This window comes from Rousettus aegyptiacus, unplaced genomic scaffold (assembly GCF_014176215.1).
Source record: "Rousettus aegyptiacus isolate mRouAeg1 unplaced genomic scaffold, mRouAeg1.p scaffold_m13_p_4, whole genome shotgun sequence".
NCBI lineage: Eukaryota > Metazoa > Chordata > Mammalia > Chiroptera > Pteropodidae > Rousettus > Rousettus aegyptiacus.
This window is the reverse complement of record NW_023416307.1, coordinates 112,705,516-113,858,948: the sequence shown is the minus strand read 5'-3', so window position 1 is coordinate 113,858,948 and position 1,153,433 is coordinate 112,705,516. Positions and strand designations below refer to the sequence as shown.

General features: G+C 38.5%; 5 protein-coding genes, 1 non-coding gene and 8 pseudogenes across 31 annotated transcripts; 5 read left to right on the top strand and 9 right to left on the bottom strand.

The window, feature by feature from the left end:
• Positions 1–180,846: 180,846 nt before the first annotated feature.
• LOC107503371 (thymosin beta-4-like) lies at positions 180,847–180,981 on the bottom strand. Its single transcript, XM_036219691.1, has one exon. The coding sequence runs from the start codon at positions 180,979–180,981 to the stop codon at positions 180,847–180,849; it is 135 nt and encodes a 44-aa protein (XP_036075584.1).
• Positions 180,982–211,138: 30,157 nt separating this feature from the next.
• On the bottom strand, positions 211,139–233,395 carry WNT5A (Wnt family member 5A). 2 transcript variants are annotated; one of them, XM_016131681.2, is made up of 5 exons: positions 232,083–233,395; positions 225,840–225,973; positions 224,386–224,636; positions 219,450–219,742; positions 211,139–215,702 (listed from the first exon to the last, which is right to left on the bottom strand). In XM_016131681.2, the coding sequence occupies exons 2-5, from the start codon at positions 225,917–225,919 to the stop codon at positions 215,244–215,246; spliced, it is 1,083 nt and encodes a 360-aa protein (XP_015987167.1). In that variant the 5' UTR covers positions 225,920–225,973; positions 232,083–233,395; the 3' UTR covers positions 211,139–215,243. The 2 variants fall into 2 exon arrangements, with proteins under 2 accessions (XP_015987167.1, XP_015987168.1); XM_016131682.2 differs by lacking the exon at positions 232,083–233,395 and adding an exon at positions 226,381–226,478.
• Positions 233,396–250,659: 17,264 nt separating this feature from the next.
• ERC2 (ELKS/RAB6-interacting/CAST family member 2) lies at positions 250,660–1,146,421 on the bottom strand. Of its 25 annotated transcripts, none has more exons than XM_036219344.1 (21): positions 1,146,225–1,146,345; positions 1,117,856–1,118,650; positions 982,676–982,699; positions 981,614–982,030; positions 875,839–875,913; positions 849,367–849,522; positions 838,227–838,394; positions 786,777–786,944; positions 732,713–732,850; positions 726,103–726,243; positions 722,843–722,983; positions 718,765–718,800; positions 709,034–709,227; positions 703,674–703,685; positions 672,627–672,762; positions 603,669–603,829; positions 469,684–469,852; positions 468,103–468,231; positions 433,311–433,445; positions 419,374–419,439; positions 250,660–253,963 (listed from the first exon to the last, which is right to left on the bottom strand). In XM_036219344.1, the coding sequence occupies exons 2-20, from the start codon at positions 1,118,510–1,118,512 to the stop codon at positions 419,413–419,415; spliced, it is 3,084 nt and encodes a 1,027-aa protein (XP_036075237.1). In that variant the 5' UTR covers positions 1,118,513–1,118,650; positions 1,146,225–1,146,345; the 3' UTR covers positions 250,660–253,963; positions 419,374–419,412. The 25 variants fall into 25 exon arrangements, 7 of the variants coding, with proteins under 7 accessions (XP_036075237.1, XP_036075238.1, XP_036075236.1 ...); XR_004950467.1 differs by lacking the exon at positions 419,374–419,439 and adding an exon at positions 347,292–347,479 and having other exon boundaries at positions 251,033–253,963; XR_004950465.1 differs by lacking the exon at positions 419,374–419,439 and adding an exon at positions 347,263–347,479 and having other exon boundaries at positions 251,972–253,963.
• Positions 560,349–561,523, top strand: LOC118601656 (annotated as a pseudogene).
• Positions 871,926–872,044, top strand: LOC118602582 (annotated as a pseudogene).
• Positions 948,976–949,094, bottom strand: LOC118601956 (annotated as a pseudogene).
• LOC118601596 lies at positions 969,184–974,317 on the top strand (annotated as a pseudogene).
• Positions 987,515–987,632, bottom strand: LOC118602204 (annotated as a pseudogene).
• LOC107503376 (40S ribosomal protein S27-like) lies at positions 1,010,644–1,010,946 on the bottom strand. The gene has a single exon (XM_036219348.1). It carries the CDS (start codon positions 1,010,905–1,010,907, stop codon positions 1,010,659–1,010,661), a length of 249 nt encoding a protein of 82 aa, XP_036075241.1. The 5' UTR covers positions 1,010,908–1,010,946; the 3' UTR covers positions 1,010,644–1,010,658.
• Positions 1,062,601–1,062,704, bottom strand: LOC118602302. Its single transcript, XR_004950652.1, has one exon. It is a non-coding gene; the product is annotated as a U6 spliceosomal RNA (small nuclear RNA).
• LOC118602598 lies at positions 1,095,162–1,095,280 on the top strand (annotated as a pseudogene).
• On the top strand, positions 1,114,258–1,114,376 carry LOC118602085 (annotated as a pseudogene).
• LOC118602706 lies at positions 1,122,748–1,122,865 on the bottom strand (annotated as a pseudogene).
• Positions 1,146,272–1,146,889, bottom strand: LOC118601738 (translation initiation factor IF-2-like). The gene has a single exon (XM_036219671.1). It carries the CDS (start codon positions 1,146,887–1,146,889, stop codon positions 1,146,272–1,146,274), a length of 618 nt encoding a protein of 205 aa, XP_036075564.1.
• Between the last annotated feature and the right edge of the window lie 6,544 nt (positions 1,146,890–1,153,433).

Below are 1,153,433 nucleotides of genomic sequence, written 5' to 3'. Positions count from 1 at the left end.
TATTGTCACTGCCAAGTTTGCTCCTTATTATTAATTAGGTCGCCACCATCCAGGCCAGAGAGGCTATCCCTCAGGTTCCTTTGGTCATCACTCCCTGGGGTGACTCAGTGGTCCTGGGTTGTGGAGGCAGTGTGGAGAAAGGGCTCTCTCCAGCTACCCTGGCCTTAGATTCATTCCTTATTTCCTAAAACAATTCAGCAAACTCCACAGAATAAGCAGCATTCAGGAATCATTTTATCTCCATTACTCCACACCCTTCAGAAAACACAATCTGTCTAATGTGAATTAACAACTCCAATGATAAAGACAGAAAACTTCTTGGAACTAATGGCTGCTTCTCTCCACACCCACCAACACCCCTACTGCATCTCAACAATTTCAGAGACCTGAGGGCTCAGTCCCAGTCAGGTCACACATGGAGTCTGAGTCAACTCTTCATTAATCAACATGAGCCTCAAGTGCAGACCCTGCACAGAGCCAGTGACCACATGCTTGGTGGACAGGAGACGAATAACATATGGGTTTGTAGAGGTCAAGGGGCCTCCAAGAAAAGATGTGAGTATGATTTGTTGAGAGCATATAAATCAGCCTCTTCCCTCCCCCTCTTTCTTCCATATGCCATGTGACATATAGGGTTTTTTAACAATAAAGACAAATTATACCGATAACAAGGTCAAGGTACAGTGCTTATTATAAGTTATATCTCATTTTGGCTTTATAAGAACACACAGATGTTGAGTTGATAAATAATAATATAAATTCAATTATGTGTATATTAGTATGTAATATATGCAAGTTTCTTTTTATAATTAAATATCAAACTTTAGACAATTTAAAATAATTAAGTATAAATGAACTGGGTCAAAGGTATGTGCTTTGGAGAACCTATTAGTTCTTAGAAACAAAATGTTGATTATAAATAGTAACATGAATATATTAAACCTCTTATATTGATCTTCCTAGACACTCAAAGTTAACTTTACTTGCAGGTACCCAAAATGTCATGCTGTGGTTGAGAAAATCTGCATACCAGATCGCACAGCCAATTGTTTTCAGCCAGAGGAGCTATGCGATCATATATGTAAAGGCAGGAAACTCAGGGTTGCCAGTGACCTATAAATGGCCAGTTGCCTAGGAGCAAAATTGCAATAAAAATCCTGCATAAAATGAGTCTCATACTTCTAACAAAACGAGTTTGAAATAATCAAGAAGTGGTATGAAGTCCATGGCTCTATGACAAGGCTAACTTCAGGAGGCAGGCAGGCTAGGGACCCGAGGAAGTTACAGTATGTTTCATGCAGCCCAATTTTGTAGTCACAAGTAGCTGTTCTGTATAAATGTTCCCAAAGGTTGTCCGCTCTGTGGTGATTCTCAGACAGCAATATTTCACCAAGCCAGCTTTTAATGAATCATTACTGTTTTTATATTTTCTCTTAATTTTACTGGTCTTTCACTCCCTTGGTTGATTAAATGAATATTTCTTCTCTATTTCTTGTATTTCATTTCTATGGAAGATAGCATGACTGCTTCATCATTTAAAATTGATGAACTGGATTATGTATGCTGCCTTAATTCCCTTAATTTAAATGGGTAAAACCAAGTCATTATGGAGAGGTGGTCTCATTTAGAATGCTCCACCCTCTCCCCCCTGAGGGAAGAAGACTCTTGAGAACTTGAGAACTGAGTCAGGAAGGCTGAGCAACCCTGCTGGGCAGTGCAGGGTGAAGGTGCCTGGGTAACTTTCCTGAAAGTAATGAGGGAGAAATACAGCAAACCTGGGTGAAACTAGGTATCTAAACTAACCAAATTATTCAGTAAAACAAAACCAAATAAAATTTAATTAAATTCTATTTGATGAAAAACAGCTGTTGTTACATGTGTTGTTGTTTTTAACTTTTATTTCAAAACAATTGTAGATTCACATATAGTTGCAAGAAATAATACAAAGAGATTCTTTGTACCCTTTGCCCAGTTTGCCCCAATGGTAATATCTTGCAAAATTTTAGCTCAATATTATAACCAGGGTATTGAAAACGATACTGGCAAGATGCAGAACATTCGCATTACTATAAGGATCACTTATGTTGCCCTTTTCTAACCGCGCCTACTTTTTTGCTGTCCCCTACCCTGTCCTTAACCTCTCACAACCACTAATCTATTCTCCATTTGTATAATTTTGACATTTGAATAATGTTATACAAATGGAAACACACAGTATATATAGCCTTTTCAGATTTGCTTTTTTCACACAGGATAATTCTCTAGAGATTCATTCAATTTGTAGTGTGTCAATAGTGCATTCTTTTCATTGTGATGTAGATATATTGCAATCTGTTCAATCCATTGGGACAGGAGTTCTGGGTCATTTCTGGTTTGGGGCTATTAGGAATAAAGCCCGGATGAACATTTATGCAGAGGTTTTCATGTCAACATAAGTTTCGATTTTTCTGGGATAAAAGCCCAGGAGTAAATTGCTGGGTTGATGGCAGTTGCATTTTTAGTTTGTTAGCTAAACTATTTTCCATGGTGGTTGCACCACTTCACATTTCCACTAGCAATGTGTGGGCAATCCAATTTCTCTACATCCTTAGCAACATTTGATAGTGTTATTATTATTTTTTTATCTTATTAATTCTGATAGATGTGTCATAATAGTTCATTGATGTCTAATAATATTTCATTGATGGTCAATGTGTTTAAACACCATACGTACCTCCTATTTAATAAAATATCTTTGCCCATTGTCTAATTGGATTGCTTTTTTTTTTTAGTGTTTTTAAAATATATTCTAAACACTAGTCCTATGTTGGATATGCAAATTACAAATATTTTCTTCAAGTCTGTGGTTTGTCATTTCATTGTCTTAACAGGATCATTTGCAGAAAGTTTTTAATTTTGATAAAGCCAAATTTATCAATCAAAACTTTTTGTTTTTTTGGCCTATGAATGTCCAACTGCTCCATGACCATTTGTTGAAAAAGCTTTCCCTCCACCATTAAAATCGTTTGCACCTTTCTCAAAAATCAGCTAGTTGTACTTATGTAAGTCTATTTCTGGGTTCTCTATTCTGTTCAATTAACTTATGTCTATCCCTCTGCCAATACCACATTGTCTTGATTATTGTGTTTATATAATGTTTTGAAATTTAGTAGAGTAATAACTCCCATTTTATTCTTGTTCAAAATGCTTTTGGCTAGTTTAACTCCTTGGACCTTTCCATATAAATATTGGAGTAATCTTGTTGAGATTTTGATTGCAATTGCATAAAATCTGTACATAAACTTGAGGAAAATTGACATTTTTACCATTTAGAGTTTTCTAATATATGAACATTTATTTAAAACTTTGATTTCTTTCATCAGTGCTTTTTAGTTCACAGATTTCTATCTTATCTATATTATTTTTTTCTTCTGGCTTGCTTTTGGTTTATTTTGCTCTTATTTTTCCAGATTATTGAGATGGAAGGATAACTGTTAATTTGAGACTTTTTTTCCTAGAGTAAACATTTAGTACTAAAAATCTGTCTCTAAGGACTGCTTTAGCTGTACAACCCAAACTTTTAGTTTTGTTTTATTTTCCCTGAGACTTCCTTTTGACAGATGGATTATTTAAAAGTATATTTTTTACTCTCCACTTGTTTGGAGATTTTCCTGTTATCTTTCTGTTACTGATTTTAGTTTTGTTCCATTGTGGCCAGAGACCATAGTCTGCATAATTTCAACTCTTTTAAATTTGTTTAGGCTTGTTTTATATATCAGAATATGGTGTATCTTGGTATATGTTTCATAGGGTCTTGAGAAGAATGTGTGTTCTGCTTTTCATGGATGAACTCCGTTATTAATATTGATTACATCTTGTTAGTTGCTAATTTTTGGTCTAGTGTCCTGCTGATTGCTAAGAGATGGATGTTAAGCCTTCAAATGTAATCATGCATTTCTCTATTTCTATTTCTCTTTTCAGTTTTATCATCTTTTCCTCACATATTGTGGCAAAAGATGATAAAACTGAATGAATACACATTTAGGATTCCTGTTATCTTCTTGGTGGATTCATCCCTTTTATCATCATGTAATGTTCATTTATCTAATATTAATGTTAATAATATATATGTTAATATTCAATATTAATATGCTTCTTTTCATGTTTTCATGATATGAATTTTCCATTCTCTTAATTTCAACCTTCCTGTATCATTAGGTTGGAAGCGAATTTCCTTTAGCCTGTGCACAGTCGGGTCATGATTTTTAATCCACTCTGACAATCTCTGTCTTTTAATTGCTGTTTATGGGCCACTTACATTTAATGTAATTATTGATATTTTAATGTTTAAATCTGCCATTTTATTTTTTTTCTTTACTCTCCCTGCTTTTCATTTCTCTGTTTTCTTTTTTAGACCTTCCTGTTGGTTACTTGAACTTTTCTTTAGAATCTCATTTTGGTATATCTACAGCATTTTTTTAGTATATTTTTGTATAGCATTTTAGTAATTTCTTGATACACACACACACACACACACACACACATACATAACTTATCACTATCTATTGGTGTTAACATTTTACCTGTTTTAGTGAAATGTAGAAATCTTACTCCTCTTAACCTCCCCTGTTTATAATATAATTGTCTTAATATCATATAGTTGTTTGAAATATTTCTTGCACGTGCATTGAGAATCACATTAGATGGTGTTAGAATTTTTGCGTGTACTGCCAAACATAATTCATAAATCCAAGAGGAGGGGAAAAGTGGATTGTTTTCATCCATATTTTTACTTATTCTGTAGTTGTTTTTTCTTCTTTCTGTTCTAAGATTCCTTCTTTTATCATTTTCATTTGGTTTAGGGAATTTCCTTTAATCGTTCTTTAGAGCAGATCATCTGGTGACAAATTCTCTTATCTGTCCTTCATGTGAAAATGTCATGATTTCCCTTTGGCTCCTAGAAGAGTATTTTTGCTGGATACATAACTCAAGGTTGACAATTTTTTTATTTTAGTACTTGAAAAATGTTGTGCCACTTCCTTATATCCCCCATTGTTTCGGATGAGAAATTTGCTGTCACTTATATCATTTCCCTCCTATAGATAAAAGTGTTGTTTCTCTTTTGCTATTTTCACAATATTTTTTTTTATTTTAGTTTTCAGAAGTACAATGTGTCTTTCTGTGAATTTCTTTGGGTTTATTCTGTTTGAGATGCTCACAGTTTCTTGAATCTATGGGCTTATGTCTTCTGTCAGATTTAGGAAGTTATCAGTCATTATTTGAGTCTTTCCTCTTTTCCTCTGATGTCATAAATGTTAGATCTTTTGTTATATTCCTACAAGTTCCTGAGGGTCTGTTTATTTGTTTTAAGTCTATTTTCTCTGTTGTCCAGATTGGATATTTTCTATTGTTCTATCCTCAAGTTTGCTGATTCTTTCCATTGTGCCTTCTATCCAAATATTGAAGCCATCCATTTAATTTTTTATTTTTATTTTTAAAAATTGCATTTTCAGTTCTTCTTTAAATCTTTTATTTTCTGAGATTTTCTATTTCTTTGCTGAGACTTTTCATTTTATTTTTTAAAATTTCTTTCAAGAATGCTTGTAATTGCTCTATGATGAATTTTAACATGGCTGCCCTAAAAATCTTTGTCAGATAATGTTAGTGCCTCTGTTATCTTCATGTTGGCAACTATCAATGCCAAATAAAAGGGGTAGTTTTTAGTGCTGAGATGTAAATTGCATCTTGGGATCTAGGTAGCCCAGCAACAACCTGATTCTGGTGCTAGTCTTTCATTTAAATATTCTTTTCTTCAACCAGTATGCATTGTCTACTTTATGCCAACTCAATGGTAAGATCTTTAGATTCAACTTTGAAATGGCCAGATAATAACTGATCTTCTCCTAGACTAAACATCTAGCAACGTGTACTTCACTCTTTTAACAACTCACTGTGACATCTTAGACGATAGTTTCCCTTTGTATTTTTTATTCTCAGTTTGGAATTTTAAAAATCAGAATGTGTAGGTTAAACTAGATCTTTCTTTGGGGTTTGAAACCTATAGAGAATATTATGGAATGCTCCTCAGAAAATATGCATGTATACCCAAAAGTATAACACATACTCATACGTATAGTTTTACATATAATTTTGTAGGATCAGAGAAGATCATCAGGTTACAAATATCTCTACTATTTGTTGCCTAAGGGACTTTTGAGCTTGGTCATTATATATTTTTAAATATTATATAAATTGCCAGATACTAATAAGCAGTTGTGAAACACTTAATGGAATTTAAGAGCTATTCTAAACAATTTATATAAATTTTCTCATTTAATTCTCATAGCAATTTTTTTTCACCAGATGTAGTATGTAAAGAATGATTAAAGAGAAAGATATTTTCTCCTGTAGACTTAGATGAACTTAAAAGGAAACATTATGCCCTAAAATTTCAAAATTAATAAAATTTTTCAGTTGTAGTTTTTTATAGGGGTGATATAAAAATAAGAATTGAGAGAAACCAAAGTAGGTGACAGGGATTAGCCTTTTGTAAAAGGAGAATATATAAATATTTATAAGCTTCAAGTTTGTTTAAAATAATGAAGCATGAGTCCTAAAAAGTTTGGAATTAGCCAGTAGAAAAATAAAAATGTAATTAGTAACTGAAAAAAAAACTTTTTAATGAAAAGTAGGAAGAGATTTTAGAGAAAGAAATCAAAAACTATTAAAGATTTTAAATCACTCCTCTCAGAAACTCATATAGCAAATTCAATAAAACAAAAATAAACTAGAATATAAAGAATATTAAATAATAAAGAAGTTATACATAATAATTACATATGATAATTTTCACCTAGATGTTGAATATACACTTTTTTCTAGAATAAATAGATCAGTCATAAAAAGAAATCATATACTAGAGACAAAAATAAGAACAAATATATTTCTAAGGCTCGATATTAGAAACTGTTCTCTAAATTCAATGTGCTAAAAATTTTAATTAATTAAAACTGAGTTAGTTAAAAATAAAAATCCATGTGTCTATAAACTAAGGAAAAAATAAAACAAAAATATCTACTATCAGGTAGACCTTGGGTAAAATAAAAAACAAGAGGAAAATTTTATAGTTTAATGACAATTATATGTCAGAATTTGCTGGATGTAGCTAACACAGTTCCTAGAGTACAATTTATAGCTATGAATAAGTTCTGAAAATAAAGAAATTTGAAAAATAAAATTAGTTAAGTGATCATCTAAAGACAGTGAAAAAAGGACAGAGTAAATCTAAAGAAACAAGAAAGATGGCAATATGAAAATAAATGACCAATACAGAACATTCTACAGATGTGGTAAGGAATACATAGTTCCTACCTTATATGTGTAGTTATAGAAGGTTGAAAATTAGGTCGGTCTGAGCAGATCATGAGGTTATTTCATGAGGTTATTATCATTTTAATAGCTAAACCAGATTAAAAGAGTTTGAGACCAAAAAAATAATATATATCAACTTCAGAATTTGCATTTAAAAATTTTAAATAAAATATTACTTATTTATTCCCAAATGCATATTAAAATGACTCAAGGATAAATCAAAATAAGAAAAACTAGTAATATAATTCACCTTTAAAAAATAGACTGAAAAACTGCAGGGTCACAACAGAAATAAAGAAAGCAAATGATCAAGTTCCACGTTCATTTCTGAAAAAAAAAATCTCTTAGAAAACTAAAAATATAAGCTTTTTTTCATTTGTGAAAAAACTATTAGAAAACTAGGAATAATCTGATAAAGTTTATGTACCAAAATCTATTAAAAACAACATTTTCAGGAAAAAATTTTGTGATCATTTTAGGAACAAGACAAAACCTACCAATATAGCAATTACTATTCCAGATATTTGCAAAAGCTGATAAAAGAAGATGATAAAAATAAGTAACAAAATATTGGATTGAAAAGGACAAGACAAAATTTCCATTACATAGAAATACATGAGAATCAGGAGAAAACCATTAGAATTTTTAAGGGAGTTCAGCAAGTTTGCCAGAAATATATGATTACATTATAAAAAACCAATAGTGTGCCCTACTAAAGTAAATTTCTATTAGAAAGTATTATTAGAAAGTAAGAAAATATGCAATGATGACTAAAACTGTGAATTATCTGTTAGCTAATTTATTAAGACTATACAGGATCTTCAAGGAAAATTTTTAAATTTTATTCTAGGACATGAAAGAAGACCTATGTAAATATTCAACTCAAGGTTGGGGTAATTTAACATTGAAATGATATCAATCAATACACCCTGAATTAAGCTGAAAATTAAAGCATTCCCAATAAAAAATTCAAGCATAATTTTTTGGAAATATATTCTGAACATACATGGATGAATAAAGTTTCATGGATGGCAAAGAATATTTTGAAAGAGAGGGCAGGGAGATTTTTATTACCAGGTATTAAGATGTAATAAAAAGTAATTAATAATTAAGACAGTGTGATAATAGAATAGGAGCAGACCAGTAGACTAAAGGAGCAGATTAGAATAGCCTCATCAATTCCTGGTGCCTCTAGAAACTTGGCATATTAGAGATAGCATTAAATATTGGTGGAGAAATTTTATTCTCTTTTTTATGGCTGAGTAATATTCCATAGTATAGATATACCACTTCTTTATCCATTTATCTATCAGTGAGTACCTAGGTTGCTTCTATATCTTGGCTATTGTAAATAATGCTTCAGTGAACATACAACTGTGTATATCTTTTTGAATTAGATACATGGATGGACCTAGAAAGTATTATGCTAAGTGAAACAAGTCAGACAGATAAAGACAAATACCATATGATTTCACTTGCATATGGATCTAAAATATTAAAAAAGAACAAATAAAAAAAAAACAGAAACAGATACATAGATACAGACAACAAACTGATGGTTGCCAGAGGGGTGTAGGGGTGGGAGGATGGATGAAAAAGGTGAAGGGGAATAAGAGGCACAAACCTCTAGTTACTTAAAAAAAAAGTCACGGGATATGATGTACAGCATAGGGAAAATAGTCAATATTATCGTAATAACTTTGTATGATGACAGATGGTTACCAGACTTATTGTGGTGATCACATCATAAGGAATATAAATGTCGAATCACTATGTTGTACACCTGAAACCAATATATTGTATGTCAACTATACTTTTTAAAAAATCAGTGGGAGAAAGGACTGATTATTTGGTAAATAGCCTATGTCTATGGAAAATTGAAATTAAATTGCTACCTTAAACCAAATACAAATAAATCTTACAGAGAATATGTACTAAATGTGAAAATTAAAGGTTTAATTAATGAAGAAAATGATAGCAATACCTTTATGACCTTGGGATAGGAGAAGATTTCTTAATCAAGATTCAAAAACATAAACCCTAAAGAGATAAATTGATGGCTCAGGTATCAAAATGGAAGGTTTTCCTTCAAAAATATACCACAGAAAAAATTATCCGGCAGAAGTCGGGCTTGACTCTGTAGTTTTATTAATTAAACAAGAGTGTCAATTAAGCAATTACTATATATCAAGCCCTGTTTCAAGTACTTTATATACATTCAATCATTCACTCTTCTTCAAGTATTTTAACTTCCACTTTGCATACGAAAGCACTGAGATTAAGTAGTCACACAGCTGGTAAATGGTAGCACTGGGATTTGAACCCTGATAACCTGGCCAAATCCAGAGTCTGTTCCCTTAATTATGTTTACACAGCCTTTCAGGAATATCCTTGCTGATGCCAAGGGAAGCCAGTCAGGGAAGAAAGGGTCAAGGACATTCAATACTGCAAAGATGATGAAGAGAGGCCATTGAATTTAACAATCCAGTGACTTCCAAAAGCACTGTGTTCAGAGAAGAGGTGAAGGTGGAGGCCACATTGGGCTTGTAAAGAAGTGACCAGCCAGCAAGACAATTCAGCCTTTTAAACCACAGCTAGCTCTAGGGTTGAGAAGGACTCATCCTTTTTTTTTTTTTTTTTTAATACCAGCCACTTTAGTGTTTTGTGGTTGCATTTTAAGAATATATTTTTTAAAATTCTTTGGATAATGATGCTGATTATGAAAAACATGATAGCTATAAACCTTACAATCCTTACTCCCTAGAACAGACTCTCCACAAATTTAGGGTGTCTGGCAAGTTATAGCCAAAGCTTTCTAAACAAACTGGTTTTTAAACCAACATCTCCAACTAATATTTTCCACAACATGCAACCCCATTCTTGTTTGCAGTAAAGCATTGCAATGAAACCATACTCTGTTTGTTCTCCAGCTCACATTATAACCTGCTATAAAATGAATTAATATTAATAAATCTTTTTTACTGCACTAATCTCAATGTTTTAAATGGTGATTACCACCTGACGTGGGGCAGGCGAAAGACTAAAGGAATCTTCGGACAACATAAGATCCTATTCTTGTATAAGTGTTCAAAGAGGAAAGCAAAGGAAAGGGTTTGCATGGTGAATTGGGCATAAACATGAACATTTTGAGAAGGTTTTCCATAAGGACTCCAGATACTTTGGAGCAGAAACGTCCTGAACTATCTTTTTTGTTTTTTCTTTTCTCTTTTTGGTAGAGAGCGTCTGGGAACATAAGCAGGGGTGTTGGGCATGGGTTATGTAATGTGGAATACACCACATGGCCAAACTTTTTGAAATTTTCCAGATGGGACCTACAGTCTGAAAAGCTTAGAAATGTCTTCCGTGATGTCCATGTTTTCTGTAATTAAAGTTTCTTCAGGCTCTGACAGCTGAGCAGTGGATTGGCTTCGGTTATCCTTTTCCAAAGCTACTGAGAAAGCCTGCAGGCTCCATCAGGCTACCTGAGGAGAGGTAGACCAGCCCAACAGGAAACCAGGAACACGCTGGAAACTAAGGATGCTACAGCACATACAACCAAACAGAGACAAAGGGAGGACAGAAGCCTTAGTTGCTTCTCATATGATTTTAATTAGAACAATAAGAAAGTAGAATGGTTTATATTGTTGAGAATCCTTATTTTCAGTCTGAGACCCAGGCATCAAGAGTAGGGAAGGAACCAAGATAGGACTCATTCATTCATAAGTATTTATTGAATTTCTATTCTGTCAGAAAGCACCATGCAAGGCCCTGGGGATATGATGGTGAGCAAAAGCAGAGCTCAAATGTAGTGGATTAGATGGCCAAATAATGAAATGAAGGAAAGAATAATTATGAGCTGAGATCAATGATTTTAAGAAAAGTAATAGAACTCTAGGAGAGTATTAAAAGAAGTTAACCAGGTCTTGAGGGAGATCCTAAGGAAATTTGAAAGCATTCACTCCTATGTGAAGGTGTTGGAGAGAAGCAGTACCTGGGCTTTCTGCCAGAGAGACCCAACAAGGGCCATTCTCCCCTGCAGTGTCAGAGGGGAGTTGGGGCAGGAGAAGATGGGGAGTGGGGACACCAGTAGCTCCCCTGCCCTGTGCACATTCTTTCAGAGGGATGCCTTGTCAACAATATATTTTAAACACTTCTTTGCCAGGATGGTGGGAGGACGTTGAAAGGAGCAGTGTGAGAGCCAGTCCATGCTCTCCACAACACGGAGGCAAGTCCATGGTGTCTTGTAGATATGCTCATCCTCCAAGTTCCTCAGTGGGCCAGGCTGCAGCCCTGGCTTGCTCCTCCTTGATGGTAGGTCCTAGCTCAGCCTCTTTCTGGTAGAATTCCAGTCCATGTCTTCACCAAGTTGCCTTCTCTGAGCTGCAGACCCATGAAGCCAATAACATGTATTTGCCTGTCCCATGTCAAATAAAAAGGGCCCCAAACTGGTCTTATCTTTCACCACTCAATCTGCTTCTCTGGTTCCCGTCCCAGTGAATACACCACCATAGATTCATTTGTTCAAGTGGAAAATATGGCCAGGCAGCCTTTTCAGTGCCTTCTACCTGTTTCACCTCTTAATATCCACCCAATCAATGAATAATTTTCAAATCCACCCACTAGACTCTTTTCCTTTCATCCCTGCCTGTGTTGAGACCACCATCACATCTCTCCTGGAAGATGCCAACTGCTTCCAGCTCCAACCTTGTCTCCCCACTGTACCTCTTGCCAACCCCTCAACCCCAGTCCAGTCTTCACCAGAAAATTTTGAGTGTATGAAGTGAGAGAGCGAGAGCGAGAGAGAGAGAGAGTGAGCGAGTGCGTGCATTACTGCTTCCATCCTTGTGACGTCTCAAGGAGGCCCTCCTGATGACCCTGGGGGATTGAGAACTCCTCAAGACATTGTTGACAAACAGCAGAAGGCCCGTGGAAGGGGGCTGGTACTTCAGAGGGGAGGCTATCGCTGTGTGAACTTTAGTGAAGATGAGGTCCAGGAAGGAAAGGCCCTCCAAAGTTGGGAAAAACTGATGCTTTGTGTGCTCTAAAGCCTATCTTTTCTATTATTCCAGAAGGCTTTTTAAAAATGCAATAAACATAGCAATGCCACCATTAGTGTACTGAGGCTGACATGGTCAGTGCCAGCTATTTTTCCTTAGATCCCATTATTTCCTCCCTTTATCCCTTTCTTGCACATAGTTCCTCATGTGTGCTCACTCCCAACAGCCTGCACCTGAGTCTCTTTGTCTGTGGCTGCCCACAGCCTGTTGGAGTCTGCATTTGCCTGGCCGCGCTAAGATGCTGCTTCCCTCTGATGAGTGTCCACATTGTCCCTAGAACTCCCAGGGAAATTCAGCCCAAATTACCCTTGGAATAACTTGGCTTGATATACTTTCTTAGCTTCCTTCCCCTCCTGCTCCCGCTTTCCTCTGGCTTTTCCTAGAATTGCCTTCCAATAAATCACTTTTGCATGAATCCTTGTCTCAGGTTCTGTTTCTAGAGAATGCAGCTCTCTGCACAAGACACAGGCTAAGCACTTTCTATGCATTGTTTCCTCCAATCTTTCAAACACCTAACTGCACAAAGCCAGTATCATACATTTCTCCATTTTACTAATGGTGAGACACAAGATCAGAGACAGCTAGTTTCCTTGACCCAGCCATTGCTGGGGAGAGCCAGGGTTTCCATTCAAGTCTGACCCACCTCATGGCTGCCATGGCTTTGTACCCCACTCCCCTCTACCTTCCACACCATCAAAGCAGAGTCTAAGACAAGGTGGTTTATTCCTAAAAGTGGTCCCTGGAGACAGGTAGGAGGAGTTAGGAGAGTGCAGCATGAGTGAGGGAAGCAAATACAAGTGTGTGTTTAAGCTGGCTGCACAGTGGGGCGTGAATCCATAGAGCCAGATATTTGGAGGAGCCATGTAGAACCATCTCAGCATTGTCCGCCTGAAGGACAGAAAGTTGCAAGTATTTTTCCACCATGTCGGTCCCGCACTGGTCAAGAATCCCCAGAGATGTCAGCTCTCCTCCACTCCCAGGGCCACAAAGGGTGCTGCAGGAACTTTCCTACCACCACCACCTTGTCAGAGGAGTCCAGGGTGAACGTGAGAGCTACGCCAGGGCTCAGCGGCTGCCACAGCAGTGACTGCAGGACAAGGTGATCACAAAGATGTGAGGCATGACACAAAGGGCTTCAAGAACATACCTCCTTTTACTGCCAAATGTAGTTGATGCCTCCTAATAAGTACCCACATTTATTGAGCATACTATGTGCCCCACACTCGGCTAAACACTTTCCATGCACCAACTTATCAATACTTTGTCACACGCTGGCTGGGTGAGGGCTGGTATTATTCCCACTTTACATTTGTGGAAATCGAGGTCCAGCATGGTAAGATACACCTCACTCATGATGTACGACAATGCTGAGACAGGGACTTGATCCATCGGTTTTCAGCTCCTATTCTTCTCCACCACCCACTGCTGCTCCTCAGGGTAGCCAGTCTTCCAAGTCATGGCAGCCTTCCACAGGCTGGGCAGGCCCCAGCTCCAGGCCTGGTTCTCATGCGGGGAACTGGGCCAGAAATCTGGCCAGGGACCGGATGGCGTCTTACAGTTTCTCTCTATCTCCCAAGCTGCCTAGCACTAAATAAATACTTGCTGACTGATTGACTATTTCCAGCCTTGCTTCCAAGTTTCCCTGGGCCCCTTCTTTAGGCAGCCCGACTCCCTCCCTGGTCTTTCAAACTCCCCCATTTCTACCAGCTCCCGAAGCCTGAACTTGGAAATAGAGGGAGTGTTGCATTTTTAGAGATATGAGCTGGTGACAGAAGTGGCTTGGCAGTGAGGGTGGGTGGGCATTGGAGCCATAAGAGAAAAATAATGGGATGAGATGGGAGAGATCTTGACATTCCGTGTCCCAGAGGCCCCAAAGTAACCTGAAATCAAGAAAAAATGTGTATTGACCACTCTGAGGAGACATTCCTGGGCGACCACATGAGTGAGTAGTTAAGGACACAGGCTCCAGAGCAGGCCTCCTGGGTTCAAATCCTGGCTCCAGCTATCACCTTCCCTCTCTGTGCCTCAAGGCCTTCATCTATAAAATGTGATAATAAAAATAACCACTGTGCAGGATTGCCGCTTGGGCTAAAATGAATTCATACAGTGCCTGGTTATTGGTAAGTGCTCCCTAAGACATGCGGCCAGGGTGTATAACCCTGTGAGCTCAGTTTGCCACTCTCATAATATTGATGAGTAAATAAGGCTCAGAGATGCTAAGTGCTAGAGTTTTAATTCAAACACAGGTCAAATCAATCCTGAAGTTTGCATACTTCTGCCATATCAACGTTTACGCATTTCAATTATTTATCTGTTCATTATTGGTCCAGTATTTATGAGGAGTATTTATCATTATTGCCCAGTAGATTTTTAAAATATCCGACAGGAGAAAGTTTCTTGAGGGGAAAAAGAATTAAGCAGTGGGCAAGCGAGAAGAAGCTCAGTTCTCATAATTGCATGTCTCTGATTGAATGAAAGGATAATTAAGTCTGGTGGCCCAAAGTGACCTCAGCTGAAATCAGCTCAAATAACAGGTGGTTTACATCCCATTCAGAAGTGCCAGTGTATTCATTTAATAAACCTGCAAGACTTGATACTGGTTTTAAAAAATTCATTTATAACAGTTAAATTGTTTAGATTTGAAGTTATAGCAATATGTGAGTACTTGTTTAAAACTTAGCTAAGACGTGCCATGTCTAGGTCAAATGTATCCTGGTTAAACCAGCAGCCCCATTCTCTGGAAGGCAACTGACCAAAGAAATGACATCTTGGCAACAGTAGGAGGGTATTACATAGGTGCTTTGAGATTTATAGTCATGAGAAATCTGCTAGCACTTCTACCTGTAATACTGTTTCTACAAGTTACCTGCTCCTACTCTTCCTTGCTGGCATTCACAGAGCACCTATTTTTTTACATGTTACTCACTTTATTTTCAAAACAATAGTTCGAAGTAGGAAAATATCCCTGTTTTACACCAAGGCACAGAGAATAGTAACTTTCTTATGACTACCCAGTCAGTGAGTGGTGTAGTCACCCCACGAAATCTGACTCTACATTCTCTGCTCTCAACTACTACTATCTACTCTATTACTCACACAGAGCATGAAAATCAGCCTCCCTGTGGTCCCCACCATCAAATGGGGATCATGCACAGGAACAATATCCTAAGATGGGGTTTATAAAACTTGGGCAAGGAAGGAAAAGATACTTAAGGGAATGATATCAGGTTCAACTCTGTTCCTATTGCATACTTGTGCTTTCATTCATGTATACCTATATGACTTCTATAAAAATCCAGCCAAGTGCTAATTGTCCATGTTGATGGAAGTGGAAACAGAACCTTAGCAAGAGCAAATGGCTTGGCCAAACCCATCAGTCATGCATATGATGAAGCTAGAACTAGGTTCCTTGACCTCCAACCTCAGGACTACTTCGATTCCTTCAGAACTGCTTCGAGGCTCTGAAGGAAGGTATATTTATATATTCCACCTGTTTGAAGATTTTATTAATATTCAGGTAAGATGAGACCAATAGATCAGGAGACAACTGCCAATGGAATGTAGTGTGTTACTCATAGTTTCCAAGGAGGGGACATGCCACATTATGCTGGCCCACCTAGTTCTCCCTAGAACTCTGCAACTGGTGCTTTTCCTTGTTGGGCATTTCTATAGGGAAGCACTTGGGTCAGTCAGGAAGCAGAGGGAGTGAGGGGAAAATGTGAGCAAGAACCTTTATGGGCGCTCTCATGGGAAAGAATAGGCAAAGCGGAGGAAGCAGGATAAGCAGGCTTTGGATTGGTTAGTTTGAATAATTTTGGTAGGCCCTGGGGCATTAAAGACATACTCCTTGGTGAGTTGCTTGTTATTTTAGGAATTAGCTAACCCTGGAGGGCAGTCCCTTCCAGGGACTACAAAGCTCCAAGATGTCAAAGCATCAAAATAAAAAGATATACTTAATACGCCACCCTAGAAGAGAATAGACTTAGGGATGTCCTTACAAGAAGGAACCTAGCAGACAGGACACAATTCAGATGGATGGATGGATGGATGCATAGATGGATGGTCAGAGGGACCAACCAAGGTATAAAGCTATTTTTCCTGATGCCTATAGTAGTAGTCTAATATTTTGGTTATTTCAGTGGAAACTTTTCTATTTCAATATCAGAAAAAAAGCACAATCACAAAGTAGCATTCATGGGACCACTGGATAGACATTTCTTCTTTTGTTTCAAAATGAAGACATGGCTAACTGACTTAGAGGGAGAGTTGTAGGTGTACAACCAGCCATCTGAGATTTCGCATTAGTTGTTTTTCCCTATAACTCTGTTGCTGACACATCAGAGCATGGCTGGTTACAAACATGAAGTCAGTGCTCTTCCAGAATCAATAGGAAGCTTTTGACTGGGCTATCTGCATCAACTGAGAGAGAAGAATAAGGATGCAAAGCTAGAAAACCAAAGCTATAGAATAAAAATCTCTGAATGGTTGCTTTCATTGGTTTGTTGGCAAGAAGCATATTTAAAGAAACCAGGTTGGTTCTCAATTCCCTTTTTAATAAATTAAAAATAGCTTCTTCTGATACTTAGACACGTGGGTCCAAAATAGCCTGGATAATTCATTAGCTCAGATGGAGAAAGCATATTTCTCCATCGGTGGGCTGGACTCATCTCACTATGATCTCCAAATTCATAACTGCACTGGAAAGAGAACTGTGTATAAGTTCAGTCCTGCTAACTTCAAAATTTGATTCTCCCTAGAACTCTGCAACTGGTGCTTTTCCTTGCCGGGCATTTCTATAGAAACTCATCCCCAAGACTAGCTATTAATTGGAGAAGGTTTATTTATCCTATAGGTTTGATAATCAATCATCAGATTTCAGCACTTGTTTTGTGGGATTCCATTTCATCACTTGCTACAGTATATATTATTATTCATTATATAAGTTTGTTAACGGTGTATTTATTTGAGTGACTCTCCCTCTAAATAAAGGGGCCTTATAAAGTTTTTTTATTTTTTTAATAAAAGGTTTATTTTTACATCAGCTATTTGCTTTCCTTTGCTAAACCTCCGTAGAAGGCTCCGAGCAGCATGCAAACCGAATTCCTGCATTTCAGTTCGGGATGGGGCTGTTGGAAAGGCGATAAAAGCAGCTGCACGGGCCCTTCAGCGGATTTGTTTTTTTCGGCCCTGTCAGTCACTTTCCCTTTGAGAAGGGAACAGGACGGCTGGTAGAGATTAGGGATGGTAATGTAAAAGTTTCTACCTACTGCATAAAATTCTTTCAAATTAATGCAAGCATTAAATTGTCAATGATTTTTCACATAAAGCAGATATTAAACTGTGCATGCCCGCTGGTGTTGGTATAGAGTTTTGTCAACATTTTTGGCATACAGAGCCTGAGCCTGGGGGTCAAAAAATGTTTTTAACCAAATTTTGTTGTTTCAGTTGCTTTTTTTAAACTCATGTGTTATAACTCAAACATAGATTCTTTTCCCAAAAATGAAATTGGCAGGCCATTAGTCCGTAATGTGGTTTAATGCCTGTGGGTATTTTTTAAACATGTAAATGGCCAAGATATTTAGGTTTTTGAGGTTGAAAAACTGTGCACGCACTCTTAACAACTTCTTTTCAGCTGTATTTAGTATGCATATTTATTGCACATGTGTATTATGTGGCACGCTGATTAGGCTGGAGATTAGTTGGGAAAATATACAAAAGCCTCTTCACAGGAGGATGTCTTGCAGAGCGTGAGTTGATATGTCTCCTTGTTTTTACTGGGGGCAAACTGCTCACTCCTGGAGCACCCAGTCTCTAGACCATTTCCACTCCTTCACTAGGAGACACTGAACGTGCTAGCCAGCCCCGAGTCTGCCGAAGAGCTTCGTAGCAGAGTAATATTCAAAGAGAGAGGGAGAACATCCAGTCCTCATGTTTCTAGGTCTTTTCTCCTGCCTCATTGCCCTAACCTGCCCCAGGGCCATGTGGACACTCACCCTAGGCTCTTCCCAACACTGAGGGATCCACAGAAGAATTCAAAGCAAATATTCTGAGCATAAAGAAAACACATTATAGCTTAATCCACTGTCCAGGTAATTAAAAACTAAGTTATTACCTCATTTGAAAGTAATTTTTAACGATTAGCTTAGGAAAGTATTTTATAATTTTTTGCTAGTCTTACACTAACTAAGATTTTTTTCATGCAATCAATTAAATTTGGCAGTATGGCATCAGGCACTCATTAGGCCGAGCTGCTTGAAATTCATGTACAATTTCTTCCTTATGCTGATCTGTAGGAGCTTTTAAACTTGTGCTGGGATGCTGGCAACATCCCCCAAATATCTCAGACACGTTGTCTCTCTGAACCTGAACTTTTTTAATGGTGGTTAAACATGTTGTCTGCTTTAGTTTCCTGTCTATCTTCATCATGACCCAGCACCTGTTTCTAATAAATTATATGCAGAACTGTATCAGCAACACCTTGGCAACAGCTGCCACCCTTAAAAGCGAAGTGCCCTTGAGGACAATACACCTGTGAACACATAGAGTGTTTATTTAGCTGAAAGCCAAAACTCTAAGTTACATAAAGCAATTATCTAAAGGCTAATGTATGCCCATTATTAGCACAAAATAACCCTGTTCTTAAAAACCAATAAAAACCTATTTAAAGGATTTTTCCAAATCCCACTGAAATTTGTACTCAACTAGAGACCTACTCTTAGCCTGGGACTTAAATTTCTAATGGTGGGCAAGGGAGAGGTTTATATATGAGTTATAATATAATATTCTTAGCTCATGCCGGAATTTGGGGCATGAGAATGCATGGGTGGTACAGTAAAAGCTTCAGACTATTGAGCAAGGACAAGCTTATTTAAAATAATTTTTGTTACAAGGTATTTTTTTAACAAAACAAAACAAAACAAAACAAAACAAAACAAAACAAAACCTTTTCACTGTGGTCTAGAGGTTAAAAAAAAGAATGAATTATTTCAGTTCATATTTAAATGTAAGAATAGTTCATCCCAGAATATCTTTCTGTATTTATACATTCTACTTTTATCTTAGAGCTCATTACCTAATAGCATTACCCTGAGGTAATGAGGTTAGCAATATACTAATGAGAATGAAACCAGCATCACGTAAAGAGCTTCACACTTCCATCCTGCTACATAAACTGTATCAATAATGAAAATTCCAGCTAAATGCCAAATCTACTGCACACAGTTCAGTGTCTAGAGTGTTTGACCTACGGCCCTTTCAAGAAACGGGATCACATACTACATTTTGCTGAGCAATAAGTAAGAATAGGACATAGCTATTGTCTCTCCAATCTTGACATTTCATGAAATCTGAGAGATTTTTTGCTTAGAGTTTTGTAATACGTTAATCCCTGTCTGATACTTCCTGTTGACATTCAACTGATGGACCTATATAGTCACTTAGGTGCAAATGTGTTTTAGCACTTCTGTTTGACTGAATGCAAATACTGTGGAAATAACTGTTAATGAGTATTACAGCTTCCAGCTTGGTCCAGTCACTGTGGGTTTATGTACAGTATGCATGAGTGAGCAGATACCTGAAGCCTGAGAATTGGACTTGGCAGAAAAACTTTAAAAACAGCAGGGCTTGTCTTACAACAAAGTTGACAACACACCAGCCTGGTGGTCATGCTTTCCTTAAACCGGCCGTGTGAGTGACAATGGATTAGACTGCCGTAGTGGAGGAGAGATCGAAGAATGTGGCACGCCATGGCCATAACTGCTTTATTCTCCTCTTTGCAACTTGCTAGTGCTTTCATTTATTTAGCAACTGTTTTCAGAGCACCTATCTCAGGATGAAAGCTAGGGATATTAAGATGAATTAGACAGATGGTGGTTCCTTTTTTCTGGATTGCAAAGACCTCCTCTGTGTGTTTGAAACATCTGTGATGAGAGACCACAGTTCTAACTGTGATTCTGTCACCACTGGTAAAGTTGGCATGAAGCAAGCTGCTCGCCCTCTGTCAGCCAGTTTCCACCCTTGTAAAACATGAAGAACAATTCTGTCTCATCTATATCAGAGAATTGACATGAAACTCAAATAAACAACTAATGAAAATGCAGCCTGCAAATTTCAAGCTCCAAGCCCTCTTGGGGGTCCTTTGGTCATTGAGTTTTACTAACACAGTAGTTATGTCTTTAGGTGACTTAGCTTGCTATAAGTTTGAAGACAACATGAAACTCACAAAATGCAGCCACAGCAATGGTTTCATTATCAAAACTCCATCAAGCATTCCAGCCAGACTAAGTCCGCATTGGATTCACTTAATGTGTAAGATCTTTCAGCCAGACTTCACTGGGTATAATGAAAAAAGAAGAAAATTAGGGATAACGTGTTTTCCTTTTTTAACCAATATAGCTTTCTGCCTATTCAAGGCTCTTTCCACATAGATATAAGACTTCCTTCTTTGATTTATTTTCCTGAATAGGGGCCCTCACATCCAGTTGCACATAAGCGTGAGAGGCACCCATTTGCATCCCAGGACAGAAGAAAGCCAGGAATGGATTCGCAAAGAAGAGCTCATTCCTATCTCCCTGAAAATTTATTAAAGGTCAGCAAATTTACCACGTATATGGGAAATAAGTCATGAGTATTAGTTTATGCAAAAGATAAGATTTACTATATTTTAGATAAACTGGTTTTTGAATATTGAAATAGTAATTCAAAAAACATTTTAAAATCCTATTGGTTTCTCTGTCTGCTTGTCAGATTTCCCATTGGTGATGAAACCCTGCCAAGTGTAGATTTCATGCTGGTCATGAAACCAGATCTGGGCTTGTGGTTACTTGATAATAACTGTGATAATAAATTCATCCATTAATTTCTTTCCTGTTTTCCTACATGGGTAACATTAAACCAAGATGTTATGCTATTGGATGGAGAGAATCATTTTCATTCATACACACACACACTCGCTCTCTTTGGAAGCTTTTCTATTAGACTGCTAATTCCAACAGACTACAGCTGTCTTTCCTATGCCATGGGAGCATAACGTAAAAATTGAAAATGAGGTGCTCTATGACCTGGGACTATCAAAGGCTGTTAGACAAAATGACAGACTCTGTGGAGATGGACAAGTGCATTAAAACCGGATTCATAATGAAGATAATAAATACAGTAGTCTGTAGATAAAATCCAGGCAAAACTTGCCCTCGTCTTTAAACTATTCCATAGATAAGTTGATCCAAGACCATCAGTGAACTATTGCTAGGTTTTGTTTTTCATTTGGGTGGATTTTTTTTTTTAAGGCTAGACCCTTGTACAAGGGGAAAAAAAAATAGTTCTTTATAATATGCTTTCTATTATTTTTGGCCGGAGAGAATTTATGCACCTTTTGGGGGCATATTTTGACAATGTCTTTCCTCATGAACAGGTAGGCTCCCAAGTGCCATTTCATTAGATTTAAGATTAAGCTTCAGATTTAATTCCGTCCCACACCCAGCAATGACACGAGCCTGGCCTTTCCACAACATACCTTGAAACAGATCGATGAATCAGTAATGATTTGCTTCCCTTCTTTTTCTTCCCATCTTTTCTCCCCATCTCCCCATTACCTTGAAAGCGAGGCTAAGGATAGAGAGGAATCAGAGTGGTTTATAAGTATAATTCTACTGTGTGAGGGTGATTTATGGAAAAAACCCAGGTTTGAGGTTCTAAATGCCTTTTTGCTCTACACAAAGTAGAGAAGACAAACAACAGAATGATCTTGATGTGTAAAACTATGCTTGCTTGTGTGGGATTTGGTCCAAGCCCATTTTGAACTGCAAGTTCATTGTTTAAAACTGCACACCTTCACAGAACCAGTTGTGGTGAAGAAGTTTATTAGTAAAAGAATGTTCATCAGTTCCTGGAAATCCTGTATAAAGAGCCATCATGGTTATTAAGAATAAGATTCCCCATGAGTTACCAAAACCCAGTCAAACATCCTGCTTTAGCAAAGAGAAGGTAAGGAGGAAAAATAACTCAAGGATCCAGGAAAAGACCTAGGAAAACAAACATTGTCAGCCCCACACTGTACTCTGAACTTAGTATCAATATGGTATAGGGACATGAAAAACTTCAAATTGTTTTCCACAAGTGTGACAACTCATCTCTTAGGTACGAAAAGATAACAGATGGGAAATGGTTTTTACAACTGAGAAACACTTTATGAATGTAAAACTGGGCATCCTGAATGAAACCTAGTCTTGATATTTTTAAAACTTTATGGATAGAAATGGGGAGAAAAATAGCCCTTTTAAAGCTTCCTGCTGGATCCCTGTGAGTCTAGAAATAGCAGACTTAAATTCATGTTAGTGTGCTGGCAGCTGCCCCGGGGGAGGGGTGCTGTGGGCAAGGACAATTGTTGAAAGGGCACTTGGGTTCTGCATAAAGAAACTGAGACGCTTTTGTGATGTGGGATGTTTGCAGACCACAGGGCTCTGCATAATAGTGTAAAACCTTCTTTGGTGATGGAGACATAGATGCAGATTATGCTTCCTTTTCGGGGAAGACTTTGTGGTTGGTTTGTTTGCTATCGGTTTTAGCTGAATTGGGGCCCAGGGCAGAGGTGCCTGCTAGGGGTCTCCCAACAGCTGGGATGAACTGGCCCTTTCAACATGGTGTTTGGTTGGATGTCAGCGAGGGAGGTGCTGTGGGAAGTCTGTGAAGGGGTTCTGCTGTGTGCATTTTAATTCCCTTCTGTTTTTCAAAGGCTTTAGTAATCTCTTGTTAAATCAATGGTCTGGTCTTAGCTGTGTTTCAGGGAAATGAGAGATGGAACTGGGTTCACATGCGAAGGCAGCTTGTAGGTGAGGCAGGAGAGGCAACCTGGGCAGAGCTGTTCACTACATGAGAGAGGTAAATAGGGATTCTGAGAGAAATGTGTTCTCAGAAGAACCTGGAAAATAGACGAGAATCTCTAAGATTAAGTAGGATTCTTACCATTTCAGTGTTGAAGAGAAATAGGATCTCTGATGCTGAGTATTTGAGGTAAGAGAGTCAGGGGGTCATAACAGACGTAAACCGAAGACAGATTTCCTGGATCAATGATAGCCTGCTATCATTACTTTCCATCCGTTTGTCTCTGGGCAAGTTAGTTTGCCTCTCTACACACCAATTTCCGCATTTGTTTAAGTGGAGATAATGAAAGCACCAATCTCGAGTTTAAATGAGGATTAATGAAATAAATCATGTTCAGTAGGCAAAGTAATCGACGCAGCATCTAGAATATTATAAATGCTCAATAAATGATAACTTCATGTTTTAAACTGAAATTTAAATCTTTATCATTGTGGTGGAAATAAGCACGAATGTGGGATTGAGAAAGAGAGTCAGGGAGAGGTATATACCATGGACCAAGGGTTCCCAACCCCACATGCAATGCCTGACATGTAGCACTCAGTAAGTTTTTCCCAGTGATGAATCATGTAAATCAGATCTTTCAGTTCATTAAACTGGAATTCAGCTTCATTTACCAAGTTGTATTTCAGTTGTTTTCTGAAATACTCAGTAGAAATTATAAGGTTATGCCACCGGGCTTGTTAGGCTAAGAAACACAGATAAACAGACAGACGTTTTAGAATACAGAGTTCGATCAAGTCAGTTCTAGAAGGTCACAATGCACTCATCCTTACCATGTATCCTGACCTGTGACTTTGCCTAGAACTCCTGCAGGAATTGCAGGTTTGGCCTGTTTATGTCAGAAAGGACCCTACTGGCATGAGGACAAGTATTGGTCACTAGTAGAAGTTGTAACCTGGGGCTGGAGATCTGTTGTTGTTGTTGTTGTTTTGTTTTTTGTTTTTTTTTTTTTTTTGTCAGACCCCAAAAAAGCATTCTGGAGTGGCAAAGGTCAAGGGAAAGATGTAGAGAAGTAAGCAGTAAATAGGCAAGATGCCACCAAACTCTCCCCACTTTGTTCCCAGCCAGTGGTGCAAGACAGAGAGCTAAAGCCAGAGTAAGGGCCGCATGCCATTTAATATTATAAAGAGGTGAAGAAAGAAAGAAAGAAAGAAAGAAAGAAAGAAAGAAAGAGAGAGAGAGAGAGAGAGAGAGAGAGAGAGAGAGAGAGAGAGAGAAAGAAAGAAAGAAAGAAAGAAAGAAAGAAAGAAAGAAAGAAAGAAAGAAAGAAAGAAAGAAAGAAAGAAAGAAAGAAAGGAAGGAAGGAAGGAATAGGAAAGAGAAGTAAGGGGAACTTACCTTTACAAAGCCAGGCTCAAAATATCATGTGCTCAAGAAATAATTGTTATCCGAATTGCGACATAATCAAACAAATAATAATCATTCCGGTCATTGTCACTCTATACCAAGAAGCTTCATAAAAATGGATTGGACACCCAGAAAAATGAATTATGGGATAAAAACTATTCTCCCTTACCATGGGTCCCTGTTATGGATCTAAAATATACAGAGCTTCATCAGGGTAGAAGGGGAACAATCCTAAACCCCTCCAGAAGGTAGGAGGGTGCTAGGACATATAAAGTAGGATGTTCACTCTAAAGGAGCTATTCCAGGTTATATTTCTTGGGATGGGGCGTGGAGTAGTTCCTAGATGATCTTCAAGGCATATCTGGATTTTGACATGTAGATTTAGGTCTGATCAGAATCATTAGATTCCAGTTACAGATATGACGTGGATTTTTAAGTTGCATCTCTGACCACATGTGCTAATTCCATTAACTTCAAATGCATAAAATTGATAATAAAAGAGGAGTTCATATTTTTTAGTATCTTTTGTGTGCTAGATACTGTGCTAAATGAATCTCATTGAATCCTTTAACAGCACTGAGAAGTAGATATTATTCCCATTTTACACATGAGGAAACTGAAGTTCAGAGAGAGTCTTGCTGAGTCTTGTAGCTAGGGATGGGAAGAGCAAAGATTATGATCTGGCTCTGCCTGCTCTTCCCTCCATAAAGAGACTCAGAAACTGGCTTGGGGTGGGAGTCAAAAATGAATTGTGAGCATTATAAAAAGCAAATGTGATACTGGGATATGGAAATATTGTGATTAAGCACTGAACAAAATGATCTAATTATGTTGAGACTACTTTCAAAATTAGAAGTATATATTTTTTTTGCATGAACTTTCAAAACATGAATATCCTATGGTGTAGAAATTTGACTTTGCATCTAAGTATTTACTGTATAGTATTTACTGTACAGAAAAATTTATAGGTAAGTACAAGGAAGTATGCACAATTGGTGTTCCTCATAGCTTTTCTGTAAGAGTAAAAACAAAGCTAAATCAAAGCAACCAACTAAACAAATCCTAAAGACCTATTGATGAGATGACTGAAAGGATGAATTTTTTAAAGCAATAACAAGAAAAATTTCTTAAATCTGTATGATCAGTTTTCAGATTGAAAAGGATCTCATGTCCAGCAAAATGAATACAAAATAATTCAAAACTAGGTACATCATCGTGAAGTTTCAGACCACCACAATAAAGAAAACATGAGTCTTGTATAAAGGATCAGGTGTCAGAATGGCATTGGTCTTCTCATTTTAACATCCCTGATGTGCATGGCCATGTTAAGAGAAGGTAAATAGTTCTATTGGAGAGTTTGCAGGTGAATGATTGCTAGGTAGATAGAAAATAAAAGAAAAAAAGTGAGGCAATTACCAAATTCAACAAAAACAAGGAGATCTAAAGAAATAATCAAATAATCATAAAACGTTATATATGTTATCGATGAACAGCACTTGCAACAATAATGATAAAATGTATTTAATTATGCATTATTATATTAGTGTATAGGAAAGTTGGAGAGAAGAGACATATATGCATAGTATGGGGTGAATTGGAAAGGAGAACTAAGTCTTCATCTATTCTAGGAATTTAATAATAACATCTAAAAACAAAAAAATAAAAATAAAGAGCATATGCTTATGTTATTGAGAAACTAGAAGAAATGATTTTTCTGAGCCCAAGATTCAGGGATGAGATAAAGAGCTGGAGGACTGCTATTTTTATCTTAAGGTCTTGTGGTGCTATTTGACTTTTTAAAATATATGTATCTATTATTTTGATAAAAATGTTAAACTAAAATGCAAACCTTTTTCATGCCTCTTGAAAAAATTTAGAAAATTTCAAAATGTAAAAATGAAAACATAGTTTGTTCATAGTGCACCATCCAGCTCTGCCCACTATTAATACTCAAACATATGATCTTCTAGTCATATTTTCTTTCTGCTGAACCACACTTTGAGGGGATCATACAGCACTGAAGTTTTATGGGCTCCTTTCAAAATTTGACATTATATTATGGATACAGTCCCACACATTGAAACAAATTTTGTAGATAGCAGTTTTGTTAACTTTATAAAAGTCTACTGGTGTTATAATGTGATTATTTTTAACTTTATTGAGAAAAAAATGACAAATGTAATTGTATACATTTAAAGTGTACAATTTGATAATTTGATATACATATCCATTGTAAAAAAAATTGTGAAGACTTTAAGAGAATTAACACATCCATCAGCTCACATAGCTAACATAGACAACTCTTTTTTGTGTGTGAGAATGCTCAAGATCTATTCTTAGTAACATTCAAGTATACAATACCATGTATTAACTATTGTCACCATGTTGTACATTAGATTATCAGAATGTATTCTTCTTATAACTGAAAATGTTTGCCTTTTGACCTACATCATACTAAAAACCCCTCCCCTCACTTTTCCTCCCTTACTTCCACATATAAGTAATACCATACAGTATTTGTCTTTCTCTTTTTGGCTTATTTCATTTAGCATAATGCCCTCCAGATTCATTTGTGTTGCCACAAATGAGAGAATTTCCTTCTTTAGCATTCTATTGTATGTATACCATATTTTCTTTGTCCATTCATCTGTTGAAGGACATTTAGTTTGTATCCATATCTTGGCTAATGTGCTGCAATGAACAAGAGTGTTAAAATATTTTATGTGATTATTTAATGATTAATTTTTTTGTTAAACATTTGCATTGCTTCAATCTTTCATCATTATAAATAATGCTCTGACAGATATTTTCAGGAAGAAATTGTTGCTGCTTTCATGATTATTTCCTTAGATAGTCCCCTAGATTTTCACCAGGATTCTTAAATTAGTATTCTTTTTACTTTATAAATATCCTTTTCTTTGTTTATTGAGTTTTAATTGACATATAACATTATATTAGTTTTAGATTTACAACATAATAATTTGATATTTGCATATATTATGAAATGATCACCACAATAAGTCTAGTTAATATAGTTACAAAAAAATGTTTTTCTTGTGATGAAGACTTCTAATATCTACTCTCTAACTTTCAAATATATAATAGGGTATTATTAACTATACTCACCATGTTGTATATTATGCCCCCATGACTTATTTAATTTGTAACTGGAAATTTGTACCTTTCGATCTCCTTTACCAATTTCCTTAGGATAAACCCCCAGAAATTCACAAGAATTCTTAAATTAATATTTTATTAGTGGATAAAATGTGTTATATTAGCATAAAGACACCTAAGATTAATTTAAAATTTAATTAATTAAATTTGTTAACTCAGACTTCAATAATAGAAAGTGTGGAAAAGGATATTCAGAGATTGATCTGGTTTACTTTTCTAAACCAGCTTTAGAAATATTTCTTAAGTACTTTTATAGTAATCTATAAACAAATGTACAAAATGTTAAAAAGTTTTTAAAAACCCACAAAACTCACTGACTGCAATGTTCACTTCTGCAGAAGGGCTGGGATTAGAGATGGTCATAAAGAGAACAGTGATCTTCTCTAGAATATTTGACCTATTTATAAAAGGAATGAGTTGAATTGGCATATTTTTATTAAATTTAAAATATTCCTTCCTTTATATAGAAGTCTTAAAAAATAAGTTAAATTTTCCCTTGGGTCTCTAAATATGGAAATAACTTATATCCTTAAAATGTATTACACAGTTTACAAAGGACTTTCAGCCACCTTATCGATTTTATTATCACAAAAGCCCTGTAAGGCAGGCATAATTGTCTTTTCATCTGTAAAGCAGGTATACACACTAAACAATATAGGTTAAATCCTCAAAATTTGTGCTGGCTCAGAGCCTGATATTGAAGAAAATGACCCTGCCATTTTTCCCTAAGATACCTCTGCTCTGTTACCATACAGCTCATTCTCTCCGCGCCAGCGCCCCCTCCCACACTCTCTCTCTCTCTGTCTCTCTCTCTCTCTCTCTCTCTCAGGAGTTAAGAGGCCATGTTGAGGAACCTCATGTGGTAAGGAACTCTGGGCAGCTAATGATATTCTTGGCTGACAGCCAGCAAGAAGCTCTCAGTTCTATAATAGCAAGGATTTGAATTCTGCCAACAACCTAAGTGAGCCTAAGTTGAGTCCTTACCCAGTCAAGTCCCAGATGAGACCACAGCCCCAGCCAAAACTTTGAAGTCTTATAAGACTCTCAAGCAAAGGATCCAGCTAAGCCATGCCTGAATTCCTGACACACAGAAACTGTGAGAGAATAAATGTGCATTGTTTTAAGCTATTAAATTTGTAGTAATATCATTTCATGACAGTAGAAAATGAACACTTCTTCCATTAGGGGAATTCAAAATTTGAGACACATCTTTGGGAGCAGACTGTGTATAAGAAAGTACAAAATTGGAATACCCACAATCATATCACTCATGCTGGGGATAAGGGTCAAGGTAAGCCATGTACCAACCCCGGTAGAATAGTCCTACCCTTTCTGAATCAGGATCCTTTTGTTTTCACTCTATGAAAGTGCTGACATGTCAGCTGTTTTTGCATGTGTGAAAGGAGCTTTCACAGAGGGCTCAGGTCTTAGAACATGCATGTGGTGTTTGTACAGCAAAAATAATGTTGGTTTGCAGGACCTACACATATACGATTTTACTAGAGCAGCGAGGCCTTGGAAAAACCTCCCAACCCAGCAAGCTTGTGTTTTCTTTTCAAAGAAATACCAACCAAGCTTAATTTAAATCAATAGAGAAGGTAAAGGTGAAAAAAAAAGGAAAAAATGACATAAGCACAAGATAACAAAAAAGAAAGTGGCAGACAACATATATGAACCTGACGGAGTAAAAATTCAACTAAAATGTAAGTGGAACTAATTGTTTCTCACCCAGAAATGTGGCTGATTTACTTCCTGATTAGAAAGAGGCCCTAGCTGAGTGCCTTTTAATTGAAAGGAAAGCATGTACCTTGTACATGTCACAGTCGCTTGCTTACTAAAAGGTGCTGTTCTCTTTCCAGCACCTGTGGCAAGAATTGGGACATGTTAAACTGGAAGAGAATAAAAGCAAAAATACTAGTAAAATAGTTTGAAGGAAAAGCTATAAGAGAAGATGGAAATAACTTACAATGATCCAAAAGGGAGACATTAAGGCAAAGAGGAAATGTTAATGTAGGTTAAAAACACTTCTGTCTTAGAAAAAAAAATGGAAAATCCCCCTAATGGGTGATTCAAAAGCAATAACAAGCATAGTAAAAGTTGAATACACATCTATTGAGTTAAACAAGAATATTGACAATGATTAGTTAGCATAGTGAGTCTTCACTGCGCTAAACTTTCATTCGTTCAACAAGTATTTGCATGCACTAACTCTTATATTTCACCACAACCCTATGAGGTAAACAATGCTGTAATCTTCATTTTCCAGAAAAGGAGGCTGAAAAGGGTTATGTAACTTGTCCAAGACACGTGGCTAGCAAGTAAAAGAGCTGGGTTTTGAAATCAAGTCTCTGTGATCCTATTCTCTCATGTTTAATATATTAAAAAAAAAAAATCTCTATGGTGGTAACAGAAAGGAAATGCAGGGCAAAAAGTCTATGTTAAGAAATGTCCACATGCAGAAGGGAGGAAAGATCATGAGTTATTCCTGGAGGTTGAGGGGCTTGGTAATTCCAAAAAATGCTCCTGAGAGATGAGTAGAACAAAGGCACCAAAGATGGGAGTGTGAGAAATGCTCTCAGAATAAAAGAGTAAGAACTGTAGAAAACGTAAATACCCGGTTCTTCGATTTTAAAATACTTTCCTAACCACTATACCAATATTGGATTGAATTATAGAGCGGCAGCATTGGAATCATCTGGGAATCCTGTTAAAGTCCAGATCCCTGGGCCCCGAGGCAGACCATCATTCAATGAGCCACCATTGACTGGGATGCACAAAGCATCTGCACTATGTAAGTAGGGGATGCTACTCACTCAGAGTAATGGTCACTGATTATGTTTGAGTAATACTGGCAGGAAGCTTAGCTCTCTGGGGAACCCAAATCACCTATTGACCTGGCCCAAATCCATGGCATGGACAAAGTTTTTAAAATAATCGTGAATAAGGTGATATCGCTCATCCTTTGACCCTTATCCTAAACAAACCAGCAAAAGAATGAACGAATGAATAAGACATGGCATAAGCTGACGCTGTGTGCCCTGGGCTGGTCTCCCTGGATGAAGCTGTAAGAGTGGAGTTGAGCACAGCACTAGTGTCATGAGTTTCCACAGCTGGACCACAGACGTAGACAGAGGTGCGTGGTCACCAGAAACCAAGCCAAAGAGAGTCTGGAGGGACTGTCAATTTGAGGAACACCTGAACGATGTCTGACATTTGAAAGTTTCTATAATGAAAAATGTTCAATGCTTTTTTATATCTAAATATTTAGTGTTTTTTATTATTATTCATATTATTTGGACTGCTTATAAGATTGTAACCTGCCCTCTCTGCCTCTCCTAGCTAGATAAAGGCCACACATGGAACATTGGAATTCACTTTCTTTAAAAATTTTTTTCCAACTTTTTTGAGATATAATTAACATATAACATTGAGTAAGTTTAAGATGTACAATGTGTTGATTCAATTCACTTACAGGCATATTGCAAAATAATTACTACCTTAGTGTTAGCTAACACCTCCATCATGTCACATAATTACCATTTCTTTTTCATGGTGAGAACATTTCAGATTGGCTTTCTTAGCAATCTTCAAGTGCATGAAATACATTATTTTTAACTATAATCACAGTGCTGTGCATTAAATTCCCCAGATCTTATTCCTCCTCTAACTTGAAGTTTGTATCCTCACCTATAATTTTATCCTTCCTGGTAAAAGTGTGAAAATCAGACTGCAGTTGAACCCAAGTAATGACTTATTAAGAAATCTAACAGACTTTTTCTTCTGCCATTTCTCTAGAAAGGTTTTATTCCAGCTTCCGTATTTTACCCCAGCATCTCACAAATCTCTCTTGATACAGACCATTGCCTGAATCCATGTAACCCTTGTACTTCTAAAGGCATCCCCATGGTGTGTTTCCTATACTCTCACCAACAAACATGAAAAATAAAATGGCTCCCCATTTCACTGGCCCCTGAAACAAAGCCAGGAACACCATTCACAGCAACTCTCTCGCTGCCAGATTTGTTTTCAAAGTGCCTGACAAGCCGCATTCGATTCATTCTCAAGACCTACATGTCAAGGGAGTAAACACCAAGTATCAGAACTTCCAGAGAAATCTAGTGATGAAAAGACCTCTAACAATGAACAAATTTAATTCCGTTTGAACACCAGTAACAGAAAGAAAGCAAAATGAAGAGATGTGCAGAAGAGTGAGCACAGATATGATTTTTGGTAAGGTGGGAGATGAGTTGGACTGGTAAAGAGAAACAGACCTGCAAGGGCTTTTCCAGATAGCAGATGCCTCGGAAAAGGAGGCTGATCTGGTAATGTCTTACAGCAAGAAGAGGTATCTCGGTGCTGACAATCAGTTCATTTTTAATGAAAAATATCCCATTCGTGGATCTTTCCACCTGCTTTTGATGCTCAAGTCCTTGCATGTTTTCTGGACCTTCCATCCCAGGGCTGATATGCGCACATCGTGATTTCTTGTCTTGTTTCCACCTCTGTGTTCCTCTCCAGCGCTGTCAGATTAAATGAACATTCTCTAGGTGACCACTATACTTCAGGCTTAAGGCTTCTCAAAGCCAACATGTCAGATGAGCTCTAGCAGTCTAATGTGTGATGGTTTTCATTAAGTACTGAATCTTGCCCTGTAGGGATGGAACTAAAAAATGCATAAATTATTTAACGTAGGGCTTTGCTGATCACTGATAAAATCAAATTAGCTGCTTTGGGCTAAGAATGAATTTGAAACAGAATTTTCTCCTTTGAAGAGACAGTGACAAATCTATTTGATAGGTCTGCATGTCAAGTATTTTGAACAGAAAATTTAACAGAATCCTTTGTTAGGCAAAGTGAATGAGACTGGTTTAGGTTACAAACTACTTTTTTTTTCACCAAAAATGTTTATTTTCGTCACATTATTAAAGCCATATCCACCTATACAAATTTTATTTTAAAAAGCAGGAAAAAAAAATCTTACCCATAATTCTAACAGTCCAATAAAACCTGACATTCAGAGTATTTCCTTCCAGCCTTTTGTCTATGTGAGTGTATGAGTATACAGCTGATCATTGAACAACACAGGGATTAGGGGTTCCCTCCCTCTTGCAGTCCAAAATCCACGTGTAACTTTTGACTCTCCAAAATCTTAGTTGTCCCTCAGTCTCCATGGGGGATCGGTTCCAGGATCCACTGCAGATATCGAAATCCATAGACACTTAAATCCTCTATGTAAAGTGGCATAGATCAATGAATACAGTTGGCTATTCTCATCCATGCATTCACAATCAAAAGATCAAAATTAGTACAGATATTTCTTGAAAACAAATACACTGGAACCACGCAGTGTTCAAGGGTCAACTATACATATATTTTTTAAAATTTTAAGTCACTTTATATACATAGACATTTACTTTCTTTTCATATTCATTAAAAGCTGATTTCAATGGATATATCATATTCCTTTTTCTGACTCCATTTTGATTATTGCTTTAGGATAATTATTTCACCAAAGAGTATGAATAGTTTTAAGGCTTTTGATATGCATTCCATATAATTTTCCAGGAACTCTGTTTCAACTTATAATTGCACCATAAATGTACGGGTTTTTAACTTTTTTGGGAGGTTGGGGGCTATTAAACATAATTCACTTCATATGTGTCACTATTTTCCAAAATATTTGCTAATTTGCTAGGTGAAAATACTATCTTATTGCTCTTTGAATTGACTAATAAAATTTATTACTTTTTTGGCTTTCAAGTTATTTTTTTTCTTAAATAATGCATGAAGAGTTTTGCTCTGTTCTACTCCTTCCTAGTTACAGAAGTTTCTAACTCACAGAGCGAGTAATTGTGACTGGTGTAACCAAGAGAATTTGTTTCAAAGTAAAACTACATCACTTTTTGTAACCTGAATAGCTCCCTGGTAACACGTGATTCAATTCTAATGTGATTACTTGTTCAAGCAAACATGCTACAGAAGCCAAAATTAATAATATTTTTAAAATATATATCTAACTTTCCTTGTCTCTCCTAAAGAATATATTTTTAAGGTCCAATTTATAATCCATGCCATTGGTTTAAAAATCACCCTGCTTCTGCTGTTCTTTTTTACCCTGTGGCTACTTGAAAGCTGCTTTCTCTCCAATCACTTTCTCCATTAAAAATTGCATCCAACATATCATAACACTTAGTCCTTGCCTCTTACATCACACTCCGCATTCTCCTGACCCTCCTGTCTTAATTTTTTCTATCCATAATCCAAATTTGGTATCACAAAAGTCCAGGGTTATTTTGCCAAAGAATGAAGTTTGGTTGATAGAATGAGCAGATACACACATTGACATATCTTTTCTTCACACTGGCCTTCTGAACCCTATTAGCTGTCAATATGTAAACAAGGCTTTACAGCACATCATGGATGTTTGCATAACAGAGCCCCATCACAAGGTGAGTTAGCTATTGTTAATATCCAAAAAAAATTTTTTAAAAATTAAAGTCAATATTATGTGCCCACTATATCCAAGGTACTGTGCTGTATGTTCAAGAGACATAAAAATTTGTAGAGATGAAGAATATGTATTTCCAGCTCTCTAAGTGCCTTTAGATGGAAAGACAAAAACTATAAACATGGGGAGAAAAATTCTACCTATCAAAATAAAGTGTAATAATGATGTACTTCAAGAAAAATGGTTTAGAAAAGTTAGAGCCATTAGACTAGTGCAGTAAGACTGTAATACATATTCCCAACATCCTTTCTTCAAACAAAACACAATCATCCCAGATGGAATGATATGGCAGCAGGGTCTTGGGCTTTCAACTCTTTAATGTAGTCTGGTCTAGAGAAAGTGGCCTCATATTTTTGGATTCTCCAAATGTGGCTTTGGTGTAGTTAATAGAAGTGCTTCAAAAGCCTACAATGGAAGATGTTCCCATTGCACCCTCTGTTTTTTTTGAATTTCTACTACGTACCAGATACTGTGCCATTCACTGAGGGTATCTTTGTGCACACATCAGAGATGACTCTTGCTTCCCTACAGTTTCCAGGGGGTATCTTTTGTGAACTGGCCTCAATTTTGGCTCTAGTTGAGCTTGTTTTCAATTCCTTGATATTTTGTACTCACGTTTTTTTCCACTCGGTATTGTATGTTTCTTTGCAAGATGCCATAAATTCTTAACTCAGAGTTGGATATAAACAACCAAAGAATGTTTCTAGTTAGTCATGTGTCAGCATTTCTTGCCTTGTGCTCGATTAGCTACTTGAGGACAAGGGTTCTGTCTCCCTCATTAGAACATGATATTTATCTTTGTATTTGTCTTAATACTCCACACTGTAGGCAATATATTTCTCAATAAATGTTTGTAGATATAATTTATCCCACTAAAATAGTTCTTATGAGCATTGCCGCCGATGGAAACAACAGTTCTATAATCACGCAGGCAAGGGGCACTGAAATGATCAAAATAAAATGTTTCCACATGAAATATCAGATTTAAACAACTCTGCTGGATCATGAATAGATAAGAGTCACCCAAACCAGCTAGCTTGACTTTCGAGGAACAAATAGATGGTCAGCAGTACATTATAATCCCTGAGGATCTAGAAGAAAATGGTTTCACTCAAAGAAGAAATTTTACAGACTCTAGCTGGAGTTCAGGATCAAGATGAAAAATAGGGTTATTGAAGAAATAAATTGAATGATTATATCTTGCCCAGTTTCCATCTGACACCGAAAGGGAAGGAAATTAAAAATGAAAAGGTTGGGCTTTTCTCTGGAAATGATCCTTCTCCGGTTCGACTTTGCAGGGAGTGCTAATGAAGCAATGCCAAGGGGAAAATGATTCAGTGAGCAGTTCCCCTCTCTGTGCAAATCACTGCCACAGGCAAGATGGGAATTTGAAGGCGATAGAAGAACGTGAAGGAGGCAAAAATGAACAAACACACAAAAGGAATGAATTCGGGCCCCAGGAATTGGGGAGGATCTCTCAGAGAAGGCTTTGGAGGAGGGATGAGTCAGATACGCATGCAAAAAAGGAAGGGTAGACATAATTCCAGGAGGAAGAAACCTTGAATACAAAGATTTAGTGATGAAAAATGTGCTCTATATTTGGTAAGGCAGGTTGTATGGCTGGACCATTGAGGTGATGTCAAATTGCCAAAGTATCAAAATATTTGGAGACATATGGGTGACTGAATTGCACGTTAAGGTTCTACATAGATGTTTGGAGTCCTATAAAGCCAGCTCCAGGCCAGAGAATTTTATCTTATGTATTTTGTGTGGATACTAAGGAGACTATATTGAAGTTCATCCTTCTCCACTTTCTCTTCCCACTCCCAGCTAAGCCAGGATTGTTTGTACAGGCCTCCTGGGAAGGGAAGAGCTAATACTGTTCTCTCATTCATGTGGATGAGTGGGTCTTAAGATACATTCAGTGAAATCCTAAGGTTCCTTTGGAAATATCTTAGGGTTCCCTAAGAGGCATCAAAATGGGAAGAGAGCAGGAACAAGCATTGATTCATTTTCAAAGAGAGCAAATCTGCATTGGTCTGTTGTATATATTAGCCTGAAAACGATTTTATTTGGGGGGGGGGGGAAGGATTCCACACCACAAAAACAAACAACAGTAGAATACTTTTCTATCTGAATATTCAGAAAACCACAGTAAACTTGTAGAAGTAGGAGGCATGATAAGTGAGTAGCCAAAGGAGAGATATAGATATTGATATTACTTATTGATACTGGCATAATATTAATTATTGGAATAATCACTTTTATAAAATATTAGCAATTGTTTTAACTTTGCTTGAGGGGGGGCAGTTTAAAATCTATAGCTCAATATAACTTGGAATTTTATGACTTTACCTTTCTGAAAGAAATGAAAAATTCACTGCATGAAGAGAGAAGATATATATTTCTCTTGTCTTAGCAACCCATAAATAGGAAAACTTCAGTAATAATACCTTTATATATTGAGAGCTTACTCTATGCCAGGCATAGTGCTAAGTACTTTTATGTCCATTTATATCTAGTCTTCACAATGAACCTACAAAGTAATTATTAATATATATTTCTTTTAAATAATAAAACAAGACTTAGAAAATTAACATCCAAATCAAAGTTAATAACAATTAAAAATAGAAACTAATAACAATAGGAACAGCTAGTAGAGACTATGTAAGAAGTTTCCAGCTTCTTCAAGTTTAATGCTGAGAGCAAACACTGGCTATGGGACCCAAGATCACTTGGTTATGTTGGAAAATTCCACAGGAAGAAATTTATCCATCCACCATATCTACTGCAATCTTTGAATCTATTGTTTTACGACTTTTTCTTATCTTCTGTCTCCTTTCCCCTCATAGACTATAATGTAGTTTTTAAAGCAATGAGATGAACACGATACACCAAGCTTTTACATGCAAAGTATGTGATTTATGTGTTTATAAGTATATCTTAATTATTATAATGAAGACAATCATCCTCAGAGCTTCAAACAAATATAGTAAAATTTTTATAAAAAAAAAATAGATTTCTACTGTGAACCAAATATTCCATTCCACATATTTCAGGGCCAAAATCTCTTTAGTTCTTTCTTACCCTAATCTCTTAACCTCAGCAACTCATTGTTAAAATGGAAATATTCAGGATCACCTGTGACAATTAAAGATAATGTCTATAAAATGTCTCCTTTAGGGCCTGGTCCATGATAGGCAATTTATATTATAATGTTGATAATAATATTAATGTACATGTCTTTCTCCTCCATTCAATTATAATGACCCCAATGGAGCAACTGTTTTGTTTAGTTGATCATTATTTCATTAAAGTGAATTTTTATTTTACAGGTACTGTAAGTTTGACAGTCTAAGATTTCAGTCACGGCATTTTCATTACTGACAATTAGAAAAGAGGAGACATGTGGCTTGCTCAGGGCAAACTTCTCTTAAAATTCTGAGAAATAGTAGCCAACAAGAAGAAAGGAGATGATTAGGTGAAGAAATAGGGAGGGAGGGAAGGAGAGAGGGAGAGAAGGAGGGAGGGAGAGAGGTAGAGAGGGAGAGAGGGAAAGAGGAAAAGGACAGATACACAAGAAGCCAAACTGAAGAACAGAGCAAATGAAGATTTTTCACTCTTCACTGTCAATGGCAAAATACCTTTTGATCTAATGGTTCCTGGGTTTTATTACCGTTGGAGGCTTTTTCTTCTTTCATCCCTTGAGTCTCCTCGGGCTCTTTGTTAGTAACTCTTCCCCCACCTCCTCCTGCTTCCCCAGGCTGAGTTGAGTTCCCTTCCTGTGCATTCTGCATTTTTCTATGCTTTGTTCTGCCCACTAAACTGGATTTGTGAATTCCTGCTACATGGCAGGAGCCTCATTAGTGTTTACTGAACTGGATTGCTGAAATGTTCCAAACCTTTCTCCCTGATACAGGATGTAAACTGAACAGTATATCTTTCTTAGGGATGACTTTGTATCATCCGAGTGTTATGCTACTGACACGTAAGCAAACATGTTGAAATACATCTTGGTGACGCCTTTGCCATTGCTTAAAACAGCTACAAATGGTTGTTTTGAGGCTTCTTTTGCTAGCTGTGTTGTGAAGCAGTTTAGTCAGAGTGGAATTAAAGCACACACCAGAGATGGATGTACAGCACCCAGTTACTTTATGAAAGTCACTTTCTAGCTCCAAGGATTCTTGTCCAACTAGCCTGCTAGGCCCAGAACTTTCTGCAAGTTGGTGAGAGTGAAACCTCAGTTGTGCAATAGAATCCCTGTGTGGTAATCACATGTCAAAAGGCAGCAAGGTGAATGGGGAGAGAGCTAACCACTGTTTGTTGGTGAAGTTGACATGCTTTTCATACAACATACGTACAGCCCTCTGTCTGCCTTACCTCTACATCCCCCAGAGGAGAGACCAGTCAGATAATAGCCCTCATTATAGCACTAATTTCAAGTGCTTTCTATTGTAACAATGTTCAAGGCTTGTTAGCAGCAATAGAGCAGGGTACATAAAGAACTTGACCTGAGCTTGTTTTGTATATGGAGAAGGGGCTTATGATCTGGGGTCGGCAAATCTGCAAGCACAGCAACAAAGATGTATTGCGAAGGGCTGGGGTCATCTAACCAAATAGGGAATTGAGTCCAAAGAGTTTTTGAGGTGACAATTGTCAAGTTTTCTTTCAAAGGAAAGCCTTTAGGAATTACTACCTTAGAGCTGACTTCTAAGTTAAGAAATCTATCTACAGCAGATTTTCTCAAACTGCTAGGTAATGCTTTGTCATGGGGGGCTGTCCTGTGCATTGTAGGATATTTGGTAGCATCTCTCTCTGGCTTTTACCAAGTAGATGCCAGTAGCATCACCCTCCTCCTTCCAGTGGTAACAATCAAAATGTCTCAAGGCATCACCAAATGTTCCCTGGGGAGTAAAAATTCCCCCAGTTGAGGACCCTGAGTCTAAGGAGTGGTAATTTTCATGTTTAGCTGTGAAATGAAACCTAGTGCTAAAACTGCACCCAGCTTTCAAAAGATTCAAATAGGTTACACTTTTCTCCAAGCCTAGTGCCCACTCACCACTCATCATTCTTAAACTATTCAAGTGCATTGAGTCTAGCAGATTCAATGTCCCCCTGAGGGCAATGTTAACATACATGAGAACAGCTTGTTCAAGTTCATCCATTAATCAACAAATATTTATCAAACAATATTCCAGGTTATAGAGTTTTAAAAAGATCCACCTGAAGCTTCTCATGAGTTAAAGTTTCTTTCTTGTCTCAAAGGAAAGAAAAATCGTACCATATTTTTAAACTGTCAACAATTTTGTTCTTCTGTTGTTTTTCTGGACAATTTGGTCACTTTTTATCCTTAGGCTCAATCATCCCTTTGCCTGATTAAGGCTTCACTTTTTCATCTCTGTACTACCAGGAGCTCAACATGATGCTTTGCAGTTATCATAATGGACAGCCTTCTTTTTTTTCCCAGACAGTAGAGTCCAGAAAGCCAGAAACAAGAGTAAACTATTGATTGAATGTCTATTATTTGCTATATACTCTTTCATGCATCTCACATACACTAGGAACAACTCTGATCAAAAGTTAGCATTTGATAACTTTATAGATGAGGAAACTGTAAATATAATCATGAGAAATACGAGAAAATTGCATGCAAAATGAGATGGCCTCCTGGGATGGCAAAGGAAGGATGTTAAATAGTCAAGGGAGGTGAACAAATAAAATACGTAGTACACATACCTACACTTTAGGGTGATAGTATATTCTGATAATCTGAGAAGTGACCCTTTGCCCTTAAAAATTACTCTTCTTCATGCTCCTAGCACATTAGGTACAGATCTGCTGCAGCCTTTAAGCACGCTGCCTTACCTTACCAGGAGATTTCTTTGGGTTTTTCTTCCCCATCAGTAAAAAGCAGGCCCTTGCTTTTTCATCTTACATGCCCCCAGGGGCAGTTCAGTTCTCGCACAACACTGATGCTAAGTGCTAGAGCTGGGCTCTGTTTGATGAGTAGGTGGAGCCCCTTCTTTTCATCCTATTCATTGTAATTTCCTGAGTGATGATGTTTGACTCTCAGTTCTGTGAACATCTTAGCTAAGGCTACTTCCTCAGCTTGGTAAACCAGTGCCCTGAAGAGGAATACACCAAAATACTTAGGCTTGATCATCATTTCTTAGTTCAGGGACACTATAAGTGCCAATAAGCACTTCATCATTACACGCTTCTTAAGTAGAATCCATTTGTGTGACTGGGAATTGGAGGGTCCTCACAAAGTCCTCAAGAGAAGGATGATAAATAAAGTGACGGACAGAAGACAGAATACTCACACCTGGCCCAGGCCCTGGTCCGGCTAATATCCTGCCTCGTCTCTCACACTATGTTTTGTACTCCCTATAGAGGCATGAAATAGCATATGAGGGAAAATACCTTGGGTCAAATAAAACAGCATGGATAAAAAGGCCTCCTGTGTGTAGACCCATTCTTCTTTAGGCCTTGGCTATAAATCCAAATAATAGCACCTGCATCTTTCAATGCAAAAGGAAGTTGTGAAGGTCATGAATAAACTAAGAGTTTTGACCTCAGGAGTATTATTAATTATTATTGCTACTTAGAGTATTATTGTCCTACTCATATACTCAACAGTTATTTTTCTTAGATGTTATTTTTGGATCATAGTGCTAGGTGAGCCTTAAAAAGGACACACAGGTTAATAAGACCTTGCCCTTGCCCTTGAAGTGCTTATAATGAAGCTACTCAAAGGAGGCACCATGGACTATGCTTGGCCCATGGGTTGTTTGTGACTCACCACACTAAATAAGAAGAGGAACTGAGAGTAAGCATTTAGAAACTTTATCACAAGTAATATTATGTCTATTCAATCTAATAACAAAAAATCAAATTTGTATTTTATGTCATATTTTAAATTAATTTTCTACAAATTCAATGTCTATTATATTTTATTAAGGTAAGGGTCGATAGTGGATTGGACACTGAAAAAAAAAACAATTTGTTCTTAATCATCAACAGTTTGAGCCTCACTGGTCACATACACACATGACTCAAATACAAGGCAGGTAAAGATAAATGTCTTAAAAAGTTGAAATAGTTCAATGTTATAAAAGGAGAGGAAGATTCTAGAAAAGACGTGTGCTGAAGTATAGGAAACCTAGAAAGTTATAAAACTTCCCTTTTCCAAGCTGAACAGAATTAATCAAGAGAAGTAAAAATAACGAAAAAAATTATCATTGATAATAATAGTAGACATGGTTCCAAAATGATAGTTTAAATATCCAGAAATGTCATTTGGATATGAAACTACCCTCGATGTGCTTTCTAGAGCCACCTTTCTTTACTCCATAAATAATATTCTGAGGCCATATGGATGGAGTTGGAGGAGTAGATAAACTTAATAGTTTTCTCTAGTCTAGCAGACGTCAGAAGCCAAGTAAGTATTAATATCATAGCAGCAAGTGTTGCAACCAACGCCTGGCAGCAAAAGAGGTAGATTAACAAGAGGAAGATGCCTGTAACAACACCGAATAAAATGCTTGCAAACAACAGGGTTTCCTCTGAAACTCTGACTCTTTAAAGGAGTCTGCTCACACCACAGATGGGAAACCTTAAAATCTTAAGGATATCTACCCTCTGAGATGGAATCCATTTACTCTTCAATGAAGCCGTTTCTGGTGTAGGAGTTTTAACCAGAAATTAATCGAACAGAGAAAACAGTACCCACAGCAGTGGGAAGGGTTTCATTTTAGAAGAATTTCAATTGAAAACAAAAAGAAATGAGAACAATATTGATTTCTCATATAAATTTTAAAGCACATGGGTGAAATAAATGGTCAAAATATGATAAGGAAATATAATGGTATGATGAATAAGGATTTAGAGTTTAAGAAAGAAACTGAGGAGAAAAAAATGCTTTTATAGGACATGAAATTGCATTTATCAAACAAGGAAAAGAGGCACAGCCACAGGATTTGGAAAACACATGAAGTGTAGCATATAATGACAAATAAATTAAAAGTGTTAAAAAGAAAAATGGTTGATATAGAAGGAAAGACAATATAAATATGTAGATATATTCTGTATGTTAAATATGTTATAATAATTTAATGTATTATATACATTTTTATATCTGACAAATAAATAATTGGTAAACATAAATAAAACAAAATTTTTATTAGAACAAAACAAATAAGAAGATGAGGAAGACCTAGGCCTATACACTGAAAGGGCTCACAGATCCTAGAAAAACTGGCAAACGTCAACAAATGCTGAGAAATAAATCAGGAAATAAATCAGTAAAATTATAGTAAATGATCAAGATAGAATTCTATAAGCATCTATGAAAAATAGTTAAGTCACTTAATAAAAGAAAAGACCAGGTAGATTTCTCATAGAATTAGATACCAGAAAATGATAGTGTCAGGTTAAGGCCATGAGCTTTTGTTTTTTCATTTGCTGAGTGACCTTGCACTAGTACCAATTGTTAGAACTTCTGGTTCTCAGTTTCCTCATTTGTATAGAAGCATGACACTTTCATAAATTTAGCCGCTGCATACTTTTCCAATTCCAGAGAGGTCATACAGAGAAACAAGGCAGACCATCTATCAAAACATAGAAGACAAAGAAATCACTGCCAACGCATCAAAATATACAAAATAAAAACTGCTGGAGATACAAGGTGAAATTTAAAGAAACTTTATAGGGAGAGTGACTTTAAACGCCTCCCTAGACCTTGTCAGGAAGCAGAAGATGAATCAATAAAATAAAAATGGCTTTAAATCATATAATCAGTTAGATAAATACCTATATTATGTCTCACAATCAAGAATACATATTAGTTAACTCAAGAAACATTTTCAATAATACTTCAAGGTATTTTTAGAAATTTCCAAAAAGTAAAAATAGTGCAGTCTATACTTTTTAATCACAAAACATTTAAAAGAACAAACACTACTAACAACCCCCCTGACAAACGAATGGAAAAAAAAATTTTAATCTCTGTAGCATCTCTAATGTTATAGAGAATAAAAGATGCAAAACACGTGGAAAACAAAATAAGAACATTTCACCCCAAATTCTTTGGTATATAGCAAAAACTAATAAGGTAAAGATTCATTTGTTATTAAAATGAAAGTATAGAAATAGTAAGGTATTTCCTTAAAAACAAAGAGAAAATACTAAAAAATAAATAAGGAAGTAGAATGGAGGAATTCATAGTGGTAAAATAGAGATTGGTAAACAGAATGGTAAATTAATGTCGAAAACAGAAAAAAAAAATGAGGCATGTGCTAAATCCAAGAACTAATTCTTGGAAAACCCAGTACAATAAATAAACCAGTAGCCAGTCTCATCAAGGATCAAAGACTGCTCACTACTAAAAATTAAGAGTGAAAATAGAACTGAACATGAATTTAGACTATTAAGAACCAATAAGTATATACAAAGAACCATGAGACTGGCAAAGATATGTCACTATCCAGGTTAGAGGAGGATGGGGGAAAATGAGCCATCTTTTTTGGACCTGGTGAAAGTGAAAATCGATACATACTTTCTGGGGAGCACTTCGGTAATATTTGCTAGATTTTTGAATGTGCATAGCTTTTGACCAAATACTTTTGCTCACAACGATATGATCTAATAAGATAATCGTACACACACATACACATGTGCATCACAAACTGCGAAACTTAATATTTAATAGCCAATAAAATGTGTGCCATTTACATTTGTCTTGAAAAGCTGTCTGCAATGTGTTAAGCAAAAAGAGAATCATGTAAATATAAAATTATAAGTTCAAAAACAAATATTTTGAATACCTACTATGTGCCAGACATCCATCTAGCCATTGTGAGAAGATGCAGTAAATAAGACAGAAAAAGTTACCACCTTCATAGAGATTAGAACAAAAGCATAAGCCAACACTAGCAAGCGACATGTCTGAAGAAAATGAGTGCCATTCGTGAACAATGGTTGTCTATATTTAATAGGATTTGGGGTAATTTCTACTTTCTTTTTCATTTCTCTTTGTACAGTTTGAGAGTTTTAAAATGCACATATATGATTATTTTAATTGGGAAAACATTATTTCTGAGCGGTGTAGAAATCATTTGTGATTGAAGGCATGGTGAATTTGGCAATTTTGCTGTGCAAGAAAATAAGGAGAGAATTTGTATCTATTCAGATTGCAGTAGGTATATCCCATCATGATTGATGTATTATCACTGTTTATCAAATTTAAAACAGAAATAATATTCTTGTCCATATAAACACATGACTCTCACACAAAATTTCATGTCTAAATTTAGCACATCCAGAAGAAGTCTTCTGAGTATCCAAAAAAACCTTTAACTACAGCTCCTGTGAGGCATTGAATGGTTGGTTTCAATAATTGAGATGGAAGGGCCAACAGAAAACTCCTGTAAAGCTCCAGGTGGTGGTAACTTCACCACTATACTGGCAATTTCTTAGGTTTTCCCAACCTTTTCTGATTCGGAAAAGCAATAAAATATTTTCAAAAAATGCATGCTTTGGTTCAACTTATTTTTCATGTATGACTTTAATTTTTGGAGTACACATTCAGTATTTTGATATTAACATCTGTTTCATGTTTTGATTATTCTTAAATGTGCACTTTAGTTGATGTGAACTCCTGAACTTTTGGGCGACGTCTGTCATTTGAACCACAAAATTGTCTGTGGCTTCCCCAGGAGCCCATCACCGGAATAACGGGGTTCATTGCCTTCCTCAGTACCATAGTCATTTGTCTTCTGTATAAGGTCAACATTAGTGTTGGAATGCCCTGCCTGCTCTCTTTTGGAAGCTATCTGAATCTTCTTGGCCTGGATCAGAGGTTTAACTTAGGGCAGAAGATTCTTAACAGTGCCCTTTTTCCTGCACCCCATCAGAGTACCTCTATTCTACTATTTGAAAGCAAAGGGCTCACATCCAATCCACCTGTCTGTTAGGATAGAGCTTCCTCCATTCAATCTTAGAAATGAAAAAGAGTCGTGTGTATAGGGGGTACACTGAGTGCATCTCATAAGTGTTTTGAGTAAAGTTTGAGAATGGCAAGAGGATGCAAGCTTTGAAAATAAGGAATTGTGTTCTGATATAATTGTTAAGCTTGAATAAAAGGAACTTAAACAAGGTAGAAGTTTCATTTTCAAACAGAGAACAAATTGCAAGCTAAAGAGTTTAGGTGATTTGATAAAGTCTCCAGACTGTTCCACCTCAGGAGTGGCGGAACAGTCTAGTGGTACAAGATGGCTGCTGCTGTTCTAGCCATCTCGTTAACATTCCAGACAGCAGATTAAAGAAGGACTAGAAAGAGATTTGCTCTCCTTTTTTTGGAGACTTCCCACAAATTCCACACAATACTTCTGTCTAAATCCCAGTTGAGTTACTTGGCTACCTGTATTACAAAGTAAGCTAGAGGAAGCTTTTTTAAACCAGGCAGTAATGAACTAGCTAAAAATTAGCATTCTTTTCAATGAGGTAGAATGAGAGAATGGATAGGTTATTAGGAAGCCAAATGTAGGAACATACCAGCACACATACGCATAATTTTAATAACTACCAAAATCCTTCTTAGGGAAGGGGCTGTCACTACTAAGTCATGGTAAGGTACCACTTGGATATGAGAAGATAAGGCCTAAGTCAGGATCTGGAGAAAGAGGGCAGATCTGAAGTAGGGCTGAATTTCAAATGCAAAGATTCTGACTTCTGTGGTGTGTTCAAAAAAGAAGTAGAAAGAATAAGTGGAGAGACGATAAGGCACTAAGAATACGTAAAGGGTCCAGAGAACTCTGACAGGTAGTGCAGTGAGATTTTAAAAAGAAAAAGAAGAAGGAAAGGGAAAAGAGGGGAGGAGAGGGGAGGAGAAAAAAAATACCTAAGTGGTAAAGTAACTAAATGAATTTGTATGACAGGGATGGCCGGTATGCAAATCCATCTCTCTGCCCAGACTTACATTTACAAAGCCCCTGTAAACGGTGTGTATTGTGAGAGGAGACTGTAAATTTAGCAAAAAGCCTAGGAAGGACCTTAGCCAGGTCAGTGTATCCATCCCACAGGGGACAACATACATGAGATAACATTAAGAGGAAGCAGCAGTTCTAAGTTAGTGTGACAATGAGAACAATAATGTTACAAAGAGAATAAGGGACTTCCTTGGAAGTCACAAAAATCTTGAGAGCTCATGACATTCATACATGTCATAAATGGGATTTTGAGCTAATTCTTTCTATAGCTGAAAAAGCCTTTCCATGTGAGTCAAGCTGCTATAAAAGTTCAACTTTTCCCTCATGTCAATCTCCCAACGTATGTGTGAAGAGGATGGAGAAATGTTTATTTGAGCTTTAATAAAATACAAGCTTTATAACATAGGAAAACAAAGCTAAATGCCATACAGCTGATCAGTGGTTTAACCAGAGCCAGAGTTTGTGCTTGTCATGGCCTCCTTCAGTTAGGAAGGAAATATGTGTCTTTATCTAATCAACTGAGAGAGACAGTCTGGAGTGATGTCCTCAAATGCACGACTGAGGCTAGACCTGGCAGAAAAGAGTATCCTGATTGATTAGTAATGTCTGCTCTGCGCTTTGGACTTGAGCAATAGCTGCAGTGCAGTAGATCTGTTGTCCTCCTTGGACCATGATGATACTCTAATTGCTGAGATTGATAGCAACGCTATTAGGTATAATAGATGTAACAGGCTGTGACTGTTCAAGCTTGCTAGGAAAAGGAATTTTAATGTTGCATAATTTTTTAAAATGATTTTTGAGGTTTCGATTACAGTTAGCGTACAATATTATATTAGTTTCAGGTGTACGATATGGTGATTAGACATTTATATGACTTATGAAGCGATCACCCTAATAAATCTAGTACCCATTTGACACCAGACATAGTTATTACAATATTATCGACTATATTCTTTACGCTATACTTTATATCCCCATGATTATTGTGTAACTATTCATTTGCACTTCTTAACCCTTTCCCTTTTCTCTCTCGCACCCCCCACCCTCTCTCATCTGGCAACCATCAAAATATTCTCTGCATCTATGAATTTGTTTTGTTTGTTCTTTTATTTTGTTCTTTAGAGAATACATATAAGTTGAAATCATATGGCATTTGTCTTCCTCTGTGTGACTTATTTCACTTAGGATAATATCCTCAAGGTTCATCCATGTCGTTGCAGATGGCAAAACTTTATTCTTTTTATGGTTGAGTAATATTTCATTGTATGTATGTACTACCTTTTCTTTACTCATTCACTCACTGATGAACAACCATATTGCTTCAATTTCTTGGCTATTGTAAGTAATGTTGCAATAAACATAAGGGTTCATATGTTCCTTCAAAGTAGTGTTTTCTGTTTCTTCAGATAAATACCCAGAAGACAGAGTACTGGGTCCTCTTAGCCTCTTGTTATATCCTTTGTTTTAATGTCTATTTTGTCTGGTGTAAGTATTACTACCTCAGAATTTTTGTTTGTTTCCATTTTCATAAAATATTTTTTTCCATTCCTTTACTTTTAGCCCATGTGTGTCTTTTGATCTGAAGTGGGTCTCTTGCAGGTAACATATGCTTATGTAAGGGTCTTATTTTCTTATCTATTTAGCCACTCTATTTTTTTATTGCAGCGTTTAATCCATTTGCATTTAAAGTAATTGTTAAAGGATATGTAGTTATTGCCATTCTATTACATATATACACATATATATATGTGTGTGTGTGTGTGTGTGTGTGTGTGTGTGTGTGTGTGTGTATGTCCCTTTAACATTTCTTGTAATTCTGGTTTGATGTTGATGAACTCTTTTAACATTTTCTTGTCTGGGAAGCTCTTTATTTATCCTGTGATTCTAAATGATAGCTTTACTAGGTAGAATAATCGAAGTTGTAGGTCCTTGCTTTTCATCACTTTAAATATTTCGTGCCATTCCCTTCTGGCCTGCAAAGTTTCTGTTGAAAAATCAGCTGATGATCTTATGGGAGCACCTAGCAGGTAACTAACCACCTTTCTCTTGCTGGTTTTAAGATTCTTACTTTGTATTTAAACTTTGGCATTTTAATTATGATGTGTCTTGGTGTGGGCCCCTTGGATTCATCTTGTCTTAGACTCTCTGCACTTCCTAGACTTGTATGCCTATTTCCTTAACCAGGTTAGGGAATCTTTCAGTCATTATTTCTTCAAATACGTTTTCAATTTCTTGCTGTCTCTCTTCTGCTGGTACACCCATGTTGTGAATATTGGTACACTTGATATTGTCCCAGAAGCCTCTTAAATATTTCTCCTTTTTTTTAAATTCTTTTTTCTTGTTGCTGTTCTGATTGGGGATTTTCTCTATCTTATATTCCAAATCACTGAACCAACCCTCTGTTTCATTTAATCTACTATTGATTCCCTCTAATGTATTCTTCATTTCATTTATTGTACTCTTTACTTCTGGTTGGTTCTTTTTTTTTACATTTTCTATCTCCACTTTTATGTTTTCTATCTTGTTAAAATTCTCACTGAGTTCATCTACTCTTCTAAGTTAATCAAGCACCTTTATAACTAGTGAATCTGATAGATTACTTGTCTGCATTTTGTTTAGTCCTTTTTCTGAGTTTTGTTCCGTTCTTTCATTTTTTTTCTTTCTTCATATTAGGTAGGGCTGCTACCTCTCCCGGGCTTAGCAGCATGGCCTTATGTAGCAGGTATCCCGTGGAGCCAGTGGCACAGTCTCCTTGGTCACCTGAGCTGGGTGATCCAGGTGTGCCCCCTGGTATGGGTTGTCAGTGCTTTCTTGTTGTAGTTAAGCTTTGTTTCCTATTTGCACATCAATGGGAGGAATTTCCCTTTGTAATGATTGGTTGTGAGGACTGGCTGGTAATTACAATGAAGGAGCTATTGTGCAGGGACTATCTGAGCAGTATTAGATTTAGCAGAGCACTGTTGTCTGCCTAGTTTGCCATTTTCATGTGTCGTCCTCAGATGTAAATTAGCTACTGGGCATGCCAGCCCTGGGTCATCCTGGGAGGGGCCCTGCCGTGGGTCAAGTTCAGCCACTGCCTTTTACTTTTATTGGGCCACCTGGCATGAGCCACCAAGCAATCTGCAGATGACCACTGTCCATGCTAGGCTTTGAGGTGCCTCAAGAGACCAAGCTGTGAACCGAGGCTTGCTGCTGCTAGTGCAGGCTTGGAGCTGCTCAGCAAGAGGCATAGGGCATGCTGAGGCCAAATGAAGCTTATTTGGGTTTTGCGAACATTTGAGAAATTTTATGGAAGTCTGCAGCATGAGCCAAGACAGGCTGTTTGTATGGGAAAACTACTGGAAGTGGCTTGAGTGGGCCCACAAGTTGGGAGGGGTGGAATCTCGAAATCACCAGGACAGGAGGAACAGTGTTAGCCAGGTTGATGGAGACTCAGATATGGTGACTGCCTGCATGTGCAAGCTGAAAGGGGGAAGGGCTCAACAAAGAAACAATGGATTCTGTCAGCATATCTGTCTAGGAGAAAGCTGCCCCTCCAGCCCTCTCCCTGAAGCCAGATAACTCAGTTCCTCCCTATATGTCCCTGGCGACTTTCAAGCTGCTGCCTCAGCATTGGCGCTCAGAGTGAATGAGTCCATCAGCCAATAAGTCCATGCATGGGCCCTTTAAGAAAATCGCCCATGACTCCAGCAGCTCTAGTCTCACTCAGCCACAATCTCTGCTGGTTTTCACAGCCAGAAGTTGTGGGGATTTCTCTTCCTGAGACTGGAACCCTGAGCTGGGGAGCCTGGGGTGGTTTGGGACCCCTTGCTCCTCAGTTGTAACCTTTGCAGCTAAGATATTGAAAAGGAATTTTCCACTCAAAAGGCTAAGCTTATAATCAGCTCTTTGCTGTACTTCTGTAGATATGCTTGTCGCATAGGCCAAAGGGTAGGGTGACCTCAAAATTAACTAAAGATTCAATCTCCCTTTTGCTTGTTCTATCTAGATAACAGATGTATGCCTGAGTCCCTGTCTGAAAAGTTCACGCTCTGTGACTGCCTGTAACCCATAGCAACTCTCTCACTCTGTAACCACCTGAGGACAAATTAACCAATTGGCCCATGGCAACTGCATGGATAAACCCTATAAAAGCAAGGTTGCCCCTGAGCTCAGGGCCAAGAACTTCAGAGCACTAGTTCTTCTGGGACCGTGGGCATAATATACCTGAGTTCTCCAACTCTCCAAGTGGCGCTTGGTTTCTCACTGGTCTGATTTTTCTGCAACAATATCTTTCTTGATTTTTAACCACCACATGTGGGTATGGGACCAATTCATTCTGCATTTCCACCTCTCCTACCAAGCTTGAGGTTGCTTATTCTGTATATCCTTAGCTGTAGCACTTCTGTTCAGCTAGACTTTAGGCAATTCTCTATGATGATTGTTCTGTAGTTTAGTTGTAATTTTGATGTGTCATGAGAGAAGGCAAGCACAGCATTTGCCTACTCTGTCATCTTGATTGGAAAACCCCAATTTTGCATAATTTTTAGTAAAATCTTTTTTATATGGAGCAGAAAACCAAAGAAACAGATTCTATGAATTGAAGATACTCTAGTTTATCTAGTTCAGCCGACGATGTTATACTTTAACTTCTATGACATTCTATAAAATGCCTGCGATCCTTGGGATTCCTTGTAGAGCTGATATAATAATAAATATGGCAATATTAAATAACATGGGCAAAGCTTCTGCTATATGCTACGTGTTTTATTGAACCCTTCCGAGAGCACTATCACTTCTAATTCTCTCAGCAAACTGCAAGCTTCATGCTATTATTATCATTTTCTATATGAGAAAATCAACATCATATGTTAAGAATCTTGCCCAAGATCCTACAGTTGGTTTGTGTTGGTTGAAGTTGTTATTCCCACCAGGAAGCCTCCTGCCATGGACTGTGCTGGTGACACACATCTCACCACCTCTAGGAATGAGAGCAGATTGGCCAAACAGGGCTTCACCAATTCATGGGAACAGGAAAGATCTTCATTACATGTCTGAGTCCTTCCCAGGAACCTGATAGGGTGCCAGGGTGTTTTAATATCCTTAGAAGTGACTGGGAGAGTAGTGAAAAATATTTATTCTCAGGTATTTTATTGATTTGCTTCCTATTAAGAAGGGAATCTCATAAGTGAAATCTTGAAGAACAAATGTTTTCCTGAAAATATTTCCTTCCTTACAGCACTCCAAGAAAGAGACCCAATTTCTTTAGACTAGAGTTCACTGTAGTAACTAAGACCTCTAAACAGACAATTTTCCCTGAGGGACAAATCAGGAATTTATTAATGTTTCCCTACATCAGTGTTTCAGTCAGAGAAGCATCATTTTGTTACTAATGGTCTGGTGGAATATTTCAGGGTAATTAATGGAGACTAATCCACAGACCCCAAACAATGGGAGATGACTATTCTTAAGCAAGGGAGGCACAAAGGTGCATTTCTCCTCTAGACACAGCAATATGGGGAGATAGGGTGCCCATATCTATTCCCTACCACTATGCACTCATTTATTCATTCATTCCTTCTCTCTCTCTCTTAATATTACAGAGTGCATATGATGTGCCAAGCCCTATTTTAGACACCGAGGAAACAGTACTGGATAAGTCCTAAAAGGCTCCTGCCCTCTCAGAGTTCACAGATTCAATGAAGGGGACAGACTGACAATACACATGGTAAAATGTCCATGAAGGGGTAAAGAATGACTAAGAGGAGCTCAGAGTACTTCTATGACAATCTATACCCCTAACCGGAACATTTCTCAGAATAAATCCTACTAAGGCAATGCGAAGCCCATGAATTGTGAAGAGACATGACCAAGTTTCTTTTAAAAGGGATTCGCATTTGGTAGGATTCATGATCCACGGCTTCATACAGTCTCTTTTCTACTCCTGACCCAAAAAGAAGAAAGCTTCCATCTGGCCTGGCATTTTTTTAAAATGGTGCAGTCATGAAGATTGAAAAGACAAAAAATAATAAACTCCAGATCTTGCCTTGAGAATACATTTTACCAACAGGATGTGTCATAAATATGAAATGGCAAAGAAAGATGTTCCAAGATTTGTCCTTTGTCCTTTGTTAGCCAGACAGATAATGACTTACCATCAGGATTTTTTATTTTCTCATTTTAACATGAGCTACATATAACTTCCATACTTCTGTGAGAAGGGGACCCATAAATCACAAGTTATTGTTTCCTAGAAACTGGAATTATACAAGGGAGCGCCAAACAAAATCCTTTGTTTCATGAGCTTGCAACTTTTTAATTAAATACCACTTTAAACTCACGCATGCATAAGCCAACTGTTACCAATCCATTCTGCTTTTGAGCCTGGGGTCCAAGCTCCTGCTTCCATCACTGCTGCTGTGATGGAGATACGATTCTTGCATTTATTAGTTTCTAGTTTTTTCTTCTATCATTAGGAAAAATTAGAAACACAGATCACAGGACAGGAACTAGTTCTTAACATTTTGTCTTCATCATGTCCAAGGACCAGGCTAAACATATCAGACTATGAACAACTAAGGAAGGGAGGAAGGGAAGAAGAAAAGAAGAATGGAAAAGAGGGAGAGAGGTGGAAAGGAAAAGAAAGAAGTAAGGTGGGAGAGAGGGAGAGAAGGAAAGAAAGAAGGAAGGAAGGAAAAGAAGGAAAGAAAGAGGCTCCTTAGTTGAAGGGCATGTAAACCTAAAACACTTTATCTGATCCCCACAGATCGCTGATTTCTTTACCAATATCCTTGTTTCCTTTACTTTTAGCATGCTTTTAAACTGCATTTTCCAATTTGCACAAGAACATAAGACAAATATTCCCATAGAATATGAACAGAAGGGACATGTGTCACTTCCAGAAATGGCCTCTAAAATCTTCTGGCTACATGAAAAGACTCCAGTGGAGGTCTCCAAGGCTCTGGATGGTAGAGCCACATGATAAAGGTGCCTGGGGTCCCGTATGACTGCCTGGAGCAAAATGCTACTCCCACATTGAACTGCAGCATGAGAAAGAAAAGCAAAACACCAAGATATGAGGGTTGTTTCTATATAGTTATCCAGCCCTGAACAGTATTGCCCTGTCTTAACCCATGTGGGTTTCCATAACAAAATAACATAGACTAGCTGGCTTAAATAACAAACATTTATTTCTCACATATCTGGAGGTTAGAAGTCCAAGATCGAGGTACTGGTAGATTCGGTGTCTGATAAGAGCCCATTTACTCACTGGTCCATCAATGGTTGTCTTAATTCTGAGTCATGACATGGCAAAGGAGGTGAGAGAGCTCCCTGGGATCTTACGTATAAGGGCACGGATCCCACTCATGTGGTTTCCACTCTTATGCCCTAATCATCTCCCAAAGATCCTACCTCCAAATGTCATCACATTAGGGATTAGGGTTCAATGTGTATATTTGAGGGGAAACACAAACTTTCAGTCTACAACAACTCCTTCACCCCATTGTTCCATCCATGGCGGATGATACTAATAGATACTTTGTGGATAAATTGTCTCTTACACTACTTTCAAATATTTATGCCGCGTCCCAGACATTGCTAACTGCATATTCAGAGGACACCACAGAGATCTTACTCACGTAATTTAAATACTAAATTTATGTTTTTAGCCAGTTTGTAATCTACCCTTTACAGCAATTTCTATTTAAAAAGGCCTTCAAAAATGAGTTCATGGTTTAAGTCAAGATGAGAAAAATTTTCTAAATCAAAGATTAGCAATTTTTTTTCTGTAAAGGACCAGATAGTAATCATTTTAGGCTATGTGGGTCTCTGTTCTAACTACTCAATCCTGTCATTGCAGCACAAAAGTAGCCATGGACCACACACACACACAAATGGGCGTGGGTGTGTTCCAACAAGCTGTGATTTACAAAAGCAGCCAGACTTGGCCCATGGGCTGTAGTTTGCTGACCCTGCTCTAAATCATTCTCACATTTTCACTAAATATGATAGAGACCACATGTAAATGTCAGTATCAATTTGATTCCTGTGACGTTGGCTTATATTTATTTATTTGTTTGTTTGTTTTAAACATTATGCCTTGGGTAGTATCAGCTCTGACAAATGAAGTTGTAACGGTATTGAATTCTTCTCTCTGCCCCAGTAACTGCGCTGTGCCTGGTACAAGGTAAAATGCAATAAATTTTAGTTCCTCTCTACTTTTCTTAAAATTTTCCCTTGAAAGTTAGATTTAAAGTCAGACCTGAATTTGAGTCCTGTTTCTTAGTCTGTGGCTTTAGTCAGGTCACTTTCTCTTTGTGAGCCTTTGTCTCCAAATATGTAAAATGAGGATCACAATATATAACTCACAGGATTTTTTGGATGGAGAATCAAATAGAATAATGTATATAATTTGTGAAATGTAAAGCCCAGTACAGAGGTAAGAGAATATTGTTATAAGCTGCCTCTCCCTTCCTGAATTCTAGATTTACTCTCTTCCCACTTGAAATGTGATTTTTTTTCCCCTGACAAATCCCAAGGACGTCCACTAAATCCCCATTTAGCCTAGGCCAGGAGGCTTTTGGGGTCCACAGGCTGGCTCCACCTGTATTCTGATTGACTGCCAGAAACCTGAGCCTTCTTTACAGCCACTAACTGGATCCAGAAAAGGCAGCTCCAGCTGCCAAAAAGGGTTGCTGCTTTAAAGAGATAAAATTCAATAAAGATCTTTTTGTAATGGGCATTCTCAGTACGATTTGACCGGCCAATGACACAAGGCACTTGGCCTTGGACCCAGTGTTATTTGAAATGAGCTCTGGAGTTAAGGTCCTGTTCCCATCAAAAGATTATTACCCTTAGCAGTCCACAACTAAGACCTTCAAAGCACAAAAATAAAGACTCTTTTTAGTCAGGTATTAAGGGGGTGGAAAAGATTTGTGGATAGACTATTTATCTGGTTGTTGCAATTTTCTTGGTTGTCCCATTCGACTGAAAGTTGCCACGTGTGTAAAACTCCTGGCTTTAAGCCTGAGTTTTCCCACCATGAATATTTGTGTACTATATAAGAATAGTACACATTTAGCACTATAAAGGAAACAAAATGCTTTCAGGCTCCAATGATGATGCCTGCATTAAAACTTGAAGGAAATATTGTAATTGGTTCTTGTCACCATCATTCAGCATGCCTCCTGACAGTGTCTAGAACAGTGCCTGGCAAGAGAAGGGCTTCAACACAGATATGCTACCAGACCCTGTGGCTATGAGCTGGACATTGTCCTATATCAGATAAAGCAAAAATGGCAAATATCAAACAAATTTGTCATAACTCCTTCCCCTTTGCTCATGTCAGGCATCAACAATCACTTAGCATGGCTTTTTCTTGATGAACCAAAACAGAGCAACAATAACACCTTGGTCAGGGCAGTTTTTCTGAATTTCTGCACCCTCAGGATGATTGTCCCTCTGTTAGCACTTTGCCTCTTCCCCCAACGAGGTCCTCCTGCAATCTTAGTAAACTGATCCATGTATCTTCTCAAGATTGCAAAGCAAAAACCTGGTAGCATCCTTGAAAAATCTACTAACAAAGCCTATGAACTCTAATGCCCAAAATAAGTTTTAGCTTGCTTCTCTTCAGCTCCACCATTATGGACCCTCACCATCTTTGGTCTCAACTATTTCGACAGCTTTTGAAGTGCTTCGTGCGAACCCCCTAAGCTCTGTTACTCAAACGGCTGCTAGAAGGCTGCTACTCAAACTTAAAACAGATCATATCAATGGATCGCTGATGGACTACGTAACCTGTGTGACCTAGCTCTTCCCTTGCTTTTCAACATCAGCTCAGCTCACTCTCTCCCCATTCCTTCAATGCAGTTGCAGTTGCAGTTTGATTGACCTTCTTTCAGTTCTTGGGAAACATGCAGCCTCACTTAAGGCCTTCACGCATGTTTTGTTGTCTACCTGTAAGACTGCTGCTCATGATCATCATGCCCGAGACCTTATTCTTCAGGTCATAACCAAATTCCTACCTCCTCAGACAGGTCTTTCTAAATCACTCACTCAACCACTTTCTTTTCTATCAACCAGATGTCCCTATTCTCTAAACCTTACACTTTCTCTAAAGGCTTGGACTTACTGTGAGTTTTACATATACGGAAGTTGAAACTTACATAAAAAAGGAAATATCCATGAAAACGTACCATAGTCATGTCCTAGTAATTACTACATTTCACAATGTTATAATTGTTTTTATTTTTATGCCATTTCTCTTACCTATTGTGGTATAAGCTTCATTGGGAGTGGGGATAATATTTGTCTTAGCACTAGAGAAAAAAAAAGCACCTACAAAAACCCCTCGAATATCTGTTTTCTGTATGGTGAGAAATTCTAAACCATATTTATAGACACATTTTGTGGCATTTACCTTGTCCCAGTAACTTCCTTTACCAAGAAATCCATATACATTTAGAATAACTCCACCCCCAATCCCCGCAACACATACACAAGGGTAGACCAGATATCTATCTTTAGACCATGGGATACTGTCCATCCTCACTGTTTGAGTTTGGTATTTTCAGCCAATTGTCTTATCCAAGATACCTTGAGGGCAGAGATCCCATTGGACTTGCCCATTTACAAATCCAGCAACTGAAACTTGCAACTGCTTTATAATTATGATTTTCAATCGATGAAAAGACAGAGCCAGGTAAACTGACCCAGGAATCCAAGTTTTGTTTATTGGGTGGCCTGTATTTTCTTTAGGCTTTAGGAATCTAATAAAGGGACACCCAGAAAGATGAAACTAGATTCCTAAATGCCTATTCATTCAATAATCCTAAAATAATTTCTAATAAAATTAGAAACAAAAGGCAATTGTGAAGGGTCTTTGTCTGTCTGTCCCCCTCTTCAGTGAGCCTCCAGGGGTAGTTTTCAGAGGTTTGGATGAGGTTTGGCCCATGTAGGTCTTATTGTTTGTGGTTCCATTGGAAGAGTGAGTCTCTCTGGCCCCCATGAAACTCTTTGAAAATGGCACTCAATGAAGGGCGTTCCTTGAAGAGGAACTTTGCCCTTAGGGAAAAGTTTCAGATGATAGGTCATAAATTTAGAAAGCCCTGATCTCAGAAGGCACTCTGAATGATTCAATAAAGTACAGAAGGAGAGGGTTGTTTTAAAAACATTTTGCCAGAAGATTCAGAAAAGAGAGGTCTGTGCAAGAATACAGGCCAATTTACTTCCTAGAACATCCACGTATTTTCTGGTCACCCAAGTCACACACCTTTTTGCACCAATAGAGAGGATATCTACTTACTCACTTGACAGGTAGGTAAACTGAGTCTGGAGGTTACTGAGTCCAGTGCTGAAGAGTACCTTGTAGGGGAGACGCTCAGTATGGCAGGTTCTATGTACCCCAATATCCCTCTTTCTTTCCCTTGATGCTCAGAATCTGATCTGACTGACATCAAAAATGCTCAGCTTGACAAATGGAGACCTCTTGTCTTAGATAAAGTAGATGCATTCGGGGTGAGAGAATATTAAGTTAAGGCCACTATTATGGAGGGAAATGGCCAGCTCAGGCACTTTGGGTAATTTGAATGAATCCTTCTGTAGCTGACATTTGTATTAATCAGTTCAGAATTTAAGGCACAGAAGTGAGTTGTCTTCCTCTTGTGTCTGGTGGAGAGACCCAGGAATGGCTCCAATCATCTTACTTGGTAAACTTTCTTCCTCTTTGTGTTGAGGGACTTAGTTTGGTAACCCTACTCTATTCTCAGCATGTGGGATATTGCCTTACACATACAAATAAATGCTCATTAAATATTTGTTAAATTGCTATTAATATGATCAATTTACCATTTACCACTTCACTTTGACCTTAGACATAGGTCTCTGACTTTCTGGGATTCAGATCACTGTTCTAAAATAGGGTTTTTTTTCTTAAGCAATAAGTCACTGACAGTCATTTCTACCACTGAAGGAAAATGTTACATAAGCCCACCCTTCGTCATAATCTCAAAATGTTCCTTGTTCTCTCTTAGATGGACTGTGTGCAGAGATTGAACATCACAAGCTTCTCCCACACTAGGTCTAAAGGATGAAGGTATAAACAGCTGAGTATACAACCCATGGACCAGAGCCCAGTGAAGTCACTACTTTGGGGGCCCAGGACTGTCATCACTGTCCTTGCAAGTCCTTGCTTCTGGACACTTGTGTGGACTCTGCGCACCTGCAGCATCTTGCTTATGGCTGAGACCTTTGACTTCAACAGACATGATTTAAATCCAGCCTGATCTTGGGACTGTGGGCATTGTATTGAACTTCTCTGAAGCTCAATTACAACTTAAATCAGAATGCAGCAGATTGCAAACTTTGATATACACACAAATTGCCTGGGGTCTTGTTAGGATGTGAATTGGGCTCTGACACAGCAAGCCTGAAATGAGGCCTGAGATTCTGCATTTCTAACAAGCTACAGGTGATACCAATGCTGCTGTCTGGGGACCACGCCCAGAGTAGCAAGGTCCTAGGACATCATATGAGATAACAATAGAAATATAAGAATATTATTATTAATATTACTCAGCATTATAAAGAAAATGATTAATCATTATTATCAGTAGGAGCATTTTGGTTAAAATACATGAAATTACCACCAGCCAGGTTTGAATTAGACTATTTCTGGCCCTGACTCCTTTTAGGCAAGTTTTGTGATTACATCTGAAACCTCCTTCAGACCCTCCTCCTACGCCCTAATGTAACTACAGAAGTCAAGGGCACAGTGAGAAGATATTTTATTACCCATGTATTTATGTATGGGTTTTTGGGGTTTTAAAACTGGCAATTAAAACCTTGTAAATTTGTATTATCAACAAAATAAATGTAGACGGGTTAGTTACTCATTGCTAATAAATTTGATCATTCATTTATAAAACGAATGTTCGCCCAAGAATCACAGAGCACTCTATAAATATCGCTTCACTAAGCCACAAACCACCTCGACAAGGAAGGCACACAGCACCCCTGAGGGGTTAAACAAACCCTCCCGGGCCTGGGGGAGGGTAGAGCAGCTTGAATTGCAGCCCTCTTGTCCCCTTCCCACACTCAGGTTCAGCTTCTGGCCCACGGGGGCTGACGCTTTGAAGCATGATATCCGTTTGGAAGCATTTCAAATCAGCCTGCCTGGAGGCCCCATCCCCAGATAGCCTTAGGAACCTGTCTATGTGAGTAGGAGAAAACCATATTTTTCTCATTTGAGATGTTGAGGAGCACTTGCCTCCCCCTTTCCTCTTTTCCTATCCTGCATTCCAGGCAGTTCAGCTACTGTTGGAGAAGGCACTCTCAAACTGACTGGCCCAGCTCTGGAGCTCAAGCCCAGAATTAATCAAACAAAATTGCCTTATCAGCCATCACCCCATTCAGTATCCCCTTCTTCAATCCTTCGCTCACTGAAGGTCCGTCCCATCAAAGAACTAAGGGCTTTGGTGTCTGGGATCTCTGGGGGTAAATTCCAATCCGAAGGCTCTGGGGACAAGGAATCTCATGTTCCTTAGCTGGGAATTGGGATTTTACACCCAATGTCATCTGGTGGTTGTGAGGACATTCAGAAATGATGTATAAAAAGCTCCTGACTCAGGTAGACTCCCATAAGTGGAATTTATCTGTTAGTGGTGGTGATGAGAGTTGCAATATTGGTCACGGATATAGCATCAGTGACAGAATCTCAGGCCAGATTGTGACTTTTAGGAATCCTTGGCAATAAAAAGGATATGATGCTCTGTTGTCCCTACACACATGGACACATAGGCACACCTACCACACGTACATACACATACACCTACACATAAATCCTACATACACCTGGGTACCTGCACCATTCCACCCACATATGGTCACACACACATGCCCACACACCCATACACACTGGCCCACATGCTAGCTCACCCACACTTTCCTCCTATTCATGGTCACAGACACTCATGTGCACACATATACATCATACAAAACAAATTTATAGTCCCCAAACCTACATTATGCTAAGCATTTAAATACCATTTTCAGATGTCAAAATTCTGGATAAGTATCTAAAAACTGACCTTCTCTCTGTCTGTCTGTCTTTCTCTTTCTTGGGTGGAGGGGGACAGGAGAGTGGCCCCCCTTTTGCTGGTGCCCTAAGCAGAGCTTAGGCTGCCTGGTGGGTCATCTGGCCCTACTACATTTCACATCTTTTTCCCTCTTCCCAAATCTTCACCAGACTATCTTCCAGAAACATCTACCTGCTGCCAGCCTTCAGACTGGCTGAGATCACTATTCTTTCTGCTACTAAGAGAAACCCAAACCTCTGTTCCCACAAAGACTGACTGTGAGGCCATAGTTTTTGTTCTTAGCCTCAGCCTACTTATCCCATTGTCCTTCCTCCACCTTTGCCTATGCACCTAGAGCATCCATGTGCCCTTCTGCTTGTACAAGACCTCACGGATTACAAGTTAGAGATTTATCTTCATCCATTATCTCTTCAGTCTTCTACTGATTTCTTTTCATTGTTGCTTGTATTTATGTTCTCCCTCTGAATTCAGTCTCTGAAAGAGCAGGATTTATCCTTCTTCATAAGCTTTATTCTAGCCTTATATAGAAGTAGGATTTCATGAAAACTTGAGTTATTCTACTCCTCATTGTCGCCTTTAATAGATCGACATGTAGAATCACAGAAGTTTTGAGTAGAGAACCAAAATCAGAAAACACATGGATATTAAGTTTGCTGAGACATGTCCATAGAGGGTAGAGGATCTAGAAAGCTGTTTAACTTACTTTTCTATAAAAGGACTTCTGGTTTGCCCAGGGCTTGGAATGAATCATCTCCACTGAAGGCTCTGAGACAGTCATCACTCTGGCCATCTGCCCCATGAAGGTTCTTCTCTGAGAGGACAAAGGTCTGCTATTTGTAATGTCACATGCCATTTTATCAGTCTGAGTTTGGCTTGCAAGTGACCTGAATCAGCCAGATGATTATCAAAAATGGATGTGCTAGGATTAAATTGTTTTTCAGAGTTAATGTTTTAAAAAGTGTTTCTAGCAACTCGAGATATATATTTAATTTCTCAGTGGAAGCCATAATTGATACATTCGCTTGAAAGAATAAAGGTTGCCTACTAATATTTATTATAAAGTAAACTTCAGGTAACTTTTTTTGTATTTTTTTCCTTTTACTTCCAATGTAAGTTATCCAAAAGCTGTTCATAACTGTGAGTATTTGTTTAAAAATGAAGTATGTCTTCTTTGTTTAACTCAAATAACATTGCTCAATGTTTTTCGTTTCTGCCTTTGCACTTCTGGAACAGCTCACACCATTCCTTTCATCTAGAATACCTTTCCTACATATGCTCAAACCTATTTCATTCTTTAAGGCACATTTAAAGGCTCTCAAGCTTTAATTTCAAATGTCTTATTTTCTAGTCTTTCCTGGTTTCTCTACTAGAAGTCGTCTCCTCAAGTTCTGCATATTTTCAAACAAGAAATAGCAAGTTCCAGGTGTTGGTTCAATTTTCAAAAGCAGGGCATCTTGTCAAGTCAGGCTGCCTTTTTTTAACAGCTTAATTGAGATATAATTCATATACCTTAAAATTTGCCCTTTTAAAGTGAACAATTTGGTGGTTTTTAGTGAAGTCACAATTGTCCAATCCTCATCATAATCTAATTTTAAAAGATTTCCATTACCCCGCAAAGAAACCACATACATAGTACATGTAAGCAGTCATGCCCATTCCACCCATACCCAACTCCTAGGCAACCACAAATCTACTTTCTATCTCTGTGGGTTTGCCTATTCTGGACATTTTGTATAAATATAATTGTACAATATGTGGCCTTTTGTTCCTGGCTTCTTTCACTTAACATAGTATTTTCAAGTCTATTCATTTTGCAGAGTGTATCAGTACTTCATTCATTTTTATCCATTTTAAGGATAGACCTCCTTTTGTTTATCCATCTACCAGTTGATGGACACTTGAATTGTTTCCACTTTTTGACTATTATGAATAATGCTGCTATGAATACTGATCACATATTGTTGTGTAAATGTACGTTTTCATCTCTCTTAGGTGGATACCTAGGAGTGAAATTTCTGGGTCACATGTTAACTCCATGTTTAACATTTTTAGAAACTGCCAACTTTTTTACAGGACTTGAACCATTTTTCATTTTCACCAGCAATGAGGTGCATATCCTCACCAACACATGTCTTTGTCTGCCTTGTTCATTGTCAGGCTTGTAGGCTTAGTCTAAAGCTTTATTTAAGAAAATAAATTTGAGAAAAAGAAGAGTATGCAGAAAGTTAACTAGAGAAATGTTTTTCTATAAAACATTAATTGAACCTCTGACTCCTGAACAGAAAAGCTGCTGTGCCTAAGAACAAGTTAAGTCCTTGCAGTAACCTCCTCAGTGCCATGATTTGCAAATGGTGCACTTCTGGTAGGTGATTGCTCAGTCCTTAGTGGTCTCATAGGTACAATAAAGATGGTATTTCCATTATTCCTTAAAATAAAATGAGACATGTGTGAATATACCTGAAAGCTCATATGGAATGCAATAAGCAATCTAGAAAGTTCCTTTTGAATGGTTCTTCCTGAGGTCTTATAGCTTTGTGGCAGTGCCTTTGGGTCCACTACCATGTTAAAGGGAAATCCTGGTCAGTTTTTGTATATATTCTGTGTGTGTGAAAAGAATGGGTGTTCCCTGTTGAGTACAAAGACCTTATATACATGCACATCAAGCACGTTAAATGTTCTCTGTTGAGTACAAAGACCTTATATACATGCACATCAAGCATGTTAAATGTATAAGTCAAATCCAGTTTACTTTATTTACTTTTTGATCTTGATTTGTTGGTTTCTGAGGAAGTTGTGGACAGTTTCCCACACTAGCTATTCATTTATCCATTTCTCCTTATTTTTCTATCATATCTTTACACCAGAGATTCCTCTCTAGTCTTCTCATAAGTACTCTGGTCTATTCCCAAATCTTCTAATGCTTGATGGAGATTGCCCCACAGTAAAGTAATGTGGTGTTAAGGCCTAGGAAGAAATGAAGTGTTACTGTTAAGAGCAAAAGCTTGAGAGATACACAAACCTAAGTTCAAATCTCAGTAGCATGGCTTCCCATTTTATAAACTTGGAGAGCTAACTTAAACTCTCTGAGCCTCAGAGTTCCTGTTTATAAAATGGGGAGATTAAGGATAGGTTCCATTCTGGAAAGGTGGGAAGATTCCGTGAGATAATGCATGTAAAACACTTACCACGAAGCTGCAATCAGGAAACCGGTAAGTGTTTAGTAAATCCCAACTTTTGTTGATAACAGTAAATAACATCAACAACAGCAGCATATGCTAGCCTTCCTGGAATGCCTAATACGTTCTGGGCACTAAGCCAAGTGCCGAGGATGTATCAGCTCATTTAATCCTCACAGCAAACCTATGATAGAAAAGGATCACCATCATCACTTGACAGATGAGGCCACTGGGTACAACGGGATGAGGTAGCTGACCCAAGGTTACTAGCAAGCAATGACTTTTGAACTGCAACTCCGCCATGGGAGCCTGGGCTCATCTTTTGACAATAAAGTAGATAATGGAATTGACAAAAAGACACACCACAAAAGGGACTATTTGTCCCACATTCCTTCCTGTGGCCTCCCAGAAGTGCCCCGCAGCACCAGACTTCACTCTGGGTGGCTACTGTGGTTCTTGCTTTGTGTCTGAGAAAGAAGAGTGTTCAGTAGAATCCAGCTGCCAACTCGCTGCAGCCTTGCTTGGGTATTTCCAGAGCAGCTCCTGAGGCAGGACAACAGAGCCCTTATAAGCCTCCTTGTTCTGAGCATAGTTGCAAACAATTGAGAAAAACCTGGATTGGAGAACCAAGCAGAGATTTAGAATAAGCACAATGAAAAAGTGCTGTTGGGACATATTTATGCATAGCATACTACATTTTCAGAAGTTAACGTACTGGACATACATGTTTTTAAGAAAAAAATAGATAAGACATAAATATATTCCTACTGTAAACACACACACACACACACACACACACACACACAAACGATGAATATGATGAATAAAGTGAGAAAGTTGCTCATTATTCCCACCTCTGCACTGAACCCACATCTCCTGGGTATGTGGTAATCACCAGTAGTGGATGGGATGTGTCTCCTCCCAAGCTCTTCCTTTGCATCTGAATGCAAATATATGTGCACATAAACATTTTTGTTTGGAAAAATATTTCATTTCTACACAAATGGGATCATACTTGTTTTCAAAATAGTTTTGTTTGCTTTATTTATTTAACAATAGGTTTGGGAAATCTCTCCAAGTCTGTCTGTGCACGCACATATTGACATCATTTTTTATGAACTATTAAAGTGTTTCCCATGGTGTGGTGGTACTATATATTATTGTTAAACCTTGTTCTTCTTGATGGACATTTGGGTCATTGTGGTGGGCAGACTCTCAGATGGTCTCTAATGATCACTACCTCCTAGTATTCTTGTCCCTCTGTAATTGCCTCCCTTTGAGTGAAGGTTCACTAGTGACAGTAGAATAAAGTGAAGGTGATAAGATATCACTTTTGTGAATAGGTGACAAGAGATTGTTATGTGCCTCTTGCTAGCAGACTCTCTTGCTCACTTATCGAAGGACCCATGTAGCAAGGGTAGCCTCTGGCCAACAGCCTACAAGTAACAGAATCCTGCCAACAACCATGTGAGTTTGGAAGCAGATCCTTTCCCAGTGGGGTCCCAGATGAGTCTCCAGTTCTGGCCAACACCTTAATTGCAGCCTGTAAGAGACTGAAGCAGAAGGCCCAGCTAAGCTATGCCTGGATTCCAGATCCACAGAAATTGAGATACTAAATGTGCATTGTTTTAAGCTGCTAAATTTGTGGTAATTCGATATGTAGCAATAGATAACTGGTATAGTTGCTAATTGCTTTCTACCACAAACAGCACTAGGACAAATGTTCTTCTGCATATAATTAGTGGTAAAGTCTAGGATCAAGTCCTAGACCTGAGATAGCTCAGTTTAAGGGTAAGAATATTCAACATAGATAAACACCACTAAAATTAACCTCTAAAAATATTTAGCAAGTTACACTCACGCAAACAGTGTAAACATTCCTACTTCTCTCCATGCCCTTGCTAAATCATTGGTCATTTAAATAATATCAGTCCGAAAACAATCGATACAGTATTGCTTTCACTTCATTTTTCTCATTATTAGCCATGGAGAGCTTTTTTTTTTTTTTTTTTTAAATAAATCTATTGCCTAGTTTTTCTTCTTCTTTGTCTAAAACTTCTCTCTTGATATCTTTTGCTTTAATCCTATTTTAATCCAACAACTGGAGCTACGAATACGAATATTACATCTGGAGACCCACGATGGCCATCTGCTCCACTGATAATGCTGATGTTAGTCATCCAAAGTGTTATTCGATTTCACCACTGTGTAGTTCCTACTCAGTATTCTGCAACTAATAAGCAATTTATGGGACTATTCTTTGAGATCATTCAAATATCCTGTTCTTCATTAAAACATCTCTGTGGATTTAATGTCCTTTGATGATTCTTGTATGAATAAAACTTTATTATAGTGAATTCAAAATGATGATTTTCCAGCTCCAGCACATTGTCCGCATTTACCAGTCCACATGCAGCCTCCTTTCGTAGATGAGATCGCCCTGCCTACCCATTTATGCATTTATTATTAGTATGAATTTATAGTTTCCTGTTTTTCTCATGGCTTATAATTCATTACTGTTCTTAATTATTTTGGTGCCCAAATTCTCTCAGAGTTTTCTAAAAACTCCTTAAGTTGGCTATATGCCTCTCTCTCTTTTTAAATCACCTCTTTTCTTCCTGACACAACAAAATGTTCTAGGTTCATCTTGCAAAAACCTCCTCCAGCCCCAGAAGCAGCCATTTCTTTAAGGAATCTTGGTTCTTTTTAGTGAGCAAAGATATTAGAGACCAAGATCTCAACACTAGGCATACTTATTCAGATGGACCCATCTTGAGTGAGTTTGGTGAGTTTTGACAAATCTATGAGCTCTTATAGCTACCACCATAATCGAAGCATAGAGTTTCCTTCACTCCTCAAAGTTTCCTTATCTTATTTACTTTTATACGATTTCCTCTGTCCAAAATTCTCCCATTTCCTGTCTCCCACCCATTCTGCGACACCTTGTTCAAATACTCTTTTCTTCTTAGAATTTCGTTCAGCTTCCTCAGCCAAGGTTCCTGGCTCCCTCTTTTTGTTCTCATAGAACAAAGGGTAAAAGTGCTTGCTCAGCAGTCAAAGGACTCTGGTGAAGAGGAATTCTCTCTCTACCAGCTATGTGTCCTTGGGAGAGGTAATCAACTTCTCTCTGTTCACTGTTTTCCCATCTGTAAAATGGATGACCCTTAAACTATTCCCATATTTACCACATGCAACCCTGCCAGTTTAGCTCCCAAAGGGTCTCTCAAATCTTTGTGTCTCTTTCCATCTCCGCAGCCACCACTTTAGTATCTCTCTCTCAGAGATCTAATCTCTCAGCTTTCACCTTTGGGCCCATTATAACCCATTCTCTACAACACAGCCAAAGTTGTCTTAAGCAATGTCAACCAACTCCAAGTACTACACACTCCAGTGGCTTCTCAGTGCCGTAATGAGGACGGCATCCCTTCCCATATGGTTTCAAGGCCATTCTGGGTCCAACTTCTCCTTACTCGTAACACACTGCATTCTTCTGACTTACTTTCAGTGAGTTCAACCAATTCTCCACACAACCCTGCTCCCTTTGGCTGAAATTCTTTCCCCATCTCTTCATCCTTCATATATGATTACATCCTCACAGAAGCCTCTTCTGATTTCTCCAATGAGCTCAAATTCTCCTACTAAGCACTCTTCAACCTTTTTCTTTTTCTTTTTTTCTTCCTTTTTTTTTTTTTTTTTTTTTTTGGTAGCACTCATTTATGTTCGGTGATATTTTTGATGAATGTGAATCTCCCTGACTAGAATCTAATCAATCTCATTACAGTGGGCACTGTGTACCGAATGGCATTCAGCGGCTATTAGTGGAAAGAATGAACACTTTATAGGATCGATGTCACAGTGAAACGAGACAACACGTGGTATGGCCAGGGTGCAGTAAAACACATGGCACAAGTACTTGATGACAGTAGTTCATTAAGGTGCTGCGGTGTGAAAGAGATTTTTATGCACAGTTTTTATCCCTTTACTTACTGTTTTCTATCGTGAGTTCTTATTTAGATGTCTGTCTTCTCTACCATTCCAAAAATGCCTTGAAGGTGGGGACTAAGTCAAAGTCCCGTTGGGCCTTCAGCACCTGGTACAGTGTCTGTACTTAGTAAAGTCTCCATAAGTGCATAGTGAGTGAATGAGACGTTAAGTGAATGAATGAAGTTATTTAACCATCAGATACTTCTATTTCCCTATGTGAAAAGAAGAAAATATGAGCACCTAACTCATGGGCTAGTCATGAGGGTTTAACAGGATTGATATTTGCAGGTACTTACAGTGGTCTCTGGCAAATCATAAGGTCTCTGTTAAATGCATATATACAAATATAATGTGCAAGACAAATGTAAGACATTTGAATTGACAGGTTCATCACAGAAAAGTTGTGTGTAGGGTAAGGGATAGTTTCTCTCTCCAAACAAACAACATATCATCTCTCTGTTTTAGAAAACTCTAAAGTGCTCATTCATAACCTTTGAAGTTCACATTACATTTTTCCAACCACCCCTAAGACATTTTGAAAGCCAATTATTAACTGTAGGATAGAATGAATTTTCTTAAATTTCTCCCCATGTTTTTTAAAGTCATTGCCGTTCAGTTTTGTATATTCAATGAAATCTGGATTGTGCAATATTTAAAGCACACCAGATCTGTCAATGTTCTATTTGAACCTTTTTTTTCAATTATTTATGATTATTAGTTCTGACCATATATATGGATTTTTCTTACTTTCTCCCCAAAGAACTCTATGGCCCTAAGACAGCACTTTCTCAAAACCTCCATTTACATGAAATAAAACTCTTATCAATTCTCTGACTTCTACTAAAAATCTGATAAATGTTACAACTTCCCAACAAACCCAGTGATTGGCAGTTGAACAGTTTAGTAATGCTTGTCATTTTGCACCATGATAAGAGTGCCTGAGTCACTTGCATCCAAAAGAGTCTCGCCTCTGAAGGTACAGAGGTACAGTGTTTTTGAATGAGTCAGGTATGAGGCAATGAAACACTATCAGTGACTGTTTGAAGTGATCCTTCTAGTTGTGAATGAGAAACTCAAAGATGGCAGCTGTCGCTTTAGTATTCAGTTCATAGTTATGAAGTCATTGACATGTTCCACTTAAATTTTATTGGTGTGAACCTCCTCTAGGAAATTGAATTATGCTTTCAGTTTCTTACATCCAAGAACATAATCCTTTTTCTTCAGAACTAAATGGGACAGTGTCTTAGGGTTTTTTTCTGAATGTCTTGTCAAAGTGAAAAACCTTTTCTTTAGGGCCAGCATTCATCAGCTATGCCTTTCTTTTACTCTAACTGAAAAAGAAAATGGTCCAGTCTTCCAACTGGCTATTCTCTGGTTGCCTTAATTCATGGGAAGCCAAGAAGGGAAAAATTGGTAGGTTCAACAGTGTTGGATAAGGATAAACAGAACCATATCATATTAACTGTAATTTATAGCATTTCAACACATCCCTGCTTCTGCCAAAGCCAGCAAGATCAGCCCCCATTGGAAAAACAGGGAGAATGAGGTGGGGCTGGGAGGTGAAATAGAGAATCTGAATTTCTATTTTCTAAGCCAGAGTTTGAGAATTAGAGACCCATCAGCACTTTCTTGAATGTTTTGCTTATTCACGCTATGAAAACAAATATCACGAAATATTTTCTGGACTCAGCCTAGTCTGTTGCTAAAACCAAAGCCAGCATGCTTCCAAACAGACTCACTGAGGCTCGTTTCACAAGGACACACATTGTCAGGCTGGCAGGCGGCCACAGGAGGAGTTATTGAAATTCAATTCAAAATGATGTACTCTGGATGAAAATGCCCATTTATGAGCATTCAAAAGGATGAAGAATTTTACAGGAAGATGACAGCAGTGACAACTTCTAGAACCGACCAGGGTTGCCTGGAGATGATTACCCCTAAGCACACATGCACTCCCAGAGCTTTGCTGGAGAGTTTTTTAAAGGCTGGGACTGTGTTCAGATGGAATCTCTGTGTATGAAGCTATTTATTACAGGCTAAGTAAACAAACATATGCAATGGAAGGTGGTGGAATTTGGACCTAAAATACCCATGGTGGGGTCAACATCATGGATCCCATCTACCAGGCTCAAACCACAGCCCAAGGCTGAGGGGATCCCTTTTCTAATGAGCGCTCCCCAACACACTCAGGGAAAGAACATCTGGAAGTTATGTTCTCTCTGGTGAACTCTAAGAAACACCGATACCGGTTTTTCCAGTACATGACCCGGGAACAACATTTCTAGCTAAAACTATGGCTATGTTTTTGATACATAATTAAACAACTTAGCCCTCATTTTGTACTTCTTTTAATCATCTTTTTCTCTAACAAGATTGAGAGCAGGGACTTAATCTATGAGGGCAGGGACTTAATCTCATTTACCTTGTTGCTACCTTCCCAGGAGCAACAAGCATTTCCAGAAGCAACATGTGGTCAAAATGCATTTGCTGGGTCTTCAGAGTTCTTCTAGAGAATTTCTACTACAATTGAATTCATTAGTGGGATGGATAGCACTACAGATTTTAAAAGGAAATTATGAGAGAAGGGAACGCTCAGTGTAGCCTTGAGTTTTGGGGATGGAGACAACATTTATTCATTTAATAAATAGTTGCGCAGGGCCTTTTTATGTACCAGGTACTGTCCTAAGCCCTGGAAAGACAGTGGGATAAGATCAAGTCCCTTACTTCATAGAGATTATTTGATTCTTATGGAAGAGAAAGACAGTTTAACAAAGTATTATAGAAGGTCAGTTAGTGATGGGAGCTGTGATGGGAGAAAAGTAAATGGAGGGGAAGGTACTGATGATAATGTATTCAAGAAGGCTTCTCTGGGGTGAGAACATTTGAACAAACAGTTGAATTAAGTAAAAACACACGCTATATGATAATAGAAGCCACTGACATCCAACAAGACCCCAAAAGACTTTTTTGTTTAAAGCAACATCACACAATGACATAAAAACAATCAGACAGGAACAATTCATTCCACAACCATATTTGAGTGCTGAAAATCATTAGAAATGTAGTTTCTTTTACTAGTCTGGTAGAAATTAGTCAGGTACACAGAAAAGGAGAAAGCATAAAGACATATAAGTAAGAAAGATTCTAAAATATCAATGTCTGCCTGGCTATAAAAAAAAAAAACTATCGATGAATTACTACATGAGATTCAAGTACATATACACTTGCGAGAAGTCTAGGCTTAATTCCTAAATATTATTTTTGAATTATTTTCCATGCTCAACACAAAAAGAAACAATATGTGTTTCAGCTGAAATAGCACCAATTTTGGGGACAGAATGATAACAGACAAAGTCTTGATTCTGTAACTTCTCAGCTACGTCATCTCACATATGTTGTCTCTGTGAGTCAATTTCCACATTTGGGAAATGCAAACAGCCCTTCTTGGTCCATAAGGCTGTGGTGAGAGGTATTAATGCTAATGTTTATAAAGACCTAGTCTATTTTGCTAGGGGTGATAGATAGTAATGTTTACCACATTCTACAGAAAATCAGAAAGGAAAAATACTTCCATAAAAAACAAAAAATAGTACCTAAAGAAAATTTCCTTCACCTTCCCACTATCTTTAAATCCAATCCATCAGCACTAATGCCCAGAGTCCAGTCCAATCATGGATTAGGTACATAGGACACAGCAGCTTTTAGGCACACACACTCACGTACACACACACACACACACACACACACACACACACACACATGCATAGATTATACTTCTGTTTCAGAATTGAGTGTCTGTGCACATAGTCTTTGGAAACTGTGGAGCTTCTACATTCTCAAAGAAAACTAACTCAAACTAAGTGGTGTCAACTCCAGCCTGAATTAGTGACATTAGAATCCAAAGATTATTTTAAGAAGTTTAACCTTTTTTTAGTGCGTAAACCAACCTTCGCAATCCAGTGCTTCTTAGAGGAAGAAAAACTTAATTGTTACATATAAATTGATGTAAAATAATTATTATTTTCAGTTAAACATTCATGCTCCATGCATCCATATGTTCACCCAACCAAGATCTATCTACTGAGTGTTTGCTACATGTCAGGCACTGGTTTATCTGATTAGGTTTCAGTGATAAACTAGACCAACTTGATACTGACCTCGGAATATATATTCTAGTGCAGAAGACAGATAAACACAATTAATAAATGGTTTTATGAGTGATTTGAGGTATTGATAAGTGCTATGAAGAAATTTTATTCAGGAGAAGTGGAGACCAAGTGATTGCATAGTGGAAGTAGGATGGGGCATTAAACAGGATGGTGACATGTAAGTCAAGACACAGATGAAATGGAAGAGTGTATATGTAAAGATGTATAGGAAGAGCCTTCTAAGCAGAGAGACTACTAAGTGTCAGGACTCTGAGGAAAAAACAAGCTAGACATTTTCCAAGTATAGCGAGAAGGCCATTGTGGCTGAAGCAGTGGACAAGGAGGAGAGGCATGGTGGGAAATAAGATTCAAGAGGCAGGTAGGGCCAGATCACCTCATCGATCACAGTAAGGATTTATAATTTATTCTACATGTGAGGGAAAGATTTGAATTTCATATATTTGTTTGTTTTCTAGTAAGAAAATGATTCGATCTAATTTTTTAAAATGACTCTAATTGTTTTGGGAAAAACAAAATATGAGTAACCTGTTACAGGACATGGTAGGTTCTGGAGATGGAGAAAAAAAGAAGAGAAAAAGAATAGAGAGACCTATTAGGAAGTTACTACATTAATAACCATCAAAAAACTGTCAGAGCCTTAGACCGGGGACGTAGTAAGGGGCTGTGAGATACAACCCAATTTTACAGTAGAGGAAACAGAATCTCCTGGTGCAAGGAAAAGAAAGGAATTGGGGACAACATCTAATGTTTTTAGCCTGAGCACTGAGTGCACTAATCGAGATGAGGAGACAGGAAAAGGAGCAGATTTAAAGAGGAAAGCAGGAGTCCCTTTGGGGCATATTAATTCGAAATACTCCTTATACATCCAGATAGAGATACTGAGCAGTCAGATGGAAGTGAGACAAAGATCCATGATTTGCTGCTGAGAGGTTCGATGTTAAAATTCCAGTAGTAAGTGTTCAGTCGATGTGGTTCTTTTACCCCTTAAACTTTGGAAAATACTTCATATTTTTTTCCTTTTGAGAAGTAGTTTCTTACCAACTTGACAAATCAAATTTATCTAGAATGCTATACTCCATAATTTCTGAGTACAGATTCTATTTATGGAACATTTACTGAAATAGACCATTTGGTGGAGCAAAAAGCAAATCTCAACAAATTTTAAAGGAGTGTTTTTCACCTTGGTGAAATTAACCTAGAAATCAATAACAAAAATATAACTATGAAATCTCCAAATGCTTGGAAATTGAGCAACCCACCTCCATGCAACCTATAAGTTGAAATAGTAATGAAAGTAGAAATTAGAAGTCATTTTGAACTAAAGAATAATATGGCATATCAGAATGTTTGGGGTATAGCTCAAGCAGTGTTTAGAGACAAATTTTTAGCTTTAAATGCCTATATTAGAAAAGAAGAGTAAAAGTAAATTATATAAGCTGCTGTTCAATAAAGATATTAGCAAATTAAACTCAAAAAAGGAAATAATACAGATTAGAGCAAAAAGAAAAGAATAGACAATTGATGTATAATAGGGAAACCTAACAAAGCCAAAAGTTGATTGATTAATAAACCATTTGTAAAATTGATGAGGAAAAAAAAAAAGGGAGAGAGAGAGAGATTGAGAAAGAGAGCACGAGAAAAAGAAATTGAGGGAAACACAAATTACTAATATCAAGATTTTAAAAGGCCACATCATTAGCGATTACATAGACATTAAAAAGATCGTAATGTGTTATTTTGAGTGACTTTATGCCAACAAATTAAACGAGTTTGATGAAATGGATAAATCCCTTGTAAAAACACAAGTTAAAACTAATGCAAGAAGAAAAAAAATCTAAGAAATTGAATTTTTACCTAAAAACTTTCCCACAAAGAAAACTACAGGTTCAATTGGTTTCATGGGTAGTTTTCCAAACATGTGTAAAGAAATAATAGCAATTTAATATAAACTCTTTCCGAGTTTAAAGAAAGGAGATATTTTAAAACTCATTTTATTAGGTTGGCATAACCCTGACACCCAAACGTGACAAAGCCATTACAAGAAAAGAAAATGACAAGCCAGTCTCTCGCATCAACAAATAATAAGAGGGTAAAGGGGGTCAAAACATATGGAGAGGGAGAGAGACGGGATGACTGGTAGTGAGCACACAATGCAGCATACAGATGTCGTACTATAGAGTTGTACGCTAGAAACTTACATAATATTATTAACCAATGTCACCCCAAAAAATTAATTTAAAAAAACAAATAACTAAAAATGACTTCCTGAAAAAAACACAAAATTTTCTTAAGACATTCCTTTGCTTCATGTCTATTTTGTTTACTTTGACTAACTTGTAAGTATATTTGAGACACCTTTGCTGGCTCAAAAAAAAATTTCAGAAGAGGAAATTTTTCAAACTGGAATCTTTCATTAGAAAGTAGGTGCATATAGTTTGTACCTGATATCTCCCAAAGAATATATTTGTGTCCCAAGGACAAAATTATTAATCATAATTCCTCTTTCTGGATCAAATTATTTTTCAGTTTGTTTAAAGAAAACAATTAAAATTAAGAGAGTAAAATGACATCAGCTCAACTCACCCAAATTCATTTGCATGACAAATATCTGCTAACATAAACAACAGTAACAGTGAGATCATTCCCCACTATTCTTGTGATGAATTGCAGGTGAAAGCAGGCGCACGATCCTGTAATGGGAAATACTCAAATACTATAAGGACTTGTAACCACTTGGCTCCAATCATAGTGCTGAAGAGCTGTGATTTTGTTCAACAAAGAGCAATACACTGCTTTAAGTTATTTTTATATAATGCACTGTTAATAAAAAGATAGTTTAATATTCTCTTGCCTATAAAATTTTAAAATATATTTGTATACCTTTTTTATTAATCTCAGTACCCCTGAAATATGCTCACCTTGATTTGGCAATTTTTGGACACAGAAGACCAATTAGGCTTAACTATCAGCAATGTATCTAAGTAATGAAACTGGCAGATTCATTTTACTGAATTGACCGGATGCTTCTCATGTGCTTACAAACCAGTCAGCTTCAGTTGCCATCAGGCAATGGCTCTCAAAGTATGATCCCCAGACCAGCAGCATGAGCATTGCATGGGAACTTACTAGACGTGCAAGTTCTCTAAGTCAGCTCAGACCATTTGAATCAGAAAACAAATCAGAAACACAGCAGTCTTCTTTTTAACAAGTCTCTCCGAGTGGTTCTGATGCCCCCTCAAGTCTGAGGACCACTGAGAGAACCACTGAGGATACAAGGGTTATCAAATTTATTCATTTTGTCATTCTCTTGCAACATATATGCCACTTGGTGCTCACAGATACCTTCTCCTAAGATATAGTTTTCAAGGGAAACAAAAGGAAAAAGGGGGTGGAAAAATAAAAGGCTGTAATAATTTGAAATCTCTAACCACTAATAAGAGAGCAGTACTTGTCACTCTGTCTAGCTGTGGCATAGGTAAAATTGTTTATAGATTTAGGTGTGATCTGTGGACACATTGTCTTTAACTCCACACTTTACTCACTGAAGAATACCTAAAATTGCAGGTTGGTGGTAGTGATGGTGCTATCTACCATCACGACTTGCATACAGGTAGAAGAATGGGTGTCTAGAGACTGGGCTCTGGTGCCTGGGGTTGAAGTTCACGTCCTCTGATTAGCACTGAAATCTAGGGCAAGTCTTTTACCTTTTCGTGCCACGATTTCCTTATCTGTAAAACAGGAACAATAATTGCTTCTATCTCATGGGATTGTAAGAATTAAATGAAATATATATGTATAACATTCTTAGGATAGGACTTGTCACATAGTAAGTCCTTAATAAATGTTAGCTATTATTATTTGTATTTCTGCTATTAGCTTGAACAAAAGTAATATTTCCATAAATCTCATTTTAAGACTAAGACCGTTTTGATTGCAAGTAATATAACGAGCGAGAATAGACAATAGAATATGCTCTGTGTAAATGGTGGAAATGATGGCATGAATTGGTCCCAAGGGCCAATGTAACCAGGGCCTCAGATATACCCAGGACCCTATCTCTTTCTCTCTTTTCTCTACTTCTCTCTGCATCACTTTCATTCTCAAAACGAGACTGGCTTTTTTTACAGGGCAGGGACCATGATCACCAAGTCTCTCCAGTTTTACAGTCTCACCATTTTGTGATCAGAGAAGATGGTTCAATTTAAAAACTCTGGAGATGGCCATGTACCAGCCCGGGTCACTATAAATTTCCCTGGCCAGGGAAGGATTCCTTCCCATTCCACCCACCAGACTTGGCAGCAGCACCAATCTACCATGAGTTTTGCTGAAGATTTATATCCCTTTGAGGTAAGTCTTGAGCAGCCTTCCTGAACCATCTGGCTTGAGAGAAGTAACCAACCATTTTATTCCTTTTTCCTGTTGTTGCTGTTATTCTGGCCATGTCACAATTTGGTTCTTGATGAGTGTTCCATCTTTCATGGCTTTTGTTGAGTTTGACCCCAGGCTGAAAATGGGACATGTGTTTATTTTACCTGACAAAGTACCCATGGCTGAAAGTCTTGGAGCAGTGGAGTACTGTACTTCCCCCCCCTCCCTCCAGATGGGGCTATAATTATAATTTAACTGTCTGGGTCCAACTTAAGGTGAGGAAAAGATATATTAAGTTTGCACACATGTTAGTCCCCTATCCCCTACCCCCACCACATCCCTCTCTACATTTCATATGCAACCACCTTTGGGGGGAGGTGCACGTGTATATATGTGTGTGTGTGTACACACAGTCGTGTTACAATTCTCATTTTGCAAAGTTTATGCAAAAACCAAACACCTGGGTTCAGAGTTTCCTAAAGGAGTCATCTGAAGTAGGTGCTTTTTGCCAAAATGTCACAAAGATTTATGTGCTTTCATTTGTGCATTAAATTGAGGACAGGTGGGAGAATGCTCAAGCCTGAGAAAAACTGATAGCTCTTTTCTCCCTGAGAAGAGAGAGGGCTGTTATGACTACTGCTGGTTTAGATAAAATAGACACAGACCTTGTAAAAAAAAAAAAAAAGAGAGAGAGAGAGAGAGAGCTTATGTTTGAAAAGCAATATTTCAGCAGTCAAATAATTACCTCTGCGATCATGTTTCTCACAAATGAGAACCCTGGTCTGGGATCCCAAGGTGAGCTCCGCCCTCAATTCAAACAGAAAGGGCAATACCATACCCAAACAGCCAAGAAAATGGCCCAGCTTCCATTCAAGTTTGCAGAGAAAGAGTCTCTGGAATTGAAGCAAATGGCGGCCTCAACACATTCCATTTTAATGGCTTGCAACAGAGTCAGTTACACATATGTAACCACTCATTTTTTAATTTGATTCTTGTTTCAAACACCTTTTCAGGACCCAATACATCTAAAAAATGTCATCACTTGATAGGTCGCTACTCTATGTCTGGCCTTGAAACAAGCGATTTGATGTGCTGAGTCTTCACCTGGATTTGAAATAAATATGAATTTGCATTTCAGAAAGGGAATACTATTTGGAAAACATAGTCAAGCCAAATTTTTCACAAAGAGAAATGAGAGCCACACTTGGAAAGCCTGGTGATCAACTTCCCCCGGGAGGGACAGAACTTGTCCCTGGGATGACCTAGAAGCAGGTTGGACAAGTCAAAATTATTCTGTACACTCGATCCCTTGAGGGTCAAACCAAGCTTCTGAATCAAACATTTATTAAACCATTGTCTGATTACTGATGCAAGAATTCTCTATTCAGAAACCAGTTTACACTAAGGGGTGAAGGACAGTTCCCGTTTTTGTAGACTTCATTCAATTACCTGGATACAAATGAAATTTGAAACCTCCAAATGATTTCTGGTCTTTTCTTGCATAAGCAATTACTACAATTCTAGTGATCTGTCTGTCATTTAAGATGACCACTAAATACAATAACTAGATAGTAAGAAATGCTCAACAAGTAATTGGGAAAGCTTTCAGATAAAATACCCTATAACTCCCAGACATTTTTGTCTAAGTTTATTTAGCAGTTCAGCTTGTGATATGTATGTGTTTGTGGGAGTGATAACTATGACTGTTGAAGGGAGGTAGATAAAGAAAGACATTTTATAAATTGGAGATAAATGGTGTTAATAGTTCAATAAGATAAATGCTTGTCTCTTAAAATGAATTCCAGAAGGAATTGCAACACAGGAACTGACACAACATTTTTTTTCTATGCTAGAAAGGCATACTATCTTGCACCCAGATTGGAGAGTGGTATATGATAGCCTGAACAAAACTGGGGTGATGCTCTATTTATTTTCTAGAATGTGTACAGTTTTTTTTTTTTTTTTTACTTTTTAGCTAAAGTTTTGATTAAAATACCAATGCTTGGTGAGAATTGTCCACAGTTATTTTATAATTTAAAAACAAACAAAAATTTATTCTCTATGTTGTTTAAAAAGTATGCTTTGAAAGAGAGCCCTACCTTAAATTTGCAGAGTTCTTTGTGACAATGGATCTTAACCATTTTTGAGATACACAACCCAAATGAATAATTGCTTGTGATGTCTGTGAATCTATGGATTATCTAATGTCCATTCCCAGATACTGTAAAGGGTAATCGGGTTAGATTACCACCCTCAGCTCTGCCCTTTACGATAACTGCTTACACAACAGTGCATCCATGGATCATTCAGCAATCCCCATTGCTAGACCCCATGCATGTTTATGAAGGTAGTTTACCAACCCTAGCTCTGCACTTTGCGCTTTCACCTGCAGCTTCTCACTTGATCCAATAAGTCCTTAGGGTCATTCTTCAGGCCCAGGTCATGCTCACCTCAAGCTAGAGTCTCTGTCCATGTCCGAGAACCCAGATATGACCACTGCCAACTAGTCTGGAAGATCTTACTTTCTCTACTCTCCCTACCCTGACCCTGGGTCCCTAGCATTACTTTCCCAGGTAGAATTGTAATTTAGGTTACACTGTGTCTTGCTTGGCAGGCAGAGCGGGCAGAGTGTGAAATATATCTCTGCAGGAGGAGTGGCCAGTGTCGTTTAGGTCCCCAGTCCATATCTCCACAATGGGCAGTGGTTGGCAAGCGCTAGCACTTTACCACCATGCATGGCAAGGTCTCCATGAGAAATCTTTGGGGTGCCTTGGGGGTGAAACTCTCCTTGCCATGGTAAAACCAGAAGTATGCGGTCCCAAAATTATGGGGCAAATAAGTCCCTTATTTCTCTATCACTGGTAATAAACCCAATCATGACCTAAAATAATAAAAACAAGAGCTAATGATTAGCATTGGCTTTGTACCAGGCACTTCACATGGATTGACTTATTTAATCTTCACAAAAAAGCTCTTACATAGGCGGTGTTATTTCACACTTTCCACCATTGAGAAACCTGAGAGGTTTCATTCTTTTGTGGGTTTTTTGTTTGTTTGCTTTTTAGTTTGCTCATGTTCGAAGCCAGTAAGGGTTTGACCAGGACTCAAATCCCAGCTCTGAGTCCAAGCTCTGACCACATGACACCACTTAACAATGAGAAAAAAATTCACTTATAAATATGTATGTGTATGTGTATATGTGTGTGTATTAGGCATCCTAACAAACGTTTTTATTTCTTTTACTGATGTAAATTTGCAATTAAGAGGGTTGGTAATACCGCATTTAATTGATGGGATATAGAATTTGAGAAGGAAGCTGTAATATGTGGAGGTGAGGAGAGCCAGAGGTTGTTATGGAGTCAACCATGAAGGAAAGTAGAAGGTCAGCTTCTCCTCTTGATTTGCCACCAACATAGCAAGGTGTTGTGGTGTCACATAAGGAGAAAGGTATGGGTGGAGGAGAAGGAATGGTTCCAGAGGGTAAGGAGTGAAGATAAAAAAAGGAAATGCCACATGATCCTAATTTAAGAGTCATGTTGTTCAAACAATATAGACATTTAAACAGCAGGATTGCCTTCAACATAGTCAGATGCTTACACTAGGGGGTATACTAGGGAACCACAATAAAAATAAATAAAAACATCAGATTGCTATTTCCAACTTTAACCCATCCAAGACAATCCAATTGAAGCGAATGATATCCAAAACTGATCTGAGTGGTCATGGTTCCGTTTGACTAAGTTAAGCATGTACAAAAGGGATTTCACTGACATCCTCAGAGCTAGTGCTTAATTACACATAGGTGTGCAGGACTGATCAGTGAAAGTTCTAATTGGTCGGTTCCCAAAGTGCTTTGCTCTACCAGTTTAAAGTTTTGACTATCATAGGCGTGGATCTACACATGCATACCCACCTACATAGGTTTATATCTTCCTCATTGTAGCATAGCCATTATGTCTGGGACTTCATAGCTCTAATGGTGCATTTTGTTAATCCTCCAAAGCCTGGCTCAAATGCTACCTTCTCTGGACAGCCTTCCTTGCTTCTCTCTAACTGGGCATGATCTCACCTTCCTTTTACTTTTGTCCTTTGTTATATCTTCCATTCTGCTTTTTATTATACGTGGGTGGAGACCTGACATCCTGTCTAGGAGGTGAGCTCATAGATCCTTAGTGACCCCCTTTTCAAAAATATTTAAGGGTTGCCTTGTACAAAGTCAGTGTTCAATAAATTTTTCATAGAAAATAAAATAGCAAGTGAAGGAATGAGAGATTTCCTTTATATACATGGACCAGAGAGAGCCATGACAAAAATAATGAATCAAATGTGAAAACACTAGCTATATTAGCATGAAATGTATTACCTCCTGAGGGTTTAATGTGACCAAACCATTCTCGTCTGAGCCCCTCAGTCTCTCCTTCCAATTCCCTAACCCCAACTGCCATTATCAGAAGGATAGAATAGAAAACCACTGAAAGACAAAGAAATTATAAAACTTGGAACTTGTAATCTACCCTGGTAGAGATGGGAGATGGTGAGTCAAGACAGCATCTACTAATAGGCTTTTCTCTTAAAAAGACTATAGAAAAGATTCTCTCTCTCTCTCTCTCTCTCTCTCTTTCTCTCTCTGTCTCTGTCTGTCTGTCTGTCTGTCTCTCTTGCTCTCTCTCCCAACTGCCCTTTTCTCTCTCTGCCTGCTTGCTCACCATCAATTTTCTCCCCCTGACTTACTAATTCCGTGCTGCCTTAAAGGGACTGTAGTCCTGGTACCACCCTTCTCCATGGAAGTCAAAGGGCCAGAGCCAGACCCACCTTTCACAGAACCAGCATAGACAGGGCAGGCTCTCTACTGAGACTGTGAGCCTTTGTCTCTGAACTCAAAAGTAAAAGGTCAGGTCCCAGAGTAGTAACCATGTTTGATCAGGCTGTCCTGGCAATGGCTTTGCTTGATTTCCTGCTCCTATCTTCATGACCCACCCCCGCCCCCGACTACCTTGGCACCTAACTACCTTTCCACTTTCTCATCTCTCTCTCTGTGAGCTCCCTAATAGCCTCCTAATTAATTCTGCAAGGCTTCAATTAGCCCAAATTAGTTCATGACACTAGTAACCAATACTTCTAACCAAGAGTTACTTCAGAAAGAAGTGTGTTCTTTATATGCTCTGATTCTACATACACTGAGATGGTTTCAACCACTGCAAGCAAGTGCATCAAGCTGTCAATAGCAAAAAAAATGACTTCTGTAGGTGAGGGGTTGTACCTGGGGAAACATGCTCTTCTGCCTATCTGAATCTAGTTGTCCCTCAGTATCACCTGCCTATTTTGTGGGATGTCTCCTTGCAAGCAGTTTAAAAGCTGACTTAATGATGATGTCCTACACACACACACACACACACACACACACACACACACACACACACCCCAGCAGCAGCAGCAGCAGCAGCAGCAGCAGCAGCAGCAGCAGTAGCTACTTCTGTTGTTTTATCAAAGATGAGGGGGTTTTGCACCATGTTGTCATGGACCAATCCATTTGCTTAAGACAATTTGTTTTCTTAATGAAACTCTCTCACTCAGTTGGCTTGGGAAAGCCCCAATATTCTTACTTAACTATCTTTAAGGGGATATTGAAAATGACTCCATTCAATTGGCTCTAACTGGTTAAAGTAGCCAAATCAAAGCTTCAGAGTTCCAATCTAAATATTTCTTTTTTCGGTTCTTATACACATAATTACATATGATTTACAATGACGCACAAAATTTCCGGAAATAAAAACAGGAATCTTTGTTCAAAATTTCATCCAATCCAGAAAAAATACAACCAGCAACAGAAGACAGATGTCACAAACATGGGACATGTGAGGTTGAAAAATGTTTGCCAAGTACATCTTCACTATCCCCTAAAATCCCATAAAGGGCAGGAAAGCAAGATCTTGGTGGTACCCAAGGAAGAAATAAAGTTCTCAGAGGCTCTGAAACCTTTTGTGTTACTCTGGTAACTTCCTTCACAGTGATCCAGTGGTTAGAAATAATTTCCAAATGTATGAAGCTAACTGCAGAGGAGCAAGCTCAGAGGGAGGTGGCAGAGGGAGGACCGAAACGTGGGGTCTTAGAGAAACACTCAAGGTGAGGAGTGTACTGATAAGCATACTGCATTTATGCAGTGGAACTAGAATAGCCACATAAAAACCTAGAGGCTGTGGGATTTGCAGGTCATGACTTGGCCTCAAGGAAAGATGGGAAGGGAGAAGTATAATGTTGGCTCATGAGGGCAGGTTAAGCAACCAAATATTAAACTGCTTATCTGAGCTGAACTTCTGAACTGCTGAGGTTTCCCCATCCTGGATAATTCCTGGATAATAATAGCCGTGCACAATTATCAGCTCCAAATAACAACCATCATTGAAAAGAAACTGGGCCAAAATACTAATTAGGGTTTGCAAGGATTTATGGGTGAAATCAGCTCTTTGCAGTTGACCCTGGCATCCTGGGCATATTCCTCCTGATCATCAACTTCTGAGAGAGAGAGAGAGAGAGAGAGAGAGAGAGAGAGAGAGAGAGAGAGAGAGAGAGAGAGAGAGAGAGAGAGAGAGATGTTCCCTGCAACCACGAATGGACAGCTTGGCTTCTTTGGGTTGAGTGGGATTCCTTTTCTAGAAGAGGCTCATATCCCATCTGTGCTGGAGGGACTTCATTGGAGATTTTGCTTTAGTTTTCTTTATGCCCTTTATCTATATTGGTTGTTTAGAATCTGTCCCTCTAACTGGAATGTGAGCTCCAAGAGACCAGCTGCCATTTTCTTTTGTCTTGTTCGCTATGGTGTCAACAGCACCTTGACCAGTGCCTAGCAATTATTAAGAGTTTAATAAATGTGTTGAGTAGCTGAACAAATTGGTGAATGGATTTTCTTATCCTTAGAAGGCAGTGTTTCTCTCTCTGCCCCAGAGCTGGATGAGCAGTGCTGTGCACACTGAACATAACTGCAATCATAAAGAACCAGGAGGCATATTGTTTCTCAAAAGCATAATGTCATGTTCCAGTTATTCATGTCAATGGAGAGGTGCCCTGGCTCTGGAAATCCTGAATACAAATGGTTCAGGCACCCAGTCTGTTTAAACAAAAAAGACCTCCCCTGTGAAACTGTGACCGATGAGCTTCCCCAGGGGGTTTTCACTGTTACTAAATCAATGGGGAGAGGAGGTGGGCGTGGTTGGGGGAAAGAATCCAAATATTATGACTCTCAGTCCCAGGCTTGAATCTACCATTTGTTGGTTATATGACCTGGGAATAAATTCAGTAATTCTCCCGAGCCTCAGTATTCATCAGTGGCACAAATATCCGCCTTCCTGGATTGTTTTGAGATAATGTGTGTCAGAATGTATAGAGTTTGATACACTATGTAAGTCCATAAGGAGCTGTTCATATCATCAACAGCATCATTAATAATAATAACATCAGAACAGATTTGGTGTTCAAAGAACCCGTATAATGTAGAACTAGTATAAAATATAGTTAAAAGTGTAAACTCTGGAATTAAACGACCTAAGCACAAATCCCAGTTCTGCCATTTACTGGCTATCTGATTTTAGGTAAGTTGTTATTGTTGTTACTATTATTATTGCTATTGTTATTGTTGTTAATTTTATTCCTTAAAAATTCCTCAAGCCCCTGAGAGATTTCTCTGCAAATTTCAGACACAATCTCATGCCACTGGAAATAAAATATGGGTTAGACCCTTAGTCAATATTTCAGGACCTTCTCCCTAAACCGTTTCAACCTGAAGCTGGCTCTCTAACACCTTCTGCAAAATGGCACCTTTCAATGATTGTTAGGATTATGGCCAAAATATAAGAAAAGAAGTTAAGTGAAAAATAAACTTGAAGCCTCAACAATTGGACTATGAGACGTGTACAGAAGGTAGTCAAGGGGTAGAATTTTTTATTAAAGTTCAAATGCCCTTGCCAATCAATAGCACAGACCTCACTCCATCCCCTAAGATTATACTGGAAATTAGAACCTGGCTGAGCCTTACGTGGGGGCAGAACATGCGGGGGCATGCTAACACGGCTTATCTTTGAATGGCCTCTTTCTTTCCATCTGGAAAGTCAAAGCCAATGACTAGATTCTCTTAAGGAACATAATTTAGACTTGAGACTCTCTTATCCAAGTTTTGACTGAGCCAGGGATATACCTTCCATGTTGAATATTCACCTATCTTCAATAAACCTCATCACTATAACCTTGGGCATAGTGCATTAACCTTATGAATTTTTCTCCATTCTTTTGCGATCCACTTAAATCCCTTCAGCTTGAGTGACACTTTGGGCAAGTTTTCATGAATGGGTCAGAGGAAAAATGTGCCTGTATTACATGCCTAATTAGTATATATTTTTTTCATTTATGCTGCCATAAGCCTTTTTATTAATATATTTACTTAGTATGGGGATTATTATTAGACATTCATGTTTCTAAAACTTTATCCTAAGGATAAGGCAGCAGGAATTTGCTTCCAAAGCAACTTACTATTGCTACCTTAATTGAAGGTTTTAGTACAGTGATTTATTCTTAAGCCTCTTGATAATCCAAGAAAACTTTAGGTGTCAGAAAATGAGAGGCAACTCTCCTACATTTTGCCATGTATCCAAGACATAGTGTTAATGGAGTCTAGCTAAACTAATGACCATTTCAAAAGCAGAGAATCAGAGAATGAGATGTGGGCAAACTAAGGATCCCACATAAATCCTCTGTGGAACCAGGAAATGAGCATCTAGTTGAAAAATGTGCCTGTTTTTCTCTCTCCACACCCCTCCTACCATTTCATTGTAACATTAAGATTTAGCTCTAAATAACTGAAACATGGGTTAGAGCCACAAAATACAGGCAGTGAAAAATCTTTACTGGAGTGCACCAGTAAAGCTAATCCCTTTAATGCTGACAATGGCACCATTTTTGTCACTAACCTCTCACAGCCTGACAGAGACGGGGAAGAAATGGGAATTCTAAGGACAAGTAAAGACCCCTCTTGGGTGTAAAAAGTCAGCAGCAGAAGGCACTTCTGAAGACCCGACCTCAGGCAGGCTGGGAGAGACAGTGTACATGTTTTAGATGGGGTACTGCTCTCACAGGCAGTCAGAACACAGCCGTCTGTTGCCAGAAACCATTCATCAGACTCTGCAGAAAAGGCTGTCAGCTTGGCCTACAGGCCTCAAGCCAGCCTGTCAAGATCCAGGCTAACAGCCAGAGTGTCAGGGGCTGCGGCTGGTAGCCACCAGAACTTTGATGTCTAAGGGTTGGCCAGATGGTATGTGAGGGTGGCCAATGGGCTCTGAAACCATACACTCTGCTCAGAGGTCACCAGTTCTAAAAACAAGCTGGCCATTAGAGTATCTCTAATAAAGATGGAGGTAGACATTTTATATTGTTAAAAAAAAATTGTTAAAATTATTTCAGCATTTGTTTTGTTTAAATTTCCATTACACGTGCTTTTCATTATACAACTCAATTAGTGTATAAAAGATTTTTCTGTTTAAAATGTTTAAATGAACATAATTGTTCAATTTGGAAAGATTACAATGCTTTTATTTAATTAACACTGCAATAAATACATCGCTCTATAATGAACCCCATACTTTTAGGCCATTTAACCATTCAATAAATGTGCAATATGGAAGGTTCTTTATGGAGAAGAAGATAAATAAAGCTATTTAAATGAATGTACGACAGCTATGATGCTAAGCAGCAAATTATAGCTTTTTGCTTCTCATCCGCTAGAGTTGTACCTTGATTACAAACATATGCGAGTGTAATAAACAGCATACATTTCAATTATTATTTTGAACATGAGGTACACTGGACATTAAAGAAATATTCTGCGCCATTGGTGCCAGCTGTACTCCATGGCATCTTCCCAAAGAGGAGCTCTTTCAGAATTTGTCCAAAGGCTCACCTGTAGTTTGCCTTATCAAACCACACTGGGCCTGCCAGAGTGAAAATAATCTAAGGCAAACAGAACCAGCTGTTTATAAGGGCAATTATAAAGCTAAAGCCACTCTCCTCACATGATGCCCCCTGACACACAGGACCCTTACCTGCGCCCTTCCAATCGCGACACATCTTGAGAGGTCTCAGAGCAGCCGAGGGCATGTCTGCCATGGCCAATAGCTTCCAGGCCCTGCCCATCCTCACTTTCTCCCTGCTCTCCCAGTTAAAATGACAAACTTTTCAATGTGTATCACCCTCATCTAAACACCTTGGGCTCCTTCCAACGCTGAGTCCTGCATAACACAGCAGGTGCAGATTAGTCCAGATTTCAGACAAAGTCACGAAGGCTTGGAGAGGTTAAGCATTGTCATAGAATCCTACAGATAAGATGAGAATTTATTGTGTCTCTTAGCTAATGTACCTCATTAGTATGGGTAGCTATAGCATTAATAGTACCAATACCTAAAATAATGGATTAACATTGAAAATAAGGCCCACTATTGTGTGGTTATTATGGACCAGGGATTATTATACTGAATTGTATTGATGAGGAAATTGAAGCTTAGATGTGTGGAGAATCTGGCTCAGGGTCACAGGAAGAAAATAACAAAGTCAAGACCAAGTTATTCAGCTCTTCCCAGGGTTCTTTCTTCAAGTGGTACTTGGGAAGGCATCCAGTTTTTTCTTTGGCTTACTTAGTTTCCTTGCTTTTTATCTTCTTCATACTACATTCTTATGGTTTTGACCTTTCTCGAGAAAATCTTAGAATGACCACCAATAAGAACTCCTCTTTAATCCTCTTCTCCATACACATCAGGAAAGATTGTGGACCACATATCATGCAATGGGAACTTCCCTTGGTATTCAACTGGCCATATTTGGCTTGTAAATCCAAGAGCTTTTAGGAACAGATGCCAAAGTCCACATGGATATGGAGTATAAAGGCCTGGTTTTAAGACCTGCCTCTGCTACTCACCAGCTTTGTGACTGTGACCACATTACTTATCCTCCCTGTGCCTCATTTTCTTCAACCATGAAATGTCATTTATAATAATTCATACCTTTATACAGTTATTATGGGATACAAATCAAATAACCAAATTTATCTAAATTGGTTTAGTATGTAGCATATAGTAAATGCATAGTAGCTAGCATATAATAAATGATGATTAAAAGACTTTTGGTTTCACCTTACAGGTTTAGAGAAAATCTAAACAATTTAGTCTATCATTCAACAAATATTTTTTGAGCATCTATTTTTTCTAGATACTACTTCAGGCATTTGAGATAGACAGATGAAGTTTCTCTACACATGCTTAACTTTGTAATGTTTGTGGGGAAGGGATTGGAGGGGGGTTCAGGAGAAAGGCATACAATAAACAAGTAGACAAATATATTTATAATATTTCAAGCTGTGACAAAAGTAGAGGAGAAAGAATTGAGTTTTGAGGGGAAGTGAGGGCTATTCAAGAAGGTGACATTTAATCTAAGTTCTGAATGAAGATTCTGGTGATGGGGTACATATTGTGATGACTGAGACACTATAGGAAGTCAAAAAACATGCAGTAGATATGTAAAAAGTTGTCCAGTTTGTGGCAATATTTGTTTTTTTTTTGTTTTTTTTTGTTTGTTTGTTTTTTACCATACAACCATTTAAGCAGATGTGCTGTGTAATAGGCACTAGAGAAGAGAAAGAAATTGCTTTTAGGTTCAAACCAGCTGTGGTCCTTCTGCATTATGATACTGCTGATAAAGTGTTGGCATGGTGGCCTTTTCTAGGTTCCAAAATGTGCCAATACCCAGATCTCCCTTCTGAGAAGATGAGCATGGAGTATGAGAGGGAAAAAGAAGTCAGGCTTGGAACCAGGTGACAGAGGTGGCAAGAGGACCACTGGTCAGGGTCGGAATCCATGTTTGCTCATTTAGTGAGAGGCAGTATTTCATATGGAGAGTATACGAGTTAGGAGTTGAAGAAACCTAGGTTTAAATTCCCCTTATGCAATTTATAGAAGCGAGAACTTTTTGCTGAGTCTCTATTTCCCCATATGAAATGAGAATAATAATATCTACCTCACAACAAATTATCATAATGATTTAAAATGACGTGTGTAACTAGAACACAGTTAAACATGGCCACTTTTACCAGTTATTTATTCTATTCAGTGAGTATATAATGATCACTATATTATGTTTTCAACATTTCGGCACATTTGAAAATTTCCCTTAATAAAATATTAGAAACAATATTAAGAAAAATAATATGTGCAACCTATCTAGGATGGAGGAGGCATTTGACAGATTGTAGTCATTTAACATTTTTAATTTAGAATTAAGTCCTCAATTCCCACATGGCACCAAGCTCTGCCAAGGAATTAAAATAAAAAGATACTTCCTTGCCTTTGAGGCATTTCACAGTCTCCTGTACAACTAATCATCACCACTATATTTCTCTTCATGTTACTCCTGGTCTCTATTCTCTATTTTTGCTTCTGTGTTATTATTACCTTGTATGTGTTTATGTCTTGAGCCACAAATAAATTAAAGAACCAACTAGGGTATAGCTAGGTGGATGGATGGATAGATGGAGGAATGGATTGGTCATAAAAGGGAAGTCTAAGGGTGTACTCAGAATCATAAGTCATTGGTCAATTAAAAATAAAATGGGATAGCTCAGCATTTCAATAGTCGGACTGGTATTCTCTCTCTTGGAAGCTCCATCAATGGCTATACTTTAAGTCTGCCAAGTGCCTCTTCCTTTGGGAACAGAATCTAATTCTTTATCCACAGAGGGGAGGTCATGACCTAGGCTAAGCTAATCATGCTACACCGCCACTCCAACCACATTGGTTGGCTTCTCAATGAGCACATGACCTCCATATCTTTCCACCCCTTCTTCTTCCAAATTGCCTGAAAGAGGAAAATCAACATGTGGAGTAAAGAAAAAAAAATCAAACAGTTCTAGATCATCTGAATCCTTGGCTTCAGTAGTCTCAGAGGCCAGCTAGCTTCATTCTTGTCCCTAGTACAGTATGGTCACCTGAGCCAATTCCCTTTATGTTTAAAAAGTTGTATGTAAGTCCCATCACATACAACTAACAGAGACTGGGCTAATATACTCTCATTCCACTCTACCTATTGGCATTCCTCTCTGTCATCTTCTTTCCATGTAATTCTTTCTAATAATTAACAATGGGGGCCTCAAAAGGGTTTGGGCCTATTTAAAATCCGTAGAGTTCAGGAAAAGTCTCTTCCATTCTAGTTGCAAAGATAATGAAAAGCAGCAAGACAGGAAGTTATTAAACACTTAAATTGTTGGAATAAGCAAAGATTTCTTAAACTGGTCACAAAAATCACTAACTATGAAATAAAAACATCGATAAACCAGATTTCACTGAAATTAAGAATATTTATTTACCAAAAGACACTATAAAGACAATGAAAAAATAGGAAAATATATGTAAAATATAAAAATCTAACAAAGGACTTATATCCAGAATATATAAATAACTCCTCCATAAGAAAATGTCAGAAAACACAATAGAAAAAAAATGGACAAGAGTTGAACAGGGAGTTCACAGAAAAGAACATCCAAATGGCTAATAAGCATATGAAAAGAAATTCAACATTATTATTCTCCAGGAAAATGCAAAATAAAACCAATATGAGATATTATTGCAAATCTACCAGAATGGCTAAAAATGAAAGCCTGACAATAATAGGTGTTAATAATAATATGGAATGAATAAAAGTTATACAATGCTAATAAAAGTATAAATTGATACAGCAATTTTAGAAAAGAATTTAATAATTCTTACTAAATCTAAATCTAACCTAGGGCTCAACAATTCCACTTCTAGGTATTTATCCCAGAGAAATAAAAATATATGTCCACCAAAGGACATGTAAAAGAATGTTTGCAACTGCTTTATTCAAATTTTCCCCAAACTGGAAACTGCCTAAATGTGCATAAACAAGAAAATAGATAGATAAATCATATATATTTATACAATAGAATATTACACAGCAATGAAAAATTCAATTACTCATATACACACCAACATGGGCTAAACTTCAAAGACATTATTATAAGCAAAAGCTAGACATAAAAGAACACATACTATATGACTCCATTTGTATGAAGTTCAAGATCAAGCAGAGCTAATCAATGGTGATAGAAGCAGGAAGAGTGGTTATTAGGAAGAGTATTGACTGCATATACATAAGTAAAAATTCATGGAGCTATACCTCCAGGCACATGACTGGAGCTCTACTTACTATTAAGTTGGAGAGAAATTAAGAATGATGTTTAAGCCTATTTTCAATGTCTCCCAAGAATCAATCCATTTATAAGCAGGAGTTGACTCCCATGGTTTGGTGGTACAGTGTTGTCTGTGGGGTCTCATTTGAAAGCTTTCTCACTCCTACTAACAATCAGTTACACTTGTAGAATGTTTTACAGGGCATTGATGTCTCTTAGATCATTTGAAATGGCAGCCATATTTGACAGACAGAACAGGTATTTTAGTGCCCACTTCAGAGTTTTGCAAACTGACAGAAAGACTTGGCAAGAGGCTGGGGGAAATCCTGGATTAGAGAAACGAGATCAGAACTAAAATATCACGATAAGCAGTTCAGAGCCTATTCTCTTTCTCTCTCTCCCCCGACCCATGTCTCTTCTTTATCTCCCCTGCTTTCTCTTTAACATTTTTCTCTTTACCTTCATTCTCTCCTCTCACTTCTTATTTGTCTTTATTTACCTTTTCCTTCATTCCACTCCTTTCTTCACTCTAGTTTACCATGAATCTACAGCTCTACTGCAGACTCTCAATTTTGTATTTCCTCATTTGCATTTTGTCATGGAACACACACAAAACCTCCTCCCAAAGTCTGCCTCTAGCAGAAATCTATCATTTCCATTCCTGACATCTATCACCCCTTTTCTGGGAAGAACATGCCAGTTCTTCTTGAGGAAATAATCTTTCCTCTGGTCTCCATCTATCTCTTCCCTTCTCAGTCTCCATGGATCTGAACATACCTGGCCAGTAAGAGAATTCAAGTCCCAGAGTGCAGTGATTAGTTCATAAATGGCACATGACCCAAGCCAGGTCAGTGAGATGAATGCCAATACCTTCTATGCTGGGTTGTGAAGCTGGTAAAATAAGTCTAGACCTGTTTGGGATCACCTTTGCCATCACTTAGTGTAGACTGCCTGAAAAAGAAATCAACACAGTGCTAAGAAGAGCAGAGGAATTATGATAGGTTATTAATCACTTTGAGCATCTCGTCATGACTGAAGTTAGACTACTCGTAGTCTTCCGAATTTTATAAACCACTAAGTGACCTTTAAAATTAAGCCAGTTTAAAGTGGAATAGCAGATTAATTTATCTTTATCTCTAATTTAATTCTCTGTCTTATATGCATGATTTTGCCTTGTAAATCTGCAGTTTCTCTAAGAGGCAGAGTCCATTTCCCTACCCCTTGAATCTGGGCAGGCACTATAACTTGCCTTAGCCATTGAGGAGTTAGGAAGCACAATGAAGGTTTCAAATGTGCTCACATGGTAAAACTTGCTCACTCTTAACACTTCTGTTATTGCCATGAGAACATCCCTGAGCTAGAGGATGAAATACACAAGACCCAGTTGTCAATGTGGTCCTAACCAATAGCCACCTCACCACAACACAAATAAGTGAGTCAGCTAAGACCAGAAGAATCACTTAGTTAAGTCCAACATAAATTTCTGACCCACAGACTTGTGAGCTAAACGCTTATTGGTTTAATTCATTGAAAAACTGAAGTGGTTTATTATACAACATTATTGTGTGAATAAATAACTGATAGTCAGTTTTCCATCATTTACAACCAAGGAGTTTAAAAATAATAGTGCCCCCATGGGCTTTCACAGCTGCCTGTATTTTCTCATTATAGCATTTAATATACTTTGTCATAATTGGTTTTCACCAATCTTTATACCCCTCCAGACTGACACTGTACAATAGAACTTTTACAATGACAAAAATATTCTATCCCTGCATTGTCCACATGGTAGCCACTAGAACACATGGCTATTGAGTTCTTGAAATGGGGCTAATGAGACTGAGGAACAGAATGTTATATTTTATATAATTTGGATTAGTTTAAATTTAAGGAGCCATGTATGGTAGTGGCTACCATATCAGATAGCATAGCTCTAATATTTCAACTCTTTAAAAGTAGAAATTGTATCTATTTTGTTTGCTATTGTATATCTAGTGCAACAAAAGGTGATTAATAATATTTTTTATGAAAAAGGAATAAATTCTTTTGACTTCCTTAGGAATTTCTCACTGTCTGGTAAGCAGACTCTTCAGATAATGGGTGAATGACCTTAGATAGCACCAAATTTCATAAACACCATAAACCATAACCCAGAAGCATTCTACCTGGAGAACAAAATTCTCCTGGTCACCATACCCTGAACTCCCCTAGATTCAGCACTTCTACTGGCCAGTAGCAAAAAGGGGCTTTTTGGAAACATCCTAGGCAGATATGGAAGTCCAGTTACTCCTACCACATGTGTTTTCCTTCACTGATAAACAGGCCATAAATGCTTCCTGGTTCTGGGTAGATAAAAGAGGTCCAGGCAGGAGAAGGAACCATCGGGTTAAGTTCTTAAGGACAGCTCAAATACCTCCAGAAACTAAGACTCTCAGAGATAACCTGCCTGATCCTTTCCAGTGATGGGAATGCTAAAGCAGATGCCTCTGAGAAGTGTGGAAGCAATAAACTTCAAGGGTATAGTGGAAGAAAGGCTGGAGTAAAAGGAGATAATGACCTTAGGAGAGAAGAGTTAGTTTCTAAGATGGGGTTCTCAGTTTCACAGGTGGCCAAGGGACCACATAACCAACCTAATCCCTAGTTTGTGCCAAGCAAAAGAAAGGAAAACCTATTTTTTTCCTAGCAAAAGATATTATTGTTTTCTAAGAAAAAAAAAAAAAAAAACCTTCCCATTTCTGTTGATCCTAAGGTAAGAGTCCAAAGTTTTGGTTAAAAATATTCCCAACTTGAAATAGATGCCCAATAAATATTTAAGTAACTGCTTTAAGAAGAATTACTGTTGTTTGTAAGACTCTATAGTAAGTAATGGTCATCTCTCAAAAAGGCAGGTTGAATTTATAGGTATAAAGTGATTTGTCTTCTTCTACATATGCACAAGCTAGAGGTACTACATCAAAAGTCTTTTAAGCCATGTAATAGAAGTCTCAAGCACAAGATGTTTTTCTAACCAAATCTAGTACCACTTAAAAATGCTTTCAGAATCTTTTGGACTTGTGTTTTATACCATGGTGTATCTCATTGTTCTAAGTCAACTGGGGCCCAGAAGGAAGGGGAGTTAGGGTAACCCAAATGAAGGGGGTCGAGCTGATCAGAGAAGGACAGAAAATAAAACGTAGCAAAACAGAAGAATAATCATCATACCTTTTGAGTCTTGATAAGAGTATGGGTGCCCCTCAAATAATAACGATATTGGTATCATTGATTGTATTATCATTATTAACAATAATGATAATCGTTTGCTCAATGTATGCCTGAAACTTAAATAAGTGCTTTTCAAGCACTCTCCCTCTCGTTCCTCAAAACCATGCCAGCACTAGGTATCCTCATTATATTCAATTTACAAGTGAAAAAACTGAGACTCAGAGATAAAAAGAATTAGCTGGAGATCATACTTCTAGAAAATATGAGAGTCAAGATTCAAAGTTGGGTCCTCTGGCTGCAGGGTCCACTGCTCTCAAACTCTGAGTCACAGGAATAGCAGTTGGTGACTGCCTTAAAGTCCTGGAAAGCCAAATACCTCAACAACGCGAATCCCCGGGAAGCTGCGTCAATGTTTTCTTAACAACCCCTAACTGCACCTGAAAACAAGCAAACATTAAAAAATGAGTTGTTGGGGGTTTTTTTTGTTTTTTTTTTTGTTTTGTTTTTTTTGTTTTTTTTTTTTTGGTTTTTTTATTTTCTTTACACACATCAGGAAGTCTAGACACCTGCTTTTGTATATTTTCTGGTGGGGAAAAAATAGACTCATTGTATGAAATTTATTTCCACCATTTGGAGAGGTTTTAGTAAAGATGTGTTATGTTTGAGATTCGTCAGTGAGACATAAATGTTTAATTCAGGGTCTTCCTTCTTACCCACCCTTCCCCTACGGATGCTTTGAATAATGCAAAGTCTGTTTTAAGTCCTGCTGATTTACTCAAGAAAAGGATCAGCAAATTCTAAAATACTGGTCATATGGTCTGGTGGACGGGAGCCTTAAAACACAGGGTAAAACTCAACAAGCTACTTCCTGTCAGCTGCTTCTCAAGACTTCATGGGCTCATAACACTTAATAAAAAAACATGAGCTGTAAATAATACCTGATTTCAACTACATTTTTTATTAAACGAAATAGACATTTGGAATACAGTTTCTTTCTTGTTGAGTACATAAACCCTCTGTACATAAGATGTTCATTTTCTGCCTCTTCATTGAGGACCTACTATGTGCTAGGCACTATTGGCTTAATTCATGTGAAATGATTTCTACTCAAACAGCCTTGACCTATAATAATGACAATTTCATATGGTTCAACCAAATGGATACTTTACACTTACTACCTGTGAGGCAGGTTGATTTATTATTCCTAGTTCATTTAGGATGTCAGCTCCACAAGGACAGAAACTCATCAGCTTAATCACCTCCAAGTCCTCCATGCTCAAAACAGGGCCTGGCAGGGCCAGTAGGTTAGATTATTGACTTGTTGGATAGATGGGAAGCCAAGGCTTTGCCATCCAGCAAGGAAATGACTGAGCCGGCTTTGAACCCAGGTCTGGAGCAAAACCTCGCATTCACCAAACTTAAGGTGGGCTAAAGGGAGAATGCACCAACTTCATTATTCATTCCTAGCCCTATGAGTAACTACCAGTGGCCTTTCTCTTAAAGTGATACCCTTTGACTGTAGGCAAAGGAAACACCTAGGACACTCTGTGGCAATACAGCCAACTGCCTTCTCAGGCCTCGTCAGGCCCTACGCATTTGGGACACAAGGACACAGCAGAGGGGCAACCTTTCTGAAAAGCACTTTGAATGCCATTGATGCTGAAGAACAGGAGATAAGGAAATAGCCAGAGGTTGTACAAAGGGCCACACAGAAAGAGGGGACTGAGGTGAGGAGGTGATCTGAAGTTTCACATGAGGACATGTGGAGCTGAGTCCACATTATCCACGCCAGGCTGCGATGCTTCGTTAAGTGAGAGCCCCAAGGGTTAACCAAGAAGGAGGAGGGGCCAGAACAGGCTGGGGAAAATAAACCTTGAGGAGGAGGAAGACGGGGAAGCAACTAGGGCTGGAATCATTTTGTTTTATGAATAGTTTATGAGGCGTATCAGGAGTCACACTAACGGGCAAGGACTGGAATGTTTTCTAACTTTAAAGTGAAAGCCGCCCACCAGGCTGCGAGTGTGGGAGAGGAGAAATATGGGAAATACAGAGGCCCCTCTCGGCACCGACCAGCTATCTTGTAAAACATGGATCTAGGGGCTGCATACACTAGCAAACATCTCACCCATTGAATGCTAAAACCGTCTCTGAGTTCTTCACAACCACTGTGCTTAGCTAAATGCTTTCAAGCGACTTATCTTAGCACCTTAAAAAGGATACCAGGGTGGACTCTGAGGCTGAGAAGAAATCTGGGAAAAAGGACCCCAGAGCCTGTGGGGTTTCCACCTCTACATTAAGTTCTCTGTGTACTCAGAACTATGCACTGGTCATTGTGGGACAAGGAGGAAGTTCACCAGGGGAGATGATCTTGCTGGGGAGGAAGAATACACAAGGAACCTCAGAAAGAAATCTTTATTTGTCCAAATTAGCTCAGTGCCTTTAACAGCTTCTTTTGCACCCACAAGTGAAGCCACAGGCACCCCGTCAATTGATCCCTACATCCAAGGCCTTAGGGAACACCTCATCCCTACCTGCCTTCCTCACTCCCTGAGTCCCATCTCTCAGGATGGAGCCCACACCTTCATGGCTGACCCTTCTGTGTCCATGTTGTTCCTATGCCCTCACCCATCCCTGAAACTTATACCAGCATCATTCCTTGGTTTTTCCAGGTCAATATTCAAGATTCCTCTTTATCTCAGTTCCCGTAGTCAGATCCTGTACCCAGACTTGCTTCTGGACCCAAGCCAGGATCTGATTCTGGGCTTCTTGTTCATCTGCAATGTGAATGCAAACTTTAGTTATCAAGCTAATACAAGGGACATTGCTATCATACAGGCTACATAACAAGTGCTGGGAAACATCTCTCTCTATGGGCACCTTTTCCGCCTCCACTTCGTAACAAAATGCCCTCTCTTCTTCCATTCATGAGCTCTGAAAACCTGGCTCTCTAAGATACTCCACTATTAACTCCGCTCTCCATCTCTTGTCCCTCAGTGGAAATTTAAGTCGGTGTTTTTCCCTTGTTAAGGTTTTCTTTCACTCTGAATTGAAAGGGTTTCCCCTTTTCAGAAAGGTTGGGAAGTTTTTCTAAGAGTCATGTATATTCTTTGGTATTTCTTTAATCACACTTGCTCTGCCACTGAGCACATTTTTCTTTTTTAAGGTAAAGCTGGTCTATCTACCCACAAAGACTGGTATCCTCACAGCTCACTCTGGGATGTTGTTTATATGAAATCCCTGTTGGAAATGGATATTGGGATATTAGTGAGGCTATTAAAAATGGCATTTAGTCAGGGAAATCATAGACGTCTAATCCTGCTTGCTTGCTCGCTTGCTTCATTCATTTACTCATTCAAAATTAATGAGTGTCTGCCATGCATCATGCCCAGTCCTGTATAATAAAATCACAGCAAAAAAAGAGAAAAAGACAGATGGTGTAAAAGTTCTCATGGAGCTTCCAGCATAATGAGGGGAGAAGTAAAATAAAGTACAATAAATAATAATACACCAGTAAATGAACATGCTCACTTATGAAAATAACTAGTCTATGAAGACAATAATGGAATAGAGAGTGAAAGACAGAGGAAGGAGGGAAAGTGGGGCAGGTTCACTTATAACCAGAGAGCGAAGCAAGGAGAATCAAAACTACTCTTTGAATCTCTGGTCTCCAAACCCAGTACAGAATTCTAGAGAGTAAAACTGAACTCCGAGACAAACCTCGTCTCTAAACAGGACTGGTCGGAATGGGGAAACTGCTTTCTACTGGAAAGGCTAAACCCAGATACTGATGTTGGCATTTCAGTGTGAGGAAAGAGAGAGCACAGGTGCCAGTAACAAAGGACAGAGGAAGTAAATGAGGGAGGGTGTGTGAGCATGAGTGTTCCCATCAACTGGGCTTCCATATATGGAAGCTGCTGGAGGGTAAGAGACTTCCTTTCCCAACTAACTATAGACTTGGACAGTGGGAGCACCCACAGCAACTGGTGGGTACATTCTGAAAATAGAGAAACAAATAACGCCCCCTAGAAGCTAGCAATGGTTGTATAGATCCTGGCAGAAATGTGCTGGCACATAGTAAGCTTTGAAATTTGGGGCTGTTATCAAGTCTCTTAAGTTATTCTAGTTTACAGCCTAATTTAGATACCTATAAATGTAGTCATATACTGCAGGGTTTGGGGGTTGGAACAAAGCAATAGATGCCTGGGAAATGTGAAAATGAATTTCTAGCTTGAGTCAACAGTGTAGGCCTGGCCTCAGGTAAAGGAGGCTGAGAGGTTGTTAGGCTCAAATTTCTATGCATATTATACAAGTCCTTGCTCCTAATGAAAAGTTCATCGCAAAATCCAAACTACCTTCTAGGAAAGGCTCATGAAGATATAGCTGTGATCAAACTTTTAGAGATGTAGCAGAGAGAAACCCACTGAAAAATTACAGATAGCTAGGTTATTTTAGGAAAGGGAGACACTAAGTTACCTACAGAAGCAGAAGAAAATAAAGGAGTGCTAGAAAGAGGAAGGAGTGGATTTTCGAGTTAGGATGATCTAGGGCTGAGAGGCAGGACCTACTCATCCATAATATTAACAATATTAATAATAAATCCAGTAATATTAATAATGGCAACCTGTGACATCTGTTTAGCATTTAACCAGGTATCAGACTAAGGGGTTAGTACACATTAAATCATTTAATGCTCATGTCAATCTTTGAAGAGCAATATTATGATTGCTCTAGAAGAGAAACTGACTTTCGGATAGTTTGAGTAATGATCCCAGGATCACATAGCTACTAGGCAGCACAGAACCATCCCAATCCAGACCACCTGGCCTTGGAGTTGCAACAACAGTGACCCCATAGTGGTATCTGGTGACCACTGATACAGGAATCACTGAAGGGCCTAATGGATTGCAGATTCCCAGGGTCTGTCAAATATCTGGAATCCAAATCTGTATGAGGAGCCTGGAGATCTGCATTTCAAAAGCTACTTGGATGATTTTTAAACACTCTGATTTAAGAATCATCAGTGAGTAGACTGAGTTGGTTGCAACAGACATAGGTCAGTGGCTTATAAGCATCCAGGAGACTGAGATCAGCAGGATCATTAGGGGGAAAAAAAATCAGCCTTTCAAGAAGAGGTGACAGAGGAAACCTACCCTTGGAGAGTACTGAAAGGACAACATTTATAAAACAATGCTTATGGCTGTTTATCTGGAGGTGACTAGGGTAAACAAAGTCTGTCTCCTCCTGCCTCCTCTAGAGATCTGGCTTCCATAATGGAAGTCAGGAGGGAGATGGGAAAGGAAGTGTGTACAGATGGAAGCAGAAGTCACAGACTTCTCAGAACTAAGGTCTCGAACTCAATAGTTTAGCTTCAGTGAGCAAAAGATAGAGAAATTGAGACCAGGCCAGGGACCCAGCAGGGAGCACTCCAAAGGTTAACCCTGCTTCTCTTATATCCCCCTACAACTGCTGAGGGCTAAATCCATCATAATATGGATGAAATAACACAGCTTTCTTTCTCAGGAAGAGAGACAAGCTACTGAAAGGGCCTTCCCTGCTTCTAGTACTTTCTTATTCCCAGGCTCTCATGTTAGAGGGGTCTTGGCCCTAAATTTGCCACTGTGAGCCCTGTACAATGTCCTTTGTGCCACTGGCTTCATCAAAGAACTGACCCTCCACCATATGACCGTAGTGGGAAGGCTGGTGGCCCAGTCAGGGTGACGAGGAGTGGGCTTTCATCTTCCTACGAAGGGGCTGCCTTTCTCTGCTCCCACTTGCCTTCTGGGAGCTTGGGCTGAAATAGTGGGCCATTGTTGGGCAGGGTCCACTGCCACTCAGCCCCCAGAAGCCAAAATTGCTCCAGCACAAGGAAACTTAAGAGCAAGTGAAGGGGCCCCCAGGTGGAAGTCTTTTAATGCCCCCTCCAGGAGGGGAATGAAGGTAGCAGGGCAAGGTCCCTCTCTGGAGGAGGAGGAAACAGGACCTGCAGACCCTCACTCCTGCCCTTGGACCACTGAGGCTCTTTTCCAAGTCTTACCAAGTTGAGAAAGGAACATTCCAATTTAAAGAAGAAGAAATATTTTATAGGCTCAGCCAAGGGCAAATGTTTATGCCTGGCTAGGGTAAGACTCACCACACTGCAAAGCCGTTCAAGCCAGAGCACTTCACTTACACAGTGACATGTGGACATGCATACACCTAGGCACACTCACACACCATGCTCTCAAGGGAATTATTGTGTGACCCAGACCGGCTACACTTGAGACAAGCAGACAGGACAAACACAGTCGCACAAACGAGACTGAATGCTCATCGGTGGGATGAAGTATGTGTACGGTCACTCAGCAGGGACTAAACCTTGATGTGGGCATTTGGCAGGACAATCTAAGGAGTGAGCAGATTTGCCCAGAGACAGCTTCAGCTCCCAGATGACACCATCCAGCTGTCATGCACCAACTGAGGAGAATCCCATGAGCTCTCCAAATTACTCTGCCAAAACGCCTGAGTCCATAATTGAGCTCAAATATTTGTCCACTTAGACTCAATTCTCTGGTGCAGCATGGAATGCCCAGCAGCCTTTTTTTAGATACAGCCTCCCCATTGTGTAGGGTGCTTTGTGTCTCCCATAAGGGGCTGAAACTGTGTGTGTGTGTGCGTGTGTGTGTTAGAGAGAGGGAGAGAGAGAGAACGAGAGAGAGACCAAAGAGACAGAAAGATGGTCACTCACCACACTGACCTATCCAGGAGTGGCCCATGCTCTGACAAACCCAGCACAACAAATCAAACCAAATCCAGGCGTTTCCAAGGAGAGCAGCACATGTGGTCACCATGGAAACAAGGCTGTACACTGCAGAGTTAATCCCCTTGCAGCACACCTGCAACTTTTCCACAGCCTGCGTTGTTTGGTTTTGTACCCCCACCCCAATGAGCATTTGAATTAATATAAACATTTCTTAGCTGGTCCTCATGACAACAGCAGCAATACGGTGGGAGGGACTTACTCAGACAAAGATTGGCATAATGCCTTCTTTGTGTCATCCTCCCCAAGGGAACAGCTATGGCAAGACCATCCAAGCAGGTTCTGGGGTGGTCCACCAGTTCATCAGTGGCCTGGGCTTGTAAAAGACTGGGACAGTGAACAGGGGTATGTTTGATGACACTGTGTCTGTAACATATGCAAGGCAAGCTTCAGAGTGATGGAAATGTGAGGATGGCCAGAAGGAGAATTGCTTTTGCCAAGAGTGATGCATTTAAATAAAAGCAGGAAAGGCAGCCAGAAGCGGGGCCGTGGGGGGCATGGGCGCTGGGCAGAGCTGATGTGGGAGTGGAAAGACAGGAGAAAAGCAAAAGTTTTCACTATCAGGAATGGGGAGGAAAACTCAGCATTGAAAAATACAAGACTAGTGATAACCAGCTTATGAGTTTCTGTCATGGTTGGTAGGGGTAGAAAGTCCTTGCAGAGGAGGGAAGCACCAGAGATAGGATCACAGAATTGAGATGTCCATCTATAATGATGAAGACGGTTGAGTTACCTGTGAAGCTTAACTTCCCCCTCTTTCACGTACAGTCTATCACCTACTGGTCACTGAAAGTGCTAGGGAATACACTGTGAATAAGGTAGACTTGGGATCTGTGATCTCCCTTATCTCATCCCCTATATTTTTTGTAAATGAGAAAGCTTTATAGAAGCACACATACACTTCAGGAGTAGAAAACAGAAAAAGCAAGTTACAGCCCAGAATCCCAAGTTACATCACCTGTTGCACTATCAATCTGCACCAAGTAAACCTTTATTTAAAAATATTCCTCTACCCAGTTCACACCTACAGTAGAAATCACCAGTTTGCCATCAATCTGGGGGCCTAATAGGAAAGTCCAGGTAGTCAACTAGTCAGTGGTGCCATAGGAAAGAATTCCTCTCCAGAAGAGCCTCCTTTTACAAACAAATATGTATAGATACACTTGCAAAAAAAAGAAAGAAAGAAAACATGTCTATCGGAAAAGGGTCAAATAGTCAAAAAGTATGACAAGTTCTATAATTTTAGTAAGAAGTACAGAGGTATTGAAAAGATGGGATGAGGGTGTATTTTCTCCAGGCAAGGATGTTTGAGAGGGTGGTAGCCACCCAAGGCTTCCAATGGCAAGTGCAAAACTTATTAGTCTTAAAGGATACGGGTTTTTTTTGCTCAGTAAAGGGGTAGAGGATGAAACTTTGCCACGAGAACTAGTAGTTCAGCAGACAGGAGAATGGTTATGAGGTGTTGGCTACAGTGAGAGCTGAACACAGGGCAAGTTATAAAGGCCTGACAGCCATCCTAAGGGGTTTGGACCCGGTCCATAGAGAAGGAAACTACCTTTCTAACTTCACTGGTAGGATAGAGACGGGGGTGTTCCAATGAGGCCACGTGAGTGGCCCTGTAGAAAAGTTTGCAAAGTTAGAAGGAGGGTGGAATTATTTAAAATTATGTTCTACTTTATTCTTTTCATACTGGCTCTTGAGAGAGAGAAACTTCAGACCAAAGAGAAACAGACCAATTACCTGCAGGGCTGTTAGGCTACTGGTACTGTTTCCCCATTCAATTTTTGATAGCATATGGAAAAAGGAAAGGACTTATGCCAGAGGGAAAGAATGGGTCCCTGGGCATTCTATTTGAAAGCCATCTTGCATAATAACATGGAATAGTGGACATGGGCCAAAGATGTGTTTGATTGATTGATTGATTGATTGATTGATTGGAGTGGTGGCTCATGAGCAGTCAGGCAGGTTCTGTTCCATCTCATTTTGGGAGATACCAAGAGGGAGCAATGCTGATGTTTGTGTGTGCTTTATGGTAGATTTCTTGATTCCTTTTCCCCATTCTCTCTACTAATTCGTATCTAGGCCTTATTGACTTAATGAGAGATCATGGCGGGGAGGGCTGCCTCAAAGCATGTGCCTTGGATCGACAGTGAGACATTCTAACTCAAAATCTGGAGCCAAGATATCTGGATTGCTATGTCAGTATTACCCCTTCCAAACTAAGTGACCCTGGCTCATTTACTTCATATCTTAATATTCAGCATCTTCATCCATAAAGTGAAGATGATCATCATATCTTCAAAAAGATGTATGTTGTGAGTGCTGGATTTGATAATGCACATGAGGTATTTAGCATGGGGTCCAGCACAGTCAGCACTCAATAAATGATAAATAACTACAATGATTACTATTTTAGTAATAGCAGTTTTAGTATTAAGTTAGTTTTAATTTAAGTCTTCCTAAGGCTAGAAAGACCTACATTTACTAATAAATACATGCTTGGCTGCATAAGCAAACACTGATGTCAAGCACCACACATTTTGCCTACCTGATGCCGAGAGAGCTGGAAAAGCCACTGCAAATCCACGCATCAGTCATGTAAGCAATCAATACCTTTATGAAGTGATGAGGGTTCCAAAGATTGAGTTAAGCTTTCATATTTTTAAGTGGCAGTGGTGGTATTAGGGTACAATGTGAGACAGAGTTCTGTGAAGTGATAAAAAATGAAATATGTCTTTTCACAAATCCTATGCAACCACACATGGTGATGAATGGCAGGATGAAAAAAGCCACACGGGGAACTGGGGGGGAGGAGCTGTCCTCCCAAATGCATCAACATAAAGCACTTCCCACACCTCTCAGCACCTGGTGAGATCTTTATGATGCTGGGAACTCCTCACACGATGTATAACATAAGGCAAGAGTAAAGATCGGACTTTTATAGGCTGTGGCTTCTTGAGCATTTATGGTGTCATATAAATAAGAGCTGCTGAGAAACTAAAATCAAGAAGCAGTCCACCTAAGAATCGGGGGCCTGGGAACAGATGGAGACAACACCTGCTAGAGATGCCACAGAGCGAAGTTGAGTTATACAGTCTAGTATATTGTCAATGGCCGTCTACAGTTTACATGTCTAGCTTTGGTAAACTGGGGTCATGTCATGCACGCTATTGGGTATCATGCTTTTTCTATTTGAAAATGTATTTTGGAGGCCCTTACATATCAATAAATGTGAAGCTATCTCCTTATTTTAGAGCTGCATAGGGTTCTATCGTAGGGTGCAAATACCTTTTGCTTAAACGTAAATCATTGTCTATTTTTATTCAGTCAGAGTGGGTCTAAAATATGCTGCATTAACAAATGACTTAAAACCCCTAGTGATTTTTAATGGTCAATAGTAAGCAAACATCAAAAATTGAGACATTTACCAACCTTCCCTCCAGAGAGATCATACAAATTTATAATCTCAATGGTATTACAGGAAAACTGGACACCCTCCCCTCCACACCCTCCCACCCACTACTCCTACACTCTAGGAAAAAACAGCACAGATGTAGATCAATAAAAGCATGTCCTTGGCAGAGTCATTTTGGGTGATGACCCTTTCTCCATACCCTCAGCCTCCTGTCTTATTTTCTTCCCACCAAAGAATCCCCGACATTCTTTACAGAAAGCCTCTATGCAGACATGGGTCTGCTTGTTAATTATATTGTGTCATGTTAATTCCAAACTCTTGGATTCAAGCAGGATTATTCCGAGGACAGTTGTCTTCCTGGAAGAATGCAGACTCTCCAACTTCACACAAATATGTGCCTCTGCTGGCCAGCAAGACCTTTATTTTCATAGTTTTGTCATTAGCTCTATGCAAAATTATGAGCGGGGAAGATGAAGAAGAGGGAGGAAACAATGACACAGAGTATATTCTTCAGAAATCATGTTTTTTTTATTCTGCAGTTTTAATCACCACTGACAACTTTTATCTCTAAGGAAACTACTTCAGTTCTGAAAAGAGATGCTCCCAGCTTCAGTTGACCTGAACATAGCCATGAGATTAAGATAAAATGCCAGATCTGGTATATTAAGGAGTCATAAGAAAATCATTTCACCAGCAAATAGCATGTGTCCATACAAGTGCTGTGGATGCCTCAGACACAGTGACATTTTACAGAAATCAGACAGATATGGACTCCTGTTTTCCAGTGGTTGCAGCAACTGTGTTGGTCCTGCACTGTGTTTCTTCCAGCCATTGCTAAAGCTCCCCTAGCTGGGACTGGCAGGAAGTCTACTACCCATGACTTGCCTCCACCCTCCTCCAGGGTAGATTTTACCATCACCTTTAGTACAACACATAGGTCTGAACTCCAACTTATCATGGGCCAAAAAGCATAGAATCAGAGAAACTGGAGTCCAGCCTCAACCATTCTGCTTCCTAATGGGGAACTCAATAAGTTATTCTTTCTGAATCATTCTATAAAACATGGTTGGTTGACAGCATTTTTCCTGTTGAGTTGTTATACATATTAAATGAAGTTATGATGCAAAATTCACCCAGTTTGTTTTCTTATTTTGTATGTGCACTATCTTTACTCTAAGCCTGGATCAGTTATCGCACGTACAACCTTGGGAAAGTTGTTGGAACACTAGCCTCGGTTTATTCCTATAAGTAATAATAAGATCTACCTCATCAGAAAGTGGTTCTAAAATTTGAGTTTGTATAAAAACCATCTAAGAAGCTTGCTGAAATGAAGTTTCCTGGGCAAGATCTGGGGTAGAGCCTAGATAACTTTATTTGTAATCAATCCTCCACCATAATTTGATAAACCTGCTACGAATATGAAATTAGATACTTCTTGTCAAGGACTCAGTCCAATACCTGGTACATAGTAAGCTTTCTTACTATTAGTTATAGCATTCGACAGACCTTTGGACCAATCAAAACATGTTTTGAGACCCTCTATATGCTAAGCATTGTGGTAGTTATTAGAATACATCAGTAACCCAGAGAGATGCAGTTCTGCCATTAAGTCTAGAAGGTCAGATAGACATTGAACAAATATTCTAAGTATTATTTTTAAAAAAAGAATCATGAGGCAGTCTAAATCATTGGGAAAATGGTTTAGACATTACTCTCTCCCCCCCCCCCCCCCCACCGCTGCCTCTCTTAATCTTTAAAGATCCATTTCCTGGACCTCGTAGACAGTGGTATGTTGGAGCCAGCTCATGCCAGTGAGGGAGAGCCAATTGTTAAATTTTGAAGAATTTTGTGAGTCAAATGACTTCCTGTTGATAACTTGGAATTGCCCTTGCTGGAAGTATTTACACCATGGAAATCCAGAAATGCGACAAATTAGGGCTCTCACCCCAACCCCTAGCGCTGGTTGTTAAACATTAACTAGCACACCATGGTACACAGGTCATCTTACCACCCCTTTTCTGTACTTTGCCTTCTTCCCACAGTACTTATACTGGTTTGACCCCTACCCCACCTCCAGATCCAATAGACTGTCCCAGAACCACTCGGATGAAATCTCATGCTATGTTTAGATTTTTTTCCTTGGGAGAGAGATTGAATGCCAGGTCACCAATCCTGTGGGCAAGGAAGGTTTCCTCATAATGAATTCCACCTGACAAGCACACCCTATGCTTATAGTGAATAAAGAATGGACGTTTCTCCTCAAGTAACAATGACATGTGATGGAACTTTTCTCATCATCCCTTAAAGGTCAACCCCCTACCTGCCTTCATCACTGCATTGCTCTCTCAGATCATGATGGCAGAACAGGCTGTTTCTAAGAGTCCCTGCCATGGGGTGGGACATTCAGGTGATGTCACCAGTCAGGTATCTCCCTGAGCCTTGGGAGGGAGGAAGGGCCAACCCTCGAAGGAAGGCCCCTGCGGGAGTTCTCCTAATCAGATCACTGGTTGGCTGCACTATAGGAAATTATTTTCTCTTGTACAGAACATTCTCTCCTCCTCAGATACCCTCTGATAAAAACTCAAAAGGAAAAATGCCAGGCCATAGAATTTAAACAGAAGGGTCTTAGACAATTTATCTCACACTTCAGCAACTTTGCAGTTTATATTTGTAAACCTCACTTATTTACTTGTCCTGTTTTTGTTAAAGTAAACTCATTTGGAGGCACCACATAAAAGGGTTTTGTTTACATGGCCTCTGCTTTCAGTTTAGATTCCTGGTTTAGTCTATTAAAATGAGCCTTGTTTTATTCTCCCAAAGAATAAGAAAACTCTAAAGTTCTGAGGCTCCCAGACATGGATAATAGGCCCAAAATTTTGTACAAAAGCTTCAAAGCATGGCAAGAGAAGGGTGGGGAGGCATAAAAGGAATTTGTGGGAGGTTCAGGCCTGGAGTGTTCACAAATCAGGCTTGCCTGGGTACCGGAGTTTGGGGTTTGGTGCTTGCCAAAGTTTTCTGGCCTGGAAACCATGACCAGTTCCCTCAGGACAGAGCTGAGAGCTTGTAATTCATGTTGGCTCAGTGGGGCTCACAGGAGGGTTCCCAGAGTCTCACTTCCACCCTGTTACCTGACACCCCTGGCCCCTCAGAATCAGCACCCCATTATGTGCTTGTGGGATGTCTTTCTACCCACTCATCACACAGGAGGTGGTCTTTTTACCTACAAAGAAGGCAAAAGAAGGCTGAACGACATTCTGTCACCTGCTCCTATGTCCCTTGATGTGTCTGTGTGTTTAGAAGGTCTTTTGGGAGCACTGAAGTTCTGCAGAAATCACTGTCATGAGATTTACTTACTGACAGCAGTGGGCAGTTGGAAAGGCACTCATTCATTATTCTCCTCCTTCCCCCCAGCCTCTGACTTCATTCATGTTTCTGGGTGGTGGGAAGGCAAGTTACTGCCTAGCAAAGGAGTTAAGCAGAAGAGATTTGAGAACCATGAGAACTTGTTCATGTACCTTTCTTAAAAATATGAGAACCTCCCCTCCACTGTGGACTTTTTGGGTCGCCCTCTCTCCAATACCATTTCTTCTGCTTTTCGATCTGTGGCTAATTAAAACTCATAGATAACGGCCCCTATGTGAAGCAGCTTGAGAAATGTATCACCCTGTAAGCAGCCTTTTGAGAGGGGGGAAAAGAACCTACAGCCAACCATCAATAGGGAAATTATAAAAGTATGATGAAACTATTCTATAGAATACCATTTGACTGTTAGGGTGAATATCTCTTTATTCACTGAATATCCTGAAAGGGGAAGGTCTTGGACACATAGTCCAGTTAAAAAGCATACATGCAACATAATGTTGTTTTTGTTTAAAAACAAAACAAAATCCTCAATTAAAAAAAAACAACAACTCAATTTCAAAGGCCCTATTCTGAGTAGAAAAAAACACAATCTCAAAAGATCGAATACTGTATGATTTCATTTATGTAACAGCCTCAAAATGACAGAACTATAAAGACGAGAAAAGGTTAGTGGTTGGCAGGAGTTAGGAGATAGTGGAGGTCGTGGAGAGGTGACTACAAAGGAGTAGGTTACAGAATAATTAGAATAATTTATTGACGGAATAATTTTTGTATGTTAATCGTGATTGTGGTTATACAAATCTATATATGATAAAATGGCATAGACCTATATACAGGCTTTTTACCAATGTAATTTCTTGGTTTCGATATTTTAGTATAGTTATATACAATGTAACTGCTGGAGGAAACTGGGTGAAAGGTACAAATCTCAAAACATTTCCATAGATACATTTTTTAAATCAAAACAAACAACAGCTAAAAGGATGTATACCATAGTGATTGCTGTGGTCATTTTGCCAGAAGGGGAGTATTTGGGATTAAGGTTTGATCAGAGGGCACTTAGTGTTATCTGAAATGTTAGAATATTTTTCTTGCTGATATGTATTTGTGTGTGTTTTTTATGCAGTTTAAAAAAAGCATTGCTAACTTTGTATAGTCGGCCAAAATCAACAAGTATTAATGGAATATTTACTATGTGCTAGATACTATGGTTACAACAGTGAAAAGCCAGATCCAGTCCCGGTCCTCATGGAGGTATGGTCCAGTCATACGAACAGCCATTAAACAGATGGTCACACTTATGATATTGCCAGAACAAAGAGGCATCATGAGTGTAGAAAAGGTAGGGCAGGGGACCTAGGGTTTATCGTTGTAGCCTCCACAATCACTCTACACCCAGTAGCTATTCACTCACACACTCACACAACTCACTTAATCACTTATCAAACATTCCCTATGTCTTTCTGGACTACCCTGAGGAGATGGAGATGAGCAACCAGGCTTCCTGTCTCAGTTACAGGAAACACATCCAAGAGACTGACCAATCACAAGTCTAGGCAATGTATTTGCCCTGGGGTGAGGCTTCTCAAGAAGAGAAGAAAATAGGCTAAACTCCTGGGACCTAGGAGAATAAATAAAACAATGTAGTCTTGTGCTAGAGATGGGCAAAAAGGACACACCAGAGCTAATGGTTAACTTTTCTGGAATTCTGTGAACAAATTGTTAACTGCTGTTGTTATTAAATATTAAATTACATACATTTATGCTTGACTTAAATTAAACAAAGATAATAAATACTCAAGATCCATCACTTTTTAATTATTTTGTGACCTTTTGCTGTATCTATACTCTTGAGGTTCTTTACATCTTGGAATCTATACAGTGAAAATACGCATGATTGTATGCTACTGCACCAACTCTGTTCAATGATATCATGTTGGTAGCTTGAAATCAGTCATGGTGGGAGTATTTACACCAAAGAAATTAGCAAATGCTACAAATCAGGACTTGCCCTCATCCCTACCTCCAGAGAGTTGATTGTTAAGCATTTACTGGCACACCACTGGACTAAGGGCAAGTTCTGCAGGGGGTGGCTTAGTCATAGTTGTTGAAACATTTATGTAGATTTCAGATCTTCCCTCTTATTGCTGACCACAGTGTCAGAAACACAGCAGATACTCAAAGGCTAATTTAGGGGCAGGAAAGATGCAAGACAGGACACCAGATAGTTCCCTGATTCTTTCTGGTAGCTTCATACCATACCTGATGTTTATCTTGCAAATGATAACATTCGTCCTTCTTTATTTTTCCTGGGATAATGAGGGGACACATAACTCCTCTAAGATCCTTAAACAGCACTTTCCTAATTTCATGCAGATGTCATCAACCCTGGGTTGTTGGCATAGTCATCCAGGAAGTCCATGCCTAGGCGTGGGCTCCCACCTGAGCCAGTTGATGACACTCAGGATTAGCACCCTAGGACAGTCCACTCCCAGACCATCCCTTTATCTGAGCTTCCACCATCAATCTTCTCCCTTTCCCAGCTCCTCCACCTTTCCTTTCACAAACCCTCTGCCTGCTACTTGGAATGTAAGATGGGTACTTCCTTCTATTACTCACAGATCTCAAATATCAATTTTCCAGGATCCCTGCCTCCTATCCTAAAATCCCTTTAGGATAACACAATGTTTTTCAAGCTTTTTTTTTTTTTAACTAAAATATCCCATAGTGACCCATATAAAACTGATAAGTACTGACTTACTGTAGTTGAAATGGGGCTTGGGCAAGTGCATTGTTCATAGACACTACAAACCAAAAACTAAAAGGATATGAATAGTGGCATCCAGGAGTTGTGAGAGTTAATGATTCTTAACTTGGAGGTCTGGGTCCCACTGGTCCTCTCCATCTTGCTTCAACCCTCAACCCCTATTTCTGCCACTCAGAGCCCTCCAAAGGATTCCCCCAGAGCTCTGTATGGGAACATCATTTTTTTTTTTTTTTTGGACTGCTCAACATCTTTTTTTCCCATCTCCTAGATTCAGCATTTTGATTGTTCTTAGGGATGCCCAGTTTGCTTTCTCTTTCAACTTTTCAAGATTTAAAGTAGACAGACTTCCAACCAAGGCTCAAAGAATCAGAGCCAATGAGAAATTCAACTCCAAAAATTTTGTGAGAATTTTCAAAAAGAGGCATTTCTGCAGGAGTTGCAGGAAGAGCTGATATAAGCCTAAAGTGCAGACAGGCATCCTGTCTGAGAACCAACACAAAGCAAAATAGAGCTAAGAGAAAGTCTGAGTCCTAAAGACAACTTTTGAGGGCATGGCTCCTGCTGTGCTGGAAGTCCTGAAGTAGAAAGTCCAGTACTTTTCAGTTACATGAGGCACTAAATTCTCCTTTGGGCCTAAACCAGTTTGAGATAGGTTTCTACATAGTTTGAAAACTGCAAGGAAGTGTAAGGCCCTCTGAATCCCAGAATGTTGCTACTAGAAGACATCGTATGCATAACCTCATCAAGAGGCTGCGTATTTTTTACCACCAATAGATTCTTTTTATTAACCTTTCTCTATTTGCTCAAAAACTGTCAAAGAGAAAGAGAAAAAAAATAGCTCATTTACAAAGAAAGGCAAACAGAATGGCAAATACTATACTAACAGAATAGAATACCAATGGACTTATTTTTACAAAAACTAGGAAGTAAAACCAAGGAAGAGAAGTTTCAGAAACTCTCTGAGCCCAGTTTCATTATCAATAAAATAGTGATAAAATGCTAGAATGTAGATTAAAGGTTATTATGTTTATGAAGTAGCAAGCAATCCAGGAAGTATTCAGAAATGCAACGAATGGGGATCTTCTCCAATTACTGATCAAAACCCACCTTGGTGTAGACATAACTTCCAAAGCAGTCTGTTCTCCTTTGGGAGGGTCTCAGGACTCAAGGGATAAACCACACCACCTCAGAAATCTCTGCTGTGATGGAATTAGAAGCTAGATCGCCAAAGTTTTCAGTACCAACCTCCCACAGAAAGGTACCAAATCTCAATTGGGCCCAAGTGAAAAATCCAATTGTGCAATCTTGCCTCATTCTTCAGATGCCTCAGTTGCCCACGTCCTTCAGGGGAGGTTATGGGGAAAGGCTGGTAGAGCTCCAGATGCCCTCAGAAACCATTCCTCACAAATCATGGGTTGAGATGAAAAACGAGAGGCTCTCAACTGAGGCATGGCCACCAGCAACTTGTACCCCCAAACAACACCAAAAACTCCTGTCCCACAATAACCTTCATATCAGCTGTGCAACTACTTCGGCCTCCCATCCTGTCAATACATTTTTGCCTTTAAAAAAGTCTGGGCACACCAAATTGCCAGCCCACTGCCAGCCTCTCCCTCTCCCAATTCACCCTTCACGCTTTACACTGGTTTCCATTCCCAAAACATGGATAAGATCTTATCACTCTCATGGTTAAAGACCTACTAAGTCTCCCCATTTCGAAGGCTATGAAATCCCATCTCCCCAGCCTGCCATGTTTGCCCCACTGCATGTTTCCTAACAGCTTGCTCCCCAACCACAGTGATCTCATCTCCCATCACCAAACACCTCCTCCCATCCCCACCTCCCAGCTTTTACTTGACCTATCGTCTCTGCCTGGAGGGCCTTTTCCCCCTATCCTGTGGTCCAAGTCCTACCCACCATCCTGTGCTTTGTGTGTGCACCCGCATGTTTCCTTAGAGTCCAGACTTTATGTGAGTTAATTATGAAAGTCTCTCTCCAAGAAGATTAACAGAGAACAGTGACCACAGTGTATTTCTGAATTTCTCGGAACACTCAATGCAGAGGTGAGCATTTAATACCAGTCCCAAGGATGTGTGATAAATCAGTAATGTCCGACTTGTGATGATAAAATCCTGAGCACTTGGATGCCCTTCCCTTTGCCTTCAGGGCTTGGTGTGTTCTTCATTAGTCAGAGTCACTGGGGGGAAAATACTCTATTAGTCAAATATGCATTAATCTTCTCTTAGTCACATTGTCCCACATGTAGTTAAACTTTGTCCTATTTATTTCTTTCTCATAGAAAAATGAAAGACATCATGCCCCAGTCAATACATCAGGAGCATGAACCAGCAAGAAAAAGGGAGATTTAGGGAATCAGAAGGTCCTTGAATGCAGTCAGGGAGGCCCTTACTTATTTTAGATTAGCAGGAGCTCTGTTAATGGACTTCATTTTGAGCTATGGTACTACCCCACTATCACTGCCATCTCTACCATCTCTTGCTCCTGTACAAGTAGATTGTACTGAGCAGTGTTAAGAGTGGTGACCACTCCCTTCTCACTTACATGTGAAAAATGTGGGGTGCATACTGTTTGGATCCTTTTCTTTTAAATTGATGTACCTCTCTCTTCCTTCTGCTCTTGCCTTCCAGAATCTCCAACGAGAAGTGGAGACTATGTGAGCTGTGATTTAATAAATCAGTACCGACTTTATGGATTTCCTTTTAAAGAGAACTACCATTATTAATTCCTCTAAAATGTCAATAATAATAAAGAAAAACAAAGACAAAAAATATCAATAATAACATAAAAAAATCATAATTGAATCTCAATACGAAGAGACATCTGGAAGACCCATTAGAGATCCACGCAAGACAAAAGTTTAGGAAACAACATGGGAAGAAATAAGCCCCATCCCTGATTGTATTATTGGTGGGTAACGTGTGTGTGTTTTTATCTGCTGTCTCCCTCAGCGATTTAGCTCTCCCGAAGGGAAATCTATTAAATGTCAGTGTCCAAATAGTCTCCTTCTTTTCTCGCTCTGCTTTTTACATCGTGATGAGGGTCAGGAGAAGGTCTTCTGAGTGTATGTTTTCTTTTTCTGAATGTGAAGTGTTTTGGATGAGGCAGAAGATGACTCCAGTGAGAAGGCACTGTTCCTCATGACTTGTTTTTGATCCTGGAGTGGAGCAGAGATCTGATGTTTACCACAGGCTGGCCGGGAAGCTGCCTCTAATCACAAGCCTTGGGTTGAATTGCAGACGCCTGGGAAAGGCTGACATTCTGTCCTGTCAGCATCGCCTGATGTATTCATACCTCCATGCTCTCACAGTTTACCTGGGAGACTATAGGTTTCATGGCCACCTAGGAGGCCCTGATTTCAGCTCCTTCAAGAGTGCCGTTAGTTTTAGCAGACATTTTCAGGCTCCTCTGCCTTCCCAGGGACATGGCCCTGCAAAGGAATCAAAAGGTCTGTGCTCAGGATGACTGAAGCGGTCATCCGCTGTTGGAGAGGACTGTGTTCATGCAGAAACTATGTGTGCATGGCCTGGAGTGGTCTTGGACGGCAGAGAAGGGAAATGTCTCTTGGCGTGCTTGACACACATGGAGAATTGTGGCCAACTGGAGAGTTATCTACATTAACGTTCTCCTAATGAGAAGACCCTGCCAATACCACCACCAAACTGAGCTGAGAGAGAACAAAAAGAGAAAGATGTTCCCCCAGATGTTGGCAAGATGAGCAGTATATGAGGGTCCCAAACACTTCAGCCTAATCCACACTATGATCAGGTTTATTTTAAGACCTGTGCATGGACGTGAAAGTTTGCTTTAGTGTCTGCCTGTGTCCCTCAAGGGCCTCCACCTCAATGAGCACCTTTCCATGGTCACTGAGCATCCTTTCAATGACTACTTCTTGCTCCCATGGGACCAGAGAAACTGTCTACTAGTGACTTATATAGACGTCAATGTGGCGATGACACCAAAGATGTGAATAAACCACATTTCACTTTGATGGACTCACCCTCTGACAGATGTTGCTAACATCTGTGTGCATTTGGCCTTGTGCTGGGGACAGGGAGAGGTGTCAGGGCAGAGCAGTGAAAAGCAGCTTGTCCCTCATCAAATCATAAACTCTATTGACAAAAAGAGAGACCATCACTCTAAAGAACAGTGAGTCTTAAATTTTGGCAGAATCAGAATCACTTGGGGTGGGGGGAAGAATTGTTCCAACTCATTGTCCCTACCCCTGGAGTTCTTGATCTGTAGAGCTGGAGGTTGTGGGTGCTAAGAATGTGCATTTCTAACAAAATCACCAGTGATGTTGAAGCTGCTGGAACAGGAATCACACTGAGAACTACTATACAGAGAAAACACTGAGGCCCATCAACAGCAAGTGGTGGGTTCAATATATCATTAATTAAAGAGGTGGAGCAGCGGTCAATGTAAAGAATGTCACAGGTTCAAAGGCAGGATCCATCAAAGCCCTGGGGCGCTTACTCCATCTGAAGGAAGTTCACACTTCCTTCAGAACTCTATCTGTTGCCTCATTTTTGTTAGGCTGCTAATTTGCATTTCAGGTTTCAAACCTAGCATGAAATATCCCCAGTATGTTCTGATTTAAAAGCTATAAATTAGATAATGCATACTCTGTGCCGGTACTTTAATGCATTATTTTATTTAATTACAACAATTCTGTGTAGTAGTAACAATAATATCTAATATTTAAATAGCACCGATTCTGTGCCAGGAACTCTCCTAAATGCTTTAGATCAAGGATCAGCAAACTATGACCCATGAACCAAATCTGGCCCACCACCTTTTTGATAAAGATTAATTGGAACACAGCTATACACATTTGTATTGCTAATGAGTACTTTTCTGCCAAAATAGTAGGACTGAATAGTTGTAATGGAGACCATATAATCCATGAAGTCTACAATATTTACTCTCTAGCCCTTTACAGGAAAAATTTGCTTTAGACTGTCTTTAAATTAATTAACTTACTTAATCCTAACAACACTTCATGTGTGTGTATTTTTTATTGTGGTAAATATACATAACATAAAATTTACTGTTTTAACCATTTTTAAGTCTACAGTTCAGTGGCGTTAAATATATTCACACTAATGTGCAGCCATTACCACCATCCATCTCTAAAACTATTTTTGTCTTCCCAAATTGGAATTTCATAATCATTAAACAGTAACTCCCTATATACCATCACACTCCAAATCCATGGCAACCACCGTTCTACTTTCTGTCTCTGTAAATCTGGCTACTCTAGGTACCTCATATAAATGTAACCATACAGTATTTTCCTTTTGTGTCTAGATTTTTTAACTTAGAATAACATCTTCAAGGTTTATCTGTGTTGTAGCATATGTCAAAATATCATTCCTTTTTAAGGCTGAATAATATTCTATCATATATATGTATATACCATTTGATACACACACACACACACACACACACACACACATATACACCACATTTAATTTATCATTTATCTATTGATGGACACTTGGGTTATTTCCACCTTTGATTATTGTGAATAATACTTCCATGAACATAGGCATACAAATACCTCTTTGAGATCCCGCTTCCCATTTTTTGGATATATACCCAGAAGTGGAATTGTTGAATCATTTGGAAATTCTATTTTTAATTTTTTGAGGAACCACCATACTGTTTTCCACAGCAGCAGTGGAAAACTATTTTACATTCCCATCAGTAATGCACAAGAGTTTCAACTTGTTCACATCACTGATAATACTTATTGTTTTGTTTTGTTTTGTTTTGTTCTTTTGTTTTTTAAATAGTAGCTATCCTAATGGATATGAAGTGATATCTCATTATGGTTTTAATTTACATTTTCCTAATAAATAGTGATGAGCATCTTTTCAGGATATATTGGCTATGTGTATATATTCTTTGGAGAAAAGTTTATTCAAGTCTTTGTCCATTTTTTAACTGAGTCAATTGTTTTTTATTATTGTTGAGTTGTAGAAGCTCTTTATATATTCTAAATATCAAGTCCTTATCAGATATATAATTTGGCAATAATTTTTCCCATTCCACAGGCTGCCTTTCATTCCACTAATGTCCTTTGACGTACAGAAGCTTTTAACTTTGATAAAACAATTGTCTATTTTTTTTTCTTTTGTTGCCTGTGGTTTTTGGTGTCATATCCAAGAAATTATTGCCAAATCAAATATGACGAGGATTTTTTTTTCTGTTTTCTCCTGAGAGTTTTATAATTTTAGCTTCCACCTTTGGGTATAAGGTGTGGGTCTAACTGTATTCTTTTGCATGAGGATATCCAGTTTTCACAACATCTTTTGCTTAAGAGACTGTCTTTTCCCCACTGAATAATCTTGGGACCCGTGTTGAAAATCATTTGACCATATGTGCAAGGGCTTGTTTGGGGCTCTGTATTCTATCTCATTTGTTTTTATGTCTGTCTTTACACTGGTACCATACTGTTTTGCATACTAGAGCTTTGCAGTAAGTTTACAGTAAAATAAGAAGCGTGAGGCCTTGAACTTGTTCTACTTTTTCAAGACTGTTTTGGTGACTTGGAGGTCCCTTGAGATTCCATATGAATTTTAGGATGAATTTTTCTATTTCTGCAAAAATAAATTATGAGAATTTTTATAAGGATTGCATTGAATCTATAGATCACTTTGGGTAGTGTTGATGTCTTAACAATATTAAGTCCTCTAATCTATGACAGAGTATTTCTTTCAAATTATTTGTGTTTATTTAATTTTTTAGCAACATTTTATTGTTTTCAGTATATAAATCTTTGGCTTCCTCGATTAAGTTTATTTCTAAGTATGCTATTATAAATGGATTATTTTCTCAATTTTCCTTTCAGATTGTTCATTATTGATATATAAAAATGCAGCTGATTTTTGTTTGTTTGTTTTTGTATCCTGCAACTTTGATGAAGCACTATTTTAGCCTCATTCTACAGATAGGAGACCTGTAGCAGAGAGAATGTAAGTAATTTGCTTAAGTCACTCAGTTAGTAAGTAGGGAAGGTGGAGTTACGACCTTGTATTTTGTTTCCAGAGTCTCTTCTTTTCACCATTACTCTCAACTGCCTATTCTGAAAAAATAAAAATAAAAAAATAATAATATCTGGCCAAGGTCTCACTTATATAAAGCAGTAAATCTAGAATTCAGATTCAGATTTGACTCCAAAGCTTTACTCGCAAAGACAATAGCATTCTGACAGCCCTAGGATACCCCAACCACAAATTCAACAATTGAATAGCTGGGTTATTCAGTGAAGGGGAAATTCATATCCTGGGGTTTTCTTTTTAAATAAATTGGGTGTATGGAAGCAGCAAATTAATTTAACCCAAGGGTAAACTGGTTGGTACACTAGAGCAGGGTGACCCTGTCCTAATTGTCCCCTCAACAGTCCCAGATGATACATTTGGTTTAGATGACATATTTTACGTGACTCTAACTATGTATGGATTCTACAGTTCCTCAAATGATTAGGTTGTGAGTTGAATTTTAAAAGGCAAGAAAGGAAGGTAACAACCTGAACAAATTTCCCCTGAATACTCCCAGTGTGCATTTTATAGCCTCTCTCCTCTAAAGAGCCATGTGGAATTGGCTGTTTAATGAGGAATTTCCCACTCTGAGCTATAAGGTAAGGAATCCAAGTTTTGCAAAAAGCTCAGGGTGGCTTCCAACCTTAAGTGCCAAATGAAATGACACCCAGTGGACTCATTTGAAGTGTGGGACTCCCAAGCTGCCCAAGTGGTGGCCATTGTACCTTTCAAAGGAACTTCATGGACCCATCCCAAACCCTCAGGTACCAATGCCAAAAGTCAGTGAACTTGCACTAAACAAGCCTCCTCATTGGCTGCTGCTGTCAGTGTTGTAAAAGACTCTGCCCAATGGCTTTGGGCCTGAGTAAATGTTGGCTTGGCTGACCTGGTCCACTAAGATGAATTGGGCGTGACTAAGGTGCATGGATGCCAACCCTTCCATTAACAGGGAAGGCATGCGGGGGCAGCAGAGAGGGTCAGCAGCATACCAAGGACAAAAACAAAGATTCCTCTCTAAACGGTGAGTACAGAGAAGAGAGGAGGAAAGAGGAGAAGACAAGCCTCAATGTCCTTGGGGATAGTCTGCTTTTAAAAATCCGTCCTCATGATCATAAATGCGGCCTGAGTCAAGAGCACTTGATGCTGCTAAGCAGATGTGAGCACATGGACAAGTCTATAACATCAAGAGCCTCAGCCTCTCCCTCCATAACACTTTGCTCCTAGTAACTGCAAGGAATGGCCATAAGGATCAAATGACAAGAGACAGGAGAAAAGGAAAAATAAAACTGAAATGCCTTATAGGAATCTAAGGCACAGGTGAGGGGGTAGCTGGAGAAGGGGGCAGGAATTAAAGGGGGCTTTGGCTTAAGTACAATGCCTTAATTTCATTTGAGGGTGGCATATTCATATATAATTTCTGTATTTTTTGAAGGCATGTATACATGTAATATGTGTACGTATCAGTATATTTATAGAGAGTTGCAGCCCATTTAGATACCAACACACAACTCTGCGCATTTCCCCATTCATTGATTCAAACCCACTTTATGGGACCAATTCTTTGCCACCTCTTGGAAAAAGTCTAGAGATTGGCCCATAAATTTTCTGGTCTACCTGAGACTGACAAATGTTTTTGTTAATAGTTTCAGAATTTGTGTCATTTTGACAAATAGTGTACAGTTTCACAGAATAGTCAAAATTCCATTAAAAGTCTCACCCCTCCCCAGCTCAGGCCGCTTCTGTTTGGGACCTCTAACAGGAGAAGAAGCATGCAGATCCTTCTTTATTTCTGTGTCCCACTCATATCTTCCTGCCCCAGTTGCTGGATTTCTGACTTCTGTGGGTCCGAGTAGTGGTAAAGAGAGATAAAAGGCTGGAAAATTCCTGCTGGATCAACATTAGTGTCACCTGACATTGGTTGTCTCTGGCCATGGCAGATGTTTGAAGCCAGCCCTTTTGGGGGGAGTCAGTTTGTTTGGTGTTTCTTCCATCACAGGAAAACTCTCCTCTCCGGTTCCTTTATGTAGTCCACGGTCTCCCAGCTGGCTGCTCCACACTTTTCCTTGGGTGCCTGGTATGGTTCACCCCACGCAGCGTCTCTCTGCTGGAGTCCTGATATCCCTGGTAAACTGGAACCCTTCTCATATGTCCTGCATGTGGTCCAAAGGGAACAAACTCTGGGAATGTGGGCTGTACTCAGAGCAGTCTCTTTCCTTGTGCCTACCAGAGCAGCAGCCCTCCACAGCCACGTTTTGTCCAGACCTCCATGTCTCAAACATCTTCAGGCAATCTATGCAAACTCTTGTGTGCGTAAGGTTGAAATCTCACTCATGTGCCATGGGATTGAAAGAAAGTACCCCCAACCTACCATGGTGAGGATTGAGGATAAAGTGAGAATCATAGCATGCGCACTCTCTCTAAAACGTTTTTTCCCTATTTCCACCTCTTAGCTTCTTCAACGTTTCAACTGAGCTTTTCAGTTCTCTAACCTTTTTTTTTCTCCAACCAGAGATTAAAGGTTACAAAACCCATTCTCATCTACCCAGTCTTACATAGATGTTTTAGTAAATTTTTTAAAGTACTAATGATATTAAAATGCAGTGGTCCCAAGACAAAAGGCATTAAATAATATTGGGTCCTTTGCTAAATAAGACAGAAAACGTTTTCTTATAACATCTCGTGGTAGTGTGGATGAAAAGGGGGCAACTTACTAAACCTGACAAGATTGGGGGAGGCGAGCATGGCAGGTCTTACAAACTCAGAGACCAGCAGCAACCTCTAGGGTGGTCTGAACATAAAAATCTCTAACTAAAAGTGAGTCAAGGTGGGTAGCTGCAATCTAGGACTGTAGCTTCCTTGACAAAAGTTGATCTTTATCTTAAGTGAGCCTGGCTATTGTCTTTTTGCATCCAAGATAACATACCCTTGGAATGTCAGAGTATTCTCCTTTTCCGGACCCCTCCAGGCACAACCTCCCACCAGAGCACTAGACCACAGATACCTTCATTGTTATCTTGTTCCCCAAATACCATCTCTATGTGCTGTAAATGTTCATTATTAACTATATTGTATCCTCCAGTGTAACTAAAAGAAGTATGTGTCTTTCCATTCTACTTTTTATTCAATCCCAGAGACTTTGCTTTCTCCTGCCCCACTAATCGACAACTGATGAATTTCATGTAACCCCCTTACCTCTCCTCCTTTGATTCTAATGTATAAAATAAGCTGTAAAACTGCCATTCTCCAGAGCATTTTCTCAATCCGTTGAGATTTTGCTTCCCGGCAATTGTGGTCAGTTTGGCTCAAAAAAAAAAAAAAAAAAAAAAAATCTTATAAGACTTTTTCTTAGGCTGGACAGTCTTTCATCGACAGTAGAAAAAAAGATTAGAAGCACATATGCTATGTGTTAATAGTAGTTCCTTTCAAGGGCTGGAACTATGGGTAATTTTTTTTCACTGTACTTTTTAAAAAGGAAAGTAAGATATTATTTTTAGTAAAAGACAAAAAAATTCTAGAAGAGGGGAGAATATATAAAAAAACAAAAAAGAAAGAGGGGAGGAGAGAGGCAAGACAAGAAGGCAAGAAAAGAGGGTAAAAGGAGAAAAAGAACAAAGCCAGGGCATAAAATAGATGACAAAAACAGAGACCATTATATTCTTTAAAAGTGTGCTTTCAAAGATGTCCTCTTTTGCATGGTAAATGCACACATTAATTTAGAACTAGTATTGCTAACATCCAGCTTTTTGCAAAGGGTAAGAGGTGTGCTAGAACCAGCTATTAATCGTGTTTCAGTAACAGTCTGATACACCTTTGCACAAATCCTGGTGCTAAGCCAAGCTCTGTTGATGGAAAGGACCTGAGAATCAGGATCATTCTGATGTGGTATTTGTATTTACCACAGGCCATAATGACATTTATATGGAGAAGCTGATAGTAGTTACATTGACAGGACTGCAGAGACCCCCTGCAAGCTCTGTAAATAATATTAATTTAACAGCATTCATTTGAATAATATGCTAATCTTAGAAAGTCTTCTCATAAAAGGTCTTAGCATCAACCTCTTACTATAGCTAGGAAAATTCAGAAAACTCCAATTTTTTCTTTAATTCTAACACTTTGATTTGTTACTATTTGAGATAAGATAGTAGGTGTCAGGCCTATGCATAATGGGGTGCCATTGGAAGTGTTATAAGCAGAGGAGCTGTGTGTGGAGTGTTCTTTGTCTGCCTCCAGATGTACACTCCATCCTTCACCATCCTATTCTGTCCCTCTACAGGAGGGTGACCTCTACAAAGTTCATCCCCTAGACCTTCCTGCTGTCTACATTTGAGCTGGGTTCAGTCAGTAGAAGGTACATTATTCATTCACTGATTTTGCTGAAGGCCACAGCTCCTGACAGGTAGCTCTTTCCTCTAGCTACAGGTCTTGCCAGGGTCAGACAACTGTTCCTTCTACTTACTCCTTCACATCAAACTGGCTGCAGAAGAAAAGGGGTTTAAGAAGACCAAGAGTAGATTTCGAGAGATTAAGTGAGGACTATTCTATGTCCAAGAGGGAGATGGTGATGATTTGGTCTAGGACATGTAGCATAGAGAAGTAGACAGGTTTTGAAAACATCAAAGAGTTAAACTCTGTCCAACCTGTTATTACGGATTGGACGTGAGGGTGATGGACAAGACTCCTAAGTTGTATCTCTGAAATCTAATGAATGATGGACCATTTGCAGTGATAAGATACACTTGGATTCAATAATCTCTCTCATAGAATAACTTCGTGAGTTACTCTACTGGGGGTGCAAATTTTCTTTGTGCCATTCACTATGAAGCTCCAAAGGAAGCATCACCCAGAACTTCAGGGAAGGAGAGCATTTTGTAGCTCCTTGTAGTTGAAAGGGCCATTTCCATATCATGCATTTAAGAAGAGAGTTTTTTCCTAAAATTCTAATTTGCATCTGTTTTTCTTACAATACCTAATGAAGACAGATTAGGCAAAGCAACTTAAAAACGTTACTTCTTCTAGCTCTGTAAGTACCGGAAAAATTGAATGTTAGATTTATAATTACTGTGTTTTGTTAGAGAAAGAAAGAAAAACCTCATACGCAAAGAACATTTTCATAAATCATGTCTATGATTAAAAAAATATGGTTCGAATAGACACAACTGTGCTTTACCCTGCATCTGTTTCACATACACAAATGTGTCAGGTTTACATAAACCACACTGATACAGATGAAAAATAAGGGAAGAACAAGATAAAAATAGCTCTTATAGTATCAGTAACATCTTTTATTATTATAATATATGATACCATTGCCATCCATCATAATCTTATATTTCATTGGCTAGTGACCTCAAGCCCCATGAAGGAAGAGCTAGCCAACATCCAGGAATTGATTCCTTGGACTCCTTTTTTTTTAATCTCCAGTATCATATGTTTGGATTTCTGGTGACAATTTCAAAGATTGTGAAATGAAACAATCTCATCCCCCAAGTGTTATTCACGTCCTGATTTTAGATGTGTTCCTTTAACACCCTACTCTCTCAGGGCAAAAGTGCTGAAGGAAAACTGACAATCTGCCCTTTTCTGATGCTACTATAGATAGATCATCATAAATGTAACCATTCAACCAGCCACTAGTAGCTTCCCAAGCCTGAAGGATAACACTGCTGATTTGTACTTTTAGCAACCCCCTCTCCTACTGTCCCTGAATAGTAGAGCAGAAATGCAGCTGGAAAACTCAACTCATTTTTTTCCCCTAAACTAAAACATTTAGCTTTTGTACTACAATTATAAAAATCACTGAGGTCTCAAGGGAGGATTTTTTTAAAATTCATGTAAGCTTAACCTTAAAGTAGAGCAGAGTTTCTCATTCATTGACTAACGCTCACTTTTTCTCACACACTTGTGTTATTTAAATTTCTCTTAATGCTTTAGCTTTACTTTTTGTACCCTCATCAACCCTAACCTTGAGGTCTACTTAACAATAGGCAGATATTTTATTGTTCTGCCATGGGCAATTCTATTTAAGGATAAGGAATTGCTCTATGATGCAAACATTTATTCCATATATAGTATTTTATTTTTAATCTTAAGATTGCTTAAAATTCTACTTTCCCTGTGATATCCCATTTTAAAGCATTTGGTATTTTGTACATATGAATCAGAAGATTATTATTTTCATTCCTTAAGAGTGACTTAAACATGTATAGATAGTCCTTTGTGGTCTCTCTCTGTTTTAGGTACTACATTTTTTTTTTTTTTGAGTTTTGTGTTTGTCAGTCACCCATTGCTGGTTGGTACCATTACCTCTGACCTTATCATGTCTACGAAGGTCCAGGCTAGTAAGAAACAGGGACAATTCCATGGAGAAATCCATGAGAAAATAAAAAAGAAGTGCCTTTCTGGAGAACGCTTGTCCCTACTCCTGTCATCCCACATCCTCATGGGATGCTCGCATCCCCTCTAAAAACTGACTTAAAAGATAGGTGCTGCAAAGAAAAATTCCCCTTGACCTAGCTGCTCCTAGCTTTCTATCAGAGCTTAAGTGCTCCTTCCTCATATAGCATTTGTAAATCACAAATTCTCTTCAGGTGGCCAGACAACACGTTCTCAAGACTAGGGGGCTCTGTGCTTATCTTCTTTAAGGTATGACTGCATAAACATTTGGTGGTTAACTGTAACAGTTTTTATCTTGATTTTCTCCTTTTTGATATCTGTTTATTCATAGAAATGTGAATAATAAATACAAATAAAAAATGAAAAATTAACACTTTGAATTCTATCACCCACTGCATTAACATATTGGTATATTTTGTTCCTGTTTTTTTCCAATGCATAAACTGCTTTTGTTGTGTTATTTTAACATAGCTCTGATGATACTTCATGTACTATCTTATATCCTCAATTCTCTTATCAGGAATGTTTTCACACAATAAAATATAACGAAATAATTTTTTTTTCCTCTCTACCATGATATATCTGTAAATATTTAATTACAAATTGACTAATTTTAGTTCAGAGCTACAGTATCTGGTTCTGTAATACCAAGGAGGGAGGTCTCAGTTCACAATGCAGTAAGACAGGCCAGTGGATTAGGGAGTTAAACCAATTTCTTCCATCTTTCCCCTCCTTGTATCACCTACCACCAACCCAAATGCTCCCCTGGAAAAACAGAGAAGTCTTCAGTCTCAGAATACACTGAGTTTTTTCAGTTCCCCAGTCATACAATACCTCTAATTCCCTAGTTTCTAGGCTTTTGCACATTCTGTTCCCTCTGTTAGAAATAGTCTTCTCCCTCCCGACTCTCTCATCTATACCCCAGCCCCAAAAGAACTTGACAATTTCCCGCTTAACTTCAGGCCTCGAATAAATTAGTACTCTCTTTAAGATGGAAATGGGTTCTTGTCCATGTACTTTCTGGCACCAAGTATTGCCCACATCAGCATCTTACACACTAATTAAAACAGACAATATTCCAGTCTTCCCTGTAAGGTTGGAACATCCAAGAAGACCAGGACCATGGTTTTTTTGTCCACCTTTAGATTTTTAGCATAGTGCTTCTATGCTAAATAAAGTTGCTAAATGAATCAATAAATGAAAATGCACAAATAAAACACTAGAGTGAAGTCGAAAGATTTTTCAAAGTCTTCTTGTCGCTCCAAGATAGTATAGTCAGTGTAATCTAAGATATTTTCCCATTGATTTGACTTGACTTCTACCCTTTCCCTCTTTTTCTGGACACAGCACCCCAAATTCCTATTTATGAAATTATTATTTCCCCACTTTCAGGCCCTGTAGATTAAATAAAGCTGATTTCATCCCTCACTTGCATGAGTGGAAAAAAGACCCATAAGAGTGAGCCCTGAGAATTTTGCTGGGATTTTTGCGCAAAGGGGTTTGTTTTTCTGTTGATGTTTCTGAGTTGGTAGAATAAGGCCCAGAGTGGTTGATATCCATCTTGCTTCCATGTGGGAGGAGCCTACCCGAGAATGCAGACAACACTAAGGAAGGCAGGGCCAAAAGGTAGAGAGACACAGATTCATAATGGCTCTGTATGAACATGTTAATTCAGGTTTAGCAATACCACCCTTGAACGTGAACTTTTCAGTTACTCTCATAACGTTCAATTATAAAACCCCAATTTGTTTAGCTCTGTTATCTTGGATTTTTATTGCTTGGAATCGTCTGTCACATCCTTTATTCCCTTTATACAACATGTGTGTGAGGGTCAGGAACAGGACCTTGATCAAGGGGTCCTTCCTAGACTCCTCTCCAGCCATTACTCCTTCCCTGTAAAGCCAGGTGGAAATTAACCACTTGGCATCTAGACCCATGAGATCCACTCCCCCAAGAAGTTTCACCAAGAAGTTTCTCCCTTCATGACATGGAGGCTTCAGAGGTATGGACTCACCCAGAAGAAAAGGGCTATCTTCTCTCAGATCTCATGACTATGTATCAGGATAATGATCTTCAACTTGCTAGGAGGAAACATTTACAGGCAGCCCCTTTGAAATCACAAAATCTACTTTGCCAGACATTCCTGGTCAGGGAGGGAACCTGAGAATCTCTTTCCTACAGGCCTTTCACATTCCTTCAGTTCTGAAATATAATGCTTACAAAATTTTAATTTCATCCCCAAATTCCTAAATGCCTGTGATACAAACCCACTAGGCTAATTCTTCATGGCCACTTCTGGCCCATCCATAAGAGCTTAGACACCTCCAGATAAGGTTGCTGCCTCCATTAAAACCATGGTTGTTGTGCTTGGATGGGAAGCTCTGGGAAAAGATTATAAAACTCAGTAAGGAAATAACCACACCCCTAATTCCATAGACCCATAATGATCCATTTGGCAGATGGACACCTACATGAGGAATCAGAAAAGGAAAATTTTCCAATAGTCTGAAAACCTAGCTCAATCCAAAAGGTAAATATAGTGATATACTTTTGTGTACACACAGGAGAGAGAGAGAGAGAGAGAGAGAATCCTTCAAGCTTCAAGCAAAGAGCAGAAAATGCCAAAATATGCTTTTTCAGTCTGGTTATTTTTACAGAAGTTCTTACAGAGATGAATGATTAAATCTCAATTAGTAAAGCTCATTGGGAGTTAACTTTACTAAAAAGAAGAAAAGGCTTCATGATACATGGTTGGTTGTTACACCTAGGCATTGCATCTAACAGAGAAGTAAGAAAGGCATCAAAATGAAGCCAGGGCTTAGAGCCTACAAACTTTAGATTCTTAACTCCTCATAATTCATTAATGTCCAATTAATGATTTATGCCACAGAATGTCTTGAGCTTCTATAAGGTTATTGGCAAAGTTAATACTCACCACTGGAGACACCCAGTATTCATAATGATCTCTTAAAAACCTATAAAATAACTTTAATCCCAGGTAAAGGAGTGTCATGTAATGAATATGTGTGTTCCCAAAAATTCAGATGTTGACTCCCAGTGGCCATATTTGGAGATGGGAGCTCTAAGAAAATAATTAAAGTTAAACAAGGTCATAAGGGTAGGTCCCTTATCTGATAGGATCAGTGTCCTTAGAAGAGGAGCCACCGGAGCAGGAGTGCGTTCTCTCGCTCTCACTCTCTCTGTCTGTCTGTCTCTGTCTCTGTCTGTCTGTCTGTCTCTCTCTCTCTCTCTCTTAGTCTCTCTCCTCCTCCTCCTCCTCCTCCTCCTCCTCCTCTTCCTCCTCTTCCTCCTCTTCCTCCTCCTCCTTCCTCCCTCCCTCCCTCTGTATGCATGCATAGTGGCACCTTGATCATGGACTTCTAATATCTAGAACTGTGAGAAAATAAATGTAGTTGTTTAAGCCACCCAATCCAGTGTGTTCCTATGGCAGCCTAAGCAGACTAACACAAGGAGGGAACACATAAGTAAAATCACTAATGAATTCGCACTTTAGGCCCTCCTCCAGGGAAGCTCGCTGTGGTCATATGTAAAACCAAAGCACACCACCTCTATTCCCAGGAGCTCATGGCATGGCAGTACTGCCAAGTGTTAGGAGACCAGTCCTTGGAATGAGCAAACATAGATTTGAATCCCAGCTGCACTGTTTCCTACCTGTGTGGTGTTTAGACATCACTTAACTCCCCCAAGCCTTGGCTTTCTCACTGGCAGGACAGTGGTGTTGGTAATTACAGTCCCTGTCCATTAGGATTATTGATAGTGTTAAATGAGAGAATGCCTATGAAATGCCAGCATGATCGTTCAACTTCAAAATGATGGCTTTGCTGAGAAGCACCTTCTTGGAACTGATGCCACAGTGAACACTGGGGAGAATCAGTTTGTCTCCGCCACCTGGTGTCCTCTCCCACATTTAGAAGTGGTGACATTTCCAGGCAGAAGATCTGGTGGTATTTTCATTGGGTTGGAATGGAATATACCTCAACGTGGTTTCTTTGGAGATGACAAGCCAGAAATAAAATGAGACGTTGTAAGGAAGACAAGGAGGCTGCTCTCAATGGACCATAAACTCAGTGAGGAAAGGGATCAGATCTGTTTCTAGAACAGGTGCCTAACATAGTGCCCATCACTAACAGGGGATGGATCAAGATTTGTTGAGCAAGAGAGGAAAAGAACAAGCAAGTGATTACCAACCAAATGCCAGTTGGCAAGTCCTGGTCAGGGCCACATTGTGGGCAGTTATGGCAACGACATCAATGAAAAAGGCAAGGTTAAATGTCACCTTGCGTCAGCATCACAGGTTGACACTGATGGCAATGAGTTACCTTGTCTGTTAGAACCCTACTCTTTATGCTGAATGGGTGTGCAAATAAAGCAACAAGGACTTTAATAAATAAACTCACTACAGGTCTCAAAACTGACCACAAACTAAAATTAATTATCATTCACTGCATGTTTTTATTTGTAATTATTTCCACTGGTGAATACGTAAATAAAGAACAAATATCTGGCACCCAACATTTTTCTGAGCACATAGCAGATAATTCTAATCAACCTCAAAACTATTTTTTTTTCTTCAGCTCAGTTTCAGATTATTTCTCAGCATGGCATTCTGGAGAGCCACTGACAATCAACTACAGTTGGCCCTCAGGATGGATCCATTCTGTCTCTCTGCTCTACATGTGTTTCCTTTTACATCATGCTAATAGTCGTTGGTTATTTTTTCCTCCCCAGCATTCACTCTTCTTTCTTATGATAACATTCTAATTTTCATTTGAAGATCCATTTCTCTTCTACTCTTAATTTATTGGCAGCTAGGGACACTGACTCAAACCCTGGATCCAAAGTAGAGTGCATGACCAGTTGACTCACTCCATTCCCCGGCCACAGAGATTGGTTGAGGGGTTTACTAAGTCAAGCCCCACAGCATTCTTGGACTTTTGTTGAGCTGGTGGGAAAGCTGACTCTTATTCTCAACTTGTTTTAGTCATATGAGGTTACAGTAGCCAGGCAAACAATGAGGAGACTAAGAATAAAACCAATATGGTAGGCAGATCAAAGAGATGGAAAGTTAATTCCTAGTGATATAATTTAAGCCTCTGGATCCAAAAATACCTTAAGTCAGATACTCCTGAATTTAATGTTGATAAGTGAAAATTCCTTTTTTTTTTTTTTTGGCTTAAACTTGTCTGAGTTGGGTATTTTGCTACTAGCAACCAAGAGAATAAAGTTTAAACCAACACCTATTTCTCAAACTCCTCAATGTAATGGATCTCAGGAAAAGACCCTCCAGGCCTACCACTGCCAACCTTGCCTTGACCTGGTTGAGGAAACATACGGGGCTGCCATTTGTCCTTTGGAACTGAGGACAGCACCAGCTAATACGACAAAAGTCTTAGCATCACAGAGGTGGATAGGGCTGTAAATGGTCTGGAGAGCAGCTGGGCATCTGAGGCCTGGACTTTCTCTTCATCCTCCTTGCCATGTGAATGTCCTCAGTCCTGGGATGCTTGCCATTATCCAGAAATATCATTTCAACATCTGCCAGCTCTGATTATTCAAAATTCTTCAGCGACTAAATTTTTCAGGGAAAGGGGGGAAAGCTAAGTATGAACTCTATATTCTGAACCACACCCTTCAGCAAGCTTTGTTTGCCCCCTTATTTGTTCACTCATTCATTTCTTCATACATTCAGTAAATATTTTTAAATGATTTTCATGTGTCAGGCACTGGTCCGGGTATTTGGGAGACATGATAGAACAAAATAGATAAAGCCCCCGATTCATGGAGTCTATATTCTAGAGACAGAAGAAAGGTAATCAACGATGGACATAACAATAATAAATTGTGTGGAACATTAGAAGGTGACAAGTACCAGACAAGTTCTGTGGGAAAAAATAAAGCAGATTAAGAGTCATCAAGGGCTCAGTTTTTCTACTATAAACAGGGTGTTCGAGGTAGGGTTACCTGGCAATGGGACATTGGACCCTAACTTGAAGGAGGCAAGGAGTGACCCATGCAGAGAGTTAAGGGTCTTGTGACCAATTTATCAAAATTATTTCCCAAGTTCTTGAATGTCTGAACAACTCACTCTGTTTTTAAATGCCAGTAGTTGTTGATAGTTTGAGCTGTATCCATACACAGACCAGTTCAACTGAATTTCTTTCATTTTTTTGTTTGTTTTAAGTTCTTAGGGTGGCAAAGAGTGGAGAGCTGTCAGATTTTGGCAGCAAGGGGTTGAGGCGTAGTGCCGGTAGGAAGCAAGCCGACCTCACAGTTTGCCTGAGCACCACCCCGCTGGGGTGTCGATGCCATAAATGTCTAGGAAACTGAGTCAGTGCTAAAGGACTCTGACAAATGAGTGAGTTGCAACAACACCAGATGAGAACATTTTTTAAACTGCAGCTGGAGATGCTGCTTCTGTCAGGGCCAAAGACCAATCGATAGGCTGACCATGGAGTCCCAGGCCTGGGGAACGGCCATGGGGGGGCAGCCTCCTTGGCCTTGGGTTGCTCCAGAGTGGAGGTTATGTGAATCGGCTGCCCTTTCCGTGTGTTTCTGGGCTTTCTCTTTTCTGATCTGTCCTCCCACTAGCCTTCCTGCTTTGAGATTTATGTGCTGGTGTCACACTCACCCTAGATCCTTTGAGGAAAGCATAAAATAAATCCCAAGGATTTGTAAGGGAGGGACCAATCATTGGTTATGTGAGGAAAGTCAGAGGCAGCTCCACAACCTCCACTGGTTCAAGGTGCAGCATGAGGCTGAAGCCCAAATCCCTTCCCTGCCAAAGCCACCGGGCCACCTGCTTGAGCCTAGTCCCAGAAGCAGCTATTCAGTGCTTCCCAGTGAGAGGCTAACTAAAGCTCTTCATGCCTCCCTTCCAAGTGAAGCACTCGATGTGCTCTGTGAGAGCACAGACAGAGCTATGAGGCAAGGAGGGGTGGGAGTGGAACTGTCAGTGGTTGGGGCTAATCTCTGGCCTCCAAGAGCTGAAGTTAAAATCAGCCCCCCTTCCTACCTGTGTGAACTTGGACAAGTTCCTGACTTCTGCATTTCCTCCTTTGTGAATGGGGTAATGCTAGTACCAACTTATCTAGATACAGAGAAAACTAAACAATCTGAAGTTTACAGAGTCCTTCATGCCATTCTTGGCATATAAATGGCACTAAAAGTGTCAGCTGCCAACATTATAGTTGATAGTGATATAACAACACACACACACACACACACACACACACACACACAACACAGCACAGCGCACATACTACTGCCTAGAACTTGTAGACTCTGCCCAACTTTGAAAGATTTTTCTCAAAAGCAGTCCCCCAGGAAATATGATGAATAAAATCCTCCATTTTATTACTTTATCCTTACTCTATGACTTCACTGGGGTGAACTGACTTGTACAACCAGTGCTGTGATCAGGCAGCTAACTTGACTCTTTATGGAGAATATAAACCATGCACACTGGCACCAGCCCAAAGCCAGAGAGAAGTCAGGCTGTGAAAACAAAAACTTTTAAAGGCTCTTGTTCTTCGAATTATGACCTGTTCTTCTCTTCAGCGCTAAGGATAGATAGATTCTTTAACCAAGGCCAGTGGGAGGCATCTGAACCATCGAGAGATAAATCATATAAGACCAAGCTTGGCACTGTTGGGATGAAAGGCAACAAACACACAGAAGCATTCACACAGACACAGACATATATACCCACACATACACACATACACTAACAACTAACAAATGTAAATACTTAACAATTCTCACCTTAATCTAAACCACCATTTTGACTAAGAAATTATTATTCCCATTTTACACATGAGGAAACTGTAACTCAAGGAAATTAAACATCTATACCATGTGCCACAGCTGGAAATATCTAGGATTTGAACTTAGCTCTGCTTGTTTCTCAGACTCATGTTCTTTTTGGTGAATGACATGGTCTCTCTATAAACATTTAGCACAGGTTATGCCTGACTACCTGTCAAGATCCGCCAGTAGCTGCTAGTAGTTGCTAGGCCTGGTTTGCAGTCTAGTTTCAGATGGAAGGTAAAGGAAGAACTTTGGGTTGGAGTACTAGTTCTCAGTGGGGGGTGATTTTACCTTTGGTGATCTCTGCAGATATTTTTGTTTGTCACAACTAAGGCAGGGATACTACTGGCATCTAGTGAGTATAAACCAGAGATAGTGTTGAACATCCTGCAATGCTAAGGGCAGAGAATTATTCCATCTCGAATGTCATTACTCTTGAGGTTGAGAACCAGAGAAATGGAGAGAGACTCCATCCTACCTACAGGTTATGTCCAGAGCGCTCCTATTCAAACTAGCTGGGCTCAATCTAGTTTTTCTCCTGTCAAAAATTAAATGTTCACTTTGTTCCCAGAGCTTTAGTATTCTTCATCAATTTTAAGACCCATAAAATTTCTATATTATTTGTTAAGAACAATCTTCCAAGTAATTAATAACTTTCTTTTTCTCTTATTTAAGGTAAAATTAGAGTCTTTTGGGGAATGAACAGATCCTAAGGGTTATCATGGTTTATGTTCACCCCAAAGCCTCTTGACTTACTGCCAGGAAGAGCATTTTAAAACCAACCAAGTATAATAGCACTAAGGGAACATAAACTAGCTCTTGCTACTCAAAATATACCCTTCATTTTTTAATTTGTTTGAATCATTTTTTTCCAATTAATTTACAATCATGGGATACAGTCAAAAGAGGCTGTGGTCATCTCACAACCAGAACAATGTTTAAGCAGCCCCACCAAGTCTGTAGATCCAAGGCTAATACTATTATAGATAGAAGTTAAGCAACTATATTATCAGAGTTCTCTAGAGAAACAGAACAAAAAGGAGATGGAGCTAGATGATGGATGAGAGAGAGAGAGAGAGAGAGAGAGAGAGAGAGAGAGAGATTAGATGGATAGAGATAGATAGATGATAGATAGATAGGTAGATAGATAGATAGATAGATAGATAGATAGATAGATAGATAGACAGAGATAGATAGATAGATAGATAGATAGATAGATAGATAGATAGATAGATAGATAGAGATACATGATAGATAGATAGATAGATAGATAGATAGATAGATAGATAGATAGATAGATAGATAGAGAATAGGTAGATAAGAGGAGATTTGTTATAGGAATTATATGATTATGGAGGCTGAGAAATCCCAGGATCTGCTCTCTGCCCACTGGAAAACCTGGAAACCCGGTGGTATAATTCAATCCAAAACCCAAAGCCCAAGAATCAGAGGGCTGATGATATAAATTTCAGTCTGAGTCTGAAGGCCAGAAATCCAAAAGTACAGATCTCCAATGGCAGGAGAAAATGTGTATTCCAGCTCAAACTAAGAGGGCAAATATGTATTTTCTCTACCTTTTCATTCTATGAGGACCTCAATTAATTGGATGATACTCACCTGCACTGGTGAGGGGATTTTTATTCAGTCTACCCATTTAAACACTAATCTCTTTCAGTAACACCCTCACGGTCACAGCCAGAAATAATGTTTTACCAGCCATCTGGATATCCCTTGCCCAGTTGACACATAAAATTGACTATTATAGCAATTAACCTTGCAAAATTCCTAATAATTGGGGTCATGTTGTGTCTTGACTAAAATCTAGGGATGGCTTGATCAAAACATATCAGGACTCTCTGAGTCCTGGTTCGATTGAGCTATGAAACTGAGAAGACTGGAGGAGAAATGGCTACAGGCATGGTAGGATCCAAGTGCTCAGAAAGTATCACCAGGATCTGCCCTGCTCCTCCTGTGTTGGCTCCATTATCACAAAGATTTTACCCTCATGGTATTAAGATAGCTAATATAGCTTTTGTCTACATCCTTGTAGGTTCTAGACCAGTAGGAAAGAGGATATGCCTCTTTTCTGACATTCCCAACAAAAGGTTTAGTGCTTTTCTGACTAAAGCATAGGGCCATTCTAATCACTGAAGCCACAGGAACATGATAATATATTTGGTGAGGGCTGCATCACTGCTGTTGGAGGGGGTGTTTGGGAAAGGAAGGTAGATCATGCCAGCCAAAATCATAGTGACCATGTAAGAGCAAAGTCAAGCACATAACAGGAGTCCTCACTGGGAGTGAAAAGATAAGCCTAGCCTTGACTTGTTGAGTGACTCTGGGCAGGGCACCTGTCTTCTCAAAAGGCCTCCAAAGTTCTATGTAACTCACAATGTTTTCATCTATGGATGCCTTCAACAGTTGCTTCAGAATGCCTACTCCAAGCCAACTTGCAGTTAGACACCAAATACTCCAGCAAACACAGCAAAAGAAGAAAAATGGGACTGGGTCAGCAGAACTTTATTGCTGCTTTATGTCTTTTCTGGCAGTTACAAAACAAACCAGCAAATCACTTAGGATAATCTACTTGGTTTACAAATTTCATGGTAGTATAAACCGCTCATTTGAGTAGGTTCAGATTAATACCCTTTAACGCCAAAAGGGTCCTGTGCCAAGGAGTGCAGCCTGAAGAAGTCTTCTAAAATTTGACAAAGATGGATAGGAAGAAAGAACAGAGACTAGCATGCCTACTGGCCCAGACAGGCTTGTCTTTTCCCCAGGGAAGAAAATCATTTTCTAGTGGTCAAATTGGGTTGAGTGTAGAACCGTTATCAGTATTATGATAAAATTATATTCTTTGCTGAAAGCATGAAGCCTGTAATTGTTGATTTCATCCTCCAATGTGGCCAATTATGGGTACATATATTGGTAGTAACTCAGTTGGACTCTTGGCATTACCTACCAAGGAGTTGGCTAGAAATACTCGAGTGTCTATGATCCATTGAGCTTGTAATCGTATTACCAAGCAAAGTCTCTACTTCTCTCAGTAAACCTGTTGTCTCTAGATCTAAAACTGGAAAGACCTGATCTTCATCTAGAGAATGACATTGCTTTTTATGGTAAGACCTATGATTTCTACCAATGGAGGCAAATTACTCAACAATTAAAGATGGCATTATGTGACCACCTTTGAAACAGCCTTGGAGATGAAGAGAGAATTAATAAAATGAAAGACAGGAGAGTATTCAGAATATAGTCCAAAGATAAACAGATGAATACTAACCACAACAAATTAACAGACATAGAAGATGGAACAACAAGGTGTAACACAAACCTAATTCCAGTTCTGGAAGGCGATAAAAGACAAAATATGGGAAAAGTACTATCAAAGAGATAATGTCACCAATTTTCAGGTTTAGTATTTACTATAGATGCATCATAGTGAAATGCCCAAAAGCAAAGAAAACAAAACAGTCTTAAAAGCAGGCAATGATAAAACACAGATTGCCTATAAAGTCTGTAGAATGAGTGTTGACTTCTCACCCACAAGACTGCTTAGAGGAGATGGTACCTTCAGTTACCATCAATCTAGAGATCAATATCTTATGAAACTCTTTTTCAATAATGATGGTAAAATAAAGACAAAAACAAATAAACAAAGAAAAAAATTAAAATATGTGTTAATAGAAATGTTATCCCAGATGAAAATCTGATGTAAGTAGGAAGAGTAAGTAAAGACATTGATAATTATGTGAGCTAATCCAATAATCATATAAGTGATAATAAAAAATAATGCCAAATGGAATAGAGCAATACAAAAATAATAACAAAAAATTACTAGCCCATAATACCGATAGACCTCCTGCTGAAAAAAAATAATAAATAATAATAGTCAGAGGAGGGTAACCTGGGAGTGAAATTACGCTGAATTTGTGAATTTTTCAGAAAGATAGAAAATATGTAATAAATTTGGACTTAGTTAAGCTAAGTATGCTTATTAAAATTGCTAGTGTGACTACAAAAAAAATAAGCATAGAACATACATCCACCAGAGAAGTAACAGAAAAAAAATGGAATAAGAAGACAAAATCCAAAAGAAGGCAAAAGAAGGGAAGAATCAGAAGTAAGACAAAACCAAAGCAAGAGATAGAAGAAATCAATGTAAATGTATCAGGATTCACAATAAATATAAATGAATTAATGTCTGTAGATAAAAGGTAAAAACTGTCAGGCAGAGCTAGAATTTAAAAAGTTCAATTATATGCTGTATATTAAAACAAACAGTAGCAGACCTGCAAGAACTGGATAAATCCACAAATATAACAAATTGTTTTAACACACCTCTCTCAATAATTGACAGATCAAGCAGACCAAGAAATCATTACACATTGAAAAATACAATTAACAATTTTGATGTAATGGGTTATATTGGATATTGAGATGGGCAATTGGAGAATATACTCTTTTCAAGCATAAAAAGTGCCCACATACTATGCTATAAAGCAGCCTTAGGAAGTTCAGAAACTTAATGTCATCTGTGCTACATTCTCTGATCAGTAGTCACTTACAGGAGAAAATGTGTATGGGGAGGGAATATAAACAGAAAAGCTATATATATTTGGAAATTTAAAAAATAAATAACTCATATGTCAGAGAAAAATAATAATGGAAATCAGAAAATACAATTAAACATGCAGGAAGCATCTAAAACAGTATTACAGGGGATTATATTTTTCAATCCTCCGTTAGAAAATAAAAAAGTCTCCAAACTAAGTATTCAACAGACAGATATAGGAAGGACTAAATCAGTATAAAAAACTTAGACACTAGAAGAAAAGCAAAAATAAAGATAAAAGCAAACTTAATACAATAAAAAATAAATACACAAATGTGAAGATCAGTAAACCCAGAAGTTGCTTATTTAAAAAGACTACTAAATAGAAAATCATTTTCAATATTAATTAATAACAGAGATATGAAAATAAATAATATCAGGAACAAAAGAAAAGACATTACTGCAGATGCTGTAGAGATCAATAGTTAATATCAGGTTATTATGAACAGCTTTATGCCAATAAACTTAAATATTTTCATAGAAAGGACATATTCCTAGAAAAACATAACTTATTAAAATTGACTTAGGAAAGAAGAAAAAGTAGAAATAATCCTATAACTATTTTTAAAATTATACCAAAAGCTTAAAATGTTACACAAAGAAAACACTGAACCAAGATGGCTTTATAGCTGTGTTCTACCAAACAGACAGGAACAGATAATTCCAAATTTGCACAGTTGGTTCCAGAGAATTATTTTTATTAGGCCAACTTGACCTTGATTCCAAATAAGACAAGGTTAGTATAACAGACCAAGTTCACTCATGAGCATAAATGAAAAAAAAATGTAAATAAAATATTAGGAAACCAAACTCAGTAATAAATGAAAACAATAAAATAGCATTACCAATTCTGGTTTGGTCAAGAAATGTAACTTTGATTTAATATAGCAAATAGGTTAATGCAATTCATCATATTAACAAATTAGAAAATAATTCCCACATGATTATCCTCATAAATGCAAAAAAGGTGTTCCATAAAACTCAATCCAATTAAGTAAACATATGACAAAACTATCACAAATAAGATCCTTATTGACAAAAGCTGAAAGTATTCATCTATAAATATTTTTAGAAATCAATATAAGTGAATAAATTTATTACCTCAGTAAGAAAAGCATTTTTAAAATAAGACATAATAATACACTACATAAGAAAGGATTAAAATTTTTGACAATTTTTAAATTAAGAACTTTTTCATAAAAAAACAACAAAATGGGAAAACATTTTTGTAATCCATAACCAATAGAGGATTAGTATCAAGGATAAAAAATTTCTATAAATTAGTGATAAAAAGTCGTAACTCAGTAGGAATAAGAGCCACACCTTAATCGTTTAGAATCACTAACATCTAGAAAAAATCATAAACAGGCATTTAATAGAGAGGAAATAAACAGACCACACATATTTTAAAAGTTGCTCAATCTCAATTAGTAATTAGATAAATGTAAATTAAAACTACATTGAGATATAATTTTGGATTGGGAATAATTAAAAAGTTTGACAGTACTCGATATAGGCAAATGGTGTGGAACTATGGAGATTCTTATTACATTGTTAATGGAATGCGGTTTGGAACAGCCACTCTGAAAAATATTTTGGCATAGAACTCAGTAAAGATGATAATGCTCAAGCACCAAGACCTCGCAGTTCTAATCACTGGTTGGAAAACTCTTGCAAGAGGTGCCTCCTCAGAAAACTCTTACAAATGTGTGCCAGGGAACACATATAAAAGTGATATGGCAAGATTCCTCATAAAAGTGAAAAACAAAAGACAATCCAAATGCCCATCCATAGTAGAATGGATAGATACATTGTGGTACATTTCTACAATGGATAGCATGTAACAGTTACTGGGGCTACACTACAGCCTGATGTATTAATAGATGAATCTCAAAAACAATAAGTGAAAGAGAAAGTTACAAAAGACTGTAAGCAACATAATCCATTTACATCAAGTTTGAGTTTAGGAAAATTAATGGATTCATTGTTTAGAGATTTGTAAATAGTGGCCCAACCATAAAGGAAAACAAAGAAATAAGAAATGAGAAATTCTGAATATTGGTTACAATAGGTAAAGGGAGATGCAATCAGGAAAATATTAAAAGACAATTTGGATGATAGTGGAAATTGTGTGTGTGTGTGTGTGTGTGTGTGTGTGTGCGCATGCGTGCACCCGTGCATACATGTTTATTTTATTTAATTGGGTAGTTGGTACTTGGGGTTCATATCATTATTCTTCTTTACACTATGCTAATGCATTTTACAAAATTTTGTATATATGATATATTTTACAATTAAAAGAGCATTTAATAAAATTAGTCTTTTTTTTTTCAACGTGAGAAAGACTCTAAAAAGAAGCAGTATATTTTTAAATGTGTGTTTTAAATGTCTTACATCAACCAGCAGTACTGTGTCCTTAAAGGAAGGCTGTAATTCCCAATGAAGAAAAGGATATTGATTGGCTCTATAGTAAAGAATGGTAATTAATAGTAGTGATATCGCTATTCTTACATTATATAAATAAAAGTATTAGAAAGAAATAGCATAGCAATTACTTTTTTGCAGGTTATATGTTGTTTTTCTTTAAAAAAAAAAACTGGAAAATCCAAGAGAATCAGTTAAAAAAAAACTAATAAAGGCAGAAAGAGAATTGAATGAGAGAAGTGAATAAATATATAAGAATAAATAAGCTTTTATGCAATATCTTATTTTTAAAAACCTTAATAGATCTGGGCTTCCTGTCAAGATGGTGGAGTAGGTAAACAGAGTAGGTAAACATCACCTGCTCCCACAACCACCTCAAAATTACAATTAAAGTAGAGAATAACCATCATTGAAAATCACCTGAAGTCTAGCTGAACAGAAGTTCTACAACTAATATATACTTAACAAGTCACTTCAAGACTGGTAGGAGGGGCAGTGAGGCCAAACAAGCTGGTTTCACACTCACATTGGGCAGTTAAAAATTGGGAGAGAGAGACCAGCCAAGATGGCATAGAAGTTAGACACTGTGTTTGCCTTATCTCACAACCATAGCAAAATTATAACTAAACCACAGAGCAACCATAACTGGGAGTTGTCTGAGGTCTGGCTGAACAGAAATTGTACAACTGGGGACATATACAAAAATAGGCTGATAGGAGAAGTAGAGATGCAAAATGGCCAGTCCCAACAGCATGTGACGGTGGAGAATTAGGAGGGTTGTCTTGATTGCAGAGCCTCCTTTCCCACCCTGAGGAGTGAAGGGTCCTGGCCACAGACTGTGCTCTCCAGCCCAGTTCCAATGCTGGGAAGAGAAGTCCCCACAGTCTCTGGCTGTGAAAAACCAGCAGAGATTGTGGCTAAGTGAGATGGAAAGTTGCAGGAGTCACAGACATTCCTCTTAAAGGGCCCGTGACCAGCCTCACTCACTGATAGACTCATTTGCTCTGAGTTCCAGCACTATGGCAGCTGCTCAAGGAGTCCCAGGAATATACGAGGAGGAAATGAGTTCTCAGGCTTCAGGCCTAGGGCTGAGGTCTTTTTCCTGGACAGAAGTGCTGGCAGTATCCACTGTTCCTTTGTTGAACCTTCCATCCTCCCAGCATGCAGAAGCAGGCAGCTGCTGCACCTGAGTCTCCATCAATTCAGATAATACAGGTCACTCTGTCCAGGTGACTCCTTGAGATGCTGCCTCTTCCAACTTATGGGCCCATCCAAGCTGCCTCCAGTGGTTTATTCCATGCAAATGGCCTGGCTCCATTCATGCTGCGGACTTTCCTGAAAGCTCTCAAAGGCTCACAAAACCCAAAGCAGCAGGATCTGTCCTCGGTATGCCCCATACTTCTTGCTGAGCTGCACTAAGCCTGGCACTAGCTGCATGCAACCAGCCTCAGTTTCTGGCTTGGCCTCTTGAGGCACCTACAGGCTCAGTACAGGTGGCAGCCATCTGCAGATTGCTTGGTGACTCTTACCAAGTCGCTCCAGAAGTGCACAGGCAATGGCTGAACTTTACCTACAGCTAGAGCCCTCCCAGGAGGCCACTAGGGTGTCACACCCAATGGTCTGCTGTGACTAGTGAAGGAGCCAGAGCACCACCCTGGGCTGTATCTGAGGAGGACACACCCAAAGGGCAGACTTGGCCAGCACCAGAGCCCTGCTAAAGTGGATCCTGCTCCACAGGGTCAGCCTCTCACTGGCCAGTTCTCACAAGCAATCAGCCCAAGGGTTAATTCCTTCCATCAAAGTGCAGACAGTAACCAAGGTTCAACTACATCAGGAGGGCACACACAACTCACACAAGGAACACACCTTGGGAACCTTGCTCAGGGGACCAGGGAAGACTGTGTCACTGGTTCCTACAGTATATCTACTACATAAAGCCACTCTACTAAGACCAAGAGACTTAGGAGCCTGACCTAATACATAGAAGCAGACATGGGGAGGCAGCCAAAATGGTATAGACAAAGAAATATGTCCCACAAGAAAGAATAGGACAAATCTCCAAAAAAAGAACTAAACGAAGTAGAGACAAGCAATCTACCAGATGCTGAGTCAAAGCATTGGTTATAAGAATGCTCAATGATCTCAGTGAGAACTTCAACAAAGAAATAGGAAACATAAAAATGGAGATAGAAAACATAATTTAAAAAGTCATAAATTAAGAATATAATAACTGAAATAAAGAATACATTAGAGGGAATCGATAGTAGATTACATGAAGCAGAGGATCGAATCAGAGATATGGAAGAAAAAGTAGCATGACATACCCAATCAGAACAGTAAAAAAAAAAAAAATTCAAAAACATGAAGCTAGTTCCCAGGGCCTTTGTGACAACATCGAGCATACCAACATTCACATCATAGGAGCATCAGAAGGAAAGCAAGAAACTGAAAACCTATTTAAAGAAATCATGATGGAAAACTTCTCTAATCTGGTGAAGAAATAGACATATAAGCCCAAGAAGTGCTGAGAGTCCCAAACAAGATGAACTCAAAAAGGCCTACACCAAGGCACATAATACTAAAAATGCTAAAGGTTGAAGACAATGAGAAAGACTCTTAAAAGCAGCAGAAGAAAAACAGTTACAAGGAAGTTCTTGTAAAACTGTCAGCAGATTTCTCAATAGACATTTTGCAGGCCAGAAGGGATTGATATGAAATATTCAAAGTGATTAAAAGTAAAAACCTACAACCAAGATTACTCTACCTTGCAAAGCTATCACTTAAAGTTGAAGGACAAAGATCTTTCCAGACAACAAAATGATAAAGGAGTTCATCATCATGAAACTAATATTACAAGAATGTTGAAGTAGAAAAAAATTAAAAATATTAATAATAAAAAGGCAATAACTATAGATCTATCAATAATTACCCTAAATGTTAATAGATTAAATGATCCATTCAAAAGACATAAGGGCTGAATAGATAAGAAAACAGAGAAAGACAAATGCCATATTATTTTATTATATGTGGAATCTAAAGAACAAAATAAATGAACAAACAAAACAGAAACAAACTCAGATACAGAGAACGTTTTGATGGTTGCCAGATGGGAGGAGGGTTGCGGGGGGATGAATATAAACGGGGAAGGGATTAAGAAGTACAAATTGGCAGTTACATAATAGTCATGAGGATGTAAAGTATAAGGAATACAGTCAATAATATTGTAGTAACTATGCATGGTGTCACATGGGTACTAGATTTGTCAAGGTGATCACTTTGTAAGTTATAGAAATGTCTAATCACTATGTTTTAAACCTGAAAATAATATAATATTGTATGTCAACTATAATTGAACAATAAAACTATTTTTTAAATTATCAGATTCAAAATTACATTAAAAACATAAGATACCTACAAATAAAACAACAAGACCTATTCAGGATCTACTTTTTTAAAAAACCTATAAAATTATACTGAGTTACAAAATAAAGATAAATAAAGAGATATGCCATAGATACCCTTAGATAGGAAGACTTAATATTATAGCATTTTTCTTCAAAACTAGCATATAAAATAAATGCCATCTCATTACCTTGAAATTTGGTAAAATTGTTTTAAAATTAGTCTGAAGAATACTCAGTGAGAATTGCAAGAAAAATATATTTTTTTAAGAAAGAGTAAAGCTATAGTAGAGAATTTTCAAACTCCTGGATATTAAGATATGTACATTATTCATATACAAGTATATTAAACCAGGATGTTCACTGGAGTACTTTTGATATGATAGGAACAATCTAAGTGTCTATTGACATAAGCCTATTTAATAAATTATGCAACAGTAGTACATTGAAATATCACATAAGCATTAAAAACTTAAATAGAAGTTAATACATTAAAGCACTCACTATAAAAAAAAAGTTAATCCACATCTAGATACTTCACATTAAATCTACAGGACACCAAAGACAATGAGAGCACCTTAAAAGCAGGTAGGCAGAAGGCTATATTATGAACTAAGAGATTTTACTTTAACTGGCAAAAAACTCAGAAACAACAGTGCAGGTCAAAAGAAACTTGAGTGATATACCAAAAATAGTGAGTAAAAATAAATAGTAAGCCTAGAATTTTTCCCTCAGCTAAATTACCATTCAAGAGTGAGAGCAAAGGATAAAATAAATATAGTTTCACAAAGTCTGCAAGAATTCACCACTTAAAGTCCTTTGCTGAAAGAACTATCAAAGAGTGGATCACAGAGAGAAGGGATCTGAACCTCTTACGAGAGAATGGATGAGAGAAACAATAGTGAGCAAATTGGGAAAAATCTAAAGCAAGAATTAGATGTGTAAATAATAATTACTAATTTTTTAGGATCAAAAGGGTGAGACAAAAACATAAGATTACAATAATATATAATTAGTGGGGGGTAATGAGAGTTAAAACATGACATATACTTTGCTTTTAAGTTAAGCAACCATGTTAAAAATATTTTATTGACTCTTTAAAAATATATCAGAGAAATACACAACATGCAAACCAGTAAAGGTATAAAAAAAAATTATAAAGTAAAAGAAATCAAGCAATTCAATAAAGGGAGGAAAGGAGAAAAAACATGAAGAATAAACAGGGTAAAGAAAATAGCCAAACATACATAACTTTTGCTCTGTTTATGGCATAGGAAGATATGCTGGAGCATTTCTCTCGTGTTAACAATAAGAAAACATCGGACAAATTTTAAAATTGTACTATTCTGAGGAGCTAATTCCTTGAAAAACATGAAAAAGAGAAAAGAGGACTTCATGAGTGAGTAGAGCTTCAGATAGGCAGGAGTGGGCTTTGAAATAAACAGATAATTTGTACAGATAAAAGAAATCAGTCAAACCTTCGATAAAAGCATGGACTGGCAGGACTGAATCTAAATGCAAAAACAAATGACTCATCTCAACAATTCTCACCCCTCTTCTATACCCTCAAATTTCTCCAAGAAAGCATCAATACAGGAGGGACAAGGAAAGAGGGTTTTGAGGGTCCTGCTGGAGTTGAATTCAAAGATAAAACAAAAATATTTGAAACTATAGCTCAACCTCCTCTTAGCTCAAAAACTAGGGAGTGGTTGATGTAATAAGACTGACACTTTATGGCTGTGCTCTTTTTCTCCCAAAGTCAAATTTAATTATGAGAAAAACATTAAGCGAATTCCAAATGAGGGGTATTCTACAATATGCCTGGTAAGTACTGCTCAGAATTGTCAGGGTCATAGCAACAAGGAAACTCTAAGACAACACCATAGAACAAAGGAGACTAGGAGACATAATGACTAAATGCAATGTGGTATCTTGGGTGAAATCCTGAAACTAAAAAGAAATATGAGTGGAAAAACTGCTAACATCTGAACAAAGCTAAAGCTTTGTTAATAGTAATGTACCAATGCTGGTTTCCTAGCTGTGACAAAGGTATAATGGTAATGTGAGATGTTATTAAATGAGAAAACTGGGTGAGGGACGAACAGGAGATCTGTGTGCTATTCTTCCAATGTTCTGTAAATCTAAACCTATTATAAAGTAAAAATTAAAAAAAAAATTACAAATTGTAGAACATTTACAAATAAAAGTGACATACTGAAAACAAAAAAAAAAATGCAGCTCACAAAATATTTTAAAAGTACCTAACTATATGGAGAGATTTGCCCTGTTCGTGGACTAAAAGTTTTGATATTGTAAAGATGTCATTTCTCCCCCAAATACATTAATCAAGTCAAGATAATTACAATCTAAATCCAAGTACTCTTTTTGTAGAAATTGATAGGCTGATTCTAAAACTTAAAAGGATAGCCCAAACATCTTTAATAAAAAGGAATAGGGTTGAAGAGCTTATATTGTCTGATTTCAAGACTTATTAGTAAGAAAAAGTAATCAAGACAGTGTGATAATGGCATAGGACTTAGAAATAGAACAGAAATAGACACGTATATGCAGACAACTGATTTACAACAAAGGAGCCAAAGAATAACTTGCTAAAGATGGTCTTTCCAACAAATGGTGCTGAAATCACTTGATATATTTATTTAAAAAGAAAAAAAAAGAGTATCAACCCCTACATTATAGCATGAACAAAATTTAATTCAAAAAGGCTCATAGACCTAAATGGAACAGCTAAAACTATAAAACTTAATTAGGAAACAATTTTTGCAAGTGTGGGTTAGGTAAAGATTTCTGGTTGGATCAAAAAAGTATGAATCATGGGAAAAACTGATAAAATGAAGTTCATAAAAATTAAAAACATATGCTCTTTAAAAGTTATCGGTAAGAAAAGTAAAAGATACACTACATACTGAGGGAAAATATTCACAACATATATATCTATCAACATATTTATATCCAAAAACATACAGAGAACACATAAAATTCAATAATAAGATTAACAATCCAATAAAAAAAATGGATAAAAACTTTAAATGCATAACTCACAAAAGTAGATATACAAATGGCCAATTAGGACATAAATCAATATCTTTAGTTATTAAAGACATTCAAATTAAAACCACAATAAGATACCACTATCTACTCCAGAATGGCTAAAATTTTAGAAATTGACAATACCCACTCTTGGCAACAATGTAGAGCAAGAGGAACTGCTGATGGCAATGTAAAATGATGAAATAACTTTTGGAAACAATGTGGAAGTTGCTCATAAAAGTAAGCATCCATTGATTATATAACCCGGAAATTCTACTCCTAAACAGTGACCTGAGAGAAATGAAAACACATCCACAAAAATTTTTGTGTACAAATTCACAATGAGGCTTCATTCAAAGAAGTCAAAATCTAGAAGCAACTATTGTGCATCGACAACAGAAAGAACAAACTAGACCATAGCAGATAGAACCTTTTCTGAAGTTTCCTTTCAAATCTCCAGTCCTTAGAATGCACACTTTTGACTAATCTTCAGCTTGCATTCACTTATTTTACAAATCTTTATTAAGGGCTGGACACTGTTCTAGGTCTCTGGATACGACACTGAACAAATCAGTTAAAAATCCCTGCTCTCGTGGAATGCACATCCTAATGAAGGAGCAAATGGACTCAACAACTTCAGTTCGAGAAATGCAGAGATGGAAACATGGTGAAGGATTTTAGTGTTACTCGGCAAGAGAGATACCCCCTTAGCTAGAGAGGTAAGGGGGTCAGAAGATCCTCTTGGTTCAAGCATATTACGGTGCTTTATACTTTCTTCTCTTCTTTAATCACCTATTCCTAACTTTGCAGCCTAGTATACAGCTCTCAAGGTCTTTATATTCCTGTAACTTAGTTCTTTTAGCAGTGTTTAGGAACATAAACTTCTAGTCACTCAATAAATTATAGAGTTTCTATTAGGTACCAGATATGAGGGGTTATTAACCCTCCTGTTGCTTCACCTGAAGGAAAGACTAAACTGAAATGCTGAAAGAAATCAATGCACTAGCACTAGTGAACATTAAAAGTAGGCAAACTTTCCCTCAAGACTCTTTACTTCCACTTGTCTAAAAGTTATAATCACATAATCACTACTTGTTTTATAACATAGCACTTTATTGATATTGGCCAAAAAACAAACATAATAAATATTCAAATATACAGTATTTGTGATATAAATGGTGGCTTTAGAGGTGGAACCCTTGTACAGCGCACCACCTGTGCAATCATACATGGTAGCTCTATGAAAAAAAAAAAAGCATTTCTAATGAAAAAGCACTGACATGGATGGTGGTTCCACATTTGACCTAACTTTCTGTGTGACTTTGGAGTTCTGAATTGACCTAAGCTAATCATGCTGAAGTCATTGCGGGGGCTAGATAACTGCCATTGATTAAATGTGAGAGTTTGCCCTACCCTACTACCTTTCAGCTAAACACAAGTTTCAGCCTAAGTCTGTCCCACTGGAAGACCTTTTATAAACAAGCTATAATTGACAAGGATATACAAAACAGTTCACTGACCTGTATTATAAAGCTGATGAGATTCCAGCTCTGTGTCTTCTCGGGCATGCTGACCACAGCTTCCATGGAAGGTTGATTCACAGTAGATGTTCCAATAGTATAGTCACATTTGTGTTTCCCATATAGTCAGCCTTGTATATAAAGAGATTTGTGCACCACTGGCTGAGCTCAGTCTCACTTAAATTCATGGGTTAGGGTTCAGCCACAGTGAACAGGTTCCAGGTAGATTTTCATGACCTGTTTAATGTGAGGATAAGTTGTCCTTAGTATATTTCAACCAATACACATATATTGACTACAGTAGTTGTATCAGTGAGAGCCCATTTCTAAAGCCCATTACGAATGGACACGCTGCTCATTTCACCAAGGGAAACCTATCTCTGGCATTTCTTATGCAAATCCCCAGAGCCCATAGTATGGACAGAGTAGCTAAAGAGAGAGAGCTAAATGGGCTTTTTGATTAGAATGTTGACTCACTAACAGTGGGGTATGACTTCCTGATTAGGGAATTGGCTGCCTGATATCACAGCAAACAGCACATTCTTAACACCTCACTGCCTAACACATATTCCCACCATAAGAACATCACAAAACCTACCCTGCCTGTTTTCTCATTCAGTCCATCTCATTAAACATTTGTTCATCCCTCCTGTGATAGAGACTAGAGATTCATTCTGTCCTAAGAAGGTTGAAAGTCTAGTTGTTAGAAGGCAAATAATATTATGTCCTATAGGAAACACACAGATAGGAGCTAAGTGGACCACTGTCTCAAGAAGAATTCAAGTTCAGCAAGCAAAGAAATTTAGGATTGATCGACAGTATCTGCCATGGCATGAAATGGAAAATGGTCATACATATTTATGTGCTATTCCCACACTAGACATTCCATAATGAAAAGACGGTCTTACTAACTTCCCAGGTATTTAAAATAATAATGTAGATCAATTAATTATACAAGTACATTGAAAAGAATCTTAAAACACTATGCCAATTTGAGACATCATTACTACCAGAAGTATCACATGCCCATCTTCAGGGATTTAAGCACATGAGAGATAAAAAGAGAAATAAAAGTGCTGGCAAGCTTTACTTATGACAATTTCCTGTGAAGAAAGTTCAGTACATACCAAACTATGCCAACCATGGCTTCCATTTAGCTTCTCTGAGGAACCAAGGAAAGTTCTAGTGGGCAAGAGCCCTGGCCATCCTAAGCACAGCACACCCATTCTGCAGTTAAACCATTAGCATTTGGATTGGTTGCCAGTGATCTGAATCAAACCTTAGTGGCACAAGCCACCCTATATAACTGCAAACTTCCACTGAGAACAAGAACAGTGTTTTATAGATGAATGGCCAGTACCATCAGCCCTGCTCTAACACAGTACATGCATTCCTAAAAATCACCATGCTATGCAAAATTATGCAATAAAAACCACAGGACATGTGGGGGGAAAAGGTGTTGGAGCACAACACTCAAAATCTTCATCAGTGACACATTTTTTTTAAAAGATAGTAACCTCATAAAAATGGTAACACATTTTTACACATGTTAAATGGTTGAGAAATGTGTAGTACTACAATAAATATGGCAGTTTATCTTGAAAAAAACTGACATTTCCTTGTGGAAGTGGGTGTTGGAAGGGTTGCAGCTTGTGAGCTTTATAGTGCAGTGGTGGAAAAAGGTTATCTGAAATTGGACAAAAAGTTGTAATACCACATGTGGATGGTGTGGTTTATAACATCCCTGGAGACCTGAGGTGGAAGGTGGGTGTTTGAGGTGTGTGCATTTTGTGTGCTCCTCCATGTCTTCATTCAGCTGGGTGTAGTTTCCAGAGTTCACAAAGTGTCCTGGACAAAATTCAGCACACTCAGATGTAAAATTTGTGTTATGCTCAAAGTTTTCCCTAATATATCAATCTCATTGGAACAAGTGTAAATTTATAAAACATGCATCATAGCACAACTGACTCTAAAAAGTCTAGCTTACAGTGCAAAGAGACTAATTAATAATAGTTATCATTTATTGAGAACTTAATATACAAATTTTCTTAGTCAAGCACCACAACCAGCTCATAAAAAATGGTTACTATTTACAGATGAAAAAACCTGGGGCTCAGAAATTAAAATATTTGCCCCCAAATTATTCATGCTATAAATGGGAAAGACAAAATTGGAACCAAGTTGGCAGGAATGCCGCCCACACTCTTCTTCATGGTATCTATTGCCTCTTCAAGAGATTATTACGTATAAGGAATAATTTCTCCACTCATTAATTCATTTAGTGATTCTTTGTGTCTACTTTTTATACCTTAGCATACTAGCTACCATAAAACTGAGCTCTCCATCTCAAATGGCAGAAAGAAAGATCAAATACTGCCCTATACTAGAAACTAAGAATTGGGACTAGATTATTATCTAACACCCCCAGAGGATGCTGATTTGGCTCAGCATGTGACTGATGCAACATTTCCCGAGGACATCACTGCAATTGGACATAGATCAGCAGAGCACCAGAAATCCATGGGGAAACTTAGTCAAACCATGCAGGATTCATCTCCAACAGCGGCACCATGTGGTAGAAAAAGGTAACTGCAGACGAGACTGTGCAGGGCAGAAACTAGCTCTTAGAGGAAACTAAAAATTTAGCCTGGCTCTGGGCTAACGGGTTAGATGCTCCCAACAACACAATCTTATGTGTCAAGATACTTAGCTTAAAATCACATGATTAATAACATTAATGTGGCTTTAGAAAGTGAAATTGCTGCTAATCAAAAGGGTTGCCATCAAGTAGCGTTTTATAGAATCTGCAGGATAGGCTCAGGTTGATAGGTATATTTGGAAGGCAGGTCTGCCTTTGTATCTTGGCTACATGTCTTCATAACTGTGTCACCTTGGACAAATTATTTAGCTTCTCCAAGCCTCATTGCCTCATCTACAAAACTAAGATAACCAGGTGAACTTAATGGGGTTGTGTGATGATTAAATGAAACAATAAATGTAAAACTCTTGTCATATCAAGTGCTTAATAGAAGATAGCTTTTGCTCCAGCCATATTCATTATTGTCATCATTATCACATCTTGAGCCAATAGGGCTACAGTGAAAGAGGAATCCCAACCCATCTTGCATAGGGTGGATGTCAGAATTTCCCATGCAATAAGGAACTGGATAAAGCCTTTCCAAGGAGGAGGAAGAAGAAACTGAATAAGCCTTCTAAGGAAGAGGAAATAGGAGAATTGTTATTGATATAAAAATACTTGTATAAAAATGCAATCCAATTATTTTCATTAGTGCTTGCCTTCTGAAAACTCCCACTTTACTTCCTCAACTTTGAGGAAACTGAGTGCACCAAAACACAGAGAGCCAATTCCAAAATGACTCAAGGAACCAAGGGAATCAGAGTAAATAAGTTAGCTGCAGTCTTGAAAAAAACTTTAAAGCAGCAATTATGGCCTGTTCAGTCATATCCTGTCCCTTGTATTATAAAAAGCAAAGTACTCTTAGGGGACTAGGGGGTTATGGTTTGCTGTGAAGTAAATCCAGTATTACTCATTTGACCAAGGCAACTGTTCCCAATTGTGCTTTTTTTTTTTAATGTAAAAGGGTACAGAGAATTGAACTCAGTATCTCCAAAGTATATAACAGATTTCCCAATTTTCTGGTTGTTGTAAATCAGGTATCAAATTCAAGAGATAAACCTAAACATAAAAAGAGCTCCTCTGGTGAAGAACATTGTCCTCCATAGGAATCCTGCATTACTCGGCTACTGTCAGTGGTGGTTTCCATTTTGCATTTGGAGACCTATCCTACCCCTAATAGGTTAAACAACTGTTGTCTTACACGTGGCCAATTATACTTCATTCCCCTGCCCAGAGTGATGGCTCAAGGATAGGAACAAGATTCAATTAAAGTCAGTGAGACCCAATCAGACCTTAGTCAGCACTGTGAAAAGAGGATCCAGAGTCTTCTCCCCACTCCACTGAAGCCAGAAAGGATGGAGACAATGCTTCTGCAGCTATTTTGCTACTAGAAGAGGTGATCCTTTCTGAGAATTGACCCCTGTCAAAGAACGAGGGATGACATAGAGGAGAAAAGGTTTTTTTTCATGGCATTTTTAGAATATGTAGATCTATCCATGCCTGTGGCCATACATTCTCATGTACCACATTTACATATGCCATTAAATTTACTTCTTGCTTTCACCCAAACCTTGATGCCCACCTGCCCCTGCAATCTGGTAGAGTTTACCATCTGGAATGCCTTTATTCTTCCTCCCTACCTTTCTAAAATCTAAATGTTCTTCAAGACCAAGATTCCTCCCTTGACAGTCTTCCATTACCACTCTAGTCCTGGCCACTGCTCCTTCCTCCAGGCTGCCAAGCACTGGCTATTGGACACATTGGCCAACAACATGACATACTAGAGGGCATGCTGTATACTCACCCTTTATCCTCAATTTTTCTGTAAGCCTGTCAAGGCCCATGAAGCTCTCACAGAGCTCAGCTCAGTTTTTCATATAAAGATGGTCCAGGAAGTATTTAGCTGGTGGATAAAGTTAATAAAAATTAGTTTCTGGAACCCAGAGAATAATATTTAATAAAAGACGTATTTTCTTATTATACAAATTGAAAATATCAGAGCACTCCACTTCTATTATAATAGTCCGCATCCTTTATAGTTTGTAACAAGACTGCAACCACGGAAATGCCAACTGTAATAGATAGATAATATTTTTGAGTGATTATTGTACGTAAGGCCTTTGCATAATATTTTATTTCATCTTCACCACAAACTCATGAGCTTATCCCATTATTAATCCTACTCTATAACTGAGAAAACCAAGGCTCAGAGACATGAAATGACTTGTGTGAGGTCACAGCTGAACAACCAGGCTCTGAACCCTGGCAGTTTGGCTCCAAGGCACTTACAATCATGACGCTGAACTAGATTGAAAAATCCCAGCCTCTCTACTAACATGTGCTATGATTGCATCCTGAGAAGTCATGGTCGACGTGTCTCACTAAATGCTTTTTATATAAATAGCTTGAAATTGCTAAGAATGATGCTACAATAAATTTTATTGGTTAGATAAGATTATATTTCAAATTCTTCAAAATTACAGAGATTTAGGCTAATTTTAAAACAATTTCTATTAAATGGCTGCATTAATAAGTGCAATAATGACTCTAACGTAAATGGCTACTTTACTAATGTAATATCCATCACTTTTACAAGCACTGCACATGAAGCATATTAAATTCATGGTCCAAGAGACAAGAGAAACCTCCTTTATAACACAATCGTCTTTTTAAACACAACCTAACAGATATCGATAAAACTGAGTTTCATGCTCTCCATAAGGATGTGTCCTGAGGTCGTGCACAGGAACTGAAGAACCCCCTTAACAGACTGATGGGATGGAATCTATACTTGTTAAATAATGGCCGTCACTGAGGCAGTTTTGTAAGCTGATGCACCCCTGCCAGTTGTGGACCACTCAGCACGCTCGCCTTGTCATGGTTAGAGCCCCTGAAGCTAACAGCTCTGAGTCCGTGGTTTAGATTTGAAATTCCTCATGTCCAAGCTTAGCCCAGGGGAATTGCATATATAAACACTTGGCTTCAGAGACTCCAACTATGATTGCCCAGGAGAACATGTTTTTTTGTTTTGTTTTTACCATTTCCTTTACTGCCCCCCACCCCAAAAAATCTACTTCATGGTTTCTGCTGGTGTGCCAGTATCTATATGCCCTGGAATGAGTGCAAGATGAAAGGTGTGAGATTGCTATAGGCATGTCTGGTCTCAGCTTTACACCTAAGAGTGTATAAAGAAGAGGGCAGAGATCATCAAAGTGAGGATGATTCCAACATTTGGATGTATATTTCATAAACAGTGCTATCTAGAGGCAAACCTTCATTTAGTGTTCATTCAGTATCTACAAAGAAATCATCATCTGTCCAAAATTGATGGTAATGATGGTTATTTTTTAGTTATGCCTTACATGCTTCTTTTAGGACCTTACTCCTGTGTCCTATATAACCTGGTGATATAGAGAGCATGTCCAGTATTTAGCAAAGATGAGGTGGCTCCAGTGACAGCCCACTATCTTCTGGCTTTCAGTGTGTTCAGCACCCCACCCCTTGCCCATCCACCCTCTATGCTATTAGAATCATCTCTTTAGTGGAAAGACTTCTTCAATGAAGAGAATGGAATATCCTCAATTTCTAAGAACTGGAGATGGCCAACCAGATTACTCCTTGGTCCATGGATTGGAAAAAACGTGGAACTCTTGGGCAGATAGGACTGGGGAGTGAGCTAGGTGACTATCAGAGCTATACCCAATGGTCTAAGATTTAGTTCCTATATAAATATCAACTATAAGAATTCTGTCACTGATTTACCCAAAAGTTCCACAGATAATTCCCAAAAGTGACCCTAAATACTTTCCCACACATTGTTCTCTCTTATGTCACCTTCAAAGGTATATGAATATTCTTAAATATCATTTCATAGAAATATACAAAACACACAAACTTCACATTTGTAGAAAAAACAAGCATATATATAAAAATGTTAAGAGGGGCTATTTCTAGGTTAAAAATTATAGATGATCTTCTTTCCTTTTATGGTGATTCCAAATTTTTTCCCATTAAATTATGTTTTGCATTTGTAATTTTAAAGATAAGTTATTTACTTAAGGCATGTACTAATAACAATGATGAAGAAATTTAATTTATAAGTGAGGATATATATAGCAATATACAATTAATCAGACCTTGACTAACAATGGCACTGCTTAACTTTAAAAGACACACACACTCACAAACACACACATACACATCAGTTCATGGAATGTATGGAAAAGCTGACCAAGAAGGTTTTAGACAGGTCAGAGATTAGAGGCTTTTGTGAATCCAAAGAGCAGAAACCTGAATTACACGCTTATTTTTGTAACACATTTGACTCTAAACCACACACTGTTAGCCACTGTCCTTACAGCCCACCACAACTGCCCCATTGTTGCCCTGTTATCGATGTTACATATACATCATTTAGGTTTGAATGTCAAAGATAATGGGAGTGATCAAGTAGAACACCATCACCCTATCACATCTCATTAAATGGTTACCCACTGAAGGCAGAGATACTACCATTCGATATGGTAAAGGTTAAACACAGTCACATTCAGAGAAGCATACTGGAAAGGCACAATGCAATAGTCTCAAGAATAAGACCAGATTTCATCTCCATTCTGTTATCAGAAAGAGAAGTGAGGTCAATATCCATGGAAACTGTAAACACATTTCTCCACATGTTTCTGCCTCAGGGTCTGGCTCGTTTTAAGGAGAGACAATCTGTTTCTAACCCACTTACATTTAATTTATTTCAATGTTTCGGAACAGACTTATTTGAGTCTGCAAAAAAGGCATTATGGGTCTATTTTGAATTTATAAAAATATCTATTTCCTTTGAACAAAGAAGTTCAATTTGCCTCAAGAAATTTGACCAAAACCTCAAAAAAAGTAAAATTGCTTCTAACTTTAGAACCAAAGATGCTTAAGGCCATTCTAAACGCCATAAACTCTCTTCTCTCAGGTATCTTAAACATACTCAGGGTGTCCAACCACAATGAGGGGCATCTGGACGCCTCAAATATTGACCATCAAACAAACAGAGGAAATAGAATGATCTAAAATGGGGAGTTAAAGCTAGAAGACAGGAGAATTGGCCATTAACCAGCTGTGTGGCTCCCACTGATCCATTTCCCCTCTCTGGGCCTTAGAATTCCCTTCTTTTAAATAGAAATGGTGTTTATGTTCTCAGTTATGTTCTTGGTCCACAGGGAGTCCAAGAATCAAGAAAGAAAATATATGTAAAGGCTTAACCTTTACATATATTATATATACTTAAAATTTAAACTCTTATCATTACTACCAGCTCTACATAAAGAAAGTAGAAGTAATTTAATCGCTATACTCAGTGACCTAACCAAAACTGAGAAGATGGATTTTCCAAGATTGGCCATGCCAAAAATATTTGCTCAAAGATCTCATTTTACAGATGTCAGCAAACCCCAACTCTAAGGGTGTAGTTGATGTGCCCATCACTATGGCAATCGGTTGACAGGAGAACATGCGCTTGTGTGTTCAAGGGTCTAAAATAGTCACAGCATAAATTGTGAACAAATTATCCAAATAAATCTGACTCCTGCCTCTCAAGCCCAGTAATAAATATCTATGTTAGGCACGGCTTACACAAAACCTTTCCTTGAATTCATTCATAATGTAATTTTTATTGCAGGCTCAAATAGAGAAGGTTAATGACAGAGCAAATGTGAAGGGAAAGAAACTAATTTGGGTGAAACATTAACTTATTCAACTTTCAGACCACAGAAGAAATTACGACAGTTAATTTCACGTCTTTGTACAGAGTAATACACAGAAATGTAATGGTTTCAAAATGAACTAGCACATGAAGAATTAAGTCTTCTAAATACTCAGAAACAATTTGTTCATTTTATTAAAAATATATAGCAGCATATATTATTCATTGACTCAAGCAACATATTTTGGATGAACCATATTGTGAGAATCACATTTGTTTCCCAATGTATTCCATGGGACAAGGCCAAAATGCAAGCTTACAGGCAGGAGATTTCATATCCACAGTAGATTTTCCCCCTTGTCCCTGCTAGTTGAAATCAGCTCCCGAAAGAAGGAAGGAATTTCTGCTCCTAGGGATCACTAAGGACAACAGTAATGCCAAAGGGGATTTTTATTAGTAAAATTGTCCCTCGCCATATTTCTGAAGTTTTCAACTTTTCAACTGATTTGGAACTGGGACCAACTGGTGAGGGCAAAGCAGTCTGTGATATTTTATTCTAAGGAGCTGGAATGTGGATAAGCAAAGATAAACCAGTAGTTTATTCCTCCAGTAGCCTCAGAGAGGTGAAGGAAAATGTCTCCGCTTCCAGCCAGTACTCTAAACCAGGTTCAGCAAGCTTTTCTTTGAAGGTTGTATAATGAGTATTTTAGAACTTATGGACCAAGATGCAAATAGAGGATGCTATATAGTTACCTCACAAAAAATTTTAAATGTAACCATTTGAGATATAAAATGAAATATTCTTAATTTGCAGGCCATACAAAAACAGGCAACAGACCAGATTTGGCCCAATGGGCCATAGTTTGCCAACCTCAAAATGAAAGCCAATAGACAAGTTTTGAAATCTAAACCTCTGAGGCAATTTGATGTGATAGGATAATGTTTTGAAATAGTGTGTTCTTTTTCTTTCCTCTCCACTGATCCTTTGGCCTTTTCTTCAAATAAGACCTCCCCGTGTTCATTGCCTCAGGACAAGATAAGTCAACAAAGAAAGAATCTTTTCCAAGTTTTTAAAAAACTTAAAAAAAAAAAACTTCTAGAAAACTTTTAAAAGACTTGTTCCCTGTGTGGGAAGCTGGGATAAGAAAGGAGTCCTGAATAACAATGCATATGGGAGGGGAGGTGATGAATCTGCATTGTCAAAGTTTCCCTCCTAAGACTCAGGTAAAGACCCAGCAGGTGGATGCTGGGGATGGGAGCAAGCCTGAGCCTGGATTCATGCGTATGTGGATATAAGTGCATTGTTAGAAAGGGGACCCAGCGTCAGTTCTCTCAGCCTATCCCAGGCTGAGTGCCAGCAGAGAGAGAAGAGAACTCAAATCTCCCTGGCTGATATATAGGATCTGAGAATTAATAAATCCTGGGCCCCAAATGCTGAGTGGAGGCCCAGAAAAAAATAACAGAACCACAGAGAAGAGGTGGGCTGGACAAATCAAGCCTAGAACAACCTCACCCAATATTCCCCATCTGAGAAGAGCACAAAAACAGGAGAAAGACCCAACATCCCTAGAGAATAGCCAGGACAGGGCCAGTGGCTGAAGGAGAGTGAGTTGGATGTGAAAGGGACCTTGAGAAAGTTAATAGGGAATAACTAAGCAGCAAGTCTAAAGATCCAAACTAATGATCAGATGAGATGAGGGACATGGAATTGGGCACCAGCAGCCCAGCAGAAGGGTGATGATTGAAAACCAGAGGATGGTAATACCAGTAGATGTCAGCACAGAGAGTCATGACCAAGGAGAGACTTATAGGACTACCTATGCCTTGGCTCTCTGCTGTCTCCCAGAATTTGAGACAGCTCCAAAGGAAGAAGCTGATGCTATGTTGCTGCCACCAGGAATAAATGGCTTAATTCAGAAACTGAGTGTTTTTAATGGTTGTTCATTGCTTTACATCTTACATACCTGAGACTGAGGAGTGAGATTTCTAACCACTGGTAAAAAAAAAGAAGAAGAAGAAGAAGAAGAAGAAGAAGAAGAAGAAGAAGAAGAAGAAGAGGAGGAGGAGGAGGAGGAGGAGGAGGAGGAGGAGGAGGAGGAGGAGGAGGAGGACGAAGAAGAAGAAGAAGAAGAAGAAGAAGAAGAAGAAGAAGAAGAAGAAGAAGAAGAAGAAGAAGTAGTAGTAATGATCTAGTATGAGATCCAGTTCTGCTGCTAACCAATTGTGTCTTTGATAAACTATAACCCCACTGAGCCCAGGTTTTCTGATGAGTTAAAGAGAGAATTGTCTAGATAATGGATGGTAAATAGGTTTCTTCTTTGTGAGCCACATTCAGTGAATCAATATCTATTAACTAGTATGTTGAGTTGAAGATGGTTCCGAGGTCGCATTTGGATTCCTCCAGAAAGGACTCCACCATCAATTACTGATGCTTCCCATGATATAGAGGGAAAAGGAAAAGATGTTTCCAGACATACATGTTTTTCCTTCTCCTGGGCAGATATATGATTTCTGAGGTCTCTTTTCATTCAGAAAGTCAGCAGTTTTTCAAAGTACCTGACACCCAGGAGTTATTCCAGAAACTTTTATTGAGAAAAATTTTCACCAAGAATTCAGCTCTCTTCAGCAAAGATTGGTGTTGAATAGATGAAGGTACTGGTTCTGGCATGGGGAAGACCAAGCAGACCTGTAGACATGCTTCTCCGCGTCAAAGCTCATTCCAGAGTGGGTGAGCTCTGAACGTGGGGTCTATTCCTTCCAAGTAATGGGTCCCTGGCCTCTCTGGAACTCCCTGGGCATCACCGTGCTTATTTGCCATTAGCCCTGCAAAGTGTCAGGAGGATCAAATAAGACAGTGAACGAAGAATGCGCCCATAAAACAGCAGGCACTCAACAGTTGCTCATTCCCTACTTTAGGGACTGGGAACTGCATTTGCCAACAAGATGGTAGTCTACAGGGAAATTCTTTCTCTCTGGATTGTAAAAATTGCTTGTCTTTGGAATAATTATTTTCCAGGCTTTCAAAGTACAAGAAGTTCAAAATAATACACACACACACACATATGTACATATATATGTGTGTGTGTATATATATACATATACACATATATACGTATATACACACGTATATATATTTTTTAAGTTGGTTTTTGACACTCATATCAGAATTACATAGGGAGCTTTCTAGGAAAGCAGGTACCCTGTCCCTGTTGTAGACTTAATGAATCAGAATCTGTGGGCGTAGGGCCTAGAAGATTGTATTTCCACAATTCTGACACCCACTAGCATTCAAGATCACCAGTTTAGCAGGCACTTATTACCTACCTCTCCATATACCCCCAACCACAAGGCTTATCCCCTTCACCTCCTCAGGGAGGCCTTCCCTGAACACCTTATTTAACACAGCAGCCCTACCCCCACCTACCCTTCCCTATCTCCCTCCCCCATGACACTTTCCATTTATTATGCTGTTCATATGTTTTATTTGTCTTGTCCTACCCCACCCAATCCTGAATGTCAACTCCACAGGGTTGGGCCTCATTGTTTTATTCACTGCCACAACCCAGAACCTAGGCCAGAGCCTGGTGCAAAGTGGACACTCAGTAAATACTAGTAGAATGGTCTTCGCTGCAACGTATGCTCTTATTTGACCTCGGAGGGCCCCAAAAGGGAAGATCAAAGAGACAAGAGGTAGTTTGTGAAGGGTTGCATAATGACATGGTTGAAAAAAAAATGCTAGTCTAGAAATTTTAAGTACTGAGTCCCAGTGATCTTTTAAGATAAGTGGGAAGCAGATAATCCTCTCAAAGTTTCCTCCAACTTTGACAATTTTCAAAACTAAATAGCTAACCTATGGCTTTGGTTTTCAGCTGCTTTGTTGGGCAGGGCATGAGATGTGGCTTAAACCTAAGAATAGAGGGAAGGCCAGTGATTCTGCCTCTCCAGTCATTCATAATGTCTTCAGTATCTGCTCATTCCCCAAATCCAAGCTCAGTTCCCATTGCATTGGTCTGCCCACTCCCTGGCCCATACCCTTGACAGCCAAGACCAAGCTGGGCAGCATCCTCATTTGTCTCTAAAAAAATGAGGGTGTGGTTCCAAGCATCTGGAAATGAGGGGGAGACTGTTATTTAGCAAAAGAGACACATCATTATTTTCTTATACTAGGATCACATTTCATTTAGCTGACTTGGCTTCACATTTAAATAGCATCCCCCAGGCAAATAATACAATTAAGCAAATGGAGAGGAGATTTAGTAACAATAAATTCCACAGAATTGGTCATTCTTTTGCATTCAGTTTTAAAAGAAGCTGAGCATTTAGGAGGATCAATCACCCTGAATCTCTTGAGCTCAAACATTATATAGAAACTACTAGTAAAAACTGATGGGGACTTAGAGCACACACACACACACACACACACACACACACACACACACACACACCACTCACACAGATACAGACTTGTAAGTTAGGCCTAGACATACTTTCTTTCTTTTTTTACAACTTAATAACTAAACGACAATTATAGAAATAATTTTAGAATACATAAAAAAGAATTCGGGACAAAATGGAAAATAAACTACAGAAATTAAATCTATCCGAGGGCCAGTAAGGGAGGGAGAATAGGTCGCACTAACAGAGCTCTGTTTTAGAGCAGATAAAAGACTGAAGTGGGAACCAAAGAGACCAGAATCATGATATCAGTCCTACCATGCATCGCTTGTGCAATTTTAGGCAAGACAATGACTTTTGTGGGTTACCATTTCTCTCTATATAAAACAAGTTATTCGAACATCACCACCACCATTTTTACCATTTCCAAGCACTATCTGTACTACTATTTACTTACTAACTTTGTTTATGTCAACTTTTCTTTATTTGAATATGGTTACATACTGAGGAGGGAAACAAGTATTTATTATACTTGTATCTTGCTACAACTTTTACATTTCTCATTATATAGATAGTCCCAAACTTATGATAGTCCAACTAATGGTTTTTCACTCTACAATGATGCGAAAGCAATACTCATTCAGTAGAAACCAGCTACGCTAAACTAAGTTTGGTGTGTTAGGTATATTAAAAGCATTTTCGACATGATATTTTCAACTTATTATGGGTTTATCAGGACATAACTTCATTGTAAGTAAAGGAGCATTTGTAAATACATTTACTTAGAAAGGAAATTATTTTATTAATATAAAAGGAAAGCTAGAATCACTGGTCTTAACATAGAAATTATTGACAAAAATAAATACAATGGACTCCTGCTTTTAGCCATGACAGACCAACCCCCTTGCCAAGAATAACTTTAAAATCTGGATAAAGTATATAAAATGTGAAAACAAAGAACTTCTGTTTGAAGACATTGGGGAGATACTAAGGCAGCTAGGACCAGAAGAGCCAAGAGCCAAAAGAGAAAAAAAGCACATTGAAATGAATTCAGTATTTAAAGCGCTCTTTTCCTATAGGTATTTGTCGATCTGTAAACTTCATTGAACCCAATGGCTCAGAAGTCAATAATCAGTCTCATAATAACAAAAACTGAAGTCAGAATCCATGAAAGAGAGGGGACCTGGCAAAAAAAACACTTCATACTTTCATGTAGGACCATGCAAGAGTTACACATTCGAAGTAAGAGTGAAGCAAAAATTGCTTAATCTTACAAAAACTAAAACCGAATTTCAGGCCAGCTCAACCACAGATGAAACAAGATGATAAACAAGATGATAAACACCTGACAGAAGAAAAAAAACGTAATTCCTCTGGAAGAGATAGTATACTCCAGAACTTCAAATGGGCTCTACAATTTATCATACATTACATCCAGCATTTACCCAAAACTACTAGGCATGCCAGAAGACATAACCAAATAACTAAAAACCTAGAAAAAAATTAGACCCACATATGAACTAGGTATTGGGATTATCAGACACACTTCAAAATGTCTATGATTAATAAATTCAAGAAGGTGGATGATGACATGGAGAATTTCGCAAGGACTATAATCTTTACCAAATGAAAAATTAAACTTTAAAATTAGAATAAATATGCAATAACCAAAAATAATATACAATAAATGATGTCTATGGCAGATTAGATAATCGAGAAAAGAGGATCTTAAACTGGAAAATAGGTCAATAGAAAATATCCAGACTGTACATTAAAAAAAAAAAAAATGTAGTTGTTGCACAAAAGAGCATAAGAAAGATGTGGGACTTGAAGAAAAGTTCTAACAGGTATAAATATTAGCTAAAATTGAATAAATATCAGCTAAAATTTTCAAACTTACTAAAGTCATCAAGCTAAAGATTTAAAAATTTTTACAATTTCAAACAGAATAAAGAAAACCACAACAAGTCATATAGTAAAACTATTTAAGGACAAAGACAAAAAATCCTGAAATCAGCCAAAGAAAATAAATATTACCTTTAAAAGAGAAACAGTAATTGTGGAAGCTGATGTTTAAATTAAAATGATGGACACCAAAGAACAATGAAATGACATCATCGGTGTGTTGAAAGCAAATAATTATCAACTCAAAACTCTATGCTTAGTGAAAACATCTTCAAAGTGTACATGAAATTAAAACATTTCCAAACAAACAAAACCTGAGTGAATTCATATTCAACAGAAATACACTAAAAGAAATACTGAAGAGAGTTCTTCAGGTAAGAAGAAAATGAGGTCAAATGAAGGCAGAGAAATGTAGAAAAGAATGAAGACATTGGAAAGTACAAATATATGGGTACAACCAAATAAAAACTGACTGCACGAAATACTAATAATAATGTATTATGCCATGTAAAATATATGTATAACTAAAATAGATGCCACAATAACACAAGAAAGTGGAAGAGAACAGATAGGATACAAAAACAACCTAAATGTCCATGTATAATGGAATAGTATTCAGGTATAAAAAGGAAACTTGCCATTTGCAACAACATGGATAGACCTTAAGTGCATTATGCTAAGTGTAATATCAGACAGAGAAAGACAAATACAAAGGCAGCTTAGTTCAGTATTTAATGCTCTGTTTTCCTGCAGGCACTTGTTGATCTGCAAACCCCATAGGACTCAGAGGCTCAGTCAACAGTCAGTTTCCTGTGGAATCTTAAAAACAAAAAACAAAAAAACAAAAAACACCAGATCAGTGAACAAATATGTATTTGCCAGAGGTTAGGAGTAGAGGGGTTTGGCAAAATGGGTGAAGTGGGTCAAAAGATGCAAACTTATAAAATAAATAAGTCATGGGGATATGATGTACAGCATGGTCACTATAGTTAATACTCTGTTGCACAATTGAAAGATGCTTAAAAGAGTAAATCTTAAACGTTCTCATCACAAGAAAAAAAAATAACCATTATAGCGATAGATGTTAACTAGACTTATGATGGCAATCACTGCAATACATACAAATACCAAATCATTAAGTTGTACATCTTAAACTAATATAATGTTATATGTCAATCATACTTTAATTTTTAAAAAAGAGTGTTAAGAGAGTTAAATAGAGTTAATGTGTTCTGAAAGCTTTATGGTGTCCAGGAAATAGGAAGAGGATGGTTATGTGATACTGTAATAAATTAAGAAAGTATGTTTAACCACAATGAGAGGAAAATTTAATAGAAAAGTTATGAAAATGGAAGAAAATTGTAAAATATTAGATTTAATTAATTACTAAATAATTCAAAGAAAAACGTTCAAAACTGTATGCTCTTACAACTCAGCCATAAGGTACAGAAAAGTTGGCAATGAGAAGATGAAAACATATATACCATGCAAACATTGAACAAAAGAAAGCAAGTATAGCTAAACTAATAACACCTCAAGTAGACTTTAAGGCAGGGAGTGTTATCAGAGTTAGAGAGGAATGTTTAATAACAATGAGACAATTAATTCTTTGGGAAGATGCAACAATTCTTAATGTATATACTTAATAACAAAGCCTCAAAAAATGTAAAACAACATTTACAGAAATAAAAGGTATAGTAGTCAAATTTACAATCAGTTTGACACATTTCCTTAATAACTGATATAATACGCAGATAAAACTTAGTAAGTATATAGAAGATATGAACAATATAACTAACAAATATGATTCATTCACACACACACACACACATACAACTCAATAACTATAGAAAACAAATTTTTTCAATTCACTTAGAACATTTATAAACTTCACCCTTTGTTGGGCCATAAAGCATATCCAAACAAATATCAAAGAATTGAAATCTTAAAGAGTGTATTAGTTCTCTCTTGCTGCTGTAACAAATTACCATAAACTTGGTGGCTTAAAACAACACAAAGTTATGATCTTATAGTTTTGTAGGTTAAATTCTGATAAAAAGAAAATAAATTTAAAAGTTCCATTTATAATAACATCAAAAAGAATTAAACGCCTAGGAAAAAATTTAACCAAGGAGTAGAAAACTTGTACACTGAACACTACAAAGCATTTTTGAAAGAAAGAAGACCTAAATAACTGGAAAGACATCTATGTTCATGGATTAAAAGATTTAATATTGTTAAAATTGCATGCTCTTCAAATTGATCTACAAATTCAATACAAGCCTTATGAAAATTCCAACTTCCTCTTTTGCAGAAATGAATGATCCGATTCTAAAATTCATATGAAAAGACAAGAGACACCAAATAGCCAAAACAACCTTGAAGAACAAGAACTAAGTTGAAGGACTCACGTTTCCTAATTTCAAAACTTAAAACAAAACTACACTAATTCAAATAGTGTAGTACTGGCATAAGGATAAACACATGGACCAACAGAATGAAATTGAGGGTACAGAAATACACCCACACATATACGATCAATAAACTTTCAACAGCAGCATCAAGACCATTCAGTGGAGGAAAGAATAGTCTTCCAACTAATGATGTTGGGACAACAGAATATCTACATGCAAAAGAATAAATTTGGGCTTTTCATCAAAGATGGCAGAGTAGGTAAATTCAGTGCTCACCTCCTCTCACAACCACATCGAAATTATAACTAAACTAAAGAATAATTAATCATCATTGAGAACTACCTAAAGTGCAGTTGAACAGAAGTCTTAGAACTAAAGACATACAGGAGAAGCCATCTTGAAACCGGTACAAGGGGTAGAGATGTGGAACAGGCTGGTTCCACAACCATACATAACAGTTAAAAATCAGGATGGGTACCTTGCCTACAGAAGTCTCCCCAAGGAGCGAGGGGTCCTGGCCCACATCAGGATCTCCAACCCAGGGTTCTAGTGCCATAAAGAGAAGCCCCCACAATTTCTGGCTGTAAAAACCTAATGGGATGGGGTGACTAAGATGGAGGGTGGCTGGAGTGCTTCTTAAAGGCCTGGCACATGGACTTACTAACTGATGGACTCACTTACTCTGCGCTCCAGAGCTGGGCAGCAGCTTGAAAGGCACTAGGGATGTACAAGGAAGAATTGAATTGTCTGGCTTCAGGGCAAGGGCTGGAGGGGCAGCTTCTTTCCAGACAGAAGTGCTGGCAGAATCTGTTATTTCTTTGTTGAGTTCTTTCCCACCAGGCATGTAGACACAGGTGGCAGCCATATCTGAGTCTCCATCAATCTGGTTAACACTCATTGCCCTGCCCTGGTGAGTTCCTGAGATCCTGCCCCACCCAAATAGCTGGCCCACCCAAGCCCCTTCCAGTGACTTTTTCATATAAATGGCCTGTCTTGGCTCATGCTGTAGACTTTTGTAAAATCTCTCAAAGGTTCAGAAGCTCCAAACAAGCAGCATCTGGCCTTGGCGTGCCCCATACATCTTGTCGAGCAGCCTAAGCCCAGCACTAGCGGCAACCAGTCTTGGTTGCGGCTTGGCCTCTCAAGGCACCTCCTAGCCCAGCACAGGTGGTGGCCATTGCTTAGTGATTCATGCCAAGTAGCCCAGGGCAGAGTACAAGCTATGGCTGAACTTGGCCTGTGGCAGGGCCCCTCCCAGGAGGCCCCAGAGCCAGCATACTGAGCTGGCGCACCATCCATGGCTGCATCTGAGCAAAACACACCCAAAGGGCAGACTGGACAGTCGCCAGAGCCCTGCTAAAGCAAATCCACCTTCGTAGGGTCAGCTCTTTCACCAAGCAGTCCTCACAACCAATCAGCCTGAGGGTCAATCTCTCCCATTAATGTGCAGATAGCAACCAAGGCTCAACTATGACAGGAGGGCACACATAACCCACATGAACGCTCTTGGATCATCCAGCTCAGATGAACAAGGAGACTCTGCTATTGGGCAACAGAATACCTACTACGAAAGCCACTCTACTAAGTCTACTACTGGCAGACATAGCAGACCTACCTAATACATAGAAACAAACACAGGGAGGTAGCCAAAATAAGGAGACAAAGAAACACATCAAAAATGGAAACAAAAACAAAAACAAACAAACAAACAAATAAAAAAGAAAAAACAGAACAAAGCTCCAGAAAAAAGAACTAAACAAAATGAAGACAAGCAATCTATCAGATTCAGAGTTAAAAACACTGGTTATAAAGATGCTCAGTGAACTTAGGGGAAGAGTAGATGAACTCAGTGAGATCTTTAACAAAAAGATAGAAAACATTAAATGGAGATAGGAAACATAAAAAAGAACCAGTCAGAAATGAAGATTCAATCACTGAAATAACGAATACATTACAGGGAATTAACAGTAGATTAGATGAAGCAGAGGGTCGATTCAATAATTTGGAAAATAAGGTGTCAGAAAACACCCAATCAGAAGAGCAACAACAACAAAAAGAATTCAAAAATATGAGGATAGTTTAAGGAGCCTCTAGGACAACATCAAGAGTACCAACATTCACATCCTAGGGGTACCAGAAGGAGAATAGAGAACAAGAAGTCGAAAACTTATTTGAAGAAATAATGATGGAAAACTTCCCTAACCTAGCAAAGGAAATAGACATACAATCCCAGGAAGTGCAGAGAGTCCTAATCAAGATGAATCCAAAGAGGTCCACACCAAGACATGTCATAATTAAAATGCCAAAGGTCAAAGACAAAGAGAGAATATTAAAAGCAGCAATAGAAGAGTAGTTAGTTTCCTACAAGAGATCTCCCATAAGATTGTCAGCTGATTTCTCAACAGAACTTTGCCAGAAGGGACTGGCAAGAAATATTCAAAGTGATGAAAAGTAAGGACCTACAGCTAAGATTACACAGCAAAGCTATCATTTTGAATCAAAAGACAGATAAAGAGCTTTCTAGACAAGAAAAAGCTAAAGGACTTCATCACCACCAAACCAGTATTATAAGAAATGATGAAAGGGCTTTTTAAGAAGAAGAAAATATATATACATATACATATATTAATAATAAAAATGCAATAACTATATATCTATCAACAATTACCTTAAATGTTAATGGATTAAACATTCCAATCAAAAGACATAGGTTAGCTGAATGGATAAGAAAAGAAGACCCTTGTATATGCTGCGTACAAGAGACTCACTTCAAATTGAACAACACACACAGATTGAAAGTAAAGAGATAGAAAACGTGAAAATGGAAATGAAAAAATAAGCCAGGGTAACAATAGTTATACCAGACAAAATAGACTTTAAAACAAAGGCTTTAATAAGAGACCAAGAAGGAACTAATAATCCCACTTGGATATTTATCCAAAGAAAACTAAAACACTACTTCGAAGAGACATGTGCATTCATATGTTTATTGTAGCATTATTTATAATAGTCAATATATGGTAGCAACCTGGGTGTCCATCAATGGATGAATGGATAAAGAAGAAATGGTGATACATATACACAATGGAATATTACACAGCCATAAAAAGGGAAAGGGAGAAGGGATTAAGAAGTATATATTGGAAGCCACAAAATAGTAATGGGGATCCAAAGTATAGCCTAAGAAATATAATCAATAATGTGATGACAATGTATACTGTCAAATGGATATTAGATTTATCAGAGTGACCACTTCATAAGTTACATAAATGTCTAATTACTATGTTGTACATATGAAACTAATATAATATTGTATGCCAACTGTAATCGAAAAATTAAAAAATATAAGAGAAAAGAGAGAATGAATTTGGACTCATATCTTGCACAATATATAAAAATTAACTCAAAATGGGTCAAAGATCTAAATGTAAGAGCTAAAACTACAAAATCCTTAAAAGGAAACATGAGCGTAAATCTTCAAGACCATGTATTAGGCAAATTTCTTAAATATGACACCAAAAAAAGCAACAAAAGAAAAATAGATATGTTAAACTTCATCAAAAATGAAAATTCTTGTGCAATGAAGAACATTATCAAGAAAGTGAAATGGATAGCCCACACAATAGAAGGAGACACTTGAAATCATGTATCTGACAAGAATCTTGTATCCAGAATATATAAATTAAACAAAAAATAACTAAATGATGAAAAATAACCTAATTAAAAACTGAGCAAAGGCTTTGAATAGACATTTCTACGAAGAAGATATACAAATGGTCAATAGTATACATAAGAAGATGTTCAACATTATTACTCATTATGATAATGCAGTATTGGCTCAAAGTTAGAAAGAAAATCAATGGAACAAAATGGTAAGACCAGAAACAAACCTACAAACATTCAGGCACTTGATTCACAACAAAGATGACATTGCAAAGCAGTACGGGAAATTTTTTTTTCAATTATTGAGGCTAAGTCAATTATATATCAAATGGGAAACAAACAAATTCTAACTTCCTACTTTATGTCATATGCTAAAATCAATGCCAGATAGATTATAGACATGAACTTCAAAGGTAAAATGATAAAGCTTCTTCTAGAAGAAAACATAAGAGGATATCTTTATAACCTTAGGGTAGGCAAGATTTCTTATATAGGACAAAAAAAATAAAGAAAAATATTGATAAACTGGACCATAACATCAAAAAACAAGCCCTAGAGTGAAAGAAGTTATTTACAATACACTTACCTAAAAAACAAACAAATAAACAAATGAAAAACTTGTATACAGAATATATAAAGAACTCTTCAAGTTAATTAAAAAAAGACTGACACCCTCATAGAAAAATGGACAAAAGCCTTAATTTACCTGGTACTTCAGAAAGAGAATACCCAAATGATCAAAAAAGAAAAAACAAACAAACAAACAAACAAAGAAATGGTACTTCATTCCATTAATCACCAGAGAAATGCAAATCTGCACATTTAAACCACAAGATACAACTAACCACCTACAAAAATTACTGGAAACCATGTACCTGACAGAAATGCAGAGATATGTAAAAGAATGTTCATAGCCATCTATAGCTACTAACCAAAAACTAGAAACAGAATCCATCCACCATGGAATGGGTAAATAAATTGTGATGTATTAATAAAATACTGCAGTAATATGGAATAACAATAGACTAATACACATCAAAGAAGAAGAATGAATGTGTGTGACATAAACAACACTGGTAAAACTCTGAAATATAACATGGTCTGAAAGAAGCCACACACAAAATAATTTATACTGAATTATTTCCATTATGTAGATTTCAAAACTGGCAAAGCTTATCTAAGGTATTAGAAGTCAAGGCAGTAATCTCCTTTGTTGAGGGTTGGGGAGGAGACAGCGATAGATTGGGGGACTTCTGAGATACACTTTTAATACTTTATTTCTTAATCTGAGTGGTGGTTACACACATGTGCTCACTTTGTGAAAATCATCAAACTGTATACTTCTGTGTGCTTTTCAGTATGAACGTATACATCAATAAATAAATTCATTTAACACACAAGAGAATATCTGCAATCATCCTAACTCTTTTAGGAATTATTTGAATCAAATGTTAGAGTCATTTCATGTACTACACTAATATGAGTCCAAAAACTAGATAAATGTGAGTCCACAAATAATGTGCCTTTGGAAATAATAAATACACTTAGTGAACTCAAAACCACGTTATTAAATTCTAGTGGAATCCAATTGCCTTCTACATCTCTGAGCCCAAAGTCTGATCTCTCTTGGTTAATAGGGTAAATAAGGAAGTGTTCGAGGTGCATTTAAGATTTACCGCCAAGTTGAGATTGCTTCTTGACATATAATGAACAAAGGATTGAAGAGAAAATTGCTTTCTCAAAACGTGGCGTGGTAACATCCATTATTAAGTAACATTTGAAATCTCGGCTACACACCAGGGACCTCCCCAACACAGTGGGACACACTGTCTCATTTGATCTCAAATTTCCTTTCTAGCTGACCATCTGTGGTGTGCTGATAGAAGGCAGCACATTCAATGAAAGCTACAAATAGTACTAAATTTGGAAATGATTTCAAAAGGGAACTTGAATCCTGTCCATTGGTTACAGGATTTATTAAAGTGGGTAAGCATCTACCTATACTCCTGATGATATCATGACCACCCTACCCCCTCCACATAAAACAGTTTTAACATAGAGAGGGGGAGCTGCATTCTAAGGGGTTCTCTTTCTTGCCCCACATTTGAGCTATTAGCAAAACCATCAGCTCTACTTTCGAAGAATATCTGGAATGCAACTGCTTCTCACCTTCCTCCAAGTCGCCATCATCCCTTACCTGGTAGCCTTCTGTCTCTTCATTCTCACCTTTGTCCTTCAATTTCCGTCAAACCCCAAGTCAGAACTTAGCACTCCTCTTCTCAAAACCCTTCCATCTTATGAGAAACGAAAGCTGATATCTTCGTATGGCCCACCAGGCCCTCAATGACCTGAAAGCCCATCACCATCTATTGCTCTTGACCAGCTCACACTGATCCAGCTACAAGGGTCTCATCGATAATCTTCAGCCGCACTAAACACGCTCCCACTTCAGGGCTGTGGTTCTTGCTGTTCCCTCTGCCTGGAACACTATATTAGATAGCCCCTGGCTCACTCCCTCACCTACTATAGATCAGAGTTTGGCTTATTAATAACTTCTTCTCTGAACTCCTTATGTAAAATTTCACTCACCCTCAATACTCCCAATCTCTGCTTTATTATTTTTTTGTCTCATATTTATCACCATCTAACATTCTATGTATTTACTTATTTGCCTTATTTAGTGCTTGCTGTCCCACCTCTATATACCAGGGGACTTAGCAATATGGAAAGCAGACTCTGGGGCTTGAAATTCAAGAGATAATTTGGACATGAACTTGAAAAGACAATTCCCTTCTAGCTTTATACTGGGAACTGAGCCATTGGTAATGGTTCGCTTGAGTAACAAAGCCCCTTTCTTTCATTCTTATTGAAATGATAAAGCCAGAAGGGTAGTCAAGCTGCTGACAGGAATCTGCCATTTACCCTTCAAACAATGACATTCTGTCCAATTCCTCCCAATTCCAGAGGGCTCCCTGACTTACTGAGGGGAGAAAGCTTTCTCTCTGCCACTCCTTTGGGGTGGCGGAATACAGTTGTTCATTCAGCAAATATTTGTTGACTATTATGTATGCACCAGGCCATATGTTACATGCCAAGAACAGAAGAATCTAGTATAGCCTTTGCTCAAGGAAAGCTCACAGTCCTTAGAGCAGAGTGAGAGAGAGGTGGTTCTCTCAGCACTCTGATGAAACATACAGAGACGTGATATACAACCTCCTACTGGATCCTGACAGATGTTAAGTTGCTGTCAGTAATTTTCAGGTAATAAATTATTCAAATTTGCAATCGTTTAATCTTTATTTATAATTGAGAGTGGTTTGAAGTTTGTGGCTATGACTTCACTTTCATCCCCTGATATGTTCCTTAACTGACAGAAAATGAGGTAGAAGAAATTAAACATGAACCTGGTAATGCCCATGGAGTAGATACGCTATGCACAAGGTCATCAGGGTGAAGACTGGAAACAGATTGAGAACTTCTGTTAAAAAATTCTTTCCCTCAGTTTATACTTTGTTTAAATTTACAGATGGGAATGTTAAGGGCACTTGTTACTGCTGGACACTGGTACTTGTATGTGCTTGGATTAAGTTAGCCCATTTAATCTCACTACAATGAGAGATGTAGGTATTATTTTTTTTTCTTTCAGCTTTATTGAGATGCAATTAACATACAACACTGTATAAGTTTAAGGTGTACAGCATAATGACTTAACATGTGTTACAAATTATTACCACACTTAGTTAACATCCATCATCTTATATAGATACCAAAAAAAAAAAGATTTTTTCTCTTGATGAGAATTTTCAGGATACACTTTCTTAGCATCTTTTAAATATACCACGATAGTGTTAAACATAGTCATCAAGTTGTATATTATACCCCCAGTTGTAACATCACATCCCAAGTTGTAACATCACAGCCCCAATTGTAACATTACATCCCCAGTTGTAACATTACGTCCTCAGTTGTATGTATTCCAGTTATAAACAGAAGTTTGCACCTATTGACCACCTTTATCCAATTCCGCCACCCTCAACTCTACCTCCGGTAACCATAAATCTGAACTCTTTTTCAATAAGCTTGGGTTTGGGTTTTTTTTTTTTTTAGATTCCATATTTAAGTGAGATCATGCAGTATTTGTCTTTCCCTATATGACTTATTTCACTTAGCATAATGACCTCAAGATTCACCCAAGTTGTTGCAAATGGCACGATTTCTTCATTCGTTGCTGGATGTCCTCAGGAAAGAAGGAAGGAAGGAAAGGAGAGGCAAGTGAAGGACGGGAAGGGAAGGAAGGAAGGAAGGAAGAAGGATAATCTCTCTCTCTCTTCTCTCTCTCTATCCCTCCCTCCCCTCCCTCCCTGTCTCTCTCTCTCTTCTTTCTTTTTTCTTCTTCTTTCTTCTTTTTTCTTTCTTTCTTTCTTTCTTTCTTTCTTTCTTTCTTTCGTGGCTGAATAGAGTAGTATTATGAGGAATAAGTATTATTTAACCCTTTTTCAGATGCAGAAATCTGCACTGGGGCTTGCATTAAATATGTTACCCAAAGTTATACAGATGCATGCAGCTTAGTAAATCAAGTTAGAAGTATTTGGAATTAAACTTTCCTTTGAAGAGAAATTTGATATATTTATGAGTCAAGAACTAATTAAGTGAAATGAGATATGTAAAATAGGTAGCCCAAGACCTAACTTACAGTAACAGCTAGATGGTAGGTAACCCATCATTATTATTTTCTATCACATTTGCTTGCCCTTCCTTCCTTCCTTCCTTCCTTCCTTCCTTCCTTCCTTCCTTCCTTCCTTCCTTCCTTCCTTCCTTTCTTCCTTAAGCCAGCTACCACCTGTTCTTGCTCATGAGTCTTCTGGTTGCCTGGACAGTTCTGCTGAACTAGGCTAAATTCAGCCAAGGTCGCTCATGTGTGAGCTGGCTTAGGGTTGGCTGGTCTGAACTAGAATGGCCTCAGTCACACACCTAGAGATTGGTTGGGTTTCAATTTGGGACGACAACCATCAAGCTAGCCCAGGCTTATTCACATTGTGTCAGTAGTGTTACAAGAGAGTGAATATAAGCAAGCAAAGCCTTCTGAAGCCTAGTTTCAAGATTGGCACTCCGTCACTTCTATTCCAATACAAGTCATAAAGCCAGTCCAGATTCATAGAGTGTGAAAATAGACTCCTACCTCTTGATGGGTGGGGCTAAAAAGAAACCTCACATTTTCAAGAATACTTCACATTTACTCTCACTCTCAGTTCTTCTAGTAGACCAACAGACTCTCACAGGCAAAAAGACTTCCTGCATCCAAACAGGTTCCCATACTCAAGTTCAATCTTCCTACTTATAGTTAATAACAGTAATTCTTAATTTTCTCTAATTTAGGTTGGTAATAGTTTTTTCCCTCCTTAAAGTGGAGGCCCACCTCCAATATCTTTTCCTAGTGAAGTTTCCATTGTTACCCTTTTATTTGTTAAGCAGTCATATTAAATTATTTTGGGTCTAATAGCTGTGGATATTAGACATCCAGAAGTCTACTAAATGAGTAGTATTACAAACTCTCTCCAACACATAACTGTGTTGCATAAATCTCTGCAGAGTCGTACATTACTTATTCAACCCTCCTGGCCTTGGACCCACCAGGAACCTGGCCAAAGTCTACCTTTCATAACCTTATCTGCTGCTACCAGTCCATGTGCACTGTCCTGAACCCAAGCTTCCAATGCCTTCCTTCTTCACCCCAGCATGCAATGTTACATGCTCCTAATTTTTCTACATGCTCTTCCTATTGCCTGCTACAAATATCCTACTCCCTCTTATCCTACTCACCTGGTGAATCCCCATTGACCATTTACAACCCAGATTATATCTCATTTTTGTGCATGCAATCATTGAACAAATGCACACTGGCCCACCAGGACTGGAATGTATGGGGATTGAAATAGTCTCAAGCCCTTCTCAAGCAGCTTACTGTCACTCTTGTGTGAAACCACCAACTTCTAAGTCCCTGCCTCTGCTCTTTGCTCACAGGCATGTGTATGTGTGTGTTTGTATGTGTGTATGTCTATAGATATGTATATGCATGATTGTGTATGTATGTATATGTATGCACACACACATACGCACACCTTTTTCAGCACTACATTGGACTCTCATGATTTATTGGTGAATTTTTCTCTTGCATAAGGCTGTGAGCTCTTTATACTCAGGGAACACATCCATCATTCCATTATTATGATTAGATCACTCAGACTTTCCTTATAGCAGACATTCAAATAAACATTTGTTGAATAGATAAAAGAATGGATGCCAGAAGAAAAGGTGTTCTTGGACAGTGTTTACCTTCATTCCTTCATTTTGTGAATGAGAAAACAAAAACCCAGGCAGATTAAACCTCTTATTGTGACCATACTGCCTTACACAGGGAGCAATGTAGTCCCCAACTTCAGGGTCAAAAGGGGGACTGTTCGACATTTTATGCAGTTTCTGGTTTTAGGAAACTTTATTTTGTATTAATTTGTAAAATTTTAAGTGGGCAAAATACACTATATCAAAAGTGATTACAAAATTGAGCTTTTGAGCCACAGATTTGGAGTAAAATCCAGGCATGGTTTGACCTCGGACAACTTATTTTCACCTCTAAGATTTACCTACATAGTGAAACCACCCATCAGTACTCACCCCAGACATGTCGGGAAGATTTTAAAAGCATGGGGCTTAATCCTTCGAAAATGTGTAATACATGTAAGCTATTATTTTTATCATTACTATTTCGCTACTAATTTAAATGATACCTGGCAAATAGCATTAACTAAATGTTTAGAAACTCAAGGCTAACCATAATTATATTCAAAGGGTCCCCACAAAAGTTGTTACATTAAATAATTATAGCAAACCTCTCTAAAGTTATAGAAGTCTTAAACATCTTTTTGTCAGAAATTTCAGATAGAGCATTACTTTTTGCCATGGGATTTGCTTACAGAAATTAAAGCATTAGTGAGGTCCTGAGCACAAGGAAACAAATGCATTGCAATATATGATGGCAAGTTCACTATCTCAAAGAGAGTGATTCAGATGCCATTACTGAACTAGTAGAACCTGCTTTTAATGGCTAGAAGACGTTCATTTCCTGAGGCTTGGTTAGTATACTGAACAGTCTTTTTTTTTTTTTTTTTCCATGCATAAAAATGGAAATGTAAAGGTTAGAACACTATGGTTAAGGATGATTTTAAACAATATTTTATAGCATGTGAAAGCAACCCTTTTATCTTTTACATCTTCACTTTTTATTGTCTAGGCTTTTATGAGCTGTGTGCTTGAACTAGACCCAAATCCTGGGTGCCACACTCAAAATCATATGGTACATCTGTTTCTCTGACTGAGGATGTGGTGTGATTCTGAATATCAAAATCTTCCTCCCACCCTGAGATCAACATATTCGCATTCAGTGGAAGAAAAGAGAAATATGGCATGCATGCCCTCTCTGGAAAAGGGCAGTCTTGTTCACATTCCAAGGGGGCATAGGACAGGGCACAGCCAGAGTCACCAGGATGACCCTTGACATCATATTTATTTGTCTCCAGCTTCCTGTATGGACATTCACTTCCCCCAGGGAATCTTTAATGCTGGTGAGCACCAGAACCTTGGCATTACCGTAGATGTCCCCTTAGCACCTTGTGTAGAACTTGAACTTAGCTGGCACTCTCAGGAAGGCGGGGGCGGGGGGGTGGTGGCGTGCGGAGCTCTATTACAATTTCAAAAATTAAGCAAATGACTTTTAGCCTTTTACCAAACATGGAATGGATTTTTAATAAAAACATTCTTAATTATTTTAAATTAGTGAAAAATCAAGGGAGTGTCCTGTGTTGAAGCAAGAGATACAGTGGTAGGAACCCAGCTGTTCTTTGGGTAATGAAGTGAACTTCATCTGCAGATGCAGCATTCTCTTCCAAAAGAGATAAAAACTTTATGCCGAAAGTTAACTGAGAGCCATCAACTGTGTCTTGATCCTGCATGTTTCTTGATGTTGTCCAGAATGGATGTAAACCGTACCATAATGGCTGGATGTAATGCGAGGAACAAGAAGTTGAGGAATGCAACTGGAACCGTTGAGAACTACAGTTGGCACACAGGGCAAATTGAAAGATGTGGTTGGAAATTATACTGGAAAGGTATGTCAGGGTAAAACTATGAAAGGTTTTGAATGTAAAGCTAAAAAAACTGAAAGTCTAGAATTAACATTCTAAACAGTAGGGGACCATTGAAGTTTTCCAGCGGATCAGTTTTTAGAGTTCACAGGGGCTAGCCTGTTCCTGCTCCTTCTAACCTTACTCAGGGCCCTCAAGTTCACCTGCGACGAGTGAAAGAAAACCTTACCCCTAATTTCAAACACTGTTCCTGAATTGGCCAATCATGTTGCCCAGTGAACTTCTGTTGGACGTTTTCGGGTTCTCCTGTTCTCAAGCCCATCGGATGCCCTGTTGTTCCCCTCTGCTTCCTGCTCCATGGATTCCGATACCATGTAGACCTTGCAGCTCATGATGGTTTATCTTTACTCCTTCCATTTGGGAATTTGTAGGAATGCCTCACTTTGGGAAGGGGGTTCATCTTTCTGGTAACTATTAACCATTTGTTTATGGCTTTGCTATCCAGCTTTTTGTATGTAATCCTTTTTGTATGTAGAAATTTGGAGAGATTTAAAAAGATGCATCTACTGCCATTTTCCTAGAAACTAGAATTGGGTTTTCTTTTGCTCTTTGGTGGAAATCAGGGAAACAGGTGAACTCCACATCTGGTTTGACTTAGAACAGAATGGGGTGATAAGAAAATACAGGATGGTGAGACAATACATTTAAAAAAATAAATTCAAAAGAAGAAGTAGCTCAGGACTAGAGGTGACCATGAGAAGGTAGCCCTGAGAAAGAATGCCAGTGTCTGTGAGGGCTTTAGACTTTCTCAAAAGGCACACTGGGAGCTGTCATCTGTTCTAGTCCAGTCAGGAGCCCTTGGGTCATCACCCTTGGTGATGAGTGGCAGGGTTGTCTCTTCTTGTAGTAATGTCTTCTCAGGATGTTCCCGAATCTCCAGGTAAGAGTTCAGATGCAGCTTTGGTGACCACTTCATAGGGAGGAGGCCAATACATGAACACCAATGGTATGTGAATAGACAGGAAAAAAAGTGGGAGTTGAAAAAGATCAGCCTTACTGCTTGGAAAGGAAATCCACAAGATGAAATGGCTATATTGGTAGGGCTGACTTGGGATGATGTCCTAGTATGGGAATGTAGGGAGCTGGATACCTCCCTGTCGTGGGAAGAAGGGTGTTGTCTATCCTAATTTATGAAATATGTGATATGGGCTCTCATCCCTTCTCTGGAGCACAAGACCCTAAAATGAAGCACGGGTGCCGCAAACCCTCCCTGGCTGTCTGTGACGAAAGCCTCTCTAGGACATGAAACAAGTCCCTCTCTTTCCCTGTTCATGAAGCAAAGTCCTGGGAAATTTTCAAAAACTTACCAAGTGAGAGAAATCCTAAGTACTATCGGAGTGATATGAGACACTCCTGTTAATACCTTTGACCAGTGAGACAGAAAGACAACTTCATGGAGGGAAAATAATGTGAACCAAGCCATAATTCTAGCTTCTGGCAGGCCCCACACTACTCAAGGATGAGACACACCATACCCAAAGATATGATCTGAAACCTGATGATGAGACACGTATGAGGCAATGCAGCAATAGATCAGTGGACTTTTTCAGCCACGAGCCTTACCCCACACATCTTACAGGCTATAACCAGAGTTGCTCCTGGCAAAATCATTATGTTAACAAAGTACCTTTGGTTTGTTCCTTGTTCTACCCCATTCGAGGCTTCTTCATTCTCCCCTCGGTGACATTCTTTCCTGTTGACTTCAGGGGCCCACTAACCATATGCCTTAAAGGGATATCAGGATATAGACTTTGAAATCAGAGACTATATAAATGTTTCTTAATTTTTTGAGTCTAAGTGCCCACATCTATGAAATGGGGAATGTACTTATCTTAATAATGCTACAAACATAAATGAGATATGTCTATAGATAGGGAGGCCATGAAGCCCTGCTGATGCAATACACTCTCAGTTTTCACCTGTTGCCCTGGCATCCCATCCTATTAGCACCTCTTTTCACTCTCAAGGCATCCTAGTTTGGAGGATAAATTTTATGGTCACCCTATCTATAAAGCTCCACACAAAACCTGACAAAGAATAAACAGGCCTTTCTGACCCAATGTGCTTTCAGAACCTTTGATCACACTGAATTGTAAATCTTTGATAATATTTAAATATTAGCCCACCAGAAATCGTAAAATGAAAAGATGTGGCAGAATCTCAGTTACCAGTTTGTTTTCTTGGGAAGGTACTAGGGGAGAAGGGATGCTGGGGGTCAAAGCATTTCCCATGCATAAGGCTGACCCCCAGTGGGCATTCTGAGCTTAGTGATTATTCTGAAGCCTTAACTGTCACCCCCAACTCCACCACAAAATCTCCAGCACAGGTGGTTAAACATTGTCAGGAGGCAGGGGTCTGAGCTTAAGGTGGTGTTTCTTAAGCATGGACTTTCTCCTCCAGGTAATTCAAAGGCTTCTCTCCAAGCGGGAATTATTGATGCTCCTGACACCCTCCAAGCATCGAGAGCACATGATGCACAACAATCTGAAATCCACTAGGAAATGGATATCTGACCCTGGAGACAGGAATGGTTAGAAATGAGTGACACTGTAAGAAAACCAACGTTTCTTACAAAGAAAACATAACGGATTTTAAAATATTAAATTAACAGTTTATTACACAGCTATTTAGTTCAGTCATTAAACAAACATACGAAAGCCTACTATGTGCCTGGTACTGGGGACACAGTGGTAACCAACTAGTCAGCAAGATGGCTAGGATCATAAGGACGAGGCAAATAGAAGAAACAAGTGGAATACGTGGACCAGAATGAAACTCCCCGACTAGTGGCAGATGCTGCAGCCAATTTAAAAATTTGCCCTCTCAGACACTGTCTTTCTCATTAAAAAAAAAAAAAAGTTCTATAGTATAAATAATATATTTTCACTATTTAAAAATTGGGAAACATATATAAATTAAAAGAAGTGAAATGTTAACCTCAATCTCACCAGGTAAATACAAGCACTATTATCTTTTTAGTGTTTTCCTATCAACATTATTTACTCTTTCATTTTGTACTTGAGACCTAAGGAAGACACAATTCCAAATATTTATTTCTTCCGATTATAAAAGTACGTATATTTATTATAGAAAAGATGAGAATCATTCCAAATTCAAAGGACAGAATAAAAATCATTCACAACTTGCCAAGCACAGCTAACTACTAGTGATATTTTGAAATGGATTCTACCAGACTATTTAAAACTATAAACATACCATTTTGCCGATGAGGGTTGTTGTATTATAGGAATGAAGAGAATTACATCCTTAATCTTTTGGTAACTGACTTATTAACAAATTATTTTAAAAGCTTCTATATTAATGAAATTTCTTCTATAAACCTGACTAGCAATGTCTGTTTAGTATATCATTAATGGATCTAAAATTTCATCCTCTGGCTGGACGTTGAGGTTTTGTGTGAATCTTTGGGTTTTTTTGTTTGTAATTTGTGTGCAGTTTATTTTTTTTAAGAACTTTTTTTTGAATGCCCACTATGTATTAGAAACTGTTCTAAGTTTTGATGATGGGAGAAACAAACTAGGCAAAGGTCTCTGTTCACTTGAAACAGTTTTTCTATATACATCTTAGATTATTTCCTTAGAATACTTTTCTAGAAATAGAAAGTCTGAAGTTATAACCAAAGTTCTAGAAGGCATGCACTACTGAAAATCTACCAGGAATGTAGAAAAAAATTCCTATTTAATCATAAAGCAATAAGGCAAAAGTTGTGGCTAAGTTCCCAACTCCAGAGCCAGACTGACTTAGTTTTACAAACACTAGGGAGTGGCTCTGGGAAAGCTATTCACCCTTTTGTGCCTCAATTTCCTTATTGTAAAGTGGGAATAATATTGATACCCACCTAAAAGGGCTGTTGTGAGGATTAAAAGAGTAAAATACACAAAGAAACTTAGAACAGTGCCTGGCATGCACTAAGAACTCATTATGTGATTTTAAAAAATAAAGTGTAATCTGTATAATCTTTTATAGCACAACTCTTAAGCAAAGCAAAGTAAATTTAGTTCCCCAATCTCCAAAGACAGTTTTAGTTTGTTGATCCAGGAAAATTATAAAGGAATAACAGAAATTAGATTTGCACTCTAATTGAGCTTGGATTTCTTTCCACATTATTCATGTAGGTCCTGAGGCAGCACCAAGTCCTTCTTGGTCCCATGACCGGAGAACATCATCTTCTCAGTCTGAACACTACCATCTTTCCACTGACACCAAGAACCACAGAGCTCCAGAAGAAAAATACCTTACATGGAGCACTTATTTTGAAAAAAAAAAAAAAAAAAAAAAAAAGCTCTAAATTCAATTGTCTAAAGCTCTCAATGCCATTTGCTTTCAGGAAAGTACCAAAACCTGCAGAGACTTGGCATTTTGAGTCCTATGACAAACTACCTGCAGAAGGCAGATTTCGTCGGAGCTATAGCTGACTGAATTCTAATGTCTGTTCACTGGTGATTAATGACATCAGGGAAAACGAGCCAGCAGGCACCAATGTTAAGAGAGAAAGCTATTTTAAACATTCCTCATTCTAATTAAATATTTCTTCTTATAACTCTTGCAACCTAAAAATAGGTTTGATCTGTCCATTGGGGGCCACTTCAAGTTGACAGGAGAAGTTTAATTAGATTGCCTCAAGCAGGAATGTTATTCTCCAAGGTTTTTGACACTGGCAATAACTCCAGGACTAGAGTCCCACTTACACATGTACGCAGTGCCTGCTGAAGTAGAAGACAGGATTTCCTACAAAATCCTGACACCAGAGGAGGCTGGAAGAAAGGCATATTTACACTTGGTTTATTAGGTCCTGAAAAATCCAGCAATTGGTGAGCATAAATATTATTTAACCCTTTAATATAGAAAGTGTTTCATATACTTAAACTCCCACTCAACACAGAAGCAATAATAATGTACCTGGCATGGCCACCTGATAGAATAGAAACACTGCATATGTCACTCTTTCAAAGCATTATTTTGAGTGAATAAATGTCAACTCACTCAAATGAATGGTAGCGAATTCATTAAACTACTGTTTGTTTGCTGATCTAGACTATTGATATATTTAAGCAACACAGCACTGAGAAACGTGGAGAATGTCTTCAATATTTTGCTACTCTACACACTCTAACATCCTTGGTATATTGCTTTATATTCATTCAGTCATCCATTCATTCCACCAGTTCTTACTAAGCACCTAGAAGGAGCACATAAACGGTGTCTAAGTCAGACAGGGTCCCCATTCTAATAGTGATATAAATCAAGGAAACTCTCCAAAGACTGTGTGAATCTCAATTTCTAGAAGTAGAACTGCTGAATTTGGATTTGGAGGCATATGGCCATGTTGCCTCACTGATAGTTAACTATGCATTCACTGTTTATTCATTTTTTTTCCAGGTTTTAAAACATTTTATTTGCATATTAAAAAACTATGCATTCCAATAATTAAAATCATTTGAACAAAAAAAAAATGGCACTCTGATTAAACTGCATTTTACAGCCCACAGGACATCTTGGACCAGCTTGGTTCTTGCTCTAGATTTCACTGTCATCCCACCCAGCTTCTGCCTTCATCAACATGCCAGCTCGTTTCCTTCCCTGCCAGCCAGGCAGGTGAGAGAGACAAGTGCAGCCTCCGTTGTCAGTAGTTCTTGGATGTGAAAAAGGGGCAGCACAGTCATTTAAACTTGATCCAACCTCTTTGCATCTTACAAAGTTAAACAGCTAAAGGAAGTAGAATAAGAAAGCAATGCTCGTGGAATGTACAGTGCACATCGGCAGTGCATGCCTCATTACAGTTCGCCTGCTTGCTTCTCCTGTTCAATTGTTTCTTTTGAAGGCAGCGGATTTTTCTCTTGCATGTCTGTCATCTTCAATTTTGATTTATCAAATTTCTCTATCTCAGCCATATCCGGTTTGTCAAACATGGTTGCAGAGGAAGCGGCATGAGGCGGGAGAACAAGTGAGTCTACTCTGCCCAGTGGTAGTTGCGGAGTGCCTCACCATCATTCTTCTTTATTTTTGTCAATTCGACACACAGAACACAGTATCTCAGGGTTATTTTATGTATTTTTTTAATTACTAATACAATTGAACATTTTGACAAATGTTTGTTGGCTAGTTGAACTTATTTCGTGAGTTATCTGCTTATATCTTTTATGCATTTTTCTATTAACATCCTTACATATACAACTCTACATATTCTCTACACATTTTTCGTTTGCTTTTTTCCTTAATGATTAGATCATTTTACACATTATAGAAATTTACCTTGCTTGACATCACTAATTATCAGGGAAATGTATATCAAAACCAAAATGTGATATCAACTCACAACTATTAGAATGGCAATTATCAAAAAGATAGGCGATAACAAATGCTAGCAAGAATATAGAGAAAAGGGAACACTGTATACTGTTGGTGGGACTGTAAACTGGTAGGGCCACTTTGGAAAGCAGTATAGTGTCATTAAGATGGAAGTAGAAATAAAAATAGAACTACCATATGACCCACTAATCCCACTTCTGGGTATATATCCAAAGGAAATAAAACCTTTATTTTGAAGAGATGCCTGCACTCCCATGTTCATTGCAGCGTTATTCATAATGGCTGAGGTATAGAAATAACCTAAGTGTTCATCAATGGATGAATGGACCAAGAAAATGTAGTATGTATGTGTATGTGTGTGTAAATAAATAGACATAGATATAGATAGACATAGATATAGATGATATAGATATAGATTAGATATTGATATAGATATTATTCATCCTTAAAAAAAAAGGAGATTCTGCCATTTGCAACAACATGGATAAATCTGGAGGATATTATGCTAAGTGAAATAAACCAAAAACAAAAACTGTATGGTATTATTTACATATGGAATCTAAAAAATTCAAACACATAGAAACAGAGAGTAGAAAAGTGGTTACCAAGGGCTGAGGTGTGGCAAAAATAAGGAGAAGTTGATAAAAGTGTAAAAACTTTCAGTTATAAGATGAATAAGTTCTGAGAATCTAATGTATAATATGGTTACTATATATAGCCAATAATACTGTATTGTATAATAGAAATATGCTGAGAGTAGAATTTAAATGTTTTCATACAAAAAAAGATAAATAAAAAAATTTTTTAAATAAATTAACCTTTGAGTTCCAGTCAAGATTAGGAGTAGGTAAACACTGTGCTTGCCTCCTCTCACAACCATATCAAAATTACAACTAAAATCTGTAATATAGAAATCCTTTGATTTTTTTTTTTAATGAATGATGGTACTCACAATCAGTTTTATGCTTAGTACGTCATTTTAGTCTTAATTTCTAATTTTGAGTTTAAATAGCAGATGAAATTAAAATGGTCGGTTTTAAGATTATGTTGCTGTAACACAAAATGTAAGAAGATTTAGGAAAGTCTCTTGGTTTTGTTTGGCCTCACATAGACTTGGTAAAGAGAAAGGAAACAATATGCACGGAGCAAGGAAACCAAAGCAAGTGTGTGAAGCTGGCTGTGGGAAGATGTACAGCAAAGGAATGGGTCCCTGGGGACTACCAGTGTGGAAAGGCTTCAAACAAAGGGCTGTTTCTATAGGTAACATTAAATGCAAACTTGACACTTCAGAGTCTTTAAAGGGTTTCTAAGTGTATCAGTATACTAGTGTTTTACCACCAACTGGCTTTCTTCTTGTTAGTGTAAGAAATATTTGATAGAGGCTTATTAATTTTGTTTATTCAAACCATTATTTGTTTTTGTTCTGTCCACTTAATCAAAGAAAATTTGAGTAACATGCAAAGATTAAAAAATATAATCACAACTAAAGTACAGCAATTATCAAGAATCGCCTGAAGTCTAGTTGAACAGAAGTCCTCTAACTAAGGACATAGAGAAGATACTTCGACACTGGTGGGGGAGGGGCAGGCGAGGAGGGGACAGCGGTTGGAGACATTGAAAGGGCTCATACCATACCCAGATGGAGTGGTTAAAAATTGGGAGGAATATCTCAACTGAGAAGTGAGGGGTCCCAGGCCCATACCAGGCTCCCCAGCCAAGGGCTCCAGTGCCAAGAAGAGAAGTCCTGACAACTTCTAGCTGTGAAAACCAGCGGAGATTGTGACCTGAGACTCCAGCCGCCCCTCCTAAAGGGCCTGCACCTGAATTTACTCGCTAATGGACTCACTTGCTCTGAGCTCCTATGCTGGAGCAACAGCTCAAAAGGTGCCAGAGACATATGAGGAAGAACTGAATTGTCTGACTTCAGGGTGAGGGCTGGAGGGGCAGTTTTCTCCCAGACAGAAGCACTGATAGAATCCATTAGTTCTTAGTTGAGCCCTCCCTTTTCCAGCCTGCACACACAGCCAGCTCTCATATCGGGGTCTCTATCAATCTGGCTAACACCTTTTGCCCTGTCCTGGTGATTCCTGAAGACCCTGTAGCACCCCAATTACTAGACCAACTAAGCCACTTCCAGTGGCTTTTCCATACAAATGGCCTGTCTTGGTTCATGCTATGGGCTTTCCTAAAATCTCTCAAAGGTAAATAGCACCTAGCCTGGCATTAGTGGCAGTTGGCCTCGGTTTGCAGCTTAGCCTCTCCCAGGCACCTCCGAGCCCAGTACAAGTGGCAACCATCTGCTGATCACTTCGCAGCTCATACCAAGTAGCCCCTGGTAGGGCACAGGCAGTGGCTGACCTTGGCCTGCAACAGAGCCCCTCCCAAGAGGACCTAGAACCAACAACACACCTTGTAGCCAGCTTCAGACCACATCAGAGTACCACCTAACTACCTCCATAAAAGACACCCATCAGAGCCCTGCTAAAGTAAAACCTGCACTGTAGGGTCAACACATGCACAGCAGCTCCTCCACTATAGTCATGACCAGTCATCACAACCAAGCAACTTGAAGGTTAAACTCACTGATGTGCAAACATCAACCAAGGCTCAACTATATTAGGAAGGCACACACAACCCACACAAAGGACACACTTTTAGCACCTGGCTCAGGTGACCAGGGAGACTGTGCCACTGGACCTTACGGGACATCCACTACATAAGGCCACTTTACTAAGACTGGGAGACATAGTAGCCCTACCTGATACATAGAAACAAACACAAGGAGGTAGCTAAAATGAGGAGACAAAGAAACATGTCTCAAATGAAAGAACATAACAAAGCTCCCTAAAAAGAACTAAACAAAATAGAGACAAGCAGTCTACCAGATGCAGAGTTCAAAACACTGGTTATAAGGATGCTCAGTGATCTCTCTGAGAACTTCAACAAAGAGATAGAGTCCATAAAAATTGAGGTAGAAAATATAAAAAAAAATCGGTCAGAAATGAAGGATGCAACAACTGAAATAAAGAATACATTAGAGGAATCGACAGTAGAATAGATTAAGAAGAGAGTCAGTTCAGCAATTTGGAAGATAAAGTAGTAGAAAACACTCGACCAGGACAATAAAAAGAAAAAAGAATTTTAAAAAATGAGGAATGTATAAGGGGCCACTGAGACAACAAGAATACCAACATTCACATCATGGAGAAACAAGAAAAAGAAGAGAGAGAGCAAGGGATTGAGAACATACTTGAAGAAATAATGATGGCAAACTTCTCTGGCAAAGGAAATAGACATACAAGCCCAGTAAATGCAGACAGTTCCAAACAAGATGAACCCAAAGAGGCCCACACCAAGACACATTATTAAAATGCCAAAATTTAAAGACAAAAAGAGAATCTTAAAAGCAGTAAGAGAAAAACAGTTCATTACCTACAAGGGAGTTCAGCTGTCAGCTGATTTCTCAGCAGAAACTTTGCAGACCAGAAGTGATTGATTGGCATGAAATATTCAAAGTAATGAAAAGCAAGGACCTACAACCAAGATTACTCTACCTAATAGCTATGACTTAGAATCAACAGAGAGATCAAAATCTTCCCAGACAACAAAATGTGAAAGAAGTTCATCACTACCAAATCAATATTAATGGCACTTCTTTAAGGAGAATTTTTTAAAAGATAAAAAATATAAATAATAAAATGGCAATAACTACATATCTAGCAATAAATAATTTAAATAGATTAAATGCTGCAATCAAAAGACATGGGGTGGCTGAATTGGTAAGAAAATGAGACCATTTCATATGCTGTCTATGAGAGATCAAAAGACACACATGCACTAAAAGTAAAGGGATGGAAAAAATTATTGCATGAAAATGGAAACAACAAAAAAAGCTGGGGTAGCAATACTTATACCAGACAAAATAGACTTTAAAACAAAGGCTACAACAAGAGACAAAGAAGGACCCAGTACTTTCACCTCTGGGTATTTATCTGAGGAAACCCAAAACAGTACTTTGAAGGAACATGTGCATCCATATGTTCATTGCAGCATTATTCACAGTAGCCAACATATGGAGCCAACCTAGGTAACTATCAGTGGATGGATGGATAAAGAAGAGGTGATACATTATACAATGGAATATTATGCATTCATTAAAAAAAAAAGAATAAAATCTTGTCATTTGTAATGACATAGATGAATCTAGAAGGTATTGTGCTGAGTGGAGCAAGTCAGACGGAGAAAATCAAATACTCTATGTGGAATCTAGAGAACAGTATAAACGAACAAACAAAACAGAAACAAGCTCATAGATACAGAGAGCATTTTAATCATTTCCAGTCTGAAGGGTCTTGGAGGGGTGCGTGAAAGAGAAAGGAATTAAGAGGTACAAATTGGTAGTTATAAAATAGTCAAAGGGATGTAGAGTATAGCATGGGTTATGTAGTACGTAGTATTATAACTATGTATGGTGTCAAATGGGTACTGGATTTATCAGAGTGATCACTTTGTAAATTATATAAGTGTCGAATCGCTGTATTGTACACCTGAAACTAATAAAATATTGTGTGTCAACTGTAATTGAAAAATTTAAAAATATAAATTAAAAAAAAGACATAATAATTAATTGATTAATTAACCCTATTGTCAGCAAGTAATTCTATGAGGTTGCAGTTTCTCATAATTTTCTTTAAGAGATCTTTTTCTTTTGCCTACACTAAAGGTTTTTTCTAACTGCTATATAATGGTCTTTATGTTTCTGTCTTCGGTAACAGGTTTAGAGACATTCACATCCCCCAAATAATGTGTTTTAAATATTCATCCATCTTTTCTCATTTAAATCTTTAACTCATCCAGAATTCTGATATGAGATGAGAGATAGAATCTAGTTATATTTTTCCCAAAATTCAACCAGTTGCCTGAGTTTTCTTTAAACCTTCCAAATGGTTCCCCTGGTGTCCGGAGACACAGCCCAAATGGGGCCTCGTTCAGCAGTCCGAAGCATCAAATGCCCGCCAACGGAATGACCACAAGGCAATGAACAGGTTCCATCAGAAATTATTGAGGAGAGAGCCAAATATTTTCCCTCTGAGAGTATTTATTACGAAGAGAAGTATTTTGTCTCAAAGCTATAGCAGGAGGGACAAACGCTATTAGGAAAACTCAGAGAAAGATTTATTCTGAGCCAGTGCTCAAGAAAAGTGGAGACCAAAAGGGATGCAAATGATACAAATGCCCGGCAAAACAGAACAGTTGATTCTAATTTGTAAAAATCAAGAATAACTTTCTTTGTAAAAATACGTAAATGTTAAAATCTTCAGATGTTAACGCTCTGTGCCAGGACAAAAGGTCCATGACCTTTCTCTGGGTTAGAGTTCTGACTGCCTGGCAAAGCTGCCAGCTTGGAGGATTGTTCACTGGAAACAACGGCTTCTTCCTTAAATTAAAAGGATCCCTAGACCTAGAAAATATAAATTATGGGTAGTCAATTGTTGTCCTGGCTGGAGGCAGAAGGACAGACTTAACATCCAGAGCTTCCTGTTGTCAGGTCTTCAGATGCCCATCTCTAAGACTGTCCTTCCTTTGTTCCTTTATTCTTTGTTTTCAGAAATGTGATGGTCCAATGTTTGAGATATGTACAGTTAATTACAGGTATAGTCTCCTCTGCCTTCTTTTATTCCTCAAGTATTTAATGAGCATTATCTACGTGCCAAGAACTGTTAGACAGTTGTGATACTATGATGGACAAAACAGACAAGCCCCTGGTCTCAGAGGGCTTACATTTTAGAGAAGGTGTTGTCAACCTACAGGCCAAATCTGTCCCACCCCATAATTCTGTAAATTTCAAGAGCTAAGAATGGTTTTTACATCTTTAAATATTTTTTTAAATCAAAAAGGTACTATTTCATAGCATGAAAATTATATGAATTCCTTATTTCAGTGTCTACAAATAAAGTATTGGAACACAGCCATATCCATTCATTTACGTATTTCTAGCTGTGCTCTTTCACACTAAAACATCAGAGTTGAATCACTATGACAGAGACTGTATGGCCACAAAGCTTAAAATATTTTCTCTCTGACCCTTTAGTGAAAAAGTGTTCTGTTTAGAAGGCAGACTAAACACAAAACTAAGATGATTATAGACTGAGGAAGGCACTCTGGAGGACATGTTTGGAGACTGGCAGGGAGCCGCTGATACCAAGGGGTCAGTGAAGACATCAACAGAGAAATGTGACTTGAACTGAGACCCCAAGGAGGACAAAAAGTAGCTTGTGAATGGCCCTAGGGAAAAAATTCCAGGCAATAGAAGTAGCAAGTACAAAGACGCTGAGGCAGAAAGAGTTGGAAAACCAGCTTGTGCTGGGGCAAATGGGAATGGGGAAAGGAGGAGCTATGGAAAGGAGATGAGATGAGATGAGATGAGATGAGATGAGATGAGATGAGATGAGATGAGATGAGATGAGATGAGATGAGATGAGATGAGATGAGATGAGATGAGATGAGATGAGATGAGATGAGATGAGATGGGATGAGATGAGAGTCAGGTGGGACCTGATCACTCCAATTGTAGGAATAAGACTAGAAGCGAAGGGAGTTACAGTTTGCATAAGAGTAGAGAAAGAAATTGAGAACTTGCCTTTAAGATGCCCAAGGAAAGACATCGACAGGAGTTGGATCTAAGGATCTGCAACTCAAGGAAAATGTTGAGGATAGAGATAGAAAATCTGACAAGTCTACCCTTTGAGTCTGTATGTTTAGACTCATCCTGAAGATTCTATTCATAAATCGGCCACTTCCCTGCCAACAGGCCATAGGGCTTCAATGGTCACCAGCATTAGATGCGCTAAGTATGCCCTGCCCCTCCCAATCAGAGGAATGTTCAATGCACATCTATTGGCCATCTGACAAACATTTATAAGCATCTTTTTAGTCTCTTTATCTCCTCAAGTCACACGTCAGTCACTGCCTTCTATCCCTAGGCATAAGGCAGGATTCCTGGAGGGAGAACAAGTTTTCATTATAAGAGGTCACCACACCTCATTATACAGGGCTCATGAAAAACGTTGCCTGCTCAACTTGAAGCAACTCTGGGCCTATGAAAACCAATCTTATGCTTTCAGCAGGAGAGCTCAGCTTGGAAATGCCAGGGCAGTCAGGTAGACATGATGGCTCTATGGACTTCTGAGAGCATTTCAACTCATTGGGTCACTGAAAAACTATTAGCAAGGTCGCTTCTCAGGCAACACTGACACCAGCTCCCCATCTCCTTGGCAAGCTTGATTTTGTAAGAATGCAAAGCATAAAATTACTCAATTTGTATCACAGAGATCCCGTCTACATTCTTTCAGGCTGTGAGGACCTCCCCCCCAAAATATGAAAGAGGTGTTTACCACCTCCCAGCAGTAAAAGTCAGTGCAGACCCAAAGGCTTTCAATTCCCACCTCCACTCCATGGCCCTAAGTGAAATAAGTACCAGCAAAACCTTCAAGTGAAGGTCTTGACAAAATTCAAGGTTTTATGCACTGCCATGAAAAAGTCACTGGCTTAAATCTAGACGCTAGCATTCCTCTACTGCTTCTTCCACCAGATGGCTGTTTGGGCACAGAGCAAGCCCTCTCTGGGTCTCAGGATCCTCATCTATAACAGGAAGAAGCTTATTCCCTATATGAGAGGCATTTGATGAGCAGAAGCAGATGCTATGCTAGGCCCTAGGGATACAGATATTGGTAGACAAGTACCTGCCCTCAGGGAGACTCAAGTCTTAATTGGATCCTTGCTTGAGGTGGCATGGGCACAAAGATAGTGGCCATGGTCGGCAATTTATGTGCTATGCTAGGTATGCTCAGTGTTAAACACATTACACAAATGACCTCATTACCCTCTGCAATCCTATGAAAGAGGCATTTTACTATCCCTTTTTAACAGATGGGGAAACTGAGGTTTAGAGAGAGTAAACAACTTGTTGAATGAGGTCACATACATAGCTAGTAATAGAAAATGCCGGAATTCAATCCCAGGCGAGATGATTTCTAGTGCAACACTCATAGGGCCTCTCAGTCAGTTTGACTTCCCAGAGAGAGTCCATCCTGCAATTCCAGTGCTAACTTTCAGCCAGCCCATGCCTAGAGGTCCTGGCTGCTTTATAAGGTCTAATAGTTATATGTTCTGCCACTTTCTCAGCATCTCTGGACCTCAGCTTCCCCAGAGGCACCTCAGAACGTCCAACATAGGAGGGACCTCAGAAGCCATCAAGGCAAATCCTTTCATTGTAATAGATGGTGGAAACTGAGGCAGGGAGCAGTGGAATGAGAATGAGCAGGAGAGCCATACCAGGGTCTCAGTGGAAGTCAAACCTCATGATCACATCCTTCCCCCACTGTGTCTCTCAGGCATTCTATTGTCTTTTAACAGAAATGAAAACTGAGGATCAAATGAAGGAATTGGCTTAACCAAAGTCCCCCAACCAGAAAGTAGTAGTGCAAGAACTGGAAACCACTTATTGCTGAAAGCAACATGGAGCCCAGTAGAGAGTTGAGCTTAGGAATCAGTTGGAGTTGGGTTTGGACCTTCCTAGCTACTTGACTTAGGTAATTAACCTGACACCTGCAAATGGTAACAGTTTCAGTGGTACCCTCATCATGCTACTATGACTATAAGTGAGATTGCACACACAAAGGGCTGAGCACACTGCCTGGCAAACAGCAACCTTTGTAACTATTTATTGAGCACCTACTTTATGCCAGGTACAATTTCAAGTCTTTTGATCCTTCTTAAAAACCAACCGGATAGGTGTTATCTCACTTTTCAGGCAAATTGTAGTATGTCACTTACCCCAGTTGCTCAGGTGTTAACTGGTGAAGCCAGAATTCCAACCAGATGCCCAAAGTCCTCCTTGCCAAGCTCTGCTCCTGTCTGCACCTGGTTTCAGTGCTTCAGTAGAACAGGCACCAGAGACCACCGCTGGCATTCCTTCTACCACATAGAAAGTCATCCTTGGAAACAAAGCTGTGGGGGTGAGCCAGGAAAGAAGCTATGAAAGGGAGAGTCATTCTGTGTGGAGAGGCAGGAAGCAGTCATTCCCAGGGCTGACGGAGCACTGAATGTATCCCTGCCTGGGCAAGGTCTCAATAGTCCATAAGGCCAATGAAAAAAGGCCTGGAGCACCATTCTCACGATCCACCTTCAAGTAAACCCATTGGTGAAAAAGTGAGTTGAGTGGACTTTGTGGTGTGGCCAACAGCTGGGGAGAGCCCTGCTTTTGCAGATGCTGCTGAAGCAAGTTTTACTGAATTGTCTTCCTCAGCCCAGCAGTGGGCACGATTAGGAGGAGTCCATGCTCTTCAGAGTAAATGACTGCTGTGTGCTCTGAAGCTATAGGGCCAGCACTCTTGAGAGCAACTGAGCTTGCCTACCACATCTTGTGTTGTCTTTTTTCTAGCGGCTTTCCCTTCTTCAGAGCTGGGTTATGTCATTGTTGTTTTTCTAGTTCATCCTACCATGTTTATCTGTGTGCGTTAGAGCAAGGGTTCCCCTATCCCCAGGATTCAGACTAGGATCTGTCTTGTGGCCTGTTGGGAGCCAGGCCACACAGCACGAGGTGAGTGGTGGGCAAGAGAGTGAAGCTTCCTCTGTATTTGCAGCTGCTCACCAATGCTAACATCACTGCCTCAGCTCCACCTCAGATAGTCAGGTATTGGATCCTCAGAGGAACACCAGTCTCTGGTGCCAAAAAGTTTGAGGTCTGCTGCTTTAGAGAATTAATAGAGGGGAGACTGGAAGGAGGGACTTCTCTTTTTTGTTGAAACACACATGCACATTTTCCTAAAGTGGAAGAAAGGGATAAAGATGTTAGATTTGCTTTGCACTTTTATGACTTGATTTTTCCCTTCTGACTTCCTTACCAAGAGTGAAGGATAATCCCTTTGGGTAACTGTTCTCTCAATCCAATTTCACCATCACAGGACATACATGAGCACAGCCCAAATAACTCCTTGTCCAGGACTCATAGATGGATGGGGACAGTAAACATCACCTGAATCACATGAGACTTTAAGCCAGATAAACCTCCAGGGATGCTGCCAGTGCTGAGATGCTATGCTTCCTACAGCATCATCTGAAGTGGGTAGGATGGGATAAGTATTCTTCTTATGGGAAGGGAATTCGTCAACAGTAATAGGTAAGCCCTATAACTGTACATACAACTCATTGAATCTCTACAACAATTTTATGTGGTAGGCCCTAGGGTTATTCCTTTAATAGCAATAAGGGAACCAAGTTACAGAGACAGTGAGTAATGATCCGAGGTAACACAGGCAGTTCCTAGCAGAGGTCTGAGCCCAGGCAAGCAGCATCTAGAATCTGTGTTTTTAAACTCTAAGCTGTGCTGGCTCTCTAAAGTGGTTCCAAAAGATGAAGTGACCTGCCCACAAGATACAGAGTCATGGCTTAGAATCCAGTCTGGATCTTAACAACAAATTACAATGGGGTTAGAGTTCAGACTGCACTGGATGGCCAACACCCGTCACAGTCTCCCCAACTACGCAAGTACACTCTTCCCATTCCCACCAAAGCCCATGTTGTCTCTTGTTTCTAGCCCTTTGAGCCTCCTGTCCTTCAGCCTGGTACACACACACCTTCCCCTCTGCCAGAATCACCCCTTCTCATCCTTCAAAACTGAACTTTAACCTCCCTGCCACCTTATTTCCCAAATCTGAGTTTTGTGCCCCTCCTGCACACACACATATCAAACCCAACCCTCCCATCTCTGCATGTATCACAGTAATGCTGTCCATCTTCCAGACTGTCAGCTCCAAGAGGGAAGAGTTGATTTGTATACTTGTCATGTGACAGCCTCTCAATAACTTTTTAATGACAGGAATTTAAGGAGAATGTGGGGCTTGTGGCTGCTCCAATATACCTCAAGCAGAGAATTCATGAGGTCTTCTTTCAATTCTTCTAGGGTATCATGCTCTTTCTCACCACTGGGCTTTTACACAGGCTCTACCCATGTCTAAACACTCCCTAATGTCCTCCTATTTGATCTAGTCTCCTGTCCCCAAGCCTGGGTTGGGTCGTCTTATTTTAAGTTCTCATAGCCATATCTACTTTTCCTTTAAAGCAGTAGTTCTCAAAGTGTGATTCCTGGACCCCTGGGAGGTTTCCAAGACCCTTTCGGGGAGTTCACAAGATCAAAAATACTTTCAGAAATCACTCATTATTAGGAAAATACAATATATCTAAAACTAAAACAATATTATATGTCAATAATATTTCACTAAAAAAGAAAATATAAAGCAAATCATTGTAGGCGCTCAGAAAATGAGTGAACCAAAGCCCTACTGAGGGTCGATATATGTGCCTGAGACAAACCCCATCTCGCCAAAGGCAGCTCTAAATACCACACTTGGAAAGGGGCTGTGGAAGGCTCCTGCTTGAGGGGAAAAGGGGAAGGGAAGGAGTAGAGGCAACCCCTCCCCCAAAACGAGGAATCCACTGGCAAAATCTTCAGGTCCAACATGGCGCTATAAATGTGTGACTTCCCATTTGGCTCTGTATTTTTCCAATTTCTTGCAAATGCGTCTGGAACACATTATAAAGGGATCAGACTGGTTTGGAAAATGTTTGGGTAACTCTGGACATGGGAGGTGGAGCTGGAAATCTTTGAGGAAGAGCATGACCTATCTGACAGAGTTCACGGGTATGGCCACGGAGCTTCTGCTTGCTGTCCAAGACGGCTCCCTGGGCCTCTCCCATTCTTTCCCTACCCATCTGGAGGCTTCTCGCTCCAACTTAAACCTTAAGAGACTCCTCCTTTCAGACTTACTTTGTAAAGAAACAGACCTCTTCCCCTCCTCCCATTACCCTTCTCCAGTTGCCTCTCTTGACCCAAACTACAAACTCAACCAAGACCATGCTCCATGAATAATAATGCTAATGACAGTAATCATAACCCACAAATTATTTCGCATCTACTGAGTCTTGATGTACCAGGTAAAGAGCTTCATTTTATCCTTTGACTAAACCCTCAAATCATGTGTATTTATGTTCCCACTTTACAGATAAAGAAACTGAGAGGCAAAAAGACAGCCTAACTCTTCCATGGTCATAAAGCTAAAACTCGAACTCAGAATTATCTAGAACCAAAGTTTGTTTCATAACCTCCACAGCGCCCTAATGTCCTAGGAACTTAAAAGAATCAGTCTATACATACATGTCTAACCAATGTACTGTATACTTGAAACTAATTTAAATAATTAAATTTTTAAAAATTCTTTTAATTAAAAAAAAAAAGAATCAGTCTAGAAGAGATTCCTTTTCTCCTGAATCAAGCAGATGCAGAAGCAGCTAAGAGAAGGAGCTTGAAAGCAGAGGGAAATTTCCTACACGAGGCACCTATAATGATGAACTCCTGTTTTAAATTCAGCCCCTTCTACCCTCAGCTGTAGCTCCCAACTCAATCCTAGTTTTCAAATTAAATTTTCAACACTATCCCTATGAGTTATCAAGCCATGAACAGCTACGTGGACTCAAAGCCCGCTTCCTCAGCCCACCCCGCTCCCCAGAAGACAGGAATACTACAAAATAGAGGAAGTTAATTTTCAAATAAACAAATTCTTTCTCTTGGGCTATCTCTGAGAAATCCAGGGTTAATGTTTAATTCTGGGCATGCAGTAGAGACCAGCCCAGCCCAGAGGCTCAGCAGAGCAGAGAGAAGGGAGGCCGGCCAGGGTTGCTTCCCTGCTCATGGCTCTCAGCCTGAGGATAGCACAGCCCCGCTAGCCTGCCAGTGGCAGTCAAAAAAGGGGCCAAATGGAAACCCCGGGAAAAGATACAACTACAATCAACTTCATACAAATGTTTTCTAGGTCTAGACCTGCACTGTCCCATGTAGCAGCCACGAGTCAACTGTAACTACTAAAATATGGCTAGTTTGAATCTAGAAGTCCTGTGTGACATATACTCCGGATTTCAAAGATTTAGCACAAGAAAAATGTAAATTATCTCAATAATGATGTTCACATTGATCTCGTGTTGAAACCATAAAGATTTTTGATATATTGGGTTAAATAAAGTATCAGAATCAATTTTTAATTAATTAATTCTCTTTCTTTTTGCTGTCTTTAATGGGCCATTAGACAAATTTAAATTATAAGTGGTTAGCATTCTATCTCTATTTCACAGCACTGCCCTAGATAGAGGGCGTGGCCACTCCCAGAGTTCAGGCCCTGGACACAGCTACCCCTGGTGCTTGTTCCTTTCCCTTAGTCACCAGCTGCACCTTCCTCCCCTTTGAAGCCTATCCTTCCCTTGCTTCAGAGCTCACCAGGGCTCCCCATTACAGGTTATATCAACCCTAAGCCACTCTCTCCAGCCTTCCAGGTTGCCCTGTTAATTCACTGGTCCTGTCCTGACCTTCGTTGGTAACCCTGGAAGCCATCTCCATTCTCTCCTTTCATCCTTCTGCCTTTCCGGCACAGCCGTGGGGCTCCAGGTGAAGAATGCCCTCCCTCCTACCCCCACTCCTCCTCATGGTCATTACCTTTAGAATTTTACACATAATTGCTCCCTCCCTCCTTTTTAATGAGCTCCCAGCTCTCAGAGTGGAGGGAACATGGGCCCAGACTTGCCCTCTGACTGGAGCTGGTTGCTGCCCAGCCACACTCACCTCACCCTAGTGCTCATACCCAGCAGGTATGGGCTCATTGAGCCCAGGCTCTCAACCTGAGCTGCTCACCTGTCAGTCAGTGACACTGAGTGACAGGACTGGATGCTCCCTGTTCCCATGACTTCTCCCCAGGAACGCCTTTGCTAGCAATGATCTCCCTGCCTGCTCTTCCTTCAAGAATTCAGACTGCCTCCAGTGAAAGCCCTCTCCCACCACCCCAGTCTTCCCTTTCATCAGCTCAATTAAGTCCACACTTCTGCTCTTAGGAGGAGCTGCAAAAGCACTTACCACGGGGAACAGACGGAAGTCCCTGTTGTTTGTGGTCCTCTGATACTCAATAGGCACTTCCACTTGCAGCATTCATCCTTGCAGTGATTCCATATGGTAACAACCACACCCATTTTACAAATAAGGAACCGAGGCTCAGAGTGACCGAGGAACTTGCTCAGGATCATCTGAAGCCCAGCAGTCTGCTTCTAAACTTTCATACTATTAAGTGTTATAAGTGCACAAATGGCACAAGGTTTTAATCTCATTTTTATCATTTTCAGGGTCTATGACTGTGCAAACTTCTTAATTCCTCTGTACCTCAGTTTCCTTATTTGTAAAATGTCAGTAATTATCTCAGAGTGGTTATAAGCATTAAGTGAGTTGGTACAGGGTTTGCACTGAAAACAGTGCCCACAGGTGCCATGTAGTAAGTGCTCAACAATCAATAGCTGTTGATATGAATGAGTACTTACCCTTCTCTGCACTAGGCTGTGAGCTCATAGAGTATGGGAGATGTGTCATGGGCCACTCTTAGTCTCCCTGCTTTAGTCTCCAGTGGTGCTCTTGTGAGTGCTGTGATAATGACAGCAAGATGGAGGGATCCAGGTGAATGCAGGTGTTGGGGACTAAATATTGTGCTCTCACCCCCCTCCTCAAATTCCTATGTTAAAGCCCAAACTGCCAATTGGTGGTATTTGGAGATAGATCCTTTGGGGAGTAATCACGGTTCCATGAAATTATGAGGATGGGGCTCTTGATGGGATTAGTGCCCTGATAAGAACAGATACTAGAGAGCCTTCCTTCCTCTCCTCTTTTCTTCTTCTACCTCTCCTAGTTCTACTCCCCCCCATCCCCGCTGTCCCTATCTTGAGTGGAAATAGTGAGAAGGTGGCCTACTACAAGCCCAAAAGAGGGCTCTTACCAGAACCTGACCATGCTGGCACGCTGATCTTGAACTCCCAGCCTCTGGAACTATGAGCCAGTTATGTTATAGCATCCTGAGCCAACCGAGACAGCGGGTCACTCTGCTTTTGATCCTTGTTGTGAAAAGCTCAGAGAATGAGAAATGGTGTTTCCTAGCATCACAAGAATCTCCAAACCTCAGAGCCTCTTTGTATGGAGGACCTCATAGCTGTGGTAGGAAGACAGTTCTTTACTTTTCCTCTCTTAAACCCCTTAACAAAGAAAAAACTGGGTTGGACCAGTCTGTGTATGAGAAATGCGTCTGGTGACCCACCATCTGGACACTGACCAGGTGAGTTCTCCCTGAAAAATTGACACACCATGGAGTCCAGACCATGCTTTAAGAAACAATCACCACACACAACACATTTTTTTCCTGGTTCCAAAATGAATAGTGTACATTGTAGAAAATATTTTAAATATAAAGAAGAAAATACATGTTAATCTTATCAACCAAAGACAACACACCATTAATTTTTTGCGCATTTCCCCCCATCTTTTCAAGGCCTATATGAAGAGAGAGACATTTTTAAAGATTCTTCCATAGTTGAATTCAGGCTACAGATAACTTTCCATGGCTCGCCTTTCCCCTTCAATATTGCAATAAAACTATTTTCCCTTGTCACTGAAACTTCTTTGTAAACATTTTAAGGGTGGAATATTATTTCATCATCTGCTTGTACCATAATTTATTGAATCATTTCCCTATTGTTAGATATTTAGGTAGTTTCTAGCAGCACAGTACCATAAATAATGCTGCAATAAACATGCTGCTATATATTTTTTTATTCACCTTCCTCTCCCTGATTATTTCCTTGTGACAGATTCATAGAGCCAGGATTACTAAGATTGACTATGTGAGCCATTTTATGACTCATGACCCACATTGAGTGGCATATATATGAGTACCTGTCTTATCACATACTCACCAGCATTGAATATTATCTTTTTAATCTTTTGATAATGTATTATGATACTTCTTTGTGCATTACTTTAAATATAAGGAAAAATCAGCACAGTTTTAGATAATCTGGCTCTGGCAAAAAAGCAAGTAGGAGAAATGTTCTACTGAATTTGACACCAACTGGAATTAGACATTTATTTTCAAGAAATGCAGTATTATTACATTTAACCTGTAGTTTATAATTCTAACTTGTGGCTAGCAAAGTAAATAATGCAGACTCTTGAACAGCCTAGCTTTACAAGACAGGTAAACAAAAGAGAAGGCAAACATCAATATTTATTGAGTGGTTCTAAATAATCTGTTCTTAGTATGCAATACCATCCTAAATCTTAAATTCCACAAAGTACGGTTATTCCTAGTTCTATATATGGGGAGACTGAGGCTCAGAGAAGGTCTGTAAGTGACCCAGATCACTCAAGCAGTAGCTGTGTAGCTAGGATTCAAACCCAAGTTCATTTGCTCCAGGGTCTATGTTCTTTTCACTTCCCCAGGCTGTGGTGCAAATAATGCGTGGAAAGAAAAGTGGTTTAGTCTGAAGATCAGCTCTCTTATATAGGATAAAATAGCCCCATAAAATCTGCTTATTTTACTAGATTCTTCAGCAAACTTCTTCCCATAGAAAGGAAAACCTCATCTAGCAGTCTCTTAAATTATCTTCTACTGAAAACAACAGTGAGTCACAAATAACCTAACACATTTGCATGCATTTTATTCCTCAAAATGTATACAAAAGTTAAATGTAAAAAAATAAATAAAGTCCAATGAAGGATGAATATGTGTTAATTAGGAATTCCATTCACAGAGAGTTATAAATAAACAAAAAAAAAATCCATATTTTAGACTTATAAGTGGTTTGTGAAACCTCTGGTTGCAATATGGACAAGATTATTTACAATATACCAAAACATAGAAAACATTGGCTCGTAAAAAATAAAAATCAATTTCTCAGAAATAATTTAATACCACAATTCTGAGTTCAGACGTGTATTTTGAAGTTCAAAACACTGTATTCGTGTATTCAGAAGATCAAAAACACTGATTCTAGTGTTGGGAAGAGAGACACATTGGTAGTTTTTTAGGATGAGTGTGAGAAGGGACCCAAGTGAAGAATGGAACTGGAGATTACTGATACCAACTTTAACACTTTTTACCAACTATTTCGAAAAATTAGTCAAGAAAAAAGTTGATTATACATTTTCTCTTTTTTTTTCATAAAATGAATTTTAGCAAGCTATACCCCTTTCAAGAATCCTCCAGACAAGAAACTTAGTTAGATACATTCCTGGCTACTGTTAGCAAGACTTTGCCTTTGGCAATCAAGCGTGTCTGTCTGTCTTCCTTTTCTCTTTCCTCCTCTCTTTCCTTCAACTTCTCTACTATGAATCACAAGTAGGAATATATCATTTTGGTATAAAGCCCAAAACCTTCAACACAATTTTCAAACTCTTAAAGAGGTGGATGAATAATTGTTCATTTTGTGTCCAAGAAAACTTCCACTCAAGATTGATGGTCAAATCAAGATATTTTCAATAAAACAAAAACTGAGACAATTCCCACCAATTCACTAAAGGAACTTCTAAAGGCTGCACTTCGAGGCCCTAAGGAAAATGAATTGAAATCACAGAAGTTCTAAGAGACAAGATGTTGGCAAATATATTAGAAAATCTAAACTAATATTGACAATATAAAATAATAATTACAATGTCTATTTTAGGGTTTTAAATAACTGATATATTGGTTACATAAGAGCATATGCACTAGGAGTAGAGCAACTGGAATTTAAATGAGGTAAGAATCTCGCATTGTTTGAGAAGAGAATCAAATTACTGATTAACATTAGATTTTATTAAGCATAAATGTTTAGGTAATCTAGGGTATCCACATTAAAAAAAAAAAAAACTGGACAAAATACGTACCTTCCAAAAAAAAAAGGAAAGCAAATGAAAAATGGAAAAGAAAAAATCATCTGAAACACTGAGAAAGGTAGATAAACAAAAGAAATAAAAAGTAGGACAAATATAAAACTCGAAACATATCAACAATCATAATCAATATAATGAACTAAACTTTTCAGTTAAAAGACAAAGATTATCAGACTAAAAAAAAAATTCAACCCTGTTTATTTAAAGAAAATACTGAAAATATAAGGTCACAAAGCAGTTGAATAAAAGGATTGAAAGAGGTAAATGCCAACCAAAAGGACAGGCCTAATGCCAAACCTAGCAGACTCCGAGATGCAGGACATGTCTAGGAACACTATGCCATAGTAAAAGTTTCCACTTGCCAGAAAAGTATCAACTGAGGAAATGAGTAAGATGCCACCAATTTATTTGCATCTTCAACTCATTGGGAAAACACTTCCATAGAAATGGGGCAGCTCTGTTAAAACTAGGAAGAAACTCACCTGTTGGCTCAGCATGTATCACCATGCTAGGAGCATGTGATCCCCTTTTACCACCTGCCTCGAGCAGAGAGATTGACCCAAGCTCACCATGGCTTCATTTCCCTTGAGCACTAGCCAAGTAGATTGATTTCTGCTACTGTTTGACACAGTTCTTCAAGAGCCCCTACTTAATGACACAATAGCTTACCCACGGTGTCAGTGTTCCCTTGCTTTTCCAACCCCAGGTCAGAAACCTAAAAGAACCTAAATGTTCTGTTTCAATAAATACCTTCTAATTTCCCCCCTCCCCTTTTCCCAAGCTTCATCATGTGAGCCTCACTTAAATTATTTCCTCATTCATTCAACACTTTTGCATACTTACCAGATAGTGAGCATTGTCCCAGGTACACAGGAAAACCTCCTTCAGAAGTCCCGATCTGACTCTCAAGAGCTAGCCTAAAAGATCCTGCTTCCATCACCTCCTTGGGAGGGAGGTGTGTGAAACCAATTGCCAAACTGCTGAATAATCCTCTACCTTCAAAACCAAAGCATCTCTCAGCTTCAAGCATGAAGCTAGCCCTCAAAGATCCTTTCTCATAATTTACATGAGAGGTAATCACACACATGTCAATCATTATTTCATGGATCCATTTTTATATTCAAAAATGACCTTAAATCATTGCAAAAAAATTCACATTCATAGAAAGATTAGAACATAAAGATGAAAAACTAACTCTGCCACTGAGAATTACTATGAATGCTTTGGTGTAATGCTGTTCAGACTTTTTTCATAACTGAAAGTCTATGTCGATAGCCATATTAATACCAAATCCAATAGACTTTGAGGTGCAAAACATTTATAGGAATATTATGTAATAATAATATTACACATGCATACACGAGTAGTTTTACCTATTCACTTCCATTATGAAATAGAACATTTAGTCTGAGGGCAAAAATGGGATCAAGACCCTCAGATATCACCAAGTACCCTCTTAAAATCACACGTTCCCAGGATTAACCACAAGCTTTTCACTAAAAAGTTGCAAATTCAACAGCAGACTAAATAATAAGAGAAATACTTTCAAATGGTTTTCTACAAAAGAAAAGAAAATGTAGCTCTTTGTATTAGTTATCTATTACTGTGTCACAAAATAAAGCACTGAAAATGGCATTGCCTCCACAGGAGTGTGTCTGCACTCTCTGAACACCGCATTGAAATTTTCTCCTTTTTTTAAAATCATGGTAACAACACTTACTATGAGATCTACCCTCGTAACAAATTTTAAGTGTACAATACAGTATTATTAACTGTAGGCGCCGTGTTGTACAGAGATGTCTAGAATTCCTTTGTCTCACGTGACTGACACTTTATTTCCATTGAACAGCAGCTCCCTGTTTCCCCCTCCCTCCAATGCCCTGGCAACCACCACTCTATTCTGTTTCTATGAGTTGAACTACTTTGGATTCCTTACATAAAGGGAATCGTGTGCTATTTGTCCTTCTGTGACTGGTTTATTTCACTTAGCATAATGTTCTCCAGTTTCATCCATGTTGTTGCACATGGCAGGGTCTTCTTTTTATTTTAGGGCTAAATAATATTCTCTTATATGTATATACCACATTTTCTTTATTCATTCATCTGTTGATGAACACTATGTTGTTTCCATATCTTGACTATTATAAATAATGCTGCAATGAACATGGGAGAACAGACATCTTTTCCTGATTCTGATTTCAATTATTTTGGCTATATAAGCCCAGAAGTTTATATATGCTGGATTATTTGGCAATTCTAGGAATTTAGACTTCAGGAGTTAGGCTTGAGCCAAGAGATTCCACTCCCTTTCCAACCCCCCCCCCCCCAATTCTGCTGACTGTACAATGAACAGAGAGGTGGGCTAATCAGATCCTCTCCCTCTGGATCATGGCATTTACTCTGACAGTGAGAGTACTAGGAACACAGGTCAAGAAAGCTGAGAGCACAGGTCTGGAGCACAGGTTTCCAGATGGCTGCTTCCATTTCACCTGAGGAGTCTGGGTAAAGCACGACTTCCCTAGAAGGACTCACTCCAAGCAAACTGAATCTGAACAGCCAAGCGAAGTCCTTCGAATCTGTGTTTTACAAATCTCCTAGTCGATTCTACAGCTCTGTCACTTTTGGAAAGCACAGCAGAAGGCAATTTCATGAACTTCTGACCTGAGGTCCCCAGACCCAACCTGATTGCTGGAGTCGTCCTTGGATTCCAGGAGACATCTTAACATCATCCAACAAATTTGTGTCTTGTTTACTCCAGCTGGAGTTAGATTCTGTGACTGCAGTGAAAAAGAACCTTAACTAATACGGTCCAGAACCATTGGCACACTGAACACCTGCCATATTACAGCCCTCCGATTTGCGTTTTGCAATCTTTGCTGTTATTCTGTTGCATCTGTCTCTCTGTGGAGTATTTTCCCAGTTTGGACATCATACAGAGAAGAAAAGGGGTCCACAGAACAAAACAGCTGATCCTCGAGTTTCAAATTCTAAATTCTGGAGGAACTAGTCTCTGTAAGATGTATCTCTGACTTAATTCAACCCTCTGTTGACCATACATGCTTGTCCTAAGTAAAGGTAACAGGGGCTGTAATTTCTCTATTAGATTCATATTGAGCAGCTAGTAGGTGCAGGTGTGGTTCTAAGCCAGTGCTTCCAATAGAACTTCCCCCAATGACGGAAAGTCCTATAGTTATGCTGTTATTTCAGATATGTGGCTATTGAAACGTGGCTAGTATGACGGAGGAACTGAATGTTTTATTTTATTTCAATTAACTTAAATTTAAACAGTCATATGTGGCTAATGGCTCCTGTATTGGACATTGCAGTTCCAGACACTTCACCTAATTAATTATGCAAGGCAGGAAACACCAGCTTAGTTTTACAGATGGGAAGAATGACATGCCTGAGGTCACTGAGTGAGACAGGGCCAGGATTCAAACCCGTCTTCAATCCGCGATATGATAACATACACAGTGTGTGTAAAATATGAATATGGGATAAAATAAAACTGCACATCCCATCTCTGAGACATCAGCTCTGTTTTAGTTACAAAGCCAAAACAAAAAGGAAAGCCACGAAGCAGGACACACACTATCAATTCTGCCTAACCATGTAGACGTCCAGCCAACGGCCTTGGCTTTTTCCTCCAGCCGTCCTGGCTCAACACGGACCTTGTGGTCGAGTGTGTTTTATTGCAGGCCTAAAACTCCAGATATCTCAGCCTCCAAGAACAAAAGTGATTGTGGGGTGAAGAGGGAACGAGGCCAAGAGGCTGTCCCTCCTGTCTCCTAGGGTCTGACAAACCGAATCCAGGCCTTTAAAATAGCGCACCGACGCGGGGAGGGTCCCACCGCCCTGGGAAGCGTCCCCAGCTGCCTCCTCCGCTCACCGCGCCCCGGGAAAACTCCATTCTAACAGTTACGGTCAGCCATTTAAATCACATTACACTGTAAGTGGATATACAAATTGTCAGCCCTAATGAAATTTAGGAGGAAGCAGTGGGAGAGGTGAAAACACTTAGAGCTGGTTTCTTGGTTTTCAAGACCCGAATTCAAGTGGTTTCAACTGCTCGTTGAAAACGTGCTTGGAGTGCGGTTTCTCTGCCAGCATATGGAGGCTCCCCGGGAATTCATAATTGAGTCTTCTTCCCTGGTTCACCCTGTGGCTGCACCACGGAGCGGACCTCAATGTAGACATGGAGTTCCTCAGGACAGGAGAGGATCTTACTCATTACTGCACCTCGAAAAAGGCCTGGCACTCAGATGCGTTTGGGAAGTGTGGGAAGGAGGGATGAAAGCAGACAGCCCCCGTGCAGCCTGAATCGCGAGCGTCAGAGGGGCCCGAGGAAAGGAAATCCACCTCAGTGGTGCCAGAAATCCCTCCATAAAGACTGCCGAAGGGCAGTAAGAATTGCCCGTTTTCATTCCGTTCCTCCAGAAAACACATACTCATGAGACAATGTGCTAAACGGCATAGTAGGTTAACTAATGAATTATCTGCCACTATATAATTGATCAGTCCTCTCTCTAGGGCAGAATGGGTTCTGGCAGACACAAGGGTTTGCAGATTAGGATAATAATATAATAGCTTCCATTTATTGAGTGGTTACCATGTGCCTGTCACTGCACACTTTCCTGTGTAATCCTCGCAAAACCCCTAAGCAGTGGATAAGGTTTGCCCTTTTACAGATGAGGAAATAAAAGCTCAGAAAGGTCAAGAAACTTACCCAAGACTGTGCAGATGTTTCTGATTCCAAAGTTCAGAGTTTTTGGTTCCCCCTTCTCTGGATGAAGAACCTGGACAAGAAGTGGTGGGTGAGTGGGTATGTAGAGGAGATGTACACACCAGAGACAAGCTTCCCCTACATCACAATATTGCTGGACCAAAGCTGTGTGGGCCAGATTTTATTTGCATTCCCTTTATTCCCAAATACCACGGCTTGAGGTCCTATTCTCCACCTCAGTACAGCATCAATTTCCTGGGACACAATATTTCTGGACAGGACTATTCATGTGATCCCATCCAAACCATTGTGCATGTGTCAGGGAATGAGGCCCAGAGAAGGGAAGGGATTTTCCCAAAGTCACACAGCAAAGTGGTAGTTAAAGTAAGGCAAGAATCCAGACAAAGAAAAATCCCATCAGGCTGGTTAAAAACCTGGGTCCAGGATTCTTCCAGCCCTGGTTCATGTGCAGAGGAAAGCCTTGCCTGACACCCACCTGGGTCCTGCTGATGGCAAAAGTTGGAGAACTTAATAGAGGAACTCTGAGGTGGCCTCAACTCAAAAACTTAGACAACTGATTCTGGATCACAGATGAAATGTTAGGTTTCTACCATTGTCTCTTCCCAGCAACCCTGAGGCACTATCAACTAGTCGATGAAAACTAGGGCTCTATAATCAAACACCTGGCCTTACTTCTTACCAGCTCAGTAGTTTGGGAAAAGATACTTAATCTTCAAGGCTGTCTCTTTCTTCTGTAAAATGGAAAGAGTAACCCTTCTTTTTGCCAAATGTCATGAGAACAAACAAAATACTATAATTAAAAACACCTAAAAAAGAAAAACAGTACATGCAAGTGTTTGATAAACGGAAACAGTTGCCAATAAATCTGAGTTGTGAGTTGCACAGGACTTATTATTTCCACTTTATAGATGAGAAAACTGAGTCCCAAAGGAAGATTAGTGGTTTGCTTAAGGAGGCACAGCTTGCTATCTACAGGAAGCAAAGTGGGGTAAAGGGTGTGCCTACAATTCAGGAGTCCAGGGCTGCTCTTCTCAGCCTCAGAAACTTATTTCGTAAAGAGGAGGTGAGTCCCCACCCTGCTAGTGTCATGGGTCTCTCCTAAAACCTGGGAAAGAGTTCTGCAGAGTTTCCCAGGGATGGGGGAGGACTTGGACTTGTCTGAACTGAAGCTAAGGCCGTTCTCTGACTCCCCATCTTCTGCTCCTTTAGCTTCAACCTGATCAAGAACCTACAGGAGCCCCTTCCCAGTGCCTCCAAGGGAGTGCCCTGAAGTTTGCTGGATCAAGGAGGCTCATGAATCATTGAAAGCCAGTTATGGAAATGTGGCTGGTTTCTCCACAGGCCAGCAATCATGATTACCACCATTATTATCTCTATTGTGCTTGAATAAATACTCTGTGCCAGGCCCTTGATTTACATGATTAGCAGTCTTCACCATCACCCTCTACCATTATCAGATCATCATGTTACACAGGTGAATACTGAATGAAGCTCAGAGAGGTAAGTGACTGGCCAAGAGACACACAGCTAATAAAAGCAAAGCTTGGAGGCAGAATTTCTTGACTTCATTTTCTTTGTCCTACCCTCTGAACTATGCTTATAATGGGTTTCTGGGGGTGGAAGAAGGGTATCTTATTACAGGTGCTGTCATGGGAGAAAAGAGGTAGAACATCACTCAAACATTGTGGAATCCTGACCTATGGGAGAGACTCTTTGCAAAGATGCTATAGCAACTTCTCCCATCCTGTACAGATCCCCTTTGCAGTGTGACTTTGCCATTCCTCTCATGGAGAGGCGGAGCCTATTTTTCCACTTCTTTGAATCTAGGCTGTCCTTGGGCTTGGTTTGACTATTAGAATGCAGTGGAAGTGATATAGTGAAAATTTTGATTTCGGGCCTCAAGAGGCCTTGAGGCTTTCAGGCTCACCTTCATGGAATGTGGTATCACAATGTAAAGTAACCCAGGTTAGCCTCCTTAAACGTGAGAGAGCACACAAAGAGAAATCAGCCATTGACTTGTGAGTGAGGCCATGTGGGATCATCCAGCTCCAAGTAACAATAGCAGAAGAACCATCCCCCACCGCCCCCCCCCCCAGCTAACTCAGTTCAAACAGTTGGCCCACAGTACTGTAAGCTACTTAGTTTTGGTATAAGTATGGTGTATTATTCAGCAATAGACAGATAAAATTAGTGAACTAATTTCTCCTAGCTTTAGTTTCCTTATCTGTAAAGTGGGAATGATGTTCGCGTTGATATTTTATATGGATAAGGGACTGAGATGAAGCCTGTCAATTATGAAGCACTGGGTCTGGCACAGAGGCTGTAGCATCAGCATCAAGGTTTACCATTAGCACAAGTAGCTCAGTTTCTGAGGCAAGTGACATAGGGTAAGCCCTTCGGCAGACAGGGCAGGGTGTATATAGAGGGAAGCCCTGGGACAAGAATGTGAGGTATAACTTAGAGCAAGTCACACTGGTAGAGCAGAGATGGGCAAGTATCTGGCTAGAATTGTCTCTGTTACAGGAAAACTTAGGCTGTCCTGAGTTAGGCTGGAAGCCCAGGGTTTCAAGGGTTTGAACCAAGGCAATGAAACACCAAAATGTCCCTAAGATCAGGGGTTCCCAAGTCCCAGGTCTCAGATGGGTAGCAGTCAGTGGCCTGCTAGGAACCAGGCCTCACAGCAGGAGGTGAGCCAACAAAGCTTCATCTCTATTTGCAGCCGCTCCCCAGCGCTAGCATCACTGCCTCAGCTTCGCCTCAGATCCCTCAGATCTTCAGACTTTAGATTCTCATAGGAGCACTGGTCCCTGGTGCCAAAAAGGTTGGAGACTGTTGTCTAAGATCACGGGAGACTTCAGGTTTTAGAAACTCAGAAACTGAGGAGGTAAGTGTCTCCACAGAGGGTCATTAAAGGTCAGTCCTGAACATGCCCCACCCCTGCTGAGACCTTCTCATGGCTCCCCATTCCCCTAGGGGGATGTCTAGGGCCTGATTAACTGTAGCCTGGGCTGTAATGCACCCCAGCCTTGTCTCCCACCACTCCCCTTCACCTTCACATCCAGCAAATTCATGATTCCTGGGATGAACCACATCTCCTACCTCTGGGACTTGGCATAAGCTATGCCCTCTTTCTTAAATGCTCCTACCCACCCCTCCATAGCTCACCCTGGATAATCCCTAACTGTCTTTTAAAGCTTGGCTAAAACGTCACTTTCTCTGGGGGAATAGCCTTGATTCCCCAAGTGTGGGTTTGTCTCGTTCTTCTCCCAGGCCCCCATAGCATCCTATTCTTCTCTGATTCCCTATCATTGTGACTCTGGAACGGCCTCGGCTAAGGTAACTCCAATACCTAAATCTGTGCCTAGGACAGAGCTGGTTTCATTAAATCCTCTTCCTGTGTAAATAATAAACCAATAAATGAATTAGAGAAAAAGAAAGAAAGAGAGAGAGAGAGAGAGAGAGAGAGAGAGAGAGAGAGAGAAAGAAAGAAAGAAAGAAAGAAAGAAAGAAAGAAAGAAAGAAAGAAAGAAAGAAAGAAAGAAAAATAAAATTAGAGGCTCAGAAAAAAAAAGAGACTTGCAAGGGACCGTCTCAATCTATTAATCTTCTGTCCAAGGAACTCCCTCTGTGCGTAGGAACCCAGTGACAGCCCTGGGTCTGACTACAGGAGCATGCCAAAAGGACTGAAGTACCAGGAAAGACAGTGTGTTGGGTAGAATAACTAGGCGCTATATCAAATCCCAACACAACAGAAGTTTATAATTTTGTCATACAACAGTCAAAAGAGGAAGTTTTTGCTCAGCTCGTGGCTTTCCTCCATATGGTGGAGCAAGGATTTAGGTGTCTTCCACGTTGTGGCTCCATCAACCCCTAGCACGTCAGAGTCCCCTCCTCTGCAGTGGAGAATTCATACCAACTTTGTAAATGCCTGAGCTCCAAAACTGACATGAATCATTTCTGCTATAAGTTAGCCCTATTAGTTAGAAACTACTTATAGGGCTGTACCTGGATACAAGGGAGCCCAGGAAATATAGTCTTCAGTTAGACAACCAACTTCCAGTATCAATTCCACATTTATAAAGAAAGAGTAAGAATTTTTGGTGGACAAGCGAGCTCTCCGGTCACTTATGTTCTCTAAATTTCCAATTCTTCCTCTACGAAACTACAAGCAACATTATTACTTCAGTAGATACTTAGAAATCTTACTTAAATGAGTGAAAGAAAAATGTTTAGGAAGTACCAGATATAGAACAGATACTTGTCAAATATGACCTTCTTCCCCAGCTTTTTTTTTTTTTAACTAGTAGAAATGAGATTAGTCTGAAGGTGTTGGTCATAGAACACTTGTATCTTCTCTTGCCTTAATTAACCTCCTCTGCTCTTCACATCTTCCTCTCTCCCTCTTTCTACCCTTTCCTATTTCCCCTCCCTTTTTTTCTCTTCCCCAACTTTGTGGTATCTTTATATCTCTTGGGACTCCCCACATTTCCCTCATAAGCATCTTCTTTCCATTCAATGACCCAGACTATGAAATGGATTAACTGCCACTCAGAGCCAGCCCCTCCATTAGCAAGAGGAGCAGATGCCAGCTCTCTAGGCATGTCACCAGGTAGCACTCCATCTTTCCCTTTTCAGCTACAAAAGGCAAGCCAGACAGCTCCTGACCTCAATAGAATGAATCCCCACAAAACTTGCCAGAGGAGAGTACCATGCCAGCCCTTCCCAACTTGCCCAGAGGATAGTAACAGGTGATAAATGAATAGAAGTCAAAAACATTCCAACAACTCTGAATTAAGCAGCAGCTTTCTTTCCTGCCTCTCTGATTTTAGCACTGCCAATATGCTAATGAACAGCATACATCTCTCAGCGGGGCAACGATCCATCATTCCTCATTTCCCAAACTTGTTTGGTGGTAAAACTTTCTGTCGAGCATCTCCTGGGTCTGTACGTAATAGAATGCTCTTTAGAAATTGTAGCTTCATAACAAAAATCAAAGAACAGAACATGTTCTATTTGGCTATGTAGGGGCAGTCTAGCTAGGAACTTTAGCCACTAATTTGTCTTTTTCTTAATATGAATTCTCCCTCTTAAGATGGTACTATTATGAGGCTTTGGAGGTGGCCTTTCAGGTTACATTGTGTAACTTAAATATCAGAAAGATTCAAGAATGATGGTGGGGCCGAAACCTGGAAATGGATGTTTTTCATTCACTCATTAAATGTTTACCAAGTTCCTGTGCCAGACATTTCTTTGCACAGAGACTAATCTTTTCTGTTTGTTTCTTTTATTTCTTTGTTTTAACCTCATTTGCTAGCTTATGAATACAGATCATTTAGTTTAGACCAGTGTTTTTCAACTAGGGTGATTCTGCCCCCCAGGGGACATTTAGCAATGTCTGGAGACCTATTTTGTTGTCACAGATGAGGAGGGTGCAATTAGCATCTAGAGATAGCAGGCTGGGATATTGCTAAACATGCTATAATGCACATGACAGCCCCTCACAACAACGAATTATCTAGCCCAAATTGTCAATAGTAGTGAGATTCAGAAACTCTGACTTAGAAAAAAAATCAGTTTTGAAAACTACCACAAGTACATGAGCCTACAAGAGTTAGTTAGGTGACATAAATGGCTAACTGGACATACTCGGCTCTGTCTCAAAGAGGAAACAGCTGCTTAACTCAGCTGATCGTTGCTACTGGGGAACCACGATGCCATGTACCCAGGTGCCCAGCTCTTCCCATTTTTCAAGCCAGAAATTCAAATTTGAATGTGAAAATACTCATCTTTTAAATGCTGGCAACTAATCTGAGTATTTTCGTTTGCTTTGCCAAACAAAATGCATCTGGAAACATGGTGTAGACTGGCCACAAGTTTGCAACCTCCACGAACACTAAGGGTGCCTTCCTAGCACTGAGCTTGCCACTGTTGGGTACGTTAGGCAACACTAGCCCATATCTCCTGGGTTTAGTCTTCAGACTTATTCTATCCTTCCTAGTAAACATTAAGTGACCTCTTAATATGTTCCAGAACCTGCTGAGTGCTTGAGACACATTAATTCCTTGTATCTATACAATGACCCAACGAGATAGGTGTAATATTCTCTTCTATTTAAAAGACAAATATTCAGAGAGGCTATACAACTTTCCCAAGGTGACACAGCAAGCGGCAGCACCAGGATGTGAACTCCAGAGCCTATGTTATTAATTGCTAAGGCAGCTTGCCCTGTGGAAGATGCTGCACCTCCATATCCTGCACAGGAAAACTTTCAAAGGACTTACCTGGCTTATTAGTCACCCCAGGCAAGTAACAGTCTACCACTGTGGTTAGCCTGTATGCCCCAAGTGCTCAGACCTCAATCTCTCCATATGAAGCTTTGGTTCTCAACTGGGGGTTGATTCTGCTCCTGGGGCATATTTTGCAATGTCTGGAGACATTTTTGGTTGTCCTGAATGGGGGGTACTACTGGCATCTAGTGGGTAGAGACTAGAGATGCTGCTAAAAATTGCACAAGACAAATCCCCACAATGAAGAATTATCTAGCCCAAAATGCCAATAATGCTGAGGTTGAGAAACCCCGAATTAAAACTTCTGGCGGGCAACCGTTGAAACTGCAAAACGCCACAAGCAGAATATTCCAGGTGATTCAGTTTATCTAGAATATCATTTTATGTCTCTCCTCAAATCATTCTATTTTTCTTCTCTTGCCCTGAAATTTCATTGTAATCCTATGTCACTGTGCTAAATGCTTACACTGAATAATAATCTCCTAATGCAACTTTTATATGTTAGCAGCAGCAGAACAAATAAAAAATGGAAAAATGAACAGGCAAAAGAAAAATGAACATTAAAATACAAAATAAATCCTTGAAACTTAATCATAATATCCACTACATCAACTGCATGCCTGTAATGTGTGTTCTCTTCTGGATGCCCTAAACCATAATTGTGCCCTGTGCCCGCATCAAACCTTGATTACCATGAACACCATCTCTGCTAAACACACACGTGACTGCGCCAATTTCATAAAATGATTTTAATAGAAAAGTACAAGATATGAACAAAAATAAATAATTATCTCGTTTTTAACTCAGCAAATTGTACACTGCATATAAAGCGGGTCTAAGATGCAGTTTTCCTCATCCTTTTTTTTAGTTTTGAAATACTGAGACAGCATTTTAATGAAAGCTTCTCGATTCAAATGGATACATTTTTGTTTTTTTTAAAAAATCATAAAAAATCATACCAACCTTTAGTCATTCTACACCCATTTTTTTAAAGTTGGCTTACAAAATGATGTTTCACTAAAATATTATCCAATCATCAGATTTAAGTGTAAAGTTTGTTCGAACAGGTAAATTAAATTTCTTTACTGTTTTAATTCTTACATTGCTGAATGTTTCCTGCATTAGAAACTCATTTGATCTTCTTACTTTCAAAACATAGCATCGGTTTTTCACCATTCCATAGAGAGGGGAGACTAAAAAATACTTTTTTTAAAAAAATAAATATTTTAAAAGTACCCTTTACAGTGAGAATGCAGTATTTTAGACTATGCTTTGGCGCATATTTGCATTACATTTGTAAAATACGCTTCAAGTTACAGGTACTGTACTGTTAGAGTTCCTATCTGTCTCTATTTATATTACGGAACACTCAGTCTTTGGGGACTGTTTTTGCTAATGATCTCTTGGAATCAGCCAGTTCCAGTCTATGCTAGAGTGTCATATTTGATAATTCCACTGGCTTAAATAATGTTTTGCAAAACAAATTGAAAATTGGTATTGGCAAAATCACATGAGAAAAGGGTTTGGGTAGGTGACGAAAAAATACAGTCAGGAGGTCAGCAGAAGAGATGAACTGGACTCAAACTTAAAACAGTTTTCTTTTTACTTGGGCCCATGATTACTATTTTGAACATGGCTCTGCTTGCCACTGCCTATATATAAAATTTTTTGTTAATTTTCCTGTATTGGGAAGATCTTGAATGCATTCCAGGATGAAAAGGAAAAAAAATATGCTGACACTCCTAAATCGAGTATATGTTTTTGCAATAAAGAACACTGGTCAATATACAACTGAGGAAAAACTGAAACAGATGTTGAGTCCTAGAACCACAAGCGTTTGAATTTGCCCAGAAATGCTATTTTAAACACTCTATATGTTGGTCTACTGTTTTTTTGTGGAATAATGCATTCTTGGCATCCTTAAAAGGTTTCAATATGTTACAAGGTTATCCGGCAAGAAAAAAAGCAAAGGGCTAGCGCATCGATCTGCACAGCGCTGGCCAGACTTCAGTGTACACTTTCAGAAAGCACGAGAACTCATATTAATTGCACTTAACACAACGAACTTTTAGTTTCCAATGAGTTTTCATTCTCTGCAGATCGAGGCTTGCTTTTCACGAAATTATTTTCAAAGGAGTTTAGAGACAGTCCACGGTAACTTCAAAAAGAGAGGTACAATAGTTGCAGTGGTAAACACAAATACACTTTTTTTTGGACTAAAATTCTGGTCAAGGATAAAAGCATATGCCTTTTCAGTCTTTCTCTGAGATGTTACAACAGCAACACGCTCTAAAACAATTAAGTTACATGCATAATGCTAAAAGAATGTGAGCAATCCTATAACCAGCTTTAAGCCATCTGCTTGATTTCTTTTTTTGAGGAACATATATAGGAAAAGAGAATTCCCCTTTTGTTCCCTTACATATAGAAATCTTTTGAAGCTTCCAAATAGTTTGGTTTTGTTAAAATTCCCCGCTCTTCTGTTATTCTGACATGTAGTCACCCTAAACTCTCCCTCACGGTTTCTCAAAAAATCTCCACATGAATTATCTGAACGACAACTGAAACCACTTACGAATATACAAGTAACATTTTATTTTATATTCTATCTTCCATTTGGCATAAGCCTTTCGATGTTTGTTTTTTAAACCAGTGAAATATACAAATCACGCAAGACAGAAATATGTACATTAAAAGTACAGGATAAAGGCCATAGAAGATATACATAATATCTGAATGACGAGTAGAATATTTTACATTAAATAGTTTCTTTTAAAAACTAGGATTGTTAAACTCAACTCTCTTCATAAACATGAATCACTAAAAAGAAACAAAATCTGGTTTAGCAAATAAAAAATTACTTCATGGTTTTTGTATAATAAAAACCAAAAAAGTGACATTTTAAACTAATTAGTGCTTTTTAATTTCAAGATCTTTTGCTTGCAATTCACTGCAACTGAGGGGAAGTGAATATCGTTGTGCAATAAATTAAGAGCCACAGATGGCTGAGGTGATACGAAGGCCACCAAGTCTAGGAGGGTTGCACGAGATGTGTATCTTTCCAAACTTTTAAAACAACATAAGTCCGAGATAAGAATACGTTTGATGGAACTTTTTGGAAAGAGGTGTCCTTGTTTTAAAAAATTTAAAAACTAGCTATGTATGTCATGAGCCGGATTTTCCTTAGGGACTCAAATAGGTACTACTAGATCGAACAGGAACAGTGTTCACTCTGCAAAACGAAGTAAGTGCAACGCTGACCGTGTTTCTGAGTTTCAAATCTCTCTCTTCATTTCCACATCTATGCCGAACAAGTAATGCCCTCTCGAGAAAAGTGAACAGAAATAGAGGTTGGAGAAAGAGGGGGAGCGGCAGGGAAGACAAAAGAAATCTTCAAGCCAACATGCGTTATCAGTGAGGAAGACCTTCCTCAAAAACAAGGCTGCTTCATGATGCTCAAGGTGGAATCGTAACAGGGCCACGGCCCAAGCTCTACTTGAAACCTTCTGGAAAAATCCCAGTTGGATTGCAATGAAGGACAACAATACTCTTGACCAAGAAATAACCCCAGAGTAAAGCGTAAATCTAAATCACTGGCTGCACTGAGATATAATTATATTTATATTTATATATATGTATATATATATATATGTTATGTACAAAAGACTTTGAGATATCAGGCACCATTAAACCACATTTCCCCCCCTTATAAATGTAACTGTTCAAGTACACTAGGAACAGTTTCAGGGTACACCTGCAGTATAATAGGAAAAGCTTGAGTGGAGAGTCTAAACACAGGATCATAACAGTGAAATGCTGTAACACCTCTGTGAACTCCATTAGCCAAGTAACATCATTAAAAGAATAAAAGTTTTAGGGGGGAAAAAAATCCCTAAGTAGTGAACTGTTTTCCAAGTGGCGCTCCTAATGGTTCATTTCCTGTCCTGCAATCAAAGGGGACCCAGTGGAGCAGCCTTACCTCCTCCTCCCCACTCAGCAAGGAGGAATCAGACAGGGCTTGGGGTCAAGTGGGAGGGTGGATTTCACTTTTTCCCCTCAAACAGGTTTTCCGCTCTGGTGCAGTACTGAACTGCATGCAATTACCTTGTTGTTTGGGCTGAGGATCTGTGAATGGAATTCATGTATTATTTTTATTATTATCATTTATTAACAAGTATTCCTAAGAAAATTACAGTATATTTTCCTTTATATTCAAGCCAACCTCCCCTGCCCCTCTCCAAACAAAAAGTCTATTACCCAGAATCATTTGGGGATCCTTTTCCAATTTAATAACCTAATTTCTATAACAGCTTCAAATCACTGTCTATTAATATAGAAGTTTTTAAGTTTTATAATTTCTGGGGCTTTCCTCCCTGCTCCCCAAGTTTCAGTAGCTTTTAGAATAGGACCATCTGCACATGGAATGTTGGAGAAGTATGAGATACATGATATACCTTCTTTTTTCTTTGAGGGATATGAAAGTCCCACTTTTACATTTTAAATTACCATTCTGAAAATGTTTCAGGCTGGCAGCCTCTGGGAAGGGGTGGGGGGTGGGGGGTTCTCATTTTCTTGTTTCTCACGATCTTTCGCCAGAGCATTTACAATTCATTCTGGTCACAGAGGCTGAATCGTGCATAGATTTGGAGCACTGGGTGCTACCTGTCTCATATGACCCCATAGCTGAGAAAAAGAAAACATATTTCCCTTACCTTCTGGATGTGCACACAAGTTAGAGTATGTGTTATTTCCCCCTCATCTTATACCATCAAAAGAAGTCTTGTCTTACCTTTTCAAAGACCCACAAATAAATATTTTTCTTGGTTCCCGCCCCCCCCATTTTTGCCAAATAATAATTATAATATTAATAATAAACCACAGAGTTCTTAGATGGGATCAGAAAAAAATGGTTCCGGTTGCAATTCTTGAGGGAAAATAAAACAATATTTAAACAAACAAACAAACAAACAGAATCATTGTACTTTCTATAAATAAGTGGGTCCTGGGAATGGGGCTGAGTGGCAGGTGGGCAGCAGGCGCCCACTACTTGCACACAAACTGGTCCACAATCTCCGTGCACTTCTTGCACTTGACGTAGCAACACCAGTGGAACTTGCAATGGCAGCGCTCTGTCTGCACGGTCTTGAACTGGTCATAGCCGCGGCCACAGCACATGAGCTCGCAGCCGTCCATGCCCTCGGACGTCTTGTTGCATAGGCGGCCTTGTGTGCCCAGTGAGCCCGTGCTCTCATTGCGCACGCAGTAGTCAGGGCTGGGGTCGATGTAGACCAGGTCCTGTGTGGTGGGCGAGTTGAAGCGGCTGTTGACCTGCACCAGCTTGCCCCTGCCATTGAGGCGCATGGCCGCAGCGCTGTCATACTTCTCCTTCAGGGCGTCGCCCACCTTGCGGAAGTCTGCCAGCTGTAGCCAGCACGTCTTGAGGCTACATGAGCCGGACACCCCGTGGCACTTGCAGGCCACATCAGCCAGGTTGTAAACCGTCTGTGGGGAGATGGGGGCAGTCAGTGTACAAACACAAGGAGGAGCCCAGACCCAGGTGGGGTTGTGTTGACAGAGCCCCCCTCCACCTTCTAGATGGAGCCATGTTCACCAGCTAAACTAGGGGTGGGCTATTTCCTCTTCATTCTCCACTAACAGAAGTCTGTGTTGCTTTCTTTTAAAAGTCTACAAAATAAATATGTTCTCAGCCCCTCATTATTACACATCATCATCATAAACAACCACAAGTTTTTAATAGGAACGGGAAAAAAAAACATTCCAATTACCTCTGTTTTGCAGGGAAACAATATTAGCACCAACTAATACATCTCGAACACGCATCCCAGAGATTATGCACATCACCTGGATGAGTCCCTATAACCAACCTATGAGGGAAGTGCTAGTCTCATCCCCATTTCACAGAGAAGGAAAGTGAGGCCCAGAGAGGTAAGTTACTTACCAAATACTGGGAAGGAGGGATGCCAGAATTTGAACCCAGGCAGTTTGTCCAAGCTCAGTGATTTACCCAAAGCCACCCAGCTGGTAAGTGGTAAGGTGGGGAGGGGGTTCAGCCTAGGTAGGATCAGAGCTCAAATCTTTACTCACTATTACTATTACTATGATTGCTATGTGTCAGGCTCTATCATAAAAGCCTTTACACACTTTATCTCATTTCATCCTCTCACCAAAGTAATAACACGAGCTGGATTAGATGATGGCACAGGGACACAGAAAGGATAAGTGGCCTGCACAGGTCACACAGCTAGAATGTGGGAGAACTGGGCCTGGATCTCAGGTGTACTCTCCGTCCTGTTTCCCAAATAATCCTTGCTCCCTATCCTCATTGTCTAGGCTAAGAGTGCCCACCCTGGTTATGTCCTGACTCTGCCCCCGAATACAGACAGCTGGCTTCACCTCTCTGGGCCTCTGATTTCCATCTGTGAAGGGCACTGTGATGGCACCATTCTCACAGCACTGCTATGGGAAAAAATTAGGGGATGCATGGGAAGTATGTAGCATTCGGGATGCAATCAGTAAACCTGGTCTTTTTCCAGGGTGATAAATGCATGGCGTCTGGGTGCTGGTCCTGGGCCCTTGCATAGTTGCCTTGGCCTCCAGGAGCAGCGCCCATGGGTCTGGCCTCACAGCACTGTGCCCAGCAGTCTGGAAGGTAGTGACTGCCTATTTATAGTTCTGATGGCCCACAGTTCCTGAACCAGTTACCCTCCAGAGTAGGTCTCAGAAGGCCTGTCAGGAACCCGGAGGCTGACTGAGTTAGAAGGCTGCTTCCACACAGATCAGTTACCTTCTTCCTCCGAGGATTCAGAAGGGACTTTCTTACAAAGAGGGCCAAAGTATATTCCCTTGGCATAAAGAGTTTCAGGCAAGCAGCTAGTCTGAGGAAGGGTTTTGCAAACATATTTAACCTTTACCCCCTTTGAGGAAAATAAAAAGCTAATGTCCTGAGGAGATTCTACTATGATTTCTTGGCACAGTGTCCAACTTCCCTTCCCCACCCCCACTATCCTGGAGAAAAACTGTCTTCTATGTAACCTCATCCGCCAGGATCCAAGCTCAGCTCACTGTTCGAATTATAAAACTTATGGGGGGGGGGAATTTCAATATTTAAAAAAAATGCAGATGTTAAATGAAATTATAATATTAAAGGTGCTCTTCCAAGTCTCCAAAATCCCCTTTCCTCACTTGGAAATCCCTTGACCCTCTCTCCTTGGTTGCTAATCCCCTGATGATTTCTTTACTTGAGAGAAGTCTAAGAAATCCTTAAAGACAGAGGAAAGCACCAAATATGGGCACAACGGGGCCTATAGGAGTCAGCCACATCTCTGACCTGGAGGCATGTCTGGTTTGAGGCACTGGGCACACTGTATGCAGAGAGTAAAGGGATGTGTCCCTGATGAGGAAGCAAGGCCTTCTGGGATCCCAGAGAGAGCGAAGCTAACATGCCCATTGCATGGCCCTGGGTCAGCCACAGTGAGGAGAGTCCACCCGCACTGCAGGTGCCATAGCAGGAGGAGGCCTGAGAACTGAGAGCCTGCACTCCCTCTGGAGCAATTATCTGACTCCTCAGGGCAGCACAGGCAAAATACTGCAGATCTCAGTCCTTCCGCAACACCACCAAATGTTTAACATCAAATTTGAGAAGATAAGTTAGCTGGAATTATCTAGATAATCTTTGACTTCTCTATGTCTTTTACTTCATAATGTTTAGTAATTATCATTTATCAAGCACTGTCCTACTGGCAGAAACTAAACCAGGACCTTCGATTGAACCACATGAAATTGTTATTTTGTAGGTCAGAAATAGTATTGGTGATTTTGTATGGCTTAACCTATTGTGTGATCCTTGTTAGTCCTCTCGATAACCTCAAGAGGTAGTTAATGCCATGGCCATTTAACAGATACGGAAATGTGAAAACTGAGGCTCAGAAACAGAAAGGGACATAACTGGATTTTAACCTAGATTTCTCTAATTTCAAAACCTATAGCCCTTCATCCCTAAACTGTGATATATTGCATGAGATTAATTTTTAAAAGTGTCTAGCTGGTACCTCACTTCATTAAATTTCTTCCACGACCATGAAGTGGTTCTCTAGGCCTCAGTTTCCCTATCTTTAAAATGAGGGTGTGCAGCCAGAAAGTTCTAAGGCTCTTTCCAGTCCTGGATATTTTACTTGGTGATTATCTTCCCTTTTCCTCACCCCAAAATACAGAAGAGTGAGATCTCTGACCAGAAAGTTCCTGGCACTTACCTTGGGTTCTGTGAAAAAATAATGGCCCTGGTTTTCATTGCTGCCAAAGTTAAGAAAAGTTTTCACCCCTTCATTTTAGAGCAGCCATAAAGTGCCATGTGCTTAACCACAGGAGGGGAAAGAGGGTCTTTTGAACTAGTATTGAGCAGCATTTCATAGCCCCACCAGGGGACAGGAAGAGCAGAATGGGGACACTCAGGAGGGCTTAAACAAGGTCCTCTCTGGGAATGTGTGAGGGGCTCTCTCATCTCTCCAGAGCCACCCACAATTGGCATGATGGTCAGACTTCCAAAAATGCTGTAGTTTTCCTAGAAAAAGCTCTTAAAAAAAAAAAAAAAAAAAAAGCCCTTGGTCTATCAGGCCTGCTATCTAGTGCCATAAGACATAAGAAAGAGAAAGGACGGAGGGGGGAAAGATAAGTCCTGGAAGCTAGGGAGAGGGGCTTTCTCATCTGGGCACCATTGGAATAAATAACTCCCTCTCCCAAATTTAAGTCTAACAACAAAATAGTCCAGGAACGAGAGCAAACATTAATATTTTTACTTCTAGACTGGGCTAGCTAATTGCGCTGGGGACTAATTAAAAAGGCATAGAAAGATCTTTCTTGGGCAACTGCAGGACCTCCTTGGCTGGAGGGGGCCAAGGCAGGATGATTCGCCCCTAGGAAGTCTTTCAGGGGTGTGTGACCCTCTCCCTAAAGGCTGTGTCCTATGTTGTGGAGGTGGGGGGAGGAAATAAAAGAGAGAGAGACAGACAGACAGACAGACAGGAAGAGTAGGAAAGAGACCTGAAAAGATAGAAAGGGGGGTGAAGACAGAAAGAGAGGGAGACCGAGATGGCGCAGAGAGATACAGAGAGAAAAGGAGAAAGGAAACTATAGAGGGTAGGGGTGGCAGAGGGAGGGGTAAAGAGACAGGAAGAGGCCCAGCGTGGTTAAGAGAACGAGAGCCGGGGATGGGGACACGACTGGGGCACTCACCCTGCGGCCAGCCTCGTTGTTGTGCAGGTTCATGAGGATGCGCGCGCTCTCGTATGAGCCCTTGGCGTGGATGCGCTCTCGCTCGCGCGCGTCCACGAACTCCTTCGCGAAGCGGTAGCCGTAGTCGATGTTGTCGCCGCAGCCGCCCCACAGCCAGTCCCGCGGCAGGTCCTTGGGGCGCGCGGCGCGGCTGCAGCCGCAGGTGGACAGCTCGCCCTCGCGGCACGCGCGGCTCATGGCGTTGACCACCCCCGCGGCGCTCACCGCGTACGTGAAGGCCGTCTCGCGGCTGCCTGCGGGCGAGGACGCAGGTCACCGGGGCCCGCTGCGGAGGGGACAGGAAGAGCCCCCGACACACAGCAGGCCCAGCAGCCCCTGGCCCTGTGAGGGGTGCGGGTGGAGGTGAGGACAGAGGAAAGCCTGCTTGCACACGTGCTGTCCCGGGCGGGCCTGGGAAACATCCCTAACTTAAATCCAGGCCCTGTGCCCACCTGAAAGGGAAGCCAAGAGACATCCCGAAACCTACAGAAGCAACAAATGACAAAGGAGTAGCACATCCCTGATATCTCAGAGAGAGCCTAAGGCAGAATCCTAGGCAGTGCTGGAGTGATTTTCTCTATAACCCTTTTGCAGATATTGGAAACATTTCCAAAAATGCACAAGAAAGAAGTCACTGAGGAAAAACTCAGAATTTGGGTCAACTTCCTTACAATTATTTTAACGTTTGAATTATTTTCATTTTGAGTTACATATAAGGCAGAGGGAACATAGAATTTGCTAGGCTTAGAGCCTCAGAAAGTCTGAGTTCCCAATGGAACCTAGACACTACAGCAGCCACACTTGCGCGGAACTAGTTCTAGCCTAGCTTTGCCCTCCTCTGCAATGTAACCACCACCACCACCAGCCCCCAGCTCCATCATGCGTAATGAAGTCTGTCTCAGGACAAGACTCTTGACTTTCCCAGTGGACATTTCTAAACCTTCCTAGAGAGCTGTAAATGAAATTTGCCTCTTCTTAAATCCCAAGCTGACTGGACCGATAGTTCTTATTCAAGAGGATGAGTGTCTACCTTTAAAACAGCCTTCTGGTTCTGGGATAAATAACTCCCTCTCCCAAAATAAAAGCCTTTCTAATATCACTTCTGCAACTCCCTGACAGCCTGTTCCTCGAAGTATTAGAATAATAGCAAGTAGGGGAAAAGCACAATCTAAAGGGAAAAGAAAAAAACCAAAAACAAAGCTTCTTCCTTCCCCAAACTTGTAAAGAATATACAAACCTATGGGAACAAAGTTTTCTCCTCCCCTAAACTTGTAAAGACTATATCTCCTTGTAAAACAGTTATATCGGGGAGCTGTATTTGTAAGGAGAAAATGGAGGTGATCACAGACCACCTTAATCTCCACTTGTATTTGAAGACTTTTCTACATGTAACAAGAAGCCACTTAATATAAATGTTGTACGAGGAAAGAGAAAGGGTTAACACCAGGCCAGCTGAAGCTGGGCCTAGGGGTGGGATGAGGAGGGCCTCACTTTCCTCAACTATAAAATAAGGGTACTGAACTAGATGCCTAGGAAAAACAGGCCCCTTCTGGCACTAAAATCCCTGTACCAGAATCAGTTTCTCCTACACTTAAAGAACTTGCTAGCAATTTTTTTGTGGGGTGGGGGAGAGGGGAAGACATAAGAATGGCTGACAACCAGACTCAGCCCTAGCCAGGCCCACTCTCTGCAGGAGGATGGCTATGCCAATTCAAGGATCCAGCAGGCCGTCCTTTTTTTGGACTTCCGCTCCACACTTCAGTCCACAGCCATCTGTAATCCCCATTCTAGGAATGGCGATGTTTCCAATTTACCATAGACCTTCCCTCCCACATTTTAAAAATTGAATAACTTAAGGTGTGAGCTGGTGGTTGGCAGGAGAATCCAGAAAGCTCCTGTGGGGTGTGACATCTATCTAGTTCAAATTAGAGATGAACAGAATATGGGGGGGAATAGAGAGAAATGAGGAGGGCAGACAGATTCTAGGGAGTTATTTGGGGATTAACACTGATAATACAGAAAACACTGTGGCCTTGGATGGAAGACTTGTAGAATAAAGAGGTAGCTAGAGGAAGAGGAGATAAACAATCCTCTGGAGATAGAGGAAAATAAGACACTGTCCTATGAGTATACAGAGCATAAAAGAGCTTTTATACAAAACACAACAATACTGCTTGTTTCATAAGTCTATCCTAAGCATTTCCTTTTTGCCCCAGAATACAAACCTGGTAGAAGTCTCTAAACTAATTGGTCACTACAGGGAAAACATCAGTATGAAAAGCACTCTTTGGCTAATAGCCTGTGTGACAGTCATCCTGGATGGAATACTGCTGGTTCAGTTAGGTTTTCCTCCCTGTGAATCTACATCCTCTCTGATCCTCACACTCCTTAAAAATGGCGCCTTTCTGACATATCTTTTCACAGCATGGAAACAAAGAAGAGACAGAGACAAAAGCTGGAATAAAGGGTAGCATGATGAAAAATGAGAAAGTTTCCAAAATGAAGAGTGGGCCCTTCATGAGGCGATTGTGTACAGTGCCTCCAAGGCAATTGGTACCCTAGAAAAATGAGTTGAGGAGGGGTTGGAAGTGGCAGCCCTGAGTTTCTCAGACACTGGCCCCATCACAGGGTCAGATTCTCACGGACAAGAATTGCTCTCCATGTCCCTGGTGTTCTGAGCGCTTTGGAGTACACACACACACACACACACACACACACACACACACACTACCTTTCAGCCTCAAAGGTATTCTAAATGTTCCCTTAGCTCTTCAAACATACCCTTAAATAGAAAAGTGAAAGCTAAGTAACTTTCCCACTATTGGGGTTGGGTTCATGTTCTTCTTCCACAAAAAGCTGTTCTGGTTTTTCTTCACTTAAACTCTTTTTTAAATAAATAAAAAAGACAAGGCCCTGTCAGTGTTCCTCCACAAGCCACCCAGCAGCAGCTCTCTACCCTGAGACCCCAAGCACCTGGGGAACTTTTGGCAAGAGATGCAGCAAGTGCTCTCACCTTCCCAGGACAGCAGCTGACTTGATAGAATCTAGAAGGGCTGGCTCCCTCAAAGGCTGTCAGGAGGTTCTACTCTCACCCACTTCCCATCAACCCAGACCGCATAGTACCACACAGCTGAGGACAAGAGAGGATACTGGCAAGGGACAATTAAACATAGGCCTTTGTACCAAGGGTTCTGCTTGTTCCCTAAGGAAGTAGGCTCTTTGAATCTTGGACCACATTTTAAATAAATCTCCAGCATAACTCAAATCCACTTAGCAAATGATAGCTTATTCTGAACGTTTTGGGCCAAAACAGGCTACATATAAAGACAAGAAGAGGATCTTAAATCAAAGCTGTGTTCCAGTGACTACACAGAAAAAGAGTTTCAATTGCTGTTTTCCTTTCTGGTTACCATCAGAGGTGTAGGATTTTTGCTCACTCCTATACTTGTGAAAAAGTAGCCCCATAATGTGAAAGGAAGGCAGTTTAGGGGAGACACATAAAGCAAACGTGAGGGGGTAAAGCTGACAACCTACTATTCTGATATAACTAAAAAAAAAGGTTTTCTCTCACTCACAGTATCAAAATGCAGGGGAATTAAATCCTCACCACACCCCCAGTTAACTACATAAGGCAGCCTATATTCAGGGAAAACTCCTGAAGCTTAACTCCTAGATTCCGATCCCAGTATATATACATTAGCACATTTTAATCATTAACAGGAAGGACAAAGCCCTATGAAACTTTGCAGGCTGAGGCTGCAGACCATTTTCCCATTCAATTAGAAGAACGGCTTCCAGTCCTGTATTATTTTAGTTTATGAAGCCGCTTGGCTCAAACATCCACTGACAACTCTTTTTTGTTCTCAATGAATACACTTTTCAGGGTTTTTTAAAAAGCATTTTATCCATCCGTGACGGATATTAAGCTAACTTTTTTTCTTCAGTCAGTATAAACAGTTAATTGCTTTGATAAATTGCTTCTTATTTTAGGAGTCACTGCAGTCATATTAATTATAAGGGCTTGTTTGCATAAAAGTAAAGAGACCTAAAATTTCACACTAGAAAACACACAGGACCACATCTTTCAGATAGTATCCTATGCTATTAAACCAAACCAGAGACAAACTGAGTTTTCAAATTCTTTGCCTTTAGCCCAGTTTTAATGCCATCTTCTCCCTGAATGGAACAACAAGTTCGACAACACATTTAAAATAAAAAATTGGTCTATAGTGATACATACAAAGGTTTTTTTTTTTTTTTTTTTAAGTTTCTAGGTTTAGGTCTGAAGCATGTGCTTTTATATCAATTGCCAAAATCGCAAATGTAAATTGGATCACTTCTAATTAAAATTCTTTCCGGGACTAAAAATAAAGCTCTTAACGTATATATCTTTATAACCCCAGGGATTATCTATATTAGGAAAATTAGAACCTTATCCACTTCCAACCTATCTAGCATTCTGAAAGAGGACAATTTTTAGTTTGCTTCTTGGGACATTTGAATTATGGGTTAAGTTGGGAACCTTCTTACAGTTAAAAGAGTTCTGAAGTTTAAAAGAACATAAATGACTCAGCTTTCCTCATCTACTTTTGAAAAACCAAAATAAGTGTGCTGCTTCTATTTTAAACCAAATGTCTCTTAGAAAAATTAAGTGCTCAGAAAAATGAAGGTGACTTTGATGCTCCCCTCCTGGTTTGGTTAAAGAAGTCCAAAACAACGTATAATCAGTGTGGGAACAGGAATTAACACCGGTAGCAATAGTGACGAAAATTCCCAAGCAATTACCCTGCTAGAAGATTCCCTCCTTGTCAAGCTGGTTAGTAAATACTAAGGACTTTTTCTAGGAAAAAAAGTTTATATATATATATATTTAAAAATATCTTAAACAGTTTCCTACCTATCTGCATAACCCTGCCAAAAACGGAGGTGTTATCTACGGTGCTGCAGTTCCATCTCCGATGTCGGAATTGATACTGGCATTCTTTGATGCCTGTCTTCGCGCCTTCTCCAATGTACTGCATGTGGTCCTGGTACAAGTGGCATAATTTCTTCTGTCCTTGAGAAAGTCCCGCCAGTTGGCTGCAGAGAGGCTGTGCTCCTATGATATATACTTCTGACATCTGAACAGGGTTATTCATACCTAGCGACCTGAAAAGGGGGGGAGATGTGCATTCAAGATTTACGTGAACCCTCGAGGTAGGCCCCCTGAAAGCATGTCAGCAAGACATAGTTTCAAGCACACAGATGCTTTTTCTCTGCTGCTTGTCCTCATGACAAAGTATGAGAAGGGCTTCATAAAACTCCTCTGTTTAACTCTACTCAGAAAACGGAGGTATTGTGTAGTCCCCATTCCACCATCTGGCTCCTCAGAGTTTTTATTCCCTTCCTTGCCCCCACTGCCATATACCTAAACCAATATTTCCGAAATCCACTCAGAAAAGAGGGAAACAGCGGTTTTGGGGACAAGCCTCTGACCTTAAGAGAAAGTGACTCATTTTGTCCCACAAATTGGGCTGATCTGCCTTAAAAATGTTTGAATGCCGAAAGTAGACACAATTCGACATGGTAGGAGATAGGAGTTCCCTTTGACTGATGGAAGAACAGTGGGACAAGTATATAGACTAAAGAAAATTCTCCATACTCTGAACATTTTAAAAGGGCTCCTTATGTGATTGTGAAAGACGTAAGACAGGGTATCCAGTGACCAGAAGTCATGTTTGACAATCAGAAAAACACTTTTCATTTACAGGGAAAAAATATCCAGAATGCCGTCAAAATAATCCTCTGGATATACTGCAGCCCATCTACAAGGCCCCTACCAGAAAGAAATCCTCGTTTAGGGACATTTGACTACTTCAAGTTCACTTTTTTTTTTTAATCTATTTTCGAGCCCAAATATTTCTCCACTTGGAGTTGAGCTGTGTTCCTAGAATTCTGTCTATATCAGACCCTGAAGGTTAATAACCTCAAGTGACAGAAAGATAAAAAGCTGAAACTCACTTTTACTACCTAGAGGTGGCAGAAAGTAAATTTTATAGATAGGCTTACAATTATTAGAGAAGTGAATTTTGGTTCCCTTGTATTATATGATGTACTACAAGCATACATCTGAACAAGGGCCTCATAGAAAAAGGTCTAGATTTATAGGTTCTGATTCTCTATGGAGCTAAAGATAAGCTTTACAATGTTAGCAAATTCAAAGGAAATTCTGATTTAAAGATATATATAAATAAAATGTTATGTGTGTTAGATAAATGCACCAAAACTCAAAATTCAGTTTTAAATATTCCAGCATCATACAAATGAATCTTTCTAAAAATAAAGTCAAATATGTACATAGAATGAACTTACCACCAAGAATTGGCTTCTATTACAACCTGGGCGAAGGAGAAAAATATGGCCAAAGCCATTAGGAAGAACTTGGAAGACATTGCACTTCCAGCCGTCCCCAAAGCAACTCCTGGGCTTAATATTCCAATCGACTTCTGGAGAGGGAAGAAAGGAGCAGATGTTTATTGCCTCTCAGATAATTTTCAAGCATACAAGTTTAAACAACGGAAGCATCCGGGTCTCTGAAGTTTACTGTTGATTGACTGCGCTTCTCCTCCGTGAGTTTTTTGATGGCAAGATATAGGCAGTTTCTTTTTCCAAATTAATCCACCCACGCAACCTCACCAGGAAATCTGATTTCGCTGGGATCCTGTGCGCGGGGCACGCCAGCGATTACAAACATGTCTCAATGCTGTTGAGTAAAAGCCCCGGTGCCAGGCGCTGCCTCCTTCCTGCTTGCTCGCGTCCCGCACCCCCTCGCTCCCCTCTAGTTCGCGCTGTGCTGGGTCCCTCCACTGGAATTCACTTAGGAACCCGCCGCCACCCTCGTCCTTTCCCCGACCTGGGCCGAGCAACAAGTGGAGCCGGAATTAATTCCATGGGCAAGAGGAGCGCGAAGGCGAGCGGAGCGCGCGCCGCGGGCGGCTGTGGAGGAGGCGGGGTGGCCGGCGCGGGGGTGGTGGGTGGGGGCAGGACGCGGGAGGGAAGGGCAAGGGGTGGGGGGGGGGGGCGAGGCCCGGGGGAGCAGCGCGCGCGAAAGTGCCCAGCTGGGAAATGCAGCTCTGAATTAACATCGTATGTTTCATAATCAGTTTGCGGGCTGCTTTGGGAGAAGCCACTTCCAGAGGGGGAAGGGCAGCTGGGATTCCTTAGAACGCTCTTCAGCCAGATGGGAGTGGGGAGAAGGAGACGGAGGAACAGGAGTCAATGAGGAGAGAGATCTGCTCTTCCAACCAAGGAATCCAGAAAACAGCGCGCTCCCCTGCCTGCGGCCTCCTCCTCGGACTTAGTGTACCCAAAGAAGGGATGGCACCCCAGAGGAAAGAAAGGGGCTGGGTCCCGCTGTGCTCGGAGAGGCTCCCTTCCCAGGTCTCCCACAATCCTTCTCCCAATTCTGCTTTTTCATTATCCCTCCCGCCCCTCCCGTCCCCACTCCTGGCAGCTGCCACGGAGAGAGGGGAAAGGAAGCCAAGGGGGACTCCGGTTTCCTTTGGCCCTGGTCTGGAGTGGTCGGCCACTTCTCCATCGTAGCACTGTGAGCCTGGCCTTGTAACACTGCCACCCCACCCTCCAGCCCAATTCAGACTCGGTTCGGTCAGTCCCGAACGGTGAGGGTGCAGGGCGAGGCCAGAGCTGGTAAGAGTCAGCCCTGATGGGGCCAGAGATGCGCTGGCTCCCGCGCCGCGGCTGAGATCCCTGGATTCCAGGGCGTGGAGGGCCGGGCGGCAAAGATTTCCGTCGTCAAGAATTTCGGGGCAGGGGCGGCCTTGGAAACTTCAACAGCCGATCCTCCCCACTGGTGACTTCTCCACCTGTAGGCGGCGGCGGAGCAAGGCGGTGGAGGGTGCGGGTGGGAGGAGCGGGTTTCCAAAATCCCCTTTTACATTTCTGATAAGTGTAACCCGGCCGCGCTGCGCCTCCCGCAGCTCCCGAGGGAACTCGTTCCTTGGGAAAGGAAAGGTGAGCCTCTTCCAGACGGCTGAAGGGCCTGGCCTGGAGCCTGCGCCGTAAAAGGGACTGATGGGACCTAGGCAGCCGTGGAAACGCGCAGGGGCTCAAGAGCTTGCCATGACTTTTCCCTGCCAGGCGCCCCTTTGGCCCGGACACCTCGGGACTCCTAGAGGAAACGCTTATGTGGTCCCCAGTGCCCGCTAACTAGGGCTCCACGCCCGTAGCTCGCTCGTCTCCAAAATGCCACAAAGCTGGGGGTGCATCCCAGAGAAAAGAAACCTGAGGTTTCCCCAGCCTAGGAGGGAGAAGTCGTGGTCTCCCTCCCCACCCCCGCCCGAAGTGTCAAGTTTCCTCCGGGGGAGGGGTGGGCTGCGAGGTCTGCCTTCGCGCGCGGCCCTTGCGGCAAAGTCGACTCTCCCTATAGGCGGCCAAGGCCGCGCGCGCACATACTCATGCACACTCACACGAGTGCACACTCACACGAGTGCACAGTTACACACACTCCGATGTGCTTCCGAGACCACGGGCGCGTATTGCTGCTGGCCGCGTGCTCTTTTCCGAGCTTCCTGACGGGCGGGGCACGCGGGGCGGGGCGCGGGCAGCGAAGAAATTGATAACAGATTCGGTGGATTACAGCAGATCTCTTTGTTAGAGGCAAAGCCACACAAACCGAACCCACACAAACCGAACCCACTCTCGGCCCGACGACCCCGGGAAAAGTACACCCGATCTCAGAGCTGGGGCCAACTGGGAATGGGCCACTAGGTCTCCGCGACTCGGGTCTCTCCAGCCTGGCGGTTGGCGGGAGGTGTCCCCAAAGGGATCCGCAAGAGAGCCCCGCGAGTCACGTTTCCACTTAACCCCGTGCTCTTGCCCGGAAACACCTTGGCCCTCTTCCCGCTCTAAAACCTGCGCAACCAAGAAAAGGCCCCACAAGTTTCAAATATTGAAGGAACCCACAGAGAATTCATTAATAAATACACCAACTCTGTGGGGTAAACATCTCTGCCTTGTTTACCAAGAGATCTGACCCGAAAGACTTTACGAAATGAGACTTCTCCGGAGACTGTCATACCAAGGGTAAAACAAGAGTTCTAGGCAGAAGCTAGGTTTACCAAAGAACGGACTAAACGTTTTCGAACACTTTCGGGGCCTGAGGAAGACGACTTTATAAGGATCCTCGGAATGTGTTCCCTGTGTGAGATGATGAAGAGGATGTATTTGAGAGGTTCAAGCGCAGGGGAGGGTTAAGGTAGGGAGGGGTAGGGCGTCCGTGCGCCCCGGTTTCCAGCCCAGAGCAGCTCAAAGCAGTGACTGCTTATTGTGTCTCTCCTCCAAAGCCTTCGCATTGGATTAAAGGTGTTCCTAACTCCCCCTTTTTATCAACTGGGGTGTGGATTGTGAGTAATGAGGGGTGAGAGAAAGGAAACCGTCACGCTGGTTAGAGCGTGTTTGCAGGCGGCAGAAAGCATCGGAACTCGCGAGCAATCGCGCGCACACCCAAGTCCTTCGCCCGCCGCCCTTAAAGAGAAATTCTACAAAGGCAAGGATAAGATCCTTGACCCTCCGCCACCGGCGCTACCTCATTCGGTTTGGGCACCTCCTTCCACCAGGCTCTTTGTGTGCAGCCGCTCTAGCCGCCCCCCCCCCCCAAGTCTGGGAATGGAAATGATGAGGGATGCCAACTAGAAGGAATAAGTGAGTTAGACCTGGGTTCGCGGTGGCGAAAAGGGTAGGAAACTCCAAGATTCGCAGCTCTCGGTATGAAATAAACGTTGTTTTTCCCACTGTGATTCCTTAACAAAGCAAGGAGAGATATGAAGAAAATTGTGGGAGAAAAACCCGGTTGCAGCCACAAAGTTGGGCCGTCCTGCCTCGCTGAACACCGAGAGAAGTGGTAGGGGATGATAAAGGATGAACCGCCGAGGCCGATAGGAAGTCCACTGTAGTGGAGAAGACTAGGAGCCAGCGCTCCACTAAGTGTCTAGCCTGGGTGCAGCCGGGGCCGCGGCCGCCCCACGCCGCCGGGAGTTGTCCACTGCGCTGGGTGGGGGTGGGGAGAGAGAAGGTGGAGGGAGCTCCTGGAACCCATATCAGTGCAAGGAACCTGAGCAACCTCTGATTGCTCCGACTCAGAATCTACAGTAGGTCCGGTTACAGGGAGTCTCTAAGGGAGGAACAGTGGCCAAGCCTAGTCTAATTCTGTTCCCTGCCTCCTCTCATCCATCCCTGGGACAAGGCTCTCCAGACCGCAAGACACCTCCCTCCCTCCCCCACTTCTCTCCCCCTCTCTCTCCCTCTCTCTCCCTCTCTCTCCCTCTCTCTCCCTTTCTCTCCCTCTCTCCCTCTCTCCCTCTCCCTCTCTCTCTCTCTCTCTCTCACAGACACCCCCTACTTCTACCTTCTCACACAGGATGTCTAACTCTCTCAACACAGGCTCTCAACTTTGTCCAGAGGAACAGCAGTGTCCAGTGGAAGAAAGAAAGTTAAAGATAAATTGAACCCCCGCTCTTCAGAGACAGTTTCAACTCCCCCTTTAAATAGATGAAGAAACTGAGGGCAAGAAAGAAAAAGCAACGTTTGTTCTCGATTACAGAGAAAATTGATGAGAGCACCAAGGCCAGATCCAAGGCCTCCGATAGGGCGAAGTTCTTGTTTCTATGCTCTGGAGAAGACGTACCAACCCTTCCTCCCCTCGTTCGAGCCCCATTTGCTGGGTCGGACCTATGGTCCCTTCCGTACTGCAGCTATGGTGCAATGAAGCTCGCCTCTGGAGGTCTCGGAGCGGCCATCCTGGGAGAGTGGGACCTGGTGGTCTGGAGGGACGTGCGCAGCCAGAGGTTGGAGCTAGGAGCGAACAACTAAGCTAGCTTCCCGCTAAACCCAAGAAACCGACTCCGAGGCGTCCTACCTCAAGGCAGCCAATAGGGGGCAGCCGGCACCGCGCGGCGGGGAAGAAAAGGCCTTGGGAATAGCTGAGCTCTGTGCGCACGCTGCTAACTAACCCCTTGTGCACCAGAAATCTCGGATGAAGGGAGGGAAAAGGCAAGAGGCTCTCGGGTTGAGCCTCCGGAGTGGGAGTCCTCCGGAGTGGGGCTGTGCGGGACTAAGGCTAGGATGCCTAAGACCCGAGAACAACTGACCCGTTACCGCCCGACCGCCCCGTCCCCCGCACACACACAGGGTACAAATCCACACACACAATTTCCACTGCCTCTCCATCGCTTGCGCGCTCTCAGCATTGCCCTCTTCAAACTCCCCTGGCAGAGGCTCTCTAGAAACAAAATATCCACATCTGGCTGGAGCAACAGTGAACATTGGTGGTAGGACAGGGGCTGAGAAGGTGCGAGCCCCACTGTTGGCTACAAGTGACTTCCAAAGAGCGAGTTGTCTATTTAAAGAAAGACGAGGAGATGGGGCCCCCGTTGCCAGACGGTGTGGAAACGAAAACAAGGCCGCGGGGTCTCCAGGTTTGTTTGTTTGTTTTTTTCTTTTTAACTCTTTTTGGGGGAGGGGGCGGGGAGGGTTGCCTTTAGGAAACATTCTAATTCCAATTCCAACCGTATTTTCTAGAAAACTAAAAATGGGCGAGATCAAGAAAAATGGAAGTAAGGATAGAAACTTGGAGGATAGAGGAAAGGTTTGGAAAATAGCAAGTTATATTGCAGGAAGAAATGTTAACTTTTCGTAAAAGTGAACTCTCTGTGACCCTCAGAGTGTGTGACTCGGCTTTAACATACAACTGACAATTAAAACAAACAAGAGTTCACAAACTGCCCCCCTCCCGCTCTCCCAACGCGGAGGCCCAAATGTCTCCAAAGGACAAGGCAGATTCTGCGCAGGGGGCCGGGGCGCGCTTTCTCAGCGGACAGGATTAAAGCCACCACCGCCAGCACTCCCCGCCCCCATCACCGCTGCTAAGTGCCGGAGCTCACCCAGTGGCGGCTAATAATGCTAATAACGCGACCCTGCTCCCCGCGCCGGGGTGCGCGCTGGCCCCCAGCCAGGCATTCTTAAAGGCGCAGGGCCTGCAGCGCTAGAGTTCCCTGGCCAAGGCTAGCTTGCAACCTGGCCTCTGGCTGCCGAGGGCAGGAGGTGCGCTGCTCTGGGGCCCCTAGTCAAGCTCTTCGGTCTCCCAACTAAGGAGTCGCCTTCCCCTTTCCAAGGCTTGGCCACACACCTTCTTGGTGCCCTGCGCCGTGGGCACTTGGTAAATATTTGTTGAACTGAATCATTATCCTGTTACTGAAATATACATAGTAAATTATCCTCGAATTTCTCAGGGCAAAAGGAAAGTCGTCCCTGAACTGCACTCAGTTTTTCTGCCCTGGCTCTTTCTAACTTTTTCTCCAAAGTCGAAAGGCTTTGCAGAACTTTTGGTGGGACAAGAGGTCTCCCGGGAAACAGGCAGTGCTAAAGGGGTAGAGGGCAAAGGGGTAGAGGGCAAAGGGGTAGGAGTCCCTGCTAGCTCCGCGGGAGTTCAGCCTCTCGAGGTGGCTGAAGAAAAGGAGGGATGAGGGAAGGATTCGGTTAACTTCTAAAAGAAAAAGAAGAAAAGAAGTGATGAGCGTCAGCAGAGCTCAGAACACCTACCTTCCTGGAGAGGGGGAGGGGGCCCAGGGAGGAAGTCGCCACCAGAGCAAGGGCAGCGGAGGAATCCAAGCAGAGCGACCGGGTTAAGCCTAGAGGGACAATCCGGCGCAGAGCTGCGGGCTCCTCCAGGGCGCGTCTGGCAGGCGCAGGGAATCGGAGCCGAAGCGGTTGCTGGAGCCCAAGTCTGAGGGTCGGAGCCCGAGCAGCGCTGGGATGCGCCGGGGAACCGAGGGGGCGCGGAAGCCCGCCGGCCCGCAGCAGGGACAGGGCCTGGCTGACGCGCAACAAGGGAGCCGCGGGTCCGGCGAGGGCGCGCAGGCGACTGTTCCGCGGCGAGGCGCTCCTTCTCCAACGTCCATCAGCGACGGCGGTAATTAGGGCTTTCCAACCCCAAATGTGGGCGTGATTGTGCAAAAGACTTTACAACAAATAAAAAAAAATTCTTCACAAGAGAGTGAAAAAAAAAAAAGCCCCACTACTCAACTCTGGCCTGGGGCGGAGGGGGGGGGGTGATCTGTGCACCCAGGTGCCCCCAGTTCATTCACACCACGGATTTTGCAAACTCCCGGCGGCTCACGCCTCCTGATCTCCAGCTCCTCCTCTCCAAGTCTGTGGCCGAAACGTCTGCTTCCAGGCGCTGATCCCGCGGCCGCGAGTGAGTGTGTGGACGTCTGTGTACACACACACACCCAAACACACACACATACACACACACCGCAGCTTGGGGGCTACGGAACAATCAGGCGCGCAAGGCTTTTTCTCCTGGAGATGCCGCTGAAAACGCACAAGTCGCCATCCGAGCTGTAAGAGTCAGCGCCAACTTTTGTCCTTTCATTTTAGGGTTTGGCAAAAAGGGGGCGCAAAATGGGTAGAAGTTGTCCCGACGTTCTGTTGCGTGGCGGTTTCGGGGAGCGATTGCCCCAGAGAAGACACGGGCTTCCCCTCCCCACCCCCTTTTTTTCTTTCTTCGGGTTAATCCCCCTCTTTCCCCCGCCTTTCCAGGGCGAAAGGCGACGAGAAGCGAGGGGACCGAGGGCGTGGGGCTGGGGAGGGGCAAGGGCGATGGGCTCCGCGGCGGCAGTTCAGCTTCGGAGGTCCATGGCCGGCGCGACTGCCCACCTCCTGGTTTGGCGCCCGGGCCTGAGGGGCGGGAGAGCGAGCAGGCGGGCGGCGGGCGGTCGAGGGTACCGCGGCTGCGGCGGGAGGAGCTCGCTCGGCAGCGGCCGCACGGAACCGGACTCTGGACGGCGGAGGCGGCGCCTTGGAGTTTTGCAGCAGCCTTCCACGCGATCCTGTGTCCCTCAGACAGACTGACCGACCGCCGTGACCGCGTCCCCCCCACCCACCCCCAGCCTTCCTGGCCAACTGCCTCACTCTATCCCTCCCTCTCTCCTGACTCCTCTTTCCCCTGGTGTTCTTAGAGATTTTTTTTTTTTTTTTTTTTTAAGTTGCAGAACCAAAGGCTGCTGAAGGGGGGGGGGGGCGAGGAAAAAAAAAAATCTCAACTTTGCCTATGCGCATGCGTAGTGAGGCCGGCCTATGACAAACTCCGCAGGATTTTAAAGCCGTACCACAGGCTGGGGTGCAGAGGGGCGGGATACGCTCCCCGCTGGAGCCCCCTTCTCTCAACTCCCCATCCCCCAGGCATCTGCTGAAAGAGAGAGGTCCACTCCGCAGCCGCTGCCTGCCCTCCTCCCGGCTCTCTGCGCTCCTTGCAAAGTCTCCAACCCGCAGGAGGCTGAACCCCAACTTCCTGGGCCGGACTCCTTGGCTCGCCTGTCCCAAGGCCACTTCCACTGGGGCTACACGGGGGCTGCTGCCCTGGCACGGAACCTCTTGGAGGACCTCCTCCCCAATCTTGCCCCGGGGGAGGGTCCCTAATTCCCAGAGCTGGAGAATAATGCATGCTCACACATCCTACGGAGCCCCCAGTGTAGTAGATTTAGGTACTGGGATGCACGGTTGAGCATCTGACGGCGACGCAGCGCATCCAGATGCGACGCAATGTCTTGCCGGGTGGATCTTGTCGGGTGCCCTAAGGTGAGAAGTCTGCGAAGTTCTTCAAAACCGGGTTATTGGCACTGGAAATTCTAGACACTTCCAGACACCTGTAGTTGTTGGGACCCAAGTGGGACGCGGTTGGTGGATGTGTGTGCCTCCCACCTTCAGCCACCCAACCAGTGCCTCAAATTGGAGCTCAATTCTTGTTCTCAATCCTCCCCATTCTCCAGACATTCCAGGTAGATGACACATGCGCGCGCACACACTCTACTACCACCATCCATCTGGCATGCACTTGACCTTAGGGACAAAATCCGTAGCCTGGGTACTTCAGAGCGGTTGGCTGTTTTGTTTTGTTACTTCGGTACTCCAATCCCACCCCTGGCTGACCACTCCAGCGTGCACAGGGAAAGGGTCTGGCAACGATGTCCCCACACTTCACACTTCTTTCCGGGTCCTTCCTTGTCTCAACTGACTGGACCATTCCCCAGGTCTGGCCTCCTTTGCTGGGTGCACCAAAATGGCAAGTGTGGGCTTCCCACAAACTGCAAGAGATGCCCTTGCTCCCGCGGGGCTCGCTTTCTTTCTCCAAGGGCACACACAGCCATGAGGAGGAAGAGCCCGAGGTTATGAGAGATCCCCTTGGGACCTTCTCTTTCACCTCCTGAGTCTACTCTCCCCTCACCCTCTTTAGGCCTTGGCCACTTAACAACTCGTGGGCATTTTCTAGTTTTCCAGTCTAGCATGAGAGCTGCCCATGGGAGGCAAAAGTCTAAACAAGAGAGGGAATCGCCCTTACCGCCGTTTCCTCTCTCCACTCCGTTTTGCCCAGTGGCTTCGGTCTGGAATTCTAACTAGGGAAGCTCACGAACCTCCAGGCAGGCACCCTCAGTGATGCCTTTCGTTTCCATTCCTCCTCGGACAGTTCGAGAGAGGAGGGAGGCACTGAGAGGTGGCAGGAAGCGAGTTGGCTTAGAATGCAGGTTCCTAAGTGTGCTGAAGCCTCTGGGCACCTGGGTGCCCAGAGGCAGTAAGCTTAGATGATTCCATTCCCAGGAAGGAAAAGGCTGTTACCTTAAGAATTTGCCCCACCCATAACCAGTGGAGAAACACTGATTACCCAAACCACAACCCCCCTTCCCTTTTTAATTGCTGTGTTCCAAATTATGTGGATTATTTCCTGTTTCTCTCCAATTGCCTCTGCTCGTTTGTGTAGACACAGCCCCAACATTTTTATTTCCTGCTTTGCTGTCTTTCCTCTATTGGAAGATGGTGTTGAAGAGTTCGAATCCCCTCTCTGCCACTTTGTAGCGTGAAACCTTGGACAAGTCATTTAGCCTCTCTGTGGGAGAATGAACAGTAATGATTATGGAGCACTTAGGATGAGCCAGGCACTTATTGGACACTCGATACCTGCTCTTCTACAAAAAGCAGTTCTGAAAATAGGTTTTTAAATTCCTTTGGTGACAAAACTAGACTTCACATGATGAGATCATTTATATAGTCTTAATTTATCTCAGTTGGAGTGAATGTTCATACTTTTCACAGAAGAAATATGAATGATGTTGCGTTAGTGGGTACTTCCCCAGACCTCACTGAGGCTGTTTGCAAACTAAATAATGTGCCCTATTTTATATTTCAAAAAAATTCCAAAACTTCCGACAAACCTATCTGGCTCCAAAGACTTCAGATGAAGGATTGTGAATTTTATCTGATGATATTCATAATGGGTGTGCTGAGATTATTCCCCACGAGGATGCAATACGCCCTGTGACAGTGTTTCTGTAGCTGTAACCCCAGTGCTCAGTACAGTGCCTGGCACTTAGTAGGTGCTCAATAGTATTCATTGAATGACCAAATGAATGCACGCATGAATGAAAAGATTATTTCCAGAGAAAAATGTCCAGGGGAACCCACTGGAAATCCACTTTGAGCCTTCAATCAGGGAATGCTGCTCTGGGCTTTGGAAAGCCAGGCTCAGTTGCAAGAGCCAGTCCCATTATGGTCGGTTTGGCTGGTCGATGAGCAGGCAGTGCAAAGGAGGTAAATCAATGCCTCTCCATCTCCATCTTCAAAGGTCTTTGTTCCACAGACCTCCAGTCTGTGGAACTAACTACTCCTTTCCTCTTACAAACTGTGTGTGCATTTGGGTATGTGTACTCCGATTGAGTCATCTGCACACACACTGGCAAGGCATCACCATGCTCCACTCATTAAAAATGCTTTTGAGTTTGTGGAAAAAATAAATCAATATTTTTGGCTGCTCTCCCAACAGAGTTATTTCACAAAACAGAGTGCAAGATAAGGAATTTATGAACATCTCATCCTTGTGCCGCCTTTCCCAGTGGGAGAAAACAGGACCTGGGTTGACATTCTGGGAAAATCTACCCCCTTTTTATGCCAGGCAAATAATATTTTATGGCCCTGGGTTTATGGTGGTGTTTTAATGATCCACTGTAGAAAGCGGTTTTCTCCCCAGTCACTAGAATTTGTCAAGAAGGGCTGGAGGCCATAAAAGAGGGACGGGCCCCAGGGACAAACAGGCTCCATCTTCTGAAATAAACTAATAAAGGGCCCCCAAATGTTTACTCCTACACCTCAGAGTCAAGACCAGCCAGGCTGCCTGTGCTGGGGGTGGGGGTGGCGGCCAGATGGAGCACTAAACAGGACAAAGAGGCCGGAAGGGGATCGGGGCTTCCTTACCACCACATGGTCACAGTCAAAGTAATACCATCATATTGTGTGGCCACTAGCCACTGGCCTGGCTGGGACAAAGGTTCTCTTGAGTTTAGAGGACTTTTTGGACATGGAGCTTACTCAAGTAGGCTCCTTGAAAATCTCAAGCTTTCCTCGTACTGGGCCTAATTACAGTGACATCCTAACTTAGAGCCTTCTTTATTTTTATAGTCTATCGCTGGTAGAGGGGCGGGTAGGGCTGAATGGACACTTTGACTTTTAAGGGATCTCAGGGGCAAACAGACCTGAGTCTGAATCCCAGATTAGCCTCTTACGACTGAGTAACCCTGCAGGGGTCACTTCTCCTTCTGAGACTTAATTTCTTCACCTATGAAGTGGAGTATATTAGGAATTTCTAACAATCGAGGTAATGTATGCGAGGCCTTGGTCCAGCCTCTGTCTGTGGCAGTAGCTGCTGTGATTATTTCACCAACAGGAATGTCTGTCCGTGGATCCTGGGTAAAATCCTGAGACAAATGAGTTGCCTAAGGAAAGTGGGGATAGGGGTTCCAGAAAAGGAGATAAATGTAAGAGGCAATTATAAGATTATCTGGTTTGGCTGCATGACCGTATTCGATAAGGATAAAACAAATAAATGCTGAGATAATGAGTATTACATAATGATAATTGCTGGTAACGTTTATTGAGCTCTTACTATGTGCCAGATGCCAGCCACTATGTGAACTCTTTATATTCATTGCTTTATTTCATCCTTACCATTTCATGTGTTAAATCCTTTTTATTACCCACACAATGTGGAGAAAAGGAAAAGCTAAAAGAGATCACAATTTCTACAAATGCAAGGTGTTTTCTTGTTCACACCCAAGAGTTTGAACCCAGGTTATCTGACGCTAAGTAACTGAGGCTTAAACACCACACTTTACCTATAAATAAAGACAAAACTATTTCTGAAAAGGTTTCCCTGGTTCCCCCAGTGTGCCCACACTTTTCCCCTTGGCCTCTCCTACATAAGGCTCACCTTAAGTGCATAGAGTCCAGAAAGCTTCAGATCCACTCTACTAAGCACCAAAAGTGAATATCACCGGAATCGGTCACACCAGGTAAGCCTGATTCAAGTCCAATGAATTGGAGCACTCAAAAATTTGACCTTCTTTTATTAATTGGCTTACTATGAAGCCATGATTTCCCTGCCCTCATCAGGAACCGCAGCATCTAAACTCAGCCATCCGCCTTGTAGCTTCCTTTGAATTTCCTGCTCTCTGAAAAGGGCTTGATCTCGTGTTCTTCCTGTGTCATCCCTGATGAAGACATGAGGGTTCTCTCTCCCTAGTGCAGTACAGATCATATCCTTCTCCTGCTTAAAGTCCTTCAGGGACTTCCCAGTTTGCCAAATAAAGCCTACACAGGTCAACCTGCCTGCAGGCTTATCAGAATGCATCCTTTGCGTTTGCTTTTCCCTCCCCCTGAAAAGCTATTCCTCTGATCTGGGCACCCTCCCTCTATTCAGGTCAGCACCTCAATGTAGGTATTAACTTAATGCAGCCCCGTCTCTCCCTGCCAATGATTCTTTCTGTATGATTTTCTTCTTTCATCCTCATTTAAATTTATCTTATCTTATTTGCATGCATGTTTATTTGTTTGTTTTCTGTTTCTCCTTACTAGAACATAAGCTTCCAGGGGGCAGGGATCTCATTTGTCTTGTTCAATGACTAGCACAGTATGAATGAATGAATGAATGAATGAATGATCATGGCCAAAGCTACATAATGGTTAAACAAAGGTTTGAACTTTAGTAGTCTGACTCTAAATAACACAGGCTTAACCACCATATTTTATCTACCTATACATAAAGACAAAGCTTTTTTTTTTTTTAAACACCTACAGCACCTGGTATTCCTAAGTGGTCTCCCATCCAAGTACTAACCAAGCCCGACCCTGCTTGGCTTCCGAGATCAGACGAGTGCTGAGATCAGACGAGTTTGGACGAAACTGGACACGTTCAGGGTGGCACGGCTGTAGACCAAAGCTATTTTTTAAAAGATGTTTCCCTGGTTCCCAAAATGTGTCCACACTTTTCTCATGATCTCTCCCACATAAGACTTACCTTAAGTGGATAGAATCTGATAAGAGAAATAATTTTCTTCTGAAGAAACACAGTATTTCATTACTCTTCCCTTTTGTCAAATTGTTTCTGCTAAAAAATTTTTTTCCCTTAACTTGTCTTTTCTTGTAAAAGACAGCTGGCATGGTCAGTCTTGTCCATTCTATATTTTATATGGGCCACTGGGCATCTAGGTTTAGAACTGGGTTTAGAACATAGCTCAACCGCTAATATGAAAGAAGCTTTCTTATGTGAAAGATAAGAGAAAATGTCGCGATTTTTATTTTGTCTCATTTGACTTATTGTTTACAATTTTCAATATTATGTGGCTAAATCTGTGTATTAGAATTTGGAAATCTGAATTAGGTATCTCAATAATGACTTTTGTTCCCAAATGACTCATCACATAGCCGTACTCCTTTGGATATATAATAGCAGGTTTTTAAACTTTTCAGTTAAGTTCCTTTCTCTAAAAGGAGAATCTAAAAAATTTAATATTATTTAAAATTTTTGGATTTAGATAAACTGTGAAACTGGCTGGCGTAAGAATAAGATCTCATTAGACAGCAGTCAGGTAACACTCAGACCCGGTTCTAGTTAGATTCTAACACTGATCAAATCTATCCCTTCCAGACAAGAAGCAATCAACAGTCCTCCTTTCATGACCACCTGGAAAGCCTACCTGGAGCACACATTTGAATGAGTGCTAGAACAGGCTTAGCTCTAAGAGGAAAAGTACATCCTGGTATCTTACAAACTACTTAAGAACATGAAGATCACTCCTTGTCAATTTCAGCTTTTTGTGACATTGAATTTTTAATATCAAACCAATGGGGAAAAATTTTAAGTAAGAGATATATATAATAGCAAAATATTGAAATGAAAACAGAGTTAATCTATTTAGTTAGTTACTTTGTCTTTTGGACACCAAATTATGCAGAAAATATCTAAAAAGTTGATGGTATTTTTTAACTTTTTAAGAATGTTCTGACGTCATAGCAATTTCACATCTTATTGAATTAACTGGAATGACTCTAATATGATATTCTAATTTTCTCAACCCTTTTAAAAGGGACCACATATAACTCTGAACAGTAAAATTAAATCCCAAGTCTTTTTAATTTTGTATACTTTGTTGCTATAATCACCAATGTTCAATAAAGTGATAGTTATAACTTCCCAAATCTGTCTCAATCAATCAATGAATTTTGGATAAAAGCTTCTTTTCTCCATTCAGATTAGTCCTTGATTCAGTATTCTATTAGTGTCCATTAAGGTCAAGTGACCATTCATTGACTTTGAAAAACATGAAAAACCCTCCCAGGGCAAAAAAAAAAAAAAAAAAAAAAATCCCAATGTCGCTGAATGTATTTAAAGTAAGTGGTTTTGACTTAAGCCAAGATTTCTACTTAACCCAGAAGAAAAGCAGTCACTCTTCAGAAATACCACAGAATTCAGGGAAGTGAAATGAGTGATGGCAAAGGATTAAATTTACCTATTCCGGCTGGTACATATATCTACTGAGTATATACAGGAACACGATGGCTCCACTCATGTGTCATTTGTGGACAACCCTCTTCTTCTCAGCCCAGGAGCATGATCCTCTCAGTCATGCAGATATGTCATAACAGAGATTAGTTAGTACATAAGCGCCATCTCCCCCTTGTTCTGCATGCTCGACTCAAGGATGTTTGACTATATCTCTTCGCTACTTAAAACAGAATCCATGTGATGGCATCATCTATTTCAAAATTCAACAACAGAAAATGGAAACAAATAATAAATTTTGAGAGTCCATTCGTTGGGACTGAATTATAGCTAAAGGAAATAAATCAAAGAGCAGTTTAACCCACATGAAGAGAAATAGCTATAGGCATGACTGGTAGGCTATTCATTCATTCATTCATTCACACATTGTATTGTTTGCTCGTTCGACAAATATTCGTGGATTGTCTACTGTGGATCATCAATCACTCACTTAATGAGCATTTATATTATACCCATTCATTCATTTATTCATACATCAAATTAGTATTATAAATGGCAGATCATTATTGAGCACTTACTATGTGCTAGATCTGAATAGGCTCCATAAAAAAGTCCCAAGTATGGGTGAGATAGAAGCTCTCAGACTATGTTTGTAAACATATCCATTACTGCTGCTGGGAGGAGGTCACTGGGCCTATGGCCTCTTAGCTCAGTGGGTTTAGAATAGGGCTTAACAGGCTTAAGAACCAAGTTCAACTTTAGGGATTTTTTCTTCTGCTGGTCGGCCACCCTAGAAGGCACCAGAGGGACCAACAAGAGGGAAAGGTTGACTCCTCCAATAGGTCACCATCAGAAGAATCATTTGCATATTGACATACAACTCAGGAAGTGGTCACAAGGCCAAAAGTTGATTACTACTATTTATTTGTTTATTTATTTATTTATTTATTTAGTTAGTTATTTAGTTAGTTAGTTGTTAGTTTTGAACCCAGCTGTGCATCTCATAATGGTATAGTCTTCAGTTTGCTTAAAATTTTATTGCTACTATTTACTTATTTATTTAGTTTGTTTGTTCTGAACCCAATTATGCAGTCTCATAATGGTACAGTCTTCAGTTTGCTTCCAAGCATCACTACTTATGATGGAGAGTTTTCATTTTGGCCTTAAAACTATGGATGTACCTTTGAAAGGTATCTCTCAAGCCAGGAGTTTGATTCCCAGGTGGTTCATTTCTTTATCTTTATTTATTTATTTATTTATTTATTTTGGTCAAACTTTCCCCCAATTATCTACTATGTATCAGGAATTATTCTAGGCATTTAAGATGCAGAAATAATGAGCCATGGCTCCTGCTCTCCAAGGCTCACCATAAAGCAGGATATCCAGGCACGTGCAGTAATGATGAGCAATGTACTTCTTATTACTGCTACACAATGTAGTATGTGGGAATCATAGCAAAGAAGAAAAGCAGACCTGTTATTAAAGAGAAGATAAAGGATTATGTCAGCTCTGGAGATAGGGCACCTCATCTGGACACTTAGCACATTTGCCTGTCCAGTATTGTTTCCTCCTTCCTCTGGTAAGAGCACGTGATTGCTCTTTGAGGATCCACCATACTCTCCTTTCAGGGCAGGTGATTTGGCAGGGCCGGCTCATCCCCCCCCCCCCCCACCACCACCACCCCGTGCCTGGACAATTAGAGAAGAGTCAGGTGACACAGATTAGACCAATGAGAGATGATCTTAGGATTTTGTTTTGGCAATGATAAGATAGGGGAACGAACTTTCTTTAAAGGTCGCTAACCTGGTTGGCTGTAAATGTGGAGTTTCTGGGTGAGGGGTTGGAAAGGACCACATGACATAGGTAGTGTTGAAAATGAAGGCAACATAGAATTAATCAGAGCCCAGAAATGGAGGGAATAAATGAACCATTGGCCTTGTGCCCTTGTCAGAGACCTTGGATGTAGCTAGTTCAAATTAAGATGGGCCATAAGTGTAAAATATAAACTGAATTTCAAAGTCTTAGTATAGAAAAAGAAAAAATATATAAAATATCTCATTAATAATTTCTATATTGATTATGTTGAAATGATAATGTTTTGAATATATTGAATTAAAGAAAATATATTATTGCAATTAATTCTCCTGTTCCTTTTGACTTTTTTAAATATATGGCTACTAGCAAATTTAAAATTACATACAGGGCTCACATTATTTCCTGTTGGACAGCACTGGGTTAGAACAGTCTCTAAAGCCAGAGTGAGTATTGAAATCTGGCTTCTCTATTTAAGAACCATACAACACAGGGTAACAATCTCACCAGACTCTGGTTCCCCAACCTCTCTGTAAAAAGGGGCCACTAATAGTACCCACCTCATCGGGATGCCGTTAAATGAGAAAACATATTTGCTGTGTTTAGCACCATGCTTGGCATGTACTTCCTTCTTAGTAAATGTCAGCTATTCAGAGCTACTCTGTTGTATTGCATCTGGCAGGTCTGGAAACTGGGCTAGATCTGTAAGAGCAGAAAATTTGCATAAATCCCTGACACTGAGCCATTTCCTTTTGATTTGCCATTTTCTAAGTCTCAAGTGCTCACAGAATGAAGGTATTGTTAAAGGATGGCTATGGTTAGCCAGGTTCTGGTTAAGTGCAAGCTCTGTTGAGTTAGGTTTTGGTTAGGACTAGTAGTCATAATTCTTTATGGCACTGAAGAATATATGCAGTTACTGTTACACATAATAATATAGGTAATATCTCCTGAGAGCCTACCATGCGCTAGGCATTGCAATAAGCATTTTACCTAAAAGTCATGCTCCCGACAGCCCTGAAGCGCAGGAGGGTAGAGAGATTCTCAGGGTCATTCACCCAGGAAGGGGAAGAGACATGACTCGACCCAAGTTTGTTTGACCCCAAAAGTCAATCTACATATTACTGGAGCAGAAATATTCTGGGTAATATTTCATTTCCTGTGGCGATGAAATCATGGTGCCTTCTTTCAGAGCTCCATGAACGGTTTACGTAGAGGTGAAAGATTGGTTTACCTCAGGAGTTCCAGATTATTGCACCAACAAAAGAGAATCAGATTTCATAGTAATGAAAAGGATCTGCTTTAAGAAGTTGTCCATTCCTTAGTTATAAGGAAGCAAAGAACATCCATCTGTGATAATGATCCCATTAAATGCAGTCCTTCTTTTCTACTGTTCTAAAACATTACCAGCCGGCATTGCAAAAGTGGTAGAACTTTCTCCCTTGAGAATTTTCTAGGACCTTACAAACATGACCCCATTAATCCACTCAATACCCGGATGAGATAGGTAGTTGGAAGTGATTATTATTGCCACTTTCAAGATAGAAAACCTGAAGCCAAGAGAGATTAAGCAATTAGTTCAAGGTCAAATGGTGAGCTAGAGCCAGACCTGGAAGTGAAACAATTATCTTGTGAAATTCCAATCGAATGCACAAACTGATTGGCTAGTTACCACCACGTGCTACTATCCAGTTAGGTGCCCTCAGTGCAAAATGACTGGCTTTTAAAGGAGATTTCTGCAACTGCCTTTGACTAAAATTGTATGGATTTGTTTAATGCCAATGTTTGAACTGATGTCAGATTTTTCCAAAATGTTGGCTAAAGGAAAATACAGCTCCTTGCTCCAAATGTGGTATCCATTTTACCTAGCTCTGTTACATTTAATCATACCTACAAGCACTGTTTCAGAGAATAGAGGGAGAATTGTTCCACAAAGAAGCCCTGCTTGTGTTTTCTTTTTTTCAAAGATAAACTGTAGCACTTAAAAAGGTTTAGGGGGCATCTTGCCATTTACTATGATGTGACGACTAAGGAAAGATGAATATAAACTATCTCTGAATTGTACAAAATCTGGAATCTAACTACTTGCATTTGAGCCTACCATCATTCTTCAGTCAAATACCCTTTACTCTTTACAGCTGTATACTTTTGACAGTAGGTTAAGTTGTATGAACCAAAGTTGGGAAAAGAGTTGAGTTCCTGGTCAGCCAGGAGGACATCCATGCTTTAAGTTAACAATTCCAAGGGCATATGTGTGGAAAATCAGTCCACTCGAGAGAGTGCTTCTAATGACCCCTCTTTTCCAATTTTGCAAAAGTCCCTGCCCCTCCAAATACCTGAAGCAAATTTTTATTTCTTTCTGCTGACTTCTGTCTTTGGTAATTTAAAGTCGCCTACTCCATTATCAGTTTTGACTGGTTTGGGCAACATGAGATATTAATGAAATCGTTGTTGGAAGGAAAATAAGGCCCCATTTCATTAACTTGGTAAGAGGAAGTCTACACTTTTAAAGATGCCACATGCCATGCTCTGAGCTTGTTCTGTAAGCATTCACAGTGGTCTCTTTTGGATTTGTTGAATTTTGTGTGTTTTTTTGTTTTTTTGACCAGTAAAATCAGACTCTTGGAGAAATTCTTCTCTCACGACTTCCTCATTTCTGCAAGTCCAGGAGATTTGGGAGTGGTCATTCTAAGAAATTCCAATTCTGTCTCCTATCACCGCTTACCCTACTCAACCTTTTCTCAACCCCCTCGGTCCTGTGCTGATGTGGACAGCTCCTTCCAGGAACACAAACTCAACCTATGCCTGCTGTAGGAATGCTATCGTGCTAATAATGTACAGACACTGCAGGTGAAAAAATATTTTTTTTAAAGCTTATCCATTTTCTTCTTTTCAAAAATTAAACACTTAGGGGGAATCCTAAGGCAAGGCAGTTATTTCCCTGTAACCTACTTCCACATTCTTGTAAACTGAAAACATGATGCTCAGGAAGCAAAGCATCTTTAACTGGAGTATGGGGCCCAGCTTCAACACCTTGCAAAGGACTATCTTGAGCATTTCCAAATGGAGTTACAGTGTCTTACTATTCTTAAAAGTCCTAGCTTGTGGCTGTCTTAGGACATTTCCATGGAGCCCATTAAGATGCCCTATTTGAAGGATGCTGAATAGCATGGCATTATTAACAAACAACCATGCTGTAAAATAAGCCAAGAAAAACAGTTGCCCTACCAACAGAACACTAAAATCCAAGGTCATAGTTTTTGGCTGCAGGCAAAGACACTGATTCCCAACTAATCCCTGCTTGATTCTAAAGACTTAATTCTTCTTTCAGATGTGTATAGCATTTGGGAGGGAAAAGGGACACAGTCCTGTCCTATGCAAAGTCTTCTAATGGTGCTTTGCTGCACTAGTATTAGCTTTTATTTTTTTTTCTGTTTTTCTCACCAGGCACACATTTCTTATCATACAAGTCAAGCAGGTCTTTCCTGCGTTTTAAAAACCCAGTGCTTTATTGTCCAAAACCCTTGCTCTTGACTTGAGTGCATGTATTTTGTGGAAGTACAAGTGGTAATTACACAAGTCTTTCCTTCCCTGTCATTGGCAACAGTCACCAGGGAAATTTATAGCCCCCAATATCCAGATCTGGAAACTGGTTATTAAACGTGGTCGAGGAAAACCCTGACGTGGCAAGTGGGATCTGAACAAGGACCAGCTTGGCAGCAGTTCTTGTGAGAGAATGGCTGGGAGTCAGCAAGTGGCCATCAATTTTATTTCATTAAAGACGTTTGCTATTTATGATAATATTACTACTAATAACCATTATCATTTTCATTTGTTCAGGAAATGCTATGTGGCTAGCATTTTGTTAAGTGACCATTTGATCCTTGTTAAAAAAAAAAAAAAAGGAATCTCCTGGAAATGTATTATAATTTTTGGATAAGGAAACAAATACAAAGAGGCTAAGTAACCAGCCCAGTGTTACTCGTTTGAGACAGGTGGAGTCAGGATTTTAATATTTCCAGAGGATTCGAACTCAAATACGTTCAAGGTCAGGCAGCTAGACATACTGGGAGAAGCCAGCCAAGAATAGCTTTTTAGAGAATAATGAGGACAATGGAGAAATAGCAAGTGTATCTAACACTTCTCCAAGCTCCCAAACTCCAAGCTTACCACTACTGCCCTGTCAAAAATTTCTAACACACAGTGCTGACTAGACAAGAAATATCTGAAGCCTAAATTCATTCCATAAGCCCTTGTTTTCCAGCCTCTGTAATTTGAAATGATTACTGCTTAACAACATTAATTTTTTTTTTAAAAAAATATAACCTTCTAAATGAAATAGAGCATACAGAAAAGAGTAAACAAATCTTAAGTATATTGCTTGATGAATCTTTCTAAACTGAACATAACTATGTAACCAACTTCCGGGTCAAGAATCAGAATATTACTGGTACCTAGAAACCTTGTTTGGTGCCCTTACCAGGTATTAATACCCCAAAGGTTAGCCACTATCCTGACTTCTAACCCAAAAGATGAATTTCATCTGTTTCTGAGCCTTATGTGAATAGAATTATACAGTATGTTCTCTTGTGTCTATCTGCTTTCATGTTACATCATGGGTGATTCACGCAGATAGTGGCATATGGCAATAGTTCTTTCTCAATGGCTTGTATTTTCAAATATTGTTTGATAGATTCAAATATTGTTTGATAGATTATTCCTTGAGCAACTAAGGAGGAAACGTTCTTTCTCTGAATACAGATTCTAAAAATTGAAACAAGCCACTCTAGGATTTTGTCAGTTTTGAATAAATGTTTGTTGTTAAATTTTTTTCTAAACATTTTTTCATTTATTGTCTCATTTTATCCTCTCATAGCCCATGCCAGGTAGTTAGGAGACATATTGGTTATATTGGGGTACTTGCAAAAGAAAAAAATCCTAACAGATTCATTTATTCAAATAAACCCCCATATTTCTCCTCTCAAAATCAAAGAGTCATAAAGTCCTTATCTAGTGAGTTGTAGTTAAGCAGCCATGGAGATTTTGTCTTGAATTTAGGCAGAGTTTCTCTCCTGAGTTCTCCCTAAAGTGAAGCCACTGTGTTAACACAGACAACATCTGTTTTTAAACCATAGAAATGTTGGCTTTGCCCTGCCCTAGGGAAAGAGTTTACACCACCCACATTGATCATTTCTGCCATAGATGCCCATGTCATTTTACAGGAGAAGGCAAGGTAGGGGTGGCAAAGGTATTTTCAGATAGTTGGGAAAACTGGTCCAAACAATAAAGCTGTCAATTCAAACAATTTTTGTCAAAAAGTCTTTCAGAATTTCTTTCTTCTCTAGTGAGGGCATCCTCTATATTCAGCATAATATTCTTTCTAAGGCAGAGATTTATTCATCTATCTCTGAACTTTAAAATCCATCATGATGGAGGAAAGAGTAACTACAGTGGAGAACACTAGCAAGCACTATCTCAGCCAGATGACCAAGGCCAAAAGTCATGTTGGAAGTACATACTCTTGATATGATGTGATGAGAATGGTGCTTTACCTCTGTGGTTTTCCTCCTATAAACGATACCCCCAGTCTAACCATGAGAGAAAGATGAATCAAATCCTAGAAGATGGGCCACCCAGGATATATCATCGAAAACAAGGGTAACGTGAGAAACTCACAGCCAAGAGGACCCTAAGGAGATATAACAACTCAATGTTTTGTGGTATTCTCGACGAGGTCCTTGAACAGAAAAAGGACAGTAGGTAAAAACTAAGGAAAATCTGAATGAAGCATAGACTTTAGTTAATAGCAATCTATCAGTGGTGGTTCAATTGGTGATAACTATTCAGTACTAACTAAAGATCTTAAAAGAGGAAATGGTACATGTGTGGGGAGGGAACTTAAATGGGAACTCTCTGCACTTCCTGTTCAATTTTTTTTAAAAATCTAAGACTGTTCTAAAATTAAAGTCTACTAAAATTAAAGATCATTTAAAAACCCATCACTTGATTTCTGTGGAGGGTTTTCCAAAATTCAGAGGTAAGAATGGGTCCTTAAAATGATTTTAGGTGGTTCACGGACAAAATCTTAAATACTCCTGAACCACACAGATAAGTATTCCTTCACTGATCATTTTCAATTTTTTTTGATTCTTTAACTAAGTGAAAATCCCAGTTTAGCCCTAGAAACACTTCTCTGACCTTTGTCAGTCTCCCTTTTTAAAAACAACAAGAGCTTCCTCTTCACAACTTTATCTTCATATCTATTGTTATATTTGGTGATGTCTATCTATTGAAAATGATCCTACTTTCTTATTTCTGATAGTGGTTATTTTTTTCTTAAATTTATTTAAATAAAAATGTAAGCCCATTTAATTTTTAAACATCACTTAACGATGACAACATATTGTCCTCAGCTGTAGGAAAAATCAGCAAAGTGGTACTCGAATTACTGAAGTTGAAAACCAATGTCCAACAACAGCGTCAGGTCCATACCCCTCTGCATGGCACTCAGGACCTTCTCCCACCTGGGGACACCTGTCCAGTTTCTTGTCGCCAAGTGCTGCCCTGTGTAAACCCAAGGATGCCTAAGATGTCAGAGGTGCTGATGTTTGAACCCTGAGGGCTTAGAAGAAATCAGGGAGACCCATGGATAGCCAGTTTAAATTCGATGTACTAAATTTGTCTGGATCCTCTTTTCACATGCGACTTGATTTCCATTGGATTCCACGGCCATTCTCTCACAATTATGGATCATCTGTGGTGCTGATGGAGCGACCAATTTCTTTTAGCCTCTGTGAACTCTAAAAGCATGCTAGAGACCAAACCTGCAACAGGGAAGCACCGCTGGGTAGGTATGAGTGGGATCTGAATCCCAACCTCACATGTCCTCTCCCATCTGACCAGGGCCCGATGCATCCCCAAAGCAGAGCAGTTTGCTGAGCCCTGAGTCCAAAGTCTGGCTCCACCACGTACAATCTTGGGGATCCTGGGTGAAATACATCAGCTCTCTGGATCTCCTTTTCCTTGTCTGTAAAATGACAGTAATAATAGTATGTGCCTTTTGGGATTATTGTGAGGATAAATGAGTTTGTGTAAGAACAGCACTGGCACAATGCTGGTACCAAATAAATGCTCTATAAATACACACTGTTGCTGGTCATCTCTGTGGGCCCCCACTTCCCTCACTGTAAAATGTGGGTCATGACAGTACCTACTTCATGGTACTGTTTCCAGGAATCAATGAGTGGATGCATATTAACCCTTAGTGCCATGGCGTGGCTCCTAGCATACTCTCAATGTTCAATTAGTCCTTTTTTTTTTTTTTTTTTACCTATATTTACTTATTATTAGTATGCTTATTACTATGGATTAGCAATTCCAAGAATTAGAATGCCTCTCCAATCTTTTGTAACAGCAGTTCACTAGAAGCAATCAAGATACTTTTAAGGTCAAAAACCTCAGGTGTACAAGCTAAAGGTATGGATTGACTTGCAGTCTCGTCCAGCAGTGTGTGGGCTGGTGGCTTTCTTTCCAAAAGGACTGGTTGTGGATAAAGCAGCAGAAGTTCTGTCTGGCCAGCTGGGTTTACATAATTAGGCCTGAACACAAGCCGGCTGCTTCAGGAAGTTCTATGAGGTAAGAAATTCTTGTCCGACAAAAGTTCTTTTTCCAGAAAAGGCAACATAATGAAACAGGCAAACAGCTTTGCAGGTTGCCCCAAAATGGGCCTGACTGCTGGAGAATTTCACACCCTGCGGCTTTGAGTCCATGAAGTGCAGAAACCAAATGATATTTCCATGGTGTTGTGAAAGGCCAACTGGGGGAGATTTTGTCCCATGCTCTCTTCCCGAAGAATCTTCAGGGACACATATTCCTGTTCCATGAACTCTAGGGACAGTCTTGGATTGCGATGAATTTACCATGCTTGGATCAGTCACTTCTGACTGGGCCTCAGTTTCCTCAACTGTAACATGAGGCTATTGGATTACATGACATCTAACCTATATTCTAGTTCTGATAATTACTCTCCGATTTCAATAATGGTAAGAATTGGTAACTCATTTCCTGCAACATAGTTCAAACCTTTAAAGAAACCAACCAGAAACTGGTTCTCCATAGGTGGGCCGTGAAGGCTAATGGACAATCTTCTGTATTTTTCTGGATGATTTTGTGTGTGTAACCAAGTAATGGCAGGGCTATTATTTCTGCCTGCCCAGCATTCTTGTCCCTCTCTTCTAGAATGTAGCCCATTGTTTCCCCTTTGGAAACGGCTCCTCCCTCATCCAGTGAGGCTGCCAACCACTTGGTCTCACCATCCCGACTCCCTTGAATAAGGTAATTGGATGTATGGTCCAGAAAAGGACCAGTAAGAGTCCCTTTAGGGGGCCGATATGACCGCTGGGTGAGAAAGGGGCTCTGCTCTAAAATCCAAGAATCCTCAAAGCTGTTAAGAGTCATCTTTGCTACCAAATGGGGAGAACCTAGCAGAGACTGACATAAACCCCCCGGAAAGTGCAGAGGGAACAGGGAGAAAAGGAGGAATGGAGAAAGAGATGGAGGGAGATATAGAAAAGAGATGAATTGAGAGCTTGAGAAAGAGGCAAAAATAAGGGAAATAAGGAGGGAAGGAGGAAGGGAGATACCCCCAATAACTTAATTTCTCTGAATGAACCTCTAGATCCAGCTACATATAAAAGAAAATTTATGTCTTGGCCATTCTGGTAAAGTTAGTCCATAACTTTTCTTCCCACCCCCCTTTTTTCCCTTTGAGTCCATAGGCTCTTCAAATGGGGATCTTCAAAAAGATTAGAAACCACCATAATCAGAACATTTATTAGAGGTGGAATGAACTCACTTCAGAAAGAAACAAAGTTTATTTGATGAATATAAATAAGGCGATCAGCACAAAGTACTTCTCATACACATGATAACAAAGTTATGAACTGTACATACCTTGTATGTTGTACTTCTACTAGACACGAGGTTACAATGACTGGCTAATACATGCCCATTGGTAGTTTCTGAGGGTTCCTTAGTTTTATTTATTTATTTTTTCATATCGAAGTCCATAATCACATGGTCAATATCACAACCCACATGCCACTCACTTGGAGAAATATTACAAGAAGCACTATCAAACGAGGGTCTCTGGGAATTAGATACACTGACCCCTGACAGCATTCAAACGCCACTCGACGAAAACATCTCAGATAGAGCTTATGTCAACACATTTGAGGGCTCGTCATAAACACTGTTTAAAAAGAAAACTGAAACCCACTTTCAAATAAAAGTTGACACGCTGTTAACGTGCATACTGGATACACAAAAATCATTAAATACAAAATTGAGACTGTACATCGAAATCAAATGGGATATGAAGTACGAGCCTGCTTTTACACAAAGCAAGAAGACCAAGTTCTCCCACATGTTAGCCTCAACTTCTTTTTCCCAACTTCGTTATGATTAGAGGGGAACCTGCCAAAGTTTGAGCAAAGGAAATATCCCAACATCACAGTGTTTGTTGTAAACCCAGAGACTATTTTTAATATGTGAAAAGAGAATTTTTTGATAACCCCCAAAACATCAGAGAATATTACATGAAATGGGAAAGGATACTACGGTAGACAGAATTTAATTTTTCAGGGACTAAATGATATGCCCCATAAAGGTAAGATCAATAATAGTTTTAACCAACAAAAGAAGGGCAAAAAATGATCCCCCAAACAGCTGTGACAAAATTGCCACATACTTAGGAATAGCTAACTATACACGTTTGGTTGCTTTTCCGTTCAGTGGACCCTATTTTCCTTAGTGGATTTGCTACTTCCTACTTCAAGTATTCAGCGGCAGAGTTCAGGTCAGGACTTGGCTGTGGGAGGCAGTGAGGCTGCCTAATTGAGGACACCCAAGCTGTTCACGTGGGTACATCTGTGGCCTGGGTTTTCAGTGCGACATTGTGTCAAAATGTGCTAAATATGCTTGCAAAGAACTCTGCTCATTTTTCCAATCAAGACCTAGATCCCTTTGATAGTTAAAGAACAAACTTTTTAAACATGAATGTATTTGGATGGTCTATGCAACACATAAGCTTTACATAGCTTGCTATACTTACAAGAACAAAGCCAGAAGCGAGAAACCCGCTTAAATAGATTGCTTCTAATGCACAGAGGATGAACAGTGCAACTCATACACAGTTTCATCTTTCCTGACAAATACGGTGTCTGTTTTTTAAATATCTCTATGGCTCATGGGAGAGGTCCAGAGTTAATTGCACCAACATTTAAAAAAGTAATAATAACAACTAAATTCAATGCAAGACTTTAGGAACATCTGTTTAGAATCCTTTTCACAGCAGCAAAGAAAGACAACTATATTTATTAAGGCCACTCATGCTTAAATTCACTGTCCTTTAAAAATGCAGATTTTCATCTCCCACTTGCATACACGTGGAAGGGTTTCTTCCATTGACAAGAAAATGGATCAATACAAGAGTTGCACATGTTTGCCAGACTTGATCATGAGTTTTATGAAGTTATAACACTTTAACTTTTTTTTTTTTTAATCTTCAGAGGAAGCAGTAGGAATTTAATTCTCCTTAGTACCATGTCACTGTATGTAAAAGACCTCAAAATTTGGTCTCTTTCCCTGGCATGTGCTTTAAATAATGACTCTGTACCCACAAACATGTTGTGTACAGCTATATACAGATACACAGCTTTTATGATTATTCCTCATTCATCAATGTTTTCATGTTTAATGCTGAAAATGCTTTGGAATCCATGTTGGAGACATTTTTAAAAAATTGAGAAATGACCCTTCATTTATAGAAGATCTAAGCTTACACTGTTTGCACAGCATTTGGATCTTGAAATGTGAATGAGTCCCAGCTTCTTCATGGAAACCTGCATGTACGGGAATGGTAAGAGTCTGAGGCTTGGTCACATCCCGGCCACGGAGATGCACAGAACATGTGGAATAGAAGTATGCAGGTGCCTCAGGCTGTTGCCACTCTTCAGTACAAAAACAGGGTAGATAAAATTATGAATGATCAATTTAGATGTGCCATGCATTGTCAGAGACACACACCACATTCTCATAAGGCGATTTCTTGGCAAGTATTAGTGGTTTAAAAAATTGATTTCATTTCCAACCTGGCCCAGAGGTAACTACTGATTACACCATCAAAATATGGTTCTTCAAACAGCAGATTAAAGAAATAGAGGAGGGTAAAGGCTCGCCATTTTTGGTGTTTTGGTTTCTTTGTCAAACGCTCCATACATTTTGGTAGACAAACACTGCAAATACCACTCATTCATTCACAGAGTTCAAACTTTGATAATCTAATGCATTAGGGATGACCGCTTAGATTGAACCAGCAGAAAAACTGGAGATGAAGCTAGTTGTCCAACAGAAGATGAATCTACAGTTAAAATCCCATGGAGTTCAAATTTTCCAATGATGTTTAAGTAACATAAATAAAATGTTATCAAATAATGACATTCGGAAGAGATGATCAAATTTTAATGCCCAAATCTCGACAGAAAAAATGGAGTATCTATCATTTTTCTCCTCTGCCTCATTCTTCCTTTCCAACATATTAAACAACATGAGATGATGAAGGAAATATCAAGTTGAACAGAATTGTGCTCAATAATGGAAGTGAGACTCCTCTTCAGTCCTGATGAGGATTCCAGGTGGTGATGGACAGCGATGAGAGCCGCACGCAAAAGATTATCAGAATATTGCTGCAGAGCTGCATTTTCCCTTTAGTCAGCCCTTCTGATAGCTGTAACAAAAAAGCACGTGATTTAGCATTCCAATAATTGGCAATGATATCGGAGATCATCCTCACAGACAGCCCCCTCCCATTCCTATACTGACCCTCTACCACTCTATTTGGTTGGGGTTGCTTGGGATTGGTGAGGGGTGGGAATGACAATGAGGAGGATGCATATAGGAAGGATAAAATGAACAGAAAGTTTAAACTATGTCCTGCAAACACATCTGAGAAAAAGCCTCTTTCAAAATATGTCACATAAAGGTAGTAGATGTCTCCTGGTATGCAAAAATAAATTAAAAGAAATTATGCCATAATATTCCAGAGATGATTTCTATATGGTCAGATTAGTGTCAATTTTTTTCTCTCCACACTTTTGTAAAATGAGTAATGTTTTAAAAAAAAATTTTAACTTGATTTTATAGAGATTAGAGACTTAGAGATGGTCAATATACCAGAAAACTAACATTCACTTACAAACCATGTAAGAACACCAGTTTAAAAGAATTCAGAATACTGGACCCAGCAATTCCACATCTCGGTGTATACCCAGAAGAATGGAAAACAGGGACTCAAACAGATACATCAATGTGCATAGCAACATTATTCACAATAACCAAAATGTAGAAGCAACTTCCAAGTGTCCATCAATGGATGAATGGATAAGCAAAAAGTGGTATATATGCACCATGAAATATTATTCAGCCCTAAGAAGAAATGAAGTTCTGACACATGCTACAACATGGATGACCCCTAAAGACATGCTCAGCGAAATAAGTCAGACACCAAAGGACGAATACCATACGATCTCGCTTATATGAAATATTTAGAGTAGACGAATTCATAGATGCAGAAAATAGATTAGAGGTTACCAGGGCTCTGGGGGTGAGGGAATGGGGAGTTAATGCTGAATGGGTACAGAGTTTCTGTTTGGGGTAATAAAAAAAAGGAAATGGATAGCAGTGTTGGTTATACAACTCTTCGTATGTATTTAATGCCACTGAATTGTACACTTTAAATTGGTTAAAATAGTAAATTTTATGTATATTGTACCACAATAAAAACACTTAAAAAAAGAATATAGATATCTTCTTAAATCAAGCTGAATGAAATAAAGTTGTCTTTCATCAATGGCGTGTGCTTATGCTTAGACCTACACATAAATGCAGCAGCTACTCATTTGCATATTTCATGTCCTGGGGAACAGGTATCCACATCACCTCAAGTTTTCTCACTGTCCCAGTAAGAGACCCTGAATATGGAATATGACTACAGCCTGGGAAGAAACAGCAAAATGGGTAAAAAGAGAGGTACATCCCATATTGACCCTTCAAATGATGGCTTTTTCTCCCTGCTTGATGCTCAACTTTGTGTGCCTGCATCATTATCATTCACATATGGCCTTTGAATTTTTCGGGAGTTTCCGGGCATATGGCAATAGCGCAGCTCTCTGGGGAATATGGCAAGAGAGAGGAAAGATCAAACACACACACACACACGCGTGCGCACACACACACACACACACACACACGTGAGCCACTTTTTATATATAGCCTGAGCTGTCTGATTTGGTGGTTGATACACAGCATTTCTCGAGTCACACTGACTAATGAGCTTGCCAAAGATCCCAATGTCTGCACAGGTAGGAAGTTATTTCAAGCCATCGTTAAACAGTGCTAATGAAATATGTGGCTTGGATGAACTCTGCTAATTCATACTCTGAGGAGTTTGGTGTAACCCTTCTGGTTAAGAAACTTGAATCGGGGCAAAAAAAAAAAAATGACTTTTGCAGAGCCAGAAAGCAAGGGAGTTCCTAGAGCAGATCATATTACTCATTCTGGCACATAAAATCTCTGCAAACTTTGTATGAAAATTGTAAGTCAGAGCACGCTTTCTGTTTCATGAGCTGTGCATAGCTCTAATTCTTTTGTGCATTAAGTATTTCTTAATCATCTTTATAAAAGGCTGACCGATATATTAAAAGGGCATATGACTGAAAGGTAAAGAGAAACCCAAAGTAGTACTAAAATGTACTGGTCACATTTTACAGATGGGGAAACGAGTGAAAAATAATTACAGTGAATGTCCGATGTCCTTGATGTTTTTCCAAGATAAAGTAGCAAAGAACAATCATTTATTCAGTTGAGAGAAATATTTCCAGCTGGGTAATAGGTCACAAGGCAGAATACAGTGCCTTGCAACTGCAGTGCACTGTTTTGGGGTAAGGATTACACGGTAGAAAAAAGAGCTCTCAAATAGTGTTGCCACTCCTCCGATAGGACAATCCATTCACCAGAAGGCCTAAATGGAACTGAGAGAGGGAGAGAAAAAGACAAACTCAAATGACATTGCCAGCAGTTGGAAATGCAGATAATTCCTTGTTGAAGGACAAATATGCACATGATTTTAAGAAATTTTAAAAGGAATCCTGGTTTCCAGCAATGAAGCAAGCAATCTTGTCAGCCACCCACTGTGAGATAATCTCTGGCTAGTCCTCCCTCACCTGATGGCCCAGCAGGCCCACCCTGTCCCCATGCATCCTCTCCTATAGCACCCAACTCTGTGGTCTCATCAGTGCAGCCGACAGGGTCTTTTCGATAATGACATCTACTTCATCTTGCATTTCACATTTACAGGTTTCATTTACAATCCTGTTGCCCTTGGGGTGGAGGATGGACTCCTGACCATGCCGGCAAGGTCTCATGTGGTCTGTCTCTCTCCAGTTTCATGTTCCGCCTATGCGGAACTTACCTCTGCAGCCCTAAAGCTTTCTCTTCTCCCCATCTTGCAAACTCGTCTTTCTGTCAGACATGCATATACACCAACCCTTGATCTGATCAATTCCTACTTATTCTTTAGGCACAATTTAGATGTCGCTTCTTCCCAAGAAGACCTTCCTGACCCTCCTGAGTGTGGGATGTGGCACAGGAAGTCTCACACATACTGCACTGATCCCTTCTAATGACTTGTTTAGACTTTTACTGTCCAACATGGTAGCCACTGTCCACATGTACTCAGTACTTGAAATACGGCTAGTCCAAATTGAGATGTATGAAATTAGCTTTTTATACTGATTTTGAATGACTATAAATCAATATATTACATTTTAGATTTAGTATGAATGATTTTTTTATATTGATTTCACCTTAGAATGACACTCTGGATGTGTTGGATCAAATTAAATATATCATTACAATTAATTTCACCTCGTTTTTATTACTATTTTTAATGCAGCTACTTGAAAACTCAGGTATGGCTTGCGTTGTATTTCTATTGAACAGCACTGGTCTAGGCTATAAGCTCTACAAGGGCAGAGGCAGGCCAGTCTTGCTCAGTCAGCATCCCCTATGCCTCACGCAGACCCTGGAATGGAATGAGCTGATTCACTCATTCATTCTCCAGGTATTAGAGAGTACTTAGAGTAGGCAGAACCCTAAAGTCACCCTCCCTTGCCACCCCCCACCCCACAATGACTTCCTGCTCTTAACCCTGGCACCGGGACCATGAACATCTCATCCGGTGATTATACTGCCTTACAGATGTAGTTAAGGTCATTAATCACTTGACTTTAAGTTAATCAAAAGAGAGACTATCTGAATGGACCCAATTTAATCACAGCAGCCCTTTAATAGCAGTGACTTTTCTCTTGCTGGTAGCAGAAGAGAAAGTCCGAGAAATCTGAAATACTAGAGGGATTTGCGGTGCTGAGATGGAGGGAACTATGGGGCAAGGACCTGTAATAGGGTCCAGGGTAGTCACTAGTTGACTGCCAGTGAGGAAACGGGGACCTCGCTTCCACAACCACGATGTGAATGAGCTCCAGGTTAAAGTCCAGCTTGGCTGATACCTGGCATTATGAGACTCTAAAGAGAGAACCTAGTGGGACTCAACTGGTCTTCTGATCTACGGGACTGTGAGATAATCAACGGCTGTTGTTTTAAACCACTAAGTTTGTTGTGATTTGTTATGCAGCAGTAGAAACCTAATATAACTCCTTTCTGTGTTGGGCAACGTGCTTGTGCCAGGGATATAATGGTCAAAATGACATAAAATTTATGTCCCCATGGACCCTGTATTTTTGGGAGGAAGACAGACAGCAAATAGATACAAAAATAAATAAAAGAATAAGGATTTTAAGAATTTGCAGCTTGAAGGATATGAATAGAGAGCTGTGATAGGGATGCTTAAGATTTATTATGTGACTATATGATAGTTATGGTGTAGGTGTTTATTACATGAAAAGATGTCCACAATTTTTCAATGAAAAAAGCAGATTACAATTCTATACATATAATTTGATCTCATTTTTGCATCCACATACATATAAATATAAACACTTGCAAGTATATATACCAGGATATTGTTAGTAATTATATCTGGGTGGTGGTTTTAAATTTTCTCCTTCATAATTTTGTTGTTGTTGTTACACTTCTTGGATTTTTTAAATCAAAGAATGTATAAATGGTATCATAGTAAAATAGAAAGCTATTTCGATTGTGAAAGATCTTGACTTAGTTCTGAAGGGAACCCTGCAGTTAGTGTGCAGGGGAGGGGGTGTGGGAGGGGGTGGGGGGAGTGAACTGAGCACAGCAGTAAGAGTCTGCCCCAGGACAAACGCCCCCAGGAGAGCAGGCTATAAACGTGTGGTGTCTCACAAATATTCCTTCAGACTGTTTTTCTTTGGAATAAAGACACCTGCCCGATTATGGCTTTCTTCTCCTGCCCTTTCAGTAGTGATTTGCAGAAACAGGCTGGGAGAAAGGGGTCTTTGGTAAACACGGAGGGGTTAAAGGGGAAACTGTTTAATAACAGTAGTAAAATGCAGGCTATTTTTGACATCTGGGTTAATGTCCATTACGCTCCATGTGCTTTCCAAATGTGTGCAGCATGCCCCCAGGTACAAAAACAGACACCCATTCACCACAGCTTTGGATGCCCCTGACATTGCACATGGAACCTACATAGAAGCGAGCCCCTGATAGGCTAATTATCAAGGGTCTAAGGAGAAGAGCTGCTCATTCTGGCAGCAGTGGGCATCCTGCAGAACAATTCCACCAAGTGACTCTGCTCACAAGAAAACCCAATAGAGTCGTTTTTACTTAAAAAAAAAAAAAAATTCTGTAACTACATCTGTGTTATTACTTAACATCTTTTAAAATGGGACGGAATGGGTTTCCCTGGTTTCCTCATGAAGATTTATTTATTATTGTTGTGATCAAAGTGACAACAAATTATGTTAAATCATTTAATTTTCTTGATAGGAGCAACCACCTTGAAGCCATAATTCAAAAATATGAGTGGAGAGCAACATTCTACCTTGCAAGTGGCCTCCTACAGCTCCACAGGGCAATAAAATGTAACACTTCAGAGCCCCAAGGGCTGGGGGTGGGGTGGGTGGGGGCAGGCCAGTAAGCCCTCTGCTCAGAATTGCAAACTGCTGGTGGGGATGATGGAGCTTGCTTTGTGGGGAGGCGTGGGCAACTGAGAGACTCCAGATTTCATCTTTGGTTTCTGTCCGCTGGTGCAACTATCCATGGTATTTTAAATGAAGGAAATTAGATAGACTCAGATGTGTGGATATAAATGGCAGCATGCACTGCTATGTGTCCTTAGGATTTATTTTTGCCATTATTATTGTGGTCAGAATTATTTACAGCTAAAGTTTAGTGCATGCTATCTGCCGTGGCTCTCTGTGTTTTGTGTGAATCATCTCAAACAAGCTTGACAGCACCACGACACTGACCCAGTTGCTAGTCCCCTAGCAGATGAGGAAACTGAAGCTTAAAGGAACTGAATGTTTTGGTTCAAATTTCCCCCTTCCTGGGGCCTGATCTGAGCCTACATCTTCTCGACTCCAGAGCCCATTCTCTTTACCACAAGGCCAGGATTCTCTAAACTTTTGTGTTCTACCATCTCAATTTTGTAATCCCTCTATAATATCTGTCACATTTAATTAATAGTCTCTTCTAAAAAATCTTTCCTAGAAACTGAAATTTCCTTTTTAAGGAAGATTTATGTACTATCATATTGGTGCCAGTATTTGTCTAATGTACATTATAATAATTGCACAGCTATTAAAATGAAAGTGTTTGTCCACCCAACACCTGAAACTACCTTCTCGAGGACTGCAGTGCCCTGCCCGCCTCTAGCCCTGCTTCAGAGACCATTCCCACTGCCCAGTGGTGGCCTTCTCCAGCGGGCAGCACCTGGTCCATGTTGGCGGGGCTTGCACATATTTCACACCCGGGCCACCAGCCAACCCTAGCACCACCCCAGTCAACATTTTAGGTCCTGCTACTATGGGCCTGTCTTTTTTCTTCTCTTCATAAGGGCAAAGGGTGGCAGAAGTGAAAATCAGAAGTCTGCCACTCACCGTCAGCGTTTGGCGTTCCATGCAACTTTACAAACCTTGGTCAAGTAGAAACGTGCTTTCGGCTGCAATTTTTTTTAAAAAATAATACCTTTTTCAACCTGAGAGACTGTCCATAAGCCAAAAGCCTTTGTCACTCCACTCCAGGATTTCTCAGTCTTGATACGGTGGACAGTGGGAACTGGGTAATTCTTTGTTGAGGGGTTGGGCTCTGCATTACTGAATGTGTAGCAGCATCCTTGGCCTCTGTCCGTGAGATGCCAGTGGTATAGACCCTTCTCCCAATCATGACCAAAAAGTCTCCAAATATTGCCAAATATATCCTTGGGGACAAAATCATACCCAGTTGAGAACCGTTGGTTTAATCTATCGTTTTTGTATTTATTTGGTTGACTGTGATGTTTTAAATATAATTAATTATATTTTGATAAGATATGTGTATGCATACATGCATCTACTAACCTATATAAGATATAAATAATTTGTGGAAATAAAGATTGATTTCTAAGCTGCCATCATATTATTTCAGACATGGCTGCGTAGATTGAAATGTCCTGTGGACATGGGTACAACCTAAGTAATAAAAATAATAAAAATGTACAACTTATCTGACATAAAATAGAAATGCCACAATCCTGAGCTAGCAAGACACCTAAGACAGTCGCTGAACTAAGTGAAAAGGTAAAATCTAGTTTAAATTTATAGCATTCCTTCGGTGTCCCTCTAGGAGTTTGGCACTTTGCCAGGGTTCCTTGTTAAAAATTTGTTAAACGTGTTTGGCATTAATGCAAACACAAAGTGGTCATTTGTTACAAATTCTATTGGAATGCATTCATTTAAGGCAATGAAGTAGTTACTAGAAAAGAAAAAAAAATGTTCATTAAGTACATTTTAAAAATACAATGATGTATGCAGTGTGTGACTGTGGCGCCCTGGCGACTATATAAATCGCTGACAGAAGAACCACACATCGTGTTTAGTTTGAAATTGGAATCTTTTAAACATAACTGATAGAACAAAAACCTGTTTTGTTTGTTGTCAAAATTGATGTTAGTCTTTCTTTTCTGAACCAGTTAAAATACCCAAAAGTTTGGCATACAATTTCTAACATCTCAAATCAGTGAAACATATAGGTTAAAATAATGCTTTGGGAATCTTTGGGGCTGCTGAGAATGACATTGGGAGATGGGGCTGATTCAACAAACAGAACACCATGCCCCAGAGAGGGGAAAGTGCCTGAATCATCCTGGAGAACCCTGTGGAGAACCCCACTCGAGGAGGTCCCATACTTCCGCGTCCTCATCTCTTGTCTCAGGTTATTAGGTTACCTGCAGAGGGAAAACCACCCGCTTTCATCACGGAGACAATGGAATCCTATGAGCAAACATCCTAAGCCTTGTGTATAGAGCGTCCATGTTCCTGTCCCACCCTGCACTGTTCATACAAAGGAATTATTGCTGAGTAATGGTGACTCCTTAGTTCCCTGACTGAAAGGTTCTGAAGCTCAGCTTTGGGAGAAAGGGGCTGTTTGACCTTCTATGACGTTGGGCTCTGCAACATAGCTTGCTATGGATGTTTAACGTGGACGATGTCATCTCAGGGCCCCTAAATGTTTGCTAAAAGCCAATCCTCAAGGTGAATAGAAAACTTGCATTTCACAGGAATATTCAGAAATTATTCACAGCTTTCTTCCTCTCTTCTCCACTCAGATATACTTATTGCCCTCAAAGTGTTCAGAGAGTAGAATCCTAGTGGTCCAAGAGACACAAGCCCAAAATCCCCATGACCCGCGAAACTCTCTTTAGGTTGGCCTCTTGCCATTTGAGTTTCATTTTATTCAGGCTGCCCTTGAAGATGATGAACCCAGGATCTCTGGGTCCCAAGCTCTTGAAATATTCAAAATATAGCATTCTACATGTGGCCTGGAGAAATTTGCCTTTCCCTCCATGAATGTCAAACAGGATCAGGAAGTCAAGCAAAAGGGAGAAAATAGTTACCTCCATAAGCAACATGATAGAAAAGTAAGAAACAAACCTGAGTATTACAGAGCACACCTTGGTTTTATACTATATGGTGGGCCCTCTGTTAGAAAAGAAATATACAAACAGTTGACTATTTCAAACTTGACAAAAGTATATGGTCACATGAATACATCACGTGGGGTCCTGTAAAAGGTCTGTGTACTTGAGGGGCCTGAAGTTTAAGCCCCATTAGCTTCATGACAAATGCTGTCTGCCTGTGACTGAAGTTGATTTTTGAGGTAGCATTTTCAAATTCAAATGAGAATAAAGTGAAATATTTTTTTCAATTTCTGTACTGGAAAGAATTCAGTGTTAGTATGATCTTGCCATAGCATACCAGAGAAACAGAGGCATCTCTGTAGTCTGGGTACTAAGAAAGCTGTCCTGTGTAAGAATGAGATGCCCCTCCTAGAAAAAGGAGCCGGCCAGGCATTTAGGAGAATTTGAAACACGAAGGAACAATTTGATATCTCAAGTCTGCTGACCAGAAGTGGCTCAGATGACAAGTGTTTACAACAGGATCTTCATAGAGCCAATAATGGCAATTAGTCCCCAGGATTCGAAGGCCCCTTCTCAGCCTCGCTGAGGTGGAATGCCATTTACTCTTGGGCCAGGGACTAATTAGGGGTCTCTTTTGAAGATCAAGGTTTTGCGATCCCTGCTTCTTAATAACATGGTTTGCCTGTTGGCCACCTGGGTCCAGGCGAGACCTCCCTTTTCCCCCCTCCCCAAACAGCAGGCACTGCCTTAGGCCAGGAGCAAGTGTGGGCAGGAAAGCACACATCCGGGTGGTTGAGCAATTTAACCCTTTCACTACCAAGGTCTTGCAACCCACCCAGTGCTTGATTTGGCTGCCCTGAAATGGAGACAGTTGGTCTAGTTTGTCAGGCAGGGCTGAAGGTCTGTGTGTAATGCAGAGAAACCACTGTTAAGGCACAAATGCTGTGCAGCATGCTTTCTTGTATGGGGACAGAGGCAGGAAGACTCCACTTTTCCAGATGAGTGGTGAATCAAGAGGCTCTTTGCCTTTGGTTCAGGTTGGGCCTTTTCCAGAACAAATCTTAGAAGTGACTAAGCTACAGAAGGCTGGAGGAAGAGGGGGATAGTCAAGTGTACCTTCTGGAGCCCTAATCTAATCTGTAATCAGACCCAAGAGGTTGAAGTGCCTGCATTTGTGGACTTCTTGTTAGAGGCCCCATGGTCTCCCTGTATGTGGCCAGACTGGTTGCTATGCTCTTTAAGACATGGTGGGGGAGAGGCCAAAACGGCAGGAAAAGTAAGCTGCAAAGAATTAAACTTGTAACAACTTGGGCAAAGTACAAACAGCCAGCAAGGTTGGTCCTTTGGCTGTTGACACACTCTGGCCTGGGTCGGTTGTGGTCACTAAACCCATTAGCGTTCTGATGTGGCAACAGCTAATGCAGCCAGTTCAATGTGTTTTTGTTTAATTTCTAAATGCTGGGTGCACGCTGGCAATGATGGCCGCTGAAGGCAGGCAACCCCACTGCCATAAACACAGTCATCATTGTCAGTGATCTGAAAATCATTTAAAAACTATTTATTTTTGGCAGATAGAGGCTGAATGGAGTTTTGCATTTGATTAACTGTACTTTAATTTCAACTTGCTTCAAACTTTTTTGTGTTTTCTAAGCAACCAACAAATCAGAGTTTCCTGCAACAAACAGAACTAGTCTTCTTGCGGGAGGAGGAGTCTCCTCTGGGAGGTGGAAAAAGGAAAGGAAAATGTATAAACACTGGGCCAGCAACTAGCGGAGAGAAGTCAGGCTTTTAAGAGATATTCAGGGTCTCTGAGCCCTGTAAGTCCTAGTTCACACCTACCTGCAAATAAAAGAATAAAGCTACCTCAGTTTGGTCTGTAGAGTTGGAAGTGAAATGGGTTCTTAAATGAGGCACAAAGGCAAATTCAGTTTGGATTTTCTATTGTCTTCAAACTATATTTTTTTTGAAAAGTATGAGAATCAATCCTTTTCCTTCCTTCCTTCCTTCCTCCTCCCTCCCTCCCTCCCTCCCTCCTCCCTCCCTCCCTCCCTCCCTCCCTCCCTTCCTTCCTTCCTTCCTTCCTTCCTTCCTTCCTTCCTTCCTTCCTTTCTTCTCTCCTTCTTTCCCTCCTTCTCTCCCTTCTTCCCTTTATCCCTCCTCTCCCTCCCACAATTTTTAAAGCATCTACCAGGAACTATGCTAAGGTTTGGAGACATGGTTGAATGAGACAGAAACTAGCTCTGACTTCATGAAATACACATCTAGTGACACATCATAGTCAACAAATAATTAAACTGCACATGTGATTAATGAATTAAAATTGTGGTAAATATCAAGGAGAAGAATGACTTGTCAACATTCACTGAGCACAGACACTTTCGTTTCATGACATCCAGTCCTTCACACTCTGGAGAGGTTGCCATTATTAACCCATTACACTGCTCCAGAAACAGGCACAGAAAGGTAAAGCTGCACACTCAAAGTCACACAGCTAGTATGTGGTGGGGCCATGGTGTGATTCCTGCATATTGAGGTGTCAAATCTCCAGCTTATGAGAACACACTGGGGCCCTGACCCGGAGTGGCAGGAGGGCTGGAAAGGCTTTCCAAGGAAGTAGCATCTCTGATGGCGTACATATACCTACTAGAAGAGGATCATTCCTCCTTCCTCTTTTCGTCTTGCACAGTGCTAATTGAAAAATATGAAAAATATGTCTGTGGATTTCTATGCATTCCTAGAGCTTTGTCCAGACTCTCTCCTCTCAAATGGATTTTTGGTCTGTGCTTTTTGTCTTTCATCATGAGCTCACCTGCAGCTTCCTTCAAAAGCCTCCACTTCAGAGTATCAAGGCATATGCATCCTCCTTCACCTCCAAGAGGTTGCATTATGGCCTTCCAGCTTTATGGTATTTGGGATGATTAATCACTTTTAAATATGAAAAAAATTAACATGTCTGAAGCATTCTTCTCCACTGTCAAATGTTTTGCTTTAACATAGATCCAGAATGTCTCCCTTTCCCAGTGATTCCAAAGCAATACATTTTCTGCTGAAAATTCAACTGCAGAAATCCCATCCAGAAGCCCCAAGCAATATATCTTAACATCTTAATTTCATTTAGGAGGAATGCAATGATTGATCATTTATCATTCTGAGATTGAGTGAACTATCTGGAGGATTCCAATCTATTGCTTCTATGCAACTGATGGGATATTCACATGTCTTCTGACTGCACGAGGGCTTTGGGGTGTAAGTTGTCTTTGAAGGAGTGGGATGCTAAAAAGATTATTGAGGGAGGGTCTGCCTTTACCAGCAAAGTATCACTCCAAGGCTTGACTTGCTCCCAATCAGAGCCTCCCCCAGTGATGGCCGGGATGCCTGCAACTCCCATCCCTCCCTCCCTGCACACAGAATCTTGCCTTCCTGCCCTTATCCTTTCATAGGTAACCTGGAAAGGCCTGCGGAAAACCCTCACATTCAACCTACTCACACTGATGGGACTTGACTTCTCATCCATGAGATTTCTAGTTAACCTAGAGCTGTTTTGTCAAAAAGAGATTTTTTACTGCAGTATAAACGAAATGACACTTTCCCAGGACATCTGGGCCAGGCCATTGGCATCTTAGCTGCCATTTCGGTTTCCACATAGGACATCATTATAATCTCTCCTTGTTGGGTAGGGTTGCTTGGTCAGTAGCAAAAGTGGCTGGAATGCTACAGAATAAGATTTTTGGAATGTCAACAGTACTGCTGATCTTGTGCTAGATGTGTGGTTAGGAGTAGGCAACAAAAATGTGGTCTTCAAGTCCAAGTATGTGTTCAATAATGGTAGATCCCAACTGAATACCTACTCTGTGTTTTACATGGTTATGTTTTAAGAAACACACACAAAACAAGATGCCTCCAAAATTGTGATCCATCTCTGCAAACATGCACATGCATAGAGTTTTCTCAGGAAGTCCACTAAGCAATGGACCACTTTAAAGGGACACGATGATGTCTTCTCCAAAGAATGAGAAGTTTGAGAGAAGCAGAGGTTATTGCTGAGGGAATCTAAGGCCAGGGACATTTGCACAGTGCTAAAAAGAAGACATGCTCTCTGGTTTGGATTTATACTTAAATTCCATGCTAAAGTCTGTATTTGTATGTCTGCACAAAGGACAAGGCCCTTGGTCTTCCACCTCCAGCTTCTGCTCAGGGACCTAAGTGAACTCAGTAATCTTCACTGTGAATGAGGGGTTCCCCGTACAACTGAGAGAAATGAACGATGGGCCCTTGAGTGGACCCGTTCTCCCATTTGCTAGAATGTTTCTGACTACCACAAATGTTTCCAACTTAGATGTGGAGGTACCCTGAAAGGGCCTTCCTTCACTGCTCTTCTCACTGGTCACTTGGAAGATTAAAGAAGAGAAAACACATTTTCATAATATATGAACTGACCATAAGTTTTCCTATTAAATCCCGAGGTCCTGGGCAGGTGGGGGCAAGTTTGACTCTTCCAAGGTCGGCCTGGCAACCAAGATTGAGGACTAGGACATGTCTTGGGGAAGAACTGGGCCAGAGATCCAGGAGTTGGAGCATGACAAAACGGACACCTGAGGTATGACATCAGGGGCACCTTGGAGCGGCTTCCAAAGCCCATTTCAGCAGGACTCCAAAGTCTTCTAGCAGTCCCCGTGTCACCCAGGATACACCAGAGGCCTTAGCTTTGCTGTGGAGGGCTTAGGATCCAGCCCCATTTGATGCTGCAAACCCCTGCAAAAGCACATGAAATTCCTGATTGGCAGTGCCAGTCCACAAATATGGATTCCTACTGCAGGATGAGACACATAGCTGGGTTCCCTTCAGGGCTCCTAAAACATGCAGTTCCCTCTGCCTGGAGTACTTTCCCCATCACCCTTTACCTGGCTGCCTCTGCTTCTTCTTAGATGTCAGCTAAAATGCTGCTTCTTCAGAGGGGCAGTCCCTAACTATTGTTCCCAGTGAAATCCCCTTGCCAAACATTCCCTTAGCATTCTCTCCTTCCTTTCCCCCCCATACTCTTGCTTTTGAACAAGCTGGCACCATGTGTTTGTGTTAGTATTTGGTTAATGTCTGATCACAGCCTCAGCTGTCTTCATGGGGATGGGCTGTGTACGTCTTGCTCACGGCAGTATTTCTTACACTCTTTTCACATGGTGGGTGCTCAACAAATCCATTGATGATAACAAACATTTATCAAATCCTTATTACATGCTAGGAATAGTCAGTCCTACATGCTTTATAGCAGTGACTTTCCACTTTGGCACTATTGGCATTTTGGACTGCATAATCCTTTGTTGTTGGGGCTGTGTTATGCTTTGTGGGAAGCATAGCAGCATCCCTAAGCTCTCCTCAACTAGACACCATTAGAACATCCCTCCCCCCCCAAGTTATGACAATCAAAAATGTCTCCAGACATTGGCAATGCCTCTCAGTGGGGGATCCCACCTCACATTCCCTGTTGAGAGCTACTGATAGGCATATATTAACACACTTAGTCTCCACAGTCATCCTGTGAACTGGACACGATTATTTTCCTTTGTTAGAGTTAAGAAATATGAGGCCCAGAGTGGCTAAGTAACTTGCCCAAAGTCACATCACTCGTAGAAGCAGAACCAGGTCAGAGGCAGCTGAGTTTCTCCATTGAAGAGGTGTTGGAATGAGAAAGGATTGCTCCAAGATCATATAGGTAAGAGGTGGCCGATGTGGGACTGGGACCTGCCCTTCTTCACCTTCACCCAGTAAGCTTTCTGGCCATGGCCCTGGGCTACATTTTCAGACTGTCCCAAACTAGTAGGGCCCTTCATTAGCGCTGGGCTGGGTTTCTGGAAGAACTCACAGATTGGAAGTGACTACATATCTTCTTTTCACTGACTGCTTCTCTTTCTCGGGGTCAGCAGTCAGTGCTGCTCAGACTCTCCAGGAGCGAGGCTATTAGGAACCAACAAGGTGAGGTCAAGGGCACCTGACTCCTAGGCATGGGGGAAACTGGCTGAAATGTGATAGGAAAGCTGGGACTCAAGACCCAGGTTCCTACATCTCACCATGGTGGAGAGCCAGCAGTTCAGCCAAGCTGGGTGGCAGTCCAAGTTCAGGCATCAGTAAACTTTCTGTACTTGCTCAGGTGACTCCATTCATGGATCCTCAGTCTCTCATGCAAGGATGGATGGGAAAAAGACACTGCCCACCTCAGAGGGTTACCATGAGACAAGGCCTAACAGGAGGTCTTCACATGTGAGCCACACATCGCTTCTTCCCCTTTCTAGTTTGGGTGACCTCAGGTAAGTCATTTAACTTCTCTGAGCCTTAGTTTTATTATTATTATTATTTTGAATCTACAAAGTGAAGATAATAATTTGAACCTCTCCAGGTGGTTGAGAAGATAAAATGAGCTCCGTTTATAAAGCCCCTAGACCTGTGTCTGACATGTAATAGGTGTTCAATTACCAGTAGTTCTTATTATCTCCCTCTCTATACTAGCCCGATCAGTGCAGAGAGCTGGGCATCAGGACCAGCTTGATCCAGAGTGTGGACAGTACTGGTGTGGGGTGTTCGAAGCCAAGGTTCTTCATGAGCTGGACCAGAGCCTGGTCATCTTTATGAAAGGAAGCATGCAGAGCAAAGAGGAAGCACATCCCAGGAGCCTAGAGGGCACAGAGGCAGAAGGAGCCCAAACTTTTCTCTCAACTGCAAATTCCGTGCGTCCGACCTGGGGCAGCTCCGGCAGCCAGCCACATTGGCAGTCTCAGCCTTTCTCTTTGGGCCCTTTCTGTTGGCACAGCCCACCCGCTTTACAAAGCTTCAGTAGGGGTTTTTCGTGGCTCCAGCTGTTAGATAAACTTTCAAGGATATTTCTGTGGCAGGTACAAACCTGGACAGGAAGCCTCAGGAAGAAATCCTAAATTAATTATATGTCAACATTTAAGCCACAAGAAGGAGCAGTTGTCATAAATTTTTGGGAGGTTAGAATCCGATTTTAGTTGTAAATGCGAGCAAGCTCACTGACTCACTTGTGAACGGGTGCCAGCAAAATGATATATTTTACATTCTTTCACAGCTTGTTTTGGCAAAACACAATGAAACAAAAAGGGGGGGATTACAGTTTTTATTCTTCAGTGGGCCAAAATGTTCAATCAAGCAAAAGAGCTACACCACACATGTGCCAAAGCAAAAGAAATTAGCTCAGTTTACCCACTTTTTCTGTGGCCACCCTCCTTTATCGAGAAAGGAAGTAGGGCTGAAAATTCAAAAGAAGGCCATGGGTACTACAGTCACTTTGAGCATGGCCCAAGGCTGGACATTCCTGACAACAAATTAAGACTGACTCAAGAACTGCCTTTCTGGTTTATCTTCAGCCCTGACCAAGCCCTGGCATAACAACAGTCTCTCTGCAATACTTCTCTGTGCATTGTTCCCTGGTTGAATGTGATGTTCGGTAGTCATTGGCAGAAAGGCAGAAAAGTCTCCTTCAATTTTCACAAAATTAGGAAGACAGCTGAGCTACTGTTATTAGTTTTGCTTTGTGTTTACTTTCTCGTTTTTTCATTCAGTCTGTTATTCAATTCAAGAAGCATTTATTTTGGCTGGCCATGAGCTAGGACTGGGGATTTAACCAGGGAATAAGATATAGACTTAGATCTTAAAGTGTTGCAGCCAAGTCAGGGCCATAGACAGTAGAGACAATTGTAATGCAATGTGATGTGTGACCTAAGGCCTTGGGGAGGCAAAAGAAGGAGCCTGGGGGTACCTGTTGGGGGGAAGAGGGGGTTAGCACAGACTCCTTGTAAGAGGTGCTTTCCAGGTTGAGAAAGTGAGGAATGATAAGTGGGAGGAAGAGGAGCTTTTTGACTGAAGAAGCAGAATACATAAAGGCCTGAAATAGAGCCAGACCCGAGGCCTGCTCAGAGAGCCGTAAGCCCTCAGCTGAATACAGATTGTGGAAGGGGAAATGGTAGTGACAGGGCAGTGAGGAAATCAAGGCCAGGCCATGCAGGACTTCGCGGCTCCACTGGGAGCGCTTCGCTGAGGGCAGTGGGACACCACTGAAGGGGATCCTGGCTGGATGTGTGATTTGAAAGGGTCCCTTTGGGGCAATGTGGAGGCTGGATGGAGGCAGCTGTGGAGGCCATGGAGAGGCGCATAACCTTTCCTTAAGGGACAAACAACCCTGCAGGTAGGTAGTGGTGTTGATATGCTGAAGTCCTTGCTCCCAGTACCGGTGAAAGTGACCTTATTTGGAAACAGACTCATTGCAGATGTCATCAAGTTAAGATGAGGTCATCCTGGATTAGGGTGGACCTTAATTCAATGGCTGGTGTCCTTGTAAGAAGAGGAAAATTTGGACACAGAGACACAGAGAACCCACACTGAGAGAATATCAGGTGACAATGGAGGCAGAGAGTGGAGTGATGTGTCTATGATTCAAGGAACACCCAGGATTACCAGCAACCTCTAGAAGGTAAGAAGAGGCAAGGGAGGAGCCTCCTCTAGAGCCCTCAAAGAGAGTATGGCCCTACTGAGCCCTTGATTTTGGACTTCTAGACTTCAGAACTGTGAGAGAATAAATTTCTGTTGTTTTAAGCCACAATTTATTCTGTTTTAAACAACAGAATAAATTTCTGTTGTTCGTTACAGCGGCCCTAGCAAACTAACACAGGAGTCATGGTGGACTGCTGTATGAACACTCCCAACAGGACCAAACTCCAAGCTGCTTGTTCACTGAGACTGACGTGATCCATTGCGGATAGAGTCATCTGAGGTCCAAGAAGCATCTCCGCTTGACTCTGGTTCCCTTTGACCTGGTTGAGCAGCCAGTGCTCAGTTGCCTGAAACAGGCCTCTCCCAAGGGTGGCCGTCCGTGAAAGAGTTAGCACCAAAAGTAAATATTTGTCCACAGGCAACAGTTGTGTTTGCACTATGAAAGCCCCCAACAGTTTTTTTTTTTCCCCCACAGATTTTAATCCGTGTGGTCTTCAAACCATGAAGTAACTTTGTCCTGAGGAAACCCCTTAAGATGAGCCAGGAGGGACAAAAGTCACAAACAGTAGGCTTTGGCAGGCAGTGGCTCAGGAAGTGTGAGGGGACTGGTCCCCGGGCCAGGGTCTTCAGGACGCTCTGCAGACAATCACCCTGCTTGTGCTGCTGGCGTGCTAGACTTTGCCATGTAGCTCAGCCGAGCCTCCAAGGCTCTCCCTCCGTGTTGCTCAGCTGTTCTCAGCTGGAGGTGCTAATGTCATCCGCTTCCCAGGGACCAGCCAACACAGCTGATGGGACTGAGGGCCAGTGGAAGCACACAAGTCCCCACACCTCCTGCAGAAGGAGTAGATGCCCTGCCAGCCTGGTTCTGCCTGAGTAGGGGTAGGGGTTCAGGAAGCATCTGCAGGGCCATTCAGAGCCTAGTATGGTGCCTGGTACTAGGAGGTTCTTAATAAATAAGTAAACGAATAGAGATCATGGGCTTTTAATCCAACTGAATTTGAACTCAATCCTGGCCTGGTTCACAGTTAGCTGTGCAATCTTGAACAAGGAATTGCACTTTTATGGAGAGACTAAAAATATAGAGGTGCTGAGATGATTAAACTAGATCACACACATAAGTGGTTAGTGGAGTCCTTGATAGAAATAAGGGTTCAATAGATTATTAGCCATCGCTATTATCATTGCTTTTCTTCATGTGATCATGTGCCAATGTAACAGAAGTGCTAAAATTGCCAGTTCTAGACTCTGAGGGAGGGGCTGAGAAAGAGAAGAGAGGGTGGAGAAATCCTCACAACATTCAGTTTGCAACCTCATTCTATTGCTTTGATCATTTTAGGCTGTTATGACAACTCTATGACGTAGGTCAAGAATTGTCATCTTCACTTCTGATAAGAAAATCTGAAGTTCACAGCAATTAAGTAACTCAGGCAAATGCTGCCTAGCAATAAGTGGCAGAACAAGATCTAAACTCAGAAGTTTTCCCATCACATCATGACAGAGCACAGAGACAGGCACTCAATGACTTTTCCTTGAGTGAATGAATGAGATATCCAATTTCAAAATGATCTTCTGGAATAAGTGGGGGAGAATAAGGGCTGGAAAAGATAAGATGGAAGCATCTGGAGACCTTCCTGGGTACTGCTTCCTATGTGGGTTTGAGCAAGTCACCTACCTTTCTCTGACCTCTGTCTCTAAATCTCTTGTAGTTCCCAAACCCTTGGAGTAGGTAATAAAGAGGAGCCAGAAGTTACTGACTAGCAGTCATTTAATTTCCTGAGCCTCAGTTACTCCATCTGTCCACTGGAGGCGATAACACCCCCATAGGCCTGCTCTAAGGCTCAAAGGTGATATGTATGTACATGAAAGGGCTCTGCTCTGCAAATAGCACTCATGTTAAAAAGAGTGAAGCAAAATATGATGGCAGATTGGAAAAGAGAATCGGAAGGAAGTGGCCCAAGATAAAAATGCATTAATATTAACCAACAGGTTCCTTCATAACAACAAAGCATTGAAACAATAATTTTAGAGAAACAAAACCCAGCCTAGGGAAAGTCTGCCAGAAGGAGCGGAAATGAAGGCACAACCAGTGGCCCTTGGCTTACCTATCTGGAAAACACAAGATAAAAAAGATTCTTTGTAAACCAATATTTGTAAAAGCCCCACTGGGCTTTTTGCCTGCTCAGACTGCCTATTATCTTGGCAAAGGATGAAAACAAGTGAATTCTTATTTAGAACAAGCATGAAGCAAATTCAGGTAAACGTTATCGTATCATCATGAGCTACCCTTTACTGAATACCTACTGTGTGCCCGGCACTGTGCCAGAAACTGTGCATAGATGCTATATTGGGTACATTTTTTTAGCACTCTTACAATAGTCAATTATACATATGTTCACAGGTTTATTTATATATTTTCATAGGTTTATTTGTTGAAAGATATTTCTTGCCTGCCCATTATGTGATAGATATGTACTGTTTGGTACAGATACAATGGTGAACAAGGTCTGGTCTCCTCCTGCAAATTAACGTTTCTCAGTGTCAGCACTTTTGACTTTTTGGGCTAGTACTTCTTTGTTTGATAACTCTTTGTTGTGAAGGAAATGTCCTGTGAATTGTAGGAGGTTTAGAGCATCCCTGGCCTCTACCCACACAGAAATCAGTGGCATCCTGGTTTGACAACCAAAAATGTCTCTAGACTTGGCCAAATGTCCTTGGTTTGGGGGGACTGCTTTCTGTGGAGGACCACTGCCTTAAAAAGATGAGGAGAGTGAATCTCAGAGAGGCAAAGTCTAAAGTTGCACAGCTAATAAGGGTGTCATAGTAAAGGTAGAAGAAGGCACTGATCTTTGACACTGATGTGACTTTGTTTCTGCGTGTTCAGATCTGGAGGTGAGAGTACCCAGGCCAGAGTCACTGTGATCTTGTCTTGTTTACTGTTAGTGCATGTCTACCCTTCAACTTTACCTTTGCATTCTTTGGCTTTTTCTTTCCCTATCTGTCAAATCACATCAGTCACAAACATTTAATTCTTGAAAGTTGGAGAAAACTCTAAGTAGCCCACATTCTGAACCCAAGATATCCTTGCATATTGCTCCAAACATAAGTTAGTTCTCCAATGAGCTCCTGGATGACCCTTTGGAGCACAGTTCACATTTTGACTAGTCAAACAGTAAGTCAGTGGGCATGTACAGAAAGTCTTAGGGGAAAGAGAATTGGGATTATTATATTCTCAAAATATACTGAAATTTTTAAACTTCAAAGTTGTATTTCAGTTCCAAGAGTAGCCTAACCTTTGCAAAGGTTACTCTGCAAATACATGCTAGTTAAGAATTCCCTGGGAGAATGTCTGCCAGGATCCTAAGCCTACATTCATATCTAATTTATAATCACCCTGGAAAAAACGGGTTCCTTTTACAAGGAGCTCACATTACCCCTGGTCTGGCATTGTGCAGAGATGTGACAGGTGCAATTTATGTGAAAAACCACTGCAATCAGCCTCACTTAAGAAGCAACCAGGGACTTATCTTCAGAGAGAAAAACTGCTGAGTCACATAGTCAACTGCTGCTCTCCAAAATGCTTCCAAGACCACTGGTTTCTACTGTTGACCAGATTCAGAAGACATGCAGAAGAAATACAGCCATCTATTGGGATCTAAGTTCCCTGGCCCAGGAGACTAAAGTTCTAGTTCCAACTTTACTGTTAGCTCATGCTGTGATCTGAAACAAGACTTTCCCTTTACTGAGCCTCAAGTTCCTCATCTGTAAAATTAGGTCATTGGAATACATGAGAACAAAAGTTCTGACTTGCTTTAACAGTCAATGATTTGTCCAGAAGTTTCCTCTTCTCCACGGTAGTTGTGGCCCATAGCCTGGGAATTCCTCAGGGGAAGGGACTATGGAGATGATGACACTGATAATGATATCCCATGGCAGACATTCCTTGAATGAATGACTCAATGGATGAGTATGGGAGTGGTTTTCCTGCAATTTAAGCACTGAGCTGCCTCTGCCATCCTATTTGATCCCAAACCAAGGATAACTTACTCTGGGACATAAGGGATTTACAGGTTTATGAAAACCATCGTGTGGGCCAGGGGTTGGCAAGATAGTAAAGGGTCAGAGAGTATATACTTTAGGCTTTGTGGGTCTTATGGTCTTTGTCACAACTACTCAATTCTGCAATTGTGGCATGAAAGCAGCCATAGACAGTAAGTAAATGAATGGGTGCGGCTGTGATCAATAAAACAAAAATAGGTGGCAGGCTGGATTTGGCCATGGGCTGTAGTCGGCTGGCCCCCAGTGGGTGGCCAAAGCATCTGACATGTGTCCTCTCCGTCTGGATCAGCCCATGGTGCTCCGGGACTGGACAGCAGCACACCCACTCCTTGAAAGATCTGCAATAATAGGAGCCCCATTTCTCCCTCCACTCGTCTTCGGTAGTCCAAGGCTACAAATATCTCCTTACAAGAACCCAGTTTTCAACTGAGGAGTAAAAATCTCCAAGATTACTGGCCCCAAAAGCCACAGCGTCTCCCTGCACTAGGCTGGGGCCTCAGGAGCAGGGAAATGAGATGGAAGGGATGGGAGGAAGTGGGGTACCCACGCATGGGAACTTGGCTTATCTTCCCTAGAAAGTCGAATCCAAGTGTTAAAAGGGTTATGAAGCCCAATTATTGCAGGCAGCAGTTCGGAGATGGGGGTGGGCTGTGCTCCCACCAGAACACCTTTCTGGCTCACACAGGAGCACAATTTGGATTCTAACAGGACTGTGAAGGAATAGTTTGATCGTCAGGTCATCACATGGGGCTCTGGAGCCCAACTGACCTTTTGAAGTCTGCTCAGGGAACCTCATTATGTTGCATTTCTGAGTCGATTCCTTCTCTGTTTTTTTCCAAGTCTCTTGTCCCTACATTCCTTTGACTAGATTTTTGTCTCGATAGAGAGTCACAGGTGAGGGGCCGAGAGGCATGGAGGGAACCAGGAGGAAAGACCTGATTATAAGTGAATAATCCACCCTGAGGGCCTTGGCCTGCTACTTCTTGGGCTGGGCTTGCTGGTCAGGATGTCTTTAAGGAGCAGTAATTCTCCAGAAGGCAAGACTCCCATTGCTTACCAGCACAATTTGGAATGAATTGATGCAACCCTCGAGTCACAAGCAGGAACCCTTGCCAAAGCAAGCACAGTATTTCTTATCTTGTAAAGCAGTCATTGGGAGTAGCTTCTAGAGAAAGGAAACCGATTCCTCCACATGATGAGCCACCCCTCCCTTGCCCCTTGAACATTAATGTGTTTGCTCAGTCCACTGTCTGCCCCTGATGCGCATTTGCATCCCTGCTGCCATTTTTCATAGTAATGACTTTCCACTTCCTGCTCACAGAATGTCAGAGCACAGAGATGTCCCCAAAGATTCTCGGTTCCCTTTAAAAAGATGATAAAGGGCGGCCTGGCGTATAACCACATGTACAAATCACCAATACTCGTGATCTGGTCAGGAAAGGAGGTGACTCTCCCCCTGATTTCAACCTGCTGACGGGAACTCTCAGCCAGGCCCACACTTCCAGCTCAGGATTGAAACTACTTCCCTGCCTGGCTGCCTTTCTTAGAAAGCTGGGCTTTTGCTGGGCTTTTTCTGGGCCACCAATGGTAACGATAGTACACAATATCCCTCTTCTCTCTTTCCTCTTCTCTATTTCCAAATATTTGAAAAATTGTGAGGCACCAAGCAGACCTGGGGGGCTCCTCTCACTGGTTTGAATGAGAGGCTTGGAAATTTCACAGTCATTAAACATGCTTGTAAAATAATTGGCAAATAAAACCCAGGGAACTGTCCTCCAAGCTTCAGCCTTTCCATGCAGATGGTCCAGCTCCGAGGCGGCTTCATCCCAAGACTCCAGGGCCACACAAGAGGATCACTGGAGCAACATCATCCCCTCCACAGGAGCCCTTGATCTCTTTTGCGGTTTAAAGACAGGAGGGCATTCCAAAGTAACTGTGACTTGCAGGAGCCCTCACATGAACGGAAGGGCCACAGAGCTAATGTCTAGCCTTCCTGGACCTGCGTCCTTGTCCCAGCTTTAGCGTCAACCAACACACGGGGAGACCTGGGTTAAATCACTCAGCTTGTCAGTGCTTTGATCAGGGCCCCTCCCACTGTCTGGGCCTCTCCCTCTGACCTAAGGACCAACACTAAATACTTACTTTCCCTTTATCATTACAAACATCACTCACAGTAGGGACTCCTATTATGTGCTAGACATGAGCTAATACTGGAGTACAAAACTCAGTAAGACTCGTCTCTGCTCTCAAACAAACAAGCAAACCTCCCCATCTAATATCTCAAGTGTGTGATAATAACGAAGAATCTTATTGAGCACAAACCAGGTGCTAAGTATAGTTTCTAAAGCTGCTTCTATATTGTAACTCGTCAATTCTCCCAAGCCCCTTTTAAATATGTACTCTTTTCATTCTAGTTTGAGACATACCACCAAAGACCTAATAGGTCACACAGTGTATCACACAGGTACTAAATGACGATGGAGCCAAGGTTAAGCTCGTCCTCACTGCAGGTCCCTCTCAAGCTGCAACCCCAACTCAAGGACATAAAGGTGGTGTGGGGTGCCTTCCTCACTTGTGCCATGATATTGGTGAATCGGTGTACTTTTTCGTTTACTTCAAAATATTTTAATAAAGCCTTCACAGGAGCCAGACTCAGTGTTACATGCTGAGACTATAGCAGCAGCTGAGAAAAACATGGTCCCTGCTCTCACAAGGCTCATTACAGAGCAGGAAGGATGCCCTCTCTACCCCTCGTCCCCCACACCTAAAACCCTTCTTCACTGCTAAAGACCCTTTCTCCCTAGAACCCCGAGACATGAGTCAGAAAAACGTCTTCCCAGCTGACAAGCCTGGCCAAACTGCAAAGACATGGGAGTCAAGGCTGGAAGGAGCTCAGGGTAAGGCCCCATTTTCCCAAACTATATTTCTCATCTAACAGGGGTATTTTCTTGGCCAGCAAAAAAAATGTGTGGGGACAGAGTGAAGTCTAGCAGGGGAGTCACAGACAAAGTGAAGTCTAGCAGGGGAGTCACAGATAGGAGACAGAGGTCTCCTGGGCCTGGAGGCTGAGTCCAAGTAGCAGGCTTCAGTGATTCTTGAGGCAGGGCAAGGGGCGGGGAGGAGCACGTGACGGGAGATTCTGACCAGGGCTCAGGACTCTTCATCTCCCTCTCCCCTCTACATCCTTAACGATATTGGCAATGTTCATATCCACCACCACTTGTTGAGTGCTCTGTGCCAGACATCGGGCTGAACACATGCTGAGTGTTTTGGCATTTAATCTTCAGTCACCCTATGTGGTGGGTGATCATATTTCCATCCCAACTCTGATCCCATTCTCTGTATGACTGTCGTCTCAGACAAAAGGAGGCAAAGGAACCGAAGAGTAGAAGATTGCGAAGAAGGGATGAGGAAATGAGAGGTGACAAGAAGTTGGTAGGATGAGGAGAGTGGTGGAGAACCAGTGGCGGTTTATGTTATTTGGGCTGGTGTGTGGATGTCAAGATTAAAGCTAACAAAACAGCAAAGTGTGTGCCCCTCCTAGGGGCGGGGGTGACTTGCTGAAGGTCTCGGGATACCCCTGTTTTCCCCATGAGTCACACACCCACAAGTCCTCTAGGACAGCTCTGCACTTCCCCTCTTCTATGTTTTGAGGTTCCTTATGCAATTTCCTATGAACTAAAGGTTCCATATTATATTGATGGTATAGAGAAAGTAAAGCCCTGAGCAGAGGCGGGTCACCCAGGGTGGTGCAGTGAGTTGATCAAGAAAGCGGCCTTTATGATCAGGTGTTGGGTTTGAATTCCCGGCTCTACCACTTAACTGTCCAGGTGCATTGGGCAAGTTAAATCATCTTGCAAAGCCATTTCTTTTGCTGTAAAAGGATACGAGGAACTCCTCACTGGATGGATGGAAGGATTTGCTGATAACACATACTGAAGAATTTACCACATAGCCTAGCACAAAGCAATAGCCCAATAAGCAGGAGCAAGTGCATTTGCAGTCTCATTCAAATTCTCACTCTTATTCTTGAAGTCAGGCTCCAATCTGAAGTTAGACCAATCAATGACATGAGTTCCCCAGTCGTTTCAGAACCAGGACCCAAATAGAACAGTAGGGTCCCCATGCTTTGTAGAGAAAACAGTTAGGCATCAGGGTTAGTGGAAGACATAAGGGCAGAGAGATGCGGTGCCCTCAATGAATCAGTGACTGGAGTCTAGCATCTGGAACAGCCTGGGGGACGTGTGGGTGGCCATAACTCGCCCTGGTGTAGCCAGAAGGTAGGATTACATTGTGTGTGACATCAGCATGTTATTTCAGTGCCTCAGAGCTTCATTTCCTAACCAGGTTCCCGAGTTGGGCTGACACAGGTTCCCCCTCATCTCGCCTGACTTGTTTTCTCACCAGGCCCCTCTACCAAATGACAGGGGAAATATCCCCTGGAATATTGGAAAGCAGAAAACTACAAAAAGAAATGGGTACCTTAAGCCAACTTGCTGGAATTCTACTACATGGACAGCCTTCCAAATTCAATGATGGCCAAGAGCGTGTGAGCGCGTGCAGGCCTGGGAATGGTAACTTTAGAAAAAGAAGCTGGGAGCAGGAAGAGAATGAAGTGAAAGCTACAACTGAGGGATGACACTGGAGCTCAAGTTTTTAAACCCAGGACACACGCTTCTGGGGAAACTGAGGGTCTGGTGACTGGTGTGAGCCACAGGCAGCAAATGACAGTGGAAAAGAAGACTAAAACAAGGCTCCTGCATGGGAATGAGGCTGTTTAAACCCTCTCCTTGCCCTGTGAGACCCGAGAAAGGGGGTGAGACCACTCCCCCATCCTACATCCTCTTCCATCCCTGTTATTAAAACAACACAAAACAATAGTTGAAAGACCCAAATTCCAACCCATTGTCCCCAGTGTGGCCAGAGTGAATTAACTAAAACATAAAAGCGATTAAGCCCCTCCCTTGGGTAAGACCCTTCCGTAGCTCCCCATTGTTCTCAGGAGAAAGGCACAAGGCCAATTCACCTCTTCCAGCTTCTTTCATCATCCCAGCTGCCTCTACTCTCTGATCTAGCTCTCTCCTGCCACTTGACTACTAAACTCACCTCTCAGATCTCAGGTTAGACAGCAGTTCTTCCACCAGGTAGTCTTCCCTGAGTCCCTGGTCTGAGTTAGATGTTTCTCGCCCTTATTCCCAAGGCCCCTACACCCATCCACCCATTCCTGGCACTTCCAACACATATCCGCCTGGCTTTGTCAGCTCCACTGTGAGCTCCATGGGGACAGGGACCCCATCTATACAGTTCACTGCTGCACCCTAGCACTGTGACCAGAGCATAGTATGAGCCCAATAAGTATTTGTTGCTCCACTAAGCTGACTTTGATGCAGGGCCTGGGATAAAGTCTTACAGAATCCAGATTTACCAGTCTCTGTCTAAGGAGTTGAAGTCATAAATTGACATATTGTGAAATATAAAAATTGAAACTTAAAGAATGTGAACTTCTTGCCTCCCGCAGAGGGGCCACACTAAACACAGGGGCATAGGCAATGGCTGGAGCCAGGGAGGGCCCTACTCTCTGACTCAGATATCAAGAGACCTTGCTGGAAGTGGGGGCGGGTCCTAGATTGCTGTTGGTAGCATGCTGATGGCCTCCCACCCCCCTCTGCCTAATGTCTCAACCCCACCGGAAGGGACTGTGAAACCTCAAGCTTTTGCCTTGAAATTAGAGGCATCTAAACCTGTAGCTTAAGAACTTTTGCCACATGTAATTATTGACCTGAGACATCAGTCACCTTCAAAAAGCCTATGCTGACAGAGCGCAAAAGAAAAGCGTCTAGAATATCAAAAGGTAAAGGGTCCAGATTAAAAAAGGAGATGCTAGGAGGGCTTTTCCCAAGTCATAGCCTTTAATTGACTCCAGTCTCTGCCCAGCACCTTGGCCTCCTTTGTCAGCATGCCGGGAGGTGGGGCGGCTCCACCGGCAGGAGTGACTCTGCAGACCAGTGGGCCAGCAGCCACATTTCCCTGAGAAATCTCCCCTTACGGCCTTGTCGCATGCCACGAGGAATCAACGTCTAGAATGACAAGTCTGCCGAAGGCACGGTCTTAGAAGTTAGGACAGGTTTGGGGTGTAGAAGTGGAGGATGGTTCCCCCTCTGAAGTGACAGACTCCAGAAAAGCCTTTGGAGTATCAAGTGGTGAAATAGCAGGCCTGAGACTTGACAAAGCCTGGCTGGCTGGCCGGTTGACTGGCGTTTTTAATTCCAAGGCCAGCTGAGCAAATTTCATAGTCAGCTCATTCCTTCAGGTCCCAGTTTACCAATCTGTGAAGTGGTTCTAAAAAGCTCTTAATGTCTCTGCCTTCCCGCTCCCATTTCAGAGCAGAGGTATATTTTTAAATAAAGCAAGGACCCTTCCCGCGAAAGCTGCATGTACAGTTTAGGTAGGCCTCTAGGTTCAGTACGAATGCAGCTTTGCACTATTTCAGATATAAAGAAATCGCAGGCTGCCTTGGAAGGAAATTCAAAAGGCAACCCAGAGTGGTTCCCGCTTATTTCTGCATGGAGAACACATGCAGCGGTGACACGTATTTCAACACTTTTTGTTGTTGTTATGTTTCATTAGCATCTTACTTTTCTGCAAAGAAGCCCAAAAATAAACCAATGGGCTTTTGAACTACAGATGAAGGCTGCGTCTATTTGTCTATCAGAACGCTGCTCTCCCCTTCCCAAATCGTGAACAAACCCCACCACCTTAGATTTCTCTCTCTGGTAGGCATGTGGGAGGCAGTAGGGAGGAGAAGCTCTGTATGATCAGCCTGTCAAAGCCTGAATTGATTTAGGATGAAAACTTGAAAACTGGTGCCAAAAGGAATGTCAAGCAGAGAAATCTAAATACAAATTAAAACCTGTTTAGAGGCTATAGATAGACTATCATCTCTTTCTCTTTGGGTTTCTGTCCCTAGCTTTTTCTTTTTTTCTGAATTTCCTATCAACCCGTGAGACTTTGCTGGGCAAAACCCAGCTCCCCTCTGGTTGCTGGGCTGTGCTTATTAAATGTGGATGAATGTCAATGTTACCCAGCTCATTAATAATTGATTTCCAGCCCTGTCTCTATTTGCAGAGCAGAAGCCACTTACAGAGTCTATTATTCCAACTCTGTGTGTGGGTCATGGGGCCAAAGAGGTTCCAAAGGGGTAACCTTTGTTGACAGCAATCACCATGGCAACTCCACACATCTCCAACCTCAACTCAGATGCTCAAGAAGGTGAGGAGTCCTTCCTTGCACCGAGGCCTGAGCTAAATGGCTACATGAACAACACTGCTGGCAAAAAGGGATTTTTCCGTTTTAATTTTGGTCTTCGTCAAACAGATTTAACTAACATTTTTGGAAACATTCATGGAAAAGGGTATATTCAGATTTAAAAAACAAAACTCTGTTTTTCTTTCTTTCTCCTCAGGGAAAAAAGAAAGATAAAGTAAATCCCCCTCTGGCTGCTTTTAGGTCATTTTAAGTCTATGAAACCTATATCATCCCAGAATAAGCGATTATTTCTTTTCCACCCGACCAAGGACTGCAAGCTTAAATGGGAAGAATTACTGTTTTGCTTCAAACATCTATTAATATTTTGTCCTACCAGCCATGCTTCCTCCATCTCACTACTCTTTCTTTGAAGATTTCCCCCAGTAAATTAATGTTTAACAATTAAATGAAGCCAGCAGAGAGTTTTGAAAGATCCACACAATTACTGATTGGGTGGGCATGCAAAGCCTTTAATTTAAGTGGGAAACATTTCCCAAATTATGGCCTGAGACCTCACAGCTAATTACATAACTTTCTGCATCTGAAAAAATATAAGCTGAGAAAACGCAAACAGAATCACACTGATAATGAGAGAGAACAACCTGGAAGTGGGTCCATCTATTATTTTAGAAAACAGAGCTACTAGTCATGTCAATGAAGGGTGCACAGAAGAAGCACAACGCAAGAACTCCACAGGGTTTGAGAGATCATCTGTCCCATGTTTGTCGAATTGAGGCAGAGCGCTTGATTTAAAAAGGCTTTGTGGCCAAATGTATTTGAGAGATAGTATATATATTTCATCTGTGCTTGGAGATTTTCCAAGGCATATTTTCATATTGAAGGCTCTGGATAAGTCCTGCAATGAAATAACTTAATTTTATTTAGTCCAGATTTGGCCAAATTTATGTGATTGTGTAAAAAAAAATACTTCTTTAAGTAATGTTTATTGAGATAAATTAAAGATACTTATTAAATAAATAATACTGCCTTAATACATCCATGGGGATTTTTTTTTTTTTTAATAAACACTTAATGGTTCTTTGGAACCTGTATTTCTCAGAATACACTTTTCGATATGCTGATGGCATCCCATACCTCATAAACAAAGATACTGAGTCTCAGGAAGAGAGTAAGATTTTCTCAAGGTCCCAAGGGCATCTTAGGAGGGTCTTAGAGGAAGAGAATGGTGGACCACTGCCTTCCTAGGTCAATGCCCTATAGATTAGATCTCACTGATGCCTCCCTGAGGGGTGAGCATTGAGACATAAATAGGCCGAATGAATGGTTTTCAAGTCCATGATCAGGAAAAGTCAATGTGCCCTTCCACGACATCTTTAAAAGATTGTGCGTTTTAAGTGAGAAGACAGAATGCACTTAGGGAATTGGGGTGATGTGTACTTGGGAGACTGGGGTGCCAGTCGTCAGAGGAGGTACTGACTGAGCACTCATGTGAATCACTTCACACCTTTCTCTTCTATTCTGGCTGATAATAGCTTGATGTGGCAGGAATGTTCCAGAATAAAATCTAAGGGACTAGGCTGGTGCTAGGTACAAAATATGGACACTGAGGTGGCTGAGGATGGGGCGGGGTAAGGGGTAACCTATTTTCACTTGGGAGAAGAAAATATAAGAGTTAATGACACCTTGGCCACTGACTTGCTGTTTGAGCTCAGGACATGCTTTCTTAACTGAGGTCTTAGAGTCTTCATTTGTAAAACGAGGGAGGTGGACCCCAGTGTCTTGAAGGTGCCTCCCAGCTTTAGCATTCTTTATCCTACTCTCCTGGGAGTAACACTCTAAACCACATTCACACAAAGACTGTACCATGAATAGCTGCTTTTAAAGTCAAAATCCTCTTCTCTGGGAAAGAATCCTCTTTGTTCCTTGAAAGAGCGAGGTCAGTTCAGACCAGCACCCCACAGAACAAATGCTTATGCAAAGCTTATGCTGTTTCTGGGAGGCACCTAGGGCTGTTCTGTAGGGTTGGCTATTCCTACTCCCCAGGGACTGTGAGTCCTTCAGATAACAGCTTCTCTTGTTATAGTCTGGCTCCCACTCCCTACGAAGAAAGCAATAAGTGCAGATGTGCAGAAGCCAACAAATACACACACACACACACACACACACACACACACACACACACACATATACATATATATCAAAACGATATATGTATAAAGTTTTCTTTGGAAGAGAATTTCAAAAACTCAGATAAGTTAGGTCCCAAGTTTGGGTTCAGCTCAGGTCTTCCTCCTGATCAAAAGTTTCCATTCCTGAAATGCTATCTGAGAGAAAACAACTTCATTCAGGACATCAAGCCGTGAAGTCATCAACTTTTGAAAAATATCAACCTCCCAGACCACCATCTGTTATGAAAGCTACATGCAATGTACAAGGTTGTTAGTTTTTTTGGCCAGAACTTCAAATTCCATGCTTCTAAAAATTAAGATGACAAACAACCGACTTTTACAAAGGCCGTAAGGCAGCCAAAAACAGTCCGGCTCCCCCTCAGGTCCCAGAAAAACCACAGCTTTGATGAGAGGTCAGACTGGCAAGTCACACCAGGTGCTTGCTGGGGTTGGTCCCTGCATCTTAGCTGACAAGAGCCTCAGTGGTGGGGATTTAGTCCTAGGGGACAAGTCATTGACTTTGCGGTCATTTCCATTCTTGGCTCTTGTCTGGCTTGTGCATCTGATTATCTCTGGTAAGGAATGTTCACAGGAGAGTTTAGTGATTCATCAAGAGGAGATTTCTCAATCTTTATGTTGCCTTCTCCAACACAAGAACTGGCCATTTCTCAGCACATACCACAGACAGAATGCAAAAATTGCGCTGCTAAGTGTCTACACAAAACGAGTTGTCTTGAAAGCCAGAAAGAGATTGTCATTTGAGTCCAGATAATAATCTAAGCAGGACTATTTTGCTCTGGTTTCTTTCATAGACATTGAAAATAGATAAGTGCTGATGTACCAAGTCAATATGATCTGAATAAATTCAGTCCAAAGCACACTAAGTCGAGTAGATAGACTTGAAATTTCAAGTTTTAAGGGTTTCCTCAATTTTTGTACCAGGTTACCCTTTGTTGAGCACCTACCATTTTCCAGGCATTGTGAAAAGCAATGACATGTACAATCTTTAATCTTCATAGCAATTCTGCATCTTTTCTTACTCTTAACTATAGGATACTATTAATCAATATTTTGAAACCCATGTTACAGTTTCAGAAATTGAGAGTCAGAGAAACCTAAGAATTTATCCAAGATCCTAGGTCTTGCATATGATGAGGCCAGGATTTGAATTCGAGTCAGCAAAGTTAGGCTCTTTTCCCTATATCCTTCAGAAAATGTCCATTCTGGTTCTTTTCAGTATAACTAGACAGTGGTCACCACTCTCTTTGCCCCTTCATCCCTAAAATCTAAGACTATGGAAGATCGTATCAAAAAGAAGACATTACCCAAGATGGCAAATATGTCTCATCTAGAGTGCTATTTGAGACGAGTTGACCCTGGCTACCTGGAGGACTCTCTTCATTTTGGCTCAATGAAAGGAGAACTAGGAAGAATCAATGATACCGGACGTAGAGAGGAGAGTAGTCGCATCTGTATCATATATTTTCTGACTCTTAACTATAGGATACTACCAGGATTAAAATTCCTCTCTCTCTCTCTTTCTCTCTTTCTCTTTCTCTCTCTCTCTCTATCTCTTTACATATGTATATATACATACATATATATATGTATGTATATAAAAATATATATCTACATACATATATATACACATACATATACATGTATATATATGCGCATATACATATACATATATCATGCACACACATACATACACATAGATGATAGATAGACAGACAAACAAATAGATATAGCCTTCCTATATAATCACATATAGTCACTCTTGGCTTCTGCCCCTTAGGGGAGGGGACCTTCTATAGGGGTCCCTCCTGGGCTTTGCCCACTGGGTTGGTCTCCTAGGTCCCAGATCTGCTCAGAGCTTCTATATCCCTGTTTTCTCTGCAAGCTCTTCTCCTGGTCTGCCTTCCTGACTTCCTGCACCTGCCGTGTTTAATCTGTCCTTCCATCTGTCCCTGAACTCCCTCAGACCTCAATCTCTGGGACGGATGCAGGAGCAAGGCTGAAAAACAACAGGGGCTGCTGAGGAGTTGTCTGGGAGGGGGACAACAGCGAAGGGCTGTCCACGCGTAAGCAGTCAAATATCTGAACTCAGAGGGAGAGCTGCAGTGAGACAGGGTTTATATCAGCTAGTAACATTGAGGGCCAGAGCTTAGACTAATAGGAAGAAATAAAAAATGGGAATGTTTCGGCTGGACATCAAGAAAAACATCCTGATGAAAAGAGAAGGCTCCCACATGGGGGCTGTTCTCATAAAGATGACTGAATGGCCAGGTCACTGCTGTGCTCCCCCCACTCGGCTCCAGCGTGGTTATAAACAAGGCCTCGCTGCCTCGGGCGGGTTGGAGGCTGGCCCCCCTCCAGTTTCCCTTCCCTTGGAGAAGACCACGGAGGTGGGGCATGTAGATGATGCAGTGTGCGGTCAATTTTAGTTGTAAGAATCAAGGAGGCACTTGGCCTAAATTGAGAAAACAGGAGTTTAGGAAAGGATTCTGCTGGTCCAGAGGATCTGGAGAAGTGTTGGGAACTCGGATACCGTGAAACTGTTCTCTCTTGCTTGTGCTGTCTCTGTGTGCCGTTCAGTTCTCTCTGCTGACCTTCTTCTTCTAGTGCCTCAGCCTTTCTGCATCCTCATAACTTAGCCTGCACATCATGCCTGCCCTGGCCTCTCTTGCCTCGCCAGCCTTGCAGCCTTACTTCTCATGGCGATTTCTCCTCAATTCAGATTCCTAAGAACAAGAACCTGAATGGCTCATTTCATCAGTTCCTGGAAGGCTACTTCACAGGTTACCATCTAGGCTATAAGGTTGGCTACTATTGGTCCAGGTGCCCAACCTTCATCCAGTCAGGATGACCTGGGCAGGGCTGTGCAGTGGGGTCTACACATGGCGGTCTACAAAGCACGAGCTATAGACAGGAAGGAGTTTCTTTAGAAAGTGATATGGACCTCTGGATACTACTAGACCTGCCAGGGACTCTCCCGCTCCCCTTTCTAGCACGTAACTCAGTCTTCCAAGCTCCATGTTTCAGCCTCCCCATTAGAGTTAGAGCCCCTCCTGAACTCCAAGGCCCTCCTGCTTGAGTTGGGCGAGTGCTCAGCAGATGGAAAAAGATGACCTTCCCACTCACACATCTGGCCCACTCACAATAAACTCAGTGACTGGCTACTGGTTTTATTGGGCCTCGACAACAGCCTTTTATCTGTGAAGGATGTGCCATTTGTTCCCCTCCCCCTTCCCCAATTCTACCATATCTACCCTTTGCTTCTGGCTGTGAAGAGGCCGATTTTTCCCCACCTATGGAGAGGGAATGAGGGGGATCCTTCTATGAATTATCCTCTTGGAGGTTACTGTTTTCCTGTCACTTATCAGCATCACTTAGGATAAATCTGAGTTCCAAAATGTTTGACAAATGCTGGCTCCTTGATTTATATTCCTTCTATGTGTTGAATATGTCAGTTTAAAGTCAAAGAACCTCTTCTGAGATCCTTCTCAGGGCTGGAGGAGTGTGTGTGTGTGGAAGGAGGCACCATACAATAATCACTACCATTCAACATAGCAAAGTATGAATCATCACAATGTGCCTATCCCCTCATGGGATCCTCAAGCAATCCTATGAGATAGGATTCATTATTATCTTATTAAAGTAGATGAAGAACATGTCTCAGAAGGTTTCACTACTTTACCCAAAGCCCGTAATTAGTGCCAGACCTGAGATCTGACATCCATGTTAGGTTTTACTAAAGGTACATACTTTTGTGGTTGTCGTTGTTATGTTACTGTCACATAACAAAGAATAGCTCCTGCTCTTCTAATCTGTTGTATTGTACCTTCATCTTTATTGTTGGTTATCATTTTTATGGCTACGTGAGTCCTTTCTCCAAAGAATCTCCCTTTCTCATCTAATCATTCACCAAGTCCTGCTGCTTCCACCTTCGGAATGTCTCTGAGAGAAAGCACCTATTTCTCATCCTCACTGCCACACCTCTTTCTTAGACCCCCATATGGTTTCCTTACAGGGCTGCCTGACTCCAGTCTTGGTACCCTCCCCATCCACACTCCCAACTCCAGATGGTGTGACTCTGCTGGGGACTAGAGGATGGAGTGGTGAAAAGCAGGGAGCCCCAAGGATATGCAGTGAACACTGATGTCCTACTGAGTTTCTGCAGAGTTGAGAAGGCTTGGGGCTTCTGTGCGTGGGATCAGGTGGGTGATTTATAGAATAAGTCAAGTTTGAGCACTAAGGAGCAGTTCATCCTTTCAGTGGGACTACCAAGGACGATCTTCTCCCACTGGAAATTTTCTCTTTGGGGCTCAAGAAATGCTCAATATCAGTAAATCTCTGCCATCCAGGAAGGAGTTTCTGTCTATGTCACATGGAGCACAAATAGTACAAAGAATGGGATGGAGAGGAAAGAGTCAAAGAAAGAACAAAGGGTGGCAAGTTTTGCTCATACTTTTTATGCTGAGAAATGGCCTGCTGGGCTGGGGTTCTCCTGCCACTCCTGCAAAAACACGTAGTCCAGAGTTCAGAACATGGCTGGACATCGGGGAGGCCCCGCAGTTCCTGGAGGAATCCACAGAGCATGGAAGTTAGAAAACCCCACTGGGGGAGCCCTGAGTCCCCTTCACTGTGTTTTCAGTGTCCTCCTTATGGTCTCTCAGCATTCACTGGCTCATAGCACACACAGCAGCCCTCAGTAAAGAAAGGTAGAGCAGGAAGTGAGGACCTAGAGGCCTGAAGCTGGGCAGCATCATCACGTATGTAGGCAAGTTAGGCTAGGAAAAGTTTCAGTTGGGTATGTGGGGGAGGGGGGGTCTAGACACCTGGCTCCATTGTTAATTAGTATAATGAAAACGAGAATAACAAAGGCAGCAGCTACCCAGGAGCCAGGTGGTGTGCAAGGCACTTTCCAGTTGTCTCCATTCCAGACACGGAGGCCTCATGGCTGCTCCTTCACAGACCAGGCTTGCTCCCCCTCAGGGCCTTTGCCCTCCCTGTGCCCTCTGCTAGAAGCACTCTTCCCTCACCCCTGTCAAGTATCTGCTCTAAATCACATTTCAATGAGACACCTCCTTGATCACCCTATTTAACCCTGTTCCTCACTCCCAACCCCCCACACCTTCTTCTCAAATGGATTTTCCTCCAAGTCACTTACATCATCTTCTGACACGCATCACTTCCTTATTCATCATATTTATTGTCTGTCTTCGCCACCAGAATCCAGGCCCCATGAGGGCAGGGATTGCAGTTAATTGTGTTCACTGCTCTACCTCCAAGGCCAACCACGAGCCTGGCACATAGAAGTTACTCAAAAAACATTTGTTGAATGTGTCTCATTTCACCATCACAATGACATGAATCAAAACCAGTTTTTGTGGTTATCCCCATTTCATAGATGAGGAAACCGAGGCTCAGTGAGGGTGGGCAGCCAGGTAAGTACAAACAGCCAGTGAGTTTTGAGAGAGGAAAACGTGTGTGTGCCCAGGTCTCTCCGATACCTGAGAGCAGCTTCCTCTCCATTCCCAACTCTGTCGCTTTTAGCGTATGTGGAAAACAAGGAGTTTGAGGCTCTCTTTCCTGAGGTCTGCAAGTCAGTTTAATTCCATAATCATTTCCTCACAGGAGGTGAACTAGCAGGTGGTTTGGCGCACTGTCTCTGGAATTGGAGTTTGAGTCCTGTTTTTTACACTCAGCAACGGAACCTTGGGATACTTCCCAATATCTCTGAACCTCTGTTTCCTCTGAAGCAAAATGGGAATGATAATAGTATATCTATCTAGGAGAGTAGGCAACATGGCTGAGATGCATGTAAAGGACTCTCTCAGTGTCTGGCACTAAGCGAATGCTAGCTATGTTGTCGTGGTCATTCTGTTGCTCCCTGGGACCCTTTCCTCACTCATCCAGCCCTGCTTCATCCAGGTCCCCCACCACTAAAACCAGGGGTGGGGAAGTACCCCTGGTTTGTATTATCCTCTACATCTGCCAGGTCCGGACGGTTCAGCCTCTGAGAGAGAGGCTGGGTAGGGCCCAGAGGGCCGTGTTTGCAGCCCCGCAAATGTTCCTGGAGCCTTGTTTTTTGTTCTGTTGCTGGGCCATTTGTTTTTATAGCTTATCGTTTCTGCAGGGGGGCTTTGAAAGGCTGCCATTGCTCCAATGGATGTTTCCGGTTTGCCTCCATCAAGCCACATTTAATGAAAACCAGTTTAAGGTCTTCTTTCTTATAAAATGTCTCATTGTTGCCCTGGCAGCTCCTCTTTGGAAATAATGAAGATGAACGCTCCCTCCGTGGGGCAGCACACAAACCCCTCAGTTACGGGACAGCCTTGCTCAGTTCCCAGGAAGTTTCAGAGACTAGAGGAGAAAAATAAGCCAGTGCAGCCTTTATCGGGAAGGAGGCCTCAGACTCCTGAATGCTGCAGACACAGAGCACGGAGCTTGGGTCCTCGTCCCCTCTCAAGGAACTGTCCACACCAAAGAATTTCTGCTATGGAAGGAGGTGTTCTCTAAGTCCCTCAACAAACGCTTGAGGACCAGAGACATGAGAGACTTAAGATCACATAGTAGCAATTGGTTAGTTGGAGCAGAACTGGGAACAGAAGCCGGTTCTCCTGGGTCCCCATACAGAGCTTTCTGTTCTGGAGGACTCCGTGAGACAAAGCCAGGGGACCTCCTTCAGGCTGCAGGCCTGGGCCAGGCTCGGGGATGCTTGATGGGGATCTGATGGGTCTGCAGTTATGTGCTGGGGAAGCAGCTTGTGGCCAATTTCACAAACAGCAGGCAGCCTCCTCTGAATATAAAACTCAGGATTTCAGATGCATGTGCTTGAACACCCAGGCACTCTGTGGTTGCCAGCTGCTGTGAACACCCATGGGTGAGATCTGGCCTTCTGCCACATGGGAAAGGTCCTACACAGCACAGTAATGCTCTGCTCCTGGAGATACAGCTATTTTTCTCTGTTCAGATTACCTGTGCGGTAATAAATCATTTGGAACAACTCTACCAATTGTTTTGTCAATTGTTGCAGGGGATAAAAGGGTTAAATATAGTTGATTGATTTGCGTTCTTTGCAAAAGTGACATGGACTTTTCTCCTCTAAACGTGTTACCCCTAATTTGCCTGTCACTCCATCTGCCACATTTGTTCTCACCTGAGCCCTTCTCTTCTGGGCAAGAAAACAAGAACCAAAAGGAAATGGCCACGTGGAGCCTTTCTTGTGGACTCAAAGGACATGTGTCAGTAAGGAGGTAGTGTGGGGCTGAGCGGGGAATGAAGGCAGCCAAACCCTCTATCCAGTCCAAAAGCTGTGTGTCCTTTGTTAGGCCACTCAGCCTCTCTGGAACTGGTTTCCCCATTTCTAAACAAGGAGGCTGGTTTAGATTAGGGGTCACAAATACACAGTGTTTACTTGGGCGCCAGGCAGGCTACCGTCCCATTATGGGAGTGGAAAGGACAATGGCCAGTTGGGAGAGTTCCTGCATCAACTAAAGGGGCAGCTAATGCTGTTTTTTTTTTTTTTTTTTTTTTTTCAGAAACAGAGATCCTCAGTGGCCTGACTATCCAATTTTCAAGAGAAGCTAAAAAAAAAACTAGATTTTTATATGAACCACCAAATTTTAAAATCTTGGCAAGAATATCAGATGTTTACGACACAGTGCATGCAGATAAAAAAAATCCATTCGTTGATCTCTATAGTAACCCCAGGTTTAAAACCGTACGATCTATATTTATTTGTTACAGAAAAGCTGAGTATGTGTAAAACAGAGTTGAATTTGGCTGCACAAGACAGGAGCTGGAGTCCCGGATTCACCACGGACTCAAAGAACTATTACCTCCTGTGTTTGGTCTCTTTGTCTACGAAACAGGAATGCGAGTCCTGGCCTGACGTTCCACCAGTGTGGTGTGAGGATTAAATGGGGTCTCTTTTGCAAAAGGACTTGATGAAGGGTAGGATGCCATGCCCTGGTTATTCTCATTATCGAAAAATTCTTCTCACCACTGGGGACCCTGAGGCTTAAACCTGGAACTAAGCGGTCACCTCGGAGGCTGCTCTCCCAAAGCAGAATGCCTGAGACAATATGGAAACCAGATGCGGAGCAAACACCGCCTTACCTTTTTTTTTTTCTCCAGTGCTTTTGTAACTTTTCAAAGTCATTCCACATTCATGAGCTCTGATATCACTAAACTCACAGCTGCCCTGCAAGGCTGTCAGGTCAGGTATTGTTACATTCCGGATGGGGAAACTGAGGCTCAGAGATAATGACTGGGCCAAGGTTCCAGAGAAAGTAAGTGGCATGAGATGGATGTCCTGTGAGCTGCTGCCTGCTGGCAATCCTTTCTGGGTGGTCATCTACTTTCAAATCACACACCTCTCTGAATACAGGCTTAATGCATATGGCCCTGCCCTCAGCAAGTGTTAAGACAGCTGAAAAACCTCGGCAAATACTATTTTTGGTGGCAGTAGTAACAAAGGCAAAAGCAGCAACTGCTTCTAGCTACTATCACTCTTTCCTAAAAATCAGCTGTAGGCTGTCCACTGGGCTCTCCCTGAAGTTCTACCAACACGCTAAGCCTTAAAGACTTACCAACCCACAACCATTTTTCCTGAAGGCAAATTAGACTGATTCCCTCTCTCTCTCTCTCTAAAATGCATGCATGTGCGTGTGCGCGCACACACACACACACACACACACACACACACACACACACAGATAAAAATAGAAAACTTTCTCTATGGCTTTTTACTGCCCAGTATGGTCTAGACCACACTCTTCACATGCTCTTCACCACGACTTCCAACCTGGTCCTACCTGGTCCCCCCACAGCTCTGGCCTCAGTGACCTCACTGGCCATATGCTGCCTCCCTCTCCCCAGGCCTTCCTGCAGCACGACTTGTCTCCTTCCTTCTCCCTTCAGGGCCTTTGCATCACCTGTTCTACCCCGGCTCAAGCATCACTGCCTCTAGGGGGCCCGTTCTTGGTCATGTTCCTTTGCTCTGAGGTCTCATAGAATCATGATCTTTTACTTCCAAGTCCTTACCCCAGCCTGTGATTATATGCTTAGGAATGTGATGATCTCATTTAGTTTCATCTCCTCCACTGAAATCTAAGCTGCTTGAGGACAGGGTCTCATCTCTATGTATTCAATGTCATAGCTCCAACATCAGGGTTTGGTGTACAGTATATATTTATCGAATCGGTGCATAAATAAATATGTGAACTAGGTTACACTCACTATCTCATATAATTCTCTCCAAGCTCCATGAAGGAGACACTATGAATTGTCCCTTGTTGTAGGTGGGGAGACTGCGAGACTGAGGTCAGTCACTCGCCCAAAGTCATACATCTAGGGAGATGAGGGCAGGATTCGGCCACAGATCTGCCTAATTTCCAAATTTTCAAACATACACTATTTAAGAAAATAATGCAGCAAACCTCCATATAGTCAGAGTCCCCCAGAGAAACAGAACCAACAAAGAGTGTGTGCGTGTGTGTGTGTGTGTGTGTGTGTGTGTGTGTGTGTGTCTAGATAGACAGAGGATAGATAGATATATTTTAAGGAATTTTCTTACATAATTGTGGAGGCTTGGAGAGTTTAAAATCTGATGGGAGAAGACAGCAGGCTAGAGACTTAGGAAAGAGTTGCAATTCAAGTTGAAAGGCAGTCTGCTGGCAGAATTCCTTGTTCAGTGGAGATCAATTTTTGTTTTATTAAGGCTTTCAACTGATTGAAGGAGGCCAACCCACATTATGGAAGGTAATCTGCTTTATTCAAAGTCCACTGATTTAAATGTTAATCTCATCAAAAGCAAACAAACAAACAAATCACCACCAACAACAAATGACAACAACAAGACACCTTCATAAAAACACCCAGAATAATATTTGAAAATACCTGGGCACCACAGCCCAGTCAAGTTGACACATAAAATTAAGTATCACGATCTCCTTATGCCCATCACTGAGATTCAATACCTATCAAGAAGTTGCTATATTTGCTTCAGGTCACCTTCTTTTGTATTTTTTCCTGTTGGTGAAGTGTTTTGACACATACCCCTCATCCTATATCTTTTTTACCCCAACCCACTTTCGAACTCAAGCCTACCCAACCACAAAGCATGGCCACGGTCCTCTGCACCTCCAAGTGGGCCCCTGTCATGGAGAAGCCTGGCCTCTCAAAATGTAGAGAGGATGCTTCCTGGTGCTCAGGGCCCAACCCCCACTGCCTGGAAGGGGAGGTCTGATTTGCAGCATAATTTCCATGGTCTTAGTGAACACTTCCCTCTACGCTCTAGCAAGTCTGCACATAAGTTGACCTTGGCCAGGGGTAGGGGTCCAAAGCTTGCCCCTTCCACTCCAGAAAATCATTCTCCGATTTTCCACAGCCGCGCATTGTTTTCATTTTCATGTTGCACGGGCCTGCTCCTCGTCTGTTTATTGCTTTCTCCTCCCTCTTCCTCCCCCTCATTCTCCTTCTCTGGCTTTGAGGAGTCTGGACTTCTGCACACTAGAGAAAGGGACCCATTTAATCTACTGTATTTACAAGCTTTGTAAACAAGGTACAGTGAGTGATTCATGGAAAAATGCGTTTTACGTGAAAAAGTTCATTATATGACTTTGTTCTATTAAAACCGCCTGGTGTAACTAACCCCACTCTGTGAATTTGTGGGGGAGGGGAAGAGAGAAAGAGAGAGAAAGGGAGAGAAAGAAAAAGAAGGGAACCTCCGACAATGTCCCGTTGGCATATATGTCCCACACTTCTACATAAAGATTCATATTTCTATTGGTTTAAAAGCACTTGGAGTTTTCCTCTAGGCAGGGGCTCATTTTATATTGCTTTCTAATAATCTCTTCCTTGAAAAAGATACATTTTTTTAATTGTATAAATGGATTTAGGAACTACAGCTACAAACTGACCAACTTAATGAATTTTTGTATTGAGTGGCTGAGTAATTTGTAATCGTTTGTCTACTTCAGTGTTATTTTGTTTAGCTTTTGTAACATAATAATTTTGTGTTGTACTGGCTGTGGGGCTTCAAGATTTTTCTGTTTTTCTTGTCATGATACTAACGGCAAGTTATTAAAATGCACCCAGCACTGTGCTGAGTGCCCTACGTTAATAATGTTGTTTAATCCACCCAAGGAGGACACAGAGGCTTTGCAGGGTTAAGTAACCGGCCCCACGTCACAGCCAGGAAATAACAGCATTGAAACTCAAACCTCACAGCCAAACATGTAAATTATTTTAAGTCTAATTTTCTAAGTTAAAAAAAAAAAAGAGGACAGGAAAGTAAAACATACTAATAGCAATGGATTGGTCTTTGTAAGAGGTAAGACAATGGGTGACTTTTAGATTTTTCTTTAAACTTTATTAAAATTTTCATATTTTCTGTAACAAATCATGGGATAGTACTTATATAACTGTTTTGTGGGGAAAATAATGTAATCCAGCCTTGGCTTATACAGGGAAGACTGAATGTCTTCCAAAAAGTGTCTGGATACATCTGAGAGAAAATAATATAAAATGTGCCTGATTCTTTGTATATTGAGATACAGTGCAATGTTCCAGGACACAGAGGACCTGGACTGTGCTGGCTGGCTGTCCAACTCTGCATCCGCGATTACATGGGTGAGCAATTCCCCTTCTCTGGGCCTCAGTCGTCTCATCTGTAAAATGTAACTGACAGATTAAAGTGCTTCTAAGGGCCCTTCTGGCTGTAAATTTCTTTGACCTCTTTAATTGCTTATGAAATAACCTAGAAGGCCTCTTTGTCACCAAATACTCAAAAACACTGCTTTATGGGAGTTCATGATATCCTTAATAAGTATAAAGGACTTTCGGGCATTTTCCATCCTTCCATTACGGCTTTCAAGATAGAGGTGCAGAGGAGGTACAGAGGGATTAGTGGCCGGGCTATAGCTGGCCTCTTAGGAATAGTGACAGAAGCCACAGGCCTGTTTTCAGAAGATACCAAGTGGATGACACCCTTTCCCGGGGTAGGAATATCTCAGGCTACTATGATTGGCCCTTTCTTCTCCTCCTTCCGCAGGGACAGCCTTGCATCTCCATCAAACGGCACGGTGGTGATTTTTCTCTGCTGCTTCCCAGGGAGATGGGTTTCCACACATGTGCCCCAATCTGTGGGCTGCCCTTGTTTTACACTAAGACTTAAGACTGAGTCCAGGGACATGGCCGGCCTCACCTAGGAGACCCTGGATTCTCAAAGCTGCAAATGTCTCTCCACCTGGACCCCAAAAGGGGTTGCAGCTGCTCTGCCTGCTAAGCTTTTAGCTCACACCCGCCCCTGAAAAGGAAGGAAAGGAGCCTTAGGCTGCCTGCAAGGTGGGGCCTGAAGCCGGCCCAGAGCCCTGGCTCCCAGACAAAAACTTCACCAGAGAGTCTGCAGATCCCATTCCCCACCACCATACCCAGCCACATTGGGGAAGTCGGTACCAGGCGCCACGGAAAAAAATCAAAATGCAGGCACAAATAATAGGAATAATCCTAATAATCTGAGACCTGCCGCCCTTGCTAACAGGACCATAAAAGGCATTTGTTTCTAATTAAACACCAAAACGCTAAACCTTTCAACTCTGCATCCACAACTACTGTAAATGTTTATGAAAAACGGGAAATTCTCCTTTAATTCGAACCATGCCAGAAATGCATTTTCATTGTCTCAACTGGTGGAGAAACCCTATCGCCTCCAGCTTGAGCACATCTGAGCTTTAAATTAAGAAAGGCTACAGGCCTGTGAGCAAAGCTAGGTCCTGGGCAAGACCTGTGTGAGGAAGCAGTGTCTCTTCACCACCGCCAGACTCTCAAATGAGTCCGGAGCAAAAGCCAGAGCATCTTTCAGAAAGAAAAATGGGTCCCAGAGGCGCTAACATTTTGAGAAGAGGGTCAGACACCTCAGAAGTGAATTAGGCTGCCCAGAGAAATGGCTATCAGACAGCCTGGGTCAACTTCATACCACTTGGGTGACCCTGGGCAAAGTCGTTCGACTCTATGGTTCTTCAAGGATCCTTGTGATAATTAAGTGAGAGGATGCCCTTAGCACAGCAGCGAGCAAACCTAGCGTGGTCCCTGTGCTCAGGAAGCTGATGAGCCAGGTAGAGAAGCAGCATTAATCAGATACTCACGCCCAGCTCTGCGGTATCCCCTGGTAGTTCCTGTACCTTTGTCACTAAATACCCTCAGAGCTGCTGAAATTGTTCCCCACTCACCGAGGAAGCCACAGGGAGGAAAGGTTTTAGCAGGAGAGATCAGCCCTTTCAAGATTTCCAACAGGAGAACCTGTGGAACGTCGAATGCTTCTCCCCCAAATCCTACTCCAGAGGTCACGGCACCCAAAAACTGTCACGCTGATAGCCACATGGGGCTACAGAAATTCCCAGTGGGAGGAATCTCTGCCTTCTTAATCAGAGGATTGGAGACAAACACTTCTTTTTGGCAGAGAAAGGCAGAGCAGGTAAGGAGCCTCAGGGACTCGCTTAATTGCATTTCTAACTCTTTATCCAGTCTTAAAAATTGGGGAATTTCCTCAGCAGATCTTTGGGGAGAAGGGTTAGGACCTAAAGTTTGGGGCTAAATCATCCTTTCCCTCGCTCTCCAGATTTTCCTGCTCTCACAATGTCAGCAGTTGCCTTCGAAGAGCAGGGAGCCCACCCTCCCAGAGCCCCACATGGGGTCAAATTACTGCCCTCCAGGTGAGTAGAAGTGCATGGGTTTTTACCCCATGGTATCCAGTTAACTTACCTCCAGGAACATAGCCCCAGTTCCCACCTTGCTTCTGTCCACATGGTCTACCCACAGCTCCAGCCACAGAGTGCACCCTGGCCCACAGTGACTCATTCAGATCCAATAAGGTATACTGAGAATTTTGCTAGACTACTGGAAGAGAGGTGCCTTCTCTTTGCCAATGGACCTGAAACTGAAAGGATGATGGCTGGTAGCCGACAGGCAGGAAAATAAGGTACAAGGTGGAAAGAAGTCAGGTCCCGACCATATCCTTTGAGCCTCTGAATCCCACCATGCCTGAAGGTGGCTCTCAACCTTCCAATTCCACAAACCAATACATCCCCTTGTTTGTTTTGTGATTTTAAGCTGGTTTTTCTTTCACTCACTACTGAGAGAGCTGAAAGGAGAAGAGGTGAATGTGTCATGGAGAAGAGGCAAAGCCTATTAGCAACATCTTGCACTTATTTACTGAAAGCCTACGATGTGCCTGGCACTGTGCTAGGTATACTACATTATTCTAGGATCTAAAAACACACGCAGACCTAGAGTTTACAATCTTTTAGGAGAGATGAGACGTGATCCTGAGTTATAGAAATATAAGGAAAAATGGATGTGTAGAGGTGGTGCTGTAGCACCACTTTGAAGAGAGCTGGAATCTGATATGCAGAATTTGGGGTGCAAAGTGACAGGTGGCACCCCTGGTGGAGAAGATGGTGTGAGCGAAGGTGAGGGAGGAATGTTCTGGAATGGCCGACGCCTACACCGACAGATGGCACCAGTGTAAACAATGGGAAAACGCTGTGGCATAGCCAGGGCCCTCCCTCCCTCTCGTGCCTTTGTCTCCATCCTGCAGCAACTCTGACAGAAGCTCTGCCACCTCAGGCTGCTGAGGGCAAAGGTTTCTACAACAGCTCTTAGCCTGCAAAGTAATCTAGCTTTTGCTTATTCTGGCCATTTCTACAGGGAATCCTTTATGCATTGAGTAGTTGCCACATGAGTTCCACTCTCTCTGAAAGTTAAACAGCTCACTCGGCACTCCCCAGAGGCTGCTTCCAGCATAAAGCTATGCAATGTGGCTGCTTCCAGCATAAAGCAAAGCCGGGAAATCCATTTGGAAGAAGTCTATGAGGAGCACTCCAGTCAACACCCTGCGTGGTCTGGCCCAAACACTTTCCACTCCAGTATTCCCTTTGCTTTCTGCACCTCCAGCCACAGGGCCTTTGCACGTGCTGCACCCGCTGCCTGGAACACCCTTTCTTTACCTAACCAACTCCAACGTATCCCTCAGATCATGACTCAATTACTACTTTATCATAAAAGCCTTCCTGAATCTCCGGAGCTCAACTCCTTCTAGCATCTGGGTTAAGGGTCAGGACTTCAGAGTCAGAATGACTGGGTTTAAATTCCAGCTCCAGTGCGGGCTATGCGTGTGACCTTTCCATGCCTCTGTTTTCTCATCTGTAATATCAGCATAATAATGGAGGGGTTCGATAATGGCAATAGCGTTAGCACATAAAAACACTAAATACACATGAACCATCATCATATGACTTTAGAGTACCACATCCTTCTGCCTCTGCCTCTTCTCAGACATAATTCGATGTATTCTTGTAATCCTTTGCTTGACATTTGCCTTTTCCAACTGGCCGAAAGCCCCATGAGGCAGGGGTAATGTCTGGTCTGCCCACTGTTATACCGCTAGCACCTGGTACACTGCCTGGCACATAGTAGGTGCTTAAAACATATTTCAGGAATGCAGGTATGAATGAAAGAGTCCACGTGGAAAAAGGTGAGATTCCAAATATTCTTATCATTTGCAGAAACCCTGATCTCAAGATGTCCCTCCAAGTAACTCAGGAGTGATGTCTTAAAGTTGCAAACATCTGTGGTTACAAAAGATGAAGAAAACAGGTTCCAGAAGATGCTCCAGCCACTGAATTCCCCTTTAGCAATTCATTTCCTCCTTAAAAAATGGATACAAGGCTCAGAATAAACGTGGCCAGCCAAACAGATGCAACACTCTGAAGTTAGCAGAAGTCCGTCTGATGTGCATCAAATGACTATAATTCCTTCGCTAGCAACCCTAACAGTTCCAGAGAACTTTCTGTGTTTGCGACCTTTGGCCCAGATTTTAAATAATATTATGCTTCACTCTGCAATGCTATTGTCTGCGAGTTTACATGTTTGGGGTATGTTTTTAATATGCGCCTCATATCATATAATGGGCCAAATTCTCCTCTGAGATCAACGCTGGATCTCTGAAGGATGGAATGTGTTACAGATAGAGGGGTAAACAGTGGTTTTCATGCCAGACTTTTGATCCATCCTTGTTCTGTGGTCTTCCAAAAAGGCAGCTCAGATATGAATGACCAAAAGTGGGCATGGTCTGCAGTGGAGACACGAGCATTCCCCTCTGCAAAAACTCCTTTAATTAGTCCTACGGCAAGGTTTGGAGAGGCAGATGCGAAGTGAACGCTGACAGAAATGGAGGCAGGAGAGCCAGATGCTGGAGCTTCACCTCTGGGTTGACCGCAGCGCACAGTTCTGCCTGGGTACTGGTTTCCCCGTGGTGGAGCTCTCTGACCCACTTTCCCCTCATCCCAAGTGCCTGAGCCAGCCCAGCAGCACTCACTTCACGCACCTCACGTTCTCTTATAGAAAACACAGAAATGCTTTCTTTCCCAGATTGGTCAGAGTTTTTCGACATCTTTCTTTCTTCCCTGAAAGAAATGGTTCTCCACCTCTGAGGTTCGGATTCCAGGCAGCATCCGTGGAGTGTAGTTCTGAGCCGCAACCTCCCCTTATAATGGCTTCTTACAAAGAAGAAAGTGCTGGGGGGACGAGGAGAAGTGCATGCATACCTAACGCCCACACCCCTACCCTGGGACCGAAGCCACAGCTCTGGACGCCTGTAAAATCCAGCCCCTCTTACCCTACCAACCTAAACTCCCACCTCTCAGGGAGCCCAACCACGGTGCCTCATTTTAGGTCTCAATATCTACCTATCTGGCAATTAAGTCATTGGAAATCAAGGCTAGAATCAAATTAGCTACATAAGGAAACACCGGTGTCCTTGAGAGACCCAGCTGGTGAAATGAGGCTGGAACTAAATTCCCTGATGGACGCGGCCTGAATACTGTGGTGGGCTCGGTTTTCAGGGTGCAACTTAGAATCCTCCAAAACTCCACCTAGGGAGGCCTCAGAGGACAACACCCTCAGTTCATCCATCAACGTCCTCCTTGCCTTTGGCCCCTCTCCACTGGAGATGGCGAACAAAGAGAGAACAAGAGAGATTAATTTCTTTTTAATCCTTCCTTTCCAGCAAGGGCCTGACCCCGGGCTTTTGCCTGTTTCAGCTCCATCCCGGGCAAGACCATATTTCATGCCGAATCATCAGTTTCTAGGAGAACAAGGCACCACTCCATAGGGTACGGATGGCCATCCTATCTCACAGGAGTCCATGGCGGCCGTTCAGACATGATCTCATACATCCCCACCCTCTGAAGCAAGATGGGGGCAGAAGCATTATCTCAGCTGGGCTGCTGAAGGAACATCAGCCCTCTGGAAACCTGCAGTACCAGGAGCACTATGTGCACGCCGACCCTCCTTAATTTCAGGCAAACCTTCAGCAGCCCTAGGTAAATTATTGCACGTGGCTGTGTTTCAATAAAACTTTATTTACAAGAACAGACGTGTTTGGCTCAAAGAACATAGTTTGCTGACCTATGGCCTCTGTTGTAGTCTAAAGTGTGACAAAGATAGAGTTCATGATCAAGTAATTATCTTAGAATGTCAGGCTGGATCAGGGTTTCTCAAACTCAGCACTACTGACAGTTGGGGCCCCTAACTATTGTGGGGGGACTGTCCTGTGCAATTTTATAACTACCTGACCTCCAGCCATTAGATGCTAATAGTGCCTGCCCTCTAAGTCATGACAATCAAAAATGTCTCCAGACATTGCTAAATATCTGCTGGGGAGCAAAATCATTCAGAAGTTGAAAAATACTGGTTCAGAGGGAACTTACAGAAACCCTGATATTTGAGTCGCAGCCCAGGGTTACTCAGCCTCAGTTTGCACACCCACAGGCAGAAGGAGACTTGACGTCTGACATTCTCACTTGAAACCACCGCTGCACCTGGAACGGGATTACTGAAAGGGGTGCCAGAGGCCCTACTTACTGAGCGCGCCCTTCCAGCCATGCTCTGTGCTGCACGCTTGCAGGTGTCATCACAACAGCTCTGCAGTGCGTACTGCTTCACCCCACCATCCGAGCAGAGCTAGGTGGGCCCAAGCTACACTCCCCGAGGTCCACGCTTAGCTGTCAGACTTTGAGCCCGTGTCCCCTCTTCCTGCAGCCTCAGACTCCTAGTCAGTGAAGTAAAAATGAGAAGAGTACTGCCTTTGAACGGTTACGGGAAAAGACCCCGCAGGGAAGCACATGCCAGGAAGTCTGAGTAACTCTGTTCCAGGGGTCCTCTGATGCAGAAGTTCATGTTATTGTACCTTCCTGTGAAATCTCTCACTTGAAAAAGGATGCTGCTTCAACTAAGTCAATCTTCCCCTTTGCGGAAGCAGAGATTTCTGTAAACAGGGGGTGGGAACTATAGTACATTACTGTGTGGATCATGAGGTCATGAGGAGTCCATTTCCCTCCCCCCTTGAATCTGTTTTGGTCTGTGACTGCTTTGACCAACAGAGTATGGCAGAAGTGATGCAATGGCTCAGCCTCCACAAGGACTAGCACCTTCTACCTTGGTTTCCTGGTGCCCTGAGCCACCATGTGAGGAATCTGACTGTCCAGATGGACAGCTCACAGGGAAGGCTCTGTGAGCATATGGAGAAGAGGCACCCAGCTGAGCTCAGCCTCTCACTGTCCCTACCAAGGTACCAAGCATGCAACTAAAGCCTTCTTCAACTCCCCAGGCCAGCCACTATCTGAATATCATCGAGTGTGACCTCAGGTCATACCACATGGAGCTGAACTGTCCAGCTGAGCCCTGAAAGAATTCCTGACCCACAAAATGGCGAGACATAAGAAAATGGTTGTTTAAGCCACTAAGTTTTGGGGTGGTTTGTTATGCAACAAGAGAGAATTGGAATAATTTTAGAGAGAATGAGAAAAATCTATCATTTGGTCAAAGTCTTACCAAGCTAGGTTAGAAATATGATCACAGGGGAGCCAAATGATCAGAAACCCATTGCTGTGGCAGAGTATTTAGATTGCTGTTTTGGCAGACTGTCGGCCCATCAAGCCCCTGACATCCCCTTTCTGAGTATGCTGAACCTTATTTCCCAGCAAGACCCAGGGCACCAAGGCATGGAGGGTGCTCTAGATCTCCTCCCCATAGCTTAGGCTACAAAAAATTAAAAAAAAGAATGACTCATCAACACATCAATGGTTAAAGTAAATATGGCTTCATCAGCTCAGGCAGAAGGTTTAGGTTATGTAAGTGTATCCCCAGTACAAAGTATGCCAAGCTATAGCTTCTTTTCTGAAAGAGAGAGGGAGAGGAAGGGAAGGAGAAGGAGAAAGAAGGAGGGAAAGGGGAAGGAGAAGTAGAAGAAAAAAAATACAACTTTGTGGAGAAATCAGACATCCTTGGATTTAGAAGCAGCTCTGTTTCCTTGGAAGGTGACAAGCTTTTGACCTTAGGCAAATTCCTTTACATCCCTGATTTTTCATCTTTCCTGATGTCCCTTACAGTTTTGCATGAACTCAGAGATTTTAACATATAATTTTTGGAAGTCCATGGAAGAGCCTCAGAGATTGGAAGTGTTTATGTGGGTTAGAGAGGGGTAAGAGGGAGGACTTAGCCAATTGAATCTGGATCCTTTGGCTTCGCTTCAACCAAAGGAATTTACTGGCATTTGGCAGAATATTTAATTTGAAAATAAAAGCTAAAAGCATTCCTGAATATCACTAGTCTTTATGATTTGTAAGGGTCCTTCTAGAACCATCATGCTGAAATTCTCTGTTCCTGATTTTGAGGGGCTGTGGGTGTGGCAGTGAGTGCACCTGTTTCTCCCACTGCACCTTTCAGAAAGGTAGGCATAGTGGGCCACTCTTTTTTTTTTTTCTTGCACAGTATCCACTTTCTTCTTCCAACAATAACACCCCAAATTTCCTTTGGGAAACCACCCATCTTCCATTCTTAGTCTGCACCCCATTTAAGTGGGAGGGTGTAACCAGACATAGTCAATCAAAATGTCGCATCCTCTTGGCCGCAGCACATTTTTCAGTGATGGATGGGCATAGGTCCCAAATGAGTCTAGTGGGTCTGCCCTAGACTTGCACTGTAACTAACAGAAAAGTAGCCATCTCTTCAGGGGGTTGTCATATGCCAGCCTGGAGCTGACAGTAGCCATTGTGCCATCTCAAGGTGAAAGCCAGCCTAAAAATGAATCCAATCCAGAGGAGAGCTGACCAGAGGTGAGAGATGGAGAGAAATAGTATCTTGATGACATCACTTGAGTTTCTGGATCTGGTTATACCTGAAGTCAAAAGGTCCCCAGACCTTCTAGTTATTTAAGCTGAAAAGTCCTCTCTCTCTCCCTTCTTTTTAAATTAAGCCAATTTTAGTTGGGTATTTGTCTCTTGAAACCAAGAGTCTAGACTAACAGAATAAGTACATAGAGCTTATGTCATATGAGAAATGTCCAAGTGTTCTGCATATCCTGCCTACAGAGAAAGCGGCCTCCCAGGTTGGTGGCCTGAAGAGTTTGTGCAACCCCAAAGAACACCAAACTCACCCAGGCTAGGTGCTCTCCCATCCTTTTGTTTTCCATTTCTTTTCCGGCTACACCTTCATTTATACAGTTCATCTTTCCCAGCCAAGACATCTCAAATGACATGCTATTGAAAGACATTTCTGTCCATGCTAATACCTGCATTTAATTTGTGTGTGTGTGTGTGTGTGTGTGTGTGTGTGTGTGTGTGTGTAAGAAAAAATAATCGTGATGTGATAGCAAATGAATGTTGGCAAATTACCAACTGACAGGCGTAAAATTTTATGAACATGCACATTCCAAAGGAATGTGGAAATAAGCCATCTACTATAGTCCAGTTTGGCAGAAATATTACAAAAATATAAGTTTGGCATATATTGTAATTCATTTAAAGATGCTTAAAAACCCATCCATCAACCTTGCACAGAAGGTCAAAGAAACATATGAATCCCAAATAAACAGTAACTGATGTACAAGGAAAAGGCCTGAATATCAGGCCTGGATACCAGAGAGAATGCACACGTGTGAAGATGACGGTGGTGAGTTTGGAAGGCTGAGCTGCTACAACCTTCATCAGTGTTTAAAAAAAATAAAAACCACTTCTTAGCAATAAGTAGGGTGGACTGCTTTCCTCTAAACGGCCATCTAAATCTGCGCCTCAGAGAGAATTTTGCTAATGGACCGGGGAGTTGCACTCTTAAGAGTCTTTATAGTTTTGATTTCAAGAACCATGTTTGTAAAAAGAGCAAGAAAAGTACAATAAATTGCCCTTGTATATCTGGCATCTGGACCCTCTCCGCCTTGTCATGTACTTGGAGATACACTCCTTCCGAGCCCAGAATGGACTCCTGACTGGAACCTGACCAACATATTATTGGATATCCCTTCAAGGATGGCAAGTACCCCATCTGCATCTTCCACAAGATCTGATAAGTGGAGAGAGAGAGAGAGAGAGAGAGAGAGAGAGAGAGAGAGAGAGAGAGGGGGAATGAGAGAGATATTTTCCTTCAGAATCCTGAGCAGAAAAAAAATCACTACTTCCCTTCAGCTTTCTGTATTAGAAGGGAATGAGGCCAACATGCTGATAGCAGCAGAGAAAATAAATGCAATACAAGTGGTATATACATATATGTATATACACACATATACATATGTACATAGATATATATGTGTGTGTATATACACACACGTATATGGCGAGAGAAGAGAGAGAGAGACAGAGAGAGAGAGAGAGACAAAGAGAGAGACAGAAACAGAGAGAGAGAGACAGAGACAGAGAGATATCTGAGATACAGCTGTGCCGGCAAACAGAATCCCTCTTGCCTGGACTTCTCAGTAACGTTAGCCAATAAATATTCTTTTCAGCTTCAGCCAGTTGGAGCTGGGCTTCTGCCACTTGGAACTGAACTAATTTTGACTGATACAGTTACCCACAATATTTGCAGCATGATCAAGACCATAAAAAAAGTTGGATACAGGAGGATGACACGGTTCTTACTTCAAAGGAACTCACAATCTAATTGTGTTCAGTTTGGTAATGGTTTGCTAAGCATCTATTCTGTTCCAAGGCCTGTGTGAGGTACTGGGTGATCCTAAGATGAATACGACACAAGCCTCCTCCTAAAGGAGCTCCCTGTTGAGCTAAGAGGTGGCTTTCTTTTTGGTGTTTTGAACACTGGAGAGATTTGTAGCTCTTTGAAACCAGGAAGGCACCATTCTGCTCTGAAAGTCTAAGAGAAGAGGAATAATTTGGGGCATATGGACTTGGAAGTCCGGATACAGTGTTTTAGTACAGTGAGAAATTATTAAAGAAAGACTCTTCCCTGATGTCTTCTAATACCTTAATTGTAGGTGGCCTATTTTTCCCCCACATTTTAACCGTTTGTGAAACTGGGGTGTATCTTATAAATTGCTTCAGTGCTTGAGATTCAGCTTTCCCAACTGTAATGTGGGAATAACAAAGTCCATGTTGCAGGACTCTTTTGACAGAGACACTGCTAGTTGTCTATTCTACTTTTTATTCACTTTTCTTCTTAGTTGCAGGGTCTTTGACTTTTAGGTAAGCATGAGGCTACCAGAATAATGACTGTATTTCCCAGCCTCTCTTGCAGCTGTGTATGACATTTGTCTGAATTCTGATTGATCAAATATAAGCAGAAGGGCTATATGCAATGCTAAAATGTGTCTATAGGGGGAGGAGGGCCCTCTTTAAATCCTTCTTCATTCCTGTTGCCTAGAATACAGCCATGAAGGCTGACGCTTGAGTAGCCATTTTGAATCCGAAGGCAAAAACCATGTCCTGGGACAGGGATCACCAAATGTTTTCCTTTCAGGGTCAAATAGTAAGTATTTTTGGCTTTGCAGACCATATGTTCTCTGTGGCAGCTACTCAACTCTGTTGTAGTGAGAAAGCAGGCATAGACAATACGTAAATAAATGAGCATGGCTGTGTTCCAATAACACTTTATTTACAAAAACAGGCGGTGGGCTGTGGGCCAATTTGCTAGGATGAAAGAGCAGCAAGTTAAAGAAACCAGGGTCTCTGATGACATCATGACACCCCTTACCTGGACATGGACTGCCTTTTACAGATTTGCTTTATATAAGAAAAAAATAAATTTCACGTTCATTTTAGAATTTCTGTCATTCTAAGCCAAACCTAATTCTGACTAAAATAGTTGTTTAAGGAATGAATAAATGGTGCACGTAAAATATCCAGAATAAACATTAAAAGACAAGTAGATATTGAATAAAATGGGTATTTCATAATAATAACCAGATAGCTATATTCGAAAAAGCTTTAACCCACCTCCCAGTTGAGGACTTTGTGGCTAACCGGTATCAAATCTGCTGGGAAGAAAAGGAAGGCGTGTGGGCCACAGGCAGAGTGTACCAATTAACCCTTTCTGCCCTCCAGTATGCACCCCTGCTCGGCACGGGGTCAGGGAAGCTGCTCTCCTCTCCTCTGTCGGGTTGGTCTTCCTTCCCAGCCAGCTGAGATGCTGCCATCAGGACGATAATAAACCACTCAGACAAGAAAAAGTGCTAAACTTGATTAAACATAATAAAAAAGATGTGACTGCCTAGGCCCGTGTAAACTCACTGGGTTAGAGAGCCCAAGCTTGGCCGTAAGTCACCCTCTGGCAACTGAAACCACATGAAGCACAGTGTTGAAAACTTGCTAAATCATTTGTCACTCAAAGGCTTTTAAAATAAAATACTTTCAGAAATAATCATTTGATTTTAGACTCTGAACCGCGGGGCCACACTGAGCTGGATGTAAATACTCTGTCTTCACAGGCACATTCAATAGCAACCGAAATCAGGGTCAGTCAAAAGACTTTTGCTGTCAAGTTTCAAATCCAAAAATACACTTCGAATTCCAAATTTCTTCTTCCTGATGGCTCAAATGAAATTATTACGTCTAGCGGAGAGGCAGAGGTCTGTAAGGCTGGGGAACAATGGCTGCTGAGTTTTCTGACTCTGGATTTAGATAGACTTGAGTTTCATTCTATGATATCCATTCACTGAACTTTCTAAAATGTATCAAGAGCGTCTGCTCTATCTTACCCTGTGGGTTCCTGGCTTCACCACTTACTGTTAGACTTTGTAACCTCTTGTTGCAAACATGTAACCTCTCATCTGCAAAATGGATGACATTTCCTTTCAGGGAACCAAGAGGGAAACTAGAGAAATCCTTCTCATAGTACTTGCCTATGAGTGGGGAAGGCAAGGAATATAAAAGTAACCAAACAAGATCCTTTCCAATGGTTATACAACTAGTTGTGGTTATGTGATGAAGAGTTCTCAATGATGGCGTGTGTGTGTGTGTGTGTGTGTGTGTGTGTGTGTGTAGGGGGGGGAGGATCAGGGGAAGACTGCTTAAACCATTGTGTGCAGATCAGAGAGAGAGAGCACACCAGGAAGTGGGATGGGCCTGTGCAAAGGTGCAAAGGCCCTGGGGCCAGGAAGGGCTAGATGTGTGTGAGGAAGAGACAAAAACCAATTAAGCAAAGGAAAAGTGATTATAAACACAGTTGGAGAGGTGGGCAAGTCCCCTATTACATGAGACCGGGAAGTCCTGGAAAGTCCTCTGGATTTTTTCCAAATGAAACAAGACCCCATTAGAAGGTTTTAAAAGACAGCTTAATTTGATTTTCATTTTAAAACCTGGTTCTTACAGAGACTACGACAGAAATAGGATGACAAGCTGGGCGGCTGCTGTGGTCCAGCTGAAAGGTGATGAACTGGGTGCTAAATGGTGAGATGGTGAGATATGGAATGTGATAGAGGCGGCATATCTAGTGCAGGAGGTGAAAGAAAAAGAAAGGGTAACGACAACCCCAAGGCTTTTCAGGAGGCGGACTAGATCTGGAATGAGGGTAAGAAGACACGGAGAGAGAGATTTCCCTGTAGGGATTGAAACAGGGGTCTGGAGGCCTGTTTTGGGCTGTAGAGTCATCACCCATGGATGGAAGATGAAGCCAGGGAGATGGATGAGGTCACTCTGGTGATTAGTGGATCAACAGACAGCAGCCTGGAAAATTTCCTTCCGGCCTTTTCCCTCACAACTGTTTTATCGCTATCTGGTGAATTTCACTCCTGGTGATGGCTTCCCTCTTTGGGCCATTCTAATCTGTTTCCTTTTAGAAGGTGGCTGTTTTCAGTGGTTTTTCATTTCTTTCTCTGGACTAATTTTATTGCTCATAGCCTTCTCTTCAGCTGCCTTGGCAGGGAGATACTGTATATTAAAATAGTTATTATTTTATTTTATAGCTCAGTCGAATCTCTATTCAGCTCATTACAAGTCTATGGAACCTACTAGCCAAGTACGTTTCATAACGGTGAGCTCTTATTGAGAGAGAAAGCTCATGTTCTCTAGGTATCTACCAGAAGGCTGCCCTCTTAATTGCGATGAATCACATGTGGAGGCCCAAGTTTGGGTCAGTGCTAGTTAAGCAATCATCCCGGTTCAACTTGGCAAGGCTTATAAAGCTGGACCTCACAGGGTCTAAGTTCAGAGTGGAAAGAACGTAGAAGAATGATGCAGCAACCAACGGTTAGCAGGCATCTCAGAATTAACATCTCCCAAACCTAGATCCCGATCAGTTCATCTCCTGTAATCTTCCCTGCTCTACGTGGAGGCAACTCCGCTTTTCCAGGTGCTCAGGCCAAAACTTTGGAGCCATCATTGACTTCTGTCTCTCATGCTACACATCGAATCTTTCACTAAACACTGTCATTTCTCTCTTCAAAACACATCAACAACCCAACCACTTCCCTTTACCTCTACTGTCACCTCTTGGTCCAAATCCTCACATGTCGTTTCTGGATTTTTTAAACAGCCTTCCTGCCCCTGCCTCACTTCTGTCTCTTCTCAGGTTGGGCAGAGGATTCCCACCAAAATGAAGTCAGATCACGACGAACACCTGCCCCAACCTGGCAATGGCTTCCCTTCTCACTCACAGAAAAAGCCAGAGTCCATACTGTGGCTTATCGGGCTTTACATGATCTGGCCTTGTTCCCTTGCCGACTTATCCCTGCTGCTCTCCCAATGCTCACCATACTCTTATCGAGTGTCCTGAATACACGTCAGACACATTCCCACCTCAGGGCCTTTGCATGTACTGCTCCCACCACCAGGAATGCTCTTTCCCTCACATATACGCAAGGCTTACTCTCGCACCTCCTTCAGACCTTCTCTCAAAGATGACATTCCTATCGGGGCCTTCCCAAGTATCTCTATTTAAAATTGCAACTCCCTGTACTTTCCATAGCCTCTTCTTCTGTGGCTCTATTCTTCTTCTTAACAATTTGAAACAGAAGCACTTATCATCGAGAAATATTCCACATTTTTTATCTTTTTCAAATGGTCTGTCTCTCTGAACTGCAGCAGGAGCTCACCGAGGACAGGGACTTTTGTTCATTGCTGCACATCCAGTGCTTCGTCCAGTGCCTGACACACAGTAGGTACTCAATAAACATTTGTTGAAGAACCAAATTAATTAAAAGACTCTCTTTAAAAATTCAATTCTTTTTATTGGATTGTTTTTTCCACCGGGAAGGGCACTGGTCACATATAAGTCAGGATGTATTAAGTTGTGCTTAATACATCAGTAATGAATAGAAATCTCAGTGATTTTACACAGCAAAGTTTATTCTTTGTTCATGCTATGCGTCTACTGTGGGCCATCAGGGGGTCCTGCTTGTGGAGGTTACTTGGGCTCCATTTTGGCACATATTCCCACAGTCAGAAAGGCAGGGAGGAGAAGGCAAGATGAATTACATAAGGCTCTAAAAGCCTCTGTCCAGAAGTGACACCACATTACCTCTCTTCTTATTTCATTAGTCAGAGCAAGACACAAGGTCAAGTCTGACTTCAGGAAGAGAAGAGGTGAAATCCTGCCTTGTGCCCAGAATAAGATTGGTAAAGGGCCCAAATGATTACCCTAGTCCAGAAGAACACAGTAAACCTCCCCCCTTCAGCTGTGTCTACTTCCCTCATTCCCTTTCTCTGTTCCTCCCACCTGATCACCCAAAGCTCCTCCAACACACCTTCCCTTTTTCTAAAGGAACACCCCTCTCCAGCCCTCACACACATAAAATTCCCCAGATTTTACACCACAGAAGCCAAGGGCTGGGGTTCAGCAGGGCCCGCTTCCACACACGGTGAGGCTGGTGGGGGTAACTCAGCTGGCAAAGCCAGATCTTTTCAGGAGGCTGGCTGAAGGGCAAGCCTGGAAAAGCTCACAAGTTATTAAGCTTTGTCCAGTAGCACGGGCACATGGCGTCCTGCCCACTAGCCAGAGCATAGTCCTGGCTGATTTCCACATGGCTGACAACAAAATCTTTAAGTGATCAGAGGAAGATTCAGCCTTTTGGCATTCTGTGCCTTAAAAAAAAAAAAAAAAAGTATATTTAGATTTATTTTCTAAAATGCATGGAACCTATGATGGCTAGCCAGATTGTTTGACCAGCAGAAATGCCCATTTCCCTGACTATTCCTTGTAATTGAGATGTTACTATGTAAATAATTGGTGAATACTTAAGTCTCCATTTATCATTTCAACAAATTTCTACTCAGTATCTGCTATGTGTCAGGTACATAGTGAACAGGACAAAGATCCCTGCCCTCAAGGAGATTAAATTCTATCAGGGGTGACAGACAGTGAACAAGATAAACGAATAGTTGCTACGCTGTTGGAAGGGGCTCAGTGATATGGGAAAAGCAGAGGCGATGTGGAGGAAGGGGGCTCTGGAATGCTATGGGACGGGGATCTATTGTTTCAGGCCTCAGCAAATATAATCCTGCGCAGGAAGGTGCTGTGGGAAGATTATGGTAAACTGTCAGGTCACCTGTGGCCCAGGCGAGCCGTTGGGAAAGCTAGTGTCCCAGGGACGCTGTGGGTGGCTCTCCTCACCCCCTCACCCAGGGACCACTTCTGCTTTTTATCCTCTTCTTTTCAGAGTGATGAAAATGGAATGGGTTCCCCATTCTCCTCACCTTTCATTCATCTCTCATTGGGACCATTCCAGAAACTTCTGAGTAATGTGATTGAGGGAGAGGAACTAAAAGTTACCTCTGGACCCACTTCAAGGAAATGCCACTGAAACCCCAGAATTCATCACACTTCAGTGAGCAGGTACCCTTGTCTCCAAGGAGCCGAGCAGGCAGCAACTGTCCAACCTATCTGATTAAACGAGTACACGAGAAGACCACATTTGGCGGCAACAAATGATTAAAAATCCCTCCATGATTATTGGGCCAAATCTGAAGAAGGCATCTGCACTCATTTTGATAACATGTTAAAGTTCAGTGGCTGAAAACTCTGCAGAACAAGTTCGGTGCCGGCAGTGGAAGGAGCAGGGAAGGAGCAGGCACTCACTCTGCCAATGGGGAGGAAAAAATTTTAACGAGGGCAAAAGATAAGAGCCAGACGTGTGGAAATATTTCTCTTTGAGGATATTCTTTGTACCAATTACTCTTCAAAGATATCACGTTAGCGTTTTTGGCACAACTTGACAATTAAATTAGACGAATGGTTTTCAATGTTTTTGCATCTGATGTGCCTGAAACTCTTCTTAACGCTAACATTTTCAGCCTGTCACACACATTTTTAAAACTTTGGCAAGTCGTATAAACACTGATTTCAATTAAGTGAAAAATTTAAAAAACATTTCACTATTCATCTTATTTTAAAAATGACATGACAAGTAATTAATTGGGCTTGATTATCATTTTGTGGTGCCCAAAGCTTAGGAATAGAAAGAAACACAGCCAATAAATTTCTCCTTAATGCCTTCCAAGATGGCTTCATTTCTTGTATTCACTGACTCTCCTTTCTTCCCAAAGATTAATGGTGCCTTGAATCACCCCCCCCCCTTCAATTTCTTGCTCCAACATGGTCCTTATCCTGGTGCTTTCAGTCCCAATTCCATTACGGACAGAAGGAGAATGCTGTGCTGGACACTGAGAGGAGCCTAATAACAGTGTGGTCAGAATATGAACCTCAGCCAGAGGAAAAGCAAATTCCAGGTCTTATCTCTAGGGTTATAGTTTCCCACTTGCTGATGTGACAATGTAACTTGACAAGATAATGATTTCCAGGCTGGTTCCAAATGGTCTGGGATTGGAAGGTGAGTGTGGATGGAGGGCCAGGTGGAGTTGCGGCAGCCAGATGACGCATGAATTGGAAGAGGTGGCTAATTCTGCAGGACATCTCTCCCAGGAGTTCAAAGAGTTCTGACGATGCTTTCTAACTCACCACTGACGAACCCAGAGAAGAACAGATGGTCTATGGTCAGATAAGCCATCAAGGCGGGAAGTGATAAGGAAGTTCAGGAAAACTCTGAAACTTTGGGGCTTCCCTTTTCTTCTCTGCACTTCCCTCACTTTCGGCCTTTCGCCTTGCACAAGTCATTTTTTCCCTTCCCTCTTTCGATATGCTCCAATTCTTAATAAGCTTTGTAAATTTTGACCGACATCAATAAAGAGAAGTGATGCTCCCTTCTCCATACCCATTCTCTGTGCAGAGGACTCTTTCAGGCCACCAATGATAATTATGAAAATTCCCGTAGAAGCCTGCTCTTTCCCTGTTTCATCTCCCAATGCAGTTTATAAGGATCAGTAATCTGATGTACTCTTCCTTGCTTGGGTGGGAAATTCCATGAGAACAGGGATCAGGTCTGTTTTATGCACCATGTACCCCATAGAGCTTAGCTGTAGTAAACATGTCCTTTTATTCTCATGTTTTGACTTTGGGGCCTTATGACACTAGAGGGACTATTCATCCTAGGGTTAGCCAATTCCTAGAGATAATAAAAGGCTTGCATACCTTTCACATGCAAACTAACCAATCAAAGCCCATATCTCCCAACTATCTCCTTTATGGGACACTCACAGGGTTCTTATACTCCAGGTCTGATCGCCCCAGGGCCAGATACCAGACAACTCTGGACAGCCTCTACCCCAGAGGTTGCCAAAATTATTCAGACTAGCCAGTCCTAAGCCTGTTTATCTAGCCTTTCCTTTCCTTTCCTGTAGAAACCACTATAAAGGCTCTTTGCCCCTCCCTCACCCACAGACTCCTTCCTCATCCTGACTGATCCTGGTGCTTCCCTGAGTGGCCCTGCGCGGCATAGTGTGCCTCCACTCCTTGGGAACTGTGAGTAGCAAAATTATCTTTTTTAATGACAGTTTTCTCCTGATCTGTTGGCCTAACCAGACCCGAATAATAATAAAACCTGGATTTTAAAACACTAGCACAGTGCCTGACATATAGTAGGTGCTCAATTAATACTTGCAGAGGACTAACTAAATGAACACATAGCTGCCTCTTCCAGTCCTTTTTCTAAACTTTAAAGTCCACAAAAATTCCTGTCTATTGTTTCTGGAGGCTTCCCACAAGACAGTGTCAACACCAGGCCACCCATCCTGGCTAAAATTTAGGTGGTCCCTCCCAACCCAGAGAGTGCTGTTTTTCCCACCATCTATGGGGTTTGTGTGGCCTAAGAAGGCAAGCTTGTTGCTGAAGGGAGATGGTGTTGGGACATTGGAGGGGCTTTTTCTGGCTGCCTGTCATTATGAGACATTCCAGCTAGCAAGGAGAACAAAGACAACAGCCAGGAAGCCTAGCCTTTTACGGCTTCGACCTGGCAGCACTTCAGGAACAGCCCAGAAAGTAACTGGGGGCCAGGCAGGCTTTGTCACTCACTTATGTGCACCTAGGCCACCAGTCTTCCAGCTAGAGAAATACTCGCCACTGCAAAAAGCATGGGGAATTGAAAGTGAGAATGTGGTTATTGAGGGGACATCATTCCTGGCAGTTAGCTTTCCTCACAGCCATCCCCCCAATCATCTCCCCCAAACATCTGTGTGGCATCAGAAAGAGAGAACTGAAGTAATTCCACGCTTAAATAACACCAGTGACTCCCTCCTTTTTTTTTTGACCCCTGGGGATATTTGAAATCTTCTACAGAATAATAGTTAATGTTATTCAAGCCACTACAATATGTCAGGTACCATTCTGACCACATTGTATGTTTGATAACCAAACCTCAAAATAATTCTGCAAAGGGGTATCACTATCCCCATTTTCAGATGGGAACATAGAGTTTAACTGGGATAAAGGGACTCGCTCAAAGTCACACAGTGAGGGGGACCAGGTTTAAACTACTGATATTTAGCTTTAAAGTCTGTCCACTAAGCAATAAGGCCTCCTTCAAACAGCCAAATTGTGTTGTGTTCAAAAGCCTTGGGTGGGTGATCTCTCAGGGTCTCAGTTTCCCTCTCTCTGCTATGAAGCAGTTGCCCAGATAATCCTGCTAAGGGGCTTTTTATGCTCTATTATTTTGACTCAACAAGTGATACTTCCTTGCACTGCAGATTTTCCTCTGGAAGCTGAAAAAACTGCTGGTTTTGAAGCCCCATTTACAATCTGTGTGACCTTGAGCAAGTTGCTTAACTTCTCTGAGACACAAAAAAGGGAACAGAATAGCCCTTGAGAATGTTTGACCCCCAAACTGCAATTCCTTTTCAAGTAACACCTGTACCACCTCTTTCCTTATCAGTATTCCTGTTTCAAAGTATATTTCTGGAATACTGTGGAATTACAGGACATGGCACATAGAGGTATAGGTGAGGAATGAGCTTTGATGTTGGATAGACTGAATCTTACATCTACTACTTACTAAGAAATATTTAGCTTTCTCTGTGCCTCAATTCTCTTATCTGCAAAATGGGCAGTGGTAATAGTCCTTGTTCTATAGTGATATCTGAGAATTGCCTCAGAAGATGCTTTTTGCCTGGAGCTGGGCAACAGCAAGCATTCTTCATAAATATTAGCCAATAATATAATCTTTATGATTGGACTTTATGATTTACTCTATTATTTACTTGCCTCCTACATCTAGAATGATGATGTGAAGGATGGTCAGGATGGTGTGTTCCATCTGGCAGTAAGCTGGAAGGCAGCACCAAGAGGCAATGTCACAGCTCGAAGGAAGCAGAGTATAAAAGGGAAAACTGGTAGCTGGACGCCTCACTGGGTGACATCTCACACAGTTTCTCACAATTGGTATTACTTCTTCAACCACTTGCACAGCTAAGGTCTGTGTGTCCCTTGGTCCTCTGCTTGGCCAGAGTCAGCCGCCTGGTCCTTCCTGAATCCATGTGTTCCTGCCTCCTCTTCAGGCCATATGCACATACTTCAAGCATGAACGAATCTGACATAGGCTATCGGTCTAAGTTAAGATCGATTCTGTCTACACACTTGTTTGGATTGAGGAGGAGTTGTGAATTTCCAAAGACCTAAATGCATTATTTTCTCACCTTTAAGTTCTTCTGAAATGAATATAGTTTATATTCAATGAATGTACTTGATGCAGTGTTTCTCCTCCCCATCAAAAAACTGTTAGCAAATGAGAGGGCATTTTAGAATTGAGGGAGTGTATTCATTTGTCACTGCACTTTGCACACAGATTAAATGCTGTCCTGCTAGGGTTGGTAGTAGTAGTCATTATTATTACTATTCTTAGCAGCTACTTTGTGTTGAGTTCTAACAAAGGCTCAGGACTTTGAATGTGCTATTTTTAATCCCTTAAGAGCTCTGAAGAACAGGTTCTGTTTTTCCCATTTGACCAATGAGGAAACTGTGGTCCACAAAGGTGAACTGACTTACCCAAGGCTTTATAGCTGTACAGCCAAAGGGCATGGATTTGAATCTAGGTCCACTTGGCTTCCAAATTCCTCCTGTTTCACCTACACCATTGGGTAGTTACTATTTTTCTCTCAAATCCCTCATGAAATCTTTGATAGGATCTTCCTTTGCCAAAGTTCCTTGAGGAAACATTGCAATAAAACAAACATTTATGTCCCAAGTAATCTGGCCAATGCATGAACCTAAATAAAAGGATGCAGAGAATAAATCAAGCCATGAGTGATGAGCCCTCTGCCACTAGACAATGTCTGAGAGGAGAAAGATGCTCCAGATGGGGTACCAAGGAAGATTCCTCTGGCCTTGGGTCTGTCACCCACCACAGTGACATGTGCTGAGTCACTGTGCTTCTCCGAGACTCCACTGGCTCTTATTCTGCATGTGTGCAATGAGAACAAAAGTCTCATACAGCCACTGAGGATTCAAAATGTTTTCAGGGTGGCCCTCATAGGAGAGCTCAACTGACGGCGGCTTTGTCACCATGACTATGAAGACTTGAGTTGATCACTGAGATAGTCCCTTCAAGCTTAAAAGTCCCAAAATTTCTCTTCAGAGAGCCAGGACTTAGATCAACTATCACTAGTCCCCATCATACACAGGTTACAATGAGCTCTATGTTTCCTTGGGGCCAGTTCTCAGGTCCTAGCTAATCCTTCCTGCCACAAAAGCACCCATGTGCCCAAGAAGAGAAACCACACATGAAAGGAGTGGTTACTCCGGGGTCCTTCTTTTGAACTACTGGCTCACAGGATGTCCATTTCCCTATCTGTCTTCTGGTCTGGGCAATCCAGGGTTATTTTGACTGATATAGTACAGTGGATCTTTTGGAGCCCTGTGGCCAGGCTGCCTAAGTTCACATCTCTGCTGCCTCATTCTGCCTAGCCTATGTGACCTCTCGAAAATTGTGTAATCTTTCAGTTACCCCATCTGCAAAAGGGAGATGACGAAAACAAAACCACCCAGCAAGGCTGCTATAAAAATTCTTTGAAGAGGATGTACATTAACTAAATAACATGCAGAAGTCGATCATTATTTTGATGCTTGCTGATCAGGATGCCAAGTCTGACTCCTGGCCCCACAGGCCTCCACCACCAGCCAACCATGATCCCTCCAGGCCGTGTTGGCTCAAGAGCTTCTCTAGCCCCAATAGGGGTTCAGTGCAAGGTGAGGAGAAGGAGCATGGGCATGATCAGAACATTACCAGACTAAGTTTTATCCTCCCAAGGTCCTCTCATTGAAACAATCTAGCTTTAGAGGAAAATCGGAATAGAAAGAGCAGCCAAGCTCTACTGGAACTGTGTGCTCAGTCCCGGGCTGTGCGTTAGACATATCCGATGGCATTAAATCCTTACCATAAACGCTCACACAAGTACTTATACTATGCCCATTTGACAGAGGAGCAGGCTGAGACTCAAACAGGCTATCTACTGATCTGCTTAAGGTCACACAGCTAATGAATTCAAGCCCAGGTCTATGGGAATCTAAAGACCCATACTCTTCACCTCTATACAATCTTACTACAAAATAAAAACATTTATGGAGTCCTACCATGCACCAGGAACTTCTGGTGGTTTATACATGTTAGCTTATTTAATACCCTAAATGAGTACATTCGATGTAGCATTTATCCTCATCAACAAAGAGCTGCTACTAAATGGAAGGCGCATTTTAGAATTAAGGAGATATGCTAATTTGTCCCTGAAACATTAGTATGTTTAAAACCCTTTGAGGGGTTTGTGTGTGTGTGTGTGTGTGTGTGTGTGTGTGTGATTATATATGTATATGTGCATGTGTGTGTATGTATATATATATTATATATGTATGTGTATATACACACACATACACACACACACATAATTTTACAGATGAGAAAACTAAGGCTCAGAGAGGTAAAGAGACATGCCCAAGAGCAATGATGCAATAAGACCTGTACCAGCTATGCTGGGCTCTAAGAATTTGCCCGTAGACATTTTGTATGTCTCCACCATGGGGCTTCTTCCAAAACTCCAGGGCAGAAGCAGGATCTGGGCTTACCCTCTCCAACTCTGAGCCCAGATGAGAGGTGAGAACCAGTTTCGGAGCGAGTCTAACACCTTGTAGGCTTTCCTGCGGACTGAGAGCCTTCTCAGTTACAGCTTCGGCAGATGGCCTCTCCCTGGTTCTTAGCTCTCACCTCCTGCACCATGTCAGAAAACTGCAGCTCCGAAATGGTGACAAATGTGAGTCACACAGCATCACCAAAGGCTCAGGAGAGAATCTCCTGGGGAGTAATGTCACACCCTCGGGGCCCCCTGGCCTTTCCTAAGCCCTCTTCAGTCCTAAGACCACAGCTCTGATCTCTCTCTCCAGAGGAGGGACTTGCCACACTTGGTTCTGGACAGGTTGGTGATAAAAGATCAAAAGGCAAGGGGAGGCTTCTGGCTTTCCAACAGCCTATTGTCTGCCCTCTACTCAGGGCTGCCTTCCAGCCTCAGAGGCCATAGAGCAGCCCCTCTCCACCCGGCCACCTTCTCTTTCACAACTGATTAAAAGAAAATCCCCTCCTGCTCTTAATTGCATGCTGTGTGTTCAGATTTCCTGAAGTTCATGAACTGCTGTGAAATTTAAGACAAGTCTGCATTCCTGGTGCATTGCTACTTTTTAATTCTAAATTCCACCCACCCAACCTCGGAAAAAAAGAAAAAAAGAAGTCAAGCTGAGTCAAAGAAAATCTATGCCAGTTGAAAAGAGAAGGCCAGCCCCAAATAATTCTACTAATAAAAGGGCAGTGAGAGATGGGGTGAAAATAATAAGGTTATATCTTCATAATGTTCCTTCATCTGTGATTCCCAAGGTACATAGGGAACGTTAGCTTTGGGGCAGGGTCTAAATTGAAGCACCTGCTCCCAGCGATTGCCTCCATTGCTCCGGGTGCTCCACAAACACTGGATCTCTGCAGTCTAGGGCTTTTGAGGTGGGTTAGTGGGAAGCATGAATCAGAATTTTATAGCAGCAGAAATAAGCGCCAAAAATCTGAAAGACTTCCTGTAGCCACCTGATGAGTCAGGCTGATCCTCAAACAGAGCCCAAGCACGTACTGCACTCCAGGTCTTGGAGAGGAACCCATTGGGTGGTGGCCCCAGGCCATTATGAGATGCTTTGCAGGAACAAAGACCATGTCCTTGAGCTTCGTGAGGTCTCCATAGCTCTGTGAAAGAGAACGAACACCCCTCCAAAGCCACTGAAGTAAAAGGAAAGAGAAGATTGGATAGGATGTCACAGCATGAGTTAGGGATCAAAAATTCTGCGCTTTCCTAAGGCAGGCATTTACTAAGGCCTTGTTATGTGTGGGGCAAGATGGGGACACAAAAGAGCCATGTCCCTGCACCCTTCCCCCTCAAAGGAGCTCACCATCACCTGGTGGGAGCACAGCTGGGTAAACAGCAGGTTCTAAACAAGGAAGTATGTGCTGAGTGCTATAGTGGGTATGCAGGCGGCCTGTCCACTTAGGGCTATCCTCGACTAAATCACCAGCTGCTTTCATCTGACTTCTGGGGTGGTCTACCAAGTGGTTTCCTGCAGTCCCTCTTGCCATCACACAACAGCCAAAGAGCTAAAAACATACACCATCACTCCCCTGTATCAAAGGCCTCGATGGCTTCTCTCAGCATGTTTACCAAAATTCAAACTCCTCGCAGTGGCATATAGGCTCTGCAGGTCTGCCCCTGCCTCTCTCCCAGATTTTTCCTCCTCCCATTCCCTTCCTAGATCATTATTCCCTAAACCGTGTCCTGGGGCCTCACACATGCTTTTCTCTGCTCCAGGAAAACTCCTGCCTCAACTGTTCCCACAGTTGGCATTCTCTAATCATTCAGATCTTGGGTTACCTGTCTCCTCCTCAGAAAGGTCTTCATTCACCTTCTTATATAAGTAGCCTGTGGAAGTCTTTCTCTATCATATGACCCTGTTTTATTTCCTTCAAGGCAATATTTATTCCTTATCTGAACTACTTGCCCTCCCTGACGTATTTGTTCACTAATATAGTACCAGTCTCCCTGTATTTGTTAGCTATTGTTGAATAACAAACCATTCCAAAACTCGGTGGCTTAAAATAGCAACCATTTATTATTTTTCATTAGTCTACAGGTCAACCGGATGATTCATCTGGTCTTGAGTGGACTGCGCATGTGTCTATAGGGGTTAGTCAGGTGGCTCTGCTGATCTTGCCTGGACATTCTCACATGGTTGGGGGTTGGCTGGCTGTGACCTGGTCTAGGTTGGCTGGAACAGCTCAGCTATCCTGTACATGGCCTCTTATCTACCGTAGACTAGTGTGGGCTTGTTTTATGTGGCTAGAGTTGAGAGAGAGGGAGTGAGAAAGAGAGAGACAGAGAGAGAGAGAGAAAGAGAGAGAGAGAGAGAGAGAGAATGTGTGCACACAGGAGTTCACAAGGCATCTTAAGGCTTAGGTTCAGAAATAGCATACTGTCATTTTCACTGCATTTTGAAGGCCGAAGAAACTCTCAAGACTAGTCCAGATTCAAGGAAAAGTGAAGCAGAATTCCACCTCCTTATAGGAGAAGCTGCCAAACCTCATCGCAGAGAGATAGAATCCTGAAGAATCAGGGACATTTTAATCATTAATCTACTACATTCTCCTTCTATATTGTAAGTTACATGTGAGGAAGGACTTCAATGAGCACTTGCCATGCACCATACATAGCTTTAACCATTCCCTTACATAGTATACACAACTCAAGATCTGTTAGGTGTGTTTGTCAATGTTGAAAAAATGGAGCAAACCCCTTTATAACACTGTATTCTGGGACAAGGTTGTGTTCCGGGTCAGACAAGTTATAACAGGCATCTGCTGTATGGAGTCATTCTATGCTGGGAGACATATTTGGCCCATGGGATATCAAAATCCACGTAATAACAGGTCATGTTATAATGAGGTTTCACTGCACATGCTTGCTCTCAATTTAGACAGCGGGCCCTGCCAGGTCTTCCTCCAGCTGCTGGCTTTAGACCTCTCTTTCCAGAAGGATAAGAACTACCTGTCAAAATGTAAAGCTCTAACCATGAAATATACCGCGCATGCTGTGGGAAAGCCCTCGGTTTACTTCCACAGGCCGCAGCTGGTGTGCATGGCTGAAATGATTCATTCCTCCACCCAGCAAAACAAGTCAGTTTACAGGGTCTCCCAAACAGAACACATCCTCAACCTTTCACATGCTTTGCATTCGGCTCATGATTTAATCTCCTCTGCATTGAAGAGCAGCAGAGTCAGCCGATTCAGTGCTAGAGAAGGAGGTTCCTTCCGGCATTACTCTCTCTTTCTCTCTCTTCCAAGGCAATATACTGTTACATTTCTAGGAAATCACAATGTCTTTTAAATCCTGCTTCAAGTATCTACACATTCCATACTAAGCTGCAATGCTTAATTTAATATCTCCACAGCAGTGCTAAGTTAAAGGTTTTAAACCATAGATTCCACAGCCTCTGGAACACAGGAAAAGTACTCAAAAGTTTAGATGTAATGGTTTGGGGGTGACTGTACATTTGAGATGATGCAAAAAGACCGAAAAGCAAGAAGGGTTTTTGCCACAGTTGTCAAAAGGGAATGTAAATGGTACTTCATAGCAACCTCGGGGGCATCTTTCTTCTCCAGCAAGCTTGAATCCTACGGGATTCCATTTTGAGAGAGGCTAAAGAATAAAGGCTATTGCTTGGCTGAAAACCTGAAGGTAAGACACCTATTTTAGCCACAAATAATAGCAATGGCTTTTTGTGTCAGGGAAATCTGAAAGAAAAGATAGAAGAAGGAGACCAAGAGAAGCCAAATTCATTTCCTTTGGAAATCACTGCATTGATCAGGGGTCCTCAGATTGTTACTTACTCCCAAGAGAGCCTTGAAATCATTTTTACAAATCAAAGGTGCTAATTGCTTTCTTAAGGGTGCTGGCTAGAATGGAACCCAAGAACATGGCAAGTGTAATGTTCTCATTTCTCTGGGCCTGAGCAGTGCTTGAGTTTTGGAAGAGAAGCTTCTAGGTCAGTGGTCCCCAACCTTTCTGGCACTAGAGACCAGTGCTCCTATGAGAATCTAATGCCTCATGATCTGAGGTGGAGCTGAGGCAGTGATGCTAGTGCTGGGGACTGGCTGCAAATAACAGGTGAAGCTTCACTTGCTCTCCCGCCGCTCACTTCTGTCTGTGGCCCGGGGGTTGGGGACCCCTGCCCTTGATTGACTACATACATATTCTGATCCCCAAGATGCTTGTCTTCCTCAAATCCATGCAGGAACATATCTGATCCATTAATTCATTAAATATAGGTTGAATACCCCTCATATGTATTGTTCTAGGCACAGTGAACAAAACAGCCTACAATGCTTGCCTATGTGGAGCTTCTAAATAAAACCAATAGTGAAAATCGATAATTGTATGTTAGATGATGATAAGTGTCAAATAAACTAGAGAAGAGTATGAGGTTTGTTTTTAAATAGGATGGTCTGATGAAGCCTCATTATGTACATGACATTTGAAAAGGCCTTGATGAGGTGCGTGAGCCACACAGCTATCTTGTGGAAAAGAATAAAGGCAGAGAGAACAGGCAGTGCAAAAACCCCATGGCAATGGGTACCTTGTTTGAAGAGCCCCTACAAGGCTAGTGGTGGAGGAGAGTGATGAGAGTGGGGGAAAGGTGACACATTGTATGGGGACTGTCTGGTACCAATTTTAAGGATGTGTTCCTCTAACTAGGAGGCCATGCTGGGTGATCTCCATTGGCCCTCAAAGGAGTCACCTTTAGGATGAGCAGCTTAGAGGGGAAACAAAGGTCCCGTGACTCTTTCCCTTTTCAAATACTTAAGCCCTAGTTCTCCCATTGCCACTTCCTTAAAGAGTAAAGTTAAATGGGAAAGAAAACAGTGTGTCTGACAATAGACATGCAATGATATCATTTAGTCCTGCCATGGGAAGAAAAAGTGAGATGTCTGGGCGGGTAATCCATCAAGGGAAGTTTATAGACTGTGTAACTTCTTTAAGACAGTAATTACAGTGATAGCTGATTAACCCTGGGCAGTTACCCAGAGGTGGGAACTTTAGTTGTGTAAGGAGAAGTCTGTGTGTGCAGGAAAGAATGGCAAAGTTTGGACAGAGAAGGAATTCAATGCTTGTGGCCAGCACTTTTTCTACATGAGAGTCAAGGTGAAAGCGAAAACAACAGGGTCCCTGATCAGAGATCCTTGCATTCCCACTTAATGGGTGGGCTTCAGAAGATGCCTATGGTCCTCCTGAAATGATGTACATCTCATACGCGCTGTGTGCTTCTTCCTGGAAAAAGGGTTCAGAGCTTCTCAGAAAATTTTATGACCTCCTTCAAAGTAAAGAACCATTGACCAAGCATAGAATAACTTCTGCTCTCATTTCTATTCCAGGATGGTAGTTAGCAGATGACCCCTTGATCAGGGAGAGCAAAACCAATATCTTCATATTACAAGACTCTTCATTCAGAGTAATGAGATGGATCATTTCTAATCTAATATATGAGAACTTTGAAATACACATGCATGATGTCCCCTCTCCACTGCCAAATCCAACTGTCCTGAGCATCATCCAGTTTTCTAATTGTACACAGGCTTTCACTCACCTCCTGGTTCTACTTAATGACGTTCTATTTATTTGGAACACTCTTCCCTGCTTTTCACTTAGCTACCTCTCACACATAACTCAGGTCTCAGCTAAAATGACATCCCCTGTGGGAGGCAATTACTAGACTAGGTTATGAACTCCTGCAGCTTGCTACATGTCCTCTATCACATCCCATCAGAGTTTATTGTGGGTCTGGTTTCATAGAAGCTTACCCCGCTGTAATGAAAGCTCTAGTGGGGAGGAAGTGGGGCTCTCTTCCTTGGCAGAGCACCCTGGATTGAGTTGGTACCCAATAGGTACTTTTAGATGGATGAATGATATTGGATATACTGATCAATTACTCTTCTCTCAGAAGCAAGTTCCTCTGGAAACCAATCTGCTATCCTCCTCAACCAGAGGCCAGGCTCCATGAAGTGGTCTACTATAACATACAGTTGCCTGTTTTCATGGACTGGGTAGTTATACCCAGAAGTTGGCTATCAATCTTTTGAGGTGGAATCTTCTCTTTGTAAAAAAAATATTGATCTACCTCAGGGACTGAATTATATTCAGTTGACTGACTGCCATTTGAAGTGAGTTCTTAAGCAAGACCACATCAGCCTTCATGACTCCACATGATAGTCTTTGGCAAGGCTCCAAGCTGAGCTTTTCCTTGCCTGTGGAATAAATGTTGAGCCTGACCCTGAGAGCATTTGTTAAAACAGAAAGGATAACATAGGTAGCCTGAGTTCAAGTTCAGACTTTATTACAAACCAGCTGAGAGGCCTTGGCAAGCCATCCAGCATCTCTGAGCCTCAGTTTCTCTGAACTTGATCAACACTGTATTACGTGGTAGTTAAGAGTATGAGGCTTCAGGGGCAAACTCTGAGTCTGAATGATAACTAATACTTGCCAGCCGAGTGGCCTTACACAGGTGACTAAATCATTGTGGGCTTCAGTTTTCTCATCTGACAAAATATGACTAAAGAAGGCTTATTGCAAAACTATTAACTGCTTAGCACAGAGATTGAACATAGTAAGTACCAACTAGTTATTGTACTCGTATCATTACTGTATTATCCTCATGGCTGTTGTTATGCTATGCAGACCAGAACATGAGTCAGGCAGATATTCCTAAAGCTGTTCAGTTACCCAGAATCTTTAGAGCCAAAGCAAAGTGTCACATTCTTACCCACCAAAAACTGGCCTTTAGTCTCTTTGCATTAGTGAATGGGAATCTAGAGAAGTCATATGTGATGTTAAATATCTGTTAGCTACTGGCTAGTTTCCAAAGCAGAAGCATTCATTCATTCATTCATTCATTCATTCATTCATTCAGGAAAGAAGGCAAGGATGCAGTAGGTGATATCAGCTTCCGTGACAATTTAGTGAGTAAAATTCTGTGTGAGCTACTATACTTGGTACGAGACTGACATCTAACAATATGGGTTGGTAGACGCTGGGGGACTTGCTCAGCAGAGATGAAGCTTATGATGGGAAAGTCCGAGCTCTTCTACACACACAAGGACTCACTGAGTTGCTTCTGCCATGTGGCCCTCAAAGGGCAGCAGAGGACCTAGTAGGAGTCCTCATTAGCAAATCCAACTACATCCTCACTCTCCAGTTCCTTATCCCAACACAGACACAGGAGTTAGGAGTCCAAGCTCCCAAGACTTCATGGGCTAGAATCTTGGCTCTTCCACATGTTAGTTAAGCAATTCAGAGTAAATCACTCAACCCTTAGGTTTTTTTTTTTTAATGTGAAAAAGAGTAATAAGCACTGTATCAATCTCAGAGAGTGATTGAAAGTATGAGAGGAGATAATGCAGGGAAAGTGTTTCTTTAATGTTGCCTGGCCCGTGGAAAGTACTCAGTAGACAGCCATTAGTATTATTATTGGCTATAATGGTAGCCTCAGAGGCCCCACAGGGTAGACTACTGGTTAAGAGCACACATTCGCTGAAGCCAGATGACCTGGGTCTGAAGCCTAGGCCTGCCACTTTCTACTGTGTTACCACTGAGGCAAGGTATTAAACCTCTCTCAGACTCAGCCTCCCCATCTGCAAAATGGGATCAATAACAGCACCCACTTCCTGGAGGTTTGATGAGGACTCAGTGAGTTAATAGGCACGAAGCCCTCAGAGCCCTGCTTGCTTTATATCAATGTGCACTAATGATAGCTGCTATTTCTATTAGCTACTTGTGCCTGGTGTTCTGGACTCGGTGCCCAGCTCTACCCTTGTCTTGCTAAGACTCAGAGGAAAGGCAATTCCTCTCATTTAGAGGTTTTAAAACCACACCTCTTCTACCTTCCCATTCACTCCATTTAACTCAGAGACCCTGAGGCAGAGTGTAGAAGCTGGAGACTCTCCACTCTCTCATTTGTAGGTCACTTAAATGGGCTATTTATGACCTTGCTCTTTACTGCTGAAAAGTTGCCAGGGTTCACATCTCTCTGCTAAGGCTTCCTTCTTTAGGAGCCCCCACAGAGGGTTTGGGCTAGAAGGACCTGTGAAGGCAGGACAACATAAGACAGAGAGTTGTACTTCCTCACTGAACTCGGAAGATTGACAGGGGAACTCCACACACAAATTGGAATCACCCATGCAGCACTCAGGCTGAAGATTGTGGTGTCCAAATGAATGGCTTGTCTCAAGCTGAACAGATCCTTGATTTTATCACAGAGTCAATGGACTACGAGAACCAGACTTGCCTGTAAGTGCCCAGGGAATTATAAATCCAAATACGGTCTTCTTTGCTGTTTCAGGAGCCTGATGTATGTCAGTTCATTGGTTGGGAGGAGCATAGGCAGAAACTGGGTTCTTTCGAGCTAGCTGCTGCTACTACTACTACTACTACTACTACTACTACTACAACTACTACTACTACTACTACTACTACTACTACTACTACTACTACTACTACTACTGTGGCCCCTGAAATTTGGTTATTTGAGTTCCCTCATTTACTGTAAAACTCAAGTGGTGCCATCTATTTAGTCCAAACTCTCTGGCTTGTTCTAAGATAAATGACACTCAGTATGGTCTTCACAGCTGTTTGTGCTGTCAACTGGGTAGCATTAAGCAGGATGGGATAACAGCCTTAGGACTAAATTTCTGAAAAAGGCCTCCATCTGGTTTCCAATTTCTCATGTGTCAGGGCCCAGGGTTTTTGCGCCAATAACTGTCCTGGGATGCTAAGTGGCCCTTTCAGTGGCTAGATTTACCACCAGGGAACCAAGGCTCCATTTATCCAAGTGCTCCTCCAAGAAGCAACTCAACAATTGTGCCCTCAGGTGGCTGCCAGGCACTTAATCTAATGAAGGGTTTAGTCATTAAAATATGAAGAAAATTTCCAATGTGCTCGCCCCCCACCCCCCAGCATAACTGCTGGGGTTCCAGACTTTTTAAATGAGATCTTAGTAATAAAGTGTTGCTGAAAAATAATAAGCAAAATTTCTACCCAAATTTCCTTGTTAGAGAAAATTCTTTGGGGGCCTTTACCCTGGAAGATAACAGAACCCTAAACCATATCAGTATGTTTAATTGTTATTCCCAGTCATCTGGGCCAAGGACAGGGCTACTGAGGGGCCTCTGTGGGTTTGAGGTTTTTGACCCTAGTCCTTTCTTTGTGGCCATGTGAACCACCTTCTCGATTATTAGGAACACAGAGTGACCTAGAAAAATCCACAGGTTTCATGGTAATGAAAGATCCACAAACAAACACAGCTGGTTTCAGCTTTGATGCTGATAAACAAAGCGAGGCAGAGCAGAACCACAGAACGAAAATCAAAAACCCAGGCTGAAAACAAGACAAAAAAATCCCTTACCCTCAGCCTGTAGTTGTGGGAAGGAAGGCCTGAGGAAGCTTTGGAAGAGCAGTGTTTGAGAGCACAGCTTCCTGGAGGGGAGTTGCCAGGAGTCAGGGAACCCCTGGGTTCTGTCCTGGGTCACGCAGAGGCCCCTGCTGCAGGCCTAATGTTCAAGGCACTGGTGCACCCGAGGTGACCATGAGCTAAAGAAGAAATAGTGATTGTGGGGGTAGAGGAAGGATCAAAATGAAACCAAGTGAGGGATTGCTATTTCCCAACAGAGAGAGGACTGGGGAGATGGAACCATATTCTGAAAGAGAAGAATAGCGTGCTTGTGGATGGGAAAGCAGATGCCCACACACTCTACTCAGATCAAGAGGAAGACCCTGGCATGCAAATGCCCCAAAGAGATCCTGGGAAGATATGTGTGAAACGGCTCTTGGACTATGGATATTTCCTGTATTTTCAATGCTAATTCCAAAGCATCCTAGGCTAGCACGAAAGAGGATTCTGGCCATGATGCTTAGAGAAATGCCATTCATAGATCCCATGTTACTCTGGGAAAAGACATTATAATTAAAGTATAAACGTATATTACTGGATTTAAAATGCAACTAAAAGCAACTTACCAATATATTTCTCCATTCTGCATTCACAAACACAGAAACACAGTCTGAGTTGGTGACCCAGTCAGTGATTTATTTAGCAATTATTGCATATTTTTTAATCAAATGGTTTTTAAACTATTTTTTAAAAATCTCCCAGGGCTTTGAACTTTGTGACATAAAATGAAGTTCCTTAGCTCCCTCCCCTTTCACTGTAGGAAAAAGAGAAACTCCTTGAAAGGGGGATTGTTATCCCTTTATTATCCTCTTTTATAAGACAATTTAATTTATTTAAAAATTTTACTGTGAAATGTTTTATACATGCAGAATAAAATTGAAAATAGGATTTATAACACATATACCCACCATCTATTGGAATCAATAAATCTTAACATTTTGCCATATTCTCTTTAAATCTTTTTTCTAGGAACAAAAAATACAGATAAAATTTAAGTCCCTACAGCCTTTATTTCCTTCTCCTCCCCAGCCTAATTCCAAAGCAAACACTAAACTGAAGTTGTCAAGTATTATTCCTATGCTTGTTTGTTACACATTTAAAATAGTCATTCTCTGTGTATTCGCTCATTAATAAATGTAGCATAAATCTACAGGTTTTGACATTTTAAATGTTATCATATCACATTTATCACTATTAAACTTGCTTAATTCATTCGATATTATGTTTTTGCAATTTATCCATGTTATTGCAGACAGTTCAAGTGCACTTTAGTGCTGCGAGGTATATACTATTGCATAAATATACTGGAATTTCTATTGAATTGGATTGTATCCAATTTTTGCGATTACAAAGCTTCAGGGACATTATTTGTACATGTCCTCTTGTATACAGATTCAAGCATTTCCCTAGGATATATACCTAGAGGTAGAACTGCTTTATCATAATGAGTGTCTAACTTCACCATGACTAGATTTTGCCTAATTACACTCCAAAGTGGCTCGAAAATCCACAGTAGCAGAGCCAGGGCAGTCCACTTTCCCCGTGGTGTACAGTGTCATTTACCTTGTCTGCCACGCTGGTGACAACACTATTCAGTGATTTCTATGTGCCAGGCCTTGGGCTAGGCTCTTCACACATGTTTTCCCATTAATTGTCCCATGTAATCCTAGCAGTGACAGTGTAAAATAGGTCTTATCAACCCCATTTCACAGACAGGAACCAGAGGCCTGGAGAAGGGAAGCCACTTACACAGGGTCAACATGACAAGAAGTGGTTGTTTGGTAATAGCAACCAGCTGTGTCTGGCTCCGGAGCTCTTAAAAAGTAAATAATATTGCCTTCAAAACTGCAAAAATATACTTTTTCATTGACCAGACTCATGATTTGAAGCCACAGAGACAATAAAGTTATCCATGTGACTAAAACATTGGTACGCATCCCTAGGCTGAACCCAGAGCTCCTGATTCCTTACTCTCAACTTGAAGCTGGTGTAAACATTGAGGTTATTTCTCTGATGGTTTTCTCCAAGAACCCAGCAGAAAGCTCCAAGTTGAATGGCATTAAGGGAAGACATCCTTGCTTCCGCAGCCTGGCTGGAATAGTGTTCACAGATTTCAGACCCTCATTTCAGGAACAGCATTTTAGCCAAGGCCTCCCCATCATTAATCAGGGTGCTATTGAGTACATCAGTTACGCACACCATTTGGAGCATTTTTCCAAGAAAGGGAACAACATCATAAAACCTCGGCAACTGAATCAGAACAAATGGATCCTAAAGATGACTTTCAAAGTAGGCCCCAGTAAGCCAACAGAATGTTAAAAAGACACATGAACCCCAGAAGTGAAAGCAGAGAGTGAGAGGGAAATTCCCTCGGCCTGATGAATCAATTCCAGAAAAACCCTTTCACCCGGGCCCCATTCATCAGCACTAGAGTCGGAAGATGGGAAATGTTGACTCTCACTCTTAGCATCTCTGAGTTATGGTTACCCACACTCTGAGTACGGTCAGAGAAAACTGATTCTGGGACAGAGACCCGGAAACCCTGACTCGGGAGGAGTGCATATCAAAAAGGTGGGGCCCCTCTCCCCGCAACCCCAGTGAGATCCTGAGATGGCTGACCTCCTGTGAGATTGCTGTGGGGCAGGAGCTAGGCCATAATGCTTCGGTTTTATTCACAAAAACACACTGTTGGGCCATGAGGGTCCCTTGGGTAGTTTCAAGTTCATCTTGGCTGTAGCAGTACTGCCCACTGGCCACACAGCCTTTCCAAAGTGCTGGAAGTTAGCGATGAACTGAACCCAGTGCTCATCTCACAGCTATGGCTTGGGGTATTGTGGAGGACTCTTTGGAGGTAATAGGATCTCAATACAGAGGAAGGGCAGGGAAAGACTTGAGCACAGACTTTGGGGTCAGCTGGATCTAAGTTGAATTCATTTATGAGCTCTGTGTCCTGAGCAAGCAACTTAACTGCTCTGAGACTCAGTTTCCTCAGTTTTACAGAGGGGAGGTCATATCACCAACCTCAGCAGGCTATTGAAATGATTAAAAATTGATTAGAGCACATAGCATGGTGCCTGTCTCACGGTTAAACCTACTGCTCACTAGTCTAGTAATTCTATACGAATTTTTTTTAAAGGCACCTTTTATAAGACATCTGGCAGAAATATGCAGTGAATGGTGCCCCCTGGAGTTGTGCAATGGACAACCTGCAAAACCATAAGCATTGGCCTTATACATGCTAAGTGTTCAAGAAACAGTAACTAATTTTTATTGATAAGAATAAAAACTACTATCACCCAAGGGCTCCATGAGGAGTCTTTCAGATGGCACTGAATTCCTGAAGGAGGTTGTAAAGGAGTTCCCAGGACTCCAAGAAGTGTGTAGAGCTCATGGACGAGGGATCTGAGAGGGGTGGTGTGGGGAGGGCAATGAAAGGTTGTTAGGCAACAGTCCCAGCAGGAGACAGGCAAACAGAGGATTCAGAATTCTCAGGTCAAGCCCAAGAGGCAAAGAGGCAAGCCTCATCAGTCAGGGGCAAGTTGAAGGTCTGACAACTAGGAGGTCATCCAGAGCTCAGCCTACCTCCCAGGACTGCACTAAGGAGCATATGGGGGCAATAATACATGCAAAAGAAAATGACCATGAACTGCACAGTGCACTGAAGGAGTTATTACTACCTTTCACTCACCCATTTCCACTCTATGAAACCCTTGTCCTCCCAACAGCCTTGGAGGTCTTACATTCTCAAAGCACCTATTTAAATATCTTTTTTACTAATTATAAAAACAAGACAATATATATTTTTTTAAAAGAAAACTTTCTCAAAACTGGGTCAAGAATACACATTGGCAATTCTTAGGACAAAAATGGTCAATGAACAAATGAAAATAAGCTGTATCTAAGTAAGAAGAGTAAAACGAAAACAGTGAGACAAGTTTCCACTCATCAGATTGGAAAGAAATTAAAACTGATGATAACCAAACTGGTAGTGTGATGGGGAAATGGGTGCTCTCCAATCCTATTGGTGGGTACATATGGTGCTTTCAAACATTGTAGAAACCAGTTTGAAAGTGTTCATTAGAATTTAAAGAGGATCTACCCTCTGACTCAGAGGTCATTCTTCTAGGAGTTGATGCCACGGAAGTAGAAGCACCAGAATATATAGCAAAACATAAATGTACCTTTGCTGCAGCCTTCTTGGTACCAATAACAAACAAACAAGAAAAGGAAACAAGCTATTTCTCATCAAAAGAGTGTAATCAAATAAATATGGTTTTTCCATACTATGAAATAGTATGCTGCATTAATCATAGGAGGGAGATCTATATATACTGACTTGAAAGGATGAACTTTATGTAATATGAAGTGAACCACAAGGACCTAGAAATGCAAACTGCAGGCCATTATCTTGTAAAAATTGTGTGTGTGTGTGTGTGTGTGTGTGTGTGTGTGTATGAACAAATATACATGTAAACAGGGATATGTATTTTAAACTCAGAGAAAAAAGGGGAAGGATACACATCAAACTGTCAACAGTGGTAGCATCTGGGGGTGTGAACAAACTGCCAAAAGAAGTGGGGTGAGGGGGTAGAAAACTGACTCCTATTTTATATTTCTATATAACTTTAAGGGAAAGAACTGTAGTTGATTTTCACTTGCGTTTTTAGCTTTTTTTTTTTTTTCCTAAACAAAGTTTTAAAAACATGTGCTCTTTATGGAGCAGTTTGGAAATACTGAGAAGTATTCTTATTTTACTTTTGTTTTTTCGTTTTTTCTCTTAGTTCAGATTGTACTACATCACACATGACCTCACATTTCCACATTTGTGGGACCCAGCACTGTAATCAGGAGGGGAGGCCTTGGAGGTAGACGGTCCAGTGGAGAGTTCTCAGACATCAGGGCTGGAAGGGAACCCAAAAGATAGTTTGAATGAATCAAAATCGAATTCGCGCCCTTTGTTTTTAGATACAGACACTGAGACCCAGGGCACAGGCAGGGCCTGGAGGATGTTGTTACTCAAGTGGGCTCGGAGCTATTTACAAAGAGAACGGTCACTCAAAATATACATGTGTGTGTGTGGTTCTGACTGAAGAAGTAGCTTACTGAAGCCCAAACTAAACATTCACAAAAGGATAAACAAGGCACAAGTCTTGACTCGGTCCTGTGGGTATTTCCAGCCAAGTTCATTGCCAATCACTAACCTTCTTTTTGCCAGACCCTCTGCCAACCACCTTATCTCCATTATCCTCATCCTTAGCACACCCTATGACATAGATTCAATTTATCTCATTTTACCAACCAAAAAACTGAGGCTCAGAAAAGGTAACCCAGTTGCATAAGGTCACACAAAATATAAGGAGCCTGTCTAATGCTCTGACACATGGGTTCTAAAGAAAAAACAAATTTCCTGTCTCAAAGGACTTTTCGTAAGAAATGCTTGTGGAAAACAGCAGTGCCCGAAAAGATGCCAGCCAAAAGTGGGCTTCATGAGGGACATCTCTTTAATCATGCCAGGCTGTCTGCCAATGAATGGCTGGTGAGGCTTCTTTGGGCTGTTCCAATGTGTGGGCAGGGCAGGAAGTTGGAGTTCTAAGTGACCCAGCAAAATTGGAAGGCTGGCTTGGCCAGATGCAGCCTTCCTTGAGCTGAGGGGGTAGCTCACTGATGAGTCCTGCTTAATCAAAGGCTGCCACCAGCGCAAAGAGAACAAAAGCCGCTCTTGCTGACTCAGTAGCTTGGGCCACTGTGGGCATGTCCCCAAGCACAGGCACAAGCTTTGCTCATTCCATTTTTCTCATCTGTTGAAAAGTACCTGATCTGTAAGCTTTTGTTTTTAAAATAAACACCCTCTTGAATTCCACACTTTCTCTCCCCTCTGCCCTTTCCTTCTGAAGAGATATTTTTCTTTTATTCTTTTGGGGTTTTGCTGACAATCGATTTCTCCATGCTAGTGGAGTCATGGGGAAAGGCAGAGAAAGATATTATTTAGGAGGGGAAGAAGGAGAGTATAGAAAAAGTGAGTGAGCAGGAAGTTCTGCTTTTTTATTTAGAACCTGTTTTCATCTCTCTCTGCCTTTCCAGGACCTTAACTTCTTGTCTTTAATGACAAAGTACCGAATACATTTTTAATATCAAGAACAAGAAATGACTAAATCACCTTGAATCAGTTTGTCGAAGAGATAGGAGCTACTTTATCTGTAAGACAAACCAATAGATACAGACATCTAGGTGACTAAATCCAAGCATTTCTGAAAAGTACTCATGCAGCTCTGCTAAAAGTATCTCCTCTTACCTACTCACCAGTGGTAGCTAACATTCTACTATTAGAGAGTTATTCCCTGGAATGCTATCATGCCTGCTAAAATGCACATCAGAATAATAGTCCCTCACATTTGCATAGGATGATGGGATGTTTGAAGATCTTTCATTATCTCTATCCATCAGATAAATCCTATGAGCACCTACAGTATACCTGGTACGAGAAGAAAGATATGGCATTCTGTGCTACAGAAGGGCAAAATAACAGGTTAAAAACTAGACTTGGGACTATGCTCCAGGTCCTTAACTCCTGATCTTGTGCTCCTTCTATTTAACTAACTGTCACACTAATGAAACATTATGCTCTTGCAATCTTCCTTACCTAGGTGAAAATCAGTCCAGTGGTTCATTTCTATGTGATAACCATCTGACAGCTGGGCTGAGTATGGGGAGAAGTGAGGGACCCATGGGGGAAGTGAGAACACTAAAGGGCCACCTGTGGGATTCCAGCAGGATCTGAGGGATAAAAACCAGGGCAAGAATAGTAAGGGAAGAGCCAGAAATACATACTTTCTCTCCTTCATAGAGGTCCTTGGCAAGTCTTCCAATTATCACTGATTGACTCCCTCTCCCATTTCAGACAGCATTTCTTGTTAGACTCACCCAAGATCCTTATGCCTCCAAACGACTCTCGCTCTCATCAGAGACTTCACCTACTGTTAACAGAAGGTCAAGGTCATTCAACATGAGCCTCACAGATTATACTTTTCCTCATCTAGTGATATATCCTCTATGCTAACTGAGGATGTGGCAGGTTATTTTATGGGCCAATGAACTCTTCCTCCTCCTCCCTCTCCTATTTCCTCCAGAACCAAATAACTGCTTGTTTTTGTGTCTTCATACTCAGCTTCCTCTGGCTCCCCCTTCTTACTCTACAAATAGGCCTTATTCTCTCCTATCTAAAAAAAAAGTCTTTCCACTGTGCACTCTCTCTCTTCAATGTCTGTGGTCTCCACCCCCTCAGCTCCTGGGTACTCTCCCATTCTTCTTCTTTCACCATCTCAGTGATTTTGTGTCAGACACCAACACTGAACTTTCATTGTCAAAAGTAGTGTTCTTGCCCAAACTTTCCTCATCCTTATCATTTCTCTTATATTAAAAAATACTGACCTTCCTCCTCTACCTAGAACTGTTGCCCTTCTTTGATTCTGGGACGCTATATTCAGATTCTGTCCCAATCTCACTATTGGCCCTCTTTTATTCCTGCACTGACTCCTCTGAGTTCCATACTCCTGTATCCAAATGACTACAGGAAGAGAAGCTGGCAAAGAGATGACAGGGAAATGTTCAAAGAAACAGAATAACTCCAAGATATCCAATGTCACAGAAGCCAAGGAATGAGCAAGCTTTAGGAAGGATATGGGTGTCAACAGGGTCAAATGATAGAAAGTAATACTTCTTAGCTTTTTCAAAGACAAATCCAGGCTGGAAAACACAGTTGCATGAATAAACTAGGCTTTTGTGGTTTGCCATCTATAATGCAATTTTATTAAGAAAGTATTTCCTAATGACTGAAAGTGCCCAAGTAGAAGCTGGGGGACTGTAGGTCGTGTAATAATAGATAATTCAGCCTTTTCTCAAATTGCTTGATTACCTCTCTCAGCCTTTTTCAAAGAACTCCTAACATCCAGTTATCCCTACTATCACCAGCAGCATCGACATCCTTATCATCAACACCATCATCTTCACCAACACCACCATCTTTATCATCATTGTCTCCACCACTACCCTCTTCTCCTTCTTCTTCATTGTCATCATCATCATTACCATTATCATCATTATCAAATGTCACTGAATGGTCCCCTACTATGTACCAGGTTCTATAATAATAAGTTCACATAAATCTTGCTTAATATTCATGTCAACTCTTAAGAAGTGGATTTATTATTTTAAGGATGAGAAAACCAGAATTCAGTATGTCTTAGAAGCAGAATTCAGTATGTTAGGATGTACTAGAAGCAGAATTCAAATTTTGATCTGCTTGACTCAGGGACTTTGCCTCTCCATGCTAGGCTGCCTCTCTTCAAATGCAAAAGTTGACAAACTTGTCAATGACATATTCGACAAGCTAATATAGATAGGGAAATTCCTTTTTAAAATAAGCAAGAAATCTTGTCATAAATTGCAAACTTGTTGATTCCAGGAAAGTTAACTTTCCCAACCCTGTTGTATTAAGACAAGTCTGTCTTTCAGCACACACATTTTCCAGCTTCTTAAATTGAGATGACTCTACATTTGTTCATGAAGAGTTCTGCAACTTCTGGAAAAGTGCTGAAAATATGTGCAATGATCAGAAGATAAAAGTCCTCTGTTTTCTTATTTTCTTAGAAGGACCCAACTGTTTTAAATGTTTTCTTTAATATACACAGAATGTTTATTAATCCAAAATCAAGATATCTGCTTCAATGTAGACCAAAGGATTGAGGTCAAAAAGACATAGATAAAACTTGCTTATCTTTAACAGGATAAATTGGAACTAAATAGTGGTTTAATAGCATCTTTCCAACATTTTGTCTCCTAATGGACTCTGCAGGATTATTTTATGTTGAAGTTTCCTGTCTAATACTAAAGTTCTTCAAAGACTCTATTCCCATCCCTTATCCTTTTGGGAATGACAGGGGGACTGGAGGGAGCAGAAAAAACTCCCTTGCAAATCCTTTTCTTAAAATCCTTGGCTGAACAAAGACTTTGCCATTTAAGAGCAGGTGACGGTAAGATCTCTCCCATAAGCAGCACATTAAGACTCTCTGCAGAAGTAAACAAGTCCGTTAGGATGAAAGCCGGACATTCCTCAAGGCTAGGATCTAATGAAAATGTCAGTGTTTAATACAGTTTAAAAACTGATAATTCAACAGTTTTACAGGAGCTATTTAACATTTATCATTAGTTACAAGAGCTTAAATGCAGACAAGGAGAAGGGCAACAGAAGAAACTGAGTGACTCCTTGCTTAGAAGCCACTATGTTACCCATGACCCATGAGGATTTTATGGTTTGTCAATTATCAGAACCTTCAGGCAACAGGGCACAGATCTTGGAAAAGGCAAGTGGGGAACCTACATGTCAAGATATAATCAGCATAGTAACTATGTTCTGCAATTTCATTTACACACTTGCCCATTAAAGACCCAACCACTGGGGAATCAGAACACTAGAGAAAGCCATTAAGCCAACCGAAGGTAACATACTAAGAGCCTCTGAGTATCTTCCAAAATCTGCTCTAGGTACTATCCAAACCATGAAGAGAAGAGAAATAGAATATGTAACTTCCAAACCAGTAGGAGGAAAAAAAAAAAAAAAAAAGCACGGTCCACTCAAACAGGGCAGTAAAGGAGAGAAAAGAAAGGGGAAAAAAACACACCCATGATAATACAACATGCAAAATAAGAAGAAAAAGTCAAGTCCAGATAGATTTGTTACACTATACATAAACAGCTTAAATTCACCCATCAAAAGACAGAGACACCAGATTAAAAACAAACAAACAAACAAAAAAAACACTTTAATGTTACTCATGATATAGACGAATGACACACAGAGGCTAAATGCAAGGATGGAAAAAGCATACACTCACACACATTAACCGCAAAAGGATGTTGCTATAGCAATATTATCAGACAAAATAAAATTCATAGGTAAATATATTAATAGGGATAAATGGGGATTTTAATTAACAAGAACAACCGAGCAAGATGCTATAACGTTAAAGAAATTTAATATAGTTAACAGTCTGGAGAAAGATAAAATAAAAATTGATAGAATTACTAAGAGAAGTGACCAAATCCATAATTATCATGGGTATTTGAATGCTTATCTCTCATAAACTGAGCAGTTAAACAGCTAAAACATTACTAGAGATATAGATTTCAGTTATATAATCTATAAGCTTCATCTAAAAAACAAAGATGCACTCAAACAGAGAAAATACATTCTCTTCAAGTACACATAGAATGTTTAAAAAAAAAAATTAAACATGTGTTTGGCCATTATAGGATCTCAGCAAATCACAAAAAGTGATATCACATGCTTGACATCTGAAGTTCTCCATTGAAAGAATGAAATTTTAGAAACTTACGCATTAATTAAGTCTATCCTACCAGTTCCATGTGCAGAAAGTTGATCTCATTTTCCAAGGCCCTTTTTGTTGTCACCTCCTCAGAGAAGAATTCTTCGATTACTTAGGTAGAATAGCTCATTTCATCCCCAGTCGCTCTTTATTATGTCGCTCTATTGTATTTTCTTCATGCAATTAACTGGTCTGTGAAATCACCTTATTTGTTCATTTGCTTGTTTGTTATCTCTCCCCACCGCCCACACCCCAAAATGGAATGCATTTGCAAACTCTCATTTTGGAATGGAGCCTGACACATAGTAGGCATTCAATAAACATTTGTTGGTGTCGGCCTGACTTAGTAGCCTGACGCGCTCAGAGCCCCTCATAGAGGTACAGATTTCTCCTTTAGAACAGATCACATTACATTAGGATTATTTGTGTGACAGTCTTAGTAAGAGATGGTCATCGTATCTGCATATGTAATAGATGTCAAAGAAATAGTTGTTGAATAACCTATGACCTCTACCATGTGCCAGAAGAAGTCTGAAACCTTGAAAATCTATGTGACCTGCTTAAAGCCATATCTTATTAATGAAAGGATCAGATTCCTGACTGTGAACCTCACTCTGATCCTTGCCAAGTGACTTCTGTATCCCATCCTATCATGTGTGGAAGCTGCACAAATGAGGACAGAGAAGACAACTTGGAAATAGCTTTTTTAACTATCTTAGTGTTTTTATTACTATTACATATATTAGCCTTTGCCAAATCTATTAAAATTGTCTCAAATAATCATTTCTCATAATAACTGCATGTCTGTACAAGGACTGCATTTTCCAATTAAAGAAACAAGAGACAGCTTAAAGTAATAGCTTATTGACTCAAAATCAGCATTGTGGCTATATTATCAGACCAATGGTTAAAGAAGGAGTAATAATTGCATGACTTTGGACAGTCACCTAGTGAGCCTAAGCCTCAGTTTCCATATCTATGAAATGGTCATAAGACCCGTACTTACTTCATTGGTTGCTATGAATACTAATTAGATTAATCCAACAAAGCTTAATATAGTATGTATGCCAATGACCTAGGTAAATGTTGCTAAGATTTCAGATCCTTATATAGCCAACACAATTACTTTGCATTAGTTAGCGAGTTTTGCTCAAGAAACCGTTTTTTGATCATGTGCCTTTTGGAGTGCTTCAGGAGATATAATACTGTTATAGAATGAGTCTTAAGGTTCCTTTGAATCTGATTAAATCCATTCCTTGTTAGAGCTGAGCTAGAAAAGTCTTGGCCAATGCCAGATGTATTTGGTGAATGGCTTTTTACTGAAGATTTCAGAAAGATGAGGCTGCTATAAGGGCAGCCAAGATGACAGCATCGATTAACAAAAGGGGCATATTGTCTGGCACATTCTTCTCTGACCTAACCCTCCTCCTGCCTCAGAAGGAACTATTCTAGAATGGAAACTTTCCACCATAAACATCTGCTTGCCAGATCTGTCCCAACACTATAGCCACTGGCGAGATTCATCAGGCACTAAGGGTTTTTCTTTGGATTGGGAGCTACTTGGTGAAGGTAAAACCAAACTTCAAATTTATCATGAAAGACAGGAGTAGAACACTTTTGATGGGGACTCTTTTAAAAGATCAAAAATTTTTGCATACCCCTTCTACTCAAGGAATATTATTTCTCTCATCTTTTGATTCAGAAAAACAGCTGATGACAAAAAGCTACTAGGAATTCAGTAATGTTTTTAAAGGGATTTTAAAAGTCACAATTATATCTATACATATATCAGAAATTGTCACATATATATTGTATTATGTGTGTGTGTGTTTGAGGCTTCCCAAGGGCCTTTACAACTCTACAGATAAACTGTATTTCACTGAGTTAAAATGTAAAATTTGTTTTCTTTGAAGCAGGGTTTTTAAACATCAGCATTATTAATATTTTAAGCAGGATAAATCTTTGCTGGGGAGGAGGACTTCCCTGTGCATTGTGCGATGTTTAGCACGGTCCCTGGCCTCTACCCATTAGATACAAACAAGCAGCACCCTCCCCACTCACACACAACCTGAGTTGTGATAATCAAAAATTTCTCTGGACATTGCCAAATGTCCCCCGGGGTGGGGGGGGGGAGGGGGAACTGTGCCCAACTGAAAATCACTGCTTTAAACTTTCTCTGCATTTAAACTCTCTCTAATGAAAGCTGTTTATTGAGGCAAGCTATGCTGTAGAAGAGAGGCGAATAGGGGGGAAACAATTCTCAGCTGGAACACTCATACTAAATAGGTATGAGATTTTGATCAGCTGGATGACAATAATGATTTTATCTAATTATTTATTTTGTACCTCAGTATCAATCTTGCAAGTGGGGTCTTGGGGATATAATGGCCCCTGGACTGGTAGGAGACCAGAGTTCTACTCCTACTTCTACCAGGAGCCGATTATGTGACCTCTGGCAAATCACATGGCTCTCTGGGCCTCAGTTTCCCTATCAGTCTAAAAGCTCATATGAGGCACTGAAGCAGAGGAGTATATAAAGGATAGAAAACAGAAGGAATTTCTACCATCTACCATTCACTAAAAATGGAATAATGGTCTCACAATTGGCATTAGAAGCAGCTATGAGCTCAGTCACTGATAGAAAATACTTTTAGTGAGATAAAGCATAAACTTGCAAAGTTATCCCAGAATGTAGAGATGTAATCTATGAGGGACAAGATGATGGATATGGGCATTAGATAGTGAAGAACCTGAGGATAACAGATGCATCAGAAGAAGAGGCTAAAAATATGAAAAGAAGCAATAAATTTATATAGATGGAAAACATATGTAGCAGGTTAAAAGGGCTTAGTGAACACCAGGAAAACTTAAGGAGACAAATACTAGATATAGTCTGGTCAAAATACTGACTTACCTACATAAAGAAAAAACAATTCATAAGCATCTAGTAAGAAAATAGCAGGCTTCCTATAAGAAGCACAAACTTGGCCTGCCTCAGAAGCCAGCAGATATAGAAGTACCTCTCTACTCTCAAGCATAAGACAAGGCAAGCATTTGTGTCTACCACCTTCCGCACCCAATTCTCACTTTTGTTCACATAACTGGGATTTTAAATTAAAGCATGTTTGCTTTTTACATTATATCCCTTTTCTTTTAAGAGCCACTTTTGGCACATGTGCTTTTCTCTGAATCCATGTTTATGACAGTGGTTTGTGATGTTCAAGACCAATTCAGGAAAAGGACTGGGGCCTATAAGTGTCAGTGGGAGCAGAATACTTGTGTAGAAAGCAGGTGAGCTGTGTACAAGCCACACTGCAGGCTCGGAAGCTCTGCATGTCGACCTGGCCTCAGAGCCTCACCCCAGAGCAACTGAGTCAGAATCCCTGAGGTGGGGCCTAGATGAGTGCCCACTTGGTTCTTATGAGAAGCTCAGGTTGGTTGGTGATCCAGTGACATTGAACCTATAAGCCTTGACACATGGCATCTAGATAGGTGACTGGTGCTGCTGGCCATGGCAAGCCCACCACAAGGCGCTCTTCAGCACGTCTCAATGAGGGTTGCATACCATGCTGACAGGGACCAGGGAGGTAATGTGAATGAGGGACATGAGCCTGCTATAAGTGAGGCAGACATCAGTGACCAATAAACTGGAGAGAGTGGGCTGGGACAAAGGGGATTACTGTGCGAATCACTGGGTATATGACCTTGTGCAGCTCAATCATCTGATCTCCCCCCAAATCTAGAAAGCTAGATTTAATGTGATATATGAAGGCTTTAGGGACCCTGTGTAGGCCAGCCAAACTGTCACTTGGGCAGAATTGACCTGTAGGCTCTGTTTTGGATCACCAGGTCAAATTTTTCAGATCTGAAGAAATAGTCCCTTTGCCTTAATAAAAGAAATCCTGTCTCCACAGAAACAAGTAGAAACTTAGATGCTCCAAATGACTATCTTCATTAATTTGTTAATTTAAAAGAAAAAACTGTCAGAATGCCCTGAAGCTCAACCACTTCCTATCATCTTGTGTTCACCCAGGCTTTGTGCAGACAGCCAGTGAGCTGTCCTTAGGCACTTAAAAATGTCAGAGTTTATGTCACAAGTTCTCTCCTATGGGAGAGCTCTGCCTCTCTGAGGAGAAGCAGATACACTGAGGGCCTGGTACCCTGGACTGTCACTCCTAAACGACAGGAGAGGGATGAACAGCTGGGGCTTCTGCCAAACTCAGCGGGACAAAAACACAAAGAGATTCAGAAGCCAGAGTTAGTCCTGCACTTCCTTTATAATAACCAGAATCAATGATGACTTACCATGTGCCAGGCATGGTGTTTTGGCTGCACAGTTAAACAGTAAGTCCACAAGAACTGTTTTTGGTTGGGTGGATGGAAAAATAAATGAATTAGACATTGCTTTTATTCACATTCCTGAAATCAAGCCTCAGCACAGCAAGGGCATTTGGATTTACAGAATCTCTTCTCTCATTTGTCAACTATGTCTGAGCACCACATCTATGCAAATCAGCATGCCAGGCATCAAAAAACAAAAACAAAAACAAAAACAAAACACAAAACAAAACAAAACAAAAACAGAACCCACGCTCAAACTGTGTTCTGGCTGAGATAGATAAAATGTATAGTGATGAGTCTGGGTCAAGAAGGCAGTAGCTGAAGGCGATTTCTCCCTCCCAGGAACTGCTGGCCACGCCCAGGAAGAGTCTCTGAAGGTGCTCAAATCTCTCCCTAAAAGCCATGTAAGAGTTCTCTAGAGAATAGTAAATGCCCCCCACAGGCAGTCAGCTCTCAGAGGCTGCCCCAAAAATAAGAACTGAGAGAGAGGGACCTGGAGAGTTGGAGAAATCACCAACAAAAGTAAGAGAAAGACATGCCAAGGTGCTGATGTCACACTTGGGCACGGTGCATCCGCTGTCAGTGGCAAGGAAACCTCAATCTCTGTGGTGAAAAGCCCTTCCCTTGGGGTTCGCTCTGCAGGGAGACTTTGGGTGTTTCACCCCAGACTTTCTGCTGTGGCAGCAGGCTCTATGAGCGGAGTCCCAGCTAGTATAGGAGGTGATGGCAGCTCCCCAGTGACACTCCCCACTATGCCACCACCCTAGACACATAACCATAATGAACAACTGATCATCCTTCAGTTTCAGTGTCTACAGAGAAGTCTTCCCTGTCAGCCCCAGAGGAAGCCTGCTTCCCTGTTCTCTGCTCTCCCAGCTCTTATATCCTTCAGAGCACCTTTCAAAGTGCGAAAATGCACCTTTATCCCTGCAATTATTTACTGAAATCTCTGACCTCTGTGGGCTGTGGGCTTCAGGAGGACAGGGACAGGGCATATCTGTCTTGTTTATACGCATATTCCAGCCACCTGGGGCAGACTAGCTTCTCCTTCCAGTGGGAAGAGCTTCTTGGGAAGTCAGGGAGCTTGGTGATGAGGAGATGTCCTGGTTTCCTAGAACTTTACAAGGCAAGATGAAGCTGAAAGGCTGCCAGGAGTGAGCGCCTCCCCACCGCCCACCCTCCTTGATGGCTCCTCCAAACTAACCTTTCTCTCCTCTGCTGAAGATTTCAAAGGAGAGGCTTCCTAAAAAGCAAATAATACCCCAAACCAGAGACGCTACTCTTATAAAATAATATTGCCTATTACTGTGGGTAGTCAAAACAAAACCAAGACAAAAAACAAAGGCAAAAAACACTGTCCCCGTTTTTAGCTCTTGTCCTAAACCTTTAAGAATCCCTTTGTCTCAAATTCAAGTTTCTTTGTCTAATAAATCGTATTTTAAAAACGTGTTTCCCCTTTCTTATTATGAAGAGAATCCTGAGAGACCATTTTTTCATATACAATAAAAATCTAAACAGCTGCTTTGTTCCCAAATCACATGGCACATTTAATAACCCAAAGATCAAAAGTGGCATTCACAGATAATTTTTTTATAGAGATAAAACCTAATTTTCACATGGTCACCATTTTTCCCAAAAGTATGTGAAGACAGTAGGAATCACGCATCAGCTCTATCAATGTTCTGGTGCCACACAGATGATTTCAGCTTCAGCGTCTCATACCTACAGCCATGTTTACTCAGTCACAGTGTGTGGCTGAGCACTGTGTCTGCCCGACCAACTCTCAGAGAGAGAAATCAGTACCAATACGTAACACTAAGATTAAACTAAACTATATATAATAGTTCCTTAATGATCTGGCAAGTCTTTTCAGGCAACTGCACTAAAAGATGAGGCCCCTAGCATTTATTATCACATTAATATACGATGGCATCAATATATGTAAGTATCAGTATCTCAATATATTAACCAATAGAGACACTGGCTCAGAAATATCGTACCGTATGAAAAGAATACTTCGGTGACCAAACCTATTATTTAACCTTTGCAATTCTCTCTTTTCTTTCTCCCTCTACATTTTTGCTGACACCACACTCAGCAGGCCTATCTGAAGATCAGAAAGGCCACTGTGGTGTGGCAGAGTGCTGGGGAAGTGGGGGAGAGAACAGCATCAGATGAGGCCGGACGGGTAGGCGGGGCGGATGGAGCATGCTGGGCCTTGTAAGCCTAGCCAAGCATTTATATGTATTCCAGTACAAAGAGAACTGCCTGGAGGGACCTGAGAAGTGAGCATAATTCACGTTTTATAAAGATCACTCTGCCTAACTGTCTGATGAATTTATGCCTTGTACCCATGACTGGATCACAAGCTTCCGGATGACAGGGCTATAGGTACATTACTATTAATACCCTCACATTATGCACTTGCAAAAGTTTTAAACCAATAGTTCTCAATGTTTTGTGTGCAGCAGAATCTCCAGGAAGCTCATTCACACCCAGCTTTCTAGACTCCACCTGCAGATCCGATTCAGTAGGCCTGGGTCAGCCTGAGAATCTGCATTTCTATCAAGGTCCCAGGTGATGCTGAGAAGCAGGTCGCTGGTCTAGGCAGGGCACATAGGGAGATAATATTTAAATCTGTTTGCTGAATAAATCAGTCAGTGGAGGGACATGAAAATGTTTTTTTTCAAACAAAACAATAGAAACATCAAATATCGGTTTGATCTAAAATGGCGATCATTTATTTTAATATTTCTTTGTCTTTTCTTTCTCTTTCCTTAAATTATTCTCTTTGCCATATTTTACAATGATAACAAGAGGACTAACCCCTACATGCAGAAGTACTCTGAAAGGAAATAGATTATTGTGATTAGACAAGATGAGACACTTTAGACACTGCATTGCCAAGTTTAATTATAAATCAAATGTCATTCAAAAAAATTTTTTTTCTGGCCAAAGTATGTGATTTGTGTAGGCAGTAATTACCTGCCTCAATCAAGAAAGGCTATGAGGTGGTGAGGCATCCACTGGTGCTATTCCAAAACTAAAAATTAAACTAAACTTTTCCTTAGAATTCAGGAATAAAGTCCACCATGGCCCATCCCTGTTTGGTTCAAAGCACATAGTGTTGGTGAACACATCTACTATAAGAAGAGGTTGTTCACACTCTCTTTCTTGACGGAACCCCCAAAGATTCCAATTTGGGTGCTTATATGCTAAAGCAGAAATGCAACTGAAGAATATAAAGTAAACAGAAACTCAGAACCAACAGAAGGAGAATATGCTTTCGACCTAGGGGAGCTAGCGCAGGCTACTGTGCAAGCAGCACCCGGGGACTCTCAGGGTTTACTGTACCCTCTGTGGTTTCCATATTCAAACATACTCCTGCCTAGAAATTGTTATTTTGGTCCAACCAACAATGGACGGTCCAAACTTAGGAACAGCTGGGGGGTTGGGGGATTCAGAAGGAAGCTCTCTTCCCTGAGGCCTACAAAGTTATAGGTCATGTTCTGCTTAGAGAAAAAGCTGACTAGATATACCCCAGAATTGTGTAGGGCTATAATTAAACATCGAGGGATGGCCCTAAATGAAATCTCATCTATTCAGTAGTTACTCAGGATCTGATGGTCTAAGAGATTGACCTGGGATGGGGGATTCAAAGTGTCAAAAGCCAGAGAATCAAAACTAGAAAGGCTATTGAAGACCACAGGCCTTGAAAAGCAGACAACAAATATAATAGTCATGAAATAAGAACCAATGAATGAACCATACTCTTTGTCCACATAGCAAGACACAAACAACACAAGGCCAGTGTGACAATTGTGGATAACAAATGTGGATAACAAATCTGGATTCTTGTTCTATGCTGGTTGGAAACATGGAACAGTCTGACTACAAATTAAATTTGTAAACAGCAATCCCTATACCCTGGCAAAAAACAAAGTACGTGTGAGCCCCCAAATCGAAGGTCATCAAGCAGAAGCTCTCTGAAACCCAGCTCCCCATGGCATTTGCAGTTACCCACCTCCAAAAGGGTAAAAGTAAACACTGGACCTGCTCTGGTGTTACACTGCCACCGGATCCTCCCGCTGTCTCCCTCCTCCTCTTCTTCTTTACAGACAGGTAAAGTTGGATCTCTTGAAGGAACTGGGGGCTCCCACTCTAGGCAAAGGTTGGACAGGTGATCAATGTACAGCATGAGATTTGACTGTGCCTCCGTGCCTCCAACAGAGCTGGATCATCTGGGGCAATGAAAATTATAAGCAACAAGAGAGCGGTATTAACAGCAAGGGTAGGGAAGCCCAGGCAGCACATACCACGATTCCCTAGGACACCCGGCAACCATTTCTTTCCTCATGCAGTCATTCCAAACACACTCATCAAGCACTGTTTCAGGTTCTGGGGATACAGTAGTGACAAATATAAATATAAGCCCTGCCCTCATGGAGCTTATGGGCCATTTAGAAGAATGAGACAAGCAATTAAAGAACAAAAAGGAAAGGAACAGAGAGGATGCCATGGAGAGCAAAGCAAGGGCAGCCAACCCAGAATGGTGGCTGATAATAAGGGAAGGCTTCCTGGAAGAAGTGACATTTAACACTGAACCCAGAGGACCCATTGGGTTAGCCAGACAAGACTGGCGTATGAACAAGATTCTGAGAATATGAAAGATTCTGAGATGAGAAAGCATGGCTGGTCTGAGGGGCTGAAAGCACTTTGTTCTCAGCCTTTCTCCAGCCTGTAATCCTTCACCCAACCAGAGCACCAGATCTGTTGTCTGCAGCTCTCATCACAAGGTGTTCCTTTAATCCCCACAATCCAGTCATATTTCTACCTCTTTAGGTAGCATCGCAAGAAAGGAAAGAACTTAGAAAATAGTTTGCTCTGGAAGAAGATAGGGGGAAAAAAGCAATAATGTGGAGTCGAACCTATACAGCAGAACTAATTGCAGTGATCTGCTTTCTGCACACCAGCATCACAGGTAAGTGACAATGACATGCTCATTCAGGATAGTTGAAACAAGATACTGGACTGCAATTTGGCATCACCAAAGTGGGAGCCCCGAGGCTTCTTCCGTTAGGTTTTCACTTTGCCTTTTCCTTTCCTCCAAGTCCCTGGGAAATCAGAGAGGGAGCACTTTGCTACTCTTAACACTTGGTAATTTTGGTGTCTAAAAGAACAGACATGAGACCTCCTGATTGCCTTATGCAGCTAAGGAAAACCAGATAGCTTATGAAGTCAATCTTCGCAGTCAGGAAAGCAAAACAAAACAAACAAATAAACAAAAAACTGTGAACAGCGCCATAGCTTGAGTGTTGCCCAGGGTTCTAGCTACCTGTGCATTATGAAAGAGGCCATTGTAGCAGATGGTTTAAGACATGGCAATAAGCACTTGATCATTTTGCCAAAATGCTGCCCAAAATCACTTTCGTTCACATTTTCATATTATCATAAAATTCAAGTCCTGCAAACAACATCCCTGATTGAACACAGAAAGAAACAAAGCACTTCCAACAAGCGGAGCAGGCAGCTATTTTAGAGACAAAGAAAAGATGTCTTTTTAACATATGACAACACGAATTTGTTTAGGTTTTCCCTCCACTAAGTAAGTAAGCAATTAGGTTTCTTCCAATAAAAATATTCTTGTGCATGTGCAAACACCAGAGGCAATCATATAATTACCCTGCCCAATCAGATTCAATTGCTGACAGTTGAGTTCCCACTGCTCATTAACTTCAGATCACAATGAGGTCTTTACGGAAGCCCTTTTCCTTCTCTTTACAAAGGTTCCTATGATGCTGTGAGCAATCCCAGCACTACCTCATGCAGGATAATCATCCCAAAATGGCCAGGGCCAAGGCCATCCTATTCTGACTTCCCTCTGAAAAAATAAAAATTCGAAGAAAGACTGGCTTAAACACCCTAGCTTCATTTGGGGATCTTGCTTCTAAATATAATAGTAACCTTTCACCCTCACACTTTAAGTGCTGTTATTATATAATTAAAACCAATTATGTCATTTAACATAGAGACTTTTTAAGATCCGTGTCAAGCCAATTACCTCAATCATTGACCTCAGAAGATTTCCCACACTGACCTGCAACAATGAGGACTGGGATAAATTTAGATACTGGCTTCTGAAGGCTGAGATGGACTAGGTAGGTGGGTTGTAGTTGGTCTAGATTCCTCTAGATTCTAGAAGCTGAACTGAATTCATTGGCATCTCAACAACTACTTGTACGCACAGTGCTTCCAATATCCAAAGATACCTGTTTGATTTTCATAACCACCCTAACAGGATTATTATTTCCATACTGCAGATCAGAAAAAGGAGACAGGGAGAGAATGATGGAGTTATCTCAAATTATGCAACTAGTTAACGGCAAAGCCAGGGCATTAAAGACAAAGCCAGGGCAAGGACCCGAGCCTTCCAGCACAGAATCCAAAGCCTCTTTCTAGCAGTAGTGTGTGTGTGTGCGCACACGTGCACATGTGTGTTTATCCTCATTCCAGAAGAATACACGTAACTCATTTCGAATAATAAGATAGTTCATTTTGATTCCTTTACCCCAATTTTTCTTTAAGGCGACACATCTGGCCCTCTTTCAGCACACACGTATCACAACAGGCTCCATTCCAGCTCAGGGGTGCGCTGCAGCCTAGGTCTCAGGGAATCAGCCTCTAGCATTCCCCCCAGCCACAGCACTGGCTCAGGCATGAGCACCTGAGACAATAGATGACAGGAAGAGACACTGTGACTTTGCTGAGATTCTTGGGAGAGTCTCACTTCCTCATTGGACTTGCGTGTGAGAGGAGGTAAGATCTGGTGGTTGAGCAGCCACCTTACTACCACCGAAAGAGCGAGAGAGAATGGAGCTAAGAGAGTAGAGAGAGAAACGGGTTCCAGGAAACTCCCTGAATCCCTTCATGCCGACAGTAGTGGCATTCAGAACATGGGGTAGTTGCATAGCACACTGGAGAAAATATGAAGAGCGCTACCACCTACAGCTTAATTACCCAGCTTGATTACAAGGGTGGAATTAATTGACCGTAGCTCTGAGCAGCAGTCCTGCCTCCCGCTCACAATATAGTTAAATGTCTCCTATTTTTGAGTTATTTAAAGAACATACCATTTTATGGGTAGGAGGAAGCACTTTAATCTGCAAAATGATTTTTATCACAAACTAAACATCCTTGTAACTTTTTGGTCCTCTGCTTTGGTCAAAGTTGTCTCTCCTTGGAGCTGAGACAGCTGTTGGAGCCGAGGAGGCCTGCCTCAACCCTGCACTTTGCCCTGCTCAGAGGTACCCTTGTGCTCTCCAATTCCTAGATCTGTATGGGATGTAAGAAATCAGGATATGTGCACTCATCAAAATGGAGGATTTTCCTCCCCCCCCCCTTTTTTTTCCTGCTAGACCATGAGGAAAAAGAAAGAACAAGAATTCATCTAATGCAGGATTTTCAACCTTGGCTCTATTGAAGTTTGGGGGTAGATAATTCTTGTTGCTGTGACTGCCTTATGCATTATAGGATGTGTAGTAGAGTCCTATGGCCTCTACCCACTAGATGCCAGTAGGGCCCTTCTCCCCAAGTTGGGACAACCAGAAATGTCTCTAGACATTGTCAAATGTCTATGTGTCATATACTAAACTTGACCAGCTAAGGGAAGGACAGCAAGGTGGGCCCTGTAAACTTGGAGATGGAGAGTAACCACATAGGATAGTCTGAACATAAACATTCCTAATTAAAAGTAGACATGGCGGAGAGTCACATTCTAGGCCTATGGCTTCCCTGACAAAGGTCAATCTTTACCTTAAGCGAGCCGGTCTATTGTCTTTTTGCATCTAAGATAACATACCCTTGGAATGTCAGAGTATTCTCATTTTCCAGACCACTCAGGGCACAACCTCCCACCAGAGCACTAGATCACAGAACACTTATTGTTATTTTGTTCCCAAATACCATCTCTATGTGCTGTAAATGTTAATTATTAACTATTCTGTACTCAGCAATGTAAAAGAAGTATGTGTCTCTGTTTACTTTTGATCTAGTCCCAAAGATTTCCCTGCTTTGCTTTATCCCAGCCCCTTAATATACCACCAATGGACTTCACAGAACCCCCTTATGTCTCTTCCTTTGATTCTAATGTATTAGTTGCAAAACTGCCATTCTCTATTCGCTTTCTTAATTCATTGAGATTTTGCTTCCTGGCAATTGTCATCGGTTTGGCTCAAGTAAACTCAAAAATTCTCTACAGGTTTGGACATTTCTCACATTGACATAGGGGTTGGGCCAAGATCACCTGTGGTTGAGAATCACTGCCGTAATAGAACATTTGAAGTATTTATTGGATTTGCCTCACAGTATCTTTGAAAATGTAATTTCTTCTAGCATTGTGGTGTCTTCCTTAAGTGTGAGAAGTGAGGGAACTATATATTCATTAGAACTTTACAAGAGCCATGTAAAATGCCATTGAGGAGAGCTGACTAAACAAGAACATCCAATATAGCAATATAGCCTTCTCTTGGGTCCTTGAAGCCACATAAGACTTGATGACCTACTAAGGACCAAGGTGGAATAAAAATGTATCAAATAGATATAATTTTACCTAATGACCAGAAAAGAGGAAAATGATATGGAGGAGGAAATTAAAAATGAAGAACAGGTATCTAGAGGGAGAGTTTCAGAGTAGGTATCTGACCTCTCATTTTCAAAGGAAAGACAACAAAACTTTAAGATTGCTGTTGGTTTCTCTGGATTCAGTGTCAGCCAAAAAGGTAGAAGAGGCTGAGGTCAAATAGAACTAATCCCTCCAGCAAAGGCCTAAAACTCACCCTGCAGAGAAAAAGACAAAAATAGTAAGGCCTCACTTATTTGGATATATGTGGGCAAAGACATTTAGTATAAGCAAAATTGAAGGATTTATAGAATATTTTTAAAGCAAAAGCATTTACTTTCAGTGGGCTGGCAGAGGTCCTTCCCTTCAGGTTGATTTGAATGAGAAGATAGAATTCATTTAATGAACATATGGACTGTTAATTAGAAATAGTATCAGCTAATTCGTTAGTTATGTCTTCACCCAAGCAGCTAGCTGAGGCCAGCCCAAGAATTCCACAACAGTGGGGTTTCCGCAAGGCTTTGCTTCAAGGCACAGACTTCTGCACACTTCAAAGTACTGGTTTCTGATCAAGTCTGTCAGAATAGTCAGCTTGGTTTGTGTGTGAAGACTGGCCTTTGTTAGGGTTTTATTGAAAAATGTTTGGATTCTAGGAAGTTCTAATGCCTGAGGAGTTAGTGAGGTGTATTAGGGGAGTTCAGCTTCTCAGAGTACACCACTGCTTCCTCAGTTCCCAGGCAGCGCCCCCACCTCCCGCTCCAGCTATCACCCCGTTCCTGCTGTCCCATTCTTCCCGCCTCTCATTCTTCAACTGCCCTCACTTATCTTCTACAACCAGTGAAATCTGACTACTAGGGTGTGACCATGTCTCAAGCGGAAAAAGAGCAAGAAGAAAGGAGTCTCCGAGGAGACCTGGCCCTCCTCCTATTGCTCTTTCGGGCTTATTATTTATTTTGTTTTGGTGAAGAGGTAATGTTTAACACAAACAATAATAGAAAAATAGAGGCACTAGTCTAAATGTTCTAGTAGAGGTCCATAAAGACTTGTGAGCTGTATAAAGAACTGTCCTTTGTAGAATTTAGTAATTAAATCTGAAGGAGCTAGTTCTCAACTCTTGATACATAAAGAATGAGTTTCTCAGGGTATACTCTTACTGTGGATAAGCATCCCACCCACCCCTCTCTATCGGTTACTCTTCTTGAGATAAAAGAGTAGCCCACTTTCCCAATTCTGGCTGGCACTAAAACCACAGAATGAGTTGTGTGTGTTTTGATGGAGGTGCCTCCAGACTGAGTCTACCTACTGGTATGTGAACATTTTGTTTGTACCAAAGACTTTAGTCAAGGTAGGAATGTGGGCCTGCTTGAGCAGTCATTTATCACTGTTTCCTAAAAAAAAAAAAAAAAAAAAAAAAAAAAAAAAATCAGGGCTGTACGTATACCTTAAGACAAGTGCTGCCCTCTCCATGTCCTTCTCAGCATGAAATGAGAAAGAGGCGGTCTCACTGGGGTGGCAGGTTACACAGGTCACCCTTATAGTCAGTGACTATATCTAAGAGCTGCAACTGCTTGCTTTAGCCATGGGTAAGCCTTACTCCTCAGATCTGGAAAAGCATTTTAACAGTGTGTAGAATCCAGGTTAAGGCAGGAGTTGGCAACTAGAGATAAACTTCAGTAAACTGAGAAATTTTATGTAAAACTTCGTGTAGGCACTTTTACACTTTATTCTAAACAGTAGATTTATGATTTTCATCATATTCTCAAATTAGTCTGAAACTCAGAATAAAACAAATTAAACAATAGTTGTTATAAAGCTATCCCTTAATTTTTAAAAATAGTTTTCTGAGCTATAATTTGCATCCCATCAATTTCATCTATTTTCAGGATAAGTCAAACAATTTTTAGTAAATTTATAGAGTTGTATACTCATCACCACAAACCAGTTTTAGAACATTTTCATCACCTCAAAAAGATCCTGTGCTTGTTTATAGTAAATTTCCCTTAATTTTTGCAACAAGAGTTCTAGGGTTGAAAAGGGGCTCTTTGCATGTCTGCAAAACTGACCCAATTTCACCACTCAAGAGTGCTACTAAAAAATTATTTTTTATCTAAAATTCAAATATAACTAGGTGTGCTCTATTTTTATTTGTGAAATCTGGCAACCCTAATCCACGGCGAATGGAAAATTAAGCAAGTAAATCCATGTTCATATCTAGAAATAAATATACTTCTCTGAAGCACTGTAAATAGACATGCATTATTTTATCAACTTTGAGCCATCTAGATTCAAAGATGGTTAGAACCTAGTGACAGTTAGAACACAGGCTGAGAACCCAAGCTGCAGAAACAACCTAAAGGATTCAGGACCCAACTACTGTTTTACAAGCAAGCCTGAGACCTCATAAGGTACCCATAAGGTTATATGCTACATTTGCTTTGAAAGGTTAAGAAAGCAGATGTAATTGTTAACCTTGGAACTCACAATCCAAACTAGAAATGTGACTTTAGGAGTACAAAATATAATATAAGGAAACCATGCTTAACCCTTTTGAGGGTCACAAACCCCTTGAAGAAAATCTGGTAAGAGTTATGGACCTTCTCCAGAGAGAATGCATGTATACCATTCACAATATTTGGCACAGAATTTTTGTTTTTTGTTTTTGTTTTTGGTGTGTGTGGGGGGAGGGGGCGGGTTCAAGGATCCTGTGACAAGGGACCTTTCAAGGGTCTATGAATGCCAAAAGAACCTGGACAAGTTGATGAAAACCATCCTGAAGTCTTATGCCTTGTTTTTCTTTTCTTCCCACTTGTGTGGGAAGGGAAGAAGTCAGGTCGATGGCAAAGGAATTGAGTAAGGCGAGGCCACTCTTAGACATCAGTGGTGAGAATTGCAGCTACTCACCTGAACTCTATGGGCTTGAGGTTCATTGCCTATAAAATAAACAGGTTGGCCTGACTCTGTTTTCAGAGGTTATGTTCTATGGATTTAGCTGAAAAATATCTGAAAAGGGCCTTTGTATTAAAAAAAAAAAAAAGGTTTCAAAACCACTGGACTGTATGGTCACCGAAATCGGCAAGGTTCTAAGTCATCTGATTATCTGATTCTGGATTCTACAGAATAGAGATCAGGAGATAGTTGGAGAAGATATGAGAATTCTTTTTCTTTGTGTCCCCAGGAAAAGGGCATTTGGCAGGGACAAGAGAGAACAACATCCCAGCCCTTACTCTCTTCAGTTCTGCAACAATCTTTCCTCCTTTGTGCTGTTCTCCTTTCCTTCACATGGAAAATTCCTCAGTTTTCTTTTGGTAAAATTAAAAATCGCTTTCCCAATTCTATGAACTTAATCAATTTTCTATTGGGTAATAAACATACTCAATGATCTATTATATCATAATATAATGTCATACCAACTATAATAGCACACATGGATAAAGGGCATGTGTGCCCAGCTCTGTGCTTTAGAAATAGTATCTTTGTGTGTGTGTGTGTGTGTGTGTGTGCCTTAGACCACCTACAAAGCAGGCCCTACAAAGCAGTATTATCGTCTCCATTTTTCAAAAGAGGAAACTGAGGGAAAAATGTTAAGTGATTTACACAAATCACTCAGGTAGCCAATAACAAAAAAAGGGATTTGAAATCCTAATGCCCACACTCACGCCCACTATATATTGAAGAGATTAATTATACAACCTATGACTTTAAAAAATATATTTTATTCATTTATTTTCTCTCAAAAACAAATAATCTACCACTTTAAGGAAGCTTATTATCATGCCCAGTGGTACGAACCATAAAACTATTCTGAATGTTTATTTCCTACTTATTGACATCAATGAAGCAGATCTGCCGGGTACGTATTTATCATCTCAAAGGAAAATATGTTATTTAGTTTGGGGGTTTAATCTATCCATCCTTGGTCCTTGAAATAGCACAAGAAATGTGTATACTTTGTTCTTATTTGTTGTCATAAGATACTAGTGGCATGCTGGGAAAAGCATGCTGGGAAGTAATGTCCCACACTTTGTGTTAAGGCTTTTCTTTTTTAAATAGAGCTTGTGTAAATCACAGGCAAAGTTGACAAATTTCACGGCTTAGTCATGGCTAACATATCAGATTTCATGGTTTGACAGAGATTAACAAGAAAATCATATTAGAGTTACAACTATTAGCAGATTCTTAGATATTTGATAAAGAAACACCGAGCTTTCCAAACTCCACTGCCCACTGCACACCAGTGTTGTCTTTCCTCCCAGGGATGCAGAGCTTTTGTGAATCCAGGGAGAGCAAATGGGATCCTTCAGCATCCTTCAGAGTCGAGCCAGTGCCTGATGGACTTCGGGGAAAGGTCTGGCATCCGCGGGATAAAGCAAGGTTTAGCGTTTATGACAATTCCTCAGAGTGTAGGGAGGAAAAAAAAAAAACACACCCTGTTTGTACATAACACGGGCATTAAGACTCTCACATCCCATGCACTTCTGAGAGGAATGAATTATCACAGTTGTTGAAACTAAGATATTTTACGTAAGAATTAAGTTCTCACATCTTTATGAGGAGGCAGTTCAGCAGGGGCCTTGTTAAAAGTAGTGGCATGCAAGCAGGCACTTCAAAAAGCCTGCTGACTGCCCAGCCATTTGGCCTGAGGGCTCTGCATATCCTCTTTCTGGTAGGAGCCCCACTTGCTTGTCAGTTTTGCATAACAGGCAGCCAATTTGTCAGCCATTTGCTTTAATTCTCTTTCCGAGTCTTCCTAACGATAAACTCCTAAACTCCATATACCTTCTGGTCTTCAATATCATATATCTGACTAGATGGAAATTCACTAGTGTCTCAGGCCGGTTTCCTTCCCAGGCGATCCTCCTGGGTCTTATAGGATGTCCTTAATCAGAACCACATTACTCGGCTAGAGGAAGTCCTTGCACAGACGCTGGCAAGACAGTATGGCAAATTAGTTTCAGAACATGGAAGGTCAGGTTGGGAATAAAAGCTGCAGTTATCTATTGTGTTTTCTTTAGCTGACAAAATTAAGACAGGGTGCCTAACTCTTAAGAAACAAAGACTTCGGTAAGTAGCAGCCATTTAGGAACGGGTTTCATTGACTGCTGAGCACAATGGTTGGTTGTAGAAACGGAAAGTCTTCAAGTTCTAGGTATTCTGGACATAAGCAAGGATTTTCTCATTTTATCCAGACAGATTTTTATATTTCAGTTGCACCATAGACTGGTAAAATAAAAATAGCTAAGGTATGATAAGCTTTTTCAAAAAAATATAATTGTCAACTATGTGTGTGTGTATATATATACATATATATACACATCTATGCATATATTGCACATGAGTATGTGTTAGATAAATGATATTTTAATAATATTAATACTAATAAAAGCTAGCATTTATGGTGTTCTTATGTGACAGGCACTGTGCTAAATGCTTTGCATGGATTATTTCATTTACTCTCTCTACAAATAAGCATGGTAGGGACTTGGTCTTTGTCCCTACTTTACAGATGAAAGAAACCCTTAGATTAGAAGGTATTTGTGCCACAAAGTTAGCCATAGAAAAAGGGGTACATGACTCCTGAGCTGCTGTTTTTAACCACTGTGGTATACTGAGTCCTGGAAATTCTCATCAGTTCCACTGAGATGAGTGCCCAAGCTATCTCTGAAAAAATAAAATACAAATTTCCTGGGATGGTGGTGGTCGGGGAGCCATATTACTTCACTAACACATGAGTGTGGAAGAGTTCTGTCTGCAAGGCTTGGTGGGTGGGGGAAGTGAGAAACGGGAGAAGTTGTTGCAGAAACCCAAGACCTACCTCCTTCGCAATTTTGCCCAGGACTAGCCTGCCTGGGGAGACTCAGAGAACCAGAAGGACCACGCGGCTTAGTGGAAATCTGTCCCCCATCCAATTTCAAACTGATAGCCTTCCTGTCTCATGAATGGAATTGCCCTAGAGATCTGAGGCAAGAAACATTTCCAGTGTGCCTCTACCTTAACTAACACCGTGGGGGCAGCTAACAATTACAAAAGGAATGAACTTTTTCATCAAACGCCCTTCCATAAAACCATTTCCCAGGAAATGTAACACAGCATGGAGCTAGCCGACTGCAATTTTCCACCAACAATGAGCATCGTGGGGCACAGGTACTATATTTAAACGATTTTCCTCCAGCTTTTTGGCAAGACTCTCTCTCAAGGAGAGTTAGAGTTGGGCTGAGGTCTTATTCCCCTCCAGCCAGCAGGATTGGAATGTTTAATACAGCCCTGTGTCTTCAACACCCATGTGTAAAACCCCAATAAACAAGCCGGCAAAGACCTGCAGGCCTAATTGCCTTTTAACTCCACCAAGATGATAAACTCCCAGGGCTAGGAAGGAAAGACTCCCAAGGATTTAACAAGTTTATCTGCCTGCCACTAGAACATTTTCTGTCTGCCTACACTTCAGTGAATTCGCCAATAAAAGGATAAAAGGGCCCCGAACTTCAGACCCCTCAATGGCCAAGAAACCCCGATTCGAAACGTATGCCCAGGAAAAATCAACCCATTAACTAAATTTCGTTTCACATGTTTGTGAGGTCTGGAGCAAAGAAAGTGGGGCCCCTTGCCTGTTTCTAACACCAGTCATTTCCCTTTTATTGACCAAGGCCTACAAATCTTCACCTATAATAAAGAAAACTGTCCTCACAAGGAAACCAAGAAAGGCAACTTATCCAGAAACCTCTAAAATTCGAGTCAGGCAACTGTATCGACCAGAGAGAGGCCATATGGGTCCTGGCGGGGGAGCAGAGAAGGGAGTGTGATCACTGACAGTGATGAGTGTCGTGTTCATTTCTGCAGAAAACACTTCTCTTTCCCTGAATTGACTTTTGAGTTTGGCAATTCAGTTACTTCTGTTGGTGTGCACCCCACCACCCAGAAGAACGATTCTGAGAACTATGTACCAACTGAAGTTAAACTGGAAAAGCAAAGTAAAAGAAACCTAAAAAATAAGACATGGGGGTAGTTCAGCAAGGTGGTGCCATTCAAGGCCTAAAAGTAGAGTGTATGGATATAATCTCGCTGGGAGGCCACTTCACAATGTTCATCAATACAAACGTGCAGCTCCCCTTGTGGGAACGTATTCTAAAGAAAGTATTGGACAAATGCATAAAGGGAAAGTATATGGAGCTACAGCATCCTAACAGGAAACATTTAAGAAGAACTAAATGCTCATCATGAAGGACTTTGGTTAAATAAGGCAAAACTTTATGATCTGCAGCTATAAAAATGATGCTGTACATATATGTCAATGAGCATGGGAAGATGTGCAACATACAATGTTAAGGTGAACAAGCAGTTATAAAAAGATTTATATTATGGTTTCATTTTTTTTTACAGAGGCTAGATATAGGAAAAAGACTAGGAAGACACATAATTTCACCAAAATGTTAGTATTTCTGGATGGTGGAATTCTTTTGTAAGAATTGTGAATTATTTGAAAATTTTAATAATGAAAATGTATTACCTTTATAATCAGTGAAAGCACACTAAAGCTAAAAAATAAAACATCTACCACCACCACCGCCGCCACTCTCTCGATCAACAGGAAAAGAATCACATCTGAAATAACTTATGGAAAGATTCAGCTTTCTTTTGTCAAGGAGACATGAGTAAAGAACATTAAAGGATTTGGTCTTGATTTATCAGCACATATAATTGTTGTTCAATTGTATTCTCCAATGAGATGAGAATAAATGGAAAAACTATAAATGGGCTCAAAATCCCAAAGGGTGTATTTCTCAGGTGGCCCATGCTTCTCTCTTCCCTTAAATCAGGGTACAAATGCTGAGAGCGCCTCTATTAAGCCAACCTGTTTCACTTAATAAAACAAGAGCAGCTCTAGAGCAGGATGCTTGCCAAATGAAAAATCTGAAGCACTATTTTTCTATTAAAATCTCGTCCATGTTTTTCCTATTGGAACCTGGAAACTGGACAAATTCTGAAGGAATCCAAAGGAATTTCTTTAGAAAAGAATTCTGTTAACACCAAAAGCTCCCCAAGCACCACACAAAGCAAATGCTAGATTGCATTATGCTGAAATGTAAAAGCAGAGGCTCAAACCCAAAACGACCTGAGAAAGCAGAATGTGTCCTTCGCACCAGGCTCAGTATGTATCAGGGCTTATGCGTTTGTACACTTATCCTGAATATTTCTACCTCTCCCTGCTTTATAATTTCATAATCAGTTCCAGATTTCCTATTTCTTCCACACTGTAATGCATGGAATTCTGGATTTGGGAGATGCAAGGTTTAAGGGTATGAAAGTACAGTGGAAAGTATGAGAAAACAAATGAGTGCACACCTCAGTACCTATTAGAAACTGTTGGAACATGGACACATGTTAGAACATGAACACATGTGTAACCATTAGAACATGGGCACATGTGTAAGAATTTCATGTGAAAAACAGACCCTTTGTTGGGACTCCTTACCAATGAATGGAGTTACAAGAAGCTAAAAGGGTTCGTATTTTCTGTAATCTATCAATGATAGGTAAGCCTGCCAAAGCACTATACGCTACTCTCAAAATTCAGAACTCTGCCCCTAGTAAATAGAGTAAATTGAAAGATCAGGTTAATCTAGGATAAACTTCATCTGTAGACTTCAAAGACAACTGGGCTCTCTGTGGGTTTCAATTGGAGGTTTCTTTGAAGGATTGTTCTCAAATTCATTAAAGAAATTTCACTGACTTCACAGACTTTGGCTTAAATAGATAACCTGAGCTCTTCATTGCCCTGCAAAATGACTGTTCACCTTTGAAGCTCTGCAAATTGGGATTAAGCTGGCTGTTTGCCTTTTACCCCCAAGATGATTCCACTCCATTGATCAGCGAGTCCCAGGGCAATCACCTGGTTGATCAATGATCCCAAATTTATCTCTACAATGTGTCTCTTTTTCAACATACATCTTTTCATGGGTTGGCTTTTTGATTTTTTTTGCTTTAGATGTAGTAGTATTGCTTGAGATTAATGCCGTCTCTCAATAAAAAACTTCAGAAAATATATCACATTTTAAAAACACAAGTTTAATTTTCATATAAATTGAAAAATAAGAGGAATTTTTAGATGTATAAATTCATTTGCATATTCTGCCTTGGATTTCACCTACTCGAATGTCACAGGGGCTGAGGCATCTCATCGGGCCCTGGGTTTCTCTTTGGAGCAGCATCGTACTTGCTTTTCACAATGACTCTGCACATTCCAAAGAGGGCTTGGCGTAAACACATACACTAGCCTTCAGGTTTCACCCTCCAACCCCACTGTCTGCTTCCTGCGCACCCCATAATCTAAAACATCTCCTCTTCACAGGTATATAGTCTTGGATTTGTCATGGTGAATGTGAGACTTTACAAGACCAATAAAATGACAACTGCACAGAGGGGACGGGGCGGGGGGCGGGGTGGGGTGGCGCTTTTACGGGCTCTGAAACACCACTGCCTTTAACTCCCAGGGATCAGGAACTTGAAAGCGCTCTGATTCACTTAGCTCTGTGTTTGTCATAAAGTTAAGGCTAATCAGATTTCCCCCAACTTGCAGCCCTATCTTAAATCCCCAAGCTTCTCCTATGCAAACTTAACTGATGGAAGATGTGATTATGCCTTCTCAGGTCATAAATTCTAGATATTTATAACATAACTGTTGTCATTTAGGTCAATTAAGGTGCTTTTACTGGCTCAGAACAACTACCTATGGGTTCTGTCCAATACTCTGACAGTGGTTTATGATCCTTAGGGTGATTTTATCTTATAGGGATATGAAAGATGGTTGTGTGTAAAAATAGTCAGGAGGCTCTTGAAGCATTTCCCCCATATTATGATCAACCATACCCATTTCTACTTTATCCTTGGAAGCTCAGACCCCTTCCTTATCCATAAAAAAATACTGTTTGACCCTAACATTTTCCTTTGAGTTGGTTTCTTTGATCACCTTTTCTCCTCCCAAAGACCTAAGAGGGGAGATAACACCTTCTGAGACACTCTATGATAAAATTCCTAAGTGGTGGGCTGGGAAAACACCCAGCTGGGAAGTGCCTGACTTTTCTACATGTGTAAGATGTTCCTGAAGACAAGTGGGTTTTATTTTTCACATGGGGCAAACTGCTCCCCATGAAAGGCAGAACAGAGGGGCAAGAAAGAAAGAATGGAATATATTTGGGGATTTCACATAGACATGTTTTAGCTTCTTTTCCCTTGAGGAATATCAGTTATTTACCACCATCTCCCTGCTGTTTCTTCTTTCAATAAGGTCTCTGGACACCCAGTATACTCCAAGCACTGTGCTAGGTAGGAATACAAAGATCAAGGAATTCCCGAGCTAGCTGGAGACAAAGAGGCACATTAATAGTTATAATAGAGAGTGTTAACCGGCCACAAGAGAGTCATACGCGGCAAATTCTGGAAGCATCAAGAAGTGCCATTTCCACTTTGGGAGGGGAGAAGGTGGTCAGGAAAGGTTCTTTGAGAAAAAGAATTCCTAGTATGAGGCTTAGAAAATGCAAGGAGACAGCTAGGTCAAATGGGGAAAAAGAGTATTGGCAGCAGGTTAAGTAGGAACAAAGACACGGATTTGAGATGGGAATAGAATGTGTGGGAACACCAAGCAAGTCGGTGTTCTGGAGCATCACACACCTGATGGGCAGTGGTGTGAGACGCTCCAGAAAAGAGCTGGGGCTGGAAAGGAAAGACAGGACAACATCCAGTAGTGATTTGTATTTATGTTCCATAAGCTGTTACCTTTCTTGTTCAAAGGAGACCTGGTTTAATGGTGTCCTTTTCAGAAAACCAACTGAATATAGTTAAGAACTAATGTTTTTTTTTTTTTTCTCACCCAAATCTATCTGCTCCATGCTTCCATCAACAGCTGGCATTATAAACCTCCCCCCTCCCCTGCCTCACCAAATCTAACTTGACAAACAAAAGCTCTTTGAAACTCCAGTCACATCGCCCTTGGTAGAGAATGCATTACTTTTGATTACCAAACCAACGATACTTGTAGAAGCCAGGTAAAACATGCAAAATCCTATTTGGTAAATATATACTAAGTGCTGACTTCATACAAGGCACTGTCCTGGGGATGAGCCAGAAATGTGGGGGAGGAGGCATGACCTCAGCATGTGGTATGATTTTGAGCTATACAATGACATACCCTGGATCTTAGAATTTAAAGGTCTTTTATCAATTTGATTTTTTTCTTGTATTTCTGATTATGGTAATTTGGTTGCATTTGTTTTCCTCCCTACTCCCTCGCCGCCGCCCCCCCCCCCCGGGGGAAAAAAAAAAAAACCCTAAAAAGAACAACATCTACTAGGCAAAAAGAGGGTGCTAGCGAGGAAAATATGCTATAGCAACAACACCTGAAAGTATGTAGTATGGAGAAATGCAAGCTACCAGCAATTTCCCCAAATTAGCTGCTTAAATGTATTATAGAGATCAAGGGCCAGAAAGTGACAGCGTTGACCCAAGCGGCATAAGTTTCTCAAAACAATCAAATTGCAATTAATTTTCAAGAGCGGAAGGTTTTGCTGCTGTAAAAAAAAGAAAAATTTAAATACTTGACTTTGCTTGTTCATTTATGTTCTACCATGTTCCAAAAAAGGGTTAAAGCATCTATTACCAGATAGAAGAGACTCTTATCACTAGAGAAAGGAGAAGTAAAGGCTTGAGTCACATCCAACAAGCGAAGGTCAAGTTAGCTCCCTTGAGGGATATCACTTATTGCCCAAGTGGGACTTGGGCAATGCTGATGACACTCAAAAAGCTCCTCTAAAATAGAATATTCTAATTTAACACATAATTCTCCAGCTGTCGGATGACAGAGGAGGAGCCGAGAACCCATTTCCAGAAAAAATCTGGGAACCATGAACTGTATCAGTTGCATAAAAATCTCAGATAAAGAATTTGTCCTTTTTCATTTGCTCACTATGCCCAGATGTGTATTTACATGTATTTTATCCATAAGGACAGTATAGGTCAGCATAGTGCAGTGTGGAGGCACTGGCTTTACTGTCTAGTTTGCATCTCAGCTTCAGCACTTGGGCAAGGCACCTAACTTTTCAGTTCCTCAGTTTCTTTACCTGAACATGTAACTAATAGTAGTCTTCACCTTAGAGGATTATTATGAAGATTATAAAAATTAATACATGCAAACAGTGCCTGGCACATATTATGTGCTCAATAAATGTCAGCTATAATGATTATTTTCTATTCCTCTGTCAAGTAAGAGAGAACAACAGAAGTAAAGACCATTTGCTCTGTCCTGAGAACTTATAGTTTAGCTGGAGACAAAACTGCCATAGAGGAAAACATTGTGATGGAAAAGAGGAACTTCTGGGGAAAATTAAGAGCCTCAGGAGGTCAGGATAGAGGGGGATAATGACATTTTCAAAAATTTAGAGGTGGCTGGATCCAATAGGTAGGATTTAGACAGAAAATAGGGCATTTCAGATAATGGCAAACAATACTCATGAAGACATGGAAAGAAGAATAAATACTATATATTTTTAGAAGAGGAAAAAGTATCTTATTTTTCTTGGAATGGTGGAAAATTCATTAAAACTGCCCAGGGGACCTATTTGTGAGGAAACAGGACAGGGTAGAGGTAGTTGAACTGAATGTGTCTGGAAACAGGAGAAACTGGCAATCTGTTATCGGGGAAAGGACTCAGAGAAAGTGGTGTTTCAGGAAGGTAAGCCTGGCTGAGGCACACAGTCCGTACCACACTGGTGCTGAGAGGACAGATAGAAAGTGGAGGATGGGAGAAGCAGTCTGTAAAACGAACTGGATGGCTTTGGTCAATGATTAGACATCTAGACATGAGGTCTAAATGCACAGGATCTGGAGTCCCATAGAACGGTTTGACACCCAGCTCTGCCACACAGCAGCCCTGAACTCAGGGCACTGACTCACAGTAAGTTAAGAGTACTTACTTCACATAAATGAAAAGCACTTAGCACAACTCTGGCTCATCCCAAAATGGTCAAAAAAAAAAAAAAAAAAAAAAAGGTAACCATTTCTTTGGCGTTGGTATAAAGAAGAAGAAAGAAAAAATGAGAGGCAAGAAAACAGAGGTTCTACACCTGGTCCCGAAGCCACTGACAGAGACTCAGGCCTCATCCTGGTTACCTCTTCAGAGACCTCATTAACTTTAAGATCAGTCATGTAATGCCTCATAGACAAACAGAGGTGTCAACATGAAGAGACTTGTTTATTTTATCTCCTTTATTACAAATCAAACTTAAACTCGTGTTCATCTCAACATGGAAACCAAGTCTTTCCAAAAATATCAGACCAAAGGAAAATGGTGATAATTTTGCTTCATTTAAAAGAAATAGCTTAAGATTTTTTAAAAAGGTAAGTACTTTGCACTTTATTTCATAAGAAGAGGGAGGAAAAATGATGACACATTGTACCAGTGATTACCTGCCCATTTTAAGCCCTGTCAGCAACACAAAGACTTAAACTGAAGCTAAATCCAGGGTGCATTATCCCTTTAAGCCCCTGTGTTAACTCAAGGGGACTGAAAGGTATGTCTGCATTTCTACAGGAGGTTCGTGGTAGGTTCAGAAAACTTTTAAAGAAGTGCCCTATTATCTTAGGTAGGTGTGTTCCAAAGAATCTAAACTGAATGTACTTTTGTTTTAGTTCCTGAAAAATGTTTCTCATCTACCTAGGTTTTCCAAAGTCCATCTTGCACAATGCCAATTGCAGAGGTGGGTTGTACTTGAGCTAATAGGCCTGGAATGAAAAGCTAAGGAAGTGGGTAACACAAGGGAATTCTTCATCAGCACACCCTTCTGACCCTGATGGCCCTGAGTATGCCAGCCCTCACTTCCCTGTTAAACTGTAAGGAATTTGGAAACAAAGTTTTGAGAAAAGCCACGAAATCAAAGAAGAACAGGCAAAATGACCTGCTGCTGATTAGTGCTGATAATCAGCTCTGGTGGTCACCAACATAAGCACTTCTGACCCATCAAGGAACCAGCAGGAGAGTAACTTCCTTAAGTCTGCTAACTCACGTTTAGTGAAGACTAGCCCCTCCATTCCATAGACTATCCTGAGCAATTATTTTTTTCATCCTTTACATATGCAACTAGTATGATGATATAAATGAACTTTTACTAGCCAGCCCCGCTTCCTTAATGAATACAGCCCAAGCCAGTGATTGTTTTGATTACAGAAGGAGATAAATGGCTTCTCAAGGTCCTTTGGATAATGTGGCGTTGGAAAAGTAACCTCTTACAGATACATGGTACAGAAGAATTGCTCCTGCTCACAAAAGATGTGAAACCCAAAGAGAAATACCTTTAGCTACCACAAAAGCTCCATAAGACTCACAATGTGTCATCTGTGCATAAGAGCACAGGATGCAGGGTCTCTTGTACCCGATGAGGTTCTAGTCAACACACAAGACCTGGTGACCCTTGGGCAAGTCAAATCTGAGTTTCAGTTCCTAGCCTTCAAAATAAAGCCACTGTCTACCTACCTCACCAGCCATCATACAGATCAAATGGACAAATGCATATAAAGCCTTTAGATTATACCTGGCATATGAGAATCATCCTAAAATATTAACTGTTGCTATTGATGTAATATCAAGAAAAGCACAACCTCTACCCCACGGACAGTGTTGTTATTCAGGTCTAGGAATAAATTATTTTCAATGGAGAAATCCTCCATAAATGAGACAGGAACACATCAAAATTTGGCTTCGGCTCTATAATAATGTTAGGTCAAGTGGTTCTCTAGAAATTTCTCTTTTTTTTGGTTTATTTAACAATCATCTTAAGTGTGGCAAATCAGATTGGCCACATTGGTGATCCAGTATTGTCACTTAAATACTTGGAAGCTGTAAATGTGTACACAAGAGTAGAGGGAGGGCAAGACCAAGGAGCTGTCTAGGGCCTTGGAGACTTTTTAGTTTAACTGCTTCGCAGTATAGACTCCAAGAAGGAAAGTGTCTTGCGTTAGAACACAGATCACAGGACGGACAGAAGGACTAAAATCCTCAATTTAGGACTCTCTGGCTACTGCCACTTTCAGTTCAAGAGATTAGCTGTTCCTTGGAGGTTCAGTAGTACTTGACTGTACAATCGTCTTGACTTGGTGACATTTTTTTAGCGGTGAGGAAAGTGGTGGGGTCAATATTTTAGCTACTGATTCAGTTCTTTCAACCATTACAAATACATTCAAGCTTGCATTCTATTTTATTTTAAGTCAATTTTAGAAAGGTTTGTCTCTTCAGAAAATTGTTCATTGTATCTGGTTTTTAAAATATATGGGCACAAAGCTATTCATAACATCTTTTATAACAAAAAAGTCCATATTGTATCCAGAGTGATGTCCCTCATTTTCTTTCTAACGAAGCATTTTCATATCTTCTACACTTTTTCTGCTTTGTTTAACCTAGGCTAAGGTTGGACTATGGGAGAGATGTCCAAGAGAAATTCCTGCCACTCTGGAAATCTTCCATTATCTGCTATGTACAATACAGATAGACTTGCACTTTCCAATACTGTAGCACTAGGCATCAGCCCAACATTGCTATTGAGCCCTTGAAATATGACTAATGTGAATGAGGAACTGAATTTAAAATCTAGTTTTATTTTTAATTACTTTAAATTTAAATAGCCACATGTGGCTAATGGTTACCATACTGGATCATTTCAAAGATTCAGTCTCCTTGTCAGCTTTTTTTTTATGGATCTTCTTTTTCTTGTTGGTGTTTTCTATTTTATTTACTTATGCATCTGACTTTTACAAAAAGTTTCCCTCTTTTTACTTTGTTCACTCTTACTATTTTTATGAAGACCAGTCATTAGTCAAGAAACAGACTCGCGCAGGCTTCTCTCAAGGCCTGAATTCCTTCCTTAGATTTAAGTCCCAAAGGCTTAGTAGGAAAGGTCCATGAAAAGGTGATTGAAGAGAGAAGATGAAAAGCTAAAGGCCTCCCAGATGAAAGCCAAGCCAGAAACCTGGCTGTTAAGAATATTTTTTCTCCTCCGAAAAATGAATTAGTTGAATCCAATGTGACACTGAAAGGAAAATCAAAATGCTTGAAGAGCAGGTTGTGGACTTGAACTCTCATGTAACTGAATTCCTCCTTGGGACTTGTGGCTCTGACATATGATACTTTGTAGAGGGGGTCCTGCCAGCCCTGTTGAAATCTGGACACCATAGGCCTTTTTTATATAGGGAATTTTTAATATAAGTGGAGTTGAGAACCAGGGACTTAGCTATCCAGGGATTTCTGTCATTTGGGACTACGAAAAAGGGATGGACGCAACAGGAAAAAGAAGTGGATGAAGTATTGCTGTAAAAGGACAAAAAGAAATCTCCTTCTCTCTGGAGGGAGTCATTCTCCAGGCTTGAAGATGAGAACCACCCTCCATAAAGCAAGAATTCATTACACTTTCAGTCCCCCAGGTCTTGCTGCGTTTTGAGCCAATATGCAATATATATTGTGAAGCTCTGTATCAGAAAGGATGCCAGGGAAGTAGGGTGATGGGGAGGCCGCAGCTCCCAGAGACAATCGGAAGCCACAGAGTGATGAACTCTGGAAAGATTAGGCTGCTTCTGCTTTGATGCCTGGGGTTGGGAGGAAGGGGAAGAGGCTTACTCCAAAGGGACACTAAAATGCCAGAAGGAAAGGAATAAACCTAAAACACATTGAAACTTATGGTGACTTGGAGAGTACTTCAAGTAAAGTTAGCCTACGATTTCGAGTTTTCCTGGTGATTTTACTAGTGTAATTCAAGGCTTCTTATAATAATCCTTGCCTCTTGCTACTTTGGGATTGTACTCTAAAAGACCAAAGAATCTTAAACATTTACATTATATAATTATACCCAGAAACCTACAGACTCAGGTATTAGCTGTTCCATGATAATTTATCTCATTAAACAACCAAATACAGTGCCAGGCACTATGCCAGGGGCTGGGCTCACACTGGAAAACCATATAGATAAATGTATTTCTCACGAATGGATATTCTACTGAAAACATGCAGACGTGTTCGCAAATAAATAATAACTCACATGGTGACAAGTGCTATCGAGAGTACAAAACAGGGGAATGTGACATGGAGTGCTTGAAGGGCAGGTGAAGAACTTCAGATGGTGTGGTCAGGCATTAATTGTTAAACTGAGGACTATGTGATTAGAAGGAGCTGTTCTTGCAAAAATGGAGGGAAATGGGTTCCAGGCACAGGAGATAGCAGACTCAGAGGTCTTGAGGTGAGAATAAGCTTGGCATGTTGGGGGACAGAAAGAAAGCCAGAGTTCCAGAAATGTGGTGAACCAGGGCACAGGGGTAGGAGAGGAGGTAGGAGAGAGATTCATATCTCTCAGACCAGAGGGGCTCTCAAGAGTCAGAGTAAGGGAACTGGTTTAATTAAGGGATCGTGAAATATGTGAGGCCACTCTTCCAAGGCATATTGTCAGCTAAGACAGTTTTTACACTTCCTCAGTGTCTCTCAAAGCAAAGTAGACCTTGATCTGGGCAAGTTTTCCTCAAAGAAGGGGCATATTACATTGGTGCTTTCACTCCATGAATTGGGCAAGAAATCAAGTTCTTCCAAGAACTCCCCATGTGTCTCTGACCATCAAAGACACTACTACAGGGGCTGAACAGAGCTCAGGGCCTCCCTGGTGGGCACACAGTCAGCTCGGATAGGCCTAAACCCCTTGGCAATCATCCCTGCTTCCGCCTCTGAGTTTTACACAAAGGTTGTTTTTTCCTCTGTCACTGGGAAAAGTACACAAAAATAGGTGTGCCGCATGAGAATTAAACGGAGTAAATATCCAGGCAGCTGGGCTGTGATCTAGATAACACTGGAGAATCTAAGAGTGGGAAGTCACGTAACATAAAAATAAGAAAGAAAGAAAGAATCATGGCAGTAATGATCGGTTGGAAAAAAAAAGAGATGGAAAGAATTTGGAAGGTAACAACTTCCAGATGGTCTTGGTGGTGAAGATAGCTATATATAGAGAAAGAGGGGCTAATTAGTTCCTGGGCCGAGGCCCCAGTTTCTGTTAAGTGAGTTATTGTCTCGTGGTGGTTTAGTTCAATACTAGGGGACACACACCACATCGTGAGTAAATTAAGTATTTGGGATTTTTTTTTTTTCCCCAAGCAATGGGAATTGCCCAACCTTAATACAATTAATTAAGACTCAATGAATGTTTAATTTAGTTCTGGTGCTTGTACCAAAGACACAATGGGCTCTTTGTTTTGGTCAAGGCTCCTAAATATTGGGAAAAGGGAGAGAGTCTGAAAGAGAGCAAGGGTTGTCAACAGCTTTTCCCTAAATGCTCAGATGCACAAGTTGGTTTCCAAATGTAACAGCCAGTTCAATGAAACCCAAGAGATTGCCTAGAAAGAGGCTGTGAAACTTCCAGGAGAAAAGGAAAAATATTGCCTCATGCCTCTGGGTTGGCACCAAAAGTTACAAGCTAGTCTTTCAAGCACCCTCTCCAAAATTGTAACTCTGCCAATGAAATGGACCATCTTTACAGTGCATGCTCAACTAAACTCTCACTTAGTTTCTTCCTATTTTTGAGTCAGGAGCTCTCAGCAGTAAAAACAAGATTTGAGAAAAAGTAAGAGGTAGAAGGAGTGGTTGGAATGATCCTTCCAGAATACTGTAACCAAATGGACCACTTTGGGTTTGACAGGTGGCTAGACTGCTGAATCCACACTATTGGCTCCTGAGAGAATTCCACAAAGAATGATAAAAATAACATTTAAACGTGCTTCTGTTTGCTGTGTATCTACTGTGCATTAGCTCTGTGTGTGGCGTTGCATGTTGATTATCTCATTCAATTTTGCAACAACATTGAGCGGTCAGCATTCTCATAATCCCCTATGGAACACATGTGGAAGCTGAAGCTTTGAGATATTAAGTCCTTTGCCCAAGGTCTCATAGTAATGGAGGAACTGGGATTGCAACCAAGGATGTTTCACCCTGGAGCCTGCACTAACTCTTGCTCATGCCTGATACTATGCTAAGTTACTCTCTAAATGAACTCCCATTGGGTGGATGAGCTAGAGTGACTGCCAAACAGCTGGCTCTCTCTCTGCACACCAGCAGAAGGTTCAACATTTAAACCAGAGAGCCAATGTGTGTTGTGCTTCCATTCACATACCAACTTGCAAAGCTGGCAATTAGTAAGAACTGCCAGTGGATCCACGCCAGGATGGCTTCCCATCCTGGTCAAAAAGGACCAGAGAACTAACTAGTTGAGGAAGAGAAGCATGTGAGGCTCAAGTCATTTTTTTTCCTGGAATCTGGTTCTGTTCACTCTTAATTCATTGCTGGAAGTCTGTCAGGCTCTGGGAGACAGAGTGAGATGGAAGTAAAGAGGCAAGGATTATTGTTCTAAATTCCTATCTCTCCATTCCTTTAAGTTTGGTTTCAGAGAAAGCCCAAGGGGTGGCACAAAGACATCTGGCTTGTCCATATACTGATTATCCCTCACCTTCACCCTAGCCTACAGGACTTCAGCAGCCTGAGGTGACTGCAGTCTTAACCTAGAACTTTAAGACTACTCAGAAGATGTAACTCATCTAAACTACCATTACATTACATAACTTAGAGTTGGTAGGGCTTTTGGAGATAATTTAGACCAATATCATCTTCCTTCTAATTACCGTCAACCTATAGTCAAGATCCTCAATACCATTCTGTGGAAAAAAGGAAAGAATAGAAGGAAGGAAATTGGTTAGCTAGCTCAGTTCTAAGAGGTTAAATGACTTATGAAGGGTCATCAGGTTAGCAGCAAAAAATAGGACAAGAACATAAGTATCCAAATTCCTAGTATGTGATCTTCCCATTATATCATCCAGTCACTATTTTTTCTGGAATATCCACAAGTCATCCATCTGTCCATGTATCAATCTAGTTAGAAGAATCCTGATTCTCTGGACTATTTGTAGGTATACTGTCGGTAGGCAATTGAAAGTGCCTACAAGTCAGTACTCTGTCCTCTCTCACTCTTGTTCTGTAAGAAGGCAAAATAATAGAACCTTCCTTATTAGGCTGCTGGGAAGATTAGAACTTGGTAAAAGAAAATGCTGAAGAAATGTGCATAATTCCTTCTGGGAGTTTCTTTTGGTCTTAAGTAAAATCTTCTCTATTTTATTCATCCATTCATCATTCATTTATCTACATGTACTTCCTATTTACCAGGCATTATCTTAACTCTCCAGAAATATTAACACACTCAATCCTCATAACAACCCTATGAGTTGGGTACTATTATCTCTCATTTTACAGACAAGGAAAACATGGAACAGAGAGGTTAAAGTCAGATAGATAGAAAGTAGCCAAGTTGGGATTCCCAAGAGAGCAACCTGGCCCCAGAGTCCATGCACTTGGCCACCATGATAAGCTGCCTGCCAACAGTTTGAAGGAGGTTCACTTCTTGTCCCCTGAAAACATGAACAGTCTTTTCATCACTATCCCTGCATGATTAATCCCTTATGCTTAAAAAAATGTGATCATCAAATTGGTCGCGTCAGAATGGCAAGGCATTGCTCTGAATGTACTTGGCAGAGGGATGACATGGCTCGCTGAAGCAAACAACAGCAGGCACTGGTGACTAGGTGTTCACCAGCTGCAGCTTCGGCAGCACCATCAGGTTGTGAGGGTGTGGTTTCCCATATACTGTGTAGCTAGCCGGGTTGGTCTGGAACCTTGATTTGATGCCAGGGAAAGTACAAGATGTCCAGATAACTCTGGTGGCATTTTTTTTTTTTTTTGCCTTGGAAGACTCAGTCACTGCCTCATGTGCCATCATCTGAATTCTGAATATGTTCTAATTCTTCATCATCAGAATCATATTTATAGTAATAATAAAAATAATAGTCTTTAATTTTTAGCACTAGAAGCCAGAAATGTCACATTACTTCATTTAACCTTGTAACAACTCCATGAGTTAGGTGTTGCTGTCCGCATTTTTAAATGGTATACAGAGAATTTCCTTTATTTCTCTATGCATCTACCCAGGCTTACGACATGCCAGGCCTGGGCCAGGCACTGGGGCTTTGAAGACAAGCAAAACCAAACTGCTCCTGCTCTCACAGAGGTTAATCAACTATATTCCACAAATAGTGGTAACGTGACAAAGGGTATGAGGAGTAGGAAGGAGGGGCCATGGGCTATGAGAGCACAGAGTGAGGGAGTGTGCCCAGGGGGCTCCAGGGAAAAGTTTCGTGGGGAAGCAGAAGGGGGTATCTGTTGGACTTAACTAGGCCGAGGGGTTGGGTGGGAGGATGGCATTGGATGGGATGATCCAAGCAATGGGAAGAGCATGCACACAGACTTGATGGTAAAAAGAATCATGAGAACTCCACGGGCTGGGCTCTTCCCTTCCCTGGCTGTGGTCAACTTGTGGGTCTTACAACACACACCTAGGTCGCTCTTTCCATCACGCTGTTTGGCCAGCCTTTTGTGTAGAACATAGCTCCATGACTGTCTCATGATAATAATTTTATCGATCATACACTGAAAAAAAAAGTATTGGGAATACATGAACCTTTTAGAATTACTTTATATTTTATAAGCCACAACAGATCTATATACATTTGGAAAACCAGTCAACTATACTGTATGATTTATTTATCAATTCAATGAGCAGACTAGCACACTTGGAGATTTTATAAAATAATTCCACATCCCTTGCCCACAGGTATTGAAAATATGGAACCATTGGCTGGCATATATGTCTCCCTCTGCTGGGGCGTGAACTCCTTAGGGGCTGCTCCTCACTCCAGCACCTAACGTATAACAGGTGTTTAATTTAACATGTGTTGATGGAGCAGATACATGCAAGGACAATCAGTGGTCTCTCATTCATTCGATGACTATTTACTGAGTGCCTACTATGTGCCGCACACTGGTCTAGAACCTGGAAATACAGCAGTCAAAACACAGGTGAAGTATCTGCTCTTTCAGAGCTTACATTCTACTGAGTCCAGGAAGAACTGACCTTTCGTGCAAAAGCAAAGCTAAACTATAAAGGATTTCACCCTTGATTATTTTTAATCGATACAAAAATGATTCAGATATACATCTTTCCAGTCCCCTTTCCTTTACCACAAAAATACCATCCCTGGGAGTCAAGGGTCTCAGATGAAAAGGCCACATGCTCTGCTCTCCGCCCACATGGCCTGTTAGAGGCTCCATTTGTGTTCCAAGGCCAGGGTGCCTGCCACTCCTAAGGAGCCCCTTCGGATGTGGTGAATTTGTCAGCACTTATCAAATGCAGCCAATATCTCTGATTTAGGTCAGCTTAGCGCAAAGGGGTCTGTTCCTTTCTTCCCAGGTATATGGTTTTTACGGGGATTCTGAATGGGTGGTTAGGAATTCAGGTTACGGAATGCTCCAGACATGAAGACAGTTTATAAGAATCTGCTCATGCCATAAGTAACAGGCAAAGGTTGAGGTAATTTATTTTCTTTAAACATTACATTTTATGTATCCATGCATTCTCCCAGGATATCCAATCCACAAACTGCCTTGAAGCTACTTGGGGTGTATCTGTACCATATATCCACGTTCCTACTATTTATTGGGACCAGCTTGCTCCATTTCTATGATCCTGTCTGAATTATACCTATTAAATATTGTCAGTCCCAGCTGTAACATAATCCTGGCTGAGATTCACGTGCAAGATGTAATCTTGACAAGCCACTTGGAATCTCTTCTAAAAAAAAAAAGTAAAAGCCAGCATTCTTCCAGAGGAATGAATCAGTCTGATAAAAATGTCTATGGGGAAGCCTAATCAGTTCACATGAGAACATGTCAGTAGAACCTCTACCTGGACTGTAAGATTAAACCATCTTCATAAATTGTCATTAGAGAGAAGCGTGGCCCATTCGACTAAGATGCTCTTCTCCTATTTCCAGTTAGAAACTCTGTTTAGCATTTCTCGGATGGCGACTCTGGCAAAACCATATCCAGAATGAACATCAAAAACAAAATCTCACTTTTGCTCACTAATAATGGTTCATTTTTAACCTGTGAAACCTCGATGGCAGCTCTTCTCTCTCAGCAGTTTGGGGAGTTCTGAAAGGTAAAACTTGTCTCATTTTATTCTTTCTTTCTTTTTTTTTTTCAAACATCCTGTTTTTGACCTCTTATCCTGATAATCACCCACTGATTATTGTAAAGGTATGCTAATATTTAGACAAATCCTCCAAGATCCCTCTTAGGTTGGAACAGGAAATGCTTTATGTTATTTTAATGTTTATCAACATCTGTCATGAAATCGTGTCATTATGAAAGAAAACATTTTCAGATGATTTTTTGATATCATCTAATGCAGGGGTCCCCAACCCCTGGGCCGTGGACCGGTACCAGTCTGTGGCCTGTTAGGAACCGGGTTGGACAGTAGGAGGTGAGCAGCAGGCAAGCAAAGCTTCAACTGTCTTTTCAGCCACTCTTTAGCAGTAGCATCATCACCTCAGCTCCACCTCAGATCACCAGGCATTAGATTCTCATAGGAGAAACAGTCCCTGGTGCCAAAAAGGTTGAGGACTACTGATCTAAAGCAATCAGTGTGTGAATTCAGGATGCCACACAATGACGAACCATCTCGACAGAGGCTTTGCCAAGTAAGTAGCAACTTGATTAACCCATCTGCAAAATAACAAAGATTTCCATCAGAGATTTTAAAAATAGGTTATTTTCAACATTTTTATGTTCTTCTCAACTCGCTGTAACCCATCATAATGGGGGAGAATAAGAATGAATGTGATTCTAGTCTTGGTTCTGCCACTTGCTAGCCAAATGACCTAAGGAAAGTAACTTTGCCTCCCTCTGCCTTCATTTCATCATCTGCAAAGTGGGATAACAACATCATTGACTCACACAGCTGTTACAAAGACTGAGCACAGCACCTGGGACATTGGGGGCCTAGCATGACGTATGGAGCACCTTAAATAATAGATAACTATTTGTTCAATGAAAGGATCAATAAATGAATCTATTCTTACCAAAACTGTAATATTCTAAATCAGGAGTGGGTAAACTTTTCCTGCAAAGGGCCAGAGAATAAATATTCTAGGTTTTGTGGGCCATATGGTCTCTGTCACAACTACTCAACTCTGTATTGTAGCACGAAATAAGCCTCAGACAATAAACGAATGGGCGTGGCTAGGTGCCAATAAAAGTCTATTTTCAAAGACAGGCAAGAGACTGGATCTGGACTGCAAGTCATAGTTTGCTGACCCATGTTCTAAAGGTCTAGCCTACTGATGACAAACTGGACTAACTCTCGAAATAAGTACTCAGTCATGATTTACAAGCCCCGTGTTAGGTCAAGTCATTCAAAGGGAAACTAGGAGGCAATGAGAAGTTGGTTCTTCTCAGCTTCACTCCAGACATTTGCTGTGCCCTGTCACACTATCCACCACCAGTGTCAAGACCCCTTGTGGTCTCGTGGGTGCGCTGGGGCTCTTCCAGCCATCTGCAGACTCACCATTCTGCAAAACAACCTGCTTCACCCAATTCCTCCTCAGGACCAAGCCTGTGGTGAGGCTCTGGCAAGTCAATGGCCCTTCTGAAATGCAGTCCTTCTTTTCCTACTCAAATCAATGACAGCCTTCTTCTGTCCAAAATCCTCGGAGATGGAGATGCGAACCCAGGGAAAGAAATGGAAATGCTATTCCTTCTCATACTCCTTTTAATCTTAGGAACATAGACTCATGGGATGGCAGATGGAAAGGCATGACCAAAGATGCCAAAAGGACAGTTTGGGGCTTTGTTTAGGTAACATTTCTATTTCTATGTGCCGAGTGCCTATTGTGTTCTGGTTACTGCAGAGAGTGCCCCTGCCCCCTACCTCCAGTACAGCGAGAGAAAGTAGAGCTCAGGAAGCATGGAAAAATTGCCCAAAGGCACAGCCCAGGAGTAAGGACTGGCACTCAAGCTGCTCTGACCCAGGACTGACTGGCTCAAAAGCTCAAGTTATGAAAAACCACTCTCTGTTCCTGGGTATAAATGGAAGTTTCTAATCCACTGAGTATTCACTAGAAGCAGGCTTTCAAAGTTAGTACAATTTGCATTTTGCTTACTTGTAGTCACTTGTTTTTGCCATTTCCCCAACTAGTTTACAAACTCCAAAGAAACTGATCCGTATACCTAGCATAGTCCCTGGCGCATTGTAGGTGTTAAGAAAGAATAAAACTGAGGATACTAGATAGTAGTAACTGTCTGTAGGCCAGACACTAAGCTAGGAATTTGACATGCATTATTTCAACAACCTCTCCCACTCCACAAATTAGTTACTGTTATCTTTCCCATTTTATTGATGATAAAACTAAGGTTCTGAAAGGTTAACCCTTCTGGCCCAAGATCAGAAAGCTAACAAATGGCAGAAGCGATAATTGAACCCGATTCTGTGAGTCTCTTAACCCAGATTCCTCTTACTCGATTCAACACGCCCCCCCCCCACACATACACACAATGATCCCCCTTGTCCCAACCCAGACAGTGAGCCGGTTGGCCCCGCGCCCTGTTCCTTCCACAACAAAAAGTCATCTTTTTTCTTTCTCCCTGGCCATGTATGTTTCTAGTGTTTGGAAATTTCCCTCGCCTATAAAATCAGGATAATTTTCCATTGTCAACACACATCCCAACCTCCTCCATGGGGTTTTTGTGAGAATTAACTCCATTTGCAGCCATTAATTAAGTTGTTAAAAGTACAAGTAACTTTTTTCCATTTTTACATGGCTTCCCAAATGGCTAATGCTGATTTCTTTCTTGGTGCAAGCACAAGGAGCTCATAACTTTTCAATGGATTATGAAAGTTATTCCCCCAGGGGCTCAGCAAGGCAGTCATCACTGGGCATAGCTTTAACATGACGACAGTGAATTCGGTCCTTCCTGTGCTAATGGTGGTTCTTAATAATATTATTGGAATTATTACTACCTTCAATTAAAAGGCTGGCCATGAATGACTTACTACTTCAGAGAGATTCCAAAAAAAAAACCACGTTAGAGTTTGCTGTCTTTTCGCCAAAGGGCACCATAAGAACAGGAACCCGAGTCCTTGCCCCTCCCCCAGGTAAATACATTAATTAATAAATATACAGCATTCAAATATTTTATGATTCTGGCGATTCTGGCTGGTTCCCAGGTTTTAAATTGCGTTCCTTAAAGGTGGATAGGGCCGGCTAATCACTACCGCTTTGTGTTGAAAACTAAAAGGAAATCAGAAAAACTTCAATTTTTTTCATTTTTATTCACCAAATGACAATTAGAATAGTATTAACAGTGCAGCTTCAGCCTTCAAGAAATGGCCCACCTCTTATCTTGCTGGACACGGGGCAGCACAGGGGTTGGTTTTAAAGACAATATGATGAATGGTGCCTGGTGAAAGCACTACTTGACACTAACTGAGGGTTGAGAACAACCTGAGGAAAGCTAGGTGAATTGCTCAGTGGATTCAGGGTCAGTGAGCTTATCTAACGCTGCAAATGAACTTAGAGTGGTAGGTAGTTCTCAATGAAAACAACTGGAACATGTTGGTCTGGTCTAAAGAGGGTTTTGGCTGTGCCCAGAGTCTGATGCTCAACAGCACAGGGAGACTAGGTCCCGGTGCTAAGACACTATCTTCATCTTCAGAAGTAGTGTTAGCATATTCCTAGGCCAAATGGATAGAAAGAAAGAATTATCTTAAGAGTATGGGGACTCAGGTGCAGAATTTCATCAGAGGGATCTCTGAGTCCAGGAAGGACAGTGAATTCTACCCAGGAGAGCAGGTACGCTGGGATATCCACAGAAGGAAGAAAAAACACAAGCTTGGAGCCAAAGAGGAAGAAGATGCTGGGACACAGTATTTGGTCCATAGTAAACACTTAAACATTTGTTAGACTAATGAACAAATAAATGAATGACTGGGGAAGACCTAACATCCTGCATGACCTAAAAGCTCTGTCAACTTAAATCAACATCAGCCAAGAAAGGTTATCTGTGCGCAGCACTTAGTCTGATTTTGACACATGTTCAAGTATATGTTCCCTTGCTTTTAACCCAACCAAACCCAAGCCAATTAATTGCATAAATTTATGGTACTGTTGTTCCTGTGCGGTGTATGTGGGTTTAATCTTTGTTTCTAATGAAATTATTTACTTAACCCTCCGGGGTGCTCATGAGTTTATCAAGGGCAGGAAGAGGTGGTTTCACACTTATTCCAGGTTAAGAGAGAAGAGGTGGTACATCACTCTGATGATGCTGCAGATCCACAGAGGGTTAGAGCACCAAGTAGAGCCATGTCAAACTGGGAGAAAGAAAATTTAGGAGGGCTGCCTGGGAAATCCGGCATTGCTTGATATTAAAAGTTGCCATGATTCACAGGTCCCCGACTGCATTTTACCTCCCCATGAGAAATCTGTGGCTGTGTTGGAGCAGCCAAGCCCTGGCCTTGATTCTTTGTTTGCCTCTTTTATGACTAACTTAGCCTTCCTGCTTCCTTTACAGCACAGTTCTTGTCTACTTGTCTTTGTCAAGGAATAAGATTCCAGGTTTTCCAACAAGGTTCCTGATTCTGCCCAAATTTCTGTCTGTTCTCAACACATATTATTTCCTTCTCTGCTATATCTTTCTAGAGATCCCACCTTACCCACAGCCCTGGAAAGCATAACCTTACAAACAGCTTGATTTGCCCTAACTTGCTAGGGTTGACTGTACCAAGTGAAGTCTCTTGTTTTAGGCAAATACATCTATAAGTCTGGTCAGTGACCCGCAGCTTGTGGCCTAGTCCTGAGGTGGACCAATGAGCTTGCTCCTCTAGGGATTGAGAAAGAGGGATTCCAAGTGACTGAGTCAGTCCATGAAAAGGTCGTGGGGACGCGCAGGCTATAGTAAGAGTATAATGAAGGCAGAGGAAGTTGAATGAGAGGGAAGAGAAGAACACAGGAGAAATAGAAGACAAGCATGCTGATTTTCCACTCTCCAGATCCAGTCCTGTGCGGCTCAGTTACACTTCCAGCCTCCAACTCTTTGACAGTCCCCTGCAGGTTTTCAACAAATCCCCGGCAGCAGATGTTCTTTTTGTTAGCTCATCCTTTAGTACAGTTTCTTTTTGTAGCAGTAACTGAATTTTTTCCTTCAGAGAATCACACTTTGCCCATTGTCAGACCCTGAGGAGGGAATATGACATAGGCTTAACTAATCAAAATATCCTATTTCTTAGCTACACAGTGATTGCTTTGGGAACATGGCAAACTGGTGCGATGAGTTTCATTTGGGGACTTTTGCTAGAACTATTGAGAAAGTGAGGCTTCCATGCTTCTGGGGTATCTATATTGTTATATAAATATCTGGGGATTCTAGTAGCTGTTTTTCTTTCTTGTAGTGAATCTTTTGGTAGAATTCTGCTAAAGAACAAAATATCTTGAGGGGAAAGCAAAAGACAGAGTCCTGATGATATTCTTGTATCCCCTGGATCCAGCCATACCTGATACCATTTCACCTAACTTTTCAGATATAAGAGCCAATATATTCTTCTTTCCTTTAAAAAGAGTTTGAGTTGATGCAAGAGTACTGACTACTACATGTTTCCTTTTGGACTCAGATACCCTGGACAGGTCACTATTCTTTGCAACACAGAAACTTTCCCTCTCAACCCTGTCCCCTTTTCCTCCCACTAGTTACTTTCTCAAGAAAAGGTGCAAAAAGAAGAGCCAAAATTTCTACCTTCAGCTACCTTGGTGCCTTTGTAAGCTCCGCATTCCACAACAAGCCACGTTTTCCACCTATCTTTCTATTTCATTAAGTTTCTCAGTTTGATTCAAGTAGTCTTGAGTGTTTTCTGAGAGCATAAGAGAATCATAAGGAATATTTTATGGTTAAGAATAAAAGTGCTTCCCATCACTTCCACCTAAATTCCATTGGCATGTTGGAGAAATGTAGTCTTTCCTGATACCCAGGAAAGAAAAGCGGCACTGCTGAGTAGATACTTTCTGATGCCCTAAAACACCACTGGCCCATAGTAGGCACTTGATATTTGTTGAATGAGTAAATGATGAAGAGTATGTAGAGTTGAGGTTTGTAGATGATTCACAGATGTTTTCTTTTACTCTCAGATAAAAAGGAAAACAAATGAAACCTGAAAAGCCATATTCTGCCACCACTCATGAGAAAGCACTTTCTCTCTTGTGAGGAGCCTCCTAAGTTCCATCCCTCTACACATACTTTCTGGCTCTCACACCTTTCTCGGAGCATAAGTTTAATTGATTGATTTTGTTTTCTACTCTGATATGTGCTCTCCACGTAATCATATTGTACCATTCCTATACCATCTCAAAGTGTGTCAAATATCCTAAAAGGCAGGGTGGGGAAGGGACAGGAGAGGAGGAGTGTGCTTGTTAAATTCACATTGCATTTGGATTTAGAAGTGTTTTATTCTCAGAGCCCAGCAGTTCAGTGATATATGAGAATCAATATTTTCTTTGACTAGAAAAAAAAATATTTACACTAAAAGTCACATACATACAGGTATATGTATGCCTCTATTTGCCTAAAGAAGAAATAATTATGAAGTCTTGTTAATGTTTAATTTACCTGGGTTTATATTTTCATGAACATTTATGGCATAGAAATTTACTCTTGAATATTTGAGAGGGAGTGGCTGCTAGCGTCAAGAAATTTTTTTTCAGTGCCGGTCTACCTATGCTCTTGGGTGGAGCTGTGTGAGTATGTCCCTCTCACGCTATTGTGGTTGGTCAGCAAGTGCACACATTATGCAAGAGGTTGTTTTTGTCACAAGTGCAAGGCAAATCTAAGTTTTTTGACTATCTCACTCCATCTATGGATGTCTTTTAGTTACAGATTAGGACTTTTAAGTCTTTTATTTTTAATAATAATGTATTTTTTCCTAAAGTGAACCTTATTTTTAAAGAATGTCTTCTTGTAAAGTTACATTTTAATTTCTCCTTAAATTTTTGTTAAGTCAACACAGAGAAAAGATCAATGTGTTTTATTTAAAAGAGCATTATAAAAGAGATATTAGAGAGTATTATCAAGGTAAAAAGTGGGGTGAGCAATTATAGACAGAATATAACTTTTTATAAAAGTAATAAAAAGCTGGTCTAACATTTCCCTGAATATTTCCTCAATATTAATATTTCCTTGGTGACTGAGAAAATTTTCCAAAATTTGATTTTGCTTTGAGGTAATTATTATAAGCATTAATTACAATTATGTGAATATAAAATTCTGGAAAATACGATGTTAGAAGAGAGTCTCTAATACCTTCTCTAGGGCATGATTCTGTTTTCAAAGTATGCGCAACTATATCACCAAGTTGAATTTTACCAGACTTAGAGGAATTCGAGCCCCTATTCCTTATTGCTACAATCTTGGTCAAATGACTCAGCCACTCTGTGCTTCAGTTTTTTCATCTATAAAATGAGGATAACAATAATTCCTACCTCATAGGGTTGTTGTGAAGATTAAGCAAGTTATTGCACATAAGATTCTTAACAGAGTACCTGGCACAGTGTCAACTTTATTGCTAAGATTATTTTCTCATTACTTTTCAACATATTACTGGATAAGTGTATCTTTATAGAAATTTGTGGTTCCTATTTGTAGTAAAATCAGACATCAGTCAGCATCTAATATTGAAGATAAAATATTTTGAAAAAAAGTATTACATTTTAAATAAAATCGAGACTAAATTATTAATGTAAAGCAATTTTCACTATAAATATCAAGTCTCTGGGTTTCAAGATATGTGAAAAAAGTCCTAGGGGCCAAATTCACTAATGCCCTCCAAACCTCGGGATACTGGGATGGGCTAAAAAGTGACTATGGACAAAATAATGACAAGGGGGCGTTTGTGGACAAGACAAAGTGTGTCAAAGAGATGCCAAAAGTGGGGTATGAGAGAAAGCATGTGCCCCGCCCCCTCAGGCTCAAGGCCCAGGGGATCTCAGTTAGAGCATCAGTGAGCTGCCAACAGGTTGAATGATCTTGGCGAGTCATTTAAGTTCCAGTACCTCCATTTTATCATCTATTAAATGAGAATAACACTTCCTTTTTCTTCAGTCTAAAATAAATGAAAGAGAATGTAGAACACTTCAAAAGTTAAAAGTTAGAATTAATCATTGTTCTACAACAAACATTCATTTCTTGTGTAATAAGAAAAAATTTTTTAAAAGTTACTTATTAAGAAAAAAAGTTAATGTAGTATGTGAAGACATAGAGTTGATCTAATGTTTTAGAAAAAGTGAGGTCTTAGGCCTTAGAAAAACCCAGGGTTTGAAATGCAAGACCAGATGCTTACTAGGACCTTGAGTGAGTTACATAACTTTTCCCAAGACTCAGTTTTTCTCTATGTTAAAATTAGGACATTATCACACATCTTATAGGATTACTGTCAACAACAAAAAATGCTAAAAATATATAAAGTACTCTGGCACTTAGTAGGTGCTTAAGTGTGTGAGGGGTGTGTGTGTTGTGTATGCATGTATGTACGGGTGTATGTGAGAAATAACATATGAATGGGAGACAGGTATAGATCAAAGGTTATTTATATTTATGATCTATGGATAGACATCAAGATGGTAGATGAACCCCTTGAAATTTATTTTGTGCATGTGCATTTTCTAAAAAGAAATGCTTCAGTTATCATGTTCTCCATGCAAAGAGTCCGTGACCTTGAAAAGATTAAGCACCACCAGTGTGGACAGGGAAGTAATTAGATTGATGTATATTTTGTTCCTATGTCGCCTGCTACACCTAATTCAAAGGGCATAAACAGTGGTTCTCTAGAGCAGCGGTCCCATTATATCTGGCACCAGGGGCCAGTGCTCCTGATGATCTGAGGCGGAGCTGAGGCAGTGATGCTAGCACTGGGGAGAGGCTGCAAATACAGATGAAGCTTCGCTGGCTCGCCTGCTGCTCATCTCCTGCTGCATAGCCTGGTTCCTAACCAGTTCACAGCTCATGGGCTGAGGATCCCTGATCTAGAGCAAGAACCCCCCCAATGCGAATATACTAGTTTCTCCTTATTGGAGGAAAAGGTGGACCTGGAAGAGTGTACCCCTTTGCGGCAAGCCAAAGTTTCATAGCACATAGTGGAAGAGAGATTTGGGACTTTACTTTTAAAAATGAGACAAACATTTTTGAAAATGTATTAATATTTACCTTATTTTTAATAACATTTAGATTATAATTTCAACAATGCACTAGTTCTTATAAAGAACAAAGAATAAAATAAGTGTTGATATATTTGGCCCATTTTTTTCTTAACCAGATCGTATGAATACATGATGTGACATCCTTCACTTTTATCAATGCAGTCATTAAGAGCATATTTGCAAAAACATTTGAGACTTTTATCATTTTCCCTAAGATCTGTCATAAGCTTCTGATGTCCAACCATTCCCTTCAAAGCCCCTGAGCTGCTATCATGCTTGTTGACTTTTCTCCTTTTAATTGATAAAAAGTTATCTTCATTTGTTAATAAATTTGCATGTGACACAAACTCAGTTTCTAATATTGACTTGATAAAATCTTCTATCTTTTGAAAAATGTCCTACTTTATTTTGTAAGTGATATATATTTTCACAGTATTTCGAGATGCTGGATAATCCAGAAAAGACAAATGCATAAAGAGTTGACTCAACATAACAGGAGGCCCTGATTTGATAGGTGATCAACCACCTGAGTGAATATTTTAATGTTATGACAACTTTGGCTTTCCTGCAACCTTTAAACCACCAGCCTGTGATAGTAAATTTTGGATAAGGGAAACCTCTATAAAATTGGTACGAACTGGTATTGGGTTGGTACTGAGACAAGATGGCCCTCTCAGGACATTTCCCCATAATTGTGTATAGTGGCCGGTGAAGGGAAAAGAATACATTTCAGGTATATGTATGTTAAAAACCTTTGAGGATCCATCCATGAATTCTAGTCTAGTGGAAAATGAGGCCCACATTCCAAACCAAATTCACAACTACCCTCCTTTATTTTAATACTAACTCATTTTTACATAGGGGAATGCCTATTCTGCAGTTCTGTAATAGTGAATTTTTGCTTATTGTATTTCTGGATAATAAGGTGTGTCTGTGTTTCTTTCTTGCATATCAGTTTGCAGAAAGTAATTGCCCTGCAATTCTTAATCCAACCCCTTCATGCATTCCTTTCTGCATTGTTCCAGTTTGTCATGTCTGAGCTGTCACCTGAGAGCTGATGTTCCTTTGCTAAAGTCCTTTCAAGAAGCATCTCTATCGTTCAAGATGTCTGGTGCAAAGATGGACTGTTTTGAATGAGCTAGCAAAACATATACAGACCATCTTTTCCAAAAGTGCTCTTATGTTACTTCCCAAAGAAAAATCAGTTTTTAAAATAAAATAGTGGAATTTAGACTCATGATTTATCTTTTCTGGGGGGTGGTGGAAGGAGGTAGGAAATCGTTATTTTATATATAAAACCTAAAGAATAATAATATTAATATTTGTCCTTTTTAACCAAAATCTCACTATGTGCCAGACAGCGTGCTAGGTGTTTTATATTCAAAATCTATTTTCATTTTTATATAAATAACCCTCCCTGTAAGTTTTGTTTCCCCCTGATAGAATGGAAATTCCATAAGGGCAGGGACTTTTTGTCTTTTTGTTTATTGCTGTATCCCTGGTGCCTAGAACAGTGCCTGGAATAGAGTAGGTACCCCATCAATATTTGTTGAATAATGAATGAATCCCCATTTTCAAATAGGGAAACCTAGGCACAGCAAGGCCAATTATAAGCAACTTGCCTAAGGTCACAGTGACAAGGTAATAAGTGACAAATGATATTTCAAATGAAATCTAATACGAAAACCTACAGTCTTTAAAGATATGCTCCCTTTCCCATCCAAGACACACACATACATGCACGCATTCACACACATTAACACACAGACACTCGCACACATACAGACACACACATAAAAAGAGGCTACCACAGCTCCTCTGCTTCCCCAGCTCAGCACTTGTCAATTGCTGAAGGACCCCCCCTCCCCCTAAATTGTCCTCCTCCAACAAAAGTTCTCCATGGGTTCTTCTGCTGGCAGTTTTCCCTAGTATTTGGTGATTTCCCTGCCCAGTTCTCATTCCCTGTGCTATAACCCCTGCCCCCCGAAGACTTGTTAATTATAATCACCACACGGTATACACCCGTCCAGGAGAGAGGCTGTTTGGCAGCAGCTGTGAAAGCTGAACTAAGTTATTTGGGGATTAATCCGCTGCTGAATGTAGTCTTACAAGTATGGCTTTGGGAGAAAAAAAAGATAAAAGGAGCTAATGCTGTTCGTATAAATGCGAACTTACATACAACACAGACACAGGCACACCCACAAGGACGTTGACTAAAAGTTAAAATATGATTATCGAAGGATAAGAAGGACTTACAACTGTAATGTAAAACATTAAGAAATACGTCCTGGCTTTCTGTGTTCTGCAGGGATACAAGTATGCTCTGAGCCAAGGAGAGGGGAAAAAAAGAGAGATAGCAAATTGAAATATCTTTAGGTAGACTTAAATATAGCTTCAGAGATTATAATTCAGATCAAGGCTAGAGCTTCATTTCAACATTCCTTTACTGCTAGTAACATAACAAAGGCCTGCAAATTGGGAGGTACGTCTGCTTGGGAAGGGATGCTTATCTGATCTCAGCCCATCTTTCTTCGTGTTTCAATCCTAGAACAGCTGCCCTCTGCTTGGTGAGTAACTCAACAGTGGCAACATAAAACTCAGCAGGCTGAAAGCCTGGCTGACTGAGATACAGCTGAGGCTCTCTCACCCTACGGTGTGCGTGGAGCAGACACGGCCTGCTGCTGGAATGTCACAGGCGGCTGTTGGCAGGCAGCTGCCATGCCCCTCAATAAGGGAGTGCCCACTCGTTCCCTGATGGAGGGGACAGCGGGACCATGAGAGATAATGAGGTCCTAAGAAGACAGTGGCTCAAAAGTGGAACTGATGCCTTCCTCATGGCCAGACACGCTTCCAGAGGCTGGGGGTGAAGTGGGGGTTATCCTTCCTTCATATGTTCATTAATCCACTTATTCATTCATTCATTCACCTTCTATTCATTCGAATATCAATAGAGCAAGCAGTCTAACAATGAAATGTATAGTCTTGGGGGTACACTTGAGTGGCACCTCCAGCCTCCCCATGAACCAGCTTTTTTTTTTTTTCAGAGTCAATCAATTTTAATGGAACCAAATATTATACAGTATATTTTATTTATAGTCATTAAAAAAAAAAAACCTTGCAACTTTTTTGGGAATTGTAGAAAGCAAGCAGTGGGAAGCACATCCTGTGGAGACTTCTGGGGAGTTACTCAGCTTTCCCACGCTTCAGTGTCCTCACCTGCATGGTAGATATAATAACAAGTCCATACCTGATGGGGCTGCTGCGAGGGGACTGGGAGTCAGTTCAGGCGAATCTCTCTATACACTGCCTGGCTCATGGTTAGTGTTCAATGAGTAGCAGACATTAGAATAATGATGACAGTCATGTGGAAGGCATTAGAGATTCATCATACGGGCTCTTACCTCCTAGGGTACTTTGCCTGGTTGCTGATGAGCAGAAAAGGCTTATACATAAGCAACAGGATATAATGTAAAAGTGAAAAAGTCCCTAGGGAAAGTTTCTTGGAAATAAGAGAGATCACGGGACCTGGAGTTTGTCTACAAAAGAGGATATCACTATCCCCCTGCCTGGGCGTCAGAGACATGGCTGCTGTGGTCCAGGCATCGGGCAGGGTAAGTGCCTTTTAAGGGGCTAAAATACACAAAGGGCTCTCAGCGGGCCTGAGGGAGAGAAGCTGTTTCTGTCCTCATGCTCCTTCAGAAGACAGCCTGTGTGGGTCCCTGGAGGGGAGCAGCAGGGAGGGGAATGAAAGTGGAGCAGGGAAGGGGACGCGTACTACTGAGACACTGAGCGACCTGCCACTCTGTGCCACTGATGAATAAGGCCAAGCAAGGACATGAATGAAGGCTCCCTTTTGACCTAAGTGCCTCAGAACCTCGGGCTTATCTCATAGACTAGTTCCCTGAGTGTCCTGAGGAGCACAAGTTCTATGATGTGTCCTCCGCAAGGCCACAATATATCCGTGACATGCATCAGACTATATTGTTCTCTCAGAGTCTGGTAATGCTCATTAGTACATTAAAGCATCTGAGAAGTTCTGCAATAAACAATCTGTTTGACTTAGTTTGGTTCAAAATTATTCAAAATAAGTTTTTAATACTGCCTATGTCCCAATTTTACCATTTCACACATAAAAGAATACAGATCCAGAACAAAGGAGAAATTTTCTCAAAGTTGCACAGTCAAGGCACAGCTGGACATGAATCCTAGCTCTGGTGAACCGCTCTCTGCCCTCCTTCTCATTTCCCCATGGAGCCAGCACACCCCTGGCATGTGCTGCTTCTCCTCGGAGTAGGTGGTGACAATACTGACACTTCTGTCAAGCAGAAGTCATTCAAGGTAACTGCCTTTTAACACACTACTGAAAACATACCACAAAAGCCCTCTCTGAAATGTCTGATGGGGAACAGATTGTAAATCTGCGTCTTTGGAAGATATACATGTGGGTAAGGAGACAGAGAAGGGAGGCAGGGGCGAAGCACAGGACTTGGCAGCCCAGCCCTTCCTTTGCCCAAGCTGGCCACACGTGCTGACTCTGCGCCTGTTTCCTCATGGTGAAACAAAAAAGACTGTGTTGTCTTTTAGTTCATGCCAGTTAATCTTCTTAAGAAGGGCTTGGTGGAATTCAAGTTGACTACCTGGCCTTCTGGGGTGTCCCAAATTCATCACTGCAAGTCTCATTCTCCCACTTTGGTGATATTTATGCTTCTCTGCCTCCTCACTCATACAGTATGGCATTCCGCTGCTCAATATCCTTCCGAGGCTCCCTAGTTCTCCTGGAAGGACATTTAGTCTACTTCCCCTAGACAAGCGGCTTTCTGTAAACTGGCTACTGGCCACCTCTCCAACTTCATCTCCCACTACCTTCCACCATCTCGCTTGATTACCACCACCCCAGTCTTTCTTCGTGTTGGCTCCTTCTCAGCCCAGGGGCCACATTCTCACGTCAGCCTTGTAGCCCATTTTATCTGAAGCAGCATCCTCACCCTTGGGCTTGCCCACCATATTACCTCATTTACTTCTTTGTACTGATCGCTATCTAGAATCACCTTATTTATTTATTCATAGAACTCCTTAATTTATGATTCCTCTCAAGAGAATGCAAAGTCCCTGAGGGCAGAGTATGTTTACTGCTCTGTATTTACTGCTTGTTTCCCTGCCACTAAGATTGGCAAAAAGAATGTGCTCAATAAATTTCAATTAACTATGTGAATGAATGAATGAATGAATGAATGAATGTTCTGCTAAGAAAAAGCCTGCTTACTCCTTCAAGATACAGGTCAAATACAGCCATCTTTGAATTACCTGTGCAGAACTAAAAAGTCACCCTCTTTATAGTCCTATAGCCCTTCGTGTCTGCCTCTCAGAGGATGTTGAAAGTGATTCTTCCCTCATTGCTTTGAAGGCAGGGACCTGTGTGTAGCATTCTGTAAGTCCTATGCCTTCACTGGGGGCTAGCTCTCTGCAAGTCCAATGCTTAGAGAATTCACGAATTGCTCTTCTAGAACCAAAATGTCTCTATAGTCACACAATCAGAGATTTGCTGCTTCTCCAGAAAAGATCACCCAAGGGAGTTTTAAAACTTACATTTAAACTGTTTATATCTTTATGTCCCTGTGCATCCCCCAAGGGAAAGATCATCTGGAAGCCATGTGGTCCAGTGAAAGAGTATTTATAGTGGGAATCCTGGGTTCTAGTCTCAGGTCTTACTGAGGGACCTTGAGATGGCCCTTTCACCTCCCTGCACTTTTGTTATCTATCATATGGAATGGATTAAAAAATATGAAATCTGAATACCCTCCTAGTCGTTAGTGGTTTTGACTTTGTGGCTCCGTCCTCCACAGTCTCCCTCTAACAGCTCATACATATAGTTTGATAAAAGGTATGTCCAATAAGTATAGCCCAACAAGTAATGGGCTAAGAAAATCTTATACCTAGAGAAACAGAAGATCATCCATTGCACTCTAGTTGATGTTTTAATTCAGACTCACTCTGCTATGCATGAGCCTGCACCAAGTGAAGTGATTTTCATATCTGTTAAAGATTTAGGACTTTTCACAGATTGCAAAAAAGTCGAAATCACTGCCGCTCCAAACTCTATTACATTACATTTTACCCAGCCTTACAGATTAGCTTCAAAGCTTGCTTGGTTAGCAAACATTTCTGCTGGCCTGGAAAAGCTCTTTAGTTCTTCCCAATCAATCCCTACCAGGACTGTAACACCACAGCTATGGGGAGCAGGATAAGCCATTTTCCACTCCTGTGAATGTTTCAGGGCTTGAAGCCTGCCTTCTTTCAGATTCTGTGGGCCTTTGCTAATTTGTATGACAGCTTCAAAGTAAATAGGACACATCTGCATGGGTTAAAAAAATAGCCACTCATTGTAAAGGGCAGCGTATTTTGTTTATTTATCATCTACAACTGGAAATCAGGTTCTGTTTCTGGTCTAGAACAGATGATAGTTTGCGACAACCTCCAAGGCATTTTGGAATATTTTTAGTTGACTATTGACTTTAAAAATTATTTTACACTCATTTTATTTTCCATGTTTCTTTCTCAATTACCTAGCTGGGAGAAGACAATGAGCACCTATAAAGGGGGATATTTTTAGTGTGTGTATCTCATCAGGCATACATACCTGACAGATGTAGGCTGTCTTGGTGATCACACTCCTCTTCCTACTCCAAACAACCCCTATTTGCTGGGCAAGTACTTAGTGCCAGGTAAGGGCTTCACAGGCTTTCTCTCCTCTAGTCTTCTAAATGACCCTAGGAAGTATGTGCATCATTTGCTTTGAGAATGAGGAACTGAGCCACAAGGAGAGTTAAGCACACTGACTAAGACTGTATACTGGAAAGCATCAAAATTGGTATCTGAACCCATAGCCTATATTCTTAATCATCCATAGTATCTTGCAGTAGTAGCCTCACAGTTGGGTACTGACTATGCTGCCAGTCAAAGAATGATACAAGCCTAAAATTAAATCTTGGTGGATGGGTAAAGGAATTCATTCAAGAAAAGTAACTCAGGTTTAGAAGTGACATTTTTAGTTTTACTCAGACAGCTAACTATTTCTCTTAAATATCACTGCTGGTTAAACACACACACACACACACATTTCATACATGTATATACGTATCCAAATCACTATTTCTGTAATCATCTTTTATGACTTCCTCCATTGTTGATTTTAATTATATTGAATTCGAGTGGTAAGATAATAAAAGATTACTTGTACTAGAAATAATGATAATAGCTATAAGCTGGAAACATTTTCATTTGTTAACCCTGGGCTGGCAATTTGGGAAGCAATCTGAGAAGTCACCTTGAAAATTTTAACAGTTTACTGAAATCTACTAAAAGAGAACCACCAAGCAATGATAAAGATTAGAGTGATGTGGAAAGATGTCCAAAATTCATGAGTGCGAAAGAGGAATAACTTAAATAGTACAAGCTCATGTCTTGTAAAAATGCGTATGTGCACTCATGCGTAAGTCTAGAAGAATCTCTGGAAAGATACAGGCGGTAGAATTGGGGATATTAAAGAGAGAACTTCTACTTTTCATTTTTTTTTATCTCTGGTCTGTCTTTTTATGAACCTTATTTTTACTTTAAAAAGCAATAAAGATGGCATTTAAAAGCACGCCCAGCCAGCTGACAGTGGCGGCCCAAGTAACCACTGGTGAGCTCTATGTGGTGATGCCTGACATTGAGGCCATATCTGCTTTCCTGGGTCATGTACCCGCTTGCTTTAGCTCCATCTTGGGATGCCAATTCTGTTTCAAGGTTGCAATGCTGGCTAAACAAGGAAAAACACACAGAGCATCTTTCTGTGTGATTTTTAGCCCTCTAGGTCTCCTTCCTCTTCCTCCTGTTTCTGGCTACTTATCCCCATGGCCTCACCCTCTGCAAGCAGCAAGAACAAGGTAGCTGGGAACTGTCAGCACTCCAGAAATGGTGTTGGACTTAGCCCTCTTGATGAGGAATGCTTGCTACAATCTAGCTGGTCCTGAGCTGAACAACTCTGCGAGCTGGATTCTCTGTTTGCCCCCAGCCCATCCAGCTGAGCCACCCAAACTACAAGTGGGTATGAAAAATTCGCATGCTTGGTTTTTCAGAAAGCACATTGCCTGGCCTATATGCAGGACACATGTAGGGTGCTGGGTGGCAGCACCTGTCAATTTAATGGCTTTTTCGTGTGAGCCTACTTCCCCTGAGCTTTGAGAATGTGGTTTTCAATCTGACTTTCATGTTTCAGGGCTGAAGTTTCAAGGACGCATCTGGACAAAATATGCTTTCCATATAGGCCAACAATTTATTTATTTATTGCTTATGACATTGTACTTGGCAGCTAAGGAGATATAAAACAATTTGAACCACTCTGCAGAAAACGGTTGCAGAGTTGCCACTGGAGACCCCTGTGGAAGATAATGGAGGAGAACAGAATCTCGCAGATCTTTCTATAATTGACAGGCAGATCCTCGAGAGGCAAGCGCGGTGAGCAGGCATTCCTGTCAGGAGCTCACATCTCTTTCCAGCCTTGACTCCTGCTTTGGCACAAGTAGGAAACCAGAGGCACGTGTTGGATGCCTCATCTGATGGGACAAACGAAGCCTTCGCCATCGACTCCTAACTGCTGGGGTAGATGAAACGTTTTGAAGGGTCTCTTGAATCCTTGCTAGTGCAGTGGATGGTGCTGACTGCTTCCTTCTGCCCCTCTCACACTGACACTGCTGGTGTCCTACTTGCCCCGAACTGATGACCCTGGCCTGCCTTTGTCCGAGGACTTCGCTGGCCCCCACAGCCCGCCCTGCACTGGCTGTGGCAGGGGAGGAGAGTGAGGGCTGATGCTCCTGAGGAGCTGCCCTTAGCCAGTGACTGACAGGATGGTGTATCGACATACCCCAAGCCCTCATCCTCGGGCAGGTGACTCTGAGGCACGTGTCTAACACTAGCTCCCCGTGGTCCCCTGCAGGACTGAGCTCCAGCCACCAGTCACCCACAGTGGTGACTTGAAAACACCCCTTTTACTGGCTGCCTTCCTATCCCTGTCCCACTCCACCACTGCCCTATTGCTGTTGCCTGAGATCTCATCCCAAATAGATTGCTGTACCGCATCCTTGCTGTGGGATCAGTTCCCGGGGGAACACAAACTCAGAATCCACCACACCCAAATTCTTTAGAGCTCATAAATTAAAGCCCTAAGATGGTTTTCTGTTACTTGGGCTAGTTGTTTGGCCTGCAGCATCTTTAAAAGAATTCAAATCAGTTGCGCTCATGTAAAAAATGAGAGATTTCACAAAGAAATCTAGATTCTTGGCTTTTCTTGAAAAATACATGGATGTGGCCATATTGGGTCTGCATTCCCTTATGGCATGTGGTGCTGGAGCTGATTTGTGATGCCCCTTTAGTCGGGCCCGATTCTCTAGTTTAATCCATCCCACCTGGTCCATTTCTTCTTTAACAATTTTAGTCTGGACCCTGTGGACAGAGGGACCCTGTGGACAGCCTACCTGTAAGGCCAGGTGTTCTCTTTCTCTGAGTCTCCCTGCCTCCCTGAGGGCCTATGTCACTATACCGGACATAGGCCTGGATCTTGTATAAAAAGTATGTGAGCCAGAGCATGCAATGATGTCAGCAATGAGAGAGCCAATGTGGACAACTGTCAGGTGCCTGCTGAACCTTTTCCATTCTTCTTTTTTCACTTTAGTCCTCATAGCCACTCTGAGGTAGAACCTGTTATTATTCTTGCATTTTACATGAGGAAACTGAGACTCAGAAGGTTGGAAAACTTGGCTACATAACTAGTTATTGTGAAGCTGGGGCTCAAGTTCAAGTTCGTTTAACTCCAAAGTGGATGTTCTTCCTTCTGTCTGTTTAGCGCCTCTTGCCCCCAGGGCATAGGTATATGCGTGGGATAATGTGCTTTAAATGGTTACAATGCCATTGCCATCATCTGCTCTGGCCTCCAGTCTGGGAAGTCCTGAACCCCACTTTGTCAGAGCAAAGAGGAAATCCATCTCTAAAAGGGAAGCTTCTGAAGCTGCCAGCTCCAGGACACCTTGTGATTATTTTTCACTGAAAACTCTAATTCATGTAGGGACCCAAAGGCTTGCCATCTTTTGATCAACCCAGTATCTCATAGGCAGACTCATAAGGGAAGCCAAATGAGGCTCTGAGTGCCAGTTTGTTCATTTATAATGAAAATAGGCCATCACTGAAGAAACTGTAATGTCTATGTATGGCAAACACAGTCCTCTCCTTACAGACATACCCTTTAGGGAAGTGGTGGTTTAAAATAGTTTAAAGAAAGAATAATAGAGATCGTAATGAAGAGGAGCATGGTATCCCCAGAACTGGGGTGTTGGCTTAAGCTGGCATTTAAAGACATCAGGTTAAGAGGTCCAGTGCACTACCCCACAGCAGAGATGATAGTGGAGATGAAGAGTAACTGTTGGGTTCCTCCTCATTCATCTTTCCGTAGGGATAGTCTAGCCATCAGGAAGCTCCATGAGTATCATTTTCATGCTGATAGTGCTAGGATGGGCATCCCCAAGATTCTCCTGTTTCTTTGCTCCTCTGCTTGGCTAACTCCTCTTCCGACACACCCATTCCTTCCTTGCTGTCAGTACATTCAGGCAGCTAGGTCTAGCCTGGTTGGCTGAGAACCATTCTGGATCTTTCGGACAACTTGGCAAATCTCTGCTCCGATCCATTCCATGTTGCTTTCATGTGTGTGCAATCTATTTCCTTTATTTCCAGGTACTAGGGTTTGGAGGAAGTAATGTCACCTGCTCTGCAGCACCCAGTGTGTTTCCTTTATGACTCTCTGACCAGAGCATAAGCACCCAAGTTGGAAAAAGGCAAGAAAGAAGGGTAGTGAGAATACAGACTTTGGAGACATAGTAGGCCACACCCACAGCCTACTTCTTCACTAATTATTATTATTATTTATTATTATTATTACTATTACTATTATTATTATTATTACATTGGATATATTTCTTAAACACTCTGGATCCAGGTTTCCCCCTCTGTATAATGCAAGTAATCAAAAGATCTGCTCAAAGGGCCAAATGAAATAATGTGTGTAAAGTGCTGTGGAGTATCTGATAATGGGCTTACTGAAAAAGACATTTATTACTTCTTAAACTAAATCATTTGGGACTAAGCTGACTTTGGGCACAGATGGATTCAGGGGTTCAAACGATGATCCCAAGGCTCCATCTCTGCCTGTCTCTTTGTCATTTAAGTTTGCTTTCCTCTTTTATTTCCTTCTCAGGTAGGCCTCTTATGCTGTGGCTCCTGGGACCCCAAATGTCATCATTCCAGCTTCCAATTCCACAAAACAAGCATTTCTTTTTCCAAACAGTACTAACCCAAAGTCTCATTAGTCTAGCTGGGTCATGTGCCCATCCTTGAACCAATTAACTGTGGCCCAAGGGATAGCTCTCTCTGAGTGATCAAGTATGAGAGAATTAGAGGATTCTAACTCACTGGCTTGAATCATGTGCCCATGGCTGACACAGTGCTAAGCAAACAGTTAACTGCCCCAGAACTGCAGAAACTGAAAGGAATTCCCCAGAGAAAATGTGGCTGCTGGTATCAAAAGAGAGAGACACATTTTACACAGAAATGTAGGTAGTAGCTGTATATCACTGTCAGGCATTGAATGAATTTCACACACTTGCTCACACACAAAAAAATCACCCTTCCTTGCTGAGGAGCTATAATAGTAAGAAAGAAACTGAACGACCATCACTGTGTAAGTGGATATGAGTAGTCTTGACCTGTCAGCCTGTGTCAGGGCTTAGCCAGGGGATCATAGCAGCCATGGGTGTTTAACCAAACAAATGTTACTAAGCTCCAGGCTCACCAGCTCTTTCCAGAGCCCAGTGCCAGCTAACTGGCAGCCCTGGTATGACATGTCAAGGCCAAGAGTCAAGGCACCTGTTAAGATGTCACAGCACCTTAGGATACATGGGGTGGGCAGATAATAGCTACACTGACTCTTCTTAAGGTCCATAGAGGAACCTTCATCTACCACCTTCAATAGGAAAGGCATTCTTCTCTGCAGAAAAAAAGAGCACGGGAAAGAAAGAACATTTGAAACTGTATATCATTTCCTGCTTTGTTAAGGGGTTGGGACTTTGTTTTCTTGAAAGCTTTTATTCTTCTGTCAGCATATTGAAAACAATCGAGAGGAGTCATCTGCTCTGAAAACCCCAAGACACCATCTACAAAGGCACTCTTGGCTGCCTTGTGCTGCAGAAGGAAGATATGCTTCCTGGCTGATCCCCTACTTCTCAGGCCTTCCACAAATTATGAATTTTAATCCTATCTCACCTCTGCAGACCACAACTCGAGCCTGTCAGCCAGAATGATATTCGGATGATGATTCAGCCAAGTCAGGCCTGGCTGTCATCCTAGACTCCCTTTTTTCCCTCCACCCACAACCAAATCCCTTTGACTCTCTATAGAATCCAGCTGCCTTTCTCCATTCCTAATTCTACCCTTCCATTATGCATACCACACTTCTCTAGCCTCCCAATAGTGTCCCTGTATCCACTCACTCTCTTCCATCCATTCTTGAATCTGCCACCAGAAAGATCCTTTGAAAGCACTCACATCTGATCATGTTCCTGTTCACTTTTTCTTTTGCTGCTTTCCAAGTTCAATTGTAAAAAAGTTCAATCTTCTTAAAATAGTAGAAAGCCTTTCTGACCTCAGTCCCTACGGGTATCTTCAGCCTAATCCTTTGCCATTCTGCTACTTGGACTCCCATGCTCTACATATATTTATGAACATATGTATGTTTCCAGATCAGACCTACACTATGATATTCCCTCAGTCTGGTAGAGTCTCTTCTACCCCGTATTTGTCTGGCTAACTCCTACTTTTCCTTTAGGCCCTAGTTTAGAGTTACTATATCTGGTTTCTGAATCTGAGTTTGATGTCTCCCCATGTTTTCATGGCATCCAGTACCTTCTCCATCACAGCATTTATCATCTCAGCCTGAAATTGCTTGTTTATCCATTCTTTCCTCTCTAGGAGATTCATGAACATGAAACTCATCTTGTTCACCACTATATCCTCAGTTTCCAGGGAAAACTCTGGCCAATGCAAAGCTCAGTTCATATTTGTTAAATGTTGAAATATGTGAATGAATAAATGCAAGAAGGACTTCATTGCATGCTCCTACTTGCCATTTTGCTGAATTTGAGGTCACACTTTCTCTATAGACAACTGAGATCGAATCAGCACATTGCCCTTCCCAAATAAAATGTCAGTTATGCACCACATTTGTTCTATTTGATACTCCTTTTGGCTCCCTATGTTTATGTTCAAGGTATAAAAATGTCTCCATCACAACTTTCACCCCTGGAATTGAGTGCCTGATGCAGGAAAGACAGTGCATTCTTTGACACAATCTAGAACAAGTAGGACCTCCAAGGATTTGAAGAGAAATATAAGAGTGTGCAATATGCTTTGGCTTCAAGAGCCTGGAGGTGGGGGAGAGGAGTCTCCTGTTTCCTTGACCATCCAACTTTGATTTTTTTTAACTCCTTGCTCAGCATCTGATGGTGTTGTATTCCAAGGGCACTGAAACAAGGTCAAGGGGCTTTATGTGACAAAAGACATTCTTATATGTGAATGTTTAGCATTTGCTTATGGAAACGTATTAGCCTCATATTTTATCGGGAGTGGTGGTGGTGGTACACTGTGAAATATAGTGTTAATGTGCACAGACTTGGGTGTGATGTCTCCTATAGACGGGCTTGAGTCCCAGCCCTGCCATTTATAAGCCAGGCGACCTCTGTCCACGTACCTAACTTCTCTGAGGCTTAGTCTCTCATTTATAATGTGTAGATCATAACAAAGGCAAAAATCTTTGTAGGGCTATTGTAAAGAATAAGGTAGGGAGTGCACATAAAGCACCTAGCACAGCACCTATCATGTGGGAAGCATTTAGGAAACATGAGCTCCTCTTCATGTTATAACATTAGACCCTACCCTGCTTCAGATGCTCGGAAGTAAGAAATGCAGCAGCCTGCCTGATGGATCCATTTCTGCTATGTCCAACACACAGATAATGGTTCAACCCCTGATTAGTTTTCTATCATTGTCATGGCAAATTACCACAAATTTAGCAGCTTAAAAAATACATTTATGATCTCTCTGCTCTGAGTCTCCCAAGACAAAAATCATTGGCATGGCTGCAATCTCTTCTGGACCTCTGGCGATGAATTTACTTCCAAACTCATTTGAGTCATTGGCAGTATTTAGTTCCATGAAGTTGTGGGACCTTCCCTGTTGACTGTCGACTAGGAATCATTTTCATCTTCTAGAGGCTACCTGCATTTTCTGGCTCATTACCTCTACCTCCATCTTCAAAGCTTCTCCTCACACTTAGAATCTCTCTTACCTCTCCTTCTGCCTCATCTCTCTTCTCTCATTCCTATTCTATCACATCTCTGACTCTTCTGCTTTCCTCTTCCACTCATTAGGACTCATGTCATTATATCGGGTCCACCTGCATAATCCAGGATACATTATCTATTTCAAGATCAGCTGATTAGTAACCCCAATTCCATCTGCAAAGTTCTTTCACCCAGTGCCTGAATTAGTGTTTGAATAACCAGGGGTGGGAGTCTTGAGGAGACCTCTTTGAAACTCTGCCCACCATACCATGTTAGGTGCACTTTAAAATCTGCAGCATAATTCATGTTAACACAGCACACTCACTAGATGTTTCGTTTTGACTATTTTGTGGAGTTGGTCTATTTGGACAGAAAAACATGAAAAAGTTGTTTTCAAAAAGAATGGCCCCTCTCCTATTCTGACAGACTAATGTTCTGTTCAATATGAAGGTGTTAATCCATTTATTAGTGAGACTCCCTTTTCTCTTTTCCACTTTTTATTCAATGAAGTCCATACCATTTTAAGGCATTTAAATATTGTCACTCTAAGGTTTTTATCTATGAGGCTTGACTTCAGCTTTCAAAATGTGAGCCAGCAGTATCCAAACATGGAAGGCTCTTGGGCAATCCTGAATTATTCAAACAGGACAGTGCGGGCTGAGAAACTTGAGACTCAGGTTAGAATGTGTTTGCCAATTGGCAACGTATCCTGTTCTCACCCGTTTAGCATATCTATTTGATGTAGAAATTAAAATGTTGGGTCTCGATTCTACAGAAATACTTAAACATATGCCCAAAGACATATACAAAAAAATTGTTTATTGAAGGCTTATTTGTCATAGCAGAAAATGGCACACAATCTAAATATCCACCAACTGTGAGTGGCAAATTCCATGGAAGACTCCTCTAGCTGTTAGAAAAGAATAAGGTAGATTCAAATATACTAAAATGGGAAGTTTACCAAGATATACTGTTAAGTGAAAAATTCAAATCATAAAAAGCATCCATATAATAAGATCCAGTTTGTGTTACAAATAAAACTTATAAATGTACATATATTTGTAATTAAATATGAAGGGCACATCTAATTAACTGGTGTATACTGCTTCTGGGAAGGGCTGAGAGCAGAGAGCAAGGGACATTCAGCGTTTAAGCTGTTTACTTCAGTAAATTTTTAAGCTTTTTACAGTGAGAATTAAATCATGAATTAACTGTAGGCAAAAAAAAAAAAAAAAAAAAAAGATAAAATATACCAGGTAGGATATACCACTGAAGTTAGGGAGCATGCAGGACTTCTAAAGATGGGGCTTGGGAAATAAGCTTATTTGAAAGCGTTTCAGAAATTAAAGCCTGACAATGTGCTACAGTGAATAACCTTTAACATTTCAGCTGAAAATCCCATGCTTATTCATTGCTGTAGTAGAACTAAGCATTAAATAGGCTGGGTGAGAGAGAGCTATTTGTCTTCTAATTTATGAATGAATGTTGCTTTTTATAGACCTGGCACTGAATAAATACTGGAAAAATAAAACAATTGGCACTATTTAATTTGGAAAAGTATGGTGTCTGCCTTTAATTCACTAAATCAAACATATTAAAATTGTGGTAGTCACATATACCAGATTCAACTCAATCTCAAGAATAAATGGATAGAAGGGAAATGGTTTCCATTATCTAATACAGGCAAGGAAGATTTGGAATATAGGCAATCCTGCTCTACTTTAAAATAGAATAACAACAACAAACCAAAGAAACCCCTGAAAAATGAGATTCTAAAAAACCGGATTTTAACCCTATGCAGCTCCCTAGGATAAAGCACTTACAAGGTGCATACCAGAGTAACCAGAGAAGGAGAAAGGGGCTCAGAGGAGTAGGAAGTTCTCCACAGCTCCAGTTCTTCCATCAGTAGAATTCAGGGGCTGAAATAAACGACTGCTAAGCTGCCTTCCAGCACCAACCTTCTGGCAATCTGTAAGTGGCTGCTCAGGTGGCTCAGTGGCCTTAAAGGAGCTGAAATCGGTTCTCTCAGCTTCAAAGGAACAGAGCCTTGGGTTTGCATGTCAAATGTCAGAGTAAACCTAAGCCCTGGCTCCCACCTCCTCTGCAGATCACCCATCAGGGGCTGAGATGCAAGAGGAGATTCATGGTGGCTCCTTCATTTAGAAGGGCAGGTTGGGAAGGGAGGCAGAATGTGGCAAAATGCCACCCCAAGGCCCTCGGTATAAAACTTTGCATAATTTTTCGCTCTTTAAGGCCCCCTTTCACTCTTACAGCCATAATTTCACTTTGCATTTACCAATATTAAATATGGGACTCAGCAAATGAATACATAAAGCAAACATGAGGACTCTAAGCCTGGGAATGCAAGGAACCCCATTTCTAGAGATATATGTATTGCTGCTCTTTTGGTTTGTTTCCGCCAATAACCAAGGAATATTTTGTAGAGTGACTGTCCTGTGAACCACGAGCTTGTTGTAAATCGTACCAGATGTGTATTCACTAACTTGGCTTTGTGAATTTTTCAAATTTTTGTTTTGCTGATATACACCCTTGCCACTCAAAGTGCGGTCTGCACACAAACAGCATTAACATCACCTGGGAGTAGAGTTGCCAGATAAAACCAGAAAATTCAAATTTAACTGGGTGTTCAGCTTTTTCTCTCTCTCTCTAAATCTAGCAACCCAACCTGGAAGCCTGTCAGAAATGCAGACACTCATGCTCCACCCAGACCTGAGGAATCAGAATCTGCATTTAATACGATTCTGGGTGGTTGTAAAATCCAACAGGCGCTAGTCTACTTGGCTCCTACGATTTTAACCTTTTACTTTGAGGTTCTTCTGGCAAATTTTGATCTCACATCTCCACCAAATGCAGATGAAAAGTGTAATCCGTCAACAACAATTTTGGTTTGTGTGTCTCCCTCATCAGAGAGTTTTGTAATGTATTCTCTTTGCAAATGAGAGCGTTTTTCAACCTGGGAACACATGGTCTCCCACTTTCAACCACTGATCAGCCAGCCAGAGCTGGTCCTGCGGGCTGAGTCCCCATCACTCTGGAAGAGATGCCAGGCTGTGTTAATTGCTTGCTGGGTGGTGGGGAGGAGGGGCGGGGTTACCATCTTGCCTTTGATCAGAAGGGAGAAGTAATGGTTTTACTTACATCCTGCTTTGTCTCTGCACAGGCCGAGAGCCCGAGGATCCATTTCAGTCTCTCTCTTTCTTCCCAGTATTCTGTTTCTGCCTACATACTGCAGCCCAGGGCATGGGGGCGGGGTGCGGGGGGGGGGGCGGGGGGAGGGCGCAAACGCTCTTTGTGGTACACCCACATGACAGGCTTCAAAATGGAAACAATATTTAAGTTAAACCTGGAAGATCAAGTTTGCTCAGATCTTGCAACACAGGGAGCTTTTGAAAACTTCAGCAGCAGGTCTGTGTTTGATGGGGAGAAGTGAGCAGGGATGGAGAAACAAGTCCCTGTTACCAGACACCAAATCCCCAAGCGAGAATCAACCCTACTCTTATTTCTTATAAATAATGAGGACAATAATAATGTACTTAGACAGAACCTCGAGAGTTTCAAGGTATCTTTACAGCCACACTCTTCTTCAGTCTGCAGAATAATTTTTTCAGATGGGGGTGAAGGTTGTACTACTTGTAATGATCACTATTATCCCCGTACAGCAGAGAAGGCACAACCGAGTAAACAAATTTTAAAACTCAAAAAAAAATTCAAGATGCTTCCCTCAAGTGGCACATTTCCTGACTCCTAAAACAGTGCTCTTTATTCTGCTCATGGAGGTTCATTTATCTGGTTGCCCCAAACTATTCAGACCTCAATAATCCCTCATGGGACTTCAGAGCTGGGAGAAACCTTTAAAAGATTCATAGAATCCTGTTATGGGTTCAATTGTGTCTTCTCAAATTTCATATGTTAAAGTCCTAATCCCCAGTCCCTCAGAATGTGACTTTATTTCAAAATAGGGTCATTGCAGAAGTAATTAGTTAAGATGAGGTCATACTGAAACCCTAATCCAACATGACTGACATCCTTATAAAAAGGAGAATTCTGGACACAGACCTACCCACTCCGGGAGAATGCCATGAGAAGATGAAGGCAGAGACTGGGGTGATAAATGCACAAGCCAAGAAATGCCACAAACTTCCATCAAACCAACAGAAGTTGGGGGAGAGGCATGGAACAAATTCACTGTCACAGGCCTCAGAAGGGATGAACTGTGCAGATGCATTGATTTCTAGATGCACAGCCTCTAGAATTGTGGGACAATCAATTTCTGTTGTTTAAGCTACCCAGTTGGTGGTACTTTGCTATGTCAGCCCTAACAAACTAATACAAATCTTAAAGAGGGAAGCACCATCTTAGGACTAACGCTGACACCAGGTACTGTGCAAAGCGCTTCATGTGTCTCATCTCATAGCCTTCTCACAACAAATCTGGGGGGTGGGGTGGGTAGGAGCTAAAAATGAGGAAGCTGAGGCTCACAGAGGCCAAGTTATTCAACTGAAATGACACGGCTAGCAGGTGGCCAAGCTGGATTGCCAGTGGGGCAGTCTGAGTCCAGCAACACCACAACCTCAGGTGGACTGGCCAGGACGACTGAGTAGCATCTACTGAGCTGTTTCTATAAGTATGCCAGGAGCTATTAGGAACTCACTACACCACCATGAGGTAGAAACTAACACCGTCTATATTCTGTAGAGGAGGACGTGGCGGCAGTGAGGTCAAATGACTGGCCCAAGGTCATACAGCCCATTCGTGGTAGAACCGAGGTGTAAACCAGATCTGTGAACCCCAACAGGAGCCAAGAGAGCTCAGATTTTCTGGATTTTCAGTGGCATATTTGTGTACATTTCCAGATCAGCATCTCCTCTCTCTCATGTCACTATGTAGGCAACATTTTTCTGCGTCTTTGCCCACCATGCACGTCCCTCTTTCCATATCCGAATGCAAGCATGAACATTTTCAGAAAGTTTATTTCCATTCCCTCCCTGTACCAGAAAGCTCTGCATCCTCCAAGTAGTGCAGAGTGTTCTTATTCTCACAATGAGATTAATTATAGTACCTACCTCACGGGTCTGTTTGAGGGGTGTAATAAGTTAGTACATGGCGAGACACAAACTAAAGTGCCTGGCACAGTGTAAGTACTCAGGATAATCATCCTTATTATTTCCAAAGCTGGAAGTTAGGTGCCTGACTGTGGGGCTTCAGTAGCTGCTGCTCCGTTGTACTATTCTATAATTTTAGCTGAGGTGGGTATTCTCAGATTTATGAATGGCTGACTTAGGCACTTACCATATGCACAAATGGCAAGGTGCAAGGTACAAGAAAACTCCTGTTTCAAAGTAAAATCAGGAAGAATAAATAACTTAGGCCATCCCTCTCTAAAACCTTTAAAAGTATTCAGAAATTCCTTTTGGAAACTTGTCAGAGGTCTCCATTTATCTGTGCAACTAGCATTTACATAGCTTTTACAATATGCTAGACACTGCATAATTTAGTGGATTTTAATCCTCAAAACAACCGCATGAGACAGGTACTGTCTTCCTTTGTTATTTTTAAACAATACTACTTCTGCTGAAGTACCAGAACCCAAGATCAATCAATGCCTTATTAAGTTGTCATCCAATATTGTTTTTCCATTTATAGTTATTATCTTTAGTAGATTTCCCAAACCTCTCCACGAGCAGAGAAAATTGAGTATTATGATGTAGGCTTTGTCAGTTAGCCTGGGCACCTAATACACTATTTAACATATAAAATATGTATTATATACTACATATAATCACTATTTGATTCCCCAATGCCGAGCCAGCTGACTAATGAATTCTTGTAACTTAACCCACTTGGGGAGAGACTTTGGTATGTGGTCTGAAGAACCCCTTGCTATATGGTGGCCACATAATATTAAGAAAGAGTGTTGCATGTGCTGGTGAATGACTGAATTGGCTCCAGCCTGGGCTCTCCACCTCCTCGCCGTGTGACCTCAGAAGAGTGATTTAGTCTCTTCTCTGTAAAATGGGATACCTATGACCTATATATTGGGGTACAAGAAGAGTAAATGGAGTTATATGAAGGAGGAGACATTTGATAATGGCCGTTCCGCATCTCCAAACAGATTCTGCTTACCATCATGACTTGGATTCCATGGCTACAAGGCTTATGAGAATCCACTGGGGTCTATAAATTGGCCACAACCCCACATTTAAATGCCATTGTGTCACTTTATCTTTTAGTTCCTTTGCATGTTACCCCTCTTTGCCTCTGACCCTGGTGTTCAGGCCACATCATACACCTCTCTATGTCAGCCAACTGAATTGCCCATGCTAATCTGTTTCGATACAGAATCAATGGTAATACGGATCATGTGATGTGAAGTCGCCCTGCGCTAAATTGCAGAGTCCTTGAATTCTTCCTATAACCTTATATTGTCAGATAATTAAGAATATAGTTTATGTGGGTAAAGTGACTCAAGGAGAGCAGGGACCTTTTCTGATTAGTTTCTGTTGAACTGTACATAGTAGGTACTCAATAAATATTTATTAAACTAATTGCTAACCAGGTGAGCATTATTTAAGTGCTACATAATGAAGTATGTGGCATTTTTCCTCCCAGTGTCGTCTTTCATTTCTTTTCAAATAATCTGAATAATTTGTAGGCAGGAGCACGAGAGCTTAGCTTTTAATCTTATCAACAAAGAACCTTCCAAAGAGGAGACATTCCTTTGGCCTTGGTTGTTGGCATTTCAGATGTAATTACATTTTTCACCCTAAAATTTCCCAACAAGATTAAGAGTCACACACAAAGTTTCCTTAACCCTCTACTCAGAAGTTTGCACAAGGAGTTCTGCCCACTTTCATGGGATTTCTGAAAGATGCCAGCTGCTGGCAACCATGAAACACGAAGCACAAAGGACTCATAATCTCCTGGAACATCCCTGCTTGCACAATTCTTTGCAAGCCTCTCTAAGAACACGTCAAAGCCTGCAAGCATGCACATGCTTTTATGTAGGGAAAAAAGATGCAACATTGCCTTTCTAAACAAGCTGTTTCTATTATTTCCTTTATCTATTCTGGATCAGACAAGATAAGATTTTACAAATAGCTAGGACGAAAAGGAAGCTTTTGCATTTTCTTTGTTATTTCACTTGCTTTATGGCCTCTACTGAGTTTATCCTGAGTTCACATCATGGTGATATTTCTGTAATGGTTGAAAACTTTTAAGCTCCTTTCTGTACCTAATTCCAATCAGCTATTAACTGTGCTAGTTTGTTGGCACTGTGTATCGAGGGTTTTTAAATTTGTGGGCAGATATTTTTTGTTGTGTAGACCGTTTTCTTGATCCTAGGAAAGTTATGTCCAATCCATTCCAGGGAGGAGGGTTTTGGTCCAAAGCATGAAGATCCCCGGAGAGACTGATTCCATTTGTTTCTTTCATGATGTGAGTTGATGCAAAGCAGTTACAGTGGTGAGATTGGTGCTCAGTGCCCAACCTGATTCAGGAGACAGCCACTGAATAAGCATTTAGATCTTTGTAACACATATTAGATAAATAATTACAGAAATACTGATGCTGTAAGAGTATAGGAGTAATCAGTGAAAAAGGTTATTAAAGGAGGGGATAGTGGGAAGAAAATAAGACAAGGGCCTGTATTTACCGAGTGCTTACTATGTACCAGCACTGGGCTAGTATTTCACATTACTACCTCATTTGATCTTTATAAGAGCTCTGTGAGGGACGAAAATGAATCACTATTCCCACCATTTTGCAGATGAGGACACTGAGACTCTGAGAGATAAATAATGTGCCCAAAGTCACATAGCTTCTAAGAGGCAAATCTGGGATGGAGAGCTCCCACCCCCATTCCATGAATTCTCACATGCAAGATGGACCTTTTATTCATGAAAAAGGAAAGAACAAGAGGAGGAAGATGAAGTAAAGGCATGAGGAGAAGGAAGTGGAGAAGTGGTCAATGGAGCAAAATCCTGAGATAGAGAGGAGGTAAATGGTGAAGCCCTTGCTGTCTTCATGATTCTTAGAAAAAAACAGGTCCATTTTCCCTTCCCCACGTGAGGGGGCTGAGTGAGGACCTTGAAGATCGAAGCAGAGATCCGAAAGGTTTATCTGGAGAATGCAATGTGAGTCAGTACAATCAAGAATCCCAGTGAGTGGCTTTGGAGTCAAACACACCTGGGTTCAAATCCCAGCTCTGACATTCTTGAGCTGTGTAACTTTGGACAAGGAACTTCCCCTCTCTGTGCCTGTTTCTTCATCTGGAAAACAGCAGAGTAGTAGTACCTCACACAGAGGGAGAGGTGAGGGTCGAACAGGACCATCAATGTGAAAGCACTCGGGATGAGGGTGGCAAATGATGGCCAACGGCTTCACATCCAGCTGCCACTGGCTTTTGTACTGCCTTCAAGCTAACAATAGTTTTTACCTTTTTAAACAGGTAAAAAATCAAAAGAATATTTTGCGACATGAAAATTATATGACATTCAAATTTCTTTGTCCATAAACATGATTTATACTGGAACATAGCCATGCCCATTCATTACTTTTCTGTCTTTTACAACACAATGACAGCTGAGCAGCTGTGACCAAGGCAGTATGTGGCACTCGCATGGTTTTGCACTGCTGCTCAGCATACCACAGATGGCAGTAGGGCAGTTAAAACTTGACAGCATTTTGAGTGCCATGTGTATCACCTTTCTGTGTGGACAGACATTGTCAAAGATGAGATACATAAAATAACACTCCAGATCAGTACTAACAGATAAACAGTTACAATAGATTTTGATGACAGAGAATAACTTTGAACCCTAATTAAGTAAAATGTTATTTCTCCAAAAAAAGAATCCTATTCTTCTCTTTAAAACAATGCACTCATTATATTTTGAACTTCGTCAATAAAAGAAGTTGTGAAAACTTGTTTTCTTTTTTGTTATATAAATACTTACATAATATTCTTGATTTTGCCTTTGGGGCCATGAAACCTAAAATATTTACTATCTGGCCATTACAGAAAAACTTTGCTGAGCCTTAATTAGGACAGTGGCCAGCATGCAGTAGAAACCCTGGGCGGGGGGAAGGAGATGCTGGCTTTCACTTTGACTGACATCGTACCTCCTGCACCATTTCCCTCATGAAGACAACTTGGTTAAATACTCCAATTCCTCTTTCTATGTCTTATTAGCTACTAGATATACATGTCAATCAAGTTCCAAAACATAGCTGCCCAACGTAAGAAGGGAAATAAAAGCTTAATGGTGGTGCTGGGCTAAACGTTTTGTCCTTTTTAGGCCCCCTCATCTTTTTTCGTTATAGGACGCTTTGGGCCTCTAGTTAACTACCCCCCAAAATAGTGGTAGCTCCACTTGCTAGGGAAAAAAGTCCATCTTGAAGACCAAAAAGAAGGCAAGTTGCAACAAAGCTCTCCCCAGATAAATTCTGTGTGCACTAACTCTATACGAGGGTCAAAAAAAGGGGGCGGGAGGGCGGGGGATGAGCAATAAGCACGGCCAACCCAGCCAACCCTCTCTTGCTCTCAAAGTGTAAAAACTAGCTCGAGGTCACTAGCCCACAAAAGCGCTGAGAAGACCTGCAATGAAGAAACCCATTTGATTCTGCTTAATCTAGTTTCTCTCAAACTTATTTGAACATAGAATGCTTTTATTGTAATTACAAAAAAATAACAGTGTCTCTTAATATCCAATACTATCAGTGCTCCGAGGAACATCTTTAGGGAATTATTACTATAGGGGAAAGAGCAGTTGACCAAGAATTAAATGTTTCAAGTTCGTGTCCTACTTCTCCCATGTCCTATCTCTACAGCCCTGGAAAAATCTCAACTGTCCGTACCTTACTTTTTTCACTGTGTAAAACAGTCATGGTGCTACCCGCCTGCCACCATCATAAAGCTGATGGGGAATCAAACGAAAATTTGAGAGAGACGCGGGATGTTTTCTCTAAACTGGTGAGGGAGCTCTTTGAGTGACACAGAGTGGGGGAAGTGGCAATGCCAGTGCTCAGAACTTCTAAGACATTTCCGATAATGAGTGGCCGAGGCATAGAACTGCTGGCCTGAAGGCTTCCCTTGCCCCCGGTGTTTGTTGGCAAAAGCAACGACTGGGCAAGGGGGAGATGGAGAGAGTTCATCCTCCCCTGTGCCTGGTCCCTCCCCAAGGTGAGAGGCACACAAAGGAGAGACACCCAATTATATAAAGCTCCCAGAAGGCCTCCAAGGGTGCGAGCCTCAAACCAGGTGTTGCAGTCACCCGTGAAGTGTGGAAACAGCTTAACAGTCTGGCCTCTGCAAACATGTTAGTGCGTTCATAATTTTTAAAAATAATAACACAGAAAAATTCATCTGGCGCGTCTCAGCTTGCACCCTGACACACAGTCACTGCCTTATCTGACATATCGGATTTCTCCGAGTCTCAAGCCTGTTGTGTAAGGGGGGACAGGAGTGCTTTTTGGCTCTGAACACTTCCTCATTCTCCCTCTCTGGTTTCCACATTCCGTGAGAGGGAAGGACAATTCTTTTCTGCCACCAATTGTACTGAATGGCCTGTGAGGCTGAACTGTATTTCGAATCTGCTGGTGAAGATGCTGTCAGCTGGGCAAGCCATTCCTGTGTCAGAAGAAAGCAGAAGTGCCTTTCATTTCCTAGCGTGTTACCTGCCTTCGGACAAATTTCCTCTAACATGATTTCATCATATTCCTAAGCTAGTGCCCTGGTGCCAGGGGATACAAGTACGAAATTAAATAAATAAAGAAATAAAACCGTAAATGCAACCAGCAACAGCAGCAAAAACCCCACATGAATAACCTATCAGAATCCAGTGCCACGGTCAATGGGACATCCCTTTCTAATCACGGAACATTTGTTTTGGTTTTTGTTTTCGTAGAGGGATTTATACGAAACCTCATCTCAAATAATGCAGTTACATCAGAGATCAAGGTACATTGAAGGAAGAATGGGTGCTGGGGATCAGCAGGTCTGCTAATTCCACCACACGCTGACTCAGGGAAGCCACAGGCATCCAGGTTTCCTTGTCGACACCTGAATGCGAAACAAAGAAGCTTCATACTGCTGCCAAGAACAAACACACTGGGCAGCATTGCCCCCAACCCTTCCCAGAGGGCTGTAGTGTGCTCACCCCGATAAGGCTCTCCAACTGTGCGATGCAGAGCAGAAGTCAAAATTGTACACAGATGGCAATTTGTCAGCGTGGAAAGACAATCATATGACATTGAGTAAATAACAACAATAATTGCTTCAGTTGCCTTTAACGGCTTAAGCCAACACATAACAGTGGTGGAGCCAGTATTTTAACTGGGTCTGTGCGATTCTAGAGCCTGGGTCCTTCCCAATCACTCAGCCCTAAAGACTATGCCAAGTTAGATTCTGTCCCCATCACATATATATTTACATGACCGTCTGTATAGGAAAATATGCTTTAAAATGCTACTTTCTCTGAATGAGGGTTGTAAGAAATATTCCTGCCTGATTCTTCATTAAACTTTCTAAGTTTTCTGCAGTAAACATAAAAATAAAAATAGATAGATGAAGCAGTGGCTGTAAGAAATTCAGGTTCCCCGGTGAAAGTGACCTTTGTGATTTTTATTTCAGAGCCTCATCCCATGTTTTCCTCTGGAGGACAAAGGTGCACTGTACAGTGGGGTCTTTAGCCACATATTGACATTCGCCTTTTTATTCTGGGTCTATCATGTTTCACTGAGAAATGATCTTCTCTCAAAGAGATTTTAACAGCCTTTTTTCTCTATCTTTCCAGAAGTTCTGTTTCCACCACTCTGCATAAGCACAGTGACTGTGGCACTAAAGAAATGCTTGGGGACGAGCAGAATTCTCAGCTGCGACTCCTGACACAGACCTAACAGAAGGAGCCTTAGGTATGACACTCGGTGGGATCCAGAATAAGCCAGGCTCACCCTCAGGCTGTGGAAAGCTCAGATGCTGAAAGAAACAACAGGCAAGGCTCCTTCTTATGCAAATGAAGCATCCCAGAGATTTTGTCACCATGAGAACAGCCCTGTGACCCAGTGTTCACAGGTGTAGAGGGGGGAAGCTTAGACCAGGGAATGGCAGGACATTAGTTCTCAGTTGTATGCTGTTAGTTTTAGCATTTACATTATTTTTTTTTTTCCTGAGAAACATAGCTAGAGGGAATGTACATTCCTATCTCAATGCCTCTAATAGACGAGTTCATGGGTAGGGTGTCTTGCGGCCACCCAGGCAAAGTGAGGTCTGGAGTACCAATCTCATGAGATCATCTGGTAGCCAAGTGGGCCAGCATTCTTCCTGCAAAGATCATATTACTGTAGGTAACTCATATATAGAAAAGGCCTGAGGATAGAGTTAAGATACATCTGGGCATAAGCAATGGCTCCCGGCCAACTGATGCTTCAGTGGTAGAAAGAAGCACAGCCATTCTGGTTGGTGGCAGCCATAAATACGTACTCTTATTTTGGATATTGTTGTCTGTTTTCCCTACTTTGTTGGGACTGTAGAGATAATTGGAAAGAGATGGGGCTGGAGTTCCGTTCTCTGAACTATCAAGAAAATTCTGGTTCAGCTTGTTAACACTACCCACCAATTGGATGGTTCCCCACAGCAGTCCTCTGAGGAGTGTCAAGTCTTGGTCTACAACTCTAAGAGGGAGTCCTATGAGCCTTCTTGAGACCACATTTACATATCTCAAGAAGAATCTTTTATGTTGTTTTTGAAAATGCCATTCTGGCCATGTGTTTGAGTGCTGACTCTTGTTGAAAGCTGTAGACCTACAGCGAGTAACATTAAATGGTATACTGACATCATTTAGTGGTTGTGTTTTTTAAAAAAACTCTTTTCATCTTCCTGGTAACTCGGGTGATCCTCTGGAAAAGAGAGTGCATAACATTGTGATGTCCAAAGTATCTGACACAATCTGTGGGCAGGACTGTAACGAAGGGTGATGCATGTCTCTCTGGCACCTGCTAACATCCAGAGAGCGCTAACTGCCATTGGCCCCTCTCCCTGCTCTCACACATAGCTGAATTTCCCAATGTCCACTCAGCTTCTTCTTCTTATTTTTTTTTTTGTGTTGCTTTTCATACCCCTCCCACCCATTGATATCTCTGTCTCAGATTAATTTTCACCAGATGTGAGTATCTGGACTTCTCCAAGATTTGTTACTTTCCCTCCATGCTCCTAACCTTCTTCAGGCCATTTGTGTGATTTTTCTGACTTCTTTAGTGTTTCCAACACCTCCCAAATTAGTGTCATCTGTGACTTCCTTCACATTCTCTTTTCTCGCCTTAACAGATCATTAATAAAGAGGTTAAGCAAGACCAGACCAGCACCACACTCTAGAGCAAATGACAAAGGGGTGGGAGAGGTCGGAGCGCTCCCTGCGCGCCAGCCTTGGCACAGGAAGGATGTAATGTAATGCAACAACACTCTGCTAGACACCTCCCACCGCCGGTCCATGTTCATTTATCACCACTATTTGTTTATGATTTCTCAGCCAGATCTCAGGTCCTGAGAATGCAGTCATATCCAAGCCAACATGCACTGCTTTGCCAGGTAATCCTTACTAGCTCCAGAAAAACCCACAAGAACTTATTTATTGCTCTCAATTCTGCTTAAAAGCTTCTACCCCAGCACCCAACCGAGTTCACCATAGTTGAGAGCAGAAAGAGTAGACGAGGACATTATTAATTATTATCCTTTTCTCTCTTCCAATTTATTAGCTCAAAATTGTTTGTTAAATATTCACTGGCTTTTCACATTACTCATTAGATTTTTCTTTCAGCTAAAAGAAACCCTCTGCTAGAAACATAGACTAATACATAGTCTCCAGCAATCAAACCATTCTTTGCTATTCCCAGGTGTCATTAAAATCAAAGGTAACCGAAGAGGGTGTGTTTTTAGGATAAACATGCTTTAAGATCTGTTAGAAAATGTGTAGCTGGTTTGTGTAGCTGTGGTTGTCATAATAGAGTTCCTTCTTTTGAATTTTCTTTCTTCTGTCTTTTCTTTTGCCCCTGAAAATTAACCCATCCCATAGTTACTAACTGCTTTCTTCAGTTGGCATATAGAGTCTGCTCTTCTGAGCTCAGTGGTAACAATAATAAATTATATTCTAATGAGAATTGAGCCCTCATCATGTGATAGGCATGGCTAGGCATCTTACATAACTACCTCATCTCCTCCCTCTAATCCTCACACCAGCCCTGAGAGGTGTGCACAACCTTCTCCAAATGAGAAAATGGAGAAGTAGAAAGGGAAAACCACTTACGCAAGGCCACCCAGCAAAACAGTGCAGGAGCTAGGATCCAAACCAAGGCCCATCTGAATCCAGAGACCACACTATGAGCCACTCTACCAGAATGTCATCCAGTCTCTCATAGATGAGCAGTTCTTCATCTTTTCTGAGTCATTGGCCCCTATAAATATCTGCTAAAGATCAGAGATACTCTCTCTTCTTGGGGCATGCACAAATACCCACATAAAGTCTGTTAACTATGTCAAGGGATTTGCAGACCCTTGGGGGTACATGGACACCAGCTTGAGAATTTGCATCCTACGAATCTTTGTACTACTCTAAATTCCGCCTGGGTGGAACTGCACTTTGTTCACTGCCTCGGTCCAGTATTAAGATGAAGAAATCTTTTGAACAAATTATTGATTGCAAGCACTTTGGGTAGTACATCCACACTGTAGCTCTGAACCATAGCTTTACAAGCTTGACTATAAGACATAAATATGCAGATACCTTCCAGAGGGGAAGAGATGCCAATCAATCAATCAATCGATCAATCAATAAAGTGTGTAAGTAAGTAAATAAATAAGGCAATGAGGGGAGTTATAGAACAAAAACATCTCACTTTGCCCAGGAATTAATTCTGCAATTGGAAGCAGGCAGGGCCTTTGTCATGGTGGTTCTGAAACATCTCATGGCTACTTCTGGTTACTTCTCATCTTAACTAACTCCTTAAAACAGATTATTGAAAGCCTCTTCTGAAGAAAATAACGGTTGACCTTTGAACAACACAGGTTTGAACTGCAGATGGAGAGGGCCAACTGCATCTATGCCATTTTATAAAAGAATCTTGAGCATTCTTGAATTTTGATAGGCACAGGGGGTTCTGGAACCAATCCCCTGTAGATACCAAGAGACAACTGTAGAGCAGTTTAAGTTTTGGGGGAGTCAAAAATTACACACAGATTTTCTAATGCGTGTGGTATTAGCTCTCCTAACCCCTGCATTGTCCAGGGATCAACTGGACGCTCAGAAAATGTATAGTCATTCATTATAAGCAACCAAAATCTCAGGAGATGCCCCTTAACTACAGAATTTTTGATGCCTAGGGAGAGTGGGGGACTGCAAACACCAATGGCACCTTTGCTCTTTCAACCTTGTACAACTTTTCAACCTTCTACAACTTCGGGAACTTGATTTTTCTATAGACCACTAGGCCCCATATGTCTTCCTAGTCTGTGACTGCTGATTTTACTTTGCAATCTTTGATATTCGAATTCTCTCATTTTCTTTCAGAGTCAGAGGAACCACACACCCTTGAAGTTAGACTTCAGCTATGTATTAAACTTGACAGGCTACATGTCACTGCAGTGAGAGGCCAGAGATATCCCTACTGATATACAGGCAAATGGAAAAGAGGGCAAGTCAAAAGTCCCCTCTCTTGGACATCTAGTCAAAACGGAATTCTGGATTTCTACTCAGCTCCCCACTCTCCAATGGCCTTCCCAGGCTTTGAATCTCACAATAGAAATCTGGAGGCATTTTCAACTTAGTTTCTTCTCTTAACACCCACCCCCACCCACCCACCCGCTGCCCCCACCCCAAGCCAAATTCTACTGGCTTCACTTGCTAGTCTCATCTCCCACTTATCCACTTGTCTGTATCTCTTGCACTTCCACTGATACCCTGAGTAAGCACCACTGATTCCCTCACAAATGATGGAGCCCTACGTCTGCTTTTCCTGCCATGACAATTCATCTACACAGCAGCCAAGGTTGTTTCTACAACATAAATCGAATCATGTCATGTCCCTGCTTAAAATCCGTGATTTTCTTTTTATTTTCTCGTTTTTCTTAAGCTAAAACCCAAACTCTCTATCTTGGCCTGAAATGCTCTACATGATCCGGGCCCCTTCCACTCTCCCATCCTCATTTACTGTCTTATACCTTATTTGGAATCATGGTCTTCAAGGTCCTTCAGCCCATAAAGCTCTTTCCTACCTCCGGCCCTCTGCACGCCTTCCTAGGACCACCTCCCAAACATATCTCCTGATTCTCCTTTCAAGGTTTAGCATAAAACTCACTTCCTTGGAGAGATGCTCACTGAACATCCTTTCAGAAATATGTTCCTTTTGTTAATCTTGATATCTTTTTCTCCGTCAAAGCAATGATCAAAATGTATAAGGTTTCCATTCATATTTTTAATTCTTTATGGCTTATTTTCCTCAACTAGATTGTAAGATACACAGAGTAGCAACCATGTCTATCTGACTCATCATTGTTTTCTAACCAATAATTTAACCATTTGATGAAAGAACAGGTGAGTAAATGAAAAATGATCAAATGAATGGATAAATCAACAAAAGAGAAGTCTTAGTAGTCAATGGCACATGGAGGAGATGCATCAGATCCTCAATCACAGGAGACACAGACTGAATTAAAATATCTACTTGGTATTCATTCCCATACAGGAGGTATAAATGAAAACCTCCACTTTTATAGAGAAACCAAGACTTCGGCTGAGAAGACTAAGAGCTCATGGCTCCTTCCACAACTTCTTTTTGAGCCACTGGATTTCTCTTGCCCCAGGATGAGCACAGGCCTCCTGTCTAGAGCCTGTTTGCTAAAGGAAGAGAAGGAAAGCATAAACTATCCAGCCACAATAAACTGCCTGTTTTGTCATTCTTCCTGAGGGGAGGCATGCCGGGGAGTTTCGCTGGCCTTTGAGCACTGCTTCTACTTGTGAAAAAGCCTTTGCTGGGGCTAAGAGTGCCAGCAAGGGATTTTTCACAAGTAGAAGCAGTGCTCAAAGGCACTTGTACTTTCTGTAACATTGTCCACGTGCTGGTAGCATAGAGCTACAATTTTTCATTTTGAACAGGTTGTATCTACAGGCATCACAGCCCCCTGCCAAAACTGGTTAATGTCCACAACTATATTTTTTATGGATCAGAACTGAAAAATTTGCATGTTTTTAACTAAAGACTTATTCCTTTCTGGTGGTTTAAGAAATAAAAATGATCTTCTGCTCTATGTCTTCTCAATTACGAGAGTTCACAGTAAAAGCTGGAACATTCAAATGTCAAGGCAGATACGGCAACGTGACTTGATTCGGTCCCTCACTGCCCCTCCTCATTAAATGTTCGCAAACCAAAGTGCCTCTTGGGGGTCCAAGGAAAGCACCTCCATTCAATGGGAATGAACAGTTATTTGCTGACACAAATGATTGCCACATCAAGTGGATTTTCCCCAAAGAAAATAATGGAGAATTAAGTAGCTGTTTATCTTGTATTTTGCAAACCAAGATAAAAAATGCAGTAAGGGCTCCAGGAGGACATTTTCACAATCAAAAGGGGGTGTGGGGGTGGGAGGAGCGGAGGATAGTATTGCAGGGATGCCCATGAGGGCAACAACATGCTAAAAATGCGATCCCATGAACTCTCACAAGACAACCATGACAATAAGGCAGGCCAAAGGAAAATTCTATCCTTAAGGTGAACACACAATGCAATATACATATGATGCATTATTGAGTTGTACATTTGAAACTTATATAATTTTATTAACCAATGTCACCCTGATACACTTAATAAAAAAATAAAAATGCTCAATATCACTAGCTATTAAAGAAAAGAAAAGAATGCAGGAGTGGAGATAAGCCAGTAGGGAGGGGAACAGAGAGAAGTTGGAGGCAGAGTATAGGGATATACTGTGAATCTAAGCAGTGCCAACTAGGTAATTTGCAAGGCCCAATGCAAAATAAAAATGCGGGCCTCCTTTTTCAAATATTATTAAGAATTCCACGACAGTAACAGCAGAGCATTAAATGCAGAGTGGAGCCCATCTACACTTGAGATTCTATGGACTACAAAGGTTACATGCTAGTAATGCTGGGCTGGGTGGGGTGTGAGGGCTGGGGATGGGAGGCTAGCTCTAAGGGCTGTCAAACTCTTTAGCAAGCAAACTTTTCTCAGTCCACTCTGCTTTCAGAATACAACATCTTTGAATGATCACGGTGAAGCAAATAAATCTTGTCTGGGCTAGTATCTAGAAGTGGCAAAAACAGGAGGAGCTGTCAGGGTTGTACATTAATTCTAATTTGTTGTCATTTTTGGAGCAATTTTTCCTAAATTATGATTCATTTCAGAACAAAAACAACAAATTCAAGCCAAGGCCTTCTGATGCTGTTATAATCATATTACTGATGCTTAGTAAAATAACTTCTTGTAATGTTTCTTTTATAAGGACAATAAATCAAAATATTCCAAACAGTTAATTTTTAATGTGCCACTATTATCCATCCTTAGGTATAAACTTAATGTCTCCTTAGGCCCCACAGTCTGTAATGTGTCTCAAAACATGCAATGTCTGTCCAACAATACAATGTTCCCCAGTAGCTCATCATTTAAGTCCCCAAAATACAGTTTTAAAAGCCTGAAGATATCTGAGCAAACATGTTTAAAGGAGTCATAAAGAAAGATAAGTAGTTTTCCTCCGAAGCCTATAAAATTTATTACAACATATTAAAGTGGGATTATATATTGACTAATTTTCAGAAGCCATTTGTTTTCCGGGGTATATGGTGTTTGGGGAAATTCATGAAGGAATAAAGGGGGTAGGGATTTAACGCCATTGTCTCCACTTGCCTTGAGCAAAGTAAGGTTTTCTATGGGGTTTCCCACCCATTCCCACCCTGAGGATGACAACAAGGTTCCCATCTCAGGAGATGGCAGGGTGAATGTCATGAATCTTGTGAAAGAGCAATAAAAATTTTTATTATTCAGGAGGAGGCACAAACACAGCCAGTGCCCTCACATTTATGATGACAGAAGAAGTAGTTCATAGAAAAGCCCCAAGTAGAATACACACTTCTCAAGACAACACCCAAATTCTTAGAACTTTCCATGCGCGTTGCGGGTAGGTTTCACACATTTGCTTTTTAACTTTATAAAACCTTTTCTTCTCATTTAGTGTCATTTGAGGTCAATTTATACTTTTATTAGCTTTTCTATGTGAGGAAACGTGATATTTCTCTTCAAGTTTTCCCTATAAAAGGAGAGAGTCTCTCAGATGGAACCTTAAGAATTTCCCTGGTTTCCCCATCTCCTCTTACTGACAAGCTTCCCTTTGGAGCCCCCTTGCATCTGAGTTAACTCCAGTGCTGTTTTGCCTCTACCCAGGAAATGGGGGAGAGAGGTGATGCTCTGACTGACCAGGAAGCACTTTCTAATGGCAGCAAATGGATCCAGGAAGTGTTACATCTTTACTACATGGAAAGATACTGTATCTGAAAATCAAGCCCCTGTGTCTTCCTGGCAGGACCAGAGAAAGCAACCTGATTCATTTTGTAGGTGGGACCTATAACAGGTTCAACCAAGCAATGAAACACACTAATGAAACTGTCACTGATCGGCAAAACATACTAGTTACTGTTTTAAGATTCATCCAAAGCATGACTGCCATGAAATATGAAGGTGAGACTTAAAGAAGGGCACACCTGTTAAGTTATACTAAAGAACTGCCTCTCTAATCACAGACCTGGTGATTCTCCAGCACTGTGAAATTTCATGTTTGTCTCAGAAAAAGAGCTGCACACTGTTTTTTGTTTTTGTTTTTTTTGACCATAAAAACATCACCATGGCACACACTCTACCCCAGTCCTTGTTCTGAACAAAATGACGTGTGCAGTGTCATCAAGTTCAATAGCATATTCCATGTAATCATAGGTCTATTCAACTCTAGAGAGTTTATGACTTAGTGTTAAACAGCCCGCAGTATCCTGGAGAGACATAATTCTCAGTAGCAAAAGTTGCTCGAGTTCAATGTTCCATTTATAACTGTGGCAATTACATGGACCACGATTCCATTACAAGGCAGATAGGACAGAAATAAAGAGTGGGTTCTTAATAGCTAAAATTCAACCTTTAAAAGAGTGGAACTCTCTAAAAAATGCAACACATGAAATTTTTTTTTATAATGCAAAGCTCCATAGAAGCACTATTATAAAAAAGCGACAGATATAATGCCACTAACGAGACCTGGCAATATTAATGTTTCTATTCTAATTCATTCAAAGAGGTACAGTTACCCAGTCACCATTACTATGCCTTGATCCTTGTGTCTTCTTCAGAACTGCCACAGAAGAGACAGTACGAGCCATTAAATGGGCTTCTTAGAGATGACAGTTTCAATTCCATGAAGATATATACTTTTATTTTCCTTATTCCTTGCCAAACATTTGACACAACCAGAAGGATGTGAGAATCACACCACACTGGCATATCTGGCAAAAGCAGGCAGTGGGCTGAAAACCACAGCTGGAGAATTGCGACAATTTCTGAGTCCACAATCATGCCTTTAAAAGTGTGTATAAATACTAGCAAGGGCATAGTTTACATCTTAAACAACACAGAAACATTTGAATTGTGCTCAACCCAGCCCCAACAAGGCAGAGCAATAATGTGGTTTCAGGGTGGCTGGTAGGGATAGGAAAGGGGCTCTTGGGAATGGTCACAGAACGGAGAAGCAAACACAGGACAAAGCCACGAACATCAGCGAACACGATTGATCACACACACAATACAACACTAGAATGCAATCTTTTAAAGAAAAATGATATAAAAGATGGTTTCTCACCCCTCAAAACAAAACTGGAACTTTGGTTTACAGGCCCGGCTATGCCCATATGCCCTCCTCGTCATCCTGCGGCCGGCCGGGGGTAGGGAGGTGCACAGAGAGGAGGGGAGCACCGGAATGAAAGAAGAGAAGGTTAGTTACACCGAGATGTACTGGAAAAGCACACTGATCTTCACTTTGTTTTTAAATCTTAAAGTGCAAGAAAAAAAATCCATAGTCATTTAAGTTCCACATCACCGACTTATCAAATACATAAATGAATTTTGTATCTATGGCAATCCCCACACAGGAACATTCCACCCACCCAGCTCTGACTCTGTGTCAAGATTGGATTAGAAGATTAAAATTAGTCTGCATTAACAGATGATTATTTTTTTGGAAAGCATGCAATCTGAATTGCAAATGCCTAAAGAGAAGATTAAACCTTTTAAGTAAGCAGAGAAGTAATTATAGTAATCAAATACTCTTAATTTCTCTTAAGCTTAAAGTATCAATAAAGGCTGACAAATACTTTTTTAAAAAAAGATCTACTTGGGTGGAATAAACTTTTGTAGCATGCAATAATTCACATTGGTTATTTCATAAAGGCTCAAACATGCTGTGATCTCTGATTTGTCAGGTTCTATTTTGCTCTCAGCATAAAAGAGGATGTGCATGCCATGGAATGGTTATACATTTGCATGGAATGATTATACATCTGCAATCAAATAAGTTTCAAAGTAACGAAAGTAAACTTTCAATTCAGTAGAATGCTTGTAGAAAGGAAATTTTGTTTAATTTAAAACTGTGTTCGACTGTGGATAAACTGAAACTTATTTGGTCTGAATTCTTGTTGTTGAAACGTTTCCAGAATGGCTCTGGCCACATTCCTCACTTAGTGAAGTGACAGATAGGCAGGGAGACTGAACCCTTGAAGACAGAAGTATATCTACCACCACGAGGTTCTATTCTGAACAAGAATTCTCACTGTTGACTGGCAAAGATGGAAACAAAGTTCAAAAGACTGAGAGGTTCATATCCTCATCTCACATACAATTTGAGAGCTGTGTCTTTTAAAACTCCTATGAAACCAGATTTTGCCATGATTTCTTTGCTTTAAAAACTGAGACTAGGGAAAAAAATAACTTGAAGCATTTTCTCACTATTTGGATCCTTATTGCTTAAGTTGTTGCATTACTAGGTTGAATAATAGAAAAATGCCAATACTTGACCATTTTTGATGTAGAAAAACATCAATTTTGAACAGTTCAATCTAATTTTGCCAACAGGCAAAGGTCAATTTCATCTACTCAAAGATTTAGATCTGTGGTCTTGAACTAAATTTTCGCATAATTTGTTTCTTTTGAATTTCTTTGTATTTTATTTTACATATTTAAAAATATTATTCTGAGAAGGGGTTCAGAGAGTTCACTAGACTGCCAAAGTGGTCTATGGACCACAAAGGGTCAAGAATCCCCAACTGATATGAGTTGATCAGATCTGCACACAGTCTGAATTGGACAGCTCTCTATGAATTTTCACCTGACAGTTTACATAGGAATATTCTAGTGGGGGGGGGGGGCGGGGAAGGTACAACTGATCCTATTAGCTGACCTTTTCATGTAAAATTTACCTGTGTGTATTTATCACTGCACAACCTAGTAATTGCTCCTGGCAATAAACTTTTCCCTACATACTTGAAGAAATATATATTTTCACATTCATTAAACTTTCTTTCAGTTCCTGCAGAAAAGAAAAGTAGATGTCCCTTTTTATGCTAATAAAGAAGGACATCACCAATGGGTTTCAAGGGGTGTACAATCCCTTGAAATCCAATGCAGAATGTTGTGGGTATGTGTGCAAGTACATTTCTCTGGATGGAGGCCCTAGCTTTCATCATAATGTTCTTGACCCCTAGAGTCACTGCTATAGGAAAACTCTAGACACAGAGAAATGCTATGATTTGCCAGTCACAAAACAAAAGACTTTCCCTAAAATGCAACTGACAGCCCCTGCTGCCCACTTCTAAATGGCTGTAAAATCACTTCCCAAGGAGACAGTTTATTTCATTTTGCATTTAAAACCCGATAGCACATATACATTCAGTTTGCTTCAAATCCATTCATACAAGGTTTCAAACTTTAAAAAAGAAGAAGGAAAGAAAGGAAAAAGCCATTGCCACAAAAATCTACCACTATTTTCTTAACAGTAAAATGTGGTCTAATGCAAATGACTTTTAGCAAATTAAATATATTAAAAAGTGGTAATTAATTATGATTGAAACAGACAGGAATTGTAGCTTGAAAATATACACTGCCAATATCACTACTGTGCTTCATCCACCATAGGAATAAAAAGGAGCTCCCAGATGTCGAGGGTTATTAAAAACCAGATGTTGAGATCGACATCTTGTATGCTGGTGAATAAAGTAAAGAAATATGACAGTCCAATATAAACTTTGCTAACATTTAACATGGCAGAAATGTGGATAAATTCCTTTAGTGAACTCAGAATAATATGCATTTTTAAAAAAGTTTTGTTTCTAAAATTTAAAGTTTTAAAAAGAAAATAGAAAGGGAAGTGGGGACTATTTCTGGTCTCTAATCTTCAAAGCTTAAACATGAATTGACCCTAATCACCAAGTGATCTGGGTCAGAGTGAGTGTCTGCTTGGGGAATAAAAAACAAAAATGCAGGAGCTAATCAGAGAGGGAGCTCCAAGTACTTCCAAACGTTCGCATCTGTTCTACTACTGCACTGTCTGAATCTCTGCATGAAGGTATTAATTTATTCAGCAACCTTACCATACAGAAATGTAAATTTGGGGACCAAAAAATAAGAAACAGGTATCACTTGATCCCTAACTTCATGCCAAGTTATTTAAAACTACTTAGAGCTTTAAAATGTATCCCGCAGTCCTGAAAGAGCCTCTGTTCTCTCCTCCCATTTCTGTTTCCAAAGCAACTTTGCAGTGTCTGCACTGGATGCTGCTTATTGTTTGCTCCTCTGTGCGTCCTCCGTGAGTGACGGCTATGCCAGGAGTTGCCAAAATATGTGGATGGGAATAAAGCCTCTAGTCCATCAGTCATGTGAGTGCCTTTGTCCAGAGCATTTGGGGATGGGAACATCCAAGGTGAGCTGAAGCTCAGAGTACAATGACCACAAAACAGAGAATTTTAAAGAGAGGGAAGGCTTAACTATCAAATAACCTCGGGATGTATCTATGGCTCCACAGATGATATGAAGCCTTGATGGCAATTCTGCAGTCCTAGATGCTGTGTCCTAATGGGATTCTCTAAATACTGAGATAAAACAAAATTCCTCACCAGATGGGCCACTAACCGGCAAAGGTCTGAGTTGTTGCTGACAAGACAGGAGACTTGCTATTGTGGGAGGCATTTATTAGCCCCAGCAAATTAGCTCTGGGAAGAATTCATTAATCTGACATGATAAACGGCCTAGTGTAAATCTTTCATTGGTCTCTATTTTGAAGTACTAGGCACAGACAGCAAGCAAGCAAGCCCTGGCCCATCACTGGACTATTTTTTTTTAAATAAATAAATAAAATAAATAAAAAAACACCTGCAATTCTCCTTAAGTTTACACCCAGCTTTTTTCTTAAAATCAGAGAACAAAAGAACTTTACTGTCATGCCTATCCTAGCTGGACATGAGAGTTAAATTATGGAAGTATAACCTTCAAATTAGCCTGCCTCTGTGAGAAATCACTTTTTCTTCCAGGAAGTCCATCCTTGCTTCCTTGTGGGAAGAGATGTACGGAGACTGTCCTGGTTATAACAGGGCCTGGTATGGACAGTCATCAGATCCACCCCTGCCCTTACTTTAGCTCATAGCTTCTCTGACACTGAAAACTTCAAGCCCTGGAACTCAGCAAACTTAGGCTCCACAAGTCACCAAAGCAGGAACACGGTGTGAGATTTACGATGTGCCCTGTACCCGGGCTGGATCAAAGCAACCACTCTTGACATATTCACCTGAAGGCTTGGCCAGAGGCGGGAAAGACAAAAGCATGTGTAAAGGAAAACAATGGGTGCGAGCCTGGAAAACAGGGATCCTGAGCCTCGACAAGGCACTAGTCAGTTTCTCTAAGGGTTATGTCTAAACCTTCGCTGTGAAGGTCTCACTGGTGTTTTTCACCTCTCCTGCCTCCTGGAATGTATACAGAACCTGGATAGATCTCTGTTCAGATGATGAGGTCAGGAATGGCTGTAAAACTCTTACATGACTTGTATTTGTTACAGACTATGGGGCCCATATTCAGATGAGTTTCTCCAAAAAAAAAAAAAAAAAAAACAGGGAAATTCTATCCAGTTTCAGATACACGGTTGGTGTTCTGTTTAAGTGTAAATATTAGTTTATTTCTGATCTGGACTAGAAATCAGCCAGCAGGTATAAGCATCTGCTCCCAGTTAGAGAGTATAACATCTTCCTTGTTTCTTCACTGCGTTCTCACCACAGCCTATGATGCAGGTGGCATCAGGCTCTTTGTGCAGATGTGGAAAGTAAAGCTGAGAGAGCAAGTTCAGGTAATTCACTGAAGGACACCTGGCCAGGAGTTTGGAGCCGGGGTCAAATTCCAACTTATTTGACCACAAAGGGATAACCTGCCAACATGTGAGCTGTTGGTTCTGTTTATCTCGGCTCTGAAATACTTAGGACTCTGCACTGCCTCTTTCCAACTTCCTCTTTCCAAGCTGTTGAAGAGCCCGTTTGTAATTGGGTGGTACAGTTTAGGTCGGGTCTCCCCAACTCTTGGAAGAGAGAGCAGCTCACATACAACAAACAGCATGTGTCCCTTATGTGTGCATGTCATCAGCATCCAAATAAATTTCAAAGTCTTTTAGGAGAAAAGGCAGCACCTTCAGTCCCTTCACACTGTGTCCCCACGTCTCAGATCTGGAAACTTAAATATTTCCAAATGTGTGAGTCTATGAGGCTTGGTTCTTGTTTTCTGAATGACTCGACTCCTCTGAGAGGGAATGCTGCCTGGGTTCCAGAGTTCTTTAAGACTGCCAAGATTGCGTTTACTTGTTTCTCCAGGGAATGGCTCCTTCCCCCTTGTCACTGCACCAGTACCTCCCTGGCTTATTTTTCACCAGTTGGTGAAAGCCGAATGAATGTCACCGGCTGAGGGGAAACATGATGAAAGACATCCATATTTTATAAGACACACTGGGGTGTTTTTCAAGGAGGAGGCAGAGAATAAGCCTGTGCAGCCTGGGTTGGTTATTCTCAGCACATTTACCACACAAAGATACCCTGAGGACTCAGCCATCTGAGTCTTCTTTGTCAAGCCACTCAAAACACAATAAAGGCTTGGGGAGCGTTCTTCTTCACTTCTAATGCAGCATCTTTAGGTGCTTTCTCAATTTTTGGACAGTCATTATAGGACATGTAGCAGAAACTAGTTTTCCATTTCCTCCAAGCAAAAATAATTCTGACAAACCAGTATTTGGTGCATGGCGCCAGCTCTCTCAGCTGAAAGATATAAGATACCCAGCTGAAGATGTAAATGCTGAAGGACCCTACATTGGCCAACAATATTGTTTTGGAGCCCAAAGTCAACATCTGCTAAAATCTGAGCCATTGCCAGATCGCTATAAAAAGGGTGGGGGGGGGGGTTGAGGTGGAGACAGGCTTTATTTTCACCCCTACATCCATCAGTCATTAATGCTTGGCTTTGTTAACACAGTGAAAATCATGTTTTTAACATAGATCTGGTTCTGCCATTTCTTGGCTAGTGGTCAACCAAATCTTCTAGCCTTTTGACCCTTCATGCTGTCAGTTGCCTCTAAAAGAAAATAGGATAATACCCTGACTCTGACACTTCCTAAGGTTGCCATGTGAATTAAACTGGAGAATGTAAATTTAACCATTTTGAAGATGGTACGATTGTATACAAACATAATTGTACACATCACACCTGTTGGTAGCATTTGATAGATTGTTACCTATTTTACATCAACCTATTTGATTTTGCACTAAGGCAAAGACAAAAGAGTACGTGCGAAAAGGACCTGATAGTGTGTAAAACCATCTTTAGACATTTGAGCATCTCTGGGCTGTCGGAATCTAGAGTTTATTCAGATCACTACTATTTAGATGCTGAAACAACTTCAGAATGCTATTGATCTGCAAGTAAAGTAGCTTTTAGAACTCATTGTGTGCTGTGTACATTAAAGAGGATCTTTCCAATCCTCTTTCCTCTGCTGTTCTGTTATCTCAGAGCGTGGCAAGTGCCTGGAGTGTGCAAGCCAAATGTGATCCTTGTTACATCAATTTAAGAAAAAAAGAGCGGCAATATGGTGTTTAGCAATAGAAAATGGACTTCACTGCTTCAAGACGTTTCAAGGTTGACCGCCTCCTTTCAATGGGGGAACCAAATGTGCTGCCTCATAGACAAATGTGACTGGATTAAAGTAGCAAGTTGAAAAGGAATCACCCCTCGGACGTTGCCAAGAAAAGTTACCTCTACGAGCTGGGGAGTGCAGGCTACGTCTGAAAACCCGTTGACTCAAAAGATACTGCAACAAATCTCTTAATGAAACTCTAGTACTGCAAACAAGGTTTAAAACAAAGCGTAATCGGTAAAGTTGGGGGCTGGCGGGTAATGTTCTCCAAAATAGAGTAAGACTGGAATTTTCAATAGGCTGGAATCTCCTGTAAGGAAAAATTCTTTTCTAACAGGAGGATCTTGATGCATTAACCGGCTCTGCTTTTCTCCTGTATGTGAAGACCCTACCTGGCAGTGTTTATCAAATCATGCCCTGTGCTTACATGTAAGGAATTGACATCATACCCAGATGAAAGAACTTTGGCAATAGCAATAACCTGCTCATCTGCAAAGCCAGCTTCCCAAAGGCTGTGTGTCACCCATACCTCCCGTCCTCTTCTGTGGCTTGTAATGGTTGGGTGAGCATGCAACTGCTCGTAGAGAAAGGAGCAGTTAAATACCTCCCATAACAACAGTTAGACATCTGTTCTCATTTCCTTCTTTACCTGTGGCCTCACAGAGAGCTGTGGTAGGGTCATTCCAGAGTTTTTGCTCTTAAACACAAGCAAACAAATAAACTGCAACCTTTCTTTCCCAATGGTGAAAAATCACATACACCTTCTGGCTCATGTTTTAGTAGCTTTGGGGGGATTTCTAGTAGTTTTTGAAGTATAAAGAAAAGAGTGATGTCTGAGTTATCTTTCTATTTCAAGTACTTAAAAAAATTGTTGAGTTTTAAGCAGTATATCTTCTAATCTACTTATGATAAAAGGAAGTAATGGCAAGAAAATAAAAGCAAAACAACTCGTAACAGTGTGTGGTGATGGATGTTAACTAAACTTATTCTGCTAATCATTTCACAATATATAGATACATTGAATCATTATGTTGCACATCTAAAACCAATACAATACAATGTTAAATGTCAATTTTACCTCAATATTTAAAAATTAATTAATTAAAATGGAAATTAATTAAAAAGGAAAAAAAAGAGGCAAAGTGGATCACAAGATTTATTCCAAAATGCATTCCAAAATTTCTTTGGCCCTGATTCTGGCATGACTGGCTCAAGACTGGGAACAGTTGAAATCTCTGAACCCTTCTCCCATCCAATAAACAGCCCAACAAGAGGCTTTTTCATAGGTTTTTGATTTGATGGTCTCATCCTTACATAAAGCCAAAACTCAAGGCTTCTTTCAAGAAGTTGGCCATGAAATTAGATTTGCAATGCAAAAACTCTGTCTGTGTCTTACTCTGGCAAACTTCAGCCATAGTAGGTTGGATGGGAATCTGATATTAAAAGCCTAACACATGTAATTTTTCTCATTAGGTTACTGTCATGTAGAACTAAAAATTTGTTTTTTCACTTGTCCTGTAACTATACTTTTGTAATAAGCCCTGACATATAGTAAGTTTTCTTTTATATAGGAAACATGAAAATGTATTTACACACACACATACATATGTATATGTAATGTCTATTCAAACATGCACTCTGGGGAAGTTAGGGAGAGAAATTTCTAGTTAAACATGATCTTGAGAAATTCTTCCATATGTGGAAAAGTCCTCAGTTCATCTGACATATAGCGATACATACATATATACACTCAGGAGACTATGTATACATTTATCCCACATTCATTTAACCTCAAAACATAAAATAAATTCTTTTTTCCTCCCTAAGCAAAAGCTAGGAATAACAACTCTATATACAGAATCCATCTTCTGGGGGCAACAGAGCAAGTTAAACCCCTCATCTGTTTGTTAGAATTCAAAAGGCTGCACTTTGGCTAATCTGTTGGTGAAAGTGCAAGGAAAGCAGGGCATCAATCACGAACCCCTGTCCAGCATTTCACAGAGAAGGGCCGAGGGTAAGAAGAGAATCCAAGGGCCTTGAGTTGGCTTTCTGAGAAGTAACATGGCTTGGGGATGAGCTGCTATGACTGCCTCATTTTCTTGGTGGTCAGTGAGATGCCACCAACTCTTTGACCAAACATAAAATGCGAGCCCCTGGGAGGAGGAGGAGGAGAAAAACAGAGAATTGGAATAAAAGTCACAGAACAGGAGAATGGAAATAGAAACAATGAAAGCTGAGGCAAATGGAGAGAGAACTGATAAGATAACATTTTAATTTTGAAAAAAAAAATCAAAATAGGATAAAGTTTACTATAATTTAATGGGAAAGGGAAAAGGACATTTGCGTAACAGGAGAATTTGATATTATAGCCATGTAACCATACTTAATATATGTGGTTGCAGAAATACGTCCATACTGACCAGAGAAGTGTACCACCAACGCACAGCGCTCAGAGATTCAGGTCCTCATCTTGGGCCTGTTGATTTTCAGAGATGTGACCAGATAATTAACAACCTCTCTGAGCTCCATTTTCTTTAGCTGGAGATCTTTTTCTTTACTATGGAGATACTTCCAGCTACCCTTCCTAGTTCTCAAAGGTGCTATGGGAACAACTCATTCAACAGACATTTATTGAGCACCTGTGTAGGCCAGACAGGTAGGAATGTGCTTTGCAATATGAAACAAAGAGCATGAATAACATACAAAATTTAACCAAATTTTTCCATTATCAATTTAGTGTTATGCCTCTATGCTCCTGGCCCTTAGCTCTTTAGAAGTAGTATTTCTATAAGTAAACTGTGAAATTTAACTTTTAAATGGGATACAATAATCTTCAAGGTAGTGAAAATTTCTTGAGCTTCCCAGCTCCTGAGGGAGAATTTTCATTCAAAAGAGGAAGAGACAGGAGAGGAGAGTTCTGGGTTTGGGAAGTGACCACATATTCTGGGGTGGGGTTTTCAGCCAAACAATGTTTAGATTTTTTGCCATTTAGGCCTGCCTCTATGAATTGGAATAAGAGTGACAGATACTTCAACAAATGGAAGTGCATTTTCCACACACACACACAAAAAAAGCAGTGAGATCCGGTACCTTAAAGGTGCACTGCCCGACCCGTAACCCAGGCACAGAAATGCAAGTCCTGAATAGCAAAGGATAGCCTGACCCGGGTGTGGCATTTTGAGCTGTTGGGAGTGTGAAGCTCACTCTGATACTGTGCTTTTCTTATCTATGGGGTTAGTTCATACTCAAGAGCCATTAGAAGGAGATTAATAAAATATGGCTTTTTTCTGAAACTATAAAAGTCATATAATGCCTAGAAAAAGGAATGTAAAAAATCTTGACATCACTGATAAGCTAAGGAAAGATGCTACTTAAAGAAAATAATAGATGATACTTATGATGACAAGGCATTTAGGAGAAGTTAGTTTCCACTTTGCTTTTCTAAAATCAGTCTTGGTAACTTCACTAAAAATAAAATGACTAACATGTCTCTGGCATGTTCCATTTATTCTTTGGTCTTTGTTTCTCAAAGCTCACTAACAGCTTGTGTCACAGAAAATATTTGTTGTCTGCCCTTGGGCTCACTTTTTGTTTGGAAAAATTTCCTAACGGCATTACTGGGAGTTGTCTGAGTGTTCTGTTTGGACATATTCAATGCTATGGCCATCTTGGAGGTCAGAGGCCTCCAACTATGAGCTGCTCCTTTCTAGGCTGCTGGACTTTCATGTCCTCCTAATTTCTGTCTTGTGTTCTCTAAATCCTCCCTTCCCTTCATCATACTCATTTTCAATCCCTGAGGGGCTGCATATTTATGATGATCCTGGCTCTCCTGGGTCCTCATCCTTTAATGACTCCCTTAGTTCATATCTATTGGGTTTTTGGTGGGATAACGCATTCTCTGATGTCATATCCTTTAAAGAGGTATCACAATAAATAAATAAAAAGAGCACTCTCATTTTTTGCTAGGCAAAAAGCACAGGGAAAACTGCTTCAAAACTCCACCTATGATTAAAATCACTGCTGGAAATTAGATCAGCCATGTTTTAAACTGGGTAGTCTCTTTCTTCACCTGATACTCTGAGAACAGTATTTCTCAGAGCACAGATGTTAGTAGAAAAGAAAAAAAAAAGATTCTATGATCAAATAAGTCTGGGAAATGCTGGATTAAATAGAATGAGAAAGCTTTCTTTCTTATACGTCTTTTTAGATCCTTTGATCTGCTAATTGCACCAAGACTCTCCAAGATTCAGTCATAATACGCAGCATTTTCCCAAAATTCTTTGCCCACTGAATCTTTGTTTCACGATTTTCCTCATGGGACTAATGTTCCACAAGTTACTTTGGGAAATGTTAGTCTAGTCTTATAACCCTTGAATTCAGTTTCTCCTAAAGAGAAAACAAAATCATAATAAAGGGGGGAGGGACTGGAAAGAAATGGAGAAAAAAAAATCTAATTCTGCAAACCTGGTAATACTTTACTTGAATTTCCTAAGAAAAATGAATTTCTCTGGAAACGTAGCAAAGTAACTGATTTTTTAAGTATTTTTTCGTGTCATGTTCTGTTCTCAATAAATCTTAAGAGGCAATATCAATGTAGCCTCTCTTCCAGAGGACATTGTTGGTCAACCTTCAGGGCCACAGGAAAGTCAGGGCTGGAAGCTTCATGGGAAGAGAATCAGGAATTGCTGAAAGAGACTGCTCTCTCCCCTTAAAGTCAGTTAACAGGGGTACATTATGGACATTTATTTCAAATTTCATCCAAATCCACCCATTATTTATACTCTAATATTGTTACATACTGATACAAAGCTATCATTTACTCCTAAGAAATAACTTCACTCCATACATATTAGTATATATGCTTATGCAATTATGTGTAGAGTTTATAAAAAATTGGGAAAGATTTCCTGGTCTTTCAAGACCATTACATTGTGGGACTTGGATTTATAACAGCTCACATGTTGACATATGAGTTGTTGATGATTATGAATCTCAGTCTCCAGTACAGGGGAGAACATCACTGTCCAGACCTGGGACACCTAGTTAAAAAGGGCAACCAGCCCAGGGGATCTCGCCATCTCTATCACTGGAGTCAGCCTACTCATACCAGGGTTCTGCGCTGAACTCTTCCTCTCTAATTGAAAGAGTACAGCACGGGAGCCTTATAGCTTTGTGACTCCAATTTAATACCACAAAATTATCCTGGCCAGGGGTATTTCACTTTCATAGTGAACCTATTGCAGAGTAAGTTTCTAAGTCATGATCCCCTAATTAAGTTATAATTACCTTTTATCTGTGGCATTTTGATTGATATGATCCAGGAAAAAAACTGGATGGGACATCAGATGACCTGAATTTTTGTCCTGAAGCAAATGCCCTGAAGACAGGAGTTCTGTCTTATCCATCATGCTCTTCCCCAAGTCCAGCACAGTGGCTGGCATGGAATATATGCTCCAAGTATTACTTGAATGAGCAAATAACCAGCAGCAGGACTCTAGTCGAGTTCACACCACTCCTCTTAGGGCCTGGATTTCTCATCTGTAAAAGAGAATGGGGCTGTCTGCCTCTACGTCCATGGGTTACTTAGAGTGGCCACTGAAATGAAGGATGTGAAAGCCATCACCATCTTCCTAACAGTAGCAATGAGAAAGGTGTATCAGAGGTCTTGATGACATATCTTAGCCAGACACTCCTCAGGGAATGCTAACTCTTCTGGAAAGGGCACCACCCTTGAGCCATGATTTCTGCCCTGTGACAACCTCTAGTGTCAATAGACAAACATAAGAGGGTCAACCACGGAGGCAAGTACTCTAGTTTGTAACTGAAGACCTCTGGAAAAGTAGCAGGAGACAAGCTTCTGTAAGAAATATCATTCACAAGGCAGATAAATTTGACCTGGTGCCCTGTTTCTAGCAGGACATATTGGCATATGTGTCTGTGATGAAACAAGCCTGTTTGTTATCTCAGCAGGTCCTTTTATGACCCACTCCCCCAATTTGGCTCCAACCCCTTATTTCTGCCCCTATAGTGCTTCTGATAGCCCCTTGGCACCAATAAAACCTCACACTCAACCCTCTGGAGAGAAGGTCAAGGAGCGAAGGTAAGGACCAAGAAAGAGAATGAAGATATTGGGTTAGCAAGAAGCCAGGTATATGGGGGCAAGTGAGTACAGGAGAAAGGGGGTGGTTGTAAGGGGTGAGAATTGAATAAATAAAACCAAATCAAACTAAAACTACAGGCATACAAGATAAAGATATAAAATCAATATCTCCTTCCACTTTGCTGATATCCAAATTGAGAACCGTTTTTGAGAGCTAATCCCATAAACTGGTGCCTTTCTGCACTTGGCTTCAGAAATTGAGATGTCCTGTGTGAACACTTTCTGCAGCATTGAAGTCTCCGAGGGCAAATGTTTCCAAGTACAAGGATAAGGCCAAGGTGGGGGTAGGGGCAAGGGACCTCCTGGTTGGAGCTACCTTACTGCACATATCCAGGGGGCCTTTCTTATATTGTGTACTATATTAATGGCTCCCCCAGAAGTTGTACTCCTGGTAAAACACCTTTAAGACTTGGAATCTTAATTTCTCCTTTGGGATACTAGTGATTTGAGGTGAAAAAGGAACAGAGTCATCTGAAAAAAAAACAAGGTTTAGGAGCATAATAAGCACCCCTTCCTCCAACAAATAATAAAACCTCTCTTCAAATGGATAATTCCAATAAGTTCTCCCCTCACTTATTCAGAAGTGTATAACAAAGGCATTCATTCACACATGTCCAGATGATTCTATTCCATTACCTATGCCTCCATCCCTCTTGAAATTTATTGTATAAGTTACATTAGGAAGGATCGTAAAAATGTCATAGTGTAATAAAGGAGGAAATACTTCTAATATTGACTATATTACCCTACTAGTTTGCATTTAATTATATAATTTCCGTGATATTCACTTTCAAGAGTTTTAATACTAAACACTGTAAATAGTTTTCGCATTTGGTGGGTGAATGCCAATATTATTGAAAATCATGAGAGATTTTTGTTTTTGTCAATCCATCTCTTCACCTGTTTTATTATTCAAGGGATAAGATAGGGTCCACAATAAATAAACTAGACCCTTTGACTTAACTGGCCAGAAGGCGAGCAAAACTGATTTATCCTCATGTTGTTTCACTCCACTGTTAATTTGCATAACTAAGGAATTTTCTAGGAATGTGCTGTGCAAACTCTAAGCTTCTCTGGTTGCCAAGCTCATGGAAATAAAGTGCTTTCTCTTAAAATTCTGAAAGAGACATCCCAGAGTAACCTACCATTAGATACAGAGCCAGCAATAGACTACATACATATCTGTGAAAGAAGGAAGGGAGGAAAGAAAATGCATAACATAAACAAGAACGGACAAAACCTTAAAGAGGAAGGAGAAAGGAAAACATTTAGATTGCCTGAGTGATGGAAATAAATACCAAAGCTATTAGTTTCAGTTCAAAGAACGTATCACTTTATGCTGTTTATTATTTCTTGAGGATTATTTATTTTATCTTAAAATATCCAAAGGGTAAAAGGGGTCCTGGAGGTAAGCGGCAATGAAACTGACCTGGTCGGGAGAGGGCCTGTGATTGGAATGCTGCGACCTCCCAGGAGATCGATGGTGGTGGTGATGGTGGTGGTGGTGGTAATGGTGGTGGTCCTCATCGTAGTTGTCTGCTATCAGCTTCATCCTGTTCTGGGTCTGTGCAGAACAAAAACCAGGGAGATTCAGGAGCTAGACCAGGCAAAGAGGGGCAGGGCACAGTTGTAGCACCTATAGGGCTCCTTTGTTCCTAATCCAGAAGTTTTCATATTTAGTCAAGTTGAAACTTAATAAGGAGTGCACCATGCCATATGCTTTGGTGAAAAAGGCTTTGCCACATCCTTGAAGCTACTATGTTCTTGGATCTACATTTGTAGATGTAAGCGGACTTCCCCCATGTGATTTAAAAGGGGGAAAGAACGGATATATCCTAAGGTGCTTTGTTTTACATTATCAAACAATCACAGAGATCCAGAGTAAGCTTGCAATCACGAACTGCCAACGATCACATCCTACACTCTAGAGCAAGCATGAGAAGTAAGCCCTGGATGAAAGATGGGAAAGGACTGGGTGGAGACACAGAACTATAGACAAACAATGGTCTTACAGGACAAGGCAGAGAAATACACTCAAAAGCTGCCAAATGCAAAAATACTAATGGAGATGGTTTGTTGCTACGATGACTTCTAGTGAAGGAGCACTCCATGGAGGTTTTAACTGATATAGTTCTTTGGTGAAATTGAGCAAAAGGAGCAAAGTCAATGGAGAAGAGCTGACCACTCTAATTCACTCCCCACAGTTTGTCACATGAGGCAACGAGGTGTCACAGTTAAAAGAAGTGTTTAGGGCCATAGAAGTGTTTTATTGTATTGTTTTATTATGCAGGGCAAGAACATATCAGTGATGAACTGAACTTATAAGATTAGAGGATCTAGAAAAATGTCTAAAGACCATAGAAAAAGGCAGATAAAAATATCCAGCCCAAAGAGCCAGGAAATGTAGAGACTACAAGTGTGGGTTTAGAGATGATAAGACTAGATTCAAATCCTGCTCTACCTCTTTTGTGGTTATGGGGTCTTTTACAGTTACCTATTTCTAAGACTCAATATCTTCGACTCTAAAATGGAAATAATAGTGCTTCCCTCTCTGGGGTCCCTGTGGGCAAGAGCTATGATAAACTCCAAGTGTCAGTTATGGACTCGGCACACAATGTCTTACAATAAAAGTCTACTGCTGTTATTATTATTAATATTGTTGTTGCTTACTGTAAGTCACCTTTCCTTCTTGATATATGTTGCTTCCTTTTTCTGCGATACCTCCGCCAGCCACCTTCCCTCAACTCTAACTTCTGTGTCTGAGCTTTTCTGGACCTCACCCTTGAGGCCAGGTGATGCATACCTCCTGCTTACCACCACTCTACAACCATGAATTTATCTGTTCAGTCTGTCAGTTCTGTTTCTTTCCTCTGCATCTCCCCCGAATTTAGCACAGGGCCTAGAAAATGTGGATACACTATGCATGTTGCTGCAATGAGTGACTGAAAGAATGAAGGGGCCATGATTTTGAGGGATGCTGCCATTCTAGAGGCAAGCTGCACATTTGTTTTCAGACAGGGAAGATCACTGAAAGTTGACATTTCATAAATTGCCATAACAATCTCGAGGTGGCTCAAGATGACTGTGAGCCATCAGCACTTTAAGACAGCTGGAAGTCAGAGGCTGGCAGGGACTAATCAGTTGGAATTTTATTATGTAATATAAATAATACTCTGATAATAATTCTGAACCCAACATAGTATATTTTTTGTAGTATTTTTAATGTAAAGTCTAACCTATCCTTAAAACTTTCCTAGGAGGAAGTATTACTATTTTATTTGCAGTGAGAATATCAAGGTATAGATTTCAGCCCTCAGAGCTTTTTTCTGGAGATTTTCTGAGTCTTCTATTTTTTAATCTCTAGGCTTTACTCTTTGCCATGCTGCTAGCAAAAATGGCAAACAACTGAACAGGTAGAAATAACTTCCCCATAAATGTTTCGGTTCTGTTAAGTTTTGGAAACACCTCACATCCCAATTCCACCTGCCAAAGGATGTCTCATGATTTACTCACTCTATGTTTTAAAATGTGTATAATATTTGAAAGGCTCCAAGTGGATGTAAAAAAAAAAGCATTATATAGACGAAAACAAAATTAGGGGGAAATATCCACCTAACAATTAAATTAAAAAGTCCCGGGCAACCTTTGGCAGCTGATAGCATCTCCATTCTTCACTCGTTCACTTAAAGTATCAGAAGACCCAATGGACAAGTTATGTCCTGTGAGAAACAGGTCAGTGGAGCTGTTGTGGACCAAGTACTGAAATTCCTCTTATTTGGCCTTCCATTGTGCAGAAGATTCTAAAACTCAGCATTCCCATAAAGTTCCAGTATTGCCGGGAGCCTGTACTTTTGAACTTGTGAACTAATAAACCTGGAATTGTGTCTTCTAATAGAATTCTGGGTGCCTAAAGGGAGCTGTGAGACCTGTTATGCTCAAGAAAAAAGGGACTCACCCAAGAATGAACGATGGAGCCTAAATGAACAAATAAGTGCTATTGTAAACATTATAATGTCCTTATCCTTTGGGGAAGCTCCTGTGATTTTATGAGATATTTTCTTGCCAGTGACAAGCCTAAAGTTTCCTACCTTTGAACTGTATCCCATAAAAGAATGTGCAAACTAAACAAGATGCTATATGCAGTCCTAAATGTGTCTGCTGAAATGAGGTGTTGGAGAGTAGGCATGTCATGGGATAAAGACTGTAAATGAATGATGTCATCTTTCCAATTTGGTGCTGAAATATAAATAAACCATGTTGTTCATGTGAATACCAGATCTGGGTGAAATGTACACAGAACAATTGTGAGCGGAAGAGGCTTCTTTTGATTAGTCTGGGCGGGAAGAAAAGAGTGTGAAATGGAGATGAAAAATGAGAGTTTGGCCTGATACTCTAGACTACTTTTATTTATCTTGCTTGTAACATATCCCCTAAACTGTGATGGATTTCTTACAGGCTGGTTGCTAATTTTCCCTTCTATAAAAATGTTTGACCAACCCCGTTTGCTTAATTGTAAAATTAAAATGAATCCTTAGAAATGTTTTTTTTTAAATGTACACTACCTATCCTCATCACTACCCAATTATATTTGTTTCCTAATATTGGTTTCTAAGAATGGTCTGGAAGGATAGAAAGCCATGAATAAAACTCCCTAGAAGTTGATGGAAAACAAAAATCGTAACAAGCATTGAAACAAGGATGCTATGTGTACAAATAACTTCAGACACGTTTGCCAGGTGATTTCATGTATGATGGTTCACATCCCTGAAGCCAATGTGTCTATCACAAAGCCTTAAAAAGCAAATGGACAGTCATAAGTGAATTCCCAGGAAAACTAATGTGGAGTTGGAGAGGGATAGCTTTCCACAGCACACTGCACTTGGGAACTCGTGGACTCATTAGCAACTCACTGAAGCTCATTTTTATTTCCTTGTCAGTGTCTACCAAATGGCTGACTTGACACTCTCGCCTTTGGCTAACCATGTTATATTCGTTTTACTATATTATGTCATGACTGCTGAGACAAATCTAATCAGATTTCATTTTCTACTTCCTTTTCCTTCCAGGCACCACCTTATTTCTCTAGGGCAATAGGCTCTTAACAGCTTTCCTGTTGTACTCCTACCTCCCATTGAACAAAATCTATAGCCAGAGTGACATCAGACTCCATCACCTCCTGGCTTCAAGTTCCTCAGAGGCTCCCCACCATCCTTAGGAAAAGATACCTTGCTCCTCCATACTTACAAGGCTTTGGGGAAGTAACTGCTGTTCACCTTCCAGTCTCACCTCTCATTCCTCCTTTCCCCAGCCCTGGGACATGCTGTCTCTATTCCTTTCATGCCCTCATCCTCTACCTTTACCTAAGTTTACCCATCAGTTCTCCTGGTCTTCGCTTCAACACCATCACTTCCAGAACTGCCTTCCCTAAGCCTGCCTCAGAGGGGATTAAGTGCTCTTCCACTGCCTTCTCCGGAATCCTGTACCCACACCAGACACCCTCCCATCACAGCACTTATGTGATAATTGTGCTTTCTTGGCTTTCTCTACCACTAGGTTGAAAATTTCTTGAGGTAAGCTCTATGTCTGAATTACCCTTGTACTCACCACCTACAAAGAGTGTGGTGTAGAAATAGCGAGTAAATGTGTGTCAAATAGATGTATGAATGCATGGAGGAATGAATGGAAAGGGTACAGCTTACTTTGGAATAGATGAAAGGGAAAATACACAATTAGCGTCTATGATGAGCCAGCTGAGTAAGTAACTCTTCATGTGATAGTTTAACTTTTCCTGTTGTATGTTTGTTTTTGGTGGTGGTTGTTCTTGGGAATGCGGAGAGCAAGATAAACGTATAGCTGTAGCTGTTGGAAAAGTCAGACTGGTCTTCTTCAAGAAATGCTCCGTTCTTTAGTAAAATGGATCCCATGAGATACTTCACTATATCCCGGAGTAATTACCTCATTAAGAATAAATGGTATTGGTGGTGTTAAGGGGTTCATTTCCTTACTATCCCTTAGCTTTTGGATGAGCAGCAGTTTTCAGAATACTTGTGTTAGCCAACCATGGGAAACTGAAACCTTCTCCATTAACTAAAATTCCTGATGAATACCATCTGTGAAAAGGTGCTATATATTCTATCTCTTTTGACATTTCTGAAGAGTTTATCCAAGGAGTTCTTGAAACGAAATGAAAATCTTTGATTGACTGGTAATAGACTCAATAGCTTAATGGTACTACATAGCTATAAAAGTATAATATTAAAACTGACTTTAAAAATATTTTAGCAAGGTGGCAATAACGAACTATGCTTTGATCAGTCATCTGGATCAAATTAACAATAAAACCTTCATGAATATGGTTTAAATAAGAAAAAATACAATAAGATTTGTTGCTATGGGATATGGAGATAATACCATACAATAGCAATTACACTTTATTCTATCAGATTTTCTTTTCTCCCTCTTTCCTGCCAGGAAAATCCAAATTAATCCAGAAGTTTTCTACTAGTCTTATTTCTGCCAAATCAGAGCCAGGTCAACAGTTTTTGTCTCTGAGTAAAAGATGGAGACACCAGACAATAAGTGGACAGGGAGGAGGGGAGGGGTTTCCTGGACATCCACCAGGTCCACATGGCACTGAATCATAATCAAGTGGGGTTTGGGTTCCACTTGGCTCACTCTTGGAGGACAAAATGAAGCAATAGGATAAAGAAGCCATTAGGGGAATATGCACCGGGGAACTTTAAGGAAGTAAGTAGGAAACAGTGATGGAAAGGCTTCGACTGTGGACACTGCAGAGGAATTCCTTAAACACTCACCAAACTTCTGCAACCACAAAGACAGGTACAGTTATGTGCCTGGCTAAACGTTTGACCAATATGCTTTCACTGAATCCTCAGTTCTGGGATAGCTATTCTTAGAGCCCTCTTTTACAGATGAGAAAACAAAGCCCATGATTGCTCAGCTAGTAAGATGAGGAGCAAGACTTAAAACCAGGTTTCTGATTCCAGAGTCCTACAGTAGTTTTATGAAGGATGAGGTCTCAGGACAGATGCAGTGGACAAAGCAAAGATAAATAAGATATGAGGAAGTAGAGGACTAACTATAACACAATAAAGGAAAGAAAACAGGAGAAGGGTTTGATTTACATAAATGCCCAGAGGCAGGAATTCCTTCTAGTCGATAAATCTCCATGGGTGAGAATCCCCTTGAGCTAAGATTTGAAAGTTGGTGTGATGTGGATATAAGGAAAAGTGGGTTGGGGAGATTCCATTAAATTCACTCTCTAATCACCTTGCAAGGAAAAGCAGATAAAAATGAGAAACTGGCCCCCAAGATGTGAGAGGGATGTGCATACGTGTGTAGCTTTCTTCATTCCTTTATTAGATGTGGAGAGAACAGAAAACATATTTAAGATAATAATTCACTTTCTTATTGCTCAGAAGAACTTATCAATTTGGGTCATTTTTGAATGAATTTAAGACAGACATAGCCATATGCTCATACATGTCAAACTGTGACATTTCTGGGAAAATGGGCCAGTCTCTCGATGGCTACGTTTTTTACAAATATCTATATAATCCACTGCTATTGCTTCAATCCTCCCTTGAAAACTGGTCTGATCTCCCTCAAGTCAGTCAGCTAATCAGTATTACAGCCAAACATAACAACGATGAAACTCTCCCCAACTTTGTTGAAGGTACCTCCCTCAGTCCTTATTTATAGACAGAAAATTAGTAGGTCACCGTGGAGGGTTTGGTTCCTATTCATACTTACTCATTAAGTACACTTATTTCATTTTAATTGTCATAGAGAATGTCACTGCCATTCCATATTCTCTTGTTCTACTCTGGAGGTCACCTGCAGCTTGAATTGTCAGATGTGCTATTGTCTTCCCACTTCAAACCCTTGCATCTCTCTGCCTGAGGCCTTCTTATGGCCAGAGGTGTAGGCTTGGCCAGGGAACTGGGCAGACCAGAAATGTTGGGGAGTTCATGCCCTCAGAACAACTCTCAATTTATGAGGGAGGGAACTGATGAATAAGTGACCAGTATCTTGGCACCGTGGTGTGACAACACTATGGTGTACTTCAGAATCTCTCAGTGGATCCTCAGCATGGTGCAGTCCTTGTTGACTATAACAGAAAGCTGCTCATAATGCACTTTTATCCATCTTTTCCCTTCCCTGTCCAACTTTTCCATTTTTTCATCATGTTTCTTGGTGTCACCTCTCAAATAAACCACTTGTACCAAATTACTGTCTTGGGGTCTGTTTTTGTGAGAATCTAACTAAAACCTTTGTTGAATAATTAACAAGTCTGTGTCTAACTTCTGCATAGGACTAAAATTCTTGTGACTACAGGCCTTTGATGCTTAGCTCTTGAGACTTCTCATCAACTAGAGAGCTAGCTCTCTCATCTTTCTTGGGGAAGTAATACAAGTCTGGAACTAATTCTTTTTCTGCCTGTTGAATATTCATTCTTAGACTCAGAATGAATCACTTTTCCATGAGCCTCGGTTCCTGTATCTATAAATGGGAGAGGTAGGAAAGAGAATGTCTTCAGCATGAACCAAGTTCCACATAGACAGATGCTAGTCTACTATTCTTTTTCCTTATTTGATATTTTGTGTAGTTTTTTTTCCCTATAAAATCAGGAGAGGGAAATTATTCTGGCAACCAACTTCCTGTTGCCACTTTAGGAAACTGAGGAACTCACAAAAGGTTAATAACGATTGTAGCCAGGAGCATCATCACTTCTGTTCTGTTACCAGCCATTGTAACCCATGAGGGGAGAATTATTTGCAGAGAAAGAGTTCTATGTATTGTGCTGATAATTTGGAGATTAAGATCTTTAATAGTGGCAGAAAGAAGACTGGCACTGTGAGATGAAGCAACCTGTAAACAATAACGATAATAGCCAAAGCTTACCCAGCCCTGGCTATATGCCAAGCATGGCACTCTGCTCCTGTCATCTCATTTAGTCAGTCACACTGACCCTGTGATGTAGGCTGGAGGGAGCCCATTTTTAAAATCTTTAATAGCTGCTATGAAAAAGGGCAGAAACTCATAAGAATCAAGAGTGACTCAACTATATATGACCTGACTATCACCTACTGGCAGAGGCTGTTATCATCCCCACTTTAGAGATGAAGAAATTGAGGCTTAGAAAAACTAAGAAAATTACCAATGATTACACGACTAGCATTTTGGGGGCTATCATTCTAAAGCTTTTTGTGGAACCACTATATCCTACTACTCGGATGCATAAGGACTGACCTCTTCATTAAAAAAAAAAAAGAAAATTAAGATTGATCTGGAAATGGGCCCTGTCTCTTCAGACATTGACCCCAATCAGAGCTGAGAAGAGAAGCAGCTCACTTTGATTTTAAAGTTGTCTGTGAAAAAGATGAAACTCAGACACATTATAAAACTGTGATCAAGCTGCAAGGGAGTTGACACTGGTGACCTATTCTAATATAAGCTCCAAAGTCATTATCCACCATCCACAAAAATTTTTAGTGCTCTAACCAACAAGACAGTTTCAAACCTAGGCTAACACATTAGCAACTACAGACAACCAAGGAATTTCTAACATCCTGAGCACCTCCTTTGGAGGTGGTAGGCTCTGGGGGAAGGGGAAAGCCCTAGAAGTTTCCACCACAAAGTTACTTAGTTAAGTGTAGGCCTGTTTAATTAAGTAGTGGGCAGCATATGCTATACTTAGCTTTTAAACACTTGTAAAGTCCTCTTCATTCATTTATCTTACTTGTCACTGACAAGCTCTTCAAGGATTGTAACAGTATGCAGAGCATGAAGAGCCTGGGTAAACAACACATATTTTATGTGCAGTCTAAACTATTTCAACTCAGAGAGTCAATAGAGGGTCTCTGAAAAAATCTCAGACTCTCCTAATAACTAAGGACGCTTTCTGGGCACAGTCTATTATAAGTTTCTTTAGAAAGTGAACGTCAAAATAAAATCCTAATTTTTTAACTAAAAAGGAAAAAAAGAAGAAGAAAGGGAAAAAGGGAGGTTTCCAAGAAGGGATAGGAAGAAGGGAAGGAATAAAGGAAGAAAGGGAGAAAAAGAAGAAAAGAAGGAAGAGAAGGAAGAAGGGAGAAGGGAAGAAAAAAAAGAAGAAAAGAAAAGAGGCATTCAGACTCTAAAACTGTGCTGAAAAGGGAGGTAAAGTTTTCATTCCTTCAATTCATACATTCAGCAAATATTTATTACTATTTGCTTAGGCAGAACTGGCATCACCAAATCATCTCCTAAACTAATAAATTAACAAAACAAAACTAAACAAAACAAAAACCACCTCAGGGCAGGGCCAAACAGAATTGGCCAATAGACTGGGAACTAACAGTGTGAGTGACTATTCTAAGGAGATCTTAAAGAGATTGAGTAACCTAGCAGCACCTCAGGAAGGGACAGAGTCTTACGCAGTAAGGGCCAAGAAGAGAAATGTCCCTCTATCTGATAAGCAAGATGATGTACAGGGCAGTAAACAGACTTTTAATAGTTATGGATTTACTTTAAAATGTATTTGAATAAATTGTACCAAGCATATCAAAGAATTCATAGAAATTATGCCATAGGGCATAGAAAACCTTCTAAAGGTGGTTCTTAATATGACTGAAGCTTGAGACACCCTCAGCAGAAGAGCGAAGCAACTAAGAGTGGACTGCATTGCTAACAGCAGAGACCAGAAATTCAGAGCAGCCCAGGGAGAACAAATGAGTCCCCTAGAACCATCAGAGGATAGAAGAACATTTTCCTACAGGGGCTTTTGACCTCAGCACAGAAATAGGAGCAAATAAAATCTGCGCCTGCTCCCAGTTCTGAAGGCGAGTGGAAGGGTATAAACCCAAGACTTCCTCTGCACCTCCTCCTTCAAAACAAAACAAATGACAACAAAAGGAGGAGAGAAGGGTGAGTGTGAGCAATGCAGAACATGTGGTGGGGCTGCTGGCCTGTGCTAAACATAGAGAACCCCAGGGAGTGTGGTGGTGAGACGATGAGGAGAGATTTAGCAGGGTGGAGGGGGCCTGGCAGCTGGGAGAGTGAGAGGGAGACAGAAGGAGAGACAGCTAGGGCCTTGGACAGAGAACAAACCCCTCTCCCCGGCTGGTTTCACACTTGGGTAAAACAACTGGAGAAAATGTAAACATGCTCATTAGTAGTTTTCCAATCAGTTGAAAAACAAATGGAAAGGGAGAAATGGCAGTGGCATGTCCCAAATACCAAATCTATGAAACACTCCCTCCAGCGTTGACCTTCTCGTTGGGTTGCTTGTTGTGCCATCTTCCCTCTGTCTGGACATCAGTGTCCTTACTAGCTTTATATGGGATACTCCAAACTTACCCTAACTAGGACCGACTTAGATCTCCATGGAAGGAGAGTTTGAGTCGCATATTCCACTCTGGATAGAAGGTCTCCATGGACCCTCCCACAGACACACAAACAAGACAGACATATCATTCGCAGTTTCCCTCACATGCTCCTCCAAGCTGATATTCCCCCAGCACACAGAAATGAAAACTCATTTATAACTACCACCTCTTTCCCTGTGAAAACTTACCCCTAAGGAATAGGCAAACTGGAACTTCTAGGTTTGTGGATCTGACAGAAATCTAGTTTGCAAAAGGATAAAATTATATTCTAATTTCTTTAGAACATAAATGCCCAGTGTGTTGAATCGCACTATTCTTTTTTCTTTCTAACAGATTCATCAAGTGGATACATATTGATCAATTTCTCTTGGTCACTTGTTTAAGGTAGAATATAAAAAGCTTGTCTTTCTAGGACCTTGTAGTTGAAATCACCTAATTATAAAATACCCAAATGTATTTAAAGTTGAATCTACACAAAAACAGATAATAAAGTACATAATTTATGTTTCTTCACAGCATTAGAAGGTGGATAACTAGCAAGTTGAGGTGATTTTCTCAAAGAAGCTAAAGAATTTCAGGAGATACCTCAAATCTCTTTCCTATAAATGAGGACTTGCCAGAAAAACCCAGATTCATGCAATGTTAGTGCTAGGCCACACCTTAAACCAATGAATCCAAGTTCAGTTTCATAGAAGGGGAGACTGAGGCTCCAAGAGATTGAAGATTAATCATAAACCCAGGAGAAAGCCTCAGAATACTTGACTGCTCGTCCCAGGCCCTTCCCCTACCCCGGTTGTCTTCCCATTTGATTTGCATGTGTAGACAAGTCCACCATGCCCATGACCAGTAATACCACAGGCCCACCTCATGTCTTTCATTTTGCATTCCAAAGTACTATGGTATTAATTTGCATTCTCATAGTCTGAACAGCATCAAACATCTAATCATTTTGGTCTCAATGCCTACAGATAGGTCAAGGAATTTTCCATTTTCTTTGTGATATGAGCCTTAGTTCTCTAGAAAATCTACTGACTTAGCTTTATGATTTCTTCTTTTTATAACATCTATAAGTTTTTTATTATATAAAGCATGCATGCTAGCTACGAACAATTAAATAGTACAAAAGACTTTATAAAAAGAAAAGTAATATTCTCTCTCCCCTTTTCCAATATCTACTTCTGCTGTCAAGGTTCTTTACCAGTCTTTCCAGAAAAATTTTATGCATAATGCAAGCACAGACACATGCACATGCCCTTTAAAAATAAAATGTCCAATATGTCTTGGCCATCCTTCCACGTCAAGATCTTATATAGATACCTAGTTTTTAATGGATACATATTATTCCTCTATGCATGCACTCTATTTATCAGTCCTATATTGACGTATTAAAACAGTAGGCAGAAACCTTTGTTTATTTTGTTCAAAGATATATTCCAAGTACATAAAACATTTCCTGGCACACAGTAAATGTTTGTTGAATGAATGAGTGCATGTATGGTGTACATTTGGGTCATTTCCAGTCTTTCATCATTCCAACAATGCTTCAAAGAATACTTTTCCAAAGGAATAGCTTTGCCTCTTCTCATGTGCATGTTCTCAACAAGGATGGATGCTTCAACATATAATAGTTATATCTATAATGTGCTAATAAAAGAGAGATTTGGTAGAGACATCTAGAATATACATACTTTAAACTTTGAAAGATATCACAAATTTCCCTTTGAAAATGTTGGTCAACTTCCAGGCTGCATCTCTTTCCTTATACTATGCCAAAACGAAGTCTATTCAAAGTCATTAATCTTGAAAAAATTGATATATGAAAACCGGCATCATATTTCCTAATAATAATTTGAGGTTGAGTATTTTTTCATTCATTTAGTGGTCATTTCTAAATCACTATAAAAGTCTCCTTTTATGTCCTCTTGAATACTTTGTTGTGTGTGAGGGGGAAGTTGGGGGACTTTTTTACTTATTCATTGTGAGAATAATAGTATGTATAAAGAAAATTAGTGGGAGCTGCTTTCAGGAAGAGAACTTAAGTAAAAGTGGGAAGAAATGTGCACAGACAGAATAGATTTGAGGATGTCATGAACCCCATCATTGGAACACATTAACATCTGAAATATTCACTTGAGCAGAAGAGAAAAGGAAGAAGCATGAGCTAGTTGGAGTACTGGGATGCAAATAGAGCCCGCCCCCTTCCTTTTGTGCCACAGCCTTAGCAGGTGGTGGTTAAAGATAAACCATTAGCAGGACTCCTAGTGTTACCAGTCAATATGATGCTTTACTTCTCTGCAAAAAGATTTCCCAGATTTTTTTCAAAGTCTGGGCCATTCATGGGAAAGTATTGGGCATGTAAACGCCACTCATCGTGCATGTGTTGGTGGAAAGAATCTAAGACAACTTTCTGTCCCACACAGGTAATGTATCCCTTGTGTAGCTTTCCTGGTTGATGCATTATCACTAGAGATGGGAAACTCAATACCATATGAGACAATGTATTAAATGGTTTACATGGGATGTGCCTCCTGACTGACATATTTTGAGCTTTTAGCTGCAATTGTAGCTCATTTGTCCTAATTCTGCCGTTTTAGAGGGTGCCCAGGTTTTCAAACATTTAAATGTTATGCCCATTACCACTAGCCTATTTAGCCTAATCATTCTTTTCTACTTGACTGGTTATTCTCCACTTCTCCTAGTCCCCACTCTGAACCCCATTACTTGTGGGCTCATTACACTGTGTCAGGGCTTCTCTTACACATAATTTCCTGAGCAAGGTCTGAATGCAAGTCTTTACATGTGTTCTTATCTGTAGTAAATACTATTTTAAAATAATTAATGTACTCCTACATTGCACTGATTTCTTAGCATCTGCTATGCAATGATGACTCCTACTAAAATTTATAATTGATTAAACTGATATCCTGGTGGCCAGTTTCCCTGCCATTTACACACACGCACACCAGAATTTTAATTCGAAGAATAAACTTCATTCTTTACCTTACTGAATAGTTGCTTTAGATTTATCCTAACTAAATTTGTGTCTATAGTTTCATCCTTCTGAGACATTTCTGAATTCTAATTATGATTTCTACTGTTTTAGCTAACCTTCCTAACTTTGAGGTATCACACTTTCAAAAAGTGTGCTTTCAAAGGCTGTATATGCAATTGACTCTTGAACAATACAGGTTTCTGCATGAGTCTATTTATATGCAGATTTTTTTCAACAAATATACAGGCATTTCTCCATATCTCCAGGTTTCACATCTATGTATTCAACTACAGATCATAAACCGTATTTTCTATTCATGGTTGGGAATCTCAAGATGTGAAGGCCAACTGTATGCATTGTTCTATACCATTTTATGTAAGGGAATTGAGCATGCTCAGGTTTTGGAATTTGTGGGGGATCCTAGAATCAATTCCCTGTGGATAATGAGGGATGACCATAGTTGAGTATTTGGGAAGTTAAAAGTTATACACAAATTTTTGACTGTCCTGGGTTTGGTGCCCCTAATCCCTGCATTATTCAAGGGTCAATTGTAATAGGTCTGTGTACATTTTTGAAGAATGAGAGCCTACTGCCTCCAGTAACCTCCCTGTAGAGGTCACAGGATCCCCTAATCAACCTGCCTAGCATGGAGTTGTTTAACGACTCTAAATCCATCTAGCTAAACCATCATTCAGTCCTTATTTCTCCAATTGGTAAAAAATAAAAAAATGAATAAAAAATATATGTATGTGAGTTTGTTGTGTCAAATGCCCAGCTGAAATCCTAGTACCCTATATCTATGTCATTCCCTTGACCTGCCTTTATATTAACTTTATCAAAAGACGAAGTGAGTTTAGCATTACTTAATCTTAGTGGAAAAATCAAGAATCTTAGTAATTGTTGATTATATTGCAACTTTATAAAAACATCTATCTGCCTTTTAGGCATTTAGAGCTAAGGTTCTAGAGGCAGATAAAATTCAGAAAAGCTAAGAAAATGGAAAGTTAATTTCTCTGTTCTTTAGGTGCTTTTATCCACTGTTGGCAAGTTATAAATTAGAATAAACTTTCTCATGGTTAACTTGGCACTAAGCGCTAAAATTCAAAATATGCAAACCTTGGGGTCCAAAAGTCATCTCTTGAAAAAAAAGCTGGACAGGTACACAGAGAAGAAAGAGATAAAAGGATATTCAATGGGATGTTGATCACAGTAGCAATTAATGAGAAGTAAATAAAATGTCCATCTGCATTTTGTACTAATTATTGAATATTTATTATTCATATAATGGAATCCTCAGAAAGCATTCAAGAGTGATGTATATTCATATTCATTAAAAGGAAACTTAGTTAAATGGAAAAAGCAAATGATAAAGCAACATGTTTATATAAAATAATATATAAATATCTACTTATAAATGTATATATGTACATATGTATGAATATGTATAGATACATAAATACATACATGAATAATTGGAAACATGAACACAAAATATTGAAGGCTATCGCTGAGTACTTAGATCTCAGAATTTACTTTCTATATTACTTGAATATTCAATAAATAACAGGAAATAATTGAAACAATAAAAATGATTTCTTGGCTCCACACAAAAATGCTGAGAGATATAAATTATTTCATTTCTCAAATGAGAAGAAAATGGTGTTGAAATCACTTGAGTTCAGGGGGAGAGACTCTGGAGTACTTAGGCTCCTGCTGTCTTGTATCTTCGTAAACTTCGACAGTCCAGGATTAAATGGAGCCCTGCCTTATTGGCCACAGCTTTCCTCCTTTCAGCTTGACCCTTTAAAATTCTGATTACTCTTAACAATCGGCATTACCAATCTCTCTCGTCTAGCAAGCTAACACAGTAACTTCCTCCAGGAGAAGCAGTTAACAAACCTGGCCCCTTTCAAACAATGAAGAATGCACGTACTTCACAACTGCAGTGAGAGCCATGGCTGTGGCGGTGTGATACAGCTGGATGACAAAGGAGAGGTTCCCAGTTCCATGTCAGGCTCCAAACCAGAACACTAGTACAAAATTCAAGTCCTCCCCCAGGAATCCCAGGCCTCAGCTGGATCAAGTCACTGCCCATCTGAGTTTTGCATCATGGTCAAAGACTGGAAGCATCTTTTGCCGGGTCTTTTCAAGTTGAGAGAGTTAATAGTATGACTTTTAGTTCAGGAAATATCTTGTAATAATACAGCATTTGCAGTAATGTACAGGCTAAAGTCATGCAAAAAGTATTTGTCTCATTCCCACACACTGAACTTGGTAATTATATAGGAGCTTGGACATTAAGGACCCAGACATCAAGGAGTGGGTTAAAAAACATAATTATGGCTCGGAAATAGCATATGCCTGGGGACATTTCAGGCCAGGTTCTACTCTACAAAATAAGAAAATAACACTCAAAATCAAATGGTAGCCCCTGCCTGCCTCTCTCTCTCTCTCTTCCCCCACCCTTCTTCTTTCCCTTCATCTTCCATTTTGGAAAATAACCCATTAAAAGAATAATATACCATAATGATTATTTAGCAACAGATGTGAGTTAGAAACTGGTAGCAAAATAAGCCCTTTCAGAACCTCTCAGGTCCTGAAGCTTTTTAAGACACTATTTGAAATTTGTGCTACAGAGGAAAGACTTCAAATTTCCATGTCTCATAGACTGTATAATTGAAGGAAGCTGTTATTTTATCCTTGGTGTGGCGGAGGTGGGCACAGTAATAAAAGAACCAAACCATTATTGACCAACTACTCTTAAGTATGCAGAAAACAAGAACATGCCCTGGGAGGTGTCTGAACTTCATCAAACCCAGGACAAATGACCTAGCAGTCCAAGCTCAGAAGCCATTTTGTCATCAATAAAAAAAATGCTAGTTCCAACTTGCTTCATGTTGATAGTTTCATATCATACTCTCCCTTAAGAATAAACAGTGGGGTTGCAGTCAGGATGACAGAGTAGATCAACGCTGTGCTCACCTCTTCCCACAACCACCTCGAAATTACAACTAAACTAGAGAACCACCATCATTGAGAACCCCCTAAAATCTAGGTAAACAGAAGTCCCATAACTAAAGATATGCAGAAGAAGCCACAGGGAGACTGGTTGGAGGGGTGAAGACATGAAATGGGCTGGTTCCACCCCCATGTGTGGTGATTAAAAATGGGAGGGATATCTCAGTTTTGGAGTTTCACACTGATAGTAATGGATCCCAGCCTCACATCAGGGGCTCACTACCAGGAAGAGAAGTCCCCACAACTTCTGGCTGCGAAAGACAGTGGAGATTGTGTCTCAGTGAGATGGAGGACTGCTGGGGTCTCAAGCACACCTTTTCAAGGGCCCATGCATGAACTCACTCATTCTGAAGTCCAGAGCGGGGGAAGCAGCTTGAAAGATGCCAAGGACATACAAAGGAAATGAATTGTCTGGCTTCAGGGTGAGGGCTGGAGGGGCAGCTTTCTCCCAGACAGAAGTGCTGGCAGAGCCATTGTTCCTTTGTTGAGCCCTCACTCCACCTTCCCCAGGCTGCAGACAGACCCAGGCAAGTGCCAAGACTAAGCTGCCGTCAACTCTAACTAATACCCTTCACCCTGTCCTGGCAATTCCCTGAAACCCTACCCCACCTGAACTGTGGGCCCACTGAGGCCACTTCCAGTGTCTTTTCCATACAAATGGGCTGTCCTGGCTCATGCTTAAGGCTTTCCTAAAATCTTCCAAAGGTTCACAAACCCCAAATGAGCAGCATCTGATCTCAGCATGCCCCATATCTCTTGCTAAGCTGCCCCCAGCCTAGCATAAGCAGCAGTCGATCTCAGTTCGGAGCTCAGCCTCTCCCACGTATCTCCAAACTCAGCACAAGTGGCAACCAACTGCACATCACTCTGTTGCTCATACCAAGGGTCCTGGGCAGGACACAGGCAACAGCTGACCTTGGCCTGCACCAGAGCTTACCTCAAGAGGCCCCAGAACCAACGCACCCAGTGGCCAGTTTCAGAACATACAAGAGCACCACCCAATCACCTCCATAAATGACATGCCCTAAAAGCAGATTCAGCAGGCACTAGAACCCGGCTAAAGCAAATCTTACTCTGTAGGGTTAGGCCCTGCACCACAGTCCCAGTCACAGCTAGTTCTGATAAGCAATCAAGGCTCAACTACAATAGGAGGGTAAACACAACCCAGATGAGGAACATACCTGAAGCACTCAGCTCAGGTAACCAAGGAGACTGTTGGCCACTGGGCCCCATAGGACACTTACTACATAAGACCATTCTACCAAGACTGAGAGACATAGAAGCTCTACCTCATACACAGAAACAAAACACAGGGAGGCAGCCAAAATAAGGACACAAAAAAAACATGTCCCAAGTGAAATATCAGAACAAAGTTCCAGAAAAAGATCTAAACAAAATTGGAACAAGCAATCTACCAGATGCAGAGTTCAAAACACTGGTTATAAGGATGCTCGGTGATCTCAGTGAGAACTTCAACAAAGAGACAAAAAACATGAAATAGAGATAGAAAACATAAAAAGAACCAGTCATAAGTAAAGAATACAATAACAGAAATGAAGACTACATTGCAGGGAATCAACAGTAGATTAGATGAAGCAGGGGGTCGATTCGGCAATCTGGAATATAAAGTAGCAGAAAACACCCAATTGGAACAGCAACAACAACAAAGAATCCAATAAATAAATAAATAGATAGATAGATAGATAGATAGATAAATAAGTAAGGAACTTTTAAGGGGTCTCTGGGACAACATCTTGCATACTAACAATACCAGAAAGAGAAGAGAGGGAACAAGGATGAAAACCTATTTGAAGAAATAATGATGGAAAACTTCCCCAACCTGGTAAAGGAAATAGACATATAAGCCCAGGAGGCACAGAGAGCTCCATCAAAAAGATAATCACAAAGAGACTTATATCAAAATACATCATAATTAACATGCTAAAGGTTGAAGACAAGGAAAGAATCTGTAAAGCAGCAAGAGAAAAGCAATCAGTTACTGACAAGAGAGTTCCCATAAGACTGTCAGCTGATTTCTCAACAGAAACTTTGCAGGCCAGAAGGGATTGGCAGGCAATATGCAAAGTGATGAAAAGCAAGGACCTACAACCAAGATTACTCTACCCGGCAAACCTATAATTTAAAATTGAAGGACAGATAAAGAGCTTCCCAGACATAAAAAGCTAAAAGAGTTCATTACTACCAAACCAGCATTATAAGAAATGTTAAAGGGACTTCTTTGAGAAGAAGAAAAAAAAAGATAAAAAAATATGAGTAATGAAATGGCAATAACAATTACTTTAAATGTAAATTTATTAAATGCTCCAATCAAAAACCACGGGGTAGCAGAATGGATAAGAAAACAGAGCCTTATATATGCTGTCTTCAAAAGATTCACTTTAGATCGAAAGTCATACACAGACTGAAAGTAAAGAGGTGGAAAAAGATATTTCATGAAAATGGAAACAAACAAAAAAGCTGAGCAGCAATACTTATACCAGACAAAATAGATTTTAAAACAAAGGCTATATAAGAGACAAAAAAAGACCCAGTAATCCCACTTTTGGGTATTTATCTGAAGAAACCGAAAACACTACTTTGAAGGGACATGCGCATCCATATGTTTACTACAGCATTATTTACAGTAGCTAAGATATGGAGGCATCCTGGGTATCCTTCAGTGGATGAATGGATCAAGAAGGGGTAGTGCAAATATACAATAGAGTATTATTACTTAGCTGTAATAGGAATGGAATCTTACCAACTTCAACAACATGAATGGACCTAGAGGGTATTGTGCTGAGTTGGATAAGTTAGACAGTAAACAACAAGTACTATATGATTTCACTTTTATGTGGAATCTAAAAAACAAAATAAATGAACAAACAAAACAGAAACAAACTCATAGATACAGAGAACATTTTGATGGTTGCCAGATGGGAGGGGGTGGAGGGATGAGTGAAAAAGGAGAAGGAATTAAGAAGTACAAATTGTTAGTTATGAAATAGTCACTGGGATGTAAAGTACAGCATAGGCGATATAGTCAATACTGTAATAACAACGTATGACATCAGACAGGTACTAGATTTATAAGGGTGATCACGTCATAAGTTATATAAATGTCTAATCACTATGTCTTACACCTGAAACTAATATAATATTGTATGCCAACTATAACTGAAAAATAAAAAATTATAAAATAAAAAAATATTAAAAAAAAATCGAAGACTATACAATGGTTCCCCATTGTCTTGTGCATGGGAGAGAAACAATTCAGTCACTCTGCAAAGCCAACTTCTCCCTTTCTTTTTAAACAATCTACCTCCTACCAGCTTCCTCCACAGAAACTCTTTCAAAGATGATCTGTCTGTAAGCCCATGTACACACAGATTCATCTCTACGCTGGTGCTTCCTTTGCCAGAAATGATCCCTCCATATAAAACCAGGTCCTATATCCTATATCACAGCTGGGCTCAAAATATACCCTGTTAAGATCATTTCCATAACTAAAAGTACTCTGGAGAGTAAAGAAAACTAGAAGTGGGGTCAGAAGGTCTGGGTCAAATGGTCAAAGTTAATCCCCTTTATAGCTGTTTAACTACCAGCAAGTTATTCAACCTCTCTGATTCTATGCGAAGGGGATCATCAGCAGGCTGCTGCATATCAAGGGAGGTGCTCTAGGTACCTGAGTTCAGTCTGTGGCTTCTGATTCTTTTTGATAGCTCTGGACTATGTGGAACGGTCTCAGATCGTCTATGTGCTCAACAGACTCTGTTGACCAGCTGTCTCTCTTACCCATTATCATTGCACGCCCTGTGCTCACAGGCTTATCTCCACTCTCCCACCCTCACTCCAGTTACACCGTCCTGTACCAGCCCCCAGTTATACCTCTTCTGGTCATAATTGCAGCCAAAAGTCATCCTAAATCATGCTATTTATTTTACATTAACCATACCTGAATTCACATATCTATCTAAATAGAGAGAGCAGGCATTTGAGAACACAAAGCTTCCTACCTTTGAGGGTTGCTCACCTTCTTTATTAGATCGATGCCTCCCAAATGCTGGTCTATCAAGCAGATCCATCAGCTTTTGGTGTCCCTCCCTTGAGATTCTTAATATGTAGGTCAAAAGTCTGGCCCTGGAATTGGTAGTTGGTGAAGGTGGGGAAGAAGCTCACCAGGCCATGTCAAAACAGCCAGGTTTAGGAACTGCTGCTGCAGTTAATATAACTATTTTGAAAATTAAGACACATGTAAATTGTTTTGGAGGATTCTGCCTTGAGACAGCCAGAAACATTACAGAGTAAAAGTTAATAATCTGTATCATTTTTATAACTCTTCCCTTTTATTTTCCACTCTAATTTGTTACTTCACTTCTCTATCTATGAATCTATGGGGCACAGCATTAAGCCTTTTGGAGTTCCAAGCTGGGAATCACTGTATACTTAGAAAAGGTCCAGTATTTCTCACTATCTTTTCCTAGCATGACACTGATGAAAAATAATCAGAAATGGATTATTTCTTCCTCCTTTTCAAGTTTTCTCACTTCTTCCTCAGGGATGCCTCTCTGAGGCACTGGGAAACCTTTCATGCCCATAAAGATCATGGTACTGTTGGGAATGAAAACTAGAAGGAGCATATTACCAACTCTGTATCTGAATAAGTGTGAGGTTTTTGTTTGGTCTGTTCTAGAAGCTCTTCCTTTGATTTACATTTCTGTAGTGTAAAAGATCTGAGAAACACCCTAACATCCTGGCAAACGGATCAGGAGAATATTGCTTTAACTGAAGGAGGCGGCCCCTGCTTTCCCAGGGCTTTCCCTTGCATTCCCTGAGTTTAAAGGGGGAAAAAAAATTAAAAACAAACAAATAAATGAATCAGCAAAAAAACATTCAAAGTTATACCCAAGACTTTAATTCAGATGGCTCGAGGTAGGGAAAATGTTCTCCTACAAATCAGTCAACGGATCGAGTGGAGGCAGCGTGGGGGTGGGGAGCGGGCGGAGATGTTGTGCTGTTCCCTTGATCCCTATCTGGATTCCCAGAGTTCCTCAGAACATTCCAAAAGTAATTTGGCTTTTGTGCATAGTACACAGGGACTAATGTTTTTCAACAGAATTTCATAAGGAGATGCAGGGATAATTTGGGGTCCTGCTCTCAGCAGAAGCTGCAAATTGGGTGTGGCTAAGAGGATAAAATTGGGCCCTTTTATGTGAGCACTCTTCTGGAAAACCACCCCAGAGATGAAAAATCGCCTGTCTTAATCTCAATCAGAAGTAATGTTAGATTTGCTCAAAGGATTCGTGCACATAAAAATCTATAAAACAGATCTGTTAAAACAAACCTGCAATTATGAACAGAACAAGAATCTTGCTTAAATAATTTTGCAGCTTTAATATTAGCTGATAAATAACCCCCTAACCTGATCAGACTTGTTAAACTTGACAAGATTTGATTCCCCTAAAGGTGATTACTGAGTATGCATGACTGACCACCAAACTATGTGAGATGCTGAAAAAAGAATAAAGAACAGGACAATTGCTTTGAATTCAAGCAATTGAAAATACTCAACAATGGTTTTCAACATAAAACTGTCTGGCAACAAAAAGGAAGGACCTATTATTAAATATACATTTTTGGACCAAATTCCAGAAGTGGAAGTAAAATGACAGGATGTGCCCAAGGTCATGTATATGTGGGTGACCTGGTAAAGGGATGTGGAATGCCTGACCTCTAGCCGACACCTAGCTCCTTCCACTTTGGAGAAAGGAGGACCAAGTTTGAGAAGGATGCTCAATCTTGTAAATTCTTATGGCTGTACCTGCATCTGCATCCTCAAAGACTCTTCCATGTTCAGTGGAGTTATTATTAAACTAAAGCATCACACATCACTCTAAAATTTTCCTTACAGAGAAATTCTAGCTTTCAACTTCCTCAATTCTCTTGGTCAGAACATTAATATTTGTTGGACAGCCTGTTTTTTTAAGTGGGAAGATATTTCAAAAATCAAATATTCTGGTTTGTTTCAAAGAATATGTTCTCAGCTAAAGTCTGATGCTTTCTTCCTGTGGGGGTGAACCACAGTTGGCCATGATTCACCAAAGTTTCCACCAGCAACAATAAAAAATTATGTCCCATTCTAAAGAAACGAAAACAAAATTATAGTAAAGTTATGCATTCCTTTACCATTCCCCAAAGACAATCTGGAAAACTGAGTCAACATGCCAAATTAAGCCCTACAAATTTATCCATATCTAATAAGGATTAGCAAATGTTACAACACTGAACATAGCTTTGACATAATTTATACTCCAACTTTTAAGGCGCTGGGTTCAGTGGACTCCCATTCCATCCCTGACATAGGAGGAGATGTAAAGCAGCACTTAGGTGTCCTCTGAGAGTTCCGATCATGTGTATGATAAGCTGGAGGGCTCTTCATGTGACAAAAAGGTTTCTTTATATAGAAACAGTACCCTCAGAACCAGAATATGGTAACTGAGCTTAAAGAACTAACTAACTAGGGTAGAAGCAGACGTTTCTCCTCTCAAACAAAAGATAAGTATCCTGGGAGCAGAAGACCCGGTGATGAAAACTGCTTTGCCTCTGGCCAAAGCTGGGTGTCCACTTGTAACTTGGAAAACTTTGGAAACAATTCTAAGACACATATTTGGAGTGAGGAAGATTAAGACTCCTGAACTTTGGGCCAGCAGCTCTGATTGGGTCTGCTCCGCTCCATTTCTCATCCTTACTTGCCAAAAGCACAGAGGCAGCTGGGACTTTTGCTCATAGTATCTGCTAATAAGATAAATCAGCAACACTTAAATATCTTTAGTTCATAAAAAATAGTCGCTTGGAAATGCTCTTCCCCCTCCAAAATATCAGTCTTTTGTTTCCCTGCCTCACCAAGGATTGCATCACTAGAAAACTCAGAGGCTCTCCCTGGAAGCCCAACCTCATCTCGAGAAGCCTCGGAACCTGGGCCCAGCAGACCCCCCAGGAACCTGGACAAGGAAGACTGGGGCTGGGAGGTCTAGACACTCTTTTCCTGGAAAGAAGATATCCGAACCCATAGTGAATTGGATTCTTTCAAGGCAATGTTTGTACCTTCTTCACTATTTATTTATTTTTCTGCAAGGATAAATCAGGGTCTAGCTCCCAGAGAAACAGAAGAGGGGAGCCTGTTTATGAACATTGCCACTCAAGTTCTTTCTTCTTTGGTCAGAGGAACGAATCATGTGCAGCAGGTCTGTGTCAATGGATTATCACCATAGACAGTTTTGGACTTCAAAGCACAGTGCTACACTATGGGGAAGAATAAGATAACCATGTCTTTGCATTTCAGAACTGAGACCAACATCCTGCACATTTGTGCAGTGTAGACGCTTCTTGATAATGCCTCTCTGTAAGTTAGGTAAGAAATAGCAAACCCATTTCATAAATAAGTTAGCCTGCTTATCATCATATACTAATAAGTAGAGATAAGTCAGGATTACTTAAGCCAAATGAGCAAACTTCAGAGCCTTCCTTCTTCCCTGTCATCTTTGAAATCTAGAATTCTCAAATATTCCCTGATGAGAAAGATGGCAACTTCATCGCATTGAGAAAATGAAGGAGCTAAGAGTGCTACCTTCACAGGCAGATTTACTGAGCATTTTGGCTTGACCACTCACCAGTTCTGTAACTTGGTTTCCCCATCTTCAAGGAGGAATAATAATGGTACTACTGTTTCAAGTTTTTGTGAGGATTGTAATAAACCAACGAAAGCGCAACACTGTGCCTAGAATGTCATTTTCTCAAGAAATTATAGCTATGTTAATATCCCACTGAACAATGCATCTCCCCGCCCCCCCCCCCCACTTTACTGTAGGCTCCATGAAAGCAAATATTGCCATTTGCATGTGCCTCCTCAAATTCCTTGGTGTAGATCAAGTATTCAATATACTATATATATGAATGTGCTGGAATAGTCTCCGACTATGAAAACTACAAGTAGCTTTGAGGTCTTTTAGTTCATTTCCTTCACTTTACAGCTGGGGAAATTGAGCCTGTGAGAGAAGCAAAATGAATCACCTAAGGTTTCTCAGTGTGCTGGGGTCAGAGCTGAACTAGAACTCTGATCCTCAGATCCATTTTCAGACCTGCACCTTCTGTTACCTGCCAGGGATTCCCTGGTGAGGCTGGGCTGCCTTGTTTTGTTTAAACATTTAACATCATACTTTCTAGATGGCTCCTTGAGTCAGACATCTCAGCACTGGGATCCTAAAACCAAGAAGACAATAAAAATTCTACCTGGACTTGTGACCTACACACCTGCTTCCTACCCTTGCACCTAAAGGAACTTTGACATGCTCAAAGTAGCCTGAAGCAGCAGGATTTCTGGTTGGCTTCTGAGCTGTGTATATAATTCTAGGAGTGCTGGGCCATGAGAGAGAGGAAATAAACCAGCCTCAAGATGATCAGTTAATGGGAGGTTTCTGAGCATAAGAACCACCCTAGATAGAAACCTTCTGAGTTGTCATTCTTGTTCAGTCGATTTTCATCATTTTCTAAAATGACAGCCTCTCTGTCCAGTCTGAACTTGCAACCGCTTTGCACAATTCCATTCACAGACTGTGTCAAAGATCAACTGAATAAAGATTTGCTGGCTGTGTCCAATAGGCATTTCCCAATGGCCTATCAGGACAGAGATAACAGAGTGGGGTTTTGGTCTTTGTGTGCTTATTTTTTAAAATAATCTCATCTAAACATCGGTGTTGTGGGGTTCTGGCTCCCCCACCTTGTCAATTCAGCAACTGCACTTGAGACCTGAAAAGAACAGACTCCAACTCTCCTGGCTACAGTTTGTCACCACCACCAAGGACTCTCCCTGCACAGTGCTCCACATGGCTCATCTCTCACCTTCCTGCAAGTCTTTGCTCGCAAGTCCCTTTCTCAGGGAGGTGTCTGGGGAACACCTTATTCAAAATCGCCTCCCAGACACCTCCCAGATCATCATCATTATTTTTCCCGATGGCACTTACTGTCATTTATCATGCCATATATTTTATGTCTCTGTTTCTCATTTGTCCCTCATAGAATACGAGCTCCCTTGGGGCAGGGATTTTTTTTGTGTTTCGCTCACTACAGTATCCATAGTGTCCAGAATGGCATATGGCACATAGTATATGCTCAATAAAAATTTGCTGAATGAATTGCCCACTTCTTCCCACGTCTACTCCCTGAAGAAGTTTTAAAAATCTCCCCCTGCCCCTTACTTTCTCAGCTTACGGATCATCTGCATTACCTATAGTAATATTCTGCCTCAAATCTAAGAGTGGCATGTTATCGGACTAAAGTTTTGACAAACAACACAAACAGATGACATTTATGTAAAAACTTAACAAATGTCAAGTACTTTGTAGGAAAGAACTATTTCTTAATTTTCCAAAATCCTTAAAACACTCATAACTCCAATATTTCAACTTTGGGCATTAATCCTAAGGAAAATAACAGAAAAAAACAAGATTTATGTACTGAGATGGTTATCAAGTATGATTATAAAAGTGAAAAACCAGAAATAAATTGAAATCACAGCATAGAAAAATGATTAAATTAATTATAGCAATGATGGAAATCATAAAACAAAGATATATTTTTGAAGATTTTTAAAGACATGAGAAAATGCATACAACATTGAAAATTTATAAGGCCTAAAAACCTTTATTATGTAATATGTCATGTTTCTATCCAAATATGTATGTAAACAATGGAATGTAGGTAATTATAAATCTTACTGACAGTTATTTCTGAGTGGTGGGATTATAAGTGATTTTAGTTTTTATTTACATTTTTCTAAGTTCCTACAATGAGCATATACTATTTTTATGATAAAACATTTCTTTAAATGCTTTTGACTATGGAAAAGTATCATTTATGTAGTAAAAGTGATTATAAAATTAAGTCCTTATTTTTAATATAGTTCGTTATTATGGGTTAAAAATTATTTTTAAACATTAAATATGAGAGATTTTGGAGCCTTTAATTCTGCTGTTAACATGTCACACGGAATGATAAAGGAAAGTGGCATCTTCCCAAAAAGAATATGGAGCTGAGTGAGAGTAAAGATAAACTACTGGATAATTGTCTTTCCATAATCATGAGAGAGGTGGGTGAAAAATCCTTTTCCTATTAAATTATTACTTGAAAAACCCCCAAAAGAGGAAATTCTGAAGCTAGGAAAGGGTACAGTTGGTTTGCAACAATGCTAAACAATGACAAAATCAGTAAGATTTAAACACAGTTATTCAAGGGGAAGTATGAAGAGAAAAGGCAGGGGGAAAAGGAATTTTCTTTCATTTTGATATTCAGCATCAGGAAGACACGAGGGCAGGAAGTCGAATCTTTTTTCAATTCATTCGAAATGATAAGGTGAGGACAGCCTGAAAGGTCTTTTAATTATACGATGAGAGGAAGGAAAGGAGGGAGAGGGAGAAGAGGACCAGAAGAAACTTGTTTTTATGTTAAATGATGAAGAAGAAATGGAAAACTAAAGGGGAAAAAGGCTTTTAAACAGATATCTTTAGAATGAAATATAAAGGCTACAAAAGGCAAGTGCCAGCATTTTATGCCAGAAAGCAGAAAATGCAGCACACTTGATCAAGCCCACAGCCCCTTCTTCCCATGGCAGTGGCTGATGCCTGGTGATGCAGGAAGAGATAAGTCGCTCTCCCCAGCCTGCAAACGTGACCTCAGGTCATGGTAGGAGCTGGCTGGGGCCCTGAGAAGGGGATGGGAATAGTGCTCAGGATCACAGAATAAAGCTTTCTTTTTATGCTACTTTTTAACTTCATTTCATGGGGGCTATAACCTAAACAAGGTATTATATCAGCTGGGGGCATCTGCTGAAAAGAGCATAGGAGAGCTTTGGAGTGAGACCCTTTACTAACTGTGGCATCTTTACCCAGTTCTGGACCTCAGTTTCCTCATCTCTGGCATGGGATTAATAACACCTGGTTTTCTGAGTTGGGACAATTGAGATAACGTATTTAAAATCCTTAGCCCAGTGTCAGATAGAAAGAGTTCAAAAATTATTAGTTCCTCCCATTCTAACGTATGAGTAGGAAAACTATCATGAAGAGCAAGAACACAGGATATATCACACTCGCACTTGTCTTCTTGAAGTAATGTCAGTCTAAGATCCCCTCCCCAATCTACTCAGTGCAACAGCTGGGTCCCTCTCTTCCCAAAGTACATTGGCTCCGGTGGCTGGCATCTTGGGAAATTCTCCCGTACATAATCTCTGTTTTGGTGGTGGATCCTAATGCTCTTAGAGGCAGTAATGAACAGGTTAAAGTTGAGGGGATTTTAAACATGTCTAATCCAATAAGAGGCTTGGTAAAACATGCGTTATCACTTAAAGAATAAATGTTTAAAAATAGAGCACAGATGTGAAATTTGAATAAAAAAAAGAGAGTGCGTGAGAGATCCTCTTGGCATTTGTATGCTAGTCTCTGTTTTGGTCACCTTCAGCTAAGTCTGTTATTCTGATGTGCTCTGCCAACTGCTAGATACTGTGGGGGTACTTCAAATTTCTGAAGCAAAGTTGGCAAATAGCTCTATAACTCTAACTATATCTCCTTTTTGGTATTTCTAAAAGCAGGGCAACACAATGGTAAAGTTGGTCTTTTCAAGTTTTCCTACTTAAAAAGATATACCTGAAAAGCAAAGAATATGTTTTTCTAAAACTAGCAATTCGTACGTACGCTAGGATTCTTGAAAACTTAAAAGTATCATGGTTGGATAAGCATTTGTTCCAAAAGACAGGCTACAGATTTCCAATCATAAACTTCACAGGATTCCTAACCCTGTGAAGCATTCCCTGACCACCCGCCCGCCACCAAAAGCAAAGATTTTTTTAACATTGGTAATAATGTTACCGACTTACCCTCAAATAGAAATATCCCCTGTTACCTGTCTTACTGGTGGTAGAAATGATAAAAACCCAAGGCTCAAGGACAAATTCAGTACCTTCTTCTATAGCCCACAGGCGCCCAACACAGCTCCACCAAAGGCACTCCATGAATGTTCAAGAAAGACAGCTAAAGTGGTCTTTAAAACATGGCTTCATTTAAAGACTCAGAAAGTAGTCCATCAGAGTCAGACTGGTGCTCTGGGAAGATGCACTTCTAAAGGTATTTGAGAAATATGAACTTGCAGAGGAAATATTTGGCCTTCACAATCTTTGAGTACTATTTTGTGCTGCAACTGGCAATCCAATTGGATTCCCTGAGTATTGGGGTTGGGGCACAAACAGTCGAGAGTAAGGAATTTCTCCAGGCTAAGAGAGCAGACAAGTGTCCTGACCAATTACCTTGGCACTAAGAGGAAGCTGTTTTCAGTAGCACAGAGCAGTTGAGGTTTTACTTCCATGAGAATGCCCTACCCTTGGCCTACTGTGGAGGAATGTGAGTATTTTTTTTTTCCAAAGGGGGTGCTCTGCAACATAGTGTAAATACACTTTGCATTGAAGTCAATGATAAATAGAGATGTGTAGCTAGATTCTGCCAGTGGGACATGAAAAGCTTAACCCAAAGTGAGTCTGCAGTAAAAACCAATGCATTTGCATTTCAGCAATTTGATCTGGGGCAAGTCTGCGATGCATTACAATGCTGGGATCAAATCAAGCTTTTCTGGAGCTCATCCAACCACAATATGAGGCTATGGGAACACTACTGCATGGAGTTCCTCCACTGCTGTTTAATTGTGCTCACCCCCTGAACCACAGAGTCATCTGCATACAATGCAATGGAAGCATAAATAGGAAACACAACCAGTTGTGGCCTCAAGTAGAGGTGGAAAGAAATGTCTTACAAACCATCCCATTCAGGTGCTTCTCACTTTTCCTGATAGCATGGTTCTACCTCTGCCAAGATCCAGTTTTGACTAGGATCCCATCCTTACAGCCTGCTCTCCTAAACACTTTACAGGGTTAGTTCTGCCCTGTCCCATTCTGGGCCACACCTGTTTGGATAATTCTTGGAGACAGTCCTATGACTGTCTGGAGAACATAAGAGAAGAAGAATTTCTACCCAAATACATTACACCATGTGGACCTGGCACAGACTCCAGAATGTTGACTTGGATGTAGGATTTTTCTTCTCTGCAAAGTCAGGGAAAAAACATAGAGAATTAGTGGACTAGTCTCTAGTCCTTAATACTTTCCTGCTGCCAATTGACCAGTGTGTTTCCTGGTAGCCAAAAGCAATGCCTAGAACTGGTAGGAAAGGGAAAAGAAAACCAAGCACAATTTATCTCTGATCACAAAAGTATTATAACTGGTTCTAAGAAATAAGCTGGTTCTAATTTTAACTAAACAATAGTGTCTGGCCCTCATTTTAAAAAGGCATTTTCATCATGGATATGCATATCACTATTTCAGCACACAAGGGAGCATTTGGGAATAAGGCTTAGTGGGTAAGATTTAGTTTAAATTATCTCCAAAAAATCTTTAGCAGGAGGAAAATTCAATGATTTCACAAGTAATTATTTTGATGTCAGTCCCTTCTTTAAGGGTGGAGAAAAACAGTTGGGGGAGGGAAGTTGGAGCCAAGACACAAAAGAAGGAAAAATGGTAAATTTTAATAATATTTTTAGAAATATTCTCCTTAGAGAAAGAACAAAACTTTAACTCATTCCCAATTGAGACCCTCTCCCAAAATTGCAAAAATCTGGAAGCCAGACTTTAAAAGAAGAGGTGGATTCTAAGTATCAGAGTTAGATGCTTGTGAAGAAATGGAAGTGAGAATAGAAAAGTTGGATAGTCTTATCTGTCTACTACCAAACTATGATTAATCCTTCAGGTTTTTTATGCAACAACAGAAATTTAATCTGTATTGCTCTCTTGCCTATATACTGTGCTCAGCCTAGAACCAACCCAAACATCAACACCTGAAACATATCATAAAGATTCTTTTGTTGTAAAGCATAGTTGGAATTTCTGAACTCATTTCATATCACTTTCCCTGGTTCCCCTGACAGATGTTTAACAGGAATTTAGGTATTTCTTGGCAAATTGATTTATGAGACACTCAATTTTTCAGAGATGAAATGGAAGTGCTCCCTTCATAACAACAAGTAATCTCTACCACATCCATAACTCAGTGACATTTTAGTCAAGAAGAGCTCCCCCAAGATTGGAGGGGCTTTGAATTAGAATACGATGAAGAAATTCAAAGGAAAGGTTCAAAACTGCCACCATTACAAATAATCTAAGTAAGAGAAAAGGCATTTCTGTAAAGTGTCTTGCAACATAGCAAGAAAGCAAAGGCACCATTTTATGGTCATCATTTGACAAACAGGTCCCACCTCTTCCACTAACTTCTTCAGGTTGGTAGTGTCTGCCTAGAATATCGGGGTAGGAAGAATTATGAGGCTGAATATTGTCTAAAGTCATGCTTGATCAATGATGTCTCTTTTTTAAACAAGGTGTTCTGTCAATTCACTCACTCATTTATATATTCAACAAATAACTGTTGAATGCCCAATCTGTGGTAGCAATTGTACTAGGCCTGGAGATAAATGGTCAGCAGAGAAAGTCATTAGACCACATTCTTAGTCCTCATGGAGCTCATAAAGGGGCATATAGTTAGAATTCAAATAATCGCAAAAAACAAATGCAAAATTGTATCTGTTACAGTGTAATTAAATGTTGTACCCATGCTACAGGAGTGCTACACTAGGGATTTGACCTGATTGAGAAAGTTCCAGAGGGCTTCCCTAAAAAAGTGGTATTGAACTGAGATTGAAAGGATGAGTGAGCATTACCTAGGCCAGGAAAAGAAGGAAATGCGTTCTGGGCAGAGGGAACCACATGTAAGAAGCAGAGAACGTACTGGTCTGAATTTGTCTTTATCCCACGAGCAAGGGAAGCAGTGGAAGATTTTTCAGAAGTGAGGGCTAGAAAGTGATGAGAGTGTAAGGTTTATCTTTAGAAAAGATCATGCTTCTACCCCTTGAGGTTTGAGAACTTTCGGCCTGTCCTGGAGGCTGGCTGCACTTTTCTAAGACACAGCCATCACCTTGAGCAGGGCAATAGCATGGTGGTGGTTGCAGCTGTCCACCTGCCTGCAAGGGGAGTGCAGGATTTTGGAGTCCAGTGATACATTGTTGAGAGTCTCAGAAAGTCAGAGACGGCATTTTGTCTAAGGGCTCTGTTCCTACTTGAAAATCTCAATAGCTTGACAAACAAATTCTGGCATTAGTTCTTCTTCATAGCTCCAATTAAAGTGGCAGTGTGTGCGTGCGTGCGTGCGTGTGTGTGTGTGTTTTGGTTTGTTTTGATTTTGTTTTTAAATGTAAGTGAAGCACTGAGATTCCTTGGAAGGTTAAGTCAAGGGATCTGGAGAGTGGGCTCAGCTGGGAAGCCTTAAACAGGGTGCTCTGAGTGGTACCCGAAGGAGTCATCCTTGTTCTGAGGCTGTGTAGCTGGATTATTCTGCTTCCTAACTGCAGAGAACTTCTGCTCCAGAATATACCACTCTTAGAAGATCCTGCACAAGAGTCCTACACAGCCTACCCCGACTCCATTACCACTCTGACAGCTCACTTTTTCACCTCCTTGTTCACTCCACTCTGGCCACACTGGCTTCCCTGCTATTCTAACACAGGTCAGAACGCTCCTCTTGCTTTAAGAGTTTTGCACTGGCTGTTCCCTCTGCCAGATAATTCTTCCCCTAGATATCTGTAGTGTTCACTCTCTCACCCTCTTCAAGTCTGCACAAATGTCTCCTTCCCAATTATGCCCCATCCTGTCTACCCTATTTTACAGTGTCACCAGCCCATTAGTTCATGGCACCTCTGTTCTTCCTTATATCAGTCTATATTTTTCTTTTTTACCACATAATTTACTGATTTATACTCATAGTTCATTGCCTTCCCTTTATCCCAATTAAAGAGTAAACTCAATGAAGAAGGGGTCTTTATCTATTTCGGTCACGGATGTATTCCGAAAATGCCTAGCATTCTATCACATAGAAGGCATTCAATGAATAGCTGCTGAGGTGAATTCCAGCATAGTACTTTGTCTCACCAAGCTACTCATCCCTTCTTACCCTCGTGTCCCTGGGCAGCTTGGGAGGCACAGGCTGATGCATTGGTACTTGGCTTCTCAGATGGTATCTGTGAAGAATGGAGGCGAATCTATGGCTCACAGTGTTGCTTTATGGAGATATAGTGTATAGCTCAGCTAAGAGCAAAAGTGTCAGCAGTCCTACAGCACTGAGGACCAACCCTGTACTGTCAGGTATGAATGGTAAGATGGTAGTTGAGTCATCTGGTCTCTCAGAGCCTTGGTTTGATAAACTCAAAAATAAGGATAATATGTCCTTAAAATATCTGTAAAATATCTGTGGGGGTAAATTCCCAGCACCTGGCAGAGAGCCTGGCACATAGTAGGTATGCAATACATTGGATAGTTGATTATAAGGAAAATGTGAGATAATGTTTATAAACTTATATATACATAAATTACTTGGCATAAAGCTTGGCATGTGGGAATCATGCATTCATTCACACAACAAATATTTATCGAGCACTTACTATGTGCTTGTCAAAATGTAATCACTATGCAGATTGTTTAATGAGCTACTCATATTCAGTCACTGGGAATGGCAGGGTCAGTGGAGAGAACTTCCATATGAAATGAAACAAGCTTAAAAGGCAGTCTTAAGAGGGTGATATCTCTCATGAGCCAGTCTGCCTCAGCACTCTTGCAAGAACATCAGACAGATGAATATCCAGACCCATGTCCTTCTCTTCCCACTGACCTGGGTGACGAAAACAGCTCTACTTTCCCAAGTCAGTCATGAGGGTGATGATAACTGAGGTCTAGGACCTGCCCTCCTAGAGGTGTCCTCTCTTATTGATGTCTATATGGGCTATATACACAAACCAAGCAAATTTAACAAGTGCTATGGGTCTGTTTGGTGCAGGCTGGGAGCTGGGGACTAGAGCTCCTGACAAGCCTGCTCACTGCTCCCCAAGTGCTTTGGTTTTAGGGGAGGGAGGACCAGAAAAGCTTAGGTGCTAACCTCTGTCTTCTCTTTCTCCCATAATTCAACAGTATTTTCTCAATAAGCTGTGACTCCCAGGTGTGTGGAAAACAGCAATGATGAAATCAAAATCAAACTCTGAGGGTCTCTGAGGACTGGATGTAGTGATAAAATCAATTAGCAGTGCTAGCAGTACTAGTAGCGGCAGCAGCAGCAATAGCACCTCACATATATACAGTACCTTTTAAGTGCTAGTCATACATAAAGCACTTTATATACATTACATCTCACAACAACCCTTTGAATTAGGTTATTAGTCCAATTTGTAGATGAGAAAACTGAAGTTTAGGGACATTGAGTATCGTGTCATGATCACTCGGTTAACAAGTGCTAGAAACAAGATTCACTCTAAGCAGTCCAACTCCAGGTGACATTTGCAAAATCCATTTATGGTTATGTGGCAATGTTCTCTTCAAGCATCATGACTGTCTAGCTGTGAAGTCTGAGCAAGGCACCCAACCTTTCTAGACCTCTAGTTCCTTCTCTATAAGAGCATCAACCCTTCAGTTGTGTTGGGAGTTGATGAGGTTATATATGTAAAGCCCTTAGACCCACACCTGGCACATGGTGAGAGCTGAAAAGTATTAGTAATTGCTGATGTAATCAAATAGTCTAAGTCTAAGAGTTCTAGGCAGAACCCAGTTTTTGTGAATGGCTGAATAACATTCTTAAATGGGTATTTTGGCATCTACTTCATGTTTACAAAGATAAGAGGGCCACACACTTTCTGCTTGTCACTCCAAATTTATTCTTGAACCTGGTGGGGCATGTGTGGATTCAGTGGGCTAAACAAAACCCAAGCTCTATTGCTTACAAGCTGTGTGTCTTGGGCTGGTTATTGCACACTCTGAGTCTCAGGTACGCTCCCTAGAAAAGGGAAGTTATCCTGCTACCCATACCACAGGACTGCTGTGAGGACTGGGGACACTGGGTACATATCCTGGCACAGTGTAAACACTCAATAAAACGGGGGTGCTTTTAAAAGCAAATAAATCATTATTCTTTGACTCATTACTTGCAAGAAGGATACATAAATTCTTGTGCTTTTTCCTGTTCTGTAGCAGGTCGGGTGTGGGGAAGGACTTCAATTCTAAATTACTGAGAAGCCCATCCTCCTCCTTTGCTGGCTCTTTTTCCACAACAGCCCTTTAGACCCTGCCTTAGTCCAGGTAGGAGCCTAATTCTACATGGCTGGGGTTTCCCAAATGTGCCCCATGATACCCAAAACCAAGCCTGTTGTGAATAATGAAGGCTTTGTGCAGTTTCCCAAGAGCATATTGAAGGGCTACACTCAATCCTTCCTGGAATCCAGGAGTGCATTTTCATGATACTGAGAAAGAAAAAAAAAAAAAAAGGCAGCCTTAAAAAAAATTCCTTATTGGGAAAAGTAAAGGATTATATGTGGAACAAAATATCTAAGAGACAGAAAGAAAAATATAATCGACTGTGTGCTTGACCATAAGGTCTCTGGCAGCCTAGGCTTTGCAGCATGCCAGGTCATTTCAGAAGAGCTGGTCCTGTAGGGTGGCCACCAAGTTTGGAACCTTTGGCAAATACATAATAAATGAAATTACATTACAAATCAAGATACAATGCTATCGGTCATGGTCCCAGACTTTTTGGCTACTGAGTCCTGGAAACCACCAAAAATGGTGAAGGTCAAGATAGGCTGTAGCTTTTATGCACCCCCACCCTCCGTGGCGGGGGCAAGTGTCTCCTTAGCAGCTGACTGACCTGAGACCTTTGGATCATGTATGCATCGTAGCTGGACCCGTGGTACTTGGCCGTAATATCTGGGCTGTAGCAAGCATCACAAGTGCATGGTATATTCGAGCTCAGGGGCTGTTTCCTAGGTCTATAAACCTGTGGGAGAAAGCTACAATGGTTAGGTGCAGGAGGGGAGTTTGCAGGGCGCACAGGGAAGGAATTAGGAGAAAGCAAAGAAGGAGGCTTGTCTTGATTTTCTGTGGCTGAATGGGTGGAAAACCCAGTATAGAAGATGCACAGCCCCAAAAAAAGAGGTCAGATGGAAGCAGCCCCCGACCCCTAGGGCCAGCGCTAGCAAGGCATGCTGCTCTGTGGAATGACCCCATTGTCTGGCAGTGACTGGGACCCTCCTTCTCTGCAGGAAAGGGCACCCAGGCATGGCAGTGGTCTCTCTCTTTCAGCAAGGCAACTCCAGGAGAAATGGACTCTGGTTCAGGGCCAAATGATGCCTTGTCCTTCCTTAGGAGGGAAAAGGTTGGCCCAGTTATGACAAGAGGGTGCTTATCCCTTTGGGCTTCCCTTCCGCTCACTTTGCACATTATGGTCAGCCCAGATAACCCTACCAGGCACAGATCCAGAACTAGGGGCTGAAATCAATGTGGACGTATTCCATATGATGCCATGTGACATTTAGAAAGTTTGAAAGCCACATGTGGTCCTAGCAAAGATATGGCAGCCACCTTGTAAGACCACAGACCACTGAGCTACAGTATCTGCTGAGTGGGTTTCATAATGAAGCTAGAATCTGTGAGAATATCTTTACCCATTGCTTCCCAAAGCCATCAAGTTATATATGGAGGAGAAATAATGTCTGAAGATTTCGGGGATGACTCTCAAATATGCTTCTGGTGCAATCATTTCCATTTGAGCCACTTCCAGAAAACCCTCCAGAAAGCTAAGAACTTTCTGCACAAATTAGGACCTTGTCCCTCCTTCATTTGCCCTCAGAAGAAATACAGAGGCCTAGCAAGGAGGAAAAATAGCACAACGGAATAAACAGGTGATAAAAAATATTTGACTAAATGATGGCCGGGAAGGTCTCCAAGCATAGTCTGGCAGTACCAGGGGTTGGGGAATGCTCCTTGGCTGAAAGGTCCTGGAGGAAATAGTTGAAGAACCAAAGTTAGAAGCATGGTGAGAAAGAAATCTAAAGAACTGGATGAGGGGAGTTTATTGAAAGGGACCAGAAAGTGAACAAGACAGAAGATAATGGATCTAATGGGAGAGAATGTGGCCAGAATTTAATTAGTAGTTTCTAGGATATACTCAGAAGTCATACAAAGTCCACTGGAAGGAAGAGAGTTATTTCTGGGGAGATGATGCTAATACAAAAGAAAAGAAAGGAAAACAGTGCTGGTTGCAAATCACACAAGCCCAGGCACATGCACATAAACACAGAAAAGCAGTAAAATGGTGTTCCAGTGACAACTAGGGCCATTTCACTCCTACCTGTTTTTAGCTGCTTGAGCCTGCAGGATGGACATGGGAAAATGAAGAGTAGCCAAACCCAGAGTAAGCACCCAAGGACCCGAACCCAGCAAAACACACCTTTCGTGCAGGAGGCCCCACCTGCTGCTTTAACTGATGCACTAGTCGATCTTTTTCCCTCTTGAGGGCCATGACTTCCTCCTGCGTCTTTTTCTTTTTGGAGGCAGACAATTCCAGCAAGGCAATGTTTGCATCTTTTTCACTGATTGCCGCAAGCAGTGCTTCCTGTCTGGTAAAATAAAGATTATTGTGATGATTTTTATAAAGTGAAAAAAAAAAATTGGCATTTATATGAGAAATGTGCCACAGAGTACTGTCTCCATAAGAAGAAATTATGGATACTGTTTAAGACAAACTACCTCCTTGACTCTCAGAATGGACAAAGTTGTTTGGATCAGAATCCCTAAGGTCCACACACTGTATTCTTTGAGACAGAAATCTTTCAATGGGTTTAGAGATACAGCTATATATATAAGAAATGGAGAGAGTCAAACTGAACATTCACTTCTAAAACACTTTCATCCATCCACTCACTCATTTATCCATCCAGCCATTCACCCAGCTGCATGTCCGTCCGTCTGTCCATGTGTCCATCCATCCATCCATCCATTTGCCAGGTAAGGTTCTATGTATTCCAAGATAACCCAACAAAATTGGATAGTAATTTCAATACCAAATAGTTTTTTTCCTGCAAAATTTCCTTTTGAAGGCAGGCAGAGATATTTACAAGGCTTCCCATTCCATTTTCAATGCTATTAGTGATGCTTGCTTGTTATTCAACCAAAAACTATTCCATCCTTAGTATTCCTTACTTCAGCAATTATAGCACCACCCACTAAGTAACCCAAGCCCCAAACTCAGAAGTCATCCATGATTCCTTTCCTTTCTTCTCCACTCAGAGCTAATCCAACAATTTCTGTAGGTTTTACTCCAAAATACATCCCTTATCTAAATTTATCCATGGCTAGGAAATGTCTCCCAACCACCGGCATCTACTCGAATAATTCACTCCCTGGTTTCCCTCGTACAGAGACCAAAGTAATCTTTAAAATCATTATAAATCTAGATTCCACCATCTTGCTGCATAAAAACCCCACTGCATCACTCATTAGACTTCAAATGCAGACCCTTTACTGATGTATGCAACTCGTTATACCAACTCTGAGGCATCTAGCTCCATCTCTCCCTCCTACATCTTGAGGCTCCAGCACATGTTGTTTCTGAATTCTTTTCTAGTCCTTAAAAATGTTACACTTGTTCTCACCTCATAAGCTTTGCCTTTGTCATTCCCTCTGACTGGAATGTCTTCGCCTCATGTAGCTCCTTATCCTTCAGGTTGCAGATCAAATGTATCCTCCTCAGAAAAGCCATCTCCAGCTGCTCTCTCTCCCTAGCAGTGTCTCTCCAGTTTGTACCCTGTATCCAAGCTACTGGCCAGTCACATTACACTGTTCCCCCACATCATCCCCATAGAACTCTTCACCATTTGAAAGGATCATAGATATTTATTAGTTTTCTAGACATGATACTCCATGAAACTGGAACTTCATTTGTCTTGTGCACCACCAAATCTCCAGCTTCTAGAAGAACATTGAGCATATAGAGGGTGTCAAAAATATTTTCTCAAGGAAAATATAAATTCACTATATACTTTTTAAAAACTTTTGAAGATACCACTATATATTCTTCCTGTAACTTAAAAAAAATTACAAAGCTTTGACTCCTGATTAATCTCTGATAATTGCCTACTCTGTAGAGTATTAAAATTGCCTCCTCTCATTTTAAAGTCCAATTTTCTGGCAACATCTGTTGTAAATTTTAACCTGGAATTTTCTGGGACCAGTATTAACTAGGAAATGGCTCTCCTGGTGTGTTTCATTTAGTCTTCTTTTCCACTGAGAGAAGTCGTGTCCCACCCATTTGTGTAACTTCAGCAATATTCTAGATAATTTAGAAGACCCTACAGTCTCAGGAAAACCATACTACTAGGTGCTTTCTTTGCACACAAGCCCCAGAACTAAAACCTGGTCATAATCCTGTTTTGTCTTTCTTTAATCCGCATTACCAGACCAGGCCCTCCCCAGATGTTTGGACAATACAGTCATTATTTGGATCTCAGATTTTCCCCCTTTCTCCTGCAGGGATTCGTAGGGACTTTTCTGGACTCCACTCTTGCCAGGCAGTAGAAGCTTTTGACTGAGGTTCAGTCAGATATGTGAGTGACAGAAATGTCAGGAAATATCTTCGCTTTCCAGAAGAAAACCAGTACAGGCTGGACTACCAACAGCAGCATTAACATCCAGATTCATAGAGCCTTTCTCTTTCTGGATAACATCTTGAGACAAGAGACATGCTTGCCATTAATAGCCAGTGCACATTTATACATAAGGCCAAGATGAAGAGACTACATGGACTTCAAATCAGGGAGAACCCAACTGCTATCTCTCTACTCCAACTTAGCTACAACACATACAAGGTCATTACAGTATTTTACCTCACTCTGCCCCAAAGTCAAAGTCGAAGTGAAATTTTTTAATAGAAACAAACTAAAAGATCATTATTAAGAAAATTGGGTATTGATGGGAAATTATACTGCATCCCTGTGATTCACTCTTTGTAGCTACATGCAACCATGTAAAATGCTGATGAAAAGTAATGTATAAAAACAGTTATATCTTTTGAGAGACATTTCTCTGTAAGTCTCATATTTTTGCACATTTGATAAGCAAATCATCTTTTCTCACAATTTTTCAAAGATGTTTGTACAGTGAAAAACCTTGGAGGACAGAGGTAGTAACTCCCTTAGATATGCTTACTACCCAATATAATAGTGTCCCCTTCTAGAGCAAAGAGCATGTTACTGCCTATCATAAAAGATTTCGGTTCCCTAAGCTCAGGGTTGTTCTCCTTTAATGCAACCCATTGCATGTATAGCTATTTTATCTGGCCCATCTACCTTGTCTCGATGGCACTTGAGGAAAAGAGAATTAATAAAATATGCTGATGCTGTTGTCCACACCTTTGGCAATAAAGTCCTTTGTCTCTAACTCAAAAGCCACTGGTCATCTGGCCTGCATCCATGAAATTGAGGCAGACTAACCTGTTAGCATGCCAATAGGGAAAATCTCAGGCCTTTCACAATTCTTGACATGCAAATGTATATTCAATAAGATCCCCCAAAATAAAATTATATTCTTAGTAATAACAGAAGCAGGAAGAAAATACACCAAAATGCTAATAGATCACTTCATGGTGGCAGAAATGACAGGCTAGTTTTTTTATTTCTGCTTATACCTCTCTGCATTATTCTTCCCTCCCACAAAGTGTCATAGGAATAAACACTAAAAAATTGAAAATGAAGCTTTTCAATTACCAAATAAACTGCAGCTATATGCTTTGAATACTTGGCACATGCGAAATTTGCTCATTTTCCTATCAAGGTATTTATATTATCTCTGTCCCTCTCACTCTTGATGCACAAGTAAGTGTGCCCTCACCTTCTCTAACATACACACACATTTGGTACAATCTACATCATCTCTCACTTGGACAACTACAATAATCTCCTAACTGGGCTTCCTATGTCCACATCTATATCCTTATGTTCCACGGCCCTTTTTAATACATTTTCCTCTTATAGGTCAAAATTCAGAATTACACGGTTTTGTTAAAAGTCATCATCAACCTAAAGAATGACCCTTCTATACTCCCCTTCCCTTAAAATTCTATAATTTAGTCTTTTCAGAATTTAACATGTATTTCCTCTGTAATACCAACAAAACCTAATAAATTAATTTCTAATTCTTGGCTTTCTGTTGATCAGAAAAAAACATATATCAATTCCTGATTCTGTACAGATTTTATCACTAAATACAGCCTCAAATCTATTTTTCTTAATTATTAAACCTCAAAATACATTTAAAATCATTTTTCATAATTGTATATATTTTGTTTTATTTTATTTTGTTTGCATTTGGCTAACAACTCTGTTTTATAAATATTGGCATAATACAAAGACAGAACTCAAAATAAAATTAGTATAACAAGGGTTATATATATTTCGAAACCCTCATTTAAATATTGGCCATAATTAATGATATTTTCTTCTAAAATACATTGATTGAAATTTACATTCAATAATTCCAGTCTATAATTCCAGACTATAACAAAAATATATAAAACTAGAAAAATATGAACATTTCATACATTAAGATACTTGGAAAGATGTTCTATATATATATATATGTTAAGGCTATACCTGGCCATTACCTATTTCTTGGGGATGTGAGGCAAAGCAAACTCAATTCTAGGTTAACAGAGCCATTATATTTATTTTTTTAACTAACTTTCTATAAAGCTGATATATTTTAGCTAATAATTGAAATCACTGAGAGCTCATTTCTGCATAGTTATAGGTTTTCATTATCCTTGCTTTTGAAGTCAAGTTTTTTTGTTTTTGTTTTTGTTTTTTTTGAGGGTGAGGGATACTGAACATAAGATTTTTCAAAGATTAACTTTGTCTGCCAGCCCTACATCAGATTCTGCACTTTGACAATTCCCATAAGCCCATTTGTTGATGCGTCTACTTAAAGTACCTAATGATAGATACCTTACTGAAAATACACAGAGGTCTGTTTTGAAAAAATGGCAAACACTGGAATAAATTAAGAAGCTTAATTAAATGTTCCTGCTTTTTTTCCGACAGGGAATTTTGACTCAGACGTTTCAACACTGAGGAAACTAAACTATTTGCAGTTGTGCTGCCTCCTTTACATCTACATCTTTTTTAGAAGGCTCGAGTGCAAAGAGTATACTAGTGATAAGACACTTGGATATAAACTGGAAACACAAAGCAAAATCCTCATAATATCCCCCATCAAATGAATCAACTTCTAGATTCATAGCCAGATTTACAATGCTTCAGAAATTGTTACTGTCTCATCAACCTGAAGAAAGTTTCTCTAAGTCTGAAATTACTTCCAGCACTTAATCTGTCCTTATTGCTTATTCATAGACAAAACAAAAAGAACATATATACTCATCTTTAGACAGTTAGTGGGGTTAAGTATATGCTAAAGGCTTGCAAAATTATCTTTAGAACACTGCAATGCTCTAGTATACAATTACTGAGGTGATCTGTCTATGCCCCAAAATGTAGCTTAAAATATGAAAAGGAAGTCCAAATATGCTAGAAAGGAAGATAAGATAATGCGAAGAGAAATAAATCTATAAGAGTCTGCTGAATGCCAAGCTAAGAAAGTGGACCATGGACAGCATTTTATCAAAGTGCAGCCTAAACAAACGTCAAGGGGAATAATTTCTTTAACAAATATGGGCAACAATGGAGTAAAATGGGGGAATTCTGTGCCCTTGCATGCATTTAGTCAAGGTTAACAATGGATAAAAATATGTGCAAGAACACATTTAATAACCCTAAACTGTCATTCAGTTTGTAGGAGGTAGTCGAGATACAGCTAATAAAACACCAAAAAAATGGTTTTAGCCACCCTGAAAAAGATCCTCAATAGAATAAAAAAAGAGAAGACTGCAGGGCGTCTCCCATCAAGATAAATGTCTTCTTTTGAGTGTTGCCTGTGGCTAAACTTCACAAAGAGAACTCCAGTATGGTCTGATGGTAATACTTTGCTACTTCACTTATCACAGTCAATTTAAAAGGGAGCTTTATAAACATTTCTATTTCACTCCCTGTCGCTGTCTTTCTATTAATGATGACTTGAACTCTGAGAGGGGGTTTAAAATTAATTTTAGGAGTTGTAAATGAGGCAGGCCAATTAGGAACAGTTATAAATTGGTTGGGGGGAGAAGCATTAACATATTTTTTTCTCCTGTGCTCTTGTTTTAGTTAGCTGACCCATCTTTAGGAACACATTCAATTACAAAAGCAGATGCTTAAAAAAATGCATTCCATTAAGAGATGTTTGGATAATGACATACAGGGGAGAACCTACGTTATGTATGGTGCTCAGCCCACAGTCATGTTCTAATCATACTGTGGGAAAAAAAATTCCGCTCAATCAACTTTTGCCAGTTAATTACTGTTTTCTTTCCCTCATGACCCTGAATCTTCAACTGTAAGTTCAGTAGGAGGTGACTTAAGACAGACGGTGACGAAAGATCCTGTTTAAAACAGCCTCTCTCTCACCCCTGGGGTGAGGGTAGGTGAACGTTCACTGTGATCAACCCTGGAGATAGACGCTTATTTGCCTAAATTTTAAGCTGTATTTTCAAATGGAATCTTGAGAACAAAAAACTTTTGATATCAATTAATATCAACACTAACCACCAGTAGAATGATGTGTTGTGTATGAGAAGGGCACACGCAGAAAGTAAAGTAGCTTGCATGCGGTAGCACCCACAGGTTGAGATATATTTGAACAACCATGAGTTTCAGCAAGGACAAAGAACAGACCAGATTTGTAAAGGCCGGGCTTTGGCAGCCCATACTCCTTAATGCGGTTTGGTCTCCATTGCCCACCTAAAACTGACCTCAAGAAATAGTTTACTCCAATTATAGAGAATTTTGTCTTTGAAACCTAACAGCACATGACTGGAATTTCCTAACACAGGGGCCACGGATTCTCGTGTAAGTTCTTTGCTCCATACACTAGCTTCTACTCCACTACTCACTCAGGGCATGACCCAGGGAGGCAGCTTACTCATCCTTGGGTTCCTCTACCTCTAAGTGCAACTGGACCAGGAAGCTCTAAAAGGCCAACCTTGCATACTTCAGGCCACTAAGATCGTAAATGCTAGCACCACTTGCCATTGTGGTACAAAGGGATGCTAGTGAGTGTGAAGCTTATATAGAAAAAGCCCAATGCCAGAGAAGGACAAAGCTACTGACCCATCCTAAAATGCTCTCTCTATTCAAATCCCTGTGGCGAATTGATAAAAAGGCATTGAAGGATGAGCGGGACCACTGTTCAGGTTCTGGCAGAGGTCATTTGTGAGGTATTACTGTTACTATGTGCCTGATCTACCAAAAAAAAGTAATTAATTAAAAAATAGAGAAATATAAGAAAATGTTTATTTATTTTGATTACTATAGCCTATTATCTTTGTTTAACATACCCACACAAGTAAAATTTCACTCTAGTCCTCAAGAAGAGAATGCCCTGACTTAGTGTCTTAGCTTTGGAATTGAATATACCTGGGTTTGAATATCAGCAATACCTTTTGTTTCTGTGACTGTGAACAAGTTACTTCAGATCTCTGAAACTGAGATTTCCTCTTAAATGGACTAAGAAAAAGAATAGTAACTCTCTCTCGGATTGGTGTGAGATTTAAATATGATAATACATGTAAAGATTTTGTTCAGTGCCTGATATAAATATACAAATGTCAGCAATTATTATTTCATAACATGGATGCCACCAAATGTAAAGATTCGAAAGTTTTCTATTATTTTCTATGGGGCTCCCCTTTGTAATAAACATTTCTATGTGTGCCAATGGGTCTCTTATTTTCAAGACAGACCATCAGAGAAGCCTATGAAACTGGTTTCTGTTAAGATGAACATTTGACTTTCATAAGCAGACATCTGTTTTGTGAATGAATTTAAAGGAAAAAACAGAGTTTGAATGTAGACAAGAGTCTGATCATCACAGAAGAATTGCATCCCGACCAGGCAGTTCTGACTGGATCAATAATTGTTTAATATCATTCTGTCCAAACTGATAGAAAAGGCCACAAAGAAGTGGGTAAGATGTGATTTCATGCAGTATGAAAAATGGCAACATGTTCTGAAAACTGACCTTTTAAAAGTCAAGGTCAAGTGCAAAATCTAACCAAAGTCAAATAATTTCAAAACAAAAATTCCTCCATTAAAGAAAAAACACTTTTTTAAAAAATTGGTAAATTTGGAAGGCAGGGAGGGCAAGTGAAATGAAGAGATTTCATGACCCACCAGCACACCCAGCTTTGGTATGTGATATTCAGTGATGCTCATTCATTCTCGTTATTCCTGTTCAGTGATAAGAAGGCATCTCCGTTGATCAGTTAACTCTGCTAGCATAGCTTTCTATGTAAAATACCTCAGCTAGGCTACCTGGAAGAGTTATTGATGATTGACAATAAGAAACCAAATACATCTGGGCTTCACTGTGGGTCAGAGCTTTGCCCAACATTTACCTAACTAAATCTGTCCATAGATGATCAGTTACTAAGAGACTTACCTCAATGAATTAAAATAAAATTTTTGTTGTAAATAAACGACTACCAGAAACTGTCACTGACTTCAAGGCTTAGCCCCCAGGGCATCTGATCAAATTATTTTTTTCTTATTGGTTGTATGTGTATGGATGCATGTGTGGATATATGTAAGTTTCCCCAAATATTGTATATTTTAATTTTCCCCCTACTATATAGTGAAGGCTACTAAGATTTGTTAATAAGCCTTTGCAGAGAGCAGCAGATTGACTTCCTGTATTTTAAATATTTATCTTCTTAATTTATAATTTTTGTGTTAAATCAAACCTCTCTTTGTTTATATGTACATGGAACAGAATATTCCCATAGGCTATATTATAATGAAAAACAAAACAGATTGTCAGGTCATTGCTGTAAAAGGGATACAAGCAGAAGGGGGCACATTCCAGAATTTTGTTAATGCAACATTTGAAAAAATAAATCAAATTAAGTTTCTGTGAAGCAGATCTTTGTAGAGAAAAGTATAAAAAATTGTTTGTTGAAAGTGGCTCCTCTGAGAGAGTTCCTATTCATGGGAAGGAAAAAGGCAGTTGTGCTTCTGCACTGGGGGAAGGAAATACAGAGTGGTTTGTCTATATGTTCTACGGGCGATAGCAGTGGCCAGGCAAAAAGCAGATTTCTAGGAGGGGCAGAAAGTCATGATACCCTATAGGGAGGAGGGCTAAACAGATTCTCATCAACTTGAAGCTATTTTTCCTTGCTGTGCCTGCCACAGAACTGAACAACAATTCAAGGTACCCTATAGAAGTCTTCGTCTGGGCTTTTAAAGCATCCCCAGTGATGCAAGTCCTTACATCAATGTTTTAGCTACTTTGAGAAGTCAGGATTTTAGGTCTGCCATCTCGTGGCCATTGCAATAAATACTGCCCTTTTCTATTTTTTTCCCCCAAAGTAGTTACACCTCTATAACCTACATTCTAAAAAGGTACAACAAAGGGTACTTACTAAAAAAATAAACTTTAGCAATAGGAGAGCTCCACAATGCAGAAGGAGCTAGGACATTTCACGTTCTAATCCCTTTTCTGCTCACATTTTTCATTTCTTGATGAAAGCCTCAATTCAAATTATCATTTATCAAATTATCAAATAATTATTCAGTACAGGGTTGGGATCTGCTAAGAAATTGGTTAAGAGGCGATAGGTATGTTTTAGGTGCCCTTTTTAAAAAGAGGTAACTTAATGGACACATAGCTATTTCTAAATGAATAAAAGACTGCATTTCTGGACCTATCATAGATTTGCTAAGAAGACAAGCCGAATAAAATGGATTGTAAATCCAAAGGGGCTTTATCCTTGAAAACCAAAAGCTATGTTTTTCTAGAAATAATTAAAGACCAAATGAAGAGGTTAGAAATACACACTTCAACACTGTGAGAAACTGAGCGAGAAAAATTTGTCACAGATCTATGTTAGGAAGAAGATACTAGAATGCCACCATGAAAATATATTGAGCCTATCTAATGCACAGTCACCAACCACTTATTGAATCTGTCAACTGCACATGGCCATTTTCTTGGCAAGGTTTCACAAATGTACTAGGAAAGGCAAGATCATATTTAATGACAATAAATTAATTCCAAAGCCCAAGTTACAAAACTATAGAAACATGCATATTTACGTACACCTAAAATAACAGCTTTACTGAACAACTGATTTGAAAGACATATAGCTGCAAAAATCAGCTGGTGAATACAGAAATAATAATAAAGTATATCTGTTAGTACCTGAAATTTCTAGATTCATGTGGGATACTACTGGCATGTTCCTTCTCAGAGGGTGAGGGAATGTGAAACCAGACGGCGGATGCAGAACGAAAGAGTCTGGTAAACTACCTGAAAACACTGCACATCTGGAAAGAATCGTGAGGGTGAACCAGCTCAAGACTCAATGGCACAGAAAACAGTCTCAGATTTACAGTATGGGTGGCCTGGTGGCATGGGTGGCATGGAAGTGAAATTTCTAATCTGGGAAGAGCAATCGCTAGAACATTTCTGATGTGAAATTATGAAGTCCGAATCAAAGAAACGGAGCTGAATGTGTTCCTCTGGATGGCTGTTTACTGGTCATTCAAGCAAGAGTAAACCAGCCAGATGATCAGAGCCCAGGTATTCAATTCCTTCAACACATATTTACTGAGTGCCCACTGTATACCAGGTGCCAGGGAGAAAAGGACAAACCAGACCGATTCAACCCGTTTCTGCAGAGCTTGTAACACAGCAGACTCCAGAGACTCTGCATGGTCAGTCATGAGTCAGGCTGACCCTGCAATGATGCTACAAAAAAAAAAAAAAAAAGAAAGAGAAAGAAAGAGAAAGAAAGAGAAAGAAAGGAAGAAAGGAAGAAAGGAAGAAAGAAAGAAAAGAAAAAGAAATGCCCTATTTCCATCAGGAACAAATACTAGATCACCAGTAATACCACGTAAAGAAGATATTCATGAATCCTGTTTATCAATCCTAAGGCTTGACATAAGAACCTGCATGGCCTTTCCCCTGACACATATCAAAGGATGATTGATTCACAAGTTCCCTCCCATCCTTTCCTCTTTATTTTGAACATCCAGTGCAATCCGGCTGCAATCCAGAAGCTCAAAAACCAACAAATAAACAGAAACACGAAACCTCATACCCATAGCTATTACACTGAATGATAAGAAATGAACTTTTCATGAATCGGCAACATTTGTAAAGTTCAGCTGAATAGTTTTCTGCCATAATAAAAGCAGCTTTATTGGTTTCTTTGCTTATTTATAATACATACATGCCCATAGATAATTTCAATTCTTTACCACTTCTACCCTCAAAGATTTAAAAGGTTGAGGTAAACTCCTCTCTAAAATATCCAACTTTTATCCCATATGCACTCAAGACTAATCACTAGATACAATTAACCTAGTCTATAGGAGAGAGCCTGCTACAAAATCTAAGAAGGAGAGGGCTAGAAGCCCCATAACAGGGGCCCCTAGACCTGGAAAACCACTTAGTAAGAAACTTTATGGTGACCAGACCCCAACCTGACACTGATTACCACTTCCCAAGATACTGACCTGTTGACTGATTGCTTTGAGATCAGATCATCTATCTCCCAGGACAGCATTTAGGCTGCCCAGCCCCACTGAGCAGCAATGGAGGAACTTCTTTTAGATTTGACCTTCAAGCCACAGGACATAAGGCAGAAATCAAAGAAGAATGGGGCTGCAGTACTCTTAAAAAGGCTTTCCCAAAGTCCTATTGATGAGAGGCCCAAGAGAAAAGCATCGCTGAGGATGGCAACACACTCATGGTGGCAGCCTAAAAGAGCAGTCTAATGTCAACAAGTGTCTTAATATCCACCCAAATCTGAAGAGAATTTACTATGCACAAAATACTGTGCTAGGTGCTATGAAATATTACAAATTTTTTTCTGGTAAAGAAAGCAAATGGATATGAAAACTTTAATCATAAAACAAAAGAAAAATAATAGTTGATTAATGACTACACTGTTAGAATGGAAGATGAATAATTATTAATAGTTATCACTTTGTTTGCTATATGCACATGTGAGACATAAGTAAAGCACATTGTTTTCTTTAGTCTTTTCAATTTTTCCAAGGAGAAAGTTATTATTATTCTCATGATGAAGTTGAATAAACTGAGGCTGTGAGATTTAACCAGATTGACCAAAATCACATTGCTTTTAACTGATAGAACTGGAATTTGAATCCAAGTCTGTGTGAATTGGTCATTTCACTAAAATACTTGGTTATAGGGGGAAAAAACCCATCAATTTGGTCTGGGATGATGGGTATAGGCTTCATAGAGGATTAGGGTGATGGCTGGGTGTGAAGGAGAACTGGACTGAAAGGGATCCAGAAGGAAAAGAGGGACTTCTGGATGAGGATAAGCATGTGAATAAAAGCTAAGAGGATTTGGTCACTTAAAATTATTTGTCACTTTCTTATTTATGCCTATTTCCAGCTGCATAACTTCCATGGATATTAAGAGTACTACTGAGGAAAACGTATGACCAAAAAGTAATTCCTAAGTGCCGCTCCAATGACTGGTACTAGCTTGTGCTGAAGTTTTCACATATGCGCAACACAGACATACAAGCACACACACACGCTGATTTATATACACAGGCACACACGAGGACATAGACAAATTTTGTGGGAGTAAGATTGCTAACACCCTTTCTAGGCAACCTCTCATTTTGAAATTAAGTAATGTCTTTCCTATTTTTTTGGTGTTAAAATACCCTTCTTTCAAATCATGGCGATAGCAGTTAACAGTTAAATCGCCTTATTTAATTTAATAGTTTAACTTGGTTATAAGCCTTTATGTTGTTTTCAAAAACATTTTTTTCATATTATTGGTCCATGACATTCAAAGTCTACAAAGCACTCATTTGATTGCCAAATATTATAATAATAGGGTGTTCTTGAAGAACATCTGAGGCTTATCTTTCCTTTAGAAAAGTGCTTGATGTTCCCCTAAATATTGCCATGGCTTCCAAGCAGGATGCCTTTTAATCGTGAGGTTGAAAACCACTCTTTGTTGCTAGGTTGCTGTTACTCTGATAGTGATTTCAGCTATTAAATCCTTGGATATTGGTGGAGAGTAATCTTTCATTTCACAAATAGGCCCTGTCAGGCATGAGGTATAGGTCCTTCTGGGGGCTTTCAGTGACCAGAGAAGGAAAGAAAAACTTAATTGGTCAACATGAATCCTTCGGAAAACCACATCTAAAGGTAACCAGAGGGTCCAGTGTGAAATATGACATACTCTGCCTCTCCTTCCTTTTTCCTTTTGTTGGATTTTTAATGAAATATTTAGATGAACAGAACCTATGAATGTCAGAATAATGAGTGCCTGGGAAGACTTGGGAACATGGTAGTTATTCCTTTAACAACCTGCTAGAGTAAATACAGATGAGACTTGCTCCAAGGGGAGCCTAAGATTTGAACTAGGATTTAAGGATAGAAGTCACAGGTAGGTATAAAGCTGATGACAATTCAATAACAGGAAGATCTCTAACTAAGTCACTGCTATCAAACAATAGCATGGACTGCCTCATTCCTGTCTCTTAAGGTATTGGTACAGATAACAGAAGACCATGTTGAGCAACTCCCAGTGAAAGAACTCCAACCAAGGATGAGTAGTGTGACTAAATGCATGTTTTAATTAGGTTTCTTTGGATTGCAAGCAACAGAAACTGATTCTGGCTAACTTAGCAAAGAGAAGAAGTATTAGAGAAATGCTTAGATAAGTCAAAGAAAAAAAAGAGCTAACAAATGAACTTTAGGAAGGTCAGTAAGAAAGTCACTCGAAGATCCTCATATCAGGAAATCACAAACCTTTCTTGGGAAGACGACCATATTTATGATAACTCTGCTACAACCTTCAGGCCTAATGGAAAAAGAATGTTTGACCTTCCTGGAAAAAAAGAGATTGGCTCAATCCAGGTCATTTGGCTATGGTTTAGGGTCCCTGTCACTGAGAATCCACACTAAATAATGTGCGCTCACACCTAAAGAAAAGGAGATAGCTGAGATTTGAGGGCCATCCTAACTGGCAATTACTCTAATCCTCTTATAGCCCAACAGGTCTGTTTCAGTGGTGCACTGGAACTGGCTTTTATTGGTTAGTGAGAGTCAAATACATGCATCTTTTTCCAACTTCAGGGTAGTCTATACCCTGGCCATGGTAAGAGTATTTAGACCATGGAAATTAGCAAATGCTACCAATCAGAGCTTTTTTTTTTTTTTTTCCTTTTCAAATTACCTGGTTTATCAGCACACCATTGGCCTAATTCAAGATTGAGTAGTCTTGCTAAGACTGCTATATAAGGGCATGCCATAGATCCCACAATAGTCAATACATAGCTAACAATCACTAGCACTTTTTCTGTGCCAAACACTATACCATCCTATAGTACTATAACACTATACTATACATCATACTAGAACATTATACTATTCTCTTTTAGGTATATTGACTCATTCAATCTGCACTATAATCTAATGAGATAGCTGCTATTACTTTTCTATTTGACAAGGAAATAGAAAAAGCAAGGGGCAAGTTAACTTGTCCAAGTTCACATAGCTAATAAATAGCAAAGTAGATATTTGAACCCAGTCAGTCTAAAATAAGTCCTCAAAATACCAACAGACAATGGGTAATTGTTGTCCTGAGTTGTGATACCCTTAATACAGAAAAAACAAACAAACAAACACAATGCAACCACTTGAGGACTCTGCTAAATTAAAAACAAAACAAAACAAAACAAACAAACAAACAAAACAGACAATGCACTAAGTGTGAACTCCGCTGAATTCCAGTAAAAGGATTACCCCTAAGTCAAAATGTTGGCATCAATGCAAGTAGCCGGGATAGTTCTATAATTAGTGTTTAGATGTTTATTCCTTCCATTACCTGAGATACTGGTAGACTGAATCCAAATCCAAAAGTTGCTACAAACCTGCAGAAAAGAGGGTGATTCAGAGTATATAGTGCTAGAATTCCCCAAGTGTGTGTCAATAGCATTTCTGGACTCAGTGGGGAGTGCATATAACATGAGTACTCCTGAATGGGTCATGATGCTACAACGCCAATGAGAAAGGAGACAGAAATCTGAACTTTCAACCTACCTCTCTCATTGGCCCTGCATGGATAACAGCAAGCTGGGGCCCAACAGAAAGATAGTTACTTGGTTTTAGATGTGTGCCTTGGCAAGTCACTTAACTTTATGCATCTTAGCTGTGGGACCTATAAAATAAAAATTATGCTACCTACCCCTAATAAGGTCACTGAGAGGTTTCAATAAGGTGACTCACAGAAAAGCACCTGGTAAACTGAAAAATCTCACACAAAAAGGTGAGTATTACTGTATCCCTACTCACACACATGGCTGCTAATGCCTTAATTGTGATGATGCAATGTGATTCATCTCAAACAATATCTGATATGAATCCACTACGAGCTAGGCATCCCTCCTCTCAATTAAGCCAAACTCATCAAGCCAGTGTCAAATCATCAGTCTACATGGCTGATGGGAGTTTCAGCTGGGACAAATGTAAGTTCATGAAGAGAAAATGGCTATCTGAAGGAGATACAAAACAGCTTTCCTTTTCCAATGATTCTTCAAGAGAAGGGGTCATAATCCATTGGCAGGAAAGACGATGGCTGTTTCTAAATAGACTTTAAAAATTATTAATTTTTTAAATCCAATGAAGATTCAATGAATATGTGTTGAGTGAATAAATGCAATTCCACAGGCTAGATTCAAATCCTAGTCAATTAACTCTGTGAATCTCAGTTTCTTCGTCCATAGGAGAAGAATAATATTCTTCACTCTCATGGGGATTACATGAGATAAAATATGTAAACCGTTTAACCCATTTAGTCAAGTACCTACAGTTATTACTATTATAAATATAAGCTATAGTTATATTTACTATTATTATTCACTTAGTTCATTAATTTACTATTATCAGCTACAAGATAAATATGTTCAAATCACCAATTGCCAAGGGAGTTATATGAGTATTCTCAGCTGCTAGAGACCATAAGAAAAAGCTATTTTTTAAAAGGAAGGTTGAGTAACAATAGTCTCAGTTTTTTGTATTTGTATCCAGAGATTTGATATTTTCCTAGTATTTGCCATGGTATCACAATTCCACTTCCATACACTTAAGCAAATGTAAATTGGAAGTGAATAGGAATTTTTCTGATAAGCGCAAAAAGAAGAATGGTATTATAAAACTGACAGTGTATTCCAAGACAACATTTCCACTCTAGACTTTGGCTTCCTTTTTTCAATCACTTAGCAAGACTCTTTTTGAATATACAAATCCAATATTTTAATGGCTCTTCAGAGCCAAAAAGCTTTCTGCAAAGGATTAAAGAAGTAGCAAATTGTCATTAAGAACATGAATTTAATTCGCTTGAAGAAAAAATAAAAACTGTGTGGCTGTGACAGTTTCCTGTTTTTATATAAAAAAATTTTAAAACCCCACAAAATTATAACAGGGAAAATATTAACGGACTGCTATGGTGAAATAAATGAAAGTCCCCTCAAGTTATCTGTAGTTTCTTTTTGAACTTCAAATAGACACAGGTGCTAAATGTCTTTCTTTGTCCTGTTAAAGAAGTCTGAAATTCTTAGGCTTTTCTACCCTAAACTCAACATGAGCTGTGACAATTCTTTGTGCAAATCAAATTATTTAACTTATATATGTGTATATAGTATCTATAACCCACACATTATAATAATATAGCTAAATAACTGCATTGTATTCTTAAGTGATAGCTGCATTCTTTAAGTCATTCCTTAGTTTAAAGAAAAGGGAAGGTGAAGGAGACACAGCAATTATTCTGGTATGAAAACAAAAATCTACCTCGACTTTAGTATTTTAAGAAAACTAATTACGAATAAAATGCTCAGCTAATAATTGGCTATTAATCTTTTTTTCAACTTATTTCCTCAAAGATCCACCTACACTTCATTTATTTATTTCTACATAAGGACAGCTCATAATTCGCTTATCCCAAATTTGAAATACTGGTTTGTCTGAAAATATGAAGCCAGAAGAAGCCCTGGTAATTGGTGCTTTTAGCTGCCCACTTAATCTTGCTTAAATTACCAGCATTCACAATGAAGAATGACTAAGAGGCACAGGTTGAGTAACCACCAGGATGGCAAATGTACGAGATGAGGTTAAGAAAGATTATTATCAAGAATCTGAATGTTATTCCAAATCATAGTAACCAACAAGTCACAAATTAAGAGCACTTGCTAACGAGAAGGAAGGTGACAGCCAACTGCAGTAGTTAAGATATTATTGCTTCTGTAAACGCTAAATTCAAGTATAAAGTAGACATGTAATCTTCAACTCCCCAAACACCCCAATTTGGCCACTAAAGATGCTGTTTTACATTTCCAAACATTTTCCCCTGTCACTACTTTTTATACTTCAGTTCTCAGGTTGTAAGTATTTGTTACTTGCAAAGCAGCCCCCTTTGAACACTGAATCATGGGAGGCATTTGTAACTAACTGCCAATGCCGCCTGCCAAACAAAAACTCCCTGCTGGTGACATGACCACCTAGTGACCTCTAAAAATGTTGTAACAATGTGAAAAATAGCTCCCTCTTGTAGGAAACAGCAATTTTTTAAATTAAACGTACATCGAGCGTTCGCTTATATACAGATAAATGGTGTTCAGAGTCACCTTCTCTGTTTCCAATTTCAATCTTTTGAAACCCAGCCCAAACCTAAATAAATAAACGTTGATACTAAGAAGAAACTAAGAGCTCAAGAGCCTTGTGATTTTGCAAACAGCTTTTTTCCATTTTCGAAAATCTAAACTCTGGGCCAGACACAGAACAGGTAATGAAAAGGAACAGGCTTGGCAGTCCCTCTGTGGTTCTAAGCTGAAAAATACGTCAGGCAGAAATAAGTGGCTATAATTTGGCAGGCTTAATGTCTTTAAAAGTTTGCAGCTTACTAAAGAAAAAAAAATTTTTAAACAGTTATAGCATTTACAAATTGAAACACAATCACTAAGCTAAAAAGCCACCTTGATATAATTTCATTATCCTCAGACTTTTTAACACATTTTTATCATCTTCAAGAGTTTTTGTGCCTGCATAATAGTAGGCACTGATAATTATTAAAACTGGGGGCAACAGGAACAGGAAGCTTTTTGATGCTAACATAATCCTAGGTGACTGTAATATTGGTAAATTTAGTTTAAGATGTTTAACATCAAAGTATTTGAGTCTAGTCTCATTCTAAAAGATGCAATGGAGCTTCCCATATGTTTCCAACGGGATACAAGAAATGGGAAATTGGACTTGACAGTAAGTATTTTTGAGGCTGTGGATCACTGTTCTTCCGGTTGCTTATCTTTCTAAAATTTCAAAATTAAAAGTCTCAAAGCGCCAGAGATATGACATGTCAAAGGCTTTTTGACTTTAATGTGTCTGTTGATCTTCCTGACATCTCTTTCTGATGAATGATTTCCAAACACTGACTGAAGCCACAAAAAAATCAAATCAACTTGAAAACAAAGTGGCACCAAGAACTGTTTGTTTCCAAACCATTAAAATCCCTAGAAGATTACTAGCTGTTTTAGAAATGGTAGTCAGTCCTTTTTTCTTCTTTGAATCTTAGCTAGCACCACACTCTCCTTCTCCCTAAATTTCCTCCCTCAAAGCAAATGTACCTATCTATATTTAACTATGCTTTAAAAAAAAATAGTAAGATACAAAAATGAAAGAAAAAAAAATACATACCTGAATCCATGCTAAAATATGCTTCTACTTTTTCAAATTTTAGCTTGAAACCCACTTTGTTAATATGTGGACATACAAAATTCAATATACCTTGGGTGAAGTGCTCCACACTGAACTAAAAACTTGAAACTAAAGTGAATCTTTGCAATCAGACAACAACATCAAATGATAATGTATAGCATGATGGATTATTGCCATTTCCAGCAGAGGAGGGCTTCTTATTTTGTGACATTTTCCTTAGCTCTAATTAGCAATTCTGTAATATGCAGATGTTCTAGAAGAACTTATCTTCTTTATGAGAGCACTGCAATATTACTGAACATAAAGAGAATTTGGATTTTTAAAGAAATCTGAGAGGTATCGGAGGACTTGCCTTCTAGACTGATCTCTCTATCCCAGGCTTTGTGGTGAGGCAGTTCATAAAGCAATATAAGTAGACTAGTGTTAAATCCAAACTCATGTGATAATTATAATTATGCATGTAAGATTAGTAAAATAAAATTGTAGCAGGTGGATCTATGTAAAATTTCTACTGTCTAGATATGTTCAACACACAAAAAAGACAATATCAAAAGATTCAAACTAATAATAAAGTGCCTTACTTTATCTATGAAATGGGTCTAAAAATTATCTCAGGATATATGTGAGAAGTCAATGAATACTGTATATAAAGGACTTAACACATTGCCTGGCATGTGGTACACATTCAGTAAATGAAAGTAGTAGTAGGAAGAATTATAAACCCATTTTGAACATTCTAATAATTTAGGCTACTGCCACTTACATAAACACCAGCTTCTTACCAAATAGCTTACAATTTAAGAAATGTAATCACCATTCTTAGTTAATATTAACTGTTTTTAATCAGTCTAATATCTTTAAAAGTCAACTTTATTTTAAGTTCAGGTAATGTTCCTCTTTTGTAAAAGACAAGTCTATCAAATCCAGATAAATATATATGTATACACACATTTATGTCAAGTTCTTATTTTCTGTATTCAAATAAAAAGAGAGACCATTTTCTCATCTGGAGAGAATTACATTTGACCACTATTAATGTGGATAAAATATTAACTCTTTTCCAATTTCTTGGGTATCCAAAATTTCCCAGCGAGTCCCTGAACTGTGCCAGGTGACTCCAATAATCTGCTATTCTTCCCCAAATGAACATGGATTGTTCTAAATTCATGAAGAGACAGAGCTCCATATGTTAAGTTTCATATTAAAAGCTTCCATGCAAAAAACCCCAAAAAACCAAAAAACCAAAAAAAAAAAAAACTATATCATACTAAAAAATTATGCACTTCTGAAAGATTAAGGGATTGGAATCTTGGCTGAGAGAGTCTAGGACTCAGAAATAGGTTAAACCAAATCATGAGAATTGGGTTCTCCATTTCTAAACTACGCTCACCACAACCACCCCACTCACACCCAGGAAGATTACAGAAACCTCTACCTCTTCTCATTTTGCGCTTTTCCTAGAAATCCATCTTTCTCAGAACCACTTCTTTGACTGGTATTATGATAGGTAAGGAGCTAACTAATGAGGAAGAGGAGGGCTTCCTGTCATCCTTTAGAGTCCCCCAATGGCACATGAGACCTTTAGGAATCCTGGGACTTTTAAGATCTCTGCCCTATTTTACAACTTTTTGAAATTTCCTTGTCTCCTAGGACATTGCTAGCCTGTATACTGAAGACTGGCATTCAGACAAGGTGGGTCATGTCTGTAGCCAAAAGAAATCCAGCCATTTAATCTAAGAAATTGTGGATATTGGATCTTTCCACTCTTATTATACATTAAAAGGCAAACAACTCCCTTGCAAAAAGCTCAAACTATGTAACATTTTCCAAGGTTACAGTGGGTTTATGTCAATGAAGGTAAATGGATCAAATGTATTCTTCAGTAAGGTCTCTACCAACAAATAAGGTTTAAGCATATTAAAAGAGAGTCCATTTTGGAAATTCAAAATACTTGGTTTGCCAAGGTGAGGGCTAACCACCGAATTCCACCAGATAAGGTGGTTTTATATTTTTCTTCTTAGATTATAGACTCTGACTAATTCTTGATATTTTTAGTTCTTTGCAGTGGAATTTCAATTTGGAATAAGATTTTAACTCCCTAACAATTAAGCCAAACCTCAAAAGCAACTGTTTTATGACATTTCAGGCTCCCCTAATTTACCTATCTGTGGAATTCCTCCTTTTATACCAATCCAACAGAACGTAAATTAAAGCAAATTATAAACAGTGTTCTAAAGGATATAGACAGTCCCAAAGTTGACGTACTGTTGCATCATTTCTGCTAGTCACTGTAAAAACTACAACCATGTTGTAATTTTAAGAAATAGATTTCTAAATTTTTCATGAAGATGAATACTTTTACAGTTCACTTAAATCATTCAGGGCTTACTCTATCTAGCTTGTCGACATTTGCACAGGAAGAAGGTTCGCCATTGTCTCCTCCCTCTCACGGGGAGTCAGGCCAGCTGGGACATTTTAAGTCTCTTTCATTAAAAAAAGAAGGTTAAGGTCAAAATAAGTATGATAAACATGGTAGTTTCTATTCTCAATACTGAAGGACGAAAGACTAAACAACAAAAAAAATGTAGCATTAAAATTCACTAAATGTATGATGAAAATTACTTTTTCTTCCCTTGCAACACAATTATGGAGGAAAAAAAAGTTTTGTAAAACAGCAGCTTATACCTTTAGTAAATTTAGTCTTTTAAATGAATCCAGTAGTTAATTTTACAGCTGCACATTCCTTAAATTTATATGTTTCCAATTATCTGAATGATTGACACTTTCAAGTTTTACAGTTGATTTTGAAGAGCAGTGCACTTAAACTTACATGAAGAATATTTTTCCACACACAAAAAAAGAGTAATAAATTGTGCTTTACTTTAACAAGTTCATCTTTGTACTTTTGAAGTTTCAGCATTTTGTTTGAAGGCTCTTTAAAAGTTAGTAAATTCCAACACTGTGACTTTTCATAACACAAACTTTATTATTGGGCTTAACTTTTTTACTGACAGATTGTCAGTATCCCTCCCTGACACGAGCCCCTACTAAACAGTAGTCTAGTGTCAAGGTTATCACATGAAAACAGACTGTAGGTTTTAGTCTCATCCTTTTCTAATGGTTGAAAAAGGCAAATTCACACTACCAACAGAGTAACATGTTGACATCAGAGAGCCTGTGATATCATAGGTAAATTAATGTGCCTCCCACTGCCCAAAGTCAAGGAGCAGACTGCATTCTTCAGAAACACATTCTGAAGCCAGACCTTTTATCTTCCAATCATCTTCTTCCTTCAAGGTAATAGTCTACTGTCTGTAGTGTAAGCAAATATTCCGGGTTGTAAAAAATTGACTAGGGGCACTTTGGAGACCCCAACCCAGTGTTTTTAATAGTAGTTCCACGGATCTGCTCTTTGATATTTCTGCATATAGCTGCAGAAATATTTACTTTATTTTTTCCCCTATTTTTCCTTTTTTTTAAAAAAATAAATAAAAAATATTTTACTCCTTACTTAGCTCAGAAACATTTGGCACAGACCTAGTAGCAAAAATTACCAAACCTACTTGCTATTCAATACATTATTAAAGTATTTTCACATATATGCTAGGAAGAAAAATGAGCAAATGATGATGCATAATTAACATATCACTTCACCATGAGAAGACTGGATCACAACAATAGATAGGGTTGAGAAGACTGTCCTAAGGATATCTCTATTAAATTCATGTTCATATGAAATCTGGATTCCTGCAGAGTGTCCCTACTGGTCTGTGTGCAGGTGCTTCACTGCATGAAACTGTGCCATGTACAAACAACTCTCAGATAAAGGAATCCAGAAATAATGCTACAATTACTTGACACATATAATAAGCATATGGCATCAGTTAACTGAGGAATGAAATACAGCAATAGTAGTGGATTGGGGGTGTCTTGAACTGTTTCTGGAATAGGAGAGCATGAAGAGTGTGATAGAAACCTGTGGGACAATAACAATGGTAAGTCACAGACTTCTCTTGAAAAATGTAGGTAGGCCCAGGATGGGCCAGGATATGCCAAATGAAGAGATAGGTGATGAAGTCTTAAGTACCAACAGGTGCCCATTGGGTGATTCCGAGATTCTGCCAACATTAAGGTAGATGTTTTGCGGATCAAATAGATAATGCATTGACACTGACAATGCAAATAAAAGAAGTTGTTGCTGCTACTATTATTGTCGTTCTTATTTCTGCTCTTCCTTTGTTATCATCATTATAATTATCACTATAGCTGAGGCGTCAGCAAACGTTTTCCTGTAAATGTCCAGATAGTAAATATTTTAGGCTTTACAGGTAGGATGGCCAGATTTGGCAAATGAAAATAAAAAATCCAGTTAAATTTGAATTTCAGAGAAACAGTAAATACTTTATTTAGTAGAAGTATCTCCTAAGTGATATTTGAGACACATTTATACTAAAAATGTACTCACCATTTATCTGATTTTTGAATTTAATTTAGGTTTCTTATTTTATCTGGCAATCTTATTTATAGGCCATGGGTTTTCTATTGCAACTTCTTGATTCTGCTGTTGTGGTATTAACACAGCCATAAAGGAATGGGCATGGCTGTGTTCTAATAATACTTTATTTACAAAAGCAGATAGGATGATGGTAGCAGTTGGCCTATGGGAAATAGTTTGCCAACCTACCCCACAGCCCAAAGTTAAGCTTACACTGAGTGAAATAACCAGATTTAATAAAAGGGTGGGCTATTCTAAACATGGTGAATAGAACTTTTTTTTTTGTTCTTGTACGAACAGTATAAGACTTTGCCACTGCCCAGATACAATTGCTAGGTCTTTCCATCTGCTACTTTGTGTAGGAAAATGTTTCTATCATTGTAATGCACCCAAGAATACAGCCATTGAAAACTAATGCTTGACACACATATATGTTCCAGCAGCCTAGCAACTAAAACAGATACACAAATGAGTAAGACCTTGTCTCTGACTTTAAGGGTCTCCCACCTAGATCATGAGAATATATTTTTTAAAAGCAATACTAAAGGTAATCAATACTGCAAGCTAGTTAGGTCAAGTAATCCATTGCCAAGGATGGTAGAAAAAAACTAAGGGACCTCAGCTGGTTTGAACTTAAAAAGACAATATCCAGTACCAGTCTTGGACAGTATCACGGACTTCAGTCATGACCAGTATTTGGTCAGAAGAAAGTAGTGGGAGGCAATCTACAGGTAGATGGAAAAACACTGGCAAATGCTAAGGGCATGTAAAAGGAACAATAAGAAGTTCAATGTGTCCAGGGAGTTAGGAAAAGGAGAGTCAGTGGAAGAATGAACTGTATTCTAGGGATGCTGATGAGACATTAAAGAGTTTAAACTAATTAGTAGGTGGGTATTAATTTTACAGAGGTGAAATGTGGCTCAGCTTAAGGAAGAGGAGTCTACCATTGATGGGATCCATCAAATTCTCCAAGAAGGGGGAGAATGGACATTTTAACAGAGACTGCATAGAGAATTCCTGCTCTGGGCAGGCAACTGCACTCACGATGAAGATATATGGGGTGTGTCTGGCATTAAACACGCCCAGATTCAGAGTTGGACTCTGCATCTTAACAACTGGGTGACCCTGGGCTTCAAGTTCTGCCACCTTTAAAGGAGGATGGTTTTATTGGCCTTGCAGAGTTGTTGTGAAATTTAGAAAGGATGGATACCCAGTACCAAGCATAACTGTCTGGCACATAAAAGGTATTCAGTATATAATATAGATTTTCTGCCTGTAAATTATGGACATTTTCAAACATACATAAAAGGAGTGGAGAAAAGTATAATAAACACCCACAAGTCTATCATCAAGACTTAACAGAAATGACATATTTTCTCATTTTTTATCTCTGAAATATTTTAAAGAAAGTTGGACATTAATATATTTTACCCCTAAATAAGTCAGTATGTGTTTTTAAAAAATAAGAACTTTTTCCTATATGACAATATCTAATAAAATAAAGAATCATATAGATATTTTAAGCCTCTCTCTTTTTGAAATGTTGGATTTTTGCAGGATACAATTCTATGAAAATTATTTTAGTGCATTGACTAACTTACAAATGCAGACCTATGCCTTTCAATCTTTTAGAGTCCCCCAAAGAAGTTCTCAAATACTAACATTCTCAGAAATCCTCTTCTGATTTCTTTATACTATTTAGTTCAGAGCAAGGTTTTGCAATTCTTACTTTTGAGTCCTGCAATGTTCTCCAAATTTAGAAAAAGTGTTTACCTCTCTGAAGACAGTTTTTACTGAAATTATGTCTCTCCAACGGCAGTTAACAGATTATGAAGCACAGTTGTAATTACTGGCACCATTTATAAGCAATTTTTTTTTCTTCTTAGGCAGTTTTCACTTCCAGGTGAACACAGAGCATTCCCCTCTTCTGCTTCCACAACTCCTTGTGAGAGAACTGACCTCTGCCACATCTGCTGTGATGCTTGCATTTTGTTTACTTGTTAATGGATTCTTCTCTCCTGGACTGTATACACAGGACCTGTGTTCAAAGTCTCCAACACCTAGCCCAGAACCTGGCAGGTGCTAAATCCACAGTAAGTGTTGGCTGAACGACTACATGAATGAATAAGATGCCTTACAGCTCTAGTCATGCTGTTATTTTGCTTGTCAAACTTCACTTTCTTAGACAGAGCAAAAGCAAAGTTCTGCTTAGGTTGTATAATCTAAAAGTAAAAATTAATGCATTCTAAACTAATAAGGTTTTCTGATAGTTTCCTAGGCACCACTAAGGCATTTTGGCAATCACTGAATGAACCCCCACTTGTATTTATTCACATATCTCCAGAGGATTCATCTGCAGACCAACTAACGCCTAATAAAATCTAGAGGCCTAAGAATAGAGATGTGGGGCTTCCCTTTCCCTGTCACTTAAATGAGGGGAGTATCTCTCCATTGTATGTAGCTGAATGTGACTATGAAGAGAACACAAGCCAAGTAGGCCCATTTTTGGTGGGGCTTTTCTTCTTTATGGAAACATGTAGGGTTAAAATACAGCTGCCAAATTCTAGCATCTTTCAACTCTGTGCCAAACTGTCAATTTCAAGAATGACTTATTAGAACAATTTCTAGGAGACGGGTTTTAGTCCAACTCAAGAGAGCATCTTAGAAGTTGTCAAAGTACTACTGGTTCTTCCAATAATCATAAAAGTAAGTCATAATCAAGTCTCCCTACAAGTCCAGAGAATGAATTCATCTCTTTCTTCCTTTCTTTCCTACGGAGAGAGAAGAAAGAGAGAGAGAGGGCGCGAGAGAGGCGAGAGGATGGAGGAAGGGAGGGAGGGAGGGAGGGAGGGAGGGAGGGAGGAGGGAGGGAGGGAGGGAGGGAGGGAGGGAGGGGAGGGAGGGAGGGAGAGGGAGGGAGGGAGAGAGAGAGAGAGAAAGAGAGAGAGAGAGGGAGGGGAGGGAGGGAGGGAGGGGAGGGAGGGAGGAGGGGAGGGAGGGAGGGAGGGAGGGAGGGAGTGAGGGAGGGAGGGCGGGAGGGTCGGGATGGGAGTCTGGTGGGAGGGTTTCTGTGGTGTGCGGTGGGTGGGTTGTTTGGATTGTGGTAGGGACTGTCTGTAGTTTCGTGAGTTTCTGTGTTTTCTTTCTTCTTTCTTTCTTTCTTTCTTTCTTCTTTCTTTCTTTCTTTCTTTCTGCCTTTCTGCCTTTTTCTTCCTTCCTTCCTTCCTTCCTTCCTTCCTTCCTTCCTTCCTTCCTTCCTTCCTTCCTTCTTTCTTTCTTTCTTTCTTTCTTTCTGCCTTTCTTTCTTTCTTGCCTTTCTCTCTCTCTCTCGCGCGCTCTCTCTCTCTCTCTCTCTTTCTTCTTTCTTTTTTTATTTGACTGAATGAGGCTGAAATGTCTAAGATAGAGAATTCAGACCAGGGCACATATGTGACCGTAGTATCCTCATAAATCAAATTATGCAAAACACATGCAATTATCCACATTACTGCTTGAATAAAAAAGACTTCCTCCCCACCCCAAGACACAAGAACGATCTGAAATCTACTTCTCTCAGCAGATTAATTTGCCCATCCATCTCTAGCCATTGGTACTTGTTCATTTTTAATCTAGAGATAAATGCAGCAATCAATCTTTCCCAGGGTCTAAGAGAGCTATTGTATTCTACTCGATGATGTAGCACATGCAACTATTGTTATGGCTTTCTGCCCTAATGACTCAAAATGAACATTTTTAGACAGTCTAAACTGGCAGAGGCATCCCCAACAGAGGGAATAGACATCAGTGAGCTGGTTGTTATTTGAGGTTTAGGGAGTAGCTGTCACTGGTGCTATTACATCATGCAGATAGTGTATCGATACAAAATACTGTAAAGGCTGCTTTAAAGAAGGGGCAGCAGACTAGATCAAAAGCTTCAGGAAATCTTGCCTGAGTCAGGAGAGGTGCTATCCCTTGTCTGCTCAGGTGAGTGGTTTTAGTGTATTTTGCTGAATAAAGTGATTAAGTGACCCCCCGTCTCTGTTTTATTTTTCATTAATCTCAGGGGAAAAATTCAGAGGATGAGTGTGAGAAGGCAATAGAATGAGTTCGCACCAGAGTAGACTCCAAATTATGGAAGGAATCTGCCAAGAGGCTTGGAATCCCACACAGGTTGTGCCCAGGTTCTGCAACCTAGAACATTAGGGAACTGTGGGAGTCTACTGGCAAATCCTACTGGGAGGACAGGCTGATTTCAAAGTCCAGTCTATGCACAGCAGCCTAAACCCCAGCAGACACTGTCACTGAGGGCGGGCAACAAGAAAACTATGGATTTGGAGATGGGCATCTCCTCTGCTTAAAGGGTATCTATTCCCCACAAGAAAAGGGAACAAAGACCCAAACAAAATAAAAGAGAAGTGGATGCAGTGTTTGGATGGATGGCTTTCACTTAATCAACAGCAACACGAGAGCTCTCTGTTTAGCCTTGAAAATTACCCACGGAGGCCAGGCAGGGTTGGCATTCCAAGTGGATGTGGAGGGAAGCAGACTGGAGCTCACCCCAGGAACAAAGAGGGGGAGAGCAGGGAGCAGAGCATGAGACATAGGCTGAGAACCCAAAAGGGAGAGTATTTTGAAAGACAGCACTTACCCTGTGGCCCCACCTCTCACGTCTGGCACAGACTGGGAGGGTTGATGATCCTCTTGGAGACCCTGGGCATTCTGGGATTTGGATATGTACAGGACTCTGAGACTATAAACTAGAACTCGCCTTCTCTGACAGCCCAACATTTGTGGAGAATGGGTTGCCAAATAGCACGCTATATTCTTCTTTTGCCTTTCCACATCCACTCCCTGGAACAGGGGTCCTGAACATGGGTCATCAGTCTGATCCCGCACATCATAGCCCAGTTTACCTTCCCCTTCCATCATGTTTTTCCTGTCACCTATATTCTCCAGGTCATATAAGCTTGGGGTTTAGAAGAGCTTAAGCTATTTCCTCATTCATTCAGGCATGAATATTTACTGAGCACCTACTATGTACCAGGACCTGTACTGGGCATCAGGAATAAAGTGGTGAACAAAACCAGGCAATGGTCCTGCTGCATTCATGGAGTTATGACTTAATGAGGGGCAATAGTAAGTGAGGACGTGCTAATTAAATAGTCATACAGATAAAATGTAAACTTTGGCGCTCTAGTGGCATAATCAATTAGCATGCAACATTTATAAAGTGTAAATTGCTCAGAGGGCTTTGGTTTTATGCCAAGGGTGCTAGCTTCCAAGTCACTAGCACCTTCTTCCATTGCTAACATATCTGCCAGCTCCAAAGTGGCTTGTTCCAGGGGCTGTCAAAGACCCTAGAGGCTTCAGCAAGGCAGCCTATTCAATATTCACTGGCTATCCTTGACTTCGGGCATAAGTGCAAGGGAAGCAAAACAGAAAACTCCCTGTGTGACAGATGCACAGCTCCACTCAAAGTCAACCCTCCTCTCTCAGCCCAGTTTTCCTTATGATGCTTTAACTCCCAGGAGAAAAGGTGGTCCTTCATGTGTTAGACCTCCAAGGAGCCTGCCTAATCAGACATACCCAGATAAATGATGATCATCTTAAACAAGGGATGGCAAACAGACCTGCTCTGATCTATGTATGTATGGGTGATGCCCATCAGTAGTACTAGGTTGATTGAAGATGGTTTTAAGGCTGAGCAAGAAATAACTGCTTTGAATGACTAGCAATGTTGGCTATAGACATGAAAATGAAATGTCCTCCCTATGACACTGAATCCATGAATACCCTTAACATTCTTTCGACAAATATCTGAGTGCCTACGATGTACCAAACATAGAAGAATAGCAAAAAAAAAAAAAAAAAAAAAAAAAAAGCTGATTTACAAATCAGAACACCAATTTTAGAATAAAGTATCATTTGGGTATCCATAAGCTAGCCTTTTCACACTGTTCATTAAGTCATTTATTCACTTTTCAACAACTAGTTAACTATCACCAATTCTTTAAAAGGCACTATGCTTGGTGCTGGGGACATAGCAGTGAACATAAAGGACTAGGTTCTACTTCCCTGAAATTTAAAGTCTGTAGGAGAGAAGAGCAATAATAACTAAACAAATAAACATAATTTCAGATAAAGACAACCTAAAATAAAATTATCGAGTTATAAGGGAAAAGGTAGACTTTGGCCAGGCTCTTTCTGTGAAGGAGACATTTGAACTGAGCTCTGAAGGAAAGAGGAGATGGGGTCATCCACAGGCAGATCAGAGGGAAGAGCATACCTGGCAATGAGAGCAAGTGTAAAAACTGTGAGGCAAGAATGAGCTGAGAAAAAGCAAGCCAATGGGATTGGAGCTTAGAAGTGAGAAGGAAATGAATACCATATGGATTGGGAAGGTAGGGAGTAGGCTGAGGCAGGCTGTGTGTCCTAGTAAGGGGTTTGGACTTTACTGTATTTTTAATGTTTTAATATTATTTAATGATGTAAATGCATTGACATGCATCTGAAGATGTAGTGCAGGAAACAGATGTGATCTAACTCTTACCCTAAGGCCATCCCTGTGGCTCCTGCATAGATAGATTATAGGGCTGGAGGAGAAGCAGGATCATGGTTTGCTCGTCTGTAAAATGGGGGTGTTGGACAACATAGGCTCCAAGGTCCCTTTGGCTCTGAAATTCTAACATCTGTGATGTACCGGACTGAGTTCTAGGGCCACAGTGAGCCTGTCTGCCTTTTTCACTGTTATCCTCTTTGGAGCCTTGCCCAGGGCCAGGCACATAGTGGTGGTAGGTAAATATATATTGGAGACCTGTATATATATATATATAACCTGTACTCTTGCCATTTTAGATGTCTGCCCTTCTAGATTTAGGAGGTCACCATCACTGCTAATGAGGTCAAGTCATTCAACATTTATTCAAAGGTGTGTTGGTGGCTGACAGTCAGCTCAGCCTGGGTTAGAATCTCTAGGGCACATGAAGCTATCCTCTAGTAGTTTATATCCTTAGGGATGACCTCCTTTCCCTCCCTGAGGATTCTATTTCTGAGCATATTTTAGGGGCAAAACCACAAAGTCTCTTCCTGGGGTGGGTGGAAGGTGGAAAAGGTGCATATATGGGAGCAGTAGGAACAAAAATCTGCAGGTAGACATAACAGGATGTTGTTAGACAATGTTGGATAGCCCAGCTTTCAGCTCATAGAGGATAAAAATTACAAATGATTAGTTGAATCAGGTGAAATAATCATTTTCAGATTAAAAATTAGCTGAATATCAGCAATTTCAAATTATAGACAGCCTGAGTGGCATCTTAAGGGGTTGGATATTTATCCCACAAGCCACAGAGAATATACTTGGTTCTAAGGAAATCTATATACATTCTGATACGGATTTTAGAAAAGAATAACTGACAATGGTTGAACAAAACTTTGGAAAACAAGTGAATGGAAGGAGGAGGATAAGGCAAAAGGTTCTCGTGGAAGACTTTAACATTCCCAATTATTTGCTCCCTACTTCCCTGTAAGAACAGTTATAATCCCTTCCCATTCCAAGGTGATTTGCAGGATCTTCCTGTAGGAAAAGTACACTTCACCACCCTCATTGTCGGGCCTGGCCATGTGATGTGTTTGGCCAGAAAGATGCAAGGGGAAGCGATGCATGCCAGTTCTAAGCAGATACTCTTAAGTCATTGTGTGCTTCCTCAAACTCTTTTCTTTCTGTCAAGCGAAAGGTATGTCCAAAAAAGAGACTGCTACTGCATCCTGCGTCCTCAAGTGAAGATGACATATCGAGCACAACCCGGATGACCCATGACTGACACAGAGTTGTGGAAGTCATAGAACAAAGCTGACTAATATAGTTTATAAGCTGACAGTCTGCAGGCTACACCTGACCCACAGGAACCTTTTGTTAGACTTGCATGAAATTTTAAAAGATTGTTTTAAAAAATCAGTTTCCATTATATGAAAATTCCAATGTGGTGCTTTTTGTAACAACCAGAAGAATTAGTAATATGAAGGCTGTGTTCCTTCATGACAGAAATCACCTGGAACTGAGTAGTCACTGCCCTCCTCAACGTTCTCCAGTACTTATCATTTCCCAGTGTCTCTCTAATTATGAATCACAAAGTTAGTTGCCATTTATCATGACTGGTAAACAGTTTTTGTGTTTTGTTTTTGTTTTTTTTGTAATACCCAGCCAATGTGGATTATTCAGATGACAAATTATTTATTTGCCTTAAAGGTGAAATGAAGAATAACATTAGCAACACCCATCCTTCTAGGTACTTCCCATATATTATCTTACAGAGTCTTCATGTCAACCCTATTGCTATTGCACGGATGAAGAAACTGAGGCTTGGAAAGGCTAATAGCTGCTCATTGTTAGATACTTAGTAGAAAGAAAGGCTAGGACTTGAATTCAGTTCTCTCTGACTCCAAATTCCATGTTCTGAACTTCTCTTATTATTTGCTCATGGTAGAGATATTAGAAGATAAAAATCAGTGAAAAGAATGACAGAAAAAATACAACCAACCAGAAAATTATGATGTTGTTTTTTTTAGTTTGTTATGTATGTACGCTTTTTTTTTTCATTTAACCACATTTCATAAAATTTAAATACGCTTTTGTGTTCTCAATAATTTCACTTGCTATGACATCCATATCCTGAGCTTTCCCATTGCATGGGGATGGCTGGCTGCAGAAATGGCTTCCCTCAGAGATGATTAGGAGCAAATTCTAAGAAAAGGAATCAATTAATTAAGGTTATTTAATTATCAACTCTTGCCACTGGATCCCAGTTAGGTGGTGTCTCTGAATACCAGACATTCCTCCCCAGACTTCTGCTTTTACCCACACCTGGATGTTGAGGCCCAGACCCTTCTAGGCTGGATGTTTGAGTTGGTACAGAGCATGAGTAATCTAATCAAAGTGGGCTTCCACTTAACCACTGTCCTCTCCCAGGAACTTTTGGGGGCAGCAACGTCTCTCATTCCCATTGAGCTTAGATGAGATTATTAACCCTTAACCCTGCACATCTGATGAGACTGTCTTCTGCAAGTCCCACCCTGCTCTACCACATGCCTGATGAGGCAGGTTCTCCACCTGCTATGGGAATTCACCTTTGAGCAGAGCACCTAGCATGTCAGTAGCTACTGGATTTTCCAGCAGTCTTAACTGTATCTAGCCTTTTGCTCTTCCCCAGTGGTAGACCTCACAAATAGCCACTCATTTTGAGTCTTAAGCAACCCAGGAGCAACTTGGAAAGGCTTTGGACTCCAAGGCCTTATGTATGTAGGTGGGGCTGTCATGCTTATTGGATTATGTAGGTGGGGGTGTCATGCTTATTGGATTAAAATAAAAATCCATGCCCAAAGGTTAGCACAGTGTTCCAGGTGTACTGTAGGAGTCAATACCTATCCTTAGAATTTTCATTTGTTTTTATTATTTAAAAGGCTATTTAAAGCTATTTCCCTTCCTTTCCCTCACCTATGCATTTTCACTCATCAGAACTGAGCCCAGCATACTGGAATTGTAAAATCTGCTAAGAAGGAGAGTCCCTTGACCTGAACCAGCTTCTGCTACAGTCACCCTCATTTTATTTTAGAGCAACTCTGGTGTTCCCATTGCTCATACCCACAAGCTTAGTGTCAACTTTAACACCCTCCCCTCTTATACTCAAATCTGATCCTTCCATATTTCCTATTGTCTCTACCCCAAAATAAATCCAGAAGTGAATCACCGCACACCACTCCACTGCCACCACCTGGTCTGGATCACTATTATCTCCTGCCTGTATTATTGAAATAGCCTCCTAATTGTTCCCTCTACTTCTACCCTTCCTCCTGCAGCCTTTGCTCAACACAATAGCCAGAGATCCTTTTGACATGTTACACTTGAGCAAGTCATTCGTCTACTCAAAAACCTCAAAAAAATGCTCCTCCTTACTTACTAAGAGTCAAGTAAAAGGCACACCAGCCCTATGTGACTTGGCTTCTAATTACTTACCTAACATCATTTCTACTCATCCTTCACCCACTTACTTTATTACTACCATGCAGGCCTCCTCTCATTCCGAGGCCTTTGTATATGCTGTTCTTTCTGCCTGGAATGTTTTTCCCCACAGATATGCATTTGTCAGCTGGCTCCCTTCCCCCTTCAACCTTTGTTCAAATCTCACTTCTACGAGGGCTATCCTTAACTAAAAATCCCTAACCTCGACATTTTGTATACAGTTTCCTACTTTATTTTTTTTTCTCCTTAGCACTTATCATTATCAAAATACCATATAAGTTCAACCTTAGAAAACTGCCAATTTTTAAACTTTTTGACCTATAAAAATGGCAATATTTTACAGGTCAATTTAATAGTTATCTTACTTATCTTGTTGATTATTTTTCTCCTCCTCTAGAACATCAGCTCCATGAGAGCAGGGATGTTGATTTTTGCTCACTATATTCCCAGAAAATAGAAGAGTGCTTGGCACAAATTGGGCCTCCCATCGACGGTCATTTAATGAACAAATAGTGTGGCTTGGTGCTTCAGTTTCAGTTAAAAATGAAAAAAAATCAAACTGATAACAGGTGTTCCTTGGAAAGGCAATTTTGGTAAAAAGTATCATAGGCTTTTTGAACATGCACTGGGAAAACTTCCTAAGTGTATTTTTTGGTTCACTAAACATTTGGGATATACTGAAAGGAACAGAGATTACAGAGGGAAAGGAGGCGGCTTTTGTATATATACTTATCCAATTTGAGATTCTTGTCATTTTATTCTCCTCTCCCCCAAATTTAGGCTGCTACCCCTGCTTGATGCCCAAAAGATTCTAACCAGAAGTCCCATAATCATAATCTTTTGAAAAAACATCCTGCTGGCTACCCCGCTTAAATTCAAAGCAGTAATTAAACCCACAGTCTTTTGAGACATGGAGCACCCTCTTTTAACACACACATTTAATATGCTACATTCAGTCTCAAACCAGGCTGGATGAAACATGGTCCTTACTTTAGGGAAAGTGGAGACATGGGACATAACCACAAGGTTCCCAGTAATCCAAGAACCACCTAGATGGGTTGGGAAGAAAGCTCATGCAGGGAGGCTTATGTCAACATTGGTTCTTCTAGTATATTAAGATGTATTCCACAATCCAAGCTCAGGGCAAAATGTGTATTTAGACACCTAAGAAGTGAGTGAAATTCTCTGAGCTGTGGCCTGAAGCAGGATGAAAAAACACTCAGGGACTCCCTGACTCAATGGTCTTCTGTCAATTTTATAATGCTATGGTTTCTCCTTTTCTTGGCTCTCCTGTTGGTTTTGGTTCTTCTAGGCCTGCTTCCCTAGGTGTCCACTGGTTTCTTGCATACTTGGTTCACAGATGGTGATGTTGGTCCTCACTCTGCAGGTTTGGTTTGCAAGGTCAGGACTTTAGAGGTGCTCATCTTCCCCAGACTCTGCCTTCAACTTGGGTGCCTGCCACCAGGTAAACAGAATGGTCTGGCCCAGCCAGGGGGAACATAATATGTTTTCCAGTCAATTTGCTTTATTTTCCATTAAAAGCAACAACAAAAAAGGCTTCCATCAAAATATCAATCCATTAATATTAACTAATTACTAATATTTATTTTAGCATGGTTAAGGGAAAGGCACGTTTTACAAGTTCAAGAGACATAAAACACACAACCAATTTGGTTCTTGCCTCATTAAATTTTAAATTGTTATAGGTCACTGCTTAACACCAACACTAATTCTAACTCCCTGTTCAAACTAGAGAACAATTTTAATTCAGTGGACATTTGAGGACAGTTGGCATTCTTGTGGGGGCCTTTACACAGCTGAAGCAGAAGCCAGTCTTATCTCAAAAGTCCCCACACATGTCCTTCTGCCTTTAATCTCGTTACTCAGCTTTCAATCTACCAAACTTCAGGGGAGACCCTCTCTGCCTTTAATTTAACATTCCCTCCCTCCTTTCCTCTTTCCTTTATCCAGCTGATGATAAAGGTTAGAGAAAGAGAGAAAAGATAATATGAATAAATGAGAGAGGATAAGACAAAGAAAGAAAATATAATGAGAATGCTTTCCCCAAGCTTGACTAGAAATATCTGATTAGAAAAATATGTTCCTTTCCTGACCTTCTGAAAATCACAGTAGCAGACAATTAGTTACAAGCCCCAATCAACATTTTTCTGCCAATCTTTGCCAGTTTATAGATAATTTGCTTTGTGTGAGGTAGAGGCAATTCCAAATGGCTCCCCCAGGGGAAGTCTGTGTGTCACTGTAATGCAGATAATCCATTTGCCTTACAGTTTTAAAGAAAAGAAGGACACACGAGCTTGTGCACCAAAAGGGAAAAAGGATTAGGAAGGCAGTTTGGTGGTGGTCCCCCAGCCCAATCTCACTGAGCTGGGACTAAGCCCTGTTCTACTCTGAGACAGGGCCAGAGGATTCTCTGGCCTAGAACCCTGCTCTGAGGACATACATATTAAATATCAACATAAAAAAACAATTTTTTTTCTTTTTTGGCTCTTAAAGCTTTTGTTTTTTAGCAACTGACCAAATGAGCTGAAATTACAAAGAAGGATACATGAGCCAAACTGGGTTTCCATTTATCCTCTTGTCCTAGACCCTGGAAAGTCAGAAACAGGCCTTGTCCCATGGAGAGAAGAGATGGCAAAAATTGAAGGAGAGTCAGGGTCGGGCCTCGTTTGTACTTGGATAGGAGACCATCTAGGAAAACCAGGCACTGTAGGCGTAAAAAAATTTTTTAAAATTTTTTAAAAATAAGGGGATTATAAGATGACAAGGTCCTTGCCATCTGTGAGGTCAACCAAGAGTTGCCTCGCCTAAAAAAAAAAAAAAAAAAAAAAATTCAACGAGAGGATGTCATGGAAAGGACTAAGGAAAAAGAACATAATGATGATGATTTAATTTCTCAGGGATAAAATATGACTTCAGGTGAAACAGGTCTGAGTGAGAGAGAAGGCAGACACCTTCTCAGGGATGGAGAAGGAAATGGCTAAGTGGACATAATGGTACTAAAGAAGACATGGTGCAGGAATTCACTAGAAAGATCAACTGGGGATTCTTGAAATTAGAGGAACCTAGGAGCAGAGGGGAAAGTTCTACACAAAGAAATGGCATGAGCCCCTGATGTGTATCCTGGAGGGACAGAAGGGGTCAGTTAAGAGGCAAGCTGTGAGCCAGCCGGACCTGGGTGTAAAACTGGCTCTGGAACATTCTAAAGAATATGAGCTGGAGCTAGTGACCTCAGATTTTTCACCTAGACTTCTCTAACCCATGGGTTCCTTGTTGTAAATGGTACCCATCCCATAGAGTTTCTGGGAGAAGAAAATGAGAAAGCACAAAGTATAGGCACAGTACCTGACACAGAGCAAACATACACAAGTATTAAGCATTAGCACTATAGCTAGAATTTTCATCAACATTAGTTTAGTATTAGTATTCATAGTAGCTTTTCTGTTTAATGTGATTCCATTTGGCTGGTGGGTCCTGAAGAAACACTGTGGACATCTATAACTTCTCAGCCTTATCTTTTCTTTTGTAAAGATTTACCTCTTGTTTACAGGGCCCAAGTGTCTTTTTTCTCTTTCCCCCTCTCACTCCAAAAAAACATTTGATTTCTCCCCAGGGACAAATGGCCCTGCCAGGCAGAAGCATCAGGAGCATGGGGCTTTAGTGTGGCATCTGTAGGCCCATGCATCACCAGCTGCTGGGGCAATACTATGTTGGAAGGTAGAAGTGCATCCATCTAGAGCAGGAAACAGCTGTAGTTGTTTTGGGGGAAAAAGAAACTTCCTGTGATGTGCTACTGGTAAGGATAGAGATGAGATCCTTAACCTACACCCAAGGACATACCCTTCAGGCCATCTCTGGATGGAAGTCAAGAAACAAAAGCAGGCCCCCAGAACAGCAGAAGGAAGGGGAAGCAAGGCTTTGTGTCTAATCTGAACTTATTTATGATAGGCCTCTAGCTCCACTGGAAATGTTGCTCATTACCCAGAGAGCCAAATTTCTGCAAGTTAATTTATAACTCAAAGACATAATGTTATGGAATAATCTAAACTTTGATTTATAGTAAATTTCCTACTAGCATGAATTTTTAAACATCAGGCTTAAGCTGATCCCCTTAACCAACAAATAATGCTCAGCAATTATATACTATCAGGCAAACATGTTGTAACATATACTTTTACCCTAATCCTGTATATAAATTTTACTTTTTACATTTGTGTGGTTACTTTCCACATGTGAATTTCAGAATACTGTGCCCATTTAGTATACTGTTTATCATAGTGAAAAGTGATATAACTGATTATATTCTATTGGAGGCAATTTTTAAAAATCAACTTTGTGAGATTTATTCATATTTTTTGAAAGAAACAAAACTTTCAGAGCATAGGAAATTTCCTTGTTGATGTTTTGCTGAAGTGATCCTTTCTCAATGAAATAATCCAAATATCCATAGAGAAAAATATATTTTAAAATTCATAGAAAGAGATTTTGTTACACTAGAACTCATGTGTACATATTCATATGCTTATGCATAACTAAATGAATACATGGGAGCATGTATATATGTACATGCATACAGGACTAGACAAGAGCAGGTGTTCCTTCAAACCTAGGAAGGCTTTAGATAGTAATAACTAGGAAAAAAATCTAGTTCTATGGACATGTGGTTTGGTAATTCTGGCTGTCTCTAAGACTCTACTTTTGGCATTTTTATTCTCCAGAGTGATGTGATAAGGAGCAAAAAAGGAGGATGATGAGGAGGATGAGAAGGAACAGTTGAGTGCTTACCGTATTTCATGTACCTAGCCAGTTATTTTATTTTCCAATTTTATTTCTAGAATCTTAGCATTGGAAGCACTTTCAAAAGACATGCAATCCAGACACTATAAAGAAAAAGGCTGAATTCATATAAGCATAAAAGTTCTATGGAACCACAATAACCAAAAACAAACAACAAAGACCTCACATAGCAAAGGTGTAAGATCAATGACAATTAAATAAGCATATTTCAGATAAAGAATCTGCATCCACAATATGACCAAGAAAAAGGTCCAATAGCCCAGTAAAAATACGGACTAAGGACATGAGTAGAGAAATCACTGAAAGACATGCAAATGACTAATCAATGAAAGGATCAGTGTTCACAAACACTAATAATTAGGAAAACAAAAAATAAAACAACAGCCTCCTTCTTGATAAGTCTAATCAGGAAGAAAAAAGTTGAAGGAGAATGCAAACAAATATTTACAAAATGGCTAAAAGGCAAGAGAATATAACATAAAGAAATTGAAATAAGGCAATGGACGTATAGGTAGATGAAATGGGTAATACTCTAGGAAAATAAAAGTAATAAAATTTATTGAGGGAAAAAAGATCATCTAAATGGACCAAAACCCTAAAAATAATGAAATAAATGGAAAATGTTGTCAAACAATTATCTCCAAAACTGGCCCTAGGTTTGGGTCACTGTTTTATCAGGAGACCACTTTCATACTTTCAAGAAAAGACCAATTTTTTTGAGTGCTTAAAGAGTCTTGGAAATATAGATTAATTCATGATTTTATTTTCAAAGTGGTGATAGCTTGGATACATAAAAAAAGAAACTATAGTCCAATTCCATTCATGAGTATGACATAAAAACTGCAAGTCATAATACTTGTAAAGAAAACCCAGCAGCACCTTAAAAGAAAAATATAATCATGATCAGGTAGCATATATTTAAGGAAAACAAGGATGGTTTAATCTTAGGAGTTCTATAACATAACTCATCATATTAATAAGTCAAGAAAGATAAATATACATATGTAATCATCCAAATCAATGTTCCTTAAACAGTGGTAGATCTTAGAATCATGGGTCTGATTTCTTTTTTTATTTTTCACTTACAGTTGGCATTATTATTTTATATTAGTTTTAAGTGTACAGCAAAGTACTTAGACATTTATATGACTCATGAAGTAATCTCCCTTGACAAGTCTAGTACCCACCTGGCACCATACATAGTTATTACAACATTAATGATTATATTCCTTATGATGTACTTTATATCCTTGTGACTATTTTGTAATTACCAGTTTGTACCTCTTGATCTCCTCACCTTTTTCATCAGCATGCCAACCACCCTCTCCTCTAGCAAACATCAGTTTATTCTCTGTATCTATGAGTCTGTTTCTGTTTTTGTTTGTTCATTTATTTTGTTCTTTAGATTCCATATATGAGTGAAGTCCCACATATTTGTCTTTCCTTGACTTATTTCACTTAGCAAAATACCCTCAATGGCCATCCCTTGTGAATGGTAAGAGTTCATTCTTTTTAATGTCTGAGTAATACTCCACTGTATATTTGTACCACCTCTTTTTTATCTGCAATGAACAAAGGAATGCATATATCTTTCTAAATTGGTGTTTTGGATTTCTTCAGATAAATACCCAGAAGTGGAATCACTGGGTCATCAGGTAGTTCCATTTTTAATTTTCTGACAAGCCTCCATTGTTTTCCATCGTGGCTGCACTGATTTGCAATCCCAGCAACAGTGCACGAGGGTTCCCTTTCTCCACTTCTTGCCAACACATGTTGACTTTTGATTTACTGTTGACAGCCATCCTGACAGGTATGAGGTGATATCTTATTGTGGTTTTAATTTCTATTTCTCAGATGATTAGTGATGTTGAGCATCTTTCCATATGTCTGTTGGCCATCAGTATGTCCTCTTTAAAGAAATGTCTATTCAAGTCTTTTGCCCATTTTTTAATTGGATTTTTTTTGGGGGTGGGGGGGAGTTGTATGAGTTCTTCACAAATTTTTAATATTAACCCCGTATCAGCTATATCACTAGCAAATATATTCTCCCAATCAGTAGATTCTTTTCATTTTGATGATGGTTTCCTATGCTGTGCAAAAACTTTTCAGTTTGACATAGTCTCATTTTTTAATTTTTCATTTGTTTCTCTTGCCCTTGGAAATATATCAAAGAAAATATTAGTAAGAGTAATGTCAGAGAGTTTACTGCCTATGTTTTCTTCTTGGAGTTTTATGGTTTGTGTTTTTAAATTGAAGTCTTTAATGCATTTGAGTTTATTCTTGTATATAAGGTAAGAAGGTGGTCTAGTTTCATTTTTGCATGTATCTGTCCAGTTTTTCCAATACCATTTATTGAATAGACTATCTTTATCCCATTGTAAAGTCTTACTTCCTTTGTCATAGACTAATTGACAACAATTTAGACATGGGTTGATTTCTGGGATCTCTATTCTGTTCCATTGATCTATATGGCTGTGTTTATTCCAGTATCGTGCTGTTTTGATTAGCCTTGTAGTATAGGGTGATATCAGGTGGTGTGATATCTACAACTTTGTTCTTCTTTCTCAAGATTACTGTGGCTATTCAGGGTCATTCATGGTTCCATACATATTTTAGGACTATTTGTTCTAGCTCTGTGAAAAATGTCATTGGTATTTTGATAATGATTGCATTAAATCTATGGATTGCTTTGAGTAGTATAGACATTTTAACGATGTTAATTCTTTCTATCCATGAACACGATATATGCTTCCATTTATTTGTATCTTCTTCAATTTCTTTCTTCAATGTCTAATAATTTTCCAAGAACAGGTCTTTTACCTCCTTGGTTAAATTTATTCCTAGATATTTTATTTTTTTGATGTGATTGTAAATGGGCTTGTTTTCTTAATTTCTCTTTCTGATAGTTCATTAGTAGTGTCTAAAAAAGCAACTGATTTCTGATTATTAATGTTGTATCCTGCTAACTTTACCGAATTCATTTATCAATTCCAATAGTTTTTTGGAGGAATCTTTAAGGTTCTCTAAATATAGTATTATGTCATCTCCAAATGATGCAGTTTTACTTCTACCTTTCCAATTTGATGCCTTTTATTTCTTTTTCTTGTATGACTTCTATGGCTAGGACTTCTAATACTATGTTGAATAAAAATGGTAAAAGTGGACATTTTTGTCTTGTTCCTGATCTTAAGGAAAATACTTTTAGCTTTTCACTGTTGAATATGCGTTTGTCATATATATCCTTTATTATGGCCAGATATGTTCCCTCTTTCCTGAAAGTTTTTATCAAAATGGATGCTGGATTTTATCAAATGCTTTTTCTGTATCTAATTGTATAATCATATGATTTTCATCCTTCATTTGGTTTATGTGGTATATCATTTTAATTGATTTGTGGATATTGTACCAACCTTACATTCAATAAATAAATCCCACTTGATCATAGTGTATCATCTTTTTAATGTATTCCTGAATTGAGTTTGCTAATACTTTGTTGAGATATTTTGCATCTATGTTCATCAGGGATATTAGCCTATAATTTTCTCTTTTTGTAATGTCTGTCTCTGGTTTTGGAATCAGGGTAATGCTAACCTGGTAAAAAGAGCTTGGGAGCTTTCCCTCTTCTTGAATTTTTTTTTGGAAGAGTTTGAGAAGGGTAGGTGTTAATTCTTCTTTGGTTGTTTGGTAAAATTCCCCTGTAAAGCCATTAATCCAGAACTTTTGTTTGTTGGGAGTTTTTTTTATTACTGATTCAATTTTGTTAGTAGTTACCAATCTGTTCAGAATTTCTGTTTCTTCTTTACTGAGTCTGGGAAGACTGTGTGTTTCTAGAAATTTACCTTTTTTTTCCATATTGTTCAAGTTGTTGACATATAATTTTTCCTAGTATTTTCTTATAATCCTTTGTATCTCTATGATGCCAGTTGTCACTTCACCTCTTTCATTTCTGATTTTATTTATTTGGGTTCTCTCTCTTTTTTTCTTGATAAGTCTGGTTAAAGGTTTATCAATTTTGTATATCTTTTCAAATAATCAACTTCATGGGTCTCAATTCTACCAGGAAAATTATACTGCTGTACATCTGGAGCAAGCCCTGGTCTTTGTATTTGTTAAATGCACTCTGGGAATTATTGTGTATCTTTTAAGAGCCACTGATTTAAAAAAAATGCTGAAGAGGTATCTGATAAAAATCAAACAGTTCCTGATATAAGATCATAGGAAACTAAGAATAGCAGTATATCTCTTTAATAAGAATAATCTCATCTGAATACTTACCAAACATAACATTGGTGAACTACTAGCAGCATTCCTATAAAAACCAGCATTCCCATTCAAGACAATGATATCCACTATAGATAGAAGTATTTAGTATTGTTCCAGATATTCTAACTGAGCAATAAGACAAAAAAAAAAAGTTTATTAAAACATAGCTTATGTGAAAGAGGAGCCCAATTATGATTACTTACAGGTCATATTGTTATGTATTCAGAATGTTCAAGAGCTAACTAAAAAGCTACTTGAACTATTAAAATACTTCAGGAAGGCTAGTGGCTTAAAAAAATCAATTATGAGTTTCAATTTGAACAATATCAAAATAGAAAAAAATTTACATCTTAGTTCATACAATAAGTGAATACCAATAACATGACAAAATGTAAAAGAATATCTCAATCATAATAACTATTTACTGAATGTGTAAAATGTGCCAGTTTTTGTGTGGAGATGAGTTGTTTTACATGCATTATTTCATTTCCTTCTCACAACATATCACTCTTAGTTGAGACGTGCTAATATTACGCTAATTTTATAACTGCACCTTTTCCCCAAGGTCACAAAGCTGGTAGCTGGCAAATTCTGGACCCGAATCCGGCCAAATCTGCAGCGCTTCTGACCATAAGCTTTATGACAAATATCTACCCTCAAAGGGTTTGGAGTATTTCATTCAGTAGTCCTGTGTTGTGTGTCAGTAAGTGATAAGCCAAAAAGAGCTTATTAGCTTAAAATATTTCCACATTACCATTTACTAAAACTTCTAAAATGGGGAATAGCAACAAAAAGCTTTGAAGGAAATCATTGGTAAAGTCCAGGGCCTCAGTTTGTGGTATGTCACTTAAATATATTTGGACACTCTGCCATGGCTGTTGTTTTGGGCTTTTGCCCAAGACTTTGTTTGAGACCTTGGACAATGAAGTTTGCCTTTGCTGAGCTGAGTATTCTTTGTCAATATTCAAAAACAATGCTGAGGCAGCCACAGGACAACACAGGAAGAGATGTCCAAGACTGTGACATTTTGTAGAGGACGTCCCATAGTCATCACTGTGTTTCAAGTTCAGATCTGCCTTTTGGACTTCTTCCAGAGTCTTTCACGTGAAACTGAAAGAAACACTTGAACTGTTGGCAGGAAAAGCGCTGGGGAAGGAGTGAGACCCTGCATCTCTAAAACCATAGGTCTTCCCTACACGCTCTGCTCTCCAGGGTAGGTACTTAGAAGACATTCTCAGACTTCTTCATATGATCCTAATGGAAGTCTGGGGAAGAACCATTTGTTTCAATTCATATAATTCATTCATGGAATTTTTAAAAAATCTTTTTGTCATGCCTCAGTTCCTTGCTTCCTTACCTTCCCTCAGAAAGTCTGAGGACAGAAATAGCCCTTATATACAAATCAAGGAAGAGGCTTACAACGAATAAAAAACCATATGGGAAATGTAGCCTGTAAGTACCTTTCTTCATTCTATGTTGCTTCCCTATAGAATGGGAATGGTCAAGCTGTAAAGAGAAAGGACCTGAGGAAACTCAGGCCCTCTCTCACTGCTCCTCTCCTTTCAGGGTCTTATATAGATATCCCTGGCCTATCAGGGAGGGATATCCCATACAGGTTCCCAGGGTAAAAACAAAACAAAACAAAACAAAAACCAAAAAACAAAAACAAACAAAAAAAACCCCCCAGCAAATTAAAATCTATCAGGGGAAATGGAATGGGGATTGGGGAGTACTGCATTACTGTTACCAATAGGATGCATCTCTACCAGGAAAGGCCTCCTAATAAGATGCCATTGAGGCTCTCCTGCTCCTATTCTCTATAAGATCCTCCCCAACCTCCGTACCACAATCATCTTTTCAAAATGCAAATCAGAGTAAGCCATCTTCCTCCTTGAAAACATCCACTGACATTTCAAATAATGTTCATCATCCCAATCATTTTTTATCACTATAAATAAGAGGTATCAAATAAGTATTTGACAAATAAATAAACAGTTTTACCATCACAGTGAATATTTACTCTATGTCTCCTTCATGCTTGGTACTCTATCTGCTACTTCAATGGGAAAATACTGAAGGAATCTTTAAGGCATACTTCTTACTTCCAGGGCTTACAATCCAGTTGTTGAAGCAACTATTCATTAAGCACTTACTGTGTGCAAGGAGTTTGATAGCAAAATACAAGCAAGGCTCCATTTTACTGTTAATTTCTATCTTCCCAAATAGTTCACAAGCTCTCTTTTAGGCATCCAATCTTTCCACAGCTATTCCTGTGCTGTTTTATATACAGTGGGTACTCAATAAACATAACGAACAGACTAACATTGTGTATGTTAGCTTGACAGGATGTTTGTTGCCAAGATAGGTAAAGTAGCACATAGTTATGTCATTATGACAACAATATCAACAATAATAAATACTACCGTTTACTAAGCACTAGATTAACTGCTTTCTTCATGTTTTCTCATTTAATCGGCACTCCACCCCTACAGGGGTGAAGGCTGTTTTATTCACATTTTACTAAGGAGCAAAGTGAAGTTCAACAAATAGTAAGTGGCAAAGCCAGAATTCATACCTCAGTGGTTTGGCTTCCCTGACATCTCTTTATCTTTCACCCTGACCACTAGGTTACCACATTTCATATCCTTAAAAACAAAGATTTTCTAAAAATTAATTTCATGTGGTTAAAATATTATCTTAAACTAGGATGTTTTCATTCTATAGAGAAAAAGTACTGGTTATAGCACATAAAATTAATTTTGAACAGACAAAAATGGACCACAGCCTTTTAGGAGTATTTTTTGCATAGGTTATGTAAGAAGCAAAATCCTTTGTCTTCTAGACGCATGTGCATTTTTTGTTTTAAAGAACTCAGATTTGTCTCCCCCTCTTTCTGATTTTCCTTTTATCTTCACCGAGAAATGGAATTTATGTTGAGAGGAAACTGTGATTTCGTTTTACAGGAAACTTAAAATTTACAGATAGGCCACAGAAGTTCATCATTTTCATCTTTTCTGAAAAAACAAAGAGTTTCAAGAGATTTTCTACAGAGCTTGTCAAGTTTCTTCATTTTGGGTAACAATTTATGGAACTGTGTAAAAAAGGCTGCCTGATGAGGTCATAAGGCCTAAACCAGTCTTATCAACAACAAGACTCTGTGGGACTTTGAAACACTTCATAGGAACTCATAAATTATGCCTGTAGGTAAAAAGCCTCCCATGGTCTGTTCATTGTTTCAAGTTCTCCTCCTAACATGGGTGATCTGGAGAGCCTTCTTTACCCTTTTTACATTTTGTCTCTCCTGTTCCCTTTTCCTCTTATGTTTTTCTAGGTTTTGTGGATTCTACTCAAATAAAGGAAGTCCACACAAATCATAATAATGTAGGTTAAATTTTCCTTGATTTTTAAATTGTACTTCAATAATTATCCCCATGAAGCCAAGGAGGAAACATCCATTTGTCTTTTGGTATTTCTCAAGAGTTAGTCCTTTATATGTGGCTGGGAGAAAGTTACTGCCAAAACTAGTTTCCATTAGTGCCAATAAAGGATAGAGTTGCTCCATTAGGCTTTTATTATATATTACTTAGCACTTAATACATGTGGATAATTCTGGACGAGGACAAAAATTCTATGACAAAAAGCATCACAAGGGAGGGAATCATACTATAATGCTATGAGTGGTTCAGAAAGGGTAAAGGTTGCTTTCAGCTTCAGGAAAGACTTCTTGGAAAAGGTGTCATTTGAGCTGCATCTTGAAGAAATGGTAGGATTGTAATACAGGAATAGGAAAAAAAAGAAAAAGAAAGAAAGAAAGAAAAGGAGGATTGACCTAAACAGAATTACTGAAAGAACAACCTGTAGGTGGAATCATTCAGGGTACACATGGAGAACCTTAAGGTGAGTCTTGATCAGAAGACTTTCTATTTCTGCTTAGGATTTCAGTGTTTAGAATATAGAGCAGGGCTTCATAAATTAACCAGCACCATCCTCTGCTTTCTCACCAAATCTAATTTCAAATTATTCTTAAAAAGAGATGCCATTGAACTTGTAAAGTTACAAGGTTTCTGTCACCACTTTTTCTCAGTTTCTTCTTTCAAAAACTTCCACTCCTTGCTGTAATTTTGAGCCCATGTCTTCTCTCCTCCACAGACAATAACTGTTTTCCATGGTCTTTATATCAAATGCCTTTCCTCCCTTCCCAACTCTCTAATGCCCTACATTCCTCAACCTCAGCTCTCCCCTACACTGTAGACCTCACATGGCACTGAAGATTGTTCTACCTTGTGCCAATTTAAAGGTAGTGAGAGATGCCTTCTAATACCTGTGCAGTCCACATCTCATTAATGCTGCCTAGAAATGACCTTGACTTTTAACAATGTCTCTGCTTTGGGTTGGCTCCCTTGACTGGGTCTGTACAAAGCCAGCTCTGTACCACCTTGCTCACAGAGTTTGTTTTTCTCCTGCCCCACTGAGTTCAGTCTTATTGTTTCTGATCACTTCTCTAACATATCAAGGACACAAGGAATTCTAATCCTTTCCTCTGAGGTGCCAGCTACTTCTGAGTAGGTTGCTTTCCAACTCAGTGGTTACAGGGACTTTGAAATCAGCCATGTGTTTAAAATATTGAACAAAGAGTTAGATTTTGAAATGTGCATTTATTCTTTCACTTATTTTCTTAATTCATGAATTGACTACCACTTATGGATTCTGCCTGTACATCTGTTTTAAATGTGAGAATTTTAAAAAAATTCCTTCATCATTTGAGTTAAACTCTCCATAGTATGTCACACACAGCTTGCAATATGCCAACATGCAGTAGAACAATTATCTTTTCTTTTGCAAATCTGTTCGAAAATGAGCCAAGTCCAGTCTTCCTGTGGAATATGTGTGAATGGTAATAGGGCAGAGGGGTAGGGATTTATTTAGAGAAAGCCAGAATTCGGTTTGGCCATATATTTTGGAAGGGATTACAGAGCCAAGGGTGCCAAGGCACATGCCAATTGAGTTTATTCCAGAGGGACAAGAGAGCCTGATCTCTGGCTCTCCATGTTAGAGTCATGCCTCACAATCAATTTCATGTATGTGATTGTGAGTGCAGGTGTTTTGATGACGCTCTCCTGTTGCCATTGCTGATTATATATAACCATATCCATAATTTGTAATGCTTACTATAAGCCGGGCACTGTGTCAAGTATTTTATATAAATGCTTTATTTAGCCTTTCCAATAAGCCAAGACAGTTATATTGGATAAGAACATTATTATCTCCATTTTGCAGATGAATAAACTGAGGCTTAGGAAGGTAAAAGTCACATGAACCAAAATCTGTCCACTCTGAAGTTTGAACTCCTGACCAATACCTGCACTGCTCTTCTAAATGTATGTAACTAAGTCATAGTCCTAGGGGATGTTGGCAGCAGGCTTTGGCTGTGGCTAGAATAAAGGGTGAGTTGAGTGAACCCTCACCAGTGACAATGGTAGTATCTCCCTCAAGACTGTAAATAATGAAAAATCACCTTGGCCTATATCTTAAAAGAAATATCTACTCAGCTAATGCCCCAACCCTTAGAAATGCCACTCCCAGGGGGAAATATAATGCTTCGAGTCCCTGTGCTAGAAAACATATGGAGCCATGGGGTCAGAGAACCAGGTTTTCATATCAGCACTCCTAACTACTATCTGTATGACCTTTGGCAATATAGTTAGTGTCCCTGAACATCAGTTTCCTCATTTGTAAAATGGGGATATGTATAGTATATGTCTATATGTTAGATAAAAAGTCCAGTACCTGAGTGCTAAAAAATGACTTCTGTTTTTATTGTTGTTAGTCATGCTCAGCTATCAGATATAGGGCTTGATTTGGCATCTTAATTATTTCTTATATGGCAGAATATTTTACTATCGACTTTTCATATATTTTACCTCAGACAAGATCTTTTAGTTACTAACATTTCATTTTGTTTCAAATGGAAAATAGGAACAAGGGGAATAAGCAGCATTCATCTCTCTAGCAGATCTACAAAGATCCCAAACAGATCTCTATTAATCACTAAAGTTCACTTGAGAAAATTTACCACCCCACATCTGACAATACTACCCCTACAGGCTCAAAAGCATCTTAAGGCCAAATATTCAAGAAGAGATCAGAGCTCATGCCCAAAGAAGTCTCAAGGTAGTTTCTGAAACAGAGACTTCCTAATTCTTTGACCTTTTAGTACCTATAAAAAGAAATCCATATCTGGAATACATGTCTCCATCCTTAAGAGATTTCTGTTGTAGACCCAGTCCCTAGTCCCTAGTATTATTGACTAACAAGCCACGAACACAACCATTCTTGTAATCCTTTCATTATATGAACACACAAAATAAGCCAGTGCTTCCAGAACTCTCTACATTAGACTTACTACAAGAAGAGAGAGGAGAGGATTCTTAATTAATCCCTCACATACCCAGTTAAATCCATTTACCTCAAATACTATTTAGGTCAAGTCTTACCACCTCCCTTCTCTCGTTTGAAAGACAAGGAGAATGTGGCAGGGGTTGGGTCAGCTCTAATTGGGATAAAGAAGAGCCATGTGTCTGCTTTCACTGATGGTCCAGAATCTCTCCTAATAATCTCAGAGTTCCTTAAACACTGGGCAACAGAAGCCACTCCTCACCAAGTATCTTGAGTCCTGGCCATGTGCTGGGAAATCTGTTTGTTTTTTTACCCTCAGCATGTTCATTTAGTCCTACAATGTGAGAACTGAAGGCAATTCAAAACAACAACAAACACAACACAAAAATAACTTGATCCTTTTGTCTTGTGGATTTTTGTTCTAGAAATTATTTTTCTTAAGAAGTCAACCTCCTTCAATTTTCATCTGGAGACACTGAGTCTATCCTATAATTAGGATGATATACAAGCATGGCCTAGGAGAGGGTCCATTTGGGCATCTTATCAATTCTGCAGCTGGGTAGTTGGCTGAAAGCCTTGAACATACCCTAACTGTTCACTGGGCCTTGGTTTCTCAGATGTACATACACTGAAGCAGATGGCCATTCAGGTTAGCTCTGCTCAGTTCTGAGGTTTAGAGGTTCCATTTTCATTTTTGCTTTGTTTTCAAAGAAATTCATTTATTGAAGAATGACACGCATATAGAAAATTTCACATATTATAAATATGCAGTTCCATGCATTTCATGAAGTGATCATACATGTGTAACCAGTGCCCATTTCAAGAAAGAGAATATAATCAGCACCTAAAGCCTTCTTGTCAGCTCTCTCAGTCACTCCTCACCAGGAATAACCATTGTTAGGAGTTCTAACACCATAGTTTGCCTATTTGGAATTTATGGAATCATATGTTCTTTTTTTTTTCTTTTGTGCCTGGTTTCTTTCATCAAAAATGTCAGTGAGCTTCATCTTTATTGTGGAGGTGTGTCATAATAGTTCATTGTCATTGCTCTAGAGTATCCTACTACATGAATAATACTACTAGCCTAAAGTTTATTATTTGTGGTTACTATTAAATGTCCCTAATTTTGTCTTGTAACTCACAACCCTCTGTGACTGTCCTTCAAAAAAGAAGCAGAAAAACAGAAGAACCCCCCTGGAACAGCCTAAGAGAGATTTTGTTCACTGAATCTCGGGGTCTTGGATGCCGTGTTCCTTAAAGTCCTCAGGGGCCTATCCCCAAAGAAGCTGAAAGCAAAGTGTCAATAGCATCAGACTTATTTAGGCAACATCTTTTAGTACTTGCTTCTATTCCATGAGATTTATACAGATAAAAACCCAGTCCACATAGGAGTTTCCAAGCTAAAAAGACAACACTGATACACAGAGAGATTACAGACACAGACAAGAACCCCAATATACAATCTAGTTTAAAGAAAACACATTCAGTATAAATAAAATAAAATAATTTATGTGGAAGAAGAAGAATGAAGGCATTTTGTGGGGTTATATCAGGTAAAATTGCTATCGTCTTTCCAAACAATTATTCTGAGAACTCACAAGAAACACTGAAAGAAAGAGGCAAAGGGTTGTTGTAATTTGGGAATCATAAACTAGCTAGAATTTAAAAAAAAAAAACAAAAACGGAGCCAAGTTTTTGAAAAAGGAAACACAAATCTTCCTATTTCAGTAAATGATCAAACATAGAGGGTAATGCTCCTACTGGTGATGCTAAAAGGCAAGAGAAATTCCAGAGCCATCATCCACATCCCTTGACAAGGGCAGGAGACCTTTTGGTGTCAATATGATTTGGTTTGGCAGCCAACACTGACACTGTTGGGACATGTCAGACTGAAGAGAGGCTGTTCTATTGTCCAGATTTAAGGCAATGACTTAACCTCTCAAGCCTGGATTATTGCAACATAATCTTAACTAGGCTTCTATTCTCCAACTGTGACTCTTTCCTTTCATTCTCTAAACTGAAGTCTGAAGAATTGTCCCCAAACAGAAACCTAATCATGATATGCTTCCATTTAAAATCCTTCCATGATTTTCTATGGACTACAGGGTAAAGTCCAAATTCTCCATTGTGGTTTTCAGTGCTCTTGGGATCTCACCTCTGCCTAGCTTGCCTTGCTCATCTCTCTTCACACTCCAGTCATATGAACTTACAGTTCCCTCCACCTAGAATGCTTTCTCCCAAGCTTTTGCGGGACTAATTCTGCTCATCTCAACAGATCTTAGAGAAATATTAGTTTCTCATAAAAAGCTTCTTTGATGTCTCCTCAATGCCCTGTAGCCTCCCACAAAATACTAATCACAGACTGCTGCCCAGTTCCCTGCTGAAGCATCCCTAGCCAGTGCTTCACCCACCCTCCCTCTGTATTTATAAAGACAGAATTTGCCAACAGATCCTCCTGTGGACATCTGTAACTTCACCTGAGGGCTTCTTCTTGGCCTGCCCTGAACACACAGGCCAGGAGCACCAAAAGTTAATGCTCCTGAGAGCATTCCTCAGCTAATTGTGTCATGAAAATGGAGGGTGAATACTTCATATTTCTCCCCCTCCAGACAGCTACTTGTACTCAAATCTGAAGGCCTGATTCTGGATAAACTGAACTAGCCCATTGCCCGGGAGACTCTGAGCTCAGTAAAAGTAGGAACTGAAGTCTCTCATTTATCAGTGGACATCACCAGTGCCTACCACATGCCTGGTACATAGTAAATTAATGTTTTTAAATAAAAGGAATGTGATACTCAATGAATACTTATTTATTGTTGTTTTTCCATTTAAAGGCAATATGAAGTCTAGAAAAGAGCACCAGCTCTGGAGTCAAAAGATCTGGGTTCAATTTTTTTAAAAATGAAAACCTTCACTTTTTTAATTAAAAATTATTAGGGAAATCCTTCACTTTTGATTGGTATGACCTCAGGCAGGATGGGGATGTTGATTAAGACTCTCGACCTTCAGTATCCCCTTCTGTCCTACAGGGTCTTTATAAGACTCAGGAGAGCTGTGTAAAAGAGTAGGGAATTTTACGAATGTAAATAGTCTCATTTTAGATATTCATGTAATTCTTTGTGACTGAATAGGAGGAAAGAGATATCCTAGACACCACAAGCATTTGTGGTGGGAAGAGAAGGTTGATGAAAACAGGGGCTGGGCTAATTTCATTTGTAGAGTCTTTAGAAATGGACATCTTTTTTTAATATAAAGATCATTTAAATTAAAAAGAAAAGAATCAAAATAAAATAGGCTTTAAAATGCCTAGAAATAATTGCCGAATATAAATAGGCATAAAAGATATGTTTATATCTCTTTCATATATATGATAGTAAACCATAAATGAACCATATTAAATATGAATTCGGTATGTTTTTTACTTTTTTTCCTTCTTCAACAGCTTCAAAATCCCAAAAAACAAACATATGCATGCTGAGAAATATTTGAGAATTTTTCAGATCAAGATAAAATCAAGCGTCATCTTCATATAGGAAGCTTCATAATACTGCTTTTATTTTTAGAGACATGCCAAAAACTATATTAACCCACAAAAACCACAATTTTGAATATAGGACTTCATAAAAGAATAAGAATGAAAAATTAGAATAAGGTCTAAAACAGTGAAATTCTTCGTTGTGGCCATTACTGAACATCAATATGAAATTAACTCAACATCTTTTTAAATCTTTTTAATAAAGACCAGTTTAAAAAAAAAAGCACACAAAATTTAGAAGTAAGGGAAATGTAAACTCATTTTCCTTTCCTTCATTTAAAGCCTTTGTGTTCTGGGATCAAGGGGTAAGCAGGGAAAACTCTGATCTATCATCATACTGATTAGTACTCCATAAGAATGAAAAGTATGTGAAAATTTTTACCCCAAAGTTCTCAAAGTTAGTGCTTCCAGAGCTGGGCTTTCTCTCTAGACCCTCACCCACGACTGTGTATCTTATGTATCCATGCACATGGAGGACATAAAATACATGTCAAACAAAATAAAGCAAGTTATTAAGTACAACAAAACACTAAATCTTGGTGGAAGTCAACAGATAAACAGACTATAACAGTAGAATAGTCTAAATACACAATGCATAATTCATGGCTAACCCAAGGCTGGGTTTGTGCAATATTTCACCAGTCTCCCCTTGCAGTCCTTGAGGTTAAGACTGGGCAAATTGCGCTGCCTTTGCTAACTCAGCAAAACTCTAAACAATCAAAGAAGAAACTCTCATCTTTTCCAATACAGGGAGTAGGTAAGAAAGGACGGGATGGAGAAGATGTAATTTAGCTCTCGATGCCAGACATTTGAAAAGTTGCTGTGTATGAGGCTACCCACTATCTTATTAATAGATATTTTTTTGTTGTTAACGAATGTCTATAACTTCTTCAGGCTATTGTACTCCTAAAATGAAGAAAGCTGACCAACCTCCTTCCCCACACTCCATTGCCCACCCCTCTGCTTGGTTCACAGTAGGCATCCAATAAATACTCCTTGAAGGAGTTTCCTTTTGATTTCCATTTGTTGTCTACTTGATGCAGTAATGAAGTACACAAATCAATATATAATGCCCAATAGCAATAATAATGAAAACCTGAATAAAATTCTACATTTACATGCAAATTGGCATCTTAGAAAATTTCTTACATTTATCATTTCTAAAAATAAAAGATGAGCTAAGATGAGCGTACATGACTTTCTTAAAACTAACAAGGCAAAACGATGTCTTTGGTGGCACTCTAATATACACAGAAGAGGCTCTGTACTGCTAAGAACCAACATATCTTCCAGAAACTAGAAAGATAAATGGGTTGTGGGATACAGTGTAGAATGCAGTGTCATTTTTGGCAAATAAGAAATTAGAGAGGGAAGACAAATGTCAAGTCATCACCAGCAAAAGTATGTGCTTATTGATACATGGGAGAACCATCCTGATGGTGCTACAAGTCAGAGAACTGGGCAGTAAATGATCTATGCAAATAGCAGTATTGGTGCTGTAATAACGGGATGAAATTTAATTCCTTCAAGGAACTCTGTAAATATTTATAATAATAAAATTTAAAAGAATGTTGTAAACACAAAAAGGTGAGAACTGGTTGAGCTTTCTAAGCTAATGGATTCGACCAATTGTTAACATCTTCTTCTGAGTATTTGCTGATCAAAAATCCAGATGAACATTCCAATTACACAAAGTCTGTGACTTACACTATCTGCGGGGCTGTTTTGCCTCAGAGAGCTGACCTACATCCTTCCCCACACTCCATCACCTGGGCCTATGCTCAGTTCACAGTAGGCATTCACAAAGCAAAATAAGTAAATAAATAAATAGATAGATAGATAGATAGATAGATAGATAGATAGATAAAATGCTGGGCCTGCTATGACATATTGACTATATAAATACGATGATAAAATAATATTGTTAAAAAGTTTTAAATTAGAAACAGGTAGAAAAACCTCGATGAAGTAGAATTCACAATGAATTTACTCAAAGGGATAACAGTATCCTTCTGATGAATAACCATGCAATCTAGCATCTCTGTCTACACTTAACCAAATTATTGAAAACCTTACTACATCGTTAATGAATAAAGAGAAAGGTAGACCCACAGAAATACTTGAGTACCAGCTTAAAACTTTCAAAATATTTAGAAAATGATGGTGAGTGGAATTTTTTTTTAACATATGATACACCCAAGTAAAAATACCCAGGGGAACACCTAGATATAGAAAAAGTGTGATATCTTTACAACAGACACACAAACTTTTTGTAGACCTTTAAAATACGTATTGAAATCAAAACCACACACACCTTTTACAATATGAAAATAAAAACCAGTACTCTCACAGAATGTGCCTTCTCTAAGTTGTACTTAGTATAAAAGCGCCAACTTTTATTGGGGGTTGTTACGGGAGACAGCTCTATGAAAACCACATCTGCATTTGTTTGAAAGGGCTATTGAGGGCATTATCCATTATGTGGTTCAATATTTTTATAAAAAATCATGCATTGAAACTCTGTTTAATATTTGGTACCAGGAAAATATCTATCTCCAGTAACTAGTTTGTTTCTTCCTTTCTAATAACAAAAATGGTAGAATTTATCCTGTTTCCCTTTTTGCCCTGGCTGCCAGGTAGTTCAGGGCCAAACTTGATGATCAATCATAGTAATTATAATGAACTTTGTGGTTAGCAGAGTTATTTCTGCCAACTTTTCAAAGTTTTTCTTTCAATTCTTATTTTTATTAATCATGATGTGTATGTAAATTTGTAGATATTTATTGTAACAATTCCTTTTTGAAAAATGATGGATTATTGTTACCGTAAAAAAGATCCAGAAAGATGACAAAATATGCTTTTACTTGGTACAAATAGTTTTCATACAAGTATGTGAGCACACATACCTTATCTTTCTCTTTGGGAATAACCACTTTTATACATGTTAAGTGTGAGTCAATGTTATATACCCAGACAAATCTGATTCTGTTTATGGATTATTTCTTTGATGAAATAATATATCCTTATTTATAGTTGATGCCTTTCAGAAAATTAACACCATAATTCTGCAAAACTTTGTTAAATTTGCAGTTTTCATGAAGTCCTTAAAAGTTGGCTCTGATGGTTTGGCTGAACTTGCAGAATCACTGCAGAAAATTCATTTATGTTACATTTACCAAATATTTGAAATGGACCATCATGTCATTTTCCCTTTGCTTCAATGTTTTTTTCTTAAGTAATACATATGAAATTAATGGCTGATTTGCTTCAAATGGTCTATTCTGCCCTGAGCCTGTTCTAGTAGCCAGCTTACATTTAAACATATTTTAGTCATATAGATTTTCCGCTAATAAGCAAAACACTGCTTTCCAAAATTGTAAGAAAAGTACATTAACTTTCTTTCAAAATGTTGTTTAAGAAAATGTTCTACATTGAATTCCCAAGCTTGGGACAAACCGGAAAGATCCCATGAGTTTTTAAACCATATTCATTTCCCTGAGCATGGGGGCTCTGCTTCCTGGATGGTACAGTACATTTGGTCCTCTTGTCAGTTAGAATTTAGGAAGTCATTTCTCTTTAATGGTTGCCAGACCTCCTGGATAAGCTGGGGTACTTTGCTTTGCCTGGGATCTCCACTGAGAATGGAGCCTACTTACTTTCCCCTTTACCATCATAAGAACACTGGGATCCCACTGGTAAAAACTGTTTTGACCCCTGAATTATAAAGCTGCACCTTAACAGTGGGATTGTTTGCAATTAAGTAACTGATCCTTTTCCTATTTAACTTGAGTCAGTTCATTTGATACTAACACCATGCTTCTGTAACCTCACCTCTCCACCCCCTACCTCTCACTCCCTTGACAGGTCTCCAAGAATAGCTGGGTGGCTTTGTTCTTCAACTCTGCACACAACCAAAAAACCAAGAGGCCACAGAGGGACTTGATATCACACAGGGCCTGAAATCAGACAGACTCACCTCAGATTGAATCTGGGGCCTGCTACTTGCCAGCTATACAACTTTGGGTAAATTACTTAATTCTGTGGAACATAAGACTCTTCATCTTTAATAGTATTTGCTTCATAGGGTTGCTTCATTTATTCAGAAAATAATCATCCAGAGTAGCAACTATTTGCCAGGAACTGTGTTAGGCACTAGGTATATAGTCAGAATATACATGGATCCTGCCCTCAGGGAAATTTCTTTCAGTCTATTTGGGGAGTTAGATACTAAACAAACAAATGAGAAATAGTTAAAGAAATTTTATAAGTGCTCAAAATGAAATGAGAGAACTCTTTGGCAAGTAACAATGAGAAATGAGGGGAAATGGCTTTTTAGAGGGAAATCAAGGTGGGTCTCTTAAGTGGGAAGCATTTAGATTATAATCTTAAGGCTATAATGGAGAAATCAGACACAGGACATGTGGAAGGGCATTCTAGGAAGAGGAACAGAATACACAAAGACCCTATGCAGGTAAAGCCTGGCTTTTTTGAGAAAGAAAGTGTGTCTTCGGTGGACTGTGTGAGCAGGGATAACCTCCAGAATGAAGTTAGCAAATATCAATGGAGATTCAGCATGCCACAAAAGAAAACCACACACACACACACACACACACACACACACACACACACTCCAGAGTTTAGAATAGATCAGATCAGTTATCAGCAAACTATAGCTCATGGGCCCACTGCCTGTTTTGGTAGTAAAAAGGTTTATTAAAACACAACCACATTTGTGTACTGTTTATGGCTACTTTCACACAACAGCAGTTTAGTAGCAGCAACAGGCATGATAGTCTAAAATATTTACTAACTAGCCCCTTAAGTAAAAGTTTGGCAACTCTTAAACAGAGTAAACCTCAATAAATGTTTAAATACAACAACAAAAAGGTAAGCTAATACTGTTAGATTGCAACTATATGACATTCTGGAAAAAGCAAAACTACAGAGAAAGTAAAAATATCAGTGGTTACTAGCAGTTAGAGGGAGGTAGAAATGAATAAACTAAGCACAGAGGATTTATAGGGCAGTGAAACTATTCTGCATGATATTACAATGGTGGATACATGTCATTAAAATTCATCCAAACCCAAAGTGTGTACAACGCCAACAGTAAACCCTAATGTTAACTGTGGACTCGGTGATAATGATGAGCCAATGTAGGTTCCAATTGTAACAAATGTATGATTTGGGTGAGGGATGTTGACAGTAGGGGAAGCTCTGAATGTGTGAGGGCAAGGAGTATATAGGGATCCTCTGCACCACCCACTCAATTTTGCTGTGAACCTAAAACCATTCTCAAAAATAAAGTCTATTTTTTTTAAAGTAATATAATCTTTAGCAGCAGTGCTTAATTGCAACCAAAAAAAGAGGAGTTTGGAGTAAGGTAGGGACTTGAGGTAATTTTCTCCATAAATCAGGCCCCAAACCTACTTTTTTTCTTAGATTCCATATAAAATACAGCAACTTAAACTGAAGTCTCCTCTGAATTTCAAGATACCTGAGTTCTTACCAAAAAGTGAATAAATATAATTTTTAGGTTAAAAAAAGGTAAATCATCTTCTATATCAAAGGGAATTAGTAATGGGTTTAACTTAAAAATCTTTGAGAGATGGGTTAAATTGAAAATCCTGGACAATTTATAATGCAGGAATATTATAAAATTAAAATGTACAAATTTATAATACTTAAAAGATTTTTCAGAAATTATTTCTATTAATACTGTGTCTACACTGAACATATGAAATAAGAAACTTCTGCTTCCAGCATCACAGCTGACCAGATGCTATAAAGGGCCCTTTCAAAACATAATTTTTATTGCATTGTTGGGCTCATGGGAATGAAGGAAAACCTCTAAAGGACTAAAATAAACAAACTCCAGGACTGAGCTGAAACAAGAATGGTGGCTGAAAGCCCACATAAATAGCAGAAGTCACTCTGAGAGCAAATACCGAGGTCATTCGTACAACTGAGATATTAAGCCAGTGGAAAGTTTAAGGAGCTTAATGTGGAATCCCTGATTAAAGCAGGATTCTCGAAAAAACAAAAAAAGTAGTCTTAGGTGGGTAGTAGCCCATTGTTCCCATAAGAAGCAAAATAAATAAATAAATAAATAAATAAATAAATAAATAAATAAATAAATGGGGTTCCCATTAAGACATGCCAAATATAAATCCTCGAAGATTATCAAGCATTTAAGGAAACCGATCATCAAAGAGGGAAACACAAAATAAACAAAATAAATGTAGATTTACATGTACATCACTCAATGGGGTCAGATATTGTAATTATTAACTACAGCCTACAAAATAGCCATTAACACAATCCTTAGAGATAAATGAAATTAAATAAAAATGAGCATGCAACAAGAACCTATCAAAGATTTGAAAAATCTAAATTAAACTTTGGAGAATAAAAAATATAATTGTAATCTAAAAAACTGAATAAATGTGTTTAGTAACAGATTAGAGAGCATTGAAGAGAGAATGAGTGAACTGGAAGATATAAATGGAGAAATTACCAAGAATGCAGCTCAGAGAGACTAAGAGAGGAAAAATAAGAATTAGGTGTTAAGTGATATGGTGGACAGAAAGAGAAAGTCTAACATGTATGTCATCAGAGTCCTATAAAGAGAAACTAGATACACAGAGGGAAGGTAATGCATAAAGAGATAACTGCTGAGAATTACACCGAATTGGTGAGATATGAATTCATGTATACAGGAATCAGCATAAATAAAATAAAATTCACACTTATCTATTGTAGTAAGACTACAGATTAAGAGAGGAAAAGTCCTTAAAACAATCAGAGAAAAAAGCGAGTCACTTATAATTAGCTAGACAGCAGACTCTTTCATAGCTACTGTGAAAGCCAGAGTTAGTGGAATAATACCTTGCTGAGAGAAAATAACTATCAACCTAAAACTGGATGATTCAAAAATGAGGGTAAATAAAGAACTTTTCAAAGAAACAAAATTTCGCTAAATAAAGCGTTTATCACCAAGCATTTATCACCAATATGTCTACACTAAAAAACTTGTAAAAACATTAAGGATTATAAATCAGAAGGAAAGTATGAGATGTAAGAAGAAGTAGAAAACAAAGGGCATTATATTTAAAAAACAATTTTATATTCCAGTTTTTTAGAACCGCCTAAAATAATAGCTAATATGTTGATCAAAAAAAGCTTAATTAAAATAGTGGACAAGAAAACATATGGAGGAGAGTAATGAACATAGCTAATACGTTTTATCATCTTTATTTTTCTAGAAGAGGAAGTACACTGGCAACACTGGCAGGGACAGAGGCCATGCACAGCTCAGTCACATAGTCCTCTCATCAAGGTCGATCCAACTACCACCACAGCCAAGTATCGAACCTGCCCACAGCAAAGGCTGATTCTGAGCCCTGGGTATTAGCTACCTAGAGACAGACCAATCACTTTGGAGTTCTCTGACTTTGAAGAGGTCAGTGTGTTGACTGCAAACTGATAGAAACTTCCCTTCTCCTCTTTAGTATTTCTACCAGAATCACAATTCTTGGACATACAAAATGCCTTATCTATCACATGTTATCTTATACAATATCACCTCCAACCATGGGACACATTTTCAAACAAAGGAAGTATATCAATGGGCCCAATAACTAGAAATGCTAGTCTAATACTGGTTAGGGGAAAATACTCAAAGAGGTTGGGATACTGTTGGGAAAGTAGTATATATTTTAAATCATAGGCTAATATATGATGTCATCTCCCCCATAGTAATATACATAGATCAGGAACCTGAGAGGAGAAGGTGGGAGTGGCCTCTCTCATTAAAATACCAATAACTCACTAGAAGAACCATCTCCACTCTTCTCCTCTTGCTTTCTTCCCCATGGGCTGTTAATGCACACGGGTCATATCAATGTTCTCTGCGCCCTCAAGCTTCCAGTAGAATTAGGCTAATTGCAAGAGATGGATGTAGGAAGGAGAGTGAAGTAAGTGCATTTAATTTTGGGTTCTCTCCCTGTGAGTTCACTTCAGACTGGTTGTGTCCCTTAACAGAAAGTTATGATCACCCACAAAGCAGCTCTATATGATGCTCTCTTCTTCTAGATCCTGAGAACCTATCCTATCTTTGTCCATTTGGGCTTAGAAACAGTGATATCTCTGCTGCCATAACCTTGGGTTCCTGTATAAACCTTAATGGTTCTCCTACACCATACCTGTACATTTGGAATTAATCCCATTATGAATAAATGCTTTCTAAATTACCTTAATTTGAAATATATGTTTCTCTTGGGCTTTGATTGACTTACTCATTGTGATTCTGTGTTACATAACACAATGACTTAAGACACTCATAAACCCAGAGACCTGGGTAATTCACTGTGGAAACAAAACTGGCTAACTCTACGGCAGCATCTGACAGGGTAAAAATTGTTATAAGACCATTTTCTGGGTAACCAATAAGGATGTTCAAGATGGACATGAAAGTTCAGGTGTACTCTACTTCTGGTTTTAACTATTGAGCAATTACTATGAAAAGCCCAAAGAGAAAAAAATTAACACAATTTAGCATTAACTTCTCTCAAGACCGATTTTCTTAGAGCGAGTTGAAAGACTTTATAATTAAATAACCAAATGACCAGGTACCAGATACTTGAATATTTCTTAAACTCTGAGTGTGAATGAGCATCACCTGCAGTCAGGATTGTAACTCGGATATAATTTGGCAGAGTTCAGGGCAAAATTAAAATGTGGTCCTATTGCCAAGAAATTATTAAGAATTCCAAGATAGTGATAGCAGAACCATTAAACCAAGCACAAGGCTCTTCTAAATGCAGTCTTGTGTGACTGCACAAGTCACATGGCTATGGAGCCAGCCCTGGTTGGAGAGCTTGTTACTACAGATTGCTACACCCAACTTCTATAGTTTCAGATTCAGTAGGTCTGGGGTAAGGCTCAATAATATGTATTGCTAAAAAGTTCCTGAGTGATGCTGGTCCTATCGGTTCAGGGGTCACACTCTAAGAACCACTATCCTAGGGAATATAAAAGGGAAAAAAAAATCTGGATGAAATTAACATATAACCAATATGTGCAGAACCCAAACTGAGTCTAAATGAATTTTGCATTAGCTATCACAGTACAGATCTATAATTTATAAAAAGGCATAATTTATTCATGTTTAAATATATAGATATAAAATAATATCACAAATAATATTATCTGCCTGCAAATTTAAATATTCCTTTTCTCAACAAATTCTCGACAAAGTATCAATCATTTGCTAAGATACTATGCTTGCTCATGCATTATTTATGAATAGGTCATAAATCATGAGGATGTTATTTAGAATAGTGATCTCATGGGTGGTAGAGGCAAAAATCAGAGTTGGGATGAGTGAGCTCCCCTAGCAGAGAAATTAGAATATGGGAAAGCTATATTATTTTTATAAGTATATACCTATTATATGCTCATTGATATGTTTTGATTAATTAATACATGATATGGAAAAAGCATCATAGCTCAATAATTTTTAAAAGATAATATCTCATTTCAAATAAGGTTGAGATATTTTCATGATGACCTATAAAAGCTTATTAATAATTACACGTTTCAATCCTACGTTGAAATACCCAGCCTATAAACATACAAACACAACCTTTAAAATTGTCAAATATTCCACTTGGAAAAACCAAGTTATGAGTTGGGAAAATCATCAGTGAGTCTCTTCCTGGATATACAATATGGCTGGCTGTTGACTATTCATCAAAATGATCTCAAAGGATGAAAAGTTTGCTCATGTGGAATGTAGGTATTCTTGACCTCTGAACTCCATTGTTCTGAAGCCAGGGAAAAATATGAGAACTCTGGTGATACTAAACAAATCTGATAAGGTCATGTCTGGCTTCAAAGAAATATCAGCAACTGACTGCATAATAGTCTGCAATTTCCAGTACATTCTTCTCTTTTGGCCTCTAGTGTTGATAATTAACTGCCTAGTATTCTAAGTTAAACCCATTGCATTTTCTACTGTAATTTTAGAAACATAAATAATTATTATAAAAAATTTTCTAAGGACATTGGGAAAATAAAGTGACTCCTCCCCGCCGCCCCCCAATCTTACCATCCTCACTGAAAAGTGAAGAAGCTTAAAATACAAGTACCACATTACAGGAGTTTATTGGAAGTAACATTAATAAAGAATGTTAAAAAAAGAAAACAACTTTTGTTAGACTTTTAAAACACTATAATAAACAAGGGAAACTCTAGTTGCCAGTGAAAGATCTCCAAATCAAAAGTATTTTCAACAGATGAATATTTACTATGAGATCCTGGTAATGTTTTTGTGAGGGTATCATTTTTTTTCAAGCATAGTTCAAAGAATATGTTGTATCTGGTCCCCTGTTGATTTATATCAGTTTAACTGCCAATATTTCTTAATTCACAATGAAATTGCACAGAGCTCAATTTATAAATATTTATCTATACAGTTAACAACTGTGAACTATAGTGGTGTGTCAAACTGTAAACATAGCCATAGAATATTAGTTCATTTTGAGAACAGATGTTGTGCCATCTCCACGATGGGGGTGATTGCAGGAGACAGTAATGATTTAGTCTCCTTCTTTCCAGCAACTTTTAAAACACACAAGTAAATCTAAGGAAAGCAAAAGTTGAACTTTAGTGCCTACTCTCCATTTCCCACACAGTGGCAGACATTATTAAATCATCTTAGAACTCTTCAGTACTCAGACCCGCCATGGTACAGTTCTCATCACAGCACTCTGGCAATCACTATCAATTGACTGTACGTAATATAAAATCAAACTATTTTATTTATGTTTAATTTTGGGATCCTGAAGAGGTTCTCAAATATTTTTATGTGAATCATATTTTCAAATATTAGAAAGTTTAACACTCTTGAAGAGATGAAAATATTGAAAACAATTATAAATAAGTTTGACAACAATAGTTATATAATCTGTCACTGCCTTATGGTGTCCAGTAAAACAGCCACAACTATCTAGTTATTCACTTTGCATCCGGGTTACCTTTTGAGGGTAATTGTTTATAGCTTTATTCTACTCCTATAGTAAAGATCTCTGTATCCATTAAATGTGCCATGTTCCTTTAGGCCCTCTTGGTAGTCTGCTTAGGAAAACAGACTCTACTATCAAGACAATAGGGTATGACACTATCAGTTTGTCTTTAGAAAGAATACTTTGGCCAATTAGTAGTCACCCAATCCTAGAAGCAGAGAGAATGATTAGAAGTTTATTAGGTTTTCCAGGTGAACACAACTAATTGTTTAATTGCCTTATCTCCTTCAATCATCTCAGCATACCATGAGAAAACTGAGGCTCAGTGAGGTTAGCTCCTTGACTTACGACTCACAGTGAAGAAGTGACAGAGATACAACTCCAACCAGGAATCACAGCTGACTTCAAAGCCGGAGTGCTTAGCCTCTCTGCCACTCTGCCATCTGGTGACTGACAGAATTCGGTAGCCTTCTAAAGCAGGAATGAATCTTAAAAATCAACAGCAACAACTGGCAAAATGAAGGAGCTGCTATCATTCTTTACTGCTTCAGTCGGAGTCTGTTTTATTGAGGGCAGGTAATCCACTTCATTTGGGCCAGGTATCTATCTGAAAGCATCCGTTCCTTCTGCTTCCTCCAGGAGCGCTTCTACTTGAAATGTGATAACTTGTTGGAAATAAAGTGGATGATAGAGCTTTACAAATGTTAAAAGTCACAGCGCCATACAATGAGAATTAGAATGGAGATTACTTACATTTAGCCCCAAACCTTTACACAGGAGCAATATTTTTATTCTTACGTTACAGGTGAGGCAATTCAGGAAAGAAAAGAACTCTACAAATCTTAATTAAGTGCCTACATGTCAATGCTGTTCTAGACAGGTGACATACATAAGCTCATTTAATCTTTACAGCAGATATCAAGTATACACCTATCCCTAGATTTACGCAGATTGTTTCACGTCTCTTTTTATTTTTTTATGTGGAAGAAAACTATGTTAAAAGAGTCCACCAGTACAAAAAATACTAAAGAAATAGGCCAATATAAGTCAGGAAAATATTTATTTCACATTTTCACTAAAAATGCTAATGAAAATTCAGAAAAAAATATATAAATTTTATTTGCGTTGGTGTCTATACTATAAAGCAATCAACCTCTTTTTAATTGGCAAAAAGTCACTATCTTCATCATTTGAAATATTTGGAAGTACTACTTCAGGCTCATTATTTATGTTTATGTTTTCGGATGGTCTTTTTCCAACTCCATCTTTTGCTGAGTTTTCATAAATTCTTTGATATTCACTACAACATTTTTAAAAATCAGTTTGAAATTTAAGGCTCGTTGCATGTTTGGATCAATATCTAGAATTGCAGTTTCTAGTTTTGTGGCCAATTGAAGAGCTTTGTAAATATTTTATGTAGTGAATGAAACTGGTTCAAGGCCAATGCCATATTCATCGGCAAGATGGGCTTCAGCTTTAAGTGAATTAATTCATTATCAGTTGATTCCTGATCAACCAGTAATTCGTTAATATCATCTACATTCAAATTGTCAGAGCCTTCTTCTTGAAATTTGTTTAATAAGTTAATAATGGCAGTTAATCCCTCTCCAGTTGGTGGAACCATATTCCCTGATACAACCACTTATGGCCAGATAGCTTTTCAGCAAGCATTTAAAGTTGATGGTTTTATAGCACTCAAAACTAAAGCAATATTCCTGATACAACTTAAAATTGTGTATTTATTCCAGACTTTTGTAGTTGTGATTCATTATCTTCAAGTTTATTAAAAATATCATTAAAACTCCATTTAATATAATTAATATTAGAGGCAGAAATAATGCCTCGATCTAAAGGTTGGATTAAGGAAGTTGTATTTGGTAGCAAATATATAACTTTTATATTTGGATGTTCCAAATTGTGTGGATGACCAGGTACATTACCTAAAAGTAAAAGTATTTTAAAAAGAAGACATTTTTTCCTTCATATAATTTTCAGCTTCTACAGCAAAATATTTGTAAAACCAATCCCGAAAAACATCAGTAGTCACCTATGCCTTTTTATAAGTCATCCAATGAATGGGACACATGAAGGATGATGAGTGTTTACTTAGGCTAAGAGCAGTAGATTAAATGAGATAACAAATGTGAAACTCTTGTTATAGTCCCTTGTGTGATGTAAGCATTCCATAATGGAAATTATTCTAAATGTCCTAATAAGGTCCACTATGTTTATAATGTTATAATGAATTCTATATGTTGTTTTTTCAGTAGGGATCACTTTAATATGGAAACTGCTAACTGTTTACCAAACTGTGTTCCCTCCTTCCTAGGTACTTGGCTGCCTGCAAGGACATTTCATAGCCTCCTTTATAGCTAGAAATGAGACTAAGTTCTTGCTAATACAAGGTGAGGATAAGTGATGTGTAGATTTCTTAGTGTTTGCTTTAGGTCAAAGAACCCTATTTCTCAATGACTTATTTTTGTTCTTTTCTGACTGCTAAAAAGGGATATGGCCCAGACCTAACTAGGGCAGTGTAGGAAAAATGTTTCTTTAAAGGGTCAGTTAGTAAATATGTCCAGCTTTGTGGGCCATTTGATCTCTGTCACAATTATTTGACTCCTCTGTTATAACACAAAAGCATCTACAATATGTGATCAGTGAGTATAGTTGTCTTCCAATAAAACTTTATTTATGAAAAGAAGCAGAAGACTAAATTTGGCCTTGAGACCTTAGTTTGCTGACTCCTGTGCTAGAGAATGAAGGAGCAATAAGATGGAAGAAACCTGGATTCATGACAGATGGCATGCAACAGGACTTCACTATCAACCTGAACCCCTCTCACCTTAGAACTGTTATAAGAGAGATAAACATATATATTCTTTAAGCTCAACAGCATAGCCTCACCCTAACTAACACATAGGTCTCTCGGGATTCTTTGGGTTTATTTAGACTGTCCTAGAAACCCACTAACTATGTACATATAATAGTATCTTCTGATGAAATGACCTCTAAACACTTTGGAAGTAAGGCTGTCATTAGGCTAAAGGTAACTCATGCTTTAGCAATAAGGTATCCAGAGTTAGACTCTCAGCACTCATTCCCCATCCAGCTGAGGGAAGCACCATCATTTAAAACTTCATGGTTTACGGAAAACTTAAGTAATTATCTAGTTCAGGCTGCTGAGTACCTGTTGGTGTCTTCTTGGAAACCCCCCTCTAAGTAAATGTCTGGTGTCTTCGATCATAGTAAAGAGAGCATGAAAAAGCAACGAAATAGCAAACAAACTTTAGGTGCTTGTGGTTTGCAGTCCATGCTGCTGGAAGATGTTCAGTAACTTTATATGAGGCTAAATTTCTTGTGGGCCTCTAGACCAAGCTCATTGGTGGTATTCATTATTTCTGGCTTGTTCTACAGCTGTTTTTGCTGGGGAAGTGGGAAGGTGAAAGTGTCCTAGGAAGACTCCTTTTCAAAAGATGTTGAAATAAAATTATCATAACCCTTTTTATATTCATAATCCATTTACATATGCAACCACATTTTACGCAACCCAGCTTCAACAGAAATTAACCATTGCCAATTCTAAATAATTTCTAAACCATGACATAACAGAGTTAAACCAGCCTGAGGCATGGAAGTAATTTAAAAAGTATCCAGTTTAGTCTAATTTTCCCATTTCACTGGTGAGAATACTGAGATCCAGGGAGGTTAACCTCTAAAGGTCACAAAATTAAGTTATAAATAATACACTTGTGTCAGTTAGGGTGAAAAACTGTGGATTTTGATATTTGTTTGTTTGAAATTGGGGAGGAAAATACAACTCTACTGCCCATTTCCCTATGGAAAGGATCCATGGATTGAATCATAAACTCCTATGAAACTTGGAAGTTATTTATGGAATTATGATTGATTCTTAAATTTATTCAGTTTTCTAGAGAAAAATGGTATGAGTAATTGAGACATTTATACATTCCTTTCAAATAATGTCAGCTGCATCCCTAAATAAAGCCTTTTTTTTCTACTGAATTTTATGGCTTTTAGAAATAAGCTAGGAAAGGTGGACTGCTAGTTATGTCTAAACTGAGATACTAACGGGGTGTCATGAGCAAAATTCACTTTTCTTTTCTCAATTTCCCTGTATCTTTGCATACGTTTATCTCTGTTTTCCAAAGCATCTCACATCATGTCCTAAATGTAGAAAGATAAACATTCCAACATAGCTCCACACAGCAGGGCTCCTCCTTGGACCAGGCTGTCATTCATCATGGAGTTGTATGTCTTTTAGGGAGAAGTTATTCCCTATATTCCAGGGTGGCACAGATACTCAAGGAATCTCCAAAATTCAATAAGCCATCACTTCTTGGAAAAGACAGAACTAGGACATAAAAATATTTAGAAAATAGGTACCATGATGTTGATTTACACTTAAGCCGTATATTTTACAGTATTTCATGCAAATATGTATAAAAGTTCAATTCGCCAGCCTGGTATTCAGAAAGATACAGTTGACTGTGAAGTTCTGGGATCACAATCCAATATCTGGGAGCTCACACCAGGACCATTTGTCTATCAACACAAGCAAAGTGTAAGTCCCCACTGAGCTTTCCTACAAGTCGGCTAGGATCCATGCCTCAAATCACAGGAGTTTTATGGTAAGGAAGTAGCTGGAACAACTGCTGGACAAATTTTTGATCCTTGAAACTGTAGGGGAAATGTACCTCCAAACCTTTTCAACACATTTTCAGATACGCCAAATACTATCGAGGGCATCTCAGGTAGAAAACAGTTCTACTAGTTCTGAAGCCTAGTGTCAGAGGGACTCAGAAGGTTTCTACAGAAAGAGCAAAGATGTTTTTCTGAATAATCCATGGTGACAAGATTTTAAGGAGACAAATCCATCTCCTCACAATATATGTGTATCTCACTTGCATGTTTGCAAATCATCAGGCAACTACTATACATTTCAAAAAATCTGTCTTAATAGTCTTCTGTTCATACGTGCTTTTTTTATAGTCTGACATGTGCACACATTTTTGCTTTCTTCTTTTTTGTCTGGTTATACACACAATTCATATCCTAGAAAAAAGAAACTTAAAAGGAAAAAGAGAAACAACAAACTATGATTTCATCAACTAAATAATTTTCAGACACTTGTAAATATCCCTACGAGTAATTCTTTGTGTTTCTCTCATGTGATTTGTTCCCCTCCCCTCTCTTCTACAAACACAACATACAGACATATACATTTTAAAGTGAATACACAGTATACATATTACCCCAACTTTTTTCACTCAGTGATATATGTAGAATATCTTTTAATGAAATAAATGCATATCTGCATGGTCTCTTTTAATGGCTATATGATATTTTACTATGAGTGTGTATAAACATATAAGTATGTGTACGACACACCATTATTTATTTAATCAACCTCTACTGTTAGACCATTGGAATGTCTCCTTTCTGTTTCTATCATAAATGATTCTTTAATAGATGTGGACATCCATATACCTAGATCCCCATGTATCTGTCCAATTGTTTCCATAGGCTAAATCCCTAAAAGAAAGTCACACAATAGAATATACATTTTCACTCTTTAGAAGCCTACAACTCCTGCACTGAGTATTGTTCATAGCTATTCAATACAATTCTGTGACATAGAAATGTTCTATAGCTGCTCTATCTGATACATGAGGTTACTGAATATTTGAAATGTGACAAGGGCAACTGAAGAACTACTTTTAATTTTCTTTAATATTAATTTAAATAACCACATGTGGCTAGTGGTTCCCAGATTGACAGCACAGATGCTAGATCAATTTAATATTACTTGAACTTTTTAGATTGTATTTGCCATATCGATCATATCTCTTCTTAATGAATCCTGTACACAATCTTGACATTAAAGACATTTTCTTTCATAGAGCTTTTATGTTCAATTCCTTCATAACATCTTCTGAGAAAAGAATGCAGGCATTAGTTTTTTCCTATTTCATACATGATACAAACTGGAGTTGTGGGAGGTAAAATGATTCACCCACAGTAAGTAAGAGAGGAACATGGGGCCAGAATTCATGTTTTATGCTCTTCTTCTTTGCTTCTAGAATGGTTTGTGTTACCTGAACGTCACATAAATGGAGTTCTATTAAAACCAAAAGCTCGGCTTCTTGCCTCACAGTCTTTGCCTGAGCTGCTCCCATTGCCTGGGACACTAGTCTAGCTCCTTCCCCTTTGTCTATCTACCTAACTTCATATTCCAGAAATCAACTTAGATGTCACCACACTTCCTCCAGGTCCCCTTCCCTACATGTAACCCCCAAAGCCTACATCATGTGCCTCATTCATCAGCTACTAGAGCATTCTTTTCTCACCACAAATACTACTTTCCCTCTTGCATCATAATTGCTGGTTCTTTACCTGAAACCTAAAGCTCTGCAAAGGCAGGGGCCGCCTTACTGTTGTTCAAGATCTTCGGTAACTAGCAAAGTGCTTCCCCACATGTAGTGGGCTTCAATAAACACTTGCTGGATCAGTGAGTAAAAGCATAATAGAAGAAGGAAACCCAAATAATCCACTAATATGATACTCAAAAGAATTAAAAATCAATAACATACAAATAATTCCATCAAACAAATATTGAGTCTCTATGATGTATCAAATACTGTGGAGTACAGATTGTGATGGTTCAATAGAAGATAAACGAGACACAACCACTGCTAATATCTAATGAAAAAGGCAATCGACAAGACATCCAATTATAAGTGGTGGTCAGTGTGATGAAGTAGATCAACAAGGCAGTCAGAAAAATGTAGTAGGAAATATCTACTTGGAAGTGGTGAAGGGAGGATACTCTGCATAGGAAATGACATATGCAAATCCTAGGAAAGAATGTGGAACAATCTAGGAACTGAAATAGGGTCAGTGTGACTGTAGCCTAATGAGCAAGGAGGGCGGTAAGTGGAGGCAAGGTTGGGGAAGTGGGCAGAGGCAGAACATGCAGGACCACACTAAAGAGTTTTTGGCCACTTCCCCCTGAAATCTTATCTACCCAGCTCTCCCTCACATTATCACCTTGCATGTACCCCTGCAGTTTCCGACAATGAGCTCAGAATAGACTCTTTCATTCTGGATGGCCAGGGTAAGGACTGGCCACTTTGAATATTCCCTATCATATGCAACATTTCCATCATCAGGCCATTTCTGTAAAGTCTTATCTTTGAAAATACGGCCACCTGTTAGGAGGTGAAATCTTAAGACTTTATGCTGTTTCTTCTATCACTAGAGGTGTATAGAAATACCAATAACTCAGCTCTGAGGATCCCCCAAGTCCACTTCATAGGCAACCCACCCTAACATGTTTGAACCATGTTCCTATGAGTAGTGCCATTACATGATTATGTATTGATTAATTTAGAAAAATAAAATCATTCAATAGATCTCAATCTAGATCTTACATTTTCATCCAGTGGGATGTATTTTAAATCTACCCATGTTGCTATATAATGTGTTGACTCTATTGCTTATTGTCACAGTCTATCATATGTGGCCATTGACGGCATTTTACAAAGTGATAGGACCCCATATTGCTAATAATTATCCATTTCACTAACAATGCTGCTTATTAATAAACATCCTCACTCAGGCCTCTGGTAGTTTCGTGGGGGGATTTTTCCTGAATTTGCACCAAGTGAGGTTGCTGTATTACAGACAAAGAAACCAAAAGATCTTAGTTGTAGGGTGCTCTCCTGTGCATTGCAGGATATTTAGTAGTGACTCTTTATCTACTAGATGTGAATAGCATTACTCCTGCCCCCATGTGTAATAACCAAATATGTCTCCAAACATTATCAAATGGCCCTTGTTGGCCAAAATAGATCCCAGTTGAAAGCCCTGAAATAAGTACACAGATAATTTGATTCAGTGCTGCCATAGATTGTTCTCCGAACGGTTACACCCATTTAAACTCCCATCAGCTGCGCAGGAGACTTCACACATCTCTGCCAACTCTCACCTTTCAAATTTTGGCCAATCTAATGAGTATGTAGTGATATCTCACTGTTGTTTAATTTGTATTTCTCTAAATACTTGCAAGTTTGAGCCCCTTTGAATAGACTTCATCGTTTGTATTTCTTCTTCTGAGAACTGCCTGTTCATAACCTTTATCTTTTTTCTGCTGAGTTACCTATTGCTTGGTGATCTGCAGATGTTCCCTATATATATATCCTAGATATTAGTTCCTTTTCGGTTTTTGATATTGTAAGTATCTTCTTTCAGTCCATCATCTATTTGTAAACTCTGCCCATGATGTCCTTCCTTGGATAAAAATCCTTGATTGTTATGAAATATAATTATTTAATTTTTTCATGACATGGTTTGCATTTTTTTAGATTTTGATTAAGATGACTTTCCCTATTCTTAGGTCTCAAATAATTGTTATAAATTATCTCCTGTTAGCTTTAATGTTTTGTCTTTCACGTATGGGATTTTAATATAGCTGAAAAGCATTTTTGTATATAGAGCCAAGTAAGAAACTAGCTGTTTTTTTTTTTTTCATATAGGTATCCTATTTTCCCAACTATTATAAAATGGCTAGCTGTCTTCTCTCCACTGCTTTGTGGTGCCACCTTCATGAAATATCAAAGTCCAAATACCTACAGGCTTCTTTATCTCTCTGAATTCTGTTTTCTTTACTCATAAAGTGGAAATGAAACTGATACCTTCTGGAGTTGTGGTGAGAATTTAAAGGAATGCAACACTTGTAAAACATAAGGTCCAGAGCCCAGCACAAAGGATTCCCTCCAGACAATGCAGTGCTTGTTATCATCCCTGGTGGGCATCTTTGCTTTAGGAGCTCGCCATTTATTTGGCCTCATGAAATCAACACAGGAAGCAAAGACAAGGGTGGGATAGTATGCTGTGCCCTCTGTGTGAAGACAGACTGCAAGAGACAGATTCATGAAGCTGGAATGATTAGAGGGGGCAACGTGGGCCAATGGGCGAGACCAAAAGAGAGGGCTCTAGCTTACATCTTGTCATAGGCATATCATATTATCTAACTTTTCTAGTCTCAGGGCTCAATCTCCTTTCTCTCTCATCAACCCTCCTTTATTCTCTTCCCTTTACCTCTTTTTTCCCTCACCCAGACTCCCATGGACATTGTAAATTTGATTCAGGATGTTCCTGTTACTAATGACTTAGTAAACTGTATTTCCTCTGTACCTCCTCTCTGCATACCACCTAGGCTATGTATTTTGATATTTGCTTTATCTACATCTTCAGATATGCATCCCTAGTGGTCAAAATCCTGTCATTCCCCTTCTTAAAACTTACTGAGCAATATTAACCCTCTGTCTCCATAGGCTACTTCAACTATGGGGACAGAAAGTGACTCTTTGCCACCTAGTCTTCTGACCAAGGGTTATAGCTATCGATATGGTGCATTTTAAGAAAATGAAAACCATACTCTTTGTTATAAATGCATGAGATGTCTTTATCATCAGGGGATACTGCTCCAGTTTGTCTTGGTTTTAGGCCTCATCTTTCTAACTGTATATTATAGGAAATGCCTTTCGAAATGATAAAATCCTATGTTTTTTTCCTTGCCTACTTCTTCTAAACCTCTTATGTATATTAGGAAACAGATCCAGAGAGGACAAAAAACAATTGTAAGGCTAATAGAAATAAGAATGAGAACAAGAATAATAATAATGAGGAGGAAGAGGAAAATTGCAAAAATTTGTGAGTCGGTACACATGCCAGACACAAAGCAAGTATTTGTAAAATTATTTAATATCATTCGAAAAACCTTTAGCTGACAAAGTATTAGTATCGAGAATACATGAAGATCTCCTATAAATCAATAAGGAAAAACAAACATCCTGATAGAAAAAATGAGCAAAGGCTATGAACAGGTACTTCACAGAAATGGAAAGGTACAATGAAGAGATATTCAACCTCAAATCAGGAAAACAAGAAACCATGTCATATTATTTCAACTGGCAAAATTAAGAAGTTCTATCATACCACATGTTGGCTGCTATATGAGATTCCGCAGGATCTCATGCACAGTTATGGGGAGTATTAAATGGAGCACTGACCTGAAGACAACTGTCTTCTCATTTAAGTTCTTATAACAGTCCAATGGGGGTACTTTATTTACCCTCACTTAACTGATTAGAAAACTAAGGTATAGAGGGACCTTCCAGTTTCTCACTTAAATTCTTATTACAGTCTAATGGGGGTACTTTATTTACTCTCATTTAACTGATTATAAAACTAAGGTATAGACAAAATAAGTACCTTACCAAGGCCCTGTGGCAAGCAAGTGTCAGAATTTGCACTGAGGTAGTTTAACTCCAGAGCTACAATCTTCCAAATCACTATGCCACAACCTTCTTAGGCTATATTGGTTATCTGCACTGCCTGCTACAGTTTCTCCTAGACACATGTAGCTATTTAAATTTAAATTTAAAATTCAGTTTCACAGTTGCACTAGCCATTTCAAGTGCTCAATAGCCACAGAGAGCTAGTTTGCATGAACTAATCATCATGAGTTCCGGCTTAGATAGTTGCAGAACCAGGAACATAGTTCAAGTTGACTCATCCCTTGGTTTTGTGCACTTTCCACTACTCTACGGTGCTTCCCAAACATAAGTTCCTGATGTTGATGCCTCTTGCAGAATCTCAACAGCTCAAGAAGGTTCTTTGATACAGCTTTGCACTGAGCTGAAAGGGCATTGGGGCACCTAGAACTGTCTGACCAGGTGGCCAGCTCTCAATGCTAGCCTTTTGCTTTGCACTGACCATTTTCCTTAACAAATGAGAAACTAAAACTTATGGAACACAGAAACATTCAGCATGTGTAAATAGTTACATAAGAGAAAATAAAAACTTGCTACAACACCTTCAAAGAACTGGCCTTATTATAAATGCCAAATTTTTATCATTCCTTCAAAATTATTTCCCCTATTAAATTTGAATCCCTCCATCAAAGCCACATTTGCTCGTTTAGTCAACCGCTGTCCTAGCCTTAGGCAGCACACACTTTTCCACTTCTTCTCATGTAACCCTCTTGGCTACTGTGAATGCTACAAAACCCACTTCAAAGCATGTAAGAGGCGGGGACAGGATCCACAAGACCAAGTAAAGATTCCAGTGATGGGATAAGATATGAGTTTTTGAGAGTAAGATGAAAGTGTTTTATGAACATCTTTGCAAATACATCAGCACGAGCAAATTGTAGATAAAAACAGAATTAAACCAAAATAAAAGTGTTATCTCTGGCATCCCAATCAAATGCCCTTGCCAGGAACCTGATTATTCAAGTGTCCTAAAATTCAGGAAGATATAAGTTAGAAAAATGCCCATTGATATGCATAATCAAATCCTCAAGATCATTTCATGTTAATTTTTTCCTTTTGATTTCTCTTAACAACCCTGGAATATACCCCAAACTAGTAATAGTATGCACATCTTGCAGGTGAGAAAACCATGACAATTCAAACTTGCAAATTGCCAGAGACATAGGCTCAAATAAAGATTTCCTGCTACCAACTCTGAAGAGCTATGCTGCATTTTACTTTATTTTTGTGTTTTAAAGCACGAATCAGATTCTCTTCTCTTCCCTTTCAATTTAAACCTACAGTAGCCAGGCTCATGTAAAGAAGCCTTTGAAATCTATAGCTAGGGCATGAAATAACTAAGAAAATAGAAAAATTGGCTGATGTGGTCAATTTTTCTATTAAAGTAGTTACAAAGCAGATGGCAAGTTGTAAGATATATAGAGGCTGGTAAATATGAGTTACTTACAAGCCTACATGAAGCTAGATGAATGTATATAGCTCTACTCACTTTTCTCCATGTTCCACATGAGAGCATTTTTCCTGGCCTTCCTCTCCCCATCAAACTCACAAATACAGTATATGCTAGAACTCAATGGACATCATTTAAAATAGATGTGCTATTTGTCAAGAGGGCCACTCTGCCCTTTGCCCCTTTCTCCGATCAAGTCCTTCTTATCCTTTAGGTCCAGAAGCCTTCCTTAACTCCTCAGTGTTCTTGACTCTTTCAATAGGAGCTACCCATCCCATCTCATTGGGAAGGTCCATTCAGTTCTAATCTCCTGTTTAGTCTGTCTTTGGCACTAGATTACAAACTCCTGGAAGCAAATTCTTCAAATACCAGAACTGGGTCTAACATAGAATACTCACCAGCAATGTCTGTTGAACAACTATTTGTCTAAATATTGTTTGTTTGCTCTGTGTCATGTCTCTACAACATGAACAAATAATCTAACAAATAGTCCAAGCTCCAATCGGGGTTCAAATATGATAGAGATGTTCACTTGAATATTTGTTTAGATAACTGCTTTCTTGGTGGGATATAGTAGGCACAATTTTGGCTCCCACAAACTTTGTTCCCTGGTGTCACACCATGAATATGTTATATTATCTGGTAAAAAGACAAGCTGACCATAAAATAGACTATCCTAAATATTGTGGTAGACTCAGTGTAAACATTTAGGTCCTTTAAAGCAGAAAAGAAAGTCAGAAAAGTCAGAGAGATGTGGCAGAGGAGGAAGTCAGAGAGATTTAAAATATAAGACTTGACCTGCCATTGCTGGCTTGAAGTTTACAACTTGACTTGCCATTGTTGGCCATGAGAAAAGCATGCAAAGGAATTTAACACTGCCAAAACTGAATGAGCTTGGAGGAGAAGGCTGAGCCCCAGGTAGGAACTGAAGCCCCAACTGATACCTTGATTTTAGCCTGGTGAGAAACTGAATAGAGAATCCAACAATACATGGCAGAATTCTAACCTATAAAAACCGTAAGATAATAAAGGTGTGATGTTTTAAGCTATGTTTGTGGCACTTTGTTATGGTAACAATAGAAAATTAATACAGGGATTTTCTCCAGAAGAAGCACAGTTTGACTCAGTTTTCAACTGGAGAGATGATCAATCACCATGGTCTTTCTCCATACCATCATGCATATCTTTAGGAAATACGGAAGTGAGCCAATGAAGGGAAGCAAGTCAATACAAAATGCATTACCTGAGCCGGTTTCCACTGTGGGGAATGGAGACTCGGTCCCACTGTGGACCTTTGGGAAACCTATAGAACTTGCCTGTTGTCCTCTCTGAGGGTAGAAAGCCAGGGCGGGTACAGGTCCACCTACTCTCACTTGTCAATGAGGGGGCCTGCTTCCAGCGACATTGACTCTTTAGCTCTTTCTGTATTTCCTTCATTGCAGTCTCCCCTTTAGGAGAGGAAAGCAATCTGATATAAATTAATTCCTTGGAAGGTATTAGAGACTATGCATTTAAAAGATGACTTACAGAGAATGGGAAATGTTTAACCTTCTCAACTGTAATCTTCAAATGGAGGAATTTAGTATAGTACTGATGGGAGAGGCTTTCCTAGTCTCTCTACTACATCTTCCTACTATCTCATTCATCTTTCTCCCTACTCTCTACTACATTTGCTGGCAAGGCTTGTCCCACCTGAGCCCTTCCGCAAGTGAGCCTTTATCAGCAACGCAGCTTTGTACAGGTGTGAGCCCTATCAAGTCTGCTTGCTCTACATGGTCTTTCTCCATACCATCATGCATATCTTTAGCTACTTTTGGCTCCTCAAATGAAAGCCACTTTATAAATACAAACAATGATTCTTGTTCACCAGTAATGATGATAATAAATCCAAAGAAGAGGAGTAAAATCTAGTATCTGGGGACATTCTGGGAATGTGGAGGACCCACAGAGGAACTGTTTTTTCAGCAGGGGTATGAGTCATCTCTGGTCAGATACAGTCTCACTTCCCACATACTTCCATTATTTCAAGACAATTCAAATCTGCTTTTTCCTCAGACAAAAGGCCATGCCTACAAAACAAGGAACTTTTTACAGCAAGAATAAATTGGATTGTTCTACAGAACATATTGTATCTGAAAATGGTACCTTGAGCAAGCACAATAGCCCTAGAAAAGATGTCTGTTAAGTTGTCATGGGCAAGCAGAGGTGGCCAAGTAAAAAGTCCTTATATAAACAGTGAAAAAGACTTGAAAATGCTTTCTAGTATCTAGCATGCGTGGCAGTGTAGAGAAATTCCTGGATGAGAAACTGCTTCTCAGATATGGCAGGATTCCTCAGAATATTTATATCAGGGTTAAAGTCTCATATATCACTTGGCACCAAATACTTCAAGTCCTACTTCTCAAAAATAAGGTTTGTAGGACAGGTTTCCACAGTTTCCACCCATGCACAATATGTTTGTGCTATTTTTTAGACTCTGGGCTAGGCATCATTCAGTTAATACTCATAATCATCTTCTGCTATTATTGTCCACACGTTATAGATGAGTAAAGTAAGGCTCCAAGAGATTAGGTCACCTGCCTTACTAAGGTCACAAAGAGCTAAGATTTGAACCCAGGTCTGATTTGCTACTCCGGTCCCTGCTTCAAACATTTCCCAGCTTTTAGTGTTTCACACTCAAACGTGCACAATGCTGGGTACCAAATGGCTCAGTCTTTTTGGCAGTAAGGCGAGCAGCCCTCTGTATCATGCCAGCCCTGATCTGTGCCAGAGAATCCACAAATGGACACTCCTGAGTGCTTACCCAAGGAATGGACAGTCCTCAGCTTATCAAATCTAACCTCACCCCTTTCATTCAAGAAAGCACTTCAGTTTGTGAATAAGAGACTTTTGTTGTTATAAGAATAACTTTGAGTCCACTCTCATATATTTAGAAAAAAGTCAACTATTCCTTAACCTTGGGTCAACTATTCCTTGGGTTTGGAAGCCAAAAGAACTTTTGAGTTCATCTACTTGATTCCATCAATTACTAGCCAAATAGCTTGTGGAGCAAAGCAATGAAGTTCTCTGAGGCTCAGTTTCTTCATCTGTCAAGCGAATCACTCACTGTATGGTATCTGCTCATGGGCCGTTGTGAGGATCAAATGAAATCATGCACATAAACAGCTTTGCACTCAGCCTGGAACATAACCAGCCCTCAGGAAATGTTAGTCTCATCATCATTGTTATCATCTTACTATTTTTCAGTTGTTATTAGTGACAAACCTCCAGATGATGAGGACATGGCAACTCCAGCTAAGTCACAAGAACTGCCTTCGAGTTTTCTAAGTGAATAAAACCCCAGACTTGCCCTCTCCTTGTTGACTTTTTGAGCCAGCCATCTGATTGCTTCTCACCACCCTTCACAGGGCACCATACTTCTGTAGGATCATAAGTAAGATTTAAAATATGCATGATGGGACTGTGGAGTAGAATTCTTCTTTTCTTTTGGCAAAACTGCCATGGCCTTCCAGAGCTGCTCTTGAAGGAGACCGTACGCTGTATGCTTCAATTAATTACAGTGACATTAATGAAATGCACGCTCTGTGTGCCAAGTTCCATATTTATTGCTGGAGACTCAAAGCTGAAGCAACTTGGTATCTTGCAGGAAAGAAAGCATGGTGAAGTGCCTTTCATCTTACCAGCATAGGGCTGGACAATGAAAGAGTAAATAAACCCTAAAAATCAGAGTTAAAAACAGTGCCATCAACTTTTATGCCCAGATGAATGCTATCAACATAAGTTTCTTTCTGGATTAAATATTGACCAATTGTCAAATATTATTACACTGTAACTTTCCTATAAAACGCACAGTACAACAGTTTAATAATCTTTCTTCTTTCAAAGAAAAAGACAGAAACACGGAAGCTGATCTTTGGCTCAGATGGATCCAGGAGGAAACCTTGGCTGGCTACTGTACTTAGTAGCCAGTCTACTTAGCAGGTGACCTAGTCATCTAGGTCTCGTTCTCCTCATCTGCAAGATGGAGACATCAAGATCACCAGCCTCAGAGGGCTGCTATGTGTGTTAAGTATAACAAGGCAGCTAAAACAGCACAGCACCTGGTGTTCAAAAATTATTAAAATACTTTTTCTTATTAAAGTGCCTCAAAACTCATTACACAGATTCACTGGCAAAAAGTCAGCAAAGAAACTACTAATAGATTTAGAAAATAATAGGTTTACATTTTCTAATGTAAAATATTTCAAAGTTAATGCACATAACTTGTCTCTGCAAGTCCATAAGTGTCCCTGTGTCCACTCGGGCACATGTGGAGGGATCGGTTTTTGCAGAGACCCAAGTATACTTTGAGTTGGCATTCGTGCCAGCTAATGTGGGTCACCCCAAGGAAATTCCGCTTTCTGCATTAGTTTTTAATGGTCCTCCTCTCCTGGGCATTTGAGGCTATGGTCTGAAGTAAATGCATTCAAATAAACATATTTTGGTGCCAGAACTGCCATGGGCACATACTTTTCTTTCGATAGTCCTGGGAAGTGGTTTGTTAAACTATTGTTCTCAATTAAAAACTCATGTGTTTGTTCAGTTCAATATGGGTCGCTGCTTTGAGTGAAAGATCCCCTTGACATGGCAAAACCTCTACTTGTGACAAGCCAGTGCCAAGTATGTCTTAACCAGATGCAGACCCAGGTTTGATGCAGCCACTGAATTCCATGTAAAATCAGATAATGATGGTTTTCCCCCTCTCTGCTGAGCAAATATTCTCAGCTTTTAATCAAGTCTATATATGAAAAACCTCTATATAAATAACTCCATGCAGTACACAATGGTTTTAAAACTATGGTTCATCTCAACTTTCCTGACCTCTGCCTGTTTAATCTGAGAAGGACCTGTGCAATACCAACTAAAAATAAAGGGGACTACAATATTTATTTTGGCAGATACCATATAGATATAATAGAGGGACATGTGGTGAATGGAAATTCTCTACCACACACAGAGAGAACAGAAAGGCAAGGTTCTGGAGCTCATTTTTGTTTTCCCACTTGTGGGATAGCATCTATTGGATAATGATGATATTAGGACTGCAAAGACACGTGCCGATCTGGAACACTGCACCAGATTCCACGGCTGCGCATGCACATAGAGCTTCTTCTCTGCCCCCTTTGAACACTGAAGGGGTCCAACTGCAAACCTGGAAAACATGAGCCTTTTCAGAGGGCCTGGAGTCTCAGCTTGGACTTCATTTCCTTTCTTAGGGACATATTTGGGTGTCTCCAGTTAATTATTTGCAGGTGCATTTCTGCTGCATTCAATGGACTGAGTTCCCAATTAGGCTCTTGCAGGTGTAATTAGCAATTTCCATCTCACATTGAGGGGACAAGTGGATAATTGTGCCCATGAGGTGGTGATGGTTCCTGACCAGGTTGAGCAGAACACTCCATTGCTGACCACTGTCTGATTATCTAGCTCCATGAAATGGTATGCTAGGCACTGAAGATAAGTGTAGGGTGTGAAAATTGGGTTAGAAGTGGTTCACTGCATGGTGGATGGGGTGAGGAGTTCTCTGGTCCTTCACGTCCATAAAGAGTGTGGAGCTACAGTATCAAGGAACAAGGACCAGAGGTGGGTTCTCTGAGGCATAAAGAATTTAAAGCTCTAGGCTGATGATATTGTGTAATTTTTTTTAAAAAGCAAGAGAATTACAGAATTAACTTTTTGTAGAAAAAGAAAAGCAATTCAAGTCTCTATTAACTTTGCAATGAACTTTACACTTAAAATGTTTTCACATAAACCATCTCATGTGAATTCACATACTTAAAGTTACAATATTCAAAATTTTAATAATAACACTTACTGAGTGCTTACAGTGTCAGAAGTTATGGATTTACTCTGCAAGACATAAGATCATTTATTCATTCATTTGTTTAATCCATTTATCCATTTAACAACTCAAGGAACATTTAGTGAGTGTTGTGGTCCAGCGACTCTTCTAGGCACCTAGGTAAGAAAGAGGGAGAGAGCCTTCTTGGCAGAAATGTCAGATAAACGGTTTATAATCTAGAAGTTTCCCTGGCTGCCTGCCTAATGAGGGGAAGAGAAAATTGGAGAGAGCAAGAAAGGAGGAAACAGAATGAACAAAGCTCTTGTTACTAGAGAGAATGAAGCAAAGAGAGAAAAGGAATCCTTGTAAATTACTTTGTCTTCTGAAAATGAATCCTCCTATGAGGGAGGGGGAAAGTCACATTAACCAACCAGTGGGATTATACTGAGGAATGTTGAAGAGAAACCCTGTCCCACCTCCAGATGCTTATTTCTCATTTAATTACAAGAGCAGGTGTTCAATGAGACTGCCAAAAATATTCCCCACATTGAAATCTGAACAGTAAAGTGGACCCAGGCTCCCTGGCCTCTGTGGCCTAGGAAGAGGCTAATTCTAAGTGTTTGAGTTGTGGGCAGTCAATCTAATATGTGGCAATGAGCTTGAAGAATCTCTAAATGTGATGGGGGCGAGTGATGCTGAGCCAAATTCCACCGACCCATTCCCTTGCTGATTGACCAACTGTATTCCGTCATCTTTACTGAAGCACATTTTAACAGCATAATTACATATTAACCTATTGCTAGGATGACTGTCTCAGACTGAAACAGAAGATTGGCAGTAATGTTTCCAAAAGAATGAATAAAACTCGAGAGCGCCCCAGAACTAAAAGAAATCTAACCATTGTTTCTTGATGAGGCCGATGGTCATAGTGAGAGCTGACCCCATGTACATACTGTGTTTCTTCAGGGACCATCATTCAATCCTCATGATGAAATTATGAACAGCTTTGAATCTACAAACCTAATAATAACTAATATGTATTGAAAGCTTCCATGTGCCCTGCATTGTGCAAAGAATTTTAAGGAAACTATCTGATGATGGCGAATATTTCACTATCCTTTGAAGTCGATACTATCAGCTGGGGCTTAGAGAAGTATAGCATCTTGCCCAAAATCACACAGCTAGCAAGGACAGGACAGAGAGAAATATGTGCACTAGGATGCTTTCACTTTGCCACCAGCGTGCACATGTAAGTGGTTTGAAAACACTCTTTCCTTTGATGTTTTTTAGGGTCTTACTTAAAACTTCAAACATTTTCTTTTTCTAAGAGGGTGTTAAGGATATTTCCACTGTGAAAGTCCACTTTGCTTCACTGGTTTCATTAAAAAGCTGGACATTTATTCTATTGGCTTCCTATAAAGCTAAGCAAGAGTTCATTTTAGCCATCCTTTCTAAAATGCCCTGAGATTTGAACTTGGCATAGTATAGTCCTCAGGAGATTTTGAACTTGGCATGGTACTAGTTATTCAAAATAATTTCTTTTAAGATCCTTACTTATTCCTTGAAGAATTTAAAATCAACTAACATGTGGGGCCCGTTTCTAAAATCTATGCCATTACAACATAATCTTCAAGTTATTCCATTAGGACTAAGATCTATTACATCCTTTTAGTTAAATTAACCTGTCTTACTATGAACTACATGGCAATGAAAGTAGGGGCTGAGAGCCTTTCTCAGTGATCCAGTTTGTTTTTCCCATCCTCACTGCTGGCTCTATCACCAGCCAGACTGCTCTTGATTTGCAGGAATTGTTAATAGCCATCGTGCTGTCCAGAATCTGCATGGCTAACCCCTTCTGCCACTCCTTCATTCACTAATCAGATAATGGCTTTGCCAGTATCGTCTTGGCTAAACTCATGAGGTCAGCTACTGTGTAGTTCCTTTCATTTCCATTTTAAAAGACATGAAGGAATCACTTGGCCTCTTTGTGTTAAGTTAGCAGACCAAAACTGGGCTCACTTTAATGAGACATTTTATGCCCATTGTAATTGGGCTGGCCTCATAAAAAAGCTGGTCATGGGCAGTCACCCATCTGAGTGATCTGAAATGACCCCAAACAGTTCACCTGCCTCAGGGGCCTTACATTCTCTTCGTTCAAGCTGGACCGCATGCAATACTCTTTGAAAATGCCAATATCCTCTAAGAAGTAGCAAAGGCAGCCTTTGTATTGGACAGCTCTTGTCTTTGTTGGCCTAGTATCCTTCACATTGGCAAAAGACCTTCATCATGCACTGTTGTCCTGGTGAACATCTCAAACATAGGTCCTACTCCTTCCTGCCCCACCGTGGGCATTATACACAGTCTGGGCCCACAGTGCATACCCCTCCTTTTACTCCTCCTCACTCCCATAGCAAATGACTGGTTCAGAGGTTTATCTGAAATTCAATGGGGCCCAACAAGAGGTGAAGGGAATTTAAGGCTGTTAGTATCCACTGCATGGAAAAAACCCACCCCTAATAGAAGAGAAGAAGATAGTGGAGGTCCACACAGAGGGACAGGGCCCTGAAGACTGTATTTGAATACTGCATCTCTCCAGCTTTTCTCAGTTATGAGGTCCAACTAATACCCTTTCAGGCTTAAGCGTCTTTGCTCTGAGTTTCTGTCAACCAAGTTTCTGTCAACTTCATAACTACTTTGTAATTGATTTTATTTAAAAAGGTCCAAGTGAATGAGTCAAATAAGACAAATGTTGACATGACAATCAGCACATGTCAGGTCTATATATAGCCTCCCATAGGCCAGGCTGACAGATTCTGGCCTTGAGGATCACCAATAGGTCCATAGAGAAGTAGCGGGAAGACTATTCTTAGAGTGATACAGAGAGGGAAGAGTGGGACATGGAATAAAAATAAATTCTTTTGGTACAACCACTTCAGAAAGTTGCTTTGAAATATCTACTACAGCAGAAAATATACATGTCTATGACACAGCAATTCTACTCCCCAGGAAAAATATGCAAATATGCTCACACAGGAAACATATTACACATAGCAGCACTATTTGTTATTGTCTCAAACTGGAAAAAGTCTAAATGAATTGTGATATAGTCATGTGAATATTATACAATAAAAATGAATAAACTAATAAACTGAATACAACATGAATGAATCTCATAAGCATGCTGAGTCGAAGAAACAGACATGAAGCAGTACATACTACATGATCCCATTTATGTAGAGTTCAATAGGTAAAACTAAACGGTGGGTTAAAAACTCTGGGTAGGGTTTTCCCTTGGGAGTGTAGTGATTGGAAGAATGTAAAAGGCTACAGCTGCTGCAAGGATAATCCTGTATTTCATGATCTGGATGCTGGTTTCATGGGTAAGTTAAGTTTGTGTGAAATTCCTCAAGCTGTACACTTAGAGTTGGTGTTCTTTTTTTATGTATGTTAGCCTTAAATTAAAAATTGGGAAAAAAACTCCCCTTACTTCACAGTGTTTCAGCTAATGGACTATTAAAACAATTCCTCCATGTTGGGTTTTTGACAAAGTAAATGGTTACTACTCTTGGCTGCCTAAGTTCTACCAACCTTACTCTCATCTTCCTGCCTTTCCTCATTTCCATCAACCATGTACTGAATGCCTTAAGTGTGATAGGTTCAAGCTATATGAACTAGAAGCTGTCCTTCATTCTTCAGATAATTCTTCCCTTTTTCTTTGCTGGTGCTTAACCTTTCACCTTCTACCAAAGGAAGAGCTTTAACAGGTCTAGAGAAGGGAGCTGATAATCGGGTCTACTGGAATCAAGATCCATAGAGGTGTAGTCCAAATACAAAAAATGAGGCAAAAAGTATGGCAGACACTATTTACTAAACTCATTTTACCTTCTTTCTGACACGTAGCAAGACTGCATTTTCCATACTCCATTGCACTTAGGGAGCCATGTGACTGACTTCTAATTAATAAAGTATGAGTGAAAACAATGAGAAAATATTAGTTTGCTAGGGCTGCCATAACAAAATACCACAGACTAGGTGCTTTAAATAACAAATTTATTTTTCTGCAGTTCTGGAGGCTAGAAGTCCAAGTTTAAGATGTTCGCAGGTTTGATTTCTTGCTCTGTCTTCACATGGTCTTTTCTCTGTGCAAATGCACCCCTAATTTCTCTTTGTGCATCCAAACTTCTCATAAAGACACCAGTTATATTAGACTAGGGTCCAGCCTAAGGACCTCGTTTTAACTTAATAACCTCCTTAGAGGCCCTATCTCCATATATGGCCATATTCTGAGGTACTGGCAGTTAGAGATTTAACATGAATTGGTGTGGGGCGGGGGATAGGGGGATTGTACACAATTCAGTCCATAACACTATTCACGATTCTCTAGGCTCTCTCCCCTTCTACCATCTGGCTGTCAATATCCAAGTGATATTAGAAGCCATAAGGTGAATATGGTCAAGCCTCCACCATACTTGGTCTCAAAGTGATTTTGTGGGAGAAGAAACCATGTTAACTTGACCTTGCTTGAACTGTTTACCTTAGTAAAAAATAAATTCCTATATGAGCAGGACACGAACTCCTACATATTTGAACATTTACACAATTTTTGATCTATGTGTTAAAGCATTAGCTGGCTCCAACTAATATAAAAGTCAATGCAATTTTTTTTGACATTTTGCCAAAAATCAGCTAGGGTTAGAATGATTATTTACGTTGAGGGTTCTGAGGGTTCCCACAGTACTCTGTCATTTCTAATATTATCACATGGTTTACATTAGTCTTTCTCAATGTGTTGTAAAAGTGTAGTATCCTGGGCCTCAACCCACACCTGTTAATCAAAATCTTAGTGCATTTGGGAACTCTGCATTTTTAATAAGCCTATGTGTCACTCAGATGCATACTAAAATTTAAGAAGCACTGGCTTATCTGGTGGACTCTTTCTAATTTTGAATGAATATTTAATGGGTATAGCAAAGCTGCTCTTGTCTAAATGTGGTTAGCTATTGAGATAAAATTTTTAGATTTTCTCTATGAAATTATCAAACATGTTCATTATTATTTCTCCTCTGTTCTAAGTAAAACAAATAATTCTTTCTTCCTTTTAATCATCACTACTTTATGATGATTAACTGCTGCATTGAGGTCACAGCTGGAACTATCATTTGTTTATCATTATGACTTATCTTAGTAACTTTCAATTGAAATTACATTTATTATTAATAACAAACTTCACCCAAAGAGTTCTTCCTTGTGTCCTCATTTCAAGCGATGAGGAAGGTTGCTTAGTTCTCAATGTCATAATTTCAGGTCCATGCTGAATCAGAAAAAAAATGAGGCACCCTGAAATATGCCCTTACTCCATTTCATATATGTGAGTCTTAGTTTGGCATTTCTCAAAGCATGACAATGGCTCTTTAGGATTTTAATAGTTGTAAACAAATAAAATAGCTCCACTGTCAGTTATTGAGAAATACAATGTAAAAATTTATCAGATTTCTTTACGTAATGATTATATTCTGAACCTCCACATTTTTTTATGTTAGGAACATATGTATACATAATGGTTCTTTCAGTCCTGTGATAAATTAGGACATTTCTCAAAAGATATTTTAAAGGGAGGAGCTCTCCTATGGAACACTAATTGTCTTGTGGTGATATTACAAAGTTCTAAAGTTATTGTAAAATGATGGAAAATGAAAAACTGTTATATTTGCTAGTGTTAGTATCATTAACTATTGTGTTTAGTGTTTTCGTTGGAAGGAACCTCAGTAACCATCTTTGTGGATGGCAAACACTGGGCATATGTGCCTTCATTTTTCCCTCCTGTGCCATGGCAATCATTGATAATCAATCAGAAACTATTCTGGTGCGCTTAGCCAGTATGGGCCTCAAAATTACTATAAACATACTGCTCCAGGAACCATTACAGAACAGTCATTACTTAATAAATTTCACTTGTTGTTTGCTCTATTAATATCCCCATTATACAAAAGGCTGAAACTGACTTCTCAGAGTGTCTTAAACCATGTCAAGTTAATAAGTTCAAGATTCCTGATTTCTGTTTTCTATCTCCTATGTTTATTTCATAGGAAGTTTTTATTAAACTTATATATCTATTAGCAATGTATGTATTTTCCTACTTTATCTCTAACTACTTAGATAGTTCCAAAAAGATTTAAAATAGCTTTCAAATTTCTATTTGAAATAGTAAGGCATATTCTGGACTGGGAAGAGCTCCAACTCTTATGCCCGATTTTCCTTGGCGCCACTGGCTATCATGGAAGACCTGGTTGTAGTGAGAGGTCATAGAGAAAAGCACAGCCTGTTTCATTTTAACAACAGCCTCACTTTACTTGTTACTGACAATGCCCTCTTTTACATTAGCTATGACCCTAGATGACTGCCTTAACAAAAGGAAGTAACACGGTCTAATTGTTCTGGATTCCTCTGTAACAATTCCCTCTTGAGTAAGGAGCATTCTTGGCCTTATTCCAATATATTTATTTATTCCCTCAGTGTGTTAAAAAAAAAGGGAAAGATAAAGTGACATGGTCATAATTAACCCCTACCTTGCTTCTACAAATATTATATCTGATTACTCATAAATGCTACTCCACATGTATGTAAAGATAGTGACTGAATCATCACTACACAAATTTAATCAGTCAATTTGTCATGGAAAAATCTTTGGCATAAAATAAAGTTGTTGTTTTAATATGCCCATTCCTATATAATGAGCAGAAACCCTCCCTGAATATACAATTCTACCCCTGCTATGGTACATGGGTTCCTATGAATCTACATCTCTTCATCCCCCCACTGACAAAACCTGGGCGTAAGCCTGTGAGAAATGCCAAGAATCAATGGGAACTATATGACTCATGGACCAGAAATAAGAACTCTCACCAGTAGAAAGTTCCAGAATCCATGATAAATGCAAAGCTCTGCATGAAAGATTGTCATTTGTGACGTTTACAAACCTTTTTCACTGAGAAGAAATGGTGGAAGCCATACAACATGGACTGTGTTCAGTACATCCATCACTTTGGCCAACCCGATTGAAACCATCTGGAAAATTGTCAGCCATTTTAAACACTCAGCTTGAATTACAGTTGTGCTACCAACTATGACTATTTAGAAAAATCACTCAAACACTAAGAGGCACGAAAGAATAAATTCTAAACTTAACTTTTAAAGAACTTGGTGGGAAACTGCACAATGGCAGGCAACATTTAACCCTTTAAATGATGCCCTGAAATTTTTATTGTGAGCCAAGATGGAACAGACCACTATAGCTTATCTCTCTCACGGATTAAAACTAAACACTCTGGACAAAAATATAAAAGCAACTTCCTGAAGACCCTAAAAAGTGATGTACCAACAGCAGTCCACACAATCTGAACTCCAAAAGACATCTTATTTTTCTATCCATAGCACTGGGGAGTCTTCTGAGATTCAAAAAGTACAGGAGAAATCCCCATTTTTCCCCTTTTTTTCATTTACAGTTTTGTTCCAAGGTGGATCCTAAGTGCAGAGCTGTGCTGCAACAGCTGGGGCAATGAGTAGTTAAACCTCCAAGAGAAATGTCATCTTTCTAACTAGAAGACTGAGAAAGTGGGCTCTGTAAGTTGCAGAATTCGGAAGAAATCGTGGAGAGGAAAGAGCTAAAGAAGAAAATCTCTTAATTCTGTGTATGAATCTGAAAAACTACCAGGTCATCCCTAGGCTGTGCATGTGTGACACAGAATTAAAGGCTTTGATAATTAAACTGACATGGGAACCAATACTCACAGAAGGAAAACAGAACTTGCACAGTGTGAACTTAATTAGGCTGACTGCCTGCTAAGCAAGAAAAACCACAAAAAACAAAAACAAACAAACAAGCAAAAGACAACAAAATATTCTCTAGAGGATTTCAGCAGTACACAAAGTTTAAGCTACATAAAATTCAAAATGTTCAGGATTCTTGCCATGAAAAAAAAAAAGGAACAAGAAAATGTAACTAATTTGCAAAGAAAGGTAATGAATGGATGCCCATACCAACATGATCCAGATTATCAAACAAAAACTTTGAAGTAACTATTATAACTATGCTCCATCAGATAAAAGTTAATACACTTGAATAGGAAAATAGAAATTCTCAGCAGGGATAGGAAGCATAAAAATACAATATCGGAAATTAAATACTACTGGATGTCTCGATGGCAGAATGAAAATAACCAAGGTAAGAGTTAGGAAACTGAAGATAAATCAATAGGAATCATTTGGTCCAGAGAAAAGGGAGGGAAAAATGTAACAAAACATAAACTGAGCCTCAGGACCTGTGGAACAATATCAAAATGTCTTTGTTTGTGTCACTGGAGTACCAGAAAAAAGGAATGAGGCAAGTGCTAAGAAATTTTTTTTTAAATGGCTGAAACTTCTGAAATTTGGCAAAATACATAAATTTATAATTTTGAAAAGCAGAGCAAACCTCAATCAAGATAAATTCAAAGAAAACCACCCACAGTACATCTAAACCAAACCACTAAAAACCAAAGATTAAAAAAAAAAGTTTTTTGAATAGAGCTAGAGAAAAATGACATGTTACAGGGAAAAGAACAATGAATGGAATAACTGTATCACTCATCAGAAATCATGAAGACTAGAAGACAGAAAAACAAGTTCCTTTAAAGTCCCGACAAAAAATAACCTGTCTATACATAGCCCGTAAAAATATACTTCAGGAATGAAGAGAGAATTCATTCTCTGATAAAGACAAATTCAGAGAATTTATCAACAGTAGATCTGCTCTAAAACTGATGGAAAAAAAAATAAAGTTTTTCAGAATGAAGGAAAACGAACACTGTAGAAAATACAGAAATTCAGAAAAGAAGGAAGTTCAACTGCAATGAGGAAGAACTAGAAAATATAGTAGACTATATTTTATCCTCTTAGGAACTTTGAAATATGAAATATGTAATTGTTAAATGTGAAAAATATAATGTTGTCTGGTGGGGTTTTCAATGTATTATGTAGCAAATGTGAAAAAGTAACATATAAGTGGAAGATGAAGAGAACAAGATGGTTGTGAGGTTTCTCCATTTTATCCGATGTGGTAAAATATTAACTCTAAGTAAAATGTGAACAGTTAGGTATATATATTGTAATCTCTAAAGCAGGGAATATTAAAAATACTCAGATAATCTAAAAGAAGCCTTAAAGGATAAACAAGAAGAAAAAAAATTAGGAAAGGCAGAAAGAAAATAATAAAATGGAAAACCTAAATCAAATCATATCAATGATTATAATAAACAGTCCAAATATATAATTTTAAAGAGAAACTGTCATATTGGATTCAAAAAGATCTATGAGAAACCTACCACTTTAAATATAAAGACAACATACATTAAAAGCAATAATAGAAAAGATATACCACGCAAAAACCAAAGAAAAGAAAGCTACAGTGTCTATATTCATATCAATTTCCAGACATACATACATATATATATACATACACACACTATACACACACACACACACTATACACACACACACACACACACATACGTACATACATACATACATACATATATATTTTTTTCCAGGAATAAAAAGGTATCTGTTAATAAAAGAAGACCATTACATAATAAGAGGTTATGACAATATAAAACATCTATGCACTTAATAATAGAGCTTCAAAATATATCCAGTAAAATCTGATAGACTTGAAAGAACAGATGATTTTACTTGGACTTAACATCCTTCTCACAGTATTCAACGGAATACGTAGACAGAAATCAGTAATTGTATAGAAGATTTGTATAACACTATTAACCAATTTGGCTTAATTGGTTAATGGCATTTATAGAACATTCCATTCAACAATAGCATAATAAAAAGTATTTTCAGGTACAAATGGCACAGTCCCTCAAATAGACCATGTCCTGTGCCACAGAATAGGTATTAAGAAATTTAAAAAATAAAGATAATAAAAATTATTTTTTCTGAATGCTACCATGTTTTCTTGGGTGGGTGTGTTGGGACCCGGCCTATACAGTCACATTGGATCTAAGTTCAAAATATGGCAACTTTGAAAGATATTAGTAGGCTACTAAAGTCAACAAAAAACATCCAGAAAATTACCAAGTTTATGAAAATGGTAGAAGCAGCAAAATATACCCTAGCTGAGAGGGAGCTGAAATCAGCTCATGTGTATGGAACAGGATCATTGGCTCTGTATGAAAAAGCTGACATTAAGTGTTCAAAGACAAGACAAAACATCTCCTGATTGAGGTGTCCTCAAACAGAGGAGTTTGTGGCACTATTCACTCCTCTGTCGCTAAACAGATAAAAAGTCAGGTGGTTACACTCACAGCGGCTGGGAAAGAAGTTAAGATTGTTGGAGCTGGTGATAAAATTAGGGGTATACTTCACAGGACTCATTCTGACCAGTTTCTGGTGACATTCAAAGAAATGGGAAGAAAATCTACTTTTGGAGACAGGTCAATCATTGTCCTGGAATTATTCAATTCTGGATGTGAATTTGATGAGGGCTCTATCATCTTGAATTGATTCAGGTCTGTCATCTCCTACAAGACAGAAGAAAAGTCCACCTTTTCCCTTAATACCATTGCGAGTTCTGAGACTATGAGTATTGACGATGATATTGATGCTGACATACTACAGAATGACCAAGAGTACAATCTGGCCAACATTATCTACTATTCACTAAAGGAATCAACCATGAGTGAGCAAAACACAAGGATGATGGCCATGGATAATGCTAGCAAGAATGCTTCTGTAATGATTGACAAATTGACATTAACTTTCAATTGCACTCACCAAGCTATCATCGCAAAAGAGTTAAAATTATCTCTAGTGCTGCAGCTCTAAATTAATGAAAATCAAGTTTCATTCTCAGATAAGAGAAGGAAAATTCAGCCACTTGATTTTGTTTTTAGCTTATTGTTGTCCTGGCCAGAAGAAATTATTGGTCCATTGTTGAAATTACTAAAGACAGAGAGATATTTGTAAATTACCTTACAACTCAAAATTAAAATTAAAAAATAATTAAAATTAAATTTTTTATGAGCACAATGGAGTAAAACAATGTATCTGTAACAAAAGGATATCTGAAAAAATCAACACATTTTTGGAAACTAACACACTTCTATATAACACACAGGTTAAAGAGGAAGTCACATGAGAAATTACAAAATATTTTTAATTAAATAAAAATGAGACTTCAAAAAAATAAAAATATGTGGGATGCAGATAATGCAGGGATTAGAGAGAACTTTATAGCACTAAATACTTTACTAGAAAGCAAGGTAAAAAAATTTTCAAATAAATGAACTTGAAACTATTAAAAAAGTACAAAAAGAAGTCAATGAAACCAAAGTTTGTTCTTTAAAAGAGCACTACAATAGATAACCCTAAAACATTAATATTTCCTAAAAGGAAATATTACCTATGATTTTATGTCCACAAATCTAACAATATTGATAAAATGGAGCAATTTCTTGAAAGAAACAAACTACCAAAGCTCATTCAAAAATAAATAACCTAAGTCATATATCAAATATATCCTGCCAGTCATGAGGTAGCTTAAAATGAAAACTATAAACCCCACAGATCCAAGAAGTGAGATAAACACTAACCATAAGGAACATGAAGAAGACTAAAGCAAAACACATCATAATCAAACTACTTAAAATCAGTGAAAAAGAGAAATCTTAAAAATAGCCAGAAGGAAACCAAGAAACATTACATACAGTGAAACAAAAATAAAGATGGCAGCAAATTTCTTCTCATCAGAAACTACAAATTAGACCATATTTTAGTGGAGCAACATCTTTAAAGTACTAATGAAAAAAATCAGTCAACCTAGAATTCTATATGCAGAAAAAGTACCTTCAAAAACAAAGGTGAAATAAAGACTTCTTCAAGTAAACAAAAGCTTAAAAAATTTAGCAGCATCAGATTTGATCAAGAGAGAATGTTAAAGTCTTTGAAGACAAGGAATATTATACATAACGATTATTTCAATCTACAAAAAGAAATAAAGAGCACCAGAAATGTTAACTACATGAGTAAATATAAAGATTCTTTTATTGTTTAAACCTTTCTAAAAGATAAACTACCATTAGAAACAAATATAATAAAAATGTATTGTGCGGTTATAACAAAAATAGAAATAACATGAATTTCAGCAAAAGCACAAAAACCAGGAGGAAAAAATGGAAATATAATATTTTAATGTTCTATAGTTCTTATACATGAAATGGTATAATGTTATTTGAAGGTAGACTGATAAGTTAGATATATATTATAAATATTAAAGCAATTACCAAAATAACAGAATAAAGAGGTATAGTGAATAATATGACAAAGAAGGTAAAAATGAATCAGTTAAAAAATCTTTTATTAATTTCAAAGAAGGCAGTCAAAAGAAGGATCAGAGAAAAGATGGGGTGAAGAGAAAACAAACAGCAAGATGATATATTGAAATCTGACTGTGACAAAGAATCACATTAAGTATATTTGGTTTAAATACTCCAATTAAAAGACAATGATTTTCATACTGGTTAAAAAAGCAAGAATCAAATATATGCTACCTACAAAGAAATCTACTGTAAATATAAAGACACCATTAGGAAAAAAGTAAAAAGTTGGGAAAAGATACATTATACTAATACTAAAAGATATATAATACTAATAAAAAGAAAATTGAAGTGGCTATGTTAATACTGAAGTCAGTTTAAAGACAAAGAATATTAGGGATGGAGAAGATCATTTCATAATGATAAAGGGGTCACTGAATTAGGACATAACAATCTTATTGTTTATGTTCCTATTAACAGAGCTTCAAAATAAATGAAGCAAAAAGTGATCGATCTGCAGGAAGAAACAGACAAATCCACAATTACAGCTGAAATGTCAACATCCTTCTCTCAATGATTGATAGAACAAACAGTAAGGACACCGAAGATGAACAATGTTAATAACTTTAACTGACATTTTTAAAATACTCCACCCAACAATAACAGAACACAGGTTATTTTCAAGTGCACATGAAATATTTACTAAGATAGTGCATATTCTGAGCCACAAAACAAGTCTCAATAAATCTAAAGGGTTATATTAGTATAAATTATGTTCTCTGATTAAAATGAGGTTAAATTAGAAATCAGTGACATAAAAATATCTTTCAAAATCCCCAAATACATGAAAACTAAGACATTCTTAATAAACCAGAGCCAAAAGAAAAAAAAATCAAAGGGAAAATTAGAAAGCATTTGAACTGAATGAAAATAGAAATACAATAAATCAAATTTGTGATTCAGGTGAAACAGAGGTAAATTTATACACAAATGTCTACATTAGAAAATAGGAAAGGTCTCAAAACAATGACCTCAGCTTCTACCATAAGAAATTATACAAAGGAAGACTTAATTAAATTCAAAGTAATCAGAAGAAAGGAAATAACAAAGATCATAGTGAATAGCAATATAACATAAAACAAACACACTAGAGAAAAGTTAATTCTTTGAGGTCTATAAAATTGATAAACCTCTTGCAAGAGTGATAAGAAAAAAAAATAGACAGAAAGAAACAAATTAGTAATGATATAAGTGATATCACCACAGATTGCACTGATATCAAAAGGACAGGAAAATATTATGAACACTATAATGCCCCAATTTTAAGAGAATAAATAAAAATGGACAACTTAGTTCAAAGACACAAATGACCAAAGTTTGCTCATGAAGAAATAGACAACCCTATGTATATTAAAAGAAGCAAATGTATATTTAAATGTTTTCCCACAAATACCCTATGCCCAATGATTTTACTGGAGAATTCTATCAAACATCTAAGGAAGAAATAATATCAATTGTTTACAAACTTCAAGAAAACCTAATATAAGTAAATACTTCCCAACTCATCCTATGAGGCCAGAATTACTCTCCAATCAAAACCAGGCAAATAAATTACAAAACAAAACAAAACAAAAAAACAAAACAAAAAAAACAAAAACAAAAAACCAACCAACCAACCAAACGAAACCATAGACCAACAGCCCTCAAATATATAAGCATAAAAATTATCTTAAAATATTTCACAAATTGAATTCAACAATATATACATCATCATAATCAAATGAGGTTTATTCCAGAAATAGTTTTTATTTCCTTATTTTAAATTTTAAATTAAACAAACTTGAAGTCCATCAATATTTTTAACTATATTAATCAAATAAAAAAAATGATATGATCACTTCAGCAGAGCCTTAAAGTGTCCAAATCATGAAAAAGACAAATATGTCTACATTTACCACTTTTATTTAACTTCGTACTGTAGATTTTAGTCAGTATAATAAGAGAAAAAAAGATACTGATATTCAACAAGTGCAAAGGCAATTCAGTGGAGAAAGGGTAGTCTTTTCAACAAATGGTCCTGGAACAATTTTACATATGTTAAAAACAAAAACAAAACACTCCTTTGATCCATACACACTCCATATACAAAATTGACCCAAAATATATAATAGACCTAATTGTGAAACCGTAAACTATAAAATGTCCAGGAGAAAACTTAGGAGAAAAATCCATGTGTCCTTGAATTAAGCAAAAATTTCTTAGACATACCACAGTTAATAAAAATAAATAAATTGATATAGTAACTTTTTAAAAATTAAGAATATCTTTAAAAGACACCATTAAGAGAATAAAATGACAATATCCACACACTAGAAGAAAATATTTGTAAATCACACATGCGATGAACAGTCAAATACAGAATATAAAAAGAACTCTCAAAAAACAAAAAGCAAAACCCCAATACAACATGGACAAAATATCAGAACAAACACGTCACCGAAGTATCTATAGAGGTGGCAGATGAACACATGAAAAGATGCTCAACTTCATTAGTCATTAGTGAAAGAGAAATTAAAACCACAATTAGATATTATTGCACATCAATTAGAATAGCAGAATTAAAAATACTGACCATACTAAGTATTCATGAGAATTTGGAGGAACTGGAATTCTCATATACTGATAGAGAGAAAGTAAATTGGTATAATTATTTTAGAAAAAGGTAGCACTTTCTTAAAAAGTGAAACATATTCTACTATATGACCCAGCCATTCCACTGTTAGGTATTTACTCAAGAGAAAAGGAAATAATTCTGGTTACGAAGACATGTACAAGAATAAACATAGTAACTTTATTTATAATAGCCCCAAACTGGAAACAACCCAAATGTCAAACAACAGGTAAATGAATAAATAATAGGCCAAGATTACTGGCATACTAGTCAGCAATAAAAAGGTATGACCTATTGGTTTATGTAACATGAGTGAGTGACAATAAGCAAGTCATACAAGAATACATATGTACCAAATGGAGGAACTGTGGAAAGGAAAGAAGAATGGATTACAAAGAAGCATGAGGAAATTTGGAAAAATAATGGATATATCCATTATCTTGACTGTTTTACATGTGTATCTACATGTTAAAATTTACCAAGATTTACATACTAAATATATGCAGTTTATTATAAGTCAATCATATGTAAATAAAGCTGTTAAAATTTGAACTGATAAATTCTTAATAAAAAAAAACTGGCAGCAATCAAAACAATAAGCATCTATATTTTCCTGGAAATTTACTATGTTCCAGGTGCTACACCAAATGCTTTCTATATATTATATCACCTAATTCTTTAGAAAAACCTAAGGCAGGTACTACTAAAGGGGGTCTGAGATACAGAGAGGATATATAATTTGCCTAGGGTCACATAATTAGAAGAGTAGAGCTGGGATTTATTCCAGAGTCAATGATCTTAGTGACAATATGACTCAGAGAAGGCCTCACAGAAGTGATTCTAGATTTATCTGACTTCAGAGTCCAGGCTCTTCATTGCTTCATTATACTGCATTCCTTGTTGGAAACAACCTGAGAGAGACATGAATAGTTACCCTAGACTGACTAAACCTAGGCTAATTAAATGTGTGTTTTCTAGCCTCTGTAGCCACCATAGACAGAACCCACATTCATCATTCCTCAGTGTTCATATAACCCACAACTGTTGCAGGTTGACTAACTCCAGAGCTGGATGACTTCTGACTCTCTGAAAGAGATGCTCAATATCTGCCTGCCAGAAAATTACACCCTGTAAGACAACCATGGGCGACTCAGAGGTGTTGAAGGACTGCAGATGAGCTGAGACAAGCTTACAAAGGAATGTGGGTGTCCTATTCCGGGGACACACAATGAAAGGTTAGCTCTCCTTGTCTCTGAAGACAATGCATTCCAAGCTCACAGCCCTCTTGAAGAGTGGAGGGGCTCTGCTATTCAGCTGTCCACCACCCCTGTTATCTCAAGGTTAACTAATTATTTTCCTTTATAATTCACTGGAGACTGATAACTATTATTTCCCTGCCTAACACATACTTACAAATGCACTGGTTAAATATAGGTTGCTAGGAACTGGGATGAATATTTTTTTAGCTCAACTTTACCAGGGGTATTTGGACTTAGGATTTTAGAACAAGCCTAATTATCCCAGAGAAATTAACTTGTAAACTGAATAAAATGAAGAAAATTTTCTTTCTTTTTTTTTTTTCAGATTAAGATCTGGGAAAGGACAGGTAGGATCACAGGGTATGCTATCCTTTTTCCTGGTTAATAGAGAACTTCCAGAGAGGAGGAAGTTGAGTTTTAAGAGATGAGTTCTATGCAGAAAAGGAAAATGAGTAAGAATGACAAAGAGTGAGAGAGAGATGAAGGAGAGGTCAGAGTTTATGAATAAAAATATCTGACATATTTATAAAGGCTCTAAACCCATATAGAATGGCTGGTTGTTCTCCACTATCCATTCGCTCCTTCTACAGTCATGGAATTTTAGCTGGCCTGCTGGTCTCAGCTAAGGACTACATTTTCCAGCCTCCCTACCACTTGGTGTGGCCTTGAGACAAATCTGTGACCAAGGGATGAGTGTGGCAGTGATGTACATGGCATCCAGACTATACCCTTAAAAGAAAGGAATATGTTGTTCCCTGTCTCTTTTTCCTCTTCTGGTGGTTAGAACGAAGACTGGATAGAGAGAGCTGGAGCAGTCATCCTGAACCAGGAGACAGAAACTGTCATGGCTGAGGATGACAGAACAGTTTAATAGAAGGAGTCTGGGTTCTTTTCACTGTCAAACCAATAAGACAATCCTACGTGACCTATACAGATTGATATAAGGAAGAAATAAAATTCTCTCCTTTGCAAGCCACTGAATTTTGTGATCATTTTGACATAGCACCCTAATCTGAATCCTGATACATGAGATCATACAAGATTAATAATTAGGATAATGATATCAAATTATATCGATAGGCTGGATGATTTTACTGTGTTGCAACAAACTTCTGGAACCACATTCTCCGAACACTAGGTAGAATAAGTTCAAGAAGAGAGCAAATGTATGATTTATTTTCATAAACTTAGAATCTAGAAAGTGTAGTAAAGTTGTTACGCCAGCTCAGGTCTCCCTTATAGCTTCTTTTTGAAGGCTTGGAATATTGCACTTTAAATATGAGATATGTAGGGGGAGAACTTTGTGATGTTAAAAAGCAAAGTTCTCCATTTCCTTAACCCCACTGTAAAAATGTGTGGCCCCAGTGCTTTTTGTCAGACCTGTTGGCTCCTTCCTTTGTAAAGACTCTGGTTGTTACCTTAAAATCACACTGGATCGTATTAGTTCTCTCCTCTCAATTTCCTTTCCTTAAAACTTGGAGCCTCATCATATCACAATGAAGCGTTGTAAAAATATATGGTAACAAATGTTTTCCTCTGGGCTTGGTAAATTGGAATGGGGCAAGGATTGTGCATTTACACCCAATTTACTGCAGACCATATTACCTATAGACTAACTTGTGAGTTCTCAGATAAAAGCAAATAATGGAAACCATGCCAAAGTAAATGAACATTTTCAATGCCTTTCAAATATTAAATAATGATATAGTCCCTAGAAATATAAAAATGCATAGCAGCATAGTCCACATTCATGCAAAATGCAGTATATACTCTCTATTGCCGTTTTGGAAAGACTGAACATATGATATATACAGAATTTCTATTCCTGACTATAAAAGCAACAGAAATGTGTAAAAATATTCACAATTAGTAGAATGTCACAGCAGCACTATCATAGTAGTCCCCAAATGGAAATAGCCCAAACGCCTATGAAAAATAGGATAGATAAAAATAAATACAGTATACTCAATTAGAATGAGAATGAATTGACTGCAAGTACACACAACCATGTGGGTGTATCTCAAAACAAATCCAGGAAGAATACAATGCTTTTCTTTATAACTCCAATAACATACATTTCATAACCAGACAAAATTAATCTATAGTGTTAGAAATCAGAATAGTTACTCTGGGGAGAGTCTGACTGAGAAGGGGTATGAAAGACTTCTAGAGGGAATAGATGTTCCATTTTTTCAACTGAGTGCTGGTTACATGGGTGTGTCAACTTTGTGAATATTTGCCAAGCTGAAATCATGCATGCTGTCTAACAATTTTAAAAAGGCTTTTAAAGGAAAACATGAATCCAAAATATCAGATTTGTTATAATATCAAAAGCAAAGTATGAAAAGACTGTCATCTAAAACACTGACACTAAATAATACTATGAACATATCTATAAGAACGGATGTTACATCAAAGGATTAAAAAAACATTATAAAGAATCAGCAAAAATGGAAAAGCAGAAAGGACTGCTTTTTTAGGAAAATCTGCTACTAATGTTTGGGTTTAATGATAACAATATATAACTTTGACATCAATTGTTTTACTTGTAAGTATCAATTTTCACTCTTATACCTCACCATTTGAATTATTTAGAATCCATCTTTTGCAATGGAGATAAAAAGATGATCACATTATACTTTTTAAAAATCTAGATTATCCATGGACAACTAGAGTCCATTGGGCTTATAATGCCCAGCACAATAGATGCAAAAAGTTTATTGTGTGTTATCTCTCTAGTCTAAAGGTTTAACTCAGTCTCTAGGAGCCCAACTTAATTTTTCAGTACAGCAGCCACCTGCACTAAAAAGGCAGCCTCTGAATTGGTAATGACTTCTTGTATGAATTCAAGTTCTCCCATCCCATATCTAGCTGTCTATCTATTTCAGTATTAATTTTGGTCTTGGGTTATGTTGACATGATGTACTTTGTCAGGAGAAGGGATTTCAGAGAGATGGCAGGCTTCCATTTCCAAGACAAAGGGCATAATGACATCTTCACCTGCCTTGTCATAGGAAACCTAGCAGAAAGCTTGCGCAGTCTATGGGGTGAACGGCATAGCAACTAACTAAGCAAGTGCCAGACCCACTGATTCAGACACCTATCTGCCTTTTGTGGAGATAACAGAAGCTCTTTATAGGCATGAGCTAAAAACCAGAAACCATAAATAAACTATTGGGAGATGTAAAAAAAAAAAAAATGAATATCTAAACGACAAATGCACACACACAGACACACAACTAGAGAGAGTGTACTGGAAAAAGACACACAATATATTTCAAGAAAATAATAAAATTTTCCTGAGTTTTGTGCACAACCCACAAACTTGAGGATCACTGGAATTCTATTTAGTTTATTTCATGCTTGCATTATGTAAGGCATGTAAATAAACTGGATTCCAGAGTTTCGGTGTTAGATGCTTGTTCCTTATCTCTCCAGTCTAAAGGTTTAACAAATAGCTTTTATGATATTGTTTTTTATTTATTTTTTCTTTCCCTGCCCACCTAAGTTTTAAAAATTCTAGATAAGATATCTGCTCTCATTGAAGTGAATCACAGTAAAACGGCCTTTAAAAAAATGTGTGCATTAGATCTCACAGATATCATACTGGTGTGATCATGGAAGTCTGTCCTAATTAAAGAGAGGACATCAGAAAGAGTTCAGGGTATCAGGCCTTTGCAGAGAACATAGTACCTTTACTGGCAATCAGCTTAACCTACTCATTTATTACAAAGCAGTGTTTAGTCTTCACTTAGAAATAAGTAATGTAGCAGAATGTGCTTTAAATAATTACAGAATAACATAAAGAGCTTGATAAAAAGATTTCTGTTTTACTCATGCCAAAGTCATAGAGTTTTCACTGTAATACAACTCCTTCATTTTACAGGTGAGAAAAAATATGATCCAGGGAGATAATCAGAACTAGTAAATGTCACAAAACTACTCAGTAACAGAACAGGAATGATAACAAGGTCTTGCAGCTCCAGCTCTAACCTCATGACTTCTGTGCAGCAGCCCAATCCTATTACTAGATGATCTGCACAGAAATGTAGACAGTTCTAAAAGAACCTATTCTAAAAAGAATTAGTGAAGGTACAGGCATATGAATGCTTTTGAATCCTCTCACTCTTATAACTGAAGTCGCTCCTTATAACTGAAGTCACTCCGTGAAGACAGGAACTCACTCTGCATTTGCTTGTATTACACAATACTTCATGTTTCACTAAATTAGTAAGAAATTGATGACAGCATAGAAATTTATTTCAAAACTGCTCAATAAAATATGTGCTGAATTCCTCTTCAAGATTTTTTTTCTCCATAAGCGACTAGTAAATTCATTAACACTTGAAAAGATTTCTCAAACTTGGCATTTTTGACATTTAGTGCCAGATAATTCTTTGTTGTGGGGGCTGCGCTTGGCACTGTAGGATGTTCAGTAGCATCTCTGGTCTCTGCCCTGTAGATGCCAGTATCACACCCTCTTGCTCCCACCCACCCCCTCAGTTGTGACGAACAAAAATAATGTCTCCAGTTATTGCCAAATGTTGCTTGGGGAGGCCCAATAGTCCTTGGTTAAGAACAACTGACCTATAGAGAAGGCATACCTCCACATCATTCATGGGACATGAAAGCTTGAGCAATCAACCAGCTGCACATTAATAGATACACACAGAAAGTACTCAGGCAATACAAACTGGCTTGATATACTCTAATCTACTTATCACCTTTGAAGACATTATGCTGAATGAAATAAGCCCATTACACAAGGGCAAATACTGTACGTGGTACCTAGAGAAGTCGAATTCATAGAAACGGAAAGTAGAATGGTGGTTGCCAGGGGCAAGGTGCATAGAAAATGAGTTATTATTTGATGGTTACAGAGTTTCACCTTAGGAAGATGAAAAATTTCTTAAGATGGATAGTGGTGATGGATACAAAACAATGTAAATACACTTAATGTCATAGAACTGTATAGTAAAAAATAGTTAAAATGGTAAATCTTAGGTTATGTATGTTTTACTATAATTTAAAAAATGGTTAAATTTTTTAAGTCATTACAAGGCCTCATTCCACAAAGCAAAAGCACCTAGATACAATTTAAAACTCTAATACAAAAAAAAAAAAGAAAGAAAAAACTTATCTTTTGATGTTTTTTTTTTTGATGTTTTTTTTTTTTTTATTTTGTTTTGAAAATAAATTCCATAGCTAAGGAAACCAAAGATTAAGAAAATCTCCCTCTTAATTCATGGCCAAGCTTTCATGGCCAGAAGCAGGAGCAGTAAGCAGGACTCCAGTGCCTGCTGCAGAGCAGCACACATGCACAAGCGTGCACACGCACACGCATACACACACATACCAGGCTGCAGGCCCTCAGGGAGGCCCCCTGATTTAAGAGTCTTCTCTGTGTGAAACATAGCAAGTCCAGATCCCCTAAGGACTCGGCCTGCGGGCCACATCAGCCCAGAGCCCTTCCAATTGCCAGGATGCTCTTGACAAAAGGCCGTCTGGCACTGAGCGGCGGGGCCATTATTTTCATTTAAACCATACATGTCATGTCCTGTTTGTGAGAAACACGTTAAACTACTCAGAAACAGATTCACAATGGGCTCCATCGTGGGATTCACATTCCTATGAGCTGGCGTACTGTAAACTACAGGGAAAGGCTGGTGGGGTGGTGGGATGGCTTGTCCGCCCTTGTTTTAAACTCAACTGACAATGGGAGGCTTCTCCCCATTGTTTGACGTGGGTCTTAAAATTTTGTTCAAGTGCCCAAAGCATAATGATCTACATTATCCATGAGAGCCCCAAACTTTGAATTCCTTTAAAGGATTCTCTCTTAACAATTTTTATTTTCATAAAAAAAAAAAAAAAAAGAAAAAAGAAAAAAAGAAAAGAAAAGTAAGAATTCAGCCAAGGAAATATCCAAGAAGAAGATGACTGTGCCATTTCTACCTGCATTTCAAAAGATGATCCATCACAACTGAAAGGCATCTTGGAGACATAAACCACCCCCAATAAAACCAGAATCTGATGTCCTGAGCCACTTTACCATAAGAGCATCTTAGATGAAAATGCACCCACCTGTAACACATATAATGAAAAAATCCTCATTCGCTGATGAAAGAAATAACTACTAAACATGGAGAAAATAATTTAGTCATGTTAATTTTAATGTACCCTGATGCTCACTTATTCACCAAATATATGGTATTTATATATAAACCTTCAAGAAAACTACCTTCTAAAATATTAAAACTTGAACCCAAATCTAGGCCTTTAGCCAAGTCAAATAAAAAACAGTGTGATAACTATGTCTGCTTTTGTGCTGTGACATTTCTTTAGGAGGGTAAAGATTTATTATTTAAACTGTATATATCATATCCTGTGAAGTTTTTTAAAAATTGAACTATTTCTTCCAAATGCTTAAAGGCAGATTAAAACTGAATCAAACAGAATCAAAGTCCTATAGAACACACAAAGAATATTTTTAAAGGAACTATATAATTAATTAATATAAAAGTGGAGCTAGCAGAATTCCTAAAAAACAAAATATCTGCCAGGATTCACTGGAGATGTGAAAGCAAATGACAGAATGCCTTATTTCCCTTCCCCTGGGACTGGTATTTTCCTCATTGAAGTATACAAAAGTTCTTCAGTAATTTAAATTTTACTTTAGTTTTATGTAAAAAGATGTCCCTGGCTCCTTAAATGCAACCAGTGAATAATAATATACTCAGCCATCACACCCCAGGCTGCAACATCCTGTTCTTTCTTCTCTAGCATGTCTGTCAAAGAAGAGATGGCCATCATACCCCTGAGAAAGATGAAGATCGTGCTCTTCTTGGCACTACTAAAAAAGAACTTTATCTTTGTCTTTATTTCAAATGCAAGAGGATGTCTTTCACAGGCAGAACTGATTCTCCTGATATCAGTAATCAGCATCAAAACTAAATTAGGGCCTGTGGTTGGTTAAGACATCCCGGTTTTGTAACTTTGGACCTCAGCCTGGCAGCAGGCTTGGTTGAGTCTACCAACACTCTTGTGACACTGAGTAACAGCTCTCTTGTTTGAATGATCCATCCTGCCATATTCCACCCAAAGAACAGCCTAAAAGAGAGAAAGACCAAAGGACACACTCTAGGGCTCATCCAATACAGAACACCATTCATTCTTCACTAGCTAATTCATTCAACTGGCACTGTCAGAGCTTACATTCTAAAGTGGGGACTACGAACAATGAACAAATAAAATACTTAGAGACAGATATGCATGTGTGCGCGCGCACACACACACACACACACACACACAGTGGTGGTGAGTTTTCCAAAGTAAAATATCTATGCCCTAGAGAAATGAAAATATATATCCGCATAAAAACTTGTATGCAAATATTTATAGCAGCATTATTCATAACAGTCAAAGAGTGGAAACAATCCAAATGTTCATCAACTGATGAATGGACAAACAAAATGTGGTATATCTACTCAATAGAATATTATTTGGCAATAAAAGGAAATGAACTAGTAATATATATTATAACATGGATGAACCTTGAAAACACTGTGCTACATGAAAGAACACATACTGATCTCATTTATGGAATACCCAGAATAGTAAAATCCACAGAGACAGAGAGTAGATTAGTGGTTACCAGGGACCGAGGAAAAGAGGTAATAGAGAGTGACAGCTTAATAAGTATGGGGTTTAGGAGGGTGGCAAAAATGTTCTAGAATTAGTGCTGATGGTTGCACAACACTGTGAATATACAAAAAATCCCTTAACTGAACACTTTAACTGGTAAAATAATGAATTTTGTGTTATGTGAATTTTATTTAAATTTTCAAAATAACTTTTAAAATAAGAATAAAAGATCAAGGCAAGAGGACAGAGAATAGCAAGGAAAGTTTTATTTTACCTAATGTGATCAGAAAAGCCCTCTCACACAAGTTGTCACTGCAGCGGAAACCAAATGTAATAAGGTTAAAACCAAATAGCTATCTGGGGCTTTGTTCTCTACTATTCTTTTCTCAATGTCTCACTCAATCAATCGATCTCTATCATCATCATCATTGTCATCATCATCATCATCGCATCATCATCTTTTTATGGTGGCAAAAAATATATATAACACAAAATTTGTTATTTTAACCATTTTTTTAAATTTATAATATTGTGTAACCCCCATCACCATCTATTCCAAAACTTCTTCATTTCCTTAAACAGAAAACTGCTATCATTCTTTCAATGATACAATTAGGTCATTAATACGGAAAACAAAATGAAACAAGAAAATATGACCGATAATTTTAAGAGAAAAGGTGAGTAGAAAGTGTACTTAAATCACTGTTTTATTCTCTCTTGTTCAATAAGATGTTGACAATGCCAATGGCAATAATTGTGTTATACAGGATAACTCAGCCTTTGGGAGAAAGTAGGGGAAAGGGGAGAAAGGGATGTCTAGCAAGATTAGCTTAGCCTTTAGTGGAAAAAGTTCTTCCCTTATCATGAAACATTTGATTTTCAAATATGTGTTGACTTATGGGAAGAGTGTGAAATGGCCAGGTGCCTCCCCGCATCCTCGCACTCTACAGAATGGACAGCTATCCAACCAAATCCAGGTCTAAAAAAATCTCAACTTCTGCTCCCTGAATAATACAAAACTTAAAAAAATCCTGGCATCGAACCTTAATAATTCATAGAAAGAGCAGTGCTTTTTTTTTTTACTTTAACTTGTAATGTATGCCTGTATGCATATTCACACACGATAACTAAATCTCTATTTTAAAAAGGAAACATACATTACTTAAAGACAAAGAAATGTAAAGATGGATAAAATTTTATTAGTTTGAACTAATAAGAGATGGTTTCTATTACACACAGAATTCTCAGCTTTATTTTCTCATAATGTCATTCTTATTCTTGCTATAATCTGGTTTATACGTTACACGTCTTTGGTTCATTTAAGAAGGACTTTAAATTTATAATGCTGGCAAAAGAAATAGACTTACACACTTTAAAATATTAGCCCTTATTCAACATACTTAAGCATACTTAAAACACTACTGATTATAAGCTGCCATGAGGCCAATGTGTGATGAAAATAACTCTCTGAGAAAAAATATTGAAAGGAGGTTCCGATGCATATTGTAAAAGCACTCAGTGAAACTGAAAATAGGTATTATGTCCCTGGTGAAAAGCATCCCAGCTCTAGCAGTAGGTGTATCCTATCAAAGTATTCCAATTCACAAAACAAAAAGGAACTTTTTGATTCATAACACAGTCTCTATATTATGCAGCAAGACAAAAATACTCTGTGCTACCACTAGGCTGAAAATACTGAAAATGCAGGTTCTAGGTGGTCTCTTTTAAATTGATAACATCATATATAGCTGATAGAGAGTACAGAGTTTCGGCCACCACTCTGAGATTCAGAACCTGGAGGCTGGATCCTGTTTTCCTGGTACGCAGCACCTACATTTTCAATCTATCCACTTGCCAAGGTCCAAAACTGCTAAGCTCCCACCGCCCTTCCATTCCCTCTGCCAAGGCCCCACTCCCCTCCTGGTACCACATCTCTAATTCTCAAAGAACTGGCCTATTCCTCTTGCAGTTCCATGTACCTTCAGTGTCTTACCATGCTGCACACAGAAACTCTATTAGTTGGACGTGGCCATGTACTTTAAACACTGACCACTCTCCACCAACATTGGGCTCCTCACACTCTCTCTTCTGAGTGTCCTTATATCAGATGGAGAGACTTGCACCTCTTTGGGGGCATGCTTCTGGGGCTGCTGGAGGGAGGCTGTGGGTTCACTGTGCTTAGCTCCATGGAGTCGCTTTGCCCATGAAATCATTTCTTTTTATTTTTTTCCCTCTTCTTCTTCCCCTGCACCCCACACCCTCTCCCACCTTCTCAGAGTAACTCTAAACTGTTTTAGAACACCTTCATTCCTGCAGGGCTTCAAACAGCAGTGCAGCAAAGTCTGGAAGTGTGGTGGCTGCTAGAGCTGTCTTCACTGCTGTCCGTGCCACTGGGGCAGGGGTGTAGAATGACCTTAAGTCTCCAGGCTCCCTACCACGCCAGCCCAGCCAGGCTGCTCCTAATGAATAACAAATGGGCCTTCCTGATGCATTTGCTCAGGACAAGCTGCCATTACAAGCCGTTTTGTTTTTTTAGTGTTGTGGTAATGTATCATCTTGCTTGGCTGGATGTCATCTTTGAGAAGGTCACCAAAGGTATGTGTGCCCTTCCCCTAGACTCCCCTCCCACCCGCCTACACCCCCGTTACCACCCCTCCTTTAAAGGAAGTTATAGCAAATGTGGATAAAATACTCAACACCTTTGTTTGGATGTAGGGAACCAGAAAATCTAGGACTCTACTCATGGGTATGATTATCATCTATAAATGCTCCCTGTTTTGTAAGATAAGTTCTGCAAAAGGTCTTTAGTACAGATAGTGGACAAGTCACAGGGGCTACAGTGGATGGCACTATGCTTTCAAAATTGATTTGTGGATGAGAGTTGGGGGAAGGCCCTTTATCCTAAAACTAAAAAATCATATCTTGATTCACAAAGTAGAAAAAGTTTCTTTCCAAGCCTCCTACTATTCATCTTCATTTCACAGATATTTAAAGCATGTATTATGTTGCTATGGACAATTAGCCTTTTATCCAATTTTACTTGAGAATTTAACTCTCCCACCTGAAGGTTTTAATTATACCCTCAGCCCCATACTTAGGCCTCGGTTCCTGCAGCTGGAAATCTGCCCCAGTGATGTTATAACCTTGTTAATGTAACAAAAGAGGAGTTTACTTAAAACTGGACTGACTATGGACTTGAGCCAAATTTACTTGAAAGAGGAAAGAGTCTGTCAAAAATCCTATAGTAAACACGGCAAAGCAGTTCTTTCATAGCCTTCCCTTAATTCATAGCGACAAGCAATTTACATGTAAGTGGATTCATATGCTCTACCAAGAGGCCGCCTCTCTCCAAACTGGGGTGGTGTGTGCTCACCCCACCCCCACTGCGACCCGCCTCCCCTTTTCCTTTTCTTTCCTCCCTTTTAGTTTTTTTTTCTTTCTTAGTATGTGGAGTAGGCCATTCTCCTTAGTGAAAAAGCATAAATCCACAATGTTTTAATCACCCCAAAGCATAATTAGGGCCCTCTAAACATTTACCAAGCCAGTCGCTCCAAATAAAGGCAGCTGAAATTTCTGAAAGCCACTCTTAGACCTGACTGTTGTCCTGTCAAATACACACTTTATACTCTGTTGAAGCCTGCTTATAAAGAGCAAAAAACTACCCTGCTAACGAGGTAAGAGTTGTGAGCCTTAAGTGGGAGTTGTTGATCAAACACCAGAGTCCACGTTTTTCTCTTTGTCAAAATTATGAGGTGCTTCTTACCTTCTACTGTTAATTAAATTACCTTTTTTAGTCTACACACTAACAAAAAATATGTATTAGACTAAACAAGTTATGACAACAAGGGAGAGCCTTCTGAGAAAACATGAAAGAAAACATCACTCCTAATATCACTGTATACAGGGGGTGGGGGTGGGGGTAAAGACAGCAAGTAATTTCAGCCTGCAAAAGGAAAAACCCCTAACATTTTAGAAGCAAAAAAACCCAAAAAACAAAAAAACCCCAAAAAAACAAAAACAAAAAAACAACAACAACCAAAAAAACAAAACAAAAACCCAAAATTAATTCCTCCTATGTAGAAAGACAGGTAGGAGTTTGCTTCAGTTACATTATTTTCAACTATGCTCTTTGACAAAATCCATCCATAGCAAACAACTGGCCAGCACTCAAGTTTCTTTCATGCACATTGAAAGTTTAATTAGTTCTAACTAGATCAAAAGTTGTTCCCCCCCCCCCTTTTGGCATGTATCTGTATCATTTCTGTGCTATTTGGAAGCTGCTAGACATCAAAGGTAGATCCATCATTCTTGGGAAACCTCTGTTCCTTGGAGGCAATTCTGATCTACCTCTTCTTCCATGCTACCGGATCTCAAGGCAGCCAGGGGCCATGCTGGTGGGGGTAAGTTGTACTCAAAGAAGGATGCACATAGTTCCTTCTCACTCCTCCTGAACAGCACCCAGCACCAAATGGCCTGACTGTTCCTGAGAATGCCCTTAGACAACCCCAAACAAACCATTACCATGTGGAATCATGGCAAATCCCCCAAAACAAGGAACCTGTGAAAGATATTCTAAGATTGAGAGAGTCCAGAACTTAGCATCATTTTAGTCCTTTAACAGTCCATGATATGAAGACCTATTTCAATCACGCCAAAGTTATCTTAACTTTTTGTCTTTTTTTTTTTTTTTGGACTTTTTTTTTCTATTTATTCTGTCTTTGGTTCCAGGCTTTAAACTGGATTAGTGAATCACTAAGCAAATTTACTACCCACTGAGAGCCTTCTACTTACAGGAGAGCTCAAAGGCTATGAAGGCACAGGCAGAAGGAAAGGGTTAGCATCCAAGCCTGCCTCCCCATTTGCCATGTACCTTAGTTTACTTAGCCTCTCTCAGGCTCAGTTTCTGTCTCTGTAATCTGGGAAGAATATCTCTATCAGGTTGTTACAAGGAGTAAGATATAACGCACTGAATCCTGTGCCTGTGTTCTATAGGCTTAACATTTCCTAAAGGACACTCTAAGTGTTAGACCCTACTCTAAGCAAAGGAATCACTTCTTCTAGAGGAAGTATTATAGTATGGCCTGTTTTAGCTTCTTAACTACAAAGGTAAAGTTGTTTGAAGATCCTTTTTTTATTATATATTATGTGCCAAGAACTAAAGTAGAAGCTATTTTATAGACTATATTTTCCTTTGTCAGAGTGGCAAGCTCTATAGGCTACACATTCTGTGGCTTCCTCGCCTACTGAGTCCATGGCATGCATCTGGGAGGTTATGTGACCCACTTCAGGCAAATGATATAGGCAAAAGTCCATGGAGGATGTCCTTTCCCAGAGTTGAAGTTATTTGTCATTGAACCCTTCCATCTGCTGGAACACAGATGTGATGGTTAGAGCTGCAGTAGCAATTTTGCAAAATAAAGACAAAAGCTGATCATGATAAAGAATAAAATAGGATGGCAATAGTAAAATATCATATACTTTCTGAACTATCTAACTCCAGATTTATTGTTATATGAGAAAACATATTATTGAATTTGGGGTCTTCTGTTGGGGCAGGCAAGTACATCCCTAGCTGATACCTACTCCAATTTCTCTTTCACCTAGAAGATGTGGCTACAGGGAAAAGAAAACTTCTGGACACCCTGCAGGTTTGCCTGGGCCCATTTAAGAAAGGATTAGATGGCAACTTGAGATGCAGAACATCTGCTGCCCAAACTCGTCACGCTTCTTCTTCCAGCAGCCCCACCACATGCTTCAGGATCACAAAACACAATTACTAAATCGTGGTTTTATCACTGTCTGTGATATTTTGGCTTCCCTTGGGTTCCAAAATATTATGTTTAAAAATCTCCATACTTGCCCTTGGTTGTGTTCCAAAAAAAAAAAAAAAAAAAAAAAAAGACATTACTGGTGAGCACGTAACTTCCTAAGAAGCACTGACGAGTACATCTTGAAGTGAACACATTAATGTGTGTCCTTTAAACCTTCCACTTCCCATTTTCCCATTAGGACCTTCTTAATTTAGCACCCCAGGATTCCACTTAAATTACCTTCTTAGTTGGGATTAGGGGAGCAAAAGGAGACCACAGGGCCCTGACCCTGACAGTTCAAATTGTCAGCGCCAAGAGACTAACACACTTTTCTCCCCACTAATACCACACTGCATGGCATGGTCTCAATTTCAGAGAAACCTGAATACTTATATACTTAGTCAATCCCCAAGTGATTCAGATAAACTCAGTGCTGAATAAGTGAGGCATTTATGTATCTTGAATATCTCTACTTGCTTGATGCCAGGACCTCAGTATTTTGATAAAGTGACGACAGGAAGAATACAGAGAACAAAAAGTAAAAGCAAAGAAAATACTATAAGTACATGGAAAAACTAAGAGCCACTAGAATTTATTTTGTATGTTAGACACTGAATATATGTCCATACTACATTTTTCAAAACGTGTATTTTAGAGACCAGATTGATTTTTCCTTCCTTTTTTGAGGAAACTGAAGCAGATTTGGACTCAGAAGTTTCAGGGGGCAATTTCTAAAAGCTACTTTGAATTGTCTTCCTCTTAAATTTACTGAAAATGTATACTAAAAAACACTTTAAAAGTGCTTTCTGTCTGTAGCAGCACTGTCAAATGGAAATATAAAACGAGCTTAATTTTCTAGTAGCCGCATTAAAAATGTAAGATGAAGAGAGATATGAAAAAATGACATAGATGATAGAGGCTTTGTTCATCCCTCTTGCAACCAAATCAAAGTTGTGACAGAAATATGGAGCAAAGAGCAAGCAAAGTCACCTACAATCTACATGAACAGAAACACTAAAACTAGGGAGAGAAATAATCAACCCGCAACAGCAGAAAGTAGGAGGGAGTGAAAACATGAAGCTGCCCAGCCCTCAGTGGCTGAATGGGGCAGATATCATTAAACTGGATAAAAGAGGTTGATCCACCCAGAGGATTCGCTGCAACTCTGCTTCCCCCAACTTGCGGCTCCACAGAAGCCACATTCAGTTGTGTCCTCTGTGAGTCTGGTGCTCCTTGCTGAGCCATACCGAGATTCACATAGTAGCCGCTGGCCTCAGTTTCTGGAGGAAACTATAAGCACAGCATCTGTAGATTGCTTGCTGACTCTTAATAGATGGCCCTAGAGGGACACAGGCTGGGGCTAAATTTGGCCTGCAGCTGAACCCATCTCAGGAGTATGCTTCTGGACACATACTACACAAAGCCACACTAATAAGATCGAGAGATTAGGAGCTTTGCTTAGTACATAGAAACAGACAAAGAAAGGTCATCCTTGGGAAGACAAAGAAGCAGAATCACATGAGAGAAAGAACCGAGATCCAGGAAAAATGGAGTCAAGCAACCTAACAGATGCAGAGTTCAAAACACTGGTTATAGAGATGTTCAATGAACTTAGGGGAAATGTAGATTACTTCAGTGAGAACTTTAACAAAGAGAAAAAAACATTAAAATGGAAATGGAATTATAAAAGGGAACCAGTCATAAATGAAGAACATATTAGAGTGGATAAGGAAGAGGATCGAACCACTGATATAGAGGATGGGGAACCCAAGTACATTTGACCAGAATGGCAAGAAAAAAGAAGCCAAGACTATAATAATAATTTAAGTAGCTATTTAATGTAAAAATATCTGTGTCATAGGGGTACCGGGCGGGGGGGGGGGGGGGCGGGAACAATGTTGAAGAGCTATTTGAAGAAATAATGATGGAAAACTTCCCTAACTTGGTGAAGGAAATAGACATAAAACCACCGGAAGCTCAGAGATTCCCCAAAACCAGGAATCCAAAGAGACTCACACCAAGACACATCATAATTAAAAAGCCGAAGCAACAAGAGAAAAGAAGTTAGATACCTACAACGGAGCACCCGTAAGACTGGCAGCTGATTGCTCAAAAGAAACTATGCCAGGCAGAAGGGCTTAGCACAAAATATTCAACATCATGAAAACCCAGGATCTACAGTCAAGAATACTTTATCCAACAAAGCTATCATTTAGAGTTGAAGGACAGATAAAGAGCTTCCCGGGCAAAAATAAGCTAAAGGAATTTATCAACACCAAGCCAGCATTACAGGATATGTTGGAGGGACTTCCATAAGGAAACAAACAAACAAACAAAAAACCATGTATCAAAACATGAATAAAGAATAGTAATAACTACATTCCTATCAACTAATACCTCAAATGGAAAAGAATTAGTGCTCTAACCATAAGATAGAGTGGCTGAATGGATAAGAATACAAGACTCCTCTATATGCTGCCTACAAGAGACTCACTTCAGATTAAAAGACACACACAGACTAAAAGGAAGAGGATGGAAAAAGATATCGCTTTGATGGACATAGAGGGCATTGCTCTGAATGAAGTAAGTCAGATAAAGACGAATACTGCATGATTTCACGTACATGTGGAATCTAAAGAACAAAATAAACAACAAAAATGAAAATAAATTCATAGATACAGAGAATATTTTGAGGGCTACTAGATAGGGGGGTTGGAAGATATGGTGAAAAGGGGCAAAGGGATTAAGAGGTACAAATGGATAGTTACAAAATAGACATGGAGATATAAAGTGTAGCATAAGGAAAATAGTTAATAATGTTTTAGTAAATATATAAGGGGGAAGAGGAGTACTATATTTAGTGGGGTGATCACTTTGTGAGTTACTTAGATCTCTAAGTATTATGCTGTACAACTGAAACTAATTTATTACTGTATGCCAACTATAAGTGAAAAAGTACTCATTGAATTGTACAGTGTAAATACAAGCAACTAATTGTCTATATACTTCATTAAAGCTGGAAAAAAAGGTATAACTAAACAAGCTAAATTAATATTTTATTTAACCCGATATATCCAAAATATTGTTTGGACATATAATCAATATAAAAATTATTTTTTCACACTCAGTTTTTATATATTTTTTATACTAAGAAAATCTACATTCTTTTTTTTTTCATACTACGTTTTTGAAATCAGGTGTGTTTTATACTCATAGCTCACCTCAATTTATACTAGCCCCATTTCAAATGCTCAATAACCACATAAGGTTCATGGCTACTATACTGAAAAGCACTGGTCTATAGTACCTACTGTGTACATGAGCGCACGCGCACACACACAGTCAATAGCACAAAGCTGTCAGAATAATATGTATCTTTTTCTGACTTCTCCTATCCATCCCACACACTTAGTGAAGGGGTAAAGTAATAAATCAGCATCAGGCATTTATAGCTTAATCTAGATAAAATTGTTTATATTCAACTAGTTTTGACCTACAAAAATGGTAATTTCATGTGGTTCAATGTAATATTTTTAAACCTAAAGTTTTCATGAGAGGAGTAATAGTGAGATCCAGAACTTAGGCCCACAGTAGGCTTCCAAAAAAGGCACTGACATGAGCACTTACTGATTCCAAAAGTATGAGCCACTATATTTCAGGTACAAGTGTAGCAATTCATTAATTGCTAAAGTGTTGGTGCCTCTTTTATATGCTAATACACAGTTTCTACAAGCCTGGCTGAAAGATAATATTTGATCGAAAAAGCAAAGCTCTGGCCAATGACAGTTGTTCCAGGCCACCACGTGCATGCAGCTCAAGGTCTAGAGTTACAGTGCCTCAAAGCATATCATTTAGAGGGCTCAGAAGTTCCTCAAACTAAGTCTTTGCAAACTATCACCTCCAAAACTGCCATTAACACCATCATCATCATTGTTATCACCATCATCAGTGCCATTATTGTCTTTACCATTACGATCACCACCACTATGACCATCATCTTTGGGTCATCACAACTACCATCACTATGATAATCATCACTGCTGTCATCATCACCACCACTATCATCATCACTACGAACACCATTATCATCATCATCATCATCATCATCATCATCATCATCATCTTACTACCTATTTAATAAGTTCTTACTTAGTCCCTTTACCCATTCCCCTAGGATATTTTCACTCCTTCATCCATGGAAGTCCTAGTCAATCTTTAAATTTGAATACTTAAAACATTACCCCTCAAAGTTCCCCCCATCTCATAAACCAAATGAACAGCTCTTCACTTCTGTGGGACCACTGAAAAAATCCTTTGTACATGTCTAGGTTTTGACATAACAATGTACGTATACAATCTTCTCTCCCTACTTTCAGCTCAGCTCCGAACACTGGGTCAGGCACCTGCTATAGGATTCAAAATAAACATTAATCAGTTGAATTCAAATAAATAGGTTTCATTTCAAGCGCATTCACTGGATGGTACATTCGTTGGATACTGAGCTGAAAAAAAATGATTTTGAGGTTGTGATCATTTCTAATCAATATTATTTATTCTGACTTGAAACACATTGTAAATAAAAATGAATGTGGACCATAACTTGCATATTTTTGAATATTTCATAGCACTGTGTAGAGCCCCCACTTTTAATAGCTTTATGGAGATATATTTAACATATCACATAATCTCCTTGAAAAATTCCATTTAAAGTATACAGCTAAATGGGTTTTTGTATGTTCAGCTGTAAAACCATCACAACTGAATTTTAGAAAATTTTCATTACCCCTCAACAGGACCCATACCCAGCCACCAACCCCCTCAGTCTTTCCCCTAGCCTTTAGCAACCACTAAACTATTTTGTCTCTGTTTATTTGCCTGTTTGCACATAAAACTAGAACCTACAATATATGGTCTTTAGTGTGACTGGCTTCTTTTATTTAACATGATGTTTTCACGGTTTTCCATGTTTTATTATCTATTAGCAACTAGTTCATTTCTTTTTAATGTGAAATAACATTCTATCTATGTATAGATTTTATTTTATGTATCCATTCATCATCAATTCATCCATTTAGGTTGTTTCCACTTTGGGCTATTATTTATAATGTAGTTGTGAATGTTAATGTACAAATTTTTGTGTGGATATATATTTTCATTTCTTCTAGGTATGTACTTAAGAGCAGAATTGCTGTGTCTTATGGAAACTGTTTCACATTTTTAGGAACAACCAAATTGTTTTCCAAAGTAGTTGTACCACTATATATTACATCAACAATATATGAGGTTTCCAATGTCTCCACATCCTCATCTTATTATTGTTTGTCTTTTTTTATCATAGTCATCCTAGTGGGTGTGATGTGGTATCTCATTCTGGTTTTAATTTATATTCCCCTAAAGCCTACTGATGTCGAGCATCTTTTCATATACTTACTAACTATTTGTATATCTTCTATGGAGAAATGTCTATCCAAGTCTTCTGCCTCTTTTTAATAGGGTTATTTATATTTTTATTGTTGAGTTGTAAGAGTTTTTTATATATTCTGGATACCAGTACTTTATCAGATATAATTACAAATATTTTCTCCAATTTTGTAGATTGTCTTTTCTAGATGGTGTCCTTTGAAGCGTAAGAGTTTATAATTTTGATGAAGTCCAACTTACCTATTTTTCTTTAGTTGTTTGTGCTTTTGGTTTCAAAACTTAAAAGGTTTTGTCCAAGGTCACAAAAATATAACACCTGAAAATGTTATGTATTTGAAAGCATTTTTATAATTACAAAGTCCAATACAAATATAACTTACTACTCTTACCTTAAATAATAACACAATGAATCAACCTTATCCAGTCCATTATATTATTAAAATATCTAGCACTCAGAATTTCTGATCGTGTAACACACAATTTTCTACACTCATTTGGCCCTGTCGTGATAACATATCTTTTCCTCTTCTCTCCTGCCTTACTGACCATGTGTCAGCACATATTAAAGATAAATTTCTACATATTAAAGATAGTTCCTTAATCTTTAGAAGTAACCTCTACACCTCTGAGGTTCAACAGGAAGCATATGAGCAGAGTGTGCAGGCAGTGCACAAACACAGTACACACAGTTGAGCCCCGCATCTCTAATAGGCAGGCTTTGCCCTGCAGGTGGAGCAAGCTGGTCATAATGTAACCTATGTCTAAGATACAGGAACATCTGTTGGATTTCTGTAATCACTTTATTGGCTGGGTTTAAGAACTGTGGAGCCTGTAGTTGATCATTTCTCGCCTGGGTACCACTGAGGCCCAAGAGAATGATACTAAGAGAGTTTCAGGAGAAAAGGGCATAATTCAGTTAACATACAAATAAAGGGGAGGGGGCAAAGCAAACCCTAGCAACAGAAGTCAGCTCCTTTTCTCTCCCAAATAATTTTGGAGAGCTCTTGTTCTGCAGATTTCAGCATTAGAGCCTGAGGCTCTCCTTGTCCTCCACTGGCTGCTGCTCAATAAAAACACCATCTCATTCCATCATTTTGATCATTATTACTTCCTTAGTCAATAAAACTTAAAGAAATCATGTTTCCAAAGATGATAAGGGGTAGAGGCCCATCTTGGCTGAGGTCAGCCTTGGCAGGAGTCAACACTTTTTTTTCCTAAGATTTTATATTATTTCTGTAAAATTGTTGCATTATGTCAAAAATTAAAATAATAAAACATTAGGTTATACAATGGAAAGTGTTCAAGATTACTGACACAGATTTTCATGCATGCACTTTTAGTTGCATTCAAACTCCAAGCTGGAGTTTTAAATATTATCCAAGCTCACTATCTCCTTGAAAAATTCCAGACCAATTCTAGGAGCTTCTTTCATTGTGTATCTTATTTTTTAAAAATCCTTTCTTATTATAAACATATAAATTATTTCTAATACCATCATGAAGGAAATGTAATGCTAAAAATTTCATATCCAATTGCAATTGGCCGTGTGAATGTAAACAGCGTTATTGTACATTGTGGAGATAGCATGTCTTAGCCACATGTTAAAAAGAATAAGAATGGAAGGAAAACGGATTTCTAGCCCTACTTGGAGGGAAATTACTTGTTTTAAGAAAAAGATAAGGTTAGGAGAAAAAAATGTGGTAGAAAGTAAGGTATTATTGCATAATTATGGGGGTGACATTTTTAAACCCCTCTCCCAGATAAATGGCCACTTATAATAGAACCTTTGGCTTTTAGCAGGATCTAATTTGTTCAACCATGGAATTCTTTCATTGGTCATTTAAATATTGTATTTGATTGTGAGTCCTATATGAAACACGCCTTTTCCCCTTCTGTACCTGGCTCATTTTTCTCACCTTTTAGGTCTCATATGAGCTATCTCTTCTTCCTAGAACTTCCCTCAAACGCCATGCTTCCTTCCATTCTGGATTAGATTTCTTAATATCCCCAGGACCTCCCTTATCAAAGATCTTACTTCATCTTCTTCATTTGTGCATGAGCTCCACTAGGCAGAAACCATGTCACCAGGGCCGGACTCAGTGCCCTGCCCATAAAAATGCCCAGTGACTATTTGTGAGATGTGCAAAAATGAATGCATGGAATAGCCAAAGGAGATGGCTTCGAATAGTGAAAGTCCTCTAAACCTGTTGCAAGAAGTAAAGAAAGAAGTGGGTACTTTCAAATGAAGATGAAAAGAGTTTGCAGTGTAGAGGTACTAGGGAGAAGACAGGAGAAGTCTTAAATACTCGAGGGTCATAAAGGACTAAATGTTTAAGTGTCCTCAAAATGTAAAAGAATCAAAGAACAAGATGGTGAAATGATAAAGTTATTATTGTATAACAAAAGACAAACAGTTTAAATAAGGTTCTCCAAAAAAAAGAAGTAAGTTCCCTCAGAATGCTGATGAGTAGATTTATTAAGATTAATTTACTTAATCCTCATAGGAACCCCACAGGGAAGGTAATGTCATTTATTTATATACTTGGTCAAGGTCTTATTGCAAGTAGAATAAGTGGTAAAGCTGAGATTCAAACCTGAAACATCTGACCCCTCAAAGTCCAGATACTTGACCTTGAGCTAAAGCACTCATCACCCTCAGTGCCAGGCAGAGGCTAAAGGACCCTTCCCCAGAGATGCTGCCAAGGAATTAGGTAGCACAACCAAGTGAGAGGATAGGCTAGATGATACAAAACACTAAGTTTCCATGATGACACTTAATTGTCACCACTTAGTCTTGCTTGGCTCAAGGCCAACTGTCAACTGAAATATGATGGACATAAAGTCTATTTTGGTGTGGAACTCTAGCCTTCAAATTTACCCACCCTTCTGGGATACTTTTTCTCCCCATATTCTATTGCAGTAAGGGCTAGAAGGCTGCCAAAGATCCTGGCCCACCTATTACACCTTCTTGAATCATTCCTCTCTAGAACAACCAGATTTGAAAGCCAATCCCAAGACAAAAATCTGGCTCAACTCAACCAACTCCTATGGTTACCTAGTTGAGGGAGAGAAGGGCAAAAAGGATATCTGGATATGGAAATCATCCCACTCCTCCCTCAAATTACTGAGGTTGGCTATACAATGGACAATCAAATAATCAAAACATCAAGACTAGAGTGAGCTCTGAGAAAACCAAGACTCTGTATGAACCATGAATAGATCAGCATCTAGTGCAACTAGAGGTCCCTAGTTATTGCCCAATAAATGATGGTTGAATTAACTAATGAACAAATGCTCTAGAGCAACCCTGCATAATTTACTTTTGCTTTCCCAATGAAATGGCAGTTTCTGAGGGCAAGCAGATGTGCTAATTAACAAAAATCATGCAAGAAGCTAAGTGGATATGTTCAAGCTTCAACAGAGATTCAGGAGTCTAATCTCATTACAAGGAGAACTTAATTTGTTTTATTCTATGAAGTAAGCTACCATTAATCAAGATCCAAAAACCCTTAGGTGTAGAAGATGTGACCAATCACTAGTTCCTGTTCACACTTTAAAGTTGTTTGCTTTATTTCTTCAGAATCCTAGAGAGTTGTCATTCAATCAAGAAGTTGAAAAGAGGTCTGATGAAGAAAAGACCTTCCCTTCCAGTTATGGGTAGAAATGTCAATGATCACTAAGAAATAATAAAAACTCTACCCAAGATGTAATTATGTCAGTCCTGGGAACATTGAGTGTTAAGTGTAAGCAAGGGAGAATACAGCTGAAAAACAATTAAGAAATGTATCGAATGGTGTTAATCCTTCTGATTTCCCTGTATAATACCATTAAATGCTCCATTTTGCTGTTTTATAGCTACATTTAAAAATTAATTAAAATATAAGCCTCTCCCAGGGAGTTTCAACTTTATGGGGAAAGGCCTTCATTAGAATTCTCCTTCACCTTAAAGTGTTTATAATTTGGTGTCAAAAATGTTTATCTGAAAAAAGAATGTTTATATTGAAATACTTATGGATGGAATGATATAATGTCTGAGATTTACTTCAAAATAACCCAGGGATAGGAATAGGGAAGTGTGGGATAAAAAGGAAAAGGGGTTGGTAATGGATTGAATAATCCTGAAGTTGGGTAAAGGGTATATGGGGGTTCATTTTATTTTTGTATATAACTGACATATTAAAAAAAGGTTTAACTATAATTTATCCAAGCCCATTGGGCTATCAATTAAGAAAGAGATGATTCTCATATTAATACTCCTTTCTGTTCCATTGAGGCATTCCCTCCTTTCAAAGGAAGAGAAACCACCACCTACCGTTATCAGACTTATAGCCATATCTCATTTAGGGACTTGTGTGTGATTTGTGTGTTTTTCTCCAGATACTTGCTTGGATCCCACAATAAAGAGCAGACTTCTCAAGGTACTTTATAAAAAATATATGACCTAGTAGGAAATTTTCAATTGATCAAAATTCTTTAAAATTCTCTTCTCCTCTAAATGTAAGTATTTGATAAATTCACCTTTTCAAAAAGAGAAGGTTATTTGACTTTAATATATTCTTCATTGAAAGGCTTTCCAAACAAATTAAAGTCTACACAGAAAAGGTTTGGAGCTGTTTGTGAAATAGTTGCTCCAGAAGCATAAGATGTAGGCAATGCTCAAACACAACAACAGATTACAGAAAGTTCTGTTGAAATAAGTTGTATAGAATTTAAGAATCTATATTCCCAAAGAAAAGAATATGATTTGAAGGCCAGATGTCTAGACTACCCCACTAGAGACTAATACATGGATAACATTATTGAATATGAAAGAGGCTTCTTCTAAGCTTTCTAAATCAACCTGGTCTGGGGCTACCTTCTTCCAGACTAGAGGAGGCCTATATGCTAAGCCTGGACCAGTGTTAAAACTCCACTAGTGCCACAAACACACTAGCTCAAGATTCAAGATATTCCAGAAAGAACTGTTCTGCCCGTCCAAGGTGAGAAATTATAAATGCATACAAGCTAGGACTAGATCAGCTCTTTTCAATCAGGGGTGATTTTGCCTTCTAGGGGACTACTGGCAATATCTGGAGACATTTTTGATTGTCACAACCAGAAGAGGGGATTGTTACTGGCATCTAGTACGTAAAGGCCAGGGATACTACCAAACACAAGACAGTCCCTAAAACAAAGAATTACCCATCTCAGTGTCAGTAGGGTTGCTGTTGTGAACCCCTGGACTATAGCAAGTGGCCAAAACATTCTTCCTCACAGCCCCCATGCATAGAGAAATGAAAGTGCTCATGAGAGCAAAACATAGGGCTGGCAGGAAGAAGGAAAAGGAAGGGGCACCAATCTCCACCACTCCTATGGCCAACTCATGACCTATAAATTCAGCTTCCTACAGGTCTCTTGAAGTCTTCCACTTCTTTCCATCTTCACTGCCAAAATCTCAAGACAAGTTCCCTCTATCTGGAAGACTGCAGTAGCTTCCTAACTAGTATGCCCATATCCAAATGTATCCTCTGCACAAAGCCAGAGGCAGTATAGTGTAGTGGTCAAGCATTTGGCCAGACTACATGACAATCCTGAGAGATTTGAATCTCACTTTGTTATGTGACCTTGGTCTAGTTATTTAACCTCTCTTTACCTTTGTTTCCTCGAATGTAAAATGGGAATGATAACAATACTTATCTTAGAGAGTTGTGAAGATTCAATAAGTTGATATTTACAAAGCACTTCAAAAGTTTCTGGCACATGGTAAATACATTGTAATTGCTTTTTATTATTTTCAAATCATAATTCCATCATGTCATTCCCCTCAATGGGTTCCTGTCTTCTTAGGATAAAGATCAACAATCTGACCATGGGCCCCGATATCCTGGATGGTCTGGCCTCTGCTATCCCTCTGGTTTTAACCAATCCTGCTTTTCCCCTTTGGTCTCTGTGGTCCAGCTACACAGGCCTCCTGTTAGCTAATGGAAGGTAGGTCATTCCCTTTTGCCACAGGACTCTCTCCTCTCGAAATAGTCTCTCCCACCTGACCCCACTCACCAGCCCCACCTCTTCACCTAATGAACTTTCACTTACCCGACACATTATGGCTCATAGCCACATCCTTAGGGAACCCTTCTACTACCTTCAGAATGATCTCATTGCTCCATGAACCTTCCTCTTGTGTACACTTATCCCAGCTGTAATTCTGCATTCACGTTTCTAATCCTTTGATTGGATATCAGATTGTTCACTCATTCTCTCAATAAATAGCATTGTCCAGAATGATTTGTTTTGTGAATGAGCCAATGATTGTACAAATAATTGAATCAACGAGGAGAGCTTAGCTTGCACCTGTCTAGAATGCTGCATTATAGCATTTGCTGCTCAAAGTTGCAATGCCTTTGGCTTTATGTAGACCCCAAATGCTCTGAGCTTGGCTGAAAGGAGGCTGCCCATGGCCTGGAGGCAGCTAACTTGTACCCTAGCTGGGGCCCATGAAAATGCTCTCTTTCCTTCCACCTCAAGAACCTCTTCCTTGCTCAGTCAAACCAACTTGCCCTGAAGAATAAGGGAGAGATTTTTTTACCTTGTATGTAGCAGGACTAGGGGTCTGTTTTCACTAATACTAACACTGATGCTGACTCTGGGAACATCAGCCCCACATCTTTAGGTCAGAGCTGCCGCAGTCATTCATGTTGAAGGGTCATTTGGAAGCCAATTGTTTTCAGAAAACCACAGAATGGCAGTTTTGTTTTAGTGTTTTGACTTTAGTATCAAGCAATCTGCTTCTTCTTCCAAAATTACTTAATATGGGAAATGTAAACATTTCCTAACAATGCTTTCTCAAATCATCCTATTAAATTTCACAAATGTGACCACAGCACCATGGCTTTCTCCACTATATTGGTCTGGGTCCAGCAGGAAACAGAATCTACCATAGTTGGATCCAATAAAACCTTACATGAAGGGACTACAGAAGGAGAGGTGATCAGAGTTAGTGAAAGAAATAATACATGTTGAGGCACTCAGAAACTGGCAAAGGCATTGCTATTGCACCTCAGGCTGAAGGGACAAAAAGAAACATGAGTTAATCCCAGTACCAGCCGAATGGATGGGGCACTGCTGCAAGGGAGCTAGTCATGTAGAGAAGTCCCTTCTGCCAGAAACATGGCTTCAAAGCAAGAAAGGAACAAGGAAGAAATTCTCTAGCCTTTTTCTTATTTAATCCTCCCACCTCCTGTAGTGCCTCCTTTGGCCCTGGACCCAACCAGGAGTCAGCCAGTGAGGTAACCCCAGAAATGCATCCCATGAGGGAGAGGGACAGCTTCCTAGGGAGCTGTCCCTCCTCCCAAAGAATGACAGAGGAGAGGAGAGAGCAAAGAATAAGCACTAGGCTTACCCAATCCCATACTGCCATGAAGCCTTAGCTGACAGGCATCTTAAAAATGCATTATAGGGAAAGTTTTCCAAGAAAACTTCTACAGATAGAGCCAGGAGGAGAAAGAAGCTCCAAGATTAGGGCTCAGGAAGTGACTACACAAACACTAATTTCAAAACAGAACAGAAAGACAGCAATTTAACTTTTATCATTACTGCGTGCTGGCATTAGCTGCAGTGCACTCTGCAAAGCTCTTCAAGTAAGCGAAGCATCAGGTGTGAGTAATAACAGATTCTCAAAGTTGGCCACAGTCTCCTGCAGGTTCAAATTAAGACCCCAGGGATATTGGCTTAACCCAAAGATCAAGTCAAACACTGCTTTTCAATTTTCACAATCGGTTGGTTCCCAAATTCCATGACTAGAAAACAAAAGACTGTGGCCACACTTGACTGGCAGCTTGGCTCCAGAGCACAGTTCTCAATTGCATTCTTCCTGGGGTATTGAGTGGTCTCCCCTTCAACACCTCATTCTCCAGGCAAGATTGCCAGAGCCAGCCCCTTCTCTGCCCCCAAACATGTGCATGTGTGTGTGCGCGCGCGCACACACAGACACACACACACACCCCCCTTCCAAGTGCTTGATCTGCCTCCTGCCTAATAGTCAAAATTAGAATCTGGTAAGACAACTTTATGTCGTGAAAATCCAGAAAATATTTTGAACCTCAACACTTTGTAGGGCACCAGGGTAGGGGTAGGAAAGGGAGGGGAAAGGAAGAAGAATATAGAAAGGCAAGGGAGAGTAAAAGACAGAGGAAGAGAGGAAGAAGAGGAGATTAGATGGAAGAGAAAACGGTGAGAGTGGATAAGGTAGAGGGAAAGGAGAAAACGAAGCTAGCAAGAGGCAAAGTATAATTTTCATCAATATTCATTCATTCCTTCAATAAACTTTTATTAAATTCTTCCCAAGGACCAAGAACTAACCTCTATGCTATGCCTCAGCCTATTACCCTACAAGTCTTAACTGACTTGGATCCTTTTGTAATGTTCCCTTCCAATGGGGATGCAGACCTTGACATTTACCCTCTATATCATAGGTGTTGAGGCATCCCCTAATAATATCTGGATATATTTTATCTACTCAAATAAGATACTACAGGGAGACAGAGAAACCACCCTATTCCCCAGGCAGGGATTTGTCCCAAGTCCTGCCCTTCACAGTCTGGCAGGAGGCTGGCATCTGGGCAACAGTCTGTTTCCCATTGATGCCCTTGGCCCCTGTTCTGGCATACATTCTCCCATCTTTGCAGTGTCCTCATTTTTCTTCTATCTTTGCAGCTTTAAACAACTAATGCAAGAAGTGGTTCCCTAAGAAAAGACCTAGCTACTAAGTGGAATGTGGTGAAGGAAGGAACAAATGGAAGGCAGAGACAAAGGTAGACAGAGTAAAAGGGGCATCAATTTATAGGGCTGACCAGAGGAATGGCCAATTGAGGACTGGCCAATTTCATACCCTTAATTTATAGCTGGGCAAACTGAGGACCAGAGAGAGCCACAGGCTAAAGGATGATGAAATATTGGAGCTGTAGAGGACTGTGTGGTCTATTACGCAGTAGGCATTTAACGGATCAAGTCTTTTGTATTTTAGCCAGAATTTATATCTTTGAGGGAACACAGTATCCTGGGGATTTGGATCTGAGACCTGGGTCAGTTCCACAGGAGCTACATGATGATATGGTCTATAGTCTCAAGAAAGCAAGCCATCTACACAAAATGGAAAGTCCCCAAGCCATCATGCCTTCTGGGGCAAAATCATGATCCTGTATGTGAAAATGTATCATATATGAATCCTCTCTGAAAATAAGTCAAGTTAAATTATAGATGAGACCCAACAAAGTTTTATTTTCTTCTCTAGTTTAAAAAACACATCTTAACAAAGGGAAGCTAATTATGTGTTTCTCAACTCTGGCACTATTGGTATTTGGGGCTGCATATTTTTTTTTGAAAAGGCTATCTTATGCATTGTAGGATGTTTAGTAGCATCATTAGCCTCTACCTCTGAATGCCAGTGGCATCTCCCCTCCAGTTGTAACAACCAAAATGTCTCCAGATGTCCCCTAGGGGGCAAACCGCCCCCACCCTCTCCACACACACACACTCCAAGGAGAACCACTGCTTTAGAGAATCATAGACTATTAGGATGGTTATCTAGGTCTCAGAGCCCTATTCACAGTTGGAAATACCAGGTCAGGCTAGTCTCAGCTCATTCAACACTAACTGGGAGATTCGGGCTATGAGCTCTAATCCTGAAAGCCCTGCTCACTGTACCAGAGATTTCTTGTTTCAAGACCTGATGTATGACTCTGGCTATTGCTCCAGTCTTTGCCTCCTGGGGCAAAACCTGACAGTAGCCCCCACAGCGTTATATCAAGTACTTAACAAAATTCCTCAAAAGGATGTTACTCTTGGATTAGAAAAAAGGACCACAACTGCCCCCTTTGCTTTGCCATGCTTTAGAAAGTTAGAAGGCCTTACATTTTCCTTACTTTTTTTATTTTTTATTTTTTATTTTTTTTTTAGTGGTTGACCTTTACTAGCCCCCATGGAGCTGCTGTGAGTATGGAGATAACATGAAGTATGGTACTTGGAATTATTTAAGCTCTATGATTCACAAGCATTTAGATTATTTAACTACTAATTATGATTATTTAAGCTGAAAGATTATACTGCTCTAGCTCAGAAAATGTTTGTATTTCCATTAAAAACCACCAGGCCAAGGGCCCTTTTGACTGACATTTTTCACTATTAAAACTATACATACAGTACATGTTTTTGGCCAGAAGACAGTGTGTTCCTTATTTTGTTTTAAGATAAGGAAGCTAACTTCAAAGGCCTCCTCCAGCTAGCTCTCTTCATGCCCCCTCCCTACCTACCATCACACCAGCCTGCTGTCCTGCTCCCCAGTGGCAAGTTGGAAGAACCACCTATCTGCTTGCTGCCTTCAACTATTTAATACATAGTGGTTCTGCCATTCCCAGACTTGAAATTCTTACGATGACATCCTGAGTTCTTTACAATGGTTAAGATGATGGACTATCATGTCAAAGAGACTTGTATTTGAGTTTCAGTTTCTGTATCTATACAGTGTGGATAACACCACTCTCCATCTCATAGGAGGTGGCAGCAATGTGTGGACAACGTACTTAGGCCCTGCCTGACATGTAATAAGCATTTAGTAAATGTTCGCTGGTAATTAACATTACCAGTGAATAGTATGCACTGAATAGTACATATGCCTGGGCTAGCTTAATTCAGAGATAGTACATTCCTTACAGCAGGGAGCGAAAGCTCTTGATTCTACCTGACATGGAATTTAACCACTGATTCCCTATAATGATTTGTGAGACATGTCTCTGCTTAGCTCATTTATTTACATCTAAAGTTTATGAAAAATAAATGCAATGTATAAAAATACAGGGAAATTCTATTGTGGTCCTATTAGAGAGGGCGGTGTACTAAACCAAGCAGTTATTTTTGGCTTTTGGAAATAGTTTCTGATTTCAATTAGTGTTTCTCAAGGGAAGAAAAAAGATTCCAACATTGCCTAAGTGTTATCCATGTTTTAGGTCATTTATTTAGTGGAATTATGGATAGAATTCCACGTTGGAAAGGATTGTGGAGATCACCTTGCCACCTTCTCTGTAGATATAGGAATTCCCTCTATGGCATCCAGAGAGGTGATTTTCTCCTTCATAGGACTTGCTGATAAACTTTAGGAGCCACCTCAAAAGGCTACAGAGTTCCTGCTGCTATAATCTTCTGCAGCAGTGTAAGTCAAGTCCACTTTTTTGCTTACATGCTACCCCTTTAATAGTTGAAAGAAGGATCTGATTCTCTGCCTTCTATAGGCCTAATGCCCCTCACCCATCAGCTATCCCAACCATGATGAGATTTTTCCTCAACCTGTTCACTCACCACATGACTTGCCCAGAGTTGTCTAACCCTGGTATGCAGAGATGAACTCAATATATAAGGGATATACATGTATACGAGTAAATGTCTGTTAAAAATACTATCTCTAAAGGTGTAGATGCAAAGATTTTTAAATACTCAGTGAGATAACATATCAGTTGGCACATTTTTTCATACTTTGTTTATTTCAACAAAGACTGCTAATTGTTCCCAATACCCCTTCACCCCTTCTCTTCTGTAGTACTGGGTTCCCTGAATGTTAACTGGACATAGAGCTACCCAGCTAAAAGGTGTAGCTAAATATGATCATGTGACTTAAATGATGGTCAATGAGCCCCTTTTCCTGCTCTAGTTCATGCAATGACTTAGCTCCAGGAATAAAGAGATTTATGTCCTTTCTCTTCACTTAGAACAGAGCTTACTTAGATCAGTGACTAAGGCACAGAACAGTCTTTGCATGTAGTAGATGCTCAACAACCATGTACTAAATGAACTGTTAATTGACTCAGATGGCAACGAATGGTATGTGCAATTTAAAGGACAAAGAGGTTCTTTTCTCACTTCTCCTTTCTGCTGGCTGGAATGTACATAGGATGGAGGAAGCTGAGGTAAAAATCTTGCATCATGAAGTGGAAGCCATACACTGAGAACAGCAAAGCCTCAAGAGAAGAGTGTAGGTTCCTCATACTATGCAGCTACTTGTATGAGCTTCTGGAATGTGGAATTTTCTGTTTTTGCATTTGAAGCTAATTAGACCATTCCACTATTTTAAAGTTAATTTCTTTGTAGTAAAGTTTTATTTACCTATCATAAGCTTGTGTACAGTCTTTCTCTCCTACTAAAGGCTCTAAACCACCAACCTTAGTGTTACAAGAGAAAGAGAAAGCATGAGTGGTAGGCAACGATTCATTCATGTGACTGTCTGTAGCTCAAGCCAGAGTCGATGCTGAATGAGCAGTTGTTCATGATATTTATTCTCTCTCTTTCTGCTACCTCTTATCAATCATTGCAGGTAACTTAGAAAGCTGCAAAAAGCTTTATCACTATTCTAGCTGATTCAATTTACCTTTAGCGCTGAGTAGGTGGTAAATAGTGACAGACCAAGACATTCTAGGACACATTACCGAAGTAATATTTGTTAAATTGGACATGTCATACTTTTTCTAAACAAACCATTGGTTAGAGAAAAACTTCATTATAGCCCCCATAAAAATTGTTGAAAGAGTAAGGCCAACTGAAATTTGAAGATAGAATCAGTGCTAACTGTAATGGGTTTACTTTACTTCTTACATATTAATGTAACATCACTATATATACATAAACATATATATGGTCTTTTACCACTTAAAAATAACTTTCTCATAAATGTATAATTCCATTCAATCCCCATTAACATCTCTGTAAGATGGTATAACCCCGTAACAACTGGGTTTATCAATTTTAAGTAACAGTTGCCTTCAAAACTCCTCTCCCAGGCTCCATTTATCCTGCCCAAATTGCCAGGCACTTAGGATTCCTCTCTAAAGAAATGTGATTTGTCTTTTCTCATGTTGGCATGAAGTAAAGAATAAATTGATTATATCATTTTCCGCACCCTGCCTCTCCTTTGAAGGGTACTTACCTAATGAGTGGGTCTCTCAAAAAGAAGCCTAGATCAAAGAGAGCAGCAGGATAATGCTTTGGAATAAGCTGCTGCCTTACCTCACTATAACTTCTTAAAATAGCTCAGTGTATACAAAGGCTTTCAAGGCTATCTGGAGAAGATGTCTAAAATGTAACAATTCCCAGTAAATTAAGATGGATCTCACATCATCAGGTGAGTTAAAAGTGTAGAGGTCCCCTTAAAATTTTTATACAACATAAACACACGAAATCACCACAAAAAGTCTAAATTCGCACTTTAAATTATATAACTATTAACCAGCTCTCAAAACCTTTATTCATTCAGTATTTAATACTAAATGGAACATATCAGTTAGCATGCCTGTTTGCCTATTAAATTACTATGCAAGTTTAAATTGTCTGAGCAAATGCACACAGATTTTAAGTACAGTATCTCATGGCCTTCAGTTCCTTTTAGCCACAGATATCAAATTTACCTGCGACAAATTAAATAATTGAGCTTTGGTTACTGGAATGTAAGCCTATTAACCAGCATTAATAAAGCCAAACATATAGAATGATGTTCTTAATATTATTTTATAAAATCCCTTTTAAGTAGGAGTAAATGTAACAAAAATGAACCATTATGAAATATTTTAGCAAGAGGTTTTAGATATTTTTTAAGTTAAAGAATAATCTTATACACAAGGTTAAATGAATATTATGTTCTTCTATGAAAATATATGGTAGGGAAATATTAGTTCCTTTCAGTATAGGAATAATGACTAGCAGTTATCAAATAGCAACCGATAAAGACAGAGCTGAAGAAAGGGCTGTTGAGGGGAAGAAGGCTACATAAAATATATAATCCCTCTTTTGTCCTTAGTTCCTAAAAGGTTTCTTAGAATACAGGATAGTACATTGCATTTTCCATGTCCCTCTTTACCCCAAATAAACATGAGGGTCCTAACCTTTGGAAATAGCTTTCTAAGTGGGCATCCAAACTTTTGTTAAACAAGAAATTACTTTATTCATCTATTTATTTGTTTACTTATTTATTTGTTCATTTTCTTCATTTGTGCTACTAAAATGCAAATTTGATCAGGTGGGAGATTTTTCTGTTTGTTTACCTAGATCACTACTTGGCACATGGTAGAAGTTTGATGGATATTTATGAGTTTTTTAACTAATTCATCCCTTTATTTCTCACTTATTTAATGCCTACCGCATGACAGATTCTATATATCCAATATTAAAAGTAATTCCACATTAAATAAAATATAACCGACTCATGAGAAATATTTAAATAAGAGAAATGAACCAGTATTTTCTCGCTCTAAGTTCGGTCTAAATTTAAACTAAGAGGATAATTCCCTGATCTACCAAAGAAGAATGGCAGGGGAAAATGTAGACTAGTATGCCACAAAACAAAACTATGCTTAAAAGTGAAACAGCTAGGTTGTAGGTGTAGCTATCAAAAGGCAGCAAAAAGAGATCTTTATAATGATAAAACAGTGTTGTATCTTGACTTTCATAGTGGTTACACAGATCTATACATGTTGAAATAGCATATAACTAAATGTACACACACACACACACACACACACAAATGAGTGAATGTAAAAACCAGAAAAATCATAATAAAGATGATGAATTGTACAAATATCAATTCCTGGTATAAAATATGTTATAAATATGTATTATGCTACCGTTGAGGGAAACGAGTGAAGTGTACAAGAGACCTCTCTCTACACTTGCATGTAAGTGCATATCACAATCTATAATTATTTAAAAATAGTTAACAAAATCAAACAGCAGGATGCTTATCAAAACATTCTTTACATTAGCAAAACAGTGGCATTAAGATAAATGTCTAATAAAGAAATGAACCTATATGACAATACGCTAATTAAAAATAACATAATTCTATGTTTGTGACATGGAGGGTATTTACCATTTAGGAAACAAAAGAAGCAACATTTGCAAAATATAAAAAATATGATCCAATTTTGTTAAAAAATGAAGTGCATTTGTAAAGGTATACACTAAAATGCCATCAGTGCTTTTCTCTGCATGGTAGGACCATAGGTGATTTGTTTTAACTAATTTTCCTTCTTCATGTTTCTTTTTTCTCTGAAAAAAAAATAAACATTATTCAAACGAATATCTAAAAGGTTTTCTGTCCTCTGGATGGGTTCAGTTAAATTCTGTGTAGCTCTGGACATAAACCAAGACAAGTGGGTAGTTTACATGGAAAACCATTTCAGTTCCATGTAAGAATGAATGAGCTACCTGCAAGAGTTAGGGAACATGAACCACCACCTTATGAACCTATGCCTACCAAAGTAAATGGTGTTCACCAGGGCCTGGTGAATTCCTTATTAGTAATTATGTGGATGGGAGTCTGGCTTATGCAGGCTGGGAGGTTGCACCAAGCTGCTTTCCAATTCTAAAACTCTGCCATTTGATTATTCAAGTAATTTAACAGACATCACCTCTCATTTTGAAAGCCCCTTTTACAATCCAAATCACTTTTACACATGCTGATTTATATCAATTTCAGTTCAGTATTTTTTAGAATTTCCTATAACAATTCTATAGAGTCAATAGGGCAAGTATTATCACTTCCATGGCACTGAAAATAAAACGAAGGCAGCCAGAGAGTGATCTGTTAAGGGTGAGTTACGAGATCATAGATCTCCTAACTCTGGACTCATGGCTCCACCTGTCTTTCCTCTAACAACACTAAACCTCTCCTTTCACACCTGGAATTGGAAACTGAGTAGATTTGCCCTAAAATTGCTTGCATGATGCCTCCTAGTTAAAAGAAAACCAACAATGCTTGTCACACTTACATTGGCACACTTATGTTTACTGGGCTGTCAAGTAACCAATATATCAACTCAGTTTAAAAACTCAAGAGGCTGATGGATCTAGTTGGGGTTCTCAGTCAATATAATTACCCTGTACCTGTGTCCCCATAATCTTGGGAAGAAGGCCATAAGTGGGGCTTCTGGGCCAGTTAAATAGTGAATGGGGTCCATATTGGGCTTAATGAAATGGGGCTTTGTTACTTTCACCAAAGGAATTAACAGAGGAATTTTGTATTTATTTTGCAGTGGTAGAAGATTAAGCACTTCAGCAATAATGTGGCAATTCACCAAAAGAGGTTGTAGTTAGGTGCTATCTGAAATCATAAAATTAAGTAGGAAAACATGCTCACAGAAAAGGTTTATATGTCTTAGAAAGAGAAATTCAAATTTTAGATAAATGATACTCTTCACAAAGTATACTAAACCATGACATATTTGCATTGGCTGATTGTGCTATTTATACACATATATCATTCTCTATGTGCCAAGCACTCCTTTAAGTGCCTTTCCTCAGAATTACCCCAGGAAAGTCCTTATAGGAGGAAACAGGAGGGTCAGTGATGGGATGGTCATTTTCCTCAAGTTATCCAGCCACCAGAGAGAAGCAACGGGATTTCAGGTCTGATGACTACTAAATCAGTATGCTTCACCATTACTTGTTCTCTCAAAATGTTGAAAGAATATGCTCTTTTTAGAAATAAGAAAGAATGAAAGTTTCCTTAAAATAGCATAATACATCACTCCAGGAGATAAAATGTTAACTTTGGAACAGTTGGAGAGCAATGAGAGAAATTAGGCTGAACTTGATACATAATAACATACAAGAAGGCAGAAGTAAATGGAAAAGAATAAAGGCTGATGACATCAATGTACTGGTATTGTTAAAAAATTATTAATCAAGGTGATAATGTCACAGATGCTTGAAATACTTTGCTTTTCAGCTACACAAAATCTAATCTTAACATCCAATCTATTCATTCATTCAACAAACAATTCCTGAGTACCTACCATATGCCAAACACTGTTCAAGACAATATGATTACTGCATTGACCCAAATAACAAAAGTTCTGGGTTTGGTGGTATTCATCACATAAGCTCCATGAGAAAATGAGGTAGTAGAAAAGGAACGTGAGGTAGATTTTGGTTTTAATCTCATCCTGATGGCCTTAAGCAAATTACTTGAAATTTCTCTGAGTTCCCTCACCTCTAAACTGAGGATAATAATATCTGTTTATATTATACCATCTTTCATTAGGAAAAATGTGAGTTTATATAGAGAGTTTATATGAAAAAAATTACTATTCTTGGTCTTAGAGAAACTGAGGTAGTTGATGAGAAATAAAAATTTTGTTCTCATTATTAAATCTTTCAAAATATTTCATTCCATATTTTCCATGATCTAAGCTTTCTGGGTTTAATGTTAACCATGTGTAAGACTTGTAAGGTCACGATAAGGTCATTCTTCCATACCTCGCCACCAATTTCAAAGTCCATGTTACAGGGTTAAGATGCCATAATTACGTGTGTTTCCCTTTATTGTGCAAGGAAGTGGATTTAAATTATATCTTAGTGATTATTTCATTTTTAAACTTATATAGAAAGATGCTACTTCTTGTCTACTTATTCAGAAACAGATCAATAACAACTGATTATTTCTAAAATCTTTGAGTAATTTTCTTTGCTGTGTTCTTCCATGATGATATTATTTCATTGTAAGAACAAAATAATATGTAGGTGGAGATGAGTGTGTCCTAGGCCCACAGGAATGACCACTGCCCAGCATGTAGCCACACTTTATTGATTAAATCAAAGAGAAGTGATTGGTTCCAGTCCACCCCTTACCTACCCTTCTCCAGGAAGGGGTAGGGGGTGTAAGAGGATTTCCAAGCCTGTTTTTATGAGCCTAGCAAATCAGAGTCTTGCTTTCTAAACAAAGAGGTGCCAATCTTGAGACTCTATGAAAGTCAAAACAAGCCAGGCATTGTACACAAGTGAAAAGAATATAATTAGCAACGTTATAGTCACAATTAGGAAATACCTGCTCAGAAAAGTTTCCACTTAACTATAAACAGTACTCAAATTACCATTGTGCTTAACCAGGCCTCTGTCTCTTGGTCTGCTCAGACCTTTGTGGCAGACCTATGAATAACAGCGCCATCCACAAAATACAGACATACAAAATCTAATGCGAGATAATTTTTTTGAATAAAAGATGTAAAAAATGTGCAAATTGGAACATGGAAGCTATAACATAAAAATTAAGAAGGATTATCCTAGAAATGACTAGTCAAGCTAAATTGCTCTTTCTCCCAGCTCTTTCTTCATCTTCCCCAGCCTTCTTTTTTTGCATCGTGAAAGAAAAACTAGAAAAGAGTAACTAGGAAAGGAAAAATGGGTACTCACTTCATTTCTAGGATCTCCTCTAGCTGTTTCCTCCTTTCTATTCGGAGGTTGGCCAAGTGTGCTTCTTTTTCAGCCAGGGATTGCTGTGTGGAGGTGAGGCGTGCCTTGGTGGTATCCAGTTCCTGTCTGGTCTTCTCCAGTGCATTCATCAGTTCTTCTATCTAAAAGGCATATAGAATGTGATGTGTTATTTCTCCTTCATTTAAGCACAAGGCATTCCTTGTTAGAATGTATTCTTACAATAGACATGAAGAAATCATAGCTATCCTTGAACTGGGCACTGTACCTTAGAGTCCATTCTTTTTTGTCCCTGGTTAAAAACAATTGTTTCAAACACAAGAAATGTCCAATTTCTCCAAGATTCCTATTCAACTGGGCTGTCCAATAACCTTTAAATTATTTAATATATTTATTATGAGTAAAAGGTGAGTGACATGACCAAATTTCAACCTGTGTTTGGAAAAAATCTAAGATGCTGTTTCACCATTGATGGAAGGCAACACTCAAAATACATTTTGCCCAGTACAATATACTTTTGTGTGTAGGCCCCAGAGTATTCTGACAGGAAGTTAATCTACGTGTTTCAGATTTATTCATGTTTTAACCTATCACAGCCGTGTTTGGCAAAAGTGATTTGATGTCCAAGGGATCTCAGAAGCCCCCATTCACCTCACCTCCCTGCCTCACATTCAGGAAGCAAAGTTTGGGCAAAGGTAAACAGAATCCCAGCCACAAAAGGTTCAAGTTTGGTTTTTCCCTGAAGTTTGAGAGGGTTCTAAACTTGAAATAAATGACATGTAACTTTTATAGGGTGCTAATACACCAAAGAAAAAAGCCAGACTATCAAATATCCAGGGTTTTCAGCCAGGTCCCCCCAAAATTGGACCAGGAAGTCCCAAGGCAAGGCCTTATCCTCCTCGAAACATTGAGGACTTTTAAAAACCGAAACACAACAAAGAAGGCTGGTATTTATAGTTCTGTTCCAGAGACTTCTGTAGAGAAAGCTGAAAGAATGTCTTCCCTTGCAAAGATGCAGGCTGCATCTACCCTCCTGATTTAAAATCATGGAAGTTCCAGGAAGTTTCTGGATTCCAGAGTTGACGTTTGGGTTTCTTAGCAACCCCTTCCAGCTGAACTTGGCAGAATGGGATCATCCATCACTAAAGTCAACAGAACACACTTCAGAATGTGTCAGTGACATGTTAAGTTCCAATTCATAAAGACTTTCTACACAATTTCTGTAGCTTTACATGAAATTTATTCAGAATAAGCCTTATAGTTCACATCCAAGGTAAATTACAGGCTTTTAAAATTCAGAAAACCCTCCATTTTTCCCTAATAGAAAGAAGGAACTTGATGACCATGTAATATAACACAAAGCCCAAAACAAAAACAGTTTCAAAAGCAAGGAATATAAAGGTAAACCTATGAAAGTCATAGAACCACACCTGTTTAATTAATTAGAAAATAAATAGCATTATTCTTTAACTTATATTTAAAATACAATCATTAACTTTTTAGTTTCTCATATAAGTTCATAGAACACCATGAATGACTAGAAAATATTATACAAAGCAATACTTGGTGAGGCTGAGGCAGTTTTCACTTTTCCTCCTTTTCTTCCTATTTTCAATACATTCAATAAAAGTGTAAAAAAATCAGAAGGGGTCCAGATAGTGGCATAGGAAGTTCCTGAACTCACCTCTTCCCACAAACACATTGACTCTATACCTACAGACAGAGCAATTCCACCTGAAGAACTGAGGGGTAACTAAACAACTGCATAACAAATGAAAGAGAGACCACATAGAAATAGGTAGGAGAGATGGAGACACGGTACTGTGGAAAATCCACTCCCAACACAGTAAAAAGTCAGTGATTTAAAGACTAAACATGAAGGAACTCAATTTACTAACTCTAGAGCATCTGAAAAATGGGGTGGAGGAACTGTAGGAACACTCTCTGGGGTTGGAGGCACTGGCGAGTACTATTTGTTTTATTTCCTCACCACATTGATTGCACAGGCAGGAAGTTAATCAAGGAGCTCTAGCTGTTTGCCAGGGCTGTCTCAGTCCATCCCAGGTCCCAAGATCCAGGTCCAAACCAGCTCCACAGCTTGTCCTGGGACTCTCTGTGGCTTGCATGCACTCCAGCAATAGCTCCTTGACCCAGCCCATGACTCATGCTGGCTTCAGCTACAGATTCTGGCCAATGAGGTTTACTCTCAGGACACCCCGCAGCCTGCTCCAACTATAACTGACAATGCCAAGGCAGTCCAAGTGTGGCTTTCCCTGGAATATATTATGGCTCACAGATGCTCCAGTTCTAGCTTCAGGTCCCAGTGTAGCTTTCCCCCAGGGACTTCCATTGGCCTGAAACTGCTTCAGCTACAGTTTCAACCCAGGCACAGCTTGGGACTCCTCATGGCCCACTCTAGCTACAGTTATAGCCAACCTGCCCAAGTGGCCCCAGCATGACTTGCCCCAATGGCCTGAGTCAGCACCAGTTCCAGCTCCAACCAGTCTGTAAAACAACACCTGGTACACTCAAGTTTACAAAGGGGAGCTCCTATGCAAGGTTACTCATTCAAAATTGAGGTTCCTAGTTCACCTAAGTCATAGACAAAAGCACAGAGAGATAGTCAAAATGAGGAGACATAGAAATATTTTCCTAATAAAAGAGCAGAAAATCTCAGAAAAAGAGCTAAATGAAACAGAGAGAAACAATCTACCAGATGAAGAATTCAAAACACTGTTTATAAGATGCTCAACAAACTGAGGAGAAGAATAGATGAACATAGTGAGAACTTCAAGAAAAAGACAGAAAATATAAAAAATAACCTATCAGACCCAAAGAATACAATAACTAAAATGAAAAACACATTAGAAAGAATCAACAGAAGAAGAGAAGATTCAGAAGGCCAAACAATGATCTGGAAGACAAGATAGTGGAAATCACAGAATTGGAACAACAAAAAGGAAAGAAAATAAAAGAAAGAAAGAAAAAGAAATGTAGATAGTTTAAGGGAATTATGAGACATCATCAAGCATACCAACATTTGCATCATATTGGTTACAGCAGGAAAAGAGACAGAGAAAAGGACAGAAAAACTATTTGAAGAAATAATGATGGAAAACTTCCCTAACCTGGTGAAGGAAATAGTCATTCAAGTCCAAGAAGCAAAGAGAGTCCCAAACAAGATAAACCCAAAGAGGTCCACACCAAGACACATCATAATTAAAGTGCCAAAATTTAGCAGTAAAAAATCTTAAAGCAGCGAGAGAAAAGCAGTTTGCTACATATAAGGGAAAACCCTTAAGATTATCAGCTGATTTTTCAGCAGGAACTTTGGAGGACAGAGAATGGCATATTATTTTCAAAGTGATGAAAGACAAAAATCCTACAACCAAGAACTCTATACCCAGAAAGGCTATCTCATAATTGAGCAAGAAACAGTTTTGAGACAAGCAAAGGATAAAGGACTACATCAACACTAAACTGGCACTAAAAGAAATGTTAAAGAAACTTCTTTAACTAAAAAATAAAAGCTGAAACTAAAAATAAGAAAAAAAATCTCATTGATAAAGGCATATATTTAGTAAAAGTAGTGGATCAACTAATTATAAAGCTAGTATAAAGGTTAAAACACAAAAGAAGTAAGATCATGTGTAACTAAAGTAATAAAAGGTACACACACAAACGCATGTTGTAAAATATGATATAAAAAAACATAAATGTGGAGAGCGAGTAAAAAAATGTAGTACTTTTAGAATGTGTTTGATCTTAAGTGATCATTAACTTAAAGTATACTGCATAAACATAGCTTGTTATAGATGAACCTCATGGTAACCACAAATTAAAAACCTATAATAGATACAAAAAAATAAAAAGAAAGAAACTCAAACAAACTATTAAGAGTCATCAATGAAAAAGAGAAGAGAGCAAAAGAAGAAACAGAAAACTACAAGAACAACCAGAAAACAATTAATTAAATTAAAATAACTACATATCTATCAATAATTACTTTAAGTGTAAATGGACTAAATGTTCCAAATAATAAACATACAGTGGCTGGATGGAGTTAAAAAAAAAAACCAAGACCATGTATATGCTGCCTCCAAGAGACTCTCTTCAGATTGAAAGACACACAAAGACTGAAAGTAAAGATTGGAAAAAGATGTCTCATGAAAATGGAAAGGAAAAGAAAGCTGGGGAAGCAATACTTATAGCAGCCAAAACACTTTAAAACAAAGACTAGAGAAAAACAAAGAAGGTCATTACATCATGACAAAGGGATAAATCCATAAAACGATAAAATATAATACTTGTAAACTTTTATGCACCAAAGAGCACTTAAATACATAAAGAAATATTAACAGACTTAAGAAAGAGATTGAGTGTAATACAATAATAGTAGAGGACTTCACACACCACTTACATTAATGGATAAATCAACCAGATAGAAAATCAACAAGGAAACAATGGCCTTAAATAATATATACCAGATAGATTTAATAGACATTTAAGAATATGCCTCACAAAAATAGCAGAATACATTTTATTTTCATGTATACATTTTCCAGGATAGACCAGAGGAGACCACAAAACAAGTCTTGACAAATTTAAAAGGACTGAAATTATTTAATCTCTTCCAATTACAATAGTATGGAACTAGAAATCAATTACAAGAAGAAAACTGGAAAAAATATAAACCCAAGTTAAACAACATGCCCCAATCAATGGGTTAACAGAGAAATAAAGCAGAAAATAAAAAAAAATTTTCCTTAAGAAAACAAGAATAAAATGATTCAAAATCTATGGGACACAACAAAAGCAGTTCTGAATGAAAAATTCATAGCACTACAGGCCTACCTCAAGAAACAAAACGAATCTCAAATAAACATTCTAACATTACAACACATGGAATAAGAAAAAGAACAGATAAATCCCAATGTAAGTAGAAGAAAAAAACAATAAATAAAAACAAAAAACAAAAACAGTAAATATCATAGCTGATATAAATAAAGATTATATATATGTGTGTGTATATATACATATATACATATACATATACATATATATACATATATACACATATATAATCAATGAAACTAAAAGCTGGTTCTTTAAAAAGATAAACAAAACTGATAAAACTTTAGCTAGGTTTATCAAGAAAAAAAAGAGGGCTCAAATAAATAAAATTAGGAATGAAGAGGAAAGTTTCAACTGACACCAAAGAAATACAAAGGCTTATAAGGTAGTACAATAAAAAATTATATACCAATAAACTGGAAAACCTAGAAGAAATGAATAAATTTCTAGAAACATATAATCTTCTAATAATCATGAAGAAACTGAAAATCTGAACAGACTATTTACTAGTAACAAAATTGAATTAATAATCAAAAAAGTCCCAATAAACAAAAGTCCAGGACCAGATAGCTTCACAAGTGAATTCTACTAAACACTCACTGAAGAATTAACACCTGTACTTTTCAAACTATTCCAAAAAACTGAAGAGGAGGGAAAGCTTCCATACTCATTTGATGAAGTCAGCATTATCCTATTACAAAACCTGATAAAGACACTATAAAAAAAAAATTACAGGTCAATTTCTCTGATGAGCATACATATGAAAATTCTCAATAAAATATTAGCAAACCAAATCTGGCAACACATTAAAAATATCATATGCCATGATCAAATGGGATTTGTTCCAGGGATGCAAAAGTGGTTTAACATCTGCAAATCAATTGTGATACATCACAAAAAGAAAAAAAAAAAAGGAAGAAAAAATCACATGATAATCTCAAAAGATGCAGAAAAAGCATTTGATAAAATTCAATATCCATTTACAATAAAAAACAACAAAGTGGAAATAGAGGGAATATGCCTCAACATAATAAGGTCCATATATGATAAACCTACAATTAGCATCGTAGTCAATGGCAAAAGGTAATAGCTGTTCTCCAAGATCAGTAATAAGACAAAACATTATTATTCAACATAGTACTGGAAGTCCTAATTACAACAATCTGAAAAAAAAAAGTTATTCAAATTGGAAAGGAAGAAGTAAAACTGTCACTATTTTCAAATGACATAATACTATATAAAGAAAACTCTAGGCTTTCAGAAACACAGCAGAGTGAGAGACATCTTCAGATCTCTCCCCTCGAAATCACAAAAAGCTAAACATCTAAAACTCAACAAAAAGCTCCCAAATTGCACACAAGCACGTCTGAGCGCAGGATCTACACATAAGAGCTACCACAGGTCAGAACACTGGGTGTTGGGCAGTGGACTGGTAGAAATAAAGAAGCTGCCACTCGCAGCCACCAGAAGTACCTGTAGGAGGAGGGGGAGGGGAAAAGGTGCGGCAAGTTCTGTGACTCTGCCTTGGAGAGCTGTAAGTTCCAAGCAGCCGGCCGGAGGGCCCAGTCATCGGGGCAGAAAACAGAGAGGCAGAATGGCAGAAAAACAACAGTTGATTTTATCAGCCCGGTTGCAAAACCAAGGCTGAGCTGCAGCCCCCATCCCTCAACCAGAGGGCCCCTCACCCCATACCCTCTGAGACTGAACACCGCGAGCCCCAGGGAAATCTGAGCAAATGCTACTGAAACTGTCACTAACACTGAGAGAGACTGAAACTTAAGTTACCAAGCATGATTAAATATGTACAAGAAAATAAAAGGCATTTTTAAGGTTTTATGTAAAGCAGGGATCCAAGAGGCTTAGATGCCACCTAATGAAAACCTAAAGAAAAGCCCCTTCTTTAGCAGCAGGCTAAAGAAAGACCTTATATAACAAATCTTCATTCTGAAAAAAAAAAAAAAAGCAGAATATATTTCCATTAATTCACAGGTGGAAAAATAGTCCATTAAACACCATGAACAACCAAGGTGACAAGTCATCTCAGAAAGGAAGAGAAAAACCTCCAGAAAACAAACATACAGACATAGAAATATGCAACTTACATGACAAAGAATTCAGGATGGTACTTCTGAAAAAAAAAACTCAGTGAATTCTGAAATGAGCCATATCAACAATTTCTGTAACTAAAAAATCACCCAATGAGCAGAGCAAGGAGACCGAAACCCTCAAACAGAACAGACTAGATCTGGAGATTAAAACATACAAACAACAACAACAACAAAAACACTGCAAGAGTTGAAAAATGAAATAGCAAGTGTGGGAAATAGAGTTTGCCAAATGGAGGAAAGGATCAAGGATCAGTGATATCGAAGACAGAAATCTAGAAATAAATCAGAAGGAAGAAGAGAGAAACTGAAGACTGAAAAATAATGGAAGAGAAATTCAAGAACTCGCAAATACCATTAGGAGAGGAAACATAAGAATAATAGCCATTATCAAGGCGAGGAAAAGGAGCAGGGACTAGAAAGCATTTTCAGACAAATAGTTGACAAGAATTTCCCTAATCTACGGAATAAGCTGAAACTTGGAATTCAAGAAAACAACAGAACACCCAATTATCTCAACCCAAAAAGGCCTTCACCAAGACACACTGTACTAAAATTATCAAGAATCAATGACAAAGACAGCATTCTCAGGGCAGCCAGGGAGAAGAAAACAGTAACTTATAAAAGAAAACCCATTAGATGATCCTTGGACTTTTCAGTGCAAACCTTACAAGCCAGAAAGGAATGGATCAAATATTTAAATTACTAAGTGAAAGGAACTACGAGCCAAGAATAATGTATCTAGCTAAGCTCTCCTTTAGATATGAAGGAGAAATAAAGACCTTTCCAGATATACAAAAATTCAGGGAATTCTCCACTACAAAGCCTGCACTATGGGAAATATTGGAAGGGGTCAGCTCACTTAAAACAATATGACAAAAACAAACAAACAAACAAAACAACAACAACAACAAAACCATAATCAGGAGTAAAGTAACTATCAGGCAAATAGAAGTAGAGAAGTGCAATCCTTAGTGAGAACAGGGCATTATAAACTTAAATAATAAGATCAACTGGACATAAGTGACATCTACAGAGCCTTCCATCCCAAAATGCTTATACATTCTTCTCTAGTGCACATGCAAAATTCTCAAGAATCCACCACATACAGGGACACAGAGATAGCCTCAACAAATATAAGAGGGCTGAAATCATACCAATCATATTCTGTAAACATAATATTTTGAAACTACAGATCAAGTGCAAAAAGAAAGTAGGAAGAATCACAAATACATGTAGATTAAACAATATGCTACTGAAGAATAACTGGGTCAGAAAAGAAATAGAAAGATTAAGAGATACATAGAAACAAATGATAATGATAGCACAACATACCAAAACTTTTGGGACATGGCAAAAGTGGTCATAAGAGGAGAGTTCATATCATTACAGGCCTATCTCCAAAAATAAGAATTAGACCAAGTAAACAACTTAATGCTTCATCTTAAAAAGCTAGAAAAGGAAGAATGAATGAAGCCTAAAGTCAGCAGAAGGAAAGAAATTATCAAAATTAGAGCAGAATAAATGACATTGAAAACAATTTAAAAAGTAGAAAAAATACATGCAACAAAGAGCTGGTTCTTTGAGAAGGTTAATGAAATTGACAAACTCCTGGCTAGACTCACTAAAGAAAAAAAGAACACAAATAAATGAAATTAGGAATGAAAAAAAAATGGAAATTACAACTGACATCACAGAAATACAAAGAATCATACAAGAATGGTATGAAAACGTATGTAACCCCAACTTTAAAAGCCTAGAAGAAATGGATCAGTACTTAGGAAAATACTATCTTCCTAGACTGAATCAAGAAGAACTGGAAAAGTTAAATAGACCGATCAGCAATATGGAAATTGAAACAATCATCAAAAACCAAGAGAAAGGTAAAAGTCCAGGACCAGATGGCTTTACCAATGAATTCTACCAAACATTCAAAGAAGATTTAGTATCTATTCTCCTCAAACTCTTCCAAAAAATCAGAGGAGGCAATACTTCCCAACTCATTTTATGAGGCTAATATTACTCTGATACCAAAATCTGGTAAAGATAACACACAAAAAAGAAAACTGCAGACCAATATCTCTTATGAACACAGATGTAAAAATCTTAAATAAGATATTAGCTAACCAAATACAGCTACATATTAAAAAGATTATATACCACAATCAAGTGAGCTTCATCCCAAAAGCACAGTGATTGTTCGACATATGCAAATCGATGGATGTGATACACCACATAAACGAATTTAAAAATAAGAATCATGATCATATCAATAGATGCAGAAAAAGCCTTTAATAAGATACAGCATCCATTTATGATCAAAACACTTAAAATTGGTATAGATGGAAAATACCTTAACATAATAAAGGCCATATATAACAAACCCTCAGCCTACATTATACTTAATGGTGAAAAATGAAAAACCTTCTCTCTAAAATTAGGAACAAGGCAAAGCTGTCCACTATTGCCACTGTTATTGAATATAACATTGGAAGTCCTTGTGAGTGCAATCAGACAGATATAAAGAAAGATACAAAAGGCATCCAAATAGGAAACAAAGAACTCAAACTGTCACTATTTGCGGATGACATGATTCTCTACACAAAAAATCCTAAAGACTCCACAAGAACACTACTAGAAACAATAAGCAAATACAGTAAAGTCTCTGGATACAAAATCAATGTTCAAAAATCCACAGTGTTCCTATACTCTAATTATGAAGTGTCAGGAAAAAAAGTAGGAAAAACCATTTATTTTGCAATTGCATCGAAAAGAGGAAAATACCTAGGAATAAATTTAATGAAACACGTGAAGGGCCCACATAATGAAAACTACAAGACCCTGTGAAAAGAATTCTAAGATACAAAGAAATGTAAAAATATTCCATGTTCTTGGATTGAAAGAATCAACATAGTTAAAATGCCCATATTCTCTAAAGCATTATACAGATTTAAGCAATCTCCATCAGAATCCCATTAGCATTTTTTAAAGAAATGGAACAAAATATCATCAGATTTGTATGGAAGCACAAAATACCTCAAATTGCCAAAGCCATCCTGAGAAAAAAGAATGAGGCTGGAGGCATCACTCCGCCTGACTTCAAATTATACTACAAAGTGACAGTAATCAAAACGGCATGAAGTTGGCAGCAAAACAGACACATGGACCAGTGGAACAGAATTGAGAGTCCAGAAGTAAACCCATATTTATATGGGCAAATAATTTTTGACAAAAAAGCCAAAAACATACAGTGGAGAAAGGAAAGCCCCCTCAATAAATGGTGCTGAGAAAACTGGAAAGCCATCTGCAAAAGAATGAAACTAGACTATTGTCTATCACCACACACCACAATTCACTCAAAATGGATTAAGGACCTAAATATAAGACCTGAAACAATAAAATGCATAAAAGAAAACATAGGAACTAAACTCAAGGACCTTGGACTTAAAGAGGATTTTGTGAATTTGACCTCAAAGGCAAGAGAAGTAAAGCCGACAATAAATGAATGGTACTACATCAAACTAAAAAGCTTCTGCTCAGCAAAAGAAATTGTCAACAAGGTAAAGAGACAACCATCTGAATGGGAAAATATATTTGCAAGCAACGCTTCTGATAAGGGCCTAAAATCCAAAATATACAAAGAACTCATACGACTCAATAACAACAAAAAAGCAAATGACTCACTCAAAAAATGGGCAGAGGACCTGAATAGACATTTCTACCTAGAGGACATATAACTGGCCAACAAATATATGAAAAGATGCTAAACATCACTAGCTATTAGGGGAATGCAAATCAAAACCACAGTGAGATATCATCTCACACCTGTTAGAATAGCTATAATCAACAGGACAAGTAATAACGAATGCTGGAGACGATGTGGAGAAAAAGGAACCCTCACACACTGCTGGTGGGACAGCAAATTGGTACAGCCACTATGGAAAACAATATGGAGGTGCCTCAAAAAACTAAGAATTGATCTACCATATCATCCATCAGTCTCTCTACCGGATATTTACTCCAAAGACTTGAAAATCCACATCTGCAAAGATATTTGCACACCAATGTTCATAGCAGCACTATTCACAGTGGCTAGGACATGGAAACAACCAAAGTATCTTACAATAGATGCTTGGCTAAAGAAGCTGTGGTACATATATACAATGGAATATTACTCAGCCATAAGAAGAGATGAAATGCTGCCATTTGCAACAACATTGATGGACCTTAAAATAATTATACTAAGTAAAATAAACTAGGCAGAAAAAGTTGAAAATCACATGATATCACTTATATGTGGGCTATAAACCTAAAAGCAACAAATTAACAGGACAAACAACAGAGACTCATGGACATGGACTATAGACTAGTGGTTACCAGAAGGTAGGGGATGAAGGAAGAGGAGGGTAAAAAGGGTCAAATATAGGGGAGTAGAAGGAGGGCGACATGGGTAAAGGGAATCAAATATTGGTAGCTGAAGGAAACTGGACTTTGGGTGGTCAACACACAATAGAATATACAGATGTCAAATTATAATGTACACCTGAAAATTATATAATTGTATTAATCAATATTATCCCAATAAACTTAATTAAAAAACATTTTAGAAATTAAAAAATTAAAAATTAAAATAAATAATAATAAAAAAGAAAACTATTAGAACTAATAACTTATTCAGTAAAGTTACAGGACACAAAATTAATATTCAGAAATCGATTGCATTTCTATACGCAATTAATGAGCTTTCGGAAAGAAATTACGAAAACTATCCCATTTACAATGACATCAAAAAAATAAATAAAATACTTAGGAATAAATTTAACCAATGAGACCTGCAGTCTGAAAACTATAAGACATTGATGAAAGAAACTGAAGAATACAAAAATAATTGGAAGGATATATCATGCTCCTGGATTAGAAGAATTAATATTGTTAAAATGTTCGTAATACTTGGAGCAATCTACAGAACTATAACAAATAATCCTAAAATTTGTAGGGAACCACAAAAGACCTGAAATCACCAAAACGAAATTGAGAAAGAAAAAAGTTGGCGGTATCACTCTCCCTGATTTCAAACCATACTACAAAGCCACAGTAATCAAAGCAGTATAGTACTTGCACAAAAACAAACATATAGATGGAACAGAACAGAGCCCAAAAATAAACTCACATTTTTATAGCCAATTAATCTATGGCAGAAAAAAGGCAATAATATATAATGGGACAAAGATAGTCTCTTCAATAAATGCTGTTGAGAAAGGAAGACAGATACATGCAAAAAAAAAAAAAGAAGAAAAAGAAGAAGAAGAGGAGGAGGAGAAGAAGAAGGAGGAAGAAGGGAGGAGGAAGAAGGGAGGAAGAAGGGAAGAGGAGGAGGAGGAGGAGGAGGAGGAGGAGGAGAAGAAGAAGAAGAAGAAGAAGAAGAACAACAACAACAACAACAACAACAACAACAAAACCAACTAGATCACTCTTTGATACAAAAAAGAAAAATAAACCCCAAATGAATTAAAGACTTAAATATAAAACCTGAAACCATTCAACCAATAGGAGAAAAAGAGTAAACTCTTTGACGTTAGTCTCGGCAATATTTTTCTGAATATGTCTTCTTGGGCAAAAACAACAAAGGCAAAAATAAACAAATGGGAATATATAAAATAAAAAGCTTTTGCACAGCAAAGGAAACCATCGACAAAAAGTAAAAGTGCTAAACAGAATGGGAGAAGATATTTGTAAATGATATCTGGTAAAGGGTTAATATCAAAAATATACTAAGAACTCATACAACTCAACATAAAAAAACAACAACAACCAAGCAATCCAATTTTTAATTGTGCACATGACCTGAACAGACATTCCTCCAAAGAAGACATAAAAAGATGTTCAACATCACTAGTCAACAAGGAAATACAAATCAAACCACAATAAGATATTATCACCTCACATCAGTCAGAATGGCTATTATCAAATAGACTATTACTTGGCCATAAAAAAGAATGCAATCAACATGGATGGACCTAGAGAGTATTATATTAAGCAAAATAAGTCAAACAGAGAAATACTAAAAAAACACATGATTTTACTATGTGGAATCTAAAAGAAAAAAAATGAACAAACAAAACAGAAATAAACTGAGAGATACAGAAAATAAACTGATAGTTACCAGAGAGAAAAGAGGGTGGGGGATTGGAAGAAAAGGAGAAGGGATTAAGAGGTACAAACATCTATTTATAAAATAAATCATGGGAATATAACATATAAGGAATATAGTCAATAATATTATAAGTATGTATGGTGACAGATGGTTTCTAGATGTATTGTGGTGATCACTTTGTAAGGTATATACATATTTTGTCACTATGCTGTATTTATGAAACTAATATATATTATATGTCAACTGTAATGAAAGAAGAAAGAGAGAGGAAAGAAAGGAGACAGAGAAGAGGAAGAAAGAGGGACAGAGAAAGAAAGAAAGAAAAGAAAGAAAGAAAAAGAATAAAAGAAAGAAAAATATCATAATTATGGCTATTTCAAGTGCTGCCTCAGATACAGTCTGCCTGATCCTCCGTATAGAATGGTCTGTGTCTTCATGACCCTACTTCCATTCATAAATTGTTCTTTATCCCAATCAACATACTATTGATCCCAGAAAGTGGCCAGGATTCGCTCCTGTTGAATCTCTCTCTCTCTTTCATTAATTGAAGCTGACCCGTCTGCAATCTATAGACACAGAGCTACTCGACTGGGTTTCCAAGTTCACCTACCACCTACCTGACTGCTTAGGGTAGGCACCAGTTAGTTTTATATTAATCTAACTTTAAAAATTACACCTTAGAGTAATGAATTGCAGCCTGCCCTGGTCATTTCAGCAATAAGCACATGGAAGAAGCTTGGCACCTGAGAGATGTAATTCAGAGTTTTTACTGATGGAGATGCCAGTGCCTTCCAATATCAATAACTTCTACTATGAGGTGAGGCTGCTATTCTCAACACCTAGAAAGTAGAAAATAGCTTGAGGTGAAAATAGTATGCATGAAACTTCTATTCTCAACACCTTAGAAATAGCTCCCCAGGCCAAGGCCTCCCACTTCTAATTCACATGCCCCTGGCCAATGAGTATTGCACACTGAAGACCACCTGGAGCACTGGACTCAGGTGTATCATTCTTATCCTACCATGACCACTGTTTCTAACTTTGTGCAAACAATCACTTGACTCTTGAAGTCTGTTTCCTAGATAATGCCCATGGCACCTCCTGTGTTAAATGTTACAATAGAGTTCTGCAAATGTTTTCTTTGCTACAAAAGTATGAGCATTAAAAAGCAAGAAATGTTTACCTGATGTGGTAGTCATTTGGACAGTTCACAATATTCTATTTTTTCTCCTATGGGCACATGATAAGAACACATGTTCCCTCTTCCTTTAAGTTGGGTTCAGCTTTGGCCAATAAAATCATTGTCCTTTCTAGGTAGAAGCATTTAAATGTCAATGCTCAAACCCAACCTTCCCTATTCCTGGCTATGGTAAATGTAGAGACATGTTTCAGATGATATCTCCTTTAGCTTGAGTCCCTGAGTGATTACAGTGAAGCCCAAGGCCAACTCGTATTACACAAAGTATAACCCTTTGCTGTGCTACATCATGAGATGAAGAGCTGTCTGTTACCCCCGGCGTGACCTGGCCTGTCTTGACTGATGAACTGTACAACTTCTTATCAAGTGTTCTATACCTGCCTCCATCTCCCCACTACCTGCACAGGTCCCCACTCAAGAAGAAATTGCTTTTTACTCTTACTATCTCATGGAAACTCTATTCTTGCAGGCCACTGGTACCTTCCTTCCTGCCAAGTATCTTTTCTTAATCTTTTCTTTGCATGACTAAAGACTCTCCCAACTTCTTCTCCTCCTTTGAAGTGACATTTACTTGGTTATGTATATGTAGTTTGTATCTTAAAAACCAACAGATTAGAATCATGGTTCCATCACTTACTATGTGACTGACACAAGTTTCTTCGTCTTTTTCAGCTTCTGTTTCTTTATTTGGAAACAGGAACCATGTTGCTTACTCTGGTAGATGTTTGTGGGCATTAACTGAGATGATGTAGCCTATACAGGCTTATTATTATTATTCTGACATTAATAAAATAAGTTTTTTTCCGATAACAAGAATAAAGTTTACTCATTATACAGAATTAAAAGATACAGATAAGAAAATTTAATTTTTCTTTTTAAGATTAAATAATAACATTCTTTTTAGTTAAGATCATCCCAAATCCCACTACTTGGATGTAAACACTACAAACATTTTGTTGTAATTTCTATCCCGCCCCCGTATGTGTGTGTGTATCTGTGTGTGTATAATTGAGATGCTATCTATAATTTTGTAAACAGTTTTCAATAAATGTCTCATGAAAAATTTCCCCTTGTCATTAGTCTCATGAAAACACAGTTTTACTGAGTGAATGGGGCTGTATATGTGCCCCTTCCCCACTTTTTCTAAAAACCAACACTTCCCTTGGGTTCCCTGAAACTCTCTTTAGAATGAGAACCTAGTTCCCCTGTTTCTTTTGCAAAATTTTCATCTTCTGGCAGTCCATAACTGGGTCCTTACTCTTATGACTGTCCTAGGAACATTTTCCTCATCTGTGTAGACCCTCAGAAGGAGGACTGAGGTCTGCCTCAAAAGCTCTCACCTCTGTGGAGACGCCTCTCCAACCTTTACCTTCACTTTCTTTTACCCACTTGACTTCTTCCATGTATATTTAGCCATCTGTTGATAACTTCCATTTGAAAGTCCTAATATTACTTTAAATTCAGGATGACCAAAAGCCAACTCATGATCCACAAACATCTGCCTAAACCAAATCCTTATTACCAACCTACACCCTTCCAATCTGCCACTCCTTAACACAGGAGTCCCCAACCCCTGGACCGTGGAACAGTACTGGTCTGTGGCCTGTTAGGGACCAGTCCGCACAGCAGGAGTTGAGTGAGCGGGAGAGCCAGCAAAGCTTCATCTGTATTTGTAGCCACTCCCCAGCACCAGCCTCAGCTCCACCTCAGATCATCAGGCATTATTAGATTCTCATAGAGGACAGGTCCCTGGTGCCAAAATGGTTGGGGACCGCTGCTTTAACACATCCACCATTTTGGTCCAATATTCTGACCTTTTCTCAGTCTTTCATGTTTAAGAACTCAGAGCCACATTTGTCTCTTCTCTCTTCTACCTTTCCTCTTTTATTTTCCATTTATCAGCAAACCCTATCACTCTTTTTGGAACACTTCTTGGATCCATCATTCCTTTCTATCATTACTTTTGATACCGCAAGGTTGGGTCCCTTCCCCTCCCACATTTATGATAGATTTGAAAGTGTGTGTGTGTGTGCGCGCGCGCGCGCACGTGCGCGTGCATGTGTGTTCCTACCCTTTGTCTCTCCCTCTACCCTAAGTGAGCACATCGCTTTGTCTGATCAGCTTCTCCCCCACCAGAGTGTATCTCTCAGCCAGGTCTGTTCCTAAATTTTAGTAAATAGAATTAGCAAATGGGTAGCAAAGTCAACCTGTGAAACTGAGTATCAAGGTATAGAACTTTGAAGTGCAGGCTCCAATGATCTATATAATAGAAAGTAAGAGAAGAAAGAGGAAGAATGAGCCTTGAGATTGGGGATAAGAGAGGTTTTATTTTGTTCTAAGGGCAGAATAAGAGAATTAAGAAGACAAATAAAAGAGGGAAGAGAAATAGAGAAGGGAAAAAGTTGGTAGGGGTTATTCCTGGGGCCCCTTCAGTGTTTTCCAAAGACACAAATGAAGGTTAGAATTCCTTTTTTATTTTTTTTCCAGTCATTTTAACTGTGTGTCTTCTTCAAACTGAGCCCCATGAGTTGGGATTAAAAGATCTCCCATAAGACTTGTCATAACTTGTCTCTCTACTGCCAGGAAAAAAATACCACTGGCCTGGCTCCAATATTTCAAGGGGCTCCCAATTACCCACACTAGTCATTTTCCAACTGTGTTCCCTAGAGCACCAGGGGTTTCACAAAATCATCCAGGAGCTGTTAAAAAGGTCAGTGGAGCTGGACAAGGAGGGTGAATCAGCAGAGACCTGTGTTCAACATCCCACACTCTAAGAAGGTTGTTCTTCTTTTATTTGTTCTGTATATAGCATTTCACTTGGGATTTAAATTGATATTTTAAAACATTTAAATGTTTTAAAATACGAAGAATGGTTAAATACATGGATTATGAAGCAAGACTGTACTAATAACACCTGCTTTACCATTTTGCAAGTATTAAATGAAGGTAAAGCTCTTAGTGAGGGACTGGCAAATAGGAAAACACTTAGTACATTCTTAATAGAAGAAGTAGCACAGCATAGTGGTTACAAACAAAATTCAGGACCAAGCCTACCACTTACTAGCAATATCATTCTGAGTGAGTTATAAAAACTTTCCAAGCCTCAAGTTCCTCACTTGTGAAGTGCAGGTAAAAACAAAACTTAGCTCAAATAGTTTTTGTGAAGTTTCAGTGGGTTAACATATGTGATGCCCTAAGAACAATGTCTAGTAATTGATGCCACAGAACTGTCGTGCTTTTATTAAACCAGTGCTTCGTAAGTTATCAATAAGTAATGCTTATTACTGAATTCAAGACTGCATGCTTGCTGTTACCTACCCTCAAACAACCACACACACACACGCACACGCACACGCACACACACGCACGCACACACACATGCAGCACATCCCTGGACTTCCCTATGCTGATACCTCCAATCACCAAAACTGCCCATCCTTCAAAGCTCCGTCACAGAGCCCTGGCCTCTTCCATAGGTACAGTGATTAAAAGCTAGAGCTCTGAAAGTGGGCAGACCTGGATCAAGTTTTGGCTCTACCAAGAGAATCTCTGTGACATGAGGCCAACTTTAACCCAATGCTTCCTAAACTTTGTTGCTTGAGAGTGGGAGTTAGGCATCAATATTTTATTAAAGGTACAGATGATTCCAAAGTGATTCCAAAGTTCAGCCAGGTCTGGGAACTCTGGACATTATTGCTCTCTCTAAAAGCCTGTAGGTCTTTCTCTCTAAAATGGGGAGGAAACAGAAGCTATAGCACAGGACTGGCATGAGCGTAAAGGGAGATAATACATATCAAGCATCCAGCCCTCTCTGCAGGACACCTTGGAAGAGTCTAGTGCTGTATATAGTATGAGTTTCTAACCACACTACCTCCACTTGGCACAAGTGCCTTCAGTTCTTACTGTCTGCACCCAGTTTCCTACCACCAAATCAAACACCACTTCGTTTCTGCACAACTATATCATGTGTATGCTTAATTGCTACAACTATATTATAAGCCCTTGGAGAGCAAGGACCATGGTTCTGTCCTCTATGGAAGCCCCTTCAGCACTTGACACAGCACCAGTGTCTACACTCAATAAATACCTGCAGAATGGCAGGAAGGGGGACACAAATCATGATTCTGAAACACCTTCCTTTGACCTCCTCAGTGCAATGATAGATAAAGTATAAGTCCGAAAATGATTCTCTCCTACCCCATAAATCAATAGACTGCTTGCCATCCTCATCTAAAATTCTCCAAGTTCTTGCTCTGTTTGCCTCAAATACCTTCTCTTTTCTATGGATCTGAGGGGGCTCAGTTACTCTGCTCCTGAATGGATAGAGACTCTATGCCCACTGCTACTCCAGCAGTCGGCAAGAGTACTGAGGAACTTAGTAGTTTCAGAATGGCACAATAAAAATGTCCCAGGCTTTCAGAAGCAAGCAGATTTTAGTCCTGCTCTGCATTCCACACCCTTGTCCCCAAAACCTGGGAGATGTCCACTCCTTACTTCCTTTATTCTACTACCTCACTGGGCATTTCCTATGTGTCAGGCATTCTGCTAGACACTAGTGATAGACTTGTCATCAAGAGATGTCTGGTTTGGCAGCCAAGCTTACATTAAACAATTATTTAATCACAATTGTGATTTAAAAAATTATTACTGAGTGATTAGTAAGAGTAAAACAGGAGCCGATCTGGCCCTAGGTCTTAATGGCCTGCCTCTCTAAAGCAGGCATGTGGGAGTGGTCTGCTGAGGGTTAAAAATAAATAAATAAAAATACATTAAATTAAAATTTTTTTTTAATTTTTAAAAAAGAGTACTGGTGACCCAGGTTGGGGGTGCCCTGTAGTCCTGTTCATTAGGGAACTTCTGCTTAGAGAATCACAATGATTATGAGCCAATAAACACTTTTGAGAAGTCCAGCAGGAAAGCAGCCCATTTTGTCTTGATTTAATACTGCATTTGCTTCTTTTAGAAGCACATCTATTGGTAATTCACTAGACAATAACATTTCCTGGGGTGGTGGGGAGTTTTAGAAAGCTTGTTTAATTACTAAAATGCCATCCTCGATAAAAACCGAATTCAGAATAACCTCAAAAGTCTTTTATAATACTTAAGATCTTCCATTTAAAATAATTTCCTAAAAAGTCCCCAGATATGGCAAGACTGGTATTCTAATGCTATATCTATAGAGCTAAGATTAGATTTTAAAATATATTGGCTTGGTGTTACATATCTAGGAGATAATAATAAAAGGTTCCTTCAAGCTACATGTCTATTTGGCCTCACCAATTTTTTTTTTTAAAAAAGGCAAACCTTTAAATAATTGTGTATCATTTCTGATTTTATTAGTCATTCTATGTGGTAGATCGTAAAAATTCTCTAATAAAATGGTTAGGTTACCAGAGCTATTCAGTTGTATTTGAATAATGCATAACTCTGTACACTTTAAAAATAATGAAGCCATCAAATGAATTTCTAAAGAGTCTAGAGCTTACACCCAGCTCTGGAGAAACTGTCGGAACTTTTAAAGTGAACAGTGGAGCCTTAAAACGATAAAATTAAAAACCCGTTTAAGACCTTAAATCATTAACATGTGTTGACTTAAACTTACACATACGTTTGTGTTGTTTAACTAAATATTTGAAAACCAGCTTCTCTCTCAGTTATCTGCCAAGAGCCACACTCAGGGTTCTACATGTCTCTTCCTGACACACGGCAACATCCAGTGGTTTTCAAGAGGCTTGCTTGGGAAGAGCTGATCTTCAAATATTTTGATTAAAAAGCCTTTCTTTTTTTTAACTTAAATTATATGTCAGTATTAAGTTAGTATCTATTTTGTGTTAATAATTTGGAATTTTTAAACAGCTTTTAAAAAATACATGGGCTCTTCTGCCTTAGACTTCACTATCCTGGTTTTTTCTGTTTTCATTCCATCCTGAGTGCAAGAAGATGGTAGTTTTCAGTTTGCGCCAGAACACATAGCCAATGAAATCCCTGTGTCCCAGGTTATAGCTAAATCGGAATGTGAATTGGTCCTGTGGGAATAGCTGGGACTTGGCCCCCTTCTGCTCTGGGCACAGAGAAGGTCATCCTGAGGTCAGAAGGTGAAGGTAAATGCTGAAACCCTCACTTTTCAACAGAAACAGCTTCTCAGACAGTTATGCTGTGGGCTGAAGGATCTGTGAAAACAAGGACTACTAATCTTATTTTTCCAATTACGCTTATCTGATTTTTCTATCTCCACCTTCTTCCTACCTCTCCACATCCCACTGCTGCCTTAGAGTGACATCTTTTGGAAAAGGTTGAAATTGAAGATCCCCAGACTGCTTTTTGCCTGGACTTGACCACACTCAAGATTGTTTGGGATTTGTCTGACATTTAAGTACCTAAGAGCTTTACTTCAATGTGTCAACTCTGATCCTTCAACTGTGAACAAATACTCACCCACATCAACTGTTTGAACTCAAGCTCTTAGATTTTTGACTATATTTGAAATTCTCCTTTCCCCCCTTCTCTTCCTGGGCTCATTAACAAAACCTCATACCATGATAAAATATGGAGAAGAAATGTGTAAAAAATACACATCTGACTTAACAAATTCAGTTAAATCAAGCAGTGTTGGGCGTACCAGTGAACAACAGTGTCATCAGAATGTCCTTGACTACTCTTCATTCCACATCGGACTGAGCTCTGTGGAACCTCCCTAAGAAAAAGGCCATGTAGGATGTGCTGCTGTGTATGTTTGGTGTAAGTATCTCTTGAGCAACTGGGAGGTATTCTTTATTTATGTGTGTACAGTTCTGTAGCATGACAAAAAGCTGGTATCTTTTCTAACAGAATCTCAAACATTCTTAGGGAGTGGTATAGGTATAGGTAATAGTTAAGACTGTGGACTCCGAAGCCAGAGGGCTTAGGTCCCAATCAGAATCCAGCATGTGTTGGCTGTAAGACCCCGGAAAATAGCTTGCATTCTAAACACATCAGTTTCTTTCTCTGTAAAATGTGAGTAGTAACTGTACTGCCTAAGATCCTTGTGAAGAATACTTAAGTTACAATAGTTACATGCTTAGAACACAGTAAACACCATAGTAATGTGCAATCATTATCGACAGCGATGTTAGTTTAAACTCTGGCATTTAGTTTTCAGCCTATTCAAGGGTGAATTAGCAGGACAAAGGGTTGAGTTTTCATTTTCTTACAGTTTCAGAATAACACATAATAGTTTTCATCTTCAATGGAATTGTGAAATTTTTACTATGAAATCTACCTATTACAAACTAAATTAATAAAATGCAAAATATGTATTCATATTTTAGTCTTACTTAGCTAAATTCCAAGCACGATCATGTAGGAACTCATGAAGATATTTAGAGCTATCTTGTCCAAAAGAACTTCCTACAATAATGACAAGGCTCTAATCTGAGCTGTTCAATACACATGCCACTAATTACATGTGGCTACAGAGCACTGACAATGTTATTGGTGCATCTAAGGAATTAAAAATGTGATTTAACAATCTTAATAAGCTAAAATTTAAATTTAAATAGCCTCATGTCTACTGGCTACTGCATCGGAAAGAGCCAGAGCACCTTTTTACAACTTTATTGACCAATGGTGATGTTTAGAAGTTATTCCAATTTTTTGTGGGAAGTTTTACCTTTTTTTGAACATATGAGATAAACTTTTAAGTTCCTTAAATTCACTATAACTCATGAATTACCATTTAGCCTACTAATTCCTCTTTAGGAATTAATTCTATGAACATTATAAGGGATGTGCTAGAGGAATTTAGTCTACAGTTATAAAAAAACTTGTTCATTACAGTGCTGTTTATAAAAACCAGAAAAAAAAAATCGGGTATGTGTGTATGTACGTGTGTGTGTGTGTGTGTGTGTGTGTGTGCGTGTGTGTGTGTGCAGCAGTGTTGCAAAAAAATTGGATAATTAATCATGGGCATCCAATTGTTGACGTGTTGGTCAGATATTAAACACTAAGCAGGAAGATTTAATGTTAAGAAAAGATGTTCATGAAATCTTAAGTGAGAAAAGCAGTTAGTAGATAGTGAATACAATGCAATCCTAGCTATCTTTTTAAATGTATATTCTTAAAAAAAGAGACTAGAAGGAAATGCATAAAAATATTTATGGTTAGTTTATTTATAGGCTTAGACATTCAGGTAATCTATTACATTCTTCTTGGTACTTACTGCTGCAAATATGAATTATTAATGTAAAAAAAGATTCATTTTTAAAAATTATAATAAAGGAAGGTCTGCATGAGGAGTACTTCTCTCATGAAAAATTAGTTGCTGGTTAACCATAGCTTCTAAAAGAGAGTAATAAAACGGAACTCCAGAGCAGGGCAGGACCCTCTGGTGGCAGTTATGGTGGCAGCTGCCCTTAACAAAATGACCTCAAGACAGGATACATTTCCAGGCATGGCTGTTTTGCCCGACAGTCACTTAGATTTATGCTGATTATAATCTGGGTTCACCAGGGAGTGCCTGAGTGTTAGTGACTCCAAAGCTGTCAACAGTCATTCCTGCCACCTCTACCATGCCCCACAATGCACTGGAATGTTGCTCACTTCACCTTGTTCTCTACTAAAGTTCCTATGGCTTTTAGAAGTCCAATAGGGCTGTTTGTTTGTTATTTGTTTTGTGCTTGTTCAGCATCTTCAGATTTTGTTGTTATTTTGTTTCTGCAGCATTCTAAATAAGTTGTCAGACCCTAGAAAATCAAACCATTTGTCTGTGCCAATTGGCCACCTCTATTAGTAAAGTCTATTCATTCCTATTCAACAAATCAGGGCAATGTTATCAAATAGATCCACTTTTTTGCAATGCAAAGATCAATTTTTAGGCAATTCCAAGGAGCAATGACAGAAGGAGGGCTCTTTTACTGTGAATTTTCCTAATGGATTGGAAAGCCTCACTCCAAATTCTTTCCTGATCCCCTCAGGATCCTTGTATCACAGTTCTATCTACCTTAAGTAATAAGTAGTAGCCTCCCTGTGTGTCACCTTAGTCCTTGAACATATGGAGTCCAATGCATCTTTCTGTTTTCCCACTGAGCCCAGCGTCTTCTCAAACACACAGTAGATGGTCAACATAATAGTGGGAGAGTTTGCAAGAGGGAGAAAAGAGAAGGAACTATACTGTAGAAAAGTAATCATTACCTCTGATTTAAATAGTATGGTTTCCTCTATCTTATTTTATCCTCACATATTCCAAAAGAAACATGGCATTTATTGATGGATAACTCAAACTCAGAAAGTGTGAGAAATTTACTCAAGAACTGAAGATGGCTTACCCTTTAAAAGAATGTGAGTCTGAGTGCTGGGTACAAATATAATGAGACACTTGTTGGAAGGGACTGAGAATTGAGAGAATCTGGCAGGAAACTATGAACCATAAGTTCTTCAACAGCAAGGAAAGACCTTGGCTTATTATCCTGGTGTTTGCGATCCTAAACACCATATCTAGCATACAACCAGCACCCACAGGATGAATATAATTAGTGAATGGACCTTGGATCCTATTTGATTCACTGGGGTAGAGTATTCACTATGTGCTTTGACTCTAGCAATGTTCCAAACCATCTTAGTTGACTTTTATATTGGTTTTCTATTACTATGCAACAAATTACCACAAACTTGGCAGCTCATAGTTTTGTAGATCAGAAGACTAGACAGGAAGCACAATGTGACTAGTTTCTCTACTCACATTCTCACTAGGTTGAAATCAAGACACTGGCAGGCTTATTTCTCACCTGGAGCTCAGGGTCCTCTTCTAAGCTTATGTGGTTCAAGTAGAATTGCAGATGTAGGTCTGAGGTCTCTGTTTCCTTGTCATACTACTAGCTCCTAGAGACCATCTGCATTCCTTGTCACACGATCCTCTCAAATCTTTAAAGCCGGCAATGAAAAATATCCCTTGCATCAAATCTTTCCCATGCTTTGACTCTTTCTTCAGGAACAGTCCAGTTCCTTTTAAGGGCTCACTAACTAGATCAGGTCCACCAAAGATAATCTACCTTTCTTAAAGCCAACTATGCCATATAACATACCTAATCATATACTATCACATCCACAGTTCTGAGGATTATGAGATCATGTTTCATAATCACATGAGTGATATCCTATTAGATCCACACCCCCAGGGATTATACAGGGCATATATCCATTGAGACAGAATCTTGAGGATCATCTTATAATTCTGTCAAACGTAGCTTTTTATACATTAACGATCACATAAAGCAAAATGAACATAATGACAAAATACTTTCCACTGTTTAGTTCCCTTTTCTTTTAAAGATATAAAATTGCATTTCCAAATATGTATGTCAAATATAGAGGAACTTACTTATCTTTATAAAGAACATTTACAAAAAAAAAAAAAAAAATTCTACAGCTACCAATGGTGAAAGACTAAATGCTTTCCCTTGAAGATCAGGAGCAAGGAAAGGATATCTGTTCTCACCTCTCTTATTCAGCATCATGCCTGGAGTTCCAGCCACCACAACAAGTTAAGGAAAATAAATAAAAGCCATAAAAATTGGAAAGAAAATAATAAAACTGCTCCTACTTACAAATGTCATAATTATCTATGTAAAAAATCTTAAGGAATCTAAAAAATAAAAAATAAAAAAAACCCAGAAGTAATAAACATGTTCAACAAGGTAGCAAGATACAAGATCAATGCACAAAAATCAATTGAATTTAATATGTTAACAATTAACATGTAAATATCAAAATTAAAAACAAAATATCACTTACAATCACTCCAAAAAATGAAATATTCAAGTATAAACTTAAAACAGGTACATGATCTATATGTTGAAATTTACAAAATTCTGTTAAAAAATCAAAATAAATGGAGACATATGGAGTGTTTAAAGATTAGAAGACTAAACACAGTAAAGATGTCAATTTGCCCCAGATTGATCTATAAGTTTAATATAATTTCTAACTAAATTCCAGCAAGTTTTTTGGTAGATATAGATAAGCTAATTCTAAAATTTACATGGGAACAAATACGCACTATAATAACTAAAACAATCCTGGCAAAGAAGGATAAAGTGGGAGGAATCACTCTAGTCCATATTTTGGCCTGCTGATTAGTTACAGTAACCAAGATAGTACAATATTGGCAGAGGGTAGACACTTAGATAAGTGAATATGCTAAAGGGATGTTTTACAAAGGAGTAAAAGCAATTCAATGGAGCAAAGATAGCCTTTTCAATAAATGGTACAGAAACAACTGAATACCATGGGGAGTGGAGGAATCTGACCCAAATCTTATGCCTTGTACAAAAACTAACTCAAAATAGGTCATGAACTTAAATAGAAAACATTAAATGATAAAACTTTTAGGAAAAAAATCAGAAAAAAATCTTTCGGGGCCAGGCAATTAGTTCTTAGAATTGACACCAAAATTATAATTTAAAAATAAAGATTGGGAAACAAGACCTCATCAAAATTTAAAATATTCGTTCTGTGAAAGACTTTGTTAAGATGATAAAAAGACAAGCAACAGACTGGGAAAAAATATTTACAAACCACATATATGACAAAGAACTAGTATGAGAATATATAAACTACTTCTAAAATAAAACAGTAGAATTTTCAATACAATTAAAAATTATACAAAAGGCAAGAGTACACATTTTTCTGAAGAGAACATACAGATGGCAAATGACCACACACACACAAAAAAATGTTCAGCATCATTAGCCATTAAAGAACTGAAAATTACAACCACAGTCAAATGTCACTATACACCTTTTGAATGGCTAAAATAAAAAGTAGTGCCAATACCAAATGCTGGTGAAGATGCAGAAAAACTGGATCCTCATACATTTCTGATAGGAATGTAAAATGGTACAACCACTCTGGAATACAATTTGGCAACATCTTATAAAACTTAGCATGCAACTACCATGTAACCCAGCAAGCAATTACACACTTTTTATCATTTATCTCAGAGAATTAAAAATTTATGTTCACATAAAAACCTACATATGAATGTTCACAACAGCTTTATTAGAAAGTCAAATTTGGAAATAACCTAGATGGCCTTCAACAGGTAAATGGGTAAGCAAACTGTGGTACATCCATACCATGAGAGACTTCTTAGCAATAAAAAGGAACAAAGTACTGATACACACGACTTGGAGGAATCGCCAGTGAATTATGCTAATTGAAAAAGCCAATCCCTAAAGGTCATATCCCATATGATGTCATTTATATAATGTTCTTAAAATGACAAAATTACAGAAATGAAGAACAGATTAGTGGTTGCCAGGGTTAAAGGATAGGAATGGATGCAGTTAAAAAAGGGCTACATGAGGGATCCTTTTGGCAAGGAGACTATTCTGTATCTTGACTATATCAATGTTAATACCCTGGTTATGTTATTTTACTATAATTTTTCAAGATGTTACTATTGGGGGTAACTGAGTAAAGGGTACACAAGATCCCTATTATTTTTTTAAACCGAAGCTACATTTTTTAAATGTGAAGCTCTAACTATCTAAAAATAAAGGTTTAATTTTTTTTTAAGTATATGCCACATACATTAGGCATCCACTTCCACAGGGAAAAGAAAAGCCAATGCAAACATTAGGGGAGAAGAAGTAAGATGTTCACACAAAGTTAATGAAACCATTCCCATTCTCCCGAGGAAGAATCCTTTTCAAAATGTCATAGCTAGAAAGATTTCAGCAGAGAATTTTCATGTTGTAAATGCCTTCCATTCCCAAGAACAACTACATACCTAGGTAATACCTCAGCATTCAAACCAACGTCTTAACACCTACTGAATCAAGATGTGACATTGACTTCTTTAAGAGTAAAGTGATAAAAATGTCATAATTGGGGTCCCCTTTTTATAAAACAAACCATCACACACACACACTAAAACATTTATAAGTGCCATGTTCAACAACAGCTACCAGTGCATCATAAGCTAACCCATAAAGCCCACCAGTAGGTACTGGTTTCCCTATAATTATAATCCAGGTAAGAAAGTAAAAAAAAAAAAAAAAATCACAATAGAGCTTCCTTATCCTCAAACTAAATACATCTTCCAGACTGTTGGTTTGGTTAGATCCTCAGTGAGTAGAAAGGAAAAACCAGACATGAAATGCCAGAACATAATCTTCTGCTTCAATTTCTCCTTTATTTAAAACATTTTATAGGGGCTTTACATTGACCCTGTGGCTTCAGGAGAAGGAAATCCTTCCAAATACATCCCTAGGGCATAGCATCCCCCATAGTAACTTGGCTCTCTCCTCTCAGAGAGATTACTGCCGCATTGAAAAAAAAAAAAAAAAAACAATTCTTAATTGTTTAACTTTGGAAAAATCACTTCATAAAGAGAAGACTCGGAACAAATATGCCCACCCAGTCAGTTCTTCCCACATGCAAAACAACTGGTAATGAGTATGAGATGCCTCATAAGCAAGGCTGACAGACCGAACCTAGCCACACTTTCAAGCTGAAGAGAGGGTTTATCCTTCCATTTCCAAATGGAATAAGTATCACCCAATCATCCAGCAGATCTGATAAATTCTTCCTCTCTTTCAATCTTAAGTCATCCACGTGCTGCTCAGCATTCTCTTTGTACTCCAGGGAACAAGACTTTACTTTCTGGCCATCTAGCTGAACTAACGAGAGTGAGGTTATGACACTGGGCTCCCAGGACCAGTTATTCTGCTTCTCACCTGGCTCTTCACCAGAGATTGTCCCTCAACTCCTGCTAGGAGCTGTGTATTGGTCCCTAAAGGAGATTGGAGGAGAGTGGGTGGATGGTAAGGGTCAAATCCAGCCCCATCCTATAAAAAACCAACCAAAGTACACATTCTGCCAAGCATAATTTTCATGCTTAAAAGCAACAACTTTTGTTTTTCCTTCGACTACCCTGACACATAGGAGCATTCGTTATTAATCAGCATAGACAAAAACTATTCAGATCTTAATATATGACACTTTGCTCCTTCAGAACTCCACATTGTGATGAAAAGTTTTCTGTCAGATGGTATAATTTATACCACATATTAAATGCCAGGCTTCACCAAATACTTGTACCATGATTTGGAAGTACATATCTATCCCCCACCCCTAAAGGACTTTTTCTACAATTATGCCTTTGAACTCTTTTGAAAGTAAGTAATTTTTTATCCCCTGGTAGCTGTTTTCAGATCCAAATATATATACCATTTTCATTACCAATATGAGATTATAGTCTAGTCTGGTCCCAAATAAAATGAATCAAACAACCCTAATATTAAAATAGCCTCAAAACAAACATAAGTAAAAACATGGAATTCCTTGCTTGAATCCCAAACATTCACTTAAGCATCTGATTTCTTCAGTTGGGACTTTTTCTCCCTTTTGTGACTTCTCAGGTATTTAAATTACTTTGTTTAACAACATTTCTCATTATTTCTCTCTTTTTTTTAAAAAAGAATATTTTATAACTACTACAAGCAAATCATAATATCCAGTCTTCAAGAGGATATTTAAAATAACTAATAACTATAAATATATGGAAATGAATACCCCGTTTTGATGGGTCACACTCAGTAACCTTAGAGGCGCCTCTATCTGGGCAATCATTCCTTTTGGACGAAAAACAATTAGGCTGTGTAATGTGCTGAATCCCTTCAGATAAACCGTGTGCAAACAGCCGGGCCACTCTCGCACTGGCTTTAAGGCCGGGGCTGTCAGGCCCACTTCTCTGCTTAATGTCAGTAGCACTATGTATAAAAGGTGACTCCAGTGTGTACAAATGTTGATCTTTAGAGAAGTCATGCCTAGACTCACACACACATCCACTCTTTCGTCCACTAGGTCAATGGCAGGAACAGAGGGTGACCCCGAAAGGGGCTTGCCAAGAGCAGAGTCTTACTTGTCAGGTTACATTGCCCCCAGGGCCTTCCCTGCTTGAGATTAATTCATAATCCTGTTTTGTGTTTAAAAATTTCAGGTTCTAAAAGGTTTGCCTTTGAGACAGTTTCAGAGGTGACAGAGAAATGTTCTAATATACGGTAACAGATTAAGTGCCAATGCAAGTAAGCACTGAAAAGAAAGGAACTGTGTAGAGTAGGTGGCACAAAATGTTTGCCCTTGTCCAAAATCATTTCTTTAATGTTCAAAAATAGATACTAAAAACATATTTTAATGGCTGGAGAAACTATAGGTTAAACAAAAAAACAAAGTTGAAACCATCTATGATTTTTTTGCTTGCTACACAAGCTACGAGAAACAAAGATGCCCCCTGATCGAAAACACAGCTGAGATCCTGAAGAAATACAATATTCGCTGATGTGACTTCCAAGCTAAATTTCATCTGAATACCAAACAGTAAGAAAGCTCTCATCTCAGTTCTGAACAATCCTATTTTTATTACATCAAAATTGTTTCTTCCCTTGCCAATCTCCTTCTACCTCTTTTTGTACAAAGTTAATGTCCAGAAAGCTTCCTTTTACAACTCTAGCAGACCTGACCAAAAAAAGCAGGAATTCCCAATGCTGTATAAACCATCAGTAACATGTTCTCATCTGGATGATTCTCAAAAGTATAACTCACTCCACCTTATAGTGAAGAAAGAGAATGTCTGAGGGGAACACAGTTCTGAATGAGATGGCTAGGTGAACTCCTTGACAGAGTGGCCATGTAAAATCTCTGTCTACTCTGAGGTGTAGACACAGATAGCTGGCCTAGTGGCATCTTCTGCTTGGACCCTGAGAGAAGGAAAAACATGACAGTCAATTTTACAAGTTCTGTTCAATTTGTGACTCAATCTGGGTTTACAGTAATTCCTGCTAAGATTTAACTTACAATATTTAGCAACATGGCTGACCTTTTCCAAGGCATAGGTAAGCGTGTAAAGAGCATTTTCTTCCCAGGTACAACCCATCTAATCCAACAAAAGCAGTTCCAGTTACCAAACATGAAAATAAGGAGACTAATCATCAACCTTGTTGCTCAGTTTAGAGTTGCACATGTTTTGTGTGTGTGTTTGTGTGCGTGCACGCATCCCTCCTGCCCCCTCCCACCAGTGCCCTCAGCACATGCTCCTACTCTCAGTGATATCCGAGGATGAACTACTGTTTCATTTTTTGTACATTGGGTGGAGGAAGGCAAAACCCTACAATTGTGTAGACTAAGGAATTTTCACAACTATGAGCACCGACTTCCAAAATCAAAATATAGTTTTAAAAGAGGTAGTATGGTTCCTACTGTCTTGCAAATAAAACCCCAACCCCTTCCTATAGCCAACAAGAGCCCCATATTACCCAGCCTCTGCCTGCCTCCTAAACCACACTGAATGCCCTTCCCTGGGCCTTATAGAATCGGTTCTTTTGCCTTTACCATGCCTTGTTTTTCAGCTACCTTTCTAAATTCTTCAAACAAGCATCCTCTCACCTGTCAGGCCTCAGCAGAAATGCCACACACTCCAAAAGGCCTTTTTGAATCCCCTTAAAGTAGCTGCCTGCCTCCCACCTGTCTCTGGTATTCATCTCAGCTCCAAGTTTGTTTCCCTCATGTTACATATCACAATTTTAAATTATTTAACAACTTCTTTGTATCTATCTTCCCATTTCTCTCACTAAGCAATTTGCTCCATATCTAATTTATTCACCCAGTTATCTGTAATTCCAAGATGCAGCACATGTTCGCACGATATTGCCTACTTTTCAAAGAGCATTCAAGCACAGGTGGCACAGACCTGCCTCTGTTTGCGAAAGGAAGAGTGAACACTTTCTCATAGGGGATTTATTTTTGCAAGCAAAGAGACTGTGATCATTCAGCCTAGTAAAGATCCTAAATTTGCAAGTAATTCTGTGTTTGGAGAAAGGTCAGTGAAAGGAAATCAATGTATGCACAGGATGTCTTGGCTCATTTCTGTTCCTGCAGACAGAATGATCGGCTGAGTCCAATGACATGGCAGCCAAACCACTGACATGAGACTTCTGTGCTATCAAGAGTGATATCCCAGAAAGGACCCCACATGGATAAGAACTCTTGCCTCCCCAACTGCAACTCAATGGTAAGGTTTTTGAGAAAAAAGACCTTGCCTTGACCCAATACCTAGCACAGAGTGGTCACTCAGAAAGTGTCTAGAGAAGAACCACTGGCTGAAGCAACTCTCATGTTATCTGTATGGCTGTGGAGAAACAAACAAGGGAGCTTTGCTTGCTGGATTTATTAATAAGCTTTAATGTGAGAAAAGTGTTTCCAAACATGAGTGAGCTTGTTGTGGGTGAAGAAAAAGTGCAAGATGCAGAATAAAGAAAGATCTAGTTTCAAATCCTGACTGCTTGCTGCTATACGTCCTTGGCCAATGTAGACAACCTCATTGATTTCTCAACTGGATATGGAGATTCCACACCTTGCATATAGGGCAGGTGTGGGGATTACATGAGGTTGCAAGGTAACCTGCAGATAGATGTCCAGCACAGCATCAGGCAGGTAGTGAGTGCTCAAGATACTATCATAACCCTATTATCATTATCACATAATTCTTTAACTAAGAGAAATGGATCATAGTTCTGTGTCTCTGATGTAGTATGTATTCTGGAAGCATTAAATGTAAAAAAGTTAAAGAATTACAGTCCTGCCTATCCCCTAGCATTCACTGTGATAAGAAAGTATACAACAGGAGGAAATATAGGCATAGAGGTTAGTAGATGATGGCTTTAATTCCTTCTCTGTCACTTGACCTTGAGTAAGCCACTTACACTCTCTGGGCTTTTGCATTTGTACACTAAAGATAATAACACACTTCACACAGGGTAGTAGTGGTGCCTGGAAACACTCGGCCCTATGCCCTGCCCTTAGTAAGCACCTGATAGATGATATAAGTATTATTCACTAAAACCAACCATAAGCAGGACAGAATTCCATCTCTGCTACAGAAGAGGCATAAGTCTAGTATTAGAGGCATACACAAAGAGGACATGATTCATTTAGAAAAGCAAGACAAGGGGAGGGAAAGCTTCTAGGAAGTGATAGCATTTAAACAATGTCTTAAAGTAGGGGTCATAAACCCAAACACTGGTGGGATGAAGCAATTATCATCAAGGAGTGATGCTGGCCAGGCAAGGAAAATACTCCTTACCTGCCACTAATTTCTACTAGACCCAAATGCAGGTTCCACATGGCCAGATTCTCTTACCACAAGAAAAACTATTTGACTCTTCATGTAAAATCTGACTTTCTGGGGGGAAAAAAAATTGATGCCTCAGTTGAAAAGAAAAAAACTTACCTGAATTTACAAAATACATTTGTGGGCCACACTTGTATCACTGGCTATCAGTTTTGGCCTTCTATTTTAAAGAACAGGTAGAATTTTGTCAAGCAGGGATAGTGGTGAGAACATTCTTGGCTAGGAAACCGTATGGGCTAATAAAGCAGCGGGGGTAAGAAAGGCCAGAAAAATATTCTGAAAAGAGAACAGTCCTCCAGAGAACTGAAAGGGAGAAGATGAGAAACAGAAGTGTCAGGAAACAACAAGCAGTTGAAGCAGGTTTTCAAGGACAGTTTACAGGCTGGGTTGACAAGGTAAGTCTGGGAATGGTGACATGGAAAAGGAAGGACTTTGAAATGCCACAACAACAAGCCTACCAGATCACTTTCTTCCCCTCTTTAAGTCTCAGTTTTCCTTTTGTAAAGTGAGGTCCTGAATTAGATGAGTTCTAAGCACCTGCCAGCCCTTTCTGCACCATTCAGGGGCACCATTGCAATTTCCTCACGTAAGGACGCCACATTAACTTTAGTGCTCTAGGCTATGTGGGGTATGACTCGAGCTCACCATCAGGAGGGAAAGGAGCCAGGGTCTACCGCAAGGATCATAGAGGGAAAGCTGACCTGAGCAATGCAAAGGGATCTAGAGGCCTTAAGCATAGACCAGATTCCCAAATGAAGCAGCAGGTCAATTAATAACACAATCACCTTCACTGAATACCTGCTTTGGGCCAGATTACGGTCTATTTACTGGACTAGGGATTATTTCATCAAATGAAGTAAAACTATTTCATCTCTCCCTCCTTCTCTCAAACCTATTATTCAGGACAAGGCATAGAATGGTTAAATGGGCCCCAAGTCACATAACCAGAAGTTGCAGGACCAGCAATCAGGCCAAGCAATCAATCTGATCCAGTACCCTCAATCCCAGACACTCTAACAAACTGCCTCCGTTATAGTATCTTTCAAATTTGTTATTTAGTTCTGTGTTCCTTCCACAAGGGTGCCAAAATTATATGGCAGGAAACCTCACTGGGAACATTTCTTGGTTATGGGTGCAAGAAAAGCTATGGACCAGGGTTTCCTCTCCTGTTCCAGAGGGTGGCCCAGGATTTGAGTCCTGGGGAGTTTTGTACTCCTCTTGGCAAAGAGGAGAGGTAAAAGGCTTTTGTTTTCAAAACCTACATTCTTGATCCAAGGAGTCAAATTGTCAGAATGAGTTTGAATGAGTGGAGAATGGTTGGATTTAAGAGATTTGGATTCTACCTGGGTGGCCGAAGGGGTTGTGAATTTCACAGATGGCAGGAAGCTGCATGTCAGTCCAAGCAACTCCCCAGAGAGTGAGGAGACAAGGAGCCAGGGACCCAGTGCTAAGGGCAAGGGTTCAGGCAGCCATGGGAAGGAGTGCGTTAGCAACTATGCTTGGCATGAACTCCAAGTATCCCAGCGGCAGCCACCTGAATCAAAGACCGGAGACCCTGCCTCAAGTACTCTGAGTGCATAATCTTTGGGGTTCTTAAAAGAACCCTGAGAAAGAGAGAGGGATCTGCATTATGTCCGAGGTTTGTTGCCTCAAGTACTCTGAGTGCATAAACTTTGGGGTTCTTAAAAGAACCCTGAGAAAGAGAGAGGGATCTGCATTATGTCCGAGGTTTGTTTTTCTGCCAAATATGGCTGATGCGGAGGGGAGTATGACTTAGAAAAAAAAAATTCTAGTTTTGCACCAAATGTTACAGAGTTAATTTATCCAATTATAATTATTTACATGGAAAAAATATTTATATTGAGAAGGCTTCATATGTTTGAGGAATTCTGTCCTTCTGATTAAAGCCTTCTCCCTCATATGTACATGTACACTATGTATTCTAATTGTTTTCTCTTTAAATTCTCTATTTTTATGTTGAATCAATGGCTGGTTTATAAGTTAAATATAAAATTCTGTTTTTTAAAAAGTTAATGTATATGTCTATATGTAGACACAAGTACTTGTTTTTAATCCCTGCTTGAGATGAGAGACAAGCCAAATATTCTAAGGGTTTTCCTAAGCTCTAATAATAATACATACTAATTAACTAATAAGTATTAATACTAATTAACAACTATATGGCATTTACTCTGCCAAGCATTGATCTGAGTGTGAATAATTATTTACAATCTCATTTATTTCTTACAATACTCTTTTGAGTTACCATTCTCATTTTATAAATGGGGAAATTGAGGCACAGAGAGGTTACGTAATTTTCCCACAGTCACACAGTTAATAAGTGGCAGAACTAAGATTTGAACCCAAGGTGTCAGGCTCCAGAGTCTTTGATGACAACTAGAGTACTTTACTTTCTGACATCTGTTGTGGGAAATGAAGGTAGGATAATTAGCATGTTTCAGGCTCTCTATAAATTCCATTCATTAATTCAACAAAATTTATTGTGGCACTATGCCAGTTATGAGGGATTCAGTTAGTCCCTGCACTCATGGTATTCACAGTCTAGCAAGGAACTTGCTCTTAATTCCTCCTTCCCTCCATCCTCCCTCCCTCCATTTCTCACTCTCTCTGTCCCAAGGAAATTACCTATATGACCAGACTTCATTTCACAACTTCATCCAAAAGTTCACATGCATATACCTTGGTGATGTAGCTACGTCTAAAACACAATGGGTATAGAGAAAGCTACATTTACAAATTTAGAAAGTTAAATCACAAATATTGATTTCACAACCCAAAGATGGCAGGATATGATCCATTTAAAAATAAACCTGAATTGTTAAGACATGTAAGCATGTAAATCTAGAAGGCTGGAAAAATAACATTTGCCACTAATAAGAGATTTTTTTTGTATGTTCATAGTTCACGAGTTGAGTGTGGTTCATAAACATCCTGGGGTTGGAGGCCTGTCTCAATGTAATATTCTTGTAAGGAAAAGAGCATTGACTTCATCGCAAGGCAGGCCCTGTTAATGGCAGACCAAGACTGGAATGTGCAGATAATTATCTTTAAGGCCGGTCAACGGCTATATGTCTCCTATAATATCACCTTTAAGATCAAGCCAAGACATTCCAGTCTGAATCAAGGTTTATTTATGAAAGGATTTAACACTTTTAGATCCCATATTGCTTGGAGGATCACCAATTTCCATTCCTAAATATCCAATTTCTTCAATTTCACAGAGCATGAATGACATTTCAGGTTCCCATATGCGGAGGGAAAAATTTTAAGACACTAAAATTCCTTTTCTTCAATGAAGTGAATTTCTTTACTAACACCTCCACAAAATAAAATCACCACTAGGGACTGAAAGTAAAAAATACCATAAGTCATAATGCCACATTTATGTAGATACGACCAAATTTTCAGGTAATTCTAGCTGAATGGGCTCCCTTGTTCCCCTCAAACTTGAAAGGTCAAAGGAGCAATTTGATTGTGGGTACTCTATATAGGCCAGACAGGGAAAAGAATGGTCCTTCTACCAAAAGAACACTGGATTTAAAGACACACAGATATCCAAAGAAAGCAACAGAGTCCAAATGGACCCCTGTATGTTGGCGTGATCTATTGAAAGGAACAAGTTAATCTGGAAGGCTGTATAAGGTTCTTCATTGGTAGTGTTAGGAACTGAGCATATATCCTTTTTGAAGAACTGGCATAAACTGGCTTAAACTAGACCAGGGTTAGCACAGTATGTGGTATGTAGTGAAAAGTGATAGTACCCACTGGGGAGGAGATAAGCAATCTCCGAGGAAATATCCCACAGCCCAATATTTCAGCCCTGAAAAATTATTTGATAACTGCCTACGCTGATAAAAAAGATAATGATGACCATTAAGACCACTAACAGACATAAATAGACATGGGAAACATAGCATTAGTCATTTGTTGACTAAAAATAATTTAGAAATTAAGCAAGAAAGAAATGAAAAAGCATTTATGTTGAAGAACAATGCCTTATGTTTATTATGACCTACTAATAGGTATTAATAATTACCTTTTAATTAAAAATTAATATAATACTAATATTACCTGTTAATAAATACTTATTAATGAGTATTAATATGTATGTATTTGTTATCATGTTGTGGGTTTTCAAAAACAAAACAATGGCTCCCTCCTTTTTCTAGGACTATCTCTTAACAGAGATTCAAAAGAATCTTCATTGAGTCAGGACTTTTCAACTCCCTTCCCTCACCCTGAAACTAATAAAACAATCGCCTTTTCCTGTTACCACCAATAATTGTTTGTTCTTGTTGTTGCTTTAAAGAAGATACAAGCCACTGAGCCTGGGAGGAGAGGAGCAAAGAGATTGGATATTTGTCTTAAGTGTCCAAAAGTAATATATTCAAAAGACATGTTTAGTTAATATTTTGTTCTGAAGTTCATTAACTGTATCATAGAGAGAAAATGTAGCATGAAAAAGAAATCTTGAGATACATGCAAAAATTATTCAACAACTGAGAGTCCTTTTCATGAACTAATTTTTTTTACCAAACAGCATTGGGCTACCCCACTGTCTTAAGTCTCATCTCTCTAATGTTAAACCTACCTAATCTGGGGTGGACAGGAAGCAGGGGATAAGTCTCTTTTCTTTATATATTAAATTATTCTTAACAATCTTTATTGACTATGAGTAGAATAAAGGATCAGAGAACTTGGAGGCCATGAACTAGTTTACTTTAGAGGTCCCTTTTAACATTTGAGAATATTGCCACCCTTTCAATGTAGAGCGGAACCCATCTTTACCCAAATCTTCTTTCTGCTGATACATACAGAGAAAGCTCTTACCACTTCTAGAAAGCCATCACCCTATAGCTTTTACTCTCCCTACACATAAGGTTTGAGAAGCTCATGAATTTCTCTGGTGCAAGTGACTTGTTGGATAAGCCTTAAGGGGAAATTATTTATCTATTTATTGCAGCATTTATTACGCTAAGGGGAAATTATTTATCCATTTATTGCAGCATTTGCTAATGAGCAGATATATAAACATGTAAAACTAGACTCACAATGGAAGCCGCTACTTGTTAATTTTGAGGACCCTTTTGAAGTTTGTCCCGCAAAACTAGACACCCACTATTGGAAGGTAAAAGAACAGGAACCAGAAACATGCTTCCTTCTTGAATATGCTTCCAAGTGTTAACTGTAATCGCAGCCTTCTATTTGGGTACCCAATTCGTTTTTGGAAATGCATATAAAAATCAAACAACTAAGACGGAACTAAGATTGTTAAAATATATAATCACAACTTGTCTTTCAGATCCAGTCTTTTATGAAACATATACAGTTGTGTCACATTTGGTACACACTCTTTTATCATGTCCGTAGTTGAAGAACTCACATCCAAAGTATTCCTGATTAAGTCTGAGCATGGGGCATTTGTCGGGACATTAGTAATTTCCATATTTGTCTTAACTATAAGAATATAAACTCTATGCTCTTTACCATTATTTTTAGCATTTTTTTCAAATAAAAAAAGAGATTAAGAAGCTCATATAATTACACAATCATTACAATATCAACAAAGATTGTGATGCTGTTGTTGGCTTACAAAAGACATTCTTATAGAAAAGAAAGGATTGTTTTATCTGATTTAAAAAGAAAATGTCAAAAAATAAAAAACATATTAATTTATAACCTGTGTTGGTTTTAGGAAATAAATTGCTGTGTTTTTAATATTTTAGGCCTTTAATGAAATTCTGTCACTTGGCAACTGTAATTCTGATTGTGAGAAGAATAAGTTTAATTAGTTTGGATTCCTAAGAGACACATAATATGTTAGCCAACAGGGATGTGCTATAAGATCCCGTGTAATCTTACTAATGTCAGTACATCTACTTTTAAGCAGTGTCTTTCCTGTCTCCTGATTGGCCGAGGGGTAGGAACCAAGCTAACCACTCTCACTAGAAATACGTAGGAAAAAAAAAAACACTGTGTATATAGAAATACAATAGGCTCTAATGGAATTATTCGGAAGAACTAATTTTTAATTTATTGGGCTTGTCCAGAGGCTTGGGTTTACTTCTTTATTCGTCGCTGAATTGCAGATAGTGAGATTGCTAAATACTAAGTTCCCAAAAAGTTAGCAGTTACAGATTATTTCAAAAATTATTTGACTATTTAAAAAATCATGACATTTTTAGATTGTAGGATGAAAATGAAATATCACTGAAATTCCTCCTAGTAGTTCATGCCTTCCAAATAGGACATACATATCCGTAGTTTTTATGAACACCCCAACCCACACACAGCTGCTACTGACCCAGAGCATGAACTTCACCTTAAGGTCAAGCCAGGTGATTCTGAAAGGTGTGCTAAATCCTCCAAGCACTGTTACCTCTTTACATTCACTGTGGCAACAGTATGATGAGCATTTCAGTCCCAGTGGCATGGAAGAATGAGTGTACTTCACAAAGCACCCAATTTATTCCCTATAAAATGCTTTGCATGGCAGTTGACTTTGGGCTCTTTTTATACAAAAATCCAGGTTTGGGGAAGATTTACTCTAGGGTTTTCAAATGTTTATGGCCTTGTTGACAGATTTTAAACTGGTACTTGTAACAGGTGATTTTTTACACCACTAGGAATCCAGAATGTGATTCCAGAACATTGAATAAAAATTGTCTCTAAGACTCCACTTGAATAGGATAGGATTCTCTTTGAAGAAAACAAAAGTAAATGGGATCAAGATGGAGTATAAAAGTTTATCTCTTTAAAAAATGCCAAGCAAATATGGCAAATTTTATTTATATATTTAGAAAAATTTATTTAGTGTGGGTGTTGAGTAAATGAGTTTTCATTTAATATTCTCTATATTTTCTAGCATGTTTGAAATATTTCATAATTGGTTTTGAAGTGGAATAAACTAATAAATATTTAATCAATAATAAGCAATTGTTTAAATGAGACATGTTAGATACACACAAACACAAACACACACACACAGTGAAAAGGGTGTTCACTAACTGTCCAAAAAATCAACAGGCATTGGGTTGAGCCTCACTAAGGATACCATCTTTTCCTAAAAGTAACAGCTTCCACATTTCACACATAATATTATGTAGGATTGAATCCATATATACTCAGCATAATTCTATCTTGATGAAAACGAGCACGAACATGGGTTCTACTTTAACCCTTTGGTGTCTCTCTGTTTCTAATTTCAAAGTAATTTTATAGTAAAATTACATTCAAAATAAAAGGGCAGGTGCTTCTGTAAAATTGGTCGGGAAGAGAGTTTAGTAATAATAATAATAACGACAATAATAGCACTGACATTTATTCAGTGCTCAGTATTTGCTGGCCTCTTTTTCAAGTTTCCATCTTATATATTAAGTCATTTAATCTTCTTAACAGTTTCATGAGGAAGACATTGCTATTACTTTAATTGGACCAATGAAGAACAGAAGTGCAGGGAGGCAAGTGACTTGCCCATGTTCACATAGCCGGAAAATGATGAAGTCGGGCTTCAAACCCTGTAGCCTATCTGATGGCAGAGGCTAAGCTTTAACTACTAAGTTCTTTTGGGAATGCAGAAACCTCTAAGCACACCCTAAACTGCTCTCACAATTCGCCACTTGTATACTAAAGTTAAAAGCAACTGTGAATATGTTTGTGTGACTCTGCAATAAATTATTAACTATATGGTTCATATTTGCTTCAACTCATGGGATTATAGGCTTCAGTTGAATCAATGTAAACCTTAATTGCTCACCAACATGAATTTAAAGTTTTGCTTACTCTTATAAATAAAAATATATAAATAAAATTATATCCATAATATTTATGACCCTTTAATTCTTATAAACACTATCATCCTTAAAATGGTATTAGTATTTGGAGAGAGGGGAGCAAGGTCAAATTTAGCTCTGAGAAATGCCTTTTGATTCTCCCTGGAAACTATATTCATTTCTCTAAAGGCTATATTCCTACATGTATCAGTCACACAGAATCATATAAAAGCAAAATTTGGGGACTGCTTCTCACCTAGAAATTCTCAACATGGCAGGCCAAAATCCACTACCATCGCAAACCAAATAATCAAAACTGAATATGATTTAAAAAGAGAGAGCGATGTTATTATCAAATGATTAAAATGCAAAGGAAGATCACTAAAACCCAAGGCGAAAAATATGTAAATGATTTTATTTTACCTTTAGCCATAAAAATGAAAAAGAATTAGCATATCACTTTTCTACTTGCTTTTGTTAAATAACAGAAAAAATATGCATGCAATCAATATAAGGAGCAAACTAATCCTTATAAATGGAAAACAATGTTTGTTAGGAATTATATGCAATAGGAAACAAGTCTATGGAAGGATATCCAAAAAACGAATTCACTGTTCTTTCAGATTATTGCTAATATACTATTTTCTCTAATTCAAGCAAAGGTTTATTAAGTAAGATCAGACATACATGTTTCTCTATCCCCTTGATAAATTTTAACAATTGTATAGTATCAATCCAGAGGTACTGTCTCATCCTACACATTAACTAATACAAAGATCATTTATTCGGAACCCTTCCCAAACATACCTCCTGTAGTCATTTATTCTTTAAATTCAATAAGTGGACTAGAATTTTCTGTCAACTGTCCCAGAATGTTTCTGATTCATATAGTTCAAATCTGTGGCTTTAAGTACATTAAAATTTAAATGATTTCTATTACTGGAGGAAAGTAAATTCAATGTTCCCAAAGTGATGTTTCTAACAGAATCAACTCAAACTCAGCTTCACTAAAATATAGCCGGCAGGGGCAGAAACACCATAAACATAGTAATTATGGTAAGGTAATCAAAGGCCTCTACATTGAGAAGAAAAAATGTCCTAAAAATGTCACTTGTGGGTTTGAGGGTTTGCAGCCTGAAAGGGACCAATTTTAAACAGAAGCCAAGAGGAAGCAGCACGCTTTGGATCTCTTTCTGTCTTTCCTCACCTTTCTCTCACTATTGGGAAGAAGACACAAGTTGAAAAAAATCAAGCAGCTCTTCTCCCCTCTCCCCACTCTTTCTCTGTCTTCATGTCTACAGTGGATTCAAAACATCCCCATTGTACTTAGAATTTCTTTTCCATCATATTTCCCTGACTTGTAATTATAATCACAGGGAGCTCCTATAGGTCTGTCTTCAAGACCTTTCAGGCCCTACACAGGGAAATTCATGGTTGAAAACAACTGTTTCATTCTCTTTAAAGAAACCAGCAGTGTGAACAAACTATAAAAGTTAACTCAATTTAAACAGATATTTTTCCAAGAAGATATACAACAGGCACATGGAAAGATATGCTCAACCTCACTAGCCAGTAGGAACATGCAAATCGAAACTACAATGAGATTCCACTTCCCATGGATTGACTGGAATGGCTATGTCGAAAAGTGTTGGTGAGAATGTGGAGAACTTGGAGCCCTTATTATTGCTGGTGAGAATGTACAGTGGTGAAGCCACTGTGGAAAATATGTTGGTTCTTCAAAAAATTGATCATAGAATTACCATATTGATATGGACCATCACTTGCAAAATTCTTAATCTTTTTTAATAAACCTAGTTAAGCATTTTCTTTCTTCCTTTCTTTGGAGAAAGGCCCTCTCCCTCAAACTTAGATAATTACCTTGAAATTGGTGACTCAGGTCCTCTGGCTCCTGATAAGGATCACTGAAGCTCAGTACTCTCCTTGGCCCATTATAAAACAGTAATGGCTTTAGGCCAAAACAGGGTTCTTGGAGTCCTAGAAAGAGGGGACCTTTTACCCAAAGTGTTTTTTATTTTCTTTTAGGAAATATATTAACCAAGCCTGATTTCCTTTACCCGTTTGATGGGCAAATCAGTAATAGAAATGTAACTAGATATGATTCAAGTAATAAGTCTGTATCTTTTTCCTTGTTTAGGGACAGAGGCGGCACTTCAGCAAGATACCCAAGACCTCGTTCTGACTGAGACAGAGAGGGAAAGAGCTCCATGAAACCTCAATTGGCAGGAATTATGACTCTCCTCAGCAGGAAGCAGATATAGAAGAAGAGATGTCTCATGCCTCAACATCCATGCTAATAAGAACGAGGTTCATGGCTCTCAGGAAAAGGGTGAAGTAGGAAACTTAGATAGTGAGTTTCAGGTCTGCCTGCAAAGACACTGTGGTCATCCTATTCTAGAAAGGGTCTGCCCTAGTCTTCCCACAATTAAGCAAGCCAGAAGGCATCTTTGGGCTAAAAGTAACTCACACAAGGAAACAGGTGAGCAGAAAAATGGGTACTAGTTTCATCTAGTCACTCGCGCTTGCACAATGAAAACGCCAACCTTCAATTCACCTGAGCCTCATTATACCATCACCATAATATGATGCATATGCCCAGAAGTTCATTAATATCATTATAACAGACTGAATTCTGGGAACAAACATGCGCATAAAGCAAATGACGAGGCACTGAGTCCTGTCATTCTTAGTTGTCAATCAAGAAAGCCCACTCCTCCATGAAAAAGTAACCACTCACAGCAAAGAGGGATAGAAACCCCAAAGTCTTTGTTACTATGCCCTTGAACCCACGAGCCTTTGAGCCATGCTTCTCTTGCTCAGGCCCGCATCCACATCTGGAAGTGTATGCTTCAAATAAAGCTATTCTTTTCTGCTATATTTAGGTGTCTTGCTCAATTCTTTGTTAGAGACATCAGAACCTGCACAATATGCCGAGAGGGGAACCCCACTCTCTGGTATCAATATGATCCACAAATCCCTCTTCCAGGTAGGTATATGCTCAAAAGAGTTGAAAGCAGACTCAAAAAGTGTACATGACAACATTATTCACAATATCCAAAGGTAGAAACAGCCCAAATGTCCATTGACCACTAAATAAGTAAACAAAATGTGGTATACACATGCAACGGAATATTATTCATACTTAAAAAGGAAGGAAATTCTGACATATACTAAAACATGGATGAACCCTGAAGACATTAGGCTAACTGAAATAAGCCAGACACAAAAAGACAAATATTGTATGATTCCACTTATGTGAGGTGCTTAGAGTCGTCAAAATCATAGATACAGAAAGTAGAATGGTAGTTACCACGGGCTGGGGGAAGGAGGAAATGAAGAGTTATTGTTTACTGGCTACAGAGTTTCGGTTCAGGAGATGAAAAAGTTCTAGAGATTGATGGCGGTGATGGCTACACATCATTGTGAATATACTTAATCCCACAGAACTGCACACTTAAAAATGGTTAAAATAGCAAATTGCATGTAGTGTGTATTTTATCACAATAAAAAAGTTGGCTCAAAGGATATAATGATAAATACAGAACGGTTTTCAGTCAACTTGCCTTTATAAATGAATAAGCTGCCATTCTGTAACTCCTTACTAATCTATACACACGATGGTTCTGGGTTAGAGAGGCTCTCCATTTAATGATCATCAGATCAGAAGCTATGTTGTAGTAGACTGAACCACAGTCATTCATACCTTTAAACTTTCTATTGCTTTAGGAAGAAGGCACTAGCTTAAGACAAATGGATCACCTTTCTCTTTCGCACAGGTCCTGACAAACATCACTAATCATTCACAGCACAGCTTTGTGCTGAGGCCCCTAGGACTTCATAATCCTTCCCAATATAGGGTTCAGGCAGCCACCGATTAATCAGAGCTGTCTGTCAAAATGAAATCTGTTTGCCATCGTGGTCTAGGTGGCAGCCTAGTTATTTTTACCCAAACTAAAATCTTAGACATTAAATCTAATTACAATTATGCCAAAGATACCAGATTATAGATATAAAAGGACAGTTTTGTCCCAATCTCTGTCCAAGCCTTTTCACTGTCCTGGATTCTAACACTCAGGGCCAGGGTACAAAAAAGCACCTTAGATAACATAATTCAAATGGCCAGAGAGACAGAGATTCTTGTAGCGTAATAATAAAAAGATGTGCCAGTATAATCAAATCTCTCATTATGAAGAGATTGTCTTCTAAAGCAAGGATTGGCAAACTTTTTCTATAAAGAACCAGAGAATACATATTTCAGACTTTGTTTGACCATGCAGTCACAGTCTCTGTTGCAACTATTCAACTCTGACTTATAAAAGCAACTATAGACAATATAGAAATGAATGAGGGTGGCTGTGTCCCAATAAAACTATTTACAAAAACAGGTGGTAAGTAAGATTTGGCCTATGGGCCTCTTTCCCACTTCCTTTTAGATACCTTCAGAAATTAAAGCCATATCTATCCCCACTTGACCACTGCTCCTCCTCCCATATATGAAGGATAACTGGCACAGAAAGCAGATTACCAAATAAGAGGTGGAGAAGGGCAAAGAAAGGGGATCCAAGAAGATTGATATCTTGGCCGGGGGTAGGGTCAGGAGGTACATGTAGAATTGAGAACTAAAGCTGAAGGGTGAATCACAGAGGAGCCACTCCCCAATTTCCATCCATCCACAAAAGCTAGATGCATTGAAAGATGATATTTGAATCCATCCAAAGTGAAGCCTGTCTGGATGTGCTCTTAGATTCTGTGTATGAGTGTGATATGACTAGGGGCCAGTTTAGTTACGGGCTATACTCTCTTGTGAAGGGTAGTACAAAAAGTGATGAACTTAGATTTCACTGAAGAATGGTACAAAGCTGATGCAAAACTAAGACATGGTTATTTCATCCTCTGTCACTTCTAAAAAGTTCTTCTCAACAATTAGATACAGCAGGGTAAATATGAAGCAGATCAGAGCCAGGGTAGCTCAGTCCTGGGCCAGCTGCTACAGCTCACTGACCTTGTACAAGACAGTTATTATCTATCCGTGTCTTATATTTAGAGTTGGAATCCAAATGCTGGTTCCACACAAGAATAAGAACATACATTCCAGGTGATCGGCCTTCAGACTGAAAGATACCATCTAATAAAGGGAAGGAAAATCCCTCATTATAACAAATATTTGCTCGTCTGATTTCAATGCAAGGTGAGACTAAAAGGAATAAAGGTATCTGGCAGGGAGAGATAGAAATGCAAAAGAGACAGGGAGAAAAATTGTAACTTGAGAGTGAATTATAAAATTACAAAAATCAACACCTAAGCCGGTCCATAGGAATAACATATAGCTTTCTGGAGAAGTTGACACATAAGCTGGGAGATGTGAAAATAAGCAGGAGTTAGCTGGGGAAGGTCAGTGGGAGTAGGGACACTCTAAACATGAAGAGCCACAGGGACTAAGGCCCAGGGAAGAAAAAGAGCAGAGTGCATGTAAGGAGTGGGTCTGTTCAGTGTTACCAGACTCTCAAGTTGGAGGTAGGTTCTGGTATAAAATGAGGCTGAGGGTTAGGCCAGGGCAAGACAATACAGGGCCTTAAATGTCCCAATAAAGAGCACAGAGTTTATCCTGCATGATGGCGGAGATGTTGAAGATATTGGGTAGGACAGGGACGAGAAAATGCAGAGTTAATTAGAACAGAATCGGATTGGAAACTGAGGGGCCAGTCAGGAAGCCATTGCATAATCCCAGCAAGATCAGCGCAAAGCAAAAGACAGAAGGGATGGAGAAGAGGGTGCACATTCAAGAAATATTTCAGGCTCAAGTAGGCAGGACCTGATAAGCAATTAGATATGAGCATAGGGGGATGTAAGGGATAGGATGAAACTAAGGATGACTCTCAGATATTTAGCCCGGACAGCTGGGAAAATGGCTGAGCTATGTTCCATGTGAATCCAGAGCACCCCACATGCCAATATTATCTTTCCAAATACAGAGAGAATCACTCTCTCAGAAAACAGGCAATCTGGAAAAAGTTTAAGATGGTAAAATGTAAAGATAAAACCAAGTTTGGAAATATGCTGGTAACAGGTACTGGAAATCATAATTGTACATGTATAAATAAAAGGCCAGAAGAGATGAATAGCTATATGATGCTACTATTAAAGCAGGTTTCACTGTACAATGTAGTATTTCTACAATGTTTCAAAGTCTTCCCTGTGAAATACACAAAGCTATAAAATGTATATCACATGTATGTCTGGGTGTTTTACAACCACACCATACCTCAGATGAACACTTTCTGCCCTGTAGTATTTCATTAAGCAGAAGATTTTTAAACAATAGAGGAAATTTTTAGTAAGTATATATTTCAAGTTACCTACACAGAAAAAAGTATTGAGTGGGTGGGCATCCATTTACTGTTTAGGTTTAATACTATTTTTATTCCTATAACTTTTAAAATATTCTCAAGTTGTCTTAAATACTGTGCACATCATTAAACAGATGTCAAATTATTACAGAAAAAAATGACATAGAATTGCGGACACTTAGAACACTAAAAGTCTTGAATAACTAAATTCAAAAAGGCATGTGGGGTAAGAAAAAATAAAAATGAGCAGTGAAATGTTCAAGGGGCTTAACGAAATCTGTTCCCTGAGGGTAACTCAAGGTCTATAAGCTATGTCTAAATTCAAACCAAGAACCAAGATTCTTGGCTTCTACTTTCCAACACTTGGCCTAATGGAACATTTTATAAAAAACCAGAAGAGAAAACACCCTACAAACTGGAGAACACACAAGGATCTTATGTATTTTATCAAGGATTGAAGTAAATTACTCTCACAAACAGACTACTGATCTTCCAGTTTTACGCTATGACATGTACCTGTGTATTCCATTGACTGGAGAACAACTGAACACAAGTAAGATTCAGGTTTGAATCCTGGCTCTATCACTTAACCACATTCCTTTGAATAAGGTATGCTCCTTTACTCCCTCACCTTCCCTCTCTGCATCTGCAAACTGAAGAGGTTAGAGAAGATCATCACGGGCCTTTCCAGACGGGTCCTCCAGCTAGGAGGCCTGTGGTGAGTCTTCCCACCTACTTTGCCTCCACAGCATTCAACAAGCTTATCGTTAACTTCCTGCTCAATGTTGATCTTGTTCCTGAAAGGCAGCGCTATCAAAATGAGGGCCTTGTAATCTTGTTGATTTCTGTATAATCCAATGCTTAGTACAGTGCCTGGCACTGAGAAGCTCAGTAAATATTTTCAAGTAACTAATGGCCCCCAGGGAAGTTCCCGATCCTTTTCTTTTTCTTTCTTTTTTCTTTTTAATGTGCTTATAATGGCATATCGCATATAAAAAAATTTTGTGTAATTACTAACAATGCCAGAATTAAAATCTAGATCACACAATACAATCCCAGGGAATGGAGGGCAATTCAGTTACAAGTTGGATCCTCACCCATCCTTCATTTGCTGTTGGATGTTTTGGAAACTTGCCTCATCAGAAGCTTTCCCAGTTAACTGTCTGAAGGGCCATGTTCCTAAACTATTCTCCAGAGCTTTCTGATTCTTCTAAAGGGAGTTCCACCATTCCTCTGTTCTTAGGTGGAGAATCAACCTCTGGTTCCCTCCCTATCTCCTTATCCAGGGTCCCTCTTCCTTAGCTGGCAGAGAGGGAGGCTTCCACTCCTAACTTTCTCTTATTACAGCTGAGGTCTGTATCCATGGGATCCTCATGAACGCGACTAATCAGGGATCAAAAATATTCAAAAAGAAAAAAATGTTACAATGCTACCAACATGTACTTTGTAGTTAAACCTATGATGGTTGCATCTGTACTGAACACTTACAGATTTTGTCATTATTCCCTAAACAATACAGTATAACAACTATTTATAAGTTATTATATTGTATTAGGTGTTATAAATAATCTAGAGATGATTTACAGTATCTAGGAGAATGTGTATAGGTGATATGCAAATACTATGCCTTTTTTTTTTTTATAAGGGACGTGAGCACTCTTGAATTTTGGCATCCCTGAGGCATCCTGGAACCAATATCCCACAGGTACCTGATACCTAGGGGGTACTTATTTCTATCTATTGACTGTTGCTTTTTCTCCCCTGAGCCTCAGGTCCTGGGGAAATGGTTGTGGCTCCTTCCAAGGAGGAACTCCAGACTAGTGTAAACAAACAGCTTACCCTAAAATTCCCTGCTCAGAGCTGGGGCCCTGCCAGTGCACAGTCTCCAAGTCTCCAAGGCAGGACTTCCTCGTATTGCAGAACAAACTCTCCTAGAAAGGGGCTCTGAGCCAGCCGCACCCCTCCCAGCTACCTCCCCCTCTTTCCTCAATTTCTCCTAGAATCTTCCTCTTGCCACTAATCTAGGTTGAATTCAAGTTTTGTATACTTTTTTCTGTTGACTTTTGGTATTCCCTATAGGGCCACTTTTATTTCATTCTGGTTTCTTCAATGTGAAAGTTTTAAAGTTTGCTTTCAAATAGACAAACAAAAAAGTAGACAAAGCTAATATATAATTTATATAGATATACAACAGGGTAAGAAAAATTATAAAGGAAAGTAAGGCAGAGATGACAACAGAAGTCAGGTAAGTAGTTTTTTTGTGTGGGGAGTTGGAAAATGTGAGCTGTTTTGAGCAGGATCTCTTGAAGGACTTCTAAGGTAACTAGAAAATTCTAGGTCCTTTCATGAGTGATAGAGTCAAAGATATTATAAATTCATTAACTATGTATGTGTTTTAGCTATTATCTGTATTTGTATTATACTTATGAAAATTTTTGCTTTTTTTAAGCTCAGATCCTCTTTGACTCTACAATTTAGTGAAGGAATAATAATCGACGAGATTGCTATAAATAGAGAAACATACAATCTCTTCCTATGTTTCTGCAAGTCCTCATCACTGCAATAAATATTTCATATCCAACTTCCATTTGCTTTTCTCCATTCATGAATCAGAGCAGATCAGTTGAAGGCAGAAAGCACGTCTAAGGAAAGTAGGCCTGGGAGAACTTTGGATGATGGACAACCTGGGGGATAGAAGACTTGAGTAGTCACTGAAAATATAATACACTTTTCCTTTTATGTTTGTTAAAGTACTCTTAAGAATTACCGTGTACCGAGAATTACAATAATGATGTTATTATTATGAAATCTATTGTCACCGTGTCCCTGTGACTAGGTATTTAATGGACTTTACCAACTTTAATATTTACAACAACTCTAGGAGACAGATATTATTTTTCTTGATAATTCTACATCATGGTGTGTATTGTTATTCCTCTGACAAGCCAATCCTACGCTCACCTGTGGCCCTTTGCACACTGTTCTCTCTACCTGAAATGCTTTCCCCAACTCTTTGTATGGCTGGTTCCTGCTCCTTCTTTAGGTCTTACCTTAAATGACACATACTCCTCATTTCACAATTAGTCTTCTTCCCAGTTCTGTTACCTGTTAAAATATATTCCCAACACATTCAGCACTCAGAAAAGCAATGGTCCAATTCCTTATTTCTGTCTCACATCTGTGGTAAAATCTTCCGAAAGTAACAGATCATACTGATGACTACATGATGACTACGATATCCTAGAATTCTTTCAATAAATATCCAGCTGGAATGAGGCAATCTATCTTTAGATACACACACCTTTTGACAAGAAACCATGAAAAAGCAAGCAATTAATACATAGGTCTAGCCAGCAAAAATGTTCTTATAAATTATTATTAAGAATAGAGAAATGAATGGTGTTGAATCACAATCACCTATCTTCAGGGTAGGAAGGGAAAAATCCCTGCCCAACCCTATGCAAAGACAAAGCCAAGGAAAAGAATCTCCATTCCTTAATTTCTAAGGCCAGCCATGCAAAACAGCTATACATGAGTTTAGTTAGGTCAAGTTTTCATTGTCAACTATAAACAACAATAAAGATGGCACACGAAATCCTTCAGACTTTAGAAGAAAGAATAATAATAGCCATATGCACTTAGTCTAAGAGGGAAGTATACATGGTGCTTCTAAATTTTATTTCATAGCTAAAATTTAGGCTTAGTTTGGTTTTTCTGCTGTCTTCACAGCTTATATATGCAGAACATTATAAATACTCTTCAGTGATCCTGCCTCCCTCTTAGGCTCCACGACATCAATCAAATTAACCAAGTAGCCTTTAGAAGAGTGCTCTGTAGCCCCAACCAACTCCAGGCAAACTGCTTGGCCACAGGAGCCTTGCCATTTCCTTCTCGGTCTCCTCCCTCTTATGGCCTCCAGTGTGGAGATGGTGTCCAGTCTCTCAGTTTATAGGAACCTCTAGCCCACCTCCTGTGCATGGGTAGGCAAAGCCATATTTACCTTCACCAGACAAGGTGAAGCCAGACACCAAGTGCACACAAAGAAGAAAAGTCTTTCTGTGTCAAATATCTGTCTGTGTGACGTCAGTGGCTTTTTAAAGGCTACCACTTTGGTGCCAACAACTTCAAATTCTTTGGGTGTTTAATTTAGAGGCAGAAAATATAGTCATCTATATTGTCATCTAATACTAGCAAGCAGAATTAAAGAATCCATGATGTTTCAAGGCAAGAAAATAAAACAATTTGGGAATGGACATACATATGTGTGTATACATGTACATATACCATATTGTGCATGTATGACCAAACGACGAGAGTATGTCTTATTGCCAAACATTAAGAAAAGCTCTAAAAATTAACAATGCTGGGAAAAAGTATACGAAGACATAAATCTTAGATTCCTCCCCCCCCCCACCCCCAGTCAATGCTAAACTCCAGAACAGGCATGTAAATCTTTAATACAGAATAACCCCTAAAACTGAGAGTTTAACGGATAACCTAAAATTAACAATGGCACAAGCATATCAGAAAATGAATGATATTCAGTATTTTATCAATACTGCTAACTACAGTATTGATAAAAATGGCAAAATAATTGTATGTTATTTTCTGAACACATCCTATGCACAAAAAAACTGTGGTAATGACTACGTTGAAATGTCATTGATTCACACAAACCTATGAGGTAGATAGTCTTCTTATCCCCACTTTAAAGATGTGAAAACTGAGGCACAACAAGATTAAGAAATCTTAACATCACATAGCTATAAATGAGTTAAAGAGGTAATGGATTCCAGGTAAGTGAAATTCTAGATTAAAAAATGAAAAGTGACAGCCCTTGACATGCAGCCTCCCCTATGAAATGGGAAATGGGAAGGGGAAAAAAACCAAATCTACATAAAAAAAGAAAATTAGAAAAACTCAGAGAATTTTCTGGATAATTTAGGCCACCAAAGAGTAAATGTCATTTGCAATGTCGACATAATTTTGGCAACATAAAGATTACATGTGTTTGTAAATGACTGTGAGTCTTTCATGGCAGTCATCTGAAAAGTTAGTGTATTATTTATATGATGCCTAAAAACTAGCTTGCTTCATTTCAAAATAGAATACTGTGATCTGAAAGAAAAAAAATGAAGTTACAAAACATGCCAGAACATTTCCATCTCCATTCACATCACCCCTATTCTAAACAGTCACCTGGTAGGCTAATACTGATTCCAAAGAGGCAATCTTTTCTGCAACACATTCTGGGAAGCCCGCCTTTGGAACTATCTCCAGAGTTTAGCACCTTTTTGTGACAAAGTATCATGCCAGCAGCATAATTTTATAGCTACGTGTCTTCTTGAACCAAGTCTTGGAAATAAGGCTGCTGATAAAAATAGGAAACTAGTTTTAGGAAAGAATGTGATTACAAAACAACAAGGTGTTTTGTGTTGCTTTTTAAGGACTAGAGAGGTGCCAGAAAGCTTTTGAGTAACAGCTGCCACCACACTGGGAAATGTACGCGAGTTCCACTGGGTGACGGATAAGAAGGGAAACACTCGTTTGGAAACATGAGTGTCAAAAACTAGACTGCTCAAGATGCTGGCAGTGATGTAGTCATGCTCACAACAGGCATGGTGCTCCCTACACGGCACCCAGCACGCAGCAGATGCCCATTGCACAGTTGTGAACGACTCAATGACTCTACCCATCTGCCAATTAAACAAAGAAATCCTTTGCTAATGAGAAAATTCTTTGCTCATACAGCAGTTATCAGGTCAAAGACCTAAAAACACAAAAGTATATCTTTACTAGAGAACAGAAATATGAAGAAAAACCTGCTCTGAGGGTCTGCCGCTCATTTTGCCACCTTTCTCCAGATGTTTCCAGTCTGCAGACTATGTTTCCTGAATGTGTGCATACGGGGTGCCTGCTGAACATAGCAGTAGCTCTGAGGGCCGGGTGGGAATTAAGTTTCCTCTGGCCCCCTCACTATGCTGCCCCTCCCTGCTCTCCTCACAGCCACTCCAAGCTGCTTCTAATGGGGACAGTGCCCCCTGCAGCTTATATAAAGAAGGAAAAACAACCAGGACAGATCCCAAGAGATGCACGTATTTAAGTACCAACAAGAATGCCTCTTGCAGGAAAATCTGTTAAAACAAGCCTTCTGAGAAAATCTACATGGTGCTTCCACTATTTATGGTTCGTCTACAGGATTATTCAGCCATTCATTTGTTACCACATTTACTAATAATTAATAAATTAATATTAGCATCATATTAACTATTGGTAGTGAAATGATAGAGCTGAGTAAGACGCAGGTCCTCATTTCCAAGGAGGTCGCCATCAAGAGTCAGTCAGAACACACACATCCCTGCTCTCTCCCTACCCTCAACAGGCACTGCAGACCAGGGTCAGCACACTCTTCTCTTTCCTCCAGGACACAGCTTCCCTGTCTTTCTCTACTCTGGGCCAGGCTGCTGCTCCCAATCTACAGAAATGCTATGGGAGCTAATTTTCCATTCTGTTTACTTATAATCATTCATATTTAGCTATTCAAAAATATTTATTGAATGCATACCAGGGGCTGGGCCAATCCTGTCCTGCATACAAAAGAGAGCCCTACATTATACTGAATGAGATAGAGAAAGTCTCATGTGCTCATGGGAAAGACAGCTAGGAAACAAGTACAGAGATAACTGTGCATTATTTTTTAGGCTGTGATATGCATAATGAAGAAACACAAAGTAAGATATGAACATAAAATGACAAGAATAACTAATTAGAGCATTCAGAGAAAGCTTCTCTGGGGAATAATATTTGACCAAATACATGCCAGAAGTGAAGGAGTAAGTAACATACATATCTGGTAAAATAACATTCTTGTCAAGGAAAGACCCCCCCTATGCCCATAAAAGAAAGACCCAAGTGCAGCATAGGCTTGAAGGGTGATGTGTCAGAGCAGTCAGTGAGGGGGCAGAGGGAGGAAAGGAAGTCCCAAAGAAAACCAGGGCCAATCACACAGTGCACTGCAAGGCTATGGTAAGGTATGTGGGGAACCTTCACAAGTATTTAATAACATGACATCATCAACACTCTCATCAGCACCATCACAGCACTAGCCAACATTTACCTGCTATTTTCTAAATGACCACGGCACTAGGAGGGAGCTACTATCATCACCTAACATTCAGAAACTTAACCTGTTGCATATCACACAGCTAATAAGATGATGGAGTAGGTAAACGTTGTGCTTGCCTCCTCTCACGGCCACAACAAAATTACAAATAAACTACAGAACATCCATCATTGGAAGTTGCCTGAAACCTAGCTGAACGGAAGTCCTACAACTGGGGAGTCCGACACAGAAGAGGCAACCTTGAGACTGGTAGGAGGGTAGGCGATAAGAAACAGGCTAGTCCCACACCTGCGTGTGGCAGTTGAGAATTGAGAGAAATATCTCAGCTGTGAAGGTCCCCCCTATGCCCATAAAAGCAAGGGGCCCGGCCACACACTGGACTCCCTAGCCCAGGGTTCCAGTGCCAGGAATAAAAGCTCCCACAACTTCTGGTTGTGAAAACCAGCAGAGATTGTGGCTGAGTGAGATGAAGGGCCACTGGAATTGCAGACATTCCTCTTAAGGGGTCCGCACGTAGACTTACTCTCTAACTGACTCACTTGCTCTGAGCTTCATCACTGGGGCAGCAGCTTGAAAGGTACCAGGTACATATGGAGAGGAAATGAGTCATCTACCTTCAGGGTGAGGGCTGAAAGAGCAGCTTTCTCCCAAACAGAAATGCTGGCAGTGGGCATTGTTCCTTTGGTGGGCTCTCCCCCACCTGGCTTGCAGAAGGAAGCAAATGCCATATTTGAATCTCCATTAGCCTGGCCAACACTGGTTGCCCCACCCTGGCGATTCCCTGATTCACCTCTGTCAACATTCAGGACCTACCCGCCTCCCGCCCAAGCCACTTCCAGTGGTCCATACAAATGTCTTGGTTCATGTCATGGACTTTCCTAAAATCTCTCAAAGGTTCACAATACCTAAACAAGCAGCATCAAGTGTCAGCACGCCCCATATCTCTTGCTGAGCCTGATACTAGTGGCAGCAGCCAGCCTCAGTTCGCGACGTGGCCTCTCAAGGTATGCCCAAGCCCAGTGTGGGTGGTAGTCATCTACGGATTGTTTGGTGGCCCATACCAGGTGGCCCTGGACAGGGCACAGGATGCAGCTGAAATTGGCCTCCCAGGAGGGCCCAGTCTGCACACCTGTGGCCAGCTATGGTCAGAGCCAGAGCACCACCCAAGCCACATCCAAGGACAACAAATCTAAAAAGCAGACTGGGTAGGCATCAGAGCCCTACTAAAGTAAATCCTGCTCCATAGGATCAGCCCCTGCATAACAGCTCCTCTACTATATTCACAGCCAGTCCTCACAACCAATCAGCCCAAGGGTCAGCCCCTCCCACTGACATGCAAACAGCAACCAAGGCTCAACTACAACAGGAGGGCATACACAACTCATACAAAGGATTCAACCTGGAGCACCTGGCTCAGGTAACCAGAGAGATTGTGCCACTGTGCCCTAGAGGACACCTACTACGTAAGGCCACCCTACTAAGATTGGGAGATATAGCAGCCCTACTTAATACATAAAAACAAACAAAGGGAGGTAGCCAAAATGAGGAATCAAACCACACAGAGGTAAAGACAACTAGACTGGGAAGACTGTACCAGACGATGAAAAAGCCCCTCTGGGGAGGGGAGTCACTGACTCTCAGTGATGGGGTGCTGCTTGGGGTGAGTTCGAGTGAGATGGTATAATTCAATACAAAAGTGGCAAAAAAGTAATGTGATTTTAGATGTAACTAAATTGACAAAATAAACATCATAATTAGACACTTTGACTATTTCAGCTATACCCCAATAAGTATATATATTCAAACTGAAAAACTTTTTTTATTTCTCTTTGAGAAATAAGAAGTGGCTCTATAATCAGAGAAGCTTATATTTGGGTATATACAATGATATTTCTTGACTCATAAGTGAATAAAGTACTCATCAGAACCAGGGAAGGAGCCAAACTTTCAGCCTGGAAACATTTGCGAGAAACCTCAACAAAGTTGCAGGATCTTTTTTGGGTGGAAAACCTCAGGCTGGCTGCCTTTGCTTAAAATGTTCATCTTCTGAACTTGTACTATTGCCTAGTCCAACCTACAAAAACAAATCCCTTGGGGCTGTATTCCCCCATCTCCCAGCTTGTTTTATAGTATGATTATGTCTTCATGATTTTGTCTGTCCATTAGACAGGGTGAAGGAGAAGAAAGAACTTAGACTAGGAAACCCCAGAGGTTAGTACAGAGCTTAATATAAGTGCCTATGGAATGAATAAAAGTAGGAACAAAACTTCAGTTCAAAAGCATTTAAAATATAGAGATATGACCTTATTTTTATATGAGGAGAAAACATCATGGAATTAAAAACATTATAAAACACAGAATCTGTTAAAACTGAGAAGAAGGTCTTCCCACCACCTGTAATATCTCTCCCAGACTTCACAGTCCCTAAAAATGCAATTCTAACTACTACCTTGGTCTCAAACATGGGACTCTAATGTACATGTGGTAATTCCTGTAAAGTGAAACTTTACCCAGGTTAACCAAGCCATGTCTAGTATGGTCTTAATCGTCCATTTAGAGTAAGGGGGAAACAACCTTGTAGGAGGAGTAAAAGGGTAAAGCCATCATTAAGCCAGGTTAAAAGAGGTACAGTTCATTCAGAAATTACGGGCCCATTTATGATCAGACTCGGGCATCCAGGAGACATGCATTCAAGGTTTTATCGTTTAACTGTTAACATTTTCAAATTTGTGTTTTCTAATTTTTCATAAAGAGCCTTTCACAGCCAAAAAAGTACAACCAAAACAAAAACAAGCCTACTGGTAATGACACAGGGACACTCTGTGCTTCATTTGCAACCTGTATAATTGATTTTGACAGCATAACAGGAAACTAAAGCACTATATTCCACACTACCAATGAACTGTTTTAGCAGGAAAAGGGCAAACTGCATCCAAGTGAGAATTAACAATGGATACATTAAAAAATTAGATTTTATATTTTAAGACTGGAATAATTTCCACATCTTCCTCTAAAACATTCTTCATTCAATTTGGATTTGGGGACAGCATAGCATAATGTAAACTTATAATCATGAGTCAACGCAGATCTCAAAGTCAAGAGTGATAAAAGAAAATATTACTATGCCTGTCAGAAACATTTTTCAAGATTGCTTCACATTAATTTTTTTTTAACGAGGTGCAATTTTTAAAAAGTATATCAGAAGTAGAATTATTTTGGCCATCATTCCAACAGAACTGTTTTTTTAATCAAGTGGCGCAAAACCACTGCAAGATGCCCAGGTAAATTCTGATACAGCAAAGATAATATTATGCTTAATAAAAAGTACTACTGCAGAGTTTGTTCAACTTCAAATTGCAATCAAAGAGCCAACAGCATATCTCAGTTATCGACACTGATTGTTTAGATTGGCATTTACCCAAGTTCCACAAAATATTAATTTTTTGCAATATTAACAGGTGTTCCAAGGAGGAAAAAAACTTCTTTTGTCAAATGATTTGGAAAAATTTTGGATTAAAGAACATTAAACAGTTCTCTTGACTGCAGGACTTCTCAGAGTTTTTAATATGCTAATATGCATGGTTCTTCTCTAAGAGAAGAATAGGGTATGTATTGTTTTCCAGAGGCATTTGACAAATGGAACTTTTTTTTCTGACAGTATTTGACAGAACTTCACTTTGAGAAACATGCTTTAGGAATATTAACCTAGATCATATCAACCCGGTTTTTGTCAAATTAGTCTCTTTTCCATTTTCCCACAGCTTACTATGACCCACACAGTGGAGGGAAAAAATATCCCCTATTGACATAGTGGCTTATTAAAACAATAGTCCACTTCACAAATACATTTAAAAGCCACATAGTTCCTGCCTTTGTGAATTAAGTCTGTAACTCACATGGCTCAATTTTGAGGAAGTACTGCATTGTATATCTTAGGTCCAGACCATCACATTTCTAATCTTTATCTTATACCAAAAAAGGTAACAATTGGTAGACGTACTATTTTAACTGACTACTCTAAGGAAAGAAAATATAATGTTTTAGTGAACACTACGAAAGTCTCAAAACGGTAGACCTTGCACTTCAAACCAAGAACAGAAAGAGTTCTTGGAACAAATGATATTTAAAGCCAGATAATATTACAGGGCTGGTACTGAATTAGACCAATTTCCCCCCATTTTCCTGGATTCTCAGCTAGAGGACATTCCTGTCATTAACTTGAATGCTTTATCTGGGCAGCTAGCTGCCTTCTCTGATGCTTCTTTTAAATTATCACATGTATGCATCCTTCACTTAGTCCCAGGACCCTAGGAACTCCGAGTTAAAATAGGCCTTACCCAATACAAGTCTACCAATTTGTAGCTGAAAGAACAGGCTCAGAGAGAAAAAAAATATTACTCACCCAAAATCACACAGCTAATTAATGACTGAGTCTAGAATAGAACTCAGATCCCCAACTCCCTTGGTACTCTCAGGCCTCATCCACTCAGGTATGTGTAGCTCTACTGCAGACTTGTGATTCAGAAAGCCTTCTGGAAGTTTTTGCTCTGGCTCACTGGAGACATATCTTTTCGTTACCGCTTTCAAAATGTAATACACATTCTGGTTTATTTACATAAGCTGCTGCAAATCAGATGTGTGGGAAGGACATCTCTAATCAGAAGAATAAACCTTGGGATATTTGAGGGTAAAGAATCTTGACCTCAGGACTCTTGCCTACCCATCTTCATATTTCTTTTCAATATAAGTGGCTGCTAAGAAACCAGACCTGCTTGGCCAAGTTGCTTTGTGTGCACGTTGACTTGTTTAATCTTCCCAACAAATTAATGAAGTTGCTACCATCTTTGAATCCCAGCAGAGGGCACAGTGCCTACCACACACAAGTGCTCAAAAAACATCAGTAAGACTATTTGCTGAACTGAAGGCAGAGGCTTATATGCCTTTAAGAAACATTTCAGTCTAACCTGGTAGTTAAAAGACACTTATCCAATACTCTATTAAAATCATGGGAAGTCTCCTTACTCAAGTTTATGCCACCTAATTTTTCCATCTGTTTTTGCAGTAACCTGATTATCATCTTTACTGTTGCTATACTGTGGACAATCTAAAGCATATAAAGAAACAGTTCTGCACAGGAGAGTGATGCCCCACTTATGACTGAGTCCTGAAAAGAATGCCAGCTCTTTCTCTTGTTTAACATCACCAAGTTTCATCTTCTCACCTGTAAAATGGTTTCACAGATGGTAGCAACTTCATTAATTTGTTGGGAAGATTAAACAAGTCAATGTGTACACAAAGCAACTTGGCCAAGCAGGTTTGGTTTATTCGCAGCCACTTATATTGAAAAGAAATATGAAGATGGGTAGGCAAGAGTCCTGAGATCAGCTCTGTGTGTCTGCTGTGGGTGTCACAGTGGAGAGAGCAACATATGTATCAGATACTAGCTATAGATACAGTGATACACTGCCCAGATCATCAGGACTAAGACACTCTTTCCAGGGATGAGCCTTCCTTAAAAGCTGCACTGCCCAAGGTATGCCCTCCCCAGAGGTTTTCCACATCCACTGACATGTTGATGGGGGATTAGAGATACCTGGCCCTCTCATCTTATTTGGGGTCAACTCCTTCCAAATGTCCAGCCCAACTCCAGAGCAACTGATGGGAACTGCTCAGGTCTTTGTTGCAACTCATTACAGTTCAACTTCTCCCATGCTCAATCCTGCTTCTCTCTCTTTCTGAGAGCACTCCCAATAACCCTCCTGCATGTTAACAGACTCTAAATTTCCCAAGGAACTCAACTAAAGTCATTATCCTTGTTCATTGCACAATGAAAAGTAGCAGCTATTATTCTTATTGTTGAAATGTCTAAGCAATCCATATTTGTTTTCCATGACAAGAGACTTCCTGAGTCTCTTTATGGGTGACATCCCTTTATGGATGATGAAAAGTGGGAAAGATATAAATAACTTAAACCAATTTTTATTTATCGTCTAAAGAGTCCCAAACTCCACAGTCTATTCTCACAGCAATTTTCTCCACCACCAATTTGCCACTTCCTTAGTTACTCTAATTTTCAAGACATAAAAGAGACATGGGAGATGAGAGATTATGTTTATAAAAATATGCATAAAGCTCAACTTATTGTGAGGGGTAATTTTATGTCATCTTAGTGAGCCAATCTAACATCCAGTGCTGAGGGATCACAGGCTCAACCTTTGGGCTTGAATGTTAAAGGTTCAAATCTTACTGAAGGCAGACATATCTTATGGAACCAGTGAGCTGTACAAATGGCACTGGAGAAGGATGCAAAAGGCCTGGGATCTGATCTCCCCTGTGTTAATAACTCTCTCTGAAATCTTGGGCAAGTTATTTGCCTTTGCTAGGTCCAACTTTCTTCATTAGCAAAGTAAGAGACTTATATTAAATAAAGTCTAAGGTCTTTTCTAGTAAGACAAACTTATGATTGCTTAACCTTGCAGGGCTTTTCCAGGCAACATAAATAAGTAAAATGCAGTGGGAAAGTGAATTAGAGAGAAGAAATTAAAAGTGCCGTAAATTCAAACTACCAGCTTCCCAAATGTGTATTACAGGAGAGACTATTAAGTGACTAGGAACAGATTTTATAGTTGTATTTTCCTTTCACAAGATTTCCATCTAAATCATTGCCCATGTCACTGATTGTCGTTTCCTTAATCTGGAGTGTCTGAATAACAGCTTAGCAATGCTTTGGACAAGCCATAAGTCAAAGTTAACATTTTAAAAAATTAACCATGCCCAGGTCTGCACCTTGGGCAGCAATGTGCTGAAATACCAGCATCTATTAGAAAGAAGTTATTGATGTCAGGGTGACATGCACTGTGATTTGCAGGTGGCCCCCTGACTAACCTCTGGTAGCCATATCTCAGGGTAAACCTGCCATAATTACCCTGGCCAGAAAGAGCTAGTTTAACTGGACAGGCTCTTTTGATGCATGTTGAACATGACTGTCCCCTAGGAATTACTGAGTCTCACGTGTGAGTTATTATGTAAATTCTACCTTTGAAAAAATCATAAGGTGTGCTGTCAGAATTTTTTTCCTTCAAAGTGCGGGTTCTTCAGTAATGCCTTTATCATATCCACTTTGAAAACTATACTATACATGCTATGGCGTCAAGTAGAATAAAAAACACATGAATGGTGCCAAGCATACACCTTAAAGACCACAATTCTCAGTGGCTTTTAAAGCATGACTTCTGGTTCTGACTCTTTTGCCTGGGAAAGCATTTTCTTTAGTGTCCAAAAGTTGAGACTTAGTCTGACCTTCCCAGGAAAAACTCAGGCGTTGGTGCCTACTCAAAGCAATCATGAGATCCATGATTGCATATAAGTCACTGAATAACTGAGGCTCAGTTTTCTTATCTATAAAATGATGATATACAAACTTGCCCTACTCAATCCTTAAGGTCACCTCCTGAAAGTATTCAGTGAAGCACATAGGGCTCTGGCTGAGATGTATGACTGTTGTTATTATTGACTAAACTGTTCATCAGCAGTGATTTTAATAAATATATAAAAATGATCTCTCCAGTTTATAGCTAAAACCTCTCTCAAAATAAGCCCAGAGGTCAGAGTTAAAGGTAAACAAAGGAAAAGCAGACTCTACAAAGCAAGCCTTCCTCTCTCCCTAGAGCATCCCCTCCCTTTACACACCTACGTCTGCTTCTAATTCTCACAGAGATCACAGTAGGGACACATGTTGCCTTTTCCTTATCAATTACCCGTCAGAGTTCAAAAGGCATAAAATGAGATAACATTTAAAATAGTCTTAGTAATCCATCCTAATTACAGAAAAAATACTCATTAAAAATATTCAAACACATCAGATACAAATATATAAAACTGAAGGTATAAAAAAATTTTTTTTTCAGGAAAAGAGTAAAAAAAAAAGTCTTAGTAACCTCTCTCAAAATGAATGAGATTACTATATCAGTTTAGCAAGATTTCTTTTTTCAGTGCCCATCCCCTCAAGCTTTGCCATTCCAGGGCATTTACGATTCTACTTCCATAATAATAATGATTTCATTTGACAAATATGTTGCATTTCATTCTTCGGGATCTTCAGCCTTTGACAAACAAACATTCACTTTGCTGAGGACTGCCATAGAGCCACTAATGGAGTGAAACCTGAAAACCCTTCAGGAAAGAATAATGAACCCTACTCTGTCTCTAGGGGGTAATTTAGTAGGTAGATTAGGCAACACTTGATTAAGGTAAACCTTTCTTCTCCATAGAAATATATTGTGTTTGTACAGAGGGGCTGTATGAAGTGGAGGATTAGGTCACAAATCCTCAGGAAAAAGCAGAAGACGTTTTTCAGAAGAAATATGCAAGTTACTGTACATTTGGAAAAACAAGTAATACTTTATTGGGAGGAAAGAAGAAAAACTCCACATACGGCAGTTTTATTTACACAATTTTACTAGGCTTCTTGGAACATTTCTAACAAATGGTTAGTTCCCAAATACATTGCAAGGATGCCTTGTCATCCCTGACAGTCTATATGAGTCACTACAAAGAGTAACGACTTCAACTTAAGTCTACTAGAAACTGATTGTCAAATAAGATATTTTGAGACTGCCTATAGAGACCTGCTACAACGAAAATAATTTTGGCTCATGGGGGATTATAGTGTGAAAGAAAAACAAATGTCAAAATAATTTCCCAAGGATAGAAAGCACTTCTGTATTAACCCTCAGTCCTACTCACCAATATTTTCTGTCCTCCACAGACTTGCAAATACTTGAGTAGTCATCATCTGAAACCATGAACAGAGTCTGGAAATGCTGGATGCCTCTCCGTCCCACTTCAACACCACCATGCAATTTATCCATAAATTAATGGAACATCCTAATCTCTACCCATCAAGGTAGAAAATCACAAAATAAACAAATAAACATCTCACTGTGTTAAATAAAATCATACTAAATTCTAATAAAAATTTGAACAAATGTGAATTTTTCTTTTAAACTTGTGTTAAGATGACTTTTTTCATCTTTCCATATGTTGAACAAGATGGCTGAAATGGAGACTCCTTAAATCACTCTACACTATGCCTACCGAACAGTCATGAATAACTAGGAACTAAATAAACGGACTTTGACAATGATGAATCTCTTAACTCTGCTGGTCAGGTTTCTTCTAATGGCAGTACTTAGAAGTGTACCATAACATATGAGCATAGATCATGGTTAAAGTAACAATTTTAAGCTTAGGGAATTGAAAGAGAAATTTACTTAACTCAGTGACTTGGAGAGATGAACATACAGATATTAAGGCTTTAAAACACACGTGTCCCTCTGAGAAAAAACAACTTAATGTAGCTTGAGAACTTCATAGTGAACTATATGTTTTGCTGAAAGCTACACATTTCTGAGGTTTATGTTATTTGTTACACTTCTTCTGTTAGCTGATGTCAACTCTAATTGGAGGAGCAAAGTAAAAAGTTCCCTTGGAAAAAAGATATGGGTGTCCACAGTTGCACAAATTGAAAAATAAAATTGTCTTTTTAGCTTTAAAAAATTTTTTTAATGCTACTAAGAGGACAAGAATAAATAGGAACATTCATTTGCTTTTTAACTGATCACACTTGGGTTTAACCACTAGCAGTGAAGAAACTTTACAGTTCCCTGGGAACCAATAATTTGGAAACGGAAGCATACAAGAACAGACTTTAGTTTTCAGGCAATAAATTGAAGAGAATTCTGCAGACATACAACAGAAAAGGAGCATAAAATACTGGCTTTTGCATTTCTTAGAATGTTAGTTCATTAACTTGATAAGCTATACAGGGAAAAATGCAGCCAAAATCTACAAAGATGTCCATCGGGATTTCAAAATGGCATATTTACTCAGCAAGAAATGCCTAGAGGCTGAAGGGGAAAAATGAATCTCATTCTGGTAATGACGATTTAGTGTGAATCTCCGGAAAGACACCTTGCTGAAAAATCTCCACGTGGCCTCTAATGGGACACACGGAAGCCCATAGCCCTAAGGCCAGACATAAATATCATACGTCATAATCTGTGTCTTAGAGAACAGTTCTACAGAATCACACAAGAAAATCACAATCTTTCACATCTACCTTTCACACAGAATTCAATATAAATGGTTTTAGTTTTTCCTCCTTATTGCCCAAAATGTTCTTTTAATGCTTTATTGGAAATTTTGATTTACTGGCTTGTGATCTCTATTTATATTATTCACCAGTAGAAAACAGTTGCAAAAAATTGTTGCATGATACTTTCAATGGTCACTGCCTTCTATGATTAAAAATGCATTATCAGTTTCTTTGTGAGAAAGCTCTGATAACTGAACCCTACACAGATCAGGTACTTTACTAGGCTCTTCTATAAACTTCATCTTATTTAACCCACTCAGGAAAGTAGAAATTGTAATCCCCATTTACGGAGGAAAAAAGTGAGAATCAAAGAGGTTCCCTACTTTGCTCAAGTAATTAGTCCTAATAAGCTAATAACAATAAGGGCCAGTGTTTGCACACTGGACCATTCAACTCCCTGGCTCTTTATCTTTCCCTTCCTGCTCTCCTAACCAATTTTCAAAAAAGAAAAAAAATATTTAAGAAGTTAAATCAAGGACACTTTCTGTAGATTGCGGGTATGTCCTCTGAGAAACAAAAATTCAAGATATTCAAATTATTTTCAGACCAAATAAAAAAAACTCAGAACAAATACTAAGCTGCCATCTCTCTCCAGCAGGTTAAACTAAGCTAGCTAGAGTGCATTCTTGTGTCTTTATAGCATGTGAACCCAGTAGGATCAGATTATTAGGCTGTCCAATAGAGGCTATAAGCCAATCATCAATTCATCTGCACATGTGCTTCACTGGACCCACAGAGTGTTTTAAAGAATTGAACCAACTCCCTAAAATCTATAGATTTCACATAAAAATTCACATTTTATGGCAATTAGCATGTCCCTCAACCCTGGGCCCACATTATGGCAACATGCAACCAAAGTTTAGTGGTCCCTACTTCTTTTGATGAGGTAGGGATTCCCTGCAGACCACACCACTCTTTATTATATCCATACATTCAAGCCACTGCAGCCGTAATTTTTCATTATGTTTATGTTGTTGTTTTTCTTATACTGGAGAACTATTCCTCCAAACCTTGTCTTTTTTTGACAGATTGAATAATTGGTTTCTTTTCTTCACACCTTCTTGGATCTGCCCCTTTATAATGTTCTCTTCATGGGTGGAGTGTACTTCCTCACACCTTGACTATTAGCTCAGCCAGCTGCTTTGCTCTGACCAACGAAGTGGAGTGGAAAATCATAGTTTAAGACGAAGCCTTATGAGGTTTTGCATGTTTTGTTTACTTTCTTATGCCTCTGCTACTACCATCAGAAAAGTCTCCTCTGGGTCACTGATGCCCCCTCAGCCTGAGTCTCAGAACAAATACATGGGAAAAGACCTGCCCCAGCCACCCACAAACCCGCAGTAAGAGGCACACTCACCCATCCAAGTCCACTCTGGAGCAGCTGAACCATGAAGTAAACCTGAAAATCTATAAAAATAACTACTGATGCTTTAAAGTCACTCAGTTTGGTGGTGATTTGCTACAACATTATTATGGAAATTGCTAATTGATGCATCTCTACTAAAAATAAAAAATAAAAAACAGGCTGAAAGAACTAGACACATAATTTTTCTTACATGCAAACTTACTTCTTATTTACATAAACAGCTAAACCCTGAAGGTATTTGAGTTTGTAATTCCTTCCATAAAACTATAAACTTAAGTACTAAAGGAGGTCAGGTTTGTGCAGTGTTTTTTAGCATGACAATATATCTAGGTTTACTGAAATGGTCCAGTTTTTGCCTATTGTTGTTAATGACCTGGTTTGGACAATAAATAACATGGTCACTTTATCTACTTTCAAATTTGTCTCCAATTTTCATACGACTGCTTAAATCTCTTTGATCTCTCTTTGGAACATGATCCAAAAGCGATGATTGTTGTAGGTAATACTCTAACCAAGAGTTTTCTGGATGTAATACCTATTTGGTTCTTTAAAATCATGAAGTCAGGGTGCCCAACCATTACAAAATACTGGTGTAGAAAAATAATAAAACAGGTTTTTAGGTGCCAATTGTACAACCACCAGCTAGCTAATCAATGAATCAACCAACCAACCAACCAACCAAACCAGATCTCAGTTGACTGACACTTTAAGGGCTTAACAGGCTAACTTATGAATAGGAAGCATATAAAACAACAGCAGTATTAAAAGTCAAGTGTCCCCAGGAAAGAAAGTTCTCCTTTCAGAAGGCAATAATTACTGCATCTGAGAACATTTGCTTAACAATCCAGGAAAGTGGGAGTTTCGCTCTCTATTAACCTTAACCAGAGACATTTTCATCAAAATTAATCGTGATTACTTTTTATTGCATTTCAAATGCTATTCTTTATTTGGGGTGGTCAGGAATGCAACTAAGCAATTCCAGACCACGCTATCTTTATGAATAGGTCTATAAGGTAGTTACCAAGACCCCTTATGAAAATATTGCTATGCAAGAGTTCATGGGTCAAAACAAGCCATTAATTTCCATAACTGGATGTGTCCTTAGAAAAGAAAAAATATTATATATAGAAAAGACAGAAACTTTGACGCTCAACGTATATCAGAGTAGAACTGTATAAATACCCACACATATCGCCCACAACAATTTTTTAAATGTTTCTTTTACCCTTTCCCTGTTATTATAATAATAGCTAATTAGTAGCACTTATTTTGATCATAGCTGGTGCCAAGTATAATTCTAAATTTTTTATATGTATCGAGTCCATAATCCTCATAACTCTGGAGCAGATGTAATTATAATTCCCATTTTATAGATGAAGAAACTAAGCATAGGAAAGTTAAGTAACCTGCCCAAGGACATTCAGCTAGTAAATTCTGAAGCTTGGAATAAATCCTAGGAATGCTCCAGAGTCAGTTAAAGAAATATAACAACACTTACCCCACCGATCAATTTGTTATATTTAGTGCCCTGACTGTACCTTGCTCTACGAAATCTCTGTACCTTTGCTGACAGTTCTCCTGACTGGAGGAGGGCCTGTCCTAATATTCTATCCCATCATTTCAAACTCATTCAACTTCAATTCCACTTATTCTATGAAGACTCTCTGCCACTCCATAGTTTTCTTGCCTTCCTCTCTTAATTCTCCAGAACTCTCCGCATATTCATAATTTGCCCCACATGACACTGTTGTGGGAAAAAACAGAGGTAGTTTTACCTGCCTAGCAACTGCTTCTGACAACAGAACTCCTCTCTTTCCTGTGGCTTTGGGTGAGGCTAGCCTCTTTCTTGGAGGTTCCAGGTGATCACATAACCTGATCCTGGCCTGGCCAATTCATGCGATCTATTAGCCTTCAAATCTTTTCTAGAAATACTAGAAAAGTATTTTTCTCCTTCCTCTGGGGCAATTGTATTTATACAATGTAGGTTGGCTGCTTGTGGCCACTGTTGACATTGCTATGGACAGCCTTCCTGAGAAGCAAGGCAAAGCAAAACATACCTGTGAGCAGGATGGAGACAGATTCTGATGACATCGTTTAAATATCTAAATGTAGTCAGGTCTGAAGTCCATCTTTAGGTTGATTTTCAGTTAATTGAACCAACAAATGCCCTTTTCTGCTTAGTTCAGATTGAGTTGTGTTCTCGCCACTTGCAACTAAGAGTCCCAATAATCCATAGAATTAAATAGATGCTCTAAAGTATGTAGCACAGTACTAGTATACTGAAAAGTTTAATAAATGGTATCTACTACTGTTATTGTTTCTCTACATTAGTTTCTTGAAAGCAGAAGGCCTAGAGTTAGGTCTATCATAATCCCATATTAGGATGTCACTTTATAACTGTTGTGAGACTAGTTTTGCCATATGCAAAATCACCAACATTTTTGTAAAGAATGTATGACTGGTAAGGAATAAAATATTCTGCAAATTCAGGTTATTATTATGTCACTCTTTAGGTTCCAATCTAACGTCTCACGATTGATGAAGAAACTAAGGCCTAAAACTCTAGGATACGATTTGCCGAGAACACTGGGGAAGCTATAAATTTAAATAAGCTATCAGCCACACTAAGGTGGTCCCTGAAACAAGGGACCTGATACTGATTTGCTACCCAAATCAAGAATTAAGGCAAAAAGGCTTGACTAACAACATTAAGGCACCACAAAGACACAGAGAAAAAAGAAACTACTATTTACTAAGTAATCTCCACGTGCCATGTCTGTGCAAAGCATTTCCTTGTATTTCCTACTCTGGAATAATTATTTACTTCTCTTTTGTTAAATTAAAAAGATAAACTATGACTACATATTGAAATTATCTAACTTCTTCTATCTCCAAGGAGGAAACCTAATATACAACTGGAGAAAGACACTAATTAATAAGCAAAATTTTACATGAACTCCAGCCAACTTGAACTTGAACTATTCTGTTTAAAGGCACACTGGAATAAATAAAGGAACTTCAAAGCAAACTCCCTGTTTTAGTCTGAATGTTTTATTGAGCACATGGGGAGAGCTCCTTTGCCAAAAATAGAAATGGTTAATGAGGAAAAACTGGTGTTTTCAGTTGGTCTGTTGGTTTCTGAGAGCCATCCATTCAGAGATAACTATATTCCACAGAAAAGACAGAATAATGGTGTGTCTCAGAGCCTCAGAGCTTTGAAATAAAACAAGACCAGTTTTGTAACCTATCTGAGATCAACTTAATGCATCCTTTTCCAAATACTGTCTGTAATAATACGCATACATTCCCCTTCTGCTAACACCAAAACGACTTAAATATAATTCTAAGAGAAAGACATTTCCATGGTTTAAGCTTCTTGGTAGCTATATAAATGCAGCCCTTACCTTTTAAGGTGAGGTACAGGAACCAAGAGACTCTGTGAAGCTTTAGCAGGCTCCACCCTAATCAGCTTTTCTTGGATACCATTTTGAAAATGATGCTCCACACTAGGAAAGACCTAGTTCCCTGGGAGTATACTGTTAGTGCTGGACTCAGAGCAAGACAAGGACCATTTCTGTGCAGTTTCTCACAGTATGGGTACATTTCAGAGAACATCAACCTCCAATTACTTAGGGATTAGGAGGAGAAGGCTGGGCTCACCTGCAAGTGCTGTGAGTTGTCAGCCATGCTATCTTCTCGCCTGCGGACTTCTTCCAGTAACTGGGCATTCTTCTTCTTTTCCAACTGTTGATTGTGCTTGAGGTTGGCCACCTTCTTATTCTGATCTTTCATATGCCTGAGAAAAGTCAGCACAGCTTCGTTAAATTCAACCACTAGAAGATCATGTTATGACAACAGAAGTGCTAAGTATAGAACATATTAATATGGATCCAGGAGAAGTTGGGACCTCAGAATATTCCTTCCATTCAATCACAAATACACATTGAGCACCCACTTACTGCCAGGCAGCCGGATGGTGCTGGAGCTGCAGTGGTGAATGAAACAGGTACAGTCTTCACTCTCTGTGTGGAGCTTAGAGTCCAGTAGGGGAGATAAACAAGTACCAAGGAATCACAACTTTGGTTTCCTCATGTTGAAGGAAATAAATAGCATGCTGTGAGAGATTATGATGAGCACTGCATGTGTGGATAGGCACTGCATGTGTGGATAGGCAGTGGAGTGTGGGAGATGACTTTAGTCATTGTGGCCAGAGAAACCTCCATAAGAAAGCAAGATTCTGGGTGAGACTCAAAGAACCAGCAAAGAAAACAACCAGGAAAAGATCTCCATGGGTCGAGAGAACAGCAAATATAATTCCCAAGGCAGGAAAGAACCTGGCTACTTCTAGGAACTGGAAGGCTGACATGAGGCTACCTACACAGCGAGGGGCAGGGTGGGAGGGGGTGTGGGATAGGAGATGGAACCACAAAAGCAGGCAGAACACAGAGTACACAGGGACCTGTGGTCTGTGATGGGACATTTATTTTCTTCTAAGTGGTTGCTGTTCTAATTATTATTATTCTTTTGGATCATGTTCATATTCTGAGATCATAATCCATTAGTTTGATTTTAAAATAACAATTACAAGGCTCCAATCAAATACAATGTCATCACTTAGTTCAAACAGAATAATACTTTGGCTAATCATCATGTTAAATAAAGCCCCAGTACTTACAATAAGAGTTCTTAATGAATCAATAGGATGTTGAAGTGAAAAATCATAAAGTGATCAAGTGAGTAAAAGGCTAAGGATAAAGGACAGGTTAAAAAAAAAAAGCAGGGGAAGGGGGAAGTTACAGGCTTATTGTGGACTATTTCTCTAGGAGCGTTTAGCAAAACATTCCACAGATTTAGACAACCATGTCCACGGCAGCTGTTATAAATCTAATCCAACATGTGAGGAGGCAGGAGGGCAGTACAGAGGACTCGGGAGCAGTGATTCCAAAAGCAGAAGGCCGTGGAGTAGAATTATTTTAGGTCCTTTCTAATCCCTTTGCCCCTTCTCCCAGCATTGCTAAGCCAGCCACGGTTACTGAGCCCTGACTCCCAAAACAGGCATATTGAGAATCACTGCTTTTGTGGAAGTATAAACAAAATGGCAACTAGGTGATAAACAGTAAATATATTAAAATGAAACAACTAATAATCGAATGGAAGCCATTCTCAACAGAAACTCTGATTTCTAGTCTTTATTATATTATATACTCCTCTACTCCCTCCCACACCAAGAAAGAGAAGTTAAAGAGAATTGTTTATTAGGCTGAAAAATCTTTTATTAGGGACCCTGCTAATAAAAATATTCTGAATATTTTGGCCCTATAAGTATTTATGGAACTAAGTGAAGCAGTGATTCAAATATTCCTGATGACATTTATTAAGAGAATATAAGGTAAGATAGAATAACCATCTCTTTAGTATTTGGATTGGATAATTTTGGTCTGATATTTCTCTGCTTTTACCAGATACAGTAACATACACATATGAAACTACAAATAAAGTCTATGTGCTAACTAATTTTAGAAGAGAATCTTTTAGTTACTGAAAAGAAGTTAACAATGACCTATTGCTTCCTAATTGAACAAGATAGTCTTTTCAAAGTTTGTACTAACCCAGGACAAGCACACTTTCCAGTTCCTTAGAATATGAGGGCAGTTCTTAGTAACAGAATGTGATGGAGAGGTATTACTAGTGAGATTGTTTAGTTAGAGGACTTTTTTCTAAAGAAATACTTTTTATTACTTTTAAGAACACCCTTAAATACGATTAATTGATAAATGTTTTTTCCCCCAAGTACCAGTGATAAATAAAATAAATTATTATTGCAAACATCATTTGCACAGTTAAAGAATTCCACAAAGTTCATTAAATAGACCTCACTTCCTGGGATACTGCAGTGTTTTTTCAATCCAAAAAGAAAGGAAAAAAAACTACAAATCCATGCATCCTTTAAAGCATTCCTGAATTCAAAATGAGTAGTTAAGAAAAATGAGAAACCAAAGTTCAGACACCGTGATCAGGCCTATCTCCAGCATTCTCCAACCCTTCCTTCAAATACTGCCTTACTTAAATATCAGCAACTGGAAAAGAAAAGTTGGGTTTTAAATGGCTGTCATTAGGATATGGGCCAATGAGACTGAGGCAGAGCAAGGCAATGATCATCTTGTCTTTGTACAAAACAATATCGAGAGATACACACAAAATATATGGTCTTCAAATATATTTCTAGCAGTGGAACTCTTCTATAAAAGCTTACTTGAAAGATAAAAAGAGAAAGAAGAATTTCTCTGCTAGAGGTAAGAGAGAGGTGAGGAGCAGAGTGGGATGAGAACAGAGAACCACCTCACCCACTGGACAATCCCTCTCTCAGGTGCTCCTCAGGGAAGCCCTAAGGCTACCTGAACAGGTTGAAACAGCAGTCTATAGGTTAGGTAGGAGGAGAGAGAGGGAGGCAGGTAGAGAAGTCATGAAATTTAAAAATATTAAATCTTTTGGAGAAGAAAAAATGCCCCCATAGAAGCTTACTAGACACTTGTTGAAGGAATGGCCACAGTGATTTTTGTTAGTAATAACTGCAGCATTTCCAAGAATCAAATCTGTAAGTGACCTATCAGTCCCCACATCTTTCTCAACTTGCAGAAGTAACCCCACACTGCATAAATCATGCTAAACTTAGTACAGCTCACAACTGTCTCTTAAACTCAAGAAGGTAGAGCTCCTCGGGGTACATACAGACTGCAAAGCCCTCTGACAATACCGTCTGAGAAGAAAGTATCTTTGATATCAGCTTCCCAAACTCCCACCCACCAACCAACATGTTTGGGAGGAAAAAAAGTTTCTTCGAGGTAATTTTTTCCTCCAGGGAAACACCATGAAAAATTATATCCAAGATATGCTTTAAAAAAAAAAAAAAAGTAATCATGGGGGCGGGGGAGGCATAGTTTGAGTACAGTGATATGGTCAGTTTTTAACATTCATCTTAAATCGACCCATCGCAGTAAACAAGCCAAGTCATTTTTCAAATTCAGCCATCCTTAAGAAATTTGGGTTAACTAAAAAATTCCAGCAGATACCAAGATCGGCAATGATTACCATATTGAGAATAAATGTCAGAGAGGAGAGAAGCCTGCTATTTTCACTTGAACAGTCCACCAAAATAAAATTAGAAAGTGTTATCTAATTTGCTGGTGAGAGCTCATCAGTGTTGAGGCCTCTGGAATTACAAAGCCAGAAGTACAAACAGGTTATTCATACGCTTCCCCAAGGGTATGTGTATATTTGTATATAAAAGAGAAAATTATAACTTCTCTTCCTTTAAATCTCAGCATAAACAAAATGTCATTTTTACCTATCTGCTCTCAAAAACTTTTAAAGATGGATAATATCCATTTTAAGTGAGGATGCAGGAATCCAGCTTTCTCATATGTGTCAGGAGGAGTAGAACTGACAAAATCATTTTGGAAACCCATTTGGCAGTGTCCACCAAAGCGTATATACTTGTGTAATCCATTTCTAGGACAGTAACATACAAAAACACTTACACATGTGCACAAACATATATGTACAAAATTTTCATTACAACACTGTAAAAGTGAAAACTTGAAACTGCCTAGTTATCCAGCAGAAGGAAACTGGCTGAAGAAATCAAGTACATGCACACTAGGGAACCCAAAACTAGCTAAGAAGATTAAGGCAAAACTGAAGTATGGATATGAGAAAACCTTCAAGACATATTGTTAATCAAAAAAGAAAGCAGGTAGCAGAATAAAACATGTAGTCCAATCTTATTTATCTTAAAATATTAAAGCCAGTTTGGATGGACATATACAAGTATGCATGGAAATGGAAACCCTACACCAGTCTGTAAATAATAGTTACCTCTGAAGAAGCAAATGAGATTGGGAAAGAAGGGGGATTTTTTCACATTACTCTGTGTGTGTGTGTGTGTGTGTGTGTGTGTGTGTATGTGTGTGTGTGTATGTGTGTGTGTGTGTTGAGGTATAAATACAAATAAGAAAACACACAGATATTAAGTGTACGAGTCAATGATTTTTTACAAATCAAAATACAGAGCATTGCCAGCACCTAGCCTTGGGTCTCTTCCTCCTGCCCAGAAGTTATCGCTATTCTAACTTTTATTTACATGGATTTCTTTTTGACCGTTCTTGAACTTTATATACATGGAATCATATAGCACATGTTCTTTTGTGTCTGACTTCTATGACTTAACATAAGGTTTTTGAGATTTATCCATATCGTTTCATATAATAACTTCCATCTTATTGCTGAGTAGCATTCCATTACATGAATATACTACAGTTTGATTAGCTATTCCCTTTTTAAGTGGATATTTGGGGTGTTTCCAATTTTTGCTGTTAACAATAAGGTTGCAATAAACATTCTTGAACATTTTTTATGGCTATGTTTTCATATCTCTTGGATAAATAACTAGATATAGGTTTAACTATCAGTATAAATTGGTACGACCTCCCACCCACCTCCTATGGAAGACAATTTCCGGGTTACATGAATCTTCTAGGAGCAGCTGCAATGCAGGGGCTAGTATTATAAAGTCTGGAGGCAGGTTAGCTGGGCTCCCATCGGAAGTCTACCACTTTCTAGCAATGTGACCATGAGCAAGCTTGTTAGCCTCTGTGTGCCTCAGCTTCTTTACATATAAAATGGGAATCACTGTGTCTAACTCATAGAGTTATGTAGAGTGGATGAGTTAGCACAGGTAAAATGCTTAGAACAGACTCCAGCACATTCCCTCTCTGTTTCACTTTAGTTTACAATATGAATGTAATCATGTATTGTGTGATATTGTGAACACATATTTAGTGTCTTGCTTCCCACACAGGAATAGCAGGTATTCCAAATACCTAAAACAATAGACTTTGGAATGCATTATAAACCCTTTTTGTCATACATCTAACACCCACTTGTACTTTTCTTAGTAATAAGATGAGTTACATTCCTGGCAAGTTATCCTAATGGAAGCATTGCAGGAAGGTCACAACAAGCATAAGTAAATGAGCCGGGATCCTAAAGCAACTGCACAAGGAGATGGGCCACACACACACAATGTAAGCTGACAATAAGCACTGCACATAGGATTTCCAATAATAAAAGCTTTTACTTTTAACCACTGAGATGATCCAATTTTTTTTAAAAACTTGTAAATACCATGCAGTATTCAACATAACTATAAATTTTACAAAGCTACCATAAATATTCTGAAGATATTTTTAAAGCACGTACAAATGTGTTAAATGTCATGAGCAGGATATTCCTTCCTGGAAGAGAAAGTATCTGGCCAGTTGTGGCTACTTGAATCCAGCAAAAGAGTAACAAGTAGGGCCAAAGTCTTACGACTTAGCTCCAGAATAAACCAGATTCCTTGGACTTCACATTTTGTGGTAGCCTCTCAAGAGCAGTCTGCCTGTTTGGCCACTAGCTTTGATGACTGCCTAAGTCCTTGCGAAAATCCTAGAGCAGAATGCTTACTTATCTCCCCATACTTTCCATCCTGGCTTTCCTCCTCAATGAATTCCTCCTCCCCTCCTTACCTATGGTCCTTGCTCCTTTCACTCCCTGGAGATAATACCTTCCTATCTCCTATCTCTACTACTCCCAACTCCTTTGTGGTATTTGGGACTACACAAGAACCAAGAGACAAGGCCACCCTCAGTTGAACACACAATGACAACACACATACCTCAAAAAGACACCATTTATCATTTACCAGGCCAGCAGGACATCCCAGAACCCGCTAACATAGCTAAAGAAAGGTGTTAAAGGGGTGGGAGTGTTCAGATTTGAAAACTTCAGAAAGGGAGCATCCAGGAGGTAAAGAGAGTCTTAGCCTTCCACCCTGTAGTATCAGGTTCCACCAGCAAAAGTTTCCTTGGAGGAGATAACTATCAGGATATTCCTCATTTTGCTTAATGATGTGGTTGAATCATTTCAGATCAAGGGAGTCAAGAGGTAGGATGGTAAGATGCCCAAAACCAAGGACTTTGTTGCTAAATTGGCTGTATTCTCATTGCAGAGGCATCCCTTACAAAGTGTGTGACCCTGGGCAAGTTATCTCACTGGGGAGTGAGGGGGCAGGGGTATGGCATTAAATGATTTAATAAACCCAAGGTTCTTAAAACAGTACTTGGCCCACAGTAACTGCTTTAAACATGTTAGTTTGATCCCCCTGCCCCAACCCTCTTCTAGAGTACATATCAAGTCTCCCCTCCCACCTTCATTGACCTCCCCACCCAAGCTAGGAAAATGTAGGGAGCAAGTTACACAGCAGAAGGTGGTCACAATTAATAAGAGAAAGGTTTGGTTTTCTTGTAGATATTACACTCTGGGGAGGGTTATTAAGGGCTGACTTCCTTCAAATGCCCTCCCTCATTTTGGCCCTGAGAACCTCCTCCTCTTAAATATTATTAGTGTGCCACCACAAATATGAATAGAACCCAATGACTGAAAGCCTAAGTTAAAGAGAGTAAATGGTGGAGGAGCATTAAGGAAGATCCCAGAGATAGAAAGCAGAGAGAACCAGGCCCTCTCTGATGCTGCCTCCCCCTACTCCAGATGCACTTGGTAGGACTTGCACACACCCACAGGAAACTCAAAGGAAAAGGGCAAGGGCAAGGCCTGTTTTTCACTCTCCTCAGGACTCAATGATCAATCATAGGCATCTAATAACAAGGTACTCTTCCTAGTAAGCAGACTGTAAGGGTCCTCTGACTAACAGGCTTGGCCCCTTTTTCTATTTACCAAATGAATTTCTTATTGCTTGGCCTCCCATGTAGGTGTGGTGACTCAGACAGCACAGGCTGCTCATATAGATATGAGAATGGTAGTCCTGGAATGATTGTTTTTATTAATGTCAAGCAATAAATGCATTGTGATGGTCTACAGCCCTCTCACAATAGACTGGATTATGTGTTCAGGCTCCCCAGTCCATGTGGTCACAGTTGACAGCAAATTCCCCACCAGAAGGGCCCAAAGCAAAATTCCCCTGCCTTTTCTACCCACCCAGTAAGTATCCTCTACTTCATTACATCATGGCTCCACATATACCATGGTGCTTCCATGCCCTGCTAAGGCTCAGATATGCAGACAGGGAAACAGAGAATGGGCAAATTGCTTCTCTCCATTGCTTCTCTCCATCACCCCTGCTGCCATAAGTGCTCAATTCACCATCATTCCCTGCCTGGACCATGATGCTCTTCTCTCTTCACTTGTCTCCCTGCTTCCATTTTTGTTCCCATTGTAATTCATTCTCCAGTCAGCAGCAAGAGTGAGAGTTTTGAAACACGTCGGATCATGCAGTTGTTGGCTTATGATCCTCCAATGGTTTCCCATATCTCAAAGAAAAAAATCACATGCCTGCAGACCTCACCAGCCTCATCCCACACCATTCTCACCTTTACACCCAGACTCCAGAATTCAATCTTCTTTCAGTTTCTAGTGCACACCAGCTCCTTCCTATATAGGCATATGCTGTTCTCTTTGTCTGTGACATCCTCTCCTTTCCTCTCCACAGTTGCCACTTCTCCATGGCTGACTTTCACCTTTCAGGTCTCAGCTCAAATATCACCCCTTCAGAGGGGTCTTTTATGAGCACCAAATCTAAAAATGCCCCCTTCGTCTCATGAAAATTTGTATGACATTACTAGATGCACTTCTTTCACTGGATTGAATTTAATTATGAAACCTGCCACTGTTTAGTCAAAGAATTAAACGGTGCCCTTGTTTTTGCTAGATGTTTTACGTGAACTCATAAAATTATTTAAAATTATTAGGAACTTATATGCAGGGATTTACATGAATTAAGATTGTCCTCACATGTGTCCTCATATTTGTTTTCATATTTGTATATAGAAGAACCCAATCGCATATAACGAATATCAGTTTATTGTCAATGGAATGATACCTAGCCAAAGTAAACAGAAATATAATTAAACTGTACTGATGAATACAACTGAATACAACTGGGAATTATTATGGTACTAACACAATAACAACCTAGAGTGCTCACTCCCTTAAAGGTCAATTAAACTAAAACTCTAAAAGGCTTCATTAAAAAGAAATGACCTGGTATCTCTTTCCTAATTTAATTTATATTCAATATATAGTTTAAGAAAGCTACATGATTCACAGCAGACTGATGGCTTGTTTTCATTTATGCTGCTGAGAAAAGCTTTCTAAACTCTAAAAACAGGGATCAGCAAACTTTTTCTGTAAAGCGACACATTGTATATATCTTAGGCTGTGGGGGCCATATGGCCTCCGTAAAAAGTACTCTACTTAGCATCAACTTTGTTATTATAGCATTAAAGCTGTCAAGCAATTTGTACACAAAGAGGCATGGCTGTGTTCCAATAAAACTTTATTTATAAGAACAGATAGAAGGGCTGAATTTGGCCCATGGGCCAGAGTTAGCCGAACTTGGGTCTAGACATGTTCTAGTATTGTCATATAGTAATGCTAATCATAGCAGCCAATGCTCACATCACATGATGTCCTCTGGTATATTATAGTTAATAATCTGTTAGTTCACTTAATCCTAATAACCCTATTAGGCAGGTCCTTTGATTATTCCTTTTACAGAAGAGAAAACTGCCCAAAGTTATAGAGCAAGTAAGTGGCAGAGGTAGGCTCCAAAGGCCACCACCATCCCCTTAACCTCTGTGCAGTGCCAGCCAACTGTGGAGAATGTTGCAGAGCTCCTTCACACCACTGTCCCACCTTTTCTTCTCCCAAGCAGCCCAGAAAGCTCTAGGAAGTAGAAACACATTCTCAGGGTACAATTCTTATTCTGTATTCTAGCCACTATAAGGCATACCACTCCAAACCTCACAAGATGGCCTAAGCAGCAACTTGGAAGAGCTTTGGAATGGAAGATGGGAGCTTAACAACTTCAGACTTCGTGGTGGCAGCAACAGTTACCTAAATGAAGGCTCAGCTGCACCGCAGAACAGAAAACCAACAAGGATGCCATGCAAATTTCCCTATTAATTTCCATTCTCTGAACCCATTAACTTTAGTGTGACCACTTTTTAAACAAGTTTTTAGGTTTTATGGATGAATCTACCACCACAAATAGAAATGTTTAATGTATTTCATATACTGAAACTTCAATGCATCATAATGAGTTTGGTTCTCCTTCCTATACAAACAGATTTAATCAAAGATAATGAGTTTTGAAATGATACAATAAGTGAAGATAAAACTAGAAGTTCAACATAAAAGGGAAAGAAAGAGGTAAATAAAGGGTCAAGGACAATAACAGATAATAGGTAACAGATCATAGGACAAAACTTCTGGGACCACTTATGGGACCAAACCCAACACAGAGCCAAGACATTAAGATTCAAGCTCTTACCCGGTTCCTACTTCATATCTTCTCCATGTGCATCATCTACTTCTTTCCAAATCAAAAAATTTTAAAAAAGGAATCTGAACACTTAAAAAAAACACATTCATATAATTGCCACTATTCCATGGAGTATCGTATTATTCTAAAAGCCTATGACTCCACTATTAGACATAGGCATATTAGGGCCAATTTGGTAGGGTGTCAGTTGTATTTACAGTTTGGGGTAATATAAAAACATATGGAAACTGTGAAAATTGACCCCTGGGGGGTTAATGTTGGAGGAAACCAACATTCCACAGTCTGGCCAGAGGTTGGGGGCTATTTGCCCAGACAATATACAGCCAAAGCAACCTCTGAGCACAGGGGCACTTCATGTATGCAAGACATATTTTTATTGTATCCAATCTGGAATTGGACTGCAGCAGCCCAGACATAAAATAAAGCAGAAACATAAGAAGATAAAAATATTACATGCTGACCAATTTAGCATACAGAAAAAAAATGTCAGAGTTTATATTATTTTTTTACCAGAAATCAATGTTAAAATATTACTAAATTTTTGGATGTCATATTATGTATCAGGCACTGCACTAAGCACTGTAAAAATATAATCACAATTAAAGAAAACAACATCCTTACATAGAGAGTATTTTTAGCCCCAGTGATCTGCCCAAAGACATACAGTTAAGAAGTAGGGGTCCAAAATTTGAACCATCGTTTCCATGATGCCAAAGCTCATGGTTTTATCTCTTATGCTACGTAAAAATAATAAAATATTATTGTGCATTACAATGAGATCTTTGCCATAAAAGTGAATGAAGCATTCTAGCCAAGCCTGGATATTCCTTTCTAAGAGTTATAATCTTTTTTCTCTAAGAGGGAGGCAAAGCACTAACCACAATAAGTGAGTTATACTCATTTAGGATCTGGTCCATCTAAGCTGTGGCTAATCGGGCCATCCCAAAGACAGAATAACACTGAATCAGTTTTCTCTTACTGTATAATAAATTACCACGAATTTAGCAGCCTAAAACAATACTCACTTATTATCTCACAGTTTCTGTGAGTCAGAAGTTCAGGCTCAGCTTAGCTGGTCCCTCTGTTCCTGGTCTTACCAGGTGGAAATCAAGATGTTAGAGGACTGCATTTCTCATCTGTAAACTTAACAGGGTAAGAATGTGCTTCCAGGCTCATTCAGGTTGTTAGAATTCCTTTCTTTGCAGCTCTATGAATGAGGTTCCCAGCTTTTTACTGACCAATGGCTGGAGTTGAAGGCTGACTTCGGTTCCTAGAGGCTGCTCATAGTTCCTTGCTATGTGGCCCTCTCCATGGACAGTTCACAACATGGCTGTTTGATTCTTCAAAGCCAGCAGGAGAATCTTTCTCTCTAATCTGCTAAAATGGAGTCTTATATAATGTACATCGTGTTACCTTTGCCATGTTCTATTAGCTAATACAAGTCACAGGTCCTGCCCATGCTCAAGCGGAGGGGATTATACAAGGGTATGAAAACCAAGGTGCAGAGTTCATGGGAGCCATGTTAGAGTTCTGTCTACCATATATACTACCTAATAGAACTTCCTGTGATATGGAAATGTATATTATTTAATCTTAATTAATTTAAATTTAAATAGTCACATGTGGTTAGTGGCTACCATATTGAACAGCACAGCTGTGGACCTTAACCAATATCCAAATTACATGTTAATTATTTATACAACTTTTAAACCTTTATTTTATTTTGTTCGCGTTAATCTTTCAAAATATTTCAGTCTTTTTACTGTCATTTTCAAACATTTCTTAGGGACTATTTACCTTGGTATCTACCTAACAGACTTCATTTTTTCATTTTCCAAACTTCTTCCAAACCATTTTCGCCAATGCAACCTAAGGCATCTGGAAAGCCTAACTTATGGCCAATGAGGGGTTATGGAAATTTATGCATCCTTACACTTTGCCAAGTATTTATCCCTATGACAGCACACTGCAAAAATAAGTGCCTGTTCTTTCCACTCTTTTCATAACTCAAACCTCTTCTGCTAATCTAATGTCAATGAGTAAAACAGAATCAGTGTAGGTGGTAGATAAAACAAAAATCAATGAAGGTTAACAAAATTGCCGTTATTAGCAAAGAGTGCATAAAACACTTCCCCCCAATTATATGAGAAGACAGAACAAACCACTTCCCCCATGCAATTGCCTCAACACAAATAACCACTTCCAAAAATCTAGCACTGTAATACCACCTGTTTCTGTTTCACTTGATGACTTTCTTAACTCAGTTGTTTACTGTGTTCTGGCAGCACTAGCTCTGGGGGATGTTAATGACTATTACCAAAACAAAAACAAAAATAAAAACAAAACAAAACAAAAAGAAGAGTTAGGCTCAAATAAGTCTTGAAAGCACAGGAAAAAAAATGTGAATAGGTTTCTTATACTGCAGGAATTTTCAAAGCATTTACTATTGTAAAGTGCACTGTGAATCTCTCAAAAGGGATATGGTAAGATGTATTTATTGGACAAACCCTTTCCTCTGCCCCCAGAAGCATCCCACTGAATTACTGCTCTGAGATAGAAACTCTAAGGAATAATAGTATTTGTTAATCAGAGTTTCCCAAACTTAAGTCATTAGGGTATCTATCACCTCAATGTTTTTTGTTATACAATGCACTACCTGTGCTACTTTATATTTTTCTTTAAATATTTTTATTTTACATACTTTTTAGCCTTAAATTCTCTCTAAGCAAGAATTAGTGAAAGCATATGTTTGATTTGCACATTACAGATGTTCTAGTACAAAAAGGTATAGATAATAAAATACATAAATGTTTATCTGTACCACCTAAAGGCATCCTAATTTTTAAACACATTATTAATAAAAACAAAGATCCCCAGGTACCACTAAAGCCAGGGATAGAAATGATAGAGACAGCATTTAAAAACAAGAGCTGAGTTCCCAGAACCTTCCATATAGGACTGAGGAAATTATTGCTCTGTGCAGTTCGGTGACTCGCACAGTCACTTGGCTGGTATGTCTAAGACCTTCAGCGTGGCTGGGAATTACAGTTATCTGTGGTTGCCACTGAGCTAGTCCAATTCAAGTTACTTAAAACGTTTACTTTCATTCCATTTACTTTCATTCCATACTAGAGTAAGTCACCCTCTCAGGTATAGTTCAGCAACTTTGTTATTCCCAAGGAGGTGGAGACTATTTGACCTTCACTTCCCCTTGAGAAATTTCAGCCCTGACCAACCAGGGGATTCTGCTTCATAGCAGAACAAATGCCTTTCCTTTGCTTTTCAAAAGCAACACAAATGGGCCATTCAGGCTGAGTCTGGAGAACCCTGAATCAGCTTTAGTAGCTTTAGGCTAAACACAGGTGGGACAGAGTTTAAATGCTGTGACTTAGAGCCTGATTGCATGGTTTCAGAACTCAGATAAACCATTTTTTCACTGAAGGACCTGGGACAGGTGAATTAATTTTTTGAATAATAGTTTTCTGATCGGTAAAACAGGATTTGAACAGTAAAATACTACTACTCAGAGAAAATTGAGATAATGCATGAAACGTGCCTGGTATATAGTAAAGGATCTATAAATGCCGCCTTACAATAATTTTAATGATAAGAAAATGAAAAACGATAATAGTGGCTTCTGTCTCATGCATCTGGGCTGGCTTACTGTGGGGGGACAGAAACCCACCTTTACTCAGTACACCTGTGCACTGGACAAAGCTGTTGGTAAAAAGGCTCCCATCCCCGTAACCCCAAGCCTCAGGACTCACAAAGCACCATGAAGATAGCACCTATCTAAAGTCTTGGGCTATCTCAGCTCCACAGTTAAAAGCTTAGACCTCAGGAGGCAGTGTAACAGGGTAATTCGGTGCTTATGTAGGTTGTATCTGGGGCTCACATACGACTCTACCTTTACTGGTTGTGCAGCCTCAAGTCTGGGGTCTGATCTAAGTTGTTTTAAAAGCAACGAAGACATAACTTTGGGCATTTCTTATTCACCTGAGTTTGTGGAGCAGGATTTAGCTTTGCTATATAAGTTGTGACAACTCTCAGCCACTTACCAGCCATAAGATATATTTGGGGCAGCTCTTATTCCAACCTACCCTTCCTGTGAATCTAAGCACTTCTATTCTGTCAATTGCTCCTACAGAAGGATCTTCTACTTGATAATGGTTACTCAAACCAAAACAATCACAGAATACTGAGTCAATACGTAGAGCTCCTTCTGCTTTAGGAAGATTCTAAAAAACACAGTGACCTCTCAGACTTCCTCCAGAGCCCACCTGCAGATTTCTGATCCCAGGAAGACCCAACTTCTCTCTCATGCTTCCCTCTTCCTGACCTAGTCTACTTCCTCAAAGACACAATCTTCCTCCACACTAGACTCATGATAGGATCTTTACTTGGAGAAATGTAGGAAAATCCTGAGCATCTACAGTTTTTCATGCCCTTTCTAGTTTCTACTGGATGGTAATGCTTCTGGAGCTCCCAGGGACAGAGTGGTCCAACTTTAAGGAATGTTGTCTTATCTAAATTCCACAGAGAAGCCATGAAAATGCAGGTTCATATGCATGCATGCTATAGGGGGTAGCATTTTATCAGCATCTCTCTAGACTAGGCAATCCACATGTTAAATCCTCATGACCACTTCATGATGTAGGTGTTGTTATCCCCATTATAGACTAGAAAAATGAGGATGAGCAGGTAAGTGACTTGCTTATAGGGCTCTTCCATTTAGAAGGAGGCAGAACTGAGTTCCATCCCAATCTGTTAGACTCCAAAACTCATGTTATTTACTAACCTATCATTGATATTCTTAGATTTACCTCACTTCCTCATTTCTTATCAGAGTTAATTAGAATAATCCTTCCACTAAAACAAAACAAAACAAAACAAAAAAAACTTACACCATTAGTTGGCTGTAAGGTTGTTTTTCTAAAGCTATGTCACCACCACTCCCCATGAGCAGTTCCAAGCATCTTCTCTTATTCTCATTACAAAAAACTCAGCAGATACTCTGTTTCTTACATCAGGAGATACACACACACACATGAATACACATACATATATACATATTAGTTCACACACACAAACTACTTATATTTATTTCACACAAACATAAATATACATGTATATATTCATCTCTCTCTCTCTCTCTCTCTCTCTCTCTCTCTCTCTCTCTCACACACACACACACACACACACACACACACACACACACACACACCCCTAAGCAGTGCCTGTAAGGGCCATCCCTCCTTTAGACAAAGGTTCTATCCATTGTATAAAAGAAACACCACAGGAGACTGAAACTTACCTGAAACTCTGTGAAGACAGATGGACAGACAAGAGAAGCCTGCTCTTATATCCTTCATAAAATATCTAAGGCAACCATTTCCCCAGTAAATGGCTGATGTCTGAGAAAAGACTTAAGTTTTATAAAATTCCTACAGGATAATGACGAATGACTCTATTAAATATAGCTGTAGCGTAACTTAGCAATAAGAAATAATTTAAGTCACATTGTACAGACAGATCTTTCCACATCATTAGGTAATAAGTGATTAAATATTTTTTTTTTACTTCTACAAGAAAAACGCCATCATTATTAATTAAATAACTAAGAAAATATTTAAGATTCAAGATAAAGCAGAATAAAAGGAATTCATTTGCAAAAAGTGGGTGTTTTGCTCTGCTAACAGTATCTCAGCCCCATATTTTTTATTATATGCAGTGATTCTTATTACTTTTAAGCCCATTTGCTAGTATAAGCCCTAAAGTCTTCCTTGTTGTACCTTATAAAATCAGAATTCTTCTTCATTCAAAGAAAAGATCAGAAACAAGAAAGATTTTCCCCTTTCCCAATGGAAGAGGAAAGAGGAAGTCCAGCTATGAGGAAAGAAACATTCTGCTAAAAAATGTGTCAAATTAATACTAAAATTTTGAACTCAGATCCTATGTTGTTTGTATTTTTAATTAATTGATTTTCTTTCCATTTGATCTATTTTTTTAAAAAATATTACATTTAATATGGATCTTCTATAAAACCAGGCTATTTGTTTATATCCTGAATGTAGATGTGAAACAATAAGGAACTGTGGCTTCCCTGGCTGTAGGCATATAATTTCTATATTGTTGTTTGGTGGAAATTGATTAAAGGAAAAATCCTGGCAACACCTGAATACATGATGATTAAAAAATCAGAAGTTTCTCATTGACTGAATTGTTGGGAAGGGACTATTTTATAATACAGATTTACAAATTTCTATGAACTGGAAACATTTCCTGGGCAATTAATCAAGGGGAACTTTTATGTAAAAATACATCTCGATTGAGCTATTCACAAATGATCCCACAAGCTGCAATGACTAATTATAAGTCTCAGAGCAGGGCAGTTTGCTGAAATGCTTTTCTTCAGCCCATTAAAAATACCATGACAACATACAAATTCAGCAAGAAGAATAAACTACAGGAAGTTACAATTATAGGAAGAAATTATTCAAAGTATGTGACCTTTGCACAAAAAGGATGCACGTTTATTTGATACTACAGACTCTCCTCTTTTGCCCCTTTGACGGGCCTGTGTAATTCTCACTAACATTAATGAGAGATATGTGCTAAAAATGAATAGCTGCTAACTCCGGCCATCTGTACATTCCCGGTACAAATAAAATTGAATGTCATCACTACCCTATTGGATTTCTCGGTAATGCTCTTTGCTGATAAGAACTTTGAAAAAAAATGCCAATAGCTTTTTTTCTTTTTCTTAGTTATACAAAGCATGCCCATTCCCCCTGCTACATAAAGGAGTCTATTCTACTCTGAATCCAGGCAGCCACTGAGAGGTAGGGTGAGATAAATCCCTGCTTATCAAGATAACTGTTTCCCCACTCGGTATAAATGGAGACAAAGTATACCCAGACTCGAATGATTAAAATGGCCAAATTCTTAGCAGGTTAACTCATTACTTTTCATCTTTCTCTTGCCAGCCCTGAAAGCTAAGTAGCTGTCTTAACAGCCTGCAGCAATCATTTCCAAACAACTCTTTTGCCCTACGGCTATACTAAAATGAAGTTAATTCATTTTTCCTTTATAAATTACTAGCTGTCAAGAATTTGAGAAGGTCCCAGGCTTTAATGGAGACCTCTGGAAAGAGAGACTATGTGCTGGAGAACCCAAAGAGGTATGCTGGGGAGCCAGAAAAGCTGGAAGATTGGAAAGCCACTGGTTAGGGTTTGAAAAATATATAAATAAATAAATATATATATGGAGAGACTCATGTGACTATTTCCAACCACAGCTAAGTATCTCCTCAGTTAGAACTGGGAACATACAGACAGCATCACAGGGCCATTAAGTTATAACTTCACTTCCGAGCACAATCTAGTTGATCCTACCAAGCCAAACCTTTTCAATGGCCCCTTTATCTACCCTTCTTGGAGAGTGTGTGTTAATTCTCACTTCTAATAACTCAAGGGTCTAATAATCAGGTGGATCCCTTCTTCCTCTCAAGCCGCATAGAAGGCTGTGTTGCTTGGGATCCTCTCTTAGATTTGATCATTAGATCTAGTTTTATGAGACATATGATGACAGAACTGCTAAGGATATTTATTAGCTTGGCTAACAACTAAAGGTAATCACAGCTCTCTGGGGAGGCTTTGTAAATTTCATTTTATGGCACTATAAAATGAGGCCATACCCTGAGCATTTAAATGGCAAATTATTTGGTTGGAAGTGACTCAAATTTTGAAGTTCAGTCATATCAATAGACAAAAGCTAGCTAAGCGAATATTCAAGGTAAAGTCCATTTCAAAGGTAGCCAAGACATCATCAAAAGAGAGTTATCATGTATTTAATATAACTGTGTGTGTTTGTAGGAGTATGTTTGGGGTCATGATTACATTTGAAAAGTTCCTAATATTTGGTAAACTGTTCTTAATCCCACTTCATGGCACCCTCAAAAAAGCAGTGCCAATGTAAAACTGTCAACTGGTAATGTGTTTGTAAGCAACATATTTAATTATAAATATGATAGTACAAATGCACTTATTTTCCCTGAGAGCATAAAGCTATCACCCTTCCAACTTACTGTTAAAATGTCAACTAATGTGTATTGAACAAGATTTTAAAAAATAGAATATAATACATACGAGTGTAAAATTACTAGTACACAAGAGAATATAAGAAATCATACACTTAATAAGGGTCTAGTATCCAGAATATATAAATAATTCTTATAACTCAACAATAAAAAAAATTAAAAAATAGAAAAGGCTCTAAATAGAAATTTCTCCAGAGGAGATATACAGATAGCCAACAATTACATGGAAAGATATTAAACATCACTTGTCATTAAAGAAATGCAAATCAAGAGCACAAAGATACTACTTCATACTATTAGGATGGCTATTCTTCTAACAAAGATTTATGAAGCACTAATCATATGCCAGTTACTGAAAACACAAAAATGAAAAGAAAATTTTCTTTATCATTAAATAGTTCAGTAGAAGGAAGAAGCATGTAGCTGAAAAATCAAAAAATGCTTTTTACAACAATATTAACTAAGATCTGCCTGAACATAAGGTGAAACTACTGTCCTTTGAGAGGAATCAGAGGGTGACATGTGAATTAAGGATAGGTAGGAGTTTTCCATGAAAAGAGGAGGGAGGGGCATAATATATGGGAAGAGTATGCTTAAATGAAGAGGGATGGAAAGGTCTAGAGAGTGTAGGGAATGAGAAAATTGGTGACACAAACATTGGGTGGAAAATGAAGAAGTTTAAGTAAGGGCTTTGTGTGTGTACAGGACTTTAAGATAAGACTTGAAAGGCTCTTGCAGCCAGAATGAACAGAACATCATAAGCCATGCATAGAGTTTGATATTTTGCCCAGAGTATGAGGAGGCAAGAAGGGCTTTAGGACACAGGGTGGTGCCTCACTGATTTTATCTTGAGCGGAGGATGAAGGCAGACTGTGACTCTCTGGAGGCTACTGCAATAGACCAAATGAACCATGGTGACAATAGCAACTAGAATGGGGGAAATAAAATGAGAAAAATAAAATTTGGTGGAATAAACACAGTGAAGCTAAGGGCCACTGGGAGGTTTCTATCTTAGAAACCCAGGTAGATATTTACCAGTTCCAAGACCAAATGCTAAGTACACAGAGTAGTGGAAGGATGAGTAAAGAAAAGGATGATGAACCCAACTTAAACTGCACTGGAAATCAAAGTAGACAATTTCCCTAAACACAATCTTGTCCCCCCTTGCCTTCAGAATCAAAAATAATAATAATAGTTTTTATTATGGGATGTAGGAAAGCATGCACATGTGCTTGCGTCCATGTGTCCCTTTCTCGTGAGATAACCTGCACGGGTTCAAATTCAGATTGACCTTGAGAAGGTTACCCGCTAAGCCACAGTTTGTTTATCTGCCCATTGCAAATTAATACTACCTTCCTTGCAGAGTTGTTGTGAGGATTAAAGAAAATATTGCATATTTTTTTTAGTGTTTTGTATAGAACCTGGACCACAGAAAGTGCTTAGTGAATGGCAGCAAAGTTTTCAAAGAAAGGCACTTAGAATTACCTTTCCTCAAAATTATGTTAATACAGGGTCTTTTGAAAGGTCCTCTGTGCTTTTAAACTTTACAAAACTTAACCGATAGTATGATTTAAAAAAAAAAAACCTACAAATAACACTTAAAATGTAGAGAAGTTGAGAAAAGCTATGTTATTCACTCTACCCTAAATATCTTATTTTTATAAGACTCGACAAAAGTAAAAAAATATGTGAGAGATGAGAAGGTACACCAAACTGACAAACAGCAAATAGCACCCTCCCCAGCAGCTATGAGAACTGAGAAGCCAACACAGATCTTTTCTATCAGGCATACAAATTAAGTCATTAAAGAAGCTTAAAAGTTTAAAGTTTAAAAGTTAAAAAAAAAAAAAAAAAAAAAAAAAAACCTCTGTAGGAGGAAGACCCTGCATTTTGATGGCATGATATCTACCTTTTGACCTAACATAATGATGAGAAAGAAATGATTCCACAGTATGATTACTGCCTGGACAAGGGCACAAGTACATAGGTTTGAATTCTCAGCCTTTGTTATGTGCTGCCAACCCTCCCACTTGTCTCAGACAAGATCAAGGGACATGCAGATATTGTGCTGAAGAGAAGACCATCTTTCTATCAGAGAGCTGTTTGGGGCTGTTTTCTTTTTTTCTTTCTTTTTTTTTTTTTTTTTTTTTTTTTTAAGACAAATCATTATATATCACAACAAAGACCTTCCTTTCTTTTCAACTTTTATGCTGCTAGAATTCTCGGATGACAATGTGTGGGGCCATGAAGAACTGTCTCAAGAATGATTCCTGGAAGAAATAGAAAAACTCTCCTAGAAATACATCTTTTCTCTTGGCTGCTTCCCCAGAATTCCCCATTGGGAACTGTGTCAAGAGGCAGGAGGATGGATGGCCTGAGGTCTTCCCCCATCTTTGTCACTAATGTTTCTTGAAGCATGTCCAGCCAGAGCTGATGACTGAGCCTACAAAGCCACTGCTGCCCACTCAAACTCTCTTTGAAAAAAGGTATTCCATATTTCTATTCAAGAGAGGGTGAAGATTCATACCAGCAGTTCAAAAAAGGCTGCTGTAACTTCCAACACAAATAGGTTCTCAACTTCCATTGTAAGAGGTTTTCACCAACACTTGGAATCCTCTGTATTGAAGAAATAGCTTTCCATCCCCAAAGAAGCACACTAAAGAGTGGTCCCTATGGTATCAGGAGTGCTTGGACCATGCCAACCTATCCTAGAACAAAAATTCTTGCTATGGAATAGGATACAGTGGTTGGTTCTGGGTTCTGGAATCAAAACAGCTTGGTTTGAATCCTGTCCGTTAACTAATAGTTATGTAATAGTGGGCAAGTTACTTACCTTCTCCGAGCCTTGCCGTCCTCATCTCACAAATGGGACTAATAATAGCAACTACCTCTTGGAATTGTTATAAAGGAAATCTGAGATAAACCTTGAAGAATGTTATAGCACCATGCCTAGCACCAAACAAGTACTCATCTAAGTCTTTTCTTATGTCTGCTGCTATAACAACAATAGTAACAACTACAGAGTGCTTGAGCAAACTATCTGCCACCACACTTCTATTTTCTTCCTGCTATTATATCAGGTAGATTTTGTTTGTTTACTTTTTATATTTTCCTGTCTTGCTGACTCTTCTTAAAGCATGGTTTTAGTTTCCAGAAAAAAACTAAAGGATATGTATACAGGCTGCTGATTTTTGTGTTTTGTCTGCTTGTTTTATTAATTATTCTTGCATCTCTTAAATCTGTTCCCTCCTCTTTGGCTCTAGTGCCACTACCTTATTTAAGCACCATTCCTTCTAGGTTGGGCTACCGCCTACCCCTCCAGCACAGAAATGGTATAGAGTCAATCCTTCTAGAGGATATTTCTTACTATGCTCTTCCCAGGCTCAAAAAATTCAAAACCTTTAGCTAAGCGCTCAGAACTTTCCCTGTCTTGGAAAACCTTTATTACTCATTCTTCTCCTTACTTCAGAGCTTGAACTAGAGAACTCTGCCTTCTCTTCTGAGCATGCTGTGTACCTTCTCAACTCTGTTGCCTTTGCTCATATTTCCCATCTAGTTCTACATTTGATAAAATCTTTTCCAGAGGACATACTAATGAATTCATGGAAACTGCCCCAACCCCTACCTCCTCTGAATGTCCATGACATTCATATAGAGTTTGTCACACTTTGCCATGGGTGATGCCTCTTCATCCATTTCCAGATTTCCATTCCAATCTGCCTACTAAACAGGATTACCTAGCTATCCCGAAACATCTGAAACACAGCCTGAAGAAAACTTCTCCATTCTTTGCTCCTGCCATATTTTCCACACAGCTTCCTATATCTTGCAACAGTTAGGCAGGGATCTCAATTACTGAACCCAGGGAAAGCTTTGAAATTAGGCTTCCCAAGAAGAAAAAAAAATTATATTTCTGCTGGGTCTCACAAAGAAAAGTATGGGAAAGTCATCCAGGGTAACAAGGTGACTCTAGACACAGGGTTGTTTTATTGTCTTAAATAGCAAGAGCTGGCTAATCTTCCACCACTTCTGCCCTACTGACTTGGGTCCCCTCTATGTGAGCCTCAATGGCTCACATTCCATTCTGCATGTTTTTTCCATAACTTGTAGCTACTTGTAATTTCTACCTCCTCATAACTTCAGTTCTTTAGAACTCGTGTCATTAATTCATTCTATAAATATTAAGTGTCTACTATTTTACAGGCACTGGGTCCTTTCCAGATGGAAGTCACACTCTAGACTGAAAGACAGACGTTGAACAAGACTTAAGATGGTGCTTCATGTTCTAGTGGGAAGTGACAAGAATTTATAAGAGACAAACCTAACCTGGGCCAGGCTAGCTCTGGTGAAAGGCAAATGAAAGAAGTGACATTTAAACTTCATTTGACCTGGAAAAAAATAATGTGATATCAATACTTCATACCTTACAATAAGATAAATTCCAGATGGTTCAAAGACTAAATGCAAAAAACTGAACCATAAAAATACCAAAAGAAATTACAGGACAATTGTTCTTATACTGTCCTAGTCTGGAAATGGTTTTTAACTATGACGCAAAATTCAGAAGACATAAAAGACTGAATATGTTTGCCTGTATAAAAATAATTTTTAAAAATTTCTGTTTAACAAAAACCATGATTAGTAAAATAAAAAAAAAAAAAGACAAACTGGCAGGTGAGAGTATTTCAAACTCAAATAAAAGACAAATAGATAATTTTCCTAATATATAAAGAGTTTCTACAAATAAAGAGACCAACAAAATATAACTAATTATATGCATACTTAAAGATGCCAATCTTCATCTGTAATTAGACAAAAGCAAATGAAAACTACACTTAAACACCATTATTCCTTTCAAGATTAAAAAAAAGCTTGAAAGCCACACTGCATTGACAGTTAATATGCAAAGAAGTACTCTTACATACTGCTGATAAGACTATAAATGGTTTACTCTCTGTGGAAGGCAACTGGTAAAATCTAGCAACATCAGAAATTTATTGTCCTAGCAATTCTATATTTAGGAATTCATCCTAAATATTCATATACATGTGAAATTAAGTCTATTCAAAGTTATTAACTATAGCAGGAAAAGACTTGAAACAACCTAAAAGTCCTTCAGGGAACTTTTATTCTATGCAGTGGACTGCCTACTGTAAAATGCAATAGTATACAAAAATAAAAAGGAATGGAAAGCTTTTATGTATGGATATGGAAGAATCTCAAAGGTTTTTTATTTTAATAAAAAAGAAAATCAAGATGCAGAACAGTGTGTACTACATTATACGACTTGCATAAATATCATACTATAAATTCTACTGAGTTGCTTCAGCACGTAGTACAGAGCAGACACACAATTACTATTTGGTGAAAGTAAATAAATTAATGAATAAAAGAAATAAACGGATAAAAATACACACTTGTGTATTTGACCTATCCTCTAAACTCAATATTGGGATATTTTATGCATGAATACAAAAGGGCTGTGGCTGACTTCTGAATATCTAGTTCCAGAAAAATCTAAAATATATCCTTATATAAGACAAACATGTATTGAATAAATTAGTTTACAAATAAATATATGTTTGTGTGTGTGTGTATGTATGTGTGTGTGTGTATGTATGTATGTATGTATGTATATATATATATATATATATATATCTGCCTACTAAAGAGATATATATATATCTTTTCAGTAAGCATACGATGAATTTTCTAGGTTCACTTATTCATATCCCTCAAGAAAAAAACATTCAGAAGGATAATGTTGTTTCCCTCAAAATCTCTTCATGGCTTAGAGGAAAAAATTCTAAAGCCTTTATTCTAGCAACTGAGTTTCCTACAATTGGAAAGCAAAGAAGACTGCCTTAACAAGATCATCTCCTATTTGTCTTTTGTATGAACTCATTACTTTTCTCAACTGTTACTCTTGGCACGAAAACTCATCACAAACATAACCATCACCACTTAATGAACATCTTCTATGTGTCAGACTGTGTGCTCCATGCTCAACATGCAACCTGATCACAAGCTCGTGAGGAATGAACTATAACACAATTGTCTCCGTTTTACAAACACAGGGTTAGATTTAAAGACATGTGGTCACGTGTCTAACATGCCGCATCGATGATGTTGTTTTTTAAGATCAATTTCATTTAATGTTCTTATGTGTAATGTTCTGACAACTGATAGCAGTTTCAATAACCTGGATTACAAGTGAAATATTAATATAAAGTAATCATATGTCTAGGATAGATGACACATGTGAAATCTAAGAGCAGTGCTTCTTTATCTGCTCAGGAATCCCTAAAATACCCCTGCTTTGCATATTTAGGTGGCAGAAGAGCACCTACACTCACCAAAGTGATAGGACACCTATGTGCCAATAGCCCAATGAGTGTTTCTCACCAAGGCCCACTCATCACAGGTTATCAGAAGATTCCCGGCTATTCATTATTATAACCAACTCATTTTCTCCACGGTAATTATCTGTGAGCAACATATCGGGCTGTCCTTGGAACCATCAAACTGACATATGATTAAATAACAGAGGGCTCTGAAGTTAAATTTAAAACCACTCTCTTACACTTCAATTCACACATCACATCGAGATCTGTCCAGTCATGGGAATATTCCAGTAGATCAACACCAAAGGTCAGTGAGAGACTATCCTGTTACTTTACATTCTTATCAAAGAAAGGTGGTGCTTATGTACTCAAAAGTTTTTAAAGATATTTTTTTAGGACCTGAAGTAAAATTTTGTAAAGCAATTCTCTGTATGAAATTCTAATCCCACCCCACGGATGTTCACCACTGTGTCTTCACAATTACGTGTGGGATCTCACAAGAAATAATGTATTTCTTCAACACATTGAGAATCACACACTTTTCAACTTTAATTGAAAAAGTTACTGTAAAGCATAAGTTATTGTACACTCTATATACCAATAAGAATAGTGCTTATAGTAACAATGTCAGTGATTAGGAAAAAAAAAAAACTGGAAGAGAAGGTCAATGGGCAAGCTAGAGTTAAAACATAAGTCTTACTGCTCTTGGACTGAGAAGGGCGCAAGAGAGGTTCTTCAAGGGGAATTTGTTTCCATTCCCCACCCAACCGACTCCACAGTTTCTAGAATTAAAGTTTTTCTACAAAAATAATTCTACACAACTCACTTTATTTTTGCAGGAGCTGTAAATTAGCAAAAACGACGTTTTTCCATCCCCAGTAGACTAGTTGCACCCAAAGCAAAATCATCCATTTTCTGCCTTTTTATTCTATTTTTTACCCATATAGTAGTCATTGAATTTAGAGTAAAATAAAGAAGAGTGGCAAATATTAAAATCATCAGAATTCTTTACAAAGAAAATCTCTAAAGCCTTTGTTAAATATATCAACAACATAGCATTTTCTTCAGAGAAACATACACAGTATCCACTCATTTTTAAACAGGTCCCCAAAATGTAGGCTTCGCAAAACGATGACATTATGCAGTGTGAACATTCCACACACCTTTACCCAATACAGAAGAAAGTCCCAGTCACTAGCTGGATAGGTTTTCCTACAACCTGAGCTGGTATTGTGGATAATGAAGTGATAGAATTCACATTTCATAAGAAAAGCCATATAAAGGAAATAAGATATTATTTTTCTAGAAAGTGATTTATAATAATACTGAGAAACTATTTTTTTTAAAATTCCTTCCCCTTCTCAACATTTACAGAAAAGGCTAACATATCTTGAGAGATTTACTATTTGCTGATATTCATCCATATGGTAGTACCAACCAAAACCCAGGAGTAAGGGAGAGATAGAAAGGAGGAAAATGGTTTTGAAAAACTACAAATGAATGATTAATTATACCAACTTGATGCCTTTTATTCTGGAACCAGGACTTATTAGGCCTACCTGAAACTCTCTCTCATTTTGTTGTTATTCTTTTATCGCTGTCATTGTTTTAACAGATTTGCAAGTTGAGAATGGTTTTATTCATCTTCAAGAAACGTCAGAAACTTACTACACTCCAAAACATTCAGCTACAATGCAAATTGTATTCTTTCTATCTTCATAATCATTCTAGAGGGTACAGATAGAGCGCCAGAGCAGCAACTCAAGTAAAAGCTAAAAAAGTAAAAATAATACAGAGCATAAAGCCCTAGTTCTACAAATTGGAGCTGCCTCAGCAAAACATTAGCCATGGCAAGTTCCACCAAGGCCAGGTCAGAAAGGTGCAAGAACCAATCCCTGGCTACACCTCAAAGGTTCAAAACCATTTCTAAATATAGAACCCACTTTATGTTTGCAGAAGCTGTAAATCAGGGAAAACAACTTTTTTCCATCCCCAATAAAATATTTGCACCCAAAGCAAAATCAACTGATTTCTGGCTTTTTACCAGTTCTGCATGGGCATAAAATTTTCTGACACTTCACCAGAAATGTCAGCATTAGTATAAGGCAGCTTTAGAGAGGGAAATGATTGTCTGACCTATGGATAACCCCTTCAACCCCAACAGGAAGAGAAGTTTTAAAAAACACCTGAAACCCAGTTTTTCCAGTTATTAGTACAAATGGGATGAACTATTTTTCTTAGTGGCCAAATCCTTCCTTATAGGAAATGTTGGTCTTTGAATTCAGTGAGGGGAGGGGCTATGTCTATTTTACTGCTATAACCCGACATCCAACACCGACCCTTGCATGGAGAAGGGATTTCAATGAATAGCCAAGAAAGGAGGGGAGAAGAAAGAGGGAAGGAAGGAGACAGAGAAGAAAGATTGAAGGAGGAAACAAAGGAGGAAAGGATAGAAATAAGGGAAGCAGGAAGGGAGAGAGAGGAAAGGAAGAAGAGGAAGGAGGGAGGGAGGGAGAAAATGGGATAACTTCAGAAGGAAATCTTTTCCCTTCTTTTATTGGTGTTTTTACTTTTCTTGAACTTTCAAGCATTCATCTTGATAGAAAACCAATCATATCTTTTCTTAAGGCTTCCTGTTGAAGCTGAATATGATATTCAGTGAAGTCAACTCTGCCTCCAGGAAGAGCCCACCAGCAAATCTATGTGGGGATCGAGGAAAGGGTGGGAGGTAGCACCTTTCTTCAACGGTCATTTATTTAACAACATTCAGGAGTATGACTGCTACCTCCAGTATGTGGCAGAACACTGCATCAAGCTAGAGACCTATCCAATGCGCAGAGGTCCGCTGTTTACTAGGAGACACGGTGTACTAATTAATTGTCCTAATTTGAGATATGACAGAACCAGGAAAAGGGATCAGATAAAGCTCTGAGGATATCGAGGAGTAGGAAAACTGCTTTGCCTGAGAGGATTCAGGGAAGGCTGGGTGGAAGCAGTGACACCTTAACTGGCCCTAGAGTGGCAGGATTTGCACACAAGAAACCAGACCAGCTCAGACGGGGGTGGGGGGGGGGGTGGGGGATGAGTCTCACAGTGTTTCCTCAAAATTCTTCACAGAATATATTCTATGAACACCATATTTGGGAAACTGTGGACTGAACACAACTGCACAGGTTTCCCTACTGCAGGCCTTCTCGGAAACTACTATGCAACCAGAGCTGAAGTGGCAAAAGAATCAATCTGTAAATCAGAAAAAATTGGCTTTTTGGGGAAAAACCCAACACCTTCACTTACCTAAAAGTTCACTTAACTTTTAGGAACTCCAGTTTCCTCTTCTCATACAGTTGTTATAAGAAATAAATGCTACATAAAAATTGATTAATTCAGCACTGGTACTTAATACTCATTGTTATTACTGCTGCTGATACTTCTGCTATTTCTATTAGTAGTAGCATCGACGTGCACCATGAATATAGAGGAAGAAGGAAGAAGGAAGAAGGAAAGAAGAGGAAGAAGAGGAAGGAAGAAGAAGGAAGAAGAAGGAAGAAGAAGGAAGAAGAAGGAAGAAGAAGGAAGAAGAAGGAAGAAGAAGGAAGAAGAAGGAAGAAGAAGAAGAAGAAGGTAATATGCGGCATTTCTAAAACAGTTTGGTCCATTTTTCATCAGCTTTTTTTGGAAATGCCAAGCCGGCATGTAGTGCTTAGCCTAGCACCCAGTAGGTGCTCACTCTGTATTTGTATAGGTAATGGGGACGAGAACAGACCATACAAAAAGCAAATTGCAGGGCTGCAAGGGGATGCTCTGGGCAAAATGTTTTTCATTACATCTTTGGGCAACAGGTCTCTGAGGTCCAGGAGGACTGACTTCATCTTTTGCTAGAAGAAGGAGGGATGGAGAGCACAGTGCTCACCTTTGGGGGAACATCACAAAGAGTTTATTTTGGTAGAAGTGCTTGTAGTGACTCTAACAATGAGCTCATGCCTGCTGCCAGGTGCCAGCCATTAGCTCGAGCCTGCCTGCCAGGGAAATATACCAGGCTCATCACCAATACCCCTCCATCAAACTTGTACAGAGAATATCCCAGAATACATGTTCCCAAGACAACTCCTTCCTCTATAAGATGAGCTACTGAGGAACAAACAAGAAAGCAGCTGATCCAGGATCCAAAGCAAATTGGAGGATGAGAGAGCCCAGGAGAGGCCTGGGCCTTCTTGTTTTACTTGGTTGATTCTCTGACAGGATTTCAAACTGATTCCCAAAGGATACTTTTTCTCATTTTTTTGTCAATTGCTATATACATTTATCTAGATAACCTCAGTTGTTATAAGTCACACACTGATCTCACAAACAGTTCTTATAAATGAGCAAATTTCACATAAACTCTCCCCCTGAGTGCAATTCAGGGACCCTGTTTAAACCTATCCAGTTTCCTATTGGTTTGCATATAAAGAGATTCTTGACAGAAGTGGAGTTTTCTGGAGTGAGAACCTAAACAGGTTTAGAATATGATATTTGCATTTACCAAACGCAATACTTAACATCTGTCCACCTGAATTTAAGCACAAGAGTCTGCGGAGAATTTGAAAAGGAAATGAGGCCATTTTTTAAAAAAGTAGTTGGAAGAATTTCCCATGGAGTCCACAACACATAAAAAAGGCCTAAGTGTTAGTGAAGTTTTTAAACTTCAGATTGAATAGTAGGAAAGTGGCAGGCAGATGAAAACCTTCTATGGTAAGAAAGACCAAACATTATTTTTTAAAATGTGTGATAAATGTACATATACACATATATAGGTATATGTATGTGTGCACATACAAATATCTGTATCTCAATTGTGAACCATATAAAGAAAATACATGGGCTAGAGATCCTATATTCCATCCAATTGTTACATTTCATTTTATTTTAACTGGTAAACCCAGAAGTGGTTGGGAAAAAAGCATAGTTAACTCTGGAAACTTGTCAAAGCTCAAGAAAGCTTCCATGACTCTAAAGACTTTTTTTGTTTCCAGAATAGCAGGACTGCCCAATTCCTCCCACACTAAAAATATAACTAGAGAGTGTGTACAGGATTATATACTTTTCTCCATCATGTTCATTTGAGACGGCAGGTTAAATGATATGGAAATGATCTGAATCTTGATTTGACCACTACCAACAATCAATCACCCAGCTATACTCGGCCTGTACATTTTATCAACTCATTCAAACTCGGTCCCTTACCTCCAGCATCTCCCAGCCCTAACCCTGCATCCTGTCTTGAGAGTCAGAGTTTGTGTTCATTTACCATAAAATAGGAAAAAGCAAAATACTGCACAATAGAGTTCCTGGCACATAAAAGACACAGCAGAGTGCCTATGGATAACATCTGAAGGCCCAGGTTGGGAGCCTGAGGTGTTAGAGCAAAACAGGTTCCCAGTCAAGGGCTTTAATTTCAACAGGTGCAAATTAGAAGTAGCAAAGGGAAGGCAAAAAGAGAAAGAAAACAAAAACAGCCAAGTAAGTATAAAAGCTCAAAGCTTCATGAGCAGATCCAAAACTTGAAGAAAGGTTTGGATGCCACGTGGCCAAGTCCTTCCTCTCCCAAATTATGATGTCTGTTTCTATACACAGAGGCACCAGAAAGTGAATAGTCATTAGGTTTTTGGTGAGAGTAGTTTTAAAGGGCCATGCTTTTAATTTCTGTTTAAGTCTCTCTTTAGAGAACCAGCTTCCCTCCACGTGACGAACTTTAAGGCAGTTACCGTGAGACACCCCACGTAGTATGTGAGAATAGCAGAAAAGGGGTTTTATTTTCAAGGACTAAGAGATATGGGGGTTGGGAATGGGTGGTGGGACAAGACTGGTGAGTGTGCAGGAAGCCTCATTTTAAAATTATTTGGGGCTGGTGTAAATTACTTGGGTCTGGTGGTTTAGGTGATAAATGGTGAATACAACAAAGATGTACAAACCCTGAATAAAGAGGAGAAAATAATATAGCTTGCCTCTCAAAAGAGCAACTATATTGGCTTCCAATTTAATTTGAGTCTTTTTTTAAGTCTGGATACCCCAAATCATATAATGATTATCTTTTAGTAAACTCATTGAATGATAAAGAAATCACTAGCTCAACATATTATTGAAAAGAGAATTAAAGGAGAACCCATTATTGACCTGGGTCTTCTGTTTTAGAGGAATCAAAACTGGGATGCATTTTCTAACAAAATGTCCATTATTAGGGTGTGCGTTGTCAATACCAAGTCTACTTTTACATTTGATTACACATGCTATGCCCTAAGTAATTAAAGTATGTCTTATGGCTAATAAAAGTGAATTAAAAAGTTAAAAACCAAAACAATGACAGGAAATAACATGTGTGTACAATATGTTACTAAAACATGATAATGTTCAAAAGTGACTTTACAAAAAGTATTATAAATCTTTCAAAACACAGTGATTTATTAAGCGAAAAGTCTAAATGGTTTGCACTATTAAATTTAGCTTTTAAATTGCTGTGTCATGGGCAAATCTTTTGTTCTCCAAGTTAAATTTCATATCCTGTGTTTTGTTTTCCCACTGTTCCATGTTTTATCATCATGCGGTCAAATTTGGAAATTTCCCAATGATTTCTCTTACTGATTTTATAATCCAGGAATAGAATGTATCAAATAATCCAACAGTGATTTATTTCCATCTTCTTCTTTGCTTTTTCCTGCCTATATAGTCTTCTCATAAAATAAACCTTCCCCAAGCATAGAATGAAATTAAAAAGAAAAAAAAATGTGATGGCCAGAGGAAAACCATTTCAGAAATGTGTTTGTTAAACAAGTGCAAGCAATAAATTGAGCTTAAGAGGGAAAGGCAGAAGAAAAACTGAAAGTACTGACCTGAGAGTCAAGCTGATTGGAGCAAGGGTGAAAGCAGCAATTTGGAGACAAGCAGAAAGAAAAAGGGATAGCAAAAGAGAATAAAAGGAAGGAAACGCATTAGTTTTAAACATATAGCCACCGATGTTATATTAGCAGGTTTCATAACCAAATGAAAGATAGTAAAGCAACTTTTATCTGATATTACCCCAAAAAGTCCTGGGCACACACCATAAAGCTATTATATTAAGTATTACACATAAGACACCTGGTATCTGCTCTCCTACACAGAATCACAAGCATTGATGTGAACCAGAGGTGGGCTCTGGCAACTCAGTGGCAGAATGAGCCCTTTCCTGGAGGTATAGTTATAAAGTTCCTATCTGTGTGCATTTAAAATTTTATTATTTAATAAACTGAAATGGAAATTACTAAGGTATTACAGCTGGTGGTAAGCACTGATGTCAGAAAGATTTTATTTGAACCAGTAAGTTGGATGGTTATATCCTATGAGATATTTTCCCCTCATCCTTAAAAACCAAAAAGAGCTAAGCAATTTGGCTCTCTGTTCAAAGATTTTCATTTTAGATGTGCACAGAGTACTGCACCTTGCAATAATCAAAGACACAATGAGGAGGGCTTCCGGTGAGGTGCCACCTGCCTAATAGCCTCCCAAGAAAGCACAGAGTAACTTCCAAAGCTGAGAGTAATTTTTTTGGTTGTCAAAATGAGAATCATACTTCATCACTGAAAATATCCAGATGTTTGATAACTTATTTGTACATAAACATTTAACATGCCCTTCTAATCAGTCAAAATGATAAAGTCTCTAATGTCAAGCAAAAATTAAAGGAAAAAAAAAATCATTGTCCCCTTCAGGCCACAACATGAGTACACAGTAGACATTCATTTTGTTAGCCTATAAAATGCCATTTGCAAAAATCAGATAAGCAAATACTTTCCCAGGTAGCTATCTACTCAGTGAGATCCCATCATTCTATACTGTTAAAAAGTAGTTGTAAGCATTTCACACGGAAAGAAAAAACAGAACAAATCCTCAGGAGAAAGTTTAAGCAAGGATATTTCTAACAAAAACAGCATTGACTATAATGATAAAAATCAAAGAAAAATTTCAAGATTAAACACATAGTGAAAGCATTTATCCAATAATGCCTCATAACTGAAATCCCTCTGCAGAGTTTTTCCGGATCATGGATATACAGCTGATCAAAAATAAGAGTTAGGCCAGGCCATGGTCATTGCCGGAACTCAGTGATGCTGACCCCAGCTGCTGTTTCAAATCCTTCTGGATCAGAGGTATAGCAATCTGAGGTTCAAGGGCACGCTTTAGGGAATCCTAAACTAAATTAGCAAGCAAACATTTAATGTTTAGTGGCCTTTTCCAAAGGTTCCTAGTTTTCACCAAATTCTGAAAGAATCTATGATTACTATGTCCTTCCCCAAAAGGGTGCTAAGGATGGTATAAAACAATGTTACTTGTTTTATAGAAACTCCTTCAAATATATTAACAAACATAAGTGAAAATAATTTAGCAAGAAAGTTTATATCAAAACAAAGTATCAAGTTTCTTCCATGTAACATAAAGCTTCTAAAACATAATATCATAATTTTTAAAAATAAAACTTAAGTTTACATTTTGTGAAAGACTTTTGAAAGGCATCAAAGAAATGATGTCAGCACATTATTAAACAAATTCAGAAGGAAAAATAATAGCCTGATTCTCAAGGCGCTTTTAGGCCTCTAAAATGATTTCTCAAAGTCCAAATGTCTGGTGGCATTAGTTCATATCTAGATAATGAAGTGCTACTTTGTTTTCTATTCTACCATTATGTCTTAGGAGTTGAACCCCAAGGGAGCCACCCTCTTCTCCATAGTGGGGAAGGAGATGATTGAAGGCTTGATTTTAGCATTCTCTGTCCTTTAGACAAATACCAACAACCCCCCTAACATATTTAAGATAATTACGCAGAAAGTCACCTGACTGATTCGTTCCCATGGATGAGATGCCAGAAATCTAGTGGCAGTAGGACTTGTTTGACAGACTCTGTTAACCTCTCTCTTTCTCTTAAAGCACTGAAGGATAATTCTGAAACTCTAAATAAAACTCAGAGACCTCAATGGGCACTGATATAGAAAGGCCACATATTTCATATAGAAATACCTACTATCTTGTGTAGCATGAGTAATATCTAGCATTAATGATTTAATAAAGATATCGGCTTGATTTGGACCAATTCTCAGGGGCTTGTTCAAGGCCCCCTACCCACCTGTGTTAAACTCCTCCAGAGTAGCCTGAAGTCCAAGGCAGAAGCTGAACCATCAGCATCAAGCACAAGACTTTACAGGCAGAACTACTCATGAGGACCACACTGGAGCAATATGCAAAATCTTTAATGATAGGTAAATGCAACAAACACGAATTGCCCTCTGAAAGAGAAGTAGGCCAGTGTCAGTGTCGTTTGCATTATTCCTAACCCCATACCTTGTGTTGCACATGACTGAAGTTCTGGAATATTTTAGAATACTTGCTGCTTTTAAAAAGAGGTCTTTTCACTCTGGTGGTCATATTACAGAACAGAGACCACAAATTTATTTCAAGTTCAATTTTTTGGTTTTCAAAATCACAAACTTAATTGCAAACACTTCTCCATGACTCCAAAATGGAGATGTATGTCACACTGCTAAGAAATCTTTAGTTCCCAACATTATGAGGTATGAATTTTGTAGTTTAAGCCAGCAAATGGAGATAGTGCTCCATTTGAAAAGGGCTGCCTGACAACTTGAAGATGTTTTGGTCAGAATATACATGTAGTTCAGCAGATAATGCTTCAGAAAGGCAGGCCAAGGCTGTGCTCTCCTTTTCCCAAGAAACTTCCCCTCTTGATCTCCACCGCCAACTCCTTAGGGGCCTGGGCTGGGGCTGGGGCTCAGACATTTCCCAGACTGTGTTTTGCTGCTAGACCCAAGACACAGGCAGGCAGATAACTGGGACAGAGTCAAGTCCCACCACACGTTTTATGAATTACAGTGCCTGGGAGGCATCAGCTTTAAGGAGAGGCAAAAGCAAAGATAAAGAAAATGTGCAGAAAGTACATAAAGATAAATGCCTGTAAAATCACTGTTGTTTTAATGCATTCCATATTGAGGAAATAAAAATGTGAATATTCTTGATGATTTAATGGCAGTAGTGTCCAGCTAAAATTTGTTTGTCCAACTACATAATTATGCTATTTTATGCAAATATTTATAATGGCTGATCCTGATTTTCAATTACAGTTCTGACTAGCTCACTTAATGCAGAAAAATGCCTTCCAAATGTGGGGCATGTCACTTTCCCTCATGAAAGCTAATAAAAGTGAGGCAGATCTCCTGTGTCATGGAAGCAATGCCTCTCTGCTGGCTGAATGACTATTTGGTGCTACTGGACAAACTTCTGTCTTCTGGCTCATTATTGGATGAGACTGCTCTTAGTTGCTTATGTGTCAGACCTGAGTTCAAATCCAACTCTAATTCTCATAAACTTTGCACTCTTGGGGAAGTTACTTAACCTATATGTCATAGTTTTTGCATCTATAAAATGGGGTGTGTTGTGAGTAAGATTAAATGGTATATAGTATTGTAGGTCAAGTGCTTAGCATAGTATCTGATACACTGTGAGCATAAAATACACATAACCTATTAGTATTATTCTAATTACTATTATTAATATCATCACTGTTATTATCTAAGGCATCTGTCTCAATGGTGTACTGCTTCTCGGAGTAGTGAACTAGGAGTAAGGAAACCTAAATTACAGTTTTGTTTCTTTCTGACCACAGGACTAATCCAGAAGGTCATTTGACTTTTCAGGGTCTCAGTTTTCTCACCAATAAAAGAGCCATGATCATAACTTCCCTGTGATGTTGTACTAGCTTTGGTCCTAAAATATAGTTGCAAAATAGCCATTTACATACATCCAAAATTAACAGTGTTTTTAAGAACCAGCAGACTGGCAGAAAATTCCCACACTTTAAAATTTAAAAAAGCCCTTAACAAATTTTAACTTGTACACTTATCTCAGAAAAAACTTCTTAATGTAATTGCTAAAAATGCTCAATTAAAAAGAAACATATTATCATCTAACTAATCCTAAGATTTTTAAATTAAATATTGATTGATTTAGAGTTAGAATATATTAAATACTTGAAACAATATTTGAAAATGTTGAAATTTTAAGAACCAATCTATCCATTTAATACAGAGCCTATCCACTTAAGACTGAGAATTTATTTGTTTCAGCATATCAACTGTTCATACTGATATAACTGTCCCGTCTTACACCAAGAATTGGTACCTACAAAGTGTGATACATTTTAATAGGTTCTTGGAAATTCACTTCTAACAAGATTCGAAGTCACACAGCTGGTGTGAAGCAGAGGCAAAATATGAAACTAAGTCTTTCTGTTTCGAAAGCCCATTATCTTTCCACAAGACCATACAGAGCTATTCTGCATGTCTTGAAGTTCTTTAAGGTCTCACAAGTGTCTCGATCAGAGCTGGCAAACATTCACTGATTTATTCAAAATTTGTTGATCTCTTCCATATGGACTGAATCTAGGAAAGACAAATTCTGCCTCATTACTAAACCAATAAGAAATCTTTAAAGGTTATGAATTACATAAAATTATTCAGAAATTCTTTCCTTCTATGAAATGAAGGAAAAAGAATTGATAGAAAGCTTATCTTTTAGAGTTCATACTATGCATAAATACAATATGGATATAACTTATCTAAAAATCTTAAGTACTCTGGAAGCCTGATATAACACTCTTTGTTTTTGGACAGATTTGCTGTCAGGTAGGCCTGCATGAGAACTTATTCAAACATATTTATTTACCAAATGACATAGGTCCTCTTAAAAGATAAATCCCAAGATGAATTTGTTGTGCTGTGCCAAAAGACACTGGAAGGATATGAGTTCTTTTCCCCTATCTTGAATAAATTCCCAAATACTTCATAGTCTTCCACATTCTTGCTTGAGTCTTCAATGGGGAAAAAAACTGAGTTTTCAGGTAGTCAAAGCCTTAATTTCTTACACACTTTGCTGGCACAAATGCTATAGAGCAGGGACACCAACCAAGAAAGTTGACCATTATTTCTTTAAACACCAAAGAAGTACTTAAGCCATCAAAAGTTAAGCCAATTGCCTTCTGAGTATCCCAAATAAACACATCATCCCTAATAGGCCATATTCCTCATCTGTAACTTGTTCCCAATTGAAATATGAATGTGCATTCCAAATCCACCATGACCTAAGATGGGCAACTAAGCAATCAAAGTTTGCTCACTACTGACAATTCACAACATGATTGCAAATTTACCTCTCGAGTTCCGCAATCTTCTTGTCCTTGTCATTCTTTTCATTCTCCACCTCCTTGAGGATCTCCAACAACCGGTCAACTTCCGCTTGGGCCTTGCCACACTCATCACGGTAGTAAGATGCCTCTTTATCAAGCTGTTTTATTCGGTCTGCAAACTCAGGGTTCATCCTGGAGTCATCTTCAATATTATGAGCCTTCAATATTATATTTTTAAAGAATGTAGTTAAGACAACAGTTTAGAACAAGAGACAGTGCAGCCACCAATGGCCCAGAAATTAACTCTGGAGAAAAAAATAATAACCATCAAGAATTATGGGTATACTGTCAGTTAAAAGGCAAAACAGAAAAATGACACATTTCAGCTACCTTGGAACAATGTCAATTTTAAATTATAATTCGATTTCACAGGAGATTTTCTTTTATTGTCGATATTTTGTTTTATTAGATGTTGCTACTTTTTTTTCCCCCACCAAAAGTCAGGGATGGGTGGGGATAGAGACTGTGATATCTGTTCCTGGTCATTAGGCAAGCAGAACTAAGATAGATAATTCAACTCCACTGTTAAGGAAGTGATTCATACCAATGGCTTCCTTTTCCACTAAAAACAAACCAAGATAAAACAATATTAAAGTATTTTTCCAAGAACCAGCAAGGGCATGTGAAAACCCTGGTAACATATAAGAGACTGGTTGATTGATCATTGTACACTTCATTCCACTGAGAAATTTCAGCAGAAGATGTAGTTTGAAGGAAAGACTTGGAAATGAGGAAGGGCTTTCCAGCTAACAGTTATACCCATAAAATCTTGTTCTATTGATTAAATTTAACCTGAACCAGGAAGATGAGCTAATTCATGAACAAGCATACAGACGAGTATCTGCAAACACATGCATAGGTGGGTGGCAGCTTTACACACAAGAACAGACACAGGCAACAACACAGTAACAACACTACTGAATAATTTGCAGCCAAAGTATTTCTGGTTTTGTGTGTGTGAGACTGTTATGGCTTTTTTTTTCCCAAAATAAACTTTTGGCTGAAATATTCCCAGACAGATGGAAATAACACTGCACTGCAATGTTTTGCCTACCCCTTGTTTCCCATTATTCCTAATTGACTTCTTCAAAGAGCAGGCAGGGAAAAAACAAGTAGTTTAACAACAGTGCACATTGAACATAGAAAGTTCAGAGAAGTCATATATGTATGTATCTCCAACATCCGTGTGTGAAATAATAAAATGTTAACAATTTATTAGGACTAAAGTTGTTCTACTGTCTTGCTATGTAGAGCAAATGCTCATTGTGTTTTTATACACTTTTTTTTTTTTTTAATTTCAGGAAAAAAACAAGGCAAGCAAGTTACAGCTGCTGTAGGGTCAAAATGAATCATGCATGGTTAGAAAAATTACTACTAAAACTACTGTTAAAAGGTTGACAGTCTGCAATGATTTAGTAGAAAAAAATCAAAAATTAGTATAAATAAAAATGTCTTATTTATGACAAAATAATAATTTTGAGAATTATATTTTTGCATGTAACATATTATTTAAGCATGAGGATAGAAGGGGAATAATTTGCTTTCATGTTCTTTAATCTAAGATTTCCTTATTCAAGAGGTAAATTCAACCACACAAAAAATTTGGAAAAACTATAACAATTCAACATAGTATCAAATACTAGCTTACCCCCTTTTATCAACATTTCTTAGAAAACATTTTTTATTTATTTATTAGTAAGTACATTGAGTTTCATTATAATAGATTACTAAGAGGTTTCAATACAGTTTAAAAAAATCCAAAAAATATACTGAGTTAATATGCCTTTAGGAGTTTATTCATCTAATAATTTTATTTTAAAGTGAAGAAATGAATATATAAATTTGTTAATCTCTCCTTTAAAAATGCAGAGTAGATATTCTATTTTAAAAGAATATACTCCTATAACTACTTCTAATTGTGATAATGAAAATCAGCTCATTACCCTAATAACAAAAAAGCATTTAAAATATAGTTTTTAAATTGCTAAAAAAAATCATGTTAATTCTCTTCCATTTGTATACTATCTTACCATTATTTTCCAACAGCTCAAAACCTTTCATGATATTTTTCTCAAACTACACAATGACATTAAGATCTTTAAAAAATTATTAATGAATTGAGTAATGAGCAGCTAGAAATACTCAAAATGAATAAATAAATATGATTTAACTGTTTACTTCTGACAAGTTAAAATTCCTTTCTTGGCTCAGATGTAAAGATTCACAAAGAGCTAGCAGTTAGCCACCGTTGTTTATTTTGGTTGTTTTTATTCTTAAGATTATTATTATCCTGATTTTTAATAAGTGGATATACGATTACTAGTTGCAAGACCTAGTTTCTAAATTGGGCCCTTTGTCTTATGATAGGCAAACAAATTAGCCTCTTTCAGGACAGTGAAAACTATAAAATGGCAAACATGGGGAAGGTATTATTTACTTGCATTTTTATTAAAAATATTATTTTGTGATGTGTATCCTATCAATGAGGCTTGTTATACAGCTAACTTAATTGGTTTATGTAATTTTCATAAACAGGATACTACATATGCCTTGGAGAAGCCTCCCTGCAAGGTCTAGAGAAAGCTGTTGGCAATAGGTTTATGAGCACATTCCTTATTTTAGCTCCTTGAAGAAAAGAAAATAATTCAACGCCAACTTTCAACATGGGGTGATATTGATAGGTTGGTAGTCTTGTTAACCCAAAAAGTGAGTGTGGTTAAAGGACTTATGGGATGTTTAGTGGTACAGAGCCTAGGAAAAAAAAACATGTCTGAATCTAGGCCCTTGTTGACCTCATGCAATGTTAAATTAGATCATGTTATAAAAATAAATACCACAGACAAGTTTACAGTTGGCCTGGTGTCTGTTAGATAATACCTGTAGGTGCTAATGATTCTTCCTTTTAAAAGGAATCGATAACCTCAAGAATATCTTTGAGTTAAATATATCTATCTCTATATCAATACTGATTTCTGGGCAAAAGAATTTATGTCAGACCACCTTCAATATTGTTGCTAGAATTCTTGGAAGAGTTATTAAATAAAGGTGTAAACAGATAACATTTAAAAAATTCTTTAAGTCAATAGAAAGCTATATGGAAGAGCCATCTAGAGATAGGAGAGTAACAGCTGCTTTCGGTTCATCACCAGGGTCTATGAGAAGACTCAAGGGAAGAGCTTCATATGACTGAAAGCTGGCAAATCCCCATTCCAACCTGAGTGTTAAACACAAAAGTCTCTGGAGAATTTATAAAAGATATTGCAGGTAACCAGCTCCATTCAGCCTAAATCACAACATTTCAGAGGGTGGGCTGAAATTGTGAACCAGTACAGCATGAGCGTGTTATGCTGTGATCTACAGACATGGGGATGACACTACACTAAAGAAATACAGGAGGAAATTGAGCTTATAAAACCAGTTTCCTTCAAAGTTATAAGGCTAGAGCCCTCTTCTAAAAATGGAGTGGAGAAAGTCGTTTATTTGCATTTAAATAATACTCTTGCCTTTTCAAATTATGACATAGATTTTTTAATCTAGACTGGCAGCTCCTGATGAGGATCAAAAGTAGATAACAGATTTGAGCCTCATGTACTTTAGACACCACTGCAGAAAAGAATAACATACTTGAATAAAGCATTACCTGAACAAATTCTTACCATGGCATTCTGACCTATTCAAGGTTCAGACTGAAAATGCACAGTACTTATTTCCCCTTATAGACCTGTTGATTTGAAATTAGCTTCCCCAAAAGATCAGGAAATGATGGTCCATTCCATTCTTATAAGGTATACCAATTTTGTTCATTAATCGGGAATCTAGTTCTTGAAAATGTAGATTGGTGTAAATTTTCCTTTAATGGTTTCACAACTTATTTATCATAAATATAGCCAAGAACAATGTCATTTTCAAAGATATTCACCAGTCATTAAAACCAAAAAAATACCAATGAGCATTCTTATCTGACTGAAGAGATTTACTTTTGCTGATTAAATAAGTCATTTGTAAAGGAAATCCAGATACTAGTTCTGCCTCAAAATATTTCTGCTAATTTTTAGAGCAACTCTCAATCATCTTAGAGAGACACAGAAAATTGGAGAAAGAACATTTCAGAATTGTCTATACAACATATTAGATCAGTAATTTTTGAGGGTCCCTCAATTATGTTTCTTGCATTTCCACGTGTAAGAAAATTTTCCTGCAAATTGGAATAACCAAAATAAAGTTTGGAGGCCCACTGACGGGGGCAAGCCTTAGTATTTTGTTGTGAACTGATTTTGAGAGCCTGAATCAAACACAAAGGAGAAATCTGGTCATGACTTAGTACATAATAATACCTAGAGGTCATTTTAATAAAAAAAATTAGACTTCAGGAGAAAAGGTAAATTTCAGATTAACACTATATCTAAATCAAAGTTAAGAGCAAAATGTGGCTAAAGCCAAACCACGGATTGGTAATATCAATATGACAAATAACAAGTTTATTATGTGAAGGTTGGTCATTGATTATTTTCAAAAAAATGGTAGGTAGTTCATCATTCCAAGTGCCTAGAAAGAAAAGCATTAACTTGATCCAGACACCTGCTGTGAAACTAGGTGGGGAATTTTCAATTACAATATATAACATTCCCTCTTTGAAATGGGCCCTAACAATTTTAATAAAAAATCATTTCTCTCAAACAAATGATTGGTCATGACCATAAAGTGCAAGCAGAACACTAACAAAACTGATGACTTTTCTACCATGCTGCTTATGGGTTTTAGCAATAATTTGCTAAATTTATGCACTGTAAAATATTCTCAATTGCAGCACCTTAGGGGTTTAGTATCTGTTAACTGTGCTTTAACATTCCTTTCATATCTTAACAGCAGAACGGGATATATAAACTACTTTAAACATTATATTTGATTTCGTTCCTCTAAAAGAAATTCCAATCATCACATAATTCTGTTATGAATAAAATATTACTTTTTTAAATAAAGTTTTTAAGGAGATTATAGAACTCTGACATATAAAATTTAAATTTTGTTTTAAATTCAATTCATTAATAGCATATATAATAGCTGAGGCTAAATAATACATTTGGAATCTAATAATGATGAATCTTTGAATTTTAGTCTAGTTCTACAGAAAAGAATTCTTTCACAATTATAGTTAACCACATCCAGAATATTCACAATTTGCATATAACTATTCCTAAAAGAAACTTCTTGTCATAGATAAAACAAATAGAATATTTATAAATAAACATAAACAAGTGTTCAAAATAATTTTCTTCTGTCACATAGACAAAATAAAAAGAATCAACTGTACGTATAACATCTTTTAAGACCTTTCAAACAAACAAGAACATTATTAATGTAATACCTTTTAACTATGGAATCTCTTAAAATTAACAATGTAGAGAACTGAGGTAATGGGAGACTTGTTTGTGTGTAGGAACATCAGAGGTGTGTCACGGGTGCCCTGGCCAGGAGCAAGGTTGCCCCAGTGCCTCCAAATCAGTCATATGCCTTGTAGCAATGAGGGTATTATACAAAGCACTAAATTTAGGATTTATTAAAAATTTATAAGAGAACTCTGGATGCCATCTCTGGGCACAATAAACTCTAGGGCTATAGGAAAGGAAGTATCCGAGACTGATGAAAAAAAATCGTATTATTTATCTGGAACTGAGAACTAAGGGAAGGAAAGAACTCAGCTGAATATAACCTGCACAGTGTTTATAATGACAAGACAGAACTCCTCCAGGAGTAGAGACTGGTAGTTAAGCTGCAGAAAGGTTATTATTAAAAGAAATAATGATACAAAGGCAAAATTTAAGACTCCTAAGAAATGGCATTAGGGTATCAACTAAATGGAGTGACTAAAGTAAAAGTAAAAGGTTTTTAAAAGGTTTATTGTTACTGTAAGAAAAAATTACTACCAGGAGGAGTTAAAACTTATTTACTCTGATTTAATTTAGGTGATGGATATAAGACTGACTATAAAATTATCTTATTTAACAAAAACAACTAAATTATAATTCACCAAATTTTGTAGGTTGCCATATTTAAAATAAACCTATGAGAATAAAATAAATTCTAGAAGTAACAATAACTGGTTAGATAATAAAAGGAGAAATAGAGCATTCACAACAGTAACCTAAAAATTATACATATATATACGCACACACACACACATACACAAACACATACATAAAAAGGTTTAGGACTATCCTTAAAAAGAAATATCATAAGCCTGTAATAGAAAAATATCAAAACCTTACTGTAGATCACTAAAATTAACAACAGTCATACCAAGTTCATGAGTGGGCAGAAATAATATTGGAAAGATATCAATCGTTGTAAAGTTATTTTATAAATTGAATACTATTCGAATTAAAATCATCAACAATTACTCTTTTTAACTGAGAAGGTGATCCCTCGAGTTAACTTAGAATGATAAAAAATTAAAAGCTAAGAAATTTAAAACAAAACAAGACAAAATGAAAAGCTGAAAGGATTAGAGTAGATTTTGTTTTGCTAGATTTAAAATATTTATAATTTTTAACAATATTATAAAGACACAATAATTATAATTCTGGTTCAGCAAGCAATGAAAACTGACAAAAATGAACAGGAGCTCAGAAACTTAAGACATTTGTCCACATGAGAACTTACTATACAATAAAATAGTATCAAGATCAGTGGATAAAGAAAAAATTTTTTAATAAAGGACATTGGGGTAATTAGTTGACATTTAGAAAAATATAAAGTTGGAAACTTATTACTCAACATGAATCAAAATAAAGATAAGTAAAGTGGTTAGATTGATATGAAAAGTAATAATAAACCTTTTTAAATATAGGTAAGTGTCTACTCTTGAAATCAGAAAGGACCTCTAAGTATAAAGGCAATGAGGAAATCCTAAAGGGATACACAGGTCAAGAATCTAAACTTAGTTCTCTATATAAAAAAACTTAATTAAATAAAACTTTGCCATAAATTTGACAAACATTTTATACAAAGTATAGAATAAAACATACAAAGCAATGAACAAAAGAGTAAACTCAAAAACAAATGCTTAAATAATTTAAAGGAACAATTTACAGAAGAAAAATACAAACAGCTAATAAATTTGTTAAAAACCTCAACCACACTAGTAATTAAAGAAAAGAAAGTAAAAATGAGAAAAAACAATCTACTTGAATTTGTCAAAGTTATGTAAAATGACGGCTATTGGTGTTGGACAAAGTGTGGTAGAAAAGGCTACCTTTATTCAGTGCTAAAAGAAATATTCCTTGGTAGAACGTCTCTAATATGCAAATAGCAGAAACTACTGGGAGCATTTTTAAATCCTAGCCAGGAATTTATTCTATGAAAAAAATAGAAATGTGGGAAAATTAATATGGAAAGATGTTTTTAAGAACATTATTTATACTGGCAAACATACACACAGTCACATACACACACACACACACACACACACACGCACGCACAGAAAGAAAAAAGAAATGACCAATATGGAGATTAAGTAAACAGAGTGGAATAGCCATTAAAATAGTGTTTTGGAAGAATAGCTACTAAATATATTTTAAAAATCTGATGATTAGTTATTTTCAAAAATAGGATATAAAACTGAATAAACACTCTTGACACATGTGGTAAAATGAGAGTACTAGATTAAAAAAAGAAAGACAAAAAAGATGCAAGGATAGAGGGAAGGCGAAAGGGAAGGAAGAAAGAAGGAAAGAAGGAGGGAGTAAGAGAGGGAAGGGGGAGAAAGAAAAAAAAGGGAAGAGAGGAGAAAAGAGAACAATAAAAATCAAAAGATGTCTGGGTAGGGAGCAACCCAAATGTTCCTAGTGATTATCTCTGTGCAGTGAGATGCCTTATTATCTTTATTTTCTCCTACGTTCTTCCATTTGCAAATTCTCCACTGTTACCATATATTATTTTTATAACTGGAAAAGCACAGTCATTTTTTAAAAAGACCATTAAAGATAGAAAATTCATCATGCTGCAGCCCTATCAGTCCAAAAAAAAAAAAAAAAAAAAAAAAGGACCCTGAGAATATCTGCAGAGAGTTAAAATAATGAGAGTTTGGCTATATTCCCAGGGTGCCAAAACAATGGTTAGCTTAATTCACTTGGGGAGAAAAGTCAGTCAATGACTTTTGAATTAATTAGTCACTTACAGAACTGAAGAGTTTGCTTTTGCATCCTGGGAGGTGAGAGGGGGCGAGGTAGGTGAAATGAAGGCAAAGTCGAATAAGTGCCATGTCATCAGTATTTCTGGAAACAGTCTAAAAATTAACAGAGCTATTTCTTTGACCCAACCTATCCTGACAGGGATGGCGATCTCCTATCATGATCCTGTTAAATCTGTTGCTACAGGACAAAGCCCTCCCCATGTGTCCTGCACATATCCCAAAGATGATATACTTAGGTTTTCTCCCTGTCCTTAACTAGTAAGCATAAAACAATTTCAGTGGGATTACTTTATACCTGTTTAAAATGATTGAAAGAAAACTGTAACTTTTTCCAGGATCAATTTTCAACTTTGAAGATATTCCACTTTTCACCTCTCCAACGTCTTGAGCCTGCTTATCAACAGTTCCATTCATATGTTGAGGAAAGGAAATTTAGATTATTTTTGCTACTCTGCTAAAAATCATATTTGGGGAAAGAGGTTAATAAAGATGCTCAACAGAGCTTGAAGAATTCAGTTTGTAAAAATAAAATTTGTTTTAAAGAGTGAAGGGTGGAGTCTGAATCTAATTAAATACATTCAAGCATCTTGTGCATCACATTGTATATATTCTAAAGCAGTGCCTTAACAAATGTTGTTGGCTCAATTATTTCCTTTATCCATGCTATTCTTTTTCCTCATGGATAGGAATTTATAAATAGGAAGTAATTTGAATGCATAATGGCACAGAACACATTTGACAAATGACAAATTCCGGTCACCTTTACATAATATTTCTCCTAGTAAGCCATTTGAGTTGATGGAACAAAACAGCCCTTCTTTTATAAGTTGAAATAAACAAAATAAATTGCTTCATATAAATGCACACCTGTCATTAGGATACAAAACCTAGTGATGACACCTTGACCGTTTTATACATATTTTTATAAGTTGCCTGGTCTTTTTTTTGTACCATTAAGCTGTAATCAGAATTGTTACTATCTGTTATTAGGAAGCTATATTTTAGTTTGTCCTCAGCCAAATGACATGTTTAAATTCTTGTAAAGCCCACAATAATGTCAGGAATTTACCAATCTCAAAGAGTATACCCTTATTTTTAAATCTAAACCTAATTTAACTTCTATCACTTAAATATAACATACATTGAATTTTCTATTTTACAACTCCCTTTTGACATAGGTAAGTCTGCATTTAAAGGGTATAAGAAAGAATTCCATGCGCCTAGATCTGTAGCTGACCTCTGCTTTTCTAGAGCTTTAGTCTGGAAATTAAGAAGGAGGTAATATCAGAGCTAGCAATAATTTCCTTGAGTTCTTATTTTTTAAATTTCACATTTAAAAGAAATGGCTGTGGCCTCTGCACAGGTCATTCCTTCTGACAGAATGGAAATAGGAAGAGACTCATAAATATTTTTGAAACCTCCCCAGTATGGTACGCCATGACATGTGATCAATGGATCCTCATGCTTTGATATGTTACAGCGGAAACTTTTAGAAATGACTTACTGGGTTGTACATCTGATTGAACAACTGCTCAGCTTGCTACATGGCAAAGTTGGGGAGGCATTGAAGCACAGACAAGGAAAGAGGAAAGATCCAGAAAAACAGCATTAGCTCAACAATCCAGTGCACTTGCACAGACGAACTGGTCGTTAAAAAAGAAGAAATTTCAGTTTCTAAACATTCCACAATGAAAGTGAGAGGCTCTAGGGAAATAGAAATGTTGACTTTGGCTCCTAGAAAAGAATAGTTGGAATAAGAAATTTAAGGTTTGTGTTACTTTCTCTTTCTCAAGTTAAATAACCCATGAAATAAAGAAAGCTGTCCACTTTTGATGATACATGAAGTGCTGGCCTCTAGCAATGAATCAGAAGAAGTACTTTTGGCCAAGCTTACAATTTATTACCTGAACTTCAAAGATGGTAATAATAAAAGATTAATTAAATCTTATCATTGAATTTATAGCTCTTTTTTAATATTAACACAAGCCTGAATTTTCTATTCAGTCTAACTTTAGAAAAACATAGATCAGCAAACAGCAGGTTAGCAATAGCAAAGTATCAGTGAGCAAGACATTACAGGATTAACAATAAATGGGAGAAGTACAACTTTAAGTCAGCAGGAAGAACAAAGGGAACCAAAACACAGTATTATCCATTGCCCATTGCCAGTTTCTACTCTTAGTTCATTAATTAATAAAAAATTTAGTTTTTTATTTATGTCCCAAGTGCTTAAGAATCTGTAAAGTTCTCCTGTCTATTTGTGTAGAAGATTTAAATTTTTGTTCATTTAAATTACTAAATATTATTTTAAATAGCACTGTCAAGTTATATTTCTTAAATATCTGCATCATCAATTTGGGGCTAAACGTCAAGTGGTAGAAGGTTAAATATTGTAGGAAATTTTACTTTGCTTTAAGCTAAGATCTGTGCCTTTGAAGAGCCTAAATTTTTTGTTTCTTCAGCTTTAATGAAGTAAATGCTAACTTTACCATGGTTAAAAATAAACCCCCTCCTCAAAGACTAATTGGAAAATTACCAAATAGCACAAATCATAACATTTTAAATTACTGTTATTTTTCAATTGATTTCTAGTTATATAAGGTAAAGTTATTTCTACATATCAAATACCAAATACTCTTCTGAAAGACAAAATGATCCATACATCACAAATCAGGTTCTTCTCAACCCCTAGATGTCTTATTTAAGATTAATGAATGAACTAATTTATAAAGCACCCTCATAACTAGTAGCTATATATTATTTGCTTAGTACTATTTTATCAGCCTATCAGTAAAGATTTTCTCACATGCGAACATTTAATTGCATCGCTTTTAAGAGGTGGGATGGAATGTGTAAGAAATAGTTCCTTTCCTGCCATAACCATTTTTCATCACAAAGTATTTGGAAGTGTTCTTAAATTAACACAGTACAGTAAAGGGTTAAAAGCAAAGATGTCTGTGAATCTTTTCCTCAAACTTTTATATTAAAATTCACCTTACCAATTTCAAGCATTGTTTATAAGACAAAAAACACGTTTAAATCACCATTTGGATTCCATTGTTATTGGCAGACAAGGTTTCTGTTTAGCTAAACACATCTACATTGTGTAGATTTTATGACAAAAATACCTGGACGCTCACAAATTGAGCAAAATTCCATTGGGAATTCATGGTTTATTTATGACATAATAAAACTATTATGTTTTCAGCTTTCGTTTAGTAACCCTTTATATTTTATTCACAAGTCACATACCCTTTTATTTAAAAGGAGGCCCAGACACTCCTTAAGCGTTTATAGCTGCTTATTTTTCCATGAGTAAATGATGTGTTTATATGTATATTCACATACTGTTGGCTTATATTTTCAAATATTTCATGTAGATCTCAATTCTTTTTAAGGTGATGGGTACTTGAGGTTTTACGGAACTATTTATTAGTAGAAATTAAAGACTACTAGAAAAAGTATTTTAAACTTTTGAATTTAGTTGATGCTAAGGAGCCAAAAATAACAAAATAGCATCTGTATGTTAGGTATGAAAATATTTAAATTATAATTACCTTATTAAATTTCACTGTACTATGCGTTTAGGAGATAGTATAAGCAAGAGTCATTTATATACTTAGCAATAAGTTATCGTTTCATAAATTAAATAGGTCCTTTATAGCAAGACAACCATATTTGTTATTTTAATCCTAGCAATGTATTGGAATATTAAAATGCTGTCAGTAATAATGCTAAAATGTTTACACAATTTGGTCTGTGAATTTCAGTATATGGTGTTTACCTGTGAGTTAAAGCTAACCATATGCTCTAAGTGTTCTTGGGTAAACCATAGCTATGTTGAAAGAAACTAAATTGAATTGCATAGATATTGATTTGTTAAACTAGGCAAGTCATATACATGGAAAATATAAGCATCAATATGTGAACTTCTTCCTTTTAATTACTAGAGGATTTAAAATTCCATAGATGGCTTACACTAAAAGGGAGGGTGTCTAGTATGTATCTGCAGAAATAATACACAGAGTGCTTTCATCTCCACAATGGCTCCTCAGAGTTGATGAAAGGAACCCTTCAGGCCCAGGTCTATTGGAGATCCTCCTTCCTCAGGACTCAGCACATTACAATGCAGCTAAGATAATACAAAGGACCACCACAGAGAGCCAATGAAGTTCTCTCTTTTCACAGTTATCATAGAGTCTGACTTAAGATAATAAAACTGTTCATTAAATAAAGAGTATGTGTCATGAGTTTGTTTCTTGAAATATGTGTGAATGTATAACATGGTGCAGAATACATATGTCTCAAGAATGTATATTGTACATCCATCCAGTGCAGAAATGGCCAAATCAGTCTCCATTTAAACAAGTTCAAATGGGCAATTTAAATTTAGTCTTGTATTTATTAAGATTTTACTTAACTAGATCTTACTTGGAAAAAAGTGAGATGTTGAGTGGATTAGGAAATAGATTTTGCTATATAGAGATTTTCTTGCAAAGGGATTTAATCTGTATATTTATCTTGTTCTGTATTGGTAAGGAGACTTTTTTAGTGTAAAATTTTTTAAGACAATTTCCTAAAATTCCATGGTAAAATAAACACAGTATAATCACATTTCAGTTATATATTGCATCATACAAAATAATATATTAAATTTTAAGATATCCGGAATAATTTCTCCAGATACATGATGCTTTCACAACCCTATCAGCTATGTCATATATTTTTATAACTTTAGCAACTAAATCCCTATTCCAATGTGCTATGAATTCTACACAGTCAAGTTTTATTAAATGCTTTGTTTCATTTTTTAGATTTTTATCATCTCCTTTGAATAAGTTTATAAGTTGTCAAAGGGAAACAAAATGTTTAAACTCATAATGCTATGAGTTTTATGTGAACAATGAATGCAGACATACCAAACAACACAGGGAAAAAGTCAAAGGAACGATGCATGACTGGAAATGTAGTCCACAAAAATATCCAGTTCAGAGAAAACACGTTAATTATGCAATGTAAAGATCCTGTATTCTTTTCTAAAGCCTTCTACATAAAACAAGCTTTCTTACATATTAAAGCCATTTTTGGTCAAATATAAATAGTCATCCCACAGATATTCTTGGGACTTGACTATTTTGGTGAACTTCTAGAAATTTAATGTTGTCAGGTAAACTTCGCAAAGTTTCAATAGAAAAACTGACCTATTTCTGAAAGCAGCACAAGTTTATCAATGTATAATGGGGCCCCTGGAGTCTTTGGTTTGTTGCAAATATTTCCATTTACCTCTTTTGGTAGTTGAGATTTGCCCAGAAACTAATGGCTGGGTTTTATAATATTTTTCACTTCCACTACTCTTTTCATGTATTTTTCAAGGTTTTTTCAGATAGGAAACCTAAGATAATTCTTCGGATTCACATATTTGATGCAGACTTCTTAGAAATAAAGTTAAGAGTGTTTAATTAATTCTTTTGTCAGTAGACAGCAAAAGATAACGGGTTTGTTTCTTCTGAAAAATGTTTCTTCCTTTCCCATTTTATAAATTCATTGTAAAATAAGCATGTTTTTTCTTAGGCTTCACTTACCTTTTTTAACTGTGCTTCCAATTTGCTACATTCTTCTTTCTTTTGTTCGATGGCTATTTCTAGAGATTTTAATTTAGAGTCCCTTTTCAGCCCTGCTGAGGCTAATGAAGATGCATGTTCCTTGAGGTCAATTAAACTAGACTGAAAGGAAAAAAGTACTAGTAAGTAAAACACTGTAATTTCTACTAGCAATGTCTTCAATTTGAATACATTAATTCTACACATAGCAATAAAGTGTGCATTAGACAGAAAAGGTAAATATAGTCTTACTAAGGTAACAATAGTTGGCTCTGGCCAGGAAATTAAAGTTGGCCAGCTTACAGAACCGAGCTGGATCTAATTGCAATAGAATCAAATGTAACTAAATGGTGTGGTCAGTAAATGCATGTTTCATGTCTCAAAGTCATGCTAATGATGTAAGTAAGTCCCGAGGTGGTCTTTACATGTCAGGGTAAAACAGACACCCTGAACCTTCCATTTACATTTATTGCTGTCAGGTCATGCAGACTCTAAGACAAATATGAAGGAAAATACTGACTTTAATGCTTTCCCACCCTCCCTCCCAGAACAAATCCTATTAAGTTTTTATCAAATTTCATTTCTTTAACAGAAAAATGTTCAATGGTTTTTCAAACATCTTCTGTATCATCAAAGATAAAATGATTTAAAAATTTAGAGTAGACTTTATGTTCTAGTCCTTTGTAAATCCAGATTCAGCACATATAATGATTCTCCCCAACTCAGACATGGGGTTACCAAAATTGTTCCATTCATCGATCATACCCAGAAATTAAGAGCTTCCCTGTATAGTTCAAAAACCAAAGAAATAAATACTTGCATATATCATGAAACATAATTTTGCTAGCTACGAGAACAATGTCCATCACCAAACATGAAATGGCTAGCAACATCTAACTGTGTGACTAAAATGTTTAGGTTTCATTCAAAATCAGTCATTGTGTATTTATTTCCTTTATATCCATTTGTAGCACCAAGGACGACACTGAACAAACAACGCTCTCTCAGTAAATGATGTTGCCTAATGCTTTACATCTGGACTGTTTCACGGGCCCTGGAATAACCCTGTTGATGAAGATACTACCACCACCACCCAGCTCCTAATAACCCTCTGGGGGACAGGTTAGCCATTCTCATTTTTCAGGTCATAAAACGGAAGCCCTTAAGAACTGAGTATCTTCTCCAATGTTCCCAAATTAAAAAGGGAGATTACAGGTCTCAAACCCAGGCCTCCAACTCAAATATCAATACTCTTTATCATATCGGTCCCACAGAAATAATAAAAGACTTTATTATTTAGGTGTTTTGTCATGGTGAAGATTACTAACACCCATCTAAATTATAATCTCCTTGCTGACAATTACATGTTGTTTTCTTTACAACTTTTAAATTGCTGGATGTAATAGCTTTATGTGTTAACTTGGCTAGGCTACAGTCCCCAGTTATTAAATCAAACGCTAATCTGAGTGTTGCTGTGACAGTATTTTGTAGATGTGATTAACATTTATAATCAGCTGACTTTACATAAAGGATACTATTCTTCATAATCTGGGTGGGCCTAATCCTATCAATTGAAAGTCCTTAAGAGTAAAACTGAGGTTGCCCTAAGAAAGAAGAGAGTCCACCTGTGGACTGCAGCATCACCTACAGTGTGAGAGTTTCTACCCTGCCTTTCTTAATGGCCTGCTCTATGAATTTTGGACTTGCCTAGCCAGCCCCCCTAACTATGTAAGCCAATTCCTTGCAATAAATGTCTTAATATGGTTAAATTTCTTAATACCGTTCTGTTTTTCTGGTAGAAGCTTAACTGACACGCTCAGCCCAGTGGCAGGCACATTATTATACAGGAACAATAAATGTTTGCTGAAATGCCTATCTGAAATTCATACAATGTAAGTATTATTTACAAAATTATTTCCATTTAAAGCTTATTCTCCACCATATCACCAAGATCTCTTTTCAATTAGAAGTGTGTGTGTGTGTGTGTGTGTGTGTGTGTGTAAGTTGTAAACCCATGAATAACACTTGAAATTGGTGAAGAATGCTACAAATGAGGTCAAAGCTTCCGTGCCTTCTGTCACATGTCAACTATAGTAATTACAGATCCTCTAAGTTGAATTTAGCAGTGAAATAGTAATAAGAAGATTTACATTCTTTATTTTCATATCAAAGAATTAATCTCTCTAAAAACTTAAAATTAAACTTAAATTTTAGGGAGTATAAATTTTTCTTGAGTCTCCTCAAAACTCCTATTATTTATCAAGTCTTCCCTTCTTTGATTCCTGATTTAGATAGTACTTTGATTTACATTGAATTATCAAAACCCAATGGTTGAGCTAATACTTTGGAGCTGGGAAACATGCAAATATGTAGTGATACAGCCTAGCAGGGTGAAAGAACCTGTAATAGCCCTAAGGAGATGAACATTTCCTACAGACAAAATAAAATGAAGAAACCAATGGTGAACAATGGCACATACATCAGAGTTTTGAAGATTTGCTGCTTCTCAAATCTCTTCACCAAAGTACCCTTAAGTAAACTAACGGGGTTAGAGGTATCCCTCGGAGTATGGGGATATAGCCCAAAGCATCCTCTCCATATCCCCCAAGCAAGAAATTTCTTTAAAATATATTGTTTTACTATAAAAATGTGAAATTTGTCTTCTGTTTCCATGTTTGCATTAGCATTAAAATATTGTTTTAAATTATTTACCATAATGTGAAAATGATGTCCTAGAAGAGTAGCCACATTGAATCTATATCTTTATGTCCAGCATAGTACCATATCTCTTAACCTGGGGGTATCAAGTGATCTATTTGAGAAGTACAGATGAATGTAAAGCACCCAGCACAAGCATTAGCACATAAAGGCTTTCAGTAAAGTGGAGCTGTTATTATTATTATCATCAATGCTGTTATCTCAAATGAAGGCTCATGGGACAATGAAAAAAAAAACATAGAATCCTCTAAGCTCCACAAATATGGTAAAACATCAAAAGGAATTTCAAGGAGCTACATTGTACACAGTTAGTAGAGTAGAGAAGATATGCAGAGCATCACCCATGAAAGAAGTTATAGTAATACTTTCTCCTTTGAATTCAGAAAGCTTTATGAAGGGAAGGTAACAATGTTCTGCAAGGCCTCATACAGTCCCTCAAACTCAGTCTCTAGTGTCTTGAGGCTACAATGAATATGGTTTTATGAGGTCTATCAACATGTTTCATTTGTTTTTCCAAGACTCACCTCTTTTTCAGTCAGTTCAGCTTGTAAAGCATTGACCTTCTCTTTCAGGTCTTTGTTCTCTTTTCGGAAAGATTCTATCTCTTCTAGTCTTTCTCGATCATCTCTCTCCCGTTGTTCTTTCAAACGCTCAATTATTCTTTCCTGTGAGGCAATTGTCAGAAAAGAAGAGTTGAGAACCCATCAGTATATGTGCCACGGCATGCTACAAAAAGAAATGAGGCAGTAAATGTAAAAAATTCTCTACAGAATCAACACACTCAACATATTCAAAATTAGATTTGTGAAGAGAGTGTAACAGACCAATACAGCTTTTAACTTGTTAATAAAAGTTAGCAACATAGGGTTGCAAGGGACCTTAATGTTCAAGTTCTGAGACTGTTACTGGTCCGTCCATGGTGATACCTAAAAAATTTCAAGAGCAATTCCCAAAGAGCGAGGTTCAGTCACCAAAACTCTAGGCTTGCCAAAGCCTTGTATAGGCAAGGGAAAGAAGCAGAAACAACTCTCGGCTCCACCCTCTTTGCCTAGCTTTCTTTGGTTTCTGAAGAGTCATCTAGGACTAGAAAGGGAACTGTAGTGAGGCCTAGGCCCTCCAGGATTTAGAATTAATTCAGAGCGAGAACTTGAAACAAAATAAAGAATAAGCTCATTGCAAAAGTGATTTTCTGTTTCTGGAGATGTTTATTTACTTCCAGACTTTTTGGAGATGTATCTGGAGATGTTTATTTACTTCCAAACTTTTTCGATGACTTCTTGGCAATCAGTAGAAACACCAAAACACTGTTTAAATTTGAGCAAAGTTCACATAGCAGCTTTCCTTTATTGAGAGCTTACTATGTGTTACGCACTGTGATGTGCCCTACATATCTAGTTCTCATCAGAGCTTTGAGGTCAGAACCACTGGGAACAGTGTAGAGGTGAGGAAATTCAGGCTCAGAGAGGATAGCTGACTCATCCAAGGTCACCTAGATAAAAAACAGAAGGCCCACCCTAGCCTTCAGGGCTCTCAGTTTTAGCTAAGCTCATGAGACCACACTGCCACAAATATATTCCTGGAGCATTCAAGGAGATTTGAGGACTTGTCTGCTCTTGACTTTCATACTGAAGTTAAAACATTACTCTGATAAACATGTTTCCAAAATAGTGGAATCTTCCTGATATCAAAATAAGAAAAACCTTCTGTTTTTAAGAAAAATTTTATTTGAAAAAAGTTTGAGTTAGATTTCAAAAATTTGTTACAAATTACCCAAAACATATATCTGAACTTCCTTTTTGGATGGCCATGTTAAAAAATATGGATGTAACAATGATGCTTAAGTATTTTGATATTATATTTCATATTTTAATAAGTACATAGTATGAGACAATGCCTGATACATAAGATAACTGTAAAATAGTGTTGAATACACAGGGAAGTTAGTTTGAGTACTTAGTTTGGGACTTAAAATCCCCAGGAAAGCAACTGTTCTACCCCAATGACAATAATTTATGTATGTAATGCTTTCAAGGGGGAAAAATTACCATTATTGTTTTGTAATTATTTAAAAATACTTTAAAATGAAGTTTATTATTACAACAGTGGGGGTGAAAACCAAACAAATTAATGTAGGAAGGAGGCAAGAGAATTAAAACGTTAATCAAGCTACATTCAAAGACTATAATATGCTGATCAGTCCTGCAGCCAGGCCAGGAGAACACCTTCAGCACAAAGGAAGATTTCTGCTGGATTACTAACAACCCATTCTCCACACTTGTGCAGGGAAAACAGGAACCAAGAGTCATTCCCTATGGCTAAAACGATGGGGAACCTAAGGAATCAATGCTAGGAACTGCAAGGTGGCCTTTCGCTCTGCATATTCTTACCTTTTCGCACTACATACTTTTTCCCTTCCTCACTATATGTCCATATCAAAGGAAATGGGAACTAAATAATGACATATAAACTGAATTCCCTGAACACTAAGTGTCCCTCTCAGTGCCTTTACTCTGTCTCTCTCTCTCTCTCACTGTCCCTCTCACTCTCTGTCTCTGAGAGGAGACCACACTCTGTGGAGTGTTATCCGTTTTCTAATAAACTTTCCTTTTGACTCTAACTTTGGAGTGTATGTTGAATTCTTTCTACGCTCTCCACCAAAGGACCCTCTTCTTCTCTCTGGGCAGGGCTTAGTCTCTCTCACCGGCCTCCCGCCCCCGGCCCCCCACTCAGGGAAATATGCCCTGTCCTGCATCAAAATGAGTCTATTAATTAATTGCCTATAGTTGTTTCTTCTTGATTCCAGTTACAGTCCTATTTTATTTTGTCTGTGACACTGGCGAGTGGATAATTTTGTGATCTACAAAAGAAGGAAACAGCCTCGATGAATAGTAAGTCTCTCAAGGGTTTTTAATAATTTCAGCAACTGAACCCTCACTGCCTTTTGCCTACACTTATTTGAAAAGCCTCACAACTGGTCATCCGGCTACCAGGCCCTCTCTGCCTCATCACTTCTACCACATGGCTGTTGGAGTGACATTTTTAAAGCCTCAAACTGACCATGTCACCTATTTGGAAACTTTCCCAGGAATCACTCTGGTGGGATCATGTAGCATTTATTCCCACTCAGCACCCTTCACACGGTTTACTGCATGCCCATCCTCTCAGCCTAGCTTTTCAAAGAGCAGCACTCAAATCCAAAGGGCTAGGCAGACTGTCTGGCATACAACAGGCAATTAAAAAGGCTGATGGAAGGAATAAGAACTCAAATTAGGGATCATCTTGTCTTCAAAGGAAGGGAAATAAAATTAAGTATGTGTGTTAACATCCAGAAGGTGTCAGAGTCACTTGGAAAGTAGGTCGATTTGCTCTAACCACTTGTACTATTGACTGGGCATCGATGACAAAAAAAATCAGCAAGCAGTATAATGTTTTTAAGTGTTATTGATGATTCAATACTCCAAAATATTTCTCCGTCAATCACAAAACTAATTTAACTGTCAGCCGCACAGGGCCAGATGTCAAAAACATGTGTTAAAAAGCCCTAATATGCCATGATCTACTTGATTAACAGCTAACTTGCAGAAATTCCAACAATGTGTTCTTGTTTTAGTCTTATTTGCATTGGCAAGTGTTCCTTGTGCACTCATCTGGCTCTGCACAGGTCTAATCTATTTGTGCTTTATCACTGGGTGGGAACTGAATTGCAGTGGCCTCTAGCTCTGCTATCTGGCTTTCTCAACTGCTTATCTGCTATGTGGCTACAGCAAGGCTTGGGAGACCAGCTTCATAAATACCATGGGTTCTGTCTCTTGAGCTTCTGTGTGTCAATCCTAGAACTAAGTCATACTCAATCTTGCTAAGCAGTATTATTTTTTGCATACTCTGGATATTTGAATAAATTCTTGAAAATCAGAAGGAATAACATTCCCTGGGATATAATATTTCAAGTAGAATGGTAAATAGTGCCTAATGGGTTCTATTCATTGACCAAAAGACAGCAAATAATTAAGTGTTGTTGAGAATTCATGATATTTAATAATCATTTTATTTTTTGCACTGTCTTATTCCAAAGGATCTATTCAATTATATGTCAATAAAAATAGAATTTTTAAGAGAAAGGCCATTAAGGAGATGGTGATGTCAAATGCACAATGAAAAGAAGGTTTGAGTTTTAGTCCTATTCCATCATCTGTGAGCTGAGAGGCCTTTGGATAATCCAAGATAGACAACAAAGTCCCAACCAAGGGCCAACTTAGACAGAGTACAAGTAACTTTCTGAAATGCTGGGTTGAGAAGTTAGCTTGTGCCACGACTGATTAATGATGCTGCCCAGGGCTCAGAAATGGAGAATTGTGCTGCACATGTCCCAGATTTTCATTTCTGAGCAAGTCATTTCTCTTCACTGAGCCCTTCTTCCATCTTTAAAATAAAAGAGCATAAATTTAGTGTTTCTTGAAGTGTGGTCTTCTGACCACTTGCATCAAAATCACTGGGCATGCTTGTTAAAAATCATAAGGTCATTGGCCCCACATGACTGATTCAGAATCACTAGAAAATGGAACCTAGGAAACTATATTTTAGGAAGCTCCTTAAATAAGATTTTTTGGATGCATAGAGAAATTTGATACCCACTGAAATAAATACTTAAGTCTACTATTCTTTGTCCCATGGTAGAGAATTTTGCCATTTCCTACCTGATGTTTTGTCTGTGTGTGCTTCTCAAACACACTAGCATTGTGATGATGGCACCTTTGGAAAACTCCCTCTAAATAAATTGTTCTATTTACTTTTATTCTTTATTACTGTGGGAGGAAAAATAAATTAGATGCAGATAGGGTCTGGAAACTAACAGCTCACAGGTCAAAGCTGGCCCACAGAGCTATCTTGTTTGGCTTAAGCATCATAATTTTTAAAAATATAAACTTCAATGTTCTGAGATAAGTCAAGGATTCTTCAGCTCACCATAGTTGCCAACAGTCTCTACTACATCTCAACAAGCCCAATTCTCTCATTTGTGTTCCCTGCCAGGCCCTTTGAGGAAGCATCTAATTTCTCTACTCTTCATCTATGGCCCAATTCAGATTTCGTGTGCCTGAGACTGCAGATCAGCAAATGGAACAATTACCGTAGAAGTAGTTCAAAAAGAGAATGGAACTTAGAGGTTAGCTAATTTAAATGTGCATTTTGAAAATAAGGTACTGAAAGACACTGACGGAACAGGCTTCCCCACTTGATGCAATTATCAAGTAGTGGAGACAGTTTGAGGGAGCCAGACTCCCACAGGCCTCGGCTCTCCTCCCCAGTCATCTCCTCAGTCTCAAAGGAAGTGCTTAAATAAAGGGAGTAGTTTCAGATTTGGGAATTCTTTGGGACTTAAACTAGAATAAATCAAATCTTAATATGGCCAGGGAAAAGAAGTGATAAAATCCTGCCAAGAATCTTCGACATGGAAAATTATATGACATATGTTTACTTCTGGAAATTTGGAGGAAAAAATGAAGATACAAATAAGCTGACATCCTACCACACAAAAACTGCAAAAGGGAAACATATTCATTACATATTCATTAAAGTTTTTAAACCAACAATCCCCTCGTTCAAATTTTTTTTTAAAAAAAAAATAACTGCACAGAGCATAGGTAATATATTTTTAAAAACTGAAAAAAGAATATTTTTCCCTGAAAAATCAACATATTTACTTTTACAAGTCTTCAAATAAAATCTTATAATTTAATCCTAAAGTTAGAATCTTGTAAGTCTGAATAGGAACATAAAGACTAGCCATAGAATATGACTTTTACCTCTTATATTTTTAGTGTAGATCTGTGGTTCTCAGACTAGAGTGTATACTAAAATGACCTGGGGAGCTTGCTAAAGTACAGATTCCCAGGCCCTGATCAAGATTCTGATTCAACGGATGTAGATGAGCCCTAATAATTTAGACTTTCAACAAGCACCTTCTGGTCACTCTGAAGTAAAAGTCAAAGAAGACTTTCTTAAGATACACTGGTTTGGGGAATCTGGAGGCCATTTCATCCAATTCCCCTATTCTGCAAATAGGAAATCTAATGCCCTGAGAGAGTTACTTAACCTCTGAAGTCACATGTATTTTACTGATTATTTATTGTCTGTCTCTCCTTCACCCTCATTAAAATCTAGAGCCAGAATTTTTACTCATTCTCTTCTCCGCTGCATCTCTAGTGCTCACAGCAATAACAGCTGTCATACATGGGGGCTCACTCAATCAACAGTCACTGAGTGTTCCCTCATGTAGGTATTGTCCTAACATACATAAATAACACACAAATATGGGTGTTTTGTTTGGGCGTGGAGTCTGGCAGAGATCAATTAATCACACAAAAATAGATAAAAGCACAATTAAGATTGTGACATAAGCTCCAGGAATTTCATAGTATTCATGAGAACATAATAGAGGATTTTACTTAGGAGGCTTCTCTGAGGAAATGATTGATAAAAAAAATAATCATAACAACACCTATAACTTATTTACCAATTGTTCTAAACACTTTCCATGTATTAATGCATGTTCTCTAACTACAGTCCACTGAGGTAGGAACTATTATTATCCCTTTACAAATGAAGAAACTGAGGAAGTGAAAGATTAAGTAACTTATCCAAAGCAGCAACGTCAGCCTAGGACTTGAACCCAGGCAGTCGGGCTCCAATGTCCACATTCTTAACTACTGTGAAGGAAGGAGGAAAGGGGTGAGTGTGGGGGAGAATAGGAGGGAGAAAGAGAATAGTGGGGTGGGGGAAAGGAAGAGGAGTAAGGCAGGCAGAGAGGCTGTTGGGCAGATAAGAGCCAGATCAGATAAAAGGATAGACCCAATGGGCCAAGTTAAGGATTCCACTTTTTATCATCCTAAGAACAACAAACAAGTGAAGGTTTTTAAGCAGGGCCTAGGGTGAAGTGATCAGGTTTGCATTTCCAAAAGACACTCTTTTCAGTGTGCAAGTCTACTGAACAGGGCTAGCATGGGAATGGGTCCAGCTGGGACTGGGGGGTAGTGTGAGTGCATGTAGAAAAGCAGGCCCATATAAATGTATTTGGATCATCTCCTCCCAACCATGTTTCCCTAAATCCTGATACCTTGCTTTATAGTCTAAACTTACCTTCTCTGACAAAGCCTCCTCAAGCGTCGCCAGGGCAGTATCTGTATTACTGGAATCTGTCTGCAGGGACTTCACTCTGTCTTTCAGATTCGTCAGTTGCTTGTCTTTATCCCTCAGTTGTTCTTGCAAATTTTCAATCTGAAAATAAAGATCACCATATTTAATGCATGTTTTATTACATATCCAAGGCCAAGACTCCTGAAGTGGACTTGTTAAAAAAAAAAGATTATGAGATTATGGAATTGTCAGTATTACAAGGTTACACTTTGACTTAGAAACAATGCTGTTTTGATGAGGGCTTCTTTCTTACATGTATTTAAATGGTGATATAGAAGAGCAGTATATCTCCCTCCATAAAAAATGCAAGCCCTTCAGACATGTAAACTCTGTTATTTCTATTTCTATCCCTTTCACCAGCCCTTTAAGTCTAAATCCATAGACCTCATTGTAGTACAACGAATCCGAGAAACACATATGCAAGATTTATTCACTCAGTGAACAGAATGGGTACCCATTCTGCACTAAGACCATATCAGTGTTTGGCAGAACCTATGTAGTCATTCACTCACTCCTTCATTCCATATTAAATTTTGTGATATGCCAAATGTTGTCAAGTGGTTGTTTCAAAGTAACCACATGAAAAGCCAAGTAGGTTATCACCAGTAGACTGTTAATGGGAAGAACTTGTGATATAAATCAAATGTAACAAGTACTAAACACTCCATTTGGCAACTAAGTCATGTGTTGGCAACCTACCAGCCACTTTTATCCACTATCTGCAGCCTGAAATATACACACCAAAAAGCCGATTATAACGCCTGCCCAGAAGCAGCAGCCAGGAACTTCTAGTAGGCATTGCGTACATTATCATTCATGTTTTTATTCTCTGCTTTCAAACCACGTATTTCTTATCTAAGGATTAAAAGAAAGCTTCACTGTACAAACAATTTATTCATATTAACGGTTTTAAAATGACAAGGAAAAATAGCAGTACAACTCCAAGATAAGTCCATTCAAAATATTTGTATTCTGCACCCAGGCTTTCTCAGGAAATCATTCCAAATGCATGTTTCACAGTGTGTGACTCAAACAAATTTTTGGACTACTCGATTCATTTAGAATGAATCTGGAATGGCACTACAAATAATGATTGTAGTAGCAGCAATAATGAGAGGGAGGAGTGGGTGACAGCAGAGGTAACAGGAGCAGAGGCATCAAAGGAGCTCTGAATACAAAGACAATAAAGCTGCAGACCCTCAATGTGCAGGATGCAGGACTTGGCTAATTCTTCCAATGGTTACAATGGAGGTGGGTGAACAATGATACACTTTTTATCCTTCCATTCCTCCTTCCTTTTTTTTTTTTTTTTTTTGCCAATGTATCTTTTTAATAACACATATTTTCTGCCTTGAGACACATCCTGGAAATAGTTTATAGGTCAAATAATTGACCTTCTTCATCAAAACTCAGTGTGTTCCTACACAGTTACCACTGTGACAATTCACTATCTTTCCATGGAGAACACAAGAACTCAAAAGGCATAATAAACTGCAGTCAAAACAAAACCTTCCTCCATTCCAGACAAGTGTTCATAGAGTTACACAACACCATAAGCAAATATATGAGTGAGCAAGAATATGGATGGTTATATGCCAGAATGATACTTATATAGAAGAAGCAAGCAACTGAGATGACTAACTCTTCATACAGATTGTGGTATTGTTTTGAGTACACCCACACAGGCAGATACACTTGTGTATACATATGTGTAAATCCATGGTGGTTCTAAGCAAACTGATTAGATACACCTTGACAACCTGCAAGTCAGTTCCCTAGACAGGGAAGAGGGAACTTTCTCTCAGGGCATCAACCCTGGGGCAATGTTAGGCACAGATTTTAAGGAACTTTGGGCACTAGAAATCAAGGCTAAAGAAGACTTACTATAAGCCTGTGTAAGAAACCTAGGGCCTCCCCACAAATAACCAAGAAGACTAAGGAGGTTAATGGTTAGAGGACCTACAAGTAGGTAGGTACTTAGAGCTGAAGAAATGTGGGCTGGTGAGGCCTGGGGACATAACAAGTGACATATCTATTTATCCTACATCTAAGAACCCAGCAGAAAACCTGATGTATCGCAGGCAAGACTAACATTTGGAATTGAAGACACATTTATAAAGCAAGCCACATTTTAAAGCATCCTTGCTTTAAAAAAATGTTACAAAGATCTTCAAGAATGATTCTTAATAAAGAAACACAGGTACAGAACAGTATGGGGAATACAGTTTCTTGTGTAAATAAAAAAAGAAATCTATAAGTAGATACATACACATAGATACTGAAATCTTAAAATTTCTGGAAAAGAAACAAGAATTTTTTTACAGTGTTTAACTTTGGGAGAAAGGATCTAGGGTGCAGAAGGTAGAGGGAAGCTTCTGTTTTTTCATTTGTACACATTTCTGTAGTTTTCAGCTTGAATTTTCTAACCATGTGGGTTTTATTAATTTTTAATATCCAACAGGATAATCTGACTAGTGAAATTATGGATCATTTTTAGTTTATATTTATATATAAAAATAATAAATATTAAATACATAAGTAAATAGTAATTAAATATCATAAATTCCTACTTAAAAATAAATTGTCCAAGTTACTAACAATTACAGATTATTAGTAGATTTAAACCAATATGCAAATATTTCAAATCATGTTTGCATACAAGTGCCACTAAATGGAAATAGCAGAATATAAAGGGGAACAAAAGTGGAATGTAAAATATAATTTTGTTAAAAAAATTCTTACTTTGAACGAAAACGTACAAAAAAGAACTCACTAAAATATTTTTTGGCAATGATGTGACTAATGATTTTACTTTTCTTCTTTATACTTTCCTGCATCTGCCAACTTGTTTTCCTTGAACATAATAAACAGAAGGCTACAGAACCAGAGTCAATGAAAATAGCCTAGAATGTTGCCCCAAGTTTTAATGCAAATGCTGGCATAGATACTGTTGCCCCAGCTGCTGAATACCAGAAAGTGAGGCTTACAGCACAAACCGAGCTATAGCTGACCATTGGATCTCCACTAGCCCTGCAGTTGTGCAGCCCTGACTTTGTAGTCACTGCAGCAGAGAGAGTCCCTCACATTCCCAACATCCAAACAACTCTGGGGCAAATATATCTAATGAGCAAAACTAAGGTAAGGTACACAGCCCAAATGCAAAAGAAACTGAGAAACCAAGTGTTGATATTTTCACCTTCCACCATGAGAGGTTCTTCATGAGCTCAGAAGAAAATTCAGAGTATATAGCCAAGAAAAAAAAAAATCCATATCCACAACACCTAGGGAGAGCCCTGGTGTTAGCTTTTGAACCAGCAAACTACAATATCTTGGAACAATTAGTATGTTGAGATGTTTCTGAACTCATCTGTCACATGTGGCCAAAACCATAGAGTGATCATAAAAAGTAGAACCACATATTGCTACACAATAATTTGCTTAAGAAACACAAATTTATAAGCCTGCTAATCTCTCAACATGTCAGAAATACCTTTTCCTTTTTTATTGTGGAAAAATAGACATAACATAAAATTTGCCATCTTAACCATTTTCAAATAGATTTTAGTAGTATTAAATATAGTTGTGCATCCATCTCCTTGTGTCTGCATTTAGTTCCATGCAATTGTATCACATGTGTAGAATCAAGTAACCATCACCAAAGTCAAGATACAGAACAATTCCATCACTTCAAAGATCCTTGTGCTGTGTTTTTATAACTGTGCCCACTTATCTCCTGCCTCTTATCCTGGTCCCTTACCCCTGGCAAACAAGAATCTATTCTTCATTTCTTTAATTTTGTCATTCGACAAATGTTACAGAAATATAATCATATAATATATAGCCCTTGGAATTGGCTTTTATTCACTCGTGATTCTCTGGAGATCCATCTGAGTTATGTTTATTAATAATTTGTTCCTTTTCATTGCTAAGTAGTATTCCAGGATATAAATACCATGATATAAATATCAGCTTAACCATTTAACTATTGAAGAATATCAGGTTTCCAGTTTTTAGCTATTACATGTAGGCTACTATAAATACTCATGCACAAGTTTTTCTATGAACATAAGTCTTCATTTCTCTGGGATAAGTGCTACCAGAGTATAGTTACCAGGTCATACAGGATTTGAGCAATTTTAGTTGTATGAGAAACTGCCAAACTGTTTTCCAGAGTGGCTGTACCATTTTACATTCCCACCTACAATGTATAAATGATCAGGTTTCCCTACATTTCCACCAACTTTGTGTTGTCACTATTTTTTTTTAGTAATTCTGATAGAGTTGTAGTGACATCTCATTGTGGTTTTATTTTGTACTTCCTTATTGGCTAATCATTTCAAGCATCTGTTAATATGCTTATTTGCCAACTGTGCGTCCTCATCAGTAAATGTTCATATCTTTTGCCCATTTTCTAATTGGATTCTTTTGTTTTTGTTTTTACTATCAACTTTTGCCAGTTCTTTATATATTTCAGATACTTTGTCATATATATGACTTAAAATTATTTTCTGTATTATTTTATAGTCTGTCTTCTCATGCTTCAGAAAGGATCTTTCACAGCAAAGAAAGTCCAATTTATCATCTTTTCCTTCTATAGATCACGCATTTGATGTCGATTTTATGAACTCATTATTAAGCCCTAGATACTGAACATTTATCCTATAGTTTTTCTAAGAAATTTATAGTTATCTATTTTACATTTAAGTTAATCTACTTTAAGTTAATTTGTATAAGGTGTAAGGCTTAGGCCAATGTTCATTTTTGTTGTCTATGGATGTCCAATTGACTCAGTACTTTATCAAAAAGGTTATCTTTCCTTCATTGACGTATTTTTGAACCTTTGTAAAATATCAGGCATAATTGTGTGAGTGTATTTCTGTATTCTCTATTTTGTTCAATTGACCTGTTTCTGTCTCTCTAATAATATCACACTGTCTTGATTATAGTACATATATAGCAAGGGTTAATATGAGTAGAATGATATTTTTCACTTTATTCTTTCTTTACTCTCCCCCACCCCCTATACCACCACAAGTCTGTTTTAGTCTAGGGCTAGAGCTTGTGCCTTTTCATAAAAATTTTATAATAAGCTTGTCTAAGTCAAAAAAAAAATTCTGACGAAATTTTGATAGAAATTTCATTAAACCTAGTCAGTTTTTAGAAAATTGACATCTTTACTCTGTTGAGTCTTCCAAATCATGAATACAGTACATTTTGCAATTTGTTTAGATCTTTTCTGGTTTCTCTCCTTAACATTTGATAAATTTCAACACAAAAATTCTGCACATTTTGGTAAATTCATATCTAAATAATTCATTTTCTTTTGCATTATTATAAATGGTATTGTTTTTCATTTTAGCCTCTACATATGTATTATTAGTATATAAAAACATAATTAATTTTTGTGGGTTGAGCTTGTATCCTGAGACTTTACTGAAATAACATTAGTTGTAAGAGGTTTTTTTCTTTTCCTTTTTAATGATACTTGGGCGTTTTCTATGTAGGCAATCATATCATCTGCAATGAAGGAGAGAACTTTGGAGTACTATGTTACATAAAATTAATCAGAGTAGACATCCTTGCCATTGTCTTGAATTTAGGGAAAAGATATTTAGTCTTAACGATGAAAGGCTATGTGTTTTTATAGGTATCTTATCAAAATGAGGTGGTTCCCCTCTATTCTTAACTTGCTACAAGTTTTATCATGACTGGGTGTCAATTTTGTAAAATGCTTTTTCTATGTTAATTAATATGGTCAAATATTTTTTCTTTAGTCTGTTCATATGGTAGATAACAATGATTAATTTTTGAATGCTGAACCAGCCTTGCATACCTGGGATAAATCCCACTTGGTCATAGTATATTACTCTTTTTATAAATGTTTTGCATTTCATATTCTGATATTTATTGAAGGGTTTTATATCCAGGTTCTTAGGAGATAGTGGTCAAAGTTTCTGGAGGTTATATGGTATTTTTTTTTCATATTTTGCTTTTATCTTTTTTTTTCATTGTCTTTTTTGTTTTGAGTATTAAGGTAAGAGAATCCTCATGAATTAGTTGAAAAATATTCCTTCTTCCTGTTTCAGTATAAGATTGAGTAAAATTAGTGTTAATTTTCTAACTATTTGGTAATATTCTCCAGTAAAGCTATTTGGGCCTAGATAGTTCTTTTTCATAAACTTTAAAATTAAAAATTCAATTCACTTGATAGTTACAAAATTATTCAGGTTATTTATTTCATCTTGGTTGAATTTTAATAGTCTGTGGTTTTTGAGAAACTCATTTCTACTAAGCTAACAAATTTATTAATATAAAGTTGTAATATTTTCCTGTCAACTTTTTAATACTACAGAATCATAAGAATACCTTATTTAATTTCTGATATTAGTGTTTTATATCTTTTTTTATCCTTGTCAGTGTGGCTGGACGTTTATCAATTTTACTGATTTTTTTCAAAAAAGCAGCTTTTAATTATATTATGTAATTAAAGTAAATGTGTTCTTTTGTTTTCCATTTTATTGATTTCTACTCTTCTTATTTCCTTCTTTATACTGCCTCTGATTTTACTTCGTTCTTTTTTGGTTTATGGAGGTAAGAACTTTTTAAATTTTTTTATTGTTTAATTACAGTTGACATACAATATTATATTAGTTTCAGATGTACAATGTAGTGATTAGACATGTATATAACTTATGAAGTGATTACCCTGATAAACCTGGTACCCCTTTGACACCATAGTTACTACAATAGTATTGACTATGTTCCTTATGATAAACCATACATCCCCATGAATTGTTTGTAACTAACAAATTGTACTTCTTAATCCCTTCTCCTTTTTCATCTATCCTGCCAAGTCCCCTCTCATCCAGCAGTTATCAAAATGGTCTCTGTATCTGTGAGTTTGTTTCAGTTTGTTCATTTTGTTTTTTACATTACATATATAAGCAAAACCATATAGTACTTGTCTTACTTTGACTTATTACATATACCACAATACCTTCTAAGTCCATCCATGTTGTTTCAGATGGCAAGATTTTGTTCTTTTTTATTCCACTGTATATATGTACAATTTCTCCTTTATCCATTCATCTATTGGTGGACACTTAAGTTTCCATATCTTGGCTATTATAAATAATGCTGCAATGAACATATGGATGCATGTCTTTTCAAATTAGCGTTTTTGGATTCTTTGGATAAATGCCCAGAAATGGGATTACTGGGTCCTTCTTTGTCTTAAAGTTTAGTTTGTCTGATATAAATGTTACCCCAGCTTTTTCTGTTCATTTCCATTTTCATTAAATATCTTTTTCTATCCCTTTAATTTAATCTGTGTGTATCTTTTGGTCAGAAGTGAGTTTCTTGTAGGCAGCATATGTAAGGGTCTTCTTTTTTTAATCCATTTAGTCACCCTATCTTTTGAATGAAGCATTCAATCCATTTGCATTTAAAGTAATGTTGATGGACATGTAGTTATTGTCATTTTATTATTCACATTTCTATCTTTTCTTCTTCTTTTTAAAGAAGTCTTTCTACCATTTCTTGTAATACTGGTTTGGTGGTAATGAACTTCTTTAGTTTTTTCTTGTCTGGGAAGCTCTTTATATGTCTTTTAATTCTAAATGATAACTTTGCTGAGTAATCTTAGTTGTAGGGCCTTTGAATATTTCATGCCAATCTCTTCTGGCCTGCAAAGTTTCTGTTGAGAAATCAGCTGACAGTCTTATGGAGTTCCCTTATAGGTAACTTGCTTTTCTCTTGCTGTTTTTAAGAGTCTTTGTCTTTAACCTTTGGCATTTTAATTATGATGTGTCTGCTGTGGGCCTCCTTAGCTTTATCTTGTTTGGGATACTCTGTGCTTCCTGAGCTTGTATGTCTATTTCCTTCATCAGGTTAGGAAAGTTTTCTGTCATTATTTCTTCAAATAGGTTTTCAACTCCTTGCTCTCTCTTTACTCCTTCTGATATTCTTATGATATAAATGTTGGTATGCTACATGTTGTCTCAGAGGCCCCTTAAAATAGTTTATCATTTTTTGAAATTCTTTTTTCTTTTTGCTGTCCTGATTGGGTGTTTTCTGCTACTTATCTTCCAAATCACTGATTCAGTTCTCTGCTTCATCTAATCTACTGTTGATTCCCTCTAATGTATTCATTTTGGTTATTATATTCTTCATTTCTGATTGGTTCTTTGTTTGTTTGTTTCCTATTTCCATTTTTATGTGTCCTATCTCTTTATTGAAGTTATCACTGAGGTCAGTAAACATCCTTACAAACAGTATTTTGGACTCTGCAGGTGGCTTTCCAGTTTTTCCAGCACCATTTATTGACGAGGCTTTCCGTTCTCCATTGTATGTTTTGGCTTTCTTGTCAAAAATTATTTGTCCATATAAATTTAGTTCTGGACTCTATATTCTGTTCCACTGGTCTGTGTGTCTGTTTTGTTGCCAATATCATGCTGTTTTGATTATTGTCACTATGCAGTATAATTTGAAGTTGGGCAGAGTGATGCCTCCAGCCTCGTTCTTTTTTCTCAGGATGGCTTTGGCAATTTGAGGTCTTTTGTGCTTCCATACAAATCTCATGATTTTTTGTTGCATTTCTTTAGAAAATGCCAATGAGATTTTGATGGGTATTGCATTAAATATGTATAATGCTTTAGGTAATAAAGTCATTTTAACTACGTTGATTCTTCCAATCCAAGAACACGGAATATCTTTCCATTTTTTTTTTGTATCTTCTTTACTTTCTTTTAATAGAATCTTGTAGTTTTCATTATATTGTTCCTTCACATGTTTCATTAAATTTATTCCTAGGTATTTTATTCTTTTTGTTGCAATTGCAAAAGGAATTATTTTTTCCACTTCTTTTGCTGACACTTCATTAGTAGAGTATAGGAACATTGAGGATTTTTGAATGTTGATTTTGTATCCAGAAACTTTACTATATTTGCTAATTGATTCTAGTAGTGTTCTTGTAAAGTCTTTAGGATTTTCTATATAGAAAATCATGTCATCCTCAAATAGAGACAGTCTGACTTCTTCGTTTCCTATATGGATGACTTTTACATCTTTCTCTTCTTTGATTGCACTTGCTAAGACCTACAATGTTACATTGAATAGCAGTGGTGATAGTGAACAGCCTTGCCTTGTTCTTGATCTTAGAAGGAAGGTTTTTCATTTTTCAGCATTAAGTACAATGTTGGCTAAAGGTTTGTCATATATGGCCTTTATTATGTTAAGGTACTTTCCATCTATACCAATTTTGTTAAGTGTTTTGATCATAAATGGATGCTGTATCTTGTCAAAGGCTTTTTCTGCATTTATTGTTATGATCATATGATCTTATTTTTTAATTTGTTTATGTGATATATCACATTAATCAATGTGCATATGTTGAACCATCCCTGTGCCCCTGGGATGAAGTCACTTGATTGTGGTGTATAACTTTTTTAATATGCTGCTGTATTCAGTTCACTAATATCTTATTTAGAATTTTTGCATCTGTGTTCATGAGAGATATTGGTCTGTAGTTTTCTTTATTGTGTGTTATCCTTACCAGATTTTGGTATCAGAGCAATATTGGCCTCTTAAAATGAGTTGGGAAGTATTGCCTCCTCTTTGCTTTTTTGGAAGAGTTTGAGGAGCATAGGTATTAAATCTTCTTTGAATGTTTGGTAGAATTCACTGGTGAACCATCTGGTCCTGGACTTTTACTTTTTGGAGGGTTTTTGATGACTGTTTCAATTTCCATACTGCTGATCAGTTTATTTAGATTTTCCAGATCTTCTTGATTCAGTCTAGGAAGGCTGTATATTTCTAAGTACTGGTCCATTTTTTCTAGGTTATTAAATTTGGTGTTATATACTTTTTCATTGTATTTCTGTGATGCCAGTCATAATTTCCCCTCTTTTATCCCTGATTTTGTATATTTGTGCCCTTTCTCTTTTGTTTTTATTGAGTCTAGGCAAGGGTTTGTCAATTTTACTAACCTTCTCAAAGCGCCAGCTCTTCGTTGCATTTATTTTTTCTATTGATTTTTTTGTTTGTTTGTTTTCAATTTATTTCTACTCTAATTTTGAATTCTTTCCTTCTGCTGACTTTAGGCTTCATTTGTTCTTCCTTTTCTAGTTTTTTTAAGATGAAGCATTGGGTTGTTTATTTGGGCTCATTCTTGTTTTTGGAGATAGGCCTGTAATGACTGCTTTTGACCACTTTTGCCATGTCCCAAAAGTTTTGATATGTTGTACCATCATTATCATTCATTTCTATGTATCTCTTTCTATGTATCTCTCTCTTTATTTCTGCCATAAACAAGTTATTCTTCAGTAACATGTTGTTTAATCTCTATGTATTTGTGGTTCTTCCAGATTTTTTTTTTTTTTTTTTGTTGTTGTTGTTGTTGGTCTCTAGTTTCATAGCATTATGATCAGAGAATATGGTTGGTATGATTTCAATCCTCTTATATTTGTTGAGGCTTTCTCTGTGCCCCAGTATATGGTAGATAATTGAGAATGTTGCATGTGCACTAGAGAGGAATGTATAAGCAGCTGTTTTGGGATGGAAGGCTCTGTATATGTCAATTATGTCTAGTTGGTCTAAAGTGTAATATCTGTATTTTAATTGGTATATTTTATATTGGTATATTGTGTTAGGGCCTAAGTCTGCTATTTTATTATTTTTCTTCTGTTTATTTCCCCTTTTGCTCATTCCTTCATTTCTCTATTCTTGCTCTTCCGAAGGTTACTTAAAATGTTTTGCATTCCATCTTCATTTACTTATACTATTTTTTGAGTATATAGTTTGCATATTTTCTTCACAATTGCCGTATGTAGTACAATTCACATATACAGCATGTCACAACCTACTGATATAATATTTTACCAGTACAAATGGATTTCTGAAATTACACTTCCTTTAATGTCCTTTTACCTTCCTCACTTTTTAAATACAGTTGTTTTATTTTCTCTACATACACTGAGTACAACATATACATTTATGATTTTTGCTCAGGACATCAATTATGATTTTTAGAACTTATAAGGAGAAGGATGAAATATTATATTTACCCCTGTTTTTTCCATTGTTCTTCCTTCTTTTCTGTAATCATTATCCTTCTTATGTTATCACTTCCTTTTAGTTTAGAGAACTTCTTACAGTCATTCCTTAAGGGTGAATGTCCTTGTAACAAATACTCTTGATTTCCCTCTGTCTGAATATGTTTATATTCAGGGATAGCAATTTGTGGCTTACAGGTGTTTGTTTGTTTGTTTGTTTGTTTGTTTTCTGCACTTGATAAATGTGCCAAATCTTTCTGACCTCCATGGTTTCAGATGAGAAATCCACTGTCATTTGAATTGGTAGTCATTCTCCTATAAATATTGAATAGTTTCTTTCTGGTTGCTTTCAGATTTTTATCTGTCTTGAATTTTTAGAGGTTCAATTATGATATGTCTTGGCATAGATTTCTTTGGGTTTATCCTAGTTGGTATTCACGTATCTTTTTGAATCTGTAGATTTATGTCGTTTGCCAATTTGGGACATTTATAGCTATCACTTCTTCAGATACTTTTTTAGCCCTGTATTTTTTATCTCCTCCTTCTGGAATTCTGATGATATGTTAGATATTTTGCAATTATTCCACAGCTCCCTAAGCTCTATTCACTTATTTTCCAGTCTATTTTCCCTCTGTTGTTCAAATTAAGTCCTTTTGATCTGTCATCGGTTCAATTAATTTATCTTCTGTCATTTGTGCTCAACTATTGAATTCTTCCAGTGAGGTTCTAATGTTTTCTCAAGGTAATTTGTAATTACTCATATCATTTTATGATAATTCTTTAAAATTTGTTAGATAACAAATGTATGATTCATCTTTGTGTAGGCATTAGTTGTCTCTTCTAATTCAAATTGTGTTTCTTCCGGTTCTTGGTATGATGAGTATTTTCAGCTGTATCCTGGACATTTTATGTTAGAAGATTTGTTTTGTTTGCTTTCCTATTTATATCTATACCTATTTTAGCACGCAGATGCCCTGTTGCAGTTCCATATGTGGGTTCTGACTGACCTCCCTGGCTTGCTGACATTGCTGCTAGGTGCAGAACGGCTAGCTGTTCCAGGAACCTTGAGTCTTAGAATAGGTTGGCCAGCCCTGACTCTCCTGATGAAACTGCTGTGGGCAGCCTGGGCTCACACCTGCTGGAGAGTGTGTAATGAGGGATGGGTTTGTTCACTGCGGTTCTGCTAGCAATGCTATCATGAGCAGACTTGGCTACTGCTAAGTACCAGCTGGGCTTTTCTTTTCCCAGTCCTTTGGCAGGAGAGAACAAGCATTCCTTTCTTCTCTTCCTCCCTTCCTTTATCCCTTCTTCCGTCCTTCTTTCTCTCCTTCCTTGTTTCTCTCCTTTTTGCCCTCTATTTGTGTTGGCAGTTCAGAGTTGCAAAGTTCTCCAGCCCCCAATCAGGGATATATGGGAGATAAGAAGAAAACCCAGAAAACTCACCAAAGTGTTTTCCTTCAATTCCTGAGGCCCCTAGCCAGTCCTCCTCCTTCTTTCCCACCTTCCCAAGTTCTTTTATGATAGTCTATCAAATTAATTCCGGAAAATATGAATTAAATTATATTTAGAGAGAAGGAACAAGGACAAAGAAAGCCTATTCTATCTTGTCTCATAATTGGAAGATTGCTTAATCTGCTCCTCAAAATCCCAACATGATTTAAAATGAAAAGAAGCAAAGTAACTTTTCAAAGTGACACAGAAAACTAGTAGTGAATGAAGGATTCACAATCATACTGTCTGACTCTAGAGGCCCCAGCCCTGCCCTTGACCTCGCTGCAGCTACCCAAACCCATGAGCCTGAGTGGGAATTCCCAGCCCCTTCCTGTACCAGTACACCTAGGGATTTATTCCCACCAGATGACAGAGGGAAGAGAACTAGAGTCCAGCTTGATTGTTGAATAATTTCCAAACATGACTCCCCCATTTGAGATTCACTCCCAAGTGGCACGAAGCTACATGGCAAACAAATTCAAACAAACTCAAGCAAACTAAGTGTTGGTAAATATTTTCTCCACTAAAATGCAGAACATGAAATAAAGACAAAGATTTGCATGACACCACTAAGATCTACATTCCCTATCACAAGGCTGGCACACAGTAAGCCCTCACTAAATATTCCTTGATGATAAAAATAAAATAACCTTTTTAAATAATACACGAGCCTTGGCTCAAATTACATTCCACCAGTGTTCCAGAGAACCAACAACCACATCATGACACCCTGTGGAATATAAGGGATACTGCACTCTGCAAGTTCTACCAAAACCCAAATTCAAATGGACAGGCAGAAAGCAGGAAAGAAAACAGGTCCCCAATGTGCATAATCAATATTTAAAATCTAGAATGGTCTTTTATCATCAACAGTCTGACCCCCATGGATAAGCACTCTAAAATAAAAGTGTCTGCTTCCCAAGCTTGGTGCTTATCTGAATTCCAGAACATTTATGTGATTTCCTTTCTTTTAAAACTAATTTTAAAATGTGATCCAAACCCTAACCAAGACAGCATGTTCCCAAATAGTAGGGAATTTTGTGTAATTTTTCCTTTAGACATAAAATGAACAGGCAGCAAATTTAAAACATTCCCAAATTGTTATAAAACGGAACATCCTGAAAATGTCCAATCATAAAATGACAAGGTCCAAGGGAGCTTCTAGAATTCTCATGATGTAAAAATATTAATAAACGATTGTTGTAGACAAGATCTTCATGGTTTGTTAACCATGGATAAACCTATAGACAGGATGGCAGTGTGGTTAAGAGGTCTGGAGCCTCCGTAACAGGAAAAACTCCTGATATCATGCAAACTCATTCCTACTGAATGTCATGACAGTCAGAAAGATACTTTTACTTTTATTCTCCACATAAAAAACTGAAAAACCATCAAATTTAGAATGTAAAACATTATAAGTTTTTTCATATTTTGAACTCCCCAAAATAAAAGAAAAAGCAAAGTAGATACAAGGGAATCACGATGTGCAGAAAACATACATTTGTGCACACACTGATAAGGAAATAATTAAGAATTTTTTATGACAATAATTTTATCTGAAATTCATAGCTATTTACATTACATATCTTTTGTATTGTTTCAACTATACATACGCCTTTCATTTTTATAGACTTATTTATTTATTCAAATAGTATCTGACATCAGAAAAAATGGTTTGCTTATTAGAACACATAGAACATTATAGGAAGGAGGAAATAAAAGGAAAATAATAAAATAGAAAAATCTTATAAATCTTTAAAAACTCATGAAAATCATATATGGATTATCCTAAGAAAGATACAACTATCTGCAGATTTTTGTTTGTGCATTTTCTTTTTAATATTTATATATTCATTTTCTACTCCCTAACTCTATTCTAAACTTGGAGCTTAGTTAGCAAGATACTATTTAGTTAGCAAGATACTACCTGCCTTTCATGCTTGCTTTGTTATTTAATTCCTAGGCTGCAATTTGATTGCAACTAACTTTAAATTTTAAGTGTATCAACTAATCTTTGACTATTTAAATAATGTATATTTTAGTAATTAAAATTACCATTAAGATCACTAAAAAGAAATCATTAAACGCTTTGGGATAAAAGCCTTTTCTTGTCCACACACTGTCAATAAACAAAGTGCTAATCATGTCACTTTTTTTGGCCACTGTCTCAGGAATGCTTCTTAAGTACTCAAAGGATTAAATTAAATCTCACCTGCAGACAGGCTTTACAATTCCGCCAAAAACCTAGTTCTCAAAGGAAAATTACTTTCATTATCTTAAGTTAAAACCAAAGATTCTGTCCTCTGGAATTTGCAGGAAAATAGCAGCATCAAAGAAAATACTTTACTTTAAGAGAGTTTACTCTTCAAGACCCTGTCTAAAAGAATTATTTAAAAGAGAATTCGTTTGGGAAAACATTTTCTCAAGGTCATTCTAAGACAGCCATAAAACTGCGCCATTTAAATTACTTCAAGTTGATATCTTTTCACAATTTTGACTGTCTTCTTGAGGTTTTAAGAGTTTTTTTTTTAAATTATTTTATAGTCCCTGTTTTGAATTCTAAATTTGGCTTATGCTCTTTTGCTTTTCTAAGAGATTATGTAATTTTATGAACTAAACATTCAAAACCCATGGAGGGAATAAAAATAAAAGATGTATTTCTCTTGAGTTCAAAAATGAACTAACAGAAGAAACTGGATTTGAGATTAAAAGTATGTATATATTTCGGAAAAAAATGTCAACACTCTGGTACTCAAGAAACTATTTTCCAACTTAAAGTATGCTATCTATGCTCTTTAACTTAATTTAAGAAATACTTAATAGGATAAAATACTCACATTGCAGAAAATTTCCTAAGAAGAGATAGCATTTCAAAAAAGTTCTCCCACCATGCTATTATAAGAGCCACTGAGGGGAGGATTAGGACGTGGTTCATTTTTGGACTGTTGCATCTACTTCCCAAATAAACAAATCTTGGCTCTTTCTCCCCAGATCAAATACAAATCCAGAGGAAGGGCAGAGAGATGAACTACTAGACTGAAAAATAGAAACATTATGTCAAAGCACCCTCCATCATTATTTGCAGACAATTTATTTTGTTATTGGTTATTATCCTCATGCTAAATGTTCTGTCTCCTATAGCAAATGTTCCATTTCAAAAATATAGTAACATGTGCTGGAAATAGAAACCACCAAAGCAATAGTTCTGGTGGCTATAGGATGGATTTGTGGTAGATTAGAAAAATGCACATTATAAATGAAGCTCAATATGTATGAATTTCACTATCAATATAATCTGTAAAATAACAACAAAAATAAAATTCTGAATAACAGAATTCGTTTTCAGTTTGAATAAAAGCTCTGTGAAATGGAGATTAAAGTACATTTCACCATCATCAAGCTATATCTAAAAGACAGATCTGTTGCATGTAAGTATTAAAAGCATTATATTTTCATTTTAAAAACAACAAGAAGTATAAACAAAGAGTAACATTTTCTTATTTAGGTACATGAACATAACCTTTTGGACGATCATTCTGTAAATTTAGTATTTTTTCCTTAGATTTTAACATTTGAATCTTTAAACAATGTGCTTTATCTTTACTTACCAATACTTGCCCCAGCCTAAATCTTTCAAAGCCCACTGTTGAATGGCTCTGATAGGACCTCAAAGATGCATCCTTACTGTGCCCCAACTCCTCTTCACTTCAGATGGGTCTCTTTAGGGACATATCTTACATGCCATTCTGACTAAAGTCACTGAACATCACAAATGTCATACAGTAATTCTGAGCATCTTTAACATTTCCCTCAAATATTTTGGAAACAGCATGAAAGGATTTCTGGATATAAAGAGTTTTTATGCAGTTAAGGCCAAATCCTTTCTCAAAAATTTTTGTACACAATGAGTTATGTTCTTCACTGGAACAAAGGAGTTGGTGGACAAAAAAGCCTACAATAATGTAATTCAGCAACCTCTGAGAGACACTCACATCCAAATGATTTACACAACTAAATATTCTCTCATAACTAATGTTGTTTTTCAAAGGTCTGAAAATTTAAAAAGCATCCCCAGAATACAGATCCAGGCTGAGGCTGAGTCAGGTGGTTCCTCTTTCCTTGCACCTCCCTTCTCAAGAAGAGCATACACATCAGTGGTATTTGCATTTGACAGGAGCATCTTCTACCAAAAAGCCAGGGCCTTCGAAGATCCAATCTCCCTGAAAAGCTCTGTAAGTGGGAAGTCACCAGTTACTTATGACAAATCCTATCCATAGCCTATCTTTACATTGAGCCAACTCATTGAAATTTGAAAATATAAATAACAGAGTCTAAGATACAATGAAAGTAACAACATCTGGCAAATCCCTGCAGATAAAGCTTCAAGATAAATGAAATAGATTCTATATATTCTCTACCTCCAAGTTCCTGTTAAAAGAACTAAAGGGGATCTTAAATGTATTCGAAGAAAAAAAGCATGAAAAGATTATGAATAACAAGACCGCAAGCCTGTGATTTAAATACGAAGGGCTGAACAGATGAGCTGAAATAGTTAAGTAGGACTTTCATTTTCCTCTTTTCAAAGTTTAACATTGTTCATTCCTTCCAGCAGTAACTGTCTGCATTTAAGAAGTCTGATTACAACAAATGCAGAATTTATAAAATAAAATAATGACACAGGCCCCAGATTCATTCAGCTAATGAAAAGGAGTCTGTCTTTTGCAAAGTGTCACAAATTCAATCTCATCTGCTAACTTGAGACTGAAAAAAACATAAACCCACTTTTTTCCCAATTAAATTCTTTAAGCTTTCCTGGGAGACCAGTCTTATTCTGAAACGGTATATTTAAAGAAGCAGTCTGCTTTTGTTTATGCACTTTTGTTTCCTATTAAGATCTAGAATGTGTTTTGTTCTTTTATTGTCCAAGGAAGCTTATCCACGTGTAATTTTTGAATCTCACGGATTGTTATTTCGAGATGATCATCAACAACTTCTATCCTTTGTTAATGAATCTGGGTCCCCTGATACCACTGGATGATGTTCTTAATCAGAAGACAGGGTTGGGGTAAGGGATTCAAATTCAGGTCTATCCAAAAGTGTCACACTGTAGATTACTGCAAAATTCTCCATAAAAGAATATTAAAGTGAAAGGGGCTGCTGCAAGGGATCTTTCTAGAGAAAAATGAATGAGGTCATGACTAGATAATTTCACCAATAATTTAATGTGTAATGTGGCCAATTGTGAACCAAATGCAGCACTTAAAAGACACAGCAAATATGAATAAGCCCTTAGAATAAAATGAAGGGGAAAAATGGGAAATATTTGAAATATTTCACCCTGGGAAAGGTACATGGAGTTGTTGGTAGGACCATTTAAAGGAATCTTACATACTTTCAAGTGCTTTTAAAAATAAGAAAAGATACCCATAACTTCTAAAAAGTAAAAGCAATTTGCCCTCATGCTTAAATTTCCACAGGCTCTCCCCTAAGGCTTCTTCTTTTCCATGATTCAGTAATTGCTGGCAAAGGGGCCACTTGCACCTCAAAATAAGGGGCAAGTACCTAATTATTTCTGTACAGGCCCATCTGCAGACTGAATCAGTTGCAGATGTAGAATTGTACCCACAAAAAAGAAGCAGCTTCTATAACATAGGGCCCTAGATGCAGTGGAACACCAAAAGAGACAACACAATAACCCAGCAATTTAAGGGGTGTAGGCCTATTTAGTTCCCCAAATGGGTTGCCTTGGTGATTTTCTTTAAAACAAATGAACAAAAACAGCCCAAAAAACAGAATTTAAGTATATTCAATTGATTATCAGATAAGCAAGTCCAATTTGTCCTTTATAATTATTACCTTGGTCTAAATATTAACACTTAAGTTCTTTTATTGTTTTGCTAACTCTAACTCAATCTTCCTGTTTTATTTATTTATTTTAATTAGTTTCAAGTATACAGTACATTGGTTAGACATTTACATAGTTTCTAAAATGATCCTCCTAATTGCTCTTTCTCTCCTCTGCTTTTCCACCTAGCCAATATATTAATGCTAACTGCATTCCCTCTGCCATGCTCCCCATCCCTGTGACCAACTATCAACTACTAATTTATTCTTCTTCAACCCTTCACCCCATTCTCCCAGTTCCCAATCCCCCTCTGTCCATCACCAAATTGTCCACTATATTTGTAAATCTGTTTTTGATTAATATGTTCTGTTTGTTCCTTAGATTCTGCATATAAGTGAAATCATATGGTATTTTTCTTTCTTTGACTTATTTCATTCAGCATAATAACCTCGAGGTCCATCCATGTCATTGTGAATGTTAGAATTTCATTATTTTTAATGGCTGAGTAATATTCCATTGTATATATGAACCATTCTTCTTTATCCAAACATCTGTTGATGGGCATTTAGGCTGCTTCCATATCTTGGCTATTGCAAATTGTGCTGCTATGAATACTGGGGTGCATATATCTTTATGAATTACTGTTTTGGTTTCCCTTGTATAAATACCCAGAAGTGCAACTGCTGAGTCAAAATGTATATCCATTTTTAGTTTTTTGAGAAACCTGCATACTGTTTTCCATAGTGGCTGTACCATTTTGCACTCCTACCTTTTGTCTGCATCCTCACCAACACCTGTTGTTCTTTGATTTACTGATGATAGCCATTCTGGCAGGTATGAGGTGATATCTCATTGTGGTTTTAATTTGCATTTCTCTAATGGTTAGCAACTTTGAACATCTTTTCATATGTCTATTACCCATCTGTATTTCCTCTTTGGAGAAGTATCTGTTCTGGTCTTCTGCCCATTTTTTAACTGGATTGTTTTTTTGTTGCTGAGTTGTATGAGTTCTTTATATATTTTGGATATTAATCTTTTATTAGATATGTCGTTAGTGAATATCTTCTTCCAATCAGCCAGTTCTCTTTTTGTTTTGTTGATGGTTTCCTTTGCTATACAAAAACTTTTTAGTTTGATGTAGTCCCATTTGTTTATTTTTTCTTTTGTTTCTCTTGCCCAGGGAGATATATCTGAAAAGAAATTACTGTTAGTAATATCAGAGAGTTTACTGTTTATGTTTTCTTCTAGAATTTTTATGGGTTCATGTCTTACATTTAAGTCTTTAATCCATTTTGAGTCTATTTGCATATATGGTGAAAGAAAGTGGTCCAGTTTCTTTCTTTCCTTCCTTCCTTCCTTCCTTCCTTCCTTCCTTCCTTCCTTCCTTCCTTCCTTCTTTCCTTTTCTTCCTTTTCTTCCCTTTCTTCCATTTCTTCCCTTTCTTCCCTTTCCTTCTTTCCTTCCTTCCTTCCTTCTCTCTCTCTCTCTCTCTCTCTCTCTCTCTCTTTCTTTCTTTGCATGTATCTGTCCAATTTTCCCAACACCATTTATTGAAGAGAGGGTCTTTACCCCATTGTATATTCTTACCTCCTTTGTCACACACTAAATGAGTATATAGGTGTGGATTTATTTCTGGGCTCTCTATTCTGTTTCATTGATTAATGTATCTGTTTTTATTCAGTACCATGCTGCTTTGATAACTGTAGCCTTGTAGTATAATTTGATATCAGGAAGTGTGATACCTCCAACTTTGTTCTTCTTTCTCAAGATTGCTGTGGCTTTTCAGGATCTTTTTTTGGTTCCATATAAATTTTAGGACGATTTGTTCTAGTTCTCTGAAGAATACCATTGGTATTTTGATAGGGTTTACAATGAATCTACATATTGTTTTGGGTAGTATGGCCATTGTAATGATGTTGAGTCTTCCTACCCATGAGCACAGCATATGCTTCCATTTATTTGTATCTTCTCCGATTTATTTTTTCAATGACATAATTTTCTGAGAACAGGTCTTTTACTTCCTTGATTAATTTGATTCCCAAGTATTTTACAGTTTTTGATGCAATTTTAAATGAGATTGTTTTATTAATTTCTCTTTCTGAAAGTTAATCACTGAACTTCCATATAAAAATGCCTCTGACTTCTGAATATGCTATAACCTGCTACTTTACTGAATTTGTTGATCAGTTCTAACAGTTCTTTGGGTTCTATATATATAGTAACATGTCATCAGCAAATAACAAGAGTTTAACTTCTTTTCCAATTCGGATGCCTTTCATTTCTCTTCCTTGTCTTATTGCTGTGGCTAAGACATCCAACACAATGTTGAAGAGGAGTGATGAAAGTGGGTATCCTTGTCTTATTCCCGATCTTAAGGAAAATGCTGTTAGCCTTTCTCCATTGAGTATGATGTTAGCTATAGGTTTGTCGTGTATGGCCTTTATTATGTTGAGGTATGTTCCTTATTGACATTTTGCTAAGAGTTTTTATAATAAATGGATGCTAGATTTTGTTGAATATTTTTTCTACATCTTTTAATATGATCATATGGTTTTTTAAAAATCTTTTAAGTAGTTAATGTGGTGGACCACATTACTTGATTTGCAGATATTGCACCAATCTTGCATCCCAGGAATAAATCTAACTTGATCATGGTGTATGATATCTTTAATATATTGCTGAATTCAATTTGCTAATATTTTTTGAGGATTTTTGCATCAATGTTCGTAAGAGATATCAGCCTATAGTTTCCTTTTTTTGTAATGTCTTTGGTTTTAGAATCAAGGTAATGGTGGCCTCATAAAAGGAGTTAGGGAGCCTTCCCTCTTCTTGAATTTTTTAAAATACTTTGAGAAGAATAGGTGTTAATTCTTCTTTGGATGTTTGGTAAAATTTGCCTATGAAGCCATCTGCTCCAGGACTTTTATTTTCTTATGATCTTTTGTATTTCTGTGGAGTTCCTAGCTACTTCTCCTCTTTCATTTCTGCTTTTATTTGAGTCCTCTCTCTTTTTACTTAATGAGTCTGGCTAAGGGTCTGTCAATTTTCTTTATTCTTTCAAAGAACAAGCTCTTGGTTTAATTAATCTTTTGTATTGTTTTTCTTGACTATTTCATTTATTTCTGCTCTGATCTTTATTATTTCCTTCCTTGTATTCACTTTGGGCTGTTTGCTGTTCTTTTTCTAGTTCTTTTAAGTATAAGATAGGAGTGTTTATTAGGACTGCTTTTGCTGTGTCCTATAGATTTTGAGTCATTGTGCTTTCTCATTGATTTATTAGGATGTTATTTAGTCTCCATATATATAATAATCCAGTCATTGTTTAGTAGGATGTTATTTAGTCTCCATATATTTTCCAGTTTTTATCCTTGTAATTGATTTCGAGTTTCATATCATTGTGATTAGAGAAGATGGTTGATATGATTTCAATCTCCTTAAATTTATTGAGACTTGTTTTGTGTCCTAATATGTGGTCTATCCTAGAAAATGTTCCACGTGTCCTGGAGAATAATGTATATTTTGCTACTTTGGGGTTAAATGCTCTAAAAATATCTATTAAATTCATCTAGTCTAATGTGTCTTTTAGGCCCATTGTTTACTTGTTGAATCTTTGCCGGGAAGATCTATCCATTGGTATCAATGGGGTGTTAAAGTCTCCTACTATGAGTGTATGACTATTGATCTCTCCTTTTATGTCAGTCAATAATTGCTTTATATGTAGGTGCTCCTATGTTTGGTACGTATATGTTTACTAGTGTTATGTCCTCTTGATTTTGCGATCCCTTTATCATTATATAATCTCCTTTGTTTTAAAGTCTACTGTATCAGATATAAGTATCACAACCCTGGCTTTTTTTTTTTTTTTAATTTTCATTTGCATGAATTATCTTTGTCCATCCCCTGACTTTCAGTTCTTCAGTGTCATTTGATCTGAAGTGGGTCTCTTGTAGAAAGCATATGCCTGGGTCTTGTTTTCTTATCCATTTGGCTACCCTATGTCTTTTGATTGGAGCATTTAATCCTTCTATATTTAAAGTGATCACCGATAGGTACATAGTTACTGACATTTTATTATTCATATTTGTTACTTCTATTTCTTTGTTTTTTTGGTTTTTTTTTTTTTTTACCCCTTCTCTTTTAACAGAAGTTCCTTTAACATTTCTTGTAATACTGGTTTGTTGGTGATGAATTCCTTAAGCTTTTTCCTATCTATTAAGTTCTTTAGCTCACCTTCCATTTTAATCGAAAGCCTTGCTGGCTGGAGTATTTGTGGTTGTAGATTCTTGTTTTTCATAACTTTGAATATTTCTTGCCAGTCCCTTCTAGTCTGCAAAGTTTCCACTGAAAAATCAGCAGACATTTTTATGAGAATACTCTTGTAAGTAACTAGCTGCCTTTCTTTTGATGCTTTTAAGATTTTCTCTTTGTTTTTGACCTTTGGCATTTTAATTATGATGTGTCTTAGTGTGGTCTGCTTGAATTCCTCTTGTTTGGGGCTCTTTGTGCTTCCTGAACTTGTATGTCTACTTCCTTTACCAGGTTAGGAAAGTTTTCTGTCATTATTTCTTCAAATAGATTCTCAGTCCCTTGCTCTCTCTCTTTCCCTTCAGGTATTCCTATGATCTGGATATTGTTACACTTCATGTTGTCCCAAAGGTCTCTTAAACTGTTCTGATTTTTTTAAAATTCTTCTTTCTTTTTGTTGTTCTGATTGATTGTATTCTGCTACCTTGTCTCCCAAGTCACTGGTTTGATATTCTGCTTCGTCCAATCTACTATTGAATCCTTCTAGTGTATTCTTCATTTTATTGTATTCTTCATTTCTGTTTGATTCTTTGTTATGGTTTCTATATCCTTTTTTATGCTTACTATTTCTCTGTTGATGTTTTCATTATTCTCATCCATTCTCCCCAAAAGTTCATTAAGTATCCTTATAACCATTACTTTGAACTCTGTCTCTGGTAGGTTGTTTGCCTCCATTTCATTCAGCTTATTTTCTGGAGTTGTCTCCTGTTGTTTCGTTTGTGGCATGCTTCTTTGTTTTCTCGTTTTATTAGCCTCTCTGTGTTCATTTCCATGTGTCAGGAATATTTGTTTCATCTCTCAGCTTTGGCCAGATGGCCTAATGTGGAAGGTGTCTTGTGTGGCCCAGTTGCACACTCTCCCTGATCTCCTATGCCAGGAGCCCTGGACATAACCTTTGTGTGGGTTGTGTGTGATCTGTTGTCACCAAGCCTTTATTGTTGTTAGTAGATCAGTGGATGGAATTAATGCTTAGGCTAATTGTGGGAACTGGCTGCACCCACAGGGTAAGAGTTGCTATATGAGGGCTGACCCCTCTGAGTGGGATTTTCCCTAGGAGGCTTGTGTACTTGTTGCAACCACCCTTTGTGTGTACCCCTAATGGGACTTGTTAGGATTTGCTCTGTTGTGGTCTGGTGCCAGCCTCCGGATGTGTTGGTTTTGTGGCCCATTGGGAGGGGCTTCCCGTAGACCAAGGTCAGGCACTGCTTTTGATTGCTCAGGTCTACCTGGTGGGAACTACAAAGTTATCCATAGATGGTTGTTGCCTATGCTGGATCTATAGGTAAGTGGAAGAGACAATGTTGTAGGCAGCAGTTGGTTATCTCTGTCCCTGACCTAGGGCAGTTGAGCAGAGGGGCCAGTACTCCTCCAGGTTTGACGCTGTCAGTTGCCCCTAAGTCTCTGAAACTGGAAGAGCCTCTGGGTGATATGTGTGTAGGGTGGTGCAGGGACCCCAGGAGTCTCCTGGATCTATTGAGTAAATTTCCCCCTGCCACTGCAGTGTCAGTTTACACGCTAACGCTTTTTCTGTGGCTCCCATAGAAGTTTCCAATAATAGCAAGGTCAGCTGCTTGCTCACCTTGGGCCTGAATGCACCACTCCAGGGCAGGAGCAGCTTCCTATCAACATGCAGTGGGCACTCTGTGTATTGGATGGGGCAGGAACTCAGGGAGTCAAGGGCCATCAGGCTAGTACAGACCCCTGCAATCTCCTCAAAAGATATTGCAGCTTGTACAGGCAGCAGTGGTCTGTTCACAACCATTTTCCCTGAAAAGCACTCACTGCGCTAGTCAAAGTCTGTTGCCTGTGCAGACTGCACAACCCTGGAGCCAAGGAGAGCCCGGGAGGCTGCCTGTCAATAGGCTGCAGGTGCTTTGTGGCTTGGGCAAAGCAGGATCTCAGGGAGACAAGGGTCATCAGGCCAATACAGCCTCAGTGTTGCTGGAACTTCTGTGCCTGGGCATTCCTGCTGTAGTCACAGATCACAGTGAACCAACTGACGTCTGGGGCAGTCCCAAAGACCCCTGCGCTCCCCTGACGCACTATCGCAACGCTTACAGGCAGCAGAGGTCTGCTTGCTACTGATTTCCGTGCAGTGTCCACCCTGTGCTAGCCAAAGTTTGTTGTCGGTATGGATTGGAAGATGGGGACGGGGAGGGGAGAGCTGTGGTAGTTCACTGTCAAAGAGACAATGGCAGTCAAATCAATACAGCCTCAATCTTGCTGCAACTTTGGTAACCATTCGCAGGTTCCTACAGAAGTCCCAGATTACAGCAAGACCACTCACTCTCTGAGACTGGCCCACAGATCCCCGAGATCTGCCCAAGTTTATATTGGCAGCAATGATCTGCCTGACCCTACCTCAGAAATGCGGCTCACTGCTCTGGCCACTTACTGGGAACGCTTGGCCCTGAATCAGCACAGGGCATGGCAGCCACCCAGGAACAAAGACCTCTGAGGATCTTCAGGTTGGGTGGGGTGGGATGATCTTCTCAGGCCAGTGCTTCCTAATGCCTGTGGGAGGGGTCTGCACAGTTGAGTTGGCAGGATCTGTAGACTGCCTGGTAGGGGGGCTGGACTAAGGCACAATGGTGGCTGCCCTTCTAGCCCTCGTTCTGGCTCCAGGAAATGCAGTCTTTCTCAGTATGAATCCTTTGTGAGCCTCTGACCCACCACCAGTGTCCCGGGTGAGTTTCCGCAGGTCAGAAAGCCTGCATGTGTGTCCTTCAAAGGCGCGCCTAGGGTTTCAGTCTCCTTCTGTCTCACCTAGATGGCCAGAGTGCCCTCTGGTTTTTACAGTCAGAGTTATTGGAATCTCCTCTTCCCCAGGCTGGGGAGCCCCCAAATGAGACCAGGAGCCTCCTCTCCAGGAGAGCCTCTGCAGCTTCATTCTCCCTCCCAGTGACCCTCCACCACCTGTGGGTGCGGGTCCAGCTCGATTCACAACTTTCCCTCTCCTACTGGCTTCGATGTGGCTCCTCTTTATGATCAGATGTAGGTGTTACAATCAGCTGGACTTCAGGTGATTCTCCATGTTGATTATTTTATAATTTTGTTGTAATTTCAATGCAGACCTGGGAGGAGACAAACTCTTCTTTTACCAAGTCTACCATCTTCCTTCCCAATCTTGATCTTCTTTTAATTGAGTAAAGAAGGAACAAGCAGGAATCATATATCCAGAGGGAGGACTCCCATACCAGGTACCATGTTTGTTGACTGAATCATCATGACAATCCAATGATTTTGTGACAATGATCCTTATTTTACAGACAAGGAAACTAGCTCATTTCTGTTAGATTGAAAAGTAGGACATGAACCCAGTTCTGTTAGATTCTAAATACTGTGCTTCCTTATTTAAACAATAGTCACCTAGCCACTACTTTAACATTTCTTTCTTAATATTTAATGTGGGTTGGATACAACATAATCAAGAATAGCTCTTCAATAAGCATTTAATCCAGACTGGTCTGACTACATACATTTAACATGTCCCTTTGCCCCTGTCTGGTAGCTACAGTCTTGGTAAGATCAAACATGTACAAGACAGTGCACAGTAAATTGTTCATTAATAAGACAATCAAGGTATCTTGTTTCCTGATAAATATACTGATTTTATACCTATATATATATAAATGAAATCAGTATTGAGCTAATGCTAGATACCTTTGCAGATGTAGTGAAAAAGCTGAACAAGCCTCTGGCCCCCATGGAACTTATGTATATTAGAGGACAAAGTTAACAAATAAGTCAGCAAATGCTCATAAAATATAGTAACTTCAGCCAGTGATTAAGTACAAAATCAAAGAAGAAAATAGATCAGGGAATTGAGAGTGATAGGAGCTGGAACAGAGTCATGTCAGATGGGATGCTCGAGAAGACTTCTTGAAGGAGGTGACAACTGAGTAGAGACATGGATACTATGAAGAACCAACTGGTAAGGCCCTGAGGTATAAAAGAGGTAAGAGAGTTCAGAACAGCAAGAAGACTTCATAAAAACAGGCCAACCGATAGCATCACATCACCTGGTAACAAAGCACTTAATCTCCAAAGAGATGTGGTTAATATCTCTGCAAAAGCAGAGGCAGTCGCCTATTCTTTTGTTATTTTTTCATTCATTCATTTAACAGATCATTGTTGAGTGTCTACTACATGAGAGCTATCTAATTAGATGATTTAGAGTTATGTTCCCTACCATAGGACTCCTAACTCAGGGGTCAATTTGCCTGCAGCATATTGGAACAGAGAGCACAGAGACAGAAGAAAAGCAAAACCTGATGCCTGGATACCCAAACAGAATTTTTCCCTGAAATCCAGAGCTCTAAAATGAACTCAGTATCAGACTGAGCAACCCACCAAGGTCAAACTGATCAAGCAGTATTTGGTCTGAAACACTCTGAGTGGGATGCAGGAATACATTCTTGAACCTCAGAGAAGCTGGGATTCTATTTTTAGGGGCTCTCCAAGGTTTCAATCAAGGTTGAGAGAGGGAAAAAGAACCTACAGCAATAAAACATTTGATGATGCAGAAAACTGAGAGACTCCCTATACTCTGGAGTCATATCATGTATGACAACATATGCAGGCCTGAAAGAAACTGGAATTCCCCAATTAGCTGAGCAACATAAAGCAATTCTTTTGAAGGTACCAAGCTTCAGAGCTCTAATCCCTGAAATGATAATAATGCTTTCCCAGTCATATTCATTTGTTTGACTGATATTCATTGAGTATTGGGCACCCACCAAGTACTGAGACACAGCAGTGAAAAACAAGGGTCCTGTCTTTAAAGAACTCCAAGTCTAAGGGGAGAAGACCCAGAAATAAACAAGGAATTACAATATGGTATGATATCATGAACAAGAAGATTGAGCTAATATGGCCCCTAGGAAAGAGTATCTACCTCATTCTATAGGGTCAAGGAAGAGATACTGTAGGAAGTGACAACTAAGCTGATGCCTGAGGGACAAATAGGAGTTGCGAGGCGGATAATGAGGTGTGAGGAGAGGAGAATGTTCCAGTCCGAAGGAGGAAAACATGCAAAACATCAGAGGCAAGAAAGAACAATTTGTTCTGATACCTAGAAGTAGTTTCAAATGGCTGGAAGAGAGAGTGAAAGGGGGCAGTGGTACAGCTAAGACCCAGATTATAAAGGGTGTTGGGAGAATGCAAAACTTTCTTGCAGGCAAAGGAAGCCTTTAAAGTCTGGAGCATGAGGATGGCATGACTCAACTCATGTTTAAAAAAGGTGGTGCTGGCTGCTATGGGTGACTATACGGGAGGGGCAGAGTGAAAGAAGGAAGGGCAGGTAACCCCCACACCCATACAGGCAAGATTATTGTACAGGGATATACTTGACAGTGACTGGACAACTTCAACAGGTGAATGGACAAACAATTGCAGTTTATCCACACAATACAGTCCTACTTGGCAATAAAACAGAACAGACTACTGATACCCACAACCTCATGAATGAACCTCAAATGCATTTTGTCATGAAAGAAGCCAGAGCCAAAGACTACATGTGTCTGAGACCACTTATATAATATTCTGCAAAAGGCAAAAATAGGACAAAACAACAGACCTGTGGTTGTCAGAGGCTAAGGCTCACTGCAAAGGGGTGTGAGAGAATTTTGCAGGATGATAAAACTATTGTATATCTTGAGCGCGGGGTGATCACATTACTGTATGCATTTTTTTTTTTTTTACTTTAAAAAATTTTAAGAATATTTTTTAAAGAATTTTTAGGTTCACAGCAAAATTAAAAGGAAGGTATAGAGATTTCCCATATACCATCTGCCCCCACACATGCATAGCCTTCCCCATTATCAACACCACTACTCACCAGAGTGGTACATTTAAATATACATTGACACATCATAATCACCTAAAGTCCATACTTAACAGTTCACTCTTGGTGTTGTACATTCTATGGGTTTAGACAAATGTGTAATGACATAAATCCACCATTTTAGTCCCATACAGAATGTTTTCCCTGCCCTAAAAATCCTCTACCCACCCCAACACAACCCTTGGCAACCACTGATCTTTTTACTGTCTCCATATTTTTATTGTATGCATTTTTTTAAAAGCACAGTTGTGTACCAAAGAGGATGCATTTTATTGTATATAAGTCATATCTCATATTTGTAAAGTGACTGGACTGGTAAAAATAATTTTTTTTAATTGGTCTAAGGGTTTACCACTAAGACTCAAGAGAGAGACATAGCCTATGACCTTCAGAAGCTATTCTTATACCAATTTCACAGTCTGGAACACTCTCTAGTTGGGTTGAGATTTGCAGGGAACTTGAGTAGACTGTTGTTGGATTGTTGAGGCTCCCTTGTCAGCTTCACAAGCAAAAAGAGGTGGGAAAGTGTTGGGGTCAAGTATGAGATCTCTGCATGCATATAAGACTTTCCGCCAAACTTGTCCTACTTAACTTCCCAACCTCCTCTCAATCCAGCCCCTTGACTCCACTCATACTGAAGTCCTTGAAACGCTAAGCTCCCCAAACTCCACCCTCTGACTTGGCAAATACTTTGTCTTCTTTCCTCCTTCCCCTGAAATGCCACAGATCTCCCAGAGACCTTCTTGTCCCTGACAAGGGAGTGTAGCCCTTCCCCCATTCAACTTCTGCCCTCCATGCTCTCAGCACCTGCACTTCATGATACGCCCTGCAACTATAGTCGGGTTATCAATTCCATAATCATAATTGTAGCTTGACTTTTGTTTATTGACTATCATTTTCCACTGAGGTTCCAAGAGGGCAGGGACTACACTTCTCTCATCCCTTGTTATTTTCTCAGTCCCTAGCATACAGTAGGCCCTCAATACAAATGTGTTAAATGAATTTCAATAAGTTATTCATTAAAAGTATTAGGTCTGCTCCTGGACAGATACTTCTCCAAAGAGGAAATACAGATGGGTAATAGACATGAAAAAATGTTCAAAGTTGCTAACCATCGGAGAAATACAAATTAAAACCACAATGAGATATCACCTGACACCTGTCAGAATGGCTATCATCAATAAATCAGAAAACAAGTGTTGGCAAGAATGCGGACAAAAGGGAATCCTCATACATTGTTGGAGAGATTGCAAATTGGTACAGCCACTATGAAAAACAGTATGGAGGTTTCTCAAAAATTAAAAATGGATATACCTTTTGACCCAGCAATTGCACTTCTGGTTATTTATCCAAAGAAAACCAAAACAGTAATTCATGAAGATCTATATATACCAGTATTCATAGCAGCACAATTTACAATAGCCAAGATATGGGAGCAACCTAAATACTTCAACAGATGATTGGATAAAGAAATTATGGTCCATGTATACAATGGAATATTACTCAGCCATTAAAAAAAATGAAATCCTATCATTAGCAATGATATGGATAGACCTAGAGGTTATTATGCTGAGTGAAATAAGTCAGACAGAGAAAGATAAATACCACATAATTTTACTTATATGCGGAATCTAAGAAACAAAAAGAATAAACTAATTGAAAATAGACTCACAAATATAGTGGACGATTTGGTGACGGACAGAGAGGAGGAGGTTAGGGGGCAGGGAGAATGAGGTGAAAAGTTAAAGAAGTACAAATTAGTAGTTGATAGTTGGTCATGGGGATGGGGAGCGCAGTAGAGGGAATGCAGTTAGCATTAATATGATGGCTAGGTGGAGGACCAGAGGAGGGAGGGAGCAACTGGGGGAATTGTTTTATGAACTATATAGATGTCTAACCAATGTACTGTATACTTAAACCTAACTTACATAAATTTTTTAAAAATACAGACAAAAAAATATGAGGTCTGCAGAAGATGCTCTGGAACATCTTCGTGATTCTTCCAAATTAGTAGTTATTTGGGAAAGCAGTAAGAAACTTATAAGTGAGAAACTTTTATAAGGCTTTCACAGAGAGAAGAAAGCCCCTTCCTCCTTCATTTCCCTGATGCATGCAGTTGAAGCACTCAAGATAAAACACATGCAGCCAGGACCTATATAGGGTTCAGAATGAGATGCTTCCGTAGGCGTTACATTTAATGAGACTTTGATCTGCTTGTTCTGGAATAAATACAGTTCGTAATTTGTAGATTCAATTAGAGACCTAGGAATAATTTTCCAAAGCCCTCTTGGAACTCAGATAAGTGCTAGAATGAAAACATTTACCAACAGATTAAGGTGGTTTCAGCATTTCCATTATAAACCTCTATTTTCAGGGAATTAGATGATAAGCCAGCAGCAAAATTTAATTCTAAACTGAAACTTGCCCAATAATGATGGACTGTCTTCATAGATATTTGAGGGAGAGAGGAGAAGGAAGGAGGCAGAGAGGGAAAAACAGACAGACTGACAAACCGACAGTTCGACCTACCAACCATTGGCCATTTGTAAGTTAATGAATTGCCAGAAAAGAGAAACTGAAAAGCACTTTTCAGTGTTTCTTTAAGTCATCCTTGTAGAAAGAAAATATCATTGTTTTCAACATTAATCTTGAGAATCATTGATCAGAGATGAACCATTGCACAAACACAGGAAATGTTTTCATGGGAAAGTTGACTCAGGCAAAATAGGATAACTTCCATCAACATAGTCCACTGGGTAGCCATTAAAAAAAAAAACAAAAAACCACAAATTTAACCTGCTAACATTTATTTGTCAGCGTTAGTGTCCCAGGATATAGGAAACAGCAACTCCTGCAGTTCTTTAGAGACAATAAATTGAGCATAAACTGTGCTCTCTTAGGTCCCTTACAAGGCCAGACAAAAAACTAGCCTGAGAAATGTCAGCAGTACATACACTGTTCATTTTGCTTAAAAGAAAGTATAAATAACAGTCACACAATTCTAGTAACGTGCCCTTGGGCTAGACTGTAAAATCCCAGCACATCTCCAGCCAAGTTCAAAGGCAGCACCATCATGCATGCCCTATAGATAGTTTACAATCATTATATACTTGTTTGCTCTGTGCAAAGCTACAGGTTGCTTTCAGCAAGAAAAAGAAAAGGAACTTGAAATGATGCGGCCTCATGGATTCTGTTCTGGATTCTGTTCTCAATCCACTTCAGGCTTTAAATTAGAGACATTAAATAGAGAGCCATGGGAAAAGGCAGTACAGTAAAGTGCGAAGTCAGCAAACTCTGGACTACAATCTAGTTTCCAGCCCACCACCTGTTTCTGTAAACAAACTCTACTGAAACCCAACCATGTCCATTTGTGCACATAATGTCTATACTTGATTTAGTCCTACAAATGGCAGAATTGAGTAGTTGCAATAGAGGTCATCTGGCCCTTTAAGAAGATATTTGATGACCTCTGGTGCAGTTGTTATGAGATTAGATCTCTGTATGACCTTAGGTAAGCTAATCTCATTGAGCCTCGGGTTCATCAACTATAAAATAGGATATAAAAATACTAATACCTATCCCATAGGGTAATTATGTGGCTATAGGAGTCAATGCATCTGTAAAAAGCTGGGGGAAATAGAATTTTAAGAGCTGGCACCTGGAATAAAATTGTCCCTGTTTAGGGAAATATAAAATATTACATAATCTTTTTCATGTGGGAAAGATGAGGGGCTGGAGGTGTGGTCTCTAGGGAGGCAGAGGAGTATATAGTGATTTAAGTCCATTATATTCAGGTGTGGTAGGGTGAAGGTGTGAAGGAAAGTAGGCAGGTGGACTTGGTTGAGAAGTGGGCAAGAGAGAGGGCTGAGCAACTTGGCAAGCTGCTGAAATGAGCAGACAAAGGTAACCAATGAGGAACTCCACATGATGAGACAGCACAAGACTTGTGAAGAATCAGGGAATCCTGATGCTCCATTTTCTCAAGCTGCACTATTGTGACCTGCTTTCCCACCTCAAAGCTCCAGGAAAGGCTACTCATTCCCACCCCAACATGCCTTGTGTGAGTGGTAAGTGTGGAAATTAAGGGAATAGGGCTGTGTTCACGACTGAATAAATAGAACAATGAGATCTACTGAGAGAAGGAGGTGTAGAAAAGCTCAACAGTACAACAGGGATGGAAATTCACAACTAAAGGGCATCCTGAAAACAGGAGGCTCTGAGGGATAATAAGGACCCCTGGGGAGGGATGGACTTCTTATTGGATGTGGAACAGGAAAAACAAGCTGTAGTACTTACTCATCTCAAAGGACAGGGTGACCTCAGCTGGTATCTAAGCTATACACATCAGGAACACTGCATAGCCAATTCATGAAATGTTTTCCTGATCTTTCATGTACTTGCCATTATTAATTGTTGTTGTTGTTGTTGTTATTTGCTGGGAATCAGAAAACGTGATTCCCATTGCTTTTCTATCTCATGATCTCAATACAGCCATTTAAATACTTCTGGACCTCAGCTTCCTCATCTATAAAAATGGGAATCATAATAGCTGCCCTGATGACCCCATAGGATTATTGAAAGAATCAAATGGGACATATCCTCTATGAAAATTGTAAAGCCCCATCCCAATGTAATGTGGCATCATTAAAAAGCAGTTGACTTTTTGGTGAAATATTAACCTTAAAACCAAAACTTCAAAGATTTTGAAGCAGTTTACATTTTTCCCCTCTAATTCCAGGCAATAAAACTGGTAACCTCCTCAAAGCTGCAGTAAGAGATAAGGAAAAGGCAGACAGGCCAGTTGCAGCCCATAGTCCTCTCTCTGATAGACTAAGATCATTTCTTCAAAAGTGTGCCTTTGAACCATCTGTGAACTGCTCCTTCAAGTTCCTACTGAGTTAAACTTTGCTAACAGCTATCAATTGTATGGCAATTATTATATCCATTTGGTTTTTAGGATTAAGACCATACTCTTTTGGGAAAACAGATGAGAATAATATAAAGCATTCTTTTAATTAAATTGTGTACAATAGCTGCATCCTGACCTAGGGCTATACACAGGGCCATTTCTTTGGGAGATGTCAGGTAGTGCTTAAGGAAAAATAGCAGGACTATGCCCACACATGGTCCCAAGTGATGAATCTGCTTTGAATTGAAATAAGGAAAAGCAAACATCACTAAACAGAGGGAAGCTAGTTCAAGAGTTTCAAAATAAAAATTCTGGAGAAACTTCATTTCAAACCACTATAGCCAATTTTATTTTGGGATAACATATGAGTGAAGTCTAGTCGTGAAACACAATGACTGCACAGTATTACTGAATAAATGCCATTTGTATATATGATAGCATATGTATACATGATGGGCTATTATGTATTAAATGTTTATTATGTTCCATGTGCTCTGCTATGTACTTTGAACATCCATCATCCCACTTCACTTTCATAACAATCCTATGGAAAAGACATTCTGTGTTCCTATTTTATTGATGAGGAAACTGAAGCTTAAAGGGATAAAATAAATTGACTAAGTTTACACAGTTAGTAGATCACTGGCTCAAGATACTATATTTTGATAAAAACACAGCCACCTCTTTTAAAACACTGGCTAAAATCAAATGGTTTTGCAATACCCAAACAAGTTGGAAAAAATGGTGCGGTAACATAATCAAAAATTTGTTTTCAAAATGCTTCCATTTTTATTATGTCATTCAAAATTGCCCTCAGACTCAGTGTATGTACTCTTATATCAAAAAGCAATTAAGATCTGACATTGGTTAAATGTTGGTCTTCAGAGGTTCACAGCCTTCGTGGGAGTGCGATATAATTCAATATTCCAAAACAGGGGCTCTGAAAGACAATGCCAGTATTGGTTTGCAGCATTCATTACCTCAGGCGAGACACAGCCCCTCTGTGTATAAGTTATCAAAGCCCCACTAAACTTAAACTAAAATGGTGAACTGCACAATCTGGGCCCCTTGAATCAACATCTGCTCAACAGTTTGGCTCTTTCCACCAGCTAGCAAAAGGAATGTGATACAGCCTTCCTGCTATAAAGCCTGGGTAGGTCGAGAGAACAACCCGAGCTGATGCATCCTAGATGGGATGGCAGTGTTCCCTAATGGAGAGGACAGACTTGGGAGGAAAGACAGGCATCAATTGCCTTCAAGTTTCAGAGATTTTTCTCTCCCAACAGAATAGCAAATGAAGCAAGTCATTTTCCTCCCTTCCAAGGAATGATATCACTTTTTTCAGACAATAAAATTCATGGAAAGTGAAATGGTATGATTATCTTTAGCACTAGTAAATTTTATTATAATCCATGGCCAAATATATTTATGTCTGGTTCCGATATACGATCTTAGCATCTATTGTTCAGAGGAAATGTGACTTAAAAGTTATTAGTCAAATCTGCCCCAAAGAGATCAAGCAGTGCTTTTTCTACTAGGATGTCCTGTATAAGAGGTGAGATGAACAGACTACAGAGGTCATAGAGGATGGCCAACAAATCAGCCACTCTCTGAAGGCTCATCAGCCCCATCATTAGCACAACTCAGTTGCAGACTCTCTTGTTTTCAGCAATTCACTCCATCTCTACCTCTTGGCTCACCACTCTGAGTCTCTCTTCTCTCTACCTACATTTGTCCTTCTGTGTTGAGTTGCCATGTTGTGGTTGTGCTGTCTGCCTACATTTCAACAATAGCAATAAAGGTGGATCCAGATTTTGTAGAGCCTGAATCAGGGAAAAATAGGGGAGGCTGTTTTAAAAGTTATAGAAATGTCTTAATTTTGCAAAATTTACAAAAACATATAAACACAAGAATACACTGCCAGGGCTTTGGAAGAGACCTGCCCAAGGGAGGGGCATAAATTTGAGCATTCTTAACATCCCAGTAAATTCAATTTTAGTAAGTAATAACTGAACAATGTCCAGAAAACCCTCAGATTATCTTGCCTTGTTAAGCCAACATCTTGACCATTTGCCATGTAACAAGCCTTCCTTTGCCTGGAGACAAATACTTTTGAAAACCTGTTTTAAGAGGACAGCACAGGTTTGATCTGTTCCATTCCTTAGAGATAACTTACATCAGTCCCCAATGCAGGAGGAAAGAAAGACATAAAATGTCATAGGGTTTTTATAGCTTCCTCAATGTCGTAAGGTTGTTTACATGCTTGCTACAACTTTATGATGTTTCTCTTGGAAAATAAGAGAAACCTACTTCTCAATGGCCCAAACAAGAAAGGAATAGTTACAACTCAGGGGCCCCAGTATCAATGTCTCAGATAGAAGAGAAAGATGCAAATCAACACAATTCACCAGGTTATGTTCTTGAAACTAACCTGGAATAAATGTTTCTAATCTAAGACATGTAAGAGAGTTGGGGTCTCCAAGCACTGCTTGGACAAAGGAAGAAAGTTACACACAAAAAAAACTCATGCATTAATCTTCAAGAGCTGAGATATCAATGTTGTTAATAACTGGTCATCCATATCATCTGAGAAGGAAACAAAAGGACTATATGGAAAGCACTTTCTCACGGTCTTTTAGAGCTCTCAATCCTGCACTCAACTGCTTTATGAAAAGAATCAATATAGTAAGAGTTTGGCAAGAATAAAAGTGTCTATCCTGATCATTTGCTAAGGAATGCTTCTAAAAGAGATTCATTGGGAGCCAGGCACTGTGCTGGGCCCTTGTTACTCGTTCTCTCATGAATTGTCACAACTTCTCTATGAAGTGAGTACTGTAATCATGTTTATTACAGAAACTGGGGAAACTGAGACAGAGAAGCCTAACAACTGATCTAAGCCACAGAGTAAGAAAAACAAGAAACTAAAATTTAATCTCAGGTGTTTTTTGCTTCCAATTGCCCCAGTAAAAATCTTTTTTTTTCTCACCTTCCTCTCTTTCCTCCACACATACATATACATCATAAACAATGGCTAATACATCTTAATACTTTTTTATTTTTTTAAACTTTTCTATTTTAATTTCAATGTTGATAAAACATTCATAACATAACATAAAGTCCATCATCTTAACCATTTTTAAGTGAACAGTTCCATGTCATTAAGTACATTCATATTGTTGTGTGATCATCACCACTATCAATGCCCAGAACACTTTTCGTCTTGCAAAACTAAAATTCTGTTCTTACATAACAATAACTCCCCATCTTCACACTCTGATTTTTTTTTTTTTTAATTTATCAGCATCATACCCCACACTGCTTAAGCCCTTCTTAGTTTTACTTTGGGCCTGTGCAATCTTCAGAACTGATGGATTCTTCTCAATTTCAAAGCCTATGGCAAGACCCAGCTGATTGGGTAGGGTTCTGACTTAGCTGTGTGATTCTTCAATGTTGGTAAGATGTGCCAAAACTGCGGCACCACAGTAACTTCCCAGAACCTTGTTTTCTTCCACTAAATTGGATTAAGTATAGAACAAGCCTAACTAACATGATGGTATCATGAGGATTAAATGAGATACTCATTCAATATGTTCTACAAATATTTATTCAGCTCCTCTTACATGGCAAAGGCTGTTCTGTGCACTTGGGCCACATCGGTACACATAACAGACAACAATTCTTGCCGTTGTGGAACTTAGATTCCAGCAAAAGGAGGCAAAAGACAGACAACTATAATCGATAGGTAAATGATAGAGTGTACTGAAAGGTGAAATATTATAGAAAAAAGAACCAGTAGAGCCAGGAACGAAGGACAAAAACTACTGGGGTGGGGCAAGCAGGCTGCGCTATTGCATGATAGACATAGTCAGTGATCAGGGTGAGCTTCATTGAGAAGTTGACAGTAGAAGAAAGACTTGGAGTTGATGAGGAAGTTACCCTCATAATATGTAAAGTACTAACACAACACTTGACACAGAGGAACTGCTCAGAAAATACTAGCTGCTATTATGAAAAATAATAATTACAATGATGATAACAATCATAAATACCCTCTTAATCTTGCTCCCAAGGACTAAACAATAAAATTAGAAATTTCTTTTCTTTGCATTATGTTCGCACTAAATTTTTCTCTAAATTATTGATTCCTAGTTATCAGGTATCCTCATAGTGATATAATCAATATGATATTTAGAAAAGCTCTTATAAAACAAATAATTAATTCAGAATACAAGTTTCTGTAGTAAGATATCCTGAACTTGATAATTAGCTATCCTTCAGTTATAATTCCCAGTACTCAAACATTCTCTCAAGTAGTGACTACCTGGAAACCCATGCTGAACCCATGGCTCCCCTTCATATTGAAAGAGACACACACCCTGAGGAGGCAGATGTACAGATCTGTGACTCCTCTCGATAGTTGTTGTGGCCAGTGGACCTATTTCAAGGGCTGGGTCTTGGGAAAGTTGTAAAGTTGGAAAATTTTCACCTTCAAATTCACGGCCTTCCTATTGCTTACCATATCATAGTCCAGGTAACGGATCTAGTGCCTTCCCCACCAATTCAGCCACCACCCTAATCACCTCTTTGGACAAACAGAACTCCTCAGTCCTCTCACTTGGTTTGATGGTCAGTTTTATATGGCAACTTGGCTGAGTCACAATGCCCAGATATTTGGTCGAACATTATTCTGAATGTTCCTGTGAAGGTGCTTTTGGATGACATTTACATTTAAATCAGCGATGTTTCAGTAAAGCAGATTGTCCTTCATAATGTGCATGGACCTCATCCAAACAGTTAAAGGTCTGATTAGAACAAATGGCTGATCTCCCCTACGCAAGAGAGAAGACTGCCTTCAGACTTCATCTGTAACATCATCTGTAACTTCCTTCAGCTCTCAAGGCCTCAGATTCCCCATCTGAAAAATGAGATGTCTTCAGGCTCAGAGATTTTCATTGTAATTCCCATCTTTGTCAGAAGTCCTCTCTGAACAATTTAGGAGAGCTTGATTTATTATATATATTTAAGTCTTTTATCCCAAATCATATCCTATTGTGTTATACCACAATTCTCTTCTTTTAGTCTTGTAGGAAAAAAAAAAAACTGTGCTTCCATAAAAATATTGTTTAGATCATGCTTTTTCAGGTTATCTGAGTCTAGTCTTTCATTGTCTTTGGGCTAAACTGTAGATATTGCTATGAGTTTTCTATAAACATACAAATTCTGACCTATCCAAATTGACCTCCCTCCACACTTGGTGAAAAAATTTTTCTTCCATTTGCACATGCATTTTAATATTTCTAATCTATAAAAGTTTCTGTTCTATGAGTTCTCAATCAAATTCTAACATCTGCCTGGTTTCTTCATTCATTAACAAGTAAAATCTTTAACACATGTTCATTTTATACCTCTATCGGAGTCATGATTTTACCATTTTTTGACAATTTTGAGTGGGCTCTGTTTCCTTTGCTACACCAGGAACATCTTAAATACTTTTAGGATATTTGCTAAATAAATGAACAAACTAACAAGTGAACAAACTTTCTCCATAGACACATAGGGATTCTATCAGCATAGATAGTGGTAAGAGTAAAAATCAATCAGACTTCTTCAGTTTATTAATCTATTGATGCTACTTACCAGCTGCATTACTTACAGTAATTCCCTATACCTTACTTTTCCCATCTGAAAAATGGAGAGGAAAAAGCCCCTCAGAAGTCAATAGGATTAAAAGATACAATCCATGAAAAGTGCTTAGCATTATACATGGAAGCTTTATAAGTATTCAATAAACTATATCTTATTTTCATCATTTTTAAACAGGTTGACCATTTGGATAATTATACATATTCTGTCCTTATTTAAGCCTCCCCCAAAGTACCCCATTCCCAACAGGTGCTTCATAAAGACTAATGACAGTGGTGGTGACCACAGCAGTACCAAAACCTCCTGGCCTGCCAAGCTTAATAAAGTATGTTATCCATTCTTCCAGACCACTGCAGGAGATGTTACAGCCTGACCTTCTATTGATCCCAACATCATCCCAATGGACCTTGTTCCATTGTAATTTATTACAAGAGCCAAATTGAATCCATATGACAGTACTCAGAGCCAATTCTCATTGAGGTTCTCCCCATCCCCCACTCCACCCCCACAGCCCCCATAGATTTGTAGAGACACTGAATTAGATGATTTACTCAATTCCAGATATTACAGCTATTGAATTCCTTTCTTTAATCTTGCACGTCCACCTAGAAAACAATAAAGATGGCCTGGCATGATTTGTTCTGTACTCTCGTAAATTTATTATTAATGTGAAGTCAGTAACCTTCACTTGCCTGTTCAATTCTTCCCAGCCATGGTCTTTATCTTGAGGAATTCAAGTTGCTTGTTGCTACTGACATCTCCTATATTCCTCAAGCCTTTATTCTCAGAAAGAAGCAAGTCCAGAAAGATAGCTCTCTGGCTACAGGCATTACTGCACATAAATAACAACAGGACTGAGCAGATTCTACATGCAAGTTTGCCAAAAGATGTCTGAGCAAATTAGCGCCTCCCATGCACCATGTAAGGCAATTTCAACAGCTAAAATTGACATTCTTGATTTTTCCTTCGACACAGGGTTGGTGTCTCAGGCCCTTTCCCTGTCACAACTCATTGCTTTTGTAAGCATTTTAGACATTATTTTGTAGCTTCTTATTCTCTCCATCGGGTAAACTAATCTGCACTGACACTCCAGTTGGGAGACTTACCTAACTGAACTGGTTTGTCAACTATCATAACACTTAGCACAGTCTCTGCTTGGTTCCCATATCCTTGATCATAGAGACTGTACAAAAGGAGGAAAGGGACTTTAAGGGATGAATTAGTCAAAGAAAAAAAAAAACATTTAGCTTAAAATTTTAAGTAAAGGTAATGTAGCACTGATGTGAAAAGTATATATAAACCACACAGAAATGTACAACAAATGTTTTAACTATAATGGGAAATGAAATACCAAACCAAAGACACAATTACAGTTCCTTAAGAACTCTTTCTGAGAATTTGGATTTGAACATGGCAAAAAAAAAAAAAAAAAGTGTTTCCTTATGACAACTGGCATGTTTGTCAGGGATTTTAGTTTAGGTTATTATAAACAGAGCAAATATGTCAAGTACCTTGGATGCTTAACTAAGTCTGCATCTGAGACATTCAGTCACCTGATATAAAAATATTTTAAAAAGAAGTTTAAAGTAAGGCAGAAGATGAGCTGATATGCACGCGGATATAAATATGCATTACTGTGACCAATTTAAATTAGCGAATAAATGTCTCATATTATTTATAGACGTTCTTTTCACATTATAAACATGAATTTTACTTAAGTTTAAATATTTACTTTGTTCACTGCATTATGTAATAAAATGGATAAGTATTCCATATAAGAGATTCCATTTTTAAAACTCTAATTTGCTTTTTAAGAAAGAAAAGGCTATTTTATTTCATTTTTTAAAAAAGAGATATATAATATGGTACTCACATGCAAACTATTTCTAAATAAAGTAGAACTGTGCATTTAGAAATAAAAGATAAACAGGATAAATAAACAATAAAAGGACTCTAATTCAGGCTTCAGGGCAAAACTACACACCTCTGAACTCTTCAGAACCTGGTGTGAGCTTTTCTGTGTGGATCCAGTGTTCATCGGACCTTCCTTACATGTTTAAAAGGCTGTGCTGATTAATATATATCTGTTCCAGCAGCAAAAGCAACATTTATGATGCCTGCTGGCTACTCTCCAAACCAATGCTTACTATGAATGCTAGAAAATGGAGGTGGATTTATACAAACCCACTTTTATTACAAAATAATAATAATAATAATAATAATAATAAATAACAATAACTAGAAATAATAAGAAGAAAAAGTCCTTTCTTCTCATTCTAAACACAAAAATGTCCTGGTTTATTTTCCTCCTAAAAACAATTTAATGTCATCACTTTAACACCACACACACGCACACACACACACACCTCTCCTTGCCCCTTCAGGGACTTTTCCACTAGTCCCTCACCAGAATGGTTTACCCTAACTGACTTACAAAGTGACTTCGCTAGCTTAGCAAAGTTACTGGATTTGAGTCTCAATTCTGACTTGTACATTTGATTTCTGGCTCTAAGACCCCTAACCTTCTCAACAGGCTGAGTTAGACTAGGCTGTTTCTCAAGTCTTTTTCAGCGCTAACATTTTACACTGTAACAATTCTGGCTTTAGGACAACTTCAGATATATATATATATATATATATATATATATATATATATATATATATATATATAAACAACCATGTGGTTATGATATGGAACATTTCATATAATAGGAGTTATCTTTAAAAGTATTATCTTTAAAATGAGCTATTGATAAAGGCTATAACATGGATAAATTTAAATGCATTACACTAAGTGAAAGAAGCCAGACACAGAAGGCTATATATATATTGTGATTCCATTTCTATGACATTCTGGAAAAGCCAAAACTATAGGGATGGCAAACAAATAGGTGGTTGCCAGAAATTGGAGGCTGGGGAGAAGAACCGACTACACAAGAGGCAGCACGAGGAAAGTTTTTGTGGTGTTAGAACTGTAATGTATAATGATTGTAGAGGTAGCAACACAACTCTAAGCTTTTGTCAAAACCTACAAAACTATACAACACAAAGAGAGAATTTCACTGTGAATTTTAAAATTAATGTTAAATTCTCTATATAAAGTAATTCCATTTTCTTTCCAAGGTCTTTGAGTCAATGTGTCTAGCATTCAAAAACTGATTTTTAATATAAAATAACAATTTTCTATGCATGAACAGTATTGGGCACTTCATTCATTCGACAAATACTTGTTGAACACCTGCTGTGCTGAGAGGGTATGAAACTGAAAGTGAGATGTAAGCTTATCCTCATTCTAAAGATAGGGAAAATGAGACAGAAAAAAATGCAAGTAACTTGCCTAAGGTTAAAAGCCCATAATCTGAGATTCAAAGCCAGGCCTGTCACAGTCCCTACTCTTAAACGAATTATACTGACGTGTGCATATATGTACATATATGTGTGTTTCCATACACTTTTTGAAACAAAAATAGTGTTAGACTTTGGTGGTAAGAGTGTGAGAAAACAAGTTTTCTCTGATCATTTTCTGTACATATATATTATAAAGTTTATTTAAATTAGAAAATCATATGATTATCTTTCTGTCATTAAACATTCTTCTATAATTTATTGGCTAAATTTCCACATAGGACTATACCATCATTTATTTAATCACTCCTCTACTTTATAACATTTTCACTGATCAGTCAAAAAAAAAAAAAAAAAGTAAATATCCATGCTATAAACAAGGCTGTGGCTAAATCTATGCCAACAACCTTATTTTTTTTTTAGGATGAATTCCTTGATGAAGAATCGGCAGATGAACCAGCTTTGGTGGAGAGCACCATTTGTCTTCCACTCACCTACCTGACATTTGATATCTCGTATCTATCTCTTTCAAGGAATGCCCCCACACAAGGTCTAATGAAGTCTTGTTTACACAGAATGACAGCAAAGAATCCTTGCATCTATTCTTACTTTCCCGCCTGTTCTTGTCTATGCCTCTAGCTGTTAACAAGTTCACAAACATTCATAATTTGGAGAGAGCCTTGGTATACGTATGCTACCCTTCATGTGGTTTTATAACTTCGTATTTCAATACTAAAGAAGGAAATATCTCCACTGCTAGTCAGTCAGGGCTATTCATTGGAGCATATTCTGTTTGCTTAGCTTTGCTTCATTCAGATTTTATTCACAAAAAAAAGCTATAGAATGCAACAGAAATTTGGAAAGATCTCACCCTTGGGAACAAATTACTTATTTCCCATTACATTAGGAGGAATGTCTGAGGCAAATAGTAAATACAGCCCTAAAAGAAGTACACCTTGTTCAACTCTATCAAATATTTAGAGTATATTAAAAAAATCTCAAACTTGTCATGAAGGATGTTATATGTTAGAATTGCTTCTAGGCTATAAATAACTTGTGATCTAGAGCAGAGCTCAGCAAACTATAGCCCATGGGCCCAATCTGGCCCACCGCTTGTTTTCGTAAATAAAGTTTTACTGGAAGACACCTTGAATCTCATCAGAACTTTAGACAGATTTGTTTATTCACTAATTTCAATTTCAATTTTCCAGCTAACACTTAATAAGCACCTACAAGGTGCCAACCAGTGCTTGGTACTAGGGATAAAAAGATAAGTAAGATGTAGTCACTTTCTTTGCTGAGCTCAGGATTTAAAGGGGAAGCAGACACAAACACATAATATCACATTTTAATAAAATTTAGTTACGCAACCTGAAATAGTAAAATCTGAAAAGTGTAATAAAGGCTCACTCCTATGCACACATTTTTGAAATAATGCAAATCCCATAAAAGTATAAAAATTCATCAAAACTTTCATGTTTTCTAAACTAAGTAGTCAAAGGCAATGGAAACTCCTTTCCTCACGATTTCAAGCAATACCACTTTAGTGAGCCGACACCTTCTTGTCAGTATCCTGTGAACTCCAATATCATATATTTGCCTCTGGATTTCTATGAAAGGTTTATTACTACTGAATAGTTATTTTAATATGCACTTGTATAAGTTTTCTATGGCTGTGTAAGAAATACCACCAATTTACTGACTTAAAACAACATCCATCTTTCAGCTCACAGTTTTATGGGTCAGAAGTCCAGCACGGCATGGCTGGGGTTTCTGTTGAGGGTATCAAAAGGATGAAATCAGAGAGTCTGCCAGATTATTTGTCTGGAGTCTCTAAAGAAATATGCACTTCTAAGATTATTCTTGTCATTGGCAAAATTAAGTTTCTCGTGTTCCTTAGGACTGAGGTTCTTGAGCCATGCAGGCCATCGGCAGGAACCAATTTCAGCCCCAGGAGCTGCCCAAATTCCTTGCCATGTGGTCTCCTCCATCTTTAAGTTAACAATAGAGAATTTCTCACATAGCAAATCCCCTTCATACTTCAATCTCTGACTTTCCTGTCTCTGACCTTAGGATCCAGATTTAAAGGGCTCGTGTGATTAGGTCAGCCAGCCCACATAATCTCTCTTAAAGTTAGCTGTGCCCTAGGACATAATGTAATCATGGATGTTAAACCCATCATATTCACAGTACTAGGCATTACTCAGGGAATGTACAACAGGGAGGCAGGAAATCTTGGAGGCCATAGCATTTTTGTTAGAATTGTAAATTACTTTTATAAACTATAATTATGTTATCCAAAGGCTGATTACATATTGGTGCTATTGCTGGTTCTCAAAAATCAGCAATCTAAAAAGGAGGTAAATGTGATAAAATGCTATGATGAAAGTCTCTAACCACCATATACTCTAGACCATTAATTTAGAATTCAGCTCCTCTGAAAATAGTTTATTTAAAGCAATTGTATCTTTTAGTTTGCAAAGAGTATAGTATAATCAGGTAAGGGTAATGGGGGGAGGTGAGGCAATGAGACTGCAATATCAGAACAGTATTAAGGTGCTCCTTAGCTACAATAATTGTGTGGTAATATGCCCCAAGAACACATCACCCCTAGTTTCCATTTATTCCTATGGGAAACTTAGACCCATATTATAAAAGTTCTGAATTATGGACTTCTCTGTACAATATAATATGATAAATGCTAATATATATATGTGTAAACTCTTCACAGCAAAGTAGAATCTATTGCCAAACACAGGGTAAGTAAAAGGGACAGAATATTTTCCTTCCCACATAAATAAGGTTGATTTAAATCAAATGGCCTGGGGAGTATGTGGGAAGAAAAACAGAATCATCTCCAGACTGAAATATGTAAAGGCTCAACCACTTCTAATCCCGTATCGCAAAACAGTAACAACTAGCAGCTGAGATTGACATATGTGTCAAGATGCCTACACCCATTAGGGTAGCAGCCATCATCAGGGCACTCTGGCCATTTTTATTTTAAATCTTGAAGGGATTTTGCAGGTAATTATAAACAAACTTTTTTTTAAAAAAATCCATCATGCCAAAATTGAGTATGGAATATAAGGTCTTAACCCTGAAGCAAACATTTATTTATTTAAAAGAGAATTTGTCTCCCCTGGCTTAGAATCAGCTCTGTCACTGAATAAGAATCAGTTCTCAGCATGCTCTGGCCCTGAAACGCATTTTGAAATAACACAGATAATCACTATTGCCACTTGTAAGACATAAGGGACTGGAAGAGAATATTTATAATGTAGAAATCAAAATGATGCTGAAATCTTAGTTATAAAATACATTTTATTACTAGAAGACATAAAGAATAGAAAAACTTCTAACGAAATTGTTTTCTAAACAAGGTGGGGAAGTGTGGTGCATCCATATTAAATCATTTCTAATTCCACCAAATGCACTGTGCTGAAGCCAAACCTTTGCAAATGCTACCCTGACAACTTAGACTGGACACCATTTCCTAGTCCCTGATATTTTGATGTAGTCATCAACTTCGCTAAAGTCCTTCTTGACCATCCCACTCCCCACAATAAGTGAGATGACCCTCCTATGAGTACCGTATACCTGGTTGGCATAGCACATATCACACACTGCCCTGTCATTGCCTGTTTTAGTGGTATTTTCCATGAAGATGAGCTCCTGAAGGGCAGAAACTATTCCCTATTCAGTAGCCTATGTATCCCCTAGTGCCTGCAGAGCAATCAGATCATTTCAGATGCTTAATATGGATTGTTGGATGACTGGATAGTAGGAAGAAAGGAAGGCATGTTGACCAGAACAGGGTAATGGTGCTCAAGGCCTCAGATGTCATAGAGGCATGGAGAGAAGAAAGGGAGAAAGTATAATCAGAACCTAGGTCCCATCACTAATTAGATCTGTGATTCTACAAAAGTCATTTCATCTCTCAGGACCTCTGAGTCCTGAGTGGAAAAATGAAGATTGGACTGAGGGTCCATCAAGTCTCTTCTAGGTATACTGTTTTCTCACATCTCTCTATCTTGAAGATTGTCAGTGCTTCACCAGTATACTTATTTTAACATGTCTTTTAAAGTCAAGTAATATTGGGTTATGTTTAATAGAGCGAATGGATTGAAATATGCAGCTAACTGAGGATAGTGCCTGCAGATGGTAAATGAATGAATGAACAGGCTTCCCTAAATCTCTTTAATTGCTCCATCAAAACGTGAATTTTTTAGCTTTGGTTCTTTTGATAATAAAAAGTCATTTTATCAAGGTCATCTCTAAAAGAAGGACAACTTTAAATTCCTTAGAAGAAAATAAACATATACAAAGGAAGATGGTAAATTCACAGCTTCACAAAGAAGCTCAAGTTTACCAAGGGAGACACAACTTCTACTCAAGAGACATGGTGTGGCCTTCTAAATATCACTTCACTGGGGCAAAATGGACTTCTTACCAACAGAATCAATTGGTATAATCACCAAGCTGTTTTTTCCCTAGGCTATCACTTACATTGGGCAAATAATTCCATCCAAGAATAGCAGCCACAGGTTTAGTCATTATTTGTTCCGTAGAACTTAATTAGCACTAGAACCCCTGGCATCAGCTTTATGTCATGATAAAGATATGGTATATTAAATGATGTCGGAGCAAATATCCTTATCCTTCTGCTTAGATCCAATGAGATATTGCTAACCAGAATACATACAAAGAATTTATTATATAGTAAGTTAGCTTTTTATTTTATTTTCTAGACTAAGAAGACAATATTCAAAAGAAATCTAGCAAATTACAAACACTAATCTAGACAATACTTTTTTAGTTGCCAATTTTTAAGCAACATATTAGTTAAATCTACATTCAGTCCATATAGAACAAATGTTACCATACCCTAAATGACTAAAATATATGAAATAAAATATATGAAAAAAATATATTAATTGTGAATATGGAATCAGATCTAAGGCTTTTAAAACAAAGTGCTTTTTGGTAGGGGGATCAGGAAAAAATTAGTCTGAAAGGTCACTTTTCCAAATGACTAGAATGTTGGCATTTAGCCAAAGAAATTTAAAACTGAGTGATATCAGCTGGGTCTCTAATTCAGCTGCCTTATTTATATGTTCCCTATACTACAGCTGACCAGCATCACTTCTAAATGAGTTGATACAATCAGTGTGATCAGATCAGTTTTAATAATTCTAATAACTGTAATAGTTCAAGAGTGCTATATATTTACCCTCTGTGTTTATAAGTATGGATTATGTGAAAATTATAAAATAGAAAGTAATAATAATAGTTCAAACATCATACACAGTCAAACACACATCCACATGCACAAGATGTTCACCTCTGTAAATTATCTATAATGACACCAGAGAAAAAGTATAGCAAAAAATGTTAATCATATCAGTTGAGATACTATCCAGAGGGGAGAAAAATGTCTGTTACACTAATAGTAGTTTTTAAAAATACTATCTAAAGGCAGGGAGTAGAAAGAGCCAAGATGAATAAGATGGTCCCTACATGGCGAAAAAGGACTCCCATAGACAAGGGTTAGGTCTGATAATTACTTGCTTTGGGGGTGGGGGACAGAAGGATATCTTTTGCATTGTAGAATATTTAGCAGCACCCCTGGACTCTACTCATCAAATGCTTGTAGCAATCCCCCAGCTGTGTGATCAAAACTATCTCTATACATTGCCAAATGTTCCTGGGGAGGAGGTGGTAGGTTGTAAAGTGTCCCTTGAGTGAAAATCACTGCCTTAAACCCATGACCACCTTGTTACAGCGCCAATCCCTAGATGCCATTTCAGTTCCTGGCTTGAGATGCAGAGTGAGCTCGTCTACACCACGGTCAAACCTCAAGTGACCAGCTCACTGACTAGGTGAGGAGTTGCCCAAATCATGAGTTCATCTGCAACTAGTCCAGGAAAACGGCCTTAGATTTTTCAAATAATTTTTTGAGGTCAAAGTCCTTTAAACCAACAACCAAAACAAAGTGAAATGACTATGAGAACAAAAATGGTGCAATCCTTTGAAAATGATACAGCAAAACAATCTAATAGCTTAGAAAGATACATATAGAATATAGGAGGAAAATAAACAGAAACTGAAGGTTATCGTGATCTTTCTTTTCTCCAAATGTGGATGAACATGTATTTTTTAAAATCCAGACCCGACATTGTATTTTATTAATTTAACTGGTTTCCTATTTTTTATATTTAGTAACTGCATCTCTGCCAGCTCAGTATTAAAAATAAGCATCCTTTTAAACCAACATCAGGTAAATTGCTCAAATTATACTTTAGCTAATCTCTAAAAGTTAATGAACCCACTTGTCTCGTGAGGGAGACAGGATTATAAAGTAGAAAAACACCAGAATAGTATGGTGGTTAATAACATATCCATCACTTCCCTTCTGTGTGACTCTGGGCAAGTTAATCTCTAAATCAGTCTCCTGTTTCAAAAATAGGAATTATGATAGTACCTATATACTATTAGGTTTATTAATAGGACTCAGGGTCTGGTATAAGTAAGGGCTCAATCATTAGGTGACACTTTTGTTGTAAATAATATTCTGCAATTTCACTGATTCACTCTCATAAAACACTAGGCCTCTAGCAATCCTTTAAGTTAGAAATGAGAACTAGAGGAGGAAGCATTCTCTTTGCAGAACAAGACAGTATTCTTGATAAATGCTACACTTTCTTTTTATCAAAAAGGAAACTGAAGGAAGAGTGGCTTAGTTCCCTTATTCAAGCCTTCATCCCTTTTTACCTTCCCAGTGTAATGGAACTGAGGCTGGAGGTGTTAGATGTGGGTTGAACACCAGTCATTTCCTCATCTCTGTTTAATTATTCATGGGATGTTTCCCTTTTGCAGCTTACACAGAACATACGGTCCTGAGAACAAGAAATGGACATGACATTTCACAGGGGCAAATGACTCTTCTCATAACTAACAATATTCTTGGGCCAAGAATGGATCTCAAAGTGATTTCTCTTCTCATTCATTCAGAATTTGCTGATATAAGTTATTTACCCAATGTATATTGATTGAAGACCATGACCTGCCAAGAATTTTGCAAGGAGCTGAAGGTATATTGACAATCATGGTTGGGCCATTCAAGAAACTTAGCCAGGAGGGAAGCCAAGACTTGCTAAAGTGATGCGTAATTTCAGACTGAGCCAAGAAGTGATTCTCTAAGAGTGTAAAACCTCTCTCAGCCTGCAGTGTTAACAAAGACTTCCCTGAGTAACACAAGAACTGAGCGGAAAGCTCAGGTGGAAAGCTTGGAACCACATTTCCCAGATTCCTTTTAGAAATAATCTGGTTAGATTTTGCTAGTGAGAGGCACTTGTGTGATATTTGGAGCTCTGTCTCAGGACGTTGAATCTTAACCAACAGTATGATGTAAGGGCAAAGAAAGGACAGTTAGAGGGCAGTCATCAGCAGAGAAGACACCTGAGCAGATACTCCTGGTGATGAGATCACGGCATTATCTGCCATCTCATGGTCTCCTTGAGCTGTCCTGGTTCTTAGAGATCGAGAATATCATTCCTAATTTGGTTCTACTAGCCAGATACTGGGGCTCTGGTTATCCTTGCAATAAATTCCATTTTGCTTAAGGTAGCCAGAATTAGCTTCTGCAGTTTGCATACATCAAGTTGTTAGCTTTTGGTTACATGCCACATTGCTTTCCACTGCACCTATATTTAGGATTATGCACTTATCTCTCTCCTGGAGAATGTCTTTTTTCTCTTTGAACCTCTAGGAACTGTAGTAGTGACTGACTGACACATGGGAAGAAACACTTAATAAATGCAAAATGAATACGATTATGTACATGTTCAAAAAAATAAGAAGGTTTGCCAATAATAAATACAAAAATTCAACTAAATGTTTAAACACTGAAAAAGAGCTCAATTAAGTCAAAAAGTCCTCCATACCTTATGTCAATTTTACACTAATGTGGAAATCTCTATGTTCTGTAATCATCTTCTTGGATATTACTTTTTAAAATAAACTTCAAGAAGAAACCCAGTATGCTAATAATCATGCTCCTGTAGCATCCTTACTTTTGAGCTTATCATCATTCAGAATTTTTCCCACCATACTTCCAAATGGGTAGAATAAAGCTACTGAAGTGGACAGGTCCATAATACCACTTCCAGAAGCCAAATCTACTCACCACTCCCTGCCCTTTTCAATGCACAGGGCAATCCATAAATCCAATAGGTAGCTCATGAACTTGGCTTTCAGAGAAATCACCATCTGTTTTTCTACCCCTAATAAATAAAGTACCTTTGCTCTATAAATTCACATTGCTTGTGGAACTGAAACATAGAATGAAAATGGAGATAGAATTTTTGTCCAATTTAATGGCTTTTTAAAAAATATCTTGGGTAGTAAATTTAGGCTGTAAGAATCTATGGGCTACATAACAGCCTAAATTTTATTTGGTTAAAATAATACAACCATGTCCTAAAATCCTGGGCATTATACACTTTCCAAATGTATAATGTCATCAAGGTTTTATGACATTTCCTACAAAAACTCCATAGTCAGGTAGCACTTCATCAATTGCATTTTGAATTCAGATATGGGAACAGAATGCTATGGCTACAGCATAAAAATTGTGCTGCTCCTCTAACTTCAGATCATAGCCACAAGGGGATATAGTGCACTGAGCCATTTTCAGGCATGCATATTTTTGTCCCCTACTAAAATTACTCCATATCTTGGAATTATGGAGTAGAGCCAAAAATACGATGGTAGCACCACAAATCCATTCTTGATGACTTCTGTTTTCCTACAAAAGCCTGATCAATAATACTCTGCCACCTGAGATTCTCTGTTTATTTAACTTTACTTCCTTCCTCGAGTAACAAAATACTTAAAGCATCATGTCCATGCTTGCTGCTCTGACATGTGACCTGTCCAAATGGCTTATGAAGTACATAAGACTTCTGAGATATTCTGAGGTCCCTGAAGGTCTCCCCAACTGACAGATACGAGGTGCAAGCTTAGCTTCGCCAGGTTAAACATCACTATGAAAGGAGCATACCCAATTCTACTGGCATCAAAATACAGTGCTGATTGCCAAAGAGTCTATGAGAAAGAAATATTAAGTGATACTCCACTTCTAACATTGACATGAGTTTATTATTCTTCCATGCCAACATACCCTAATCTGAAGCTTACGCCTGCCCTGAAACAGTCAATTATGCTGAATGTGGTCAAAACTTGAAGGAGCCTTTGGTCCCAAAGACAATGTTTCATTGGGCCATTAGCTTCTATACTATTTCAGGATTTTGAGTTGATTTCTGAATTGTGTGCATTACTTTAGAGATTGTTTCTCTTTCACATTATAGGTATAATAGAACTCTTGCCCCTTCACTATGTTGCCAGTGGTTTTATTTCCTCCCCAAAATTATTAGTAAACACTCAGTGAAAAAAACTCAAAATGGAAAAGCCTCTCCAAATACACATTAAATATTTCCAAATTCATTACCTACATGGTTTAAATAAATGGAATTGTGATCATGTTGCCCAAAGAAGCCATAATATAACCGACTTTGTTCTAGAATTTCCAAACTGGTTCTCAAACTTTTGAGAATGGCTATTGAGAAAGTTAATATTTTACAAAATAGTCACATCCGCAAAAGTGGCCATTTGTCACTTCTTCATTGAAAGTGCCTTCCCAAAATCTTTACTGAGAAAATTGTTGCTATTTGTTTCTCAAGAATGAGCATGCTTAGTCTCACCTCCTGGTAAAACAAACAATTGTGATCTTCCTAGATTCACTGTCACACATGGTGCCATCATCACAAAACTTGAGGTCCAAAAGAATATGAGACTTATTCTCTTAGTTTGCAATAACCATTTTACTCTATTTTCCAAAAGACAAAAAAAAAAAAAAAAGAAAAAAGAAAAAACATATCTAGATTGTATAACTTCAGGCAAGCCTACCATACGCCTCAGTATCCTCTAGTGTCCTGGGGTTAACCATTGTACCTGCCTCACGAGGCTATGGTCAAGCATAAGTAAACAGTGCATGTGATGAACATAGCATAGTATTCAGCATACACTGTTCAATATAAGTAAATTCAATAAATTTCAGCTTTTATCATCATTCTTCGAAGGTATATTAAATGAAAAGAACTTCTGAATCCTCAGCACATGTTCTAAGAACTGTTTCTGTTTTTCCCATCTACCCTAGAAAGCCCCTTTAATTCAAGGATCTTCAGTAGTCTCTTCCCAGCTCTCTTCTAATTATCTGTATCAATTAACTGAGCTTCAAAGGGGGTATCCAATGACCAAGGCCTTGTCATAAAGATCTTGACAGAAATGAATTCATAATATGATCCATCAGATCACCAATATCCTGAGAGTGAGGATGGAAGCCACCAAAAGCAAGGATGGAAGCCACTGGAGATGAGGACTACTTTACGGGGATACGCCTTGTGTAGCTACACAGGGTTCCACACTCATAAGGACCCCATACTTGGTTTAATGCTCTGCTGTTACCATCATCCTAAATTTCGCAATAAAGTTTAAAAAAGGAGCCCCACATTTTCGTTTTGCACTGAGCCCCACGAGTTATGTAGCTGGTTGTTGTGATTGGAGAGTTTTGATGAGAGAGTGATATAAATTGTTTTATGTTTTTAAAAGATTGCTCTAGCTTCTGTCTTATAAACAGGCTCCAGGAAACATAAGGACAGAAGCAGGAAAAACAGCTAAGATGCTATTGATATAAACAAGGTGAGAGATGATGACGGCAAATGACACCAAGAGAAGTGGCCAGTTAGATTCCATTTGCCTGTAGCTGTAGCGTGGGAGCCTAGCAAGAGGCCAGTCTATGGCGGTTTCCTTGCCAGCCAGCTCCTGCTTCTCATCACTGGTTCCCAACCAGTTTCCATGCTGACTTGCTGTTAATCTGAAAACCGTATGTATCTACGATACATTTTCTTTTTCCTAAAAGAGCAGGTGTTGGTTTCTTTTCTTGCCTACCCTTTTCCTAGAATCACGCATGGAACCCTATGGTTCCACCAGAACTGGACACAGTAGCGAATGGGAATTCTCAGAAAGAAAAAAGGCCCTAACCAGGTCGGACATCCGTGTTAGCTTACTGTAGTAGGGGCTTATTATGTATTCTCTCATTGATTCCAATTAAGTAATGGATGTAAGTAAATATTATCTCCACCTCCGCCCCTCCTAAAATCTGTATGTGTTTAACAGGATAGACCCTACTGAAGTTTATGTAAATACAAAATGCATCCAAAATACCTTTACAACCCACAAAATACTTTGCTCAATTCTCTATAAGGAAAAAGAGAAGATTAACTTTTGGGGTTTTTTATTATTGTATACTTTTATCAAAATTTGTACAATTATCTCTATGTTTAAGCTGGCAAATGAAAAAATATCATCACTATTTAGTTTTCAGGTAATCAAATACAAAAAAAAAAAAGTTTATACTTCCTTCTTCTTTCAACAGGCTCAAACATTTCTCTGAAATGACAAAGCATGGATGATACCAATTCCCAACCTGAGGGCTTAAGTCAGCCACTCACCTTTTTCTGAAGAACATTGATTTTTCTTTCCTTTACTTCTAACATATCCTTCATGTCTCGAATCTCTCCGGCCAATGTTCCCTTTTCTTCTGTGAGGTCCTGAAGCTGTTTTGTTTTTTTATTGAGAAAAGATTCTTTTTCTTCCAGTCGTAATCTAAGCGCATCTACCTGAAATCGGGAAAAAGAAAAGAAGTGGTGGTTTTACACAGAAGTCATCAGTTACCCTCAGTCATGCCCCAAGGAAGGGTGGGGCAGCAGTATGCTTCCTGAGCTCAGCGTGATCAAACCTTTGCTCAGGGGCACCTCGATGCCATGCACTTTAACAGCCTATATGTACCTTAAAGTCTTATTGTGTGTGTATCTGAACAGTGATACACTTTTTTACTATAGGTTTATATGAAATAACACAATATAAAATATAATAAAAAATTACAAAATGTATGTCTTCATGTTGTGAAATAAGCTAGGAAACAAAGCACAGTAATTCTCTGTCTTTGAGAGCCTAGGAAGGATACAAGGCTGCTTGATCTGCAGCATCCTCCAGGAATAGGACAACATGCCACAGACATCTGGAAGAACAAGATTGACATGTAGAGAAACACTTCTAAATTAGAAAAATACATGTTGCTAAGAGGAAGTAAACGCTGTTGGAGGAAGAAAATGTTGTGGAAATGACACTCATTTGCCAGCTTTATGCAAGACTGCTTTCCAAATAGTGACGATAAAAAAAGGCAAAGCATACAAAAAAATTCCTATTTCTACCTTAGCTCAAAAACTAGATTATTACAATCCTGTTTTTCAAATATAAGTAATAAAATGAAGAAACATAAGGTTTATTTTTTAAATGTAATATTCCAAAGATCATATGTAAACTAATATACATGGGTGATGTGGGGCATGGGGGTGATGGAAGACTAATCTTCGCCCTCCATACCAGGAAAGAATTTGGTAAGATAGGAGCTACCTCATCAATCAGGGAGTAGTGATACAAGAATGCTATTTTGAGATATCAAAATAATCAGGTAAAAAGAATTAAAATAGATTGTCTTGGGGAAGAAGAAATGAAACAAGGGTAAGTAGGGGGCTGCTGCATCTTTACAAATTTTTTTTCTTTACACTAACAGCAATTAAATTTGGATAAAAAGGAAAAAAAGAAAAAAGTAAAAAAAAAATAAAAGGATGCAGGAATACTATAACAAGTCAAAATAAATTTTGATATCTGAATACTATGGGACACAGAGTCAAAATGCTCAACTTAGAAAAATGGAAGGACATTAGGTTTGAGGCTGGGTTCTGTTTCTATCTAGCTGTGAGGATCAAGACAAATAAAGACTTCCCCACCCCATCCCCAGCCTCCCAACCTCAGTTTCTTCATTTGTAAAACAAAGAGGTTGGAACAGATAGTATCTAAGTGCCTGCCATTTTATGATCTACCTAAGGCAGAAATCAATCTTAAGTAGAATACATCAGGGAAGGATGAGGATATTAAAGATAAAAATGTTACCAGGGTACAATCTTCTTTTCTTATACCTTTCCAAGAAAAGGGTGTCAAAGTTGTGTTTCTAAAGGTCAAAGTTGACAGGTAGGCAGGTGAGTAGAGAGTTTCTCCAGTTTCTGACCCAGAGAGGAGGGTAAAGCTGGAAAGTCTCAAAAAGGGACAAGGGCGACCACAAGTGCTTGAAGCCCACTTGGCAGAACAACCCTGACTGCATTATAAGACAGGGTGAACATTCTGTGACGGCAGAGGGTGAGAACCGCAAATTCTTCCAACCTTTGAGGTCTCTTCTCACGCAATGACCATAGAGATCTAAGGGCTGGGAAGGTGAAGGGGATGCTCATGTCCTGGGGATTTTCCTTTTCCTAAATGAGAATTCATGACAATTGCACTAAAGTTTAAACATCCAAGATTCTCAAGTGGCTTATCTTTGTTTAAAGTTATCTTCACCTACCAACTTGGAATGAAACCAATACTTGCCTTTGAATTTTCATCACATCCGGTGGAAAAAAAAAATGATTTTTAGTTTATACATAACGAATGGCATTTGGTGGGTTCCTTGGAAATTGGGAGGACATGCTGAGCACTCCAGATTATAGCAGTGACTATAAGTGATTATAGCAGTGACTACATTCCTTTGTAGAGATTTGCACTTAAGGCTGTCCAGGACTCAGTATGAACTTGAAAAGAAACCACGATCCCACTAGCCCTGCACTCTAGCTATCAAAGATGGATGGTCTATATCTGGACTAAAGGAAATTCTTAAAATCCAAAAGTGCGAGATAAATACATTACAATATGGAAAGTAATGAGCGGTGTTGAAGACTGCTTAGAAAAAAAGACTCTGTACTAATGAATACTACACTTAACAATTATAGTGCCTTCTCACCATGCATGATCTATCAGTGCCCTGCTGCATCTTCCTGAACCCAGAAGAGACAAAAGAAACAACTCTAGCTGTAAGAATATTTCTCCAGGAATAAAACAGAGAACAAGAATAGTCGTGATCAACATACTACTCATAATACCCAAACTCTATAAGGCAAGAGGAATTCTGTGCCATATGAGGTCTCTTGCTTGGGAGTTTATTTTCCATGCACCCAAAAGCATGTACTTAGCTTCAAAGGAATTTGAATTGTGCCCTTCAATCACCTTCACTCTATCTTTACAGCTTTGCACAGTCTCCTACAATCAAGAAACAAAACTTAAGGGCCTTTTTTTAAGACAAAACTTTGACCTGAACTGCATCCAATTCTCAACCAATATTAGCCCAGTTTGCAGGGAGCAAGTATAACATCATTTCTAGAGTCAAATTTAAACTTCCAGATGGTACAAAACCACAAGGAGGCACACAGATCTTCTGATGCACAAAAGTTTAAATAGAGGGAAGATCAGGCAAGAAAGGATATAGTCTATTAAAAATTAGAATATGCAGTTTCAAATTGGGTATCAATGAGTAGTATTAAAGTTCCCCTCACTAATATTTGGACTTCACTCAACAGTGTACATCATTTAAAAAAGAATCAGAAAAGCCTTGAAGTTTAGATTATATTCCAACATCAGGTAGAGACATAAAAGCTAAAATGTTTGGGACTATGAAATACTTTTCTTTGCCTCTTCACTCAACACCAAATAATTTTAAGGGCCCTTGACTCTCTCTTAAACTTTGGCAGTTGACTCAATAATAAAACTTGGCAAAGCAAAAAGCACCATCATTTCCCAGGAAAAAAAAGAAAAGAAAATTAGAACTGTATGATATAGCCAGTGCACAAAGACTCATAGGTTGAATTTTCAATTTTCACATATGACTTAACCGCATGGGAACTAGTCATCTAAGGTTAAAAGTAGGACAATCTTTTCATTTTAGGAGAATTACTAATTTCCTTCTGATCTAGTTCTGGGTGTGTGTGTGTGTGTGTGTGTGTGTGTGTATGTGTGTGTGTGTGTGTGTTTAAGAGAATATAACATATGAAAATTTAACCTTTTATCTGGCAGTATAAAACATGAAACATTTGTTATCACTTCAGTTCCAGGTAATAAGTTGAAAGAAAAGGACCATGGCAATGAAATTGGCAAAAATTGCCAAAATCAGAGTTAAACATTATTAATCTTTATGTCAGCACCCAGGAATTATAACCAGTTCCAATGGTGAGGTATGTTTGTAGAAGTTCTCTACATAAGCCTCCTGACCTCTCTGCCATATTTTACATGGGCCTTCAGAAACAGTTTCAATGTTGTGACAAAACACTAAGTGCTACTCGATGTGCCATAAATAATTTTTTTTAAATCAAACGGTTCATTTCAATTTTAAAATGACTACAGCAACACTTGAAAAAAACACACACTTGAGAGAGAAAAAGGGGCCACTTGAAATTTTTCACAGATTAAATACTACTTACTTGACAACACTTCAGGAATTGAATAAACATGCTATCACAAAGAAAACTTTAGAAGAAAATGAAACTAGAACACTCACAAAAGCTCCCAATACAGTTTTATTTCACATTCAAAGTTTTGTTTGTTTATTCTTCCTAATAGTAGACTTGGGTTAAGGGTAAATTTGAATTTGATTCAACTTGCAATCATTCAAATGGAGAAGATAGTTTCAGGGTTGGAAGTATGCAAAATGTACACAGCCTCCAAGGACACAAACATTAAATCTAAAACCTAAAACTTGATGTGGTAGTAACCACTACTTCTCATTCACAACCAATTTTCCTTTCCTTCCTGAACACAGAGAAGATCTCCCTTCCCAACCTCCTTGTAGGAAGATGGAACCATTTCTTTTATTCATGAAACATAAACATAAACAAAGTGATATATATCACTACCTGCCCACTCACTCTTCCCCTTCCTCAGAGATCTTGGAAGCTACACTTTCCAGATGGTACAGCTACAAGATGGCAGAACCTCCATAAATCTGGACCCTCGAGAGACCACAAGAAGGAGAAACATCCACCACTTATCTGCCTACCAATTCCCAGCCCCCAAGGGGTTGGACTAACAATGATGTGTTAAATTACTCAAAAATGATTATAACAATTTCCCCTGTTTTTGCTAAGAAATAAGCACTTTAAAACTAGAAAGGTTTGTTTGTCTTAGAGATAACCATGAACCTAAAAGGCATAGGGCCATTGTACCTCCCTCTACTCCTTCTATGTGCAAGATCTCAAAATCTACTTTCCTCTATCATTTCACCTCGAATCCAAAGAAGGGGGAAATGACAGAGAGCCAAGGACAGAGCTAAAATGAAGAGGTAGCAGAACTCTAGGGAATGGAAACAGAAGTTAAAGATCAAGGCATTGGGGAAAAGAAAGAAAGAGGGTGAAGAGTAAGAGTCTTCTTAAACTCATTGCTTAAACTTCAGTTTGTATAGATAAGTAGCTCAAGCGGACAACTCTATCTTGCAAAAGTCTCTGCATTACAAATACGTGTGTTTAAGCAACTCGTGGCAATGGCCGTGACCTTATCCACAGCCCTTCCAAATGTTGGGAACAAAACTAAGGTGTTAAGCAAAATGAGGGCAATAACAGTACCTCCTTCATCAAGTTATTTTGAATAAAATAACTTAAATTAAATAACATGCAGTGCCATTAGCACAGTGCTTGGCACCCAGAAACACTCAATAAATTTTTGCTATTGTTATTATATTTTATTATTCTGCTTTCCACAGCCTCTAACTCAGTGATTTATATATTGTAGGAATGTAATAAAGGTTGCTAATCAACAGACCTCAGGAAAAGTGGAGAGCTGGCAAATAAGGTTTTGTGCTCTCACATGTACCAGGGTATTATACTGTCTGCCATTTACTTTAAAATATTTCAGCATACCCTGTATGATATGTGTGTCTATGTAGAGGGATGTCTGGATGGGTAGGTTGATGGGTGTATGTCCCAACCGGGAATAATTAGCCTGTGAAAAACTTTAATTAAAAGCTGACATGCCAGAGTCAGCTTTCAAAGGTGTCTCGATATTCTTTATATGTGATGAACACCTGAAATTTGGTCAATTAACATAATTGATGTGATGAGTGAATTTTTCTCGGTGAAGTGACGGTGTTTCAGATGTGTGGACTGGCTAGATATGTTGCACAGGCACTCCCACGCTTCCAGGAACAAGATTTAAGATGGTGTGTCCAATGGAAATATGATGCAAGCCATATCTATAATTTTAAATTCTCTAATAGTTGTGTAAAAAAGGTTTTTTTTAAAGGTGAAATATATTTAATTTAAACCACTGTATTCAAAATATTAACATATAATGAATATGCAAAAATTGATAACATTTTACATTCTTTTATTGTATTGTCTTCAAAATCTAGCATTTATTTTACACTTTCAGCCTATTTCAATTAGAACTAGCCCCATTTCTGGTGCTCAATAGCCACATGTGGCTGATGGCTATCATGCTGGACAGTGCAGGTCCATGACTAGTAAGCCCAAAAGTTTGAATCCTTAGATTCCTATCTACCCTGCATATAGATGCTTCAGGGAGGATTCTGGCCCAACAGCAAACAAGGTTGTCTGAGCCCTGACACAGGAAATATCACACTGACCTACTGTGAACGTTCTGTAACCTCAAAAAAACCAGAGAGCTGGAAATCCAAGGGACAGAGTTGTAAAATTGCGATGTACTACGTGAGGCACAGTCAGAAGTCCTACAGCTTTCCCTGCTCTAACCATCAGAGGCTACTGATCTCTACCAAAGAGAACCACGTAAGTGTCAATGACCTAACTGGCTTTGTGATTCGGTTAGCATAATCTTTCTGGAGTCTTGCTGAAAGATTTCAGAATAATCATTGTCTTTGAAAAGTTATTTCATACCAATCTCTAATTATAGCAAAAGTTACCATTCAGAAAAAAATGTCCTATAGCTATACCATCAAAAACTACATGCTACATGGATGAGAGTATGTCCATCTCTTACCCAATGTTTGGGTTAAGTCCTTCTGTTCTTTGACATCTAGAGCTATTTTTATTTCAGATTTCCCTTCTCTGTGGGTAACTATCTCCAGTACCTAGATTTTTTCATTCATTCAACAAACATGAAGAATTGATTTTGTGTCAGGCATTATTGTAGGTTAGAAACAGTCTTTTAATAAGACTATATGATTTATTGTACTGTACATTTGTGAAGTTGTGTCAGGCATTATTCTAGGTTAGAAACAGCCTTTTAACAAGACTCTATGATTTATTGTGCCATAAATTTGTGAAGTTGGGGGTGGGTAGAGCAAATATGCATTATGTCAATATCATTAGAAAGCCAGATTTTTACGATAAGAAGTAATACAAATATAAAATCTAAGAATTGATGTAGAATCCTTGTAAAAAAATGAACAAAAGGCTAATTTGTGGTTATCTGTGCTTATTAGTGAAAACTCATATGTGTTTGTATGCATACAAAATAATAAAATTCATGATTTAACTAATATGTATTATCTATTATAAATCAAACCTATGCCAACACCTTGGTATTCAGTAAAATGGTCTATTTAACTGATGGCTACTCTTTACTGTATGATCTTAGAATACTAAATGTCTTCATTGATCTTTAAATAAGTTGTGCTTTATACCCATTCTGCTGTGTGCAAGATAATTTTAGATTTCAACAAATTTGGATCTTAAAAAAAAGCCCTGTAATACTAATAAGTATGAACACATGATGTACTTTCTCTTTTAAAAATTTATTTTCTAGCTTTGCCCATTAAAAAAGTTTAGAAAAAAAAAAAAGTGACCACTAGCAATGAGCACCCACACCAAGCACCCCGATTGTGGTTTGTAAAAACAATTTCTCACTAAAATTAATCCATTTTATTGAAGGAATGACTGATTTTAGGTCTGCGGAAAGAAACGTAGGAATACAGAATACCTCACTGAACCACAAAGCAAGGAAATATTAATGACCAATAGAGTCTTTTTATTGGCCAAGAATAGAACAAGTTGATGCTCTTCTATGAATAGACACCAGGGGGCAAGAATAGAGAATGGGGACAGGTAGTGAGCTACTGCAATCAACCAGAGAGTGGCAGCCACAACAAGAATGAAGGTGGTGGAGAGGGAGAATGTGGCAGTGTTTGAGACATATTTAGAGATATAGTCAGGAAGCGGCTGGCAAAACTGAGAGTTTCTATGTATAGGAGTAAAAGGAAGGAAGGAACTAAAGATAACTCCTGGGTTACTGGCTGGAGCAACTCTGTAGACAGTGGAATTATTCTCTGTGCTGGAAAAGACTAGGGGGAGAATCGGACTTGATGGTAGGAGATCAAGAGTTCCGAATTAGGTATATGTAATCTGAGATGCTAAAAAAAATCCTTAGGGTAAATGGCTGCATGATCTGGAAGCTCCTAAGACAACAAAATCTGGACTAGAGTCTAACAAATGTGTGGATGAGCAGTCCTGTAATTATATCAACATTTCTCCAGAAGACTAATTAGGACATCTTCTGCACATTTATAGATTTACTCCCACTTAGATGCAGCTGTCTAAGATCAAGTTAACAAAAATATGTAAGGAGGGGACATCTATATAGTTGAATATCAAGAGAAATCCCTTTCCTAAAAGGGTCCCTGGTTTTCAGTCTTTAGTTATAAGGTCTCTCCCTCGGTCAGTCATGAGTAACAAGAGATTTGATTATTTCAATTATACTTTTAAGCTCTTCAAGGCAGCTAGTTAATGTCAATGATGTATTTACCCTTCTGTTAATCACTGAAGTCAGTAGAGTGAAACTGAGGCAGGACGGCGGGGAGGGGGAAATTATATGATCCCACTTCTGACCAGAGGGAAAGCCTATATCTTCCACTTCTGACCAGAGGGAAAGCCTATATTTTTAAAGATATTTAGATGGCACAAAGAGAAATAATAATGGCTGTATCATAAACTGCTTCATAATTTACAATATACCTTTCTCTTAAATTATAAGTCTGTTCTCATACAATTTTAATTCAAAAATAAAATTCAGGGATATTTAGTATTGCATAACCACATGCTGTGTTTATAAAAGTTAAGTTACAATCACCAGCTTGTTAATAACACAATTGAGATTTCCAGGTTGTAAAGACGCATTTTGTCTTACCTACCTGTCAAAAAATTATACCAAGTCCCACATGCCACCTACTTGAAGAAAACAATGTTAGGTTAAGAGTACTTCGTATCACCTACATGGAAGAATTCATATCATATGTGGGTTAACAATCCAGCCAACTTTATAAAGCCTGTTTTCATACTTTAGTTTTTGGCTACTTCTTACACTAAAATTAGGTGGTTTTAAGTGACTAGTCCAAAGTTCAAAATTTAATGTTCAGTTCAGTTCCAGCAAATTTCTGAAAACACATGGGAATTGTAACTCATGTGTTAATACTTAAAGTTTTTGTTAATAAAACTTCCAACACTAACCTTACCTCATTGAACTTACCTCACTGGTTTTTATGCTTACTATAAAACTATAGCTGTCATAATATTTTTGAATTACTACAAAAGGAAGTAAGCCATTCCAAAATCAATTATTTTGCAACATGATGATAGTTATAAATTCAAAATACTTAAAACCAATTTGCGAAGCTATCAATCTTAGTACCTCCTAACATTTGAAAAGCCCATCTTCAAAACATTTACTATTACCAAAAACCAAGTTTAAGAAAACACCATGTATCATTCATATTGCATATTCCCTTCAAGTAAGCCCATTAAATTTATACATGAAAAACTCATTTCAACATAAAATTTTAAAATTTTGGTCCTACTTCGATATGCCATGAACTTTCTAAACTCTTACTTAAAGCCAAAAAAATTAAATCACTGATAATTTAGTTCCAAGATAAAGTAATAATTTTGTGATCTCAAGGTCAGTGCTTTTCAATAAATCCAAATAAGTAACCTCCATCCAGGTATGTTTGACATATTTGTAAATGACTAACAAATTAGGAACTGCAGTCAGTTTATTTAACAGAGAATTAAACCTATATTTTAAAGTCAAGTCTCTCAAACCAGAACCCATACTCCTGGAGGATGGGGTCCTGTGTTCAAGGATCCATGAGTCTGCTACAAGAATTGTTTTATGTTCTGTTTTCTTTTCGATGATTATCTCTAAATTAAAATAAACTTATTCTGGATCATGTAAATAACTCCTTATAACCAAAGACTGTTATAAAATTTCAATCTGCCTTGTGTTTGCACTTAAGATTCTTTTGAGATGAAATGAAGAAAGCACAGAAGGCTTTACTTCTCTGATATATTCCCTCCAAATCTTGGCCATGATGGAACATTAGTGGCCATGATATATTCCCTCCATGAAAACGAGAGATTCAACAGCATTACAGAAACCACAGTCAGTGAAGAAACTAGGTTATCACACAGCACAGCACTGTGCAGACCTCCTGAACTAGCATCTGATCGTAGCAGTTGGCACCATATTCAACTCAAGTATAAATTTACATCCAACAAACACAATCCTTTTCCATAAAAAGTTAATATCATTAATTTAAATTTTATAGGCTTTGACGTTATATTTATTTAGTGTGCAATTTTTATTTGGTTTCATAGTTCTGTAAGAGCTATAAGCATGCCTAGTCATATCTTTGTACCTAATTAAGTAACATACGTAATAATTATTACATAAAGCAATACTGGGTGTCTACAATGTTCTTTTTATTTTTTTAAAAAAGGAATTTCTTTCCAAGCGTGAGACACACCGCTCTAAAGTAAATAGTATTTGTTCTTTGAAATCCTTTTGAGTATTATACAAAAATTATAAGGGAGAGTGAAGGTATGTTCCATGATCAAATCAACTTGGGCAATGCAGCTAGCTCTCCTGATTTATGGTAGACATTAGCATACTAAAGTTTCTGAAGTCCCATGGCAAAGATCTTTCTTAATTTGGCTTAATTCACCTTTTCTCAGATCTATTTAGCCACTGAATCCATATTTTTCTAAGAACGTGTAATAATATCCTTCAGAAATTGTTAGGAAAAATGGTTCTCAAGTATCTTTTAGCCATCAAATGTTTAAGGCATAGCACGAATACGAAATGTTTGAGTATAGTGAAATGCAGGCACACCACTGGATTAGATTCAGAAGGCCTTGCTTGGTCAGAGTAGACTAAATACATTCAAGATGTACTCTGTGGCTAGCAGTAGGTGATGCCCCAGGGTATATCTTATGTATTCCTCAGGGCCACCTGTGAGGTAGTTATTGTTTACAAGTAAAAACATTAAACTCTGAGGGCTTATAAGTTTAATGTGGTAGACTGTGTTAAAGCCCCAAATATGGTTCAAGATATATTCCATCAGCCTACATCCCAGGTTCATTTCTGGCTCTGTATGCACCTGAGGATAGGACCTTCGGGGAAGTCACTTGCTTCTTAGGGACTTAGCTATCTCCTCTATAAACTAACAAAATTTTGCTCAATAGCCTCTAAGGTCATCATCTACCCCAAACTTTCATGATGTCAAGAGGTGAGTGATTCAAATACTAAAACATATTTTAAAGCTTCAGTAATTAAAATATTTTCATATTAATGCAAGAAGAAAAAGATAGAAAAAATCAAAAATAGATTCACATATTTATGGAAATCTAGTATATGATAAAAGTGGCATTTAGAGTCATAGAGTAAATATGAATTATTCATTTAATAAAGGCTGAAAACTGACTACACATTCAGAAAAATAATAATAAAGGCAAAACCTTACCTAATTCCTTATGACGAAAATAAATTCCTGGTAAAGAGTAAGATGTAAAAAAAAAATTAAACCATAAAAATTAAAACACAAAATATGGGACCTTTCTTTTTATTTTTGAAATATAGGAGTTTTTCTTAAGCAAGAGAAAAAGCTTAGATATCATAAAGGAAAAGATAGACAAATAAGATTAAGTACAAATTAAATACCTTCATGAAAATCAAGAGCAAATTGTAGAAATTTGGGGAGAAAGCCAAATATAAAATGCAATGTATGTTCCAGTATGTATAATATGTTTCTAATTGGGAACATTTCCCTGTGTGTACATAGAACATTTCTGGAAAGATAAATAAGAAAATTAATAAGAGTTTATGAAATGCCTACTACATGTTCAGTTGATAAGTGATAAAAACAAGGATTAAATTAACACATTAGTGAATTCCACCTGTAAGCTAACTAAAGCATCAACACTGACTGCCATGGGGAGCTCAGTGTAAGATAAAGCCAGTCAGACCCAGAGCTCCCAGAAAATCAATCGACTTCCTGCATTTCCAATTGATTCCCCCTCAGGACAGAAATGTTGCAGATATAGGAGTAAGCAAAGACAGTTTGTCCTGGAAGAATTATTTATGGTGGTTCATATATAGCTGCTAGTATTAATATCTAGTATATTAATATTTTGTTGGAAGGCAGGAAAGAATGACTATAAGTAGGCGCTCTTGAGCTAAACTTTTCAACTTTAAATCTTAACCTTCCATCATTTACTCACCATGACTTAGAAAAGACACAATCTCTCAAAATTTTAGTTCCCCCTCCATAAAATGAGGATAATAACAGTACCAATACCACAAAGATTAATTAAATCATGACTTGCAAGTTGCTTTTACAGAAATGCACTAAGAAATAAAGTAAAGCAATCAATGAAGAGTAGCTGCTTTTTAATAGTGAGTAGTGATATAATTCATGATTATCATTATAAATTATATATTCCATAATCCACGTGTGATTGGTAAATTCAGTCATTAGAATTCTATATATTAGTATTTTAGCAGCTACCATAAAAAAATAATTGCAATGATGGTAACAGAATCCAACACCGAGAAGTTTCATGTGGACCATCAGCATTCTGTTACTTGTTAACAGAGTGATTTCCTTACTTTCTATTCCACAAGGCCCAGAGCCACATAGTTTATAGGTGGCAAAGCAGAGACTTAAGCACATGTCTGTCAAACTCCAAAGGGCCTGCTCTGAATATCAAGCTCAAAAAGAGAAAAGCTGGTAGTATTTGAGCATCATGAATGACAACCATGGCAGTGAAGAGGAATGTGGTATGAAACAAACAAAATAGGTAAAGCTGCTAAAATTACAATAGGTATTTTACCCTTTCTGATATGCTGGTGTTGTTAGGTACGTTTTATAGGTGAATATATCAAGGCTCTGAGGAGTCTCCAGGTTAATGTGGCAGAACTGTGATTTATATATATAACATATTTATCATATACTTATATATTATATATAATATATACTTGTATATTATATTTATAATTGTCTTATATGTTAAGCTATATATAATTAAATATTAAATTTCATATAGTGTATTGTATAATATATACTAGAATATGACATATTTATATATTAATAACATATTTAATACACAATTACATGTTGTCTGTTATCATATTTACATATTACATAGATACAGTTGACCCTTGAACAATACAGATTTGAACTATGCAGGTCCACTTATATGCAGATTTTTTTCAATAAATACTATAAATGTATTTTCTCTTCCTTATGATTTTCTTAATAACATTTTTTTCTCTAGCTTACTTTATTGTAAGAATACATAGAGTATAGAATACATGTAACACAAAAAATATGCATTAAATCGACTGTTAATCACTAAGGCTTCCAGTCAACAGTACGCTATTAGTAGTTAAGTTTTGGGGGCGTCAAAAGTTACATGCAGATTTTCAACTTCATGAGGGGTTGGTATTCAAGAGTCAACCATATATAATATATAGCAGTAAATATTAACTCTATTCTCCACCCATGTCTAAAATTCCCTGAACAAAATGTCTTTAACAATAAAATCCTGAAAAATGCTGCCTACAGGTATACGGCATTCTCTACATATTCTTATACTGTGATGTTTCAACTTTGGCCAAATATTTACTACTGAAATAGCTTTCACAGATTTGCTTTTCAAAATAATGTAAACACTTCTAACCTAAGATATTCAGAAATGTCTTTTACACACACAAACAGCTGAAGGAAAGGAAGGTTTACTACTGAAGTTACACTGTAGCACCCACTAGGGTTTGTGTTGAACTTGGGAACACACTTTTGCTTTTAAGCCAAGTTGAAGCTTCACATCACTGACGTTTAGGAAGAGCATAAATGATTCTGAAATGGGTGGTAACACCAAACCCTAGGCAAATTTACCTTGGCCAAAGCAAGCAACTGTTTTCTCTGTTAGGACTTGTTACAGAGTCTTCTAACTTGGAAGCATTTTGTTACTGAGCAACAAACATGGAGCTGGAAATAAACTGAGATCCAGGAGAGAAAACCAGTTAAGTCAGAAGCAAGAGCTACTATGAAGTTTAAAAATTAAAGTCATGCTTTACACATTCTTTGGTCATTTTTTTTTTCTTAAAGGTAAACAAACAGCCAGCCCTTTCTGGTTCACCATCATTGCTCCTAAAAATATTCACTGTGATCACAGCACTATTATGGCAGAGAACAATTTGGTATGAAAAATCTGTTTCATCCTGTAAATTTTCTCTGTGCGTGCGTGTGTGTTTGTGTGTGTGTGTGTGTGTGTGTGTGTGTGTGTGTGTGTGTGTTGACTTACTGTGTGAGTAATGAGTCAATAATATCCTAATATATTATTCTTACAGCAGTGGCTTCTTTGTTTAGAGTCTTAACAATTTTACAAGGGAAATCACAAGTGAGCTACTCGAAGGGTAACAACTGGTGACTGGGGGTTCTCACCATTTTCACATCTGGGATAGAATATTAGTAAAAACCATAGCCCCACCTTTCACAATTATCAGTTTTACAGAAAGGGGGACAATGTGCTGACAGCCTCCTATCTAGCTGAAACATAAGAAATAACCCGAAATGAGAGAAGTAATCTAAAAGGAAGTACTGTCTGAGCCAGAGGGGAAAAATATGTCTAGAAACTACAGCCTTCTGATGATGGAGAAACCAAATGTACCAAGTGAGCTTGCCACTCTAGTGCATTTCAAATACAAGCAAGTTTATACAGAAGACAAAAGGAGTAAGGATGGTGGCAGGGCAAACATTGCCAGACTCCTTTATATCCATGTAGAAAGCAGAATTTGAGTCTTTTAGAAGTTGCCATATTAACCAGAGTTGTCTCAATTTCTTCTACAGATTTAGAAGTGGAACATGGAAAAGGGAATTTCTTCCCTCCTGAGTTTCTTCTCACCAGACATTTTGGATCCTACGCGGAAGTACATGTAGGACAAGAAACATGCATAAACACCACCACTCTATCTCCAAAGCATTCCTTAAGAGGAGCGAATACAAATTTTACTGATTATAATAATATGTTTATGTCCTCTTTCCATTAAGTTTAAATTCTTTGACCTTTTATGGAACTCTTTTAATGAGACTCTCTGTTTATGCCTCTCATAAAGTCTACTCTGTTTATCATCTCAGGGATTCTGTCTGTTTATCATGCCCACTCTAATAAATTGTAGAGAGCTTTACAGAGCCTGGTATTAAAAAAAAAATCCTAAGGTCACATCTAGACTTGGTGAGACTACTGGCAGGATGATGAGCTGATGTGTGCTAGGCACACAAGATTGGGGAATAATGGTATGCCTACACAGGCTCTCTGAATCTAGAACACTCAGCTCTGGATATTCATCTTTACATGTATAGCTGTCTCCCTGACCTTGCACTAGGCTTTTCTTAAGTATCTTCTGATCTTAAAAAACCTAATTAGTGAGTTGAATGGTGGCTCCTAAAAAAGATATGTCCATGTTCCAGAACCTGTGACTGTAACCTTATTTGAGAAAAAAAGGGGTGGGAGGGGGAGGGAATTCTACAGGAAAAATTAGGGATCTTGAGGTAAGGCCATCCTGGATGATCTGGTTGGGCCCTAACTAAATTTAATGATAAAGGTTCTCATGAGAGGCACACAGAGCAAAGAAACAGACAGAAAAGACCATGTGAAGATAGAGGCAGAGACAGGAGTTATACAGACCAAGTCAAGCCTACCAGAAGCTGGAAGAGACAAGAGAGGATTCTCCCCTAGGTCTTCTGGAGGGACTGCAGCCTTGCCAACCCCTTGATTTTGGATAACTTACCTCTAGAACTGTCAGACAATAAAATTTTGTTGTTTCAAGTCATGAGATATGTGGTAATTTATTATGGCATCCATAGAAAACAAATACAGTACCATCTTTCATTCCACTCACTCGCCAACAACAACTAATGTTCGCTGTTTTTTATGGGCATCTAAAAATAAATTAAATACTATCTCTTCCTTCCAGAGGTCCATGGTTTACACAGTGTCACATAAACTGACAACTATGAGAGAGAAGCACAGAACTCTCCCAAGCAAGTGCTAAAAGTGTCCTCAGGGGATGTAACATCTGACCTAAGTCTGGGAGAATAAGTTCACAGGGTAGGAGGGGGGTGCACAGAATGTTCATGGAGTGGACAAGCAGGAAACAGAAAGTCACCAGAAAAAGTGAGATACCAGATCCTATAAACTATGTACACCATGTTAATGAGCCTGGCATTTTTTTTTCTGTGGGAAAGAAAGGGAATCTATAGAAAATGCCTTTCCTGATCAAGTAAAAGATATGTGAGGGTTTCTTTTCCTATCCTGGTCATGTACTCAAGAATTCAAAGTTCTAAACTCCTTCCCAATATAAATACAGCCTTTCTGTTCTTTGTCCTGGATCTTGCCATTCCACCTCATTACTATTTCCTTCCTCCCAAAATTCTTTGTTGTGTGTAATCCTAGCATTTCCAAAACTTTTTCCAAAGAAGACCAGTTCTACAAGTAGTCTTATTGGGCAAAAGGGGTCTGGGAGTTGGGTGGGAGTTGGGAGTTAGTAAAATAAATTTGAGAAATACTCTTCTAGGAATTTGCAAAATACTCTGAGAAGTCCACTTTAACTTTGGATAATCAGTATTTTTCAAGTTTATTTAACTCTAATGCTCTTCTTCATAATATCTCATTAATAACCTAAGGAACATACTGTGGAAAATGTTACACTAGAATAAATTTCTTTTTCAAATGTAAGTTTAATATTATATTCTAGATTCAGTAGGCTGTCAGTATATATTAATAGCTAAGCTCATAGTCTGAACATTTTTCCTTTTCCTACCCACAACCCAACACCTTTATCAGAAAACATGAGTCTGAACAAATGCCCTCTGGACCACTCAGCAAGCATGGACTAAGTACCCAAGTACAGGGCACAATAGTAGGCAGTGAAAACATAACGTTTAAAAGATGGTGTCCTTGCCTTCAGAAGCTTTCATGGCCATACATTATGTAGTATGATTTAATTCTACACTGGACAAAATTGCTACTAATGGTGAGTTAGAGAAGCCCACTAGAAGATTTTTCATTTTGATGGCTAGCAATTCTGTATTATTTATGGAAAGGTATTTTTTAAATACCTTTAAAAAATTACCTTTTTCAAATGTCAAATTCTGCCATACTCATAAGATTCACAATGTACTTGGGGGGAAAAAAAAGGTATTTAATGAAATATCATCCCTCAGAAGATCAGGGCTATGGTATGCTTCTATGCCATTCCTTTTTAGTTCTTCACTAGTTACTTTTATTAACATTATTAAATTGCAATATATTTATGGTTGTACCACAGTACAGTAAAAGCTATAAAAATAAACTCTTGGTTATTTCATGACTACACATGCTATAACAATTATAAGGAAGATGGAATTACAAGGGAAAAAATTCATTCTCTTACCTCTGACGACTGTCCTCAACACAGAAATTTTGGGGTAAATCAAATTAAGAAGAAAAAAAAATTCCTCCTCTGTTTTTCTCTTCTTGGTACAATTATGAATGCAAAGTTATATTCCAGGTAAAGAAGAATGCAATTCTTATCTTTCTAATCTCTGTAAAGATTATGAAAATAAAGATTCATTGAAATGCTGGCTCTGAAAAGCAGCCATATTGTGACATGACTGGAGATGAGTGGGCAGGACCTGATTCTTTGAGTTGTGGGCATGTGGGGCTCCTGCTCGCACCTCCATAACTTTTTTTGCACCTTAGGAAAATAGACAGCACAAGAACTGCTCTTTGTCACCAGTGAAGATAAGAGCACTTACAAGGTAGACAACAACATTATAATTTTAAAAAGAACTCAAAGTTCTGTTTTCCTTCAAAGAGATCACATTATTCATATTCATACCTTCATTATTCCTATAAGTTTTTAAAAGGGTTTCATTCTAGTCCCTCTTTAAGACAACAACATTGTCATAATAACAAAACCTACTGCTATTTATTGAATGCCTTAAGTACTACATGCCAGCCTCAGGGTGTGATGATAAGGTAGAGAAACTATTTCCTCCTGTTTTCAGAGAAGGGAAGTGAGCATTGGGAAAATGAAGAACTCTGCCCATGAGCCCCCAATCCACTAAAAGTCAGAACAGAGTTTCATCTGCCCATCAGAATAGCTCGGACTCTAGGAGACCTGGAGAACATAGGTAATAGACAAACAAGATCCAACAATTTAGCTTTTCTGCCTCTCAAATCAGGATCTGGTGAAGCCATTATGGTTTTAGTGTCCCAATAATGTAGGGGAGGAAGTCATTCATTAGAGAAAAAAAAATGTACTAGGTTGGAAATATTCCACCTAGCAAGAGGAAATTGGGTTGCTCAGCCTCAGAGAAAAGACTTGCTGAGTTGAAGAAAGTAGGCTATACGTGTCCACACCAAGAAGCATCACAGCTTCCCTTCATCCTCTGCAACCCACGTTGGTGTTGGGAGCATAAAGATAAATATTGATTGGGCTTCTTTTCAGAATTAAACTTTAAATCCAGTAAAACAGGGCACTTTTAATAACAACTGTTACCAGATCCTTGTCACCTGGATGTTCTTACACTCATATTTTATTCAAATGCTCATTGGTTAACATTTCCCTCTCTTAACTTCACTTACAAAGCGGACTAAACCCTGGAGTCACAACTTAAATGTCAAGGAGGTCAAGCCAGTGACACTAAAGAATAACTGGCTAAGTGGCGATTGGGCAACCTGCAGAGCACATGTTATCCCAAGCGGCACGCAGCCACTGCCTCAGATCCCACTCAAGGTTGTTGGAGGAAACCACGCAGTGCTACAGAGCTTTACCTTACTCAAGAGAAACTAGAAATCTACATTATTATGTGACACGTTGTGATTTTTTTCATTCCTAGAGGCTTTTAAAAAAAATCCTTTAAGAAAAAAATAAAACTCAAAGAACTGGGTGAGCTCAGAAAACAAATCTATAGACAGGATTCACCTTGTGGATTCACCAGCTTGTAAGAGTTCTGCTAAACATAACAGAGTTAAGGAATGAGAAGTAAGTTAAGATCATTTAATTTAAAAGAACAGCAGAGATAGCTTGTTAAGTTTTCTGTTTTCCTAAGAGAAGGTTTACTTTGAATTTACAAGACAGAAGAAATATGCAATTCTGTATCCCTTCTACTGATATTTTGATATTCTAAAATTAAAAGGTTGGAGTGGGGAACTTAAGTTGAATTTCTTCCAGTGGATCCACTGATACTGCTAAGTAGTTGATATTTGAGGGAATGAGAAAGAACTTTAACTGAAAACTTGTCAAAAAAAAATATATGCATTATTCCCCAATTGGTACATTAACACTACTTTTAAATATTTATTTTACACCTTTTTTTGGTCAATATTAAACAAGTTTCAAGCTCTATACTGAGTTCTGAGGAAACGATGGTGAATGAGATAGTCCTGTTTTTTTTCACTGGGCTGGTAATCTAGCAAGAAAGGCAAACAGTTAGTATATTTGTTGACGGAAGGAAATCTAACTTTGGGTGAACACACAATGCAATATGTATGTATGTATGTATGTGTGTATATATATTGGACATTTAGTTTATCCTCCCCAACCCACTAACTAGTGGGGCTCAGAGGAGAAAGACCAGATTAGTACTAAGCAAAATAATGATACTCTGTGTTCCCTTCACATCCGATATGTGGTGAGTTATGTTTGTGCAACCTGGCTGCACACATACATATATATACACACATACATACATACATACATACGTGTGGACACGTATTCTTTATATATATATATATAAAGAAAGTATATATATATATGTGGCATAGTGCTGAATTATACACTTAAAACTTATTTTATTTTATTGATGTCATCTCAATTTTTAATAAAAAATTTGAGATGAACTGTAAAATATACAGTAGATTTTTAAGACAGCATACACATAAAATGAATGTAAAGTCTTAGAGGGCATTTGTTCATATTGATTATACATTAAACTGATATTTTATATATAGAGTAAAATAAAATATATTAATTTCACTGTTTAAAAAAAAAGAGGCAATTAAACAAGCAATCCCAATAAAGCCTGGCCACCTGTTATAATAGGGAAGATGGAGAGTGGTATGGGAACACCTAAATCAGTCTAGGATGAATTAGGGAGAACTGCCTGAAAGAGGAGATATTGAAGCTGAGACTGAAAGGATAGTGGTCAGTAAAAAGGAGATAATCTTTCGAGATAAGAAAAAAATTCAAATCTGGAGGCAAGAGGCAGTGCTCCAAAGGGAGCCTACAAAGAGCTTGATGTGCCTGCAGAGTTTAATTGACAGGGCTGGGTGAGAGGCAATGGGGAGATGAGAAAGATGAACTGAGCCGTGTTGTAGATTCTGGGTCTTATCCTGATGGAGATGGGAAGTGGCATGATCAGATACACTCTTGAAAAGGAGCACTCAGAAAGATGTACTGGAGCAAAAAGTGTTACTGTGTACACAGACACAACCTTCCCTCCTTCTTCTGAGAGGGATGAATTCTCACTTTCTGGGTCAGTGTTTGAGCTTCCCTTTGTTGTACAAAATCCAAGCAATGAACTAAGTTAGTGGTTCTCAATGAGGTCCATCTTGTCTCCCAGGGACATCTGACAATATCTGAAGACATTTTAGATGGTCACAATTGGGGTACAAGGGGGTACAACTGACATCTAGCAGGCAGGTTCCAGAGAAGCCCCCCAAAACAAATAATTATCCAGAACAAAATGTCAATAGTTCTAAGGTTGAGAAACAATAGAATAAGCTAAGAAAAAAACTAAAAGCCAATAGGTATATATGTTTGAAAGGGGCAGGAGAGGTGAGGGGGAGAAATTCAGAAAAGTTGCACCACCTTGGGATCAAGGAGTTTGCAGAGATTTAAAAGAGGTAATATACACACAGAGACACACACACAGACACACACACACACTCACACACACACACACCAAATAACTGAGTGCTATAGAAGAAACCTGAGATTATAGGAAAGAATGATTAAAAGGAAGCTTTTCTGTACTACTAGCCTGGTATTGACTCCCTGTAGGAAACCAATAATATTTTTCAGATGAATGGATTAATGAATATACAAAGAGATGAATGAATGCATTGGATCTTCTTTAATAAGTCACAAGTAAAGAATTGAGAATCGAGACCATCTTTGTCATTATGATTTCCATATGACTGTAGATGCCTATGCCAACATCTTAGTTTTCGTTCCAGGAAATCGTTGCTCAGAAAAGAAAGGCTGTAAACCAATAAATTTACTATTAGCTGCAGGAAATTCGCATTGATCATTTTATTGAATAATCTATTCATTTGGTTAAACCATTCACTTATTAATCATAGTTATTCATCATGACTTCCTTCAAGACCCTCATTTTGCTGTGTCCACAAACACTAAATTATTATATCAAAACTTTGGACAATTCCAACTAGCTCTGCCTTAACGACTCATCTTAAACTACTTGAACACAAACCTCAAAGCCCTATAAATATTCCACTTCTAATTTCCCCTTCTGAAAAACTGTGAAGGCTTAATCAAGGTGATATGCTTCCTCACTGAAATAAATTGTAATAAATTTAGCTGATGATATTTTGGGGAGTTCAAGAGAATGGAACTACTTTTTAAATTAAATTTATTGGGGTGACATTGGTTAATAAAATTATATAGGTTTCAAGAGTACATTCCAATAATAATGTCATATGTATATTGCATTGTGTGTTCACCACCCAAAGTTAGATTTCCCTTCATCACTATATATTTAACCTCTTTTACCCTTACCTGCTTCCCCACTCCCCTCTTTTCCCCTGGTAACCAGTTAAACTGTAGTCCGTGTCCATGACTCTCTGTTTGCTTGTCTTGTTTGTTTGTTGCTTTCAGTATTATATCCCACATGTGAGTGAAATCATATGGTTCTCAACTTTTTTCAGTCTGACTTATTTCGCTTAGCATGATAATCTAAAGATCCATTCATGTTGTTTCAAATGGCAGTATTTCATCTTTTCTAATGGCTGAGTAATATTATTGCATATATGTACCACATCTTCTTTATCCAAACATCTATCAAAGGGCATTTTGTTTGTTTGCATGTCTTGGCCACTGCGAATAATGCCGCAATGAACATCCCGGTGAATGTATCTTTACGGATAAATGTTTTCAAAATTTTGGGGGGTAGATAGATACCTAGAAGAGGGATTGCTGAGTCATACGATAATTCTATTCTTAATTTTTTGAGGAACTTCCATACTGTTTTCCATAGTGGCTGTACCAATTTATATTCCCACCAGCAGTGTGTGAAGGTTCGTTTCCCCCCACAACCTCTCCAATACTTGTTATTACTTGTCTTGTTGATAATAGCCATTCTAACAAGTTGTAGGTGATATCTCATCATGGTTTTGATTTGCATTTCCCTAGTAGCTAGTAAAAGCAATATACAGATTTAATACAATTCTCATCAAAATCCCAATTTTATTTTTTAAAGAAATAGAACAAAAAATTATCAGATTTGTATGGAATCACAAAAGACCCCATATAGCCAGAGCAATCCTGAGGAAAAAAAACAAAGCCAGAGGTATCACACTGCCTGACTTCAGATTATACTACAAAACAGCATGGTATTGGCATAAAAACAGACACACAGACCAATAGAACAGAATTAAAAGCACAGAAATAAGCCTACATATACGTGGGCAAACTGACTTTTTATAAAGGAGCCAAAAATGTACAATGGGAAAAAGAAAGCCTCTTCAATAAATGATGCTGGGAAAATTGTAAAGTTACATGCAAAAGAATGAAACTAGACTGCTATCTTCCACCATACACCAAAATTCATTCAAAATAAATCAAAGACCTAAATATAAGACCTGAAACAATAAATTGCATAGAAGAAAACATAGTTACTAAACACATGGACCTTGGTTTTAGAGAGGATTTTATGAATTTGGCCTCAAAGGCAAGGGAAGTAAAAGCAAAAATAAATGAATGGGACTGTATTACTCTAAAAAGTTTCTGCACAGCAAAAGAAACCAACAACAAAACAGAGGCAATCAACTGAATGGGAGAAGATATTTGCAAATAACAACTGTAATAAGGAGGGGCTAATATCCAAAACATTATAAAGAATTCATACGACTCAACAATAAAAAAACAAACAATGAACAAACATTTCTCTCAAGACATACAAATGGCCAAGATATGAAAAGATGCTCAGCTTCACTAGAATAGAACTACTTTTTAATCACTTTGGTTATTGGGCTATGAGTCTTTGATTATGACAGGACTGAGACACGTGAGATTCTAGATTTTTTTTTAAAGTTATATTTTAGGACATGTTTGGGATTTTGAACCAAAGCTAAAGTACTCAGGTGCACCATATCTTAAAACACCCCCACAGAACTTCATTTGCTTATTTAAAAATATTTATAGGGTACCTACTGTGTTCTACTATGTTTTCTAAACCTTAGAAATATCAGTGAACGAAACGGCCTTCAGTTTAACAAGAGGAGGGAAGATGAGAGGAGAAAGACAACACATAGTAAACATAGTAAATAATTAAAATTATAGAATCCTTGAAAATTATACAGAGTAGGGCAAGGGGAATCCTGCAGTTGGAGGGGGCTGCAATTTTAAACAAAGAGGCCAGTAAAAGCCTCACTGAGAAGGTAAAGAAGGTGAAAAATGCAATGTGACAAGCCAGAGGAAAAGCATTCCCTGTAAAGGAAACCAGTACAAAAACCAAAGGTGGGCATATAACTGGCACGATGGAACACCAGCGAAGAGGCCAGTGTGGTTGGAGTGGAGTAAGCAAGTTGGGGAGAAGGGCTAGGAGGCAAAGTCAGGAGGCAATGGAATGAGGGTTGGGGTGAAGAGAGATCACCTCAGCCTTGATGTCACTGTGAGGACTTTGGGTGAAATGAGGAGTCCCTGGAGTGTTTTGAGCAGAGGAGAGATAGGACTAGACTTACCATGTTAACAGGCTCACCGTGGGGAGGTAGTGGGAGAAGCAGGGAAACTAGTTAGACAAGAGATGATAGCAGCTGCAATCCTTAGTGAAGATGAGAAACAGCGGCCCAATATCAGGAAGTGGCAAGTTGGTTAAAAGATACACTAGCGGAAGAGCACTTAAGACCTAAGCAAAGCAGGCATTTAAACATGACTCCCAGACTGTTGGATTCATGGTATAAAGGAATCAGCGTCATTCAGACACAATCAGTCCTTGTTCTTAAAATACAATCTCAAATTCAAGAGAAATGGAGAAATGATCAAAAGTTGGCCTATGATTTTATAAAGACTGTACAATTCAGGACTGGGTGTTTCTGGTAAAGAATAAAACTCACAAGGCATGAGTTCACTGACTAAGAAAAGTTTTCAAAATCACTGTATGAAATTCCAGACTATAATCTCTATGGGCATACAGTTTCTTAAGAAAGTGTGGCCCCTTTTGCACTAGGGATGGATAAGACCCTTGAGAAGGGCCTGTTCTCTATATAGAAGTTTCCTCAGGAGGAATCACAATGAACACAGCCAAGTTCAGCTTGGCAGTAAGTCCAGATGCACAGGGAAATTGCATTGGGCCCTGTGGAAAGAAGAGAAAAGACAGTTGTTCACTCCTAATCAGAATAATCCAATAATATAGTAGATCTCTCTTTTGTGGAGGTCTGTGACTGTAGAGAAGGGGCCAAAATTATTAATGTTTTACATGGACCAAATTCAAATGTGTTTTTTCTTTGCTTTCTCTCCCATTGTTACAGCACTGAAAGAGGAGTAATCCTTTAGTCTGTGTTGTTTCTGAGGCCTTCCTGAAAAATAGAGGGAACATAAAAACAGCCATAGAGATTAGGTCCATGTTTTTTAAAAATGCTGAAAGGACAAAAAGAGAGAGAGAAAGAAAACTACTAAAGTCAGAGAGTAATAAGTAGAGTGTAACAGTAGCCCTGGATATTCTTTCAAAATAGAAGTGTTGCTGGTGTTTATAAACTACAGAGCCTGTAATATTCTTTAGGCTATATTATAAGAAAAGATTATTTTTTAATTACTTTGGTTGCTGGAAGTATTTCGTTGACTGTAACCTAATAGACACAGTGATTGGATCAAAGATAATCAGGTGATTAAACCCAGCCAATTATAGTCCTTCTTAGAACCATCCAAAGTACCTAATAGGGAAGCCTATTTTATTCTGTTAAAGTTGCATAGATGGAAGGATGTGAATCTGGGTCTTCTTATGGACCCAACTACGTTTCTACAGAATATAGCCAAAAAGGGAACAAAGGGCCAAGAATTTGAAGGGAAAAATGAAAGAAATGCAATGATAATGTTTGAGTCCTCTAGATCCAGCTATGCGTGAAGTCAATCCAATCCTGAAATTCTCCACTGTACAAATCACTGAATCCTACTTTTTTGCTTAAACTAATTTGAAACGGGTTTCAACTACTTGCTAGCACAAGATTGCTGACTAATACAAACCACAGTCCATTAAATTTCTTAACCCTTCTTTAAAATGAACCTTAAATCCTCAAGTTTAATTCAGTAATCTCTGACTCAGAGGTTAAATTCTTAAGGTCAGCATGAGATTCCAGGTTCATTCTCCCTGGAATCTTGGTAGTCCTTATGTCCAACTCTGTACACTCTCAGTTCATGAAAGGCAACAACAGAGTACAATAGAAAGAAGCCTAGATAAGGACAAAGGGGCTTTGAGTTCCAGTCCCAGTTTTCCCAGGATGCTCACCTGCTAATTTGGTCTAGGCAATTCACATAACCTATGCTTGCTTCAGTTTCCTCACTGGAATAACTGAGGGGATCTCAAAGACCCTGTCCTCTCTCCTCTGATACCTGCTTTCACTGTAAAAATATGCAGGCAGCCACAGGGCTAAAGTACTAGGAGACTACTCACTATCACTGGCCACCCTTCTGATTTTTTAACTACACCAAAAAAAATGTATCTAAATAAAATATTGTTGAGGAAAATTAAATACTTACTGAAAAATTATCCAAACTTCTCATTCTAACAAAGTAGGGAGAAATGTGGGATATGATCCCACCCAAAGAGGAAAATCTAAATTGATAGAAAGTTATTTCTTCTAAAATGGGAACTGGTGAATATTGTCAAACCTTCAAGAAACAAATAATTTCCATATTAAATAAACTACTCAAGAACATAGGGGAAAACATTAATTCATACTACCATGAAAAATAATTCTGATCTTAAAAGCAATCTAAGTATATATGTATCAAACCTTCCTTATTAGTATAGATAGACAAAAGCCCTAAATAAAACCAGCATATAAAATTTAAAAATCACAACATAAAAAATAGGCTTTCACCTGGGATCCTTCAGCTTAAGAACTTTTGTTAATTGAAACACCATATCAAAAAGCAAACTAGAAAAAGCCAATGAGCACGTCAATTGATATTAAAACATTTTTTAAAATGCAACTATAATTCCCGTAACATTTTTAAAGGGAAATAGAAGCTCTCTCAACCTTAAAAATAATTATCTCCCTAGCAAAGAAACGTAGTGTCATTACTGGAGAAACTCTTTAGACATTCCTATGGAAAACAGAAACAAAAATGATTTAGTATCGTTTTGAAGTTTGACTGCTACATAAGAATCCATAAAAAAAGTTTTCCAAAAAAATAGCAACAACAAAGATAAAAATATTATTTGTACTAACGGTATAATGTGAAAATTGAAATGATTAATAATGTTTTAAAATAAAAGTAAACACAAATATATACACACATATACTTCATATAAATATATATTTCATATATATATAACATCACAAAAGATAAAACACAATTTTCCCCAAGTTAATTTGCAGATTAAGTGCACCCCATAGATAATTATTTTTAGAAACGAAGAAAAGAAAATGGTTCTAGAAATAAACTGGGGAAAAATCAGGTAAGTACATCAAATATAATTCAGAAAAAAAGCAATTTTGGATTGAGGGGAAGTTTACCTTTCTATCTAGTACACAGAGTAGGGAATCCTGATGCAAGGTATGACATGAATATTTTATTGTCCTGACTGACAGAACAGACAGCCCTTAAATAGAGCCAATTACATGTATGAAATAAGATAAAGACTGAATAAAAAACAATAAAGACCATGAAATAAATTGCATTAGGATAAATTAGTCAAATAGAAAGATTTAACTTAGATTTACACCTTGCAACATATGCTAAAATAGATTCTGGATAGATTCTGGATAGCAAGTTTTTTTTCAAATAAAGTCTAACTGGTTATATAAATTCTACTCATGCACCTAATGGAATATGATGTATAGGTCAGCTATCTCTTTTGGAGAAAATGAGTCTTTAGGTATATCGCTAACTGAAAAACATGAAGTTACACAACTATGAACATGGGACACTTCCAACCTCAATATTTAAATTATTTTGACCTTGCATATGCACCAAACATTGAAAAAGAACAAATAAACTATAAACAAGCATATCTAAAACTGGTAGCAATAACAACACATACCAAGGCATTGACAATACACTGAAATTAAAACAGAATACTTCTCTGATATCTGGAAGAACCAAAATTGTTGATGGACTCAACTACATTTATAGCCAAAAACTTAATAAAAACCTACAAAACCAAATTAAAAAGGCCAATAATAAAATGGGGTAAATATTTGCACCAACTAAGATATAGAGTTAATATTTCAAATGTATAATTAATACTAAGTAAAAAACCCACCATGTAAGTAAATCACATAGTAAATACAGTATGGAAATATATTTAACTTACTTAATAATCAAAGTAGTAACAAAGCATAATAATGTTATGCTAAACATTTTAACATTAAAACACCCAGTGCTAGCAAGATTGTAGGGAATTTGCTATCCATCTTTTACTGAGACATTGTACTTGGTACATGAATATACTTTAAAAAGCAATTTATAAGTGTGTATAAAATGTCATAAATATAGTTATGCTCTTTGATCTAGAAATCCAAATGTTCATAAACATTCATACTGAAATATTGTCTATAAAATTTTAGAAACAACTACAATGACCAAAAGTAGGGTATGGCTGGGGAAATCACAGCAGTTAATATAATTAAGAATAAAAATCAGGAGGCTTATAATCAATCACATAGGCACACATTTAATGACATTATTTTAACTTAAAAAACACAAAATCCTAAATTATAGGTGTATTATAAAAGCAATTATGTCAAAAGTAATGTGAACATAGGGTAATAAATATAATAAGGAAATATGAAAACAATTTTTAAAATTCTGTCAGTATTAAAATTGTGATTGATTTAAACATTAATAATGTCATTAGAGCGCATGAATAATACATTAAAAGTGGGAGGAATAAGAATTTTTGAAAAGTGGCCTGTAGGCAGTGTTGAAACAGGTAAGCATTTTTCAAAAATTTCCCCAGAATGATGACACATCAAATGCAGGCTATTGATTCTGCAAATCTGAATGGATAATCAGAGACTTATCCAGAATGAAAAGCTGCTGAAAAACCTTGAACTCATTAATGTCACATCTACCAATGTCACTTCTGGAGTCCAGGACACACATCTACTTTTATAAGAGTCCCCAACTGTTCATGTGGAATACCACTGCCTCTTTTGATTATTGAACTGATCACTCTCCACCAGATGCTTTCACAGGGTGGGGGACCGCAGCCTGACAATGACTCAAGAACTCCAATTTTCTCTCCAATTGAGGGCACCAGGACTTTATATCTTCATTTATAGACCCAAGAGCATAACCCTTCACATTCTTTAAAGTAGAAGCAAAATCAGCCAGGTAACGGTAGTCATGTGCCATTCTCGCACACACAGCTTCCAGATTGTCCAACAAAGAAATGTTGCTACTCCCTTTGAAAAATATATTTAAAGGGAAAATTTGTTTTTCAAGCATGAATTGCAAACCAGGGCTTATGCTGAAGGGGCATGCCCCTGGCGTATCCATGAAGCTCTGTACTATGAACTGCACTCCTGCACTTCAGTCTGCAGTCTGCAAGAGATTCACTTTCTATTATCCAAGACCAGGAGGTGGTTTTGACAAAAACAAGAAGCCCCGCAACCAACTCGCTCTCTTTCTCTCTCTTTTTCTCTTTCTCACATCAACTCCAAGAATGTGCATTCTGCTTTTGGTGTTAATAATGTCCAAAATACCAAAGTGCAAAATCTGCTAAATAAGGGAAAATCATAAAAACAGCTTCTGGTTCAGAAAGAGATCTGGAGTGCCTTATGGAGCAGACCACTCTCAGCAGTACCCACACAAGAAGACATTTAAGAAGGCAGCCATATTCATTATTAAACTATCTAAGCCTGGGAGAAAACTAAGATGATGGCCTGAAATTCATTCATAGGATTTCAAGACAAAGCCGGTTTTACCTAACTTCACAACAGCCAGTTTCCACTGAACCATGTCACAGCTCCACAAGAAAGGCCAAATGGCTCATTATGTGCAAAGTTCCAAGGACTGTTTTTTAATGTTTAGCAGCAGTTTGCTTGGCTCAGCCATTGCAACAAATACTGCTGAACTGTTTAACTTATGAGAGACATTTAAAAGCTAAAATGCCCAAATTCTAAATATGTAATTCATAAAACAGCATATTTTCTTTAATTCATTTTCTCAAAGTTTACAATATCTGTACTAATTCTCTGTAACTAGATATGTTCTGGATACATTCTCAGAGAATCTGTGCAGAATAAAAATTTGAAACATCTTAAAACTAACTGAAAACATCTTTCTAGTATGCTGCAAGGCAAATGCTTTTTAGATGTTTTGCATTTTTATGCTAAACAGTGCAGCTGCGATTGATAAAAAGTAATCAAGCTAATTTAAGTCAATCAACTCCAGGAGGTTCTCATCACTTGGATAAAAATGCTCTCTCACTCCTTAGAAAATAAATAAAGACTCAACAGAGTGAAATGTATTTTCTTGACTCTGCTTTCATGCCATTCCTAAGGCAGCATATAGCCAAGAAATCATGTTAAGCAATTTCTGTCACTAGCTTAAAGCATAATGCAAACTTTTAAGTCATGTTTAATTAAGTAATCCTGGGCAATAACATATTAGTAGAGAGTAATAAGCCTTGACTAAGAGAATAATACATACACACACACACACACACACACACACACACACACACACACACATAAAAGATACAAAATTGCTGTTAGAGAGGCTATCAACTTCTCTTTAGTCTCCAAGAGAGTATCATGTTAAACAATTTAGTTCTGGCTGGTTGTCATTATTAAAAGATGATCCTGGAGTTTTAAAATCACAATTTAAAATATGTAAGTTCTGGATAAACTGAAAAGCAGAGTTCATGAATTTAGCTAGCTTCATACATTATGAGAAAACCGGTAGGAATGGTTATAAAGTACTTTACCATGATAAAGATAATACGTGTTTAATATTTAGCGGTAGGAATGGTTATAAAGCACTTTACCATGATAAAGATAATACGTGTTTAATATTTAGGGCGGGGAGGGGAGGAGAGTGTCTAAATTTACCATTTCCACTAGCAGGTCAACACTCTGACTGCAAATTCTAAAATGCCTGCAAATGTGACCTAACAAATAAACCTAAACAGTATTTGATACAGGCCCATCATCAGAGATATTAGCTACCTGGGAGTTCTATAGGAATATGTTTCCTTAAATTCCTAAAGGATACCATTTTCTTACATTATCAAGGACATAAATATATTAATCATGCCTTCTTATTTTCTGTATTATGAATCTTTGACATGTGTGGCCTTGCTGACCCTAGAGAAACTGCCCCTCTCAGGGGTAGCCAGTTCCTTTGAGTAAAGGACTCATCTGCAAGCACCCCTTTCATATGCAAACCAACTAAACCAGAGCCCACACTCCCGCCACCTCCTCCATCAGACTCTTACACTCAGGACCACTATTCTCATGCCCTAATCACCCCAGGCCAAATATCAGACAACTAGCAGCAATGACCCCTATGCCCTGAGAGCCTCCTGAAATTATTCAAACTACTGAATCCTAAACCTGCTTACCCAGCCTCATCTGTTCCTTCCCATGGAAACCATAGTAAAGGTTCTTTCCCAAGTTTTCCCCTCACTCCCTCAGTTTCCTGACCAATTCTGGTGTTTCCTTGTGTGGCCTCCCATGGCATGGCATGTTCACTCCTCTTGGGAACTGTAACAAGCTATCTTTTCAATGGCAATCTTCTCCTGATCTGTTGACCTCACCAGACCTCAGTAAAAAATAAAATCTCCATTTTAAAACAGTAGGAAAGCCTTGTTTTATTCCATTTTACCTTCATCGAGCATGTATGGCTCAGGAACCTGGCTTCAGGAACATTTATGATCAGGGGCCTGATTTCTGCCATGGAATTATAAGTTGTAAGGACAGACTAACTCTGGCATTGAACCTGGGAGGGACAAACTTGTCCTGCCAGTAATGCGAAGTCAAAGCATTAATGCCTTGAGAGCAGAATAGCAAGCCTTTATATCTTCCTGCAGGAAAAGGGGATCACTTTGTAGCCTCCAGAAATGGCAGGCATCCACAGAAGGAACAGTCACACATTCATTGGGACAACACCACATACTCATAGTCATGTATTACAGAAATATTTTATTCATTATTCAGAAAGTCAGACTCTCCACATCTTCCCACTTGCCCTCCCCTCTCCAGCCACACAACACCATGAAGAATTCCCTAAATACACCCTTTACTCTCTTGTCTCTGTATCTTTGCTCACACTGTCCCTCAGTCTGGAATGTCATTCCCTCTCCTGACCATTTTGGCCCATTTGGATTCTATTATCCTTCAAGTTCCAGTTTGCCTCCCCAATGGAGGCTTCCCACATGCCCCCCCACCCACCCCCAAGCCTGCCCCAAGCCTGAAGAAATTGATGCCCCCTTCCACAACACCTCTTTCATGTTTACTTATTTGGTCCTTCTTAGGGGCCATGTTTATCTCTACTATAGATAACATCTATTAATAGTTAAGACTTCACTGAGTGTTCCGTATGTGACCAGCACTGTGATCAATATTTTACCTGCACCCTATCACTGAATGCTTGTGCTAATCCTCTGAAGCAGATATTTCTATCACCCCAGTTTTACAGTTGAGAAAACTAAGGTTCTGAAAAGTTAGGTAAATTGCCCAAGATCACAACATTAGTCCAATGATAGAGCCTGAATTAGAATCTGGATCCTTCGGACACAAAACTTGTGCTCTTAATAGGTGGTGTTGCCTCTTTAGGGGCAACATATTGCCTACGAGGGTAAGACTGCCTCAAGCATTTGCAAATGCCCCACTATGCCTAGCTCGGTGCTCACTCACAATAGATAGTGGCTGCTTAAACTGAATTAATAATTCTGGTTATGTTTGAGAATTATAAATTGTAATTATTAATCCATTGTGCCTTGTTGCTTATTTGGTAATTGGCCATTGCCTGGATTCTCCATGTCAATGTGAATTTGATATAATCCTCAGAAGGGAACCATTTTTATCCATTCTATATAAGCAGCTGCAAAGACAAAGACAAATGTTCTAATGGACATCTTTGTCCTTTATGGGTGTCCTCAACAACCATGAGATGAATGAGTACAAAGCTTGGCCCCTTCTGCACTTTATACCCACTTCACCCCCACTCCTTAGTCCAGTGACCTTAGGCCAGCCTGAGTTTCTGCATCTGTGAATCAGGATAATAAGACGGCCACCTAGCAGGGGTGCTGTAAAAATGGCATGATGTATGTGACATGAAGCCTGCTATATATGAAGTGTTTAGTAAGATGTTCAAAAAGAAGGAAGAAGAAGAGAAATCAAAGTTGTAGCTCACTAAACACAGAGGAAGAACCACACTAAATGACTGCCTACTCTGTGCAAGGGGCTAGGACTAGTCTACACTGTATTGTCATAAGCATCCAATGAGCAGTCCAAATGTTCAACACAAACTGGGGGAAGGAGAGGTTACTATGGCAATGAGAACCAGCTTCTCTAAGATACAAAGGCTTAGAGGTGAGCAGATTTTAAACAGTAGGAAAGAAAAGGTTAGACTACTATAGGAAGAAAATGCAGCAGAGATGCTGTCCCAGGAAAAAAGAATGTGCTAGTTCCACCATAGGGGTGACTAAAAAGCAGTCCTTTTAACCATTCTACCTAATTCACATAGGTCATGGTGTGGCATAGTGATAAAGAGTAGTCGAAGGGTTTTGGTGTTAGATATGCTGGAATTAGAATCCCAGTTCTATCACTTCAGAGTTTCAGACCCAGAGCAAGTTATTCACCTCAGTTTCCTTGTCTATAAAATAGGATGGTTTTATAAAGTCCTATTACTTATATGAGCACCATGCTTGGGCACAGAGTAAATACTCAGCCCACCAGTAGTTTGTTACTAATATGAGCAGAGCCTAAGAATGGGGATATTTCTACTTCAGAGGATTATTGTAAGTGTTCAAGGAGATGACACACAAAACTCCCATCACTGTATTCACGATAAGTGAGCCATAAATGTGAAATATTATTATAGTAGTGGCAGCAATAGTAAGCTCAGTAATTAGAGCAGAGATTTCTGAGAACAAAAAGGATGTAATATTAGGGGTAATAATAAATAGCAGCAGCATATTACATGCCAAGCACCAAGCTATATCTTTTGCATGCACTAATTTGTTTCTTTACACAGCCCCACACATAGGTAATATAATTTCCAGTTTTTCACTGAGGAGGCTCCTACCAATACTATTAAGCAGGGATTGGTAAATATTTTGGTAAAGAACCAGGTAGTAAATATTTTTGGCTTTGCAGGCTGTATAATCTCTTTCACAACTAATTGATTCTACCATTGTAATGGAATAGCAGCCATAGACAACAAATAAATGACTGGTCATGGCTGTGTTCCAATAAAAATTTATTTACAAAAGCAGGCAGCAGCAGGATCTGGCCTGCAGGTTATAGTTTGTTGACCTCTACTTTAATCCAATGAGGTTTTAATATTATTATAACAGCATAACCTAGATCATACTATTTGATATAATACTACATTTGACAAAGGGAATCCTGTTAAAGAACTACAGAAAAACAACAGCACTTTCGTGTTTCTCTATAAGAATGTTTGTTAAAATAGGACCATGTAAAACTGACCTAGGTTCAGATCATTATTTTATCAGGTTGAACAGTATCGCTGTGATTTCATTGCCTTGGGTAGAAAGCATATACTGGACTTTTGGCCAAAATTGCAATTCCATGCTTTTCTCACCAGGTTTACTCCAACTCATCTTTCAGATCTCAGATCAAGCATCTCTTCCTTCAGAAAGCCCAGCCTAGAACCACCTTCAGTTTTGGCAAAGCATTTAACCTTCTTTTCTCATTATAACTAAATTGCTAGGATTATCTGATTAATATCTTTCTCTTCTACTCGATGGTCAACTCTTGGAATGCTAGAGCTGTGTCTGGTTTTGTTCACTGTGGAATCCTCAATACCTAACCCAGTATCTAGTACATAGTTGGTACTCAATAAATATTTGTTGTACCTTAAAGCAATTAAGACAGATCATTAGTAGTCACATTTTATGGTAACTCACAGAGTTGCAAGGACCCATCAAGGTAACAAAATTATTATGCAATGGAGCTATAATTCAACCCAGATTTTGCTGATACACAAACCTTGATCTTAAGCAGCAAATGCCTCTGCCTCCTAGAACTATAGGGATACCATTCGTGGGAAATAAAAGTGCCAAAGAAAAGACCACATTAGCCGAAAGGTAGGGAATTATCGAGGGAGCTGAGCAATTACCTTCAAAATAAGAAAGCTCAATTTTTTTCTTTGGTTTACTAGGAGATTCCAAGTGATATCTAACAGATGTCTTTTGGATATCTTTTGTTTGGCTGCACATTATTGCAAAATAATTTTTTAATTAGTAGCCAGCATTAAAAAACAGAATTCCCCCAAAAAGTATAGACTTCCTGTTTCTCCCTAAAGTCAGAAATCTGGCAACATTGGACCTCTAGTTCCAAGGGCAAGAATCAGCCTTAGGTTGAGCATCTGCTCTCCAATTACAACAGTCTCTACTCAGCTGCCTTGTGTGAGTTATGAAACCTTCCTGGACCTGTCGCACTGATATAGGAACCCCTAGGTTATATGGAGACTCAGTAGAGGCAATTTAGGAGAAGCAGGTTATAAACTGAGTAGAAAGACAGGAGAACTTGATTGTTTAGTTTCCTTTGCAAAGGATACTGAAAGGAAAAAAGGAAAGACTGGAGAGAGGGAAGGAGGAAGCAAGGGAGAAAGAGAAACCTGTAATGTTGAAACTGGAAGCCAAACAGAAATACTGAGGCAGCAGAAAGTTTTCACCTTGGTCATAATTTTATAAATGTCTAAATAAAGAACAGGGGCTGGAAGAGAAAATGGTTCCTGGAACACATAGCATTGATGGAGGGAACATCCACAGTGGTTCCTGTCAGGATGATCTGATATAGTATCATATGCTGCAAGGGGTTCTGAATACCTGAAGATTTACTTGTGTACAAAAAAACTTATCAACCATTTCACCAAAACCTTCCACACCTGAGAGCTTGTTTAAGAGCAGGGATCAGCAAACTACTCTGTAAAAAATATGTCTACCACTTTGCTTGCTCAGATCTCTGATGACCTTGGGAATTAATTTTAGAAACTTAAGGTCATTTAGAGTCAATGTTGGCCAGTGAATTTGATATTAATCATGATACTTTATATACCATATAGAAGGAAGGTCAGTTCAGTTCAATTCTTTGTAGTAAAAGTACTGATAAATCCAAAAAGGAAAACAAACAAAAATGACTCAGAATCATATAGCTCAAAGAGCACTGAAGACAGGCCAGTCCAAGGTTAAAATCCTGCACTACCGCATTTAGCTATATGTCTTTGGGATATTTACTTCCCTAGGCCTCAGTTTTCTCACCTGTAAAATGGGTTAGCACCATCTGTTTTTACAGAATTGCTATAACAGTTTAAAAACAAGGTTTGTAAAGTTGGTAGCAAATACAAGTTGCTCTTTTCTAGCCCTCCCATTTCCTTGAAACAGTCATAAAAAAGTTAACCATTTGCATTAAGTCTTAATGTCTTTACTTTTGAGAGTTACTAGCAAAGTCTATAGTATAACAATTAAAACACTCATTGATTTTCAGTAAGTACAATGGCTTTCTCTAAAACAAAGATGTATTACATTAAAGATATCCATGCTTTCCGTGAACCTATCTACAGAAAGCATACAAATTATAAATGCCTTTATGAGTTAAGTTACTTTAGAGTTTTCTATTAATTTTCAAAAACAGAACTTTCAAAAGTCAAACATCCAGGCATTCAGGGCAGTTAAATATTTTTCCTTCTCAAGAAATAGTACTTTTTAAGGCTGAACTTTGAAGATATTGTTTATCCTTTGCATGTTTAATAAAAACTCTTATATTTAATTCAGAGATTCTCATTAAAAGATTAGAAGAATTATTATTTTTAGAAGAATATTTAGAATATTATTTTAGCAAAGTTAACATTTTCATTTACTAGGTGTAATATAAACAGGGTAGTTTACTTTGAGTTTTTCTAGAGACTGCAACATTCAAGGCTCACCCTGCCTAGCAGTTCTAATTCCTCCCTGGAGTAACAGAAAACAAGGAAAATTGCTGCCACATGTGCCTGACTTGCAATCCGCACAAGCTCCATGGACTCTGCCTGCAGCTCAGCACAACCCCAGGGCTGAGATACACTACACAGCTGCCAAATGACAAAGGACTTCACCAAGACTACTTTTGTTTTGCCCAAATGGGTGAAAGGTCATGTAGTAACATAGCCCAGCTCTTAAAATAAAGTCTGTAATAGCAGAAACATTGCGACAACCTAACTGTTCATCTACAGGAGGATGTCTGTCTAAAGCATGGTGAGCGGAGCAATGGGCAGCTGTTGACAGTAAAGCACATCTGTGTGTACTGACATAAAAGGATCTTTAAGAAAGAGTGAGAAAAGGAAGTTTTCCATATTCAATATGACCTCATTTATGTTTGGAAAATCCCCACAATAATATGTGTACATTTGGTAAGTATGTAACTACATAGAAGATAAGAAAGGACACAACCCCAAAAGAGTGGTTACCCCTAGCGAAGGACACAATTTCAGTGCATTCAGAAAGACAGAAGAGGAATTTATTCTCCATTTTAAAATAATTTTTAAGTTTTCTTTTAAATTAACAATACATCACTTAATAAGTTATATAAATGTCTAATCACTGTGTTGTATACCTGAAACTAATATCGTATGTCAACTATAATTGAAAAAATGAAAAAAAAATTAATTAACAATATAAATATATTTTTGCATTACTTTATAATTTAAAAATAAATAAAAATCCATTTTAACTATGTCACTGCACATATAAAAGTTTTGTAAAATAAGAAATTTCATCAGAATTAGGTAGTACCACCCTCATAGGGTCGATATGAGAATTATTTATCACAAATGGGCCGGCACCTGGTAAATGTTTAATAAACATGATAGGCTACTACTGTGTCAGTTAATGATATGTAAGATTTCCTGTTGGCAAAATGTGTCAAACTACGTTAAAACTATTAGTAACTTCATTCTACTGATTTTTCCAATTCAAGTACTTAAGGAAAAAGTACTTCAATTACGTTAAACATCACCATGAAGGATCAGCTTGCAAAAAAAATAAGAACTGTGAGCTTTATAAATATTCCTAACTTGAATTACAAATTTTAGCTTGTAGATAGAACAATGCCCAAAATTAGTTTTGTGCGATAATTTTTCTCTGAAAGACTTACATTACAGCAAAGTATTATAAAAATGAAAATAAGTGCAACACTACGTTCACTTTCCCATAGTGATCAGTCAATGTGACACTTTCTGGGATCTGAAACATTCCCTAAAATGCAAAGATTCTTTGATATATACCCACACCCACAGTTGCTAAAGAAAGTAAACTAAGCAACACTAGACACTGCAGAAGTGGGAAAATATATAAGACAAGATGGCTCCATCCTCAAGTTACTTGCAGTCAAGTTAGAGAACAATTCTAGAAACTCAATGTTATGTACTGTGCTGAGAGACAGCAGAAAGTGATCAATTTTGTAATTGTGAGCAGAAATAGGTGTCTACCAGGACCTAAAGATATGTGGAGAAATGAAGACAAGAAATATGTTCAAAGTAAAGAAAGAATTAAAAATGAGCTTGCCAGGAAGTAATCTACACAAGATCTACATCTGAACAAAAGAAATATTTTCAAATCACCCATGTCTTAATTCTTTCTCCAATCTCATGTAAATTAATGAGCATTCGTTTCTTTTTTACATTTGCAAACCCACTTCCAGTACATTCAGATATCTTGAAAAAGATCTTAACTCTATTGTATTTCATCCAACATGTGGTATTACTTTGAAATTCACTTTCTAGAGAAAGACTAGAGTAAACTGGCTTATTTCTGGACAGGGATTTAGATAAACTCAATTTACAAAACAAACATTGACGTACTCTAACAAGTCCACATGAATATGCTTCACCTTTTGTAGTATTTAAGAGGCTTCAAAAAAATTAGCATGGCGAAAGAATAAAAATAATAAGTTTTAATACTTGTACTTCATTTTTTACATCTCTTTCTAAAATATTTAGCATAAAACATTTAGGACTCCCTGAGTCAGACTTATGTTTTATTAATCAGAAAACATCTAAATTATAAGGTTAATAGAAGAATCCGAGCAGGCAAAATGAAGTTTTCTAAATTTCTATACTGAGAGAAAAACAGAAATTAGATCCTCCTACAACTGATACCAGTGTGGATAAAAGAAATGATGTCAGGCAAAAATCATGTAGCCATGGTCTGTGCCTGGCAGCCAAAGCCATTTCCAGGCAAGTTATCGAAGATCGACCCTGCCTAAATGGAGTGAGTCATCAGCAGGTCCCTGACATCAGCCAGCTGCAAAGTCTTACAGTGACTGGCTAGATTGAAAAAAGATTTCCAAAAGCTCCAACATAAAAAGTCCAATGATTCAGCTTCCCTATCAAACTCCCTAGTGTTTTCTTCTAGGTCATTTATATCCAAATTACCTCCGTCATAAAAACAAAGGTTTAGAAAAACTACAAAAAGTTAAAACAGGACTTTTCCTTTGGAAAATGTACTTGTGATTCGATAAAAAGTCTGAAATCATCTTCAGGGTCACTGTCAAGTTAGAATAATTTAGCAGCCACAGCACATGTATAAATGAGGACATAAATTTCCAAAGTAGGTGAGAGGCATCCTGTGGCATATCCATGTCACTGGGAACGAAATTCAAAGAGCCTATGCAGGCCACTGACTCATTTATCTTTATTTTGTTTTTAATGTTTTCTTGTGTAAATATCAAATACCTATAAAAGTACAGAAAATATATAATGAATCACCATGTACCCATTTCTCACTTCAACAAGTATCTGCTCATAGCTACTTGTTTCTTCCAACCATCCTCCAATCTCTTAATTATTTTAAATCAAATTCCAGATATTATATCACTTCATCTATATTTTAGTGTTTTTAAAATGACTCTTTTTAAATAAAAAAATCCATCATCGCTTAGAAAAATTTACCAATGATTCGTTACTATCATTGACTCAACCTTAAAATTTCTCCAGTTGGCTCACAATTTTACCATTTTGCTTATATGAACCAGGATCCAAATAAGGTTCATATGCTATGATTGGTTAATATATCTTTTAAGCTCTTTAATCTTCAGTTTCCCTTTTCTTGAAAACTTTTGTTGATTAAAAATAAACAAATAAAAACACAGTCATCTGTCCTATGGTGGGGAGCTTGCTTGGTGTATCCCTTTGCAGTTGTTTGCCAATTTCCTCTTTGTCATCTGTATTTCCAGTAAGATTCAGATTTGATTTTTCTGGCAAGACTGCTTCATTGGCAATAGAACATATGTCTATCAAGAGGCATGTAATATTTGATGTGACATCCATTAAAGCTCAATCCCCAGATCCATTAAATCATTAGAAGTTGCAAAATAGTGATGGTCTATCATACATTCTTTCTTCGTTTGTTAGCTAGAATATTTCTATAAAGAGATTCTTCTCTTGGTCAACTCTGACTACCATGAAATACCATTTATATAAAAAGAGTTACAATGAGTGCTCGTTTCTTCTCTTCTGTTTACCATTTTAAAAAAATATGTTGGTTCTCTAGAATTTACAAAATAGGTCTTGGGGTTTTTTAGTTATCACTCTGAACTCATGTACTTAAGCATATTTTATGTGCTACTGATATTTAAATTCTTTGTCCGGTGGGCACATTTTTTTTATTTGCTTCTGAGTCTTTTTGATATGCCCCATCAGCCTTTGATAGCTTCCCTGCTTTCTGGCAGGACAAGATGGTCTAGGCAGGGTGTGTGTGTGTGTGTATGTTTAAATATTTGTATTCCCAAAATCTCTTAGGTAAACAGTAGCATACCTATACATTTTCACTACCTTTTTTTTTTTTTCACTTAACAATATATCCTAGAGGTCATTCTATATCAGTACATAGAAATATTCTTCATCTTTTACACAGCTACATACTAGTCTATTTTATGCATCACAGTGATTTATTCAACAAGTTCCCTTCTGGTAAACATCTTTGTTTCCAGTCTTTACTATCATAGATAGTGTTAAATTGAACAGTTTTGTATATCTTATATTTTTGCCAGTGTATCCTTGGGATCTATTCCTAGAATAGAAATTGAGATTGTTAAATCAAAGGTAAACATGTATAACTTGCTAGATGTTTCCCCTCTGAAAGCAGATATACCATTTTTTATTCCAATCAGCAATATTATGAGAGGGCTAGTTTTCCCCACAGTCTTACCAATAAATAGAAAACATTTCAAGTCTTTGTATTTTTGCCAGTCTAATAAGTGAAAAATTTTTTTTCGATATAGTTTTAATATGCATTTCTCTTACCATGTGTCAGGTTGAGCATCACAAACTAAGCACCTTTACATTTATTTTTCTGAATACAATCTGTATATCAGGCCCATTATTCTACAGAGCTGTTGGCCCTTTGGTTAAAAACTGTATGTATTGGGGATATGAACCTTTTATTTGCAGCATAACGTATAAGCATATCACCCTAGTTATTAGTTTTTTACTCTATTATGATTTTTGCCATGCAAAAATTCTTTATTTTATGGCATTGAATTTATCAGTCTTATACATTATTGCTACCAGATGTTGATTCATGGCTAGGAAAGTTTTCCCCATACCTAACTGATAGAGGAGTTAATCCATTTTTTTCCTAATAGCAGTATTAACACATAACCTAAGACTAGATATTTCCATACCTATCATGATGTGATATCTCATCTAATTCTCTCACTACATCTCCAATGACACAGGAGAGCAACAACAGATCCAACAAGAATGTCAACTCTAATTGAAAAATAGTAAAAATTTAAATAGATCAATCAATTAATCAAAGAACAGATCCAACAAATATTTTGGAGTTCCTATACTGTGCTAGGCACTGCCCTCAGAGCTCATATACCCAAGAGAAAAAGCCAATGGATCATTTTCTTTAAGAAGCTTATATTGTGATGTTTTCTTTCTACAAAAATATTAGGTTAATAAAGGGTTAAAATAAATACTCAAGTGCAGCAAATTAATGAAAACCCAGCTAGGCCACAATGTCCCTGAGAAATGAGATTATATTTTTGTGTTCTATACAACCTGTATTAGAGATTTCATCCAAAAAAGTGACCCTTGAAAATTTAAAGATCTGTAAATGAAAAGAGCTCCAAGCATTAGAACAAGTTCTCTCAGGTACTTTCATAGGTTTACTCAGAGGCCTATTATACAGCCAAGGTCTTTATGGGGTTGTCTTTCAAGTAACCAACAGTCCACTAGATTGAATCTTCCATGAATCAATTCTAGTGGATACTCAAAGACGAAAAAGAGCTACAAACAATTCTTAAACTTCTTTCAATAATCATATTATTGATAATGTTGGCAACATTTATCTCTTGTTAACTTTTGTATTCCTGGCACCTAGCACCATGCCTAACACAGCAGTTACTTTATAAATAATCTACTGGACATCTAAAAAAAAAAGGTTACAAAAATGATACTGTATACTTAATTCTCATATCTTAGTGTTCTGTCTCTCTCTCTCTTACACATACACACATGCACACACACACGTACACACAAACAGAAGTGCAAATGTGATTAAATTATTTCAAATTAAATTTTTAATATTCATGTACATCTTTCTGCAAATGTATTCTTGGTTTTGGATGGGAATGAGGTTGAAGAGTTGACAAATGCTAAGGTTTAGATCTCTGGCAATCCCAAGCAGCTATCCTGGTCATGCATTTCCCTTCTTCCTACACTGCTCCCAGAATAACTGTCAAAGGTGGTCATTGCTAAGAAGAGAGCTAACCCTTCTGATACCCAGTTTTGCTAGCACTAGGCTAAAGTCTCACACTCAGTAAATGAGAAATTTGATCTTCTCTTTTCCTTCACATTTGACCAGATAGTAGTGACACAACTTAACGATCTGTCCAGTTTCAAATTAACAACTGCTAAGTAGCACTTTAGAGGCCAAACATAATTCTATTATAATCATAAGGAAATATAAAATCACCTACATTTGTAAATAAAATAATAAAAAATAATGCAAGAAAATAAATTTCATACACTTCAATATTGAAACACTTGCAATAAAAACAACTCCTAGGATTAAAATGATCTTTATCAACACAACTTATTACCTCGAGATGCATTTTTAATGAGGGAAAATATATGCCTATATGGAATAAATAACGGTATTTAATTTTAAAAAACAATAAAGTTCAATGAAAATGGGTAAAAGATTCTTGCAGAAGCCCTACGGTTTAACTTCACTCTTTAGATTTTGGTTTGGTGTGTAAATATACACATAAAGAAACCCAACCACAGCAAATGTTAGCCTTTTTCCAAAGGAATTGGAGACAAGTGTTACAAATGTGGATCCAATGTCAGGAGAACATAATCACAATGTAAACTGGTTATTTCCAAATGGTGCCCCCCAGAAGGGAAAAAAATGAATGGAAGTACTTAATAAATTCTGTTTTCCATAAAATTCATACCAAAAAAAAAAAAAAAAGGAAAGAAAGAATGTGAGCTTGGAGGTCAGTGAGAGTTTTGTTGGCTTTCCCTCCTTCTAAATTCTGTCATCTCCTTTTTAAAGTGGTGATCCAGTTTCCCACAGATAGGGCAGAAATACATTCTTTTCTTCCTGCAAATCATTCACTAGTAACCCTTACCAGTAGACATGTACTTTCTCACAGACAATGGCTAATATGATATTGTCACTAACAGTTGCAGCTTAATACACTATAAACAATGCCTTTTTCAAGCTAAAGTAAAATCAAACAAAAGTACTAATGATCTATTTCCTTTCCTTCAAAGAATATAAAGGGCTCTGACTCCATCTTTATACCCCAAAACAATGGATGCAGATTATGACAGGATTTAATGTGTAAATTAAAATGATTCAGTTATCTTAATTACATTTTAGCCACACAAGTTAAATAACATCACAAAGAAGAGCTTAAAAAAGAGGGAGGGGGCAAATTCTTCTGTTTCACTAGAAAAATAAGTTGCTCAAAATAAGTTAACAATGGCTAAGAATTAGAAAGTTTTTGATTAAAAAGGGATTTTTATTGGAACACTTATAATGAGATCTGAGCTGCAGTAACAATATAAAATTGAAAGCAGAGTTACATACAAAATGAGTACTGTAAAATATCATTATTTTAGTACAATGGAAAATAAGGTGTTTGTGGTTTTACTCTATAAATTCTGTGTTGTCTGCTCATATGTATTCCTTCTTGGCCGTCTTCTGAATAGCCATTCTGATTTCCAGTCCTTCAGCACTAGCATTTATTTGTGGTAAGAAGGAAAGGCAACCCACTCAACTTTTTTCCTCCGTTTTATTGGCTTTTCAGGACTAATTCATGTCCACGTATCATGTCGGTGTTCAGTTACAAGGCAGACAATGAATTTTCCTAATCCATTTAGTGTGCTGACAGAGCTATGTTCACAATTTATAGAATTTCCTTTTAGACATCTAACTGTTTCACAGTTCATTAAGATTCTAACTGAACACCTGTGTTTATGAAGTCAAAATCAATTTTATACTAAAAAGGTGTTAAGTAAGGCATTCTCTGAAGGCCTGAACAACAACAACAACAACAACAACAACAACAACAACAACAACAACAACAAAAGTATTAGACTCTTGACCTATGGAAAAAAGTAATGTCTGTAGCTACCTGCATCATCATTTAGTAGGCAAAAACTGCCATGGAACTGCAGGCAACAAGTATACCACATTTTTATTCCTCCACAAGTCTTCATCTTTTACCTTAAGAAAGCAAGAGGATAGGGCTGCCTTTCAAAGTTCACCAAGATATCTAAATCTACAAAACAGCTAAAAATTTCAGAAAGTAAAATGTGGCCCCTTTAAACAATGTCTTCACTAGCTAGATAGAAGAACATTTTCAGTACTCTGGGACCCACAAAGCCTGACCCTGGCTCATTTTTATGTGACCCCAAATTTTTCACATCATTAATAAAGAGAGAATCAAAACAAAGCCCACAGACATTAGAGGAGGGGAAAGTGTGTAGTTTGGCATTGCCATCATACATACCCTCAAAATGAAAAGGAAAAAAAATAAAATGCACATAGCAGAGGTGGTGACCCCTATAACGACTGTGGTTCCCAACATTTTTTTTTCTACTGGTAATAAACCATTTTGCAGACCTCCCAATTGTGGCCACCATGATAGTTACAGCTTTTCAGGTTTATGTCTTTTTCTTGCAGTTAAGAGTGTTATCAATAAAAATTTCAAATGATGCCTTTCCCAGTAAAATAAAAACATTTAAAAATGTGAAGCCAATGACTGGATTAGAATGGAAAAATACAAGTGACACTAGGATTTTGTTTTGTATATTTTTTTCACCAAGTCCCTTAATTCGTTAATTTTAAAGAAATTTTTTGCAGCTCTTCAAAATGAGACAATGCACCCTGGTACAGCACTAGATAATTTGATAGTCTTAAAAGTTGGTTTTGTCATATGCAATAAACATTTTAAAAAGCACCTCATTTTTAAATGTGATTATGAAGGGCATTAAACAAAAGTCTGTCTCAGAAAGGACATTTCATATATTACTCTTTTTCCTCCACTTTATTGAAGTATAATAGACAAGTAGTTGTTCATATTTACATTGTACAATTCAATGACTTTTTCTTCAATTATAGTTGGCATACAATAATATATTCATTTCCATTGTACAGCATAGTGATTAGAGATCTATATAACTCACGAAGTGGTCACTCCACTAAATCAGGTATCCTTTTTCCCCCTTACATATTTTTCACAACATTGTTGCCTATTTTCACATATTATTCTTGAATTGCTAAGGTGATTAAAGAGGACTATGGCAGGAGGTAAAACTGAAAACTGAAATTATTGTTTAAAAGTAAAGCAGCACTCCTTGTAAATCCACCTTACATATTATGTCAAATATTGTTTCCATCCATTTAAAAAACTTTCTTGTCAAAACATATGAATTCAGGAGAAAGTTTCTTAAGTATCTGGAATAGTTTGCAAAGCCCTGTGTGAATGCATCTAGTCCCATAGTCCTGAGAGGCCACGAAGCATTCCTGACTCCTTGTCATGGTGACCTTTATACCCAAGAGTCCTAGCCTCACCTGGGGCCGAGGGCTCATCTTAATGAGAATAAATCAAAAAACAAGGACCCATAAAACTTGTTATTTTCTCCATGTACTAACAACATTTTCATTGTCAAAAGTTTGTTTTTTATGATTCATCTTGAAAACTGACAACCCAAGTCTGCTTTCTGGTTGTGTTATCACACTGAATCATCTATGACTCAGAGACCAAAAATTGCTGCCATGGGCTCAGAAAACCTCCTCCTCCACCAGCACCTTGTACAACCTCTCTGAAAAAATGATCATCGCCACTTCTGTTTAAAAAATGCATTTAACTTTTCACATTACAAATGTAGAATACGTGCACCATAGATAATTTCAAGATCACCTGAGTCTCCAACACAGAGAAAGCATAGTAAAACACTGTTTCCCTTCTTTTACTTTTTTAAAACTGTGCATGCATGTATGAATATATGTGTATATATAATCATAAACATCTTTAAAGAAATAAAAACTAAATATTATACAACGAATTCTTCTTAATAAAGTAGGATTCTAGATTTCTGCAAAATGTTACCCTCTCTAGAGAATAGGCAATACTCTCCAATATTATAGTCTCAGTGCTGCTGTTATTATAACCATAGTTACTATGAGGATTTAGGTCCCATAGTTACTCATTCTTATGCTCTTTGTAGCCAGTACAGGGCTATATCTAGTAAGTATCCTTGAAACTTCCCCTCACCCCATGAACTCAACTTTTAAGACAGAATTATAAAACTTGCTATAGACTTTTCCATAAAGATTAAATGTGATACTGTATGTTAGCTCCTTGACACAAAGGAAGCCCTTGATGCACTGGGACTTGTGGAAAGCACTAGACTTCTGGTTAAGAGTTCAGAGTTTGGGAACTCAGGCCTTATCACTCACCACAACCTCAAGCAAGTTACATATCCTCTCTGAACCTCCATTTTTTTCATCTTAAAAAAGAGGTCATAGTACCAACTTCACAAGCTATAATTCAAGTTTAAAATATAAAGTATTACATTGAAAACTCTTAGCTACAGTACAGTACAGTGGAACTCAGTAGGCCAGCCACAAGATACTCACTAGACATTTGGGCAATAAAATTAAATTAAAAAGTGCAAGACCAATGGTTCCTGAGATTATGAGTCCCACCTTATCCACCACCTTGCACATCATAGATGCTCAATAAAATATTATCCAATAATATACCTCACTCATTCAGACAAGCCGAGAGAAGAGTCTGTCTGAAGAACAGTCAACTGAAGTATCTAAGTAGATAAGGTAACTCCTGAAATAATCAACCCAGCAGAGTATCTGTAACCCCCTAAATAGCATTCCCTCTTTCAAAAAGAGTCAACCTGCTTGAGTGTGGACAAAAATCTTAACATTATCAGAGTAATCACCTTAGTAATATTAGCTTTCCATTATAAGAGATATAAATGGAAATTTCATACAGTTTGCATACCTTAGTTTTCAAAGGAGCTAAACATTTCTTCTTATCTTCTTTCCTTCCTTTACTTATGTTTTTAAACAACAAAAGGAAGATGACATACAATTAAGATTTTGCGTGTAATTATTAGTAACCAGTGATAATGAAATTGCTGAGTGTTTATGGTGTTATTAATCAGTTCTGTATCATATATTCACGTGCCCAATAGAATTTTGGCTGGATGAGAGCAGAAACTATATCAGGCACACAGTAATCATTCAGAAAATATGTGTTGAATGAAAAAAAAATGCATGAAATCTATAGAGCAGGAATCTTTATTGTGAAACTTTTGGAAATGCTTCAGGGCATCTGTAAACTGCATGAAACTATTTACATTATTACATGTAAATATGAGTGTGTATGTGCTGAAGTAAATTTTTCTGGGAACAAGCCTATAAATTGCAAGATATTTTCTTCTATACTGATTACATTAAAAATGTTATGGACCTTTGTTATGGAACTGCCACTAACCAAACCAACAAGTGTTGCCCCTGGCCTTCATGAACACGAAACTCTACATTCTTTGTTAATTAAAAGTTTTTACCCTTAGACAAGTTTACCCTGACCCATTTGAAATAGAAATGAGTATAACAGCAAGCAATATATATATCTGTCATATAATACATCTTCCAGAAAACATGCAAAAGAGTTGTCACGTCTGGCCGTTTCAAAACCATACTGTACTGGCAGAAAGTGTACTTTCCAGAAAATAGAAAGATTTCTCTTAATTTTAGGATAGGACAAAATAAACTGTACTTTCACAGTATCTTCATTTCTCTGTATCATTCTGAGACTAAATGACTCGATTGAAATATAAAAGTTTGAGCTCAGTAGATGTAGACAACCAAAAATTCAAAGGAGACCCACAAAGGTAGAACACACAGAATGGATGACAAGAAGTGAGGCAGAGTATTCCCCAAACATCCTTGATATACAATAGAAATAATAATAACAGCAATGATAATAATCAACAGAATTTATGGCTAAAACCCTTTACGAAAGTTAAAGAACTTTTCACACAGATTCATCAGGTTGGCACAATGACTGCCATTTTATTGATCAAGACATGGAGGCTCAGAGAAATTCAACTCTTATTCATGTCACAGTTATTCAATAGGGAGGCTGAAGTACCTCTACACATCTTCCTCTTCTAAATGCTGTGTTCTTCTTCATTTTACTTCAGACCATAAAATAATAGCTAGGCCTATCTTCTTCCTAATTTCTTGATATTTTGTAATTATTTGTTGAAGTCCAGAAAAATCAAGGTGCTGAACAGAGCCAATTTATTATCTCTACTGCCACATAATTAATGTGTTGGTGGATGGGGAAAAGCTGGCACATAAAAAACATCAAGGGACGTAACAAAATAAAAAACTTGGCCTTGGGGTCCTTTGAAGCTATTTTAAAAAGTAAAAACTTATGTTAAGATCTATGTGGTGTATCCCTCTGAGTATAATTATTATTCCATTGATTTATTGCACACATGTCAAAGAGCAGCTGGGCATCTGTACAAGTTAAAACAAACCAAGCCAAGCCACATAGCCACAAACCTAGACAACTTGCCTCCCGCCCCTTGTCCCACTCTTCATCTTACCACCTCCCAAATGCAAAGTCTTTGGTAGCAAAAGTCTTCCTAACACAGATGAACTGTAAAGCAGGGACATCTGTCATCTATACCATATTCTAAAAGAGAAGCCAAAGCCAGTTGATGGCACAGTTTTTCCAGAGAAACCAGCAAGGTTCTTCCATTTCTGCTTTGAAAGCCCTCTTCTGCTTTGGCAAAATCTATCAGGACTGGCTCAGTAATCAAATTGGAAGGAGTTATCACATTTAACCACCTTTATGGATGAGCACCACATCTTTCATATAAATTTAAACTCAAGTCTTTTGTCATGGGGCATAATGAAACATAATATATCTCACCTACTGAATATTCATTCACCCACTAAGATAGAAAGACTCTTATTTCCCTCTGTTTCTCTAAGAAGTGGGAAAATCACTTCAATGTATTTTATCCTGTTGCCAAAATTTTTTTTGCCTATGATTAGAGCAAATTTTAACCTAAACTGCTTCCTCTAAGACATGGACATCATTGGGTAACTTCTTTCTCTATTTTCATTCACAAAGATCTTAAGAGAAGAAAAAGGCAAAAGAAAATTCTTCGGATGTTTCCAGCTGATAAAATTATTAATTTCACACTCCCAACTTCAAAGCAGAAGACTAGAAAATCACCTCACTTTCTCTGCACATGGAGAATAATTTTTTTTTCTACTTCAAAGCACCACCTCTTTATTAGATCACTTTAATTATTGAACATGACATAGAAGCTAACCACATAATGTCATCACTATCTTTTTCATGAAACATACATAGGTCTAATTTGGAATTCATTAATTCAAGAGAGGTAAAACACAGAGGAGAGAATAAGAAAAGGGAAATAGGCTGGGGAACACAGTACTCATTAGTGCAAGGTAGTGAGAGAAAGGAAATGAGGCCTTTCCAAGTTGACTTTTCTCATTCCTTCATTTAGAGAGGATCCATCAAGAAGCCTGACTGCCTGTTTGGGCAAAACCTCAATAGACTACCTTGCTTCCTAAATTTCCTCCTGCCCCCTACACAGCAGCACAATCACACTAACTTTATTAGTAATGCTGGCATGACTGCCATCTTAAGACAACTGTGAATATAATTAGTTGCTTTGTGAATAACGAATGTGGAAAAAAATCTGTGCTCTAGACCAAGGGTCAACAAACTATCTGGCCCACTTCAGAGTAAGACTGTTAGAGAGAGATAAAGCCAGACACATTCCAATTCCCACTCAACCCTTTTCCAACAAAATCACAATGCCATGAGTGAGCAAATTTTTTCTGTAATGACCTAAGAGTAAATATTACCAGTTTTGTGGGCCACACAGTCTCCATTGCTACAAATTCTGCTGTTATATCAGGAAAGCAGCCAAAGACAACTGTAATAAATGAATATAGCTGTGTTCTAATAAAACTTTATTTACAAAAACAAGCAGAGGGCAGGATTTGTCCCACAAGTCAGAGTATTCAACCCCTGTTGTAGACAAGTGCCAAATGGAAATGTTCTACAGTTGTGCTATCCAATACAGCAATCATTAGCCACATGTGACTATTAAATACTTAATATGTGGCTAGTGTGACTAAGGAACTACTTTTTAAATTTTACTGAATTTTAATTAATTTAAATTTGAATAAATGCATGTGGCTAGTGGCTATAGTATTACATAGCACAGTTTTAGTCACTATTTTCTGCTACCTTCTAAAGGAGATTCAAGCTACCTTCATTTATGGCACAATTTAAATTTTGCCTTAAAAAATATTCATGCTTCCACATTCACAATGGAACTGTACATGATTGAAATTTATATTTCTTAAATGTGAATATCTAAATCATTGAGGCCAAAAAATGATTGTTTTGGTTTGAATCAAATAGCTGCCTATTAGCCAATGTCAAGTGTATAGGGGCTGAGTTGGGTCCACACCAAGACTCATTCAATCTGGAATCTGTTTCTTTTCTCCTGTGGACACTGTCTAGCACCTTGGCTGAGGGTACAAACTTATTTATTGATTGGCCCCATTAACTCCTAAGGAAAATCCAAATCTCCCCACAGACCCAAAAATATATACATGCAAAGACATGGCTCAAAAAGCACAAAGGGAACATGCATCTCAATTAGACTGCTTTCTCCTAAAGTGATCTATATAACATACTACCTCAACAAAAAAAATCAGAGATTCACCACATTCTTTACTATTGCCCACATGTAATAATTTTTCTGTCAACTATTTTATTAATGCAATAACTAGCTTGTGTTTTGTATTCTTTAGCAGCCCCCAAAATTTAATCCAATGAGAAGAAGCAAAGAAATAAAACAGTAACATATATTTGTTTTTCTTCTAAGTATGAATAAGAAATAACAAACCAATATTTCTTTTTAAAAACTCACAGAATACCAACTTTCTTCAATGGGCAAAAGAATCTTAAAAACTGAGGATTCTCCTCAGCATGTAAGAAACCTTTGGAACCGTGGGTGCCTGCAGGTAGAACTATACAGATACACAGCAAAGGAGGGTACATGAATGACATTCTGACTTTTTACATGATTTTTGATAAAACTAAAACTATTCAAGACCCGATTATTTATCTGTGCTTCCCACATCCAAAAAGCTCTGAATAATGAAAAAAAAAATTCCCAAGTGTGAAGCAAACTCCTTTAGTAGCACAACCTGACACAAACTGACAAGAGGTTAATTATATAGTCTGTATCTTACATTAGTGTGAATTTTTTTTTTCTACATAATATCCATGTGTGTTTGCTTTTTGGTTATTGCTGCAACCCCATTGGGAGTGTTATACAATCCATATACATGCAAAAATCCCCAAATATATGATACCCAAAATACATCTGGCCCCAAGGGTTTGGATAAGGTACCTTCTAAAGGAAGCGATTCAGGTAGGACATTTTCTATCAATTCAACATCTGCTGCACAGAATCCTGAGACAGTTCCTTACCTCAGTCTGAAGGATGGCAGCCCTCTGTTCTTTGGCAGTAAGCGACTCTTTAAGCACTTCAATGTGTTGCTTGCAATCTGAATTTTGATTGCTAAGGGTTTCAAGCTTTGTTTGTAAGGCAAGAAGTTCTGACTCCTTCTTTGAAAGTTCCTGTTTCAGCTGATCAATCTGTAAAACAGCAAAACTGTAAGAAATCAGAAGCTGCAGCTCCTACTCTCTACATTTGGGAACTACTGATTTATCTTAATTTTCAACAGCCGATGATCGTTATTCCAACAAGGCAAGCTATGAGTTTGCTTTAAAAAATGGCCTTGGGAGTCATACAGTCTTTGGTTTCTGGGGAGGTTCTGTAGAAGTGGCCTACCGTATAGAAAACAGATTGCCTTCCAACTTCCACCCCACTGAAAACAAAGGTTCACAGTGGAATAAACACTTCCTGGTCAAACCTACTATTCATCCATGAAATCAAAACGTCTATTCACCATGGTCCTCAGAAGATCCAATAGAGAACGAATAAAGATAGTTAACCCATGACATAACCTGGACCTTCTATGCTAATCCACAGGGCATCATTTAACTAAAGAGAATACTCACCCCCTCAAAAAGTAAGCATTGGAGGTTTTGTTTTGACTTATATTAAATACTAAGAAAATATAAAATAATATAAATATATATAAAGTATTTTTTAAAATACAAGAAATAGCCATCACCCAATTCACCAAAAGAGATCATTAGAATTACCTATTCCAACCCTTTTTTTCCTTTCCCCCTTCAGAAATAATTATCACTCTAAATTTTGTGCTGGTCATTTTCTTGCTCATCTTTAGTCTTACCATATAGTTTTACATCTGTAAATAATGTATATTTAGTTTTGCATCTGTAAATAATATACTATTTAGTTCTCAGTACTATTTAGGTTTGTATTTGTGTTATGTTTTTTTTTAGCAGTCTGCTTTTTTCAACATAATCTTTGTCTTGAATATTATATCATATTATTATATGTACAATTTATTTTCATTGAAGAACAGTATTCCATTGTTAAGACTTCACTGCAATTTATTTGTCCATTCTGCTGTTGATAGACATTTGAATTTGTTTCCAGGTTTTTTTGATATTACAGAAAGTACTATTCTGAACATTCTTATACACATCACCTGGTACACATAGCAAAAATAATCTAGGAGTTAAATTGCTGGACCACATAGTATGCACATATTCAACTTCACTAGATAAGACAAAAGTATTTTCCAAAGCAGTTATAGTAATGTTCATAGTGTTAAGCACTGTGCAAGTGTGCTAACCACTCTACATTTTGCCAATATCTTATATCACTAGCCATTTACATTTCTGCCAGTCTGACAAGAGTTGTGGCAGATGATCTTCAAAGTTATCTGTCATCAGTTTCTTCCTACCTGTACACACATGCTGCTCCTCATAACTAAAGTCTATTTACCCTCCTCTTGAATCTGGGCTGGACTGTGACTTGCTTCTACAAGCTGAATGCAGCAAAAGTGTCAAGTATTCCTGTTCTGACCCCAGCATGTAGAAGGAATGTCAATTTCAGCTTCCTGTTGGAAGCCAGCCAACATATTAGAAATCAAGTTATCCTCCAACCACTGTGCTGTGAGAAAGCCTATGTGGCTGGTATAGCCACATAGAGGCCAAGACAGAGAGAGGTGCCTGGTAAAAATGGTAGCTCCTTCTTTTTGTTCCTGGTCTTAAGGGGAAGAATTGCAGTGTTTTATCATTAAGCTAGATATTTGCTTTAGCTTTTTATAGGTACTCTTAGGTTTCAGAAATTTCCCTTTTATTACAACTTTGGCGACAGTCTTTTTTAATCATTATAGAATGTTTAATATTATCAAACATTGTTCTATATCACGATTTATCATATTTTTCACTGTTATTGTAATGAATTACAAAATAGACTTAAAATATTAACCTCTTACATTAAAACGAAAAACTTCACTTAGTCATAATGTATGATATTTTTTATATTTTAATGGATTCAACTTGCTAATATTTTGTCAGGATCTTTTATCTATGTTTATGGGTAAGGTTGGTATATAATTTTCCTATCTTGTGCTGTCTCGGTCAGGTTTTAGTCTTCTAAGTAGGAAGTGTTCCTTTTTACAATGTGTTCTGAAATTATTTGTATTAAATTGAAATTTTTCCCATCAAGGTTCATTAGACCTAACTAGCAAAATTATCTGGGGCTGGTATTTTCTCTTTCCAAAGACCATTACTTACTCCATCCATCTTTATTGATTATAGGAATATTTGTGTTTCTAATTATTAAAGCCAATTTTAAAGATTTTCCCCCCTGGGAATTTTTAATTTCATCTAAATTTTCACCTTTATCGGCAAGAAATTTTCATAAAACCATTTAGTTTTTGTATCTATGTCATCCATGAATATATATTCTTTTTCATTCCTAATATTCTTTATTTTTACTCCTTTTTTCTTGATGAATCTCAGCAGAGAGGCATGTCATGTCAACTGGCTCTTCAAAGAGCCAATTTTGGCTGTGCCGATCATTGAACATTTTTATTTTTTATTTCATTAGTTTCCGCTCTTACTTTTAAATTATTTCATTCCTCCTACATTTTTGCATTTATGTTTTCATTTCCTAACTTATAAAATTAGATGCCTATCTCACTAATTTTCAGCCTTTTTTCTTTCCATATGTAATAAGCCTGAAGACTCTACATTTCCCTGTCAGTATTTTAGCTCAGTCCCACTAGTTTGATATGTAGTATTGATATTATTGTTCAGTCCTAAATATTTTCTAATCTCCATTATTTATTCTTTAACCCATGAATAATTTAGAAGTATGCTTCTTAATCTCCAAATACATGCATGTTTCCTAGTTATCTTTGTGGTTTTATTTCTTCCTTGCTTTGTGAATAGGGAATATGGCATGTTTGATACTAATCATTGGAAATTTGGTGTATCTTGTTTTATGATACAGTATATGGTCAGTTATCATAAATGCACTTTGTATACTGTGTGCTTGAAAAATGTATCCAATTATTGTTTGATGTAATATTCTATATATGTGCATGGCATTTGATAACACTTTTAATTGAGTAGTTTAAGTCTTCCTTATTTTGATCTTTTAATCTGCTTCATCTTCATGTTAATTATTTAAGGATAGGTTAAAAATATTCACTCTAATGGTGAAATAATGAATTCTTCCATGTAGTTCTGCCAATTTTTTAGCTCTAAAAATGGTTTCTTTGTCTTAAAGTCTACAACAGCTTCCTTATGGTTCATATTTGACTAGCATGTCTTTTTAATTTCTAATTTATCTTTATGTTGCAGATATCTCTTATAAATAGCATATACCCATATTCTTTTATCCTGTCTGATAAATTTAAATGGAGCATTTATTATCATTACAGATACATGTGATTTTATTTCAACCATCATAACTTGTGCTTTCTATATGTACTACCATTTCTTTTCTTTCTTGCCTTGTTTTGAATGACCTTTTTCTTATTCTATTTTTCACCTTTATAATTTCGAAGTTGCACTTTTATTTATATTTATTTCATTTGTTTATGGTATTTATTTCTAATCTTTAGATTATCCTAGGAATTAAACACATTTATATTTTTAACTTATTTAGGTCTAAATTCAATTTATATGTTTATCTTCTTTCTGAATAATATAAGGATCCTGAGATAATTTAAATCCAGTCACCACTCTCTTCACCTATACATTACTGTTGTCATGTACTTTAGTTCTTTCTTCTGTTGTTTTCAACTTATCATTATTATTTTACAGTTCATTTTACAGTTCATTGTCGATATATTTGGTATTCATCCTTGCTTCTCAGATATTCCATAAGGAATCTCCTTATGCCTGAAAAGTTATCATTTAAAGTTTCCTTTAGTGGAGTTTATTAATGAAAACTCAATTTTTGCCTAAAAATTTCATTCTTTTTTTTCCTTGAATATTGCTAAGTATTAAATGTAATTTTCTAAGGTAAGAGATACTTCCTCTCAGCACATTAAGGATTTTGTTCCACTATCTTCTGACCAACATAAGCTAATAAGAAGTTAAACTATCATTGCGATTTTACTCCGTTAACGGCAGTGGTCCTTTTTTCATTAGCTGAATTTTTAATCGCTTTATTGGAATATAATTTACATGCCATGTAATTCACCTAAAGAGTACAGTGATGGTTTTTAGTATATTCACAGATTATGCAATCACCACCACAATAAAATTTTAGAACATTTTTATCATCTCAAAATAGAACCTTGTAGCCAGTAGAAATGACTCTCCATTCCCCATCTTCTACTCTGAACCCAAGGCAACCAATAATCTACTTTTTGTCTCTATAGACAGGCCTATTCTGGGCATTTTATATAAATGGAATCATACAATATAGGTACTTTGTGACTGGTTTCTTTCACATTACACAGTGTTTCAAGGTTCATTCATGCTATAGCAGGTATCAGTACTTCATTCCCTTTTATCATTGAATGATATGTCAACATATGACTATATCGCATTTTGTCTATCTAAGTGAGATCACCACCTTCAGAAGTGTTTAGGTTTTACAATTTATTAGAAAGGTTTGGTAGTGGCTGGCCAGAAGATAGTCTTGAGAACGATTCTGAGAATGCTTAAAAGTAAGTTCACTGGGAGAGAATCATGATTGATTATTAACGTGCTCCCAGTATATGCGAGCAGGTGGCAACATTGCTCAGATACACGCAATCCATGAACCACATTATTATTGTTATAATTTAATGATTTGTTAGTCTATTTTTATCTGGAACAAGAAGTACTCTCAATCTTTCTTTCTCTCTCACCTTCCGTCCCTGACTCCCCTCCTCCCTCCCTCCCTCATACAATAGAATATAAATAAAAAGATGAAAACTCAGGATTAGACTTATCTAAAATTATTTTTGAAAATTAAATCTGTTGTGATCAGTACTTTTCTCGAGGGGGTAGGGGGGATGGTATGGCCCCAAATCACATGTTGTTGTTCCTGACAGCATAGTATATAGTTGATTCCACATATGAAACTGATTCATCTGAAAATAAAGCTTAAAAATTTTCAACTCTACATGACTAAGCAAAGATGATGTTTATCGTGAAAAAACTGATTTGTGCTAATTTCTACAAATATCAGAGTAGAAATCTAGTGTGAGAGTTGGGTATTGAAAAAGGAATTTGAATTACATTAACTTGATCAATGGATTGGTATTTAATAGCAAGGAATAAGACGGCAGGTTCTCATACGCCTACTTTATTCAATAAAAATAGATTGATAAAGATAAAACTATTTCAGTCTATAAATATTAAATAGGCAGTTGCTTTAAATAGCTTTCAGACTATCACTGCCATGAGGTAAATTTTAAATAAATATTTTATGCAGACAATAACAGAAAAAGGCTTTTCTAAGGGGAATATTGTTACTGGGTAAAAAATCATACTCTTCCATAAAAATATGCCTTTGGCTTCTTTTATAGCCATAAACTCAATAAAAATGGAAAGTGATGCAATCGAACATACATGAGAACTGAAGCTGGGGGAAGGTCTGTCTCCATGATGGCAAGAAGAAAGCCAATCGGAATTACATCACATGCTTTATATGAAGTCCATGTGGACATCAGACACACTTCATCTCGTCTGAAAGTTCTTCCACCACTTAAGTCTGTGACACAACCAACACCCTAAAAAAACTACTCTGCCAAGTAAAACAGCTTCTTTTTCACTGCAGATACAACCCTCATGTCTAGAAAATGGTATGCTTATTATCATGCAATTTGGGTTAGGAGGATTGCAATCCATAGGAGGTTAATAAGAAAACGTGTTACAAATTAAAATAAAGGGAGCAATCTCAGACAGCGGAGTGGTGTCTTTGGCAAACTACGAAAACACACCGAGTGGCTAATATAGAAGTACTTGGATCAGCAGATGAAAAATGTATTAGACCAAGAACAAAGCCTCGTACAGAACAGGAGATGCTATCTTTCTTTCCCTATCAGAAAAACAATTATTTATGTTACATTCCATTCTTGAAGGCTTAACAATACTCCTGAAGGTAAGTCATGCTTTCATGGCCTCTTAGTTTGCTCTCCAAGTCTGATTCCTCTAAGCCTTCTGAGTTGGGGTAGAAAATGGAGTTTCAAACCAGAAGTATTGCACAGCTCAGGAGGTCTCCCAGAGTCTCAGGTCTCAGGGGCGATGTGCATATGCCAAAGGGCTTGTAAGATGCAGGAATTTCTACCCTGGCAGACTACGTCTAGTATTTCTGCCTTAGCACAAGCTGAGATTCTGAGCTCTGCTTTTACACTTTTGTAATTCACCTTCCAGCTTCTAAAAATGTGACATCATGGGTTTTTTATGATATCGTATTTATAAAAGCAATTTAGGTATTCACTGCTACTTAATTTAATTACAGAGCTTTCAAGAGGCCCTACCAGTCCCAGCCATCTGCTCAGTATCAAAATGGAAGTGCATGCCCTTTCACATGGCTATTAAGAATACTTCCTTTCCCTCCAACCTACTCGCTTAATTCATCTAAATAATTAATGCAAGCAGCATTTCCTGTTCATACCACAAGTCACTGTTAAATTTTCACTGGAAATTTTTAAATCATCTATTTCGAGATACTTCTGCATCTAAAAATGAGTTCGTATATAAAAATTATTATTAGCTGCCTTTATTACCTACTAGGAGCAAATCGTTACATATTGAGACTGAAATGAATTTGACATCATGCCCTATTAATGAAGAGGAATCAAATGCTGAGTCAATTTTATCACCAATGGATCATGAAAATAATTTTTAGCTAAATATTTTAAAAATATAAGCAAATGAAAACATAAATATGTGAACAATTTTAGGGATTTTTTTCATGATCAGGGTTAAATTTTTTATCTTATCTTTTTTTATTTTAAAAATAGGAAACTTCCAAATAATCATGATAAAACACACTTTGGACCTCTGTTAAATATTCAGATTAAAGAGCACCTTCAAGTCTAGTCTTTGTAAAAAATGGTCATTTTGAGAGTGCCCCTCTAAAGAACACTAGTATAAGAAAAGCTACCTGGATCATTCTTAAAAGCTTTCTACATGTTCATTACAAACAGCAACAAGAACTAACAATATTTAGATACAATTTCAGGCTTGGTTTCCAAAGAATTCAACTCCCCTCCTTATGCAGCATTTCATCAGAATTTCTGAAATGTTCTACCATGACTCTTTGAGTCTTTTGAAACCATTAAAACAAGTTTGTAGAGTCAACTGTTCCAGCCTCAAAGCTAGCATTTTCTGCTAGTTCGTATCCAAAGTCACTTTCTGATTTCCATTTCTATCACTGCCTGCATAAACCTCATGAGTTTAACAATTACTTATCCATTTCTCGAGTAAGTTTCGTAAACCTCATGAGTTTAACAATTACTTATCAATTTCTCAAGTAAGTTTCAGAGCCTCTAGGTTTTTGCAATTTAAATCAAATGTTTCTTTTCTTTTTTTGGAAAATGTGCCATTTCACATAGACTTGAGTTCTTCATAATCCCTTATCTGTGTGGAGTTGGGAGTGGGACTGTTATCTTTACTCATCCTTTTAGATTTGCGCTGGCATTGATCAAAGTTTGCATTCTTCACCAGACTTGTTATTGTTGTTTTGCCAATCTGACTATTTAGACAAAAAACACTAATTCTAAACCTAAACAACCTGCATTGCTCCAGCCAGAAGGGAACTCTCATCAACACTTCAGGGTAGTTTTTGAGCATATTTCCTACTTTCCTAAGTGGTATGAGGGAGCCGGAAATACTTTGAACATGCACTACTTTTAATCCCCCTCAGTAGCTAGCTCAGTGCCATGTGCTAGAAACAATTAGTAAGTCTATGCGGACTGCAATATTCAAACTCCACCAATGACTGCTCTGTCTATACAACTCTGCATAAATGACAGAATTCAAGAGACCCCAATGGTGATATTAAACAATTCTGTCAATGTGTGTAATCAACTATTGCAAAAATTAACTCCTCAGATATCTGTGATTTTGACAAGCAATATATTAACATAAACCTTGTAGAAAAAATATTCAAATGGGCCACAATGGACCATGAAATATGCTAGTGATCCAATTTTAGAGGCTATTGATCCATGCTCTAAAATTTAACAAGTTTCATGTTAAATGTTTTACCCGGCTGGAATCAGTTTGCACAGCCTAAGGGATCCCACAAAGCACAAAACACAAGCACTCGCGGCTGAATGTTCAGCAATAGCTTTGTCTTGATAGATCTGTTCGGCCATTCCTAGGCTTAAATACGAAATCAAGCTTCCCTCTCAAAGTAGGGGAAAAATAAGTAACTGAAGTAATGGTATGAAGTATGAGCAATAAATAATATGGTTCAATCCAATAAGAACACATTTTCAATGGACACAGTATTAAAAAACTAACTCTTACGAGCACTTTTTAGCTAATTTTTATCAGTCTATACCGGATATCTGAATGACATAAGAACTCATTTTTAGAAATCTATTTTTCCCCATTAGTCTAATTAAACATTCTTATTATAGTTGGTTATACTTCTTCAATAATAATGGGCATAACTATTAGCTGTGTGAAAATAAACAAAAACCTCAAAAAATGGAGCGGCGAGGCTAGAAAACTCTAAGGTGCATGTCGCTCAACTGACCTCAACATGAAGACGCAAACCTCGCATCTCCCACAGGAAGTGATAACACTTTACTACCACAGCAGGGAGAAGAGCATTCCTCCTCACACAGTAACAGCTCAACCAATGGGAGGCTGTCATAACTCAGCCAATGAAAAGTCACTGTACTTCTGAACTTCCAGTTTCCTCCAATGGACGCTTCCTTTACAAGAGCACCCCTCCCTCCCCAAATTGGTAAAATTCTCACTTTCTTTGTCTGTACAGTCCATACTTCTGCGGGGTATAACTTTAGACTCCACCTCCTGAATTGTAATTCTTTGTTGCTTCTGAATAAATCCATTTTGCTGAAGGAATAGCTGTGTATTTGTTAAAGGTCAACGGCTATGTTTTTGAGCTAGGCACTTTAACTATATTATTTAATTTAATCTTTGGCGTCACTCTCTCTGATTAGTGGTGTTGTCCCTATTTTATAGAAGAGGAAAGTGTGGTTGAGTGACTTAAGTCACTCCCCAAGGTCATGCAGCTAGCAAGGTCAGGCTAGAGCTTTGCCAGGGTCTGCTTTAGTCTTCAGCCTTTACATTGTACTCAGTTAAGACTCTCCTCAAACATTCTTCTGACCAGACCACTTGGAACCCTTCAGAGTAACTAGCCATTAAAAGTTAAAACTAAGTCAAGGATTGATGGTCTCTCAGACAACCGTGAGCCAACAAAGGTCATGACTTAACTTGCTGAAGACCATATAAATATTTTATTTACCTGGACAGAGTCCATGGCAAGGGGTGAAGTTTACAAATTCATGGCAGTTTCATTTGTAGAAGAGGCTCGAACTATCTCCCACCATTCAATGAAAGAGTAGGGAGGAAAAGTTAACCCAAAACAATAATTTCCCCCAAACTTCATGAGTTCACTCATATCTGTGCCTCTGGTCTTCATTTCCAGAGAGATTTGATCATTGTCTGCAGGCCACCCTACTCCTGTGCTTGCTGTACCTCAGCTCAACTCTCTGAGAAAGAAGGACTGTAAAAATGAAACCAGAAGGCAAGGCTGAGCAGCAAAACTCATTCTGCATTTTGTGGCAGTCCCTGAAAAATAGGTATTAGAGTCAGATCCACTGGATATTTTCCTTCTCATATCTCCACTCCTTGTTCCAAAATTTTAGTCATAATCTCAACAACAGCTTACAAATGGAAAATTGGCAGAAGTAAGCACAGTTGCCCCCCCCCACAGGAAAAAAAACGATGTACACATAGGTACACACACATAAATATATGGAGAAGTAGATGTTAGATATTATTTCCCCATAATTCGCAGATTTTCTGCAATGAGTATGCATTTATTTCACAATAGATAAAAATCATAACCATCATTTTTTCTCCCTACTCCCACTGCTTTCTCACAGAACTCTGTATTATTTGCAATTCTGCTGCATATAATAAGGCAAGAAACAAGAGTAAAACCTAGAACTAGAATGAGAATATTTAAGAGCAAGTGGTAGAAAAAAAATTTTTTTTAATTGATGTGGTTATAATTTACAAAAGCAAAATGGTTTAAAGAGAGGAATAAATAAAAGCACCTCAAAGTCTCAAAAGATCTGTTTGGGCTATTCATAAATTTAATAATTATGCATGTGTAAAAACAATAGATGTTCAGGTGCATGGTCCATTTGCAGCCCAGTTTAATTTTGAAATAAGCCAAATTCTTTAAAACTGGCAATAGTAAAATAAATTAATGGAAAGATTTACTAAAATAATATCTTATATTCTATAGCAACATATAACAATAATAATCACTGTCAACAACGATGCCTAGCATTTACTGGATTAAGTGGTGTAAATGCATAATCTCTTGGAACTGCCAAAGAACCCAATGATATAGGTACTATTCTTTTTCTTATCCTTATTTCATAAATGAAAAAACTGAAGCTTAGAGAGGTTGAATAATGTGTGCAAGTAGCAGCATTGGGACTCAAAATCACATCTGTCTTAAAACACTATGCTAAAACCAAAATGTCTTCACACCATTGAGATCAGTGAAATTGGCTTCTAAGATCAACACCTTTTGAGAAAAATCGCCTTCTAGGGATGGACGAAAATTTTGGCAAATATAGAAACCTTAAAAATATAGCAAACTTATAAGAACTCATGAAATTGGGAAGATAAAGGACTATTAAAAATAAATGTTAATTCCCAAGACAGAGCATGATCAAAGAAACTCATTAGAAAATCCTGAACCTTTAGTAAGTAGAAATTCTACCAAAGGTTTTCCTTGATTTCCTTTGGAACCTATGCTTCTGAACTAAAAATCTTTGCATTCTTCTTTATTGTCCATATATTTCATGATATCACATAAATCCTCCTTCTGGTGATGCCTCTTCTGGCCCTACCATCGAAGAGGTTGATTATGGTAGTTATTTAGGAAAAGTACATATGGAAACCGTAACTTTCCAGTCATACTTAGAGTATAAAAGCTTATAACTCTGGACCATACCTTGGTTTTCATGAACTTGGAATGACTTTTGTAAACCTCTATTTGTTTGATTTCTTCTTCACGGTCTTCAGTGTTCAGTACACCATTGGCTTTTAACATCTGGATCTCATCCTCAAGATCCCTTATGTTTCGCTCCAATGAGGCAATTTTTGTGTCCTATTGGGAAAAAGAATAAAGAAAAAGAGAAAAAGAAAAGAAGGAGAGAGAATGGAGAAAAAGAAAAAATATTCAGTATCATCGAAACAGAATTTCAGAAATTAATTTTGGTAGTGACATATTAACTATGGTGTAGACATAGCCCTGAATTCAGAACAATTTTTTTTCACTTCTGAGGCTCATTTGTGAGATTCTTTTTTAAGCTCCCAATAATGATTGTGTCTCAATACAACAGTGTTCCCTAGATATGTTTGTCTAATATCTGGAAATCAATTTATCAAAGCAACAGTGAAAAAAGTGATCTAAATTGTTAAACCTTAAAAATGATTTAAGTGGACAAATTTATGATTTAGGACATAGTTTACCAGTGTATATTCTTGGGTCTACTTGTAAACACAAAAACGGTTTGCTCATGTGTATATTATGTGGCTCGTTTTATAAGGCATGCTTGGAATTTGACTGTAAGAGGAAAGGAAATTAAAATCTACTAATGAGAAAAAGGATTCTCATCTAATATGTAGACGGAAGTGAAATTAAGTAACTGAAACTTGACTTAGGATGACTGATACACTAAATATTAAAAATTTATAGCAACTGGAAATAATATATCACAATGTCATGATTTATTTGGCAAGCAGTCAGCTCCCTGCATGGCAAAAAAAAAAAAAAAAAAAAAATTCTACTTTGCAGGGCATTTCTAACCTATTGATTTACAGGGTCAAAAAACTAGAACATGGAATTAATTGAGGAAAAAACAACCATAGAGATTGTTTAAAAAAAAAAAAAGGAAATAAGAGACTCTACATACAAGATAGAGCATAATAAGAAATGACGCATTAGAAAGGAGAGAAGAAAGAGCTCTTATACGGTAAAAAACCACTCCCCCAACTTGAGTATTAGATTCAAATCAGTCTTTGGAATAAAACATGTGGAAAGTTTTCTCACTATCAGCATCCACCTGCCATTTTATTGTACAAAATCAAGGAGCTTATATTATTTAAAACTGAAGTTAATTCAAAATGAGCTACTAACTCATTTTTTTAACAATTTATCTTTTTAATCTAAAAAATTAAGAGTTCTAAAAGTAAAGACATTTAATAGGCTATTCAATTTATAATTAACTTAGTTTAAAAACCTAGCAACAAATCTGTCTGTCCTGACTTTGTGGCTATTTCCTATTTTACTTTTTTATAATATATACCCAAAGATATGTCTCATGTGGTAATATTACAATTATCATTAACACTGTCATCTTTCATTAAAAGGAAAACAAGGAGCAGCAAAAGCTACTTATCGAGCTCCACTACGTGGCAAGATCCAAGTGCTCTAATTACTGGAGACACTTTGACTAATTCTCAGAAAAACTCCACGATGATGAAATAAAAGAGATCCTGAAGTCTGCAACACTATTAAGGAATGTTACATTCTGTAGTATTCCATTTTCCTTTAAAAATAATACTTACTGCACTTTTTCCAGTTATAAAAATAATACACTTTAAACTCATAAAAAAATGGGAAAAATCCCCTCTAATTAAGGTTTTATGTATAGCCTGATGGTCTTTTTCTATTTCAGATACAATTTCTAAAAATTTTGTATACTTCCAGTTTGAATGGAGGGGAGTGCTATGGACTAGATGTTTGTGTGCCTCCAAAATTCATATGTTAAAGCCTTAACCCTTATGATGGTATTTGAAAATGAGGCCTTTAAGAGGTAATCAAGGTTACACAGGGTCTTTAGAATGGGGCCCTTATAATGGGATTAATACCCTCATAGACACAAGAAAGTCTGTTTTTTTCTCATTCCTTGCCTCTCCTCCACTCCCTCTCTCCCTGTCTGTCTCTCTCCCTGTCTGTCTGTCTGTCTCTCTCTCTGTCTCTGTCTCTGTCTCTCTCTCTCTGTCTCTCTCTCTCTCTCTGTCTCAGACACACACACACACACACACACACACACACACACAGGCCATCTGCCAGCCAGAAAGAGAGCTCTCACCTGAACCCTATTATGCTGGTACCCTGATCTTAAACTTTCAGCCTAGAACTTTGAGAAAATAAATTTGTTTTTCAAGCCACCAGGATGTGGTAATTTTGTTATGGCATCCCAAACTGACGAATATAGGGAGTTGTCCTTAGTGACTCATTTGAGTTCTGAGCTATAAGAACTCTGTAGATAAAAAGAACAGCAATAATGAAAAGGCTATGGAAAAGAACTTTTAAAAGCTAAGAGCTTTCTTAAATGAGAGTCATTTTAAATCAGTATTTTTCTAACTATAAAATTGAGACATGCTCATTATTTTTTTAAAAAAACTTGAAAAGCTATATAGATAATTATGATTGTCCACAATACCATCATCCAGAGATACCCATTAACTTTTTTATCTGTACCTATGGAAGCTTTGCGATTATATTTTTACTTTAACAAAAATATATAGATATATATATCTGCATCATATTGATATTTATCTTTATATATATATTTTTTTTTTCGTTAAAGTAAAAATATAATCGTAGGCTTCCATAGGTACAGATAAAAAAGTTAATGGGTATCTCTGGATGATGACACACATTTATATATATATATATATATATAGATAGATAGATAGATAGATAGATAGATATAGATAGATAGATAAATATCAATATGATGCAGATTTCTTCTCTTTATTGAGATATAACTTGGCTATTAATGAGATTTACAAATATCTAAGTAGAATATTTATAAGAGTTTACTGTAAGTTAAGTATGATTTTCCTATATAAAATCTCTTGGAATTTTAGACCCAAGTCTAAAGTAACCATATTTTTAAGTACATATGTATATATGGACAGATGGATGTTTAGACATATATTACATGTACAAATGTGTGTGTGTACTGCAATACACTTTGTAGTCCTCACATCTTATACCCTACTTATATCTTATACCTAGAGGAGAAGAAACCCTTAACTTTCCCCTCAGTCAACTCTGGATTCTTTAGTTACCAATGACTTCAACTCCCAACTTCTAAATGAGTTATAAAGAGCTTTTCATTGAACCTTTAAAAAAAAATCACATACTGCTGAAAAAAGGTTAGAACAGAGTTGACCCACAGTTTCTTAACATAGTAAATCCTCTTGACCTATAAACATCTTGGCTACACATTTTGAAAATAATATTTTTAACTTTTACTAATTTTCTTAAATTAACCAACACCTTTCCTTATCTTCACAATTTTTTTTTCATTTAGCATATGTGTCCCACAATAGAAGGAAGAGGAGGAGGAAAGAAAAGAAAAAATAAAAGAGAAAAGTAGGTATTGTGAAAGTCACTTTAATAAGGGTCTATTTTTTTCTGTCTTATTAATACCTCTATTCTTACATAAGAAGTCAATTAAAAGAGCAACAGAACTCATATCTTAAATCATGAACATATAGAAAAGGAAATAAGAGGATTTCATTAACATCTAGAGAAGAGAACATATACAAAATATATAGGTATATTAGATAGATTGTGTATTGATTGTGCCCAAGAAGATATTCAAAATGTTGAACCAGGGAATGATATGAGGAGATTTAAGCATGAAAAAAAAAAAAAAAAGGCAAAAAAAATGGCTGTCATGGTCACAGCTTGTCAACTGCCACAGTCTGAGGAATTTAGGGAGAATTTTTTTCATTTTTAAAAAATCTCTCAAACTAGATAAATGACTAAAAACTTACTTATATTTTTGGAGGACTATGGAAGGAAACTACCTCACAAGTCTCAATGATATAGTTCAATGTGGTTTGTGGATGTTGACTTTCAGAATAGATACTGAATGCATATGTTCAATAATTCTATTCTGATCTAGAACAGGGAGAAAAAATTTAAATAAAGATATATGCTGAAACATCCTGAAAGGTAAAGTTTTCTCAGAAGGTAGAACAATATTTTGCTCCCAATTATCACAGATTTCTTCATTTGAACATCTTTATTTTTATAAATGATATTTTAAAATAACTTATGTAGTGATTTTTAAATATTCATCTTGATTATGTTTCACAAATAAGCAAATTGTGGGCCTTCCTTAGAGATGGGGAAAGTGAAATACCACACAGAACAGCTTTTCCCAAAGTCCACAAAATCTAAATGCTCTATGAAAAGGAGATTTCAGGAGCAAATAAGTTTAAGAAATGCTTATTACAAATTTCCAATGCACAATTAACATTAATGGCTCTGGGAAGTCCTGCAGCAAAGTATTTTAATTTTATTTTTCCCAGTATTATTCTTCTAGAAGTCAATTCTTAGAAGGAAAAATTGGACTTTAATGATCACATTAAGCTCAGGGTTTTTTTTTTACAAAAGTGAAGAGTCAAAACAATAATTTGGATTTCTTAATGGAAAACTTGCCATGATTGCATCCAATTTAAAACAATTGGGGGCTTAAATATCCAAATCACCTTTTTAGCTCCTGCCACTCAAAAGTGCTTTACTGAGAGTCTGCTCTAAGCACAGAGCTGTGAAAGAACACTTAGACTCCCATGTTTCTGAAACTCACTATTTCATGTCTCAGGTGACATTTTCAAACAGTCTTGAGATAGGACAACCATAAAATTGTTTTGCTTTTACAGTATAATTTGGTTGAAGACTGTAAGAATGTATGGGGGAAAATGTTTCAAGAGGGGGAAAAAACAGCAGAAATGTGTTTGCTTCATTCTCCATTATTTGGAAAAAAACATCTGAATTAAATGTCTCTTTCAAAACATTTCTTTCCACATATTCATAAAATAATATTTTAAACATTTTTTACATAAATTTCAGACCATAACTCCTACTTAAAGATGCATACCCAAGACTATTTTACATCTATCATCTAAAAGATGCAAAATAGGTATTTGATGGGAAACTAGTAAATCGACTACTGCAAATGAACTCTTAGTAGCCAACTACCCAATATACTCACCCTGCTGATTCTTTTTTTATCTTTTTTTTTTTTTTTTTTTTTTACACCTACAGAGCCTGGTCTTCCTAGGTGGTCTCCCATCCAAGTACTACACAGGCATGACCCTGCTTAGCCTCCAAGATCAGACAGGCTCAGGTTTGTTCAGGGTAACATGGCCATAAACACCCTGCTGATTCTTAAAACAGCCATGAATATTAGCACTACCCCATGAATGCAGGAACTATAGCAATGAGGATTAAGTCAGGTGGGAAGAGTGACATAAGTTTCCTTTAGTTCTACTTTATCTTTATTCCAAAAGTATTCTCTGGATTATGCTAGGACATATCTGACATAGCTGACAGTAAACTTAGACACAGAGAGTTCCCTCTTTCATTCAGTAAATATGTATTAAACGTCGACTGGGTACCAGTCACTTTGCCAGGTGTTTGAGATACCAGGTAGATCTCAACGAGTTTCATGGCCGTCCTTCTCTCTCTAACATGGAGTACGGTCCAGATCCTTGTTACTCAAAGTATTTTCCACAGACTAGCACCACTGATATTACCTGAGAGATTTTTAGAAATGTAGAATTTCAGGCTCCAACCCAGAACTACTAAATAAGAATCTGCATTTTCACAAGGTCCTCAGGTGAACTGGGTGTTCTAAATGATTGCAAGTATCCAGTATATTCAAGGAACAAGATTGACCAATGCAGAAGAGACTAGAACAACTTTACTGCCCAAGTATATTTATAAAAATATGAACATACTCTCAAGAGCTACCCAACTTGGCATAAGTGTATAGCAACCCTGGGAATAAAGTTTCTGGAGCATCTTTGTCAGTTTGGATGTGATTATTACCCTTTTTATGTTTGTCAAACATTATGGTCCCCTTAAATAGCAAGAAAGAGATTTCAATTCCTCTCTAGGAACTGTGAACACTGAAATGGTGAGTGGGTGGAACATCAAAAAAGCAATATCATTTAGTCACAAACGGTAACAATTATGTTATTGCTGAGTGTCACAATGTGCTTTCCTTTCAAATACAGTAAGAATTACTTGTTTCATTTTAATATCAGGCCAAGAAAGAAAACACAAGCACTTTTTACAAAGCATGAAACTCACTGTGATCACATATCAGTATGGACGTTGATCAACAAACTACGGGCCAATCTGGTCTAAAGAAGAAGACGTGACCTAATGTTCAGGAAACATCCCTACATAATTATATTACACTTTATTTAGAATAAAATTCTAGACTATTATTACTGGATACCACAGAGGCTCTTGAAGCCTTAACTTTTAAAAATCATCTAGCTATAGTTGCATACATAACTGAGCAACCCTTGGTCTTAGGCTATCTGAGTAATGCTCTGCCTTTGGAAGGATTTACTATGTGGGATTAACCGCGGTATATGAATCCAAGTTAAGCACACCAGAAAAAAAAAAAAAAAAGTCAACTTGGGCCTAAGCCACATTAGGAGGAAAAACAAAAAACCAAAAATCAAAAACTCGTCTTCTTGGTCCTTATCGAACTATAAAAAGACGATGACCTAAATTAGAAGGTGATGGGGACATGCTGTTTTTTGGTAGTGGTGCTTCTATGTTTGTCTGTTTGTTCAGATGGTATCTAATTCTTGTAGCAAAATGTATAAGCACAGAATCAGGCTGAACTAGTTCACATTAAAAGTAATTAGGGTGCTTTGATGTTTCTTTTCATGGTCTCATTTTCCTACTTCTGACTCATTCTTCATGAAACCCATGCCCTGGAATCATCCTTCCTGTCGTGCTGCCTCTGTGCACATTACTAATGACCCACAGACAGAAGATGAGTCTCTAGAGGTTCTGGCTGGATACTATGTGACCTTTGAGGTTTTGGTCTCCCTGTACAAATTTCTTGTTGTTAATGAACTCAAGTCTAACAAAAAGAGCTAGAGATAAAACAATCCAGCTGACCCTTAGAGAGTCACAAACCTGAATGCAAATCCTGGTTCAGGCTTTACATATTTGGGCAAGATACTATACCTCTCTACAACAGGCCCATGCTCAAGAGCATGTTAAGAAAATTACAAGCGATATATAATGATTGCAAAGTACCTATTATGGAACCTCTCCCTGAAGAATAAAGGTCTGCCATTATTATCATAAGTCTATTTGCCAGTTCTCCGAAGTCCACATGTAGAAGACAGTAGCTTCTATTTTTAGTCTGTCCTATTTAACTTGGTGAGCATGTTCTTAACCTTGCTAATCTTATAACCTGAGATTGTTATGAGAATTAAATGTGTGACATGTAAACCTTCCAGGATAACAGTTAACACACAGTAGATGTTCTATAAAAATTACTTTCCTTCCTGTTTCTTGTAGTAGCATATATCTATTACTTTTTTGTGAATCTGCTCAGTTTCTTTTCCTTTTGAGAACTACATCTCCCCAACTCCCTGTGTTGTTAATAGAGTTTTGATGTGTGACTCTGCCCTCTGGCAGGTTCCATGGATCTTCTGGATATAATGGTTGATTCAGGAATGAACTTACGACACAATCAGGTCAGTAAGAGTTCTTTACAGAAACTGATATAAGTAATAGGGGCCTTTCCTTTTTTGAGTGTATGTCTTTCCTTTTCTAAGATTAGGAATAATAAAGAAAATGCAGGCCTGTGGCTAGTTGTGGCCTTCTTTGATTCCATGTATTAAGAGTCTGCAAAAAAGATTGGACCCTTATAATATCATTTGAATAGCTAGATACATCTATATCTGAATCACCTACTTCCAGAATACAATAGCAGAGTTTCAGTCATTTGTAGCCCAAAGACTATAATACACAAGTGATAGTATGAAAGGTAAAACCAAAATACAATCAGATATACTATTCTATAAATCTAAAGAGAGAGAACTCAAAAACAGGTAATACCACCATAGCAGAGGCAAGAAATCTCCAGAAAGCACAGGAGCCTATGATGGGTTTTAGAGATGAATAAGAATAAGATGATAATAGATAAGATGACATTCTTTCCAGCCAGAATTAATAATACACACGAAGTTAAGAGAACTCAGCATGGTATCCAACACATAATATTTAATAATATGAGTTGAAAGAATAAGAGAACGAGTATGGAGTATGTGTCAAGGAGGAGTAAGAAGACAAGGCTAATTAAAAAGTATAGATCACTTTTAGTTGCAGAGGAGTTGGAAATGAAAGAAAAGGGAGGCTGAATGATAATGGCTCTTCAGAATCAAGTTTGAACTTTGTACTTAGGTCTGACTGAGAGCCATTTATAACTGGCAAAAAAAAAAAAGGGGCGGGGGGAGAGAGATAAGATGGCCTTTGGGAAGTTAATAATATAAACAGAAGCCAAAACAGAAGTTGAGACAACAGAGCTGATGGATCGTCAGTCTAGTGGTAAAGGAATTCTCAGATATGGTTGAACATCAAGGATGAAAAAACAATGGAAGAATCACCAAAAGAAAGAAGGGTGAAAAATAATGGAAATCATGAAGTCACAGAAAATAAGAAAGTAAAATTTCAAGTAGGAAGAGAAGTCAAAGAAAGGTCTGGAGAGACTAAAGACTGAGAAAAAAATTAGGACATCATTAGTGACATGAAGGCAGTTTCAGTGGAGTTATCATAATTGGAAATTGAACCCCAATGTTTTAAATACCACAGAGTGAGGTGACTGCTGAGTCTTTCAAGAATCAGTACAGCACAGGACAAGAACCAACCCAAACAGACACCACCTGGAACACTGGAACCAGATCTAAGAAGTCCCCACAGGGCCAGTAGCCAAATTTGGGGATCCCAGTAGAAATACTGTAGTGGTATGTGGGGCGGAACCTGGGGTTTGGGGTAATCACAGAAGTACTACAATTTTTTAACAACCAGTGGAGAAGTACCTGTGCCCCTCGGCCAAATAACCACCCTATTCTTTACTTAACATTGAGAGCTTTCCACATCCCCAAAGCATAGAAGGGGACACCAGCTAATCCAAAATAATTTCCATGTGCCTGTGATACACATTAATACAGAGGCTCCCCAGTGCCAGTCTGTGGACTAGGTATATTAGAATCATCTATGGAGTGAGTAAAAGCTATTGATGACTTGGCCTCACCCAAAAATATTCCATCTCAGAAGGTGAGTAGGATGACACAAAAATATGTACTTGTAAGTTCCTCAGGGGGGGAGCACATCAATTTTTTTTATACGTATGTTGTTTTCCCTGTTTATGTTTAAAATATAAATATAGTTGCATTATCTGAATACACATAAAGGAATAGCATGGGACAGAAACAAACAATATTTCTCCATTCCAGTATTAAAAATGCAGTTAACGACAAAAGCTAATGTGTATTGATTACTTCTGCAAGCACTATGCTAGAAAAAAATGTCATTTAATCTTTACCCTAACTCTATGAACTACCCATTTTAAAATCTGGAAATCTACAGAAGATAAATAACTTGCCTAATATTTTCCCTTTGTTGAAATAACTCTCTAGGCCCAAGATGGAGCTCCATCTGCCCAGGGTATTATGTCAGCAAACTAAAATTGGCATGTCCCTGTAAATGCTCCACTTGACCAGAAATGTGCTATGTATCCAGTCAGCCAATCCCCAGGTACCAAGCCAACTCTGGGCTCTATACTTATTTCCCCAAACAAGGTTGAGTATGTGCCCCCAGCCAGTAAGATATCTTCTATTTTTTTCATCCTCGTTCATTATTCTTTATCCTATAAAAGCTTCCTGCCTTTAACCCCATTTTGCAGTTCCCCAAATGGAAACCATCTGCTCCATAAAGTGTTAAATAAAATTTGTTTATATCACCTAAATTGTCTTTTTAAATCATTTTTTAACACCTTTAATAATCTGGAATAGTTCCCTCCACAAAGCCTTCTCTCGAATAGGGGAGAGGAGGTCACATACTGGGACCTTGCTGTCCCCAAGCCAACCTCAGGAGAGACTGACTTCAGAGAAGGTGGGAACTTAGAAGCTGGGATATCTTGATCCTTTCTTCCACATAGTACTTTTAGCCTTTAAAGGTCACAGAGCAAAGTTGAAAGAAAATAGTGAAAAGGTTGGGGAGAAAGAAAGAGGAGGAAGAAATTTCAGAAACTGCTTCCAAATTAGAGAGCAGTCCTCAGTGTGTGCATCCATGCCCTCCCCTAGGTTGGCACCGACATCATCCTTTACGAATATTTGAATACAAAGAGGGTTTGCATTCCCAGAGGGTCAGGAAAATACTACTTTGCGATTTAAAGGACTCATGAAAAGATGGATATCCGACCACTCTATTCTCTTCCAATTCTCTTTAGGAAAAGATTAGGTGACAAAGCTCACCCTTCTGGCCTTCTAGCAACCTGAACTTGCTCTTCTCATTCCTTTTAACCCACCACCCCAACACTCCCAACAGCCCTGGTTTGGGGCCTCATTCTTAGGATTTCTAAAGCATACCGCAAATCTTTCTACGTTCAACCAGTTTGTCTCATGGAAAAAGCAACAGGCAGAGGAGGAATTCAGGCCACCCCAAGTCACCAGTGCGGCCTGATGGATGTGGAAACTGGACCATGCCTTAGGGATGAGACATGTGACAGCCAGCCCACTGTCATTACTGAAACTTGAAAGGGTAAGTTCACATGAGGCCTGTGGTTGACTTCTCAGCCCTGCTGGTGGGGGCGCACGCCAATAAGGAAATTGCAATCCCTAAATAAACAATAGGCTGGGAACCTGAGCACCAACAAGGGAGAGGGCAGAGGCTGCTGGCCTGAGCAGGGTTGGCCGAGATGAAGCAAACAGCAAAGATTTGTCGTGTCAATTCAGACACCCCTGGCAGGCCCTTTGAGAATCCAAATTGCCAGTCACAAAACCTCCAGACTTGGTAGAATTTTGAAAGCAGGACACTTAGTTCAATCCCTTCATTTGCCAAATGAAAATAGTGAGAGTCAGAGGGGACAAGTGACTTGCCAAAGGCCCAACAACCAGAAAGCTTAGTCCCCCAGGTCATTTATTATACCACAGACCTACTGGGAGTTGCTATTTTTTTCCCACTGGTCGGTCTCTCCTTTCAAAGATGCTTTCAAAGTCTTTCCACAAGCAAGCTATGTATGTATTCAGAGCTAAGACTCTGCCTGAAGTGAGCTTGTTAAATTCCTTCTCTCTGGCGGTCTCTGCTCAAATGTACCACCTCTTTTTTACAGGTAAAACTCAATTTCCAGACTGAAAAGGATAGGATGAAGAAGTGAAGGAATCCTTGAGCATCAGCTTTGTGCCAGGATCTTCCCATGCCTTAATCGATTCTGATCCCCACCACAACCCTATGCAGGCTGCTACTGTGGTCCCATTTCACAGATGGGAAAGCTGGGGCTCAGAGAAGCAGTAAGCAGCAGACCCAATTCTCAGTTTTCATAATGTAACTTTCTTCCCTTTAGAGCTTTATCAGTTTAGTAAAAAAGAAAATAAGAATCGAAAAAAAAATTGTATACTTTCAAGCTTTTTGAAAGATGATCTTTCTTTTAAAAAAACTTGTCGTTTTTCCTAAATAATAATTCCTGATCATTCCTATGTAATAAATGCATATTATTGAAAATATAAAAATGGGGGAGCCCCTTTGTAATTTCCCCATCCATAATTAGTCTCAACGCTTGGTACATTTTTTCCCATTCATAAATAGAACCTCTTTACCGATTAAAAATATTAAGTCTCTAATGACTAGAAATCTTAGATATATATCTCTTAGTTAATAATTTTATAGTTCTCTTATTGTTTAATTTTTAAGTAATCAAACTTATTGATTCTTTTGTAATATCTTCATTTTTTAATAGCTTTATTGATGTATAACACACATACCATAAAATTCACCCTTTTAAAGTGTGCAATTCAGTGGTTAGAGTAACCATCACTAGTAATTCCAGAATATTTTCATCGCCCAAAACCCCTATATCCATTAGCAGTCACTCTTTTTTCTCTCCTCCCCCTAGCTCCTGGCAACCACTAATCTACTTTACATATCAATGGATATGCCTATATTTCATATAAATGGATTATGTAATATGTGGCCTTTAGCAACTGGCTTCTTTCACTTAGCATAATGTTTTCAAGGCTCATCCATGTTGTAGCGTTTATCAGTACTTCATTTCTTTTTATTGCCAAGTAATATTTCGTTTTATGTCTATGCCATACTTTATTTATTCACACAAGATAACGGACATTTGGGTTGTTTCAGCTTTTTGGTTATTGTTAATAATGATGTTATGAGTATTTGTGTGCAGGATTTTGTATGCACATATGTTTTCAATTAAGTTGGTTATACACCTAGGAATAAAATTGCTGGGTCATATGGTAACTCTATGTTTAACATTTTGAGGAATAGTCAAATAGTTTTCCAAAATGAACTGAACCAAGTTACATTCCCACCATCAATATATGAGGTTTGTTTCCACATCTTCCCCAACGCTTGTCTTTTTTATTTCAGCCACGTTAGTGGGGGATAAATTGTATCTAACTGTGGTTTTGATTTGCATTTCCCAAATGACAAATCATGTTGGACATATTGTCATGTCTTTATTGGCCATTTGTATGTTTTCTTTGGAGAAATATCTATTCAAATACTTTGCCCAATTTTTAATAGGATTATTTGTCTTTTTATGTTGAGTTGTTCTTCCTTTATTTTATTTTTATTTTTTTAAGTGGGAAAGTAGATTCTATTTTTTTCTTCCGATTTTTTAAAATTCTTTAATGTCACCACATATTTGACCCCTTTGATCCCATCTAGTCTATTGTCCATGTCTATGAGCCTCTGTTTGTTGGTCTTGTTCATTTATTGCTTTTGGGTTTATTTTTAAATTAACTTTTAAATTAAAGTATACTATATATAAGAAAGTACCCAAATCATAGGTTTTCAGCATGATGAATTATGACAAAGTGAATGCACCTGAGCACATGCAAAACAGATCATGAAATAGAATGTTACTTGTACTCTACAAGCTTCCCTCATGGCCCCTCCACACCCTCCCTCCTCCTCCAGACTAACCACTATTCAGACATCTCACAGCACTGATTACTTTTGCCTGTTTTTGGAACACATATAAACAGAATCATACTGTATGTGCTCTTTTGTATCTGGTTGCTTTCAACACTGTTTTGGGGGTATTCAATTATGTTATTACATAACACAATTACGTAACATAATAGCTTGGTCCTTCTCATTGCCATATAGCATTTCATTGTTTATTTATCCACTCCACTGTTAATAGCTAGCTCATTTGTTTCAAGCTTTTGGTTATTCCACATTTAATCATGTTTTGTATCTTCTATTTAAATTATATCTTATGCAACCATTGTTAGTTTTGCTCCTAAATATTTTGGGTTTTTTAATACAATTGTAAATAACATCGTTTTCTAATTTTTGTTTTATAATTATTACTGGTATGTAAAAAAAAATTTACAACAAAATACTGACCAGCTATCTGGCTAAGTTCATTTCTTAATCTAACAGTTAATATATGGATTCACTGAGACTTTTTGCACACACAATTATTGTGACTGTGAATAAAAGTGGTTTTATTTCTTCCTTTCTAATTCTTACACCTAGGATGTCTAGAACATTGTTGAACAGAAGTGACAGTAATTGGCATTCTTGTCTTGTTCCTTAGATCACAGGGAATGCTTTCAACGCTTAATCATGATATTTGCTGTAGCTTTTTTGTAGCTATCTCTTATTAGATTAAGACTATTCTCTCCTTGTAATCTGAGTTGCTAAAAGGTTTTTTGGGGAAGAAGGGCATGTTGCATTCACCAAGTGCTTTCTCTGCATTTATAGAAATTATATTAATTTTTCTCCTTTATCCTGTTAATGTGGTAAATAACATTGATTTGATATCCAAATGTTAGTTCTTGCACTCCTGGAATAAGCACAACTTGTTCAAGTGATTTAATTGTCATTGCATTCAGTTCACTAGGATGTTTTGCATCAGGGTTTCAGAGAGGTTGCTTGTAATCCTCCTTCCCTGTAATGGCTTTGTTGGGTATTGATGTCGAGGTTACATGGTCTTCATAAAATAAGATGGGAAGGGTTCTCGCTTTCTTTTTATTCTCTAGAATAGTTTCTGTGTGATTGACAAAACCTTTTTCTTCACATGTTTAGCAAATTCATTAAAGAAGCCATCTGGGCGTGCAGTTGTTTGTTTTTTTTTAAATAATATTTTATTTTTTCAATTACAGTGACATATAATGTTATATTGGTTTCAGGTGTACAACACAGTGATTAGGCATCTATATAACTTTTGAAGTGATCATTCCAATAAATTTAGCACCCATTTGACACCATACATAGTTATTATAATATTAGTGATAGTACTTATGCTATACTTTACATCCCCATGACTATTCTGTAACTATCAAATTGTAATTTTTTAAAAAATATATTGGGGTAACATTGGTTAATACAATAATTTTCAGGTGTACATTATCACTTGACATCTGTATATTCTATTGTGTGTTTACCATCTAAAGTCCAGTTTCCTTCAGCTACCATATATATGATCTCCTTTACCCACTTAACCCTCCCCTTATTCCCTCTATATTTGACTCTCTTTACCCCATATACCTCCCGCTCCTCCCCCAAGCTCTAACCTCTGGTAACCACTAGTCCATTGTCCATGTCCATGTGTCTCTGTTTGTTTATCCTATTTATTTGTTGCGTTTAGGTTTATATCCTACATATAAGTGATATCATCTGATTTTCTACTTTTTCATTCTGGTTTATTTCACTTAGCATGATTATCTCGAGGTCCATCCATGTTGTTGCAAATGGCAGTATTTCATCTCTTCTTGTGGCTAATAATCCATTGTATATATGTACCACAGCTTCTTTAGCCAATCATCTATCATAGGACACTTCAGTTTCTTCCATGTCCTGGCCACCGTGAATAATGCTGCTATGAACATCAGTGTGCAAATATCTTTTCAAGTCTTTAGGGTAAACACCCAGTAGAGGGATTGCTGGATCATAGAAAAGATCAATTCTTAGTTTTTTTAGGAACCTCCATATAGTTTTCTATAGTGGCTATACCAATTTCCAGTTCCACCAGCAGTGTATGAGGGTTCCTTTTCCGCTGCATCTTCTCCAACATTTGTTATTACTTGTCCTGTTGATTATAGCTATTCTAACAGGTGCGAGATGTTGAGCATCTTTTCACGTATTTCTTGGCCATTTGTATGTCCTTTAGGGAGAAGTGTCTGTTCAGGTTCTCTGTACGTTTTTTGATGAATCGTTTGTTTTTTTTATTGTTATTGAATCCCATGAGTTCTTTGTATATTTTGGATATTAGGCCCTTATTGGAGGCATTGCTAGTAAATGTATTTTCCCATTCTGATGATTGTCTCTTCACCTTGTGAGTGGTCTCTTTTGCTGAGCAGAAGCTTTTTAATTTGATGTACTCCCATTCATTTATTTTTGCTTTTACTTCTCTTGTCTTGGAGGTGAACTTCATAAAAATCCTCCTTAAGTCCAAGGTCCTTGAGTTCAGTTCTTATGTTTTCTTCTACGCATTTTATTGTTTCAGGTCTTATATTCAAGTCCTTAACCCATTTTGAGTTAATTTTGGTGTGTGGTGGTAGAAAACAGTCTAGTTTCATTATTTTGTAGGTGGCCTTCCAATTTTCCTAGCACCATTTATTGAAGAGGCTTTTCTTTCTCCACTGTTATGTTTTTGACTTTTTCGTTGAAAATTATTTGCCCATATACATATAGGTTTATTTCTGAACTCTCGATTCTATTCCATTGGTCCATGTGTCCGTTTTGCTGCCAATATCATGCTGGTTTCATTACAGTTGCTTTGTAGTATAATTTGTAGTATAATTTCATTACAGTTGCTTTGTAGTATAATTTGATGCCTCAAGCCTCGTTCTTTTTTCTCAGGATGGCTTTGGCAATTCAGGGTTTTGTGTGCTTACATACAAATCTCATGATTTTTTGTTCCATTTCTTTAGAAAATGCTGATGGGATTTTGATGGGGATTACATTAAATCTGTATAATGCTTTAGGTAATAAAGTTATTTTAACTATACTGATTCTTCCAATCCGGAATATGGAAAATCCTTCGATTTCTTTGTATCTTATTCAATTTCTTTTAATAGGGTCTTGTAGTTTTCATTATATAGATCCTTCACATGTTTCATTAAATTAATTCCTAGGTATTTTATTCTTTTTGTTGCAATTGCAAAATGAATTGTTTTTTATACTTCTTTTTCTGACACCTCACTATTAGAGTATAGGAACGCTATGGATTTTTGAACATTGATTTTTGTATCCAGAGACTTTATTGTATCTGCTTATTGTTTCCAGTAGTGTTCTTGTGGAGTCTTTAGGGTTTTCTATATAGAGAATCATGTCATCTGCAAATAGTGACGGTTTGATTTCTTTGTTTCCCATTTAAATGCCTTTTATATCTTTCTCTTGTCTGGTTACACTCGCTAGGACCTCCACGGTTATATTGAATGACAGTGGTAATAGTGGACAGCCTTGACTTGTTCCTGATCTTAGAAGGAAGGTTTTTAGTTTCTCACCATTAAGTATAATGTTGGCTGAGGATTTGTCATATATGGCCTTTATTATGTTAAGGTACTTTCCTTCTATATTGATTTTGTTAAGTGTTTTGATCATAAATGGATGTTGTATCTTGTCAAAGGTGTTATTTATCTGCATCTATTGAGATAATCATATGATCTCATTTTTTAATTTGTTTATTTGGTGTATCACATTAATCGATTTGCATATGTTGAATCATCCCTTTACCCCTGGGAGGAAGTCCACTTGACTGTGGTGTATAATCTTTTTAATATATGCTGTATTCATTTCGCTAGTATCTTATTTAGGATTTTTATATCTGTGTTCATGAGAGATATTGGTCTGTAGTTTTCTTTTTTTGTTATCTTTACCAGGTTTTAGTATCAGAGTAATATTGGTCTCATAAAATGAGTTGGGAAGTACTGCCTCCTCTTCGATTTTTTGAAAGAGTTTGAGAAAAATTGGTATTAAATCTTCTTTGAATGTTTGGTAGAATTTACCGGTGAAGCCATCTGGCCCTGGACTTTTTACTTTTTGGTGGTAAGTTTTTGATGATTGTTTCAATTGTCATACTGCTAATCAGTCTATTTAGATTTTCCAGATCTTCTTGATTCAGTCTAGGAAGATTGTATTTTTCTAAGTACTAGTCCATTTCTTCTAGGTTATTAAATTTGGTGTTATATACACTTTTTCATAGTACTCTTCACATGATCCTTTGTATTTCTGCGATGCCAGTCATAATTTCTCCTCTTTTATCCCTGATTTTGTTTATTTGTGTCCTTTCTCTTTTGTCTTTAGTGAGTTTAGCCAGGGGTTTGTCAATTTTATTAACCTTTTCAAAGGTTAATAAAGTTCTTGGTTGCATTTATTTTTTCTATTGTTTTTGTTTTGTTTTCCATTTCATTTATTTCTGCTCTAATTTTGATTATTTCTTTCTGTGGACTTTAGGCCCCATTTGTTCTTCTTTTTCTAGTTTTTTAAGATGAAACATTAGGTTGTTTTTTTGGGCTCATTCTTGTTCTTGGCAGTAGGCCTGTAATGATAAGAACTTTCCTCTTATGACTACTTTTGCCTGTCTCAAAAGTTTTGATATGTTGTACTATCATTATCATTCATTTATATGTATCTCTTGACCTTGCTTTTAATTTCTTCTCTGACCCAGTTATTCTTCAGTAGCATGTTGTTTAATCTCCATGTGTTTGTGGTTCTTTCTGCTTTCTGTTTGCAGTTGATCTCTAGTTTCAAAGCTTTATGATCAGAGAATACGGATGGTATGATTTCAGCCCTCTTATATTTGTTGAGGCTACCTCTGTGTCCCAGTATGTGGTCAATTCTTGAGAATGTTCCCTGTGCACTAGAGAAGAATGTGTAAGCAGCCGTTTGGGGATGGAAGGCTCTGTATATGTCAATTATGTCCGGTTGGTCTAATGTGTGTTAAAGGATGTTATTTCCTTATTGATTTTCTGTTTGAATGATCTGTCCATATCTGACAGTGGGGTATTTAGGTCCCCTACTATGTTAGTGTTTTGGTCTGTTTCTCCCTTTAGTTCTGTTAGTAATTGCTTTACATATTTTGGGGCTCCCCTATTGGGAGCATAGATATTAATAAATGTTAACTCTTCTTGGTGCATGATTCTCTTTATCATTATGAAGTGTCCCTCATTATCTCTTTTTTTATCTTTTTGATTTTGAAGTCTATTTCATCTGATACTAGTACTGCTACTCCTGCTTTTCTCTGAATGCCATTTGTTTAAAATATCATTTTCCACCCTTTCACTTTGAGTCTGCATGTCTTTGGATCTGAGATGTGTTTCCTTGAGACAGCATATGGTTGAGTTTTGTTTTTTGATCCAATCTGCAACTCTGTGCCTTTTTATTGGTGATTTCAGTCCATTTACATTTACGGTGATTATTGAAATGTGAGGTCTTCTTATAGCCATTTTATCTTTTGCTTTCTGTCAGCTTGGTGTTTCCATTGCTTCCTTTTCCTTCTGTTTTCTTTATTTTGTTTGGATTTTATGGGTTTTCCCTCTGATTCTTCTTGTTCTATGTTATATACTTGAGTTCTGAATCTTTGGTGTGTAGTTACCATTATGAATATGAAAAGGATAGTTATATACATCAGTCATCTATTTTCTTCTGCGTGCCTTATCTGGATTCCCCTTTGTGAATTTGGATCTTTGAATCCTCCTCTTTTCCATCATTGTTATCTTAATTTGTCCCTATGTATGCTGAATGCTCATTACCCATTGCTATAAGAATTCTCATTATTATTTAAGCGTATAATCTTAGTAAGGATTGCATTCCTCTGTTTCTATTTGTCTGATAGTCATTTTACTCCTAATTATTAATTTTTTTTTTTTTTGGTCATTTTGTTTTAGGTGAGCTAATCCCTTTCAGTATGGCTGGGTAATATTCCACTGTATATAAGTACTACCTCTTCTTTATCCATTTATCCACTGATGAACACCCATATCTTATTTCTCCACATCTTGGCTACTGTAAATAATGCTGCAATAAACATATGGATTCATACATCCCTTCAAAGTAGTGTTTAAGGTTTCTTCAGAGAAATACCACAAATTAGGATTACTGGGTCCTTTGTCTCTTACTGAAGGCTTTGTTTTGTTGTTTTTTTGTTGTTTTGTTCTGGTTTGGTTTGGGGGTTGTTTTCACTTTATTTTTTTATTTATTAAATTTATTGGGGTAACATTGGTTAATAAAATCATACAGGTTTCAAGTATAACTCAATAATGCATCATCTGTATACTGCATAGTGTGTTCACCACCCAAAGTTAAATTACCTTCCGTCACCATATATTTTACCCCCTTTACCTTTATCTATCTCCCCCTATCCCCACCTTCCCTCTGGTGAAAATTATACTTGTCCATGTCCATGAGTCTCTGTCGTGTTCATTTGTGGCTTTCAGTTTTATATCCCACATGTGAGTGACATTACATGGTTCTCAAGTTTTTCTATTTCCCTTAGCATAATTTCAAGATCTACCCATATTGTCACAAATGGCAGTATTTCATCTAATGGATAAGTAATATTCTATTGTGTATACACACACACACACACATATGTTTATATACATATATATGTATGTATACATATCACATCTTCTTAATCCATCTATCAAAGGTCACTGGTTGTTTCCCTGTCTTGGCCACTATGTACAGTTTTTGTTTGTTTCTTTGGTTTGCTTTTGAATTTTCAGGGTTTTTGTGCTGGTGGTGGTGCTAATGATTATAAGATTTTAAATTACAGAATCAGTTTTTTAATATATACAACTACTCTTCACATGTAGTTTTGACAAGTTGTGTTTCTATTTCTTCACATGTAGTTTTGACAAGTTGTGTTTTAATTAATTTATCTAAGATTTCACCGTTATTAACATAATACTGTTAATAAAATCCTCCCACATTTTTAATGTCAATAAGATTGAGGGCAGTGACCCCTTTCATTCCTGACATTGGTTATTTGTCCTGTCCCTATTTTTCTTGATGATTCTAATCAGGATTTACTATTTTAATCTCTTAAAAGAATTGGCACTTAGTTTTGTCGTTCCCCTCTAGATATATGTTTAGTTTTTATTTAATTAATTTTGGCTTTTATCTTTATTATTTCTTTCCTCTGACTCTCTTATGGTTTCATTTGATCTTCCATTGCTTTTTAATCTTAAATGTTTTCTCTCAATCAAACTGAATTATTTGCTCTCCCCCAGACACTCCTCATACTTTCCATCCTCCTTGCTTTGCTCATATGGTTCCCTGTGTTAATAAACCATCCCTCTTTCCTTTATCAAAATCATGCCAATCTTTCGAAACCCTCCTCAAGGGCTACCTCCTCCAAGAAGCATTCCCTGATGCTCTCTCATTTGATATCCTCTGAGCCCCTGCAGCCCATTTAGCCATTCTTAGGTCATTATTTTGATCCTGGTTTATGTACATCTTTCCATTATCTCCTTAAAGATTGAGCACTTAGTTTTTCTTAAAGGTCCACCATGGTGCTGTGCACAAAATAGATGCTCAATAAACACTGGTGTTTGTGATTTGACTTCAGGAGTAAATTCACACAAAATAAATCTGTTTATTGCAAAAATTATTGACTGGCAACTCAAACATTTAGAATTAAACATGTCATAAGACGGGTTTGTGCAAAAAAGAAAAGAATCTCATTTTTAAAAAATCTTTCTGGTTTCTAAATGACAACTATATATCATCCAGAGCTAACATTTAACTTGACATTTTGCTTTTTCTGGCTATCATTTAAAACCCACATTTTTCCCCTTATTTAAGGAAAATAGTTAAATGGGACAACGTTATTTTTTTAAATTGAAAGATGAGAAGATGAAGAAATTTCTCTAGAAAAAAAGCTAAAGGATATGGTATCATAAATGAATAATGCACATCAAAAACACAGAGCTTTGCAAGTTTGAATGAGTTTTGCTCCATGCTATTATAAAGACTTTAGGGCAAGACTAAAAAGTCAGGGGGGAAAAACAGCAAAAGTTGGCTGTAGGGTACATATTTGGAGCTCTATATTTGGAGGGCTGATGACACATACACGTAAAAAGAATGAATCTTGCCTTAGAGCACAAAATACAACACCACGCCTTTTCAAAAATACCAAATAGACCTCTCCACTTCTCATGACCTACCTCAACCTGTTCTATGATGCAAACCTCAGTACATAATTTCCAAAGTAAGCACTGAAAGGAAAACCAGTTGAATCTATGGGCCATCTTTAGCAAAAGCAGACTCTGGAGGATTAGAGAGTGTAAACACTTTGAAGGAGAAATCTGTGTTCAAATTTCAGCTGCCAACTGACGAGCTGTAGGATCTTGAGAAGGTCGCTTATTCTCTCTCAACCATGGCTTTCTCACCTGCGAAATGGGGCTAATTATGCCTATTACAGGTTTTTATGTCAAGTGCCCTGTGTCTCACTCCCCATGTGTGGTTAGTGGTGTTCAAGCTGTGGGCTGTCACTGGTGGTGCAGGTGGTATCATTGTTGTTATTGTGGTTATTCTTTTTAATAGCCACAAAAGCAGCCAGGGTATATTTTAAGGCCTAAAAGCCATCATAATGGCTTGACTAGAAAAAAATAGGCTTGAAACAAATTTCTATGTATATATCATCCTGGAAGAAGAAATAATTCTAAGTAGAGTACGGTGTCTAGACTCATCCAAGTGAGAGTTCAAAAGATGGATAAAATAAACCAAGAGCCAAATTAAACATTTCAGCCATTTCATGATGTCCTTGATTAGATTTTAGGACTCAAATTAAGTTTCTACTAAGAACTAGGATTCATTCAATGGCCTAGGTTTGGATTCAAAATCTCCCCTGCCTTATCAATGTTCCAGCATACCCTTCCATGCTTGTTAGAACTGAACTGGCTAAATTTGACCAAACACCAAGATATCTTTTAAGGGAAACAACCCAAATGCAAGTCAGCTCAATCACATGAAGAAGAGTAGTCACCTGCCTGAGCCCAAAGACAAGAACTGGTTCTCAGTTTTAATAGCAAAAACCAATCTCACCACTAGAGGTTAGCGCTTGAACGCAAAGTCATACTCTTTCATCAATAGCACAACTATAAGTAAGCAATTTAGTCAAGCTCAATCTTGAATCACTTACTACTCAGTTTCCATAGAAAAGTCTGATGGGGACAATGTTATTCAAGAACCACTCATGACGCACAAGGATCCTGGCTGGTCATGTGTCTAGAAAGCTAAACACCCACAATCCTCACTTCGGTTGCCACAGAGATTTTTGTCATATGGTGGCATTATTCCCCTAGCTTCTTAATCCACTCTAGTTAACAAGTTCACCAGATCAGGTATATTTTCTGCAACTTTTACTAAAAACTGACATCACTCATATATGTCCAATTTAATAAACTTTATTAATCGAGTTTTTTTTCCTGAAAAATGAGTGCCATTTAATTCATCAAGCAGTCTACAGCCATGCTACACTGAACGAGTCTGATCCCATCTGATCTTGGAAGCTAAGCAGGGTTGGGCCTGGTTAGTACTTGGATGGGAGACTACCTAGGAAGACCAGGTGCTGTAAAAAATAATAATAATAATAATAAAATGACAAGGTCCTTGCAATCTGTGAGATCAACCAAGGGTTGTCTTGCCAAAATAATAATAATAATAATAGAAAATAAAAAAATAAAAAATAATTCATTAAGCAAATGAAAAATAGGGAACTCCATGCATTTTTCTTTTCAGCCTGAACTGATAGGTTTGGTGTGAAGTTTTATGCTTTATTTCAGTAATTATCATAATTCTAGAGTTGGCTGGTCTTTTCAAATTTTTTATAACACAACTTGCTTCCTGTTCCTTCCTTCTGTGATTGTTGGAGCTACTGCAGCCATCTTGCTCAGACAGGCAGAAAGAGGTCGTCTCAAAATAGAGCTCACACAAAGGAAGTCAAAATAAAAGATGAAATGAGAGAAAATGGGATTTTCTGAGCCCCTAGATCAAGCTGTGCTTGAAGCAATACTCTTGTTTATTTTTCCACTTACATGAGCCAATACATTTCTTTCGGCTTAAGCCATTTTGAATTAGATTTTCATTCATTTAGAAGTTCTGAATAACAAAAACAAATTGAGATTATCTGACAAGTACTGTTATTACTGTAATTCATTTTCCTTAAAAAAAAAAAAAACTAGATACAGCTTTACAAATGAACCCACAAAAGTGCAAGTTTTGTACATTATGTTTATGCCGTGTCAAATTTATAATAAAAGCAGATTATAAACACATTCTTTCAAAGGAATTAACATTAAAGGAAAAAAAGGGGGAGAAGCCTTTTAACTGCCATGTTTATTGACAGTTCTCCGTAAGAGCAAAAAAGAGGAGGTTAGTAAAGAATTTTCAGACGCAAAAGCAAAAAAAGGAGGAACACTGCAACATTTACAAGAAAACTAATTTTTCTGAGAAACATATGCAATGGTCTAAGTGCAAACCTGGAACATACCTGCCAGATCAAATTGGAATCAAAATTAAAACTCGGAGCTTCCTGCAAGAAGATAAATTTGCTTCCTTTCGTTTTCATTCAGGAGTCTTTAGCTCCCCTGGCTCAACTGGATGGCAATAGATGTGATGGCTGCCAGAATATTGTCCCCCACTTTGATGTGGGCAAATTGTCCCCCTCAACACCAGTCCCACAGAGATATATTTTCACAACTCTAAAAGTCCAGAGGGGTACATAGTCACCAGAACTTACGAGATTGTGGTTCTAAAAGTGCTTAAATTTGGGCAAGATTTCACAGATTTTCAAAAACAAACACCTTTCTCACGTGATGCGAAGTATATATGTGGAGAAGATGAGGGGTCAGAAGTTAATCCTCAGATTCACTAAGAAGCAGGGGACAAGGAGGGATAAATTCTAAGCCCTTAATTCATGTCACTTCCCTATAACTACAGATACAATTTAGTGTAGGAAAGCTCCTTTTAACTTTAGATTTTGCCAAGGCACTAAATGACACTGATGTTTACTCAAAGGTGTTTAAGTTAAAACACAACAGTGTCTCAAATTCTACCCACTAGGCTTAAGCGTCAGTTCTATTTGGTAGTCAACCCTAAGGCTTATAAAATATTGGCTTCCAATATTCCCTTCGATTTTGTAGGGATGTAATGTACAAAATCAAATGAGATCACAGTCTCTGTCGCAAGCTATACACATGGCTGAGAAGATGACCCTCAATCAGCTGCCTCTATAACTTAATTTATGCGTGTTTAGTATAGATGCTAATAGGGCCCAGATTTCTCCACTGACAAAGCAGAAGGCAGTGCTTTGTAAATTAGCAGACATCCAAAAAACAACAGGAAAACTCCAGGCTCAGTTCTCTAACAAATAAATTGATCATCATTTGTCCTAAAAATGTGTTCTACAAATCAGCATCATTGGTGTTCAGAAAAGAAAAGCTTCAGACTCAATTTATTCATAATACGTAGACGTGAATTTGCCCTAAAAATCATGTTTTTCTGCCTTCGCATGTAGATAGCCTAAAAAAGCATGTTTATTATGTTTTTCTAACAAAATATATGATGCTAAAAATGGTAAGTCAGAGTCGAACAGATTTTCTTCTTATAAAAGTCACAAAAAGTACTAATTGTCTTTGTATAGCAACCTTTACCAAAATGCCCACTGCACTAGGAGAGATGTCATTCCTGGTTTCTCCAAATTTTTTTGAAACACGCTCTTTCTTTTAAAAACAAGTAATAATTTGGAAATAGATTTTATATATATCCTTTTTTCCATTATTAATTAATTGTACTAGATACTGGGATGTAGATGTGAGGGTGGGTGGAAAGAGGATTGACTCTTTACAAAAACTAAACTATAATATAATATAATATAATATAATATAATATAATATAATATAATATAATATAATATAAAATAAAAAAATTAAATTAAATTAAATTAAATATTTAAAATAAAATTTTTGTCTTTGTTTTTCTTTTTTTTTTCTCCTCTCCCATTTTTTTTTTTTTTTTAAAGCCTTAACCAAATTCCAAGTTTGGTTCTAATGTAAAGCAAAGATGAAATCTCAGTTGTAAACCACTCCCCCTCAAGTGTAGAATACGTTTCTTTTCAAAATAAGTTAATATTACATAAACTCAAAGCAAATTTGATGAGCCAAAATTAGCAATTATTTTTTAATCTTACTGGTGTTTGGTCTCTTTGACAATATTTTTCAAGCCAATTTGCTACAAATGCATAATGAATACCTTGACTCATGTAACCTCATTAGGGAGACATACAGTTTTAAAACAAATATTCTACATTATTTCCACAAAAATCTGCTTGGATAAAGACACTGTCGTTGACTAGAAAAAAAAAATTCCAAGTCAGAATTATACATGCCAAGAACTCGATAGTTCATATTAATTTGTTTTTCCCCAGAACATTGGAATTTTTTGGCAGACCATTTAAAATCGTTTGCTGTAAGACAGAAAATCATTATCCTACCTGAAAGCTTCAGAATTCTATTATAGGCTAATAGTGACCAACAAACTCTTGAGTATTAAACTCAAGTGTGGAATTACCAAATTGCAAACATCATCATTATGAATTTTTCTTCATGGAACAATTTAAATCAAGAATTATTTATCCTTAAGATACTCTACAATTTGCTTCCTTCTTGGAAAAGCTCGAAGTAACAAGACTTGAAATTTCTAGATTCTGACAAAGCAATTGGGTCTCAGTTAGATCTGTTTCTTAATCATTATTCTCTAAATGCCCTAACCCATCCAGGTGGTCTGTGGTTCTTTTAAATAGCATATCTCTATGCTACCACAACTAAACAGAATACCTGGAGAGTATTTTTTAAATTATCATTACTTCCAGACTTCATTAGAAAAGAATACTGGAGTCACGAGAAAGTATTATTCTTTGAAAAGTAAATTTTGTTGATCGCATCATTTTAATTATTTAATGACTCCATTGCATATAAACACCTCTTTGCCAAATCTTAGTTTCTCAAGGTGTCTTTTCAGTATAATAAGAGGGGAGGAAAAAGAAAATATTTCCAGCTTTAGAAATTTACTTTTAAAGCACAAAAAAAAAACCTCCATTAAGGTTGAAAGCACTGGGCATGCTCTGGTAATGAACCCAGCTCAATTTAGCCAAGGGATACTTGAGCCCTTTATTCTTTTGCTCAGAAAAGGCATCCTAATTAAAGGGCCAATAAATTAAATGTACTGGGGAAGGCAAAAAGATCCAGGGAAAAGCACTCACCAGGGTGCATAGAGAAAAGACAACGTTCATTTCACATGTTTATGTTAGGCACCATCAAGTTAGAACAAACTCCGGAGGCACAGCTGTTTTTGACAAATGCGAACAGCCCCTACCTTCATTTCAATGACAGTCTGGAGAGCCTTCGTCTTGGCTGGCTCCGGCTGAAGTTGGCTTCTTCGGTGCAATTCCTGGGGAGGAACACGATAGAAATAAGCCTGACGGTTCATCCTCCCGTTACACCATGACCTTTACACAGGTGCCACACAGCCCACAGGGTCCAGGTTCGCTATGCACAGACATAAATAAGCCACAGGTGCCTCTTCTCCCAACCTCTTTAGCATCCCTCCTGCCTACAGCCTGAGTTCCGGTGAGAAGCTCCTGGCACATGCGCTATTTCTGAAACTTCCATCAATAATTAATGTCAACTGTGACAAAGCCAGCAAGTAATCATAGTCCAAATACTGTTCAACACTGGGGCTGTTGCCCAGCCATCAAATCATAATTTACTAAATTACATTACTCTGTACTCCCAATACAAACACAGCAAGAGAACGGAGGAAAGAAAATGACTAACGTGGTTGCAAATCTGCTGCACGCATGACATTTTGCTACTGAGGTAGGTTTGAAATGAGCAATTTAAAACCTTTTCAGTACAACTGTGTCACTTTTCAGAGTGACTTGATCTGATGAAACCTTGTGAATCTCTTGCTTCAGTCCTTGTTCAAAATCACATCTGTATGTGATATGTTTATGCACTTGTGATGCCAAGAAATTAAAATTGGCATTAATATCAACAGTGTTAGAGGGGAGACAAAAATGGTTAAAGCCAGATGTAGACCCAAGAACTTCTGAATTGTGATGAATATTTCTTTAGATAAAAAGCAAACAATTACAACTTTAAGCTTGAAAGCTCACTTTTAGCATCCTGCTCTCAAAACAACGGTTCTGTTAAGACTTCAAAAGATTCTCTTGGCAGAAGAGAATAGATAAACAAGGTTTTTTCAGTGCATGTAATGAATTTCTTAAAAATAATTATCTATAGTTTTATAAAAGTTGCGAATGACAAGAGTAAACAAAAGTCCTCACATATGTCCACACTACTGATACAAGTCACCTATAAAGTAATTCCATTAAGACTTATTTAACTTGTAAGTCACCTATGGAGTAATTCCATAAGATTTATTTGCTTCCAGAAAAATCATTTAAATTCAACATGAATAGTTTCAGGCCTTTACTGAACCACTGAACGACAAATATTAAAAAAATATATAAAAATAAAAAGCTTTGTACATTGGAGAAGAGGATCAACATAATTTCTAGCTTTTTCCAAGAATGGGCATTAAAATTAACTCTACCTCCACTACTACCATCTACAACTACTGCCATTTCATAAAGATATAACATATCCATGTGAAAACTGTCAGAAGAACAGACTCCCACAATAAAAGATAGTCCTTCCCAGGATGAGAAAACAGGTGACCTTTCACCCACATCCTATTACATTGTTCTTATTTGCCAACAGCCCAAGAAGACCTGGTCATGAACCATAATGCACACGTCCAGGGACCAGAACTGGAGAATCATAATTATAGCTCTAGACGGTAGCAGTATGGGGTGGAGAAGTTGTAAGAAGCATATTTTTTTCAAAGTCATCTCTGGCACAAATCAGTAAACCTGTGCAAAACTACTTCTCAATCTCCAGTTTATGAAGAATTAGAATTAGTACTTCTTAATTCTTCAAAATGGCCTCACATCAGTTAGGACATTTTTTCCTCTAATATATCCCAGAAAGAGATAGAGTCAAGTATTACTGAATCCATCAGTAATTTTATGTTTAGAGAAACAGAAAGAGATTTTGTACTATTTTGGAGTCCCTGGACTGCAATAATCTGGCAACATGTCATTTTTAGCCTCCATGGTGATGGCAGAGATTTACTGAAGAAATGAACCAAAAAGCAGCTGTCTTTTCTTGCAGATCCACAATGTCTGGAACTACTTGTCACTTCTAAGCCTTGACACTATCATCTGAAGAGTATGACCTGTACAGTGAGTCCTGTGGACTGCTAGTAAACATTTAACAACCAGCACCCACCATAGCCAACTTTTAGCTACCTAACTAGTATCACTGAATGCAGAGTTGGGAAAAGAGGCACAATAATAACCCACTGTATAGTATTTTCACAATACAGACAAAATAGATATAATAACCTCAAGAGCAGAGATGATAGTAAAATATCACAAAAATAAGAAAATTGTGAGTTTTTAATACAAGTTCTTTATTTGTGAGTTTATATATTTAATTTGTAACATTAGTTGTTAGAATAAAATTTCAATATCTGGCTTTCATGGGCTAGTACAATTCAATCCAGTTCTGCCATACCACTGGATGACTCACATAAGTACTTCAAACTTCCATAAAAATCTACTTAGCTCTCAACATTACTTCCAAGGTAGTTACAGATCACTGGACCAATAAAATCTCATAGATGAGAAAATGGAAGTCACTTGCCAGAGTTGTTCCACAGTAAGTGGTAAAAGTACGTTTCACAGGTCACCAATTCTGATATGCTGTGGCAACAAAAGCATCTTTACGAAAAAAGATAGAAATAAAATTCATGGTAATTTCATACCATAGCCAATCTTGGTTCCAAAATAAAAATCATAAGATAATTTAAAAATAGAGGTTAAGCTTATATGAAACAAACAGACAAAAAAGCAGCAACAAAGCAACATAATGAAAATAAAAACCATAGAGTAAAGGCATGCACTGTTATAATTTCTTGCAAGCATGAAAACATTTTTAAGGGCAAATATGCAATAGCAAAGCTAAATTTGTAGCAACAGTTTTGCAAAAATGGAAACAGAGTTCTCTTTACTATAATTATGCAAGTTCTATTATAATAAACTAGCTCAAAATCCAGATTGGGCCTTTACCCTCTGTGTCACTTCATAAAAAATAAAATAAAATAACATCTCCAATTACCTATGAATTGTAATGTTCCTATCTTAACTAGACTATTTTTCAATCAATCTTGACTTCACAGTTTCTGAAGATCACCTAAAATGTCAGGTGAATAAAGATTATAATCTACATGTAGACTTCGCAGACCATCTGAAAGTCCAACCTCAGACATTTTATCCATCTCTGAGATTTAGAAACCTTAAAATGTTCACTCTGACTGTGGCAGAGGACTACATGCCCAATGAGGATTGAGGCTCCTCTTCCTGAGGAATACTCACAACCACCATTCTTATATTGAGATGGGCCATGTGACTTATTTCTGACCAATGGAATATGGATAGAATTGAAAAACTCAGCTTCCAGAAAAAATATCCTACCCTGTCTTTAACTCTCCCTACTTTCCTGTAGGCTGGATAGAAGACCCAAGAAGATAGCAGAATGCCATCTGAAAGGGCTGCTGCGCGCCCACAGTGGATTGTGGTATACACAAAACTGTAAGTTAGCTTCTGTGTTTACAAGGCTTTATCTGTAGAGGTCTCAGCTCTCTCTGCTCTCTCTGCCTATTTCTCTTACAAAGAGAAATAATGCTTAAGTAGCCCTCTATTGTGTGTTGCTTTTGAATTGCAAATTGATTTTAATGTGAGTACTTGCCAACTTTTTCTAAACAGACAGTAAGATGAGTTGGTTGCTGGATGCTCTGATTATCCGGAACCATCTGAAAGATGTACCCACTATGCGGTGGTCTTAAACAATAGGTGCAGGTAAGGGAGATGAACAAGATTTAACTTACTCTGATAGTTTTTAAATGACAGTATTAAATCATCAAGTGCGGTGGTATTTATGCTTCTCTGGGTCACTGATCTCTATAACAATCACCTGGAAGGTGTGGATCCTCTCTAGTAATGGGCACAAAATCACACACGAATGGCATTTACCATTTCGGCTGGGTTACAGGGCCTGGTCCAGCACCGTGAAGTCTATCTTCGAACCAGACTACAGGCTAAAAACCACTTATTGAGAGGAAAGTGCATTGTTCTAAGAATCAGGAATCAGGACCCCACAACCCCAAACTGAGACTTTGCCACACCCTTTCCCCTCTCTGATCCATAGAATAAGGAGCTTTATGACTGACTTTCAACTGGCCATTCCAGTTCTCAGAACAGCTAGATTTTTAATAGGCAGCTGACTCAAATGCTGATTTCTGGCTGATATTTTTAGTCGGTTTTAAAAGCAAAGTAAAAATAAAAGGAGAAAACTGGAAGCATCACAAAATTTAATATCTCACTATGACACTGATCCCCAATTTATATATTTTCCTACAATTTCATGACTAGATTGGCCTTCGCTGATCTAAAACTGCCAGTTCCTCTAGGTAATCAACATGGAAATATATCAAGAACCCAGAATTTTGAGCATGAAATCTCAAGTGGTTCATCAAGATAACATTTCTTGGTAGTTAATGAGAATCTACAGTTTAGTGAGTCAACCTGGATGGACATAGCTTCCAAGATGAGCCTGGCAGAATGATGTTTGCACGTACCATACGCCTTCTTCAGCAGGAAAAAAAAAAAGTCAAAAATTAACTTTCTTTCCAAAGGTAATTTACCATATTTACCTAGTCTTTCCCCCTTATTTTTCTGGTCATCTACTACTATATAACAAACCATCCCAAATTTAATGGTGTCAAACCACCACCATTTTATTATGCTTATGAATCCTGGGGTGGGAATTCATAAAGGATAGAGTAGGATGTCAGGAGACTGAAACAGCTAGGGCTGGTAGATCCACCTTCCAAGATGGTTTCTTCACTCATATGTCTATTGCGTTGGCTGGAAAGTCAACCTGAGCAGCTAAATATGGCCCTCCACGTGCCTTGGGCTTTCTTGCAGGATGGCAGCCTCAGGGCAATCCAACCTCTCACATTTAGGTATACAGACTCCGAGTGCAAGGACTCTAGTAAATAAGCCAAAGACTACATGGTCTTATTACCTAACCTCAGAAGTCCCATACAATCACTTCTGCAATGTTCTGTTGGTTGAAGCAGTCATAAGCCTGCTTAGATTGCAGAAAAGAGTACCAAACAATATGAAGCTATATTTTTAAATTGCCACTCCTGAGGAACAAAACTAACTGGAGAAACTGACAGGTAAGTAACAATGTAATGTCAAACACTAACTCACATCAGTTTTAAGATGGGCAGACTTATATATTCAAATAATAATTTGACGCAAGGGGTATAGCTAATACAACAATGAACCAAAAATTGACAATGAACCAAAAATTAACAAATATGCCAGCCCTTGTGGGGTTTTTTTAATTTCAAATTCAAATTGTATAAAGGCAAAATAATTTAAAAAGGAGACTAAACCAGTTTGTCATAGGTGCTATAAAAAAAAAAAAACATAAGTCAGGAAGGTGGAGGACATATTGGGGATGAGGGGAAGATAGACTGAAATTTTAAATAGTGTGATCAGGGCGAGCTTTATGGAAAGGTGACATTTGAGCAAAGATCTAAAGGAAATGAGGGAAACAGTTGTGCAGATATTCCAGGCAGAGAGAATAGCAAATGCTTAAGTGCCTGGCTAGAGTTGCATAAGAGATGAGGAAGCAGCAGGTCAGAGAAGTGCAGGGGTGGAGGATGATAGAAGGAGGAGTCTTACATTTGGAGCCCATTGTAAGGACACTGCATTGGTTTTACTCTGAGAAAAGTGGGAAGCCACCAGAAGATTCTGAGCAAAAACAAACCATGATATGATATACTTTCTTAAATGATTACTCCAGCTGCTGGACTAAAGTGTGCTTTGGGGTTGGGATTGGGCAGGAGGAAGGGAGGAATGGCAGAACCATAGGGACTTGTAAGGGGCAATTGGAATAATCCCAGCAAGGGAAGACAGAACCTTGGACCAGGATGACTGAATGGAGGCAATGAGAAAGAACTGAGTTTGGATATGTTTTAAAAGTGAGGCTGACTTGACTTCCTGATAGATTGCCTAAGGACGACTAAAGAGAAAAGTAAAGGATAGCTTCAAGGCTTCTGGACTGAACAATAGGAAGAATGGAGGTGGAAGACGAATATAGGGAAGACTGGGGAGGAGAAGTGGGAGTTATAAAAACCAAGAGTTTGGTTTTGCATGTGTTAAATTTGTGATGCTATTAGACATTTGAGTGGAGATGTTGAGTAGGAGGCTGAATAGATGAGTCTCATTTGAGGGGAGAAGAGCTACAATTACAAATTTGAGATCAGTGAATAGATAGCACTTAAAGCAGTGAACCTCATAAAGAGGAAAGAAGTCAGAACACTGAACTCAGGTCAAACCTACACTAAGGGGTTTAAGAAGTAAGGAAGAGGTAGTTAAGAAGACTGAAAAGGAAGAGCCAGTGAGGTAGGAAGAGAACCAGGAGTGTGGCATTCTGGAAATCAAGTGAAAATAATGAGTCCAAGATACAAGATGCATTTCTGCAGAGAGGTTAATAGGATGGGGCCAGAGGATTGACCACAGGACTTAGCCATATCCAGGTCATTAGTAACTTTGAATAAAGCAATTTTGGTAGATAACCATGAATGAAAGTTTAACTGGAACAGTGCTGTGAGAGAATGAAAGGAGAGAAGTGCCTCAGGCTATTATAGTTCCACAGATTTAACTGATCATTCCTTTTATCAAAACTCCTTAAGATTTGCAGACCCATTTTCACATCATTATCACCATAGCCAAAAACTGGAAGCAACTGAAATGTCTATCAACAGATGAATGAATAAACAAAAGTGGTGTATAAATACAATGGAATATTATCCAGCCTCAAAAAGGAAGGAAATTTGAACACCTGCTACAATATGAATGAACCTTCAGGGCATTATGCTTAGCAAAATAAAGCAGTCATGAAAAGACACATAGTGTATGATCTCACTTATATAGAATGAGGTATATAGAATAAATTCATAGAAACAATAAGTAGATGGTGATTGCCAGGGACTGAGAGTAGGGGAAAATGGGGAGTTGTTTAATTGGTACAGAGTTTTGGTTTTGCAAGATGAAAAAGTTCCAAATTGGTTACACAACAAGGTGAATATACTTAACACTATTGAACTGTACATTTAAAAATGGTTAAGATGGTAAATTTTTACATTGTGTGTATTTTAACACAACTTAAAATTTTTTAAAAAACAATAAATATAACAAAGTGTTGAAGTCCCACAACTTGCCCTATCTCCATTATTTTGAGGAGAACCATCATTTTAAAGTTGCTGTCTATCTTTCTCATGCATGTTTTTGTGCTCTTATTACATATGTATATCCTCATAAATAGTATAAATCTAACAGAAGAGTTTACTATTGTTTTAATGTACATAAATCCCAGCTGTCCATATGTACAAAGCTTTTGCATTTCAGTTTTTACCTCAACAATATTTATGTTCTTAAAATTTATCTGTGTAAATAAGTGTTTCCTACTCTTTTTTCCATTACAAACCATGCTACAATAAACCTCCTAGTACATGGAAAAAATAATTCTGTTTTAGATATCTTTATGCTCTTAAATGAACAAGAATTCTAATCTTTCTGAACATCCCATTTCTTCTACTTGGAATAATTCTCCACCCTTTTATTCTCTTTTGTCTACAGAAGTCGGAAACTATAGCTCACAGACCAAATCTAGACCATCATCCATTTTGGTAAAGTTTTATTGAAACAATACTTGCCTATTCATTTACATATTATCTGTAGCTGCTTTCATGCTACAATGACAGAGTTGAATAGTTGTGACAGAGATTACATGACCTCACAAAGCTGGAAATATTTACTATCTCACCTTTTGTAGAAAAAGCTTGTCAACCCCTGGTCTAGAATATCTTCAATACTCATTCTAGAAAACACACACACACACACACACACAAATTCCTCATATGATAGTTTAAAATATGTTCACAAATTCTCTGACATTCCTTTTACAAGGCGAAGCCTAAATATCTTCTCCTGGACTATAGCCTAGCCTTAGTAACTTAATTCAAACAAACAAAATATGGTAGAAGTAACATGTGTGACTTCTGAGATTTGGTCATAAAAGACATTATGGCTTCCTTCTTGACCACATTCTTCTGGAGTAAGCTAGCTGCAACATCGTGAGGACACTCAAGCTGCTCTATGAAGAGGCCCGAGTGGCATGAAACTGAGTCCTCCTGCCAACAGCAATGTGAATGAGTTATCATAGAAGTGGATTTTCCAGCCCCAGTCAAGCCTTCAGATGCCCCCAGCCCTGCCCAGCAGCTTGACTGTAGTCTCATGAGAGACTCAGCCAAAACCAGCCAGATAAGTGGATAGAGTAGGAATGGCATGCCATTTCTTACCCACAAAATCCATGAAATAATAAGTTTATTGTTTTAAGCCATTAAGTATTTGTGGTAATTTATTATGAAGCAATGGATTACAAATATGTCACAGAAATGTCCTTTGCTGACTCTCCAGAGTACTCTATATGCTACATCATCTCATACACTCTCATAGCATCGTGTACTTCTCCCTTGTATCATTAGATGATATCATATAACGATTTATAAAATTAATGGATTCACGTCCATGCCCACCACTGGGTGGTAAACTTCCTGAGCACAGGGACTTTGTATGTCCATTATATTCTCGGTAACTAGCATAGTGCCTGCTAAGAGTAAGTGCTCAATAAATATTGACTAACTGAATGAAACAGTACAAATGACATTGTACTTATAGGCCTGGAAGTTCTATACCTTTTGACCCACAGAAGCCTAATGTGAAGGAGAATAATAGCAAAAAGTTACTTATAGCTTGCTATGTACTAAGCACCTTTCTAAGCATTTTATTAATTTATTTAATCTTCACATTAACCTCTTTAAGTAGGCAGTATTATCATCACCATGTTTCACTCAAAGAAATGAAAGCATAGAGAAGTTAGTAACTTGCCCAGTCTTCTGAAGAGTACTGCTGAGATTTATCCCAGGTGGCTTGGTTCCAAAGTCTCTGCTCTCAACCACCATGAGATACTGCCCATTTTCCCTGATTGGTTTTGATTTGACATTTGAGGTTGACATCAGTATCTCCCTTAGCTTCTTTCATTGAAGTAACCTTCCTATTTTTCCTTTGATTCAGTCTTTCATTTTTCATTCTTTCCTTGAATGCTTGAAAATTTTAAAAAACTCATCTCAATAAACGTTGTCTGATACAGATATCCATATTAAATATTAAAACTTAAATGGCAAAAATAAGAGGTCACCTCAAACCAGTAGGAGGGACAGAGATCTGAAATGGCCTGGTCCCACAACCACACATGGTGATCAAGGATCAAGAGGGTTATCTGTGAGGAGTGAGGTGTCCTGGCCTCACACTGGGCTCCCCAGCCCAGGGTTCCAGTGCTGGGAAGAGAAGTCCCTACAACCTTTGGCTGTGAAAACCAGCAGAGGTTGCAGCTCAGTAAAATGGAGGGCTGCGAGAGTCACAGACCTCCTTCTTACAGAGCCCATGCCCGGACTTACTCACAGGTGGATTCACTTTGCTCTAAGCTCCAGTGCTTGGGAAGCTGCTCGAGGAGCTCAAGGGACACACGGAGAGACACTGAGTTATTGAGCTTCAGAGCAAGGGCTGGAGGGGCAGCTTTCTCCAGAATAGAAGTGCTGGTAGTATCTATCGTTTCTTTGTTGATCCCTCTCCTCTCCCAGCTTGTGGATGCACCATCAACCTGACTAACACAGGTTCCTCTGCCCAGATGATTCCCTGGGACTCTACCTCTCTCAAATTGTGGGTGCACCCAATCCGCTTCCAGTAGTTTATTCCATACAAATGGCCTGCCTTGGCTCTTGCTGCAGACTTTCCTAAAATTTCTCAGAGACTCACAAAACCCAAAGCAGGAGCATGTGGCCTTGGCATGCCCTGTATCTCTTACTGAGCAGTTCCAACCTCCACATTAGTGGCATCAAGCCTGGGTTTCATGTCTTGGCCTCTTGAGGCACCTATAAACCCAGCATGAGTGGTAGCCATCTGTGGATTACTTGGTGACTCTCACCAGGTGGCCCCAGAGGTGCACAAGCTGAACTTGGCCTGCAGCTGAACCCCTCCCAGGACTGTGCCACTGGGCCCCACAGGACTCCAAGAACATAAAGCCACTCTACTTAGACCAGGAAACTTAGGAGCTATACATAATACATAGAAATAGACATAGGGAGGCAGCCAAAATGAAAAGACAAAGAAGCATGTCCCATATGAAAGAACAGAACAAAGCTCCAGAAAAAGAACTCAACACAATGGAGACAAGCAATCTACCGGATGCATAGTTCAAAACACTGATTATAAGGATGCACAAAGGAATTTGGGGAAGAACTCAGTGAGAACTTTAACAAAGAGGTAGGAAGCATAAAAATGGAGATGGAAAACATAAAAGAAAACCAGTCAGAAATGAAGAATATGATATCTGAGATGAAGAGTACATTAGAGAGCATCAAAAGAGTGGATGAAATGGAGGATCAAATCACCGATATAGAGGCTTGGGTAGCAAAGGGCACTCAATCAGAACAGGAACAAGAAAAAAAGAATCCCCCCCCCCCACAAAAAAATAAAATGAAGATAGTTTAAGGGGCCTCTGGAACATCGAGCGTAACAACATTCACATCATAGGGGTACCGGAAGGAAAAGAAAGAGAGCAAGAAATTGAAAACCTATTTGAAGAAATAGTAACAGAAAGCTTCCCTAACCTGGTGAAGGAAATAGACATACAACCCTAGGAAATTCAGAGTCCCAAACAAGATAAACCCAAACAGGCCCACACCAAGACATCATAATTAAATGCCAATGGTTAAATAAAAAGAGAATCTTAAAAGCAGCAAGAGAAAAGCAGTTAGTTACCTACAAGGGAGCTCCCATAAGACTGTCAGTTGATTTCTCAACAGAAGCTTTACATGTCAGAAGGGCTTGGCACAAAATATTCAAAGTAATGAAAAGCTGGGACCTACAACCAAAATTACTCTACCCAGCAAAGCTATCATTTAGAATCAAAGGACAGATAAAGACCTTCTCAGATAAGAAAAAGCTAAAGGAGTTCATCGCCACCAAGCCAGTGTTACAGGAAATGTTAGAGGGGCTTAAGAAGAAGAAAATAATATGTATCAAAACTATGAATAAAGAATGGCAATAACTACATATCTATAAACAATTATTTCAAGTGAAAAAGAATTAAAGATGTCAATCAAAAGATAGGGTGGCTGAATGGATAAGAAAATAAGACCCTTATATAGGCTGCCTACAAGAGACTCACTTCAAATTAAAAGACACACAGAGATGGAAAGTAGAGGTATGGAAAAAGAGATATCATGATGGACCTAGAGGGTATTGTACTGAGTAGATAGAGTAAGTCAGATAGAGAAAGACAAATGCCATATGATTTCATGTACATGTGGAATCTAAAGAACAAAATAAACAACAACAACAAAACAAAAACAACTCATAGATACTGAAAACATTTGGAGGGTTACCAGATGGGAGGGAGATTGGGGGATTGGTGGAAAAGGGGAAAGGAATTAAGAAGTAGAAATTTGAAGTTACAAAATAGTCATGGAGATATAAAGTATACCATAAGGAATATACTCAATAATATTGTAATAACTATGTATGGTGTCAGAAGGATACTAGATTTATTGTGGTGACCAGTTTGTGAGTTATATAGATGTCTAATCACTGTGTTGTACACCTGATATTGTGCCAACTGTAATTGAAAAATAAAATATATTATTAAAAAAAAACTTAAATGGCAAACACAGGCACAAAATGGAGAAAAAAACAATAACTTTCAAATATTAATATCCTTCTCAATCTTTGACAGATCAGCATTCAAAATAATAACTGAAAAGATTTAAATGATATAATTATTAAGGCTGAATTAATAGACAATCATACTGAACTACGGATCCTATAAACCTTCATTTCAAGACTCCGTGGAATATTTAAGCAGATTGATCACATACCAGACCACCAAGAAAAACCTCAAATGGATTCCAAAAGGCAGAAGTGATATAGGCCAAATTCTTTGCCCACACATAATAAAATAAATTAATAACAAAAGTTAAAAATGAAACCTCCCTGTTTGTAAAATAAAGCTCACAGAGTCTTAAAAATTCATCTTCTACAGTTAAACAGATCCTGTCCTCTCCACCTACTAGGTGTGTGACCTTGGGCAAGTTCCTGAATTTTCTCTGTTCCTCAAATGGTGAAATTGAAATAAGCATGTAAAGGACTTGGCTGAGCTGGCATATAGTGTACTCTCAATAATTGAAACTTATCTTTCCTATTGTTATTGCTCCTGAATAGTTATTAGTGTTCCCGAGAGTATATTAAAGAATACAGCTTAGCAGAATGGCTTTCCTGTCCACTTGTTCTGTGGTCTGATATTGGCTACCATTAAGACATTGACACAGAGTCTGACTAAATTCAATTCAAGAAATATTTGCTGAAATCCTATGATGTGCCAGATAAAACACACAGAATTCATGCCTTCATGAAACTTATATTCTATCGCAGGCATTCTCAGTGGAGATGACACTATGCCTAGAGGGTTCAGGAGGAGAGGGGCAACGAGTTGTTCAGTGTTGTTAGAGTAGAGAGAGTGATGAAGAGAATGCTGGGAGATAAGGCCCGAGGGATAAAGGCTGGGGAAGGGACAGATATTATAAGGCCGAATAAGTCCTCATACAGATCTTGGTCTTACACGGAAGTCTTCAAATTCTAGAGAGATGGGAAAGCAGTTTCCATGAAAACATATAAATATGATATGAATTTATATTTTTAGTCTTCACAAAAAAAAATGGACAATTGGGAACCTAAGGACATAACATCTACGAACATAACATCTGCACATACACATTTCCCTTTAGTTTGTTTTAATGTATAATTTATTCCTTTTGCTAAATCTGCATTAAAGATTGTTTGATAGATTTGTCTTTATCCTTTAGATGTTACAATCCGAGGAACCACAGAAATCAATAGAATGAGATGCCAGCTTCCCAATATTTGGCCAGTAGTATTATCAGTGTCCTAAGAGAAACAATGAAGGTTAGTTATTTAATTTGATAATTATTGAGCACCTAATACATGTTTGACAAATCAGAGATAACAAAAATAAATGAAACGCCATGTCTCAAGAAACTTAATTGTTTAGTGGAGTACCTAACTGGTATAGGAGACCACAATAATAGCAGCATCCACCACTTATGGAATGCTTACGATATGCCTTGGGCTTTCTATCTATCCCCTGGTTGGCTCTGTATAACATCCCTTGTAGAAGGAGTTACCATCCCCATGGGAAAGTTGTAGACATTCAGACTCAGTAATATGCCCAAGATGACACAGTGAGACTTGAGAGGGTGACCAAGGTGTCTGACACCTAAACTTACATACTTAATTACTAACACTCAGTTTATACTACTATTGGTAGTCCCTTCATACTTTGCAAACATCTAGAGTTTTAATGGGTAACTAAATCTGACTTGGTTTATTTCTCAGTTCCATGACAGGACCCCACCAGTTCTGAACAATATGTTACAGGAGAGAATGAGCGGCAAGCACCCAGGGCTGATGGAAAGCTTCATGGATGAGTACATGTGACTAGTTAATCTTTGACCATCTTTGGACTTCCCTGTTAGATTCCTCTATTTATGAGCTGAAATACCTCTCCCTGAGCCTTATGCATAACGGCCTTTGTTCTACTCATTAGGAACACAAAAACAAAAAAAGATCCATCTTTCCCATGATGATAGCTTCCTGCTCCAAAGTCTTTTTTACTAAGCAGTCATTATTCTATCTACATTCTCTGTTGGGTGCTCTCAATAGCACCCTGGATATTCACCTCAACCTATGCCATTGATCTTACCTGATCTTAGAAGCTAAGCAAACTTGGCCTGGTTAGTAATTGGATGGGAGATCACATAAGAAAACTGGATGCTATAGGTTTTACTGTGGAACCAAGAACCACTGGAAATTATTCTCAGGCCTTAAAACCTAGTAGAGTTTGCCCAACTGGATTTCAAAACTGCACTGGACTTGTGACTCCATTTCACCTTTCATTTCTCCCCTATTTGAACTGGAATGTCTCTACCTGTTATATTACACCTGTCCTATCATTGTCGGTTGGGAGGAGATAACTTGTTTCTTTAGTTTCACAGGTCTACTGATAAAAAGAAATTGCCCCCAGGAGTTGTACTTAATAGATTATACCCAGAGTTTCACACATACGTAAGTTAGATGACTTAAATGATGGGACTTTTGAACTGACAATATTCGGGGCTTTGAGCTGACGTCATAATGGAATGAGACTTTTGGATACCTTTGAATGGAGTGAGTGCATTTTTATTTGGAAGTGATGTAATCCTTTGGGGGCTAGAGGGAGGACTGTAGTCAGCAAAGTAATGCCCCCTACCGAAGATATCTACTCCTATTTCCAAAACACAAGAATACATTACATTACATAGCAAAAGGGACTTCACAGATGCAGTTAAGGTCATAGATGGAAGATAGGAAGATTATCCTGGATAACCTGAGTGGGCCCAATTTAATCGCATGGGCTCTTAGCTCAGAACTTTCTGACTGGAGGCAGGAGAGAGCTGCAGCACATGATGAAGTCGGAGAGATCCTAAGCATGAGAAGAATTCAATGTGCCATTACTGATTCTGAGATGTAGGCATCATGTGCAAGGAGCAGAGGAGGCCTCTAGGGGCAATAGGTGGTCCACTGTGAATAGCCAACAAGGAAATTGGGACCTCAGTTCTACAAGTACAAGAAATTAGATATGTCAAACAACCTAACTGACCTTGGAAGCAGATTGATTTCAAGAATCTCTAGAAAGTAACAAAACCCTAACACACCTTGATTTTGGCCCCACGAGACTCAAAGCAAAGGCACTGATTGAGCCGTGCTCTACTAGGACTTCTGACCTGTGAGCTAAAAAAAAAAAAATCTGTGTTGTTTTAACCTACTAAATGTGTGATAATTTGTTATGACTGTAATAGAAAACTTTCACAGGGTAGTTACTCTTTCACTAACCTTTGGACTATGCTATTAGACAATTCTTTCTATATTGAAGTGAAATACATGTCCCTGAAGCTTCTATGCACTGATCTTTGCTCTACTCATTCAAGGGCAAAAGCACAAATCAGGTTCCTCTCTCACAATGACAACTTTCTGGTCCAAAATATTTCTTACTAGAGTCCTATTCTAGCTACTGTTTCTTATATGGCACTGTATCAGCTACTCTCAGCAGTATTCAGGTCAGTTACCTTAGTAAACTTCTATGTTTTGGGTCAGATTCTGAGACAGGGACTTTTATGCAGGTGATTTATTAAGGTAGGGCTCATAAGAAAACCCGTAATGGGGGAAGAAAATCACATAGAGAAGGAAGTAAAGCAAGGATGTTGTTGTATAGGAAATCTAGCCTGAGCCTGAGCCTGTAGGGAGCTCTAGGAAGTAAACTGTGCTACAGAATCTGTCTCACTTGAGTCTAGGGGGCCAGGCTTCTGTATCCTTGCTCTAGTCAGTCAGGGATGGCCTGGCACTTTGGGGCAGGAGGAAGCTTGCAACTCTAGTTACCCAAAAGCATACCTCTAGTAAAGATTATTAGTATGAGTCACTGACAATAGCACCCACAGCCAGAGGAAGATGAGCTTGCCTTCCCAGTAACAAGATGTGCCAGGAGGTAGAAGCCAGACAAAATTAGCATCTGCTATAGCTCATGATTCAAGGGTTATACACAGAGCTCCAGGTTTGCTCTGAGCCATCGTGGAATGAATAGGGTTGGATTCAATTTCTCTTATTCTAGGTTCAGTGGCTTTAAAACTTTTATTTCAGCAGTATGTTTTATTTACAAGCAAAATTCTACATCTCTCACACACACTCACACACACACTTGATAACATTAATGAGTATCTACTATGTTTCAGACAGTGTGATAGGTCCTTTAGATAGGGAAGAAATACGACAGATTGGTCTCTGCCATCATGAGGCTTACTGTCTGGTAGAAAAGGTAATTAAAAATATATAAAGAAACAAGTTAAAAATTGCAGATGATAAATGCTGCACAAACAACAGCAATAAATGGATGCTGAATGCTGAGATGGAGATAATGGGGGAGGGGCTATATGATCCATATAAGGTCTGCCTGCTAAACACATGGTCGAATATCTAATTCTCTAGTTCCAAACTATAATATCAATTAAGGTACTTTATTTTTTCCTATCATTCCCCCAAACTTTATTTTTTATTAAAATATTAATTTCAGGTGTACAACATAGTGATTTGACACTTATATTTTACAATGTGATCACCACAATAAGTCTAGTAACCATCTGTCACCATACAAAGTTATTATGATAATATTGACTATTTCCCCTATGCTATACATTACACTACACACACACACACACACACACACACACACACACACACACACACAACGGGAAGGTATGTACCTCTTATTCTCCTTCATATAGGGAGGAAATTTTCACCATCCCTCTCCTTCCCCTCTGGCAACCATCAGTTTGTTCTCTATTTCTATGAGTCTGTTCCTGTTTTGTTTTATTTGTTCATGTGCTTTGTTTTGATTCCACATATAAGTTAAATCATAGAGTATTTGTCTTTCTCTGCCTGACTTATTTCACTTAGCCCCTTAACTCTAATCTAAGGAAGGCCTCCCAAAGCCTGAATAATGAGCAGGAACTGGCCATGCAAATGCTTGTAGGAAAAGTAGCCCAGGTAGAGGAAACAAAAAAAAAAAATATCTATACTATGATTGATGGAAGGAGAGGAAAGCCCTGGAGACCAATTACTCAGTTCATAGCAGGTACCGAGGTACCTCCTGGGAATTCTAGAGTCCTCAGAACACCATTCGAGAATCATCATTCTGGTGATCATAATTCTAGTTACTGTTTCTAAAACTGGTGTAAAAAAAGCCACTGCCTTTCCCTCCAGTTGCCCTCAGGGGCCACCCAGCCATCATTCCACGTTCCTGGATCTTTACACACTTTTCCTCACAAAACCTTTCTCTCTGGAATCCTTAGAGAAGGTGTAGAAAAAGGGGAGCCTGGCAGCTTCACAGCTTCAGCAAGACAGCCCATTTTAGAGATGCCAGCAGGGGATGGCATATGAATCAACAACATGTTCCCTGCTCACCCCCACAGTCCAGATGGCTGCACATCACAGGAGCAGAGGGCAGCTCCTACGCAGACAACTTCCCTGGCTGGAGACATGTGCCATGCCATACTTTAGACCAGGGAGGAACACACTGTGGATGTGGTGGTGACATTTTTACAGACAAGGGCACAGTCTTTCTTTTGCTTTCTTTCACCATCTGTAGTAAAACCTTAAAGCGTAAAATACTGAGGGCTCATAGAATTGGTAAGTACCAGAGGAATCAGGTGGTGCAGCTTCTCGCTTGCAGCATGAACCCTTTCATATTCCTGATGTGGGTCACTGAGCTGATGCTTGAATGATTTCAGATCTGGATGGTCACACCTCCATGAAGCAACTTTGAGAGCTGGAAAAATTCTCTCCTTACATATGTTAACTGAAAATCTTCTCCCTCTAACTCTCCTCTATTTGGTCTGGTTTTTCATAACACAGAACCTAATAATAATAATTGAAGCCTTGCCATATCTCAAACATTGTGCTAAGTACTTGGCATGAAATATCTCATCTAACCCTCACCCCAAACTTGGAAGGAAAACACAAACCTTATCTGTACTCGTCAGGAAGAAACGTATACCCCAGGCCCCAGTTTAGCAGCAAGAGTAGTGGGACCTGAAGCCAGGCATTAGACCTGGAGGAGCTACACTGCAAACTGTCTGAGGACAGCTCAGTCTCTATGTAGCCCCCCAGTACATGGCACACTCTCTAGCACATGGCTGAGACAAGGGCACCCAACATCAATTGCCAAGTGCCTTCTCTGTCCCTGAGCCAGGTTAGGTCCTCTTCATGGGCTCTCTCACACACCCTCATTCGCACAACTCCTTGAGGTCCTATGATTATCATCATTTTACACATGAGGGGACTAAGGCTCAGCAAGAAGAAATGGCTAACCTAAGTGCTCAAATGAGGGAGGGAGAAATAGACAGATGAATGAACGGACAGAAGAAAAAAATTGGCAGCACGGTCTCAAACCTAAGGCAGAAGCCATTTCCTGAAAAGAAGCTTCACATCACCTTCCAATCTCATCCCTCGACCATAACTGCCCCAATGTCACCCCATTATAGTCGGGCTCATCTAGTCACACTCCGCCAGCATAGACCCAAGGCCATCCCTTCTGTTGCACTCTCATCATTCACTAGAGTATTTCAAAGCCCCAGTTGAAACCCCACCTGCTACAAGGGGCTACATACAGAAACACACACACACACACACACACACACACACACACACACACACACACTCTTCCTTCTTGTCCTACACTATGCTTTGCTTTTATTTCCATTAGAACGCTGATAACAATGCCCAACACTTCAGAGTTGCTTCTACCTATCAGGTGCTATGCTAAACTATATATGCTCTATGTCCTTCAATCTTCATAATTCTCTCCATTTTATAGACAAGGAAATTGAGGAACTAAGTGGCCTAAGATAAAACAATTCAGATTGAATCCCTAGCCTGTGTGCTCAGCCATTATATCCCAGCTCTTTCAATATTCTTTGTGCATGTGTGTGTGTACATCTTCCACAGGACCCTAGGAGGGTGGGCAGGATGTGGCATCCCAATACCTAGCATGCTCTTCAGTGCCTACCCATTGTTGACACTCACCACCACTTGCTGAGTCTCACTGACTTCCTTAAATTCCATCTGTGTTTAAATGAGGTTAATATTTATAAAAGGATGTCTCATATGGTACACAGCAAATAATATGCACAAATAAATAAACTCCGTGTGATGCTGTACATAATCTCACTTATATTCTATCCACTTATTTCTACTCAGTGTTGTTTCAAGATATATTTAAGGCAATGTTTAACCCTTATTCCAATGCTCTACGGGCACATTATCATCTCCATTTAACAACTGAGAAAACAGTATCAGAATTCACGAACCTTTTTTCAAGTCAACAGGCTAGTGAACAGCGGAAACCATTTGAACTCAGGCCTCCCTGAATCTGGCAACCATGCATTTCTGTTACATGGGGTTCGGTCTTGGGACCATGCAGGAGTAGAAATCACTTCAAGGTGGACTTGATACTATGTTACCTGAATCAGATGAATTCTCTTCAATGAAAAGTGCAATGGAGTCTGAACTTGGGATGAAGCTGAGCCTAAAGAAGGTGACCCATTGACCTCAGCAGTGGCCCAGTGAGAAATAGGAGAGCTATGGCGACTGGGATATAGGCAGACCTTAAACCTAGACCTCGAGAAACACACTCATTGACACTGAATGTCAGATAGTTTTCCAAAAGGTCTCCCCAGTAAACAGTAAAGCCAAGGCCAGCAGCCACCTCTCATGAGAAGGGGCTCGAATTGCAGGAGCACCCTTTGAGCTGTTTCTGCTTGTAAAACTATCTACCTCATTTTGATTCTTCTGTGTTTAATTGTTTACTTAGTTTACAAAACTGATACATGATGAATTGGAAGTCTGTATTAATAATGTTGGGGAAGAAAATCACTCATGTAGGGAAATGTTCACAAAAGGCATTTACAAAACAGCACATACTTTTGTTTTAATTAAAAAAAACTATACACTATATGGAAAAAAAATGACTGAAAGAATATGTGTCAAATGCTACCAGAGATTAGCTACAGGCAAGATCATAAATAATTTTCATGTTCCTTTCTTGTGAATCTACACTTTCTAAATTGCCTAAAGGAAACATGCATTAATCATAAGAATTTATACATACTGGCCTTTTCTTTAATTGCTAATGCACGAGCTCATTTTAATTGAAACAAGAACCCAATGATGAACTATTATTAACTGCACCTTGTAGCTTAGGAAACTAATGCTCAGAGAGGTTAAGTCACTTGCCCAAGGTCTCAGCACCTTGTGATGGTGCAGTCACAATTTAAATCCAGGAGCCAAAACCCAGAGCCCAATCTCTGGGGCTCAGAAGGACAGCATAAGCAAAGGCATGGCAGTAAAATAGCTGGGTCAAGGACAATTCCACACTTATGGTTTTATTTGATCTTCATAATTTTCTTGTGAATTAGGTAAGGCCACCACCTTTATTGCCACTATGCAAACTGATACACTGAGACTCAGGGAGCTTACTTAGCTTGAGAAGATCACCCACAAAGGTGGTATCAGGTCTGGTCAAATTATTCATTGCCTAGTGTCTATATCTTCTACCAGTTGCATAAGGTCCCTAAAGGGAAATAAGGCATGTGTTTTGGTCACTGCTGTATTCTAGCACATAGCAAGTACTGAATAAACCATAGGCACTCAAAAAGATTTGCTTAAAGAGTGAAAGAATAAATTTCAGAAAATAGCAGGTAGTAGGTAAATGGTGTTCATCCTCCCTTCAAAAAAAGTATGTTTCTCCAGAACCTACAAGTGTTACCTCATGTGGAAATATAGTCCTTGTATATGTAATTAAGAGTTTTAAGATTATTTCATCCTAGATTATCTGCTGGGGCCTAAATCCAATGTAAAGTGTCCTTGTAAGAGAAAGATAGGAGCTCTGAGAGAGAGACAAACAGACAAACAGAGATGGAGAGACAGAGACGAGATACGGATACACAGTGACAGAGAGACAGAGAGACAGAGACAGACAGAATGGGGGAAGACACACACACACACACACAGGAGAAGGCGATGTGGAGATACAGACAGAGATTGGAAGCAGTGTGACCGCAAGCCTACCTGGAGCCACCAGAAGCTGAAAGAAGCAAGAAACAAATTCTCTTCTAAGGCCTCCGGAGGAAATATAGTCCAGCTGACCCCTTCATTTCAGACTTCTGCCTCTCGAACAGACAGAGAATAAATTTCTGTTGTTTTAAGCCCCTAGGTTTGTAATAATTGGTTACAACAGTCCAAAGAAATACATAGCAACACCGGTATGTACTGCACTTCACAACTTATACAGTTTCATTACCTGACCTTCACAAAAGCCCCAAGGGAAAGCAAGGTCATTTGACCCATTTTTTGGATCAGCACAATGAACAGCAAGTAGTTGGACTTACCCTGACACAGGGATAAATGTAGGGGTGCAGTGGAGATAAAGGGGCAGCCAATTCTCATGAGCCTTAAGTGCTGGACTGAGTCACATCAAGAATCACAAAATCAGAACTATGCTCAGTGAAAATGAATCAGGCAGCAACCTGAAGGCTGGGCTATTCATGGAAGGCAGCTTATTGAGAGCTCTTTCAATAGCTGAGGAAATGCCGGCCTGCAAATATGGGAGGCTATGAGCATAGAGAAGAGAGGGACGACCAGGCCACACTGACATGTCCAAAAAAATAACAACAGCTGCTGTTTACTGAACCCCTACTCTAGGCCAGGCCCCGTGCCAACTGCTGACAGACATTACCGTATTTCCAATCATCATTATTTCCGTTTTAAAATGTGAAATCTGGAGATTAAGGAGCTCACCTGAGGCCACCCAGCTTGGAGCAGAGAAGGCAGACCTTAGACTGATACCTGACTTAGGTGCCTGCATGTCCCACTACAAGGCGTGGCTACAGAGATGATAGTTGGTAAACAGCCTTGGGTGGAGGAGGCATACATTTTTTTAAAATGCTGATCATAAGAGCCTGGTGGGTGGTATTTTCTTTTGTTTTTTCAAACAGTGCTTAGAAAAAAAAGTGAAATTTACCTGTAATCCCACTATTAGAGATAACTGCTGTGAACAATCTGGCATAAACATGCTTTCTAGATCTTTTCTCCATGAACATATGTGTGCGTGCATGCGTGCGTGTGTGTGTGTGTGTGTGTGTGTGTGTGCGCATGTTCTCTTTAATTAAAATAGGATAATACTATACATGCTGTGGAGAAGTCTGTTGTGTGTCCTTAACATTAAATCCTTACAACCTGGTCCTCTATATGAACTTGGCCAGCAGTACGATGGAGCAGTAAGAGTGGTCCAACCCATGAGGAGGGGAATTTTATCGCTGGTATTGTTCAGAAACACCACAACATTGTGAATAAAAACAAACCAATTTTTAATTAGCTTATTGTTTCTAAATCCACAGACAATCCACATTGTTATCAACTGTACCTGGAGAGGGCCACGTCTACTGTCCCACCCCTTTTGGCAAGCCACTGCACTAGAGAAATGGTGACTTGGGTGAGTGGGGGCAGGTGATGGGGGTGGTTCTCAGACATGGGAGTGGCTCACCAACTGGGCCACACAATGGAAGGTACACACCATACTCTTGTTAGACAAGTAAGAAAACTGTCCCACTTCCTCCTAACGGAGATCCTGAGAAAATATATGAGGCAATACCTTCACCACATTCTTTGTGATCTTGAAATAAAAAGTACTAGAAAAGACAAATTTTAAGTATATTAAAAATACAGCCCATTTTCAGTGGAGTCCAGGCAGCCACATCCATAGTCAGGCAGTTCCCCTCTAAACTCACTGTTGAGTATCAGAACAGATGACTTTCTTTCTTTTCTTTTTTTCTTTTTAACATATCAAAGACCAAGACTTCTTGAGATGAGTTATTGAGATGATATAAGGGAAATTGAATAAACTGCTCTAAAAACAATCAAGCTGTCCACAAAGACACGATTGGAGTTTAGCTTCTAAAAACTATAATGGTATAATTTTCCTGTTGGCCATTCCCTTGAAATAATAATTGAACTGGCAAGTCCATTCCTCATAAACACTTTCATCATCTTTGGCTTGACGAGGCCTAGCTGCTGAGCCACAGATAAAAATTTCTTCAAGATAGTAAATCATGAGCCATATGTTAGAAATTACCCTTGCTCCCCTACAAATGGGACTATATCCCCCTTTGTCCTTTCCAAAACAGTGGAAGGGATTTTTGGCAGCCAGACTCATATTAGAATCCCTGGGAATAACACTGCTAATCCCCAACATGACACTTCGAAGACTTCAGAGTCATATTTCACAACAGTATTTTCAGTGTCTATAGAGACCATGTTTATAAACGCAGACTCAAAACATAAAAAAGATAACTGCAAACTGAGCTCCAACCACCTCAGGTGTTGGCTACATCTGCGCCTGAGATAGGCATCGTCATGAGAGATAGGAAAATGTCATGATGGAAAGCCCAGGCTCTGCAGACCAACATCCTGGATTCAGATCCTGGCTCCACTAATTTCTAGCTCTGTGACCTTGAGCAAATAACTTAACCTCTCTGTGTCTCGGTTTCAGTTTTGGTAAATGGGAATGATAATAGTACTTGCTTCACAAGGTTATTAGAATGCAATGTAATAATAGGAAAGCTTCTAAGCTTTTTGACTGCCATCTTCTGAAATATACTTTAGAATAGGCCTCCGACTACAGTAAACGACTTAAGTGACAAATTGACTGAAGGTTTCAGTGGCTATGCTTGGAAGTAGAATATTCACTTTTGTCTATATTCTATTGGCGAGAACTTTGTCACGAGCCAAAAATGTAAGAGCATCTATGAAATGCAGTCCAATCGTGTATCCATGAAGAACAGAGTAACGAGGTACTTACTGGTGGCAAGGGCAGTCTGTATAATATGGGTTTAATGGAAATAAGTTTCATGAAACAATTCCTCTAAATAAACATGATAAAAAGAAACTCTGATACTTCTACTTTATCATATTCCATTCTAGTGGATTTTCACAATCCACTAATCCTTTTCACTTCACCATTTGCTGAACAAGCGTTAGTTGCTGTTACTAACAATAGTGGAGGAAGCGACAGTGAGCAAAAGGACAAATTAGAAACTTTCACATTTTTCACAAAATTCTTGGCATTTGGATTCACAAAACTACAATAAAGGCATGCTTGGGTTCTGACTTTGGTTATTAGGAGTCTGAAACATGTATCTAGAAACAATGACCAATTTCTAGAGTCTAGTCTGCCTTTGAAACACATACCCAATTAAAAACATACATTGTAGAAACTAATAAACACGTACACACAGAAGCGCACATGTGCATAAAAATAAAAAATGATCACTAAAAAGAGATCAGAGAAGACATAAAGAAGACAGAGGCATGACAAGAAAAAGGAATATTTAACCTCTTTTAATACCCAACAGCAAGCATAGAGCCCAGTGTGCAAGTGATACATCAGGTCTTGCTCTTCATATCTCTGGCCTATAAATTCCTCATGACTTGTTCATAAATTAGTACAGTGTTCTTCCCTGGCATTCTCAATGTGCTAAGGCTTTTGAACTTCCTCTCAATAGTCATGGGAAGGCTATGTACAGATTCGGGAAGGACAGGACATGATTGATATGCCTTTCAGATAGATACCTTGGGATATACTGGAACTGACCTGACCTGAAGCAGGAAGACTGGTGAGGAGGCTGCTGCAGTAATAGGTCAGAGAAGACAATGGCCTGAGCTAAGGCAGAGTGGCACATAGAGGAAGAGACTTGAGTTTGAGGATTCATAGAGGTTCAAACTCATAGCTTTTGGTGACAGACTTGGAAATAAGAAAAATCCCCCAAGGAGGATACACAGGTTTCAGATTTGAACAACTGAGTAGATTAAAGTGCCATTTATTGAGATGAGGAACACAGAAAGGGAAACAAAGAATTCGATTAATTCAATTTGTACAAGTTACAGTTGCACCTGAGACTAAGTCAAAAGATATCCAGTTGGCACTAGCATTGGAAGTGTGGACTAGAGATGAGGTAAGACTGCTGTGGAGACCCACATTTGGAAATTATCAGCAAATGAGTCATGGTTAAAGTCAGGGGTTCACCCTGGGACTGGATATAGACTATAAAGATAATACAACCCATCTTTCCACTCCCAGGGTAACCAGCCTACTGTACAAGCAGAAGGGGGGAGGGGTGCTGGGGGAAATGGAAATGAGCTTAAGTGCACACTGGACAGAAGAGGCAATAGCATAAAACCCAAGTGACTTTGGACTGTGACTTATTTCTTTATTCATTCAACAGGTATTTACTGAACATCTACTATATAACAGGCACTATGCCGGGGACTGAAGAAACCATGATAAACAACAGAGACATGGTACCCACCTGTGATCTATTGGGCAAGGCAGCTGAAAACATGGAAGTAAAAGAAGATAAAATAGGGAATGCTATGAAGGAAACAGGATGCTCAGACAGAATATCAGTGAAGGGGAAGGACCTACTAAGATTCTAAGTTCAGAGAAGCCTTCTCTTACTAGGTGGATTTAAATGGAGACAATGAAGGGGAAGCAGAAAGAATTGGGCAAAGGACAGATACTGGATATTTGAATAGCTGACAGATCAATGTTTCAGAGCTTAGAAAGCAAGGAAGCATGGTAAGTAAAGGTCAGATCATGGAAAAGAAGTTTGGATTTCACTCTAAACATGAGAGGCATGCGATGAAAGTGTTTTAAGTAGGAGAATAACATGATATGATGTATACTTTTAAAAACATCACTCTTGTTGTCACGTAGAGAATGGATGAAGGAGGACCGTGGACACAGGGCCATCAGATATGAAGCAAACAATGATGGTGGTCCAAACCACAAGATTAGTCAGGGACACGGAGAGGAGTGAAATGGCTTTGAAATATAATTGGAGGTATACTCATCATGACCTGGTTATAGATAGGATGTAGTGGGTGAGAGGAACAATTAAGGATGATTCCTAAATTTTCAGCTTGAGCAACTGAGTGGATTTGAGCATCCAGCTATCAAGGTTATTATGAGGGATGAAGAACACAACATGTGTACATCACTCAGCACCAAGGCCAGCACATTAGGTGGGCAGCTATAAAAGGGCCTTCCTCATCATTACTACTCTTCCCCAATAACACTCCCACTGAAAGCAGTTTTAAGGGTTGCTCTGTCCTCATTTCCTCCTCTCCTCCATCACATAAAATCCTGGACTGTTCTCTGAACTTCTTTCCCACACATTCTGCCTACTCAAACCCTCATCAGGGAGGGGGAAAAAAAAAAGGCCTGAAAAATACTTAGTATCATTGAGCTAACGAAAAATATCTTCCCTCCCAGCTCTAACTTTTCTCCCAGCTCTAACAAGTAACTCAACATTAGTCAGTTCCTCCCACCAGGGCCACCCTCACCTAGCCCTGAACCCAAAAGCTTTCCTACCCTCATGTCTATAACTCTAAATGGCTCTTGGCCGAAGGTGTGAGACTAGAAATTCCCCCAAACAAAATTCATATCCCAGAGCCCATATCCCTTGAGGAGAATATCCTGTAGATATAAAAGAGAAATTGCAAAGACCTCAAGCATTATACACAAGAAGGAAGCAGTTCACTGGTGTGCTGGAACAAGCTTGCACCAACTTGAGAGAACCTACTGTGCATCTCTTCCCAATACAGTTCAAAGACATCGCATTGGTAGCTTATAACCACTCACGGTAGGAGTAATTACACCACAGAAATCTGCAAGTGCTGCAAATCAGGGGTTTTTCTCCCTTCTAAGAGCCAGTTGTTAAACATTTACCAGCACACCACTGGAAGCAGCTTTTATTTTGAAGGTGCCATATAATGGGTACTTACTGTGTACCAGGCACTGTGCTAAGTACATTCTTCATGTTTTCTCTGTTCAGCAACCCTGAGACAGGAAGCTAAACTTGTCAGCACTCCCATCACATATCTTGCTGCCTCACTCCTTGTCTAAACAAACCTCAGTCCTCCTGTCTAGTTTTCCCTTCTCTCCACACCCACCCTCATTACCATCTTTCTAACATCCAGCTCAACTCTCCTTATGAAATCTTTGCTAGATCCCTCAAGAATTAAATTCAGCAAGCTATCTACCATATACCAAGCAAACAGAATTATCACTCCTTCTGTGTCTTTTCTGGCCATATACAGACTTCTTTCGTGGAAGTTTATTACTTGAAAGCCTATAATTATTTATTATTTGATCTATATGAAAACACTCATATTTATTTATTTTTCCTTACAAAACAAAATAGTGCTTTTGTCAGTTTGCTCTTCTTGAGAAAATTGTATGTAAACCAAAATTTTACTCCAGGCATATGAAAAAGCAGCATGGCTCAAGCCATTTTTCCTGAAATTTCTTTTCCTCTTTAAGGAAATAGGAGTAGAATTAGTAACAGGAAACTTGAAGCAATTCTAGGCATCTCGTTAAAACACAAGCCTAGCAAAGTATCCATTCCCAACACTCCATAATCCTCTGTCTACACATGTGCAGCCCAGCCACCAAAGGAGGATTGATCAAAGCCATTTGCTTCAGTGGGTATAACAAGCTACACCCTCAGCAGAAACCCATATTGTTAAGTGACTTCTTTTAAAAAACCACTAAAACAGTATCTAATCATTGTGTGTGTGTGTGTGTGCGCGTGCGCACGCGTGAATAAAAGGCTAAAAATATGCTCTTATTCATAATAAATTAGTTCTCATAGAACAATTTCTTCTTTACGATACTAAGAGCACAAAGTCTTAATATGTTTCTACAGAATTCCTTCTTGTTCTGGAAGTCTGTTCTCTGGACCACTTTCAGAAAGGATGCTTTATTAACATGTTTGGCTTCATGAGAAGCAAATGTTGCCATTAACTCAGAGTCAAATTGCAAAAACATAACTTCTTCCAATGCCTGGATCAAAATAGTCATCAGAACGTTGGTTTGGCCAGCTTTGTATTCCACTATTAGGCAGATACCACAGGCCATCTGAGTGGAGCAGAGGATTTTTGCTTTCTGGCAACATCTAAAGTCTGCAGTCACTTTCCCAAATAGCCACTCCTAAGGACGAATGTCTTCAGGTGAAAACCCCATTGGTACTTTGAAAGTGTCACATTACCTTATCCATGAATTACAGTGCATTTTAGGGGGGCGTAAAAATGACTCATATTGAGGGGAAAAAAATCAGTTTCTCTGCATTATCCAAAACATATTATACACCCTTATAAATAGCAGTAAGATAAAATTACAAAACCTGATTATGGTTTTGTGTCCGTATAAAGCCCCTAAAATGTCCTAATTGAGGAACTCATATGCACCTGCATGACAATCTAGAACAAAGGACAGTTGACAACCATAATAGAAAATTCTGAGTGTCTGCAAACTCAAGCTCTTAAGAGGCAACCAAGCTTACACTATTAATTGCTTTAAAAAAAATAAAATGCATTCCACAACCACTGACATTGAAATCAAGCAAGTCTAAGGTCCAAAGAATCTTGAGCCTTCAAGTTAAGACTATTCTTAGACAAAGACAAGTTGGTATTGCAACTGGGCCCATATTTCCTGAAAGACAGTGTAAAGTTTCTTCATGTAGGTGAAACCTCAACTTTTTGGGGAAAACAATTCTGCCCATTACCAGCTAATCAAAGTCCATCAAAGATGGGATTATCCAGCATCTCTTTCTTGACTTAACGATCATTAAGTACCTGAGAAGACAGTGGCCTAACAGCCTCTGACCTTAAAATATCCCTAAGAACTATCTGTGGAAGCTGGAGGAGGCCAGATTTTTCTGGTAACTTTCATAGTTCTTAACCTCTGGATTAAAATAAGTACAATGAAGTCTTACCTATCCTAATTAGGACAAAAGGGAAAATTATTTCTTACTTGAGGAAAACCCCATTATCAAGTTATGGTACACTCTCCAATCATATCATTTTCTAGTATTTTCTTTGCATCAAGCCCTTGTTTTAATGAGTAATACTTTAATAAATAAAGTATCAAATGAAAATGTTCCAGATATGATAAAGAGGTATACTTGTCCTATCGATATTGTGCTTGTGACAGATCAGCGATTGAGCACCCCTGAATCATCTCAATTACTTCTTGACTAATCTCCTAAAAGTATAGAAACAGAAAACACAAAGGACAAACGGAAACTTTGAGAACTGGAGTTGTACTACTTATTTACAAGCTTGGAAAGTGCTAAGTAAAGGCCATCATCTCACAATAAGCTCACAGACTAACCCAAAGAACAACCTTGTATAGATGATCTACCCGGTAGGAGATATTTTTGTATTGCCTTGGGAAAACACTCACAATACAACTTTGAGTGTATTAATCAAATTGCTCTAAGTTCCATGAGGATAGGAGTGTTTGCATTGCTCATACCAGTGTACCCCATCTCTCAACATGGAGCCTGGAACAGAGGAGGCATTCAAAATATATTTGTTGACTGGATGCATGATTTAATTTTACTTTTGCTCTGCTAACTCTATTTAAGGTCTCATTTTTATTAAGAGACACACGAAACTTTGAAATTAGTTCTCATGAAGTTTTAATGTGACATATACATTTAATTAAATGCATTTTTAGAATTGATAAATCTTTCTGTCACATCAATAAAGACATGACATTGTCCCTATTTCTCTGAACAAAACAGACCCACTCCTTAGTATCTGCCATCGATGCATCAACATCTCCTTCATCAAAGAAATTAGCGGGGAATATGGTAACCAGTTTTTGTCTGCCCTCAGATTTTATTTTTCAAGCCACAGACAGCAAACTACTTGATTCAAGCAAGCAAGAGTCTGTGTTCCATAACTGTATATAACTACACTTAAGATTGCTACAGAAATTTGCCTCATTAACCCCATGTCCAAATTGTTGTCCCCAAGTCCAGAGTGCTCTCTTAGAAAAGGAGAGTACCTTTTCATAACTTGAGTTACTGGAGTATATTGCATTCTGAGCAGGACCCCAATTATTCCAGCATCTGATTAATGTCTCTCCAAATTCTTGTCCAGTAACAAGACCCTATGTAACTCAGCTAACCACCTAACAACCCACATCATCAAGCTCCATTATCTTTTATGATGTTGATTCTTAGTATCCAAGGGCTGTGGTTCAGACAGACTATTTAAAGGCATTAAAAGAACAACAGCCTTGCCAGCTGTGGGCATGGCCACAAAAACTACCATCAGGTCATAAGGCCAGATGCATCAGATGCCAGGAACAAGACTAAGGCAGAGGGAACAACCACTTAAGAAAATAAATCCATTTGTGTTCTCAAAGGAGAGCACTGGGTAATAAATCCCTTGGTATGGAGAATTGATAACTGTTAATAAAGATGGTGGTACCCAGAGTTCTTTGCATAACTCTATTCAGTTGATCTTTTAAATGTTACCTCCTTTCTTGCCATATTTTATCTTGGACAAGGTTTAAAATTTTTAAATCTTTGACAAATTTTATCTCCTTTTTTCCAATTGTAAGGTTCGACTCCACAAAAATCATGTGTGGGATTTCTTATAGCAACTACTATTCATTGCTGTTCTGTCCAGTTTACCTGTGACAATAAGTTCATTCAGGAATAGGTATCACTGATGAGTTTATCACTTCAATCTTGAAGCAACAATTTCTGTTTTACAAATGGGGAACAGTGTCAAGGAATGCTAAATAACTTTCTCAAAATCACACAGCCAGAAAAAAGGAGATTCAGGGTTAGAATCCAAGTCTCTCTGATACCAGGATTCAGTTCTGAACCATGACACTACACTCCATCCAAAGCTTTTGAATCTTAGAGTTTACACCAGATACTTCAACCATTAGTTTGCAATTTTCTAAGTATGAAGACACCTTTCTAAAGACAAAACCATAATTCATTAAGTAAATATATGAAGAAGAGCTTATCACAGAGTCTGATGCATATTAAACACCTAAGAAATATTAGATGTGTTATTATCATCAGCATTGATATGAAGAACCTCAGGATAGTAACTGTAATTTTAGGATGCACTGAAGCTACTGCTGTTAATGGATTAACTAATTTCATATCCATTATAACAGCATCTACATTCATTTTTTAAAAGTACTACAATATATATACACACATATCTATGATATGATTTTCTGAGTATAAAAAATATTTGCAGCACATATGTATATTCAGGCCTTCTAACACATACATACATGCCCATGTGTGTGCATACACACACACAAACACACCAGATATGGAACTCCTCTTGTAGTCCCAACTTTTTTACTGAATTGTATACCCGAATCCTCTAGCAGTCTTCTTTCTCCCACTCATGAACAGAAAGTATTCTATACCTCCAAAGACACCCCAAATGGATTTTCATATCATGCATAGCTTTACTTAATTTCATCACTTTTAACATATCTAAATTTTTGCCTGGGCTGAGATTTATTTAGATGGAACACAACTAGATAACTCAGCCTATACCTGAAATACAATAATTTGTCCTAGATACCAATAATAACTCAATTAAATAATCAGAAAAAACTGGATGGAGATAAGCAAAATGAAAGGCACCCTCAAGGAGAGAAGTAAAGCATTTAGATTATGAGAAACAGGATATAAGAGAATTATCATCAGTTGCTGTTCTTGTTACCAAAAAAGCTCAAGATGTTTGGTGTAGGCATTTCTATGACAATAAAATACCTATTTCATAGGGATTCAAAACAAGGATATATATTTAACAATATTTTTTCCTGATTATAAAAGTTATTTTTGAAAATAAAAAGTACAAGTAAATTATATCTATTTAGTAGAAAACTACAGTAATTATAATTACAAGAGTAGGCAACAAAATAAAATAATGTTTAATAAAGAAAGAAGTTGATTTTAAAATTCTGTTTACCTTCTGACAATTATGTAAACATATGAATATTTATTTAAAAATCAAACCAAGATAAAACAAAAAAAGAAAATAGAAAAAATACAGTGTAGTTTAGGGGAAAAAAGTAATCATTATGCCCCTATACATACAGACCTATTAATATTCTTCTGTATATCAACTCAGTCTATGATCTATGTATTTATTTTTTAATCGATTAATTTTATTTTTTATTTTATTTTTTTAATATTGTATTTTTATTTCTACCTCCCCTTCACCCCTCCCCTCTGGCAACTACTAGTTCATTATCTATGTTCAGTTTCTGTTTGTTCTGTTCATTTGTTGCTTTTAGGCTTATATCCCACATATAAGTGATATCATGTGATTTTCAATTTTTGTTTGTTTGTTTGTTTGTTTGGCTTATTTTGCTTAGTATGCTTATTTCAAAGTCCATCCATGTTGTCACAAATGGCAACATTTTATCTCTTCTTATGGCTGAGTAATATTTCATTGTATATATGTACCACAGCTTCTTTAGCCAGTTATCTATCGTAGGACACTTCGGTTGCTTCCATGTCCTGGCCACTGTGAATAATGCTGCTATGAACATCGGTATGAAAATACCTTTCCAGATATGAGTTTTCAAGTCTTTGGGGCAAATACCCAGTAGAGGGATTGCTGGATCATATGGTAGATCAATTCTTAGTTTTCTGAGGAAACTCCATACTGTTTTCCATAGTGGTTGTAACAATTTGCAGTCCTACCAGCAGTGCATGAGGATTCCTATTTCTCCACATTCTCCCTAGCATTTGTTATTACTAGCCCTGTCAATTATAGCCATTCTAACAGGTATGAGATGGTATCTCATAGTGGTTTTGATTTCTATTTCCCTAATAACTAGTGATGTTGAGCATCTTTTCATATATTTGTTGGCCATTTGTAGTCCTCTGTGGAGAAGTGTCTATTCAGGTCTTTGCCCATTTTTTGATTGGATTGTTTGTTTTTTTGTTGTTGTTATTGAGTCATATGAGTTCTTCGTACATTTTGTATATTAGGCCCTTATTGAGGTGTTACTTGCAAAAATATTCTCCCATTTGGATGCTTTTCTCTTTACTTTATTGACAATTTCTTTTGCTGAGCAGAAGCATTTTAGTTTGATGTAGTCTCATTTATTTATTTTTGCTTTTACTTCTCTTGTCTTTGAGGTAAAATTCATAAAATCCTCTCTAAGTCCTAGGTCCTTGAGTTTAGTTCCTATATTTTCTTCTATGCAATTTATTGTTTCGGGTCTTATATTCAGGTCATAATCCATTTGGAGTTAATTTTGGTGTGTGGTGATAAACAATAGTCTAGTTTCATTTTTTTACAGGTGGCCTTCCAGTTTTCTCAGCACCATTTATTGAAGAGGCTTTCCTTTCTCCACTGTTTGTTTTGGCTTTTTTGTCAAAAATTATTTACCCATATAAATATGGGTTTACTTCTGGAATCTCGATTCTGTTCCACTGGTCCATGCATCTGTTTTTCTGCCAGTACCATGCCATTTTGATTACTATTGATTTGCGGTCTAATTTGAAGTTGGGGAGAGTGATGCCTCCAGCCTCATTCTCTTTTCTCAGGGTGGCTTTGGCAATTCGGGGTCTTTTGTGCTTCTAAAAAATCTGATGATATTTTATTCTATTTCTTTAAAAATGCAGATAGAATTTTGATGGGGATTGCATTAAATCTGTATAATGCTTTAGGTAATAAGGTCATTTTAACTATGTTGATTCTTCCAATCCAAGAACACAGAATATCTTCCCATTTCTTTGTATCTTCTTCAATTTCTTTTAATAGTTTTCATTATATAGTTCCTTCACATGTTTCATTAAATTAATTCCTAGTTATTTTATTCTTTTCGTTCCAATTGCAAAAGGAATTATTTTTCCACTTCTTTTTCTGACACTTCATTATCAGAATATGGAAACTTTATGGATTTTTGAACATTGATTTTGTATCCAGATGCTTTTCTATATTTGCTTATTGTTTCTAGTAGTGTTCTTGTGGAGTCTTTAGGGTTTTCTATATAGAGAATCATATCATCTGCAAAGAGAGACAGTTTGAGCTCTTCGTTTCCCATTCGAATGCCTTTTATCTCTTTCCCTTGTCCGATTGCACTCACTAGGACCTCCAATGTTATACTGAATAACAGTGGTGATAGTGGACAGCCTTGCCTTGTTTCTGATCTTAGAAGGAAGGTTTTTAGTTTCTCACCATTAAGTATAATGTTAGCTGAGGGTTTGTCATACATGACCTTATTATGTTACTGATTTTAAGTGTTTTGATCATAAATGGATGCTATATCTTGTCAAAGGCTTTTTCTACTTCTATTGATATGACCATGATTCTTACTTTTTAATTTGCTTATGTGGTGTAACACATTAATTGATTTCCATATGTTCAACCATACCTGTGGCCCTGGGATGAAGCCCACTTGATTTTGGTGTATAATCTTTTAAATATGTTGCTGTATTTGATTTGCTAGTATCTTATTTAGGATTTTTGCATCTGTGTTCATGAGAGATATTTGTCTGCAGTTTTCTTTTTCTGTTATCTTTACCAGGTTTTGGTATCAGGGTAATATTGGCCCCATAAAATGAGTTGGGAAGTATTGCCTCCTCTTCTATTTTTTGGAAGAGTTTAAGGAGAATAGGTATTAAATCTTCTTTGAATGTTTTGTAGAATTCACTGGTGAAGCCATCTGGCCCTGGACTTTTTACTTTTTGGTAGGTGTTTGATGATTGTTTCAATTTCCATTCTGCTGATCAGTCTATTCAGATTTTCTAGTTGTTGATTCGGTCTAGGAAGATCATATTTTTCTATGTACTAGTCCATTCCTTCTGGGTTATTAAATTTGGTGTTATATATACTTTTCCTTGTATTCTTATATGACCCTTTGTATATCTTCAGTATCTGTCATAATTTCCTGTCTTTCATCCCTGATTTTGTTTATTTGTATCCTTTCTCTTTTTTCTTTAGTGAGTCTAGCCAGGGATTTGTCAATTTTATTAACCTTTTCAAAGAACCAGCTCTTGGTTGCATTTATTTTTTCTATTGTTTTTCTTTTGTTTTGTTTTCAATTTCATTTATTTCTGGTCTAATTTTGATTATTTCTTTCTGCTGACTTTAGGCCTCATTTGTTCTTCCTTTTCTAGTTTTTTTAAGATGAAGCATTAGGTTGTTTATTCGGACTCGTTCTTGTTCTTAGAGATAGGCCTGTAATGATGTGAACTTTCCTCTTATGACTGCTTTTGACATGTCCCAAAAGTTTTGATATGTTGTACTATCATTATCATTCGTTTCTATGTATCTATTGATCTGTTTTTTATTTCTTCTCTGACCCAGTTATTCTTCAGTAGCATGTTGTTTAATCTCCATGTATTTGTGGTCCTTCTGCTTTCTTTTTGTAGTTGATCTCTAGTTTCAAATCATTATGATCAGAGAATATGGTTAGTATGGTTTCAACCCTCTTATATTTGTTGAGGCTACCTCTGTGTCCCAGTATGTGGTCAATTCTTGAGAATGTTTATGTGCACTAGAGAAGAATGTATAAGCAGCCATTTTGGGATGGAAGGCTCTGTATATGTCAACTATGTCTAGTTCGTCTAATGTGTCATTTAAGGATGTTATTTCCTTATTGATCTTCTGTTTAGATGATCTGTCCATATCTGACATTGGGGTATTTAGGTCCCCTACTATAATAGTGTTTTGGTCTGTTTCTCCCTTTAGTTCTCTTAGTACTGCTTTACATATTTCAGGGCTCCCTGATTGAAAGCATAGATAGTAATAAGTGTTATGTCTTCTTGGTGCATGATTCCCTTTATCATTATGAAGTGTCCCTCATTAACTTTCTTTACCTTTTTTATTTTGAAATCTATTTCGTCCGATATTAGTACTGCTATTCCCACTTTTCTCTAAATGCCATTTGCTTGAAATATCATTTTCCACCCTTTCACTTTGAATCTATATTTGTCTTTGGATCTGAGATGTGTCTCCTTGAGGCAGCATATGGTTGGATTTTTTTTTTTTTTTTTTTTGATCCAATCTGCAATCCTGTGCCTTTTTATTGGTAAGTTCAGTCCATTTACACTTAGGGTAATTATTGAAATATAAGGTCTTCTTATAGCCATTTTATATTTAGCTTTTTGGTAGCTTGTTGTTTTCATTACTTCCTTTTCCTTGTGTTTCTGTTTTCTTCATTTTGGTTGGCTTTTGTGAGTGTTCTCTCTGGTTCTTCTTGTTTTATGTTATATACTTCAGTTCTGAATCTTTGGCATGTGATTACTATTGCAAATATGAAAAAGATATATACATACACACACACACACAGTCATCCACATTCTTCTGTGTGTGCCTTATCTCCATTCCCCTTTGTGAATTTGGATCTTTGAATCCTTCTCTTTTCCATCATTGTTATTTCAATTTGTCCCTATGTATGCTGAATGCTCACTACTATCTTGGTATAGCAATTCTCTTCTTATTATTGAAGCTTATAATGCCCTGTTCTTAGTAAGGATTGTATTCCTCTGCTTCTATTTGCCTGATAGTCACTTTACTCCTGATTATGTTTTTTGTTGTTGTTATGTTGATTTAGGTGAGCCGACCCCTTTAAGTATTTCTTGTAGTTCAGGTCTCATAGAGGAGAATTCCCTTGATTTTTGTATGTCTGGAAATGTCTTTATTTATCCTTCATATCTAAAGGAGAGCTTAGCTGGATACATTATTCTAGGCTGGTAGTCCCTTTCATTTAATAGTTTGAATACTTGATTCCATTTCTTTCTGCCTTGTAAGGTTTGTGCTGAGAATTCTGATGATAATCTAATGGGTTTTCCTTTATAGGTTACTGTCTTATTTTCCCTGGCTGCCCTGAAAATTCTGTCTTTGTCATTGATTCTTGATAACTTTAATACAATATGTCTTGGTGAAGGTCTTTTTGGGTTGAGATAGTTGAGTGTTCTGTTGACTTCTTGAACTCTAAACTCCAGCTCATTCCTTGGATTGGGGAAATTCTCATCAACTATGTCTGAAAATGCTTTCTAGTACCTGCTCCTTCTCCTCGCCTTTGGTAATGCCCTTCATTCTTATGTTTCCTCTCCTCATGGTGTCAGCTAGTTTTTGTATTTCTCTTTCATTATTTTTCATTCTTTGGTTTCTCTCTTCTTCCTTCTGATTTATTTCTAGATTTCTGTCTTCTTTATCACTTATTCTTTCCTCACTTGGTCAACTCTATTTCCCAAGCTTTCTATTACATTTTTCAACTCTTGCAGTGTGTTCTTTATCTCCGGAAGGTCTATTCTATTCTTTTTGAGGGTTTCAATCTCTTTGTTAAAGAATTCAATCTGTTCATCTAGTTGCTTTTTCAATTCCTGAAATTGTTGATATGATGTGTTTTGTATCTTATTGAGTTATTTCGGAAGTATCACCCTGAATTCTCTGTCATTTAAGCTGCATATTTCTATGTCTGTAAGCTCATTTTCTAGAGATTTTTCTCTTTCTTTCTGACATGCCTTGGTGCCTTGGTAGTTCATGGTGTTTAACGCACTATTCCTTCACCTGGGCATTAATGGAAGTGTGTTCTGCTTTTTTTCCCAGGAATTAGATTTATTATATGTGGCCCCTAGCCTGTTGCAAAGAAGGTGTTTTGGTTTTTTGTTTGTTTGTTTTTTGGTTTTTGTTTGCTTGTTTGTTTTTTGGTTTCCAGTAGGTGGCATCTAAGCCTCTTGGATCTCTGTTTTATATAAAGTCTTAATAATGTCTCTTTTCCCTTATAGATATTTAATCACACTCACTACCCTCAGTCTCAGTTCCCACAGTGTTAGCAACAGTCTAGGTAGCATTTGCTCAGATTATCCTGGGGCTCCGCAGTGATTGGTCTCAGAGGGTATGGAGATAGGTGCCCTCTGTGTTGAGGAATGGGGGCTGTGGATCAACCTCAGTTTTGCGACCATGGCCGATGAAAATCAACTGTTGTTTCTCTGCCGACCCTGCTTTTCTGCCATCCCCTTTTCTCTGCCTTTTTTCCTGATGACTGGGCACTACTGCCAGTCATGTGGAACTCACAGCACTCCCTGACAGGGTTGTTCAGGGAAGTCGCCGTGCCTTCTTCCCTCCACCTCCTCCTGCAGGGAGCTCCAGCTGCAAGAGGCAGCTTCTTTGTTTCTCCCAGTCCACCTCCCACACCCTGGGTTTGACCTGTGCAAGCTCCTATGCGCAGATGCCATCCTCAGACATACTAGTGTACACTTTGAGTGTTTTTTGTTGAGTTTTAGATGTTCAGCTTGTTGTTGTTTCAAGGGGAGAGATTTAGGGACATCTCACCCTCTGCCATGTTTAATCTAATCTCTGTATTTATTTTTCAAATTTTTTATAGAACTACTTATATTTCTGTAGTTATTCTTAAAATAAAACTGGATCGTATACTAATATTACACCCTGCCTTTTTCATTTAACATTATGTCCTAAGATATCTTCCATTAACTATTGTTCAAAAAATTTACATATAATGGCATTAGAATATTCTATCTCATAGGCTTCGAAGATCTTAAAGATCATGAGTACCTTTTATTTACATTTAGAAATTTGAATGTAGGATTGGAAGAAGGTAAATTTTCTCAAGGGAAAAAAATTCTTAAAAATTATTGTATGGGGTTCAGTTACTTAGTAAATAGCAAAAAGAAAAAAGAAAAAGGATACATCATATCCTAGGCACCATAAGATTAGGGACATATTTCTCTGGCCCACACCATGATATCTTCACGACCTAAAAGAGTTTCTGGCACCATAAGCATATATTTCAAGCAAGGAGGAAAAAACAGGTGGCTAGATATTTGAGTTTGAAGGCTAGAGAGATGTACACTTAGAGTTTCTAGAAAACTCAATTCCTCAGGCACTGTGAGCCACCACTACATTTCATGGAGATGAAGAAATAAAGGGCTTAGAAACCTAACTATATTTCACTGCTTCATAGATAGCATTTTTACTAAGTGTAAACTCTTCCATTTTGCAGCATGAAAACTAGATGGCAACACAGAAAGCCAATTTTGGTAATTTGATCCCCAAAATACATAAGGGTTTATCAGATCCAGACAATGTGGGAATAAATCAACGCATTTTCAAGCAGATTTTCCAATCACTCTCCTCTGGGATGTCAGTTTGAGCAGAGTAGAATTTCCATGATTCGGCCTGTCAAATCATAAAGATGCCACAAATGGATCATTAGTTGTTGCCAGCAATACTAAGTTCATTCTTTCTGACTGCAAGATGGCAATTCCCAAATTCATAAAGAGATTCTGAACAAATATTTTAAAATAAGATTTTGTCCACAATTTAAACAAAGTTAATTCTAGCAAGTTCTGTTTCAGTCAGCAGGTCAGGAATTCAGGACACCTGCTCATTTTACCTATACTTGTCTTAAATCATAGTTTTAAAGCCCTGCTTTACCATATTTCATCATGTCACAGACATAACATTAAACACAGTAAGAAGATGTTAAAAATTCCCAATGTTCAGAGCATATAACAAGAAAGAGCAACACCTGATGAAGGGAAAAATTGTGCTGTTCTTCACACTTAAAATCTTTCTTGTCCTTAGGCTGTGGCCAGGAGCAGATAACTTTTCAGAAATTTACTCAGTGGAAAAAAAAAAACAAAACGCTTTTGTGCCTCATTAGAAACAGCAAATGTTAGTAGTTTCTAAGCTCTCCAGCAAGAAAGAAAGTATAAGATATATGAAAGTATAGCCTGGATAGTGGTATGGAATGGGGGGTTGCTCTACAGATAATGGGCACATTTGTTAGATAAAACAAAGAACTTGGAAGCTGAAAAGATATTGGGGTTCTCCTGCAAAACTCTAGTTGCCAGGAGAACCAGAGGCAGAAGAGGTATGCTAGAAAAAACTGTAGGGTGCCCACAATCACAGTCCCCTTAGCAACTCAGGCTCAGAATATGAGAAGCATGTCAGAAAATGAGCCCCAGAGTTCATCCTCATATTCCATCCATTTTCCATAGATCAGTCGTGGGGTCAAATTTGATCACTCCTTTCCCCTGCCTAAACTTTTCAAAGGCTCCCCACTACCCAACAGTCAAATTCAAGCACTTTAGGTAACATTCAAGGTCTTTTGTTATCCTGCCCAGCCTCCTTTCACGCCACTCTTCCCTCTCACATTAGCCTTAGAGCTCAACTGATTTCAGCTCCTGGAGAACACCATTCATACTCTTCCCTGTCCCCAGTTTCACCCTTGCTCTTCATCCCTCCTATGCACTTTTCCTCTCTTCTGGACTGCTTCCAGTCTCTATTCAGGTCTCCAAGATGCCTTGCTTGACCTCCCAGACTAGGCTGTGGTTACCCTGGTTTCATCCGTCACTCACAAAACTTCCTTTGAGATGTCTTTTAGATGCTAAGTTTCATTAGGACGTAAAACACTTCTGTCAATTCACCGTTCTATTTCCAATCCTTAGCAGAGTGTACAGTACATAACTAGTAATCAGTAAATATTTGTTAAAAGGGTGAACAAATAAACTATGTTGTTCCTCTTTCAAAGGGACTCAGAAGGAAGACTATTTGGTCTTGCCTGGCGAAGATAGCCCCAAAGTCCTCTCACAGAGAGAGACATATGAGTGTTTGGAGGCCCAATTCCATCTTTCCTACTGACTCTCACTGTAAGTGAATGGTGTCAATAACCCTATGTGTTATCCTTCTCATTTTTAACTTATAAACAAGCACCAGTTCCAGGCTTCAGAGTTCTTAAGCAAGTTGATCATAAAAGATACAACAGAAATTTCCCTAAAATCATGGCATTAGGGCACTGCTCTGTGGAGTTGAGGGGGTGCATATTTCCCTTCTTACTTCACTTCTGACAACATACTGCAACATAAAACATATACTTTAAACACAAACGAATCCCAAGCACAAACTTTAAAAGTGCTCTTACAATCAGCAGACATTTTCCCAATATTACCAGTGGGACATACATAAACACATACTGTAGTAAATCAAATTGCAAGTAAAGTTCCTGATTTTATTTCTTTTTCCTGATAAACTGACAATAGTGTTCTTTTGTACAACAGTGATTTACCCGGGGGGCTGATAAATTAGACATCTAAGAAAACCTGGCAAGGGAAGCTAGTCAGTTGCCATGGAGATGTGCATTTGTGGTGTTTTCTTTAATAAAAGTTATTATCCACAGGAAAAATAATTTGTAGACCTTATCTAATTGAAAAGAAGGAAACATGCCAAAACTGGCACATTTTAATATTTATAACTTAAAATATGTTTTTAAGTCTCAAGAATGCATATATAATAGGGTTAAACTGTTTTTATGTCATTTAATTACTCTATGATGGCACATTCTTGAAGGAACCTTTATAGGTGTGTTTCATACTAAATATTACATTTTATGCTCTAAAATGAATAATGCATCCACACTATAGGTGTAGGCTTTTACTTTGTGCTTCAGTTACATTATCAGGCATTCCTTAGGAAATTCCACAACTGAAGATTCAAAATTGAATTAAGCTAAGTAAACCGTTTAGTCCAGAAATCTCCATTAGATGAAGAAATCTTGGGTAAACCTCTGTGCTTTTTCAGTAGATGCTATTTTTTTATATCTCATCTTTCAGACTTGCATGTTATAAAAACTATAACATCAACATGAAACTTATTGTACCAACTGGTCATACTTGCTATTCAATTAATATTTAAAAGAGCACACCTTGTACCCAAATTTGAGCATCTATAATACAAGAAGTTTATATACTGATGCTTTAATCTTCATAGCAATCCTACCTCCATTTTACAGAAGATAAAACTAAGAAACCAAAAGCTTAACCCATGCATTCTCAACATAGATCATATCACCACCAAGGAGGCAAAAATTGATTCTGATGTGATAATAAAACCTTCAATACTGCAATGGTTAGTGGTCCTCCAAAGCCCAACTCTACTCCTAAAAAATCTTATTGTCTTATACCTAATTTCTTTCATTAAGGAAACTTGAAATTAAATTAAATTTTTCTTCGTAGGCGGGGCAACAATAAAAAAAAAAAAAAGGTTGAGAAACACTGGCCTAACCCCTAGTAAGTGATGGACCCATTTAATTAAGTGATATTTAAGGAATATCTATGGGCTGGGCACTGCGCAGGGGCTATGTGTACAGTGATGAACAAAATAGACATGCACCCTGAGGTTCCCAAAGCTTACAGCCCTAAGGGGATACATTTATACCAGATAGCCACACAGGTAAATATATATACCATTCCAAACCAGAGAGTGCTCTGTTAGAAAAATAGTGTTCTGTGAACATGATTAAAATGTCAGAAACTGCCTCTTTACAGAAGTGACTTTAGGCTGATACTTAAAGGGCAAGACAGTTCAAGTGGAGCAAAGAACAGCAAGAAACAGAATTGGGCTTAGAGAACCAGCCAGAAAGACCATAATGCCTTGAAAACAAGGAGGTAAGAGAGTTTGTGCTTCCTGAATTGAGACTTAAATAGCTCAATGGTCAAACAGTGTGGACTGCAGGTTCAAATCACAGCTTTACTGCTGGTAATCTTGAGCAATTTATTTCATCATTTTGTGCCTCCATTTTGGCAATAAAAAATAAAAAACAATTCTACCCAGCAAAGCTATCATTTAGAATCGAAGAGCTCATAGGAGATTCCCAGATAAGAAAAAATAAGGAGCTCATCACCACCAAACCAGAATTACAAAAAATATTAAAGGGACTTCTTTAAGAGGAAATAAAAAAGATAAAAAATATGAACAATGAAATGGCAGTAGCTACATATCTATCAACAATTACTTTAAATGTAAGTGGATTAAACGTTCCAATCAAAAGACATAGGGTGGAATGAATTTGAAAATGTTCCTTCCTCTTCAGTTTTTTGGAATAGTTTGAGAAGGACAGATACTAATTCTTCTTTAAATGTTTGGTAGAATTCACCTGTGAAGCTGTCTAGTCTTGGGCTTTTGTTTATTGGGAGTTTTTTATTGCTGCCATCAATCAATGAATGGATAAAAAAGATGTGAGACACATGCACATACACATATACAGTGGAATATTATGCAGCAATAAAAAAATGGAATCTTGCCATCTGCAACAACATGGATGGACCTAGAGGATATTTTACTGAGTGGGATAGTCACAGAAAGAAAAATGCCATATGATTTCATATATATGTGGAATCTAAAGAAGAAAATAAACAAACAAACAACACAGAAACAAATTCATAGATACAGAGAATGTTTTGATGATCGCCAGATGGAAGGGGGTTGGAAGGGTGGGTGAAAAAAGGAAAGGGATCAAGAAGTACATCATAGGGATGTAAAGTACAGCATAGGGAATATAGTCAATAATGTTGTAATAACTACATATGGGTCAGATGGGTACTAGATTTATCAGGGTGATCACTTTGTAAGTTAGACAAATGTCTAATCACTATGTTGTACACCTGAAACTAATATAACATTTTTTTAAGAAAAAAGAAGGATAACATTCTTCACACATAGCTGTTATGAGGATTAAAATGGAATTATGGAAAGTTCCTGACATATGGTAAAAGCATAAAAAATTGGTTGTCTATTATGATTGTTTATTATTATTATTATAAATAGACTAATAAACAAACAAAAGAAGACTCCTCAGGCACAAAGAACAATTTGCAGGTGCTAGTAATGGCTTGCTATTTACCATCTACGATACCTTAAACTGTGATTATGAAACCTGCTGTAGATAAGAAAAGATGCAGATACACACAGGGACTTCCTAATCATGGTCATTTCTATAATTCAGCACTCTACCAAGGTTTTGCTACATTATGCTCTTCTGCATTTCCCAACACATTTTACAACATATTAATATCATGAAATGCTCTATGAAAAACAGGTTGAATGGACACAGGGTTTTGGAAACACTGCCTACAAAGCAGGTCAACTGGGGTTTGGGTTGCAAGCCAGAAATTGGCTGACTGAAGAGGAAATATATTGAAAGGTTACAGGGCAGCTTACAGGATCACTGGGAAGGATGAAGAACCAGGCTGAGATGCCTCACAGCCAGGATCACAACCCAAAGCACCAACACTACATCTCGCATGGCTATCTCAACCACCACTGCTGCACACAGACTACTGCACATTGCCACTGCATTGCCCCCTAGAGCCTGATGCTTCAAACTTCACCACTGACACAGAAAGTGTCACTAGCTCCCATTCGAATCCCAGAACTAAGGTATCTGATTGGCCAAGTCAAGGTCACTTGCTGAAGGAATAGCTGCATGGGAACTTGGAAAGTAAGCGTTTAGTATTTTCCACTTCTTTATAGGACTAAAGTTCTGCTTCCTGCCAAGACCCCTAAGGTAGAGAATTATCTCCACCTAATATAGAAAGAATGTTATAATACTGAAAGCAAGAAATGAAGATGAATGTTTACTATATCAATGTGCTCTAAATGTTTATCAGGACTCAATAAAAACAATTGAGCATGCACTCTTAATATATGTATTTACAAATTAAGTATATGTAATTTTCTAATATGTAATATTCTAATGGAAGTGTTATGTGGAAGTCACACAAACAAATATCGGTTAGAGGCACACAGTGGGGGAAAGGAACTTCAAATTCCATAATTTAATTTGGCAATTTGTTAGCTGTTACTAAGATGCTTTTTTTCTCTAATTTTTATCAGACTAACATTAGGTACTGACTAAGCATTAGCATGTAAGTGTCAATAACACCCACTTCTGCCAAACTGGAAAGTGAATTTAAACAATGTTGTTCTGCTGGTTATAGAGAACAAAGGATGTCATTTCAGAGTCCAACAAAAAAGTTACCAGCTTATTTAAAAAACAATGATGACTCTTATTTATTGAGGACCTACTGTGCCCAATGCCCTGTAGAATAGTAACTGCTTTACATGGAGTTCTGCTCGGGGCTTTGCAACCTCCTACAGAAAAGAAAACCAAGGACCATACAGGTACAGTCTTGCCCAAAGCCCCACTCAATTGCAAGGCATGCTACCTACCTACATGGAAATATTCTGCCATTTTTGCACAAAATATAAGACGTATGTCAAAATCTGCATAGTGAAAATCTCTGGCATCTTCTGATTAAAAAAAAATAAAAATTGAGGATACAAGAAGTTATGATGAATCATGAAGAAAGCTGAGAAAATTCACTCGCTCCTGCAAGGAGAGCTACCTTTACTGTCATTTATTGTCAAGAGCACATTAAAATGTTTTCAGTAATCAAAGACAATGTTACTAATAACCCATCATGGGACTCCAGAACCTAAAAGTTATTCAGGGTCCTGAGCCCAAATAAAAATTCTCTGTGCTAAGAACGGCAGATAATACAAAAGGTATCCTGGTTTATTGGAAAAACATAGCAGGTTATGGTCTTGGGATATATCCTGTTTTCATATATGTGAGAAATGTCCACAATGTATGGTTTGAACCCTGGAACATGAGTTCTCTTAGAACCAATCATACTACATTCCTCTTAGTATCCTATACAAATAATTTCTCTCTCTTTTTCTAACTCTTTGCAGATGATGCCACTCTGCATGGAGCACCATGGACACAAATACACCACCACCACCACCATCTGATCCCTCCACCATGCATTGGCTAGCTGCCTTCAGTTCTAGGCTGCAACATCACTGGTTTGGGAAGGCCTTGCCTGACCATTTAAAATAACCTTAGGAGCTTTCTCATAACACTCCCTTATATATTCTGTCTTTCCCCCTTCTGAATCATCACAACACTTTCAACTATGTATCCAGTTTTTAGCTCTCCTAGAATAGAAAATCGGAGGACAAGGCACCACACTGATCTTTGACAATGAATTCTCTACACCTCCTCCATAGTAAAGGTGGACGGAAGGACGGACAGATGGATGAATGACTAAATAGCTGCTACAGCTAAATGCAAAATGCATCACAATCATAATTTATATGGTTCAAATAACCACACAAAAGCCTCCTGGTCATGACATGTCTAGTGGGGGAAAAAAAAGACCTATATAAAGACTCATTCAAGCCTGACAGAGCTTCAGGCAATGCCCAAACCTTTCCTCTGCCTTGGGAACAATCACTTCCCAGAAAAACTTGGCTTCTGATTGAAGTCATCATACTTCTCCTCTCCCTCATATCTTCCCAATGAGCAGCCATCTCCCTGCTGGATGGCTTTTGCCATGCCAGGAATGAAGACACACACTATGCCACCACAAACTAAGCTCAGAAAGAAGAATTTAATCAGTTCCCTCCCAAACACAAGGCACCAGTCTATATCTGTTAACAAATGGGGCTCTGTGGAATCTGGACTGTCCTCACCTCTTCATTTTTCCTTGAATTTTTCAAAGGAATCTTTGTGCCTAAAATGAACATTTTGGACACCAGAAACAGAGCACTCAGGTAGGTCAATATGAATAATCCCATTCTAGGAGATTCTTTTGCTAGAAGGGCAAGGCTTGTCAGCATTGTGTTAGAACCTCTAAGAACCACTGTCCCCATTTCACACAACACCAACTGAATTATGCCTCTTAGATGGAAAAATATTTTCCCAAAAACCAAGATGGCACACAAATTAAAAGCAACATATGCTAAGAAATGGCAACCATGTTTGTCAAACAGAGAGGGGACAAATTAATAGAGGGAGGATAAACACAAGGGTTGCTGAAAAAAAAAAGTAGCTGAAAAATGACAACCAATAGTTGACTTAGCAGGATAACCACACTATTTCTGCTGACACCTTAACCCTGCAATTTATGTAAATCTCCCCTTTTTTCAATTCACTGCTTCTTGGCACCTGCACCTTAGTTACTGAAGGTCTCTTTGGAATCTCCATAGTAACTAATCATGTCCCAGCCCTGGTGGTCAACCAGAGGGTGGACATTTTTTACCAAAGAGTCCTTATTCCTTGTGTGACCATTTCTATGTTAAAATTTATTTGCAGGATTTCCTCTCCACCAAATACATTTTAAAAAATATTCTATAAAACGTCATCTCTGACAGTTAAAAGCTGCAAAAGATATGTTAATTCACCCATATCTTTCTGTGTTTTAGTTTTAGATAGCTTTACATCAATAATATGTAAAGAGATATCTATAGTAATTTAGAATATGAAGAACAGAAAGTAATACATAGATTTAAAGTTTTTGTATGTTCACTACACGTCAATTAGATTTACTAAGTAACATATACATTTGCACACAAAGAGTTGCATATAATCATATTTCTAGATTCAGATCAGCAAAAATGCTGAGCTTCAGCATAGCCAAGGCTGGCAAGAGTGTAGAAAAACAAGCCCTCTCAAATGTTATCAATGAGTGTCTAAATGACGCAACTAATTTATAATGTGGCAAAATGTTAATTGACTGGCTCACCAATCCTACTGCTTAGAATTTACCCAATGAATTTACTTAAAGATCTTAGCATTTATGTAAAAGAATGTCATAGATAGCACTATTTATGATAAAAAAAAAAAACACTTAGAAGTCCAAATCCAGAATAAAGCAATGAAAAGAAAGATTAAAAGAATCAGAAATTCTTAAAGCTACAGCTTGGGTGGGGATGAGGGGTTTTTGATGGTGATAGGAATAGAGACAGTATGGTAAGAGGAATAAAATGCAGGTGAGGAGTGTACTTGTTTATTACTATGAGGAAGTATTGCTACAGTCTATTTATCTTTCTCATGGCATTTGAGAAGTTAAACTATAGAACTTAGAACTACTTTGAAATTCTTGTGGTTGCTAGACAGACACACCATGCAAAGACTGGACCATGTAGGTCCAGGCTCTCTAAACACACACACGCACACACACACACACACACACACACACACACAACACAAAGGTTTTAAAAGCACATATACTCAAGTTTATAATAACCTTTCTACTTCCCAAACACGGATATATTCTACATATAAACAATGTGGAAAGCCCTTACACATCACTGTTTTCTACCTTCTACCCCCTGAGACCCAGATACAAATAAAAATTAGAGAGGCTTTGTGCACCCACTAGGAGGCAGGCACCTGCTAAGGGCTTTACATGGCCACCAATGCAATTACCAGGAGGTCACCCAGAGAATTAACTCTCTACTTAGTATGTTATCCTATCGTCACTTCATTTTTTGGCCTCTGGTGGGATAAAAATCTGTTCTCTGGTCCTTTTACTTTTCTCTGTCTTTCCCTTGTTTATCCTGTTACTCTCCCCTAGGGCAACCCTTTTTCATGCAAACCAACATATTTCACATTTTTTCACCCTCATTTTAGCCTTCCATCCTCTACCTGGCTTCTTTAGTAAAATCTCTCTCTTAAGATTTGGTCCCCTCTCTCTGCATGCCTCCTCTTTTTCCCCATTTGTTAACTGCTCCAAGAGGAAGCCTGAAACTGTACTTCAGACAAGGTTACTCTGAGACCATGATATACAGAAACAAAACAAGTCCATATCATAATTTTGCCTAAGCACAGACAATAATAGTCACTGTGCCATCAACAAAATACCAAAAATCCCCTTCGAAGCTGGGAAAACATGACACAGTGTGAGACGTCCTCAGATCTCTCCCCTTGAAACAATAAGCTGAACATCTAAAACTGAACAAAAAGGCACCCAAACTGCACACCAGCATGTCTGAGTATGGGATCTGCGCATAAGAGCCACCACAGATCAAAACCCCGGGTGTCAGGCGGTGGACTAAGACAAATAAAGATGCTGCTTCTCCCAGCTGCTGAAGCTCCTTGCAGGAGGAGGGGGAGGGGTGAAGGTCTGGCAACTTCCCTGATCAGCGCTGTCTGTAAGTACTGGAACTTTTCAATGTAGCCAGCAACAGGGCTCAGTCATCAAGGCAGAAAGCAGAGAAGTGAGACAGGACCACAGAAAAACAACAGTTCATTTCTATCATTTCTACCGGCCCTGATTGCAAAACTGAGGCTGAGCCTCAGCCCTGAACCACTAACCCAGAGGGCCCATCCTCCATACCCTCTGAGACCAATCACCACAGGGCCCTAGAGGAATCTGAGCAAACACTACCTAAACTGTTGCTAACACTGGCAGGGACTGAAACTGAGAATAGAAGTGTGATTAAAATCTACAAGAAAATAAAAGACATTAGGCTTTATATAAAGCAGGGATCCAAGAGACTTAGACACCACCTACTTGAAACCAAAAGAAAAGGGACTTCTTTGCAGCAGGCTAAAGAGAGACCTTTATATAATAAATCTTTCTGGAAAAACAACAGAATACATTTCCATTAATGCCCAGGAAGAGAAATAGTCCATTAAACACCATGAGCAACCAAGGTGAAAAGGCGTCTCAGAAAGAAAGAAAAAAATCTCCAGAAAATGAGCTTACAGACATAGAAATATACAACTTAAGTGACAGAGAATTCAGGATGGTACTTCTGAAAACCCTGGTAAGTTCTGAAACAAGTAATATCAGTAATTTCAGAAACTGCAAAAACAGCTCTAGATGAGCAGAGCAAGGAAAATAAAACCCTCAAAAAGAACCAAATAGAACTTCTGAAGATTAAAAAAAAAACACGAACTGTAAGAGTTGAAAAATGAAATAGCAAGGAATGAATAATATATCCAGCAAAGCTCTCAATTAGATATGAAGGATAAATAAAGACATTTCGACATACAAAAATCAAGGGAATTCTCCTCTATGAGACCTGCACTACAAGAAATACTTAAAGGGGTTGGCTCACCTAAATCGACATAACAACAACAAAAAACATAATCAGGAGTAAAGTGACTATCAGGCAAATAGAAGCAGAGGAGTGCAACCCTTATTAAGAACAGGGCATTATAAGCTTAAATAATAAGAAGAGAATTGCTATAGCAAGATAGTAATGAACATTCAGCACACATAGGGACAAATTAGACAACAATGACTGAAAATGGGAGGATTCAAAGATCCAAATTCGCAAAGGGGAATGGAGATAAGGCACACACAGAAGAAGATGGACAAGTGTGTGTGTGTGTGTGTGTGTGTGTGTGTGTAACTATCCTTTACATGTTCATAATGGTAACCATGCACAGAAGATTCAGAACTGAAGTATATAATATAAAACAAAAAGGATCAGAGGAAACACCCACAAAAGCCAACCAAAATTTAGAAATATAAAATAAACAGAAATACAAAGACAAGGAAACAATGAAAACACTGAGCTATCAGAAAGCAAAAGATAAAATGGCTGTAACAAGATATATATTTCAATAATCACCCAAAATGTAAATGGACTTAACTAATCAATAAAAAGGCACAGAGTTGCAGACTGGATCAAAAAACAAAACCCAACCATATGCTGCCTCAAGGTGACACATCTCAGATCCAAAGACAAATACAGACTCAAAGTGAAAGGGTGGAAAATGATATTTCAAGAAATGGCATTCAGAGAAAAGCAGGAGTAGTGGTACTAATATTGGACGAAATAGACTTCGAAATAAAAAAGATAAAGAAAAATAATGAGGGACACTTCATAAAGATAAAGGGAATCATGCACCAAGAATACATAACACTTATTAATATCTATGCTCCCAATCAAGGAGCCCTGAAATACATAAGAGATTACTAAGAGAACTAAAGGGAAAATCAGACCTAATATCCAATATGTACAAAGAACTCATATGACTCGATAACAACAAAAAAATAAACAATCCAATCAAAAAATGGGCAAAGGACCTGAACAGACACTTCTCCATAGAGGACATACAAATAGTCAACAAATATATGAAAAGATGCTCAACATCGCTAGTTATTAGGGAAATACAAATCAAAACAAAACTGAGATACCATCTCACACCTGTTAGAATAGCTATAATCAACAGGACAAGTAATAACAAATGTTGGAGAGGATGTGGAGGAAAAGGAACCCTCATGCACTGCTGGTGGGACTGCAAATTGGTACGGCCACTATGGAAAGTAGTATAGAGGTTCCTCAGAAAACTAAGAATTGATCTACCATATGATCCAGCAATCCCCCTACTGGATATTTACCCCAAAGACTTGAAAACTCATATCCGAAAACATATTTTCACACCGATGTTCATAGCAGCATTATTCACAGTGGCCAGGACATGGAATCAACCGAAGTGTCCTACAATAGATGACTGGCTAAAGAAGCTGTGGTACATATATACAATGAAATATTACTCAACCATAAGAAGAGATGAAATACTGCCATTTGTGACAACATGGATGGATCTTGAAATAATCATACTAAGTGAAAAAAGCCAGATAAAAAAAAAATTGGAAATTACATGATATCACTTTTTTGTGGGATATAAACCTATAAGCAACAAATGAACAGGACAGAGGCTCATGGGCATGAACGATGGACTCGTGGTTACCAGAGAGTAGGGGTTGGGGGAGGAGGAAGGGAGGTAGATGAGGTAAAGGGGGTCAAATATTGGGGGTAGGGGGAGGGTGACGTGGGTAAAGAGAATCAAATATATGGTAGCTCAAGGAAAATGGACTTTGGGTGGTAAATACAATAGAATACATAGATGTCAAATTATAATGTACACCCGACAATTATATAATTGTATTAACCAATGTTACCCCCAATAAACTTAATAAAAAAGAAAAACCTTCTCTTGACAAAAATGAGTTACTGCTGCTTATTTACCAACGATAATTTTCTTTGCTCTTGTCTGCCCTCCCTATAGAAAAGATTCATTTATGCAATCACAGAATCTCACCCACTTTCTCACAGATTCCAACCTAGAGCAAAACCCCCTTCCCTGAATCAGTCAATCCAAGCTCAAATCATCAACACCCTCTTACTGAGACACTCTAACTTTCCCCACAGTGCATGTTTTCCCTCACTGCAACAAGTAATAAATCCAACATGTTCAACAAGTGTGTTCTTGGTGGTCACTGGATATATAGCACTGAAAATAACATCAAGGGAAAAGAAGCTCTACGTTCTAAAGGAAAATGGGATTTCATCCTATTAATGCTTTTAACCCATTAACAGCCAGGCAGACAGCCACTCACCCCCAAATCTGCCAGAACTTCACCTTCTCAGATACAGCAATCTGCCTCCCCAAGCACTAGCATTGTATGCCTTATGCAATTATATCATCTTTCTGTTATTGAACTACTATTGCAACTGAAATTCTTCCTACTATTTTTCAACAACAATGTATAATATTTCAGCAATATTAATAGTTAAAAGGCCTAGGATCTTAATCAAGAGATATAATTTGTACTTTGCTCCAAAATACAAATTATCTACCCACAAAAGTTTTCTGGACTTGTATCTCACTCATGACTGTTCCTATAAGCAATTAAATCTCACATGGTAAGTTAGAGAAAATACTTCCTGTCCACATGCAAGAAGACTGTTTCTATTTGTTTTATTTTAAGTCAATCCTTTGCAAACTCCCTGGGTCGGGAATTGTGTTTTGTTTGCCATCATCTCACCAGTGCCTAGTACCATGTTTAAAACAAAAAAGAGGCTCAAAATATTTGCTAACATGAAATTTAAGTGCATGGAAGTGGTTACTTAAAAAAAAAAAAAAACAGGAAAAAGATGTGAAAAAAGCCTTAAGTTTATGGAGATGAGAAGACAGCCTGAAGCATTCTGGGAATGTGAAGAAGATCTCCATCCCACTCTTAGGCCACTCTCCCAGCCGTGATCAGGGAGCAGGAGTATAGGAACTGCCCCATCTAGAAGTCCTAAGCTCACAAGCTCTCTTATCCATCCCAACTCCTAACATCCTCTTTGGTAACCTCCACTTTATTGTGGAGGACTCATCCAAACTCCCTGCGCTTTTGTCTTTGATCTCCTCATCTCTAATTAATCATTTTGTTTGCTCTATTGCAATACATCTGTGACTACTCTCAAGATCTTGTCACTACCAAATACTAACTCCTGTTTAAGATCTTTATGCTAGCCTCCTGCCCTTTAACCTCGCCTTCCACCCTCCATCTTCCTTGCTCAACTACCTCCAGCTCATCCTGATCTCGAACCCATGGATCTGACCATTTAATCATCAGCCCTCCCTGGCCATTTCCCCACTTGCCCTACCTAGATTCCAAATCATTTAGCACACGCACTCCTTTGCAAACACCCTCACATCCTTCGCTCCTCTCTTCCCACAGAATTTACCCCCATTATTAATTTTATATACATACACAGTGTGTTGTGCTACAAGATGTGTTTTCATAAAACCAATTAGTTTAGATGACCAGTGAATGAATTCAGTATAATGTGGAAGTTGTGCTGGCTCATAAGCCATGTTTCTGAGGCAATAGGAAGTAAGAATACAGCTGTAGATTTACATTCTCTAAGAGGAAAGAAAGGAAATAGCCCTCAGTTTGACTAAAGCCTTTTCAGCTATTTTTTTTTTAAACTTCCCACATTTGGGCTCCCTCCCCAGAGTCATACCTCAGTCTTATCTGGCTCTCAGGTTGTAACAAATTGTGCCCCTTCCTATACCCTCCTTAATAGAACCCCACTCAGCTCTATTTCCATGTGTACTGTCTCAGCACCCAAAAACTAGCCTTTCCATCCATCTCTTTTTTGTGCTTTGTTATTATTTTCTGAGACACCAACAACAGGAAGAGTTGGTGAGGAGGTGGCTCAATTAGAACACTCATATAATGTTGGTGGAAGTGTAAACCAGTACAAGCACATGTAAAACTATTTGGCAATATCTACTTAACTACTTTGTGACCCAGAAATTCTACCCAACTGAAATGTGTAATGATGTCCACCAAAAGAGATATATAAGAATGTTCATAGCAGCTTTACTTATAATAAACAGAAGCTGAAAACAACGTAAATGTCATGAACAGCAGATGGAGTAAACGAGTACATTTATGCAATATAATATTACACAATAATAAATTATAACAAACCATTAATATACATACCAACATGGAAGAATTTTATAGACATTATGAGAGAAGAATCCAAAGAAAGAATAAATACAATATAAGTCCATTTATATGAACTTCAAGGCCTGGCTGAGTCATGTTCATCTCAAGGGGACATAACTAATAGGGAGGGGCACAAGGTGTCTGCTGGGGACAGGAAATGTCCTATTCTAGATTTGAGTTCAGATTATATAAGGGTAAACATTTTTTCTTTTTTTTACTTGTGGCAAAATAAACATGACCTAATATTTACCATCCTGATGATTTTAAGTGTACAGTTCAGTGGCATTAAATATATTCACTTGTGCAACCATCACCACTGTTCATCTCCAGAACTTTTTTTTTCATTTTCCCAAATTGAAATTCTGTATTCACAAACCATAACTCCCCATACTCTCACAGCCCCAGCTCATTCTACTTTCTGTCTCTGAGAATTGAACTACTCTAGATATCTCATACAAGCATAATTGTATATTTGTTCTTTTGTGTTGGCTTATTTCATTTTGCATAATGTCTTCAAGGTTCATCCATAGAGTAGGTTGTGTCGTATCTCCCTTATTTTTTTAAGGCTGAATAATATTCCATTTCATGTATACACCATATTTGTGATCCATTCATCTTCTGAAGGATACTTGCATTGTTTCCACTTTTTGACTATTGTGAATAATACTGCTAGGAACATGCTATAGAAATATCTGTTTGAGTCTCTGCCATCTTTAAACTCTCTTGGGTATACATAAAAATGTGTACAAACATTTTTAAAAATTCATCAAATTGTATGTTTAAGATGTGTACACTTTACTGATTTCTGTAGTATACATTAATAAAAGTATTTTAAAAAACTAAACAATAACAAAAGCTATATCCCCAAAACAGTCCCCAGGTATTCTTAGATGATGGCTTGAGCTGTCTAAGTATTTTTGGGGGGGATGGAGGAGACTATCAATTATTATTTTTGTTAGTGCTTTGGTTACAAATGTGCATAGGTATTGAACAGCCTGTACCAATCCTATTTTTCCCATAAGCTCTAATACTTTTAATGCATGATTTTATATAATACAATTTTCAGCACTGCATGTGTTTTGTTATAATACTTAACAATATATGTAACATTTATTTAGCATATATTTGGCATTGTTAATGTTTAGTGAGGATATAGTAGTGAATAAAACAGATCAATAAAAGTCCCTGACTTTCAAGAGCTTACATACTAGTAGATATATTTTTAATGGGATGAATAGTAGAGATACTCGTGTGCAGAGTTCCTCCACTGCAATATAAATTCCATGAGGGCCAGGTCTGTGCACTGTCCATCACCAAACACACTGTTTTACACACAGAAGGCACCTCTACCATTCTTAGAACCTTGGAAGGCACTTTGGCTAAGCTTCAGATTTTATAAATAAATAAAGATATTTCAGAGAAATGACAATAGCAGCTTAAGTCACACAGTTAGTAGGTAGAAAGCTGAAGAGACTTTGCATATCATGATTCCCCTCTAGGACCTTTACCAGTACAGAGCAAACTATAAGAACTAAGAATACTTACATATAAAGTCTGAAGAAGAACCAAAAACAATAATAACAAGCTAAAACAATCAAGGAATATGTGGTAATCTTTGTTAATTTTTTGAGAATGTTCCTACTCTTATCATAATGCTTATTAATATCTTGGGCAGAACAGATGAGATATCTCTGATGATAAATAGAAAATGAGAATAAGTTTTTATCATTTTTATTTTATTTTTTAATTAAATTTATTGGGGTAACATTGGTTAATACAATTATATAATTTTCTGGTGTACACTATAATTTGACATCTGTATATTCTATTGTGTTTAGCACACAATATTCTATTCTGTTCTTTTTAAGGGTTTCAATCTCCTTGCTCTGCTCATCTAGCTGTTTCTTCAATTCCTGAAATTATTAATATGACTTGTTTCATAATTCACTGAATTTTTTCAGAAGTACCATCCTGAATTCTCTGCCATTTAAGTCACATATTTCTATGTCTGTAAGCTCATTTTCTGGAGATTATTCTCTTTCTTTCTGAGATGCTTTTCACCTTGGTTGTTCATGGTGTTTAATAAACTATTTCTCTTGGTTGTTCATGGTGTTTAATAAACTATTTCTCTGCCTGGGCATTAATGGAAATGTATTCTGCTTTTTTCCCAGAAAGATTATATAAAGGTCTCTCTTTAGCCCTTTGCAAAGAAGGTGCTTTTCTTTAGGTTTTCATTAGGTGGCATCTAAGCCTCTTGGATCCCTGCTCTATATAAAGCCTTAAAAATGCCGTTTTATTTTCTTATAGATATTTAATCTTGCTCACTACTCTCAGTCTCATTCTCTTTCAGTTTTAGCAACAGTTTCAGCAGTGTTTGCTCAGATTCCCCTGGGGCTCCAATGTTCGGTCAGAGGGTATGCGGGGAGGGGCCCTCTGGTTTGGGGGATGAGGACTGTAGCTAGCCTCAGTTTTGCAACCATGGCCGGTAAAAATCAACTGTTGTTTTCCTGCCATTCTGCTTCTCTGCTTTCTTCCCTGATGACTGGGCCCTGTCACCAGCCGTGGGGAGCTCACAGCTTTCCCAGGTAGGGCTGTTCAGAGAACTTGCCACACCTTCTCCTCTCCTCCTCCTCCTGCAGGGAGCTCTGAAGGCTGTGAGAGGCAGCTTCTTTATTTCTCGCAGTCCACTGCCCAACATTTGAGGTTCTGACTTGTGAAAGATCTAACGCACAGATCCCATGCTCAGACATGCTCGTTTGCTGTTTGGGTGTTTTTTGTTGAGTTTATATGTTCAGCTTATTGTTGTTTCAAGGAGAGAGGTCTGGGGACATCTCTCCCTCTGCCATGTTTCCAAAATGATAAAACCATTTTTAAATAGTGGTTATTACTCTACTGAGACTTTGGTTTTTTATTTGGTTTTTAAAATTTTTTTATTTTTCAATTATAGTTGGCATACAATATTATATCAGTTTCGAGTATATAACATAGTGGTTAAAGAGTTATATAACTTACAAAGTGATCACCCCAGTAAATCTAGTACCCATCTGACATCGTACATTGTTATTACAATATTATTGATTATATTACTTATGCTATACTTTATATCTTCATGACTATGTTGTAACTATCGATTTGTACTTCTTAATCTCTTCCCCCTTTTTCACCCATTCCCCATCCCCTTCCCACCTGGTAACCCTCAAAATATTCTCTAACTATAAGTTTGTTTCTGCTTTAAGTAAAATAATACATCAAATCCACCATTTGAAAAAATAATAAAGACAATTTCAAAGCCAGGAGTGTTGAACAAGGCAAGGAAGCATCCATATGTCACTTAGGTAAAGTGGTTTTAAAATCATCCAAATTATTATAGAGTAATAAGGTATTCTCTTGAGATCCTTGAATTCATAGTCACTAGGCAGGAAAAAGAAAGACCTTTATAAATTATGTATGACAGAATTATGTATGTCAGAAAATATTATCTTCTTTATAGAACTAAATACAATTAACAGTTGTGTTTTCTAGTCATTTTACTGTAAAGTAGGAAGAAAAGGCAAACTAAAGATTATGTCATAAAATTCAAAGTACCAACAGCATTCAAATGTGTTTTGTCACTCATTCCAGCATCTCCAAGACATGTACTACCTCTTACATAGATTATTGCAATAGTTTTTAGGCATATTTCAATGAAGTGATAATAACAAAATTAAATCAAGACAAAACAATGTGTGTCAGATAAGAGCAGAGCGGTATGACATGTGCTTTGCTTATCTTCTCTTAATACAACAACACTCAGAGGTAGAAACTATTATTACTTCTATTTCACAGTTGTAGAAACCAAGGCTGATGCTTGGAATTCATACCAAGAGAGTTTGATTCCAGCGTCCATGCCTTTAAGCGTAATACTATATATATATATACACATCTCGGCTTCTCCACTGAATTCAAATTAAGCTCTCTAAAGCATGGTGCACCAATACTTTGAATGACTCTTTCTGTGTTAAAAAAAATTCTTTTACTGAGCATTCAAAGCTTTTCCAGCCCTAACCCCAACTTATCTTTTAAGAACTTTCCCTCATACTTCAATAATTGAATTGAGCGTTCTTTCCTCAATATACAACAGACTTCCCATGCCCTTCACCTGCATGCACATTCTTCACTTAGGAATGCTCCACCAACTCATCTCTTCCAGTCAAAACCAACCCATTAGCACCTAGCTCAGAAGTCACCACCTACGTATGTATGTAGCATTCCCACAAACAAATGTGCTTGTGGTATAGTATCTCGATTGGCTGCCTTGTATCTGAACATTCCAATCAGAACTACACGACATTCCATGACAAAAGTGTCAATGCATTATAAAGTAGTTGATTATCAGGGGTTATAGTTATGACACATTTATCTGTATTAAACATATTTCTCTATCTTTTGCGAGACACAGAGAAACAGTTCAGGCCTGACAGGCTGAATTTTAGCAGTCAGTCATCACTATTAGCTGTCCTCTTCAAGAACTGTATCACTCAAATTGTCAACAGTGACTTCGATAACAGGCACATGGCCTAGTTACTGAGCATCAGACCATTTTCCTCATAGAATGCTTAAATAAGAAAATCGACTAAATAAATAATCTCTCAGTTGTCTTTAAAAATATCTTTTGGCCACACAAAATAAACATTACACAATTTACAGTAGGAAAAAAATCTTTATAAAATATAAGATCTAGACATATTTCTTAATTGTAAACCTAAACAACCCAAAATAAACAAAAATCTCCTCTGACCTAGATACATGAGATTAAAAATTGGTTTGGATAGTCTCCCAAACCAATCAGAGCCTCTCTCAGAGGGCTTTCTCTTAACAATCTAGAATTTTCCTCCTTTTTAATCTTTCAGAAATCATCCTCCCATGCTCCAATGGCCTCCATTTCAGAAGAGTCATGTGCAATTATTGCTTCTATCAATTCTTTTAACTTTACCCTTGTGTAACAAGTCCCAGTCCCAGTGGGGCACAAGTAGAGATAATGTGCTTAACCAGCAACCCAAAGAGAAAACAGAAAGGGAAATGACCAGGGGCACAATATGACTCTGCTATCTTTACCACACATCATAAGGACCCCTACTTAACAGTAGAGAGTGGTGCTTGCAACCAATATCTGGGGAACTTGAGAGCATGTGGGACAGATATTTCAAAATAAAAATAGTGAGGAGGCATTTAGGTATAAAATATACCCTACAGAGTAAAGCTGTAGTTTATTGAAGAGATTGAAAGAGGGGAAAGAAACAAGCATATCCTGGCAACCCTGCCACCTGATGACGAGAGAAAATTTTCCTAAGACACATCAAAATGGGGTGATCTCTCACAATTATAAATGTTGCTTCTCTGAAATGCAGTGTTTATAGGCCTTACTTTGGCACAAGTCTTGAGTTTTACACCTGGCTTATCAGCTATTTGGCCTTAGGAAACTTACTTACTCTCCTTGACCTGGGGATCAAAAGAACACTTAGAAAGCAGACTGCACAGTGTCTGCCCCATGGCAAATGCCAATAAATTATACTGTTGCTATTATCATTTGATTTTTATTATTCAAAGGCATGAAAACAAAGACCTGTCTGTCTAAAACGGCACTGCAATACAACATTTTGTAATGATGGAAAAGTTCTATAGCTGTGCTGTCCATTATGGTAGTTACTAGCCACATGTGGTTATTGAGCACAAGAAATATGGCTAGTCCAATGAAGGCATTGGATTTTTAATTTTACTTAACTTTAATTAATTTAAATGTAAATAGGCATATGTGGCTAGTGGTTACTGTATTGGATATCATGAGTTTAAAATAACTAAAATACCACTTTCTTTTGAAGGAACAATGACCTATCCCAAAGGTTCTAAAATCCCAGATGGTAGACCAGTGCCCATCTGCTGTCAAGTATTCATTAGTCCACAGTAAGACAAACAAAAGTACCCAATGCTATGAATTTTTCATAAAGCTAACTCAATACCATTTAAAAGATTATTATTGCTCCTTCTGAGATTGAATGTTCACTCTAAATTTTTATGAAATGCAGTCATTCATTCAACAAATGTGCATTGTAAATCTTCTCTCTATGCCAGGCGTTAGTCTGTGGATATGAAATAAATAAAACATTTTCCTGCTTCATGAAGCTTATGTTCTAGTGGAAGGAGAAATACAATGAATGCACACAAACACATACATACGCACACAACTAAAAAATAATAATGAAGCAGGATAAGTTAATAGAAAGTAGGGCAGAAGGAGGGAAAGTGTCAGAGAAGTCCTTTCCCATACTGTGGCATTTGAGCAAATGTCTGAAGGAGGTGAAGGAGCTAGACATGCACTGAAGGAAGAGCACTCTCGGCATAACACATAGCAAGTACAAAGGCCCTGAAATAAAAACAAACTTGGCATATCCAAGAGAGAGTAGTGTGGCTAAAGCAAGTGAGTTACAGAAAATAAGGTTAGAACATGTATCAGATCACATAGGGCCTGATAGGCCACTATAAAAACTTTTTTTTAATAAAATTATATTTTCAGAATAATTTTAGATTTGTAGAATAGTTACAAAAAAGCTCCAAGAGAAGTCTCAGCTAGTTTCCTCAAATGTTAAACATCTTACACAACTGTGGCACACTTCTCAAAAATAAGAAAATAGCATCAGTATTAATTAAACTCCACACTTCATTCAAATTTCACCAGTTTTCCCGTTAATGTCTTTTTTTGTTCCAGAATCCAATCCAGAATGCCACATTGCATTAAGATATGTCTTCTTACTCTCCTCTAGTGTGTGACAGTTTCTCAGTCCTTACTTGTCATGCCCTCTCAGTTTTAAAGAGTACTGACCACGTATTTTGTAGATTGTCTCCTCAATATGGGTTTCTCAGATGTTTTCCTCATGTTTAGCCTAGGGTTATGGGTTTTGAGAAGAATACCACAGAAGCCAAGTACCCTTGTCATCACATTTTATCAGGTGATGATATGATACCCATATGATTTATTACTAGTAAAGGATTCTGGCTTTTATTCTGAAAGAGATGGGCGCCATGGGAGTGACATGGGCTCACTTTTAAAAGGATCATTCTAAAGCTGTGTGGAGAACAGGTTATAGGAGGCAAGAAGCATGAAAAACAATCAGGAAATTACTGAAAGATTCAGATGAGAGATGATCATGGTGGTTTAGTATAGGATGGCAGCAGTAGAGGTGGTAAAAAGGGGCTGAATTCCAAACATGTGCTGTAAGTAGAACCAACAAGATTTGTCCATGAATTGGATGTGAATTGTGACAGAAAGAGTCTAAAAGATAACAGTAAGATTTTATCCAAAGCATCAGATGGGAAACTGAAAAAAGACTAAGGAAATGGGGGTATTAAGAATCTAGGTTGGACTCATTGCATTTGCAATGTCTATTAGACATGTAAGCAGAGAGGTGGAATAGCGATTGAACAGATGATTCTAGAATTCAAAGGTGAGATTGAGGTCAAAGATATAAATTTGAGAATCATCAATAAGCAGATGGTATATAAAGCCATAAAATGGATGAGATCACCCATATACTGAGTGTTGAGAAGAGAAAAAGTCTAAGATTGAAAATGATGAAGGCAGATGATGATAGCTATGATTTTTTTTTCAATTTCCTAAGTTAGGAAAATTAAAAGCTGGTGACCTGATAGCAAGGTTTCCTGGTATACAAATAAATAAACATGCATATATTTACTTATATTACCATATTTTTTTTAACTCCAAAATCCTGAGAACCATAAATCTAAATAACATCTCCGGCTCCCTTTGCTATCTTTAGTAGTTTTTCTGGAAGGCATTCTCTTCTTGGACTAGAAGTTTTATACTTTGGGGAAGAGAAGAGGAGGTATGACTTTTAAGGGCTTTAAGAACATAGACGCTCTAACTGTAAGAAAGGCCCAGAGAGCAGTATTGGTGCTGTCTCATGGCCCAGTGACACTGGTGAGGTGGTACTCAGTGGTGGTTAAGAAAGAGACTTTAGAAGGGGGGATGGATGTGCCTCAGCTCAGTCACTTATTAGCTACTGGCTCATGAATGAGCAGCTTCCTTCCTTGAGCCACTGTTTGCTCCTCAGCACAACAGAGTTCTTCTAATGCACTGAAGCCCTAAGCACAGTGTTATGCCCAAAATTTTTGACCACCTGAAATTTAGGTGCAATGTTGTTCAAGAAAGAACAAAAATGAATCTCCCTACAAGCAAATCTCTTTTAATTAGAGACGGAAGTATGAAAGAACTAATTGTCACGAAGAACCATTTATAATAATTTGTTCAAATGCCTGTACCTCTACCAGCTGCCTTTCTAATAAAGAATAAAAACTTTTCAGATATAGCATTGAGGCTTATAATTCTCAGATTCAAAGTAAATAAATGAATGAATAAAATCTCAGGATGATGACCTTCTTAGAATATGCTCATAAATGGAAGTAAAGAAAAAAACCAAGGTTTATTCTAGGTCTTACATATTAAGTACATGCAGAAGGCAGGGCAATTTAAAATACTTTTCCCCTATCTTTCTAAGCAGTGGTTATTAAGCTTTAGTGTGAATTCAAATCACCGGGACAACTTATTAAAATGTAGACTGCTGTGCCCAACATCCGAATTTCTGAATCGGTAGGTTTGGGGTGGACCCTGGAACTTTGGATTTTGAACAGGTTCTCAAATTATGCTGGTGCTGCCTGTCCAAGGACCACACTTTGATAACCACTGCTCTAAAAAATGCCCATTATGTCAGAGCCATAGCTGAGAAGATTTCAGTGGACACTAATCTCTTTTATTTATTTCCAGCAGGATAATGATTGATGGCCAGACTGCAAGACTTTACCATCTGATTTGCAAATTCAGCCCTAGGTATTTACTATGTGAATCATTTTCCAACCATCCAGAACTTCCAGGAATTCATGGATACAAAACCACACACTTTGGAAAGCCTTCTCTAAAAGGAAAGCTTAAGAGAAGCCCAGAAGACATGAAGTAAAGACAGAAAAATAAATTCAACAATTACTTCATAGCAACATTGTCAAACTTTGACATAACCAAACGCCATATGAAATATACTAGAAATAGACTACATGGTAAAACCTAAGTAATTCAGAAAAAAAGGCAGCCTAGCCAAACTGTGGAAAATTTTTGAAACATAAATAAATCTTAGTACTTCTTTTTAAAACTATACAACTGAGAGCTAATAAGAAAAAGGAGAGAAATTCAGTTAAAATTGCTCTACATTATAAAACACATATAAAAGTTCATAATTATGCCACCTATTCAGCAAGATTTACATTCCTAGTTCAAAGAAGTAAGTATTTATTGAAAGCATACTCTGGGCAATGCCCTGTTGGGATGAAATGTATCCTTTCCCAATTAATCAAGGATAATCACCCCATCTCAAGATCCTTAATTTAATCACATCTGTAAGATCTTTTGCCATATATGGTAATATAATCACAAATTTCAGAGATTAAGATGTTCATATCCTTGGGGGCCCATTATTCTGCCTACAATTGGTTTTTACTTATTTATTTTTTTAAAACTTTATAAGCTTTAATTTCCACTAACCTTATTTCCATTTTGTTTAAGAATCTGTGAAATAACAGCTTAAGACCACTCAGTGGTTGCTCCTACGCATTCAGTGGGCTGAGCAGGGGGGGCTGCAGACCAGTCTTCAGTGGCGGGCTGAGCGCTCCAGTCTTCAGTAAGAAACTGCTGAATAGGCACAGAGGGCACCTGTATGCCTGCAGACCAGTCTGAAACTTCAGGTTGAGCAGCAGTGAACTCAAGAGCTGCAGCAGTCCATTCACCCCAAAATTCCTCTTTGGTCACACCCTTTTCGGCAGCAGCCTACTCTTCCTTTTCAGTCTCTTCGGGTTCTCTGTAGAAGTAGAGATCATCCATGACCTCCCATGAGTGTTCATAGGAAATGGTATCACACATGTGCAGAACTTCCCAGGCCAGCATCCAATCAGACCGACTGAGTGAGCTCCCTTGTTGTTGCAAGGGGTGGCACTGTCCACATAGCGCAGAGGAAGAGCCTGTTTTACACAGAGCAATGGTAGACAGGTTAACATAAGGTGTCTCTGTGAGAAGCTGGTGGTTGGCTCTGGGATTGGTAACCACCAGAAGTCTCGGCTCCTAGAAGGAGCAATGCGGCCAGCAATAGGAGTGGCTCCAGTGGCAGGGGCAAACTTCAGCACAGCTCGCTGGCCAGTGTTCCTGGATGATAGATATCACAATGACATCACTGGGTTTTCAATGGTAACAATGGCATGAGTTGCCAACAGAAGCATCTCTCAGGTTCTCTTCAAATTTATGATGTAGATGCTATCACTTTCCTTTTGTAGATGTACTGCTCCATTTGGAAGTTTGGGTTGGTGCCACCTAAGTGGGTTCCTGCTGCAAGGAATTTGAGGACATCCTCCTCCTTCATTTGCAGGACATCCAAGGCTGGACACTGTGAAAGTTTCCCTTTAAGTTACATGGGAACCGAGAACAATGCCCTATGGCCCCCTCTCTGGGTAGCGCGGAAAGGCTAATATTGGTTTTTAATGTACTTCTTTCCTTACAGCAATACTAACAACAAACAGTATTAGGAATGAGAATCTATCACAGTTTTCTATCTTAAAGTATCACTATGAAAACTCATTTTTGACAAGGCAAAAAGTAGCAACATGAAAATAAACACAATTTACTCTTTTCTGGAATAATTTCTCATGTACCAGACATCTCAGATGATTTTCTCAATTCAAAGCAATTGCCTTAATAGCCAAATGTGGAATGTAGTAAAACTGCATATACAACTGAAGAGAATATCTTTTTTCTTTCATTGAGCTTTGTTTTATAAGTTCATCTGGATAATTGGAGAGTAAAAAATTTAATTCTGTTAAAATTCATAGGCTTTATACCAATATCCCAAAAATGCAATTCCATGAGCTAGACTAACAGTAATGGCATAGGTTTTGATCCACAGTTCATAACAATTTTTGGACCATGAACACTGGAATTTCTAGGATAGTCAGATGGTGTGGGGTAATATGACAGAATGGTTTCAGTTGGGATATAGACACCATGACAAGTAGCAGCAGCAGCATTTTTTCCTATAATCTTGAAACAACCGACTCTCCCTTGTTTCTTTTAGAGTTCACAGTGGAATAACTGCTTTCACAAAGAGCCTCCCCTGTCCAGAATCCTTTGGCCTATGTCACCTCTCCCCTTCTTGGGAATCAGGTGTACTCAAGGCCACATACTACGTTCTTCTAAAATCTGGTCTGTTTCATTAAACCCACCACCATATACTGAATTATATCCAATAGGGTTTGTATCATCCAGGCAACCACTTATCCATGCAGAAAAGCAGGTTGGGTTTCATCCCAAACCAAATTCTGTCTTTTACTTCTTAGGTTTAGTTTTTTTTCTCCCTCTTTTAATTTATTTTTACCTTATGCATCCAATAATCACTGAACAAATATTACTGAATACCTACTCAATACCAAGCTGAGCATTGAGTTGTAATAGTAAACAAAACAGGTACAGCCCCTGTCTATATGAAGCTTACGTTCTACTGAGGAGACAAAATTAACAAATAATTACACCAATAATTGTAACAGTGATACTTGCCATGAGAAGTCACAGAAGTCACAAAATGGCTGCACAAGGGTAAAATCTGACGAAGAATTCTAAATTTTTAAAAATTGCCCTTTTTTAAATAAGGGAATTATTTAATTTCAATAAAATAGTTAAACAAGAAAAATATTTTAATAACAATAGAAATTGACTAAAATTGAGTAACAGCTCTCTCTTTTGGATAGGGCACATGGTTTCTAATTCCACGGTCCTCAGCACTCCCTTCTGTCTCCCTAACAGTGAGCTCAAATTCAACCATCTGTCATATTTATGCTGCTGTTTTTCTTATAAACTTTTCTTAGAAACCAATACAGTAGCCACTAGCCACATGTGACTATTTAAGTTTTAATTAATTAATTAATTAATTAATTAAAAATTAAATAATAGCTAAAAGTTTAGGGCCTTAATTGTACTAGACACATGAAGTGTTCAGCAGCTACCATAATGGACCAGGCAGATATAAGACACTTCCATCATCACAGAAGATTTTGCTATCGACAATCCATTTTATTCTTTACATCACACACTTGGCTCCCATACACATACCAGTTTGCAATTCCTGCTATAGGATGATATGAAATTGTTTAAAGAGGAGAACCAAACTGGATCTGGGAATTCAAGGCAGGCTCCCCTGTGGAAGTAACCATGAACCTAGGATCTGAAAGATATGCCAACATTAGCTGATTCAAGGTAACTGAAGGAAAAGTGATCTAGGCAGAGAAAACAATATATGAGAGAATATAAAGTAGGAATACATGCTTATAGAAATCTTTCCTGGTTATCTTAGCTCACTTAATATCTCCTTACGAAAATACATCCTTGTTTAGCATATATCCAAGCAATAGAGGCCTACATTTAAATTCAGAGCTTCAGATAATACTTTTTTTTTCAAGTATTACTTGAAAAACCATCTCCATACCCAGAAAATCAACTTTTCTTCCTCTACAATTCAGGATGATAGTTTCCAATCCTCACATTATCAAGGCCTTAAATGTGAAGGCCATCTGCTGAGCAGACCGTTTCCCTGGGAACAGCAAATGCTCTTGAGTGGATTCCACTGTAATATTTTTTTCCTTTCTAAAGGACAGTGACTTCTCTGTGCAGAAAGGCATTCTCGATTTTTTTAGAACTTGCATCTTCTGTGAAAATGATGTGCTTTGGGAGTTGTTTTAGATCCCATGCTGCTGAAAGCCAAGGTTTTGCTAACAGCTTCTCAAGTGCTGGGGCCCATTTATTATTTGATACATTTTTTTTGGACCCTCAGTGGTAAGAATATGGAAGCAGTTCTTCCCACTGAAGAGGCATTGCTTTTCTGGGTCCATGCAACCAAATGATAACTAGTTCTATGCAACTAAATGACAGCTATTTCTAAAGTTTCATCAGTTCTATTGGGAATAAAGAGGAAAACATAACTAAGCACTGCCCTAAAAAGCTCACAGCCCAGGGGTAAAGCCAATCATGTAAATAATTATAATCCCTCCAATCAATACAAAAATAGACATAAATTACAGGTGTTAAATGAACAACCAACACACATATTGGTAAAAACACCGAAGCAAGTCAACATACGAAGCCTACAAAAGAAACATCTCATACAGTTCTTCCACTGACCTCTCACAGGATGGACATCCAGGGACGGTCTTTGAGGCAAAAATAAATCCAACTTTTCACTTTCCAGCCTAAGCCCTTCTGCCCACCCTCCTCTCCCAGATCCTTGAGACCAACAAGATTTAAGATTTTATTCCCATCAACAGACTTCCAAACCCACAAAAATATCTGCCTGTACCTAACACTACATTTTATACTTCATTAACCTGGTACATTTCCAGAGTCAGTGGGGACCTCCATCACACCACCAGATGACGGCATCACCCTTCCTGGACGCCACATGTGTTTATTGAAAGAAGAAATATAAAATCCTCCACACACGAGCCCTTCTAGTTGGCCTGTCTGATACTTGCTTATACTTTCATCTTTACTGTGAAGCAACTGTGTTAAAAAATTTATTTTTCAGGTGCCACCACAGATAAATTGGCCTTTTGATCAGGGAGAAAGCATACGTGAAATTAAGAAAGGACACGTTTTCCTTTCTCTGGGAAGGTTTTAGGGATGTCAGTCACTGTAAAAATCTTTTCTTGGGAATGCTGTCCACATCTGCAAACTGTTCCTGTAAGGTTTATGCAGAAATCTATTTACGAATATAACTTTGCTCCATGATAAGCAATCTCCCTGAGAAATGCCAACCCTGGCCTCCTCAACTGAACTATAAAGTCACGTTGCTTTCCTTTTTTTCCCTATGGCAAGACAGAAGGAAATAATTCACACACCTGAATTCCCTATGAAACAGAAAATGTCTCGCAGGAGAGTATTTTGATAGCTTTTCTTTCAAAGTCATGTGTATGTTAGTTTTAAGGGTTCCTTATCCAGCAGAGAAAGAACCCTTAAGATAGGATCATGATAATGTGAATAATACCTTATTTAAATTAGTTCTGCATTTTCATTTCTTTCCTTTTCTTGAACTTTATCAGAAGCAAGTATAAATTATAACGTAGAAGGGACAAATCTGTAGTTTCTGAAGAAAATATCATCGTGTCTGTACCACTAGTTAGCTATATAATGTTGTCCAAGCCCCTCGACCTCTTAGACCTAGACAAGAGGGGCCTTTGTCCTGGGTCATTCGCTTCAGAGGGCCTCGTACATGACAAATCTCAAAATGCAATTTATTTCTTTTCAAACATATGAAGAAGTTTTGTTTTTATTTGGTAACTGCCTGAGCCAATGGGAAGGATTTGTTAACTAAACTTGGCCCCCAGATCAGAGGATGCTGGGCTGAGAGCCCATGAGAAAATGAACCATAGCCTCTGCCCCTGGAAACCAAGGACAAAATGGGTGTCTAGGTATGCCAGATTCCCCAGATAACTCTGCTCCTTCCCCTTCCCCTTGTTCAGAGGCTACGGTCTGAGAGGCACTTAGAACCCTCTGGAAGGCCTGAGTCATACAAGTATGCCCTGGAAGTAACAGAACCTGACCAACCCATCCCTTCGGGGAACTTGGGCATGTCATCTCCATTTTGGATTTGATGGGTTCAGGGGTCTCTGGCCTAGGTCCAGCTGTTACCTTGCCCTGTACCAGCAAATCCATGCTGCCACACAGGTTCATAGGTCACAGGACTGGCCCTGAAGAGACCGAGGCTCAAAGTTTCCAGGCACTGGGTTACAGGCCCCAGAAGAGAAAGGAGGCATAGCTTGATTAGACAAGGAGACATAGCTTGATTATCTTTGGCATATTTAGATATCTGGTCTGTGGGTCTCCATTAGCACTTGCTCTGGCCCCATGGTAGTGGCAGTCTTTTTCTGGTTCCTTGTCTAAAAATAAGAGGACTCAACTAAATTACAGTTTGGACCTACTCTAAAAAGTCATTATACTTTCCTCTTAAGTATCTTAAGGTAAAGGGAGATAAAAACTGCAATTCAAGATGTCAGAAAAAAAAAATAAAATTTATTTTTCCAGAGTTATTCCAAGAAGAAATCTTTGAATGAATTGCAGCTCTGGCTTACCCTTTCCTACCTCTCAGGTTGCATGCCCTATAAAAAGAATGTCATTAAGAAAAACTATGGTTTGAAATGCTTAGGGATATACACACGCACAAAATACCACAAATACCACACTGTAAAATTCTCCATGTGGTATAAGAATCACAGTTTATCACTCTCTAATGATCAATTGGCAATTAATATTTAACCACCTTCTCGCACTGAAGACCTTTTCTAAAATACACATGAGGAAAAAACTGTAGTGATTATTTCAAAACTCAGCATTCAAATGATAACTTTAAAGAGACTAAATAAACAAAAGCTATGCCAAAAGGAGCCAAAAAGTACAAAAAAAAAAAAAAAGGAGTATTTACTTTATTACTTAGGAGTATTAACTTAAAAACATCTAGAGATGTCAATTGTGAAATACTAATCTGAACTTTAAATTTTTCTGATTTTTTTAATACTAATTACAAAGACAGATGTGCTTACTACTTATGCTGCTCAAACCATAAGCACACTATAAGAAACAGCTTTCCCCTTCTGATCAGAAACATAAATAATGTTTCTATATTATGTCGTATTCCCATATATCAATGGAGCTGGTTGAAATGTATCTCTGGCTACCGTAAATCATAAGTACAGTTAAGCAGAACCTCCTCCTCAAATGTAGAAAACAAGCACATAGCAATGAAATCTAGAATTATACACAATTTGAGTGTTTCTTCATAGTTCATTTTAATTGATTTATATAGACAGGAAAGAGAGGGAACATTAAACCTTTTATAAACCTTCCCAAGCTTTCCTAATTAGGCCAGTACTGCATAAAGAACTTCATAGTTTTAGAAAATCTTAGAGCAATGAAATTAAAATGAGATAAATTGAAGGGAAACACACATATTCCGACACCTGTTCTCAAATTCTGTGCTTCTAACAAAAGGAAAGTTATAGGTAATAGACACAGAGGGTTACAACCAGGTTCCTCACTGGGCCACAAAATGGTATTTCTGAAATTTCTGTCCATATTTACCTTTAGGAAGAAAATCTGTGAAACAAGCCAAAATCATCAAAGAGCTAGAAAAAGCTGTGCTTGACATGAGAAATTTATTTAACAGAACATTAACTGAGACATGTAAAGCAATCAATCTCTGTCAGGACTTAAGGTATTAGTTTTTTTAAAAAAAAAAAAAAAAAGCATTTGAATCTTTATTTAAAACGTTCTCAGAATCTGTATATCTGGTAGGTTGCTAAGTAAATACAAATGTAAAAACTAAAATATCTAAAGTAAATGACTCTATTCTAAAAAATATTTAAGGCAGTGCTAAAACATCAACCATATTTCTTCTGAATCTAAGCCACCATTGATTGTAAGGCACATCTTAATTGATATCTGCAGAGAAAGAAAAATCTTGTAACACCATTAACTATGAAATGTATCTTGATTCCGGAGATGTTAAAATGTGTAAAATAAGTCATTATAATATGCAAAACAGATCCATCTATGATACCTGAAATGGTTAGAATGAATATTTGTATATAATGGCCATTTAGCGAATACTTATAGAATAAATGAAAAAAATGAATGACTTTACAACTTTTTTGGTAGAAAATGTTTGCCAAGCCATGCACTAGAGCATAAGTTCCTAGAGGACAGAGGCCATATTATAAGTTGCTCTAACTCTTCCAGTAGCATCCAGCACCAAACAAAAAACAGTAAATGTATGTTTATTTACAGATTTTAGTAATCTAAAGCACTACACCTCTAAATCAAGCTGAAATGTCTTCTGACACACATACCTTTTCACATTTGTCTTTATCCGGGCTAATTTCCATTTCTAGAGAAAGCTCTTTATCCTCCATTTTATCTTTCTTTTTACAAGATAAGATTTGTATATGAATGAGTTCTAAATCATACTAGCTGTATGACTAATGCAGAGACTAATTCCAATTATCTCCCTGATTAAGTTCATTGAATAAACACTCTGAAGACCTTCGATTGTCTTTCATACAACAAACAGTATATAAGGAAGAGGTGAAGAGGAGCTACAGAGTAGAATTAGACACAGCCCCCACCCCAAGGAGCTAGGTGTCCACTTAGACTTAATCTCTTTAGATTCATTTCAAAGGAAACACATAGCAAATAGCATGATAGTAAACAGAACCTCAAGTTGATGACAAGGGGAAGATCCACTGAGTTATTCAATCAAGTCTCTTAGGTACTGACTGTGTGCAAAGGCCCTAGGACAGATGGAAGAACGTACAGTCACAGCTCCATATCTTGAGGTGGCTGTATACAATACAGGGAACAAGAGTATTGCTGTCACTAGTTCTAACAAAAGGCAAATTAAAGAAGAACATAGTCCTTTGGGTCTCTGAAAAGAAAGGGATTAATTTTGATAGGCCTGGGGATTCAAGAAGATAAAAAGAAAGGTCTTGTGAAGAATGTTTTGAGGTGGGTTTTACAATAGACATGAATTTGAGGTAGATTTTAAAAGAGAAAAAGAAAATCTTTCCGGGTGAGAGAGGAATAAAGGCACAAAGACAGGGAAGCACAGTGCCTGGTGTAGCTGTACATGCTCTACTTGGGGAACTCTTATTATACAATTGCATCAAAAAACTATTATTATATGATTACATCAATCATAAAGTTGACTTCATACTGTTATCACTCTGGTATAAGGGTAGCAAAGCATAGGTGAGGAATATGGTAGGGATCAAGGTTCAGCACATAGGTTGGGATCTAATTTTTAAGAGCCTGAGATGCCGGGCCAAAGGGGTTGGATTCTATTCTAAAAAATGTTTTTTATTTTAAAATATTTATATGATAAATTAAATATGTGTATATATAATATAAGTTCTGCTCTCATTTCAGGGCACTGGAGATCATTCTAACACTAGTCTTCAAAACCAATTGTTTTTATAGCAAAGTGCAGAGCAAAATATGAATTCTACTCACTACGAAAAGTCCTACTACTCATTATCTAATGTTTAAACTTGATAATATTGAGTAATAGAGAAGAGACCCAGTGTATGTTAGTACAGCAGCCAGTGCACTGCTAGCTGTGGATTAGAGGTTATTCCTAAACTTAATACTCTACACAATTTGCCAGATCTGTATTCGTGTGCATATTAATGAATACATACATTCAGTTTTATTTAAAAAGCAACAAAAGTTCCTCCACTACCTAAATGCTTCTTTATAAGTAGCTTCAGAAGTGGCAAGAAGAACATGGCTTTCAATAATTTAATTCCCAAATAGCAGTCCCATGGCCTTCTCAGGCATATTCCATCAACTCTTAGGTCCTAGGTGGGCTAGCTCCTAAAAGCAAACTTCCTTTGCCTTTCCTGAGTGATACCTCTTCCTTAGTCATCACAGTAAGTCTATTCTCCAGATTCTTAAGTGAAATCCTTATCATGACTTGCCTTCCATGATATACTAAAACAATTTAATATTTAAACTTTTCTTGGCTGATTTATTTTCATTTACATGTACTTAGTATGCTCTAAGCCAGGGCTTCTCAATCCTGACTCATTGACATTGGAGACCAAATAACTCCCTGTTGTCAGGGCTGTCCTGTGCATTGTGTAATGTTTGGCAGCATCCCTGGCCTCTACCCACTAAATGCCAGTAGCACCCCCAGACACACCATATTGTGACAACCAAAATTGTCCCCAGTCATTGTCAAATGTCCCCCAGGAGGCAGAATCATACCTTGTTAATAACAACTGGCCTAAACTTATTAGTTCCATTTTACGTTAGTAGTAAAAGTTAACACACATTTAGATTTACAATCACATTTACAACTTAACTCCTTTAATCCTCACAACACCCCACTTTAAAGATGAAGAGACGCTCAGAGAAGATAAGTGTCTTGTCTAAGACCACACTACTACTAAGTGATAGAGCCATCTACTGAACCTGAATCTACTGATGTCAGACCCTTAGCTCTTAACTACTGCACCATTTTGCCTTTCTGGGAATGCACAAAATTGACAGCAGTGGACCAGGTACAGTCTCTCTGTATCTCCCCTATTCTGTGACCCAGCACACATTTAAGGACATATCATTTTTACAACAGGAGATCTTAAATCTTTCCAGGAGTAAAATTTAAACATTTAACAACTGACGTGGCTCGAACATGAACCAATCTCAAGGACACGGGTCACGAACAACCCATATGGGTATGACTGGCCATCTCATGCCCTCAGACTTAATGTGAGATCTGTGTTTTCCTCAAGTGAAATTTCGTTCTGCCCAAGCGGGTACTGCCTTGGTCAAATGCACACATTTATAGAACACTTGCAAACTACAGACCAAAAACGAACATGGGTACCAAAAAGAGTAAGAGATGAGATCCTTGTTTTTAAGAAATCTAAAATTTTATGAATGAAGCAAAGCATCCTGCTATAAAATGACTTAGGAATACTTACGGCACATCCCACAACAATAACTAATTTCAACTAAAAGTAAGGAGAAACCAAGTTGACTGCATCAAAAGTTAGAATTATAGAATATTTTTTTCAGAAACAATTCTTATTTTTATTTATTTTTTTTAAAAAGCTACCAAACTGAAACCGTCTTTTTTTTTTTTTAAAGACCTACAGCACCTGGTATTCCTAGGTGGTCTCCCATCCAAGTACTAAACAGGTTCCACCTTGCTTAGCTTCCGAGATCAGAAGAGATTGGACATGTTCAGGGTAGCATGGCCATAGACCCAGAAACAATTTTAAAAGCAAGTAATCAATCAGGTTAATGAAATGTTGTGGATTAACAGTACTTAACAAGTTTATTTAATATATATTAAAATGATCTAAAATTCAACTATCGATTTGTTTATAATGAACACAGTTTCCTATTTGGGCAAAAGCTACTCGTGCTCTTTAACAGAATAAACATTGTCTTATGCTCCAGTATAATCTATCAATTTGCATAGTAAATCCTTTGTGAAGGCAAACTTTTGCCCAAATTTTAAATCAGTGAGTTATAGATTAATTAAACTTTTACTTGAGAAATAATTGACCTCACTACTCTTCATGCTGATCAAGAATAAAGTGGGGCGGGAGTGAAGGGTCTCGGCCAGCTTTTGCTGCACAGTAGAATAGCCTGGGTTTCATTTCCAGTGATTCTGATTTCATTAATCTGGGATGAGACTTGCGTGTCTAAATTTTTAAGCTCTTTGGATTTTTCTAATGAGCCCCAGGGCTGAGAACTGGGTTAAAAAGATAAAAGTGCATGACGGGTATCAACAATCCCTGGCCACACCCCAGTGGAGATTACAGACTCTTGCACCCCCAAATCAATCAGCCCTTCTATCAGCAGGTTACTTCCTCTCCCTATCTTTGGCTTCTTCATCTGTAAAATGTAGCTGTTCAGTGGGGTAAATGAGAAAACACATGTAAACAGCTTAGCATACTAACAGTCCTATTTTAGTAATTATTATAGCATATTTTAGTAATTATTATAGGCTTTCCAGAAGAGGTGACTGTTGAGACTTAGTCTTAATGGCAAAAATAAACATATGTGCTTCTGTCTAATAATTTTTTATTCCCATCAATTAATTTATTTAAAAGGAGGGAGGGCATTCACAAAATTCAGTGATATGCTGTGTGGACTTCCTGTTTAGAATTATTTACATGCAAGTTAAAGATCAAGCTTTGCATTTGCCCATCCAGCATCCAGAATCCAACTGATATGTTACTCTGCCACTTGAATCTTTGAGGTCCTGATCTATTTCCAACAGACCTCCCATCCCTTCCAATAATTACACAAACATTTGCAGCAGTCCCGACTGCTAAGGCAATGATGGGTTTTCATCTACACGCTTCCTTGTAATAACTAATCCTGCAAACACAATAAAGTAAGTTCCAGGTGGAGCTGATTTTTTTTACAGTATTAGCTAGACACCCCTAAAATAATTTATAATGGAAATTCTGAGATGTCCTTCACATTGGAGGATATTTGTCCCAGACCCAATGACAGAACATGTGTTCACAGGTATACACAACTGTATGTATGCAATACACATACACAGAAAAGGGTTCCTTTCACTTAACTCAAATTTATTCAAAACAGTTTTATGTTATTTATTTTCATGAGTTTTTAGACAAGATCTTTTTTAGCACATTACAGAGGCCTGGAGGGGCTTTCTGCATAAAAGACAAAGCCAAGCACTGTTAATGCAAAGTATAGTAACTCAGTGTTTTGAGAAACACAGCCAAACATATTTGAATATGAGGCCATTGGGCCAAGAAACCTTGGTGTCTAGAGCTGAGAGCAAAATTGGCAGTTGAGATCTCATTATTAGAATATTTCTTGCTACATTGTGGCCACTTGGCCTAGCCTGTCTCAATCTTACAAAGATTCATGTGCATGTTCCAGAAAACATTTAGGATAGACTCTTTCATATCATTCATGTGGTGGTAAAACATAAGTCATGAGAGGCCAGATATGCAGTCTTTGCTGGGCCACTGTGTAACATAACTTAACGTTAACCCTTCTTACACTCAGTTTGTTCATCTGAACATGCCATAGAAAGAGCATCTATCCCCATCAAATTGCTGTGAAAAACAAGTGAGCTATATATGTAAAATGCTTGGCACAGTGCCTGTAACAATAAGTGTTCAATACATCTTAACTATGGTTATTATTATCTGTTTTATCTGATAGTTCCAGTATAGAGCACACTCATGAACTCTGCATCAACTTTGTCAAATAGACATTCTAATGAAAAAAGAATGCAACATGATAATTGTTTTACACTCTACCATGCTAAAAGTCTAAGGCCCCAAGATAAATTAAAAAACTAGGGTCCATGCCATGCTGAACATTATGGAGGAAAAATCTAAAAGGAAACAAAGGAAAACAATTAAAGCAAGAGATAGCAAGAGATCTGATAGTCATGCTAAGAAAATCACAATTCAGACAACTTACCTTTAAGAAGTATGACAATTTTAATGTCCTTGGGGTGCTATCTGGAGTTCAGAAAGAATCTTTTACTGGAATAAGATTTAAGAGGCCTTACAAAGATTTTACCTTCAAAAGGTAGCACTGAAAGAACGAGATGAGACTCTAGTCACAGAGTTTGGTTTCTCACTTCCACCAACCCACACACATTCACACGTATTTCAGGTAATTCAGGAAGCTGTTCAGGAAGCCTCCTCATTATATTTTTAAAAGCTCGCTTTCCATCATTAAAAAGGCACACATTTCTAATAGGTAAACATCCTTCAGTTGAACAAACTCGAAGCATGACTATTCCTAAGTAAAGTTGCCTTCATTTTCCAAAACTCTTGGGCACACTTAAACCAACGTGTGAAATTCCATGAACTCCAGGCAAGGGGTGGGGTTAGGGGGGTGCTAAAGTGCTTAAGCTTACAACAGTGAGACCCAGTGAAAGACAGATTAACTGACTAACCTACAGACCAGCAAAATTTTAATGTGTAATAGCAAATTATTTTTAATAAAGAGCCAATCAAAAATTTACTAGAATATGAAGGAGACTTTAAGAGACCACTTTATACAGCCTGCCTGGCGAGTAAGACCTTCTGAAAGTGCATTTCCACCTAAATGTAATGTTTCAGTGATCCCTAACAAAATTATATCCACATAATGGCTGAAGACACTTCTTACCCATCATACAAACTACAGAAGTTTCCCAAGTGCCACCGGGTTCTCGGAAAGCCTCACAGTTCAACATTTCAAGTTGATTAACAGAACAACCCAAACGTCCAATTAAATTTTGTCTGGCTAAAGTCTGATGTAAAACATGAAAAAATTAGACATGTTGGTATTGTTCAAATAGTGTTTTTTTTTTAAGTTAGCTCTAGTGAGAAAAATTAATATACCATTTCAATCTTGGCTGATATTTATCCCTACAGTTGACACAACTGTTTTATTTTAAATGGCTTATAAAATGTGACCAGAATGGCCTTAAAATCAATTTAATAACTAATCTGCACTCTCTGGTGCATGGGAAAAACAATGTCCAAAAATATCTGAAGAGAAACCATCAAAAACAAGTAAATCTCATTCAAGGGTGCCATCTAGTGGGAAAAGGTGGCTGGAATGTTGCTAAGCGACACTTGCATGGCATACTTAAAACCCTAGAATCTTGGAGTTCGGAAAAAACTTAGTTCAGTGTTCCCCAAAATACGTTCCTTGCTAACAGGGTTCTGTCATCAGATACAGTTAAGACAAGCTGGGTGAAACACAGTGGAAAATATGTCTTTACTACAGAATATTTCACAGCCTAGAATATGCTCACACATGTTGCAAACCTCCAGAGGGGGATGTGGCATTTCTCACGTCAGGGCCACTCTTTATTTATGGGTGCGTGCCTCTGAACTCCTCACGGAGCACTAGAGTTTCTCAAAACAATGTTTAGGAAATGCTGATCTAATCCAACTCCTGCTTCCACATTTACCAATGAGGTCTCCAGCAATTTAAGTAACTTGTTCTGCTTCCCAATACAGCCTGTAGCCCTTCGAGCCCCAGCAGGTCTGTCTTTGTAACCTGAGGAGTGAGTGGAAGTGACCTGAGGAAGGTCCACTACAGGGGATTTTCCTTTGTCTCTCTTCTCTAGCATTAAAATTATATTTTGGAAGGTCTGGGGGCTTCATTTTTAGTGCCCATTAAGCTAGAAAGACATCTTCTTGCATTTAGAATATTGATTAAAAACTTAAAATAATACTTCTCTTTCAAGTTCTGATGGTTATTATTCTTGTAATCTGGCTACAAATTGATCTTAATGTTACATGATAACATGGGTGGTTGTTCATCTATATAAATTTTATTTTAAAGTTATATTTTTGCAGAAGCGCAATTTAAGTGTATGTAAAAGTTATTTCTGATGCCTCCCTTACATGTTCCCTTTGAGTGTATACCTAAAGGACAACTGCAATACCAAATAGTTATTATGCAGATAAAAAAATCAAAGGATTATGGCTAAAATAGTAAGTTTAAAGAAAAGCAGGTCTTCATACTTCCCCTACCTCCCCCAACTACAGCAAATATTATATCAGATAATAACAATGGAATTTCAAAAGCAATTTCTAAGGCTATTACTACAAATTATCCTGAAAAACTAAAATATATTTTCATTTGGTTGTGTTTAGGGGCACCCTGAGGAACCTATGAAGCACTAACCACATAGTTCCTTCCAAAGAACTTTGTTCAGGTGGTACTGGCTAAGTGATTCCAGGCTCCACATCTTCTAGGGACAGCCAGATCCACAGCCAAGTCTATTGACACCTGTTTCAGTGTTTGTCACTACTGTACCTTCTAAGTTGGTTACACTAAGAACAAATTTCATGTTCACAAACTCTGGCAGCAGAGCCAACACCCTTCTCTCAAGACTGAAAAATGGGACAGTAATGACTTAAATGAAGATTAAAGAAAAAAGATAAGTAATAAAGTAACTCGTTTGGTACTTTTTAATTACTTTTGATGGCTATATTATTCTGTCACTGCTAGTTTCATATGTGGAATTTTTAAGTTTTATCTTATTTAAATAAATTTTCCCTTATTTAAAAAAACCTTAAGTTTTCTCTTGTTAAAAAAGAGGGGTGTGAATTACTTTCACTATCTTTGGGCACAAAAACTTTTTCTATAGTAAGAATTCTCTCCAAAGGTTAGATTCCAGAAGTAGAATTACAGAATCAAAGGTTAAGACTCATTTCTATTGATGAACTTTTTCCAAATGTGGTTGTCCCAATTTACACCAAATATAAGACTTATCTCTCAATTATAAATGGGAAGCTCAAGAGATAATGCAGGTGTGCACACCACTCTCAGTGTAGTCCAGGTCAAACTCACAGAGCAATTGGAAGGCTCTGGAAATGTGAAGACTAATGTAAAGAACCCATTCCCATATGCAAGATGCAAATTCTAAAGATTCCTAAAACTCTAAAACCATAAGTTTTCAAAGGATTTGTACTTCCATTGAGTGAAAAAAAAAAAAAAGCTTTTAATTAGGATCCCCAATTTCAAAGTACTAACAAGAGATTTAACACCTACATATAGGATTAGTATTTAAATTAGATTAACAGAGATCCAAGTACAAAGTGGTAATCAGACAAAAGTACCATCAGCTAGGTTGGATGAGTTGAGAGAGTTTAAAATTGGTACCTTGGCCAAGTTAGCTAATTTCTCTGAGCCTCAGTTTCCTCACTAAAATGTGAGATAATAATGGTATCTGCCTTAAAATATTAAATAATTGTACATAGCTCTCAAATTAAGTAAAATATGTATAATGAACCTGTTTTCTAATATCTGTTAAATATTGAAAAAGTGTAGTTTAATCACTAATGTGAAAAAAATTAAAAGCATATTTTAACTGATTCTGGTTAAAAATTACCATACCAATTAAGAGATGTATAAAATATAACTTTATATTTGGTGTACAACTATATAATGTTTTATCTCTATAACTGAATATCAATGTAGCCTACAAATTCCTAATCCCAACCCCTAGTGGAGAATAAAGGTACAGATGACTTAACCTTAGCAATTAAAACTAACTCAGAAACCACTGGTAACACATCGGTCTTTTAAGTTTCTCTTCTTTCCCCTTCTTCTCAAGTACCTCTATCTACCTGACACTGGGAAAGCAGTCTTTGGGCATACTTGTTATCTACAGGTAGTGTCAGAGTAGCTGGTGCCACCTGGATTTGGGTGTTGACCTCGGCATTGACAGATGATAGTAGCCCCTGCCATAAACTCCAAGGTTCACACACTCTGAGGTCTTCTTGTGCCCGTCCCTGGTCTCTTCAGTCTTCCAACCCTCTCAGCATCTCCCACAGCTCCCCTTGAGGGCTCAGGACCTCTCAGCTGCTTTTCCTGTACCACACTGGAGCTTGGGTCCTATGCGGCTGTCCTCGGCTACTACCACTTCTTCACTTAAGAGGCCAGTTGAATGTGCATCCTCTAGTCTCCCCCAGTTAACCTGGGAAGCAATCTCAGTTCCCCCACTGCTCTAGATCCTTCTGAATTATCTTGGGAGATTTCTATATTGGAGGAGACCATATCTAATTCTCCCTTCCTTCACGTGAAATGGAGCAGGTACAGGGGGTTTCTACCCAGTCACCACTTGTTTTCCAACTCCAACTACATCACCTTTGAAAAAGTGGGTGAATATGCTTAAATACTTAATAGTTGTATGCCTTTGAAAAGTGCTTAATTAACCAGTTTCCATATCTGTAAAATAGGGATAATTATCTATCACAAAGGACACTATACGGATTAAATGAGATGATACACATAAAACCTCTGGAACTAAGCAAATGTAACCCACCTCTACCCCTTATAGATTTTTCCTTCTAGATGACCTACTGGTCACTGCATTCGTATGTACAAAGTGTACTTGTTTCAACAATAAATTCCATTCTCCCTGATCTAACACTCTGAAAATTCATTGCAAACATGTGCCCCAAGTTTCTGCCCACATAAACTGGCAAAACCTTGCAATTCTTTTGGCATATACTTACTATAACTTCATGCATCATCATTTAAGATCTTCAATAGGCATAGCAAGCTTGATAACCACCTGAAGTTTAGCTGACTTAAATTAAATCAAATAGCTTCATCCTTAACAGCCCAATCCCAAGGTTCTATTTCCTACTCTGAGTATTTCTTGCAACTCATTTAGATTTTCGCTCTAAGTTTCAAAAATCAAAACATTTTAGGAAATCAGCTAACTAAGAGACCATTTTCCAAGACATCATGTTCAAGGAAAAATTAATGTGGCGATGATTTAAGAACTAGAATCAAAACAGATGATTCGGCATTTTACTTTTCAGCCATTGCCTTATGAGTATAGACTTCACCCCATCATCAACTCTTGTCATATCTTCCTTTTTAAATCTGATTGCATCACATAAAGAAGCTTAGCATCTTTGACTACAAAAATGGAAAATGAGCTACAAGAGACTTAAAATAATTTCCAGCAAGTCAGTAATTACAGAGGTCCATCTTACCTTCCAAATTCCCATCAAGATTTTTTTTTAATTGGAGACATCGTGTTAAGGTAACAACCACTTCAGCTCACACTGAAGATACATAATTAGACATCCTCAGAGAAGCCCTCTCTGTTCTGAATGCCTTCTTATACTTTTAGATCAGCAGCTCTGAGTAATTTTCAGAAGACAATCCTTTCTTTCCTTATATTAAGCCAGATATAGAAGCTTAACGGGCGGAAAGGGCAGCCAAACCACTATGGATAAACAGGACCAGGGGCCCAGATGCCTTGTCCAGCTAGGTATCACTCCATGGCAAGCCTCACAGAACCCTAGGATCCTTCAGTGCCACTTTAAAAGCCACTGCATCAGATGATCTAAACCAGAGGTCAGCAAATGTTTTCTGAAAAGAGCCAGATAACATGCATTTTCAGCTTTGTGGGACATATGGTCTCTGTTGTAACTACTCAACTTTGCTGTTGCAACATGAAAGCAGCCAGAGACAATATGTCACCAAATGGGTATGCCAGTCCTCCAATAAACTTTATCTAATAAAACAAGTGACCACCTAGATTTGGCCCATGGGCTGTAGTTTGCTGACCCTGAATTAACTAGTGACATACCTTTTTACTATCTCTTAGTTCACATAATACTCAAGTGGGACAAAAAATATATCAAAGAAAGTGCCAGACATTCTACTTTGTACATCTTGAACTCTGATTTACTTTTATTTTACCCACAATATTCACCAACATCATTAAAATATGAAAACTGCATTTCATTCATTTACCAGAGGGCTGTTTAGGACCTTAAAACTATGTTTTATTCTATAAATCATGATCATCTGAAATGTAATCTTTCACACACAGTGAATTTTAATTCTTAGAAGATGCATATTTACTCCAATTCTACAGATCGATTCCCCTCCTTTCAAAAAATTATATTTCATAAGTTTCACATAAAATTAGGTTTTGCCCTTCCTCTCTCATGTGTAAATAGCTGATACTGTGAAAAACAGGGCAGAGTCAAAGAGTTTCATTATAAGAAGCATTAAACCAGAGTAGCCTGGGATACAACAGGTATAGGGGAAGAAATTTGAGTTTTGGAGTATTTTTATATAAATATACTAGATACTGTTTATGATATTATATTTGTATATTTATATTATGCACTTATGATATGTGATATGAGGTATGATAGGATATGATGATATGAAATGAAATGATATGTGATACTGAACACCATTCTAACAATCAGCAGAACTCCTGCCCTACGGAGTAATGGAAGCAGGTGTGCCAGAAGCTATATTTGTTCCGTGTGGTCATGGAACAGCAAGCCAGGCCTGACTGAAGTGAGGATGGAAACTGATCCAAGCTAGGCCCTCTCTCAGGTTCCAAATGGATCTATACAAGAGCTTTGTGTTAGCTGATTTTACCCCATAGACTGAGATGCAGCACAGGTGAACTACTACTCAGAGAAGCTAGAACATTCTGGCAGTTCTGGGATTCCTATCTCCAGCCCTTCCTCAAGGTCAGCAGTATCCAGCACGTGGATTCCACAAGCTGCCCTTTCAGTAAAGACTCCTTTTCTAATTGCACGAACTCGGGCTTCTTGCATCCAGAGTCTTAATATCCACATACACTTCCCTGCTCCAATTCTCATTCCCTTTTCCCAGCCATATCTCCTATTCTTCTCCAGAAAGCAAGCAAATTTGTTCCATCACTCTGTTCCATCTACAACTGGAGAAAGCAAGCTCTATAAGAATGTTGTGGGGAACCCTCTGGAAACTACTCCACTCCCATAAGTTTTGGGACTCTCTGCCACTGCCAAACACTTTCTTATGGGAAGCAGATGAGAATAACATACTTTCCATAAAAGTTTAGTGAATAGTCTACCAAATAAGGTAAAAGAAGATTGAATGAGATATCACTAAGGGTCCTTACTTTCTACACCAAATGAAACAATTAAAAAACTGGAAAACATCACCCCCATACCTCACCCACAGAATGGCAACCTACGATAGCTCCCAGGACCTTGGCTATAACCTCAGGCAGCCCTCTGCCATGGCTCTGTAGCTGTGTGAGCCAGGCCAGCTCTGGAGCCAAGCACTGCTCACACATTTGAAGCAACCTTCCTCTAGGCAGACAAAGGTGGCAGACCCAGAGTTTGGCTCTGGTCCTCAGTCTGCATTATTAAACACTATGCTCTACCTCTTCCCCCTCTGATCTCTTCACCTGCCTCCACCCCTGTCCAGTCCACTTCACACCCTACTCCAGATCAATCTTCCTTAGGGACAGCTTTATTACGATCACTTCCTTGCTCAAATCCAGCAGCAGCATCCTGTTCCCAGGACTACTGCAGAATGCCAATATGATTATGTCCCATCCTTTCATAAAACCCTTCAGTGGTTTCCTAAAGCTTTAGGAAGAAGTCTTGACTGTTCACCATGGTCTACCATATATCACGAAACATCTCTCCAATGCTCCTCTTCGGCCTCACGAAACCCTCTCTCCATGTTGTCCACTCTGGTATAGGTATTCTAGACCTGTGCTGGCCAATATGGTGCCACTAGCAAGGTGCGGCTAATTATTGTAGTCCCTTGGTTACAAAGCCCACATTTCAAGTGCTCAGAGTCCCATGTAACTATGGCTAGTATATTGGACAGCACAGCTCTACACTTTCCTTGGTTCTTACTATGGTCCCCACTCTCTACCATCTCCAGCCTTTAAGAAACCACATGAAGTGGTTTCTTAAAGGCTGGAGATGGTAGAGAGCCGTGTCCCCACCCTTCCCTTTCCTACCTTCTCCTTGAATTCCTTTGGATCCTTCAAGTCTCAGCTTACATACCACTGATCCTGGGAAAGCCTTCTTTGCCCCTAGGTTAAGCTAGTCTGTTAACCACTCCAAGGCATATTCGATGATTAAAATAATTTAACTATAGACAATCTGTTGTTTCCCATCAGCATTATCTTATGAACAGGTTTATCTACAGTGCTTGGTAGGCAGTTGATAAAGGCTCTTTTTAATCTGCCCCCCTTCAAAAGCCACTTCATACTGGGTTTCCCAGCACTTAGTGAAAATTGTTTGTTCTTTGCATCTTTCATAGACTATGTTTGACATCACTACTCTTCTAGTGTGTGTCTCTGCCTCTTGCCCCTGATGTATGACTGAAAGGGCAGGGGCCACATCATCCCAGCACCTAGCACCATGTCTGGCACACATCGTGCACTCAGTGAATGTGAGGTGGTGGGGAGCTATTGAATCTCAGACAGAATCTCAGACTGAGCCATCAACAAGTGACCATTTGCTGAACTGGCATGATTAATAAGGATGATGGCAGGATAGGAACTTCAAAAGAAAATTATCCAAATAACAACAAATTAAATAGGCTGTTAGGAAACCTGAAGAAGTTCTCCAGCATATTTTGGCAAAATGACCCTTTTTAAAAAATGCTAATACAAAGGACAAACATTGAGTGGCAGATATTATTACATCATGCTAGCTGTCAATTTTATCAGAAACATTTTGCCCAAATGAAATTTGAATTTCATATTTTATTCTTCCTAAAAATTAGTGCATAGTTACATTCTTGTCCACATTTTGTTAAAAGTAAGGTTTGAAAACTTATTTCATACCATTTAATTTCATTTGCACGATGAACATCCCATCTAAACTTACTAACTTTACTCTCATTATTTATACAAATTTTGGTCATCAGTTTTGGTCCCAATTTGATCCCAATATGAATACCCTCACTTAAGTGGGGATATAGTTTAATTGTCCATAACAAATTAACATTCCAAAAATTGTCATTTCATTGGTCTCGCATTTGTGCTACAGTAGATGTCTCTCAGTCACACGCTAATTTCCCTAAAACCGAATTGCCCTCTTACTACCCATATGGAGACTGACCAGAGAAGGCATTTCAGAACAAGAAGATACACAGTAACAAAAGAAATACAACAATACTAACCCATTTCCATTTATTTTATACTTTTTCAGGTGGAAGAGCCTTTGACCTTTCACTCTCAAGATTATGTAATTTACAAGACAATAATTTGAGTTCAAAGTGATTTTTATTTTTAGTCTATTCAAACAGCTTTTGATTTTCTCATTGACTCACAAATGCAATATAAGAGATTTACAATACACACACACACACACACACACATACATATATACATTCTAGCCCCCTGCACACTCATAGAAAGTAAAATTTTGAGAAATTTTAAGTAACAAGAATAATACATAATTTTTTGTTTGTAATGCACAAACTTCTAATTGGTCATATTATATTACCTAACTAGTATAAGTGACTTGACTTTCCCACTTAATTCAATGCAAGTTTAATTATTTTTAAATTTCAATCGAACATTGAAAGATCAAATCGGATAAGCTGGAAATTTGGCAAACTTTACTCTCACAGTCTAATAAAACAGGCTGAGGGAAACATATTGCTTTCAAAGTTCTAATTTTTCATCGGCCTTCTCCTTGACCTTTCCACACTATACTCACCTGACATCTTCATGGCAGTAAGGAATGTGAACTTTAACCTACTGTATGGCTTCTCCAAATCTGGTTATTTAATGTGATGCCATTCCTACTTTCTAGTTACACCTGGCTGGGATGACATTAAAGATGTAAACAAGAAGCTAAATTATAAAAGGTTTTAAAAATTTCAGAATCCACCATTAGAGAAAAAACAAATGTCATAAATACTAGTACTTTGGCTACCATTATAAACATGTAAGTTCCAAACAGCTTGAATAAAATTCTGTTACACGTTCAGATGTAAGAAGGGGTATCTGAAAGAATTGAGAATTCTCAGGCTAAAAAGAAGTGAAGCCAAGTTAACATTCTGAAGCATGAGATCCTTCCTGGTCCTGATTTCAAATTCTTCACAAGCTTTATTTCACCAGTATCAAAACCCAAAGGAGCTATCTCAACACAATGGCACCACAATTAGCTAGAAGTCCTATCTTAGATGATCCAAGTTCTACACATTAAGACATACTCAATTTACTTTTAAGTGAGTCTCCTCAGACTCTAGCTACTTTATATAATTCTAATAAACTTAGTAATCTGATTCCCAGTCTGGGACGATTTGGAGTAAAAGGCTGAAATGTGAAAGAAGTGCTAGAGACATCAATATTGTCAACAGTGATGGGTGATCTCTAACAGCACAGGAGAAATCAGAGGGGAAAAAAGTAGACATTAGAAGGAAATAATCTGAGACCACTTAGGAGAAAAGCAACTAACCCTATATTCCCAACACCATCTAAAGGCACCCACCCCATTCACTGAAAAGAATAATAGACACTACTAATCTTGACCAGAGCTCTGAAGAAAAGACTCCAATCTGCTCAGGACACAATCTGTATAAGAAAGACAGGAAGTATTCAAAAAGCTGTAATCTTTAAAGGTTTGCCTCAAAGTGGTTAATCATTTTTGAAAGTGTTGACATGTAGAGAGCAAGGTTCTGGTCACTTGGGGAATTGTCTTATAAGGAAAGCTCCTTTCTCCCACACCATCGATTGATGAAGCACTGAATATGGACACTCAACATTGGAAGCCATTTCAAGGGTGGCATTCCAAAGTCAGCTGTAACAACAAACAGCAGATGTCCTAAAGAGGCACAGATATCTCCTCCCCACACCCAAACTGTTTGAGGGGGAAAAAATAAACCAAAAAAATGTGTGACCAGATAAGTAAATTATCAATGACTTGAAAAAAAATTCCAAGTTCCCAACGAGAGCACAAGAGCACTTAAAAAAAAAAAATTTAAGACAAATCATTTTCATTTTACAAAAAAAGGAATCAAATAAATTTTCCTTGTACAACTGCCAGGCCCCACAGCCAGATCTTCCAACAGGAGATGATCAAACCTAAAGAATTTCCTCAAGAGAGCAGACATTTCCAAGTAGCAAATTTCCATTTTAAAATAAGCACATTTATTGCTATTTTCTCCAGTATAACAATGTAGATAGTTATTAAATATTAAATTCTAGTTTCTAAATTCTATAATGGAGGAAAAACTGTCTATATTCAGGGTGGGGTCGTATAAGGATATGAACTCCCTACCTCCCCACCCACCCCCCCCCCCCCGCCGTTCCCCCATCCCACTCCCTAGCACCAGATTACTAAAATCCAGCAACTTAGAGCAAAACAGGACGGAAACATCTGGCTGAAATGCAACCATTGTGGCCAAACCAAGATGTAGTAAGTATGTTCCCACCATCATGGCAGGCTATTTATGCATTTATTTATAACTTCTTCTTTGCCTCCTTCTAGAAAGACCCTGAGGATCTTGCCTAATGAGCTGCTAAAAGATCAACCCTGTATTTCCTTCACACATTTTCTTCACATCCTGAAAAAGCCTAATGAAAAACCCATACACTCACCCAATTGTCCAGAATACACATAACAACAGCAAGGAGGATGAAACAATCCAGTGGTTCCTATCTTATCCTTACTTTGTCACTACTACAGCATGTAGCAGTAGGGTGACCAACTCCTCCCCATTTGCCCAGCACTTTTCCATGTTTTAAACTGAAAGTGCTATGTCCTGGGACACCCCTTCTGCCAGGTAACTGGTCATCCTACACAGAAACAGTGACATTGACACATCCCTGTGGACAACGCCCAGAGATGTGGTTATGCACAACCCCATGGAAACATAACCAGAGTGGAAATCTGGTAGTCACACTTGGGTTCAAATCCCATTCCCTCCACTTCCCAGCAGTGTGAATTTAACCTCTCAAAGCCTCAGTTTCTACATCTATAAGATAAAGATAACAACAGAACCTTCCTCAGGAAACAATATAAGAATTAAGTGAGATCATGAACCCAAACTAAGCTTTCTTTTATACAAGCTATCTAATTTTGCATTTATTATTTCTATCATCATAATTATAATCATATAACTTAGTTTTAATACATTATTTTCAAATTTCATGACATTAATTACTATTAAGAACAATTTTCCCCCTACACCTTACAAGTTATGCTTATTATTGAGAACCCTAGCACTAACAACAATAAAAATGACAACACCACATACCAAAAAAAAAAAAAAAAACAGGTGAGACCCTTCTTCGCCCAACCAGTCAAAATGACCAATCTGAGCACAATCAAACCCAAGAAAAATAACCCCAGAAATTTACCACTTGAAGGGAAAAGTAGCCTTCCCTGCCCAGTTTTCCCTGTCAGTAATTGCATGCTCTCTTTCCTGCTCTGCCCATTCAGAAGAGCCCTTTGTTATCTGCATCACCAATGCTGTTGCACCTAAACAGGCTGAGTTGAAACAGACATTTTCCCCTCCTCGGTGACCATTCAGTTGCAGTTCCATGTAAAACTGCAGACTATCTCTAGGAAGAAATGGAGGTAAAGTAGAATAATTACAAGAACATCGGCCCAAGTGATAACACATAACAAAGTTGTAGCCTCACATGACCAACACTAAGTTATGTGAACAGCCTTCCAGTCCATGAAGCCAAGTCCTGAAGAGAATGTACATGAGATGTAGTCTCATGTATAAAAGGAGTATTACTGTCCCCATCCTTCCAGCACAACCACCATGTTACCCACCTTTCTTCACTACATCAGTTGACCTTCACCCAGTCCAAGCCAATGAGATTCCTCTGTATATCCTGACTACTATTTGCTAGATTTAATGTTAGTAAACCTCTTAAACTTCTTAAATAATTTCTCCTTCACTTGAGAAGGACAGCAACATACACACAACCATTAGCAATATCTTCAAGATGAAAGTGATATTCAAGAACACCCCTTCTATGGAGGATTTTTTTTTCATGTTCATAAAATGCGGAAATTTAAAAAACCGTACCTTTCTTATGGCTCTCACCAACATACTGACATCAGGGATAATGATTTGTATTGTTTTGCATACCAGAGTAGATGCTCCCAAAGAAGGCCAGATGACAGGGATATAACTAGTCACATGATGTTCTTGTGCAAATTAGAAGAGGAAGTCCCTTTCTCAAGACACTTAACCTCCATCTGCCTGAAAACTGTTGCTACATAGTGATTTTGTTAGAACAAGGAGCTGTGTTGTCACCTTCTGACAAACTGTCAGTATATATATACAAATCTATGATGTCCACAGTAAACATGGCAACCCCAGAAGTGTGCAGTACCCAATCTACACAATTGTACATTGGTTTTGGACAAGGTCCCTTCATCTTCATAGCATCACAGAACTTCAGGTAGACTACTTGTAATTTGCCTTAAAATTGTAAGCACAAGTCAGATTCATATATTGCTTGTATGGATATGTGATTGTATGTGTGTCTACCTATATTACATATTCTTTTTAAAATAAATTTTGCAAAAAAAAAGGAGAAAATTGTCTATGTCATGTCAGATTACTGGCCCAAAGCCATGAGAATAGCTATTCTTGATAGATCAGGCTGAGAAATTTAAAAATATGATCTTTATACAAAGGCAATGTCATAGTGGGAGAAACAGAAAAGGGTGGAATTCCGAAGTCCTGAAACAATCAGTTTATTGCAGGGCAAAAATATTTATCCTTAATTTTCATAACCAAAAATTTTACTAATGGTCATAAAAATAATTGCCCCAGTTCAAAACTTACTTGCTATAGCACAGGAATAGTTAACTAATTTGAGCTTCGTTTTCCTTAAATAGTTTTACACTTAGCTGCCATCGACTTCACCTTACCCACCTTTAGATTCTGGCCTCTAAATGAGACATTAAGAGTTCACAAGGCCCAGGGTAATGAGTTTTCCAGAAAGGGTATTCCAGTTTCCCAAGCAATGGGAAGGCCAGACCACAAGAGCCACAGCTCAAAGAAAGTAGATAATTCAAAAATAAGATTTCGTAAACAAGCAGGTTTTTTATGGCTCTCTCTACTTGCAGAGCACTGACTCAGACACGTTGATTTTCCTCGACCTCTTATATCATCACTACAAGTAACTGTGAGTGTGGCAGGGCCAAGTAAAACAGTTTTCTAAAGAGAGGGAAGCAAACCAGCCAGTTGAAATTCTAATAAGCAGCCTTTTCACTGCTTTAGCTGCATTTTCCCCCTTGTTAATCTCACAACACAGAAGGTTTTCTTAGTTCTATTTTACAGAGGGAGAAGCTGAGTCTCAGAGAGGTCAGACAATTTGCCCAAGGTCACATAGCTATTAATGGTAAGCTATGTCTGGCTCCCAAGCCACTGACCTAGGCAGAGATTTAGGACAGCACTTCTTAAACCTTCATGTGTCTATAGTTTCCTGCAGATCTTGTTACAGTGCAGACTCTGATTCCAGAAGCCAGGGGCAGAGCCTGAGATGTTTCATTTGTAACAAGCTCCCAGAAGATACAGATGACCTGCTTATCTCTGGAGCACACTTTGAGTAGCAAGGCTTTTGACCAGTGATTCTCAAATAGGGACAGTTTTCCACCAAGGACATCTGGCAATAGCTGGAGACATTCTTGATTATTACAATTAGGGGTGGTGATGCCACTGGACTTTTTATGTGGGGGTAAGTGATGTTGCTAAACAATCCTACAACTCACAGGACGGCCCCCCAAACCCAAGCAAAAAATTTTCCAGCCCAGAATGTCAACAGTGAGAAGTTAAGAAACCCTACCTTACAGGTCCCAGGTTCATTTAAACTTCTTTCAAAGCTGATATAATTTTGCAAACTTGCACTGGAGTCAAAGGTAGCTCTATTCTCCTTAAAACCCAATAGAAAATTTGATGCCATGCAACCGATAACTCGAGTAAGATAAAGTTTCATTTCCTCACAAATATTCCACCATTATACTGAAGAAAATCAAATCAGTTGATTACAAGAAGGGTTTGACAAACTGCGCATAGTTTCTATAAGGTCTTTGTTTCTTTACACTGGAGGTCACAATTGAAAAGGCAAAGGATGAGATTATTTTTAGATGCAAATTTTATAATTTCCTGTTCTGGCAGCTCTAATATTTACCCTGTTGACAAGGATCACATAAAACCATCTTTTCTTATTCAGCATTAGCTATTGCTCCCTACCACCACCAATATCATGCTAGGATACTGCAGTGCTTCACACCCAGCATCTGCTCAATTCCTAAAATTCAGTAAAGAAACCAGTCATTCATCTGAATCTTTAATGTTCATAGTACCAAAAAACTAGTTCAATCTGAATATTTTTCACTGAAATAACCATGCTGTATTATAGCATTACGAGAATCTTCAAATGTCACATTGTTTGAGTATAGCATATACTTTAAGAAGACTACATTTGAATATAATTTGAGTAGTAAATTAACGTTGGGTTACAATTAGATAGCTTTGAGGGGGTGGTCTAAAAAACAAACAAACAAACAAAAAAACATCATATATACTAATGTATCAGATTCCCGAGCTATACATGTCCTTCTGCACGTCCTACCTTATCTACCAATGAACTTCTCATCCCTAGGAACCCAGCCCAAAGGTCCCACCTTTATAAAGCTCCCAAGACAAGGCCTCTGTCATCTCAGTGTTCCCTCAAAATATGGAATTTAAAACTCTCCAAAAAATTACTAAGTGACTGAATTAATTAATTAACAAATGAACTCTGTTGTCCTTGACCACTCAGCTTTCTGGGGTCTCCTTCCTCTCTGGATATTTCCTTCCCAGTTTTTTCACTGCCTCCCTTCTTCCTTCTTTGTCCTAAACATAGATATGACCCAGCTCTATCTTTGGGCCATCTTCCCTTTGGGGAGCTCTAAACCTTACCTCTTACAAATGGTTCCAAAATCTACATCTCTAGTCAGTTTTCTGCCCAGATATGCAAACCTATATTTTCAGATGTCAAATTCATCTTCCCCTCCCCAAACCCTGCCTCCCTCATACTGTCATAGGCAATTATCAAACTGAAAACTCCAGCTTCGTTCTAATATTTCTACCCTTTTCATCTTCTACATTCTTAACTGCCATACAGTTAAGAATGGGCTGGTTCCTTTTTCCAGGCATCTCCTTGTGTTCCTTTCCCAGTCTATTCCTAGTCATTGCTTTAATTCTACCTCATGAATAGTCCCCTAGACTTTCAAAACTAGCTCCTAATTGGTGGGAGCTGGATTAAGTAGACAAGCATGGGAGCTAGCTGCGGAGAGAGTATGGGTTGTAACTGTCCCATTAGAAGCCCTCGTGACCCTGAATGCTGCACTAGGCCCCACAACCAGCTCTCCCCCACATACAAAGGAGGTAGTGTGACCTAATGGTTAGGAACACGAGCCCTGAGGCCACCCTAACTGTGACTCCCTATAAGGCTTTGGGCAGGGCAATCCACGTCCCTGTGAACCCAGTTTCTTCATTTGTAACAAGGGGAGATTAATCAACTTCATAACATGCTGAAGAAATTATAGAGTGAAACTGGGATGGCGGAGAGGTCGACGTTGAGTTTGCATAGCTCAGCACAAACACTTGTGCCCAAATAAGTGACCTGCAAAATGCCACAAGGTGAGGTTTGGTTATGAAGAGAGAAATCAGTAGTTATAAAGGGAACATGGACTTGCTTTACAAGAAAACCAACTGATGTAAAGGTAACTGTTGTTCATCCTTCCTCACTTTTTTTCAAAGAAACATGAATAACATTTGCTGAGCCAAGCCTTATGTAAAGTGCTTTGCATAGGTCAATTCATTTGAAACCAAAGAATAAATTCATGCAGGTGGATGAAAAGGTTTTGTAGGAGGCAAAGAAAACTGCTAATTAAAATTATATTGGTCCAGAAGTCTCCTATAAATTTCATTAGCATTCTTAAGTCTCTTTCAAAAACTCAGAACTGCTGTTTGGAGCATAACAACAAAGACAATTAACCCCATTAAACAATGCAGATGAAAACACCAGGGGAAGATAATGAATGAGGTTAAAAATAAAAGAGAAAAGAATCAACATATTAGAAAAAAAGAATAAGATTTTAAATTAAGCCATAATAGAAAGCAGATGAGAAATCTGAATAGAAAAGGAAAGATTTAAAGAAAACAAATCAGAGAAAAGGAAAGGAACTGGGTGGGGAAAAATGACTAGAAGTTGTTTTGACTTTGTACAGAACAGTAGATGACACCACGGTTCTCATTTCTGGGGGCAAGTCCCCTGTGTGGTCTTAGGCAAGGAACTTAGTTGCCCTCATTAGGTAATGAGACAATGTCAGCACCTACAGCTCACACAGTTGCTCCTAAGAGTAACTGAGGACAGCACTCAGCTCCGTGCCCCTACCAAAGAGCCTTTCATTTAAATGGAAGTGGCGGGGACGATGATGATTTATGCTATTAACAGCACCCTGCCAGGACCTCCCAAGATGAGATTCCATGAACCTTTCTCTACTCATGTGCTAACCCTTAGACCCTGCCACAAGATTTCTTGAGTGGCTGCTGTGATTTCAGGAAATATAGCCATTTTAGATCATTCTCCTTGAGTCCTCTAGGCAGGAAGTAGCACGCTTGTGTCTGTATGGCAACAAAACAAGGGGCCAGCATGTAGAGACAACCTCAGCCTAGAAGAAGTAGGGAAAGATAATGAGTTATTCAAAAAGACTTCACATCCTCTGGAGGACCTATGTCATCATACGTCCGGAGTTCCCATTCAGCATAAGCATCCTCAAGTCTCCACTAAAATCCCTCCATCACTCTACAGCTGTTCAAGAGGCATCCGAAGGATTCCCACTAACGTTAGTACGAGGCAGGTTTTTTAGGTGTATCAAGTTTCCAGTATGAAACTGGCAAGGATCCAGTCACTGTGCAACTTTTTGTCTTTTAAAGCAACTAAAGTTTGAGTCCTTACAATGGTCTGAATTTTGGCATGCATCATAAAAGCAGTGCAACAGAGACCTCTGGGAGGAACACCACCAGGTATCATGAAGGTACAGTGGAATATCTACACAAAGTGTTACTTATACTGTCCAAGGCACAATCAAGTTTTGGCTCTACCTATATGGACTCTGCCAGAATGACAAAAATTTCCTCCGCCTTTTAAAAGAAAATCACCTTGAAATGCATTTCTATTTGTTTGTTGATGGAAAAAGCAAAGCTTTAAAGATCATTTGTCTAAACTGGGATTAATTTTCAACATGCTAAAAAGTGCCTATAGGTGGTGAGAGAACTCTTGATTCCAGGTTCAAATGATTAAATTGAAAGAGGAATGGGGTTTTTTTTTAGCAACTATTTAGAGAAATATGTTTAAACCTGCCAAGAAATATAAAAAGAAAGTGGCACTAATAGACCCAAACAAAGTTAAGGTTAGAGTGGCAGCTAAGCTCCGTAAATAGGTTTCTGACTGGGGGAGGGGCTGTGTGTTTATGAAGCAGTTCCTGGAGATAGGACCACTGGCCCCAGCGTGCGGCACATGAAGAACGCTGAACCTCTGCCGTGCATCTGTGGATTCTCTGCAAGAAGAGAGCTTCCCGCTATTAATAACTTTCAAAAACATGCACTAACTAATTCATGCTGGTAGTCCAAATCCTCCCATCAAACTTCATTAGGTGATCAGCCTGAGTTCAAAGGTATACGCAGGATAAAGAGAAAAACTCAAGTCTAGAGAAAATTTGGAGGAGGGGTAAGAATAGTGAACAAAACCCTACAGTATGAACTTAAAAGTTTTGCAGTCAGGAAAAGAGGGTAAAACTAGAGAACTTGGTTAAGTGAATCGAAAAATGAAGATTTCAGTTGCATAAAATGCCAAGTCTGAGTTCAGATTTTTTAGTATGATATGCATAAATACTTGCTGCTATTTATACAGACAAATATTTGCCTTTACTTGAGATTTAGTGGGACTCTGCCTGAGGCAAGATTTTTTAATAGTAATAATAAAAATATTTAATAGTACTTAGAGCAAAGCATGTGTGGTCATGATGTTTTAAAGGAGAGAAAGAAAAGGTAATTTTGAACATCTGTACCACATTTCCACATGATAAAACCACCTCACTCCAAAATTATTCTGAAGTTTGGCGGTGCCGGAGGTGGGGCACAGTATAGCAGTTCACGTAAAGAAATGTTTATTTAAAAAACAGAAAAGGAGACTCAAAGGCCATTTGGGGAAAGCAGGGATGACAACCTTTATTGTAAAATAAAACTGCCAATTAATAGTGAAAGTCCGGTAGTCAAAAAGTGAGGTTTATGTGTCTTCTTGGATCCACAATTATTACTCTATAAATACTCCTGAGAATCAAAAGTCTTTTATTCTCACAAAATCTCAACTTTCCCAAGTGGTATCTCAGATCAAAACACCACTCCCAACCCCTTTCTTAGATATCTTTTCCAGGGCCTTCCTCAGCCCTACATTTTCTGAGAGGAGAGAAGTAAGGGAGGGTAGTGGAAGGCAGCTTCTCTTGCAATCTCTCCCCCACCCCCACTTCTCTCTCTCACACACACACACACACCCCACACCTCTGTTTTCTTTTAAATCTCAAACCCCCACCTCTCCTCAGCACATCTGTTTCCTAGCTCAATCCCCTGTAGTCAGTTTTTGGGTCAAGAAGTATCATGATATGGGCTTCCCTTCCTCAATAAAACAGAGTTTCGAGCAACTAGGGCTGGGAATCACTGTTTTTGCCATAGCCACAACAAGGATGTGTCAATCATTCTACCCCAGCAGTTCACAACCTGGGTGACTTCATCCCCCATGGGATATTTTGAAATGTCTGAAGACATTTTTGGTTGTCACAAGTGGGGAAAGGAAAAAAAGTACTTCTTGCTTCTAGTGCATGAAGGCCTAGGATGATACTGAACATCCTACAAGGCAGAGGACAACTCCCACAACAAAGAATTATATCGCCCCAAATGTCAACAGTTCCGAGACTGACAAGAGCACCAGAAGAGATCTGACCACTTTAGGGGATGAAGAAAGGGCAGAGGGTGGTGGGAGGACTTTCTCAGTTGTCAGGCCTTGGAGTTGCTTGATTAAGAACACTTTCCACAGGAAAGCCTCACAATCCTATGGCACACCAACAATTACTACAGGTAAATACCTTTTAACATGATTTGTATGTACGGTATATAAACATGGAAAGTTTCTTTTTCTGGCCATTTTCTTCAAAGCAGCTGCAGATTTTTAAAGCACTAAATGTGTAGGCTTAAAAAGAAACAAACATGGGTACTAAAAAAAATAAAAATAAAATAAAATAAAATAAAATAAAAGAGAAAGAAGAGGAGGAAGAGTCGGAAGTCTGTTTTTAATTGTCAAGAATTCTTAAATCTTTTGGAGTTTTAATGGTAATCTCCATTTCTCTGGTACAATATAGGTTAGTGAATACTACACACATAGTCCCTTTTTAATCCACATAGGTTACTTTCCTCATACCTATTACCCCTGAAAGAGCTGCAGACTTTTGTAATAACTGGCAATATTCAATGTACTGTGACCCCGGAGATTAAAATCATGGGTCTAAACACTGTAAAATAAAAATGGGCAGAAATGGCAAAAATATATATATTGTCTCTTCTTTTAAAAAAATTCAAAAGCTATATGGCAAAGTAGTAAGATCTGATACTCTAAATATAACTAACTGTACATAGGTTTTTTATCAAACATCTGGATTCAAAAAACTATTTTCTTATTATCTAAATCATGAGTCACCGCTCTTTTTCTTAAAGGGCCAAGCAGTAAATATTTTAGGCTTTGAAGGCCACAAGGCAAAATAGAAGATATTATATCAGTACTTATATAACCATTTCAAATGTAACCATTTAAAAAGGTAAAAACTACTCTTAGCTCCCAAGGCATTAGGGAAAAAAAGACAGATGGTAGGCCACATTTGGCCCACAGGCTATAATTTGCCAACTCTTGATCTAAATGAGTAGTAAGCCTTTATAATTTTAACTCTTAAGTCTCATTCATTTTCTTTCTTTTTCCTTTTTCCACAAACTACTCATATATAATTATATTTTTCCTTTAGTAAGGAGGGTTGAATTCGTTCTTTATATCCAACTGCTTTAAATGCAACAATATTATATACGAATGCCTTAACCATAATCCACTCTTAGAAATCACCAAGCAACCATTCACATTGCCTTATTTAACACACTACCCAAAACATTTAAGATCCCTTCAACCTATATGCCATACTGGAAACACAAACAAAGCTGCCTCTTTCACATCCAAGCCATGGTGGGTAGAAAAGTAGATTTTGCTTTACCAAATTTTGGACAATTAGAAGAGCAATCAAATGAAAAGAGTAATGAAAAACCTGTTAGTAGGTTTTAAACACAATTTCAATGTCTCACAATTTACATAGAAAGAAACTGAAAATACCCAGCAAAAACTAGATAAAACATAAACTCAGCATTTCTTTGAGGTAATGAAGTAAGATAAAGGAAAAAAAATAGAAAAAGAAGGCTAACTTTGACCAGAAGAAATAGGGAAAGTCCACTCTAATGCTGCCCATTTTTCCTTGTACTCTGCTCACAAAGATGCATTTATTCCCAGGAATTTATGGAGGGCCAAATGTGCCGTGTCATTCTTTGCACTTTAAGCAAGGACTTTCATTTTCACAAGCCACAGATGGGCTGAGGAGACCTGGCCGATGCTGCCTTCTACACGGCACTGTTTAACATTTTCACTGCATGTTGACCTCATATATTTACAGTCCTCAATTCAATATGCCCTGATAAGATGTGGCAAGAAAAAAGTCACCTGAGCTGTTTGTATTTTTTTCCTTTTTGGCACTTACAGAGAAAATATCCCTGAGCAAGAAGTCAGAAGACCATAATTCTGATCCCTGGTTTAAATCCAGTGTGACTCCTAGAGCAATGACCACATGCTCTGAATACTTGTATCAGACACATCACCACTCTGGGCCTCGGCTTCCTCATCTGAAAGGCAGGAAACCACCTCTCATCCTAGAGTACTGTTGGAAGTATTAAATGGCACTTCCAGGAAAATGACTATCCAGACTAACGTTACTGAGAGCTCAGTATACGTTACATGTCCTCACTGTTTAATTTCTCGGAGCCTCAGTTTCCTCATAGGGTTACTGGAAGCATTAGAGGAAATCATTCAAATGGCATGTGTTCTATAAAATACAAAGCCTCCTTCACATATAAGGTATTAATTAATGTTCCCACCCAAGAAGCAGGAGCTTAGTATAACCGAATCATCTCAACTTCCCATTGCTGCAACTTACAAAACACACTGAAGTATCCACAATACAGTTGTTTACCGGAATGTCTGACTACTGAGATTTTTTTTGTGGTGCACTGTTTTACCAAATGATGATGACAATAAATTAGGTCAGTTACCAAAAGAATATTTTTCAAAGAGCAGCCACACCCAAGGTGTGACTGAAGGACAGGGTGATAAGGACAATAATTGGACTCTCCCAGCATGACCCCTGACATTCTTTCCATCCCTGGTGCCTCCCTCATACCCCTCTTCCCTGTCACTTTCTTTTCCCAGTCAGTTCCAAAATACTGTGAGCCTAATGGCTCCCTGTTACTATAAAAAGGAACCAATTACACTCATTAAAATCAATATGGGGTAAAACCTGAACCTTTTCAACTTAGCACTGAGTGTTCAAACTTTAAAAAACATTAAAATTTAAAAATAAGGGGCAATGCTCCTCATGCCGCACTCTGCTCTGCTTGCCTCACACGCCGCTGGCGCCTGCCACAGCCGCCATCCAGCAGCAGGTAGGAAAATGGTGCTAGAGAACAGCAAAGGCTTTGACAAGTACCTGAAGGAAACAGGAGCAGGAATGACTCTGCGGAAAATAGGTGCCATGGCTAACTCAGATTGTGTCGTCACTACTGATGGCAAAAAACTCACCATAAAAACTGAGAGCACGTTGAAAACAACATAGTTTTCACGTAACCTGAGAGAAAAGTTTCAAGAAACTGCAGCTGATGGCAGAAAAACTCAGATTTGTCTGAAACTTTATAAATGATGCATTGGTTCAATGTTAAGAATGGGATGGAAAGGAAAGCACAGTAACAAGAAAATTGGAAGATGAGAAATTAGTGGTGGAATGTGTCATTAACAATGTTGCCTGTACTTAGTAAAAAGTCCATCATCCTTCTGGACGAGAATTAGTTATAAGGATAAACAAGTTCAGTTCAATGAGCAAATTTCCATACTGCATTTTTTTTTCATTATTGTGTTCGATTCTCTTCTACCACAAACATTTTACATGCAACCATTTCCGAGTGTTTAATTAGGACCATCTCTTTGGTTAGTAAATAAATGTGTTTATGCTTAAAAAAAAATAAAATTAAATAAAATAAAGATCAGGCAAATGATGCTAAATAAAAATGAATACATTTCTTATGTCCTCAGAAGGTGAGTAAAAATTATGAAATCCTGCTTTTGGATGCATTGTTAACCAGAGTCCAGAGAGAATGCTTTTCTGTTACGATGCTTCATTGGCATCCATCCTGCACAAAGTGCTTGGACAAAATGAAACTCAGAATAAACAAAATCTAAATCAAGTTGGCATCCGTCAATGCAAATTCCATGTAATCTTAAAAAGATATATCATATTCAAAATTAAATGCTTACTCAGAAAAGAGGCGTGAAGGAGAAGTATACAATTCCTAGGGTCTCCTCTTAATAATAAGAATAAATGATAAGGCAGCCTTTAGAAGGAACCCACAAACCGAGGGCTTGGTGATCACAAATGATCAGGTATGTGTGTGAAAACAACAACAAAAGAAAAGTCACCAACAGCCAGAAGTGCCTTATGCACTTGGGCAAAACTTAATAATCATTTCCTCAGTCATATTCTCAGCCTGGTTGGACAGCTCCACCAGTATTTTATCAAACTCAACATATCCAAAGTCTTTCCTCAATCCCAGTACCTCCTGCTGATGGCTTCCCTGCCCACTGTCCCCCACATCCACGCCCACAGCAATCGTCTGCTTGTTGCAGCTCCCAGCACAGAGTTGCTGACTATCAAGGTTCTACATGCAGGTAGAGATGACGTTTTCCTTCAACTTCTATGGCCACCACTGAGATTCAGATTCTTGGTCACCTGTACAATCACGGTATCCTTCTAACTTATCTTTATGCCTTTAGTCCCTTCCTGTACAATCTACTACTAATTATCACTAACAATCTTTTCCAATCATGCCATTCTCCAGGGCAAATTCCTTCACAGGCTGCCCAGCGCCTACACAATTAAGGCCAATCCCTTCTGTCACATGCTCAGAGCCCTCTGTGACCTGACCTCAAACCATCCAGTTTTATTTACTTTTCATCCTGACAGGTGAAGTTTCAGCTGCCCCAAACTCACTGTGCCCCAAACCCACCATAGTTCCCACCTCTACGTCTTGGCTCAGTCATCTCTTTTCCAATCATACTTGTCCATCACCCCTGTGTGTTGAAATTCTTCCTGACTTTGAGACAAGCTCAGTCCTCAGTTCCCCTTCCTCTAAGCTGCACAGAATCTAAGTGCCATTTGTGGTCCTCTGGGTGCACCACCCCAAAAAACAGTGGTGTGCAGTGGTATCAAGTATATTCTCTAGAGCCCAACCTCTCCCATTGTTGTGATCTTGGTCCTAGCATTTGCTGTGAGTGACTGAGAACAATTACTTATCTCTTTGTGCTTCAGTCTCCTAATCTCTGTATGAGGATGATAACAGCAATATTTACTTATACAGTAACTGAGCACAGAATAAGCCTCAATAGCTGTGAGTTGTTTCTCTTATTGACCATCTGAATCGCTGAACAAGACCACAAATTTACCAAGGGTACTCACACAGCATCCTGCACATGGACATTCAACATGTGTCTAACAATGTCCAACATACTTTGAAAAAAATGAAAGAAAACTTCCAGTTAAGGTTATCCTCAAAGTTACTGCTCCACTCCCAACATAGAGCAATAGTAAGCATAAAAGAACATGGCAATTATATAATCATCATGAACTTTTCCAACACTGGTGAAAAAAACCACATAGCATTTCTCAAGGTATTTTTTAACTATTTTTTCATTCCTTCAAATACTTATTGAGCACATGCAAGAGACCTAGGAATATTGATGGAATGTACTGATCAGGTAAGAAACATAATTAAAATAGGGTGAAATTGTTAGGTTCTATAATATATTTATAAAAAAACAACTCTTAAAAAGGAAGTATGTAAACTGCTTATGTGGTCACTAGTGTTTAGGAATATTTTCTGTGATAAAATTTGTTGGTAGAAAAAGAATTGAATCTGTAGAGTCAGAATTAGAAATGCCTGCATCAGCACAATCATGGCTCAACCAGCAAAACTGGAGACAAGCATGTGTTTAAAGAGAAAGAAGCTACATGTTTTTGGAGGAGGGACTAAGGTGGAGTTTAGAAGTGGAGGTTTGAGCCATCTGTAAAAGGTTTATAAGCTCAAAAACTTGCCTTAGTGATCTCCCACTGGCCTGACAACCTGGATAAATAAATGAGAAGACTAAGAATTCATGTCCTCTTCCTCCCTGCTTCCCATTCCCCCACCCCTCACACACAGCATGGAAGGAAGCCCAAACCCAGGCTCCTGGAGGCTTTATTTGTCCCAGGTTAATAGCAATTTTGGCCTCTGATGACTTGAGTCCTCTTCTGCCCTTGCTACCAAAGAAAGGCAAGCTGCCCAAAGAGAGCAGCATACCAGATCAACAGGCATGGCAGCAGAACATCTTACAGTGCAGTGAGTCCGAAGACTCCTGACTCTCTTCTAAGGACCAGTCAAGACTACATTAAGGAGAGCGAATACAGGAGGATCCTCATACATAAATCCATTTTTTATTTAAAGAGATCAGAAGTATTTTGGGTACTTGATTACCAAAACCTTTGCATGGAACAATATGTTCTTTGCAGGAAAAAACTAGAGAATGAGGTAAACTATTACTGCATCAAACAATGTCTTATCAAATTAACCTGTATCTGAAAGCATCAGACAACACTAGTGAGTAATGCTGCATTTTAGCCAGCACTTCAGCTCCCATTAGCACATCAGTTGTAGTTCCTGGGCAATCGTTTTGGTCTTCCAAATAAGTTGAGATCATAATCTTTCTGATGTTGTTTCCTGCCAGGCAAAGAAGTAGTTTCACCCTCAGCTTTTTCCAGACCACAGAAAGACAAGACACCAAAGCAACCCAACCCTCCCCATGTGCAACTCCTGCCAACTCGAAATCTCCTGAAACAATAGGCTAAACAAGGCCAGTATTCCATGAGATAGGGTTTATATGAAGTGGGGTTTATAAAAATGGGGTTCGTTTTTGCCTATAAATGAATCATAAAACCACTAGCACTCCATTCTGCAGCATTACACCACCTAGCCCCAACAGGGTTGAACTGTGCAAAATGAAAAAGAAATCAAGAACACACTGACCTTAAAACTTCAAGTACATTCTAAATCCTGTTTTAGATTAATTTAAATTAACAGAGGCCAGGCAACTTCCTTATTCAAACTGGGTTATTTTTACTGATGTAATACCAAAAGCAGTCAGCTACATTTTAAAACATACACACACACACACACACACACACACACACACACACACACACACACACACCTGACCGAAGAACATTCTAAAACTCAGTAGAGAATATGGAAATAGCTTACAAAAAATTTTGCCTTCTACAATAACTAATGGAGAAAATTACCCAGTTATTTGACCATGGGAAACAACTATTTGTATATTACTACATATTTTTCAGGTCACAAATTAAAAGCACAATTTTTATGTTCCAGAATAGCATTTTTCCAAAGGGTTTTACAAAGGACCCCAGCACAACAAAAGAAAAGCAAGTAAAATACGTTTGAGAAGTCTGCCTTTCCTGGTCCCCATCTCGGAAATGACTGATATATATTTGCACGCTCAAGAGTCTGAGGGGTCCTGCAGTAACTCTAAAGAATCCAGCATTTTCTCATGTTCATTTGATCCTACAGCCCTTTTTCCTTTATAACACATATCAACACCCCACAAAATGGCTGTTCTGTGGAGCATACTTTGGGAAAGATTCTTCTAGAAAAGGGATACAATGAAAAGGTCTAATAACTGAGACTCTAGAGTCACCCTGATTTGAATACCAGCGTCACCACTTGTTAGTGGTGAAACTTCAGGCAACTTCTTTACGTCATTTGTCCCTCAATTACCCAAGGTAAAATGGGCAAAATAATACCATTAGGTGTGGGTCTTTGCATATACGGGAACAGTCCTCAGAGAGCCTCACATGACAGGTTCCTTTTAGTCATTCAGATCTGAGCTCAGAATGCCACCCCCTCAAAGAGGACTTTCCTGACCACCCAATATAAAGTTGGCCCCATCCAAGTCGCCAGTTCTTCATCCTCTTCTTTACTTCATGATACTTCTGTTTAACTATTAAATTATTGTCTGTTTCACCCCAGTAACATACAAGCACCAAGATGTCAAATGTTATCAGTTATCATCGCTCTATTCTAAAACAGATCCTCAATAAATATTCATTCAATGGATGGATGAACAGATGAATAAATGAAGTGTCTGTGAGAATTAAATCAACCTAAAGCATTCTTTATAATGCCTGACACATAAGAAGCAATCCAGATGCTGTTACAAAAACTTTTGATGAATGATTAAGTGGTTAATACACTCATAACTCTTATACTATAATTCTTACACTCATAATTCTTGCCTCTTTTTGCTGTATTGTATGTAAACATTTTATGGCATTTATTTAGAGGTGTGTAGGTAAATGAGCTTTCAGGGATAGGGCAGGGCAACAGGGGAGTGTGAGTCGGCCCTGAAAGTAGTATTTTGCTGATGTCCATGGTGTAAATACTCCCATCAATTTCAAGCTACCAAAGGTTTAAAAGCAGGTTCACAAAATTCCTAAAACTATAACAAATGACTCTCACAAGCCACTACAATCCTTCTCTTGGGAAAGGTTCTTTAAGACCTCGAAGTCTTATTTGTTGAGTTCAAGTTTAAATGACATTTTTACATAAAGACATCTTTCCCAAATTCTCCCTTCTTGATAAGCCAAGATAAGGGCTATCCACTGACCTCGGTCTGATGCTCAAGGAGAATAGTTGGATGTGCAGGGCTGCATTTTCTGTACTACTCTCTGTGGGCTCTGAAGCTTATGTTTAAGGCTCTACACATGATCTATATCCATACCATACCAGTGTGGGGACCAACTAATCTCATAAAACACAAGTTAAATTATATTTAGATTCATTTAAATAGAGGCATCCATAAAACAGAACCAAGGCACCATCTATTAAGAGCCACCAATGAGCAGAATCTAATAACAGAAGAAGAGTAATTCTACTCTGACCACAAGATCCCAACATAGAGTGAAGGTCAATGCTGCAGATGGAGGTCTCTCTGGCATTACAGCCTTGCTATACGTGCAACATGACCCACTGTTACCCAAAATAAAGAATCCGCTTTTTTCAACTACAGCAATCTACTAACCAGAGTTTTGAGATAACAACCAATATTTCAAACTCCACAGTCACTCTACATTCAAGTGATAACATGTCAGTAATTATTTCTTCTCTTCTGTAAACTAAATGGAAAGTCTATTGAATAAAGCAGAAAGAGATTAGTTTCTGCTTCACTGTATTGGCTATCTATTTCTGTGTAACAAATTATCCCAAATTTCAGTAGCTTAAAACAACACACATGTATTATCTCAAAGTTTCTGTGTATCAAGACACTAGGCATAACTTAGCTCATTCTCTGTTTCACAGTCCCTCACAAAGCTATAATCAAGGTGTCAGCTCAGGGTCTGTCATCTCATCTGAAGGTTTGAATGGGGAAGGATCCACTTCTGAGCTAAGCGGTTGCTGGCAGTTTTCACTTCTGTGTGAGTGAGGGTCTCACTTCTTCCCTGGGTGTTGTCTGGAAGAGGACCTCATTTCCTTACCACATGGACCTCTCCCACATGGCAGATTGCTTCATCAAAGCATGCAATTGGAGAAGGCAATAGAATTTTCTAATGAAATGGAAGTATTGACTTATATAACATAATCATAAGAGTGTCAATGGCATCCCATTACCTTTACTATATTCTATTGTTTAGAAGTAAATGGTTCAGCTTATACTCAAGGGAAAGGGATTCTACAAGGGCATGAATTCTAAGAGACAGAGATCATTGAGGTCATATTAGAATACAGATGGGAAGATCAAGCCCAACAAAAAAAAACCTCTTTAAGCATCTCAATATGAAATCTAGCTATGTAGTTTCCCAATCATGTTGCTCAGGTCGCATGAAAACAAAACAAGGGAGAGTGAGCATGGAGGCACGAAGTCTGAAGACACAAAATTGTGTTCAAACATTCTGGGCAAATACAATCTACATGATAGAAAACTCCTGGAAGCATCTGCATTAGTAAGTCCTAATATGGAAGCAATTCTCCTGAACAACAAAACAAGTGATTCACAAGAAGGGCTGCCCATCGAAGCAAGTATATTATGTGAAGATATCTAATTTGGTCTGAAAGCAAATATCTTTTGGAATTTTTATGTACCACTGTAGCATATTTTGAAGATATACTTACGTTTTATTGCTTCTTATTTTTTGTGAGATCTGTGTCTCCCACAGCATTTTGCCTACATGGTACTTTTGAGATCCACATCCACCACAGTGGCAAGAAACTACTGTAAAAATTTCAAACATTGGTTGTCACCCATATTTTTTTCTAATCTCTATCCAACCACATATTCTCAGATATATGAGAATCCCAACATTCAATGGTGATGGCAGCCCAGAGAGGCCTCTGAAGGACTTCAAATGATTTAATCCACTAGGTACAAAACACATACTCAGAAACCCCGGAACACTCTGTCCTAGATCAATCTAAATGTAGACAAGGATTATCTTAAACCTAAATGTTCAAAACTGGTCCACATATTTTACCATTCTTTCCAGAAACACCCATATTCATTACTTTCTGCAAACTCCACCCCCAATTCAGCTATAAAAAAAAAATTTAAGTTCATTGTTTTACTAATCACCTATTCATTTTGCTCCTTTAGAGATATGATTTTTGATAAGCACCTAAAACTTAAACAGTACTATATTTAAAAGGTCCAGAAACAATGACCATCTGTGGGAAAGCAATCGTAAACCATCTTAGAATTGACATGTGCTGCACACGCTTGGATCCCGAATACGTGTTAAATAATAATGGAACATATGTGTAGTGAGGCAAGAAAAAAAAAACTGAATGCAAAATTACAGTTCAAAGGTGATAAGCAGACAGGAAATTTAAAAAAACAGACGATAAAGGGAATTTCATTAAGGCCGTAAGGATCTTCCAATCTGTGAAACTAACTTGATAACATATTTTAACTGGTAAAATATGGATTCCAGGCAATAGACTGAATGTCCTTACCTCTCTAAGATGGATGTTTTCCTTCTCTTTCTGGTCTAAAATCACTTCTAAGTGGCTGACTTGAGACTCAGCCTCTGCCATCCGTCGTGTCCGTTCATTGTCATCCTCAAGACTTTTAGACGGCAAGCCTTTACTTTGCAACATCTCAAGAAGCTTTTTAATTGACTCATCTCGAGCATTGAGAGTCTGTTTCTGTGTTTCAATTCTCAGCTCCATTTCCTCCAAGGTTTTCCTCAATAGGAACAGCTCCTTAGCCTGTCTGTCATGCTCAGCTTGCAGCCGCCGGAAGTTCTCCTCAGTCAGCTCAATGGTGAAATGCTCAGCTCCTCGGTTGCCACTCTCTTGCTGTAGGAGGTGGTTGAGGTCTCTCTGGGTTCGTAGCTCATCCTGAAGGGCCTGGATTGTCAACTGCAGGTGCTATGATGAGAAAGACAGAGCAGGAGAGGAGAAGGAAGGAGAAAAGTTAATGGAAACGTCAAGTGCTATTTGCTGCTACCACACTATGAAGATGGAATGTTAATCATGCCCACAGGGCCAGCCATCAAGTCCTCCAGGATGACTTCAGAAGCATGGGACAGCACATGGAGGGGGGAAAGTTAATTCAGTGATGCTTTCTGAATGTCTTAGGAGAAAAGAAATGTACACATACACAGAAACAGTACATTAGTGTCAGTCACAAGAGAAATTATATGTCTACAGAGTTTTAATTTAGGAAGAGGAAAGGGTTAGAGGAAAACTTTCACAAACACACCTTCTTTATGCCCACAATGCTCCAGACTCAGTATTCCTTGTTTCCTAAGGTGTTCTTTATTCTAATATCCATTATTTTCCATGATAAATGCATGTCCATTTAAAAACGAAAATAATAGTATCCACTACAACTTGACACAAACAAGGACTTTATTTTTACAAATAAAGCTGTGAATAGGTTTAGTAAACAGGATTACTGCATCTGCAAGCAAAAGGGACAAATGCAGACAGAGACAGACATAGTCGAAACACATGGGGAAGTGAGGCTGTGCAGAAAAAAAAAAACAAACAAGCTGCAGAGAGTGGACAAACCTTGGTTCTTCTGGCATCCAGTAACTGAACAGCATGGGAAATGAAAAAAAAAAAAATGAAGCAAAAAATCAACACAAATAAAAGTCCAGTGCAAGCAAACAATATTTAACAAAAAGAACTTAGCCAACACAAAGTACCTCCACAGAGAAAAAAAGAAAAAGAAAAATAATTTCTTATTACCGCAAATACCCATAAGCTACACAGAATCTACATCCCTGAAGCTGGATAAATGTATTTTTTTTTTTAATGTAAGGTTTATTCTACCTTTTGTTTTCCTACATCTCGGTGGCTCAGAAAGTCTTGGGTATATCACCAAGAAGAAAGGCACAATACTCCAGAAGCACGCAAATATTATTCTAGGTGACCATTTAACCAAAATCACAGTGAAAGCACTAGAGAAACAAATTAGAAAACATTCATCACGACAACCTCCGAATTGGAAACAAATTAGAAGACAAGCTCAACAAAAAATAGCTCTAAACAATCAGTACACAATACAAGTGAAATCTCTAGTAAAGCCAAAGCACTTTCTCTAACGGTCAAAAATTAAGAAAAACGATGCACAGTTTTCAATTCCCCCCTTCCCAGACTATTCTATTCCTTCAGATTGAATCACCACCCCTTCTAAACTGTGGAAGCACACTTTTTTGAGGCAGTCACCCAAAGCCCACTAGATCAATAATAAAGAGCATTCATTTCAGCTTGTTATGTATATCAGCAAACTACAAGGTTGTATTCTAGAGCCAGCTCTTTGGAATCTCCATCATTGCCATGGTCTCAACTGCCCAAAGCCTCAATCAGTCCTTCTGTGGCTTCCATTCCATGGTACATTTGGAGAGAGAAGCCCTTCCAATGCCCACCTACATCAGGATAGGACATAACCAGGTGATCCAACTTCGTGCCTGGTTCCCAGTCAAACTGCTGTCAACTTAGCACTTGTGGCACAGGTGGAACAGATGGCAAAGCAGCTAATTCCCGTCAAGGAAAAAGTGAGCTGATGGTTGAATGAGTATTCAGAAAGCTTTTTATTCTCCACCCTGATTCTGGGATCATTCTCCAGTTGTCCTCAAGGAATCAAAGCTCAAAAGGCAAACTTCCTTCTCCACAGCCTGCCACTGAGGACACCACAAAGAAAAGCAAAGCAAGTGTGACAACTGGGATTCAGGTTACTCTTTACAGTCACTCTGCTGGCAATACAAAGAGAATGCATCATATTGATCATGCATGATACCTAGGCTTTAACCCAGTTCTTTTTGACATACCCACCCCCACAACACACACACACACACACACACACACACACACACACACACACACACACACACACTTAATTGCATACTTTGAATTCTGCCCTGGATAGTAAAGACTAGCCCTATTTCCAAACCGCAGAAGGAAGAAAGTTTAAAATCATCGGTCTGTCCTTTAAACATAGGTAAACAAAATTGGAGCTAAAAAGATTAGTCTGACCAATTGATTTCAAGTCTCAGACAATAAATGAGGCCATAATGACTTCTCTTTCTGGTATTACAGCAGGCTCCATTTTTTGGTAGGCCCTCCCAGTACACAACAGCTAGGGAAAAGCATCTACATCTTTCAAAACATTGTTTTACTTACCAAAAATAAGCAATCTCTGAGAGAGAGAGAGAGAGAGAGAGAGAGAGAGAGAGAGAGAGAGAGAGAGAGAGAGAGAGAGAGAGAGAGTGAGCTTCTCAAGGAAAGGTACTGAGCCAAAATTGGATTGTGCCCCAAATCTAGTACATAATAGGTATTCAATAAATAGTGAGTGAAATGTGGACAGAAAGATGAAAGAACCAAAAGGGAAATTGTCTCCCCAGACAGTTGGTACAGAGGGAAAACAGGTTTCCATTCCTCTTTGCTTTGCTGCAGTTAGGATGAGGGAGGGAGAATGGTGGGGAAGGGGAATGTATCCTTAACTTCAGATTACTCTGTCCTGTTCTCTCCTCCAAACTCAAAATACCGCATGTCTACCAAGTCAGTCGCCTGACAATACTGCTCCGAAGCTGCCAGTACTATGTCCACTTCACAAGTGGATGAATTGGGCTGGCTTAAAAGGATTTGACTGCAATCACATCGTTAGCAAATATGGGCTAGTATCTATAACTGAGGTTTCCTCCAACCAATTATAAAGTCTCCCTGCTCTAAAAATACTGCATAACTTCATTTTGCACAACTCTTAAAAGCTCCTATAGTCGCTTAATTTTGAAAAAAAAAAAAAAGGAAAACAATGAAAATATAAGACTAAGCCATACTTGAGTTTATATGAGAAAGGGGGGGAAATATACTTTGCCTTAGCCAATGTTTGGGAGAGTGACTTCCAATAGCTACTGGAGTCAGAATCTAATCCAGATTTCAGAATGTCTAAAACACAAAAAAGGTAAATAGAATGAAAATATAATTGTGTGTGTATAATGCATGGAACACAATTCTTTAAATAGGGACTAGCCAGATGGTTAGAATCTACTGTGCCTTATCCCCAAACGTGGAAAATATGAGTTTCTGGCAGATTTGAAAAAATTTGTGACCTCAAGCTCTTTTCCACACTATGGGGAAAAAACAAAAAAATGATAAAGTTTTGTACTATAAAGCAGTTTAGGGTTTCATTGCTATGAAAACTGTCTCTGAGCTATATAAAAATATGAATTGGCTTATACCCAAAAGTCTTGAACTTTTTTTTTAATAAATCCATGCGCCTTCTCAAGCAAGGGCTTAACATAACTCGTTCAAAGAAAACAGAATCTTTTTGCAGACAACTTGGCCTGTTCTACTTCTTCTATGACTTTATTTTCCTATTTATCATTTTCCAGTTTGTCTCTAATCAAATTTTAAGGGCAGGTTCTCTGATCCCTTTTTCCATAATCCTGTGTGCAGGATGTACAGCACTACTCATGGCTCCAAACCTTCACGTGTGTGAAAAGACAAACAGCAGACGTTGGCTAAAAACATGTGGCCCTCGTGTGCTGTGGAAGAGCTGCTCTGCTGAGAAAAGTATAAAAAGGTAATATTTAAATGTATGGTCTTAGGCTTCTCCTTTAGGAGAGAACAAATACACACAGATAAAGAAGGAATATTGATAGGTGATTTTTAAAAGCACCAAAGCACCGGGACCCTGGGTTTCTCATGCAGACAAGCTGTCAGGGATAACTGTGGAACCCGCTTTGGTTGATAATATGTGACATTTTGCCAAGATTCATAACACCAAGAAGAATATACATGGGAAAGCCCTCTTGGCAGCTGCTTTCACAAGCAAAGAGTTGTTCTGGTTTTCATTATAGACCAATACCGTAAGGTGGCACAGTATTGGAATATTGCAGTGAGCTGAGAGTTAAGGACTTAAGTTCTAATTCCAGCTTTGCTACTAACCAATTATATGATCTGGGAAAATAACCAAACTTGTCTGGGCTTCCAGGAACAGTGGTGAAGAGCTGGATTTTGAATACTGGATCTACCTATGACAATCTATGTCACCTTGGACAAATTACTTAAGTACTCTGAGCATCAAATTATTCATTCATAAACAGGAAATTATCATTGTAACTAACTTAGAGCATTCACGCAAAGACCACATGAGATACTCATTGAGTAGGTGAACAAGCTCCCATACAGCACAAAACATAGGGCCTAGCACATAAATGTCCACTATTATTAGTATTGTTGAGACAGTGGTGGTGGCTAGAGGTCCAGATTAAAATTTCTCTCCCATTTGAGCATGGAAAAGAAATAAGCATAATGAACATAAATTTTTGATCATCAAATAAATGCAATGGTGGGAAACTAAATGCTAAGGGCTTTGGTATTTTTTAAATAAGGGGAAACAGGAAACAGTTGTTTCAAGGCCAATTCAAAATGAATAAAATTGATTTCCTATTAACTGGTCTATAAATAACTCTACAAGGGGCTCTCGGGAATACCAACTGTTTCTGTTTGGAAGGTCAGAGTTCTTTCCCTATTATAAGCCAATATATATAAACAACTAAAGGATAGTGGCATCCCCTGCTGTCGACACTGAGCTAGTACGTGTCAAAAAAAGAAAAAAAAAAAGGTAATATCGATATTTTTTAAATGTGTTTAAAGAAGCAATCCAAAACATGTAATTGTAAAACTGACGGCTAAAATTAGAACTTTTCCATTATTAATAGTCACAGCCACAAGCAGTTGTTAGAAAACAGCTCCTATATTTGAATTGCTTAGCAAATCTTTAAATGACATTTAAAAATATTTATTACAATCTCTTTCCGTCTCTCTTCTCTCCCTAACATGTGCATTTAACAGAACTGCCAATCATCTAAGTATTTTTAAAACAGGTAAGAGGTTTCACCTAAATTAATATTATTTCAAATGGCTAGGTGGCAGGCATTTAACTACTAATTATTCCCTTCTCTGAGATACATGGTTTCCTTAGCCAAATTCTAATTCCTGCCATTCAAAGTTTTCACAGGAGAGTTTTTCTCCTAAGTACTCTCTTATTTTCCTCTGTTTTTGAGTCACTCCTCTCCTGAGAAGTGGGGATAACTGACCTCATATACCACCGTGTGGTCATTTGGCCAGCAGCATAGCATCACCTGGGATCATGTAAGAAAGGTGAAATCTCAGACCTCAGAATCAGAACCTTCATTTTAACAAGACCACCAACTGTGGAAACATAAAGTTTGAGAAGCACTTGCTAGACTTCAGAAAAAAAGTTGCACTACAAATTCAATGTAATCCCTTCAAACTATAAGTGGCTTTTTAAAATTTTTTTTTTAGGTGAGGCAACCCTTGGTTGACCTCACAAATTGCAAGGAACTTGTCAGCTTACAATCCCTTCTTTTTTATTTTTCACACCTACAGCACCTGGTCTTCCTAGGTGGTCTCCCTTCCAAGTACTAACCAGGTCCAACTTGCTTAGCTTCTAAGATCAGACAGGATCAAGCTTGTTCAGCATGGCATGGCCATAGACATAAATGGCATTTTTCATAGAGCTAGAACAAATAATTCTAAAATTTATGTAAAACCACAAAAGATTCCAAATATCTAAAGCAATCTCACAGAAAAGGAACAAAGTTGGAAGTATCTCGCTCTCTGATATCAAACTATACTACAAAGCTGTAGTAATCAAAACATCATGGTACTGGCACAAAAACAGACACAGAGATCAATAGAACAGAATACAGAGCCCAGAAATAAAGCCACACTTATATGGTTAATTAATCTACAACAAAGGAGGAAAGAATATACAATGGGGAAAAGAGAGTTTCTTCAAAAAGCAGTGTTGGCAAAACTAAACAGATACATGAAAATAATTACCCCTTTTCATACCATATACATAAATAAACTTAAAATGAATTAAAATTTTAAATGTAAAGCCTGAAATCATAAATCTCCTAGAAGAAAAAAACAGGCAATAAACTCTTTGATAGCAGTCTTGGCAATATTTTTTTGGATATGTCTCCTCAGGCAAAGACAATAAAAGCAAAAATAAACAGAACTACATTAAACTAAATATCTGTAAATGATATATCTGATAAAGGGTAAATATCCAAAATATATAAAGAACTCATACCACTCGATGTCAAAAAAAAAAATACAATTTAAAAAATGGACAGATCTAAATAGGTATTTCTCCAAGGAACACATACAGATAGCTAATAGACACATGAAAAAATATTCAACACCACTAATCATCAAACCAAATGCAAACCAAATCTACCATGAGATATTACCTCATGCCTGTCAGAATGGCTACTATCAAAAGGATGACAAATAACAAGTATTGGCAAAGATGCGGAGAAAAAGGAACCCAAGTACACTGTTAATGGGATTGTAACCTAGTGCAGCCACTGTGTAAAACAGTATGGAGACTCCTCAAAAAATTCAAAATAGACCTACAATACAACCAAGCAATTCCACTTCTGGGTATTTATCCAAAGAAGAAAAAAACACTAAGTCAAAAAGGTATATGCACTCCTATGTTCATTACGACATTGTTTATAATAGCCAAGATATGGAAGAAACCTAGGTGAATAAAGAAGATATGACATATATTATATATATATATATGCAAAATAGAATATTAGAATATTATTAAGCATGAAATTTTAGTATTACTAAGCCATAAAAAAAATGAAATTTTGCCATTAGTGACACGATGGACATAGAAAGAATATTATGTTAAGTGAAATAAGTTGGACAGAGAAAGACAAATACTATATGATTTCACTTATACATGAAATCTAAAAAACAAAACAAACAAACAAAATGAAACAGAAATAAACTTATAGATACAAAGAATAAACTGATGGTTGCCAGAAGGGAGAAGAGTGGAGAGATGGGCAGAAAAGGGGAAGAGGATTAAGAAGGACAACCAGTTATGAAATAAGTCATGGGGATATATGTACAATGACAGATGGTTACTAAACTTATTGTGGTGATTACTTTGTAAAGTATATAAATGTTTAATCAGTATATTGTACATGTGAAACTAACATTATACCGTATGTCAACTATAATTTCAAATAATCTTTTTTAAAGCTTCAGCCTTACTGCTGATTTAAGAAACAATTATTTGGTAATGGAAAGGTGGGAAAGAAAAGCATCATTAAAATAATACTGCATATAGTCCTAAGGAGCACACTGAAAAGTCAGCTCATGTGATTAATAAAATCTGAGTACACTATGAGTACACTATGAGAAGTAACCCTCAATAAAAGATATTACTCAATAAAGTAGACAGAAAGGGTCATTCATTCATTCATTCAACCATTATTGGATTATGTGCTATTTGACAGATATGTATACTAAGTTACCTCTCCAGCCAAAAAAGAAATCCCAACAGGTTAAATATAAATAGATAAATTTTACTAATAAATAAAATATGTGATACTATATTGTAAATAATATTATAAATTATATATTATCATATATGCTATTTATTTTTAAAGGATACATAATATTTAAATTTTAATTTCATATTGTTATTTAATGTTATCATTATCTAAAAGACAGTCTGAGGGAACCTTTAAAAAGTCATCTGCAAAGTCCATACTAGGCTTTATGTTCAACTGCTTTATTCTTTTCTAAATACCATTTCTGTATGCATGTCTATGCTCTCGGTGGAACTGTGAGTGACTGAGGAAACCGTGAGGAGTCTGAGATGAGTCTCCTTTTACAAATTATAACTTGAACAGTGTATAGGGGAAATGTGAATATACTGGTTCCTAAGGAGTCTGATCACTCAAGCTGTCTAAGATTTTCCATTTCATGAATGAACTGGAACCAAAGGCTGTACTTTTATTTCTTTTTCTGGTGAAAGAATGGATACTGACTGCTGTAACCACACAATGCTTATGGTCTTAATATTTTATTATATATTTTTAATTTGATGAGAAAATAGATTTTATTTATTTAAAATATTTTAATGGTATATATTTTTAATATTTTATACATATTTATATTTTTAATATTTCATATATATTAGAGGCTAAATGAATATATTATAACCCACAAACAAAAATATGGCCAACCTACCACAGAAAAGGAAAGCAATACAAATAAACAAGGAAAATAACTAGAAAAAAATGCATTGAAATGATAATAGCTGGGGGAAAGGGAGATAGAGAATGACTACTAAAGGGTATAGGGCTTTGGGGAAAATAGTTAGAATGTTTTGATGAAAATATTTTGACAGCAGATAGTCATCATGATTATACAACTCTGAATATACTAAAAATTACTGAATTGTACTTTTTTAAGGGTAAAGTTTATGGCACATGAGTTATATCTTGAAGCTATTAAAAATGATGGGAGGCAGGAGAATTATAGATGCCTTCCTATTTCCCATTTTTATTCATCAAATATTTTTTCCAAAAATAATTTTGAATGCCTACTGCTAATTCTGAATCTCTATGTCCCCCTGAATTCATATATTGAAATCTAATCCTCAATGTGATGATATTTGGAGGTTGGGCCTTTGGGAGATGATTAGATCATGAGAGTGGAGACTTCATGAATGGGATTGGTACCCTTATAAAAGAGGCCTCAGAGAGCTCCCTTGACCCTTCTACCATATGAAGACATAGTGAGAAAATAGCTGTCTGTGAATTAGAAAGTAGAGCCTCACTAGACACCAAATCTGCCAGCACCTTGATTTTGGACTCCCCAGACTCCAGAACTGTGAGAAATAAATGTTTGTTGTTTATAAGCCACGCAGGCTATTGTAGTTTTGTTATAACCACTTGAATGGACTAAGACACTTGCCATATGCTTATCACTGCTAGGTTAGTTAAGATTCTTTGAGTTGCAAGCAACAGAAATCGACTCAGCCTGTCTTAAGCCAAAGGTGGCAAAGTATGGAAAAATATCACGGTATCTCCCTGAATCAAAATAGCAATTGTGAAAACAAAACCCAAGGAAAGAAGAAAGCTGGACACAATAGAGAACTCTCAAAGCTTATGATTTGGTTTCAACTACTCCTTGCTTTAAACTATAAATGCCCAGACAGATGATAAAATTGTCCTGGCATGGGCCAGGTGTTCACAATGAATCAATCAGTTGTGGCAGCTGATTCTGCCCATCTGGAACTACTCCAAGGAGGAAATTTGTTTAAAGGCAGGCAGAGACCCCAAGAAGAATCTACTACAATTGCTGTTATAATTAAAGATTTTTTAAAAATCAAAATATGACTTTACCGTGAGTCTGCTTTCTTTTTCCATGTAAGATAACATATCTTTGAAACAACACAGTAATCCCCTTTTTCAGACTCCTCAGGTCATAGCCTCCCGCCAGAGCAGAGACCACTGAATCCCTCATTGTTATCTTGTTGCCCATCTGCCATCTCTATCTATGTGCTGTAGATGTTAACTATCCTGTACCCACCAACATAAAAGAAGTGTCACTCTGTTTTACTTTTTATTCCAATCACAGAGATTTCCCTACTTTGCTTTCTCCTGCCTCCCTAATCTACCACCAATGGATTTTATGTAACCCTTCTTATGTCTCCTCCTTTGGTTCTAATGTATAAAATAAGCTGTAAAACTGCCATTCTCTGGAGTATTTTGTCAATTTATTGAGATTTTGCTTCCCAGTAATTGTCAGTTTGGCTCAAATAAACTCTAAAACTTAAAATCAAAATATGAATAATAGTGCTATGGTTATATTTATTCAAGGGAAGAAATCTCTAAAAGGCACTATATATAAAACTCAGGTGATCTTCATGGTAGGGACATAACCATGCCAATTCAAGCTTCTGACATCCTGCAACAGACATGATGAGTCTTTAAAACTTAAAGAGAATTATAGACTTTCAGGAGGAAATAAAAGAATGATTAATTAGAGAATGAAAGTCCTAAAGATTTGATTGAGAATAATATCTCCGATTAGAACACTGTCTTTCATGTCAGACAGCCTTGCGTCAAGCTCCAGCTTGGTCACTCACTAGCTGCAGGGTTCCACAGAAGTAGGTGGGATGTGTGACTCTAGCAGGTTGCTTCTGTACTCTAGATCTCAGTTTCCAGTTTTTAAAACCTCTAATAATACAAACATCTCACGAAACCATAACAAGGTTAAATAGATAACATATCAGATACTAAGCAAGTCCCACTCCAGCCCACAGGATGCCACTGTTTTTAAAAGCCACTGTTATTATTAATATACAAACCTTCCCAAAATGCAATAAAAAGATATGAAAGTAGAATGGGGGGGGGGGATGTGAAATTAAGTTTGGCTGTGTCATATACAAATAAAATCTTTAACCCACAAGAACTTTTTGTCTTGGCCACTTCATCTGCTAACCTTTCAATAGCAAATAAAACACTTTGAAAGAACAACCTTGGGTTTTGCTACAATCCGATATATGCATTTCAAAGAGACAGCACTAAAGTGTTGTCTGTAAGTCTCTGTCTGTTTGTCACGTTTGTTTGTTGCTTTCAGTTTTATATCCCACATATAAGTGAAGTCATATTGTTCTCAACTTTTTCTGATTTATCTCGCTTAGCATGATAACCTCAAGATCCATCCACATTGTCGCAAATGGCAGTATTTCATCTTATCTTATGGCTGGGTAATATTCTATTGCATATATGTACCACATCTTCTTTAACCAGTCATCTATTGTAGGACATTGCAGTTGTTTCCATGTCTTGGCCACCATGAATAATGCTGCTATGAACATTGGAATGCAAATATCTTTATAAATAAATGTTTTCAAATTTTTAGGGTAAATACCCAGAAGAGGGATTCCTGGGTCATATGGTAATTCTATTCTTAATTTTTCGAGGAACCTCCGTACTGTTTTCCACAGTGGCTGTGCCAATTTACATTCCCACCAGCAGTGTGTAAAGGTTCGTTTTCCCTGGGAGGAGACAGATAAGGGTAAAAGGGGTCACCATATATGGTGACGAAAAGGAAACTTAACTTTGGGTAGTGAACACACAATGCAATATACATATGACATATTATTAAATTGTATACTTGAAACCTATATGATTTTATTAACCAATTTCACCCCAATAAATTTAATAATAAATAGACAACAAGTATTTAACAACAAAAATATTAGTGATGAAAGGGATCAGAAGAATAATCATCTTTGCTTCTTTCACAAGGGGATAAACTGAGGCCCAAAGATGGGGACCACTCCTCACCTGAGGTCACAACAGAGATGACAGCCCTGCTAATTTTAAAGCCCAGGCACCAAACTTCCAGGGCACTATCCTGTCCCAGTCTTTCCCTTCAAGCCCCATGCACCAGTCTTATTTGGTCACTGAACTGCAGAAGGATAACATTACCACATAATTAGTGTCAGGGCATGTGTAGCAGCTGCCACAAGCCAAATTTCTACACTAGAGTCAAACATCTTTGGCCCATAAGCATCCTTTCCACTACATAACACCAATGCTGCAGCTGCCATAACCACACTCCACATGCCAGTGGATTCAAGACTTCAGGAGCTGGAAAAGATGCTTAATTCCAACCAGTATGAAATAACTAACTCTTCTCTCAAGGACTTCTTAAAGAATATCTTTAAGGAATTTTGAAAGATTTAGCATTTTTCACCTGAGAGCTTAAAAGACTTTGTAAAGGGTTTAGAGAAATTTCCCCCACCGACCCCCGCCCCCAAAATAGATATAGATATAGATATATCGATAGATAGATAGCTAGATAGATAGATTGATTGATTCAAGAATAAAGAGGCCACTCAGGAACCTGGCAAAGATAATGATAAGTCACAGGAGATCCATGCTATTGTAGGGGAAGCCAAAGCAAAATACAGAAATAAGGAACAATTCTTTTGCAGATACTATCACTGAAAGAATATGTTCTATTGCTGAGAAATAAGGTCCCTCAATACCAATCTTGAATAATCTCATTTTGAGGTTATTTTTATTTTATCTGGATAATTTTGTGCATATTATTAATAACAAAAGTTTTCCTGAACAAAGACTCAGAAACTCATGTATGCATCCATGAGTATATACATACATTTCACATGCTTAAAGATTCTTTTTCAAACTCTAAACCAGTGAAAGAAAATAGAATTTTCTCCAAAAGTACAGTAAAAAAGTATTTTTAAACAAGGACTTGAAAAGTGCTTTTTTCATCCCTGGGTATTTATTTTGTTTTATAATTCATTTGAGACTTTTAAAGTCAGGGAAGGAGGAAAAATGGCTTTCAATTTTGAGTCTGGAACACAGCTAACCTATCAAGTCCAAATGATATGTAAAGAAAGTATCTGTCTAACAGTGTAGACACTGCTGGTACCTGGAACAAAAGCATTATTGAATGGAAGAAGAATTTAAACTGAAGGAAGTCCAAATGTAATACCTCACTAACTCCAGGTCCTACTGCTGTTTTTCTTAATAAGATGAACTATTAGTCCTGGGTTTCATAAATTTCAACAACCAGGGTCCTTAGCAAGTTACAGGGAGGCCAACGGCCCACCTTAATCTATTCACCTATTTAAAATGCATGATTATCTCTCTCATGATCATTGGGGTCCCTGGCTGTGGCCTAGGAGAAGTTTGCTGTATAAAACCAATGGATACGAGGGCCTGAAAATAAGGTGAATTTTTTTGTCCCATCTCTGAAGTTTTCATTTCTTTAATTTAAAAATGCAAAGGAAGATAAGAGTGAAAAGAATTGTAAGTTTTATGGTTTTAAAAAGATGGAAAAATAAACAGTTTACAGTTTATGGTATCTACAAAAAATACTCCTCTCCTCACTTACTTCTTTAACAAAGCTTTTAAATTATCTTTTAAAAGGGCAAAGAAAACTCTGTTATTATAGGAGTTACTGAAATCCAGTGTGGGAGACTAGTTAAGAGCCTGTCTATAATTGTTCCACCATAGTTTATGTCTATACTGTTTAATCTCTGCAAAGTTATTTGCCCTCAATTTTTCACTGTAAAATGAGGATGATACAGCTGTAGTGATGAGCAAATTTACATATATGCACATATGTAAATTTATATGTGTATATTTTATACATACGCGCACACACACACAACTTAGTTTGGTCTACAAATTCAATAAATAATTCCTCTTAAGGTTATAATTAGTATTAATAGTAAAAATCACCATTATGCTGGAAAATATCTCCAAAGGTTATTTAACAACTTAATGAATTCCAGGCTGGATAACATTTACTTACTTCTTCTGATAGCTGGCTTTGGGGGTGGGGGGAGGGAAAGAAGTTTTTTCAAGGATGCGACACAATCTCCCATCAAGCCCCCTATCTAACAATCATTATGCTACAAAAAATTCTTCTTCATTTGAATACACTCAGAGAGTCACAGAGTATAAGCTAGTCATTCATTTCTGCCACAACCACTCCCAGGCAACATTCACTAAACTCACTTTTACTGAGCATTTATTCAGTGTGTTAAGAATTATCCTAAGGCACTGAGAATACAGGGACACATTTTCCTTGGCCCTGAGAAGCTCTTAACCAAGAGAAAGTGACACACGTGGAAATCAATAATCACAAGAGGAAGGAATGTGAGCATAAGGGAGTGTGTACAAAGTGCTGAGGCAGTGCAGAAGCATCAATCTGGTCTGAGCACAAAGAACAACTCCACAGAGAATGTGACCTTTGAGTGGGGCCTAAAGCAAAGAAACATTTCCCAGATGCAAAAAGAGAAGGTGTTCCAGGAAGAATAAACAGGTATGGGCAAAGAGGTACAAGTGTGAAGAAATCATGGCATGTTGGGTAGGAAAATCTTGGTAGCCAAATTGGAGCATCAAAGTGGCAGGAGGCAGCTACAAAGGTGGTAGGTAATTCTCATCAGTAAAGGACCCAAATGCCATAGAAAAGATATGAACTTCATAAAGTAGAGAGTAATATAAGTGAAGTTTTTAGTATTGCATATCGCTGGGCTATCAATGTATTCTCAAAGGTCTGTGAGTTTTACAAAAATTCGAAATGTCTTTGTTTTAATTTTAAAGATAAAAAATAAAATTATTTGGAAAATAAGACATAACTTTTCATATATTTTATTCATTTCTTTGAAATATATCTATTGAATATCTACTATGTGCCAGGCACAATACTAAGGCATTGGGGATATAACAATGAATAAAAGAGACAGAGTACCTGAGCTTGTGGAACTTATTCTAATAAGGGGAGACAATCAATAAAGAAATAAAAATACACCATCTTAGAAAACAATGCTACACAAAAAAATAAAACATGAACGGTAAGAGGGTGTTAATTTTATAAAGGGTGGACAGGTAGTCTCAGTCATACTTTCCCATTAACATGGCATTTAAGCAAAGATTTGAAGTAAGTAAGATATTTGAAAGATATTTTTAAAAATAAGATTTTTATTTACCCACAGTTGTCACAAACATTCTTAAAGGTCTAGAGAGAAGAATGTGTTTTGGGTTTTTTGGGGTTTTTTTTTTTTCCATTTACAAGGAGTACACATATATGAAAGTTTGGGGGGGGGGCAGGTAAGGGAGGTATTTGAAAACTGGAACATAGCCTGAAAAGATGGGAGATTAGAGACAGCGAAATCAGCAAGGAATTGAAATAATCCAAGGGGGGAAAGATGGTGAGTCTCTACAGTACGGCCCGCACTTTAGTTCCTAGCAGTATGGCAGAACAAATAACTACAGACACCTGGAAAAGACAGAGAAAATACAAAATCAACAGAAAACGCAAAAAATATAAATTTGTATGCATAGGTGAGCATGCATGAAAATAAGAGAGGTCTTCAGGGGTCAAAAGCAAAGAGGGAAACTAAAAATCAGATTAGTGAGAGGTGTTGAGGGTTTGGCTGTCAAGGAGTCGGGCAGGGGCACAGGGAGGTAACCTGGGTGAACAACAGCCTTGGGAGTAGGGTGGGAGAAAAGGCTCTAGACAAGTTAGAGCTGAGACCCCCTCCCCCACCATAAAACTGGATCACTGAAAAGACAGCTTGAACTCTGAGCTCAGGGCAAGAGTCTAACTTCATGTGTATTTGGGGTTCATTTTACAGTTTCTAAATAGAACAGCCAAATAAAGAATAAAATTAAATATAAAAATGATCCCAAGGTGATATCTAGCAAAAACAAACACAAAAATGCTCTAGAGGCACAGTCTCTCTATACAGACCACACAGAATCCTAGAGATCAAGATATTCAGAGAAAGAATAAGTAAAAAAAAAAATCTAATACTCATTAAAGATCAAGGGGAGCAAAATGTTTCAAAGCAGAAATAAAATTAAATTCACACCCAAGCATAGCAGAGTAAAACTTAACAATACTAGACACACACACACACAAAATGATTTAGGGAGTAACCAGAGAGAAGGAATGGATTAACTACAAAAGAACAATAAAAGATGACAAAAGACTTCTCAAGGGAGCAACAATATTATTTCAACAACAATAGCTTGAAAGTGCTAAATAAGGTTGAAAATATAACTCTCAACCTTAGAATTTTACTCCCTGTTAATCTGCCACTCAATAATGAGGATGAAATACAGATATCTTCGGACAAAAACAGAGTTTACCACTAACATAATCCACCTGAAATAGTCTGGTTAATTAGAGCCAAATTTTGAAGAATTTTGAGTCAGTTGACTACATGTTGGTAACTTGAATTCAGCCATGGTGGGAATATTTATACCATGGAAATCAGCAAACACTAAAAATCAGACTTTTTTGCCCTCAGGGAACCAACTGTTAAATTTAAACATTTAGCACACACTAACATTAAGGAACTTCTAGACTATGTACTTAAAAAAAGAAAAAGAAAAAGAAAAATCTAGAAAAAAAGAATTGATACGAGCATAAAACAATACTAATGATGACAACTAATTTGGTGAGTTTAGGATTTTATCAGTCAGGTAATCACTTTAGGTATGGTAACAATCTCAAAATCCCTATGGCTTAAAATAATAAATGTTTATTTCTCACTCATGCTAAATATCCTTCAGTGGTTAGCTAGGGAACTCTGTAGCCATTCAAAGACCTCATCTCTAAACCTTCCGGTTGCTACAGGTCACTGGCTCTTTAAGCTTTCTATTTCTCATACTTCACTGGCAAAAGTAAGTCACACAGTCATGAGTAATTTCAAAGAAGATAGGAAAGTACAAAGCTGCCATATTCACAGGGGAATATAAAAAGAAGAGCATGTAAGACAGGAGGCAAATGGTTGGTATTAAAGCGTTCTAAATTCTTCATATATTTTTTGAGAAAGCAGAAGATAAAAAGGTTAACTTTAATTCTAGTGTACACGTTAAAATTTTAGGGATAATAGTTAAAAGAATGAGAATAAAATTATAATTCTATTTCAAATGTGTAGGAAAGGAAAACAAAGAAAATACAAACAAAAAATAGGAAATAGACCTAGAAAAAGGCAGGGTAAATAGGAAGCACAACATTAAACAGTTGAAATAAATCCGAACACATCAGTAATTATAATAAATGTAAATGGAATAAACTTACCACCCAAAAGGACGGAAATCGTCCGTTTGCATTCTTTTTAATGCTGCTATATCTGCTTGTAAGAAATATACCTAAACTTTAAGACACAGAAAAGTTGAGAGTATAAGGATGGATTCCGAACTCAGGCACAGAATCACACCGGCATGGAAGTCGCACAAGCCTAGGTATAACATCAGGCAAATCAATAACCCTTGAAGGGTGGTAGTTTCCTCATCTCTAAAATGAGCTTTACAATGTTATACTTTTTCCACATGTGAACAGTGTTACACAAAGTTCACAACATTTCACAATGTTATTAGGATTAAATGAGCTGTGTGTGAACTGCTTCAAATGGGCCTGGTTCACAGCAGTAGCCTGGAAAATGACAGCAATCACCTTATAATTAACTCTACCTGCCCATATGCAGTGAGAAAGAGTTTTTGCAAACAGAGCTTCAATCATTCTTCCCACCTCTATCCTCACCCTCCTTTGTAATGTAACTTTACCACTTCTCCCACCAAGAAGTCTACTTTACTTCTCAGCCCCTTGAGTCTGGGCTGGCCTTGGACTTGTTTTAACTAACATTAGTGTTGTGTGTAAGTTCCTAGCCCAAGCTTCAAGACACCTTGCCACTTCTGCTTCCAGCCAAGATGGAATTACAGACACAGAATAACCTTCTTGCCTGAAACAATTCAAAAACTGCATAGCATATATGAAATAATAATTTCAAGAACAGTAATCCCTGAGAAATAGGAATCAAGTGAGGTGAGTACTTGATTCTACTGCAGGGAGACAGGGTCCAGGCAGCAGCACAAGCTGGTAAATTCCAGGCAAAGACTATAGTCTCCCTGATTTGAGAGGAGTCGGGAAATATCAAGTCGACTAAAGTTTACTGGGCAGAAAGCTGCACAGGGTTCCCCTTGAGCATCCCATATATGTGGAGAAACTGCCTGAGTCTAGGAAAAAAACTACCCAAAAGGACAGAGGAAACCATACCTGAGCCTTCTTAATGTGAAGAAGCTCAAGCCACACTATTTGAGGATAAGGGACCATGAGAAGAGAGACCCAGAAAAAGCCCACATCAACCACTAGACGTGTGACAGGCCATCTTAAACCAAACAGCCTCTGTCAAATCACCAGATTACTGCAACCTCATGAATGACCCTAGAAGAGATCAATAGAAGAACCACTCAACTGAGACCAGCCAAACCCAGCCAAAACTAATGACCCTCAGAACTATGAACAAATAAAAGAGTTTTTGTTTTAAGTCACCAATTTTGGGGCTGATTTATTATACTGCAATAGAGAACTGATATACAAGATATCTAAAACAATGATGTATATACAGAAAACAAGCAAAATGTCCAGTAAATGGCTCGTCCCTGCCACTCATCAGCATAAACCAATACCTAAGGCAGTCAGCCTCACTGCAGCAAGAGTCACAGACTTCTTCACTCACAGGAAGTTAAAACCATTGTGGAAACACATGTTTTGAACCAAAGAATCCTGAAATATCAGAGCGCAAATGTCACATCCACCATGAAGCACTCCCAAGATTCTGCTGATAGGAATGCCTGCTTTTTCCTCTTGTTTCCATGAAACATTGAGGATAGCTCTGCTCTGGCACCTATGTCAGTGTATTCCATGGGCCTCCTAACTTCAGCAGCAGTCGGTGCTGGCCAACACAGCTAAGCAGTTCACTCTTACTTGTGGTGAGTCACTCAGCACAGTTCCTGTTCCCAAACAATAACTACACTGGATGCTGCATGCTGGGCTATTTTAATACTGGAGGAAGAGGTCACTACACAGAGACAAGATTAAAGGATGACTAAGGAAGCAGCTCTATAATAGTGACAACAGAGGGGGTTTGCTTTAAATTTATCAGGACCCCTGCACGCACCCATGACTCACCCTACGCTGGTGGGGAGAAATACAGAGCACAGTCTCAAGAGCCAATAATCCACAAATAGTTCAAAACTCTAATGAGCCTTCATGTATCTCACGAAGTCAGTTTGCTTCAAAATGGGCATCTGTCTGCTGCCCTTGGTCACAGAGGAAACTGACAAGATAGAAGTTCATGCTGATCTGAAAAGCCTAGGTAAGCAACACACACAAGATGTAACTGAGCCTGTAGGAAGGTTTTAAAAGTTAAAATCACCCCCAGTCCCTGGCTACTTCTGATATCTCATTTCCCATTGTTCTCACCTCACTAGGCTCCAGCCACCAGAGACTCCTTTTCATTCCTCAAGCATATCAAGCACATGCCTGCCTCGGGGCTGTTGTCTTTGCTCTTCCCTCTGGTGGAATACTCTTCTACCAGATATTTTAAATGGGTTCCTCCCTCACTGTATTTAGTTCTCTGCTCAAAAGTCACTTCCTCAAGGAAGTCATCCTAGGCCACTCCATCTAAATTAGGTCCCCACATATACTCTAGAATTCTCTATTTCCGTACCCTGCTTTTTTTCCTCATAGTACATGGCATCACCAGACATCTATCTATCTGTCTATCTATCTACCTATCTGTCTATTTATCCATCCATCCATCTATCCATCCTTAATTAGTGTGTGTCTACTAACTATAATGTGAGCTCCATGAGGGCAGGGATCCAACTATTTGTTTAAAACTGTACATTTAGTGCCAACAACAATGCCATAGACCTAGCAGATGGTCAATAAATATTTGTTCAATGAATTAATTTACTAACTACAAGATATCTTCTATCCATCGCAAATGTATTATTACTACTCAAAATGAGTGGCTCATGAAAATTATTTCCTTGTTAGACTATAAGTTCTATAAATGCAGATACTATATTTGTCTTATTGACTTATAGACTACAAGTAAAAATAATAACTAACATTTATAAAGTGCTTACTCTGCACTGAGCCCTATGCTAAGCTCTTTATAGGCATTTTCTCACATCTTCTTTGAAACAATTTTACAAAATGAATACGATCGCCATCGTCTTTTCACAGATGAGGAAAGTAAGGCTCAGAGAGAGTGAGTCACTTGCTCAAGGTTACAGCCAAGATTTGAGTCTAACTCTGGGACTCAAGTTCTTAATCCCAAAGCTACACTGCCAGATAGGAAACAAAATGAATGAATGACTGGATTATGAACTGGAGATGTCTGTCCTGAGCTGCTCTGGTCGTGGCATATTCTAAATGATTCTGTGCACTCACAGCCAAGCTGCGGGTCACATCAGGGAGGCATTTCTCAGATGTCTCTCTGAGAAAATTAGAATTGGAAACTGAGAGCATGAGTCATTCAAAAGAGGAAGCCAAGTTACAAAGAATCCCTCAGGAGGATATGGGGCCTTGGTGAGCAAAAGCCCTAAGGAAGCCCAAGTTTTGAAGAAGCAAAATAGACACAGAGAAAGCTGTGGAAGGTAGATGGTGAAGAGGGGAGAATGGAGCAGGACAGCCATAGAAACGCCCAAGAGAGCTGCAGACTTAGGCACCAATAGAGCTTAGTTCCAGTTCCAGTAAACCCCTGGCTTTCTTTCTTGAGGTACCTTGCAAGGTCTCAACCCATCCGATCAAGCAAATTGCAATACACTGGTCAGAGTAAAACAAAGCTGAAGATCAGAACTGACATTTCTGTCCAATTGGTTCCTCTCTGGAACCGTTCTCCAGAACTACTTTAAATTACTTACTAATCCTGGACATACAGGAGTAAATGTTAGGATAGTTCCAGATTTCAGATTTTTCTCTCTCTCTACCACTGCAACCTTCTCAAGGTCACCAACTTCTGCTCTTGAACATTTCTGGGCAGAAGAGCTCCTGTGACCCCATACGGCAAAGTTGTTCAGAAGAAGATTCCCCTAGCAGAGCCGGTGGGCCTCCAGTAACTCATTCCTCTTCTTTATACCACAGCCCTCTCATTCCCAGGAAGCAGCAGGCTACAGGCTGCATGAGGCCATGGTTAGGCGCCTGCTCCACCAGTGCTCTACTCTAGCAGTCCCCAACCTTTTTGGCACCAGGAACCGGTACTCCTATGAGAATCTAATGCCTGACAATCTAAGGCGAAGCTGAGGTGGTGATGCTACTGCTGGAGAGTGGCTGCAAATACAGATGAAGCTTCGCTTGCTTGCCTATAGCTCACCTCCTGCTGTGCAGCCTAGTTCCTAACACACCACCAACCCTATCATCCCAGGGGTTGGGGATCCCTGCTCTACTCCTTTGCTCTCTGTAAACTCTCCTCACTCACAAAGATTTCTTCTCTCAAGGGTCCCATCATCTCTACCTCTGCAACCTGGCTTTCTTTGGGGATCCTCAATCCATCAAACTTGGGCTACACATATCTAGAATCCACTTATGTTAAGAGCAGAGCAATGGACAAATCCATGGACATAGCTTAGATGTTTCCCTATTTCTTCCCACTGTGCCTCAGACCCCGTTGGTCACCATCTTTTATTTTCCAATAAAAGGACACTTAAGGACCCTGAAAGTAATTTAAAGCAAATTTTTTTTGCAAAGTACAACATGGGAAGTAGACTTCTGATGTTTAAAAAGATTTTGTTATAAACAAACTAAAGTATAAAACCTGTTTGCAGGGAGAAGACTGAAAATTTCCTTTATATTTTAACCTAACTTCATTTAGAACATAAAAGAAAAAAAAATCCAGTTATACAAAATGTTCAATTAAAATCATTCAGGATAGTGGTACTTCTTAAAAATAGTTTAAAGTGTCTTCCAAAGTAATGACTGCTTAAATAATAGCCTGATAAAGTAAGCCAATGACTTCTATGACTTTCCAGCTTTAGTAGACTTTGAAAATCCACTATATTCTTAAGTAGATACAATTCAGTTATCTGTTTTGTAACATATCATCCATTTTACTACCTAGTTTCCACCAAAGGAACCAAAGTCAGGTGGCTTATTTTTTTCAACTGCTCCTCTTTTCTTTCAAACCATATACATGTGTTAGAAGCATCTGGTTGTAACCACAAAATAGATACTTTTGCTGCCAGCTATTATCATTATTCTAAATAAATTCCTTAAATGATTGCTAACCCTATTCCTATGTCCAATGTATAGGCTGATAGGAACAAAGAAAGAAAAAATATTTTATTTCTTAATTTTTAAAGAAACAATATTATAAAAACTCCAGGAGGACCCAGTCTTTGCAAGCCCCAACATCTTCGTGAATTTTATCTCCAGAGGCCCTACCAGGTTTTTACAATAATGGTGGGAGACAAATTTCTTGGTTCTTCCTACAGGGTGCTGGGAGAAGTCATTTTGAAATATTCCCAGAGCATTCTGTTCTTCTTAACAAGGTATGCCCTCAAAGGGAACAATTTTACCAAAACCTAAGTGACTGCGGGAAAGGAAACACCCAACTCCAGCTCCCTCTAGGCCTTCCTGTCTCTCCTCAGGGGAAGGGGGATAAAGCTGATAAGTACTAGTGAAGGTCATAGCCCAGGGGCTCTGGCTCACTAACAGACTGAGACCTAATCACAGGATTACTAAGAAACAACCTTAGAAAAATTCTGGTTAGGTGCTAAATATAATCCTTTCTAGTTTTATAAGTGCTTTCACACATATTTTCACACTTCATGCCAACCTGTGAGACAGACAAGAGGACATTTTCGTTTTGCTGATAAGAAACTAAGGCTCTGGGATAATGCCAAAGATTGGTGGGGCCAGATTTTAAATTCAGCTATTCAGACTCTCAGTCCAGAGCCGTTTTCTCTAAACCACATCTTCTCCTATACTACTTATAGATTAGAAAGTAGTCACTAAATTAAGTTTACTGGATTAAAATTTAATTACAGTCCCCAACTTATAATATTGATGCCATTTATTCAGCCCTTACTTTAAGACAAGCACTGTGACAAGCCTTTCCTGTGCATTCTCTCATCGGATGCTCACTGCATACCTTGCAAGGGAGGTATTCTTTGGTCCATTTTTTGGTAAAATACTGAGTACTATGGAGATCAAGTAACTTGCCAAAGGTCACATATCAAGCAAGTATAATTACAAAGGTGACCCCTTAACCACTTGCTACTTGTGCTTCAATCTAATTGTGGAAGGTGGCTAAGACTCCCTCCTTGACCAAACTTTAGTTAGCCTCCTCCTAGCAACTAGATCGTGGCTTCTGCTCTGTCCTTCCCAGACCTGCAGAACCTATCTTAGCAAGAATCCTAATAAGTCAATTTAGAAAGAGTCCCCCACCCCACATATCTGATTCTGCTCCTCTTCCTCCATCTTTGATGTCTATCTAAGTCCTTGGCCTGCCTTTGGCAAGAATCCTGTTAGGTCAATTTACCAAGAATCCTCCTAACCTTGATTTTTCCCCTTGCTAATTTTCCATTCGATGACCCCCTCACTCTAATCATTAGCTATAATCCCCAGCTGTCTTTACTGTGTTCGAAGTTGAGCCTGATCTCTATCCTCTACAACACTCTTATTGCAATAGTCTTGAATAAAGTCTCCCTTACCATTTTAACAAGTGTCAGAATAATTTTTTCTTTAACACAGAAATGACACTCCAAAAAATTAATAGTTCTGGGACTCAAGAACCTCTGGAACCACATTTTTGCTACCCAGAAGCCTCTGAGGCTTGTACATACTGAGATATTCGATCACAGTTTAAATTGAATTTGATCTGATAAGAGAAGAGGTACAGGAGAACACAAGAGCACCAAGCACCTACACATAGGAAGTGGTAGCTTGTGGGTGCATGTAGAATGAACCCAGCTCTAGTAGCTGCCCTATTGCTTGCCTCAGGCCAATCAGTGTTTTGTGGGCAAGCGGTTTGAGGTACAACACCTCCTCACTTTCCCCCATCACCAGAGTTTGCCTTCTGGACCCTAAAAGCTATGAGGATGGAGAGGAAGACACCTCCCATCTAGATCTTCTGGGCCAAGCACCCACTCCCAGCCACTGTACCCCAAAGCCTGACTCATGCTGAAGTTTCACTGTGGAACTCATTCCCATGTGCCCCAACTCTGGGCTTCCAGAATTCAGGAGCAGAGCAGGGAAGAGGGGCATCTAACAGCTGCCTACAAAATCCATCTGATACAGTCTCTGGAGAACAATTCCCAGGGAGAGACTGCTTTTATTACACACACATACACACGCATGCATGCACACACGCACATATATGCATACCCACACATAAACACACACAGTTTCCAATACTCTATGAGGAAGATGCTTAAGGAGGTACTAGGAAGTACTGTCAAAGCATCAAGGCTCATGTAATCCCTGAATCACCACCATAATTATAATAATCATAACAAAATAATAGCAGCTACCAGTTATTGAACTACTTAGTGAACTGTGAACTGTGAACTACTTAATGAACTGTGACTTAAATCATTGTGCTTACTCCTAATAGCCAGATGAGTTGGCTACATTTACAAACATAGAAAGGTAAAGTGATGTGTCCAACAGCACCCAGCAAAGCCACAATTTCTACCCAGACCTCTCCAGTTCCACAGCCAATGTTCTTTCCACCCCATTCATAATTCTACATCGGGAAATATTTCCATCAAATACATGAGTGGGACACAATACTAAGTGTCAAATCCTTCCATGGGCCAATTAGTGTCACACTGTAAAACACTATAGCCGCAGATGAGGTGCTCAAAACTATTTGCTGAATGAAAAATCTGTTTAGGGTCTTAAATCACATTTCCAGTTTACTGAAAGCTACATAACTTCAGGGCTCTTCTCATCACACTTCCCTTATTTTGTTGGTGATAATAATGAAAACTGCTGCATCCCTTTGTAATGGACTGAATATTTGTGCCTCTAAAAATTCATATGTTGAAATCTAACCTTCAATATGATGGTATTAGGAGGTAGGGTCTTTGGGAGGTGATTAGATCCTGAGGGTGGAACACTCATGAGTGGGATTAGTGCCCTTATGAAAGAAACCTCAGAGAGCTCTCTTGCTCTCTCTCTGCCACATACAGATACAAGAAGGAAATGGCCATCTGCAACCTGGAAGAAGGCCTTCACTAGAACTTGACTATGCTGGCACCCAGATCTTAGACTTCTACCCTCCAGAACTGTGAGAAATAAATCCCTGTTGTTTAGGGAAAGCCACCCGGTTTACAGTAGTCTGTTACAGCAGCCTCATTTGAGTAAGATACCCTTTAATCCTATAATTGCACTCCTAGGAATCATACCCAAGAGGATAGTCAGAGAGCCTCTTTTATTTTGAGAAAGGGGGGACGGGGAAGGGGAGAGACACAGAGAGAGAAAGGGGGGGGGGAGAGAGAGAGAAGAAGAAGAAGAGTAAAAGAAATGGGGGGGAAAAAACCAATGTGGACACTGCATTTCCATTAACAGTAAGAATATGGCATTTTTGAACCAAGAAATGAATCCTTTGGAGGAAGTCATGTGTTCATTTCTCACTGAAAAGTTAAATTTTTCAGTTCATGCTGTCAGATCCTTTTCCAGCATCCAACACGTGGTCACACTTAATTCACACAGAGTAGCCCCTCATATATAGGATAAAATCAGTTAACTGGACACATGAGCTAATTGTCAGAGACGGTCCATTAAATTCTTATGCTCTCTCTCCTCTACATCTGGTTAGAATGTAAACTGAAACAACCTCTCAAAGGACAAAGCAGCCATCTGGATCCAGAGACTTATATGTGTGCCTTCCCTTTGATCTCCTGAGTCCATTCCTAGGAATGGAACCCAAGGAACTCATCTGAAAGGCAGACAAGGATATAGGTGCCAGCACATTCTTTGCATTTCCCATGTTGACAAAATTTAGCAAATGAATTTAATGTGTGATACTGGAGGAATGGTTAAATAAATTGTGGTTTAGCCATTTGGTAGACTATGAAGCAGAGAATAATAAAAATCCTATCTCTAAAATATAACTCTTTGAGAGGGAAAATGCTCACAATAAAACCATAAGATAAAAAGACCAGATTCAAAATCTGATAAACAGTATTAAACCAATTTGTCTAAACAATAATAATTAGATAAATTATTTTACCTTTACATATAGTATAGTAAAGACTATAAGGACATAGTCCAAAATGCTAACTAACCAAGATGCTGTCTCTGGCTATTTGAATTTTTTTCATTTTCTTCTTTATATTTTATCTCTTCCAAATGAACATATTTTTTTCATCAGTAGAAGAAAAGGGATTGTTTCAATGAACAAATTTTTAAATCTACAGTCACCTTTCAGGAAATTGATTTGCAATATCTATAATAATCAAAGCATCCCAGGGAAAAGACAACTCATTAAAACACAAGAAAACAGAAAATTCTAAAGAATAAGATGAAACACATTCCAAAAAATAACTCCAGTCACTCTCAAGAGGCTTTTCCTTATATTTAATCCATTCTCTACCACTGTAATTTATGTCCATTTAACTTGTTTTTTAATCTTGTTATTAGTCATTGAATCCCCAGGTTGTAGCATAGTCCCTGACATAGGAATCATTCAATAAATGCTTATTTAATATCAAGAGCAATCATCCAGTAGAGTATGGAAGCCATGGTTTCAGTATTCCCTCAAATACTCTTATTCCCCTCCTTCTAGCAACAGTCCCCCTTTGCTTTGGTGAACTCGTGCTCCCTCCTCTTGGCTCATCTGGGGCTGTTGATCATTCACAGCAACTCTGACGAGAAACAGTGACTGTTCGGGGAGTGGGGACATGGGCCAAGCAAAGTCCTTTGCCTGGGTCAAAGTCCTTCCCTAAAAGTCAGTACAGAGATATCGGAGAAGGGAAGTACTCCCCCACTTCCAATCACTACACCAGAGATGCCAGGTGTGAGAAGGTGCCTAAGACATCTGGGAACAACCTTGTCCAGCCACATGGAGGAGGAAGCCATATCTGCAGGAAAACAAAAGGAGGCTGAGAAGCAGAGGGAAGGAGGGCAGAAATGAAGAGAGACAAGGCAAAGGCTGGAGAATGATACCACAGGCCAAGAGGAACAGAGACCAATGAAGGCAGAGATAGACAGATAGACACAGAGACAGAGAAAGACAGAGGTGGGAGAGAGAGTGTTCTGGAAGCCTTAAGACCCCATTATTAGCCTTGATGACCTCATTCCTGCAATTTAGCTTCCATTCTGTTCTTCCCATCTATGGTGAGAAAATAAATTTCCATTTTTTCTTAGGTTGATTTGGTTTGGGTGTCCGTATTTGCAACTAAAACTATCCTGACTTCTTTGTGTCTCTAATAACTACAAACATGTAATATCAAGTTAGAATTCTTAAGAAATATAATATGGGGAAAAAAAATGCTTTGTTTCTGAGAGACTAGGGAAAGACCATGTCTGATAAACTTATTAGAAAAGCTGATAACATTTAAAAAGTTGCCAAGCTGATTGATACTGATGATAAAGCTGACTGAAAAAAAAAATCTCTCATGAAAGACTTGAAAGTGAGGCAAAGCTTATAGAATTGGAATACAAAAATCTATATTTTTATTGAAGGGTGGCATTTATATCAGCATATTATGTTAAAATGTGGACTTGTAAAAGGTGATAGATTCTCTATTCAATTACATAACGTAAGATGACTATCTAACATAATCACAATTAGAGAACCAACTGAGAGCTCTTTTCATCTCAGGGTCCCACGTTCTCTCATGTTAGCACACTAAGGACCCATATGGGGCACGCAGATGTCAGATGCAATTTTTCCATGATTTCATCTTCAAAAAAAAAGTCATGATTTTTACAAATACATAACTAAAAGGATTGTTTTGAGTCAACAGAGAAACTTGTAATTTAAAAAAAAATAAAATGAAGGGATATTCTGATAGGCAGCCACACCAGCATGCACTGTATAAAGATTGAAACACTTTGCCTAATATCATTAATAATTAATGAAAAATTAATACCATGGGCAGGACACCTTAAGCTAATGGAGCCTTGTAATAGAATGCAGTATCTGACAGAAAGTAGATTGAGAACTAAAAATACATATTAAAAATCCAGATCAATCGGGCACCTGACCAAAAAAGCCATTTAAACAATAATTAGAAGCTGAGTTCATTTAAGTTACCACTTACCTGAAAACTATATCTGGGGACAAAAAACAGCTCCACTGTGAGCCATCCTTCCACTCATTCATTCATTCACCAAGTGAACAAAAACAGGCAACATGCAGCTGTGTGCCAACCACAGGAGACCTGGGAATAAATAGGGTGGGTGGGCCTGAGCTAAAAGGGAAAGCAAAACAGCTCACAAATAATTTAAAATTTAAAAAAAAGATAAGAGAAGTATCTACTTAAGCTTGTAGGAAGTTCAAGCAAGTACACTGAAGCTAGGCTCAGAAGGGGAAGGAATGCTACTTGGATGAGAAAAGATGAAGGAAGAGCACCCCAGAGAAAAAGAACATCAAGTGCAAAATCCCTAAGGAGAGGAGTGGGGTGTATTAAAGGTATTTAGAGAAGTTTAGGAAGGAGAGACAGCACAGTGCAGTGGGTGAAAGCATGGACTCTGGAGCCAGTGGACCTGGGTTTGAACCCTAGCTCTAAGATTTACTAGTTGTATGAACATGAGCAAGTTACTTAACCTCTCTGTGTATTCTATTTAAAATAGGAAGAATACTTTCTATACAATGGGATTATTAGAACACTGCCTAGCACATGGAAAACTATTGAGTATTGTGGTTGGAACACAGAGATAGGGGAGAGTAGCATGGGGCTAGGGAAGGGTGGCTGGGCCCAAATCACACAGGGCCTTGGTTAGAATAAATATAAGCAGCCTAGGTCTTTTTAAAAGATCTCATTGGCTATAATAAGGACAACCGATGGAAGTGTGGTAATGAATGTAGATGTACCAGTTAGCCAGTAAGAAAACTTCTGTGACGTGTAGCTACAAAGAAAGAAAATGTCAATGTAGATAGTGCTGAGGCCATGAAAAAATGTTTAAATGATGTAATTACTCTATGTGTTTAAAATTTCAATTTTATCACTAATAAACAAAAAAACCTCAAATAGAAAAGTGAAATACTGACCCATTGGTTATTTATTACTCTGATTCCTATTAGAAAGGTACATGGATATTTTATAACCTTAGAATTTTTTTTTATCCAAAATGTGTTTAATAGGATGGTTCCTCACTCATCTTAATTCATGGTGCTTTTAGCACTGCTTCCTTCTGAAGGGGTATCCTTCTGTAAGCCTTACTTTTCCTCCTGTGGGCTGACAGAGGACAGTGGAGCAGCCAACACACGACACTACTGTTTGTGCATGGCTGAAGACTGTGGTGATGTTATAGCATCCTGGGCACTTCACGTCCATGAAGTAAAAGTCGGGGCTCTGCACCAAGCATTTCCTGTGTTTCCTCTTCTCTTCTAGAGAGGGATAGAGGAGGTCCTTGGCAAGAGGCATGTTCTCGTGAAAAGGTCATCACCACCGGAAAGGCTAACCTCAGAATTTTAACAGGGGCATGGAAGATCTGGTCAAGGCATAGTCTTGAGATACTTTGAAAAAAAAATTTTTTTTGAATGGATGAATACCTGAGGCAAACTATCAGCACCAGGACCAGCTAAACCTGGCCCTAATGGTGCACAAACTAAAGGAGACTTAAGAAATGCTTCAAGCTCCCAGGTATCCCATTTTCTTCCATGTTTTTTTTTCCTTCTGGAAAATAGGATCTTTCTTTAAAGGAATGACTGCCAAAAGGCTTGACTCACGTCTGTAGGCAGGAAGGCATGTATCCACCATGCAAAACCACGGTTCCCACACTCTGACTACTAGGTAAAACCCGGCCTTTCAGCACAGAGGTAAGAGCTCAGGTTTTGGAGTCAAGGAGTTCAGATCCAGGTTTAGGTCCTGGCTCTACCACATACTGGTTATGTGACCCTAAGTCAGTCAGCTCTCTAATTCTCAGCATCCTCAACTGCAAAAGGGAGAAAGCAAGTTCACCTGTCTCCATGGTATTTTGTAAGAAGGACTTGGTATACTATTTATAAAGCATTTAGCAAAGCTTCTCATACAGAGTAAGCCCTTACACTAAAAGGCAGTTATAATTATTATCAGTCTTTCATTCCTGCTATGCCACCAAGATTAGGGATTAAATGAGGTAGAGAAAGAAAACACTGTTGGTGAATTGGTCAGCTGTTTTGGAAAATTGGCAGATCGACTAATGATGAAGTTACACCTAATCCATGGCCTGGTACTTCCTCTCCTAAATGTACACCCAACTGAAGTGCATCCCACGTGTACCAAGAGACAAGAACGAGAAGGCTCAAAGGAGCATCATTCATAATAGCCAAAAACTGGAAACAACCCATATGTCCATCAACAGTAGAATGGAAAAATAAATGATGAAATGATGGTATATTTATATGATAGAATAACACATGGTGCCAAAAAATGAAGAAATCATGGCCATACTCAACAAAAGGGATGACTCTCTCAAAGCCAATGCTGAATGAAAGAAACCAGACACAGAAGAACAGTCTGGATATTTCTATTTGTATAAAGTTCAAAAACAAGCAAATTAACTCTAGTGTTTAAGGATGCATATTGAGGTGGTAAAAGAATAAAGAAAAGAGATTACCATGAAGTCAGGGTAATGACTGGCTTTGCGGGAAAGGAAGGGCTTGTGACTGGGAAGAAGAACATGGGGCTTCTGCGGTTCTGTTTCTTTACCTAGATGATGGTTACGTATGTGTTATATTGATTCATTAAGCCGTACATTTAGGTTTTATATACTTCCTGTATATTTGTGATAATCCACAACAGTTGAAAAACTAATCAATCTGCCTGCCCCATCTAATCCATGCCTTTTTTTCAGGAATATCAAAGGCTTAGGGAATGTGGTTTATGCAGCTAGCTCTGCCTTTCTGAATCCACTATCTGCTTGAGCCAAAATCCTAAGGGGGGCCGACAGTCAGGGAGAATGCAGGGAAGGTAAGGAGGTAGACCTACCACCTAGGACTGTCTTGGTGGAACTGTCCAACCTTTCCATCCCATCTTTGGGGCTCGGCCCCTGTCTTGTATCATATCACTTTTGAGGCATAAAAATGAAGAAAAGTAAATAGAGACTTACGATTAGCATGGGCAAGAAATGAAAGACACAAAGAGAAATACCCCATGAACTATTCGTTTGACATACGCAAGTGACAAGCCTTGGAAGTGACTGTTCCAAGGATGGGCATATGACCCAAGCAGGGACAAGTCCTTCCCTAAAATCCATGCAGGAACAGTAGGGGAGAGAAGCACTTTCTCCTTGAGGCAGCAAGGCTACAAAAATTAACGTGGAGGCCACTTTCCAAAGCCCTGTGGGGCAAACCATGTCTGTGAGTAAACAAAATAAGGCTGACAGAAAAGGGAAATAGGGCTGAGAGCTAGAGAGAGATAAGGCAAAGGCCTGAGAATGGTGCCTCACGCCAAGAAGAACAGAGGTTAGCGAAGGCAGAGAGGTGATTTGGAAGCCTTGAGTGCCCAGTTACACCACTGACATCCTAATTTCTACAACTTAGCCTCAATTCTGTCCTTCCTAGCTATAGTGAGACAATATGGGTCAGATCTTATACTCAATTCTATTAATAGGAAGGTAAATACATACAGAACTTCCTCTTAAGGATATCACAGTTTAATTAGGAAAACAGACATGTCAACAGACAGGTCAAACAGAGATGGAACTTCTTAACCAGACGAGAGTAGGAGAAGGAAGGGCCAGGGAAAGATTCTGGATAAAGTGACCTGTGGGCTGAGCCCTACAGAACGCTTTGGATTCATCAGGAAAAAGTGAGGATAAAGGAACAGGGTAGGGGTAGCAAGGCAGATAAAACAAAGATGGGTAGTAAGAAAAGGCATTCGTGGGGACATTAAGAGCACTTTGGTGTTGCTGGAGTGAGGTGTAGTTAGCAGGTTAAGCCAGGGAGGTGGGTCATAAAGTAGCTGAGAGCTGCTTAAAGGAGTCTAGACTTTGTCCTGTAGGCAAAGAGAGCTGTCTTTGAAAACCTTTAATCAGGGGAAAAACAAGGTCCAATTTCCCTTTTAGCAAAATCAAGGCGATGTTTCCTAAGCCTATTATCTGAAAGAAAAAAAGACTTTTTTCTCACTCCTTCTCATTCCCTCACTCCCTCTCTTTCTCTCTCCTGTTTAACTCTAACAGTCTGAATCTCTAAAACTCCCATCAGCTTAATAGTTTATTTATTGAATTTTTTACCCTAAATGTAAACAATAGGGACAGCATCAGCTAATGACAAGAGCAGCAGACCAGCTGTCCTGAGAGCTGGGTTCTAATCCTGCTCTACTACTACCGGGCCTTATGAGCTAGGACAAGCTACCCATGTCTTTAGCTGTATCTTCTCCAGAGGCAAAATGGGAATTAACAGTGTTAGTTCTATGTACCTCAGAGGGCTATTGTGAGTAGTAGGATAAAGTGGGTCAAAAACCATATACTTTGGTAAAAGTAGCATCCTGATACAAAATAGCATCCTACAGTACACTTTATGCATTCTCTTGTTAATTAAAAATATATTATTCCTAACATTTGGTAAATACATACAAACATAGTATCTAAACTTTATTTTAAGTGAATTAACAAGAATTTCTCTTACCTGTACATGTCCAATATTATATTTGGGGTAATCTGTTTTGATTTTATTATTTTCTAATAATGATGGTATTAAATACTACAACTAAGAAGATATATAGATAGATATCTAACATTTAGCTCAAAATGAAAGTAAGAAAAAGACACTAAAATATGTTAAAGTCCAAAGGTACCCAGAAAAGGTTTTCTGCAGGTGATAAAGCACTGGTACCTCAGCAGGGTATCGAAATTCCTTAGGGAGAATCTTATGTTTCCTGAAGTTAGATAGCAATATTGCCTCTAAGATAATGCTGCACAAACCTAGTGGGAGAATCACTGAAGTTTGGGGGGTTTTAATCTAATTTACAGAGGATATTTTTTGAGCATTATTAATTGCCTTGGGACAAGTTTTCTTTTAATGGTATGCAAAATAGTCTGACAATTGCCCACAAGGTGGCACCAAACTCATGCCCAGAAGACAACCAGGGGAGTTTTTTTTTTTTTATCATAAAGCAGAGACATTCCAAATACTCAACAGTTTCCTTTATAGTGTATCCTCAACAATAAGCCATATCTACAGATATTAGTCTCCCCTTCTTCCTATTAGAAACAAAAGTTAAAACCTATTGCCACCTACAAGAAAACTTTCAAAGTAGATGGATCTCCTCTCAAGACAGAACTGCTCTACTGGGCAGTTTTCAACAGAAAAAGAAAAAAGAAAAAAGTGTAAGAGTCCTAAAAATAAATGTTCCACTTCTTGGGAGGAAAAAAATCCTGAAACTAATTTAATACGCTGAATAGTACCCAGGAGGTAATCATTCTTTCCTTTGTTTTAAATTTTATTTGATTGAACTTAGATGAGCCCATGTAAATCTTTAAAGAACTGAACGTTATTTAAAAATTGAAACAGATTTGCTGTTAATACTTAATGTAAAAGGTCATGGTTATTTTAAAAAGATGAAATCTATTATTGGAGATCTTCTCCTTCCTACTCAACTCTACCTTCTTCCATCTGACAAAGGATGTTCTAAGGTGAACAGGTTCAGGCTGGCATGGAGCTCTGGGTACCAATAATGGAAGTCATTCTGAGAACAGACACAATGCTTCACTGGGTTAGGGGATATTTCTGCCAATTAAAAACAGTGTGCTGGGCCTGAGCCCCTGCAGCCAACCCTTCCATTTTGAAAAAGCAGAGGTTGTGCAGAGCAAAAGATTATCCTCAAAGGGTCCAGCTTCCTGTTAGCACGAGAAAAGAGAGCTACCTGTGAAGAAGAGTTTATCTGTTCCCATTTGTAATATCCACCATAGATAAGAGTAACCATTTGTGAAGGGCTTGTACCATGAGCTCATCAACCTTTTAGAAAAAAAACTAAGAGAAAAGAACAGGTAGATGAATCCTATTCTGAGACCACCAATCTACCTATTATGAAGCATCATCTCACGAGGCATACCTGAGAAGGTTTTCTGATCCTGTTAGCAATCCTGAGTCATTTGTTCAGCCTCCAAATCATTGTTTCATCAAGGAAACACCCTTAATTGCAACCCCTTGGCTTCTATACATTTGTGATTCCTGAAAACACAAGAAAAACTTCTGTTCACTTATTTCTCTTTCCTAAGCAAGGTATCACATACCCCTAAACCCCACGCAAGTGATTTGTGATCTCAGGGACAAGACATTCTGGAAGGCTTGTGAATGTGCTTCTGGTGGCCCATGCTGCCCACCGGAGCAGACACTCCCACGGCTAGTTGGAAAGGCAGGGAGGCAAAGGGAAGCAAGGATGTGGTTGCATTACCAATGATCTTGGAGCCTGCTCATTTGTCTCTGCACTCTGCAAACCTGCAGTGCCGACCCTGTCTCTGCCTCTCCCTCTGCCTCTCCCTCCACGTGAGGAATACAGAATGCCAGCTTTTCAGAATGCATCTCTCTTCTAAGCAGTCTTAGCTCAGAGCAACCTGGCAGACATTTTAGCTCAAATGTCCCAGACCATTCTAAAAATGCTGCAGAACCCCTTTCTTACCCTGATTTTTAAACCAACAATACTATTTGTTGACATCACAGAATGGAGAACAAATTCATACAATAAAATACTGTAATAACAAAAAACATGTATCATTTCTCTTAATTCACTCAGCGATGCAAGAACCCTAAGATTTTAACAGGGGAATGGCATGATGGAATTTCAGTGTTGGAATCCATAATAATAAATATCCCTAGTGATGTAGCTTTTGATTAAAATAGGTAGGAAACTATCATTAATTAGGCATTTTCCATGTGTTAGCTAAAATGCTAAGCATGTGTCAGCTTACATTTAAAAATTTATTTCAGAACTGCGAACTTCCAAAGGCCTCATGGTGAATCCTTGAGTATGCCCTTCTGTACTGTCCAACACACATTTACCATCAGGCCACATCAGGGACCATTACTGACAGAAATGAAACCATCCTGGACCCAGCTCTCAGAGGACCTACACGTGTCATCTACATGTACATATCAGGTACTACCAAGAAGGGACAATTACTCAGCCATTATTCTAGACACCACCCTTATTAGGAGATCCTTAATTGAAGAAGGAAAAATAAAATGAAATACAAAATTGAATAGAGTGGAATAGAGGGGTCATTAAGAATCTAAGAAATGCTTATCCATGCAATGAGGACATGATTTCTCACGAAGATTCTCTTTTAGCTCAAAGAGGAAAATAAGTTTTCTAAGAAAGGAAGTGTTTACTCTGAGGAAGTTCAAGTCCCTCAGCCTCTTTGCTGATTTTTCTTCTGCCCCAAGTCAGGCCTGGGCCGACAACACCCCTGCTTTTGAACCTTCCAAGATATTTCCATCTCTCAAGAGAAAGAAGAGAAAAGAGAAAGCGTGAGCAAAAGAAAGAAAAGAGAGCGAGCGCGTCGAGAGGAAGAGACGTAGCTAGATCTCCTCTCTATCTATGGTCTCTACTCGTTCTCTGATCTCTCCCCTCCCTCCCTCTCTTTCTCTCTCTCTCTCTCTCTCTCTCTCTCTCTCTCTCTCTCTCACACACACACACAAAGACTCATGCATGTGCATGTGCATGCGCACCAGACTGTATTAGTTAGAAGGTCCACAGCCAACATTTCCCCATTTGACTGTATACTCCATGAAGGCAAAGACTTTATCCTACTAATCATTGTATCCCTGATGCCTGCAACACATTAAACACTTAATGAATAATTATCAAGTTATAGAATTTTACTTTTTAGATAACTTGACTTTCTCCCCCAAAAGACGATAAGTTCATAGAGGACTAAAACTGTCTGGCTTCCAGAAAGTGCACCAGAAATGTTCACTGCATAAATAAACATCAAACATTAGGCCACAAGGCAGAGTTGTCTAAATTAACTAATTATTCCTTACTGTAAAGTTAGATTTTTTTAGATCATAAATTTCTTTCTTTTACAAAGTCATTGTTAGTTTTGCAAAGTCTGTTGTTTGCATTCATTCAAAACCACAACATAATGCCAGACTGAAGAATTCAATAACAACTAAAAAAGGATTACTTATTTCAATGACCTTATCTGTTGAAATTTAACATTCTTTTTTCCCCAGAGAATTTACTGCATGATCCCTGGCTCTAAACCCAACTATGCCAGTGTTATTAGGACTTATCAGAGTAAATAGGCAGAGAGAGGCAGATGGATATTTCAAATATCACATAAAACAAAATATCCTTTTACATTTGTAAAATAAATATGATTTTATTGCTCATATCTCCTGGATAAAGTGTCCAGAAGAAAAAGCAAAGAAAACAAATATAAGGAAAGGACCCAAGGCCTCTCAGAATGTCTAATAACCTAGGTTAAGCTGGCCACTTGATACCTGGAGCACAATCAGGCTTCCATTGCCCACTCAGTCCCCCTCCTCCTCCTTCTCCACCCTCCCTGATTAGCACACTGAGTGAGCATGACAGCAACAAGCCTTCATATGGTCTGTTAAGCACAAAGCTCACAATTACTGTAACCAAGTGCCCTAATGTCCGCCTCTAATAAATGCCTGCACCATTGCTAACAATGAAGAGCCAGAAGCTGCTCTCCCTCAACTCCTTACCCTACCCCCTCCACATCCTCTCCACACCAAAACCAAAAGAAGTAACAACGATAAAAAGCATTCCATTACTGAAAGGTGGACCTAACACCAATATACACTTACTATGAAAATGGATTTAAGTTATCCCCTCAGTACTTCTTTTCTTGTATTCAAGCCATTCTATCACACCATTAACCGCACGCAAAAATAAAAAAGGCAACAAGCAAACAAATAAAACAAACTCATAGACACACAGATAACAGTATGGTGGTTACCAGTGGGGAAAGAGGAGGTGGGGGAAGGTGAAGAGGATAAAGGGGGTCAAATATATGGTGAAGAGAAGGAGACTAGACTTTGAGTGGTGAACACACAATGGGATATAAAGTTGTACACCTGAAACTTATATAATATTATTAGCCAAGTTTAATCCCAATAAATTTAATTTTTTTTAAAAAAATCAGAATTGGAGCATTTTCACTAATGGAACATGAGTTGATTCTTTCATACCCTGGCAATGATGGGTGATTCACTCATCAATGACTGAGTGCCTACTATGTGCCAGAGGTCATTACACTTTATCTTCTACTTATCTGTTAGTTATTCTAAGGACAGGGCCATGTATTCCCAATTCTAAGCACAATGGCTGTTATATGAGAAGTAAAGAGATATACAGCAAATCTTTGTTGGATGTGTTGATGAAACCATTCTCGGATATGTCAAGGGAAAACTAAGGTACCAGTTCCTGATGTTCATTCTCATCAAAGCCAAGTACAATACCAAGCCGTTATATAAGGCACCAGTTTACATTCTCTGAAAACAAGTTGGCCTTTAATTTGTTTTGTTCAATCACTTATTCAATAACTTCTATTGATCATCTACTTTATGCCAGGCTCTAGATACACACCACTAAAAAAGAGAGACACAATGGCAATCTTGAGAAACAAGAACAAAGTTGGAAGTATCACACTACCTAAAATAAAACTATACTATAAGGCTACAGTAATCAAAACAGCATGGTACTGGCATAAAAACAGATAAATTGATCAATGGAACAGAATAGAGAGCCCAGAAATAAATCCACACCTATATGCTCACATAGTATGTGACAAAGGTGCTTAGATTATACAATGGGGTAAAGACAGTCTCTTTAATAAATGGTGCTGGGAAAATTGGACAGATACATGCAAAAATAAATAAATAAATAAGCTGGACCACATTTTTATACCATATACAGGAATAGACTCAAAATGAATTAAAGACTTAAGGTAAGACCCAAAACCATAAAACTTCTAGAAGAAAACATAGGCAGTAAACTCTCTAATATTACTAACAGTAATTTCTTTTCAGATATATCTCCCCAGGCAAGGGAGACAAAAGAAAAAATAAACAAATGGGACTACATCAAACTAAAAAGTTTTTGTACAGCAAAGGAAACCATCAATAAAACAAAAAGACAACCGACTGATCGGGAGAAGATATTCACAAATGATACATCTGATAAGGGGTTAATATCCAAAATATATAAACAACTTATACAACTCAACAACAACAAAAAATTAAACAATCTAATTAAAAAAGGGGCAGAAGACCTGAACAGGTACTTCTCTAAAAAGGAAATGCAGATGGCTAATAGACATGAAAAGATGCTCATGGTTACTAATCATCAGAGAAATGCAAGTTAAAACCATCTCAAATTAAAACATCACCTCACACCTGTCAGAATGGCTATCATTAATAAATCAAAAAACACGTGTTGGCAAGGATGTAGAGAAAAGGGAACTCTCATACATTGTTGGTGGGGGTGAAAATTGGTACAGGCACTATGGAAAACGGTATGGATGTTTTTCAAAAAATTAAAAATGCATATACATTTTGACCCAGCAATTGCACTTCTGAGTATGTATCCAAAGAAAACTGAAATAACAATTTATAAAGATCTATGTACCCCAATATTCATAGCAGCACAATTTACAGTAGCCAAGATATGGAAGCAACCTAAATGACCATCAACAGATGACTAGATAAAGAAATTATGGTTCATATATAACTATATAGACTTCTAACCAATGTACTATATACGTGAAACTAATTTAAATAAATAAGTAATTTTAAAAAGAGAGAGGCACAGCCCACCCCTCACAGAGTTTACAGTCTAGTTGGAAGAGCAAGCATTCAGTCGAACATTACCTAGAAAAGTTGCAGGGACTATCAAAGTAAAACACAGTTCCCCTTGTTCAACTAAGGCAGGAAAATGAAGAACAACTGGTTTATGCAAACAATCATTTGTATGGCAAAAGAAAAAATGGCAATAGGGAATTGGAGAAGTGAGGGATGGTTGTCTAGTTCAAAACAATGTGATATTTACGCAAAGAGGAAAATGGGGATTGGGAGTGAAAGAGAACAATGATAATAGTAAAAAAAATAAAAAGAAAGAAAGAAAGTGTCTAGAAACTGGCAGCAAGGCTCAGCTGGAAGGTTCTGCGGTGAGTTTATGTGTGAGAGTGGTACCACAGGCATCAGAGCAGCACCAAGACTTCCACAGTCTTAGATAACCCATTCCCCACACGCACGCCCTCACTTGGGAATATCATGAGATATTTGAGCAAACACAGGAGTATCGTCTGTAAGCATATATCATGGACTCTGGAGGGTTTATTATGTGTTTGAGGCCCCGAGTGGCCTCTGGGGGAGCTGAGAACCCTGCATCATTTCCCACTCTGCCTATTTCCTGTGTAAGTCCCAGGGGAGAAAAAAAGTGACCTCACATAATTTTCAAAGTCTCATTCTCTTTATCATTTGGAGACCTCATCCCACACAGGGAGCCCAAACTCACCCAAATAGACAGCATCCCAGAGGGAGGAATCACTAAACTATAAGATCCAATATTTTTGAGGCTTTTGATACATTTATCCATTCTATTTTGGATTTTTATATTACTAAAAATCTCTATGGAACAGAATTCAGTGTTAACACTTTGAGTTAAAATGATTTACTGTGTATATTCTACAAGCTGCCCTTTCTGAATTTGCTAACATTTTTAGAGACTAAAATATGGTCTTCATGGCTGTGTTGGTCTTTTGTAAAAGTAAAGAGTAACTGGAACATTTTTTAAACTGATGTTAGCCAATTTAATGTTATTATTCCTTTAATAAGCCCACCCTTTAATAAGACCATGACAATGAAAAACAACAATAACTTTTCACTGACACTGATTTAAAGATATTTTAGTCACCTAAACCTTCACTGAAACATAAGGTCTTTTGATTCTTAAAACACATGCCAACCTCTTCTCAAAAAGAATAATAACCACAGTTTTATTAATTTTTATTACTGAATTTAAATTGTTTTACATCTTCATTTTATGAAAACATTTATTTTTTATTTAAAAATAATAGTATATCATTCATTCAACAATTACAATTACCTATGGCTTAGACATTCTGCTTGGGCGAAAGAAGAAACAAAATTCAGAACCTGTCCTTGAGAAGATGATAACCTAGTAAGAGAACAAGGCGTGCAAGCAGTTACATTTAATGTTAATACAAAGAACGAAGAGAACATTGAGAAAGGAGCATCTAAGTACAGTTGAGAAATTCCAAAGGCCTTCATAGAGGAGGTAACTCTTAAGCTAAAACTTGAAGACAAAGAGATTGGCAGGCAGATAGAAAGAAAAGTCCTTCTAGGCAGAGGACACTAAAGGTAGGTGAGAAAAGACAGTACACACAGTGTGTATTAGGAGACTGAGCAAAATATACAGAGGTTTGCCCACCATGCTGAGGAGTTGACCTTCTCTCGGAGACAGTATGGAACCCATGAAGATTTATAAGAAAGGAAGAAACATGGACCAATTCAGGTTTCCTATGGGAAATGGGGTAGACTAGAATAAGATTATAAAAGAGTGAGTAGTCAGAAAATAATAGTCCAGGTGAGAGGTTATACATCTTGAAACGAGACAGTAGTAGTGTGAATCAAAAGAGATATATAATACAAGTATAGTAAGGAAAGGCAATAAGGGATCATCCATGTTAACTGGATATTGAGAGCAAGAGAAGATATAAAAGTAAAGGATAATTTCTAGGTTTCTGGCAAGTAAATTCATATTTATGCCATCCTAGGATCTAAGGAATCAAAAGTTGGCAGACCTGGGGAGGAAGGCAATAAGTTCTGATCGGTGAGGCTAGATTAGGCTAAAAAATGGTAACAGACAATTCTCAAATCTCAGTGACTTAAACAACAAAGACTAAATTCTCATTCACGCTATATCTCTATTGTGCTTCAGCAGGTCTCCCTCTGGGGCCCAGATTGATGGAGGCCCTACCATCTGCAACACAGCTGAATGCAAAAACAAGAGGAGGAAGTGCTAAAGATTCACACCCTGACAATTAAATACTTTGGCTCAGAAGTGGTACACATCACTTCCACTCACAATCTATCAGCCAGAAATAGGCATATGATTTTGTCTAACTTCAGAAAGAGCAGGGAAGTAGCCATCCCCTTAGAAGTAGCTCAGAAATAGCCCAGAGGTAGAGAAGAATTAGCTATCAGTGGTCAGCAGTAATGCCTGAAGTACCTGTAGGACAACCAAAGCATGTCACCTACAAGATTATCTTTTTTTTTTCTTATGGTGATATTGGTTAACAAAATCCAGTAAATTTCAGATGTACAATTTAACAGTAAAAAATATATGTATATATATACATATATATGTATATATATGTATATATATATATATTGCATTATATGTTCACCTCCCATAGTTAGATCTCTTTCTGTCATCACAGAAAGAGATCTCTTTTACCCCATCTACCTCCCCATTCTCCCCCACCCCTACCCTCTGGTAACCACTAGTCTATTGTCCATGTCCATGAGTCTCTGTTTATTTTTCCTGTTCATTACTTGCTTTTAGGTTTATTCACACATATAAGTGATATCATGTGGTTTTCAACTTTTTCTGTCTGGCTTATTTCGCTTAGCGTGATTCTCTTGTGATCCATCCATGTTGTTGCAAATGGCAGTATTTCATATCTTCTTATGGCTGAGTAATATTACATTGTATACATGTACCACAGCTTCTTTAGCCAACCATCTACTGTAGGACACTTTGGTTGTTTCCATGTCCTGGCCATCGTGAATAATGCTGCTATGAACATTGGTGTGCAAATTTCTTTTCGGATATGAGTTTTCAAGTCTTTGGGGTAAATATCTAGTAGAGGGATTGCTGGATCATATGGTAGATCAATTCTTAGTTTTTTGAGGAACGTCCATACTGTTTTCTCTAGTGGCTATGCTAATTTGTAGTCCCACCAGCAGTGTATAAGGGTTCTTTTTCCTCCGCATCCTCTCCAACATTTATTATTATACAGACCATCTTATGCGCAGGTTAGAGCTCAGGAAATATCAGGGTGGAAGATACAGACCAAGGAACTAAAAGACTAAATGTGAAAATTCTGGTCCTCCCGTGCACATATGTGAAAATGCATCTTAGAGGTTAATTTTCCCAGAGTCACAGAGTAGCAATGATGTGGTAGGACCAGGCCTCCAGGAGTCTGATACCGGACTCGACATTCTTTCTGCTCCACTTCAGAAGCCTCTAGCGGAACGTCCTATTTGGACAGATTTTGTTCAGATACTATTTGTTCAAGAAAGATGGTATTATCTTGATTTCATCAGCAAGTCCAAAAATTTCCCATATTTGCCCATTCTCTCAGAAAGCCAAGGTAAATTTTGGTGGTACTCACATTTGAAGACTGCTTTTATTTTTCAAATAAAGATCTTTCCTGTGTATTTGGTTTTTGTGGTGTGAGAGTTGTTTTTCAAAATGTATGTGTCACAGTCTTCTGTTTTAGATCAGAACTAAATAAGAAAACTGAAATTTATATTATAGGAGGAGTCTGCAAACTTTTTCTGGTTAACAAACGGGCATGGCTATATTCCAATAAAAGTTAACTTATAAAAACAGACAGACAACCATATCTGGTCTGTGGGCTGCAGTTTGTCAACCGCTTCACTAAAGGACAAAATCAATTAATAACAATACTATTTGGGGGTATATTATAAAGAGATCAGTAATTAAATCCCAAGTTGGAAACTACTGTTGTACAAGATGAAATCCTGGAAATCGCAGAACAGAGGTGAGGCCCGTTCCTACTTACTGCCTTCCTGCTCCTGTGGGTGTGGCCTATCCATGCTTCTTCACTCTAGCATTATTTCTTGTGGCAGCTGCTGAATCCAGTTTACAGTCTTTTTGAAACCAGCCTCGTTGCAGCAGCCCCTCAGAGAACACAGTCCCAGCCTGCCTCTTCCTTAGGTCTAGGTCTTGGACTCTTTCCCCTCCCTGAACTCAGACTCCAACACCAACCAGATAGGACCACCCCTCAGAGTTCTGGGTTGAGCTCTGAGGTCTCAACACCAGCCATCATCCTGGAGATTTGAATTCAGTCTCACAGGGCCCTTCCTCCAAGCTTCTAAACTTTAATAATCCCAACACCAGGAGTAGCAAATGCCTCCTGGGGTTACTACTTCCATGATATATTAGTATTCTCTTATTACCTTTTCAGTTCTTTAATATCAAATTGATAATTTTTAGTATTAAATTCTCTATTAAAATAATGTGTGTAGCTTCTCTCTCTTGACAAACTGATAAAAGGACAGTTAAGCAATTTCAAAATAACTCAAATCCTCATTTGTGTTTCTTGAGCCCTACTAAGTAGACATACTATTCTGTACTTTACTTAAAATCCATCTGCTGCTCTCAAACTCTACAGTTGCTCCCAGGCCTGGCTCTTCAAGAGTTTTCCCTTCCTCCAAAATTTCTCTACCCTTTGCCTCCCCTCTGGTCTCTTTTGTCTTTCTGCCTAACTCCTTTTCTCCTCATTCTCCACCACAAAATTCCAAGGATCGGTGGCAGCACAGAGTCTAGAGTACAGGGCACTTGGGCTCCTTTCCTCCAAGCTGAGGTTATAGACTGAAATGCCCACCCCAAACTGAAGTGGGAAGACAGGAAACGCAGGAGAGAAGCCAGCCAGACAAAAGAGCTCTGGGACTCCAATGTCATCACATGAAAGTACGGTGTTGCGGCTACATTCAGACTCAGAGAGAAACAGGGAGGTTAGGGGACTCCAAAGTGTGTGCCCTATCCAGATCTCAGAGCTTCAATTTTTCAAGGGAGGTAAAAAAATATCAACACTCTTTTGTGAAATATCCAGGTTTTTAAACATTGGCTCAATTTTCTTTAACATTCTGTGCAGGTTAAATGAAACTTGTCCAATTCTGCCTATGTGCCCTGTTTGCTACTCCTGCCCTGTATTAGCCCTAAATCCATTCAATATACTCTGTTTTCTTGACAAAGATTTGATGATTAAAATTATTTATTTTTAATAGTTACCTACAGAGCTCTGAACGATAACAGTAAACCAAAAATAGCATTTTCTCTGCCACTTTTCTAAGTACCACCAAAATGAAAGAAAGGAAGAAAGAAAGCAAGAAAAGGTTGAATAACAGAAGATACTCCTTGATTTAAACTTTCAGAAAATCTAGGATTCAACTTTAAAAATATTAACAGAAGAAAATAGCTCTCTAAAGCAAAGCTTTTTAAGTTTATTTTAGAAGAATGTGGTAGTGCTAAATTATTTTTTAAGTAATATTTACAGAACAGTTTGTTCTAGAGTTCTAAATGACACAAAGAGAGTAGGCCTGGTATATACATGCCAAAATGGTGACAATGAAATTAGGGCTTGATCCAGTGGTAAATTACCCTCTGCTCATCTCACCAACACCTAAGGCTCTGAAATGGAGAAGGCATCATACGAACAAGTAGACCATTTGGGTACACATAAGGGCACACACACCCACCTACCTCCCAAACCCCCCATGTAAAATTACCCAATCTGTAAGAGAGAGACACACTAGCTCTATAATTACCAGATGTGAACTAAAAAACCATGCCCTTTTAGAAGCTTAGCTACATTTCTCAGCCACACTTTATCAGCCTCAGAGCAAACTCCATAGCAATATGATGTTTGCTGCCTGGAATGTCTAACAACAGAACAACGTGAAATCCACCAGCTGGGGGACAGAGCAGTCAGTAATGCTAGAGTTAGGGGTAGGGGTGGAAAGAAAAGGTTAATTTCTTATTTCTTATTCCAAAACATCCCTGCGTTATTACTACAGAAGGAAAAAATTACAATTTCCCACAGTCAACTTATTTTGCTTCACCTCCACAAGTACTTATTGTCAAGTATAATAAGAACTCGACTACCTAAAACCCACAACCTCACTCTCCAAGGAGTCATAAAAGGCCTCTGCAGAGTTCATATGGTTGGCACGAAAGCCATTCCCTAAAGACTCCTTGGAGACCTATTGTATCTTCAGTCCATTGAATCTTACTTGAGACAAAATTCTAACAGTCTGTTAGATTTCAAAGTTCAAGATCAGACTCAGGAAATTTTAATATGGAGACAAATCAAAGGCACTTGGAAAAGAAAAGAACACATGTATTGTGAAATTGTCAGAGCACATGGTGGAGAAACGAAAGGTTGAAAAGAAAGAGAAATGTGTTAAAGAAATGAAGAGAAATGTATGAATCCATTGCTCAAAGTGGGCGTCAAAGAGACAATGTTACTTATAGAAAGGTGGAAAGATACTGGAGTCAGGAAAAAATTGGTAAGACAGAAACCAACAGTACACTGGCATCAATAAGAAAGGAACCAATTTGAAACAGCCCAAAGGGACAACAAGATCATGATTCTCATAGCTGTCACAGTAGCATCTGATGTTCATATTAGACTTATGCACATAGGCTCAACGCCAAGTCCACTTTCTCTTATTCAACCCTCTCAGCAACCCTGTGACATGGGTATTATGTCCATTTTACAGATGAAGCTACAGAGGCTTAGAGAGTTCAAGCCCAAGGTCACCTGGCTAGGAAAGAGCATAGCCAGAATTGAATTCCAAGCCTGCCTCTTTCTAAAGCCTGCCCTGAGGAGGAGAAGTGAGAGAAGTAAAGGGAGAAAAGAAGAAGCATGATACTATTCAATGATGCAAAGTGTCACCATGTGCCTGGTTCTCTGTACTCAGCATCCAGGACAGCTCTAAGAAGGCAAGAACCATGTCTTACACAGCACCTGGCATGTAGTGTGTGCTCTAGCTAATAAATGACAGCATAATTCTTTCCATAAGACCATCCTATAATGTAGGTATTAATATACCCATTTAACAGTTGAAGAAACAGAACTCTTTAAAGCATTCAGACTAAACGAGGGAAAAAAAACTCTCTCCCAGTGAAAGATAAAACCCAGGGTCATTTTGACATGCCCAATGACTGCCCTTGTCAAACAAGTGACAGAATACTAGGAAGGAAAATAAAGCAGAGCTACTAGGGGATGTAAAATAAGACATTTTGTACTATCTCTTTTTTTTTTACTTTAATATTTGAGAGAACATAACTTGCAGTAATGTTAGCAAAGAAAATAGCTCTCTTTGCAAAAGAATTTCATTTATAGATCATAACCTTGAAAATTTTACCCATGACAGTGATGCAGAGCATTATCATTTGAAAGAAGAGAGCGGAAGAGAGAGAGTGAGACAGAGACAGAGAGACAGAAAGAAAAGAAAACTAACAACCCAGAAAACTAGGCATCTCATTACGTGTTCTCTATCAGATTCTGCAGAATCACACTTGAAGTGACAGATGTGAAGAGGAAGAAGGTTCACACCTAGAAAGGCAAAAGAACTATCTTGGGGAGGTTTGTTAGAGAAGGTGGCAGAGTGCCTGGAGAACTAGTGCACAGATGTAGCCGCGGCACGTGTATTCATTCATTCATTCATTCATTCATTTATTCAAGCATGCATGAAACAAACATTCACCAAGCCCCAACTATGCACATGACAAACATTTACCAGGTACACCTTATCAACAGAAGCTGGAGATACTGTGGGGAACCAGACATCATCCCTGTCCTTGAGAAGTTCACAGTCAAATTTTAGGCAAGTGGTAAGTCAACTAACATTACCCATAAAGAAGTATATCCCAGGGATTTTAGAACTCAACCTGTAGGGAGAGGAATAACCAAATAAAGAAGTGGAAGGAAGGTTGGAAAGATTCTCAGGGATAGGGCAAGAATTTTATATTTTACCCTGAAGGGAATGGAAAGCCATTCAATGTTTCATTATAAGGGGGACTGCATGCCCAGATTGGCATTAAAAAATAAAAAACCTGGATACAACATGGATAAGAGGTTTAGAATGGCCACAAGAAGGTAAGTCAAGAGACTACTGCAATTGCTCAGGCTAGAACTATTTAAACCTAAACTAAGGTAGTGATAGGAGAATAAAAAAGAGGGAACTGAATCAAGAGATACTTGTGGGAGAGAATCAATAGGAATTTGGAACCAATATGGATAATGGTTATAAAGAGGAAAAAAGTATCAAGGATGGCCTCAAAGTATGTGGTTTGGTTATGGTGGGGTTGGGATGCTGAAACATTCCCTAAGAAAGGAATGAGGGATAATATTAAAGGGAGGTAGAAAGTTCTGACTTAGACATGGTGAGTTTAAAGTGTCTTTGCCTGGTGGGAGCTCCCAGTCATTTATGTCTCTAAATCATATTCGCTGTGTTAATTACTAATTACTACATAACATTAGCACAAATTCAGCAGCTTCAAGCAACACATATATATCTCATAGTTCCTGTGGGTCAGCAGCTCTGATATGACTAAGCTGGTTCTTCTGCAAGGCTACAATCAACGGGTCAGCCAGGGAGGGGCTCTCATTTGAAGTTTAATTGAGAAGACTCCATTTCTTAGCTCATGTGATCATTGGCAGCCTTCAGTTCCTTCAGACTGCCAGACAGAGAGCCTTGGTTTCTTACTGACTGTTGACTAGAGGCTCCTTGCCTCATAGCCTTTTCCATGTGCAATTCACAAAATGGCAGCTTTCTTCCTTAAATCTAGCAAAAATTAGTGTCTCCTTGCAACACAGACATTATAATCTTATGTAACATAATCGCATACATATCATCACCTTTGCTATATTTTATTGGTTAGAAGCAAGTCACAAATCTCCCCTTATTCAAGGGCAGAGGATCACACAAAGGCATGAATCCAGGAAGCAAGAATCAAGAAGGCCACCTTAGAGTCCATCCACTACGCTCATGTTCACTTGGTCTGCAAAACTTGGAAACCCTTGTACCTGCTTTCTTACCTCCTATGGCCCCATGGCCTTAGCAACCAGATACTCAATGGTATGCAAATACAGATCCACAAACCATCCACCCCTCTCAATTCGATCTACTTCATGAAACCTTCCCAAGAAGGCTCTGCCTTCCCCTGCCTCCATTCTGTTATCATAACACTTAAAATGTAAACTAACAGTTTCTGGAATTTAAGGGTAAAAAAACTGAATAACTGTCAAATGAAATAACAATAGCTACCTTTTATTAAATGCTTACTACATATCACTTACTATACTGAAAACCATACATGAAACACCTCATTTAATCCTCGCGATGATACTAAAGGAAGTGCAAATATTATTCCGATTTTACAGATGGTAAAATTGAGACACAGAGAGGCTAAGACAGTTCCTAAAGTCAGATAGCTAATTAGGTCATGAATACAAGGCAGTCTGACTTCAGACCCCACACCCAAAGCCTGTCCAGGCACTTAAACATCGCCGGTTATATTTTTAGAATCTTCTGAAATATAAAAATAGCCAAAAGTTACTTTGAGTTCAGTAACTGTTTTACATTCATTTGTAGGGTTTTTTTTCCCCCCATGATAGAATCTATAAATGTTTACAAAACACAGTACATACATGTGCAAACACTATTCTCTCCACAGACACTGAGGACTGACAACCATTAACAGAGCCCCATAGTCCTCCCCACAAAGCTCATTGGGCACCAGTAGCTCCTGCCATATACTTTCAGCACTTGGCTTATAATCCACATCAGCAGTCCTCAACCCAGGGTGATTTTGCACTCCAAGGGACATTTGGCAATGTCTGCAGACTTTTTCGGTTGTGATTAGGGAGAGGGTACTACCAGCATCTTGTAAGTAAAGGTCATGGGTGCTGCTGAACCTCTTACAATGCACAGGGCAGACTCGATACGAAAAATTATTTAGCCAAAAGCATCGATAGTGTCGATCTTAAGAAACATGCATGTATAACAATATAAAACTCTTTGTTTTATATGTATTTGTCCTAACTCTCCAAGATAAACCTACATGCCATCACGGCAGAGACTTCATGAGTTCTTCATCATTCCACCTTTCCCAACCTACACTCAAGTTCCAGACACGGCAAATGTCCAAGAGATACTTTTAAATTGAAATTGATTTCAGTAATTATTTATTACTGAATAAATAATTCTTTTTATAAGAATTATTTTTATAAGAATTATTTATTCAGTAATTAACACATCCCCTACAAGTTCAAAGCTACTTTGAATTTATTGAAGGCTAATTTACTTCTGAAATTAATACAGTCCTACCCAGGGCAGCTTCTGGCACTTATACAGTTGAATTGCAAACAAATTCTTAGTTTAGAAAAATCAGATAAATGAAACAATATGCAAGATTGAGACAGAGAGACCCAGAAGCATCATCAAATGCCAAGGACTAGACGGTGTTTATTTCCTACACAACCACTCACCCTTTAAATGTATTGAAAGCCAAGGACATGTAAACAGACTAGGTTCCAAAAATGATCCTTTAAAATCACAAACCATCGTGAAGAGAACATTGTTCTAAAGCACATCAGATGCATTTGCTGAATGATAAAAGAGCCCCATTATTTATTAGCATAAGTAAGCGTTATGTATATTTTAAGACAAGAATAAATTATAATTCTAGGAGGGAAAAGGAGCTACCATTCCACTTTTCTACACATAGAGGTCTAAACCAGTACTCTAAAAGATGAGTTAAATGGCTACCCCAAAAAATTTTCTACCAAGTAGGGAAATGTCTGCTGTATACTTCCATGCCTCTGTGACCCAATCTCAGGATATAGTCTTGTTCTTAGTTCCCTCTCAAATAAAAAATGAGTCCAGTGTATCCCAAAATAACCTGAAACCTTTGGGACTATACTCCCACTGCTGAGAAGGCTCCAAAATTGTTTTGTCCACTCCAGCACTGTACTTTCCAAGGGGAGCTGATGAATCAGACTGAACAGGACCATGCAGTCTCTGAAGTTCCTCAGGAGCATCTTGATTACACCCAATTAGTAAAGCTATACACAGAAGCCCAGTGAATCAGACAACCTCACAACCCAGCACAGTCAGCAAGGCTGGAAAACCAAGGCCATTAGCTCCTGTTGTTTCCTACCTCTCAAATAATCAAATCCAAGCTGGTTTTTAAAGACAATGGCCGCTTTGTACAATCAACCACAGATTACTTCTAGTGGTGGCTTGAGAGATTCAAAGCAGTGGGGAACCCTGAAATCACTAATAGTCACATTTGGAATTCTCTGAAGGTTGTTCTTTGAAACAACAAATCTAACTTCTTAAGTACAATTTTCCTAGGCTAATGTGAACATTTTCCCTGTGCTTCCTGTGCTGAATAGCATCAGGAAACAGCAAAACAGGTACGTACCAGGGCCTGAGGTAAAGTAGCCCATGGGTAAAGTTTGTCTGAGCATTAGCTTGGTTCTATAGGGGTTGGGGAACTCATATAGGTGGACTGAGCCGTTGGCTAAGATCTGGTTTGGAGTTAGATTAGGCATCTAGTTGGTGTCTGTCTCTATTCCTTCATTCACTCACTTCTGACTCCTCAGCCCAGACCTCAAGACCTACCAGGATCCAGCCCTCTTTATTCATCCACCTATACTAGCCGAGCATTTACTTTAACATGTATAGCCTTTATTCTGATTTTCCCCTTTCATTTTGGTGTCTGCTTACCCAGATTCTACATTTTCTCCACAATTTAGTGGTATAAATCAACCTCTACCTCCTCTAAGAAGCCAGCCTGACCAACCCCAGCCGACATGGTCTCACATTATTCTCTGAACCTGGGCATAACGGCAGCTGTTTGTTGAGCTCTTACAATGTTCCAGATATCATGCCCAAATCTTTATATAACTGACCTAATTTAATTTTCCTTTGTCAGGTATATATCATTACCCTGGTTCACCAATGAGAAAACTGAGGCTAAGAGAGGAAAAGTAACTTACCCCAGATCACGGAGCTAGTAAATGGTGGAGCTGGAACTCAAGCCTAGATCTGTCTTGGGTACTAAATCAGGGCTCAGCAAATTTTTCTGCAAATGGCCTTTACAGATAACAAATATTTTAGGCTTCTCAGGCCACATATTATCTGTTTCAACCTCTCAACTCTGTCTGCAACTGTAATATGAAAGTATTCACAGACTATACATTTAAAAATGAAAAAAATAAAACATTCTTAGTTCATCGGCAGTATAAAAATAGGTGGCCCATGGGCCAGTATGAAACATTCCCCTAGGTAAAGTCAAAGGTCTATACTCCCCTGCTCCAGGGAGCGTAGCTCTAGACTTACCCACTTAACCTGTACTGAGGGCTTGTTGAAGCCTGACTCTATTTCCCAAAGACCTCAAAACAACTCTCCCACAAGGCAGAAGCCATTACTATTTCCATTTGAGTGGATGAGCTTCAGGAAGTAAAAGAATTCACTGGTGAGGTGTGGGCTGGGATTTCAATCCAGGTAGTCTGACTCCAGAGCTGCATTTTCCATCTCCACAGCCTGTATATGACTGGGCTGACTGAAGCTGGAACCGACACCTCTTTAGCAGAGTCCTGGTCTCTTGGCTGCTCTGCTACCCATCTGTGCTCACAGGAAATATTTGCAGGACCACTGCCACCTCTGGCCCCCTGATGCAGATCTCACATAGAGTGCACCCTCTCACCACTTTGACCAGGCAGAAAACATTTCAGCTGACTAAAGATCAAGGGTCATTTCAGAAGGCCTGATTTCATATTCCCTTATTAAACTTTAATGAGCCATTACATTCAATGGAATAAATGAGCTAAGGGATCAAACATATCATGTCCTATAATGTAATTTTTTTAATTATAAATAAATATTGCAAGCACCAAGGAAATCACTTCCCAGACTCCCTTTCATTTACAGTCCCCACTCTAGGTTCCACTCTGAAGCACCAACCTGCCACATTAAACCACATCGTCATATAATGTTTCCCCCTCCATAAGACTTCTTCTGCCCTAATTCTGCAAATAATGGATTAAAAATAAGCCCCACATGGGCTGAGCAGAGCAAAGAAGAAAACAGGTCCTGGTCACAAAATAATAAATCCTTGTCTTCCCCATGGGCTGATATGTCATCCAGTGAAGTGAACATGAGTTTTAAAGCCAGAAAACTAGTTTATTGTTGGAGTGACACTGAACCTCAGTAACCCTCGAGTTCCGCATCCAGAACATTAGAACAGAAATGACTATGGCACAGGTTCTTGATTAAATGAAACAATGTTTATAAAGTAGCCTAAACACTAGTCCTCACCCTAACTCTTTCCTCTTAAGTAAAGATTTTATTTTTAAACCACATGAAATAGAATAACTGCCATAGTGTCTGTTGTTTTTACTTTCCATATACATTATTTTAAATTTCCAAATAGTTATTAGCACAAGGTAAAAGAGGCACTGTGATACATTTAGACTGGGATTATCTAAAGTGATGGTCTTCCTAGATTTTCCTTAGGTCCATAGTGAAGTATATAAAATAGTAGATAAAAAGCATATTTCAATCTAGTTTATATACTCAGTGCAGGTTAACATAAACAACTATCACCTAATTGGTCAAACATAGCATGGCTTATAAAAGGCAATTACATCCAAAAATGTGCAGTAGATGCCCACCCAGGCCAGTGGCTTAGGCCATGAGAACCGAAGCCAGGCTTCTCGGTTCACATCTCAACTCTGACACTTAGTAGCGACAGATGTGAGCAAGTCCTTAGCCTTTCTGAGACTTGTTATCCTCATCTATCATATGGGATGATGGTGCCTACCCCATGAACTTGTTACGAGGGTGAAATGAGAAAATACATGTAAGTGCATATGAAATCCATGCAAATATTAAATGTAAAGCATTTAATATGCTGCCTGACTCCTTGTAAGGATTTAATACCTGTAGGTTATGATTATTAGTATTTTATTAATATTGGTTTATTATCATCATTGAGGAGATTCTAAAAAATACGTAATTCTGAAAGAATAGCTGAAAGAGAATGCTGAGTAATAAAATTACTGGGGTGTGGATGGTGTAAAGTGATACCTTGACAAGCGGTTAACTCAGTTGGCAGATATTTATTTCAACACGTGTGCACGTGTGCATGAATTTGCAAAGATGTGTTTATGTGCAAATTCTGGCATATTTGTTAAAAACTCCACCACATTATCATCATGCCTCGTGTACCTAACCAGACTAGGGAGTCTATCACAGAGCAACTGTCAAGTTAAAAATGGATCGTCGCTGTCCAAATGAAGGCAGTTTTTCAATTTTCTTTTTTCTTTCTCCCTTTCTCATCACCCTCCCACAAATGAACCTGCTTACCCATGCCAAGAATATACAACTCAGAAATGAGAACAGAAAAAAAATAAAAGTGAAAAAGAAAGATCTAGGAGAATAAGGATATCAGAGAAAGTAATCAAAGAGCAGCACCATTTGATTATTCAATAATTACTGTGAGCTGCCTTGCACCAGATACTCCATGAATGGCTGTGTTGTTGCAACTAATCCTTACAACCAACATGCAAAGTACAGCTGACCCTGAACAACATGATGATCAGGAGCACCAAACCCTGTGCAGTCAAAAATCCATGTATAACATTTTATTCCCCCAAAACTTAACTACAGTCGTCCCTTGGTATCTGCGCGAGTTTGGTTCCAGGATCCCCTGCAGATTCCAAAATCTCCAAATACTCAAACCCTTACAAAAAATGGCATAAGACAGTGCAGATAGTCAGCCCTCCACATCTGCACATTCCCAACCATGAATCGAAGACACCATTTTCAGTCTGCAGTAGGTACATATTCTTATTCACATTTCACAGATCAGAAAATCAAGGCCTTTACAGATGAGGTGACTTATCCAAGTCCACACACCTGGTAAGTGGTGCGTTAGGATTTGAACCCTACCCTCTCTGGTAACAAAAACTCTTCCTAATATCCCCTGACACTTCTCCAAGCCCTGTGACAGGCAAAGAAACTAAGGTTGGCTCTTGCCCTCAAGGAGCATATAGTCTAATAGGAGGGAAAGACAGAAGCAAGTAATGTAAGCAATGTAAAATATCTGCTCTCCGGTGCTAAAAACATTGTGTTATGGGAGCTCCAAGAAGAAAGGGATTTGATCTAGGAGAGAAGAGACAATGTAAGAGTCAGATACTAAAGGACGAATAATTTTGCCAGCCAGAAAAGAGGGAAACAAGCATCTAGGCTTGGGGTCAACAGAGGCACAGAGATAGGAAAGATTGTTTCATGCTGGAGGCAGTAAGGTGGGAGGTATATGACTGAGCTGTAAAGGAAATGGAAAAAGGCTAAATAGGTAGCCTAGGGGCTGATAGTGAAAAGTCATGACAATCATGCTGTAGAGTATAGAAGAGATTCTGCAGATAAACTGCAGGCAGAAAGAGACCAGCAAGGCAACTCCTACACCAGGACAGAGTAGAAAAAATGAAGAAGGACAATGAGGTGAAACGAAGGCACACTCATGGGGTGGAGATGTCCCGGGAGGCAAGGACATCAAAGGCTGACATGAAACACGTGGAAGAAAAGATGAAGGTGCTACCAGGCAAAAACAGCCTCCAAGAGAAGTAAGAGCAATACAGGATTCTTGATATTGAGAACACAGAATTGAAAATCAAATAGCATATTTGATTTAGACCAGTAAGAAATAAAGAATGAAAGTTTCAAAAGTTAAAGTGATAGAAATTAGCACAAGGTCTCTAACAGAAACCAACAGATGAAAGGTAAAAATCAATATTCTATGTTTTAAGCAGAAATTAACTATAAAAAATAAGAAATTGAAAACAACCAGAAAGAAAGAAAATTAAAACAAATACAATAAGTGTGGTTTAGATGTGAAGTCACTGGACTTCCAATTATATTATAAAGCGACAGTAATCAAAATGGTATGGTATTGGCAGCAAAACAGACACATGGACCAGTGCAACAGAATCGAGACTCCAGAAGTAAACCCATATTTATATGGGCAAATAATTTTTGACAAAAAAAAAAAAAACAAAACATACAGTGGAGAAAGGAAAGCCCCTTCAATAAATGGTGCTGAGAAAACTGGAAGCCACCTGCTAAAGAATGAAACTAGACTGTTGTCTATCACCACACATCAAAATTAACTCAAAATGGATTAAGGAGCTGAATATAAGACTGGAATCAATAAAAACGTATAGAAGGAAACATAGAAACTAAACTCAAGGACCTTGGACTTAAAAAGGATTTTATGAATTTGAGCTCAAAGGCAAGGAAAGTAAAAGAAAAAATAAATGAATGAGACTACAACAAACTAAAAAGCTTCTGCTCAGCAAAAGAAACCATCAACAAGGTGAAGAGACAACCATCAGAATGGGAAAATATATTTGTAAGCAATGCCTCCAATAAGGGCCTAATATCCAAAATATATAAAGAACTCATAGGATTCAATAACAACAACAAAAAAAAACAAATGACCCAATCAAAAAATGGGCAGAGGACGTGAACAGACACTTCTCCCTAGAGGATATACAAATGGCCAACAGATATATGAAAAGACACTCAGCATCGCTAGCTATTAGGGAAATGCAAATCAAAACTACAAAATTATCACACCTATTAGAATAGCTATAATCAACAAGACAAGTAATAACAAATGTTGGAGAGGATGTGGAGAAAAAGGAACCCTCATGCACTGCTGGTGGGACTGCAAATTGGTAAAGCCACTATGGAAAACAGTATGGAGGTTCTTCAAAAACCTAAGACTTGATCTGCCATATGATCGAGCAATCCTTCTATTGGTTATTCACCTGAAAGACTTGAAAACTCATATCTGAAAACATATTTTCACACCGATGTTCATAGCAGCATTATTCACGTGGCCAGGACATGGAAACAACTGAAGTGTCCTATGGTAGGTGATTGGCTAAAGAAGCTGTGGCACATATATACAATGGAATATTACTCAGCCATAAGAAGGGATGAAATACTGCCATTTGCGACAACATGGATGGACCTCGAGATAATCATGCTAAGCAAAATAAGTCAGACAGAAAAAGTTGAAAATCACATGATATCACATGTATGTTGGATATAAACCTAAAAGCAACAAATGAACAGGACAAACAGTGACTCATGGACATGGACAATGGATTAGTGGTTACCAGAGGGCAGGGTATGGAGGAGGAAAGGTGAGGTAGATGGGGTAAAGGAGAGGAGGGGGAGGGTTAAGTGGATAAAGGGGATCAAATATATGGTAGCTGAAGGAAATTGGACTTTGGGTGGTAAACACACAACAGAATATACAGATGTCAAATGATAATGTACACCTAAAAATTATATTATTGTATTAACCAATATTACTCCAACAAACTTAATTTAAAATATATAGATATAGATATAGATATAGATAGATATGGATATGGATATAGATATGGATAGATATAGATATAGACAGATAGATGATATAGATATAGGTATAGATTAGATATAGATATAGATATAGATATAGATATAGATATAGATATAGATATAGATATAGATATAGATATAGCGTGGGTGCAGGGTACAACCCAGGAAATACTAAGACTTCAAATCACAGCACAACTTCTTTGTTATCCTCAATACTGCTCCCGTGATGCTGGCTACGAGTCATGACTCACACTCAGGAATTAAAGGTTCTCCCAAAAAAACTTTCCATTACATACACCACTTCTACAGAAATAAAGGTGCTATATTTCTATTGATGTAGGCAGTACTTTAAAGCACAGCCAGTCCTCTACCTGGACTATTCAGAATTCCCAATAAGACAAGATAGAAACTAAACATCATTATCTCTTGCTAAATGAAAGGAAAAACACTGGTCAACCAAAACCTGGGTAAACACAGAAAGACAGATCCATAGACCAAGCTGCCAGGAAATCAAGGAAGAATTTAAAATATTGGAGGTTACTCGGAGACAATCTTGTCCAATTTCTGGTTTTATAAATTAGGAACATAAAGACCACAATAAGAAAGATGCTCTAGCCTCATACAACATATTTGGAGGAGAGAGATGAAGAAAGAAGGATGGGGAGAAGAAAGGAGGGAGAGAGGACAGAGGAAGAAGGTAGGGAGGGAGAGAGAGAAAAAGAGAGGGGGAGGGAAAGAACCAGGCTTCTCACACTTTCCATTCCAAGCTGCTGCTTTTCCTGGGTTTCAGAACCCGAATCCTCAGGTAAAGCAGCCCCCTCCCAAAACTGTGGGCTCAAAATCCTCCTAGGAAATAAATAGAGATCAGAGATAAACCAGCCACACCCTGGTTCTGGAACACTCTTAATTACTGATTTTGTTGAGGGGTGGATGGTCTCTTTCAGTTCCAATCTTAGAGCCTGCTCTTGTTTTATGAGTATCTCCAATGTGCCTCAAATTATTTTTTTTCTCCTATGAAAATGCAGGAACAATCATATATGAGTCTGTTCACAAGGGACAATTAGCTATTTACATCTGCAAGGGGGTGAGAGTGGGCTCTTCCTGGCAGATGCCATCTTCCTCCCACAAGAATGCCTGTCACATTGGAACAGAGAAACCCTGCTCTGTAAACCCTGCACCAACTAGCAGGAGGTTCCTCCTTACTTATGATCTCGACTTTCTTGGGGTTTTCAAGCTTTCTAGATGTCTCAAAAATCTGCCCAGCAATTGGCAGACTTGTATAATAAAGGATGTTGTCCCCTTAGAGCCTACTCTCCTTGGGAGAGGAAAACAAAATGGTAGAATTAGTTTTTAGGACAGCCACATACAGAAACAAACAGCAGTCAGTCTATATGGCAGTATAATGAACATCATTTCTTCGTGATACTTTTATGATACAGAGATAAATAAAGAACTGACTCTGTGGATGGCAATACATTAAAAATAGAGTAACTATAGAGCAGAATAAAAAGAACTATAATGAGAAATAGATTAAGTATGTAATCAAACCTTACGAATAAACTCCTGATGAATAAATATGACCGTAATTTAAATACGAAAATAGATTTGCTGAATTTCAATTTGAAGAAGCCATCCACAGTATAAAAACTAAATACATAATATTTCAATCTTAGAATTTAAACTCTTGTTTTCAAATAAATTTATCAAACACTCATGACTGTTGACACTGGCACCAAATACCATGGGACAAAGAAGGGAAAGGTCAAACAGGCATCTTATTCAGAGGAGCTAGAAACCCAATTTGTTACAAACAAGGTGTGCATGACTGAATCAGAGAAAAAGAGAATTTATACAGTGAGAGGCAAAAGTCATTAGGCAGTGACAGTGCAACATCATGTGTTTCCTCCTGTCAAAATAAGTCCCGAGGTCTCAATTTTGTGTTGGAAAAAAAAAAAGTGCAACTACAGAGTGACTTTTGCTTCGCTCTAAACTGAAAAAGCATTTCATCTATCAGTGCAATTTTAAAAATCAAATCAAGCAAAACTACAAATAAGTCTTCCAACCTTTAGTGCAGTATTTCTCAAAAAAAAAGTCATTCTGCTTTAAAAAAGAAAGAAAAAAAAATTTGCTATTCCCTCATTGCCTACAGGACAAATGCAAATATGCTGTAAAATGTAAAAGTAGGTCACAAAACAATATGTACATCTGATATATGCTACAAAATGCATCTTAAAAATATTATGCTAAGTAAATAAGCCAGACACAAAAGGACAAATGTCGCCCGCATTTACATGAAATACCTAGAATATGCAAATTCATAGAGACAGTATGTAGACTGCAGGTCAGTATGAGATGGTGGGGGAAAGGGAATGGGCACTCACTGCTTAATGGACACACAGTTTCTGTTCGGGGTCATGAAAAACTTGGGAAAACAGTAGCCACGGTTGCACAATATGGTGAATACAGTTAACACCATTGAACAGTACACTTAAAAGTGATTAAACAGAAAATTTTATGTTACATATACTTACGATTTTTAAAATAATGTAATATACCAAAAACCATTGAATTGTACACTTTAAATGGGCAAATTGTATTGTAGGTAAATTATCTCTCAACAGAGCTGCTAAAAATGTACATAAAATACTAGTGTGGAATAAAGACAGGGAGTATATACTCCTAAATACTAACAGAGATTAACTCTGGCTGGCATGATGCAGGAAATTCTATTTTCTGATCTTTTCTACATTTTCATAATTTTTCTTAATGAGCTTGTGTTGTATTGCCTTTGTATCCAGAAGAGGAAGAATAATTGTCATTTTAAAAATGCTAAAAGTTTACACAAGATAAAAATAAGATATAAGCACTAAGTGAAATAAGTCAGAGAAAGACAAATACCATGTGATTTCACTTACATGTGAAATCTAAACAAAATAAATGAACAAACAAACCTGAAACAAACACAGAGAACATTTTGATGGTTGCCAGATGGGAGGGGGGATGGGAGAGTGGGTGAAAAGGGGGAAGGGATTAAGATGTACAAATGCCAGTTATAAAAGCAGTCATGGGGATGTAAAGTACAGCATAGGAAATATAGCCATTAATATTAGAATAACTATGTATGGTGTTGGATGGGTATTGACTTATTAGGGTGACCATTTTGTAAGTTATATAATTGTCTAATCACCATATTGTACATGATACTAATACTGTATGTCAACTGTAACCGAAAAATAGAAATTATTTTTAAAAAATAAGATAGAAGCCATGATCTTCTGCTGAGGTCAGGGCACATGGTGATGGAATGCCAGAGGGGAACCCAGGCACCTAGTACAGCCTGCATTCTTCTTCTCTGAGTGAGCCCCTGACCATTTCCATGTGTCTGTTTATAATGCTATGTCTTGGTGGACAAAAGAACTTAATGCAGCCAGGGACTCTAGAGGAAGGCTGCCAGGGTTCCACCACTCACTGAGTCCATCTGAGAGCCTCAGTTTACTCATCTGAGCAATGGGAATAATAATGGTATCTATTTTATAAAGTTATCAAGAAAATAAATGAGATTATTTACATGAAATACTTATAACGATATCTGACACCCAGTACTTTGATCTAAGTGTTTATTCAATTATTGGTTGCTACTATTTTTATTGCTGTTATTGCTCTATCACACTCATGTATTTGTTATTTATTCCCTACTAGAGCAGAAATTGACAAACTATGTCCCAAAGGCAAAATCCAACCCACTAGATGTTTTTGTATGGCCCACAAGCTAAAAATAGTTTTCACATTTTCAAATGGCTGAAAAAAAAATGAGGAAGAATGACATTTCATGACATGTGAAAATTCTATAATATTTAAATTCCAGTATCCATAAATAAAATTTTATTAAAATATAGCCACTCCTATACCAACATATAATATCTACATCTGCTTTCAAGCAGTTGCAACAAAAACTGTCTGGCATGCAAAGCCTACAATATTTATTATTTGGCCCTTTGTAGAAAATGTTTACTGACCCTCAGGTGTGGTACCCAAGGAGGGCCTTTGTGCCTTGCTACTCAGAGCTTGTCAAGTCTGTATCAATGTAGTAAGATGGCATTGCATCTGAACACCACTCTCTGCATTGAGTTCCTTGGCTGTTTATTCTCCCTTTGGTAGTACCCATGTTTTGCTATTGGTTCCCATTTGTCTGGAGGATTCAGGCAATAATTCCTCTTCATTCCTTTTTGTCCTTCAATTTTGTGTTGTGCTGTTTAAAAGTGTTGCTTGTCATAAAAAGAATCACAAGGCTGAATACAGGCAATAGGCCCTATAGCCTGTTGTTTGAGATAGTCTCACAGATTAGTGATTTTGTGGTTTTCACCGGACCAGTGTCCATTTGGACAAGCTTTTCCATAGGTCACCAGTAGAACCAGATAAGGTTCTCCTTCCATCTCCATTTTTTGTCCTGAGAGTTTGGTTTTAATACAGAAAGAGCATTCTCTCTGGTTTCCCTGCTTGAGTCGTGGGGATGAGGGGTGGGGCACAGATTGTCAGGTCCGAATTTGAAAGCAGTCAGTTAATTGTCAGGTTGAAGGTCTAAGAAAAGCATCACTTTCAACCATCGCCAGTTCTCATGGGGTCATCAAGTCTAATTCCTCTCTTCCTCCATAAAAAACTCTTGCTTCTTATATGTACTCTCATTGCAATCCTAATTCTTGCATCTATATCTACTAATTTCACCAAAGCCACCTTCAATAAACAATCTAGAGAATGTGTGGCTTAAACAAAACTGTTTGAGAAATACAGTGCCTTAGGATGGGAAAAGGTTGGGGGAATAACATTTTTCAAACCCAATGGGGAGCATTTTTTATTGGTAGAATTTCCAAACAAAATTCTGATTGAAAAATTTCCTCAAAAGAGCCCAGAAATAAACTCATGCCTACATGGTCAATTAATCTATGACAAAGGAGGAAAAAATGTACAATGGAGTAAAGACAGTCTCTTCATTAAATGATGTTCGGAAAACTTGGTGGAAACATGCAAAAAAGTGAAACTAGACCACTTTCTTATACCATATACAAGAATGAACTCGAAATGAATTAAAGACTTAAAAATAAGACCCAAAGTCATAAAACTCCTAGAAGAAAAAATAGGCAGTAAACTCTTTGACATTGCTCTTAGTAATATTTTTTTGGAAATATCTCCTAGGGCAAAGGAAACAAAATAAAAAATAAACAAATGGGACTACATCGAACTAAAAAGGTTTTGCATGGCAAAAGAAACCATCAAAAATGATATTTGACAATGATACATCGGATAGAGGATTAATATCCAATATATAAAGAATTCATACAACTTAATGCCAAAAAAAACAAACAATCTAATTAAAAAATGGGCAGAGGACCTGAACAGGCATTTCCCCAAAGAGGACATACCAATGGATAATAGATACACAAAAAGATGTTCAAGTCACTAATCATCAGAGAAATGCAAACTAAAACCACAATGAGATATCACCTTACACCTGTCAGAATGGTTATCATCAATAAATCAACAAACAATAAGTGTTGGCAAGGATGTAGAGAAAAGAAAACCCTCAGACATTGTTGGTGGGATTGCAAATTGGTGCAGCCACTGTGGGAAACAGTATGTTCCTCAAAAAATTAAAAATAAAACTACCTTATGACCTAGCAGTTGCACTTCTAAAATCCAAACCACTAATTTGAAAAGATATATGTATCCCTATGTTCATTGCAGCATTATTTATAATAGTCAAGACATGGAAACAACCTAAGTGTTCAACAAGAGACAACAGGGAAAAAAGATATAGTTCATATATACAGTGGAATATTACTCAGCCATAAAAAAAAATCTTACCATTCGTGACAACATGGATGGACCTAGAGGGTATTATACTAAGTGAAATAAGTCAGACAGAGAAAGACAACTACCGTACAATTTCACTTATATGTGGAATCTAAAAAACAAAATAAACTAAAAAAATCAAACAGAAACAAACTCATAGATACAGAGAACATTTTGATGGTTGCCAGATGGGAGGTGGGTTGGGAGGCTGGATGAAAAAGATGAAGAGATTAAAAAGTACAAATTGGCAGTTACAAAACAGTCATAGGGATGTAAAGTATAACATAGGGAATACAGTCAATAATATTGTAATAAATATGTATGATGCCAGGTGAGTACTAAATTTATCAAGGGGATCACTTTGTAAATTATATAAATGTCTAACCATTATGCTGTACACCTGAAACTAATATAATATTGAATGTCAATTGTAATTGAAAAAGAAATAAAAATAAGGGAAAAAATGCTTCATTAAAGATCCCTTGGCCAAAGCTAATGAACAATTTAACAATCTTAAACAACAATAAACTAAACTTATTTCCCTAGAAAATCTTCTCCCTTCTTGTCCTCCAATTGCCTCCCTATATCTAGCTCTACATCTTCCCTTTTAGTGTTCTGCTCTCTCTCAGCTACACCTCTGTCAACTCCTCTTCCCCTTATCCAGGCCCCCTATCTTTTCCCAATGACTTTCTAGGGCCTTAAGATGCCAGTTGCATCTAAAGATCCATTCTGCCCATGAGCCTGGTACTCAGGCAACTATAGAATTTAAACCTTGAACCTGAGCTGAATGAAGAAATATGTTGAAGTGTTTTCCTAAATCCAGATAAGACCAGCAACTATTCACAGAAGGATTTACATTTATTTTGAGTGCACATGGCCAGGATTATCAAACATTCACCAACTTGTACACATGTTTTTTGGAATCTAAATCCTAAATACCAAAAGCTAGTTGGACTGTTCTAGAAAATGACCTACAGCATCTCTCTTTCCACAATAAACCTAAGGATAAAAATAATATAAAATTAAATTAAATTAAATGCCTAAAATTTATGGCATAATTTTTCTAAAAGCCATATACAAAACATTTCCAAAAAAAAAAAACTTGACCATAATTCAATCATACTAATGAAACTATAAAAGATTTTCAAGATAGACTGTAAAATAACTTTCAGCTACATTCAGGAATTAAAAAGGTGCTGATCTAACAGCAGCTCTTTCATCTTGGCCAAAGGTACTCCCACCAGCCCTTATGGCCATGTTATCCGCTCCCTCAGTGACACATTAGTTGTTTTCCTATGAATTGGAAGGCCCATATGTTTGCAAATTTTACTTCAAATACTAGATCATTCTTGCTGCAAAATACTGCAAGGGATTTATATACTACACCCAGCCCCATCAACAATAGGTTAAGGCCCCCTTCCTTCAACATCTTCCTAAAGAGTATCTTGATGATCTTCAGATTAATCAACTGGAAGAAACATCAAAGAAAAATTGTTCTTGAACCTTGTTGTAAGAGACATTATCAAGTATAGTTAATAAACACAGCTGTGAAATTTCAAGGAGTAAGTCCCTGGGTTCATGTTTCACAACCAGAGAAGCAAAATTTCATAAAACTGAAAGGCTACTTCAATATGAGAACATCAAATTGAGGATTCTTAGACATCCTCTAGAAGTAGCCAATTTTCAGAAGCTGACAGCTGACCCAAGACTTTTGGAACAAGCTTTTGACCTCAGATAGGGGACAGTTACCACTCAAGGCGTTAGACTCCTATCTAATTCCTGTTTTGTTTTTTGCCTCCTTATAATCATTCATCTCATTTTCCACAGATCCTTGATTGCTGTCCATCCATAACAGCCCTTTTTCTTTTTTCTTTCTTCTTCATTATAATTGTTAGATCAATAAAATATTCATGCCTAGATTATCCCCTACAGTAGCCACTACTTTAATCTTACCGATTGCTGGATATTCCATCCATCAGTAGATATTCATGATATAGGCCTCTGAGCAATTCCAGTCTCATCAAATGAGACCATAGGGAATTACAGTGAATGGCATGTCCACTTCTATCTATGTGGTCAAGTGACCTTAAATAAATCACTCTGTGACTTTGCTAATGACCCTCTTTCTCAGAGGAAAAAAAGAATTAATTATTACAATCTATTGCTCATATCCTCGGTAATTTCACATTTTAATTTAACAAAGTTCTTAGAGTAATGGTCCAAATATTTGCAACCTGAAGGACACTCATAGAGATTAAAATATGTAACCAAGCTAATTTTAATGTTTTGGTTCTGATTCTGTATAATGAAAACCTCCTTTTGTCCAGTAACTCCATGAGCACCTATTAGATACTACTTTTGTGGCCAAGATGCCTAACTCTATATGTCTCAGACTAATATCTCATGCACTTTAGGAATAATATTCCAAAACCTGTCAATGCACAAACACTCTTTATTCTGTAAATCACCAAGGCTGAATGTGAGCTCTAAAATAAGGTTACTCTTATTCAGGCACTTTACCTGGAAAATGACTAACTCACTGTTTATACAAACAATCAGAGCAATGTTTCTATTTGTAAGATTCCCATCATTGGGAACATCTGCAAGAAATTAATGACTAACACAGGCATGAGTTATTAATAATATCACTTCTGCCCTAAATGAATGTGGATCAGTCTTAACTCATTGGCACAAGTAGTGATAGATGATAGCATTGCTGTAGATTTCTTGTTGGCTAGTCATGGTAGTGTCTGTGCCATTGTTAATACTGCTTGTTGTACTTAGATCAATGAAACAGGAAAGTAAAACAGGTTAAACATTGCTTTAAGGAAACAATGAGTTGGCTTTCCAAGGTTAATCCTCATGGCCTATCGAATGTGCTCTTTTGGCCTCAATTGAACACTTGGTGTTCCTGCTTCTGAAACAACTTGTAGAGACTGAACTGTCCTCATTTTTGTCACAGTGACCAAATGACTGCCCTAATACTACAAAAGCAAAAAGTTCAAGAAGATCTAGAGGTACAGTTGACTATGGAGACAACTGGATAATAATCTCTAGCCTTTCCTGAGTCAATCAACCACTCAAACAAAAGAATGATGGAAAGAGCACTGAGCACTGAGAGACTGAATATACAAATGGACATGGCTGTGACAACAGAACTCTGACCCAAAAACTCTACTACAACAGTCAGGATTTGGTCAATGACTGCATGCTTCCCTATTTTTTGTCCCTGTTTCTAACTTAAGATCAACCAGGGGAAGCCAAATTTTCTCCCCAAAACTGATCACATAAGATGCCTTGCTTCTAGTTAGCCTGCTTGCAACTTCCTCATGCCGAAATCCCCCAATCAAATCATATATATATAACTGAAGGCTCCCCTTTTTTTCACCAGAGCTTTCCTACTCCACCAACTTCCTCTAAGAGTTTCTGTCAAATGCAAGTGATTGTGGCTGCCTTCCTTGTTATAGCAAGCTCTGAATAAATAGCCTCTGTTTGTTCTCATATGGGTAAACTTCATTTATTTTCACACTACATATAACTACACACACACACACACACACACACACACACACACACACACACAGCAGGGCCATGTGTAAGACAGTAGAATCCTAGCAAGTATATAAGGAGGGTCACTCTTAAAGGAGCACATTCCTTTCTCCACTCTACCCACTATGGGCTCAGGTGCAATTGCTACAACCTACAAATGTACCCTTCCCAGGTAGGCAAACCCGGCTTCCTTGGATAGCCTGACATTCTAACAATATGCCCAGACTCTGCCTAGAAATGGAGCTTCTTAACCATATGCCATGGCATAATCAAAAATGGGTTACCATTGTGTTGATAAGTCACTGATTCCCACACCATCACCCCAACCAGGCGGCTCCAGCTCTGAGCAACTTCATCGGGTCACTCTAAAGTGGCAAGAAAACATTACCTTTTTCCGTGTATGCTATGGCTTGAGAAAACTGGAAAGACATTAAGGAGTTTCCATGCCACCTGACCCTCTGCCCTGGGGAGGAACTTATATGGACCTATGGGACTTTGGCAAGAGTTCCAAAATGCAAAGAATATGATGCTTTTCATGGGTAAGAGAGTTACCCCCAAGGAAACTGGTAAAGAGTTCTATAGTTAGGAGGGGTTCCAAGCTTTCAAATTCTGAACACTGTACAAGCTACAAGCTGCAGCATGGCTCCAAGCAGATGGAGCCAATAATATTTTCACATTCCCACTGATGTCAGGACATCTAAATTATATTGATTAACATTATCAAGATTAAATAACATTGCTAAGGCTAATTATATCATAACATATCTAACACTCAATAAGCTTCACTGTTCCAGGCACTAATACCAAGTACTTCACATGTTTTTTCTCACTTAATCCTCACAATAGCTTGGTGACACAAGTTCTATTTATAAACTCATTGTTCAGATAAGGAAACCGAACCTAAATTGGATCAAGGTCACACAGCAGAACAGGAGCTAGAACCCAGCTATAATCTGTTAAACCTCTTAACCTGCTCTATTAACCTCTAATTTACAGGGCTACATGTATCCCATATTTGACTGAAACACTTTAGCAACTCAGGCATGATAGTTTAATATGAAGAAAAACAAGTGTATACAAGGAAAAGAAAATTCATCATTACTCGGCAACTGAAAATTAAATTCTAATTTATATCAAGTCAGCTATTAATATTATGACAGTTCTAATTAGATGCTTATAGAGCACTTTGACAAATATTGAATATAAATTCCTTGTAGTGTTTCATTTTACTGTGGTTTTAAGATTGACTTTGTGTCAGCAATTGTCTTCCAAACTATTTAAGATGATAACCACTAAAGTAATTTCATGTATTATTAACAATCTATTTTATACACCAGGCTAATACTTCATCAGCATTTTCAGCCTAATATCAATGAAAATGTAACTAATATATTTTAATCATAATGATCCCATAAAATTACATATTAGCCAGGCTGATATTAACCAAAAAAAATCTATCTATCATACTAGTATTTGTGTTATTTCAGAAAAAGTAGATTCGATACCATGCTATTTTTATATAGAATCAATTTCTATAAACTAAAAAGAGAAGGGAATTCAAAAGTTATTTAGTCTATGCAACCACAGGATGTGCTACTTCCTAAATTGGAATATAGGATATGAATAATCTGGGGCATCACCATATCATGAATACATACTTAAGACTCAACAGAAAAGATTAGCTGTAAAGCTTTTCAGCTTCCCCATCTCACCATCCCCAACCCTCCCAACTTTGTTCCAGAAATAGACAACAGCATTGTGGTCTAAAGCAAGGGTTGGCAAACTTTTGTAAAGGGCTAAATAGTAAATATTTTAGTCTTTACCACACAGATAGCCTCTGTCACAACTACTCAGCTCTGCCATTGTAGCCTGAAAGCAGTCAGGGACAATGCTTAAATGAATGAATGTGGCTATTGTACAAACTTTTTTTAAAAATAATTTTATATTTTTAAATTTTGTTTTTAATTTATTTGATAAACATTTGTTTTTCATGTGCTCTGAAATATTATTCTTTGGATTTTTTTTCAACCATTTAAAAATGAGAATGCATCCTTGCTCATAGATTATATGAAAACGGGAGGTGGAACCGACTTGACCCTTGGGTCCTAGTTTGCTGACCACTGGTCTAAAGCAAAACTGCCCAGTTTGGTTTTTTATAATCATATCCTCAGTCAAGTTCATACCCTGCATTCCCACCTCAGTGCAAAGAGGTCTTCCAGTATTTGTTTCCAAACCATAAATACAGCTAATACTTATTAAATGCTTACTGTATGCCAGGTCATGTGTGAAGTGCTTAGAGTATATCATTTCATTTATTCCTCTCCTCAACCTTAAAGGTTGGTTCAATCATTACCTCCACTTTACAAAAAAGGAAACTGAGAGGTTAAGTAATTTGCCAAAGGTCATGAAACTGGTAAGTTGTAGAGCTACGCAGTCTAAGTCCACAGTCCCTGCTATTAGTGCCCTACTATTCTTAAAAAAGGCTTATGCAGGGCAGGAGGCAGGAGAGAAAAGTAAAAGTCAACCGAGAAGCTTAATATGAAGAGTAAGAAATAGATAATAACAGAGCCAAAGGTCACAACCAACAAAAAATTAAGCAAAGTTCCTATTTCTGCATTTCTTTTGAAAATGACTAGTCTTGGTTATCTCTTTTATTTAATGCTGAACTCTGTCAGTTTCAATGTAACAACATCTACCACTGAGTGTGAAACCTGGAGTCTCTCAGAATCTAAATGAGCATTTATTCAGTGTCCAGGAAGTTTACCTTCATATTCTACCTTTTTTGGAATGGATGAGACCAGCCACTTTTGTATGTTCTTCCTTGGTACTCGCATCAAGAAAGGGGACCCAAGATGCTCCCAAGGTTACCAGGTCATATCTACTCATAACAAGAAAAATTTACATAGTAATCTCTCACTAAAATCTTTCTGTCTGGGAAAGAGACTCCAAACTCTCTTCCTGGAACAAAGAGGCCAGGGCCCTGGAAACAGAAGTAGGAGCGAGAGGGAGCAGAGAAGGGAGAATGGAGGCAAGGAGAAGTGAGCTCTGGGGCCAAAAGAGCTCTCAAAACTTGGGGTTTGAAGGGACGGGAAGAGAGGCAAGAATTAGGTCTAGGGTCAAGGGTGGGCAAACAGGGTGGGTTCAGGAGACCCAGCAGGAGGAAGAACTTGGCAAAAAAAATGTGTATTGAACATTACTTTGTGCCACAGATATAAGCCTTGGGGACACAGCTGTAGACAAGACAGACATGGTTCCTGCTGCTGGGTTTACAGGCTATTGATGGAAGGCAATCCACTAATGACAATAAAAGTAGAGGAACTTACAATGAGGAATGCCAGTTGGGAGAGAACCATTAAGGAAGCTGTGATAGGGAGTGTTTAAAATGGTTTCTAATGATCCTCACCTCCTACTATGTATGCCCTTGTGTAATTCCCTGCCCTTGGGTGACCTATCAACTTGCTTCTATTAAATAGCATATAGCAAAAGGGATGGGATGTCATTTCTGAGATTAGGTTATTCAAGACTGTGACTTCTGCCTTGTTTGCACCATCTCTCTTTCTTGCTCTCTGTTATACAATCACTCAGAGGGACATCATCTGCCATGTGTGGACTGCCCTATAGAGAGGCCCAAGTGGCAAAGAACTGAGGACAGTCTCTAACAACAGCCAATGAGGAATTAAAGCCCTCAGTCCAACAGACTTCAAGGAACTGAATCCCACCAACAATCTCATGGATGAGCTTGAAAGCAGATCTTCCCCTAGTCAAGCATTCAGATGACGTTGCAGCCCCAACTGGCACATTGATTACAACTTGTTAGAGACCCTGAGCCAGAGGAACCAGCTAGGCTACTCTCAGATTCCTGACCCATAGAAAGTGTGAGAACATATATATCATTGTTTAAAGCCACTAAGTTCGGGGAAATTTTGTTATGTAGCAAAAGATAGACTAATTCAGATACTAAAACAGAAACTACCCACCTAATTTTTTTTCAAAATTCTCTTATTTCCAACAAACGAAACAGATTATGTGGTATTCACTGCCAAGGTCCAGAAATTTTGATGTGGTTACATTGATATTACAAATGGAAACCATCCCTCCCAACGGGTAAGGCTGAGCTGGTTCCAACTATTCAACAGAGAATCTCACTTGCTCCCAGAAAAGAAATGATGAGAAAGAAGAACATCCCTCTTTTGCCAGTGGGCTAGATGTAAGAGTGGAGCAAAATGGCAGAAAAGTATAGTACATAAAGAAGTTACAGTAAACAGGAGGCTATTTCTAAAATATCATTCAGGAGGCAGTAGGTCAACTGGCTTCCCCTAAGAGAAGATGCACATGATTATAAGGGTTTTTCAGTGCTCCACAACACTCTGTCTCTGTCCCCGCCCCATCAAATCCCTTAAGATGCTCAACTGCAAATAAACTGTTTACTGTCTAACCTCTCCCATTATAGTGGTAGGGCAATGTCAGTCTCAGTCGCCACTGTATCCTCAGTGTCTACTACAGTGCCTGACAAATGGTAAGAATTCAATATAATTGCCAAACAAGCAAAACATGATCCCATTTCCATGACAGGAAATATGCATAGAAAAGAAGAGCAGAAAGGAATGCATCAAAACATAACTAAAACATTGTAACCACTAAATAGAAGAATATAATTTTTTTATTTGATTTGATCAATTTGTCTGCATTTTCCACAATGTCTTTAATGCAGAAATACCAGAGACATCATAAGGCAAACTTTTTTTACCCTATGCAATTTGCTCTTACAATTTTATAATCTTGAGATTACTGTCATAACTTTCCAAATTCAAAGACTTATTTATAAGAGATCATCATCTCACTTGTTGATTTTTCAATATGACAATGAATTCTTAAGCACCATGTAGAAACTTTCAAATATAAATTAAGAGATCAACACCTATAGAGCAATATTATACATATAGCTACCATTGATTTTCATCTTTAAATAGAATGAACCACATCATACCTTACATCAAGTGGGAGAATATATTGTATTCAAAATAACCACATGAAGATCTTTGGATCGTGCAATATATTAGCTCCAATCAGTCTTTTAAAATGCACTAGAGCATCCAACCTACAATACAAGATTACCCCCAAATGCAGTCAATAAAGTAGAAAGAGATTTTGTATATGTGTGTATAAATGTCATATTTTTATCATGAATCACTGGAGTAAATTACAAAAGCAGCAAAGAACAGCAACTCTCCCAGAAGTTCAATATCTTCTATTTTGGAACAAAAGCAGCCACCTGAAACTTTTCTCCAGCTGTACTCTAGATTTATACAAATAGAAAGTATTTCTTCCATATAATTCCAAGTTCCAAAGAGAGCTCACTATCATCCAAATGTCCCTAGTTTAGAACTTTTCCAACTAAGCCAGATGAATTAGGCTCAGAAACAAGCTGCCATTCCTGCCTAGTCACGATGATACCCAAAGTGTGCCAGTAAAAGTTATGGGACACCTCCATTGCAACAGGGTACACTGATTCTGGCAGACACACCTCCATTCGAGAAGTCTCGCCTCTTAGGTTAACCTAGCACAGTCTACCGGAAATATAATGCAAGTTATGCACATAATTTTAAATTTTTCTAGTAGCTACATTTTAAAAATGTAAAAACAAACAGGTAAAATTAATTTCAATAAAACATTTCATCTAACCCATTATATAAAAAATATTTTAACATGTAATAAATGTTAAAATTTGCTGAGATACTTTTACAATCTTTTTTTTTTGTACTCACTCTTTTAAATTCCATGTGCATGTCACATTTAAAGTACATTTCAATTTGGACGGCCTACATTTTAAATGCTCACTAGCTACATGTGACTCCTGACTACTGTATTATATTGGAGAAGTGCAGAATTAATGCACTTCTATGTGATTACTCAGTAAAGACCTTTTTGTGCCCTATATTACTTATCAATTTAAACTTTAGTCCAAACACATAGAGATGAAAATTAAAATAACCTGGTGCAGATTCTATTAACTCATGAAATAATATATACTGAGCACCCTCATTGTGCCAACCATTGAATCAAGAGCTTTCAATACTTCATTTCCCTTAAGGCTCACAACAACCCTATGAGAAGATACAACATAATCCCCAATTTACAAATGAGAAAACTGGGATGCAGAAAATTAATTAATCTGCCTGGAGCACACTTCTAGCAGGTGGTGGTGCTTGGATTTTGACCAAAGCAGGCTGATCTAGAACATAAACTCTTATCTACCACACTTACTCAATAATAGGGTGTAAAAGAAGGACAGGAGATAAATGATTAAGAAATCTCATGTGAGTATGCATATCAGAAAAAAATCAGGGAAGTATTTGAAAAGGCTGAAACAGAAATCTAGGCTTGTGGTACAGAAATAAATTCACCTACAAGGTAAAGAAGGGAAAAGAGCAAGAAATATGTTCAAGGAAAAGAAAAAAACTGGCAACGAACTGAAAATTTTTCTGTCAACAACTGGTAATGACCCTGATGACAATGACAACAATGACGATGATGATGATAAGAACTAACATTTTTGGAGCCTTTGCTCTGGGCCAGGCATTGTGCTAAAGCTAGGGTTTCTCAGCCCCAGCACTACTGACACTTGGAGCTAACCAATGGATGTAGGAGTCATCCAGAATGTCATAGGATGTTTAGCAACATCCCTGGCTTCTATCCACTTAGATAATAGTAACAGCCCTCTACTCTTGCCAGGTGTGTCAATCAAAAATGTCTTCAGATATTGCTATATGCCCCCCCTGGGAAGTAAAATTTCCCCTAGTTGAGAACTTCTGTACTAAGTGTCTCACATACATTATCTCATATATTCTTCACAGCAGCCCTACAGGAAGTAATATTACTGTCCTCACTTTACAGATGAGAAAACTGAGGGTCTGGCTGGGCAGCTGACTTGAGGTCCACTGCTAATAAATGAAAGAGCTAGGACTGCAAGGAATCCAGATTTTTCTGATTCTAAACCATATTTTTACTGCTGGTCAATACAAGTCCTCCAGTTTTCTCTGATTCATGCACAAAATTGCATGCTTTCCTCCTACCTCACCTGATCCCAGAGAAGGATAGAAATAAAACTTCAGCTACAGAGATCACTGCTGAGAAGTTCTCCTGCCACAATCACCTGTAGCTTCCCTTTTATCTTAGGCTCTTTTAGCTCTATATGTACCCATATTTTCATAATTAATCGCCTTTCAAGAAATTGGCATGGTATGAATAAACAAATAAATGTTTAAAGGCTGAATATATATTTATAGTGTGTCTTCATGTTCTTAATACAAATGTCTAACCAACTGCAATTAAAAGCCACAAATATGTTTCTATAAGGAATTTAATCTATCAGGCTATCACCTTTGATGTAAAGTGAGATGTGACTTAAAATGTAAACTCAAACAGAGTTAAAGTTCAATCTGCTACAAGTTGTAAATTTGTTCTTGAAATATTAAACACATGGGAAACAGAAGCTAATTATTGTGTTCTATTTCAGTATGTGAAAATTACTTATAACCTGCCTGTTAAACAATTCAAAATTATTTTAAATGATAATTGACTATCAAACTAGGCCAATTTACACCTACAATCCTTCTGAAATCTCTTAGAAACTGAGAAAACAGTGGAAGAAAAGAAAAACACTTCCATGTGTGTCAATTTCTTTCTCTTTCTTAACCATTAGTCCCCAAGACTAAAAAGAGAGAAAACCAGAAAAGCTTAACTAAATACAACTGATAAATAAGGAAGCACCTTTCGAGCATTGAAAGTTCTGCATTATTTGATTTGACTATGCCAAGGAAAATTCCATTACTCTCACACTTAAAACAAGTCATTATTCCAATGTGGCTCATGGGAAATTTTTTTTTTCAAGGAAAAAAGTAGGAATCTCTTCTAACCACCTAATCATGAATATTTGTAGAACTATATGATTTGTTTAATTATACGATTTGTTTTATCCCATCCTAATGAAGAAAAGACCATTTATATTGACACTACTTTTTTTAATGTGTTGATTGATGGTAGATAATAAATTTAATAGCAGATTCTTCTTAGTTCCCAAAAGGGCTGAGATGGGCAGGGGAGAGAAGTGGGAAGAGAAAGGATAGATGAAGGGAGGAGAGGAAAAATTAAAAGAAAGGAAAAGAAAAGGAGAAAACAAAGGAAAGAAAACTGCCAAAGTTACCTGAGAGCTTGTGCAAGACTGATTTTCCCGCAGCTCTGTATACCCTCTCATCAGAATACTTCTCTCTCCGCTCTCAAACTCTCAAAATTCCTTCACTGTGCATTCTGCAATCCAGGGTCCTCAAGAGCAAAGAACACCTATATCTTCAATTTGAAGGAGGATAGCTCCCCTTTCTTGCCTTAATCCATTGACCTTCCGCACCTCCTTAGCAAATACTTCACACCTTCTCCTTCAGAGTTCTAGCAATTCCTTTCCACATTCTCACTTTCAGCTAATGGCTTTCCTACCCATTTCATCCAGAAAATGGAAGCTGCAGAGAGAACTTCATTGACCTACCACCACCTCAATAATCTGCAAACTTGTATCTGTGCCCAGATACCTTATTAACTCTGTAATTCCGATGCCCTGTCTATCTATGGCAGCCCCTCCTCTTCTGCACAAAATCCCATCCCCTCTCTTCTACTCCAAGACACAACTACAGCAGTGCCCTCTATACCATGTCATGTCCAGCAGCAAATATATTCTCATGTCTCTAGAAACACCCTTTCTTGACCCCTACTTCCTCCTCTACCTACTATCCATTTTCCTTCTCAAAAAAACTTCTTGAAAAAGTTGCCTTGGCTATGATCTTCAATTAGAATCAATATTTTCCCCCATTATTTCCCCGAAAGAACATTAAACCATATTGAGGTCATCAGTGACCTTTATAAGTTCAATGGTCAATTTTCAGTTTTCATATTACCTATCTGTAGCATTTGAAACAACTGATTATGCTCTGCCTGTGAATACTTTTCTTCACTTCAAGTATATTATATTCTCTTGCTTCATTCCGCCTCATCTACTTGACCTCTTAATCTAAGGATATCCCAGAGATTAATCCTTGGCCATCCTCTCTTCTCTATTTATACTATATACTTTATATTATATTCACTCTCTTGTTGATCTGATCCAGACTTCTACTGATCAGTCCCAAAATTCTATCTTTAGTCTGTATGTCTCTCCCCTAAATTCCAAACTTGCAGAGTCAACTGAGTAATCACCTCCACTTGGAGGTCTAATAGACATCCCAAGCTTCAGATGGCCAAAACAAAATCCCTAGCTTCACCTTCCAAACCTGCTCCTCTAAAGCATCCCTCTCAGTTAATGGCAACTCCATCCCTTCACACCTGCTCCCCTAAAGTATCCCCCTCAGTGAATGTCCAAGCCCCAAATCTTAGAGTTATTCTCAATTTTTCTTTTTCTCTCCCATCTCCCATCCAATCTATTGGTAAATCTATTGAGTTTTAAAATCAAATATATCCAGAATCTGACCACTTCCCACCATATCACTGCTACCATCCTGATCAAGTTATCAACCTCCCTCACCCAGATTAGGGCATTTGTCTCCAGGCTTTCTGCTATGGTCTATTCTCAAGATGATAATCAGAGAAATTCTGTTAAAACATCCCATCACTCTTTTATTTAAAAAAAAAAAAAAAAAAAAAAAAAAAACTCCAGTGGAATTTTATATAGAGCAAAACCCAAGTCCCTAAAATGGACAACAAAGTCATCTGTGATCTCAAATCTTTCACTCTAATCCTGTTTTATTCTTCTCATGCCACTAATCTCTGTCTCACATCTGATATATTCTACTTTGTTGTTCTTGTTGTTTATTGTCTGGCTGCTCCACTAGCACATATGTACCAAGAAATCAGCAGTTTTGTTTTGTTCCTTTTATATTCCCAACATCTACAAGAGTGCCTGGCACATAGTGTATACTCAATAAAGTGTGCTGAATGAATAGATATGTGAGAGCAAGAAAAGCACCAAATCACACACATCTAAGGACTAGAAAGTTGACCTCATCTGTCGTGTCCCTTGTTTCTTTTTTGTTTTTATTGTGATTAAACATAAAAAATTACCATTTTAAGTATACAGTCCAACAGCATTAAGTACATTCTCATTATCATGCAACCATCAACAACATCCAACTCCAAAGCTTTTTTCATCTTCCCAAATTGAAACTCCATGCCCATTAAAGTAAAATTCCCCATTCCTCCATCCCCCCAGCCCCTGGAAGCCACCATGCTACTTTCTGTTTCCATGATTTTGACTACTCTGGGTATCTCGTATAAGTGGAATCATGCAGTATTAGTCCTTTTGTGATTGATTTGTTTCACTTAGTATGTCCTCAAGGTTCATTCATGTTGTAGTATGTCAGAATTTCCTTCCTTTTTAATGCTGAATAAAATTCCATTGTATGTATATACGACTTATTTATCCATTCACCTGTCAATGGACATTAGGGTTACTTCTACATTTTGGCTATTATGATAATGCTGCTATGAACATTACTGTTCATAAATCTGTTTGAGTCCCTGCTTTCAGTTCTTTAGGGTATATATCCAGAAGTGGAATTACTAGAACATATAGTAATTCTCTTTTTAATTTTTTGAGTAACCATTATACTGTTATTTTGTGCCAGCAGTATCATTTTACATTATTTCTAACAATGTACAAAGAATTCCAATTTCTCCATATACTGCTTATTTTCAGGTATTTTTTTTTATATGTGATAGCCATCCTAATGGGTGTGAGGTTGTATCATTGTGGTCTTGATTTGAGTGTCCCTAATGATTCGTGGGTGTTTAGCATCTTTTCATGTGCTTATTGGCCACTTGTATTTCTTCTTTACAGAAATATCTATTCAAGTCCTTCACCCATTTTTTAATCAGGTTGCTTGGTTTTTTCTTGTTGAATTATAAGACTTCTTTATCTATTCTAGATATTACCCCTTATCAGATTTGCAGTCATTTTCTCTCATTCCATGATTGCCTTTTCACTCACTTGATGGTATCCTTCGATGTACTAAAAGCTTTTAATTTTAATGTAGTTCAATTTACCTATTTTTTTCTTTTGTTGCCTATGCTTTTGGTGTCCTATCCAATAAACCATTGTCAAATCCAATGTCAAGATTTTCCCCTATGTCTTAAGTGTTTTACAGCTTTAGCTCTTAAGTTTTTGATCCATTTTGAATAAATTTTTTATACAGTATAAGGTTGAGGGTCCTATTTCGTTATTTTTCATATGAATATCCAATTTTGCCAGCACTATTGGTTGCAAAGCCTGTTCTTTTCCCCCATAAATGATCTTAGCACTCTTGGAAAAAAATTATTTGATCATATGTATGAGGGCTTGTTTCTAGCCAGAGAATATCTAAGGTCCTTATTAAGTATATAGTTATCTGTGACCGCGAAACCCAGCCAAAGTCCTTCTACACAACACCCTGACTCCACCCAGCATAAGCAAATTACTTCCCTATCGCATGTACCTAAATCCACCACAGCTGAGCAACCAGTGAATAAAAGAATCAATATAATGTGTACTTTATAAAAGTTATATAGGTCACATGAGCAATCATTTCTGTAACACTGAAATCGTTACACAAAAATCTTCACATTGTTATTTTGTTATTTCAACTACTTTCAGAGGAATCCCATTCCATTTTTTTAAATTTGTTTATTTAAATTAGTTTCAAATGTACAGTACATTAGTTAGACATCTATATAGTTCATAAAATGATACTCCCAATTTCTCCCTCTCTCCCCTGGTCCTCCAGATAGCCATCGTATTTATGCTAACAGCATTGCCTATGCCATGCTCCCTATCCCTGTGACCAACTATCAACTACTAATTTGTACTTCCTTAATCCTTCACCCCTTTACCCCCGCCTCCAACCCTCTTCCCCTCCATCCAACACCAAATCATCCACTGTTTTTGATTAGTTTGTCCTCTTAGATTCCACATATAAGTGAAATCATACAGTATTTATCTTTCTCTTATTTTACTCAACATAATAACCGCTCGGTCCACCCATGTCATTGCAAATGGCAGGATTTCATATTTTTTAATGATTGAGCAATATTCCATTGTATATATGGACCATAATTTCTTCATCCAATCATCTGTTAATGGGCATTTAGGTTGCCTCTATCTTGGCTACTGTAAATTGTGCTGCCATGAATATTGTGGTGCATAGATCTTTATGAGTTATTGTTTTGCTTTTCTTTGGATAAATATCCAAAAGTGCAATTGCTGAGTCAAAAGGCATACCTATTTTTAATTTTTTGAGAAACCTCCATACTGTTTTCCATAGAGCCTGTACCAATTTGCAATCCCACCAACAATGTATGAGGATTCTCTTTTCTCCACATTCTCGCCAAAACTTGTTTCCTAATTTATCGATGATAGCCATTCTGACAGGTGTCAGATGATATCTCATCGTGGTTTTAATTTGCATTTCTCTGATGATTAGTGGCCTTGAATATCTTTTCATATGTCTATTAGTCATCTATATTTCCTCGTTAGAGAAGTATCTATTCAGGTCTTCTGCTCATTTTTTAATTGTTTTTTGTTGTTGTTGTTGAGTTGTATAAGTTGTTTATAGATTTTGGATATTAACCTCTTATCAGATGTATCATTAGCCAATATCTTCTCCCAATCAGTCAGTTGTCTTTTTGTTTTGTTGATGGTTTCCTTTGCTGTACAAAAAATTTTTAGTGTGATACAGTCCCATTTATTTTTTCTTTTGTTTCCCTCCCCCGAAAAGATATATCTGAAAAGAAACCCCTGTTAGCAATATCAGAGAGTTTACTGTCTATGTTTTCTACTAGAAGTTTTATGGTTTTGAGTCTTACATTTAAGTCTTTAATCCATTTTGAGTCTATTCCTGTATATGGTATAAGGTGGTCCAGCTTCTTTTTTTTGCATATATCTGTCCAATTTTCCCAACGCCATTTATTGAAGAGGCTATCTTTACCCCACTGTATATTCTTACATCTTTTGTCATACACTAAGTGAGCATATAGACATGAATATATTTCTGGGCTTTCTATTTTGTCCCATTGATCAATGTATCTGTCTTTATGCCAGTACCATGCTGTTTTGATTACTGTAGTCTTGTAGCATAGTTTAATATCAGTTAGTATGATACCTCCAACTTTGTTCTTCTTTCTCAAGATTGCCGTGGATATTCAGGGTTTTTTATGGCTCCATATAAATTTTAGAATTATTCGTTCTAACTCTCTGAAAAATGCCATTGGTATTTTGATAGGGATTGCATTGAATCTATAGATTGCTTTGGGTAGTAGTGCCATTTTAACACTGTTGATTCTTCCTACCCATGAATATGGTATATGGTTCCATTTATTTGTATCTTCTTCAATTTCTTTCAATGACTTATAAGTTTCTGAGAACAGGTCTTTTTCTTTCATGGTTAATTTGATTCCCAGGTACTTTATAGTTTTCAACACAATTATAAATGGGATTGTTTTCTTAATTTCTCTTTCTGAAAGTTAATCATTGGTGTATAAAAATACTGACTTCTGAATATTTATTTTGTATCCTGCTACTTTACTGAATTCATTGATCAGTTCTAACAGTTTTTCGGTGGATACTTTAGGGTTCTCTATATAGAGATCATGTCATCAGCAAAGTTTTACTTCTTCTTTTCAAATTCAGATGCCTTTTATTTCTCTTTCTTGTCTTATTGCTATGGCTAAGAGTTTCAATACAATGTTGAAGAGGAGTGGTGAAAGTGGGCATCCTTGTCTTGTTCCTGATCTTAAGGAAAATGCTTTTAGCCTTCCCCCATTGAGTATGATGTTAGCTGTAAGTTTGTCATATATGGCCTTTATTATATTGAGGTATGTTCCCTCTATTCTCACTTTGCAGAGAGTTTTTATCATAAATGGATGTTGAATTTTGTCGAACACTTTTTCTGCACCTATTGATATGATCATATGGTTTTTATCTTTTGATTCGTTAATATGGTGTATCACATTAATTGATTTACAGATATTATACCAACCTTGCATCCCAGGGATAAATCCAACTTGATCATGATGTATGATATTTTTAATGTATCGCTGAATTCGGTTTGCTAATATTTTGTTGAGGATTTTTGCATCAATGTTCATAAGAGATATCAGCCTATAGTTTTCTTTTTTGTAATATCTTTGGTTTTGAAATAAAGGTAATGGTGGCCCATAAAATAAGTTAGGGAGCCTTCCCTTTCTTGAATTTTTTGAAATAGTTTGAGAAGAACAGGTGATAATTCTTCTTTGAATATTTGGTAAAACACGCCTATGAAGATATCTGGTCCAGAACTTTTGTTTTTTGTGAGGTTTTTGATTACTGATTCTATTTCATTGGTGGTAATCAATCAGTTCAAATTTTCTGTTTCTTCTCAACTTAATCTCGGGAGACTGTATGTTTCTAGGAATGTGTCCATTTCTTCCAGATTGTCCAATTTGTTGGCATATAATTGCTCATATTATTTCTTATGATCCATTGTATTTCTGTAGAGTCCATGGTTATTTCTCCTCTTTCATTTCTGATTTTATTTATTTGAGTCTTCTCTTTTTCCTCAATGAGTCTGGCTAAGGGTACGTCAATTTTGTTTATCCCTTCAAAGAAACAGCTCTAATGAAACAGTTTCATTAATCTTTGTATTGTTTTTCTAGACTCTATTTCATTTATTTCCACTCTGATCTTTATTATTTCCTTCCTCTGTTCACTTTGGGTTTGTTTGCTACTCTTTTTCCAGTTCTTTTAATCATAGGGTTAGAGTGTTTATTTGCACTTTTTCTTGTTTCTTGAGATAGGCTTGTATTGCTATGAATTTCCCTCTTAGGACTACTTTTGCCGTGTCCCACAAATTTTGAGTCATGTTTTCATTTTCATTTATCTCTAGGTATCTTTTGATTTCTTCTTTGATCTCATTGTTAACTCATTCATTGTTTAATAGCATGTTATTTAGCCTCCATGTGTTTGCGTATTTTCCAGTTTTTTTCTTGTAGTTGATATGTAGTTTCATATCATCATGATCAGAGAAGATGGTTGTTATGATTTTAATCTTCTTAAATTTATTGAGATGTGATTTGTGTCCTAACATGTGGTCTATCCCTGAAAATGTTCCATGTGCACTTGAGAAGAATGTATATTTTGCTGCTTTGGAGTAAAATACTTTGAAAATACCTATTAAATCTATCTGATCTAGTGTGACTTTTAAGCCCATTGTTTCCTTATTAATTCTTTGTGTGGAAGATCTGTCCATTGGTGTCAATGGGGTGTTAAAGTCTCCTACTATTGATTTCTCCTTTTATGTCAGTCAGTAATTGCATTATGTATATAGGTGCTCCTATGTGGGGTGCACATATGTTTACTAAGATTATGTCCTCTTGATTTATCAATCCCTTTATCATTATACAATGCCCTTTTTGTCTCTTATTATAGCCTTTGAAAAATATGAAACACTTCATGAATTTGCATGGCATCCTTGTGCAGGAGCCATGCTAATCTTCTCTGTATCATTCCAATTTAGTATATGTGCTGCCAAAGTGAACAGCCATTCCATTTTTTTAAAGCTTGGGTTGTTAGGGAAAAATACACACACACACACACACACACACACACACACACACACACACACACTTGAAATGGTTTGCTTTCTTTGACTATGTTTATTCCATGCATTTGGGTACCTTTAAGAGGACTCTCTAAAGGTGCCAAGGTTAGTGAACTACCTACCATGAACGAGACTCCTATAGAAGAAATAAGAACTTTATTTGAAGCTAAATGGCCTGAGCTGCAGATCAGATAGAGTATGAGATAATTTGCTTCCTGGGGCATCCACTATAAACTTGGATCTTTCCATCACGAACTAATGATAGATATATGGTCTCAAAGTTTTCTCAGTTCTGGACAAGCAAAGAGGGAATGGAAAGGGTTGTTTATTATGAATAAACAGAAGATTCCAAACTATCTCTCAAGAGTGAACATAGCTACCTAAAAATTAGAGGTCCAGTGGAAATGATTAGGAAAACACTTAAGCAAACACTTACATCTATATCTTGAAGCTTCAGATTACTTGGCAGGGGACTGACTAAAGATGGAAACTCAAGAGAGACTCAAAACTTAATAACAAAAAATATGCTGTCAACTTTAGAACATTCCAGATGAAATTAAATATCAATCAGAGTTAACTCAGAGGGAAACACTTCAAATCTCTTAGATTTCATTGACTCTTGTTCCTGATACAATGCTTGTAGAGATCAGTTCTAATTACACTTTTCTCTTAGTTTATTTTGATAGAAAGAACTGGATTGTGCAAAGATCTCCAGAGCTTCCCAACCTGGGAATTCTTCCAAATCTTCTGGAGAGCTTTTAAAAATACAGTTTCCACCCTAGACACTCTAAATCAGGATCTCTACAGCTGAAAGATGTTACCTATTTTTTGTTATATTTTAAAATTTCCCCCAGGCGATTCTGATAACTGGGGTTGGGACCTCTTGGTCCAGACCCCCACCTCTACTGGTTTTCCATGCTGGAGATACAAACATTAATAACTGGCTCCCCCAGTCAACAGGGAACCACTGTGATTGGGAGACAGCTACTGCTATTTAAGATGATGAATTGCTAGACCACATTGAAAAACTGAAGAAATACTTAAAATGTAATGCTAATTATAAAGCAAACACTAAATACAACACTGTATGTAATTTAAGATTTTGGTCAGGTAAAATGCTAGGTACAATAAGAGCTCATTCGTCCAACATGAATAGCATATAAAAGAGGTTACAACAGAGCCTGAAGCCTTGATGCAAGGAGTTGCCTAGAATCACCTGTGAGAGGGATTCAGATGCTTTTCAAGTGTTCTCCTGTCATAGACATACATTAGACAAAGAGGAAATCTGCCATAGACATTCACCCCTTACCATCTCCAATTCAATTCAATAGCAACAGACATTGAAAAGTACTGGTCAAAACCAATAGGTCTTTGTTTTTCTTCACAAAATAAAAAGTCTAGAGTTAGCTGGTTGCTGGCATCAGCTGTGTCACTTAATGATGCCATCCAAGACCCAGATTCTTTCACCCTTTCTTCATTCTTTTTTTTTTCTATCACCAAAGCAAAATGACGACTTCAGCTCTAAGCATCATGTCCATGTTCAAAGCAAAAGGAAAGAGAAAAGGGGGAAGCATCAGCTTTTCCAGAAGCCTACCTCCAGTCATTTCCTCTTAGGTCTCAGTAGTCCATAGGTTACATGACACACAATCACCCCTAACTACAAGGGTTGCGGGTAAATTAAAACTTTATCAAAGGAAATAGCGTTATCTTGACTGGTTTATATCAATCATGATTCATCTTCTGGACTTGGATATATTGCTGATCCAAACAAAATCAGTTTCTGTTATCAAGAAAGGAAGTAAATAACAGCTGTTAGGTAGAAATAGTATCTACCAAAACTTTCCTGCCTCAATTTATAAACAAATGTCACAACAACAAAATAAATGACATGGTTTGCTTTAATTTAATCTCGTAATTTTTGAAGAACTATAATGGGCCAGCCATTACACTAGTCACATTAGGGGCTCAAGCTGCAGCAGATAATGGCTCTGTCTGGAACTTACCTAATTGGGACTTACAGTCAAGTCAAGAATATAAGGCTTGACTACAAACAACTGGAATTGAGGGATGTTAAGATGTACAAATAGGCAAGTGAGGGATAATAGTCTTTCACTATGACAGCACCATTGCCTCTGAGAATGCTTCCAAGCCATTGAGGATGACAAGGAGATTTTATGCTCTCTCTAGTTGGGCTTTCCTTATTGCCTGAACAGAGGAGAGGCTAATCATTCCATTCCAAAGAAGAATATTATTTTCTTCTATCACCTCTTTCTTTTCCAAAAGTATCCTTGCCAAGAAGTATATGATCCAGACATCAATGCTAAAGAGACAGAGCAAGTCCCACATTCCAGTCTCTAGCTCTCATTTTCAACCAAGGCTCTCTGCCTGTGACTAGAATAATTTGGTGTGTAGTGAAAGCTGGAATTAACAGATGAAAATCTAATACATTTGCAGACAGATATGATTCTCACAGATGATTCCTGTTTTCATCTTCAATCCTATTCCTCCCCATCACCACTCTTTTCCTTTAAGGCTTTTTCACTGTTACATTTACATATCTAAATCCCAACTCATCATTTTCAGATTTGTGGAGCATATATTGTGGACTCAGGACTATGTTCAGCCCTAAGCATACAATGGTATACAAGAGAATCCACAGACTCTGCCCTCATGGAGCTTAAAGTCTAGACTTCCCATGGTTATTTCAATGTCACCTGCTCTAGCAGGCCTTCCATGACTTCTTTCCTTAGTCTACATACTCACAGTATTCTACCAACACTGTAATTTTTGGTCTGTATCATTTTCTACTTTGTATGGCAATTGTGTACATACTTCATCTTCCCTATCCGTCCATAAGCATAAGCCTTCATTTATTTTTAAACCCCAACAGCACCTCACCCAATGTCTTATAGATAGAACCCCCAAAATTTAGAAACTGAATAAAAAATACAAGAGAGAAGAAATGTTCAACCTTTAAAATTAAAACTAATTACAATTCCAGAGTCTAAAGAGATATTACAGATAGGAAGAGAAATTTATGAAAATCGTGGGGCAGTACGACATTCATAGAATTTGGAAATAAAGAGTACAAAAATTATAGTGCACATATTTTAGAACTCTTTTTTTAAGGATGAACAAGGAATAGCTCACTTTCTAGTCTGACCACATTCTAAATAAATGCAAGAGAAACCCTGCCAGTCAGCCAAATCTTGGGATGAGAGCCATATTTTATGGAGAAAAAGAGCAAAGTGCAGATAAAAAGCAGGTCTCACCATGGAATAATCTGTATCCTTTTAATCACACAAGTAAGACACATGGAAGGAAGTTGACTGAGCAGTGTTCATGACCTCCAGAGCTACATACCTATTATTCAGTTACCTTGACAAAGGTACCACAGTTCATGACAATGGCATGAGAATGAGAAAAGCCACCTCCAAGTAAAATGAAAACATCCCACCTCAGATGGCAGATGAGATCCATACATGATCGTGTTAGTGCCACCTCAGGGGCTGTGCCATTGAAAGATTGATAGCCCAGAAAGTAAGTTGAGCCTGTGTTCTAATGTGAGCTAGCCCGTTGCTTCTTCAGCTGACTTCAGCTAGAGTCAGCAGAGGTAATAAATCATGTCATTGTCTGGTCCCATCTCACTCCATCTACCCTTTGATTCTCCTGCTTGGAAGGTAATCCCAGAAATCAGGAAGCCCAAGCTGAGAACTCGCAGATGTCATTCTTCAGGTTAAAAAAAAAAAAAGGCTCAGAGCATTCAAGAAATCTGCAGGAATATGTCTTGCTCTGACCTAGGAAGCCTAGACCCATCAGATAGGAAGTTAACAACTAACAACAGCTCTAAAATTTCACATTCACAAAGGTTGCTAAATTTTGGTGGTTAAAGCTACAGCTGATCTGAAAGGGAGCCTAAAATAGGGCTGAAATTTTTACAATGAAAAATCATCTCAGTTAATAATTTCTTTTTCCATTCTAAACTAGTGACAGTCAAGACAATAAATGGCCATGTTGAACTCAGGAAAGGAATGAAGTGTTCTTATAATGAAAAAATAATAATCCTTTCCTCAAAAACTCTCTCAACAGGATATAAAGCCATGATTATTATTTGTTAATTAGCTTTTCCATCAGCTTTTCCATCAAGTGTATTTTACCCTCCACAAAAGATCTATCACTTGACTTTTTGGAAATCCTCCCACTGAGTTTCAGGGAAAACAATTATAACCAACTCAACACTGGGTTTCTAATAATGTTATTATTCCTACGCCAAAAATGGAATTTCATGCATTTCTTCTCAAAGCTTGCTTTTCAAACTAAACTAACTCAAGGTCACTTCCCTTTGTCCCCAACCTAAGTGATTAAGTAACAAGAATGTAATGAGCTATATTAACAATGAAAAGCAATTAACAATGGAGAGCAAACGGTAGTGGCTAGCTGGCTGGTGCACTGAGTTTAGGACTCTAAAGCCAAAACTATTAGGGTTAGTGGGAAAGTCTCATGATTAATTAGTGATTTCTGCCATTGGGAAAAAAAAAATGGAGAATGGCAGTATGATATGTTATTGGGGCAATCTACATACATGCTATCTGGAAATAAGAACAAATTAAGAAACGTTTTCAGTATCAAGAAGATTATTAAATTGTTTTGTTTTCAAGATTCAACTAGTTCACATGCAACATAATCAAGAGTTCATTGACCTGGCCTGACGAAGAGGTGGCATTATCATGCAATGGGATGTAATCTACTGCTTTGGGCCTAGGTCATATCCAAGATTATCAGGAAGTACTACTCATTAGGACCTCTCTGAGTTTAGAGAAGACCACTCCTTTAAGGCTGGACTCTGACAGCCTAACAGAGCAGTGGGCAAAGACTTGTAGAAGAAAAGCACTGAACTTAGAGCACCTGTCTCCGTTTACAAATGTGACTCATGCTATGTCAGACTGACCCCTCTAGTTCTGTCATCAGTTAAATGAGGATAATGGCTTTGAACTCATCTCAAAAGATGTCAAAATGAGAACCTAGCTGAAGCTTCAGATCACAAGATACCCTGAATACCTTTCAATCTTATATATAGGAGACATTCTAAAAATTGCTAAATTAGATTCCCAAATACCAACCCTGCAAATTATTTTCCATTGAAGGATTACCATAAGGATCAAGAGGCTGAGTTCCCGGATGTTGCCTGGATTGAGGCCACAGTGTCACTCCACCTAAGCTGCTTAGTCACAGCTTTCAATGTGCACCATTAATTACACTCTCCTCATCAGTGAGGGGATAAGAATGAAATAATGTCAGTGATTAATTTCTGTCTAGAACTTTAGTTTATCAATCACTGACCAAGAGAAGACCCTCACATTAACTAGAGGTATTACCATCTTTCCCATTTTAGAAATAAAGAGACTGAGAAAGAGAAAGATTAAAGGAATAGGAAGAGGAGGCCAGGGAGAAGGCTGTAACTTTTATTCTAAATACCGTGCCATGTCAATTGTTTAAGGTAAGTATTATCAAGTCGAGTAAGTAAGTAAATTGTGACAACTGAACGGCAACCCCATATTCTCTGTTATCACATAGAAAGAGATCAAAGAAAATGAGCTTTAATTATAGAGGTAGAAATTAAGGTTTCATATAAGGGAGAGTGTACTGATAAGGTAACCATGTATCAGAATGGATTACTAATAAGATTGTGGAACATCTCTCCAGGGAAGAGAAAAATGTGCCTGAAATCAAATACTTTTTTTATTTGCCAAATTAAAATAGGCCCATATGCTCATTAAACGAAAAAGTTTTTGCAAAGCAAAGGAAACCATCAATAAAACAAAAAGACAACCTACTGGTTACAAGATATTCATCAATGATACATCTAATAAAAGGTTAATATCCAAAATTTATAAAGAACTCATACAACTCAATATCAAAAAAAAAAAAAAACAATCCTATTAAAAAATGGACAGAGGGCCTGAACAGGTATTTCTCTAAAGAAGACATACAGATGGCCAACAGAAACACAAAAAGATGCTCCCAGTCACTAAACATCAGAGAAATGAAAATTAAAACCACAATGAGATATCACCTTACATCAGTCAGAATGGCTATCATCAATAAATCAAAAAACAACAAGTGTTGGCAAGGATGTGAAGAAAATTTAACCTTCGTGCCCTGTTGGTGGTATTGCAAATTGGTGCAGCCACTATGGGAAAACAGTTTAAAGGCTCCTTCAAAGAATTAAAAATAGAACTACCTTATGACCCAGCAATTGCACTTCTGGGTATTTATCCAAAAAAAACCAAAACACTAATTAGGAAAGACTTATGCACCCCTATGTTCACAGCAGCACTATTCACAATAGCCAAGATATGGAGGCAACCTAACTGCCCATCGATAGACAACTGGATATAGAAGTTATGGTATGTATATACAATGGAATATTACTCAGTCAAAAAATGAAATCTTACCATTTGCAATGACAATGAATGGACCTAGACAATATTATGCTAAGTGAAATAAGTCAGACAAAGGCAAATACCATATGATTTCACTTACCTGGGGAATCTAAGAAATGAAAGAAACAAGCAAAATGAAAAAAGACTCATAGATACAGAGAACTGGTGACTGCCAGATGGAAGGGAGTTAAGAGGTTGGATGAAAAAAGTGAAGGGATTAAGAAGTACAAATTAGTAGTTACAAAATAGTCATAGGGATGTGAAGTACAGCATAGGGAATATAGTCAATAAATAATATTCTAATGGCTATGTATAGTGCCAGGTGGGTACTAGAGTAATTGGAGGGATCACTTTGTAAATTATATAAATGTCTAACCATTGTGCTATACACCTAAAACTAATATAAGATAAAAATAAATAGGTCTATAATGCTTTAGGAAAATAAAATAAACTTCTCTGTCCCCTGGGCATCATAATATCCCAAATCGCATGTGATAGAAGATTAACTTTTCCATTCCATGGATGCTATTTAATTTTAAGTCAAATCAAATACTTACTGGGCACCTACTGTATACAAAGCACAGTACAGCAGATGACAAGCTGTGCAATATATTCAAATAAACATATGAGAATCCTGTAGAGAAAATAATAGCAAAGATGCTATCCTCTGCTAGATAAAGGTGAAGAGGCATTTAAAAGAGACAAACTATTTTAAATAAATATTTTTTTAAATATTTTAAATATCAAATTTATCAAGATGCAAGTGGATTTATCCAAGCAAAGGTATGTATGCATGATGGATAAATGGATGCCCATATAACATTTAAGGCTATCTCAACAGTTTTATTTCCTTTACAATGTTTTTTGGCCCTTAGCTACAAGAATATCTCACCTCTTCGGCTCTCTCCATCCTCAAACAAGTTAACTTCATGGAATGATTATTTCATCATAATATCTGCAACCAACAAAAGCATCCTTTATTTTCTTGGAACTTGTTACAGGACAATTTAAAAAGGAAGTGGAAGGTATGTGCACAGTGACTCAAAAATTTCTGCTTCTCTGGGGAGATGAAAAGGAGTCAAATTAACTCCCTTAATGAGATGCATTTTGTCCAAAGATACTGGTACTTATTAACTTTGGTCTACCCCACTCCTTTGACCAATGTACTAGAATTTACCATAGCATAAGACCTCTTTCAGGATAACTCTTGGAATGAGAAGCTTAACTAGCTTTCCATTAGGACAAAAAGGAAAAAAAGAAAAAACTTCCATGAATATTTATTTTAAAGTGTCACTTAGATAAAAGAACTTTTATATAAAGTACAATAGAAAATGGCTCCAGTAAAAATGATGGTAGTTATGATGAAGGAATCTCAGTAAACAAGCCCTCCCACTACCCCCCACCCCTGGACCCCCATATTTCTAACCTTCTCCATTCTCCTCACTGGCCACTTGCTGTGGCAGGCAAACAAAGTCCAAACAAGTTGCCAAAGCCTAGGAAGTTCCATCTGACATTGCAACCCTCCACCTCCATGATCTCCCAAAACTTCACTCCTTTTAGCCCTTTCTTGTCCACAATTCCCTTGGCATTCCTCCCACTTGCCACTTCCTCCCTCAAGGTCTTCACACCTGCTATTCCCTTTGCCTGGAATGTTCTGTGCTTCCACCCTTCCCCAGTCATCCTTTACATCATAGCTAAAATGTCACTTCCTCAGGGAAGCTTTTTTTGTGTCCTACACAGGTAATGCTTCAGTTATGAGCTCTTTCCATGCCACTTAACACAATTCATTGTTTATATAACTGTCTATTTTGGATATATCATGCTGGATTATTAGCCCTTGATACCAAGGATTAAGTCTGTCTTTTTCACCCTTATATCCATAATAGTTAAGACAGTTTCTGGCACATAATGGGAACTTAGTATATTTATAGAATAAATGAATTAATGAAACAACTATAAAGTTCTCAAAAAAAAAAAAAACTTTCTCCTTTAATTATTTTCCCAAGTCGAACACGAGCCAGTTGACTGAAAGCCAGGATTAACAAACCATCAGCTACACTATCATAAATTTCTGTGAAGACCCCAAAAGTGGCACAATACAAAGTTTATTGACTGGAGTTTCGTTTTCAAATGAAAAAATATTCTAAAATTGATTGTGGTGATGGTGCTCGAAGTCTGAATCTACTAAAAATTACTGAATCGTATACTTTAAATTGAGTTGTATGGTATGTGACATATCTCATTAAAGCTGTGACTAAAAAAAGATTTCAGACTCTAAGCTTTAAAAATCGAAGTACTAAGATCTTAAAGTACTTTATATTTCAAATCCTAAGTTGTCTTTGGATTTGGTTTTCGATTGTTAAAAGGGAAAAGGGAAGTTTTTTGAGACTTAAGAAATTATCCAAATGGAAACTGCTGTATTTTGAATGAGACGTTTGGGAAAGAATACATTTCTCCAGTGGGTTAGGATCTCTCCTTTCACATGAACTGACAACTCGCCGACAAGGAACTTCAAATGGGTGGCAAGATGCTTACAAAAAAATTAAAGAAATGTAAATTCAAATAAGTTTGGGGTTTTTTTTGTTTTGTTTTTTGGGGGGTTTTTGCTTATAATACTGATAAAAAAAACTCGGGATTGGAAAATTTGTGGTTAAAGAGAAATTCATACTCACAGTTGGTGGGAGTAGAAATCTGCACAACCATTTGGAGGGCAATTTAGCAACAGCTATTAAAATTTTGCATGTTCATACCATTTTAACTAGATATTCTCTCCTACTAGTTAATTCTTCAGAAACGCTTGCTCTGTCAGGCAATTATTTGTCAATGATAAGGGATTAGCTAAATGAAATGGTCTGTCCAGTCAACAGAATATTTGACAATTGTTTAAAAGAATGAGGTGCTTTGACATATTCACATGGAAAGGTGTCCAAGATGTATTGTTGAACAAAAAAAGGCAAGTCAGACTATAATGTGCATTTCTAATATTAATATATCCATAGAAAAAATATAAAGGAATATACTCCATTTAGCAGTATTTATCTCAGAGTGATGAGATTTCCATTTTCTATGTTAAATTTTTCTTTTGAAATTGAATTTTTGACAATTCAAATTTGAATTGCATTGCTTTGCAAGCAGAAAAGGGAAAAAAAAAATTTAATTCTCCGTTCCTTTGTTTGGCTCACTGGAGAATAGGGTGGTTAGGCAGGGGTGGAGGGAGACATCAAAGAAGGCAGAGATTACAAAACTGTCTCCAATACTAGGAAAAGTGGCAACTTTTCACCTTCCATTTTAAAAGTCCACTCCCCTCCCCTTTACTCATATACCACGGCCCTTCCTTTCTTCCTTTCTCTATTTTCAAACTTAACCACTTTCTACTTCAGACCACTGGTGATCAGTCAATTCTCATGTGTTCATACTCCTGTTGGAGCCCAAGATCCTAAAGACAAAGGACTCAACTGGACTTATCTTTAGGACCTCTACAGCACAAAGAGCAATGCTTGTACACAGTGTTCTGGAAAGCTTCAGTAAACATGTCAGAACCTTTAAAAAAAATAGTATTTATTTTTTAAGTTTTTAAAATGGTTTTGGTTTTAAAATTCAGACAGTACAAAAAGATAAAAATGTCTTCCTCTCAGTATGGATTCTCATTTCCCCAGTGCCTGGCAATTACTGTTACCACTGCCTTGTCTATTGTTTCAGAGACAGTCTACGTATATACATACATTCCTACAGCTCCTTTTCTTTACACAAATGGTAACATACTTAGTTCTATAGCTGGCTTTTTTCACTTACATAATTATACAAATATTTCATATTGGTACATATACATCTAATTAATAATACCTTATTAATCTTGTTAAAGTTTTCCCAATATTGCATTGTATGGCTATACCAACTAATTTAGCCAGCCTCTCCCTGACATACTTAGTATATTATTTAGAATAAGATCTAGCTGTACTCAAGATAACAGTGTCTTAAACAAGATAAAATTGTCTTTATTACAAAACAGTGTGGAAGTAGATAGCACAGAGCTACTCTGGGACCCTACGCCATCAGACACCCATGCCCCTGACCTCTTATTAAATTTCTACCAGATATCGCCTCATTCCAAGTTTGCTTCATGGTCCAAGACAGCTGCTCCCACTGTAACTTCAATGTCCACATTCCAGCCAACAAAAAAAGGACAGGGGTGGGGGCAGGGGAGGAGAAAGGCATGTTTCTCCCCTTTACTGCACTTCCCAAAAGCTGTAGATGCTACTTACAACTTAGTGACATGGTCATACTTTTGTTACAAAAAAGGCTGGGAAATGTAATCTTTACTCCAGGTAACCGTGTGCCCATCTAAATTAAGAATTCTTTTACTATAGTAAATGAGAGAAAACAGAGAGTTGGAAATAATACCATCTCTACCACAGGTTTCTTCCAATCTTTCATAAATCAAACAAAGCAGTAAACAATATTCTTTTGTGTGTGCATTTGCACACTTAAATAAGGGTATTTGGGACAAATTATTGTAAAAGAAATATGAGAGGTTTAGAATCTTATTCCAATTTTACAGATAAAGATTCAGACTCAAAGAGGTAAACTAACTTGCCAAAAACCACATAACTAGGTCCCAGCAGAGCAGGGTTGCCAGATAGAATACAGGGCATACAACGAAATTTGAATTACAGGTAAACAAACTTTGTAGTTTAAGTATGTGTAATATTTTGGAATTACTTATACTAAATAATTATCCGTTGTTTATCTGAAATTCAAATTTAACCGAGTGTTCTATATTTTTATTTGCTAATTCTGGCAATTCTTTAGCAGAGCTAGGTTTAGAATTTAAATGTCTTTTATTTTTATCCCACAGTTTTTCCTCTGTACAACATAGTCATGTCAAGTGGACACTCAGATAATAAATGAGGTGGCACCAACAAAGCATACCAATAATTCACAAAGAAAATACCTTCGCACCAAATATTAGCTTTTATAAAGACTCAGACATGCTCTTCATGTTATATGCTTAAATTAATTGAATTTTCCTATGTCATAGATACATGGATAACAAACCAACCACTACACAGAGGTCACAGTAAATGCTACAGTCTAAAAGCCATTGATCCCATGTGCTCCTACTCAAAATAAAATTAGCCATAAATCAAAGCAGAATCCCAGAGGCTGAAAGCAGACAAATCTTGCCAGAGTTCTGGTTTATTACACATGCAAAGAACAACACAAGGATGGAATACAAATATGATAAAGAATTCAGAACTTCTTTGAAATTCAGTCACTTCATAGTAATAATAATGTCTGAAGATGGGAAACCAGGCTGAAAATCTCAATAATGCCAAAAAATACATTTCATTAAATTCTGTATATATGGCTTAAAAATTAAAACCTAACAAATTAGGACCTTCTCATACCCCTCTTCCTAATTACAAATAAAGAGCTCTGCAGATATTTTCATCTGACAAGATTTTACAGGTACACATACATTTTATAATAAAGAAATCAAGAACCTTAGCTCTAAGCACATCTTTTCATTCTAAGTAATATACGTTATTCTCCTAAAAGAGAACTACCTGAAGACTTACCTTTCCAAAGATCTGGTCAAGATGGCAGAGTAGGAAAATTCTGTGCTTGCCTCCTCTCACAACCATATCAAAATTACAACTAAACTACAAAAAAAAAAATCATTATTGAAAATGACCTGAATTCTAGCTGAACAAAATTCCTATAAATAAGGATATATAGAAGAAGCCATGTGGAGAATAGGAGGAGGGGCAGCGATGCAGAACAGGTTGGTCTCACAATTAAAAATTGGGAGGGATATTTCAGATGTGGAGGTTCTAAACCGCCCCCCATCCCCCTGCTGAGAAGTGAGGGGTCCCAGTCCCACACAAAATTCCTCAGCCCAAGGTTCCAGCTCTGGGGGGAAAAAAGTCCCCATAACTTCTGGCTGTGAAAAACACTGGAGATTATGGCTGAGTGAAATAGAGGCCTGCTGGAGTCCCAGGCATTACTCTTAAAGTGCCCACGAAAGACATATTTGCTGACAAACTCATTCTGAGCTCCAGCTCTAGGGCAGCAGCTCAAAAGATACCAAGGACATATGGGGAGAAACTGAATTGTCTGGCTTCAGGGCAAGGGCTGGAGAGGCAGCTTTCTCCCAGACAGAAGTGCTGGCAGAGACCATTATTCCTTGGTAGAGTCCTCCCCTTGGCCTGCATGTGCAGGCAGGGACCATAACTGAGTGTCCACCAAGGAAGCTAATACCATTCACCACACCTTGGTACTCCCTGAGACCCTGCCCCACCCAACTTGCAGGCCCACCCAAGCCAATTCCAGTGGCTTTTTCACACAAATGCCCTCTCTTGGCTCATGCTTCGAACTTTCCTAAAATATCTCAAAGGTTTGCAAGCCACAAACAAGCAACATCTGGCCTCAGTATGCCCCATAAATCTTACTAAGCAGCCCCAAGTGTGGCATTAGTGACAGTTGGCCTTGGTTTAAAGCTTAGCTGCTCCCAGGCACTTCCAAGTGCAAGAGGCAACCACCTGCAGATCACTTGTAGTTCATATCAAGTGGCCCTGGGCAGAGCACAGTCATCAGATGACCTTGGGCTACAACAGAGCCCCTCCCAAGAGGCCCCAGAACCAACACAACTGGTGGCCGCTTCAGACCACACAAGAGTACCACCCAATCAGCTCAAAAAAAGATACACCCAAAGGACAGACTGCACAGGCACCAGAGCCCTGCTAAGGCAAATCCTGTTCCATAGGGTCAGCCCCTGTACAAAGGCTCCTCCACTACAGTCATGGCCAGTCATCACAACCAATCAGCCTGAGAGTCAATCCCTCATACCTGCTAGATTGACTATTACCAACAAGACAAGTAATAACAAGTGCTGGAGAGGTTGTGGAGAAAAACGAACCCTCATACACTACTGGTGGGAATATAAATTGGTACAGCCACTATGGACAACAGTATGGAAGTTCCTCAAAAAGTTAAGAATAGAACTACCATGTGACCCAGCAATCCCTCTTCTTGGTATCTATGCAAAATAAAAAATTGAAAACATTTTTCCATAAACCTATATTGCATCCTAATGTTCATTGCAGCATTATTCACAGTGGCCTAGACATGGCAACAACCAAAGTGTCCTTCAATAGATGAAAAGATAAATATGGGGTACATATACAATGGATGCAATCAACAAAATCCAGGCTGCAGGAATTCTGCAGGACAAAACACTTGGTCTCTTCAGTAACCGAATATCATATGGAAAAAAGTAAATGAGATTTAAAAAACAACCAATTTTAGTGTGCGGTCCTTATTTGAATCTTGATTCAAACATATTGTTATAAAACAAAAAACAACAGAAACTATGGCACTTATGAAACAATGGAAATTTGAATACTGCCTGAATATTTAATGATATTAAAGAAGTATAGCTAATTTTCCAGTACATTTGATAATAGTATTGTATTTAAAGCTTTTTTAAAAGGTTCTTCCTTATCTTTTGGAGATAGGGTCTAAAATATTTACAGATGAACTGACAGGCTTGTCTGGGCTCTGCCTCAAAGTAATAGAGGAGGAAAAAGTAGGTAAGGTAGGAGTGGCCACAGGTTGATAGATTGAGGAAAGTAATAGGAACACAGGGAGTCATTACACTATTTTGTTTATGTTCCTGCATGTTTGAAATTCTCTACAATTTTTTTAATTTCTAGTACATGACAAAAAATAAACAAGCAAAAGAGAAAAATATGAAAAATAAACAAATAAAAATAAAAAATAAAAAATAAATAAACTCAAACCTGAGTAGAATAGTTATAAATCTGAATAGTTAAAAATCTGAAATGTGGTAATATTCCATCAAAAAAACAACCCCAATTTAAACAACCTCAATATTTTGGATCCTATTATAAGCAATGCATTAAATACTTTGTCTTGAGTATTTTTCAGAAGGAGGGTATGACTACCTGTTATGAAATAAAATGAGGAAAAATACTACAAGCTAAGGTTAATTTAAACACATTTAATTTTCCCACAAGCCAGCAATATTAAGACCTCTCTCCTAAAAGTCGATTACTATTTTCCACCAGCAAATTGTAAATAAGACCCTAATGGATGATTTTGCTAATACCTATCTTTACTATGTTCATTACTTTGTAGTCCAGTTCTTAGTCTGATATCTGATTGGAACATAAATTAAATATCAAAAGAGAAGAATAATTTAGTCTGACTTCAATAGAAGCAAAGAAACCTGTGCTCCAAACTTAAAAAAAAATAATAATAATGTGCTAATGAGAAACCTCAACAATCATATTATAAAACAATTTTATCAGCCTTATTAGCCATTATCTTGCAAAAATAAAAATAAAATAATAATAAATCTGCCCTACTCTTGCCTGCTCTATCACAAAAGTCCAAATAATTTTAAATTAGACCAATTTCAACCTGGAGGTATAAAACACCTAGTGCCTTTTTGCAAAGAAAGCATCAGTTCAGTCCAGGCATTTTGTGAAGTGAGTAAATTGCTCAGAAGTTACCCTCACTTTACAAATGAAGAAACTGAGGCTCTGAAATTCACAGATTTGTCAAATGAGACAGAGTAGTTGACTTAAACTCAAATTTCCCAAGAGCTAATCCCAATATTCACCCCTCACCCCAATGTAAACATATGCTCAGATGCGCAAATATTTTCAACATAAATTACTGTTCTGTAACCTGATTAATATTGATTTCTATCATTAACATTCTTCCACATATCAAGACCCATCCTATTACGCAAATGGCTGCAGAATATTCTATGGCAAAAAATGTATCATAATTTATTTAGCCAATTCCTTTAAATTGGATATTTAGATTCTGTCCAATCTTTGCCTTAACAAAAAAAATGTTATAATGGATGTCTAGATATTCATATCTACATGAATCTGTCACATTATTTCTTCAGGATAAATTCTTAGAATGGCTGGTGAGTAAAGGGTGTGCCCACCCTTTTAAATCATTTAAAATATGGATTACAGCAACAAACTGCTCCCCCTCTCCAGGAGATTTGGAGCAATTTACACTCCCACAAACAGTGATTAGGGGATTAGGGTCCATTTCACCATTCTGCCCACTACTGTGTATTAGCTTTCCCTTTAAATTTTGGCAATTTGATAGTTGAAAATGATCTCATTATTTTAACCTAACCATACTGTATTAGTAGTAGGGTTGAATATCTTGCCCTAAATTCTCCCCTCCCCCACCCAGGAATTACCTGCCTGTGTTTTTCACTAATTTTTCTACTCTATTGTTAATCTTTTTATTATTGATTTAGAAAAGCTCTCTATATGTTAAGGCTGGGTTCCTCCACCTCAGCACTCTTGATATTTTGGACTGGAGAATTCCTTGCTGTGGGGGACTGTCCTGGGCTTTGTGGGATGTTTAGTGGAATCCCTGGCCTCTACCCACTAAATGCCAGTAGCACTCCCTCCAGCTGTGACCAAAAAAATGTCTCCAGGCATTGCCACATGTTCTCTGGAGAGCAAAATAGCCCCTGGCTGAGAACAACTGTGTTAAGAAGATTAACTCTCTGTTCTAAATACATGCTACTATCTTTGAATACTAGTTCCCCCTCCCCATCCAATGAGAGTGTCCCTTCTGCAATATTCTTTGCAAATAGTCAACTTGAATATTATACTAATTTTCTAGGCAGCCTTCTCAAAGATGAACAGCTATAGTTGTTCTAAAACTCATATAACTAAAATGAAGTCTAAATCCCTTTAAATTCCAATCATGAGTTTTAATTATACTCTATAGAACTGCACTGTTCGATATAGCAGTCACTAGCCATGTGACTATTTAAATTTAAATAAGTAAGATTAAATAAAATCAAAAGTTCAGTTCCTCAGCCATATTAGCCACATCTCAAGTGCTCAATAGCCACATACAGCAGGTGGCTATCATACTGGACAATGCAAATATAAAATATTCCCATCATCACACAGTGTTCCATTGGACAGAGCTGCTCTAGAACCTTGCTACTCAAAGTGTGGTCCATGGAGCAGTAGCATTAGCATCACCTAAAAGCTTACTGAAAATACAGAATCAAGGGCCCCATCCAAGACCCACTGAATTAGGATCTTCATTTTAACAAGATCACCAGGTGATTTGTGTGCCCTCTAAAGTTTGAGAAGTACTGTACTGAGAATCTCAAACATCTGAAGTCAGTTATCAAATGTGCACTCATTTCACAACTCTATACTTCTCCAGGCTAAATGTCCTCAGCTTTTCATCATATGATCTAGTTTCCAAACTTCCACTGATCCAGTTCTTCACTGCCCTCTATCATCTTCCAATCTACAAGGATAGAATGGGAGGACATGCTTCAGGAGAGGTCTGAAAATTAGACCTTTACCCTCTGTGTATTACTGTGCATTACTTTTGTCCCTGTTTAATAATTTCCCATCAGCCACATCACACTAGAGGCACATAATGAACTGAGGGTAAACCTTCTCCATGGAACTTCAGAGAAGTCACACATACCATAGAGTTTTGTGGGTGATTGTTTGAACCGATGTTCAGAAATGTACAATTATCTGTATGAAATTTAATCTTACTGACTTGTATCTTTTGGTTTCATCTATCAAGTTCTTAATGTATCATAATTCTTTCATCCAACTTCGTCAGAAAACTTGATGAGCATGCCTATGTTTTTCTCCAAAAACTGGAAAATCTTAAACAGAAGGAAATCCAGAATAGTGACCTATGGAATCTTCTTCCTCCTACCTGATATGAAAACACTCAGACTCTTGTGTATGGTTCTGACCCAGTTATTAATCCACCTAAGCTGCACTGATACTTAAAATTACTTCCTAACTCCAAATGCACTGTTGCAGAAACCAAAAGAATTTTTCCAGCAAAAAACTTAAGATTTTATTTATAGTCTTAAAGATTAAAGACCAGCTAATTTTTCCCACATCCTCTCTTACTGTCAATACTTTGTGACAAAAGCATGACACGATCCTATTAATATCAAATCCCCAAAATTATGTCAACCAAACTGACTGTCTTTTCATTAAGATACATATATTTTTCTACATTGAAACAAACAAACGAAAGTATTTTAAGTGGTCTATATCAATATTTAACCTGTAGCTGTATCTATACTTATCGATTCTCCAATGTATAAACATGGTTCAACCATAGAATATCTCATTACTTATCTCCAATGACTGAGTGTCTTAAAATCTTATAATGTTCTCCTCCTTATTTTTATAAACACATTCTACATAAATGAATCAATGGTGTACCCAATGAAGAAAAATATTAGACATATTATAATACCTGTGAAATGACCTCGTATTTTATAAATCAGTTAAAATTATCTTTCACAAAATTAATTTTAAATTTTAAATTCTAATTAGATTTTAAATTTTTATAGTCCCCCTTATCCTCTTCTTTTTCTTTTTAATTAATTAATTTTTTTATGATGACATTGGTTAACGAAATCCAATAAGTTTCAGATGTACATTTTAACAGTAAGGCATACATATATTCACACTGTATTTTCATCTCCCATAGTTAGATTTCTTTCTGTCACCACATATTTGATCCCCTTTACTCCATCTACCTCCCCACCGCTTTACCCTCTGGTAACCACTAGTCTATTGTCTATGACTATGAGTCGCAGTCACTGTTTGTTTGTCTTGTTCATTTGCCCCTTATCCTCCTCTTAATTTGCTTTATCTTTTTTTGTCTCATTCCTAGAAATTCCCAATTTATGATGCCTTCATCATGCATATTAATTCAACATATGCACTAGAGAAAAAAATACCCAATGATTCTTACAAGGAAGACAACTTGGGTGATTCAAAGTTCTACAGGATAAGATGTCCTACTTGAGAGGCTAATAATCCAGTAGGAAAGAGAATACTTGCACACAAATGATTTAGAAAGCAATATACAGATCATGCAATATAATTAATGCAATCAATGAGCTATAAAAAATTCAAAAGGGGAAGCTCTTGATTTATGCCTAGAAAAATTAGGAGAAAAAAAAACTTCTCAGAGGGAACGGCATTTGTACTGGTTTGAAAAATGATAAGATTTCAAAATGTGGATATAGAGAAGATGTGAAAATGAATCCTGGCCAACCAAACAAAGGTACAGAACAAAGGTGCAAATATAAATGGGTCGACTTTGGCCAAAGTAAAGGTGCATAGTGGCAAACTAGGCAGAAGAGGCCAGAGCATGGGTCGCATACACATTTGATGATGATGACAAAGAACTGGATGAACCCACACTGGGGCAGTGGCACTGGGCAAAGTTAATGTCCACACAATATCAAAGCCTGTCTATTACCAGGGTTGACTGAAGGGAAGAATTAATGATTATGGGTTCATGTAGCATAAAATATAGCAATTCCCATGTCAGTAAATATTCTTCAGATTTGAAATGTGTGGATGGTATTTCACAATATGACAATATGGAGATCCTCCACTATTGGATATTTAGGTTAGTTTCCAAATTTTGTTGATACTTAACATAGAACAATTATGATGAACATCTTTTTGGGTTCTGTGCATATAATTTCTAGAAGAGGAATTATTAAGTCAGAGGATAAGGATATTTTTTAAAGTCTTGACACACATTTACCAATTTCATTCCAGAAAACAGGTACCCATTTAAACCTCTAACAGCAGTATGTGGTTTTGCTCATTGTATGTGGCTGTGTCCACCTTGCCAAAAAAATGTGGGCTCTGGACACTTTACTTCCTATCCCAATGGTGTGAGGAACCATATCAAAGAAGAGAGGGTCTACTGCACTAGGGAAATGCAAAAAGGGTCCAAGGTAGAGTAGATTTCACCTTCTCCATGTAACTGTGACTCCTCATCCAGACTACCTTCATGGTTTTAACCTATGCAGTCTTCCAGGACCCCAACCTTAGAAAAGCCCAATGTTTGGTTTGTATGTCTGTCATCCAATAATTTTTGAACAAGGACCTTGCGTTTTCATTTTGCACTGAGCCCCAAAAATTCTGTAGCCAGTCTTGCTCAGACCTCAGAGTGCCTAGGAGAGTGTGATGCACCTAAGACACATTCAAAACTTCCCCCACACAAAACAATGCTATTGTATTTATAGGAAAGGGGAAGGAGAAAAACCAAACTAAATCCACATTAAATGCAGTTTTAAAGAGTATGCATTTTTTTTCAAAGAAGTCATTAACAAACGACCACTTAATTTTGTTACACAGATCAAAGTCACAGAGATTCAAAGGAGTCATGCAAGGGAAAAAAGTAAAGAAAGTTTTTTAAAATCTGACAAGACCATAATTTAGACAAACACAAAATTCAAAATCAATGAGAATGTGGCTTTTTCCAAGACTATGAAATCTTCCCAGTGGGTTCTTGAACTGAATAAATGTTATTTCTGCTTGGAAATTTTCCTGAAGCCCATCTGGAAAATTAAGACAGACAGGATAAGTGTCTTTTTATTATTCTGAGCCACATTAAACAATTGGTCTCAGGAGCCAATAAAAACTATTCCAGAGGAACCCAGACTAATCCTGCCACCCTCAACAACTTTCATCAACCCCAAAATTTAATAAACTATTAGTATTCCTAGTGAGAACACTGCCCTTTTCTCAAGTTTAAGTTAAAGCTTAGAAGATCAAAAAGTACTAGAATTCTGTAGATGGATTCACAGGGGCGGCTCTAGACTTTATCAGGCCAGAAGCATTTTTAATTTTAAGTCGAAGACCACCTACCTCTCATGTCTCATGCCAACATTCTTGAGAACGTATTTTTAAAACTGGTCTAAGATCAATTGCTTCAGAACTACATGGAGTGTTTCTTAAGAATGGTGATTTCTGGGCCCCATGCTGGACCTTCTACATCAGTATTTCTGAATCAAATTTCCAGGACTCAGAAATCTGTTCTTTTGACTAATGTTGGGTGAGTCAATGCAAAAAAACAGAGTTTCTCACACTTCATTGTATATACTCATCAATCATATGGGGATCTTGTTAAAATGTAGGTTCTGATTCACTAGATCTGGGTGGGGGGTTAAGAGTCTGCAAGCTCAGAGCATTAGTTCCTACTTTGTTTCCACATAAGAGTCACATAGGAAGCTTTTTAAAATCTCAGTTCTAGAGATGGGTCCAAGATGGCAACTTAGGTGGATGCTGAGCTCTCCCCATCTCAAGAACACATTGAATGAATACCTATATTTAGAGAAATTCCTCCTGAAAGACAACTACAAGAAAACTGAACAGCTTCTGCACAATAAGCAAGAGAGAGATACCACATAAAGAAGGTTGGAGAAGCATGAGAACTCTTCAGGTGCTAAAGGAACAACCCAGGACTATAGGAACTGATGAGCATCATTGCCATATCCCTTGTATGTGGATAGTGGGTGGAAGCTCTATCCAGGTTCTCTGGTCAACCTGTAGTGCACTGTAGCATATCCCCAGCCACACCTCCTCCCCAAGCCAGATACAGCAGAAACATAAAGGCACCAGAGCCTGCATATAAGGGGCCTCTCCCCCAAGACTGATCCAGCAGGTATGGCAGGGTGCTGCTTTGTGCACCCATCGGGCTACTTGCATACATGGGGCTCCCCTGCCCGGAGAAAGTGTGGAGCTAGCAAAATGCTTTGGTCCCCATCTGCAGGGCTACCCTGTCTAGAGAAAGGGCAGAGATAGTGGATCACTGATGTACACATGGTGCTGCCATGCTCAACGAAAATGCGGAACTAGTAGGACTTTGTGGTACCCACACAAAGGGCTGCCGTGGGGAGTGAGTGGAGTGCTGCTATGCATGCATACAAGACTGCCTCACCTACAAAAACGATCCAGCTAGTAGAATGTTAAGATGTAGGTCTTCAGAGCAGCCCCACGAAGACCCTGTTCTGACAGGGAACAATGAAAGCAACAGAGCAAACACTCAGGACTACCTATGCAGAGTAAGTGGGGCATAGCCAAGCATATGAGGAGCTATGCCACCTAGAGATGGCGCAGACTTAGTAAAGTACAGATGTGCATGCAGGTAGGACTGTCCCCACCCAGAAGGGGCAGAGCTGGAGGGGCGTTGAGATGCAAGCAACCACACAAAGCAACCCTTCCCAGAACCTGCTCTGACAATAGACAGTTAAAGCAATAGGGCCCATCCTGAGCACACAAAGCAGCCCTGTCTAAACCAAACAGGCTCATCCATATTAGAAGGGCAAGAAAGCATGCATATACCAGGCTGCCCTACCCAGAACCCACCCTTTCAGGCCAGGCAATATACCAAGCACTGTGCACATCTGTTCCAACGACAACCAGCTTGCAAAAACTATTCAATAGGCAGTCTACACATAGACCAGTTTTTCAAGACTAGAAGAGAACTATTCTATCTATCTCATAGGAAAAACACAGAGAGTCAAACAAAATGAGGAGACAAAAGAATATGCCCCAAATGAAAGAACGACAACAACAACAACAACAAAAAAAAAAAAACTCCAGAGGAAAACACTGATAAAACAGAGATAAATAATTTGTCTGACAGAAAATTCAAAGAAACAGTCATAAAGATGCTCAACAAACTTGAGAGTAGAATAGAGAACTCAGAGAGCACTTCAACAAAGAAATAGAAAATGTAAAAAAAAACAATCATAGATGAAGAATGTAATAAGTGAAATTAAGAATACATTAGAATGAATGCACAGCAGATTAGGTAATACAGAAAAATGGATTAGCAACCTGGAAGACAGAATAGTGGAAATCAGAATAGCAAAATGAAAATCACAATAGCACAATGAAAAAGATTTTAAAAGATTAGGATAGTATAAGAGATCTCTGGGATAACATCAAGTGCCCTAAACATTTGCATTATAGAGATTCCAGAAGAAGAGCAAAGGGGCAGAAAGAATATTTGAAGAAATAAAGGCCGAAAGCTGGCCTAAATCTGGGGAGGTAAACAGAAATCCAGGCCCAGGAAGCACAGAGTCCCAAACAAGATGAACTAAAGAGAACCACACCAAGACATATTGTAATTAAAATGGCAAAAAAAGAAAGGGACAATCTTAAAAGCAACAAGAATGAAACAACAAGTCACAGAGAGAAAAATCCCATAAATGGACTAAATGCACCTATCAAAAGATATAGGATGGCAAAATAGATTTTTTAAAATGACCCGTCTACATGCCATTTACAAGAGACTTTATATCAAAAGACACACAGACACTGAAAATGAAGGGATGAAAAAAGACATTCCATGCAAACAGAAATTAAAAGAAAGCAGGTGTAGCAATATTCATATAAAACAAAATAGACTTTAAAACAAAGAATGTAAAAAGAGACAAAAGAGATTACATAATTTTTAAGGGGGCAATCCATTAAGAAGACATAACTACTGTAAATATCTACACACACAACATAGAAACACCCAAGTATATAGAACTATTAATAGACATAAAGGCAGTAATTAACAGTAATAATATAGCAGTTCAGGACTTTAATAATCCATTTACCTGAATGGATAGATGATCCAGAGAGAAAATTAATAAGGAAATAATGGCCTTAAATGTCATATTAGACCAGTTTAACTTAATAAACATCAATAGAGCATTTCATCCAAAACCTACAGATTACACATTTTTCTCAAGTGCACATGGAACATTTTCCTGGATATATCACAAACTAGCCCACAAAACAAGCCTCAATAAATTCAGGAAGACTGAAATTATATCAAGCATATTTTCTGACCACAATGGCATGAAATTAAAATTAACCAGAGAAAGTAAGCTGGAAAAAATATGGGGAGATTAAACAACATGCTTCTAAACCAATGGATCAAAGAGGAAATCAAAAACTACCTTGGGACAAACAAAAATGAAAATACAACCTTCCAAAATTTATGGGATGCAGCAAAAGCAATTTAAGAGGAAAATTTATAGCTATACAGGCCTACCTCAAGAAGCAGGGAAAATCTCAAATAAACAATCTAAATTTACACCAAAAGAAACTGGGGGGAAAAAAAGAAACAAACAAAATCCAGAGTAGAAGGAAGGAAATAATAAGATCAGAGTGAAAACAAATAGAATAGAGAATAAACAACAATAAAAAGATAAATGAAACTAAGAGCCCGTTCTTTAAAAGGATAAATAAAACTGACAAGTCTCTAGTGAGACTCATCAAGCAAAAAGAGAGATAATACAAATGAATAAAATCAGGACTGAAAGCGGAGAGATTATAACTGACACCACAGAAATGCAAAGGATCACTGAAGAATATTATAAACAATTATATGCCAACAAACTGGAAAATATAGAAGAAATGAATAGATTTCTAGAAACATACAATCTTCCAAGACTAAACCAAGAAGAAACCAAGAATCTGAACAGACCAATTACTAGCAATGAAATTGAAGCAGTAATCAAAAAACTCCCAACAAACAAAAGCCCAAGAACAGACAGCTTCACACATGAATTCTACCAAACTTTTAAAGAATTAGTACCTATCTTTCTCAAACTATTTACAAAAAATTGAAGAGGAAGACACAATTCTAAACTCATTCTATGAGGCCAGTATTACACTGATATCAAAACCAGACAAAGACACTACAAAAAATAGAATTACAAGCCAATATCCCTGATGAACACAGATATCAAAATTCTCAACAAAATCCGAGCAACTCAGGTGGAAAACCAGAGGAGAGAATGAGCAATTAGGTGGATCCTTTTGTAAACTAAATAAATGTCTAGCCAATATACTGTATACTTGAAACTAATAAAAAATATAAAGACAAAAAAAAAACTAGCAACTCAAATTAAAAGTATTATACATCATGATCAATTAAGATTTATACCAGAGATGCGAAAGTGGTTCAACATCCACAAAAGTTAATTTAATCTATCACATCAGCAAAACCAAGAATAAAAATCCTCTGACCATGTCAATAGATGCAGAAAGCATTTTACAAAATTCAACATCCATTTATGGTAAAAACTCTCAATAAAGTGGGTATAGAAGGAATTCATCTCAACTTGATAAAGGCTATATATGACAAGCCCACAGCTAACATCATACTCAACAATGAAAAGCTGAAAGCTTTTCCTCTAAGATTAGTAACAAGACAAAGATGCCCACCCTCACCACTATAATTCAATATAGTATTAGAAGTCTTAGTCACAACAATCAGACAAGAAAAAATAAATAAAAGGCATCTAAATTGGAAATGAAGAAGTAAAACTGTCACTATTTGCAGATGACATGATACTATGATATGAAAACCCAAAAGAATCCACCAAAATAATAGAATTAATAAAAGAATTCAGTAAAGTAGCAAGATACACAGTTAATATACAGAAACCCATCATGTTCCTATACACTAATAAGAACAATCAAAAGAAGAAAACAATACCATTTACAATTGCATCGAGAAGAATAAAATACCTAGGAATAACTTTAACCAAGAAGGTGAAAAACATGTACTCTAAAAACTATAAGACATTGAAGAAAAAAAATTGAAGAGGGCACAAATAAATGGAAGACTGTATCATACTCATGAGTTGAAAGGCTTAATATCACTAAAGGCTTAATAAGTGACCATACTACCCAAAGCAATCTACCGATGTAATGCAATCCCAAAATACCAGTGACAGTCTTCTCAGACCTAGGACAAATAATCCAAAAATTTATATAGAACCACAAAAGCCAAAATATGGAATCATGGAATAGCCAAAGCAATCTTGAGAAAGAACAAAGGTGGAGGTATTAAATTCCCTGATTTCAAACTATACTACAAAGCTATAATAACCAAAATAGTATGGCACTGGTACAAAAAAAAAAAGACAAAAAAATCAATGGAACAGCATAGAAAACTCAAAAATAATCCTTTGTTTCTATGGTCAACTAACCTATGACAAAGGCAAAAATATACAATGGAAAAACAACAGTCTCTTTAACAAATGGTGTTGGAAAAACTAGGCAGATACATGCAAAAAAATAAAACTGGGCCACTCTCTTACATCCTATGCCCCCAAAAAAGCTCAAAATAAATTAAATACTCAATTGTAAGGCCTTAATCCACAAAATTCCTAAAACAAAAATAGCTAGTAAACTATTTGACATAAGTCTGAGTAATATCTTTTTGGCTATGTCACCTCAAGCAAGGGAAACAAAGCAAAAGTAAACAAATGGGACTTCATTAAACTAAAAAGCTTCTGTTCAAAGAAGGAAACCATTAACAAAACAAACAAACAAAAACCTACTGAATGGGAGAATATATTTGTAAATGATACATCAGATATCCAAAATATATAAGGAACTCGTACAACTCAGTAACAAAAAAATAATCTGATCAATAAATGGGCAGAAGGGGTCTGATCAAGATGGTGTGGAAGGTAAACACTGTGCTCGCCTCCTTTCATGACCACAAAACTAAAGAAAAACCATCACTGGGAGTTGCCTGAGCTCTGGCGGAACAGAAGTCCTACATCTGGGGACATACATAATAAGAGTGGTCTCCAAACTTTTTGGCAGCAGGAACCAGTGCTCCTATGAGAATCTCATGCCTGATGATCTGAGGTGGAGCTGAGGTGATGATGCACTGGGGAGCAGCTGCAAATACACATGAAGCTTCACTTGCTCACCCGCAGCTCACCTCCTGCTGTGTGCCTGGGTTCCTAACATGTCATAGAACAGTGCCAATTTGCAGCCCGGGGATTGGAGACCACTGCATAAGAGGCAACCTGGAGACTTGTAGGAGGGGAGGAAGTGCAAAAGAGGCAGTCCCACAATCGCGCGTGGCAGTAGAGAATCAAGAATGTTATCATGACCGCAGAGGCCCCCTACTGGGGTCCCGATTCCACACTAAACTCCCCAGCCCAGGATTCTAGTGCCAGGAAGAGAAGGCTCTACACTCTCTGGCTGTACAAAACAGTGGAGATTGTAGCTGAGTGAGATAGAGGGTCACGGAAGTCACAAACATTCCTCTTAAAGAACTGGTGTGTGGACTTACCGATGACAGACTCACTCACTCTGACCTCCAGCACTGGTGCAGCTGCTCAGAGTGCCGGGGACACACGGGAAGGAATGGAGTTGTCTGGATGCAGGACAAGGCCTGGAGGGGCAGCTTTCGTCCAGACAGAGCTGCTGGCAGTGTCCACTATCCCTGTGTTGAGCACTCACCACTCCCAGCATGCAGGCATAGGCAGCCGTCATATCTGAGTATCCATTAGCCTGGTTAACATCAGTCATTCCACCCAGTGATTCCCTGAGAACCCGTCCCTTCCAGTGTGTGGGCCCGCCCAAGCTGTCTCCAGTGGTTTATTCCATATAATTGGCCTGTTTTGGCTCATGCTGCGGATTTTACTAAAATCTCTCAAAGGCTCACAAACCCAAAGAAGCAGCATCTGGCCTCGGAGCACCCCATACCTGTTACTGAGCAGCCCCAAACCTGGCTCAAGTAGCAGCTGGCCTCAGTTTCTAAGGCACCTATAAACCAGCACAGGTGGCAGCCATCTGCAGATTGCTTGGTGACTCTTACCAGGTCACCCCAAAAGTGCACAGGCTGCTGTTGAACGTGGCCTGCAGCTGGGTCCCTCCCAGAAGGCCCTTGGCCCAGTATACCCAGTGGGCTGCTTTGACTGGCACCAGAGCCAGAGCATCACCCAGGGCAGCATCTGGAGAGGACACACCCAAAAAGCAGAGTGGAAAGGCACCAAAGCCCTGTTAAAGTGAATCCTGCTCTACAGGGTCAGCGCCTCAAGAGCCAGTTCTCTCAACCAATCAGCCCAAAGGTCAATCCCTCTCTGCAATGTACAATCAGCAACCCAAGCTCAACTACAACATGAGGGCACATGCAACCCACATAAGGGACACATCTTGAGTACTTGGCTCAGGTTACCAGGGAAGACTGTGCCAGTAGGCCCCACAGAACACTTACCACATAAAGCCACTCTACTAAGACCAGGAGACTCAGGAGCTCTATCTAATACATAGAAACAAACACAAGGAGACAGCCAAAATGAGAAAACAAAGAAACATGTCCCACATGAAAAAACAGAAAAAAAGCTCAAAAAAAAAAAAAAAACTCTCAACAAAATGGAGACAAGTAATCTACCAGAAGTAGAGTTCAAAACACTGGTTATGAGGATATTTGATGAACTTGGGAGAAGAGTACATGAACTCAGTAAGAACTTTAACAAAGAGATAGAAAACAAAAATAAGATAGAAAACATAAAAGGGAACCAGTCAGAAATGAATAATACAATATCTTACATGAAGAGAACATTAGAGGGAATCAACGAAATGGATGAAGTGGAGGATCAAAACAGTAATTTAGAGAATAGGGTAGTAGAGGACACCCAATCAGGACAGCAACAAGAAAAAAAAAAAAGATTCCAAAAAAATGAGACGAGTTTAAGGGGCCTCTGGGACAACATCAAGAGTACCAACATTCACATCATAAGAATACCAAGAGAAGAGAGAAAGAAACTAAAAACCTATTTGTAGAATTAATGATGGAAAATGTCCCTAACCTGGTGAAGAAAATAGACATACAACCCCAAGAATTTCAGAAAGTCCTAAACAAGAGGAACCAAAACAGGCCCACAATAAGACACATTATAATTAAAATTCCAAAGGTTAAAGACAGAGAATCTTAAAAACAGCAAGAGAAAAGGAATTAGGTACCTACAAGTGAGCTCTCATAAGACAGTCAGCTGATTTCTCAACAGGAATTTTGCAGGCCAGAAGGGATTGGCACAAAATATTCAAAGTGATGAAAAGCAAGGACCTACAACCAAGATTAATCTACCCAGCAAAGCTATCATTTAGACTTGAAGGACAGATAAAGAGCTTCCCAGACAAGAAAAAGCTAAAAGAGTTCATTACCCCCAAGCCAGTATTATAGGAAATGTTGGCAGATCTTCTTCAAGAAGAAAAAAATGTGAATAATAAAATGGCAATAACAGCATACCTATCAACAAGCATTTCAAATGAAAGAGAACTGAATGCTCCTATCAAAAGATAGGGTGGCTGAATGGATAAGGAAAAAAGACCCTTACATATGCATACGCTACCTCCAAGAGACTCATCTGAGATCGAAAGACCCACAGACTGAAAATAAAGTAATAGAAAAGGTATTTCATGAAAAGTGAAATGAAAAAACATCTGGGGTAGCAATACTTATACCTGACAAAACAGACTAAAACAAAGGCTATAACAAAAGACAAAGAAGTACCCAGTAATCCCACTTGTGGGACTTTATCTAAAGAAACCCAAAATACAATTTCAAAGGGACACGTGCATCCATATGTTCATTGTAGCATTATTTATAGCCAAGATATGGAGGCAACCTGGGTGTCCCTTAATGGATGAATAAATAAAGAAGAGTTGATACATACATACAATGGAATATTACTCAGTCATAAAATAAGTAAATAAATAAAAGAATAAAATCTTTATATCTGAAACAACATGGGTAGACATAAAGAGTAGTGTGCTGAGTGGAGTAAGTCAGATAGAGAAAGACAAATGCCATATATAATTTCATTTACATGTGGAATCTAAAAAAGAAAATAAAACAGAAACAAACTCACAGACAGAGTATTTTGAAGGTTACCAGATGGGAGGGTGGTTTAGGAGTGGGATAAAAAGGGAGAAGGGATTAAAAAGTACAAATTGGTAGTTACAATATAGTCATGGAGATGTAAAGTATAGCATAAAGAATACAGTCGGTAATATTATAATAACTATATATGGTGTCAGATGGGTACTAGATTTATTGAGTGATCACTTTGTGAATTTTATAGATGTCTGATCACTATGTTGTACACCTGAAACTAATATAATACCGTATGCCAACTATAACTGAAAAATAAAAAATATTATTAAATAAATAAATGGACAGAGGGCATAAAAAGACATTTCTCCAAAGACATACAGATGGCCAACAGACATGTGAGATGTTCAACATCACCAATCATCAGAGAAATGCAAACCAAAACTACAATCACATATCACCTACACCAGTCAGAAACACTATTATCAAAAAGTCAACAAATAAAATATGTTAGCAAGGATGTGAAGAAAAGGGAACCCTTTCGCACTATTGGTGGAACTGCATATTGGTGCAGCCATTATGGCAATAGTACAGCGATTCCCCAAAAATCTAAAAATATATCTACCATACAAACTAGCAATTCCATTTCTGGATATCCAAAGAAAATGAAAACACTAATTCGAAAAGATATATGCACCCCTATTTTCACTGCAGCATGATTCACAATAGCCAAGATATGGAAGCAATCTAGGTGTCTATTGATAGATGAATGGATAAAGAAGATGTGATATATATATAGATATATATATCTATATATAGATATATAGATAGATAGATAGATAGATAGATAGATAGATATTATGCAACGATGATGATGAAATCTTGACATTTGCAACAACATGAATGGACCTAGTGGGTATTATGCTGAGAAAAAGATAAATACTATATGATTTCACTTATATGTGAAAACTAAAACAAACAAATAAACAAAAACAGACTCAAAGAAACAGACAAAAGGGATGGTCATCAAGGGAAGGAGGTTAAGAAAGAGAAACCGGCACAATGAGGGACTACAGAGGTTCCCTGGAAATTCACCCCGTGTATATGTGTGTGTGTATATATGTGTGTAATGGTACCACAACTTTGTAATGGTAACAATGCTAGAGGAGCCACAGCTCACTTACTATATTTGCATGGTGGACACTTTAGTTCATGTTCATTAGTCCAAAATAAATGTGTAAAACAGTGCCTGCTGTAAGGTGGATATTCTAAAAATACATGAGTAATAGATATTTACTTACCTACTATCAGACAGGTAATAGAAGAATAAGCAAAGAAATTGCGATAAGTGCCCCAGAGGAACTAAATGAGGTGGAAAGATAGCGGCTGGTAGGCTCCTTCCCTCAGACAGGAGAGAAGTCTCTGAGTGGGTGACATCTGGCTAAAACCTTAAAAGGACAGGAAGCCAGCTATTTCACAGGGAGGAATGGGGCTAGCAAAGAGAAACACTGCAGGCAAACGCTGTGCATGCCAAGGTCCCAAGGCGAATAGCTCGGCACACAGGCTTGAGGAACAAGAGGCACTGGTGTGGCTGTCGCTGAGGGAAGGAGGGGAAGGCGTACAAGATAAAGCGGGAGAACTCGGAAGGTACCAAATCACACCTCCACATTCAGGAACTTTTCCATCTATGTTATCACCAATCCAGTCACCAAAATATTTACCAGTGGGTTCACATACTCCTCTCAGTGGTCCTGGACTACAAGTCCGTGGAGAGCAAGAACTGTGAGCCTTCAGAAGCAGACATGAGTCTCCACCCCCCTCTCAGACATTGGTCCAGAGATTGGCACGTGATCCTGAGCATTCAATCCGTAGCTGGGCCAGCACCGTATGACAGCACCTCACACAAAAACTCTGCTCACAAAGGGGCGGTGAAAGTTAGATGAGCCAATCAAGTTCTCTGAAGATTTTAACCGGAATATAAAAATAAATAAACCAGTTGGGGGTAGAAAGAAAAGTAGACGGAAAGAGAAGTAATTGTGGCTAAGAACAGAACTCGAGTAAAGATTTAAAACTTCTACTTCCCAGACCTTAGTGTCACCGTGTATCCATGTATTCTCAACTCCATGCCCTTGCTATACCTTGGTTCTTATTATGAGATTTCTGAAAGACTGTAGCCCTCTAAATACCACTTAATAACATTTATCAAATGCTTACTCTGTACTCTGCGTTAAGGGCTTTACTTGTTACCTCAGAGTCTTCTCTAGCAACTGTGGAAGGAGGAATCTCTATCCCCATTTTTACAGCTAAAGACACATCTCCAAGAAGTTGAGCTATTTATCTACCATAAAGCCGTAATGAGCAGACTTGGGACCCCAAAGTTCTGTGGTGCTAACCATTATGATTAATCGACTCTTGTTTTCTTCAAGCAGAGTGCTCTATCCCTTACAAAGTGGAACAGAATATTCTTTTCAATGTCTAAGAAAAGTGTCAGTGCCTGTTGTTATAGAGTGGTGGCTTTTAAAAACATATGTAAGCTGTATCCAAAATGTCAAATTTCAGGATATCTAGAGCAAACTGATTTTTTTTTTCAATTACAGTTGGCATTTCAATATTATATTAGTTTCAGGCATACAGCATAATGGTTAGACATTTATATACCTTATGAAGTAATCCCCCCAATAAGTCCTAGTACCACCCTGGCACCATACATAGTTATTGTAATATTATTGATATATTCCATATGCTGTACTTTACAACCCTGCGGCTGATCTGTAACTGCCAATTTGTATTTCTTAATCCCTTCACCTTTTTCACCCAGTGCCCCAACCTCCCCTCTATCTGACAACCATCCATTTGTTCTTGGTGTCTATGAGTCTGTTTGTTTCATTTGTTCATTTGTTTTTTAGACTCCACATATAGTGTAGTTACATGGTATTTGTCTTTCTCTGTCTGACTTATTTTACTTAGAATAATACCTTCTTGGTCCATCCATGTTGCAAACTGATCTTAATTTATGTCTGTGTGACACAGAATATAAATTTAGAAAATGAACTTTGGTGAAAGAGTTAAAGACAGGTAATAAAGTAGGTACTCATTAAAGGTACCATGCAACATGATACATAAATATCAAGCCATATGAATAATTCAACAAAATTACTCTATAGATAGCTTTTCCCGTGGCACTTTAGTCCTATGGTAATAATGACTAATGTTTACTAAGCGTTTACTATGTACTAGGCATACTGCTAAGCACTCAGTGTATATTATCTTGTTTAAACTATAGGGGAAATAATAAAATAACCCAGATGTGGAAATGGAAACAAAGGGAGACTAAGTAGTTAGTTTGGTTTCTAGAAGCAAGTTTTAAATGTAGATATATCTACCTCCAAAGGCCTTGTTCTCAATCACTTCAAAAATCTCAATGAGTCTATGGCCATGCCACCTTGAACGTGCCCAATCTCATCTGATCTCGGAAGCTAAGCAGGGTTGAGCCTGGTTAGTACTTGGACGGGAGACCACCTAGGAATACTCGATGCTGTAGGCATGAAAAAAAAGATCTCAATTAAATCAGCCATCATATACTATATTGTGATGATTTATTTGAAGGTTTGGCCTCTACTAAGAATCAACCTTCAAAGACTTTATGAACTCTCCTATTTACCTCTGTCTCCTCTTTGCCCAAGATAGAGTAGGAATATAATATTAAAATAAATCAATTAGCTAACACAATTAGCTAATCAACTAACACAAAACTGAGGCAAATAATCACTCCTGCTAAGTTTAGGCTATTGGGTGAATTTTGCAAGGTGATGAATTAGAGAGAAAAAAAAATCAGGATCCAGAAATCTAAACTTCATTTTAGGTATAAAACTTGAACTGCAGTCAGTCTCCAAATAAGAGACCGTTAAGTTCTTTAGCTTATCAACAGATTGATTTGTGACAACTCTGTACCACTCAGAGGAAAGGGAAAAACTGAGCATCTCTGAAAATCTCTCATGAAAATTATCTGTAAATAACGAGAAAGATGTTGAAATATTAACGCCTCCTCCACGAGCACATGAAAATGCTCCCTCATCCACCTTCCATCTGCTTGCCCACTTCTTCCAACAAGAGCACAGCTTCATTCTGTTTTCAGCTTATTTGATGTCTAAAAAGATTAAGCCAAAAATTGCTTCAGCATGCTGGAAAGTATAATCCTCACATTTCAGACACATTTGGACACCCTAATTTAAAATATGGTGGAAAAATAGCATATTTGTAGGCTGTTTCGTGCCATATTTTAAATGTATCCTTAACTAAATTCATTTCTCTATCAAATTCATAGGCATGAACTTAACTTCTCAGTGGAAGTAACAATAGCAACAACATTAATAGCAGCTAACACCAACATAACATTGTTCTAAACACTTTACGAAGTCATTCCTTTAATAATCTTATAATGTGACTATTATTAGCTCCATTTTACAGAGTAGAAAACTGAGGCCCAGAGGCATTCAGTGACTTTTTCCAGGTCACAAGGCTGATGGTAGTACAGCCAATGCTTGAAACCAGGGCTCTGGCTCCAGATTCTATGTTCTTAGCCATTACTCCAAACTTCCCAGGGGGCTTTATCCACTACCTAGCTTTAAGCTTTTCTAATAGCTGTGGTCATTGTCATACTTCAGCAGGAAAAAAGCCAGAGGGTGAGCACAGTGGGTTGAACAGTGGCCTCAAAAAAGATAAGCCCTAAATCCAAAGGCAAGTGTCCTCATAAGAGAAAGGCAGAGGGAGACACAGAGGAGAAGGTGATGTGAAGACAGAGGCAGACTGGAGTGATATACTTATAAGCCAAAGAATGCAAGGGTTGCGGGCAACCAGCCACCAGAAGCTAGGAGTAAGGCATGGAATATATTCCCCCTCAGAGCCTCCAGAAAGAATCAACCCTAAAGTCACCTTGATTTCAGATTTCTGTCTTCCATATCTGTGAGAGAAGAAATTTCTGTTGTTTTAAGCCACCAAGTTAGTGGCAATTTATTATGCCAACCCCAGGAAGCTAATACGGTGAGTCATGGGCCCAAAAACCTTGAACTGAAATCACATCCTCACTTTACAGATCAGGAAACCAAAGCTCAAAGTGAGGAATTCATCAGTGAGCTGCCAACTGCACAGTGGGTTGTGACATAGCCAAGCCAGACTCTAGACTACATCCTGGTCTCCCAATTCCTGGGCCAGCCCTTTGTTCAGTATCTCTTACCCACCTCTTTAAGAAACAGAATCATACCTGTACTTTAGAACCTGACCATCTAGGTGGTCACTAGGTGACCTGGTTCTACCATTTGCTAGCTATGAACTTCCATTTTCTCATCTGTAAAATAGGAACAGAAATAACACCTACCTTACAGTGTTATTTTGAGAAGCAAATAAATCAATATATAAGCCTGATATATAGTGAGTTCTCAATAAATGTTAGCTATTACAATTATTTTATTCCATGATCTATTTAGCTATTGATAAAGGGTTATTTATAAAATCAAGAATATCATAGTACCTGGAGAAAAAAACTGATAGGCACATTAGTAGCATTTATCTCCATGTGTGGAAATTTGTGACAAATCTTATTCCCCAATTTCTTATGAGGGGGTTGGATGGTGACAGGTAATGTCCATCATCCTCGATCTGTACCTCTCTGACAGTTTTTAATGGTCTTTCCTCCAAAAATTAGGTCCTAATATGATTGACCAGTGACCAGGACATTGACTGGTAGGTGTCATGCTAGTGGACATGGTCACTGTAACACAAAGAAACACAGTCATGACCCATGTCCTCTCTTCCACTTGTGCAGCCCCAAAAGGGCAAGCTGGCCCTGAGCCTCCCATATTTTCCCTGCTCTCCCATGATGACCACTCCTGGAAACATTGCTTTCTCAGGTAGCTCTGACATCCTACCAGCTTTCCAGCCCTGGGACCAGTAAGGCAGACAGGGCTTTTCCCTGCCTTACTGAACAAAGCCCTACCCACCCTCCTTTACACCTTTCACTTTCGGGTATCTGTGTGGGAAGCACACCAAAGCTGCCTCCTCTTGCTATGTTGGGGTCTGGTGGGGAAGGAATAGCAAGCTCCCTAATAAAAAAAAATCCCTGAATGGAGGGATACTGAGCCCATCCTCAGAGATTAATAAAACCATACTGCTTCCCTTTAGACTGCTGGTCTTTATGTATATATTCCCCTTGGTCAGACCCTGAAGAGAGGCAAAAAGAGCAGTAGCATTCAGACACCAAAACCTCACTCAAATTGCTAACAAATTCATATTACTTGCTGATGGTAAATGTGTACTATAAGCTATGTTTCTTCAAAGAATAATGCTCATTATAAAGTGTCCTCTGATGTACTGAACTTCCTATTAGTCATCTGAATGATAATGCAGACTTGAAGAATACCAGGAAAATGAAACACTTGGGGAAAATAAAGCCATTTCTCTCCAAACCAAATAAACACCAGTCTGTGGCAATGGTTATCCTGCTCTAATTATAGCTCTGGATCTACACACAAACATGCGCACACATGCACACACATGCACATACATACATACCATGTCCTTTGTCATAACTATCCCATATAAAATTCAAGCCAGCTGCTAGAATCAAGCTAAGTACTATTGGAATTAACAGTGTCCTTAGGAAATGTAGGCCTGAGATGCTGATTATATTATAAACAGAATTTCTGTGTTTGCCTGAACTTTTTCCAGGAAGTTCAAGAACCAGGAACAGCTGTAGAAATCCAAGTCATCAGAAAATCAAACAAAGGCAGCACCTCTCCTGCAAAGTAAATTCCCTAAAAGGACCTTAGCATCTGCCTTCTTAGCATAAGAGGCCAGCATCTTAATCTATGGTGAATTTTTAATAGTTCTTTCTTCCCTTTTTTTCTACTCATTTGGGAAACATGATCCATTTTACTCTAGGCCAGGCACCAGACTTCCACCATCATCCATAATCATGTCGATTGTTTTTGACTTTCAAGAATTTACCAATGCCTGATATACTTTACCCATTTCTCTTTCCCTATATATCTAAAAGGAGGTTGTTTCCCATTTCCATAAATTCCTTGAGATCAAGATAATTATTAAGATAACACCACCACCCTCTCCCACAGGTAGTCAGGATTTTAACCCAAGATTCTGGGGCCAACAGATTTCATATTTTTCTAACATCTGGAATTTGAAAATGTTCACCTTCATTTCACCTTCAAACTAAGAAAGCACATCTATCAACCAAGGAGTGGACTAAGCAACCAGAGAAACAACATCCTACCTAAGGCAAAAAACAGTTGCTTAGCTCCAGATATTCCTGGTGTTTGAGAAAATTCAGAAATCCAGGTTTTTACATGAGTCTCCCACTTTTTCAATGTTGGCAACTAATTCCCAAGGTCACACTGCCAACTTGTGGCAGAGCAAAAATTAGATCCAGACCTCCTGGCCTCACGAAGCCCAAGAGGCCTTGGCTCTATACATACTTATTCATTTCATTTGACAACTATTTACTAAACAACTGCTGTATTCAGTGATATAATTTTAATAAGTGGATGAATGAATGGATATATTCATTAATAAGTGGATGAATGATGGATGGATGGATGGATGGATGGATGGACGGATGGATGAATGGGTGGATGGATGGATGAACAGCCAGATATTAAGGAATTAAGGGAAAAAGCAAAACATAATTTACAAATTAACAAAATATCTTTTTTAAAAAAACTTTTTAAAAAAAAACATTCACCATAACTATCATTTTCCTTTCTCAAGTAATTTTATTTGCAAATGACATTGAATAGGGAATAGATCACATAGTCTGAAAATTAAAAGTTAAGACAAACATAGAAATTCTAGTTAAGCCAAAGCATTCTACACTAAGAAAGCCATGACAAAGGAAGAACTGTAGCTTTGTAATGCTACAGTTCCTCTTCTTGTATGACTTAAGAACCTTTTTCCCCATAGTACTTTTGGGAGCGTGGAGTATATTTCCAGAGTGTTTCTATCAGAACAGTAATTAGTATAGCTAAGAAATGCCATCAACAGCAAAAGTATAATTAGCCTTTACTTACAAAATTTCTCCTGGGATATGCTGGTGGCTCCTGCCTTTACCAATGTGCTTACTGTGTTATCCCATAACAAGTGAATCACCCCATCAGCAGCACTTGAATAAAACCACCATCACATCAAACTGGACTACCAATTTGTCAACCTTTGCCCGCTTCAACCATACCTGCCTCATCCTAGCCCCATATCCCCATCAAATCACACTCACAAGTGATACAGCAGCACTGACTCTTTTTTTTGCCATCAGGACACTCTTAATTTTCTTGAAAAAATTTTAGTAGCTTAAAATTGTGGCATGTTTCAATCCATATGAGCCTTTGAGACTTTATTCAGACAGCAACCCAAAAGGGAAAACTGAGGTCCAGGGAAAGGAGGCAATTTGGCCAACATCACATACTGTTTGACATCAATGTCTAAGTTAATTCCTAGTCTGGAGCCTCCTCTTTTTGTTGAACCAAGCAGTCTCCTTAGATTAAAAGTTACTTCTTTTACTCCACACCTACTAAGGTCTCTTCATCTGAACCTTTTCTGATCATCTCCTCTCTGGGTTCAAGGAAGAGAATTCTCACCCCATCTCCAAGGCTGATCTTATCTTCTCCCTGCAATTTCAGTCTTTGTTCCACCAATAACCCCTCTCTCTAGCAGCCCATGCCCTACAAATTAAAAATATGGTCAATGGCAGGAGGAGAGTCCCCAAACTCCACATCCCCTCCAGTTACCACCCTTCCAAGTTAAGCTCCTTGCAGAAAGAGTATAAAAATCAACATTACCACTTCCAAACCACTGCAGCACAATATCCACTCTTACCACCTTCATGATGACATTCTGACAGAGGCCACAAGAAAGCCAGTTCCACCAAAACCATGTCCTTACTCAGCATCCCCACCTGAATGAGTGAGGCTTTGCAACCAAACATAACAAAGAACCAAACTCCTGATCTCCCCACTTCTTGAATCTTCCCCAGTGGCTCAACCTCAAATTCTTTGACTCCTTTTGTTTTCTGCACTAGAATGGAAGTTCCATAAAGGCAGGAGTTTTTGTCCATTACTATACCCTCAGCACCTATCCCAGCACGTGATATAAGTTCTGTATTTGTTGAGCTAATCCACTTTAGCCATTCAGTCATTATCTTGTTTGACACCTCCAGGGGAAAGTGGGTAGACACATCTAAAGGCCAGTGGAGAGACTTGGGCTAGAGAACTTGATTTGGGAGACCATTCCTTTGGCATAAACTGTTAAAGTGTCATTATAAGAGTTTTAGCTAGACAAAGATGATGCAGCAGATGGATTCACTAGACAGAGATGAGCAAAACAAGCCAAAGTTTACAAAAATTAGTTAATCAATCTGAGTTCTCAGGATTCTAGCTGGTTGAATTAATCTATTTAGAGCTGGAACAATGTGATCTTTGGGCAACTGGAGAGATTGCCTTTCCTGAGAGTTCAAACAACAGCATCTACTGGGAAGTAACCCTCACTTTTTCTCTCTATTACTCTCTCCAGTGATATAAAAATTTGTATCACTCATGCCACAGAAAATATTTCAATGCAGCCTACCAGAAAATATAAAAATATAATTGGTGTATCTCTCTTTCTTTCTCTCTCTCCCTCTCTCCCTCCCTCCCCTCCCCCCCCCACCCCCCGCCGCCTTCTCTCTCTCTCTTGGCATGAGTAAGATCTGGCTATGGCTCAAAGTTCTCCAGAGCAGCCGTCTGCAATTAACATGAACTGGCTTGGATTCAGCTAAAGGGGTCCATACCTCAGTCAAGAAAACTCTTCTTGTAAGGAAAAAGAAAGCCTTAAACACTCCTTATGAGAATGTAAATTGGTATATCCACTATGGAAAACAGTATGGAGGATCATCAAAAAATTAAGAAGAGAATTACCACATGACCCAGCAATCCCTGTTATGGGTAGCTACAAAAAAAATTGATAACATTTATTCTTAAAGATATATGTACCACTATGTTCAATGCAGCACTATTCGCAGTGGCCAAGACATGAAAATAACCAAAGTGTCCTTTGATCAAAGAACAGAAGAAAAGATGAAATACTGCCATTTGTAACAACATGGATGGTTCTTAAGAATATCACACTAAGTGAAATAAGTAAAATGGAAAAAGTCAAGAACTATATGATTTCTATCATATGTGGGATACAAAACTGAAAGCAACAAACAAACAAGACAAACAAACAAAATCTCATAGACACAGACAACAGTGTAGTAGTTATAAGAGGGAAAGGGGGGAAGAGGGAGGTAGAAAATAGCAAAAGGGGTCAAACATACAATGACAGAAGGATATTTGACTTTGGGTGGTGAACACACAATGCAATATACAGATGATGTACTATAGAATTGTACATTTGAAACCTACATAATTTTATTAACCAATGTCACCCCAATAAACTTAAGTTTTTAAAAAACTCTAATTTAAAAAAAATCTCCTAGCCACTCCTAAGAAGCTCATCTGAATTTGGTTTCAAGAGTAGGATATTCTAATTCCACTGATTCTTTAAAGGAAAGAGAGCAGGACAATAAGGAAAAACTGTTCCCAAGACTGTGATATGGCATCTCCTTGGCATATAACAAAAATATTTGTGTATCCAACGATGACATTTTGGAGATGATATATTACTTCCTCCCTCCCTCCCTTCCACCTCTCTCAAGCACATACACACATTAATAATAGAAAAAACATATCAAAGAATTAAACCAAGGGCAATTAGGCTGTTCTAAGCTCAAATGACAGAGCTTCTGTTGGGTCCGCCATCATCTTTCCCTTTTGACCATCAGCACGTTGACAGAGGAGTGTTTAAACTCGAACTTCTGCTGTACCACAACAGTCCCAGAGGAGTTCACAGACCCAGGAACACATAGGAAAAATAATAGAATCAAAATACTGTTTGTTCCAACATGGGCCTCCATATAGGATTAAGCAATATACTAACTTCTCTCTTTTTATTGAAGTATAATTGACATACAATATTCTATTAATTTCATAGTGATTTGATATTCCTGTACATTACAAAATGATTACCAAAATAAGTCTAGTTACCATCTGTCACCATACAAAATTATTACATTATTGATTATATTTCCTATGCTGTACATTGCATCTCATGACTTATTTATTTTATAACCAAAAGTTTGTACCCGTTTAACTTTTTCACCTATTTTGTCCACTCCCCTGACCTCTTCTCTCTCTGGTAATCACAAGTTTGTTTCCTTTATCTAAAAATCTCTTTTTGTTTTGTTTTGTTTTATTTTTTAGATTTCACATATAAGTGAAATCATACAGTATTTGTCTTCCTCTGACTTATTTCACTTACCATAATACCCTCTAGGTCCATCCATGTTGTCAAAAATAGCAAAGTTTCATTCTTTTTAAAAGCTTAGTAATATTCCATTGTGTACATGGTGTATACATGTATATATACATATATGCATATGCACCACATCTTCTTTATCCATTCATCTATTGATAGACACTTAGGTTGCTTCCATATCTTGGTTATTGTAAATAGTTCTGCAATGAACAAAGTGGTGCATCTATCTCTTTGAATTAGTGTTTCCATTTTCTTCAGGTAGGTGGAATTTCTAGACCATATGTTAGTTCTATTTTTAATTTTCTGAGAAACCTCCATACTGTTTTCCACAGTGACTGTACCAACTTACATTCCCACTAACAGTGTATAAGGGTTCCTTTTACTCCATATCCTCACCAATTCTTATCTCTTGTCTTTTTGATAATAATCAGTCTGCACATATCTTTATAGTGCAACTTCTCTTAATTCAGGGAGGAAAATGACCTCCATAAGGCGATTTTTCTTTCTCCTCTTTAAACATAAGTACAATACTTAGACCACTAATTTTGCCCTGCCTTCTATGAAATAAATCTTAGTCATCTATTTTCTCTTGGTCATTCCCTCCATTGAGAACCTAGACTCCCTACTACCCACCCTTGCTCCCACTTTGCACACTTTTGAATATTAGTCCATCCTCAGGGACTATCTCCAATGCCACCTTCCCTAAATGAAGTCTCCCTTCATCCCTTCCTTCTTTAGGATCCTAAAGCGTTTTAATTGTATCTTCTAAGTACAACTGTCTTCTTTTTTTATGGGTCTTTTATCTACAGGTTTTTATGGGTGCAGCATTTTCCCTGTTAAACTACATTTTCATAGCGGAAACTGAGACCTACTCGTATCTCTAACTATAAAACTTCTAAACAGAGAGACATGACTATTTGTCAGTCAAAATGCATTGGGCCATTAGTAACAAAACTCAATTGGCTTACAAACAGCAGGAAATCAACAGGTGGGGCAATCTTCAAGAAAGGCTCTGGTTCCATTTTTCTGACATTCTCGCAGATCTGTACTCCCCCATGTGGTGCCTTTATCCTTAAATCAGTTTCCCTCACGATTATTATCATCATCTATTATTTGGTCGTTTACATATGCTGGCATTATGCTAAATATTTTTATATGAACTCCCTCATTTAATATAATTAAATGTAAATTCTATTAAATTTACTCCTCTTATAAGGCTAAATTTACCCTTAAAGCACGTACTATTACACTTACCCTTACAGGTGAGGAAATAGGTTCAGAAAGATAAAGCTTCCCAAAGTCCTACAGCTGGAAATGGAACTTAGGCAATCTATCTCCAAAGCTAGCGCTCTTGACCGCTATCAAAGGCAACTAAGCAAGAACCAAAAAGAAAGGCCCACTAATGCTGCATTGCCAGTCTCATCACAGAAACTTTGAACGGGTAGCATATCAGATGCAAAGAACAAAACTGGAGCTGCCAGCATTACAATATAAGTATCATGTAGAAACGTCACTACACATTCTACTGTAAGCATAGGAAATACCTAAGATGTGTTAAGGAGACATTTAAAACTGGCACCAAATTTAGACTTTCTCATTGAAGTTCATCAGAAGTACTGGATGAGATCTGGAAAGGCAATGACTTTCTCAATGAGTTATCTGATGCAGTTTATCCCTGCCCTAAGATCACCTTGTGTACAGAGGACTGGCTATTCCATATGACAGTCAACCCTGACTTTGAAGACCAACTTTAGAGTTCATCTATCTGGGCTCAATCTCAGCTCTGTCACTTGCTGTTAGCTTGGACAAGTTGACTTCCCCCTCTAGCCTTGCCTTGCTCACATATAAAATAGTGATACTACTAACAGTACGTACTTCACAGGGTCATCATGTGGATTATATGAGATACTATGTACGAGTCCTCTTAGCGCTGTTGTTTGAAAGATGATTATTTCATTTAGGGTATACGTAGGAAGTGCTTCATGAGTGATAAAGATCATTTTTATTCTTATCAAGGGAACATATTGTAGTCAGGTGGGTGTGCTAAATGGGACAGTGATACATAGACTCACATGCCTGCCTGAGAAGGGCAGGAGCCCAGATCCTCCCCCAACTCTCCCTCCCCAACCCTTTTCAGAAGCCCTACCCTGGCTGGGTGCTGGGAAAATGCTGTGCTCACTCTCCTGGATTCTGGTTAGGTTCCTACAGAACAGAAAGCTCACATCATGGACTATTCTCAGAGAGGTAAATAAATTGGGCAAGAAGCTTCCTTTCCTAGCTCAAACTTCATGCTCAAGTAAAGTTTCAAGGTAGAGTCAACTGCACATCAAAAACTAGGTATATCACCATTGCATTATTCATGTGCAACATAGGAAAAAGAAATGGGTCTCTAATGGTTTTCACCAGACAGTAAGAGGGTGCCTTACAATTCTTTAGAGCCTTCTTCAGCCTTCTGCATATAAATGAGAACACGGAAGTTACCCAATTAAACGTTATTAATAACTCCCCAAAACCTTGTTTTCCTTGGTCTCTCAAAAATGCCTACAGCATAATTTAGTTTGCAGTGTGAGATTTTGTTTGCAATTATAAAGAAGTGAAATAGAATTATCTGAAGTGAACTGGAAATTTTGGCACCCCCAAGACAAACATAATAAACTAAAAGTCTCTAATAAATATGTTTAAACATATACTTTACTATGACACCCAAAACTATAAACTCTTTTAAGGTTAACTTATTTATGAAGATGGATAAAAATCTACCACCTGTAGTATATTCTATGTGAATACATTTAGAGAATGTGCTACAGTCCATCTGCAAGTTTCCATCTTACCAATGTACACACCTTCTAACTATCACCAAAATCTTGGCACGTGTCCCCTACTTCTCAGCACAAATTGAATAGTAGTGAGCTGAAGACATGTCTCACATTACCAAAAGCTCATTCATTTCATTAACTACTAATTCCTAATACACATGCATTATTACTAAATGGCAATATCTAGATAGAGGTTTGACCTAAATATTTTTAGATGCCCTTAGGGTTTGGAGTAGGAGTAAGGAAGTGAAATGTTCTGCATAATTTAGGTTATACACATTTTTCTAGGGAAAATACAGTTTTCATTACTTTCTGAAAGAGTGCATGTCTCCCCAAAGTTAAAAACCACAGACAGAAGTTTTTAAAATTTGATAAGGCAAATTTCATTTATTATTTGCTACATTTCTAAATTTGAGAAATTTCTAAATTTGATCATTATGTGCACTGTTCAATTTCCACTTCATCATATATTTATTTATTTCTACTGGTTTCAGGATTCCTTAGGAACTTTTAGACATTCTATATGAATATTTCATAAACATTCCTAGTTCTAAAATTACAGTCCTAACTAGCACCCAAATACCATCTATTTTAGAGACCCAAGTCTAGGACAGTTTACAGAAAGTGGACATTTTCTTAGAGTTTTATAGAGGATGCAATTTGACATTATATAAAGGAGCTGTGTGGGTCCACTAAGATAAGACAGCTTGAATTGTTCCTTGTGTCAGTCAACACCACTTCTGGAATCTCTCCAGTGGGCACAATCAAAGGTAGGAGTTGACAAGGTAGGTATAAAGGTCAAGAGATGCCAGAAGGCTACTGAAGTTGCTGTTGAAATAGCTACATATAGCCAGAGGTGAGAGTAGGTAACTTTCTTTGACTGATCTTGGTCCTCCTACTAACTCGAATAAGGCAAGTTTCAAATTATGTGTTACACAAATTTATTTCCTAGTAATGGCTGTCCTTTTCACCCAACCACCTTACCCATAGGCTCCATTGTTACAGAATCTAGGCATCATGACTCTTTTTCAGAAAGACTCTTTCTATAGCTCTGCTGAGGGAGTGCAGCTCTCATGACTCCTTTGGCCATAGCTAACTGGATGTGGAATAGACTCTGGATTCAGTCTGATCAGTCATATTCTTGGTTCTCTGAATTTGAAACTGAAACAGAGCAACTCTAAGCAGTCTCCAATGAGCACTTGAATAGAAAAGACACATATGTTTTCCTCAAGTTGACTACTTTTTCACAAGTGGCATATGAAAACGGATATCAAGTTGGAAAATAGAGAGTAAGAGACTGACTCTGTCATTGTTCCTGATCATTTTCCAAAAAACCTGATTAGAGCCCTCACCACCACCACCACCAAACACCTGGATGCCCCACCTACCTTTAGGGTCTGGAAGGAACTCATATGTTCCCAGTAATTCCCTTTTTTTTTCCTTCAACGTGTTTGAATGGTTTTTTGCTACTTGCAACTACCTTCTCTCTTAATTAAGAAGTGACTGAATTAATTAGTAAATAAATGAGATGGATTCTCAAAGAGGACGAAGAAGAGATTTCACAGGGGTAAGTTGCTGGGAGAGGAGTACATCAGGAATGCTGGGACCCAAGAAGGGAAGCTCTGATTTTGAGAGACAAAATATGGAACAATCCAAAAGACCAACCCTGGATAGGTGTGACCATCCTGTGAGCTTCCTGACAAGGAAGATGAGAGGTGCCAGTTGAGGGACTCCCAGGCCAGGAGGCTACTTATGTACCTCGATGTTTCTGTAGATGGAGGCAAAGTCAGGAAGAATTCTAAGTGAACTAATGAGACCATCCTCAATAGAGTCCAATAATCCATAATAAAGAGCTTTCACATCCTTGAAGTTCTGCTCTGTAGATCCAGTGAATTTGTCAAAGTTATACCGCCTGAAAGGATCTGCTGGGCCTTTAATGAGCATCCTGAAAGATCATCTCTCCCATGCCTCTGCAGTGGTTTTAATTTCCCAGCCAGTCCTAGAGTTGCTTTCTCTCACCCTTCTGAATAAGTTTCCAAAATAGAAGTGTTCCTTTGGTATTCTCCTCTGCTCATTTACTTGACAGAAATGCATTTGCTTCTTCCTGCTTGCCTTTTCTCCTCTATTGCTTCTAACTCTGCACTCCCTTCCTCATTCTTGCTCAGTCCTTTCTGTATGCCTCTTTGGCAGCATCCTGAAGATACTGTCAGGCGGCACTGCTACTTCCACTCTATATTAGGGCTTCCATTTCAGCACCAAGTTCCCTGGTTCTCAAGAAGATCTGTTGTTTGCCCTTTCAAGGAAGTAAACAGAATATAATTTTGGAGCTAAGCGTACCTAAGATTCGAATCCTGGCTCTACCTAATGGTGAAACCTCAGGCAGGCCACTTCATTTCTACATGTCATATTTCTCATCTATAAATGGGATGCCACATGTCTTGCAGGGCTGTTGAGCTCACACACATATGGAAAGCAATTAGCAAATTCTTGGCACATAGTAGGGGCTCAAAAATGCTATTTCCCATCCCTTTTAAGACCAATGTCAGACATGGACGAAAAAAATCATGAAAAGTGAAAGTATAAAGAAATGATGGTTTTAAAAAACAGATTTCCTTAAAGGTCATTCATTTCCCTATAAGATTAATCTCTGTTTACAAAATGTCTACTTCTAAAAGAATTCAAGGTATTTAAAAATTCATGCTTAATAGTCCAGGTCAAGATTAAAAAAAGAAAGACATCAATCACAACTAATTCTTTCCCTTACAATAATGAATCAAGTTTTACCTTCTATGTCATTATTTTTACATAAATATACACATTTTGATCATCACTTCACAAAATGAAAGAGTTGAGTGCTGGCAAAGTATCAAGAAAAATGAAGATATAGTAACATAGAATTAACTTAGAATTTCTCAATCCTGTACCTAGTGACAAGATAATGTGGAGGGGTGTCCTTATTCACTGTAGGACGTTTAGCAGCCTACCTGACTTCTACCCACTAGATGCCAGTAACATACCTCACCCAGTTGCAACAACCAAAAATGTCTCCGGACATTGACAAATGTTCTTTGGGAGGCAAAGTTGTCCCCAGAACCAAGTTGACTTGATCGATATATATAGTCAAACCAGACAGTACGAACCCAGTCATGGATTCATAAGATAGGAAGTAGCTGCCTCAGTCTTCTTCTCTCTAGAATGTTCCTAATGAAAAACAAAATGGCTGCATATTACTCCCATGATATAATCAAATGCTGGCTTCTCAGAGAAACAGGAAAAAAAATGGCACGTGCCAGAATTCTGTTTGTCAGGCTGCCCTAGCTCTTGGCTCCATGCCCATATTCTGCCTAAAACCTACTTCCCAAACTTTTGAAAATGCTTTCCACAGCTTTTAGAACCTGACCTTTAGAGCAGCTATATCTGTGTGCGTGTGTGTGTGTGTGTGTGTGTGTGTGTGTGTGTGAACTAGATTTATAATTTTCTATATTCCTGCAAAGCCAAACCACTTATTGAGTCCAAATGCCAACTGGGGGTGGTGGGAATTTGCACACAGATGTCAGGGGACTCCAAACAACAACACAAGCGCACCACCTGCAACTAATTATAGAAAAATGAAATTGCACTCTGGCCAGAAGAGGCCAGGTTCAGAACCTACCCCATCTGCTTTGGCCGATAAAAATCACTCTGTTACTTCTTCTCCTGTCAACACAGACCTGCTTCTTAAAATCCTTTGAGGATGTTGTCTATAGGGAATTTTCTCAGGCAGTGAATGTTTTGGGGGTGACCACTCCCTCTGCCCTCCCCTCCTGGGGCTTAGTTTCAAAGTATCTTTGGCATAAGTGAGACTAAAATTTCATTGAAATGTTCCAAAATGTTTTCTCTGGTTGTGTGCTATTGCTATTCCACAGCCAAAATAAAGTGATCCAGAGAGAAAATGGAAGATGGAAGTCATTTAGCTCTCCCAAGGTCCAATGTACAAGAATGTTTATATTCCTCCCATTAGACAAGTCTTTCATAAGAAAACCTGGGAATAAAAATCTGTAAGGCTACTAATACAATGCACATGGCTGATCCCAGGGCTGACTATAAGAGATTACTGAGGCAAAAACCAGCTGACATCTGTGACAAAGATGTATAGTTCACTTCAAATCATTCTACATTCTAGCAAACAAAGAAATCAACTTTTGGCTCAGTGCCATCTCATATATCTTCAGAACCAAAGGAAGTTTTGCCTACCCCTGAAAGGCATTAAAATTGTGGTTTCAGTCTAAGTAGGTCTTTGCCTAAGTCTGGACCAAAGTTTTTCCACCTTTCTGGAAAGGTGGATAAAAGCTACGGTTCTCTGAAAAGCTGAGGAAGACTATTCAAAATGATGAAAATGGACTTTTTTTTGTCCTAAGAGCATTCTAAGTTATGTTGTGGTGTTACACTAGTTCATATTATCCAGTTCTAAGTCCACGTACCTATGTAACACTGGGGAAAATAACACTGGAGAAGATACTCACATTTCAAATGAAAAACAAATACTCAAATGATATATGATAGACTTCTTAATTTCTCGGGTCTTTTGATTATATATATATTTGATTATATATACATATATACATACATATATATTTATGTGTATGTGTATGTATGTATGTGTATGTGTGTGTGTATGTATGTCTGTATGTATGTATGTGTATATATACATGCATGCCGTCTGCTTCAGCAAGATTTTTCTGACCCACGGACTTTAGGCTTGGCTTTAGGCAACAGAATGTTATTAGATGTGATGCAAACAGCGGCTTTAAATATGTTTGTGTGGGCTGGCTGGATGCTGGATGTCTGAGGTACACCATAAGAAGATGAAGCCTGAATGGCTGCAGTTTCGAGAGGGTGGAGACATGACAAGTGACATAACTGAACTCTACTTGCAGCCTAGAGCCTGGTGCCCAATGTCCAGAACTACTCAACTAAGCTGCAATCAACCTGCAGATATGTGAGAGAGAAATAAATGCTTGTCTTTTTAAGACAGTAAGTTTTGGAATGACTTGTTACACAGCATTACTGCAGCAATAGCTGCATAGGTGCTCAGTTTAAAATAAAGTTCCATGATCAAGTAAGTTTGGGAAATTGCTGGATTAAGAAAATTTAATAAATATTTTTTAACTGCAAGAGTTAGGGCATTTCACATGCTGATATGTTGAATTAGTTTGCTAGAGCTGCCATAACAAAGTATCACAAAGTGGGTGGCTTAAACAACAGAAATTTATTGTCTCAGTCCTAGAGACTAGAAGCTTGAGATCAAGGTGTTGTGGGATTGTAAGAGAAGGCTCTGTTCTAGGCCTCTCTCTTGGTTTATAGATGGCCATCTTCACCCTATCTCTTCACATAGTTTTCCCTCTGTGCATGTCTATATCTGTATCCAAATTCCCCCCTTTTAATAAGGACACCAGTCATATTGAATTAGGGTCCACCCTAATGAACTCATTTGAACTTGATTACTTCTGTAAAGACTCTTTGTCTAAAGAAAGTCACATTCTGAATTACTAGAGGTTACAACTACAACGCATGTGTTTTAAGGGGACAAAATTCGACCTGTAACACATGCGTATGACTTTCCAGGATAAGAGTATCTAGCACATTGTGTCTCAAGTTTGTTTGACCAGAAAATCCCCTTTGGAAAATGTTATTTCCCTGGACACACTTTGGAAATACTGGCTTTGAGGAATACATGGATCTCAGACATAAAGTAGTAGAAGGAATAGAGCCTGGGAAAAGGCACAGGGTCTACCTGTGTACTGAATATATTTAAGTTCTACCTACACACATAAGGGGACCTGACACTCGAGGCCTGAGCCCTGATTCTAACCAGGCTCAGTACTCAAGGTAACCCATAGCTGCATTCAATTGTCACCAGACAACCCTTTCATGACACAGCTGCCTCAACACCTTCTCAACAGGAGATAGAATTAATTCTATCAACCACTTCCAGTTGGTACAGCTCTTCATATCTATACACTTAAAATGAAATAAGTATTTTAGAAGAGTTTAATGACCCCTATTGAAATGACCCTGTAGTTATTCAAATAAAAGAAAAAAATAATAAAGGAAACGAAAATGTGATCCATCTTGACCTTTTCAAATTACAGGCTCAAAATGAAAATCAATAAATCATATATTGAAACTAGCTCAAAAACTCATCAAAAACCCATATTAATACTGATTTATGTGGCACATATATACAATGGAATATTACTCAGCCATAAGAAGAGATGAAATACTGCCATTTGCAACAACATGGATAGACCTCGAGATAATCATGCTAAGCGAAATAAGCCAGACTGAAAAAGTAGAAAATCACATGATATCACTTGTATGTGGAATACAAATCTAAAAGCAACAAATGAACAGGACAAACAGAGACTCAGGGACATGAACAATGAACTAGTGGTTACCAGAGGGTAGGAAGTAGGGGAGGAGGGGAGAGGTAGATGAGGTAAAGGGGATCAAAAATATGGTAGCTGAAGAAAACTGGACTTTGGGTGGTAATCACACAATAGAATATATAGATGTCAAATTATAATGTACACCTGAAAACTATATAATTGTATTAATCGATGGTACCCTAATAAACTTCACTAAAAATAAAAAAAGAAAGAAAGGAATCGATAGTGGAAAAAAAATACTGATTTAGAGTAGATGATTTCCTATTGTGTTAAGCCAGAAATAGAAATTATCACATAACCATTGCTTAAAAGCTATAGCATTCTCCAGACAGGTTTACTTACACTTCTTAGGTTACATTTCACAATGACCTTGTCCCACTTCTGGACAAAGATGGGTAAATATTAAATCTAGTACAATCTCCCAGTGTGTGAGGCTATTTATATCCATGCAGATACTTGGCTAGCCATGCACCACTGAGGAAAATGTTTAAAATTTGTTTTATATACACCTAATTTGGAAAAAAAAATAATCCATTAAAATATAAAGTCAATAATTACACATAATATCCAGGAATATGAAATATCAACAACTTATATGCACCAAGCTGTAAGATGTAAGTCCTTATGAACATTCAGAAAATTTATTTTTTACTATGTTTTCTCTATCTGATCTTCATCACGCAGGTAAATAGAAAGATGCTGTAAAGAAAAGACAATCATATAATCTTTTAGATAAAATTGGGTCACTTCACATTCCTTTAGTTGCATTTTCCCATCCCCAACATCCATCCCAACTCCACACCGGCCATTAAAAATAGTAAAGGGGCTGCCTCAAGTGGCAGCGAGACATCCATTCTAAACCTTTCCTCCTCACCTCTCCCAAAATCAGTCTACTAGTGTAACACTAAGAGCAAGGACTATGTGTTTATGCCATTCCAAAGAATTAGCTGTCCATAATACTACAGCTCCCTCTTTTTCCATTCAAAAAAGTACATCATGAAACAAAAAGCACAAGTAATAATATAAGGATTATTCTGCATCAATGCACGCTGGTTTATACAAAGAAGCTGACGCCAAATATCAGTACTACAACTCTTAAAAGCCACAAATACATTAATTTCTATTCATGCAAATCTATGTGGCTGCGAAATAAGTGCTTGGAAAGAATCTAGGGGTGGGAAGGTGTCTGGGGTATAAAATCCATCCAGGAACCTGAGTATCAACCCTTTCTTTACACAGGAGAAATTTGGTCAGGGCCACCTATCCACTGGTTCCAAGCTTCCAGTCTTGTACTTTCTATAACACAGGGACAGTATTCAAAATCTTCCCTTAAATCTGGAGATGGGTTTGGCTCCCACAGGCACAACCACTAGAACTTCAAAATCTACTACAAAAGACCTGATGAGTGGGAGCCCTCTATAACACTGAACATAAGAGTAGAAAGTCTATGCTGGGGAGCATTAAATTCACAGAATTATGAATATCATAAACACAGCACTCTAGCTTTGTCATCTCCACTCTATAATGGACGTTCTTACCATTTCTATTCACATAGTACAATTCAAAGTGTTTTAGATCATCTGAATTTAGGTTCATGAAATCCTAATTATCTAAATACCCTTTGGTAGCACTACATTCATAGATGCAGTCTCTGGCTGTTGTGTATAAAAAAAACCATAATCGAGTGTCCCTTATCTCTTTTACATTCTTTTCTTCCATACAGAAAAAGTTTCCATGATTTTTCCTCTAAAGGAAAATTATCATGTCCTAAACAGCACAAAAACTATTTCTAGAAAAAAAGACATAAATTCTCAATTAAGAAAAATACTAAATAAACTAAATTACATTCTTAATCATTCTATCAAAACTACAAAACTACTGTCTACGGCCATGCTACCCTGAACATGCCCAAGCCCGTCTGATCTCAGAAGCTAAGCAGGGTCAGGCCTGGTTACTACTTGGATGGGAGGCCACCTAGGAAGACCAAGTGCTGCAGGTGTAAAAGAAAAAGAAATTAGGGATTTTAACCTGACAAGATCCTTGCAATCTGTGAGGTCAACCAAGGGTTGCCTCGCCTAAAAATAAATAAATAAAAACTACAAAACTACAAGTGCCTCTCAACTTACAATGGATTTATATCCCAATAAACCTATCATAAGTTGAAATATTATAAGTTGAAAATGCATGTAATACACCTAACCTACCAAACGTCATAGATTAGCCTAGCCTACCTTAAACATGTCAGAACTCTTATTACATTAGCCTACAGTTGGAGATAATCATCTAACACAATGAATACACTGTAGAGTATCATTTTTTGTCCTCACGTGCCTGACTGGGATCTATGGCTCACTGCCAATGCCAAGCATCATGAGAGAGTATCATACCATACACTGTGAGCCCAAGAAAAGATCAAAATTCATAGCACAACTTCTACTGAATGTATATCACTTTTACAGCATCATAATGTCAAAAAACTATAAGTCAAACCACCTTAAGTCAGGGACCATCTATAGTCATTTTTTTTTACATCTAGCTAATACCAAGTATGATCTTCCTATTATGCTAAGATTCTATTCACAGCTCAGTGATCCTATAAGGAGGTAGGGAACATAAAATTAAGGTCTTAAATGTTGGCATGGAATAGACCAAAGCTTTAAATTCCAGTCCTGTCAATGATCAGCTGTATAAACTTGGGCAAGCTGCTTATTTTCTCTGCATTTATTTTTCATCTGTAAAATGAGACAAAGTCTAGCACTTACCTCAGATGATTGATGCAATACTAAATAAGATAATGTACACAAAGCTCTAAGCACAATCAATGCCTAACACTTAGTAAACCCCCAACAGATGTCTACTGGTAGCAACAGCAATAATAATAAAAACAGCAGCAGAAGAAGAAGCCTGCATTGTGCCCCAAACTTTATTTTATTAGCTTTACTTTTTGACAAACATAAAAACTCCACTGGTAGAAATCTCTGGTGTTCCCTCATATATGACTCTACTCTCCTTCCTGGAAAGAAGAGAGGACTACACCTCCCCAACCCATTGCAATCTTGTCACTTCCAGTCCAAGGAATTGAGGAGCCAATGTGCCATCTCTAAGTACTCTTCCTCTGCTGTAGCCATGTGCCAAAATGCAAAAAGCCTGGATTCTGAGTCATTGCCTGGAGGAGAGCTACCTTGAAGAGTCATTTGGCCTGCTTCATACCTCAGATGAATACAAAATAAATCTCTGATGTGTGAAGCCAGTGAGACTTGAGGTTTGTTGATTACTACAGCAGGATCTACCCTATCCTGACCAATAAGTACTCATATACTCCTAAAAGGAATCCCATAATACTTCAGGGTGGGCACTTCAATTTTTTAAAATAACTTGCTTTTTGTCAATTTTCATATTCTATACTTTGTAATACTACCTCATCTTGCAAGCAAATTGACTTTTCAAACTCTCCATGCTCCTTCCTTCTTTTATATTTTTAACCTAAAAAGAAAATAATTACATTTTACTTATGTTTAATATACAGATTGATACTGGGATTTTCACTGGGTCATATGTTACATATTCCTATGTCGCCCACAGGACCCACAGTAGCCTGTGATCATAGTACATTCCAGGACAAGAAAGGTGTAATGAGAGCACCCAAACTCTTCACTTGCTTCCAACTTAAGGTAACATAGTACAGTTAAACAGAATGATGGATGTTACCTAGTTTAAACTAAACTAACCCTCATGAAATTAACAAGGGGTTTTAAATGTTTTTATTAAGAGCCAAAAGGTTGTGTGTGTCATTAAAATTTACTTCAATATACTATTTATTTTACTTTGTCTCTTCCATATCTAATTTTTTGTGAATGTCATGAAGACATAATATATTGGCACAGTAGCACATCATGCAATTTATAAATAAATATACATGTATAAGTGGGTATCTATGCTCAAAAAACATTTAATGATTGAAGCATAAGATAAAAGCAATTGGAGCCAACAGTTTAGAGAATGCTGTCATCTTTGCCACTATTACAATCATTCCTAAATTGCTTTAACTGTTTTTCAAAACTAAAAAAATGATAAATTTCTACAGAACTGGGGAAATTTACACAACAGTAACAGGTTCACAGGATTTCATGAATCAGAAAAGGCAGAAAAAAAAAACAGAAAATGATAGTGAAGGCATTAATTTGATTTAGCTGCAAAGAACAAAGCTTTCTGCTTAGACTCCAAAGGGGTGGTAGCCAGGGAAACAGAAAGAGTCAGCAGATGACCCTGAGAAAATCAGAGCACTTTATTAGGCCAACACAAAGACCAATTATCAGAGAATCACTGGTTTAGCCAAATTAAAATTATCTCAAATTTTTAGACAATGTTAAATGATATCTGGGGATTTTTTTACCCAAATGGCACAGCACCATCTACTCTGCATCTCTTAACATTTATCTCACTACCAGTAAGAGGTGAAGCTAAGAATTAAACCCAGGCATGTATGACTCCAAAGCCCTTATGAAAATAACATCACACAAATAAGCCTCACTGAACATGTAGGATATGAGAATGGAGATTGGCTAGGACTGAAATGGAAGAGGCAGAAAGAGGAAGTGCTGAGAGGTCTCCCAGGAAAAGGCACTGAAAAGAACAAAGGCATAGAGGTAGGAAACCCTAAATATGAGCAGGAATTACCAAGTGTGGTTTTGGTAGCAAAGGAGATGTGGAGGGACGTGGTACAAGATACTGCTGGAAAGGCTGGTTCAGGCTTTCTAGTAAAGGCTCAGCCAAAGATGTACACTGAATTCTGGAGGCAATGGGTAAGTATTGAGGGCATTAAAACAGAGAAATGGCATAACTGCAGGTGGAAAACTAATCTTGTTATGATGTGGAGGATGCATCGAAGAAGAGAAAGAAGGTGTCTTGCAAATAGTATGTACTTAATACTGAATAGATGAGGCAGAAATTTATTATGTTTCTCTAACATAACAAGCCCATTCTACCCAATCCCATTTAATATTGTTCAAGTTTCTATTTAAAGAACAAATTCCACTCATTCTAGAGTGAAATAATGTTTCTGGTGCTTTAAAAAAATCAATTCGCCATTTAAATGTGGCCCTCTAAATGTTACCGTTAAAATGTCTACTCTTGCAAAAATTAACATTTTCCTCTTCTATTCAGAGGGAAGTACTTCGGAGCTGCTATTGTGACTGCTGAAACAGAAAACAAAATTAACCAAGAGCAAAAGTTAGGCAATGAGGAGTGATCCCCTGTCTCCTTCAACAATGTGAAGGTTGCTGGAAGATAAAGAGAACACAAGATGTAATCTCACATATCCTATGCCCTCTTGTAGTCTCCAAGTCGAACACATACTAAGTCATAGCTTTCTTGATGATACCAAACTTTCTTCTGCATAGGTTGTGGTACCATTTGCAAAGCATCAACTACTCAGTGAGAAGCCAAGGTTGAAGAACACTGAGATGAGTCATAACCTACCTGATTTTCTTCATGGGAAACCCTCATCTGCTCCTTGAGAACAGACATCCGGGCTGCCTCTTCTTTCCTCAAGACTCTTTCCTTCTTGAGCTCGGGACTCCAGAAGGTCTTGATACTGTTCATGGAAGACCCTAACTTGCTGTCCTTGATGTCTAGCTCTTTCCGAAGCAGGTCATTCTCTCTCTGAAGTTCCTTGAGCTGGGCTTGAAGGTCTAACATTGTGCTATCCCTTACCTGCCTCAACATGGAGGGGACCTGGTGGTGATGATGATGGGATGAGCTGGTCAGACCACCGTGTTGGTCTGTGTATGAAAGGACATCTGTGTGGGAAAGTCCAGCGGAAGCAATATTGGGACTACTCCCCATGGCCGTGACTCGGCCTCCATATACAGCCCTATTTGTGGCCCTCCCCAGAGTCATGGTGCCCTTTGGGTAAGTTGTTGAAGCCACCCCCTCATGATCGCTCAGATACATAGGTCCAGATGTAGCATAGGCTGCATTAAGGGACTGGATATTCTCCATGGACAGAGTCTTGCCTGTTCCCCCACCTCCCCCACTACTTGTTCTTCGGTGGCCCAAACGAGGAGACCTTGGCAAACGAGGAGATCTGGAAGGGCTCCCTTCCAGACTAGTGATTGTTCTTGCACTTCCATACATTTTTCTTCTATTATGAGGTGCTACTGAAGAGAAGGAATGCTATACTAAGTTGGGGAGTAAGCCAATATTTCCAGTTGGCCAGAATTTTCACTGCATTCTTTTCAAAGTCTGTACCAGAAAATGACTCCAATCAGAAACCTGAAAAATGAGAAAAAAGATAATCAAAAACAAACTTCTTTAGAACTCTGACTATAATTTCATTGTGTTTTTAAAATATATATAGACATAGATTTATGATGATGATAGATGTACAATAGACCGTCATACCCATCTTCATTTAATAAGAAAAGTGACCCCGAAACTTTACTTACTATATCTAATCACTTTGTAAATCCCCCCCCTACCCTGCTCTGAACAAGGTCAAAATTTCTCAGAGCAAAGAAGATGCTCCCTTTTCCTTAGGAAAATAAAGCTCTGCATTCTGGTTTGTGCTAAGTAAAAGTTGGGACCTCCAGAAAATTCACTTAAAATTTCCTCATCAGAGAGATCTTAGTTAAAAAATACTCCATCCTGGGGGCATAATCCCCATACACAAGTGGCTTGAGAGTGACTTTGAGAAGATATTGCTTCCAAGGATGTCAAATAATAGTCAATCATGTTTTTACCTCCCCCTCCTATACTCATTACAGGTATCACTCACTAATCCATTATAGTCCTCTTTTCAATTACATTCAGAACTCTTCTCAGCACAATACTCCAGATGATTTACCACCAATCAACTGACTTTGACACATGAGTTGGAACCTATTAACCATCTTGGAGCTAAAAGAAAATGGGGTCGTTCAACCAATGAGACTCCCCTCCATATAGTCAGACCCTAAATGCTTTCACCAGAGAATATGACAGTCCTGTCTCTTTCCCCTTTCATGCACATCTTTCAGGCTGGCATTTTGGGATTTCTTTTCCATTTTGGCTGACCTAAATATTCATATTAACCACTCCACACCTGTACAGAAATGGCACAGGAGAACAATGCATTATGTTAGAGTTCCTGTTCCCATAACCCCTAGAGAAAAGTAGAAGCTCCCTGTCATGGTTACTTAAGTACATTGGTGCATATTTAATGTAGCCAGAGCTATAGCGTTGCGATTATTCCTTCAATGGTATGATCCAAATGGCCTTAATGGGGCATATTGTAGCCTCCTACTCTTCCTCTTAGAATGTATTTGGTGTACTCTCTTTTTCTTCAGCTTTAAGACAGTAAGAGCACATGTTCTGGAGAAGGCTAAATTGAGGTTCAAATCTCCAATGTAACATCCAACTAGCAGAGTGACCTTAGACAAATTATTTAACTGTTATGAGCTTCCTTTCTGCAATCAATAAAATGTGTGTCATGCCAGTCACCTAACAGTAATCTAAGAAAAAATATGATGTTTATAAAACACTTAGCACAGAATAGTTAATAGTTTTTGTTGATAGTGTCAATGAGACAAGTACATTAATAGAAATTATACAAGGCATCTTTTATTTTTACCTGCCTATCGGTCACTCTCCCTTCCCCTCATCCTGCCCCACTTTCTGGTAACACTATTTCTATTTTCCTTACAAAAATGGTCTCTAACCCTCTGTTCACAGTTCATTAGGTTTAGGTAAGACTGATTCCCTCTATTCCATTCTGGATCATGTCAGTAGTGAGAATATGACCCAGGGCTGGCCGATCATCATATTCTACCCCCCAAACATGGCAGCAGGTTTAGGGATGGATGAGTGACTCTCCCACATTTGTCCATAAAGACTCCACATTGTGATTTTAGCTGAAACAATTGAGAAAAATAAGCCCTTGTCAGATGAAATTACTTACTTTCTGAGTATGTGAGAAGCTGAGAATGGAGCTTCTGAGTATCATCAAATGAAAAAGGTTTCCTTTAAAGTGAAGCTGATGAAAAGGAAAGCAGAGCCAAACTTTTAATAGTATAAAATCGAGCCAGGTGACATCACTTGATACCCTGAATCCAGCAGTCATTGAAGCTACATCTATCCGTTTAGATACATTTTAGTTACATATCCCAAGTAGACTGACTGCATTAAGGGCCCCAATTCTTTACTCATTCCTGTATCTGCCTCCTCAGCAGTGCTCTCACAATCTGACTCTGGGTTCCATCATGAGACTTGCTTTGGCCAATAAAGAGATACCAAATGTGAAGCAAGTAGAGGCACGAAATAGCACTTGTATATTAACTCTCTTGCTCATTTTCCTCTGCCATAGCCATTAGAACATGCCTGCTGGAAGATAAGAAACAAAACAGTCAAGATGTCATACCCAATAGCCAATCAACCCCAAGACATTTGAGCCAGTCCAGTCAAGATCAGCAAGCAGTGCCTAGCCAATGAGCTGACCACAGATACATGAACAAGGCCAGCTGAGAGCCACTGAACCCCATATAGTCATGAACTAAATAAATACTTCTTAGTATGTCACTGATGTTTTACGGTTGATAGTTTTTCAGCATTACTGTGGCAACAGATAACTAACACATTTACCCATAAATTTCCATCTTTGCTACATTCAATTCTAATCAGAGTATCTGTCACTTGAACCCTAAAGAGTCCTCACATAGAGTATGAAGAAATATTTCCCATAAAAACTTCTCCTTTCCTTAAAATGTCCCTTTAAAAAATTATGTACCTATCCCTAACTAAGAAACTTAGTTTCAAATGTTTTTTGTGGCTCAGAGCTTAATTTTGTTTTACCTGATAATATACAAAAATCACCTGTATCTAAGATTTTTGCATGAATAACCTGTTCTATAAAAAAGGTAAATCTAACCATCGTAATTCAGTTTGCATAAATGAAAGATCATATTGAAATAATGTAACCATTACATGAATTTTTAATAAGATACAAAGATGTTCATGACATACTAACAGTAAGGGGGGCAGGGACAAGTACATCAAAATGTTAACAGTGGTGGGAGTCTAAGAGGTTTTCATTTTCTTCCTTTTGTTCATTTGCATTTTTTAAATTTTCTGTAATATAGAAAGATCTTTTCCATTGCCTTTTTCCCTATATTTTGTTTATTTCTGCTCTGATCTTTGCTATTTTCTTCCTTCCATTAACTATGGGCTTAATTTATTCTTCTTTCCCTGGTTCCTTGAGGTATAAAATTAGATTGAGATCTTTCTTTTTTCTTAATGAAAGTTGTTTATCGCTATGATCTTAAGAAAATTTTTTTTTCCTTCTATAATTCTAATGGTTAAATGAATTTGTTTTGTGCTTAGAATCTAGAAATCTAGGTCCTAGCTGGGCCACCAATTATAAAGTTGTCTTCCTATTTAAGAAGACAGAGAAGACTGGAAATCTAGCTGGCCAAGACTTTGGAAAAATGCAATAAACCAAGAAACAAAACGTGGAATTTCTCCCTTTGGAAATACACATACATACAATATGTTATATACAGATACAGTAACTTTTGTGAAACAGTGTTTCTTTATTTAAAGAGCAATACATGTTGGCAGTGGCCCACAATTTCCTTGGGTTCTCCTTTTCTAGATTTAGTATCAGGTTTATACTAGTGTCATAGAATGGATTGCGAAGCTTTCAATTTTTCCTATGTTCTGGAACAGTTGCCATAATATGACTACTCTATTCCTGAAATTTTTGGTAGAACTCACCCATAAAACTGAATGGGCTTAGTTGTTATCTTTCCATTTTTTTTACTTTGTTTACTGATCTTTTGAGGTTTGTTACCTATTTATGTCAATGACCACAAACAAATATGTTACTTCAGAAACAGTCTATTCCAGCCAGATTTTTCAGTCTTATGGATATTATTTTGTAGAACACACCTTAGAAATTTTTTAATTGCCTCTAGTTATATATCCATCTCATTAATAATGTTTTTATTTCTGTTTCCCTTAATCACACAGTATGACAAATGTTTGTCTATTTTTTTTTTTTTTTTTTTTACTGTTTGGAAGATACATCTTTCGGTTTTATTGCTATAATTTACTACATTCTGTCTTCCATTTCATCAGTGTCTCTATATCCTTGATAGCAATGTATACTTCGTGTTTTAGTTACTTTTGTCCTTTTGCATTAAATGTTCATTTATCTTCAATCATATTATCTGATTAATGCATGTAAGATTATACACATTGGCTTCATATTCCAGCATTGTACGTATAGAACTCTTGTCCTTTGTAAATGGCTATTTTCCTTTTGAAAATTTTTCCATCCCAAGGATTATTCAGAAAGATATATTTAAATGTCAAAGTAGATGCAATTTTTTTTTTAATGTCTGCAGCACCTAGTGTTCCTGAGTGGTCTCCCATCCAAGTACTAACCATGCCCGACCCTGCTAGCTTCCGAGATCAGACGAGATCGGGCACATTCAGGGTGGCATAGCCATAGACAGATGGAACTTTTTGACTAAAACTTTGTAGTTTTAATTTTATGGCATTGAGATCACAGAAAATTTCTAATCTTAAAAACTTGTCAAGACTTTCTAATTGGCCTAATAAATGATCAATTTTCTTAATTGTCAAAGCAACTAATAATTATAGAAATTTTTTAAAATACAGCTATGTATACAGAATAAAATGAAAACACTCTCAATCCTGTCACTCACAGACAACCTTTGTCGACAAGTTGGTGTTGTTTCCAATTCTTAAGAGTGTGTGTGTGTGTGTGTGTGTGTGTGTGTGTGCCCGCGCGCATGCGCATATAATGTGTGTGCGTATGTGTGTATTTAATATATAACTTAATATATTATATATATAATTTAAAACAAAATTAGTATTATATTCTATATAAAGTCCTGTACTGTCCTCTGTCCTCAATGGTTTTATTAACATCTCTCATTTTTCCACTTAACGTTAATGCCACAAAACATTTTTATACATGATTTTTAATGATCACCATGAGTCTATGAAGATGGCCACCAAAACTGCTCCCCTTCCTGCACACATTTGTCTCTCTATCAAGAAATGGAATCTATTTCCCTTCTGGTTAAATCTTGTCTGGTCTTGTAACTGCTTTGACCAACAAATACTGCAGAAGTGACATTGTTCTAGCTCTGGACCTTTCCTTAAAGAAGTATCTCATTTTCTGGTTTTGTTCTGTTAAAAGCCAGAGATGTAAGATCCAAGCTATTCTGCTAGAAACAGAAGCTACACAGAAAGACCTAGATGATGAGACACTACCATATGGAAAGAGAGGCCATGAGGAGAACCAAAGTATCCCAGCCTACAGCCAACACCGAGATATCAGACTGGTGAGACGAGCCAACTTGGATCTTCCAGTCCAGCTGCCCAATCAACCTAAAGAGTAGTGGAAAACAACTAATTATTATTTAAAGCCTCTTGACTTAGGATTTTTTTGGTAACTGTCACAATCTTTCATTGAATAGCTATCTAATCATGTATTGAACCAATCACCTATTGCGGGCCACTTAGGTTATTTCTTTTTTAAATGGGAATATCCCAATTGATATTCTGACTGATAAAGCTCTGTATACACCTCTTATTACTTCCCCAAGACAAAGTTCTAGAAGTAGAATTACAAGATGGAAATTTAAAGGCTCTTGATACCCACTATCAAAATTCCCCCCAGAAATGTTGAAATAATTTACACTCACATCCTTACCTTTGGCTATTTTTCCTCCACCATTTTACTCTTTACTCTCAATACATCCTAGAAGCCACTATCTTCTCTAATAAAAAAAAAAAAGAAAAAAATCCCTGAATTACCCAACTCAGGATCACAGCTCTGCATATTCGGTAAACACACCTTAATAAGTAATACCAATAATGTGCTACACCAGTTCTGCTTTAAGCCAGTGCTTAGTTTGGTAACTATTCAGATTAACAAGGCTAATAGGGTTTTGATTTTACACCAAGATGTCTCAGAGACCTAGCGACATTAATGTATATTGTAACTATTCCAAAATTGAGAATATAATGTAGCTTTCCCCAAATTTATTTGACAAAAGAACATTTTACCCTTCAGAATACCTGAAAACTTTTCACTGTATATTCAGATTTATTCATTAATAAATATCATTTAAGCATCAGTTTAATTCCCAATGTTGAATGCTGTGGATAAAGCAGTGATTAACACAGACACGGCTTCTGTCTATGGGAAGTTTACCCATGAGAATAGGCTTTCTTAGAATTTTTTTTTTTCAATCTCAGCTGTAACACGGTTTGAGGAGAAGATGGTTATAGGAACTACGCACTGCTTTAAAGACAAGGATATGAAACTGACCCAAAAGAATCAGAATTAAGCTCTAAGAGGGAAATAGAGAAGACAAAAATAATGACTGGTTGGAGTTTTGGCCCTACTAGGACAAGAAATAAATATAATTCTGTATTTATTTTTCTCAATAAAGAAGCCAGAATGTCAAAAGGAATACAAGTCAGTCATTGGCAGTCTGTGTGTCTAAGAAGTGAAGAAACAGGTTAACGTTGCTTACTTACTCCAAGATCCCATCAGACAAAAGGTATTATGTACAATTCTAAAGAATTTATCAAATCCAATAAGAACTTTGGAGAACACTAATATGGTAACAGAATAATTTCTTCACCACTATACATCTGCTTCTTAACAGTAAATTTTAATTAGCATCTAGACCCAACACTTTAGTCTCTTCCACCAAATTTACAAAGAGCAGGGATGGTTTCCTGGAATAATTCTATCCTTAAAGCCATAGCACATAGAGTGATGTCGATTTCACGGATGAGGTAAAGGCCCAGTTGACAAGGTAAGCCAAAGGCAAGTTCCCATGGCTGTCATGTCTTAAGTCTCATGATTCCTATGTATTCTACTGAGTCACACGCAACTCCCCTTCCCCCTGCCCCAGCTGTGTCTAAGTCTCCTGATATATTTTTAGGTACTTGTTTTGACACTCGGGCTTTTTTTGGTTGTCGTCTCCTAATTCTCGTCTATCCTGATTTTTTTTTTAGTTCTGTAAAATGAATCCCTCAGAAAGAGCAAAAAAATCAACTTTATTCAACAATCAATAATGCAAAGTCTTCTATTTCCCATTACTGACTTGAAGAAAACTATTTCTAAGCTTTTCCACTCACCTATAAATGCATTATAAGAAATAAGGTAGCAGATAAATCTTATTGTTTTAAATACTATTATGAAGCCAAGACAGCTCAATCATTAAGTGTTCTTGTAAAGTCTTAAAAACATCTGCTTTCTTATATATTTGTGATGTACAATCCTAAGAAGGATAAATTATTAATTAGATCAAACTATTCGCAGAAACAGAAAAATGTTGCTGAGTATGACACCAATGAAATTAATTGCATAACACCTTTCACTTTAAAAGCACTTCACGAACAAAATTTGAAGTCCAGGAGTTAAGTTCCATTTAAGGCTCAAATATAAAATAAAATCAAAGATGGTTTTATGAACTTATAAGAATAGTTTCTCTAATTGAATATGAATTCATAAATAAAATATACATTCATCCACTTACTCTCTTAAAAGGTTTAAGGACTCTTGAACTGTAAGCTCAGGGGGGAAAAAATGGTGGAGAGAGCCCTGATTCCTGTCTACCAGCATCTCAGACTATCACAGTCTGGAATGATCTATTTTAAGACAAAAGCATTTCCTGCTATCTGGTCTAAATTAGGTTAAGTTTATTTCCACAGATCTCAGCCTCAGCCCATCACCTGAGCCCTGCTGACAGGCCGTGTGAGCTGAGATCATCAGTATCTCCCACGATTTAACCTGAATTAAAATATCCTCTTTTTTCTTACTGGGTTCCTTAACTTTTTAAAAATTTTTGTGTCACAGACTGCAATTAATTCCTTTCTAGAGGAAGACATGGTGTTGAACAGCTCTCAAGCAAGAAGTGGCTGACCAGGAGCCAGATGCTGCCTACAGTTGTGTTGTACATGGCTCGCCCAGTGATCTTTAGAATTTTGATCTAGTTGCCAACATAAAGAAATACAGACATTTCACATTAAAACCCAAATCTGGCTTCTCCTGAAAAATCTGAAAACCTGACAATGTCAGGCTCACTCCCCTACAAGGCCATGACTGGTTCGAGCCAACCGGCAGCTGCCCCTTTGAGAGAGGGCACACGCCCTCCAGTATGTGACAGTCCCCTCCTCTCCTTATTACCTTACGCTCAGTATGATTCCTTCTTTCCATACTTATCCCTGCAGGTGTTTAAATTTTACTACTTCTACCCATATAAAAGATCTTAAATAAGAATTAATTCCCCTTCATTACCCACTTCAAGTCCATTACCAAATCCTATCAATTCTACCTCCAAAATCTCACTCAACCTGTTCCCATGTTTCTACTTCTACCATCACTACCCCATTGCACCAACATGACCTCATTAAGCTATCCCAAACCCACTTAAAGCATCTCCACTTTTCTAATCCTCCTCTACGCTATTTCTCACATATCAGCCAAACTATTTAAAGGTAACAATTCTGATCACAAAATATCTGGCTTACCGCTTAAAACCCTCAAAATCCTTCCCATGGCCCAAGACCCTACAAGATCTGGTCACTGCCAACAGCTCTAGCCTCCTCTCTTGTTGCTCTCTCCTTCACTGACTCTGCCTGAGTCCTCTTTCTGTGGCTCAAATGTATCCAGTCCCTTCCTGTTTCACAACCATCACACATGATGTTGTCTTTGCAGGGCTGATTGTATTAAGATGAGAGCATCGAACAACATGTCCTCTAGAAGGTCTATACCATCTAAATCAGCTCTCTCGGCTATGTTCTCTCAAAGTATAATACCTTTTTTCGTGGCATGAATGACATGATATTTTTCAACCAGAGAAGATGACTTTATCTGCTCCACCAGGGTTGTCTGAGTGGCTTGCTTTCTTGGGCAATATAAGGGTGACAGAGTAACCTGGGTCCTCTCGTGAAGGTGTATGAAACTCTTATGTAAGCCAATCAAGGTTTCCCCTCCTCGAATTCATGCTTTGCAAAATGGGAAGTCATTAAGGAGAGGAACTGACATGTACAAAGGATTCTTGAGCCTTTGGGGAATGAAGTCACTGACACCCCAGTCATGATGCCCAGGATTCAGTGAGATCTGTGGGAGGAGATGAATGTGGTTGCAAATAAAACTAAAGTTCCCAAAAATAAATAATTACTTCAAAATAAGAGGAAATCCAGGCTAGCGATCAGGATTCAAGACAAGTGACCCAGGAGCCATGGACAAGTTTGTATGGACAAGTTTGTATGGAGAAGTTTGGGGGTGAGGTGGGAAGCTCCTAGAGTTCTGCAATGCTTTATGGAACCTGTGCAATGGGGCACAACATTGTGCGTGGGACTGTAAATCATGAGGAAGTCCATGTGTCCTAGGCAGGGCACCCCACAAGCAGATACTGAGATAAAAATTTGGGTTCAGGTGGTTCATTTAGAAGTACTAAGGGGAGAATTTGGCACTAAGATAAGGACATAAACGAAGTTAATATACAGTGCATTTTTAAGATTACTGCTGTGCACAACTGGGCTCTGTCTCACTGAAGGTGCTCTGAGAGACTGTAAAACTTGCCTCATAGTTACACCTCCATTCACCATTGGCAGAAGCCTACTCTCCTGGCATCTCCAGCCTGTGCTACCTGGAGGCCAAGAGAAAGCCCTCATGTTCCAATACAGGCCTTGAGTACAGAGGAGATGGACATGGGGCATTGATGGCATATGCTGCACCACGTATGGCACACCCATGGCTGAGCCTGGCCACTGGGAGACTAGATTGACCTTCCCTTGCAGGATAAAGAGTGGTGACTATGAAGGGTACCTGCAGCATCTTTCAGTCTGAGGAAGACCAGCCTCAACACCGACACCTTGTGGTAGAAAGATGCAATCAGACAGCAGACTGGTTGGACAGAACCTAACCTTGGGCTTGGGTGTGGGATTTATATCCCTATACCCCTCATTTGGGAGCAGTGTAATCTCAAGGTAGGGAGTCAGGGCAGGAGACAGGGAGGGGTGGAAAGAGGTAGGGGGAGTCATACTGAAAAGACTTAGAACTCTCAGCTAAGGAGGAAGGTGGGTTCCAGCATTTTCAATTTAATTTGGATGAATGAAACTCGGAAAAAGGTTTTTGAACATTAATCTATAAATGACTCAAAAGTACTTCCACACTTAATAATTCCATATTAATTTGTGTGATTACTTGCTGGAGTCTCTCTTCCCTCCTACTTTAACCCCCTACATTGCAGCCCAGGGTTTGACATTCATTCTAACATTTCTGGGGCTCAAGCAAGACTACAAATGGAGGCCCAAATCCCACATGTCTATACATTTTAAAGTTATAAATCAAGCTAATAAACTGGTAAATACAATCTATCCTCCTACCTTGACAAATATAAAGACGGAGATGGTAATATTTGAATTTTGAACTCAGAATTCTTGGACTTCAGAATTCTGGCTAAAACATGATAGCAAGAAGCAGGCCTGCCCCAACCAGCATCTTTCTCTCCCCATTTCTGGCTCAATCATACCCAAAAGGCCTCGCACATGTGAATTCAGCAACCTGCACACTAGGCTACTTCATCTATACCGGAGGTCATCAAAATTTTTCTATTAAAGATCAGAGAGTAAATATTTTAGGCTTTGTGGGCCGTTCGATCTTCGCCACAACTACTCAGCTCTGCAATTTCAGCACAAAAGCAGCCACAGACAAATTATAACCAAGTAAGTGTGGCTGTGTTATAATAAAACTTTATTTTAAAAAAACAAGTGTTAGCTAGTTCAGCCCACAGGGAGTAGTTTGCCTGCATCGAGTCTATACTTTCACAAACAGATATACCTCAGCAATTCTAGGCTTAAAGGTGTGCACACTGGTGGCATGGTTTGTCCTCTGGAGAACAGGCTTGATAAAGAAACCCAAGCAGAACCTAGAAGACAACTCAGAGTCATTTAGACAGGGAGGTTCCAGGCCTATTGGTACTCAGAGTGGACCCTGGTGTGCTGGGCACAGGTTCCAGGTGGGCAGCTCCACTTGGCCCTGTAGACTTCTTTCCCATGGGGAAGGTACAGCCAAATGAGGCCCTCTAGAGTTAGTCCTCTAGTGTCTGAGGCCCTGGGCAGGGGCTTTTCCTGCCTAAATCTAAGGGTACACAGGAAGGATACAAGAGTTTCTGAATATTTGAAAAAACATTTAATATTATAACACTTTCATCATATCATTGAAATCGCTTCCATGGCAGTTAATGCAACAATTTTGTAATTGTAACCAGAGAGGTGAGACATGATGTTTTAAAAGAAAGAGGGGACCTCGGAATCAGATCTGGTTGGAGTCATATCTCTAATTTCTTGACGAATAGTCTTAAGCAAATTATTCACTTCTCCAATACTTTTTTCTCATGGATGATAGCAATATTTTTCATAGCAATTTGAGAAAGATTTAAAAAGATGATAGAAGAAAAGTAATTAGCACAATGCCAAGCATGCAGCTAATTCTCAATAAAGCTAACTTTGGTAAGTCCATGCTCTTAGAACAGGGCACAATGATTTTGAACCTCAAAGTTGTCAGAATTCTCTCAGTCCACTAAGCTTACTTTGTCAGACATTCCTGAGTCAAACTCAGCCTTCTATTCAAAAGTATTCAAGATATCAACTGGAAAGAAAAATGGACATTTTCCCATCATCTACAGGTTAAAATATAATGCATCTATCAGTACTGAAAGTTCCAATAACAAGTCATTTCTTATTTAAATGCTACAATGATATGAATCGGGGAAAAAAAAGTCCAGCTTGACACAGTTTGATCTTCAAAAACGCTTTCTCATCATTCTCCAAGAAGCTCTCTACAACTCAAACACACTCATCCATGCATCACTACTCTCTCCTTTAGTTCCCCCAAACTCATTTTATAATTACTGTTTTTCATGTGCAGATTTAGCATGATTACATGTTCAGCTGCCTTGGCTATATTTTACGGTAAGGTGCTTGAGTGAAGAGGCTGACTATATTCCATACTGAAAGGTAAGGATTCTGTATACAAAAGTATTAGTTAATTGAGCTTTCCATTAGCTAGCTATCTCTGTTGTTTTAATTTCAAACTCCAACAATTTATTCTAAAAGATTAAATTTAATTAAATTTAAAATCTAAAACACTTAAAAATGTTTGTTAAAGCCTACTATCCAGTATACGAGTTAAATATATATATATATATATCAAAACCCCAAATAATAAACAGTAATATGCTAAATCAAATTATAAAAAATTATGGTTAATATAAAATGCTGATTTTAACATTATTCATTGTCTCATAAAGTTTCATAAATATAATAAATGAAGCTTGTTGCACTGAAGAACTAAATAAGGTTTTTAGATACATTTTTTAAGCATCTGTGCATTTCCTTTAATCTGAGAATGTAAAATGTCAATTGGCAAAGCTTTAGTTATAGTGTACTTATTTTAAAAATTTCAGGAATTATTGGGTCATATACTAAAAAAAAAATCCTCAATCTGTCAACCAACAGATGTTTCAGAGGATATGATAGAAAGGTAGGAGAATAACAACTCTATTCCTTTGTCTCTGAAAATCCAATCACACAAAATTTTTCTACATTTAAAATCAACATGTAAGAATTATGTCTAAATAGCCTTTTACTAGTAAAGAATATATGCATACACAAGGGAAAATTCTAGCAAAGATTACAAGCTATCCCAAAAGAAAAAAAAAGACCACAATCAACAGCAAGGGATAGAAAATGGCTTAAATGTGAAAATTTCAGAGGCAAGCATTCATCTATGTACTCTGGAAAGAAGAGAAAGAATATATGTTATATCCTAACTCTGGGATCTATCAAAAATATGACTGATCATTCTGGAGGAATCACATAAGCCTTTAGCAAGGGCCAAGTTCAGGATGCTGAGCAATACTCAGAAACCCCTCTATAAACTGAAACTAGAGTGAATGAGAGTTAATAACTTAATTAAGTAACTAAGTTAAATCTCTTAGTGTAAGGATAAGGGTAAGCTTATCCAACATAAAAATAGACTAAAAGAGAAATTATGGGGCATGGTTCAAATCTATTCAGCAAATACTTCTAAAAAACAAATCAGTAATACGGTTTCTGATGTTCCATAGACCCAGTTCCTCCATTTCAAAAGGGAGCTATAGCCCCCTTATTCAGGTTTACATGAGCAACTCTAGTTACTATGCAAGGCTGCCAGGTGCGTGGATATTGGAAATAGATGAGAACCTCTTTGGGAGGAGAGGGCGTGGCCTCACATAGAGAGAGTATATGAAAAAAAGACATAGTAGGACCAGAGAGAAACAAAATCCAGTTTTTTTAACCTGGGCAAAAACTGAGGAAGATGGGGCAGATCTATAGTCGTGTATATTAAAGAATTTACAAAAACCATGAGAATTTAATGTTGTTTTTATTTCAATAATCTGAAAACAAATAATGTTAGGATATTCTTGATCATCACAGCTATGCCCATTGAGTTTGAGCAATAAACTTTACCATAAAGAATCACCATGGGTCAGTGAGAAAGGAAAAAAGGTAAACTTGGGAATCTAAATAACGTGTTCTCACTAGTTGAAAGGTAAGAGATATCAAGTTCTTCAGCGTGAATCAAAATTTCACAGAAGTTCAATATTGTGAATATGGTGGGAGAATTGAGTCATCACCCAGCACACAGCGGGGTAGACCAGTTGACTGCCAAAGAACCCTCCCAGAATAGTCAGCATCATATTCCAGTTATAAGTAGCAATTTAGCTAATGTGGTTAAATTAATGTTGTTAATTTGAATTAGTAATATGAAGAGTACTTAACCCCTAAATTGATTTAGGTTTTATAAAGGTATCAGAGCTAATAAAAAAAAAAAAAAAAAAAAAAAAAACCACCTCACCAGCTTTATGTTTACACAATTAAAAGTACCATTACAATAACAATCATTTAAGTCAATCCTGGAGTTCCACAAGAAATTATTTTCTTTAAAAGAGATCTCATCCAACTTTGAGAAAGATATGAAACATATATTGGGTTTGGGTCCTGAATCTCACATATATTATGTTTAACTTTAGCAAGTTAACAAACCTCTCTGAACCTGGTAAGTACCTTGGTAAGTAATAATGGCCTCAGGAATAACAATGGCTACTTCACAAAAATAAGGTGAGCTGTGATTAAATCAAAGAAAGATGTGTTTAGCACAGTGCCTGAGGCTTAGTAAATCAATACAACAACCCTCATCATCATCAGTATTAACTACAGATACCTTGTGTTATTTTCTTAAAGGATGATGGTCCTGTTATTAGTTCTTCATTCTCTATTAATTTCACAGAACTATGAAAGGCATTCAATTCTGAGCTCTAATGTTCCCCTTGATCTCTTGGATCAGTTCATGAAAGACAGTACAATTGATGAATTATTAGAAATAATAATACTAGCTATATGGTTAATTTTACCGGGATCCCAGGAAAACAACTAAAGCCTTAGGCACAATATGTTTCTTCCTTAAGAGAAAAGAATAACAATATTAAACAAGTTGCAATGGGTCTAAAAAGATTCACTGTTTTAAAAAGTTTGCTAAGCCATTTGGACATGAGTAAAATTTTAACCAGTGCAGTATATTGCATCATTTGTTCAAAATACTCACTGTCACTCTCTAGTGGATTCATTCCCTACAGTCTGGTCTCCCTCTCATAGAAGAAGAATCCTTCTGCCCCACTGAAATCAGGCTAGACCATGTGACTTGTTTCATCAAACACGCTGTGAGTTGAAGTGACAAATGCTATATCCAAACAGACGTTATATGAACCATCTTATGAGTAAACTTGTGTTTTTCTTCTCTACCATGAGAATGGCCCAACCAAGAAAGGGACTCCTTCAGCTTGAGTCTCAGAATAAAGACAGTGTGGAGCAGAACCATACACAAACCATGAGAGAAAAAAGCCACTGAGATTTGGAGATTATCTCAGCATAACCTAGCAATATCTAACTAATACACACAGATGCAATACTAAAATGAAATATTTAACACAAGTGAAAACATATGGTGCCATTTTCCTACTGATTTATCTCATGTCTTTCCTTTTCCACAATACCAGTCTAGGTAATGCCATCCTTTCAGGACAAAATATCTCATGTTAGGTCTCTAGATAAATGCAAATCACTTATAAATGATGTCTTTTCAGACACAGAAACATATAACCAACCATTTTAACTGCCTCCAAATGTGTATTTTCTTTATCATTCCTGGGCCCTGATTTCTTTCCTAAAAAAATAGCTGTTCCTGATATTTGGACATCAAGATGAAAGCAAAATCAGAAAGACTCAAAGGAGAATAAATCCTATAGATATAATACAGCTATGCAAACAGGTCAAATAAATGACAGGCAGTATCAGTAGGTACAGGCTGGAACTCATGACTCTAATGGTCAGCCCAGGAGTGAGTTCCTGTCCTGGAGCACAACCTCATAAAGAGCTCAGCTGTGCCTGGCCCAAGCATGCCACACCATAGCATGTCAAGAGAAAGGGGACCCATACACCTTATAATGGCTCTGTGAACTCCAGAATGCACCAAGTGATGCCACTCTCTTCCCTTGAACTTTCTGCAAGACAGATAATTCAACCCTGATAGGTCCTTGAAGGAAGTAACCACATCTCATTCATCTTTGTAGCTCATTACTTAAATTACACTTGTAATTAAAGGCAGCTCGGTGTAGTACAGTTAAAGGTGTGGGCTTTGAGTTAAGAGTCTAAGATTCAAACTCCAGCTTCTCCACTTCCTTGGGGAAGGACCTTGTGAGCAGATGCTATTAAGTACCCTACTAATGTCCCACTAACTTGAACATTTTAGAGTACCCAAAGGATTTTGCACTGCCAATATCGGCATCTCTGCTACAGACTTCTTTTGAACCTTGGAAAACTATTCTGCTCTTGCAGGAGGCAGATGGAAGTGCCAGGGAATCAACTACCTCAACAACAACTGGCAGAGATTTTTATGTACCAATGTTCACAGAAGCATTGTTCACAATAGCCAAAAGGTTGAAACAAACCATTGTCCATTGTTCACAATAGCCAAAAGGTAGAACAAACTATTGTCCAAACAAAAATGTCCATCGACAGATGAATGGATAAACAAAATATAGTATATAAATACAATAGAATATTATTTATCCTTAAAAAGGAATGAAATTCTGATTCATGCTACATTATGGGTGATCCTTGAAAATACTATGCTAAGTATTTAAGTGAATTAAGCCAGGCACAAAAAGATAGATATTGTGTAATTCCACTTATATGAGATCCCTAGAATAGTCAAATTTATAGAGACAGAAAGTAGAATAGTGGTTGCCAAGGGCTTGGGGCAGAAGGGATTGGGGAGTCATTGTTTAATAAGTATAGTTTCAGTTTAGGATGACGCAAAAATTCTGGAGAGGAATGGTGGTGATGGTTGCATGACATTGTGAATATATTTAATAACACAGAACTGTACACTTAAAAAAATGGTTACAACAGTAAATGTCATATATTTTACCATAATAAAAAATAAAAATAAATTTTAAAAAAAAAGAAAAGAAAAAAAATACAGGAGCTGCTTCCTCACACTCAATGTGAGAACATCCTGAGGTAGGTGTTTTACCCAGTTTCCAGAGTTTCCTTGTGAGATTAAACTCCATTTGTGACTATAGTAACTTACTGAATAATGTTCCATCTATCGGCTGTCTTCTGTTTCATATTCTTGTTCACCTATTGGTGTTCCCTGTATGTCTCAAATAATTACTTGCACAAGAACACTTGTTTCAGGATCTATTTCGGGGAGAAGCTAAGATACATAGCCAAGTTTCTTCTCTAAACATTAATTTCCTCATCATGGGAAATAATACTTGGATTATGGGTCATTGTGAAGATTAAATGAGATATATCTTGATGGGCTGAACACAGTGCCTGACACATAGTAGGTACATAATATGAGTTTCTTGAACTTTTGGTCCAAGTTATCTGCCTTTTTAATAAAAGCTAAACTATGTCTCTCAGTTTCAGTAAAAGATTTGAAATCTAAAAGCTATTCTTTCCAATCCTCTACCTGATTAATATATGCTATAATTAAAATTCACCATTTAACTACACAGGACATCAAAAGGAACTAGAATTCTGCATTCAACTCAATTCTTTCCCTAGAAGTGGGCTAAGTCCACAAAGGAATTTAGACAAGCCCCTAGATATCAACCAGATCTTCCAAGGCAGACAGATCTCTACCACAGCCTTCTAACCTGAGGAATTAGAGAGCTGTGGGGTTAATTATACACAAACCTTAATTTTTATCCTTCTTTCCCTTTGGCCCTGAATGTGTCACCTTAGCATCACTAAGGCTTATGATGAGGACCAAGAAGCATTTAGTCTTTTCCTGTTTCACAGTGCACCAAGTGAAACCATGGAATCATAAAAATTTATTCAGGTATATCTTTTGCTAAATACCACTTTATTTGCTTTAGTTTCTCTTTGCCAAAGTACACATAGAATTTTGTTAGCATGATGATCATCTATGCCAATTAGAAAACCAAGGGATTAGGTTACTGACTCTGGCGGACTCTCCTAAAAAGGCTGGTGAGAAATCCAATTTCTAATCCCTATTTTTGTAGAAAAGACCTTCTAAATATGTGTTTTTAAAAAGCTGAACAAGCAAAAGTTGAGTAGACTTACCTGTTAAAAAGAGAAGCTCTGTTCCAAAAAAAAAAACAAATGAATGATAAAATCCTTAATTACATCTTGCCCTTTATCATAATCCCCAAAGTTTTTTCCTAACATTTCATACATCGATAGCCTTTAACTTTGTTCTTATCTCTCACAACTATATATAGTTATACAACTTAAGTCCAGAGCATCTGACAGAGGGTAAACACCATCCATCCATATTAGGCATGTCTAATGATTTCCATTGTTCCCTCAGTTACTTTAAGTTCATAAGGCTCATACATCTCCTAATACTACTGCCTGCAGTTTTCCATTTTCCACTTCCTTTTTAGAAAATGATCACAAGATTCAAAAAATATTCAAATGATTGCACATACTCTGATATACAAATATGGTGACACTGACGAAATAAAACTACGTGTTAGCAGGAAAAGCCATGATATAGTAGTTCAAAATCAGGTTCACACACTGATGTACAGAGGTCAAGATTAACATATAAAAGGTAGGGTAACAATGTTACTACCTAATGTCCAAAAAATGGTGTAAGTCATATAAAAGTAAAGTCATAGGCAGCTAGTATGCATTGGAAATTGAAGATAGTTCCAGCACATAACTCCTAATCTTGTACACTTCAGGAAATAATTAAAACATTTCCATTTATGAACTTTCTCACACCACTTTCAGAAGCTGTACTTCAAGTACTTCCAACTGTATTAGTCTGACAAAGTTAGTTTAATTACACCATTAACTAAAAACAACCTGTAAAGATTTTACAAGATCTATATTCTCTGTACTCTGCTCAAAATCACTGAAAAGAACTTGGTCCCAGATAACATTCAGAGATTCTCAAAACCAACAAGCAGTATGGAATCCCATTATAGATTTTTCATCAGGAGCATTTTCACCTGAAAATGGTCTATTAACGTTATTAAAGCTCATATTAAAGGCCATATCCATAATCTCTATATTGTTTTCCAGGTCATCCTGCCACTCCCTCACCAGTTACAAACCCCATACTCCTGCGAACACCAAAAGAAGGTAATTATTGCCATGAAAGTGGAATAAAATGAATATAAAGAGAATTCATCATCTCTGGTTGTGTCAGTCAATTACCGAACCCCTTGATGGTTAAGCCTAAACCTCATCTCCTTAGTGGATCACAAGGTCTTCATGCCTGTCACTCCTGTTTCTCCTGCCATCCCCCAACGCCAGATGAACTAATTTCCAGCTCCACAGGTCTATTTTCACCTCCCCAAACCCCAAATCTCCTATTCACTTGCTCATCTTAGGACCGGACTATTTCCCCTGTTATTTGTACCATCAAAATCAAGCCCACTCCAGCTAACTCCATTTAGTTTTCCACCTCACCTTAGGTGCTATTTCCTTCAAGAAGCCTTCCTTCATCCTTCATCCATGAATCTCCTAAGTATTCCATGATAGCCTGGGTGGTCCCCCATCAAAGCTCCCATTACAACAGCCTGTTTATTTGGCTACAATCCTGAGCCTCCCAAAGTCGCTTGCTCTGTTTAAAGTTGCATCCTCTGTGCCCAGCAGAGGGCTGGCATATACATGTACAGTAAATCTATAATGTAATGGCTTAACTCTTTGTCAATAAAATCCAAAGCACACCAGCCATTCTTATTTATATTCCTATAAAATAGCTAATAAAATGACAGTTACTTACTCTTTGGCATGAAAAATCTGTTGTAAAAAAAAAAAAAGTATCATCTGGAAAAGGGCTGGATGATTTTGAAACATCAAGAAACAGAAATCCCCAAACAAGGAGAAAGCTAGTGGAAAAGCTAGAAATGGAACTTAGGTCTCTTGACTCACAGGTCAGTGCTCACGTCTCTACATCCAAAAGAATCTGCTCTGAAGCTATTCTAAGCAACTATTCATGTTGCTGAATTCAAGGTGGCCCCTGTCAGTATATTCGAAGCCTGTGTATGAAAAGACAGTTCTTTCTCAGACTTAACAAAAAAGGTAGAGAATTTCCCTTGTGTGCCCTGGCTAACTGCTCCATGCTCAAGCCTGAAAAACAGCAGCCACTGAAACCCTGTTGCCTTTGTATCCACCCAGTATCAAACAGTACCTATTTCCAGCACTCTAAGAATGCCAAGCTCTCATCCCATTCACTACTCAACCTCCTACTTCTCCCCATGGAGACGTTTCAGGAACAAGGTGGCTAATGAGCCAAAATGGGAAGCAAAAAAGGGGTAACAGGGACTTTATCTGACAGAAAGAAAAAATACACATCACCAGAAGAAAACACATCAAAAGCCCTCCCTTGAGAGTCAAACGTGAAAGAGTCAACAACACTGCTCCACTAGGATCCTGACCTTTAAACTACAATCTTGCTCCTCCAGGTAATGACAGTTAGCTTGGAGCTGGCTGGCAGGAAGGTAGCATGGCTAATCTGACTTAAAAAAAAAGCCATCTTAGTAGGAATTTTGTGCCCACCAATGTCACCAAGAAAAAAAAACAGGGATTATGGTATCAACCCACGCTCACATCTTGTGGCTCAACTACCTTCAGAACAAAGTTCTCCACCCCCAGAGCAACTTCCTACCCTGACCACACCCACCTTGTCTTAGAGAAATTCACTACCTAAGAACTAGTAACTACAGTGCACAACTAGGTTTAATTTGTCATATAAAACTCTGGCTTTCTTGCTATAGTTAGCCATACTGTTTTAGTGGAAAGTCTCTCATGGTTTGCATAAGAATCTAAGAATATTCCTAAAGAACAGTCACTCACATTATTCAATTCCTATTCAAGCTCTTGTCTTCTTGCCTTGAATTAACAGTTTACTCTTAATACATTTATGGGGAATGAACTTTGCTGCCTGAAATTCATTCATACTCTGAAATCACAGAATGACAACTACCTTTAGGGGTAGAAAGCTTTAAGACAAGAAAAAGGAGGAACACTATCAGACACCCACACACAGACGTGCACACATACCACACACATTCAACAGAATTAAGTGAGCAAAATGTAAAATCTGAAGAACAAACCATGACAAAGTAAAGTTTCTAGTATACAACATCTATGAATGTTGCCACTGGCCTTCTACCTACAAGTGTATCCCAGAGATGCTCTCTGACCTGACTCATACTCCTCATCCACTGGAGCCATGATCTCACTACTGACTTCCATGAAAAAGTAATCACTTCTGTCCTTAAAGTGCTGGCTGCCTCTCTCCCACTGCCTGCCTCTCCCTCCCTCTCTCTCTCTCTCTTAATTTTGTTAAGTGCCCACTAGCTGCCAGCACCTAGAGATTTCTTAAAACTTCAAAGCAACAAATGTGGAAGATAGAAACAGAGAAGGAATGCCCAAAAAGTTAAAAGCAGAGGCACAGTCCTGGGAAACAGGGCCACATGCTAAGGAATCCAGCTAATATAGAATTTGAACTGGCCCAAGAGAAGGGTTAACCAATGATATCAGCAATTAAGTCAGTGAGGTAGTAGCTGTGAGTAGCGAATCACAAGCAGGACTCAGCCCAAGCTGTTAAAGAGACAGCCTGGCTCTTCTTGGTGCTTTGTCGGTACTTCTAACATATGCTTGGAAAGAGAAAGAGTGGCTATGGTCCACTCTATACCCCAGTGCCTATCTCATAGTAGATGCTCAATAAATATTTCAAAAATTCATATTCCTAGATCAATGAATAAGTATTCAATCAATAGTAACTATTATGATGGTAGCTGATAATCATTATTCTTCCCCAAGCTACTGAGGTTCTATCACCTAAAAGGGCAACAGGACATTAAAAGCAAAGGCTTTTTTTTTTTTTTTAAGAAAAGCAAGAAGCACTATACAATATATCTTCAGACTTTTTTAAACATCAAATGTTTCTTTCTCAGTCACATTATATGTTCAATGTCAGCTGACTTAAAGTGTTGCTCATTTAGTGACTCAGTGAAAAAAGCAGATAGAGGCTCCATCTCAACACATGCTTCCATGACCATCACAGCAGGAAAAGAGAACACTGGATGGTCTCGCTCTAAAAATTAATTCTCACCTGTAAAAGAGGTTCTAGCATAGAAGTGATGTAAGTCACTTCCAACATATGCCTAGAAAGAGAAAAAGTGGGAACATTAACAGAGTCTCTACCACAAATGATACTAAGACACAACAAGCTGTGGCATAACAAAGGAATTTGTTGAAAAGGATGCTCAAATAAAACATCTGGACAGCTCTAAGGTTCACATAATCCTGGACCTGGGAGGTTGTGTAGGGGTCATTTTAGAGCAATGGCCTCAACAAAAAGACAGCTCAGACAATATAAACCTGGACCCTGAATTTTCAGAGTAACTCTACTTTTTTCTATAAATATATTAAGGGTCCAGATAAGTGTTTATTTAGGAAACAAAAAAGTATCTACAGCTGAAAAACATTTGAAAACCACTAATGTAAATCAAATCCTTAATTTTACAGGTTGAAAAAGTAGAAGAGGGGAGAGGGAAGCCCCAGAAGTTAAAATGACCACACCCCACCCCCAAGGAAGCTCCAAAATGTTTAACAGATATAGAAAAAAGTCCACTGACAGAATTTGCTGTACCATTGCACCACCCTCTGGCCTTATCCTTCATCTCTGCTACCTTGAACTGGCACAATGGAGTCAGACCCAGACCAAAATCATATCATAGAGGGTCAACAAGGGTTCAACAAATGGTATGGATGATAAGCAGAAGTCCCCATCCTATAGCACTAAATAATGATTCACATCCCATTAGCAATTCTCTACATTACTCATTCTCTATTTTCTGGCAAACGTGAAGCCATTAGTAGAAGTTAATACTAACCTTCAGGAGACTTTCGTTTTGTTCTCAGATTACAGGTTAACAGCCAACTATGATTTGTGCTCACTCAATTCCATTCTCTTGTGTTCCCAGCTTTGCTTGGTGCCCAGCTTTTTCTCCACCTTCATTCGCACTAAAGCACTGAGTGTCACATACTTAAGTCTCAATGGTCTCCCCACCTCCAGTCTCTATCATTTTCAAAACATCTTATACTTATTAGTCCATGAAATAAAACTCAGACTTTTCAAACTAGAATCCAGTTTTCATCTTAATCATACCCCAATCTACTTTTCCAACATTATCTCTCCTGTGGTATTTATCCTGCCCAGCCAAAGGCAAGATGATGGGCCTGAAAGTCAAAATGACATAGTAATGAATCCTAGATCTTATGAAAGTTCCTTAATCTGAGTTTTGATGTTCTCATCTGTAAAACAGGTATGATGGCATCTACTTTGAGAGGCTCTTGAGAAGGTATTGTGTGGTGAGGATTATGTTTGACTGCAAGTAATGAATAGTGGCTTACAAGTAAGGAGATTGTTTGTTTTATACAATAAGTACAGGGGAAGACAGTCTAGGCTGGTACTATGGCTCAACAGTGTCATCAAGACCAAGATCCTTCCAAGGTCCAGCTTTGCCATTTTTAATGCATAGTTTCATTTTTGTTGTTATAGTTGGTTGTTGCCGCTCCAGGCGTTGCACTTCTGTTCCCAGCAGCAAGAAGCAGAAAGGGGCCAAAAGCTGTAGAGGTATACCAGGCAAGTCTGTCCTCCTCACTAAGTTTTCAGGAGAGGCCCCCACCCAACAACATCTACTTCCATTACTATAAGACCTGAGTCTCATGGCCGCTCTAGGCTATAACGGAATCTAGGAAAGTGAGATGGACATATTCCTATCTAAACAAAATTTGGGTTCTTTTGTTAGAAAGGAGAGAATAAATATTGAATAGGCAATCAGCAATGTCTATCTCAATATTAAATTAGTATTTTATGTAAAGTGCTAAGCATGCTAACCTAGCACATAGTTAATTGCTCAATAAAAATTAAATAATAATTGCTGCCTTTATAATAATTATTGTTGTTATTATTCACCTTTCTTACCCTCTGGGAAAATGGAATAACTCATTATATCCAAATATGTTCCTTACATTTCTACTATATCTACTGCTCTATCTGTATCTCCAACACTATTCCTCTTCAAGGTCCTTATTTCACCCAAAAAGTCTTTCCTGACAGCTACTCCTACTAATAAGTTCTATGGTGGCAGGACTCACATCAGACAAAAACTCCTATGTTCATTACTCCATTGAGCATAGTCCCTTGGAACACAGTAGGTTCTAATAAATGGTGTCTTGATAATTTAAGTAATTTATGTACATACTCATACCTGCTTTTACAGTTATTCCTCTATAATCAAACATGGTATGTTCCTGAAATGCAAAATTTAAATACTAAGTTCATATATAATAAAGCTAGGGGGTAGAGTGAAGAGATAAAGACTGCATTCCCCAAGAATGAGAAGAAAAAGTACAAAATTCTCCAATGATATACTTTTTACACACTGTAGGAGTTCAGATTATAGTTCATCAAATTACTCCCTCCCTTCTACTTTTACGCATGGATGCTGAGGTTCGCTATGTGACTTTTTATGTCCAAAAAGGTTGTTAGTATAAATGACCTTTGCTTGTCTCTTGAATCCAATGATTTGCTATGAGAAGAGCTTCACCCCAAGTAGCTGCTACCCCTTCAGCCTGGGCCCCAGAACATATGTGGAGCAGGCAGGAACCCAGCCTATAGCAAAGCCCCCAAGGAGTCCAACCTATATCAGCCAAATCTCATTCAACTCGAAGACTCATGAATGTGAGAATAAATATCTGCTACTGTTAAGTCGAGTTTTGTTACGCAGTGAAAGTTGACTAATAAATCCTTTACCATTTGAAATATTTTAGTATTTCTTACATATTCATTCATTTTGTTCCTTTTCTTCATATAAGAAAGAACAGGCTGAAGAATCTCTACGTTTGGTACACCTAATGATTTCTACCTTAGGGTTAACTGTTTTAAATTAATGAGACCTACATTATCATTTAATATCGGTGCTTTTCCACTTTTCATTTGTACTACTATCTTTCTAAAATAAGGAAATCACAATAAAGTATCAAAGAATAATATAAATATTGCTGAAATGAAACTGTTGACTGGCAAGTAGGTCTCCCATAAATTCTTAGCTGATAAAAAGTGTTAAAGGAAGCCATAGTAAAACAAAAGAAAAATGTAGATTGTACAAAGTTGACCTCACCAAAGTTAAAGACTATCTGTTGAGGTGAATTTGTAAATTCCAACACCATTTATCTAAACACATTTTTCAGGATACCTGTTTTGGCAAATCATGACCACTGAGTTTGAGTTTCACCAGTGGGAAAACGTTGATAAGTATTAAGTCTTGCAACATTTCCAACATAATAAGACAAGAGGGCCTAACTATTTTAATAGAGTAATTTAAATTTAAAAAAAAAAGTCAATTGAATGATGTTAAGAGCATGTATTCAACCAAGACCTACTAAAAATGCCAACTGGAAATTTAGGGTATCAAGAAAAATGGAAGACCAGGTGCTGTAGATGTAAAAAATAAATAAAATAAAAAATAAGGGACCATAAGCTGACAAGGTCCTTGCAATGTGTGAGGTTAACCAAGGGTTGCCTCATCTTAAATAATAAAAAAAAAAAAAGGAAGAATGTAGATTTTGTTTTGTTTTACCTTCTTTTAAGTCATCATCATTAAGTTTGATGCCAAATTTCCATTGGGCCACAGATGACCTACCAGAAATATATAATACATAAATTTACCAAATTTGCCTATTGCTGAAAGCAACAGCCTTCAAAAGGGCAAGGCAAAAGGACAGTTCATGGCAGTGCACTCTTAACAGAAGAGGCCCTATGTATGCCGGGAGAGTCCAGACTTGAACACATGCAGAACAGGCCACACAACCAAAATCTGAATTCAAGGCCATGGCCAAGGTCAAAGGCTCTAGGTCAGAGAAACCTGGGCTCAAGTTTTCACTCTCGCACTAAGCTGTGTGGCAAGGTGTTAAATTCCTTTGGTTTCTTCTATCTATAATTTGGGAATAATAATAGTACCTACCTCATAGAGTCTCTACAAGGTTTCAAAAGATAATGCATGTACTCAGCAAAGTGTTAGCACATACAATAATAATAACGAAACAGTAATAGTAATAACACCACCCTGACAAACCTGGCTCCCATATGAAGACTACTCTAATCAGGGTACTCTGGCTCATAAGCTGTTCATGAAATCCTGAATTCACAGCTTTGTATTCATATCCAGGTCCAGCTTCTATGAGGTGACAGCTCTCTGGACCAGCCAGTAATTTTTCTACTGAATTCAGTAAGAAGGGTGTTGAAAAATAAGCTTTTCACTAATAGAAAATTTAAAAGGATCTCGTCCTTCTGCCCACAATCCATCCACCTGTGAAAGTCTTGCTGGTGAAAGCCATACTTCCATCACCATCCACACACCGCCCCTTCAAACTCTGCAAGGCTTTTATCAAAGCACAGAAGCAGACCAACAAGATGGCTCACCTTAGAAGCAAACTCACCTCCAAAGGAAATTCCTCTACCCTCCAGAAAGGATCTGACTTGACCCCACTGTCACCTTCAAACTGACATCCAAACTGGAAATAAAGAAGTAAACCTTCACTCCCAGAAGTTGAGTTACACTGTCAAAACTAAAAGAACCCCTTCTATTTGTGGTAATCCGAATAAAGCATGCTTGTCTGCTTCAAAAATATCATATAAATCTACCCAACAAAGCCAAGAGCAAAATAGTGTATACTGTGAAACAATGTGACTACAAGGACAAGAGTGACCATATGAGACAAAGTGCCACACCCTTTTCCAGATAGCACAACTGTAAATGATGTCTCTTACAAAGGAGCCCGCATTCTAGAGAAATAGATGGAAAATTCTAACCCACAACACCCTTCCTCCACCCCCATTTCATTCTTTACCCAGATCCATTTCATTTTCATTTTTAAATCAATGGCCATGGGCAGTCCCAACTACTACGACTAATAAAGGGGCGGGGGGCAAACACAAGCCAAACGTACTTGCTTCTAAAACCATTTTTGAAGAGTTTTCTTCCCGCCTGTCTGCCTCTCACAGCTACAGCTTCATACCTGGTGGAAACCAATGGTTAAGCAAAACCACTGATTTTAAAAAGCCAACCAGGAAACTAACCATGACAAGTGGGAGCTGCCCTCCTCTCCTGAGCATTGATTGGCTCCTAGTGTTCCACCGGTCCCTGTTCTGCCCACATAAATGGCAGGTGTGGCTGTCAATCACACAGGGAACTGACAATTCACCGCTCTGGGAGTAAATTGCCTTTCATCTAGCAAAAGCAGGTAGCCGCCTAAAATCGATCTGCTAATAACAGCGCGGACCCTCCCTCTCTGAGAAAGAGGAGCCCCCGAAGTATGAAATAAGACAGGGCCAATTGGAGAGTTTACGAGCGCTGTTATATTATCCCGCACCAAAGCAGACCTTAATCTTCACTGTCCTAAGATGATCTTTCAAAGGATCGGACAGTAATTTTAAATAAATAAATAAAAGAAAGAAAGAAAAAAAATAGGTAAGCCCTCTAAGTACCCTTCTTCTTGTATAATTCGGAGATGGAGAGAAGAGAAGGAATGTCGTTCAGTTTAATTTCACATCGTATTCGTTTTCATACACCACCGCCTTCTACCCTTCCCCATTAAATCCAGCTTCATTTTCCCTGACATGGATTTTTTTTTTTTTAACACGCTCCCTTCTGAGTCCATCGAGGCAGACTGGAACCCCACCCCCTGGGCTGGGGCTCCACCTTTCTCCACTTTGTTCTGCTTGAGGTTCCTCGAGACCCTTGCCCTCGTGAACACCCCACCCCTGGAGGCAAGTGGGGAAAAGCCAGGAGAAAGAGGGGGAGCTGGGGAGAAGAAAGGCGATGGCAGTGAGGGTGGCTGCCGGCGAGGGATTGCGGGAGGTGGCCCGGGCCGCCGGGACGAGCGAACGGCGCCCGCGCGCAGAAGGAAGCCGTGCACTTGTTCCAATCCGGGGGTTTCGACATTAAGGCAAATCCGCCTTTAGGCCGCCCCATGTTTCCCCCCGCCCCGAAAAGCCTCGGTATAGGCGGATGGTCCACCCCTCGACTCCCCCCGATAACGCATTGCAGCTCCCCACGAGTGAGGGGCACCCGGCACGAGAGGTGCCGGGCACGGACGCCAGGACGGAGCCGGGCACCCAGCGGCCCCGGCCCCGGCGTCGACATCTCACCTTTCCGATGCTCGCCCCGGGGCCGTCCCACATGGATTTTTACAACCTCACGTCGCCTTGGCCCCGGGCGGCCGGGAGGAGCCGGAGCCGGCGCCGGAGCGCGAGCGAGCAGGAGCGGGAGGAGGAGGAGCAGGAGGAGCCGGCGGGCGGGAGGGTGGGAAGAGGGGAGGGCAGCGCTCTGAGGGCCGGAGCGGCGCGCGGAGCCGGGCGGGGCTGACGGCCGAGGGGGCGGCACCCGCCGCAGTCCCGAGACGCGCGCTCGCGCGGCTGCTAGAGCGGCGCTCCGCCGGGTCCCCCGCCCGGCCGCTCGGCGCGCTCGCTCGCCGCGGCCTTGACTCACATTCCCAGCATTCCCGAGGAGTCGCTCGGGGGATCTGGGCTGGGACGCGGGCGTCTCGGCCGGGGGCAGCAGAGAGCGTCCCGCCCCGGCTTGGTGCGGACGACGCTGGGCTTCGCAGTGCCTGCTCCCTGGAAGCTGCCGTCTCGAAGCGCTTCGTCTGCATCTTCTGTGCCCGACTCCCCTTCCCGTGCACCCCCCTCAAAAAGCCGCCAGGCACTCCCGGACTAGTCAGGTGGCTTCGGTGACAAGGGTGGGGATTGCACTTAGTGGAGGGGATGTAACTATCTTTAAATGTAAGCTTTAGAGTTGGGGTCGAGGTTCCCATACCCAGGCACCCTCCCATTAGCTTAATCTTTAGGAGGCTGAGAGCATTTCATAAGATTTTCACTTTCTTGTTCCCCCAAGTAAAGGAAAGAATGGAAGATGAAGGAATGGAGCAAGAAATAAATATATCATCATAATCGTTGCCATTATGCATCGAGTGCCTCCTCTGTACCCTGCAGTGTGCTTGTATCGTCCCATTTAAGGTAGAAAGATGGTGTCTGAGTTCACACACACACACACACACACACACTCCTCAAGGTAAGGTGCAGGAAGAGTTGGACAAGTTTTTCATTGGTAAAAGCTTCCATCCAACAACTCTGGAGCCCCAACTGTTACCATTTTCTGTTAGGGGATTAAAAATGTCATGGGTATCTCCAGATTTGGTCTCTCTCACTGAGTAGTCCATTTGCAGGACTAGAGCAGTAATTTTCTTCCGGTCCTGATGAGTTGCTTCCAGCAATTCCAGTGGCTAGATCGAAATATCTCCTGCTGGGAAGCTCAGACAAATGAAGCAAATCCAGCCATGGCCGTCTGGGTGAGCAGACGTATAGAATCAGCACAGTGACTGGGGATGACACCTCTTTCCTTCCCTGATGGGAATTCAAATATTAAATGAAGGAAGTGGATGCCGAAAGAGAATACCCTCCTGTTCCAGCCCAAATGCCCTATTGTTTAAGCCTTCCTTTTATACATCTGCTATTTAAGGTCTGTCACAGACCTATGGTCCCTGAGGTCTCTTTGCCTCTACCTCTTCTGTCAGTCACTAAGAAATCTGCATTTGATCTGTTGACCTGGATGCTCCCAGGGGCAAAACCAAGCTACACCTGTTGTGTTTAGTTTCCAAGTACATCCTTGACAGCCTCAGCTGAAAAGACTTGTTATGTATTAAAAAGCCTTGTTGAGAGTCCTATGAGAACTGCTGAAGTCCCAGATCTTTTGAAACGTGACTATTTATCGAGTACATCCTATGTGCAGCACTAAGATTTTCTCAACTACTCTCACAAAAACTGTGTAAGATGTTTACTATCAGAAAAGTCAGGTAACATACCCAGCTGAAAATGTATTTAAATCCCTGCCTGAGGTTTACTATTCTTGGCTACCCATTCTCTTTTCCTTTGATCCATGGGTTCTAAACAGGAATTCTTATATATCATGGTGACAATTTCTTATTTATATGCCTGTGTACATTTTTCCCTGAGAGAAGACCTATAATTCTCAACAGATTTCTTTCACATTGGGTCCTTGAAAATTTTAAGAATTGCTTTAAATAGAAAGCAACTTTATGTAGTAGAACAAAGATTGGAAGTTTTAGTGATATTAAGGCATCTTTACCCTCTTTAGGACTCAGTTTTCTCATCTAAAAAATTCAAAAGCTGAAGCAAACGATCTTAAGATCCCTTCCACAGCGAACATTCTGTAACTATCTTTCAATGTATGTGCTCAAAATGCTTACAAGTAGCCATTGCAAGATCTCACCAAGACAGAAAATTATAAAACATCTTATGTTTTATAGAACCTGTTATGTGGCTCCAGGGTTTTTGTTACTTGTTTTGTTTTGTTTTGCTTTGCTTTGCTTTCACATCTTTCTCCATTGTGGCAATCCTTTCTCTAGTAAGTCAAAAGAAACACACTTTATGGCAGTTATTTTTTCTCACATATTCATTCATTCATTCACTCAACAAATACTCACTGAGCATCTAACCTGTGCTAGTTTTATAGGTTTGGAGCCATTTCCCCTAAGGACTGTACAGCGCAGTATGAGAGAGACAAGAAAACAGGCCATTACAATACTGCTTATGAAGGGACAAAACTCCAGAAACTATAGGAGCATACAGAAAGGACAGCCAACCTTTTCCTTGAGGTTCAGAAACTGCTTACCAAGAAAATGACATCAAATTTGCTTGCCACACCCAACATTCCTGCCCTACTCTGTGCTCAGCCCAGAGCAACAGTCTGCATGCTCGGTGAACTCAGCCATAGAAGATTGGATGTTTGGTGGAACATGCCCTTGAGTGGACTGTCACAGGCTCTCTCCACAGTATTTGAAACTATGCCATAAAAATGAGTCAGCCAGTTGGTACTGAACGATGAGCTTGTAGACTATGGTAGCTCAAATCAGAACTATGGCACCCTAAAAAGTCCTAAGACTTTTGCCAAGGAAACTGATCTGCGAAAGGAGAATAGACAGTCATGTAGATAGAAACTGAGATTCCTAAAGCCCTAAAAAACTTGGATATCTAACTGCTTACTTGATATCCCCAAGGTAGATATCTAACTGGCATCTCAGACTTGATTCATCCTAAACAGGACTCTGGATTTTTACATACCAAGTCTCTTCTCTCCCAAGATCACATCAGGTTAATGACGCCACCATTTATCCAGTTGTTCAGGTATAAACCTAGGAGCATTTTTGATTCCTACTTTTGCTTATACTACACATCCACCCCATCAGCCAGTTCTGTCAGCTCTACCCAGTGCTATATTAGGGCCTGAAGCAAAAGGAAAACTGTGCACTCCTATATTTTTTCAAACTAAGCAGGAAAAGATAATAAAAACTCTACAATGAAAAAGACGACTATATAAAAAGCCCCATGTTGCCCAATCAGTTTCCTCACCACTGTCAACCCTCACAAACCTACCCATTGGGCAGACATGATGGCCAAGTGGCCTTGGAACTGAGCACCAGTTGAAAACAACTATTTTTATTGCACGATGATGTAGGGTTATAAAACAGACAATAACAACAACCTGTCTCTCTTATATTTTGTTCATTATGGATTTTTTGCATTCATTTTGAGTGCAGTAATTACAAAGAAAAACAAATATTTATATAGCCCATACTATATTCCAGTTTCTGTTCTAAGCATCTTCCGTGTATTATCTCACTTACTCCTCACAATTGCCCTTAAGATACCATTATTATTCCTATTTTACTGATGAAGACACTGAGGCACAGAGAAGTAAGTAATTTAACAAGGCCATAGAGCTAGGAAGTTGCAGGACTGAGATTCCAAGTGTTGGTTCACAAACTGGCCCTTTACCCAGAGTGCCAGGAGAAACAGAAAAAAAAGGCAGACCCCTCCAGATTGGTAGAAGGCAGGTTTAATAAGCAAGGGAACTTACATACAAGGTTTGTCATTTGTCTTGGATGGCTGAAAGACAAATAAATCTCTGCACCAGCCTGCAAGATCAAAAACGTTTATGTAGAGGCCTTATTCTTCCAGGGCTGTGTCCTTGAAATGGCTCTCACTGTGGAAACGATGAGCAGAACATACATTCCAAGGGAGGATAGGAAGGGGATAAAGAGCCTCCGGTTTCCCAGATCCAGCTCCTAGGTAACCCGTAGTCACATTCGCAGTTACCTTCTCCCAAATACCTCCTCCAACACCAGGCAGTCTGGCTCCAAAATCGACAATGCAAAATTAACATGACTTGGTGAGTGATTGGCTATTAGACAAGAGAGAGGAGCCAAGAATACTCTCAGGATTCTGATTTGTACAACTGAATGGATAATGTGCCTTTTACTAATACTAGAAATAAAAGTGGGAGTGGGAGGTATAGGTTTATGGAAAATTTATGAACAACTTATGGGTCTAGTTGGGGCATTTTAAATTTAAGGTACCAGAGAGCTTATGATGGAGATATCCAGAAGGTGGCTATCTCAATGTGCTTTGAGGTCAGGTAAGAGATATGTGATGAAAAAGGCATATGGGAGTCATCGCTTTTGGAAATTAGAGCCATGGGCATGGCTAAATAACCACAGACAGTCATTAACTATAGGAAAAATCTGGTTAGATGAGAAAATCTCTAAACAACTTACAATTCTCTGCTCTTCTTAGACATGAAGTCATTTGTACCTGTCTCTTAATAGAGTATATTCTAGTTCAAGAGAGACATTATTGTGCTGCCATAAAAGAAAAAAAAAGGCCCTAACTGACCCACTAGCATCTCCACTACCACAGTTGATTGGATCAGAAATAATCACTTGACCTTTAGGAAGTCAATCTATTGGCTCAGCTAAACCAATCTGAGTCGATTCTCTTTGCTAGGAATGTTTTAAAACCTTTGTAGCACTAAGCATCATAGCAAGCATATCAAAATCCAGCATCATCAAAATATATATCATTCTTTCTGTGAAAATTTTTGAAAGTTCTTTTAACTTTGCTTTTTGAATTATGTCATGAATTCATTTTATTCACTTATAGCTATGATTTGTCCATAATCATTAAGCATACTCAAGAATTATTGTGAGATGGGAAGAAATTCTAACCTACAATTGTTTTCAAATGGAATGAAATGCTTATAAATATGAAAAACCTTAACATGATGTTTTGCAGATATTTATAATTAAACATTTATTAATTCCCTATTTACAGTTTTCTATGAATCTGTACTCTCAAGACATGCAAGTCTTTCAGGGGCTTGCAAAAATGTTTATTAAATGTCCATATAATGTAAAATCACATCAATTCACTTAGTTCCTTGGCTTCTAATAACTTTCCATTTCCATGATTCTGGCTACTCATGAAGTCTGACCACACTTGCTGTTTTGGGGTTCCATGAGGGGCCACTGTGCCCTTCCGATAGATACATAACTTTCTTTTTTCTGCCTCCAGTAGCTTGGGCAAGTTTCTTTTCCTTGAAGCCATAAGCACTCCCTGAATTGGAAAGCCAGCTTCTTTATGCATAGATAAAGCTTTTACTCTAATCCACTAGAAACCAATGGCTGAATCTGGCCAGATTCCCCAAAGGAAATAGATATTTTTGATATTGTCGCAGTCATTAGGGATTCCTCGCTCTGCTTCTAGAAGATGTGTTAGATGGCCATGTTGAGCCCTGAGCCTGGACTGTGTCTATGCGGTATGTTCCACTGCCCATCCTTAAGACTTCTTCCTCTTAGTTCCCTGGCTTAAATTATGCTAAAAGCTGTAAAATTAAAAGAACTTTGTGCCATGTCCATTTTTTCAAGAAGAACTTCAAGGTGGAAAAGGCCCCTTGGAAGCCCCCATGGAGAGGAATAACTACAAATGCAGGTTTTAAAACTTTCAGAATTCTGCAGACTCCCATATTCTTTTGGCTTCCTCTAGACTCTGGCTTGTTTTGACTTGTGCTTTTTGCAAATAAAAAAGTTACATTTGAATACCATCATGATTTCCTTCTAAAAAGTTAAACCCATTATAGAGAGTTAAGCTATTCCAGAAACCCATGGAGAGGTTTTACCTTGAATTCTGTCTGCATTTCCATCTATGAAAATGCTGAAATGACCTAGCGAAATTTTTAAGCAAGCTAATAATGGGATTCATTATGTGAGAAAAAAAATAATAATAAAATTGGAGATGTTTGAAATGTCAATAACGCAGTAAAACCAACCTTTTTCCATATTTCCTCTATATTAGCAGAAGTTTGACACTTAATAGTTGTGTGTCTTTAGACAGTTTCCTTATCGAGAAAATAAGAGTAGTTTACAGTTCCTTCTTAATGTGGCTGTGATAAGGGTATGAAATCATACAGATATAGCCCTTAGATTAATCAAGGAATGGTGGCTTTTGCACCTACAATGCTAAGCATGTTAAGGAAAAAAAATAAAATTTACATGTAACATTGTCAGGAGTTTTAAACGAATCTATGAAACTCCGTGCTAAATGACCAGGACAAGGATGAGGCAGGTAAGACACTAACCTTGGGTGCAGAAATTAAGGAGGAACCGAAATCTCCATAATCAAGGTAAATCATATCTCAATATAATATTTTTGAAAAACAAATCAGCAAACTATAGCCCATGGTTAGGCTGCTCGTTTGTGTAAATAAAATTTTCTTGGAACTTCTGAGGAACAAAGGAAACAAATGAACAAAAGCTAGGGCTTCAATTATAGGGATTTTACATTCTGAGGTTCCGAACAAGAATTTTTTTATACTAGGCCTGCTTACTAACAGCCAGCCACCTGATGTTGTGCTGGAAGCTACTGAGAATGTCTGCCTTCATCTGTATAGTTACAGTGCACAATCTCTCTGGGCAGGAGAAAAAGACCTGCCAAAGGATGAATTCTTGGAGGGAAAGGGTAGCAAGTCACTGGAAATGAGACCAAAATGGATTTGTTTACCCAATCTAACCAAGGAAGGACCCAAGGTCCACAAAATACCTGCTTTAGGCTACTTATTTGAAAAGTCACTGAGATTAATGCCCAAATACTCTTTGGGTACTCCATAAATATGAGCCATTTTTTTAATAATTAAAGACTCGTTCGTGTAATTTGAAGAGTGGAATTCGTAGTTGTACTGAAAAGAGATAAGTGATGGGTCCATTAATCAGCCTGCCTCAGAACAAGGGTCGATGCTTGATAAAGGTAGAATGGGCATGTGAAAAGAGGAGAAAGTGCTGGTTTTTCTTAAGGTTAGGTATATATTCTACCACCAACAAAAGTGACTCAGATTACTGAATGTTCTACCACAAAGCAATTCTTAGAGACAGTACAAAGCTTCCTAACTTAGGTTGCCAAAATTTCTTGAAACGAGCTTTGGATCAGCTCTGAGAAAGAGTTCCCTTC

Excerpts from the sequence above, each read along its gene's own strand:
- LOC107503376 (XM_036219348.1), bottom strand. The coding sequence starts at position 1,010,907 with ATGCCTCTTGCCAAGGACCTCCTCTATCCCTCTCTAGAAGAGAAGAGG.
- LOC118601738 (XM_036219671.1), bottom strand. The coding sequence starts at position 1,146,889 with ATGGGAACCTCGACCCCAACTCTAAAGCTTACATTTAAAGATAGTTAC.
- LOC107503371 (XM_036219691.1), bottom strand. The coding sequence starts at position 180,981 with ATGTTTGACAAACCGGATATGGCTGAGATAGAGAAATTTGATAAATCA.
- ERC2 (XM_036219340.1), bottom strand. The coding sequence starts at position 1,118,512 with ATGTATGGAAGTGCAAGAACAATCACTAGTCTGGAAGGGAGCCCTTCC. Across the intron at positions 982,031-982,675 it reads TGGATGCCAGAAGAACCAAG|CACCTGCAGTTGACAATCCA; the intron begins GTTTGTCCACTC and ends TTCTCATCATAG. Across the intron at positions 875,914-981,613 it reads AAAACATCCATCTTAGAGAG|GAATTGCACCGAAGAAGCCA; the intron begins GTAAGGACATTC and ends GTTCCTCCCCAG.
- WNT5A (XM_016131681.2), bottom strand. The coding sequence starts at position 225,919 with ATGTCTTCCAAGTTCTTCCTAATGGCTTTGGCCATATTTTTCTCCTTC. Across the intron at positions 224,637-225,839 it reads ATAGAAGCCAATTCTTGGTG|GTCGCTAGGTATGAATAACC; the intron begins GTAAGTTCATTC and ends CCCCCTTTTCAG. Across the intron at positions 215,703-219,449 it reads ACAACGAGGCTGGCCGCAGG|ACGGTTTACAACCTGGCTGA; the intron begins GTGAGTGCCCCA and ends ATCTCCCCACAG.